General features: G+C 48.2%; 3 protein-coding genes, 3 long non-coding RNA genes and 2 pseudogenes across 17 annotated transcripts; 6 read left to right on the top strand and 2 right to left on the bottom strand.

Annotated features, from left to right (window-relative positions):
* Positions 1 to 18,352: 18,352 nt before the first annotated feature.
* Positions 18,353 to 99,437, top strand: ESYT2 (extended synaptotagmin 2). 4 transcript variants are annotated; one of them, XM_084792795.1, is made up of 24 exons: positions 18,353 to 18,827; positions 42,960 to 43,001; positions 43,932 to 44,066; positions 45,850 to 45,926; positions 50,281 to 50,353; positions 50,561 to 50,650; positions 62,956 to 63,011; positions 67,175 to 67,295; positions 69,169 to 69,345; positions 70,458 to 70,540; positions 72,651 to 72,699; positions 73,777 to 73,866; positions 75,267 to 75,362; positions 77,093 to 77,194; positions 80,612 to 80,674; positions 84,026 to 84,100; positions 84,790 to 84,876; positions 90,681 to 90,830; positions 91,695 to 92,068; positions 93,009 to 93,107; positions 93,889 to 94,020; positions 95,092 to 95,197; positions 96,324 to 96,373; positions 96,476 to 99,437. In XM_084792795.1, the coding sequence occupies exons 1-24, from the start codon at positions 18,498 to 18,500 to the stop codon at positions 96,519 to 96,521; spliced, it is 2,703 nt and encodes a 900-aa protein (XP_084648921.1). In that variant the 5' UTR covers positions 18,353 to 18,497; the 3' UTR covers positions 96,522 to 99,437. The 4 variants fall into 4 exon arrangements, with proteins under 4 accessions (XP_084648921.1, XP_084648923.1, XP_084648922.1 ...); XM_084792797.1 differs by lacking the exon at positions 77,093 to 77,194; XM_084792796.1 differs by lacking the exon at positions 80,612 to 80,674.
* Positions 99,438 to 132,454: 33,017 nt separating this feature from the next.
* On the top strand, positions 132,455 to 192,092 carry NCAPG2 (non-SMC condensin II complex subunit G2). 5 transcript variants are annotated; one of them, XM_084792260.1, is made up of 27 exons: positions 132,455 to 132,586; positions 134,364 to 134,480; positions 138,498 to 138,686; positions 139,202 to 139,316; positions 140,870 to 141,024; positions 141,906 to 142,040; positions 144,977 to 145,071; positions 146,821 to 146,890; positions 147,658 to 147,744; positions 149,582 to 149,674; positions 150,937 to 151,062; positions 151,680 to 151,859; positions 152,712 to 152,864; positions 153,828 to 154,151; positions 157,678 to 157,851; positions 161,507 to 161,577; positions 163,286 to 163,439; positions 163,552 to 163,725; positions 164,385 to 164,501; positions 164,586 to 164,726; positions 165,452 to 165,551; positions 169,858 to 170,045; positions 171,226 to 171,366; positions 175,175 to 175,278; positions 177,413 to 177,513; positions 179,095 to 179,194; positions 189,000 to 192,092. In XM_084792260.1, exons 2-27 carry the CDS (start codon positions 134,403 to 134,405, stop codon positions 189,049 to 189,051), a joined length of 3,417 nt encoding a protein of 1,138 aa, XP_084648386.1. In that variant the 5' UTR covers positions 132,455 to 132,586; positions 134,364 to 134,402; the 3' UTR covers positions 189,052 to 192,092. The 5 variants fall into 5 exon arrangements, with proteins under 5 accessions (XP_084648386.1, XP_084648389.1, XP_084648388.1 ...); XM_084792262.1 differs by lacking the exon at positions 132,455 to 132,586 and adding an exon at positions 132,605 to 132,625; XM_084792261.1 differs by lacking the exon at positions 132,455 to 132,586 and adding an exon at positions 132,734 to 132,991.
* A 17,540-nt stretch (positions 192,093 to 209,632) lies between these two features.
* PTPRN2 (protein tyrosine phosphatase receptor type N2) lies at positions 209,633 to 915,302 on the top strand. 2 transcript variants are annotated; one of them, XM_084793869.1, is made up of 23 exons: positions 209,633 to 209,852; positions 280,218 to 280,268; positions 388,227 to 388,340; positions 466,485 to 466,587; positions 481,236 to 481,398; positions 492,077 to 492,425; positions 511,812 to 512,015; positions 513,509 to 513,549; positions 515,607 to 515,992; positions 526,678 to 526,764; positions 538,270 to 538,349; positions 658,498 to 658,562; positions 797,932 to 798,138; positions 820,045 to 820,239; positions 847,835 to 847,982; positions 862,069 to 862,142; positions 869,091 to 869,168; positions 881,853 to 881,972; positions 882,768 to 882,934; positions 887,818 to 887,871; positions 889,800 to 889,864; positions 906,002 to 906,075; positions 913,888 to 915,302. In XM_084793869.1, the coding sequence occupies exons 1-23, from the start codon at positions 209,744 to 209,746 to the stop codon at positions 913,957 to 913,959; spliced, it is 3,006 nt and encodes a 1,001-aa protein (XP_084649995.1). In that variant the 5' UTR covers positions 209,633 to 209,743; the 3' UTR covers positions 913,960 to 915,302. The 2 variants fall into 2 exon arrangements, with proteins under 2 accessions (XP_084649995.1, XP_084649994.1); XM_084793868.1 differs by having other exon boundaries at positions 797,929 to 798,138.
* Positions 306,853 to 362,105, bottom strand: LOC311603375 (KAT8 regulatory NSL complex subunit 2-like; annotated as a pseudogene). Its single transcript has 2 exons — positions 362,036 to 362,105; positions 306,853 to 307,890 (listed from the first exon to the last, which is right to left on the bottom strand). The product of its transcript is annotated as a KAT8 regulatory NSL complex subunit 2-like (transcript).
* On the top strand, positions 397,562 to 398,525 carry LOC311604237 (large ribosomal subunit protein uL5-like; annotated as a pseudogene). The gene has a single exon. The product of its transcript is annotated as a large ribosomal subunit protein uL5-like (transcript).
* Positions 582,323 to 586,436, top strand: LOC311604239. The gene is made up of 2 exons (XR_014781415.1): positions 582,323 to 582,488; positions 585,483 to 586,436. It is a non-coding gene; the product is annotated as an uncharacterized lncRNA (long non-coding RNA).
* LOC311604238 lies at positions 778,037 to 787,562 on the bottom strand. 2 transcript variants are annotated; one of them, XR_014781413.1, is made up of 4 exons: positions 787,034 to 787,562; positions 784,373 to 784,456; positions 784,174 to 784,283; positions 778,037 to 781,977 (listed from the first exon to the last, which is right to left on the bottom strand). It is a non-coding gene; the product is annotated as an uncharacterized lncRNA (long non-coding RNA). The 2 variants fall into 2 exon arrangements; XR_014781414.1 differs by having other exon boundaries at positions 787,203 to 787,556.
* Positions 915,303 to 1,043,748: 128,446 nt separating the features above from the next.
* On the top strand, positions 1,043,749 to 1,064,231 carry LOC311602998. The gene is made up of 3 exons (XR_014780917.1): positions 1,043,749 to 1,043,819; positions 1,062,871 to 1,062,976; positions 1,063,952 to 1,064,231. It is a non-coding gene; the product is annotated as an uncharacterized lncRNA (long non-coding RNA).
* The last annotated feature ends 28,149 nt before the right edge of the window (positions 1,064,232 to 1,092,380 follow it).

Genomic DNA, 1,092,380 nt, shown 5'->3' with positions numbered 1-1,092,380 from the left:
GTCACACATTCTGCAAAAATGACAGCTTCCTCTAGTATCCGCAACCCAAACTCCTAATGATAGCGAGTGTGCATACATGCACTTTTCTCCACTCTAGGCCCTTGCAAACCATGCTTCATCGCTGACTGACAAACCCTCTAAAATGCAGTCACCAGTAAAGTCACCCAGCCACCGACTGACACTGTAAACTGTCCACCTCCACCATGGACAGTTCACTCCCCGGAGGTAACTGTGAAAGTGGCCTCAGCTAATAAAACAACGCAGTGAGGGCTTCCTAAGGAGAACAAGATATTTCTGCATAGCTAGTTGCACGAGTATGCCAGCTGCCATGAGTAGAAGTGGGGCCTCGTCGCTGGCTGACATAGGGTATCACTCACACTGTATCAGGATGCTCACAGTCCATGGAGCCTCCCGAAGCAAAGCCCAAGCCCAGGGCAGGCACAGGATTAACGCCACTAGCATGGCCTCTTAATGTAGCCTCAGCTGAATCGGGCTCATTGGGAGGAAGTGAAGTGTCCGGAATCAGCTGTGAGGTAGCTGATTAGAACAGCTGCAAATGTGACCGCCCCTGGGAGAGAGGAGAAGAGAAGTCGTTCGGTTGGCCACCTCTGAAGCTCTGGTTGCTGTTGAACTTTTGAGTTGACAGAAACTGAAAGTCATGGCTTGGATGCTGAAAACGGTTTCAGAACCGGCCAACAGAGTAAAGCAGAGGATTTTTAGAAGACATTCTAATATAGGCTTAAACACAAAGGCCAAGACGAAGAAAGGCACTCAGAAGAAAGGAGGCCACGCTCAAGTGTAGGATCCTCCTCAAGGAAGACTAAGCAAACAACTGTGTCAGCATTTGCCACAGGCACCATCTCAGTGGCTCTCGCGTGGTACTCTAAGGGTTACTAGGAAATTTCCCCCTTTTAATTTGATATGTAAGGTAAATGAGGAAGCTCTGAAGATGTCTTGTAGTATAATCTGCTAGTGTAAAAGTAAGCAGACGCCACTGGCCGTACACAAGGCGACTGGCACGTGTGCTCCCTGTCCACAGTGTAATTGTGCATGGAAAAGGAGAAAGGCCACGTGACGTTAACTGGGCTGACTGCTTTGTTGGTTGGAGACTTTAGCCAGACTCCTGTAAGGAGCTGCTTTCTCTTCTCATGCCCCCAAGTTTTCTCTGCCATTCTAGCCTGCCTCTGCCTCAGTCAGCTCTCCGTGGCTGTTGTAGACTTTGTGCTTCAATTTCTTATTCTATAAAACAGGGATTGCAGGGCTGGAGAGATGGCTCAGAGGTTAAGAGCACAGTCTGCTATTCCGAAGGTCCTGAGTTCAATTCCCAGCAACCACATGGTGTTTCACAACCACCTGTAATGAGATCTGGTGCCTTCTTGTGGTGGGCAGGCACACATGTGGGCAAATATTGTATAAATAATAAATAAATCTTTAAAAGAAAACAGGGATTACACTTTAAGTTTAAAGCAATCTTGTACTAAAGACAAAAGGACCACAACTAAAAGCAGAAATTCCAGTACTTTAACAATCAGACCCTGATAGTTAAAAGCCTGACCCCCAGCGACGTGTGATGTCTTATACAAACACTTAGAGCCTAGCTCTCAATGATCCATGGCATCTTACTCCAAATGGTCCATCTCAAGAAAGACAGCTGGTGCACTATAAAATACACTACTTAACAAGATATTGAGATGTTAACTCGCCTATCCAGATATAGACTCCAAATCAATAGCACACCAATTCCCCTTAACTATTATAATAGAACCCCTATTCCCTCTCAGGCAACAATTATCTCATGGATAATTTAGTGGCTGTGGCTCTGTATCTACAGTGCATCTTATTTAATTAATATTTTATATCCATTCTAGGCTGATGAATAATTTTACCCCTGTACCTTTGGCTTGCTCCATCATCCCCAGCATAAGATCTCAGTGTCCTGCATGGGGAACTCTCTCCTTCCCTCCTTTGACTCTGGTGTTTGTGATGGTCAGGTGACCAGCCTGTGGGCTGCCTACAGCTGCTCTCCAGTGAGACTCAAAGGCATTCTAGCTGTGATTCTTGACTGCTGTCACCCATCAGGGTACAGCCCACAGAGCTGCTTTCAGACTTTTGCAGAAAGCCTTAGATTTGTAATGGGAAGGACCCTACCTGAGATAACTTTATTGAAACCCGAAGGCAGCAGAAAACTGAGGATGACCACTGTAAGTTCCTAAGCATAAAGGCCCACTTTGACTTTCCTCTGGAAGCTCCTTCACGCTCACCATGTGTGGCTGAAAACATAGCTCATCAGGATGGATCAACTCTATCTTCTCCTCGCTCATTCATTTTCCCTATCCTGGCATTGCTGCCACTTCCTGGGGGCAGTGAGGAGAAAAGCCAGTAGTTGGTGTTGCTGTTTATCCTCCTAGCTAGACCAATCCAAGTCTTATGGGTATGCAGGAGTTTGCTTTCTCCCACGGCCAACTCCTCACTAATCCGTAGCCCATTTCAGTTTGTGTTGTCCCTTCAAGGTCAATCCAGACTGACCAACCAGGTAGGCTTGCCTCTGGACTGAGACTGGGTTTCACCTTCTTGAATTGAGAGGATCTCTGTTCTTAGGAGTCACCCAGCTTGGAGATGGTCTCACGCCTGACAGCAGGGGGCTCTGTTGCCCTCAAAGAACTGGGGCGTGCTACATATGAAGGTATCGTCCCTCTATTCCTCCTGACGCACTCCAAGATATGCTCTCAGGAATTGGTCTTTTATTGTTGATCTTAGAGCCTGAGCTGCTGGTGTTCTGTTCAGGAAGTGTCTACTGTGCCAGTGAGTTCTAGGCTCTTCCTCACTTATCTTCTAATAGATTTAGTGTTTCTGGTTTTATATTAAGGTCCTTGATCCACTTGGATTGAGTTTTGTGCATGGTGATAAATATGGATCTATTTACATTTTTCTACATGTAGCCATCCAGTTAGACCAGCACCATTTGTTGAAGATGCTGTATTTTTTTTCATTGTATGGTTTTGGCTTCTTTGTCAAAAATCAAGTGTCCATAGGTGTGTGGGTTTATTACTGGGTCTTCAATTACATTGATACCACAGAGGAAAGGCATGCAGGCAGTCCTGATAAGACTTGATAGGCTGGGGTCGGTTGGTAGTGGAGAAGGGCTCTCCCTCTTTGAGCACTAGGAAAGGGGAATAGCAGGGAAGAGGGAGGGAGGGGGGACCGGGAGGAGATGCTAGAGGGAGGGGCTATGATTGGGATGTAAAGTGAATACGGTGTTTAAAATAAATTTAAATTAAAAAAAAAAGAATTGGTCTAAATTTTATCCTTACAGTCTCAAATTTAAAAGGTGTTTTTCTTTTTTGACAAATTGTGGTACTCATGCTACTTATCCCATAACACATTAAGCTATAAATAATGCATCCTAAAAGTGTATCTCCTTTCTCATAATTTAGGAAAGAACTCTCAAATGTCTTTATCCAAGCCTAGTCTCTGGCAGTAGCCTGTGACCCCTAAACTGAACCCCAGGTGGCATCCTTGCAGAGCCCACCTCTGGGCACACTCACAGCCCTGCTCCGTCTCTGGCTTCTGTGGTATTAGCTGCCCTCTGTCTGCCAACTCTGCTTCCATTTCATCCTCTTTCCTGCTTCTCACCTGCACAGCTCACTACATCCTCTCTTCCTTACCCAGATACACGCTCTTTCATGCACACTGGCTCATGAACCTCATACAGGGAACTCAGGAGCAATTAGAAGCCAGCTCCTCCCCCTCGGAGAACATCCTTTTCATTTACAAGGAGCCCATTGGGGACCCCAGCACCATCTGAGTGCATGTTCCCTTTCCAGTGTCTGGCCTACCCCAAGTACACTGCAAACTAGGGCTGTCTACCCAGGACCCCTCCACTTTCATTAAAGAACCCAAAGGGACCGCTGTCCTACTGACCTAACCTGTAAGTGCATCTGTACCGTGCTAACCACCTGCTTTGCCCAATACAGAACAATACAGATAGAAGCCACGGACAGAGGATGCTATGAGGAAGGACCTCTTGGAACTGCACAGTCATTTGCCCGTTAGAGAGACTAGAAAAGTCACTATTAACCTGTTAGCTGTGACAAGCTGAGGGAATAACACAGCGAACCTCTAAGAACCCTGGTCTATTTCAACCCAGGCTAGTTGAAAACATTAACAAGGCTAATAGTCTGGTTTCTCAGTGTCAGAAAGGCCAAGCCATATATCTGTATATTTTATCTGCACTCCACTTAAACTTCAAAAATATACCAGCGGCCCTAGTCTCCTCTCCACACTGACTTAATATGGCTTCAAAAGCATTTAATAACCAAGAGGAGACTTCAAAAGCCAGAAGGGCCAAATTGCAAAAGAAAAAAGATAAATTGAAATCTTAACACAGCCATATTCTCTCCCAACTCAGGAAATCCTAGGTCTTCATGGAGCAGCTATCTGTCTGGTTTAGTCTCAGGGAAGTAACCTAGCTTTTGGATGTATGATCCCTGCCATTGCTGTGGTAAGCCAGGACATGTCAGCCAAGACTCTCTAGACAGACCTCTGCTAGGGCCAAGCTCCCGTCTGTAAAGTGGGAGTCTCCTGTCAATAACACTGTCTCTCTACCTTGCAAAGAAAGGCCAATGTCCATCCAAGAAGACGAGGTTAAAATTAAACTCGCCCCCAACCCTGTTCCTGCAACAGGAGTCCTCAACAGAAAGAGGTCCCTCTTCCTCTGAGAACTGATGGGACCATGAGACTCTACAGGAGCTCATGTTTGCCCTAGATGTGAAAGGGGGGAGCAAAGTCATATTCCTTACCGAAACTGAATCAGCTTTTGCTATCCTAAGCATAGTCTCTGGTTCAGCCTCCTCGCTAGAATTAGTGGCAGGCCCTGACTAGTGCATGTTACCCCTCTCTTAATGTGTGTGATAGACAAACATATGTTCACTCATTCTGTCTTGGTCACTGGTCTTTTACTGGTCTTTTCCATGACCACGGAAATTCTTATAAAAGAACGCATTTAACTGGGGCTAGCTTACCGTGTCAGACGTTTAGTCCTTTATCATCGCCGTGCGCGGAGCAAGCGGCTACAGATACGGTGCTGGAGAAGGAGTGAGCGTTACATCCAGAAAGACAACAAAGCTGAGCCTGGCATAAGTTTTGTTTTGTTTTGTTTTGTTTTGTTTTGTTTTGTTTTGTTTTGTTTTAAAAATGTTAGGACTCACGGCCGGACTCTGGTCTGAGCACTGAGAGTTGTATGGAAGAATGGGGGGATGGAAGGACCCAGAGAGGTCAGGAGCCCCGCAGAGAGACCATCAAGGCCCGCAGATCTGCACCCAGGGGGCCTGCACAAACTGATGCATCAACCAAGGGCAATGCATGCAGAGAACCTAGACCCCGCCCCCTGTTCAGATACAGCCAATTGTCCATTGGCTCATTCTCTACGGTTGCCGGGAACAGGGACTGCCTCTGACATGAACTCTGGTGCCCGTGATTTGACCACTTCCCCTTGAAGGGGAGGCCTGGTGGCACACAGGAAGGGGATGCAGGCTATTGGGATGATATCTGATATGCTGTGGCCTTATGGTGATGAAGAGGGCCCCCCTGTCAGAAGTCTAGGGGAGGGTAATAGGGCAGAAGATGGAGGGAGGGTGGGAATGGGAAATGTGAGTGAGGGGCTAACAATCATGATGCTATGTGAATAAATTATAATAAATTTTAAAAATTTAAAGATTAGTTATTTATTTTAGTATGTATACAGTGCTCTGCCTGCATGTACACCTGCATGCCAGAAGAGGGCATCATATCACATTACAGATGATTGTGAGCCACCATGTGGTTTCTTGGAATTGAACTCAGGACCTCTGGTAGAACAGACAGTGCTCTTAGCCTCTGAGCCATTTCTGTAGCCCCTTGGCATGATTTTTTGAAACCTCAAAGCCCATATCCAGTGGCATTTCCTCTAACAAAGCCACACCTACTCCAGCAAGACTCCTCCTAATCCTCCTAATCCTTTCAAACAGTTCCACTCCCTGGTGGCCACGCATTCAAATGCATGAGCCTACGGGGCCATTTTTATTCAAACCACCACACATTCCTTGCTGTTCCTACCTAGCCATTTTACTCCCTCCTAGGAGGGGACGTCTTGTCTAAATGTTTAGAATCATGTTTAGCTTTTTTGGAAATTTCAGAGGCTCTCATAGCATAGCCACACCAAGTTTCCCGTCATAACCTGGGAATGTCTGAGGCCTCAGTGTCTTTCCGCAAGGCTCTTCTACAGGCCCAGCAAGTTCTTACCCATAGTTTGGGATACCACGCACCTGGAAGCTCACGGCCACTCCTGTTTCCTTAAGGACTCTAACAACTTTCCTGAAAGGCCCCAATATTCATTTAAGTCAGGAAACAAAGAATGGTTCACAGCCTCTCATTGATAAATTCCTGGCTACTAATCTACCACGTGCATGTAGCTCTCCACCCAAACAACACTATCTTAGCAATAAAGAAGACATGTGTTATAACAATTATTTTTCCTGTTGCTATAAAAAATACCCTTTCATATGATGCATAGGGATGTTGAGTTAGAAGGCTGAAAGGCGGTTAAGGCTTAGAGATACCTGATTCCAATGATTAGCTCAGATCAGACATTCCAATTGACTGTCATTATTTAACATATTTCCCAGGTTTATTTAGAGCCTATGACTCTGAAGGGAAAACAGAAGGCCAAACTATGGTATGTGAGTATAGTCTCAGAAAATGAGACCCAAAGAAGTTTCCATGGCAATAATTATTCAAATAAAAAAGATGATGTGATACACATCTGAAATACATGTTTCAAAATTACACATATGTTCTATAAATTCAGTTTGGGGGTCAAGGAATCAGGTACTGGTAAGAAATATGAATTTTTTTGTTTGTTTTGTTGTGGTTTTTCTCTTTTTAATTATTTTATTTTTGTACAAATACATTTATATTTATTACACATATATACAATAGATTACCTATGGCAAGAAGAACCGTGACACAATCAGGAATTATATAAATGTTACATTCTTAGTGTTTTGGCTATTTGTATTTGACAGCCTTGAAGAAGACATCTTTCTTGTCTTGATGCATCTAAATTTCTGAATGTAAATCAGTCTTCATCACATATTGTCATTATCAACTTAGAACGCCCATCTAGACCCAAAAACATCTTAACCCCTAAACAACTAAGCTTCATGTAAAACTAAGCTACCTGGTCTTCAACTCCCTCAGAGAGGGCTAATCACTGGTATCAGGTATGCCTAAGCCTTAACTGCCTTTCAGTCTTCTAACTCCTCATCCCTATGCATCATAGGAAAGGAAATGATAATAGCTTATAGCTTCTTCCTAATACCTCCATCTCCTTAGGTAACTTGGACAAGTTTCTCTCTGCTCTTTTATTCTTAATAAATGCTATGTTAAAGTTTTTTAAAGAGTAATTTCTAGAACCTCGATAGCAATCTTAAGATATAGACAATGGCTAAATAAATAAATAAATAAATAAATAAATAAATAATGTCAACTCAACTTACAGAGCATTTCAGCATTACCAATACACTTATTTATTCATATTTCATTAAAATTCTGATGGCGTAACTCCTTACATGAATTTCAAGCTATTGTGAATCTCAGCTGTTTGACTATGAAATATGTCTCACTGGGGTCATCTCCACACTCTGCCTCTTCAGCGCTCTGAATTTCCAGGACATCTAAATTTATCTTTCAAATAAATATAAAGATCATAACTTATATTTTTTTTCAAATACTTTTCCTATTAATTATACCCTCCTCTTTGAGACCTTGATTTATACACCTATTTGTCACTTTAATGTTGGCTCTAAGTCATATTAAATAAATAAAATTTCTTTTGCTGTTTTTTAAGAAAAAAAGAAAAATACCCAACTAAAGCTCTTAAGGAAGGAAGGTTTCCTTTGACTTTTGGTTTGACGGTGCGGCCTATGGGGCAGGGACGTCATGGCAGCAGAAGTTTGAGGCAGTTGACCACACTGTGTCTAGCACAGAGCAATGACCACTCGCACTCAGCTTGCTTTCTCACCAGTCTAGGATCTTGGCTTATAGAACAGTACCGTGCACAATTAGGGTGGGCCTTCCAAACTCAATTAACCTAATCTGGATAAACTCCTCATAGGCATATCCAGATTGTGACTCAAAATCATCAGGTTGACAGTCAAGGTGAGTCACCATGGATGGAACCTGTAATGCAACGACATCTCCAACGCTCCCGGTGCCTGGCATCAGACTCTGAGGATGTTTTCTTTTATTCTCATCCATCTAGCCTCTCAGTTCCTATTATAGGACCTCCCTCCACTGCGGTTATGCAGAAGCTTAGCAGGACTGTCTCTTCAGTGTCCTGAGGACACTGGGCTTACACTAACCCCAGGCACAGGGGCCCTTTATACTTACTGCGAGGATATCAATCTAACTATGGCGACCACAGCCACAAAACAACAACTCAAGCCAGGCGTGGTGGCACACGCCTTTAATCCCAGCACTCAGGAGGCAGAGGCAGGCGGATCGCTGTGAGTTCGAGGCCAGCCTGGTCTACAAAATGAGTCCAGGATGGCCAAGGCTACACAGAGAAACCCTGTCTCGAAAAACCAAAAAAAAAAAAAAAAAAAAAAAAAAAACCAACAACAACTCAGAGACTTCTTGGTCATGACGGTATTTTGCAGAATTAGGACTCTGTTGTTACTCTTCACAGCCAAACACCTCTATCAGACCTTAAGGGAATTAGAGGAAGAGCTCTGAGATTAGACCCTTAGAATAATATAGGTCCTGGACTTCCTAAGACAGACACGTGTGCTTCTGCACCAGCACCGGATTCCCTCATCTTCTCAAACCCTTCTCTTTGCATGTGCATGGCGACAGTGATTAGCACTGAGAGTGCTCACCTGAAGCATGGAACTCTTCCAGAACTAGGTTGATTATCTTTCCAAGATCTTAGGCCTCGTGGTACAGGCTTCCCCCTTGACTCAAGGCAGAGAGAGCTGTGGCTCTGTTGGTTAAGAAGGAATCTAAATTAACTATGAGAAAGAAATATTGGACGATAGAACCTGGCTGTACTTTAAATTCTGTCATGTGGCTGCCAGATCCTAGCCCTGTGGCCTTTCTACAACATTCCTGTGTGGAGACAGTTGGCCTGACCTTTAGACCAGACCTACAAGATTCCACACTTCCTCACTAGAGGCTACCTAGTTCACATATGGTGGTAGTTTTCTGGAGGCAGGACACAGACACTCAAGGTATGCAATACTGAGCTTTACAGGGGTCATGGAATCTAGGCTCTTCTGGGTAATTCCACATCTGCCCCCAAAGCAGAACCAATTGCTCTTAATAGGGTTTTCCAGGTGGAATACCAAGGAATAAAACTTGACATTTACATAGATTCAGTCTATGTTTTTCACATAACCTGAGCCTGTGCAGCCATCTGGAGACACAATGGCCTCCTTCCTGCCCATAATATTCTAATTAAATGTGCTTCTGAGAGTCTGGCTCTATTAGAAGCTGCCTGGGTCCCAGTACACATGGCCATTACACACTGCACAGCCCATCAGATACCATTCGGACATCTTTCCAAGGACAGATCATCAGGCCAAACAGGCAGCTCGGCTTCGGCTTCAGGCTTAATTCTCAGTCCCCTGTTATGTCTATAATATAACCCCAGGAAGCTCAGCAGCATTCAGATGAGGGCTTCACAAGCACCCCAGAAGGATGGTCCCAAAGTCCAGAAACGAGGCTGTTTGCTGTTCTCTAGATCCTTTGAATGGGAAATTCTTAATAATTTTTTGCCAAGCCACATGTTTGGGGAACAAAGCCCTTCAAATTATATAGAGCCTCTCTTCCTGAACACAGAGATTCTTCAGATTTTGTAGCTCCTTTCAAAAACATATCCTGCCTATTGTCAGCCAACCCTGAGGCGTCCCTCAAACCCACTTCTCTACTGTAGTTCATCCATCACAGAACAGCTTTGCTGAGGGAAGAGTAACAGATAGATTTCACTCCCTATCCCTATGTAAAGGACTCAGATATTTGCAAATTTTAGTAGATTTTTCACTGGATGACTATGAGAATTCCCTACTAAAATAGAAAGGGCCTCAGAGATAAATACTGTCTTACAGAACGCATTACTCCCTGCTTTGTGCTTCTCTGTTCCCTAAAGTTTAAAAATGGCCGGGCTTTCATTTGTTCAACATCCCTCAGGGAATAAGTGAAGCTCTTAAAATTAATTACCTCTATGCTCCCTGACATCTTCGATCTTCTGAAAAAAATTAAAGAGGCTAAGCTGACTCACAGAGCACATGGAGCCACCTTCTCTGAGTCTGCCACTCATCTGAGCCTGCCTTCTGGAACCTTCTCTGCAGGCAATGTTCTTGCTAGACTGAGAGGCTCCTTACCTCTACCAGTGTGCTATGTCACTGGGACAAGTCGTCAAAGGCAGTACTGACTACCAGGATAGTTACAGCCCCAAATGTAAGATCACCTCAAAAACTCAGGACTGAATCAATCTTAAAACAGAATAAGACATTTGCAGCTATTGGAACCACAATTTTCAAGGTCTACGTACATCTCCAACTAAAGTCAAACTAAGGGCCTACCCTGATAGCTTCATGACAAGAGTTAAGCCTGTTCCACCTCCAGAAACTCAAATGACCTATTCCTATAAGGCTCTTGGAGCTCTCTCTTTAGCTGGTGAGACTCACATGAAAGTTCCTACCCTCAAAAGTCCCCACAGTCTATCACACTCTCAACAATGATTAAAAGTCCAAAGCTCAAAATATCTGAGATTCATGTCAATCTCTTAACTGTTAACCCCTTCTAAAATAAAAATAAAAAAGCAGATAGTATTATGTCCAATATACACTGACACAGAATATACATGACCAGTCTAAAAGGGAGGAAAGGGAACATAGTGAGGAAATACTGAGCCAAACCAAGTCTGAAACCCAGCAGGGCAAAACTCCAAACTGCAGGTCTGTGTCTGATGTCAAAGTGCTCTTCAGATCTCCAAGTCCTTTCAGCCTTGTTGACTGCAGCACACTTTTCTCACAGGCTGGCTCCACACCTGGGCTGGCTCCACACCTGGGCTGACTCCACACCTGGGCTAGCACCACACCTGGGCTCACACCACACCTGGGCTGGCTCCACACCTGGGCTCACACCACACCTGGGCTGGCTCCACACCTGGGCTGGCTCCACATCTGGGCTGACTCCACACCTGGGCTGGCTCCACACCTGGGCTCACACCACACCTGGGCTGGCTCCACAGCTGGGCTGGCTCCACACCTGGGCTGGCTCCACACCTGGTTTGCAGCTTTCCTTGACAGGTATCCCATGATTCTTCTGACTCCAACATCTTGGAGTATCCAAGGTAATCTGTGCTTTAACTTAACAGCTTCACATAAGGTTGCAGCAGGAGGATCATTATGGGTTTTCAGTTTGTGAGTTCCAGGCCAGCCTATAGGCTAAGAGTGAAGCCTTGTGTAAATAAACAGGCAACACACACACACACACACACACACACACACACACACACACACACACAGTGGTAGGGGGGTGATGAGAGAAGATAATATCTTTGTGTAGGCCCGGCTTTAAAAGAAGTAAACAAGTCAAAACGTCAGAAAGCTTCCTGGGAGAGAAGGGGGGAATGCTACACCTAGAAGGCCCGTGGAAGGGCAGCATGGGAGGACATTTTCAGATGATCACCAGCAACAAAACAGAGACCTCAGCACAAGTACAAGAGACCAACCTTTCCATCACTTCAATGAACTTAGAAAAGGGTTGTGCTAGGGTTTGGATCCAAAATGTGCCCCGAAGGATCATGTGTTGTAGGCAGTGTTCCAGAGGCCTCCACAGACACGGCCCACATGTGCTGCACAGACATACTTGCATGCAAAACACTCACAAAGTAATAAATCTTTTCCAAAAAGGTGTCTTGTGTTCTTCAAAAAGCTATTATTGTTTATAACACTGATGGGAGGCAGGCAGATCTCAGTGAGTTCTAGGCCAGCCTGGTCTACAAAGAGTTCCAGGACAGCCAGGGCTGTTACACGGAGAAACCCTGTCTAGAAAAACAAAACCAAACAAACAAACAAACAAACAAACAATATCAACTGTGGTGTGGGGTTTGATGATGATGGACCATATTTGAAGCATGGTCCCCAGTTAGGAGGTGCTGCCTTGTTGAAGGAGGTGTGATGCTAGGGACAGATCCAAAACCCATACCATTCTGTCTGTCTCTGTCTCTGTCTCTGTCTCTGTCTCTCTGCTCTGCTCTGCTCTGTTCCTGCCTTCCAGCCTGCTGCCGTGCTCCTGCCTGCCAGCCTGCTGCCGTGCTCCTGCCTGCCAGCCTGCTGCCGTGCTCCCTGCCATGATGACCATGGACTCGTTCTTTTAAATTGTTTTAGAGGTTGCCTTAGTCATGATACCGCTCTACAGCAATAGAAAGTAACTAAAATAGCAATCGATGAACATGTGTTTATAACAATCACAGTAAGAAAGGACCTGGACTTTTCTAATTGTCTGGCTACAAAACCCATTTAGGAAAGCAAGTACAATGTTTACTTTAATGTTTGGCTGTATCAAAAAACAAAACAAAACAACAACAACAATAACAACAACAACAACAAAATCCAAAAAAAACAAAACACAAAATCACAGGAATAGTCTTTTTGAGTTTTGGTGTAAAAATAAAAAATGGAATGGTCTGTTTCTTCCCCATCAGAGACGGTCATGGCTAACTTAATATCCTAGAACAGGCTCACAGTACAAAAGATAAACACACACACACACACACACACACACACACACACACACACACACATAGTTTTACATGTCATAGAACCTTCAAAAGGAAGACCCAAAGATAGTAAGCTACCTTTTTCTTTTTTCTCTCTTTCTTTTTGTTTTTGTTATTGTTTTGACTTGGGCTCAACGTGTACCATTATGATCGGAGAAAATGGTTGTTATCCAAAAGTAACACACCAAGTTGGGCATGCAGCAAGGCCTACTCAGAGTCTTCTTAGCATCCCTATGTAACACATTTCTTCCATGGAAGTGTGAGATAGGATGGATGGTGTGAATGGTGCTTTGCGATATCAAACAAGCCTGTCGGCGTACTGTCTAGGCTTCATGGCTGGCTTTGAGGAGAAGATGTTCTCATTCTTATGGTTTGCCTTAGAAAATGGAAATTCTAGTTTCTACGACTTGGTTTGTGGGGAGAAAGGAAGGCAGAAGGGAGGGTAGAGAACAAGAGACACTCATCTCCTCGAGAGCAGACAGGGCCTGACTTTGTGTTTTCGTTATGCTCGCAGAAGTGAAGACACACCTTTAGACAAAAGTCTGCAAAACCTATGAAGAATTCCTTCCTGCTTCTTCCTGTGTTACAAAGGGAATTGCTTTATAAAAATTGTGTGCATGTGGTCTGAGTGAGTATATGCCTTGTGTGTGTGGGCACCCACAGATATCAAGAAGAGGATACTGGATCTCAATTGGTTATCCAATACCAATTGGTTAACCCTGAAATTTTATACATATAACATAAAACAATTGGTTTTTTTAAAAAATCCCATTATATTTTTGTTTTAATCCCAAGTGTGGGATATAGGGCTGCTTTTAGTTTGTCCACAGCTGGTAAGTATCTCCTGTGGGCTCAGAGAGGGGCGTGGTCTGTTGGAGGATGGTCCAACTATGTTTTCAAATGCTAACTTCAGTGCCTTGAGATCTGCTTACTAGCTTGCCATAGGCTTTATTATGAATGTTTAACTATCTCCTATAACCATGTGATGATAAGGAATGGTCCCCAATTATCCCTGATTGGCTAAATAAAGATGCTGAAGCTTATGACTGGGCAGAAGAGAGGAGGGCAGAGTTTTAGGTGCCTGGGGTTGGATTCGAGAGATGAGAGAAGGAGAAAGCAGCAGAGCAGCAGAAGGGAAAGCCAGAGAGAGAGAGGAGTCACCATAAGACAAGTCGGTGATGAGCACGTGGCTGTAAGAACAGACTGATGGAACAGAAGCTGCACCTGGAGTCATCAGATTGGCGGGTGATTGGCTTTTGTGTGGGTTTTAAAGGTACTGAGATTAGAGTAGCTCAGAATCTGCCCAGCATAGTGCTTATAGCTTAAAAATAAATCGTAGTCTTTCTGTGTCAGTCATTGGGGAAATAGTTGGTTAAAGAAAACTGCTGCCATAATAATTTACTGTATCGATTGATATAGAAAGAATAGTTTGTCTTTCTATAAATAACAATGGAATCTTTATCAATAGAGAGTCAAACTCTGAGGACTGTGGGAAGGCATAAATATTGGAGCCCAGAGAGTGTTGAAAGAGGCTTCAAGAAAATGCTTCAAGGAGACACTCTGAGGAGGAACGCCGTTGCTGGTTTGCTCTGCTGCTGGGTCTGTTGTTTGCTTGACTGATGGATGTCCTGATGGCTGAGATGGGTCTTGCCCCAAAGAACCTGATGACTCCAACAAGCTAGAAGTAGCTAAGAAAAACTATAATCTTCTTTCTCTCCTACCTAGTGTTGGGGATCTGGAAGGGAGGTAGAGGTGTAAAAAACCCCAAATAAAATATATTTTTAAAATGTGCTACATTCTATGGAATGATCAGGTTAAGGCGATATGCAATGTGTATATCCTCAAATATATAAATACAATATATATGTATTATATATACATATGTACATATACATACACATACATATGTTGTGGTAGTTTGAATAAAAATGGCCCTAATAGGCCCATAGGGAGTGGCATTATTAGGAGGTGTTGTATTGTTGGAGGAAGTGTGTCACTGGGGGTGGGCTTGAGGTCTCAGAAGCTTAAGTCTGTCCTAGTGGCTCACTGTCTCTTCCTGATGACTGCAGATCCAGATGTAGAGCTCTCAGCTCCCTCCCCAACACCATGTCTGCCTACACTCTCCCATGATGGTAATGGACTAAACCTCCAAACTATAAGCCAGCCCCTAATTAAATGTTTTTCCTTATAAGAGTCGCCCTGGTCATGGTGTCTTTTCACAGCAATAAAACCCTACATAAGACATACACATATTGTGTGAGTGTGTGTTAACAACGATTAAAGAAAAAGGGCCCATGGTTTTGAGAGAAGTCATGGAGGGGTATGTGGGAGGGGTTGAAGGGAAGAAAGGGAAGGCGTGATGTGATTATAATTCCAAAAAGTAAAACAGACTTCAAAGAAGACAAAAATAATTAAATGAGCAAAGCACAGTGAGGGAATGAGAACCCATATTGACCTCAATGACAAGAGCAGACTTTTATCGCTGAGTTGGTTATGTGGGTGGCTCTGTGACCAGGGTGTAAGAGAACACACAGTTCAGTCGGAGAGAGGTTTCGTAATTGAGAGTAGGGAGGGAGCACAAGCAGGGCTTCCAGACCCGGGAACTGTTGTTTGTTTTGTTTTGTTTTGTTTTGTTTTTTGATAGAAAGCTTTTTGAAACTGTGAGTTGGGAAATACATCAGATTGCAGGTTTTAGTAATCCAGGCTCTAGGGTGTATGGTAGCTAGCTGCCTTGTGCTGCCTAGAGCCTGGGGCCTGTTTCCTGGTTATGGTTTAGAGTAGGGGGCGTTCCTTAGCAGTTCCTTGGAGCTGACATTACAGGCTCCTGTATGCTGGCCAATGTGGGTGCTGGAAACCAAACTCTGGCCCTCTGGAAAAGCAGTGAGCACTGTTAGCCACTGAACCAACTCTCCATCCTGGGGCATCACTTATTTTGATGTTATTAAAACCTAGCAGCATTAAGAACATTAACGTGCTACGTGGGGAAATGGGTTGCCATGTGCTGCTTTCCACATTTATAGTTTATATGATGTAATTTCATGTACAGGCAAACATAAATTGAAAAAGAAAATAACCTTAGCTTGTATGGTGAGTTGACTAAAAATGATCCCGAGGCTCATAGATTTGAATCCTTGGTAACCAGGGAGTGGCGCTGTTTGAAAGGATGGGGAAGTTGTCCTTGCTGGAGGAAGTGTGTCACTCGGGGTGGGCTCTGTGGCTTCAAAAGCCCATTACAAGCCCAGAGTCCCCCTCTTCCTGCTGCCTTCAGATCTGCAGATTTGCAGCTCCTTCTCCAGCATCATGTGTGTGTGCATGCCACCATGTGTGTGTGCATGGCACCATGCTTCCTGCCATGGTAATGTACTAAATCTGAAGCTGTAGGCGAACCCTTTAAGTGTCTCCTTTTTATAAGAGCTGCCTTGGTCACCGTGTCTCTCCACAGCAACAGACCCTAAGACACCTTGCTTGGTTTACTGCCCTTTGTCCAGAAGACACCGCTCAAACATGGCATGCCTCTGAAATGCTAAAATACGCATTATGCACACATATTCAGCGGAAGATCTCCTATGGGTAGCTTTGCGTTTATCTATTTGTATTTGTTTATTCATTCAGTTCTTACCACATAAATCAACACATTTTTCAAATATATTGGTGAATCAAAACCATCAGGTTACAGAGAAATGGGAACATTTCCCCCGGTAGGCTTCAAATACTGATGACACTGACAGAGTCTGTGTTGGTGGAAACTAGTAGTTTGTTAATACATTCCAAGAAAGGTGGGTTTGTCGTTTTTTGTTTTGTTTTTTTTTTGTTGTTGTTTGTTTTTTGTTACTTTTGGTTTTCCTTGTTTTTGTTTTTTCAAGACAGTGTTTCTCTATGTAACAGCTCTGGCTGTCCTGGACTCCTTGTAGACCAGGCTGGCCTTAACTCATGGAGATCTGCCTGCCTCTGCCTCTGCCTCCTCAGTGCCAAGAAAGGTTTTTTACTTGAATTACAAGGATATTAGATCAGACAGAGAACTGGGCAATGAATGGCTACTGAGGGGAGGAAACACAGCCCTAACCCTTCACTTGCAACATTCCACATAGGTACAAATTATCCTCCTGGAAGTTTTTCCTAAAAATTATGCCTGTGTGTGTCTGTGTACATGAGTACAGGTCCTTTTGGAGGCCAGAGGTGTGAAGCTCTCATGAAGCTGAAGATACAGCACTTGTGAGTGACTGACTAAATATCAGAATGAGCTAACGGCAACAAAAACATACTATATAAACGCAGGTTTATTGGAAGCAGTGGGGGAGGGAAAGATTTGGGGGAGGGGAAAAAAGGAGAGTGAGTGGGAAGTGGGAAAAGAGTTAAGGAGCAACGGAACCAAAATGTCTGGGTTATATAGTGAAGGGTCTCTGGGAGAGGGGAAGCCTTAACCGTAGGGAGAGGTCAGGGCATGCCAGCCACACCTGCAGCAGGACCTAACAGCCAGATGTGGATGCTGGGAATCGAACTCTGGTCTTCTGGAGGACCTCTATACAATCTTACCTGCTGGGCCATCTCTCTAGCTCCTCTTCTGCAAACTGTAATGTGGATGTCTTTTTTTTTTTTTTTTTTTTTTTCTGAAAGCTTCACAGATGTTCCCTATGAGTACGGCCCTAAAAGGGTGTGCGTCGGTGCGGTGGGAAGTCACCCAACGAACACAACCTTGAGTCTGGTTGCATTGAAAAATAAATTATATATATATTCATGAGACGATTTTCCTAAGCTCACTGGGGCCATGGTTTGGGAAGTCAGACCTGAAGGAGTGTGAGACGCGGAGGTACCACCACACTCCAAGGCCGCGTGGGGCGAGTTTTATTGCAGCAGGCACAAAGTCCTCACTCCACTTTGGCAGGCACAGGAGCCACCCTCCTACCCTAGGCACCAGAAAGTTCAAGTTCTCCGCCAGGGAGCTAGGAGTGGCAAGGGGTTGGTTGGCCGGAGCCCAGACTGGAAGCCTGAGGCAGCGTCAAACACTCTGCTAAACTGCAGAGGAGGACTCGGTGCGCGAGCCGTCTAACCAGCCGCAGCCTTTGCGCCTTTCGAGCCCCTCCAAAAGGCCACGCCTTCCGTTCCCTCCCTCCCTCCCTCCAAGTGAAGTCCGGGCGGGTAGCCCAGCATCCTGCAGCCCAGAGGGACACACCCCGCCTGCCTGGCGTGATGGTGTCGCCAGTGGCAAACTCCTGATGTGTCGACGGGCGAGTAGCACCGCAAGGACAGGAAGGCGAGGGCGGGGCCCACGGTGTCGTGACACCGTGCTCTGTCCACTCGTCGCCCGCAGTTCTTTTCCTGGGGCCCCGCCGAGTGGGCGGGGTCGAGTAGGCCAGTGACATCGCGCCCCTCCCCTACCTTTCCTGCCAGCGCAGACTGTCCCGGGACGCTTGATCCCGGAGTGGAAGGGCCAGGCGCACGGTGATGGCGTCACCGAAACAGGCGCTCGGCCGGAACCGGGCGGTCTCCGGCGACGCCGCGGGTGGAGGAGGGCCTCGCGCAGCGTGATGACGTCGGGTCCCGCCCGTCCGAGGAGTGGAGCGGTGGCGCCCTCCGTCCCCCTCCCAGGGGCGCTGGCGCGCAGGGTGGAGCGCCCTGCGGTCAGTGGGAGCGCCGCGCCCGCCTCAGTAGGCAGGAGTGCGCCGCGCAGCCGGCGATGAGCGGCGCGGGGGACGAAGGACCGGAGGCCGGTGCCGGCCGGGCCGGGGGCCGCTCGGAGCCCGAGGCCCCGGGCAGCGCGCTGAGTGTGGACCTGCCCGCCCTGCTGGGGCAGCTGGCGCGCAGCTTCGCGCTGCTGCTGCCGGTGTACGCCCTCGGCTACCTGGGGCTGAGCTTCAGCTGGGTGCTGCTGGCGCTCGGGCTCCTCGCCTGGTGCCGCCGGAGCCGCGGCCTCAAGGCCAGCCGCCTGTGCCGCGCGCTGGCGCTGTTGGAGGACGAGGAGCGAGCCGTGCGCCTGGGAGTGCGCGCCTGCGACCTGCCCGCCTGGGTGAGTGTGATCGTCCCCGGACCCGAGCGGAGTCGGGTCCGCACCACCAGCCTTCCCTCCCGTTCTTACCGACGGGGGCGGGGAGTGGGGTGGGGGTGTCCACCACCGCTCGCCCCAAACCTTGGTCCGCCGACCCCGGGTCCTCGCAACCTGGACCCGGACCGAGTCAGGTGTGTGGTCTTACCGCTGTCTTCCCCCTCCTCCTCCCTGTCCACCTGCCTAAAACTGGGTGTCGTACGCAGCTGTCAGCACTCTTGGTTCTCGCCCTGAGCGCGGCCCTGCGTCTGGGTCTCACTTGGCAGTCTGCGCACCCACCTCCCCCACCTGAGTCAGGTGTCCGCATTGCTGTCCTCACCCTCATCCATGGTGAGGTGTCCCGGCCATTCTCTACTCCGAGAGTGTCCACTCTCTGTTATTTTCCGGGCTTTCCTCCTCACGCCATCGCTCGCAGAGGTGCGCAGGTAGTGAATACTTCCTAACTTGGCAGTATTGGTCACTGCCAGTTGCTGGGCCCTTTCCTCCCCTAGCAGTGACTGCCGCCCTGAAGCGTTCCTTGGTGGGCGGAGAGAGACGGTCTCTGTTGTCCCGAGTGATTGTTACACCTTTTGCGAGCGCGGCGCAGCAGGCCTGGAAACGTCCAGATTCTCTTTTCTGATTTGAACGGTAGTGACAGCCAATGTGGGGAGAAGTTAATCCAAAATTCAAGACGGCTCATTCACTTCTGAGTTGTGCTTGACACGGTTGAAGTGTTCCTGGAAAGCTTGTTTTAGAATACTTGAATTGTTTGTTTCATTTTGAAAAAAAAAAAAAAGGCAGATGTAAGATAAGCACGTTCATAAGATCATTCTAGATCCGTGGCGAACATAAATAGTGGGAAGTTTTCAAAGAGTGAACAGGAATGATGAGTTATGGCATTGATTATTTTGTTTTTCCTAAAGTAGCTTTCTACCTATCGGATATTTGAACCTATTGGAGAAGGCTTTGATATCTTTTTCTCCTCACTGTCTTTCTTAGGGACTTAGCATCACAGTTTCAGATAGAAGGAAATAGTGCGCATTTTAAGAAAAATGTTACACATATTAGGCTTGATCTAAACGTCCATGTGGAAGTAGACAGTGGTGAATTTTAGAAGGGAGGAAGAAAGAATGTAAGTGGATAAAGAACTCGGAAAATGTTCCCTCTCTTTCCAGCTAGGAAACACTTGAGAAATGACATGGAATATGTGGTACAAATATAAAAAAGCAGATATTAAAAAGTAGCGCTCGCAGGAGCACAGCAGGGAACACTTTGTGATGACAGTTGGCAGTTGAAGAGGAACTATCATAGCGAGGTGCTTTGGAAATTTAAAATTCTGCAGATATGTGGTGAATCTGTAGGACGCTAGTGTTTTGGAAAATGAAAGTAACTGGTATGTTACACTGTTTAACCAGCAGTAAAGGAATGTGTAGAAAACAGGAAGTTAGAATAGCCAAGGTGAGAAAAAACAAGAAACAATGGTGCACTTTGGAATGCTGTAGTGGTATCTTGTGTCTCTCCTACACTAAATTAAATGCTGTCTGAAAGCTGGTTAAAAAGAAACAAACAAAAACAAAACAAACTGTAATAGTTAAAAGACCAAACAACAACATAAATAAGGCAAATATTCAGGAGCAGGGTAGTGCCAACTTTTTGAAATACTTGATTACTGAGCAGCTGATTAAACTAGCTTTTAAAACATTTATTTACAGCCCAACAGTGGTGGTGCACGCCTTTAATCCCAGCACTTGGGAGGCAGAGGTGGGTGGATCGCTGTGAGTTTGAGACCAGCCTGGTCTACAAAGTGAGTCCAGGACAACCAAAGATACACAGAGAGACCCTGACTCAGGAAAAAAAAAATTGTTTACAAAGGCAGGTATTTTCACAATGGAAATAAAGTACAATTGCTGCCATAGTGAGCTAAATTTTTAATGGAATAAAAATGATTGACCGGTTTTCTTGTTTTTATTTTTGTTTTTAATTGGTTTTCCTCTGTAGTGTTAGGGTCAGACTTAAGGCTGCAGCGTGATAGTGAAGGAGTCTGCCGCTCAACCACAGTAACAACTCCACACAAATCTTGTTTTGCTTCTTTGGTTGTTTGGAGACAAGGCATCACTTTGTGGCCGAGGTTGGTCATCACAGAGAGGTGGCCTCAGCCACAGAGTGGAGCAAAAATGCTCATCTAGTTCCTGGGGTTTCTGAGGTTCCTGGGGTTGATGTTTCGTCTTCAACAAGATGCACATGCTGAAGACTGTACGTGCTTTAAGTGCCATTGATGACTGACTCAGGGAAATGTGAGGAAACATGGCTAGGATGACACCAACTTTCTGTTCTCACCATTAGATAAATTCACCCACAGCTTTTCATTTTATTTAGCAAAACGAAAAATTAAGATGAACATGGGAGTAGGGACACTGCTCTGCTTATATTTCTATTTGAAATCTGGGAACTTGGTAAGATAAAGTGTGATTCCCCCCCCCCCCCCCCCCCGGTTTTCACTACTACTGTTGATGTTATGGCTGCAAGTATATAGAAACATCAGCCTCTCAGGAACAGTGTCAGTTGACTTAGTGAAAGTTCTTCTTTTAGTACTTAAAATATCTGAGTTATTGAGAATTGGAACAGCCCATTTCTTTGTGTATGTTCTTATGTTGTACAGCTTTGGAGGGGGACAGCTTTCTCCCCAGCGCTCTCCCCAAAGTTGAGGGGGTGTACTCTAGCTAACACCTAACATTTACAGCCCAAGGACAAACAAATAGGAGAGTGCATGGTAGTCTCGTGTAAAGACAGAACTGGTAATTGGGTTTCTTGGTACTTTCAGAAAGTTTGATGAGACTTGTATCAGCTTGGTGTAGAATGTGGTTGTTTTCACCTGAGTGCTCCCTGCACTCTGAGGATGAGGTGGAGGCGCTGCTGAGCTGCCCCGTCACAGTCACACCTGGTCATGCCCAGGTAGCACTCGCTGCACCATTAGATTGCATTGCCATATGTGTCCTAGGTGTTCCTTTATCTTAGAACATAGTGTCCTGAGGCTTCTAAAACTCATCAGTAAATACCTGGGTTGTTGTTTAAAGTACAATAAACTTAAATTTACCATCTATGTATCCACCAGCCTGTGTGCTCAGGCTGCCGTTATATTTTTATTTCAGATTAATATTATACTCGCTTAAACTTTAAAGATGGGGCTTAGATCAAATATGAGTACTTTGTTTATACATATGAGCAACATGTATGTGTAAATGTAGCATGTAGATTGGTTTGTATACCGATAATTTTACAATGTACTGTGTGTGGTCTTCTGCATTTGTTCACAGTTTATCAACAGTTTACCCTTTTAATTTCCATGACAGGTCTGTCCCAGAGGAACTTAAACATAGTTATGATGAAGTGTAAAAAAAAAAAATCTGTTTTCACATTTATATTCTTTTGTAGTAGATGTAGCTGACAGGTTGGTAGGTAGGGTGGGGATAGCCTCAGATAGCCAGTAGTCAACTTTCAGCAGATCTGTGTCTGCTGGACCTGGGGTCTGAGGACCTGAAAGAATAGGGCAGAGGACAGCCTAGTCGCCTAACGCGGCAGACAACCAGCTTCAGTGTTGTACTTTATACGTAAAAGTAACAAAGAAAGCAATGATTCCAGGAAGTCCAGTTGAGAAAAACATGTAAATAAACGTCAGTAAACGCATGCTAACTTTCACTAGAGCAGCCTTTGCCCAGAACTCTCTCAGGACAGACCAGCTAGACACAATTGCCTGGCACACAGTGTGGGTCACATCTAGCACAAACTCGAGGCAGAAGGCCATTTCCAGGTTCAGGGAGCACCGAGGACAGCACTCAGTGTAGCCTCTCACCAGCCTGGGTTCTGTAGCTATGTTCTGACACCCAGCAAGAAAAAATATGTAAATGGAATGTAAATGTTTGTCACACAGGAGGCACAGGAGCAATTCACGGAATAAACGAGCCTGAGGTAGAGGGCCCACTGCCCTTTTCCTGGAGCTTCTCTCACAGCTCCTCAAGGCATCGCTCATGCAACATTCTTTTGACTGTGCTCTGGTACATATGATTTGAGAAGAGCCAGGGAGGGCTTTTGGTAAGGGGAGTGTGCATGGGAACGTGCGAGTGTCAGATGTGATGTGAACAGTAGCGATCACGGCATGTTCTGGGAGGCAGAGAGAGCAGCGATGGAGAAGAGTTAGAAGCTGTGCTTCTGAGTGCCTCTGCACGGAACTCAGCTGGCTTTTGTTGTGCTATAAGCTCATCATGTGATGGAAAGTAAAAACAGCAGGGACGTGCTGGCGCTCGCCTTTACTCTAGCGCTGGGGACGCAGAGGCAGGCGATCTCTGTGAGTTCCAGGACAGGCAGGGCTACACAGAGAAATTCTGTCTCAAAAAAACAACAAGACAAAAATCCAACAAGACTGTTTAGCCCAGGATGGCTTCAAACTCATGATCCTCCTCCCTCAGACACAAGAGTGCTGTAATTACAGCCAGCATGCCCATTCTGTCTCTTTTTTAATTTATTGAAAACTGCATATATTTATTATGTACAACGTGTTGCTCTCAATATATATATTGATCACTGGATAAATTGAACTACTTAACATATGTATTACTTCTCATCTTTATCAAGTTTTTTAAAATTTACTTATTATATATATATGAGTGCTCTATCTGCATGTACACCTGCACACCAGAAGAGGGCATCAGATCCACGTATAGATGGTTGTGAGCCATCATGTGGTTGCTGGGAATTGAACTCAGGACCTCTGGAAGGGCAGACAGTGCTCTTAACCACTAAGCCATCTCTCCAGCCCCCAAGTTATTTCTCTTTTTATAGTGAGAAAATTTCTTAGTACTTTTCAAGATTTCATAAAATTATTAATACCTGCTTACCATCTTCTATAATAGATCTCTTGAACTTACTTCTTCTAACTGAAATTTTATATCCATTGATTAATATTTCACCTCAACTCCTTTGTGGTTTTCTTGTCTTGTAAAAGTTAAAAACATGGAAATAGGTTCATTTATTTATTTTGTTTCCTCACTGGTTTTGACTGCGGGCCTCATGTACAGCAGGCTAGCATTGAAGTCACCAGGTAGCTGAGGATGACCCTGCCTGCCCACCCCTGCCCGCCCACCCCTGAGTGATGATTTTACAGGGGTGTCCCACCGTGCCTCGCTTATGTGGCTCTGGAGTTCAGGCCCAGCACCTCAGACATCCTAGGCATGCACTGTGCCAACAGAGTTACATCTCTAGCCCTAAAACAATTAGTTTTTTACTTACAGGAAAATATATTACATACATAGTCCAGGGGCTGGAGAGATGATGGTTCAGAGGTCAAGAGCACTTGCTGCTCTCTCAGAGGACCTGGGTTTGACTCCCAGCACTTACATGATCATGATGGCTCACAGTTACCTGCAATTCCAGTCCCAGAGGATTCTATGCCCCCTTCTGACCTCCGTGAGCACCAGGCGAACTTTGTGTGGTTTCTGTGACTCCCTCTCTTGCCTCTCCTTTGCTGTTTTCCTTCCTCTCTTTCTTTCCCTCACTCTTGATGGCTGTTACTTGTTGTCTCCCAGTCTCTGGCTCCTGACTGAGAAGATCTTTCTATTTCTCTGGAATACCTAAGATTACAGGTGTGGTCAACCATACCTGACTTCTTACGTGGCTTCCTGTGCAAGGGCAGGAGCTGCCTGAGGATTTCTAAAATTTCACCTGAATTGATCCAAAACATATGCAGACAAGAAATGGATTAAAACCTGGGCCATGGAGGCAAGGGTGTCTGTGGGCTGTCCAGTCCCACCCTTCCCGCGTGAAGAACTGAGTGAGTGCTATGGCTCTGGGCTAACTGCTAACCTAAATTGTCATTCCTCGAGACTAATAGGCCTTTTATAACTTAAAAAGTTTTTTGGTGCTTGCGAATGAAGAACGACCAGAAATTCCACCTTTGAGCTCACTTCACAAAGGACTAGATTGTTTCAGACTCCATCTCTACCAGGAGTTGGCTTAAGGACATCCATCCAAGGTGTTGATGCTTTTTGTAATGCCCACAGAGACTTGGGGCATTCGCGTCCTCTCTGTTACAGAGTGATGCCATGCACGTCTGTACCCTCTGAGTAAATAGCCTTAAGTTGGAGTATTTACCAATGCACTGACAGGGACGTCTAGTAAACAGGTTATAGCAAAGGACAGTAATCTCTTTCGCAGTCTCAGATGCTATTTAATGCATTCTTAACTTGTGGGTTGATGGAAGCTGATGCTCTAAGCTAATACATTCCAAAGGTTCAACCAAACAGTCAAAAGTCCGGTGGGCAGATACAGAGGTAGGTAATACATGGCTTCTCAGGTGAGATCTGGGCAATTGGGGCCTTCAAGTGTACAATAGTCCACATCCAGAAAGTTAGAATCAGTGAATTAATCTGCAGAATCTTCACGCAGTGCTGTTTTGTTTTCAGAGAACATCATTTCATAGTATTTTCCTTTCTCTGGTGGACATTCTTTTGTGGGTATCATCCTTTTAATCTTAAGAAATATGACTATGATTATTAGAATATTGTCTGTCTGATGGAAATATTACCATCTGCTTATTTGATAGAGATCTGAGAAACAAGAATGCTAGAAATTATGTGGTTAGAAAGGATAAAACTATATTTTGAGTGATTTCATCTGCTCTTTCAAGTTATAAAAGAATACTTGACTTAGTATAGCTGTACTGAGAGGCTACATGGACTACCTTTGCATTGAATAATGTGACAATTTCATACATAAAAGACTAGTTGGAAAGTGGTGTTTGTTTTGAATGGTAAGGCACTGTAAGACACCATAAAGGGCTGGGAAGGCAGCTCAGAATGAAGGTTTCTGGCTACTGTTTCAGAGGATCCAGGTTTGATTCCTGAGCTTACAACTGTCTATAATTTCAGTTTTTGATGCTCTGTTCTGACCTCCGCAGGCATGCACACGGTGCACAGACTTGCATGCAGGCAGATACTCATGCACATAAAAAAGGGGTGTTTTTTTTTTAAAGACATGGCAGATTTATCCCCAGCTCTTCTTATAAAAATGACTTTTACAAAAGACATTCCCTTCACTAGGAGTCATAACCTCAGAATGCTCTTCTTTCTGTGTGGGTGATATTAAAATTTGTTGACAGGAATTCTCTCATCTCAAATAGTGGAGTTTTTTTATGTAGCACAATGAAAGGATAGCTGCTTTGGGATTTCTGGGCCTGGTGGGTTGTCTTGTCCTGCTGTGTATTTGCCCACATGGCTGGTTCAGTAAGAACTGAGTGTTTTGATATAGAATACATCCAACCAAGAGTAATACAGAAGACCACACAATCACAGCAAAGCAGGGCCTTGAAATGCGTGGTAGGCGAGTTTAGCTCTAGCTGCTAGACCGTAGGTAAACATCAAATATGGACTAGGATGGTAAGTGTTAATTTAAAAGACAGGCTTGGCAGTAATAGCCAGATGGTCTGAAGACGAAGGTGCTAAGTCTCATGGAAATGGTGCTGGGAGGGGAAGGTAGACACGGAGAAGATGAATGACAGCTGCAGGTGCAGAAAAGGGAGGTCAGGATGAGAGGTTATGAAATCAGTTTAAAATGCCTGCGGTGAATCTGCTTTCTGTCTCGGTGGGCTTACCTCTTCTGGATAGTTCATGTGAAAATAGAATCATACAATATGTTAAGTTTATGTGTCTAGTTTAATTTACTTGGTATATTAAAGTATTTTATATTTATTTGTTTGTGTGTGTGTGTATGTGTCACGACACATGCTTAGAAATGAAAGAACAGCATGCAAGAGTTGCCAGGCTTGGTAGCAAGCGCCATTCCCAACTTAGCCATCTCACTAGCCCTTAGCCTTTTGTTTGTTTGTTTTTTGAGATAGGAACTCATTATGTAGACCAGGTTGGCCTCAAACTGACAGAGATCCTCCTGTCTTTGCCTCCCAAGTATTAGGACTAAAGGTATGCACTACTATTCCAGCTTATGTGTTTTGTAATTACATTTTTAAAGGCTGGAGAGATGACCCAGTAGTTGTAAGCACTCATAGCTCCTAAGGGGGTGAGGACTGACTTCCAGCATCCACATGGTTTAGTCACAGCCATCCTTAACTCCAGTTGCAGGGACCCAGTGCCTTGACTTCCTTGGGTACCAGCTTGCATATGGTACATGTACATCCATGCAGGTGAAACATTCATACACAGAAAATAAAAAGAAATAAATCTAAAAATGTTTAAAATACTTTTTAATTAATTTTTGAGAAGTTTTCTGTAATGTACTTTGATCTGTTCACTCCCCTTCTTCCTCCTAGATCTACTTAACCAACCTTATGTCCTTTTAAAAACCCATCAAAGTAATCTGTGCTCCCCAAGTGTTCTTGGGTGTGGGTCCTACCTTGAACACGGTTCACCTAACCGGGATCACACCCCTAAAGAAAACCAACGTTCCCTGTCCCAACAGTTATACACTGCCAGTGGCTCCTAAGCTGGGGGCAGGATTTCATGCTGACCTCCCACTACCTGCTGGGATTTTGTCTGGGTTGTTCCTGTGTGCTTCCACAACTGCTGTGAATGCATTTGTGCAACTGTCCTTTTTTCTGGAAAGCACTTTCATTTTGGTCGTCCTCCTGACAGTCTTTCCTCTCCCTCTTCAGAAATGACGCTGCGCCGTTGTGGCTAAGCACACTTCCCAAGTAGTTCTGTAACTAGGAGCCAGGCCTTCAAGTGCAGGAGCCTATGCAGGAGCCTATGTTCTCATTCAAGCCGCAACAGTTGCTCCTACAATCTATGGACACCCCTTGCCAGGCCAGTTGTGGTAGCCCACCGTTCAAAGCTGGGTAAGAATGATTCTTGTGGCTAATTTAGAAGTATGGCCTAATAAATATTTATTGTTAGGCTAATTATTACTACGGCGGTATTTTCTAACCCGCTAACAATCAATGAGAACACAGTCACCTGACGTATTTTAGAGTAAGCCTTTACCTGGAGCAAGGCAGATGTTACTGTAAGCCATCCTCCTGTCACTCCCAGTCTCCATCCACCCCATCCGCTTCCAATGATTTCTGCTTCGGCCACCTCCAACCCATAATCCCAAACACTTGCTAATGTTCTCCATCTCGTCCTCCTCTGGGCCACATGGCTCGCTCCTACCCCATGACGGTTCTCCTCCTTCCTCCGTCCAGTCTTTTCTTTTCCCTAAGATTCTCCCTGTCGTCAACAGCCAGTGAACTTTAGCCACGCCTATCCCATTTGCCTGCCTAGGTGTATCGGCTTTTTATTGGTCAAACAAGAATACGTTTTTTAAAGCAAGGCTACACAGCAGTATTTGGGGTACACCTCCAACAACTGATGAGTACTTTTCTCCTCCAGTAGCATAAGACCATCCAGCACCATGAAAGCTAAGTAGAAAGGACGAAGCTTTAGGATGGGCACAGCTTGTTCCTCCATGTCTTGTGGCTGACCTTATGGGGGTGTCATTTTCCTAACAGCTGAGCAATACACCATTTGGTAAATGTATTACGTTTTGACTATTCATTCATCGGCTGCCTATTGTTTGACTGTTGTGATGGAGTAGTGTTGTGGAAGCTTTGGCTTATATGTAAACATGGTTCTGTTTTAATCACACGTGGGGGATATGAGGGCTGCCCCAGCTTGTCCACAGGTGATAACTGCTTCCTGGGAGGCCTGGGATGTTTGTCAGCTTGAATTGCCTCATGTGGGGGTGTGGTTTCTGCCACAGGGGATAAAGGCCAGACTGGGATAGAGACTAGAGGCTCCTGGAAAGAGCAAGGCTGCTGGTGCTTTGCCCCTGCTGCTCCTGGTTGCTGTTGCTGCAGTTGGATGAGAAGTTGGACCTGCCCCAAGGAACTCTACAACCCTAAACAGCAGGAAGTAGCTAAGGAAAACTGTTACTCACCTTCTTTCTCTCCTACCTGGTGCTGGGATGTTGGAAGGGATTGGGGTAGAGAATGAAAAAGAAATATAAGGAACCCAAAATAAAAATACATTTTAAAAATACGCCAACAGAGCAGTCATGGAGCTCGATGAGCAGGTATCACTGTAGTAAGATGCAGAGTTCTTTGGGTGTTTGCTCAAGAATAGTTGTGTTGGTTTGAGTGAGAACTGTCCCGTCCTCCCATTGTCATAAGCATTGAACATGTGGTCCCTAGTTGGTGGTGCTATTTGGGTAAATTCGGTGATGTGGCCTTGTTGGATGAAATATGTTACTAGTGTTGGGCTTTGAAAATATATAGCCTATCTTAATTAGGGTTTTACTGCTGTGAAAGAAACACCATGATCATGGCAAGTCTTAGAAAAGAAAATGATTAATTAAGGCCGGCTTAGCAGTTCATAAGTTTAGTCCATTATCATAATGTCAAGAAGCATGGCTGTGTGCAGGAGCCAGAGCTGAGGGGCAGCGGGGAGAGAACTGGCAGCCTCAAATCCAGCCCTTGGTGCCACACCTACTCCAACAAGGCCACACCTACTCCAACAAGGCTGCACTTCCTAACGGCACTAGTCCCTATGGGCCAAGCATTCAAACAAATGATTCTGTGGGCGGCTTTCCTATACAGCCCTCCACACTCGCCTCTGTCTACTTTGCACGCACGTTTGTGTTTGCATTTGAAGACGGAAGCTCTCACATCCTGCTGGGGCGCTGTGCCTCTTTGCAGTGATGGACTCCTAACCCGCAGGAACCTTGACCTCCAGCGAGTGCTTCCTTTACACACTGCTTCTGGTCATGGTGCTTTATCACAGCAGGAGAAAGTAACTGATACAATAGCTTAGTTGGAACCTGTGGTAGATTTCGTTCTAGCTTTTGAGGAATCTTCACACTGATTTCCATAGTGTTTGCACCAGTTGCACTAATAAGTGCAATAAGTGTTTCCTTTCCAACATCTATGTGAGCATTCTTCTTCTTCTTCTTTTTTTTTTTTTTAAATCTTAGCCATTCTGATCAGGATAAGATGAAATCTTAAAGTTTTAATTTGCATTTCTTTGATGTGCTGGCTAGTTTTATGTTAATGTGACATAAGCTAGAGTCATCTGAGAAGAGGGAGCCCCAGTTGAGAAATTGCCTCTGTAAGATAGGTTTGTAGGCCACCTGTAGAGCATTTTCTTAATTAGTGACTGATGGGGGGAGGTCCAGCCCATTGCAGGTGGCGCCAGCTCGGTGTGGCCTGGTGGTCCCAGGTGTTATACGAAAGCAGGCTGAGCAGACCATGAAGAGCACTCTTCCATGGCCTCTGTGTCAGCTCCTGCCAGGATGTTCCTGCTGTATTTGAGTTCCTGCGTTGACTCCCTTGGATGATAAACGTTATTGTTGGAGTTTTATAAGCAAGATAAAAACCCTTTCCTCCTAAGTGGCTTTTGATCAGGATGTTTCATCACAGTAGAAATCTAAGACAGAAGTTGAACATTTAAAAGAAATGTTTTCAGCCATTTGTATTTCATCTTTTTAAAACTCTGTTTTAAAGAAGCTTCTTATTTCATGTGGTCCTGTTTATCAGACTTGAATGCTTGCTCTGCAGAGGTCTGTTCAGAAAGTCTCTTCTTGTGCCTTTATTTCCAGTGTGTTCCCTGTACCAGGTCTTATTCGGTGCCTGTAGCCCCTTTGTACTGAAGGTATTCAGGCTGATGAGGGTCTGGCTTTGTTTCCTGCATGCAGCCCTCGGTTTAACCAGCCCCGTGCGCTGAGGACGCCCTTTCCCTGTGCTGTGCGTTTGTTTGGTTGGCTTTGCCTCTAAGAAAATAGGGGGCGTACATCCAGGTTCCTAATTCCGCTCCATTGACCAGCGTGTCTGTGCTCATGCTACTACCATGCTATTCTTGTTGCTGTAGCCCTGTAGGTCTCACTGAAAATTAAGATGGGAACATCTCCTGTAAGACAGGCTCCCCAGCAAGCTCACCAGCCTCCGGGGAAGAGACTGGGTTGGGGTGTGTGTGTCACGCTATGTCAGGGAAGTTTCTTATGGATTATAGACGAAGGAGAATGGCTTGACTGCCACGTGCTGGTGCTGCTTACACTTGATGAACGGAAAGAGGGCTGGTATTGTATTTCCTGCCTTTCTTGTGATAACAGCCACCGAGGAAACAGAAATGATTTTGTAACCTCTGTAGTTATTTAAAAAGAAAAGTCTTTCGGGATGGTTTTCCGCCTTTTAAAGCACAGATGCTACAAATGTAGATTCTTTTCACCCAACAACCAATTCTCTGTAGGTAGTGGCTGGGCTTCCTACGATTCACTTCTACAATGATATTAGTTAGAGCTAGTGTCAGACCTCATGGGTGCAAGGCCCCAGCCCTTGGGATCAGCCAGCCTCAGATATCAGTTGCCTTTTGGGTGCCCAGCCCACACACATTACTTTCCAGCCAACTCTTACATTCAGGGTTCTCAAAAAAAAAAAAAAGGAAAAAAAAATCCAAAAGAACTAGCCAGGTGTGGTGGCGCATGCCTTTAATCCCAGCACTCAGGAGGCAGAGGCAGGTTGATCTCTGTGAGTTCAAGGTCAGCCTGCTCTACAAAGCAAGTCTAGGACAGGGCTATTGCACAGAGAAACCCTGTCTCAAAAAAAAAAACAAAACAAACCTTCTTCCTGTTTGATAATTTTCTAAAATGGCTCATAGAACTTAGAAAGCTGTGTTTTACTTATTCCCATTGGTTTCTCATAGAGGACATGTTGCGGGCACGGGTACAGAAGAGATGCATTTGAGGCAGGTGTTGGAATGTGGCATGGAGTCTCTTGGCTCTTTCTAGGCATACCACTCTCCCACCATGCCTGGGTATTTACCAAACCAGAAGCTTTCTGGACCCTGTCATTTTGGATTTTCAGGCACAGTATAGGCAGAACGGACTTCATCACTGGCCCTGAGCACCTAGTCCCAGAGGTTGTGAGTGGAGCTGGAAACCCTAGCACTCTAGTTCTGTTTGGTCATGCTAGTGGCCAGTCTCTTCCTGGAGCTGTTTGAAAGCCTATTAAGAGTCACCTTTCCTAGTTACTTTTCTGTTGCTGTGACTAAAGACAACGATAAAGACAGCTTATAAAAGAAAGCATTTAACTGGGGCCTGCTTACAGTTTCAAAGGCTTAGTCCATGAAAATCATGGCAGCAAGCAGGCATGGAGCTAGAACAGTAGCCGAGAGCTTACATCTGGTCTACAGCCACGAGGCAGGGAGAGAGTTCAGAAGAGGGAGAAAGGAGAGTTAGCTGAGGATGGGATGGGTTGTGACACCTCCAGCAAGACCATAGCTCTTAATCCTTCCCAAACAGTCCCAGCAGCTGGTTTCCACCACTTCTAGTGATCAAGTAGTCAACTATATGAGCCTATGGGGGCCGTTCTCACTTAAGTCACCAAGAACATTCCATGAGATTTAGAAGTCACCAGGGCCTCAAGACAAAAGACAAAATCTATTTTTTTTTCAATTCTATTGTAATGCTCTTATGATCTAGTTCTGGTTTCTATATGAAATTATACATGCATAATGAATAAACTACCAAATTTTCAGTGAAGATAGATTGAAGAAAATCAAGAAATTGATCAAGAGATATAAACTTCTATCATTTCCCCCATTTATCATTTTATTTTTAGTTTTTTTAGTTTTTTTTTTTTTTTTAAGACAGCATTTCTTTATATCCCTGACTGTCCTGGAACTCACTATATAAACCAGGCTGGGCTTGAACTCTGAGAGATCTGCTTGCCTCTGCCTCCTGAGTGCTGGGATTAAAAGCATGCACCACCACACCCACTTCCTATTTTTTTTAAAGATCTATTTTTATTTTTATTTTGTGTGTGTGTGTGTGTATGTATGTGTGGGTCTGTACATCACTGTATGTGCATGTGTGTGTGTGTGTGTATGCGTGCATGTGTGTGTATGTATGTGTCGGTCTGTACATCACTCTGTGTGTGCACATGTGCGTGTATGTGTGTGTGTGTATGTGTGTGTGTGTATATGTCTTGTCTGTCTGTCTGTCTGTCTGTCTGTCTGTCTGTCCCATGTGTCTATAGGTACTGAGCTATCTAATGTGGGTGCTGGGGACTAAAATCAGGTCCTCTGGAAGATTAGAAAGTGCTCTTCACTCTGAGCCATTGCTCTAGCCCCATTACTTACTATCTTATGTGGAAACAAGTAATGATAAATCAACCATGCTGCTTACCTCTGGGATATTCTATAATAAAAGACATGACAACGGAGACAGTGTAACAAGAAGCACACATGGGAAAGTTCTATTAAAAGCTTTATATATACATGCAATAAGTTTTTTTTACATGAGTGTTTTCATGAGTCTTGTTATTTACTGTTTCTTTGTTGTTATTTAAAAGGAAACTGTATTAAGGGTAGCAAATTTCTGATTTTATTCTTCAAATTTCTGAGATTTATGCTGTCTGTGTGAGAGAGTAAGGTTAAGTCCTTTGGAAATCTATTAACCTCCTTTTCTTCTTTTTCTTTTTCCTGTGGAGACAGGATCTTACAATGTAGCCAGGGCTGGTCTCACGCTGGCGATCTTCTTCCCTCGATGTTGCTAGTGTGAGCCACTGTAACTGGCTTCACTTTGTAAAAATTTCATGTGTATTGATGTTTTGCCTGAATATTGCCTGTGTGTATTTCTGTGCACCGAGTGCATGCCTGGTGCCCACAGTAGCTGAAAGAGGGCATTATGACAGCTCCTTTGTAACCACCATGTGGGTACTGGGAATCAAATCTAGGTTCTCCAGAAGATCAGCCATGGCTATTAACCACTTAAACGATGTGACTTCTGACTGGGACAGTGTTGGACCCTGTTGTTAAGGTTGAAGTCTGGCATTACTGGAAAGCCCTTGAGCTCAGTGCTAAATGACAGAATCCCTTCCTCACCTGGGTTCCCTACTCTACACCTGATCTGGGGAAACCCCAGATCCCTTAAGGAGTATGACATGACCTGCAGGGAGATTACAGGCCCAACCCTTTCCTGCTCCGTGTGCACTTGGGGACTCCCCAAAATACCTTCCCCATGCTAATGAGATGTCTTGATGCCTTAGCTTTCAGCCAGTGGCTTTTTTCCATACCTCTAGTTCTTCCCCGCCTAAGTACGGAGTTCCCTTTTTGTGATAGGACTGAGCTGCTCCATGCACTCCTAGCCCCAGCGAATCAAACTCGTTCACCTCTGAAACCCCTCCCACTGCCCAGGGTTATAATGTCCCTGATTCAAGAAATAAACTCTCTCCCCCTCATTCCTCTGCCATGATACTGTGAGACTAATCATTTATCGTTGTGAAACAAGGGCTCCCTTTCTCCCCAATAATTCACTGCTGGACTCCCTGCCACACTAAGTACGTGGTTAAATGGTGGAGGTGGTACCATCTGGCTGGTGGCCGCTGGTCAGGCAGCCGCACTGCTGGCCATTGTGAGCTTCTGCCATTCCCTGGCGTGCCAGTGCAGATAGCTGCCTCCATCCTCCTCACGCCTCTCCAGCCGCTGCAGTGCCCATCTGCAGGTGCGAGCCGCCCCCTGTTCTCGAAGTAGCCATTCTGTCCGCCCAAACCAAACCGATCTCGGTTTCGAAACTCCAAGTCTGCATTACCAGCTGTTGCCAAATTAGTCACCTGCCCAAGTCAGGCTGGGCCCTCATTGGTTTCAGAACCCGGAGCTCCCCCCTGCTACCTGGCCTAGTGCTAACAGCCCAGCTAAAAGAGCTGCAACACTTATTGCAGAGAAACCTTTTCTTCTGCACCTCCAGCTGAACCGAAGATCTTCTGGCACTGGATCTTGGTTCCGTGTTCTACCCTTCTCAGCCCAGAAACCAACAGCCCTGGGAGAGGTGGAACCCTTGACCCTTTTCCTCCCGTAACCGACCACACTCGCACCTTCCCACGGGATATGTACGCACTTCTAGCCGGGTGATGTCTGAGCCTCTTGGGAGATGTGGGATGACAAGACCAGCTGTTCCCATCTTCTTGTTGCTTCTCTAATTCTAAAGGATCTTAGTCCCATTTTCACAATTATACATATATATATATATTTAATAACAAAGCTGAACTTATTACAGAGAAAACATGTATGGTGCTACAATTGCGTATCCATCTTCTGACTCATTCTAGTCAAAACATAAGCCAGTTGCTTAGCAGTTTTGGATTTGAATTTTTAAAAACCTACCAGATTTTTTCTTTTGTGCTGAAGACCGGCTTCTTCCTTTTGGACTCATTTTAATTTGTAAGATTGATGTAGCTGATGCCAAAACCCCAATTTAAATCAAGATTATCATATAACTGTGTGACTTTCTGTTACTGACAAAAGGATGTCTAAAGATTTTGAAAATTCTGTTAAAATCAGCTTCAACTTAAAAAACTGTCACCCTTGGATATGTGTTCACATGTGAGGAGGCGGTGCTCTTAGCTGCAGGCTATAAGCTGTCACTGTGCTGATTCTTCCATTGAGTATCATCAGCGCTGGCTTAGGTTTTGCTGCCATGCCATACATATGGTGAAACATAAAAGGCATTGAAAAATAAGCAGTTGTATGAATTGCGTATGCCAGATGTACTTATGAAATTCAGTGTACCAAGTATTACTGAAATAGAATTGTTTTTCAACCAAGAATGTGGCACAAACTTATAATCCAGCACTTAGAGGCTGAAGCAATTGGATCACAAGTTTGAGACCAGCCTGAGCTGTATTGTAAGAGCCCCTTCCCCTCAGAATTGGTTGTCAAATATTTTAGACATCTTATAAAAGACAGTATACTAGGATTCACCTATTTTAAAATTTTCTACTGTCACCTTAAAATAGGTATCAGTCATTCATATAACAGAGAAATATGAACTATCACAAACAAATACTTCTTAAGCAAGTACACTGGTGTATAGCAGCAACATTGTCTCTGTTACTTCCTGTTCCTCCTTCAGCTATCAGGAGTCAGAGCTACATCTCCCTCCCAAGCTCGGCCTGCTGTCCTTTGTGCAGTAAGGTGGGACAGTTGATGTTTCTCCCTAACCATTAGCCCCTCTGTGAGAATAGAAAGAGTGAGTGTAGACACCTGTGGCCTCAGGAAAGACTTGAGGGGTGTTAGTACTATTCACATTCCCTCGTGGAATTTCTCCTAAGCAGCTAAGCACCTAGGAGAGAATTTTGAATGTTTCTGGTTTGGAAGCTGCCTGTGTTTAGTGTGTCAGGTTGCGTGCTGGTAGTGAGCAAAGTCTACATAACCTTGACACAAACCACTGACAAAATTACAACCTTGTGGATTAAAAAAAACTTATTTATTTTATGTGTGTGGGCATGCTGTCTGCTTGTATGTCTGCACCACACTTGTGCTCGGTGTTCACTGAGGCCACAGGCGTGATTGGATCGTTTGGGGGCTGGAGTTACAGATGGTTGTAAGACACCATGCACATGCTGGGAAGTGAACCAGGGTCTCTAAAGTAGCAGCCAGTGCTCTTTAACTACCGAGCCATCTCTCCAGCCCACCTTGGGGATCTTTGAAGAGATCATTCGGTTTTTTGTTGTGTGAGTTAATTGATTACCTGTTCTTTTTCCTTCAGAATTTGAGGGTTGAGCCCAGGGCTTTATATATGCCAATCATAGCTCTACCACTAAGATTTGTCCCTAGCCCATGAATGCTTTTCGTTTTGTGTTGACAAGAATTAGACAAAAACAACTTCATTATGACTTTTTTTTGTTGTTATACAAAGAAGTGTTGAAAACACACTGTTCCAAGTTGCAAGCTGTTTTCAGAAACACTTAATCTCCAGATCTTTTAAAAATGAAATCCTCTTTGCTTTTGTGTGTGTATATGGGGGAGATTTATGTAGATAGTGTGTGTCTGGAGGTGTGGCAGTGCATGCATGTGTGAGAGTGTGCAGGCCCAGAGGTCAGTGTTGGGTGCCACCTTCTATTGCTCTTCTTGGTTTCCGAGGCAGGCTCTCCCACTGAACCTGGAGCTCATCAGTTGGGCTCCATTTAGGGGTCCCCTTGTCTTTGTCCCTTCTCCTGCCAGCACTGAGGTAACAGCGGGTGTATGCCCTTGAACGTGGCTTTACCTGGGTCCTCATGCATGCATGGCGGCGCCTCACCTTCACCGTGCTGTTTCCCCAGGCCTGCGATCTGAGAACAGGCCACTCTGCCGTCCTAAAGGCGCCATGTGACGTGGTGACTTCTCGCCTCTATGTTCTCATTGCTGTGAATCTGACCCAGGTCTCTGAAGAGGTTGAGAGTCAGATGGAGTCTTGACAGACAGTTAATTTGTGAAGGAAGAAGCGTTGAGTGTGGAGTGATCAGAAGGCATAGGTGTGGGTTGATAACAGCTGAAGCTTCTGCCCCTTTCTCCTGCTGTGCTCAGAAGCCAGAGTCAGGAAGATTCAGGGCGCTCCATCACCAACAGCAACACAGAGCCTGATACCAGAGAGGAGCAGGGACAGTGCAGGATCCCTCTTACTGGGGATTTTAACATTCTAACAGCTTTTTCTTTTGAAGTCTTGTCCAATATGAGTTTTTAATATGATCCCTAACACTTAGTTTTCTTATCCTAATTCTGTAATGTGGCTAAATTGTGTAGCTGTTTTTCTCCAGGCCCTACATCTCTGTTTCTTTTCCTGTCTGGTGCAGCCCACAGGAATACAGAGATGCACATGGCTTCTTGTATCTTTTGCACCTGGAAGGCACAGGGAAGAGAGTTGCAGAAGAGGTCGGTTGTGTGCCTGGAGGGAAGGCAAAGAAAGGGCGGTGTCCTATGTCTCCACTGGTATCTTGACTGCTCATCTTCCCCCCCCCCCCTCCGTGACAGAGTTTCTCTATGTAGCCCTGGGCTGTCCTGGACTCAATCTGTAGACTAGGCTGGCCTTGAACTCGCAGAGATCCGCCTGCCTCTGCCTCCCGAGTGCTGGGATTGACCTCTCATCTCCATTAGTTCTCGAGCAGCCCTTCTGTCTCAGCCTCCCCATAGCTGGGATCACTGATGTGAGGTACCAGACTGCTTCTCTAGGCTGTGCTGCATGTGGATACGTATTTTGGGCATTTTTTAACTTTTCTTGATAACCTCTTTCATTTGTATTGAATTTAAGACTAGTTTGTATGCAGGCAAAACTTTATTAACTATTTTTAATATTCAGAGGTCTTTAGTTAGCATCTGCTCAAACTAAACTCTCTGTGTGCAGGCCCTCTACTGGAATGAGCCTGAAGTAGACAGTGTATTACTAAACATAAGTGTGATTCCGTGCGTACAGATTCCCTGGAAGACATATAGCATACTCAGTAAAGAACAGGTATCTTTCTTTTCTCTTTTCTTATCTTTCTTTTCTTTTCTTTTCCTTCTTTCTTTCTTTTTTTTTTAAGCCAGGGTTTCTCCGTATAGACTTGGATGTCCTTTGTAGCCCAGGGTGGCCTTGAACTCACAGAGCCTGCCTCTCTGAGTGCTGGGATTAAAGGTATGCACCACCACACCCGGCTAAGAACAGGTATCTTAAAAAGAAAAAAACAAAACAACAACAACAAAAAACAACCCACAGGTATACATACATTGAGGTTTAGGGTGAGGTGAGTTGAAGTTGAGTTGAGGTAAGGTTGAGGTGAGGTAAGGTTGAGGTGAGGTGAGGTTGAGGGTGAGGTTAGGGTGAGGTGAGGCGAGGGGCTCTGTTCGTTCTCTTGTCCCTTTACTTCCTTCTTTGCTGTCTGTCCAGCTTCACTAGTGTCCTTGTCTACAAGGGGCTTTAGTAGCCACATGTCAAGGACAGGGCCAGGGACTGTGTGGGGTGCGTGCGCACGTGCGAGAGTTGTGTGCAAACATGCAGACTGTTTAATTGTGCAATGTTAGTGAACCACCCAGCTAAGATCAGATCCCTCCAGTGCTCTTTCTTCTCCAAAGCAAGTCTCTAAACAATGTAAACATGAGTTCCTCCGGGAGAATGGTCAAAGTGTGTGTGGTAATTAAAGGATCATCCAGTAGGAAAAAACACTGAGGAAAGTCAAGGTCCACAAGTGCCAGTGCTGGTTTTTATTCTGGTGTGCGACTGTGAATAGAGAAGCTTTTGTGCATGAGTTTTGAATATCCTCATCCCTGTCCCTGGCTGGCCAGCTCATGGCAGCACTGAGTCACTGCATTAGTAGCCCCTGAGCAGCTAGTGAAGAGTAGGAAACCTCTTATGCTGAAACACTCCCAGGAGTCATTGCATTGGACTGCATTGTCACTGAGGTACTCGGTTAACTTGATGTATTAAAATTGTCTCTCAAATTTGAAATAGGTTACTTACGTTTTAAGAAAAACTACATCTGAGTTTTAGTCTTTTCTAGTATAATTATTGTTTAATTTGTGAACATTATATTTTCACATAATTTTTATTATATTATTAGAAGTAGTACTTCTGTGTACTTTCTTCTTGATTTAAGATGGTATCGCCTTAGTAACCCAGGCTCACACCTTCCTGCCTCCTTTAGTCTAGGATTGTAGGTGTATGCCAGCATACCTAGCTTGCAGCATTTCTTGTTCTTAAATTATAGTAATGATTAACAATTTTTTGGCTGTCACAAAGAATTAAACTGTGACAACAGAGAAGAAAAATCAGTTCTTTTTGTTGTTGTTGCTGGTTTGATACATATTTTTTGTTCTACTCATTTTTAGGTGTGTATGTGTGAGGAGAGAGAGAGACAGACAGACAGACATGTACACATATATATGTCGATGTAAACAGTGTTTTAAGATTGTGTGGCCCTATTAATCACTTTTCAGTGGTTGGAAACCTGGCTGTATAGCTTGTATTACTGAAGACATTATTGGAAGGCAAGAAGTTCATTTGATGGTATTTATAAGTGTGATTTAATGTAATATACTGGAGGAAAACACAGAGACTAATACCTCCTGTCTCAGCTGGTAAATTAAGTAACGTGCCTTGGGTAGGATGTTTTCTTGATGCTCATGGAAGGTGTGCTTACAAGGGCCAGTGACTTTAAGGGATCGTCTTGGAGGGAGGAGGAAGTTTTGGCCTGAGTCTGTCGAGCATTGTTACTAGTCATGTTGTGACAAATGCTGGCTTATGGAGAATTTCTGCATTGATCGGCCTTAAGGGGTAAACTGAAGTGAGCTGGTCCTTAGTGAGGGGCTGACAGAAGAGAGTGGGGAAGAGCATCGCTCGTGTCCACAGCCGCGGCTGCTGTGGCCAAGCTCAACAGGATGTGATGAAAGTGAGGTCTTTGAGTTGTGACCCAGGGAAATGTAACTGCGCTGCCTTTGAAGCTGAAGCCGAGGAAGTTAAACTATTTGATAAGCATGCATACGCTCAAAGTCTTCAGTAAGGGGAATTGAAAAGGAAGTTCCTGTTTTCTAGAGTATTGTTCTGTTAGCTAAATTTAGTATTTGGGAGGCCTTTGGGTGAAGCAGGTGAGGATAACCAGACATCAAAGGGCACACATGCTCAGAAGGTAGTGCCGGCAGCGATGCTGATGTGGTACTCGCTCTGAGATTACAGAAGTTAGAGTGCATAGACATCATACTGCAGGGCAAATGATAGAACTAGACACGCCATCCTGAGTGAGGTAACCCAGACACAGAGAGACACACAGGGTATGTACTTGCTTATAAGTGGATATTAGCCCAGCATAGATGTCCCCTGAGAGACTCCACCCAGCAGAGGATGGGGACAGATGCTGGGATTCACTGCTAGACTCTGGGCTGGACTCTGGGCGGAGCGTTGATAGTGGTATGGAAGAATGGGGGGTATAGGAGGACCCAGAGGGTTCAGGAGCCCCACAAGGAGACCATCAAGGCTGGCGGATCTGGGCTCTGGGGATCCTGCACAAACTGTAACACCAACCAAGGATAGTGCATGCAGGAAACCTAGACCCTTGTTCAGATATAGCCACAGAGCTCATTCTCCATGGTTGTGGGAAGGAGCAGGGACTGCTTCGGACATGAACTCTGGGGCTTCGATCACTTCCCCTTGGTGGGGAGGCTTAGTGGGCACACAGAGGAAGGGGAAGCAGGCGATCTGCATGAGACCTGATAGGCTGTGGTCATATGGTGGGGGAGGAGGTCCCCTCTGTCAGAGGTCTGGCGAGGGGAATAGGGCGGAAGAGGTAGGGAGGGTGGGAATGGGAAGTTACAAGCCAGGGGATAACAGTTGGGATGTAATCTGAATAAATTATAATAAATTTTAAAAATGAAAAAAAATGCTGAAGCTTGGGATTTGGCAAAGGAGTAGGGGCAGAGTTTTGAGATTGTGAGGCTGGTGGTCGAGGGTGGTGCCAGCCCCTCACTAAGGAGAAGATGCAGGAGAGAAGGAAAATGGATGGATTGGGGAAGATGATAACGCAGGTGCCTGGGACTTGAATGGGAGGAAGATAATTGATAGTGTAATAATAGATTCATTATTATGGCCACCTCTTTGCTTAATTTGGAATGAATCATGGTCTCGGTGTGTGGTTATTTGGAGAAATTACTGATTAATGAATAAATAAAATTTTACTTTAAAAAAGTTATCCTGCAGAAGTTCCCATGTCAGCAAACAGAAGATGCTCAGTATTTGCCTTTTGATCTTTCTGTTGCCTCCAGCGGTTGGTTGGTTGGTTTAGAAGGAAGAGGTAGAGTAGGGGAGAGTCTCACAATAAATTAGAAGGATCCCAATACCTGCTTTAATGCTGTGCCGATAGCACTCCCTGCCCCATTCCTGGTCTGACCACTGAACTGCTTCAGAGCGATGCAGAGAAATGACAGTGTACTGATTGCATGGGAATTACTTTTATGACCTAATTTGATAAGTCTAACAGGACTGCCTTCTCCCCTCACTGTAGTCACTAGGGAAAGTGTGGCCATTTCTTGTACACTTACTTGACTTGGGTTAAAATGTGCCCCTCAGTACTGACAGAGCACAGTGTCTAGAGTTAAACGTTTTTAGCTTCACTGACTCTGACCTTTTGACTTGTTGAATGTTGTCCTACTCACTTTCTAAGCCATTGTCTCAATTTGGAAGGCCTCGCACCCCACCCCAGTGAATTGATGCTTACCTAATTTAGAAATGGCTATTTCCAGCCACTCTAGCCTGTCTCCTGGTTCAACCAAATATTCTTCACCTTACGTGGTTCGAGGGAAAGAAGGCCTGCTTAGGCTTGGCTGTAGACACAGAGGGAACCCATAATACTACCAGTGTCGCTGCCCCTGCTTGTTTTCCTCGTGCTGAGACCACAGGGGAGCAGTCAGTCACTTAGGACTTCTGAGAGACAGTGTAGACGGTTCAGTGGCTTGATGGTGATCTAGCCTATGCGCAGGGGTTGGCTCCCACCCGACCACATCTTCTACTGCTTGTTCTCGTAAGCAAACTTGAGAAGTAGCGTTGGTGTCTCAGAAGCCTTGGAAGCTCTCCCCACCTGTTGAGACTACATCCTGCTCCGCTTCTGGTCCACTTGTTTAGCCAGAGGGCAGTGCTGTTGGACTGGAGTCTTTATAATTCAGGGAAGTTCTTTGCATCCGATAGGCTCACTCACCAGTACAGTCTTCTGTGATCCAAATCCAAACTCTGTGTGTTGTGCTCTGCTTCTGAAAGCTCCCTTGTGGCCAAAAACAGCAGTATCTTCCTCTGCAACGATGTTTTATTTTAGTTCGAACAACAGAGAAAACATTCTTCACCTATTTTTAAAGTAGGTTTCTTTTTGCATTTTCAATCACCTTTTCAATATGTAGGCTTTGCCTGTGGAGAGGTTTGATCGCAGTGTGCATTTGGAAGAGGGCAGAGTGGTGGAGATGAGTCTTGCATAGAAAAGATGAGATGATTTTGAAGTCTGAGGCTAGATTTTTAGCATAATGATGTCAATGTTAATATCCTTTTTAAAGGCATGAAGCCTTTGTTGTTGTTGTTGTTGTTGTTGTTGTTGTTGTTGTTGTTGTGGGCGGTCGTCGTCTGATGTTTCAGATGCCAAGGAATGCCCACTTGGCTGGTATGAGGCAGAGGAGGCTCTGGTGATGTTTGCTGGCCCCCAACCCTCTCTCTCCAAGTTTCAGTTAGGTGCCACACATTTAAACCTCCCTTCTCTGAGAGCATGTCCCAAAGCCTGAGAGCATTATGTAAACACAGGACAATGAGAATACAAACTAGCCTATGGGCCACTTTGTTTATGACTGTCAGGAGTCATTAAGTCATGCGTGTGTTTTTCTCTCTCAGGTTCACTTTCCAGACACTGAAAGAGCAGAATGGCTAAATAAGGTAAGATTGGCATATTCCAGATGTTCGGTGGGAATTAGAGGGTCAGAGACCATCCTCCCATATTTGGGGATTTCAGTGTTGATATTGTTGGGGATCAGATTGCAGTGGACAGGCTTCTGCTACCCAGAGGACTGTTGCAGGCGCATGTGACTTTCCCGTGGGAAGAGCCAGGCGCTGTCACTGGCCTGAGAAGGCTCATGCATGTGCTTGCATGGCATTGCCATCTGCCCTTGTGTCTTCTTTATGCAGTAGAGGCTGCACACATGTGCTTTATAGAAATCACAGGCAGTCGCTCTGGAAACATTATTATGAAGAGAAAAATTACTCCCAAGAAGCTACCAATCTGTAATACCTCTTAAGGGATGTTTCTATTTCAGTAAACTTTAGGTTGAATCTGTCTTACCTTGTGTTTTGAGCATCTCTAATGCAGTAGAGTAACACTAGCCTAGACAGAAATCGCGCTATAGCATGTTACTATGTGGTTATGAGGTGCTGTAGCTACTGAAGTTTTTATTGGGTTTAGTTTTGTTGTGTTGAGATCAAACTAAGGGCTTCGCCTTCAAGAGACAAGTGAGCCAGCGAGCCACCCGCCCAGCCCAAGATCTATAGCTTAAGTTTTCCCACAGTCATTTGAAGCCATGGGACTTTTAGTGATTATTAGACATGTAGACATTTCTAAACAGAACAGCTAACTAAAAGAACTAACTCCTGCAACATATTGGTTAATTAGTACTCTGTTGTTGAAGTAAATGCTTAATAAATAGAACACATTTTACAGGACCGATTTTGAAGAACAAGACCATTTCTTTTGTTTTAGTTTTCAAAGCCAGATTCTAATGGACTACATAATTATAATTTTTCTCAGTGACTCAACTAAATTATGTATCATGTATCATAACAATTATTTAACGTGAATTCCTTTCCTTCCAGACTGTCAAGCACATGTGGCCCTTTATTTGTCAGTTTATAGAGAAGCTCTTTCGAGAAACTATAGAGCCAGCTGTGCGGGGAGCAAATGCCCACCTCAGCACCTTCAGCTTCACGAAGGTGGATGTGGGCCAGCAGGTGGGTTCCTCCTGCGCGGTGACACCGTAGCCGCTCCACAGGCTCTGAAGGGAGGCCAGCTACAGAGGCTGCAGAGGCTTCTTCTCACGCTGTATTCTGACTTTGCTGCTTGTTGGAAAGTGGGCTTGCTATCTCACTCTCACTGTGCTGTTCTTTATATTTGTTGTTTCTTTCTCTTTTTACTTGTTAAAATTAATTTTTTTGTTTATGTGTGTGTCTGTGTGAGGATGTGCCACACATGCGTGCAAGTGCTCTGTGGAGGCGAGGAGACGGTGTCGGAGCCTCTGAAGATGGAGTTATAGGCGTTTGTGCAGACGCCTCATGTGGGTGTCAGGGACCAAACTCAAGCCCTCTGGAAGAGCAACAAGTGCTCTTAACCACTGAGCTATTTCTCCAGCCCTGGTTTCTACTTTTTTAAATTAGTGACAATTTTTAAATACAGATTACTAGTTTCAGCAAGTATCAATTTAACAATGATTTTTTCCTCTCTAGATTTCATATGTGTCACCACTCATATTTTTATGATTATATATTATTTGTATATTATTAAATAAGAATTTTAAATAAACTGTTGAGGTTGATTTTGTTCAATTTTTTAGTTTTTCAACATTTCCTAAAAGTTAGATGAGAAATAATTTCCTGATACATGTTTATTGTGGAAAGTTTATGATAAATAGTAAATTCTAACATTATATTTTGAGACAATATTGAGTTTTCTGCATTTATATACAGTGTTAGTTCTTAAGTTTTTTGACAGTTTTGTGCTTGTATTGTATTTCATGCAATGTATTATACCGTATTCATACCTCCGTCCCTGTCTCGTCCCTGTTCCCACACTGCTGACCCTCCTTTCCAGCTAGTTCCCGTCTCCTTGTGTGTCTCTCCCTCTCTCTCTTTCTGTGTGTGTAGGTCTGTTCCTTTGGCTTTTTGAGGCAGTCTTGCTATGAAGCACAGGATGGCCTTTAAATAGACCTGTAGGTCAGGGATGTGTCTCCGTGGTCCAGAGCTATTCTAGAGGACACAGGCTTCACTCATTCCTAGCACCACAGCGATCGGCTGTGGATCCAGCTCAAGATCGGACACTCTCTTATGGCCCCAGCATGCACATAAGTAAAACTAAGTCTTAAAACAAAATAAAAAGAAATAAATACAGCATGCCTTATGATATGTCTCCCCTGGGTTTTATATCATATATTAGGTATTATTTTCCCATTTGAGACAGGACCACTCTGTGTGCCCGACTGGCCTTTAGCTGCGAACCCCGTGTTTCAGTTCAGGTGCTGTGCCTGTAACCTGCAGTACCACACCCAACTGTACCTTAGCTTTTTAGCTACTCAAAAGCCCAACTTTTTGAAATTTTCAAGTGAAAACTTGCAGGACATAATTAAAGACAATGGGAAGTGTTAATAGGACAGAGTAGAAGAGAAGGTCAGGCTGCCTCGAGAGGGACGAGGGTGAAGGGCTTCACACGTGTTACAGGGGCTGACAGCAGCGGCAGGACCACACTTACTGACCACGTCTGTGTGCCTGGCAGGGTGCTCTTTTCCAGGTGTTATTTAACGTCACAATAATCGCAGATAGATGCCACTATTACATCTTACAGACGAAAAATCTGAGGAATATAAGTTAAATAAAGTATCAAAGTTCAACAGTGTGTTAGAAAGCCAGGGTTATACCTGTAGTCTAATGATAAGCCTGTTCTTGTCATGTCTGTTACTTTATTGTAAGTTTTGTTTGATTTTAAGCCTTTTTCTGTTCTAAATTAAGCTATTTCTTGTTTCAGCCCCTTAGAGTCAATGGTGTTAAGGTTTATACGGAAAATGTAGACAAAAGACAAATTATTCTGGACCTTCAGATTAGGTAAGTTTTTATTTGTGTTACATTTTTGCCGTGACTACTGGCACATGGTGTGCACTCGGCCATATGTGTAAGATGAAGGATATAATCAATTGCTTGCCTGTTCTTCATTGCAATTTGACTAAATTCCTCCAGATCTAGCTGTTAACAACCTTTGAGTTCCTGATAGTCTAGATAACCGTCATCCATTAAGTGTCTTAAATATGATGAGAGTGAGGTGGTGTGGCAGCAGTTAGGAGCACATGCTGCTGCTCTAGACAACCTGGGGTTGATTCCCAGCAGCCACCCAGCTCGGGCGTCGGTAGCTCCAGTCGCAGGGGAGCCAGTGCCCTCTCCTGGCCTCCACAGGCACCAAGCCGGGCACATGGACATATGTGTGGGAACAACACCCATACACACAAAAAATAAAATAAATTTCTAAAAATGTCTTGAATAAAAGAAATCATATGCTCTATAAGAAAACTATAATAAATAATCTTTATGAACCTTAATATAAAAGTCCTTAACAAAAAATTACCAAATTGAATCTAAATTATACGCCATCAACAGGTAGAATTTATTCCCATAATGCAAATGTGATTCAGGACATGGAACCAGTCTGTAAAATACACTTCTTTATTTTAAGAAGGTGTGTGTGTGTGTGTGTGTGTGTGTGTGTGTGTGTGTGTGTGTGTGTGTGTGTGTGTAGGGGGTGGGTGGTGGGGAGTCCTTTGTGGTTTTCTCTATGGATACAGAAGATTTGTTTAACAAAATTGAATGCTCTATGATGATTTCAAAAAAGTTTAACCTAGAGCAGTTAAAACAGTGAAATAAAAGGAATCCAAATTGAAAAGCAATGTTTACAAATGATGTAATCTTACAAAAAAAATCGACAAAAGTTGTAAAGCCAGGCGTGATGGCATATGCATTTAATCCCACCATCTGGAGGCAGACCGGCCTAGTCAAGTTCCAAGGCAGCATGTAGTGAGACCTATCTCAAAAACAAAGCAAAACCAACAGCACCACCTCTTAAAACTAAAACGAGTTCAGCAAAGTAGCAAAATGCAGTTAAATCAGTTGTGTTTCTGTACATTAACAATGAAGAGTCCTAAAAGGAAATAAAGACGATCTCCCTTGGAATGGGCAGCCCGACTGCTGAGATGGCTGCGTGCTCAGTCCCCAGAACCCACTGAGAGGTGTCCCCGGGTGGAGGAGGCCGAGCCTGGGGGGTCTCAGATGCTGTGGCCAGCCAACCTAGCCTTCAGTAGTGAGCCCTACACATGCACGAAAGACTTTCAGAGTCAAAGGCAGATGGCTATTAGCAATTCAATCTTCTTCCTCCTCTTCCTCCTTCTCTTTTTATCATTTGTGAGTTTCCAAAGTACACCAATCTAATGATTGTATAGACTTTGCCAGTTACCTTTGTTTTAGAAGGAAATGTTTAATGTCTTCATCTTTAAAATACTTGATACTTGTATAAGCACAGTTGTCATCAGCAGAATGAAAGAGGAGGCACCAGATGTTAGCCGTGCCCCATGAGGCTTGGGTACTAGCTCCATCGAGGTCCACCTTTGTCTTAGGCTAGCCCGTGTCCCAGAAGGTCTATCCTGGGGCAGATGATACACTCCATGGGGATAGGAACCTTGTGCTTATTCACAGTTAGCATAAAATAAAGTATTTGAGGCAGGCGTGGTGCCGCCCACCTGTAATCCCAGCACTCAGGGAGGCAGAGGCAGAAGGATTGTTGTGCATTTGAGGCCAGCCTGGTCTACAGAGCGTGTCCAGGCTACACAAAGAAACCCTGTTTCCAAAACAAACAAACAAACAAACAAACAAAGCAAAACCAATAAATTATTTGACTAATTCCTTTAATGGATATCAGTTTGAAAATGCAGCTTTAACAGCATAAACACTCCATTGTATTGTATGTTTTAGACAGAAACCTTAACTACATTGGAAGCAAGATAGAGGAGAAGTTAAGAATTGGGAAACAAAGAAAACATGTATTGCATTTTGTGTTGGTTTAAAAAATAAATGTTTATGATTATTTTACAACAGGTTATTGGTAAGTTGAGCAGCAAAGTAGAGAATAATTCTCAATGTGAGGAATCAGCATACAATTTTATTCAGAGAATTTTTAAAAAGATTTATTTATTTACTATGTATTCAGTATTCTGACTACATATTTGCCTATACACCAGAATATGGCACCAGATCTCATTATAGATGGTGTGAGCTATCATGTCGTTGCTGGAAATTGAACTCAGGACCTCTGAAGAGCAGCCAGTGCTCTTAACCTCTGAGCCATCTCTCCAGCCCCCTATTGGAATAAATTTGTTCATATGCTTAGACCAGGGGTTCCTAGCCTGTGGGCCATGACCATCGGAAAACACATATTTCTGATATCTTAGGAACCGAGACACTGCGCAGTAGCAGAATTAGTTATAAAGTAGCAATGAAAATAACCTTATGGTGAGAGGCGGCCACAGCGGCAGGCCTGTACTGAGGGGCTGCCGCAGCAGGAAGGGTGAGCACCACTGGCTTAGACACTTCCTGGTCATTATTCATCAAAGCCCCAGACCTGCGCACGTAGGCTTATGGTTACCCAGCTTCTAAGAACTGAGGACAAGGGTTGTGCTGCCTAGGTTACGTCAGCTTGACACAGGCTAAAATCATTTTTAAGTAGGGAATCCCCAATTGAGAAACTACGTCTATAAGCTCAGGAATATAGGCAGGCCTGTAGAGCATTTGTTCATTAGTGATTGATAAGGCAGGGCCCACCCACTGTGGTGTGGCCATCCCTGGGCTGATGGTCCTGGATGCTGTAAGAAAACAGGCTGATTGTCTTGTGGTTCTTCCTGCTGTGTGCAGTTTATTTTATTCATGTGTAATAATATAAATGTATATGTTAAAAAAAGAAACATAATTTTTAAAAAGCACACACGGTATCTGTCTATTGAGTATGGCAGGGACTAAGCAGGTAGATGCATTTACAGATGTGAAACTAATTTATATCAATTATTACAGGCCTCAGGGGCAGGAACATACCACTGAACATGTAGCGAGGTCAGAGGACATCAGTCCAAATTAATCTTTAAAGAGTTCCCTATATTGTTTCCTCTACCTTCATTTTTTTCTCATCTTGGACAAAATAAGCTTATTTTCTTCAGGAAAAAAAGAAAAAGAGAAAGAAAGAAAGCAGGCTGAGCAAGCCATGGGGAGCAAGCCAGTAAGCGGCACCCTCCGTGGCCTCTGCGTCAGCTCCTGCCCCCAGGTCCTGCCTGGCTGAGTTCCTGCCCTCACTGCCTTTGATGAGCTGTTAGGTGGAATTGTGCCTGAAATAAGCCCTTTCCTCCCCAACTTGCTTTTTGGTCGTGGTGTTTCATCACAGCAGTAGTAATCCCAGCTAAGACAAATGAAATCCCACACCATCCCATGTGGAATGTGTTCAGCATTTCATGTTTAAGTTGGAAATAGATGCCTGTTTGCAGTGTCATAGTAAGGAACGGTTTGTTTCGTATTTGTGTTTGAAGTTAAACCCTGAGTAAAGTGAAGGTCCAGAACAAGCTGTTTCTAACCCCTGGTGTCATGAACCCCTGCGCCCTCTGTGTGAGGCTGTGTGCTGAGGAGAAGTGTGGCAAGGCCCACTGCTGACAAGATGAAATCTAACCTTTGTTGTCTTTTAAGCAAGGTTTTGTTATACAAATAAAAACACCTCCATCAAAGGAGTGGTCCCGAAATAGTACATTGTTATTATATTTTTCTTTGAAACTAGATGTTATGCTTTTAAATGTTTGCTTTTTGAGATAGGATTTGAGCTGTGTATAGCGAGGGTGGTGCTGTTCTCCGGCTTGTTGCTCTGAGCTCTGAGATCCAGCATGTCGTCCATGCCTTAGGTGCCAGACAGGCGGCCCACCAGCTGAGCCACATCCTCATCCTTTTTGGTTTTGTTTTTTTGTTCTGTTGGCTTTTTTTAGTTGTTGTTTTGTTTTGTTTTAGTTTGTTTGTTTGTTTGTTTGTTTGTTTTTGAGCCAGAGTCCTACACTGTGCATTCCAGCCTGGCCTCACTCTGGTGGCCTCCAGCTTCAGCCTCCCATGTGTTGATATGTAAACTCGGCTAAGATTTGTGTGCATAGCAACAGCAAGTGCATAAACATAGTGCTGCCCACAGGGGATGCAGCAGTGCGGCCAGGCAGCCTGAGTCGCAGACTAGTCATACAGTGTTGGCTACATTTCTTCACCAGTTTGCCTACAGTATGAGGATGGCTGTGTTACCTTCATTTTGTTTGGTATGTGCTTTGCAATGCCTAATCTTAGTATATAACTAAGGATAACTAATTCCATTCACTTTGTGTAATGCAGACTTTTTCTGTGCTAGTTTTGTAGGAAATTGTGAGATTGATTTGGAGATCAAACGATATTTTTGTAGAGCTGGTGTGAAAAGTATTCAGGTAAGTTTTTCAAATGTTCATTTTAAGAGTTTTCTACGTTGTATTCCGAAAGAAAAGCTATGAGGTTTTTACTAGCTAGGAAGGCTTTTGAAGTCAGTTTCTATTTGTGGTTATAGTTGAATAAAATGTGAAGCCATGTGCTCCACCGTCACCAAGTGCCCTTACAGAACCATGTTTTTTGACTTGTGGTTTCCTCTCTGAGTTCAGATCCATGGGACAATGCGGGTGATCCTGGAGCCCCTGATTGGGGACATGCCTTTAGTTGGAGCTCTGTCCCTGTTCTTCCTTAGGAAACCAGTAAGTACACGTTTATTTCGTAGTGCCATGCTTGTCTTCCCTCTCTGTCAGTAGCACAGGGACACAGCAGGGCGGAGTGGAGGAACAACCCTGTCCCCAGCCCTCCCACCCTCCCCCTTCTGCTGCCTCCCGCCTCGCCACGCCTCGCCTCACCTCGAGTGGGGCTCTTATCTCTTGATAAACAACAGTCTTCTCTGATTAAAAAAAAAAAGTTTGTAGAAGTTAGGAAGAACATTTTTGACTAAGTAAGTTGAAGCTAGCTTTAACCTGTCACTAAGTATGATTTTATAGCATTTAATTTTTTTTTTTTTTTTTTTTTTTTTTTTTTGGTCTTTTGAGACAGAGTTTCTCTGTGTAGCCTTGGCTGTCCTGGACTCACTCTGTAGACCAGGCTGGCCTCGAACTCACAGCATTTAATTTTTTAATCTTCCTTCTTCTAAAACTAAATATTGTTTCCTCTTACTGACCTGGAACTGTGATTAAGAGGTCAATTTGAGTAAGTCATAAACGATTAAATAGAAGCGCTTTGGCATAGCCCCAGATTAGTCTGATGCAGATGTTGTATCCCTAAACACTTTAAGGCAATGCCATGCCTGTAAATCTCCCTCTGACCTCCTCCTGAGATAGATGATCCTTCTTTTTAAGGGTGTATTTGATGAACTACACATACAGCTCTGAGTTGTGCTTTTAAATAGAATTTTTGATTGGTCTTCTAACACCTGGCTAGGCATGATGTTGTCACTTCATATTTTTAGATTGTATTTCTTTTAGTTATTGCTGTAAGTACCCTGTTACCCTATTACACATTATTAGCCTGAAAACAAGAGAAGACAGTTTTTTCTTACTTTGTCGGACAGGCTACTGCGTGCCTAAGCCCCTGTAGCCTACGCAGTGTCATCGTCAGTGCCCTCTTCCTTGTTTTTACTGCTGAGAGCTGGAGGCGGGCCTTGCGCATGCTAGGCAAGCAGTCCGCCTGCAGCCAGAGCCCAGGCTCTCATTCCTGCCTCATCCTGCACCCAAGTCCCAGCCGCAGGAGCTAAATGTCCTGTAGGAAACTTTTTCTCCTTTTCCTTTCCCCCAGAATTCTATCTTAAGCCGTTTGTTTCACTTATTTCTAGAGGATTTCTGTCTACCAGGACAAGTTCCCACTGTAGCATTGAAAGTTGTTCAGCAGAGGCCATTAGTGCTCAAGTGAAGGGCATAGCTGTCGCTAGAGTTCAGGGAGTCTAGTGAGCTGACCTTCAGGAGGGACACTGCTTATGGTCCTTGGCAAGTCTTCTGGGGAGGGACTACTAATAGCATGTGTTCATTTGTATAATTTGTCTCAAAAAAGTTGATGAAAATTCTTACTTGGTTTTTGAAAATATGGGTATACCAAGGCCAAACCAAGGGTACCGTGAGTGGTGCTTTTTCTGCATGAAAACACGCCTGTTGCCTCCACTGTTATCATTTTCACTTTCTTTAATGTATTGAAGTAGCCTAAGTACATTACAGTTCAGAAAGCTGTCAAGGAATCTGTTAATTTTTACTTTATGAAAATTTTGAGAAATAAATCTATAAAAGATTTAAAGTACGTCTTTTTACTCTCCTACCGGTTTTAAAAAAAAATCGGCTTATGTACTGACTCCATTAACGACTTTTTAAAAAGTTCTTTAATAAATTGCTAAAAACTTTATCTGTCTTTGAAAATATTCTTACTATAAAGATCCTCTCCCCTAGAATAACAAAATGAAGACCTTTAGTCTTCCTCAAAATGTAACGGTGCTCTTTCATGGCTTGGTTCCTCCACAGATGAAGTCACTTGCAAAATAACTTAAAAGAATTAACTCCCAAAGGGCTGTGAGTGCCAAGAAGAGAAGGATGAAGCTGAAATGCTCAGACTCACCCTTTTCCTTATATGGTGACTAAAGCCACTGAACATGCTTTAGAGGGAAGGGAAATTTTTTTAGTTACTTTCAGCTGGAAAATATGAGAATTTATTACCATTAGCTGCCAAAGAATCATTCCTGAGTCTGGTGAAAAATACAACTAAGAGGGCTTGTGGTTTTACTATTTTTTTTTTCACTGCCCAGATGATTCAGAAACAAGTGGCAGAGATTATTATAAAACTCTTACATGTTTTTCTGCCTGTCAATTTGTTTAGCCAGTTTAGCCAGTTGCCACAGTGCTTGCTGTGGAGGGAACAGTGAAAATCCTGAGGTGATGAAGTCAAGTGAACAATCCAAGTGCAGTAGTGGTGTGCTTTGCACACAGGAAGCAGCTGGGTGACAGCCTTGCAGTGCCTGGTCGCTACGACGCGTCTTCGTGCTGTGCCATTTCAACAGCCCATTCCATTTCTCTAAGTCCCAGGCCCCTGTCTGTGACACAGGAGTGACACTAATGTCTAACTCATGACTAAATGTCTGTGCTCTTCAAAGCACACAGTGAGCCTTTACGTTTTTAAAACATTAAATATAGGTTAACATTGTTCAGCACGGCAGGGGGAAAGCATGGGTAAGTGTTGTGATGGTGGGTCGAGCCCAGTGGTAGACTCCTCAGCTGCCGTGTGTCAGCTCAGGGGTTTGAATCCCTAGGACTGAGAGTTCTGATAACCAAAAGGAGGCCAGGGAGCTAGCTTAGTGAGTAACTGGCGGGCTGTGTACTTCACGGAGTAAGGACCTGACTCCAGATGCCCAGAACCTATGTTAAAACCCAGGTATCTGAGTGTGCATGGGCGGTCGGACAGACTGACAGCTTTCCCAGAGCCCACTGGCCAGCTGGTCTAGAGCGCTAGAAACTGCTGTGCACAGTGAAGAGCAAAAGAGGAAGATACCCAGTGTTGACCTCTAGCCGACGTGTACAGGTGCATGTGCACGAGGCCCCTCACACATACACAAAAGCAATGATAGTTTAGAAGAACCAGAGCGTTCCTTTTTGTCACTGGGCATGTATAGGTGACTCAGTCTAATTAGGTAGATTTTGGATATGCCTAAAGCATACGTTATGAAAGGTTTGTGTCAGTGCAAAAACACAACTCTTACCTCAAAGGGGATAAGGTAGTTTATTTTGGAGTCAACTATGAGTGACCTTGGCCTGGGAACACAGATTTAGGTTATCCCAAATTTAATGGTCCAAATGTGGTAACAGTTTAAGGAGGTTTTTATAGTAACAGAACAAAGTCATAAATAAAAGCACTTTTCAAGTAATTGATCGAAAAGTTAGGTAGGTTAAAGCAAAGTAGAGCAGTCTCTGCTCTATGCCTCAGATGCGATCTGATGACATTCTAAGCATTATGGCTGGTGAAAGCTAATGGTCTCTGATACATTTTGAAAGTTTTTTTCCTGGGAGTCACAAAGATGTGAAGTCAGACAGCAAGGTGGGCAAGCAGTGACTATCAGGGAGCTAACGTTAGCTCACAGTGAGTTGTAATCAGACCTCTGGGCTTGGAAAGCTCTAGGCTTACAATCACTGCTGTTCTTAGCATTAGTTAGACTTAAAGAAGGCCCGTGGGAGGCGCCTTCCTTTCTAGGTGTTTTCAGGGTCTTCTGTTACCTTTATATCCCTGGAGTACAGATTATGAAATCAGTTCTTTCCCAGAAGTACCCCACAGAGCACCCATACTTGCTCTGTGTGCTTTTCTTGAGAAACTGATTTCAGCCAGGTGAAGGGGAGCTAGTTCCTGGTGTTGTTTGAACCAAAGATTTCATTTCTTTGTCAAGTAAAAGTATCTTCCTTTTAGAGTTATAGAAAGAACTTGAATCTTAGTGGGCTAAAATCCCAGAAATCAACACATTTTAAGTAAAGCGAGTACTAAAGATGATGAGAAATTTTTTAAAAATAGAAATTATTTTGTTGTGCAGTTGAATCTCAGAAGCAAATTGGAACCAAGAGTGTGAATGCTTTTGCAGCTAGAGGAAGACAGTGTAGTGTGGTGGTTAGGGAGCCTCTGGAACAGCGGGAAGGCTGTGTGGTATGACTGGCTCCATTTTCTCTCTCTGAGAACAGCTCTTGCTTTCCAGGCCATGTCTGTGAGTATTGTCTATGTGACTCTTTTCTCAGGTAGACCAGATGTGGGATAAGAGAGAGTCAGCACAGAGGCTCATTGCTCCGTTCTTGCAGGCACGTCTGCAGACAGGCCTGTAGACTCAAACCACACCTTACATAGCTCAAGCGTACTTATTATGCTGAGTCCGCTTTGACCCTGTAAAGCCTCTGGCTTGATGTCTTTAGTTGTTTGGATAGTCCTGCCGTCTCCTCGCCTGGTGCCGTCCTGAGTCTCAAAGTGGAGCTCTTCACTGGCTGCTTTCCTTTCCTGTACTTCGTGTCTGTGACAGGTCTTGTGGGACAGGCTGAGCCGAGGACTCCGTCTTGCCCCAACCCTCCAGGAGTGTTCTCCCTGGCTGATGTGTACACAGTGTAGGTGTACGTATTCTGGGACCGTGTAGGTATGCACACCTCTGTGCTGGGGGTTCCTGGCTCACTCACCCTTGGGCGGCAGCATCTCCTTGGAGTCTGGCCAGCCCCTGTGGGAGCCTGTTCTTCACTAGACCCCTGCTGCCTCTCCTTCCTCAGAGTTGCCTCAGAGGAAGCATATCAACCTGTCTCTTCCCGTAGAATAAGGAAGATAATCTTTAGCTTTACTGTCAGCCCAGAGCTACTAAATAAAAACATTAGGGCAAAACTCCACTGAAGACGAGTGGAGCCATCAGCCTTCATTTTTGACAAACTTCTCAGATGACCTGCCTGAGACATGTGCTATGCAGTCAGTGCTCAGGGCCAGTTGCTGCTATCAAACCATAGCTTTGCTGCATCCCCCAGATAGCCCTGTCTTGAAGAAGTAGAGAAGAATATCTCTAGGTTTCTTTTTTATTGTTCATTTAGTGTATGTGTGTATGTGTGTGTGTATGTGTGCGCGTGTGCGCGTGTGTGTGTGCATGCACGTCAAAGTCAGAGGGTAGCTTATGGGAGTGAGTTCTCTGCCATCTTAATGACCCATTTGTATGGTTTTCATGAAATTTGTGCTCATGTTTTGTGTTCCAGGTAAAACATGGCATTCATTCCTAATCACGGACCGCACTCTACATTGTGCCTGTGCCAGAGCTCAGGGATGATGTCCTGTGTTTGGACACACATACTCCACTTATGCCTTAGTTTTTGAATTAGAGATCTTAGTTACCCAGAGGCCCTGGTTTTCACTGTCTTAACAGGGGTTTTTAGGTAGATCAGGAGGGACCATATAATTTTAGTTGCGTTTCCAAGGATGCTTTTCAAAGGGTTGCCATGATCTCATTCCTCCTGGTATTTTTTCACTTGTGTCCTCATGAACTCACTCTTTCTCACATGCATTCTCTCACATACTCACTTGCACTGCTATATAGACTTGTCTCTCACACACTTGTTTGTCTCACTCATCCTCGCAAACACCTGCACTTTCACAACTAATCTTTCTCAAGTGGTAATTTTAATGTGAGTGATCCTTCTAGGCTCAGATGTTTGAATGATTGGTTACCCAGATTAGTAGGACAGTGGGGAGGATTAGGAGGTGTGGCCTTGTTGGAGGAGGTGTGCCTTTTGAGGGTGGATTCCCATTTAGCTCTGGTTCAGGATGTAAGCCCGCAGCTCCATGCCTGTCTACCTGTTGCCATGGTCCCCAATAAATGTTTCCTTTTATAGTTGCCCTGGTCATGGACTGTCTCGCAGCAATTAAGACACCTACTCATCAGGCCAGCCGTTGATCCCTTGGGAGGCAGAGTCATGCAGATCCCTGAGTTCAGTGCCAGCCTGGACTACAAAGCGAGTTCCAGGACAGTCAGGGCTACGCACAGAGAAACACTGTCTCAAAAAATGAGAGAGACAGAGACGGAGAGACTCATTCCCTGCGTTGATTTTTGCTCACACTCTTTATTACTTTTCCTTTGGCCATGATAAAATAACCCTGACAAAAGCAACCTGTGGGAGGGGCTTTCAGCCCCTGAACTTTCAGCTCAGCCCATCATGGTGGAGAAGTTAAGGCGGCAGGAGCATGGGGAGGCTGGTCACATGGCCTGCACAGCCAGGCACAGCAAGAGACGGTGCTTGTGTTTAAAGAGCCTCTTTCTCTCTCTTCTTACTCCATGTAGGCCTCTGGAATGATGTCAGCACATCTGGGGCTGCTCTTCCACCTCAGTCAATGTAACTGAGATAATCCTTCTCAGGCATCCCAAGTGTGTGCTTCATAGGTAACTCTAGGTCTGTCAAGCCTGCGACCATTATGAACCTGCACACTCACGCTGTCGCACACTCACACTGTCATACACTCACGCTGCCGCACACTCACACTGTCGCACACTCACGCTGCCATGCTGTGTTTCACGCTTGATCTTCTCTCCACCTACTCGTTTTTTTCGCATTCATTTTTCTCTCAGACTCATTCTCTCTTACACCTACTCCCCTTCATACACACTTTACTTTCTCATATTCCACTCTGTTACTCTTATTTTCTTTTTTATGTACGAACTTGTCTCTTGACACAATTTTTTTTCCCCACGCATCTTCGTGCACAGACACACTTATATTCTTACCCTTCCTCCCTTACCTAACCCTAATGCTTTGAACCTCCCCATAGCCTGGGTCTTCCATATTAGAGTAGCTCAGTACCGCCTTCTCCTGGACCCGTTTCCCTAACAGTTTTCCTCAGGACTTGAAGACCATTTAGTTGTTTCTTATTCATTCCAGTGAGACTCACTTGGGAGCATGGCCTCTGTGTGTCACCCACAGCACCGTATGCTGCGCAGGTCGAGGGCACAGAATCTTGGAAGGAAGTGCAGCGTGGTAGCCTTCTGTAGACTGAGGAGGAAGGTGGACGAAGCACACCGAAGGCAGGGAGCAGGAGTGGGTTAGAACAGGGCTGTTCTAAAAACCGAGCACATCTTCCTACGTGGGGCAAGTGGGAAGATCATGTCACTCTGTCCATCTACAATCTGGCTGTAAAGTTCAAAAGCCACAGATGAAATCACTCCATCTAGGACCGAATTATCTATAAACTCAAAGGCAGTGTTTCTCAATTCTGTAACTAACTATAAATTTGAATACTCACAATTAAGACGAGTTTTATACACAATTTTTAAAATGTTTATTTCTTTAGCTTCTTTTTAAAAGTTTATCCCCAAAAGCATATTTGTGCATTAGCTTTCATGCTATGCAAAACATGGAAACTTTTTCTGCTTCTGTTACCATTTAATCTTTTGTTTTGGGGGTAGAATTTTAAGACTTTTAGATGGTCATTAGAGGTGTTTTTCCCTCTAGATGCTCATAAGCAAAACATTTAAAATGTTCTCTTATGAGATTTAATTTGCCGGTTTTGTCCATATCACTTAACTACCAATAGCGTGCCGATGATTCAGTGCCATATCGGGCCTTTGCCATCTTAAGCCATAGCTGAGTATCAGCTGGTAACCATCATACCCGCCTGTTCAACCAGAAGACTGCTCCTTGGAGGTGGAGAAAGGAGCGGAGTCTCTGGGTAGCTCCATCTCACAGTGTAGCCCAGCCTTGCCTCCCGGGCCCTCGTACATGCTCTACCACTGAGCTGCACTCCTAGCTTAGAGGCATACTTTTAAAAAGAAAACAAGTGGAAATTAGCCACTAGATACTTTATAATGATACCTTATTTTGGTTTATTTTATTTTGGTTTTGGTTTTGGTTTTTCTTGACTCAAGCAATTCTCCTGCCTCAGCCTTCAAGTAACTGATATTCAGAGTACATTGCAGTGGCCACGCTTTGTGCACAGTTACTGTGGGCGCATCTTAGACTCTGCCAGCCTTGCTGAGGAATAGCAGTGCCTCTGGGGAAAACTGAGGAACTGTTGGATCGTTGTAGTTACACAGGGGGGTTTTTTGTTTTGAGTTAGAATGTGGTAAAATACGTAGGCTATCGAAGCTGGTACTAGGAATGTCTGTCAGCTGACTGCATGGAACGCTGTGTAATACAGGGAGCTTGACAATCAGAACTGGGCGGACGGGCCTTTGTGGGTCTTCATTTATCATGCACGTCTCTTGTTTTGACAGCAAGTGGCTTGTGACACTTATTGTTACTATTTGTTGTGTTTTTATTTTGTAAGATTTTCATTTCTCTTTTGTCTGTAACACAATTCTGGTGTCAGTTGAAGCTTTTTCAGCTAAAGCTAGCCCCTGTTTCCCCTGAGTATTTTAACAGATCCCAAAACAACAGCTAAAATTAGTTTTCCCCTGATTTTTCTAACATCTGTCTTTGTCTTGTCAAGGTATTTAACAAATCCAAAAATGCCTCATAGCTACTTAGAACCATAAAAGAATCTCGTTATAATGACAATTTCACGTATTCATCACCACATTGTTTTGTTTGTTTTTTGAGACGGGGTTTCTCTGTGTAGCCTTGGCTGTCCTGACCTGGCTTTGTAGAGCAGGCTGGCCTCAAACTCAACAATTTGCCTGCCTCTGCCTCCCTGAGTTAGGAGTAAAGGTGTGCACCACCACACCTGGCTTCATCACCACATTTTTAAACGATGACAACATTAACAAATACTATTAAAAGGATTGTTAATTTTCTTTTTCAAAGCTTTTCAAAGCATTCTGCATAGAACTCTATTTAACACTGTTGAGGCTGTACCGAGATGGAGTTGGGCTGGATATGATTAAGATACATTGTGCATATATATATATGTACGACATTTTCAAAGAATAAGTATGAAAAATAAATACATGAAGATTTAATTTAATGCCTTTCCTCCTAAGACCCATAAATAGCATAGTGTCATATAAACTATACCTAGGAAACTTGCAACTAAAGTGGGTTTTTTTCCTAAAAAAATTATTACATAGCATGTTTTGGATATCGTCCCCTTTATTGGTCTCTTATACTAGTTTCACTTAGTCTGATCTAGAAGATTCCATATGCTCCCCTTCAATAAGCTGATCCTCTCCTAGAGTCTGTATTTCTCCCTTGACCCGTATCTCTCTATACAGTACTACCATAAATAGGTACCTTCTGGTAAGAATACATAAAAGGTACTTGGATTTGAACTTGAGTTAAAAATATACTAGAAATGTAATACAAATGTGTGCTTATTTCCTAAAGTAGATTTGTGATCAACAGAAAGAGCTTTTATAACTAAATAATAAAATTGTGTCATAAATGTCCTTTATTTTTATCTTAAAGGGTATATTTTAATATATATTTATTTACATATAAATATATATCATATTCTTTCTCCTACTGCAAGTTTTTCCTGAACCTCTATAATCAACATCATGCTTTTCACTTTGAAAAAAAAAAAAAAGAAAGATAAGGAAAGAAAAAAATAAAATTAACAAAACAAAATAAAAAATACCAAACAATATTAACAAAACAAAAAACAAACCAAAAAAAACCCTATGGTGTCCATTTTGTGTTGGCCGGCTACTCTTAAGAACGAGGCCTGTCCTGGAGTGTGGTGTGTATATACCCAGTGTCTGTCCTTCTCCCAGCAGGCATCAGTTGTAAATAGCTCTTGATTAGGGGATGGGACTTTGTGCTCATTTCTTCTGTGGTAGAATTTTTGTCTGACTTGAACTTGCAGGTCTTGTACATGCTGCCGTAGTCTGAGTTCATCTGTGTTTCAGCCCCGTCGTGTCTGGAAGGTGCTGTTTCCTTGGGGTCATCACCATCTGGCTCTGAGTCTCCCACCTCTTCTTCCACGAAGAGCCTGAGCCTTGTGGGGAGGGTTTGATAAAGACGCCCCATTGGGGCTGAGTGCTTGCCTCCCTAGTTATGGGCTCATGATAACATCTGTAGGAAGTGGCTGTGATGAAGGTGGAGTGATGCACGCTGACCGTGGGTGCTGCAGTGCGTCCTTAGGAGTCATTTGACTGCTCTGTTCGTTGGTTAGTACCAGTAGTAGGTCCCCCTATGGACTGTCCAGTTTGAGGTTCGTGGCCACTTGAACAGTTAGCAGGTATGAGCTGTATGCCACAGTCCTCAAATCCAACCAAGAAGCGGCTGGCTACTTCCATAGTATCCTTGCCACTATTGGACCAGTTTATCTTGCACACAGGTTGCTGTTGGAGGTGGCAGGGTTTTAGCTGGATGAGACTGATGATTACTTTTCTCCTTTGCTGGCATTTGTAGTACCTCCCAGTGGTGTTGGAGCTTCTGGTTGGGCTCCAGCTTGATCCTCCGTGTTCAGTGTTGTTAGTGGAATCTTCAGGAGGGTCTTGGCTTTATGCTATGGAGGTTAGCACATCATGTTCCCATAGGTGTTCAGCTGCTCCTTTCCGGGGAGGGGTTGCATTTTTTGTTTTTGTTTCGTTTTTTTGAGACCTAGTTTGCTGTGTCGCTCTGACAGCCCTGGAGCTCACTCTATAGACCAGGCGGCCTTGAATCAGAGATCCACCTGCCTCTGTCTCCAGAGTGCACGACTTAGAGGCATGCAGCACCATGCCCAACATTCTAGGTTTTCTAATAATATCAGAATATTTTTCTGAGGTAAGGAAGTCCTGCTGGCCACGGTGCTCATCAGTTACCTAAGTGACTTGAAATATTGATGCAGAGCCCAGTGCTTTGGAATTCATGGCTTTCCCAGCACTGTAGCCCTGGTCGTGAAGCCCATCTCACATCTCTGCTAGTGGTCTGAGAGCTCGCCTAAGCCCTGGAGTCAAGTGGGTTTGGTTTTATTTTGGGTTTTTTGTTTGGGGTTTTTTGTTTTGTTTCGGTTTGGTTTTTGGTTTTTCGAGTCAAGGTTTCTCTGTGTAGCCTTGGCTGTCCTGGACTTGCTTTGTAGACCAGGCTGACCTCGAACTCAAAGCAATCCACCTGCCTCTGCCTCCCAAGTGCTGGGATTAAAGGTGTGCACCACCAAGCCTGACTTGTTTGGTGTGTTTTACGACTTTTAAAATTTTTTTTTTTGTAGGACCATATTTAGAGATCTTAATTGGGGGCTAGTTTGTTGTGACCCTGGGGCTATGATAAAGCCTTGGTTTACATTCAGTTTGCAGTCCAGATTGAAGACTGACTCTTGTCTTCCATTCAGTTTTGCTGTGGTTGTTGTCTTTGGTTGGGTTTCTCTGTGTAGCCCGGTGGTCGTGGGACTCGTTCTGTATAGAAGGCACTCTGTGGTTTTCCAGCCAGCTCTCTGTGTAATGGAGAGAGACTGCAGTTTCCCTTAACATGTCCTCTACAAGTAGGAACACTGAATATTTTGTTGTATACAGTGTCCATTTTGGTTAAGAAAATCAGCATTTACAACCTAATAATTTTAACTGTTTATGTCTACTTAAAAGAACCCTAGTTAAATATGTAAGACTGTTTGAGAGACTATAAACACTGAATAGACAGAACATGTTCCATTCATAGGAAAATGCAAACAAAGAATTCAGTGTAAAGCACCATTGTTCAACTAGCAGCTGAGGTGAGTTTTAATGTCTGTTTTTGGTGACAGCGTACATCCCATACAATTGACATAATAGAAATTTAAGTATTAATTTAGAGATCATTAAGTATTGGTACTGAAAATGATACTGAAAACATAATCTTTAGTGTCATGTCCTACTTTGAAACTTTTATTTTTCATGGTACTCGTGTGGCGTTTTCTCCTTGTACTGCAGATCTTGGGGGTTGATGCAGGCTTGACGTCAGGCTTGTCTGGCAAGCACTTTACCTGCTGAGTTATTTTGTGGACTCATGCCCCACTTTAGCATGTTGGTCTGTGTGTGCATGTATGAGTGGATGTCCATGCTGGGCATGGTGGTGTGCATTGTTAACCCAGCACTCGGGCCAGCCTCTGTGAGTCTAAGGTCAGCCTAACAAATAACAAAAACAAACTAACAAAACAAAGGGTATTAACAGAATTGTTAATTTATAATAAAGGAGACATTGAAGATATTCCAGGGACTTATGCATAAGAGGAAGGGCAAACAAATTATTATATGTTTTAAAAATATTTTAATTTTAGTTTTATTTTATATGCATTGAAATGTAAGCGCCAGATCCCCCGGAACTGAAGTTACATACAGTTGTGAGCTGCCATGTGGGTTCTGGAGATTGAACCCAGGTCCTCTAGAAGATCGGACAGTGCTCTTAACTACTGAGCCATCTCTCCAGCCCTATTATATGTTTTTAGTAGAGAAAACTATGGTGTTACCTTATAAAGTAACAGCTGAGGCGGGTAAGGTCTTCATGTGTAACAGAAGAAATCTCTTTGATGTGTTACATATTGGGAAAAGGTGTGGCAGTATTTATCATACTTATTTTATTTACACAAATTTATTTGTATTTGCTGTGATTCTTGGAAACAGTTTTGATATTTACTGTTTTTCCTCCTTTTTAAAACACAGCTTTTAGAGATTAACTGGACAGGACTGACTAATCTCCTGGACATCCCTGGACTGAAGTAAGTCTACTTGGCCTGCTTGCATTTGCTGCTCCTTCCAGGCTGGGGCTTCCCTTCACCTTTATTCTTGAGAGGGTGGGTCAAAGGGAACCACAGAAGTGGAAACTCTTCTCCAGGACATTGTTCTGGAACAGGCTGAGTCACCACGTGCACATCCTCCTGTGGGAGGGTTAGCTTAGTCACTGTCGGTGCCTGACATGGTAGTTGGGGACAGAGGACAATCTGTCAGTTATTGCTTAGCAGGAAAATCTGAAATCACAGTCTTCAAAATATACTTTTTGATGTTTTCATTATTTTATTTGAAGTTTAAAATGTATGTCTTATTAGTTACTGGTTACATTTGCTTCTAATGGATATTTTTTAATATCTGGATGGTTTTTTTTTTACCTTTAAGTAACTTACAAATTCAATTCTAAAACCTTGATTTCAGACTACTTGTTCCTATTTCTGTATGCTTTTTTATGCCTCTGAAAATAACTGCTAAAACAAGGTTTTGTTTCATCATCAGTCAAAAAGTAGCAGCTTTTATAATCTGAGACATAGTCAAAAATAAAATGTACTGTGGTTTACCAGGTTAAGAGAGGGCTGTTATCTTTAAAATATCTCTGGACAGAAAAGTACAACTTTAAAATGTTTGTTGATGAGTTTATTTGAATCTTGATTACAAGCAAAACACTGACAAATTGGCACAATAATTTTTTTTTTGTATTGAACTCAGGATTTTGCTTTTGCTAAGCTACATTATGCCTCTGAGCTACACATCCAGTTCTCAAATGATACCTTTTCATTTCTAAATAGTACTTTTAATATTCAGTGTGGAAACAACGCCTTTAAAATTGAGTGCTGTCTCTCAGTCAAGATGTGGGTATTGCACACCTGCTCTGAGCCAACCACTGGTCTTAGCACTTGGCATAGATGGGAATATCAGTCTCACAGCTTTTCTCAGAGAGTTTAGCCTGTGCAGCTCACAGAACAGTCTGTGTGGGATGTCAGCCTCAGGTAGATGTCCTATGCAGCTCACAGAACAGTCTGTGTGGGATGTCAGCCTCAGGTGGATGTCCTGTGCAGCTCACAGAACAGTCTGTGTGGGATGTCAGCCTCAGGTGGATGTCCTGTGCAGCTCACAGAACAGTCTGTGTGTGGTGTCAGCCTCAGGTGGATGTCCTGTGCAGCTCACAGAACAGTCTGTGTGGGATGTCAGCCTCAGGTGGGTGTCCTGTGCAGCTCACAGAACAGTCTGTGTGGGGTGTCAGCCTCAGGTGGGTGTCCTGTGCAGCTCACAGAACAGTCTGTGTGGGATGTCAGCCTCAGGTGGATGTCCTGTGCAGCTCACAGAACAATCTGTGTGGGGTGTCAGCCTCAGGTGGGTGTCCTGTGCAGCTCACAGAACAGCCTGTGTGGGGTGTCAGCCTCAGGTGGGTGTGGATGCTGCATGATGTGAGTCCTTCCACTTGTCTTGCTGTGAGGTCCTGTTCTGCAGACCTCGGCAGTCTGTCCTGCTAGTTCTAAAAGAAAGTCTCCGGCTACCTTACGTGTTTCCGTGTCTTGGATGGGTCTCTCTGATTTTATCAGTTGGGTTTGAGTTTTAGGTATGCCCTACAAAAAAAAAGAAAAGAAAAAAAAAAAGAAAAGGAGGAGGAGGAGGAGGAAGAGGAGGAGGAGAAATGTTCAATTCCTTGAACCCCGTCCCTTCCAGGAAATGGACCCCACACCAAGGTGATAGTCAGATGTAAGCAGCCAGTGTCTGCAGACAAGCAGGCTAACTGATCATCTTGTCTGCTCTGTAAATGACATAGTATGAGCTCTGTAAGTGGCCGTGTGGCGTGGAAGAATGTGCCCTGCCCCTCACAAGACCGAAGCCAGTCCAAAACCATTTTATTTACCAAGGATCTGTACACAATCACCATAGATAACTCATGAGACTATGCACACTTCATTTGCACACATATCTAGTTTCACCTTACTCAGTGATTTATAATATAAGCATATTCTTTACAGTAATAGCATCTGTTAATGTGTAAATCGTATGTGTGTAGCATAGAGTATGCATTATAGCATATTATATAGAGAATTATATCATTGAAATACATACTTAAAGGACTTGGGAAGTGAGCTGATAAAGTGCTAGCTGTGCCTGAGGACCTTAATTTGATTTCTGGCACCTGTATAAAGAGCCAGGTGTAGTCACATGTCCTTACATTCCTAGCACAGAGCTATGACTCAGGTGACTCACTGGCGCTCACTAGCCTGAAACCTAAAATTAGGTCCCGGTGAGTTGCCTTACCTTAGAAAACAAGATGGACAGCATGTGAAAACTAACACCAAAGGCTAACCTCTGTTCGCCACAGATATGCGGGCACATGCACAAATACGCATGCGTACCTTTATGTGCTTGTGTGTGTGTGTGTGTGTGTGTGTGTGTGTGCGCGCGCGCGCTGCTCATGCGTGTGTGCATGCAAACATAAATACTTACATGTATGACACATACTGAGATAAGTATGCATACATTGTTAAAAGTAAGCTATCTATACTAGGGATATATAAGAATATCCCTTTAAAATAAGAAGATATAGTTAGATATACTATATATAATTTATGTTTAATTATATATATTTTTATAGAATACAGCATTTTTATGATATAAATTTTATGTAATGAAATATAAAATCGGGACTATTGATCTTCAGACCAAGATTTTCTATTAAGCTGGATATTATATAGTGCATACGCATCAGGAATCCCAGTGCTTAGGAGGTAGATGCAGGAAGGTCAGCTGTGCAGTGCCATCCATGGTGACATAGCAAGTTTGAGGCTAGGCTGTACTACATGAGGCCCTATCTTAGAAAGATTTTCTGTTGCATATATCAGGTATATAGTAGGCCTTATGTTAAAATATTCAAAAAAGATAAATATTTAATAATTGAGTCTAATGTAATGAAATCTTATCCATGTTTTATAAGATGAGTATATGTGTTGTATTCATGGGTTACAAAAAGAATCGGCGTCATTACAAAGTAGGAATAATGCCTGAATCAGTTCACTGTGCAAGACATTTCTATTGTTGTGTGTTAAAATCCCTGTTAGATCTCAGGAAGCTCTTGTGCCACATAGAGAATGTGGAGGAGGCTGCGGCCCAGGCCCAGAGAGGCAGAAGTCAGTGCTATGAGCAGGAACATTGATGAAAGGCAGACTCGGAAACCAGTGCCTGCAGGAAAAGTTGTGGATGCTTGGGCGCTGGGCAGGGGTCTGGGAGCATCACAACGGTGTGAAGGCTCCTTACAGAAGAGCAGGCGCATAGTACCTGCCGGCTCAGCCCTCTCACGGGTCTTCAGAAGTACTAACAGGAAGGATGGTGCTCTGTGTGGTTGCGTCCTTTTCTCTTACTAACTGAAAGACTGATACATAATGGGCTGCATCCTATGGTCACACGTGCATCAGTTTGCTTTAGTATGATGACTGACAGAGGACATGTTTACATCTGTAACCTCAGACATACGCTAGCGACTTAATACCGAAAAGTACTGGCAGTAAACTCGGTTCTAGTACAAGTTTTTTAGAGTAAGGAAGCTTGCATGGATGTCTCCAGAAGTATTGCCATATATATTTTTTTTTTTGTTTAATTCTCATATCCACTTTGAAAAACAGGCAAAAATGGAAATACAATGCTTTCCTGTGGTCCTTTATTCATATTTCTAAGTTTGCTATGCAGTGATATAGTAGTAGATGAAATTACTAAAGTCTGTTGAAGTGTGTGAGCAGAATGAAGAACAGCTGTATCATTTACCTCATTGGAAGGAATATGCAGCACTAAACACGAAGTGGGTTTGTGAACGTTTACTGTATTCGTCTCTGTACTTTTACTTATGTTTGAAATGTTTTATATTAAAAGCAAATGTAAAGAAATATATCTTAAGTTTGTGATGAAGCCACATAGGAATATTTGAAAGGGGCGAGACTTTTATTTTGTATTACAAAGATAAATTCTGCCTCCTAGTTACAACAGCGGTATAGCTGAAGCCTTGAGCTATCACCTCTAAGCACGACCCTGGGAGAGTTAGAGAGCCGACCCAGCGCGTGGCTGTGGGGCGAAGGCGTGCGTGTTGTTGTCCCGGGTGGCAGGACGCCTGTGTCTGTCTCATTGTTCCTTATCTCCCAACTAACAGTGGTTTATCTGATACGATCATTCTGGATATAATATCGAACTATCTGGTGCTTCCCAATCGCATCACTGTTCCTCTCGTCAGTGAAGTTCAAATAGCTCAGTTGCGGTTTCCCATACCAAAGGTAAGTATGCACTTGTGCCCGCTGGTACGGGTGTTGTCTTTGGATTTTCCTTTGTCTTTCTGAACAGCCGTCTCGCCACTTGTGCTAATACATTGCTAGCTGCCCTGAACCCCCTCAGAGATGTTCTAGGGAGCCTCTGACCCTAAGGCCATGCAGAGACGCCAGTTCTTATGTTTCAGGCATGTTACTTCAGGATGCCAGTAGGGCTCGTTCTAGGAGTGCAGTCACGAGTCACCAGGAGAGCAGACAGCGCAGCCGTTGTCTCAGAAGGTGTATGCTACACCTCTTTTCTATGGAGATACAGCCATTCTCAGCAACACGTGAGATTAGACTCCCGATACAACACAAATTCTGATGTGATGCGCCTTAAGTGTTTGCAATGGACTGCCTCTGGAATTAATTAATATATAGGGTGACTGTTTTAGTCATTGAAGTTAGTCCTGCTGTGAGGAGACACTGTGACCATGGCAACTTCTATAAAGGGAAATATTTAATTGGGGCTTGCTTACATTTTCAGAGGTTTAGTCTGTTATCAGCATGGCAGGAAGTGTGGTAGTGTGTAGGCAGACATGTTGCTGGAGAGGGAGCTGAGAGTTCTACATCTGGATCTGCAGGCAGCAGGAAGAGATAGATACTGGCTAAGCCAGCCCCTAGTGACTACTTCCTCCAAAGCCACACCTCTTAATCCTTTCTAATAGTGTTGCCCAGTCACTCAGCATTCTCCCTTCCTTCTCTCCCTTTTTCCCTTCCTCCCTCCCTCCTCCCCCCCCCCTTGCCTCACTTTGATGCTGAGGCTTAAACCCAGAACCCATGTCCTCATCCCACTCCTTACTTTTTTTTTTTAAAGAAAAGCATAACCCATTTAATTTGATGATAAAATTATATTGTTGGCATTCAACAGATTTGGTAACACCGCATATAAGAACGGGTACTGTTTCTTAGATATAGGAATTTTTTTTGTGCATTAAGTACCATGAGCACTGGCCTGGCCTGGACCCAACTAGTAACCATATGAAACTACAAGTAATAATCTTTTAGAGGTTTTTAAAATATAAGTTATTTTTATGTGCATTGGTGTTTTGCCTCTGTGTATGTCTATGTGAGGATGTCAGATCCCCTGGAACTGTTACAGGCAGTTCTGAGCTGCCATGTGGGTGCTGGGGATTGAAGCCCGGGTCCACTGGAAGAGCAGCCTGTGCTCTTAACCACTGAGGATCTCTCTAGCCCCTCTTTTAGAGCTTTCTAAAGTGCGTTCATCTGCAGAGATGTTTGTCTTGTCCTGAGAAGCCAAGAATATTAGCCTGTAATTTTTTAAGCATTTGGAGGAAGAGTATTACCTTACCAAATTTTATTTGTCATAAAAGAAATGAATATTTTTCTCTTACAAATAAAACAATTTTTGAGAAGAACTGCTTATTTTTGATGAGCCCTACATATTTAAAAGTTTAGTTTCCTCCTCTATTAAGTAGGCTTAGAAACAGTACTTCATAGAATTGGCCAAAAAATGAATGGCATGGTTGCTGAACAAGAAATGCTTAGTAGCAGGTCTGATATTCCGTATTATGTTTGTCACTACCTACTTAGTCTCAGAACATTAGAATGTTTTTGTGAGCCTTGTGGCCACGAGGTAAGCATGTTGCCGCACTGGGGCCTCTGCCTTCAGTGTTCCCTCTACCAAGAAGACCCCCAAGGCTCTCTGCATTTCTGCTGAGAGCCCTCGCCAGTTGACAGTCCTAGTGTCTAGTGGATGGCATCCCTCCTGTCCTCCCTTCTTAATGTTGTGTTTTGAGTACTTGTCACAGTCTCTGCCCGGGTGTAATGTATGTCTTCCTGTCTCCATAGCAAATGGTAAGTGGTCTGCTCCTCTCTTCAGGGTGTCTTAAGGATTCATTTTATTGAAGCTCAAGACCTTCAGGGAAAAGACACCTACCTTAAAGGCCTTGTGAAGGGAAAATCAGACCCCTACGGAGTTATTCGGGTGGGCAACCAGATCTTCCAGAGCAAGGTCATCAAGGAGAACCTTAGTCCGAAATGGAACGAGGTCTATGAGGTGAGCAGTGAGCCAGTGCGTGGCCCCTGGGTGAGGGCACTAGAGGGCTTTCCACACCTTTCACAGAAAAGTGTGGCTAACGGGGACTACTAGTGTTGAAGGTTTTTAATTTCTCATTTTGGGGAAATTTTGCATTTCTCTCCCACCACAAAGTATTCTTGTACTGTGAATGCATGGTAGTTTTAAGCATTAGTTACATAAGGCTACCACAACAATTCATGGCAATATATCTTCTGGATATAAGTAGTTTTTCAGATTACAAAATATTGTATGAAGTTAAAACATAGACATGAAAATATATCTGGACATCTTTATATCTCAGTGGATAAATAACTATGTAGTTACTGGTTTTGTTATATTTTTTCCCTCTTTCTTTCTTTATTACATTTTATTTCCCGTCCTTGAGTTGCTGTTTCTTGATGCATATATTAGGCTGGCCTGGAACTCCGGGTCCTCCCGCCTCGGCCCCCAAGTGCTTCAGTAGCAGGTGCTCATCAGCACACCCAGCTAGGATCCGCCAGGTCAGGGTAGCTGTGCCGCTGAATGTCTTTCCCTGGAGGGGCCTGGGCTGCTCTGTGCAGTGCTTCTCGAGTGCAGAGCCACGTGTGTCTCTTAAATCCCGGGTCCAGCCTTCAGAGTGGTGCCTGAGAACAGGAGTGCGTTGTGCCTTTTGCTGCCACTCTCTGTCCTCTGCCGCTTTGCCAGCTCTGTACTCCCTGAGAGGCTAAGTGGTTAGTGGCTTTTCAGGGTTAGCATCTGAATTGAGCCAGTTCAAAATTTAGGGCTATTTCCTGCATCTTCACTTGGCTTGGACTTTACACTGACCTATGTATGGGTGACCTCACACTGCCACCTTGTTTCCAGGGCTTGTATTTGGACCACTGATAGGGAATTCAGATAACCAGAAACAGGCTCAGGAAACTTGCTCTGTGGGCAAATATTTTAGAGTGGCCCAGTCATCAAGAAGTATGTGTGGTCTGACAGTAAGAAAGTACACTCTTAAAACTGCTTACTGCAAGAGTAAAGTACATGGTAATATGTGTTATAATCATCATACTTAGTATTTGACTGTGGTGGTAAAACTGTAGTAACTACTAACCATTAATTTTCAGGCTCTAGTCTATGAACACCCTGGACAAGAGTTGGAGATTGAACTCTTTGATGAAGATCCAGACAAGGATGACTTCCTAGGAAGGTGAAGAAAGATCTTAGGAGCACCCTTCTAGCCACTCTTACTAACGCGAGCTTTAAAATTCATTTATTTACGTATATACATTTTAAGTGGCTTTTACATATGACATACGACCGTAGTGACGGCTAGCACTCCTGCTGCTTCCACCAGCCAGTCAGACTGTGCAAGCTGGAGGGCCAGGCAGCTGCAGGCCTCCCTTTGTGCAGGGAGGTCTGTAACTACTTCCTTCCAGGTTGTAAGTGTGGGTTTAATTTTAAGCTTTTCAGTTTGCTAGGGTACAGTGATTTAATTGTAAATCACACATACTGGGACAATAAATACTAATTTGTTTACTTCAATTGAAGAACTAATATAACTGGGAAAAAGGGCTTTAAATACATGTCTGAGACTGGGAGATGGCTTGATGGTTAAGAATCCTTGCTGCTCTTCCCAAGTTCAGTTTGTAGCACCCATGTCAGATGCCTCCCAGCTGCCTTGAACTCCATCTCCAAGGGCTTTTGTAGCCTCTTCTAGCCTCTGTGGGCACCTACACACACCTGATTTACACACACACACACACACACACACACACACACACACACATTAAGATAGTAAAAATAAGTATTAAAATAAGTTTCTGGGATCAAGAAGATAGCTCAGTGGAATGGTTGCAATTCCTTTGGCAAACTTTCATCTCCAAAAAATAATTACACTATGATTCATAACAATAGCAAATTAAAGTTCTGAAATAGCAACAAAAAATAATTTTATGGTTGTGGTCAGCATAACACGAGGAAATGTATGAAAGGGTTGCAGCGTAGGAAGGTACAGAGCCACTGGCTTAGTGGGGAGCATGCGTGTACTAAAAGCACAAGAAACCCCATGCAAAAATAAAAGTTAAAGAAAAGCAGGATGTAGTGCTTGTCATCCCAGCACTGGGGAAGCAAAGACACATGTGTGCCCAGGACTGGCTCACCAGGCCAGCCTAAAGTACTCTGTGAGTCCAGCCCAGGTCAGTGAGGTACCTTGTCTCAAGAAAACAAAGACTGTACCTTAAGAAAAATGAATATGCATACACACATCTAATACATGTCTGTCTAATTAGGGTCTCTAAGTGAGTTTATTGTGGAAGGGGATGGTGGAGAATGAGGCTTCATTGCACAGGTTTATGGCTCATCAAGTGTGGCCTTATATGTTATGCTCTGACTTCAGAATCTCTGAGACCCCTGTGTGGTGCTGTGACTTCAGAGTCTGTGGTTGCATACCCAGCCTAGGTAGGAGCAGGAGCACAATCAGTCAGACAGCTGCGCCCGTGTGAATGGGAGGTCAGTAAAGCCTCGTGGCTGGGGCTGAGCCAGGACTGACCACACTGAAAACAAGACTGTAAGGGAGGAAGGAGATGTGTTTGGCTGTGTAACTACACTAACCCTTCATTATCATTCCTGGCCCCGTGAGGTGCTGCTGTGGCTAAATCAGGGTAGGTTGTTTGGTGGTGATGGAACCCACACTCAAGAGCTGCTAAAGGGCTGGTGTAGTGTGGACTTGTATGTAATCCATTGTGTGATGACAAGTAAAAACCCATCAGGCATGGTGGCGCACGTCGTTAACTGGTTTACATGCCCTGTCTCAAGAACACTGGGCTGGGGAGACCAGGGCATAGGGCACTTGTGAGCCTGAGGATCAGAGGTCAGGCCCGCAACCCACACAAGTGCAAGAAAAGCGTCTAGCACTTGGAAGACGGAAACTGGGCAAGCCCAGAACGAGCACACTGTCTGGACTAGTCGTGCCAGGCTCTGGGTTCAGTTGGGAGACCGAGTCTCAATGAATAAGGCGGGGAGTGACTGAGGAAGACTCCTGATGTTTACTCGCACATGAGCACTGTGGGTTCCAGCCTGGTGTGTGTGCTCAATAGTTTGACCACAAAACACAACCCTGTTATTTCTTACTCTTCTTTGCTCTTTTGGGTATAAATTGTAGGAAGCCTTGAGGAAAGCAGCCAGTTTTCCTGGTAAATTGTTTAGTATGTTTTTGTATTTCTAGAGTTTGCATTTTTCATAGATAGTGCTCGGTTTCTTTACTTGGAAGAAGTGATTCTGTGTTCTAATATTTTTTTTTTTTTGCTTTATTCTTATAGTCTTATGATTGACCTTATTGAAGTTGAGAAGGAACGCCTTTTAGATGAAGTAAGTTTTCTCTGACTTTGGTCCACTTAATGAAAACTGCAAGTACCTCCTGTATGCCAGTCACTGTGACCCACTGCTTTTGCCCACTTACCTAGTGTGAGAATTCTAGCTATTGCTTTAGGAACAATATTTGGTTTACAAACATTTGAAATGTAAGGGTTTAATATAACCTATAGCTTAGTAATTGTGTGCTTGCCTAGCATGTACAAAACTCTGAGTTAGAAAGTGTGGTTGAGCACAAATGTAAAACAGACTTTATTGTGGGCAGAATGTGATGCCTTGGAAGCTTTAGAGTAGAGATGTGTAAGAAGCTCACAGAATGGAAATTTTCACTGCAGTTGAGTGAAGAGCAGAGACGCACACACAGCGCTGTCCTAACGTAGAAGATACCTGTAAACGCACTAATAATTCACAGCAAAGAGACATTGCCAAAAGGAGGGAGAGTGATCCATAATGTTCTAATATTAAGAAAATACATAAAGGAAAACTGTACAATAGCTTCTGAAAGATAAGAGGTGGGTGGGGCTTGGGCCAGTGCAGCCTGATCAAGCAAGTCAGGGTGGAGACCATGCTTCCCTCCAGGAGTGCGCCCGTCAGCTTCCTAGTGCTGCGTGTGCATCTGCCTTGTGCCAGGCGCTGAGCACAGCGGTGAGCAGAGCGCTGCCTTGTGCCGTTCCCTTTTTAACATTGAGTATTTGGTAGTCTTTGTTTTATGACTTTTAAGCTGAAACAACTATGCACTGTTACTGATTTATGTATAGCAATAAAAACAAGTATCTTGTTTGATTCTGCTATTTGGTATTTGGAAATTAGTGTTGGCCTCTAAATTCTACGTGAGTGCATATACAAGGACATAAGCCTCATGAGTGCTGGACCGTGCCCAGCGCTTGCCTTGCTAGGGCAGGTGGGTCTTTGAGCATGCTGTGTGGCCAGCCCTGGCCCTTGGGACTTGAGGAATAAAGTCACAGTGCGCTCCTTCAGGGCCAACTAAGAGCTGTTGGCGCCCGTACCAGTGCAGCATTTTTGCATGGGGCTTACTCAGGAGTACTTTGCTGAATTTCAACACTTTCTTTTCAGTGGTTCACGCTGGATGACGTTGCCAAAGGGAAGCTGCATTTGAAGCTGGAGTGGCTCACGCTGAGGCCGGATGCGGCCAGTCTCGCCCAGGTGCTGTGCAGGGCCGGCTCTGCAGGGCCGGATGCGGCCAGTCTCGCCCAGGTGCTGTGCAGGGCCGGCTCTGCAGGGCCGGATGCGGCCAGTCTCGACCAGGTGCTGTGCAGGGCCGGCTCTGCAGGGCCGGATGCGGCCAGTCTCGACCAGGTGCTGTGCAGGGCCGGCTCTGCAGGGCCGGATGCGGCCAGTCTCGACCAGGTGCTGTGCAGGGCCGGCTCTGCAGGGCCGGATGCGGCCAGTCTCGACCAGGTGCTGTGCAGGGCCGGCTCTGCAGGGCCGGATGCGGCCAGTCTCGACCAGGTGCTGTGCAGGGCCGGCTCTGCAGGGCCGGATGCGGCCAGTCTCGACCAGGTGCTGTGCAGGGCCGGCTCTGCAGGGCCGGATGCGGCCAGTCTCGCCCAGGTGCTGTGCAGGGCCGGCTCTGCAGGGCCGGATGCGGCCAGTCTCGCCCAGGTGCTGTGCAGGGCCGGCTCTGCAGGGCCGGATGCGGCCAGTCTCGCCCAGGTGCTGTGCAGGGCCGGCTCTGCAGGGCCGGATGCGGCCAGTCTCGACCAGGTGCTGTGCAGGGCCGGCTCTGCAGGGCCGGATGCGGCCAGTCTCGCCCAGGTGCTGTGCAGGGCCGGCTCTGCAGGGCCGGATGCGGCCAGTCTCGCCCAGGTGCTGTGCAGGGCCGGCTCTGCAGGGCCGGATGCGGCCAGTCTCGCCCAGGTGCTGTGCAGGGCCGGCTCTGCAGGGCCGGATGCGGCCAGTCTCGACCAGGTGCTGTGCAGGGCCGGCTCTGCAGGGCCGGATGCGGCCAGTCTCGCCCAGGTGCTGTGCAGGGCCGGCTCTGCAGGGCCGGATGCGGCCAGTCTCGACCAGGTGCTGTGCAGGGCCGGCTCTGCAGGGCCGGATGCGGCCAGTCTCGACCAGGTGCTGTGCAGGGCCGGCTCTGCAGGGCCGCCTGCGCCCGGCTGCTAGGAGGAGGCTACTCGTGTTGAAACCGTTTAAAAACATTATTCCGATGATTCTGATATTATACCATAAGTCACCACAGTGGCAAACAAGAGTAAAAGCATAGAGAATACAACTTATAGGTCATCGTTCCTGTTTTGAGACCTCTAAATTCTGTGCTTGCACTAGCAGAGGGATTTGGAGAGCTGCTTGTCACCTTAGTCCTGCATTTTAATTGATTTGTGTGGAATTTTGTGTGTCTTGTCATTTGGAAGACATTTGATTCAGTTCTTATTCTGATATATATATATATATACACGTGTGTGTGTGTGTGTGTGTGTGTGTGTGTGTGTATTAGATTGTTTCTTTTATCTTCTTGGCCATGGTTAAAAATAGTGTGCACAGTCAAATAAAAAGTCTTGTAGACACACACTCACTGAGACTTTTTTCTCACTGTGCAGGTGCTGGCAGACATCAGAGCTGACAAGGATCAAGCCAATGATGGTCTTTCATCTGCACTGCTGATCTTGTATTTGGATTCTGCAAGGAATCTTCCGGTAGGTAACACAAAGCTGACTCCTGTAAGTGCATTCTTTAGTTGGAAACTACTACTCTGTTGAGCCACAGTATGTTTACTAACCTTGTGTGTCGGCAGCAGCGGTGGGGGGTTGGGGGGGTGAGGAGCAGCAGGGAGCCTTTGCTTTGCACTTGCGTATTTATCACAGCCTAGCTGCCTCAAGGTAAAAATTGTCTCTTAAAATGAGGAATAAGTGAACCAGCTCTGACCACAAACCCTGACTGTGTCTTAGCTGTAGCACAGCAGTGAGGCAGCTGCAGAGCTGGGACTACCCTCAGCTTTAACATAGAGATTGATTGCTGCCACCAGGTGGGTGTGCGAACCTTCGGGCACCCGGACACTTCCAGCTGAGCAAAGACACAAACAGTACCAAGTAATAATGTGTAGCTTAAAGACTGTTTGTTTACATCAGATTGCCTTGGTTGTGTATGGGAGACTGTAAAGTATAAAGTAATCTGCTCCTGTTAGTGACGTGAACCTTTCACCGACCTGCTGCAGACCCACTAGCTAAGGCAGCGTTGTCCTCATATGAGTGTTATGTTGCTGGGTGACCTTTTGGGTGCCAGTGTGCATGCAGGGGAGGGCGTTCTCTGTGTCATGTGTCAACAGCCAGTTTTGTTGAAAGAACACTGTTATCAGTTAAAATTGTCCATTGAAAAATTCTTCCTTTATAGTAAATGCTCAGTCACATAATTGCGTCTGTAAACAGACTCCAAACAAAGCAAAGAAGCACTTTGCTTATCCTTTGTAACAGTCTTTCTTGGACTTTCTTGGACTTTTATGCTGATGGCTTATGAAATTGCATCATTTAGCACATTTTAAGTTTTGGAAATTGTATATTTACTTGAGCCTTGGAAACAAAAATGAAGTATTCTTTGTGAAGTAATACATTTTATTTCAACTTAACAACTGAAATATGATTGAGCATTTTGTAATAGGAACATATAGTTGTCTCTTTGCCAGTGCCATACCCTTTCTGTCAGTGGAGTTTCCTCATCTATTTTATCAGCTATTGGAATTCTTATTTTTTTTCTTAAATAATTTAATCTTTCAACCAATCTTCCCACCTAAAGTCTGTGACTGTGCCTATTTTTATTTTAATTTGGGAATATCAACTTCATGATTATTTAGCCTTTCTGTAGAATTCCTCACACAGAGCTTTCTGCTTTTGTTTGCTATAAAATTGTTGCAATGTTTTATAATGCCTGATAGAAGTTTATTTGTTGGGCTGGCAAGATGGCTCAGTGTGTCAAAGACACTTGCTGCCAAACCTGGCCGCCTGTATTTAATTCCAAAACACACATGATGGAATAAGAACCGACTCCTTGTGGTCGCCCTCTGACCCCCCCCCCCCACATGGATGGCGTGACAAGTCCCCATCACAGATAAATGGATGTAAAAACATATTTTAAAAGAAATTAATTGTTACATAGTTTGGGAGATAGAAAATGTGCTGGCTTTTCTGTAAAGCCATTGTCTGTCACGTGAGCTCACAAGGCAGGGGACGTACCTGCTCTTCTATTCTGAGGGCAGTTTGCTCAGTGTGCCTGCCTCACCTGAGGCAAAGGATCCCCAGAGCCGTGCCTGCTGCCCTGTGTGTCCTGGGATCCTTCGCCTCTCTCTGCACCCTTTTATTTGTGCTTCTGGTGTGTGCCCACTGACCACAATCCACCGTTCTTTGCTTTCTCTTCCTGTCTCCACTTTCCTAAGAGTATCTACGAGGGAAACTTTGGGTGTGGCTACTTAAAAGAGAGGCGAGCGTCGGGACTAGTGTTTTGTGAGAATACTGCATCAGTCTCTAGAGCACTATGTGTGAGTCCCCCGGCCCCTCCTTCTGTGCCCAGTGCAGCCTGCGGGAGCGTGGCCACGGCGTCTGTGCAGCCTGCGCAAGTGTGGCCGCGGCGTCTGTGCAGCCTGCCGCGGCAGTGAAGTGCATGCTCTGTTCACTCGCTTGCATGACTTCAGTCACCTTATCTCACCTTGTGCTGGTTGTCGAATGTGACTCTGCTGTGGTGTTGGGAGCACATCTCAGATGAGATGAACTAACGTGAACTAACTCCGCTGCTGCTGGTCCATAGTGTGACAATCAGTCCTGTGAGAGAAAACACACCATACAGTTAAAGTTGATTTGTGGTTCATCTCAGGAAGAGATACAAATATTGCTCTAGCTTCCACAAAACTTCCTAAATCTACCTCTTCCTCCTCACAAAGGAGAGCAGCATTAGAACTTGGGCTGTCTTCCAGTCCGCACCACCCTGTCCTCTCTGTCACCAGTCAGGGTCACATGAGGCCAGGAGTCTGCCCATCTTTGTGAGAGCCCGCTTCTGTCACATGGCCCAGCCAGAGCCTCTGGAGGATAAGGAAGCTACAGCGGGTCCATGATTTATTTATTTCTAGGAACTTAAAAGAGTTGCCTGAAGTAAATAATTGGGCATTTTGTTTTGATTGCGTTATATCTGAGCGCTTTGCCTGTGTGATACTTCCACTCCTGATGCTGTTCAGGTGCTCTGGTAGCTGCTGGGTGCATTTCCTCTGGGGTCATAGAAAACCACAGCAAGACCTGCTGGTCTAGTAATTAGTGTACAGAACCTCAATTCAGATTTGGGCCATGATTAGGGAGATTTCTTCAGGAAGGACTGTGGGTACCATACTTTAAAATTAGGTATTTAGTACTGTTTTATAGACAAGGAAAAAACGGTACCCTGAAGGAAAGGCAGGTCACACTAGTAATAAGAGCATATTGATGTCTCTAACTCTGCACTCATAACCTGCTTACGTGCAGCCTTTTTAAAAGTCAGAAGGTAGCTGCCGTGGAGGCCTGCCCTCCATAACTCCTGCATTCTAGAGGTTAAGGCAGGAACAGTTCCTCTTTCATTATTGTGACCCTGTCTCAAAAACAAAAAAGTCGAAAGGAAGGACATCAGGACGGAAATGCCAGAACAGTTCTAGATGCCGTCACTTTTCATGTTTCTGTTTCTTAGGAAAAAATGTCATCAAAAACTCACACAAGCGATAAGGCCAGGCTTCTGTGTAGCTCTGTCCGTCAGTCTCCAGTAATTTGTCTAGGTCTCTTTTCTTAATCTACAGCTGCACAAAGAAAATATTTTTGAGTTGCATTCTGGAAGTTGCTTTGCTGTTCTGACGTCAGTCAAAGTCATGCTGTGCTTTCTGATTAGGGTACACACCACATAAGATGTTCTGTGGAGTAAACATGCGCACACTTACTTTTTTACTCACTGGTTTCCAGTGTAAAATCAAATCAGATTTCTCAATCTACATGAAAAACTTTTTTATAAATGGTTATAGTCCACAGCTGTCTTACTTCCCACCTAGTCCCCAGTTTTCATTATTTTTTCCTCTCTTTGGAAGTAACTTGTTTGTAAAGCAGACTCGAGACTTTGCCGCCGTCAGCTTCAGCTTGTGTGCTCTGACTGTGGCAGCCAGCCTTGTACCTCGAGTGTGCGGAGCGCTTTGCCGGAGCCACACAGGCAGTAAGAGACCTGCGTGGTACACCTCATTCATCTGTAGCCATCCTAGATACTTCACAGGTTAGAAAATAAAGTCAATGCAGAGGACACAAGTGGCTAAGAATAGAGATCTGCAGTCTCATCACTGTGGAGTCGTCACTGTCCATGTTCCCTTAACTGAAGGTGATCTGAGATGAGTGGTGTTTACGTGGAGTCTCCCTTGCATGTAAGAACTTGACAGTGTGATAGCTGCCACCACGTGACCCTTCAGAGCAAAGACAGCCTTTACAGGTAACGTTAGGTTTTGTTTGTTTGAGACAGGGACTCATGTATCCCAGGCTGTCCTGAAACACTTTATATAGCTGGGAATAATCACTGAACCCCTGATCATCCTCCTGCTTGCAAGAGCTGGGACCATAGGCATGGAGCACAGTTCCGAGTTCATGAAGGCTTCCTACATGCTAGGCCAGCAGTCTCACATGGTCTGTATCCGTAGTGCGTGGTTCTTGATGGGAAAAGGCTGCTATCTCCAAGGATAGAGAGGCCCACAAGTACGCGCTATCGGTGCCTGACTTTTGAACCTTCTACCTGGACATCTGCCCCAACTGTTTGAGAAACCAGCCTTCGTACCCTCGCGCTGTGCAGTTTTCTGTGACCTCACACAGCTGTTCTTGCATTCCTGACTCTCACTGCCACGTTCTCTTTGTTTCTCAATAATTGATGCATGTTAGAATAACAAGTACACTTGCCTGGGCTGTTTCTATCCAGTGTGCACTTCAGGAAAGGCCCTTGTTACATCTGGAGCGGTCAGGCTCCCTCTGGGGACGGGGAATGCATTGTTGAAACTTTTAGGGAATACCTGGTCCAAGCTTCATCCAAAGATAGAGGCAGTAGGTTCTGCGTCTTCAGAGAGCCCTGCACCCTGTTGGAACAGTCTAGATTTAGACCCACACAGACCTGCTCGCTGCTTCGCCTTCTCTCCTGCCTCCTGCCTCAGGAGACTGGGAGGCAGCTGCTCCACATATGTCTTCTGTATAATAAGACATTTTTAAAAAGTAAAAATTAAGAATCAAATCCAATACACCATTTTAAATTAATTACAACAAAAAGGCAAAAACGTTTAACCTCAAATGTTAATCCTGTAAGCTTCCAAAACAAATTGTCCATTTAAGAATAAACAACTAACTTAAAGTTGTCAGTCAGGGAGACATACACCCTAGAAGAGGAGAATGTATCAAGCTGACCCTGTTGGCCTGTGCTTCCACCCTAGGAAGAACGGGAAGTCCAGGGAGCAGGCAGGAGAGATAGGCTCCATCTCTGGATGATGCTGTACAGAGAAAGCCCCGCTCAGAGGGTGTAGCAGTGGCCTCAGCCGCCATAAGCGAGACCAGCTCCAGCAGTGTGGACAGCACGGTCACTGCCATGCTTCGTATTAAACCTCTAATTGTGGGTGACACTGGGGTCTCAGGCGAAGAATAGTAAGCTGAGCCTTTCCTCAAGTCACACTCTTGATTTCTACTGAAAGTCAGAGGTGAAGAAGTAAAGGGTCACTAAGGATGAGCACACGTGTCGTGACATTTTAGCTTGTCAGTCAGTATGGTAAAGTCTCGAGCGTGGAGGCAGATCTGTCAGCTTATATGGCTTTTGGTTTACTTTAAGTAGTTGTTTATTCTCATGAATTTTTGTGTCATTAACCTTACATAAACTCCTCATTGCATGTTTTATTAACCCTTGGTGTATTCATTTTCTTCTGACCTGAAAGAGTAACCCATTAGACTTTAACCCGGGTGTCTTGAAGAAGTCTGCAGTGCAGAGAGCTTTAAAGGTAAACGAAGTGTCCCTCCAGGCTGCGGTGCTGACCAGGACATATTGAAAGAGCTGCTGCTTTGCTCTCCTAAGTGTGTGGGCAGGTTCCCTCCCACCCTGTGTAATCATTGCTCCATAGACCAAGTCCTGCTTTTGTTTTGTTTTGTTTCCTGGATTTGTATTTAGAAGAAATTACATCAACCACAGTTAAATTGTAAAATTCCAATATGAAAATTTAGATTTTATTCTGTCTCTCAAAGCCACTGAAATATAGTTTTGTTTGAATTTGTGAATGGCAATGTAAAAGTTCTATTTAAAATCTTGACCAGATTTTCATATTGTGATTTAAAGATGCATCTTGCAAACTATTGAGTGCACACTTAAGGACTTGCCTCTTCCAATATGTTGATAGGGACTCACTGAATCAACCTCATGGCTTTGGTGCTGTGGGCTTGGGTGATAGGTCTTTCCAGAAGGTTCAAATTTTATCAAATGAGGTATATTGAAAACTAAGCTCCACTTCTGATCCAGATAATAGCTTGGGTTCTCTGGCTAAATTGTTAATTACAGTGAGAGGCAGGGGCATTTTAAATATAATTGTCTTAAGAATCTTCCAAAGAAATAGAAAGATTTTGATCAATTTCATCTAGCAATATAAGTTAAATTTCTAAGATGAAAGAGATTGTCATTGACTTGTCTAAGGTGATACTTGTAAACCTTACTATGACCCACAGGAAGGAGCTAATGGTGCAGTTTTAATAGTGTGCCCTACCCTGAGAGTGCTGGTCTACACATGGCTAAAACAGCTATGCCTCCCAGCATAGTCGGGTCCTATAGCAACACCGCTCACCAGTCCTGCTGTCTTTTTGGCCAGCAGAGCACAGAGGTCAGAAAAGAGCGCTCTGCTGTCATGCTGCTCAGCGTTGTGATTCCATCCTACTTTCAGGGTGGAAATAATATCCTCTCCATTGGATTAGTAAGTGAATTATAATACTACACACAAAATATATAATAGGAATATAAATAGATGTGCTATAATCTGCTTTAACACATCAGTTCATTAAGGCTAACAAGTTCTAAAAGTGGCATCGTGCCTCTCTCATAGTCATGGAACTTGAGGCTCACACTGATGAAACACAGGTCTCATTAGTCAAAAGTTAAGGAAATGAGATTTAAATTCATTTAAATGTGACTTAAAAGACCTTTTCTTACCGTATTTTGTACTTTTGACATGTGCTACTGTAATCTAAATGTTCTGTTATGGGAGAAAACTTAATGAATAATTTAAAAACCTTATTTATATAATCTAAAGCATCATCCATGTTAAAACACACCTCTTATTCTACAAACCACTAAACAAGATCATAAAGTACAGCTAAGCTTTTATTTATTTTATATTTACCAAAACTTTAGACTTAGAACAAATAGACTTTAATGTGTCATTCACATATATACATATGTGCACAATAATTTAAGGCAGTGACAATTGCAAATTGTTCAGAAGCAGGTCTTTAGTGTTATTAGTTATAAACTTCATCCTGTTTTTAAAAATATTAGAAGGAGAGGCACCATAAAATTATAGGTACATTAAATCCTTAAAATTCCCATTTTCACAGATATAGTCTCTTTTTTTGGTTTCTCTGTATAGCCTTAGGTGTCCTGGACGCACTTTGTAGACCAGGCTGGCCTTCAACTCACAGCGATCCACCTGCTTCTGCCTCCCAGAGTGCTGGGATTACAGGCATGTTAGTCAGAAATAAACTCATGTCTCAAAGACCCAAGGTAGAAGCTAGGCGTGGTAGTGCATGCTTTTAATCCCAGCACTTGGTTGGCAGTTGCAAGCAAATCTTTGAGTTCGAGGCCAGCCTGGTTTATAAAGTGAGTTCTAGGACAGCCAGGACTACCAGAGAAACCCTGTCTCATAAAGACAAAACAAGAAACAAACAGGCAAAAAAGATCCAAGGTAGATGTGGCTTAAATCAATGTGATTTCATGTCCTGCAACTGTGCAAGTTCCCCTGAGTAGCCTGCACACCCTCCTCGGCAGTCCGTTTCTAGCTGACCAGGAGGGGAAGTGGAGGCTGCATCCTCAGTCTCAGAAGACCTGTGCTCAGCTCAGATTTAGAAATTCTAATATTAAAGAAAGAGAAAACAAGTTTTGGAAAAATCAGCTGGCTTTGATATTCTTAATGGTATTTATTTCATTTTGCAGAATTCATTCACATCAAAAAGATGAACCAGAAAATAGATTATCACAGTAGGTTTGGGTTAGTCATATTTTTTTGAATAATCAGATGATTTTGACATCTATTTCTGTCATTGCTGCAGTGTTGAGGATTGACTCTAAAATTATTTAACTAAAATACTTTTTGTGACCCTCTAATTAATTTACATTAACACATTTAACTGCATCTTTTTGTGGGGCTAAGTTACAAATAAACCTCATGTCACATATCTGTTTGGTTTGCTATGTTTTCTTCTATCAGCTGTCTGCTAAAGTATGCTTCTTATAATTTTTTTTGTGTATGATTTTTTAAATTATATTTATATTTGCTTAATTCCATGCAATTCTAAACTGTCATTTATTCTTCTGGTGATAATTACTTAGAAGCCGGTAAGCAATATCCACTATCTGATAACCGTATTTACTTGAGCAGGATGATAGTGGGTTCGGGGTGTAAAGCTATGCATCTAAAACTACAGCTGGAGGAGTATTCTGAGTTAACATCCCTTTACATTCGTATTCTTTTGTATTTATTTATTTATATTCATTGCACTTACATTTTTGTTATCCTAATAAGTCAGTTTTGAGAACTATAATTATTAATATTAAATAAGTAAAATAGCTATGCCTCCAAGCATAATTTAGTTAGTTTTTTTTTTTAATTTATTCACTTTACATTCTGATTGTAGCCTCCTTTGTCTCCTGTGGAGCTTACTTTTAAAATAAAAAGTTTGACATTTCAAACTCGTGTACAAACAACCTGACACAGGAACTTGTATCTAGAGTCACAGCCACTTTAGAGGCCTACATGGGAGAGGCACTCGGGCCACAGAGTTCCACACTAGCCAAGTAGTGTTGCCAGACCCCGTCTCGAAAGAAAGAAAGAAAGAAAGAAAGAAAGAAAGAAAGAAGGGAAAAGTATGTGAATAGAAGTTTTCTCTGTTTGCCTCATGATGGACATGATGAGAATGATGGCTCAGGGTTTACTTAGCAGTTGTTTTCTACTTTAATTGTTCTTTGGTGTTTCCTGTGCCTGAAGTATCAGAGGTAAATAGAAATGAGGCCTGCTACCAACCACAGTTTCGTTTTCAGTGGAACCTATTTCAAAGTGTGTTTATTTATTTTATCTGGTTTTGTTTTTGGATAGTCAGGGAAGAAAATAAACAGCAACCCAAATCCTCTTGTCCAGATGTCAGTCGGTCACAAGGCTCAAGAGAGTAAGGTAAGAGTTTTCTGAGATTTCTCCATGTAGCCACACTTGTCCCTGTCCCCAGCAGGTGGTGTCCTGGTGTATAGTATGTAGGCATTGCTTCCATGTGGAACAGTCATTTAATGCATACAAGCTGCTTATGCTTAACAGGTGCATTTTTAAATTTTAAATAATATTAAAACTGCCATCTTGATATGCTTTTGTTTGATTCATGGGGAAAGATATGGAGTCTTTAGTAATTGCTTAAAGTTAACACATCACACTTTAAATTCAGCAAACACAGGCCCAAGAATTCAAAGAAGGTATTGTTGTATGTTCCTCTTTTCTGATTGGGGGCAGGGGTTAGAAATGACTCACAGCTGCAGGCCATTGTTAGAACTTAAATATTACTCCTTTAAGAAGCAGGGCCATGTGCACTTCAGTGCTTGGCACCAAGAGAGAGCGCTGAAGCCAGTAGAGCAGAAGAGGTCTTGGTGCCTGACAAGGAGGCTTCCGTGTCAACTCCTTCCCTAACGCACCTCACAGAGCTTATGCTTCTTCTTGTGAACATTTCTGCGCTTACTGAGATAATAGTACATTGTTCAGTAAATACGGCTTTCAGTGTAATCGCTGTGTTTGTGTATACATTACATGAATAAGCACTGAGTCAATAGTCCTTCACAGAAAATACTGGAGAATTAATATTGGACTGTTTCTTACAGATTCGATACAAAACTAGTGAGCCTGTGTGGGAGGAAAACTTCACTTTCTTCATTCATAACCCCAAGCGCCAGGACCTTGAAGTTGAGGTATTGCATTTTTGTGCCTATATTTTGAAATATGATTGATTATAAATTACACTCACATTTATAGTTTTTTTTTTACTTTTATTGAATGTCTATGATTTACACGTCATGCACCAAAATCCCTCTCCTCCCCCTAGTAAAATAAAACAAACAAACAAAATGTCTTGTCACAGAAGCTGTAGTGTATCACGCAGTATAGCCTTTTGTCCACATATGTTTACTTTCAAATGTTCATTGCTACGAGTCATGGGTCTGGTTGGAGGCCTACACTGGGACTGCTGTTGGATGTCGTTGTTGCCGTGTGTCAAGGAGATTCTTACTCTTTGAATCTGCAGGTCCAGCCCCTTCATGTGTTCCAGCAGGTCATACATGGGGTAGATTGATGTGTCCCAGCGTGCGGGACAAATTGAACTAGAGTTCACCTGAAAGAGGGAGTGGGGATTGAAAGTGGGGTACAGGGACACGAGAAATAATGAGTCAAGTCTGGAAATTTCTGATCAACTCTCTTTAATGCAGATGAGTAAGAACATATATAGAGCAAGGTCAATAGGGTCTATTCTAATCCCACTCTCCCCAGCCCCCAGGCAAGAATACAATAGCCTGAGTAGCTCCATGTAAGAACTTCCTTGATCCTCTGGGTGGTTCCCAGTAGGGACTTCCCTACTTCTTTCAAAAGTAAATAGTCCAAGGATAGCCTAGAACACTAGACCTCCTTCGGCAACAGTCGACAACTCGAAGGTCACGGTGTGCAGCCTAAGCACGGGATTTCTAATATGGCAGAATTTAGCATGGCTACCCACAGTAGATGTTAGTGTGAGGTCCACTCAGAGCCCTGGATCAGGGCCTGCTCCCTGGTCCTTAGTGCAGGGCCCTCTCTGTTACTCCTGTGTCATCATGGCAGGGCCAGCAATCCTGTTCCTATGTCTTCAGGGCAGGGCCTGCTCTCCCGCTCCCTTGTCATCATGTCAGGACCTGCTCTCCCGCTCCTGTGTCCTTGGGGCAGGGCCAGCTCTCCTGCTCCTGTGTTGTCAGGGCAGGGATGGCTCACCTACTCCCTTGTCCTCAGGGCAAGGGCCACTTTCCCACTACCATGTCATCAGGGCAGGGCCGACTCTCCCACTCCCATGTCATCATGGCAGGACCTGCTTTTATCATGGCAGGGCCAGCTCTCCTACTCTCATGTCCTCAGGGCAGAGCCAGCTCACTCACTTCTGTGTCCTCAGGGCGGGGCCAGCTCTCAGGCTCCCCTGTCCCCAGGGTTGTCTCACCTGCCCCGGCATCCTCAGGGCCAGCTCTCCTGCTCCCATTCAATTTGCCAGATTGTTGCTGGCCGTAGAGGCCCCACAGTCTTCATTGAGTGGCTTGCAGAAACCATTGATGTTGGCCCGGCTCAGCTCAGCTTCTTGTCCCAGGGAACTTGTGGCTCCGTTGATTCATGCCTCCTGAGTCTGGTTCCATCGTGTGCTCCATCTGCTATGGGCCTCCACCTTGGTGCTGCCCCTAGTATCCACCTCTGCACAATCCAGCTCTCGGCACTGAGCATGGCCCCCCGGCCAGTGAGAAGAGGTCCATGAGGCCTGTGGTGTGGGCAGTTCAGTCCTTGCTCGGCTCCACTCGAACAGTATCCCCTCCTTGAACACCATCTCTTTGGCCCACTCTGCCCCTAGCCGCATCCTGAAAAGCAGCGGCAGCAGCCCCAGGTCCCTGAGAGCTCACTGGATCGTGGTTCCATGGTCCTGTGGCAGGAAGGCATGGATGAGCCACATGACAGAATTTCTTTCTTTCTGGAAAACACCAGCACTGTGTTTTGGAGCTTTCAGTATTGTCCTTTGGTGGCTGTGCTGTCACTGCTGTTCTGTGGATTAGACGCAATGTGTGATTGACGCCATCTTGGATGATCTCAGCTTGGGTATTTCTAATACATTGCGCTAAGCGTTTCCTCCCAATCAGGGTGCTCTCAGGGGTGAACATTTCTGTGTAGCTCTGAAACACAATCATCCTCCTCAGAATGCATTGAGGACCTTATCTTTCGAACCCCAGACCCGCACCCCCCCACACACACATTTATAGTTTTTAATTGAGTACATAGTACACTAGGACCCATCACTGCAGTCAAGATAAAGAAATTCTCTGGTTCTCCCTGTGACTCATAGCTGTTCCAAACACATGTCTTAGTTAGGGTTTTTATTGCTGCATGAAACATCATGACCAAAAACAAATTGGGGAGGAGCTATTCATTGTTGAAGGAAGTCAAGATGGGGCAGGATCCTTTAGGCAGGAGCTGATGCAGAGGCCATGGAAGAGTGCTGCCTACTGGTTTCCTCCCCATGGCTTGCTCAGCCTGCTTTCTTCTAGAATGCAGGACCACCAGCCTCACACATCAGTTACTACTTAAGAAAATGCCTTTCAGGCTGGAGAGATGGCTTAGAGGTTAAGAGCACTGTCTGCTCTTCCAGAGGTTCTGAGTTCAATTCCCAGCAACCACATGGTGGCTCACAACCATCTATAAGGAAATCTGATGCCTTCTTCTGGCCTGCGGGCATACACACAGGCAAAACTGTGTATATAATAAATAAATAAATCTTTAAAAAAAGAAAGAAAAAAGAAAAGGCCTTTCAGCTGGATCTTATGGAGGCATTTTCTTAGTTACGACTGCCTTTTCTCAGATGACTCAGTGCAGCACACCCATCTTATGCTTAGGTCTACGTCATTTTAATCTTCATTTATAGTATCAGGAAAGGATCGTGATGCTTTTTTCTTAATATTTGTTTATATAATTGTACAGCATACTGTTGAAAACTTATTCTATCCTATGTGTTGAGGTTTGTGACTTTATGGAAACTGAGGACCAGTATGCACTTAGCTTCTGGAATGCTCTGCCAGTGTGCCAGCTCCGCTGCTTCTGCTACTACTGTTGAATGGGTACATCATAGAGCCACTGTGCAAGCCCTCAGTGGGTACATCACAGAGCCACTGTGCAAGCCCTCCATGGGTACATCATAAAGCCACTGTGCAAGCCTCAACCTTATTTCCCACATTTGTTTTGACTAATTCTAAGTCTAAATTCCATATGAAATTTAGTATCACTTGTAGATTTATGCAGAGAACCTATAATTTTGATAGGGATCACTGACATTACAGAACAGTGGGCATAATTGGCCTCTCTACAACAGGAAACATCCCAGTGCGTAGAAATATTATGTTGTGTTTAGTGCTCTTTCACTTCTCTCAGCTCTGCTTTACAGCTTTCTATGCACAGTATAGGTCTGTACATATGTCAGACTTATCCCTAAACATTGAATACTTTTTCGTGATGCTGTGAATGATCTTTATTTCCTTGCCGGACTGAAGACAGGATTTGTTCATCCCAGGCGAGAACTCTGCCAATGTTTCCCAGTCATTAAATGGTTCTTAGTCTTGTATTTTTGGCTTTTTTACTAATATATATAAAAGTATCCAGACATTGTAGTGGATTCCTGTAATCTCAGCATTTAGGAAGCCAAAGCAGGAGGACCATAAATTCAAGACTAGCCTGAGTTACCTAGTAACAAGTCTCTGCCTCAAAACAAACAACAAGACCAGTAGGAGACTAAGGAAATAGAGCAGTCGGTAAAGTGCTTGTATGAGCATGAGATCTGGATTTGATCCTAAGGACCAGCACAAAAAGCCAGGCATGGGGGGCAGGGCTCAACAACCCCAGTTCCGGAGTGATGTTGGCACATCCTTGGGGCTTCCTGGGCAGCTGGCCGAATCTGCTCAACAAGTTCAAGTCCAGTTGAACATTTTACAGAGATATGGGTTGGGGGTAGGGGGCACGCAGTTGATTCTTTTATGTTGACATAGCCTCATACAACCCCACTAAAAAATGGCTCGCTGTTTTTGTTTGTTCTTTGCTTGTGGGAGGCAGGGGACAATGGATTTTATCACATGGTCTTGAATTTACAATTCTACTGCTTGGGCAGTAGAGGTTATAGGGGTGAGCTGCCATGCCAGTGTGAGCTACCATGCCCATGCCAGTGCTGTGTTCCTGTTCCACTAGATATTTTGTAGCTATTTTGGCATTTTATGTGTGGGAAGTTATGTTACCTTCTATTATAATACTTTTCATAACAGTTGGATGGCTTTTTCCCCGTTATCCTTGGGTGGCTTCCCTGTTCCGTCCTCTTTACTCTGCAGAAGTAGCACATAGGCCTGGTCTCCCTGGAGATGTGCTCCTTCTCCTGGTTTGCTTTGTCATCATGAGTAGAAGCTGACTGTCAGGAAAGGCGTCTTTGCCTGTGTTGAGATGACCACATCAAATGTTAAGTATTGCAAAGTCTTATTCGGTTTTCACATTTAATACTAAGATACCTTGAACACAATGTTTTATTTGGGGATGCCTTAGTTAGGGTTTTATTGTTGTGAAGAGACACCATGACCACAGCAAGTCTTATTACAGAAAACATTTCATTGTATATGGCTTACCGTTCAGAGGTGTAGTCCACTATCATCATGGTGGAAAGCACGGTGGCTCACAGACAGACATGGTTCTGGAGAAGGAGCGGAGAGTTCTACATCTCAGGCAGCAGGAAGAGACTGAGCCAGTCTTCTTCCACCAAGGCTGCACGTGTCCCTAATGGTGCCACTCCCTGTGGACTGTGGGGGCCATTTTTATTCCACCCCACAGGGGATAAGTCCTACTTAGTCACCATCATTTTCACATGCATTCAGCTTGTTGAAGTTCTTGCTTCTTGGGTCTGACGGTTGAGATGGAGTCCCTGGAAAAAGACCTGGGTTCTGTCCTGTGCTCACACAGCAGTTTCCAGCTGCCTGCAATCCGGTGTTAGAGGATCCAGTGCCCGCTTCCGGCCTCTGAGGGCGCCTGCATACATGTAATACACATAAATCACACAAGTACACACACATAGAAAAACATTCTTACTTAGTCATGAAGGTTGCTGATTAGTAATTTTGCTTCTTTTCAATCTTTTTTTTCTCCCCCTGTTTTGATGTCAAGATAATGATAGCCTCCTGAGTGAGCTGGGGACTTGAATTTTCTGGAAGAGTCTATAGAGAATTGTTTTGGGTTTTGCCTTTTACCACTTGCATTTTTTACTTTGAGAAGGCGTTACATACACACTGAGCTCTGTCAGTAGCTCGTGCTCTGTGTGGCTCAGCTGTTCCTTCTTTATGCAGTGTGGTGTCGATGTCTATCCAGGAGCATGTCCACTCTGTCCAGCATCCTTTCCGTGTCAGACTATCCTGAACAGTCACCCAATGGGAATAGTGCACATAACAGAGGCAATCCTGAAGATTACTGCTCATGAGAAAGAAATGCCGTGCGCTTAAGGAGATGCTGTAAATTTCAAAGCACCCATATAGAGTTTGAACAAGGAAGGCTTTACGACACCTAAAAATACATTTTCTTCATGAATCCATATTTTCAGTAGAAACTGGAGTTATGGAGCTGCCCTGTGTGGACTAGGAATCAAGTGTGGTCCTCTGCAAGAACAAGGGCTCTGAGCTGCTGAGCCATCTCTCCGCCCTACACTGTTGTTCACTGAGATTCTCACAGAAAGATGTCCCTTGTTGTGCTCGTCATGATTCTGTGATGAGGAAAGAGCAGGGCCCTCTGACAGAAGTGCTGCTATATTTTCTGAGAGGTTCTCTAACACTTTTGGACACATTCTTGAATAATGTATATGAGATGCGTTGTGTTCTGGCTTGTGCTGGTATGTTTTGAAGCCAACCTGTGGACCATGGTACATTTTTCATAGTCTCTTTCTGTTCTCCTTGGTGCTCAGTGTTTCCTGCCCTGCGTTTTTCAGGTCATAGATGAGCAGCATCAGTGTTCCCTGGGCGCCCTGAGGATCCCACTCAGTCAGCTGCTTCTGAGTGACAACATGACTATCAACCAGCGGTTCCAGCTCAGCAACTCGGGTCCAAACAGCACCTTAAAAATGAAGATTGCCCTACGGGTACTGCCCAGTTCTCAGCAGGACTCGGTGGTGGGAGGGAAGACACAGCTGGGCCTCAGGCCCAACCAGTGTGGAGGTGGCACCACAGGCACAGGTCAGGTGACATGTAGCATGCTGACAGCTGAGGGTAGCAGAAGCAGAAACCAAAGTGGTGGGATTCCAGCCTACACTCTGTTCTGAACAAACCCTTTATTTCCAGAGTAACTGACTTGACAGAATGGCCCAGAAAAAAAAGTGTGTGTGTCATTAAGTGAAAGTATTCAGATTGGGCCAGGAGACGGCTCAGCAGGTAAAGTGCCTGCTGCCCAAGTCTGACCACCTGAATTTCACCCCCGAAACTCCGTAAAAGAGAACTGAGTCTACAGGATTTTCCTCAGACTGTGGCATACATACCCCTATAAAAACAAAATTATATGTAAATTATAATAAAGAGCCAACCTTTTGTTTCTGTGCTGGGTTTGAACTCATAGCCTCACACATGCTAGGCCGGAGTGCTACCACTGAACTATATATATATTCCAGCCCGAGGAGTGAACTTTGCATTTTTAATTAAAATAGACTTAGTCTGCCCAGGGTGCTATGGAAGTGCTCTCGAGACACAGCACAGCCTCATCGTGGCAAAATAATAGTTACAAAGTGAAATTGGGGGAGTCTATGAAATTAAGATGTTTGCTATAGCTTTGGTTAATAAAACCAGAGAAAATCAGTTAACTCCAGGGTGTCCTGCTACGGACAGCCCTGGCTTACATGTTTCTCCATAATACAGTATTTTAATAGTTGCATAACTGAACAGATTAGAATTTGAAAAATTTTGCTGAATCTTAAGCAGCCATGAACACTCTAAAGGCACTCGTCCCCCTCCAGGTCCTCCATCTTGAAAAGCAAGAACGGCCTGCGGACCACCAGCATTCAGCTCAAGTGAAACGGCCCTCTGTCTCCAAAGAGGGGAGGAGAGTCCCTGTCAGACCTCAGCCGTCTGCATCGCCAGGCCCCGGGGGTAGCAGCACTGCCCCATCAACACCAGTCAGGGGAGTTGATGACAAGCCTGTCGTGGAGGAGAAGCCCCAGCCCCCTGAGGCCAGCCCTCTGGCGCAGCGTGACCTGGGCAGGAGCTCCTCCAGCCTCTTGGCCTCTCCGAGCCACATCTCGGCCAAGGAACCCACTCCAAGCATTGCCTCAGACATATCACTGCCCATTGCCACCCAGGAGCTGAGGCAGCGGCTACGTCAGCTTGAAAAGTAACTAGTAATCACACACTGTTCATCGTAGCGTTTCCACCCCACACACCACGGGAGGCACATAGGACCTTAACTCATCTGGGAAGAAGTTCGAGTTGTGCTATTATTTTGCTCATTGAGTCCTTGACTTCAAAATAAAACTTGTTTTGTAGGACCTTGGATGTGAGAGAAGCACAGTAGTGAAATAAGAAGTTTCATGGGTGGGAGGAGCGAAAGACACCACACAGTTCATGCCAGGACAGACTCCTGCAGGTGTGGTCACTCGTGTGCTGCACATCATGTCACCTGCATGGGCTTGGCAGAGGCTTGCCTTCCCTCCATTGCAGAGTGCAGCACCACCAGGTCCCCACTGGCTTTCTTTGATTATTTGTCATGATTTATAGGTGGTATTGATGGTCTCTTCAGATAAGGAGGAAGAATAGTTACATACTTCCTGTGGTAATTGTAAATTTCAACCTTTGAAACTTCATTTTGCTGTATCCTAAGAGATGTGTCCAGTTAGAAGAAAATAGAAGTGCTTCGGGCACAGCATTTGCCACGCCCATGTCTCTGAGGGTCCTGTGACACGTGCTCACCACTGTTCATCTTTCCTCACACGGATCCTTTTGTAAAGAAAACAATCAGCTTCAGGTTGGGTGTAGTGCAGTATTGAGCGCTTGCTTAGCACTCTGACCACAGGATTGATGTTTGTCCCGAGGAGAGCTGGCTCTCACTTATACCGTGACTGCTCATTGGAAAGCTGTCAGTTAGGAATAATTAAGGACTACTGAGCCTTCAAGTGAAGTAATTTCAACTTTGATACATATTTAGAATTCTCAAATCATATCAGGTCCCATTTTGTCTGAATGAGTGGACACTATCCTATGATGTGTGTGGCCACAGGGCACCACACCTCTTTTGAAGTTGGGGCAGAGGTGGTAACATCATGTTGTTTCCACAGTGGGACTACCCTGGGCCAGTCGCCTCTGGGGCAGATCCAGCTGACGATCCGGCACAGCTCCCAGAGGAACAAGCTCATCGTGGTTGTGCACTCGTGCAGGTGAGGCCAGTGCCGCTGCACCTGCCCGGCTATGCCTGTCTCACCTGATTCCCTACCCACTTGCCCCACTGCTGCATCAACAGTGGTTTAAAATAGAAATCTTTCGCGTTTATAAAAGGTCTTTTGAAAACATGGATAAATAGAAGTGGTGGCGTTGACCCTGAAAATGTAGAGTTAGTTCTGTGAGGGATTGTGTGTTCTGGCTGCTGGGATAGTGACTGGAGAGGGCAGGCACCGCACAGGCTGCTGGGATAGTGACTGGAGAGGGCAGGCACCGCACAGGCGGCTCCCGCAGCTCTGAGGACAGCCCTGCCTGCCTCTGGGTCTGCACAGCTGAGTGTGTTTGCCTTATACTAGTCATGCTAGGGAAAGAGCAGGGGACAGGTCCGTGAGGAGGCTGACCCTGTGCAGAAGCTGTGACTGGAGGTGCTACACAAGGAACCAGTGCGGCCACTCGGGGTCCTATAAACAGAAGGACCGAACTTGCCTCACATGGCCTTTGCCTGTGTTTCCTGTGAGAAGGTGCTTTAGACACATAAAGCAAGGGCTGTCACACTCTGGGCTTAGGTAGTAAAGGCAAAAGTTACTCTGCCAAACTGCTAAAAGGAAAGCTTAACAGTGACGCCAGCAGCTGGCGATTCAGAAACATACTCTAGGAAATCTGTGTTGCTCCTTGGTGTTGGTAATATGAAATCAAAACTTGATAAAAATAATTTGGATATGACGCAGTTTTTAATTTTTTGAATTCTAATATCTAGTCTTCTCTGGTTTGTGTTATAAGGAACCTCATTGCCTTCTCGGAAGATGGCTCTGATCCGTACGTCCGCATGTATTTACTACCAGACAAGAGGCGATCAGGAAGAAGGAAAACCCATGTGTCAAAGAAGACACTGAACCCTGTGTTTGATCAGAGGTATAGTAGCCATTTCATTTGGCTAAGAGGCTACCTGGATGAAACGGTGTGATCAGGCCTGTGGAGCCAGTGCACTGTGGAGAAATGGAATTCTCTAGCATATTCCAGCACGTGCTGCTTGCTAAGTGATTCACGAAGCAGATCCTTTTGTAAATCCAATTTATAAGGCTGCTCAGGGAGACTGATGACGAAAGGTCTTTTGTTGTTGCTTGTCTTTTGTTTTGCAAGACAGTGTTTCTCTGTGTAGTTCTTACCTTTCTGGAACGCTGTAGGCCAGGCTGGCCTATTTTCATTTGATTTGATTTGTTTATTATTAATTAATTAGTTTGATTGGTTGCTTCGGTTTTTTTCAAGTCACGGTTTCTTTGTGTAGCCCTGGCTGTTCTGGAACTCACTGTGTAGATCAGGCTGACCTTGAACTCAGAGATCTGCCTGCCTCTGCCTCGTAAGTACTAGGATTAACAGCCTGTGCTGCCACTGCTAAAAGTCAAATTATTGATGGCTGAAGAATTTTGATTTAGTGGGTAACATATGCTGATATTGAATTTTAAAAGGAATTTAAAGATACATTTAAAATTTTTATTGTATAGCATAAGCTAGTAATATAAAATATACATTTTTGGGAAAAGCTCTATTTTTCTAAAACAATTTCCAAAATTAGTAGAGATATAATTTTGCAAGTCTTATGAGGCTGCCTTAGTAGGAGCTCCATATGTATGGGCATGGTCAGTCTGGTGGGTCAGGTTGCATGTGGGCACCCCAGAGATCCCTGGACCACTAGTCTGCACGCTGCCCACCTCCTATTGTCTGGCAGTGTGCTGTCTGCTAGTTTTGAGAAAATAACGCAGCTAAATAGTATCAGTATCTGTTGGCCCTGTTCTGTTTCTTCCTTAAAGACACCTCTCCCTCACTGTTGTCATGAAGTAATTTTATTTAAACTACAGTTAGTCGAATAAGCACCAAAAAGGGAACAAGAAAAAGCAGTGTTTTGAATGATCTCAGAGATAAAAATGTAAAAGTACATACAGCAGGATTATAGAGAGCTGAGAGAGGCATCTGTTTCCATTGCAGCTTCGATTTCAGCGTGTCGCTGCCTGAGGTACAAAGGAGAACCCTGGATGTGGCGGTGAAGAACAGTGGCGGCTTCTTGTCCAAAGATAAAGGGCTTCTTGGCAAAGTAAGTTTTTAAATCCTTGTATCCTACATATTGCAAAACTTAACGCTTCTGTGAAATACAGTGTAGAGCATACGTAAGTGGAAAGGGGGACGCTCGCTCTGCTAATGCTGGTTACCACATCGTGCTGAGACGTCAGGACAGCTGTTTTCATGCACTCACACTATTGCCTTAGGACGCATACTGATGTCAGGAACTTAGAATCGAAGGAAGGTCGGGTGTTTGCTTTTAAAACTTTAAAAACATGAAGGGAACCCTCCAGTGCCCACCGCCACCCACTCAGCTAGTCATGTGCTTCTTTAGCATGTTGCTGGCCTTTCTTCCAGATTTCCTTTTGTCTTTTCCATCTCACGTTTAACTTTAGTGAAGGGTTGTTTATTCTGTTGTAGTGTACAAAGGTTTAGACAGGGAAGGGGGCGTTGAGTTTTAGGTACTACTTTGTCACCAGCAGAAGTGAAAAATATGTATCAGCGAGGCCATGAAAAATGCCTGAGAGACCATATAATGGAGAGGTTTGTTTCTGCTGCTGATTTCAGAAGTTTTGATGCGTGGGGCACATGCCACTGTTGTTTCTGGGGAGCTGTGAGACAGAAAGTCATGGTGGGGAGCATGAGGCAGAGCCCAGGTGCCTCACAGTGGCCAGAAAGCAGAGAGTGCTGTGAGGAGACCAAAGAAAAAGTGGAGCTTTGCAGAACACATCCCTGGTGGCCTGGTTCCTCTGATAGCAACCCCACCATTTCCCATTGAGTAAGTCAGAGCCTTCGGGGTCTAGTCACTTTTGAGAAAGACGCCCATCAGTTAGTTGACAGCCAGGCTTTTAAACATGAGCCTTTTAGCATCACTGCACATCCAAACTGCACACTGACATTAACAGTGTATTTGCCAGTACCTCCATAAGTTGCCTCTGCGCGTGTTTCATAATGACCATAATACTATTAGATACAAGAAGAATCTCTAGGATATTTTCAGCCATGTAAAGGTTGAAAAGATTTTTAAAAATGAGAATCTCAAAACAGGAGAGTTCCATATTGTTAAATTAAAATAAGAAATTAGGGAGGGAGGAAGGGGTGGTGGATGATGTAAAAGGAATTTCCCCGCAGTTGTCACAGCACCTCCTTTCAACCCACAGGTGCTGGTCGCTCTGGCATCTGAAGATCTCGCCAAGGGCTGGACCCAGTGGTGAGTCCCTCTCCCAGGCTGCAGGCGGTTCCCAGAGAACCCAGCCAGACCTCCTCCCCAGAGCCTGACCCAAGTCTGTTGTACTTTTCTGTGCTCCCTCAGGTATGACCTCACAGAAGATGGCACGAGGCCGCAGGTGATAACGTAGCTACGCTGGACGTAGGCCAATTTCTCAAATGTGTTGTGCCACCTCGACATGGAACACACCTTCTCGCAGATGTACCAATGCTATTTTTATAATTTTAAGTATTGCGTTATACATACTGTAATAATTTTATAAAACTTGGCATTGTAGGAAAATTTGGCCAATATTATTGTTAAACTTCCCTGTTTCCTCCAATGCTTTGCCGGGCACTGCAGTGTGCAGCAGTGTAGTGATGTGTTCCTGTACTGTGTGGAACTGTCAGCTGCACATGCTGGGAGCAGACACCTGTGCTTGCTTACTCCTGCCCTGTCGTGCGGCCTGGAGGTGCGCTACACCATGTAAATAGACTCTTTTTTAATATCTACATGCTGGTTTGGATAAAGAAGAAAATGTATCAAGAAAATACATATTTTCTTCTAAGACATTAAATTCTTTGACAAATAATCATTTTCAGCTTCTCAGCAAAAAGTTCTCATAGATCTGTTGTGTGGTATGGCTTTCTTAAGGGAAAAATGAAAAGATTATTAAATATTAGGGTATTTATGTCTACTATGAATGATATAAAACAAAGTGTTCAGATTATTAACATTATTATAAATAGGAAGATACAGTGGGAAGCCAGTGAATGGCTTATTTAAAAAGTTGTATAACTAAGTAATGTGACAATACCAAAAGTATTGCCAAGGATCATGAATCACAGTGTACTCAATCTGAAATTTATTACATAAGAAAGAAATGTCCTGTTTATTTGTAATTTTTATAACAGATTCATGAAATAGTACAGAGATACACACATGGCAGGTGTGGTACCTCATGTCTGTAATCCCAGGATATGAGAGGCCAAGGCAAGAAGACCCAAGAGTTAAAGGCCAGCCTGGGCTACACAGCAAGACCCTCTCTTGGGAAAAAGAAACACATATTTTGTACTTTGCCCAAAGCATAGGAACGACTCTCCAATATTAGGATGTAAGGTGTGGTGCACATGGGCGCAGGCCCAGCGTGTATTGTCCGTGTTCTCACCCTGTAAAGGCTGTGTTAGTGTAAGGCGGTGTGAAGGATGGAAGAGTACAAAGGGGATTGTGCTAGACCGATGCTGCCCTTGCTCTCTATCCATCACACAGATACACACCTGTGGGCAGAGCTCCTGCGCGTCCCCTGACACCTGACAAAGGGTCACATGACAACATGAACCTGCCCAGCGCCAGCAGCAGTGCGGCCAGTCTTGCTGCTTTCTGGACAGCCTCACTGGGTGCCATGTCGGATGTTAATATTGGGATAGTGCTGTACAATTTTTATTTTGTAATCTTTTCTTTTTAGATTATGAGAAGCATGTTTTACATATGGAAGAGTTCCCAAACCTCTTGTGAGGTGAGGCTATGTCACAGTATTATGAGCTATGCATGTCTGTAAACAAAATATGCACAAATGTAGGAAGATTTTTAAGCTACAGAATGAAAAGGGCTTCTCAGCTATGAGATCATTTAAAACTACGTATACTTACAGCAGGAAAATACAGCTTTGTAATCAAAACTGGAGTCGTTCCTTTCACATGCTTCCTGGAACTAAACAACCTATGGGAAGCTTGTGTGACCAAACAGACCAAAGTGCCTGGGATGAATATCCAGTGTTCCTTTTACACTCTCCTCCTGTCTAGCAGATGAAAGTGTGCCTCGGCTTGTAATGTTACCATGTGCACTTGTAATGGAGCCAGTGGCTCCTCACAGCACATTTCAGATAGTCAAAGGGCCAGAGTAACTTCCTTCTCCTGTCTGCTGACACCTTCCTCTGAGTCCCATTTCTAAGTCTTTTTCCCTTAGTGTGCAGGATTGGGAGAGAGTTATGTGTATGTCACACACACATGAACATAGATGCACATAAAACGGCCAAGGTGGCATTTTCAGTTGCAAGAGATAAGAAGGTAATACCCTACTAAAACTAGTTGCGTGGCCATGGTAATTGATTGTTTTCTTACATGTCTTTTTAATTAGGTCCACTGCAGGGCTTCTGTCATAATCTATAAAGGAGATTTTCTCGTTGAAACTTTTATCATGTCAGTGGTTTTTCACCAACAATCTAAACATCTTGGTTTTGCACCCATATGCTTATTCTGTTCAGTGTATATTCTATTTAATGGAATGCTTTTCTTAAGCAATTAGGCAAATCGAGTACAGTTAAGGGTACACACCCCTAATAAGTCAATATAACACCTCAGTGTGTTGCCCTCTACTGCAGTCAGTGCGTTGAGATGCAGTGCTCCACCTGCATCATCTGATTCCTCTAGCATCTCTCTCCATACTGTCTGGAAAGGAGAGAGAAAGTCCCGTGATACAGCACCCCAACCCCCCACCCCCCGCCCTTGTGCCTCTTTCTGTGCCCTGCACGGAGAGGACTGAGTTGACACCAAGGTGCGCTCCAGTATCCTGAAGATAGAAGACACTTTGAGTTCTCTAAATGTTAACTTTTAGTTTTTAATGACTTATCTAGTAAAAAAAAAAAATTTTTTTTTATTTTCTATTTGAGCCAAACCAATGAGGGGAAATTAGCAATTTGAAGTACAGCTGTGCTGACTCAATCATGTGGTGGCTTATTCTGTGCCTTAAGTACAAACTGTCTTCACGGTTCCTATGAGAACAGAAGCAGCCTTGCAACTGTGTTTACCAGCGTGTGCCCTCCACTCCGTAGCTCCTCTACAGCAGTCCTCAGGCAAGGTCAGTCCTCCCCTCAGGCACACGCAGAGAGGACAGGTTGCTGCAATGACTGGTCCCATCTGGATTACCCACTGTAGAGGCAGACCATAGAGGGTGGTTTTTGTTTTTTGTTGTTGTTGTTGTTTTTTTAATCATAGAATGTCTTTTTCCGCTTAATTAATTTTATATAACAGCACATGTATTTATTCAATAAAACTTTGATGTTAGTGTACTTGTAATAATGTTTTTTGTGTGTCTGTTGAAATGATCAAGTGTGGTGTGGGAACAGTCCTTTGGAAAGTCCGCGTGTTACGTCAGGTGTATCTGCTGTGTGTGCATTCGTTCCCTGTTGACGTGCTCCCACTTAGTGTCTCTCCCCCACCTAGCTCACACGCTCTGGGTTTTGCAAGCAGCTCTTTGAAGGGTAATGGTTGAGCACCAAGAACTTGTCCACTTCCCTTCACATAAATTTAAAGTTGATTTCCTCTGTGTCCTTTACCAGCAGCTGGACCTTAAGTAGCCTCCCTGATGCAGACTCTTGTCACCATGTTATTTTGTTCATCTTATTTAACAAGGTTTCAGTTGAACATTACAGTTTTTCTACATGGACTATAAACTATTAACAGCAGAGAGTATATGGTATTAATTTCTGATGGCTGTTCTCAACCTTTACAGACCATTCAGGACTCTCATTTTAAAGGATTTATTTATTTTATGTATGAGCGCTCTATCTGCATTTATACTTGCAGGCCAGAAGAGGGCATCAGATCCCAGTATAGATGGTTGTGAGCCACCATGTACGTGCTGGGAATTGAACTCAGGACCTATGGAAGAGCAAACAGTGCTCTTAACCACTAAGCCATCTCTCCAGCCCCCAAGACTCTTTTTAATTAGTTTCCACTCAAAGAACCTCCTGACAGTTTTATTAAAGGCTGAACATAAATGTAGTGAAACATGTAATCCTATAATAGAGATAAAAAGCCAGTGGCATACCCACGTACAAAACAGGTGGGTCACAAAAACGGGGAATAATCCAGGAAGTCTTAACTTCCTTGTTATTCTGGAAATCCTGGACAAATTCATTTTAAAAAGAAATACTTTGTCTCTAATAAATATATGGAGAGGGAAAAGCTTCTTCACAAATGGCTATGTTCTTGAAAATGTCAAGAAAATAACCCAAAAAACTTGGACTTAACAGCTGTTTAATGAGTTACCCATGGCACTATAAGGCTCCGTTTCCTGCATCCTAACAGTAATAGCAGTTAACAAATATAAACATTTTTTTAAAAAAAATCAAGCCGGGTGGCAGCGGTGCACACCTTTAATCCCGGCACCTCCCAGGCAGAGGAAGGTGGATATCTGTTCAGGCCAGCCTGGTCTACATAGTGAGTTCCAGGTCAGGCAGGGCTACACAGAGAAACCCTGTCTCAAAAACAAAGAGGCAATCATCCTGCAGCCTTAGGATCACAACAGCAGGGAAAACCTATGACCTCCAAAGGAGAAAGAATGGATTTCAGGAATGTCGTATTCCCAGAAAACTGTTGCTGTGTGACCTGTGTGGATCCTGGGGACCTGTGTCCATTGTGTTTGTCAAACATTGTCATTGCAACTGCCTGGGCCTGTGGTACATCTGGAGACAGATGATGACAAAACAGCAAAGGGAAATCCAGAAACAGTGACTTGTAGAATGCTTGGGGGACATAGGAAGATGTGTATGAGGAGGGCATGTGCACTTCTACCAGGGGTCTACAGACGTCCTGCTGGGGTTGCTGTGTACAATGAGTAGGGATTAATTGATCCCGAGTAACTAATCACATAAAGCACATAGGCAGAGCCTTCAGAGAGTATGCCCTTCAGGGATTACAGTTAATCCAAGAAAGCAACAACAAAGCCTGTGGAGAGAAAGGGGGCTTGTTTGCAGAACTGTCGTACCGCATTAAGTTTCTACCCCTAAAATCATGAGGCACACAAAAATAGAACAACATGTGGGCCATATGCTAGTGTCAGAGTCAAAAACCGTCAGTGGAAACTGCCTCTAAAAGAAGTCCAAATTGCCTTAAGTCCACTACTGCAGTATGTTTAAACAAATACAAGAAACTGCACATCTAAAAGAGTGGGGAGAATGGTGCCTCACCAAAAAGAAAGTCATCAGAGAAAAAAATGCAAGTAGAAATTCTTGAACTGAGTACAAGGAACTTAGGGTTCACAAGCGTTCAGCAGATTTGAGCAGACAGAAGAAGGAATTACCATGTGAAGATGAGTCAGTAGGGACTATCCGAGCTTGGAGACAGAGGCAGGCAGATCTCTGAGTTCAGGGACAGCCTGGTGTACAGCAAGGGTTCCAGGACAGCCAGGGCTACACAGAGAACCCCTAAAAAAGACCGTCCAATCCAGGGAACAAAGGTAATATAGAATAAAGAAAAATGCATCGACACATTGAGAGGCCCATCGAGGATGGGTAGGTACACCTAAAAAACGTTTTAAGGAACGCTGCAGGCTAATGAGCTGGCTCAGCACATCAAGGCACTTGCCACCGAGCCTGACAGCCTTCGTTCCATACCTTTGGCTTTAATGATGGTTCTGGGGACTGAGCTCAGGTCACCAGGCATGCATGGTAAGTGTCCTTACCCACTGAATCCTCTCACCAGCCTCCTATTGCTATATTGTTTAAACAGGAGAATTTGTTGCTAACATGTTGTACAAAATTGCTAAAAGAATGCGTATAGCTTGCTTGTTTTTACACTATGTATGGTTTATCTCTGAAGGAAGCATATGCTACCTCTCACAGTATGGGAGGCACTGGAATCAGGCTGCCCATGTGCAAATCCCATATGTGCCTCTGTGTACGTCGAGATCACCATAGCTTCTCTATATCTCAAGTACCTAGTCCCAAGGTAGGAAATAGCCGCGACACTTATCAAAAAGGTAGTGCTGAGGCAAAATGGAGGCGTATTCACAGTGGTCACAGCATTGCCGTTCCACACCGGTGTACCCAGACCATCAGGAAAGGTGTTGGCCCAGAGGTAACCACCCTTCTTCCAAGACCAATGCCTTCTCCCAGAAGACCCTGTGGCTAACATCAGAATCACATTTATCACGGGAAACTACAGGCCGTTCCTCAGACATACCTAGGCAACATGCTGTATAGGGGAAAGAGAAGATACCCTAAGCAGGACTTCTTCCTCTTTACAGAAATCCATATCAAGATTGCACTGATCAGACCAGGTCACACCACTACAGTCTAGAATCACATGTTCCTTAGAAATGTTCCACAGTGCATGGTGAAGGTACCAGTGTTGTCAGACAACAGGCTGTCTCAGTTCCTAGTCACCCATGAGAACTATACACAGGCGCACAAGACATACTCTGCATGAGTCATTATCACACACACACGGTATGCAGTGCATCCATGCACAATATTCAGAATATGCATGACACACTAGCCAATACACAGCAGAAACAATACAATATACAAGATAGATAGCACAACATACAAAACACTAACTACAATACAACACATGCACAACACAGCATATAAACAACACTGCACACACATCATGCCACACAAGTATAACTACGCAGCATATAATACAAAACACTATACCTTACACATTCATGGGAACAACACAATATGCATACAGCAGACCACACAGTACATGTACATACCACAAATGTGAGTGTGCAACATAACCACAGTGTTGCACATGAACAACACAGCTTGCAGAACACATTACGCCCGCCATAGAACAAAGTAACACACAGTTGTGTGGACACAGTCACACAACACACTTCGAGCTTCTAAGTTATGCTATGTGCCAGAGAGAATTCCTGCTCTTTGTACTTTGCTGTCTTGTCCAATAGCAGCAAAAATACTTATTTGCTCTATGTGAATTTGGCATAAATCTTAAAAGAGTCACAGACCAGCCAAGGCTAACCTCCAGCCTCCGCTACGATACAGAACATTTGACGCCATTTTTCTGAGGTGTGCTCCATACTCGGCCCTCTGCTATGTGAGGGACTCTGTCTCAGTATTAGGAGCACACACACCTCTTGAGGTTTCCTTGTTCTGTGTTTATTTTCCATTCCTCTGTGTGTGTGTGTGCATGTGTATGTGTGTAGATCTGAGCACAACTGAAAAGAGTCAGTTCTCTCATCCCACCATGTGTGTCCTGGTGATAAACCTCTGGTCAACAGGCTTGGTGTCAAGATCTTGCTTTCTTAGAGTTATAATTCCTTTCCTCCATTGATAGATCCAATTTGATGATATTTTGTTGGATTCGAACTAGGCATATTTTGTTAGGAAGTTTTGCCTCTTTGTTCTTGAGAGCTATTGTGTACATCTTACAATATCATTCCCTAGTTTTAGTAATCTGGTGGGTGTCATAGAGTGAGTTGGGAAGTGTGTGCTGTGCTGTCCTCTAGGAGACATTGTACAGAATGTGTGTAATTCCTTCTTGGAACATTTGGTAGACTATTATTGGCATGTTGGTTAAGAAATGTTGATTCGCCACCGGGCGTGGTGGTGCATATCTATAATCTCAGCACTCTGGGAGGCCGAGGCAGACAGATCTCTGTGAGTTCAAGGCCAGCCTGGTCTACAAAACAAGTCCAGGACAGCCAAGGCCACACAGAGAACCCCTGTCTCGGGGGTGGAAGGGTGGGGAGGGAATGGACATGAATTGTTGATTCAATTTACTTAAGAGATATAATTAAGATTTTATATTTCTTTCTATATAAATTTTGACAGATGGTGTCTTTTAAGAAATTGGTTTACAGGGCTGGAGAGATGGCTCAGAGGTTAAGAACACTGGCTACTCTTCCAGAGGTCCTGAGTTCAATGCCCAGCAACCACATGGTGGCTCACAACCATCTATAATGTGATCTGATGCCCTCTTCTGACGTGCAGGCGAACATGCAGAGCATTGTATATATAATAAACAAATAAATCCTTTCTTTTAAATATTGGCTTACTGTTTTATATAGGTTATCGTTGATAGACTTAGTGGTGCTCACATTATTTACTAAGGGTTTATTTTTCAGGTTCATAGAATCAGAGGTGATGTCTCCTCTTTCCTTCTGATATTAGCAGTTTGTGATGCTTAACTTTTCTCTTAGTCACTTGGTCAAAGGCTATATTTTAGTTCTTCAGATCAAATAATGCTTTTGCTTGATTTTTTTTTCTCATTTTACTATTCTTATGACTTCATTGTTTAGTTTCTGATTGAAGTGAGTTAAAAAAAATACTATGATAATTGTATACTTGTCTGTTCCTCTCATATATTTTAATTGGGTGTAAATGGTTATATGAGTTTTGTGTCACTGTGGCCACATGCCTGACTTTCGGTTGGTATTCAAATGGCATTTTTTTCCCACACATTTAAGACCAGAATTCATGAGATAGTTAAAATGACTCAGTTCTCCTCAACAATATTTGTTACAAGTAAGGGCCTGTTAATATAAAACACTGTTAGAGCGCTGTGAATATTAACGATAGGCCTTTTTGTTTTGTTTTGGTTTTGGTTTTGGTTTTGGTTTTGGTTTTTCGAGACAGGGTTTCTCTGTGTAGCCTTGGCTGTCCTAGACTCGCTTTTGTAGTCTAGGCTGGCCTCAAACTCACAGCGATCCGCCTGCCTCTGCCTCCCGAGTGCTGAGATTAAAGGCATGTGCCACCACGCCCAGCTCGATAGGCCTTCTTTATTTTAAGCACCAGTTTTAATGCTTACTTTTCACTTAAATATGCTAAGATGTGGGTGGGCCAGGTTGACAGGAATCGCTGATAGCTGGCAGACCCTTGCCTGGATTCTACTTGCCTGGATCAGGAGACCAGCAGCCCAGCAGCTGGCCAGGTGCATGCTTTGAACACTCATAAGATGCCATGAAGAAGTTACACTGCAGCCAGAGCTGTCCTCTGCAGAAGCACACATCCAGCTCTGGAAGACACCATTGCATCTGGTCTTTACTGCTTTCTGAGTTCTTCTTTTTCCCACCCGCTGTCCTCCCAGTTTAACCCTCTATCACAAGATAGGAGAGAAAGGATAGAGGGAAGAGAGAGATCCTTGAATGTTACTTTTTTCCTTTTGTTTCTTTGAGCATGACTACTGACAAAGCCCAACCAACCTCACTGAACAACTAACACCCACGGATCCCACCTGTGGGACTCTAGCATTTGTATACTCTGAAATTTTCCAAGCATCACACAGTTGCAGAAACTATGTGCAGCTGACAGAGCCACAGCCCTGCTAGAGCATAGAGCAAACCAGGCTGCTGCAGACAGTCTGAAGCAGCCTCATATCCCCACACCTGGGCTTAAAACAAAAACATATTCCTATATATTTCTGTGTTTTTAAAGAAACGAAAGTTCCAGAATTCTCTCTACTCCCCTCCCCACCTCTATTAAGCCATTAATTGTGTTGGGTATAGCAGACATTTCCATGGACTAAGCTTTACCTCTCCTGTTTAACTCTAAGCTTTGCAAGTTCTGATGGTAACTACAGCTTTTCATTTTTGGTGGAAATACAAGCAAATCTGCGTCCTCACCCCAGAACTTGCTGGTTTCCATTCTGATGTTAATATATCATTATAACATATAGGCTGATTTAAATCCATGGTTTTTTCTATAACCAAGTGTCTCACCATTGCTGTTGGGTATCTCTCTTGGATTTGCATCCATTGGTTCAGTGATAACCCTTGCCACATCGCCTGCACACCCCTGGAAGCCTAGGTCTTTCAGTTGATATTTAGAAAAACCCATTTGCCCTTAGAGATGGCTTGTTCACCATTTTGTTGGAAATAACCATATTTCCCACAGTTAAGGTGCCAGGCATTTGAAGGTCCGCCGGTTTTGGTGGCTTGGTCACAGCCCCTTAGCGATGACCGTGTTTCTTGCGGTTGAAGCACCAGATATTAGCATGACATATTACAACCAATATTGGCCTTGAACCTTATTCACCCAACTAAAGATGCTGCTCACAACTTTAATGGTCTAATAACTTTTTTACAGTAGTTTAGTCTCATTTCCATGCACCAAGGTCACTACCAACCCCTGTCTTGCATCAATGTCCAATACAGCTTTGTGCACTGCTGAGGCTGATCTTTGTAAAATATCAGTGAAGCTCTCTAGAGCCTTGCATGATCTTTGTAAATGAGGTGGCCTTTTTCCTGGGCTCTTCAACTTTGTCTTAAGCTCTTACAGCCACTAAATGACATTGTTTTATAGTGGTATCATCAAATTGAATCTATTTTTGTATATCAGAGTACCCTTAATCTAGGAACAGATTTGTTTGTTTGTTTTGTTTGTTTGAGACAGGGTCTCTCTGTGTAGCCTTGGCTGTGCTGGACTCACTTTGTAGACCAGGCTGGCCTCCAACTCAGTGTTCCGCCTGCCTCTGGGATTAAAGGTGTGTGCCAGCACGCCTGGCTGCAACTGATCTTTTATTCACTTCCATCGTAGTATGTCTCTACTAAGTATTTGCGGATTCTCCCCTCTACCATCTTAACCATTGCCATTGCGGACTGGCCTCTGGTGCAGCTGTTTCAGTCCCCTCCAGTGTTGGAAGATAATCCTATTTTGAGTAACCCAGTTACTTAGAATTTGTTTCACATAGTCGTGTGCATCTCACATGAAACTATAGTCTCTTTAAAATGCCTTAGACCTATCATTTCTGTAAGACGCCATCATAACCTTGTTCCACACCATTAGCAGGCATATGGGAAAGCTGATGATGATGACCTCATAACCCTGGGCTGTCCCTGCTCCCACTGTGGGGGCAGGGTTGCTTTAAGATTAACCCTTTCTGATGTCTCATCAGACTGTTCTGCATTTTCAGCTTTTCTCTGACCCTACTACACTCCAGTACAGGTCCTTTCTCTCTTTCCTCCTGCGGGAAACCCCAGCTCTTTTGCTCAGTCACCAGGATTGAGCCTTTTTGTTCCGCCCTTTCCAGTGCCCTTGCCTCCCAGATGCTTCCACCTCCACCTGCTGCAACCTCTACAGTTGCACCAAAATCTCTGCAGCCCTTTCAGAGAAGAGAGAGTAGAGGGGCCCCTTTTGTTTTCCATTTTAGCTTTCCCCTTTCAAGCCCCTCCATTCCACTGGCAGTTTTCCAGCTGCTCAGCCAGTCTTTCAGAAGATTTTTGAAACAAAATATACAAAGAAGAAAAAGAACAAACAGAAAATCCCCACTAGGAGCAAAGCAGGGGCTGTCCCCGCAGTGGCAGCTGCTGGGTCTTCACACAGACTCAGCCTTCCCTGCTGTGGACTCTCTTTGTAAATTTTGTGTACTTAGCAAGAAAGTGTTCGGGCCTCCACCTGAGGAGCTCCAGCAGCCAGGCCTGGCCTCTTCCAAGTTTTGCCCCAGGGCACCCCTACATCTTTATCTGGACTCTTCAGCTCCTCTCCCTCTGGTCCAAGAGAGGGGTGCTTGGATATTCAGCCTGTGCTGCTGGCCTCTCTACACCTTGCGACAGCAACACCTCAGGATTACAGAGCACCTGAGGTTAAATCTCCACAGCCCTGGGGCCTGAGATCAGATGCCTGGAGAAACTGAGAAACTGACACCTTGGAGAAGGCAGCAGCACCGGAGGCCTCAGTTGTGGCTGCTGCTGACAGGGAACTCAGCGAGGGAAGTGTAGTCCCTCCATGGGGGCAGCATCCGTCAAAGCAGCCCAGCCAGGCAGGACTCAGTAAATCAAAGCAGCCAAGTTGTTCCTTTATTCCCTGAGCAGCAGCATGCCGCAAAAGCTTTGAGCAGTGAGCCGCCAGGGCTCTCAGCCCCTCCTTCCTACCCCAGGCTGCTGAGATAGGAACAGACAAAATGGTGGCTCCTGTCAGCAGTGCTGCCTCCTCAGCAGGAGCTGACAATGGTGACCTTTCCTGCCTCAGCCTACTGCCATCCCAGGAGCTTCCCACAATGGCTGCACCTCCTTTTTAGTCTCTGTGGTTTTAAATAAAAATCCCAGATCATTCTGTTTTACCAATAAAGACTTGGGAGCTAGATGCTGGAGTGAAAAACCTGCTAGCTTAGGCTGAGAAAGCGCCCAGCTGACCTACCCAGCTCTCATCCCGATGGAAATGGGCCAAAAGGCTGAGTAGCCTTTAATCCCAGCACTTGGGAGGCAGAGGCAGGCGGATCGCTGTGAGTTTGAGGCCAGCCTGGTCTACAAAGCAAGTCCAGGACAGCCAAGGCTAACAGAGAAACCCTGTCTGGAAAAAAAACAAAACAAAAACCACCAATCCCTGAGCAGAACTGGCCAATCCATGAGCTTCCCACAAAAACCTGTTAGTCCCTGAGAAGGAGAGCCCCCCAATCCCTGAGCTCCCTAAGCTCAGGACTTGAAATCCCACCAAGCCCCACTCAGGAAATCTCTGCCCTAGAAAGCTCCCTCCCCTAGGAATTTCTATATAAAGGCAGTATTTGCCCAATTCCCTGCTGCCTTCTCCCGGGAGCAGAGGCAGCCACTCCTGGATTCTTCCCTGCACTGACTCATCAGAAGAAACAAAGAGCAGAAGAAGCAATCCTCAGCTCACTGGGAGTACCCTCTCCTGGGTGTTGCCATGCCTCCTCTGGGGGCCTCCCTCAGAGCTGTGTGGCTCCTGGGGTTTGGAGTCTGAGGACACCTTCCCATCCGAGCAGGAAGACCAACAGCAGCCACAATAAAGTTTTGCTTTGTTTTGTGTTTGCTGGACACTTGAAGGAAAAAAAAAAACTACTCCTTCATGCCAGGCCATTTCCTCTACAGCATTTGAAATAAAAATTCCCATTTTTATTCTTGAACTTTTGAGCCCCATGTTGAGCACCACTTGTAGCGGGTCTTTTCTACTTTTGTGGGTTCTTTGTCCTACCCTTTATCTCCCTAGTTCCATTCCCTATCACTAGATAGAAGAGAAAGGAAGATAGAGGGGAGAGCAGAGGATAGAGATGTATCAGTCTAATTTATTTCTTCTTGTTTCTTAGTTGAGCGTGACTACTAACTGCAGCTCACCTCCGTGAGCAACCAACAACCCACCTGTCAGGGCTCTAGCATTTATAAACCCTCTGAACGTTTCTAAGAATTTAAACATTACACAATCACAGAAACTATCTGCAGCTGGCAAAAACACCCCCACTAAATCACAATGCAAAACATAGTTGCTGCAAAGCCGTCCCATATCCCTTACCTAGGATTAAAACACAAGTGTTTTTATACTATTCCTGCATTTTTAAATGAAACCAAAAACCCAGAGTTCTCATTCTTCATTTGTATGGAGAACTTACCACCCTTTCTCCCCCTGGTTATCTAAGCAAGCTGTTCAGTTTGCTTTTCAAGTCAGCTGGGAGACATCCTCTTGTGCCACCTCCCACTATTACAACATTGGACAGGCTTAGAATGGTCTTTTCTTGCCTACATTTGAGCTTCTCCATTAGTGTGGGCTGAGCAGGCAACAGAGAGATGCCTGCAGTGTCAGTGAGGTAGCAGCGGTGACCGTAGAATGCCTGGGGAGCTCCAGGGAAGATCTGGGGTGGAGGTAAAGGGAGCTGACCAACAGAGGCAATAAGGATAGTGAAAGTGAGGAAGCTTAGGGCGCAAGATTAGAAACAAAAGGACCCTGCAGGCCCTAGTCTCTGCCTGAGTGCCAGAAAATCACCAAGGGCCTTAGACACTCAAGGCCCTAAAACTGTGACACTAGCTGTCTTGAGATAACCTCCCCCACAGCCTGTCCTGAGCTGTAACACCACCAAACGCCATGCTCACTGCAGCATGGGTTACGGATGGAGCCAAGAGCTAGGGCTTCTGACATAAAGAGCAGTGCACCTCCATCCCGAGGATCAAGTGTCTCTAACTCTGAGTCCCGGAACACTGGTTGGGCTCTTAGCCCTGGAGGCGTAGATATATAAGCCTGTGTGGGCCCTCCCATCCAGCCCATAGGCCTTCGCTGCCCAGGGCACAGGACTGCCAATGCCACAGTTCTCTCTTGCCTACTCAATTTCTATCCAGATAGAGGAGGACTCGAACTCACTCTTCATATGCCTGTTCCACTGGTTCTCCATGGAGCTCCACCGTACATTGCTAGTTTCTTTTCTCGTCTTTCTTGCCCATCTTTCAAAGAAATGAGTGGAAGCACATCTTCACCACTCGTGGTGACCAGCATCCTCTTATACGCGTTGTTACGTGATGTGTGCAAGCACCGAGTGAGGTATGTATGGTATTTGTTGTTACCTGGTCACATTCCTCTTAGGTGGGTGCCTGAGTCCTTTTCCTCCCTAAGAAGAACTCGATGCCAGCAGGGACTATTGTAGTTACTGCCAGAGCACGTAGAGTTAGGAACATCAGGGGCCGAAACGAACCTAATTTCACTTCCCTGTACCTAGACTAATACCATTAGACCATAAAGTGGAATGAGAACAGACCGTTTTCAAGAAAACAGATCATCATGTTGAGTACAGTAAGCCAGACTCAGGAAAACGCGGATCATGTGCTTTCACATGCCGAAGCTAGAGTTTTAAAAAGTAAGACATAAAAGCAGAATTTGAACTATTTAGGAAGACCAGGGAGAATGGAATGGGGGACAAGACAAAAGAGGGTAAATATTATCAAAGTATGTAATAGGTATAAAGATGTCAGAATAAAATTCACTTGTACAGTGAATCTATAGCATGTATGCATGTACACAAACCTATTTTAAAAAACAAAATGCATTTGGTAATAGAACAATCTAGTTAACTTTTGTAGGGTAAGAGGTCCAAATCTACTTCCAGGTTTGGAAACCTACCAAAACCCACTAATTCCTGAGTTTGAAAACCCACCAATCACTGAGGATGAATACCCACCAATTTCTGAGCATGAATATCCCACTGACCCCTGAACTTGGCTTGAAATCTCACTAATCCAAACCCTGGAAAACCCCTCCCCAGAAGAGCCTTATATAAAGCCTGCCTCCTGCTCAGCTCCCTACTGCTTTCTGCCTCTCCGGGGAGCAGAGGCAGCCACTCCTGGATTGTCCCTCCAATAAATCTCTTTTAAGTGTTTTACTGCTTGCTGTGACTCTCTTGTTGGAAGAAGAAAGAAGAAACGAAGAAGGAGCAGAGCTCAGGCTCCTCAGCTCCTCAGCTCCTCAGCTCCTCGGGGTTTAGGGACAACCCTCCCCTGGGAGCTGCATCGTCTCTGGTGAGGAGGACTCTTCTCAGTGCTGTGAAGTTCCTGGGCTCCCGTGCCTCAGGGTACCCTTGGGACACTGTCCCACCTCAGGGCTGGGATACCTTCCCAGCTCTCGGAGTTGTGGACTCCCTTCTACCCAAGTACCAGAAGGCAGGCCACACCACCCACACCACACAACAACATTCAGTAACCACCAGTAATGATAGTTTCTGTACTGTTTCATTTAAAAGAAAAAACCAAAGGGGGAAATAGCAAGAAGAATGTAGTACCAAGATGATATATATTATAAAATTGTAATTGAGGAAAATGGTATTTTTTTATTTTGAAGCAATCTCTGACACGTAAATGGAAGACACTCCTAAGCTGCACATTCCTGGGAAAGACATACTTTGCTTTTAATTAGAGAATACCATTAAAAGAGTGCTGGTGCCTGACTGAGAGGTAAAGAGCTACAGATTTAGAAGAGGTTATGGGTGGATTCCTCATATATAATGATGTGTTATAACCAGGTGTGGTGGTGCAACCCAGCAGTCTGAGCACTTGGGGAGTGATGTAAAAAGACCAGGAGTTCAAAGCCAGCCTCCAGGAATTAGTTTGAGGCCATAATTAGTTTGAGGCTACCCTGGCTGCATGATATCTTGTCCCTGACCCCCCTTTTAAAAAAAGCATATAGTGACACAGAAAAGGACAAGCCATGTCCTGCTACTTCTTTCTGGTCTCCCCGCAGCCAGGCGCTCTGCTGTAATTTGGTGTCTTCTTTCAGCCACTGAGTGACTCTCAGCTCTGTGAACCCCTTGGTGGAATCCTGGTGGGTTAAAGAAGAAAGTCTAGAAGAGATGCACGCACTCCTTGCCTCTTGACGTCTGATACCCTGGGCTGCCTCAGGACCCCGAAGGCAAGCAGGAAGACATTACTGGGGAAGGATGAGATAGCTCAGCAGGTTCAGGCGCCCGCTGCCAAGACTAAGGAACTGACTAGAACGCACATGAAAGAAGATGGTCCACTTTAACAAGTTGTCCTCGCAACTCCACAGGCACACACATTCTCTCTCTCTCTCTCTCTCTCTCTCTCTCTCTCTCTCTCTCTCTCTCTCTCTCTCTCTCTCTCTCTCACACACACACACACACACACCAAAAAAAATACATATGTCATTGCTGTATGTAGAACCTTGAACCTCTTTTCAAACTAGCCACCTAAGGAGTACTTTGCTGCAGTACATTCAGACTAATAACACGTGTGTGCAAAAGAGAAAAGGAGAATGCAGAAGGAGAAAGAAGGGGAAAGGAAGATGGATTAATTTTGTGGCACATGGTAGGGGGGTTATGATTTTTTTCATAATATATATATATCCAGTTCTGTTTGTACCATTGGAAAATGTGTTAGTAATTTTCTGCTACCTAGAAGGCCAGGGGCATGCCTTTGTGTCAAACCCTGGGAGAGCAAACTTGGGGACAGTGTTCCTAGCAGGTGTTTTTCACTTCAGGACTAAGGGACGTCCTCTCATGTGCGTAGCCCAGCCAGTACCCTGGAAGATCTCACTGATCATAGGTTGAGTGTGTGGGAAGGGGAGGGGTAGCAGAGATCACAGTCAGAAATAGTTGCAGTCAAATCATCTCCCTCTTACAGACTTTACCAGAGGATTTAACACCTGGCCAACTTAAGGCCTTTAAGAATGTTCTAGCATTAAGCTTTGTCATCTTATATTAAATCAAATTTCACATAATCCTTACTGAAGCCATATGGATTATTTTAGCCCATTATTCTAAAGTGGAAATTTTTGCCCCCTATTTGAAAGTAAAGAATATACCAGGGCTGGAGAGATGGCTCAGTGGTTAAGAGCACTGATTGCTCTTCCAGAGGTCCTGAGTTCAATTCCCGGCAACCACATGGTGGCTCACAGCCATTTATAATGTGATGTGATGCCCTCTTCTGGCCTGCAAGTGTACATGTAGGTAGAGCACTGTATACATAATAATAAATAAATCTTTAAAAAAAAGGAAATATACCAAATTTCTTTTTTAAATAGCTAGATCTGCGGGATGGGGGCAGATAAGCCTGTTGCCCAGGTTTGTCTTTTCTGCTAGCTGTGGCCGTGGTCTCTGCTCTGCCACCTTTTATAGCCAAGAGCACCATGAAGTGAGGCTGTGAGCACGTGCCCAGAGCAGGGCCGTGAGAGAAGGGTCTGTGGCAGCTGATGGACAGAGACAAAAACTGTCAAGAATTCAAGTTAGGAAAAAGCGTCTGTCCCTTACAAGCCTGGCCCACTTCTTGGGTCTCTGCAATCATTTTCCTAAGCCTCCTTTTCTTCCTCCCTTAATGTTCATGCTTTGATCTGTTTTAAAATATGTTCTTGGGCCCTAGGGCTGTAACTCGGAGGAATGGTTCCCTAGCATACATGAGCCCTAGGTTTAATCCCGCAACCACCCTAATAACCTGGATGTGGTGTCCATGCCTGTGATCCTGACTCTTGCCAATGAAAGATCAGCTACACAGCAACCCAGGATACACAAGACCTTGTCTTAATAAGAACAACCACACACCCTTTCTTAATAAATACTAACTTTGCCACAAACAGAATTCAGGAAGGATCCACTGTGATATGTATGTATGTATGTATGTATGTATGTATGTATGTATGTATATGTATATATATATATATATATATATATATATATATATATATGTATGTATATATATATCGACACATACTGTGATGGCTATTCTTGGTTGTTACCTAGACTACATCTGGAATTAACTAAAACTCAAGCAGCTGGGTACATCTGTGAGGTTTTGTCTTTTAATTAAATCACCTGAAGTGGAAAGACCCGCTTTTAACCTGGGTTCTTTGAGGTGGAAGATAGTGTAGAGGGATATTAACTCAGAGCATGGCTTCTGGAATAAGATCACATCCAAAGACCTTCTAGGTCTGCATGATCTGGCTGGAATATGGACAAGCCTTTGCTCTCTGAGTTCAAGGCCAGCGTAGTACACAGCAAGTTTCAAGTAAAGAAAATCTCAGGTCCAGGAGAGGTTGTACACACCTTTAATCCCAGCACTCAAGAGACAGAAGCATGCAGATCTCCGAGTTCCATTCAGTTCTGTTCAAGCAGTTCAGTTGAGTCAGTGAGTTGAAAGCCAAGTTGGAGTGCATGAGTTCAGTGCAGGTCAGCAGAGGCAGTTGAAGGGAGAGAGTAGCACAGAGAGAAAGAAGAGGCATTTTGTTTTAACCAGGAGAGTTTTACAGAGAAAGGTTGAAGAGAGAACACAGGCTAGACACAGGTGAAGTCAGAATAAGCCAGAGATGTAGTCAGAAGATTAGAACAGACTTTTAGAGTTAGTTTGAGGCCAGTCAGAGCAATGTAGTGAGAGACTGAGAGAAACCAGATTGAATCAGTCAGCTGGAAAAGGAGTTTAAGCCAGAACAGCTGAGTTGAACCAACAAGCTAGAGTTCAGAAGGAGCTAGAAAGAGTGAGCGTATTCAACAATAAGTCTCAGAGACTTGGATAAGATGGTAAGGAGGCTAGAATCCTCCAGGACTAGGCCTAGGTTAGCAGATGGAGGCAGTAACATGGATGGATGACTGTTACATAATTAAGAAATGGTCTGCAGTGTTGTAGTAAATACAAAAATATCTAATCATGTTTATTATCAAAACCTGTAATTATTTTGGCAGTATTATCTGACCTGCTAGCATATTGAATAAAAGACAGACACAGACACCTGTTGTATATTAGAATAGCCTCGTTTTATGTGGGACTGGGTAGATATTAGCCCCCTAAACTGCCTTCCATTGTCTCCCAGCCCCCACCCCATGCTATCTGCTTTAATCTGGGTTATTTCCCATCCATAATCCCAAAATGTTTGCATATGTTGTTCATCTAGGTCTCTTCTTTCCATGTGGAATTTGCCCACTCCTGGACCACGTGGGTCTTTCCCATCCCATGCCATCAATTCTGCTCCTTCCTCCTTTGATCCCTCTCTCTTCCCAATGTCTTTCTCTTCCTGAAGCCACGCCTCCTCACTTTGCCCTGCTCAGGTGTGTAGCCACTGATCCAGCCAATCAGGGAGACAATCAGACATTTCCTAGTCTGTTGGATACTGGCTACAAATTGACTGCTGATCCTGGGAGCTCCCAAGAAATACTGTGGCCCTCCAGTTAGAGTAGGGGCCTTTGGAGGTCACAGGATTGATGGAGTTTTGCCTGAAGTCTGACTCACATTTGGTCCAGGGGGTCCCTGGATTCATTCTGTGGTTATTTCCCCAATCCCAGAATGTACCTGGGACAGACATACTTAGAAGATGGCAGAATTTTCACATTGATTTCCTGATCTGTTCAATGACGGCTATTATGGCTAAATGGAAGAAGCTTTTACAGTTCCCTCTGTCAGGGAAAGTTGTGAATCAGAAACAGTGCAGAAGACAGATGCATTGTGGAGGATGACAGTTGATCATCAAAAACTAAAACTCAATCAAGCAGTGGCTCCGACTGCAGCTGCTGTGCCAGACGTTGCATCCTTGCCTGAGCAGATTAACACATCTCTTGGCACATTGGTATGCAGCCATTGATCTAGAGAATGCCTTTTCCTTGGTACCTGCTCATAAGGACTACCTGAAGAACAGAAGGTTCCTCAAAGGGTCTAGGCTGCTGTGCAGGCTGCTCTACCACTTGGACTATATGATCCAGCGGACGGACTGATGGTACTTGCGGTGTCAATGGCAGATGGGGATGCTGTTTGGAGCCTTTGCCAGGCCGCTATAGATGAGTCATGGAAAAGTCCTTTGGGTTTTTGGAGGAAGGTTTTACCATCCTCTGCAGACTATTCTTTTGAGAAACAGTTCTTGGTTTGCTATTGGGCCTTAAAATGTAAAACAACATTTTACAAATGGGCCATTAAACTACCATAAGACCTGAGCTGGGTTCTTTCTGGCCTTCCAAGTCATAAAGTAGGATGTGCACAGCAGCAATCCAATATCAAAAGGAAGTGGTATATACTTGGTCAGACTTGAGCAGGTCCTGAAGGCACAAGCAAGTCACACGAAAAAGTTGCCCAAATGTCTGTGGCTTCTACTCCGGTTACAATGCTGTCTGCTGCAAAGCATACACCTCTCGCCTCATGCAGTTATTCTATGATTGGTTGGCTGAGGAGGAGAAGACTGGGGCCTGGTTTGCTCAGGGTTCTCCACCTTATTCGGGCACCGCTACAGCATTACAGCCCCTTTCTGCTCAACCGTGAAGGACACTGGTGAAGGGAAGTCTTCACGGTGGGCGGAACTCTGGCAGTACATACAGCCACATGCTTTGTTTGGAAGGAGAAATGACCAGATGTGTGATTTGCTGAACGATTCATGGGCTGTAGCCAGCAGATGGGCTAGATGACCAGGGACTCGGGAAGAGCATGATTGGAAATTTTGTGAGAAAGACATCTGAGGAAGAAACATGTGGGCAAATCTCCTCACATTCAAGGATGTGAGGATCCGGGCAGTGGTGGCGCATGCTTTTAATCTCAACACTGGGGAGGCAGAGGCAGGCAGATCTCCGTAAGTTCGAGGCCAGCGGCTACACAGAGAAACCCTGTCTCGAAAAAACAAAACAAAACAAAACAAAACCAAAATCAAGGATGTGAAGATATTTGCGTCCCATGTGTATGCTCATCAAAAGGTGACTTCAGCAGAGGAGGCTGCTCATGCCGATGTAGATAGGACGTCCTATTTTCTTTTTTTTCTTTTCTTTCTTTCTTTCTTTCTTTTTTTTTTCTTTTTGGTTTTTTGAGACAGGGTTTCTCTGTGTAGCCTTGGCTGCCCTGGACTCACTTTGTAGACCAGACTGGCCTCGAACTCACAGCGATACGCCTGCCTCTGCCTCCTGAGTGCTGGGATTAAAGGCGTGCGCCACCACGCCCAGCCGGACGTGCTATTTTCTATGGACAGTCATTCAGTTTTTTCCAGCCATCCCTGTCAGTGTCAAAAGAGCCCATGAACAGAATGGCATGGTAACATAGATGGGCAATATGCAAGGGTTCAACAATGTGGACTGCCATTCGCCAAGGCTGACCTGGCTACAGCTGCTGCTGAAGGCCAGGCCTGTCAACAGCAAAGACCAACACTGGACCCCAGATATTGCACCAATCCCCAGCGTGACCAGCCAGTGATTTGGGGGCGGGCTGAATACCCTGAATCACATCCTCTATGAAAAAAAAATGATGTTTTGTCCTTCCTGGAGTAGAGAACCTTCTGGTTAAGGATTTGCCTTTTCTACATTTAAAGCATCTGCCCAAATCACCACCCATGGGCTTACAGAGCACCGTGGTGTTGCACACAGAATTGCTTCTGACCAAAGACATCACTTCACAGCCAGAGAAGTGCAACAGTGAACCCACCATCATGGAAGTCACTGGTCCCACCATGTTTCCCCAAATCCTGAGATGGCTGGCCCGATAGAAAGGTGGCATGGCCTTTTAATTTTTAATTTTTTTTTTAGTTTTTCGAGACAGGGTTTCTCTGTGTAGCCTTGGCTGTCCTGGATTCGCTTTGTAAACCAGGCTGGCCTCGAACTCACATGATCCACCTGCCTCTGCCTCCCGAGTGCTGGGATTAAAGGCGTGCGCCACTACCGCCCTGCTGCATGGCCTTTTGAAGACACAATTACATTGCCAACTGTACTTGTCCGGAGGGCTAGATCTAGATTCTCCTGAAGGAGGTATAAGCTTTGAATCAGGAACCAATATATGGTAGAGTTTCTACATAGCCAGGACCACAGGTCCAGGAGTAAAGAGGTGGAAGAGGAAATAGGTCCACCACTCACTGTTATCCCCAGTGACCCACTAGGAAAGCGTTTGCTTCCTGCTTCCGGAACCTCAGTTCTGCTAGCCTAGAAGTTTTGTTCCCAGAGGTGGGAACATTCCTGCCAGGAGCCACAACATAACATTCTAGTGAACTGGAAGCTCACACTTCCCGCTGACCACGTTGGGCTTCTGATGCCCTAAACCAATGGGTTAAGGAAGGAACAGCAGGAGGGGTGATTATTTCAGAGTAACGGGGGAAATGGAGATTAGAGAGACCATGTCAGGAGTGCGGGAGATCTTTTAGGATGTCTGTTAGTGCCACCGTGTCCTGTGATTAAAGTCACCAGGAAACTACAGCAGCTTAATCAAGGCAGGATGACAAAGGGCACAGACCCTTCAGGAAGGAAGATATGGGTTCCAGGAAAGGAACCAAGACCTGCTGCGGTGCTTGCGGAGGGTGGAGGAAGCACATAACGGGAAGTAGAGGAAGGTGCTAATAAACACCAGCTAAGGCCATGTGACCAGTGGCAGATATGAGGGTTATAGCTGACATCACTATTTCTGTTGTATTTTAAGAGTGTGTTTGTACAAATATTTGTGATTTTTTTCTCAATTTCTTTGCCATCTATTAACAGAACAGCAGTGGCTATCATATATAAATTTGAGATACTAAAAGGATGTCCCCCAAGGGTCACTGCTACCTATTTTAAACTTATAATGTATTTGCGGTCTTACAAGAGATAGCTGTATCATGTTAGATGTGATTATGACCTGGTCATTGTTTTTGGTTAGAAATTAATCACAACATAAAAAGATATGATTGTGTCAAGTGTGTGTGACAAGGAGTGGACTTGTGATGGCTAGTCTTGGATGTCAGCTTGACTACGTGTGAAACTAACTAAAGCCCAAATGGCTGGACACAATTGTGAAGAATTTTTTTTCTTAGTTAAATCATTTGAATTGGGAAGACCCACTTTGAATCCAGATCTTTGAAGTGGGAAGATTCACCTTTAATCCAGATTTTGTTGTTGTTGTTTCAAGACATTGTTTCCCTGTGTCGCCCTGGCTGTCCTGCACTGGCTTTGTACACCAGGCTGGCCTCAAATCACACAGATCCATATGCCTCTGCCTCCTGCATGCTGGGATTGAAGGTGTGTGCCACTGCTGCCCTGCCTAATGCAGACTTTTTGAGGTGAGAAGGTTCACCTTTAATCTGGGTCACACTTTCTGCTGATAAACTATATAAAAGGCATGTCTGCTTTTGTTTGGGGTTTGGTCTGGTTGCTGCCCAAATGAGCAGACTCATGTATCCCAAAATGTTTGTACCTTGCCTAAGAACGTATTCATGTTTGACCAATAAAAAGCCAACACACTTGGGCAGGGCAAATGGGACAGGCATGGCTAAGGTTCTGGGGCATGTGGGACAGAGAGGTTCTTGGGAAGGGAAGCAGGCAGAGACTGGAAGAAGGAAGGAGGCAGCCATGGGTGAGGTGGAGGAGAAGCACATATCTGGCATGGATGGAGGATTTGGCCCAGATGAAGAACATTAGCAAGTGTTTGCGATGGTGGATGGGAGGTAGTTTGATAGACGTTACTAGAAGTAGATGGCATGGGATGGAAACTGAGAGTTATTGGAGGATGGGTTAGGATTAATATCTGCCCTGCCCCAGGTGAACCAAGGCTATTTTAAAATATAACAGGTGTCTGTGTTTTAATTGGCTGATATAAGGTTAGAAAATACCACTGTAATAATAATTACAGGGCTAATAATAAACATATATTAGGTCATATCTTTAAATTAACAGCAGCATGCTTTCTCTTGTTCTCACTAGAAAATTCATCCCTTTACTGCCATTAAAGCCTGCTTCTTTGGGATTCCAGCGTACACTGAAAACTAGTTGAGACATCCAGATTTGTGGTCTGGACAGCTACTGGGTTCCTGAGCCTTCTCTTGGTAGACAGTCATTGTTGGAGTAGCCGGACTAGCTTACCAGCCTATAATAAGCCATTCTAACAAATCATATATATGTGTGTAAAGTCTGTAAGTTCTGTTCCTCTGGAGAACCCTGACTAATATGCCCACATAACATGAGATATGCCATTTATGTGTGTTATAGGCATTTAGAATTCATCATAAAGTGTTCAGAATTTCCTGTATTCTAAAGTTGTGGGATACAAAATCCTTTCTGGCATTGTAAAAAGATCGTGGCTGGTCTTGGGCAGCCAGAGACTGGCAAAGATGGTTGGCTATGACTTTGAGATGGTTCTCACCAGTGCTGCCTCTCAAAAGGACTGTCCCAGCTTAGAGCACTATTAAAACCTCTGTATCCACTGGGTCCTTCCCACCAACGCCCAGCCAGCCACCATGTCTCACAAACTGACGGTTGTGTTAGAGACGAAAATCTGGCTGAAAAGGCTGGTGCATGTCTATAATCTTGGTACTTGGAAGGCTGAGGCAGGAGAATCAGGAATTCAAGGCCACACCGTGAATTTGAGTCGAGCCTGGGCTACATGAGACTCCACCTTCAAAAACAATCTGTTCATGTCACACTGGTTCTTAGCACACCTGAAGAATAACCATGGCAGAGCAGACAAATCTTCCTTTTGTGACCCCTGGGCTCCTTGGCCTCTAGATTTGCTGCCTGCATGGAGAGCCTGTGTCTGTATGCTTGTCAGCTCTGCTTGCTACCTGCTGGGCTCTTCTCAGCATTCTAAGCCACGCTTAGAGTCCTTGGAATGGGCTCAAGGGCTTGGTGGCGTTCTCTTCAGCCCCCGGCCCAGGTGTACACTCAACTGGTTATGGCAGGCTCAAGCTTGTTTGTCTTTTTGAGGCCTTGGTTTTCAGCTCCAGACTGGAGTCTGCTTAAATATCACTGCCTCCAGGAAGGCTGCCTCTGGACTGTAGGTGGAGCAGCCCCAGATGCACATACCAATCTCCCCGACCCATGAGGGGACACTTTTAATGACAGTGGGAGAAACTGTGACCCGTGTGCAGCTCTGAGCATCTGGATTAACGTCCGTGCTTTAAAACATGTCCGAGACAGCATTTATGCCCACTTCTGCTAACTCTGATAGGTTTTGTTACTTCACATCTCACCACCATTACCAGTCACTCTCTATTTCCTGGCTTCCACCTCAACAAATCCGAATCTGCTTCCTGGCCTCCCTTTTGTCAGCGCGGGAGCGTTGTGGCTGAACACCACACTGCACTGAGCAGACAGAGGACTTCGGCTTGTGTATTTGCCCCTTGGCAGACATTTGGGTGCCTCTCCTTCTTGGTCCTGTGGTGGACTAAGATGGCATTCAAGTTTCCACCATCCACATTTTCTAAGGTCATTTTCTGTTACTTGAGATTAGACCGTCCCTAATCTCCCTGGAAGTTGTGGGTAGGATAAAAGTCAAATATTGCTCAACACGTAGTACTGTTACGTTGCTGTCAGTTTTAGCAGTAAACCTTCATCCTAAGTATCCCTTTCGGTGTTTATTTTTCTCTAAGTAATCTAAGATGTTGGGGGCAGTATAGTCTGACAGTGTAGTTTTAGCAGTTAGATCTTCCTTGGTGCCTCGGCTGCCCAGCCCAGAAGCCTGCTGCACTACGCTCATGTAAGCACTACTAACTGCCTTGAGCACTCCGTAGACACCTTGAGGAGGCCAGACTGCTAGCACGTCTGCAATTCTGGCTTCTGAAAATGCAACCAGACATTTTGCCATCACAAATGCTAATACGTTGCAGAGAACCTAGTAATATTTTCGGCCAGGCCACTTTCCTTGATAGTCCGGGAATGGGACGGTTACTAGTGTAGCCACAGTTCTTCATTTGCATAAAGAACTGCGATTGGTGGAAGTATTGCTTCATTTACATAAGGGACGCCTCCATTATTGATACAAACATTGTTCATTATTTACATGAAAGTCTGCAATAATTGGTACAAAACTTGCTCAGACCCTTTCTGACTGTGCAACCAGGCTGCTTGGTTCAATTTTTCAGTACCTGAAGCTATAGCTGATGTTGCTGCAACATTGGGCCAGTGATAATGCTTTACTGGCGCTGTCCTTCCATGCCTACTTCCCATCTCCACCATTAGCAGAGCAGCAGGGTGATCTAGGAACAGCTGCAGGTAGTGTTGCCTAACTAGCAAGTAACGTTACAGCTGCCAAACAGGCCCTGTGGGTTGGGACCTCATGACCGCTTCCAGCTGTGACTGCTGCTGCCTTTGCTTTCCCGTTCTTCACAAAGGCGAGAGTGTTAGCACGAGCAGGACAGCAGCAGTGACAGTGACGACCACTGTAACTGGTGAAGGCAACGAGAGGCCACAGAGACAAGGACGAATGGCAGAAGTCGGCAGAAGACATGGGATACCGAGGAGCTGAACACTCGTGTCTGTAGGGTTAAGGGTCAAAGTAGTCAAGGCCTTCAAGTAAGAGGGCTGCCACACTTTTGCTGTCTCCTGCTGCTGCTCAAGGCTTCACAAAAAGGCCATGGAAGAAAACATCTGCAAAGCGCACAGGTTGCTCTGATTAAAGACAAAGCAATAAGCTTCTTTTGTGTGTATGTTTCCTTCAAGCTGGACGCGATTATTGCTAGCTTGAATCTGCGCTGCGTGGTTATTGCTAGCTTGAATCTGCACAGCTGTGTTTATTGGCATGCAATCCATATGGAGGCAGGGCAAAGGCTCACAAAGCCTGTCTCCTCCCGGAGGAGGATACATAAGTAACAGCAGTCTCTTGGAGGAGGCGACTCTTCGGTGATGTCGGACTGCACCTTGGGTGAGTCATCACCTGTGACAAGGCTGCCTAAATCACATATGATGCTCCTTTAAATAGTTTCTCACCCGGTCTCCTGGGTAACCCTGCTGAACTCATTCGCTTGTCACACTAAATGTGAATGAGAGCGTTAGTTTGATCTATTATTCCTCTTTGTATCTAGGATGAATGGCAACGGGCTACCCAGGAAAAGGCACACAGAGGTCTGGCACTGAAGCAGGGCCTTGGCAGAGCCGAAGGTGAATGTCACAGGAATGGTTGCATGGCTCCTGCAATAAGCAATGCATCTGAGGCCACGCTGTCCGACAGTTGACTGCTCATGGGAGGACTCCCAGGGTGGTCATCATCTTCCAGGTACTGACGGAGAGATGAACCTCCCTGATGAATGGGACCTGCCTTTCGAGTACGGGATGCTCCTCCAAATGGCTAATGAACTAGAGGACATGTTGCAACCCTTAAGGTAGCACACATGGGGTGGAGATGTAAGCAGGCCGTGATGGGCGCTGTAGGGGCTTTGCTGTGGGCAAAAAGACACAACAACTAAAGCTCTGCTCTCTGCTCAGAGAAAGCTTGCTTCTATAGGGAAGGAAAGCAACTGCGAAAAGAGATGTGATACTAGCCTTAACTTTTGGCTTAGTATAAAAGTTGGGGAAATGGAGAATGAGGGCGTTTGCCATTTCTTAATATTGCTGGGGCATAAAGGAAAGAACATAGAAATCTAATCTATTCTCAAGAGCCTTGTCTGTGATCTAAAATCTCGGCACCTGCGGGAAGAACTGGACAGTGCGGATGGGATAAAATGAAGCACTATGCAAGATATTTCTAGTGTCCAATCTTAAGTGTGGGGGAAGTGAAACATCACGACCCAGTGTGTAGATAAAGGAGTTGGTAACAGAGACTGATAATCGGGGAGTATGCAGCCTTGTAGATAAAGGAGTTCATAAGGGAAACTGATAATCAGGGAGTATGCAGCCTCTGTGCTGCTTGAATTGTAGGAAGGATTTTAAATAAGAAAGAGCATCTCACAGCCTGGCTGGTGAGGCTGTGGCATGTGGGACACTTCGTGCTCACAAGGGTTAGCAGTGGCCTGTGGAGATCCTGCCTGTCCTCTGAAAAAAAGTTTTGTATAGGATCAGCCTGAGTGCTGTGGACGCAGAGACTTTCAGTAACACAAACACTTATTCCTCCTTGAGACAGAGGCTTTATCATCTGAAGAGCTACAAGATGAGTCATTCTCGGATGAACTGGCTCATAAAAGAATTAGGGACACTGTTTGTGGGCCGCTTCCTGGAGACCAGATTCCAGAAGACAACGAAGGAAGGCAGGCATTGTTGCGGAAATTGAGCATGAGGGACCCATGTTGGATAGTCAGTGAAGACTATCTTCACCGTCTGTCTTCACAGCAGGGTTGACCGTATAGAATGATACCACCAAAGGGAAAGAATGTTTCTATGATGACTTCCTAATTAGGCACGCACTGTGAGCCTTTCCCAGAATCCATGACTCATCACTGCCAGGGGCCTGGTCAGCTCTGGATTCTCAGAGGAGAGGCACCCTTCCTCGCTGCCCCACACTGCAAGAGTGTCCAGACTGGCTTTGAAGAACTCGCTTTGCCTAGGACTCTATTGGGTCCTATCTATCAGGAGTTTATTATTTTAGCTCATTTCCCCAGACACAATTATGATAGGAGTATAAATTTTATATATTTTTCTTTCCTTCCTAAAAAATTTAAAAAGGTAAGCTCCCTGTATGTAGCTGAGGCGAACTTGAAAGCATCCACCATACACTGCAGGGAGAATTTGGGTTTCTTTTAAAACCCAGTTATGTTACGTAAGCATGTTTTTGTTTTGTTTTGTTTTGTTTAATCCCAGGTGTGGGACATGGGGCGGCTTCAGACTGTCCACAGCTGTTTCACAGCAGGTGACTATGATTTGCCTCGTGATCTTGTGCAGGGGCATGGTTTTGCGAGCTGCAGAGTTTCTGAGTGTGTGATGTTTGGAATTGTGGGGGCTTTTCAGGGAGGATAAACATCAGAGCCCCAAGAGAGGCTGGAGGTGCTCTGAGGAGGAGGCTGCTGCTCCCTTGCTGCTGCTGCTGCTGCTAATTGTGGTTTGTCAAGTAAAAGAAATTGGATATCCTGTCAGCGAAGACCATCCCTGTGCCAAGGAACTTGATGTCCCTAGCCAGCAGAAAGTAATATAAAGAAATCTATGCCCCCTTTTCTCTTTAAGCTTCTTTCCCGTCTAGACAGCATTGGGTGGTTGGGTAGGACTGATGAGATCGGTGATAAATATAGGAACCAAATAAAGTAGGGGGAAAAAATACCCAAACCACACACCCCACTACAACACATGCTATGGGTCCTGGAGCCAGATTGCAGGTCTATTGTATGCCTCACATCATTTGAATCTGAGTCAGGTAATTGTCTAACATGCATTTCAAGATTAATTTCTAGGCTTTGCATTTCACATTTGGTCCATTATCAAAGATGTTGCCACTATCAAATATATTACTTTAGTCAATTTTAACTCTTTCAGTCTATTTTATAACTATTTGCTGAGGTCAGATTTTAACTCTGATTGTAAGGTTTTTAAGGACAGAGGTGACTTTGCACATTCTTTCAGAAGACTGGTTTACAATCTGCAGTGTGCTGGGCCCTGAGTTGTGGCTGTGAGAGAGTGACCCAGTGTCTGGTTTCCAGTTGGGGAGAGGAGACGGCAACTGTCTCACAGGTGTTGGACATTAGGGAAGTAGTGGCTTGAGAAGGGTCTTGGCAGTGGGTCGTGCAGGAGGAGACACACCGTCCCAGCGGGAGCAGGCTACATGTGGATATGGCCAGTTTCCTGCTGTCCCTGCCATGTTCTCAATTCTTCATTGATATAAAGGTATAGGCCTTATCACTGTAACAGGGGCCCAGGCCTTAGAAGCGCCAAAGACTTAGCACAACTGACTCCATGATAGAAGCTCCACTCAGGCGGCAAAGCTCAGCATGTAGACAGCACCGCCTGTCAAAGCTAAAACAAAGATCTAATCTTCGAAGCCCACAGCTCTGGGAAAGCCCCCAAGTGCACTAACCGTGCGTTTTGGCTTCTGTAGTTCGGCTTCTGGCTGACTCTTGTTAGTAACAACTAACAACTGGGACTTTCCTCTCTCAGTTTCCCCACAAAGCCCCAGTGAGGAGCTGGGCAAACCAGGGAGCCTCCCTCCCCGCTGCTGCAGTCTCTCCTGTTCCAATAGCTCGCCCTGAGGAGAGGACCCCTCATTCCCATTGCCTGCTTCCCCTTCTTACTCCCTGCCTCCTCGGCCTTCTCCAGGGATGGATTTGTGCGGTCCCTGGGGTAACGGTCACCTAAACCTCTTGCTGAGCACTGGGCCCACCAATTCCTAGCTCCCCCCACCCCATGCCATCCACTTTCAGCATGAAGTAGCCAGGTAAGAACCTGACATCCATACACCCAAAGAGGTTCAGGATGTTCAGGTGGATTTTCTGAGGCGGCCCCTCCCCAACATGGTCCGATAAAATCCCATTTCTCTTACTTTTTTTTTGTTTGTTTGTTTGAGACAGGGTTTCTTTGTGAAGCCTTGGCTGTCCTAGACTTTGTAGACCAGGCTGGCCTCGAACTCACAGCAATCTGCCTGCCTCTGCCACCATGCCCAGCTCAAAATCCCATTTCTCTATCTTCAACTTCACCTTTGAGGACCAGTTCTGCATTCCTAACAGCTGTCCCAACCCATCACCTGAAGATACCACCCAAGTTCCCACCCCCTCCCCCCTATTCTCTGCCCCAGATGGCCATATCTGACACCACCTAAGCCCCACCCTCCCATCCCCTGCCCCAGATGGCCATATCTGGGCACAAGTCCAGCGTGTGGCAGACACATCATTTTCCTTTACCTACAATCTATAAAACCCCTCCCTGACATAGTCTGGGTACAACTTTCTCTGGTCTTGTCCCTTGAGACTGGTGAATTTGCCCACAGAACAACCACCCCCCTGTCCCAAATAAACTTGCCTTTAAAAAAATATCTGACTTGAACTAGCTTATTTTGTCAGTGTCGATAACCTATCAACAGTTATAAAAGTTAAAGGCATAAGTATGTCCCAGTTGCTGGAGGTAGATCAGAAAGGTTTAGCAACAGAGAACTGATTGGGATAAGACCTTGTGCATAAACTGAAAGCCATCGGCACCTGTTCTGATAACAAGATAGAGTTGGACTTAACAGATATCCAGCAAAATTATGGTGTCTTAGGCTGTCAGAGGAATGTCTCATAGCTGAAAGTTCTGCCTCCAGTCAAAAGACATGGTTGGACTATCAGATGGACAGGGGTATAGGCAGGGATGCCCCCCCCCCAGGACTGGCCCACCACCAGACTGCCCTCCTGCCTGATGATGTAGGTGCTCATCCATGACTGTCCCAAGACGAAAAATGAAACCAGGTACATGGGCGCTGAAACACTTACTTCAACTGAAATGAGTTGGGCCCAAGCCAGGTACCTAAGCCAAGAGGACAGAACCGGTTGCTTTCACCTAGGCTGTCAGATGGGAAAAGAAAAGTCCACCACCATATACACAGACCGTCAGTCAGTATGATTTTACTACTGGCTATATCCATGTGTGATCTAGGGAAAGGGCTTCTTTTTTTTTTTTTTTTTTTTTTGGTTTTTCGAGACAGGGTTTCTATGTGTAGTCTTGGCTGTCCTAGACTCACTTTGTAGTCCAGGCTGGCCTCGAACTCACAGCGATCCGCCTATCTCTGCCTCCCGAGTGCTGGGATTAAAGGCGTGCGCCACCACGCCCGGCCGGAAAGGGCTTCTTACCACTGGGAGAGGGGAATTTAAAAAATCTTGGCCCTCTTATAGGTTACTTGGCTTCCCTTACAAATTGTCTGTCCACTGCTGGCTGCCCGACAAACGGACCTAAGAGCAGTGGGGCCTATTAATATTCTGATGACATACCACTACCAGGTGCTTCCTGAGACCCCAAGTGGATGGAAGATGCCAGAGGGTAAGATCATTCTCCAGAAACAACTGGCAGGGCTCTGGCAACCGCCCTTCACCAGGCTACTCATCTGGGATCCTTCTGAGTAACTCAGACCAAGGTGTGTTACACACAGACTGCACAGCCTAGCATGGGATTACTCAGCCACATGCCGGGTCTGTGAGCCAGTGAATCCCAAACAGAGAGCCCGCACCCAGGAAAGGGTCCAAATGACAGACTCACACCCTGATGAACTGCCAAGAAAACTGACGTCACCAAGATTTGGCCTTTTGGGGAAGCATAAAAGTACTTGGTAGTTTTTATAGATACCCTTTCTGGGCAGAACATTTCCCATCCAGACTAAATCTGATCAAATAGTAGCTAAAAAGGAACTGGGCCCCTGATTTGGTCTCCCCCTAGCAATGCAGTCTGACAATGATCTGGCTTTCATCGCCAAAACCTCTCAGTTAATAGCTGAAGCTTTAAACATAGAGTGTGAATTTCATTGTGCCTACAGACCTCAGAGTCCTGGCCAGGTAAAAAGAATAAAAATAAATAAATGTTGTTTAAAAAATTGAAAATCTCAGGCTAGAGAGATGGCTCAGAGGTTAAAAGCACGGACTGCTCTACCAAAGGTTCTGACTTTAATTCCCAGCAACCACGTGGTGGCTCACAACCATCTACAATAAGATCTGGTGCCCTCCTTCTGGCATGCAGGTGTACATGCAGGCAGAAAACTGTACATAATAAATAAATCTTAAAAAAAAAAAAAGAAAATCCCAACTATTCAATTTTACCAATGAAGACTCAGGAGCCAGATGCTGGGGTGAAAACCTGCTAGCTCAGAGAGGCAAAGAAAGCACCCAGCTGACCTTCCTACTCAGTTCACATCTCAGAGGAAAAAGCCCCAAAAGCTCACTATCTCAACAGACAGCCCAGGGGGAAAAGGCCAAGCACTAAAAGCCAAAGAACTTGCCAGCTCAAAGCTCAAAATCCCCTTCTTTTTTATCCATGCAGTCTTAAATACCGTTCAACTCCAAGTCCCTCCTCCTCTTTAGCCACTGTCGGCTGGTTTCTTGCTTTACCTTTTGACCTAGGGTAAACTTTATTAAATCCTGTGTACAGAAAGCTCTTGGATTAAAGGTGTGTGTTGGGGGGATGGTCTGATATATTTTGATGTTGGGGAATGGTCTGATGTATTTTGATGCTAATTACTACTTGCTGTCTGTGTGACCCAACTTTTGCTTAATAAAAAGCCATCCTACTTGCACAGGGAAAAGGAGATAAGTGGGCTACAAGAGAGAGGAATTCTGGGAAGAAGAAAGACCACCACGAGAAGAAAGAGGAGAGACCTAAAGTGAAGAGAGGAAGGTTGCCATGGGTTAGCTGGAGGCGAAGCACATGGCCGGTGTGGATGGAGAACCAGGCCCAGATAAAGAACATTAGCAAGTATTTGGGATCATGGATGGGAGGTAGCTTGATAGAAGTTATTGGAAGCAGATGGCATGGGGTTGAGTTGAGACAGGGATCTCATGCCTGCTCCACTATCAGTAGTTTAGAGGATTGATATCTGCCCTGCCCCAGGTTAACTAAGGCTATTTTAAAATATAACAAGTGTCTGTGTCTTGACTGATTGCTAGCTGGGCCTACAGGTAATACAGATAATTTTAAAAAACAATAGGTGTGTGTTAGGGCTGAACCACGTCAAATAAGAAACAGGATTTTACAGTTCACAACCTTGGGGTTCACAATGGAATCAAATATCTTGCAACACAGGACATTAAAAGAAACTAACAAAACTCTCATTAGAGTCCAGCAAAAAGTGAACAGACCTCTTTCCTTTGCTGAGTCCGCTGCACCCCATATAGGGAGGGATTTACCCCCTTTGAGATTACATTTGGAAGACTTCCCCCACTGCTTCCCAGGCTCAGAGACCAACAGTTGGTGGAAAATCTCTTCAGAACTTCCAGTTTTCCATTCAGGGCTGTTCAGTGGACTGTCTGAGAGACCTAGCCAACCTCTAAGTCTGCCATCAGTTTCCCCCTGTTTGAGTTCAGCGATACTGTCTGGGTAAAGCGAGTAGCCAAAGGGGCACAGGAGCTAGCCTGGAAAGGCCCCTACAACGTGGTTCTCTCCACTCCGATGGCAGTAAAGACAGCTGGCGTTACACCATGGATACCCTCGCCCAGGTCAAGGAAGTGACTGTCTCTGGACTATGGACCCATTGAAAGGAAGATTTCATTGTGCCCTGGGTCCTTCTACTCCTTGCCCCTTTACTTCCTCCTGAGTCTTGTGTTTTACACTACGGGTATGAATGCAGGGTTATGGCCCAACCCCCACTGCCCTCAGGCCTGGACTGGAAACGGATGAAGACAGATACAGCGAAGGTAGTAGCCAGTGTGACTGACTGTACACGAGAGGAACCCATATCCCATCTTTATTGTTGCTCACTGGTGCCCACGTAGGAAAAGTCCTGGGAATTTATCTTTTTGAGATAGGAATACAGATTCTCGCCTTTGGGAAATGGGAAAAACCTAGAGAACCAGGCTCTATGCCACAGGAAGGTACCCTGGGAAAAAGAGTTCATCATTCTCAGGCAGAAATCAGCCAGGTTTTCTGGTGATGCTTAAACACCTGCCCCCACCTCTCAGTACTACTTAGAGATAGGAACTAACCAGACTGTCATCCCATTGACTGACAAAACTCACTGTGACGGGGTTGGGGGTGGGGTGGGGTGGGAGGTGGGGTAAAGCCCAAATTAACACTGGACGACTTAGAAATGACTAACACTTGCCTGCTATCTAAGATCCTGACCCAGGCTCTGCCCCCTATTCTGACGCTGCTGCTCTGCCTTATGGGTTAGTTCACGTGGACAACAGCGATATTACCGAGTCTATGAGACTGTTTGGTGGGTGTGTCTAATGGTTTGACTAAATATGCCTCTTCTGATGCTTTTCCAAAATAAGTAGGCGGGTTGCTCTAGGAAGGACCTAGGAAATATTCAAAGTCTCTGTTTCTGAAAGCAACAGTTAGGTTCCCTTGCAGAAATAATTCTACGAAATTAGAGAGGTTTAGGCTTACTTTTTATCAGACAAAGGACACCAAGTCTGGCTTGGGGGAAACCATGTGGTTTCTGTGCTAATTGATGGGAAGGTGAGTGAAGGTGAGCAAGTCAGGGGAAACTGGCATTTATTTATTTATTTATCTATTTATTTGAGACAAGGTTTCTCTGTGTAGCTTTGGCTATCCTGGACTCGTTTTGTAGATCAGACTGGTCTCAAATTCAGAGATCCACCTGCCTCTGCCTCCCTGAGTGCTGGGCGCCACCACACCCGACCTGGGATTTCCTTTGGACGTGAGTCAAATCTAAATGGGAATGGGCAGAAACCTCAGAATAGTCCATGGCAAGCCTCAGGCTGGCTGTTTGCACTTTGACTACAGATCACACTGTGAGTGTGGTAAGGCCGGGTGCCAAATTCAAGGGGCTGTGGGGAAGGAGGAACCGTGGAGAGGGAGGTGGTCAGAGATTAAGGAGGTAAACGGAACAAACGGTGGCTTGCTGTGGGTGGCTTGGCCCTGTCTCTGTGGCTCTGCTACCTCAAATTTCCTAACTGACCAGTTCCCTCCCTCATTTTATACTGTTGAGACTTTTGCTCTATCAGCTTAATTACAAATCATTAAAATTGTCTTGCCTTACTTCCTGGCTGCGTTTTCTTTCCTAGTCCATAAGAAATCTTGTCCTATGTTGGGTACACTGGCTGCCTCCCGGGAAATATCTGTCCATTAAATTCAATCCAGGAGAACAGAACTTAACTCATTCTGGACATTTTGAGCAAGAGGGTGAAAAAAAGTACAGGAAATATTTCTGAAGGGATTTTCCAAGAACTGATAACAGTGACTTCATTTGGACAGGGAACGGGGATTGGCTGAGGGAGCTGGAGTGGCCAGCAGGGTGGAAGGAGGCCACGTGCAGGAAATCACAAGGAGGGAAGAGCTATGAACGGACTCAGGCTCATGACCAGTCTCTTTCCAGGCCATGGAGGGCTGCCCGCTGGCGGCCAGGGGCCTGAGCGCCACTTGCTGTTGAATCCTGGGAAAGGACAGTCCGGGGCTACCATCTTCTTCAGGCGGCTCCTCCCCACTTCTTCATCTGTTTTATGCTATTAAAAAAAGCCCCAGAGATGCGAAGGCCCAGCCTCTCCCCTGGGATGCCTTGACATCACGCTCCTCCGTCCTACTGTGTGCCTCCTGCTCTCCACTGGTCCTTCCCTCTCCCCTCTGCCTCTTCAGCGTCTCTCCCCTCCTCCTCGTTTTCTCCTCTGCGCCTCCTCTCTCCTTCCATCCTCTCCTCCGGCTCTACTCCTTCTTCCTCTCCCTCCCTCATCTGCTCCCGGATCTTTCACCGGGAAGCAGATAAGAGACCCAGGAGCTGGCAGCGATCCAACAGCTCTGCCCGAGCGCGCGCACGCTCCTTGGCGCGCGGAAGCGTCTTCCCACCCCGCCCTAGGCCGAGTCCCGCCCAGGAGGCGGTGCTTGGTCCCCTGGGGAGGGGGCGAGCCTGGTCGCAGGGATGACGTTTATGGGCGTGGCCGGGACGGCGTCAGATCTCGTGAGAGCGGCGACTGGTGACGGGCGGAGGGCGGGAGCGTCCCGGGCGAGCGCGGGCGTGTTTGAATCTGGTCCGAGCGCGGGAAACGATGAGTCCCCCGCCGCCGTTGAGGTGAGCGCTGCGCGGTGCGCACGGGGGAAGCGGGGAGCTGTGAGTAGGACGGTCGGCGGGCGGCCGCGGGTGGGCGTCGCGGGTCTCTCGTCCGCGGCCCCCATCGGTCTCGGGCGCTCGTGGAGTGGGAGCTGTGCCGCGGGAGGGCAGGGCGGGACCCCGGCTGACTAGGGGCTCAGCAGCGAGCATCTCAGCCTGGAACCCGGGCTCACTAGGTAGGACCTCAGACTGAGGCCTCATGCTCACCAGGGAGGACCCCGGAAGAGCAGTGCGGAGCAGGTCCTGCTCTCACTAGGGAGGATGCCAAGGAAGGACCTGATCCGTGATGCATTCGAGAGAGGGCGGCGGACTAAGACCCGGGTCTGAGTAGCCAGGACCCCCCAGCCAAGGACCCTGGTTGAGTAGGTAGGACCAAACACCTATGCCCGGGTTGACGGGGAGAACCCCGGTCCTGAATTTGAAACTGACATGGGGGAGGACCCCAGCCATGACCAGAGAATGACATGGAAGGGCCTGGCACAGGCTGGGGAGCTGACTGGGGAGGACGTCAGTCTTGACGCTTGGCCGGGGCCTGACTTAGGGACGTCCCCGAACCTGCACCGAGGACTGACTGATCTAGGGAGGGCAAATCACGAAATGCAGTAACAGTTTGTAAGTCTAGCAGATACAGACATCATGTGTGGCAGGCTAAGTTGCCAAAGGCATGTACGTAAGTAAACAAAAAACAGTGACCAGAATTAAGAAAGTATTGATAGCCGCCATACGATGGAGGTGGTGGTGGTGCTGCACAACTTTAATCCTGGGACTAGGGAGGTGGATTTCTGTGAGTTTGAGGCCAACCTGGTCTACAAAACGAGTCCAGGACAGCCGGTGCTACACGGAGAAGTCTTGTCTCAAAAAAAGACAAATTAATTAATTAATTAATCAGGAAAAAGTTGTGATTCACGTTTCAGCCATTTGAATTGGGGAACGAAGTAGCTGCATTTAAGATTTACTTAAGAGAGGAGTTGTCACATTGCGGTGATTTTCTACATTTATTCAATTTAGAACAGGAATATATATTTACTTTGATTCACTGTCTCCATAATTACTGCCAGTAATTTTCTATATTGCTGTATTTTTAAAAGTATAAGGGATTTTTAAATGAGAAGTTCTGTTGCGAATATGTTCTATTGTTAGGTCTCGGTTTTGAGTATGTCATCCTAGCACCAGGTGTAAAGGTAAAATAGGGTTTCCTAGGAGATCCATTGTGGGAAAGAGAGTGAGCAAAGTCCCTTGGGCACTCATTATTCTGTAGGTGTGGAGAGGAGCGTGTTAAGTGTGGCAAGTGTGTATGCTGTCTAACAAGCTCCCAGGTGACCTCGGGGCTGCTGTTGTGGTTTTCACCCCCAAGTAACAGTCTCTCGTTTGAAAAACAAGAGCGGACTCATGGGTGGGATCTTGGAGGAATGGCACCTTCGAAGCAGAGCCTACAGAATTCAGCTTTGGGGATCGGACTGACCCTGTTGCCTGAGTCAGTTCTTCCAGCCGGCGAACGATTCCCAAGGAACTTGAATTTCTTGTTCCTTTCATTGCCGTTTCATTGGCCATTGGTAATAATAGGTATTTTGTTTATAACATTAGTAAATATTTTTCAGATTATTACAATTTTGCATCAGAACATTGTGAGAAACTGTCTTCTATAGTGGTGTAAAACACTATTCTTGAGTGTTTGTATAAATTAAAGCTGACAGGGAAACTTGCACATTAAAGTTGTGTTCTGATTGTATCCTACCAGGTTGTAAAGTAAAGCTCCCTTAGAACAGCCTTGCCTGTCATGGAGAAGCGCGAGGCGTTCATCCAAGCAGTATCCAAGGACCTGGTTGAAGAGTTTCTGCAGTTTGTTCAACTTGATGTAAGTTGCGTGTTTGACTTTTATTGTAGTTTTCACTATGGATATGAATAGTACTCTAAAATCATGTCACTAAGTGAAATGCACTTCTCTCAGTGAGTCCTTAGGAGTGGGTGTTCATATTTAAATAAGTAAATTCTTTAGAGTAAATGAACCCACTTTTGGGCTGAGTTAAAAAGTAGAAGATGTACAGAAGAAGCTAACCCAAGAGCCCACTGAGCTGAAGTGACTCCTAAGGACTAGAGAAGGCGGGTAGGTGTTTTACCCTGAGAAGCTGGGGCAGGGCCTGACTGCAGTGATAGATGCAAGGGGGAAAGGGCAGTGAAAAAAAGATGGGAGACCATGTTTTCTGTTGCTGTGATAAAACATCCACCATGGCGGCGAGTCCTGCCAGTGGGAGCAGGAAGCTGAGAACTGACACACTCAACTACAAGCGCCTGCATAACGAACTGGTGGTGGGGAGTGGGGCTCTAACTCTAGTGACCACGTCCTCCATCAAGGCTGTACCAAAACCTCCCAAAACAGTGCCACCAGCTGGGAACCAAATGTTCAGATACTCACCTCTATTGGGGCATTTCTCAGGCAAATGACTGCACAGACCCACTGGGCAGAGAGTGCCTGCATGCAGAAAGCACAGGAAGCAGAGTGGAAGGGAAACAGCGACAGAAGACAGGTGATGGGAGAAAGATTTGCCCAGGAATGCTTGTCTGCCTGCATGCACAGAGCTGGTGGTTGAGGGACCACGCCAGGTAGCCGGAGAGTGTAGTGCTGCGTCCCGTTGGCACTGGACCTGGGTGGGAGTTGGAAGCCTTCAGCTGGGGACACGGCAGTGCAGTTTGGTTGGATTTAATGATGAGGATGTGTCCAGGGTGTTGGCCACGAGACAGTTTGACAGCATATCTGAAGCCCAGAGGCGTCTAGGCTAGAGAAATAGAAAAGGAGCCATGAGCTGTAGGGGGAGCTTCTGTTCTGGGAGTGTATGGTGCAGGAGCAGTGGACGGCACTGGAGTGGACCTCTGCACTAGCATTGAGATAGTTGGCCCTTTGTGCCAGGAGGCCTGAGCCAATGTGCCAGACCTATTTTGAGTATGATTTTACAGTGAAAATCAAAAGGCACAAAATTAGAGAAGAGCCTGATCATGATTTTAGTGTGTGGGCAAGATTAAGTTTTGTCACAGGTGAAAGTAGTCTTGGCGGGCTTTACCCTTGGGGCACCCCATGAATACCTTGTGAGAGACCCTGGCATCTAGTGTCAACTCTGGTCTTCATTCAAGTGCACAGCTGTACACATACACAAACGGAAAGGCAAAGACCACAACTCAAGGGCATCTTAGTGGCCTGTTGAGAATGCATCTTTCCGAAGGCCTTTCACTCTAGCAGCCTCTTAATGTTGTGATGTTGCTTGGCAGTTAGAAGGCATCTTGGTGACAGACCATTTGTTAGTCTTTTTTGTTTAGCCTTAGTGAGCTTTACTTAAACTTAATAAGTTAGTATAACCAATCACCATGAAGCTTCTAAAACAAAACACATTCATGTGGGTGTATTAGAATTGTACATTGCTTGGTTTCATCAAAACGAGTGTTATGAAATACCGTTTTCTGTAAAGGCAGCTTTAGTACTTTAACCTGATAGGAGCTAAGGAAAAGATGTGTGTTAGTTTGAGGCCTGTTGGGTGAGTTTCTCCACCTTCGTGGATTGCTGTGTTCTGACTTATACATTGCTAACAACCACCACCCTGCAGAATTGGTACGAGAAACCATAATATTGGGCATGACAGTGCGTACCAGCAGTTACAGCACTCAGGACGCCGGGTGAGAGGATCGTGAATTGAGGTTTGTTAGGCTACGTAATGGGTTCAAGGTCAGCCTGGGCTACAAAGGAAGACTGCGGTAAGGAAATAATCCACAGAGATTATTGGGGGAAATAGGGTTGGGGGTGCAATACTAGAACATTTTGCCTGTGACACATTTAAGAAAGATGGGAACCTAAACAGAACACAGTAATACACAGTCACTAAGAAACGCAAATGATGTAACGAGTATGGTGCTTTCCCTTGAGAAAGATTGGGACTTTATAGTTAGAAGTAGATGACAAGCTTACACATCCCCTGCCATTCTTGAGGGGGAAAACCATGAGAGCAGAGAAGAGAAGAAAAAGACAAACTAGCCTCAGAGACGTGTGGAAGGAGCGTTAGTGGGAGGTGGGGGAGCTGTGCTCTATAGAGGGTGGAGCTAATCTTTTTCTTTTCTTTCCTCATTCTTTCTTTCTTTCTTTTTCTTTCTTTTTTTAAAGAAAGTATCTTTGTTTTGGAAAAATGCACCTCAATAGAGTCACATGCCTATAACTCTTAAATGATTCCAAAACAAAGAATGATTCTAGGACAAAGAAATACAGCAGTTGGTAACCCTAAGTACACTTTGAGTTTTTCTTGTGTATGTTTGAACGTGTGTGTTTGCATTTGAGATAGGGTGCACATGTGCAGTTGAGATGTGGTCTCAGCTGCAGGTCGTAGTTGCTTCCCGCCTTTTGTCTGAGACAGGGTATGTCACTACTCTGCAGCTTTCTTGGTACCAGCCAAAGAGCTTCTAGAGCTAAAGCAGAATTACAGAGTCAGGCTTCTGTGCCCAGCTTTCTAAGTGAGTTTTAGGGATCCAAACTTGCATCTTCACAAGCACCTAACCAACTGAGCTTTCTCCTCAGCCCAGTACTCTCTTGAAACTTGTACTTAAATTTGCAATTAGACTTTATTATGATATTTTTCACATTTGTTTTATTCCCCACTTTCCCTTCTCCTGTCTCTGCCTCTCTCCCATAAGCTTCTACCCTCAGCATCTTCCTTTCTGCTTGCATGTCACACGTGTACTTTGTGGTGCTTTTCCTGACCCCAAGCACCACTTTTTGCCGTTTCATGGTCTTTTATGTAGTTTAACAGCCTATACCCACTTTCACACCCACTTATATGCATAATACATATAAGCATGGAAAGTTAGAATCTGCTTATGAGAAAAAACAGGAAATTTTTGATGAGGTCGCTTTAGTTAATGCCATACTCTGTAGATCTATCAGCTTTCCTTCAAATTTCATTTTTTCCTTACAACTGATTGAAATTCCACTGTTTATAACTGCATTAAGATCCTCAAGACATGAAACTTTAACCATTATTTTTAGTACATATTTACGTTTTAACAGTTGTCACAATAATGTCATTTATAGTCATGCTTTTCCAGATCCAGCCCAGTGTCAGACTCTGCCTTTGGCTGTCACATCTCTTAAGTGCTCTTTAGTCTGGGAGGTCTCTCTGCCTTCCTGTGCTTGTCACAACACTGAAGGCTTGAAGGCGTGGGTGGCTCTTTTTGTATTCTTTTTTCTATTTGCCAATCTAGTCAGTTCGAGTGTCTTTTACAGCAGGAACTGCTTGGAAGTGTCAGGTCCTTTCAGGAGAGCCTCGTTATATGGAGGCCATTGGGTGTGAGGAAGTGGATGCTTACAGTGTACCCTAGTCACTTAGCTTTCTCTTTGTAACCATGGGCTACCTGAGGAAAACCATCACTGTAGATGACTTGCTTCTCAGCACACTTCTACCTGTTTGTTTTAGTATCTGGACAGTTCTTACCAGAGTCTGTGACTATGATGGCTATAAAATTGTCATTTGTGAACTCTACGGGTGGAGGCTCATCTGTTAGTAGCACGAAAACCTGGTGAGAAGGGAATCTGTCCCTTTCCGTTACTTGCAGCATACTGCACCTGATGACAGGCCTGGGGCGAGCGTCTGAATGGATTTCAGGGATTGTTAAGTGGGTGAAATTTTACACTGTAAAGATCGGTCCTAAGGAAGAGGTAGAGGAGAGAGTTGATGCTTTCTGTTTGGTAATTCTGTACTTCTTCCCTGTTAGGAAAAAACTGAAAACTAGCCAAACACTTGAACATGTAACTAATGTACTTAAACTTTTCTACTAATGCCACTATGAAAAGAATACAACTAATTTTTCATATTTTGTGTTTTTTAAATTTATTTTACAGAAAAATTCTTCTGACCCTTTTAGCTTAAGTGAGTTACTAGATGAATTATCGAGGAAACAGAAAGAAGACTTATGGCAAAGGCTGAAGGACTTACTAACAGAAACATTGCTGGAAAGCCCCGTGGACGGGTGGCACACAGCCGAAGTCCAGGGTGAAGATGAGATGGAGTCAGAGCCCAGTGCAAAGATGGTATTTGCCTTTCAGAGATTAAAAAACAGTTCCTTTACTGTGTTAAAAGAGATTGTTTATTTGAGTAATAGAGCTTTCTTTTTGAGACAGAGTCTCACTATTAGTCCCAGCTGGCCTGGAACTCACATGCGTGACCGCCTGCCTCAGCGTCCTCAGGGCTGGGGTAAAGGTGTGCACCACATACCCTGCTGCAGTAAGTTCAGGTGCGCCACATACCCTGCTGCAGTAAGTTCAGGTGCGCCACACACCCAGCTGCAGTAAGTTCAGGCAGTGCGCAGTGTGCCAGCGCGGTTGGTTGTGATGTTACCTGCTGCCCAACCCTGCTGCTGCTGTGCTACTGCTCAGTGTCACAGTTCTTTTAGGACGTTTGACTTGTATCCAATTTTAATCTACCTTTTTGAATACTCTAGGTGAGGCTTCGCTTTGGAAATTTAGGAACTATTTGATATTTTTAAAACAAGTTGAGTGTTAAGTTGTTTATTTAACTCACTTAGGTTTTAATGTTTTCTTTCTAGAAAAAGAGCATAGAAGTAATGTACGCAATCGTGACTGTAATTCTTGCTTCTGTGTCGGTGATAAATGAGCACGAGAACTACGGGGCCCTCCTGGAGTGCGCTGTCATACTGAATGGTGAGTGGGTGGCGCCAACGCGGCAGCCTTTAGAAGGACGTCATTTAAAATAATAAATAATAAATAAATACATACATAAAGGAAGTCGCCTAAAATAAATAAATAAGAAAGAAAGGAAGGAAGTCACCTTGCTCCCTTGTTACAGAGGACGGCCTGGGGTCCGAGCTGCTGGCCTCTGCTGCTTGCAGGTTCTTCCACACAGTCTGCCTGGACCTGGAGGCTGGTGATACTGAGTGCTGGTGTGAAGGGCACCTCTGACTACACATTTCTCAGTTTGTGCTTATTGCCACAGAGCCCAAGAATCTGCGTCACTGAGTTTTTTTCTTACAGGATGACTATGGTCTGTGGAGTTGTTTTTCCTATAGTTCTTGTTAACTTTTAACTGAGCCTATAAAACTGTTTTTATTAAACGAGTATCCTAGTCTGAACTAAAGGAAAGTCTAGTTATAAGATAATCACACAAAGCTATTTTATATACATAAACACAACTTTATTTTAAGCATTTAAAGAACTATCTACTATCTCTTGAGTACTTGGCTCACGTGGGTACCGATTCCTGGGACAAACATTCTTATCAAATTCTCAGCCTTTGCAGCACTTGGATTGTTTTATGTGTTTAAGATGCTGCTTTGGTCTGATTTCTTGAAATTGGCAGTTTTTCCTTTTAAAATATTTTATACTTTAAAAAAAAATAATTTATTTAATTTTATTTTAGCTTGAGAGTGTCAGAGCCATTGGAACTAGGATTACAGACAGTTGTGAGCTGCCATGTGGGTGCTGGGAATTGAACCCGGATCCTTTGGAAGAGCAAACAGTGCTCTTAACCACTGAGCCATCTCTCTAGCCCCATATTTTATACTTTTAATATGTTCTTAATCAAAATAGAATTACATCTCCAGCCCCTTCCAGCCACCCTTCCTCCAGCCCTCGTTTTTTTGTTACCATCTCAGGTTGATAGCATCTTTTTCTCTGATTATTACCTTAAGGTACCCCAGGCAGTATAAAAATCAGTTTCCAAGTGCTTTCTCCAAATATCTAGTAAAATGAGTGCTGTCATTGAGATTGCTTCCAGACTCCCAACTACTTTCAGGGCTTTGTATTTTTATACTGGTGTTCAGGCATCTGTTGATAATTATCAACATATTATTAACAACTTAATTATTGAGACGTTGTTTCTAAAAGCAATAGTTTTATATTCATTATGTTACTTGCTTTGTTTTCCACCTTTGAACCTAGACATGAGGCCAGCACATTGAGATTATGGTTGGTGCTCGTCAGGACTTATCCTGGTGGTGGTGCTGGTGGGATCCATCATGATGTATTAATATGAGGCTTCTAGGTCTAAAGTTTTCTCTTTTGTGTTTTGTTGTATCTGTTTTTCTAACACGTGTTAAGTCTTCTTTTGGCTATGTATTGTCATTCCATAAATGATGTTTATTTGGCAAATTAAAATTTATTAGCAAGGCCTTGTACCAAGTCATAATACTCTGTACTTTGAGTCTGAATTGGTAATAATTTGCTTAATTGCAGAAAATGTTTGTGCTGTGTTTTAGGTATGTTATATGCATTACCTGAATCTGAACAAAAACTCCAGAGCTCCATTCAGGATCTGTGTGTCAAATGGTGGGAGAAGGGCCTGCCTGCCAAGGAGGACATGGGAAAGACTGCATTCATCATGCTGCTGAGGAGAAGTCTGGAGACTAAAACAGTATGTTTGCTTCTGTCAGGACATGCTTAGTGAGGGGGTGAGGTAGGAAGGGCTGGCCTTCTGTGAGGGGCGCTTCTCACAATGATGTGCAGAGGTCAAGGGTGGGTGCACAATCCACACCAAGATTTAAAGTTGGGCTTTTTCTCTCGTGGTCTTTCCTCTGGGAGTGGCTGCTCTCTTCTTTGTCACTTAGTGCTCTACCTCTAAGTCTTGGTACTAGTTCTGCAGTGGAAAGAAGTCAGGGGGCCAGGAAAGGCCAGACTTCCTCAGCCTGAGCTGTGCTAGTGGGATTTGCTGAGTTACTAAGTGGAGGGCGGGAGGAGATACCCGTGGCTCTAGTCTCTGAGGTAAACACACCCTAGAGTGGGACTGAGCAGGACGTCAGGGAGCATCCTGGGTAAAAGGCGGGCATGACTTAGGGCTGGTTGGGAATCATTTCACATTACTGTGAGGTTCTTGGGAAGTGGTGGCTGGGCCAAAGGAAAACAGTTTGGAGTTTGAGGCCATCCTGCTCTGTGTGAGGCCCTATTAACAAATAAATGAACCCCAAAGTGTTCTGTAGAACTGCACAGAACATATGCAATTTTATTTATTTATTTATTTATTTATTTATTTATTTATTTATTTATTTATCCTTGAAACAGGGTCTGTGTAGCCCTGGCTGCCCTGAAACTAGCCCTATAGAGCAGGCAGCTTCACACTTGGAGACCCTGCCTGTACCTCCGAGTGCTGGGTTAGAGGCGTGTGTCCCTGTCCTTACTTGTCACTGTGTCTTACGGTATACAGTAAATACTTAGCTTGAAATACAACTTTACTTTCTTTTTATAAAAGAAAAGAAACTAAAACAAGGTGTACAGTGCTCTCCTGTGTGTCTTTCCCAGGGTGCAGATGTGTGTCGGTTGTGGCGCATCCATCAGGCTTTATACTGCTTTGATTATGATTTAGAGGAAAATAGGGAAATTAAAGACACGCTGCTTGAGTGCTTCATAAATGTTAACTACATTAAGAAGGAAGAGGTAAGCAGGCTTTTTCCCCTTTTGGTTTGTTGGTGGAGGCTTTCCTCAAGTTCATGTGGCTGTTGTTTGTACTGTGCTGTTTTGTGGAAGGGCCAACATAGACATTATGAGCTGTGTATTAAGCTGGGCATGGTGGCACACACCTTTAATGCCAGCGCTCTGGAGGCAGAGGTACATAGATCTTTGTGAGTTCGAGGCCAGCCTGGCCTACAAAGCGAGTTCCAGGATAGCTAAGGCTACACAGAGAAACTGTATCTCAGGTTAAAAAAAAGAGTTGTGAACTTGCTCCACATTAGTGTCACGTGGCTGGCCCTGGTGGAGTACATGTGCACAGATCCTGCCTTCTGGAGGATGTGAGTTGTAGAGCCCCGGGGAAGCAGTTTCACAATTCCACCTTAAAGAGTGAGTAATATATACAGTTACATATAAATACATATTATATATAGTGTCATGTAGATTGTGTGTGTGTGTGTGCGCGCGTGCACGTGTGTGCATAGCCCTGTGACTGAGCTCTGCTCTCTTTCTTATTTCTACAGGTTGTTATTTTCTCCGGGGAGAAACTCTTAGAGTTTCTATTGCTGTGATAAAATACCATGTCTAAAAATAGCTTGGGGAGGAAAATGTTTATGTTGTCTCACTCCCTTGTGGAAGGAGGTCCAGGAAGGAACTCAAAGTGGAGCCTGAAGGCCAGAACTAAAGCAGAGACGGGGCTACCGAATGCTTTTTACTTGATTGCTTCCCATTGCTTGCTCAGCCTGCTTTCATTTTCCTTTTGTTGTTGCTGCTGCTGTTGTTGTTTTGATTTCTTTTTTCTTTTTTGAGATAGGGTCTCTCTATTATGTAGCCCTGGCTGTCTAGGCCTCACTATAAGTTATTGTTATCTTAATATTCTTGCTTGAAATGTCTTTCTTTTTTGAGAAAGGTTCTTACTATAAAACTCTCTGGCTGGCCTGGAATCCACTATGTAGACCGAGCTGGTTTTGAACCCACAGAGATCTGCCTGCCTTTGCATCCTAGGCACTGGGATGAAAGTCATGCACCACCAAGACCCCCTCCTCCTGCACTCTTAACCCACCCAGGACCACTTGTCTATGAGTAGCACGCCCATGACGGGGTGAGCCCTCACACACCGTTCGCTGATCCCGAAGACGCCCACTGGCTTGCCTATATGCCAGTCTTACGGGGGCATCTTCTCAACTCGGTACCTCCCCTTGTGGCAGAATTGTAGCCAGCGTGGGGTGGTAAGGTGTGTGTGCGCTGAGAATTGCACTCAGAGTCTCATTTGTGCCAGGTAAGTGCTCTACTGCTGAGTCTCCCCTGGCCACCTAATCCTTTTTAATTGGCATATAGACAAAAATGATCACACATCTTCACTTTTTTTCACTGTTCAGAAAATATAATGAGGAGCTTCTAGGCTGCTGTTGGAGTGCCCGTGGTGGCCAGTCCCATGAATGACCTGAACAAGGTCAATTCAGATGACCAGCTCCAGTTACGATGCATGCTAAATGTAAAGTGCCATAGACTAGAGACCTTAGCATGGAAAAAAAATGTGTGATGCCTTAATGACTTTTTATATATTTTTATATACTTAATGTAAATACTATTTTGTAATTACTCCTTTTTACAAAATACTTTTAGTAGGGTTAGGGCTATAGCTAAGTGGTAGAGATCTTGCCGTGCATACACGAGGCCCTAGATTCAATCCTCAGTCATCCTAGGTGTTTTTTGTTTTTTGTTTTTTTTAAAATATAAATAAACATAATCTCTCTTTCTCTCTTTTAGTTTTTTGAGACAGGGTTTCTCTGTGTAGCCTTGGCTGTCCTGGACTCACTTTGTAGACCAGGCTGGCCTTGAACTCACAACGAACTCCTCCTAAGTGCTAGGATTAAAGGAGTGTGCCACCACTCCCAGTTAACATAATCTTTTATTAATGTGATTTCTAGAGAACAGTTATGTGAGGTGGACTCTTGCCCTTGCTGGGGTGCACGGTGACCATAATACAGTGTGCTTAGGACATGTCTCTGCAGCTGTCTCTTCTGTTGCAGCAGAGAAGGTTTCCAAAGAGCACTCCTGAGGGTCTTAGCCCTTAGTAGAAAGTCTGGTCCCGTGGTGGGCTCCAGTCCCCAGCCTGGAGGGCATATGTGGCTAGCACCAAGTTCTTTGGCTCCATCAGAAAAGGTTGCCTCTTACCCTGCTTATTTGTTTTGTGGAGGGCGGGCAGTCTGAAACCTCAGTGTTTCTTCCATAGCCAGAGCAGGTGCTTTTTCAGATTCCTGGGAGGAGCACGTGCTGTCCCTTGAGTTAGGCAGCAGCTGCAGTCACTGGTGCAGGATGTGTGTGGAGAGGGTCTTTTCCACATGTTATAGTTACCATCATTATTGGAAAGATGTCAAGCACAAGGTTTGTGCCTTTGTCTCCAGGATTGTTAGGAAGTTGGTGAGAATAACAAAGTTTATGATGAGGCCAGACAAAAGATTTCAGGTTTGGTTTTATTTACTCACTATCGATGGTAGCCAGACTGAACTGTTTGCAGACCCATGTGGAGGTCTGTATGGCTCTACTCTGAGCTTCGTGAAGACAGGTGCTCAGCACAGCTGCTCTACTCAAGGACGGACTGTCGGTAGCCTCACAGGGCTCTGCTGTTAGGAGGGCCACCTGGAGCCTTTCCCCGTTCACCCCTTGTCTGTGCAAACATGTTAAGTGATAGTGACCTGGCTTCATTTTTATGAATAGCTGACTTTGGATCTGTTAAACTCTTAACCTGTTGTTTGTGTTAGAACAGTTTGGTTTAGTTGCAACTTTATGTACTATTTGAGATGATGTCTGTGTGGCCAGGCTGACCTTGATCTTGTCATAGTCTGTTTAGCCTCCCAAGTAGCTGGGTTTTACCCGTGTGTGCTACCATGACCAGCTTACCTTCTTTTTTTCATTTATAGGGAAGAAGATTTCTTAGTTTTCTTTTCAGTTGGAATATAGACTTCATTAAAATGATCCATGAGACCATTAAAAATCAGTTATCTGGATTACAAAAGTAAGTAATACAGGTTTTACTCTGACTTTGAAAGGTTTTCTTGCTTATTAAAAGTTCGGTGCATGCGTGTAACAAGGTGTTGCCATATCGCCAGTCTGGCCTTTCGTCGGTCTCACTGCCTCAGCATCCCAGCTGTAGTTGCACCACGGCTCTGTTTATATTGACGTAAACTTTAGAAATTGTAGCTTATGATTTGCCACTGTGTTATTAGGTAGTTGTTTTCCTCTAATAACTTATTCCTCCAGTATTGAGATTGGGATTTTAACTCGTAAGTTTTTAGTTCTGCTGCCCAGGTTGGTCTCCAGTCCCTGGGCTCACGTGTTCCTACCACCTCAGTCTCTGGAGTAGCTACAGCAGAAAGCAGCGTAGTTCCCTGGTCAGATGTATGATAGTTACAGCTTTGTCTCACTCACAACAAAGCCAGCTTCATCAGGGCTCAAGGGACGTGTAGAGTGTATCTGAGTGGGAGGGATTGTGTAGTGCTGTGAGGAGCCCTGTGTGTAAGTAGGAAGAGTGGAGGTGTGACGTTCTACCCCAGCACTTTCTTTATTCCCAGTCAGAGCTGCCGTGCAAGTGTGCACATTTGCTTAGGTGCTTTGTTTTTTTTTTAAGAAATCATTTCTTACTCCTGAGGTAGGTGACAGTTGCTAAATTTCTTACTGTCGGGCATTAGTGTAAGCACTGAGTTGGGATTTGATTCTAGTCTGAATGCAAATACAACACCTCTTGCTATATTCTAGAGTGCTTTCTCAACAGTTCCTTGTTTGTAAAATGTTTGTGTGAACTGATTTCTAAACTTAGATGATTTTAAAATTCAACCCTATTCTAAGTTTTCTTATATATATATTTTGTGTGTGTGTGTGTGTGTGCTTTGTAGACCAGGCTGGCTTTGAACTCATAGTGATCCACCTGTCTCTGCCTCCCAAGTGCTGGGATTAAAGGCATGCGTCACCATGCTCAGCTAAGTTTTCCTATCTGTAAAGAATTAGTTTTTAAAGTGTTTTTACTTTATTTGTTTATTCATTTAAACGTGTCGGTGTGTAGGTGTTTATGGGTGTGCCATAGCACTCGTGTGGAGTGAGAACAACCTGCAGGAGTTAGTTCACTCTTCTACCAGCGGGGCCTGGGCATTGACAGCACACTGCACCTGTTCCACCAGTGGGGCCTGGGCATTGACAGCACACTGCACCTGCTCTACCAGTGGGGCCTGGGCATTGTCAGCACACTGCACCTGCTCTACCAGTGGGGCCTGGGCATTGACAGCACACTGCACCTGCTCCACCAGCTGGGCCTGGGCATTGACAGCACACTGCACCTGCTGCATCAGTGGGGGCTGGGCATTGACAGCATGCTGCACCTGTTCCACCAGCTGGGCCTGGGCATTGTCAGCACACTGCACCTGCTCCACCAGCGGGGCCTAGACATTGACAGCACTCTTGCAGCAAGTCTTTTACCAGCTAAACTGTCTCACCAGCCCATATTTAAAGTTTGACTTAAGAATTTAGTTCTGGGCCTGTGTTGACAGGGCTAGGCGTAGTGGTGACACTGACTGAGGAGGAGTCCTCGTTCCAGCCCCCTTTAGTTTCGTCACCTTCCTCTTTCTATTTCAGGTAGGTAATATTGCCAATGATTTGCAGAACTATCTCCTATATCGGTTTTCTCTTCCTGAGGCAGGAGAGTAACTGAAGTGTGGCATATGGTAAAAGTAGAATTATTTAAACATTTATTAACTTATTTTTTTAAAAATAGGTCTTTGATGGTATACATTGCGGAAATTTATTTCAGAGCTTGGAAAAAGGCTTCAGGAAAAATACTGGAGGTATTTTCATTTTATTTATTATCTACTGTTTTCTAGTTACTTAAGTATCCAAGGTAGGCTGCTTAAAACTTGTGCCTAGTCTATCTGAAAATAAAGCTAATTACTCATGCAGATAGACATGTGATAAGCTGCCTCTCGTTGTGGCCCATGTGTGGAGGTGCAGCTCCAGCTGTCACCGTGTGGGGATGTATAGCTTCAGAAAAGCAAGGGGTTTTACGTTCCTTGTTCTATTGCCCCTGGACCTAGACTCTAGTTACCTCAGATTATCGAGCTGTTGGGATGTGGCTAGTCAGAGGGAGATGAGTTGCAAGTTGGATGGACTGGGCTAAACAAAAGGTAATATTAAAATATTTGACCTGTTTTTTTCTGTTTTTATTCTGGTACTTGAAAGTATACAGCTGAGTTTGTGTTTGGATTCTGTTTCCATGGATGGTGCCTCTTTTGGTTATGTTATCTTAAGAAATCATGACATTCACTTTAAGTGTAGTCTGGCCTATGTACACTCCTTTTTCCTGGTGTCTGTATTTTGTCCAATGTGAGCTGGCTTCTAATTGTGGGGAGCTTACCTCATTGCTCCACTCCTTGTTCCAGCAGATAAAGTAGAAGTAGCTAAGTGTGCTCTTTGAATATTGAAACCTAAAGAATAGTGAGAGCAATGGATACGTTGTAATAGCTCTGACAGACTAGCAGAGACTGGCAGCTGTACCAACCCTTGCCTGCCTCATTGCTTGTGGGATGGATGCCTGTCACTGCTCTTCCTGTTTCAGACCATAGAAAACGACTGCATCCAAGACTTGATGTTCCATGGCATCCACCTTCCAAGGAGGTCTCCAGTGCACTCCAAAGTACGAGAGGTGAGTGTGTGAGCATTGTTGACATCCTGTTTCAGCCTTTCTGTCTACAGGTAATTATTTTGGCTAAAAATTCATAATTTCACTCCATCAGTCAAAGGGAGTTTCCCAGAATCTTGATATATGGTGTTGTGGCAGTTTGTTTCTGCTACCAGCTTTGTAATGAGGAAAGAAATGGTGCCTTACATTACAGCCAGGTGGGACTGAGCTGTGTTTCTCTTGTAAGCTCTTTAAAGTCTTTCTGTGAGGTGAGAACACCATCCACACCAAAACAAGATAATATTGTGCGTAACTGTGACATGTTGTTTTTATAAAACTGTGTTTCTCTTAGTTTCTCTCTTAACCTGACTATCACACAAATAATTGAGACTTTCATATTTGCTTAATAATAAGCTTCACAACACAATAACTAAGCAGTTATTACTCTATTCTTAACTGTCTAAACTAATCTGGTTTCCTCCCAGCATGCACCCCAGAGATGTACTTGCACTTGTAGCTTTCCCTGCTCCAGCTCCTTCTGATGTCTCCTGGACCTCTCTGTGCCTGAATCCCCTACTTCCTCCTCTTACTCTTCCTCCCCTGGCTGCCAGGAAGTCCAGCCCTATTCTTTCCCCTGCTCAGCGATTGGCTGTAAGCTACTTTATTGGCACACCAGGGGACAATCATGGAACTTTGTTTATACAAGATTGAGACAGGAGATTCTCAGAACGAGGGCTGCAACCAGATATGGGGGGGGGGGCACAGAAATTAGCATTTGAATTACCCAATAACTTTATGCCTACATTACCATGAAACTCATAAAAAATAAGCAATGAAGCCAAGTGTGATGGCGTCTGCAGTTCCATTGATCTGGAGGCTGAAGCAGGAGGATCATGAGCTGAAGGCTGGTGAGGCACGTACACAGTATGAGGCATTTTCAAAGATGTGAAGAGAGAATGAAACCTCCGCCCGTGCCGCAGCTCACTCAGGGTTTTTGCCAGCAGATGTTCTGGAGGAGTGGATTCCAGTAATAAGGCACAATTGATTGTTGCTGGGTTCAAGCATTTATACAGAATTGTGGGGTGATTCTGACTACGATAGAAAAGGAATGGTCTACTTCTAATTAATCATAAGTTTGGGATGAGCCTGCTGTCTCAGTTAAGGTGGGCTGTAAAGGGTACCGAGGAGAAGCTTGCTCGTTGTGCGGTCTTAAGATAGAGAGCTGAGCATGTTCCTTCGGGCAGCAGAGAGCTGAAGCCTGTTCCTCTGGACAGTAGAGAGCCGAGCAGCAGAGTCGCTAGTAGGTTTACTGAGCGTTTGAGTCAAGGTGAATCAGGCAGAGTCCTGTTGGTGCTCCCCTCTTCCATTTTGACCTTACAGCCAGAGCCGTATGGAGGTCATGTGGCTCTTGGTAGGCTAGTAAGAGTTTAACTTCTATATACGTAGTGAGGTGTCCTGGATGGCCTAGGGCTCCTGCCTTGGTTCCTTCTGCCTCAGCCTCTCAGTGAGTGTGACAACAGGCATATGTCCCTAAATGGCAGACATTAGAACACAGGCGGTATTAGAATTCAGGGCCATTCATTGATGGTTATTTTTGCTATGATTTCTTTCTTGTGATTTGTTGAATTCTAGGTTGTCTTATATCTGCTGTAGGTCTTTCCAGAGACTATTGCAAGTGTCACAATGGTGGGGTGGGGCAGAGTAGCGTTTCTTCGTATTTCTATGGTTTTGTGTTGTTTTGAGGTTCACTCGTGTGTAGCCCAGGCTGATTTCAAGCTCACCATGCTCTCCTTCAGCCCCTGGAGGGTGCAGCACTCATGTGACCTCAGAGCCTTTGTTTCTGTCTGTCTTGGGGCTTTAGGTGCTGAGCTACTTTCACCAGCAGAAGGTCCGTGAGGGGGTGGAGGAGATGCTGTACCGGCTGTACAAGCCCATCCTGTGGAGAGCGCTGAAGGTAACCCTGCGCTGCCGCTCCTAGCTCCTAGCATGTGCTGGTTCAGAGGAAGATGCAGGCAGTGCTTGTGGAGAACAAAATGCCTTATGTTGTTGAGCTGTGCTCTCACTGTGTGACCTGTCCTAGCCACCTGGGCCCAGGTCGTGCCACTGCCTTAGCCTCACGTGTAGATGGGATGGTAGGTATGTGCCACCATACCTGGCTCTCAGTTTCTAACCCTTATGAAGAGCATCCCTTTGATCTACTCAACTATCAGATCAGTTCTGTACTGAAAAACTTACTGTGAAGATCAGTTCAGAGGGTGACTGGGGACGTGCACAAACATCAGCGAGGCTGGGCAGAGTAGTAGCTGCGCCTCCTGCTTGTTCTTGTACTCCCATGCCTGTAACGAGGGCAGAAGGCAGACGCTCTGCTTAGCGTTCTCATGAGCACCTAGTTCTACACAAACAGCTCGGTGTCCCGAGAAGGCGGTAACCATCTCTTAATAGTACTAGTACTCTTTTTTTTTTTTTTAAATAGTCCCAATACTGAAAAGTTTAAATGCAGAGCTGGGTGTGGTGGCACATGACTATAATCGCAGCACCCAGGTGGATCGCTGTGAGTTCGAGGCCAGCCTGGTCTACAAAGTGAGTCTAAGTAAGCCAAGGCTACACAGAGAAACTCTCTCTCAGAAAAAAGAAACAACCTCAAAAACAACAAAAAAAGTTTAAAAGCAGCTTTGGAATGAGAAAACTGATCTTTTATATCTGTTGACATTGAACTGAGAGTTTGACTTAATTTTAGGATGACCATACAAAGCTTGGCTATTTTTGTGATGCCAAGGGCAGAACCCAGGCCTCACACAAGCTAAGTGTGTACTTTGCCACTAAGTTACACCTACAGCCTGGTTTTGCCAACTTAAAAATTAAAATAATCTTTTTATTTTTTATTGCCGCTTATTTATTTATTAGCAGTGGGAGAACATGTGGAGACCAGAGTATAGCAACCCCCTCAAAATTATGGTTAATTTGCAAGTAAATCTTTACTGAAATTGTGAAAGTATTAATTTGGGAACTCTGGACTCTCTGGACACTTCTTTTTTTTCCCCCCGAGAAAGGGTCTCTCTGTGTAGCTTTGGCTGTCCTGGACTCACTTTGTAGACCAGGCTGGCCCTGAACTCACAGTGATCCACCTACCACTGCCTCTCGAGTTCTGGGATTAAAGGCGTGCGCTACTACACCTCGCTACTCTCCAGACTTCTAACAGTACCCATGTCCTTACAGGCCAGAAATTCTGAAGTTCGATCAAATGCTGCGTTGTTGTTTGTTGAAGCATTTCCTGTTAGAGATCCAAACTTCATTGCCATTGAAATGGACAATGAGATTCAGAAGCAGTTTGAAGAACTGTATGTAAGTATTGTCGCATAGGCGGCCACTGCTGGCTGCCTGTGTGTCCTGTGGCTTAGCTGCAGGGCAGTGCTTGGCAGCAGGGCGGTCCCTCAGAGTAGTCCCCACTCTGCTAGTGTCTCCAGAGGCTCAGATCCACACCGTCCCTTCCTCCTCCTTTTAGTCACTCTTGAAACATTTCACCGTGCATTCTTAGGTAGGTTTCCAGGTTCTATGTGTGCATGCCTTGTCACCAGTAGATGTGTGCTAGCACTTTGACTTGCAGACTTGACTCTACCACTCCCACTGATAGCTTTGTGACTTTGTGACATCATATGGGCTGAAAACATTCAGAACAAAACTGTGCCTCTATCAAATGTGCAGATTTTCTGTGATGCTGTTAGTCTATAAGCAATGCCATAGAACAGCTCCTCACGGGACCCTTCTGTGAGTGGCTGTACGTGAGCACTGCACATTGGATCCTGGAGCTAGTCCCCTTTAGGAGCACCTAGGGACGTGGACTCTGGCCAGCGTCTCTGCAACTTATGTATCTATTAGTAAGTTTTAAATTCCCAGCATGCTAATATGTAACACAAACAATAATTTACAGTGTCAGTCTTTCTCTTTTCTCCTACTTTTAGAGTCTGTTAGAAGATCCTTATCCTCAGGTCCGTTCCACAGGCATCCTTGGTGTTTGTAAAATAACTTCTAAATACTGGGAAATGATGCCTCCCACCATTCTTGTTGACCTCTTGAAGAAAGTCACAGGGGAGCTGGCATTTGATACCAGCTCAGCTGATGTTCGTTGTTCTGTTTTTAAGGTAGGGTTTTTAAAGTATAAAACTAACATTCTATTATAGGATAGTTTCATAGAACTATAAGGATTTCATAGGAAATAGAAGGTGAAAATATTAGAAAATTACATATTATCCTACTCAGAAGGGAAAATGTTACTGATACTGTGGCCTTATTTCTATATCAAAAGTATAAATTTTTTGTAAAATTTTATGAATTTTTTAAAATAAAAAATATTTTATGTATATGGGTATTTTGGCTATATGCTATGTGTATACCTGGTGCCCATGGATGCCAGAAGAAAGTGTTGGTTCCCCACGCAACTAGAGGTACAAATGATTGTGACTTTCATGTAGAGCAGCCAGAGGCATTGGGTCCTCCTGGAGCTGCTGTTAAATGCTGTTATCAGGTCCCTTTCATGGGCGCTGGAAACTGAACTTGAGTCCTCTGCAAGCACAATACATGCCTTTAATTGCTGAGCCATCTCTTCAGCCTCCAAAATAAGCTTTTAAAATCCAGATTTAAAGTATTTTCTAGCCAAGTATGTAGCTAAGACCTTTAGTAGGAGAAATTCTCAGGAAGCTGGGGCAGGAAGATTATGATTTTAAAGTATGCCTGAGTTGCCTAGAGACCCTGTTTCAAAAACAATATTGTCTCCATAAAATGTCTCATTGATTGGGCATAGCTTGCTAGCTATGTAGAAGCCTTCCTTTTTGCATCTGTGGACTGTCTTGCTGAGCCATCTCACCAGCCCTAAAGCATGTCTTCAATGTGCAGTTTCATGAAGATGATTTTTTTTCAGTATCATCTAAGATGCTTCCTACCTAAATGTTTTACTGATATGTTTTGATTTTGAAATGCTTTCTCTCTCTCTGTAGTGTTTGCCGATTATTTTGGATAACAAACTGAGCCACCCGTTATTAGAACAGCTTTTGCCACCACTCAGGTATAGTCTCCACGATAAATCAGAGAAAGTGCGGGTGGCTTTTGTGGATTTGTTGCTGAAAGTCAAAGCTGTGAGAGCTGCAAAGGTAAATTAGACATTCTTAGAGAAGACTGAAATACACAAAATGCATTTGTTACCACCTAATGGACTTAATTTTGATTTTAGGAACCTTAACAGTTTCTAATCAATTTGGTAATTCATGTATTTGCTAGATTGTCATAAAATTTAGTTTTGTGTTTCACATGAAAGGTTCTAGAAATAACATGTGTTTCATTTGGAAAGACTAACATAAACAAGCACCTTTACTTACTTTTTAAACATTACTTCTTGTGTGGCAGGCCTCTGTGCACAGTGTATTTGTGGAGGCCAGGGAGAACTTGAGGAAGTTGGTGCTTTCTTTCCACCATGTGGGTCTCAGGGATTGAACTCACTTTTCAGGCTTGGGTGCAGGCACCTTTACTCACTAAGCCATCTTGCAGGCTCTCCTTTACCCACTAAGCCATCTTGCAGGCCCTCCCTTTACTTTTTTTATTACATGGTAAAAGTATTGAAATGTTTGATGCCTCTCTACATATTTAGCACTGAGTAAGAATTTAAATATTATTTGCAAATGTTAGCTGAATGCTGTCCTACTTTTTTTTTTTTTTAAACAAAAACAAGGTAACATGTAACATGGTAAGTATGCACTGGGCACGGGGCAATTTATTGACATAATAAAGAAGGCATAATCTACCAAGCTCCAATTCAGTTTTTTTTTTTTCCCTTCTCTGATCCTGGAGATGAACTCAGGCCTCACGAATGCTATGCAGATGCTCTACTAGTAAGACAAGAGCGTGTTGAGTTCAGAAGTTCAAGGCCAAATGGTTCCATGTGGTGCCTGTTGTCTGTCCTTGGAATTAGCCATTGCGGCAGCATTGCCACCCGCATGTCTGCTAGTGTGCTGTGAAAAACAATTAGTTCTTTGCTCATGTTCTGGAAACTTCAGCTGTTTTCAAGATTATAGGAACGTTGATGATTTCCTTTTGCATGTCTCCACCTCCTACCCCAGTTTTGGAATATATGTCCCATAGAGGACATTTTGGTTCGCCTCGAAATGGATTCTCGGCCTGTGTCTCGGCGCCTGGTGAGCCTCATCTTCAATTCTTTTCTGCCTGTGAATCAGCCAGAGGAGGTGTGGTGTGAACGCTGCGTCACACTGATCCAGATGAACCGTGCAGCTGCCCGGAAGTTCTATCAGTATGCCCATGAGCACACTGCCAGCACCAACATTGCAAAGCTCATCCACGTCATCCGCCACTGCTTGAACGCCTGTATCCAGAGGACGCTGCGAGAGTGCGAGGAGGCCCAAAAGGAGTGCGCGCAGAACGCCAGCGTGAGTGGCTCTTTCACTGCACATTAAAGCAAGCAGATATTGTTTTGGTATGATTTCTCTAGTGCTTAGGATTTTTTATTTTCCACTTGTTTCAGTTAAGATACTTAAGTTCATTTTTCAAAAAGTCATAAATTATATTTTTTAAAGAATTGCGTTACTTCTTTTGTACTTTTACAGTCTGATAGGAAAGTTGTAAAAAGAAGACTGTCCTCACTGGTGGCACTTTGCCTTGGACCTCTCCGTGTTCGATCCCTCTTGGGTGTAGCACTGTCCAGCTAGACGGTGGACGTGGAGCTGGTGCCTGACACAGTCACTGACAGGATCTTCTGGGAACATTTTGGGGGTGAACTTCTGGGTGTAAGCTTTTTATAGACTTGTCTTTAATTGGCTTCATTCATTAAAATCCAAAGTGTCCCATAATAGCCAGTTAAGACTCTACTACACTCACTGTTTACAAGCAGTATTTTAAGCTTGTGGATAAACACTTAGGATTTAGATATCTAAAGTAAAACTTGAGGTTTTTTTGTTTGTTTGTTTGTTTTGGGGGGGACGTAGTACTCAAGTAGATTAAAAATCTGTCCTGTAGAAGAAAATTATGGTACCAGTATTCCATTGCTGGTATGCTGACTCCATGGCCAGGCCCTGGAGCTTGCTACTGCTACCCTGTGACCGGTCTAGAGAGGTAGGCAATAATATTCAGATTGCCTCTGTCATGAGGTGGCTTCTCTGCCAGTGCCATGGCAGAGTATTTCTCCCATCACATCTTGACAGGCAACTAGCTGCACCCCTGAGTAGATGTCCTTTGCTCTTTGTCCCTCGCTTGGCTGATCTGATCTGAAATTGGTCAGTAGAAACTGCTGAAGAAATAAAGGAAAGCAGATGTGCAGTGGAGGGAGAATAGTATATAGGACATTGTGGCGTAAGAGTCACACCTTTGCTGACCAGGGCCTTTTCATGGGCTCAGAGCGTCTGATTGGTAGAGTTTAAATCCCTTCTACTCTTCCTGCATTGTAGACAGGGTGTGTGAAGCTTGTCAGGGAGACTTAGCTGGGTTGCCATGTAGCTTTTGTGCTGTGATCAGGTGATCTACTTATCAGCCTGGCCCGAGGTAGTAAGCAATGGCAGAAGTGGGTAAACACCCTGCTCTGGGCCACTGCAGCCTTGCTCTGGCTCTGAAAGTGACTTTCCAAAAGAAAACATGAATTTGGAAATGTACTGTTTGAGAATTTGTTACATTTTTCTAAATATTGGATAACTTTAACCATGTTATTAGTAGTGAGGTCACTTAACTGTGAAAGCTTACAGTATCTCCTAGTTTAAGTTCTGTATCATTAGAAAGGACAGTGGTTTCCATTGTACTCTGTATACAAAACACATAATTTGCTATATAGGTTCTCATCCTTTGTTGGCAGTGTTTCAGAATACACAGGTACACTGTAACCCATGTTAGAAAAAAATAAATAACTTGTCATCCAGGTTTTCTAAGAACACATATTATGTATCTAAAACACTTTGTTTTGTTTTTGAGATAATCTCACTATGTATCCCTGGCTGTCCTGGAAATCCCCGGTGGCTTTTAACTTTGAACTTGGGATTATAAGCTCACACTACCATGTATAAGTTTTTGAAGAAGTCTTGTAAGGTTTTCTCATGGGAGTTGGGCTCGGTGGCACACACCTATAATCCCAGCACTCAGGGAGGCAAGGAAAGTGAGTTCGGAAAGTGAGTTCAAGGCCAGTCAGGTCTATAAAGGGAATCCAGGACAGCCAAGGCTACAAAGAGAAAGCCTGTCTTGAAAAACAAAACAAAAAAATGAAGAAACTCTGTCTCAAAAAAAAAAAAAAATTTTCCCCCCTCATTATGCCATGGGGGCATACAGCTTTAATCCTAGCACTTGGGCCGGGTGTGGTGGGGCACACCTTTAATCCCAGCACTCAGGAGGCAGAGGCAGGCGGATCACTGTGAGTTTGAGGCCAGCCTGGTCTACAAAGTGAGTTCCAGGATAGCCAAGGCTATATAGGAAAGACCCTTTCTCAAACAAAGACTTTCTTCTGGTCATCTATTAACATCCAAAGATATTCTTTGCTAAAATAAAATGTTGGAACTATTACTTAGGAGCCTAGTATTGCTAAAGTATTGTAGCCTAGCCTGCTAAAATAAAATAAGGAACCATTACTTAAGAACCTAGTACATTATTCAAGTGTTATTCTCAAAGGGGAATTGTGGTTTTCATAAATTTTAATGAGTCTTCTTGCTAAGATATTGAGCTTCTGTGGTTTACTGTAAATAAATGCACCTACTTATGTTTCTTAGGCTGGTAACACATAGGGTCACATGTTGTAGTGCTCAGGTTAAATGTAAGCGTGCTCTATTAGATTGCTTCTCTGTTCACAGAGCTAGAGCACAGAAAGTGTAAGGTAAGAAAGAATGGAACCTTTGATCAGTTTGTCACTGACAGGTTGCTTTATCAAATTTATTGGCCTTATTACATTCCAAAGCATTTGGTGCATGCTGACATAGCTACTAGGGAGAAACTTTGCTTCTGTGTACTCTTATTAGTCAAAATCAGTTTCATACTCACAGTTGAATGGTTAACACTAGGCTGAGTCACCTCTTCACCTCAGCATTAGATGTTACTGCATCTTGTGTGTCTGTTTATCTCCATGGGTCAGTCACTGATGTGCAGGTCACAAGCCAGGTCTAGTCACCAGCTCTGGAGAGGGATTTTGGTATACACATGTGATTTGTACTGAGCATTCTGGTATAGGGTCATTGTACACTATCAGCATAATAGGAAAATATAAACATTGTTTTTCTTTTTTAAATATGTATGTATGTATGTATGTATGTATGTATGTATGTATGTATGTATGTATGTATACAGTGTTCTGTTTGCATGTACACCTGCAGGCCAGAAGAGGGAACCAGATCTCATTATACACGGTTGTGAGCCACGATGTGGTTGCTGGGAATTGAACTCAGGACTTTTGGAAAAGCAGGCAGTGCTCCTTAACCTCTGATCCATCTCTCTAGCCCAAACAGATTGTTTTTCAACAAGCCGAAGAAACGTGCTGTAGTGGTAGTAGATTGTCTTTAGTCCTTATCTGTCTGTGAGTTGTGCCCTGCTGGACTCAGGCAAACAGTGTCTAGCAGCAGTGCCTGCTGGGGCAGCCCAGTGTTGTACAGCAGTTCTCAGTAGTTGTAGTGTAGTGTCATCTCATTTGTATGTGGTGTGTGCTAGAGTGTTAGTTTCTGATTTTAGAGAAGTTATAATGCATATAGATTGTTTCATTAAAGACAATAGAGTTAATTTAGGATTTATTTCTTAGGTGGAATTTGGAAATAAAGCTACATTCTTGATATAGATAGGTTCTAAAGTAGTGAAGAAAGTTTTATTGTATCATAGAAGTTGACATTGCGTTATTTATATTGCTTTGTGTCTGCAATTCTGAGGTGTGCTTTTGAAGATGGTACTTTTGTCTTTAACACTTGAGATTCTTTCACAGTAACATTTTTTGTGTCCTAGGTACTAGACAAAACATTGTCAGTGAATGACACTGCGTCCATGGCAGGTTTACTAGAGGTCATTGTGATCCTCTGGAGGAACATCCAGAGAAGTCTGGAAAATAATAAAGAGGCCAAGGTATATACCATTAACAAGTTTGCATCTGTGCTTCCAGAGTACCTGAAGGTATTCACGGTAAGTCTGGACCACTCTTACAAGTCAGGTGCTTTGTGATGGCAGCAGTTTCATCTCTAGTGGAAGTTTTGTCTTGTATGCATGGCAAGAAGGCCAGGGTGCCATGAGGGCAGTGTCTCGCCCTCTGCTTTGTCTCCTTGGCACCCAGGGTACTTATGGTTCAGAGAGAGCCCTTAGCTTTTATTTTTTGTTTTAATTTTTGTTTGTTTGTTTTTTTGAGACAGGGTCTCTCTGTGTAGTCTTGGCTGTCCTGGACTCACTTTGTAGACCAGGCTGCCCTCGAACTCACAGCGATCCACCAGCCTCTGCCTCCCGAGTGCTGGGATTAAAGGCGTGGGTCAGCATGCCTGGCTTAGCTTCTATTTTTGATGTTGGGGATAGTTTGGGATCTAATTTACTTGCAGTTTTAGGAAGAGGATTCTGTTTATGAACAAAAGATTCCATCTTATAGGTGTTTCCTAAGGTGTTTGAAGGCACACAGGGAGTAGATTTCCCTGTAGTATGAATTGTGTCTGTAATTCATGCAATTTAGTGAATTAAAAGATATTTTTAGGTGCTGGGAAGATAACTCATTTGGCAAAGTGCCTGCTGCATCGTCATGAGTACTTGAGTTTGATCTGCAGCACTGTATAAAAGCTGGGCTCGGCAGTGTTCATCTGTAATTCCAGTGCTGGAGAGACAGAAAGGTCCTTGGGGCTTACAGTCAGTCTAACCAAATTGGTGAATTTTAGGTTCAGTAAGAGACTATCTCATTTTTTTAAAAAAAGTGAAGAATATTTGAAGAATATGCCTACCAAAAAGGTGTACACATCCAACAAGGATTTAATTTACATAATAAATATGTTAAGTACATAAATATATTCAACAAAAACATATTCTTTGATAATTTCATTTACTTTATTTTGATGTTATTCACTGTTCCCACTTTCCTCTCTTAATCCCCCCATCTCTGAGCCCTTCCCAACATGTCCTCCTTATTTCTTTAAAAGTTTTCTTTTATCTCCTGAGTTTAATTAGGGTTCTTTTCTTGCATATATGTGGATGTCAGCTTATTTACCAGATCATATACAAGAAAGAGGACTTTTCAGCCAGCTGCTATTAAGTGCCAGTAGCCCCTCAGCTAGGCGTGGAGTCTCCTGCGTCCATTCCCGCTGGGATGTTGATGGCGTCAGTCTTGTCCAGCTAACCACAGCCTCTGACTTTGTGGGTCCCACATCTACATCGCAGCCAGAAAACATAGCAGTTTCCCCTTTTCTTTGACTCTTATACTTTTTGTTTTTCTGCTCCCTCTTCCATGATGTTTTCTGAATCTTGGTGGGGAGGGAGTTGATAGAGGGTGTCCTATTTAGGGCCGAGTACTCAGCAGTCAATCTCAGGACTTTGACCAGTTGTGGGTCTCTACATTAATTGATGCCTGCCTCAAAAATAGCTTTGTTTGACCAAGGTTGAAACGGGTGCTCATCTATGAGTATAAACCTACAGATTTAGAAAGCAGTTTGACACCATGCCTGTTAGCAAAGTAAAGGCCGTAGCTTTTCTTCTAGGACTTATACGTCAACTATGGCTTTGGGCCAGTTTTATAGTACTAGGAATGAAATCAGTTGTGTGAAGTAGGCCTTGATGCATTTTTAAAAAGTGATTGGTTATCTCTACAACAGTTATGCCGCCATTGCGCCAGTGGGTACATCTGGCCTGGCACATGGTTATGTTGCTTTCAGGGTCTGCTATAGGGAAAGACCGTCAGTTGCTTCTCTAGCAGCTCGCGTAGCAAGGCCGTCTGAAAGGAAGTTTCTAGCTCAGTTCCAGCTTGACTCCACTTTGTCCTGCAATCTGAATGTGTAGTATCTTATGCAATTACAGATCATGCTATATGTATGTCTGGTAGGCAACCAAGAGCACAGGCAATATTTTAGTTTCCTCTGGGGCCTCCCTTGCCAACAACTCAGTGCAATCTCAGGTGTGGTACTAGGAACTCTATTTAATAACCCATGTTTTCTAGGCTAGCATTAGCCACCAGTGCAGGGCACTCTATTCAATCACCATTAAAAAGAAACATTTTAAATTAGTTAACAAAGTAGTGAGTTTCTTTAAGGCTTTTTAATACATTCTTGCCTTTAGTTAACCCTCCACTTATTCTCTACTCCCATCCACACTAAACCTTTGCACCCTCAATATTCTCCCTATTTGCTTTTTGTAAAGCGTGCACACACAAAAAATATATAGTTTAGTTGTCAGGTAAAAAAATTTATAGTTTTTTTTATCGTGTTTTGGAGTATGTGTAAGGCTAATATGTGAATTGCTCACATCTTTATCACATTTTGTTCTCTGTTCAGGGTTTTCAAGCATATTTCCTTGTTAGTTACTCATGCATCATGTTTACTATAGATATTTGGAGTTAGAGGTCAAGGTAGCCACATTAACTGAATGCAGGGGAATGATAGATCTCACCTTAATTTTCTTCCTCTTTCTGTATTCATTTTTATTTTCAGGAAAATTATTTTTCCCCCTTTGGGATCCTAGATCTTTTAGCAAAGAATTATGTTGTGTTTTGTTTGTGTATATGTGTGTGGTGTGCATATGTATATTTGCATGCTTGTGCATGTGTGTGTATGTGTGTGTGCATGCTTGCGTGTTATTCACTGAGGGTAGTCTACTAGTTGAACCTATGACTCCTCAATATGTCCGGTCTAGCCTTGGGATCCCTTGTCTCTACTTCCTGAGCACTGGAGTTACAGCGAGGCTGCCACACCCACCCAGGATTTACGTGGGATTCCTAACTCCAGTCTTCAAGCTTGAATAACAAGGACTTTAACTTCCCATCTTTTACGTGGTGTTCCTGAAGGATTCTGAGCAATTAAAATCTGCTCAGTTTACTTTACTGCTGCAATAATAATGCTAATTAAGCTACAGTTTATTGCATTTAGTGCACGTTAGGTTTCACTATGCCCATTTTCTTGAGGTTTTGTTCATTCAGTCTTTAATAGCACTCTGCATTTCAGGAGGAAGAAGCTGTTTAGGCTCTTTCCTCTGTGGTTTACTTGATTCAAATTGGTATAGGATCAATTAGACAGACACTTATTTTGAAGCTACAAAGTTACAAATAACAGTCTGATTCGTCATGTATAATATTATCTGAATAACATAGTCCTCTTAAGAGTTATTTTCGAAAGAAAAGAAAGAAAGAAATGATTAAGAAAAAAATCAGCCAGGTAGTGGTGGTACATGCTTTTAATCCCAGCACTTGGGAGGCAGAGGCAGGGGATCTCTGAGTTTGAGGCCAGCCTGGTGTACAAAGGGAGTCCAGGACAGCTAAGGCTACACAGAGAAACCCTGTCTTGAAACCTCCTCCCCTGCAAAAAAGTTATGTTCAAGATAGGTAATTAGTCAACTTTTCCCTGTCATCAGAAATGTTTTGAAAGTAAATAGAGCTCCATGCCTATACTTGTTGCACTTAGTGTTTGCTCAGTAGTGAAGGTGGCATAGAAATGTCAGGATACTTGATTCAAGTAATCTCAGCCGTAAACCTGAAGGGTTTTCTCTAGATAGTGAAGGAATTACTGGAGTACCTTTTGAGCAACTGTGGAAACAGGTTATTAGGAAAAGTATCCTATTGTCCATTCCTGTGTTAGCTTGATGTTCTTTTTTGTGTTTCCAGGATGAGCGCTGCAAGATCCCTCTGTTCATGCTAATGTCCTTCTTGCCAGCCTCTGCGGTCCCTGCGTTCAGGTACGCTGCCCCAGAGCAAGAGTCTATCCTCACTGGGCATTGCTGTCAACTAGTCTGTGCTTCTCCTTCCTGCCTTCCTTCCTCTCTCTCTGTCTGGGGAGAGTGTTAGGATGTGATCTCAGTGGGCTCTGAAGTTGTTACAGAGCGTCCGTGATCTCCTCAGCTGTGACTTTACCTCACGTCCGGGCAGCATTCTGATACCCAAAGTGGTAAGCTCTGGAGTCTCTGGTCACTGCTGCACCACACGGCTCCATGTACTTAGCCTGTGAGTACAAAATACACACGTGAAAGGAAGAATGTCAAAACACTGAGTACATGGTAAAGTGTTTTCAAGAAGGGGATTAAATAAGCTGTTGAGGGCTGGAGAGTTGGATCAGTGGTTAGGAGCACTGGCTGCTCTTCCAGAGGACCTGGGTTCAGTTACCAGCATCCACTTGGCATCTCACATCCACCTACTACTCCAGTGTCTGCGGATCTGATGCTGTCTTCCGGCCTCCTCAGCACCAGGCATGCATGTGCTGAACAGATATATAAGCAGACAAGCATCCGTACACTAAATTAAAAATCTTTTGAAAAGTAAGCTGTTGAGATCCTTTTCTCTAGTTCTTTTTACACTTCATGTAGTGGGCACACAGTCTTTCCGTGTGGCTGGTGAGCAAACACTGGGCCTTGCATATGCTTGTCATGCCTTTGATCACTGAGCTATTTGCATACTATTTTTTAAAATGTGTGTGTATGTCTATGTCTGTGTGTGTTATATGTACCTGAGTGTGTGTACACCATTTGTGTGCAGGAGCCTGTGGAGGTCAGAGCGCCTTAGATCCTCTAAACTAGAGCTGTGGCTAGTGAGCCACCATGTGGGTGTTAGGAGCTGAACCTGAGCTCTGTACAAGAGCAGCAGATGCTTTTAAACCTGCGCCAGCTGTCTCTCTAGCCCCCACACACTGTTTTTTTGTTAGGCAGGATAGTTCTGGGTTTGCTGCTTATGAATGAGTAAAACTTTCTTGGTTTTATTTACAGTCAAGAAAATAAAAGTCTTTACAATTGTATGTTTACATGCATTTTGTCTGTATATGTATGTGTACAGCACAGAATGTGTGGAAGCAGAGAACAACTTTTGAGAGTTGGTTCTCTTTGTGAAATCTGGGAGTCCAACTAGGTCATCAGGCTTTGTGACAAAGCACCTTCACCTGCTGAGCCAGTTTGCCAGCCTCCAAAATGAATGTTTGTGGCATAACAAAAATTATTGTCCTATCTTTGTCTTATTGGTCTTTTGCTTAGATATTTGGGTTTTTAATTTTGTGGCTTTTGTGGTTTCATGTGTGTGTGTTTCTTCTGTTTGCGCTTTGAAGAGAAAGGGTGTGGAGTCAGGTGGGCAGGGAAATGGGAAGGGTCTGAGGGGAGCTGCAGGAGTGGGCCGTGTGATCAGAGTATATTACGTGGGAAAAAAAGGAGAAAAAAATATGCCATAAATTCAGACCTCAGTAATGTAACAGCCAGCTCCAGAAACAGGAGAGGGTTGGGGTGTGGCTTACATCCTTCTGCAGCTCCAGGCTGTTGGGGGTTTTGTGGTGGGACAAGTACCAGTGTAACTATGAGGCCTGTGTGCCCTTGATGCAATCAGGCTGTCGCCTGGTTTTCCTCACCAGGTGGGAAAGTGGGCCTTTTTGAAGAGATATTAACCTGATTTTTCTACTCTCTTTTCTAGCTGTGGTGTGATTTCTGTTCTGAGAAACCAGGAGGAGAGTGTTACAGGCAGGAGCTACTGTACCTTGCTGGATTGTCTCTGTTCCTGGGGGCAAGTGGGGCATGTCTTGGAGCTCATTGTTGACTGGCTGCCTACTGGGCCACCTCAGGCCAAGGTGTGTACACAGCCATGCCTCTGCACTGTGCGGAACAAGGGCATCGGCAAGTGGTATAGTGTTCTGGGAACATAAGCTCTAATTGCCTCTTTGTCTCACTGCTCTTCTTCAGAGTAATCCGGCCTCTAAACGTAAAGTACAAATCAATGACACGTGCCCAGTGAAACCTGAGTTAGCATTGTTGTACATGGAGTATTTGCTGAACCATCCAAAGAATCGAGAGTGCATCCTGTCTGAACCCCAGAAGAAACTTAACCAGCTTTTAAAAGCATTTGAGAGATCCAAGGTAACTACTTATTTGGAAGTTAAAGTGACTTCATACAGTAGTAACAGTGATGCAGTAAGATGTAGTTTTCATGTTTGGCGCTGTGTTTGTGAGCTGGAAAAGAACTAAGAATGAACATGTTGATGCTGAAGTGGACAGGTGAGGCTGGGGTAGAGCCATGCCAGGACCTGTCCCTTGGTCCCACAAGCAGTGTTTAGAGGCCACAGTTCTCCATGGCTTCCAGCAGGTCAGGGATCCAGCTTGCCTCCTTTGGTCGTGTCCAGGCCCAGTGAGGAAGTACTAGCTCGCTCAAGTCTTAGGCAGTGTTCTCTAGGGATCCTTGTTTCCCAAGTGCCCTTTTGATTCCTGTTTTTCCTGTGCGGCACTGGCCTGGCCACCTCCTGTAGGATTCTCCATCAAACAATCCTTATTGCTGCCGCCCTGGATGGTGGTTCAGCAGAGCCTGCCCTGGGGAAACAAGCCGTGGTCCTGGGGCCCTGTGCCCCTGCTAACAGTGCCATGTGCTTCTAGAGGCTGCTCGGCAGGTAGTGTCAGGTGCAGGGATGGCATCGAGAGCTGCACTGCTGGTGACCTGCTGTGCCTGCAGGTCAGGGGCTTTCTACCTTGCTTTGATGTGGTCATGTCATTCAGAGTGTGGACCCTGGGTTGTGATTTTACAGGCAGATCTGGAATCATTTCTTCAGTCTCCAACTGAGAATCCCGTCCACTTCAATAAAGCAGCCAGCCTGCATGCCTTTGGTCTGTACTGCAGGCTGAGCGTCCATCTTCAGTACAAGGTATGCTATCTAGTCCTCATGCTCTGAGTGTCATGGAGCAAAGCTGCTTTTGTTACTCATTAGCTTCTTTGTTGTGTTGGATAGTTCTGCTCAGAAGAGAAAATTCATCTGTCCATCTTGAATGACACCGGGTCTTGGTTAGAAAACAAAGTTTTACCTCTTCTTCAAGACCAAGAAGAAGAACGTCAGAAGCTTCAGAGGGATGTCTATCAACAGCTCATCCAGGTCAGCAGTTGACACAGAGCTCACGCTCTTGATCTTGTGCTGTATTTTCTTTTTCTTATTTTTAATGTATGTTACTAATTTATTCATATTACATCTCAATTGTTATCCCATCCCTTCTATCCTCCCATTCCTCCCTTCCTCCCATTTTCCCCTTATTCCTCTCCCCTATGACTATGACTGAGGGGGACCTCCTCTCCCTGTATATGCTCATAGGGTATCAAGTCTCTTCTTGGTAGCCTGCTATCCTTCCTCTGAGTGCCACCAGGCCTCCCCCTCCAGGGGATGTGGTCAAATATGGGGCACCAGAGTTCATGTGAAAGTCAGACCCTACTCTCCACACAGCTGTGGAGAATGTCCTGTCCACTGGCGAGATCTGGGTTGGGGTTCGAAGTTTACTTGTGCTGCATTTTCAAGACAGCTTACTTTGTTGTAAAGTGGTATAGCTTCCGATACCTAGAGTGGCCTTACGTTTACAAACACAATCTGCGTACTTTTAATTCAGATTAACATGTTGCACATGACAGTTATTTGGTTATGTTGGTAGTGTCTATAGAGTTCTTATGGAAATAATAAAAATATATCTGTTTATGGAAATTCCTTTAGCAATATAGTTGTAGACATTTGCTTGTCACATTAGTACATCACATCACGAGAGAGGTTTTCTGGGCTTGATACCTTCCTTGTTGAAAGCTTTTGTTATTGATGGATCCATGCGTGTCTTGCAGACTTACCTGGCTGTGTGTAAAGATGTTGTCATGGTGGGCCTTGGAGATCCTACATTTCAGCTACAACTTTTACAGCGGAGTCTTGGCATAATGAACACAGGTACTTGAGCATCATTCATTCATGAAAGGAGTGTTTGAGTAAGTACTTTCAGCCAGTCCATGCTTCCAGTCCTTAATCCTTCCCTCTGTAGGGAAGGATTGCTTCCAAGCAATTTATATGAAACACATACTGGCTGTTGCCAAGCCAGTTGTTTATTGGCTAATGCAGCCAGCAGTTTCAGAGAGGCTTCTGGTGTCCGACTCACTGCCCAGGTTCTGGCAGATTCTGACAGGGGTCTGCTCCCTGGATCTGCCTCCTTGGTGGGCAGACATCTCCACCTGGCACCTGCTGGGGACCCTCCCAGAACAAGGGTGTGAGTGATGCGGCCAGGAGGGTGGCACACCTGGAACCAGAGCCAGTGATGCCTCTGACGCAGCGTATGACAAAAAAAGCCCTGATCTTGTGTCTTCCCAAGCCCTAGTCGTCCACATCCAGTGACAGTGCCTCTGTGTTATAGACTGGTAGTAGTGTTTTTTTCTACACATCCAGTTACCGAGCTCTATCTGTCCACACTTGAAATTTTCAGTAAAGTCCAGTAGTTTGCTGAAAGATGATGTCCCTCATTAAATGCAGTTTAGCACGTTTAGTCGGACAAGGTTAGCCCTTTCGGTCAGTGATGTGAGTGATGTAGTTAGGACTCCTCCTGTAGCTTAGACACCTTCCAGGCAGCCTGAGTGGAGTCCTCCCCTCCCTGTGGTGCCAGACACTAGTTGGCAACTCCAAGTCATAAGATACTGTGTTGGTTCACAAATTCAGCTCTTTTTAATCATACTCTATAGTAAAGACTACATTCTGTATATAAGATTAGTAATTGATGGGGCTGGAGAGATGGCTCAGACGTTAAGAGCACTGACTGCTCATCCAGAGGTCCTGAGTTCAATTCCCAGTAACCACATGGTAGTTTATAACCATCTATAATGAGATCTGGTGCATGCAGGCAGAACACTGTGTACATAATAAATAAAATCTTAAAAGATTAGTAATTGAAATAATCTAAATGATTTGTTTTCCCACACTTCATTTATCATTTAGGAATTGTTTTCCTGTATAAAGTTTAATACTGTAAAATTTTTGCTCTCCAGCTAGTTTGTTTCATTATGTGGAGGTGCCCAGTTCTGTTAGAGCTGGACCTGAGTCCAGCAGTTGGGGGAGGTGAGACCTAGAGTCTACTGTTTTCTGAACTTTTTGCTCTACTTGAAGGAGGCAAAGTGAAGAAGCCATTTTCAGAAGTTATGTTTACTTTTCTAGTGCTCTGATAAGACGCTATGACCAAGACAACTTATAGAAAACATAGTTTATTGAGCTACTGCGTCTGTGGCTTTCACAGCAGGGAGCATGGCAGCAGGCAGACAAGCATGGAGCTGGAGTAATAGCTGAAAGCTTTCATCTTGAGACACAGCCATGGGGATGGAGGGGTGGGGGTGGGAACAGGGAGGAGAGTGCGCATGTGCGCGCACATGCTCACCTGGAATGGCATGAGTTTTGAAACCTCAAAGCCTGTCCCAAGTGAATTATCTCCTCCAATACAGCAATACCTTCTTTTTTATTTTTAAATTAAAATCTTTTTTAATTTAAGTAATTTATTCAGATCACATCTCAATTGTTATCCTCTCACTTGTATCTTTCTGTTCCACTCTCCCTTACTCCCTTCCTCCCTCCCTCTATTCCCCTCCCGTAGGCCTATGACTGAAGGGGACTCCTCCCCCTACCATATGGTCACAGCCTATGAGGTCTCATCTGGGTAGCCTGCCTACCCTTCCTCTCAGTGTCACCATGCCTCCCCACCAAGGGGAAGTGGTCAAATAGGGGGCACCATAGTTCATGTCAGAGTCAGTCCCCCCACTTTACACACAACTGTCCATTGGCTAGATCTGAATGGGGGGGTGTCTAGGTTCCTGCATGCATTGTCCTTGGTTGGTGCAGTAGTTTGAGCAGATGTCCCTGGGTCCAGATCCGCCAGCCTTGATGGTCATCTTATAGGGTTCTAGGACCTGGGTCCTTCCATTTCCTCATTCTCCCTTACCTCTCTCACCTGGAGTCCCAGTAGGACGTCCCAACGTCTGTCCCAATCCCCTGCCTAGTGAAGACGCTCAGAGGACGTCCCTGTTGGGCTAGTGTCCAGTTATCAGTGAGTGTCTACCATCAGCAATACTTTCTAATCCTTCTCAAACAATTCTACCAATGAGGATCCTCAGTCAGACACTCACTGTGTTCATGTTAATCACACCTTGGTAGGAGATTCTTTATAAACCCAAATGGATATTCTAAAGAAGTCAGGTGTGTAAGCCAAATAAGTTAGGGGTTTATGCTCACAAACTTAAGGTGCTTCCACTATAATACGGTTTGTGGAAGATCAGGCACCAAACATAACAGGGCTATAGGAAAAGATTTCTTACTGAAAAATACCAGCCCAGTTTAAAAAAAAAAAAGTTTATTTTTTAAAAGTAAAGACTGTAGGACATCGAGGGCTTGAGAGAGAAAGGACACTGATAAAGAATAATGTAAGATTTTTTTTTTTTTGATTCAAGCATCTCAGAGACCAGGTCTGTCACATGTTGGATACAGTGCAGGAGGTTTCCCTACAGCTTACTTACATGTGAGGCCATCTATGCAGTTTGCTGTCCTTGCTGAAACAGGGGCTGTTTGTTCGTTGGCAGGTACTCGGCAACCTAAAAATGAACATAGTGGGAGAGTTTCAGATTAGTGGCCTTCTTGTTTTCTGTCTTGTAGCCGTGAGTCCTGGTCTGTTGTTAGCAGGTTGTCCTGACTAGCATGTTGCATATTTGGCTCATAAAGTATACACACCTAAATAGAATGAAATGATAGTTAAAATTTTTAGCTTTCTAAGTTTCTTTCCATGTTACTAGGACTACTACTCACTCTGAGGAAGAATGTAAGTAAACACTCCTTTGTCTGTATTTGAGGTAGGGATCTCTAGAGGATAATGAATCTGTATCTATAAAGTGGATTTATTAGAATGACTTGCAGGCTGTGGTTGAGCTAGTCCAACAGTGTCTGTCTACTGATGGAAGGTCCATGAGGCTGGATTCTCAGCTGGTCTTCAGTATATACTGGAAACCCAAAGAAGTAGGATCTAGTGCCGGTGAAGGATTGAACTCGCTGGCAGGGTGACCAAGCAAGCTACCTTCTTCATATTCTTCATACATGCTCCCAGCAGAAGGTGTGGCCCAGATTAGAGGTTCATCTTCCCACTTCAAAACCGCTGTCTGGTTTTCGTCAGCATATCCTGGTTTAAAGAGTTCATCACCTGCCCTGTCAGTGGACGTCCCACATGACAAATGTATATGAGGAGTAAGTTCTTCCATCTGCCTCTGAATGGCAGAGTAGTAGCTCCTTGAAAGTTTCTGCTGTGGTTTAGTGATTTTACAAAGCTGCTTATTGATTTTGGCAGAGTCTGAGACCTAGAGGATCATAGAGAGCCCCTGGGATGGAAAGTCTGTCTTAGCAGGAAAGTTTGGGGTGTAGTTGGCTATGGTGTCTGGCAGAGCTTGCCGGATCTTCAGTCCATTTTGTAGCTGAATGGCTTTACCCTTCATATCCAGACCCATTCTCTGGGCAAGTCCTTGTGGTCACTTGAACCATAGGCTGTCTATGAGCAGCATCATTTCTGTGCTTTATTGCATGCTTGTTTTTTATTATTTTCATGCATCTTGTACCATGGGTTCTGCCAGGAGGCTCGCTGTCTACTAGGTTAAGGGTAAATCAGCACCTGAGCCATGTGATGGAGTGGGACAGGTGGCATAGGGTTCCCTTGAAGCTTACTGGGGGAAGACCACTGTCTCTTCCTTATCTTTTACTGGAGAGATCGATCAGGGAAAAAAAAAATGGAGGAAAGTTATTATTAGGCTTATACACAGAGGGAATTATACCAAATGTACCCAGTCAGGGAGGCAATTGAAAAAAACCAAAGGAAACAATTAATTACTACCAAGTATCAGAAATACATGAGGTTATTAAGTGGTATTAGAGATGTGAAGTTGGGCTCGTTTTGCTGGGTTTTTACCTACGTACTAATGTAAGAGAAAGGCTACATTTTCTAATGTAGGTGTCATAGTGCCAATTGTCCACATACAGTGAACAAAGTTCTAGGTTTACTGGCAGAATCAGCTGCACTGTTGCTGCTGGGAAGAGGTTTTTGTGTGTTGCGTCCTAATTTGGATTAATCTGATCAAGATGTCTGGTGCAGACTCAGTGGTGGCGGCTCTTCTGCTGCTGTCGTGGGCGTGCTCTCAGAAGCTGAGCTGAAGCTGTGCTGAGGTAACGGTGCTTCCTCTTTTCTCCCTAGTGAAGGGATTTTTTTACACTTCATTACTTCTTGGCATTCTGAAAGAGATAACTGGAAGCTCCATGGTTCCCAGGACAGATTCATTTGAAGAAGTCACAGTGCTGTTTGACTCCGTCCAGGAAGTATTTCAGAAGATGTTGGAATGTGTTGCCGGAACTTTCAGGCAGCAGCCAGAAGAAAGCCTGCTGGTTGGTATTGTGTTTGAATGGGCCAGGCTGTTTGAGGGGGTTGGAGGGGGGCCATTCTCAGGGTGTCTGGGTTACATGTGTGCAGGCTCTCCCTGTGCTCTCTGCGGGGCGCTGATCAGTGGTTGATGCCAACCCTAAAGTGAAGCATGCCTGCGTTCTTTGGTGGCATTTAGATCCTCAGTGGTGAGCGCAGGGATTGAGGTCACGTGAATGACAGGGCTGTCCACAGAACTGATCCCTGCACGCAGCCTGTGAACTGTCCATAGAGAATATATTTGTGAAGAGGGTCAGTGCCTGCCTCGGAGAATGCTAACTCCCGCCACCTGTTATGTCTCCATTTAGAAGGATCTTGGAGGGACCAGGGTTTTCTGTTGATGGTGGAAAGTTCATAGAATGAGGTAATTGAGGTGCTGGGTCATAAAAATCAAAGGGTCTAGACCTGAAAAATGTAAAGCTGGTTCCTGAAAAAGTTATAATGTTAGCAGAGAGCCATTTTTTTTTCTATCAGTAAGCTATTGTTTTAATTCTTAAAAAATGTTTAAATGGGAGGCTGTTTATGGAATATCAAGGAGTCTCAATTTTATTCTAGCATTAGCTGATAAAAATGCTTGAACATTGTTGGTACTGTTCATGTTGCTCAGTTTATGTTGCTTCAAGTGTCTGATCTCTATGTAGTTCTTGTATTCCTCCCAACTCTCCCACCATCCAGTGTAGGTTCATTCAAAATACACTACCTGAGCTGATGATTACTTACTACTTATTTATGTGAGACAAGCTCTCACTCTGCAGCCCAGGCTGGCCTTGAACTCGCTATAGTCGACAAGCTCTCATTCTGTAGCCCAGGCTGGCCTTGAACTCACTATAGTTGACAAGCTCTCACTCTGCAGCCCAGGCTGGCCTTGAACTCACTATAGTCGACAAGCTCTCACTCTGCAGCCCAGGCTGGCCTTGAACTCGCTATAGTCGACAAGCTCTCACTCTGCAGCCCAGGCTGGCCTTGAACTCACTATAGTTGACAAGCTCTCACTCTGCAGCCCAGGCTGGCCTTGAACTTGATACAGTCCTTCTGCTTTAGCCTCCTGCTTTCTTGGATACAGATTTGAGCCACAATATCTGGTGCTTGGTTTTTTAGTTGTGATTTTTTAGCTCCACTGATAATGACTGATGTATTGTCTTGTAGCTCTTTCATTCTGTTCAGACCCCTCTTCACGAATTCATCACCACCGTCCAGTTCTGGCACAAGGACACCGCGGTCCACCATGCTGTGCTTTCTACTCTGATTGCTGCACCTGTGGTTGAGATAAGTCACCAGCTGCGGAAGGTATACTAACTCTGAAACTGCACATGTTTCTTGACTGTTCTGCTTACAGTACGTGGGTAGGTGTTTCCAGTGTAAGCTTTTGGTGAGGACTGTTTTGCCAATTCCCATTCCTTTCCGTTCATTTGGTTGGCTGTCTAGAGCTATGTGGCAGCTGTGGTGCATATGCTAAGGGTATTGTCTCTCCTGACTGAGATGGATCCATCTCCATGATGCAGACATGGAGTGAGTTGATAGTTCTCAAGATTATTCTTTGCTAGAGAGGAAATCAACGATAGTTAGGTAAAACATTCAGGACTGCTCTGGACTGTATTGGTGTACGGTGGTTCACATCTCTGTGTGCCTTTTTTTCTTTTCTTTTATAAACATAGGAAGCTTGAATATTTAAAAATCCCAGCACTTGGGTGGCAAAGGTGGGTGGATCTATGGGAGCTAAGGCCAGTCTGGTCTACAGAATGAGTTCCAGAACAACCAGAGATACACAGAGAAACCCTGTCTTGAAAAACAAATAAATATACAAACACAAACAAAAAGTTGTGTTTATCATGTATGAGTGTTTTACCTACATGTGTGTATATGTTACTATATGCATGCTTGGTGCCCACAAAGGCCATAAGAGTGTATTGGATTCCTCTACAACTGAATTTACAGGCTGTTGTCAGCTGCTTTGGGGGTTCCGTGAATTGAGCCTGGGTCCTCTATAAGAGCAGCAAGCTCTCTTAGCAGCTGAGCCATCCCTCTAGCTCCAGAAACTTGAACTTTTGATGTGTATTTTCATAACATAGCTGATGGTGAGTGGGAGACTCTTATTAACACAGATTTAGCCTATTTATTTAAAGATTGATCTGATGAGGGGATCATTTGAGCTAATAGAGAGCAAGCAGGATGGTCTTTTTCTTCTTCAGCTCTGAGATGTCCCACATGCACATAGGTCATGGCTTGAAGGAGAGGAGCAGCAGTGGGCTTATTCACTGAGTTGCATGTGCTTACAGACCACAGGTATTCTGGGAAATAAAGATGCAGATTCTCTCCGTGCCACACCCTGAGAATGCTTACACAGATGCTAGCACACTCAGCATGTTTTGGGACATTGTCAGATGCAGTAAGCCAAGTAGTGCGACAGCTGAGATTGTGTCCTTTTCTGGTTAGGCCTGCCCTGCTCTTCTGGGAGAGTATTGATGGCTGGTCTGTCTTTCCAAAGTCTCTGTCCTTCACTGCACATTGTGTAATGACATGCACTGGTACTTTGTATATCATTGTTAATGGTTTTGTCCCCCTGACTTCTGCTTGCTGTCTTCTATGAGCAGACACTCACGTACCCCAAAATGACGTTTGTAATCTTTGCCTCCAAATTATCCCTGATGGGCTGAATAAATGCCTACACACCTGGGCAGGGCAGAAGTGAGAGGCAGAGCTAAGGTTCACAGGCTGGGAGGATAGAAGGATCACAAGACAGGGAGCCAGGTGGAGAAAAGAGAAGGAAGGAGAGCCGCCCCGGGTTAGCGTGGAGAGAGGCACATGGCTAGATCAGCAGGGATGGAGGAAAGCAGCGCACATGAGGAGAATGAGCAGTGTTATGGGCTGTGGGTCCAGAGCGGCCCAGATAGGAATGGTGAGAGCAGTTGGCACAGGAGGTGGGGCTGGGAAACCAAGGGTCGTTTTGACGTTAGTATCTGCCCTGCCCTAGATGAAATAAGGCTCATTTAAAATTCAATAGGAGTCTGTCTTTCATTGAAATGGTAGCCGGTTAATAATAACCATAGGCTTTTAATAATAAACATTAGCCATTATGCAACAACATTGTCCTCTCCTCCCCCCCCCTCCCATTTTTTTTCTGTCAGTTTTCCTTTGGGGATCTTCCTTGTTGGTTTGAATACACATTTAAGAATACTGTCTCCAGGCTGGGCAGATCGCTGTGAGTTCGAGGTCAGCCTGGTCTATAAAGCGAGTCCAGGACAGTCAAGGCTACACACAGAGAAACCCTGTGTCGAAAAAACAAAACAAAAAAACAAAGAACAGATTTTAAAAGTCCACTCTGGGGGCTGGAGAGATGGTTCAGAGCTTAAGAGCACTGGCTGCTCTTCAGAGGTCCTGAGTTCAATTCCCAGCAACCATATGGTAGCTCACAACCATCTATAGTGAGATCTGGTGCCCTCTTCTGGTGGGCAGGCAGAACATTGTATACATAATAAGTAAATAAATCTTTAAAAATAAAAAATCCACTTGGATAGTGTCTTCCTTTCACTTGGGCTGCTTATAGTTCATCTGAAGTTAATAAAGCTACTGGTGTGTTTGGTCTTAAGCTGATCATATCAGCATTTAAGACAGGGACTCTCACCTTAGCTCTTCCTGGCTTGGGACTGGTGATAGTCCCCAGCTGAGATCACAAGCCTGAGCCAGCAATGCCTAGTTTTTACTATTCTTACATTTTATCTATCTGTGGACTGCATCTTACTTGGTTTCTCTAGAGCAGTATTTCTCAACCTAGGGGTGGAGTGACCCTTGCACAGGCGTCTCTTAAGACCTTTGGAAACAGATATTTGCATGATTCATAAAAGTAAGATCACAGTTATGAGGTAGCAATGAAATGATTTTATGGTTGGGGTCACTACAACATGAGGACTGTAGGTGACATCAGGAAGGTTGAGAACCACTGCTCTAGAGGTTCTCACGTGTGTGTCAGGCCATCACATGGCCTTCATTGACTCACCGCACCTTATATCTCATAGGAATCTCCTAGTAATAGTCTCCATGCTAGAACCTTCTTGCATCTTTGCTGTGGTCAGATGGTTTACTTCGACATAAGCTAAAAAAAACCTCATTGTATTTTAAATAGTTGTTGTTATTATTATTTTATTTGAGTGCCCAACACTTTGAGGTGCTAACCTTTATTATAGTAATGTAAAGCTGATTGTCCTGGATATTTAAGTGTGCCTTATAACTCAGCAGAGTGTATGTGACAAGGCTTATTAGAAGGACATGAAATCCCCAGGACAGCCAGACTTAGGCAAAGACAGGGAGGAAGAAGTACATATTCATACTGTGATGGTTATAGGAGAAAACAGGCACAAGTCTCCTCTGGGAACAGGAATTAGAAATGACTCCAGGAACTATGTCCACGATGAGTTTACTCAGCAATGGGGAATGACCTGTCTTCTCTCATATGTTTGGTAGTAGAGGCTTGTCCAGGGTATGTCCTCTGAGGAGCTGGGACATCAGGGTACAGGGTGTGCTCTGTCAGGCAAGTGGGCAGAGAGGCCCGGCATGCTGCTCCACATCACTGCCCTACCCGTTGTTCCACAGCGAGACTGTAGACCAGAATATCAGCATTCTTAGACTAAGGAATTCTAATCCAGGCTGAGAGGGAGAACTGGTCAGATTGGCTTGGCGTAAGGTATATTGTTTCTAGAACTGGTCAGATTGGCTTGGCATAAGGTATATTGTTTCTAGAACTGGTCAGATTGGCTTAGTGTAAGGAATATTGTTTCTAGAATTGGTCAGATTGGCTTAGGGTAAGGTATATTGTTTCTAGAACTGGTCAGATTGGCCTGCCGTAAGGTATATTGTTTCTAGAACTAGTTAAATAAAGGCCATTTGGCAAAGGGCTTCCTTCCTAAGTGATACAGTCTTTATTTCTGTGTGAATGAGTGCAATGTCCTTGGGTAAAATAACACCTCATTCAAACTAACTACTGAATAAAGCTTGTTTCTTGAGTTTCTGGAAAGCTTTGGTCAGTAGAAGAACCCAAATCAACGTGAACCAAGTTGTCAGTCCAGGCTGTTTATAATGTCCTGATCTGAAACTTTTCTAGATTTCTGATATAGAAGAGCTGACCTTACCACAACGTCTTGCTGACCTTCCTCCATTTTCAAGGTGTTTAGTGGGAGTAATAATGAAGTCTCTGGATGTTGTCAGGTAATTGTCTTCTCTGTATTATCATGGTACAGCCCTGCCTGTCATTCTCTTCAGTGTAGCTCCAGTCTTGTAGCTCAGAATCCGACATGAGATCCACCTAAGGTCACCTGGGCTCCACAGTTCTTGGTGACTCCGTATACAGCTTGTCTAGTAGACTCAGGCTGGCTCTGCAGTACCTGCTGCTGTCCTGAGTGCTTGTCCCAAGGCCCTGCCTCTCTGCCGGACTCCAGCTTCGCCCTGTGGTGTCAGGCTTCGGCTGCTGTCTGTGGCCCCTCATGCCTTCAAAGCTAGTTCCGTGTGGGATACTCTTACCATTACCATGGCTGGAGACCAGGTTGGGTTACCCTTGCTCCAGCTTCCCGCTCCCCAACTACACCCCAGCTTCTGTGCACTGATGCTGTGACACATTTGCCAGACTTCACCTCAGTTATGTTAGTCCCTTATTAATCACAGCTGATTCTTCAGCTCCAGCTACCAGCATCATTTGTGTCAATAACACACAAAAGTTTTCATTTCCATAGATTGGTTTTTCGAGAGAGGGTTTCTCTGTGTGTAGACTTGGCTGTCCTGGACTTGCTTTATAGACCAGGTTGGCCTCTAACTCACAATGATCCACCTGCCTCTGCCTTTCAAGTGCTGGGGTTAAAGGAGATTTTTTTGTTTTTAAAAAATAATTTATTTATTTTATTTGCATTGATGTTTTGCCTACATGTCTGTGAGAGAGTGTCGGATCATCTGGAACTGGAGCTACAGGCAATTGTGAGCTGCCATGTGGGTGCTGGGAATTAAACGCAAGACCTCTGGAAGAGCAGCAAGTGCTTTCAACCGCCGAACCATCTTTCCAGCCCCCTAAAGGCGATTCTTAATTTAAATTATATCACATAATCAACCCTGTTAGAATCTGTGCTTCCCTCTGAAACCTCACAAACTGGCCTCCGTCTGTATCTTACGCTCTGAGCACTCAGCAGCCTCTCCAGCCCAAAGCTCCAGAATCCTCCCACAGTTCTCTCTCAAAGCAATATAGTCGTGTCTACCACAGCAGTATTCCAGTCTTTGGTATCTGTTTCTGCCCTAGTTTGCTTCTCTGTTACTCTGATAACATAGATCAGAACAGAGGTGAGGAGGAAAGGGTTTATTTGGCTTACACGCACAGTTATCTTCTATCATTGAAAGAAGCTGTGGCGGGAACTGAAACAGAGACCATGAAGGAACACTGCTTGCCAGCCTGCTGTCTGCAAGGCTTGCTCAGCCTGCCTTCTTCTATAACCAAGAGTGCCTACTCAGAGGTGGCTCCTTCCACAGCGGGCTGGGCCCTCCCATGTCATTCATTAATCAAATGTACCATAGGCTGGCCCACAGGCCAGTCTGATGGAGGCAGTTCTAAATTGAGGTTCCCTCTTTATAGAGGACTCCAATAATTGAGACTCTATTATATTATTTGCTTCTCAAGCTTTACAACACAATACTGAGCTCTGTTTTTAATCCTCTAAGCTGGTCTGGATTCCTCCCAGTTTAACCCCTGAGAGACTTGCACTTTGTAGCTTTTTGTGTTTAGTTGCACATGCACAGAAATCAGCATTTGAATTGCACAATAACCTTATGCCTACTGGTGACTCTAGCTTGTTTCAACTTAACAGAAACAACTAGCGCACTGGGTTTTCAGAAGACTGCAGATTAAACATTGTGCAGTTTCTGTTCAACAGTCAGCTGTAACTTGGTTCCCCAGCCCATTATCCCTTGACCCAGGGGACTGAAGATACAGAGGGATTTGCTTCCCAGACTTTGAACGCATTGGCACTGTGCAGTGTAGGTGCTTTCTGTGGAAGCTCAGTTGCATCCTTGAGAGCTGTGGACTGCTTTCAGCGTCATACTAAATGTCTCTTACCTGCATTCGATGGGAGAAAGTAGCCCCAGTGGCTTTCAAAGGCCACAGTGTTGCTGTTCTCCTTCTGCACGTACCATGTGGTCTTAACATTTCATCTGCAAGAACTGACATTATATGGTACATGTAAGGGAAGAAATTTCCCCGTGTTACTAAAGTGGTGTCTATGGTTGTAGGTAGATCTCACATGTGTTTATTTTCCTATAACGTATTGGGATGTGAAGTAACTTCAGATGTTTGCTGATTTTATAGGTCATTTTTGGATGAACTAAAGGCGTGTGTAATTTCCGGTGATATTGAAGGCATTGTGTGCCTCACGGCTGTTCTGCATATTATTTTGGTTATTAACAAAGGTTGGTTACATTTTCTCTCCTTCATCTGGTGCATTACTGAGTATGTCCTTGTTTGCTCCTAATGTTAGAGGTGCTTGGGAATTTGGCCTCTGTTCCATCTCCCTGTGGCAGGACAGGCGTCTCACAGCCTTTTTACCCTTGTTCCCTAGTGCTCTCTGCATACAGTGCGGCCCACGGGGCCGTCTTTGCATGAGCTTACCTGTTTTGCCCTGTCTAACTTTGACTTGGACCGTTGGGTGCATGTAAATATCATTCTCTGTACTTGAGAGTTAGGGCCTTCTCTTCTTCCTTTTCTTCTTTTCCCTGTCCTCTCCCCCTTGCCATGCACAGACTAGATAAGCACTCTTTCTGTCACTGAGCTATGTCATCAGCTCCCCTTTAATTTTGAGACAGAGTCTAACAAGTCTAACTAACTTGTCTAGGCTGACCTTGAACTGACTGTAACCCAGGCAGGCCTTAAACTTGGCATTTTCCTGCCTTAGCATGTCTAGTAACTGGGAATACAGGTCTGGCCCACCAGCCTAGCTCAGAATTGAATTTCTATTGCTTTGTCCTGTGATAGTTATGTTTAAAAATCCGGGTGAACCTGGTAGCAACAGACCTGCAGGCCCAGCTACTCACAAAGCTGAGGCTGGAAGTTTGGGGCAACATTAGTGAAATGAAGTCTCAAAAATAATTCTAAAATTTATTTTTTAAAACAATGTTGGCATTATGCCTCTTGAATATTTAACCATTGGGAGTAGTACTGGAAAAATAATTGGCAATACCTGTAAGATGTCTGCTTCAGTGTGAAATAGAGTGATATCCTTGTAGGCTGAGTATTCAAGTTTCCATATTTTTGGTTAAGTTTTACTGATGCTAAATGTCTTTCCACTCTAGTACTTTACAGATAATGAATGATACCTCCTATCCCACGGACTAGGGTGCCTGCTACATCTGTAAAGGTTTACAGTGGTCGAGTACCTTTCACCCACACGTTTGGGACAAGAATTCCTTCAGATTTGGAAGTTTTTAGGGATTATTTTTACAATTTATGTAATATATATACTGGTTCAAATCCCTGAATTGAAAATTTAAAATCTGAGATACTTCAAAATCTGAAACACATAAGTGTGACAAAAAGTTTTGAATTACAGATTTTGGTGTTAGGGTGCTAAGTCTATGATGCTTTTTGAAAAAAAAGTTGTTAGACTCAGTTTGGGCACCTCTCACACCCCCTCTCCCTGCAAAATCAGTCTTGTCTGAGGGGCTTCCCATGATGGAGATGACCAGAGCGCTTGCATTCTGAGGAGCAAAGCATGTCCCCCGTGAGGAGATGTGAGCATGGATGTGGGTACTGAGGGCCTGTCAGCTGTAGAAGCAGTGGGTGAATCTGAACTGTCCTTTCTGGTGATGGCATTATCACTCACCGCAGATGTACTCTCACAGCGTCTCTGTGGAAGGGATCATTGTCCTGCAGTCAGCCAGGGTTAATTTGTAAAAAAAACAAAAGCAAACAAGAACAAAGATCAGATGCTATGCACACAGCAGTCTTTGTAGTGATGTGGAGATCTTTTCTTTTTCAATGGAATCTTCTTACAGGTAAACATATACATGCGAAGGTGAAGGAGGTAGGAACAACAGTCAACAGAAAGCTGAAGACCTTTATGGAGATCACTTTGGAAGAGGACAGCCTTGAAAGGTAAGTGTGAGCCTTCCTGCAGGGACCTGGGCCTGGGCGTGTGTGCGTTGTTTGTTCTGTTCACTGGAGCTGGAAGACTAGAACCTGGGCACAGGCATGCACTTGGGATGGTTTTAATCGACCTCGTAGTCGATGTGTCTTGAGTGCTTGGTCCCCAGTTGGTAGATGTGTTTGGGAAGAATTGGGAGGTGTGGCCTTGTTAGAGGAGGTGTGGCCTTGTTATTTAGAGGAGGTGTGTCTGTAGGCTTCCCAGACAGTTCTAGTTAGCTCCCTCTCTGCCTGCACTTGTGGGTCATATGCAGGCTCTCAGCTTCTGTTCTAGTGCCATGCCTGCTACCGGGGATCCTGCCATTATGGACGCTCACCCTCTGGAACTGTGAGCCCCCAAATGCTTTCTTTTATAGTTGCCTTGGTCATGGTGTTTTGTTGTGGCAAAATAACAGTGACTAAGACAGATGTTTCTGCCTGAATTATGAATGCTTTTCAGAAACAAAAGAAAACCATCTTTGAAATTTTTCTGTAGGAAAGCAAGACCATTTATTTCAACTCATGAATTTCAAGTGAGACATTGTTTTGGTGGTTTGCTTTATTTAAAAGCCACAGGTATTTCCCAGGTATCAATGCGTTCATTTCTAGCCCTTTGTGATACTGTGGGGGACTCACCAGAGAAGACCATTTAGATACAGTTTATAGCAAATTGAAAGTCTTTATCCCAGCTGGCTGAGACCATACTCAGCTATTTGGACCCAAGTGTAGTGCCTAACATTTAGAGTAGGGTTTAAAGGCAAAACCCACATCCCGGTAGCTCCTTCTGCAGTTTCAGGAAGGAGGTCCTGCACAAACAAGCTTGTCAAGCGCTGAGTGAGTCAGCTGGGGCATCTTGACCTTGGGTTCCTAGAATAGAGGTGGGTAGTTTCCCTTCTGGCTTCTCAAGGAGATCAGATTCTAGTTAAATCTGAAATGGCCTCAACAAGAAGACAAGATGGAGAAACCTCTTCCCTGTCTTGCTGTGTCATAGTGAGGTGCATTTTCTCTATTCCTGGGAAACTTGGGGTTGCTCAGACTGCTGTGGACATCTTGGTTCCCTGTGCTATCTTTGCATGAAGCAAAGTGATCAGTTATTACAGGCACTTCATGATTGATTCTAGTTCTGCCCTCTTACTTGTGAATTTCATTTTAAGAACCAAATAAGAATTCCATTGTGGAAATGCACCACATTTTATTACCCATGTATCAGTTGGTAGATGACTAGACTGTTTCTGTCTTTGGCTCTTGTTCACTGAGCAGCAGTGAACGTGGAAGAGGAAGTAAGTATCTCTGTAGAACAGTGCAGAGTCCTTTGGGTATATGCCCCTAAGTGGTATAGCTTGATAGACTTACTTCTAGATTTTTCAGCACCTCCCTGATTTCTGTAGGGACTGTACTAGTTTACAGTGCCACCAGCAGTGAGTGAGTGTTCTCATTCCCTACACCCACACCAGTGACTGCTGTCTGTCTTGTTTATTTTCTCCTCTAGGCTATTCTGACTAGGGCAAGATAAATCTCAGTTTTCCCTGATGGATGTTAGGCATTAAAACAACCACTGCAGCAGCAACAGCAACAAAAGCCATTTCTCAGCCATCTGTATTCATCTGTTTACTTCTGTGTTCCGTTTTTTAAATTGTATTTATTTTCTTAATGTTTATTTTATTTTTTGAGTTCTTTATGCATTCTAGAGACTAACCCTCTGTGAGGTGTGCAGCTAGTTGATGTTTTCCCATTCTGTGGCTACCCCTTCACCTGAACCTCAGTGTCCCCTTCACCTGAACCTCAGTGTCCCTTCTGTACAGAGGCTTTTCAGTTCCTGAGACCCCATGTATCAGTGATCTCGGTACCTGGCTCCAGGGTGATGCTGACCTGACATGATGAGTCACCTTTCTGATTATTCTTAAGTTCAGTTTATAAGTATCATATTGAGATTTCTTGCATCCGTATTCGTCAGAGTGGTTGACCCGTAATTTCTCTTTTCGTTGGATCTTTATCTAGTTTTGGTATCAGGGTAATACTGTCTTCATAAAAATAATTTATTTACTTCATCTTGATTTAATTTTGGTAGGTCATATATATCTAGAAGTTTGTCCATTTCTTTTAGATTTTCTGGTTTAATTGAAAGTATGTCTTTAAAACTCTCTTGAATTTCTTTGGTTTTTGCTGTAATGTTTCCCCTTTTTATCTCTGGTTTTATTAATTTGGATTCTTTTTTCTTTGTCTTGGTTAATTTGGCCAAAATCTTACTAATCTTCAAAAACCAACTCACTGAATTGCTTCTTTGTATCTACCTTTCTTTTCTCCTCCTCCTTCCCTTCTGCTTCTGCTCCTTCTGCTGCTTGGCCTGGAACTCTGTAAACACCAGGCTGGTGTTGAATGTAGAGATCCACCTGCTTCTTTCTCTAAAAGTGCTGGAATTAAAGGTAGATTGGTTCCCCTGTGTTCAGTGCATATTTATAATTATCCTCTTGATGGAGGTGGCTTTTTTCTTTAATGAGTATGAAATATCTTGTTTCTTCTGATTAGTTTTGTTTTGAAGTATATTTTGGCAAGTATTAGAATACTTCCTCCTGGGCTGGAGAGATGGCTCAGAGGTTAAGGACACTGACTGCTCCTCCAGAGGTCCTGAGTTCAGTTCCCAGCAACCACATGGTGGCTCACAACCATCTAAATGTGATCTGGTGCCCCCTACTGGCCTGTATGCATGATGATAAAAAAAAACCTTCCTCCTGTTTGTTCCTTTGTTCTATTTGCTTGGAATCCCTTTTTCTATCCTTTTAATCCTACAGTGGTGTCTTTCTGATGTGAGGTGTCTTTCTTAGAGGTAGCAAAAAGATGGATCTTGTTCTGTAACAAGTCTGTTAATCTGTATCTGTGCCTTTGACTTGGCTCTCTTTTCCTTCTGTACATCTGCTTAGTAGGTGTGGACAATATTCCAGAAGCCCTGCATCTTTTGTTCCTGGGGTGCTTTGTTTGTTTGTTTGTTTGTTTGTTTGTTTGACTGATTGATTAATTATGTTTTTAGATTAAGCTTTCCCCCCCTCTTTTTCTTTTTCAGTGTTTTAAGACAAGTTTTCTTTGGTTGTCCTAGAACCTGCTCTGTAGAACAGGCTGACCTCAAACTCAGAGATCTGCCTGCCTCTGCCTCCTGAGTGCTGGGATTAAAGATGTGCACCACCATGCCTTGTTGGCTTTGTTTCTTAACAATTAGACTTTATTATACAACCCAACTATCCTATACAGGTGGGAGAAAGGGCTAAAGGGAAACAAGAATAAACCTTCCAGTGTCTGAGCTATGGGATGGATCCCTAGGTGTCTCTGGCCTGCGTGCTGGTCCAGCCTGTAAGCTGGTTGTCTCCCCAATCCACGTGCGATTGTGCTCCAAACTTGCAGCCTCTCCTCTCCGCCTGTGTCTCTCTCCCTCCTGCGAAGGCTGGTCTCCTCACAGGATCCCTCCCCCCATGCATGTCTGAATAGAAACACAGTAGCGTCCCTTTCCTGAATTCCAGCCTCAGGATGGCTCCAACCAGTCTATATCACAGTGGCAATCTCAATGGGGTGTCTGTGGTGTTTTCAAGCACCTTCACCTGGGATAATGTCTCCAGTCCTCCCACAATGCTTGCCTTGAGATAAAGCACTTTTTAATGAAAGATTAATTTCATCTATCTTCTCTTCAGCTTCTATCTTCTGTCCTGCCCTTGGTCAGTGCTACTGGTGAGACTTTTCCTCTTTACTTTCTGTTTGACATCTTGAGTATTTCATTTTGAGACTTTCTAGCTTTTCTTCTGCAATTTTCTTTAGTTAATATCATTTTTTTTATTTTAAAGGTTTTGCTTTGTTTTTTCAGTCCAACTGTTTGTGCCTTCACAGCCCCCATTCAGCCATTTGTTCATATTCTCCTTGAATTCCTTGAACACACTTCTGGTTGCTCCTCTGCAATTACCATCTTATGCATTAGCTAAGTTGTTTTTCAACGAGGGTGCTAAAATCTAGAAGAGATGTTTCACTTTCATGTTGACTGTGCTCTTGCATCAGGACCTTGGCATCTGGAGTTAGGTTGTTGGTAGTTTTTTCCTGGTGTGGATATGTGGACTCACCTTTCTTTATGTACGTTTTTGGAGGTTTGTTTGTCATTATAGCAACTTGTGAGGTTATGGATCAGCTGGTGCTATTTGGTACTCAGTCTTGAGGCTACTCTGTACTGATGTGAGAGTGGTGAATCCTGAGTGATGTGGAGTATGAGACGTGGTCCGGCTCACCTTACTGTAGATGTGCCTTCTGCACCTAGGAGTAACCTTCTGTGTTTAGACTCTTGCAGCTGATCTTCACGAGTTTGTAGTGGACTCTGGGTTCTTTGATTAGCAGGGTCTGAGGCCACAATGGTAATTTGGCAGTGCTCTGTGGGGGCAGAGTATAGGACTTCACTTAAGATAGGTGGTCTGGAGGCCAGAATGGGTGCCTTTATCTCTGACCAGGGCACAGAACCTTGTGCCCTTCTGTGCGGGCTTTCTCTAGAAGGTCTGACACCCCTCCCCGCCTCAATTTAGGTGGATCTTCCTGCTTCAAAATAATCTGATTTAGAAAATTGCTTACAGGAGTGTCTAGTAGCTTGAGTCTTAATTCATCGCAGTTTATAGTCACATTGACAGCAAGAGCCAGCTCAGTGATGAAAAGTACTGGCTGTTCTGTCAGAGGCCAGAGCTTGATTATAATTCCAGCCCCAAGGAATCCAGCACCCTCATCTTGGCTCTGCAATCGCTGCATGCAGGTTATGTACACACATATGTGCAGCCAAAACACTCGTACACATAAAATTAAAAATGAAGCAGAAAAAAAAAGATCTTTAGTCCATTTTTTAGTCAGGTTGTTTTATTTAGCTGAGTTTTTTGAGTTCTTATTACATTGTGGGCACCACCTCTCTTTTATGTGTGGTTTACAAATATCTTCATCTAGTTGTTGGTTTGTGTCTTTATTTTCTTGATTGACATTGAGCACTGCACTCCTACCTGCAGTTGGCCGTAGGCTTTTGTTGGAAGAACAAAGTTTTCGTTTTAACAAAATCTGATGCTGAGTGTTGGTGTTGTATCTAGAAAATGATCCATACTTAAACTGTAGTCATGGGAAATTGTGAGTGCATGTGAGAACACTCCAGGACAAGATAAGACTGTTAGGACCCCAGTTTCTTTCTGTTGTTCTTGGAAGGTGTTTTTGTGCTTCTCCCAGGTGTAGCAAAGAGGAATGAGTTTACTTCAGATTACTCATTATTGCTTAACAATGTTACTCAATTAAGTATTTAAACTATCCTTTTTATGCCTCTATGGGAAGACATTCTTGCCATATGTGGCTTGTCCTTAGGATTATCCGCAGCTTGACCTCAGGAGAACTCTCCTCGGGAGTCTTAACGCTCAGAGCACAACTTGTCTGAGGCTCTCAGTAATGTTGACGTTGAGATCTGAGTCCACCTAGTTTTTAGATTCCATTTTCCCAGGTCCCATCACCTCAAGAATGGCAAATACTTAAGGTCATCTAGGTTTTCTCTGCTGTCTTCTACACATTTTATATTGTACATTTAGACCTTTGAGCCACTTTGTAGTTAATTATTGTTTTGAAGGCTATAAGGCTTGTGTTATGTATTAATCAGGATTCTCTAGAGGAACAAATCGGATTGAATATTTGTACAAAGGGGACTTATTAGAATGGCTTACAGGCTGTAGTCCAGCTAGCCCAACAATGGCTGTCTGCCAGCAGAAGATCCAAGAATCTAGTCGCTGCTCAGGCCACCAGACTGGGCACCCCAGAGAGTCTTCAGTGTGTGCCAGAATCCCAAAAATGTGGCCGCTGGACTTGCTAGCAAGAAAAAGTGGGGAAAGAGAGCAAGCTTCCTTCTTTCACACTGTCTCAAAAGGTTTTGATTAAAAGTGTCCTCGTTACTTTAGTTCTGGGTTATATTCATTCTCTATCTTGGTATTTCTTTGATAATTAGTTTACTGTTCTGAATCTCTGTTTTTACATATAAGCTTAGTCATTTCTGTTGCAGGACATTTGATCCCATTGTGAACTCCAAGATTGTGACCTATAAAAACCTGTTTGTTGGTGTGGTTCAGCCAGCCCTAGCACACACCTTTAATCCAAGAGCTTTCTGTACACAGGATTTAATAAAGTAAACCCTGAGTCAAGAGGACAGCTGACAGGGAGTAGACAGGAGGGACTTTGAGGGAAGGGTATTTAGGCAGCTCTTCTGAAGCCTTGCTCCTTAGGTCTTTGGCTTTTAGGCTTTTGGCTTTTTCCTCCTCGGCTGTCAGCTTAGCTAGCAAGCTTTTGGCCTTGGGCTTTTTAGCTTTGGGACATGAGCTGGATAGGAAGGTCAGCTGGGTGTTTTCTTTGCCTCTCTGAGCTAGCATGTTTTCACCCTTCCTGCATCTGGCTCCTGAGTCTTCACTGGTAATATCAGTTTGGGATTTTCTTTATTTAAAACAAGACATTTTGTCAGTATCCACATAATAATTCACTGTGGTTTTTACCAGTATTGAAGTAAATATGCTGCTGTTGGGAAGGACTGCAATTTTGACAATATTGAGTCTGTCTATCCATGAATACAGGCCAACTCTCCATTTGATTGGAAATCTCTTATAATTGTGATTTTGCAATAGGTTGTTTTGTTTTGTTTTGTTTTTTGTTTTTCGAGACAGGGTTTCTCTGTGTAACAGTCCGGGCTGTCTTAGACTCATTTTGTAGACCAGGCTGGCTTGGAACTCACAGAGTTCAACAGAGTTCATCTACCTCTCCCCTTCCCCCTGCCCACCTCTCCCCCCAATGCTGAGATTAAAGACATGTGACACCACACCCAGCTTTGTAATACATTTTTAAAAAAGATTTTATTTTTAATTTTTAATTTTTTATATTTTATTTAATTTTAATTTATGTCCGTTGGTGTGGGAGTGCCAGATTTTGGAGTTACAGTTATGAGCTGCCATGTGGGTGCTGGAAATTGAACCTGGGTGTTTGGAAGAGCAGGCAGTGCTCTTAACCACTGAGCCATCTCTAGCCCTGTAATACATTTTTATTTTAAGACTGTTTTGCTTTATGCCACACCAGCATACCTGTTGCTTTGCTCTGCTGCTCTGTTTATATCTTGTATAAAAGAAAGAAACCATGTGCAGGTTGGACCAGAAAACTCAAAGATAAGGATTTATAGTGGAATTAGAGTAGAGGACTAGTCCAGTGAGAAAGAACTCTAAAAATTAAGGGATGACAAGTAACCAGAGTAACTCTAACATTAGTTGGGGGTGTAGACCCCCAGGCTGGGACCTGGAGGGCCTTTTGTGCTGGACAAACACTAACCAAGGTCCTCAGCTGGAGCCAGTAGGTCTGGGTGTGGCTCAGGAGAGGAGTGGGCAGAGGCTCCAGGAAAGAAGTTCCTTTCTCTGACAATCTAAGCCTCCGTAAGACCACACTGGCGTGCGGGGGTCAGTTTGCAGGTTGTGAAGGAAATGTTTTACTTTTAAGCTGTTGACTATTTACTAAGGTGGTTTTAATGCAGTTAGACTTTGCTACTGTGCGTTTTAAGAAGAAACTCAACTCAGTTCTATGAGTTCTACAGCCTAGAAACCTGTTGCAGAGACCACAGGCCGATAAACCATTACATTCAGGAAACACCTGAATGAGAGAATAGCTCTGCCATGTGTACTGTAACTGGAGGACGTCAGGACTACAAGCTAGGAATGTTCCTTTCATGGAATGTGGAAGCAGTCATGTGTCGGCATGTTTTGCTAGACTTCTGTTCGTGAGGATGTGAAGGATGGTGAAGACCAAGGCCCCACTTTCTGTCATCAGAGCACCTTACCAGGTTAGACACAGAGACACTGCATCCATCTCCATGGCTGCTGCCACTTCCTGCCATCCGCTGGAGAGGAGAATGCCCTTAAGGACTAAGCACCCACACAATACACAGTAAAGTTTCTACTATTGTACTTTAATTGCTTCCCTTGCTATAGAATATAGTGAATTGGCATGTTTTCTTAAGAGAAATGCTAACATTTGCCAACACACTGTTGCATTGATATACTAAGATGTTGTATTTACCACTGTCATACTCAGTATGAAGACAGAATATGTTTGTCATTCAAAGTTATGGAAGTGTGTTAAGGTTTGTGTTGCATCATAGATGTTTACCAGTGAGTTGATGACTCATCCTGTGACGTGCAAGTACACGTGTGTGTGGGTGCCCCATGCCCTTGCTGTGAGGGTCTAGAAGGAGGAAGGGTGCACTGCTCAGTAGCACTGGTTCATGTATTCTGCTCTGTGGAATTTCAGTAGTCCTTTTAAAGGTTGGTCTGTGGCAGGATGCTTTTGCAGCTTGCTTAGAAGTGTTCTTGTCACCAGTTCTGAGTGGACTTGTATGAATAATGAAAAGCAGTTCATTCACAAGCCCTCTTAACACAACTAATCTTGTTCTGTCTTTCTGTTCCGTGTTCCTGGCAGGGACAGAAGGGCTCTGTGTCCTCCCCACCCATGCTGAGGGGTCACGTCTGCTCTGGGTCACTTGACTAATGACACACACATGCAGACGCATGACACAGGAGTCTTTTGTCTCAGGTTTTGCTACTACTCTTCTCTTGCTCAAACCCCACAATCCCCCCTTCATCCTTTAATTGCCCCTATTTGGTGGCTGTTGTATTTATGCTCAGGTAACACTGAAGTAGTCCTAGGTTCAGTAGCCTCTGACATTGGGTCCGTTGTGCCAGGGGTATCTGAGACAGGTCGCCCTGTGCAGGCCCTGACTGGCATCTGAGCTGTTGAAGGTAATAGAGAAGGGGGCAGCGCTGCTGTGCTCCCTCCCACTTGGCAGGCAGTGACACTCCTAACTCACATGAGGCTGCTAACATGTGCCACTTTCTCTTTGTCTCAGCTCTAGATCCTGAGCTGGCATCGTGTCTCCCCTGAGGGCCTGGAGTGGGACAGAGGACTCTGAGTCAGTAGTGTTAGAGTAATGATGTGGCCTGAGGGAGGGTCCCCTGGCTGTCCTAACTCCATAAAAGCTGGCCCGGGGTGACACCTTTTTTACCTTTGAATTTGGGGGAGCTTTGGGCCACTCCTGGTACTCACAATACAGGGCAGGTATCTGCTGCTCCCGTGATATCCTTGCCCCCTCTGCTCCATCTGTACCCGTGAGCTGTTTACTCTAGGTGGGCTGAGAGCTTTGAACGCAGGAACATGGTCAGTAGGCACTTTGTAAATGGTGTGTTTAAATCTGCAGTGGCACACTGCAGTGACTGACATGGGAGCAGTCCAGCCATGGCTCTTCAATTAGAGTAGGTCCCACCATTGGGCCAGGGTGTGCAGGCAGCTGGAGGCAGAAGGGTGGACATAGTCTCAGAGTACAGTAGTGAAGGTGGGTACTTTTCGCTTTCCCTGTCTTCTCATATGCAGTCAAGAGTCAGGGCCGAATGCTGGTTGGACAAGCCACAGTGTGCTTCTGTGTAGTGTGGAGCTAATGAGGAGGTAGAATTCAGAAGAGTAGTATTTATTCTCCAGCAAAGCATTCTCCAGCTGGATGCACCGAGTAAACAGTGTTATTGAGCCTATGGCTAGACACAGTTACTCTGGCTCAGGGTTACAGGCTCTGCAGTAGGTACAGGGGCTGGGGCTGTGTTCTGCTCAATGCAGGTCACAGGCTCTGAGCGATCACAGGCTGCTTTTCAAGTGTGTCCACGAGCACACCATTTCTAAGCTCTGCTCATTGGGGGGAACTGAATCTGTTTTTCTTTTTTGGTTTCAGGTTCCTGTATGAATCGTCCATGAGAACTTTGGGAGAATTTCTGAATTCATGACAAAACCACCATCTCTGGGTAGATAAAACAGAGAAAGACTCTTGGAAATGAAATGTATGTGTATCTTCCTTGCTTTTTTTCTTTTGTTAGACTGAGCCTGGAGGCCTCAGTCTGTAAGGACCACAGCCAGGTCTCTAGCTACCCAAAGATGGAGCCCAGTACAGCACTGGTGCTCTACCGTACACACTGTGCCTTTAACCAGCTTGCAGAGACGGAGAGTGGTAAAAATCAAGTGGGAGAAAGACAGAAGCAGCTCACCAGTCTTTCTCAGAGACCCCTGCAAAGCCTACAGGACCGTGGCATGGGCGGCTCTTGAGTTCACTGCCTATGACTTAGCATTTATTATTTGTTAGGAAATTCTCATTAACCCACACAAGACCTTTGTTCAAACGATGGAAAGAATCCCTTTGTCAAGACACTTTACTGCCGTCTGTTGTACAGGTGTAATAATACACACAATACACAGCGCCATAGGAAGTGTCTACTTACTTCATTTTGCTTGGGCTCAGCTCAGCTTTTAATCTGAGCTGTAACTTTTATATTTAACCCTACTCTCCATAAAAGCTCATTATCGGATCAGAGGAAACTCCTTGTTTGAGTGTTGCTGGGCACTCTACACTATCAGGGATGGAGCATGGATGAAGGAAGAAAAAAAAATGCCTACCAGAGTGGAAGAGCATCGAGGAAGGCCTGTGGCCTGTCATACCTCCAGGCCACAGTAGAGTGTTGTTCAGTGCCCAGTTGGCCTTGTTTTCCCTCTGCAGGTCTGTGGTAGAGGCAAAGACCTTTTCCTATATTGATGATTATGGAAGAGTCAGCAGAGAACTCAAGAGTTAAATGCTTGCCCTGCTCTTGTATAAATAATAGGTTAATGATATGAAAGAGAAAAAGGATCTGGTTTAAAAGTGACGTAGTATGGCAACCACACATAGGCAGTAATGGCAAGTTTGTGTCCTTCATTTCAAAATGCTGGCAGGTGGAGATGCCATGGCACCAGCACCGTGGTGGAAGAATTTTCTGGGCCTCAGGGCAATACTTGGCTTCTGTAGCTTCTTTCGCCTCCTCAGCACCCTTCCCTCAGCAAAGAGGGCTTCAGTGGCTGAGCTCAGGGTGGAGGGCTCAGGGATGCCTGCACTGGGGGCGGTGGATGGCCTCAGCAGGTGCTAACATCAGGCTGTGAATCTGACATCACACAGCAGTTGCAGAAATTGAACCAGTTTGTCTTCCAGACCCCTACAGTGACAAATTCAACAAGGATTTTCAGGAAGCTGACAGACTAACAGTAGGGTGTACTGTGCGGCTGGGAGGACCTTTGCAGAATGAGAAGACTTTACATCATGACATAGTGTGTCTTGCAACTTTCTGAAGACCAGGAATAGGGACTAAAATGTTAGTGGCACTTTTGACAACACGACCGACCCTCAACAGTGAGGGAGAGATTCTACAGGAGGTTGGCTTCCAGATTATTGAGACAAGAACAACCACCACAGGAAGACAGGGCCTTCAGTACTCGTGTGCTTTGGAAAGACTCCAGCTCTCTTCTGGATGGAGCGCAGATACACAAAACACCTCGTAACAGTGTTTTGCACTTGGCTTGTGGCCAAATAAATGAGAAACCATTGATTACCTTCCACCCCATAGAACTTTTAAAAGTAGTCCTGTTTGGGTTGATTTGCTTCTCTTATTTTCATGAAGTTCTGTTGAAGAGAGGAGGACGACATAGTTAGGATGTCTGGTCCCCAAAAGTTAGGTGTCAGATATTTCAAAATTGTAACTGATTTTTTAAAATGCTCTGCTTTTACATTAGTGGGTGGGGCCTGCAATATTGTTCATTTTAAAAGACAAAAAGGAACATCAGTAATATCTTGTTTAATTTATAGACCAGTTTAGTGTGTTTGTGGTACTTTGAGGCTTTAAAGACTGTTGAATGCTAATTCCTAGACATTGCCTTTACCTTCAGTCTGAATGTTCTCAGGAGTTGACTTGCACTATTGGTACACTGTTCAGAAGTACTTAGGTTTTAAAAAGTTTTTCCTGTTTCCTTGCTTATGGGTGGCACATTTTAGATAGGTAGTGTTATTCCTAGGTCAGAATATCTCAATTAAGTATTAAGAATGGGTTAGCATTAACAGGCTTACTTTTCTTGCTATTAATCTTGTTACTAGAGGCATTGCGTAAAAAGTGTAGGCTGCTAAGATTAGCTTTTTAAAACATTCCCACTAAAGACAAGGCCTTTAATTGACCTGAGAAGTTGGTTATTAATGTCTTTTTTCCCCAAGTATGTCAAATAGGAATGTAACCTTAAAAATGGAGTTATGTCCTTACCTGATAAAGGTGTTTCCTCTTGGGCATATGAACAAAAAATTACAAAAACAGAACAAAAGCAAAACAAACAAGCAAAAAAAGACAACAAAAAATCAAAACGTAGATGGACTTGTAGACACTAATTGTGTTTAATGTCAACTAATACAAATTCTTAAACTTGTGTCCACTAAGCATTTGATAATATATGAAAATCTCTAGACACTGTTCTTGAAACACACCTCACTACTGCTGCTGCTTATCTGTCGGAGAACATCCTGCGTTTGATTACGTTCTGGGCCTAAACTACTTAGACCCAAGATTTGGAATGAATGGAATCATTTAATGTTCCCTCTGTTCTTGGAAAAACAGAAGTGTAAGTGTGAATGCAAGTATCTCTAAGACTTTCTACTGACAGACACATGAAATGCTCATATTTTTTCATATTGTCCCACTGCCAACATTTACAAAATTTTAGATTGTCAGAAGTCATCAATGGCTCAAGAAATGTTGGTTTCAAAACTTTAAAGCAGTGCAAAGGGTATACTTTTTTTTCTCTCAATTGGACTTTTAAGGGAAATTTGATTCATCCTTTTATGTAAAATTGTAGTATGTAAGTTTTATTGAAAATAGGTTAAGTGGTAGAATTGTTTTATAAGAGTTTCGTAAATACTTTATAACATTAAACTTTTATTTGAAAATGGAGAAGTACAAAATAAAGTGCACTTCAACAATCTTAACTGAGTGTCAAGAATAATATTTAAAAGCAATATGGTTGGTTGATGAATGCATTTATAGAATTTAATAGTCATGTAGTGAAATGGTATGTTGTTGGGAGTAAGTTTTTACTATATTCCTGTAGCAGAATAAGTTTCTCCTTGCCCATGCCTTGTCTAGTCTTGGTCTCTTGGCCACTTGAGCAGAGTCAGGTAGAGGCTCCATCTGGTTAGAGTGGGCCTTACATCTAGTCACAAGCACTTGTGCCACTATCACGCCAGTGTATCTTGCAGGCAGGTTGTTGTTGTTGTAGGCCACAAGGTCTGTAGCTGTGTGATATAGATGATTTTCTTTCCCCTTTGGTAGTGTACATCGAACCTTCCAGAACCATGAGTGCTAGTCAGTAGGAATGAAGCTTCCAGCCTGACTAATCTGTTCGCTGATATAAGCGTTATCTTTATCAATAGGGCCTTACCTTAAGGTTGTGGAGAACAGCTAGCTGCCTTGGCAGTAGCTGTGAGGTTTGAGTCATGGGACCTCTTTAAACAAGTATTCAGTAAGATATAACCCCCACTCCCACTACTGGAGGCTTTACTTGATAATGTAAGATTTCTAGTTGGGCCATTCTTTCCCTATTATATGGTTAACTCCATTTATCCTCTCTCTCTCTCTCTCTCTTTCTCTCTCTCTCTCTCTCTCTCTATATATATATATATATATATATATATATGGTTCTGGTATATATATATGGTATATATATATGGGTTCTGGTGGTGTTTAGCTGCCTGATGCCTGCCTCTGGCTGTCATGGGTGTTCAGTCCTCTCCAGCCAGCAGCAGGGCATGGGCATGCCTTTCCCTCAACCTTCCCACCCTACAGTGCATTACCAGCAGTTTGGTGATGAGTGAGGAAAGGAGTGTTTAGCTTTAGCTCATGGGCCAGTTGGTGTGTCTCACTGGATGTGTCTCCTCAACTCCAGTGCTGACTTCTGCGTGGCTTGTGCTTGCTGCCTGTCCCACTTCAGTGCTGACTTCTGCGTGGCCTGTGCTGCCACCTGTCCTGGGCTGGATGGAGGAAGGCAGGTGCTGCTCTCTGGCCCTCTGCCAGCTGGCAGTGTGGCTTTCTGTGGTGTGTGCAGGTATACCACTATAAAGTCTGATTTCCATCTTTGAAAATAGGTACTTTCTTCAACGTCTTCACATTTGTATTCCTGGTCTTTGGGCAGCAGAGCTAAGTCCCTCATACAACCTGTCCTTCAATCATTGTTTGTGAGAGGTGAATAGGCCCGTGCTGAGGTAGCAGCTCGAGGAAGGGCACACGTTTTCCTGAGCCTGCACCAGTCAGGTTCACTGAGCCGCTCTGCCCCTAGTCACCACCAGTCACCTCGCCTCCTCAGTCAAGTCTGGCTAGCAGAACTCCCTAGGTGGGCTCTCTCACATGCAAATCAGATGCAAAAGCCTGGTGGACGCTTAGTTGGGGTGCTTCATGCTGAGAGAAGCCACGTTCTGTAGCCCTCCCGTTCATGGGACTGGTTCCTCAGAGCCTTGCTTCTGTGCTTTTATGGCAGAAACCTCCCATGAGGCTCGCAGAAGCATGGGTATGCCCTAGGAGTCAAAATCCGAAGTGACACGAAGTGATATTCCCCTGTGTGTCCACCTAGAGCTGTGAGTGTCGCAGGGAAAGGTCAGGAAAGGTGGTCAAGAGCTCAGCCTGACCTCGCTGACTTTACGTCGCCTGTCAGGAGAACACAGAGGCATCCTTGTGTTCTTTGTCTGATGTCACACAACCTGTGACGGAATCCACACAAGGTGTCTTCCTAGAGGTGGCTTTTGTGAATGGAAAGGGTTTAACTAGCTCCACAGTGTTGCGCCTGATGAGGACGGCTAGCATGGTGAGTGTGCTCTGTTGTGAGGGTTGTTTAAAAGGGAAAACATCCTCAAATTTTGATTTTAAGTGACTCACATCTGGAGAGTACCACCGATTCTGAAACTGAGTTGGGACCGTTAGAGATTGCCTGACTGAATGTGGAGGTCACGGATTTTTTTTTTCAATAGTAAGTTTCTAAAGGCACGGTGATTAAATGAAAAACCAGTGAAAACCCCATACTGAATCCAGGGTGCTCCTGGCCAGGCTTCGCCACCATGGTTCTGAGCATTGATACCCACACTTTCCGTGTACAGACCATCATAACACAAACAGGCCAACAGATTGCCTGAAACACCTTGGCACAGACTCAAGGCTTGTATGCCATTAATTTCAGTGTTTTTACATTATATACCAATGTAAAAGGAAAGATTTATTCTGTGTATATTAATTAAATGCAGGAGATTAAGGCATGAATTATTCTGTGTATATTAATTAAATGCAGGAAATTAATACAGCAGCAGTTTCCTTTAACCAGCTAGTTACCCAATGATTGATACAGAGAGACACTATGCTGGGCAGATTCTGAGCTGTTCTATTCCTAGTGCCTTTAAAACCCACGTAAAAGTCAATCCTTGCCCATCTGAGGACCCTGGAGGCTTCTGCTCCATTCATCTGTACACATGGCACACTTTCCTTTAGCCCGTGCCCCTAATCCAAGCAGCCCGGCCTCCGAGCTCCTGCCTAGATTCCTGGAGAGCAACTGGGCTTCAGTCCATGCCGGAAGCCTAAAGAATCTGGATTCTGGTATCAGTGAAGTCTGGTAGCACTAGACAGCTAACTCACAAGCAGCACAGGCAGGCGAGCAGACAAACAGCACAGCAGCTTCTCCCTAGCACTTGTTTATATCTGGGCCACTGCTGGAAGATGCCAACCCCTTAGGCCGAGTCTCCGTGTGTCAGTTTACCTAGTCAGGAAAACCCCGCACAGCCAAGTCCAGAGGTAAAGCTAATCTGTGATAATCCCTGTGATGGGACGTGTGGGTTCAGTAGAGACTTCATTTAAGGGCAGGGGATGAATGTGGGGAGTGGGGCTTCTTGTGCTGTAGGCTTGAGAACTCAACAGCCATGGAGTCACATCAAATCCCTACCTGCAGATGCTTAGATGGCAGTTGCGGCCTACGCCCGTTAGTGAAAATGGTCCACTGTTTCTCAAGACATGGCTAGCCTGTGGTAGCTGTAGTCTGTTCCTGGAACCTATACATGCAAAGAAGCTACAAGAATACCTTTTGGGGGGACAGAACTGGAATTAATTTTCTCTGAAAATTGGTTGCGTGTTTATGTACATGCTCACACACTCATGCACATACACATGCGCGTGCACACACACTCATGCTCACACATGCACGTGCGCACACACGTGCGTGCACACACACACTCATGCTCACACACACACACTCATGCACACACACACATAGGTGTTTTGAACTGTTCGCTGGAGCTGACATTCTTTAGGGGATGAGAAACCCCATGTACATGTGTTTATGTGTGGTGGCGGTGGGGCATATGGCTGTCATCTGTGGGCAGGTGGACTAGCAAGGGAGGAACAGGAGAGGGACAGTGTGGGAAGTCTATACAATGCACCAACCTGTGACTTGGAGGCGTTATAAAGCTGGGAGCTGCTTCAAAAGCCATGTGTAGGAGCAGGATGGTGAAGAAGACATAAGTCTAGCATAATACAGCATGCTTTCGCTTATGTGACATTGAAAGCAGAACTAACAATATTGACATGGATTGGGTGTGTCCCCCAAAAGGACATGGGTTGGTTAGAAAGAACCCCCAAATTCTTACATTGATGTATTTGGGCCTGTGGGAGGAGATGTTTTGAGGCTGGGGCTTTGTAATGACGAAGTTACAAAAAGACAGAGAGGCTCATCTGGCACACTTGCTCCTCTGCTAGATGACGGTGCAACCTGGAACCCTCACATCGGAAGATGCTGGGAAGATGTCTCCACCGCTGTGGGGCATCCAGACTGCAGCAAGGGAAAATGGTTGAGGGCACACTGCTTGTGCACATATATGTGAAGTTCTGTGTCCGCCAACAAAGTTTAGCACACTTGTCATGGAAAAAAGATGAGAGGGTGTGGGTCTCTTCTGAGGTAAACACAGAAATATTTATCTTAAAATGAAATTAGACTTTTAGGTGTTCACTTTATCTTCTAAATGTTTTGTGTTCGGTATTTACACAAAAATATAGACTCAGTTGTGAAGATTAGTCAGGGATGAAAGTGGAGGCGTTTGGTGTGTGTGTGTGTGTTTTGTTTGTTTTGTTTGTTTGAGACAGGATCTTACTGTATCCCAAGTTGGTCTTGAACTTAAGGTAATCCTTCTGTCTCAGGATTTCTGTTGCTGGGATTACAGGTGTGAGCCATCATACAAGTTTGCAAAGTCTGTTTCTAAGGACACATGGGTCTACCCCAGGCTCTTGACCACTATGTATGGTGGCCTGTCTGGAACTCCAGGAGATGGCTGGACACTCCGTCTATCCCGCTGCTTACAAGACTGTATGCCACAACAACAAATCTCTTCTTTTTGACTGGGCTCAACTGAGAGATCAGGCCCAGGCCATGCCAGCACAAGCTCTTAGCAGTTTAGCACTATAGTTTGGAGGACCTTGAAGCTCCAGGACCAGCTGGTGGTAATGAGCGTCAGGTGGATGTGGTAATCGTCGGATGCTCAGGACGGAGGGGCACCTCACGGGCCTTGCCCACAGTCACACAAATGAGGGCCTGCTTGGCTTAACTCATAAAAGAAAATCAAGGATAGATGGCCAGGGGCTTAGAAGTTGTTCCTAAGCATATTACATTCTTTCTCTGCAGATGCCTGTAGCACATTAGTGACCAAAGAGCCAGGTTCTCTCCAGGAAGAAACTGTACATACATATATCATCCGTAAGCCAACCCCACAATACAGACAGAGGATCGAGAAGTCCTCCCTGCCCCCACCCACCCACCCCCACCCCCGCCGAGGTTCCATCCGTTGAAGGTTTGGTGCCCTGGTGGAACCGATGAGAGGAATCTTTAAAAGGGAGGTCCTCGTTGAATGATTATTAATATTTAATGTTGATTCACATAATTATTCAGGCAACAGTTATTCCTTAACTTGCTGCTATATAAATAAAAGACAAAGAACCCTGTTAGATTTTTAATAGGCCTTAATGCACTGAGGCTGGGCAGATATTACCCTCTAAGCTGTCTGGTGTGCTCCCCAGACAAACCGCCATAACTACTTGCACATGTTTTCCATTTGGGCCACTTCTCTCTGTCATGCCAGTCCTCAGAACAAGCCCCTCCTGGCCACGTGCTTCTAACCCATGGTGACCTGCTCCTTTCTCCTCCTTCCCTCGTCCTTATAGCCCTCCTCTGCCACCTCACAGGCATGCAAACCTTGCCTCCACCTTCCTCTCTCTGCCCAGTCCAGGCTGTAGGCAACTTTATTTAGCCAGTCGGGCTAAAGTCGGGAGGCAGAGTTTATACCACATCATTTTGGATATGTGAGAGTTTGCTCTTAAGGGTTTTGGATTGGGGGTGGGGATCAGTTAACATTTGAATACATAGTAGCTCCAGGTCAACCCCAACAGGACGTATGGCAGGGTTGGGGCCTGGGCATTGGGGACATGCCCTTGAAGGAGGGTGTGGGAGCAGCACCTTCCGATTCTGCTCCCAGGCCTGGGAAGAGCTGCATCATTTGCTCTGGCATGAGTCCCTCCATGATGTGCTGCATCACCACAAGCCCAAAGCAACCCAGCCACCCAACCACGGTCCTCCACATCTGTGATCAAAATAAACCTCTCCTTATAGGTTGATAATCCCAGGTATTTGTGATAGTGACAAAAAAGAACACAGAACACTCCCCTCCCCTCCCCAAGTCCTCAAGCCCCTTGTCAAGACCAGTGGCCTGTTTTCTGTCACAGTAGATCAGTGACATGAACAGGTCATGTGACACATCTTCTTGGGAACAATGCCATTATCATGTGAGCATGTCAGTCGTTCACAACTTCCTTTTAGCACGTGCCCCAACCATTGTCAGCCATCAGCCTATTTCAGAGCAGAGACGTGCACCCAGTGCCATGTCCTTAAGTGGTGAGGCCTGTGGGCGAGAAAAGGTTGACCAGATGGACGCTCCATCATTCTGGGAGTCTTGGGGACCTAGGCATATTGCTTGGCTCCAATGGTGCCTCTGCTTTATATTTTTGATGTTCTGGCTTCAAAGGTAAAACTGATGTCATGTTTGATAGATATTGCTGGTGCTCACACTTGCCATTTTGTTGCTTTTTCCCCTTCATAGTAAACATTAGGTTAAGCCATGTGGATCTTCTTTAGATCAGAGTAAGCACATAGTAGAAGTTACACAACGGTTGGTCAGTGTAATATGTACGATTGCGACAGAGACGGCCAGTTGACGTTGGTATTGTGAAAGTTAATCTTGATTTTTCAACTTGATGGGACCTAGAATCGCTTTGGAGACCAATCTCTGGGCATTCCTCTGATCAGTTTTCTACACTCTACATGTGGGTGATATTCCACAGGCTAGGGTTCTAGACTGTATTAAAAGGAGAAAGTGAAGTGAACACTTAGCACTTAGTCTCTTTTCTCTGACTACAGACACAATGTGACCAGCTCTGCCTTGTTCTTGCTGCCATGCCTTCCTCACCATCCTGGATGACCCCATGAGCTGTCAGCCCGAACAATCCCGCCCTTACATCCTTAGGTCAAGTGTTTTGCCAAAGCAGTAAGAAAACTGGTGTGGCCGTGCGTTTATTTTAAAAACCCTCCAGTTTCCACCCTCCCTTTACTGATACTACAGCAGCTGTTTGGAACACGCAGGCCTGTGAAATGTGAGACAATACAATGTGCAAGTGAACCGTTCTTGTGCCTCTTGGGGTGGTGGTACCTTCCCTGCCCTTACCTACATCTTTCTGGACACAAGAGTGGGACGCTGGAAATCAGAGCTCTCGGCACAGGAGGGCGGGAGTAGCTGACAGCACTTGGTCCTGGCCAAGCAGAGCAGTGAGCAGCTCATGCCACAGCTGAATTTTTCTGTTGCACAAGAAAATCAAGATAATAAATCCCTACTTTGTTTAAACTGGTTTTTGTTTTGTTTTGTTTTGTTTTTATGAGCTGCAAATCAGGAATCTTTGACAGGTTGAATTACCCTTGCACCCCTAGGAAAGATGCCTTTACTCACAGCGCTTTTGTAGGAAGCAGCTCTCATTTTCAGATGTGCAGAAAAAGCAGAGATTGTTTTCAACACCCTCATTAAACTTCCTTTTTGTCTTTTTTTTTTTTTTTTGTCACCAGGATATTTTACAGCAAATCTCCGGCTTTGCACAATCTGCCTCATGAATTCTCTGAATGTCTTTCTAACCATTAAACTGGCTGAAATAAAATAAAACAATGACTACACGTAGAAATTGCTCCCAAGCATGATGTGACGTGCTTGTCCTCTCAGTACTTGGCAGGCTGGGGTAGGAGGACGACCACTAGTCAGCCTGGGCTTCTCTCAGGAAGCTTCTGGACATCAAGATGCCCCAGCAGTTAAAGCTTTTGGCACAGAACAGAGACAGAGTTTGATTCCTGGAATCCACATACAAATGATGGTGAGCCAACTTCTACACATGCACTACGGTACACACACACACAGCATCAATAACAACAAAACCTTCTAAAATGTGAAATAAAGCTTCTTTTAAAAAAACTCTTTTTATACAGTCCTAAAATTATAAGTATATGAACTGGACATGATACACAGAACAATTAAGGCTTGTTCTCTGCTCTTAGCATGAGCAGAAGAAAGACATCTGTTAATCTTCATTCATGCCCTATTAAGAATGCTGTCTAATAATAAGTCACAGGGATTCAGTGACCAACAAGAAGCCTTGTCTATGCATTTACATTCATGTCTCAGACAATCTCAGGGCAATTCCCATGGAGTGAGTTAAGCACTACAAGCTACCTGCTTGTTTTGCAGTTTGAGTTCTTTTCATCCTGACTGTAATCCCCTCCCTCACCACCTCCCTTTCCCACCCTCCCTCCCTCCCTCCCTCCCTCCCTTATCCCCTCTCTCTCCTTCCCCTAGTCCTCCAATAAGGGAGCCCTCCTCCCCTAACCTCTTACCTCTGCCTATAAGGTCGCATCTGTACTACCTGTGTCCTCTTCCTATGTGGCCTGGCAGGGCCATCCTGCCAGGGGAGAAGTGATCAAAGTTGGAAGGCCAAAGTCTATACCAGAAGTAGTGCCTACTCTCCTTATTGTGGGACCCACAAGGAGACAGTGCTGCCTATCTGCTACATCTGAGCAGGCGGTCTAGGTCCACACCATGCATCGTCTTTGGTTGGTGCATCCATCTCTGTATTATAATATGGTTATCCTGTATTAAGTGACTAATATCCTCTAATGAGTGAGTATATACCACACATGTCTTTCTGGGCATGGGTTACCTCAGGATGATTGTCTCTAATTCCATCCATTTGCCTGCAAATTTCAAGATTTCCTTGTTTTTGATAGCTGAATAGGATTCCATTGTGTCAACCAGAGTTTCTTTATCTATTCTTCAGTTGAGGGACATCTAGATTGTTTCCTGATTCTGGCTATTACAAATAAGGCTGCTAGGAACATAGTTGAGCCTGTTGTCCTCATTGTGTGGTGGAGCATCTTTAGGGTATATTCCCAGGAGTGGTATGGATGGGTCTTGAGGTAGACTTATTCCCAATTTCCTGGGATAGTGTGAGATTGATTTCCAAAGTGGTTGTACAAGTTTGCACTCCCACCAGCAGTGTAGGACTGTTCCTCCTTCTCCGCATCCTCACCAGCATGATCTGTCACTTGAATTTTTCATCTTAGTCATTCTGATAGGTGTAAGATGGAATCTTGATTTGCATTTCCCTGATGGCTAGGGATGTTGAACATTTCTTTAAGTGTTTCTCAGCCATTCAATATTCCTCTGTTGAGAATTCTCTTTTTAGCTCTGCACCTCATTTTTTAAATTGGGCCATTTGGCTTGGTGGTGTTTAATCTCTTGAGTTCTTTGTAAATTTTGTATATTAGCCCTTTGTCAGATGTAGGAATCAGAGAAGATCTTCTCCCAGTCTGTAGGCTGTCGTTTTGTTCTGTTGACTGTTTCCTTTGCTTTGCAGAAGCTTTTCAGTTTCACAAGGTCCCATTTATTATTGGTTCATCTTAGAGGCCGAGCAGTTGGTGTTCTGTTCAGGAAGTTGTCTCCTGTGCCAATGAGTTCATGGCTCTTCCCCACTTTTTTCTTCTAACAGCTTTAGAGTGTTTGGTTTTAAGTTGAGGTCTTTAATCCACTTTGACTTTAGTTTTGTGCCTGGTGATAAATATGGGTCTAATTGCATTTTTCTACATGCAGCCATTCAATTAGACCATTTGTTGAAGATGCTATCTTTTTTCCATTGTATGGATTTGGCTTCTTTGTCAAAAATCAAGTGCCCATAGGTTTGTGATTTTACTTCTGGGTCTTATATTCAATTCCATTGATCAACCAACTGTTTCTGTGCCAGTACCATGCCTGTTTTAGTAGTGTTGCTCTATAATACAGCTTGAGATCCAGGATGGAGATTCCTCTGGAAGATCTTTCATTATTTAGGATTGTTTTAGCTATTCTGGTTTTTTTGTTTCTCTATATGAAGTTGAGAATTCATCTTTCCAGGTCATTGTGTGTGTATTTTTATGGGAATTGTATTGAATCTGTAAATTTCTTTTGGTAAGATGGCCATTTTTACTATGTTGATTCTTCCGATCCATGAACATAGGAGATATTTTCATCTTCTGATATCTTCTTCAAGTTCTTTCTTTAGAGACTTGAAGTTTTCTTTTTTCATATAAATCTTTCACTTGCTTGGTTAGAGATATGCCAAGATATTTTATATTATTTGTGCTATTGTGAAGGGTTTAGTTTCCCTAATTTCTTTCTCAGCTCGTTTGTCTTTTGTGTACAGCAGGGCTACTGGTTTTTGTTTGTTTGTTTGTTTGTTTTAGTTTATTTTTTATCCAGCCACTTTGCTGAAGGTGTTTATCAGCTACAGGAGTTCCTTGGTAGAATTTTTAGGGTCACTTATGTATACAATCATGTCATCTGCAAATAGTGATAGTTTGACTTCTTCCTTTCCTATTTGTATCCCCTTGATCTCCTTTAGTGGTCTTATTGCTTTAACTAGGACTTCAAGTAATCTATTGAAGAGATACAGAGAGTGGACAACCTTATCTTGCTCCCTAATTTCAGTGAAATTGATTTAAGTTTCCTTACATTTAGTTTGATGTTGGCTATAGGCTTGCTGTACATTGCCTTTACTATGTTGAGGTATATGCCTTGTATCCCTGTTCTCTCTAAGACTTTAAACATGAGTGGGAGTTGGATTTAGTCAATGCTGGTGAGAATTTATATGTTTTCAGTACAAAAGAACCGAACACTGAAGCTGGATTAGACCTGACAGGATTCATTCCTCTCAGCATGCAGGATCTGGACATCCTGCATCCTTCAGGTTCCAGCCGCAAGTGTTTTGGTCACTGTTATTCATCAGCACAGGGCAGCTCCCAGGACAGCTTCAAAGAAAGCTTCCACACAGACTGGTCCAGTATTTTAGGCTGTTCCACACAGGACTTCTATTAAGCCTGGAATTTCTCATCATTTGGAAACTGGACCACAAATGCTATTACTGGCTTGATTAACCATGCTTCACAATTTTATTTGGGCCCCTACAAAGATGCTATTCACCCCAAATCAGCTGGAAGAAACCCAAAGAGAATGACACCCCATTTCTCCTAATGGGGGGTTGGGTAGGTTTACGTTTGCTTTCTTGGGCTACAGATGCTTGTTTTCATTGGGAGTTGCTTATAAGTTATGATTGGTCTTATTCAAAGAGAAAATGAGGTTGGACTCAGGGATGTCTCTCTTCTTTTATAAAGATAGGGGTTGAAAATAGCATAAAAAGTAGATTATTAAACCTAGTCCTCAACCTAAGGCCTTACTTGTTACTAACAAAAAAGGTTATCTTTAATTTATTGGTATATACCTTTGTATATTGATACAAAATAAGATTAACTTTGATACATTGATACAGAATTCAAATTTAAGACCATTCTCCACACACATTATACATATTTCTACTCTAATATGAGGCACTGAATCCATATAATTCAAGTATAATATAAAGCTTACTTCCAATACCTGGAAAGCGCTATTACAGATTGATTAGGATAATTAAGTAATACAAGCCATTTGTTAGTTGATCAAATTATGGTCATATCAACTACCAGCCTATTATTAATAACAAGAACATACACCCTAGGTTTAACAGATAGATATGATCCTATAGATAGATAAGGTAAAATAGTTAAAGTCTTCAAAGCCTCGAAAACCTATAGAATATGGTATTTAAGAAGCTTTTAATATCTTAAAGATTCTTTGACAACAAGACAGGCTAACTCCTGGCAACCCCCAGCCTACCTCAAGAAGATGCTGTGCATCAAAGATCCTCCTTATGGAGATGGCTTCAAATATGGCAAACAAGACACTGGGCAAAATGTCCTCATTTCTGCCACAGACAGAATTCTGCCTAAAAATGGGCAAGCTTACATGCAGACAAAGTCGACGGCCAAGGTTTGTCAAGACAGGGTAAGCAAGTCCTCAATAGTTCCTGTCTCACAAATATGTCTCTCAGCTATATGGGGCCAGAAGGCTGAAGATGATGCTCCAGTGTTATAGAGAGTTTTGGGTGACTGTTCAGGCAGTAAACTGTCTCTGTCATTTTTATCCTTTTTCTTTTTCCCCCCTTCTCATTCTGGAAGCTGCTAACCTGCACTTCTGGTTCACTCAAGTAATTAACTTTCATTCCTTCTCAAGTCTCTGATGGGGTTGAAGACCTGATAGTTTAGTCTTACAATTAACCTAAGCTATTTAGGGGTTAAGATGTTTTTAGATCTAGATAGAGGTTTTGAGTTGGCAGAGATGAGAGAGGACAGATATTGCTTCTCATTCAGGATTTTAGACTCACCAAGATAGGAAAGATGTTTTCTACAAGGTTGCCAAATGCAATTAGCCAAAGCACCTTGAATGTAACGTTCATATGATCCCTGGTTGTTTCGTGGTTCTTCTTGCTGTATGCAATTTTTCTACTTACGTGCAATAATATAAATGTATGTGCCAAATAAATAAATAAACAAATAAAATAAAATAAAATAACCTCTTTTTATACCAGGCTTAAGTATGCTGATATTGTTAAACTTGTTAGATGATGTGTACCATTGTCATCTAATTCTGTTTATAAGATTTTCTGTCTGAAAAATGCATTTTCACGGTGATTTGCTTGAATCTGCTTTCAAACTAATTAATTCATATGTTCTTTAACACTTTCAATATTTAACAACTTCTTTCCTCTCTCCCACATGGATCCTTTGAAGACAGTGGGTGATCTGAAGCATCCTGTGCGCTCGCCATGCATTCTAATTCATATTTGTCTATCTCCATCTCTCCGGTAGAGGACACGTGAGAGCCATGTTTCATTTTCCTAAGGGACACTGGGCACTTCCTGCTGTGCTGTGGGCTTTTCAGGTGCTTTAACTTTTCCTGCGAGTGGCCAACAGCCCTAACGATTATTATCTAATTCTTTTTATTAATTCTCTGAGAGTTCCATACAATGTATTCTGGCGATGTGGCCCCCGACTCCTCCCAGGTCCTCCCCCACCTCTCTGTCCACCCAACTTAATGTTTGTCCCTCCTGCCTCTGCCACTGAGGGTTGAGGTTACAGGCGTGCACAGCCATGCCTGGGTCAAACACAGATTTGCTCCTGTGACCCTGCATAGGGCCCCTCCCCGTCTCCTGACAATGGGTCCACGCCTGGATTCTGTGCAGTGGCCATTGAGGAGCCACTCAGTAGCCGAGACGAAACCTAAATCCCTTGCTTAGTCTTTCATTAGTGGTGAAAGCTACAGACTTTCAGAGACTTACTCCTCACCTCGCAAACTGGAGTTGCTGCCACTACCTATCCCATACTGGCAAAGATCAAACAGGAGGTGTTGGCAAATAGCCACGAGATGTCCACTAGTAATGTGCAGATTAGCTGTGTGAGTGAGTGTGTGCTGAGCTAGGCTGTGCAAAATTACAAACTGAAAACAATATAAAACCTTCTTTGAAATTAAAAAAGAATTCTAACCCGATTGGTGCTTCTTTTTATGAATCACTTATTGTTACTAGTAAGGAGTTTGTGACATCTCCTGCCCCTTACAGAGGCTGCCAGGTTTCTCAGTCAGGGGGCTAAAAAGGCCACCAAGTGCAGACCTCATTAGAAGGCATCTGGCCATTAAGCCCATGAAATGACGTAAATGAACATGGTGTTGGCTAGACTGAGGTCAGTTTGATACAAACTGTAGTTATTTTAGCGGAGAGAACCTCAACTGAAAACATGCCTCCATACGATCAGGCTGTGGGCCAGACTGTAGAGCGTTTTCCTGGTTGGTGATTGATGGAAGAGAGCCTAGTCCACTGTGGGTGGTGCTGTCCCTGGGCTGGTGGTCCTGGGTGCTGTAAGAAAAAAGGCTGAGCAAGCCACGAGGAACAAGCCAGTAGGCAGCACCCTCCATGGCCTCTGCATCAGCTCCTGCCCTCAGCTTCCTGTCCTGTGTGAGTCCCTGTCCTGACTTCCTTTGGAGATGAACAGCAGTGTGGAAGTGTGAGCCGAATAAACCCTCTCCTCCTCACCATGCTCTTTGGTCGTGGCATTTTGTCAGAGCAATAGATGCCCTGACTAAGATAAACACCAAGGACTGAGTCTTGGTGCTGCAGTTTTGTGACCACATCAGCCTCATCTTGCCTAACCCTGTCCACTCACACAGTTCAGGGAGCCGCTTTGGGGTGCAGGTCTTTCAAGGCAAGAAATTCTAAAGGAAATTCAAAGTTCGCTTGGCTATGAAATGGGGAAAGTCCGTGCAGACAACACCGTCCCTTTTATCTCTTTTATCTCTACCCCATCATTACCACAGCCGTGGCTGTCACCATCACTTACACAGTCACCACCTCTGTCATCTCCACTGTCCAACCACCACCATTGCCACCACCACTTCTGTCTCCACCATCATCACTGCCCCCGTTATCACCGCAGCCTTCATCATTGGTGCACCCACTGTAGTGGAAGTTTCGATTTCTTTAAAAGCTCGGTTATGTTATGTAAACAGGTTTTTGTTTCAGTCCCAACTGGGATATGGAGATGCTTTTGGTTTGTCCACAGCTCATAACAGTCTCATGTGGCTCAGAGAGGGGTGGTGTGGTCTTTGCTAGCTGTAGTTTAGTTTTTGAGGACTCTGAGAGGGTATAAATACCAGATCTCAGAGAGAGGGAGGATGCTTTGAGGGATGCTCTGAAGGGGGGGGGGTGCTTCAAGGTGATGGTCGGAGAAGGAACAAGGCTGCTCCTGGATGACTACTAAGATTTGTATTCTCTTGAAGAACCCAGCAACCCTAACCAGCTGGAACTAAGTCTTGTGGAGAGCCACAGATAGCAGCGCCCCCTGCTGCTTACCCGGTGCAATGCGCCCCTTATGTGCATGCGCAATGCGCCTTTGAGCAAGCCCCTTATGCGCATGCCTGAAGGCATAGCGTGAGGTGGTGTGATCCGAACAAGGCATAGCATGAGGTGGCGTGATCCAAACGCACCAACCAAGAGCGACAACGTGGCAGTCTCTGATAGGACCAACACTATAAAGGTTCTGCGGGAGCTTTTCCTGGGGTCACTCAGGTAGTCAAAATTCCTGAATAAACTGCTGCAAGAAGAATTCCTGGTGTTGGTGTCTTTCCTGCTGGTCGGGGGCGGCATCGACAAAGTCTAAAGAGATTTACACCCCCTTTCTCCTCTAACCTCTCTCTCCTACCTAAGGTCAGGATGGTTGGGAAGTAGAGGCTTAAGGAACCTCAAATTAAATAGAGTTAAAAAGTAGCACCCACAGTCACTATCACCACCACCGCTGTTACCACACCACCGTCACCACCACCGTTACTTATCCCTAACCATAATTTCTTCCAACTTATGCCATGATCACCAACCAGCGTCACTACCCCTATCACTACCACTGTTATCCACATAGACCGGCCAGTGTGTGTGTGTATGTGTATGTGTATGTCTGTGTGTGAGCGCACGTGTGTTAAGGGGAGGAGAATCTCACCCCATTGTTTAGAGCAGGTTGAGGTCCAACGTTGCTAGCACACTGTCCTCAGAGAAGGACGTGTGTCCACAGTGCAGGTCAATACAGAGCTAGGCTGCTAAGTGCACTGTTAGAAGTACAAATGTGTGTGTGACTTAAGCCAAGAACAGTTCCGGGTTAGTCCATTCTTCCCTATTCTCACTGCCTGGCTCCTGGAGATCATCCCATCTCTGCCTCTCAACTTCCTGTAGGAGCAGGTTTACAGACACGGGCCACCGTGTTAACTTACGTGGGTTATCAGGCTCAGGTCCCACACTTGCATGGGAGGGGCTGCCTCCCCAGCCCCCTGGGATGGTTTTGTTGTGGGTGATCTTTGCAGTTCCTCCTGTGCCCATGGTGTTTTCACTGTTCCTCTTGGGCATTTTCATCCACCTTTGTGTTGACACAGGGCCACTGCAGCGAGATAGGCCCTCGGCTCAGGAAACTGTTAAGCAGCAAGTCAAATAATGAGAGAACAAATAATCCCAACCTGGAATCTGCTGAACAACAAACAAGGCTAGATGAGGCGGGAGAAAGCACAGCCCAGAACAAACACTGCTCCAGGATGTAGGCATGGACCTGCCCTGGTAAACTCCTCTGGGCCTTCCTGGTGCCCTGCTTAGCTGCCTACGGCTGTGACAGATGGTGTGGCCCCCCCCCCCCAAGTCCCTGGGTCAATGCAGGTGTGATCAGGTCTGGCTTTGGGGAGCTGTAGTGACTCTCACGTAGGCTGGGCGCTAGGTTACTTAACCGTTCCTCTGTGCTAGGAGCTGATAAAGCCTTCTGAAAACCCATGGAGCAGCCACGAGTTCCCGCCCTCGGCGTCTGAACACAACTATCAGGAGGGACCTCGCTTTCTGTCTGTTTCCTTTTCCTGTTTGTTTTTGTCCCCAAGTTTGTGAAATGACTGTCAGGGTCTCGGAGGACCCATCTGGCCACCCAGGCTGTCGGGTGTTTCTCCGTCCTCCCATGCCCCTGAGCTCACGCAGGCTTTGTCATCCTGGATCGTGGATACTCTGGGTGGTCAGAAGCACAACACTTGCAGCAGCTCTTGGAGTCTGCAAGAGAGCTAAGGGTCTTACAGCATTTGGGGGAAGAGTTCTGAGTTCTAACTGCTAATAGGCTACTGAAAACGGCAAGTGGGACCTAAGTGTCCATTAGGGTTACCATCCATAGGACCACAGAGGACAGCTTTGAGAAGGCCCCTGCTGCTGTGACGGCTGGGGTCTTCTAGAGGGGATGCTTTTTCTCTCAAGGTTGGAGGCACAAGGTCTGAAGGAGAGAGGCTGCAGCGAAAGGGAGCTGCTTACGGGAGCAAATAGACAAAAGGTTTGAAAGGTGAGTCAGGGTGGGGTCCAACAAAGGTGGCAGAGTAGATCTGAGAATCGTCAGGCCCAGCCTAGTTTTGTTAGTTGTAGACAGGCCGGGCTGAAGATTAACTTCCTCGCTGCCATCCCAAGCCCCAGTCAGACCAAATAGAAGCCATCTTTCTCCAAGGGACACTGTGGCAAGAGAGACTATAGGAAGAGATGATGGAAGTGGAAGGCTCGCCAGCAGAGGAGGGAAACATGTGAGAGTGGCCCCGGGCTCTTAGCCATGGTGCCACAGTGACGTGAAGGGGGAAGAGGCTGTCTCTGTGGAAGACGTGGTGGCGGAAGTGGGCTGTTCCCTCACATGCAAGCACGCAGACTTTGTGACTGTCACACTCAAAACACACCCACTCACACGCACACCCTCCCACAGTCTTCCGATGCCGGGGTACCGCCCCATTGAATCCTGCCTTTGTCTATGGGTCTTTTGGCGGCCTGAGATTCTGCATTTGGTCCCTCAGCACTGGCAGTGAGCTGGCCCCTCAAAGGCAGTGAGGCCAAGGTTCCGCTGGCCATTCCAGCGACAGACTGGACTACGAGCCTGGAAACATGGAACCATGCCCCGGGCGAGCATGTCTGAAATCCTGACTTGACCACAGTTCGGGGTGTATGCCACAGTCGTCCTGGCTCCTCTTGTGCTGTTTGAGGACCACCTGGACCTTCCGACCCATCGGCCTCCTCTTCAGGCCCTGCACGAAGTTTTCTTCTCGATGCCTAACTCTGCCTACCTTCGGACACAGTTCCCAGTGGATCTATGCCTGAGGACCCCACAGCTGCGCCACTTCCTGCCACACAGTTAAGCTTTAAACACAACCGAGTAAGGAGGAATTTGGTGTTCCCGCAGCACAGCCACACTTGCAAGTGTCCTCTCCACGTCCTCATCACGGAACTGCAGGGTCACCCTGGAAGGCCCCAGGCTTGTTGGGTGGACCCGCTTCTCGGGAGCGCGCACCCCCAGCCCGTCCCCGCGAGGTGGGCGTGCCTGAGCGTGCATGGCTGACAGAGGGCGTGGTCATGGGCGGGGCCGGCGGCGGGGGGGTGGGGCCGGCGGCGCTGTCCGGTGCTGAAGCTCGGCCGGCGCCGCCGCAGGAGCGCTGAGAGCGCCGCAAAAGGAGCTTGGCGCCGCCTGGCCAAGTCCCCGCCGGTCCTCGCTCCCGCGCGGCCATGGACTGAGCGCCAACCGGCTGCGGGGATGGGGCCGCCGCTCCCGCTTTTGCTGCTGCTGCTGCTGCCGCCGCCACTGCCTCGCGCTCTGCCCGCCCCCGCGTCAGCCCGCGGCCGGCAGCTCCCGGGGCGCCTGGGTGAGTGAGGGGCGCCGGGATGGGAGCAAGGCGCTGGGTCCTGTGTGCCCCGTGCGCAGCCGCAGGGCCCCGCGGGCTCGCCGTGCGTCTTCCGGTCCTCGCCAGCTACGTGGGGCGGGTCTCGCCCCCACCAACCCCCACCCCCGCCTCAGTTTCCCTCGCCAGTGAGCGACCCCACCCCCTTTTGGCCACGGGTTCCCGCGTCAGGGACTAGGGATCCGGGACAGCTCAAGCATCGGTTGCCCACGCCCCGTGTGTTTGTGCACCCCCGAGTGTCCACGCTTTGCGCGTGCCCCAAGTGTGTCTATGAGCCCTGCGTGCTCTCGTGTTCCCTACGTGTCCGTGTGCTCCGCGTGCAACCTGAAGGGCCAGGACGCGCCTTAGTGAGTGGCTGGGCCCATCCATGGAGCCTGGCCTTCTTCTGCGCTGCACCTGCTTTCCTTTCCCTCTCAAGAGGCAAATCCTCAGTCTGCCGGTGAAGACTGGACCGACATTTTCCTTTCCTGACACGCGGAAGGAAAAGGGAAAGGCGACAGGGAGGGAGGGCGGAATTGGTGGCCTTTCTGACATGGCACCTCCCTCCTGCTAATCTTGTCTGTTAAGGAGATTTACCATAAAGCCAATGTTTGTAAGAGGCTTTGGGGCCAGAATTACCACACATAATGGACTAGAACAATCAAGAGAGTGTGCACCCCAGTGGATGGTAGGCGAGGAGGGGTGAGTGCAGGCCTGGCCTGAGCTCTCATTAGACCCTACACCTCCTTCCTCCTGCCTCTGGTCTACAAAACTCAAAGAAAGGGACTGCAGGCAAGGAGGTGGCGGCGTTGCTTTCCCATCCCTTGGGCTGGCTTAGGGCTGGCTCCCCTGTGCTGTCCTGGCTTACAGATCTCTTCACACTGAAGGTCTAGTTTAGTTTGCAGCTGGAGGCAGTAATTAGGATGGAAAAGAGATCTATGCCCACCACCTGAGGCTCCTTGAACAGGTCTTTTTCCAGGCTTCTGTCACAGGGCCAGTTCACAGGCCCCTTTATTCCTTCCTGGGTGGTTAAATGTGCCCTGCTTTCACACTCTGTGTGTGTATGTGTGTGGGGGTGAGGCTGTTGCCCTGTAGTCCACCCCAGATGATCCCAGAATGCTAAGATACATCAATTTTCTCTCCCACATTCCTTTCTTACTGGCTAGAAGTTGTCCTGCCACTTCGTGGGAGAGCTGATTACCCCGATGGCCAGATGTCACCCTGCATACGCACAGGGCTGGACACAGATCAGGGAGAACCAGGGCAGTGGGGCTGGGCCTACCTAGTGGCACAGCATGGGAGGAGCTGCCGCTTTCCTAGGCACTTACTTGACAGCTTGTAGCATTTTGCCAAAACCACCAAGAAAGGGGACTGAAGACGGGAGTGGAAGTGGGGCACAGGAAACCCAAAGGTAGAAGTGTTTGGAAATAAGCCTTTGACCCATCCCGGGCACCTGCCTAACAGTGATGTCTTGACAGCAAGCACAGGTGAGCCGTGTCATCAGAAAGGTGTGGCCTGCCTTGCTGGTCTGAATGCGGCAGAAGTGCTGTGTGATGGCTCAGTGGTTAGTCCCCTGTCCATCTTGGGGTGGGTATGCTGTCACTGGCTGTGATGCATGGTTCACAAGCCAGCCTCAGGAATGCTTGTCAAGATTCAGGGTTCATCGGGAGTGCTCTGAAGCCTCGCTGTTACCCTGGCTCCTGCAGGATGCACTGACCCCAGCATTCCCTTGCCTTGGGCTGAGTGCATGGCTCTCCCTGAGTGCTTCCACCTATTCATAGGATTCCAGAGAGTGCATAGGGCTGGTGGCCTCATGAAAGGCAGCTGCTGCTGTGTTCCCTGTGGGCTTGTCTTATAGCAGCTGAAGATACAGAAGGAAGGATTTGGCGGGGCTGAGGCCCGACTTCTCTGTCTTTCAAGGCTTGGGATTGAACTCATGACGTTGTGCATGCTAAGCAAGCACTCTACCACTGAGCTACATTCCAAGCCCCAACACCTATTTCTTTATTTAACTATTAATGCTTAATCTTGGGTAGAGGCCTACAGAACATGATTGACGGTTGAAGGAGAGCCACTATTTTTTTCCCCCTTTCTCCTCCATTGCGTCAAGTAGCCTTGATGTTATTGTGGGTTAGAACCGGGGGTGCGGGTCATCAGGGTGGAAGGACTGTCCCTTCCTGTAGGAGACACCTTGAGTGAGCAGGGCGGGCTTCCTGTTTACATGGTGCCAAAGCTCTCAGTGAGACCTAGGGCCATCGGTGGTATTCATTCCCAGGGCTGCCCTCAGCACGTCAAGCCATACTCCGGGAGGCTGGATGAAGCCTCCATCTTACATGGCTTCACACCACTCTCTGTGGCACTTTAACTCTTGCACTGAGACCTCCTCTTCCATATCTGTGGCAGGGAAGGATCCCTGATGACCTTGATGATCTATGAAACCAGTTATGGCTGGATGGGGGTGGGGACTCTCAGGGCAGCCTGTTGACTTGCTTATCGCACCCTCCCATGTTTGAGTGTCGTTGCCCACGCCCCCCACCCCCCACCCCAGCTCCTGCCCTCTGCTTCTGTCTGGAACTTCAGGACCTCATGTTGTCCAGGTCCCCAGGACTCCTTCCTGAGGTGTGACGTAAACATAAGTTACCATTCTGAAATCCCATGAGGCCTGTTTGTAAATTTGCTCAGGTAGCCCCACATGTGCCAAAAGGGCAGTTGTGCCAGACCCTGGCTGAAGTAACCGGCTCAAGTTTGCTGAAGCTGGGGCCCACATTTTGCACAGACCCTTCATTCTGACCCTTTGTTCCTGCCTTCCCACTTGCCCACACGCGCTTTCATTCACCAGGGAGCCCACGCAGAGCTAAGACGCAGAGCTGGCAGAGGCAGCATTCGGCTGGCTTTGTGAACTGCACAGCGTGATTGTTTATTTTTAAATCAAAAGATCCTTCCTCCCACAAAAGCGCAGATCCATGTTTGCCTCAGGAGGCCTGGAGATTTTCATTCTGTTGGGCTCTACAGACATGAGCAGCCCACCCTACCCTAGAGCCCCGGTGTCTGTGAGCTGGCTCTGCCGTTGGCTCTGCATCTGCAGCGGCCTTAGGGGTTGTGATCTAGCAAGGACCAGGGTATGTGGAAAACTCTTGTCTTCCAGCAGAAAGAGGTGCCAGACAATGGGGCTCATGCACAGAACCAGACACCCCAGCATGGAGCTGTGAGGTGGCTGCTTCCTCTGTCCAGAGATGGCAGCTCCGTGTGTCAGTCTGTGGGGGGCCAGGCGGGGGACTAAAAAGATGCCCCAAATGGCTCCTTTCTGCTGAGCCCTGCTGTGCATTTCAGTGCCTGCCGGCAGCTCTTCCCTCAGTTATGGACCAGAGGTCAGTGTCAGGTGTTCCTCGCCACCCTGTCCCCAGGAAGAGACTGCTCACCTATCTGCTCCCTCCTGGGCGGCCTCGGGCTCATCCTGCACACACTCCTGAGACAACTCTTGTGCTTCCAACTACTGAGCTCTTATCTTGGCCTCCCATGGCCTGGGGGGACCAAGGTTGTAGTCTGGGCTCAGTCAGGCGGGCGGTAGGCGCCAGTGTTCAGTTCAAGGCCTGATGCTCTAACCAACCACGGCTTCCTGGAGATTCATTTATGTGGCAACTTCTGTCCTTTTCATTTGTTTGCTTACGATGTTCTATTTTTTTCCCACACACATTACCTGATTTGTGAATCAGTCTAGCTGCTGCTTCTTCTTCTTCTTCTTCTTCTTCTTCTTCTTCTTCTTCTTCTTCTTCTTCTTCTTCTTCTATGAATGTGGGGTAAGAAGTGTTGTTGCTGGACGTGGTGGCAAATGCCTTTCATTCCAGCAGTTGGGAGGCAAAGGCACAGTGATCTCTGTGGCTTCAAGGCCAGCCTGGGTCTACAAAGTGAATTCCAGAACAGCTAACACTACATAGAGAGACCTTGTATCAATCAATCAATCAATCAATCAATCAATCAATGGAAGAAGTGAAAAAGTAGAAGGCTTGTTATTACTACTTCTTGGAGTACCCACCTAGAATTGCAAACCCTTTGGTGTGCTGGCTAGCTAGGCCAACCTGACATAACAAACAGTCATTTGGCAAAAGTGAACCTCAGTTGAGAAAACATGCCCCTACCAGACTGACCTGTGGGCAAGCCTGTGGGGGCATGTTTTTGGTCGCTAGCTGGTGGGCTGTGCAACCCTGGCCTGGTAGTCCTGGGTGCTATAATTACACGGGCTGAGCAAGCCATAAGGCGAGGTCAGTAGGGAGTGCTCCTCCGTGGTTTCTGCTTTACTTCCTGCCTCCAGGTCCCTGCCCTGTGCAAGTTCTTGCCCTGGCTCCCTCAGTGATGGAGCATGAAGTGAGCTTTGTGAGCTGAAATCAGCCCTTCCATCCCCAGACTGTTTTTGGCCATGGTGCTTTATCAAAATAGTAGAATATAAATATATTAGCTAAATGTACCCTAAGCTAAATGCAACTCTGGCTTTGGGAGGCAGATATTTAAGGATTGATTGTGTGCAAGCCTCAGTAGCTTAGGGGTCTCTTGTGTGTGGAAGGCACAGGAGAGCTGCAAGAAGAGGAGAGAGACTTTACCTGGTCACTCCTGAGGTGAAGGCTGGTACGCCCGGGCTAGCCAGAGAGTTCTTATCTCCTCTGACATGATGTTCTGTCTCTCACAGAAAGCAAACAGCTGACCACGTGGTAACTCTCGCTCCACTCAAAAGCACCTGGCAGCTGTTTCCACACTACTCTAAATTGACCTTGGTAAATGTAGACCCAGCTGGACTTGCTGTTTCTGATCGGGGCTGATAGAAGGCCCCAAACAGCTGTCTTCTCCGCTGCCTGGAAACGATGCAGGTCTGTCCAAGGAAGGTCTTTTTTCTTTCTTTCTTTTAAGTCCTTGCTATGTCTAACAACCCTGCCAGATGCTCTTTAAATATCTGGGGCAGGAAGTAAAGTGGGTGAGGCTCCCCTGGGGGCACCTCCCATTGCTAGAGTTAACCTTTCTGAGATAACCACATCCAAACCCATACATGGCCAATAGTGGCATGTCCCTTTCCAGAAGTGAACTTTGAGCTGCGGCCTTTACCTCAGTAGCTCTGGGCCTTGGCTAGGGAAAAGGGTAGTAGCAGTGTTCTCTATAAGCAAATTGGCTTTAAAAATGCATCTCTTCTTCTTTTTCCTCCTCCTCCTCTTCCTCCACCTCCCCCCTCTTCCTCCTCCTCCTCCTCTTCTCCTTCTCCTTCTCCTTCTCCTTCTCCTTCTCCTTCTCCTTCTCCTTCTCCTTCTTCTTCTTCTTCTTCTTCTTCTTCTTCTTCTGAGACAGGGTCTCTCTGTGTTAGCCTTGGCTGTTCTGGACTCTCTTTTTTGTAGACCAGGCTAGCCTTTAACTCACAGCGATCTGCCTGTCTCTGCCTCCCGAGTGCTGGGATTAAAGGCGTGCGTCGCCATGCCCAGCCTTGCTCTTGGCCTTTTCTAGGAGCTCTGCCTGATTTGGGGAGCAAAGGTTACTTCCTGTCCACTCTAGGGAATAACTATTGGTCCTGTGAGAGAGGGTCATGTTGGGGGAGAATGTATTCAGAGTTATAAAATACATTGTTGAGCTTCACCTTCAAAATTCCGTTTTAAAATTACCAGGGCCAGGAGACCATGGTTCTGTAGGGGATTGTGAATACTGGCCTTGTTGGGGCATGAGTTTGGTTCTTAGCACCCATATTAGGTGCCTCACAGCTGCCGGATACTGCAGATCACCAGGGCATCTTAGGCCTCTGGTCTCCACAGAACCTGCGCTCATGTTCACACACTCACAGACACACAATTAAAAAAAAATCTGAATTGAAAGAAAGGCAGTTACCATGCGTTGGGGGTGAGAATGGCCCAATGGGTGAAATTCTTTCCAGACAACTGTGAGCTGAGCTCAGATTCTCGCAACTCACGTAAAAGTTGGGTTTAGTGGTGCCTCTATGATCCCCGGGCTTAGAAGGCAGAGATTAGGGATCCCAGCACTAGCTGGCTGGTTAGACTAGCTGGACCTGTGTTCAGTGTCCCTGTCTCAATATATAAGGTGGAAAGTGATCAAAGACACAACATTAACTTCTGGGCTTCATAAACAAGCATGCACCCGTATGCATGAGAACTGCCATGTGCACACGTGTTAAGCACACGTATGAACTGTTGACTTTATTTTGGCCCACAGTTCTACATAGGTAGTCAGGGGCTACTGCAATGTGACCAGCTGCCTCAAGGCCCTGCCACCAGGACTGTCCTACCATAAGGAAGTACACCCTTGAACTGAGAGCCAACATAAGCGCTTCCTCCCTTATGTGGCTTTTGCCAGGGTATTTTATCATAGTGACAGGATAAGCAACTAACATATGGGGGACAACAGTGGCCCTGTAGAGTCACCCACATAGGCCTCCTTCCTTTCCCAGTGGGGAGCCCCAGTGCTGGGGAGAGTGCCTGCTTTAGGACTCTGTCTCCCACAGGAACATGCAGCTCCAACTGAACAAGGGGGCTGTAGCCTCCACCCCCTGGCCCGTGGGGTGGGACAGGCTCATCTTTTCTACCACCCATCTGTTAGGTGGCCACTCGCAGGGCTGGTCCAGGGCACAGTCAAAATGCTCTTTGATTAGGTGTGGATTTTACATTGGGTTTTTAAAAAAAGATTTATTTATTTATTATGTATACAGCATTCTGCCTGAAAGCTAGAAGAGAGCACCAGATCTCCTTATAGATGGTTGTGAGTCACCATATGGTTGCTGGGAATTGAACTCATGACCTTTGGAAGAGCAATCAGTGCTCTTAACCTCTGAGCCATCTCTCCAGCCCCACATTGGGTTTTATGCTATTTGACAGATTCAAATATTTGGCTTGCTTTCAGGAGTTTTGATATTGAAGATAGATGGCTTACTTTTGAAACATTTAGCCTTTCCATAATGGCAGGAATAAAAAGGTAACCTATGAAGTGAGGCATCTATAAACCTGATTTTCCAAACATTTCCAAACATGTTTGCATCAGCTGGCACAGAAGCTCCAAGGGCACATGCTCACTCATTCTCATCTTAAAGAGGACAGTGAGCCATTAAAAGGAACTGCTCTGAACCAATTTGCCGCCAAGCATCAGACACAACCCACCTACGCTCACATTTCCCCTATGGCATCTCTTACTCTGAAGTATGCAGGGAAGGCAGGCATAGCAACCCTACCCTGCCACACGGCGTTTTGACCTTCAAGCCCTGGATGGCTTTCTGGTTTCTGAGCAGAGTCCCGCAGGCAGCTATAGGTTATGTCTGGGACTTGCTGGAAGGACTCTGGGAGAGAGGCAGAACAGTTTTCCACAGGGAAGAGGCACTTCCTGAGCAGTGTAGGCCAGTCCTGGCTTAGCGTCCAGCACATCAGCTTGTGTGTGGCAGAGCAATTGCTTGTTCTGGCTGTGGGTTGTGCTAGCTGTGGCCTGCTGCTAGGGCTGGCTGTGGCCTGCTGCTAGGGCTGGCTGTGGCCTGCCTCTAGGGCTGGCTGTGGCCTGCCGCTAGGGCTGGCTGTGGCCTGCCGCTAGGGCTGGCTGTGGCCTGCCGCTAGGGCTGGCTGTGGCCTGCCGCTAGGGCTGGCTGTGGCCTGCTGCTAGGGCTGGCTGTGGCCTGCTGCTAGGGCTGGCTGTGGCCTGCTGCTAGGGCTGGCTGTGGCTACTGTTGCTCTGTCTGCTCTGGCAGCGCTGTAATGCAGCTCATGGCTGCCAGGCTGAGATGTGACTTGAGGCCTGCTCAGCTGCGAGCACGTTCTCTGTGACAGCCCGAGCTTGGAAAATAAGATTTCTCATGGAGAACACAGTAAGACGTTTGGGAGACGTATCCCGAGTGCCAACAGAGGGCTCCCCACCTCATCTGCTTCTACCAAGAGCCCCAAAGTGTCCCTCCTTGCCTGTAGTAGAGCTAATTAGCCTCTACCCCACCAGTGTTCTAGAATCCTAATCAAAGATAGCATTGAAAGTCACTGTGGGACACAAGCTCCCTGTCTCCTTACGCCTGAGTTCTCACACCCCCATCTTCTTCAAGCCTTAGCTGCCTCAATCTGCATCTTTATCCCCACTGACTTTATACAGATGCTCTCACACCTGTATCATGGCCTCACCTCCCAACTCCAACATCCTCACACTTGCCTTCTCACCCCAGCCTTCTCATTCTTGCCTGGTCCCTCCAGTCTTCCCAAGCCTGCAACCCACACGTCTGCATCCTTACTCCAGCATCCTTGTACCTACCCATCCCCCACCCCAGCCTCTTCACACTTTCATCTTCATTACAGCCTCTTTACCCTATACTCTCACTTCTGCACCCTCACACCTGCATTTCGACAACCCCCGCCCCCGCTCCGGCCCCCACACATATGTTTGCTACATCATGCTCACACCTGTTTTATCATGGTGCCCGGTTCTTAGGTCTATGAAATAGGCAATGTTAAGTTGGATAATTGGATTAAAGAAACTGTGCTGTTTTGCTGAAATGAAAAGTGTATTCTAGCCGGGCATACATAGTGAGAAACCCCTTTAATCCCAGCACTCAGGAAGCAGAGACGGGTGGATCTCTGTGAGTTCAAGTCTAGCCTGATCTACACAGTGAGTTCTAGGACAGCCAGAGCTACATAGTGATATCCTATCTCAAAAATAGGTAGATAGATAGATGGATAGACAGATAAATGTACATTTTAAGAAAATAAAACTGTAGGTGAATTTGCAAGCATGGTGCGGTGTATAGGACGGGTAATGACCCAGACTGACAGGAGACAATGTACAGCACAGAATAGACACTTGAGAGGTTGTCCTGCTTGATAGCATACTGTGCTTGTATTTGAAATAGAGAAAAACGGGAAGGCCTTACTTTATCGTTGAATGCATGTATAACCAGATGCCCTGTTCTTTGTGCTCAGGGAGGGCTACCTGATTGGGATCCTGTGACTCCAGCTCCCAGGAAGTCTGAGCTATTACTTCCGGAAGCTTTGTTCACCAGCTCATGTTGGGAGGCGGTGGCCAGAGGGGATGGAACGCTGTAGCTGAGTCAAGACCTCAGATGAATTAACTATTGAGAGTTTGGCAATGACATTGTCACTACATCTTAAATAATTATGGCAATTTATATTTTTTTAAGCAGTATATTTTAAAAATAGTTGCCCCCAGGTAGCGAGCAGACCTGACTGTATAGACAGAGGAGGATAATTAAAGGTGGCAGCCTCACTTGATGGGTTTCACACCATCACTTCTAGCAGCCTGAAGCCCTTTAACACAGGAAATATGGCTTCCCTGATGGTTACACATCTATCATGACCTTGAGTGGAAAGTGTAGCAGATGAGGATATAAGAGCATACTGGGTTTGTTTTTAATGTGTGTGGGTGCTTTGCCTGCATATATGTCTGTGCCCCACACAAGTGCCCAATGCACGCAGCAGCCCAAAAGGGCTATCGTCATCTCTAGAACTGGAGTTGCAGATGGTTGCAATCCAACATAGGGGATGCTGGGAATCAAACCTAGGTCCTCTGGAAGAGTAGGAAGTACTCTTACTGGCTAAGACATCATCTCTAGTCTCAGGTATATATCATCATCATCTTTGCAGAGAAATTATTTTCTTTAAAATATTTTATCAGTAAACATTTGATAAGTGCAAAATTTGAAATAATTTCAGAAGTGTATTTGACATGTCTAGATTGCACTGCTTTTGAGCAGTGTGAGGATGGCCTCTCAAATGGCCTATGCATCCTCTATCGTACTGTTGTGTAACCCAGCCTGGCTGTGCTTGCTACGGGTCACAGGTGGGCATGGGAGGACTTGCTGGCCAGTCCTAGGATGTAGGATGACGTGGCGAGGGAGAGAGCCCAGTGGGGACCTGCTGGGGAGTCTTACAGCATCCTCCACAGTACTTTATGTGGGGCTGTGTCAGGTTTCTGAGTACAACCCTCGGTTGGTCTCTGTTCCTGCTTCTTGCTTCTTTCCTTCTGTAGCCAGCCTTTCTTTCAAAGGAACAAAGATGGGAGTCAGCACTCATCTCACCCTCCTGACTCACAGGAACCCTCAGGACTATGGAGACCAGGCACTTCATGGATGAGATGGTGGGATCTGGATGGGCTGTGCCTCTCCGCCTTACTTCAGAGCCTCGTTCTGTCCTCTCTACCACTTACGAAGATCTGTGGTTCTGTTGCTACTAGCCAGCTTGGGTACTAGTATATGGCCAATGGTCATGTCTTTGCAACTCAGAGACACAGATGAGGATGTGGGTTGATGCACCAGTGGCATGCTGGGATTGGTGGTGGACCAGTAATGTGGGTTCTGGGGTAGGTTCAGGGCAAGAGTAAGCTCCTATTTTCAAACTTGTGGGCCGGAACATGCAACCAACCAACCAACCAACCAACCAACCAACAATATAGTGTGTGTGTGATCTGTCATCCATCTGCTCACATGCACACACTGTTGGTGCGTATTTTTTACACTACTTTATTTGGGTTCTTATGTCTACCACCTTACTCTCCCTATCCACCCTAATCCCTTCCAACCTCCTGACACTAGGTAGGAGAGAGAGAAGGTTAGAGGGGAAAGGGGATGTAGGTCTTTTTAAACTACTTCCTGTCGATTAGGGTCATCGGGTTCCTTTGGGCAAGTTCAATCTTTGTAGTCAGGGTATCTCCAACTTTGCGTCAACGCACAACAACAGCAGCTAGAAACAGAAGGAGGGAGCAGCAGCCACCTTCCTCTTCTTCAGAGCGCCACTTTCTCTCTGGGCTCTGGCATTTATTCCCTCTCCAGAGTCCTCAGGATTAAACTCTGTGCAGCTGGCGAAGATCACGCCCATGCCAGTGCAGGAGACAACTACGGTTAATCCTGTGAACAAGCTGAAGCAGCCCCATATCCCACACCTGAGAATTAAAACAAAAGCATGTTCATGTAGTATTTTTAAAGTAGTTTTTAAAGAAACCAAAACTCTCACTACAATACACACAGACGTTCGTGAAGGCTAGAGCTGTTTCTCAGATGTTGTCACTCTGTTTTATCAGACGACAGGGTCTCTCCCTGGAATCTGAGGCTCTCCCTTCAGGCTAGGCTTGGCTGGCTACTGAGCCCCAGGAATACACTTGCTTTTGCCTTCCTAACACTGGGGTTACAGGAAAGCACCATGGTGCGTGGCTTTATACGTGGCTACTAGGGACTGAACTCAGGCCCTGACTTTCACCAACTGAGGTATCTCTCCAGCCTGGACCAAGTAATTTTCAAGTAGCAAGAACCATGTTCCTCAATAAAGACTGGATTTTTAGTGTAGTCTGGCAAAAATCATGTTCTTCTACTTCTCCATTTTTTATTGTATCTCAAGTTAGTGTCTGTTCTTAGAATGTTAAAAAAAAAGCCAAACTGACTCTCTCTAGGCACTGGTGGCAGGCACAGCACACAACCCAGATAACTAGAAATATGTGTGTCACATTACTGGAAATCATCATATATAGCTCATATGACAAGTACTTGGGCAAAGAAATGCCAAGAGACGTCTGTTCATTAAAAATGTGGGAGCCGCACGGGACAAGGCAATGTGAAAAGCTAGTAATGAAGCCATGCCGGCCGGTTCTGTTTAGCATCTTTGAGAAGTAAGATGTAGATCTTGAAGAATGTCTTGATTTGTTGTTATTCTGAGAAAGTAAAAATGCAGCTAACTAAATTTTTGGATATTTATATAGATATTGTGCCTGTTATTATTTGTCACAGGTTTTTTTTTTTGAGGGAGTAATTTAGATGTAAAGTCCTTTTGGTGTGTGAGTAAATGATATTATTGATAATATCAGTCAGCATTTAATGGCAAAGAGTGATACGCTTGCTCTTAAATTGGCATTGCTAAACAATACACAGCATTTCTCAGTGATTAAATGTTTATTGTAGGAACTCTAAAAGAACATCAGATTCATAGAGTTTAAAGTCAAGTGGTATGTGGCAAAAGAATGTTCCAGATTGTTCCAAGTAACTTTACAAAAAAATAGCACACTTAGCTCCAGACCTTAAGCTGGTCCACCCTTGAACAGCACAGGCATACATACTGCTGTCATGTTCCACACGCTAGAATTTTTCCAGAGTGCTAAAAGGTACTGCTTTCCCAAGCAAAATCCGTGAGTAAGTGAGGGGAAGCATCCCCGGGGAAAGCATGGTGGGTCGCTTCAAGCTGCAACTAGAGGAGAAGAGGTCCTGGAAACAATCACTTCTTTTGAATAAGCCAGCAGTTCTCACTTGAGAGGGCGGAGCCCCGAGTGAGCGTGGCTAGTTCCTCAGTGGCTCCAATGCCCACGCTGTGCAGGATGGACCCAGGAGAACTGACCCATCGAGAAGCTGGCAACGCTTTGGGCTAGCACGTCTGAAGAAGAGTGAGCACTTAGGGATGTTGCTGGTGACGCGTGGGCTCTGTGTGGGCAGCAAGAAGTGGCTCTGTGTGGGGCAGCACTGTCTGGCATCAGTGAGATGTTGGGGTCAGTTCCCACTGTTGCGCAGCAGCGTCCTCCGAGACAAAACATCGCATCTTAGAAGGAAGCTCATTGAAACGCAGGATGTTACAGAGGGAGGTGAAGAATTCCATCCTGCGGGGACATTTCATTAATCTCAGGGAGTAATTACGCTGCAGTTTCAGGAGGCCACAAACTGAGCAGAGCCACTAGGCCGCTTCCTCTCTGCGCATGCGTGTGCTGCCCTGTAGCCAGCACTTGAGGAAGCTTTGGGGGTGGGGGGGGAGAGGGGGCGGAGCCTCCTTGTTTCCCACTGCGGATCTAGTTGGGAGAGTTTTGTTCCTGCCTGGTGTGTGCAGAGCCAGGAGTATGGGCCACTGAGTCGCCAGCCTGGGCTTTTCTTCCCTGGAGCTGAGTTAAGCTGACCCCTGACCTTGTTCATCTTGTCAGAAGCTGCAGAGAGTTTGAGCGCGTGCGGGTTGTCCATCTGCATGAGAACAGCCCCTTGCGGGCTCCTACCAGAGCGGCAGCCTTCACTACCGTATCAGACATGACTGATGCTAAACATGCCATGTCAGAAACCTAGGTGGACACACGTGTGCTTCCCCACAATGTCAGAATTTACTGCATCAAAAGAAACGTACCGGTTGCTTGTTTTATTGCCTGTAATTTGCCAAGTATTTTCCATTTCCCATGATAGCTGGCTCTTGGTAAGTTCAGCTTCTTTTATTCTGATCTTTCAAAAAATATTTGTGTTTTATTTTTGAATATGTGTTATGGATGTCTGCGTGCCTGCATGTGCACATGTGGGTGCAGATACCCAGGGAGACCAGAAGAGGGTGCTAGGTCCCCGGCAACTGGAGTGACAGGTACTTGCAGTATGTGCTCTTACCCACGGACGTGCCATCTCTTCAGCTCTGATTTTAAAGGTTTATTTTAATTTTAACTTGGTATGCATGTTTGTTTCTGTGTGGGTATGTATGCTTGTGAGTATGCTTTTATTCCATATTCTCAGACCCTAGGTTACACATCACACAATGAATCTCTCTGTCGCTGTCTCTGTGTGTGATAGAGATAGAGGTAGGTAGGTAGGTAGGTAGGTAGGTAGGTAGATAGATAGATAGATAGATAGATAGATAGATAGAATAAATAGAATATAACCACAGAGGGCTACAGGAGCCCCAGCAGAGGAGGGAGGCTGACAGGTGTAGTGAGTGGGGCAGGGTAGGTGAGCAAGCTGTTGAAGATGCCTCACAGGGTCCTAGTGCAGACTCACAAATTTGAGCTGACCCTTAGGGCTGAGCTGCAGATGTAGGGCTGATTCCAGGCAGATGAATGGATGCATCCCTGGATGGGAATTTGAGCAGACTGTACCAGACAGTGAAGACCATGTGCTTGTGGGGAGACACCACTTCCTGTTAATACACAAACCATCCAGCACACAAACTCAAGTGCTGGGGAGTGTCCTCAGGCCAGCGTTATCACTGTGTGAGGAGTGTCTACACCAGGGGGTCCAGAGAGAGTCATAAGAGCGTGTGGTTATGGGGCTTTAAGCACAGTCTCTGGGGTTGGAGTTGACATTTGTCTGTCTGTCTGTCTGTCTGTCTGTCTGCCTGTCTCTCTCTGTCCCCTCCTCCTTCACCCATGTATGCATGTGTGTATGGAGGCCACATTTGAAATAGATGTCTTCCTCAGCCACTCCTCCACCTTATTTTCTGAGATGGGGTCTCTCCCTGAACCTGGAACTCAGTGACTTGGCTAGGCTGGGAATCCCCCTGTGTCTGCTTCCCTGGTGCTCACAGGTGTAAGCAGACACACACACAGGTGTGTGTGTCACCATGCCAGAGTTTTATGTGGGTGCTGGAAATCTTAACTTCTGTCCCATACTTGTTTGAAAGTACGTTTCCATCTCCCTAGCCCCAGTATTTATTTTTTAAAAAATGATTCAGGAAAGTGGCGAATTCCCTAAGTACTCTCGTGCCGAAACCGATCGACTGTGTCTAGAAACTGCGACGCCTTGTTGGCTTCAAGCAGTGGTGTTTCTGGATTCCAGGGCAAGCTCTCTTTACCCACTTGAAATTGTTTGGTCCGGGTAGCATGGGGTGTTTCTGCGACGCTTACACTGTGCAGAGACTATTTCTGCACTGACGCATAGGAAGTGCCCCTACTAACACCCCCATTTTAAATTTGGGCTCTGATTGATTCTAAGAATGTCTCAGGATGACTTACGCTCTCTTCAGCTCAGAAAATGTCAGGGAATGAGACTCACTTAGTTAGTTGGAATACAGTGTAAACCATTCAGAAATCATAAACGCACCTCAAGGTTCACAGCTGGGCTGGCAGCCAGTGGTCTATACTGTGCAGCCATCGTTACTTAGAAACTGGCTTCTCTAGAGCAGTGTAGGCACCGCTGAAGAGCAGGCTGTGAAGCTCGCTGGCAGAGCACACTGGGATGTGATGGCCCCTTCCACAGATGGCACCAGAGGATCTGGGATGGATGTTACAACATTTACAACATGCTCATGAAGAGCTGCAAAGACCCAGCAGCAGGAGGGGGGCACAATGGGCATGTGAGGTCATCTTTCCGTGGAGGGGTTACCAGTCCTGGGACGCAGGGGCCATATGTCCTGGCCAAGGTTCAGGCTGTGCCTCAGGCCTGAGTGGGGAAGGTGCAGGGCATGGGCAGGCTGCCTCTCGTGGAGATATACCCTGGGTCCATACCAATTAGGATCAAAGGGCCTGCTGGGATCCATAAACGTCAGTGCCATGAATATGCTATGCTGAGAATACAGAGCAGCACACTTGTCTTTCCACAGTGTCAACATCTATAAGGTCAGTAGATTTACGAGCCCCACCAGTTTCACTGACCCGAGAACTCTTGGAATCGCTTGGAACAATGATAAATTCTTTGTTCATTCGATCTCAGTCACCAATGTCTGCAACAGGCAAGTCACACTCCAGCTACATCCAGGTTATAGGAAGTTGGAAGAGGTTGAAGAGTTTACAAGAGTTGAAAGCAAACAAGCAAGCAAGCAACAAGCAAGCAAGCAAGCAAGCCAGCCAGCCAGTCAGTCAGCCAGCCAGCCAGCCAGCCAGCAAAAGAGTCAATGAAAGTGGCCAAGTATTGATGTACAAAGCAAACATGGAGCTGTCGAGGGAAGAATTTGGGTAGCCTCAAGGTGGCAACCCTGACAGCAGGCAGGACTGAGCCGCACTGAGCACAAGGATGGCTGCAGTGTGTTGTCTGGCAGTTTCCTGAACAGAGTCTGTGATTGGAGTAGTCCACGGGAGAGTGATGGGTTGGTTTTTGCAGCCTGAAGTGCCCCTCCTTACATGTGTCTCTGCGTCCATGGTCTGCTCTAAAATCTGCTCTCCTCTAGTGGTGGTTTACTTTTACAGACAGGTTCTTTTGACAAGTTGTTTTGGAACTGTGCTGAATCTTCGCCTTACTCCACTTAGCTATGCAGGATATTTGTGTACATAAGAGATTTTGTTTAGTGCCATGGTCGCACCTGTCCACACCAGCACCGGGCATTTGCTGAAAGGAAATAAGAGCTTTGACACATCTCTCTACTCTCACCATAAACTAACAGTGCAGCTGTCCCATAGACCAGATAACCAGCCCCATAGACAAACATGTTTTTAGCACCTGGATCAAATGTTGGTGTGGGCTCGGCCTTCAGGCACCATGTGGCAGACGTGATGAGGCAGCCCTTCTCCTAGAGTCTCTCTTTCTGGGCCCTCCCCTGCCTTCAGAAGGTCCCCAGGGCCTTTCTGTCCCAGCCCTTTCCCGGTGCCTGTCTTTGTGGCCATGGTTAACTCACTTGGTGTTGGAAGTCACTGTGCACTGTGTGCATCGATCTCAGTTTGGGAAGTTCTTATTTGGCTCCATGAGACAAGTCTGGTGAACGACCGTGACACGAGAGGCTGATGTTTGGCTTGGAAAGGAGCAGCACGGCTGAGGCGGACTCTTCTGGGCCCCTTCAAGTGAGATGCTCCTTATTAGGTGTGCTGACAACGAAGTAGAAACATTCCAGAAGCAAAACGGCCCACACAATCAACCGAAGCCACAGGGAGTTGGTGAGAGACCAAAGCGCCTTTAGTAGCGGGCAGGCCTAGTGTGAGCGCTGCCTGCTCCATCTGGGCTGTCTGGGCCCCCTGGACCCCGAGGCTGGCATCTGTGGAACTCATGCTGTGAAATGGATCTTAGCCTCTTTGGATTGTTTCGTGTCACTATGAGAAAATACTGAAGATGAAAAACTCACAAAAGGGAAATGCGATTAGAAGGGAAAATTCAAGAGTATCTATGCTCTTGCCTCCGTCTGCCTTTACTGCTGCAAAGTTGGTCGATTTCCACATAGGCATGAAATAAGATCCCTGGCCCATAGCCAAGACCCCACAGAGGTGGGTGAAACTGGGGTGTCTGGAATCTCTGCGTCCACTGCTCCGGGTTCCTGTTTTTAATTTGCAGAGTTCTGGGTCTTCAATGGCCCAATACCCGGATGAGCGGCTGGGAATTAATAACAATATAAAGATTACAAAGACGTAGGAGGAAACCCTTGGGATCCACCACAGTTTGCAGGTAGGAGGACCAGGGTCTGAGGCCACCTGTGTGTGCACCTGCAGCTCAAGGATGCAGGCGAGAGGACCTTGGAGAGGATCCACCTGAGACACATTCCTTCTCAGAACCTGGAGGTGTGAGACAGAAATGTATGAACAGCCCAGCCACACCTGACACTTGGCAGTCTAAGATATGTCCCTCTAGAGAAGCCGGTGAGCTGGCCTTGCCAAGGGTAGAGCTCTTGTCGCTGCCTGTGCAAGCTCCAGCGTTTGAACAACTGGGCCCCTCCAGATCTCTTCAGAAGAGTCTGCTCCACAGGTGGCTTTTCCTGGCTGTCCCCTCTGTGATACACAAAGTGGGTGAGACATCAGCATTTCATGGAGAAAGCACTGTCCCTGTACACTTCCATGTGTGCTTAGGACTAGCTGTTTCTTCTTCCACGCGAGGGTTGTAGAGTTGCAGGTTGGGCTGATGATTCCATATGCTCCTATTATTAATCTGTCTGTCTGTCTCTGTCTCTCTGTCTCTCTCTGTCTCTCTGTCTCTGTCTGTCTGTCTGTCTCTCTCTCTCTGTGTATGTATGTGTGTGTGCTCTTGCACATGCATTTGAGTATCTTAGTTATTTATCTATTGCTGTGAGGAAACCCCATGGTAAAGATAACCTACAGAAGAAAGCACTTAATGTGGCTTCTGGATTCAGAGAATTAGACTCCACAATGGCAGAGCAAAGGCACAGCTGAGAGATCACATCTTGATCTACAACTACAAGACAGAGAGAGGGTGATGTGAGCTTTGGAACCCCAAACCTCACCCTCAATGATACACCTTCTCCAACACCTCTCAATCCTTCCCAAATAGTTCCATTAACTGGTGGAATTCAAATACACAGGCCTACGAGGGGCATTCCCATAAGGTTTATGAGATTGACATACAGGATATAGTCTGGCTAATCCAACACATGCTTTCTCACACATATGACAGAGTGCCTCAGTCCTTGAGGCCAGATGTCTCAGAAGTCCCAATCTGGCACTAAAGGCCTGAAGGTTTCTGAAGAGCTGCTGGTTTCTAGTCTGTACTGGAAGTCTGAAGAAGCAGTTTCTAAAAACAGCAAAGGATACAACTACATGATAGATGAACTTGTCAGCAAGAGTGAAGGAATGCAGGCGAACGCAAAGGTTCCCTGAAGCATGTGCTTCCCACGTAATGGGGGGCGGGGAAGTTTTTTCATTTCAAATAATCTGAACAAGAAAACCCCTCACAGCGTTTCCCTCATACTTCAGTATTAGTTGGTTCTTGATCCATTTAAGCTGACAACCAAGATTAGTCACCACAGCACCACATGCTTGCATGGCACAGATGGAGAAGAGTAGGGAGCTGGGGGTGGACTGGCCCACCTCACCCCTTTCTACCCTCAGGACATTTCCCATGGGTAAGTGTCAGCCCTAACCTCTGCAGTGCCTTTCCCAAACCTCCCATCTTCACTTCTTCACTGTCTGTCTTTTTTTTTTTTTTTTTAGCACAAGCCTCTGTCTCCTCAAGGGTATATACTTCCTTCCTGCTAATTAACTTGTGGGCTCACTGGGGACCTGCTTGCCATGGCCCTTGTGTGGCACCAGCCTCCGTGCCTGTTAATGAGTAAGAGCCAGAGGCCTGAACAGACCTGCCAGGCTTCAGCTTTGACATTTTACATGGCAACAGTGAAAAGCTTTTCCAAAATAAAGATGGCCAGTGTAATAGCTAATAGATTTTGCGTGAGGTATGGATCTGTTGCCACATTTAGCCTTGTCAGGCCTGTTGGTCACCGTGAAGGGACAAGGTGTGGAGTGCAGGAATTCTGTAGCCTAGCAGATGGTACAGACCATTTAACCACGGGCTGATGTGGTGTCAGGTGCCCTGTAGTCTGGGAGCCTTGAGATTTCCTCTGACTTCTGATTGTCCCCATGCGCGGACAGGAACTGAAAGTGTGTGGGAGCTGAAGCAGAGGGAAGGGGTCTCCTCCTCCTCTTTTTCCTCCTCCTCCTCCCCTCCTCCTCCTTCTTTTATAATTTGCTTGCTTTACATCCCAATTGAAGCCCCCTCCTTCCAAGTATACCCTTTCTTCCCTCTTCCCCTCCCCCTCCACTCGTCCTCAGAAAGGGGGAGCCCTCCTCCCCTATCATCTGACCCCAGCCTATCAAGTCTCATCTGGACTACCTGCATCCTCTTCCTCTGTGGCCTGGCAAGGCCGCCCCACCAGGGGGAAGTGATCAATGAATGGGCATCAGAGTCCATATCAGAGGCAGCCCCTGCTCCCCATATTAGGGAACCCACATGGAGACTGAGCTGCCTATCGACTACATCTGAGCTGGGGCTCTAGGTCCTCCCATGCCTGGTCCTTGGTTGGTGCATCAGTGTCTGCAGGCCCTCCTGGGTGCAGATTTGTAGGGTCTGTTGTTCTCCTTGTGGCGCTCCTCTTCTCTCCGGGTCCTTCTATCCCCTAATTCCTCCATAAGACTCCCTGCGCTCTGCCCAAAGTTTGGCTGTGAGTCTTGGTGTCTGCTTCGCTCCCCTGGCAGGAGGACTCTTTCAGAGGACCTCTACAGTAGGCGCCCTTCCTGTTCCTTCTCTTCAACCTCTTCTCGTGCCTATTCTATCTGTCCATCTGAATAAGAATTAAGCATCCTCCCTAGAGTCTTCCTTGTTATTTAGCTTCTTTAGGTCTGTGTGTTGTAGTGTTGTTATCCTGTATTATGGGGCTAATATCCACTTATAAGTGAGTATATACCACACATGTTTTTCTGGGTCTGGGTTACCTCACTCAGGACGGTCTTTTCTGGTTCCACCCATTTGCCTGTAAATTTCATGATTTCCTTGTTTTTAATGGCTGAGCAGCATCTCAATGTGTACATGGTTCTCATATCAGCCTCCTACTAGAGCAAATTGATGGAGATAAGAGATCTTTTCTCCTTTAGACTCCTTTGATGGAGGAGGTTCAGATCGGAGACAAGGCTCCGTGTTTCTCAGTTACATCACCTGAATTACAGAGTGAGGTTCTGTGCTGTGTCCCAGAGCTGGAGGTCAGGCCAGCCCGTAGCCTGCACAAAAGGCCTATAGGCCAGAGAGGATCCCAGGCACTGTGGCCTCCTCTCTGACTTTCTGTTCTTGTTTCCTTGGGAACTAGCACGTGAGCAGAGCCTTTCCGTGCCAGTGCACTTGTCCTCAAGTTTTATCTATAATAGATAGGCTTTATTTATTTTTTAAGCAAAGGAAATATAAAAGATTCAGAGCAGTTCCATGGTCAACACCTAGGCCTGGGGAGTGGTCTGGGGGCTTGGCTTCCTCACAGTGTGGTGGTAGCGATGCCTGCTCAGATTCCTCCTTTTATGAGGAAAGAGCATGTCAGGGTGTCAGAGGCCCCAGTCCATGGCTGTTCCTGGGTTTCCTGAGTGCACTTGGTTGGTGAGGTGCCCAGATCTCAGCCAGAGTTTGAAGTGTGCCAGTCAGGGGTTTGCAGTATAGAACCAAGATCCTCTCTGGGACTCTGAAGGAGGCATGTCTGTTCTCATCTTGGTACTTAGCCAATATCAGAGAATGCAGGAATACATTCCTGAAAGGCCCATCTCTCCTCAGTTGGGTCCTGGACATTTGGTGTGGCTGCCTGTAACCCTCCTTCCTCACTCTGTGTGACACAGATGGGCTGTGTGGATCATGTCCCAGTGAAATGTGTGCGTGTGTGTGTGTATGTGTTTGTGTGTGAGAGAGAGTGTGTGTGACTGTGTATGTGAGAGTATGTATGTATATGTGCGTGTGTGTGTGTGTGTGTGTGTGTGTGTGTGTGTGTGTGAGAGAGAGAGAGAGAGAGAGAGAGAGAGAGAGAGAGAGAGAGAGAGAGAGAGAGTGCATATGCCACAGCATATGTGTCAAAGGACGTCTTGCTGGAGGATCAGTTCTCTTCTTTATTGTGTGGATCTTGGGAAATAAGCCCAGATTGTCAGTCTTGGCAGCAAGCGCACTCACCTATTGAGCCATCTCACTGCCCGTGCACATTACACACGTGGCGATGGTACCAGCATTCCTGGGCATCATCACTCCTGCCACGGCGCTGTGTGGCAGAGGTCTCCCTTTGCTTCTCATGAATGCACATCTGTGAAAAGGCAGGCCACACAAGGGAGGAAGTCCTTGCCTTCCCCATTGGGGACTTTTGGGTGTTATGCACTCTGCTTGGGTACATTTGGATGCTTCCTGCTTCACCCTCAAGCATAAGACACTGGTGATCATTTGTACTACATGTGTTCACAGTGAGCAGCCTTCACCAGGATGCCTTAGCACTGGCCAGAATCTAGAGCTCTGCTCAGGGGGAGGAGGCGCCACTGTGTAGCCCAGGCAAGGACTCTTGGCTGGGCGTGTGGCTGTGGTGAGGATTTTTCTGCAGCCAGTAGGTAGGTGTACTTGCCTTCTTCAAGGACATCTGTCTCTCTCTTTGAAGGTCTGTCCCCTTGTGGTGACGGTTTAGTGTTCTACCTTGCTGTCCCCCACATGAAAGGCCTGGTTCTGTAAGTTTCAGCTCAAGTCCAGGTGTGTTCAGTGCATATGGACCCAACATAACCTCTGGGGACTTCTATCAAAGCAAGTGCTGTGTGTGTGTGTGTGTGTGTGTGTGTGTGTGTGTGTGTGTGTGTGTATTTACATGTGTTTACGTGTTTGTGTGTGTTTGTATGTGTGCATGCATGCATGTGTATGTTTACATGCATACATGTATTTGTGCATGTGTGTGTTTTGAGGTAGTTCTAGTCAGTTCTTCCTCCCATGGTTATGGAGTATTTTTTCTCACGTGGGTCAACTCCACATATACTTCTTCAGGCTCCTAGCAGTATACTGGCTTTCTGTAAGGATGCGAGCTGCTGTTCTTAAGTGCTAAGTGGTCTGTTAACAGTAAGGAATGTTAACATGGCTGTTTATGCAGGAGACATGCAGAGTCTGGATGCGGCTGGCCTGTGGGTCGCTGCATTGATCTCAGTCTGCTTGCTGCTTTGGTTTCAGTTGACCCTTATGATTCTTCCCACACAGAGGACAGACAGAGTATGGGGCTGGGTGCCACCTCTGCCTCCCACAGAAAGGACAGACAGACAGCACGGGGCTGGGTGCCCCCTTTCCCTCCCACACAGAGGACAGAGCACGGGGCTGGGTGCCACCTCTCCTTCCCACACAGAGGACAGACAGACAGCACGAGGCTGGGTGCCACCGCTCCCTCCCACACAGAGGACAGACAGACAGAGCACGGGGCCGAGTGCCACTTTCCCTATTATAGTTGGCACGTGTGTGTCCCCTCAAACTCACCTAACTCCAGGGAATGACATCCTGATATGGTAATTCAGGAGGTGATAAGCTCTGAGGTTGGTCCTGTGGTGAAAGAAGTGCCCTTCAGGATTGCAGCCAATTCCAGGGAGCTGCTGGACTCCTCCTCCACAGGGAGGCACCTGGTCTCTGCCTCCAGCATCCAGGGGGAATGCCTGTGATGTTTATCACTGCTAGGCCTGTGGGTTTCCTCCTGTCTGAGCCATGACGCCTCCAGTGTAGATGACCTTGGATGTTATGGGGCATATGTCTCAGTTTTCTTTCTCAAAATGCTTTTTATTGAGTCTTTGTGAATTTCACATCATGCACCCCAATTGCACTCATCTTCCTGCCCTTTCAGACCCACCCTTTGCTCTTGTAACCTCCCTGGCAAAAATAAATAAATAAATAAATAAATAAATAAATAAATAAATAAATCTCATTGTGGAATCTTGAGTGTGTCTCAGTGTGCCCTACACTACACACCTTGTCTACACTTCTTTATTCCAGTGAGTCATTAATCTCGTTCAACACCTCTGGCTTTTGCTGCACTATCAATCCTGGATCCTCACTGGGACTCTCTTGGCTATCTTGTCATTGCCCTGTGTCACTCAGGTCCTACAGCTCCAAAGCTGCAGGACTGGCCCCTTCACACACCCCAGAAGTTCATAGGTGGGGTAGATGTTGGGGTGAGCTAAGTCAAAGCCCTGTGTCCTGGGTGGTAGCTGAGCTGGTCAGCTTGCCAGCTCTCCCATACCTAGGAGAGCTCTCACCACCAGGGTGAGCCCTAGCTCATCCAGTGCTGCAGCCAGCAAGGGGTGGGAACAGATCTCCCACTCTCTTGCCTTCGGGGCTAGCTCATCCACACCCACGCCAGCAGGGCCTGCTCTATTGTGCTGCCCAGGAGAGGTGCGAGGCCTGCTCTCCCGAGTGCTGTAGCTGGTGAGGGACAGGGCCAGCTCTCCCACTCTTATGACCTCATGGCCAGCTCTTCCACCTGCTATGGGAGGTGAGGAGCTATGGCAGGCGATGGGGGTCAGGAGAGGATGGGGAGGATGGCATCTTTCCCTTGCCCATGACATGGCAGGACATACAAGTGGTTAGACCAGCTCTCCTATGCTCACACGCTTGGGGCCTGCTCACCTGCACCTGCTCCATCAGGGCCAGCTCTATTGTGCTGCCCAGGCAAGGTGCAGGGCTCGCTGCTCTCCTAAGTGCTGCAGCTGATGAGGGGCAGGGACTGCTCTCCTGCCCTCTGCAGGAAGTGTTGAGGGCTGTTCTCTCCACATACAATGAGGCAGGCATAGTTTTCTTTTCTTTTAAATTTTATTTTTGTGTTCATTGGTGTTTTGTCTGCACGTATGTCTGTGTGAGTGTGTTAGAAGCCCTGGAACTGGAGTGACAAACAGGTGTGAGCTGCCATGTGGGTGATGGGAATTGAACCTGGATCCTTTAGAAGAGCAGCCAGTGCTCTTAACTGCTGAGCCATCTCTCTAGCTCCAACAGGCATGCTTTTCATTGTGAATAAGGGCTATATATGAGGGAAGTGTATAGTCTACACAATAGAGCTCCAGGTGACAATCCATTCTATGGAAAGATATTCACCTAAGAAAGAAACATCAGGCCTGAGCAGCCTAGCCCACCCAGCTTTGTCTCTGAGAGACGCATTGGACAGCCACCACTGCCTTCATTCTACAAGCAGGCCCCTGGAGAACAGAGGTAAAAAGTGAGCTCAACCACCCTGAGCCTGGCAGGGACAGACAAGATGGTCCCAGCCACCTGTGCCATTCAGATTGGGGTTGGCTGACTTTCCAGAACGGAGGGCGCTGCCCAGATTCGGCAACCCCTGGCACAGAACCCAGAGAGCGAGTCAATCTTCCTCTGCCAAGGCTTTGGCTCTGGTGACCCTGTTCCGAGTCCAGGTCTACCCCACCCATCAGAGGCCAATGTTTTATTTAGGATTCCAGGAAGAAGGCCCCAAAAACAACCAGGGCTCATGCCAGGGCCACCAGAGCTTGCCTCCAGGCCTGTTCAGACTCAGGTGGCCCATGTCTCTGCAGAGCCTGCTGGGCCACAGTTACTGGCAGAAAAAGATCTTGTGTCCCTGGAAGCTGCTGGTTACTCAAGGGCACTGTGGGAGCCTTCCCCAGAGAGGCGTTGGCAGAGTTAAACATCCGTTTGGCACCGGAGGCCGCCTGTGGAGCAGTAAATGGTTGCTTGCCTCAGCTGCATCTGGGAGGTGGGTGTAGGCTGAGAGTTTGCAGCCCAGGAGCAGGTGCGGCATTTCACCACCCACCTGATCTTCTCCCAACTGGTGAATAGACGATGACCCCAGAAGAACTTGGCAGGATTTGGGAGGGCTCATCACACTCCAGCCAAATAGAATGTTGCTCTTTGTATTCTTGTTTCCATGTCTATCTCTCTTTGTGTCTATGTCTTGTGTTTGTGTCTTGTGTGTCTGCACATCTGTGTGTCTGCGCATCTACATGTCTTTATTTGTGTATGAGTGTGGGTGTATCCATTTCTGTGTATCTGTCTTTGTGTGTCTGCATGTCGGTGTGTCTCCATGTTCCTGTGTGTTGGTGTGTTTGCGTGTCTTTATGTTGTCTGTGTGCCTGTATGTTCCTCTGTGTTGGTGTGTTTGCGTGTCTTTATGTTGTCTGTGTGCCTGTATGTTCCTGTGTGTTGGTGTCTTTATGTGTCTTTATGTTGTCTGTGTGCCTGTATGTTCCTGTGTGTTGGTGTGTTTATGTGTCTTTATGTTGTCTGTGTGCCTGTATGTTCCTGTGTGTTGGTGTGTTTGTGTGTCTTTAATTTTAAATATTATTTTTATTATTGTGTGAGCATATATTTGAAACGTGTTTGCATGTCTTTATGCTGTCTGTGTGCCTGTATGTTTCTCTGTGTTGGTGTGTACACTTGTTTATATGTTGTCTACGTGTCTGGTTGTCTGTGTGTGTCTCTGTGTTGTCTGCATGTCTGGGTATGTCTTTGTGTGAGTTGCATGTCTATGTATACCTGTTTGTCTGTGTGTCTATATGTCTGTCTGGGTATGTCGCAGGAGCTAGGGCAGATGCAGTCCTTCAGGAAGTAGCCGTCACGCCTATGAGCCAAAATATGGAGGTTACGGTATTCCATTTTGTTGTGGTGGTAAATGCTTAAAAGTAATACTTTGAAAGAAGAAAAGGCTTTCTATTGGCTCATGGTTTTCGGATGGCTGGATTCATGACTTCAGGCGTGAGATGAGGCAGAATGCTGTGGTGATGGAGGCACGTGAAAGATTCCTCACCTCACAGCAGCCAGGAAATAGAGAGCAAAAGGCAGTAGGCAAGACACGCCCTTCTAATCTACTTCCAGCTAGGTTCCGCCTTATTCCCACCTCCCAAAAAGGCCAATAAATTATGAACCCAACAAGGATTTGGCCCTTTGGTGGAGTCAGTGTTCCCATGGTCCTATCCTCTCTCAATGATTAAAATTGCCAGCTGGGAACTAGTTCGCGACACATGAACCCTTAGGGGGCTGTTCATATTCAAGCCATACAGATGAGACCCTCAGCCCCTCCTCAGCTTGAATAATATCCCCAGGCATGTGCAGGCATGTATGCAGGTGTGTGTACAGGTGTGTGCTGTGTGGTCTTCTCTCTTTTTGCAAACCAGACCGTGCACCGTGGGTGTGGGGCCTGGCCGGTCTGCCTGTGGGGATGAGCCTTGCTTGAAACGTTTATCAGTACTTTCAGTCTCCAAGTCTCAAATCATGGCAGGTTTGAGCCTGACGACACTGAGTCCCACAGACCTTCTGCCTCTCACTGGCTGCCCACCCACCCATAGTTGGTGGCACCAAAGCCTCCTGACCTCACGCTCCGGCATGGACCTGATGCCTTGGGAATCTCTGCCAGTGAGGTGCATGGGAAACTCATCAGATGGGAGGGCCTGTTTTTAATCAAAGATCTGGGCAGTGGTCCAAACTACATACTTCCAACATACAATGACACAGAATATACATGCCACTCCAGAAGGGAGCAAAGGGAGGGTAGTGATGAAATATTGGGCTACAGCAAGGCCAAAGGCAAGCAGAGCAAACTCCAAATTCTGTCTTTGATGGCTCTCCCAATCTCGCGCTCCTTCTAGCTTTGCTGACGTAGCCAACTTTGGCAGGGGAGGGGTGCTGATTCCACACCCTGTCTGCAGCTCTCCTCAGGGGGTACCTCACAGCTTTGGCATCCTCCCATATCTTGGGGTCTCCAACACAATTTAAGTCTTTACAGCTTCACACAGTGTCCTCTGGGCCACACAGGGACTTCTTTGCCACCTGCCTGACTTCGGTGGCTTTCCTTAGCTGGAAAAGAATACTCTTCCTGTGTCCTTTTTGTCTCTTAAACCCAGAACCACCACGTGGCTGGAGCTGCCACGTTCTGCTTTTCTGGGATGGAATCTATCCCGCTCCTGGGATCGCCTTTACGTAAATGCTGACTGGTTGATAGTTTTTAGGTGGTGGCCTTTTCCTTTCCTTCACAGGTTGCAGGATTAGATGGTGGGGTCTTGCCCTGAGGGTACCACCTGCCTTATCCCAGTCAGCATTAGGCTCTTCTTTAAACGTCTCCTCACCTTGAGCACAGGACTTGGCTCCAACGTTACCTTTCCTGGTTCTCTCTCTCTCTCTCTCTCTCTCTCTCTCTCTCTCTCTCTCTCTCTCTCATCTCATCTCAAACTGTACATTTTGTGTTTCCCTTGCTGCACCTGCTCCTGTTCATTGTAGATATGTGTGAGAGTGATCTAACAACTACGGGACACAGTCCATGCTAGGTTGTCTTTAAGTCTCCTAAGACAGGGACAGTAATCCAAACCCCTTCAGTTTAGCCTCAGGCAGATTTTTTCTTTTTTCTTTTTAAAATTAATTTATTCATAATCACATCTCAATTGTTATCCCATCCCTTCTATCTTCCCATTCCTCCCTCCCTCCCACTTTCCCCTTACTCCCCTCCCCTATGACTGTGACTGAGGGGACCTCCTCCCCCTGTATATGCTCATAGGACATCAAGTCTCTTCTCGGTAGCCTGCTATCCTTCCTCTGAGTGCCACCAGGCCTCCCCATCCAGGGGACATGGTCAAATATGAGGCACCAGAGTTAATGTGAAAGTCAGTCCCCACTCTTCACTCAACTGTGGAGAATGTCCTGTCCATTGGCTAGATCTGGATAGGGGTTTGATGTTTACTGCATGTATTGTCCTTGGTTGGTGATAGCCTGAGCAGAAACCCTGGACCCATCATAATGTTCTTCTTGAAGGTTTCTAGGACCCTCTGGATCCTTCTATTTTCCCATTCTCCCATACTTCTCTCACCTACAGTCCCAATAGGATGTCCTCCCCTCTGTACCAGTTTTCTGGTAAGTGAAGGCATTCGTGGGACATGCCCCTTGGGCTAGTATGCAGATATAAGTGAGTATATACCATTTGAGTCTTTCTGCTTCTGGGTTAACTCACTCATTATGATCATTTCTAGCTCAATCCATTTGTCCACAAATTTCAGGAATTCCTTGTTTTTAATAGCTGAGTAGTATTCCATAGTGTAAATGTACTGCAGTTTCTTTATCCATTCTTCTACTGAGGGACACTTAGGCTGTTTCCATGTTCTGGCTATTATGAATAAGGCCTATGAACATGGTTGAGCATATGCTCTTGTTGTGTGCTGGTGCATCTTCTGGGTATATTCCAAGGAGTAGAATGGCTGGGTCTTGAGGAAGCCCTAGTCCAGTTTTCTGAGAAAGTGCCAGATAGATTTCCAAAGTGGTTGTACTAGTTTGCATTCCCACCAGCAATGAAGGGGTGTTCCTCTCTCTCCACATCCTCGCCAGCATGTGGTGTTGCCTGAGTTTTTGATCTGTGCCATTTTGATGGGTGTAAGATGGAATCTCAGTGTCGTTTTGATTTGCATTTCTCTGATGACTAACGAGGCTGAGCATTTCTTTAAGTGTTTCTCAGCCATTTGATATTCCTCTGTTGAGAATTCTCTGTTTAGTTCTGAGCCTCATTTCTCAATTGGGTTATTTATTTTGGTGGTGTTTAATTTCTTGAGTTCTTTATATATTTTGGATATTAGACCTTTGTCAGATGTAGGGTTGGTGAAGATCTTTTCCCAGTCTGTAGGCTGTCGCTTTGTTCTGTTGACAGTGTCTCCTGCCTTACAGAAGCTTCTCAGCCTCATGAGGTCTCATTTATTAGTTGTTGACCTTAAGGGCTGGGCTGTTGGTGTTCTGTTCAGGAAGTTGTCTCCTGTGCTCAGGCAGATGTTTTTTAAGGGCAGAAAGCAGCCACACTCTTAGCCCAAACATGCCAAGAGTGTCCTCGAGGCCAGCTGATGATATTCTTCCCATCTGTTGCCTCTTGAGTGGTTGCTACCTTCCCTGTTCCTGCTGGCATGGCCCACTGAGCCCTGGTCACAGCATTCAACCTCTTCTCTAGTCAAAAGTCCCAAAGTCTTCCCTATTTCTCCCAACACCAGCATGGTTAAGCCTGTCACGCAACAATACCTCAGGGCCTGGTACCCACTTTGCTTTCTTCAGTTGCTTAGCAGGTGGACGTTATTGGTATGGAGGCTGATCAAACTTCCCAAGTAGGAACATAACACTTCCTGTCAACGGCCCTTGCTAAGGGACACCAGAAGGTTCCTTCCTCCCAGCATTCTGAGTAGCTATGGGGGCCACACACGCTGCTTAAGATTTTCCTCTGCTATTATGTACCAACTTTAATCTTAGTTACTGATCTATTGCTGTGAAGAGACACCATGACCAAGGGAGCTTACAGGAGGAAGCATTTAGTTGGGGGCCTGCTTAGGTTTCACAGGGTGAGTTCACCAGCACCACGGCAGGCGAGCACGGTGGGGGAGCAGTAGCTGAGAACTCACATCTGATCCTCAACCTGCAGAGAAGGATGGGGGAGGAACATAAGCCTGGGCCAGACAGGGACTTCTGAAACATCAAAGCCTACCCACCAGTGACACATTTCCTTCAACAAGACTACACCGACTTTGGCTAGACCACACACACAGCTAACTCTTCCCAAAATGTTCTGCTAACTAGGGACCAAGTAGTCAAACATATGAGCCACATTCACTAAGATTGCAAGATAAATTAACTTAAAATACAGTAGCTTTTTGATAAACACATGATAAATTTATTGAGAAGAAAATTGGTAAAGTAATCTCATTAGTTACAAAATATGTCCAAAAAGAAAGTTAACTTATGAATAGGATGCTCTCTACAGATGAAAGTTAACATTTATGAAAGAAATTGAAGAGGATATTAAAAAATAAAAGATCCCATATTCATAAATTGAAAGAATTGCTATTATTAATAATGCTCATATTATCAAATGCTGTCTACAGATTAAATGCAATTCTTATTAAAATATCAATTATGTTTTTCACAGAAAAAAATCCTTCAAAGATTTATATGGAGCCATAAGGGAGCCAAATAGTCAATCCTGCGCAAAACCCCCAAAGCCAGAGGCATTGCAATATCTGATGTGAACACATGCTGTAAACTGGTAGCAAACAAAACCCCCTGTGGTAAAAAGGTGGAAAGACACATGGAATAAGAAAGAAGCCCATGTGTTTACAAACAGAGGCAGCAAGATAGAGACTCTGGTTTATAGGACATTCTTCACAGTTGTGTGGAGAGTGGGGACTGACTCTGACATGAACTCTGGTGCCCTATATTTGACGACCTCCCATTGGTGGGGAGGCCTGATGGCACTCAAAGAAAGAATAAGCAGGATACCAAGATGAGACTTGATAGCCTATGACCATATAGTAGGAGAGGAGGTCCCCCTCGGTCATAGACCTAGGGGAGGGGAATAGGGTGAAAGTGGGAGGGAGGGGGGAGGGAGGGAGGGGGGAGGGAGGGAGGGAGGAATGGGAGGATACAAGTGATGGGATATGTAATCTGAATAAATTAATTAAATATTAAAAAGTGATAAAATTACATATATATGTGTATTACAAAGAGAAATATGAGGTTTTATCATAGCAATCCATATGACAGACTTGTGAGGATTAAATACCTTGATACATATAAAGCAAGAGAATTCATGTCAGGCACATCATAAATACTAAATAAGTGCTGGCTAAAGAAAAAAAAAAGAAATGCTAAATGTGACTTGCTTCAAGATGAAGCGATTCAGCCTAAGATTTGGAGTGCTAGGGTCACTATATAGATAAATGAAAGGCAGTGAAGTATGTAATGTTCTTGATATGGTAAGAGCCACATAATATCTATATCTATATCATCTATATCTATGTCTATGTCTATGTCTGTATCTGTATCTGTATCTATATCTACATCTATCTGTATCTGTATCTATATCTCCGCTGCCAACAAGTTAATAATGGTTAACTTTCTTTTTTAAAATATTTTATTAATTTATTCATATTACATCTCAATTGTTATCTCATCCCTTGTATCCTCCCATTCCTCCCTCCCTCCCACTTTCCCCCTTCTCCCCTCCCCTATGTATGTGACTGAGGGGGACTTCCTCCCCATGTATATGCTTATAGGGTATCAAGTCTCTTCTTGATGGCTAACTTTCATCATGGAAAATATGGCATACTTCAGATAGTAGCACCATCTGTGTACTAATGTATGTAGCAGCCATTGTTATATCCAAGACATTTGATGTAATGATGCAATTCATGTTATTGCTGAACCAATAAGTCAATGGGCTAACATTCTTGCACCCCCTGAAGATTGCTATATGCCATGTCTTCAAAAGCATCTGGCCTGAAAGTGGCGAGGTGAGGTATTGTGTTATCTTATTATATAATGGCAGAAACAACAACACTTATGTAAACATTACCTAAGGCATGCAGTAAATTATGTTAAATAATTGAAAAAGAATAGAGACTGGAAAAAGGACAGGTTCTTCAGTAAATGGCACTGGGAACACCAGATTGTGCGTAGTTGGTCAGAACTGACTTATCCTGAAAACAACCCGACTGAAAATGGGTCAAAGAGCTCAAGGTAAGGCATGGTGCCCAGAGATGCCTAGAGCAAAGGGCGCGTGCTTCGTGCCATTGGCACAGGCGGCGCAGCCGGCACGGAGAAGACACAGCCATGGGCTGGAGGGAATATCCACAAACTGCTCATCTGATGAGTGACTGTTTCCAGCACATAAGGAACGAAAAAGCAAGGAGCAAAACATGAGAAGACAAGACCCAATTAATCCAGCTAAGCCATGGCCAAATGAATCTGATATTTCCCTTTGGTTTTTAAAACTGGATCATTGAGAGCTCCATAAGGTGCGTTTTAGTAATACCCACCCCGTCCCCCAACCCCTGCCAGACTACCCTGCTTCCCTATGTAACAAGAGACACGAACCCCCAAAGGATCAGGTCCAAGTTGTGTTACCCATATAACTCTGGGTGTACAGCCTTCCGCTGGAGCATTGTCAGCCTACCAGGCGCCATGCTCTTAAAGAGAACTGGTTCTCTCCTCCAGCAGCTGCCAGTTGCCAATATCTCCCCGGCTGGGCATGACCACGTCCTCTCTCCATGCTGAGATTCTGTGTGGCTTCTGTGTATGTAGGCCTGCGCATGCCGTCACCACAGCTGTGGGTCCATATGTGCAATTGCTCCACTGTGGGGAGAAGAAGAGTTTTCTTGTAGTCATCTACTGCCTCGTGCTCTTATAATCCCCCTGCCACCTCTCCCACAGTGCTCCCTGAACCTAGGGAGGAAGGGATATGGTTTCTTGAGGTGAATATGCACGCGTGACCAAGAGGCATATGACAAAATGCTCATTACGAGCAATCAGGGAAATGCAAATCAAAGCCACGGTGAGCACTGGAGATGTGTCAAAGCTCTGACCGATCACCAACAACCTCCTGGGATTAATCCTCCCCTCAAGAACGTACAACATATGAGCTATCTTGCTTGCTGCTTGTCTGTCAGCTTGACAAGGATAGTGTCATCTGCGAAGATGGGCATGCATTTGAGGAAATGCCTGCATCAGACTGGCCTGTAGACAAGTCCGTGGGTATTTTCTTGATTAGTTATTGATGTCGGAAGGCCCAGTGCACTATGTGTGGTGGCTAAGCAACCCAGGCAGAGCAGCCAGGAGGCAACGTTCTTCCATTCTCTCTGCTTCAGTCCCTCCCTCCAGGTTCCTTCCTTGCTTGAGTTCCTGCCTCGCCTTTCCTCAATGACAGACTGCCTTTATCACAACAATAGAAAGCAAACTAGGGCATAAATCAGGCCACTGCAATTACAGTGACTATTATCATAAAGGTAAAAATAAACAGATAAAGAAAATATTGTATGTATTCACAAAGGAGTGATTTTCAGCCATTATGTCACCTGCAGAAAATGAACGGAACTGGAGATCAAAATGTTAAGCAAAACAAGACATGGGATTACAAAAAGGAGTATCTTGGAAGAGGAACTGGAACTGTGGGAGGGGAAAGGGGACAAATGTGGATCATAGGGGAATAGATGGCATCAAAGTATATTTAATACAGGCAAAAAAGTCTCAGAATAAAACTGAATGTTTTATACAACGAATGCATTTCAATAAAGTATTTTTTAAAAAAGATTTATTTATTATTTATACAGTATTTGGCCCACACATGTGCCTGCCCACCACAAGAAAGCACCAGGTCTCATTATAGATGGCTGTGAGCCACCATGTGGTTGCTGGGAATTGAACTCGGGACCTTCGGAAGAACAGTCAGTGCTCTTAGCCTCTGAGTCATCTCTCCAGCCCTCAATAAAGTATTTTTAAAAGATGAAAAAATGCTGGTGACTGTGTAGAGGAAAGATAACCTCTATGACCTGCGGATGGAATGGAAGTCAGTACGACCATCATGGGAAATAACGTGGAGGCTCTGCCACAGGACACAGCTATGCCCAGACTGCAGCTAAAGGACTTGAAATCAATATGCGGAAAGGCATCCAACTTACATGTTTGTTGTAGTCACAACAATAGCCAAGGCACATAACCTAGGTGTGTACCAATAGAAGAGTGAGTTAAAAAATGCAGAATATACACACACACTGGAATATTATTCAGCCAATATTAATTTTTCATTTTCATCAATATTGATGGTACAGGAGTATACATTATAATAAGTGGAATAAGCCAGACACAGAAAGAATAATAGCACATATTGTCATTTATATGTAGAAGCTAAAACTTCCACCTCTGAGAAGCAGAGAATAGAATAGTTAGGAGAACCTAGAACAAACATGGAGTTGGGGCTGGTGGGAGGCAGCTGGCAGGCACGGGGCAGTTGAGCGAGAGAACTTCTGATGTACTGTAGCTCAGAACCAGGACTGTAGCTGACAAAGATTCAGTCTTTCAAAATGGCTGCCAGGGAGGACAAATAACAAATGTCTGAGGTAATTATGCCTCTGTGGTCACTGTGATCTTCTCCTCCACAAGTATATATAATTACCAGGTGCCTATTGAGAGTGAAAATCTATTAAAAATCATATGTAATAATTATGATTCTAATTTTTTTTGTCACAGGAGGACATTTTTAAAAGTGAGCAGTCCCGAGTTGGTCCTCTCAGACTCAGTAGGAGCATATATATGTATAAGATGCATATGATGACCTTGCAGCCTGGTCTTACTTCCTTGCCCTCTCAAACGCTGCTATGGCAGGCGTGCACTCCAACAGCCGAGCCAGACCCCGGCCCCTATGTGGACTTATCATATCACACACTCATAGGCTGAGAGTTCTGAGATCTGCGGGTGGCAAGCTGAAGAGCCAGTCCAGGCTGACGTCTGGGACAAGAAGGAGACCATGTCTTAGTTGCTTTCTCACTCTGTTCACGTTGTGCAGCCTGACCTATGCAGGTGGACAACGCTCCCCTCGGCCCTTCCATCCAGGTTGTGACGTCATTTAAGGTGTACCCACAGACACACCCAGAACAACTCTCAAATGTCTGGGTGATTACGTTTCTTCAGTTGACACAGTGAGCCACTGTGCCCAGGGAGAGTCAGATGCAGGGACTGTGCCAATGGGTGGCTTGGATCTGGACTAAGGGCTGTGCTTGTTTTTAAAGATGGCGGAGCTTGTATGACCTGGGTTCCGGAAGGTGGTCATACCAACACCAATACCAACCCTGTTTGTCATGCCCCGACTTCTGTACAGTGACAAGGGCTGTGTCAGGGGGCTCTGTCCTCTTTGTATCTCTGGCTTGGAAGAATCTGCACGGTTTGGCTTCCCAGAAGCTTTGAGTGGAGCTGCAGGATTCATTCGCATATATCTACTCTGTGCACCATGCTGTAACCCCAGCCAAAGGGTTCTAACATACCTGTGCCATGGCTTCTGAGGAACGCCTCACGCAGTCCTCATTGTTATGAGCGATGCTCTACTGCCAGGGCACCGGCAACATACCAGCTCTCTTAGGACCATCCTCTTCCCAGCTCAGAGGCTTGCTTATTGTAGGCATCAGAGGCTGAGGCTGCCCCCAACCCTTTGCCTCCCGGGTCCCTCTACGGACAAGATCACAGCATCGGAGCCATTTCCCTTGTGGATATAGGTGGAGTTGATTGGGCCTGGAATAGCAGGGTCTACCTCAGAAATGAGATGGCGGGGACCCAGAAGAGGCAGTGAGGTTGGTGCTTGAGGTCAGTTCCTTGTCTAGAGCCAGCTGTCATCTGTGCCTAGACCACAAGACTGGAAAGGCTACCTACTGTGGCCCATGGTCTTGCCTACATTTCTATAAGGCACACAGTTTGTCACTTTATATCTAAGTTTCTTTTAGTTAATTAATTTTTTTCCTCTAAGATATTTTCTTTTTTTTTTTTTAAAGATTTATTGATTTATTATGTATACAGCATTCTGCCTGCACACCAGAAGAGGCCACCAGATCTTGTTATAAATGGATGTGAGCCACCATGTGGTTGCTGGGAATTGAAGTCATGACCTTTGGAAGAGCAGATAGTGCTCTTAACCTCTGAGGCCATCTCTCCAGCCCCTTCTCTAAGTTATTTTCAAGATGTTCATTTTTATGTTGCCTTGTGCAACTATTGTTTATTTTGTTATTCTTCCAATTTGCTGAATGAATGAGTGAATGAATGAATGGACTTTTGAGGCAGTCTCAGCTATTTAGTCCTGGCTGGCCTGGAAGTCACAGAAAGCCTCCTGATGCTGCCACCATGCAAGCTCCTGCTTAGTCTTTTAAAGATCTCTTACATGTCTGTCAGATATGCTGGGCCAGAAGGCTGAAGAAGATGCTCCAACGTCATAGAGAGTTATGGCTGACTGTTCAGACAGCAAACTGTCTCTGTCACTTTTTCATTTTGGAAGCTGCTAACCTGCACTTCCTGTTTACTCAGGTGATTAATTTTATTCCCTCTCAAGTTTCTGATGGAGTTGAAGACCAGATAGTTTAATTTTTACAATTAAGCTTAGTTGTTTAAGGGCTAAGATGTCTTTAGGTCTAGATAGATGTTTTAACTTGATAGAGATGAGATATGGTAGATATTGACTTATATTCAGAATTTTAGACTCACCAAGATAGGAAAGATGTTTTCTTCTAGGTTCCCCAATACAAATAGCCAAAGCACTATGAATGTAACATTAATACAGCTCCTGATTGTTTCGTGGTTCTTCTCGATGTATGTAGCTTATTTTATATATGTGTAATATTATAAATGTATATGTATAAAAAAGTAATTGGCAGGAAAAAAAAGAAAGAAAAATAAAGAAAAGAAGCCATAGCTCCTGTTTTTAGTCCTGAAGCTGGAATCCTGCTTCTCTGCTTCAGCGTGGTGAAGAGGCTGATGGTGAAACATCTGTCAGGCTTTGTGTTATTAGTTCTCTCTCTGTGTCACCTGTCAGTCTCAGTGTCTATGGTCCATCTGCGTCTGTCATCTGTTTATTGTTTGTTTATATCCATTTTCATTGATTTCTATCATCCACTCATATGTTTACCCCCTTCCTACCATGTGTCATGTCTGCTTCCCCCACTGTTGGCTCTTTGAGGGCAGGGTCCTGTCAGGGGAGTGTTGCTTCTCTGTAGTGAGCAGCCTAACTTGGGCCCATGGGATTTACACTTGAGAACTGCATGAAATTGAAACGGGTGTGGCTTCTGTTTCCCCTTATTAGTGGGGTACTGTTGGTGTCACGATTGCATCGTATGGGGTTTTTCAGTGTGGTCTGTGACCAGCCAGCTCTTCTGGCCATTGACAGCTCCTCTCTTGCACAGTGCAAACACAGTAATGTCTCCCGGGCTGAGGTGGCCCTGGATGCTTTGTACAGATAATGTCTGCCCCTAGGTGGCCCCTCGCTGTCCCCCTGAGGACCAAAAACCTTCCTTACTATCCTCCAGACAGCTTGACACCCTTGCAGCCAGTTGGCCGCTCCGGTACCAGTCCCCATGGCATCCGCTGCTTGGCTAGGCATCCTTCTCCCAGGCTGGCCTGACTTCTCAGCCCTCTGCCTCTTAAGCACTTGGGCATTTGGGGCTAGGGTCCTATGGTCTCTCCCAGTGGTCAGTCACACTTATTCTTAGCAGAGGCTGGTGCAGCCTGCATGGAACCAAGGGACAAGAAAGGTGATGTGAGGCAGAGGAGCGAATGAAGAGACCTGCATGTGCCCAGAACGTCACACAAGTCCCTGAGCCTTTGTGACGCAGGAGCAGAACCGGGTGGAGATATTTGTTAGACCAGAAACTGAGTGGGAATCCAGAAACGGGTGTGAAGGAGAGGAAATTAGGGCAGTCTCTGCCCTTCCCGCTCCCTCGTGGTGTTGCCTCCCTGCCTCATCTCTGTGGCTGCAGAATCTTGGCTCTCTCTGCCCAGGTATAGGAAAGGGGTGACCCCTCAGGTCCTCCTGTTGCTGCTTCTAACCCCGAGTCTGGAAGCTTCGTAGTTTGGCTGGCATGTGTCTGTAAGCTGTTCAGGGAATAAATGAAGGCATCCAATGGTAGATTCAGCATCTGTGATCCTAAAATTCATTTAGGGAAGCCCTCTCTCCTTACGTTGGAAGACAAGGGCTTTGAAAATTCATAAGCATTAAATGGAGCCCGAGACGCCAATTGAGGACAGTTTCCCCAAGATGGCCTTAATCCTGCATGTGGTCCTTAGCTAGAATCTGATGCTGTTGGGACAGAGAGGACAAGGCTGGGTAGGACTCACCTCGCCATGTGGGACGTAAAACAGCGACGTCTGCCCGACTTTTCTGGATGATGATAAGTCCCCAGAGAAGCTTGCTTTTCGCCTGGTTGTGACTTCCGTCTCCACAGGACGGCATCTCCCTGTGGAGATCAGCCTCCAGTAGGTATTCTCTCAGAAGATTTTCACCAGCTCAGTTCCAACTGGAGGTTTTTTTAAAATTTCCATGAAGAAGGAGAAGGAGAAGGAGAAGAAGAAGGAGAAAGAAGGAGAAGGAGAAGCCTAAACGTTGTAGGAGATTCTACTTAGCAGATACTTTCTTTCTGCAACTTTCCTGCTTTCTGACACTGATGGCCACAGGGCTGAGGTCAGAGAGGAGCTGTGCACGTCCAACTCCCAAGAACCTTGTGGGGGCAGCTGCTCTGTGGCTGCTGAGTCCTCCGTAGCTGGGGTGTCCTTGCTGATTATGTGGACAGCCCTCCCTCTCTGAGCTCGGCTCACCTCAGAACAGTGATCTTACCTGCTCCTCAGGAAGAGTGGCTCCTGGCCTGGGGGCAGCTGAGTCTGACTTCAAGGGCTTCTTCAGGTGTTTGGAGGCAAGTCACTGAAAGACCACTTTAATCAACCGAGGCTTGCATATGCATATCTGTATACATAGGTATATAAACTCACACACTGCCTGTGCACCTCCCTGCTGAGGGAGGCTCTTCAAGCTGCATGGTGAGAGAGGCAAACGGAAGTGTTTTTTCTAGAGTGGAGATTGGGTGGTGGGAGGCTCCAGGACTTTATACCAGTTCCTTTGTTGGAGAGAGAGAGAGAGAGAGAGAGAGAGAGAGAGAGAGAGAGAGAGAGAGAGAGAGAGAGAGAGCACCCAACAAAAGCCTGGGAGATCCTTCCTTGTGAGGCAGGGCTGGGAGTGGGTTGGTCGTTCTGAAGCTTCCGGAGGAAGAAAAAGGAGAGAAGGGCAGGTGTGAACGAGAGTGAGCACGGAAGTGTGCGGATGAGTGTGAAAAGGAGTCCAGGAGTGCTGTTCCCCACTCTTGAGCACGGGGATGACAGGCTGTGCTGCACATCAGCTGTACCTCACAGCTGAAGTGGCTTCCTGGGCCCTGGGTTAATCCCCACAGCCTCAGCTGTCCTGGCTGCCTGGGGAAGGAAGAAGCTCACAGGTGCTCGGCCTAGGCAGAACACCGTGCTGGAGACCTCCCCAGTGTAGGGTCCCCAGGTTCTTTCATGGGCTGCTGGGGCCTGTCCTAGTTTCTGAAGCCTTGGTAGGGGCACAACGTCCAGCTAGTCTTGATGACTTTTTCAGACATCTTACTGTTTTTTTTTTTTTTACCATCCTCCTATATTAATCTTCCTCCCCTCCTCAATTGACCCTCTGTTTTTTCATTGCACCCTGGTATTTACCTCCCTGTTGCCCTGCCCCCACCCCATGGTCCCTTTTTACTTTCCTGGTCATTGCAGTTACTCCAGGCTATACTCACAGCTGGAGAGTTGGAGTTAGGACTTCAGAAGACAGAACATGTAGTGTTTGCCTTTCTGAGTCAGGGCTTCCTCACTCATATGATCTTTTCTAGGTCCACCCATTTTCCTGAAAATTTCATGACTACATTTCTTCCTTACATCTGAGTAGTATTCCATGGTTGTGTGTATCACATTCCCACCATCCATTCATTAGTTAAGGGAAATTGGGTTGTTTCCGTATCCTAGTTACTGTGAGAAGAACAGCCGCCCACGTGGTATCTGTGGAGTAGGATGTTGAGTCCTTGGCTTGTGCCCAGGGGCTGTATATTAGGGTCATGTGGTGGACTGACCATTGGTTTTTTGAAGAGTCTCCACACTGAGTTCCAGAGTGCTGGATCACCCCACCAATGGTGAATGAGGGTTTTCTTTCTTTTTTTTTTTTTTCTTCTCTTTTCTTTTTTTCAAGACAGGGTTTCTCTGTGTCTAGTCCTGGCTGTCCTGGACTCACTTTGTAGACCAGGCTGGCCTCGAACTCACGGTGATCTGGCTGCCTCTGCCACTGGAGTGCTGGGATTAAGGCGTGCGCCACCACGCCGGGCTAGAATGAGGGTTTTCTTCTCCACAGCCTCTCCAGCTGCCGGCTGCTGTGTTTCATCTTTGTCATTCTGATTGGGGTGAGGTGAAATCTCAGAGTTGTGTGTATTTGAGTTTTCTCAGATTGCTAGGGACAGTGAACAGTTTTGGACATATTTGTTAGTCATTTTTTTAAGTTCTCCCTTTGAGGACTCTCTGTCCAGACCCCAGGCTAAGGTCTTGAATGGGTTGTTTGCTTTTTTGAGTTCTTTATACTGTTCTGGATATTAATTCTCTGTCAGAAGTGTCCCACGTGTCAGCTGCTAGTCCTAGTTGCTGGTCCTGGTTCCTTGGCAGACAGAGTCCTGTTCAGAAAGTCCTCTCCTAGAGCCATTCCTTATAGAACACTCTCTATGTTTTCTCCTAGCAGTTTTAGTGCTTCAGGTTTCAGGCAGAGGCCTCTGATTCACTTGGACCTGATTTTGTGCAGGGTGATAGACACGGGTCTAACCTTGTTCTTCTGTGTGTGTGTATCCAGTTTCCTCAGCACCATTTGTTGAAGATGCTGTCTTTTCTCCATTGTGCGTTGTGTCATCTTGGTTGAACAACAGCTGCCCGGTGTTATGCATAGGTTTTCAGTTTTGTTCATGTCTGTTTTTGCCTTGGTCTCTTATTGTATTATTATTATTATTATTATTATTATTATTATTATTATTATTATTATTATTATTATTATTATTATTGCTCTGTAATACACCTTGAGGTTTGGGATGATAATCCCTCCAGCATTGATCATTTTTGGCCATCTGGAGTCTTCTATCACACCTGGATTATTATTATTATTTTAATGTGAATTCCAGGGTTCAGACTCAGGTGCTCATGGCTGTAAGCTGGACTTTCTCCCCAGCCCCTCTTTTCTTCCCTTGCTCCCTCATCTCCTTCCTTCTCCTTCCCCACCTAGGTCTCTTCCTTTGACACACCCAGGCCGCCTCTGGACTTGCACTCCCCTTGCCTCCTTCCTTGCCCTCCTGAGTTCTGAGATGACAGGTGGTCAGTTTCCCAGCAAGGCCACCCTGACGCTGCACAGGGAGATGCTGGAGATATTTGATTCTGAGTTTGTCCGAGAGGAATGACAGACTGCAGTTATTTGTGTATGTCTGTTGACCACTGTTTATTTATTTATTTATTTATTTATTATTATGTATACAATGTTTTGCCTGCATGTGCACACCAGAAGAGGGCACCAGATCTCATTATAAGTGGTTGTGAGCCACCACGTGGTTGCTGGGAATTTGAACTCAGGACCTTTGGAAGAGCAGACAGTGCTTTTAACCTCTGAGCCATCTCTCCAGCCTGACCAGTGTTTTGGTGGGAAGGTGGAACACTTGGTGAGCACACAAGTTCAAAGCCAGGTCTTCACCCTTGTCCCTCAGGTGGGAGCTGGTGGGAGGGGCACATAGTTACTTCATGGATGAGCAAACCTGTCTCCCCCCTTTCTGACAGTCTGCTCCTCCCTGTTTTCTTGAGTTAGCGCCACACTGTGAACTGGTCTTGGGCTTCTGTTCTTGTCCTCTTACGTAGCCACAGTCCATGTCCTTGTCCTTACCTCTCAGTCCATCTCAACCTTGTCTCATGTCATGTTGCATGGTTTCCTCTTCCTGAGCCATTGTCTGTGTTAGCTGGGTGTGGATTCCGGGCCTCTGAGATGCTCACAGTGATGTTCCTGAAAGAGTCTTCCTGGCAGTACCTGCGTGGTATGGGAAAATCCAGCCCAGCTAGGGAGCTGGACAGTGACAGCGCAGTGGCTTTCACAGTGGCTGCTCGTTTACCTGCTTGTGGGTGCTGTTCCATTGCACAGGCGGGAACAGCTGGCTATAGTTGGGCTAGCTATGGCATGGACCATAGATGAGAGGTCGCTGGGATTTGGAGAAGAGTGAAACTATTACTACTTTAGTAAACAATGATGGCAAGATAATTTTTAGTGGATTTACGAGGGGCTATCACGCCCCCTGAGCAGAGCCACCGGAATAAACAACTCTAGGCCTATCAGTGATGTACAAAGGCCAAGCTTCTTAGGATGGGAATGCATGAGGACTTGGAAATGTAACTGAGAGGCACTGGCCATGCAGAGTGTAGGGACTTCGGGGCCGAAGCTAGCCGCAGGGGTGAAAGCTTTCTCCCATCAGTGTGGGTTTGGCGTGAATGAATGGCTTGGGCATGAGTGGACTCTTTGCTAGCCTCCTGACTCAACTCAGTCCCCTCGTTTGCCCTGTGCTTCCTGGAGCAACGTTAGAACTGGTCACAGGTGCAGCACTGATAACCCTGAAACTTCCTGGAACGCAATGGAGTGAGGTCAAGCAATGAGCCTGGTCCTCAGTACAGGAGGCGAGTGAGGGGAGCTGCTTCCTTTGTGAACTGGAAGAGGGTATCCTGGTGAGTGAGTCCTGCCCAGGACACTCGCACACCCATTGTGCTTTAGGTAAGGCATAAGAAGCTGTTGGCTGGGTGTAAAGTCACTTCCTGAACTCCAGAACCTGAGTACCTGAGCCCTCTCCCTCAGGAACGGTGAGATGGGCCTTACCCTACCCCTCCCCCTCTGTAGTGTAACTCACCACAGGTGGAGGAGGCTCTGAGCCTGGGCAAGCCTCCCGACAGTTAAACATCTCTAGCATTTCCGGCAACGGTCAATCCGTGTCCTTGGGAGATGCTGCCCTTACTGTAGGCCCTGCTTGTATTTCTGCATCCTGTAAGTGTAACTGCCATGCTCTCAAAGGTACTCCATCTTGGCACAGTGTGGTCCCCACATCATGCAGTCACCCCGAGTCCTGGCCTTTGGTCACAACCAGGATGCCTTTAATTGCTACAAGAAGGTAAAACAAACTCCAAAACATTGAGCCAAGCTGCGGCACGGACACTGAGGGTTTCAGGAGGTCAGGGCAGTTCTATATCAGAGGTATATTGGAAGCCATCGGGGAGGCTGCTGGACGATGTGTGACCTTCTTCCTTTTGGCCACCAGGGCCATTAGGCAGCAACTGCCGACCATGGTCAGCACTGGCCGCCTCCTTTCTTTAGTCCTTAGGTCTTATCGTTGTTGTTGAAAGTGAATAGATTGAATAAGGCCAGCTTTTTCTTTTCTTTTTTTTAAATTGTTTGATAGTTTCACAGTATTACACAATAAATTTTATTCATCTTTCTCCCAAAATTCTCTTTTCTCAGCCCTTTCTTCTTCCTTCTCAACAAGTCTCCCTCTTACATCCATGTTGTGTGTGTGTGTGTTTTGGGGGGGGGCATGCCACTGAGTTTGGAGTTTCTTGCTTGAGTGTGGGTGGGAGGTTGTTTATGGAGTAAGGACAAGTTATATCAGTGGCTAGACCTATGAAGAAAATGCCACTGCACACAGACCTATTCTTAACTTCTCATAGTCTCTAAAGGGTGGGTAGGGGCTCATGGGTCCTCCCCAGTCCATGAGGGATGATGACGGTCCGATCTTGTGCAGGTCTTGTGCCAATAGCTGCAACTGCTGGGAGCTCTTGACTCCAGAAGAGGTCTCTCTTGCTATCCTTCCTTCCTCTAGCTCCCACACTCTTTCTGTTCACTTTCCCTGGATGTTCTCTGAGTTTTGGAGGAGGCAATGTAGCTAAGATATGTGTTTTTAAAAAAGATTTATTTATTATTATGTATACAGGGCTGTGCCTGCATGTACACCTGCAGGCCAGAAGAGGGCATCGGATCACATTATAGATAGTCGTGAGACACCATGTGGTTGCTGGGAATTGAACTCAGGACCTCTGGAAGAGCAGTCAGTGCTCTTAGCCTCTGAGCCATCTGTCCGGCCAGATATGTGTTTTAAAAGTAGAAATATGTGTTGTTGCTGTTGTTTTTAGATGAAATTGTGTAAAGCACTCATGGGGGAAACTATATAATATTTGGAAATAAGGTTGTTCACAGTCCCTCTTACACCTCTCCCATCCCCATGCTGCCAAACTCCCCTCACCCACCCAGTCTCCTCTAGCATAGGGCAGCACCCCTCAGAGGTCAGGAATGGGTATAGCAGCTGTTTGAATTTATTTCCATGCCCTGGTGAATAGGAAAGGGGCCTCCTCTACAGGTGGGCTTGTTACCAACATGGGTCAATATTGTAAAAACTTGATTTCTAGATTTTCATTATGAGTACTTAACAAACTGAGAAGAATAAATTTAGCTTAGAAGAATTTAAAATGGCTTGTTGATTTGACAGAATGAAGCATGCTGAACACTTAGCCTCATAGCTAGAGTCAGAGATAAGCTACTTTGGCCTTGGTGGTATCCTGGCTGACACTGACCCAGGGTGGGATGTTGCCAGCGAAGAGGACTTGTGCCCAAGCCACACTTGCAGAACCCTTTCGCATCCTCAGGCAAGAAAACACCACCAATAAGGTGTCAAACAAAACAAGGCTGATTTCTTTGTACATAACCAGTTTTGTGTGTGTGTGTATGTGTGTGTGTGTGTATGTGTGTGTGTGTGTATGTGTGTGTGTATGTGTGTGTGTGTGTATGTGTATGTGTGTGTATGTGTGTGTGTATGTGTGTATGTGTGTGTGTGTGTATGTGTGTGTGTGTATATGTGTGTGTGTGTGTGTGTGTGTGTGTGTGTGTGTGTGTGTGTACAAGGCTGTAACTCAATCTGGATGAATGCAGTTATGGCGCCCATCCCGAGGGATATGTCTAGATGGGTGTGTAGCCTGGCAACTTGTGAGTCCCTCTCAGGGATCCGTACTTACCTCTTCAAGTAGGCTGGCCTATTTGTTCCATGGGCTGATATAGCAAGCCACACTTGGGCCATAGTTCACCACCCTGAACTAGAAACGCGTGTGATGCCGGGAGGTGTGGTCTGTCCCTTGGCTTCACCAAGGCTGTAAAGCAAACCGTCCCTTCCTATCCCCGCTGGATCCTTTCATGGGCCTTTCACTGTGGAAAGTGCAAGGCAAACGTTTTGCCTTTTCCTCAACTCACTCAGCTAAAGCTTTAACGAATTAACAAGTGATGATAATTTTCTGAATTGTAGGCAGGTTTTGCAAAGTTAGTGAAATAGCAGCCAGGTGGCTGTGGAGTCTACATCCTTATATCTGGGAGAGGAAGCGGTCTCTGTGTTGAGAAAATGTTTCCTCTGAGCTGTGCACCTCACACACCAGGCTAGAAATGAAGGTTAGCTGGTGCCAAGTGGAGCAGGTATCCAGCTAGCGCGATGGGACTCGGTCATATTCCTGGGCCCCTGGCAGGTTGAAACCAGCACGCTGAGTACATTGCAGAATGTCCCAGTGACCGTACAGGCCTAAGGCATTGCTCTGTCCATCCCACATGCCACAGGGAAGGAAAGCCAGCCTGGTCTAGCCCTGTTCTTCTTAGGGGAGGGCTTTTCGGAAGTGCTTCTCCACTCCGAGGTCTGAGTCAGTTCACACTAGGTTCCTGGGTTGGATATGACCCCTTGGCCTCATCCCTAGGTTTGCTGCTGGTACCGAGGCATGGAGCTGGCAGTATTTCATGAGGTCATGTTTATACAGAGTAGATGCAGAAAATGCCCATTTTTACAGCCATCCACTCAACTCATTTTTAAAAGTCCAGGTGCAAGTTTCAGGGATAAACCTAAGTTACTTAAACACATAGCCAGCGTCACTATTTCACCTCAACACACTTTAAACTTGGAAGTGATAAACAGCACGTTCACACTAGAGCCTTTTACCTTCATTTGAACCCATAGTCATGGTTCATGGCCAGTTGAGGCAGGTGTCACAGCATGAGGGCAGCCTGGTTCTGGACCAGTCCCACCAGCCCTTCTGCTCCCAGCTGGTGCCTCCTGTCACTCACGGCACCTGCTTCTCCTCCCTTGTAAGGAGGCCTAAGGTCCATCTGTGGCTTTCCATTGGGGGATCACAACAAATCAAAGAGACCTCTCTATAAACTCTGCTAGATGCCTTGCCCGAGACCTGTAAGAACCATCAGACATGAGGCGTTGCACTCACACACGCTGCGATCCGTGGTATGAACACAAGACACAGCTGACACGTATGCGAGGCCTTCCATTAATGGATGCCCACACAACAGTGCCCGCCTAGGAGTGAAACCAGTTTCTGCAAAGGAAGTGACCCGAGAACGGATGCTCACAATCATGCCTGTGGGCTGTTTGGTAAACAGGAGGACCACACCTAGAAGCAGTTTTGATGCTAGTAGGATTCACAGTTGTGCTGTGTGCTGTGCAAAGTGTGTCAGTACCTCAGCATTGCCCAGGCAGGGCGGTGACTCATGAGGAGGAGGCCCTCAGTGCTACAGGGACCCTTCGTGAAAGTAATGGGGACCCAGGTACAGCCAGAAGTTCCCATGGCCTTTTGTACGCCTGGAGAGCTAAGATGGGAAGAAAGAAATCGTGAGCAAAACCAGTGCTTGCTTTCACCAGCTTCAAAACGAAGATTTCTCAGCATTTTGAAAAGAAGCTTTGAAACAACAAATTCTGTGCACGAGGTCAAAGGAAAACCAGCAAACACTGCAGGGAAGGAAACACTCATTAATATAAATGAAGGAGTGTACCAGAGTCCTGACAAGGAATATGCTGAGAGTGCTGGTGAGGTGCAGGGTGATGGAGAGAAAACAGTCCTGGGATCCTGCGTGTATCGGGCAGCAGCTCAGGGTGACTACTGTGTGCGCAGATATCTGCAGATATGTGCCTGGCAGGCTGTCTGTCTGTCTGTCTGCTCTTCACTCTGATTGGCTGCCTGTCTGTCCACTCTTCACTTTGATCTGCATGTCTATCTGTCTGTCTTGTCTTCACCTTGGTCTGCATGTCTGTCTGTCCATCTGCTCTTCACCTTGGTCTGCATGTCTATGTCTGTCTGTCTGCTTTTCATCCTGATCTGCATGGCAGGCTGGCTCTCAGTGGGAGCCTCAGCACATGCTGACTACCCTTCGCTTTAGGTTGTAACCTTGATTAGTCTTTTGTGTGTGTGTGTGTGTGTGTGTGTGTGTGTGTGTGTGTGTGTGTGTGTGTGTGTGTATCTCCTTCTTCCACACATGTATGCGTGCTAGTGTTTCCACTAAAGCTGATTTGGAGTCCCAGCAGTTCCTAGCAGTCTGGCTATGCCCAGAACACGAGCCGCTGTAAATTGTCCTAATTTGAATGTGTGTCTCTTTCTGCTCAGACACTGTCTGCAAGTTCTCCAGTCTAGATGACTCAGGCCAGGCATCTGCTTCTAACAGTGCGGAAGGCTGGAAGTCTGAGGTCAAAGTTCTGACTCCTGCGGTGTCTGGAGAGGGCCGCTTCCTGCTGTGTGGATAATGCCTTCTGTCTCTCACGGGTTGTGGGCGTGTGGGCTCCTTGGTCTCTGATGAAGGTGTACATCACACCTGAGGTTCTTAATCTGAAGTGGGAAGATCCACTTGTTTTGCTTTGTTGAGACAGGGTTTCTCTGTGTAGACCTGGAACTTGCTCTGTAGACCAGGCTGACCTGAAACTCTGAGATTCCCTCCCCCGCCCCCCACAAGCCTTGCCTCCAGAGTACTGGGATCAAAGGTGTGTGCTACCACTGCCCAGCCACACCTGAGGGTCTAGCCTCATGTCTTAGTTGCCCTGCCAAGGGTGGTACTACTTTGCATGATATATCGAATGGCAGTAAAGGTTTCAACATGTGAACTTTAGGGTCACAAGGGTTTATCCACTGTACCATCTGCCATCACTGTGTGCCCGACAGGTAGGATGTTATGTAAATCTTTTCCCACGTTCAGTCTTTTTTTTTTTTTTTTAAACAGAATTAACTGACTTTATTTTTCTTGTCTAAAAACCCCTATGTGGTATCCACAGCTGGATCCTGGATCCTCTGTCCTCTGAACAGAGACTGTGGTGTGGCTTTTCATAAGATGATCAGTGAATTCCTGATGAGACTTGGTGAACACAGTCTCTTTCCAGGAGTCGGTTGTCAGACAGCTGTAGGTCTTGGAGATGGCATCAAAAGTGGCCTTGGCAAAGTTGCCCAGGGTGGCAGTAGAGCCCTTGGCTGATGTGTAGCAGTCATCAATACCGGCCATCATCAGTAGATTCTTGGGCACAGGAGCAGAGATGATGCCAGTGCCTCTAGGGGGAGGGATGAGCTGCACCAAAACAGAGCCACAGTGGCCTGTCACCTTGCATGGAACAGTGTGTGGCTTTCTTTCTTCTGTGTCCTTGACAAGTGGTTTAGCCTCAGGAGGCAAGCCTTGAAACACAAATATAGATTTGGATTCTGTAAGTGCTGGTTAAGGATGACAGGAGAAACCGGTTCTCCCAGTGGCCAAAGAGGTGGAGAACACTGAACCACCAGTTTACGGAAAGGAAAATGGCTTTCTGTGTAAGCAGCTCGCTTGTGTCTTGTGATCGGACTCGAAGCAATTAAGCCAGGTCCTTGTGCCTTAAAGCCTGTGTATCTCCTCTTGGATGTTGCTGAGATTATTAGAGATTAAAACTCCTTTTCCTCTGACAAGATTAGAAGGAGCAAGCAATGCTTCCTGCAGGCCAGCTCCCAGCCTCCGTACTTCCTCACCCAACAGAAACAAGCACTGGGAAAGAACTAAGCTCTGGTTCCAGCTGTGATGCTGTGAAGGGGCTGGGAGGGCTGGTCATCTCTAAACTTTAGAGATGGACCCTGGGGAGTCTGGACCACTTTGAGGTGTTGTCTCAGAAGTGTGCATGGCCAATTCCCATGTGCCCCTACCCTGGGCTCTTGGGTGTGATTGAGTTGGATGGTCTTAGGGATTTTCCCATCATCAGGTCAATAGAGCTGTGGCTATCAGTTGAAGCTGGCCTGTCAGAGTGTAATGTGACTAGACAGGTTGACCCTTCTTCCCCTGGGATTGGAGAGGGTGGGTAGAGTTCACACGCACTTCTATGATGCTCTGTTTGGGATCTGGGGACCTGCTTCCTCACATAACCCCAGGATTTTCACGAGGGACATTGAAGTCAATGTGAACACTGATCACAGCTTGTTGCTTAGGGCTTCTTGACTCTTTAGTTTTTTGTTGCTATTTGTCTAGCAAGACTCCTTGCTGATGGGTATACTCTCAGCGGGCACACCGCTGTACCTACATAGAAGCACCATTTCAGCCACCATGTGTCCTGGGTGGAGGTTCTTATCTTATAAATTTCTTGTTGCTCTTCCTCTTTAAAACAAACCAATCCAAGAGCCCACGAGGTGGCTTAGCAGCTACAGGCGCTTTGCTGCCAAACCTGAGTACATGAGTTCAAGTCACAGAACCTGCATGGCGCAGAAGGAGAAAAGTGACTCTTACACACTTCCCGTCTCTCCGTGTCTCTGTCTCTGTCTCTGTCTCTGTCTCTGTCTCTGTCTCTCTCTCTCTCTCTCTCTCTCTCTCTCTCTCTCTCTCTCTCTCTCTCAGGCAAACATATGTGCTGATACATACTGGGGTAACCTGTGTGAGTTTAGGGGTGGTACCTAAGGTGCCATGTGTGTGGTTTTCCAGAGAGAAGGTAACTTAAGAAATTCAGTGCGGGCTGGGCTAGTGTCTTAGTAAAGGTTTTATTGTTGTGAAGAGACACCACGATCACGGCAACTCTTAAAAAGGAAAACATTTGATTGGGGCTGGCTTACAGGTCAGAGGTGTAGTCCATTTATCATCATGGCGAGAAGCATGGCGGCGTGCAGGTAGACGTGGTGCCGGAGAAGGAGCAGGAAGAGGGAGTGATCCACTAGGCCTGGCTTGAGCTTCTAAACCTTAAAGCCCACTCTCCAGTGACACACCTACTCCAACACCGTCACACATCCCAATGGTGTACTGACACCCTGTGGACCTAAGAAAGCCATTTTTATTCAAACCACCACAGCTGGGGACCTGTGGTTCAAATGGAGAGTTGTGTGCTGAGGTCACTGAGGGTCTGTGGGTTTCCAGCTATGGGGAGGTGAAGGCTTCCAGCCAGGACTCCATGTTTGGATGGTCTCCATTCACCATCGTCTTCAGGGAATTTTCTTTTGGAGTCTTACACTAAATTCTAGGAGCTCATGTGGAAAGCAAGGGCTGGAATTGGGCCTGATTGATAGTTTGTAAGATTAGCAGAGATGTTAGCATGAGACTGGGGGTAGAAGGAAGCTATTCCACATGTTGACTAAGGGCGAGGAAGGCAGGCTGGACAAAGGAAAAAAGTCATTATATGAAAAGTACATCCCTAAGAATTTCTCTAACCCTTGATCACACTGGAGAGTAATTAATAGGTCTCCAAGTTCTGAGCTTACATTCATCTCAGTAAGGGGAAGAATAGCAGGAAGGGTCTGCACCAGTGCATCATGGGAGGATGGGTGTGGACACTCGCTCAGAGCCCTGTGCAGCTCTTGACCAACTGCCAATCAGGAGTGCAGGTGGTGCTCCTGGCTCCCAGTCCTGTTGCTTAATCTGGGTCCAGGGATGGCCAGCAGGTCAGACAGGCTGGAGACCCAGCACACTGCCATGGACTGGGCTTCTTGGTGCCCTGCTGATTTCTTTGGCAGCCTCTGCACAATGGCTGACCTTTTGTTCCTAGTAGGTGGTTGTAGGTTCTCCTTGGCAGATGCCCATTTTCCAAGACACTGAAACCTTAAGCACCAGGCATCTTCCTATGAGCTTCTTCCTGTGGGAGCAAGTGTTCCCTTTCACTTTGTGGGCCACAGACACTCTTACTCTGAGTGTATAAGATCCCACAGCTGGGAGCCGCCCCGAACCCCATGAGACCCCATCACCATATCTTCCATATTTGGGGAACACCACTAATGCTCTTTACATTTGACCTGGTGCCTTCACTGAAAAGCCACCCAAGTCTGTAGAGACGGGACACTGGGCAGTCCACACGCAGACATCTATTGTCCCCTGAGTTGGGTTGTAGCTAACAGGCATCTGAGATGAGATGTGCACAGAGTGGTCTCCTTGAACCTGGGGGTGGGCTGGTCGAGGTGCACGGGAGTGGGAGCATCGCTACTGTTCTGCCCTGACGTGTTTCTGGCTACCTGTGCGGTTCCTGTAAACATGTCACTCAATCTTTGTGGTTGTGTCTATTTAGCCATCTCCCTGTATGTATGTTATCAATGTAATGTTAGAGCGTTCAGCAAACTCATTATATCTGTATATTGCTTACATTTTTGGTGCTGTAATAAAATATCATGACCAAAAGCTACTGTTAAAGAAGTTTATTCTGGGTTCCAGTTTCAGAGGGATAAGAGCCCAATGGCAGGGGCAGGCATAACAAGAAGCAATAGGCAAGGAGGGATGAAACCGAGTGTTCACGTCTTCAACAGCAAACATGATGGAGAAAGAGAACTGGCGGTGTGGAGGCACCGACCAATCGCAGTTTCCCCATAAGGCTGTACCCAGGACACGTCCCCAGACAGGGCTACCAACTGAGGCCAGCTACTCAAATAACTGAGCCTATGGGGGAATGCCTCTCAATCATACCATCACAGTCTGGGTTGACCCTCATTCCAAACCAGGGTTTGGGTTAAGACGGGGGTGGCTAGCATCACTGTCCTCTGAGAGGCTCCACACAGCAGTGGTTCCAAACAGATGCTGAGACTCACAGCCAAACATTGGGTGGAGCGCAGGGAGTCTTGTGGAAGAGCAAGGGGAAGGATAGAAGGACACAGAGGGGACAGGAGCTCTACCGGAAGACCAACAGAACCAGCTAACCAGGCCCCAGGGAGGCTTGCAGAGACGGAAGCACCAACCAAGGACCATGCATGGACTGGACTGTAATGGAAGTCTGGGTTTCTTTGTGAACTCAGCTGTGTTATGTAAATATGTTTGTGTTCTAATCCCAAGTGTAGGGTTTTAGTTTGAGTTTTAGCGTGTCCATACCTGTTAATTGTCTTGTGAGGGGCGTGGCTTTTGCCAGCTGGTGAAGGCCTTCCTCGGTGCAGCATGGAGAGGGGCGTGGTCTAGGGCTCTAAGGATATAAATAAGAGCACAGAGAGAGTGTTGCCTGGTGTGTGGTGTTGGAGTGTGGCATATAGCAGTTGGCAGAGACCAGAGATGGATGGTGGTGTGGTTTGGAGCAGACAGACGGAGAGAAACACTTCGGGGAGCAGTGGCTTGGAGGAGACTGCTGGCTGGTGCTGTTGGCAGAGATGGGTATAGCCCAAAAGAACCCAACTGACCCTAAACAGCAGGTAGAAGTAAAGGGGACCCCTCTCCCCACTAACCATCTCTCCTAATTAATGTTGGGAGGTTGGAAGGGAGGTTGAGGCCTTAACACCCCAAAGAAAGTAGAGTTTAAAAGAAAGAGAGCTACACTGGACCTAGGCCCCCAACACAGATGTAGCTGATGGGTAGCTCGGTCTTCATGAGGGTCCCCTAGTAAGTGGAGTGGGGGGGCTGTCTCTGACATGGACTATGTTGCCTGTTATTTGATCACTTCCCTCTGGTGGGGATGCCTTGTCAGGCCACAGGGGAAGAAGATGTTCTCAGTCCTGATGTGACTTGATATGCCGGGTGACTTGATCTGTGTGTGGAGCTCTTCCCCTTTTCTGAGGAGTCGGGGGGAAAGAGGGAGGGAGGGTGGGACTGGGAGGAGAGGAGGAAGGGGCTATGATTGGATGTAAAGTGAATAAATAAATTAATTAAAAATCCCACCCATGAGTCCTCAAGGCCACAGTTGCTCCATGACAACTCCCAACTCTGTTTCTACTCCCAGCACTCTGCTCCGTCCTTACTGCTGCAACACGGAGTCACCGTTCGGGTTTGTTTGTTTGTTTTAACAGGGTCTCATGTGGTTCAGGCTAGCTTTGAACTTGCTTTGTAGTAAGGATGACCTGGAACTTCTGATCCTCTTGCCTTCAATTCTGTTGTTCCGAGTCCAGTGACAGAGACAGGTCTGGGTCCCACGTCACACAGACCTGTGTCCCAAGCCGGTCAAGTCGGTCCAGACACTGCTTGCTTCTGGAAGGGAAAGAATGAACTTCCAGATCAGAGGTCCTGTCTCTCGCTCAGGGGTGTCTAGAGCGCTTTAGGGGTGAAGCTTGTGGCTTGGGCACAAAGCCAGGCCCCCAGGCTCTGGCAGGGGGTGGGGGTGGGGGGTGGGAAATGAGTTCCCACACCTGGTGTCACAGTAAGCTCTTTTCAGAATGAGACTACAGGTCTCATAAGGTAGAGAGACTTGGGAGCTCCATTAGTGTCACAGCTCTTTCTTTTGTCTACTGTGCCAGGCGTGGCGGGGGCAGGGGATGCAGGTGGATGCCCCGCCTGCTGGTAGACAGGGTGAGATGGCAGCTTGGAGGGTGCTTTCTCAGCGGCCAGCACCCAGCTATTGGCAGTGGTTACGCAGGCCCCAGAGGCTGCAGAGGCAGTTCTGCCATTGCTGCCCGATCACCGGGCATACAGCAGTGGTTCCCCCGGGAATAAAAACAGTCTCAGAGGGTCACGGTGGAGTGAGAAAAGAAGCTGAACTTTACATGTGAATCAGGGGTTTACAAGCTCTAGGCAGTGGGGTTGGGTTGGGAGGGTCATGTGTTTGAGTTGCTAGGGCTATGGGTGCCAGGATACTTCATCTACGTACAGTGCCTTGTTTACAGTAAATACCACAGGGCTGTATTACAAGGAGTAAACAGGGATCGTTTCTCTCCTGCGTGGGAAGGAGTGACTCCTGGCACGGCTGAGGGCCGTTTGCCAGAGGTTAGGGTCTCAGCACCGGGTGGGGTGTACTTCCGGCAACTCTGTGCTTGTTAAAGTTTCTTATCAGGAAAGCGTAGGGCCTGTACTTTTCTTATAAGACTGTGTGACTCCCCTTACAAGATCTGGGGTTACCAGATCAGGTGGGGTGAGAACAGCTCTGAGGAAGGGAGTCAGTTCTTCACAGACAGCAGAGCGGCTATCAGGAGAAGTCAGCCTCCGGCCTTACCCAGCAGAGTCCCGCACAATTTCTCAGTTTTGAGATTACAGAAAGCTGCCTCCACGCCAAGAAACAGAGCATCGCTGTTAAAGTAGAAGTGATTTCTCCCTTGGTAACTCGGTTCTCCGGCCCACTGGTTGTGCGAGCATGTCTTAAGACCCCCCCCCCTGTGAGTCTGCCCCACCTCTGCCTCCTGCTCAAAAGGCTCCTTCTCGGACTCTGGACCCCACAGCCCCTGTTCTATAGCACTGTGGCACCATGTACCTTGGTCTCAGGACTCATGTTAGCTGACTATTTCTCACCTTACTCTGCTGAGGCTTTGTTCTGGGTTTCCAAATATTGACAAATATTTGGTGGTTTTAAACACAACATGTGCTGGGCATGGTGGGCACACGCCTTTAATCCCAGCACTTGGGAGGCAGAGGCAGGCAGGCAGATCACTGTGAGTTCAAGGCCAGCCTGGTCTACAAAACGAGTCTAGGACAGCCAAGGCTACACAGAGAAACCCTGTCTCAAAAAAACCAAACCAAACCAAACCAACCAACCAACCAACCAACCAACCAAACAAACAAACAAACAAAAAACACAAGACAAAACAAAACAAAAAACCCAACACGTTCAAGTGAGCAATTCACCATTTCCCTTCTCAAGGGCTCATCTCTTCCACTAGGAAGGAGAGGTGGGGAATGAGATGTCAATGTGGCCATGGTCATAGCTTTATCATAAGCACCGTTTATTGCATAAGCAGTATCCTCCCCGCCAGGCGCTGCATATGTGCCGTTGGTCACGAAGGGGCTTACAGCCATCTCAGCTCATATCAGCACAGTCTGCCAGGCCAGGGAAGACCCTCATTTCTAACTAATCCCGCTTCATGTTGTTTTTGATGAGTTCTTAACTGACTTGGGATTACTGTTGCTTTTATATTTTACAAATTATTAACATTCTCTCAACTACCAAATTCAGAAGTGGAAAGAAAAGGCAGGTTATAGAAGGAGCTCACCTGTCTGGGAGGTGGCGTGCTTGGCTTTGTGTCCACCTAGGAGCCCTGTGGTGTAGCCCAGTCACCCGAGTCTAACTGTACTCTTGGCACCTGATGGACAACAGCATTCACATTTAACGACACTAGTCTGGTCCTTGTAGCAGAAGGGATGCTTTTGCCAAAACTATAATGCATTTAGTTAATCCCTGAGGGTGGGGCCTTGCCTGTCTGCCTACCCCACACTCAGTATGGAGTTAGCACGGATTTCATGGAGGAGTGCATTTGTCTCATCTTTCCTTGAAGGAAGTCGATGACAATCCTAGTTTATTTCTTGTGGAGGATGGGGTAGGTTCCTTTACACACACATCCACATCTGTGGCCATTTTCTCACCAAAGGAAGGCTCCTTGCTGATGTCACACAGCCCATGTGTCTCTGGGAGCTGCCTCAGGCCTTGGGCTGGGTTGTATCTAACAGACAATTGAGTTGTAATGTTCACTGTTGGCAGGGGCAAGACACCTGAAGAATACGGGGCCCTCACAGTCACTATCAGGAGATAAACAAGGGAGGTCTTGGGGAGTCACGGTGGCAGCAGGGAGTGCCACAGCGGGAGAGATGAGAGCAGCTTACCAAATTCTCTCTCTACATCAGTAGACTGGAATCTGGGTTACAAATAGTAGTAAGACTAGCAGAGGCTAGCCCTACGCCCTATAGATGCACAGCCTGCCCATGTGCGCTCTCTCATCAACCCGGTAAAGCTGGAGGGCCAAGCATATTGTTTCCTGTCAAGGCTTGCAGACCAGGACATGCTCAGTGTTTGCTCAGTGTTCCCTCGCTGGTCTAGTGACATTGGCAAGGAAATGAATTTCCCGATAATGTCAGCCTACTTTTTTTTTTTTTAATTTTCTTTCTATTGGTGATACTTTTTTTGTAAATCCAGATTTTAAAAAAATTATTTATTTATTTATTTTTTAGGTGAAGGAGTCCTGTGAGTCTGGGTTTGGATGGTGGCATCATCGCCATGTACTAAAGGGCACCAATGTGGTGACGGTTGTTAGGTGTGGCTACTGCTGTTCCTGAGGGAAGGGTCCTCAGAGCTTGCCCAGGAGCTGCTGTGGGAAGACTGTCATGCTGGAGGTAGAGGACCAGCTTACCCACAAGGGATTCCTGATGTAGAATCATCTGTGCAAGACCATGGGTTACCTTAAATCACACAAGTAAAGCAAATGTGAAGATTCCCCCGACCCCATGTCCCCCCTAGGTAGACCAACTGCTCCCACTCTCAGCTCAGTTGCCCTGTGGTTCTTTGTGGTTGAGGGTGTGGCCTAGGGTTGAGGCCTTGTGGGATTTTTTATTTTTTATCTTTTTGGTCCACTTTGGCATCTCTATTGGTGTCGTCTTTGTTCAGCTGACGTTTGGGCAGTCATGTTGATGAGACTTTCTGTGTGTAGCTTGAGGAAGGATTTAGAACGGGTTGGGCTTAGCTTCCTTCTCCAGGCCTCTCATGCTCATCCACGGAGACTGGCTGAGACACAGGCCAAAAACGGTCTCGTCGAAGGCTCCAAATTCCACTTCTTTAAAAGGAGGAAGTCTGACAGTCTCCGCTTTTCCTTTGGAAGGCGAAGCAGGGGCAGTTGGTTTTATGACTTGGAAAATCATCTTTTCCTTTGCCGTCCTTGTTTTGAGATGACAAAGCTGGGCTTGGACAGCAGAGGACAGCCATTCTGTGCTGCCACAGGAGACTCGTTGAGTGGGACGTTCCCCACGGCACACGTCCTGTGCGGAACACACACGTTTGGCAGAGTAGTAATTACACTGAGCGGGGGAAGTTGGTCTTAGCTTAATGATAAGCAGAGTTGGAAATACAATGGGAGCAGATGGGTTTCATTTGCTGAGCGCTACTGAGCTTGCAAGATTCGGAGACTGGGGAACTACAAAAGGAGGAAGCATGCGGGTGACATGTGGGTGACTCTCCCCTTTTCTTTCTAGGGCAAACTACTTCCTTCCCTTAGCAACATGATATCTGTGAGAAAGTATTTTAGTTTAGTGGCACTGAAAAGTATTAGCGGCTCTAGGAAATAGCATGTGGCCACTAGATCCTGACTGCCTTCAGACCAAAGTCCCCAAGTTGTCCCAGCGCAGCAGCATAGAGAATGCTAGCCCCTTCCAAGGCCTCCAGACCACCCTGCAGGGTACAGTCTCAAACATGGCACACAAGGTGTCCAGCATCTTCCTGAATTCTCAGCGCTCCCTCAGCCCCCAGCATCGTCCTGAGCCCCCAGCATCCTCCGATCCTCCAGCATTATCCTGATCTCCCAGCAAATGCCCCCCCCCCCCACCTCCAGCACCTTCCTGGACCCCCAGTGTCCTCTGGAGCTTCCATTACCTTTATGAGTCCCTGCACCCTTGTGACCCCAGCACCCTTGTAGAGTCCAGCAGCCCTGTAATGTTTCCAGGTCCCTGTGAGCCTTCCGCTGCAGCCATGGGCCACCAAGAGGTATGGCCTAGGAGGGAGCCCATGGTAGTCTTGGCACCCTGACTCAGCGCTAGCACCTCTTTACTTATTTATAGAGTCATTCTGTTCTCAGCATGGGAAAGCCATCCAGCTGTCAGAGCTGGCTGAGTTCAGCTGCCATGGCTGATGCAGCCCCAGATTCATAAAATAAGGAGCAGACATGCTGGTAGGAAGAGCGGGGCTTCTTCTAATGGCTTTCCTCCTCTTCCTGCTGAAAGTTAAGGCGACTCTGAGATAGGGAAGTATCCTTAACTCAGTTCCTGGAGACACGGAAGGTGACCCCGTGCACCCCAGCCTGCTCCCCCACGCTCTTCCTTCCCGTTTGCTCTCTGCACTGGCTGGGAGCTCTGAATTCCTTCACGGCTGCCCAAGGACCATGGATATCCTACTGCCCAGTGCGATTTTAATGAGTTGCAGGTTCTGCAAGGGTAGAGTAAGCCATTACCCTTGCCTCAGGTCTGGTGCTTCTCCGGGCACTCGTGCCGTTTCCCCTGAGCGATGTGATCATTGTCCTGGCTTATCTGCCTGCTTACAGCAGTTTCATGTCCACGCCTCTGTTCGTTTTAACATACCCTCTTTTAAAGAGGAAGCTTTAGCCACTGGGGAACATTTTGGTCAAGCTCAACATTGCTTTCTTAATTCCTGCTTTCTAGGCACCGGGGTGGCAACCCTCGGCCTTTGTCATAGAGTGCCCTTGTTTCCTGACCTTTTTCCTCTTGGCACATTTTTCTACTCCTACCTGTAGCAGGTACATGCATGGCAGGCCAGGCCTTTGGGCACCGATGGAGCTGTGTGGGTGTCATCCGAGCAGAGGAGCCACCTGTGCAGAGCAGGCTGCGGTACAAAGTTTCATTGCAGAAAAGGGTATGCTGGCTGTGGACACACAGATGGGCTCTGTTCATAAATTTAATGCCAAGAACTCTCCTTCAGTGTGGCTTCTAAGAAGGGTGAGCCCAACGGCACTCTCCACTTCACTTTTGCTTCCTAACTCCTTCCTGCCAAGAGGCTGATTTCAAGTGATCGCTGGTCCATGTCCCTTCCCACCCCTGAAGCAATCTTGACTGTCCCTTTTAACTGGCTGGTTATCAAGCTCTAGCCAAGGTGTGGACCCCACAGCAAAAAGCAGCACAAACCCCTCCCCTGACCTCACGGACACTACTGTGTGAGATGAAATAATTAGACGTTTAGTTACTGTGCAGAGGGAGTGCTCTGGGAGCCAAGGAGGCGTGGTTTTGTCATGCTTCCCCAGGCTCCTGGGAGATGAGTGGAACGTATCTGGACCAACAGGGGAAGGGAGTCACGCAAGCTGTGGTGCATTAGTGAGCTGGGATGTGAATAGAGGGCGAGCCCGAGGGGCTGGGTGAAAGCCCGATTGGGACTAAATCTGAGCCACCATCTAGGAGGCTTTGGCTTCTGTCTTGGAGGCAAGGTGATATACGGACCATGTGTATGCTTACCAGCAGCAAAGCCGTTTTGTTTGTTTGTTTGTTTTTGTAAAGATTCTTCCAGCTGATGGGTAGAATAGATGGGGAAGGAGAAGGGTTGGGGTAGCAAGACCAGCTGAGTTAGGACAGTGGCTCAGGTGAGTGGCGGTGGCAGACGGAATGTGCCTAGGTTGGGAGAAGCTCAGGAGAAAGCCTGGTTACACTTGGGTGCTGGGTGTAGGGAGTTAGTCAGGGGCTGCGGTTCGGAATGTTCTATACTCTCATGGCCTGCTGTTGGTTCACTGACTCCTGTTATGCTCCCTGCAACACCTCAGAGGGCTGTTCCGCCTTGTGCACTGGCACTCCTGAATGAAGCAGACAAACCCACTGGGCAGCACTCAAAGCCCGCGGGGCTTGGTTTGGGGGCAGCCTTCCTCCTCACTGCCTTCAGAGCGGACTGAGAGTGTGACCACTGTTGCACATCTCCTGCCATGGTAGCCTTCATAAGGCTTTAGCACCAGCAGATTGTGGCTACCTCAAAATCTGAATAAAGCAAAGGTGTGCGTGTGCATCCAGAGATAGCCCCTGGCTGTGAAAGGTATTGTGATGAAGTAGGTGGAGCCCAGGCTGAGTTTTTCTGGAATCATTTTCCAGGAGTCATACAGGATATGCAACAAATTGTATGAGCAATGAGCACTGTGCTGTTCTGTCCACTGGAAAGATCGCTAGACTCGGTGGCTAGCAGTGTTTGGGGAAAAAGCTGGTCACATAGGCACATACCTGGTATGTGCTGACATTCTCAAAGGAAAGCAGTTTTCCTCACAAGCCTGTGTTTCATACAAACGCTTGAGGCATCACTAGCCACTCCTCACCATTTAGAGGAACATTCACATCATGTAGCAGACTAAGCAGATTCCCTGATAGTAACCAAGAAGCCGCCTTTCAGCCAAGGCTGTTCAAGGTGACGCTGGTTCAGCCTTTCCAAGGTAAGTATACCAAAAAGCTAACATGATTGATGGCAATCTAGAAACTCAAAGTCATTTTAATGAGCCGGAGAGCTGGGATGAAGCCAAGAAGACAGGCATATAAGGATGTATGTGAAGTCCTCTATCTTTACAAAGACTGCCAAAGTGTAAGGTGACACATAAGTAGAAATTAATGGGAAATAAATGGACATCCGAAAGCCTCAGCTCATGCGAAGTGGTATGTGCCTGATCTACACCACTGTTGAGTGTTTATGCAGAACGCCTTCCCAGACTACAGCTGGGTGAGGGCTTGTGCTCTCTGCACTGCCACAGTCGATAACAGTGGCTCAGTCTGAGGACTGTGCTTAATAGTTATGTGTGAGCAGGCCACCGAAGACAGCAGGAGTAGAGTAGGGAAGACGAATAGGTGCTCACACCTAGCAGAGAAGCCACGGGGTGGAATGACCTGCCTTTACATGGTTGGTCACTGTTGGGGAATGAGGTGACATCATCTTGGCCTCAAAGATGAGTTGATCACCCTGCCTGAAAGTTAAAAATACAAAGTAAGAGAAGATGACACGGGTAGCACGTAATGTGTGAGGAGAGTGATGCTGAGTATCTGGGAGACGTCAGGGTTGCAGTGGCGTGTGGATGAAGGCCTGGCTGAGATGCTCAGGCAGAGGCTGGGAGTGGCTGGAGGTCAAGGACCAGGGCTGGTGAGTTCGGGAGGGCGTGGCGCACAGGCACCGCATGTGCAGCGAAACAGCACAGGCCCACTGGCGGCTCTGGGAACAGAGGGCAAGCAGTTGATCAGAAGTGGAGATGTGGGGCTACCCTAAAGGTGTTTTTTTCTGCATAATGCTGTCATTTAAAATTGGGACAGCCCTCTCCCCATTCCCTCTTTTCCATTTCTTCTTCTTCTCCTCATCCCAGACTGGCCTCTAACTCTATGCAACTGAGGATGGCCTGAGCATTCTGCCTGCACCTCCTGGGTGCTGCAGTTACAAGCGTGGTTCACTGTGTTTGCAGCGCTGGGATTGAACCCAGAATCTGGTACATGCCAGGCAAGCACCTGACCTATATTCTCAGCTCAATGGGTTTCTATTTAAAAAAATATAATTTTTTCCCTTTGGTCATAAGAGAACTTCAAAGAGATGTACCCAGAGAGAGAACAGGTTGAAGTGGGCTGTTGAACCGAGTGCCGCGGACTGTTTCGTTAGCTAGGGGTGTGTTTTCTTGGAGAAGCCAACTGTGGATATTGCATCTGTGAGGTAGCTTTCTGTTACTTCTTTCTTTTAAACCAAGCAGATGGGGACGATTCATCCTCTTATGTTTTCTTCTCATAAATATTTTTCAAGTCACTAATGGGCTCCACACTGATAGCTGGTGTGCTTGGGGAGTGCGCTCCGTTCTGCCGGAAAGTGTTCCGTCTGTGACTCTCCCTCAGGGCAACCCCTCTGTGGATCATTCTAGCCCCCACTCTCACCTACCCCCTCCCAAACAAGAATCCTGGCTCCTGCAACCCAATGACCCAATCCCAGTATGCATGAGCAATATCAGCACCGTTGGCCGGCACTCCCCCACAAGCCCTTTACCAGCCAGGGGACAGGACTTGTGGGCAGTTTCACTTTGCTTTAGTGCTACAGTGTCTAGCCATTTTCACAGTCATATGGGTAACCACCTGTTCACCCTGTCGAACACACTTCAGTGGGGCAGTCTCACACATCTGTAGTATGTACGGCTAGATCCCTTTGCCACAGTATATGCTCCGACTTGGGGTTCCCTGCCGCTTTTTTGTCATTGTTAAATTCACATATGACTCAAAGAAAGAATAAGCATGCTACCAAGATGAGACTTGATAGCCTATGACCATATAGTTGGAGAGGAGGTCCCCCTCGATCTTAGACCTAGGGGAGGGGAATAGGGTGAAAGCGGGAGGGAGGGAGGAACAGGAGGATACAAGTGATGGGATAACAACTGAATAAATTCATAAAAATTAAAAATTAACATATGTTAAGATTTCCTTTTGCATTGTAGGGCCCAGTGGGTTTTAAAAATGCATACTGCCAGTGTATATATAAATTACACACATAGGTTGGGCGATTGTTTTGCTCCAAAAGTCCTCTGTGCTTAATATTTTACATCCCAGCTCTTTCTTCCTCTCCCAGAACCCTGTAGCCACCACTCATCTTTTGAATGTTCTATAACTTTGCCATTTCTATAATTTTCAGGCTGATATTCCCCTTCCACTTACCATGTTTAATCTAACTTTTCTTTCGCCCACACGGACACACGGAGCTTAACCGGAACCACGGGGCTGCAATGGCCTCTGGTTGGTTGTTGTGGTTATCCGAAAGACCACGGTATGCTGTTGGGGCCACCAGGCATACTGGTTTATTTTTCTTCAGTAAACTATATGTTGTGTCTGCTGAGGTTTGTCAGCAAGAAGCTGCCTAGCTAGACTCACCTACGTGAGCCTCGTGAGCAGAAGGGCAGACAGAGCAAAGCTGCCTTTGTGGATTTTCTCTTAACTTCCACATAAACTGAGGTGCTAAGTTAACTTTCCGTTTCACTGGGCAGTCTGTGTCTAACCCATGTTAGTAAAGCATGTGTGCCTCCGTGCTTCCTCAGGCCCCAGGGATCCATGTGGGAAGTGGCAGGATTTGAAGAGGCTCTGAGCTAGTGCTGAGTGGGATTTTGTGAAATGCACGTGTAAACTCCACGCTGGTGGAGGAGCCTCCGGGGCTTGGCGCTTGCCAGGACCACTGTCTGTGATGTCTCTTTGGCGACTTTTCCATCCTTGTCACCTTGCCCACTGCTTGCGCTGTGACCTGACATGCTCAGTGTTGTCCCCAACACTCTCTTTCCCCCAGCTCCTCATTTCATGTTAGCAAGTGACGGATTCTCCTCCAGTCATGAGGAGAGTGTGGCTGAGGAACAGGGGGGTTAAAGTGGGAGACACATGGAGAGACCCGAAAGTCAACCTTTGGGAGGTGAGGCTAGTGAGTGAGGGCCCGGCTCAGCCAAGCACTGGGAAAACAGGGGAGTGTGCTCCAGGCACACGAGGCTTTTTTGGGGGGAGGGGGCTAATAATTTGAGAAATTATTCACTTCTCCACTCACTTTTTCAGCTGCTGTCCGCGAGGATGGGACCATGCCGAGAGGTGAAGTGAAATTTCCAGGGTGCCTTGGACAATTGAATGACTGTGTCCCTGAGGCAAGCTGAAATACTGAGAGTGTATTGGTCAATCCCTCAGAGAGAACACCCCCCACTAAACTTCTAACCCCCCCTTACCCTTCACCTTCATCCCCTCTCCCAACATCACATAGCATGAAGCAAAGCGAGATTTGGAAGTGTGGCCAAGCCTCAGGAAATGAGAGCCCTCACTGCTTTCACATGGAGTACCTGTCTTTTTCTTGCAGGGTCCTCATACAGTCATTGCGTTATGTTCTTTATCCTCTTGAAGAGATATCTCTAGCTGTTGGGGAACGTGGCTCAGTGCTAAAGTACTTGCCTACCATGCATAAGGCCATGGGTTCAATCCCCAGCACTGAAAAAGAGAGAAGGAAACTTAACTTTAAAACATAGTCAGACATTCTCCACAGTTGAGTGGAGAGTGGGGTCTGACTTTCACATGAACTCTGGTGCCTCATATTTGACCATGTCCCCTGGATGGGGAGGCCTGGTGGCACTCAGAGGAAGGATAGCAGGCTACCAAGAGACTTGATACCCTATGAGCATATAAAGGGGGAGGAAGTCCCCCTCAGGCACAGTCATAGGGGAGGGGAGTAAGGGGAAAATGGGAGGGAGGAAGGAATGGGAGGATACAATGGATGGGATAACCATTGAGATGTAATATAAATAAATTAATAAAAATAAAGAAACCATTAAAAAAAACATAGTCAGTATGATGGGTGGATCTGGGCCCAGGGGTTCTGCTTGATCAAAGGCACCAACCAAGGACAATACATGTAGTCATCATCAAACCCCTACCCAGATCTAGCCAAGGGACAGAACATTCTCCACAGTTAAGTAGAGACTGGGGACTAACTTTCACAGAAACTCTGGTGCCCCATATTTGGCCATGTCCCCTTGATGGGGAGGCCCGATGGCACTCGGAGGAAGGATAGCAGACTACCAAGAAGAGACTTGATACCCTAGCATCATATTCAGGGGGAGGAGGTCCCCCTCAGTCACAGTCATAGGGAAGGGGAATGGGGTAAAAGTGGGAGGGAGGGAGGAATGGGAGGATGCACGGGATGGGATAGCAAATGAGATGTAATATGAATTATTTTTCAATAAAAATGTGTCTAAATAAAAAAAAAACATAGTTGGTCTAGGGATGTAGCTCAGTTGGCAGAATGCTTGCTTAGTATGTACACAGCCTCGCTTGGTTCTCAGCACTGCACAAACCAGATCCAGCACTGGGTAGTTAGAGGCAGGAGAATCAGAAGTTCAAGGTCACCCTCAGCCATATGTGATTTCAAGGCACCCTAGGCCGCACAAGATCCTGTCCTAAAATTAAAAAAAAAAAGTGCTTTCCTTAGACCATGAAGCAAAATACTTCTTCAAAGCCGGAGAGGCTGATAGATAAACGTGTTCTTGGTAGAGCTGCCGGTGACGATGCTCCCACTGTGTACAGCATTATGGCACAGAGCAAAGAATCGGGTCACTGGCCTTCCTTTCTGTGCTAGCATGCTAGCATCACTTCTGTGACTCACCCTCAGCTCTTTACCGTGCAGCCCAGAGGCTGTGCTCTGTGGCCCACCCCTCAGCTGCAGGCTGGGTGGTCCACCCTTTCCTTTAGGCTGCAGTCATTAGGGAGAGGGGGGAAATGAAGACTAGGAGGAAGGTCTGAGATTTGGGTCCTTTGCGCTACTCTGGTCCTGCGTTCGGTCAGGATTTTCAACTCTGCTTCTGTGCTACGCTGCTTAGTCTTCCTGCTCTGTCTTCTGGGAAGAAGAAGCGGGACCAGTTACTGAGGCATCGGTGTCAGGCCTGCTGCCTGAGGGGCAGCTCACAGCGGCAGTACCCTGGGCCAGGAGCTGCCTGTGGAGGCCGCCATGATGCTATTACTCCTCGTTTGCTCCTCTGCCTTTGCCTTCTTTAGAATTTTTAACCCACCGGCTCTGGCATCCTATCCCATCTCTTTGAAGACATTGCTGGTCCTCTCTCAGCTCACTCCATCCCATGCTTGCATGCCTGATGTCATTTCCTGTATCTCACTTACTGTGGCAGGCGCCCCCTCAACACCGTTAGGGTGCTCAAAAGCCTTGTCTCAAGCACCCAGCTTCCCCCCATGTCCTCTGGACAGCACTGATGTTTTGGCCACTTAAGGTCACACAAAGGCCAGGTCCTTGACTCTTTTTCTTTCGTCCTTCACTCTAGCTCAGAGAATCCGTCCCCCTCAGCCCTGCATCCTAGTTATCAGATAAGTGTGCCTGGTGCCTTGGTTAGGGTTCCTGTTGTTCCTGTTGCTGTGGTGAAACGCCATGACCTAAAAGCAATTTGAGGAGGAAAGGTTTTATTCGGCTCACACTTCCACATTGCTGTTCATGGCCAAAGGAAGTCAGGACAGGAACTCACACAGGGCAGGAAGCTGAGGGCAGAAGCTGATGCAGCGGCCATGGAGGGTGCTGCCTACTGGCTTGTTCAGCCTGCTTTCTCACAGCACCCAGGACCAGCAGGCCAGGCATGGCACTGCCCACCATGGGCTGGGCCAGCCCCTATTGGTCAGTAAGTGAGAAAATGCCTTACAGCTGGATTTCATGGAGGCGGGTTCTCAACTGAGGCTCCTTCCTCTCTCATGATTCTAGCTTGGGTCAAGTAGACACAAAAGCAGCCAGTACACCTGCCTTAGAAACCTGTGGAAGCGCCAGCTGCCTCTGAAATCCATCTGAAGCCTTCTGTGGCGATGCCTCCTGCTACCTGGTTGGCTTCGCCCTACCTGTATGTCTTTACCACACAAACTTTTCTTCATATCACATCTGTCTTTACTGCAGCTGGCCCTCCCTATATCCTTGTCTGTCTGTCTTTTTCTTTCTTTCTTTCTTTCTTTCTTTCTTTCTTTCTTTCTTTCTTTCTTTCTTTCTTCCCTCCTTCTCTCTCTGTCTCTCTCTGTCTCTGTCTTTCTCTGTCTCTCTGTCTCTCTCTCTGTCTGTCTCTGTCTCTGTCTCTGTCTCTGTCTCTGTCTCTCTCTCTCTCTCTCTCTCTATATATATATATATATATATATATATATATATATACACATACATACATACCTCTTATACCTCTTCCTCCCTTCCCATCCCCCCAACACTAGGTAGGAGAGAAAAAAAGTGTAGACCTCTATAGGGTCCCTCCTGCTGATTAGGGATGCAGACCTCTTTGAGGCAAATCCAGTCTTCATTGTCAGACTATCCAGCAGCCCAGCAACCCAGCTACCCAGCAACCCAGCAACAGCAAGTGCAGCAGCAGGACACACCAACCAGCAGCAGCGAGGGCAGCAACAGGGGAAGCAGTTGCCGCCACAGGCCCTCTGGCGTCTTTCACTTATACTCTCTCTAGAGTCGCCAGAACTAAACTCTCTGCAGATGGTAAAGATCACGGCCCTGCTACTGCATGAGGCAAATCATAATCACCTGTGGTGAAGCAGCCTATTATCCCACGCTGGGGATTAAAACAAAAACATTCACATAAACTACGTTTTTAAAGAAACCAAAACTCTCACTACAGACACATGTCTTAGGGTCCCTTGAGTCAAAGCCAATAGTCCCCCAAAATCTGGGTGGACTTTCTATCCTTTCTCTGCATTTCTCCAGAATTGGCTGTGGCAGTCAGTGCCTCACACTTGCTGCAGTGAGCAGCGGCTCAGCTAAGTGGCTGAGAGTCAGGCTTAGCCTCACAGAGTGCCTGTCCGCTGATGGACTCCAGAGTCCACAGTCTCTGTGGTCCATGCTGCTCCTGCCAGGGGCAGCTCAGAGAGGACCAAGCTGCAGAAAGGAGGGTAGAGGCGCTGCCATGGAGAATTCAGAGGAGGAGCTGCTGGAGGAAATGGATGTGTGTGAATGCTTTGTTATGTGTGGATAGCTACCATGGGGAAAACAGTAATACACTCATTATTAACTCATGCTACACAAGCCACACACCAGATGGGGTTTGCTAAGTTTTTATTTGGCTACAATACTAAATGATCTCAAAGAATTATCATATCTCAGTTATGAAAATTTGTTAAGCTTACTCTGGGATTCTGAGAGTCCCCAGCTGCTCGGTAGGAGACTCCGAACATCCGTTCTGCTCACGTGACATGCCTGAACGGCAAAGCGTTTTATTATTTTCTGAGAGAACACAGTTTCACATTGATATATGTCTAATGCTCTCGGGTAAAAGAAAACCCTCCACAGCCTTATGTGCCTTTGCCGAGGCAAGTGAGCAGGAGGCTGGTGGTTGAGCTCCCTCTCCACAGCAGGGAGCGTCCCTGGATGTGAGGTGGTTCTCTCCACCGATGTCAGGAAGAAGCTGAGCAGATGAGCCCTGCACTGGTAAAAACTACTCAGGTGCCCATAGGTGAGGACAGAATGGGCCAGGGCCACATAGGTAGAAGGGCCAGGTGTCTGGTCAGCCAGGGAGATTGTGACTGTTTACTTGCTATTTTACCATAAGGTCAAAGACAGGAGGACTATACTGATCTGGGTATTTGCAGAAGAAATGGATCAATTTTCAGAGGCAGGTGGATCTCTGTGAGTTGGAGGCCAGTCTGGTCTACAAAGAGACTCCGGGACAGCTGAGGCTACACAGAGAAACTCTGTTTTGAAAAACCAAACAACAAAAACAACAACAACAGACCAGTATGCATATGTGTGTATGTATAGATATGAGTGCATTTACATGCATGATTATACACATGGATTAGAGTACATGTATGCACATACGCAGGTATGCACATGTATGTGTGTACATATGTGTTTGTGTATGTGAGTCTATGCACATAGGTTTGAGTGTACAAGTGAGTAAAATGTGTGCATCTATATGTCATGTGAATTCTGTGCAAGTGTGTGTATGTGTAGATATAAGTGTATCTTTGTATATATAGTAGCAAATGTGCATGAATGTGCACATACATGTGAATGTATATCTAAGAGTATGAACACATATATAATTATATAAATGTGTGAGTTTCCATGCATGCATACATCACTCATTTAAGTGTACCTATGTACACACATATATTACTACTTATGTGGCTGCACACCCATATGTACTCATGTGTACCCAAATACATAAATTCATGTGAGTGTGCACACGTTGACACATGTACATGTGTATGTGTGAGTATGTGCATGGATATGCGTGCATGTTTTCAGTACGTGCTGAAGTGTGGGAGCCTAGTGGACATACCAAGTAGGAAGAATTCTCTGACCTTTACACCCCACTCTGGGGTGCTCAGCCAAGGGAGCCATTTGAGAATTTTTGAAATGTTACATATTTTCACAGGCGAGGAGAGCAGACATCACACTAATAGTAAGGAGTTATGGGTGTTTGTGTTTGTTTGTTTTGTTTCAGTGCTGAGGATAGGATCCAGGGCCCCAGGACCTGCAGTTTCAGATTCAGGGTACCGTGGTTTAAGATGCTCCTGTGTGTTCTGGACCAGCTGATTGCCTCAGGCCATCATTGGGCTTTAGGTGTAGCTCACGTGTGTGCTGCTGGCTGGTGGGCCATGCTCATCTGAGGGCCTGGCCTAGCCACAGTATGCCTGGGCCAGGCTGGGTGAGCACGCTGGAGGAGCACGGGATCCACACCTGCTGGGATGCCTTTTCCCTCTGGGTGACTTACCGTGATAGTCACGGTCATAGGTGTACCATGACATCTGTTCCTATTGATTTCAGAGCGCATAGTAATGCACACCGATCAGCATACTGCCTCGTGGCCTGAGACAAGCGCCCTTCACCCCTCTGGGAATGTGTCCCTTGGACTCTCGTGCTCCCTCTCCTTCCCCACCGTCTTTCTGAGATACAAACTGAAGCTCATCAGGCTCCTGGGGATGACTGCAGAGCTGGGCGGCCTCGCTGCAGCCAGAGCTGTGATGGTGCTCAGCAGAGCTGCAGGCCCGCTGCCATACCAGGGGGGCCGGGTGTGGAGTAGCGCCACAGCACTACCCTGCCTGCCTTCCAGCTCATGGCGCCCTTTCACCTCTGTGCCCTGGGAGGAGAGAGGCACCGGGCAGCTCATTTCTTCTGGGCTGCAGTGAGGGGAAGAGCCCAGAGGCTGACAAAGCTGGCCTTAATTTTACCCCTCACCATGCTGGGGTCAGAGAAGCCACTGACCACCGTAGGCCATAGGCCACTCGCTGCATTTGTAGGAGCCAGCATGACACCCAGGCCACAGCTTTGAGATCTCACCTGCTGTGCCCCGTGTCCTTAAAAGGCTTGCTGCCACCCCCCCTCTTCCTCTAAATACTGCTTGACCTCAGTGCTTACAAAGGAAGGAATGGCCCTGCGTGGGATGCAGATGTAGCTGGGCAGAGTGTGATACAGATTATATCGTTATTTTGAAGAAATGGGATCTCTTAGGGCAGAGACTGCTATGACTGAATTGTTAGTCTCAAGTGTACGTGCCGGTGGGTCGTTTGCACAGGGCTGAGTGAGTGACTGTGTAGACTCAGCTCGCCTGGGTGTGCACCCAGAGGTCTCTTAGGACAAGACACCTAAGTGAAGGACCCTGCCAGCTGTGGCTTTCTCGTCTGGTGAGCCAATGGAGTGATCATAGGATGAACAGAGGCCACTGGTTCACCAGAATTGTGGAGCTGTGTCACCTCCGTGCTAACTGATGCTGCCATGTCCTCTGCTGAGCCTGGTTTTGTGCCTTGCTCAACCTGTGCTGGCTGAAAGCCATCGGTTGTTGCGGTTGTTGCGGCTGTAGGGATTTGTACCCATTCCTGTGTGAAGGAGCCAGTGGTTTGATTGTGCTCATTCACTAACTCAAACACAAGGGCGGCCGTGGAGGAATGGGTAGAAGGTACGAAGAAGACCCCAGGAACCTCTTCCTGACAGGGTGATGTGCTCTTTAAGCTGATAATCATTGCACATTGTGGCAGGTCCCCTGTGGTGTCACATGGACAGAACTCACCGGCCTGGCCCGTGTGGAGGCCTCCATGGGGACTTTTGAGTGGGTCTCGGTAAATGCATAAGAGTTTGACCGTTAGAGCAACATGGCGGCATTAGGCTTTGCCCTCGAGAGATATGTATGCTCAGAATACACTCAGCTTTTGTGGGATCCTAACATATTCACACCTCGGTGCAGGAGTGAGTATAGAATTGTGCCCCTAAGTGGGGAGGGCTCATCTGAGTATAGATAGAGGCCTCTTCCATGCCCTCCCCCACCCTGTCAGCCCTCCCCATTCCTGCTCTATGTTCAAGGTGGCTACAGATTGCATCCAGTTGCCCTGCTCCCTGCTGGGTGTGTACATCTGCCGTTCACTCGCCTTCCTGTCTCATGAGAGGCTATCGAGGTCTCTTTCAGCTGCAGGGAGAGGCTAGCTACCTTTGCGTCATCTCTTCAAGGTGGGAGTTCCTGAAGGTGCCGACACTTTTCTTCTTCCACCCTTCATGCCCTCTGTTACCCAATTGTCTGCCTGTCCTTTCCTCTTTTGTCACTGTCCATGGTGGCCGTTGACATTGCAGAAGCCTCTCTGTGGCACACTACTCCATAGAGTAGTAGTGGTGGTGGTGGTGTGCAGATGCCGGAATCCCTCCCTGTGTGCACAGCTGTATTAGTTCCAGAAGTCTGGCCCATTTCTGATGTTGTGTATGCTTCTGCCCCTTGATGCTGCTAATGGTGAGCTCAGCCTGAAGCCCCTGGGACTTCCTTGGGTGGGCAGCTCAGCAACATGGAGAGCTAGTGGGGAGAATATGCATAGATGGCCATGCCGAGGACATGGGCTTCCTCTGATATGGCCTTGAGCACACAGGGCATGCCACAAATCCTGACAGGGTGGCCGGATCGTACAGGAGCCTGTTACAGCGGCTTCAGAGTAATCCAGGATCATCATGAAGCAGCAGACCCAAGGAGCCGGCATGGGGCTCTGCAAGTCTCCAGGGTCACTGACTGTCCCTGACGCCTTCTCTCTTTTTCCTCTCCAGGCTGCTTGTTTGAGGATGGCCTATGTGGATCATCAGAGGCCTGTGTGAACGGTGAGTGTGGGTTCTGCATGGGGCGCTGCTGACGTTCTGGATCTGTTTTTCCTGCTGTGGATTAGAGGGTGCCTTCCCACCTAGGTGGCCGTGTGTTCCGAAAAAGCACCCCAGAGCTGTTTGTCTTTGGATGCTCTGAGTGGAGGGAGCTCTGATACACAGGTGTGTGTCTGAGGGCCACTGAGCCTCAGTCCCTGTGTGCAGGGCTGCTCTCTAGAAGCTTGGCAGTAGGAGTCCAAGGCCATTGTTGATGATGGGTTCTGGTGGTAAGGAAGAGAGGACGGACTTGAGTCTAGTACGCTGGCATTCCTTAGCATGAGCCCTGGTTGCCCCACACGCTCAGCCTGTGCTTGGTGCTTGCACATTTTCTGTGTTAATGTCTTCAGGCCGATGTCTAAGGTGATCCGTCCTAGAGGCAGCTCCTCAAAGGGCTGGTGAGTGGCTGTCAACAGGGAGGGGCTTCTCAAATGAAGAAGACTACTTTGTGCCAAGTTCTGGTCACTTTACTGTTTGAACCAGAGGAGAGGTGGGAGAAAATGCTGGTGTGTCACAGTTGTGTGTTTCAGAGAGAGAGCCTGGTTATATAGCGGCCCTCAGGAACCCAAGGCAGGCTGGCAAAGCACACAGTGCAGTTTTTTTTTCTCTTACTGCCTGTCTCTCTTTTTAGCTCATAAGTGGGGATGGGAAATGTCCTGTTGTTGCTGCTGATTCTGAGCTGTCTATCACTGGTGTCCCTTGCTCTCTCCTGTGGCCCTGCATAGCCACAGGTGCCCCATGGGCTGCCTGATTTGCAGAGAAGGCACCAGCCCTGGGGACAGGTCCAGGTGTCAAGCTTTGTCTGTGCCGAAACACTAAACCAAGTGCTTGTGGGCCTTTCAGGGGACCAGTCCTGTGGCCTAGATCAGGAATCTCAGGGTGGGGAGAAGTGTTTCTGTGCCTGAGCTGGCAGCGAGAGCCAGCAGGGAGGGCTGAGAGCTGGCCCTGGGAAGGAGGAAGGAGGGCAGGATGCCAACGCTCCCCAGCCCGGCTTTGTGCTTGCTCTCTGAGGGAAGATTTCTGTAGAGAATGTGGCAGCCGGGCCAGGACAGGTGTGGTCCTGCCAACCATGTGGCTTGCTTGGCATGACTCCAGACTCCTTGGGTTGTACTTTGTGCGGCTTTTTGGGAGGTAGCATTAAGCAGATTATCTTTAAAATATCTTATCAGCCTGGACTCACCAAGCTTGGATGATGAAGGTGAAGGACACAGGTGTGTGTGTGTGTGTGTGTGTGTGTGTGTGTGTGTGTGTGTGTGTGTTCAGTCTAACCAGAGACACAGTGCTAATGACAACACAAAATGAAGGACACAGGTGTGTGTGTTCAGTCTAACCAGAGACACAATGCTAATGACAATACAAAATGAAGGACACAGGTGTGTGTGTGTGTGTGTGTGTGTGTGTGTGTGTGTGTGTGTTCAGTCTAACCAGAGACACAGTGCTAATGACAACACAAAATGAAGGACACAGGTGTGTGAGTGTGTGTGTGTGTATTCAATCTAACCAGAGACACAGTGCTAATGACAACACAAAATGAAGGACACAGGTGTGTGTGTGTGTGTGTGTGTGTGTGTGTGTGTGTGTGTGTGTGTTTGTTCAGTCTAACCAGAGACAGAATGCTAATGATAGTACAAAATGACAGACGCAACTCTTCATTCTTCCTTCAACAGAAGACAAGTCTGGAATTGAGCCACAGTCATTCTTCAGTTTATTTTCTTCCCTAATTCCAACTTGCCTTCCTAACCTTCAGTGATGGGCACATTATTAAGATAATGGCTTTCCATTCTTTGGGAAAGAAAAGCAATTTAAATGTAAATATAGATATTCGGGTCTTGGTGTATGGGAACAGACAGTAGGTGACACCTTTTTCTAGTGCAATTAGGTCTAGGAAATGGGCTGCCCAAGTACTGCAAGCTGAGTGTTTGCTGTGGCTGACGGGAGTCATAAGAAACATAACATCCTGTTGCTGCTGGCCTGGATTTGCTGTTGTCATGGTGACTGTATAATGCAGCCTGCCAGCTGGTGGAGCAGAGAGGTGTGGCCAGGCGCAGTGAAGATGGGCAGGTGGCATCGCGGCCAGGGTGTGGCGTGGGGTCCAGGAGGTCTGCATTCGTACAAGGGGGGCTCTTTCATTTACCTCTCCTTCTGTTGGGGTAGAGGCAGACATGTATCATCTTATTAGCTTATTTATGCTTTTTAAAAGCTTATGGTACTTTTCAATAGAACAAAAATAAAAATAAAGTGCTTGGATGGAATGAGGTAATTTATAAAGAATGTCAAAAGCTAAACATAGTCAATTTATACCTGTTACTTAAAAAGGAGAAGAAGAAAATCAAAGGAAACCAAAGGGTTAGGGCTGTAGCTCAGTGGTGCTAGTGGTGCAAGTGGAGCTTTATATCTCCGAGGTCTCAGTTTGATTTCCGCACTATAAAAACAAACAAATAAGCAAGCCCAGCCACACAACCACCACCACAACAAAACAAATATTAGGAAGAATCTGGGGAAAGAGCAGGAGCTGTGAAATGGTTCTGTGCTGTGGAAAGAGTATGACGCCTCCTTACAAGTCAAGCATGGGCATGACTCAGCAGTCCTGCTCGTGAGCACATGCCCTGAAGAACTGACAGTAAAGCCTCCAAGAAGCACACACACACACACACACACACACACACACACACACACACACACACACACACACACCTGTGGATACCGCAGATGTTTCCGTAGTGTTTCCCAAACGGAAACAGTCAGAAGGTTTGCCCCTTGGTAGGCAGAGAAAGGAAACCTGGTCCTGTATACAGTAGGGTCTCACTGTGTGCTCAGTAAAATAAGCCAACCACAGGACAAGACAAAGGCTGCGTGGTTTACTGTCACTGGCTCCTGCAGTGGAGATTCAAAGGCAGGATCGGGAGGTGGGGGCCGTGGAGCTGTTAGTTGGTGAGGGGCTTCCGATCAAGACACAGGAATATTCTAGAGACAGCTTATGATGATGACTCCAAAGTAGTGTTCTTTGTGCCCCGAGCCACACACTAGACCATGACTGGCACAATAAACTTCACAGCATGACTATGTCGTTACTGTGTGTACGTTAGCTTTTAATTGTTATGGATACATAATAGAAAAAGGAACTTAAACCCGGCAGTGGTGGCACATGCCTTTAATCCCAGCACTTGGGTGGCAGAGGCAGGCGGACCGCTGTGAGTTCGAGGCTAGCCTGGTCTACAAAGTGAGTGGATTTCAGGACAGCCAAGGCTACACAGAGAAACCTTGCCTCGAAAAACCAAAAATAAAAAACAACCTCAAACAACTCCCCAAAACAACAGCAACAACTCCTCGCCAATGGTTCTGAACCAATGGCAAAACTTCTATCTCCAAAAATATTTACTTTATAATTTAATTTGGTAGCAAAATTATAGTTAAGAAGTAAATAATTTTATGGTTGAGGTCACCACAAAATGAGGAACTGAGTTAAAGGATCACAGCACTAGGAAGGTTGAGAACCACTGGTCCATAGTCAGCTGACTCTGTTCCTTTTGACACGAGGGAAACAGAATATGAAGGTGAAGAGGGTACAGGGCAGTAAAGCTGCACACCTCATGGCAGATGGAAACTGAGGGTGACAGGAAGGGAGGCAGGAGCAAGGCACACACTTGAAAAGCTGCCCAGGGAGCCATTTTCCCCTACCAAGTCCCACATTTTCATTTCTACCATCTCTCAATTATGAGTATGTGCCTTGACCAACCCATTGATTTGGTCAGAGTCTTCAGAATTCAACCATTTCTCAATGACTGACTATCCCATATACGGACAATCATAAACATGCAGGCAGTTTGGGTAACAATTCTTATCAAAACCACAATATCCCACAATCAAAAGCACTGACAAATGTCAACTGTGACACTAGTATTTGGTCATTAGGGGAAAACTTAAAGTGTTCTGAGTATCTTGCCATCCTGGAGTGCGCTGCAGAAAACAGGATTTAGATCAATCGCATGGGGTTCCTGAGAGTGAGGGAAATATGTGTCAAAAGACTTGGAAGTGAAGCCGGGCATGGTGGCGCACGCCTTTAATCCCAGCACTTGGGAGACAGAGGCAGGTGGATCTCTGTGAGTTTGAGGCCAGCCTGTTCTACAAAGTGAGTCTAAGACAGCCAAGGCTATACAGAGAAACTCTGTCTCGAAAAACAAAAAACAAAACAAAACAAAAAAAGACTTGGAAGTGGGTTTTCTTCCAGAACTAGGAATTGAATGGGTGCATGTTCAAAACTAGACAGTATGTCCCAAAAAGGATCCACGAGTGAAAAAGAATTAAAGCAAATTTACAAAGATTAAAAAAAAATGCTTATATTGCTGTGTCAATGGTTCATTAAGGTTTCCCTGGGATCCGCCAGTCCTGTGAGATACACACTCTAAGAAAGTAATTTGTGACCCAAAGTACTAAAGGAATCTTCAGCACAGTAATCCTTCTAGACATGCTAGTAGATGTATCATTAGTATTGAAATAAGAATGCTTTTAAAAAAAATTTATTAATTTTTATATATGTATGTGTGGTCTGCCTGCATGTATGTCTGTGTAATGCATACATGTAGTGAGGCCAGAAGAGGGCATTGGATCCCTGTAGAACAGGAGTTGCAGACAGCTGTGAGCCACCGTGTGGGTGCTGGGAACCAAACTTAGGTCCTCTAGAAGGGCAGCCAGTGATTTTAACTGCTTAGCAATCTCTCCAGTCCCAGAGAAGCTTTTATTTATTAGTTATTTCTCTTGTTGCTGTGCCAGAACACTCAACAAAGAGCAGGTGGGCAGGGACGGGTTTATTGTGTGTGGCTCACCATTTACAGCACAGTCCATTGCCACAGACCAGCTCTGGGAAACAGTGAAGAGAAGAGGACGTTTTGGTGGATCCAAGGGAGGGAGAATTGAGCAGGTGGCGAACAACTGGTTAAGGGAACCAACTAGCTAAACGATCCAGCTGTTGAGGAGAGGTTGAGGAATGGAGGAAAAAAGAAATACTAGACCCAGGCATATGTGATACAAACAGAAAGGTCTTAAAGCCCAGGAGAACTTTACTTTTCTGTTTCTTTGTGTTGCTTGCTGTCTATTACTCCTGGGGCCGACCCCAGTACTTTATTTAAAGTGAAGTTCAGCTTTTTCATTACGGATGACATCATGATTTTTTTCTCATCTTTTATAATCAGTAGAGCCTTTAAAAATCAACAAAACAAGAAAAATAATCTAATAAAGAAATACAAACAGTTTTGTATAACCTACAATAAAGCATATAGCAAAAACTCAATCAATAACTAAGCAATGGTCAGCCTGACCTGATTTATTATTTCTTAAACAATACTCTAGGAAGTTTAATCATAAATGTCCCCAGCCTAAAGCCATTATGTTTACAAGATTGTCATAGCAACATAACTTGAGCTAAATGTTCTCTCATAAAGAAAAAACTTGACTTACTCCCAGTCACAAACCAACATGTGTTCCACCTAAATCTAGGCTAACTGCCAAGGGGTCTTTTATTGTAAAGTATCTGTAAAGCATGACATTCCAAGTCCACCTTCTATTGATCTCAAAGCAGATTCTAAAGAAACTTTTCTGCAGCTAACAGTATCTAGCCAGGTACTGTTATGTCAAGGTCCTAACTTTTTTTCAAGCAGTTTCTGCCTGACTGATCACAATGGTCAGAGCCAAGACTCTCTCACTGTCTCGAGCCTTTGGCCAAATGCCTTCCTTCAACAATCTGTGTGGGAAAAAGTTTTCCCTGTGTGAATTTTATTAGGGCTGAGAAATAGAAAGACAGGTCTAGAAGAAAAAGTAGACTTCAAACAAAGTAGTTTTTAGGCAAAATTGCACCTGGACCATACATAATATTTAAGGGCAGTGGTGATCAGCCGGAGGTCTCTGGAACTTTGTCAAGCAAAGCCTCTATGACTTGTCCTCATGTCTGTGACAGTCCATTACAGTGAGAGAGGTGTGGCAGTGGAGTGTGAGGTAGCTGGCTGGCCACCATTCTGTAGAGCTGCCTGAAGCAGGGTGGCTCTTCCTACCTCAGGTAGCCTGTCCTAGAAACGGCATTACAGATGTGGCCAGGGGTCAGCTCTTTAGGTCTAGATTTGGCTAAGCTGCCATCAGCATTAACCATGTACTTCTGTTTTATCCACAGTCCAAACATTAGGCAGGCATAGGAAGGAAATGTGGAAAAAGTTAATAGCACTGATTGCAGCATTGTAAGAGGGAACCCATTTGACAAGGTGGGGACTGTGCAGAAGGGGAGGAAAGGGCTCAAAGGCATGTGCCAAGCTGTGGATCCTTATCTGGGCAGTCACTGTTACTTTCCTGATATTTTTATGTTTTTCTAAAAACATGCCTTTATTATGTAGCATCTCAAATTCTAAGGAAGGGTAATTGTGATAAAGTTAGTGTATTAACAGGTGCGTAGATGGGGCCTATTCAATAACCTCTGAGCCTCCTAACTTCTAACTAGCTTCCTATTACCCAGGTGTTTAAAATAAAACAAAACAGTTAATAATATGTGATTCCACTTTATGGGTGCAGAACCAGGCCAATGAGCACTTTTCTCTTAATCGTCAGAGTACTCAAAAAAAAAAAAAATAGCCCTATGCTCACTTTGGCGGTACATATGTTAAAATTGGAATGGTACAGAGAAGACTAGCGTGGCTCCTGTGCTAACATGTAAATCCATGATGCATTCCATGTTTTAAAAGAAGAAGGGAAAACAGCCTCCTCCTCCTAGTGTCCCTGAGCCACACAGGTACTGAAGGTGCCAGGCTGTCGGGGAGTGGAGGGCTTGGGAAAATTCCATCCGAAAGGTCACACTGACTGTCAGCTGTGCCTGGCTTTTTACTTCATTTTATCCTGCTCTCAGCAAGCAGGGAGGGCCCTCGGCTGAAGGCAGTTACTGAGGGAAGAGATGAAAGGTTGAGTGAGTCATCAGGAGAGTGTGAAAGGAGAGTGAGAAACAGAAAAGCGACGTCAGGATTAACGGTTAGCAGAGGGAGACTGGAAGCCTTTGCCGACCTTGGCCTCCTCTGGCAAACGGAGCGCGCACTGAGCACAGGCCTGGAAATCCACACAGCATGAGAGAGGAGGGAGGCCAGAAGGGAGAAAGCCTGGAATGACTGTGTTCTCTGGGGGCTCATTAGTGTTGAGGGGTTGATTGTCTCCCATGGGCGGAGTCTCAAGTTGGGACAGTCATTGGTGGGCCATGTCCTCAAACTCTTCTACGTCTTTATCCCTGCCCATCCTGTAGGCAGGATGCATTTTGGGTCAATAGTTTTGTGGCTGGGCTAGTTTTCACCTCCCTCCATTGGAAGTCCTGCCTGGCTTTAAGGGGTGATCACTTCAGTCTCCATATTTCCCCCCCCATCCCCCCAATGCTAGGAGTCTCACCTAGAGTCACCCCATATACTCTCAGGAGCGCACCCTGTTGCAGTTTTCCAGTTTGTCCCAGAAATCTCCTGACACCCCCACCCCCACTCTCAGCGGCTTCCTATCTCTCTCCCAGCCCTACAGACTCCCCCCCCCCCCCCACTTTCCGGCACCTGGTCCCTCCCTCCTTCCCCTCCCCACCCTGTCTCTCATCCAGTTCCGTCTCTTCATCTATTTCCTCTGTCTATTCTCTTTCCCCTTCTGAGTGAGATTCAAGCTCCCTCCCTTGGGCCCTCCTTGTTACTTGGCTTTGTTAGGTCTGTGCGCTGTAGTATGTTTATCCTGTTCTAAATGGCTAATATCCATTTACAAGTGTGTACGCACCATGTGTGTCTTCCTGAGTCTGGGTTACATCACTCAGGGTGATCTTTTCTAGTTCCACCCATTTGCCTGCAGTGTTTTAGAGCTTCCTTTGAGTCTTTTATTAATGGGGCCAAGAGACCCCAAAGAGACCATTTCCTTGGTAACAGAAATGTTTGTATACCTGGGAGGAAGAAATTATTTCTTTTGTCCTTGTTAATGAAAAAAAAAAACCCATAACTCTCACCTTGGAATAAGAGATAGTTTATTCTAGAACCTAATTTGAATAACCATGGCCCAGGAACATTGATTTAGGTTACCCCAAATTCTATATTCCACTGTAAAAGCAGTTTCATTGTTTTACATAACAAAGAAAGTCACAAACTAAGGCCAGTTTACAATGCACTGGTGGGTACATCTGCAAGGCAGTTACAGCAATATGGGGGAAACTTGCCTATAGGTCTCAGCTGGCATCTCAAGACATTCTCAGGCTTGAGTTGGCAGAAGCTAGTGCTCTTTTAAGTAAATACATTCCAAAGATGTGTATGTTAGTCACAGGGTGTTAAGACAGAGGTGAGCAGGGACTGGCTGTTCATAGGACTGCAGCTAGCCCAGGACAGGGTGACTAGCCCCTGGGCCTGTACGTTTCAGCCTTCCCACACCACAGCAGCTCTGATGAGCCTGTCTCTACAGACACAGCTTCTTTCCAGGAATTCTGGTTGACATCACCCATGCTCTGGGCCCCGACCATGGCCAGGTTCCTGTCAGCATGCTTCCCCACCAGGGTGAACTGTATCCCCTGGAAGCTAACATAAACACCGCTGTTCACGGCTGGAGAGATGCTGTGCTTGTTGAGGACGTGGGTTCAATCCCTAGCGCGTCCATTGCTGCTAACAACCTTCTTATGTAAAGCTCAAGTTACAGGGTCCCAGTGCCACCTTTTGACTTCTGTGGGCACCAGACATACATGCAATGTACAGCACGGACATATATGTGAGCAAAAACACTTGCACACATACAGTGAAGTGAATAAATCTAAAAGTGAAGAAATAACACCCAGACCTTTCCTTTAAGCTGCTTTTTTAAATCAAGTTTTTGGTCACAGCTGTAAGAAAAGCAACCAATTCACGGTTTAGACCAGCACAGAATGGAAGCACGGTACATGTGGGGGAAGCTAGCGCTCTGTGCTCCGGGGAAGAGCCTGTTTGGTTAAGGTGGGCTCCTTTGTGTGCAGCTAGTCCTGCCACATGAATGCAGGCCATCCAGCTGGCTGGTCAGTATGATTCACTGCAGCCGTTTCCAGTTTGCAGCTTTTACTGCACAAATATCAAAAGGGCCTTCCTGGTTAGGTAGCTTTGGTCTGGACAAGGGCTTACAGAGTGCAGCTCTGCGGTACCCAGCTGTGGACTCCCTGGTGGCAACCCTGTTCACTTTTCTGGTTTCTTGCTGATGGCCTTGAAGGACAGCGGCTTATTTCTGTGCCTTCAGCCAAAGAATCGATACAGAACAGAGTTAGGGACTCTGGGCTTCATACTGCATTCAGCAACTTGGGGGCCTGTCTTAGTTAGGGGTACTGTGCCATGATTAAAAAAAAAAAAGGGCCATGACCAAAAGCAGCATGGGGAGGAAAGGGTTAACCCTGCTTATACTTTCACAGGCTGAGTGTGCCAGGCCAGGGACCTGGAGGCAGGAGCTCAAGTGGAAGCTATGAAAGAGTGCTGCCTGCTGGCTTGCGCAGCCTGCTTTCTTGTAGAACCCAGGACCATCCACAATTGGCCGGTCCCTCCCCCATCAGTCCTCGGTTAAGAAAGTGTCCTACAGACCCGAACCCAGAGTGAACTGTCACTTAGTCTCTGTGAGGTGAGATCTGTTTGTGTCAACATTAGTGTGGAACAACGGGTTTCATTGTGGCATTTTCATACAATCATGTCATTATGAAACGGGGACTTAAAAGCTACTTCTGTTTAAGTGGGGTAAGGAAAAGGAAGGTTGAGACGCGTTTCTCAATTGAGTTCCTCTTCTCAGATGACACAGAACTAGCCAAGACCGGGCCCAAGCGAGGAGTCAGTGCATTTTAATAAAAGCAGCTTTTAAGTCCCCATTTCATAATGATATAGTTGCATGAAAATGTCACAACAAAACCCATTGTTTTATGCTAATGTTGACACAAACCGGTCTCACCTCAAAGAGATAAGTGATAGTTTACTCTGGACTCAAAACGCAGTGGCCAGGGCCTCAGAGCAGAGATTCACGTTCCAGTGGTAACACTTTCAGGAGTGTTCTGTTCTTATTTTCACTCCTGTTTTATGTGTATCGGTGTTCTGTCTGCAGGATGCCTCTTAGCACCTGCATGTTTGGTGCCCATGGAGGCCAGAAAAGGACACCAGATCAGAATTACAGGTGGTCGTGAGCTGCCACGTGGGCGCTGAGAATTGGATCCAGGCCCTGTGGAAGAACAACCAGTGCTCTTAAACATGGAGCCATCTCTCCAGCCCCGTTGTATGAAGTTTTATAGGCATTGGACGCTGTCTGATGACATCTCCGGGTTAGTGAGAGCCAGGGCTGTGCTAGTACATTCCAAGAAGACTTATTTGATGGTTATGGGATGTTAGGTCACACACAGAGGTGGACACAGAAGGGGCTGAAGATCAAGACACGGTGTTGTCAGGCCTGACCCACAGACGTTCTTATCTGTCTACTAGCTTTGCAGCATCTTTAGCATGGGTGTTGCTTACCCTCCCCTTCCCCCTCCCCCTCCTCCCCCCACCCCACCAGGGAACATCAATTCATACTAACTGAAAAACAGAACACAGAGCAGGACTGGCCAGATGGCTCGGTGGCTTGGAAGGACTGGTGTGATGGTCCCAGAGCCCGTGTAAGAGCGGGGTGTGTGTGGTGGGAGGAGAGACAGAAGGATCCCAGAGGCTTGTTGGACAGCCAGTCTAGCAGAAACAGGAAGCCTCAGAATGAGTGAATAAATAAATAATAAATAACAAATTAGGTGGAGAAATGAGGAAAACATCCCAATGTCAACCTCTAGTTTCCACATGTGCTCACTAGATAGGTGAACCTTCACGTGTGTATATAACACACTACACACACATACACATGTATGCGCACACACATGTGTACACATACACATGCACACACATATACACACACATACACATGCACACACATACACACGTATGCACACATGTGTACATATACACATGCACACACGTACGTACATGCACACACATATAAACACACATACACACATACACACATGTACACACACACACACAGCAAAACAAAGGGCAGACATTGTGTAGAGTGGATGTGAGCCGGTTTAAGGAGCCCCTCCTTATATGTAAGATGTGGCCTCTGATCTTAGCATGGAGGGTCTGTCATATTTATACAGGTTATGCTATTATAGAGACAGGTCTTGTGTTTTGTTGTTTTAATCAAAGTCTTGGTCCATTTTCAACAGAGAAAGTCTGAGGGGTATTAACGAATGGTGGATGTAAAGTCCCCTCATGCCCTGGGCCTGGCAGGGTCCCGTGGTCCCTGGACCCATCCTTCTGATGGATATGTAGCAGAGACGTTTGCACCTTTTCTTTGCCGTCAGCTTCAGGATTGGTTCCTGCAAGCCTGCTGAGCAAACTTTTTTTTTTTTTTTAAAGAGAAGAGGGTGAACGTCTGACAGCAGAATAAGAGGCACAAGAATCTTCCCTTTGATTCTCCCTCTGTCTCCGGGGCTGCAGCTATTCTCAGCCTGGAATCACTGTTACTGCTACTGGCTCTACAGTGATCTGGGGGCTCAGTGAGGTGTGTGCCCAAAAGGGCACAAGGAGCCCCCAGCTACCCGGGAACTCTAGCTTTGCTGGGACGGGCTTCTGCTGTTTGCTCAAATGCCAATGTGCAGATTTGGGGGCCACTGTGCCTTGAGCCCTGTCAGCATAACTATTGCATGCAGTTCCCAAAAGCATGCTCCAGAGTTACCCAAGAAAAGCTCAGGAGTGAGACCGCTCGGAACCCTTGGTTGACAAAGGGCTCCCCTGAAGGTCCTGCGCCTTTCTTGTTACTCAGGTCTCTGAAAGCCGTGGCCTCAGTCTCTGTTGAGGGAATGGCTCCCATGTCCTTGCAGTCTGGAAACCCATCCAACTGTTGTCTTAAAAACAGCCAGTAATCTCATAATCCCACAGTGCTCCCACCATGGCCTTCCGCCATGATGCCAGAGTCAGCCTGGAAAAGCGGCAGAGAGAGAAGGCAGAGCTGCACTCGGGCCCAGCCTCAGGACTTCAGGTCTCATGCCTTCAGCCCCCAGCCACCTCCTGGTCACACAGAAGAGCTTTAGCTGCTGCACTAAGTCTCCTCAAGCTGACTGTGCTCTTTTCACAGCCTCTCAGTTCTCAAATTAAGATTTCTTATTATTCTATTCCCCCACCCCCCCAGCACCACCCCAGTAAAACAGAATAAACAGCTGTGGCCACAGTTTCTGGGTACCCTGATGATGAATCACACAAGCAGTCGACAGACCCCGTGTGGCTGATAAACTCAAAAAATGAAAAGAGACAGGCACTCTGAGGCTCCACACCCCTGCATACCCAGGAAAGCTTTAGGGCGAGCAGGAGCACGGTGACCCTGCTCCATCCAGGCACAATGGGTAGTGCCTCTTATCTGGGTGCTCAGAGCCCATCAACTGCCTCTCAGGACCGACGTGACCGCACGTTCTGCTTACCTCAGTTCTAAGTCTTTACCTACACCTCCAAGGGGAGGAGATGGAGATTTGGGGGTCCTGCTTCCTCTGGATGAAGTTTACACCTGGTCTGTTCCCCCATCTAAGACAGAGTTTCCCTCCACTCTGCCCCAGCAGGCCACACACAGAGACGAGGGAGGCTAGAGCAGGTCCTCCCTGTTTCTAAGCAAATAGCTGCTGCCCTCCGAGAATGCTCCGGGTGATTCTGGCTGCTTACCCAGCATATGTAGTGTCAGTGTACACAGGAGGCTGGCTGTTCTCCTTCCTCAGGACCCCAGGGCCCCGTGGTTGCTGATGCAGCAAACTGCAGCTTCGGTGCCCACAGAGGAAGAGGAGCAGGGCTTTGGTGGGAGATCTGTCTGCATCCAGCACTTCAGGTGTCTCCTGGACCAGGCGGCCTGTGCAGCCCTAGGTCCTTGGCATGGAAATGAGCTCCAGTGGGCAGCAAATCGTGAGTGTGTCAGAGCCAAAGCTGCGTGTGATAACATGAGCGCGCTGAGCGCCATTCCGTTTGGCACTAAGAGTTGCAGTAGCTATTTTACTTGAGTTTGTAACAAAATAACCTGGCAAAAGCAACACAAAGGGGCAGGAAGTTTATCCTGGCTCATAGCTTGAGGGGACATCGATCTGTGGTGGGGAAGCTAATGGTGAGAGCGGCTCTGTAAGTGGCAGTCCGGCTGTAAAATGAGCGGTCACAGCGAGGCTGCAGTCAGGAGGCAGAGGAAGTGGACCCCAGTGCTCCGCCCACTTCCTCCTTTGTCATCCAACCCGCGGGAGAGAGTCCCGCCCATGATCAGCATGCCTCCTCCTTTCCCAGTTAAACTCTCTGTAACCCTTTACAGGCCTGTTTCCACCGTGACTCTAAATATAGCGCCAGGCCGCGCCGCACCATTACAAAAGTGCAACCAGTAAGTACAGCTATGATAACCGTGGCCGGTGAGGCAGGGCTCGTGCTGGAAAGTGCCGTGCTGGTAGGCCCTCCCATGTCAGAGTAGTGCTGTCAATCACACCCTTACCCCCACAGAGGTGACTCCTGAGCTGGCACATTAGAAAACAGGCCTGGACCTGGCCATTGCGCTCTGCCCTGGAGCTTTGGGCAGACTACACTCATTTTAGTAGCAGCTTTGGTCTCCAGAAGGTACCCGCAAGTCCCTGTCCTTTCTGCTTCGCTTCCTGTTGTTCGTTCTTAGATGAGAGGCAGTCGGAAAGACCTGATCACCCGTGAGGCACCAGGGAACAGCAGGAAGCGTCTGGGGGCACATCCACTCTCATCAGCCACCCGTTGTCTGCAGAGCCAGCGGTGGGGAGGCACTGGGGCCTAAGCCACTGTCTGTTCCACATCAGGGGTGTCTGCTCTGTTCCCAGCGAAGTCAGGGGCAGGTCTGTAAATGCACCAGTAGATGCTTCTTGGAGGGCTGGTACCTGACCGCTGAGGCAGAAACAGATGACCGTACTCCACGCCGGATTGATGACCTTGGCCAGGTGCTACTGTCTTCCTGGACCCCTTGTGTTCCCGTCAGCCACCACCCTGTCCCTGGCCCAGGCACTCTGGTCTGTGCCTGCCTGTCTGAACAGTTAGTGTTTGTTGCCGGGAGCAGAGCGACCTGGCTAGGCTGCTTATCTTCTGCCTCAGGAAGGCTCTTCTGCAGCGGCAGAGCATCACGTCTGTTCTCGTGCAGGACATGCAGCAGCATGCGTGTGGGAGATATGTCATTGGGGTTTCGGCGACTTCTGCTTGTTTGTCAGCTTGATGGCGAGCCTGGCATTTTGTGCGAGGTGGCTTCTTGGTATTCTGTTACTAACAGGAGAAGGCAGTAAGCAGGCGGGGCTCTGTAAAAAGGAAAGGATCAGTCACCAATATGTTCTTCTTCGGGTTTATCATGGACAACCTAAAAAAAAAATTATGGAAATGTGTGTCTGTGCTCTCCCTCAAAGGGAAAGCGCCTGCTGTGCGCCCTGTCTTCTGTGCACATGACTGTAGATAACGTCAGGCACCACTGCCTGGTATGTGATGTTACAGATCCGGGGTGCACTCACTGGACACTGTGGCTCCTTGCTCTCTTTCCCAGCAGAAGCCTGAAGAGCCTGGGTGTGAGACACACAATCACAGTAGCACTGGTGTGACCACTAACCCGTTCCACTCCCAAATTCCAATTAATCAGACCCAAAAAGGGATGGGATTAATTACTGAATTAAACCATGTGGAGCTAAGTCTAATTTGGCATATTAACTGAGAAAGCTCTTCGCATTAATGACTAGATATGAGGCATGTGGATTAAGCTCATTTTAAAACATGCATGCCTCAGGGTGGCCTGGGCCACTTGGCTCTGGAGACTGGGTTCCTCCTCCTTCAAGGATGTCCTGTCAGGAGTTTTCTGGGTGCAGGGGGAGAAGTGGGAGGAACATGGCCAAGTCTACACTCCCTCTGCTCTCCCTTTGTAGCTCCATGTTGAGGGAGCCATGTGCAGAGTGGATGTTTTATGGTTCTCTAGGGTGACTGGCAGCATCGCCACTGAGCGAGGCAGAGTGAGTTAGAGTCAGGGTCCCACTCTCTATTGCCTGCCGGGCTGCCCAGACGCCTGCCAGGCTCCTGCCCGTGCAGTACAGCACCCGTCACGCAGCAGGCACGCACTCCCATGCCGTGAATCTCTGTGGAACTGCAGGCCACTGCCTTATACATTCCGGGCTGGCAGTTGTTGATGGATTGTGAGCAGTGGGGGACAATGCTTTCAACGTTGGCACTATCGTGCCACAGTGACCTCGCTGTCTGGTGGCCTTGTGACAAAATGACAAATGCTGGAGAGAGATGGTGAACTTCATTGTTCTAAATGGAGGGAGGCTTAGCTACATGTCACCTAGGTCTCAGGGGATTCATGATCTTCCCTAAGTTGGGGTGTTGAGGACAGAAGTCTGGGTGCCAGACGTCTGTGCAGTGGCCTTGGTTGGTGTCTGATTCTCAGACCTCTTCGGTTGACTGTCTTACCAACACTGATTCAGACTGCATTGGAGTTTTGTAGGCTCAGTTCCCAGAAACACCACCACATGGTCTATGCATCAGCTCGGCTTTCACATTGCTGTTGCTATGTGTAATAACATTCACCTGGCACTGCTGTTTACCTCTCACACCCTGAAGTGGGCAGGGAAGTTGTTAGGGGAGGTATGTAACTGGGTTTTGTCCACTGACATAGCTGTGGACAGACCCCGGAAGAGAGAATGTCATCTGAGGCACTGTCTCCGTCAGGTGGCCTGTGGGCATGCCTGTGGGTCATTGTCATGACTGCTAATTGATGTAGAAAGGTCCAGCCCTTCCTTGGCAGGTGGCCTGTGCTGTAAAAGAGAGGCAGCTGAGCAAGCCAGAGACAGCAAGCCAGTGAGTGGCGTTTCTCCGTGGTTTCTGTTTCAAGTTCCTGCCTTGACTTTCCCCCGTGATAGACTGCAATCTGTAGTATATTGGCTTTCCTTCCCCCAGGCTGTGTTTGCCTAGACCTCTTTATCACAGCAACAAAAAGCAAACTAAGGCAGAGTTGGTACCAGAGTGAGACATAGCTGTGTTGTTTCATGGGAAGATTGTGGAAACATTTTGGACTTTGGGCTGGAAAAACTATTGTGTGCTTAGAGCTTAGTGAACGGGGCTATTTATGGGATCTTGTAAGATAGGATGCTGAGAAAGAGCAAATTAGTGCACAGTATACACCCCCAGCCACCTCCCCGCCCCAGCAATCCCCTGGTGTCTTCAGGGTGCGGGATATTGAGCCTATTTTGTGAAGTCTCAGAGAGAAGTCTGAGGGTCTCGTTTTGTATTAAAAGTCTGTGGAGGCGAAACCTGTGCTTCACTGAGAAGATAGACACTGGTCAGCTGGGGCCGAAGACTCAGTTGTGGTTAGAGCGAGACCAGCACCAACGTTCAAGCAAAATCTTCCTGAAAGTGTTTCTCCAGGGTCGGCACATAGAGCCTGTTGGGGGAGACAACAGGCTGCACATCAAGCTGGCTGTAGAAACTGGCAAGTGACATGTAAGAGTCTCCCACATGTATTGGTTTTAAAGGCACGAGAGTGTCGTGAGGAGCAGCCGAGGTCTGGCCCTGTCTCTCAGGAGAGGCCAGGAGAGATGACCAGTGAGGGTACAGCCTCAATTGTAGTAGAAAACCCACGGCTGAAGTGGGTCATGGAGAAAAGCTGAAGGTTGGGAACATGTGCCAGGGTCAAAGTCTTTAAGGAAGTCAAGAGAGGCCACTGGAGATGGGGCAGCCTTGGCTACAGTGCAGACTTCCGAATATTGGAGACAGCAGGACTGCGGGCTGACCACTAAGAGCAGCAGCAGGTGTGTAGCACAGCCCCCCGAGCCTGCGGAACAAGTTATGTGTGCTGTGCATGGCAGAGGCACAGAAGAGACAATGCCCAAGCCCTTTGGCTCCCAGGAGATCATGAGTGAGTCCAAAGTGTCCTTGACAAAGGCAGCTGATCAAGCCAGTAAGCAACATTCCTTTCACGGTTTCTGCCTCAAGCTCCCACCTCGGCTTTATCTAAAGATGGACTGCAACCTTTAAGTCAGATAAAAATCTTTTTCTCCTCCAGGTTGTTTTGGCCAGTGTTTTATCACAGTGGCACAAAGCAAACTAGGATGGGACGAGCACAGACAAGCATGAGCTCACTCATTTCTCTCTGCCTCCTGACTCTGCAAGTGATGTTGTCTTAAATTCCTTCCACCTTGACCTCCCAAGCTGATACAATGTAACCTGAAATCGTGAGCTAAAACAAATGCTCTCCCTCTAATTCACTGCTTGCCGGGCCATTTTGTCACAGCAACATTAAAGAAACAAGGACAGGAGGCAAGAACAAACAAATTAACAATGATGATGATGTCTTAAGATTCCCTAGCAAGTACAGGAGAGCTCAGAGAAGTAAGCCCACACCCAGTAAAGCGTGACCCAGGAAGTGGAGGGGAGCCAGCATGCAGGTGACCGGATCTGGGGAAGCTGTGTTACTAGGAGCTGAAGAGAGTTAGCATGGAGGGAGGCCTAGGAGAAATCCCCGCCTGGTACAATTGCCACGGAGACCATTTACTGGAAGTGGAGGCGGGTGCAAGCTACCCAAGATCTTCACCCTGTAGTTGCTTTGCTTAGCAAGACTCTGTTCTAGTGAGTCCCCTGGGCTTCCACTGGGCGTCTAAGCAGGGGATAAAGCCCACTGGAGGTTTTCTTGAGTGTGTTATTTATCTCTGATACTCACGCTGTGGTGTCACACAGCGATGGCTCCGATGAAGGAAATGGCCGTCCTGGTATGAAGATAAGCAGAGCTCAGGTTAACCTTTGATCAGGAGGGACGTGGCACCCTCGAAGACTTCTGCAGAGGAATTTGCAGGCCCATCCATGGGTCACACTTCTGGACTGTCCTGCCCAGGAGCTCTCTGCATGCCACAGTGGGACATGGAGAGGAAAGGCTTCCTCTCCCTTGCTTTTGGGCCTGAGAAGTTTGAGAAGCTGCCACGTGAGTCCTCACCAACACCTTCCCTGTCACATTAATCCCGACGAGAGCTCGGCTGGGGTAGGAACCAAGGAGCACAAGAAGGCTGCACAAGAAGGCTGGCTGGAGTCCACTGTGCATCATCCTGTTTTCGTGCTTTTGTGAGAGCTTTGCTTTCTCCTCAGAGCCTAAAAAAGCCCAGCTGTCCTGGCCTCCCCACCTGCCTTAGGAAACTGCCACCAGCCCCACGTTGGCAGGACCAGGCATCCTGTGAGAGGCCGCCCGATTTCTTGCTAGGCTTCCTGCCCTGCTCCCGACGAAGGCTGGATGCATGCATCAGCTTCTGCAGCCACTCACTCTGGAACAGCGTGTTCCATTTTAGCTCTAGTCTCTGGGTGAATTTACCCACATGTCAGGTTAACTCCCCAAACCCACCAGTTTTGAACCTGAGGAGATAAGGAACCGTGTAGCTGAGAGAACTCATTTGCATGCTTTCCTTGGTTCACTCCCAGCTCCCCTGGGGGGCAGGCTTCGGGCCAGCTGCCACTCATAACCATCCTTTCTCACAGGCCAGTCAGTTATATGGCAGCAAGCTCCCTGCGGTCCTGCCAGGGTTCTGTGTTGTGAGTCTTCCCAGGTATCTGACTTCCAGTCATGGTGGTGATGGTCACAGCAGCTGGCGGGGAGGAGTGTGGACAGGCAGCTCCCGGGCCCAGCCGACAATGTCCAGCTCTCAGCATCTAGCCCGTGTAGCACCTACCTGTGGGACATTTATCTGTTCCTGCCACCCCATGCTGAGGACTCAAACAGCTTTTCCATTAAATAGCACACTTAGAGTGTCTACAGATATAGCTGTGTATCTTCTCTCTACAATTAGTTTTGACGTGATTAATGACCAGTAATAGTGTGTGGGCTGCTCTGGGTGTGTGGCAAAAAAATAAAAAGAGAGAACAGGGACAGCATTCATGTCCTAGGCCTGTCTGCCTCAGTATCCTCTTCCGCCGTCTTCTGGCCTGACTTGTCTACCCTGGCTGAGTTTGACACCTATCTGGATGCTCCTGTTGTGAGTGGTACCCAAGTAACAGATTAAACAGATCAGTCACCAGGAAAGGTACCCGAGGGTCATACGAGAGCAGTTCCAGCTTTGCAAGTTTTTGTCTTTCGGATGCACAAAACCTTTTGTTTTTTAAAAGGTGTTTGTAGCCAACTTGCTTTTCAAAAATCAACATTCAAGCTGTGTTTACCATTGGTGACTGTTATACTGGTGAGCGATCTTTGGAAGCCAAGTTTAAAGGGCCATCCAGACCTCCCCACTCTTCTTCAGGCCAGTGTCCCAAAATGTGTTCTGCAGTTTGTAAAGCCCCTGTTGCTAGGGAGTAGGGAAACCAGTTGCCATGGAGATGATGCTACATTGCGAAGGAAGGAGGAGCAGGGAGTGTACACCTAGTCTCTCTCTGATCTGCAGTCTTCCTCCAGGGGTGAGGGCCTGGAGGGTTGGAAGGGGGAGATCGTACCCTTTGTGTGAGTCACTGTCTCAGCTAAAGCCCTCTGTTGTCGACACACCTTGGCAAAGCAGGTCCGTATAGGATGCTTTGGTTAGCGAGAGGGTGGCTCGCTGCAGGAAGGACATTTTGTTCTTGTTGGTGCTGTTTGCCATTTCTTCAGCTCCTCTTCCATAGGATTCTGAGCTACGCTTGCCACAATGCTAGAAAGATCTGCTAAGTCCTGGTGTAAATGTGATTCATTTTTCTCAGGGCATTGGAAATGGGTCCCTGAGATCACCAAGCTGTTAAGTATTTTCATTCATGACTGAGAGACTAGGTGATCATCGAGCACTGGTGCCACGCAGTTCAGGAAGCACATGGGGCCTCTGCTGTCAAAGCAGGATTCTGTACAGAGCGTCCAGCCTGTGGGGTGCTGGTCAGGGTGTAGCAGATGGCTCTCTGCAGGCTTGCCACAGCCATTCCATGACTTCGTAGTACCAGTCTTCCCATGTGGGGAAGCTGAGGTGGAGGAATGCAGGCAGCTTCCGGGCCCAGCACATGCTGTGACTAGCCTTGGGCATCTCATCTGAGGGGCATTTACAGTTGGCACCTTTGGAAGTGTAGTTCCCGGGGAAGTGGCATCTAGACACTGTGAGCCCATTGTAGGGGGCTGGTCCATGTAGTATTGTCATCCATGCAGCACTCATCGCTGCCTGAGACGGGGAGAAGCAGGGCCTAAGCTGGAACCTGTTCCAGTCTGGGCTCAGTCTCAGTGTTCCTGCACTTTCCACAGCTGTGTCAACAGGCAGCATGTCCTATCGGGGCTGAGGGGCAATAACCTCATGTGTTTGTCGGGGTTACATGTATACTCTATTGTTTATTTAGATGCTCTGCATCCTGAGCTGTGGAGGACAGATGTGGTCCTCATCTGCCAGGAAGCAAACTCTGGCCTTTAGGTATTAGTCGCTAGTGACACACTGGCAGGATGCCACCCAGACACAAGCGACGAGTGACCTTCAGGTTCTTTCTCTGACAGAGCTCCCCGCTTGCTTCGCCAAGGCCGTAGGATCAGTGTGCGCTGTGGACAATGTGAGGACCGTGTGAGCCTGTACTCTTCTTCTGTGTTAGTTATGGTGTGGCAGAGAGGAGGTGGTTACTTACATGTCCTGAAGTAGTCACGTTCCTGTCACTACAACAGAGTATCTGACAAAGTGACTTCAGGGAGGAAGAGGTTTTTGGTCACAGTGTGAGGACACAGGCCGTCAGGGTGGAGAAGGAAGGTGTGGCACCTGAACCTTGAGTCAGCCGGTCATGTTGTATCTGCAGTAAAAAAAAAAAAAAGCAACAATGAGTTATTTTGCTTAGCTTTTCTTTTTTGATCTTTCATTTAGTCCACAGTCCAAAGAATGGTACTGTTCGCATATAGGGTGAGTCTTTCCAGATCAGTTAGCCTAATATAGACACTCCTTCAAAAGTTGTGGCCAGAGATCTGTTTTCAATGGTAATTACAAGTCACATCAAGTTACCAACCAAGATTGACCACACAGGCTCCGTTAGTGCTTACATGAAGAGTGCACACATGCTCATAGGCACACATGTACACACATGCAGGCACACCCTCCCACGTCCTTGCACGTACATATGCACATATACGACCTACAAGAACAGCTACTGGGTTGGAAACAGGAGTGCAGCGTGCTGAACTGTCTTGTGTGTGCCCTGTGTTGTCCTGTTCTCTTGAATCATGAGTTTGACCAGGTGGAGTGAGTCAGTCACGATGCCTTCAAGGCAGCGAGTTGGCTGGCCACTCACTCGGGAAGTGGTGTTTTTGTGGCTTTAATATTCAGGAGCCAGAGAAACAATTTGTGTTTAAGGGAAGTCACTTCCTTACCTCCTTATTTATTTGGCTTGAAATCAGTTGTGTGGACCTTGGTACTCTGGGCAAGTTCTTCCTGAGATTCACACTGGTGTCAGTTGTCACAAGGGGGCAGGATGTTTTGCTTTTTTTGTTCTTTCCTCCCCTTACAGAAGAAATCAAACTGATTTTTGTTGTTGTTGTTAGCATACAACTGATAGTTTAAAGGAGTGAAATACAATTGCCTTTAACAAGGAGGACATTGAACTGGCATTGGACCCTGGGTCTTCAAACCCCAAGGTGCCTGGGCAGGTTTATTTGGCTGTTGGCCTGGATCCGTCAGATGGTCAGAGGTTAGGCCCCAGTTTCCTGAGCATTGTTAAATGGTGAAGGAGTTGAGGCAGCCTGAAATGAATGGACGAATTCTAGTAGCAGCATCTCGAGGCCAGACTAACTCTAAGCATAGACTCACCACGTCCGAAAAGGACCTGGGTTTAGGTCTTTCTATGCCAGCAGAGACCCTTGCCATGGATGCTCAATGTCCAGGATATTTGTAGGGCTAAGATCCCCATCTGTGAGTAAATGGACCCACTGAGGAGACCCAGCATCTCCTGTCCACCCACCAAGATGCCTCACTCCAATTTCTTAGGGTCTTATGTGGCTGCAGGACCTGCCGAGACAAGCCCTGCTCCTGGCATGTCACTGTTTTTACACCATGATGTGCTTCAGTTGGTAACAGCTGGGGTCGGGTCAAACTCACCGACACCCTGAGTTGCCACTGTGCTCCCCTCCTCTCTGCACGCTTGCCTCGCTTAGCCAGAGGAGCGCCACTGGTGAGGAGAGTGAGTTTTGAGTCCTGCGTGCTCCCTTCTCTCATTGTTTGCCTTCCCTGATTTTCCAGAGCGCTGAATGCTCCCCAGCGAGCACCCCTAAGATTCTAAAACTGTAGAAATGTAATATAAATAAATAAATAAATAAATAAATAAATAAATAAAACCCAGTGAAAATCAGTACATCGCGTGTGCCACTCTTGAAATGTGTGACATCATTCCTAGGAGCCCATGGAACCTGCCTGTCCTGGTTCTTGGCCAGAAAGAATATAGTTTACAGGCATTTCCCGCCTGCTTGTTGACAAAGAGAGCTAGAACAATATCTCAATACAACCTATGTCCAGATGGAATGCTTCTATTTCTGCTTTGCAATCGTCCCAGACTCCATTTATGATGGCGGTTGGTAGATCCCACTTCCTCAAGCGTGTCTCTAGCTGTGTGGCACCAGTGGCTGCTCTTGGCCTCATTGGAGATCTGGGAGACTTAGCTGCTGCCCCTGTGTGTTTCAGGGGGGTAGGGATGTGCTCAGAAGATGTTAAGCACTATACGCTACTGCTGCGAGGATGTGCCAACTCATTTTCTTTGTCTCTCTATTCTTAAAACAAACAAACAAACAAACAAAAACAGGCAATACAACCAGACTGCCCAAACCATGAATTTTTAGGTCTGTTTCTTACAGAATACTGTCTCGTTTTATTAATGTGAACTGCAGCCCTGCTGTGTGCACAGCTGGGTGTGTGTCTGGGCACATGGTTGTGATTTCTAGGTCCAAGTGCAGTGGGGTGGGAGTCAGGAACACGAGGGCAAGCACAGGAAGGCACTTGTCTATTTCTCACCTGTAAGATGACGCTTTGGCTGCCCTGCTGGCAATATCTGGCAGTGTTCAGGAAACACGGAAGCCTAGGCTCCAGTGAGCACAGTGAGATGAGCCTCTCCAGGGTGAGCTCAGCTTTGACCTCTCCTTTCCTACCTTTGGGAAGATCCCTAAGGTGACTCTAGAGCATTCGGAGCTGAGAACTGTCAGGCCTGAGGGCTTCTACAGAGGGTTCTTACTCTAAAGTTCTGCGAGCCATGCTGAGGTGCCCTCATGCCTTGTGCAGAGAAGACTAAGAGAGAGAGAGAAAGAGAGGGGGGGGGACGGAGGGAGGGAGCTGTGAGCTCTTGTTACTACTTCTGTGGTCTTTAGCATGAACATCATTAGCATGGAAGATAAATCTCCATGGATATGCAAATCAATGCAAATGAGTAGTTTGCCATTGAAGAAGACTTCGCAAATTGCAATGCAAAATTGTTTTCGGTAAATACCCTATTCCGAGCAACAGTACTCTGTGTCTTGTTATGAAGGACATTTAGCCAAGCTATAGGAAGACTTCCTACAACCACAAAGCTAGGGAGATGTGTTCCAGATTGACACCTAAGCTGTCTGGCTCCCATCTGTAATCTGAGCCACACCGTCTACACAACTGTGTTCTCCTTTTCTCTAATGTGGGAATAACACCTTTTACCTAATAGTTGATGATTATGGAACTAAAGCCTATTGTAGACGCTAGCACACAGATGAGAGATTTATCAAATGCCATGGCAGCTGTGAGGATGACAAGGATGATGGAGTGACACTGATGAAAGAGATGCCGGCGGTGATGACACTGGCAATGGTGGCTATGACAACCAGGATAAACATGAGGACGATGATGATGATGATGGGGATGCTGCTATGATGATGATTTCCATGACGACGATGACAAGGATAGCATTGATGGTTGTACATAAGGCCAATAACCAGAGTGATGCTGATGATGACCGTACTGATGACAGTGATGATGGTAAATACCGCACTGATGGTGATGATGAGGGTGGTGATAGTCAAGACAGAGATGGTGGGGGGTTGATGGTGGTGATGGTGATGATGGTGATGATGATGACGACGGTTGTGATGATGTTGATGATGACCTACTGATGATGGTGATGGTAAATACTGCAGTGATGGTTAGGATGAGGATGGTGACAGTGAAGACAGAGATGGTGATGATGGTGGTGCTGATGGTGATGATGACGGTTGTGATGATGTTGATGAAATGAGGTCTTGTTGATGAAGATAGTGGTGATAGGAGTAGGAATGAAGAAATAGAAGACGGAGCTAGGGCATCATGGCCCATTTCACACCTTAAACCACTGGCTTTCTACTTTCATATTACAAGGCTGGATCTATTTAGTATTAGTCAGGTGGCTGGATATCACTATTGCGGCTCCAGACCGTCTTCTAGACTGACCATGTCCATATGCCCTTTTTGCATTCTTGGGGTTCACACCTCTCAAACATGCATCAAAAGTGGGGAAACATGAAATCCACAGCGTCTAAGCCCTTTGGATCTGTAGCTTGTGACTATAAGCTCAGTCATTATCTAGGCGAGCACTGTGGACAGAACTGGTCCCCAGAGCTCAGAGAACCAACCGCACAGCCATGTGTTGGATTGCTGTGGCCAGTCCTGTTGATTTGTTTCAGTCAATCTGAGATGCATGCAGGTTTGCCTCATGGGGCCCAGGTGTCAACTCATCTCTCAGTTTCCTGGGTCTGGTGTTGGCTGTGGGCAGCTCAGAGCTACTTGACTGTAGCAGGCAATCTTGCTGATGCTTGAAAGCATACTCAGGCCATGTGTGTGAATTTTATATAAGAAACACAGGCCAAGCAGAAAGGACGCTTTTCTCTGAGGGTTTTCCATTTTGATATCAGCTCTCAGAAGTAATCCAGGAGCCACTCCCTGTTCTTGTATGTTTTCAGCCAGTCTTACAGACAGGAGGTGGGTGAAGTGGTCTTTCTATCAATGTCAGATTATGCTTCACTAGGTGAAATTTGAGAACCGTGGTGTGGGGCAGAACAGGAGGAAGGAGTGCACAAGCTGCAGTGTGCTGACCAGGGGGCTCCACAGAAGAGGTCTTTGATGTTTGTTTCAACCCTGTCCACTGAGCATAGTATTACCTTAAATCCTGGTGGAAGGAGGTATGCAAAGTGCAAAGAAGACCTGAGATTAACTTCCCTCAGAGCACTCCCATCTCATCTCCAGCAACCCCTCCAAACTCCAAGCTTTTAACACGGGAGGAAAGACATGACAATCCATCTCTGAGAGTCCCAGGAGAAACGGCAGACATGTAAATAAGCCGCAGCTCAGACACAGGCGTGGAGCCTGGCCTAGCAAAGAGTCCAAGACATAATGGAGGGCTGCAGAGGTGGCTCAGCACCCCCAGGGCACAGCCCTCATGCATGCCCGGGGCCACCATCGTTTCTGTTCTGTGGTGATGCTGGGCACCTGTGTTCATGCCCAGGGCGAGCAGGTTTCCCTGCACTGAGCTGCCTGGAGAGGAATTCGGTGAGATCTGACTTACACTTTGAGGTAGTTCACGAGTCACGATCTTTCCAGTGGCTTCCTTCTTTCCTGTTTCCTCTGTGGACTTTACACACACCCTCAGTCTGTCAAGCCACCTTGGTCACCGGTGCCTTCCTTCTGCCAGCACTATTAGGTAGATGTGTGCCAGGTGAGGAGAGACCTAGGGCTGCAGCCAGAGGAGGCACAGGCAGGATAAGCTGCAGGGAGCTGGTGTGGAGCAGAGCCAAGTACTACCAGAGGGCAGGCTGAAGACCCAGTTCCTCATCCCCGCATCCGGAGCCGACTTTACTTGACACGGGTGGTGGGAGGTGGACTCTGCCCCACAGAAGCTGGTTACTCAGTGGGCCCGTCTCAAGTCCTGCTGACACGCTGGCCTGGGCTCTCTTTTTGTGCTGCTCTGGGCCAGACAGGGTGAGGTGGCACCACCTCATAAGTGCCCTCCACAAAACAAACCTGAAAACGGGCTAGACATCTGTGCCCACCCTTACAGTGCTGCCCACAGGCCTAAGGAGAATCGCTCTTGGCTGTCCACCGTGGCGTGCAGGCCTGTACAGATGACAGTTGTATTTATGACAATTCCATCCGGTTTCTGCAAGTTTTCTCCATAGTGTGAATGTGGTGGCAGCGGCTGGGCGTTCACAATGGGCAGCCAATCAATTAAAAGGAAAGTTGCACAGATATGCCACTTGACACAGTAGTAAATATTACAAATAGGTCAGTAATTAATAAAAACCAGACTCAGTGTGGCACATGCCCATGACTCCAGGCACCATGGGAAAATGAGTTTAAGACCAGAGTTTAAGACTATCCTCAGCTAAAAGGCTAGCCTGGGATACATGAAACCTTGTATTTAAAAAAAAATAAGTTTGCTAAATATTATCCTATTCTCAAAATACTGCCAATTCCTTTAACAGCATTTTTTTACTTTATATTCTCATATCACTTTAACATTTAATAGAAATGATATACAATAATTTTACTATATTTTACATGGAAGACCCAACACAGAAATTGACGTAAGTTAAAAGCGAGGATAACTAAGGAGAGCCCAGCCTGTGAGCTGCTTTTCTCACAGTCATAGTTCACTAGGAAAAGCGGTTTATGCTGCCCAAGTGCGTGGAGCTGAGGAAAGGCTTAACCACAGGCTTTAGATACAGCTAGCCCGACACTGACAGCCAACAGCTGAAAAGCAACATTCCTGACCCTGCTCCGCAGCCATGTGTGTTTCTGTCCTCAGCTTAGGAAATCCCGTGACAAAACGCCTCTTTCCCAGGCACAGTCTCCAGTATGCATTCTATCCCAAAGGCAGGGGTTACCTCTCTTTTCCTTGCAAAGAATCCTGTAACATTTAGACACTAAAGACCCATTCCGCACACAGTAGGTTTATGTGTGTCTATAGTACTCTACAGCTCCAAAGAAAACAGTGTATTCCGGGTTGTCCCTGTTCAGAGAGGTGATCCGAGATAGGCGTGTCTGAAAAATGGAATGTTCACATCCAAAGGTAAACACTTCCCAGAATGCACTGTCAACTGATGGAAGTGGGTTCTGGTTTTCCATTTGCAGTAGCCAATCCACGTTGAGGGAAGGGTGCACAGGCTTTATCTACATTTTGAGGTCCCTGGGGTCTACACCCATCTCCAGCCATTTGCATCTGGTCTGGGCCTCCGGCAATTTCTTTGACTGATCAAGGGATCAAAAAGCAAGTGTGGCGGAGGGAGGCGGGAGGGTGGCTGTACGATCACCCACCACATCCAAGCCATTGCTCCAGAGGAAAACTCCCAGTGGGTTGGAGCTCGGCAGCACTCACGTACAACTCTGTGGGGCCGGCTTCCAGATCGGCTGGCAGAGACCGCACCTGCTCAGGCTTATACATCTGAGGAGGCAACAGGAAATGCAGTGGGCACCAGGGATCCCCAGAGAGGCTTACAGGAACTGCTTTGTTGCAGGGCACCTCTTCAGATCCCTGGCAGCATTTAAAGAGAAACTGCTTTGTATCCTGACAGAAATAGGTAAGGCAGGGTCTGGTCATTGGAAGAGACTGGTTGGAGCAGTGAGCGTCGTCCACCGAGGCGCTAAGCACTCCAACTGAAACAAGGCCCGCACCTCTCGTTCTAGTTAGAGGTGCTTAACGGCATTTTTTAAAAATTAGAAGGATGCTTCGGTTTCCCACTTTGTTCGTATCCCCTCTGAATGGGTGCCGTCCCTGCACATGATGCTGTGAGCTTCTGCACTTGGTGGCAGGTGTGTGTGCTCAGGGTGTTGGCAGCTCATGTGTTGTCACAGGGGCTGTCGTGCATACTGTGGTTCTGGTGTCTCAGGAACTAAACAGCACTGCTGACAGGCAAGGTCCGGAACTTCGTGTCTCATGAAGGTATTTTCTTTTTCCTTTTTAATTTTTTTCCATTTAAAAAAGCAATGTTTTTTGTTAGAGGAAGTCAGGAGTTGAAGAGAAACAGGAGAGACAGGATTGGCAGGCGCATCATCCAACATACACACACACACCCTCACCCACACGTGCACACGCACACACATGCGCGCGCACACACACACCCACACACCCCCACACACACTGCTTATGGTCTACGCTTACGTATTCCTAGCCTTGGGTATGCTTCATGAATTTATAAACACACGCTTGTCACAGCCCTCCCTGTAAATTATGGAATTATTTTCCTATGAATCTCATGCTCTTTCACTGAAATCATAACTGCCTATTGAAAAATGCATTTATTCATGCCCCGTTGCTGTGATACAATACCCCGATAAAAGCTGATAGGGGTGGAAGAAGTTATTTGTACTCACAGTTCAAGGTACAGTGCGTCATGGAGGGAGAGTTGGGGCAGAAGGAGCAGCTGCTCACGCCGCACGCAAAACCAGGAAGAAGATGTTGCTCCCTGGTGCCTGCTGCTGTTGCTTAGCTCCCTTTCCTGTCTCATCCAGTCCAGGATCCAGCCAGGGAATATGGTGCCACCCACGGAGAACAGCTCTTCTCCCCTCACCTAATGCAACCAAGGTGTCCCCTGCTAGCATTCCCAAAGCCCCATATTTCAGCCAATTGCAGATTCTGTCAAGTTGACAGTTCTCACTGTTATACTCAGGTGCTCTTTTTCTGGTGTGACAGACGGGTAAGGTTTTATTTTCACCATAAATGTAAAACAGTAAAGGTCAAGATGGACAGAACTAAGCTACCGGACAGAAGAATAAATGACCAGTTTTTGAGGAGGCTTGGTGAAAGGCTGCCGGTTCCAGGTGCCAGTGGTCAATGCTGGGATTCAAGTATGTTCTCCAAAAAGGCAACGATAGGGCAGTCACGTCAGTTCAGAACAAAACACTGCCACCCACCCTTCCACGTGAGCTGAGGGGGAGGGTGGAAGACGGGGCAGTTTCGGGCTTTGAGTTGGAGGGTGACTTGCCCCTTCACCTCCTGTGAGTGTGGCTTTTCTTTCTTTGTTTCTTTCTGTCTCTTCCACTTGTCCTGATTTATTTACCAGAAACCTTGCTGCATTCTTTAAAATATATATTATTTTATTTTACATGTGTGATGCTTGCCTGCATTAATTCATGCCCACCACGTACATACAGTGCCCTTGAGGGCCAGAGATGGCATGAGACCTTCTTGAACCGCAGTTACAGGTGGTTGTTAGCTACCGCATTGTTGCTGGGAATAGAACCCTGGCCCCCTGGAGGAGCCACCGTGCTCTTACCTGTTGAACCATTTCTCCAGACTCTTCTTTATTACTTTGCCCTATGGGCAGGGCCTTGTTCATATGGCTTCCTGTGTTCCCATGGACCTCTGTTATTGTGAGCATGTCTCCTGTTTGTGGGCCCAGAGTGTCAGGGGTGTCTTGTGGGCTTAGTCTATCCACCGCACCAAGCAGAGCACAGAGCTTGGCCAGTGCACACAGTCAGGCCTCTGTAAGTGGCTCTCTTAAGGAGTGTGGTCCACGCTGCCTAGTGTCCAGAGCTGGAGCAGAGCCTGGTGCTTGGCCTGAGAGGCCAGAGAGTGAGAGGCTGCTGAGATATTTCCTTCCATGGTGCCTAGTGCTGTGCAAGTCAGGGAGAATGGAAAGATAACACACAATCAGCCAGTAGGGACGCAAAGTGTTGTTTAGGGCTTGCCAGGGCCTGGGAATGTTGTAGATGCCCTAAGCTCCACAGTGGACTATGGCCTCAGTGAGACGATGGCGCAAATGAGGACTGCCTTAGAGAGCTTCGTCATGGCTGTAGATGTGATCACTCCTATGCTTTGGGTGCTAGAGCTGAGGAAAAGGCCTTTAGAGAGAAGTCATTAGTCTGAAGCCTCTGCCATTTTTCATGCACACCATCCATCTCACTCAACCATTACTGTGCAGGCTGGTGACAGGATCAAGAAAAGGGGGACAGAAAGCTGACAGGGCTGCAGAGGAGAGCCTGTGTGGGGTTGCTATACCTCGATGCCAGGATAATGCTGATCAGTACATTTCAGAAGGAGCAGGGAGGCAGAGACTTGCAGAGATGGACCACTGACAAAAAGGACCATGGGGACATTCTAATAGTGGGGATGCTCTGCCTGCACCGAGGACTGCATCACCAACTGGACCACTGGGGCGTTCTAATAACGGGGATGCTCTGTCTGCACTGAGGACTGCATCCCTGGCTGGACCATGGGGACATTCTAATAGTGGAGATGCTCTGCCTGCACCGAGGACTACATGGTGGGCTCTGGCAGTAGGAGAAACAGAGGGAAGGAGGAGATGGAAGCAACAGGTGAAGAAGAGAGGATGGGAGGATGTGTGAATGAAAGTGGACACAGGACAGGAGAGCAAATGAGCAGGTGCACGCTGGGGGAACATTTGAATCAATGAAGACCAACAGGTGCCCACACTACGTTTAAACTGTCAGACCAAAATTCTGGAAGCACCAGAAATTCCAGAAAGCAAACAGTCCGAGAAACACTCTAGTGAGGTTATTGGGAGAAAAGAAAAGGCCCAAGACGAGGAAACATAAAGACCAAAGGATCAAAGGTAACACCACGTGTGGGGTGCACCACTGGCCTCCCCTTTCCTTTCTAGCTGCATTCTTACACTACAGCTGATGCTTCCTTGGCTGCCTGCTCTGGCCAAGCAGGCTCCTCATCTTCTCCAGCAGTGTGAGGCTGTGATGAAGGCGTGATGAGGGTCTACAAACTCTAGCACCTCTGCTACTATTGAGGACTCAAGTGGGCTGGCCATGAGGAAGAGGTTGCCATGGCCATGATGAGCTGAGTGTAGACACTAGCTCTTAAATATTCACACGGTGTCCCCACAACCGCGCCCCTCCCGTGTCCACTGGCCGCCAGCTTTTACACACTAGGGAAGGGCCCCTTCGACTATTTCTCAGCCACTGAGTCTCAGGATAGTTTCTTAAGCAGTTATCAGCTGACCTCTGGAGAGCTGGCAGTGATCAGAAGATAACAGACTCATATCTTCAAAATACTAAAGCCAGAATTCTATGACCAGAGGAAAATCCTCCCTGAAGTAAGTGAAATAATGACTTTTATGCTGCATTACTAAAATTAAAGGCCGGCAGACGGCACAGCATATATAAAGATATGTGTCCCGAGGACAATGACGTGAGTTCAACTTCTGGGTCCTACATGACAGAAGCAGAGAGTTGACTGACAAAAGTTGTCCTTGGGCTACATGTGTTCCACGATATGTGCATGCCCTACATGTAAACATACACAGAGGCATGTGCAAAAACCAATGTGATTCTTTTAAAAAAGAAAATTGAGAGTGCTTAGCGCCAGCTGGCTGGTCTGAATGTATACTGAATGGCGTTCTATAGGTAGGAAGTCCTTGTCCCCTGGGGGAACAGAGTGCGCTCTGGGAACAATCCAGAGCTCTTGCACCACCTCCGTGCAGATGCAAAGGCAATGGCATCCGAATGACGGGACCACCCCAGCTAGGAATGCCTGGCTCACTCATGAAGTCTGCGTTCTCCGAACAAGTAGCACATATGTCAGGGACCGTAGTTCATAGCGCACAAAATTCCTCCCCAAATCAAGTGGACTCAAGTCCATGTTGAAAATCAGATATGAGACCACAGAGAGAAGTGAAGAAACGAAGGCTCTGTGGTTTGTGGCGCCTTGCTGTGCTACATTCAAACAAGAGAGGAGACAGACAGATTGAAGGAAAGAATAGAAATCCCAGAAATAGACCGAAATGCATATGGGGATTTGGTGCATGATAATGATGGCATTTTAAATCAGCGGGGAAAGATATATTATTCAGTAGTGATCTGGGGACAACTGGCCAGACATTTGGAAAATATATAGCTGGATTTCTCCCAAGCTCCTTCCCCCAAAATAAAGTCCAGATGGCTCAAAGACTTAAAAATATAATGGAATTTTACAAGTATTATAAGAAAAGTTGGGGGAATTTTTTTTTAATAATTTCAAGGGGGAACTATTTTTTTTCCTACAGGAAGACATAAAACTCAATGTACTAGTTACTTTTCTAATTTCTGCAACAAAACACCTGGAAAACACAAGGGAGGAGGGTTGTTTTGTTTGTTTTTGGTCTCCTGGTTGGAGGGTTGGCTAGTCTGTCATGGGGCAGGCATGCCAGGAGGGGCATGAGGCAGCCGCCGCCATAGTGAGCCTGGTGCTGGTGCTGCATGCACCCTCTTCCTTCTGTGAGCTGTGAGGTCCCGGATCACAGAAGGATGCTTCTTATACTTAGGGAGGGGTCACCCCACCTCACTTAACCTAACCTAGAGAATTCCTCACAGACATACCCAGAGTCCTTGTCTCAAGACGATTTTAGATATTGTCAAGTTGGACATATAGTTTTAACTCAGTGGCTCCATCCCTAGGAAATCATGTGGTGATCATGTACAAATATATATATTCAATAATTAAATCTAAAATTATTATTATTTTTTAATGTTGGAGATAAAAACCAGGAGTCCCCTAAACCTTGGAGTGTGGCTTGTCCTGAAAGAGTTGTGTGCAGTAGGAAGACTTAAGACATGGTGATCGGCCTGGAGAGATGGCTCAGAGGTTAAGAGCACTGGCTGCTCTTCCAGAGGCTCTGAGTTCAATTCCCAGCAACCACATGGTGGCTCACAGTCATCTATAATGTGATCTGGTGCCCTCTTCTAGCCCACAGGTGTACATGCAGGCAGAGCACTGTATACATAATAACAAATAAATAAATCTTTAAAAAAAAAAAAGACATGGTGATCATGGAGGTAGCATGGCAGCAGCTAGCTCACATTAGAAAAATAAAATGAGATGTGATTTTTCCCCAAGAGACTAGCTTCTTTTGAATTTTAGATGGGACATCCCAGACTTAACTCCAAACACTTAGCTCGTGCACCAGTCTTGCCTGATAAGTGTAGTTTTCATCCCTCATCAAAGAGGTTTCTTTTTGCAGCAAAAATGAAGTGCTATCAGTGGCTACTGAGAGGTAGAGGAATAGTCTCTGCTGGTGATGAGCCCACCGGTTGGTTATTCAGTCCTAAGTGGTTAGCCCTAAACACATAGGAACAACTTTAAATGGACTCCCAATAGTGTGTGTGTGTGTGTGTGTGTGTGTGTGTGTGTGTGTGCGTGTGCATGTGCGCGTGCGCGTGCGGTGCGCGTGCGCATGTACACGCATGTTAGCATGTGTGTGACCACAATAACTTGCTAAACATTCTTCCACCAAACTACTTTCCCAGCAAGTCACAGTAATAAAGGAGAAGAGGTCATGAATTTGAGAGGCGGGTGGGGGTGTGTGTGTGAAGGGGGGCAGCATGGGAAGTGTAATTACAACTCATGCATGAAATTCTAAAATAAGTAAAAATATATAAACAAAGTAAGTTTAAGAAAAGGAATAAAAATTGAGACAAAAGAATTTAGATGAGAATACAAGGTTTTTATATATTCAGAGTAGAGAATGATTTTGAGACAAGATCTAGAAAGCCTTAACAACAGATTTAAAACGAGGGAAGAATTTAGCCGCATTAAAATCAAGAATCCAAGATGACACAGAACAAACAGAAAGACCAGGTTCCAGGAAGGGTGAAACTTCTTATCGCACAACCAAGAAACTATGTTAAAACAGAGAAATCACAAAACCACTAAGAAAAGGCCAAGATCACCTTTGTGACACATTTGGACAGGAACTGTGATGGAAGAAATTCAAATGATTGAGGAGTTGCTAAAATGGCGCTTGACCTAGTTATATTGTTATCTGTGTGAGGCCCATGAACCCACTGGAGGAGTGAACCTAGGCTTGCCTGTTCCAGCTGCTTCTGGGGACATGGGACCAAGAACTCCACACTTGTGGAGGGCACATGGTCTCTAAGTTTCAGCAAGAATGACAGAAACCAAGAGTAAGGAGGAAGTCAGTGTGTGAGTGACCCTGAGCATCAGTATGACCCAGTGTCCCCATGTGACGTGTGTTCTGAGGTACAGCTGTTCTGTTCTGCAAGGCTCATGGCCTGATACGCATGGCCTTTCCACAGCCCAGGTTTGAGTAAAGCATTTCTGACAGTTAAGCCTCACTCACTTGCTCCCACCAAGAGTATGGGCCTTGTCCCAGCAAGTGGTTCCAACAGGACATATTTGAGACCCAGGAACTAGAGGCTTTGGGGCCTGTGCTGATGCTGGACGTGTTGTAAGCCAGGAGCCACATCCTTGTGTCTAGATGCGGTTATGTGGCCGTTAAATGTGATAAAGTCATGACTCGCTCCTTCAGTTTAGGGTGAGAGGGGAGATGAGGCCAATGGCTGGTCTCCATCTTCTTTAGCAGGTCTGACAACTCAGTCTATTCTTCTGCTCGAGGCTCGGCAGGTTCCCGTGGGTCTTACAGCAACAGCAAGCAGCTGAGCCTTGCATGGAGCTGCGTGCCTTTCCTCTGGGGTGAAGACCCTAACCCTACCTCATGGCTCTGACTCCCAGGGATGAATCACTGTCCCTTCACACCCCAGGACCGAGTGTACTCACTATGAAGGAGCTGTGGACATGCGTTTCCAACCCAGTGCTGCGGGACAAGGTGTGACTCCAGCGTCCCCTCCTCTTCCCTCTGCATACACTCCCACAGTCTCCTAAAAATAAACCCTTTTTAAAATGACTTTGTCACTGTGCAAGTGACAGGTAGGACACTGGCGTGCTTTTCTGGCTGGAACCAGTTCTGGGTGAGTTTGCTTAGCTAAACTGAGGCTGGCTTGTTCTAGAGAGGCCCCAGGGACCTTTTGTACCTGACCCCGCAGTCCAGGAAGCACTCAGCTGTCCATTTAGGCTGGCTCAGCCAGACACCTTCCAGCTGGAGCAGGAGATGCTGGGCTTTCTGGGAGGAAGGAAGGACACTGCTGCTTAGTCTTGGGAAGGCCCAGGCCTAGGACTGGGCACTTTTTCATTGCTGGACCCTGCTGTGCCACATACCAGGCTATAAACAGTTCCAGCAGCAGATACGCAGGAATCCCAGGGCTTCTGGCAGGGGGCAGTGGTCGGTGTGGTCTCTGAGGCAGGAAGGGCTGTGCCTCAGCCTTCTTATGGGCATTTGAATCATACTTGGTGAGTTTCTTGGTCTTTACTCATCCCCAACCCTTGGCCTTTTAGCCTTCACAGGCTCTTGCTGCTGTGGCACTCTCGGTGCACAGCGCCTGAGGCCAGCCCACGTGACTCTGGACATCATTCTTCCTCAGCTTTGCTGGCTCCTGTGGGGTTGGGTGTCACCTTGCAGAAGAACATTGCAAGTGGGGACTCTCAGGGTGATTGTGCACTGTCTTACTCTTGCTTCCTTCACAGGCAGACTCTCATGGAAACCAGAATTTTTTTTCCTCTTTGGGATCAGCCAGAGCTGAGGCATAGGCCCCCTCTGCAGGACAGTTTTGGTAAAACAGGACAAGAAATACCCCTCTCCCTTTTCTGGTGGGGGAAGGGTCCACACTAAGTTGGATTTTCTAATTAAAAAGTAACTCCATGGTCATTATAACACCATACGAAGCATATACATTCAAGGTATGGCACACACACTCTCTCTCTTCTTCCCTTTTTACTCTTATCCGAGGAAAAATTCTCAAACTATTCCTTCGAGTCTGGTACCTAGTCCCTGGGTACCATGGTCACCTGTGCCCATGTGATGCACCTCCGCAGAGGGTGCTCTGTGGCTCTGGATAGAGTGGCCTTGGACAGGCCACCCATTGTGCTTGACTTCTCCCTGCCCAGAGCCAAGTGTCAGCTCTAACATGGCCGTGTTAGGTCCCTCTGTGATCCCCCCTGGCCAGGTCCTTCAGGGTAGGTGAGGACCAATCCCTGTAGTGTGAACCCACCTTCCCCACTCCCCACTGTCCATCCCCTGCTGTGTGGCAGCCTGCTTCTCTTTCAGAGTACCCCATGGCTCCTGGTCCTGTGCAGCTGTCCCTCAGCGGTGGCTGGAGCACGCACCCTGAGCCACAGCTTGCCTCCCTGTGAGGTTCTGTCCTGTCTGTGACTGGGAAGGCTGGAGGCAGGATCTGGGTTTGGGATTTTTCTCTAGATAGGAGCACCTGATAGTTCTTGCCAGACTTAGAGAAATGAAACATAATAATAATAAGAACACTTTTCTTGACAAGTTGAGCCATTTTGGTGGCAGTTGGAACTAAGAGTTGTCTTCGTTAGGGTGTCCATGGCTGTGATAAAACACCAAAAGCATCTCAGGAAGAAAAGTGTTTATTTGGCTTGTGCTTCCACCGTCACAGTCTGTCATTGGCAGAAGTCAGGACAGAGCTCAAGGAAGGAACCTGGACGCAGGAACTGGAGGAGCAGAGGCCACGGAGAAACACTGCTTGCTCCCGGCGGCTTGCGTGGATTGATTTCTTATACTATCCAGGACACCTGCCCATGGGTGACATCACCCATGTAAGCTGGCACCTCCAGTCTAACCAGCCTCACCTCCTGTCTTTTACCATCTTTCAATGGTGCTGTTGCACCGTGAGTTCGTCGTGGGGCTGATCCCGACTGTCAGGTGACTCAGGCTCTCACCTTCTCAGGCAGCTCTCCTCACCAACACCTCCAGAGGTGAGCTTCACAGTCTCACAGGCCCTTCTCAGTCCACTCAGGATCCAACACCGATGCCAAAACTTACACTTAGAAAGTCCTATTACACGGCCTTTTTTTTTGTTTTTGTTTTTTTCAGTTAAAAAAAAAAGCTAGAATTTTGCCAGCTTTGTATGGATTAACCTCAGAGAAGCAATAAAAGAAGATCAGACCTCTGAACCTTACAATAAAACAAGCAAAAGCCGGAGTCACAGGGGGAATCTCAAGGTTTCCAGAGGAGGGGGGGGGGACATTATGTCACGTAAGGCTGTTGGCATGGAAACTGTGGAGACGCAAGACCAGAGGTGACACTCCTGGTGTGGTATAAGAGGAATGCCTCACAACCACTCTCAAGTGTACAGAAGTAAAGACATATTTAGGCATGTGGACCTTAGGACCTTGGGAGATGCCATCACTGAATTCCTTCCTCTGAAGTACCAAGGGACTCCTCTGCCGGCAGGAGAAATTACCCATAAAGATGCAGGAACACAAACCAGCCTGGCAGACGGAGAAGATAGACGCTATGGTGAAAACGAATCCACACATTGCACATCTTATCTGAGAGGTTCTGGGCATTACTCTAATAAGCCAGAGACTGTTCTTTGTGATGCTAAGAGTCCCCGACACAAAAGCTAACCCCCCACCACACTTTTAAGTGCCTGTTAGATATAGGCAAACTGTTGTACTCCAAATTTTCAAAACTTTACTTCTACTGATGACCAGTTTCCTACTCCACTTGTCTCCCTCCCTCAGCCACTAATAACCACCGTTCTCTTCGCTTCTGATGACTTTTGGTAGTTCCTCTAAGTGAGACCCGTGGCTGGCTTATCTCTGGTAGCAGCTGTCCATATGGTCACTTGTTGTAGAAGTTTTTTTTTTTTTTCCTTTTTAAAGATTCAGTAATGTTCTAGCCTGTGGATATGCCAGCATCAAGAGGCAAATCAGAGGCAGGGCAGATCACCCTGCCACAGTGGCATCTTTGTGTGTCAGAAGAGTCAGATATGGATAGATGTCAGGTTAACACGTGAAAGAAGCCTGTTGACAAGACTGGAAGCCCTTTCTCCCTGTGGGCTACATGTGACAGACAGACAGCATATGTCAATAACATATAAGAGGTCATTGACCCCTTGGCCAATTTTTTGAGGGTACACCTTTCCTCCAATTTGCTAGTCTCCACTTATTCTTAAGGCACCCCTCCCTTTAATAATACACTATCTATTTTCCTTTAACCTTACCACATGACTCTGGTAAAAAAAAATTGCCTGAGTCTCAAGAGCCAAGAAACCACAGTGGATACCTCTCACCCCAGCTCACCAGTACCTGTATTTACTTTCTTCTGAGCCTTCAAACACTTGGTTTCCTGGAACTGTTATGTGCACCTCCCCCTCCCCCCACCACGTCCCAACTGAAGCCGTTGTGAGTCATATTTTCTTTGGGTGGTGGCTGAAAACATCCTGATGGGAACAGTGGAAAATCTGACCGGGTTGGCTGTGTACAGAAGCACACAGCGAAGTGTCAGAGCCATGCACTCCAGCTGAGTTCTTTACCTGGTCTCCTTCCACTCCTGGCTTGGGGCACATGGGTGACTCGTTGGCCAGTTGTCTTGGAGCCAACTTCTGTCCTCTTCAGTTTGCATCAAGGGTGAGGTGTTCAGGCACTTTATTCTGTGAGAGTGGGAGCAGCTGGCACCATGTGCCAGCCACCATCAAGACAGATGGCTGCCTGACTGGAGGCTCTCCATGTAGAGACAGTCCTGTTTGAGGAGTCCTCCCCCTCCTCCCTCCTGCTGTGCTCCCCTTGAGCTCCCCTGGGTTTGGTCTCCTGGTGTTTCTCTCACGGAGGCCATTTAAGCTGTTTTTGGAACTTTAATGACGCTCTAAGGCTAATCTGAGATATATCAGTTTAGAGACGGCTCTGCTTCTTGGATCTCTGGCCATGTTGGAAGTCTATGGGTCAGGCTATGTCACATGGCTAAGTGACAAACCTGATGGCCTGCTTGATGCCCGTGGGGTTTGTTGCAGCCGACATTTATATCATACCGTGTGCAATATTAAGCCATTTGCTGCTGCTTGATCACAAGTGCTGCACACTTTGTTGGTGATTTTAGCCCTGACTCCATCCTAGACAGCAAGAGCCTCTGACAAAGTCCACAGATTTCTAGTCCTGTAAAGCCCATGTGTGCAGTGCAGGCTGGTCTCCCCTGTTTGCTGCTATATGGGCCAGCTGGGTTTCTTACCTGCTGGATTCCTCCCACATAGCGCTGGAGATGAGTGTGGCTCTGTTTGTACTGTCTCCATTAGCAAGTTGTTAGGTATGGGAAAATATCGCTGGCCTTCTGGTCTCATATTATATTGCCTCACTCATCCTTCAATGGGGAGAGGGTTGACCTTGACATTTCAAATTCTATCACGGAAACCAATCCTGTATCATTTAAGCTTAAGTTATATGCAATCTAAAGAAGATGTGAACGTAATGAGAAGGCAGATTCTGGACCTGCTTCATCTTTGACGTGGCGTGCTGGCAGTTTAGAGTGGAGTGTTTTCTTCAGGACAGGCCTCGGTTGAAATGGAGGTGTGGATCGTGAGCTATCTGCTGAAGGAAAACCGCGAGAGCACGGTGGCGTAGGCCCCTCCTCAGCCTCTTCAAGGAGGTGCAGCTGCTGAGCCAACACACAGCCTGGTTTTCTCCAGGGCATGCTCTGCATCCTGTATTTTCCAGGATATGTTTTGTTGTGGTTGTTAAGAGTAACAAGAAAGGCCCATCAAGGAAAAGACCAAATCTTGCAGTTGGGCAGGCCAATGCGTGGCTAGGAGACCACCCACCAGGAAAGGAAGGCAGGACCACTCCTCAGAATGCAAGGTCACTTTAAGCCATGAACTATGCCCTAATGGGATGCTGTGTTTCCTTCCCAGAATTCCTGCCCCTCCCGCAGCTCCGTCCTACAGCCTTGCTGCTTCACATGTGTGCCTGCTCTAGCGAATAGCTCAGAAAACGTTACCTCTTTTTCTTTTTGTCTCCATCCTAACCATGTGTTCCCTAGCACTTTGGGCTTCTTGGCTCCTTTTCTTCCATCTCTCTGCCATGTGGCTGACCTTCAACCTTGTGTAACTTAAGGAGCATAGTTTTTTTTTTCTCTTTCCATGTTCTTCTCTATTTGCTCCTTCTAGGCAGCTGCTGGGATTTACAGCTCGCTGCCCTAGGTTTCTTTTCTTCTATCCTCCTTCTTTCTATCCTCCTCCTCCTCCTCATCACCTTCATCATTTCAGCTTTATCTTCATCATCTTCATCTTCATCATCACTGTCATCTTCCTCACCATCATCTTCTTTTTCATCTTCTTCATTATCATCAATTATTGAGTCAGGCTCTCACCGTGTAGCCCTAGCTGACCTGAAACTCACTATGTAGATAGACCAGGCTGCCCTCAAACTCACAGTGACCGGCCTACCTCTGCCTCTTGTGTGCCAGGATTAAAGGCATGAGAACCACATCCGACAGCGTTTTTCTTTTCTTTTCTTTTTCTTTTTTCAGGTTTTTCGAGACATGTTTTTTTCTGTTATACAGAGCCCTCCTTGGCGGTCCTGGACTCTCTTTGTAGACCAGGCTGGCCTTGAACTCATAGAGATCCACCTGCCTCTGCCTCTGGAGTGCTGGGATTAAAGATGTGTGTGTTAAACTAAAGAAACTGTCCTTGAGTTTCTTTATGAGGCTGTTCTCTCTCCTTCCCACTCCACCCCTCCACCCCTCCCTCCCCATCCCCCACCTCTTTCACCTCCTACCTCCCGCCTACAAATGAGGCTGTTTTTTTATTAGTAAGACTATGAACCCCAGGAGGCCCTGAATTCCCTTGTTTTTGTTTTGCTTTGCTTTTTAAAAAATATTTTCATTTATTTATTCATTAATCTCTTTACAGCCTGATCCCAGCCCCCTCCCTCCTCTCTTCTCCCAGTCCACCCTTATACCCCCTTCCCTCATTTCCCCTTCCCCTTTTTCTCAGAGAAGGGGAGGCCCCCCCAAGGGGTATCAGCCAACCCAGGCACCTCAAATCACAGCAGGACTACGTACATCCTCTCCCACTGGAGACAACAAGGCAGCCCAGCTAGGAAGAAGGGATACAGTGGCAGGCAACAGAGTCAGAGACAGCCCCTACTCCCATTGTTAGGGACCAACATGAAGACTATGCTGAACATCTGCTACATATGTGTAAAGGGTCCAGGTGCGGCCCATGCAAGCTTTTTAGTGGGTGGTTCAGTCTCTGTGAGTCTCCATAGGCCCAGGTTAGTTGGCTCTGCAGCTCTTGTGATGTCCTTGACCCCTCCCGCTCCCTCAATCCTCCCTCCCACTCTTCCACAGACCTCCCTGGGTCCCACCTGTTATTTGGCTGTAGGTCTCTGCATCTGTTTCCATCAGCTGCTGGATGAAGCCTCTCAGAAGACAGGTTACGCTAGGCTCCTGTCTGCAAGCACAGCAGAGCATCGTTAATAGTGACAGGGGTTGGCTCTCTCCCATGGATCTCAAATTGAGCCAGTCGTTGGTTGGACATTCCCTCAATCTCTGCTCCATCTTTATCCCTGCACATCTTGTATATCAGAGGAAACATCTTCTTCCCTGGGACACTGAGAGGTGCGTGCAAGTTGAGAAGTTTCTCCTTTAGAACTTCAATGTTTTTAGAATCCACAAAGCTCCATAGCTAGGAAGTGATTAGAGGACACAGGACTGTAGCCCCTGACCTCCCCACCCCCACCCCGCTGTCTCCTGTTTCCGTGTGTGGTGTAGGTCATACATCCCAGAACATGATGGTTGGAACAAGCTTTACAGGGGTGCAATGGTTCAGCAATCATTCAGTAAGCGTGAGGGGCCAGAGGCCTTGGCTAAAGCTGGCTTTGTTGCCAACTAGCCCAGCTGCCACAGGTCGCCTAGACTGCTTACCACTGGGTAAACTGGCCCAACGACCATAGTGTAACCTCGCTTGATGACCATTCTAATAGCCCTGGGGTGGACTAGCTTAGTGACTGCAGGATGAACAGGACCATTCATCTCCTCTGTTGAAGACTATGATGATGCTCCCCACAACCCAGCTTGGGCTGCTTTGTTTTTGTTTTTGTTTTTTGTTTTCCCTTTCTTTCTTTTTTTTTCTTCCATGCAGTAACTCTATCCTGCACCAGGTGGCGCTATATGCAGTCAGGAGTGAGGTACATTTAGGACAGTTTGCATTCCTCTTTTCCTTTTGTAGTTTCCATTGCCGTGAAAACATCCGCCTGCATTAGAAAAGACTGGAAAGAATGGTTATTATCTGCGCATAATTATAAGCATGTGAACTGCACTTGTCCATAAAACACCTCCTTTCCCAACCATCTTGCTCCCTCCTCACCAGTGCCACCTGTAAGTGGTTCAACTATGCAGAACAGAGGACTCCTTGGCCAGAGGACTCCTGGGCCGCATGTTAGCAGATGTCTGGATTAGTAAGGTGGATTCTGTGCATGGGGCATGCTGATCTGCAAGGGCAAAGATGCTGTGATCTATTTGCTTCCTTTCCAAGACCTAACACAAGCTCCTCAGCACCTTCTTCCTTATCTATGAAGTGAAACTGTGGCCCTTGGAAGGACTTGTGGAAATTAAGCAAAATAATACAGGCAAGCCAATGAGCCGAGCTGAGCCTGGCATGCATTAGCTATCTTATGACTGAGTCTAGTGTTGGCACTAAGGACCTGAAGGCTATTGTCATCTAACCGTCTCTCATCTAGAAAGTGCCTGACCAGGGCATCTGGTTTCTGCATTGAGGAGTATCTTGGTTGAGCTGAATTCTCAGTAAGAAATACAGTTTATTATTCATTTGATGACTGGGTGTGACTGTCAGGGGTTGTCAGAGAGTCCTCAAGAGCAGTGCAATGCTGTGTGTTTCTGTGTTTCAGTCACAGGGCCACACAGGCACTCAGAGATGATGGGGCTTGTATCACATACCACAGGGAGCAGGCAGAGGGCAGAGGGCAGAGGGCAGAGGGCAGAGGGCAGAGGGCAGAGTTCCTGAGATCCATGTGCCTGCACCAGGCACTGCCCAAACCCCGGGTCTCCCGGGACCCGAGGAATGTGGTTTGTGGTTTCCGGCTCTCTAGCTATACCTATTCTCCTGTCTGCTGTCCAAAAAACTTCATGGATATGGTTTACTCTTGGCTCAAGCCTGCTTCCTTAAAAAGTCATAGTGTCCGAGGGGGTTACAGTGAGAAGGCCTCTCATCACAGGCTTCCTGTTCCTGGCCACTTTGGGCTGGCTGCTGCCGAAGAGCACCCTGTTGTCCTAGGTGTGAGGAAGTAGTTCGCGTTCAGGAGACAGGTTTGTCCCCACACAGGGCCCTCTGTGCCTCCTTGCTTGCTTTGTATTGGGGCAGTCAGGCGTAGCGCTGGACCTTTGAAGAGTCTTCATCTCTGCCCAGAATGTGGGCCAAATGTCAGGTGCGTGCAGAGCTGGGGTTGTCAGACCTCAGGGACATCACCGACCAAGCCTGAGTTAGTGCCTCCCAGCAGCCATGTCTCCAGCATCATGTCTCACACCGTGGCTATGTTCTTTCAAGCCATGTTCTTTCTCCTTTCACGAGGAGAGGAGGTTTTTCCATCCTTGCTCCTTATAGCTCAGGAGCTCAGATGGCGTTTGGAAGCTGATGCTGTTGCAACGTGTCTGTATTTCTCAGCATGCCTACTCCAGTTCTACCCAAACCGCGCTGGGCAGAGAGCCCAGAAACCTGCATTTCTTTCTGCCCCCTGGGAGCTCCAGTTTGCCTCTCGTCTGCATATTTTTGTTTTCTGTGCAGCCCTGTAGGCGGCTCTGCTGTAGTGTTTGGTTGTTATGGTTATCTTTATGAACCTGTGTTTGTTTCTCAATCTCTCTCTTAACCTGGCTGTCACACAAATAACTGAGACTCCTCCGAGCAGTTATTACTCTGTTCTTCACCCTTTAAGCTAATCTGGTTTCCTCCCAGCTTGCATCTCAGCTACACTTGCACTTTGTAGCTTTCCTTCTCCGGCTCCTCTCTCCTGATGTTTCCTAGACCTTTCTGTGGCTGAATCCCCTACTTCCTCCTCTAACTCCTCCCGTGGCTGGCAGCTCAGTGATTGTCTGCAGGCTGCTTTATTGGCATATCAAAGGACAATTGGGGAGCAGTGTTTACACAACATTGAGTCAGGAGATTCTTTGAATAAGGATTGCAAACAGATATGGAGAGTGTAGAAGTCAGCCTTTGAATTACACAATAACCTTATGGCTACATTTGGTTCCCAGAGATGATCTTTTAAACCTGCAAAATCAGGAAATTCCAATGAAATTGCATTTTATTGACTCCTTCAGATAGTTACTGGATAGTGGAACTTAGCGAGCAGTTCTACAAGGAGCCCGTTGCTTCTATGGGGCACTGCCTGCAACCCCAGAAAACCCACATCCCGAGCTTTGGCCTCAGCCTCCACAGTCACATGTCTGCAACAGAGAGAGCTCCAGAGAACCAAGGGCCAAGATACACTTCACTTACTTTGTGAACCCATGTGTGGAGGTCACATATGTGTCACATATATGTGGGGTCAGAAGACAACCTGTGGGAATTGGCTCCCCTCCATGTGGGTCCTGGGCATTGAATTCAGGATGTCAGGTTTGGCAGAAGTGCATTTGCCTGCCGGCCCTGCATTTAGATTTTTTTTTCTTGTTAATCCAAACCCCAGGCTACTAAAAAGTATTTACATCTCATAGACTTGGATGAATGTGTACATGGCATAAGTGCTTCTTCACTCTTTCTAATTTTTATGTCAAAGCATTTGCTTGTGTATGCGCCCGCGGAGGCCAGAGGTCAGTCTTGGCTGTTTTTGTCTCTTTCGCTCCACCTTATTTGATTGAGACAGGGTCTCTTGCTGAACCTAAAAATTTACCAATGGCCAGAGTGGCTGGTCAATGAGCCACTGGGATCCTCTTGTTTCTGTCCCCCGCCCCAACTCCCCCTTCACCGCCCCCAGTGCTAGGATTGCACGTATGCACTGCTGTGCCCAACTATTTAATGTGAACTGTGGATCTAAACTTCGGCTGTTCTGCTCCTGCAGCTAGCAGGTTCTCACCAGCCTTGGCCACTGCTTTTAAATGTAAAACAACTTAAACCTCTGTCTGGTCCCTTTGCAGGGAGTAGAGCCTAACTCAGGGGCCTGTGATTCCCCTTCCACTCGGCCTCATTTCACTGTCATTTTCATGGGAACCCTGAGACTGTTTTTCTCTTTCAGATCAAACATGTTTTTGAGCAAAGAGGTACATTAACCAGCTGTCTTGAGAGCTATTACTTATTGCTGTTCAAATTTCACTCAAGCCATCTGTTACTTTTCTTTCTTTACATTTATTTTTTGAGGCATATCACAAGAAAGCCACTTCTTGACACATCCCACTTGGAGAAGCTACAAAAGGAAGCAGCAGCAGCAGCAACAACAACAACAACAATAACAACAAATGCCTGGAAAATACACCAGAGCTTAAGATGTTGCTCTGCCAATGCATTTTCTACAAATAATTCAATTTTACACACCACTGTACATTTGAAAATCTAGTGCTTATTAGTCCAACTTAAGAATAAATTTGGAAACTCCAAGAAACAACACCCACCTTCCATCTCATGGTAGCGTAGTCCTCACCAACACACACCACGTTATATTCTTGGAGGCATGAGACTGGGCAGCGGCCACTGGTAGGCGTGGTATGCGCGGCTCACTGCTAACCTACGAGGCAGATGGCTATGTTGCCAGCTGTACCCCACTAGAGCAAACACCGAGGCAGGCAACCTATTGGAGAAATATTCTGGCTGCAAGTTTTGGATGTTCAGCCCATGACCCGTTTGCTGTATTGCTTTGGGTCTGCGGCAGTGCATTCTGGTTTTAGTATGTGCAGAGCAGAAAGCCAAACAGAGCCACACGTGGTGGTACAGGCCCATAATGCTAGCACTCGGGGCGACTGGGCAGGAGAAGCATGAGTTATAGGCTCTTCTGGGCCACTTGGTTGTGACCCTGTATCACACAAACAAACAAAGAGGCAAAATGAAGTGGGAAAAGAGAGAGCCAGGGTCCCACAGGTCCTTGCAGGAACATTTATGTTTCCAGTAACCCAAGGACCTGCCTTCTGGGCCCACCTCTTCAAGGTTACCCCAGGGTCTGAGGACTCAGGGTTTGGATGTGGGCCTTTAGGGGACATCCAGGATTCAAACAACTGCAGTGGATGAAACTGAGATTTTTTTTTGTTCCGAACCCTGAAATGATGGAGATGAGGATAATCCCTCTGGAAATAAACTTGAATTCATCGTCTCTTTCAATGACATTGCAGCACTGGGTGTCTGAATTCCCATAAAGGCAGCATCAGCTTTCTAGGATAGTGGCTAATGAAGAGGCAAGGACTGTGGCCTGTCCTGTCTGACCAAGTCCCCAACTCAAGGGAAAAAAAATGTTCTGAAGAGAGCCAGGTGTGCCTAGGCACTTGCAAGGGGAGAAGGTGAAGGAAAACACATCTCAGCAGGGCTAGGGGTTAGGGCTCTGTGGCTGAGTGAGACCTCCTTTTTCCTGTCCCCACTGCTACTTGGGAGTGTTGTTAGAAGGCTTTGTTTGTAGCCGCAGGGAAGGGCTGTCAGGGAGGAGCAGCGGGGCTAGAGAGAGAGAGGACGCCTGCCTCATCCTGGTGACGGACCCCAGATTCAGACACAGCATGGCAGAGGCCGCTTTCACACGCTTTCAGGTTGGGAGCCCGTGGGCCAGGTCACTGGAGGCAGGCTCTTGGCGGGAGCTTGTGAGTTAGTATAGCCGTGGTAAACAGCTTCTGTGCGACTTGTGCATGAAAGAGGCTTCCCTCCTGTCTACCCCTGGCCTTCAAGGGAAGGAGCTACCAGCCTGCGACCCAGCATTCATGCAGTAGGGATGTATAAGCCTCACATTTGTCGGGACAGCATCTGTAGTCTCAGAAGTCACGGCTGGCAAATGGTGGTGATGCACAGGAAGTGGTAAGATGGGCTGCTTCCTCCGCGCACGCTCTTGAGGCAGACAGAGCACGTCAACCCCAGATGACAGTTCTGGGGCGTCTGACCATTTAGCGTGGAGTGAGGGGTAGGGAGAAGGCTGTGCAGGCTGACAACACCCATCTCGTGGGGACAACGTCTAGGAAGGAACTCGCTTGTGCACCATAGCCGAGATCAGGACTCCTAGTGAAAACACATAACCTGTGTAATAATCTGCACATAAAAATGGACAGTTGTTCTGCCACCTTTAGAAATTCTGGGAAAATGCCGAAAACTGTCATGAATGAGATAGAAGCGGCCACACTGCTGTTGGCTCTAATGTAAACACAGAGCAGAGAGGGCGTGGTGTCCGCAGTGTGGCCTGTGCCTCTTTTGCTAACACTTGAGATGTTGCTATGCTCTTATTTTCAACATGAGGAAATGCCTTGTGTTGTTGATGCAGCGGAGTGGCCCTCAGTAAGCTCTGGGGCCGAGGGCTCAAGTCTGTCACGTGGGCACAGTAGCCACCTGAAAAGGCCAGTGATCTCGTCTGGAGCTCAGGGCCAGGGCTGAGGATTCAGTTCCAGCCGAACTGCTCCTCTTCCATGCCGTGCTTTGTGCCGTTTCTGTGTTGTTGGCTTGTCACTGGCAGAGAAGGAGCCTGCACCTCACACTCGAGTGCTAGAGGACAGACGCTTCGCCTGCTGGCCCACAGGGATGCTTGTCCTAAGAACAGTTCTTGGCATGCAGCAGTTCACAGCAGGGGGCTTAACAGAGCTTCATGCTCTGTAGTTTAAGACATGGTGGAAGCTGTTGGGGCCCGTACATGGAACAATACCGGTTTGTATAAGACACAGCAGAGTGAAGGCTGCTACACTCGCATGATGGACAGCAGCTGCCCCAAATCTGGCTGGTGAGCGAGTGGAGCTGAAGTCAGATTCCCAAGGCAAACCTTCAGAATAAGACTTTGCCGTACATGTGGGGCTCAGGCATGTGTTTGCATATGGACAGCACCTTGGGATAATTCTGATGTGTTCTGAGATCTACCTTACAGAAGTGTCTTAGGGTCACTTCTACTGCTGTAAAGAGATACCATGGCCGTGGCAACTCTTGTAAAGAAATGCATTGGACTGGGGCTGGCTTACAGTTCAGAGTTCCCGTCCGTTATTGTCAGGGTGGAAAGCATGGTAGCGTGCAGGCAGACATGGCACTGGAGAGGGAGCTGAGAGTTCTACATCTGGATCGGCAGGCAGCAACAAGAGAGAGAGGCACTGGGACCTGGCTTGAGCATTTGAAACTCTAAAGCCAGCCCCCCTGTGACTCACTTCCTCCAACAAGGCCACACCTCCTAATGGTGCCACTCCCTCAGAGCTTATGGCGGCCATTTTTATTTAGCTTGTGTGTGGAAGACCAGAATGCTCGTGGGATCTAGGACAGTGGCTGAGGGAGACGGCAGAGCAGTGTTTTAGGAGGTAGATTCCAGGAAGACACAGGACAACGTAGCTCCTTCAGGTGACCGTGTTGCCGTCCGTGTGACAAAGACCTCCCCACCCTGCCCTGACCCTCAATTAGTAAGGAAAGCAAATCAGTTTACTTTATAACCTTGCAAAGTTCGGTGCCGATCCAGAAGAACTGGTGGATACTGTTTGAGCCTGTGCCTGTGATAATGGCAGCCTCACCAAAGCTAGACTGATAGCTTACCAGAACTCCTTTGATTAATAGGCTGGCACTCTGAACTTTTGAAATCTTAGCATCATGTATCATCTGTAAGTCCTGTCTTTCACATCCTAGAATCACTTCCTCAGACCCTTACAACTTGCATTTCATACTTTAAAGCGCTTCCTTAGACCCACATAAGTTAAATCTATATACTTCAAATAGCTTCCTTAGACCCTCACAAATTATATAAACTTCAAACCCCTTTTCCACCCAGTATTTACCAGGAGGCACACGTGGTTGGTTGCTGAGAGCCCCGACATTGAAGAGCAAGTTCTTATTTAAATAAAAAAATCTTTAAGAACTAAATTTTTAGTTTGTAATAGCAGCCTGATAGTTTGAGTTTGGTTTTTACATTAAAACCTGTTTTGTGAGTTTATCTTTTTCGGTGTGAAGCCTGCCAGCTTCACAGGGTCAACCTGTCTGTGAGGCTGCCTTTCTCATCAGGGGACCAGGCAGCCTGATGTTCACATGTGAAGTGGACCGACTGATGAAGCTGCAGCTTCTGCCAACACCATCACAGAGGTCTGAGAAGGACACACCTGAGCAGGAAGTCCAATCCGAACGACTTCTGTACCAACTAAAATGATGGAGCTGTACCACTGCCTGGCCAGCCAACCTGGGACCCCTGCCCCCTATGGTGATCTTGATGGCTCTGTTGGGGGCACATGTCGTCAGTCTTCTGCTCTCTCACTGGGCAGGATCAGCCTTAGGCCTCCAGACCCAGAAGGTCTGAGAGATGTTTTTTTTGTTTTGTTTTGTATTGTTTTGTTTTGTTTTTTTGTTCTGGTGGAGGAGGAAAACTGACCTACTTTGGTGAGTTAGAGTGGGGGACTTCCCCCAACAGTGTCCACAGTTCTGGCAGGGGGGCGTCCCTGATGGTGGGCAAGGCATGGGCAGTTCTTTGCCCAGTAGACACAGCATTGCCACAATGGAGGTAGCTCCCGATGGAGTCAGTTGCTCCCCATCTTGGGAGACGGCCTCAGCTGCTGATGCCAGAGCTGGTGTTTTTGTCTGTTAGTAGACACCACCTTTATTAAACACTATAAATGCCATATCAACATAGATGAGAGAGAGAGAGAGAGAGAGAGAGAGAGAGAGAGAGAGAGAGAGAAGGAGAGAGAGAGAGAAGGGAAGCCCATGAGCTAGAGGGAGTTTAGCATAGGAGAGGACATGAGGGCTCTGATGTTAGCCTGGAGTTTGAAATGTGTAACAGGTACGAGTAGATCCAAGGGGGCCTGAAGGCAGACACGAGCTTTGATATGCTAATAGGTACCACTAGTAGCCCTGTGTCCCTTCTGCCAGAGGTATATGGGAACCAGCCTCCCAAATCTCTGAGGAACGCTGGCTTTACCGAAGAGCCAGAAATCCTCTTATAGGCCAGATTGAGCTCACTTCTGGCTATTTGGACTGTGGAGTGTGGGGAATTAGAGCCTCCTTTGAATCTAACAGGAACAAAGGTAGAAAATGAGTATGCCTTCCTTGAGTGAGTGTTTCCCACCTTGGTGCTGGGGCAATGTCCTCAGAAATACTTCAGGCTCGGATTGTGATGCGTGATTTCCATCTCCAGAAGAAGGACCTCACTCTGAACCAGCCTTGTACTCCCCCCCCAGACTTCCCCCCCCCCCCCACCCCTCCACCCCCTGTCCTATGCATGTGCTGAAGGCCGTTATGGTGGAACACAGAGACCAGCAGGCGTGGCCTCTGCTCCTGCCCAGCCTGTGCGAGCCCGCTGGTTCCCTAGCCAGATAGAGCAAGGGCCACTTGGAGCAACCTCCAATGTGTTTATTCCATTCACCAAATTCCTACCTGTTTTCCTGATCAGGGGGTGGTGTGTGTGTGTGTGTGTGTGTGTGTGTGTGTGTGTGTGTGTGTGTAGGTGGGGGGGGGGAGGGAGTGCGGGGACTAGGGAGGAAATGAATTTGGGAACCAGAGGCTGAGGTACAGTGTCTGGTCATTGAGAGAGGGCAGTGAGCTGTGCCACTCACTGCTGGCTGCTCAGCCCCTGTTAAATAGAGTTACCACAGGAACAGCCCCATTAATTCCACCGCATGCTTTCAACCCAGCGGAGGGCCCCTTCTCACTCCTCTCATGTGGGAGACTAATAACGTTTTCCTTCCAACAGCTTGCTCCATTCAATTAGTGTGATGGATTTGGGGTGGATGGAAGTGTGCCAGGAAGCCGCAGAGGAAGGCCCCTCAGCTTTCCACACACCTCTGCTGTTAAGCAGGAGCCCAAAGAGCAGGCCACCTTGATGTGGGCTTGTCAAGAGGGCGACACTAGGCGAGGCAGACAATTATGCTGGATTTAGGGCCTAGGTGTAGGCTTTGTGGCCATAAAAAAAAAAAAACGGGGGTGGGGGTGGGGGTGGGGGGAGGCTGCCTCAGGCTGGCCCTCTGTGTGTAGCTAGCAGCTTCCCCTTAATGGGAATTCTCGGTGGGTGGTTCTGATGTGTTACTTACAGCTGAGCCCACAGAGCACTAACTTCTTCTGCAATTCTCTTTCTCCGAGATGCAATTACTGGAGTGAAGTTTGGTCAGGAATGCACAGAGATTCTATTTTAAGGTCATTCTCTCTCCTTAAGGAGGAGTGGCTAGCGATTGTTAACCATGCTGGCAGTGCAGCACTGCAGCCCAAAGGTGAACACTCCCCGCTGGCCTCAAGCATGTGGCTTGGTGTGGCTGTTAGCTCACTGCAAGCCCAGGGGCGGATGAGGTTGGTAACGAGTGGCCGCTTGTGTGCTTTGCCCCAGGCTGCTTACAATTTTCTGTCTGATTCACCACTATTTGACTGAACTTGGGATTTTGAGTTGCTCAGGCTCTGTGTGGCCCAACTTAGGTGTCACCTGGGTGGGGCCTATCCTGAGTACATAGAGGAAGCCCAAGGTAAAAAGTGAGGATTAGCTGAGCGAGCCTTCTGTGACCAGGTACTCCGAGCCCCGCCGCTGGGCTTCCTGCCTCCCGCCTGCAGGTTCTACTCAGGTTCAGAGAAGCTATACCTCAAACCACTAGGACCTTTTCACTGAGCCTTCTTTAGGGAGGCAGGGACAGGTCTGAGCTCTCTTGGCTCGGGTAGAAGAGTGCAGGACAAGCCTTATCTGGCTGTGAGCTACAGTTCCAGGGTGGATACGGATGACTTCCGAGCCCTGTGCACGAGTCCTCATGTTAGATCTAGTGTTAGGTCCAGTTCTAGGTGCTATTTGTTTGTTTACTTATCCTGTGTTGGGTGTAAATGCCAAGTGAACTGTACAGTAAATTTAAGCACACTCTAGAAACTACACTGAATTATCTCCTTGTACTGCCCTGTCCAACTTATTACAAAGGAGACAAAACATTGCTCCAGATTCTGAAGGATCGGTTATCTTCGCCCGATGAAATAAGCCATATCCAAGCCAGATTAAAAGCATAAAAAGGGCAGGTTTATTTGGAAACTGGGTCTCCTCCTGGGTGAGTTCAGCAGCCCCAGGGAACAGAGCAGAGGAAGTCGCACACCCAGACAATGGGCAGCGGGTGGCGTTTTTAAGGATTGTAGGCAAAGGAAGATGACCTGCCTGCCACATGCTGGACTTGGGGAGCAGGCGGCTCCCTGCGAGGGGTTGCGGCAGTCCTCAGGAATGCAGAGGCTTTCCTCAGAGGGTGCAAGGTGGGAGAGAGGGAATGGGATTTACCAGATCATGTTGGGGAGAGGGGGCAACCGGAGATGCCATAACTTTGGCTCATATTTGACTTGCTTGCTGTGGACTTTCTCATAGCTCTTTAATCAGATTAAAATGAGCATCTACTCTTACGAAACAGAATCAGGTGAGGAAGGTGGATGGTTGATTAAAATGGAGTGAACTAATGGAGAGATGAAGGTATAATATATAAATGCAGGTTTATTGGAACATTGTGAGGGCGGGGAGGAGGGAGGCATGTACTGGGGCCAGTGGTGGAAGGTGGGAGGGAGGGAAGGAGAGAGAGCGCTTGTGAAGGGGGGAGGAGGAAAGGGGGGAAAAGGGTTATATAGTGAAGGGTCTCTGGGAGAGGGGAAGCCCCGCCCACCCATAGGTAAAGCATGCCAGCCACACCTGCAGCATGACCTAACAGTGATGTGACAGTCCAGTGGGAGCCATGTCCTTGTCTCCAGGCCAGCACGCACATGACCTTAGTGTGTGACCCCACCTGATAAGATGGGTCTCTTGTCCTGAGAGTCCTATGGCTTCCTCAGGATCAAGCTCTGTGACGTGAGCAGTCAGCCCCTGAAGTCATGGGGGCAGCCTGACCTCTGAAGAGAGTTCTCACCTGAGGTAGGCAGTTTAGGCCTTGTGTGATGAGATGCTTTGCCCTGGACAGTCTCAGTCGGGTATAGATCCTTGGGAATGGGGGTTCTCGAAGTGTTGGTGGGCAAAGGATAGGCGAGTGACAAACAGAAACAAACCCAGAGGTGCTGTTTGAATCTGAGTGTATTTTGCAGGCAAATGAGCTAGGTTTTTATACATGTCTTAAAACGAGGGTTTATTTTCCATACAATTCAAAATACAGGATGCAGTGTAATAATGTTGTCATCGATCTTGAACAATCATTCTTAAGTCATTAGATTGTCATCAGTGCATATGTCCTCTTTATCAAAGGTCAATGTTCCCTCATTATGCCAAACATCTGTGAGTCAAGACAGTTTTTTTTTCTTAGCTCTTCCACCACTATCTGGAGCTTACTTAAACACTTTATTTGTAAGTCATAATGTGAAATATGATTAATTCTTAGCCATGTTTTTTTAAACAAGTGGAACAGAACTTAGTGGTAAACTTGCCTGAATGACCCTCGACTGCAATTTCAAGTTAAGGGTCTCCTAGCAACACAGTTACGTCTGAAAAGTTCTGATATGATAGTAGGTCAGAAGAACAAAACAAAGACAGGGTCTTCCAAGACAAATGAGTGAGAAGAAAAACTGCAATTAGTTGCTCCTGGCAGGGACATCAGACTCATTTCCAGGAGGCTGTCCCTTGGGTAGGGGTTGTCACCTCGGGTTCTGTGATAACGTTTGTCACACAGACTCCACTGGAGGGGTCATGACAGTGCTTTTTCCGGACATGGTGGTGGACCAGCTAGCCTCTCAGGTCCCTGACTTGCAGTAAGAACTTGGAGAAGGAGGAGATGGGATTGGCTATTGTCTCACCTTTATTGCCTGAAGGAAGCTTGCAGCGTGTCTTCTCAGCCTCAGCAGCCTTTGGTGGTGATGCGTTCCAGCTGCTGGTGCGGTGCCTGGTCATGAGCGGTGAATGCTTTGGCTCAAGTTAGTTGGGCACCTTGGCAGACCTGGTAGCTTGACACCTTTGCCCTATCCCTTGCCGGTTAGAGAGGTGGCTGTGTCGTGGTGGTAGGCTACTGTGTATCCCCAACTCGGATATGAGTCTTTTTGGGTTTGTGGTCATTTAAAGGGGACACTCAGCAGGTCAGGTACTGGTCTGATGCCAGAAATTCTCTGCATTAAAAAAAAATATTGAATTTCCCCTGACTGAATATAAGACATTTTTACAAACACTCAACTCACCAATCAGCACAGGTGTCCCAGCCCTAGCATGGGAGTTATTTGGGGGTGACATTCAGAGGTAATCACAGCTTTAATGTCTATAGCATTCGTAGAGCCTTTAGCCAACGACACCACCTGGCCCCTGGATCTAGAAGGGCATAAGCTGCCACCAAGGTTGCACGTGCAAACACAAATCAGACCACAGTGCTCCTCTTTCCCAGTTAGCTTGGACCTGCTAAGTAAGTGTTACATGGCAAGCAAATTCAAAAGAGAAAACTGATGGAGATATTGAATTTGATCCCAACAAAAACATGACTGTGTTCATCTGGGAAATGCATGATCTTTAATGATGAAAAAGTCCTCTCTGGGCGTGGGCATGTGGCTCAGTTGGTAGAATTCTTGTCTAGCATGTCCAAAGCCTTGCTGTGATGCTCAGCACCACGCAGAATGGCTCTGGTGGCCTATAATCCCAGCATTCTGGAGGTAAAGGCAGGGGATCAGGAAAGTGCAGGTCAGTCTAGGTCACTTAGAAAATTCGTAGCCATCCAGGGCTACATGAAACCACTTCAAAGTATAGAGAAGATACTGCTCAGAGTTTGCCACATGTGGCAGTGCTAGGGAGAGGCGTGAGAGGCACCACAGGCACATGGGCTAGGGCTCCTCAGAATAGCTGAGCTATGTGGGCTCATATGTAGGGACAGGAACCCGCTTCCCCAAACTTTGGAAAGCAAATGCATACAGTTAGCTCAGGGAGGCACCATTTTTCTCTTCTTTTTGAAAAACCAGAGTGCTGTTTTTGGACTGGTGATGTTATGATGTTAACTTTTTACTCCTTTTCTTCTTTTTTCTTTCATTCTTTTTTTAACTCCTTTTTTTTTTCTACCCTTAAAACATGTACCTGAGCCTTCAGTGTCTGCATCCTCTGTGAGGGCTGCTCTTTTCCCCTGGAGTGACAGAGGGGTGGAAGTCAGTCAGGCCATCGCCTCTTCTTGGAGACCCAAGGGCAGCACTCAGCCCTCTCTGACTCAGTGCAGGACAAGCTCAGGACTCACATATCGTCATTTGCTCAACCTGCGGCTCCAGCAGTTTCCCACTGTCTCTACTATAGGCCTATACTATACCTTGGTAGTTTGGAGAACTGTGTGAAGGCTTCAGGAAAGCCTGCCTGCTCTCTCCCCCCTCTCTCTCCAGCAGGCTTCTGGCTCCTTCCTCGGCTTGATGGTTTTTATGGGCTCAGCACATTTTGTGTGGTCCTTGGTCATTTATTGTCCCAACGAGGCCTCACCCCGCCCTCTCCAGCTCATGCCTCTTTCAGGTCTGATTTGGTGACCCTGAGCCCAGCTTCCCCCCCTTACGTAGATCCACAGGATCTTCACTTCCCAAAAGTCCCCACTGTGACGCTATACAAGAGGGGTGAGATTGTGTGTGATGACTGATTTGAAGTAAATGGCCTTTCTAGGCCTTTTGAAGAAGAAAGTGATTTCCAGAAGGTGGCATGTTATGGCAACTAACCTTATTTCTTTAAAGTAACAGTGTTTCAAGTGGTGTTCTCTGATGGAAGAGACAAATACAAAGTTGCTCGGCAAGCCCAGGTACTTCCTGTTTGACCTCTGGGACCCACTCTCCTTTTCTTTTCCCAAGGCTGAGTTGTTGCTGTAGTCAGATGACAGGGACTGGCCTGGCTTTAAAATGGATTGCCGACAGAGGAGCTCCCAGCCGTGCACTTTTCCTTTCTCGGTCATTGGGAATTTTCCTGTGCTCACTGAATGGCTCATTTTATTAATTTGATTTTTGCGACAGTCAATAATAAACAGCAACTTTCGGAAACTCATATTTAGCATCTACTTCTGGCGAGGGTGCACGGACGTCAGCATCTTCTGGACCTGCCGCTCCCATGGTGAGCGCTGCAACTATTCTTGCCCTTGACTTCAAAATGGACTTAAGCTTCCACTCTGGAGTCAGTCCTGCCGTCTGTCTTTTAAGATTTGCCCGTGAAGAAAAGCTGTGCCTTTTTCTTTCAGTTTACTGAGATTAGAATATGCACCACAGTGCTCTTGTATTTCATTCATTATTTTCTCAGCGTGTCATACTATCTTGGGTTGGATTTATATTCAGTCCCACAGACAGGCAGGGGTGTGCCTTTATGCTGTGTGTTTTCTGTGCCTGGCAGGAAGGTATTTCTTTCCAACGCTGAAGGCCACCAGATGTCAGTGTAGCTGAGCAAACAGACTTCCCTGACCCGAGGTGGCATCACCAGCTCCGTCACAAGGTCCTGACGAGGCTGGCTTTTTGTCCTGAGGGAGTTCTGCAGCAGCTCAGAAGAAACTCCAGTGGTTAACATGATGAGAGACGCTGTGCTTCTCCCCGTGTGGCTCCTCAGTGAACTGGTGGCAGTTCCCCAAACGGCTAACCCTGTAGCTTCATGTTGTTTAAGCAGACACAGGGAGGATGCACACTAGACTGCGGTGCCATCTGCCTGGAAAGCTTAAGGCCCAGCCAGAACCTTGAGGGCCACCAGACCTTGCCTCTTTCCTACCTTGTTGGTATGCCTGGAGGCCCTTGCTTATAGTCTGAAGACCCCCAGCCTCCTTATTACCCTGGCCAGAGGCCAAACATCCTTTGAAGCACGGCCCCGTGCAAGCTAGGCACTGTCCTATGTGAGTGAGTGATTTTTACCCCCAGCTTGTAGCTGAAGGAAGTCAAGTCATTTTCCTAAAGTCCCTGGTCTCAGGCTCCCATTTGATGACTGTCTGCTGAAACAAACAGGGCATGGCGTAATTCTAGAACAAAAGCTCCACACCAGGCTCCTTTTTCTGAACCTACTCTGTGAACAAACAGAGCAGGACACAGAACTGGGATGTGTGTGAATAAGTAGCTACTCAGGATTGGAGAGTGGATGGAGAGGCCGCCAGAGGCCACTCTGAACCTGTGTCCACCTGGCCTGGGGAAGAGCGTCAGGGGGCGACAGCTGCAATAATTTTCTCACTGGGGAGCCAGAGGACACTAGGCAGCATCTTCCTTCTGGGGTCATGAGGAGAAACTGAGGTTCAGTTCCACTGAAGCCCCCCAACTCCTGCCCCAGGGCAACTGCTGCGTTCACTGAGTTAGTCACAGAGCATGGCTACACAGCAGGACCCTAGGGTGTTCTGGGGGAAACATAGCCACTTCACAAGTCTCAGCTTTGGGGGTATTTTACCACTCTTGTCATTTGTGGCCTCGATGCATAGTATGTGGCTGTACTACTGGAAAGGCACTCCCAAGTCTCCCCATGCAAGCTACCCGATTACACAACAGCCAGGTCCTTCCAACAGGGTGGCAAAGGTTTGTGTGAATGTGTGTGTGTGTGTGTGTGTGTGTGTGTGTGTGTGTGTGTGTGTGTGTGCAGCTAATTAGGAGCAGTGACTGATCATTGTCGCTGCATGTAGTATCCCTGTTAGGTATGATCGAGACAGAAATTTCTCTGGAGCTGAGCCACAGAGCAGCCACAGTCAGTGGCCTCAGTCCCTTGACTAGATAAGGTCTGGCCTAAGCTATGGTTATTGGAGTTTCCTTTAGCCCTGATGCCCTTTGTGGCCACCTGGCCCAGTGCAGAAGGGGCTGCAGTCCCGAGGCTTTGTTAGGGGCACGCAGCTGGGAATCTTAGGGAGAGAAGTCCTGGAAACCAGGGACCTGAACCTAAGAGTCTTGGGTGGGTGGGCACAGGAAGCAGGAAGGGGCAGCAGCTCCTGGGGGCTGGTGAGCCGCTAGGATGGGGTGATGTGATCTTATTGAACTCACTGTCCCTTGAAGAGTTCCCCTGTGTCTAGTCTGCTCTGGTGTTTGGCTAAATAGTGCCAAATGTTTCTACCCAAGTCCCCCAGCAGGGGGCACACGCACCATGACTAAGAGCCCATGTGGGATGAAGACACAGACCCAAGCTAGCAGCCAGCCCAACCGCATGGGCTATTGCCGGCTGCTGAGCCCCAGCCTGGCTGATCCTGTGTGGCCCAAAGCAGCATGGAAATAAAAGAGACTCAGGGTTCACTCCGGGGTGCCCCCTACCAGCCAACCAATCCAGTGTGAGGAGTGTAGAAGCTGGGGGTGGATCCTCAGCCATGGAAACTAGACAACCTGCACCCCGCCACTCAGAGCACGTTGGCAAGTATGCTGGTGCTGTCCTGGGACTATCTCCAGATCTGCAGTTGTCTTGAAGCTGGAAGGACGTGATGACTCCATGCGGGCTCGGTGGTACTAAGTCAGGTGTCATGTTGCCTGCTGTGCGTCGCTATGCCAAGTCGGATACTACAGGGGCTGGTGTATTCTGAATGTCACATACTACCACATATTAACACCAAAGGTGTTGGTAGGCAGATTCACCAAACCCACAAATATGCAGCGCCTGCTTAACAGTCAATGTTCCTGCAGGCTGTGGTGCACACAGGATGGGGCTTGGGCTGGCTCCTGTTGATCCAACCATAGGATGCAATAGGAAACCAAACACTTCTTGTCCAGGCCCCCCCAGATCATAGAGGGCAAAGCTGGGATCAGGCTGCACTCTTTGTAGAAATGCGACTCTACTACATGTGCTGTGGTTTTTTAAATTATTGTGCCGTGTGTGTGTGTGTGTGTGTGTGTGTGTGTGTGTGTGTGTGTGTGAATACATACAAGGAAAGCTTTCAGGAGCTGGTCCCCTCCTTCTACTATGAGTTCTGGGAATTAAACTTAGGTTGTCAGGTTTGCATAGCAAGTGCTGTATCTTACTGAGCCATCTCTCTGTGGTTCCTGCTTTATTTTTTGCATTGGAGAAGCCTGTTGCCGCATGTGGAACAGTACATGAAGAATTTGGAGCCATTCCAGGCTTCTGGCCCCCAGCCCCTGAGTCCTGCATTGTCCCCAGGGCTTACAGTAGACCGCTGCATAACAACCCAAGCCACCTTAAAGGCCCAGGACAAGGATGCCTGGTTATTTTTACATGAGTTCACTTATTTGGGCCAAGTCATCCCAGAAAGGATAGCAGCTCTGACCTTAACTGGTCAAGACCCCTGGCAGGCAAGAAGGAGATTCTGCCATGAGCACTAGTAAAGCCAGTGGGGAGGCGGGGGTCCTGAGCATCTTCAGCGATGGGAAGAGAGTCATCCCTGTGATCCCAGAGCCCTGGGGTTAATGAAAAGATCTGCACTGTGATTGGCTAGATCATCCAGGACAATGCTGTGATGGCTAACTTAGCTGCTGATACCCTTCCCCAGCTATCAAAGGACAACTCAAGGTGAAAATCACCGGAGCAGGCCCCTGGGGGCTGGGTGACTAAAGGTGGCTTTATTCCTCTTAGAGAAGGACCAGGCCAGGGTTTGCAAGCCAAACCACTTGAGGCACTTCAATAGGAGGCAGACCGATGCCGCTACCATAGCACCTACTCACCGAGTGCAGCTGTTTCATTTACACCCAGAGATCCTGACCCTCCCTCCCTGGCCTCGATGTGATGAGTGACGGAGACCTAATTGCTTACTCAGAGAGCAGCGTGGTGCTGTCCGTACAGCCAGGGGCTCGGTGGTTGGTTAATCTTCACGAACAGTGTGGCTGGACTTAGAGTCACTCAGGAGACATAGCTCTCTGGGCGTTTCCAGAGAGTAGTTCAACTGAGGAGGATATGCGGGGGGAGGGGCGCAGTGAGGAAAACAGCAACGGGATGGCGGCTTGGTTGTGGCATGGTTTTTGTTGTACACAAGGTAGAAAAAATATCCAGAGGCCTCTAGAAGAGTGTAGAACAGACAGAGAGAGAGAGAGAGAGAGAGAAAGACAGAGGGAGAGGGAGAGGGAGAGAGAGGGAGAGAAACAGGTTGGACGTGGCCAGGGCTGAGGAAGTGGGGAGAGTAGCAGGGAATCATGGGTTGTAAGGAGGATGAGTGGCTGAGTGGAGAAAGCAGAAGGACTGCCTGAGGCCTGGGGCTTAGGGTAGAAGGGGATGGGCATGAGAGGGACCAGGATGCTAGTGTGTCCAGGCCTGGGGCTTAGGGTAGAAGGGGATGGGCACGAGAGGGACCAGGATGCTAGTGTGTCCAGGCCTGGGGCTTAGGGTAGAAGGGGATGGGCACGAGAGGGACCAGGATGCTAGTGTGTCCAGGCCTGGGGCTTAGGGTAGAAGGGGATGGGCACGAGAGGGACCAGGATGCTAGTGTGTCCAGGCCTGGGCTTAGGGTAGAAGGGGATGGGCACGAGAGGGACCAGGATGCTAGTGTGTCCAGGCCTGGGCTTAGGGTAGAAGGGGATGGGCACCAGAGGGACCAGGATGCTAGTGTGTCCAGGCCTGGGGCTTAGGGTAGAAGGGGATGGGCATGAGAGGGACCAGGATGCTAGTGTGTCCAGGCCTGGGCTTAGGGTAGAAGGGGATGGGCACCAGAGGGACCAGGATGCTAGAGTGTCCAGGCCTGGGGCTTAGGGTAGAAGGGGATGGGCACGAGAGGGACCAGGATGCTAGTGTGTCCAGGCCTGGGGCTTAGGGTAGAAGGGGATGGGCACGAGAGGGACCAGGATGCTAGTGTGTCCAGGCCTGGGCTTAGGGTAGAAGGGGATGGGCAGGAGAGGGACCAGGATGCTAGTGTGGACTTTGAAATGTACAATGGCCGCTTGTGAATAGGTGCCGTGGGAGCCTGGAGGCCAGCATGGACTTTGATATGAAACTTACCACAGGCGTATGTCAATAGAGAGCCAGGGCCTTGGCGAGGCAGCCCTCTGGTCCAGATGGCTTAGGATCTCTAGCCAATAAATAGCCTGCCTTGTCATTAATTACCAGAGACAGTGGCAGGAGGGTCTTCCAAGTCTATGCCAGGAGGTTTGCAGTACACTTCCACTCCAATGACCCCTCCTGATTTAGGTGCCACGTTGATGAAGAAACGCAGGGTTCCCACACAGTTCCTGGCCTATCTCATGACAACCGATCCTTAACTTTGGAGTCATTGGAGACGTCATGGTATTTAAGATACAAACTGTCTTCGTTAGGATTTCTATTGCTGCAATGAAACACTATGACCAAAGCAGCTTAGGGAGGAAAGGTCAATCACTGGAGGGAGTCAGGACAGGAACTCAGTCGAGGAAGGAACCTGGAGGCAGGAGCTAATGCAGAGGCCATGGGGGAGTGCTGCTTACTGGCTTGCTCTTCATGGCTTGCTCAGCCTGCTTTCTTTTATTAATTATTATTATTATTATTAAATTAATTTATTCAGATTACATATAAATTGTTATCCCCTCACTTGTATCTTCCCGTTCCTCCCTCCCTCCCTCTTTCACCCTATTCCCCTCCCCTTGGTCTGTGACAGAAGGGGACCTCCTCCCACACTGAATGTTCAGCCTGCTTTCTTTTTTTTTTTTTTTTAAATTTTTGATACAGGGTCTCTCTGTGTAGCCTTGACTATACTGGACTCACTTTGTAGACCAGGTTAGCCTTGAACTCACAGTGATGCCTGCCTCTGTCTCCCAAGTGCTGGGATTAAAGGCATGTGCCACCACTGCCCAGTGGCTCAGCCTGCTTTCTTATAGAACTCAGGACCAAGAGGCCAAGGGTGACCTCATTCACAATGGGCTGAGCCCTCAGACATCAGTCACTGACTCAGAACGTGCCCCACACGCCTGCCTACAGCCCAGTCTTATGGAGGCATCATCTCAATTGATGCTCCCTTCTCTCATATGACTTAAGCTTGTCGTAAGCTGACTTAAAGTTATCCAGCAAACTAAGGGCCTGGGGTGATGGGTGACTAAGTGGAAAAGTGCTTCCTGCAGGAGGGCCTGAGTTTGGATCCACAGCTTTTACATAACATTTGTGCATGGAGACCCACACTTGTCACTCCAGTGCTTGGGGCTGGAGAGAGGAGAAAGGTGAATCCTGGGAGCCCAATGGCCAGCCTGTCTAACCAAATCAGTGAGCTCCTGGTTCAGTGAGAGACCCTGCCTCAAAAATCTATGATGGGGGGAAGATATAGAAAGATGTTCTACGTTGACGTCTGCCACCACATGAACATACATGGGTGTGTACACCCACACACATGTACACATCTGCACACACACACACACACACACACACAAACACACCACAAAACAACATCCGGCTTCTTGATAGTAGAGATCAAGACTGTAGTGTCATTGCTAAATTCAAAGCTGCTGGCAAAAGGCTCACTGGACACCTTATAACGGACCAAGAAGACCAAAGGGCTCATGATGCCTATGAGAGCAGAACTCTCACTGGTGGAGCTCAAAGCGTTCCCTTGGCTCCGTACCCATTGTGACTGCAGTCAGCCTGCCCTCATGCATGTCGGCTCGTGCACGACCAGTCTCACTGACTTAGAATTTCATCCCTGCAGTCGCTGTGTGAGCGGCAACTAACTGTGTTAAGCCAAAGGACACGCCTGTCACATCCTGAGCCCCACAGGGTATGGAGTATGTAAGCCCCAGGCAATGTGACTCTGGTGAGGTCTGAGTGAAGCTGTTTCTCAGGTGAGCCATTGCTAGCTCAGGCTTGCTCATGTGACAAGGATGGACACGGTGTACCTGCCTCAGGGACCTTGAGTACCTCCCTGGGCCAAGAATACTGATGGGCAAATCAACTGCCCATGCTACAGTGACCTGCAGACTTGTGACAGTGGCTGAGATACCTGAGTGGTAGAAGGTTAGGAGGAGAGCGTGAGCCAGGGGGTTCAGTGTGGGCGCCCTCTTTCCCAGGATGAATGGTGTGCTGTGTATGGCGTCTAATGGGAGAGTTCACTGCTATCTCCTGATGTCAGAGATGTGTCTGCTCCTCTGCTTGGAGATACACGAATTCTATGCTGTGAATCAGGTCCAAACAACGGTAGCCAACTGCCTGCTGCTCAGACCCCTCTGGTGTGCTCTGAGCTGGTCCCCTGGGTCACTCACTCTCCCACCAACCACTGTCTTCATTGCCACGAGAGGCCTGGAAAGATGCTCTTTCCTCCTGACCTGCTTCAGAGCACATTTTGGTGAACCTGTTTGCAGTGGAGCAAGGGAGGGCGGGTGCACTCGGCCACTGTGTTGACACCAGCCCCCCTTACCAGCCCATCCTGTCTTGGGCAGCCTTAGCCCAGAGCTGTGTTACTCTGCTGGGCACGTCTCCCAGGCACCTCAGCACATTCTCTGAGTTGTGAGAACAGGATGTTGGAGCAGTGAGGAGGCAGCCAATCCCTCCCTCCAGAGCATTCATGAGCCCGCTCTTTATTGGAACCAATTTGGCCTTGTCCGCAGTCAGGTTCAGTTGTGTCAGAAGATGTAGCTATAATGTATGACATTTGGGGAAGGGCTTCATTTTATTTAACAAATATTGAGTGCCCCATGGAAAACGTTGAGTGTATAGTAGCGCATGTAACTCACCTGCATTCCAAGGGCCATTTTGATTTTCCTAACTTGGCTGTCCTAACGCAAAGCTACCATAACGAGGGTGTGGGAAGTTAAGTCAGGCATGACAGCAGAAACAGGCTCCTCTCTTAGTTTCAGGTTGCAGTTTGAAGTGAGCTTACCATTTAGGATGGAGGAGGACATGTGCATAGAGGTCAGAGGTCACATCTCCAAGCCAGCCTCTTTAGGGTGACACTGAGATATGTGCCTCCTAGTGACGTGGACGCCACTGCTGATGCGAGCACTGCAGACTTGTCACGGCCCATGTCGCTGCTCTCAGACTCCGGCCCCTCCACTATTCCTCAGGAAAGGGGAGCCATTTTCTACCCATTCCAGCTCAGCAGTTCACACCAGCGCTGAGTTCATCTTCTTCCCCTGCGCCCTGGCAAAGCAGCCCCATCAGGTGGAAGTGATCACCCAGCTGCTGAGACCCACAGCCAAACATCGGATGAAGCACAGGGCGTCTAGTGGAAAAGTGTGTGTGTGTGTGTGTGTGTGTGTGTGTGTGTGTGTGAGTGTGTGTGTGTGTGTGGGGGGGGGAATGATAGGACCTAGAGGTGACAAGAACTCCACTAGAAGACCAACAGAGCCATCTAGTCAGGGCCCAGAGGGGCCTGTGGAGTCTGAAGCACCAACCAAGGACCAAGCATGGACTGGACCTAGGGCCTGCACATAGATGTAGCCGATGGGCAGCTCAGGCTCCACGTGGGTCCCACAGTGAGGGGAGCGGGGCTGTGTCTGACATGGACTCTGTTGCCTGCTCTTCCGCCTTTAATCTTTGTATGTTGTGAGGCCTTTGATCTGCCTCCCACCTTCTGTCAGCAGCCGTGTGAAGCGCACAGGAGAAGGAAGCTCTTTGCTCTTTGCCTGCTTGCCCTCACTCCTGCCGGCACGTCTGCCCTTCGTGGCATTAGAGTTTACTTCTTTGGTATTCCAGCATATACTGAAGACTGGCTGGGGCATCCAGCCTCATGAGCACCTTCTGGATTCTTGGACTTTCTGTTCATAAACACATTGTTGGACTAGCTGGACCACAGCCTGGAAGCTACTCTAATAAATCATCTTCCTATATCTATAGCTAGTTTTGTTCCGTAGGATCTGTTCCTCAGCAGTACGCTAGTTAACTCCTGACCAATGGGCAGGACACTGGAGGAGTGACCGAGCTGTGATGAACTTACATATCCACTTCCCAGCTTCCTGTGTCCCTTTTCCTGAGCATCTCCTGGCTTCCTGTCAGACACTGGGGGCCACTGTCCTTTCCATGACCCCATTCTTTTCCCTCTCTGCCTTCGGTTCCTTCTACCCGTTTTGAAGATGCCTCTCTGCACTGGTATGCCTTCAGGGTACTCTGCTGCGTAAAGACCAACATCTGAACCTGTGCCTCCTCCCTTCCAGTTCTCCGTGGGCCCTGTGGCTGCCCAGGTGTCTCTCCTGATGCTGCGAACCCTTCATGTCCCTCCGGTGGCTGATTCCTGTTTCTGCTTTTCATTCGTTATCTTCTGTTTGCACAAATCTTCTCTCTCAAAGCTGGACAGTAGCGGATGGAGCGGCATTGTTTGCTCCTGGGAGGAGATCCCAGGGTTATTTTCTGCTCAGCTTTCCCCTGCAGAGGGGGGCCATTGTGGTGCCTTCACGCGCCACAGGAGTGTGGAGGCTGTTGGTTGGCATTTGAAGAGCCAAGGCAGGATGTGCAGACTTGCCGACATAGTGGGAGTGTGTAGGGTGCCCCTGTCTCTGTATAGAATACTGTATGTGGGGCTCAAGGTTCATGAGGTGACAAAAAGCCCTAGCTCCTGCACCCTTGTGTGGCCACCCACCCCCACATAAATGTCTGCATTCATAGATGGGGCCAGGAGGCTGGCTTCAGTGCTGGAGGACTCCTCTTTAGGTCAAGGCAGGGCTAGTGGCTTCAGGATTTTGTGTGTTGGGTTTAAGTGAAAACAGAGACCAGGCTTTAGTGAACACCAGCTGCTTGCATTATGTTTGCATGGACTTGACCTCACCATGACACAGGAACAGCACCGATAATCAGAGACACCGACTGGAGCTATCATACAGTAGTGTGTTGATTTTGATGGCTATAATTTTGTTATGATTCAAAAAGATTTTGCAGTTAGGTTTTTGAGGAGTTTTATGCCTGTTAAATATACAGAAATAAGCAAAATAAAAACTCAGAAATCTACTTAAATATGAGGGTAGCGATGAAAGCGTGGCCTGGATCTTTTACCTAGAAATGTATGCTCGGCCCACATGGAGTATGGGCAAAAAATGATTTGGCTGGCTCCCTTAATAGGAACATCAATATGTCATGTCCATTCTTTTGGCAAAGTTTATGAAATTTATAGAGTCTGTTGAGTTTCCTTTTGGTGAATATAGCATCCAAATATTAAGTTTCAGCCTATTAGAAAGAGCCATAGGTTGGGTATGGTGGGTAAAGAAGGGAGTATAGATGCTCTATCTCTTGCCCCTCAGGTGGGGTGATTCTAATGCAATGGCCAGCTTAGTGTCTGTAACGTGCCCATGAGGCTGACTGCACCCCGTGAAACATTGCACAGTGAACTCAGAGGGCCTCTAACTCAAGCCTCAGACCCCACAAAAGAAAACCAGCCAAACCCCCAGCATGGATGGGGGAGGCACACATGAGTTTCCATCCCTAGCTCAGGAGCCATTTGCAGCTATTGGCTGCTGCAGGTGGGCGAGTCAATTTCCATCAGACATGTAGTTCCTGCTGAAGTAGGTTGTACACACATACAGGCAATGCTGTCCACCTTATTCGGGGGGAACAGGATCTCTCACTGAATATCAGTTCACTGATTGGCTAGAGTGGCTGCCTGGGGAAATGTTTCTTTATGAGGAAACACAGGCACAAAGGAACCGAGAGATGCTCGGTACAGGTGGGACTTTTCATGGTTGAGATGCTGAGGCCAGCGTCTGGATCCTAGCACCATCTTTGAAGCTTGTCCTAAGATAAAAGCCTTTTGACGGCCTGCTTTCCAGGCAGGATGCTATTTTGCTATTTAAGCCAGAACTTACACATTCTTTTTCTGGGAAAGTAAGGCAAACGTGTAAGGGATGTGAGGACAAGATGGCGTGTCAGGGCTGCAGGAGGGGGCTTTGGTCTGAGGCCCATGTCTCAGTTGCTGATTCTCCATTCATGCACCTTTGTGTGGAGACTCACTGCTAAGTGGGTTCACACTGTGCACAGACCCTAGGCAGCTGAAGGAAGAGCTGGGAGGTAGCGGGAAGGCTATGGAAGGTTTCAGACCACTGTTCCCATGTGGACAGAAGACACCTCTGAGCATCACTCAGGACATACGTGCATGTCTGTTTTGAGGGCCCGAGACAGGGTCCATTCAGTGACTGAAGGCAAGTGAAAAACCCACTCCAGCAGCTGACCAGGGTAGGCTGCCACTCGCTTAAAAGATGGGAGCTGATGCTTCTGCCTCTGGTACCTTTTCTTGAGGCTATGGCACTCTGGCCTCACTGCTCTGTACTTTTGTCTCTCTGGAGATTTTGCTTTCGGGGGCTGCTCTGGGCTCTTAAAAGTCTTGTGGAGGAGCCACTGCCAGGGTGTTTGGTATTCACTGTGGTAGCCACTGTGTCAGAATTTTCAGCATTTTTCACTGATTTTGGCATTGGAAGAAGCCGCAGAGGCTCCTTCTGGGGCACCTGCTCAGGTCAGCACCTTCCTATGCCCTGGTTATGCCCTGCAATCATCTCTATGGTATACTGCTTTTTTTTTTTTTAAACGAATGTGTTTAGAGCAATCATAGCATTTGGAAGAAGCACCAACCAGCCGTGAGAAATTGATTTGAAAAACAAGAAACCTTATCTGTCGAAGATTCTGCCTGCCCCGAAGAACTGCTGTTGCCAGGCTCTTGCTTGGCTTCCTGAGCAGGTAATCCAGCGAGGTCAGAGGCTCAGCAGGGCTCCGGGTGGAGCAGAGCCTTTCTGTTGTCGGAGGGAAGCTCTCTCAGCCTCCAATTCAAGCTCTAAATGTCAGCTCTCACACTGGGAGCCATTTCTGCATCATTTATGTGGAGCTGAAGGCAGGGGTGGTTTAGCCAGGCAGCTTGGGTAGAGACAGTCCCCACACCCACGGGGACCTGGCTGAACTTCAGCTCTCCTCATGCTCCTAATTGGAGGAGCGTGTTAAGTACACTTGACCTTTTAAAATTTATAACTACAGTGGGTTAAGTTTCTTGCAGGATTTTCAAACTTAGGTTTTTGACTGAAAAAGGAGGAAGAACCTGGGGAGTTGGGGAAGGGGGGGACCATACAGACAGTGCCAGCAACCACCCCACGAAACCAAATGTTTTCAGCTTCTTGCCTCTCTTGCCCTTCTGACTTCTGTCCTTTGCAGCCAAAAGGTTTGACAAGATATCCTCAGGGATTGGGGGGGGGGGGGAGGGCTCCTGTAAAGACTTCCTCATGAAGCTTTGGGGGCCACAGGTGCGCCGCAGACTCATTTGGTCGTAGCTGGGAAGTGACATGCTGAGGTAGATGGCTGCCTCTGCTACCTGCTCTTCTCACCCCTCCCCTCCCGTTAGTGGGAGAAAACTGCTACCCAAATCCCACCAGCAGGGATGAGGACCTCAAGGTCACAGAGATATCTTTGGCATAGTGACAGGCATGCGGAAGGGCGGTCCATTTGCCGGGGACACTGGGAACTCAGCCTTCACTCCCGTTGTTTTTGTAGTGTCACTTTGTGATCAGATCTCTGACAGCAGAGCTAAGCTTCCCCCAGATGGCCCAGTCTGTCCTTGCTGGTCATGCCCAGTGCTGGTCAGGGCTCTGGGTATGGATTTGGCATGACCCCAGGCAGGTTAGTGCACTGGGCACAGTGGAGTACTGCTCATGGATCTAATCAGAGCAGGGTTGGAGAAAAGAGACTAGGTGGGGTGCCTTCAAATTCACGTGTGGCTACTGAGCACTCTGAACACCCAGGAGAAACGGTCATTTTCAGGGGCACTGGGTGGCCTTTTGTCCTGCTGGGGGCCCTGTGCTGGTCCCTAGGTCTGAATGGGCTTTTGTGGCCCAGACAATGCCAGAGTTGCTGTTAAACCACTACCACCCTGCCTCACGTGCTGCCTCCGGTCCATTCTGCCATGATTGTCAGGAGGAGCCTTTCCCTTTCAGAGCATCAATATCTTTCCCAGCTGTCCGCAGTGATGCTGATGGCCGCCCCTGTTCTGTCCTTGTCAGAGAGACAAGGGAGATCCCCTGAAGACACACATAGAAGGTATGGGAGTTGCTTCCCTCCCAGAGGACTGCCATAGTTGGCGTCTGTCCCTAGACCAAGGGTTACCCCAACATTCCCTTCCAGCTTCCACCTCTGGGGGTTTACATGGCTGCTGCATTCTCTCGTATGAGTGGAAGTTATGGCTGCACCAGCCCGTCATATGGTCGCCCAGCCAGCCAGCTCCTACCTAGCCAGTTCCCACCCAACTGTATTGATTATTGGGGTCATGTCACAGGGGTGAATGTGCCTCTGCTTCATCCAAAATCCAGGTGGTAGCACCCACCCAGAGCTGTCCTGCCTAAGTGTGGAACTGGTTTGCCTGGGGCTCAGTTCTCTGCTCCTCCTACACCAGCCAGAGTGTGGGCATAGACCTGGGCTGCTTGTCCTCCCCACACAGCCTCTGCTTCTGTCTGAACTCTGGGTGTGAACTCAGCAGGTACAGAGGGCAGGCTCTGTGGATATTTACTGTCTTCAACCCCTGTCTACATCCATGGCTCTGGGACATTGTCCTTATCCCCTGTGGGGAGGTAGGCTTGGGTTGCAGGAAGACAGTATCCTCAATGAGAGTTATGGTGGAGGAATACCATGTTTCCTTCCCAGGGGTCCATGGGAAGTGTCTAGTCATATGTTTTTCCCTGTGTGATGAGTTTCCAGCCTTAGCTGGACCATCTCACTGTAATTAGGATCTCTTTTCCATATGTAGTCTGTAATTCCGAAGGAGGCAGATTGGCTCTGGGATGCAGCTTCTACTTGTATCTAGGAGCCACAGCATCCTTAGAGGCCTCCTGGGCTTCCTTGGAGGGCTGGCATGGTCTGGTATCTTTTTCTTCTGGAGCCTCAGGACTGTGCCATCCTTGCCTGCAGGCTGGGGTCTCAAGCACAGACACTGTGCGTCCCCAGGCTAGCTTTGGCCTCACAGCCCTCCCGCCTTGGGCTTCTGAGGGCCAAGATTACAAGTGTGTGACATCTCACTCAGCTCAGAGATGCTATAGCCTTAAAGGAGCCACATCTCTGCATGTTGTATCTTCAAGGAACCGTCTCTACCTATCACCACAGCATCTGACGGCCCCAGAGAAGAATATGCCTTTATCACCAGGTGAATGCCTCTCCATCAGAGATGTCACTGAGCAACCATGAACTGCAGAGCCTCAAATCATGAGGCTGGACTTGGTGCCGAGACACAGTGTAGCCCAGTGGTTCTCAACCTTCCTGACGCTGCCACCCTTCAATACAGCTCCTCATGTTGTGGTGACCCCCCCCCCCCACAACAATAAGGTTCTTTTTGTTGCCACTTCATAACTGTAATTTCATGAATCATAATGTAAATACCTAATATGTAGGATATCTGATATGTGACCTCTGAAGGGGTCACAACCCACAGGTTGAGAACTGCTGCTCTAGATTCTGGTGGCTTAGGCATCCTGAGTCTTGGAGTCTTGGAGTCTTGGAATTATTTATTATATTCTTGGCACACAAGTCTGAACTAATCTTCTTGCAAGCAGTTCTTTTTTTTTTTTTTTTGAAAAGGCATCTTCAAAGAGAAAATGAATATACATATATTTTCCCCAGATAAAGATGTCTTCCCCCCCCCTCCCCAGTTTAAAGCCCCTGGTGTTGCTTCTGTTCAGTGGCTGTGACTTTATCCTTGCATCCCAGCCAATGCCCTTGTGAGCCCAAGCCAGGTGCTACCGACTCCAGGGCATGGCTCTCCATGGTCATCATGCTGTTGAGCTCCATGCAGTATCAGCTCTTAATTGTGCAGAAAACATCTTCACGGCAGAGCTAAAAGCCCTGGAAAGCCAAATTTACCCAGAAGTATACTGGCAGCCTTATCCAAGGGGCTCATGGTGAGGGACTATGGTGGTGGTGGCCAAACTGAGAAGAATAAAACAGCCTCTCGGGAGGTAAGTGATGGAAGGTGTGAGAACTTCCGCAGTGCTCCCTGTAGGTGGCCAAGAGCCGACTCCATTGTTCCCAGAAGTACGCATGGCCGCTGATGAGGGAACTCAATACCTAATGTCCATTAGCCTCCTCTTCCTCATCCAGCTACCGACCTTGCCTAACAGCTCTCAGGGCACAGGTGCCCTGAGTTCTCAGCAGAGAGGTCACAGCATTCGCCTCACTTTTCCTACTCAGGACACCCAGGTGGCGTGTTTAAGTCCCTGTCCCATGTTAGGAGGGGGCCTCTGTAAGACCTGGTGGCTTAGCCAGTTCTGGTGATCAGAGTCTGTCCTTAGGCCTCCATAGAAACCACCGTAACATCATATTGTTAGTCTGGAATCCCTGTAGCATATTTAAATTCTTTTATTCTATTTACTCAATAAAGGGCCCAGGCACTTGAGCTGCCGCTGGACTCAGAGAAACATGTAGACTAGGTGCCCCTTTTCCAGCACGGCACCGATAGCACTTTCTTCCCAAATGGATGTCTTCCAAATGAGTGTGCAGTTCATTCCCCGAAGCACTTGATTGGCACCTGTTGTTCTGGTGCTGATGCTGTAAGCCAGCTCCCAACGTCCAAGACCTACCTTGTCAGTTTCCTTCACAGCAACGACCCCAGGTCTCTGGCACCAATTCTGTGCTCTAGTTACCTCTGTGCTGTTATAACCACAGTATTTGACAGAAATATCTTAAGGTAAGAAAGGACCATTTTGGCTCACAGTTTCAGGGGATTTTAGTCATCATGGAGGGGGTGGCACAACTGAGCTTGTGGTAACATAACAGAGGGTCCTTACATCACAGAAGAGCAAGAAGCAGAGAGTGAGGCTGGTAACATAACAGAGGGTCCTTACATCACAGAAGAGCAAGAAGCAGAGAGTGAGGCTGGTAACATAACAGAGGGTCCTTACATCACAGAAGAGCAAGAAGCAGAGAGTGAGGCTGGGAACCCAGAGCTGAAGTAGAGCCTCCAAAGACTCATTCCTAGTGACCCTCCTCTAGCTAGCTTCCCCTCCAAAATCTCCACAGGATGCTCCTAAAAGATCCCCAAAGGTACTGCGTCCTGGGAAACAGCATTTCATAAACCCTGAGTACCAGTCATCACTTAGGCACTTTTAATGCCCAGTAGGATGGGTAGCTTGCTGACTCATTAGCATGTCCTCTGGACGTGAGTACCTCAATATTTACAGTTGCATGAACTTAAGAAAAAGAAATGTTCGAGAATTAATAATTTTAGTTAACTAAATTCATTTAAACGTATGTTTGAACCTTACTTATGTATCTAGTGTTTTCAGTGGCCTTTGATAAAGGTCTTCTGGCTCAGCCATGTCTCTAACTCAGTGTTCAAATTTAATCAAGATTAGCGGGAAAATCCTTTGGGATTGAGCCCTTGTTCCCGCCATCTTCAATAAACAGTGTTCACTACCACAGTCCCACTCTCTTGGGTCCGTGTTCCTAGGGTTGCTTACCTTGTGGATTTTGCTCCCAAAGGCTGTTATGGAAAAAAGCAGAGTTTTAGGTTCCCACAATATCATAAACCACTACGTTGAACATGTCTGACAGGCCAATTGCTAAGCATCTATACAAGCTGTTTTGTGGAGGACACCACCAATGTCAAATGACATGGAGTGAGATGAGCAGAGGGCAAGCGATTGCTTCCTGTGATCTCCTACATGCAAAATCTCTTATGTTCTTTTGGTTGTTGATTTCCAAGACAGGGTTTCCCTGTGTACCCTTGGCTGTCCTGGACTCACTCTGTAGACCAGGCTGGCCTCGAACTCATAGAGATCTGCCTGTCTCTGTCTTGCAAGTGTGCTGGGATTAAAGGTGTGTGCCACCACACCCTGCTTTATATTCTTAATTTAAGGGTTCCTTTTTCTGAAAATGGTATCAATAGAAACTAGGAATCCAAATGAGGATCATTTTCTATTATTTTTTTAGTTAAAAAATTGACATGATATGCTTTGATCATATTCTTTCTCCTTTCTAACCTCCCAAGTCCTCTCTTCCTCTCTATCCATGCAAATTTATGTTCTTTATCTTCAAAACAAACAAACAAACAAACAAACTCATGTCAAAAGCCAGCTTTGAGACACAGGATAAACCAAGATGGGACGTAGAGGTGGCATGGGGGGAAGGGCGGAAGCTGGCAGCTTCCGGCAAGAAGCTCTGAACTTTCTTTAACTCTCTAACAGCCAGAGCTGGTGGCTTTGGGGCTGTTTCTGCTGATCCCTGATTGCAGTGAAAGACCCTAAAGGAAAAGGAAAGGGCCAGGAGCCAGAGTGGATGGCTTCTGGCATAGGCTGCCAATAGAAAAAGAAAGGAAGAAGGAAAAAAAATCACACACTCACATATGCTTGATGGATGGAGCAAAGTGGGCTCCGACACACTTCAACAAATTCACATATAGACACACACACACACACACATTCATCTGGACATATCTACACATACATATATACATACATACAGACAGACAAGCAGACAGACAGAAACATGTGGTGCGTGGTGGATGGAGCAAAGCTCTGAAGAGCAGGCTCAACCAACAACTGCTTATTTTTGTCTTAGACATATATACCCTCTAAGACAAAGCTCTGTACATCAGAAGAAAATTATCTCATGACCATAAAAGCAATTATCACAGAAACAGATAAAGTCGTTACGAAGAAGGAAATACAGCAGGATTATTGATTATGTCTTTTTCCATTAAGATTAATATCTGACTATAAACATTTTTCCAGTTATCCTTCATTCTACAAATGCACTGTAAGTCCAGAGCAACAGTTTTTCACGCCATAGGTTAACAAAGTTTAAGGTTAGCATGGGTTGAGGATTTGCAACAAGGTGATTGTTTACCTGTGTTTCCATTAAGGCTCACACCGAACTAAACATTCTTTACATCTTAGCTCCACAAGTTCATTGTAAATTCAGAGTAATATTTTATCTGTCTTTCATTCCACAAGCTCTTTATAAGTTCAGAATAATAGTTTTTATGCCATAGGTTAGCAAGTTTTTTTTTTTCCGAGACAGGGTTTCTCTGTGTAGCCTTGACTGTCCTGGACTCACTTTGTAGACCAGGCTGGCCTCGAACTCACAGAGATCCACCTGCCTCTGCCTCCTGAGTGCTGGGATTAAAGGCATGCGCCACCACGCCCGGCAAGATATGTCTTATTCTTAAGGCCTTGTATAGGTTAAATTAGCTAATCATCCAGGTGCACAGCAAAATTTCTTACCTCATCCCCGGATCTAGGACCCACTTCATGCTCAAGAGTAGTTTATCAACACAAAATGGACTCCCTGTTGTTTTTTCTTGTGTGTATGGGTCAGGTAGTTGGTTGAGTTTGGCACAGGCCACGCAGAGAAGGCTGTGGCAAGCAAGTGAGCTTCCAGAAGGCAGCCCATCATTTTTTTTTTGCACAGTTGACAGTAGGCACAGCCTGGTGAGGCATGGATCCCAGGGGTTTTGTCTCCAGATTGCTTCATGCTACTGACACGCCTTTTCATGTCTGTCATTGCTGGATCTCTCATATCTGTCATGGCATGGAATGACACTCACTGCCCATTCGTTGTTCCTGCGTATTTACCCACTCTGCTGGACGAATTTCCTGCAGATCAATATGAATATGTACTTTCATAAAATAATGCTGCTTGTATGAATTGATGATTTTATAATTCCTGATAATGATTTTTATAGAATTCCTGATTTGATTCAAGTAATTTCAAGCCTTCCTGCAGAATAGTGAAAGCTCAACTTTCGTATGTCACAAGCACATAAATTGCACTAGGGAGAAAGACGGGCTTGGGGAAAACTTAGGATCAAGGGAAACATTCATTCTAGGTTACCCGTAGACTAGTTACCCAGTCACTGTGCATGCTACGAACGAAACACATGTGTCTAAAGCTTAAATTCTCACATCCACATATAAAAGAAAGCATGTAATGTTTGCTTTTCTGGGTCTGGGTTACCTTATCATTTTTTTAAAGCTCCATCTTTTAACCTGCATATTTCATTTTTCTTAACAACTGAATAACATTCCATTGTATAAACATACAACATTTTCATTATATACTTATCACTTGATGGGCTGTTTCCAGTTTCTGACTACCATGAATAGAGCAGCAATAAAGATGGTTGCGCAAATGTCTCTGTGGTAGGATGTACAGCGCTTTGGATATACGCTCAGGTGGTATGGCTGGGTCTTGTGGTAGGTCTAGTTTCAGCTTTTTGAGGAATCTACACACTAAGTCCCATAGTGGCCACACAAACGTGTGCTCCCTCCAGCAATGGACAGTGTTCCCCTTCCCACACGTCCTCACACGATGGCATATGCTTTCACTTCCTTTAGTAATCGTGGCCATTATGATTGGGCTTGGATGACAAAAAAAAAAAATCTGTTTTAATTTGCGTTTCCCTGATGGCTAGGGATGTTGCACTTTAAAAAAAGTGTTTCTCAGCCATTTGTATTTCATTCTTTGAGAATGCTCTGCTTAGTTTGTACCCTATATTTAAATTGGATTTTTTTTTTTACTGTGGTAAAACACTGTGACCAAAAGAAACTGGGGGAGGAAAAAGTTTATTTCACTTACACTTCCAAGTCACAGCCCTTCCCTGTGGGAAGCCAGGGCAGGATCTCCAGTGGGCCAGGAGCCTGGAGGCAGAGACTGAAGAAGCAGCTGTGGAAGAACGTTCCCTCATGGCTTGCTCATTCTGCTTTTTTTGTAGCACACAGGACCCCCAGCCAAGGAGTGTGGCACCACCCACCATGGGCTGGGCCCTCCTACATCCATGGCTAATTTTGAAAATGCTCTACAGGCTTGTCTGCAGGCAAATCCTGTGCAGGCGTTTTCTCAGCTGAGAGTCTCTCTTCCCAAATGACTAGCTTGTGTCAAGCTGGCGTAAAACCAGCTAGAACAGCCATCAGGTGGGTGCTGGGAATTGAACCTTCTGGAGCCTCTGAAAGAACAGACGGTCTCTTAACTACTCTCCAGTCCTGGGTATATTTTATTTAACCAACTGCCATTTCATACACACATATATAATGTATCTTTTTATTTGTTTGTTTGTTTTTGTTTTTTTGAGACAGGGTCTCTATGTGTGAGCTTTGGCTGTCCTGGGCTTGCTCTGTAGTTCAGGCCGGCTTCAAACTCACATCGATCCTCCTGCCTCTGCCTCCTAAGTGTTGGGATTAAAGGCGTGTGCCACCACACCTGTCTCAATGTATCTTTATCATACCCGTCTCTAATTTCCTTCATTCACTGCCTTTGAGTCAGTCTCAACACATCCCCTCATGACCTTTATGACTCTCTCTTTTTTTAAAAAAATAACCCAGAGTTCAGTTAGTGCTGCTTGTATACACGTGAGGGTGTGGTCATCTGTCAGAGCAGGAGCTACCTACCAGGAGCAACAGTCCCAAGAAAAATGACTCTTCTCCCGGAAGCTGTCAATTATACGTCGCTTCTCAGGTAGAGACAGTGCTTCCTGAGTCCCTCCCGAGTCCCTCCGGATCCATGTTGGAATGTTGACGAGCTTGGCACCCTGTATACCTGTGTAAAGATAGCCGCTGTGAGTTAATGAGGGCCATGGCCCCTCTATGTCCGGAAGGCAGCATTTCACAGTGCCCACCCCCACCCTGTGGCTTTCTGCTACATCTCCTGCAGTGTTCCCCGTGCCTTGGGGGGTAGAGGGTTTGATCTAGATGTCCCATTTAGGGCTGGGACTCAACAGTTACTTATTCTCAGTACATTGTTTTCATTTGAGTGCTACCCACTGCAAAAAGAAGTGTCTCTTACCAAAATTGAGAGCAACACTGATTTAGAAGGTAGAATATGTCTACGTAGTAAAACAATAGTAGTAGGTCCACCACCCTAAGGCTTCTGAAATTCCCGGCTATGAAGTCCCTCCATTGGAGTGGGCCTCAAGTCTAACCTGAACGTGTTTAGCCGTGGGTATGTCTTACCCTGCAAGTCAGTGTTGCATCTTCTCCAGCATCCTGCATAGCACATTCCAGCACGATGGAAGCTGGCTAGAAGAGAGGAAATGTACAGATCAGCTTCAGCCTGATTTCTCTGTGTCCTACAGCATTCAGCAGTAGGGTCTCTACCACCCACCTAGCTAGGGTCAGCAACCAAGAACAGTGGTGTTAAAGCTATTTTTATAATATTGTGTTTGTTTCTCAGTTTCTCTCCTAACCTGTCTATCACACAAATAATTGAGACTCTATTATATAATTTCAACAAGCTTCACAGCACAAGAACTGAGTAGCTATTACTCCATTCTTAACCCTCTAAGCTAATTTGGCTTCCTCCCAGCTTACATCCCAGCTCCTTTCTTCTGGTGTCACCTGGATCCCTCCCTTTGTCTAGTCCCTACTTCCTCCTCTAGCTCCTCCTCCCCTGGCTGGCAGGAAGTCCAGCCTTATTCTCTCTGCTGCTCAGCGATTGGCTGTAATCTGCTTTATTGGCACAACAGGGGACAGCTGGGGAGCAGCGTGCAGCCAGATATGGGGTAGGGTACAGAAATCATCATTTGAATCACACAATAACCTTATGCCTACACAACACCAATGGGCAGTGGTCTGTGTGTCCTGGTGGCCTTTGGGGCCTCCCTGACTAACAGCTCACACCTCTTGGACTCAGGGTCTCACTGAGTAGTGGGGCAGTGGAACCCACCCCAACTCTGCAGCAGCTGGCGTTGACTGGCGCTACCCACACTCTTCTTTTGTGTGCTCAGTCAGTTGATTCTCTACGTTTTCCTTTTCATTGATTAATTAATTAATTAACTTACTTTACATACCAATCAGAACTTCCCTCCCTCCTCTTCTCCCAATCCCTCTCTCTCCCCTCCCCTCCCCTCCCCTCCCTTCCCCGTATGCCCCCTCCCTTCCTCCTCAGAGAAGGGGAGGCCTCCCATGGATATTAACAAGCCTTGGCACTTCAAGTTTCAGGAGGATTAGGTGCATCTTTCTCTACTGAGGCTGGGTAAGGCCACCCAGTGAGGGGAACAGGATCCAGAGGCGGCACAGAGTCAGAGACAGCCCTCCACTCCTACTGTTAGAGGTTCCTCTTGAGCACCAAGCTGTACATCTGTTACGTATGTGTAGAGGGCCTAGGTCCATCCCATGCATGCTCTCTGTTGGTGGTTCAGTCTCTGTGAGCCCCTGTGGGCCCAGGCTAGTTGGATACACACACACACACACACCCACACACACACACACACACACACACACACTTTTTTCCCTTCAGGTGTCCTTGACCTCTCTAGCTCTTTGACTCCTTCCTTTCTAGCCCTTCCATAAGACCCCCCAGGTTCTGCCTAATGTCTGGCTGTGGGTCTCTGCATCTGCTCCATCAGCTGCTGGGTGAAGCCTCTCAGATGACAGTGAAGCTGGCCTCCTGTCTTCAAGTATGGCAGTGTATTATCAATAGTGTCAGATGTGGGCTCTCATGGCTGAGACTCAAGTTGGGCCAGTCATTAGTTGGCTATTCCGTTACTTTCTGCTCCCTCTTTCTCGATGACCCTCTTATAAGCAGGAAAAATTGTGGGGAGAAGGTTTTGTGGCTTAGGTGACGTCTCCATCCCTCCACTGGAAGTCTTGCCTGGTTGCCATGCCTAGCTTTGTCACACGGGTTCAAGAAATCAAACTTAGGTCCTAGTGATTTACAACTACGCTACTGTAAGCCATCTTCCCTGGTCACAATTCACGTTTATTTATGACTTATTTTTGTCATCACAGTGGGTGGACTGCCCCTAGCCTTTGATACCTCTGCCAGACAGTGTCGGTGAGTATGTTTGTGCTAGCTCCTGGCTGGATATCCTGCCCTCCGTAGCCACTGTGCTATGCTGGGGTTTGACGGTGACACTGCATTTTTAGGCCACAAGCAGAAACATCCTGTCTTTATTTGTACTACAGAGTTCTTGTCCTAAAAAAAAAACCGTGAAAGCACACTAGGATGAGAGTGGCACTGTGGGACAAGTATGTTTCTCTGTGGCTGAGGCAGGGCCTCAGGACACTCCAGCTGCCATGACCCCTGGATGCTGCTGGGTACTGCGGTACACACTGGCTTCCTGGATCTCAGCTTGTCACACTCTTTAGGTATGTGTGAAGTAGTAAAAATCAGGAGCCAACATTTCTGTGTGACCTCTTCCTAGAAGTTTACATAGGTGATGTCTGTGGCCTGATACATAGGTAGTTGCTGTCTGTGGGACGGCCTCATCAGGAGTGTCCTCTTGGTTTGGACCTACCTGTCTGCATGCCATGTTCCTGTGAGAGCTGGCCTCATGACGCGACACACATATTGAAATAAATTGTCCTGTAGAGCCAGGGTGCAGGACAAGGTAAGAGGCCTAGGGCAGGAGGACCCGGGGTGTTACAACCCTGCCCACCAGGCTTTCTGTGCTGTAGCCACACCCACTTTTCTCCACTCTGCAGTGACGTCATGTTTCTCCATGCTGCTCATCCCTGAGGTTGGTGTTTTGACTCCTCTTGGAGATGTGTGGGAGTCAACATCTAATTCTGAAATCTAGCACTAAGCTGGAAAACAAATGGTGAAACTGGAGTCCCCTGTAGTATGTATGTTGTTGGCCAGAGTTTCTCAGACACCAAGTTACCCTACTCATTTTTATCCTAACACTATTGTTTTCAAGTCTTTGACGTGAGGGAATAGAATCCCTCAAAAATGACAGACTCTGGCAATAGAAACATCCCTAGAATTCAGGGAAGGAATGCCTTATTCCAAGCCCTCTGGTCCAGCCCAATGCATTTGGCTGTTTTTTTAAAAAATAGTTAATTTCTATCTACAGTATCCCTGGAAACAGAATTCAGTTGAATGGCATTGGCTTTAATATCCTGGTGACCAGAGGCAAAGTAAAATCCAGGGATGAGACCTTGGCTGTAAAGATTCTGACTCTGGCAGGAACATATCCCCAAGATGAGTCCCAGCAAGTGACAGGAGAACAGTCTCTCAATCCTGTTGCCTTGTGCTCTCAAACAGTGTGTTCTGGGAGACAGAGCTGCAGCTGCCATGCTGTGTTCCGGAGAATGAGGAGAGATGTGAGGCTCATTCAAGGGTTGCCATGGTGACTCCTCATTATCTTCAGACCGCAGAGAGGTCTGTGTGCAGAGGGCTGACAGCTTAGCTGTGCAGCAGCAGCTGCTTCTGATTCTGCACGGCCTGTGTGCACGCACCTGCACACGTGTACTGCACACACAATCCGGCTCACGCCGTGCTTCAACCAGACAGGCGTACGTACGTGCACTAGTTCTTAGAGGAGCAAGTGTGTCTCCCAGCTATGTGGGCAATTGAAATAAATCTGAGTTTCAGAGAGGAGGTCTGAGGCTTCCTTTGTAGGAAGAAAAGGAGGAGAGAGAAAGGAGGAGAAAGGTGGGCAGAGGAGGAAAGGAAGGAAAACACCACACCTCGGCTGACTGATGATCTCAAAGCCCCAGTTTCCAGAGGAGCTGGTTGCGTATGCCCTCAGCTTGGCTGCCTTGCCTAGTTCATAGACAGAACACTGGGTGTGGCTGGTGCTTTCCTGCCTGAGAGGGAACCACCCCCATTGCTGGTCTGCAGTGTGATGTTTAATTAGACATCGATCCTCTTTAACATGAATGCCTTTATTCCAGGCAAGTGTCCGTCTCTTGTGCTCTCAGATATAAGGAGATTACTGCAAACTGATTTACTATTGGACATAGAAAAGCAAGCATGCTTCTTTACATTTCACTGAGTGTCCAGTTAGGGTAGAAAAAGCCTTGTGCTCAGCCAGCAGATGTGTGGTTGGCTACAATTAGAGAGCAGGGTTTTGTTTGTCATTTGGCCCTGTGAGATCCCATTGGCCGGATGGTCTCGTAGCTTTCAAAGTGCCTTGGAAAAGAAATACATGGTGCAGATAGGAAGTCCATGCATCTATGTGCCTGTGGGTACATGGGTGTGAGTGCAGGTCTTTTTGGTCATAGATCCTCCTACAGATGTTCAAATGGCATTGTGTGTTTCTGAGAGGAGCCCATCCCTATTGGTAACTGAGGGTCGTTCTTCTTACCCTTCATTCAGGTGTGGTTATACTTTCCTGGGTACGACAGACACGGTGGCCATGATTGATTAAGGCTCTGCGTGTGGTATCTTTCCCCCATGGAGATGGCTCAGAGATGGGCTGACAAGTGTCCAGTCTCGGTGTGAGTTTCCCGGGTAGGAAGACTTCAAAGCCAGCAGTTACCTTTCATGCTGATCGTTGGTTATAAACCCCCATCAGGTAGAGCTTTGGGCTATGCGTGCTGCAGTGTCAGAGCCTCTCTCGGGGATAGCCTTCCAGAGCACTCTTCTGATCATCTGTCAGAAGAGAAGTCAGGCTGAAGGTTGGCTGGACCACTCAGCTCAGCAGGCATTCAGTCTGTGATCACTTCCATCCTGCACCCAGAGAGACTTCCTGAAGAACTGGAACACTGGGATGCTACCCATTGCAGCTGCTGATGGCCAAGGCTTTACCCCATGCACGTACCTGGCTCTTTAAGAGACATACATTTAAAAGCTGGTTCACAGAAAGCTCTCCACTCCTATGGCTCTTACAACCTTCCCTTCTTCTGCAAGATTCCTCAGTCTTAGGTATAGCAATTGTTTGGCAGACATATCTAATGGAGCTGGGCTCCACTCCTTTGCATTTTGATTGGTTGCGGTTTTCTGTAAGGGTCTCCATCTGTTGCAAAGAGAAGTTTCCTTGAAGACAAGTGAGGGCTACACTCATTTCTGTTATGGTTTATGCTGGTAAACCATAAAGTGGCCATAAAGTAAATCATAAAGTAAAGTGGCCCACAGTAGGTTCTCCTCCGGGACCTATGACTTCACTAGCCCTGGGTAATTGGTTAGGTTTCCGCTACCAAGCACGATTTTCCTCTTGTTGAGCAGGTCCAGTGACCTGAAATTGTGTCTTCTAGGGATGTCAGAAGCTATACCAATAAAGTCTTGCCAACATGACTGCTTAATATATAAGCTGAACAAGGAAAGCAACAATAGGTGTGCTAGCAGGAGGCCCCAATCTTACATAAAGAATTACACAAAGCCAAGGAACCCTGTGAGGGGGAAGTGGTCTTCCCCAGGAAAGAGTAGAGCACCTGGTGATCCAATACCAAATGGTCATAGTAGAACTGCTCAGCCTGGGAAAGCACAGAGCCCTTATGTAGACAGCACCATGAGTGGGCAGAGGGTGGCAGCTGCGTGTTGAGTATGCCTGTGGCTTCTGTTCCTGGGGTAGGCCTTCATAGTATGTTATAGACTGGGTTGGATGGGAGGTCGTTATGGTTTGGGAGGCTCCAAAGGATCAGGACTCGAGGGCCCGGTACTAGGCTGATGGGTCAGATCATGGTGAAGCGACTGGATCGCGAGGGCTGTGAGTATGGTTCTAGTGGGAGGAGGTGGCTGATTAATAGCAGCCTTTGAAGGGTTTACCTTGCTCCTGCACGCCACCCTCCGCTAGGCTGAGCAGAGTAGCTTTGTTCCGGTACACAGTTTCCACCATGATAGTCTGACTTAACTGGAGCCCACAGTGATGGCGCCAAGTGAACACCTGAAGCTTGGAGCCAAATCAATCCTTTCTCCCTTAGTCACTTTTCTCATCAATGTAAGAAAACATCCTGGAGAAGCCACCCCAGGGGTGGGGGGCTGTTCTGAGCTCACAGTGTCAGGGTGCATTCTGTTACAGTGGCGAATGCACAGCACGGCAGTGAGAACATGAGGCAGCGGGTCCCAGTGTCCAGAGTCAGGAAGCAGAGTACTACTGCAGGTGATGAGCTCATGTCTCCCTCCCCCCCCCCCACTTAATTCAGTTACGGACAGCCAAATTAGGTCCTTCTTCTCCAGTCAAAACTCTTTGGAAACAATCTTGTAGACATCTTTCCTTGGTGTTTCTAAACTCAAATTATCAGTGAAAACTCACCATCATAAGTTTGCTCCTTCTCAACTTGTTAACCAAGAATACAGTTTTTAAATTATATGGTTCCACCACTCCTGTTTATTAAAAGAGCATGGGTATTATTTCATAACAACACGAATTTAGCTGAGTTCTACGAATCCCCCAAATTTAAATAGTCCTGATATTGTTCTAAAAGTTGAAGCCAAGTCTTCTGATATCAAAAAGCAATGTTTTATCTTTGTGTCCCTATAAAATGAGAAAAAATATTTGTTTCCAACATGCAATGTCATAGAGTAAATACCCTATTTCAAAAGGAAACAATGGGAGAATAACAAGAAAAAGAAATAGACCAAAGCAAGTGTGAAGTTCAGCAGAGAAAACACAAAACTTGAACTCTACGCCAGGCATATAGAGCTCTTGGTGACATCATCTGGGTCCCAACATCTTTGGGTAGCCCTACCATCCAGGCACTGCTGCCTGCAACACATAGTCTCTCAGTTAGGATGGCTCCATTTAGTGCTTGCAGTTTTACTCACTGGATGCTGATTGTCCTCACATCTCCAACACTCTGGGGGATAGATCTTCACTATAGTCTGGGTTTCACCTTCATGGCTCCATGCAGTGGCTTCTCAGGGCCTCCTTGTAGGGAACCGATGTTGCTGCATATTACCTTCCTTGATGACTTTCTTCAACATTGGCACAAGCCTCTTTGACCCTATATTCTTCCATTGTACACAGCAGCATACGGATAAGACTCCCAAATTCTGCTAGCTCTAAACATAATCTGGTAACTGTAGTGACCTTTGTGTCCCTTGGCAGCGGGATCTAGAAAATATTCCTGTGATTGCTTTTAAGCATGGAAACCCTTTCAGCAACATTCGCAGTTGGCTTTCTGAAATGAATGGTGTTTTCACAAATTGGAGCATTTGACAGATGCTCTCTGGCTGCTCTTTGCTATCATGCAAGTGCAGAATGCAAGGTTTCTCTTTAATGGCACTGAAGAATTTAACAATTACAGTTGTTTCCTCTGCATCCACCTTAATTGCACCTTTAAATGTGTTCACACTATTTTCTCAAAAGACTGAACATTTTTCTGCTTTCTCTTACTATATGCATCTGACTTAGAACAGCAACCATTCCCAGCCTGGGTATGTGGTCTGTTTAAGGTTTATGTATTTATTATGTATGCAGTGTTTCACCTGCACACCAGAAGAGGGCACCAGATCTCAGTATAGATGTTTGTGAGCCACCATGTGGTTGCTGGGAATTGAACTCAGGACCTTTGGAAGACCAGACAGTGCTCTTAACCTCTGAGCCATCTCTCCAGCCCCTGAGTATGTGGTCTTGAGGTTTCCTCTGACAGATAACTTAGTTGATTGATTTTAAATTCAACCGCACTCAAACTCTCAGGACAGGAGCAGAACACAGTGATCACCTTTGCTGGAGTTGAACGTGAGTGCCCCCACCCCCACTTCCCACAGAGTTCTCGCTCCTTCCGAAGCTTCATGCTCCCTCCGAAGCCTCGTCATCTCTGACCGCCTTGTCCACACTTCTCTTGGCATTGTGGGCTTCAAAATTCCCACCCAGACATCCCGTTAAACTCTGCATACAGCTGGCCAGAGATTTCCTAGCCTGAAACGTCAAACTTTTCCACACTCTTTTCACAAACACAGGGTCAGATATATTGTAACAGAACCCGCCCAGTTCTTGCTACTAATCTTCCTGTTTTAGTTACTTTGTCTCTCGCTGTGACAAAATAACTTGGCAAAAGTAACTTAGGGAATGAGTAGTTCACTCTGGCTCAGTCGTTTAAGAGGGTATATCCATCAGGGTGACTCTTTTCTCCTCCCTTAACAGCAGAGGTGCAGCCAGGCATGGTTCTAAATCTAGTCAGGTGGACACTGAAAGCTAAGAATCACAGGGAACTTGTTTTCCTGAGATACTTTGTTACAACTATGGAAAGTGTCTGATACAGACAGCAGTGGCAGCATAGGCCATACAGGAGAGCTGATACGCAGACATGGAAACACACGTGGAAGCATTATAGCTTTGAAGGAAAATGCATCAAGGCGGCGGGGAGCCAAAGAATAACACAAAGCCACACAACACGACAAGCCTTACACAAGGGATTTATTGGGAAAGACTCAAGAGGTAGCTGCCTGGGCTTAGGCAAGAAACAGCAGGAAGCGGAGCAGGAAGCAGGCTTTATATAGGTTTTTTTGGGGGCAGGGTTATTTCCAGGGTGGGGATTGGTGGGATTTGGGTAGGCTTCCAGCTCGGGGATTGGTGAGTTTTGTGGATTTTTCAAACCCAGAAGTGGGCTCAGACCTTTTACCCGACAACACCAGTGATGGAGGTTGCCCCAAGCCTCCACTTAAACAGTGAAGTGAAAACAGAGCAGGGAGGAGGAATCTTGGAGGCATAGCCCAGGGCCACATGTGGAGGCTAGCAGGCGGGTGACTGCCTAGGAAAAGGCTCACACACGGGCATGTGCCAGGAAAAGATGCCCAGGAGCGCCCAGCTTTTCTGGATTATCTTGGATGATTCTGTGCCCAACTCTAAAGGCATTCTTGCCCAGGAGCGTCCTTGAATGATCACCAAGTGAGAATGTACCTGCTTAGAGTCCAGCTCAGCTCCCTCTGAGAACGTAGCCTGAGAGGAGGGCTGGCTTCAGACCCAAAGTCGTCTCTGCACACAGCTAAATGGGCCTCAGTGTCTGGTTTGCAGAGCTCAGAGGCAGAGATGTTCTGAGCTACAATGGATTGGATTTCCTTGTAGTAGGAGCAGAATATAGAGGGTCATGTGTGTATGGACTCGCCTTGGGGTGGGCAGGCGTGTCTGTATAGTTATCCTGGGCATGTGTCCACATGGTCATCCTGCATACGGAAGGGCAGCAGTCTGGACAGTCATTCTGGGAGGAGGCGGATGAAGCACCTGTACGTTTATCCTGGCACCCGTGTGGTTGTCTGGGAATATGTAGACACATACCCTATGTGGTCATCATGGGAGCGGATGGACATACATTCAGATCTCCATCAGAAGGATGGTCTGTTAAAACCACTCCCACGAACTGTCTCACGAGGATCGGTACAACCAACTGTGTAAATGCCGGATAGGTGCCAGGCACTGTGTAAATGCTTTCTTAGTCTTCCCTGTGGTCCAGGTGAGAGTACTCCTTAGTCTGATGATCAGCTGCTGATTATTTGAGCTTTCACACGGGACAGTCATATCACTGGGCTCCCAAATGATTAAGGGTCTAGTCATACACTGGATCTTTCTTTAAACAACTGGACATATCTATGGCATCCATTCTTAACTGTATTTTAATTTTTCAATAAACTCATTTTTATTGTTCTTTCATTTATAATACCACGTGTGCCTTACCTCCAGCTAATGTTTGTTACTTTGTTACTTTTTCTCTTATTGAAAATAGATTAAAAAAATAAAATTTATTCTGATTATAATTTTTCCTCCCCTTACTCCTCCTAGTTCCTCCCCACCTCTCATCCTATCTGGATCTGCACCCTTTTTGTCTCCTGTCTGAGAAAGCCAACAGAAGTTTAAGGAATAATAATAATAATGAAATAAAATGAAATAACACAAAGACAAACAAATAGAAGTAGGAGAAAACAACTGAACAAAAAAGGGCCTAATAAAAGGCACAAAAGTGCATAAAGATGTAGTGACAAATCCATAGGAATCCCATTATGCTGGTGTCTGAATGACAATGCCATTGCCTTGTGGAGCGTTCTCCATTTCATGAGGTCCCATTTTTAAATTGTTGGTCATTGTGCCTGTGCTATTGTGTTCTGTTTAGAAAGCTTTTTCCTATGACAATGAGTCCAAAGCTTCCCCCCTCTTTCTCATCATATATGACTTTATGTTGAGGTCTTGATCCATTTGGAGTTGAATTTTGTGCAAGTTGATAAGTGTGGATCTATTTGCATTCTTCCACATGTAGCCATCCAGTTTGATCAGCACCCTTAGTGGAAGATGCTGCCTTTTCCCCCAGTGTGTACTTCTGGATTCTTTATATAAAAAACCCTAGGTGTTCAGAGGAGTGCACATTTATGCCTGTGTCTTCAGTCATATACTCCATTGATTAATTAGGGTTTCTGTTATTGTGCCAATACCATCCTTGTTTTATTACTATAACTCTGTAGTACAATTTGACATCAGGGATGATAATATTTCCAGAAGTTCTTTTATTGTACAGGATTATTTTTTAGGTATCCAGGTTACTTGATTCTGTAGGTTTTCCTGTGGTGTCCTTGACTCATATGATTTCTTCCTCCCCCTCTTTCGCATGATTCTCCAAGCTCTGCCTAATGTTTGGTTGTGGGTCTCTGTGTTGGCTTTCATCAGTTGCTTAGTGAAGCCCTTTTGATGATAGTTGTGCTAGGCTCCTGTCTGTAAGTATAGCAGAGGACCATTAACAGTGTCGGGGTGGGCCATGTCTCGTGGCATGGGTCTTAAGCTTGACCAGTCATTGACTGGTCATTCCCACAATTTCTGCTCCATCCTTACTCCTGCACATCTTGTAGGCAGAACAAATTGTAGGTTAAAGGCCTTGTGGCTGGGTTGGTGTCCTAGTCCCTTCTTTGGAAGCCTTGACTGCTTACAGGAGATAGCCAGTTCAGGCTCCATACTGCCCATTGCTAGGAATCTTAGCTGGTATTCCCTCATAGATTCCTAGAAGTTTCTATGGCCCTAGTGATCTAGCTCATCCTAGAGATCCCCCCAATCCTGTTGCCCCTCCCAGTACTCTCTCCCCTTGTCCTCCCCAACATGACCTCTTCTGTTATCTCTCTACCACTGTCTGGTTCTCTCCTCCTTATCCACCTGTGTCTATTCTATTTCTCCTTTTTGGTGAGATTCAAGTGTCCTCATTGAGCCCTCCTTGTCACTTAGCATCTTTGTGTCTGTGGATTGTAGCATGGTTATCCTTTACTTTAAGGCTAATATCCACTTATAAGTGAGTACCTACAGTGTTTGTCTTTCTGGGTCTGGGTTACCTCACTCAGGATGTTCTTTTCTAGTTCCATCCATTTGCCCACAAATCGCATGATGTCTTTGTTATTAATAGCTAAGTAGTATTCCACTGTGTAAATGTACCACAGTTTCTTTATCCATTTTTCGGTTGAGAGATATATAGGTTGTCTCAAGTTTTTCACTATTAAGAATGAAGCTGCTATGAATATGGTTCAGCAAGAGTCCTTGTGGTATAGTGGAGCATCTTTTGGGTATATGCACAGGAGTGGCATAGCTGGGTCTTGAGATAGATCCATTCCAAATTTTTCTAAGTAACCACCAAATTGATTTCCAAAGTGGTTGTACAAGTTTGCACTCCCACCAGCGATGGAGGAGTGTTCCCCTTTCTCCACATCCTCACCAGCATGTGCTGTCACTTGAGTTTTTGATCTTAGCCATTCTGACGGGTGTAAGATGGAATCTCAGAGTTGTCTTAATTTGCATTTCCCTGATGACTAAGGACGCTGAACATTTCTTCCAGTGTTCCTCGGCCACTTGAGATTCCTCTGTTGAGAATTCTGTTTAGATCTGTACCCCATTTTTAAATTGGGTTATTTGATTTGTTGATGTCTAGTTTCTTGAGTTCTTTATTATTTTGTATATTAGCCTTTTGTTGGGTATAGGGTTTGTAAAGATCTTTTCTCATTCTTATTCCTTTGCCTTACAAAAAACTTCCAGTTTCATGAGGTCCCATTTATTGTTGATCTTAGAGCCTAAGCTGCTGGTGTTCTGTTGAGGAAGTGTGGTCCTATGCCAATGAGTTCAAGGCTCTTCTCCACTGTCTCTTCTATTAGATTTAGTGTGTCCAGTTTTATGTTGAGGTCTTTGATCCACTTGGACTTGAGGATGATAAATATGGATCTATTTGTGTCCTTCTACATTAGACATTCAGTTAGGCCAGCACCATTCATTGAAGATGCTTTCTTTTTTCCCATTGTAGAGTTTTGTTAGAAATCAAGTGTTCACAGGTGTGTAGGTTTACTTTTGGGTCTTCAATTCCGTTCCACTGATCAACCCATCTGTTTCTATGTCAATACTATGAGGTTTCTATTACTATTCCTCTGTATCAAAGCTTGAGTTCAGGGATAGTGATAGCTCTGGAAGTTCTTTTATTGTACGGGATTGTTTTTAGATATTCTGGGTTTTTGTTTTTCCATATGAAGTTAAGTATTTTTCTTTCAAGGTCTTCAGAGACCCTGTGTTGGAATTTTGATGGGAATTGCATTGAATCTGTAGACTGAATTGGGTAAAATGACCATTTTTACTATGTTAATTCTACCAATCCATAAGCATTCTCCACATTTTAGTTAATTTAGATAAGGTTTGTTAATATTATTTGTTTTTCAAAGAACCAACTCGCTCATTAATTCTTTGTAGTTTTTGATTGTTTGTTTGTTTGTTTTCTATTGACTTTAGGCTTGAGATTGATGATTTCTTCCCATATACTCTCTTTGCGTGTGATTTCTCTGTTCTAGAGCTTTCTGGTGTGCCATTAAGCTGCTATTATGAGATCTCTCCAGCTATTATTTTTTAAAGTATAAGAACTTAGTGCTATGACCTTGCCTCTTAAACCTGCCTTCATTCTGTACATTATGTTTAGTAGGTTTGGTATATTGTGTTTTTATTTTCCTTCAATTTCATGAAGTTTTCCATTTGTTCCTAATTTATGTCTTGACTCAGTAGAGAGTTGTTCAGTTTCCACGAGTTTATAAACTTCCTGTTGTTGCTGTCCAGTGTTAATTGTGATAGGATGAATGGAGTTATTTCAGTTTTCTTGTATTTGTTGAGACTTATTTTGTGTCCATGTGGTCAATTTTGGAGAAAGTTCCATGAGCTTCTGACAGGAAGAGACAATCTTTTGTGAAATGTTCTATAAATATCTGTCATGTACATTTGTTTAATGACATCAGTTGGCTCCAGAATTTCTCTATTTGGTCGTTGTCTGGATGACTTGTGAATTGGTGACAGGAAGGTACTGATGTCTCCCATTATCAGTGTGTGAGGGTCCATATGTGATCTAAGCTATAGTATTGTTTCTTTTATGAACTTGGGCACACTTGTGTTTGGTGTATAGATGTTAAAAATTGCATATCTTCTTGGTGAATTTTTCCTTTGATGAGTGTGCAGTGTCCTTCCCTATGTCATCTGATTAGTTTTGGTTTGAAGTCTGTTTTTGCCAGACATCAAAACAGCTGCACCAGCTTGCTTCTTAATTTCCTTTACTTGAAATATCATTTTCTATCCTTTTACACTGAGGTGTGTTAAGGTATGTTAAGGTCTTGCATATTAAGGTGTGTTTCTCGTATGTAGCAGAAAGATAGGTCTTGTTTTCACACCCATCTGTTAGTCTGTGTCTTTTTACTGGGGAGTTGAGATGTCAATGTTAGGAGTTTGAAGTGAGCAGTGTTTGTTGATTCCTGTGACTCTGTTCTGTGGTGTGGGTTTCCCCATTGTTTTGACTTTCTTGCCTGATATTATTTATTCTTTGTGTTTTCTTGGATATGGTTAGCCTCTTCAGGTTGAAGTTTTCCTTTTAGCATTTTCTGTGGAGCTGGATTTGTAGAAAGGTACTGCTTAGATTTGTTTTTAACATGAATGTTTTATTTTCCTCACCTATTGTGGTAGAAAGTTTTGGTGGGCATTGTAGTCTGGCATGGTGTTGGGGTATCTTAGATTTTTTAAAAAAAAGAACATCTGTCCAGGCCCTTTTGGCTTTTAGAGTCTCCATTGAAAAGTCATGTGTTATTCTATCAGGTCTGCCTTTATATTTTAGTTGGTATTTGTCCTCTGCAGCCTTTAATAGTGTTTCTTTGTTCTTGTACATTTATTTTTGTGACTATTATGTAAGTGGAGGATTTCTTTTCTGGTCCAGTCTATTTGGTGTTCTTAATATTTCTGGTACTTTGATAGGCACTTTCTTGTTCTTGTTCTTGTTCTTGTTCTTGTTCTTGTTCTTCTTCTTCTTCTTGTTCTTCTTATTCTTCTTGTTCTTCTTCTTCCTCTTCTTCTTCATGTTGGGGACATTTTCTTTTTTAATTTTTTATTTATTTAATTTATTCAGATTACATCTAAATTGTTATCCCATCCCTTGTATCCTCCCGTTCCTCCCTCCTGCTTTCACTCTATTCCCCTCCCCTAGGTCTATGACTGAATGGGACCTCCTCCCCCACTATATGGTCATAGGCTATCAAGTCTCATCTTGGTATCCTGCTTATTCTTCCTCTGAGTGACACCAGGTCTCCCCACCACTGGGAAGTGGTCAAATATGGGTCACCAGAGTTCATGTCAGAGTCAGTCCCTGCTCTCCACTCAACTGTGCAGAATGTCCTGTCCATTGACTAGATCTGAGTAAGGGTTTGACATTTACTGCATGTATTGTCCTTGGATGGTGCAGTAGTTTGAGCAGAACCCCTGGGTCCAGGTCTGCCTGTCATGATGCTCTTCTTGTAGGTTTCTAGGATCCTCTGGATCCTTCTATTTCCCCAGGGACATTTTCTTTTATGATTTTGTTGAAAATAGGTTCTGAGTTTCTTTTCCTTCCTCTATTCCTATTAGTTGTAGATTTTGACTTTTCACAGTGCCCTGGCTTTCTGGATTTTTTTTCCTGGGAGATTTTTAGATTTAACATTTACTTGGACAGAGGTATCCATTTCTTCTATCTTGTCTTCAATGACTCAAATTCTCTCTTCCATCTCTTGTTTTCTGTTGGCGAGGCTTGTCTCTGAGTTTTCTGTTTATGTTCCTTAATTTTTCTTTTCCAGACTTCTCTCAGTTTGGCTTTTCTTTATTGATTCTATTTTTGCTTTCAGATCTTGAACAGCTTTTTTATTTATTTCCTTCCAGTGTTTGTTTGTATTTTCATGGATTTCTTTAAGGAATTTATTAATTCCCTTTTTAAGGACCTCTACCATATTCATAAAAGCCATTTAAAAGACTTTATCTTGTGCTTCATCTATGTTGGAATACTTAGAGCTTGCTGTGGTAGTGTTCCTGAGCTCTAATGGAGACATATTATTCTTGCTGTTACTAATTGTGCTTTTTACACTAGTGTCTGGTCATCTGGGATTGAGAAGATTATAATTCTAGGTGGTGATATCTGTTCTCATCTTGTTGGGTGTGTTGGGTTTGTTCCTTGGTTTCTGTTGCCCTCTCTGATTCTTAGGAGAATGTGGTTGCTGTATATTGCCTGATAGGGACATTTTCTGGGATCCTGATAGGTGTGATCACTAGGGATTCTGGGCAAAACAGTCCTTGCTATTGGGAGCTGACACTTAAGGATGGATATGGGCTAGAGATGAGGTGTCCATAGGAGGAAGGGAAGCAATGTGTGCCACCAGGAACTGCTTAGTGCCCTGGGAATGGGGGCAGAGAGGGATAAAAGGCCATAGAAGGAAGTCTGCTACAGAGCTGGGGATGAGACTAGAGCATTGGCTGTAAAGGTGAGTTGGCTCCTGAGTCAAAGGCATGGATCGGTGAGGAAGGCTGTAGAAGGTCTGTGTGAGCCACTGGAAGTTGTGCCAGAGAGAAGAGTGGAGGCTACGGAGGTGGGGATGAGACTGGGGGCGGCGGGGCTGGACTTACAGACAGGTTACATTTTTTTTTTTTGATATGTGGCATTGTAATAGCCTTGGCTGCAATGTGGTAATTAAAGATAAACCATGTTGGGTTTGCAGAAATTATTCTTAGTTCTTAGTCTGAAGAACAACTTGGAGCCTTGCAGATCTTGGTCCTTTGGATGGAAGTTCTTGAAACTGCAAGTCCTTACCATGGCCCTTTGTTCTGACCTGGAAGGACAGCACCATGGCTCCAGATGGGTCCCCAGGAGGGATTCCTATCAGTTGACTTCATCAGGATATCTCTTTCCAGTGAGATAGCAAAGTAGGTTTTATTGAAACTGTTTCATAAATCATTCTCTCTTAAAAACTATCTGTTCTGATTGGGAGTCACAGTGCTTCCATGCTCTGGCCATTCTTCCATGGTGAAGCTGTGAGTCCTCTTGGTGGGTTTCTGCTTGCACACCCCGTGTGTCTGGGGCAGGACATGCACTTAGCCAAGCAAAGGGGCTTTCAGCTGCTCCTCTAAGGAGCAGTGGTCTCAGTCGGCCTTTGTTCTGTGTCCATCTGAAAATTCACTGTTTTGAGTGTGTGTGTGTGTGTGTGTGTGTGTGTGTGTGTGTGTGTGTGTGTGAGAGAGAGAGAGAGAGAGAGAGAGAGAGAGAGAGAGAGAGAGAGAGAGAGAGAGAGAGAAAGAGTGTGTGTTTGTGTTGCTGGGCCACCAACCCAGGGGCTCACACACGCTAGGCAAGCATTTCATCACTGAGTGATACTCCAAGTCTTCTGGTCGTTTTTAGCAGCAGATTTCAGTGACATTAAACATGTCCACATGGTTATGTCTCTGGCACACTATCCATGTCCTCATCTTCCCACACTGACGCTCTGTCCCCAGGAAACAATGGCTGTCTAGCCTCCTCTCCACCCCTGACACTCAGCATTCTGTCTTCCCAATCTGACCACTTTTGAGACTGGCTTCTTTTATTTAGCCCAGTGTCCTTGAGAGTTACAATGCTGTATCAGGTGTGATGATTTCCTCTTTTTTCTTTCTTTCTTTCTTTTTTTTAAGCACAGAATATTTATCTGTATGGATGGATCCCAATCTATTTATCCACCTATCTGACAGTGGACCCTATGTTCTTCCGACTTTGGCCTCTATCAATAGGGCTTCTGTGATCATGGATGTACATGGATCTCTTTGAGACTCTGCTTTTGGGTTTGGCAAACTTTTATGAACTAGGAATCCAATATGGTGGTAATTGATATATAAAGCTAAATCAGCTTCATTATTTTTGTTTCAAGGTAGGGCAGTCGGCGGAGAATACTGTAATGCTGTGCTTGTGGGCACACAGTGCATTATGGACTTACACTGAGGTCAGAGGGTGAATCTTTATGTGTTTTTGTACATGTTTATCCGTGTGTGTGTGTGTGTGTGTGTGTATGTGTGTGTTTGCCAGAGGCTGACATCAGATGCCTTCTATGGTTGCTTTTCACCTTAATTTGAGACAAAGTATCTCACTGAGCTTGGGGCTCACCAGTTCTTCTAGATTGGCTGGTCAGTGAGCTCCAGGAATCCTCCTGTCCCCTTGTTCCTGGTGCTGAGCTTACAGCTGTGCTCTGTGACACTTGGATTTTTACCTGAGCACATGGCCGGGTCCTCGTGCCTTTTTGAAAAGCAGTTTACTAGATGAGCCATGTCCCTAGTCCCTGGGTGAGTCTTGAGAGGGGAGTGATGGGTGCAGGCAGCTGTCACTGGCTCATGGTGGACATGGGGTAGAGCGGGGAAGCAGACAGCCCATCCCTTTGTGGCTTGTTAAATGTCCCCAGAAGGCTCCTGCTCACTAGGCACACTTCCTCTGAGGCACACTGATGGCCACACTCTGTGCTGCGGCCGGGTGCCTGAGTACTGCTGGGGTCAAGAGCCTATGGTGACACTGTGTGCAAACATACACAGCCTGCTGTATATGTGAGAACAGCATTGCTCAGCAGGTCCAGGGTTGCACATGGTCACAGCCCTGTGGAGGCTCTGGCTTTGGAGCCTGCTTTTACCTGGGTCTCACAAGGGTGCAGTGCATGTTGAGCCTCCAGGGTGAGGGGAACCCCTACTTTGTTGTAATAATCTTCAAAACTCTGACACATGAAGAGGTGAAAGCCCAGAACAGGATGGCCCTTTCACACCCAGCTTCCCTCAGTGTAACGAGAGGACTGGAGGTGAAGGTGGGATGGGCGGGTTTCTTCTATTTCCGGGGTGGGTTGAAGCATCAGGTGGACCTCTGCATGGGTGCTGTGGCACATACATGACTCTACTGTCCCCATTCTGTGGTAGGTCAGACAGTGAGGGCTTCCATGTTGGGGGGACTGCCTTAAGTATGTGGGGTGGGGTAGGGGGGACAAAGGTCAGTGAGCTGGATGGAGGAGAGGAGAGCTCTGGGATAAAGCTTTTTAGAAGCCATTCCACTCCCTTTCTCCCTCTGGAAGGTGGCTGCGAGCCTTTCAGTTAGTGGAACAGAAGGATCCCAGGGCCGGCCATGGGTAGCTGTCCTGCGGTAACAGCTACTTTCCAGGTCAGGCAGGGACTAGGAGACTGTCCCGTTTGTCCACACAATGTACTGTTTTCATTTTGTGCTGTTTCCAGGCCTCCTGTCACACCTTTTTATTCCCACCGAGGCTGATAGGAGCAGCAGCTGGTTACTTGGCAACGCTGCTGCAGCTCTACTGATGGGAGATTGGCGGCTGCTGCTGAGCCCCTCTCCTCTGCTTATCTTCACTCCTCCAGCCCTGGACCAAATGCTCCAACTGTGGGGCTCTCCCAGGTGGACCTGGACTGCATACAGAATTCACTGCTGAGTAGGAGCCGAGCCTTGGGCATCCCTGTCTAGGTGTGGCCCAGAGTGGATGTGCAGGATGTCTGGTTCAGGCAGTTGCACCTTGTTCTGGCAAGCATGAAGGAGCCTACCAAGCTGTGATGGCAGAGCCCTCACCTCCCTGAGGAGTAAAAATGCTTCAATGACTGACTTGGTATAAATCAAGGGACAAAGATGTCATCTCAGGTCCTGCCATGGTGCTGTTGGGTCAGCAAACCATGGCAGCTGGGAACTTTCTGCTTCCTTCGTTCCTTAGGTTTAAACTCATTCTTTCTCGCTCTCTCTTTTAATCTCCCTGTCCCTGCTGCCACTTCCCTCTATGAAGTTCAGGGTGGCTTCCAGCTCATGGGCTTTCTGCCGTCACCTCTTACCATACCCAGCTCTGTCCCCGTTCAGTATGTGGAATATCCAGGAGGAATCTTTCTCCCTGGACAGTACCTCAGGGAGCTGCTCACAGATTGTGTATTCACACCCTTCTTTCGGCTGCTCCCTGCTCTCAGATCTCGGTTATTAGTTTTGTTTGTTTGTGCCAGACTGTGGAATTTCAGTATTGTACACAATGCTCAGATCATCTGGTTCTTCTGTGCTATTTCCGGAAGAGATAAATCCTGAATCCCACAGGGGCTAAGCAGCCACATGAGGGTGGACAATGGCTTATCTCTGGGCTCATATTTCTTGAAGTTTGCCCAGTAAATTCTAATGGTGACCACGATGAGGCTTGATTCATCCAGTTTCCATAGTTACCAGCACTCAGTCAAGGCAGACTACAGTTTCTATGGTTATCACTATGTTTGGACCATGGTTTCCATGGTCACCACTATGTGATCGAGTTCTGATAATGACGATGGCGAGGAGGAGGAGGAGGAGGAGGAGGAGGAGGAGGAGGAGGAGGAGGAGGAGGCTGGGTTCATTTTATTCTTATTGTGACCACCATTCCGTCGTGTTGGTTTGCCATTTCCTCAGAAACTGTGGTAAGATTGAGTTGATTCACAGTTCTGATGGCGAGGTTGGGTTGGCCCACAGTTTCCATGGTGACCATGACGTGGTAGCTGGGCTGACTCACAGCAGCTTTCCTCTGCTGACTCAGTTTTTCTTTATTTTCCCCATAGAAAATTCCAAGAGAAAATGTGTTAGAAATTGCTCCTGCTTTTTTTGTTTTTAAGTTCCTTTTAACACTCTACTGTACACTGCAGTGAGATATGCCTGCTCGTATATCTGGCTCCTCAGATGAAGCCTAGGTTCCTTTCAGACAGATACTGTGTCCAGTTTGTCTTTACAAATATTGCTGCATAGGCCCTGTGTGCCACCCTTGGCTGTGGGCATGCATGCAGAGTTGGGCTGGCTGTACACTGCTCAGAGAGGTGTTGCATCTGTGATGTGCCCATCGCTGCATATCATATAATAATAATAATAATTATTATTTGCTTTATTTTCATGGTGTTGGAAATGGGTAGAATACAGGGCTTTGTGTGCACTAAGCCAGGGCCCTGACAGTAAGTTATGCCTCGGCTCCTTGATTATTTTAGCATCCAGAGAAAATGTTATGAACAATCATGATCAGCTTGCACAGTCTGTTTGTTCTGAGTGACACTGTTTTACGTTTGGTGTCTTAATGTCCCAGTTGTGAAGATGAACATCATCCACTAAGACGCTAAGATGTCATTCTCTATCAGTGTGTGTGTGTGTGTGTGTGTGTGTGTGTGTGTTGTGTGTGTGTGTGTGTGTGTGTAGCTGGATTTCCACAGCAATGAAAAAGAACCTTGAGTTTGTGCTGGACAGCTGTGTCCACGAGAATCTTAGATGGTGTCACGTTGCTGCCGCAGTGAATGGTAGCTTGGTTCCATCCCGGGTGCCATGTTAAGGTTTGTGGGCGCTGCCTGTGTGCTGGCCTTTGCCTGTACTGCCAGGGCTGGCCTGGGCTTTCCTTTCCCATGGGCCCTTCCTTGCTGGGCCATGTTGGCTCTCTGCTGTCATCCAGTAGGGTGGAGCTGGGCTTGGGAAGTGGTCAGAGTGGCTATGAAGGACCCGGTCCTTTGAGGGACTGTCGTGTGGTTGCTAAGGAAACCTGTCACACTCCTCCTGCCCCAGCCTGGCCATCCGTTACTACAGTAGATGCCGTCCACATGAAAGCAGTGTGGGTACCCGCAGTTACCCTGCTTCCTCTGACCTCTGCCTCACGAGCACAGTATTGACGGGGCACAGTAGGGAGCAGAGCCCCGACCTGAAGTGGCCCCGGATACCTCTGAGAGTGAGGAGTGAGTGGTCGCTGCTGGCAGCTGAGGAAGCCTAGGTTGCAGACAGTTACTTTGCCTCAGCTATTTCTGTGAGTAGTGATCAAAAGATTCCAGTCGAGTCTTCCATCTCATTGTAGGAAACTCAAGGTTGTGGCAGGAGTGGGCCGGAAGCCGCTCTGTAGGTCCATGCCGGGCGGTGATGCTTCTTAGGCCCCTTGACTCTAGGGGACCTGGCGTCTGGAAGCCTTGGAGCACAGCGCACAGAGCAGCTCCGAGGCACAGGCTCAGCGTAACATTAAGGAAAGTGAACGAAACAGTCACTTGAGTTTTAGAACTTGCTTACAAGCTCCAGGTCCTGTGCTATCTCTTGACTCTCTCTGACTTTAAATTTTACTCCATCAAAAAAAATTAAAAAAAAAATTTTTTTTTACTCCATCAGTTTCTGTGAAATGAAATCGGTAAAGTGACGAAATCCCTACCAGAGGCCAGAGAGACTGTGGGATAGTGACTGCTGACTCCTGGGGTACAGGCTGAGCCCCAGGATCTTCCGGGCTGGGGCAGGCCACCTGTCACCCAGGCCCTTGGTCTTAGAGATACAGTGGAAGAGCAAGTAAAATGTCTGCTTCTGCTCTCAGCAGCTCCAGGTGGTTACCTTGTCCCCTGCTTCCAGCCAGCTGGGCTGCCTCGCACATGCCAGCTGCCACTCCTCTGCCTGGGCAGCGTCTTCCTTGAGGCAAGGAGTTGTTTGACCATCGTTTGTCTGTGTAAGTAGGCGTTCATCAGGACACAGTCCTGCCCGATGCTATTGGCTCTTGTGAATGCACCTACAGTCCGATGCGGCCTCCCTCACGGGAGTAGGGGGGGTGGGGGTGGGGTGGGGGCTGCTGTCCGTGTCTGGGTGTGCCGGGGCCCATGGGGGCTGCTGTCCGTGTCTGGGTGTGCTGGGGCCCATGGGGGCTGCTGTCCGTGTCTGGATGTGCCGGGGCCCATGGGGGCTGCTGTCCGTGTCTGGGTGTGCCGGGGCCCATGGGGGCTGCTGTCCGTGTCTGGGTGTGCTGGGGCCCATGGGGGCTGCTGTCCGTGTCTGGGTGTGCCGGGGCCCATGGGGGCTGCTGTCCGTGTCTGGGTGTGCTGGGGCCCATGGGGGCTGCTGTCCGTGTCTGGATGTGCCAGGGCCCATCTATCCGGTGTAGCCGCATGGCTGTGGTGTAAGAGGACAAACTTCCCCTGAATTTGAACTTCTGCTCTTATCCTGGGGCACATGGGCACACAGCGTGTGCCAATGTCTCTGGAGAAACCGTCAGAGCTTCATCCCTGAAGGAATCAGGTGGGAGGGGGCCCATTTACTCTGAAGCGCCTTTCAAATTATTACTCTTTTAAAAAATCTGCTTATCTCGACTTTACCTAGAATGTTGGTTGACTGTGGGTCACTACTGAGTCAAATTGCTCACGGCTGTGAACGCTCTGGTCATGTGGCTTGATGCAGGATTTTTGCTCTCTCATCACTGTAGTGGTGCCTGGACCTGTCCATTTGTGACACTGCTGTTCCTCAGTCCTATCTGGTGGCTCCCTGTTTAGCACAGAAAAATATACAAGGGTAGGGGCATGTGGAACGGTGAGAGACTGGCTTGTCACTGAAGTGCACAACCAGTTTCTGCTCATGGAAGAAGTGGACAAAGAGCTAATATTGGCAGTCATGACCTGACTAGGCATACACGTCTCTCACTGCTCCCTGCACCCTTGCTCTCTTCTTCCTCGCCCAGGCAGTTGGCTGTCCCTGGGCTGAGGCCAAGTGACTGTGGTGATGAATGAGTGCCCCTGAGCTGTCTGGTGTTCGGAACAACAGGCCCCACCCAGTTCCCCAGCTCCCTCACTGTTCCAATTACTGTGAAGCAAGTGGAGTGAGCATTAGCAGCCTGTTTGCCATGTGTAGGATGACTGCAAGACCGTCTCATGACCTCTGGGGACACCATGCGTCTCATTAGTGGAGAAGGGGTCATGGGATGTTCTATCCATCAGGGCTATCTCAGGGTCAAGTGTGTTGAGTGTCAGCACACTCACACACATGCACACATACATGTACATCCACACACACATGCATGCATGTGCATGCATACACACACGCGCGCGCGCGCGCACACACACACACACACACACACACATACACACACGCATGCACGACAACGATAAACCAAACAGGGATTTTCTTGGTTCCAGAAGAAGATATGCTTTCACCCTATGTAACCATGATAACCCCATTTTCTAAGACAAATATTGGGAAACAAGTTATGAGGAGAAAGAAAGCAGATGTATGGGGCAATGGTGTCCCTGGAAAAGTACAACACCTGTGAGGCAGGAGCGATGTCAAGCCTCCCTCAGCCTTGGTTTCCAGGTGGCTAACATGGGATTACAGGACACACACACACACACACACACACACACACACACACACACACACACAGAACCTTAGTCCATTCAGGCTGCAAAACAGGCAACACACACACACACACACACACACACACACACACACACACACACACACACACTCCTGTCCTGGAGGTGGATGCCCAAGGTTAGCACAGCACCAGGTTCTATGTATGGAGGAACTTTTGTGTCCTCATGTGCAGGGATAGGGGGTATTTCTTACATCTTTCAGAAGACGCTAAGCTCATTCATAAAGGTCTCCCCTCATGACTAACCACCTACCTACCAAAGGCCCAGCCGTCAATGACCTCACTTTAGGGTTAGGATTCAACACAGGAGTTTGGGGCACATTCAACATGCTATGTGGTTGCAACGGAGCTGTGGGAATGCATGGGGACTTGGTGGGACAGAGGTCCTTGAGCTCTGCTCTCCTCGACATCTTCATCAGCGTTTCCACATCACGTGGTCCTCACTTCCAGAAGGGAACTCCTGCCTTTCTGGTCCATGTTCCTGGCCTTGTCTGCTAAGCAGGCTGCCACTTGCTCACTGGCAGTAGTACATCTATTGCTGGATTTACTGTGTTAGACACGTTATGGTCCTGGGCGACGGAGAGATGACAGACACTCCAGAAAGGGCTAGCAGCAACCACACAGTTGCACAGCACTTCCAACGTCCTCACCCACATCCTGCTGTGAACACAGATGTGTGGTGGGCAGCACAGGTGTGTTCTTGGCAGAGCTAGTCATACCAGCGAGTCGACAGGTGCTGTGTCTGGTTGCTGACCCACTGCTTTCTGTGGCTAGTCCAAGTACGGCTCTGAGCTACAGTGAAATCACCTAAAGTAAAGGGTGTTCCAGCTGCAAGCCCTGCTTGCCTCCGGTTTCATTTGATTTTAAATATTTATATAGATGAGTAATGATAATACTTATAAAAGAAAAAGTCTTGAATTTGAGATATGGCAGGGAAGACACGGAGGAGTGGAGATGTTGTAGATACAGTGCACATCTGACTGTTTCTGGGGACTGGCCGGGGAACATCTAGTCAAATGTATGACCTCAGGCCCAAGGCCCACCCGTGACCTTCTCAAATATTTGCAGTAGAGCCTGTAAGCTGGCAATGTGGGGCTTCTTGAGAAGAGGAAAGCACCAGATCTTTACTGGAGAGACCGGAGCAGAAGATGCCCTTTCTTTTTGGTCCAGAGAGAGTTGTGCCCCTCACCTGTTTCTGAGAAATTAGAGCGACCCATTATACATCCCTCTTCAGAAGTAGCTGGAGGTGTGGACCATAGCCCTAGAGGCTCTGAGGGAGCGATGGGGTGACACCTGTGGATCATGTGCGGCCTGTGGGGCTGGTATCAGTCTTCTCTGCAGCTCAGCTCTGCTCCTGTCAGAGCGGCTGCTTTTAGTGAGTCTGGTTAGTTTGGGGAGACTTCCTGAAGCTTTTTAAAGTTGTTCCTGCTTCTCTGCAGAATGGACCATTTCAGTCTCACGTGGAACTTGTACACAACAGACCCTGTCCTTGTCACCTACCCTGCAAACGGGTGCCATTCGTGATCAGTGGATGAGTCCCTCTTGGTAGGGTCTCTATCCAGGTCATCGTCCCTGCAGAAGGGCCTTTGTCCTGGTTACTGACCTCTGCACGGGTCATTGGATGGTCCCTGACTTGTGAGAGTCCCTGCTCTGCACCAATTCGGTTCTCTCCTGGCCACCCTGACCCTGCAGGTGTGTTCTTGTCCTGACAACTCACCAAGCAGAGTTGCTCTCCATGTCACTGGCCCTACGAGTGTGTGAAAACACAAGCGTGTGCACGTGTGCATTTCTGTGCTTGGCTATGGTGGTGTGTATGTGCACTGTGCAGGTACATGTGACATGTTTGCTCACACTGAACACATGCATGTCATTCCTTCATGTATTCCTCTCCTGACAAGAGGGTAGCGCTCTCCCTGGCTGCTTGCTGGCCCTTGGCATATGCTGAGGCACTCTTGCCCTGAGTCAGAACTGCTGCGCCTCTGACATCTGTCTAGGTTGGAAATCTGGCTCTAGGGATGTGACCACGAGGGGTCACTGTTGTCGCTTCCTCCTCACTGGCCTCTTGAGTGACCACATTTGGCTGAAGACAGTGAAAGATAAACTAGTTTTAAAATGCAACTGAGGGACTCAGTGCAGGTGGCTGGGTTAGTCCCAGGGTCTTCTGAGCCTAGGCACAAGGTTTCCCAGTAAAGCGTGTTCTGTTGTGTGTCTTGGTGCTGGGTTGGCTTTCTGAATTAGCTGGGGCTTTATGGCTTCCCATTACACTCTCTGTTAATGCTCAGACACAGTGTTTTTTTTTTTTTTTTTTTTTTTTTTACTGGTTTCAGTATTTTTCAAACCTGAGTGCACACCATAGGTCATTGTTTTGGACCCTGGAAAGAAACAAGAGGAGAGCCTGCCCCAGCCCTGGTGAATGTCACATGTGCGTGGCAAGACTTCTGCTTATGTTTTTGGCAAGGCTCTTGCCTCCTGCATAATAATCTCAGCACAACGTCCATTGACATCTTTGCAAAGACTCTTAACTGTGACTTTTCCTGAGCCCTGTCCCTTGTGAATCAAGAACGCAGTTCTGTGATATTGAGGAGACTGAGATCACATGACTGGACAGAGGGTCTTGCTGTGCAGATTCAGCTCAGTGCTTCCCCCACGGTAAAATCAGAGGTGGTGTTAAGTCTGTAGGTTTTCCAGAAGAGCTAGTGGAGAAGGTAACGAGTCACACGAAAGACAAAACAGGCAGAGGAGAAACTGAGGCAAAGTGATCATAGAAGCACAGAGCGTGTTTAGCATTTAGTTCTTGGAACTTCTGGCTATCATAGTGCATGCAGTGAAGGCAGATTTGTTTCCTTCAGCACAGGGACAGGGCTGACCCATCATTCATACAGAGGTAGGAAGATACCCAATCCCTGATGGTTTCTCTGTGGGTCTCCATATCGGGTAACGTGAGACCATATTCTCATCAGATGCACAGTGAGGCTTATGTGTGTCTCCCTTAGGACGTCCTTCCACGCAGGCCTGAGGCCTTCTGGGTGGATCTGGGGGATGCAGGCCAGATTGTTTGTTTACCCTTCCTGGAAGTTTGACGTAATGTTCTGAGCTGTTCTGTGAAAGAGCATGCAGTTACCAGAAGTGGAAAATCTGCATCAACACAAACCCTTCCTGTCCCCAGGTGTACCAAGAAGTTGGGGATGGAGGTGGCTGGGGAAGCAGGCCAGTTCCATAAGTGTAAGCAGATCAGGAATGGGCTTAGCCATAGGAAGAACACATGACACATGCCTGTCTGTTCTTATCACCTGGTTGGCTCCTCAGCAAGTCCTTATCCAGCACAGCATCCGCCATGGGGCAGAGACTTCTAAACCCATGTGGATTCTGAACTGTCAGGCTTCTGGCTGAAGGAGGGGGCCATCTCCACAGGCATCCGTTTCACCTGTGAAAGGGTAAAGCAGCAGTGAGGCAGTTGGTGAGCTCTTTAGCTGGGTAGGAGGCATCACACCAGATGCCACGGAAGACGGAGAGAAGCCAGAGCAATGGCCTTGCCTCCTTGAGGCCAAGGATGCCACTGGGGAAAGTGACAGCTGCAGGAGATTCTGGGTGTGCACACGTGTGTCTGAGTGAGTGCTGTGCGTATGCGAGCACGCAGCTGTGTGAGTGCTTGTATGAGTACACATGGACACATGTGGAGACAGAGGCCCTGTACTGTGCCGCAGCCCAGGAGAGAACGGCAGAATGAGAAGTTGCCTCAGAAGCTGGAGAAACCCTCAGGGCCCCACACAGGTCTGTGTGGTCAATTAGGGGACTCCAATGTTAGGAGTAAAAGTAGGTTGCATGCAGTAAACCTAGACCCTCTGTTCAGATCTAGCCAATAGACAGCTCATTCTCCACGGTTGTGGGGAGAGTGGGAACTGCCTCTGACATGAACTCTGGTGCCCCCTATTTGACCATTCCTCTTGATGGGGAGGCCTAGTGGCACACAGAGGAAGGGAAGCAGGCTATCCAGATGAGCCCTGATGTGCTGTGGTCATATGGTGGGGGAGGAGGTCCCCTTCTGTCAGAGGTCTGGAGAGGGGAATAGTGCGGAAGAGGGAGGGAGGCAGGGCGGGAAGATACAAGTGAAGGGATAACAACCAGGATGTAATCTGAATAAATTATAGTAAAAAAGCAACTTTTGACTTCGGGGTTGTCCTTTATGGAACCTTGGTTACAACAAGCAAGTATATGAAATAAACCTCTTGTTCATCTTCTTCAAAATGCCAGGAGAAGTCAGTATTTTTTTTCCTCCAAAGTGGGAGAAACTGACCTATAACCTCTAGATCACTGTTAATAGATGGGCCTTTAAGCAAACTTTTCATTTCTAGCTACACTGACATCAGTAAGATGGTGGCGGCTCCCTTCCCCCACTCTCTTCCATCTCCAGCAACATCCACTCTGACTTGTGGACAGTAGCAGTCTGTTTTCTGTACCTCATGCTGGGGGTAGCCCCTACTAGAGTCTGGAGGACCTGGGCCACCCCCACGCTGAATTCCAGAGCACATCACCCTGAGAGTGTGTTCAGTGATTGTCATTGCCACTGTCCACAGAAGCATGGGTCAACTCTGCTGGGGCTATGGGTGGAGGGTGCTGTCAAGGGGCATCACAGCAGAGTGATCATGGAGGGGCAGTGTGGCAGTGACAGCATGACAGCATGACAGCAGTGTGTAGGGGCGTGTGTAGGGGCAGTGTGTCAGTGACAGCATGACAGCAGTGTGTAGGGGCGTGTGTAGGGGCAGTGTGTCAGTGACAGCATGACAGCAGTGTGTAGGGGCGTGTGTAGGGGCAGTGTGGCAGTGACAGCATGGCAGCAGTGTGTAGGGGAGTGTGTAGGGTCAGTATGGCAGTGACAGCATGGCAGTAGTGTGTAGGGGCATGTGTAGGGGCAGTGTGTCAGTGTCAGCATGGCAGCAGTGTGTAGGGGCGTGTGTAGGGGCAGTGTGTCAGTGACAGCATGGCAGTAGTGTGTAGGGCATGTGTAGGGGCAGTGTATCAGTGACAGCATGACAGCAGTGTGTAGGGACGTGTGTAGGGGCAGTGTGTCAGTGACAGCATGGCAGTAGTGTGTAGGGGCGTGTGTCGGGGCAGTGTGTCAGTGACAGCATGACAGCAATGTGTAGGGGCGTGTGTAGGGGCAGTGTGGCAGTGACAGCATGGCAGCAGTGTGTAGGGGCGTGTGTCGGGGCAGTGTGTCAGTGACAGCATGACAGTAGTGTGGAGGGGCGTGTGTAGGGGCAGTGTGTCAGTGACAGCATGGCAGCAGTGTGTAGGGGAGTGTGTAGGGGCAGTGTGTCAGTGACAGCATGGCAGTAGTGTATAGGGGAGTGTGTAGGGGCAGTGTGTCAGTGACAGCATGGCAGTAGTGTATAGGGGAGTGTGTAGGGGCAGTGTGTCAGTGACAGCATAGCAGTAGTGTGTAGGGGAGTGTGTAGGGGCAGTGTGTCAGTGACAGCATGGCAGTAGTGTATAGGGGAGTGTGTAGGGGCAGTGTGTCAGTGACAGCATGGCAGTAGTGTATAGGGGAGTGTGTAGGGGCAGTGTGTCAGTGACAGCATGGCAGTAGTGTATAGGGGAGTGTGTAGGGGCAGTGTGTCAGTGACAGCATGGCAGTAGTGTATAGGGGAGTGTGTAGGGGCAGTGTGTCAGTGACAGCATGGCAGTAGTGTATAGGGGAGTGTGTAGGGGAAGTGTGTCAGTGACAGCATGGCAGTAGTGTATAGGAGAGTGTGTAGGGGCAGTGTGGCAGTGACAGCATGGCAGCAGTGTATAGGGGCGTGTGTAGGGGCAGTGTGTCAGTGACAGCATGGCAGCAGTGTATAGGGGCGTGTGTAGGGGCAGTGTGGCAGTGACAGCATGGCAGCAGTGTATAGGGGAGTGTGTAGGGGCAGTGTGTCAGTGACAGCATGGCAGTAGTGTATAGGGGAGTGTGTAGGGGCAGTGTGTCAGTGACAGCATGGCAGTAGTGTATAGGGGAGTGTGTAGGGGCAGTGTGTCAGTGACAGCATAGCAGTAGTGTGTAGGGGAGTGTGTAGGGGCAGTGTGTCAGTGACAGCATGGCAGTAGTGTATAGGGGAGTGTGTAGGGGCAGTGTGTCAGTGACAGCATGGCAGTAGTGTATAGGGGAGTGTGTAGGGGCAGTGTGTCAGTGACAGCATGGCAGTAGTGTATAGGGGAGTGTGTAGGGGCAGTGTGGCAGTGACAGCATGGCAGTAGTGTATAGGGGAGTGTGTAGGGGCAGTGTGTCAGTGACAGCATGGCAGTAGTGTATAGGGGAGTGTGTAGGGGCAGTGTGTCAGTGACAGCATGGCAGTAGTGTATAGGGGAGTGTGTAGGGGAAGTGTGTCAGTGACAGCATGGCAGTAGTGTATAGGAGAGTGTGTAGGGGCAGTGTGGCAGTGACAGCATGGCAGCAGTGTATAGGGGCGTGTGTAGGGGCAGTGTGTCAGTGACAGCATGGCAGCAGTGTATAGGGGCGTGTGTAGGGGCAGTGTGGCAGTGACAGCATGGCAGTAGTGTATAGGGGAGTGTGTAGGGGCAGTGTGGCAGTGACAGCATGGCAGTAGTGTATAGGGGAGTGTGTAGGGGCAGTGTGTCAGTGACAGCATGGCAGTAGTGTATAGGGGAGTGTGTAGGGGCAGTGTGTCAGTGACAGCATGGCAGTAGTGTATAGGGGAGTGTGTAGGGGAAGTGTGTCAGTGACAGCATGGCAGTAGTGTATAGGAGAGTGTGTAGGGGCAGTGTGGCAGTGACAGCATGGCAGCAGTGTATAGGGGCGTGTGTAGGGGCAGTGTGTCAGTGACAGCATGGCAGCAGTGTATAGGGGCGTGTGTAGGGGCAGTGTGGCAGTGACAGCATGGCAGTAGTGTATAGGGGAGTGTGTAGGGGCAGTGTGTCAGTGACAGCATGGCAGCAGTGTATAGGGGAGTGTGTAGGGGCAGTGTGGCAGTGACAGCATGGCAGTAGTGTATAGGGGAGTGTGTAGGGGCAGTGTGGCAGTGACAGCATGGCAGCAGTGTATAGGGGAGTGTGTAGGGGCAGTGTGTCAGTGACAGCATGGCAGTAGTGTATAGGGGAGTGTGTAGGGGCAGTGTGGCAGTGACAGCATGGCAGCAGTGTATAGGGGAGTGTGTAGGGGCAGTGTGTCAGTGACAGCATGGCAGTAGTGTATAGGGGAGTGTGTAGGGGCAGTGTGTCAGTGACAGCATGGCAGTAGTGTATAGGGGCGTGTGTAGGGGCAGTGTGTCAGTGACAGCATGGCAGTAGTGTATAGGGGAGTGTGTAGGGGCAGTGTGGCAGTGACAGCATGGCAGTAGTGTATAGGGGAGTGTGTAGGGGCAGTGTGTCAGTGACAGCATGGCAGCAGTGTATAGGGGAGTGTGTAGGGGCAGTGTGGCAGTGACAGCATGGCAGTAGTGTATAGGGGAGTGTGTAGGGGCAGTGTGGCAGTGACAACATGGCAGCAGTGTGGAGGGGCAGTGTGGTGGAGTCACTGTGGAGGGCAAGGGCTGTAGGTTTGCTCCTTTGTGTCCTGCTCTGTGCATTAGGACACACTGCCATCTGCATTTTCTAGCTTGACAAAGGCACCTTGACATATCAAGATGCTTGCTCTACTTAAGCTTCTCTGTGCCAGTCCCAGGGCAGAGTCCACAGGAAGCAGATACGTAGCACCGGAACCGTTCTGCTGGTCCCTAGGCTCCTTCTGAGATGAGTGGGTATTTTGCATCAGAGCGGTACTGGCCAAATGCCTTTCTTCCAATTAAACTTGTTGCAGTTGAGTGGTTTTCTTTAGCTACACTCAAGAAGAGACTGTTGTGAACAAAAGAGAAACCTTTCCTTCCTACGCCCCAGCTCTGCAGATGGCCACCCTGTGTGGCAAGTGCTGGTCCCCGAATTAGTCCTTTATGTGAGCCAGAAAGGGTAATTACAATGTGTGACACTCCACCCCGAAAGTGTATCTCAAACTGGGCTCTTTGCTCAAAAAAGACTGACTGAGGTCCAAATTAATTAGAAAGTATGGCTTGAAGATGTGACAGCAGTCTGCCATTACAGACAAAGGGAGAGAAACAAACACAGCCTCGCTCAGTGAGACCCTAACTCTGCCCACGTCCCTTTCCGCCAGGTCACTCCCTCACCATTGGGGAGCACAGCACTGCTCACACAGGGAGGACCTTGCCATCAAACCTATGGCTCTGCAAGTCCCAGGGTGTTCTGCACTTCTGTCGTCCACTAACTCTGAACGTGCTCCCACTGTGCATCTCAGAGGCAGAGAATAGAGCTCAGTGAGAGAGAGAGTCTGCATAGGTTCCATCCCCGGGGCCTGAAACGTGTGAATCACAAACTGTGTCATCTAAGGGATGGTCCATGAAGGCAGGAAAAGCACAAGAGTGTAGCTCACTGTGCCAGGGCCAGAGCCCTATGCTTCTCACAGTGCACCGTTCTGGGTGCTGTCTGATCTGTCTCTGTCTCTCTGTCTCATTAGCAAATGGAACCTTTCATGCTCCCTCACCTACTCCCCACCCTGCTCTCTGCAGATGCAATGTCAAGCCCTCTCTTTGCTTTCCTATTTCCATAGACGGTGTGTTTGGAAGATGCCAGAAGGTTCCAGCAATGGACACATACCGATATGAGGTGTCACCAGGAGCCCTGCTGCACCTGAGGCTCACCTTACAGACGCTCTCTCGTACAGGTAGGAAGAGTGTCCACTTCCTGCCTCTGGCTACCCATGGGTAGTGGGACTGGGGTTCTGGTGTCCAGATGAGGTCTGCACGGCCTGCGTGAGAGAAGGCTTTGCATAGAGTGTGCGGACTCAGGTTAGGAGCTCTGCTCTGCTGTGTGTGCGCAGAAATTACAGAACCTGTAGTAGCTCAGGATTAAGGGACATCTGAGGCTGGCCAGGGCAGTCGCTTGTGTCAGCCTGAAAGTCGCACTTGGTTCCAGCATTCTACCATGTTGTCTCGGGACATTTCTGTCACCATACTAGTTTCCAGATCTAAGGGAGGACAGTTAGGAGAAGTTCGGGGGGATCGAATCGTGGACGGTGGAAGGGATTGGAGTCCCTTGTGAGTCGGGAGTTGAGGGAGATACTGGTGGCACTAGACTGTGAGAGGGGACCCCAGAGTTTAACTTGTTAGATTTACAGATGGGCAGAAGGGCTGTGGCAAGAGTACATAGACAGGAGGCCAGCTGTGGACGATGTTATAGAGGTAAGACATGGGGGCAGAGTTCAGGCAGTGCTAGGAAGTACAAAGATGGAAAGGTCTGTATAGATCCAGGAGGCAGAGGGCTGGAGAAGAAGGGAGCGTGTTCTAAGTTTAAAGAATTGCTTGTGGTTGGAGGAAGGAGGAGGTCCAGATGTGGCTCAGTGGAGGCACTGTACCAGGGGTGAGCATCTAGGGATCTGTGAGCAGAGGAAGTTTGCCACGAAGACAGAGGTAAGCAGTGCAGCTGGGCAAGGAGGTCCGAAGTCACATGTCTGTATGTTGGTGTGAGAGAGAATTCAAGACTCGTGACTTGGGGAGAGGAGAGCTGATCTTTGGAAGGGGTCACCCAGTGCCCCTGGAGCCAAGGAAATTGAGGAGTGGGGCAGTGTCAGATTGGCTGACGGAGAGGAAAGGACTGCAGAGGAGGAGGCTATCTACACACTAAAGCAAGCAGGAGGGCAAAGGGGGAGAGCAAAGGGGGGAGGGCAAAGGGGGAGATAAAAGGGAGAGAGCAAAGGGAGAGGGTAAAGGGGGAGGGCAAAGGGGGGAGGGCAAAGAGGGAGAGCAAAGGGAGAAGGTAAAGGGGGAGGGCAAAGGGGGGATGGCAAAGGGAGAGCAAAGGGAGAGGGTAAAGGGGGAGGGCAAAGGGGGGAGGGCAAAGGGGGGATGGCAAAGAGGGAGAGCAAAGGGAGAGGGTAAAGGGGGAGGGCAAAGGGGGGAGGGCAAAGGGGGAGGGCAAAGGGGGAGGGCAGGCTGAGCCTGTAGTAAGTACCTAGCCAAAGAGACAAGGACTGTCTCCGAATTCCTGAGGGAGGACAGTCCAGGTCAGTTGTCAGAACTGCTGAGTATCAGAGTCTGTCCAAGTGAGGGCAAAGAGATCTTGAGAATGAGTATCTAGGGGTGTTGAGAAAAATATCCTTAGGGTCGAGGACTGAGAAGTGAGTAGTGCTGCCTGGGGTAGAGGACAGGATGGGGTAAGCGTTAGGGACCACAGTGTGAATAGGGGTAACAGCAGTGTTAGTGGAGCATAGGTCCTGGAGCAGGCAAAAGGGTCCATCAGTAGTTTTGTTTTGTTTTCTGCCAGTATGGGAGTATTGTAAGGTGAAGAGGTGGGGTGGGGTGTAGAAAATCTTTAGGTAAAACAGACCGAATGAGGGGTTTGAAGCCTTGGAGGCTTCGGTAGGGGATTTTTGGGTTTGGGAGTATAGGCAGAGGGTCTTTGTGACTAATAAAAAAAGACTTATGATGAGCAGCAGGAGACAGGGAGGTGGCGTCCCTAGAGTGGGATTGACTAGAGAAGGAGCCAGAGATAAGAGGGGTTTAGGGTTTTAGAGAGTGAGAAAGTGTGCAGGTTGCAGTCAAGGGAAGGAAGAAGGATTCAGGGGTGTTCTGGGAACTGTTGCCCTGGGAGAAGGCAAAATTAATGCCAACTTTGGAAAGAACATCCATCCTAGTATGAAAATAGGACGTGTGGATATTGTAGCCAGACTTTTGGCTATTTTATTGCTAGACTTTTGGCTATTTTATTTGGTTCTTTTTCTTATGTCTCTACACCACCCCCATCCCTTCTAATTCCCCAACACTAGGTAGGAGAGGAGGAAGTCTAGAGCAGAAAGAGGATGTTGATATCATTAGACTACTTCCTGTTGATTAGGGGTGTTGTGTTCCTTGTGGTGAGTTTGACTGTGGGGAGCCAGAGAGCCCTTTGTGGACCCCCGCCTCCACATGGCGCCTGGCATGCAGCCGGAGCCGCCTCGATTTAAACAAACAACCCCTTATTTGAAAAAGGCCCGCTGCTCGCGAGCCTATCAGCGTGTGAGACGTGGCTTGGTGTGATTGGCTGTTTGGGGGGTATAAATGAGCATGAGGGGAGTGGCTGGGGGGATTTTCAGAAAAATAAGGCCTGAGTAAAGCTGCTTAGGAGAAGAACTGGTGGTCCCGTCTTTCTTGCCAGTCGAGCGAGGTGCGGCATTTGACCTTCTTGAGGTTATCTCCAACCTTTAACCACAATCCAGCAAACAGCAAACAGCAAACAGCAAAAGGCAAACAGCACTGGCAACAGCATCAGCAGAAGCAGCAGCAGCCACAGTGTCTCTCGGGGCTCTGGCATCTATATACCCTCTGAAGAGTCCCCAGAATTCCAATTGTAAACTATCTTCAGCTGGCAAAATTATGCTCCTGACGTAGCTTGAGATAAATTATAGTTAGCTGCTGTGGACAATCTGAACCAGCCCTGTATGCCACACCTAGGATTAAAACAAAGACATGTTCACATAACACATATGTGGTTTTAAAGAAACCAATATTCTCACTGCAGGTATGATGAGGAAGGAGTGAGAAAATGAAAAGCCTTTGAAGGAACAAATTAAGAGAGCTGTCTAGAGTACTGATCATGTGCTCTGACCATGGATGAGAGAGTGGGGTGAGTGGGACCACAGACTTCTCTCAGGCCTGGGAAAGTGGTCCCAGTATCTAGGAAGAACTGCTGTTTAGATCCCAGGCTTCTGGGGAGTGAGTGGTGTGACTTTAGTCAGGTCAGTGGCAGAGCCTGGGCCTGTCAGTCCTTGGCTGGTCCAGGGAGGCTCAGGAAGGCTGGATGACCCAGGGGAAGCTGTGCTGTGAGGGCAGCCTGATTCTCATGGCCCTGTTGTTGATACCTTAGGCAAGAGCAAGGAGGCCTGTGATGATGTGGACAGGCCTGGGTCCAGCGGTCTTCCTTGCTATGTTTAAAGCAAGGTGGTGGTGGCTGCTTCTGACCTGCCATTCCATTCCTTGGGGGGGGGCATTTTCTGGAGGCCCTCAGCCAAGAGTTGGTAGCTGTGTTTTTGGTTTCACTCATCACAATTGTAGGAGGCCTTGAATGGCAGGGCCAGGACCTCAGCCTGGGCTGTAAGTGGGCCTTGCTGTGGGTATTCAACTTTGGCCTTTATGCCTGGGTATGACTGTCCCCCAAAACAATGGGTTGTAAAGATTTGTTGATCATCTGGGGTCTCAGGGGCCAGGTCTATAACTGGAGCAGGCTCAGGGTAAGCTTCTGGAGGAACTGAGGGGGGTTTTCAGTGTCTTGAACTACCTCCTGGACCTTCCCAAAGTTAACTGGATTAAGAGGCACTCCCCTTAGGCCAGAGAGGATTCAGGTGGTGAAATAATACCTAGCCTGGCAAACAACCTTGTGGTTGTAGTCTCAGAGATGCTCTGTGTCAGAGACACTTGGCAGTGGGCCCAACGGGGTACTTTCTATCTCCTTGGTATGTTTGGTGTCTGTGGTCACAGGCCTTCTTCCAGACACGTTTGTCTTCCTCGGGGAGTAGGTTATTACAGAGGATCATACAGAGGTTGTAGGACTGAGCTAGATACTGGAACTGCTTGATGAAAGTGGTGGGGTCTGGGGTAAAAGAACCCAAATGTTTTTTCAACCTGGACAAGTTAACTAAGGCAGAAAGGAACACAAACACGAGTGGGCCTTCCACATCACTGCTTCCTGAGGGGCAGGATTGAGGGAGGGGGATGAGAGCAGTTTATCACTAGAGCAAGTGTGAGGAGGTCTGAAAACAGGAGGGGCATTTGTTGGGGTGGACTGGACTGAGTGGGGGGAGGGGAGGAGGGGGAAGTATGGCCTGAGGACATAGAGGCCAGCCTTTCTGGCCTTGATAAAGCCAGGTGGGTAGAAGTGTGTGTGTGTGTGTGTGTGTGTGTGTGTGTGTGTGTGTGTGTGTGTAGATGCAGGAGATTATTGGGAAGGTAACTGAAGAGGGAGTGTGTTTTCATAAGCTGGAATGAAGGATGGAACCAAAATTCAGTTTCAGGAGCAGAAGAGTCTGGGGAGGAGCTGAGGAGTTAAGAGCAAGGAGGACATGGAATGCAGAGCAGGAGGCATTCAGGGAAAGCCTGGAGCAGGGATGTAAAGCACCTTTTGCTGTTTTCCTGTGCACTCACAAAAGTTGTAAAGATTCTGAATAATGCTAGGATGCAGAGAGCCATTAGGGGGCAGAGAGAGAGAGACCAAGCCTGGGTACTATAGTGGATGAGCTTAGGAGATCTGATGGTCGAGAGTTTAGACATTTGAGATTCTAGAGGAGACACTCCCAAAGCAAGTCAGTTGGAATGGTGGTCAGTGGGCCAAGGCTGAGGGTCCAGGCATCCTTGTGTTGCCTAGAGAGACAAAAAAACCAAGATCTCTATAACAGAGGGGTTGTCACCCAGACTCCATCACCAAGAGAGAGAGAGAGAGACCCCCACTAGGTCTGAAAAAGAATTTGGGGTCTGTTGACAGGTGTTTAGAAGAAGAAGAAGGGCCCTGAATTTTGGTGGTTCAACCACCAAGAGTGAAAGAGGAAGCCCCTACCAAGCCAAACTTCACAAAATGTGCCTAGCTTAGCAGCCAGTCCACTGGAGTCCCCAGTAACCAGTAAAGGTTATGGGGGACGCAATATCTCCAATCCTACAGGACAGAGTGGCTGTCACCTGATAACCTAGGGGCTGTTTAGGATAGCTAGGGAGGGAGACTTGCCAATCAGCTGACATCAGACAAGGGACTCTGGTACCAGAAGGATAGGAATGTGTGAAGGAGTTGGGGGCAGTTATTGGCCAATCCCAGCATCAGCATCAGTGATGGGATCTGAATTAAGCACAGGCCACACTTAAACACCTGTTCTCACAAAGAGAACCTTTATTAAGCAAGGAATACAATTAAAAGTGGCTGCTGGAATGTGTGGAAAAAGGTTGGGAGGGTCGTTACTGGCCAATCTCTGTCACAACGTCAATGAAGGGACTGGTATTGGCACTCCAAGGTCTCAGCACAAAAAAAAAAAAAAAAGATATATTTGTCCCAGACAGACATAGAACAGGGAATAAGAGACAAAGGCAGGTGATAGAGGATTGGGGGAGAAGAAAAAAAAAAGAACAAGTATGAGGGGAAAGGGACCTTCCCTAAGGGGAAGGGACCCTTAGGCAAATGGCAATTTATAAAGGTCAAAGGGGAAACCCTGTGTTAGGATGCAGTGTTTAATTTTGATTGGGCATGTTAATTAGGACAGCCAAAAGGGGTCTTTTGATTGCTGGACTTCAGTACTCTGATAGCTGGACCTTGGTAGCCAGCCTCAGGAGGAGGAGGAGGCCAAATAAGGGAGTAGACCTTGGTGTCTACCTTCAGGAATGTGTTCTAATGGTTTTTAGAAAGGCAGAGGGCATGGGGGAGAAGGGCAGGTCTATCAGAGCCATGTGTGCTGTGCTTGGGCTGGCTGGGCCTTCTCAGCTCATGTGTGATTTTATTGTATATGTGACTGGCGGCCACATCATGAAGGCCTGTGCTTTACAGCCATTACTAAGATAAAGTTATGTTCCATGTAGCCGTGGATGAGAGGGCGCTGTGTCACAGGTCAGACCTCAAGGGCCAAGCTCCTAGGGATAAGAGCCAGGTTTCCCAAAGAAGAGTTACCCATTACCCCCAGGGAATAAGGGCAGGAGGGACTCAGTGACCATGGATTCTGGAACAAACACATGCTCTCCTTGAGGCTGCATGCTCCCCTAGAGGCTACACTTCTCTCTTATGGTTACAGCACTCTTTGGGGCCCCAGTGCATCCTGGGAGTTATATTCCTCCCCTGGTGGGAGGCAACATTCTCCTAAGGATCGTGATGTTTTCGGGATGTTTCCTGGGGCAGATGCATTACACTGTGCAGAGTCTGAGGTCAGTAGGGTCTGGGGCCATGCTCCTTTTAGAAACCGACAGGTGTATTGTTTTGTCAAACGGTTCTGTGGACTAGTTTAGGTTAACTCATGGACTGCAGGTCATTACACCAGTGGAAATTAAGTAAAGCACTTATTTGTTTTTATTTGTCTGCATGGCTCATCTATGTTTCTTTCTCTGCTGTCTGTCACACTCTCTTAGTCAGCAGGGTGTGTTGCGCATAGTTTTCTGTGTGGGGCGATATCCACCTTCATTGCCACTCTACAGAACCCAAGTTTGTTGTCACTGCTCATCTAGTACTTGCTACTTCCTGGTCCTTGGGACCTACCAGCACGTCAGTGTCCCAAAATGACATCCTGAGGGAGAGAAAATTGACTGGGCTATGAGATGAGTTGTCGAGTAGGCAGTGACCTCCCCTAAAGGAAATGCTGGTGTCCCCTGGGGCCTGCCAATAGCCACCGCTAGACCTATAACCAGATGTAAGGCTAAGCAGAAGATGCTCAATGCTGAGATGTCTTTGATGCAGCCCCATGAAGCTGTACTGATGCCCAGGTAGTACAGAAGAAAACAGCTGCTACTGACCCCAGTAGAGAAAAGTTGCCCAAGTCAGTTTCTGCATTGGCCCACAGGGGATGCAGAAAAACTAGACATAAAACAGCTGCACCAGCTGCACCATCTTCCCGAGTTGTCCACTCCTCAGGATCCATCTGTCTTCTGCCATGGAGGTGTGTTGCACAGGGATGTTGTTAAGTGGATGCGGTGTGCCTGTCAGTTTGCCTTCTAAACCGTTGTTTATGACCATAGTTTGTTGATACTATCATATCTGGCCAGGAACATGGATTTATTGTTTTTTGCAGCGGGAAATGGCTGCAAAAAGGCTCATAACTAGTCACTGATGCTGAGGCATGGTAGACTGTTGTCTTCCATGGGTCACTATGTCACTAGCAACAGTGAGTCTCAGACTTAAAGTGTGTTGGTTAACATAAGGGCACTGACTAGAAAAGAGTTGGGACTCCATAACTAGAAATGGAAAAGTTTTGGAGGACCCTATTGAGGCTTAGGGTATTGAACCCTAAACTTTTGAGGATTTATCTCACCTAAGGAAGTAGTCTTCACCATTTATGTTAGACTTGATCATGAGTTGTCGAGTAGGCAGTGACCTCCCCTAAAGGAAATGCTGGTGTCCCCTGGGGCCTGCCAATAGCCACCGCTAGACCTATAACCAGATGTAAGGCTAAGCAGGCTCCTGCAGGAGAGGTCCTGGGATCCTCAGTCCATAAGGAGACGTGCTGCACCACTAGGGAGCTTCAGGAGTTTGCTAGTTCACTCAAGCAGAAGGCTAGGAATGTGTGTGGGGATGGGTTTTAAGGCTGTGTATAATGGACCAGGCTGGGTTTATTGATATTGGCCACTGAATGGAGAGTCTAGGTTTAACATGGAAGCTTGAAAAGTTAAAAAAAAATCAGAGGCTTATCTGATTGATTGCTTGAAGCGTTTGTCAGAAGATAGCCTTCTAAGAAGGCGCTGGATTAGCCTGGTTTAGCTTAGCTTAGTGTTGATGAAGGGATTTTTTTTTAAGACTCAGAAAAATTGACATGTTTGAGTGGGTGTGTCATGTAAAACCTAATCCTCCTCAATGGAAGGCCCAGAAGACATGCCCTTCACTAATTCCCTAAGACACAATATGGTGCAAGGGGCACTGGCATGTTTGAAGAGTTTTGTCGTTATTCTGTTCCTTGTGACAGACCTTATGGTTAGAGATACTGCCACTCAACTGGCTGGCTTACATGCAGTGGTTTAATTGGGTTCGGAGCAGCAGGGGCCGGGTGGCAGCACTGAATTACTCTAGGCGAGGTGAGTGTATTTATCATAATGGGCAGCGTGGAGAAAGCAATGCCTGTAACAGCCCAACTTTGAATAGGCAGCACAGGCAAAGGGATGACTTGTCTGGACCGTCCAGACTAGCTAAGCATGTGGGGTTTCCAGGAATGAAATAGATAAAGGTTATACTGTATTTTTGTTCTATCTGTATAAGCAGAAAAATTCTGGACAAATAAATGTTATAATGATTCATAGCAATAGAGGATCTATCCAATTTCCATACCGGAACCAGTTTTTAGAACCAGACACCTTAAATAAAGTGATCACCAGGTCCCTCTGAGGAAGGACCTTGCAAAAATTCCCAAGACTTTCTTGTTGTGGTTGTTGTTGTTGTTTCGAGACAGGGTTTCTCTGTATAGCCCTGGCTGTCCTGAACTCACTTTGTAGATCAGGCTGGCCTCAAACTCACAGCGATCTGCTTGCCTCTGCCTCCCTGAGTGCTGGTGTTACAGGCATGTGCTACCATGCCCAGCTAAGTACCTAAGACTTTTACTGTGAGCCTTTCTTCCATCCATCCTTAGAGGCATCTGTGATCTTTTACAAAGGTAACTGTGCACAAAAGAAAAGGAAACAACCAGGTCTTTCAGGGTCTATTGGAAAATGGCTCTAAATTGACACCGATTCTGGAAGACTCCAAAAACTCTGTGGCCTCCAGTTACAGTAGTGGCATATAGAGACCAAGTGGTATATAGAGACCAAGTAGCCAAGTAATGGAGTCTTGGCTAAAGTCGGCCTCGGAGTGGTCCAGTGGATCCCAGACCTCATCCTGGGGTTCTCTCCCCAGTCTCAGAATGTATGGCTGGGACAGATATCCTTAGAAGGCAGAATTCTCACCTTGGTTTCCTGACCTGTGGAGTAAGGGATGTTATGTCTGGAAAGGCCAAATGGAAGCCCCTGGTGTTGTCTCTACTAAGGAAAATAGTTAACCAAAAATAAATATCACATTCCTAGAGGGATCACAGAAAATAGTGCCACCATCAAGGACTTGGAAGATAAAGGGGCGGAGGGTGGGGCGCATGGTTTCCAGCAAATGTCCCTTTTACTCTCCATTTGGCCTCTGCAGAAAACACACGGGCCATGGAGAATTACAGTTGACTATTGAAAACTTAGTCAGGCTCCCTTCCTGTTCTCCATCACGATGCAAGATCAAGGTGAGAAGGAGAACCGCATGCGGGAACTTCGCACCACCAGCTCTGTCTCGATATCTGTGTGGGTGAGAACTGGAGACAGACAGACCAGGGCAGCCCAGGGGCGGGAGCAGCTCACAGGCCAGACACTGTTTGCCAAAGCCGGGTACACCACCAGGTCCTTCGGCATCAGGAGAAATGAAAAGATTGCTGTTTACTGCACAGTCCCTGAGGCCAAGGCAGAAGAAATTCTGGAGAAAGGCCTGAAGGTGTGGACACGAGTATGAGTTACGGAAAAATAACTTGTCCGATACTGCAAAGTTGGTTTTCTGATTCAAGAAGACATTGATCTGGCCATCATATGTGACACGAGCATTGGGATATATGGCCTGGACTTCTCTGTGGTGCTGGGTAGGCCAGGTGTCAGCATCGCAGACATGAAGCACAGGACAGGATGCCTCGGAGCCGAGCACAGGATCAGCAAAGCAGAGGCTGTGCGCTGGTTCCAGCGGAAGTACAATGGGCAAATAGGAATTTCTCAGAAATGAAAAAAAGAAAAACTTAAGCAACAACTCACATTGTAGCTGCTATATCAGATGTGGTGTCTTTACTTGAACAGATTAACACATTTCTTGGCACATGGTATGCAGCCATTGGTCGAGTAAATGTGGTTTTTTTTTCTTGATGCCTGTACAAAAGGACCAGCAGAGGGAAGTTGCTTTCACCCGACAGCTTTATCTCAAGACTGTTGACTCCCCAGCTCTGTGATGTCACACTGGTCCACACTGATGCTGTCCTTGTGCTGATTGGACTGAGTGAGCAGGAAATGGCAACATGTTATGTGCATTAAAGGATGGGAAACAAATCCAACCAAAATCCAAGGGTCCTGTACCTCAGTGAAATTTCTAGGCAGCCAGCAGTGTGGGACATGCAGCAACATTCCTTTTAAAGTGAAAGATAAGTTATTGCACCTAGCTCCTCATAACACCGAGAAGGAACTAGGATGCTTAGTGGGCATATGTGGATTCTGCAGGTAACATACTCCTCACTTAGGAATGGTGCTCTGCCCATATACCACATGACTCGCAGAACTACTGGGTTTGTGTGGGGCTTGAAACAGTCTCTTTTGACAGGTCTAGGATGCCATGCAGTTTGCTCCAGCACTTGAACCACATGATCCAGAAGATGTGATGGTAGTTAAGGTGTCAGTGGAATACAGGGATGCTGTTTTGAGCCTTTGGCAGGCCCTACAGGTGGTCCACACAGGAGACCCTTGGGATTATGGAGCAAGGCTCTATAGTTTCACCTCAAGAAAACTATTCTCCCTTTGAGAGGCATATCTTGGCCTGCTGTTGGGCCTTTCTGGAAGCAGAATGTTTGACAGTGGGTGACATGAGCTGCCCATCACAAGCTGGGCATTACAGCCCACCAAGCCATAAGGTAGGATGTGCACAGAAGCAACCCATTATCAATGGAGGTGGGTGTATATGTGATGGGGCCTGAGAAGGTCCTGAGGGCACAAGCAAGTTACATGAGGAAACTTCCCAAATGAATGTGTCTACTCCTATTACAATACTCTCTGCTCCTGAGCACACCTCACTGGGTTGCCCCATGAAGAGGATATGGCTTACTGATGGTTCTGTATGTTATATAGGCATCACTGAGAATGGGACAGCTGTAGCATTGCAACCGGTTGTGCAACAACCGAAAGACACCAGTGAAGGGAGATCTTCACCGTGGGCAGAGCTTCAGGCAGTGCACATGGTCGTACATTTTGCTTGGAAGAAAAAAAGTGGCCAGATGTGTTATTGTTTACTGATTTATGGGCTGAAGCTAATGGATTGGCTGGGTGCTCAGGGCCTTAGAACGAGCATGACTGGAAAATCCGTGAGAAAGACATCTGGGAAAGAAGTGTGTGGCTAGGTATCTTTGAATGGGAAAAGGATATGAAGATAATTATGTCCCATATAAATTCTCATCAAAAGGTGAATTCAGAAGAAGGAGAGTTCAACAATCAAGTAGGTAGGGTGACCTGTTCTGTGGACAGTTGGCTTCTTTCTTCAGCCGTCCCTGTCATTGCTCAATGGATCCATAAACAAAGTGGCCCTGGTGGCAGAGACGGAGGTTACTTATGGGCTTCCACTCACCAGCACTGATGTGGCTACACTTGCTACTGAGTGCCAGCTCTAGCAGCCGCAAAAATAAACACTGAGTCCCCAGTAAGCAACATTTACTGTGGATGATCCGACAGTCTGGCAGTGGCATGGCGGTCCACTATCTTGGACCACTTCTTTCATGGAGAAAATAATGGTTTGTCTTTGTTGGAGTAGATGTTTATTTTGGGTTATTGATTTGCCTCTCCTGAACATAATTTTTATGCCAAAGCTAGCATCCTGGACTTATAAGATGCCTATCCACCATCATGGTGTTCCACACCTTATCACTTCTGACCAAGGAGTTCACTTCACAGCCAGACAAGTGTGACAGTGGGCCCATGATCATGGAAGCCACTGGTCTTACCATGTTGCCACCATCCTGAAGGAGCTGGCCTGACAGAGCAATGGAATGGCCACTTGACAGCACAGTTGCAGTGGCAATAGGTGGTAGTAGCCTTGAGTGCTGGAGAAGAGTTACCCTTAAAGGAATATAGGCTTTGAATCAGCATCCAGTACATGGTACTGTGGCTTCTATAGCTTTGATTCATGAGTCTAGGAATCAAAGAGGAGAAATGGAAATGGTTCCACCCGCTAACTCCTAATTGAAATTTCTTTCTTTCTTTCTGCTACCATGACCTTAAGTTCTGCTGGTCTAGAAGAGTTGGCTTTAAACAGAGCAATGCTCCTGCCAGGACACAAAACAAATTTCTTATCGAATGAGAAACTCAGACTTACCCCTGGCCACTTTGGATTTCTGATGCCCTTGAGCCAACAGACTAAGGAAGAAATAACAGTGTTAGGAGGGGTGATTGGTCCAGATTGCTGGTGGGAAATTGGATTGCCTCTATATAGTGGAGGCAGAAAATATTCTGTCTGGAGCACAAGAGATCCCTCAAGCGTCTCCTCTGTTAACTGCGTCTTACGATTAAAGTCAATAGAAAGCTACAACAGCTCAATCCAGACAGGGTCAAAGGTCCCAGACCTTTTAAGGATGAAGGTATGGGCCGCTCCTCCAGTAACAAACCAACGTTTGCTGAAGTGCTTCCATGGGTGGAGGAAATGTGTGGGGAATTAGGGAAGCCTAGAGTGAGTGTGGAAGGGTCAGAGTCCTGAGTGAATATGTGATTGACATGAGCACAGCCATGTTCAAGGACCCTGTGCCTCAGACCAATGGCAGTGGCAAAGCCTTTCCTCGGTGAGGCTCAGTTGTGTGGCAAAGCTTTCCTCTGGCCCGAGGATGAGTGGTTACAAACCATCAACCTGAGTTTTCTGAGTTGGTTAATTCTTTAAGGTCGGATGCCAGCAAAGCAACACAATTTTCCATGGGATGAACACACACACATTCTAGTTCTCTCCTCAACAGTGATGGTGCAGCCCTAATGTGGAATAAAATGGTCTACTCATGGTTTATTCTCAGAGGTATCTGCAAGGACATGAGGTCAGGGCTAACATCCGGGATGGACACCAGGCCTGTGACTACCATTGTTTTGACACCACTGAGTCAACAGAAGTCAGATCCTGGGTGTATCTGTCAGAAAATGAAACTCAGGAGGAGAAGTCCTGGTGGCTGATGCACTTCCAATTTCTCACGTTATCATTTCCCTTGGTTGTTGTATATTAATATTTCATGCTAATTTATGATTTTATTATAAATCAGTGGGTACTCCTTAACTAGCTATATATCAAAATAACCACACAGAGAAACAAGGATATATTTATTTATCATAGAGCACAATACAGAGCAACAATTGCTCCATGCTAAACCTCCGTGCTAGCATAGTTTCTCCCATTCAGATTTCCCACTTTACACTTGCTTTTTACTCATCTCCTAGTTCTGATTCATTTCTCCTGGTCTTTTCATGGTCCTCTCCACATGCATCCCTCTTCTCCTTCCTGCTGGAGCAGGATGTCCTACCCTATTCTCTGTATTGCTCAGCATTGGCTCGTTGGCTTTTATTGGCAGTGCAGGGAACAAATGGTGACATGTTTACACAATCCTGATACAGGAGATACTTAGAATAAATATCCCGATGCAATGTCTGGATTGACACACCAGACAGTGGGTCAGAGAAACCAGCATTTGAGTGAACAAGGGTAAGCTGCACACAGTCCCCAAGAGCATTGTGCCCACACTTGGTCATAATGGCACAGCAAGTTCCCCGCACCTTCTGTAAGTCCGTGGGCAGGGGAGGCTGTGATGGGAAGCAGGAGATGCTCATTCTAGAAAGGAGAGAGTCTTGAGCAGGGGAAAGCAGGCCAGGGAGCTGAGCTAGCCATGGGTCTCATAGTCCAGTGAGTCTTGAGCAGAGGGCGGTGATGCCCCACAGTAAAAGCATCCAGTTAAAAGGATAGCTGACTGTGACACTTTGTAAGCACATAAAACAAAAAGGTGCAAGCCGTGGAATGCTTTGTAGGCAGCAGTCTGGGGTGTGCTGGACACTGGGCCCCTCATCTTAGAGTTAAACATATGTGAATGGGATCATAGTCCGATCAGAGTGCAGGGTTAACTTAGGTGCCAATATAGCTAGATTAAGGGATACGCAGGTGGCTGGTAAAGTGTCACTTCTGGGCACATTTGATGTCAAGTTGGTACTGGGTGGGGTAGGCCTACTCTCATATAGGTGGACCCGTCATTGGCTCGGGTCCACACAGAGGGGACCAGAGCTCCGCTGTACATCCTGGTGCCTGGGATACCTTGGCATCATCATATTCATGCTGGCAGCTTCCCATATTCCCTTTCTGGACCCAGAGCTACATCATCAGCTCCTCTGGAGCTCCAGCTCGCTGTCAAAGGACTCAGGGAGGCGATTCCTATTAAAAGCCCTTTTCGCCCCTCCTCCTCAGTAGCTCTGTGTCTAGTGAACCCCAACTAGTGCATATAGGGTCCGGGATAGCTTCTTTGGTTCAGTTATATGTGCAGATGCTGAAGATGCAGGTAAAGGTGCAGATGCGAGTGTAGCCATGTCTGTGAATGTAGGTGGAAGGGCATTGTTAGAGCAGACACAGGTCAGGGAGTGCAGGGGAGGTATAGATGTATACATCACCAGAATAGGGTGGTGACGGACTCGGGAACGCTGACAGGACTGGACACTGCAGCGCACTTCACCCTCACAACACGGCTCTGCTTTGAGTCTTCCTGTGTTTACTTTTCTCCCTTCGCTTTGTCCCTTGAGAGGAGAAGGACGCCCCTTTGAGAGAGTGAACAGATGGGCTTTGCTGAGCTGATGGCTTTTTTTGCACAGCAGAGTGAACCTGTCTTTCTGCAGGGATGGAACTTGGCTCCTGAGAACCCCCCTTTTTTGATCTGTGTTTTTTTCCAGACTGTAGATACATGGGTTTTTACTCTATGCAGATAATTGGTTCCTCCTGGCTAGGACAGGAAGCCATTCTGGTCTGTTTGGCTAGTCTCACCTGTCCTGGCATGGCTGGCGGTGGCATGTCAAAAGCTGAATATTACCATGAGCCCAGTTACCCCCATCATGTGGGTACACTTCACAGTAACACCAGGAAGAATTCGGGGAGCACACCCCAAAATCCACGTTGATTCTCAACAGGGGCTGATGGGTCAGTGTAAAGATGAGGTTGGCATCAGTGATGCACGTGGGGTTGTATTTTTCTGTGGGAGCATCGCAGGGTCTTCCTGGTTTCACTTCCCTACGCAGCATGGTTTTTCCCGTTCTAGATGAGATGTGCTGGGAGCACACACCTTGAAGGACAAATTTGCTGGTAGTCAGCTGGGGGGGGGGCGGGCAGGAGAGGGATGCTCAGGAATCACACTTGGGAAGGAGAGAGGGGTGGCTTCTCTGTCATTCTAAGAAGGAGCTGCCGGACACCCAGTGGCCTCTGAGCCTGCATGCAGAGCAGTGGTGCCACCTCAGGTCCTTTCTAAGGCTCACAGTGGGTGCTACTGCTTTTGAATCCTCAGACATGTCAGTGTTCTTTCTGACTAGAGCGCCCATGTGGTAGAGCCTGCCTTTAGGCTTTGGGAACCTCCAGCAAGCATGTGCTGGAAAGGCCTGTGAGAGTTAGTCTGCTGCACTGGCGAACGAAGACTACAGAACATTCTTCTTTTTTTCCCATTTATTTATTTATTTATTTTTATTTTCTAACTTTTATTGAATGTCTATGATTTACACATCATGCACCAAAATCCCTCTCTTACCCTCAGTAAAATAAGACAAACAGACAAACAAAATATCTTGTCACAGAAGCTGTAGTGTATCACACAGTATAACCATTTGTCCACATACGTTTACTTTCAAATGTTCATTGCTATGAGTCATGGGTCTGGTTGGAGGCCTACACTATCGTTACTGGATCCTCACTGGGGCTGCTGTCGGATATCCCATTTTTGCTGTATGTCAAGGGGATTCTTAATCTTTGAATCTGCAGATCTGGCCCATTTATGTATTTTAGCAGATCTTACATTGGGTAGGTGTTGGGGTGAGGTTCACTCAGAGCCCTGGGTCAGAGCCACTCCCTTGTCTTCAGGGCAGGGCCTGCTCTCCTGCTCCCATGTCATCATGGCAGGGCCAACTCACGTGCTCCTGTGTCCTTAGGGCAAGGCCTGCTCTCCTACTCCTGTGTCCTCAGGGCAGGGCTGGCTTACCTGCTCCTGTGTCCTCAGGGCAGGGCTGGCTCACCTGTTCCCGTGTCCTCAGGGCAGGGCCTGCTCCCATGTCATCAGGCCAGGGCTGGCTCACTGGCTCCAGTGACCTCAGGGCAGGGCCCGTTCTCTGGCTTGTCATTGTGGCAAGGTCAGCTGTTATAATGGCAGGGCCTGCTCTCTTGCTCCTGTGTCCTCAGGGCAGGGCCTGCTTTCCTACTCCTATGTCCTCAGGTCAAGGCCGGCTCTCCACCTCCCATGTCCTGGTGTGGGGATGGTTCTCCTACTTCTGTGTCCTCAGAGCAGGGCAAGCTCTCAGGCTCTCATGTCCTCAGGGATGGCTCACCTGCTCCCATGTCCTCAGGGCCAGATCTCCTGTTCTTATGTCCCCAGGGCCAGGTCTCCTATTCCATGTCCTCAGGGTCAGCTCTCTTGCTGCTGTTCAATTTGCCAGATTGTTGCTGGCCATCAAGGCCTGGACGGCCTCCTACTCCTATGCGATCTTGTAGGACTTCTAGCAGGTGGCAAGTAGAGGTCCCTCAAAGTCTTCATTGAGTAGCTTGCAGAAACCATTGATGTTGGCCCAGCTCTGCTTCTTGTCCGAGGTAACTTGTGGCTCTGTTGATTCCACCTTCTGAGTCTCTGGTTCCATTGTGTGCTCCATCCGCCATGGGTCTCCACATTGGTGCCGCCCCTAGTATCCACCTCTGCACGATCCAGCTCACGGCACTGAGCAGATCTGTGAGGCCTGTGGAGAGGGTAGTGCAGTCCTCAACTCGAACAGCACCTCCTCCTCAAACACCATCTCCTTGGCCGCACTGCACTGGGCCGCAATCCAAAAGGCGGCCTGAATGTGGTCTCATGGTCCTGCAGCGGGAGGGCATGGACGATCCACATGACAGGATTTCCTTCTTTCTGGGAAACACCAGCACTGTGGTTTGGAGCTCTCAGTATGGTCCTTTGGTGGCTGTGCAGTCTCTGCTGTTCCTGCGGATCAGACACAGTGTGTGATCGATGCCATCTTGGATGATCTCGGCTTGGGTATTTCTAATACATTGTGCTAAGTGTTTCCTCCCAATCAGGGTGCTCTCGGGGGTGAACATTTCTGTGTAGCTCTGGAACACAATCCTCTTCCTCAGAATGCATTGAGAGCCTCATCTTTTGAACACCGCGACCCCCACCCGCCGCGCGGACCCACCCAGAATATTCTTCTAAGGAGTGGAACCATGGGAGCAGAGATGCTCAGGGATCTGACTAGGAGCTTTGTCTAAATGAATACTATATTTGATTAGCTTAAAAAAACCCAACCAAGCACAAATTAGTGCAAGGGAATAATAATTAAAAAAAACCGGAAGTGGGCAGGGGCTGGAGAGATGGGTCAGTATTGAACAGCACCCGCTGTTCTTGCAGAGGACCACATGGAAGCTCACATACACCACCGGGAACTCCATGTCCAGGAGATTCCTGTCCCTTTTGGCATTCATGGACACTCTGTGCACATGGTGCATATACATACATTCAGACAAAAGGAAAATTGGGTTGGGATTCCCACATTGGTGGTCAGAAGTCCTTGGCTCAGAGCACACAGTGTGGCTGAGCAGAGCCTTGCAGGGCTGGTGGCATTGTTATCAGGGCATTGTGCAAGGGCACTGGTTAAGAGAATAGGTAAAGAAGTGAGTGCATGTTTTGTTTTTAGTTTGAGTAGTTTATATAGCTTTACTCTTGACTTGTCATAGTGTTTCTACCTGATTCTTGAAATAAGAAAATGCTGAGTTCTTTTTTTAGCAATGAATATTCCTAATTCATTTATATCATGTGATGCTAGCATAAGAATGTTTTATTTTTTTCAAAAACCAAAAACCAAAACCAAAACCCAACAACTTAAAAAAAAAAAAAGACCAATCAGTGTTCATCTAGGCTGGCAGAGGACTTGGGTTAAGCCAACACCTGCAAAGACTCACAGGACAGGTGATGCTACAGCACCCACTGCCCATGGAAGCTCTCTGTTTAGCTGCCAGGACCCGAAGCTGCTCACGGAGGCTCACAGGCTCGGGATGTGGACCACAGCCTAGAGACGGAGTGCAGCCTTTCCCTGTCTGTGCAGCTGACTCACGGCACACTGATTATCTTGAATATCTTACATAACTTTGTATATAAACCAGGGTGGCCGCAAACTTACATCCCTCTTGCCGTTGCCTCCGTAGTGCTGGGATTACAGGTGTGCACAACTGAGGTGATTTGGATGAGAATGGCTCCTGTAGGCTCAAATATTTAATACATGGTTTCTGGTTGGCAGAACTGTTTGTGAAGGATTAGGAGGTGTGGCTTTTTGTGGAAGAAGATGTGTTGTTACTGGGGTGCAGGGGTGGGTGAGGGGAGAGGCTTTGAGGTTTTAAAAGATGCATACCATCGTTTCTTTCTGTCTCTGTCTGCTATATCAGTCAGACTGCAAGATCGAGGTGGGAACGTGACTATCCTATGCCTGGAGGGTACCCATGTGGGGAGGGTGGCCGGAAAACCTGTGAGGGTAGCTTCCCAAAGCAGCTCAGGTTCACAAGGAATGTACCTAGTTTAATCCTGCCATCATGTAGCCGTGCCCCTCTGATAAGCTGGTGCTCGGTTGTGTTGCCTGAAGCAATACAGACAGCTGGGGCGGTTCAGCATCTCTGTGACACAGTGCCGGAGAGCCTTGTCCCCTGAGTGGCTCTCTGAAGTCCTGTGAATGATTCCTTCCAAGTCTAAGCAAACTGCAGACTGTTTATCCTTAGAGTGCAAACCATGGCAGGTCCCCAGTGCCTGTTACTGCGTATGCTTCTGCACACACAGCCTGCCTGAAAAGCTCTGCACACAGTGCCGGGGACTACGCTCTGACTGCTTAGATCCTTTGTGCGCATAGATCATGTCTCTGTAGAACACTTCAGAATACTAATTGTGGTTTGGAGTTATATAATTAAAACAATCACAGAAGTTTTCACCAAGGAAGAATTCAGAACAGCAATTGTTCACAGTTTCTGAAAAAAAAAAAAAAAACAATCCGTAGACCGATTCTGAGACTCGGCTATGTTGTGATGATGCTACCTTAGTCTTTGAGGAAGGATGGGATTCTAGAACCTTGGAATCCCAGAGGCCAGGCAGAGGCAGAGGGATAACATTCAACTTGAATAGTTGAAAGGTACAAACCATAAGGAGCAAAGCTCCTTGGGCAAGAGGGAAACTGAAGCTGTGGGGCTGTCTGACACAGGACTGGAAGCCGTGGGGCGGTCTGACATAGGGCTGGAAGCCGTGGGGTGGTCCCACCAGGACTGGAAGCTGCGGGCCGGTCTGAAGGAGCCTGTTGGCTGTTCAGCTTGAGGAAAGGATACAAGCTGTGAATAGCACGGCAGCCTAGAGATGAGCCATCAAGGCGGAGTAACCAGGGTTTCCTGGGGTGAAAATCATGATCATAGAAATTAGTCTGTGAGTAGATTAGATGAAAATGAAGAGAGATTATTGAGCTGAAAGACTGAAATAAAAGAGGCAGAGAAATGGAAAATGAAACAGAGCAGATGAGAGAAAGGCCCAAGTGGCAGGAAATAAAGCTTGCTGAGGGAAAGAGTGAAGGGTGCAGCAGAGGCCGACTTTAAAGGAGCAACTGCGAACTTTATAGATGTGAAAATGCCATGCAGAGCAAAGGGGGACACAAGAGCTCACTAACGCATCTTGGAAAACGACATGTCCCATCACATTACGTAACAGTACATCTGGAGAGACCAGAGCCTCAGCAAAGACCAGGAAGAACCAAAGAGGAGACAGAGACACACACAAGAGTTAGTGACCTCCTCTTTCCAAACAACAAAGGCAGACATGTGTGCACAGTTCTTCGAGTGCTGAGAAAAACAGCTGGCTTGGAACTGAATGCATGCAAAACTGTGACTAAAGGGCCAGGATAAGGGAGAGGGGAACGCCTTCTGCGGAGCACCTTGTCAAGGGAGCTCCGCTGGGGTGTCTTAGGAAATGCTTATTCAAAGATGCAAAAACACAGAACAGAGAGGAAAGACAGAAAAGACTAACGTGTTATAATTTAAAATGTGTGTGTGTATCAGAAACATAGATCCTATGGAAGAAGATGACATTTATAGCGTGTACACGCTCAGAGCATGAAGCATGCTTGTAGTCATCAAGAAGAAAGGGTTACTAAGCCTCATTCAAACCAGCAAACCAAAATTAAACCACGGACTATAAGATTTACGGGGATGGACATCCCAGGTGCCGATCTGAACCCAGAGCAGATTAGAACGTCTCGCACATCACTAACGTCACTGTATGGACAATAAAAACCGACCAGGTGAGGATTGGTAACAGGTCCTCCATGTCTAGTTATGTGCCTGAACGACCCTTCTGTGCACAAGGAAGCAAGTGCCCTCATCCGCATGTGCTCTTAGAGCAAGTAGGGTGGAAATAAATAGCACTTACTAATCAGAGGGGTTCATCCCTACAGTTCAATCAGAAAGGCTTAGCAGCAGGACTTGTCCACACTGTGTGGTGCAAAAGGCAAGGATCTAGCAGAGCTGTGTCGTATGAGACTGTCTTAGGTTGAAAACACAAAGCTGAACTGTGAAGTGTTTGGAAGACCACATGAGTGTGGTCAAAGGCGGATGGCTGTGTGGGTAAAGGGTGTGGCACTGGGCGTGTGAGTGTCTGTGTCGTGCAGGCTCCACCCACAGCGCCTTTTACATCTCATGCCACACTGTACTCTGACTCGGCAGCCTCAGCATGTCACTCAGTGCAATGAACCCGAGTCTTCTCTGCGTTCCCCGTCTTGGGAAAGGTTTTTCTGCTGAGCCACTTGTCATCGACCCACAGGTAGTCAGGGCTCTTCAGATGCCTTAACGGCAAGTCTGGATTCATGGGTTTATGCCGTTAGTTTACTTTCTTTTGTATGCACAAAATATTTCACAAAACATTAAAGAGCAACAAAACAAAACAAAACAAAACAAAAAACCTAATAAAATTAAGACATGAAAAGAAGGAAATCATGACAGGAGTAGAAAATTGATAAAAAGCAGTGTCAAGATCGAGAATACAAAAAAGTACCAGTTACTTAAAGAGCTCTATGGGGCAGCCTCTTGTTTGACCAATAACTAGAAAAGCTGTATAAAAATACAGTGGTTGAGGCCAAACAGGGAACACTGCAATTCTAAGTTGAGTTTATAGGAGAAATCAATTGATCTTTGGTCTAAGAAATTTGAAGAGGCAATTCAAATAAAAACCACAACCCTAAGGTGCAGAGAATAAGTGTCTCTGGAATAACCAACTTTAACTGTAACATCTGATCACATCTCCTATTCCATAAGTCCAGGGGTTACTTCAGAAGTGGGGACGGAAAGACCCCAAGGGCCAGAGGAGGTGGAAGACACAAGGGAACAATGCTCTCACACAGCAGCACCACTGCAAATATGAACTGCGCAGTTGTAACAGCATGCACAGGACCCACACAAGCTCAAGCCAGACAGAGATCCCAACATGGAAAGGAGAGAGAGAGAGAGAGAGAGAGAGAGAGAGAGAGAGAGAGAGAGAGAGAAGAGGGAGAGAGAGAGGGGGGAGGGGAAGAGGGAGGGGGAGGAGGAGGGAGAAGGGGAGGGAGAGAGAGAGAGAGGGAGAGAGGGAAAGAGGAGAGGGAGAGGAGAGAGAGAGAGAGAGAGAGGAGAGGGAGAGGGGGGAGAGGGAGAGAGGGGGGGGGAGAGGAGGGGGAGGGAGAGAGAGGGGGGAGGGGGGAGGGAGAGAGAGAGGGGGGGAGGGGGAAAGAGCGTTTTCTTCAAGAGCTACTGTCTTCTCTCTGTACCTTAGCTTAGCTGTGTTTCTCTGCTTTCATCACCATCTACTGCAAATAGAAGCTTTTCTGATGAGGGTTGAAAGAAGCATTGATTTGTAGATAAATTTAGATCTATAGGCTGGCATAGGTTAACTATACATTATTAGCAGTTGGTGTAATACTATCTCCACTTAGCAGAATAACAGTAATAGGTCCTCTCTCGTAGGGTATGACCTTTGTAGTAACAGATTCTTGGCCTGAGTGAGGTAATTCAGACCCAGAAAGGCAAAAAAACCCACATTTTAAAAAATCATTTGTAACTGTTAAATTTGAGTCTTCAGATATGAGCGCTTCATTTGATATATACACTAAAGGCCAAAAAATTAGTAAGGGGCCATGAAGTGGGACTTTCAAGGTAAGGGAGCTACAGTGCAGTAGCATAAAATATTAAAGGGATTAATGGAAGAAGAAGGTTAAATTGGGGCCAGGCATAGGAGGGCGCGTTGGATGAGGAATAAGTAACTCTAAAAACCGTTTCAGAAAGTTATATGGAAACCTGTCTGTAAATATGTAGATAGATGATTAGATAGATAGGTAGATGATAGATTATGATAGATAATAAATACATATAGATAGATGATAGATAGCTTATGATAGATGATAGATTTACTGTGGAAAATGAGATGGCAATGCCTTGACTAGACATTACAGTGTAACAGATAAAAACCCTATGACAGAAACAAGTTACCTCTGTGTGTAGTGTGGTTTCACAGAACCTCAAATATTCCAGGCTCTTGGTTGCCTCCCAGAACTGGATAGTTAGATTTTACTGCTACAGAGATTATGGTCCTAGAGCATTGAGATGCAAAACTGGCACTGGAAGTTTCATCCTTACGGGCCAGATTTCTTAGTGTGGGCGCTGCTGTGTATGTTACTGAAAGAGAAATCATCAGTCCTCCCAACAGTGACTGGCCTGGCAAGACGTCCTCTTTTGTGCAATAGTGCCATGAATAACACCTAAGTAACAATGGCCCCCCGATTGGATCTAAGCTCGGCTCCACCAGACGGCTTTTGAAGTAAAGGCAAAGAAAAGGAAGTAGAGAGATACCTACTTCCTCCAGCCAGGCTCCACCTCTGGGTGCCCCACTAAGCTGTGAAATCATGGATAGACAACAAAGCTGGTCCTCTGTGATTCAGTCACCTCTCAACACTACCCGCAGGGACCGACCCTTGGGGGGAAGCATTCACATCCAAACTGTAATAGTTTATTTCAAAACAATATAAAATGCCAGGTGACAGTTCTGTGGGCCAGTGTGCCACACACACCACTGTTCCTAGAGCACACATGCTGTCACACTGGTTATGGGGTGTCTGCTTGCAGGCTTATGAGACTCTGATCGTGGGATAATCAAGGACAGACTTCCCACTGCTTGTGCTAACTTGCTCTTACAGTACTGACAGCACTGACTGTGTTTGCATTTGGGGTTTGGGTTGTGTTTTTTTCCTACTGTGCAGTCCAGAACAGCTCTGAACTCGCAATCCTCAGAATTCTAAGAGTATACTACCATACTCAGCAAGTATGTGCATTTTAAATGTCTATAGTCATATTCAAGTACTGGAAACCTTTTGCGACCATTTTATTGGATTATATAGCTTTTCTAACTTTAACAATTTTATTGAAGTATATTTAAAAAATTCTAAAACATACAAAAACCTGAATATGTGAAAATATTTTGGAATATTTATATAAGTGTAGATATACTCTGAGCAAGCACCTCCTAGCACTAAGAAATCTTGTCCATACAGATGAAACTTCCAGGACAGGTACATCGTCCTGAAGGTAAGCAGGTCTGCTCCACTGTGCCCTTCCTGCTGTGATGCCCTGTTTTATTCAGGTCCTATCTATAGAGCCAGCCAGCCAACTAGTCACTGAAGCCTCTGAAGCCACAAGCCACTAGAATCCTTCCTTTAAGGTTGTTTCTTTGGGACATGTTGGCATGACAGAAATTTGACTAACAGCAATCTGTATTTGTCTGAGACCAACTTGTCCTGGGGCATATCCTTGACATCTCTGAAGGATACTCCTTAATAGTGAGTTTTAACACCAAATGAAAGAATTACAAAGATAAGATGAAGGGTCAAATTCAAAGTACTGGGCAGGCTGTAGGTCGAGGGTTAATGAAACAAAAAAGAAATTCAATGTTATGAGCAAATGGGCTTGGCAGGGTCTTCACCATTTGGGGGGGGGCGGGTCTCTTCACCTTGCTTACAGCAGCATCCCCCAAACATGCAGAATTGGTGGCTGGATTTTCACTGTCAGTATAGAAGTGATGAAGGCACAGAGTTAGCCAACACTCTTCAGTGATACTCAATCTGAAGTGAAGAGGCGGCCACTGCGTAGTTGGGATAGGAAACATGACAAAGTATTTTTTAAAAAATATAGCTTGTCCTATGTACGGTGGAGTCCTACTATGAGAAGCTGATCCCTCAGGGAGCCGGATTGGATTGCGAGAGCTCTCAGAGTTCTTCCCAGTGTCCCTGAAGAAGCGGAATGGCCAGGAAGGCACATGCCCATGGACGCAGAGTCCTCAGTGTCTATCGCAGGACACTGCCTCTGGCCAGTGGTGTTTCTCTACTACTCACTAGCCACCCTGACACTAGCTTGTCCTCTGAACTTTCTCAGGGTGCTACTCATAAAATCTTCTGAGGACCCAGCAGACTTGGAGCCTCTATCTCACAGCACACTTCCGGCCCAGGATGCTACCTCAGAGAGAGGGGTATGCTCCCATGGAAGCCAAGAGGGTTTACATGAATACACAAACCTATTTTGTGGTCCCATGCTTCTCCCTGGGTGATGTCACCTGCTCTGCTTCCTCACAGGAGCATTCTTCCCTCTCAGTTTCATTCTCACGTCCCCTATCTGGTCCTATTCTGCGCTGTTCCTTATGCCCAGCAGCTTGCTCACCAGAGGTGACACGCATATTTTTGTGTTGCCACTGAGATATTTCAAGTGAGGAGCTGGGAGACATGGAGTTATTCTCACAGGAGAGCAGACATAGACATCTTGGGCAAAGAAGCAGTTAGTAAGACATCAAAGTGGACCTTTAGTTTACACAAAAGGCTTAGTCAAAGCCAGGAGCTGCACGTGGAAACAATGATGCAATCTCACCTTGGCCAGCCAAAAATTCTTGCTGTTTCTATGCATTTGAGAATCACAGTTTGGCTTTCATGAGATGTTTTTAATCTTGTAGATTCAAAAATACATTGATCAGCTGTACACTGTTCTTGTGACTGAAATTATGCCTTATGTCAGCATGCTTCAATAGCTTGTGTTTTTCCCCAATGCAAACTTTAGATTTTATCTTTCACTCTTGTGGTCTCTATCCCATTTTAAATTTGAAAGGCTAAAAGCCTGATTTAGTGCTAACGGGAAGGCTGCTTCGTAAGGAGGCAGGCTCCATCTGCCTTTGCGTGCGCTGGAGTAGGGACCGCCCTTGTCTAACAGGCTTCATTTCTCACCCAGGAGAGTTAGGTGTACCTGCAGAGCAGGAAACTGAGAGCCAGCGTAGGCCGGAAGCCCACCAGATGGCACTGGAAACCCTGGCGTTCCTGACAGGAGCAGGCAGGTGGGGAGAAGGGGCCGTTCGAAGGGTGTGCAGAGTTCAATCTAGTCTTCAACTTCACTGAAGGCTATATAGGTCATGGAGACAATCAGGCTTTTAGTCTTTGAAATAATTCACATTACAGGCTTGTGTATTACTCGCCTTATCAAATAAAAGCCTTTGGACTTGTGTGGGCAGATAATTACGAATTGATTTCTACACTTCTTATTTTGGAAGTGGTTCTCCCCTCCCTGCCCCCCGCCCCCAGTCCTATCCTCTTTCTTCGTCTCTCTGTCCCTGTGATTTTGTAGGCTTCTGGCGGCTTTCACTGGCTGTATCAGTAAATGGCAGAGCTATGTGAAGAAGTCACTTTTATCTGAATGCAGGAGCTGTGGTGCATACAGAGGGTTTCTTTTAGACACCGCATTCAGCGTCTCTGAAGATGATTACACCCCAGAAGTCAGGTGACCAGGAGCAGTAGCACTGCCCAGTGCATGTTTCTTCTAGTCCAGGCTTGCTTCTTGGAATACAGCTTTGCTTTACTTCAGTCTGTGTTTCCATACAAAGATCAGTTGAGTAAACACTTTGTAAAACATTAGCACCCAAACAAAGCCTAGTTTATTTATCAAAATTTATAGGGGGATTTTTCTAGACATTAGGACAAAAAATTTGAAAAAATTGAAATTAACAAAGGATACCTAATAAATGTCATTTTCAAAATTCTTATAGATCTATAGATATGCGCAATTTAATGTAAATTGCCAAAGGAAAAAAATAGCCATACCATAAAGTTCAGTAGAATCTTCAAGTAGGAAGATTTTAGAAATCTTAAATACTATAGAATAACTTAACTAAAGTTGTTCTCAAGATCAGATAGAAGAATACACAGACAAATGCATTTGGGAAACTGCAGAGTTCCAGATCAGTGAAATCAGGTGCACCATCACCATGTGGGGCAGGATGAAGGTGTGCCATGAAACACCTCTGCATGGTGGGCCTAGGCCTACCCGATTCCCACCCACACTCAAGCATCCAGCTCGGCAGGCGTCTCTGGCCTCAGCAGGTCTCATCCCCTTCCTTACTTAGCAAAGGGTCGCACGCTCACCTCACTTCCCTGAGTGTTTTAAAGATGGTTGCGTAGTTATTCAGCATTTATTGGTGGCGAATGTCAACGAAGAACCAGGCTCTCTATCTCCTGCAGCGGCAGCCACTTGAATAGCAGTCTGTCATCATAGAACGTCTCTTAATTTTTATTTATTTATTTATTGTTGATGTATGTGCATATGATATGTTTGTGGGTGTGCATATACCGCAGCATGCATATGTAGGTCAGAGGTTGTGGTGGCTTAAAGGAGAATGGCCCTCGGAGGCTCGTATGCTTGAATACTGGTCTCCAGTTGGCACACATGTTGGAGAAGGGTGAGCAGGTGTGGGCCTCTTTGGAGGAGGTGTATCACTGGGGCAGACTTTGAGGTTTCAAGATGCTCGTGCCATTCCCAATGCGTCCCCTTCTGTCTCCTACCTGTGGGTTAAGATGTGACTCTCAGTTATTCCTACTCTCTTGCCTTGGCTCTGCCATCATGCACTCTCTCTGCCTGAAGCCTTAATCCCAATTAAACACTTTGTGTCCTAAGTTGCCCTGGTCGTGGTAATGGCAAAAGTATCCAAACAAAGGAGCTGACACCAGGGAGTAGGCCCCTGGTGTGACAAGCCCGACCTTGCAGGTTTTTATTTATTTCTATTTTTTATTTTGAAGAATGTAAAAAGGCTTTTGGACCAGGAAAATGTTTGAAAACTGTAATCAGAGTTTAATGGGGGCCACCCCAGCTTGGAAGAAAGTCCTGCTGAGAGACATGCAGCTGTGGAGGTCCACCTCCAGGGGTTTTAGAGGATCACAGTAGTAGCAACTGGGTGGGTGACCATTCTTGTCATATTTTGGCAAAGAGTATAGCTATCTTCTTCCCTTGAACTAAGAATTTTCTCGAAGCTAAATTGAAAAGTAATGGATTGATTTTTCTGGCGAAGGAAGTTTCAAGGCAGCCTGATATTGATTCTGTCATGTGGTTGTTAGTGATAACTCTTATGTAGACCTACAATGAAAGAGAAAGCAGGCAGAGCAAAAAGAAATGCAAGGTGGACAGTCTGAAGAAAAAAAGAACATGAGGAAATTTAATGTTGGGGCGAAGGGTAATCCTCGTGGCCAGACCCCATCCAGCTAAACCTCCAACTTGTGCTAGAAAAAGGCCTGAGAAATTTTTAGCTCCTAAAAAGCAACAAAACAGTGATTTATGGAGGATAAGCTCCATCACAAGTGGTAGCTGAGGTTTGCAGTATTTTCCACATGGTTCTGGCTTTTGCGTCATGAAGGAAATGTGAGCAAAGGGATACTGCAGAGTCTTCCTCTGCAGTTAAGGGATGTCACTGAGGCCAGGTGCTGTGTGACAGAGCAGGCCGTGTGTGAAGGCCCTGAGAGGGAAGAGAAGGAGGCTGTGACAGTGAAGTCTGCATTGTACCGCAGACTCCAAAGTGTTAGGCCTTTCAGAGCCGAGGGAGAACGACCAGGGAGAGCTGTACACCGGGAGTGGAATCAGCGCCAGAGAGAGAGACAAGTGTGTTACAGTCAGCAAAGCTGGAAGGCAAGAACGTGTAGGCTCGGGTTCCAGGCCCACTTCTTCCAATCTAAACAACAGGCCTAGAAGGTTCTAGGAGCAAGTACATATGATGATAACGTCAGAGAGCATGCTCTAAGAGCAAGCACCTATGTAGATCATGTCAGATAACATGCTCTAAGAGCAAGCACATATGTGGATCATGTCAAATACTTTGCCCCAAACCTCTAGACAGTTTGACTGGTGAAGGGCTTTCTCAAATCCAGTTTATGAAAGCTGAAATAAGGTTCTACTTTTTCAAATGCACAAAATATCATAAAGAAAGAATTATAAAAAGCAAGGCAAAATAGCCATTATCAAACATACATAAGAAATAAGTGAAAGACTTTCCCGACAAAACCTTCAAATTCCTGAGATTGTGAACTGTAAAAATCTGTCTTTGATCCCTGAGATTGAACTGTAAATCCCTGTTTCTTGTCATTGCTTTTAATCCAAGAACTTTCTGTCTATTGTAAACGGGTGATTAAGGTGTGGTAAAGCCAGCCCTAGCACTCACATTTAAAACAAGAGTTTTCTGTACACAGGATTTAATAAAGTTAGCCCTAGGTCAAGAGGCAGAGCCAGAAACCAACTAACAGGGATTAAAGAGTAGGAGGGACTTTGAATCGAGGGGTATTTCAGACAGCGCGTAGAAGTAGAATAGGAGGGGTTTTGGTCTTTAGTCTTTGGTCTTTGGCATTTCTTTACCTTGAGATTTTAGCGTGGCTCTTAGCTCTCTAGCTCTTGAGCTCCTCAGCACCTTGGCTTTGGCTTTTTGGGCTTTGAGCTAGCAAGTTTTTGGCCTTGGGTTCTTTGGCCTTTTCCTCCTGGGCTGCCAGCTGAGCTAGTGAGCCTTTTTTGGGCTCCTCCATTGGGAAATGACATGAGCTGAGTAGGAAGTTCAGCGGTGTGCTTTCTCTGCCTCCCTGAGCTAGAAGGTTTTGCACCACAACATCTGGCTCCTGAGTCTTTATTGGTAAAAACAGAACAATCTGGGGTTTTAAAATTGAAACAACAATAACGATATCAGAAAATATGTGACCCAAATGAGAAACTTAACAAAGATTGAAATCATTAAAAACACACACACACACACACACACACACACACACACACACACACACACACAGATATTCTGTGATTGGAAAACAATGAGCAGTTTTACTGGGACAGTGTTTAGAGAGACAGATTGCAGAAAGAGAGAACTCAGGTGAAGACAGAAAAATCCAGAGAATGAGAATGAGGTAGAAGATTAGAATAGCTTGCTGGAGTTAGTTTGAGGCCAAGCAGAGCAATTCAGGGGCTGAGAGAGAAGCCAAATTGAATAAGTCAGCTGGTAGAAGAGTCTGAGCCAGAACAGCTGAGTTGAACCACCTATCCCAGAGCTCAGTAAGAACAAGAAAGGGTGAGCTTATTCAGCAGTAAGTCTCAAAGGCTAGGTTTAGGTTAGATTGTACAGAGGCTAGACACTTCCAAGAGTAGGCTTAGGTTATCAGAAGGAGGCAGTAAACCTCCCAGATAACAATTGAAACAGATGAGTAAAATTTCTTTTACATATGGCTCTCAACATAGTTGGTTAGAAAACCCAATGTGATTGAAGAAGAAGAAAGCCCACAAATGTTGCAGAAGCTGAGGAAATCTGAAGGAAATGTCACAGAGAACAGGGGGCATCTCACAGAAAGCCACAGAGGAGGATTTCACCTGGGATCATCTCCAGAGGAAGATTCAGTTCTTTGAATTCAGCTGGATGCTCAGAGAGACTTGGGAGACCTCAGAATCTTGAGCCCAGAAGAAAGAATGACACAGGAGCCTCTCAGTGAATCACAGTAACCCACCCTCAAAGACAAAAATGGGAAACTTCATTTTAGATTCCTTGAGAACAAGGGTAGGAGTTGAGGGGATGGAAACATTACTTGAAAAAGCCATTGCAGTGCTCACTGCAGTTATGACCACTGGAGTGAACCCTTCTCTACTGTCAAGTGCAATCTTTGTATTTTTCCTCTCAAAAATGGTTGAAAAAAATAACAGTACCACAAGAAAAGTTAGCTATGATAATACAAAGGCTTGAGAGAAGAGAGACAGAGGAACTAAGAGAACAACAACAACAAAAAAGCTTTATTGCGAACGTATGGTACCTAATGATATTGGGGATCAAGATAGACAGCCCCACAATGGGTAAGAAGCCTGGCTCACTGGAATGGAGTCCAGCTCACTGGCGTGCCGCTAGGCATGGAATGAGAGTGCCCAAATGCCTAGTTCATGTGTGGATTTATAAAGATCTAACTGTACCTTGGTAAACAGAAAGAGGGATAAGATTAGCTGAAAGACACTGGATGGTGGGAAAAAAAAAAACCTACTGAATTAGATCAACCTATACTCTGTAAACATGTTTTAACATCAGAATGGAACTCAGGGAATCTGTTACATCAGGGAAGAGGCTTTCCCTATATTTCCATAGGTGATGAAAGACTATGGGTTGCATCAAAATTGATAAAGATCTAATATGAATAATAGGAGCTTCCAAGCTGGGCGTGGTGGTACAGGCCTGTAAGCCCATCACTCAAGGAGGCAAAGGCAGGTAGATCTCTGTGAGTGCAAGGCCAGTCTGGTCTACAGAGTGAATCAAGGACCGTCAAGCCTACACAGAGAAATCCTGTCTCAGAAAAAAAAAAGTGAGGAAGATGCTTCCAAATGAAAGGCACAACTCAAGGAAGAGACACAAAAAGACAGCAACGCAGACAACACAGAAAGCAGATCCCCTGCACGGAGACAGCTTAACAGGCACAGACAGTTCATCAGACTGGCAGACTGGAAAACCTTCATGTTGACATGGACTGTTGCTGATGGACAGATGATCAGGACTGCAATCATGGAAGATCATCACAGCAGCGCCTGAGTGGATCTTTATAACTGTTTCTACTGTAAAAGTGAAAACTACATACAAATTTTGGCTTAAACAGAAAAGAGGACGTTGTAGAGGAATTTTAATTCAGATCATGGCTGCTCTGGCAAGAGATCACATCCAGAGACCTTCTAGGTCTGTGTGATCCAGCTGGAATACAAACACGCTTTTAATTCAAGAGGCAGAGGCAAAGAGATCTGAGTTCAAGGCCAGCCTGGTATAGAGCAAGTATCAGGTAAAGAAATGTTTAGGTCCAGGCGTGGTGGTGTATGCCTTTAATCCCAAACAATGAAGGTAAAGTTAGTTTGTAGAAGGAAGCACCCATGTTTGAAAGTGATGTCTAATTGAGTGGCAGAGAAAGAAAGTGACAAATACGATACTCCCAACTCTCACGAGAAGAGAGAGAAAAGGGCAGGTACTTAAGGGGCAATGCAGAGAGGAGGAGGCTGTTTTACCGGGTTTTACAGAGAGAGGTTGAATGAATAGACAAGCTAGACACAGATGAAGACTAACTACGCCAGAGAACGAGAAGCCGGAAGAGTAGAGCAGATCGCTAGAGTTAGTTTGAGGCCAAGCAGAGCATCTCCATGGCTAAGAGAAAAGCCAGATTGAGTGAGTTAGGTGGGAGAGGAGTTTGAGCCAGAGCAGCTGAGTTAAAGCAGCCATCCCAGAGCTCAGTAAGAACAGGGAAAGGTGAGCTCATTCAGCAGAGAGTCTCAGAGGCTGAAATGTTCTAGGCCTAAGTTAGAGTGTATGGAGGCTAGAAGCTTCCAGGACTAGGCCTAGGTTTAACAGAAAGAGGCAGTAAGCCTACCAGACAACAACTGAAACAGTCAAACAAAAGTTGCTTTTGCAGAAAGAAGAAAGGAAGGAAGGAAGGAAGGAAGGAAGGAAAGGGCTGAAGTTCAGTTCCCAGTGCCACATGGTGGCTCATAGTTGTTATTGTGCACAGTGTAAAGTTTGCTTTTCTTTATTCAAATGCTGATTTCTCTACCCTACTATCTGGTTTCAGTTTGGACATAGCATTACAATGTTTATTCTAAGAAACTCCTATCTCAAGTAAGTGCAAACACACGTGCCATTTGTTCTCTGCTTTGCCAAAAAACTGGCCAGCTGTTAGTTGGGTGTTAGAGACAAAAAACAAAACAAACAAGCAAACAAAAAAAACAAAAAACCCACCCCAAACATACAAACAACATCAACAAAGAAAGAAAGAAAGAAAGAAAGAAAGAAAGAAAGAAAAACAAGAGAAAGCTGTTTCGTAAATAGCCTACTCAGGGAGCTCAGCCAGTATGTCCGTGTGTCCTGGGTTTAGAAGTCCCCAGTGGAGCCTCGTGAGCTGATACAGTAGGGACCGAGAAGAAGCATAGCACACTATATACATGTATGAAATTGGCCAAAGAAAATGCTACTAATAAAATTAAGTAAGTAGAGAATAAAAACATAATGAATGAATTGATACCATTAACAACAGAAATGATGGAAGAGAAGAAAGACTCCATGAAGTTGACCACAGTTTATTTGCAGTAACAGAGGAAAAGTGGACGAATAGTAACCTTCTAGGCCTTATTGGACAGTATGAAAATCAGGATACAAGAAGGAGAAGAGAGAATCAGAGGTGGAAAATTTACATATTTAATTATAGGGATGTCAAGTGTTTCTATTGAGATTCAATCTAAGCAGGGTTGCACCAGAGCATATAACCAAATTCAAAAAATCAAAGCCAAAGGGTGTTAGAGGAAAGCGATCACACATGATGGAGCTCTGGGAAGGCTAGTAGAGGATTTCTCAGAAGAAGACACAGACATTGAGAAAGTGAGGTGGAATTTTTAAAATGCTTAAGAGACAAAACAGCAACAATAAAACACAGAGTGTTGCTATCCAAGAGTGTGATAACTGGAAAAGTCCTTTAGAGATAAAAGGAAAGATAATAGCTTCCCCGTGCAAGCAAAAGCTGAAGGAGGGTAACACAAACACAGGCGAGTACAAAATTCACTGGTTAAATTAAATAATAAAATTAGTGCTTTAATACTATAGTTAGTGTATAGTTTATATATTTATTTTGAAGATTAAAAGACAAAAATATTAAAATGACAATGACAGTAATTTGTTAAGAGATAGACAAGATGAATTGTGATATCAAAAATATGGAATAGCATAGGAAGAAATAATAATATAGGGTTTTCCTATTTGATCAAGCTTAGGTTATTATCAACATAAAGTAGCCCATTATAAATGTTTTTTTCTTTTTGGCCATCAGGTGGCTTACAAAACATATTTTATGTTGATAATAACCTAAGCTTGATCAAATGGGAAACTCTTTATTATTATTTCTTCCTGTACTATCCAGTTCCTCAAGAAGATGAAAGTCCAGGTGTTTATGCACCAAGCAGTGGGCACCAAAGTATATACAGAAGGTTCTGATGGGTTTAAGTGGAGAAACAGACTACACTGCAATGAGAGAAGACTTCAGTGTGCCACTCTCAGGAGTGGAAAGATCAAATAGAAAGCCAATAAGGACGTACTAGGTGAAAACTCCACTTTAGGCCACACGAGCCAGAAAGATGGCCAGCACTTCTTACCTACCTGTGTGTAGTAAAATGTGAGGCCGCAGAGCATCCAACAAACCCCAGGAGACTGAATCCTGGGGTCACAATAGTATAAAGCCAGAAATCAGTGGTAAGAGGGATTTTAGAAAAACCCAAAAATCTTTTGAGGCTAAACAACACAATCAAGGGTCAAAAGCAACTAGAAAGAACACAGAGACCATCGCAGCACGATGAAAGCCAAACAATACACACAAGAACACAAGGCAACACAAGCACTAAGAAAAGCTACAACGGCGATGAAAATTCTAACGAAAGAGACCACCCAAATAAACAGGCATTAGAAATACCTTTGCAGCCTACAACAGACCAAGTCCAGGGGCAGTGTTAGGAAGTAATGAAGACCAGAGCAGAAACGAACTAGAAAGACAATAGCAAAGATAAACAAAGATAAAACAAGTAAAATGGACAAAACTTTACCTACACCAACAACTAAAAGCAAAGGAAAACAAAAATAACCTTAAAAAAAACCAAAAACCAAAAACAACAACAACAAAAAATCCCCCCAAAACAAAACAAGACAACAACAACAACAAAAAACAAACAAACAAAAAACCCCACAAGCCAGAACTGAAAGAAAAACACTAAAACTGGCAGCACAGAAATACAAGGAGTTTTAGACTGTGCATAAATAAAGCCACTAAGTTTAAAACTGCCTCAAAGAGACAGATAAGTCACAGATGCAGCCTACTGAGTCTGAAACTTAAAGAAATAAAAAGGCCGCACGAATCAATAACAAGAAAATTGAATTAGTAATGGAAATTCTCCCATCAGAGAAAAACTCAGGACTGGGTAGATTCATGGCTGAGTTCTACGAAACACTTTAAGAATAATCAATACCAGTTCTTCTCAAGCTTTTCCAATAAAACTAAATACAATAAAACAAACAAAAAAGACTCAAAAAAAAAAAGGGTTAGAGAAGTTTTCTAAATGCATTCGGAGAGAACATTGTCAGGAAGACTGCACACAGTAGACGTCCGCAGCATCAGTGACTATGGATACGGAGGGGCCTCAAACATGGACCACACCCAGCAGCTTACCCCAAGTCATGGCGAAGTGCAGTCACCCACAAGGGTGCCACGGTGGACCTACAGATGCAAGTGGACACACAGCATTTATGGAGCGAAGAATAAGAACCTGACAGTCATCTCAGGAGATGCAGAAAAGAACCTGGTAAAATATAGCATCCTTTCTTGCTTGGGGAAAAAAAAAGCTCAACAAATTACATATGGAAGAGCATAGTTCACAGAATAAAGGGAGTATATGGTGGGTTCCTGTCCTCTTGAGCCCCCTGCAGGTGTGGGACTGCTGAAGTTCTCTGTCTCTGTCCCTCTGTCTCTGTCTCTGTCTCTGTCTCTGACTCTCTGTCTGTCTCTGTCTCTCTATCTCTGTGTTTCTGTCTCTGTCTCTGTCTCTGTCTCTCTCTGTCTCTGTCTCTGTCTCTGTCTCTGTCTCTCTCTCTCTCTCTCTCTCTCTCTCTCTCTCTCTCTCTCTCTCTCTCTCTCTCTCTCCTCTCTCTCTCTCTTTCTCTCTCCCATGCACACACAGATGTTAGAGGCAGGAATCAGGCTGCCAAACAATGGCATTGAACAGAGCTCCAGATTATCCAGCGCCTTGCCAGGCAGAAGCAGACCCAGACCCTGGAGCTGGCCTTACTACTAGACTGGACTCTAAACACTAGAGGGCTAGATGTCGTTTCACCTGTTCCATGTTGGGGTTGGGTAGTGTCAGGGGGATGGACGTTTTCTTGAACACAGTGACTGTAGGCCATTTGCCAGTTTCTCTTGCCATCTTTCTTTAGGAAGTGTCTCTTGCCTTCTCAATTTTTCTGGCTCACTATAACCTTTCCCCTTCTCAGCATTGGAGATGAGCCCCACCAAGTCCCCTTGTGGACTGCATGCTCTCTGTAGGGGCTTCCCATATATTTCACAGTGTAGGTGAGTTCACTAGCACATCTCAGGGCTAAGGGGAGGCACAAGTGTCTCGTCCCACCTGAAAGCAAATAAGCCGGGATGCAGAACCCAAAGAGAAGAGACAGCTCGTGAGGAGAGTCCTGGCTGGTCTTCTTACCCTTCCCGTGCAAGGGAAGGGTTAGAAATGGGCACATGCCGGCTTGTGCTGAGAAGGCTGGTATTTGCCTGGTGTGGAGAGACAGTGTGCGTCGTGTGTGTGTGTGTGTGTGTGTGTGTGTGTGTGTGTGTGTGTGTGTGTGTGTAAGCACCTCCTTAGAATCAGTCATATCAGTGCATCTGCATACATGAGCTGTCCCTGGGGACGGGATGCTCTGTAGCTGTGTTTGTGTATGGGGAGAGGGGGTTGGGGGAGGCACACAGGATAAAGCTGTGTCAGTGGAAACCTTTGAGGGGTTCCCAGGGATCAGCGCAGAGCTGAAGAAGTGCTTCTATGCATGTGCACTCTCCTCAACGACGAGGACCTGTATGTTCTGACCGATAACACTGGCTGTGGCTCTGCTTGAGTCCAGCCTTCTTCCTTCTTATTGGTCAGGAACGTCAAGGTACCGCTGCCTGACCCAGTTTGCTCATCTGTGAACTGAAAGCATGCCAGCAGCGTTTGCCTCACAGGGTCCTGGAGGGCTGAGCTACTTAATACCTGCAGAAAACTCCACACACTTGACCGGTGGATAGTGGCCCGTTTGTCTGCTGCTGACTGTTAGTATGGAGTATTTTCTTGAAATGTAAAAGTTTTTCATTTTGGTCATTGGTTGCACACGCAGGAATATTTATTGCATACATATAGACATTGTATAGGCACAGAGACTTGCATGTAAATGTGCTTGAGGAAGCTAAGTGCCACTACAACGGAAATGCAATGAAATAAAATAGTTTTTGAAGCAGCTACTTAGGGCATTCCTTTATCATGTTGTTGACAACATGTGACTTGACTTTGGTGTCTTTAAATATAACTCCTAAAAAAAAGAGTTAAATACAAGACAATCATTTTCAGGGAAGGAAAAACGAAAAGCTTAAGCTATAGTTGGCTCCCTGCTTGCTTCTTTCAGACACGCCGCTGGCTTCGCTGGACTTCCTGCAGTAAGTCCTAAGTTCCTTTGGAATAAGTGATGACCCAGGAAGCAGTTCTTCCTGCTAGCATCACATGCATGGTGGCCGAGAATCCAGTGTCTTGAGAGAGGCTGGAGCTCGAGGCAGAGGGACCATGTGACCACCCCTCACCCCCACCCTCCTTCCCACAGACACCTGTCTCAGGAACGAGTTCTCTCCCCACTGGTTCAGGTAACCAGCCTGGTGCAAGTTCATATCCTAACAGGAGTTAGTTTTTTTCCATAGCAGTGTCTGACTGAAGTGCTTGTTGAATGATTATTAATATTTAATATTGATGTATTATTTTAGTAAACCAGTGATTACTCCTTAACCAGCTTTATGCCCAAATAACCACACAGAGAGACTAGGATCTATTTAACTAGCCTAGAGCACAATGCTGCACAATAATTACTCCATCTTAAACCTCCAAGCTAGTATTCAGCTTTCCCATTCAGATTTTCCGTACTATACTTGCTTTTTACTCATATGCTAGGTCCAGCTCATTCCTCCTGGTGTTTCCTGGTCCTCTCCATGTGCATCCCTCCTGTCTTTCCTGCTCTTTCTCCTCCCATCACTGGACCAGGATGTGTCACCCTGCTGCTCTGTATTGCTCAGCATTGGCTAGTTGGCTTTTGTTGGCGATACAGAGAACAAATGATAGCATGTTTACACAAACTTGAGACAGGAGATACTTAGAATAAACATCACAATGCAACGTCCAGATTGAAACCAGTTAGTGGGGTAGAGAAATCTGGATTTGAATGAACAAGGGCAAACTGTACATAGTCCACAAGAACATGAGGCCAACAGCTACTGGCTTCTCTTCTTGTGCTGTGATGTGACATGTCCCATTACAGATTTCCGCAGTCATGGCCAGTGCATCTTTCACCCATGCAGGTCTGTCCTCCCTATCTCTCTGCTGCAGGTATGGGTCTTATGAATGGGACTGGCAGAGGCCAGCCTTACACCAGATGCTGGTGGCTCTTGAGCTGTGTTACCTCTCCCAGTGCTCAGAATGTCTCAAAGCAGCTGCCGCTCCACCTTGAGGACCTCATGTTGCCCACAGCTTCCCATGTGGATAGGACCCAAGGGGAGCACTCTGACTGCTGCTCAGATCCATTCCTGGGGCAGCCGCCCTAGTACTCAGGTATTCTTAAAGACGTGGCTTCATCTCAAATCTGAGACAAAGCCTCTCACTTTTGGTAAGCCACTGTCTCAAGATGACAGGGAAAGACTGACAGCTAGTTGGCAGTGTGAGGTTATTATCTTGGGTGAGAATTGGTTTGAAATTGCAGAAACAGGGTCTGAAGGCTTTGGACAGGCACCTCCTGTCTTCTGCCCTTCTGCTTTAAAAATGAAGTAAGGAAAAAGAAGTGGTGGGAGGCCTGAAGGGGGAGAGGACCCCTGCTGAGAAAGGGGGGTCTTCACTGACAGGGAAGGCTGTCGCTGAGACCACCGGCTCAATTCCATGTGCTTGAAGGCTTTGGAGGGCGGTCCTGAGGCCTCATTAGCCAGAGAAGGAAAAGAGTCTTTCCAGAAACAATGTGCCCAACCCCTGGCAGACGCCCAGATATCTTACAAGGCAAGTTTCTCTGAGATTCATCAATTCTTGGAGTTCTATGGGGGCAAATGGCCTTCACCCTCCTTTAAACGCAAGCCCTGCTATTCTTAGAAAGAAAAAAAAGTCTTCGGGGTCCAGAGACCTGGCAGGTTTACTCCACTTTTATCTCTAACTGTTCAGAAGCCTTTGTAGAGAAACCTCCTTGCCAGGAGACAGAAAGGGCTTTAGCTTTTCCTGACTTTGTTCCAAATGACAAGGGAGGTTCCGCCTGCAGTGCTCTGTATTGGGGCAAGGCAGAGCACAAAGCCCTTAGGTCACAGCTGGGCAAGCTGGGCTGAAGGTCTGTGTTTCCTTGTATACTAGCCCGTCCTGAACGGATGTCCACAAGGCAGATAGCGTAAGGAGGCACATGGTGATTCATTATGATTTCCATTCAAGAGGCTTTGCCAAGCCTCTTAGCCTTTGACAACAGATTTTCCAACCAAAGAATGTTAAGCACGTATCCCATATAATCTTTGTATTCGTTTAGGATAGTGTTTGCCACTGTGCCCAGGGCTCAGGCGCTTCTAAGTCATATGTGCAATTTGAAGAAACAGGGAGCTTTGAGCCTGGGTGATGCTGGCCATCAATTCTACTCAGTTGAGGTTGAGGTGCTGCACCATTAAGGGGGCCTGGCCAGCGTGGCTGATGTGTACTGGGGTAGATTGGACCTGGGTACCAATTCTAGCCTTTTCCTTTTCCTTCAATTCTAGCCTTTTCCTTCTCCCTTTTCACTTCCACATCTGTGTATCTCTTTTTTCCCCACCTGTATTTCTGCTCCCACGCTGGGGACAAGACCTGTGTGACAGGAATGCAGCTGTAGAGGGAATGGACCCATGGCACTGGCCATCCTCATGGAGCTTGGTGAGAGGTGATCCTTGCAACTAGCTGTGATGGACAAACGTCCACACTCACTCAGGCCAGGAAGGGCGGAGCTGATGTTCACTGACTAGTTTCCAGGGGCCAAGATTTCCCCTTTATCTTGTTCTTGGGCTGGGACCTGGTAGGGCAGGCAAAATTGGCATTCCCTTCTGTCTCATGGGAGGTGCGCTTGAAGAGCCATGTGTCCTTTGGCTGTGCGAATATTCTAGAAGCCGATCATGAGGACTGTGGTAGGGAGCTGTGGGCTTCATATAGAAGTCTCTTTCCCCAGGTAGCAATGTCAGGGGTGGGCACCACTTCTGTCCTGCATGGATACCAGGCATGAAGAGACACTTATGTCCGTCCCTATGGGCTGTTTGAGGTGCTCAAATGGCAGTGGCTGTGGCTTGAGGTAGTGAAGTGAGAGGGAGGAGAGGGGACGGTGCGGCTGAAGTGTGTTCAAGCTCCTGGCCCTCGCTCTGCAGGACAATCCAGCAGAAAACAGAGCAGATGTGAGGCTGATGGAGTTGTGCTTCCCTGCCCTTTCCACCTCAGTGTGAATAAGAAGTCTCTCTCTTTCACTTTTCTGGATAGAGCTGGATATTGGAAGGAAGGCTGGGGTCACTAGTGTACCTCTTGTTGAAAGCTCACCACCCATGGGCTTTGGGCATGTTGGGGTTTCAAGTAGTTGCCTCCCATGTATAGGTCACACACATGCTGAGGAGGCTCTTGGCTGGTGAGATCCTGAGCAAAGAGACATGACCTGGCCATGTGAGTCTCTCCTATGGTTACCATGTTGTTCTCGATGACGCCAGTGAACTTCCTCTTGGGTCAGCATAAGGCTTTAGAGTGAGGGCTCTGCCACTCACAGGAAACCTCCAGTCACAAGTGGTCTGGGACACATGTCCTTGGTGGCCATCTGGTAGCCATGTGCTTGGTACTCTGCAGCTCTGTGGTATGATTGCAGCTGATAGGGTCAGAAACGAACCAATTCAGGGAGGACCCTTGAGGCCTCAGGGGACACTTTTAAAACATGGTCACTTCTGTTCCAGCACCTGGCTGTAATGACCAGTCATGACTGGCACAAGGCACGCAGGTGTGCATACTACCGCCTGTGAGAGAGAACAAGACATTGAACGGCATTGTCCAGAACGGGGCTGCCTTGGTTGGCACTTCTTGGTGGGGATCACTGCAAGCCAGGTGGACAGTGAAGGCATTGATTAGATGGAGACATTACCTCATTCTGGAGAGCCTGACACCTACCTTGCCACCCCTAGCACTGCTATGTTCCCTTTCTAAGTGGCAATACATAGCCCCCTATGCTCCACATCTCCTGTTGTTGACTCTGATGTCTCCTTGCTGAGCAGTAAAGAGGTGCACAGCTCACTTATTCTTCCCACAGCATAAGAGTCAAGGGGCTGGCATAAGAGTCAAACACTGGTGGGTGTTTTCTGTAGATCGAGATGCAGTATTGAGTCAGGCAGGGGGCAAAGGTTCGGGCTGCCAGAAAACTCTCCCCTTGTCAACGACTTAAGGACACATTCACCAAGAGTGTCCACCAAAGACAGCCAAATTTATCAGCAGATCTTTCTGGAGACCCTGGGCATACCTCATTGTTAACCTCTGGGGCACCTTTATCAATAAGGCCATCAGCAGTAAGACTTATGGGCTAGATAGAAATACGGATGGTAGCTAGGCAGAGGGAGACTTACTGGAGTCCATCTAGGAGTGATGCCATCCTTGGAGGAGAGAGAGATTTTCTAGGTGGACAAAAAAAAAAAAAGGAATTGGGAGGTGTGTGTGTGTGTGTGTGTGTGTGTGTGTGTGTGTGTGTGTTAGTTATGGTTGGGGTAGATGAGAGATGCAGGATTAAGGAGTGTTGGACCAGGAGGTTGGAGCATAGTAGGAGACAACAGATGAAGTGGGAAAGTGAAACAGGTGGGTAAAAGGGTTCAGGTGGTAGGGATACAGGTGTGTAGGAGGGCACAGGTGGTAGGGATACAGGTGGGTAGGAGGATGGAGGTGGTAGGGATACAGGTGGCTAGAAGGATGCAGGTGGTAGGGATACAGGTGGGTAGGAGGATGCAGGTGGTAGGGATGCAGGTGGGTAGGAGGGCACAGGTGGTAGGGATACAGGTGGGTAGGAGGATGCAGGTGGTAGGGATACAGGTGGCTAGAAGGATGCAGGTGGTAGGGATACAGGTGGCTAGAAGGATGCAGGTGGTAGGGATGCAGGTGGGTAGGAGGGCACAGGTGGTAGGGATACAGGTGGCTAGGAGGATGGAGGTGGTAGGGATGCAGGTGGCTAGGAGGATGCAGGTGGTAGGGATATAGGTGACTAGGAGGATGCAGGTGGTAGGGATACAGGTGGGTAGGAGGGCACAGGTGGTAGGGATACAGGTGGGTAGGAGGATGCAGGTGGTAGGGATATAGGTGGCTAGGAGGATGCAGGTGGTAGGGATGCAGGTGGGTAGGAGGGCACAGGTGGTAGGGATACAGGTGGCTAGGAGGATGGAGGTGGTAGGGATGCAGGTGGCTAGGAGGATGCAGGTGGTAGGGATATAGGTGGCTAGGAGGATGCAGGTGGGTAGGAGGATGCAGGTGGTAGGGATGCAGGTGAGGCTGGAAGTGTGGTTGATGAAGCTTTAGGCCATAACGCCAGGAAGCTAGACTACATAATTTTGAGCTGTGGACAAGAAAGGAGAAGCTATCTGAAGAGTGTGAGCTGAGTGACTGACAACTAGCTATTAGGGTCCCTGCCCCCAAGCACTGAGTTGCCAATTGACAATTGGGGCTGCCACATCTCAAGACTATTCTTGCATTGGCTTTGGGTCCCAGGAAGGGGGGGCCATGACTCCCTTTGGACCTCTAGCTTTGGGTTGCCACACAAGGAGGTGCTGGGTGGGGGCCAGGCCCTGAAAACCAAGACCTACATAATACAAGCACCTTGCTTCTCACCAAAGAACAAAAAATTACTGACAATTACATGCAATTAGCAATTTTAAATTATTAATGGTGGTAAAAGAATGTGTCTATTCAACAAGTAATTTGTCGTAATTTTTAGTAATTGAAAGTAATTTCTTGCGATTAAATCCCAATTTAGTGTATTTTATGGGTGATGTCTTTATTCAGGCAGAGCCTCTGAGTTTTGTTCCTAGCTGCTTTTTTTTCCCTAAGTACTCTGTTAGGGTCCATTTTCTGGGGTAGAAATTTGGGGGGAGTGTCAGGGAAACAAAGAAGGGTCCTCTGGCCCTGGGGAAATGGAATCAGGTGTGCGTGTGTAAAGAATGTTTATCTCCTGTCTCATCTACCTCTCAGCTTGCCAGTTCATTCCTGCCTCAAGATAAACTCTGCTGAGAATCTGAGACAGCTGGTTCGGGCCCACGTGCAGGGAACGCCTGTCTAGCTGGCTGTGGGCTGCCCTCCGAGGGCACAGATCCTCACCACGGCATTACGGCAGGGTGGATCTGTCTGTGTGCTCCCCCCCAACTCTAACCCAGCTCAGGAACACTGCTCCTGAGGGCCTCGGGCATGTGGAATCTAAGAGTCAATCTCACTGAAGCAGAGTAGGAGGGTGGCTACCAAGGGGCTCAGAGATGCTGGCCGGAAGATGTATAACGGGCAGGAGAGGACGGCGAAAAGATGTGTGCCAGAGCCAGCAAATACAGAGCAAATGCCAGAAGTCCCCACATAGGGCTGAGGGATACAAGGAGTGTGACAGTGAATGGCCAGTGGTCCTTGGCTGTTTGGCTCTCACAGGAATCGGGTTCAGCAAATTTATCTTGGACAAGGAAAGTGGTGTCCAGTTAAGAAGGAGCTGGCAGCTGCCTTTCTGTCTCCATCTCTCCCCCATGTCACTCTCCCTGGACAAGGAGTATAGCAAGGGACCACAGGCCTTCCTTGCCCAGCTGCTCTGGGTAGCTGGTGAGAATGGGAAACACAGCTCACAGTCTTTGGGCCAGGAAGGGAGGTTTACTCCTGGTGAAGGATACTCTCTCCCTCTCCCTCCCCCGCCCCATCTCTCTGTATCAGTAAGTGAATATTCTAAGTAAATTCTTCAGGAAAGACACGGCCTGAGTCATCTGGGGATGGGCCTGCTTCCCTTGGAAGTTGGTCGTTTTACTGACGCGTGTCCTGGGTTGTAATGGAAATGCAGGAGTCGTGGACTTTCTACACCTGCGTTCTGTGGAAGTGCTCATCATCAGCAGAGACGAGAGCTTGTGTCCCCACGTTCACATCTTCCTGAGCATATCTGTCCATGTCAACAGCATGTGGGCAAAATGCGTGGTGTCCTGGATGCAGTGTGCCCCTTAGAAATTACATGACAGTGTGTGTGCATAAGTCATGTCTTGGCTCTGTCCCCAGAGATTGGTGTTATCAATGCCCTACAGGCTGGGGGCTTTTCTGCCTGTCCTTTGAGCCTATGTGGTTTATGCTTTCTTCCACCAAATTTGAATATCCATCCGTGGCCCATATAGGTCAACATTTACTGCTGTAGGACACTGCCCTGATGGTCCAGGATGTACAGGCAGAGCAATTTAAGCTGGGTCAGACCTAGCTCTTGTGATAAACTTTTTTTTTTTTTTGCTGATGTTTTTATTTGTAGTGGTAGGGATTGAAACTATGGCCTTGTATGTGCTGGAACCGTGACTAGGTATGTATTCCTGACCTCTTTTGACCTTTGGTTTTGAGGCAGGGCCTCACTAAGTAGCACAGGCTGGCCTTGGATTTCCTTGGTAGCCTAGCTGGCCTTGCACGTGTCATCTTCCTGCCTCAGCCTTTCTATTACCTGGGAACACAGGCCATCTACCTGGCCAGGCTGACAGCCAGTTTTATAATGTTCTTTTCACCAACCGAAAATGAAATAACAAGTAGTGGAGTCTGACGACACAAAAGAAATTCAACATTCTGTGCCCCAGCTGTAGTATGGAGGACGGCCGGTAAGGGACTAGGAGGTGGTGTCACATACATTATCTGGCGAGTCCCCTGAGCAAGTGCAGAAGAGGGAGTCAGGAGGCGCATCTGCTGCACATGGGTGTAGTCGCGACCATGCACCACAGGTTGATGTCTAAATGGCCCTTCCATACGTTTCTAGAAGGTTCTGCAGTGTGTTACTTACCGTTCTATTGCTGTGATGAAACACCGTGACCAAAACAACTTATGCTAAAGCATTTAATTGCTCATTTACAGTGTCAGAGGGTTAGCCCATGGTCATCATGGTGGGGCGTGGTGGCAGGCAGGCATGGCGCTGGAGAAGGAGTTTACATCTTATCCACAGGAGGATAAGATGAGAGGGGAGAGGAGAGACTGACTGGTGTGGGCTTTTGAAAACTCTTCCAACAAGCCCACGCCTCTCAATTCTTCTCCACCAGTTCCACCAGCTGGAGACCAAGCATTCATATATGAGCCTGTGAAGGTATTCTTGTTCGAACCACCACACACAGTAAGGTTGCAAAAACTGTGGGTTGGTGCAGTAGCTCACCCATGTGTTAGACTCAAGAATGTGCCGGTTTCATAATTGTCTGAGGGTGTTGGGTGGATGGTAGGATCAAGGAGCCTCGATGAGGGCCTAGGACTACACACAGTCTGTCCTGCTTCTCACAGTAAGTGAATGCATCATTAGCAGTGATCTCTGTGGAGTTTTCAAGACGGGAAAAGTCCACAAGAAGGCCACAAGCTATGGCAAGAGTTGAGATATTCTGCTTGTGACAGCTGAGGCCGTCAGGGTGGTGCCCTGCATTGGGGATAGTGTCCTACATTGGGGGTGGGTACTGCATTGGGGGTGGTGTCCTGCATTAGGGGTGAGTCCTGCATTGGGGGGTGGTATCCTGCATTAAGGTGATATACTGCATTGGGGGTGGGTACTGCATTGGGGATGGGTCCTGCATTAGGGGTGAGTACTGCATTGGAGGTGGTGTCCTGCCTTAGAGATGGGTCTTGCATTAGGGGTGGGTACTGCATTGGGGATGGTCCTGCATTAGGGGTGAGTACTGCATTGGAGGTGGTGTCCTGCATTAGAGATGGGTCTTGCATTAGGGGTGGGTACTGCATTGGGGATGGGTCCTGCATTGGGGATGGGTCCTGCATTGGGGATGAGTCCTGCATTGGGTGTGGTGTCCTATATTAGGAGTGGGTCTTGCATTAGGGGTGGGTCCTGTATTGGGGATGGTCCTGCATTGGGGGTGGGTCTTGCATTAGGAATGGGTCCTGCATTGGGGATGGGTCCTGCATTGGGTGTGGTGTCCTATATTAGGAGTGGGTCTTGCATTAGGGGTGGGTCCTGTATTGGGGATGGTCCTGCATTGGGGGTGGGTCTTGCATTAGGAATGGGTCCTGCATTGGGGATGGGTCCTGCATTGGGTGTGGTGTCCTATATTAGGAGTGGGTCTTGCATTAGGGGTGGGTCCTGTATTGGGGATGGTCCTGCATTGGGGGTGGGTCTTGCATTAGGAATGGGTCCTGCATTGGGGGTGGGTCCTGCATTGGGGATGAGTCCTGCATTGGGGATGAGTCCTGCATTGGGTGTGGTGTCCTATATTAGGAGTGGGTCTTGCATTAGGGGTGGGTCCTGCATTGGGGATGGTCCTGCATTGGGGATGGGTCCTGCATTAGGGATGAGTCCTGCATTGGGGGTGGTGTCCTGCATTGGAGATGGGTCCTGCATTGGGGATGGGTCCTGCATTGGGGATGGGTCCTGCATAAGGGATGAGTACTACATTGGGCGTGGTGTCCTGCATTGGGGGTAATTCTTGCATTGGGGATGGGTCTTGCATTAGGGATGAGTCCTGCATTGTGGGTAGTGTCCTGCATTGGGGGTAATTCCTGCATTGGGGGTGGTGTCCTGCATTGAGGATGATTCCTGCATTGGGGTGGGTACTGCATTGGGGGTGATTCCTGCATTGGGGGTGGTGTCCTACATTAGGGGTGGTATCCTGCATTAGGGGTGGTGTCCTGCATTGGAGATGGGTTCTGCATTGGGGGTGAGTCTTGCTTTAAGGGTGAATCCTGTATTGGGTGTGGTGTCCTGCATTAGGGTGGGTCTTGCATTAAGGTGAGTCCTGCATTGGGGGTGGGGTGCCCACTTGCACAGGGCAAAGAGGAGTGAGTAGACTTGAATGAGGAGAGTGTAAACCACACGAGCCTTAAGCAGCAGCATGCAACTCTGAGGAGTGCTTGTCACTCTGTTCCCTGCCGGGTCCGTCCCTTCTGAGGGGGTCGTGCCACATGATGTGTTATCACACCTGCACAAGAGAGCTCTTCTTCGTGTTGCATGGCATGCTTCGTGTTGCATTGCGTGCCCACATGGCCTAGAGCAGCCTGTGAGCTGTGTTTGGTACTCAGTACATGATGAGTAAAAGAAGGAATGCGATGCTGCATGTCCGCTCTGCGCTTCCGTAGGACCACTGGGATCCAAGGACCATTGCCCACAGCTCTGCTGGGCTGTCCCCTTCTTTCCCCATGGATAGAGCCACAGACAGTAGCTGGCTGGGGTGTCACTGAGTGTGAACGTTCTCCTCCACACCCCCTGTGCCCAAAGAGCCAGTGGCAGCAAAGCCTGACCATGCAACCCAGACCCTCTGGCAGCAGAAGACATGCTTGGGTGCACAGTGGCTGTAGTTCACCCCCCCCCCAAGCCTGTTTTATTAAGCAGCCCTTGTTAGTGAATCTGTAGGTCTGCCTCTCATCCCAGGATGCCGGTGGTCCTGCCTTCTGGACCGGACCTTTTGCTCAGGCAGGTTTGTGCAGGCAGCTGGGGCTCCCTTAGCAAGCCCTGACCTTTTCAGCTTGTGTTGATTTGGGCTTTTGAGTGAAAACAGTGATTGTAGCTGCCAACATGTCATCAGGCAAATAGTTAAGAGGAGGAGGGGGCAGGGGGAAGGACAGCCAGTTCTCTTTGTACACATTTAACCTGAGCAAAGGTAATGTTTTAAGACAAAGGGCCACTCTGTGCTGTGAGCATAAGAAAGCGCAGGAAGCAAGCAGGCAACGGTCCTCACCCGAGAGCTCCCAGGAGCATTTGGTGACTGGGAATGGTCGGGCAAGGGCACCTTCATCGGGTGATACTGACTGAAGCTGTCCCTTGCCCAGCCATGTATGCAGGTATGCAGGTGACAAAGCTACAGAGATTTGAATAGAACAGTAGACATACCTTGGAGGATCCAGGCAGTGCAGCCTGGAGTGTAAGACTTGGGTCTCTTGAGTCTGTCTGTTGAGGCTTCTATTGAGGTGACCGTGAGATTTGTTTTCTGTGGACAACATGAACCCTGGGAAGAAAAACATTACCTCACCTCATACTGCCTAAGGATTCTGTTACTGTTTGTCTTTACCTTTAGGGCAGTCAGACTCTTCTCCATGGCTCCAAACTTGGGAGGTTGTGAGATAAAAAGGCGGACTGCATGGATTACCACGGCTTCCTCTTCAGCCGTCACCATCTTTGGGACTGGATTTCCCACCATCAGTTTACCCTTTAGCTCCTCCTCCCCTTCCTCCTCCTCCCCTCCTCCTCCTCTTCCTCCTCCTCCTGCTCCCCCTTCTCCCCTTCTCTTCCTCCTTCTCCCCTCCTCTTCCTCCTCCTTCATCTTCCTCCTCCTACTTGTCCTCCTCCCCTCCTCCACAAGGTCACAAGGGGTTGTGACCACCCATAATGTGGTGGTCACCTTTACTTTACAGAGTAAATGATCACAGTGGACACCATGACTCATTTTTTTTTTTTGAGGAATCCCCCTGCCCCGCACTTAACAGTAGCCTCTTCCAACTTTCCCTCACCCAGGGTTCAGTTTCTTTTTATAGAGCCAGGTGAGACCAAGTCAGACTCAGCCCCTGCTTATAAGAAGGTAGCATGCTATGAAACATACCAAGGTGGGGCCCTGTGACATGTGGTGGTCCCGGGGGAAGCTAGGCTGATGTGAGGCACATAGCGGCATCTTCTGGGCAGGGCTGCTCAGTATCTCAGTGACAGGCACCTCAAATAAAAACTGCCGATGTAAGGTTTATGCAAGTTCTGACACAAAGCACATGCAGAAAAAAAAAGTGGTTAAGGCCTCAACGCTGTACTCACAATCCTCACCCTAATGTCAGGGGCGCAGGAGGCACAGCAGATAATGTCAGAGTGGGAAGAAGCCACACTCTGTCCAGCGGGGCACGCTGCTCTTGACATTTGGGTCTCAGATCTTCTATGAGGACCACAGCCTCCCGACCCCTGATACCATCCATTCTAGACTCCCTCTTTCTCCTCAGGATCCTCTGTAACTGGCGATGCTCCTTCAATTGCCTTCTCTGTTAGGGGGAAAGGTTGGTTCTCTAACTGTGCTAACGAGAGGTGAGCTAGCGCCGTCTCCTTGATCCAAAGCCAGTCTGGAAGTGGCCGGTTGGAAACACAGCACAGACACTTCCTGCATGCCCCAGAGTTCTGAACTGTGAACCCAGAAGCAAGTCTCAGAAGACACCTGCCAGGCTGCGTTCTGACTGCAGCCTACACGACTCTGAAAAGGAGCTGTTGTTAAGGGCACAATGTCTTATTATGTAGCAATCTGACAGACCCGCACCTGTCAAGAGAGTTTACATTGAAATCTGGCATGCTCAGCTGAAAATGGCAGGTCTCAGAGATGTCTGCCTACCCACCCCCGCCTCACTCCCACTAAGTTGCCCGTAGCATCGAGCAGGATCTCAGCTCAAGTCCTGGTTGTCTTCTTGGGCTTTTTTCATCATGGATGTCACCGCTGCTGCCACTCTGGCTGCATCCGCGTGGATCCGTTTATTGTGGGATGTTCATTACTATGCTCAGCATGTGGAGAAGCGTTTTTGCTCACTTAGCCCAATACTAGCTAGGACCTACTCAGTAGCTCAGAGATGCAGCTCCATCAGGACCCCACAGAGAAGGAGCCATGTGCCCAAGTAAACCCCGTTCTGTTGTTTCTTCCAGTGATGCTCCAGAGAGGCCAAGGACATTGATTCTCTGCGGAAGCATACGGTCACTGTTGTACTTTGATGCTCTTCACTTTTTCTCTGCCACCAGCCATGTTTCTGATGTTGGTATCAACTGAGCATAGGGGCAGGAAAGGGGCTAGTGAGTTAGGTGGTCACATAGCCCACAAGGAGAGGACTTTTACAGCTGTCAAGGTCCTAGCTCTCACCATTCCCTGTGAGGAATTAGGAACAGCATGGAAGCCGCCATCTTGTGTTTGTGGTGCCTGGCCCTGCATTCTCCAATGCACTCTGGTGAGCTTGAGACTTGCTCTGGCTGATGGTTTCCCATCAGCCTCTCCTTACATGATTCTCCAGCCCCGAAGGTTGCTGCCACCAGACCTCAATTCTTGACATGCTTTCTGCTTGAACATGTTCTGCATTTGAGCTTGTAATTGTCCCAGCCCTGCTCCTGTTCTGTTCATGATCTGGGCCTTTCCACAGGAGAGCTCTGTAAGACTTACATCACAGGGCAGGTGGGAAGAGAGCAGGCAGGGTGTGGAGCAGGTGGTCAGAGATCATGTGGGCAGGGAGCAGGTAGGCAGGGAGCAGGTGGGTAGAGAGCAGGTGGGCAGAGAGCAGGTAGGCAGAGAGCAGGTGGGCAATTGAACAGGACCTGGGCTCTCTTTCCTTCTTTATCTGTTTTTCTTGCTGTGATTCTGTCTCTGTTTCTATCTATCTGTATCATTTCTCCTACTGTGTCTCTGTCTCTGTCTGTCTGTCTCTATCTGTATCATTTCACCCAGTGTGTCTCTGTTTCTATTTCTATGTCTCATCTCTCTCACTGTGTCTTGTTGTCTCTCTGTCTCTAGCTTTCCAGGCTCACGCAAGACATAGAGTTTGCCTGGGGACACGTTGACCTTATTTCTTTAGTCTTATCTCCTTGTCTTGAGACCCCTAATAGTCATCGTGTTCCTGGTGCCCATAGCTGAGGTCATGCCCTCCCCAAGTCATAGGATGGCCTGGGAAGAACACAACAGAGAGCTGGTGTGGGAGTCCCAAGAAGCAGGCCCAGATGTACCCTGGGAACTTTCTGTTATAATCAGGATCCCCCCAAATCAGTATAGGGCTACTCTCAGCCTCCCTCTATGGGCTGGTGTATGTGTGTGTACTGTGGGACAGAGTGAGCACTTCTGTATCAAGCATCAGTTGGAGTGCAGTCACGTTGATGTGAGAGGTAGTCTCTGGTCCAAAGACACATATTAGGAGATAGAAACTGATTCTAGGCCTTCTCGTGACTCTACTTTGCCTAGGAAAGTCATTTGGGCCTTCTCTCTTATATGCAGGTATCCAGGAAGAGGCTGTTTATGTATATTTGTCTAAGGAAATTGAGGTGTTCAAGGGAAGGTGACTCCCAGGAGCCTTGGGTGAGCAGGGGAAGGCATAAGCCTTGTTCTTTCACGATGCAAAGCTGGAGAGAAGTCAAGAGGCCTCTCAAATGCTGTAGATTTTAGACCTTGCAACTGCTTCAAGAACAGCATTCCGTGGGTGTTTTGTGTCAAGTTCTACATGTGCTCATGAGGCCAATAATGGGTCATTGATCCCTCATTAGCTATCAGCTGATTTGGTGTGAATAACTCTGTAATTTGGATATGGTCTTGGGTTTTAAGAGTTCTCCAGTGGTTCTTGCACATTTCCCCAGATGTGATCTGTGGGCTGCAGGCAACTTTTGCCAAGGAGGAGAGGAGACTCCCCTTGTAGGTGAGACAGCCAAGGATTTTCCAACGGGCACCCTGGGCACAGGTTCTAAAGTACAGCCATGGTCTAGAGATGAGAAAGGGAAAGATCACCTCTTGGCGCCGCACCGTCCAGTGGAAATAAGACACCAACAACCAGACTTCTTCTCGAGATCTTTACTCAGGATTAAGCTCAGTGGGAATGGCCCCGAAGAAGGGAAGGGCCAAGCTTAAGTACAACTCAAGGGCCAATCAGCTCATGCCAGGTGTCACCTCCTCATAGGTCCACGTCAGAGCAGGACTGCTTGTCATCAGATCACCAGTTACCCTTGCACAGCCTTTTGCCATATAAGGACTTGTTTATCTTAGAGAGCGCTCGCCGTTGGGATGGCGGAAACCTGCGCCTTGTTAAGGCGCGGCACCTCGCAGCTCTCCACAATTCCCCCCTGTTTTATTTTGTAAGAACAGGATGAAACGGGTGAGAGTAGAGGTCTGATCTCCAGAGGGCACTGATGTATGATTGCCCATAACCCAGGTTATCCACCTTGATCATGTACGGAACCCACCCTGAAGTTTGGCCACTGATGTACAACAGAACTCAGCTAGGGGCTCGGCCCCAGCCTAGCTCTGGACCCGACCGACATCTTTTTCTGAAGGTGGGATTTTGGGTGTCAGCCCACATGCAATCAGACGTGCTCTCCAGGAAGTAGTTAGGATACCTCCTGTGCAGTGCGGTGCCATGCACCCCGAACGTGACGAGGATCAGGACTTAAAGGCCACCAGCCAAGCCTGAGGAGACTGTCCAGCCTCAATAGCATAGAAGGCTTGTGCAATTAGGGCATGGTCTCTGTTTCGGGATATGACCAAGCGCCGAAGGAACACAAGGCAGAGGAAGCTGATAATCAGAAGGGCCATAGCTAAAGCCCCGATACCCGCCCACTCCTTAAGATGATGCATAGCTTGTCCTGACCAGATGAGTATCGTTTTAGACAAGCCTTAGCCAATTCATTTTTAACCTTGCTCAACACTTCCCGGCCTTCAGGAGTCAGACATCTGGGCGAATCCAATGCGGAGTCCCCACATAGAATATTATATAAAGGTTGCAATTGACAATTAGGTATCTTTAGGTAAGGTCTTAGCCAATTAATATCTCCCAAGAGCTTTTGAAAATCATTTAAAGTTTGTAAATTATCCTTCCTAATTTCAATTTTTTGAGGTGTGACTTCTGTGGATCCAATCCTCACCCCTAGGTAAGAGACCACCTAGTCCTGTCGAAAACTGAGCCTGTGTAAAGGATGCCTGGAGGCCATATGCTCGAACCGATTCTGCCAGGCTTTTAAGCTCCTTAAAATCCAAGGGCTCATGGTATCGTTGATTATTGGCATCCTCAAACACTGGGAAGGCGGCACGAGCCTGCTTCCAAACCTCTGGGCACAGAGAATGAGAATTCCCCTGTGGTGCTAATAAAGGGAAGTGTCCGCATAAGGCGGCGGTGCCAGTTCCGAAGCTCGACAAGATGGCGGATTATCTTGTTTGGGCACGGCCTCTTCTGCCTTCTTCTTCCTCCTACTCTCCTTGTGCTGTTTCTGTGCAAGCGACTCCATTTTTAGCATGAGTCTCTAAAGCCTTTTCTCCATTTCCTCCATATTTTCACCATCCTCTGAGCTAGTCTCCCTATCAGAATCCTCGTCTGTCAATAAATCATTTAAGTCAGGATACAGACGTCCCTCTTTCTTTTCTCCTCTCTCACTGGAGGCCTTTTCGGACCTGCTCTCTTTTAATTGCTCTAACGCCTCAGACGATTCCTCCACAGCCTGACAACACCTTTCATCTTCCAAACAGCTACAAATGAGTTTCCAAAGGGGGCGTACTCCTCCTTTAAGACTCCCCTGTTCCCAAGCAAAGCCTAAGTCTCTGCCCAACTTGTCCCAGCAACTTATATTTAAATGCCCAGAAATTGCAAACCATGGTGCAATTACATCTACCTCTTTAAGAAAGGTCTCTATGACTTCCTCTTTCATTTCCAAGCCTTTAGTTTTCAGCAGCCCTTTCAGGGCCGCCTTAATCGGACATGACGAAGAGTTTCCCATTTTTAAAGGGTCTCCGAATGTCCCCCGCTTTACCGTGGACTGAAAAACTTGTCTCAACCTGAGAACCTTTACACTCGAGTCCTAATTTACCGGACACTTACCTATCGGTCGCCCTGTAGATCAGGAGTTCTGAAGTCTAACGTACCAAGGACTCTAAGTTCCCTGTATGGGCCACCACTTGTCGGCGCCGCACCGTCCAGCGGAAATAAGACACCAACAACCAGACTTCTTCTCGAGATCTTTACTCAGGATTAAGCTCAGTGGGAATGGCCCTGAAGAAGGGAAGGGCCAAGCTTAAGTACAACTCAAGGGCCAATCAGCTCATGCCAGGTGTCACCTCCTCATAGGTCCACGTCAGAGCAGGACTGCTCGTCATCAGATCACCAGTTACCCTTGCACAGCCTTTTGCCATATAAGGACTTATTTATCTTAGAGAGCGCTCGCCGTCGGGGTGGCAGAAGCCTGCACCTTGTTAAGGCGCGGTACCTCGCAGCTCTCCACAATCACCCAGGCAGAGAAACTGGATCTTTTCATCCTTGCAGGAGGGTTGTACTCAGCCTTGAGCACCATGGGCCACTCACAACGTATGGTTATTTAGGAAGTCCAACCTGGCCTCCTTAAATCACAGAAGGACAAAAGACGAGAGCCATAGGAGCAAAGACTAAGGGATCAGTCAGCTCTGACTAGGAGCCAAGACTGACATGAGCCCCACTGCCTGTGGGTGCTCTGTTCTCAAACCCTTGGAGATGGGGCTCATGTGTTCGACAACCCTCATATAGAGCCCTGGTAAGCAGGGACTCGCCTTGGCGACATTAACACCTTGATAATGTTCTCGCTTGCCTATGGCTATGGGGGAGGACAAGTTCTCTGCTATATTCCAAAGGTTGTATCCTCTCTGGCCTCCTGGACCTCATGGAGTCAGTAACTAAGCTGATGCCACACCCACTTGGGGTCCTAGTGTTTTGTTTTTGTTTTTGTCTGATTGTGGGCACTTTCCTAATCAGGTAAACCTTAAAATGCCACCAAGACTATTTGTCTATCTGTACCTCTTGGGTTGAGTGGCTTCCTGAGGGTTGAGTAGCAGCAGAGCAAGTATGCAATGGGTAAGTCATACTGGTGGGGCCTGGAAGTGAGCCCAGCCATTGCTGCTGCAGCCCTTCTGCCCTTTACCAGCAAAACTGTGGGAAATACCAGAGGCAGAAGCAGGGACCAGGCATCAGCTGAGCTGGCCCAATTGGTCTGCAGGGCAGGCCCCCCTATGGCTGCTCTCCCAGCAGATTATTAATGGCGACCTTTAAATGATGCTGCCACTTTTCAGAGCAATATGATCCTGCTTTCCTTCTATACGGCCAATGAGTGACAGCTTTTCCATCTGGCATACGTGAACCACATCTTCCCCTGGTGTCGCGGTGCCCTTGGCGTTATTAAGCTGTCACAAATTCAATCTCTTACAGCCGCGGATTCTTTGTCCAGCTCGGGCTGTTCTCCTGCCTTGCAGCTGAGGCCACACTGAGGCCACTTGTGCCAGGCTGCCTTTGAAAGCCAGACGCAGCCACTTCACTAAGAGCAGCTCCAGGTCACTAACCTCAGCTTACGCAGACCCTTTACTAAGAGCAGCTCCAGGTCACTAACCTCAGCTTACTGGGTTCTTTTTGCCAAGCCTTGCTTTAGGGTAGCCACTATCCAGAATCCCAGCCTTGCTTCCCAGCTGGCTTTGGCCTTTGGAAGGCATTTTTCTAGTTCTTTCTTGCTCCTCATCATCTTTACTATCCTTGGTGGAGCCTTCTCCTGGATAAGAGTGGGAGGCAGATGCCGTAAGGACCAGGGCTGCCCGCCGAAGCCATGGTAACTGTGGGTCCAGAAATGAATCCTGTGTGGTGGTAACTGGGGTCTGAGCTCACTCCAGTCAGTCCTAAAGAGATGGGAGAAGGCCCCGTCCCCATGTGGGAGCCCTGCCTGTCTGTGAATCCACTACAGTCCAGGACACACTTATAAGGGGTTTCAGTGGAAACAAGAGGGCCTTTAGTGGTACATTTTTTAAAGCCACTTGATCTGTTTTTATTATTGAAATGAAAGTTTATGCCTACTGAGTGGGCAGTTACAGGAAGTGGGGGCTGTAGTTCCTACCTAGAAAACCTGGGCCACAGCCCAGTTGAAGTTCCTGGGCTCTTAGTATAGGGAGATGTGATGAGGTTTGTGCCTGGGCTTGTCACCACAAGCACCACAGGTCCCCACACAGGCTGTGCTAACAGAAGGGAGCTGGGGCAATTGGCTTCTGCAACCTTCCATTAACAGCATCCTTGAGATCCAGACCTGCCCAGCACAGTTGATGCCATCCCCTCATGGGCTGTTCTGCCCAGTTGCCTGCCTGTCACTAGATCCTGGTTGGACTTCTCCCAACCGCTCTCTAATGGCAGAGGCCACGATCAAAGCTCATATCAGCAGCTTGCCACCCACCACTGCCTTTCTTCCCTGAGCACCAGGCAGGCTGAACCCATCCTGAGAATATACACATTTACTGCTGGGCGACCCAGCAATGGGAGGCCCAGGGTGCCTCCACACCCAGTGGCATCAGAAAGTGGAGTGTCTAAGTTAGCACTTGTGGGGCCCAGGGAGGAGGCAGGATTTCTACTTTCTTCTCCTTCAGAACTGTTTCCAAAGTGTAGTGAGGGTTTAAAAAGAAAAAGAAACCAAAATCCCACAATCCACACTACACCCAAAGCCCTTACTTTGGGGAGCAAGGTGAGCAGGGGATGTTGTGCTGGTGAGGACCACATGTCTACAGAAGTGGAGACTTGTCCTTCTCTTACTAAATGCAGGATATAAAGTTGTCGGGGTGGTAGAGAAAACAGTACAAAAGCCAGAAGAGGGGAATATATAAACTTGCCTGTAGCTCTGGGCAGAAATTTTCCCCAACGTGCACAGTGTAGAACAAAAATAAATCAAGAACTGGGGGTATAAAAGAAACCACAGATGAGCACACAGCAGCTCTCCCGGCCTGCCCTGCCCTTAGGCTCCAAGAGAAGGGTTCTCATTCAGCCTGAGCAGCCAGAAGGCCCTGGGTGTTCTTGGGTGGGTTTTAGGGACTGCCCAGGCAGGGAGACAAGCAAGAGGGCCGTCGGCAGTGATCCAGGAAAAAGTCCCAGTGGGAACAGCCCCATGTTCCCTACGAACTGCCCTGAGTACATCTGGCTAGGGATAAGGCCCCTCATGGCCCTTAACAAGAGCAGCAGCAGCAGCAGCAGCAGCAGCAGCAGCAGCAGCTGTCTGTCCTCCCATCAGAGGAAGGCGAGTGACCACCCTGCAGCAGGCCACCACTTCTTACCTGGCTCATGGGTGAGGAAACAAGGAGGGCCAAGAACAGATGTGCATCAGAGTTTTAAGAAGAAAAGCCCACTGTCGGCTTCATAGGCCGAGGAGCTTCCAGCTGACAGGAAGGAGATGCAGCCAGCACTGACCTGTGCCATTACAGTGCCCGCTGACGCCCAACACAAGGAGGCTGTATGTGGGCGGTTTTTTGTCACTTGACCAGTGGCTCTGAGGCAGACCCCTCAGCCCCTGGTGTCCAGCTCTTTTGAATCTGTTCTCTTTCCTTCATCAGACCTTATTCTTTTTGCCCATAGGGCTTTAGGTAGAAACAGGGGTAGGGGCGAGAGACAAGAAATTCACCTTACCTCTCTCGTAGCGAAGTAAACAAATCTTCACCCTCAACAGATCCCTTCCGCTTCCCAGGGACCCCAGGAGCACTGGCATGAGGACGGTGCTGTGGTGTGAGGCTGGTGCTCTGGAGTGAGGATGGTGCTCTGGAGTGAGGATGGTGCTCTGGAGTGAGGATGGTGCTCTGGAGTGAGGATGGTGCTCTGGAGTGAGGCCGGTGCTGTGGTGTGAGGCTGGTGCTCTGGAGTGCTGCAAGCCTGTCAGGACGATTGAGCACGAGTGCTCCTGCAGAAGAAAGGGCAGAATCAAATCACTGAAGGGGTCATGGTGTAGAGTTATGAGGACAGCAACACCAGGGCAGCATAAGGACGGAAACAGCAGAGAGAACAGAAATTGGTGGGTGAGATGAGTAAAGTTCATGAGACCGACTAATGAGGAATAGTGGTACTGGCTGGTTTGTGGGGAAAGAAGACAGGAAGGCAGCTAGAAGGGAAAGAAAGCAAAAGTAGTGAAATTAAATGCAAAAGAGGAAACATCCCGGAGAGAAATCATATGGGCTCAAAGAGTGTATGTGTACATTTCTTCAAAAGCAGGGAACAACTTCTTTTCAGTGAAGGTACAAGCCACTTGGGCAAGGGACTCTGGGAAATTGACCAGCTCTACAGTAATCTGTGTCTGTCCATGAAGTACCAGGTAGGCAGACGTGCAGTTAGATTATTTAAAGCCTTCATGCCGTCGATGACATGAACACTGTTTAAATTATACCAGAGTACAGATGAGGGCTGGCAGGTTCTTTGTCAAGCATTCTGCGGCCTAACGCAGCAGAAGAGCACGTGGCCCAGAAGCGCACACAAGCAGGTACGGAATGTGAGCAATGAAGAAGGGTTGCTGTCATTGTTACTACTTTAGTTAATCAGTTTGGGAGACAGGGTTTCACTCTGCAGTCTTCGCTGGCCTGGAACTCGCAGAGCTATGCCTGTCTGTCTCCTGCGTGCTGGGATTAAAGGCATGTGTCCAAATGCCCAGCCAAAGATGGGATTTTTAAATCAATAGTAAAAAGACAATTGTTCGGAAAATTATGTTTCATTTGGAGAAGAATCTTAGTTCTTATTTTTTTTTAAAGCAGAAATAAATTCCAAGTGGATCAATACTATAAATGAAACCAACACAAAAACTTATGGAAGAAAGGCACAGTGAATTTGCCTGGGTAGTGAGAGCCTTTTTCAGTTTTGATGCAAAAATGAAAAGCCAAGGTAGGAAAACAATAAACAATACATCTGACAGAAAATTAAGTGGCAGAAAAAATCCCTTAGGCAGATTTGAAGACAAAGTTAAACTTTTACTTACAAAAGTTGGGCTCAAAAGACACATGGGCTACTTACAGAAAGGAGGGCACCACACACGTGATAGATATATAGCACCTGACCTCATTCATCACAAGAAAAGCACACCTGAAGAATGAGAAAGGGTAACTTCTTATTCCCCAACTGGGAGCTACTGGGCTGGGCAGAGAGTGGTGGCCCTTCTCACACACCTGGTCACACACACTTGCCGGGGTCTTCAGCACCACCGTTTGGGGACATCGGACCAGAATTCCTGCTACCAAGAGCCAGCCTCTAAAAACACTTCAAACTTAGTACCCACACACGGTGCCATGCGCTCAACATTCTTAGTGTTGTAGGGATCAGAAGCTGGACATAAACCAAGGATTCATGACCAGGAACACACTGAGGTTTCTGAGGGCACCTCAGGTGCTTGCCCTCTGCCTGCTGCCGTGTGGCTCCACTTGGCTCTTTGATCTAACTCAGTTCCAGCTGTACACACTGGGTCTTGGCTTTTAGACCTGTTATCCTGTCCCTACCCCCCTTCAAATTCCATTTAGTCCTTGTCTTAGTCAGGGTTTCTATTGCTGTGATGAAACACTATGACCAAAAAAACAAAACAAAACAAAACCAAACAAACTGGGGATGAAACTGATATTTGGCTCATATTTCTAAATAGTTGTTCATCATTTAAGGAAGTTAAGGATAGAAACTCAAACAGGACAGGAACCTGGAGGCAGGAGCTGATGCAGAGGCCACAGGGAGGGTGCTGCTTACTGGCTTGCTCTACCTGCTTCCTTCTGGAACTCAGGGCTACCATCCCAGGGATGGGACCACCCATAATGGGCTGGACCCTCCCCCATTGCTAATCAAGAAAATGCCTTGCTGCCAGATTCACTTCTACTGGGTTCTACTCCACCAATGGTCGGAAGAGCCACAGGTCAGAAGAGACGGGCTGTGAGCTCTGCTGGCTGTCCCTGCTTTCTGGGCACTTGCTGACAGGAACATCTGGTATATTAGATTTTATTTTGCTGGAATGAAAAAAAAACATTTACAGGATAACTTATAGAAGAACCGGTTCATCTTGCAGTTCCAGTGGGCTAAGAGGCCATTGTGGTAGGGAGGTGTGGTAGCAGGCTCAGGGGCACATCCTCAGTCACAAACAGTAAAGCAAACTGGAGGTGGGTCAGGCCTGTTTGTCTCATAGTCCGTCCTCAGTGGGATACTTCCTATAGTGAGGCTGCGGCTCTTAAACCTGTGTTAGTCAGGGCTCTCAAGAGGAGCAGAACGTACAGAGAGAATCGCTCTGTGTGCACAGGGAGCCGTATAGAGTTGCCTCCAGGCCGTGGCCCAGCTGATCTAACGACGTCTGCCTACGAACACACATCTGAGAACCCAGTAGTTGTTCAGTCTACGAGGCCAGATGTTTCTGCTGGCCTTCATTATAACGGGAAACACAGGCACAGGCTCTAACACTAGTGACTTTCCGGCAATGGTGAAGGCAAGCAGGCAAAGAGAGAAGCTGCCTTTCCCCACGCCCTTTATATAGGTGTCAGTGAAAGGTGTGGTCCAAATTAGAGGTGGGCCTTCCTACCTAGAAAGTCTGGATTCAAGGGTTACCCTCTCACCTCAAATATTCATATTAGAAATGGGTCTTTCCACTTCAAATGATTTAATTTAAGATACCTTACCATTTGAGTTTTAATTGATCCAGATCTGGTCAAATTGACAACCAGGAACACCTGCCACCAGTGCACACCTTGTCCACTCAACACACAAATGTATCTCCTCATGTCATGCTAAATTTCCACATGAAAACAATACCCAGTTCATAATTATTCCTAACATAATATAACTATCCCTTACACAACTGCATTATAAATTTAGAATAGGTGGCAATGTCCCTTAAAGGAATTTCAGTGCCTCACACTTAAACAACCACTGCTGTTCTCCTAATTGATGTTATATTACATGACACAGAAATCAAGGAAAGAAAAAGCAAATATCTGTACAAATGCGTTCTTTTCTTTCAGTTTTTTTTTTTACTTTTTAAAAAATAAATTTATTCATTTTAACATCCCGATTGTAGCCCTCTCTCTTGTCACCTCCCAGTCCTATACTCTCTCCCCTAGTCCTCAGAAAGGGGGAGCCCTCCTCCCCTCCCATCTGACCTCAGCCTATCAAGTCTCATCTGGACTACCTGTATCCTCTTCCTCTGTGGCCTGGCAAGGCCGCCCTGCCAGGGAGAAGTGACCAACATATGGGGACAGAGTCCATGTCAGAAGCAGTCTCTACTCCCCATATTAGGGGACCCACAAGGATACTGTGCTGCCTATCTACTACATCTGAGCAGAGGGTCTAGGTCCTCTCCATGCATGGTCCTGGTTAGTGCATCAGTCTCTGCAGCATCCTCCCCCTCCTCTGTCCGGATTTGTTGGCTCCATTGGTCTCCTTGTGGAGCTCCTGACCTCTCCAGGTCCCTCTATTCCCCAACTCCTCCCTAAGACGCCCTGTGCTCCCCCAGGGATCATTTCTATTGTTCCTTACAAATGCATTCTTAACAAAATACAACGGAAGCACCCATGTCAACTATGATTTATGCAGCTGGTCCCATGGCTTTAGCTGGTGTTTATAACCACCGCCCTCTACTACCATTCTGTGTTACCTCAGTGCTCAGCAAGCACTTCGGCAGGTCTTGGCTCTTTTCCTAAAAGAGTGAGCCATATCTCTATTCCCGATTGGTTCGTGCCTTTTATCCTCTTGCCCGGATTGGGCTGTTGTAGTTCCCCGTTGACTTTAATCACAGGACACGGTGGCACCAAGAGACGCCCTCGAGGATCTCCTGCACTCCAGACATGGTTCTTCTTACCTACACTGTGGGGCGGCAACCCAATTCCCTCATGGTTCAGTCACCCTCCTTCCTTAGCCTGTTAGCTTGAGGCAGTGGTCCTCAACTTCCCCAATGCTGTGTGACCCCTCTGATACAGTCCCTCACGTGTGCTGACCCCAACCATGGAATTATTTCATGGCTGCCTCATAGCTGTGATTTTGCTATTGTTGTGAATCCTATTGTAGCTATCTTATATGCAGGGTGTCTGGTAGGGGACCCTTGTGAGAGGGTCACTAGATCACTCCCCACAGGAGCTGCAGCCCACAGGTTGAGAACCACTGGTTTAAGGGCACCAGAAGCCCAAAGCGGCCAGGGGGAATTCTGAGCTTCCAGTGGCGACTCCTGTCAGAAGCGCACCCCCTCTGGAATTAAAACCTCTAAGTTAGCACAGCTGAAGGTTGCGAGAACAGGAAACAAACGCTTTCCTAGTCGGTCACTAGGGATAATCATGAGTGGACCTAGTCCCCTTTCTACGCCTTGATTCCTGGACCTGTGGGTCCTGGCTATGGGAGAAAACATACCACATACTGGCTTCTGATTCAAAGCTTACACCTCCTTCAGGAGAACCCTGTCGCAGTCTTCCGAGCTGCTGCCACTTAATTGTTGCTGTAACATTGAGTTTAGAGGCCGCTCCATCTTCCTATCAGGCCAGATGCTTCCGGATGGTGGGAACACGGCAACACCGGTGGCTTCCCTGAGCACAGCCTGCTGCCCACACCTCTCTGTTTGTGAAGTGAGGAGGACCGTGATGGTGCATAAGGCGTTCAGGGCCTGGAGAAATCACCACAAGGTGGGTTTATGGACCCATTTGACCTGTGTGTCAGACTTCAGCTATAACTCCATTAATCAGGAATCGCCTGACCTCCCCAAGCTTCTGCCTTACCCGGAGGGCCACAGTGTTTCTTGTGAGCTCCTGAAATCAACATCAACTCAGAACTAGTGGCCAATACATCCAGTAGACCCCCGAGGGTCTGGTTCATTCCTTTCCTGCAGTGTGCAGTCACCCTTGAAAAGGCCGTAGGTCCCCAGGGGAAGAACTGGTACAGGGTAACAGTGGCACCTTTAGGTGTTTTTCAAGGTCCTTCCTCAGGGGAACCTGGCCACCCTCCACTCAAGGGACTCTGGGAGTAACAAACTGGCTCAAGTCTGGAAATTGGTTCTTGCGCTGCGACTGCCTTTACCTCGACCTGATGGAAAATTTCTTTCGTTTCTTTGAGGAGTTTACGCTCATACAGCTCAAACAAAAATGCGCGAGGCTTTTCTCCACTTCATGCTCAGAAAGTCCATGATTGGCTGGCAAGTACCGAAGGTCCATATGAGTCACGCCACCATAAAGGTCACTTCCCTGTGCAGACCATTACGGGCTGGGCTGTTGTAGACATTGCCTTTCCTGTGCAGTGCTGCCACCTGGCCCCCTGCTTTACCTGGGCTCCAATCAAACCTGTTTCATTGACTTCACCCCACTGAGCAACAGCGTCTGCAACCTTAAGGTCCGGCACAAGAAAAAAGGCAAAAACCGAAGCTCTTCAAATGTGCTGGTGCCCCCTCACCATTTTATGTCTTGTAGGATTAGTGAAGGGCCTGGTGTCTGTGCCTTCCAGATGTGGAAGATTAGATTTCGCACAGCATGCCCGCCCTAGCATTGCAGTTTCCCTGAGCCTCAGAAGTCCTTTCATCAACACTAAGTCAAGGATATCAGGCATCTCCAACTCTGTTTCAGTGGGCCATCTTTTGACAAATGCTTCAGCCAACCATTTCCAAGCAAACGTGAGTTTCCATATTAAACCTAGAACTCGGAGGGCCCGTATCAATAAACTCAACCTGGTCTACCTCTGTGTTCCTTCCACCATTATCTCCGCTCTCAAAGGCCATTCCCACGCACGCCTCAGCTTTCTGCGTGAATGAATCAGCAAGCTCACCGAGACCTCTAGTCGTGTAGTGCACGCCCCTCACTGACTACACTGTCTACCTCCCCTCTAGGAGCCTGCGTATCTCAAGTCTGCTTATAGGTCTAGCGGCAACTCGTGGAGTGCCCTAAGGGACACTGGTGTTGTCTCACCTGGCATCGCCTTTGGAGAAAGTCACTGAGGCTTTAGCAGACAATGAGAGAAGGAAACTCAACTGAGAAAATGCCTCTGTATGTAAAATAATTTTCTCGGTTGAAGATTGATGCCGGAGGACCCATATCACCATGGGTGCCTCCAGCATCCTGCCCTGACTTCCCTTCATGGCAGAGTGTAAGTTGAAATAAACGCTTTAATCTCCAAGTTAGCTCAGGTCATGGTCTTTAGAGCAGAGTCAGACAGCGAAGTAGGGCACTTCGTTACAGTTTGAATGTGAAATGTTCCCTCACAGCCTCGTATTTTTCATGCTTGTGTCCCAGCCGGTGGGACTGTTTTGGAAAGTGCGGAACTTTTAGGGAGTGGAGTCTAGACGTAGAAGCAGGCCACTGGGGACTGGCAGGTTACGAGTCACCTGGCTCCTGTGTCTGGTCTGATTCATTCTGTTTCTTGATCCGTTATGACTCGAGGAGCTTCCACCTACACACGATTCCCCATCCTGGATTTCTCCACGGCTCTTCTGCCATGCTGGGTTAAAACCCTCTGAAACCGTGGGCTGATGTCCTTCTTTTCTTAACTTGTTCCTGTCAGTATTGTGGTCATGTCCTGAGGTTTGGAGTGAGATTGAATTCAAGTCATAGACAATTAACTCAGTAGGACATTACAAGATAACACAGTGTCAGGCGCTTACGTGATTATTGCTGGTTTCTTCTGGCAAGTTTTTTTTCCCCCCCTGAGAATCTGGATCAAGAATCAGAGACGGGCTTGAAAATATGTGCGGTTTGGCTAAGGAAGGAGTGTGAATGCATTTGAAGAGGCTCCATTTGCTAAAGGCTGCTGAAGAAACCGCACACGCTTTTTACTGGGAGAATAGGCGAGATGCCCTGAGAATAACACCCCAACAAATCAAAAGCTTCAGGGAGCAAAACTGGAGAGAGCCAGGATGGAATGGCTGACTGGTGGCTAAGAACACTTGTTGATGTGCTAGGTGACTAAAATCCCCTCGTAAGTGAGCACGTACCATGCGTGTCCTTCTGGCTCTGGGTTACCTCACTCAGGATGATCATCTCTAGTCCCATCCATTTGCCTGCAGATTTCAAGATTCCTTTGTTTTCAATAGCTGAGTAGTATTCCATGGTGTAAATGTACCACAGTTTCTTTATCCATTCTTTGATGGAGGGACATCTAGGTTGTCTCCAGATGTAGGCTAGTCCATCTCTGTGACAAGCTGGAGACCTACAGCAGGGGTGGTAGGCTTCTGGGAGGACATGGGGGTGATGCTAGCTGAGACTCCTAATAGCAGGGGCCATGGGGACTGAAGAGGACACCCTCTAACTAGACAGGACTCCTAGTGGAGGGAGGGGAACACCAACCCCCCCACAAAAAACTTCAACCCAAAACTTAACCAGATTTGGGGCAAATGGTAGAGATGGCAGTGACGCCCCTCTTTGTTCACTGTAGTCCTACCTAGAAGGACTCGCACATTATTCTGTTATCCGGCCCCTGAGCTAACAGTCTTGCCTTTCCCTTGGTCCTTAGCTTGTCACAAAGAATCCATCTTGTTCTAGCAGCTTTGAGAGCCAGGCACTTGAAGCAGGAAGGTGGGACCTCCTGTCAAGTCTGTGACACTTTGTAGAGACACATCCCTTGTTTGCTGTGATAACCAGGGCAGAGTGAGCAGAGAGGGTCCCAGCCTTCGGCGCTACAGTCCCCAGTAGCCCACAAATAATTTAGCAGCAATGTGTTCAGGTTGGACCGTGATGAATGCGGGCCTGATGATTTCGCCGAGCTGTCTAAGCAGTGACACCGCTCTCTACCCAGAGGCGTAGGGATGATATTACCCTGCCCCTCCTCAAGTAATTGGCACCTAGAGGTTTGGCAGGCAGTATGGTATGTGCTGTTCCTGCCGTGATTCTCTGCAGCAGAGAGGATGGACCAGGAGACCTGTCAGACACATAGCTCTGAGCAAACACAAATCCCACCTGTGGCTAGCACTAGGGATGGCTGCCAGTTACTGTGGTAACCCATACCCTCATTCAGGAAGACCACAGGGGGGCGGATCTCAGCTTTGGACTGCTCATTTCCAGAGAGACAAGGATGTAACATGGGGTAAAGAGGCTGGAATATGGCTGGGATTTGTCTTGCCTTGGCCTTGACGTGCTGTCACGGCACACACATGTTTCTCTGCCCATTCCCCTGGGAGCCATCCTATGCATGGGGTCCTGGGACATCACCAAAGGACTTCTTACAGAGAAGTGGGTGTTTCTGCCATGTCTCTGGTACTGAGATTTTCACAATTTACAAGCTTGCTTTGTATATTGGATGGCTTCTAAATGTGGCCACATCATGTTTTAAAACAACAGGGACTGGGAAACAGGAGACTCCAACTTGAGGTTCAGCATAGGAAATGCGTGTCTTATAAAAATCATTGCTTTTCAAGAATATAAATCTGTATTCTCTCTGTGATGGTGTATACACATACGTGTGCATTTGTGTACTTGTGTGTGTGTGTGGTATGTGCAAACATAGGGCACATGTGATGTGGCACATTTGGATGTGTGTGTGTGTGTGTGTGTGTGTGTGTGTGTGTGTGTTTCTCTTATTTGTTCATTTTAAAACTGTTTGGAAACTTTTAATTTCATTGCAAACACTTGAATTTTGGATCCAAATGAAAGTCTCTCTCTGGATGCAGGGAGAGAATCTAGCTCAAGCTTGGTTGTCCCTGGGTGGCTGCAGCCACGCCACTGCAGCTTCCAACATGCAGGCTGGCCACTGCAGCTTCCAACATGCAAGCTGGCCACTGCAACTTCCAACATGCAGGCTGGCCATTCTCCTCAGTGGGGGAGAAGGCATGGCATCCTGCAGGGCCAGGACTGGGGCCTCCGCTGGGGAAGAGCAGTGTTTCTGCTCTTAGTGTGTGCTCTGACACTCCTCACGCTGTCCTTGGTGTCTCCTGGTCCTTATGTGGGGTGCTTCTCTTAGGATCCCGTTTCAAAGCCCGTTTCAGACCCCAGGGTCTGACTATTTTCTCCTATCTCAGGCATCTCCAGTTCTGCCCCCTCCCCCAGAAGCAGAGTGCTGTCATCATCTTAAGCACAATTTTGTCACTGCAGTGGCTGTCATGGTTAAGGTGACACCAGCAGCACCCTTCTCATCCTCTGGCCCCTGGGATGTGCAGTGTGGGGCTAGGAGCAGGGGGCAGTGGTATCTTCCCCCCTCAGGCTGGATCCCAGCTCTTCTTCTTGCTGGTGCAGTTGCCTCAGTTTCCTCCTCTGGAAATCTAGCCCACAGCCTCCCCTCTTTCTTGTCTCTGTGAGGCAGTGTCTTTTCTCCCCTCTACCTGGTCTTTGTTACTTTGCATACAGGAAAGCACACACCCCCCTCTTTCCTGAGTCCATCTCTCTCCCAAGCCATTGACTCTGCTCCCAGCTGCTGGGAATAGGAGCCTTCCATCATGGCTAGTGTATGACCTTGCTGATTGGTGGAGGCAAGTCAGGAGGACGTTCAGCCTACATGTTGACATGCTCGCTCTGGAGTCATATCATGCTAGGCACAGTTGCTCTGACCACTTGGCCACCCCACCACCTGCTGCTACCTGCCCATCCTAGCTGACCATCGTTCCTTCTAGAACCATTTCCTTGTTCCTTAGGCACTCACTTTTGAATGATCATTGTTAAGTTTGCTGTTCCTCATCACGTGCTGTGTGACTCACCAGCACACAGGAAGTAGCCCTTAGTTCTTAGCTTGATAGGGCGAGTTACCAGAGCATCCATGTATTATTTTGGTCGCAAGAGCTTTCTGTGCCAGCCCTTTCCAAAGTTCAAAGGCAAAAAGTATGCTCTTCTGAATGCAGGTTGTCCTACTTTGAAAAGTTCTGTGGACAAGACAAGAGCAGTCACACGGCATGAAGTGGTCATTCTTGCGCGCCCCACTTCTTCAAGCTGCCTTTGCCAGCACTTCAGAGGGTCCTCAATCTTCCCAAAGGGCCTTTCTTCCTTGAGACAGTCCATCTGCCAGAACAGGAGGCCATCAAAACGGACTCTGCATTCAGTGGTAGAGACACTGGTCTGTGGCGTGGGGATGAAGTCCTGAGGGAATGTGCGTTGTTGACGTGAGACTGCTGTGGCAGAATGGCAGCGCCTCAGACCATGGGAGTCACAGTGCTTTCCCTGGTCCAAGTCTGTGCAGACAGTGTCAGCCAGCCTTCTCCTCCAGAGTGACCGCAGCGAGAGACTGCACTGACCATGGCCACCCCCGAGGTTAGCTAATTCACCCCCTTGTTCGGCAGGCCATTATAAACCTGCTGATTTGTTCGCCTACGTATAATGACCTATTCTCCTCATTCATCTGTATCTAAGAAATGCATTGATTTTTCTGGGGTGCTGGTGCATCAAACAGAGCTCATGGCCCACGCCAGCCCAGCTTTTCAGTACGTGTCTCATTTCTTTATTCTCTAATGGCCAGGTCAGGTCAGTCCCGAAGCCACAAGGTGGCCTTAGTCAGAGGGACTGGACTTGCCATAGGTCACTTCGGCAATTCTCAATATAGTCTGGGATCAGGCCATTCTCAGAGTGAACCTCTGGAAAGATCTATGGATGAGGTCAGTCATCAAAGCCTCTCTGCCTCTCCGTGCGGGAGTGCTGCAGGATTCCGAGGAGCTGTCCCCTGTGCTGTGCTGTTCTGTCCACACCAAAAGGGCTCTTCCTTTAAATGTAGATTTTAATTTAAATTTATACTTTGCACATGTGCCTCAGATCTTTGGATAAATGTGTATCTAAGTTTAATCTGTCTGTGAATCAACCAACCAACCACAGAGAGCAACCCATACCAGGGAACTTTCATTTTCAGTTGTCCTTAGATTGCCACAATCCTGCATTACCCTGGAGCTGTGACTTTGTTTGATGGATGGCGAAGTATCTTGTGACAGTCACTGCTGTCGATCAGGCCCTGGTTTGTACCCCTATAACTGGAACCACCAGACATGAGTTTCTCTGCAGTTAAGGGTTGCTCAGCATGCCTGCACTAGACTAAGTCTGCCCCGCATCCATGAGTTAATGTGGGGACAGCTAAGGCACCAGACATGCAGAATGACATGACCACCAAGCAGAAGGGATCTATTGTGTTCTGGCTTTGAGTGCCAGGTCCTTGCCGGCCATTTCCATGCACATTCCGTTGGCCCACATGGCCACCTCAGGAGACATATAAATTGAGAGAAAGCCACTGGGAGAGTAGACGCAGCTCCTCTTGGACCTGTGGAAGTCAGTGTGGGAACCATATCTGGAGAACACAGCAGCTGGTCAGTTGGGAATATAGAGTTACCTTGGCCTCCTGGGAGATGTTGCTGGTACCATCCCATCCTAGTAGGAATGTTTACTGGGGTCACCCATCTGCTATAGTGCAGCTCCTCGGGTGGTCCCATCCCCGAGAGTGCATTACCTTTGGAGTCATCTGCCATGCTGAGGTGGCTCAACTCTAGTGGGAGATTTTGTTCAGTCCCTTGAACAGCTCAGATGAAGGATCTTTGACTTGACCATGGCCAGCGGCCCATCTACTCTCACTTCCAATGGCATCATAGGCACACTCCATAGGCTATGGGGTCCAAGCCAGGTGACCAGGCATGTATGGCACAGATGTGAAAGGCGGGTTGGAAGTCAAAGTCTAGTCTAGGAACCATGTGGTGTGCTCACTCTTTCTAGATTGCTTTTTCAATCTTTCCTTTCAGCTGGTTTGACAGAGTCTTTCATTCCCTTGTAGGTTGAGGTATATTCAAAGGTCCCGCCCTGGCATGGAATTTTATGTGTTGCTCAGGTTTTTGTTACTATAAGAAACACCTGAGATAATTATGTCACAAATACAGACTGTTGGTTTGGGTCATAGTTTTAGAGGTTCCATTCTACTGTTGGGGGGGATCAGTTTCTCTTAGGCCTTTGATATTGCCAGATGGCGAAGCTGGAAACACATGACAGAGAAAACTGTTCAGTTCATGGCAAGGAAACAAAAATAAAAGGCAATGGGGGCAGGGACCGGGACATAGCTCTAATGTCCTGAGACATGCCTGCAGGGACATCGCTCTCACGAGTCATGCGCTTTCCATAAGGTGGAACTCCTAAAAGTCCTTATTATCTCTCAGCAGTGCCTCCCTGGGGACCAAGTCTTTAGAACCTAAGCCTTTGGGGGACTTTGACATCTAAACTATGGCACCATCTTTCTAAGGTACAGTTGTATTATTACTGCACCACTCCAAAGGCTTTCATCGTCCCAGGGCATGCCATAAAGGCCAACCCTTATGGGCATGGCATTCAGGCTCTGGGTAGACCACCACCTCCCACCTCTCCCTCTGCTGTCGTGTCCACACCCCAGGTGTCAGTCCCTCAGCACCGTCTCCTCGTGCTGGCCAACTGCTGCAGAGTTCTTCCTGTGACCTCGCTCTGTTAGAGCTCTCCCTTCCCTTCTAGCCTTAGCCCGTATTTACCTTACTGATCTTAATCGCTAACCTCTTCACGTCAGTCGCCTAACAGCTTCCTTACAGCTTTGTCATCTCTGATCACCTCCTGACTGGGATCTTAGCTAATTGTGAACACGTGGTAAAGCTGGCCTATAGCCTGTCAGTCAGGAGTGGTTGTTCTCACACTGTAGAGACAGGGACAAAACACAAGGGTAGGTTTATATGTGCTATGCAAATGACCTCAGCCAGTAGGTAGCCTTTGTAGGATACCTTTCTGCACTCACCACAGCTTCCTGGGTATTGACACAAGTTAGAGCTCATACTGACCATTCTTTTATTTCTTTGTCGTGCTCTGTGATGTGGGCATACCACAGAGTGCTTATTAACCCTTCAGTGGCCAGTGGCCAGCTGGGTTGATTCCCTTTGCGGCCTACTAAAATAAACAGTATTAAATGTCCATGCGTGCGCACACACATACTACACATAAACACAAACACATGCATACACACATATTCACACATGTATGCACATTCATAGACACATACACATGCACACACATATACACACATACGTGCACATTCATACACACAAACACACACATACACACATGTATACACACATGCATGTGCATTCATACACACAAACACACACATACACACATGTATACACACATGCATGTGCATTCATACACACAAACACACACATACACACACATACACACACATGCATGTGCATTCATACACACACAAACCCATGCACACATACACACACATACATGCACATTCATACACACATATATGCACTTGTGCGCGCACACACTTTCTGTTCTTTGGGACAAAAGCCAGTGACTCTGTTGTTGGGTCGCATAGTGAGTATGTGTTAACTTTACATTCCCACCAGAAATTGAAGGGATATGGTTTTCCAACAACCTTCTCAGGGCTCAGGCCGCCCCCGTTACTTATCTTAGCTGTTCTGGTGGGTGTGGAGCGACATCATCGCGTAGCGCTGTGCGTTTAATTTGCATTTCTCTGGCGGCCAATGGTGCGGAGAATCTTTTCATGTGCTTATTCTCCATCTGTGGAGACTCAGCACCGACATGTCTCCTGCCCATTTTACAGCTGCTTTGTTTTCAGTGTTTAGTCTTGAGGATTTCATCTCCCTTTCAGAGCCTGGCGCGTGCAGTTTTCCTCCCAGTGGGCACTTGGCATTTGGGCTTCCGGGAGAGGGAAGGGTTCTGACCATGAGAGTTTTTCTCCCTGTGGACCCTCAGTGCGGGGTCTAGGAGCCTCTCCTTAGGGTCCCGAAGGTGATCTCTTTTTCTTTCTACCAGTTCTGTAGTTTTGACCTTCATATCTGTGCCCTTGTGTCCGTTTCATATGCACATGCACTGGAAGTGGGGTGTCCAGTCCTGTCAGTGGACACCCCGTCACTCCAGTATGGCATGTGAGAGAGGTAACTTTTCATGGAGTTATTTTTGAATTCTTAAAAGAAAAACCCCAGCTGGTCATGTCTGTGGGGTCAATCTCCATGTTTCCTGGTCTGTTTTGTCTATTTGGTCATCTGTTCTTCCATCAGACACGGTTTGTAATACTACACCCATATCATCAGATTTGAGATGCCCTATAGTGATTTATCTGGCTACAATTCCCCCTTTCCTCTTCATTTAAAGCTGCTCTTGTTAATTTGTTATTCTAATAAACTGTTTTATCAAACAAAGTGTCTTGCTGTGGTTTGGACAAGGATTTTTTTTTTAAGGCTTCGCGTAGTACCAGCGTGAAGGGAATTGACCGGAGCTGTTTTGGTTGGAGCTTTAGGTCCACGGACATGACTCACTTCCTATCTTTCAGATAGTTTTTATAAATGTTTGGCACATAGGTTTTTTGTCTTTTTTTTTTTTGCTAGATTTAAACACAGTTATTTAATTTTTGAGTGACATGCAGTGAGTCACTCAAAATTAGCCGGAGTTTCTCACTCTGACGAAGTTAGTTAGATGGACACAGAGCGACAAGGAAAGTAGGAGATGGTTGAGACAAAGACTTTCTATTCACAGAAGTCATTGCAAGAAAAAAAATCAGGAAGGCATGGGGGGTGGTGGTAGGTATCTGAACAGGACCCTATGGGAAAGGAAGGAGATTCCCCAGTGGCCCTACAAAACACCTAAGCGAGATCCCGTTAGGGGACCCGAGCCTTAGGGCCTCTCCTCTCCTAGAGGAATAAGGCAGTTTTAACTTTCACCTTCCTCACAACTTGGTCTCAATCTTTCCTGGATGTTCAACTCCTTGTTCCAAGAAAATGAGCTCAAAACTCTCCCTGGACAACTCCTGTTTCAACATATAATTGTTGGTTTCAGTATCGGTGTCTCCTGCTGTTAGTTATTAATATGTATGTATGTTTTCAGGGTCCTTGTGACTTCCAAGTAGAGGAGCATGTCCTACAGAGATATGTACAGTGTCATGTCTTCCTTTCTGATTCCCACACCTCCATACTTCCTTAGCTTGTGTGCAGCCCTGTGGGAAACAGGAGAGCTAGATGCTTAAGCTGAAGGTCACCAAAGGTCAACCTGAGACAGATGGTGGCTTTGAGTTCATTCTTCCGTACAATGACGATTAAAGACCCGAACTCTCATGGGGCTATGCAAAGTAGAAACAAGCCTCATTAAGAGGAAGTATAGGAAAGCGAGAAAACAAGCGAAGGTGATATGAGCTCCCCAGAGGGGGAGGGCTTCCCAGAGAGGAAAAGAAAACCCTCGGAATGCCTTTGTCTAGGGGCTTTCATGGTACACCATGGCAGAAAGGGGACAGAGGCTGAGGTAAACTCTGTTGAGATTGGTTGCTTCTCTGTGGTATCATGAGCTAAGCCAACAGAGGACCCACACCCTCTATGCATGTCCCTTTAGCACAACCAGGAGGTGACAATGCTTTGCTCATGTACCTCAGTTAGGGGTGGTGGATGCCTTCTTTGTCCATGTCTGACGTGTGCATTGTTAGCTGTTGACCTAGACTGTCTGCTGTTAGCCACCGGCTGGTGTTGCTACTGCTGACCTGGCAAGTGTTTAAAAATCTCATTAATTGTACAAATCCCAGTGTGTTCTCGCAGCCAAGAAGTAGCTGCATTTGTTCCTAGTTAATTCCCTGACCATGGGAGGGGCTGGGTTACCTTTCCTAACGTAGGCCGAGGCTTCTTGTTAGAATTCGGTCTGTTACAATTAGATGGACTAGACCCCAGATATCAGAAAGACAAACCAGTGCCAGTGCCTTGTATGTGACCCCAAGGGCACTGTGGGACAGGGAGCATCTGTAGGCCCAGGTTAGTTGATTCTGTAGCTTTCCTTGACCCCTCTGGCTCCTTCAGTCCTTCCTTGCCCTCTTTCACAGGATTCCCCAAGCTCCACTTACTGTCTGGCTGTGGGTCGCTGTATCAGTTCCCATCAGTTGCTGGGTGAAGCCTCTCTGATGACAGTTAGGCTGGGCTCCTGTCTGCAAGCGTAGCACAATATCATTAACAGTGTTGGGGATGGGCTCCCTCTCATGGGATGGGTCTCAAGCTGAGTCAGTCATTAGTTGGCACTTCCTAGTTAGACTCCACATCTGACAGAGGGCCAACATCCAAAATATTCAAAGAACTCAAGAAACGAGGCATCAACAAACCAAGTAACCAGTTAAAAATAGGGTGCAGATCTAAAACAGAGAATCCTCAACAGAGGAAAATTGAATTAACTTTTCGCTTAATTGAAAAGTTCAACTAATATTCCTTAGTCGTCAGGGAAATGCAAATAAAAACAACTCCAAGAGATTCCATCACTCTGTCAGAATGGCTAAGATTAAAAAAAAAAAAACTCCAAGGGATAGCTCATGTTGGCAAGGATGTGGAACATGAGCTACACTCCTCCATTGCTGGTGGGAGTGCAAACTTGTACAACCACTTTGGAAATCAATCTGGTGCTTTCTCAGGAAATTGGAAACAGCTCTACCTCAAGCCCCAGCTATACCACTCCTGAGCATGTGACCCAAGAGACGCTCCACCACACAACAAGGGCATTTGCTCAACTACATTCATAACAGCCTTGTGTGTAATAGCCAGAATGTGGAAACAACCCAGATGCCCCTCAGCTGAAGAACGGATAAAGAAAATGTGTCACATTAAATATTCTCACTGCTTTATTTTTTCTTTTAAATTTATTTATTTATTAATTCATTCATATTACATCTCAATTGTTATCCCATCCTTTCTATCCTCCCATTCCTCCCTCCCTCCCTCCCACTTTCACCCTATTCCCCTCCTCTATGACTGTTCCTGAGGGGGACCTCCTCCCCCTGTATATGCTCATAGGGTATCAAGTATCTTCTTGGTAGCCTGCTATCCTTTCCCTGAGTGCCACCAGGCCTCCCCATCAAGGGGACATGGTCAAATATGGGGCACCAGAGTTCATGTGAAAGTCAGACCCCACTCTCCACTCAACTGTGGAGAATGTCCTGTCCATTGGCTAGATCTGGGTAGGGGTTCGATGTTTACTGCATGTATTGTCCTTGGTTGGGGGCCATTTCACTGCTTTATTTTAAGACACTGATGTTGATTATAATTATTGACATTTTAAGACTTACATATTACCTTTACCTTTTTTTTCCTCCTCCTCTTTCTTTTTTTCTGGTGATGAGTGTCAAACCCAGAGCCTCACACATGCGCTAAGTCAGCGTGGCTGTGCTGTGCTTCACACCCGGCTTGCTTCTTACTTCTTATTTATTCATTTTCCTTGCTTCCCTTGGGATATGTTTATGTCTCTGGAACTCCACTTTGTCACTAGTGCTTTTGAGTGTGTGTCTTCTGTTCTGTGGCGTGTGCATGACTTCCAGCAGCTTCCTAGCATCCTGGTTCACCCCTGTTTATGGCACTTGGCCTGCACACAGGGATCGATTGCTGATCCTTTGCCCTCCCCGCCCGGGAGGAGAATCTGAATGTTATAACATGTGAGTCCACTTTCCTACGCAGGCTTGGGAGAAGCACTCTGAGCTGTGCACGTTCACTGTCCTTTCCTGATGCTGTTTCTCCCTCCATTTCCTTTATATCTAAGTTGTTCATGTGGTTCTTTTAGGGAAGGTCCGCTGGTGGACACTCACCTTGCCTCGTTTGAGAGTCTCTTGACTTACACTCCTTCCTGAGGGTCCTCTTGGCTGTCTGGTAGGCTCCTGATGCCTGAGAGATGTTTCCCCCTCATCCCCGTGGGCTCTCCCTGCCTGGCTGATAGGTTCAGGATGCTAGGGAGGTGAAAGCATGCTGCTTCCTCGTGGCTTACCTTGTGATGGTGAATCCTGCCATTTGGGTCACCTTTCCCATACAGGTAAGAAGTCATTTGGGGGCAGCACCAAGACTTTTTCTCTATAGGTTTTTAGAAAGTTAATGATCCTGAGTCCTGGAGGAGGAGGTGGGGTCTGCTATGTGTGTGTGTGGCGGGGTGGAGGAGGTAGGGTCTGCTATGTGCGGGGTGCTTAGGTTCTTCGATTTTTTTAAATAAGAAATTTCTAGTTTATAGGTTTCATCTCATAACATACATGTATATATATTATTTAATATACTTATATGTATATATGTGTGTACTGCATAGAGACAAGGTGAGGGCATTGGATCCCCTGGAGCTGGAGATTCAGACAATAGTGAGCCATCTGATGTGGGACCTGGGAACTGAACCTAGGTCCTCAGGAGGAGCTGCAAATGCCCTTAACTGCTGAGCCATCTCTCCAGCCTTGAGGTTCTTGCCTGAATGGAGACGTTTTCTGCTCTCGCTTTTGGAAGTGGGTTTTTGGCCCTGCCTTATTTATCCTCTTTTTGAGTCTCTTGTGGCGCGGATGGTACAGCTTAGATTATGGCCCCAGAGACTCACGGGATCTGGTCATTGCTTTTGCAGGCTGCTTACCTTGTGCCGTTGAGACTGGGCGGGGTCTACTGCAGCTCACAACTCCTTTTCATCCTAAGAACTGTCTGCTTGTTGTAGTCTTTGATTATGATCCTTCCGTTTCTATTGCTTTTTTTTTTTAATATCACCCCTGTGTTTTTGATGAGGGGCTTTGTTTTCTCTTTTGTTTTACGTGGTCTCATAGCTCACTGACTGTTCTAACATGTGGCACCCGAGGGCTCTTTACTCTGTTTTCATTCTGCCTGGGACCAGCGAAGTTCCACTGAAGTCTGCGTGTTTTCATATGAGGGCCTGGATTCTATTTAAACTCTGTGCTCTGACCAGCTTTAACTGGTGCCGTGCTGCAAGATAGTGCTCCTTGTGGCTGACAGTGGAAGGGGTTCAAATCTCTCTGAGCCTCTTTCTGTATCCGAGGGTGGGAAGGGATGAGAGCTACAGCCTCTAGCCTCCACTCCCTGTATATCATGGGTGGGTGCAGGACAACTCCGCAGCTCAGCTTAGGAGGAAGGAACCCTAGGATTCTCAGCCTGGAAGCTGGGGTGGGAGACTTTCCTATGGAGCTATCACTACTTAATATCCTTTGGTCTTGCTGGGATGCCCTTTCCTGGTGTCAGATTGAGACAGCTCGTTGTGTCTGAAGTTATTATTATTATTTTTTTGTCTGAACCCAGGGCGTTTATGGGTTGGTTTCTGGGCTCCTTCTTCACTAGTTTGCTCCTTCCTTGGCTCTTCATGTCCAATGTTGCTAGAAGTAGCCAATGAATGAATAGAAGAAATTTAGTCTTTCCACTTTCCTGTATATGGGCATCTTCTCACCTTCATGCACATGGGTCGCCTCTTGCAAGGGCACTTTGTTTCCTTGGCGGTTCATTGTGATGCCCATTTTCTTTTGAATACATGAAGACACTTACCTTTTTTCTCAAATGGAACCTTAGCGGTCTGGGCTGGGGTCCAGATCCCATGCGGACTGTCTGTGCAAACCGACTTCACCCCGGCCAGGCGTGTTCCTGGAGCTCTAGTCATGGTGCTCAGCACTTGCAGCACTGTGCTCAGGCAGTGTGCTCTTTAGGACACACACTATATAATGATACGTGTGTGTGTGTGTGTGTGTGTGTGTGTGTGTGTGTGTGTGTGTGTGTGCATGTGTCTGTATGTGCAGGTGCACATGCGTGTGCATGTGTGTACATAGGAAGCCAGGGGACAAACTTTGGTGATATTTCTCAAGAGCAACCTCTTTTGTTTTTTTAAGGACATGGTCTCTCACTGGCCAAGTATGTCCAGTGAGGCCCAGGGAGCCCTCTGTTTCAACCTCCTCACTTGTGGGTTCCAAGCATGTGCTAACATGCCCAGCTTTTTAAATGAGGGGTCTGTAGATCAAACAGACCCTTGACTATGCAAGCTATGCACTTTCCTGAGCCATCTCTCTACCCTAGAAGATGTCATTTTTAATGAAAAATTTTTTCATGCAAAGTTCCTTTATGCTCTCAATTATCTGTTGCCTGATAAATATTAATAGTAAGAATGTTTCTGGGGAATAGCATGTTTAATATGTGCTTGTTTTCTAAACCCAAAGTGCTAGCCGCTGGGTTAACACCGCAAACGTGTTTTCCATTGAGGAGGCTCCTGGGAGCGGACTGAGAGGGACTCGGAAGCCCACCTGGCAGAGAGCTTGATTTTCTGTCATCCTTATCATCAAACACTGCAGGCTGCAGGGGCTGGGCTGCACTCCCTGTGGTGAGTTGCCTTCCACAGAGAGATGCTCTAGAGGACCTAGGGCTGAGGCCTAGAACTCCTGCTATTTCCATCACTGGGCCTCCTGGGACTCAGGATGAGCAAGCCATTTGATTCTCGCCATCTGTAAGCTTTAACAATTCACATTTGCATTTTTAAAAATGTTTAAATATGTTCATAAAAACCACTTCCATCTACTTTAAATTTCATCCAGAGTGTGTGCTCTGGACTTCTTTACCATACTAGACACATACACACATGTGTGCGCGCACACACACACACACACACACACACACACACACGCACATATATGCATGCACATGTGCACACACATGCACTCATGTGAATGCACACATACAAATATACACACATATATAAATGCACACACATCTATCCATGCATACACAAATGAACTCACATGCGTGATCACAAACAGAAACACACATGCATACATGGTCACATGTGTGCAAACATGTACGTATACTGAGCTGTCCCGCTTTGAAGGCTTTATAACTTGTTTTTAGCACAGAGCATAAAAATATACCTCTGTAATTACATGACGCTTAGTGATTAGATAATTATGGGTAATTGCGTGGGGTAGCTCTAAGTGTGAAAGCGTTACAGTAAGATCTAAAATGTACAAATTGCATAATAATTATTCTTGGGAGTTATTTGGTAATTCCGAGCATAATTATCATGTGATCACAGTGCATGTAATTAATGCACAATCACATGGATTTCTGCCTTCATAACTGCTTCCCCCTTGTTATAAAGCTCTTTGTCACAACATTTGAGTGTAAATATAATGTAATTGGCTCTGAGATTTAGTACATTAAATCCACGGTAATTGCTTCGCAGGGATGTAACCCTATCCAGCCAGACGCTGGGCTCTCAGGCAGGGTGGGCTTGGGAGAATCGTTGTTCCAATGTGGAACGGCAGCCAGGTCAGTGGAACAGTGTCTGTGCTGAGCGAGGCAGCCCGGTGAGCATGCTGGGGGCATCTTTGCTGTCATGAGCTTACCCAGGTAGAAAAAAAAGGTCCATCTTCTGCCTTGGACAAAAGTCAGTCTAGGTCTCGGGCTCCTTTGTCTGCCGGCCACAGTCAGCACCCACTATGCTTATTTTTTAAAGCACTCACTATGCTTATTTATTTTTAAAGCACCCACAGTGCTTATTTTTAAAGCAATGGAACAAAGGACTGATTGTCACTGGGTCTGGACGTTTAAGAAAGCTCAGGAGATCTCACTAAATCCCACAGGGCTCTGCGCTTTGCTGGAAGAACAGGGGTTTACAGGAATCTGAAGTAAGAGTTCAGCCTCATTTGCACATTCACGCCTCACGTTATACTCTTTCCCCCACAGGTTTCACGTGGCAGGATGACTATACCCAACGCGTGATGGCCCAGGAGCTTGCACACCTCCCCAAGGCTGACCCACGGCGCGGGGAAGCTCCCAGCCCAGCCAGGTATGTGTGGGCATGGCTCGCTTCTTGCACCCAGTCACAGCCATGCCATTAAGCTTGGGTGTTTTCAGGATAGCAAAGCAAACACCATCTGTAGAATGGATACCCACGAGGAAAGGCTGCCCTGCAAGGAAAAGACAGTGGAGTAACCCTGCAGTGTGGTGCCCTGGGCACCGAGAGGTGCACCATGGTCTTTCCTTACTTGCCTATGAGACCCCAGAAGAGCCCCCCATCTTCAGAGCCACGCTGCTCTGTGAGGCCAAGAGCTCTGGTTTCTTACCAGAAATTGTGTTAACTGGAAGGCAACGAGCGGGGTTAATCCATGAACCCATCGTCTTTTCCTCCCAAAGCATGGCAGCCCACTCTGAGCAAATCTGTTCCATGTCCTCTCAGTCGGCTGCACTCGCAGCTATAGGTGACATCCTAGGGGCCCCACTTCCTGTAGGCCAGGAAACAGGAAGCGGAGTTTGAAACATTGCCCAAGGAGAAGCTACTGCAAGAATGAACCTAGGCTGGAATTCAGTGTTTTGACATTAAAGACAGACGGTCCATTCCCAAAGGCTTGCTTTGCAGGGCCCTTTATTCCCTAAGCCACAGAATGTTCTTGAACCACAGTTTGCATGTAGAAATCCCTGTAACACAGATATGGCTATCTGCCTTTATGACCACGTGTATCTGAAGGGCCAGGACTTTAAGTCATCATGAAGCCATGTCAAGTCTAGTGAAACCTAGGGGGTAAAAACAGACAAATGTGGGCACTTGGGTAGGACAGGCCGTCTGTATGAGTGGAGTCCCTGTGCCTCACAGAGTGAGCCAATATCCCTACTATATTCCTACCCCTGTATAGGAACATCCTTTATAAGGAGACTGATGATTTTATATATGCATGCATGTATGTGTGTGTGTTATGTATGTGTGTGTATGTAAGTATGTATGTATGATGTATATGTGTGTATATATGCATGCTTTTCATCAAGTTGTATATACATTTAAGAACTTATTTATTACATATTTATGGAAATAAGCATAAATTATATAAAACAGTTTATTATGCAGATAGTTATATGTGTGTACATATAGAGGCATAATAGATTATAAATATATTTTGACACATGTTAGGTGCCTGAACACTGTCTTTAATGTTTACTTAATCAGGAAGAATATGCCAGTATTTTTGGTAGTGTAGGCAAGGCTATCCTAGAAAATGTGAGACAAAAATAAAATCCTATCGAAGTGTGTCTTGGCCCTGCCTGAGATTTCAGACCCTTCAGGCTATGGTTTAGGTTAACCATGGGAACCATTCAAAATATCCCAGTGATCAGCACAGAAGTGATGGTGGGGGGCTCTGGAAGGGCAAGCAACCCAGGGGTTGGAGGATCTGGAGAGCACTCCAAGGAGTCTGGGAGGCAAGGAAGAGACTGGTAACAGTGAGAGACACCGGCACTCAGGATGCACTCAAATGGAGCTGGTCCTCGGTCGTGCAAAGTGACACCCCAGAGACCCTTAGGTCTTATATCCAAGACAGTGGAGCTGGTTTCTTTTAAAGTTATAGTAGGAAAGCAGTAGTTTATGTTGGCATATTTTTTAAATCTATTTTTATTTTCGTTTATCTCTTTTTCCCTTCTCAACCCCAATCCCTTCCAACACCCCACTGCCAGGTAGGAGAGAAAGAAGGTTAGTAGAGGGTTGGAGGCAGTGGTTTTCCTCAGCTGCTTCCTGTTGTTTAGGGTCCTCGTGTTCCTCAAGGGCAAATCCAATCCTCATTTCAGGATATTTCCAACTTCTTCTCATCAAAATGCATCAACAAGAAAGAAAACCAGGGGGGAACACTAGCTTCCTTTTTTCTCGGAGCCCCGCCCCTGGGTCTGGCATTTATTCCATTGGCAAAGACTGCCCTCCCCCCATGCATGAGGTAGTTCACAGCTGAGAAAGATCAGGCGCCCTCTGAGGAGGCAGTTATCCGCTGTGGGCAAACTAGAGCAACCCCCATATCCCACACAGAAACGTGTTTATATATAACCCCAAACTTCCACAATAAGTCTTTGGTTTCCTTTCTACAACAAGTTTATCCTGCTTTTGTTTTCCCTATGGGAGCCGGAGCTCAAACCGGCATACAGTGATTGGAGCCATGTTTGGAGCCACATTCTGGGCACTGTCCCTCTCCTTACAAACCTCACTGCATGGTCTGTTTCCTTTGGCATGTGGCCTCCGTGTTTAAAGCCAGTGCCTTTCATTCCTGCGTCTTGAGCAGTGTTTCTGGTTCTGGTTCAGAGATGGCCTGCGTCAGGGTTTTTAAAAAGAACAAGAACTTCTGATCTCCTTCCCTGTGAGGGGGCAGGACGAGGCCAGCCATCCATGTCTAAGGACAGAGCGTCCGGGAGACACTGGCTAGGAACTCTTCAGGCCAGCCATCCATGCCTAAGGACAGAGCGTCCGGGAGACACTGGCTAGGTGCTCTTCAGCCTCTTGTGCCCCCTCGGAGCCCTGTCCTGTCAAGTGGAATTGGCTCCTTGGCTCCTCTGTCCTCCTGGTCCCTTGGCCCTGTCTTTGCTTTGGTCTGACCCCTGGGATGTTGCCCACTGTTGATGTGGCACGGGGAGACCAGACTCTTCTTCCTGGCTCCTGACCCAAGTACCAAACTCTACTGTACCCTGTGCCGTGCACCCACTGGGGCCCTAGAACTTCCCTCACTTTGACTCCGTGGCCTCCCACCTTTATCTTTATCAGGGGATTTCCAGCTGAGGATGCCGTAGGCCGGTGGGACTCCATGGAGACCCTACAGTCAAGCCTGAGCCCAGCACAGCCTGAGCCCAGCTCCCTGAGCCCAGCACAGCCTGAGCCCAGCTCCCTGAGCCCAGCACAGCCTGAGCCCAGCTCCCTGAGCCCAGCTCCCCGCTTCCTGCTTCACTTCCTTCTTCCTGTTCCCAGGTACCTGCTCTCTGTTTCAACTTCCTGTTCTAAAACTCCATAGTCCTCTTCCTGCCTGCCCCCCCCTCACCCTCGCTTCTCCACCTCATCACGGTCACCTACCAGTTATGTAATTCTAAGTTTTTACCCACAAAGTCACTGGGAAACTTTTTCTTTATTGTTGAATGATCCAGTCCTCGATATATATATATACTTAAGCATTTTCTTTCTTTGTACATAAGTCTCCCAGCCTTTCATTGTGATCATCTTCAAAGAAAGCTGTCTCCATAGAGACTTCCAGGATGTTAACCCAGTGCCCACGTGCTGTCCCGTCAGCCTGAAGAAAGGGTTCAGCCCTGTGTGCCTATAATCTCTCTGACAGTTTAAACTCAAGTTTTCTTTTCATCTACTTAAAATAAATTTTAAAAAGCCCTATTTCTTGGGTTTTCTTATTTCTGCTAGATCTAGACTTACCGCTGAAGCTGACGACCTTGTTTACTTTGCTTCCGATCATAGCCTTGGTGCCTCCTCCTCCTGGGCTTTCCTCTGTGTGCCTGTGGATGCTATTTCTCATCTTTTTTGAACAATTAAGGCATATAAAAATGTCCTTTTTCTCATGTTTCTGTGCTTTTAGCCTGTAAGTGTTTGAGTCAAGTGTGATTGCTTTTCAGTCTGGTATTCGATTTGAACCTTTTTGAGGTTCTTTGTGGCCCAGCTGGTACAAGGCCTTTTCTGTTCCATATAGATGATTCAAAAGTATATTTGTACCCTCTGTTTTCAGCACACACACACTTATCTGTGTACTGTATGATTTCACATATAATATGCTGTTTCTAATTACAAATATAAATGCTGGTGGCTTGGCACGAGCCTGGGGTGTCTGTGTTCATGTTTTGGCTTAGTACGATTTCTCAGTGAACCCCTCTTGCCATGTTCCCTCGCTGCTTTGCCAGCATCACTCTTTATGAGCACCGCCCTCTGGGCCTGGACTGTCCTGCTGCGTCTCTGTCCTGACCCTGCAGCTCTGCTGATCCCCAGACTGGGAGCCTCCACTGCATCTCTCTCGCCTGCCTTAGATCTCACCTCTCGCCTCAGGATGGAGCCGCTGCTCTCTCTTGGCTTTTGCTTCCTGATTAATGTGTGATGTCCTTTAAATTCTGACTCTTGGGCACTTTCCTTTGAAGTATAGGTTTCATAACCAACTCCGGCAGCTTCTGAGAGGCGTGCAGGAGTCCAGCAGGGCGTCTGCGCTGGCAGTGCTTGTGCCTCTTTTCACTCTGCAGTGTGACTTACCTGCATTTGTCTTCTTCCCCCTCTTAAATAACCATGTCTGGCTGTAAATTCACCGGTAGCCATCACTCAGGCTTCCAAGCATCAAACTTATTTCATTATTAGTTTTAAAAGCCCATGTGTCCCCAAGCACTAGAGAGTTGGGGCCAGAGTTCTTCAGCTTCTTCCCTTCCTGCCCTGGACACTTCTCTCTTGTTCTACCAGAGCCTGTATCCAGCAGCCTATGTCACAAAAGTCACTGTGTACATGAAAGAAGGGAAGGGGAGGGACCTCCGATGTGTCTGAATTACAAGATAGGAGGCAGCACTGATCAAGAGTCCTGCCTGGCTTTCCTCTTTTCATATGGATTCAGAGCTTGGCTGGCCCACAGATGGTGTGAGATGGTGTTCGCAGTTCTTTCATACACGGTGTCTGTCTCCAGAGAGACAAGAGCAGCTTGCCTCAAACCAGCGATTCATTCAGAGTGAAGATGACAGTGGACTCTGTGGTGTACACCGGGCACCTCTTGTCATGGTCCTCAGAGGCTGAGGCATGAAGCTAGGCGAGCAAGCGCAAGGCCTGCCCGAGCTTCAGACCGAGACCCCCGTCTCAAATATTTTAGAAGTGAGGGGGAAAGCATTATAGGATAGCTCAGGGATAAGGTGCAAACTCTGGGTTCCATTTTCAGAGGAGCAGGAGAGAGTGGGGAGATGAAGAAGAAACTTGGTCTTTCTTGGGAGGGATCCCCACTTGACCCATAAGCTGAGGGAGCAGCTGTCATAGCTGCTCATTTGTCCCTCGCCCCCCCCCCCCCCGACACACACACATAGATGCCTTGCCTTAGGCAGAGGAGGCCACGGGATGAGCAGAATTGTACAGACCACCTGGTGATCAGCACCGGGCATGTCGGATGGTGCTGCACAGAGCAGGGCTTGGCACACACAGGATCTCTGAGAACCAACCAGGACTGCGTGGCTGGTGTACGTGAGCACCACTTCCATAGTCCTTGTTGGTTGGCCCAGGGCCTGCATGTGAAACCAAATGAGATGACAGGACTGTCACCGAGCCCCTCTGGGTTCTACTCTAGCGTCTTCTCATCCCACAGACTGCATGGCAACTTCCAGGAGCATGTGTAAGGGAGCTCAGTCCATTCCAGGGCAGAGTAAACCGAGCAGAGTCCAGGTGGGAGAGACAGTCCAGTTTTTTAGAAGTAGAAAATATTCCCACAAATTGTTGCCTGCCTTGAAGCCAAGTGAACCGGTAAAAGTCTACGTTGATTGCTTCAACCTGGTACAGAGTGACTTATTGCAGGGTCACAAACTATGTCCCATGCACAGAAGAGACACGGGAAAAATAAGCAAGGCCGCTTAAAGGCAACTTTATGATCTGCCTCTGTCTGCATTGATTATCAATTGGTGAGAAAGATAAAGAAAATACCAGCGTAGTAAATGGACCAAATTACAATGTGACAACATAGAAAACGAACTCCATCCCTTAAGACGTAGTCAGGAAAACCAGCTGTGATTTGAGATGTAGAGAACCCTGAACTACACCATAAATTATGTGTTTGTCATGACTGGGCCAGACATTAGCAACAAGGTAGGGATGGTTTTATTTTGTTTTTAAGAGGGTCTAACACTGTAGTCTAAGGTGGCCTGGAGCTCATGGTATTTCTTCCTGCCTTGTCCTCTCAAGTACTAGAACTACAGACATTGGCTACCATACCTGGTGACAGAATGAGTTTTTCACCTGAGAGAACCAGAGCTGGGGACATTTTTGATGGCTCTCAGCTTTAGGAGACGTGTTTTGGCAAGCATGCCTGAGTCCAGTCAGGCTGCCGTTTGCACACCACAGTATATGCACTGATCAGATCGGGGCCATTGACCTTTCTTTCCTTCATCTGTTCTTGTGTTTAGAGTCCAAGTTCCGCTCTCCAGGCCTTTGAAAGGACAGAGTGTGTTGCTGTGAGCTGTGGCCAGCCCTGTGCCGTGGTTCACCAGGATCTATTCCTTTCTGTGCTCTGGTGCTTGGGATCCAGCCTCCTTGTGTGCTCCCCTCCCCCACTGTTTCCAGCCACTGGCGTGGCCACCGTCCTTATTCATGTAGGACATGTGAGAGGTGGCATACGTTTTATTTGCTTTTTTAAAAAAATGTCTGGCTTATTTCATTTAGCATGTTCCCCTGTTGGTTCCAGCCACTCCGCTGTCAAGGATAGGATTTCATTCTTTATGGCTGACTGACGGTCCGTGGTGTGTGTTCTATGATTTATTCATTTATCCACAACAGATGCCTAGACTCATCTCCTACTGTAACAATTGTGAATAGTGCTGCAATTAGCATCAGCTCCAGCCCTTCTTTGACATGGTAATTCCATTTTCCTTAGTCGAATACCTGGAAGCAATTGACCAGATTCCATGGCAGTCCTGCTTTCAGACTTCCTGAGACCTTCCATATCGCTCCCCATAACAACTATACCCACTTGCATTCTCACTGGCGGTGTGCGATGTGAGAGCTCCCGTCCTGCATCCTCACTGGTTCTGTGGTACTACCCTTTCTAATGGGTGAGATGACGTCACTGTAGCTTTGGCTTGCCTTTCCTTGCTGTCATTTTTAATGTGTGCAGATATCACCCATAAGAGTAGTAGCTTGCTGCTGCCTGTTTTCCTTTCTTTACTTTTCATAATTCCTTCCTTCTCCCTCTTTTCTTTCATTCTTCTCCCTTTTCATCCTCCTCTTCTTCCTACCCTTATTGCCTTGTAGCCTAGACTGGCCTTGAACTCTCAATCCTCCTCCCTTAGACACCTCAGTAACACATCCTTGAAAATCTGTCTTGTCACATGCAACATCAGCTGCATATCGCTCCATGTTAACTTGTATGTGAGGAACTTATAATGAGTTATATCTATTTAAAGGCCCCTCCCTAGTACAGTCCTAAAATATGTCCAGGTCACAGTAGACCCTCGAGCATGGCATGGAGTGGTCACGGTGGGATGAAGAACTGCTTCCCTTACGCGATGCAGGTGTGGCCCTAGCAATGCTCAAGGGGGGCACTGCGTCTTCCCTGGCTCATGGCATCACCCCAGCAATGCCTCTCTAGAGGACAGACAGACAGACAGACAGACACATACATACATACACACACACACACACACACACACACACACACACACACACACACACACACTGAGGTAGCTTTAACCTAGAAATCTAAAACTGTTTTTTAGTGCTGACATAGTGAAAACAGGAAATCCCACACCTTACAAGGCACAGGGGTCACTAATGATCTTAAAGGACCATCCAGGAGAAGATTTTTAAGTGGTCTCACAAGGCTGTCACCTGCAAGAGGCAGAGTTCACCAAATATACTCTGTCTTATGTTATATTCAACTGAATTTCATATCTAAACTTGTGCCTCATTCTCAAATATCTCACTCTGCCCATGCAAAACCAGAAGTTCCCAAACCTCAGACACATCAGACAAGGGTGTGCTTCCTGTTAGATCCTTTGTGTGTCACACAAGGGTGTGCTTCCTGTTAGATCCTTTGTGTGTCACACAAGGGTGTGCTTCCTGTTAGATCCTTTGTGTGTCACACAAGGGTGTGCTTCCTGTTTGTTAGATCCTTTGTGTGTCACACAAGGGTGTGCTTCCTGTTAGATCCTTTGTGTGTCACACAAGGGTGTGCTTCCTGTTTGTTAGATCCTTTGCACGTAAGATGTAAAGCACCATGAAGGCACCTTTAAGGAAGGGGACATGTTGTATGAAACCTGACAGGAAAACCAACAATCTGTTATCTGGGACAATGATCTGGGGGCTTGCTTGCACAGCAATCAGTCTGCTGCCTCTCCTGTTTGGACACATCTGCTCTTCTCACACGAATGGAGTATGGTGGGACCAGCATGCGGCCACAGCCAGATCTCTTGAGAGTAGCTTTTGTTAGGATGGAAGGTGGGACAGGTTAGGCTGGGGTGAAAAAGACATTTCCCCTGGTTCCAAGGAAGCCCAGTGACAGCAGGTAGCAAGCTAAAGTAACTGAAGAACTTCGTGAGCCTGGCCTCTGCTGACTGTCTTCAGCCCCCAGAGGCCGTGGGTGTGGATGGGTTCTTAAGATGCATGGAACAATCTACTGTGGGGAAACCAGTTCCATTTGTCTGGGCCTGGTCCTTATAATATTAAACGATGTGCTGCCAGGCCTCAGACTCCATGGTTTATACAGGGATGGGTGATGCCTTGCTTGGAATGCTAGATCAATAATTTCCAAAGCAGCAAGGGCTGTGGGACTCTAAGCAGTTAGAAGGAGTCACGACCGCTGGGGCGGCATCCAGCTTGCAGTCTGAAAGGCGGGTGTGGTGGCTCAGCTGAGGTGGGCCACCTCCTCACTGTGGCAGTGGTCTCAGGAACCTCACCCTGGCCTCACTACAGATAGGGCCTGCTGGGTCTTCAGAGATGGCTGACTTGAGAAACGGGGATCCTGACAGTAGACTTGGATGTAAGACTAGGAGACCCATTGAGAAGGCTACTTTGTAGGGGACACAGCTGGATGACAATACTCTTTCAGGCCTTGGGTTGTTACATTCAGGTACATTTTACATTCTGTGCAGTAGGAGGTCTCACATGTATAATCTGACAAGATTTGGCCGCCATTTGCATGTGAGTGCCAGGGATACAGGCCAATAAGCAGGTGTTCTCACCACCCACGGCTCCCTCTCTGTGTGCCTTCTCATTCATCCAGCCCTCTCTCCAGCATCTACACTGGATCTGTTTGTGTATGAGTTTCCTTTAATCATAAATATTGAGATGGCTTTCTGAGAGCTTTGCTCTCACTAGGCTGCATCTGATGTCACTGGTACATTCTTCATAAAGCAGAGACCTTTCCACTCACCTGTCCTGCTGTGATGGGCATTGGTTGCGCCCTGTTTGAGACTGTGAATAACTAAGCTTTGCTCCTGCTTCTAGTCAAAACAAAGCAACAAGGACAGCTTGTTCTACCTGAAGCAAACAAACCAAAGGACAACAGGCCCTTTAGTCTCTAGATACCAGAAACAAGAGTGATATCCAGTGAGTCGGAAAACAAGCAACAACTTTCTCATGTCCTGAGGTCATCACCCATGGGAGTAAGTTGAGTGAACACAGTGGGGGCTTGGGACCTGCCAGAGTTGATGAAAGTGAGGCACTCCGTGTTACAGGCCAGCAGGACAGCAAGGGCTGTTGAGGGAGGACCTTGGCGATATGTGTAGTCACCATGAGCACTGAAAGTCTTGTGGGGTCAGAGACATCTCATCATGTGACACACCAGCCTGTCCATAGTGTGCAAGGTATCATCCCCCAAAGAGGACCTTCATTTGAGATCAAGCAGCGGAGAGTTCAAGCTTTGAGAGACATAACGTGTAGATAACGGCCACTATCCTCACTTTTAGGTGTGGCTCTAAAGGTAGAACTGCTCCTGAGAACTCAGTGGGGTACCAGAAGAAGGGGCATGAGGCTAGTGGCAGCTAGGCATGGTGATCTCAGCCTTGGAGAGACCAAGGCAGAAACGTCGTGGGCTCAAGCCCCTGAACCACATAGCAAAGCCGACTCTATCGTAACAACAATAACAACAGCAGCAGCAGCAATCAGTGAGAGAAAAAAAAAAGGTTATAGAAATACAAAAGTACGTATTGCACAAAGAGAAAAAAAATTCAGTGCGTAGAATCCAATCAAGGGTTACTAGCCAGGAGAAGAGGCAGGAAAGTGAGGTTTCAGAGGAGTCCAGACAGAGCGGTACAGAAGCGAGAGGTGAGGGATGAGGAGAACACACAGCAGGCTAATAGCAAGTGAGGTGCGTGTAGAAAAATAAACCTAGAGGTGGAGCAATAAGGAAACAGAGAGGAGAAATAGCAAAGCAAATAGTAAGCAGGGACCCAGGGAGAGAGAGATGGAAGTGTGGGGTGGAAAAGTGCTTACAGAAGTAAAGACCAAGATTGTTTCCACATGGTGAGACTGATGAGCCCGGAGCCCCACTGTATTAGTTACTTCTCTGTTGCTGGAATAGAACACCATGACCAAAGGCACTTTTAAGGAAAGGGGAGTTTATTATGGCGTATCGTTCCAGAGGGAGAGTCCATAAACATAAACCAGAGCATGAACTGCAAGTAGGACAATGCTATCAACTCCCAAAGCCTGTTACCAGGGATCTCCTTCCTCCAGCAAGACCGCACCAGCTGAAGGTCCTACAACCAAGTGGTGAGGTGTGACTATACATTTCCTGGGGAGATGCAACATGCACACACACTCATGCACACAGTCACACATATACACTCACTCACACACACATTCACATACACACATTCACTCACATACACTCACACACATGCATGTACACACATATACACACTCACACACACCTACACACATATGCATGCACAAATGCACTTCTATTTATCCCAGATGGTGAGCCCACATAGGGATACCACCAAAGTCCAACTTTGGTGAACCTTTGGGTTACTTAGAGGAGCATGGGCAAGAGGTTACTTACAGGAGTAGAAATGGCTCACAAGACAGCTGCACACCAATGCCCACCCCAGCATGGGTGTAGTTCACAAAGCTAGTAACCTGGAGCCCACTGCACAGCCTTGCAGGCAGTTCAACAGGCTGGAAAGTGTCCTTTTTTTCCCAGGTAGCTCAGCCTGTCTTCCAGGCATCTGGTGTGCTTTGGTCTCAAGGGTCTTCTCAGGAGCTCGGCTCATCTGAGGGTCACTCTCAGCAGCTTTTATTGTGATACTCTTGGGAGGGAGAAGCCTGGTAGATCCAGTCAGCTTCTGGGACTTCTTGGAAGTATTCTGCGTTGGTTAACTTCTGTCATAAGGAGCTTCCTGGCAGAATGGAATGTTTCAATCACTGCAGAAACGGCTACACGACATGTGGGGACCAAGTGTTCAAATACCCGAGCCTATGAGAGACATTTCTCAAGACAGCCACACCTATGAAGTTGTGTGAGCACCCCTCCCCCACAAGAAAAATAAATATGAAAATCAGGACACACTGTGATCAGCTTGCTCTAACCGCAGCATGGGTGCAGGGAGGGAGGGAGAGTGTGGTTGTTGCTAGTGGCTCTTGGCCATTGTCTGGGCCAAAGGTAAGAACACAATGGGGAAACAGGAAAGTCAGTCCAGAACACCACATGCCAGGCAGCACCTTTCAGATGCAATGGTGAACATAATGTTTTCTCAGGGACCCAGGATGTGAAGCAGAGGAGGAGAGCTCCAAAGGCCACTGAGCACCAGAGACCTGCGCTTTGCCTCTTGCTGTTTTAGTCTCATGCAGAGTTGGTTGATTAAGCAACGCACAGTGCACAGTGTGGCTTGCCTGTAGCTGTAGGTGTAGTTTGAGGTAACATAAGACAGTCGCATACCAGCCGGCAGGGAGGATGCTCAGAGGCTTACTGTTGCTCTTTACCATGCTTCACCTGACCTGTGAGTGTCACAGCCACCTGTGCTCAGTCACACATGGGTGTTATAGCCACTTTAAGGCAACCAACCACCTTGTGTTGTGGCTAGTGAACCAACAAAAGAAAAACACACAGCCATAGAAACAACCATGAACACTAGCACTGGGGGAACCAAGCGAAGGACACAAGAACAGCTGTAGAGTCTCACAACTCTGAACATTTGGATTTATTGGCTGCCCAGCAGAAATCTACAGAGAGCTGAGTGATCCAGGAGGGGCCAGGCCTGTGGGGGCGGGGGTGGGGATGGGGTGGGGCGCTAGCCTGTGCTTCTGCTTCAGAAAAGGTGTAGCCCTGCTGGGACAGTCTTCCCCAGGGCAGAGAGAGAAGAGATGGACAGGTCCTGCCTGCTGGGGTCATGCTGGAGGCAGAGGCAGGAGGCTGCCGGGGAGGCATGGAGGTGACTGGCAGAGGCCTGAGGGATGGTGATCTTATGCTGGTTGACACGGTGGATTTGGGAAGGTTTCTGAAGGCAATGTGATGTTGGCAGCCAGGGCCCACAGTGGCTCGAAGGCTCTGACCTATTTGACTAATTCCCATCTCCGTTCTAGACATAAACAAGAGGCTTAATGAATCGAAAAGCCTGAAAGTAATCAGAATTCAGAGCGCCTGTCAGCATCCCCAGCCGTTAGCCTCCGTCTGCTGGAGGATCTTCGGCTCTCATTAGCAGTGTGCTTTATGCGTATGGTTTTAGTCCTGGGCCACAGATAAGCCTGCTTGCATTTTATTCCTCTGTCAGAAGGCATCTTCACTGGTGTAACAGGGAGTGAGCACTCGTGTGCAGGACGGGACATTCAGCGGCCAGCTGCCCACGTCCAGGCTAGGAGGTGGGTGGGCTTCTTTCTGGGAGGGACCTTGGCGGAGCCTGGAGTCAGACATGGCTGACGTTGGTTAACTGGCTGATGCTGTCTTGACATACCTCCCACCTCCGTCATGACATTCCACACGGATCTTCAAGTCCTGGAGACTGTGCCCCATTGCCCTGGCTTTCCCAGGCCCTGCTGAGATCTGTGCCACCTGAGCACTCCTCTGACACCTCCTCTTGCAGCTACCGTGGCTCTTGCAGACTTTGAATGCAGTCACACTAACTGCTCCTGCACCTCACCTGTGGGCTCACTCTGTTCTCTGCAGCTGTGAGGCCAGATGCCACCAGAGTCTTGGTTTCTGTGGCCTTGGCCTTGCTATCCCTACCCACTAATTGATCTACAGGGTGAGCCCTTATATCTTCAGACTCCTCTTCCTGGAATCTGTGGCACAGATGATGACACAGATGAGGTGACAGCCGAGCAGTTGCCACAGAGAGCCTGGGCATTACAACTCCATGGGTCAGAAGTCAGACATGCCACTCCAATGCTAAGACAAAGATGAGGTTAACCATGCTACAGGATCATGCCTGACTCTTCCATACTACCGAGGCTGCATTCTCTTGTTTTGTTCAGCATCCACAGCAATGCGGGGTCTGGCTAGGCACCTATCCTGTCCCTGAGCTATCCCTCTATCCCTTAAAGACTCCTTGTAAGGATGGTTGGCAGTTGACGGCTGCTGGAGGAGGGAGGGTCAGCCTTTTTCAAGGATGTGGCACCTACGAGGCTACCCATGTTCCTGTGGGACTAGGTGGTCCTGCCCTCATACACATACAGGCAGCACTAAGCAGGCTCAGTGAACTCCTTAGTTAAGGCTAGTGTTGCTGTGATAAACACCATGGCCAAAAGCAACGTGGGGAGGAAAGGGATTGTTTCACTCACAGTTCCATGTAACAGTCCATCATCGAAAGCAGTGAGGGCAGGAACTCACACAGGGCAGGAACCTGGAGGCAGGAGCTGATGCAGAGGCCATGGAGGGGTGCTGCTTATTAGCTTACTCCCCATGGCTTGCTCAGCCTGCTTTCTTATAGAACCCAGGGCCGCCAGCCCAGGCATGGCACCACCCATAATGGCCTGGGCCCTCTCACTCCAATCATTAAGAAAATTCCCTGTAGGTGTGTCTACAACCTGATCTTATAAAGACATTTTCTCAAGTGGGGTTCTCTACTTTCAGATGATTGTAGCAAACAGGTGTGATGTTCCCATTAATCCCAGCACTTGGAAGGCAGAGGCAGGTGGATCTCTGTGAATTTGAGGCCACTATGGTCAATAGAACAAATTCTAGGACAGTCAGGGCTGTACTAGAAACCCTGTCTTGAAAAACCAGAAACCAAACCAAACCAAACCAAAAAAAGCCAGGAAGTGGTGGCATATGCCTTTAATGCCAGCACTGGCGAGGCAGAGTTTGGCGGTTCTCTATGTTCGAGGCCAGGCTGGTCTACAAAAGTGAGTTCAGGACAGCCAGAGCTAAACAGAGAAACTCTATCTTTGAAAAAAAAGGAAAGAAAAAAAAAGGAAGAAAGGAAGGAAGAGAAACAAATTAACTTGGGAGAAAGAGGTGGTAGGACATAAAGGGGACAGAATTGGAGAAGACTTGATAAAAATACAAATGTATGTATGCATGTATGTATGACATTCTCAGTATTTTTCTGTAATTTAAGAAAGACCTCATTGAATTGTTTGAGCTGGCATTGTACTTACCATCCCCCTGCCTCAGCTTCTTGAGCATTGGCAGATCTGAGCCACCCAGCTCAGTTATATAGTTCATGCTGCAAGTAAACCAAGTAGTGGTTGCTTTTTTTGTGTGTGTGCTTCAATTCACTTTGTCTCGTGTCAGCAGTGTCATAGGACACTGTGGACAGTGTGTCATACCTGGGCTCTGTTGGGTCACTCGTCAGTCCCTCTCAGAGGTGCTATTGAGTTGACCCCACTGTGGGAAGGGTGAGTCCAGGCTCCCTAAGAAACAACACTGTAGCCAAGGAGATGAGAGACTTTGACCGTCGTCAGCTCACTGTATAGCTGCACCTTGGAGGCTGCTGAGGCCGTGCACGTACCATGCTCCTATATGCTCCCACCTCACAGCCCAGCATGGAACAAACATGGGTTGAGTCATTGTTCTCTTTGCTTTTCAGGACCTTGCAGCAGAATGCCGATAATGAAAAATGGCTCAGCCTGGAGAGCGAGGTGGCCCTGGCCAAGACCCTTCGGCGCTATCTGCCCTACCTGGGGCTTCTGTCCCAGGCCCCAACCTCGAACGCACATCCCAGGATAGAACATGAGACGCGTCCAGTCAAGGTGATGATTCAGCCTGTGCCAGGGATTGCCTTTTGCTGGCTTGTATGTTTGTCTTTTGGGTGCAGACGTCTTAGCAGAGCAAGAGTCTCGGTTCACAGGCTTTCACCAGCTGTCCTCACAGCCAAGGGCTCTTGTTAGTGTGAGGAGCGTGAAGCTGCAGGCGGGGAGGTTCTGGACTCTTGGGCTATGCTAGCCCCCAAGCACTACTGTGGAGAGACTAGTGCTAAGAACCCATGTGTAGGAAGAGTGTCCAGGACAGGAGTGGACACATAGCCCCGACGACAAGAGGACATCTGGACACGGCTGGGCTAGGGCTGGGCATGGCTGGCCTGCTTTTAACTCACTGGTTACTGTATTTCTGGAGATGGGAGTGGATACCCCAGGAGAACAGAGAGATGCCTGTCTGTAGATGCCTGGATAGAGTCTTAAGATGACATGGTACCCAGTACAGTAAGGCTTTCAGGTTTGGGCACTGGACAACTGTCCCTCTGTCCAAGGCAGGCTTAGCCACAGGGCAACCTTTTCAGGGCCTGACTTGCCAGCTAGGGCTGAGGCATAAGCTCATTCATCCAGGATGCTGGAGATCAGGCATATTTTAGAAGAAGATTTAGAACTTCAGTGGGCTTTTGAGGTGTAAATGGATAGTCGCCGAGGTGTTTTCAGGGCAGCTTGTAAGCAGGCTTTGTCAGACTTTGAATTGCCTTAAAAAAAGAAATCAAAGAGCTCTCTCTGGGTACCAGGAGAAGGCAGTTTGGAGTCTGAGAACCAGCTCTTCTCTAAGGGTGAGATTGGGCATAGTTGTACAGATTGGACTCACAGCTCAACATTTCTTTCTTTCAAACGAGCACCCACCTTGTTGCCTCATTGGGCTGTGTTTTCTGTCTGAGACTGCAGTGTGTTGCTAAACACTGAGAAACATCTGGAAATTTCCCTTAAACTGTACTAGGGACTTGTCAGTCCCGTTAGGGATGCTGTGAACCCAGCACCAGCATCTGACTCCTTGAAGGTACTCAAAGCCTTCCTGCTGAGCGATGTCCCTGATGTTCACTCGGTTGGGACACTGACCCTTCTAGACAGGTATGAATAGGGGCTGTCAGATGATTTTTGATGTTTCTATGGGCTCTGGACCCATATAGAAGAGAAGCAGTGGCAAGTGCCCACATCCCCCTCAGCCAAGAAACAGCAGTTGGCAAGGGGAGCTGGCACTGAGTGTGGCCAGACTTTCATGATCACAGTACTGCCTCACTTTATGCTGGCTCCTGGGTTCCTTGAAACCACCACCCAGCATGATGACCCCACACCAGAGGTAACCACAACAGTGCCCGCTGATGCCTACAACACTGTCTTTTACCCACAGCTGGTATTTCCCTTCGAAAGCAACCCAGTGTGAACTAATGGGCGTTGTAGTCATCTGACTGGGAGGCCACTTCGGAGCAATGGCCACAAGTTATTCAGAGGCTCAGCGCTGGGGGGCACTTCTGCCTTACACATTTTCCCTTCTGTGTTCAGATAGATGTTTCTTCATATTTAAAAAAAAAAAGAGCATGTGAAAGCTCAGACCTCGTTATTTTCTGTTGCATGCGTAAATGAGGAGAGAGCTGAGTCATCTCTCTAGTGAGCAGCATCTGTACAAAGCACAGAAGTGCAGCAGCAATCCAAGCTGCCATGGGGCTCCACAGCCAGCCAGGAACTTGGGGCTTCTCACGCCCCCTCCCGCTGGGTGACAGGCTATCACAGTAGCAATTTAAACCATAGCCCCTCAGTAGTATTTCAACATGCAACCAATTTCCAGTGAGTTGTATACAAATCATTTTTGTTTTCTGTATACCTATCCTGGAGAATCTGACTCCAGCATAGACAGAATTTTAAATTTATTCTCTTTGAGGCTTTTGGACTGATTAGCTCATACAAGAAGCCACAGGAAATAGAATTTCCCTGCTTCATCTAAATCAGCCTGGCTGGGAGCCCCTCTAATACACGCACCGTGCACATACAGACAACTAAGTCCATGTTATCACTGTTCCTGTGTTGTTAGTGGGGTGTCCACCTTCCTACTTATTGATCAGAGTAGCACCTGCTCACAGTCTTTTCAGATGCTTTGTATAACACTACTATGTCCCACTTTTACCCACAGAGCACCATTAAGTCCCCATTTCACATGTCACCGAAGAAGGTCAAGCTGAAGTTCATTGCTTGCTGATACCGCTAATTAATTTATTTCAGGAACATTCTGAGCACATATTTAATATAAAGGAACTATGAGGGGTTCTGGGATTAGAAAGATAAAATACTGACCCTGCCCTTTGGAAGTCTTAGTCATATTTGATAAGAGAAACAGCAAACAAAAAATGTAGTTGGGAACGAGGTACGTACAGTAGTGCAGTAAGTGCTCATCGTGAGCAGCATCAGGGCTGGAAGGTGCTCATTGTGAGCAGTGTGCATCAGGGCGGGAAGGTGCTCATCGTGAGCAGCATGCATCGGGAAGGGAAGGTGCTCATTGTGAGCAGCATCAGGACTGGAAGGTGCTCATCGTGAGCAGCGTGCATCAGGAAGGGAAGTTGGGCCAGGGATGTCCTTACAGTAAGGCAGCTAGAGATCATCTGTTGACCTATTTGTGCTCTAGGGGCCTCCACTAACACCCATAGTGTATACAGGCTTCTGCTCCCCTGTTTCCAGGAGCCCCCAGGTAACTGAAGATGCACAGGGTCCTACAGACTGGGCTCCCTGCCGATTGCAGCAACAGGGGACCCTCCAGCGTAGTGAGGGGAGGCCTGTGGGGACTTCTGGGACAGCCGTCATATGCAGAAGCCGGTCAAGAGCTATCTGCACACGATGAGCAGGAGCCTGTACACAGGACCAGGCAACCCCACCTGGAACCCCAGTTTTTGTGAGTGTAGTACAGGTGCTCAGACCAGGGCAGCTCAGAGACGTCAGAAGGGTGGGTGGGTGGGATGGAAGCCTGAACAACGTAGACTGGCAGTGTGAGGCTCACTGGGCTCCTACCTCTCTGAAGATTGGATGGATTTTAGAAGTCAGACTCCATGTGCTTGGTGGCATGGGAGGCTGGAACTGTGAAACGTCTCCTCAGGTTCCAGTCACTCCATCTCTTCCCATGACAAGTGAAAGCATATGTCCATTCAAACATGTGTGCAGGGCGTTCTGTGGTAAACTTAATAGCAGCGAACAGAGCTGGAGCTAGCTGAAACGCCTGCCCACGTGAGCATGTGGATGAGATGGACCACTAACCGTGAATGAGGTAGGAAGGCGTGCAGGAACAAACAGCACGGGTGACTCTTGAGATGGTGGTGGCAGAGGATCCAACACGGTGGATGACAGAACGAGATCATGGCTGTACGGCAATGTGCACTGGGAAGGGGAAGGCATCCTGGCACAGGCAGAAGGCCTCCTGTGGCTCAGGCATGCTTCTGAGTCCTTGTCCTGTGGGCATCCCATGTGGGTTGCTCATTGGTAAAGATTTTTAAAAAAGTAACCCAATGCAAAATGTGTAAACATTTTGAACAGATGCTTTGTGTACACACACACACACACACACACACACACACACACACACACACACACACACAGAGGGTTAATTCAGGCATCAAGGGTGTTCATATTTGGGGCTGGAGAGATGAGTTTATGGTTAAGGACACTTGTTGCTCTTGCAAAGGACCCAGGTTCAGCTTCCTGTGCCCACATGATATCTCACGACTATCCATCAATTCAGTTCCAGGGCATCAAATACTCCCTTTTGGCCTCCAAGGGCACCGGAAATGCATGTGGTGCACACATATGCATGCAGGAACTCAGACATGCACATAAAATAAAAATAAATAAATCTTAAAACTGTTCAGTGCTGTTCAAGAGCCGCCACTTCTGACCCACTGGACTGGCTAAGACAGAGACAGGGTGAGGCAGTACGGGCAGTTTTTTTGGGGGATAACAATGGATGCACATGACCAAAACATGCTGTATCAATGCATGAAAATTTAAAAAGTATAACTGAAAATATAAAAATTGTGACGTCAACTCTGCTGAGGATGTGGAATAAGAGGTGCATCGTGTACACGAGAAACAACTGCTACAACCACGCCTTGGTGGTTTCTTCTGGGTGGGCTCGTTCATTCTAAGACCTGCAACTCTGCTCTGTATATCCACAAGGTCAGAACTCATGCTAAGCTGTGCATGGTGTCATCTGCCTGTGGTCCCACCACTTAGGGATGAGATATAGGAGAATTAGCTACATAGCAAACCAGTTTAGGAGCAAGACATTGTTTCATCTCTCTCTCTCTTCTCTTCTCTTCTCTTCTCTTCTCTTCTCTTCTCTCTCTCTCTCTCTCTCTCTCTCTCTCTCTCTCTCTCTCTCTCTCTCTCTCTCTCTCTCTCTCCCCCCCCCTCCGTGTGTGTGTGTGTGTGTGTGTGTGTGTGTGTGTGTGTGTGTGTGTGTAAGCGAAGACTGGTGCCTTATGGCAGATTCACAGATGTTACCTTGCTAGAAATAACATGAATATCTACCAACGGGCCCATTTTGTAGCCAGCCACGTCTGAAGAGGCGCCTCTTGGGAGGAGGTGCTTGGGGACACATCTTCTGTCTTTGTTGTCAGCACAGAGCTGAGGATGAGAACAGGTTTCATGCGTGTCATAATGTTCATTTGATTTTTATTTCAAAACCTGTTCCAGCTCTCATTAGTGTTTCCCCGACTATTGATTGACAGGAAGCCAGGCATCTGGAGCTGTCCCAAGCTAGATGTTCTCACACTAGGTGCTATTTTCATACTTTTAGGGAGCTGTCCCTTGGCTGGGTGCTGTCTTTTCACTCTGGGGGCACTGTCTCCAGGGTAGAGCTATCCTAAAAATTCTGAGGGAGCTGTCCCTGGACCAAGGTGCTGGCTCCCCTCCCTCAGGGAGCTGTCCCCAGGCGAGGTGCTGCCTTCAGCCCACACGGTGGTGACAGTCAGGGATCTGGAGCCAACAGTTCCTGAGCGTCACCTCTGACTTCCTCCTGGCCACCAATTGCCTACCCTCCACCAACCTCCACACAGACAGTGAACGCTCTGCACAGGCATCCCGTGGTGCAGCCAGGCGGGCCAGAGCCTATGCTGTGACAGTCGTGGGTGCTTCCGAGGAACTGCGTGGTCCTGTCTGTCACAGACCCATATTTAGGCTGTCACCGCTCTGTTTTCTTCTCTGGCTGGGCAGTTGAATTTCTCTCCCTAATGTCAGGGGTAGCTGACCAGCTGGAGGAGGAGGCCAGCTGTGAGTGCACAATCCATCAAGGACAGACCAGTGAAATGGCCGCCTTTAGATGAGAGTGCACACGGCTCTTCCAGAGGGGTACGGCCATAGACTGAAAAGATCACTTTCAAACACTTCGTTACTAACAGAGCTGGATTCAGAGTGCTGGAATTTTTGTTAGGCCTTATCTTGATGTTTAATCCTTGGACCAAAGTTACCTAACTCCATCCTCAAACTCACCTCAAACTCATTTTATGCATACTCACCAAGACCCTGCTGGCCACAGCTCTGGCATTTTACACTATGGTGTCTCCTCTGTGTGTCTTTGGAGTGAAGTGATCACATCTCATCCATAGACAGAGATGATTGGGAAGATTGGAAACAGGAAGCCCAGGGAAGCCAGGCCGGCCTGAGAGTAAAGTCAGGGCACTTTATGCTCCTCCCACGTGTCTTGACCATCACGTGACTCATGAGGAGCTCTCCAGGCCTCCTCCCACCACGTCTTGACTATCCCGTGAGCCCTGCAGGAGCTCTCCAGGCCTCCTCAGGTAGAGAAGACAAGGTGTGAGCTGCACATGGCAGGGTGGCTGGCACGATGGGGATCAGGAGTCTTACTCCTCTTTTTTCTTTTGGGAAGTTTCTGAACCCACAGATGGGGCATCGTCTGCAGAGACGCCCCCAGTCAGCATCCACCTACACAGGACCAGTTAACTTTCTGTTAGGTTATGTGACCCTTGGTTTACCATCTAGTGGCTCTGTGACTTCACAGGTTTTGTGAACCATGAGCACTGCCTAGGCACCGGTCCCTCCAGAAGGAGCTTGTCATTTCCACAAAAGATGCTACAATACCCAGGGGACCCCTGCCTTTCCTGAGGTGTTACATTCCAGTGACTTCATGCAGGTGGGAAGAGCTACACGCAGTAGGCTCCACAGAGCCTGTGCCCTGCTGCTAATTGATACCACTGGATGCTGAGATGGACACAGAGAGACAGGCAGAGGAGAGAGGGGCCTAGATTGGCATACAAGCACAGAGGCAGAGAGAGACGCACACACACAAAGATACACTGAAACCAAGACACACAGAGAGGTAGAGACACTCACTGGGTCAGAATCAGAGCAGAGAGATGGAGAGAGTAGACAGACTGAGAGACACAGAGATCTGTGATAAACTGACAAAGACAGAAAACAAAAAACATCATCCTCCACAGTTCCTCTGGCTAACTGGCCTTCCATCAGTGGTCAGCGCTGGCTGCCTGACAACTCCCTCCACCCCCTTGGCAACCAGCGATCCACTGTGTCATCTTATGAGGCCACCTCATTAAGAAGCCTTGGACATGCCTCAACCCCCACTGTTTGTCAGGCCTGCGGCTATATCTTGATCAACATGGCTGTCAACACTGCCTTTGGGGCACACCGGAGATGTGTGTTACCTGGTCAACAGTGTCCTGATTTGAGTTTCCTGGTTTGGCACAAGGGAATATCTGATGAGCTGAGTGACAAGTATGCAGAAAAGAGTCTTGTCTATGCAGAGTGTCCTGTGGGACTCCCAGGTCTTCTGGGACTTCCTGTCCATCTGAACAATAGCCCTGCAAACAGGGACAGGGCAGCAGCCCCAAGAGAAGCACAGTAGTCTCAGAAGGAGGCCTAGCATTGGCCCTGGCAGTGTAGCCTGCATATCTAACTGCAAGAGGAGCCGTTTTCTTGACTCCTGGGAAGATGGACAATGAGGCAGGCTTCTGCTGCCCACTGAGTGCAATCAGTCTGCAAGGGTATTACTTGTTTGAACCTCTCTAACTAGCCATTTGTTTCTCTGACTTAGTTTGTCTGTTACCCTGCAACCTGTTTGAGGCCATATTAGAGTTAGTCTTTCCATTAGGATGCCATCAGAGGCTGAATGTGCAGCAAGAGCAGTGCTGCTGCTGGTTGTGGGTTTACTGATGAGTAGGGATGCTGCTGGTGAGGATGCTGCTGGTGGTGGTGGTAAGGATGCTGCTGCTGCTGCCAGTGAGGATGCTGTAGATGCTGAGGATGCTGCTTCTGGTGGTGCTGAGGATGTTGCTGGTGAGGATGCTGTAGATGGTGAGCATGCTGCTGCTGGTGGTGGTGAGGATGTTGCTGGTGAGGATGATGATGGTGAGGATGCTGCTGCTGTTGGTGAGGATGCTGTGGATGGTGAGGATGCTGCTGCTGGTGGTGGTGAGGATGCTGTTGCTGCTGGTGGTGGTGAGGATGCTGTAGATAGAGGATGGTGCAGATGGTATGGTTCTGCTGATGGTGGGAGTACTGGACTACTGCTGCTGGTAGTGATGCCACAGATAGTAGCCACAGTTCATCACATTCGCCCTCTGAGTCATCTGCTAAGCTAGGCACTTTAAACATTAGTCTCCCAAATCTGTGAAACTACTTTCAAAGAAAGGGGAATGGTTCCCTGCCCCCCCCCCCCATTTCTCCAGATGGTAAGAGTAAAGCTCAGGAAATCAGATGGGCGGTTCATAGCTGTGTGATGCACAGAGCTGTGTTCTCAGTGTCGCTCGTCTGCCCAGTGCGCCTCCTTTTCTGCTAGTTCCTCACCATGGCCCACAGCGCTGCCCTTCCCTACACAGCGATACTTGAGTAAGGGCTGTGCTGCCTGGAGGAACATCACTCCTGCAGAACCTGAGAAAATTTTAGTAATAGTCTGGATACGTCATGCTTCCTGGTGGGCCTCACCCGGCACCCCCTTTGGGTCATACACATGACTGGAAACATCTCTTACCACAAGTACCCGCCTAGAGTTGGGGACAGACCAGTTTTCTTGGTTCTGGGTTGTTAACCTCCAGGTGTCATGCATATCAGTTATATCTGCAAACACCTCATTACTGATACATTGAGACTCAAAACATCTTCAGGCTAGAGGCTGTGGAAACGTCTAGAATATTAACTCGGAGTGAAAGCGAGGCTGCAAGGAAGACCATGACTTGGGCTCTTCTCCTCAGCGTGCTTGGGGTGTCTAACTGTGAGGAAGTGTACCAATGACAGCAATGATAGAATCAGTGGCCAGGAGAGCTGCTGTGCCCATCCACGTGTGTGTAACGGATGCTAACACTCTGGAGCTTGTGTCTGGGTGGGTCCGGAACAGACTCCCCTCCTGGTATTGATACCTGCCTCTGGAGGGTCATGGTTGCCCCTCCCCCCCTCTTTGAGGGCAACAGAGAGCCAACTCCATTGCATGGGGCCAGGGAGTGGGACACTAGGGAACCAACATTTTCTGTGATTTTTTTCCCAGTCTCTCTTTTTTTGTGTGTGCTATATGTTGGAATGTATTCCTCTCTTCCCCTTAATTTGAGTCAGAGCATAAACAGTGGATGCATGTTGTCTGTCCCAGCCTGCTGCACAGATGTACTAAGCCTGGTGTGTCTGCCTGGAGCTGTCCAATGTGGGACATTAATTAGAGATGCTTTGAGTGGAGTCTGTCAGGCTGCATCAGAGAGGAGAGGAAGGGTGCTGTGGGCTCATTAATGAGCAGGCGCGGCCCGGCCTCTGGTGCAGTGACCTGGCTGGATGTGCAAACAGTCTCCTGTGGTGAGGCAGCAGAGCCTGCAACCGACCCCTTCAACTGATTTGTGGGGAGTGGCTGGAGGGGCAGCTTTTGTGGCAGTATTCTTGCTCATATGCCCCTCCCCTTCTTAGGTCTTGCTTTCTGAAAGAAGAACAGTTGATTTTTAGTTTTGCACACAAAACTAAACAATTTGCATAATAGAGTTACATCATTGTAGAAACAGTAACAGCGGCAGAAAAAGAATCTAAGAGGTAATGTTGAAAGTCCTTTGTCAGGAGAAGCAAATCTCAGAAGGTTCAGTGGTCTGGCTAAGTTTTTCCTCAGGAGGAGCGCGCCTCACCTCCAGCTTCCTGTAGGAAAACCTGCCCCTTGGGCTCGGGGGAAAGCTTCGTTGTTGAGGTGTGCTTACTACAGTAGTGTAGGGGCCTGAATTCAGATGCCCAGCATCCATGTGACACATTCCTGTAATTCCAAAGATGGGCAAGAGGAGGCAGGAGCATCCTTGAGGTTTTCTGGCCAGCTAGCCTTGCTGGATCCGTGGGGTCTACGTTCAGTGAGAGTTTTTGTCTGAGAACACCAAACACGAGAGTAATAGAAAACACTTGATGCTGACCCCTGGCTTCCATATGCGCATGCACTCACTGGCACACATGGAGGTATATTCTCTCTCTGTGTGTGTATCTGTCTGTGTGTGTGTCTGTCTGTCTGTGTCTTTCCCCCTCCCCCTACTCTCTCTTGCTCTCACTTTCTTCTCTCTCTATCTTCACTCTCATGAAGGCTGAGCCTACAAGTAGCTTTGAATAATACCAGATGCTTCTTACATTAACGTTGTTTATGGCTGCATGCCTCACCCAGAGCTGTTCCCCTTAGATCATGTACCCACCACAAGGGCGAAAGCAAAGGATACCAATGAATGCAGTTTGGAAATATGGGTGAGGATGGGATGCTGGGACCCTCCGCACCATCCAAGCATCGCTCAGGAGGCTTCCACAACTACTGTCCCCTTTTGGATGGTCTCAAAACTGGAATGTGCTGTGTGTGTCCACAGGACGTTGATGAGGTACTTGTCAGAGTAACATTTCATACCATACTGAGGTAGTAGACCCTCATCTTTCTAGTGTCATGGAGCACAGAGAAGACATGTTCTCCTGGGAACACCTGCTAAAACAGTGGTAGAAGTCTCACAGGGGTGTGTCAAGCAGAGAACAGTCCAGCAAATAATAATGCAGTTTGCATTAACCAGGTGCTCCGGCAACCTCACTGTGCAGGGTATCAGAATAGAAAAAGGCAGGGCACTTGAAACCTCTGTTGAAGGGGAGGTACGTTTATAAGAACACTACTCTCCTGAGTCACAGCAAACACCCATACAGGCAGCATGTTCTAATATCTCTCCAGAGCAGATGTAAAAATGGCTGCTAAGTCACTAAGGCTGCTCAACATCAGTAGCCACCAGAGGAATGAAAACAAAATGGCAACAAACATGATGGGATGGTACTTCCCAGCTGCAGATATGGCTGGTATAAACAGTTAAGGGGATAATGAGATGATGATGGTGAAGAGACAGCCAGCTTCATCCTTTGCTTGGTAGGGCTGAAAAACAACCTAGCAGATTTTGCAATGTTAACTGCAGTGATCATATGACCCTATGGATTCATCTGGCCTATACCCAAGAGAACCAACATATATCCATCTGCCAGACCCGGCAGCGTACGGTGACCTAACAGCACCACTCAGAGTAGCCCAAAGTGGAAGACAGCCTGGATGCCCATCATGTGATCTACCTGTCAACAACACTCACATGTCAGAGATGCTCCCATTGGGCCATTTGGGCAGAGCCCAGGCCTCCTGAGCCGAGGTGGTTGATGGCGAAGACCTAACCTTACCTTGTCTTCTGTTCTCCTGTAGGGGGAGGACTCTTTCCCCGAGAACATCCTGACCTACGCGTCCCACACGTCCGCATTAACCTATCCTCCTGTATCCCGGGTCCAGTATCCTGACAACCTTGTGCGGCCCCTTAGCCGGGGGCAGCCGGATGAGCTCAGCCCCAAGGGAGATGGCGATGTGGAGAAACAGCAGCTGATCGCGGCACTTGGCGCCTACGCTGCTCAGAGGCCTCCCGGAGAGAACGACCCAGGGCCACAGTACCTTCTACACAGTCCTGTGAGGGCACCGAGGCCCTTCTCAGCACCTGCTGCCTCTCAGAGATGGCCTCTACCCACCGGAGACTCCAAAGAGTCCCTGAGCTTGGGAGATGGTGAGTGTTCTGGTAGCCTACTCCCATCGCGTTGGCTGGATGGGTTCTTCCTGGGGGGCATTTCCTTTACATGCCTCTTGTAGACACAGGGTGACAAAGGGTCCCTCACATGGAGAAGAATCCTGCCACGGGGACACCCCCAGTAGCTGAGGAAGAGACAAATGCTTCGGATACAAACAGCTGGCTTAGCTCTGACCTCCTAAGGCTTCCCTCTTGGACTGTGTCATCTGTCCTGTGTTGCACAACACAGAGTGCTGTCTGTCAGGTGCTCCATGGTATACCATCCTGGATGGCTGGATTGATGGCTGACTCTTAGATATGGTTAAGTAGTTAATCCTCAGAGATGTCCAGTCCTACCACCCACAATGCAGTGGTGGGCGGTGCGGACCTTAGTGTGGCCCTTGTCAGTGGTGTGGTTTTGAGTTTCTTGGTCGAAGTGGTGAACTTGTGTGGCTATCTATAGGACAGTAGTGGCCAATCGATGGGGGATGAGAGCTCAGATGCTTGCTGGCTCCTGCGTCTTGATAGCATGTAGAACGTTCTGGCCCATTTGCTTTTTAAACAACCTTTCTCTAAGGCTGTCTCAAAGTGGAAATATTATGCTATGACATAACCTATGCAGAGAGTCAGGGATCTACAACTAAGCAGACAGTACTCTGAGGAATCAGCCGAGGCCTGCACTGCTATCACTCCATCTGCTGTGGACCAAGCTCAGATGGCAGGAGTCCTGGATTTCACTGCTGCACTCCAGACCGGCAGCCTCATTCTTGAGTTTTCCTCAGCCCTTCCCTTGCAGTATGGTGGTTGTAGAGGTTGTTCCTCCCATTTTAAAGCATCGGCACTTTGTGGGACCTCCATTATCTTGACCTTGTGGTCTCCCACACTCCCTTAGCTCCAGGACTCTCTTAACTGGCTCCCCTTGCTAGAATAGGTCTGCACAGCCTCCCGTCTTGCATACAGATAATGAAGTTGGTCCTTGCCCATCACCTCAGCAAGTCTGCTAGGGAAGAGATGCCCACGCCTTCCCTGCATCCCTCAGCTGTTTCTCCTCGGTGGTCAGACAGCCTCCTCTGCTTCTCCCTGGCTCTCCTTTCTCTGTTTCCTTAATCCTGCTGGTTGCTGGTCTCTGTCATAGCTATTGGAACTGCAAGGACATGGATACCACTTTCCTACCAAGGGATGAAAATTCTAACTGGGAAATGGGACATTTGTGAATAGGTCACCCCTGCCCATGGTCTCCATTGCTCTTTGGTCTTGGCTGCCTGCCCAGTATGCAAACTACTTTCCCTAGTTGCTGCACATATGGTGTTCTTAACTTCACTGTATGCTTTTAAAGGCACCGCATACAATACTGGACACAAAGTAAACATAACTGCACAGGGAGCCCTGTGCATGTGACAGAAGCTCCAGCACATGGCCTGGCTCTTCGTGCTCCGATGCCCCACCCTTCCCGCATGAGTTTGAACTAAATCCAGCAATTGTGTAATCGTACCTGTGCACACTCAGTAGGGTATGGGCAGATAAGGACCAGCGTGCAGACCCAGCTGCAGCGCCATTACTGTGCATGAGGGTTAATGATGGCAGTGTTACAGAGTGTCTTTTCAGGGCTCTCGGGTCCCAGCTGCGTCCCAACTACGTCTTCTGAAACAGAGCCCATGCAGGCCTTTAGGCCTCTGGAAACATGCAGGCTTTTCCTCATTTTCATCTGCAGTTGTTTTTTTTTTTTTTTCAGAAGCCAGGTCAGTGTTATGGAAGAGTTTGTCACATTCTGAATGTTGCTGATTGTATCCCAGTTATGTTTAACTCACCTCTGCTCTGTCCCTGGCATGTGAGCTTTCCTGTTTGATCTTGGTGAGGGGATTTGTGGGAGTCCTCTGTGCTTCTGGGCAGTGCCTACAGCCCAGCCTTCATCTTCTTTAGGTTTGATGGGAGGTTCTGCCTTTATCATCTGCGTACAGCTCAGAGACTGGGAGGCTTCCAAGTCCCTTGGTGTGCTGAGCCCACCCTAGAAACAAACCACTCCAACCCAACCTCCCCTTCAAATATTCAGGTGGATAAAAAGTGAGTGTCATTCCCCACACACTGTGCCATCCTTCCCCCTCCCCTGCACAATGCATTACGCTCTCCCTTTGGTTGCTTGTACCCTGGGACTAGCTTGGACAGTTGTATTGTTTTCTGGGTGAATGGATGAATGGACTCATGTGAAAATTATCACAACTGTTGTTCACTCAGCCTTCAAAAGCTATGCTATCATCAACTTCATTTCCAAGAGAGCAAAATTCCTTCAGAGGTTAATGGTGGCACCTGAGCCAATATTTGGATCACTTCAGAGAAAGAACCAACTGCCCAAATACCAACTAAGCACTATTCAGTTTTCTGCTTTGCCTAACAGCTCCTGGGCTCTGGTCATGAAAATCATGGTTTTGATTCCTTTAATATGTGTATATGGAATTGCCATGTAATAGGGGAGACAATATCCTAGTTAGACATCCTATGCCATGAAGGGAAACCTCCACTGCCAGGAATGGGTCTTGGTAAAAGACGTTGGCTATGTACCTAACCCCCATAAAATCACAACTATACACACTTTGCATAACAGATTCAGAGGTTCAGTCTATTTCACCTAGGGGATGTGGGAGGCCCCCATGCTTCATAGGACTTATGAGGCGCTTCTCTGAGTTCTGCCACTAGGTAGTAGCTGTCTACCTGCCTTGTCCCTCTTCTCCTACACTTGGGCTAGCTCTCCTCAGCCTCTGGTCAAAAACTTAAGAGGCATAAAGTTCTGTATCCATTTTGTTGTTGTTTTACATTTTTTAAAAACTGAAGGGCTAGTGCAATGGCTCACTGTGTACGAGTCCTTCCTGCACAAACACGAGGACCATCTGAGAAGCTGGCAATGGCTAGGCTGCATCTGCAAACCCAGCACTGTGGGGTCAGACAGGAGAATGACTGGACCCAACGGCCTAACTACAGAGTTGGTGAGAAACTGTCTCAACACGATAAAGCAGAAAATGACACACAAGTCACCTGAGATCCCCCTCTGCCTCTGTATGTGCACGCGGGCATGCACTTGCACAGAGCAACTTAGCTTCTGTTCTCCAATTCCTTACCAAGGCCACATATGTAATACTTTCTTTCTTTTCCTCATAACCACAAGAAATGAAAAGGCAGGCTACTTCAATGCAGTGTCCTATGAAACACACCCTACAAAGCAATGGGTGTCTGTCCCACCTTGCATTTGGGGTGCTTCTCATATTCCTACCTGTGAGGGATAAAAGGCACTTAACTATGATAATACACCCATCAAATTGCAGAGAGTACACTTTCCCATTGTTGGGCTGTTACCCATGAATATAGACAAGATAGTGATGTAGATGTCCATTTGGTAGAAACCCAAATGAAGATAGTATGAAATACTTTTCTGGATCTCTTGAAAAGCAGCAATTATCAAGTGGGCTTTGGCAATCAGATGCGCTGTATGCCCTCTGAACAAAAGGGACATGGTCACTTCTTCAGGATGATGAGCGTGCTAAAGGTGATGATGACAATGGTGGTGAGGATGCTGGGAGGCCATTGTAGAGATGGTGATGATGATAATGAAATGATAATAAAGATGGTAATGATGCGACAGTAAGGAGGATGATGATGATGGGATAGTGAAGGGTGGTGGTGGTGAAGAAGGTTGTAAGGATGGTGGTGACGATGATGGCGAAGGGGCTTAGATAGAAGCCAGATTAGTGGTGTGATAATGGCGGACGGTAATGATGGAGTAGTGATGATGGTAAGGGCGACAACGACGGCGATGATGAGAATGGCATTGAAGGTGGTGAGGATGGCAAAGACGGTGAAGGTGATGGTGAAGGTTGCTAGTGAGGATGGCGGTGATGATGACAGTAAGGAATGATGTCGAGGCGGTGAGAAACGGCAAGGGTGGTGACATGACTGTGAGTATGGAAGGCCAGCCAAGTGTTGACAGGACCAAACCATCTTCCTTATATACTGGGCAGCAAAAGCTATTATGTGGGACTCGCAGCTTTCTCAGTGAAGCAATTTTGCAGTGACGGTGTCCAGATGCTATCACTCACTCACTAAAGCACGCAACGTTTTGTTTGGGAAACCCTGCAAAGACTACTTTTAGCAGGCCAGGCCTTGCACAGCTGTGCACGCACTCACTATGAGGTGGTCTCCTGGTCCAGGACTATGTATGTGATGCTCTGACATTTCATGAAATTGCCCTGCTAAAGCCCACACAAAGCACTGGAAGCTACTTACAATGTCATTATGAGTTAGCCAGAGCTTGGAGACATGTAGTTCAATGGACACAACAAAAGAGGGCTCAGTTTGATGGCTTTGACTGTGCTGGGTGGTACTCCATCTTCCATCAGGGTGGCTGGACTTTCAGAGAAACACTTGTTTTTCATTGCAGGCCATGCTTAAGGGGTTGACAGTGATGCTTTGTGATACTACATGTAGACATAAGATGCCTGGTGCATGGTTCATAGCAGCTATGTAGAGATGGCTTCTGTTTTGTGCTACTGACTCCCTGTTTGCTAGCCAGCAATCTAGAACCATCCATGGTGTCCCTCTAGTGTCCATAAAGCTATCATTCCCTATATGGACACCTGGGGGGAATCTTTCTAAGATGAGAAGCAGTGCTTGTAGAAGCTACACTTTATTTCATCTGGAAGATGGAGGTGTCTGTTTCATATCCCTACCACAGCTGCGGAGACGGCTCTTGATCATGTCTCCTTTTCTCTGACCATCGTCTTCAGGAGCACAGGGCCTTGGATGGCAGTGTGTGTGCTCCATACTGACACGTTTCCCCTCTCTGTCTGATGAAATGAGAGAGATGGCTGAGCACCACCGGAGAGTAGGTTTCCAGATGGTTGCATGTCAGAGCAGTGGAAATTGCCCCTTCTGGAGGACCACGCTGAGTGTGGGCCACATGGGAGGTAAACTCCTGCTCCCTTGCACTCAGTTTTCTCAAAGCCTCTGACAAGAATCATTGAGAGGCTGCAGGGTGCTGGGTAGGTAGCTCAGATCCCTACCCAGGAGCATGTGTGGCAGGGATAGACTTAACCTGTGCCTGGCCACTCTAGAACACCTTGCTTTTCCACAAGACGAATGTTGATGTGACCAAACCATCCTTCCTGTATTCTAAACAGCGAAAGTTATAGTGTGGGACTCACAGGTTCCTCACCAAAGCTTGTGATGCTTGTCTGGAAGATCTCCTCCATTGGTTGTGAGTGTTTGGGAGTTCTGCGTGACTAACTTGCCTGTAGGCACCAGGAGCACCTGACATTGCGTCCATCAGGACTAGTGCAAGGCAGCGTGGCATGGACAGAGCTTGGGCTGCTGTGAGTTCTCAGTCTTCCCCTCAACCCCCACGATGGATCTGATCCTCCCACAGCTCCCATGTCTTGGCAACCAACTACTTAGGTTCCCTACTTTCTGTCGCATGTCACATCCAGTCTGGCAGAAGATGCCCTGCTTGCCCTCAACAGACCTTATTTGACTTCCTTCTCTTCTCCTTGCCAATGCTGCCCCACCTGGAGGTCATGAATGACCCTCTTTTGACCTTCCTGCCTTGACCTTGTTTCCATACTACAGGGTGACAGATTCTTTAAGGAAGCAGTGACTGGGATGAGCTCCTCACTCCTGGGAACCTTCTTGTGGAGTGTATGACCCTGTGAGGTCCACATCCTCCAGCGCATCTCTCACTCTGTGCTGTTAGCCCTTCCCCCTAGCTTGCTGCGCCTTAGCCTCTTTGAACTGCTTTTTCTTCTCTTATCCTGACAAGCCCATCCCATCCCATCCCAGTGCCTTTGTGCCTGTTACTTCTGCCCAGAGAGCTTTTCTCCCAGCATGCAGTGGGTCCATAGTGTTTGTCCTTTGAATATGTGCTTAAGCTTCACTTCTCTTTGAGTTTCCGCCAATAGCCCTTTGCTTAGCTGCCTCCCCGCTCCTCCCCCTCCTCCCCCACCTCATCCCCATTTACCTACCCCTTTAGATGGGATGAGGGCTATGTTTCTAACAGTTTGTTCCCATCTTCTGATGTTGATAAAGGTTCCTTGAGTGGTGGGCACTGTTTGCTGGTATCTCCCTGGACCTTGAAAGCATCTAGTACATAGGACACATGCAGTAGTGCTATGTGACAAGGACTGTGGGGAACCTACCTTCTGACCCCTCATCAGTCAGCCGTCAGGGACTTGGGTAGATCCCCCAGGCAAGCTAGAGAGAACCTTGTGGTGAAAGGGGCTATGGGACATGCAGAGGCACGAAGAGACCTTGGCCTTCCGCAGATAAGGTAACTAACTGGAGGGAGCTGAGAGAACCAGCATCATTGGGGAGCAGGGAGGGATGTCCCAGAAGACCCTCAAATGCTCTAGTTTGCTGTAATCAGCATGCTACATGGCAGGTTCTGACAGAACTGTGGTGTTGCTGATCTCCTCCTCCATCCCATCCCGGCAGCTGCCCACTGATTACAACACAGTGTACAACTGGAGGGGAGCTTGCATCTGAAATGAAAACGCCTGTCCAGAGCAGTGGAGATGCAATGAGCCCTGGTGCTGTTAGCAGGGATGCTCAGGAATTTCTGGACCAGGGACAGGCAGCAGGAGATGTCACTTCTAGGACTGAGTGTCACAGCTGGCCTGGTGCTGAGGTAGTAGCAGCCAGCAAGTCAAGGCTTATGTCTTTGGAGTTCCGAATAGAGGCTCTGCAGCTTGAGGAGAGATGGTAGACACTTCGCCCGTGCTTGTGGTGGCTCTGGGTAGAGAGCACTCTTGCAGGGCGGGCTGTTTGGCTGTTGGTATTTACCACTGCAATGGGTTTTATTTAATACTTGTAAAAATCTGTTCTTCTTCTGCAGATGTGTTTTCCTGCTGTGGAAAGGGCACTCAGAGTGTGCGCTGGGTCCGACTTGCATGTGTGGCCTCCTGGTATTTGTGCCTGCAGAGTAGCATCTTCTCAGCTCAGCCTCTTGATTTAAGGATTGCACTGAGTGATCTTTACACTGTGTTCCAAAGAGAAATAACAATTAAATCTCATATGCTTATAGTGAGGCTTAACATATAGCCAGAAACTGTTCTGATTACTTTTTATTCTTTCTCATTTTCATATTTTATTGTTATTCTATTAAATACTCAATTTACACTTTTGCTTTGACAACTCAAACTCCAACCCCTGATAAAATGTAATTCAGATTTATCATTTTAAAAGTGAGTAAACTAATTGGGCTACATTTGTTAGATAATAACAATAAGTGATAAACTTTTAAAAAATCTTTTCAGAAAGGAACAGTTTTAGACTCTAAGTATTTTAAAGTTTTGTAGTAAGTTTGGAGAGACAGTTTTTCCCGTGTCAGCCTGGCAGTTTGCAGGGTGAAATGCATGCAGTGGTTTACAAACAGGTTGTTTTTCAGAAGCTTGGAGGCTATGCAGTTGAAATTCTGGCAAGAAAGTTGCTTCGTGAACACTGAGATAAGTGACAGGGTGGGTGACACAAGTCAGCCTGAATACCTATCTATTCTAAGAGAAACAGTAGTGCTGGGAAATGCCATTCGGTCATCACACGGGGCTTGTTTTGTTTGGAGATACAAACTTGTTGTACAGCCCAACTGACCTCTAATTCCAAACCTCTTGCATCAGCTTCTGAGGAGGAGATTTTCTGGAAGACTACAATGTTGTGCATATACACACGTATATACCACATACAAAAATATATACATACATATATACCATAAACATATGGCATATCTAGTATATATAAATACACATACACCACACATATGTTACTTATACTTGCACATACATACATACACGTATCTATACACACTTCAAAAATATTTTTAGACAGTATATATCTCAAGCAAGCTTATTTTATGTCCCAGGCCAGCACAGTGAGCCAGACGTGGTGGCACAGTCCTGTGATGCCAGCACTTCAGAGGATGGATGCAGACATAGGATAGATGGTTAAGTAGAGAGAGAGAAGATGGATACTTGAGTGGATGGATAGATGAGTGGAGCTTAGAGCCTGACTTTCACAGCTAAAATTCACAGTTTCTTTTCTTTTTTTTTTTCTTGAAGTCCTATAGTTGTCATTTATTGAAAAGGGATGTAAATTAGTTGATTTTTAAAATTAATTTATTCATATTACATCTCGATTGTTAGCCCTTCTCCTATTTCCTCCCATTCTTCCCTCCCTCCCACTTCCCCCCTTCTCCCCTCCCCTATGACTGTGATTGAGGGAGACCTCCTCCCCCTATATATGCTCTTAGAATATCGAGTCCCTTCTTGGTAACTTGCTATCCTTCCTCTGAGTGCCACCAGGCCTCCCCATCCAGGGGACGTGGTCAGAAAAGGGGCATCAGGGTTCGTGTGAGAGTCAGATCTCACTCTCCACTCAACGGTGGAGAATATCATGTTCGTCGGCTAGGTCTTGGTAGGGGTTTGAAGTTTACTGCCTATATTCTCCTTGGCTGGTGCCTTAGTTTGAGGAGGACCCCAGGACCCAGATCTGCCTGTCATAAAGTTCTTCTTGTAGGTTTCCAGGACCCTGTGGATCCTACTATTTCCCCATTCTTCCATGCTAGTCTCACCTAAGTCTCAATAGGAAGTCCTCTCCTCTGACCCACTTTCTTGGTAATTAAAGTTTTACATGGTACGTATCCCTTGGACTAGTATTTTGATATAAGTGAGTATATACCGTTTGTCTCTTTTTGCTTCTGGGTGAACTCACTCATTATGATAATTTCTAGATCAATCCATGTGTCCACAAATTTCGGGAATTCCTTGTTTTTAATAGCTGAGTAGTATTCCATAGTGTAAATGTACCACAGTTTCTTAGTCCATTCTTCTACTGAGGGACACTTAGGCTGTTTCCATGTTCTGGCTATTATGTATAAAGCAGCTATGAACATGGTTGAGCATATGTCCCTGTTGTGTGGTAGGGCATTTTCTGGGTATATTCCAAGGAGTGGGATAGCTGGGTCTTGAGGAAGCCCTATTCCCATTTTTCTGAGAAAGCGCCAGATAGCTTTCCAAAGTGGTTGTACTAGTTTGCATTCCCACCAGCAATGAAGGAGTGTTCCTCTCTCTCCAACATCCTCACCAACATGTGGTGTCGCTTGAATTTTTTATCTTAGCCATTCTGATGGGTGTAAGATGGAATCTCAGTGTCGTTTTGATTTGCATTTCTCTGATGAGTAATGAGGATGAGCATTTCTTTAAGTGTTTCTCGGCCATTTGATATTCCTCTGTTGAGAATTCTCTGTTAAGTTCCAAGCCCCATTTCGCAATTGGGTTGTTTGGTTTTGTGGTATTTAATTTCTTGAGTTCTTTATATATTTTGGATATTAAACCTTTGTCAGATGAAGGGTTGGTGAAGATCTTTTCCCAGTCTGTAGGCTGTCACTTTGTTCTACTGACAGTGTCTCTTGCCTTACAGAAGCTTCTCAGCCTCATGAGGTCCCATTTATTATCTTCCACAAATGGTGCTGGTCTAACTGGATGTCTACATGTATAAAAATGCAATTAGACCCTTATTTGTCACCATGCACAAAACCCAAGCCCAAGTGGATTAAAGACCTCAACTTAAAAGCAGAGACATTAATTCAGTTAGAAGAAAAAGTGGGGAAGAGCCTGGGACACATAGGCACAGGAAACAACTTCCTGAATAGTACACCAACAGCAGTTACTTTTCAAATTTAAGCTTATACTTTGATAAAGAATAATATTGAAAATTATCTTTAAATTTTGTTTTTTTATTTGTTCACTTTACATCCCAATTGTTGCCCCCTCCCTTGTTGCCTCTAGGTCTCGTCCTTCCTCCCTCATCCCCTCTCCCTCCCTCCCCTAGTCCTCAGAAAGGGGAGCCCTCCTCCCCTAACATCTGACCTCAGCCTATCAAGTCTCATCTGGACTTCCTGTATCTTCTTCCTCTGTGGCCTGGCAAGGCTGCCCTGCCAGGGGGAAGTGGTCAACATGTGGGGGTCAGAGTCCATGTCAGAAGTAGTCCCTATTGCCCATATTATGGGACCCACAAGGAGACTGTGCTGCCTATCTACTACATCTGAGCAGAATGTCTAGGTCCTCACCATGCCTGGTCCTTGGTTGGTGCATCAGTCTCTGCAGCACCCTCCCCCTTCCTCTGCCTGAATTTAGTGGCTCTATTGGTCTATTTGTGCAACTCCTGACCCCTCTAGGTCCCTCTGTTCCCCAGTTCTTCCATAACACTCCCTGCCTTCCACCCCAAAGTTTGGCCATATGGCTCAGCATCTGCTTGGATCTCCTGCTGGGTGAAGTCTTTTAGATTTATTTTATTTTATATGTATGAGTTTCTTGCCTGCATGTATGAAGTGAAGGCCAGAAAAGAGTGTCAGATCCCATGGAACTGGAGCTGGTATGGTTGTGGACCACAGTGTGGATGCTGGTAACTGTACTAGGGTCCTCCTCAAGAGGAGCAAGTGTTTTTTAAGCATTGAACCATCTCTTCAAATTTCGAAGCACAATACTAAGCTGGGCAACGGGCATATTGGTAGGCTGTAGTTGTCCTGCATGGCTGACCATCTGAGGGCGCTCAGTTGTGTTCTATGTTAGTCGCTCAAGGGTTGCAGTGAGTGAGCCGTGGTTGGAGTTTAATTGTGGAGATCCAAATGCTCACCATGGGCTGAAGTGGGATGAAGGCTGGGCAATGACGGGCACACCCAGTCCATACCCTGAGCTCATTATAGGGACTGTAAGGGTGATGTGCTGAGGCCTTATGGTATGACTGCACTGGATGGCAGTACTCACTTTATTGAATTTTGTTGCTGGATTAAAGAATAGTCTCAATGAGATCAGTACCCACTGAACTCTGGGACAAGACTCAGGCCATCTCCCCCGTGGGACTCCTAAGTCTATGCTTGAGTTCTACCTCTCTGTCTTGTGGAGTCATTTTGGGGACATGGCACTACTCTTCTTCCTTTCTCCTGAAGTAGTCAGCTCTTCCTCTTGATGATCCAGCTCCCTTGCCTAAGGGGGACAGTGCCACAGGAAGGTCATTGTGACTTCTGGAGACTTCAGATGTGCTTAGGACTCCAAGTCAGCCCCAGCTACAGAAGGAGACAGGATAATCCCATACAGTCCTGGGATAGTTTGACCCGAGAAAGTGATAAATGGCTCTCAAAAGCTGAGGTGCCCATCAGTAATGGCAGCTGTGTGCCTACAGGTCACACAAAGGCTTCACTCTTCTGGCTTTGCCATGGTGAGCTCCATCCTTGTTAACTTTCTCTCTGTTGCCTTCCTCCTTGACTACGTGGGAAGTCTCTCAGGTTGACACGCTCGTTCCTGGAGCAGTAGAGCCGTCAGAGCTGTGGTCAGCTGTAGGAGAGAGCAGGCTTTGCTGTATCTTCAGGTCTGTGGAGCAGCATCACGGTGCCCTCTGGTCCTGGGCATGTGCACACTGCTCAGCTTTGGGAGTGTGGGAGGTTCCTGGGAACTACACAGTTTCTGTGTGCTCTGTGGTCAGTGTGACAGGCTTGCCCACATGAACCTATGCAGCTTTTGTGTCCAGAGCCCTGCTGATGGGGGGAGGGGATGAACAGCATGCTCGAAACATGTAACTCTAGCTCAAAAGAGAAAACACAGGAAGCCCAACCCCTCGCTTTTAAGAATCAGATGTTTCTACTTCACTAAGGTTAAGGATTTGTGTGAGGCCCAGCATGGATCTGGGTGTTCTCAGTGGCTGGCTGCACTGTTTGTGTGCCTCAGGAAGGTAGAGACGCAGAGCCGAACTGCCCTATATAAGCCTCAAGATAAAGAGACATCAGAACTGAAAAACTTACAAAAAGAAAATAAGTTTTTCTTTACACTTGAGAAGTTGGCCTCCACCAGACATAGAATCTGTTATTCTGTTATTGTTGAAGTGGGATTTGCATAATATGAGTTACATGGACAGACACGTGCCTAGGGAGGAGTTTTGTGCTGTGTCCTTGCTTAGGTGACCACCCTCAACACCACGCAGAGCACCCCCTGCCTATACCATGCTGACAGTTGCTGTTCTGAAGTGAGGAGGTCTACAAGTCATCAGTGATGCTAGCTGTCATTTCTCTGACCTCTGTGACAAATCTGATGAAGAACACATGTGTTTGGTTGACTGCTGAATGTCTAACAAACTGTAGATTTTACCACCACCACCACCACCACCCCCAACCACATGGGCAGCCTACTCTTTTTTCATGCTCCTCCAAAATATCTGCCATCTTCTCTGACCCCATCGGCTATCTCTTCTTCCCTGGGATTCCCTGAGCTCTGAGGGGGAGGGATTTAGGACAGAGCATTCCAAGGTCTCTCACTGTCTGTCTGCACAGTGTCTGGCTGTGGGTTTCTGTATTTGATCCCATCTGCTGCAGGAAGAAGCCGCTCTGATGGTGGCTGAGCAAGGCACTTATCTGAGCATAGCAGAATGCCATAAGAGGTAAGAGGTCATTTTTGCTACTTTTTCCCTAAGAACAGTAGAATTTGGTTTTAACCCAGGCCCTTCAGCTATCTACTCTCTAGTTCTTGGTCACCCTAAGTCGTGTCAGGTATGGGTTCCATCTTGTAGAGTGGGCCTTAAGTCAAATCAGATATTAACTGGTTACTCCCACAAGCTTTGTGCCACCGTTACACTAGAGTAGCTTGCAGGCAGGACACCATCATAGTCAAAGGGTTTGTGGCTGGGTGGGTGTCTGTGTTCCTTGTTGGCAGCATGCAGAGCATCTGCTTCTACCAAAGATGCTAGAACCCAGGGGTGAAGGCTCTCCGTAGGCAGCAGCCTGACTTCTCCATATTGAATGAGTCCTAAAGTGTTGTCATTGATGGTGCCTTCTTAATATATGGAGAGCAATCGGTAGTTTTGGCAACAGTCTGGCTTGTTTGAGGTTTCCCATGGGTCCCCTTGGGCCAACAACTCAATTAGATATAACCCAATCCCAGTATTAGAAGCTTCATTTGGTGACAAGAGATGGACAGTTGGGACTCTGACTCTGCTATTATTTGGAAATTTCATTTAGATAGCCCTGATATGTATAAATATTCCTGGAAGCCTCTGCTGAATTAGGTTTCCCAATTATCCCTCAAATAGCCCTTAATTTTAGATGTATCTTCCACATTCCCTCCCACGACTCCTTTCCCTCAGCATCTCCACTTGGTCCTCTTGTTCCAGCCCCCTATCTCCATCCATAACTGTCCTATTTTCCTTTCCTAATGAGATCTGTCCACACTGGTCCCTTACTTTATTCATAACCTCAAGAGTTATGCAGATTGTAGCTTTGTTATTATTGACTTAACAGCTAGTATCCACATATAAGTAAATGCATACCAAACTCATCTTTCTGGGATCTGAGATATCTCCCTTGGGATGATGTTTTTTAGTTCTACCCACTTATTGACAGTTTCTCTTTTTAACAGCTGAGTAGCACTCCACTGTGTACATGAACTGGATTTTCTTCATCCACTCCTCTGCTGAGGGGCATCTAGGTTGTTCCCAACTTCTGCTTTATGAATAGAGCGGCAATGTTCATGGTTGAGCAGATGTCTCTGAGGTAGGATCAAGTGTTTTGGGGTATATGCTCAAGACTGGCATAGATGGATCTTGGTGTAGATGATTCCTGTCTTCCTGAGGAGCTGCCACAGTGATTTCCATAATGGCTGTATAAGTCTGAACTCCCACTGCCAATGGATGAGTAGCCTTCTTACTCTGCATCCTCTCCGGGATGAGCTGTCACTTGTTTTATTGATCTTAGCCATTACGACAGGTGTAATATAAAAACCTCAAAGTAGTTTTGATTGGCATTTCCCTGATTCCTAAGGATGTTGGACATCCCTTTAAGTGGCTCTCAGCCATTTGGGCTTCCTCCTGAGAATTCTTTGTTTATATCTACACCTTGATTTTGTTTGTTTGTTTTATTGATCTCTAGTTTTCTGAGTTCTTTATATATTTTTGGATACTAGCCCTCTATCAGCTATATAGGTCAAAATAATTTCTTGTTCTGTAAGCTGCTAATAATAGTGTCCTTTGCCATGCGGAAACTTCTTAGTTTCATGAGGTCCCATTTATTAATTGCTGATCTTAGTGCCTGTGCTAACAGTGTTCTGTTCAGAAAATACTTTCCAGTCTGTGTCAGTGAGTGGCTCTTCCCCGCTTTCTCTTCTGTCAGGTTCAGTGTGTCTGGTTTTATGTTGAGGTCTTTAATCCACTTGGAGTAGGGCTTTGCTAAGGGTGAGAAGTATGGCTCTAATTGCATTCTTTTATGTGCAGCCATCCAGTTTGACTAGCGCCATTTGTTGAAGAGGCTGTGTTGTTTTTTTTTTTCAGTACATATTTTTAGTTTTATAAAAAAAAAGTTAGGTTTCCATAGGTGTTTGGATTTCCGTCTGGGTCTTCAATTTGATTCAATTGATCAGTATTTTTGCCTGTGTGCCAATATCTTGCTGGTTTATTTATTACTATATCTTTGTAATACAACTTGAAATTGGAGGTGGTGATATCTCTAGAAGTTTATTATTCAGTATTGTTTTAGCTATACTTGGATTTTTTTGTGTTTCCATATAAAGCTAAAAACTATACTTTCAGTATCTGTGAAGAATTATATTGAAAATTTGATGAGAATTACATTGAATCTACAGATTTCTTTTGGTGGTATGGCCATCTTTACTATGTTAATCCTACTGATCCATGAATGAGGGAAATCTTTCCATCTTCTAATATTTTCTTCAGTTTATTTCTTTGTTGTCTTATAGATTTTACTATGCAAATCTCTCACTTGCTTAGTTAGAGTTACCCCAAGATATCTTGTAGTATTTGAGACCACTGAGAGGTTTTTCTTTCCTCCTGATTTATTTGTATATAGGTGTAATATCAATTTTTGTGAGTTAATTTTGTGTCCAGCTTCTTTTGAGAAAGTGTTTATCAGCTGTAGGAGTTTCCTGATGAAATTTTAGGGTCACTTAGGTATACTGTCAAATATCTGCAAGTACAGATGCCTTGACTTCTTCCTTTCCTATTTCTATCCCCTTGATCTCTTTCAGTTGTCTTGCTGTTCTAGATAAGACTTTAAGTACTATATTGAGTAAGTATTTAGAGAGCAGGCAATATTTTCTTGTTCCTGGTTTTAGTGGAATTGCTTTGAGTTTCTCTCCATTTAGATTGATGTTGGCTATAGACTTGCTGTAAACTACCTTTATTATTTGAGGTATGTCCTTTGTATCCCTAATCTCTCCAGGACTTTTATCATGAAGGGATGTTGGATTTCTGCAAAAGCTTTTCCTTTTCTAATGAGGTAATCATGTGGCTTTTGTCTTTCAGTTTGTTTATATGGCGGGTTACATTTATCAATTTACATATTTTGAACCATCCTCGAATCTCTGGGATAAAGCCTACTTAATCATGGTAGATGATCCTTTTGATGTGTTCTTGGATTTAGTTAACACATTTTTTCATATATATTTAAAAGGAAAATTGGTCTGTAATTCTCTTTTTGTTGGTTATTTTTAGGTGATTTGGGTATCAGGGTGACTGTGGCCTCATAAAACAAATTAGGCAATATTCCTTCTCTTTCTATTTTGTGAACTAATTTAAGGAGTATTTGGGTTAACTTTTCTTTGAAAGTCTGGTAGAATTGTGCATGAGGCCCTGGGCTTTTTCTGGTTGGGGATTCTTTATGGCTGCTTCTCTTTCACTAGGGTTATAGGTTTATTTAAATTGTTCATCTGATTTTGCTTTAACTTTGGTAAATGGTATGTATTAAGTAAATTATCCATTTCTTTTAGATTTTTCAATTTAGTGGAGTACAGCTTTTTGAAATATGTCCTTATGATGTTTGGGATTCCTTGGTGTCTGTTGTTACATTTTGATTTTCATTTATAATTTTGTTAATCCAGTTCTTCTCTCACCCCTTTTATTTAATTTGAACAAGTTTGTCAATCTTATTGATCTTCTCAAAGAACCAACTCTTGGTTTCATCAATTGTTTGTAATTTTTTTTTGTTCTTGTTTGTTTATATTTTATTGACTTCAGTGCTGAGTTTGATTATTTCTTGCCGTCTACTCCCTTTGTGTCTGATTTCTTCTGTCTTTTTCTAGAGCTTTCAGATGTGATAGTATGAGGTCTCTCCAGTTTTTTTTAGGTGGGCATTTAGTTTTATGAACCTGCTTCTTCGAGACACCTTCATTGTGACCCACAGGGATTATTTATTCTTTGTGTTTTCTTTTTTTTTCTTCTTTCTTTCTTTGTGTTTTCTTGCGTGTGGTTAACCCCTTTAGGTAGGAGTTTGCCTTCTAGGACCTTCTCTAGAGATGGATTTGTAAGTAAAAATTATTTAAATTTGGTTTTATCAAGGAAAGTTTTACTTTCCACATCTAGTGTGTTAAAAGTTTTGTTGCTGTTTTAGTCTGTGCTGTCCTCTGCAGTCTCCTAGTGTCTGAGAAGCGAGGTATAATTCTAGTAGGTCTGCCTTCATGTTACTTCATCTTTCCCTTGCAGCTTTTAATATTCTTTCTTTGTTCTATATGTTTCAAGTTTGGGTTATTATGTGCTGAGGGGAAATTCTTTTCTGGCCTTGTCTATTTGGTATTCCCTGTGCTTCTTGTACTCATGGGCATCTCCTTCCTTGGGTTAGGAACAGTTTCTTCTATGATTTTGGGGCCTGAGATTCTCCCTGCCATCACAGTGTTCTCTTGGTGAGGTTTGCCTCTGAGGCTCCTGTTTGAATTCCTAAAAGTTTCATTTCCAGGTTTCCCTTGGCTTGGGGTTTCTTTATTGACTATATTTCTACTTTCAGGTCTGGAACAGTTTTATTCATTTCCTTCAACTGTGCTTTCATAGATTTCTTTAAGGGATTTATTCATTTCTCCCCCATTATATCCATAAAGGCTGTTTTAACTGCTTTGTGTGTGTGTGTTTCAGCTAAGCTGGATACTCAGGACCCACTGTGGTAGGGTTGCTGGACTCCAGTGGAGGCATACCGCCCTGACTGTTATCGATTGTATTTTTATGCTGGCATCTGGGCATTTGGGCATCTGGGATTGGGAAGACTGCAGTCCTAGGTGCTGATATCTGGTCTGATCTTGTCATGGGTGGTTGTTTCGTTTCTTGGTTTCTGTTTCCTTCTCTGGGTCTTAGGAGAGTGTCTTAGGAGGCTGTGTGTTGCCTAATAGGAAATTCTTCTGGGGTCCTGATCTGTATGGCCACTGGGTCTTGGAAGCTGATACTTGGGAGGGGGGTGGGTGATGGGATCCACAAGAGGAAGGAGAGAAGGGTGTGCTACCAGCATCTGCTAAGTGTCCTGGAGGTGGGGGCAGATAGTGAGGAGAGGCCACAGCAGGTGGTCTGACTGAGCTGGGGAAGAGGCTTGTGGATTTGCATTTGGAGGAATGGAGAGCAGAGGGAAAGATCTGCAGTTAGCCTACCTATTTCCCTGCTCATAGTGGCCCGAGGCTTCCTAGGCAGTGCCTGCTGGAGTTGGGAGCTGCGATAAAGCAACAAGTGGGTGGAGGAGGACGGTTAGGAGGCAGAGATCTGTGTGGTCTGATTAGTCACTGGGGATGTGGTTGGGATGGAGTTGCTTTGCACAGGTGTTCTGCTGCCCAGCTGGGTGTGAGTCTGGAGGATTGGATTTGGAGGGGTAGAGGGAGGGGTGATGAGCTGCCGTGAGACTCTCTACTTTCTGGACACTTCTTCACCCTGTGCTGTAACTGCAGTGTGGCCTGCCCAACCCTGCCTCTCAGGATGCTGGGGTTCTGTGTACTGTGATGTTTTAATTGTGTAACTTTTGCTCTCTTTTGGTGTTCCTCCCTTGAAGATGTGGCCTTGTGGGTCTTCAGAGTCCTGTTGGTGGGGCTCTGTGAGATAGTGGTGGCAGGGAGTCCCAGCATGTCCCCACACACACATCCTGTCTCTTCCTGGCCTTGTACACGTCTCCTTTCACATGGCATGATCCCTGCCTACCCATCCACGGTGTACTTGTGTGTAGACTTCAAGGGCCCCGCCGTAGACTCTCTGTATTCTCAACCCTTAAACACCAGGCACTACCTATAACTCAAGACATCTGAGATGTCAACCTCACACTGATGTCCAGGAGTTGTTCAGAAGCAAAACTGGGCAGATGTGAAGGGGTCCTTGGTTTCCTTGCCCACGTCTGTCTGCAATGGAGGGTGTCTGACATCTGTAGATTTACAACAGGGGAACCAAGACCAGTGGGGTATTGCATCAAAGCAGGGGGGAAGGGAGGGTGGGAGAAACAGAGAGGGAAGGAGAGGAGGGGGAAAGGGAGGGAAGAGAGAGAGACAGAGACAGAGAGAGACAGAGAGACAGAGAGAGACAGAGAGGGAGACAGAGAGAGACAGGAAGAGAGAGAGAGAGAGAGAGAGAGAGAGAGAGAGAGAGAGAGAGAGAGAGAGAGAGAGAGAAGCATGCGCTGGGCCTGAGACCAGGCTTATGTGGTTTATTCCCATACAGCCACTGTTAGTTGAATAAAATAGTCCAAAGCAGATACACAAGATGGACCCAGAGTCTAGGTCTGTGCTGGAATAAACCGTGCCCCTTCTGTAAATCCCCTGCACTTGCCTCAGCACCATGGGGCTTTCCCACAGTCAGGGAGCATTTGGAGTGCTAGGGAACATAGAAGTGTGCTGAGTATGGCTAAAATGTAGAGGGTCTTTTAAAAAACATCACCTTCCTGTCTTACACTTGATAGCCCCCCTCCCCACCCCACCCTGTGACTGCCCTGCATAGATGTTGGCTACAACCATCCCTGTGGGGACTTAACAGTGGTATATATTCCCTGTCTCCCTCCCCAGGGGCCCTGGCCTAGAAGAAAGTTCTAGGCCCCAGGCAGTGACTATTCCTGAGCCCCTGTTTGTATACTCATTGCCAGCAAAGATTTAGTTGGCTGGCTGTGCAGGGAAGCTGCTTCTGAGCTTGCTTTGCACTCAGCACAGGGACCACCATGCTCTGTGTCTGTGCAGGACACACAGGACAGACACATCGTCTGTCAGACTGCTCGGCTGACACTTTGCTCCATGAACACCAAGAAGTGTGACAGACGCCCACGTTGGCAGCATCTGAGTGGGTTGGGTGGAGTCGGGCAGGAGAGTGTGCACCCAAGCCTCCCTTTGCCCTGTAATCGCTCTCTGTTCTAGGAGAGACAGGCATGGCTTATTACTGTTTGCTGATTGCCTGAAAGCTTGCTGATGAGGCGCAAGCTCTTCCCCAGCTGAGCCTGTGCTTGCTGGTGAGACCTCCTTCTCTCTTTCCCTGGGTAGTCAGTGAGTCCTTCCTTCTCTGTGGTTCTATGTCCAGCTAAAAACAGAAAAGTTCCTCCCAAAGCCACTGTCCAGCTCATCAGCTCTGACTTTGTGCCCCTAGACACACTCCTGCGGAGTCTCCTGAAGGACCTGCGGCAGCAGGCTGAAGCGGACCGCCTGGGCCCCCTGAAGTTGGAAGAGATGGCAGACTCAATTGCTGGAGCCATCCAAAGCGATCCTGCAGAGGGAAGCCAGGATAGCCATGGGAGAGGGGCTGAGGGACAGCCGAGAGAGCAGGCAGATGCCACAGAAGAGAAGCTTCAAGGTGACCTCATACTCCTATTAGTCCTTTGCAGCTGGGTGGTCACAGGGAGGAGGGAGCGCTCTGGGGAAGGAGTGAGACCATGCCATGCAGAGGGGAGGAAGGGTGCGGGAAGGGTAGGGAGGCAGGAGGCGGGAGGGCCAGAGAAAGAGGAGGGAGCCGTGGGGAGGGGAGAGTCCCACCCACCCCACCGGGCCATAAGTGCATTCTTTCTGCTGGAGAGATGGTTTGTATTAAAGATTTTTATCTGCTTGAACTTTTGCCTCTAAAAGCTTTCTTAACAGACTAAGCTTACCAGAGCAATTACGTTGAATGGCAAATTGCTCTCATGGAGGAGGTTTGATTCCTGCGTGCTGAGGTTCAGAATTAGGAAAACCTAGGAGTGACGGACAGTGTCTTTGTTTGTGTCGTGCCAGTATGCACTGTCAAATATTTGAACAATAAGCTGAAAAGCACTCATTCAACTATCTGTGCCTACGTCTTGGGCTACTGTGAGCAGCAGGCAGCACCATGCCCTGTGTTACCTGGAGCAGCTGCCCAAAGCCGGCCGGCCTCTGAGACTCTGAGCTCTGAACATGGGAGGCATACAAAATTCTGTTGAGATCCACGTGTGAGGGACAGACCTCCCTTCTGTTGACTAGAACAGAGGCAAGTCACCAGTGTCAAAGGGGTAACCAAATGTAGGAAGATCTAGAGTCCCCTGTGCACTAAGGGATGAGCCCCGAGTTACACACCCTTGGGCATCTGTCTGGTTAGCTCCCTCCCCCGACAACTTGACACAAACTGGAGTCATCTGGGAAGAGGGAACCTCAGCTGAGCAAATGCCTCCATCAGATTGGTCTGTAGAAAAGTCTGGTGGGCATTTTCTTGATTAGTAATTAAAGCGGAGGGGCACAGCCTACTGTGGGTGGTGCCACCCCGTGACAGGTGTTTTGGGGTTGTGTGAAAAGCAAGCTAAGCACGCTGTAATGTTCCTGTGTTCCTGTGTGAGGCTTGCTTCACTTCCTGTCCCGACTTCCTCAGGGATGGACTATAAACTGTGAGCTGAAATAAACTCTTTCCCACGTTGCCTTTAGCCATGCTGTTTTTTTCACAGCAATAGAAAGAAAGTTGGACAGTATCCCTTTGGCCAGAGTAATAGCCTACACCATGTTTAAAATGAAGCAGTTTGGTAGACATGTGTGTTTTTATAACCATTAGCTGGAGTGAGGCATGGGGTCCTTCGTGCTGTGGCAAACTGAGGGTGCTGTGCAGTGAGGGTTATCTGTGAAGCTGAGAGAGTTATCTATGAATGACTCTGTGTCAAAGTCAGCTGAGCAAGCCCCTCCTCCTCCGTCCTGCTCTTTATAGGGTTACTCTGTGGTAGAAATGTGGTCATGGTGTTCCACCTCATATGCACATGAGGACCATATTCTGTCATGGTCATCTTGTGGTGCACTGGCATGCCTGAGTGGACATCTTCAGGGACTTAGATAACATGCTTGTGTCTTTCACAGATCACAGACTGTCAGAGGTGGATGACCCAGTGTATGAGGAGGTAAGATGACACCATAGTGACCTAAGATCATGCTATTATTAATCATCTATTTATAAAATGTAGTTTCCTAGCTGCTGGAAGAGTATGGGAGAAAATCCTCATAGTCTTCAAATTGACAAAACTAAAGAATGTGCATGGAATCGTATAGACCTAGGTACAGAATGCCATTTGTTTTCAGGTTATAAATGAATAATTAGCCATTAATTAAAGACATGAAAATATGGCAAATTCAAAATGGGAAATTAATATTCTCAGAGTCTCTCTCTGATAAGAACACCACAGGTTCATTTGACAGGCCTGCCAAGTCCTACATATGGCCTCTGAGGCTCCCTGGCTGGGAACCATGGGCCTCTGAGCACCTGGCGCTGTCACAGCTCCCTGCCCAGTGCCTTGTACAGCCACACAGGCGAAGGGCACTCCATCACAGAGCTGGTCTAGGACGGCCCTGTGAGAGGGCTTAGCCAGGCAACACCTATGTCCCGTGTGTCAGAGATACCCAATAGCTTCCTTGGATTTGAGGGGTTCTTTCTTGACTATGTGTGGTCTCTAGTTTAAGTCTTAAGGAAGCAGAAAATCTGCTCAGGTGGCAGCGATACCGCGAGGTTCTATAAAACTGCTTATGGGAGCTTGCTTGCTTATGGATTGGTGCCTAGTGGACACCAGCAGGGAACACCAGCAAACTGAATTCACAGCCACAGTGGGACTCTTCCCTCTGAGTGCTGATGGGGAAAGTGAGTCAGGACACAGTTTCTGGATTTGGGGGGTGCAATGGATGCCACCCAGGGCCCAGGGTTCTCAAGGTTGTGGTCTCAGAATTCAGACCAGAGGTCACCTGGACCTGGGCTTGGTGAGACCACCTCTCCACTCTTGCCCTCTTGCCCTTACCGTGGCCTCACTCTGCCCTTGCTGAGCGCTGAGTCCTCCCTGTCCCGTGTGTTGTGTCGACTTGTTCTCCATTGCTTGGGGGATTGGACTTTCTGAGCTCTTTTTGTTCAGAGTCACCTTTTCCTCATATGCAACTCTGTCTGAGAGACCATTATCCCCTTACCCCATGCCTTTCAAAAGCCCCTAGTGGCTAGCTAACTGCCTGTATTAAATAGAGTAAAAGTCTCTATCAAACTGTTGTATTTTAGTCATGAGGGAACGATCTCCCTCACGGTTATTTCTTAAATATATGTATTTGGTGAAGTAGGTTGTAGAAGAAATCAAATCCCCACTTCCTGTCTAGTGTAAAATCAGAAATATAAACCCTCTCCACTGAAATGACTGAGACCTTTGTTAGGCACACACCATGAGTCACACTTTGGAGGCCTTGTCCTCAGGAAACAGCACCCTTGACATGGGATCTCTGATCTCCAGTTCTGCAGTCATGTGATGTCTAGCTTCTGTAAGGCTGAGTACACAGAGTACAGGCTGGGAAGTGATGAAATGAGGTTTGCGAGGAGCAAAGGACAGTCATAGCACCCTCCTGGCAGGTGCCACTGCATGCCCAAGGGGTCAGGCTAGGAAACACCGTCTTTTCCAGGACCAGAATGCCACAAGAACACAAGTACATATGCTCACAATCGACTCAGTCCAAGGTTAGCTTCTACCTGTGTTTCCTCGTCTGTAATGGGGGCTACTGAGGGTTGCACACTCCCGGAGTTTATATAAAGGCTGAATTCACATGTACACAGCATCCCCTATGCCATCTTTTAATGCCAATAGTGATGAGTAATCTTTGTGATAGTTGGTATGTGTTCAATGCTCTTAGAGAGGGTCTTAGAATCACATGGATAATTTTTAAAACTGCACATGCTAAAGGTGTACATCAAGTACAAAATTGAATTCTTCAGGATGATGTGTGAGAGGGGTTGAGAGAGCACTGTGAAGTGACTCTGACCCCCTGCCTGGTGTCCCCTCTAGACGTGGTTCTGCACACAGACACTGCTTTCCCCTCTTGCCCTGTCCCCTTCAGAGTAGCCTGTTGTCACCCCACCATGTGACTTTACTTCTGAAGAATGTATTGACAACCTCTCTTCTCAGACGTCACCTCATGGGTGTATCTTCCTTGTTAGGTGAACCGTCTGAGCATCCAGCTTGGGGACCTCCTGAGGGACCGCGGGTCTCCTCTATCACCTGACGCTCCCCTTCTGGAAGAGTCCTCCAGAGCCGAGAGGAAGAAGTCAGAGCAGCCCGAGGAGGTCTTGTCTTCGGAAGAGGAGGCTGCCGGGGTGGAGCATGTGAGGAGCCGGACTTACTCCAAAGACCTGTTGGAAAGGAAGCCGAACTCAGAGCCCCAGCCCCTGAGGCTCGAGGACCGATTCCAGAACCGAGCCCCAGAGGTGTGGGAGGATGAGCAGAACCTGGACTCTGCAGCACGGGCACCTCCTCGGGGAGGCCTGCAGCTGGAAGCCCAGCCTTCCGAGGAAGAGCAGCAGGGATACATCCTTACGGGTAACAAGTGAGTGCGGGCTCTGGCTTCCATCCCCTGGCACCCTGAGACCCTGCTACCCTGTGGGGTGCTGTGCTGAAGGCTGCAGTGCTGGGAGTGCCCTCCAGGCCATCAGCTTCAGGGCCAGCAAACATACCAAGCCATGAAATCCCTGCCTGCTCCTCTAGGTTTCGCTGTACCCTGCAGGTAGGGTCTCCTGCTGGCCTGAAGCATCTGCAGAGGACAGCCATGGGTAGGGTAGCAAGGCCGGGCCCAGGTTGCTCTCGCCAGGGAGTGCCCACATCCGGGGACAATTGACAGCAAGTACAGAGAAAGATGTGATGTCCTCAAAGCTTAACTCTCTGCTGGCTCCTTGCCTGTTGAAACTCCAAAAGCTTTACCTATTTTCCAACAAATAGTCCAAGTAGACCAATTAGAGGGAATATATTCCTCATGGCTATAGGACACAGTCTGTGCTTTCATCTTGATCCGAATTTAACAAGAGAAAGAGCTCAAACACCAGTACCAGAGAGTCAGCCCAGTTCTACACATCGGGAACACTGACAGGTCACTCACCATGAGAACTATTCAACAACTTATCACTCATAAACTCGAGCACCCGTGGATAGGTATCAATATGTTTTTTGGTGTAGGATGTGTGTGTTGTGTGGTGCCTCAGGTGTCATGCATATGTTCTATGCTAGTGTATATCTCATGTTACATATATGCATAGTATGTTGTGTGATTGGGTATATGAAGTAGAATATCATGATGTGCATCTTATGGCATATGTGTGATGTGTCTGTAATGTGAAGCCTCGTGTTACACGTATACTCTACCCTGTGTGCTGTGCACATGTGTAAGTGTGTATCATTACTTCAGGACATCAGTGTCCTCAGTGTTGTTCACTGACACCAGCTTGTGTGCCCCATGTGGGAAGATGAAAAGGAACAGTGGGTCCAGGAAACAGAGTAGCCCCAGCAGCCTGGATGGTGACATGCAGCCATGGAAATAGCAGGAGCAGGCAGAAGGAAGTGCCCACCTCCGAAGGCAGTTTTGGGAGGGCACCACCATCACAAGGCTCTCACTGCACCTGTGCCTGGAGGGCACCCTACTCTTACTGGCTTCTTTGCCAATGGGCTCTGGCCAGGCTTTATCAGGCAGCACCCTTATGACCTGTCCTCCTTCATCCCACTGCTGTGAGGCAATAAGTAGCCAGAGAGTGCATGCTGACTGGAGGAAGTTCTCCTAGTGGGGGCACTGAGGGAAGCTCCCTTCCAAAGAGGCTTACGTCACCCACACTTGCTTACCTGGGACTAATCTGGCCAAGTTCTGTGTCTGAAGCCCAGAGGTCACACCCTGTGAGCAGGACCAGATCAGCAGTGTTTCCTGTCCAGCTGTTCAAAGACAAGGACTCAGCCCTGTGTCTTTAAGGTGGCACAGTGCCCTGCAAGACTCGGCACAGCGGGGCTTCCCAAGGGACCACGCGAGCCCTGCTTCTCTAACCATAACCCCACCAGCGCTCAGCGTTCTTTCTTCTCCTGTGTGTGTGCACAGCTCCAAAGTCACCGCCCCTCTTTCAGGCTGCTTTGGACTCACTGCAGTAGGACAAGCTCAGTGGCACCTCCCTGCCCCACACTCAGCTCGGCTGCTGATGCTGGGATGTGTTCGGTGTTCCATGCTGAGACACTATCATCCCTGAGAGTTTTGCTAGGGTTAGGAGGAAAGTCAGGGCCACTTGCAGTGGTGTTCCCCTGGGAGAGTAAGAACATGCTAAAGAGGAGAGAGAAGCCAGAGCGGGGGAAGGAGGGCACAGCTGCCCCACAGGACTCTCAGGAGACACTAAAGAGAAGGCCAGCCTGCAGAGTCAGCCTGTGGAAAGGCCACTGTGCGTGTGAACAAAATGGAGTTTTAGTAGACGCAGGGAGTATGTCATAAAGTGTGTGTTATTCATGTGTGTTGCTGTGCGAGCTCTATCTTGTGTTCACTGGTATACATCTGTATGATGTGTATTTATACATTTGCATCTGTGTATGCACATGTGCGTGTAAATCCAATAAAGGCCTAAAAGGCCTCAGTTACAGAGCTATGTGAGATTAAACCAGTGTTTAAATGCCTTCTGAGGTAGGCCACACGCTGGGTTCCTGGGCTGACTATAAAGGAGAAAGCAAACCAAGCACCATGGACACTTGTCACCCTCTGCTTCTCAGCTATGGGTGCAGTGTGACCATCTACTTCACGCCTCACACTGCCACCGTGATGAGCCACGCTTTCTTGCTTGCATGGCTTTTGTTGGTTATTTTGTCCCTGCAGTGAGGAAAATAGCCATCATCGGGTTCCTAACTTTTGGTGGGTTTTCAAGTAATAAGATGTCCACAGTGAGGCAGTGATGCAGTGGGTGTGTGATGCAGTGGATGTGTGAGGCAGTGATGCAGTGGGTATGTGATGCAGTGGATGTGTGAGGCAATGATGCAGTGGGTGTGTGATGCAGTGATGAAGTGGGTGTGTGATGCAGTAGGTGTATGAGGCAGTGGATGTATGAAGCAGTGAGTGTGTGAGGCAGTGGATGTGTGGGGCAGTGTGTGTGTGATGCAGTGATGCAGTGGGTGTGTGAGGCAGTGGGTGTGTGGTGCAGTGGGTGTGTGATGCAGTGGGTGTGTAAGGCAATGATGCAGTGGGTGTGTGATGCAGTGATGCAGTGGGTATGTGAGGCAGTGGGTGTGTGGTGCAGTGGGTGTGTGATGCAGTGGGTGTGTGAGGCAATGATGCAGTGGGTGTGTGATGCAGTGATGCAGTGGGTGTGTGATGCAGTGGGTGTGTGAGGCAGTGGACATATGAAGCAGTGGGTGTGTGAGGCAGTGGATGTGTGGGGCAGTGGGTGTGTGATGCAGTGGGTGTGTGAGGCAATGGGTGTGTGGTGCAGTGGGTGTGTGGTGCAGTGGTTGTGTGATGCAGTGGGTGTGTGATGCAGTGGGTGTGTGATGCAGTGATGCAGTGGGTGTGTGAGGCAATGGGTATGTGAGGTAGTGGGTGTGTGAGGCAATGATGCAGTGGGTGTGTGATGCAGTGGGTGTGTGATGCAGTGGGTGTGTGATGCAGTGGTGCAGTGGGTGTGTGAAGGGCTATGCTGGATGACAGACGTGATGTCTGGTGATTGATGTCCTCCACACAACTTTACCTAGAAAGGAAGTAGGAAACACAGAAAGCAGCGGCCATGGCTACCCTTGTTCTTCCAACTCCTCCTTGTAATGCTGGCTCCCTGTAGCTTCCTGAATGGCTGCTTCCAGAATTTTCTGCTGCTCCTAACATTTCCATCCTGAAATTACCTTTGTCATTCTCTGTTTTTAAAAAAGATTTATGAGTGCATGCGTGTTTTGCCTACACGTATGTAAGTACACCGTGTGAGCACCTGGTGCCCCCAGGGGGTTACCTGGAACCAGAATTAAGGAGGTTGTGAGCCATAAGATGGGCTCTGGGAGCTGAACCCTGGTCCCCGGCAAGAGCACAAGTGCCCGCTGTTCTCTGTTTCAGCAGTGTCACTCTGTGGCGCCGCTGGTAGCATGCCATTCTTGTTTGTGCTGTTATGCAGAGTCTTGTTTGCGGTGTTGTGAGGCTCTGTGGGAGCCCATGAGTAGTGTTTATATGTGAGTCCACCTGTTTCCTTGGTGAGTGACTCTATGCTCAATGCTGACTTGGAGTACACGTGTGGGATGTACGTGGTAGTCCACACTCTGTGTTACAGGTGATGGAGTCCATGTGCTGGGCTTGCATGGAAGTCCATGAGCTGTGCTCAGTGTGCACAGTGCCACTGGGGAGGGATTCCCTGTGGAATCATGGTTACGAACACTCTGGATTCTTCCTGCTTTGCTCATTTGGTAGACACCAGGAAGCGGTCTCTCTTAGAATGGTTAAATAGTAGCATTAAAATATTTCAAAGCATGCTGCTCACCCTCACACCTAAAACACGTTAGAATTAGACCTCATCTTTATCTGTGAAACCCTGACCTAGCTCATCATGAGTGTGTGTGTGTATGTGTCTATATGTGTGTGTGTGTCTGTGTGTGTGTCTGTCTGTATGTGTGTGTATGTGTCTGTGTCTTTCTGTGTGTGTGTGTCTGTATATGTGTGTGTGTCTGTGTGTGTGTCTGTGCGTGTGTGTGTTGGTGGGAGAGGGATACTAAAGGTCCTCCCATCTGTAAGCCCAGTGGACAGCAGGTGCCAATGCCTGCCAGGTGAGCAGGGTGACAGCTGCCACACATGGACAGTCTGAATTGCTCTGCTGAGTCCTCCCATTGATTTTCCAGATTAACTCCAGCAGCTTCCTAAGGAAGTTCTGACCATGAAATGGCAGATGATGGCTGTGTGTTTTAAAATACAGCAGAGATAACTGCGTGCTCGTTGGAGCACAATCTGCACAGGGGTGTTGAATGGAGCACGCCTTGCCTGCAGCTCTGACAGTGATGGGAAAGCAGGAAAGGGGCAGCTTGTTCTGCCTTGTGGTTAGTGTGATTGGGGGCGTCTGACTGTGGAGACAAAGGACTTAGAGAGGGATTTGGTTCAGTGACCGCCATCTTCAGGGCACTGCTAACTAGCTTTGCTGTGAATAATAAGGACCAATTTTCCTTTATACGGTTGAGAAAGTCATAAGGTATATGGCTGGGGCCACGATGAAGCCAGTCTTCACTTCACCCTCTCATTCTTTGGTGTAAATCAATCTATAAATGAAATTAGTGTAAGTAGGTCCAACAGAAACTGTAAAGTCAAATCAAGTCACCATGGAACTTTTAAGCTAAAAATTAAAAAATAAACGTCCCTTACTTTCTACAAGCTTGAGGTCTGAGCTGACATACAGACTTTGGAGATCCTAGGAGTGACCATCCAAGGGGTTCCATCAATGGGCAGGCTGAGTGTAGGTAAGTGAGAGATGGCAGGGCCGGGGAGCTGTGATCAGTAGATAAGTGATGGGTGGCCATTACAGGCAAAGAGGACTGGAGGAGGTGGGCCAGGTAGAGTGTGCAGGCTAGTTTTATATCAAGTTGACACAAGCTTAGAGTCATTTTGGAAGCAGGAACCTTAATTGAGAAAACTTGTGCAAAAGGTTGGCCTGTTGCCATCCATTTTCTTAATTAATTAATGATGTGTGAAGGCCCAGCTCACTGGGACTGGCACCATCCCTGGCCTGGTAGTCTGTGTGTTATAAGAAATCAGGCCACTGTCCTCCTTGGTCGTTGCATCAGCTCCTGCCTCCAGGTTTCTGTCCTGACTTTCTCTAGCAATGGACTGGCATCTGGACGTATAAGGGAAATAAACCCTTTCCTCCCCATGTTTCTTCTGGTCATGGTGTATTATCATAGCAATGGAAACCACAGCTAAGACAGAAATTGGTACCAGGAGTGGGGTGTTATTGTGACAAACCTGACCGTGATCTTTTGGAGAGGATGGTGGAAGGACTTTAGAACTTTGAGCTGGGAAAAGCCATTGAGTAAGCATAGTTTAATGGGCTGTTCTATGGGGACTTGGAAAACAGAAGTGCTAAAAGAGATGCATACAATGGAATCCTGGATTATGAAGTTTCAGAGGGGAGCAAAGACTCTATCAGAGCCACTGTGTGATATCTAAGCATTTGTGGTTCTTGCTAACTGGGTCTGAAAAAAAAAATAGCTGCGATTGATAAGAGACTAGACCACTAAAGTGAAACCATCGCTTTTCTGTGATAATCAATACTGGTCTGCTGGGACTAAAGAATCAGCTGTGATTAAGAAGATACCAGCATCCCTGAGATGAAATATTCTTGGGTGGGGTGTTCCTTAGAGTCAGCACACAGAAACTGTGGTCTAGAGGGAGCCAAGGCTATATATATACCTCAGGCTGGCAGCGGAGACTGATAGTGTAAGAGTCATCCGAGTGGTACTCATTTTGAAGGCACGAAGGAGCCAAGGAGAACAACTGGGCATTGACGCTTGTGTAGCAGGGTTGGAGCCATTAATGAGAGGCTGAGAGAGGCCACTGGTGAAGGCACAGCCTCAGTTGCAGCAGAAGGCCCAGGATTGAAGTAGTGTTGGAGAGAGGTTGAGGCTTGGCATGTCACAAGGGCCAGAATCCCTGAAGAGACCCTCAGAGAGGCTACTGGTGGAGATGTAGCCCAGATGCAAAGATCCTAAGCATTCTGGGATTCCAGTAGTGTATGATGACCACCAAGGGCAGCTGCAGCTGCGTGGTGAAGCGAGCGCCAGCCCAGGAGTCAAGCTGCGTGCACTGTGGCAAGCCCCTTGCAGCCTAGAAGGCCTGAGTTCTGTAAATCTGACACTGAGCTTTCACTGTTGGACTTTGGGTTCACTCGGATTTGGATGAAACTGTGCCCTGACTGAAATAAGAAGGAAAGTGTCTTAACTTGTTAGGGATTTCAGGGAGCCTACAGTTGAAAGACTTTGAACTTTTAAAGAGTCTTTGGCTATTTTCAGGAAACGTTGTTATTCTAGAGAGGCTTTGGATTTTTAAGTGTTTGAGTTTTTAAAACCATGGGGCCTTTAAGTGTTGGGAAGTTTATTTTGTGATACTGACATTCACGTGAGATCCTGAGAATGACAAGAAAGGAAAGTGTGCCTTAGCACTGGCGTGTTTAACATGTCAAGTTGACAAGGGGTTGACGGGATACCTAGCTTCGTGTCAACCTGACAGAAAATAGAGTGGTTTGGGAAGCAGGGACCTCAACTAAGAAACTTCCTGGCCAGGCTGGCCTGTGGGAAGGACTGTGCTGCATTTTCTTGCTAGATAATTGATGTGGGAGGGCCCAGGTCGCTGTGGGTGGTGCCACCCAGGGTTGTTTGTCCTGTGTGCTATGAGGACACATCATTAAGCAGCATTCCTCCATCTCCTTTAGATCAGCTCCTGCCTCCAAGCTCCTGCCCTGTGTGAGTGCCTACCCTGACCTTAACAGGAGGACTGTTGCTTTTGATCGTGGTGTTTTATCACAACAGAAATCTAACTAAGACAGATAGAGATGGCAAGATGCCTGTGCACAGAGGGAGGAGCTGGGCTACTGGGTGTGAGGCATCACTGAGGAGGGGGCGTCGGGGGCCACCGCAGCACTCCATGTAGGTCCCAGCATAGATATTATGGCCATGGCTCCTACTGGCATAAGGGCAGTGCCTCTTCTTGGCGTGCGTGACAGAAGTGCACTTGAGTCTCCTGTCCATGATGATAGGTGTATGTTTGTGTAAATGGTGCACTGCCTCTTGAAGCTTGAACCCATGAGCATGGCCAGCTTAGTATTCATTTCCAGAGTTCAACATCCAGGAGTTCAAAGTCTTCCAACTGTAGACTTCTGTAAAGTCAAGAATTAGTTAGATACTTTCCTTCTTACTAGAGGAGGGAAGAATCAGGGCAGAGTTGCATCCAAATCCAAGAGAGCCTAAAGTCCAACAGCGAAAGCTCAGTGTCAGATTTACGGGACTTGGGTCTTCTAGACTGTAAAGGGCTTGCCATAGCATACGCTTGAGAAGTATCTTGGTGTATGGGACGATGTGTGGAGGGTGCGTGTTTATGTACCTGTGTAGTGTGTTAGCATGTAAGGAAGGGTGGGTGTGGTTCCTGGGAAATGTGTTGCTATATGAAGAGAGGTGTCATGCACTGGCATACATGGAAGAGTATGTGGCCTATGGCCAGCTCTTCCTGGGTCCTCACATTGATCATTGAATTTTGGACTGTGCTGCTGCCCTTCAGCATCCACTCAGCTTTCATAGTTTTCTGTTTGCAGATTCTGGGTCCAGTGAGTTATCACCTACCACACCCGTCTCCTTCTTTTTTCATCTATACCTATGCCATGGTGGCCTTGAAGTCCCCCCCCCCCCCGCAACTACTGAACTTCCAAGGATCCAGGGAGCTCCATGGGCACTGGATTCTGGACTGTTACAGACTGTGTAGTGGCTAGTGGCCAGCAGGCCAGCTTCAGCATGCCCTTCATGAAGACAAGCTGTCCCTGTCTCTCACAAAAGATGCCAACCTGCCCCTCTGCATCTCAGCACAGCAGTTCTGGCAGCAAGCAGAATATCCCCAGCTTACATATGGCCCCTCGAATCAGACAGAACACCTGAGCTCTTTGCTGTTCTCCCTTCCTCTCTCCATAGAGCAGCCTCCAGCCAAGCCTCCCATGTCATAGGTCCACTCACCTCAACTCATCAGTGACCCCACAGCCACTCCTGCCTTCATCTCTGTGAACAGGCTAACATCCAGCTTCCTCCTTACCAGCTTTGTCTCTGTGGCTGCTTGATTCTCTCTCCTGCTGCATCTTTAAACTCTGGAGTATTTAAGGAACCTGAGCACCACAGCTCTCCCCGTTAGTGACCACCTGGCTACAGGTCTCCAGACTCGGTTGCTATCTACTCAGCACGTAGCTTGACCTTCCTGTGGCTTCTCCACTTCCCGACTCAGTCAACCAGCTGATTGCTCAGCAGAGCCTTGACATCCTGGAAACCCCACATGTCACCTCTAAGTCACCATCATTACCTGTGTGGCCCTTCCATCCCGGGCTTCACTTTGTCCTTAAGCCCACACGACACCCATCTCACCTGTGTTCCTTCACCCTGGAAGACTCAAGTTTGTCACCCGATGCTCTGCCTTAGCTTCCTCGTCACCTGACCTCTGTTCCTGCCCTTCTCACTATCTGGTGCCATGTGGCTCTGCTCCAGGGCACTCAGAAAGATGCCTTATCTAACTCCTTCCAAAACAGTTCCTCCGTCTCTTCTGAGCCCAGCTCCACATTTCCCCGAGTCTTCCTCTTGATATGCATACGAGTTTCTTCAGGCCTCCACAAGATAATATCACAGACTGACAAGCATTCCTTCTCTTATGATGCTGAAGGTCCAAGGTGAAGGGGCAGACAGGTCTGCTTTCCTCCTAGGCTGAGGGAGCATCTGACCCCAGGCTGGCGGCCAGCTGGTGGTGGTCTTAGCTGGACCATGACCACAATAGCTTTCTAAGCCTTCACTTAGTTTTAGTTCCCAGTGTCTGTGCAGTTCTCCCTTCCCACAGGGCACCAGCGACTCAGCTTAACAAATTAAATACACAGGGCTCTGTTTCCAGATAGTCACATGACATGGGGGTTAGGACACTGGAGATGGTGACTAGATTTGGGGGGGGGTGACACCATCACACTTGTAGTGATAGTACTTGCTTTCTCGCTGTCTCTGTTATGTGTCTCCTAGGGGGCAGAGGTGGCCACCCCACTCCTTCTGTATCTCCTGGGTGAAAAGGCAGTGGAGGCTCCTCTGGCCAAAAGCCCCTTTCCTCCCCTACCAATATGAATTAAGACTTTTCAGAGGCAACTGTGATCTGTGAGACGGTCTGGGGCTCAGGGCTGGTTCTGAGAACTCCCAGACCCAGTGGGTCTTTGCTTCTGCTCCATAATCGAGACGTTCTTCCTGTGCTGTCCTGCTGGGGAGCCTGCAGCCCAGTGTACTCCTGGAATGGCAACCTTTATTGCGCTCACCTCTACCTGCCATTGAGGCCTGCTCATGCTGCATGAGTGTGACTGGCGTTTGGGGTTTAAATACCCTTTCCCTGCCATCGTAATTCACTTCAGAAATGAGTCTGTAAAATAGATGTTTCTTTTGTGCGCTCAATGCCACCCTGCAATATGATTTTTCGGCCTCTGCTCCCTGCTCATTCTCCTCCGTCTCCTTTCTTCCCCCATTTCTTCCTAACCTCTTTATTATATTTTTTATTGAAGGCTGAGATGAGTCCGTGGCAGCATCACAGGCCCATTACACTTCCTAACAATTCCATTTGCACCGTATTGTCTGTCTGATTGCTGGAAAATCAGGTGATTCATCACGCCTGAGGAGTCACCTGATCCCTGGAGCAGAAGTCCCAAAGTCAGCCATGTTGGAGAGCAGCAGGCCCCTAGGCAGGGCTTGCATCAGAGAGCACCCCACACAGAAAGGAGCACATGCGTGTATGTGTGTGTGTGTGTGTGTGTGTGTGTGTATGTGTGTGTGTGCATGTGTGTGTGCATATTCATGTGTGTGCATGTGTGCATGTGTGTGCTCATGCGTGTGTGTGTGTGTGTGTGTGTGTGTGTGTGTGTGTGTGTGTAGGGAAGCCATGGCCCAAGAGTGGGGTGCAAGTAGGAGAGCAGCTTCTCCCCCCAGCTGGGGCTTATCTGTAAGAAGATTCCCAGGGAGAGTGCATGTTGGGAGATGACCTGTATCAGACAAGAGCATCCCTGTACCCTTGAGAATCAGATGTCTGTCTGTCTGGGAGCAACAGCCACTTCAGAGAGGCTTGTGCTTATGCAACAGATGGAGGGATAGTTACTCCAAGCAGGACATGGGTCAAGGAGCAGTCTGTCTCCCAGCAAGGCAAGCATCCAGTGGCAGCAGCCCTAGGACAGGTCAAGTGCTGAGAGCCGTCCCCAGAGCTGGGATGCATAGGGAAACAGCAGATCCCAGAGCAACGGGGTCAGTCAGAGAAGCAGAGCACCCATCAGGAGGGAGCAGCACCTTCTTCTCCCCGCTCCAAGCAGAACACTGTTGGAGCTCAGTAACCCCACCCCAAAGCAGGAAGTACAACAGGGCCTTGGGTCAGGGCACGTGTTGGGCAGCAGCGAGTCTCCAGGACTGACCAAGTTTGATTATGAAAGGTAGCCAAGGGCTGAGAGTCTCCCTTAAGACTTGCTGTTCTGATTTAGTAATGGTGGTTCTCTTCCTCTTCTCCAGCCCCCTAAGTCCAGAGAAGGGGAAGCAGCTGCTGGATGAAGTTGCCCACATCCTCCGGGTGCCTTCCAGCCTCTTTGCAGATGTCAAGTAAGTACCGGGCTCCAGGCTTGCTGTCCTGGGCTTGCCTTGCATTGCGTCAAGCTCATAATTGTGGGCTGTGAGCCTGGGGTTCTTGTTAATTATATCAGAATAGCTGTTTAGAACAGAAATGAAGGGAGAATTCCTCTGAGCTTTGGGGAAGTTATTTAAACCCACATTTAATTACAAGATGCATACTCTTCCGGCGATGGTGTGGTGGAGGCCAGCTTCCTGGGGTTACTGCCCCTGGCATCACTTTAACTCTGGAGCAGCTAGAACAGGTCCCAGGATCTGAGGAAAAGCCCTTAGAGATGCCACACTGGCCTCACTGCCTCTGTAGACAAAGGCCTGACACTCTCTTGAAAGCCTGAGCACTGGACTTTCAGTCACAGCCAAGAAAGATCCTTGTACACCGTGGAAGCCAGTGGGTTTCTATGCCTTGCCAAGTGAGTGGATGCTGGGTACGGTGCCGTGTGTGAATGATACCCAGCTATGCTGGTGCCGTTAGTGGGCAGGGTGCTAGCTGCAAGGGAACCATGCCATTGGGAGAGACTAGGATTTGTAAAATGAGGTATAAAGGCTGAATAGAGGTTGGGCTGACACCCTGCTCGCTGGCCTGAGACCCCGCTCACATGCGTAGTGGACAGGCATGCCTCTTCATATCTCACAGGCCCTAGTTCTCTCAGGCTGTTACCTAAAGGAATGGATTATAGTGTCTACTCTGGCCCAACCTTGTCCTAGGTGCTAGGTATGCCATGCAGCTACACTGTTCTTGCCTCAGATCCAACTACTTACTATAGATTGTAAGGGGGAGGTCCCCAACTAACCTGGAACCAGAAAGTTCCATAAAGACACCAAAACAGAGATTCTCCCTGTATTTGGGGTGTCCATTGCATTGGTATGCATGCACTCACTCATCAACATGAAAACAGCATCTAACATTGGCTCAGGAACTCAGGGTGAGGACAGCACAGCAGACAGAGGTGTAGGGAGACAGCCACCAAAGGGCCCCATATAGTTGGTGACAGGTTAGAAATGGCAGTGAGTCTAGATAAAGGAAGAGAATACCACCACACAAACCAAATGAGAAGAGACAGAGAACCCAGGACAGACCTGGCATGCTCACAGGTGCAGAGGAGGTGCTCCACATGGGTGCCTCGACCAGCTGCTTAGCTGAGCTTTTCTGTTTGAGTCTTTGTGTATATCATAATTCTGCAAATATCCAGGTCTCCTCCCTGCTCAGAACTTCATGGGAGCCAGAGACTCCCCCCCACCCCCCGCAACAAGGAGGATCCAACTCTAGTGTTTCTGAGAAGTGGGAGGCCTGTCCTGGGGGGCCATGCTCCCCAGTATCCTCTCAGCCACTGACCGTCTTTGGTCCAGGCACATGTTAGATGTGTTTCCAGCTCAGTGGCTGTTCAGTGGTTGTGCTGATGTCTGTGTGACAGATGATTCAAAGAACAACGCAGATACCACGCTCACTCCTCACTCTAAACCAGATGGGCATGAGGCAAGGGTAAATCGCAAACCTAGGGCTTTCATCAAATCCAGCCATAGCCCTCCTGCTGAGGGAGAATAAGAGCGTAGACGTGTGCCTCGGTTGCTTTGTGGTTGAAAGTGATCATATTGTAGGAGAGACTGGGTCAGCAGATAGCAAGGACAGCTGATGTCACTGGAGCACAGGAGGGCAGGCCAACCTCTGTGGGAGGCAACTGTAACTCAGGCAGCTCATGTGGATTATCAGGAAAAAGGAAATCACAGTTCACAGATTCTCTGCTGCTCCCCCCACCCCAGCACATAGAGCTCCCTCTACACAGTTTCCTCTGGTGCTGTGCAGAGCCTTCACCAAAACTCAGCGTTCTCCTTGACCAAAGCCCTTCCTGGTTGTGTAGCCAGTGTATGAATGTGTCAGGGGAAGTTGAGTTCTGGAGAGGTATGCTGTCCCCTTGGCCTGGTAATACAGGGAGCAGGCTAGCAGAGCTGTGGTCGAGGTTGCACACAGGCCTCTGAGGTGCTGTCACGTGGGACACGGAGCCTGGGAGATGGCACATGGAGGGTCAGATGGTAGAGGGAGGTGTGGACGAGGGTTCTGTGCCTGTTACATAAGCAGTTCCCGAGACACTGCCCATTCACAGTGCTCCTATTGCAACTCCTATCCGTCTCTCTTTTCCCCACTGGTTCCAGCACATCTTAAAATCCTAAGGAGTCAGCATCTGCCACAAGCAAGGAATGTGGTGGCCATGAGTGTGAGGCAGGTGGCAGACACTGTTCCTCAGCAGGCCAGGCCTCCCGAGCCACCCTAAGAGTTGCAGTGTCCTGAGGCAGGAGAGGGGCTGATTTCAAGTCTCTGTAGTTCTACTTTTGGGAACTAAGGCAAGGTAAGAGGTTTTACTTTGGAGAGAGCCTAACATGGCTGTCAGGGTGAGGATCAGTTTTTCTGAACCCAAAGCTCAGCATCTTCCTCTTCCCATCAGTGTCTGACCTCCCTCCTCTCTTGTCTTGGATGGGCCTTATTTGTGCTGTTGCTCCCCCGTCAGTCTCTGAGAATGGCTCAGCAGCTGAAGTGAGTCGTTTCCTGTCATCAGCCACTGTATTCAGAGAGGTCTAATGGAGATGGGAAGATGTGCCCTGAATGTTGACAGCACCTTCCCGTGTCCCTGAAGCCCATAGTGGATAAAAAGTTTATAAAAGATAAAATGAGGTGAGAACCAGCACTCGTCTCCTGCTTTCTGGCTGCGGGTGCAGTCAATCATCTGCTGTGGACTCCTTCTGCCGTGGACGCCTTCTGCCATGGACTGCTTCTGCCGTGGACTGCTTCTGCCATGGACGCCTTCTGCCGTGGACTCCTTCTGCCGTGGACTCCTTCTGTGGACTCCTTCTGCCGTGGACTCCTTCTGCCATGGACTCCTTCTGCCGTGGACTCCTTCTGCCGTGGACTCCTTCTGCCGTGGACTCCTTCTGCCGTGGACTCCTTCTGCCATGGATGACTCCTGCTGAGGACTCCTACCATGCCATCCCTGCCAAGCTGTGAAACGGAATAATGAAATCATCTCTTGTCAAGTATTTTATTTCAGCAATGAAAATAGTAATTAATATACCTGGTAACTTTTGGGTGGAGGGCACCATCCCTGGTCCAGACACAGGGAGGAGGCACTGGGACCCACACAGCAATGGCCAAAGCTCTACTCCCAGCCCCTACTCTAACTCCTGATCACTTTCTAGGCTCCTTTACCTTGTCCAACCTTACTGTTTACCATAGACCTTCCCTGCTCCCAACACAGGCATGGCTTGGCCATCCTTTCTGAGGAGAAGGCCCAAGCTTCCCCAGGTGAATTCTTTGTGATTTTTATGAGCCAGTCCTCCTTCCTGCTCAGAAAGCCTATGTTCCTTCTTTGTAGGAGTGAATCCATCACGCAGCCTGCCTGGCAAAGGCAGAGTCCTGGGACTGTGTCCCCAGTTGTCTTTGTTGGCTTCTCTTTCTCTCTGTCCTAATCCCAGTTCTAAGTTGAGTGTAGATCCCAGATGGTTCCAAAGTCTGTCCCACCCAGTCACTGTATTATCACTCGTGTGTGTGTGTGTGTGTGTGTGTGTGTGTGTGTGTGTGTGTAGGTGTTCCTAGCTCTTCTTTTTTGAATGCATGAGCTATATTTAAATGTCTTAACCCTCTGGCCTAACAGGCTCATGTTCCATGGATTGACTTAGCTCTTGACTGGACCTCAGGAGTGTCTCAGGAGGATGGGCTCATGGCCAGCCTGACCTGCTTTGGTTATTGCTTCACCTAAGAGCTCCTCCTCGGAGCCACTCCTTGTCTCAGAGGTAGAAAATACAGCACACGTGGGCTGGTGCTTGCTGATATCATCTGCATTTTTATGGAAGTGCTAGTTATGCTTAATATGTTTTGTTAATGGCTATGTAGCTGTCAAATAAATCCCATTATTTCTTATTACATCATTAGAGACCATTAAAACGACATTAGCATGCTGATGTAATTATGCCAGCAGACATACAGCGGCCCAGTTATGATTTTATAACTAACCATGGCTGTCCTGGGATGGCTGATGGATGCTACTTTGCCCCGCAGCATCCTCTCAGGTGGGAACAATGGGATGGGTACCGCAGAGCCATGGGTTGGAGACGGGCTGCACAGAGCCCTGTGTCTGCCCAGGCATTGTGGGCCACTGAGAGCCCGAGGCTATGACTGAGCTCAAAAGCAGTTCTGTTTCTTCACTGGCATGCTTGTTCAGGGGCAGTGACTGAGGTGCAGGCTGTGGGCACTGTGACCTGATGGTTCACCCTGGGGAGATACCAGCACTCTGTGTGGACCTCATGCCCATTATCTTTGGCCTGTGCCCTGTCATGTCACCATCTAAGCAGAAGGAAATCTTTAAGTTTGTAAGATTTTAGAGAATGTAATCCTGTTTCCCAAGGTTCCCCAGCTTTGTCCCTCTGTCTCCATAGGGTATGGTAACAAAGAGGTGTCTCATTTCCCTGGGTTAATAATGCCGTGGTTTGCTTCTCAGTCCCAATAAATGGAACCAGGAATTCTGCCTGCGGTAAATGGATACTTTCTAGAACAGTGCCGATGGCAGGGGGGCCCAGAAACTGGAGGACCACCTCAATAAATATGTAATATTTGCGCCTCGATGCCTACAGCCTGCTCACCTGTGCCTACACCCTGCTCACCTGTGCCTACACTCTGCTCATCTGTGCCTACACCCTGCTCACCTGTGCCTGCACTCTGCTCACCTGTGCCTACACTCTGCTCACCTGTGCCTACACTCTGCTCACCTGTGCCTACACCCTGCTCACCTGTGCCTACACTCTGCTCACCTGTGCCTACACCCTGCTCACCTGTGCCTACACTCTGCTCACCTGTGCCTACACCCTGCTCACCTGTGCCTACACTCTGCTCACCTGTGCCTACACCCTGCTCACCTGTGCCTGCACTCTGCCCACCTGTGCCTACAGCCTGCCCACCTGTGCCTACAGCCTGCCCACCTGTGCCTGCAGCCTGCCCACCTGTGCCTACAGCCTGCCCACCTGTGCCTACAGCCTGCCCACCTGTGCCTATAGCCTGCCCACCTGTGCCTACAGCCTGCTCACCTGTGCCTATAGCCTGCCCACCTGTGCCTACAGCCTGCTCACCTGTGCCTACAGCCTGCCCACCTGTGCCTACAGCCTGCCCACCTGTGCCTACAGCCTGCCCACCTGTGCCTACAGCCTGCTCACCTGTGCCTACAGCCTTCCCATCTGTACCTACAGCCTGCCCACCTGTGCCTACAGCAGTGTGGCTTGCCTATGGTGCTCAGCCATGTCACTCAAGGAAAGTAGAGAAGAGAAGAAAAAGCTGAGCACTGCCATTCCTTCTTCCCAGGTCAGAGTTCAGCTCTGTCCTCAGTGCTCACCTCAACAATGAGGTGACTGCCAAGAGCTGACCTTTGGACCAAATACTCATGGTTCCCTTAAAACAGCACCAAGATATTAGGACAGTGACTTTAGACTGAACAGGCAGTAGCAGGGATAAGCTGTTGCATACTTGTCAGTCATTAGGGGGCAGCAGTGGTCCCCCCTCATGAGGGAAGCCTGTGCTTTGGCAAAGGGATTAACATTTCCTATGCAAGCTAAACTATTGCCTATGTGAAATGCTACCATAACTCCAGAGGGAAGAAGTGGCTGAACCCCTCTCAGGCCTCCCAGTGCAGCGAAAGACAAGACAAGACCGGGAACCTTTCAGAAGCCTGTGCAGTTTTCTCCCCTGCTGTCACCAGCTCCACACCTTACAGCCCTTGCAATGAATAGTCTCCAGGTGACACGGTTGGTTCTGGGGCTTCAGATGTTGCAAGAGATAGTTCACAGGAGATCTGAGAGCAGAGCCTGGGGTGGGGCTCAGAATGTGGTACTGATGCAGTAGTACCCTCCCTGTCCCCCGGCCCAAGTCATCACTATAAGGGAGAATAGATGCACCTCCCTTCTCATGGTGGGTTCAGATTAGCAAAATCTATTCATCAGCCCACCTAGTAGTCCATCCATCCATCCATCATCCGTCCATCCACCCACCCACCCAGCCACCCATCCATCCTCCTTCCCTCCCTCCCTCCCATCCATCCATCCATCCTTCCATCCATCCATCCTTCCATCCACATATAGGGACCTCACACAAAATCAAGGCATCAAACAGACAAAGCACAGTTTGTTCTATCAGGCTAAGGGTATTATACTATCAAAAATTGAATCATCAATCTAATAAAAAAATCTACTTTATTTCTAAGCAATGTTCAAGAAAGTTTATTTACTGAAAAGAATGGTGCTTACATTTATGTTAGCTACAAAATGTCAATATTAAAAAGTTAACCTTCAAACTCTCTTGTTTGCCAAGTGTGCCTTGGCTATTTTATACATAAAAGGTCAGGAGAATCTAGTGTCTGGGCTTGTATTTAAACTAACTACAGTGTAGGGCCTATAAAGCCTGTGTGTAAGGAAGACCTCAAAGTTGGCCTGGTAGTCCCCAAACCTACAGTGGGTAGGATTCATGTCATAAAAAAAAAGAGAGCATCCAGACCCACTGGCCTTAGGGGAACTCTGACTAGTAGCCTTTCATGGTGCTTTTGCATTGAAATAGTTTAAAATAAGTAGAAATTGTAAGCTTTCCTCAGAAGCTTGCTTGCACCCTCCATTGTTGCTGGAATAACATGTCTGAGTGTGACCGAGGTCAGGGAGTTCTGGATCACCGTGGTTAGACACACAATCACTTAGAAGACTCATGTGCATGCTTGCTGATATTACAGAGAAGATTATTAACTATTTCAACCATAACAGTAAGAGATGGATGTCTAAGTAGCCTTCAGCTGAGCAGTGCTGTCACTGGTGTTAGCAGCAGCTTGCCTGGCTTATTTCACAAGCTTTGAGTGACTGGGAGGAGAATGTTCAGGAAAATATGCCAAGAATTGCAGTTAAAAGATCCTGCATAGTCCTTCTGTTCTTTGTTAATGTGGTCTATGATTGTAGCAGAGAATGAATGATTACCGGTGTGTGTAAAGTACCCACTGGAGACACCGAGTCACCCTGAACTCAGGGCCCACTGGACTATGTCTAAACAGAGATCACAGCAGCTGGAGTGTTGCTGGAACACATCCTGCCTGCAAGAGCGCGTATGGCTTGCCTGATTTGGTTAGCAGTAGTTTTAAATGAGGGACTTTTGTAAAGTCTCAGGAATACAGCTTTCACATTCTACCCAGCATGGCTAGCGGCATCTCTAAGGGGTGACAGACACACCTACACCTAAGCATCCCTGTGTCATGTGTCATGCTCACTCAGACATGTCAGAGGCCCCTCTTTCCTAAGCCAGAGTTTGTGGGTTCCTCCCTTCTGTATTTTTTCTACTGTCCATAACATCACCTCTCCCAGGAAGTAGACTTGGTTGCCAGCCAGTTGGTGGTTCCTTGGTAATCATGACCCAGAGCAGACAAGTGTGCGCCCACAGCAAGAGCCCCCTATTGTGGGATGCACTGGGCACTGGCAGGTCAGCCAATGGTCCTCTCAACATCTGCTTCGTGGTGACTGTCTACGGAGAGTTCCTGAAGTGCACAGGTCAGGGAAGATGACCTGTGCTCTGCTCCCCTCAGTCCATGACAGACAGACCATCAGGCTTGCACAAGGCAGGGCACTGCTTGGGCTGTGTGACAACATGTACGGCGTCAGCGCCTGGTGTGGAGGCAGGACATGGACAAATGGGCCCACCTGACTAGGAGCACCAGTGACGAAAAGCACCAGTCTAAACAGCTGTGCTGGTGGTCAACGTGTCTATTCCACCATGCAAAACCACCTGCCAAGCGGCCAGACCATGTGGTAGCATGTAACGAGAGTCCTATATGCTTAGGAGGGAGAGGCAGGATTTTGCGTTTAAGGCCAGCTCAGGCATTGTAAGGTGTCTCTTTTTCCCCCTATTGATATTACACACACACACAGACACACACACACACACACATGCACACACAAATACACACATGCACACACATACGCGAACACATACAGACACGCACACAGACATGCACACACATGCACACACACACAAATACACACACATGCACACACATGCTTGCACATACGCACACACACATAGCTGATTACTAGGCAAGGCAGTACACTCCTGCCATCTCAGGACTCAGAAGGAGAAAGCAAGAGGACCAAAGAGCCGAGGCCCCGCTGAATCTCTCATCATGGAATTTTGCCTTCAAAACCAATGAAAGCCAACAAAAACAAAAACAAACAAACAAACAAAAACCAAAACAATAGCAAAACCTAAACCAAAGATCCTCCATGGCATGCCGTACTATCCCAGTTTTACAGGCTCATCGATGTTCAGTGCCGAAGTCACAGGACAAGAAAGAAGCAGGAACGCAGCTGGCCAGGGAGGCTCTGGGGCGCGTGCACGAGCAGGGTCTCCACAGCTGCTCCACCAACGAGGCAGGAAGGAGGTCAGCACGGAGCAGAGATGCTTCTGCAAGGCAGCAGGAGCCCCGAGTCCTTGCTGGTCCTGCATCTGCACCTGTGAACCCATCTCCATCCCTGTCATGTCCACGGTCGTTCCTGCGCACAGAAAACAAACCCAGCATGTCAGGGTGCATGCCCTCGCCACAGTCTGATCAGTGCCACACCCTTCACATTTTTTTGTGTGATTTCTATCTGGCGATTTGCCAATTTAAAATGCTCCCATGCATGATGATCCCTGGTGCTCCATGGAGAAAACTCTTTTTCATAAGCAAGAAACACACAGAAATAGTATCTGTGAAACCTGTTTCTAAATGACCAATGTCATTACTCAAGGGACACTTTTGTCTGCCCAAGTGCTAGACTTCTATTAGTGGCATCTTGGTACCATGAGGCTCATTTTCAGTGACATTGCCCCTACTGATGGATTCTTTCGACAGGTTCCCTAGAGACAGTAAGGAGCCCCAGCAGTGCCCAGTGCTGGGGACTGCTATGACAAGTCCGTGAGGTTTGGGAACTTAGGGCAGATTCATCTTTGAGCCCAAGTCTCAGGAAACCCTCTACCATGGGTGTCCTCAGACATGGTGAGAAGCAGGCCCCCTCAGAGAAGAGTGGTCACATTTTCAGACTGTGGCTTTTACCTGCCTCCATGGGCCTCAGCAAAAGGGTCCAGTACTCTCCCTCCTTCCTAAAAAGCCCTTCTGGAGATACAAAGGCAAGAGTCCCTTTGAGAGTCATGTGGGCAGGTGCAGACAGACAGCAATGCCTTCCATTCAGTAGGAGGAGGGCCTGCTTTTGAGGCCAGTCGTCAGATGAAAAGGCTGTGTGGAGCCTCTGGGAGCCATTCTCAGATGCAGCAGCTTCCTGCTCTGAAGCTGTTTTCTCATAGAGCCATGGCATGCGTTCACTAGTGTGTCTGGAAATGCCCTGTAGAGACTCCCAGGACGGGGTCTGAGCTACCCGAGCTGCCCTGTGGTTCTGAAGGGCTGACTGCTGTGGACTCTGGTGTCACCTCCCAGCATCTCTGGGTGTGGCTGCTGTAGTTGAGCATTTCTCATGTGAATAAGGACTTTCTCAGCATCAGAAGGATTCTAGCCTAAAGCACCCTAACTCTATTACACATTAATCAGCCATCCATCCTGTGGGTAAAGACCCATAATAAGCACCCCAGTGCTTCCCAGAGCTGATGACCCAGCTGGGAAGCTAAGACTTGACTGTAGTAACTCACACTCCATTTAAGCACTGGGTAGCAAATTCTTATGGGTAAAGTACTTTCTGGAAGGTGTTAGAAGAGAGAATGTACCATTGTTGGTGCTTACTCAGGTAGATATGGTAAGAACGTAATGAGTCGTTGAGAGGTGATCGAATGTGACATGGTGAGGCAGGGGCATGCCCCTGAGCAAGTACTGATGCGAATGAAACCACTTGCTCTTGCGGGCCAGGAAGGGTGCTGACTAGGCTCCGGTCTAAAAGCAGGAAATTTGAGTCCGAGGGCAAGGCACATATGGGGATAGTTTGGGGACAGTTTGTTGGTCTGAGCAAGGTGATGGCCATGACCCCAGTGCTCATGTCTCTACCACCACAGTGGCTTCCAAGGTAACTCCCCAGATTCTTGGACAGAAAAGCTGGACACAGACATTTTTCAGGTTTTTGTTTTCCATGTGCTGAGACAGATTTAGACTGGATGACCGGATGGGAAGAAAATGCCAGTGTTTGTGAGGGGCATTTAGAAGAACTTGGGCTCTGGGTGTTTATGATATAAAAGCCAGGGGTGTGGCACTCCTCAGAGAAGATCTCATTGAACCCAAAGTGATGCTTGAGTAAGACAGCTCCGAGCTCCAGTGTGCTGAAGCCCCAGGTGGGCTGAGGGATGGATGGACGGGGAGCCTGAAGCCCAGGAGCGGAGATGGAGATACTGTGAGCAGAAGTCATATCTGAGCCTGCAGCTGAGTGCGAGCCTTAAAGAAAGGTTCAGGCCCAGTGTCCTAGCTGCGGTGACTCCAGGGGAGGGCAAATGGCAGCCACGCCTGTGCTGAGAGGAAGGAGGGAGCAGAGGAGTTGTGGGTATGTGGTGGCTTCATTCCTGCGAGCAGTTTTATACTCCGACAAGGGCGTGAGGCTGATGAGAGCGTGATGGCTCGCCTCTGGTGTGCGGAAGCTCCGTGGTAAGGCAGCTGGCTGCCCACAGCAGGATTTCCTCGGCTGCCATCGCCCACCACACACCGCTGCGGGTCCTCTTGCTAGTTGATCTCGAATTTGCCTTCAGGAAGCACTTACGGCTCCGTGAAGGCTCTTGAGACGGGCTCACCTGCCTTCAAGAGCGGACCCTGCACACGCAGCCCAGTACTTGCTGCATATGATATCACGCTCCGGTATCACCAGGGGGTCCACAGATGATTTCAACTGCAAAGTGGCACGTTTCTCCTCAGCCATGCTCAACGTGGCATTTATAAAGCTTCCGGCATTTTGATAATTCCTGCCTAGCAGCTCCCTGACAGTGGCTTTTGTATTAAGTAGTTCTTAATGATGAGACGGGTCTTCGAGTGGCTCCTGCAGAAAGAAGTTTGAAAACACTTCTCCGCACTCTGCTCTTGAGACTTGTACTCAACACTAAGTTCCTTTTCCATAACAATTTCTCCTGTATGCTCGAGGGAATTCCTGTCTGCCGTTGTTGCGTATGCGTACTTTTCTTTTGATAAGAGTCTGTCCCCAAGGCAATGGCGATGTGATGTGGTATGCATGTGTATGCATGTGCATGCATGTGTGTGTGTGTATGTGTGCATATATGCATGCATGTTCATGTGGTGTGCGTGTGTGTGTGTGTGTGTGTGTGTGTGTTAGGGAAAAGTAAGGTCAGCAACAGAGTGCCTGGAAATGGAAACCGAGTATTATCATTCAAGAGAAACAGCACCCAGAACAGCAGAAGGCAACCTGGGTGCCTCTGACCTGTCAATGTTCGGGAGCTCACAGACAGGCAACTCCCCTTGTTGATGTAAAATGACCTTGTTCCCAAATGGTCTCTTCTAGAGTTTTGGGACCAGCAGTGACCTTCAAAGTGAGTGCCAACATCCAAAATATGACAACTGCAGATGTTACCAAGGCTGCAGGTAAGGCTGTCTTCTCATGTGTCTGTACACATGCGCGCGCGCACTGAGGTGGCATGAGTAGGGTTCAGCCCAGCTGGGCTTCCTCATTTTAGTTTTTCTGATGCATGGCTTCTCCCGAGAGACCTCGTTGTTGCTGTGAGAGAGAAAGGCAGCTTTGTGAAGTGAGGGCTGCCATCTGTAGCTCCATGCGAGGAGACCTTTCATACTGTGCCAGCTGGGAGCACACTGGCTACGCTGCTGCCCCTGTAGACCTGTCTCAGGATCTAGAGGTGTGAGTGGACACAGTGACTTCTAGATAGGTCCAGGGCATCACTGGGACTTCTGCCCTGGTAGTCTAGGCATGGCAGTGGAGACGTGATCAGTAACTTCATTGGAGAAGAGAAGGGAGGCGAACAGTTTGCACATCTTTCTGAATGTGTGCTGCCCACTGAGCTCTCCTGCACAGCAGGCTGTGGATCTTGGTAATAATGGAGACACAGGTGGCATAACAGTGTTTGGTATGAGTTTTCAGAAGGACGTTTTCACTTTAATGCTGAGAGGCCACCCTGAGGATGCAGTCCCAGACATGGCAGAACATTAGTCTTCTTTAACCCTTTACACTGCTAAATCTATGGGTTGTTTTTGCTGCTGAACCGTAAGTAATTTTAGATGCCAGTGTTCCTATTGACTGAGGAACTGGCATGCTTTGCTCCCCTCATGACAGCGTCTTTGTCCTGTGGTGGCATAGACTGTGCCCTGCCTTCACCCATGAGGGACACGCTCTTCACCGCCTCCGCTCTGAGTGCTGTAGGGCTTACTCACAGGGAACTCCGTGTACTCAGATGCTCTTTGTGCTGGGATCTGAGGGTAGCAGTCTGATTAAAATGCAAAGTGTCTAGGCTTCAAAAGTTGGTAGATCTGAGCTTCACAGAGTCAGTTCACTGTCTTGCTGTCAGTTGTGTAGAGCTGGGATGCGGTGTGGTGGAGTGGGCGCCATCACTGCCGCAACAGCTCAGGAGGTGTTGTTCTGAAGACTGCCACCTGAGAAGAGTTAACGCTCAATGGCTTTGATCCCATGCAGGCTTTAGGCCACTTCCTTCCTTCGTGAGCATCTGCTTCCCATGAGTGACGACTGAACACACTTAAGACCAGGTACTTGTCAGTCTTTCAGACAGAGAATCTCCCCTGTCATGGACGGGTCATCTCAGGACAGGAAGTAACACACGTGGGAGCAAGTTGGCTAGAACTTTAAAGAACTGTGAATGAATCAAATGGAATAGGGGCCAATATAACCAAAGTACACTGCGTGAAACTCTCAAAGGGCTAATAAAAATGAGAATGATAAAAAGATATTCCAAGCTGTGCTTTGTAAGTACGTGGGCTTCTTCTGTGGAGCGATCAGTGTATCATGAGCAGTCTCCTTCAGTAAAGGAAAACATCACACACTGGAACCTACCTACTGGCTTTCTAGGGAATAACGTTGATCATCTGTGATCTGGTCTCTGGACATTTCAAACATGTCCGTGTCATGGGATGGCTTAGTATTGCATCAAAAATCACACAGAAAGTGAAGGTCTGAGCCGTGCATATCAACAGCTCTTGGAATGCTGACCCTGCCACCATGCCAAGTGCATCTAGGAAACTGATAATTGGCTATGATGTTCGAGCCCCTGTGGGAAGATGTATGAAGTTGTAAACACATGTGAAGGATGTAAGAATACGTGTTCCTTTTGTGTTTTCTGCAATGCCGTGGCCTTATGGGTGGACTTGAAGCTTTGTGAGAAAAGGGTGAGGAAAAGAAAGCTGAGACGTCAGTATAAGTACAGCCAGCGCCCACTTCCATCCTCAGAGCCCTGGCGCCAGGGAGAGCTCAGGTGGCCTGCTGAGGACTAGCTCCACTTATAGATAAAGACGTATAATTTTGTTTCAAAGTGCTTTTCCTGGGCCCTTTCATTTTGAAGGGTGACACGGAACCTTGCCAGCGTCATCACAAGCTTCCTAATGTTTTACTGCAGCAGGCACGCGCATTGGGGTGTCGTTGGTGCTACAGCCGTAACCCTAGCTGAACCCGAGAGCTCACCCAGGTTTGCATTTGGCTTCTGAGGAGCTGGGTGAAGAGAGGTGTAACCCTGGTAACGGGACTTAAGTTTATTTTGATAATTAAAAAAAAGTGATACAGCAGCTAGCAAATAGGTAAGGTCTACGTTTAGTATTGCCTTTGCCCCATCAAATACCACGTGGTGTTAACATGTAGTGGCAAGTGCAAACACTCTGACATGTAGAATTCCTTCCTGGTTCTGGGTGACTTCTTTCTGGGAATTCTGCTTCATTAATAATTTTTTTTCCTTCCTGCTTTATCATTTGATTAAGTTATATTAATTATACAATGGTAGTGGACGTCATTGTGACATTTGCACACATTTATATATGTCCTTTGATCCTATCTGTCCCTGTCACCCTCTCTTCCCTTCTCCACTGCTGTTCTACTCTAACAATCCTCTTCTATTCTTGCATCGTTTTATTGTTGTTTTTCCAGACAGGGTTTCTCTGTGTAGCCTTGGCTGTCCTAGACTTGCTTTGTAGTAGACCAGGCTGTCCTCGAACTCACAAAGATCTGCCTGCCTCTGCCTTCCCAAATGCTGGGATGAAAGGTGTGTGTTACCATGCCTGGTATCAGTTTTCAAAGTACAGGTTCCGCACAGGAGCCTCCATCTTCCAGTCTGACTTACCTTGCTACCCACAGCGATCTCTGGGCTTACCCACCTTCCTGCAAATGGCATGGCTTCGCTTTGTTTCTGGATGACCAGTCCTTCCCTCTGCCTCCTGACTTGTCTGTGCTTGTGAGTTCTGCCTAACGTGAATGTAGGCCTGAGTGCTGGAATTTGTGACCATTAAGGTAGCAAATCTTATACAGAGCTGTGTACCTGGTGCTTAGGAGATTGTGGTGACAGTGGTAGTCACTGTGGTCCTGTGCCTAGATTGTCAATTTCACTGATAACCACAGAAAAGTCTTTCCTCCCTCCCTCCCTACTTTCCTTCCTTCCTTTGTCACTAATTACATTTTTTGCAAGGTTTTATTAGTTGAGACTTTCATGCTATGCATTTTAATTATAATAATCACACCCCCCCAACTCCTCTCAGATTCACTTTCCTTACTCACCCAACTTTTTATGTTCTGTTTCTTCAAAACCCATCAAGCCCAATTTGTGCTGTCCAGATGCTCTCAGGTGGTAGTGGTGAGGAGGCGACTGTGAAGCACAGTCCACACCCTCAATAGAACTGACCCTCTTCCTCCTGGGAGCTATCAATTGCCAGTAGCTCCACAGCTATGGGTGGGGCTTTGTGGGGGCCCTCCTGCCCCCCCACCCTCCCACCCCCGTTTCCAAAAAGACAATCCTTTCTTTCTCTCATTTCGTTGTGAGTTTTTCGTAATCCTTAGTTTCTTGTCAGCTCTTACATTTCTCTTTTTCAAAACCAAAAGGCTCGTGCTCCCCTGGTAGAGGCCGGTGTCTCTGTTTGCTCCTTCTCTGTAGACATCCCACTTAGTAAACTTTCCACTAGATTATCCTTCGTCACCTGACCGCCTTCATGACCTGAGGGCAGGCCCTCCCGCCAGAGCTCCTCCTCCCTCCTCAGGAGGCACCACGGCTATGGTGGTCATCTGCTGACTCTCTACTCAGGAGTCGCCTATTCCCAACTTGTCTTAGGAGAAAACAATTCAAACGCAAGATAAATTATTCTGAACCCTAATCGTTAAAGGGCCTTTAAAGCAGAGTGGTGAGGTCTGAGTTGTATTTTCAGTTGCATTTTTTTTAAAGCTCTTTGGTTCATTTTGAGATACACAAGGTGTGTGAAGAATGGCCATCAAGTCTGCGGGGGGCAAGATGCAGAAGATGGTGGGGAAGAGAAGGCAGATGCAGTGGTCACGTGGGTGAGGACGGCAATGAGACGGGGACAGCTCTGTGAACGCAGAGCGTCATATGATGCGGACAGTGATGTGGCTGAGGGAAAGGACATGGGCGAGAACTGCAGACAGAGGCCACAAGACAGCAGGGAACTGGTTGCAGAGGACCACCAGGTAGAGGTCAGGGGCCTTGCGATGTGACGGCAGGTAGTGCAAGGGCAGGTTCAAGTCCAACACTCATTTCCTGACTTGTACCCAAGTGGATGTCTGTTGCTACTGGGACACGAAGTACTTGGGGATAAGTAAATTTGAAGGAATTTGACTTCACCCACGTCACTGTCCCCATCATATGACGGTATATATAGTGTCCCCTAAAGGCTTTGTGTAGAAGCTTGGCCTTCAGCTTGCGCTGGCAGTGGAAGGCCCTGGAACCTTTGTGAGCTGACCCTAGTGGAAGGGAGCTGGGACATGGCAGAACATCACTGAAAGAGGAATTAGGACTCAGGGCCCTTCTTCCTTTTGTTTCTCAGCTTCCTTGAGGTAAGTAGGCCTCCTCTTCCGCGTGCTCCCACCATGCTATCCTGTGCAGCCACAGCTCATAGCAGCAGAGGAGACGACCTTATGCCAGCCTCCCGAGGCTGTGAGTGGAAACAGGCCTTTCCTCGCAATCACAGAAAGCTGGCACAGTGCGGTTACACGTGTAAACAGGGGCTCAGAACGGAAAATCAGTTCCTCCCCTGAAGGCCTGGCTGTTGTGTTTGGCAGGCTCTGCCTGAGGCAGTGTGCCGGCAAGCGTTTGATCAACTTGACACAAGCTGGAATCATCTGGGAAGAGAGAAGCTCAACTGAGAATAATCCTCCTACCAGATTAGCCTGTAGGCACGGCCATGGGACGTTTTCTTGATTAATGATTTGTGTGGGTGGGTCTAGCCTGTGGTGAATGGTAGCACACCCAGGCCTGCAGTCCTGGGCTCTGTCAGAAAGCAGTCTGAGCAAGCCAGTAAGCAGAGCCCCTTCCTGGCCTCTGTACCAGCAGCTCCTTCTGGGTGCATGTCCTGAGTTTTTCCCTGACTTCTCTGGATGATAGACTGTACACTATAAGATGAAATAAACTCTTACCTCTTAAAGGTGCTTTTGGCTAGTATTTTACCAAAGCAGTAGAAACATTCACTGGGACAAGCAGTGACTGTGACAAGCATAGCTTTTTAATGACCAGAAGGCCCTGGCTCTACCTGTCTTGAAACTTTGCCTAAATGCCTCCTCTACAAGGCTTAGGCTGTGCACCCACACATAGTGTAGAATTGTCCTGTCGGCACTACCAGGACAGGATGCAGATGGACAGGCAGCAAACAGGTGCTGTTCTGTGACCTCTGCTGGCGTTCAGCCCGCCTATGCTCTGGGGATATTAGTTGCCTCTCTTGGACCATCTCTCGTCCCTGCCACCAGCTGCTGGTGTCTCCCGAGACTGGAGAGTGACTGGCAAAGGTGAGGGTGCACTGGTTAGCAGATGCTCCCGAGAGCTTCTCTCTGGAAGTGACCCTCACCAGCAACAGCAGCTTTAGGGCATTCCCACTTCTCGGGGACTCTCAGCTGCCTTTAGCAGTGTCAGACCTGTCCCCCGCCTGTGTCCTCACTGGATGTCCTTCATTCTCTCTCTGTGGATGCACACACAGAGGGTGTGTCTACTTTCTTTTATCGTCTTGGCACAGAGATGGAAATGTCCTCCCACCTACATGGGAGTGACTTGTTCCGGAAACAGGGGTGAGCACCACAGAGTAACTTTGCATATATCAACATCTCTATCTATCTATCTATCTGGAAGGCAAGGCACAAGCCTGTACACATTAGGTCACCTTCCTGCAGTCCCTCTCAGGCCAGCTCAGCAGGCTGTCTCTGAGCGAGGGGAAGCAATGTCTGTCAAAATCCTCCTTTGGGGAATTCTGCAGATGCCAGTTCCCATGGCAACTGGATGAAGAGAAGAGAGAATAGGGAGCTTGCTCTGAAATCTGCCTTCAGCTTCAAGCACCTCATCAAGGGCTCACCTATGCTCCCCAGCAGGGCTTGTGAGCACAGGGGCCTGCGGTGGTGTTATCTCCGACTGTCACCAAGACACCAAGGCCTGACTCTCTGTTGCTTCAGGATGTATGCAGCCACCTCAAGCTTGACAGGAGGTGACTGGCTCTGGAGACATAGTTGTCTAGCTCTGAATGACCCAACTCTGTCGCTTCTCCCTGTTAGTCCACTGGTGCCTGGAGCTATCCCTTCATCCTAGGTATGACGGGGGCAGGAGGGCGGGGGAGGGGGAACATTGCTAAATACACAGGTAGCCCTCACCACTTTGAGTGCTCATCCCACAACAGGTCAGATCATCACAGCTGGGGTCAATTGAGGGCAGGACTTGGTGTTGGGGAAACACCAGAACTGAGAACAGGTGGGACGGGCGAGGACCACTGAGCACGCGGGACCAGTGTAAGGGCATTTGGCCTGTGAGAGGAGATGCTCAGAGAGCAGTCCAGGCAAACAGTCCTGCTGTAAACAGATGCTGTCAAGGTCAGAGACATTCTCTGAAGTTTTGTCTGCACACTAGCCCACTGCTTCCTCCTGGGACAGGAGTACAACAGTGTCGTGGCTTGTTCTTGAATGAACACTGAGTGACCCAGTGGGGCTGGGACTGTACAAAGCCCCAGAGCTTGTCTTCATCAGAAGAGTATAGAGAAACAGTGTCGTGGCACCCACAGGCAGGGACAGCACTGGAGGTGGTTGCATTGTGGGACCATAGAACCTGGTACAAGGATGTCAGATGCAAACTGGTCATTAGGATAAAAGGGCTGCGTGAGTGACAGTTATGGCCCTTCCAAAAGGTACCCAGATACCACGTGGATGGCCAATGGACTACAACAGATCTTCCCCACTTCACAGCTTGGAGTTTCCTGGTGTCCTTTGCTACACAACTCCCCCCCCCCCCCACTGCCCAGCCTTTCTGCAGCTTCTCTCAGCCTGAGCCACTTTCCTGTAGCCCCTCAGCCAGAGTCCTTTTCCTGTAGCCCTCCTCAGCTGGAGTCCCTTTCTGCATCCTCCCTCAGCCCAGCTTATCAGGTTGTCTCTGAGCAGAGAGGAGCAGTGTCTGTCAAAAGCCTCCTTTACGGAGTTCTGCAGATGCTGGTCTCCATGGCAACTAGATGTGTCTCATGGACCAGGACAGGGAGGGCTAGCCTCATTGTTCCTGTCTCTCTTTGGTGTCCTCACTGTAGCTTCATGGCCCCTAAGGCTGCCGAGGTGAAGTTGTGGAGGAAATAGGATTTGGAACCTGCACTCAAAGCCTCGCTCCACATTTGGCCACCCATGGGCCGTTTTTAAGCTTAAGGGTGTCCTCCAATTGAAACAGGACAAGTGCACTTCACAGGCTGATTCAGTGCTGAGCGACTTAGGAAGGATCTCAGCTGAAAGCACGATTTAAATTCTAAAGGACTTGGGTGAAACTGCTGGTTGTTATTGCTGACCCAACTTTACTTGCTTGGCATCCCACAGGACATCCAAAACCACAGAGTGCAGATCACCACAGACAGACCATCCATTAGTGTTGTTCCCCCCACAGGAGTTGGCGGCAGGGTGGGGGTGGGGGGAGCCACAGTGCCAACAGGGCTCAGAGAATTGCAGTATGTATTCACTAATGGGGGAGAGCCGTTGAATCACACACAGAAGTGAGACATTTCCCTTGACTTCCCTCACTAGAACTTGCATCGTGCAGAGCGTGGGGTTGTGAAGACAGCACACAGGCAGGGTCAGCACACAGAATTATCGCGTTGTCCAAGGGCAGTTGGGAGGGACAGCTCTAATCTGTTGCCGCTCACTGATTGCAGGTGGGTGTAGTCACTCCTCTTAGATCTAAAGACAGTTTGCACTTTATCAACACCTTGTCTCATTACACTTGCAAAGGAAGCAAGTTTTCAGTGATAAATCTTTTGCAAAAGCAACTGCATGGCTCATTCCCAGAACACATAGTGGAAGAACAAGCAGTTCCTATCTTGACAATTCCCCCCTCCTTCCCCCCCACCCGCCCCACTGCTCCTCATGGTTGGTCTAGGCTGCCACCTGCTTTAAGAAGTCAGCTCTGTTTGTGTTAGAGTGAGGCAGGCGTTTATATCTGACTGATTGATAATGCCTTTAACATTTGCACTTTGACACTGGACATTTATCCAACTCCTTTTGGGGTTCACTGTTCTGTTGTCACTTGGAAGGTGACACCTCTCTTGCAGGGGTTTCTAGTCTCCTTCTGGTTTGAGAGCTAATGACAAATATACATGTGAGCTGCCATTGGACCTGCAGAATAAGGCCCTACTGGGGAGGCAGAGCCACTACCAGCCCATAGTGGTCTCCTAGCGGCATAGAAATCCCCTCCTTTGCATTGAAGAAATGGAAAGCTGGGAAGTAAAGCTTGGAGCCTCTGTAGCTGCCCCTCCCCAATGGATGCAGCACTGCATTGTTTTACCTGTCCTCGCTGGGGTTTCCAAGCCCTACAGATCTGCTCGTCCCTCTCTGTCTGCTGTTGCCTCCAGTTCCCAGTGCAGTCCAGCTCCATGGGAAATCCGATATGCAGTTATGAGGGTCGGCCTGACCTCCTCTCAGCCTTTTGTGACCTCTGGCCCATACCTATCCTAACCCTGTTCAGCCTAGAAAACTGAACAGCAAGCTCTGGCCCTGCGGCTCTCCCAACAGATGCTTCCTTAGGGCATGAGGCCAGCACTCTTGGTGTCTGCCTTACCATGGGCCATGCTCACGGCTGAGGGAGAGTGTTAGGCCAGCACTGCGGCTCTCCCAACAGATGCTTCCTTAGGGCGTGAGGCCAGCACTCTTGGTGTCTGCCTTACCATGGGCCATGCTCACGGCTGAGGGAGAGTGTGAGGCCAGCACTCTCGGTGTGCCTTACCATGGGCCATGCTCATGGCTAAGGCTGAGCGTGAGGCCAGCACTCTCGGTGTCTGCCTTATGGCCGTGCTCATGGCTGAAGCAGAGCTTTGAGATTTAACAGGCTAAAGGGTTCACGAATCCCAGAATATTTGCTTTCTGGCCAGTCATGGAGAAAACCTGACAGAGCTCTCAGAACAAATGCAGAACTTATCACCAACCAGGTGTGGAATAGGCAGGTTAGGAGCCTCCCTGCTGTAAAATAGCAAGAGGGTGAAGGTGTTTGGGGAACTGGTTATGTTAAATAGGGCTGTGGTGCTGTCCTCGGGCATCCACTTGGCGATATCTAGAATTGACTAAAACCCCAAAATGGTGGGGCACACTTTGGAGGGGTTTCTGCTTAATTTGAGGTGGGAGGATCCACTTCCAATCCAGGTGGTTGAGGTGGGAAGATGGCGTACCTCTAGTGCATGTGGGCCGCAGCTTCAGCTGGAAGCCTACACAAGGACACAGGAGGAGGAAGCGTTTGCTCTTTCCTCAGTTACTCTTGCCCTCACTAACAAGTCCCTCCCTTCATTGGCATTAGCCTGCTTCTTCAGATCATCAAGACCAGCTGGGACATCAGCTTGTAAAAACGTACAACTGCTGAGTTCTTGGACTTGATTTTTTGTTATTTTTTTAAAACTTTTTATTGATTTGTTTGTGAAATTTAATCACACTCATCTCCCCGTCTCTTTGTACCTACCCGCTGACCTTGCAACCTCCCTCCTCCTAAAAGGAAAAGACAATCACTGTGGAAGCTGCAGTGTGTCACAATGAGACCCACTTCTTTACTTGTAATGAGTCATTGGTCTGGTTTGAGGCCTCTGGGTCCTGCTGCACCAGCAATGCTGGAACCTCACAGGGACACCTCTCAGGTGTCCTATTTGTTGCCCTGTGTCATGAAGATCCTGCAGCTTTGCATCTGTAGGACTGGCCTCTTCGGTGTGGGATCCCCACAGGGACCCCTGTGTCATGGAGATCCTGCAGCCTTGGCTCTGTAGGACCGGCCTCTTCACACATTCCAGCAGTTCACAGCCAGGGTAGATGTTGGGGTGGGCCAACTCAAAGGCCTGCATCTGGGCCTGGGTGCTGCCTAAGCTGGTCAGCTGGTCAGCTCTCCCTCACCCACACCACCAGAGTGAGCTCTGCGGCGCTGTCCCAGCTGGCTTATCCAATGCCACAGGCATCAGGTGGCAGAGCCAGCTCTCCTGCTCTTATGCCCTCAGGATGGCATGGGACCTGTGAGGGAACTGAGAGAGTAGAAGGAAAGTTTGCATCTACTTAGGATGAGAGAGCCACAGCGCAGTATGCCCCTGGATGCTTTCAGTGAGGGCGCATTCAGCCTTGTCTGAAGGAAAGGCTTTCGAGACCCAAAAGCCCTCCCGGTTTCCTTATTCTAAGACAATGCACGCCAAGACAATGGCATCTCCACGCACGAGGTGATTTTCATTTTCATGTGCAATTGCTCTTATTTTAATAGAAGCCAGATTTCTTTTATCTGTAATTAAATCCAGACCCTGCTATTTGTTGAAGGTTCTCCGTGGATGTTTGACTTTATCAGCCCGACACTGAGTTCATAAAATAGTTCTGAGTCTCGTGTGTTAGTAATTTGACTTGCCATCCACTCTCTGCGAGAGCAAATCCCCAAAGGGCAGGCAACTCGATCTGCGTCTGAGTTTCCCACAAACCCTAGGCCACGTGGTCTCAGAGTGCCATCAGATGTGTGGACCTCACGTCCTCCCTCACACCTGTGACTTCTGTGTACACTTGTGTCCAGGGTTCTCATTCTGGGCATGACCCAAGCTCTGCACTGATTTCTGTGGACTTGCTGCGAGGATGCTTGATACTGGTCCTTGGCTTTCCTGGAGGGAAGACACAGAACCCTAAGAGGAAGTTTGTGGGTACCCATGTATGTGTTCCTCCCATTTGCCAGTCAGAACCTCTTTAGGAACTCTAGGGCTTGGGTGGCTACAGATGGCATAGTGACAGTGAGGAAGCCATTGCTCATCAGCTTTCCTCGTGCCCTTGACTGCCAGCCAGGAGGCTCACACACAGGCCTGTGCTCACTTGCACAGCCTGTCACATGGGAATGTTTGGGAGTGAGCATCTATAACTTTTTTTCCTGCTCTCCTTCCTTTTTCTCCACTTGACACTTTGTTGAGTGTGTGCATCAAGGTACACAAAGTCCCGGGAGAATCCCAGAATCTTTTTCTGAGCAGAAAGTGGAGAAGCCCTTTGCCCATCGACTGAGCCTCAGCCTTTTCCCCGTGATATACTGACCCTTGATCACTGTTCTATTGCCACGAGGAGAGATCACAACAGAGGCAGCTCCTGTGAGACTGAACACGTAACTGGGCAGCTGCTTACAGTTTCAGATGCTTAGGTCATCACCATCGTGGTCTGTGTTCACAGGCGTTGCCCTGTTCTGTTCCCAAACACCTGTCTTCCATCTCACGACCTGCTGGAGCTTCAGGTCATGCAGAGGAAGAACGTGGCATTGTGTAAAGAGAAGAGGGGCATTAGCACCCTGCATCCTCCAGGGCCCCATGTCTATGCTCTTACATCCCAGCTTGGGCGGAGAGCCACCACAAGAACCAGAGATCTCACTGTCCAATTCGGCACCCATCCGAGGACCAACAGCACTGCAGCCTCTTGTCTAGCTGTCTTTGGTGTCTCCGGAAACTGGGACAAGTGCGTCTACAAGCATCTGTTCCTGTCTTATGTGACCACCCGGCAACTCCATCCTAGCCATCCACACACACGAGCTCTAAGAGATATCCAGGCAAATGTCAGCGTGCCTGAGGCCCTTCCGGGCTCCTCACGCATGTAGACTTGGGTCAATTTGAACATTTCCTGGTTTGAGTGGAGTGAGGACAGGCTCCTAAGCTTGCCGTCTCTGTCTTTTTCCAGTGACACTGGTGGGTTCATACAGGTCTTTTTTTTTTTTATCCTCCATAGAGGCTTGTGCTCACTCAGAGGCTCGGTCAGTGCGTGTAGGCCCCTGCTGTTGTGTGCTGACACATGCTGCTCACTAATGGACACAGAGTGTTGGAGGCTCAGGCTGTGGTAGTCTGTTCTCTCTATCTAGAGAGCAAAAATGGCTCTGTTGAGAAGCCACCCTGACTTCCCAGAGAATGATCACATGAGCAGCATCAGGAGAAAGATGGTTTCCATTTAAAGCCAGCTTATGCCGGGCTTCCTCTCTAAGGTTAACCCTGAACAGTCTTATATGTGGGCCCAGCTGAAAATGCCCATGGGCCCAGCTCCTCGTGAGTGTGTATTCAAGCATGCACAATAGTCATGGTGTCGATGTTGCCATGGTTACCTTCCAGAGCTATCTACCCCTTCTTATGACCTGTTTCTGGCCCCTCCTGAGAAGCTTGGCTGCCATACACACAGGACCACAGGGTGTTAAGGAAGGAAGGGGGGGGGGATGCGTCTTTAGCACAGGCTGGAGTACGTGGGGTAGAGATTGAATCCTGGTCTCTGATGTACATGCAGATTTGGGTAAGTTAGATGTCTTCCTGAAATTCCTTTCCGCACCCTGCATTGGGTGGCGGCCCGTCTGATGTAGGCTCAACTGAGGATCTCTGCTGGCCTAGAATGTGGTGCCTGCAGCCATCAGGGATGCTGCTACACTTCTCTGCTTCGCTCTGTGGCTCCGTCATGGTTTCCCCATCTGTGCACAGCCCAAGCCTGAGTGTGCCACAGTGTGGATGTCCTCCCTCCCTGAGTGTGCCACAGTGTGGATGTGCTCATTCTCTGAGTGTGCCACAGTGTGCATGTGCTACTTCCCCGAGTGTGCCACAGTGTGTGGTGTGCTCCTTCCCCGAGTGTGCCACAGTGTGGATGTGCTAATTCCCTGAGTGTGCCACAGTGTGCATGTGCTACTTCCCCGAGTGTACCACAGTGTGTGGTGTGCTCCTTCCCCGAGTGTGCCACAGTGTGGGATGTGGTCCTTCCCTGAGTGTGTCACAGTGTGTGGTGTTCTCCTTCCCTGAGTGTGGCATAGTGTGGATGTGCTCCTTCCCCGAGTGTGCCACAGTATGGGATGTGCTCCTTCCCTGAGTGTGCCACAGTATGGATGTGGTCCTTCCCCGAGTGTGCCACAGTGTGGGATGTGCTCCTTCCCTGAGTGTGCCACAGTGTGGGATGTGCTCCTAACCTGAGTGTGCCACAGTGTGGATGTGCTCCTTCCCTGAGTGTGCCACAGTGTGTGGTGTGCTCCTTCCCTGAGTGTGCCACAGTGTGGATGTGGTCCTTCCCCGAGTGTGCCACAGTGTGGATGTGGTCCTTCCCCGAGTGTGCCACAGTGTGTGGTGTGCTCCTTCCATGAGTGTGCCACAATGTGGATGTGGTCCTTCCCCGAGTGTGTCACAGTGTGTGGTGTGCACCTTCTCTGAGTGTGCCACAGTGTGTGGTGTGCTCCTTCCTTGAGTGTGCCACTCAGGTATGACCCCTCAGAAGTCAAGTGTGTCTGTAATGACAGGTTCTTGGATTGGGATGCATGCTTTCTGGGTGTCAAAGAAGCAGCCCATGGAGAGATAAGAATACAACTTCGCTCACCCTGACTTCGGTGCCAGTGCTGGACCAAAATCTCTGAGATTCTGACCCCAATTCATTTATTTTAGCCATATTTAAGCACAGCACAATTCTGGAAAAACGTTTTCTATAACAATTAACTTAGTCTCATGAGTGAACGAAGCATAAGACATGTTTACAAGTTCCTTACAAAGTATATATGGCTTCATCTATAAAGATGGCCTCTGTTGACTTAGAAACAATGCTCAAGGTGAAAGAACACCTGAGGTAAACATGGTGACTGTGGGAGTCAGGATTTGGTCTGGTCCTGAGATCACATAGAAGTAACTGGGATGTACATGTGACGTCACTTGCCAAGGTGGGTTTTATGGCCTAGAAGCAATGCTCAGCCTTCAGGGGGAAAATATATTGGACAAACAGACATAGCACTCTGGGGGATACAGGCAGAACCTGGCTTCACGGGGAGCAAAGGTCATCAGGTTAAACCACATTTTCCCAGCATTCCAGAACAGCCAAACATCGCCTCCCTTTGTAGAGATACGCTGATGTTCGACTCCTCCTGGCTTCTCTGGTGCTTACCCGTGTGCACAGGATCCTCTCATTCTGTGTCTTCTGAGATACGAATGCTATTACCAAGGAGACACCCCACCCACCTCCACAGCATGTAAGCCGGGTGAGTCAGCTCTTAGTGGCCATCACTGGCTCTCAGCCTCCTCTGGGTTTACAGAAAACATGTGCCATTCTGGGCCTCCCTGTACCCTCTGGTCACCCTGTGGCCCTGAGCTACAGCGGCAGTTGTTCTTCTCTTGTAGATGTCACTGAGCTCGATGAAAGTCGCTATCAGTTCCCTCTCTGCAGAGGGCCTCGCCGCAGGGGGCCTGTGTGGCTCATCTGTGGAAATGAGAGACAGGCGCTGCAAACTATGTGAGGCCATGACTCCGGCTCCATCCTCGCCTCCGCATCAGTTTTCCTGTGTGATTAAGTGGTTCTTGGGTCAGCTGAGCACATCGGTGATTGCAGAGGCAGACAACACATTCTCTGAGCGGAGTGGCTGGGCCAGCTTCCTCCCTCTAATTTGTGAAGTGATGCCGTGGGCAACTGTGGCCGTCTCTGCCCACCTGGCTCAGCCACACTGTACCAAGGGGAAGCGTGAGTGACAGGGAAGCTGTCATCCTGTCCCAGGCTGCGGGGAGAGCTCTCTAGTCAGCATGAGGAAACCTCTGTGATTTATTCTACACTGAGGAAGGTCGGCTTGATTTAGGGAAACGTCAGATTGACAGAATGTTCAGAGAAAAATGGGTTACAAACACTGGACAGGGAGTCCAGCCTTCGTGCAAGTCTGCTCACTAAAATGACAGTACACAAAATGCGTTACTCAAGCAAAATGCTTCTAAAGGCTTGCTTTCCCTGCCGTGTCAGCCTTTCCCTAACAAAGTTGATTCAGTCTCTTTTTCTACTCTTTTTTTTTCATGCATTGAAAATACTATCAGTTCTCATAAATAAACAGAAATACCAATTATAACATGGAGTGTGTAGAAGATTCTCTATGATAACAGCCAGTATTCGCTGTGGGTGAAATGTGTCCCTCAGACGCCACGTCAAGATCCTCATCCCTGACCTGTGACCTCATCTGGAAACAGATTCTTGTCCATATGTGTCCATTTAGATTGAGCTCAGAGCTGAGTCTGGACACAATGTGGCCGGTGTCCCTCACAACAAGAAGAGCATTTCCTGAGAAGACAGAGTCACAGAGAATCTGCCCGGGTGGGTGGGCAGATCTGTGCCTGTGGCCCGGTGTGACGGTGGACACCATTTGGGCCACATGACAGCAAGCTCTGCTCTGTCACTCTCACTCCTTCTGTAAGGTGAACAAGATACTTGTCACCATGAAGTCATGGGAGAATTAGGTGAGCTGAAAACCATTGTGTGGCCACGTGAGCTCTGTCCCTTTCCCCTCACACGTCCTTCTTTCCTTACAGAGCTCTGGCCTGCTGTCCTGTCCCTCACCACCCTGTCTAGCTTTATTCCGTTTCCTCAGCCATCCAGGAGCATTGGAAGGACATGTAGGTAGTGGCAGGCCCTGCACACATTGCTGAGGAAGCAGGTAGGTGCCCCCAGCTCTTCTGGCCACAGGGACACCTCTCTCACTACGTCAGGTCACTGTTTATTCTCTAACCGTGATGTATAAAGTATTCCTTTTCATGACTTTAATAAGGAAATTCTTGTGTATCAGGAATTTGCAATCTAGCGATGTAAACAAGGTAGAAAGAAAGATAGGGGTGTTGGGGGGGGGGGGAATCTGCTTCTGTTGTTCTGTTCCTGGATGGTGTGTTAGTTGACTTCTGCCAGAATTTACTTTAACAATGTCTGTGGAAGTACCTTTTTGGTACTACAGGTGTGGCCTGTGTGAGACAGACACTACCACAGAAGCAGAGGAGGTAACAGCGCTGAGCAGCGGTTCATGTTGGTTCTATGAAGGCCTTAGGACTACAAAACCTCAGTGCTACAGGCCCCAGGATCCCATGACCTCTCAGGCTGGTGACTTACAAGTCTTGAAAAGGACAGCCCTTGCCATGGTTTACCTTGCAGGAAAATTGTTGCTCTCAGTTGTCTGTGGGAGCCCTGCATTTTCTCAGCCGGTTGCAGGTGCCTGGATATTGCCTTGACACCTGTCACCCACCCTGGCTGCCAGGTGATAATTAGCGGTTGGCTGTGTTTCTCTCACACAGACCAAGAGTGGATCTGGAGCTTGCTGTTGTGGAATGGGAGGCCCTTGTCTTCTGATGTCCCGAGGGTCTTAAGCCCCAGCTCTAAGGTAATGCTGGAGGAAGGGTGCAGATTGTAGCCCCTCCAAATACCTTCCGTGAGAGGCTGAGGGGACTGGGTTTTGCTGCAGGTGAGGCTGGCACGAAGCATGCTGAATGCACCAGGACAGTGATGGGCAGCATCTGCAGCTTAGACAGAGCATGCCTACAGACCCAGCGAACGCACGAATGTTACTGTTTTTTATTCTGTAACACACAATTATAACCAGAGGACAAGGACTTAAGGACAAAGAGGATTCGAGAAAGAGGAAGATTGGTTCAGGGGCATTTCTTAATCCTGTCATAGGTTAGAACTGCAGACGGTGACACAGGTGGTACCTCAGTCCTAGATGAGGGGCTGAGGACACTAGTAAGGAAGGGAGAGCCACGTGGCTCAGCTGGCTATGCCGCTGAGAGAGACAGTGGGAGGCCACGGCACTCGCTGGCATCTTGGTTATTCTTTTGCCTCTGAGTTCTACAAACTGATTCAACACATTTGAGGAGGCACATCACAGATACCCATGAGGCAGTGTCTGTCCAGGGGAGCAGCCCCACGACCCCACACTGACCGTGCCACTACATGTCTCTGGCTTTGCACCTGGGAACTCACCAGTATCTTTTTGGTGTTTTGGACAACATTTGTAACCTTGGTGGCTCTAAGGACCAAAAGACCTGTGAAGGAGAGATAAACATGTTTTTTGTTGTTGTTGTTTGTTTTTTTTGTTTAGATCACAAGTCAGGGATGAGAAAAAGTCTTGTGAGAGAGCAGGTGATGTTTATCCCTTTAGAAGTCAAACCACTGTGTAAGGGGAGATTGGTTGTTAACCAGCTGAAAAACATTCTTGAACAAATTCTGAGAGGAGGTATAAATGTGAGCCAAAAACAAGAGGCGGGGCCTTTGGAGATTTGGGATAGTTTTGGCTGTTCGTCACTCCACTTTGAGACGCTTCTCAAGAGAACCACTTGAGGGAAGGCTTCGGGGCTCTGCACTCCTGCTGAGGGTCTGGGTTCTGGTTGCTCCGGGTTCCAACAAAAGAAATCCTGCTGATTACGCCAGGAGAATCGTTCCTTGGAACTGATATCCTTACCATTTCATGACTGTATTATTTAATCTCCTTTTCCTATTGTTTGGGTTAGTTAGGTTATAAGTGAGGTACTCTTGGTTAATAAGTTCATAATAAAATATGTTTGCTAAGAAAATTGAGCCTATAGAACTCAGTGAGCAGGAAGCTGCCAGTGGGGAGCACTGTCTTATGTGGGGTGTGCTAGGAAACAGAGCATCAAGTTAGCAGTGGCGTGGCAGGAGTTAACAGAGGGATAACCCCACTGGAAACTGAAGCCATCTGCAGCAACTAGATGCCAGAGGGGAGGGTATCCAAGGGTGAGTGGCACAGAGCTGAACTCTCTGGGCACTGACGTGACGACCCCCAGTCAGTGTGGAGGACGTCCTTCCAGCATTTCATCATCCCACTGTTGGACTTGGTAATCCTCTCGGCCTCGGGGTGGTCCCTTGGAACAACAATCCTGGAGAGACAAGCAGTTGTCCTGTGACACCATGTGGTGTACCACTCTGCACATTTGCCCAGAAAGCAAGCGTTAGTCTCCACCCAAATGTGTTCACACAGGTTCCTCTTTGTAGGAACCCACTAGCTCCAAGGCTTCCCTAAATCTTCCCCAGTGCGTTTGTACATTATTTAACTGAAGGGAAGCACATTTGTATGCATCTCTCTGGAACATGCCTATTATGGTTAAATGCTTTTCTTTTACTACATTAAACAAGCTTAATCCCTTTAGTGTGTTTCAATAAAACGCACCAGGAAAAGCTGCCTTTTCATTTTGCATAGTATCTGCCCCTCATCAGGATGACCCACTTCGATATGAAGTGCTCAGGTTGGCCTTAAATGTCGTTTCTATCAAACACGCTGCTTCCCTCTTTTCTATACTCTGATCAATGGTTCGATGGGCCTCAGCCGCAACACCACACCTGGACTCAGCAGCAGGGCCTCCCTCCGCAGGTGCTGTCACCCTCTCATTGCCTCTCCACTCTAGTTCAAAGATTTTCCTATAGTTTCATTTGCTTTTAATTCCATTTTGGAATGCAGAAGTGCAGCATTTGCCTTTGAATGTCCCTCAAGACACCCCAACCTCAAAGACCTCACAGTCTAGTTAATGTAACCCACTCATACTGAACCCAGTAGAGATGGAACGGCTAGTGCCACGCTACTCCCCCCCCCCAGAGGGGCTAATATAGGGGCTAATATAGTATAGCATGTGTGGACAGTAGCCTCTAGATAGCACACACACACACACACACACACACACACACACACACACACACACACACACACGCCAATATAGCATGTGTGTATAGTAGCCTGTAGGTAGTTTCTGGGAGCTGAAGGGATTGGTTGGGACCCAGGAGGATAGGGTAGGGATGTAGACCAGCTGAGAAGTAGATCTAAGTCTCTTCAGGCAGAAATGTACACAGAATCCTGTGATTCACCCTTAATGCAAATAGCCGATCCCATCATGGCCTCCTGGGAAGTGGAGGGTTCACAAGGTAGCGGATGACTGTCTCCTGTGCTAGACGGTCGGGTTTCAAGAAGCAACTATAAAGTCACAGTCTCTGCTTTCTAAGAAATCCAATTAACGCTCTCTATTTTTCCTTAGCTTTCCCTATCCAATATTGGTGGGTGGGTCTTTTGCTCTTTTATAAGAAGAGTTTGAATGAATGAAGAATTGAACAGCGTGTCAAAGAAGACACTTCTGATAATGCCATGCATAATAAACATTAGCAGGCATTTTGAAAAATTTTTTTTCTCCAGTAGCAGCCTTCGCCATATTAATTTAATCCTGCTGTCTAAGATAATGCCATTTCTTTGAAACAGTCTCGACTTGGGTGCACGGGGGACTTTCTGGAGCAGAGGCCAAATTTCCGTCACCTGATGAGCTAATTGGACGAGGCAGCCTCCTGCGCAGATGGCCTCCCTTGTCAATAGCCTCTCGCCTGAGACAAAGAGAGACAAATGTCTGTATCCGCCACCCCTCCAGCGTCAGCCCCCGGCCGCCCATGCCCAGTGCCATCAGGTAGTCGAGGTGCATTTCCACCCAGGCTTTTGTGCGGGTGCTGCATGAGCTTGCAGAGCCAGTGCAGATGCCAGCCAGGCCTGCTTGTTTAAGTACAGTGTGTGTTTTGACGTGCAAATCTACATGAGGCATATTTAATCAGTCACAATGATATGCTAATTGGATTCCTATGTGAACTGAATAAAAAGCGTGCTTGAAGTAAGATGAAGCAAACTTGCTACCAGCTGGGACACTTTATAATCCGTGCCGTGTGTCCGTCATTGAACGACAGAGGGAGGGGCAGGTGTCTGCTAGGAGCCTACGATGGAGGAAATCCTGCTCAAGAGGACTCAGATCCATTAAGCAGGCTGAGGTTCTACCTGCAGTCACTGCAGAACGCCCCCATGCCCTCAGTGCCCCTTGTACAATGTAGACAAACTGGGGCTCCTATGCTCTTCATGTCCAGAGTCACACCCTAACCAGAGCGGACTGGAACCAGAAATGGCTCCAATACTCATGCTCACATGGGCAGAGTAGCTGGAGCCAGAAAGCTCCAGCAAAGTCCAACCCCTAAGCACCAGCTGCCGAGCTCAGAGCTATGTGGGGCCAGGCAGGGCAGCGCTTTCCCCCATCCCGTGTCCTACAACCATGGCATTGATGGCTTCTGGTCCCTCTGGCATGTTCAGCAAGCCTCCAGGCATTGGTTTTTAGTCAGAAGCTAACGAGACACGGAGTATCCAGGCCACTCCAGGCCCTGTGGCATGTGTGCTGATGCTGCATACCAGGTAGCTAGTCACACTGGCCTTGGGCACATGCGTCCTGTGCCTGGATAAACAGTGGGTAGGTGAAGGGTTCCCAGTCAGACAGCTGCGAGGACAAGGATCCAGCAGAGCCCATGCCGAGATGATGGAGCTGTGGGGCTCTGGTGCTGCAGATGGCTGCTTGCACTCCTGTGCTCAAGTGTGTGTACATAGAGGGCGGCGAGTGCATGGTCTCCATTTTACTCAGCCAAGTACTTGACTGGGAAGGGGGGGGGGGTGAGCTGAGCCTGAACTGAGCCTGCTGATCCTGCCACAGAGAAGGGATGGCTGTGAGGAGCTGGAGCCTTGAAAGGGGGTGCAGTTTTGGGAACCCTGTGAGCCACTGCGTACAAGCTGAGAGGCTGTGTGAGTCTTGGAGGGCTTAGAAGAGCAACTTCAGAGGAGTGTCTGCGAGGCTCCCTGGGACATGGCTGAGACTCCAGCAGCAGCCAGCGGGGCTCAGAGGGTTCCGGTGGAGGGGCTGCACTGTGAGGCAGTGGAGGTGAAAAACTGAAGCTGGGGCAGCTTTGTTTATGCTCGGTAAAGCTGGAAGACGCTGGACCAGAGACACTGGGAGGAAGCAGCCTCACAAGGACTTAGGGTCTGTAACAGGCGAAGGCTTTGTTCTGTCTGTGTTATTCTTTGACTCTAGGGTTGTTGTTGTTGTTGTTGTTGCTCTTCTTCTTCTTCTTCTTCTTCTTCTTCTTCTTCTTCTTCTTCTTCTTCTTCTTCTTCTTCTTCAAAATATTTTATTAATTTATTCATAATACATCTCAATTGTTTTAGAAGATGAGACTCGACATGAGGTTCCTTGTAGTGAGACACGTGTGTCTTGGATGCGTCTTGCAATGGCCATGGCATTTCAGGCAATGTCTTTCCTCCGTCCACTTAGAGAGTGACCTCACTCAGGCATCTTTTCAGAAATGTGCTGCCTCGGCCAATGTGTTTCCATTGCGCTTTGTGGTTTATTTTGTCTTAGTGAAACGAAGCTCCTTAGCAATGGGGGTATCAGTTCTTAGATACACGTGCCCCCCCCTTTCTTTTTAGCTCCTCCAGGCACTGAGGATGCTAACTCCAGAACGCAATCATCAACAGCCACAGCCCCTCGAGGCATCCTTTGAGGGCCATCTGGCCCCATGGCGGGTGTGGTAGAAAACTGTGAAGTTGAGTCTCTGTCTCTCAAGCATTCAGGAGGGACTGAGTGAGTGTGGACTCGGGCCTGCAGGGCAGGTGCCTTACGTACCAGTGAGGCAATTGTGTGAGGACCAGTGAGAGCAGGTAAAGCCAGGCAGAGAGAGGAGACAGGCCACAGAGTGCCAGGGCTGAGGTGGCCAGAAAAACGAGGGTGGCTGCACAGCTTAAAGGATGCTGCAGGCTAGTCTTCTGGGGATGGGAAAGACTTGGGAGGAGGAGGGCTTGGAAGGGAAGGGGTGGGAAGGGGGCTCTGGTTTATGGGTCTGGCTAGGAGGCAATCTCCTTGGAAGTCCCTTCCTGTGAAGCAGTCATGAGAGTGCCTCCCTCCGATGAGTGTCCAGGAGATTCAGCTACAGATCATGATGGTTGAAAATAACTTCCAGATGCATGTAAGCAGTCATTATTAACATTTTCAATGAATAGTTGAATTTCTGATTCACTCTCTATCCACAAAGGCTTAAGGGTGAGCCCTGGGACACACAGGAGTATCCAGTGATGGGTATTAAAAGGGAACAAAACTACACAAACAGAGCAAAGTCCACACCCAGGACTCAGCTCAACATAGTGGACGCACTGGTGATGATGATGGTAGTAGTAAAAGTTGGCACTGATACTGGGGATGGCTGAGAGTGTTGACGACACTGTGGTGCTGACAGTGATAGCATGGTGAGGATGGTAGGAATGTCGTTGATGGCGGTTTCACATGGATGGTGAGGATGGTAGTGGTAGTGTATGGTGACAGTGGTGATGGTGCATGTCACAGACCATCTCAGTCGGGTCTAGGTCCTTGGGAATGGGGGTTCTAGAAACATCAGTGGACAATGATTCCGCCAAGTGACACACAGAGACAAACCCAGAGGTATTGTTTGAATCTGAGTGTATTTTGCAGGCAAGCAGTCTAGATTTTTATACACATGTTTTGAAACAAGGAGTGTGTTGTGGTTACATTTGCCATAGAGTAGATTCAAGGGAGTCAGTGAAACAATCAGGCATCCAGAGTACAAAGTACAGAATGCAAAGTAACAGTGTTGTCATTTTTTGAATTATTGACTTGAAATGAAACAATACAGGGTATAGAATACACAGTAAAGATGTCATCATTCTTAAGTTATTGGCTTGGTATCAGTACACATGTGCCCTCTTTGTCAAGGGTCAATATTCTTTCATTAATGGAACTTATGCCCAACACCTGTGTGCCAAGGCAGTTTTCTCTTAGTTCTCCTTTCTAATATCTGAGCACCACTATCTGGAGCTTTTTGAAAAACTTTATTTCTTTTGTAAGTCAAAATATAAAATATTAACTAATGAATAATTGCTAACTATGTTTGTTTTAATAAGTGGAATAGAACTTGGTGGTAAATTCCGGGCCTGAATGGTCCCTGGCTGCAGTTCATGTTAGGGCATTTCATGGAAACGTAGTCATGTTTGAAAAGTCCTGGTATGGGAGAAGGTTAGGAGAAAGAATAGAGACAGAATATGCCAACACAATGAGAAAAAAAAAAAAAGAAGGCTGCAATCCGTTACGCCTGGCAGGAACATCAGACCCATTTCAGGAGGCTCTGCCTTGGCAGGGGTTGTCGCCTCGGGTTGTGCAACAGCATTTGTCTCACAGAATCCATGGGAGGGGTCATGACAGGTGCGGTTGTTGGTGATGGTGGTGAGGTTGGTAATGGTGCTGAGGTTGGTGATGGTAGCAATGATCTTGGTGAGGGTGGTGATCACGGTGAGGATGCTGAGGATAGTGATTACGATGGTAAGGATAATAATGGTTCTCATGGCAACAGTGATGTTGAAGAAGATGATGATGGTGAGGATGCTGCTGCTGCTACTGCCTCTGGTAGGAGCAGTGGGGGTGTTGATGGTGAGGATGATGGGATGGTGATAAAGGTTAGGTTAGGCCTCACCTTTCCAAAAATGTTCCATTCAAGTGTTCAGAGAACACTTGTCCCTCACAAGTCCACCCCTGTCTCTCACAGAAATTAAGTCTAGGGGAATAGGGCATGTTAGGGCAGGGAAATGGTAGCTGAAGGGACCTGGTAGCATTTTTCCTTCATACATTTATCTATAGCTTAGAAGAGAAATGGTGGGATGCCACAGGCTTTACCTGGTGCTGAGCTGAGAGTGGGGCTATGTCCTAGTCCTGGCCTCTCACTGGCCAGTCGTTCATGTCCCTCAGAGAAATAGCAGTGCACATGGAGCTCCCAAATTGTTGCGCCGGGCAGGAGATTTCTAAGGGAGGGCAGTGAATGGACAGAGTCCGGTGGGCCTGAGGCGCCAGGTATGTGAAAGCCTCCACGTTATTAGCCTGCTGGCTGACTGATCCTGGAGGATTAGGGTCCAGTTAAAGATTACTGTCAGAGGATTTTAGAGACTTGTTGGCAAGTTGTGGGAGCAGAGAAAGCTACCAGCGGTCATATCAGGAGGGGCCAGGTGCTCAGCTCAATAAAGACTGTGGAAGGATGATAACAGAAGAATTACTTCTCATAGTCTCCAAAGTGTAGCTGGGATATTGACCCCGGAGAATGGGAGCAGCAAGCGTGTGTGCGTGCGTGGTTTTCTTTCTGAGCCTGTCGACATCTTCTTAAAGTTCAGAGTCCTCTCATCTCAGAACTGTCACTTGTTGTTTGCGTTCTGAGACACCAGCTAGGTAGGTTCTGTATCACTAAAGGTGTGGTGTGGAGGACAGGCCGCCTGAAAGAGTGTGGCCAGCCACACAGGGCAACGTATGGAGTTACACCTGCCATTTTCTGAGGTGGTCAGCTGGGGAGGAGACAAGCCGGCTCTGGTAAATAATGTCTGACCTCATTCCAACTGAGAATTTCCAGAGAGGTGGCCATTTCCTCACATGAGCATGTGGCTGCCAGCCCTGCTCTCCATTCTTGTGCCTTACATAGACATAAATATTTGAAGTGTTTGCCTAGGGCTAAGACGATGGCCAGGACAGTTAGGGTGTGTTGTAGGGGGTCTATCTGGATTGGTAGGGGGCCTTGATTTCTGAGAAGAGAAATATTGGAGATCCTAGGGATCTTTCCAATCTACTATTTTTTTAGATGAAAAAAATAAATATTTCTCCAGCCACTTAGAGATGCCTTAGGGACCAGACTTGCCTTGGTTGTTCAGCTCTCGGCTAGAAGGAAGGAGCAGCAAGGCTGCACGTGACATGGATGCCACTCAGCACCCTTGCACCTTGCCATTAGCCAAGCCAGATCTCAGCTCTCCTGCCACGTGCTAGGTTTCGAGTGGTTGCTGTGGCAATCCTTGGTCAGCTTAGGGATCCATAGCTGCTTGTGAATAATCAGCCCCATCAAGGTTTAATCAGACAACATCTTTTATGTTGTTTGTTTTCATTTACAGAGTTTGATTTTTTTATAAATGACCAAGAATTATTGATAAGGAATCTCAAGTATATCCTAAGGAACTAAAAATCATTGATACCATTGGCCACCCTTTGATGTTCGTTATCTGCTCTATAACTGAGCATCTCCAGGTGTTCTTGTGGAGAACAGACACTATGTTGTTTCTGCGAGCTGTTGAGTATGTCTAAGGTGTGACCTGCTGGTGCCCAGCAGCAGAGGAAATGGGTCTGGTCTCCAGCACCCCAGATGCCCTTTTTTCAGGTTGATTTCTTGACCTTTTTCTGTTCTGTGATAAAATACCTGACCAGGGCAATTAAGGAACTTCATTCTGAATTATAATTTGAGGGGGTTATCCTACCATGGCGAAGAGACATAGAAGCAGGAGGGGAGGCCTAGTGGCAGGAGGAGGGGGCTGGTCGGTCACATTGTAGTGGCATTTGGCAAGCAGAGAGTTGAACCAATGTGCTCAGTTTGCCTTCTCCTTTTTCACCCTATCTAGGCCACGGAATGGCGCAGCCACACTCAGGGCAGGTCTCCTCATTTCAGTTAACCCAATCTTGAGACCGCCCTGACAGGCTTTCCCAGAGGCTTTTCTCCTAGATGTTTCTAGACCTGTTAACCATTCACCGTCAGAGTCTCCATTCGTCCCCCTGGGGAAAGCTCTGAGCTCACGGCAAACACTTGGCTTCCTTTTGATACAATCTCTGAGCAGGTAGCTCTTCTGTGTTGGATTTTACTTAAGTGACTGAGAACCTCAGGCCCACACAAGCGTGGCATGGAGTCCTCTACAGTAAAGAGCAGAGTCTTCAGCAGAGGTGAGCGTCGGCGTGGACAGGCGGTGGGCAGAACACCCTCCAGCTCTCTCCCGTCACTGCTGTCCTGTTGCTGTTTCCCTTTCCTCATGAAATGTGTGTCTAGATACAGACCATAATACCACCCCATGCCAGTTTCCTGTGCCAATCACTCATCAAAGTCTGCTTTCCTCACTTCCTCAGTTGTTAGCAGATAGAATTATTTTAAATTTTCTTAACGTAAGCATTTCATGGGGTTAATTAATTTTATGAAAATGTATGTGCTGGTGTGGCACCACGTAAACAAGAGATGTCTGTCATTATATGTGGCCGGTGGCCTCTCCTTTCATCCTCTGTGCACACCACTGAGCTTTTAAAGTCATAAGAAGTACGTAGGAGGGATTCAACAGGTTCCCCCGAGTGAGGGGTGGCAAGCTAACTTGTCACTGGGTTTCTGAACCAGCAGTTTGGACTTCCGGCTTGTTTCTTGCCTTCTCTGAAGTTGCAGAGGGTCTCAGAAGCCTGTGGCCACAGGCAAGCTTGCTGTTGTTCTGCACTGGGACAAGTTCACGAGCAGGCTTATGAACATCAGACTGCACCCTGAAGCAGCCCTACCTCTTCCTGTCGGGAATTGGCCTATTCGTGCCGACCTTGCTCTCAACCACATCTGCTGCCTATGAGGTACATCCTCCGATGTGGAGCTTAGGGTGGGAAACAGCGGCGGCCGTGGTGAGTGCTGCCCTTGAAAAAAGTTGGTCACTTTCTAAAGCCAGGTAACCACAGCGCATGTCTTGCTGGTGTCTGACCTCACTCCTGATCCCATGGCAGAGGACGTTTGAACCCGAGGCATTTCTCCGACCATGCAGTGAGTCCCTTCAACCGCACACTATGCGCTCAGAGCCATTAAACTCCTCAGGCCTCATCCATCCACACCTCTGCCTGAGAGCAGCGAGGTATCTGGAGTGCTGAGAGGCTCAGTCCTAACACATGCATTTTATTTTTTCAGAGAAGGATAGAGTTTACCGGTATGAGAACTGGCAGTCTTTCAGTTAAATAAGGCCTTGTGTCAGCAAGTTAACAGGTGATTCATAAAAGCTGTTTTCCAGCTATATGAGCTGGAAATATCCATAGAAGAAATATCCCTCTTCCTCCACACCATGACAGATGCTTCGCCATCACAGCCCTGGGCACAGGACAAAGGTTAGCTGGGAAGCTTAACCAACCAGTTCTTAGCACCTACTGTGTGCTCAGGATGGCTGGCTCCCACAGCCAGGAGCCTCCGATGCCTTTGTCCTCCGGAAGTCTTCACTGGGGACAGAAAAGCAACAACCACAAACACAGAAATGGCGTGACGATGACCCCAAGTGCAACAGAAGTAAACCATTACACAGTTGGTAGCTCTTTCCTTGCCCCCCACTCCCAGTACTGGGGATCGAACCCAGAGCTAGGCAACACTCTACCACTGAGCCACGTTCCCTGCTCTTCTCTTCTTACTCTGACACAGGGTCACTGTAATTCTCCCAGGCTGGCCTCACAATCTTCATGTAGCCCAGACTGACCTTGAACTTGAGCCTCTCCCACCTCACCCTCCTGACTGCTGGGATTACAGGCTGGGCCGCTGTGCCTGCCTTGTCTGCCTTGGAGTTAATGATTCACATTTGGCAGAATATCGCCCCATTTCCCAGCAAGCTATAAAGAACAAAGAGCTGCTCCAGCATTTGGTAAAGCTGGCCTTGAACTTCCGGGACATTTTGCTTTTGACTCATAACAGGAAGTTTTCATCAGCGCTGACCACCATCAGCTCTGCAAGCTTGTCAACGACCTGGCATGACTTGTTGAGCGTCTAGTCACTTGAGCGCCACTTCTGCTGGTGTCTTTTTACTTACATTCAGGGATCCACTCTTTTGGGTATAGAGGCTGCACATAGTATATTGATGAGCAGCAGCCTCCTGGCTGGTCTCATTCCCAGACACCTCCTCAGAGCAACTCACAGGCCATGTGCCCAGTCTCAGGATCTCATTGTCTTTAAACCCTCACCCCTCTTTGTGGACCAAAACTCCATGCAGCAGCCTGAGTATTACCCTCCAAGGCTCTTTGCCTCCTCTCCTTTATGGGATCTCAAGACACCCTGTCTGCTCTCAGTCATCAGACTTCTGGAGACTTGCAGCCCTAGATTTACTAGCCTATTGCCTCAGTGTCCCTGACTCTGAGAAAGGCATGGAGAGGTAGAGCCAATGCAAACACAATCCTAAGTCTTGGAGTGAGGGGTATATGTGGGCAGGACTCTCAAAGCAGCTCAGACCTTCTCTTTCTGCCCACCATGCTGTTTTTTGACAGTTTCTGATGGGTGATTTCAGCCCAGGTAATGAGGGCAAGAGACCCTTGGGGCTCGTGGGTGGCCAAACCCTATTGTTTCTGTAGTTATCTCTAACCTAACAATGGCTCCATTTAGTACATTTTTCAACAATGGTGCCAAAGTTTTACATTTTCAGTAGAAACTACATGCAGCTTTGAATCTGATTTTTTTCCTTCTACTGATAAGGCTGACCACAGTGGCCACAGCACCCTTCTGGCTCTATGATCCCAAGGGCAAGCATCCTCTACCACTCAGGGTACCACTGAGCCATCAAGACTGCAGTTAGGTGCATCTGTTCAATTCAGCACAGGGCTGTTTCCATCCAGAATGTTTGGCTAAATGAAACCCCATCATGAATTAAACATCTGTGTTGGCACAGCTGTAGTACTGGGCCTCCCAGCGACCCTGGGCTCCTCAGCAGTGAATAGCTAGGTTTTCTTCCCTGTGCTCTGAGCTCCAGGTTGCCAAGGGCTCCACTGGTGGCCAGGTCCTGGCTGAGAGGGTCATCAGGTCCAGATGAGGTTGTACGTCCTGGGAGGGCATGGTGTGTGCAGAGGGCTGCCCCAGGAACTGTGGCCTATGAGCCCCTGAGGTAGAGATTTCCAGGTGGGAATGCAGAGTGAGCTACATCCTAGGGGTTTGAGAGAGAGAGAGAGAGAGAGAGAGAGAGAGAGAGAGAGAGAGAGAGAGAGAGAGAGAGAAACGAAGAAGAAGAGGAGGAGGAGGAGAGGAGAGGAGAGAAGAGAAGAGAAGAGAAGAGAAGAGAAGAGAAGAGAAGAGAAGAGAGAAGATTTAGACCAGAAAAGTAGGTGGCTCTAACCACTGATCCCAAAAGGAGTTGTGAAGTCTGAGCTAGCACCAAACCTGCCGCACCCAACCAATTTACCAAGGAAAAATTTGGGACAAAATGGGTAGTTTTTGTTTGACAAAGGCAGTGTAAAAGAAGAGGCCAAGTATCCTACAATGGTGACCATCTTTCCCCATCACATGGGTTTAGCTTTGACCTGGAAGCTTAGAAGTATCTAGAGAGCCCCAAGTGCCAATGAGGGATCTTTGGACCTGCAGGAGGACAGGAGGCCATTTTGGGAGAAAAATGCCCATGTGCCAGCTGTCACTGGCTTCTGTGTGGCATCTGTGGGTCGAGGTCAGAGGCCAGATTTGAGAAGCAGAGCAATGGGGTTCTATCCTATCTGGATGTGGGCATCCCATTCATGGAAGGGGTCCCCATCATGTTTGCTTACGCTACAGAGTCCTGATTCTGTCTCTAGCCAGTAACCTGTTTAGCTTTGTGAGATCCGTGGGGGTGTAAGGGGCCACCTCCGTTCATGCAAATATCTCAGTGAAAGATATTGACCAGCAATGAGTTGTGGGAGATCTCCACACGCATGCGCATACATACCTGTATAACCCCCACACGTATGCACCTACACACACACACACACACACACACACACACACACACACACACACACGAAAGTGCACACACAAAAAGAATTTCAGCTGCAAACCTTTCGCTGAAAATCCTTAAGCTCACAGCACTGAGGAGAGGGCATTTCAAGTGGGACGTTTGGACAGAACCAACTAGCAAGCCTCAGTTCTGCCCAGCATCACCTGCAGTCCTGGTGGTATCCGGCTGAGGAACTGGGTCCACTCTCAGCGGATACATCCGGATGCCGTCTCACACTGCACACCAGCCTCTCAGAGGAACCAGGGTAGACTGTCACCTCCAGATTTCATGAACACACAGGTTTCATTGTTCTCTGGCATTTTCCTTATAAATTTATGTCTAGGGAAATAGCTCAATAGCAGGGAGACCAATTCCACACAGTTCTCTAAATAGACACTTACCCCACGTGAAACCGTGAAATCTAAGTAATAATAAACACACACCGCCTGCCGACCTAGCTTCCATCTAAATTGCTGTCTGCGGCCAAGACGGGTCAGTGCAAAGGAGCTTGGCAAATGGAACTGGAAGAAAACTGCCTCATTCAGATGCCGCCTCCTTGAGCCGCCCATTACCTGCCAGTCACAGCTGCTACCTCCCTCAGAAAGAGAGTGGAGCGCAAAAAAAAAAAAAAAAAAAAAAAAAAATAAGACCCAGACAATGGGAGCCGAAGAGAGGGGCAAATCCCACTCAGATCTGAATGTCTGCTCCAAAAGTTAATCCCGCGGCTGATCTGGCCCGCTCCTTCCTGGGGCAGCTTTCTGATCCCGTGTCAATTACTGCACAAAGCTGCCCTCCTCCGCAAGGCAGATCCTTTCGAGAGTTTTAGTTTTTGTTCAATATTTCATATCTGCCTCTTACCCTGCTGCCAACATTTAGCTGATCCACTGAACAGGGAACAGGGGTGTGTGTGTGTGTGTGTGTGTGTGTGTGTGTGTGTGTGTGTGTGTGTTGAGCTGCTTGAGGCTCCTGGTACTCACATGTGTCCGGGTAGTAGGACTTCATCTCATTTAAGAAAGGGCATTTGTTACCATAGACCTCTAGACAAGTAGACCGCCTGGCAGCCCCTCATGTTCTCCGTGGGCTGTGGGTGGATGTGGGCTGTGGGTGGATGTGGGCTGTGGGTGGATGTGGGCTGTGGGTGGATGTGGGCTGTGGGTGGATGTGGGCTGTGAGTAGGAGCAGACGTGAGCTGCCTCTGAGGATAGAAACCATCCAAGTATGTCATGCTAGTGAGACCCTCTAGCTGCCTCTTTGCAACAGTGAGGATGGGTTTAGATACTAAGTATACCTGGTATCTACAGGGCAGGTGAGGGTGTGGTTAGCAGTCTTCTCCTTTTGCCTGGTTGTCTAGTAAGTAGCTACAGCCCTGATGTCTATCTGCCTGACCCATGGGGTTCCCTCACACCAGGGTTTCCAACAAACAGGGCCTCCTTAGAGCACAGCCTCATGGGTCCTGGGCCTTGCCTCCCTTGTGACTGGGACATGAGCGCGTGGGGCCAGCTTCCCTTGGCACCTATCACCACAGCTCCAGCCCTGCGACCCACTGTGAGGAGAAAGCCAAGACACTGGCAGACCCCACGGGGCCCTGTGGTCCCATGCTTCCAGAAATCTTGGCTTTTTGTTGTTGTTGTTTAATTTGCTTTTAAAAAGCAAAATCTATGATGTTTAGACCCTGCTATGTGGGGGACAATATCTGAGAACCAACACCCAAGGTTATCCTCTGATCTCTACATGCATGCATACACACCTGTATATCACCTACACACACACGGAAGTGCATACACACAAATAATTCAGCTGCAAACCTTTCTCTGAAAATCCTTAAGCTACAGAGCACCGAGGAACAGACATTTCAAGCGGGACACTACTGGGGGCACGGGGCGCTCCTCTCTTGAAGGATGTTTTTCTCAGAATAAGCTGACTAGTGTGGGTTGCCTGTATGGACCAGTCAGCTGAGAGGTCTGTGATCTTTCTGAGCTCCATCTCCATCCATCACTAGAGACACCCTCTGAGGTGGAACAGAGGCGAGGAAGCGGCATCCGGCCGGAGCTAGAGCAGCCCCCCACTTGTGGACCCACATAGGCTAAGCTTTCCTATCCCAGGGCCCCTTTAGCCAGAAGAGAAGTTGGTGATTTCCTGGTGACCGGCACCCCAAGATGGACCAGCAGAAGGAAACACTCTGTCTTTGCCAAGTTGTTTGGCAGTTTACAAGAAGAGTGCCGTGAGCATCTGTGCCTCCTGTGTAGAGCCCAGCATGCACTGGGGCAATACAGTTCCATTTTTCAGATGCAAGACACTAGAACAAAGTCCCACAGTGATCTTTCGTGGAAGTTAGGAAGGAGACCATGTGTAGAGTCAGAGACCTCTGCAGCATGTGATCCTTTCCCCCAGTGGCAGAGTGGTGACCGCTGGGCTGGCAGCACCACCCGAGGGCCCAAGGCTGCTGAAGCTGTGGCTGTGGATGTTTTTCCCCTATGATTCTGCACGTAGCCCAACAGGAGGAGCCCAGCCTGGAATTCTAGGAAGCAGGCTGCTGCGTTCTTGGCTGAGCAGTAGGAAACTCCTCTGCCCTGCTCTGTGTGGTTTAAAGCCAGCACCACCTGCTTGCCTGTGCCATTAAAAGCCAGAAGCCACCTTCACAGGAGGCCTGGCCACAAGCCTCTAGGGCCCTGTCTCCTCCATTCAGTGGATTTCCACAGGGACTGATGGAAGGAAAGCAGGAAGTGCTGTTTGGCTCCTGTTGGAAAGGAAACCAGAGTCTAGTCACAGAAGACCTTGGGAGAAGTTGTGTGCACAAGCAGGGCCTGGAGAGTAGCACCGCCTCAGAGCCTGGCACGGGAGAGGCCACTTCATCCATAGTCTGTTCTCAATGTTCTACACTTGCTTCTTGCTAAAGGCGATGGGTGCTACTGTGGGGCATGGGGGAGGGGGGGGACATTCCATACCGGGGCCTCTTAGCAGGAGGATGGAGGAAGGAAGCTGTGAGGGGCCATTTTTCTACGCCCCTCAAGACCTGGCAGGGGCAGCTCATTCTTGGCTTTGGGAGTATCAGTGCCCACAGTGAGGTCGGTGGACTCTGGACCGTTAACGTTCACTTGGTTTTTACAAGCAAGGCTTTATTAAAGCCATTCTTCCCATTCTAACAGCCGTTCTTTCTGGGCTGTTATGAAATGTGTGAACTGGACATGTTAAACCATGGCCGTGTTCCCTCACAGCCTGGGGCTGAAGTGAACCGCAAGGCAGCCACGCTCTCCCTGCCTCACTCTTCTTCACTCACAACCGCTGCGGCACCTCCCTCCTGACGCCCACCGCGCCCTAACAAGGCAAATGCAGGCATTTAAAAATTTAAAAGCCAAAGGATGTTGGCAAATCAGAGCCAAGTGACAGGTATGGGTGAGTTGAGTTTTTTTACTCGGGAGATGCGTGTCTGAAATGAAGCCGCGACTTTTGGAAAAGCAGCAGGAAAGAGGGGACTGTAAATGTTCCAGGAACCTTAGTTTTGCTGTCAAATTAGTTTTTATTAAAATGGGACATTCTCAACACAGTAATTAAAAAGAATAGGTTATAGCATAGTTATGTGTATTGTAGCCGGCCTTGAATGTAGTCAACTTTGGTAGAATCAGAGATGAATTTTTTCCTTTTGCTTCCCAGTCTCTTCCATCTTTAGAAATTACCAAGCATTTAAAAATGTCTGACAATGGTTATATATAATTAGAAAACTAATATTAACATATATGCTCATAGCTAACTCTTGACCTTATTTTATTGCTTGGGCATTAAGGATTTTCGGAATAGAAATCCAAGGAGGGAAAATTATGTCAGGGCGGTAGAGGAAAGCTGCCTTCAAGCCACCGTGTGTCAGCTTGTGGGGAGGCTTCCCCAAGAGCTACCCCTGGCCAAGAGACCTGGGGAGGTTGAGGAGCGTTGTGGTGTCTGTCTACACTGAACAAAGAGCAGCAGACAATGGGGAGGGTTGTTGCGGGGCTGAGTGGGAACGCCACCAAGTCTTCCCTCGCAGAGGCCTATACGGCTTCCACACACAAGGCAAGATGTCTGCCTTTCCTGTTTATACTGATCCCCTTTGTCTGTTCTGCCATGGTATTGTGTTAGGCCAAGCCGATTTGGGACTTCATCTACTGCATCAAAAGTCTCAATATCATGATGAATTTATACCCAGGGGCCCCAGAATGTGCTTCTCTCTCTGCTCATTGTCTTCCATAACGAGATGAGTATCCTGTGACATCCAAGTAGAGCTGACTCCCAGACCACAAGGGGACAAAGATCCTTAGATACTCCTCCCCCCACCGGCCCGGCATGGGACACTGCTGTTTGCAGAGCGCCTACATGTGTCATCTTGTGTGCTTTAAATTACCACATGTTATAATGCCAAATGCAGTGCAAACACTCTGCAAATCGTCCCTTGCTGCATAGTTTCTGGAATTGCAAGAGGGAGTCTGTGTATGTTCAATACAGATGGAGTTAAGGAAAGCCTTGGTTGGACGGACCAGGCGTGCAGCTGCTGTGGTGTGCTGTGCCTGACACATTTCTAGTGTTGTCTAAAGGAAGAAGGATGGTAGAAGAGGATGAAGGGCTGGCATTGTGCTGAGTAACAGTATTGAGGGAGGGTCAGAGCAGAGCTGGCTATGGTGTGCCATCAGCAGTCCTGAGCACGGCTGGACACCACCTGGTCAACCCTTGCTGGACAGAGAGATGGGTCCCAGCTCCAGCTGCCTCTGGAAAGATAAGACACAGTGATGACATCACTGAAATCAATAGATGGATGAGACATAGTGACGACGTCACTGTAATCAGCAGGTGCTTGAGACACAGTGATGATGTCACTGAAGCCAATAGGTGGATGAGACACAGTGATGACATCTCTGAAATCAATGAGTGAAGAATTGGCATGCAGACGATGGGCTGGACTGGAGGGCACTGGGCTGTGAGAAACAGTGTCCTGACTTCTGGAACAGGAGGCTGCTGGATACATGGAGCTTCCATGCCTGCGCCAACTGGGCTGAGACTGTGGCAGTGAGACAGGGTTGTGGGGTGTGCTGGAGCTGGCTGGGCTGTGTCATGGACTTCAACGAGACCAGGGCTTCCTTCTCGTAAGGTCTCTTCCTCGGAACCTTGGTGCCTGGTCTGGTTTGCTAGGTGTAGATCTTAGATATAAAAAGCCCTCAAAAATAAACTACTTGCTTTTTCTATTTTATAATACTACCCATCTTTTAAATGTTTTACAAGTTATTAAAGAAGATGAAATAATGGCATACTTAAAATGAGTTTTTCAGTTGTATTAGAGACATGTCACCACACTCTGTCCTACCTCTCCTGAGTGGCCTGACACCACCATCCTTGTGCCCTCACCACTTTCCTTTATCTACCTATGGGAGGACTGGATGGAGACTCTTGTCATGGGCCAACTCGGATGATAATTAATTAGAATTCTCATTAATTCAGCAAATGTCTGAGTGTTAGAAATATTTAAAGCGTATTTTAGTGACATAGTTTACTAAACAGCCCTAACATCAGGAGTCCTCTCTTGGTCCATAGCCAGAGACAGCGTCTGTTTGTATGCTGTCATTTCTCTATGAGGCTACCCAGGGAGCTGCATGGTAGGAGTCCAGGTGACACTGGCCTTGTCAGTGTCTGGAGCGGTGCTCAAACAGACCGGTGCCAGTCTAGTCATCCTGTACCCCACGCTTCTGTGCCCCCATCTTTTCATGCACTGTTAACCTCCTGCTCCTGTGTAGCTCACACTCCCGGGAACTACACACTTACACATTCTTTAACAGGCTTCTTGTGGATGTGGAGAGGTGGCTCAGAGGTTAACAGTGCAGGCAGGGATGCAGGTTCAGTACCCAGCACCCTTATGGAGGCTCACAGCCACCTGTAACTCCATTCCCAGAGGGTCCAACACTCTCCTGACCTCCACATGCTCAGACACACATGTGACACACATACGTACATGAAGGCAAGACACTTGTACACCTTAAGAAATAGCGTTATGCTTCATGAGCAGCATTCTAGCTTTTCTTATAAAGGGAAACAGGCCACATAGGACCAGACTCTGACAGACTTGGTAGCACTGAACCGGGCAGCCTGGGGAAGGACACATTAAGCCTAAGAAAAGTAGGATTATTTTTCTGGAAAAAAAATGTTCCCAGGACCACGGTACATGCACCTGACAGACTTCCCATGGTGCGCTTCCCAGCAAGTTCCTAGAGTGAGCAGTGAATATGGATCTAGCAGGTTCCTGCACCTCACGGGGGTACCTATGGGTAAGGCCACAATGTGAGACACAGTGACTGATAATAAGAGTAGTGGAGACTCAGGCATAAGGCTACAATGGCTGGCTGAGTGCAGAAATGTTTATAATAACCCCAGCGCAGGGCACTTCCCGTCTCTTTAGGAGCAATAGGTGCTGTGGGTGCCATCTTCACATCACCTGGTTTTATCTTTTCCTCTCTCGCTTGTCCTTTTTTTCTCAACAAAGCCGCATGTGAGTTCATCTCTACACTGTACATACTGTTTATCTTAAAGCTCATGCTTGGCCTTGCAGGAGCACTTGGCTGTTGTTTTCTGCTCTTAAAGTCTAATTTGGGGAGGCGGGAGGCTCAGTAGAGAATGTGAGAGAAATAGCTAGACGCACAAGCATTAGCAGGAATCTAGCATTTTCTGTGTTTGTACTGGGACCCAAGCTGACACAGGTACCTTTTGAAAGTGAGTTTGTCAGATTTTATTTCTAACAGTAGCCAACCTAAGCCTCAGAGCCACTACTCTCTGGTGCCGCCCCCAGTGCCCTTCCTTCCCCATGCTGGCAGCAGCGTGGCACTTCATCAGATCCCCACACTTCTATGCAGTGAGTGGCATGCGTTCCTTTCTGGGTACTCCCTGGGGGATGGGGGGGGCTAGTCCTTTTAAATACCCTTCACCTTCACCTTTGGCCTTGAGAGTGAAGAAAGATATGGGAATCTCCAAACCCACAGCTCACTCAGCCTCCAGGGACAGGTGTGCCATGACGGCTCTCATCAAGAGATGCCTGTAGACACTGGGCACGTGTGCCACCAAGAGGATGGACTTGGAGACTCCGACAGCAGGCCATGAACAGAGGCCGAAGTCCAGTCAATGTCCATACCTCTGTGACTCACCACTCCACTAAGAACAAAGAAAGAGGGAAGAGAAGGAAATTCTTGAAGGTGACCAGTGTGTTAGTGAGCCACTACTTGGCTGCGCTCACAGGGTTCTTCTATCACGGAATGTGGTGCCAACCCGAGTGGAGGCCCTGATGCTTCTACAGACCTGAGGCGGCTCCTTCCTGCAGCTCCACTGCAAGCATAGCAGCTGCCCCCAGGCCTATGTAGGGTGCAGTGTGGCCGTGGGCCCTTCAGTCCCTCTATGCCACCCCAAGCCATTAGGTGGTTTTGTTGTTGTTGTTGTTGTTGTTGTTTTATTTTGTTTGGTTTGGTTTTCTTGGTTTTTTGAGACAATGTTTCTCTGTGTAGCCTTGCCTGTCCTGGACTCACTTCATAGACCAAGCTGGCCTCAAACTCACAGCAATCTGCCTGACTCTGCCTCCATGAGTGCTAGGACTAAGGGCCTGTGCCACCACGCCAGGCTTTCCCAAGTCCTTAATTTTCCTGCTCCAAGACACATTGAAGCATGAGCCCTGGGTGTGGCTGTCCCATGACCTGTCTGTTCCTTAGAGCCCGTCCTTTTGGGAGAGTCCAGCTTCTATACCATGTGTAAAGCAGACAGCTGTTCCTGGGGGGTGGGGGGTGTTTTCCTGGTTGGGGGGGTGATTACAGGAACATTTACATGAACTCTTTAGGGAGAAGATGGTGGGATGGTAGCTTCTAGCTGGCAATTAATCTAAGGTTGTCCTGTTTGACACAAGCTAGAGGACCCTCAGGTGAGACCCTGCCTCCACTGGACCACCTGCAGGCAAGTCTGTAGGGCGTTTTCTTGGTTAATAACTGATGTAGGTGGACCCGCCCAGAGGACCCGCCCACAGGCAGGTGGTGCTGGGTGCTGTAAGAGAGCAGTGTGAGCAAGTTGTAGGTAGCTTAGGTAGTGAGTCTGTACAGAACATTCTTTCATGGCCTCTGCTTCAATCCCTGACTCCAGGCTCCTGCCTTTGGGTCCTACCTACTTTTCCCTCCGCAGTGGTGTGTAACCTGAGAGGTGAAATAAACCCTCTCCTCACCACCTGCTCTTGTGTGTGTGTGTGTGTGTGTGTGTGTGTGTGTGTGTGTGTTTCACAGCAACAGAAACCCTCACTAAGATAAAGGTTTTATCTATAATGATCTTGCAGCCAGTTAAGAAAGAGGCATCTCCACTCAGGGACAGAGGCGCCGAATTGGCCCGGGTCCTGCAGTAGCACTTCCTGGTTCTGCAAGTCCCTGATTGTGAGGCTACAGTCCGTCCACATTGACCTCTAAAAGTGCTTTTATCTGACTAGCTACCTTAGAGGAACAGAGGATGGAGCTGTGCACAGACCCCGCCTCATGCCTCTGGCCTCCCACCCATGGTAGACGTGCTGCCTGGTTCTCAGGGCAAAGGGACCCAAGATATCCCCCATGTCTCTCCAGAGGTTCAGGAACAGCCCTTTTGATCTTCTCAGATGCGAAAGCAACCTTCACTAATTATCATGGCTCTTTCTTCTTTAACAAGCTTGTTCTCGTTAGCCACCCTTACCAGAATGTACCGGAATTCATTCACAAATGCACGTTCCTATGAGTCTGTGGAAAAGAGTCCTTCCTGAGGCACTGCCCTGCCCTTTGCTGTGGTGTTTGTTAACACTATTAATCCAATTTAAATGAGAATTATCCTTTATATTGCTTCCCATATATACACATTTTTCTCTTTAAAATGGAAAGGTTATACCAAATGCTATGTTTTTCTTTGCTGCAAAGACCAAGGGGGCTGTTTTAGTACAGATTAGTGGATGCGCAAGGCAGAGCCCTGTAGGTGGTGGACCAGTTATCATCTGTGTGATTAGTTTCACCTTGTAGCTGTGTCTCTGAAAATGCAATTAACAGTTTCATATTGAGTGCAGCTTGCCTTTATTCCTGCTGCATGGGGTGCAGCATTTACATCATAAAAAAAACTAATTGGTAAACACAGTCTTGCCAGCTCCACTGGACCCACCCAGTTCTTCTCAGTTAATTGGCTCAGTTTCAACACACACACACTGGATAGGATTTCAAAGGGTGCCTTGGATTAGAGAGCTGGCAAGCACTTGTGTTCACAAACCGACGCCAAGGAGACTCGGAAAAATATTTTAAATTAATGCTGATTGCAGCAATGTGCTTGTCCAATTGTTGCCATGGAAACCATTTCATCTGCTAATCTGGTGTGTGTGTATGTGCGTGTATGTGCGTGCATGCGTGCGTGTGTGTGTGTGTGTGTGTGTGTGTATGTATGTGTGTGCATGCATGTGTGTGTGCGCGCGCGCATGCACCTGTGCGTGTGTGTGTGTGTGTGTGTGTATGTGTATATGTGCGTGCACACATGTCCATGTGCATGTGTTGCGTGTGTGCGTGCATTTGCATGTGTGTGTGCGTGTGTGTGCTTGTATGCATGCGCCTGTGTGTGTGTATGTGCATGCACGCATGTGTGTGCGTGTGTGCATGTTTGTATATGTGTACATGTATGCACCTGTGTGTACGTGTGTGCACATGTGTGTGTGCATGTGCGTGTGCGTGTGCGTGTGAGTGTGTGTGTGTGTGTGTGTGTGTGTTGGGACTCACTAATGACTTTCATGAAGTTGGCTCCCCTAGTGCCTTGTCAAGCACTATCACAGTGAGGTCCTGACAGAACCTTGATGTCCCCAGTGTCCTCCCAGCATCCACAGCTTACCCTCCCCATCCCCAGAGCACTCCCGCCTGTCCCCCAGTTCCACTTGTGGAATGTTCAGACACGTACAGCCCTGCCACATAAAGTGCTACTCCAGAAGGGTGGAGACAGCCCATCGGTGGGCTGTGACACTGGCAGAGATTTCCTCCCCTGGAAGGTTGGGTATTGATCCAGCGAGTGCCCGAAAAACGATGGAGCAGGAAGCACCATGGAGTTGTTCGCACTCCTGGCAGAAGACAGGCAGCATGTCTCAGAGGGTGAGCCTAGGGTGCAGACTCTTAAGACCACGTGATAGTGTCCTCCATCTCTGTAGGTGCCTGTCCTTGAGATGAAGGTGACTGAACCCTCTAATGACATGACTGGGGCTGCTTAGCCAAAGCCTCTCACCTTACCACCAGCCCCCGTGTCCTGGGCACTTTGCTCACTTTAGCAGAGTCTAACAAGGACTAAGGCTCATACCCCTCAAGTTGGACCATATAGATTGCTGGACTATAATAAACAGATATTTGTTTTTAACTTGTACAAATAGCTATCTACTTAGTTACAGGAAAAGAGAAATTCCCAAATTCTCTGCTAGTCGCAAAATTAGTCCCCTGTAAAGACTTTTCTATAATTAACAAATTAAGAGTTGGGCCTGGACAACACTAAAACACAGCTCTCACCTCAAAGGATGTGAGGGTTTGTTCCAGAGCAAATTCAAGTGGCTGTGTCCTGGTAAAAACATTTTGATGACTGCAAATTCTGTGTTCAAAGAAATTCATAAAGCAAGATACTTTGTAAATATTTTGGTGGAAACACCAGGTAAGAGGGGTACAGAAAAGTAAAGATACCTCAGCTGTAGGCATCAGACGCTATCTGACGGCACTCCCAGCCGTCATTTGGTGGCAGCTAGGGCCCTTGTACATTTCAGAAGACACACTTTGTAATTACAAGGGTATAATACACACACTATGTTAGTCACATACACACAACACCAAATGGGCTCAGCAGAAGAGGTCATCAAGAAGAGGTCACGATTTTTAGGGGAATGGGGGCGGTTGGAGGGAGGACAGGGCAGGGTGAATGATCTAAATACACTGTACATGCAGAAAATTCTCAAAAATTACATTTTGAAAAACTCATAAACAGTGTCTAAAGACAGCTCAGGAGGAGAAAGGTGGGGTAGGCAAGCTGTGAATTTTGGAATCTTCCAGAAAAATAAAAATGGAGAAAGGAGGCCAGAAGGCCTTGACCTCTGATTTATGCCAGACAGTTCCTTAGTTCAGCAAGCAGGCGTTGGTCGATAGCAACTGAGCAGCAGAAGATGACAGCAGTGGTTGGGAGGACAGCTTCAGGGACAGAGAACAATACCAGAGTTGCAGGGAAATTGGGCTTTTCTTTTGGCCAGCGTTCAAAAAAAGGGGATAAGGAAAATAAAAAATAAAAAGTTGCATTTTGCAAGCAAGTCACAGGGCACAAGCTCCATAGTGCTCCCTGATGCAAGTGTCTGCCCCAGGAGGGGCTTTGGGGGAAGGAAAAGTACTTTATCTCTTTCTGGGAATAATTATTCCTCCTATCTCCTTAGTGGGTGGAATCAGCTCCCCAGAGGGGCGGTCCCTTGGCCAGGTGATTGGCAGTTGGAGTGAACTCTTAGGTTTTAGCAACTTAGAAGTTATATCCCTACCCAGGGCCAGAGATGGAACTTAGATTCTGCTCCTTTGCCCGAGAGGAAGTAGTTGTACTTTAATGGATTTCCACAAAGCCCAGATACCTCCACCCTTTTTATATGGTATTTAAATTCTAAGGAATTGTTGCTGCATATATACCTAGTATGACCATGAAATGAGGGTTGGGTGGGGGGGGTGGTGGGCAAAACTTCAACCTCTAAGGTTACCATAACAACTGCATCAGGATCCACGAAGAGACTAGATCTGAGATGCTAACCCATGCCTGATCAGATGCTCCAGCTATCTATCACTTAGGGCTTTCTGCTCCCTTGAAGCCAGAACACAGCAAGCAACAGAAGTGGACCTCAGTGTTAGCAGTGGTCAAAACCTGACTAGGCATTTTCATGTTCTTTGTGTCTCATTCAAGGAACTGAAATGAAAGATCACACAGACTGTAACTTCATTTAAAGCAAAGCGATAGCAAAAGCCAGACTCGGTGAGGAGCGTTAGCAGGTAGAGATGGTCCAGTGCCTTGGAACGTACACAGCGCTGGCAGGAGACCTGGTTTTGGTTCCACCCACCCACCCCACATTAAATGGCTTATAACTGCTTCTGACTCCAGTTCCGGGGGGATCTGGGGCCCCTCCCATCTGGCTCCCGAGAGCATTCACATGGCGCATGTAAACTGACGCAGGCACCCACACGTACACGTGAATGGAAACAATGTCTTTAAAAATAAAAACAAAGGATGAGAGCAGGCTACATGAGTGAGAAGTGCTCAAAGGCCTCTGCCATTGTTCAGGGCTTCCTGCTATGGAGCTCAAGAGGAGGAGGAGTTTGGTTGCCAAGGGGCATAGTTTGGGGTGTTCTCTATCTGACTGACAGATTGCTATATAGACAATTCTGTGCTTAATCATAAGCACTCCTCATTATGCGTAGGCCTAAGATATCAGGTAGAGCTGGGCTCCCTAAACATGCACTTTGAGGTCACAGTATGCCTTTTGCATATGCACCCCAAACTAGATCAGGCCAGGTTGTTTTTTCTTGTTTTTTTATACCCAGATATAAATGGAGTACAGTTGAATAGAACATGTATAAGTTTATCCTATGCTTTGGGGTGCTATGTTTAGGAAGTTCCGTGCAGGTAGATAGGTATATATTTTGATAGGAGTGGATACACATATGTGCAAAAATGAGTCTCAGATTGCTATGTGTGTACAAGGCCCAAACCAAATAGAGTCCCAGGTTGCCAAAGTATACCACATGCATGCATCCTCAGTATACTGTATGCACGCCTACCTCAGAATTTGTATCCCACCACCTTAGCCCAGGTACCCACTGCACATCCCAGTTGTCCCACCCCATGAAAATCAAGAGGAATGCCTGCTAATGCTCAGCCCCCTGGCTTTGAGTGATTGGCCAGTAGGGCAGAGCAGGAGGAACATAGGGCATTAGGAAAATGATCTGGCATGGTTAAGAGTTGAGTGTGAGAAACCAAGAGTGTGTGGAGCAACAGGCTCAGACATCCAGATGCTCAGGTGACAGGACCTCACCTGTGTTTCCCGCTATATCATAGGTTGGTATTTTCTTTACTCATAACTTCAATCAATATACAAGTAAATTATTAAATAAATATACAATCAAACCTTTGATTACAATTAACCAGTTAGCCAGGCAGTGGTGGCACATACTCATAATCCCAACACTTGGGAGGCAGAGGCAGGTGGATCTCTGTGAGTTCAAGGCCAGACTGGTCTACAAAGTAAGTCCAGGACAGCCAAGGCTACACAGAGAGACCCTGTCTCAAAACAACAACAACAACAGAACAAAGATTAACCAGTTATCTTTAGGAGCCATGTCCTTATAATTGCAAGTACTATTATAATTTTGATTCTCTGATATTTGTAAACTACACATGACATTCTTCTATCACATTTAGCACATGCTGTCCTCTCTCTGTCGTTGCTCCCAATAAGCTGCCATGTGTGTGCACACCTTTGGAAATGGCTGGCTAGCAGAGACCCTGGATTAGAGGTGAGCCACCATGGCCAGGAGTATGCTATGCCTCAGGGCCATTCTGCGTGTCCTGGACAAATACATATTTTCTGAGGAAGGAACTTTCAATCCCACTAGGGTCAGTTTATAAATCTCTTGAAATATGAGGATTCACTGACAGCCCCAGTGTGGTGTTTTTGTTGCTCCGGATTAATGAGAGCTGTTGCTCCAGCCTATCACTGTGGAGGGTCTGGAGTGTTGATAAAAGCCCAAGAAAGGATACTGCGAAAGCTGAAAATCCCTATCAATTTGGACATTTTAGGGAAAGCTTGTAAAATGTACCTGTTGCTTGGCCTTCCTAGTCATGAGACCTTATTTTTGTATCTAAAATGGTTGTCACCAGCCACTAGGTTTGGGAAATCTATGACTTCCAGACTAAGTGAGCCCTGCACCCACATTGCCTCTTCCAAGTAATGGCAAGAATCTGAACTTTGTGTATATGACAAGGGCTGTACTGCCTTTCAGAAGGATGGGCATGCTCCATGTGACCCGGCTTCTCAGGCTTGGAGAATGCAGGCGAGAAAAGGGTGTAAGTGCTGTAGTGCCCAGACTTGGATACTCAGTGTGTCAACATTATAGTGGGCCTTCCTGCAATATGCTAAACGTGAGGGTTTCAAATCCTCCGTCAAAAAGGAAAATGAACAGAAATAAAGATTTTAAAGGTAAAATGTGGTACAGGATAAACTTTTTAAACACACTGAAATATAAACGCTCATGGCTGGGATGTGGTTCAGTGACCCAGTATTAGTAACCCACCAGAAAGACCTCAGGGACACAGATGAGAAATTTCATCATTTATAAAAAGGAATAGATTGTGAAGTTTTAAAATTCTATGCTGTTTACATTCACATGAGGTTAAATAAAGTGCAAAAGGAGGTCAGTAGACTCAGCGGTATACATGCAGGTGCTGTTGACAAGGGGTTGTGGGGGTCCTACGCACCTGAGGCTGCAGCAGAGACCCTTTTATGTCAGGGCACTATGGATGCTGCCTCAGCATCAGTGTGCATACTGGTGGGAGTCCTGAAGACAAAAGCAGGACTTAGACCATTCTTTTAGAGACCACAGTGTGATCCTAAGAGGCTAGGATGTAGCCACGTGGCCCAACCCTGTCTTTCCTCCTGCTCCCACGGGAGCACTGTGCTGCCCTTAGCCCGAGGCCATAGCTGTTTCCACAGCTGTGACACCGCCCATGATGTCATAGAGGACTGACCTCAAATTGGTCTGGAATCTACCAAGTTTGTGCAGGCACACAAGTCCTACTGGCTGGTGCATACTTTCAACCTACATGTATCTCTTCAGAAGTGCTTTAGGGAGGCATCCAGAGTGTTGCCTCAGAGTCAAATCCCTGGGAAGGGCCATACATTTAGCTCCTACAAGTCCTCCTTTCCCTGAAGGTACCTTAAGCTCTGGAAGGAGAAGGCTGGTTGCAATACTGCTTCCTTTGCCTAGCCTAAATATTTGTACAAGGCTTCAAATGGTTTGTATGTATGGGGGCACTTAGAAGCCAGAGATTGGCATTGGGTATTGTAATCTATCATTCATCATTAAAAAATATATATATATAATTAAATATAATTTTATATTTCTACATTGTTTATATAGATATATCTATGTAAAGAAGGGGAGCCTGAGCTCAGATTCGTGCTACTGAAACCACCCCACCTGTGCATGGTCTCTGCTGTCAGCGGGCTGCACACAGGGTGGAGATCATTCCTGCCCCATCACTGCAGCAGTGGTTTCCACACAACAGCTCCCTTGTTGTCACTAAGCCTACAGGGTGAGCTGCGTGCGCTGCCCTTAGGCTTGGGCACAGAGATGCTTTCCAAGCTATCTCCTCATTACCGTTAATGGGTATGGACATGGGCCCATGGCACAGCATTTACCTCGTGTGTCAGAGGCTGTAGTTTAAGCTCCAGCACTACAGAAACAGAGACAATTGTGAATAAAGACTAAAACAAACCAGGAGCTTTCTCCAGGGGGAGTTCCAGGCCCGTGTGAGTGCTGGCTCTTGCCCTGTTCTCATCTGAACTTCCTCCCGCATGAACAAGTTAATGTACCGTCCAACACTTCTGAGCTTGCTGCCAGGGCACTTGGGGGCTGTGCATGTGGTAAGATGGTTTCATTGGTGCTAGCCTAAGCCCAGACTTACTCTGTTTCAAAAAATGTTATTTTTTTAATGTGGAGAATGATAGATGCCACCTGATGTCAATCTCTGGGTTCTGAATGCACTGACACATGCAGCTGTGTATCTGTACACACACACACACACACACACACACACACACACACACACACACACACGATATAAATAGTGTAAACGATACTGGAGGAAAGACAAGAGAACCCCCCCCCAAAGGTACCACACAGGGGAGGGAGCACAGGAAAGACTGCTGCTTCACAGAAGCGAGGTTCCCCGTGAGGCCCAGGCAGCCGGGGCCCCTTGAAGCCTTCCGTACATCCTGGCCAGCACAGACACTCATAACAATGTCGTAAGTGGAAGAACAGCAGAACTCACCCTCCCGTGGTCCAGAGGCAAGTCCTGGAGTATGCGTGCCATGTGGCTCTCCCCAAAGCCTCTCTCCGTGGCATGTGGAGGGTGGCTTCTCCTGTATCCTTGCATCCCCCTATCAAGTGTCCTCCTCTTCCCTACTATTTCCAGACCTTATGATGCCACCTGTCCTCTTAGATCGGATATAGCCCAAGGACCAATCTGCACTTCAGTTACCACCTTCAAGGCCTCAAGTACAGTACCGCAAAGGTAGATAAGAACTTTAGCCAAATAATTTGAGGGACAGTCCCACCAATAACACAGCCCTGTCTGCCCACTCCTGCTTCTGTATCCCATCCCTATATGGTAACACTTGCTACCTCCTGTGGCTAGGCCACATTGTAACCATGCCAGCACCCCTCTGTGAGGCCACGGATGCCTGCCCTCAGCAGTCAGGGCACATCAAAGAGTGTTCAGTATTCACGCATCTGTGGCCTGGTGCATCCATCATTTCTCTCAGCCAAGCTATGTGCACGTATCCTCAGAGGCAGTTTTTGGCAGCTGTAGGCTTTTCTCAGAGGAAACCACCTCACATACAGATGCTGTCATCCTGGTAAGTGCCTTCATCCCTGAGAGGATGAGGACAGGTAGCAATGCTGCTTCCTCAGCTGTCCAAGATTCAAACACTGCAGCTGCCAATTTAGCTGCTCACTTTTCTCGCACACTTACCTTATTGTTAAGCCTGCATGTGGTGTGCAAGGCCTCTGGTGTCCGGTACAAAGGAGATGGAAAAATTTGGTGTCTATTCTGTCCCCACATCACAAGCTTGAGCTGGTATGTGGTTCCACAGCAGCGTGCTTGCCTAACACACCAAAATGGATTTGATCCCCACCGACAGCAAAATAAAGACAGACAGATAGATGATGGAAGATGTAGATGATAGATAGATAGGTGATAGATAGATAGATAGATAGACAGATAGATAATAGATGATATATAGATGATAGATAGATAGAGACAATAGATAGATGATAGATTGATAGATGATTGATAGATAGATGATAGATACATAGATAAGTAGATAGATGATAGATAGATGATGGATAGATAGATCCATAGATAGGTATAGATATATATTGATAGATATAGATGATAGAGATAGGTAAATATAGATTGAGAGACATAGATTAGAAATAGATAGATGATGTATATACACACATATATGTATATAATCGTGTAAATAAATAGTAAAAACAGATTTTTTTTCAGGGAGTTCCTTGACATGTGAAGTTCCTAGGCCCACCCATGGAAGCATCTGCTTTTCCCTGTCCTCAGTTGAGCTTCCTCAAAAAATAGTTGAGTTAATAAAGTAATGGTTGTGTTGTTCCACTCTGTGTCAAGCTCACTGCCCCTGTGCGATGGTGGGATGGTGCCATTAGGCCTAACCTGTGAAGTGAGACTTTTGGAATTTTGCTTTCTTAAAAAAAAAAAACAAAATATTATACAAATATGCTTTTCATCTTAGTCCCAGGTGTGGGGTACGGGGCCGTCTGCAGCAGCTGACTATGGTTTGCCTCATGCTCTAGCAGAAACATGGTTCTGCCAGTCGCAGATAGTTTCTGCGTTTGTGTGACACTTGAAATTCCGGGGACAATTCTGAGGGTATGTAAGTGCCAGGGCCCTAGAGGCAGGGTGGGTTGCTGGTTGCTGTTGGCCAGCTTGTTGAGTGGTCATGAGGTTCGATATCCTGATGGTGAAGACCAAACTTTACCCAAGGAGCTTGAAGGCCCTGGTTGGCAAGAAGCAGTTTAACATAACATCGCCCCCTTCCCGACCCCTGGCTTTATTCAGGGATCTCTTTTTTTTCCCCCTCTCTGTCCTTTTTTCCTGTCACCTATAGTGCTATGGCATTGAAAGGAAAGAAGAAAAGAGGCAGAGAAAGGTGGACAGAAGAAGAATCCACAACGTAATAAAAATCCAGTCTCAGACCTGAGCTGCCTCTCTTTGGCAAGGACATGCTGCCTCATGGCTGGAGCTGTCACGTCTCACCCACAAGTTTTCTATGTCCTCTCTCATGGAAAGGCATGTGATTGTGAAGCATGGCTCCCACTGTGAAGCAGGACTGGCCTGCTCTGCCGTGGAGTGGCGCTTTTTCTGTATGGTCACTCTAAAGGTGGCAAGAGTGACAACCAGGCTCCATCCTTTCAGCTCTGCGAAATTCCTGGAACTCAGATTTTTCCATCTATAGACACAGAGCATATCCTAGAATCCAGTTCTCAGGGTTTCTGTAAACAGGCTGGAAGTGTGACTCCCACTATAAGCCACATGGTTTTACTCACCTGTCACATTCCGCAGCGGCCTTACCCTCAGCCCTGAGCCCCTCCATCAGTCTCACTGTCGGGTGGGTACCACTTCCCTAGCATCAGGCCGCGGCCTTACCCTCAGCCCTGAGCCCCTCCATCAGTCTCATTGTCGGGTGGGTACCACTTCCCTAGCATCAGGCTGCAGTGGCCTTACCCTCAGCCCTGAGCCCCTCCATCAGTCTCACTGTCGGGTGGGTACCACTTCCCTAGCATCAGGCTGCTTCTAGTTACATAAGGAAAAAGTGTCACAGTAAAAAGGCCTCAGTGTCCATGTGATGTGTCCCAGGCTCTGAGACCCTCCAGTGACAGCTAACGCCAGCCTTGAAGGCCAGTCTGCCTCCACCTTTGTTATTATTTTTGAAGTAATAATGTTAACCTTTTGTTTTAATTCCCTGGTTATTCCCCTGGCTGTAGCCGTAGAGTTCTATCCTTTGGCAACAGAAAGCAGTTTTATTAGTGAGGCAAGAAGTTAATTAAAAAGAAGATTCAAAGGCTGCAGTGTGTTGAGAAAGCAACTGAATCAAACACAGCGTGTCAGTCTTCAGCCCCTGCCATCCCCAGCTCGGGCAGATGGCGTGAGTACAGCGAGGTCTCAGGGACATGGAGTCACATTGGGGAGCTTTTCCTCTACCCATGGAGCATGGGAACTCTCTCTAGGTCTGAATATGGGCTGAGTGGGTGTCACTCACAGATTCCCCCGTTGTCCACCCAGCAACCTAGTCCTGGCTTCCGTGATATACCCATGTGTCCAAAGCCCACATGAGAGGAAACAGCACACTGTATCCATGGAAAAGAATGAGACATGGGAACACAGGGCGTAAATGGCGTGTAGACATGTAGCCTAGATCTGGGAAGAGGCCTGGCAGGGTGTGCTCGGCCACCACTAGAAGGTGAGTTGTAAAATGTTTTGTCTGCTGTCCTGAGGACAGGTGGGGGTGGACACAAAAACAGGAATGGATGCTGGCCTGAGCAAGAGGGCTCAGGTGGTGATGACACTGCTTGTCTCATCAGGAGACTCTGGGAAGTCAAAGCACCCGATGGAAGGGTGGGCACTTGTGTCATATGAGGGTGTAGTCACTTTGCTCCTAAGCCTGTTTGTGTGCCGTCTGTGCCCAGTTAGTGCTTATGATCGCTGTAGCTTACTGTCCGCCCTGGACCCCAGGTCATCTGTGACCCAAGTTGGGCTGAGACTGACCTGAGTCTTCTATCACCATGAGAGGCCGGACTGTCTGCCTTGAGCCAGCCATCTTTTCGAGGAAGGAAGGACACACTCTGGGTAAGACTGGTTAAAGTCTCAGGTTCAATCAGGACTTAAATTTATAATCACCTACACTAAACTCAGTCTTTAGGCTGGTGTGTTAACTCAACATTGAAACTCACGCTTGCACATTATCTAGATTAAATGCCCCTACGAATTTACTGTACAGGGAGTGGAACACATTTCTGTTTTCTTACAAGATACTCCAGGACCACCTGGAGAACCCATGGCCTCAGGAACCTGAAAGTAGAGCCTTTAAGTATAGCCTGGTCACTCCCACTGACCTCAGGGAGATATCTGGATTTTGTTTTCTTTTTGCTTTTTTGAAAGAGGTTCTCTCTGTGTAGCCTTGGCTGTCCTGGACTCGCTTTGTAGACTAGGCTGGCCTCAAACTCACAGTGATCCGCCTGCCTCTGCCTCTGAAGTGCTGGTATTAAAGGTATACACCACCATGCTCAGCTTGAAATCTGCATTTTCTATAGTCCCTTTTCTGTACCGTAAGGAAACCAAGTGAATTATTTGCTCAGACAGTTCTTTTTAAAAAGAGATGAGGCAGGCTAATGGTCAAAAGTGAGACTAAGCCTGGTCCCCTTGGCTTTGCTGACAAACATTTCCTCTCTCTCACCCCAGGAAAGGCTGAGTGATTGGTTCCTGGTTCTAGTGTGAGCCTCTGGGCTCTCCATATGCTCACCTCCCAGCTCCTGCCTCCTGTGGACTCAGGCTTTTGTGCCTCCTTACCAATTGTGGGGTGGGGGGGCACGGGGGGGAGCTCTCTTCAGGCAGGGCTGTGAGCTCACTTGCTTCCCAGGTGAAGGCGCTGTGGGCGGGCGTTGCACTGAAGCCCTGCCTTTTTCCACGCAAATGCTGCCCTGGGCACTTTTAGCCCACATGAGTTTGTGTGGGCTGCCTGGGAAACACCTACGTGGAGGCGCCTGAGCTGCGGGTACAGCCAGTAGACCCTGTGTTTGCTGCCAAGCAAGGTCATCTGCCTAAGTATTAGGAGCACATGAGAGATGTGTGGCTATTCCCTGCATAGCAGGTTTCTGCATTGGGGCAGAGTTGATCTGGAGATCAGGATGGTGGGGTCAAAGCTGCTCAGGAAGCTGAGCTCCCTGACCTCTGTCTAGGTCTGCAGGGCACTGAGGCTAGCTTAGGTGATCAAGGCACAGGGCTTAGGCGGCCTTTTGAACTGTGTGATATACATCAAGACAGCCGTTCTGAGTGCAGCAGTGCTGGAGACCTGTGGGTGCCTGGGGAATTTGGGGTCTGGAGCTCCTGAGTCCCCTTGAGGTGGAATAGAGCACAAAGCTTCACATTCCTGAGGTCCATGGCCACTCAGCCTCCTGGTGACACTGGCTCTTCCTGAGGGCTGGGAGGGTGAGCACAGATCTCTGTAGCTGTGGAGAGGGTGCGCGCATCTCCTGTACTGTGTGCTTCCTGTGTCTCAACATGCCTCGCCTTCACAGAACCCGAGCATTGGGCCCCGCACCTGGGATTTTACTTCCAGGTGAGATGTGTATTCTGTTCTCTGCAGCGTCTTTGCCGTGAACAGTACAGCCTGATTTAAGCAGACTGCCAGTATACCATGACACCCGCACATTCTAGGGGCAAACCACGGAACCAGGATGGACTTTAGACATAGCTCCCATCTTTTGAGAGATATCCCGAGCCAAGTGATCTGAACCAGACCAGGGAGGTAGGTCCGGCCATGTGACAGGATCAGATAGAAACATCTGGGCCCCTGTGTCCCCCAATTAATAACTGCTCATCCTCATCGTTATGGATGACAGGTGCTTGTGGCCCATCGAGGACCCAGATTGCTCCGTGGGGACTCTTGATCCTAAGGAAAAGGAGAGTCGCTAGCTCTTAATTCTAAAATGTTCTTTTCAGACTTGATCCACACTTCTATCTCCCAAGCATTTAGTACGGTGAGGTTTGGGGCTGGGAGTGTCAGTTCCTCCAGCAGAGAAACACAGTTCCACGGGACACTAGAGAGCACAGGAGGATCCCACTGCTGCTGTCCACAGACGACCCCAAAGCCACCTGGGCTGCTCTGGCTCAGGGCCACCTGAACTTTCTGCAGGATGGATGAGTAAGGCTGGAGGAGGGGAGCTTCTGTAGATGTCTGTCCTCTTGGGGAATGTCTCCTCCTCTACCTATAGAAATATCAAAGTTCCTTCAAAATGCAGAGCCCTTGCTAGGGTGTGATCCGTCTGTGAGAGAGGATCGATCACTTGGCGTTCCCAAAGGCACAGGTTCTGTCCTAAGAGACTCTCTGTCTCTGTCTCTCTCTGTCTCTGTCTCTGTCTCTCTCTGTCTTTGTCTCTCTGTCTCTCTCTTTCTCTGTCTTTCCCTGTCTCTGTCTGTCTGTCTGTCTGTCTGTCTGTCTGTCTGTCTCTCTCTCTCTCTCTCTCTCTCTCTCTCTCTCTCTCTCTCTGTCTTCTTCCTCCTCCTCCTCTCTTCTCCTCGACATAGAAAACCTTTAATAAATACTTCTCATTGATACACTTACTGTTTCAATCAACCTTAATATCAAAATATCAGGCAGCACTGGGTGAATAAGAATTTAAAATCATGCAAATAAGATGTGAGCTCTTTGAGTAGACCAGATGCTAGAAGGACAGAGCCAGCAGTGAGTGTGAGGGGAGGGCCACCTGGGAGTGTGTGAGGTCTGTGAGGGGAGATGTGTGATAGCAGAAGGGCCCACCTCTAAGTTCTGTCCTGCTATCAGCCCACAGTGACAGAAACCCCGGTGCCTCGCCTCTCTGGGACTCAGTTTCTATGGGGAAAAATAGGCTAACTGAACCCTAGTCCTGTCATTTGCATCCAAGTCCCATGTCCTCCAAACCTCACCTGTAGCTTCACCTGCTGCCCGGTTGGTGGAGCCTTCTAGGTGCCCTGGCAGATGCTCACAGGCTGCAGGTGGGTTGGGATCTTGGATGCCATCGCTGACTCCAAGAGTGATGCACGTTGCCTCCTTCCCCTGCCATGCTCGGGCCAGTGTGCTTGCACTCTCTCCTTCTCTTACCAGGGCTGTGGCAGTGTGTCCCAGGTCAACTCTAGGTGCTTCTAGTCAGGCTCATAGCTTTGCAGTGCTCTTCATGGAAGCCATGGATGTAGACTAGGCTAGCCCTGTAATGCTTGAGGAAGAGGCTCGTTGCTTTTGAATCTTGTTCTTAGTATCCAGAGACTCGCACATTCCTCTCTTGTCTCCTCAAGAACACGCTCGCTTTATGCCTGCTGTGCTGCATAGAAATGTTGGAAGAAAGGAAAGGTACAGCTTTAGAGACTGCAGGGGCAAATCTAGGGGTGACAAAGCCCCCCACCTCTCTCCCGCTGAGGGTCCTGTATCATGCTGTGTTCCTCCTCGCCACGCCGCTGTGTGTCACTCTCTCATTTCTTTCCCATTTTGAGTGATGCAGTGTGATACGTCTAATGACAAGTAGAACAAATTCTGGTGATGAGGTCACCTTGGGCCCACATTATATCTGACTGCTGTTTTCCATAGAAATTATTTGTGAAAGCGTGTCACGTGCTCAGAATGCTGTCTGTCTCCTTCCCAAGTGCATGCATTGATGGGCAAATAAGTTCTGACTTGCCAGACAGGAATAGTGTTGCCTGACCCCTCCAGTTAGACAACAAATTGGCCTGTGAAGAAGCAGCTTCTGCTCTCATGGCACAGGGAGACAGGATGGAATGATTGCACAGCCTCTGTGTAGAACGTGGAGTGTTTTAAACGCAAACAGAGGTCCAAACGCCTTACAGTACTTGCTTTCCTAAAGGGAGGGCTTAGTGAGGCTTGCGTGTTGCCTGAGTCATGGGGAGGGTTGCTATGGGAGGCAGTTGGCTGACAAAGGGAAACTGTAGGGACCTTGGTCGATGGCAGACTTGAAATCATAAGAACAACGTCCTTCTTGTTCCACTCCGTGTCCTTGGAGATGGGTTCCAGGGCCCCTAAGGGACCAAAGTCTGCATGTATTTAAGGCTGAGAGAGCACTGTGTGTGAGCCATGTACGTTCTCCCGCACTGAGCATCCTCTCCAGGTGCTGAGAGTGGTAAACTGAAAGCGCTATGCAGCTACGGAACAGCGGTGACAATGTCTGCATGTTTGCTAACACTTTTGTTCTAATACTTTTGCCACTTTGTTCTAATACTTCTTTTTCCACTTTTATGCATATGTGCACGTTTGTGCATGTGTACATGCATGAGAATGAATACACACAAAGGCCCAAGGTTGAGGTCAGGAAGAATCACCAATGGCTTTTTAACCTTACTTGTCGAGGTAGCGTATCTTGAGCCCAGAGCTCTCTGCTATGGTTAGTCTTATGAGCGAGCTAACTGTGGGGGGTCCCTCGTCTCTGCATTATGCGACTGGGTGACAGGCAGGCCAGCACAGCCCCCTGACATTTAGAATTTGGGGCATCTGAACTCTGGACCTCACCTTTGCACAAGCAGCAGTTCAACACGTGAGCCTTCTCCTCCATCATTTTTTCAGATAGTTTCCAACCTGCGTTGGTTGGAATCCATGGGTGAGGAAACCATTGTTACGGGGTTCTTGGGTGAGTGGCAGTTGGCTAGGAGAACGCAGAATGTGTTCCTTGAGATGGAAAAAGAATTATTCATCCTACTCAAGGCAGGAAAGTGAAGTCACAGTTGGAGAGTGGGGGCGCCACTGACAGGTGGTGACAGTTAGAGATCTGAAGCAGGAATGCCAAATGGCAGTTGCAGCTGCCTTGGGGTGAAAGTGGAGGTGTCCAGGAGTCACAGACACAAAATAGCCACTATAGATGCTGAGGCAGAATGCTAAAGCAGCCACCACCTGCCCATGAGTGAGGGTGGGGAGGTCTTGAGTCTCCCAAACAAGTAATGGGTAGATCGGAGGTAGGGACACTAAAGCAACTGTCACCCATACCAGAGTGAAAGTAGAGAGCCCGAGTCCTGGACACACAGTTACAGGTGACAGGGAGCAGAGGACCACCAGCCAAGGAAAAACAACAACAACAACAACAACAACAACAACAACAACAACAACAACAAATTATTAGAACAGAAACAGCTCTCACCAAGGAGAAGGAAGGGGTCTCAGAGGTGGGAGTCCACCAAGTGCTTCTGGGGTCTGTTCTACCTCATCTCTTCCAACACTTACAGTACCTCTGAGACAAAGAGCACCCCTTCTTAAAGGGGCCAGTCCCTGTCCCTAGATCAGTGCTACCTCCCTTCAGTTTCTCTTGTAAAATTGCCCAATGTTGTCCATGGGCATGTCCATCTAGGGTAATGGATCCTGGGAGTCTGCTGACTAGAGGCCTGATTGCTTAGGGAACAAGGGCAGTCACAGCGGATGCCGTGTTACAGTTCTTAGAGTCTGTTTTTCAGTCTGTTTTACCATAAGTGGCAAATCCAGAATTAGACTCGCCTCTGCATTCAGGAAGCTGACCACTGGGCCTCCTGGACGCCTCAAATCACATCTGAATGAAGACCTTGTTGTTCTTGAGTGCCGGTTCTGTCCTGAGTAGCGGTGCGTGCGCACTTCCGGGCATCCAGCCTGCATTGCTTCCCAGCATCTAACCCGCAATTTCTCCTCCCTAAACATTGCAGCCTTTTCCTCCTCCTGAAGTAATGGCTGACTTTATGTTCTACCCAAGATAGGATAGCCTTTGCTAATGGATGTCTCTCCTCTGAGGTGGCCCGTTGCAGTTGCCCTAAATTCTCTAGGCTTGTACTGATACCCCGAGTAGGTCCGTACTACAAAGAAAGGCTACAACAACTGTTGGGTCTACTATTTCTCTGGTCCAAGTCTGGTATACCCACCAGAGAAACTGTGTCTGTTAAAAGGCCGTGGCCTGAGTACAGTTAGGGTAAAAGCAAAGGTCCCAGTGCTTGTTCCAGTACCTCAAATATCTCATTGGAAGATAAGTGAGGCTGGTACCACTCCCAGGTAAACAAATATCTGTCTCAAAATAAGATTCTTTGGGAGGCACTGGATTTTGCCCAATCTAGCCTACTAGGTGATATTGATTTGGAAAGTGGTTGGGTCTGCCAGCTCACATCTAAGGAACTGGATGCGCCTATGAGGGCAGTCCTGGGGTACCCTACAGTTGTTGGGAGTTCTTGGGGCAGTATCCATGTTTTCATGGATCGTATGTAGCCGATCAGGTTCATGAGCGCTATATGCAGACATTCATGGCTTCGCGTGGACCACACAAGCAACTGACCATTCGTGGCCCAGCACACTTAGGTCACTGATGGTGACGCAGGCAGGGATCCGACAGGTTTTTGATTCCTAACAAGGGCGTCTGCAGGGGAAGGATCTAAAGGAGTGTCTTATCTGAGAAGGAAAGAGAAGGCAGTGTTCCTGAGGAAGGCCCCCCTTTGTACGTGATCAAGGTGGCCCAGCGATCTTGTAGGCATAGGAGTAGACAAAAAGTCAAAATGAAGACCCATGCAAATGGGACTCAAAGAGGAACTCTCCTGGAGATCTTTGATCATGAACAAATCTCTAGGATAGAATGAGGAACACACACACACACACACACACACACACACACACACGCGCGCGCGCGCGCGCGCGCATGCGCGCGCACACGCACACACACACCCTGCCACCTTCAGGAGCTCCATGTGGTGATATGAGATACTAGCTGGAAACTCTAGAGGTTATTCAACGGGACTTTCTAAAAGACAGGCATATATACAAAGCCTCAAAAGGAGTGGTCCAGTGGTATAGCCACAACAAAACTAATGGCTGTAACTCTTTCCAGGGAGTTCGTGCCTCCCCCATCAACTTAGTGAGATGCCTTCTAAGTAGGAGATTTATTCTTGCCACTTTCCCAGAAGACGAGGGATTGCCAGACACAGTAGAGGATGAATTGTATCTCTGGGGCCTCAGAAACTCCTCAGGGACTTTTTGTTTTGAAGCCTAGCTCATTTTCAGTCTATACGCTTCTGAGCATTTTACATCTCAGAGCAATTTAATTTAAAGGGGGTTTTCATTATCTCGTGCACTTGTTTTGTTTGGCAAAGGAAGGCTTCAACCCACTCAGTGTCCACCCATCACAGTAGCAAACGGGTTTTAGGTTCCATCAGTGAGTGGGTAAGGTCTGCTTGTCAGCATCCTCCTATTGTTTTCCCTATCTCTACATGCTAGTGGGAGGCAAGTGATCTTTCGAATGACCCCATCACTGAACTATCTGGCCTCAGTGCTCCTCTCTCTATGGACATTTAAGTTGGAGTTTTCCCTTTCTAGCTGGTACCTTTTGGTGGAGGGTGTAAACTTTTTTCAGTATAGTTACTACGGTAACCACAGATGAGCATCGGTGAGAATCCATCATCCGTGATGATTCTGGCTGCCAACCTATTCTTGCTCCTCTTCTGTCTTGAGGAAAGTGAGATCGAGACCTCCCAAAGAAGCGGAGACATTTCTTCTATTCAAGGTGCCAGTGCGTTGGCAGCCCTATCTTCTAAACGTTTACCACAAAGCCGCCTTCCTTCTGGTGCCCTCAGCAGTGTGCGATAGCAGTCTTCCCAGTGAGGTAGATATGCATCTAGTAAGTCCAAGACCTCACCCAGGGTGGTCAGTGATTCCACCCCTCCCCCTCCAGCATGAGCACGCAGTATCCAATATACATAGCTGCAGTCTGTAAAAATATTTACCAGTTATCCTTTACTAAGAGTCAAAGCCCTTGTGAAGGAAGTGGCCTTTTCCAGTTGAGCCCTGATGTTAACTTGGCAAGGGCTAGACGCAGTCTCAGATTTGGTTGCCACTGCATAGCCTGCCCTCCAAGCCCCACCCTGTACAAATGAACGCCAGTTGACAAACATTTGGAGATTGGAAATCTGGTCTCGAAGATCAGATCTGGCAGTATAGGTGTCTATCAAGATCTCCTAGCATTGGTGTTCAACATTTTCCCCATCTGGAAAGTGAGTAGCAGGGTTGAGAGAAGGACAGACCCTTAGAGGAAGAAAACTCACCCAGTCAGGAAAGCCAAGTGATAGTTGGAGAGTGGGGACACTGGCAGGCTGTGACAGCTGGAGATCTGAGGCCTCCAAGAGTGAAAGCCATCCAGAGGGACCCGGGACACACAACTACAACTGGATAGGGAACACCACCACAGTGAGAAACATCAGGCACAAAGAGAAACAGAATCAAATGGGCAAACTTTCTTAGAACAGACAGCTCCCATCTGGGGAATAAAAGGGGCCACCTGGGGCTTTGGGTAGAGAGATGTTTTTATAGTCTTCTAAGGACCCTCTCAGATGACTGGCTCTGCCTAGGGTAAGACTGTGCCCCCTGTTCCGTTTCCATTTTCCAACAGCTGTAATCTTCTGGGTCATTAAAGGGGCTAACCCCCTGAGCAAGGAGCAGCCTTTCTTAAAGGGGTCATTACATGTTTTTCAGATCAGCCCAAATTTCCCAGACTCCTTTGCCTCGGTGGGGAGGTTGTATGATGGGCTGTGGAGAACACTGGGATGATGGGCTATGAGGAGGCTTTAGTACAGACAGTACCAGGTCTCAGGAGAGCACTGGTCAGGAGGCAGAATCACAGGGCTGGCTGTGAGTACCTGGAAGGCCACAGGATGCTGGGGCCACCGTGGGTCCTTTAGAAGAAGAGACATAATTAGACCACATAGGGGGAGATGAGGCCTGGAGGTAAGGGTACTCCTTGGGAGGGCGGGAGAGGTGAACAGCATGTTCTCGTTGCTGGTGAAGGTGTGTATACACAGTAGGGACAGGAGTCGGTGGCCTATGGGAGAACAGGCCAGATGCTATGGTCGCAAGAACACGTGGGGTCTGTGGGCCACTCAGAGAAGACTTGTCTCCCTGTCCACATCCACAGAGTGAGTTAGGTTAGTCAGGGTGGCCCTGGTCAGGTCTGGTAGGTTTTAGGTGACAAGTCTTCTAGGAAGGTGACGCATCTCTAAACAGCCATCATCATCTGGACACCTTCCAAGTAGCAGAACAGTTTATCAAAGTGAGGACGGCCCACTGCTGGGAGTAAAATGCTTCCTTCACTTGTGCTCAGCCGGACCTGCGCAGGCAGACATGTTGCTGCCCATGGCCTGCTGAATCAGGAGGGAGGAGCTGCTTGGAGAATGTGACATCTCATCTGTATCCCCCTTGTAAGGCTGAGGAGGCCCCTGTGCTGTCGCTGAGAGGGCTGTACAGGAGCGGACCACACCGGTGGCTAAATGGCCCCACTGTATCCAGACAGTTATCAGTGACATAGACCACATACTCATCCCAGGCCAGCATCACAGGCAGAACGAAGGGAAACCATATTGGAAGGGTAGCCATATTGAAAGGGAAGCCATATTAGAAGGGAAGCCATATTGGAAGGGTAGCCATATTGGAACGGTAGCCATATTGGAAGGGAAGCCATATTGGAAGGGTAGTGTCTTCAGGCACACACATATGTAGGTATACGTATGCACCACCCTCCCATGCCACCATCTCTCAGGGTGTGTGTGCAGCTGGCTGACTGGATGAGCTATGCTTACAGGACTGCACTGACATGCATGGCCGCAGGGCCTTGTTTCTTCTGAGGATAGCTCAGTCATAGTATGTCAATGGACAGCGCAGAGTCATCTGGACACTCTATTAAAGTAGGATTAGTATCCCTTTCCTTCATGATTCAGTGGGTTTGCGAGGGACCTCAATTTGCATTTCTAATAGTGTGTTTGGCACAGCTGCAGGGGGAAAAAATTCCGTGACGTGACAAGCCACTTCTCATTTCCATCAGTACTGATGTCTACCAAGTTATCCAAAGCAGCCAGCCATTAAAGTTTATAACGCTTTCTGGGAGCGCCTTTCATCCTTGGGGAAATACACTGTGTTAATAATCTAATGCAGTCTAACAAACTGCCGCCAGCTGAAAACAACAACCATCAATCATCACCAATCATGACCAACCTGTGGTCAGGAGTCCAGCAGCCGGTTAGTGAGATGGTGTTTCCCATAGGCTGCGAACCTGCTGGCCTGAGCTCTACTGGAGCTGACGCGCGCGTGGCACGTGCCCAAGGGGGACCATGCATCGAGCTCGTAGTCAGGGCTCCGGCTCTTAAACTGTGCAAACCTCTTTGGCGGGACTTTCCCATGAGCCAGTGGTGCAAGGAAGGAAGGCATCTAGTAGGACTTTACCAGGCCTTTGTGAATTAGCCTCTTCCATCCCACTCTGTCTGGTGGTCACAGGTCCCAACGTCTAGTCAGCCTACCTGGAATCCTCCTGCCTGAGTTATGAGATCTACATATTAGCTAGGTGACTTTAAACAGATTTCTCTATTTTACAAACCTATAAAATGTGCCTATAACTGCATTGTTCTTGTGAGACTTTTTTAAATTTAAATTTAAATTTTTGTGATTTACTCACATTATATCCCCTCTCTCGTATCTTTCCATTTCTACCCTCCCTCCCTCTTTTCCCTCTTCCCCTTCTCACCCTCTTATTCCCCTCCCCTAGTCCTCTGACAGGAAGGACTCTCCTCCCCTACCTCCTGACCCCAGCCTATCCGCTCTTGTTAGGATAGCCTGTATCCTCCTCCTGCATCCCACAAAGCTGCCCCGCAAAGGGGAAATGATCAAATCATGGGCACTGTCCTGTGGGACTTTTGTGAGTAAATCAGAATATCTGGATGAGACCTGAGAGGCTGTGGCCATACTGATGTGGGGAGGAGGTCCCCTTCTGTCAGAGGTGTGGGGGAGGGGAATAGGGCAAAAGAGGGAGGGAGGGAGGGAACGGGAAGATACAAATGAGGGGATAACACTTGGGATGTAATCTGAATAAATTATAATAAATTAAAATTTAAAATTTTTTTACAAAGTCTACAGTAATGGCTGGTAGAAGGCATTGTGGTTATGAGCATCACCGTTGCCACCGTTATCTTCAACATCATGATTCTATTATCTTCATAACGTCGTCTTCATCTTTACCATAGTTACTGTTAGGACTGCCACCGTATTATCACATCATCAAAACTGCCATCATCACCGCTACTACAATTGCTATCATCATCTCCATCACCACCCATCATTACTGGAATCATGTTCACATTCACTGTTACCTTTATAACTGTCACCACAACCATTACCAACATCATCTTCACCACCACATCACTATCATCACCACCACCATCATCTTCACCACAATCATCATCATCACCATCATCATCATCGCCATCATCATCATCATTACCATCACCTTCACCACCACATCACTATCATCACCACCACCATCATCTTCGCCACAATCATCATCATCACCACCATCATCATCACTATCACCATCATCATCATCACCATCATCATCACTATCACCATCATCATCACCACTACCTCCACCGCCACCATCATCATCAGTGGACTAAAGATAATATCCTCTTAACTAATTTCTACCTCGTACAATTTTCTTTGGGGTATTTCTTTAGGCAATATCCTTTCACAACTGATGCTGCCTCATTCTCTGGCTGCCATGCCTTCCCCATAAAGGGGGCGGGGGGCTGAGCCTTCAGACATCTCCCTGGAGCAGCTTTCATTCTGTCAAGCAATGAGAAAACTAATACAGGCAGCACCCACTGCCCGCCACAGAAGTTCCACTAACTCCTAAACCAGTGTGCCCACGTCTGTCCTTCCCACCTCAGCCTACATTCTTGTTTGAGTTGCCCTTAGTCCTTGTGGGGGAGAATGCTTTGGTCCTCTTCCCTACACTAGCATCAGAGTCACTAAAGAGTAACCACACAGTGTGACATCTTACTAGAAGTTTATTCTCTGCACCCAGGGCCGTAGCCTCTCATTCCAGTCTATTCTCTGGCTGACCCCCGGCTTCCAGCTCATGTGGAGATCATAGCCCTCTGTTTCCTGAAGACACTGGAACCACTGGCCTTGGAGCTTCCCTGCCCCTTGGCTTCCACCAGCAAGTGTGAGCCCGGATCTGCCTTTGTGACTCCTGCCAGTGGGTCATCAGCTTCACTATCCCCCCCAAGAGTTTGTTCCATGCCACAATCACACCACATCCTGCACCTCTAGTACTAACTCATATACTCTGTGTCAAGCCTGTGCCACATTCTGAGACTATCTTGTTCAGTTATTGAACTGCAGGGTTAGCTTCATTCCACCTCAGAAAGCGGATGAATAACTCCATGCAGCCCCGTGCTGCTACCCACGGCGGTTCTGTGCAGCTCTGTGCATGTCTGGGGGGCAGCCCCCTTGCCTTGGGTCAGGTCCTGGGAAGCAGGATACAGGCTCTCTGCCTAGGTGTGTCGTGAATGAACAATCCATGGAATTATATGAATGGAGTTAACTGATTATATGAATGGAGTATTGTGTCCTTTATCCTCTATTCTTACTTACATTGTTTTAGTTGAAGCTACCACATCCCTCGCTCTGTTCACGATTACATTTGGAAGTTGGTTAGATCTATGACAACCCGTGACATGCCGGCCACCTGTCTTAATGATGTCAATTTCATTTCAATGATTTCATTCACCCCGTGCTTGGGTCTGGTGACTCTGGGTTTTACGCAGAGCGTTTATTTCCTCTAACTGCTTAATAAATGTCCCCACCTCAAGAGTAACAATCCCATAGACATTCAAAACTATGTTGTTTTTGCTTTAGCTGCTCTTGAATATTTTTGCCTCAGTCATGTAGTGCACATTTATTGGTGTAATGAGCTGAGAGAAGGGTGTTTCCACAAGTATGTAAACAGAAACTCAGATACCTCAAGGTGTGCAGAGATAAAGTAAGCAAAGGCGGAGCTGCAGTCGGGCTGGCGGCCTCGGTGGCGTTGCAGATGTGCGTCAAAGTGCAGGGCCAAGGCAGAGTACCCAAGGGAAATTGCTAAAGTAAACTCCAAGCAAAGCGTGGTCCTTTGAGTGATCCTTGGACGAGATTTTAACATGGAACTAAGGTTGACGGCTCAGAAGGAAGGAGAAGAGAGGAGAGGCCACGTGGAGGGCTCTGCACAGCTGTTCACAGGGAGCCCGCCTATCACCGGGGTGTTACGTGACATGTACATAATATTGCATGATGTGTATCACTAGGGTAATATGTAGTAAGGAAGAGTCCAGGCTCTGGACTCTCAGGCCCAGGAAGTGGAGCACCCCAATGAGGAATCCCAAGTAGTAGGGGCCACCGTCGAGCATCTTTTGTGGGAGGAGCAAAGTTGGCTCCATTTTACTTGCTGATACGTGATGTGAGGTGTGCCGAGCTGAGGTGACTTCTGCTGAGGACCCAGCTCACTGGTGTCTCCCTAGGTGGCGTGTGCTGGATGCTTCTGATCTCACCCCTCCAGTCTGTGGGGACCCCAAGATGACTGCTCAGACAGAAGCACCCCTACCTCTGGGGATTAGGAGAGGTCCCATGTGGTGATGGGTGTCCCTTCTGTGCTCCTGCCCTGCCGTGCTCAGCATGTCCCTTTCCAGCACGGAGGAAGCAGGCTGTTTCCTACTTGTCATCTCGTGCTCTTTCTCTAGTTCCTGTACCTGTGTCGGCTCCAATGGGTCTGCACGCCCTCAGGCCGTGAACTGCAGCACACAGAACCCTCGCAGACCCCCAGCTTTCTCAGGCATACCAAGGATCTCGAGGCTGCTTGAAAGGAATAGAGGACAGGTCCAGATGGTGCTGCTTGATATACTGCTTGGCACAGGGAAGATACTGGGCCAACTTTGCTTATCTGGGTACCAAGGAATGGCCTCAGCCCAGTATCAATCTAGGTGACCCTGGCAACAGGATGTGGAATAGTTTCATATTAAATGTCCCTACAGGACTATGTATTTAAACACTTTGTCCTCAGCTGGTAGCATTGATTTTTGTTTTGCTTTGCTTTTTTTGGGGGGGGGGGAAGGGGCTTTTGGTGTGTTGTGGGAGAGGGGTGCTCTTTGGGAGGTGGAACCTGGCTGGAGAAATTGGGTCACTGAATGTTGAGTTGTTTTCTGTGCTGTCTCTGCTTCCTGATCTGTGGAAACATGAGCAAGGACCCTCACAGTACTGCCTCTGAAAGCTGCTCCAGCTGAGCCAGAAGAGACGCTTCCTCCCCTAAATTACTGCCTGACATGTGTTTGTCACAACAGTGGGTAACGGAGCTAATACTGACAGGAGGACAGGTGGGTTTTGGTAGGCCTCGCGAGTGTGTGGCTGGAGCATTCCTCTGGACCAGCTCATGAGCACATGACATTCTGAGGGCCGCACATGGTACATGCTTCTCCAATAGCCGAACTGCCTGGACAGACTCAACCACAACCAAAGCCTCGGGCACTGAGAGATTAGAAGGCTGCTGAGAAAGATGTTTTTAGGCATTACGACAGGATGGCATCTAATCCGTATTAGAGATCTTAGATTGAACCCTGGTCAGAATCTGAGATAAAGAAATACAGAGGTTTTGGTTCTTAGAGCTGACCGTGAGTCGGGGCGGGTGAATGTGACATCCACCAGGCCGAGCCAGGCCTGGCCATTTTCCTACATCAGCCACAGAGACTCTGCCTTCTGTCATCCTCCCCTTCCCTGTGGCAGGAAGCCTTTCAGAACAGGGTAAGTATGGCCCCACCCAGGGCAAGTGACTGCATCTGAGCAAGCAGAACAGACGCAGGTTCCTATACCTTAGAGCAGCCGTCCTCAGCCTTCCTAACGCTGTGACCCTGTAATACAGTTCCTCGTGTGGTGGTGGCCCCCAGCCATAAAATTATTTTATTGCTACTTCATAACTGTAGCTTTGCTGCTATTACATAAATAATAATGTAAACATCTGACATGCAGAATATATGGTATGTGCCTCCTATGTGTGTGTGTCGGGGTGGGGGTGGGGATGGAGGGGGTCGAGCCCCACAGGTTGAGAACCACTGCCTTACAGAAACAAGGCTGCAGCTGTTTGTCTCAAGCTGGGCGTTCATGCTGCCTCTGCCCCTGCCTAGCCCCTGCTATCGGGTCCTGGGTGGCCCCGTTCCCTGCCAGACTTCCCTCCTCCTGCCTCCCAACCCTCTTCCCTCACCAACACCTGGGTCTCTCCATAAAGATGAGCCCACCCAGTCCTTCCCTTCCTCGTGTATCCCTTCCCGTCTGGCTGTGCTGTAGCTGCTTCTGCGAGGCCTGCCAGCGTAGGGCGGATGCAGGCTGAACTGGCAGAGAAGAGCCAGGGTGACTGGCACGACGTTGGCTGTGGCGGCTGTCGTGACTTTGGCGTCGTTGGCTGGGTGCCCTGTACTGATAACCTCCTTCACACTGCCCAGCTGTGACACCAAGCACTGTCCCTGCTCCTCACTCGCTTTTGTTCTGCTACTCTGGGGTGGCAGACAGTTTTCCTCTGGAAATAAAATACTCACCTAAAGGGCTACAACAGCCTTTCCTAGTCTTGGGATCCAAGTCTGCACCTGAGCACTGCTGCCTGCTTCTCATGTACCCACACAGCACACATTTTTTTAAAATTGTCTTTTCTTTTATCAAGTGTTTAACAAGAGAATTACTTTATTGATTTATTTTGTGTTTGCGTGCATGTGTGTGTGTGTGTGTGTGTGTGTGTGTGTGTGTGTGTGTGATCAGATGACAATTGGTTCTCTCCTTCCACCAGTGTGGATCTGAGGATTGGATTTAGCTCGCCCCTCTTGGCAGCAAACGCCCTTACCAGCTGAGCTATCTTGACATCCTTTAACACGCCTTTTAAGCTTACTGTTGGCGAAGGGTGAGTTAAAAGCACTCACCACTCTTGTAGAAGACCTGAATTCAGGTCCAGGCACCCATCCCACTTGACAGGGCTCACAACTACCCACAGCTCCAGCCGCAGAGGATCTAACCCCCTCGTCGGGCCGCTGAGCGTACCTGCGTTCCTACGGTATATGTAAGCCCGTTCAAGCACGCAGAGAGAGACACATAAATTAAATAAACATAAGCATGTCTTTTTAAATTGCTTCTGTACCTATGCCAGCAGCAAATGAGCCGCAGGAATAGTGGTTCCGTCTGCAGCTTCTGTCACTGGCTTCTGTGGTCCCAGTAGAAGTCAGCCTGCCTGGGCTGTGCATATACAATGGCTTATCTGTTGCTGTGTCCCAGCAGGTGAGCCTTCTCCTTACCACAGTCTTTATCAACTTGGCATTTGTGTCTTAATCAGAGTGTGCAAGAACACACTTCATCATGAGGCGGGTGGCAGTCCTGCATGATGCCCCAGTTAATTAATGTTGAGTGCCGAGGGGCATTCCAGGAGTCCCGAGTCTCCATTTACATCAGGTGCATTTGCTGTGATTAAGGCTGTCACAGAAATACCAGAGGAATTAATAATGATTAGGTTGTTACTTCCAAGCAGCACTGGGAACCCAGGGATCTTTACTTATCAACCAAGAGCCTTGAAAACCCACCACAGTTAACATCATCTTTCTAATGTGCTGACACCCGAACCTGACACAGCCGGGAAGACTGAGCCCCCGGAATCACCGCTCGGGGTTCTGATGTTCATGTTCATCTTTCTTCCAAAAGTCTTCAATTTAGGATCCGTTAGAAGGGAAAACCTTTAATCATTTTTCTTTTCAAGGGGTCTTTGCTTCACATTTTAATTTATTCATTCTGAAAGTGCCCACTCTAACTACAGACACAGCACGTATCTTAAAAAAAAAAAAAAAAGAATGCAGTTTCTCAGACAACTGGCAGAGGGGCACCCTCATGCCCAGGACAAGCTGCGGAGCACTTTGTTAAAGCTGTACATAGGCACCACTGGGGACAAGACAGAGAAGCGGTCTGTAGAATTCCGGCCTGCGTTCCCAGGACAGGCGAGGCTTGGAGCTTCCGAAGTGCCAGGCAGCGTGTCAGGCAGCCAGAACTGCAGCCTAGACAGAGCAGCCAGCAGGTAGGGAGGAGTCTGACACACAGGGCCAGGTGACCCAGAGTGTGGGCTGTGGATGTGACAAGGCTCTAATGTGTTGGGACGAGGACCGGAGGGTAAAGCTAAGATCTTTGCAGAGGCGATGGTGACGGAAGGGGCCCACAGCAGGCCCAGACCTCTGAACCAGGGTAGAAAACATGGGGGCCAGACACACCTCTCAGCTGCCTCGATGACTACATTTCTACCAAGGGCTGCATTGCAGTGCCTTTCACCCATGGTTCACTGTCCACAGTCAATTTCACTGTAGTGTCACAATAGTGTTACTTTATCACGAGTGTTTGTCATGAGTGTTATCTCTTCCTGTGCCTGCCAGCTCACAACCTAACCTTTATTCTAGGTAAGCTCGCACAGGAAAACCTTAGACTTGGCCCCACCTGTGAATTTGAGCAGCCGCTGAAGGCTTGCATTGTTTCCCCTGAAGGAGAGACATCAGAGCGTTCCACCTTTGAACAAATATCAGCACGCAGTTTCCTGGGACCCAGGGCTACTGTGTCAGGCACGCTAATGGCACGGGTGCTCAGAACTTAACTTTTAAGACCGCAGCTGGGTAGGAAAGGTCACAACAGCTACCCTCCCCGCCCCCTTATGCCAGACATCTACCCTCATAGGTGCTTGTCTTTCTGGCCTGCTGAGGATGCCCTGTCAGTGAAACAATGTTCAAATTCATTGTCTTCCGTCTTCCTGCTTCCTCAGAGGAACCTCTTTACGAGCATCCCAACTGTCTGACCATAATACAAGCATCTGCAAGCATGGACACTTAGCTCCCCACCCTGCCTGAGAAGCCACACAGTGAAACCAGGAACTGTTGTGAACGCATCCCTCATCTTGATTTAGATCATCTCTACCCATAGACAAGCAGAGCCAGCCAGCTGACCCTCTCTGTTGCCACAGGGAAGCCCCGTGTTTCCCAGCACCTACCTCCCTGAGCCTCCACACTTACCTGCTAAGGTCACTGGGGTCCCCATGCTGCAGTGACCTCCATCCTGATCTTGCTTTCTGTGGTGGTTTCTGAGACAACCCCCATCCCCCACCCCCCAAGCCACGGAGACCCATGTGTTGTTTCTTCTCCTGTCTGGGGCCTTTCTGGGTTTCCCACAATGGTTCCTCTTCCTTCCAGGCTTTGCAGGTGCTCCTCCTGCCCCTCCCTCATCCCTGTCTTCTGTCTTCTCCACAAGGAAGTGTTGGTCAGTCACTAAGTCCTCAGGCCCATTTCCTTGTCCTGGTTACGTATTCTATTGCTGTGATAAAACACCATGGCCAAAAGCAACTTGGGGTGGGGAGGGTTTATTTCAACTTATACTTCTGGGTAACAGACCATTAGGCCTGCCTACAGGCCTTCTCATGGAAGCATTGAAAGCCCTTGTCATGAGTGATTCCAGCTTGTGTCAACCAGGACACTTCTGTCAGTATTTTCAGCAACACACACACACACACACACACACACACACACACACACACACACACACACACAGCAATTTGTTTAAAATCAAGCCTCCACCAGCCCCTGCGTAAGAAACCCTATTCCTGTCCATTGTGACTGGAGCCTTAGAAATGTCCCTGCTCTTGCCACACTGCAGCTCAGATCCTTCCTTAAACCTCTCTCTGGCTGCTCCCGTTTCCATGGTAACACCACATCCCTCTTCCCAGGCGATCTTGATGAAACCAAGACTCTCCTCTTTCCTGAATCTAACCTTTGATGTAGCATCGTGGAAAGTGCCTATGGATAAATAACTCCAGGCATTTGGAAGGTGAAGTATTGATGCATGGATCACACGGATGTAGCTTCATACAAAGGAGTGCAGGCCCCCAGAATCCAGCCCGGATTAAAACTTAAGTCTCAATTTAGAAAGAAAGTCATTTGGTGACTGCACAGGGTGGAGACTCTCCATGGCTGACACTTCCACAGACAACAGAGAGGGGTCCCTTCTCCAGGGACATCACCGAGCCAGAGGGGCCAGTGGTTACCCTAGGATACAAAGTTAATCCTCATAGGTATCAATTACAAATATGAGCTTAGTTTCTTTTGTCTTTTCCCCTCATCTGTTCTCTGCTGGTATGGTTATAAGATATATGAAGTGATTTCAGGAGTTCATTTGAAAAGACAAAGGCATATGGGTCACATCAGCAGCCAACAGATGCTCAGGCCAGGTCCTCTCTGCTATTTGCCCTGGAGAGTTAGTTATCAGTGAGGTGTCAGAGTCCAGAGCCAGAGGCCCAGTGCCAGCATGTGTCCTCATCCCTGCTAGGACATAGAATGATGCTGCTCACCATTCATGACGGTTGGTCCTGAACTTGGGGGTTCCAGAGAGTGGAAGTCCCCCCCCCCCCGCCCACTATTCACTGTGCAGCTGAACCTGCCACGCTGCTCCACACGAGGCTCTGCACACAGAAGGTATGGCATGAGGACTGTCCAAGCCTGCATCATCTGCTCTTGCAGCTCTGTACTTAAGAGTCAGGTGTGCAGGGTTACTTGGCAAACCTCAGCACACCCCACAGTGCATCTTCCCAGCGACGCCCTCACAAGTCGCACAGAGTGCTGGCTTCTTGGGAGCAGAGGTTGGCTGTGTCCCGCCCCCCCCCTTGTCTGTAATAGTTCACAACTACTGTGTGCCACCTGTCTCTGAAGAGCGATGGCTGTAAGTAGGATAGGCACTGAAGAGGGAATCCATGCATTGTTCACAAGTATGTTAAAGCCAAGCTCCACGGAATGTCTGCAGATGACCACTCATGGCAGAAAAACAGTGAGATGAGCAGGTAGAAAGCCCCTCCGGCTCTACAGCCCTTCCTGTTGCCCTGCCTCCCCTTAGGATCTGATAATTCTCCCAAGGTCAGCCTCTCTTGCCTTGAAGAGGACAGGCTAGCCCTGCACCCTGCCACCTTATGCCACTCACCTTTCTCTTATATCTGTAAGAGCTTTACTCAGTATTAAGTGTCATACAGTAATAATGCATATTGAACAGGTACAGTAAATCGCATCTGAGTGGGTGGCATCTATTCCCTCTCACCTGCCCCTAACTGAGGGTGAGGACACTGGGTTCCTGTACCACAGGTGCAAACCTCAGAGGCCCTCAGTTCCTTCACCTCTCACCCAGAGGCCATGCAGACAAGACCCAGACAGCAACACCAATAGGCAGTGAGCAGTAGTCACATGGTTTCTGAGAGTCCTGAAACCGGGTTCCTACATACCATGGAGCTCACTTGGGTTGTCCTGAAGTGTCCCTAGGAATTTCTTACTCAGGGAACCATGTGCTTTCCTGAGGAAGTGAACTTGCATTTGCCCAGAACTCACCTGCTCATGCCTCTGACCTTGGGTACACTTCACCTCCCTGCACCCCCAAGCATGGATAGTTGCTCTCAGATGCTGGAGGCAGTTTGGGTGGTGACCTCATTTTTGGAGAACAAGGTACTCACAAGTCAAAGCCAAGCTCCAAGCACAGTTTAGAAATGGGGGTGGTGAGGCTCATCAAAGATGCCGAAAATAGTGTACCAAGGGCCAAGTGGTATGAGACTCATCAAAGATGCTGAATATAGTGTACCAAGGGCCAAGTGGTGTGAGACTCAGCTGGAAAAAGAATCTGATCTAGACAAGCAGGGTTTGCATGTCATGGGCAAAGTCACCACTGGACACTTTGGTTGCAGGCTGGTCCTGATAGAGACCAGTGTGTGTCCCATCTGACAGCTAGAGTTCCAGAGGAGGAAGACATGCTCAGGGCCATGCAGGACCTGTGCTCTGTGTCATGTCCTTCCTACAAGTGGACTAATTCCTCTGGAACCAAAATTAGCTTCAACTTTGGCTATTTTGAATAATCAAAGTGATTTTTTTCTCTAAGAGACCTTAACCCTGAACATTAGGGCCAAATACCAACTAATAATCCTGAATACCATCCTACAGTGTTTCTCCCTACTGTGCCTGCCAATCACACATGGGGATTTTTTTTTAACATGCAGGCATCTGTGCCCCCCCACCCCAGACCCAAGGCTAATGAATCAGGCTTTAGGAGTAAGGTCTGGCTTCTGTGCCCCTGGAATGCTTCAAATGGTCCTGCTGTGTGCTCCAGAGTCACATCTCTATAGCAACAATGATGTGGGTCCAGGACCGGGTAGTTGATGAGTTGGAACTAGGACTGGGCAGAGATGTCAGTGCCTCAGAGGCTATGTCAGGGCAAGATCAGCCCCAGCAAGCCTCACAGCCCCGTGCAGAACAGTCTTCACTTTAGGTGTAGAGGATGTCATCGGAAGTTAAGGCAACTGATGGTTAAAGAGGATTGCCTGCTGGGAACTAACCTAGGTAAGGGTGGCAATAGAGTGGTGAGTGCAAACCAACCCTGTCCGGAACTGACACCACAGTTCTGTTCCAAGTGTGACCGTCTCCGCAGAGATGCTAAGTAAAGTGACCCTACTCAGGAGGGTTTCTACATATCTGTCAGCTTTGGGAATGAATGTACGAGCCTAGCCACGAACCAGGGAACCCCAGTTCTGCCCCGATCTATAGTGGATTCTGTCTTCCGCCCTAGCTGCAGAGGGACTGTGGGAATTTGCCGTGTCTGCAGAGCTCATTCTCAAGGACGAGGCAAAGCAATTAAATCCAGGCTAATGGGCTATTTAGCAACGGCGCTGATGTATGCAACACATGCCCTGTGTAAATCACCTTAGGAATTACACCTTAACCACAGATGTCATGCTTAAAGAAAACTAAAACCGAATTGATTCTTAATTATTTTAGTCCTGGAACACAGGGCTGCTTCCCAGGATGAAAACCTGCGCATCGCTAAGAAACCTTGTTCCTGCCATCAGCTCCAACGTAGCTTTTCCAGGTGACGAGTTGTCAGTCTTCCGCCTCCTGCTCGTCTGAACTCCTCTGCCTGGCTTGTCCATGTGAACACCGAGGGCTTACAGGCTGCTACTGCGCTGCCCATAGGTCACACGCTGCATGTCCTCAGTGGTGACGGGAAGTGAGAGCTGGGTCAGGAGTACATGGGCCCTCTGCATGTTGCTTGCTGTGCAGCTGGCGTTACTACCCTAGTCTGGTTCTGTAAGCAGGTGCCTAGTCCCCATTTCAAGGACAGGAAGATGGCATAGTGGGTCTTACAAATGACCTGCCAACCTCAAGAAGCGTGGGGATGTCCCCCTCCAAGTCTCAACTAGTACGCCCAATGACATTTGAACAACATGAGATGGACTGGGAATTTCCACAGGCTTCCCCGCATAGGACCACAGTAAGCTCTCTCAGAGTAAGGCCCACAGTGGTCACGCTTGCAGATTCTGAGTTTGAGGTGCACTGTTCTGAACTGGCTTGCTCCGAACTTCAGCCAACTCAGCACATAAGAACATGTACTACGAAAGCCACTGCCTGGTGGTGACCATCTGGGTCTTCCCAAGAAACTCCATCTCTACCCGTTCTCAGTGATGTCTCCTGCACCTGTAGAGTGGGCTTGACTCTAGGCAGGTTTAGAGCAACAGACAGTACAGGTGACAGCTGTGGGGCTTGCTGTCTAAACATAAAACAACAATGAAGACAGCAGAACTGTAGCCCCTGATGAGAGTGCCCCCGATGTCAAATGATAAGCCTTCCTATAGGGCAGTTGTTTTAGATCTGTGAGTTGCGACCTCTTTGGGAACCAAACAACCCTTTCATTGGGGCTGCATATCAGATACTTACATTGTGATTCATAACAGTAGCAAAGTTAGGTATGAAGTGGCAATGAAAATAACTTCATGGTTGGGGGTAGTCACCACAAGATGAGGAACTAACTGTGAAGGATCACAGTGTTAGGAAGGCTGAGGAGCACAGCTGTAGAGTAAAACCTGCTGGTGTCCGAGCTTGCACAGGTGCTACTCTGCACCTGGGCACATGGTGCCCGAGCTTGCACAGGTGCTGCTCTGCACCTGGGCACATGGTGCCCGAGGTTACACAGGTTCTGCTCTGCACCTGAGCACATGGTGCTTGAGCTTACACAGGTGCTACTCTGTACTTGGGCACACCGCACAGCAGGACAGAACTAGGATAATTTCCTACACTCACATGTATAACTACTCAATCCACATCATGTCCTGACAATACTGTGGTTTCATCGCAGCTGGAAAGCACAGGTACTTAAGTCATTTGTGCTGCTCCACAGACACGTCTGTCCCTGTCCCCGACACTGCAAAGCAAAAGAGAAGACACAGAGTTTAAAGTTCTTCTTCTGAACACTTCTGTATGCCCGTGATCCCCCACTAGAACAGGCTCACAGCACAATCACACTGTCCCAAGGATCATATCACCGCTGTGCCCCACAGAGATCCAGACGCCTTTTCATCACAAAGAGAGACAAGAAGTTGAGATTCCAAAGCAATACGAGTGTCACATGGAGCAGAACACCTGCCCCACAGCCAGCCTCACACAGGTTCTCCACTTTCCAAGCTCTGGGGAACAGATAATATGTTCCTGCTGAAGTATTCGAACTATAAGTCTGCCTGAGGATGTTATTCTGAAACAGTCTAGTGATCCCTGGTCCGTAAATTTATTGCCTAAAAATGTAAGTATCTCTCGGTGAAGGAAGCCCTTCAGCCCCCAAAATATCCTGCAGGACAGGAAATTGAACAGTGCTCTTAAGAGGGTGGGAAATCACGGCTCTGTTAGATGGGTGATGCTGGTTAAACCCAGGTCTCCTGACTCCTACAGCACGCTCCCTTCCGGCCCTCCAATCTCTTCCGCTGGCCTTCCATAATAACATGATTGTTTTGTAAAGCTTTTTAAAAAGAGTCAACAAAAGAAAGAACAGTAATATTCCTCCTTGATCTTCGCTGTTGTTTTTAAACACAAAATCCCAACCGTTTGATTTTTACCAATGAAGACTCAGGAGCCAGATGCTGGCATGAAAACCTGCTAGCTCAGAGAGGCAAAGAAAGCACCCAGCTTCCTTTCCCACTAAGCCAACATCCCAGAAGGAAAAAGCCCCTTCTTTTTCTCCACATTTTCTTAAATATCCTCCAATTCAATGTCCCTCCTTTCTGTTTAATCTCTGTCATCCGGCTCCCTGCTTCACCTTTTGACATAAAGTTAACTTTATTTAATCCTGTTTACAGAAAGTTCTTGGATTAAAGGTGTGTGCTAGGGCTGAGCCAACACACAAGTGCTTGTTTACAGTAAACAGAAAGCTCTGGGGTCGAAGGCTGAGCCATACCACAATTAGAAACAGAGTTTTTTTTTTCTAGTTCACAATCTTGGTATTCACAGTGAGATCAAATATGCTATAGCACCCCTCTGCAGATGTCAGTTCTGTTACTGTCACACACACATACACCCCCAGAGTCCCAAATATCTATTGTTTAAGGTAATGAAAAATATGGAGTAATGAAATTTTAGCTTCTTGATTTTCTCATTTCACATTCTATCAGAAGTAAGCTTTTTATCCTGTAAAAGTGCATAAGTATCCTGAAAATTGCGTAATCTTTTTTGTTTTGTTTTGTTTTTCAAGACATGGTTTCTCTGTTACACAAAGCCCTGGCTCTCCTGGACTCTCTTTGTAGACTAGGCTCAAACTCAGAGAGATCTGCCTGCCGAGTGTTGAGATTAAAGATGTGGTGCCACTGTGCCTGGCTGCTTAATTGGTCTTGCAAACTGCAAATTTATGTAGCCATTTAACTAGTGCTAGACTATTCATTCCATAACTAATACTTACTGTTATTTTTAAAAGGCAGATGGGAAATTCGTTGGTCAAAGTCTGTACTCTGCGAACTATCGGAAAATGTCGTGTTGTGTGGTGTGTCTCATGATGGACTGTCTGGCTTACATATTTAAACAGCAGCAGGGTCAATACCTCCTGATGTTTTAGTTTTCAGTTTGCTCTGTTATCTTTTCCAGCATTTTCATGCAGAACTTAATAGTGTTATGGCATTCAGAGGTGCCTCCTCCGACTCCAGGCAGTGACTAGTGACCATCTCAGGAGTGAGCGGTCCTCCACAGTTCTGACTTGAACGTCCTGATCATGATGCTGCTGCTGCACATCTGCCCATGTGCTCATTGGCTTCCTTTGTCTTAGGAGAAGTGATGACTCGAATCCACTTTCCATTTTTAAATCAAGTTACTTTTTGTTATCGAGTGGTGGAAATTTACACATCTAGATATTAAACCCCTGCTCAGGCATGCAACTTCCAAATGCTTGCTCTTATTTTTGTGATACCTTTTATTCGATGATGCTCTTCTGTTTGGCAGCCCTTTTTTGTTTGTTTGTTTTTGTTTGTTTGTTTGTTTTGTTTTTTGTTTTTTCGAGACAGGATCTCTCTGTGTAACCTTGGCTGTCCTGGACTTGCTTTGTAGACCAGGCTGGCCTCGAACTCACAGTGATCCACCTGCCTCTGCCTCCCGAGTGCTAGGATTAAAGGCATACGGCACCATGCCCTGCTTGCGGCAGCACTTTTTATGTTGGTGATACATTAGTCACTTTTCTCATTTCTGTGGCCTGTCAAGGAACAGTGTAAGGGAAGGGAAACTTGTTTTGGCTTATGGATCCCATCATGGGGAGTGGAGGAAGTCCTTAGTGAGGGTGTGTCATTGACATGAGCACAGCCATGCCAAACCTCATTGCCTTGGACCTGTGGGAGTAGCAGAGCCTTTTCTGCTCTGTGTGTGGATGGTGACAGTATGTATAGCATGTCAACTCAGCTTCCTCCTCCCAGATGTGAGCAGCCTGAGACTGTTTGCTTACAGAGACCCCACATAGAGGGTAGCTAAGCCTGCAGCCTCTTTCATGTGCATACACACAGGAAACCTGCCTCCTCAATTCAGATGGGTAAAATAAACATGCTGAGTGTCCAGGATGCTGATGGTGCGTCTCCGTCAGAGTGCACGGATGGCCCACTCAGTCGCAGCTTTTCTGTGTCTGTGTGTCCATCCTTAATTCCCTCGTTTCTCCAGTCGGGTCAAGTCCAAGCCTAGTAGTTTTCATCAGTACTTTATGGGGTTTTATACATGTCCTTGCTTATGAGGTAGTTTACTTTTATTGCTTGTTTGTAGAGGGTTTTTTGATGTTTTCTATGAAAAGGTGCTGAATTTTGCCAAAGGTGTTTCTTCTTTCTTTCTTTCTTTCTTTCTTTCTTTCTTTCTTTCTTTCTTTCACTTTCAAGACAGGGTCTCTCTGTGTAAAAGCCCTGGCTGTCCTGGACTCACTTTGTAGACCAGATTGGCCTTGAACTCACAGCGACCCGCCTGCCTCTGCCTCCCAAGTGCTGGGATTAAAGGCGTGCACCAAGGGTGTTTTTTCTTTATCAGCAGAAATGACCACGTGGCTATTTCCCCTTTTCTGTTACTGTGGCATATTACTGGACTGGGTTTTCCTGTTGAACCTTCCTTTCATTCTTGGTTTCCTTGGTGATGGTGTATAATGCCTTCACTATAATGCTGAGTTCACTATGCTAGTGTTCCTTGGAGGAGTTTTACACAGATGCTTCTATATGACACTTGTCTATAAGTTTCTCTCTTGCACTATCCTCGCATGGCTCCAGCTTTGCTATGGCTGGCTTCACGCTATGAGCTGAGAAATGCTCCCCTTCGGTCTTCTGCGGAAGTCCACGGAGGGCTGTGGTAAATTCTTTTCAGTGTTTCATAGAAGGCCCGAGCAGCTCTCAGATCCCAAGCTTGTCCTTGCTGGCCATGGGTTACTGGTGCAACTTCTGATTTGTCCGGTATTCCTGGTGCTTCATCCATTTCATCTTAGTTATCTGAATGCTAGTGTACGCATGCTTAGAGTGCTCTTTTGTGTCCTCCCTTCTTTTGGAATCCACAAATAATTATTATTAACAGTGAGTAATAACAAAATAATGGTTTTTCAAAGAATTAATCTGTTTGGTAGTTGGTTTTTAATCTCTTCTCTGCCAAGTCACCAACCAGTGCTCCTTTTCAGGATGACTGTGCCACACTCTGATTTCACGCCCCCAGAACCTCTTTATCCATTCACTGCTCTGTCTTTGTGGAATTCTTCCATATGGACGCAAGCTCAAGTGGAGGGCAAACGTCAGCGCCTCACAGTCTCATAGCTATGCCTGGGTTCGGAATGGGGCCACTGAGGTCCCACAGGTGCACACCAGGCAAGTGTGTCACTTGTGGCGCGGTCTCCCTGCAGGTGTTACTGTGGTCTTAGGCTGCTGTTGTAAGCATAGTTTTTCCCTTTCTGGCCTTACCATAGGTGGGACATGCCTCTTACTTTCCTCCACTTCCGCTAGGGGCACAATCACTGATTGGTAGAACAAGCTCTGATGGAGCCTTAAGAGGCAGTGACTCTGCCTTCGAAAAGCTATCCAGGTTTCAAAAGCCCACACTAGGCCAGGTGTTGCTGTCTCTGACCAGACTCAGGCTATAGCTACTGTCACAGTGCCCTGCCTGCCACAGTCCTCCCACCATGTCTTCTCCATGACAATAATGGACAAACCCTTTGAAACTGAGCAAGCCCCCGATTAAATGCTTTCTTTTATACGAGTTGCCTTGGTCATCGTATCTCTTAATAGCACTACAATAATGACTAAGGTACACATAGGCCAGCATAGTAACACACATACATACATGTATAACACATTACAGACCAGAAATACCAAAACAAACACAAACATACATAGACCACATATATGCACAATCACAGATGAAACCACAATTATATACATTATCTACACACACGCATGCACACACTTATCGCATATGACCTGTATATGTACTATATGTTTACAGAAATACACACATACATATGCCTGTATATGGTAGCTTTCAACCTCACACTATCTAAGGTGTCTCTGAGCTCATTAATGATGAAGTAATTTAAGGTCAAATCAGAGCAATCCCTCTTGAGGGCTGAAGTTGACACCAGGCCACCATTTGCTGGAACTCCATCCATCTGACATCGGAAAATAGCTCTTTGAACTGTGTTGTAAGGGACTGTGAGTGGAGTTGCTCTAGTGAGAGTGCACGCTCACAGTCGTTCACACTTGATGGCAAGAAGAGGGAGAAAAAAACAGACCTAGGGCCGCTTCCTCAAAATGCCGACTCCCTCACACTTCTCCTGCACTTTCTTCTGTCCTCCCTCCGTTGCTTTTCATGTCTGTCCTCTTCCTGTTGCTGAGCACAGCAGCCTGTATCAAACCTGGGAGTCCGGGGTCCTGTCTGACTGGCTGGCCACACTGGGCAGAGGTTGACCACACCAACATTTAGAGAACATACTTTCCCAGACTGGGTTCACAGCCCTTAGGGTGGAGGGGTCTGAAGACAGTCACACAGCTCCTGGGAGGGAGGTCTGAACACAGCCGCAGTTCCTGGCATAGGGCAGTCTGAACACAACCCCTGTACCACCACCACCACCACCACCACCACCACCACCATCACCACCACCATCACCGTCACCGTCACCACCACCACCACCATCACCACCACCACCACCACCACCATCACCACCATCACCACCACCACCACCACCACCACCACCGCCACCACCACCACCACCACCATCACCACCACCACCACCACCATCACCACCACCACCACCACCGCCACCACCACCGCCACCACCATCACCACCACCACCACCACCACCATCACCACCACCATCACCACCACCACCACCACCATCATCACCACCACCACCACCACCACCACCACCACCACCATCACCACCACCACCACCACCACCATCACCACCACCATCACCACCACCACCACCACCATCGCCACCACCACCGCCACCACCACCACCACCACCACCACCAATACCACCACCACCGCCACCACCATCACCACCACCGTCACCACCACCGTCACCACCACCACCACCACCATCACCACCACCACCACCACCATCACCACCACCATCACCACCATCACCAACATCACCACCACCACCACCACCATCACCACCACCATCACCACCACCACCACCACCACCACCATCACCACCACCACCACCATCACCACCACCACCACCACCATCACCACCACCATCACCAACATCACCAACATCACCACCACCACCACCACCATCACCACCACCATCACCACCACCACCACCACCACCACCACCACCACCACCACCATCACCACCACCATCACCACCACCACCACCACCACCACCATCACCACCATCACCACCACAATCACCACCACCACCACCACCACCATCACCACCACCACCACCACCACCATCACCACCATCACCACCATAATCACCACCACCACCACCACCACGAGTAGGGGCTGAGCTTGGTTCTGGGTAGGAAGATGCTCTCCAAGGCTAGTCCTCTGTGACTGAGAGTCCCCATTCAGGGCACACAAATAGGATGTCTATGGTCACCACTGGGCTTCCAGGTGGAGCTGTGACTAATGGGGTGCAGACACACACGAGTAGGTGGAGAGAACTCACTGAGAAGTCCAGCTACAAGAAGGTGGGTGCTGAGTGACGGAAGAGTGATTCTCTTTCTCAGAGAAAACAAGGGTTCAGCGCCCTCTACGCCATGCTCAGACCTCTCAACAAGCACACTGTATATTAGGGGGCCAGAAAGAATATAGCTCAAAGCAGGAAATGGCCAAGATCACCAGTTGTAGGAAGTACAAGGACACAAAAGTGACCCTTCACGTCGTCCTGAGAGAATGGAGCACACATGGGCTGCAGCTTCCCCGGGGTTTGCAGGTGGCTCTGCGCCAGGTCTGTGCCCACATGGGAGGGTAGGAGCTTGTCCGTGTGTAAAGAGTGCACATGAGGCAGGCAGGCGAGGCTTTCCCCAGAACTTCAGCAGGGAGCAGATGGGGCTGAAGGGGTGGTGGGACTGCTCACGCAGTGAGGGCGGTGACGCACTGGCGAGTTCCCACTGAACACTGTGGCGGGGTCTCATGGGTGCTTCCTTCTGCTGTGCCTGCCTTTGAGCTGAGTGACTAACAGGCAGTGGCTCCACCCTGGGGCTGGCATCATCCTGCATAAATGCCCTGCCAATCATGTCACCTTGGCTTTACGGTGGTTGATGAAGGGTGAATGAGGGCTTGAGCTGAGAAGAAAGCCTAAGGGCCGGGTAGGAGAACCTGTATCTGTCCCAGTGGAAACAGGCCAAGTCCCCTGTGTTAATAATGCCTTAGAGAAAACAGTTCTCAGGTGATTGTCATGTCTGCATACAGAGCTGGGTAGAGTGTAAGCCAAAGGCCAAGGCAGCAAAACAGACAGACAGGACATGAAGACAGCTCCACTCCACCCATCAGACACCCCAGATTCCAGGCAAGAGTTGCTGTTCTGCTGGAAGCATGTCCAGGCTTCTGCCAAGGCAGCTATCCTCTCTGCTGGGCACAGGAGTCCCAGCCAATGAGTAGGGAGGTAGGCATGGGTATCTAGTGCTGTGACTTCCAAAGTGAATGCTTATTTTATGTCAGCCAAGAGCCAGTGCTATGATTTTGCTGATATCTGACATCTGGGTATATTTCAAGGAACTAGGTTTCTCTCCCTCTGCCCTTGTTCCTCCCCCCTCCCTCCCTCCCTCCCCCCATGTCTGTCATTTTTGTAATCATCTCCAATCCCACCTGTCTTAGCTTCATCTAAGGGACTGTTGTCCTGTCAGCATCCTGGTCTGGTATTTATGACAGACCTGGAGGACAGGGTGGAAGAGGACCAAACTCTGCTATTCTTGGGCTATAGGTGAAGCCTTCTGTCTCCTGCAGTGGGTGCCAGCTGTTTTGTTTACCACCCTAACCTTGAGATTCTCACTGAGCTAGTCTGGGGAAAGCATGGGGAATTCGCAATTTTTGAAAGTCCCATGGTAGATCCATGTGCAGTCAGGGTGACAAACACCAGCTGTGTCTGCAAAGGTGACAGTGGATCTGAGGGAGGCTTCTTGACATATCTGCTGATGGAGATAGAGTCTCCAAGCACACAGAGAAACAACAAAAGCATAGACAAAGAATATAGTCCAGAAGCTGCTGTTGCTGGTGTGTGTGTGTGTGTGTGTGTGTGTGTGTGTGTATGTATGAGTGTGTGTGAGTGTGTGTATGTGAGTGTGTGTATGTGTGTATGTCAGTGTGTGTGTAAGTATGTGTGAGTGTGGGTAAGTGTGTGTATGTGAGTGTGTAAGTATGTGAGTGTGAATGTGTGTGAGTGTGTGTGTGTGTGTGTGTGTGTGTGTGTGTGTACAGCACAAGGTCAGAGATAATCAGAGGGACTCCAGTGGTCTGCGGCCAGAGTTTCAGGAGAGCCACAGGAAGACCAAGTACTCTGTCTCTTCCTTCTTGAAGCTGCCCTCCTAGCCCAGCAAGGAGCCATCAGAGGACGCCGCAACTCTTAGAAAGTAAAAAGATACGCCTAGCCACGACAAGAAACAGCAGGAGGAGTGGTTTGTGAGTCCCAGGAGGCAAGTGGAACCCACTAAGGTTGGTTTGGGTGAAGTGTGCTGCCAATGCTCAGGGACATTTGTCACACATACAAGCAACTGAGCATGGCTCTACCATTAAGCTGCTCCATGAGGCAGAGGCAACACTGTGCTGCTCACAGAGATGTTTGCTTTTACATAGTTGACTTTATAACAGCTAATCTCTGGCTCCAGAGAGTTTGCCCAGAGAGGAAGCCCTGTCAACCACTCAAATGGAAAATGATGCCAAGTTTGCTTCCACCTTGCAAATCAAGTCAGAAGTTTATGCCCAGTGTCTCAGGGCAGCTAAACCCAACCTACTTGGTCTACAAGCTCACATACCTGCTTTATTCACAGGCCCCATCCTCGCAGATCAGAGACCTTTTGTGCTGATTGTATAATAAAAAAGGCGCCTGCACTTAGCTGTGGGCATAACTGCACACCAGATCAGTTTCTTCAGGGGCCAGACTGTTGCCAGCCCAATGTGTCAAGTGCATCTTCGTGGCTTTGTCTCCATGCATCCCACGTCTTCCGTAATAGGAGTGTATAGCAGTTTAGGCTCATGTTACCTCTCTGTGCCTGGTGGCTGTTAACACAGACTGACAGCTGCTGTTCTCTTTACTGGAGTCCGCCCCTCTTTGTGGTGCTATGGAAGTTCAGCTCTCCTTCTCACAGACTTCTTGTAGGGTAGGGTTTCTGTAATAGCACCTTACACTCTTGCTTCCTGCTTCTCTGGGAAGGCTTAATTTAGCCTCATTTTTTGAGGAATTTTTTTACCCCCTCAGACACAGTTTTTCAGCAGCAGCTAATGTTCTCTGTGCGCACGGAATACATCTCCCATGGCTTTTGGCCTTAGGCTTTCAATGTGAAACTGCTTGTGACAAGTTGTTTCCTCTTGGCGGTTGAAGGCGTCGCTCCCTGTTGACTTTTGTAAGTTTGGAGGTGATGCATCTTGGAAAGGCAATCTAATCCATCCTTTATTCAGAGAGTGACCTTCACAGGCATGAACATCACGTCTTTGAACAAATAAGGGTCATTTCTGGTCAGGCTAAATCTGCAAGTGATAGTGGCAGGTCTTCCTGGAAAGTTGATCCAAGGGCACCAAATAAAGGGCATGGCTTGTACCAGTTCCTCAAAGAACCAGATGCACAACATTGGTTTGTTTGTTTGTTTGTTTGTTTGTTTAGAGCAAGGTCTGTATTGCCTCTGCTCACCAAAATTGTGAGCTATCATCCCCTTGGCTAACGTGACCTGGGAGTGGAGGATAATAAGTGGGAAAGCAAAAATATTAGGATGCTTTCTCTCCAGAAGTTGTGTGTGTGCGCGCACGCATGTGTGTGTATGTGTTCAACATTCCCCATCCACTGCAAGTTCTTAGAAAAGTTACGTTACAGAGTTCCACAAAAGTGGACTCTCTCTGGGGCAGCCTCATGGTTCCTTCAGCAAAGGGCAGGTCCCGGAGCCCTTTCCTCCTGTGTGTCCACGGTGTCACTCAGGATGATGATCCCTGTGAGTCTGTTTGGAGGACGCACAGCTGTTATAAGAACCCATCCTGCATAATTCACACTGGTTTTCCCACAGTGTGGTGGAGTAACTCAGCTGTATTGCTATTGATGCCTCTGCATCTGAGCCAACCAGAAACAAGTGACACATTCATTCCCAGGAAAGACTAGGGCTGCTCAAGAGTCCTTCCTCATAAACCCTCAGGGAACAGGACAGAAGCTGCTGGCCAGACACCTCCCACTTCTCTTCCTCTGCCCCCTTCCCCCAGAGATTCAAACACATTCCATGCTCCCAGGGGCATGCTCCTCTCAGAGGACACACACACACAGCAGACTGGGCTCTGGCTCCCCATTACAGATGTGCGAACCTGGGTACCATGCATTGATAGTAGCCTCCTTCCTGTGCTTGCCTCACTTTGTTCCAAAGGTCACCCCAAATACCTTAGCATTCTTACTCTATGATCTGTCCTGTGCAAACCAAAGCTAATATTCCCTCTGACTGTATTATTATTTTAAAAATATTTGTATGTGTGTGTGTGTGCGCGCGCGCATTTACATACCAGAGTGCACATGTGGCATGTGGAGGTCAGAGGACAATTTGTGGTAGTCAGTTCTCCTACTATGTGGATCCTGAGGGAGTCAAACTCAGGTCATCAGGCTTGACACAAGCACCTGTCCTCACCAGACCACCTCACTGGCCCCTGTAGTCTCTAAAGTACTTAACCCTTCATGGTAACACGCAACTCTGAGGCCACTGGGTTAACTAGTTATTGCTCTCAGTCTTATACAGTGATCAAAGCATCTACATGGGCGGCTGGCTGCCGCTGCTGTGTTAGAGCCCACGGTGGCCGATGGTGAGTCCCAACATCTGTGTTACAGTTTAATAATTAAAAGATTCTCATCTGTGTACCGACACGTCAGAATGGAGAAATGTAGACTCCTCGCCTTGGGATAAAAATAGATGAGTGAAATGGTGTGGGGAGAAAAAAACAGCTTAAGTATTCTTAGTCTCGGTGACTTCATTCAGCCATAAGCAGGAGGTTTCCCTGCTGGTTTCCAAGACTGAAGAGACCTTTCTCTGCTAGGACCAGCTGCCTCTCTTTCTTTTCCTCTGCTTTCCAAGTGTCTTCTCCAATACAGAACAGCCCACAGAAGCTGTCCTGCGGCACAAGGCCACTGATGAGACATCAGGTACTGTTTGCTTATTCTGCAGGAGAAAAGATGAACTGTTTGCTTGCTTTCCTGCTTAATCTTCAGAAGTGTCACTGGGAAAGAGGCTCTGGGACCCACTCTTCCTTCTCTGGGCTGCTCCAAGGACTGACTGGATGGGGTTTTTCCCTTAGTTTCTACTTCTTGCATCACAAATAAGGCCAGCCCTGTTGTAGCTACTGGCGGGAGCAGGGTCCTGAGTCTTCACAGTGTGCTGGGCTTATACCAACGTTACCCTTAGCTCTCAGCAATCTGGACAGGAAGGCAGCAGGGCTTCCAAGGATGTCACTGGCAGCTGAGCAGAGGCAACACCACTGAAGCCAAACCTTCTCTGGTGAATGTCATCATGGCGCTTTGATGCAGCGGTGACCAGAGGATGGCCGTGAATGGAGCCCAGACCCTCAGCACAGAAATCACCCTGCTCAGCGACTGCCAGAGACTGTCTTCTTCCTGCTGGGATGTGGTAGCTCATCCACTCTCTGCCCTGCCTCTCTCGGCTTCAGGCCTCATGTTAGCAGTGAGAAGGTGAACTAAATGCTACAACTGAGATGTCTCTGCTCCTGCCTGAAGACACGATATGATAGCTCACCCCATACTCCCGCCATCATGCCTTCCCTGCCATAATGGACTGTGGCCCCACAAACTATAAGCCATAATAAACCTATCCTTCCTTTACATTGCTTTTTGGGGTGTCTTGTCATCATACTGCAGGAGTAGCTGACACAGGCAGCGCGCCCACTGGATGTGTGTCTGCCACTTCTGTGTTGTGAGGAGAAAGGTTCATGAGAGCAAGCATACAGCTTTATAACATTTCACAGAACCAGGAAGAACAAAGGGAAGCTGCAGCCAGGCGCCTGCACCTGGAATGTCTGAAGGGCTGTGGGTCACTGGGTGGGTCTTCCCTGAGTTCTGCCATCTGTGCAGTGATGCTTCTTTTTCCATGCTTCATCCATCCATCTATCCGTCTGTCCATCCATCCATCTGTCCATCCATCCATCCATCCATCCATACATACATACATCTATCCATCCATCCATCCATCCGTCCATCCATCTGTCCATCCATCCATCTGTCCATCCACCCATCTGTCCATCCATCTGTCCATCCATCCATCCGTCTGTCCGTCCGTCCATTCGTCCATTTGTCCATCCATCATCCATCTGCCCGTCCATCTGCCAATCCATCCATCTATCCATCCATCCATCCATCCATCCACCCATCCATCCATCCCATCCGTCCTTCCGTCCATCTGTCCATCCATCCATCTGTCCATCCATCCATCCATCCATCCATCCATCCATCCATCCACCCATCTGTCCATCCATCCACTATTTACTTGCTTGTTCACCAAGCCTATTTGTATGTTATGTGGGACCCTACAATGTCTCGTGTAACCAGAGACCTGTGTATCCTCTGCAGACACAGCCTGGACCTCCCTGGGCAAGGTGAGCTCCATGGACAGCTGCAGGCATCCACAAAATACCTACAAAGCCAACCACAGTACACACATGTCCTAAAACTCCCAGTGTATAGAGAGAGCATTGGAGATACCACAGAGCTCTGGTTCTGAGTCTAGTCCTGCTGCTAGAGGGACATGGATTCTGGGCCTCTGCCTCTGCTGTTTTTTGATTACGGGTTTGCAGGCCGTCTTCACTGCCAACTGTGACCTTCAGTAGTGGCGAAAGTCCCCCACTCTTGCTGAGAATGGCCTTTAGTAGTTCTTCTCTCTCCATGTGGCTGGAGATGGTTACTGTCATGGAGGGTGCATGATTAGGAAACTCACACTCACACTACACAGACTGCCTGGGTGACACAGACATGAATAACTTTGTTCTTGTCCGTCCCAACCCACCCGCATGCCAGCCTAAACACCCTGACAGGTAGAGCATCTCAGTGGCCATAGCTGTAGTTTAAAACTCTCCGTTTCATACTGGAACCTGGATCATCCTGCGTAAGTGCTCTGTGTTGGGGTATGAGAAACATGCTTTGATATGGAGATAAAATCTGTGAGGAGAGAACTCCCCCAGCACTGTCCTGACATGGCAGAAACAGCTCATTAATTCACTGATGTAATGGGTCTGGTATCGAAAACTGAGCTCGTACAGTACAGGATGGACCTGGACTCACAGTCCACCCTCACATCTGGTTGTGTGGCTGACAGAACACTCCATCAGGGAGGGTCAATAGCATTCCAGAGCATTGGTCTGCCCTGTGGCAGGCTTGTCAGTGGTGGTCCCTGTCTAGGCATCTAAGAGGATGCTCCATTCCCGCTTGTTTGTCCTCAGTCTGCTCTGTGTCCTCTGGGCCAGACTTCCGCATCAAGCCCTTTGGCCAGGCATCGGTGCTGATCTGCACCTGTACCGCACAGCCTCCCTCCTTTTCCCGATCACTCCAGAGCAAGCACTGTGCTCCCCCTGCATTTCCACTTTGGCTAAGATGGAGTTTTCATCCCAGTGGGCAGTCCAATTTTTCTGAACAGCTAGCTATTCAGAGCAAAGGAAGCCCTTCACGAGCTGTAATCTGCGCCCATGCTTGGCAGCCCACCTGCCGAGCCTGCTTTGTGCCGGCTTCCCCTGTCCGGAGCTCACTGCTCCACACCAAAAGTGGCTCATCACTTTGAACAGCTGGGGCCTGAGTGAGGCACGAAACGTATTTAGATAGTCCCACCATGTGTTCTGTTCCTGAGCTGAGTGGCTCCGTGGGTCGTGATGCTTCTAAACTGCGGCTTGACACTGTCAAAGGGAAAGGAAGCAAGAGAGAACGGGAAAGCGTCAGACCGTCCCTGAATGCCTGCAGTTGTACTTGGCGGTGCCAGGAGTGCAGACCACTGTGCGGGCAGAGTGAGACTAGCTAACAGAAGCACACGGTACTTCCTGGCAGACCTCACAGCTTCTTCGTGAGTGGTATCCACCATGCCCTATGCTAGCCAGTCAGCCTTTTCCAGCCCTGCCTCTTCAAAGCTCCAGCAGGGGTAATCTCCAGGAGCCAAGAGCAAACTTTGTCAAAAATAAGTATTAGCTTCTAGATGGCTATGTATATATAGTGTGTGCCTGTGTGTTTGTGTGTCTGTGTGTGTCTGTGTGTGTATGTGTATATACAGTGTGTGCCTGTGTGTTTGTGTGTGTGTGTGTCTGTGTGTGTATGTGTATATATTGTGTGTGCATGTATGTAAGTGTGTAGTGTGTATGTATACATGTGCATGTGTCTATGTATGTGTCTGTGTGTGCCTGTGTCTGTGTGTGTGCATGTGTGTGTCTGTGTGTGTGAGTGTGCGTGTATGTGTGTATGCATGTGTGGGGGAGTATATGTGTGTATATGTGCGTGTATGTATGTATGTGCCTGTGTGTGCATGTGTGTATGTGTGTATATGCATCTGTATGTATGTGTGCATGTGTGTGTGTAGACAAAGCCCAGGACTTTACACATTCTGAGCAAGTGCTCTGCCACCGAGCTGAACCCCGGTTCCCATGTAGCCTCTAAAGGATTTCCTCCTAGGTGTCAAGGGCCAGCTGATACATGGGTTCCTCCTTCCCAGTCACATCCGCGCCATCGTTACACAGCTCCATCAGAAGGCTGTAACAGGTGGTTTCCTGCTTCCTCGCACACAGGTGCACAGTGCTCTCCACCTTGACCGTGTGTGTTTCCTCCAGTTTTCAACTCTGATGACTCGCTTAGGTACCTCAGGCCTCGTGAGGAAGAAATGCCACCCTTTCCTCTAAAACCCTCACAGACCCTCACCTTCGTTTCCTGATAAACAGGCCGAAGTCATTCTGCTAAAGCTAAAGCTGCTTCTCAGCAGTTTTGAAGTTTTCTTATCTGTTGTACTAACTTCAAATCCCCCATGCCCATGTCTGGGGCCCACAGCAAACTACTTAGAAAGAAGCCAGGCCGCAGGGGTGGGAGGGGCACACTGGGACAGGAGGGCTGCCTGGAGAAAGCGGCCTCCGCTGAGTTTTGAAGGGTGAGGGGAAACTGTTCTAGGCCTGGGTCTTGGTCTGCACATGAGGCGGGGGTGGGGGTGGGGGTGGCACCTTCAACCACAGGAAGGAGTGTGCAAGAGGACCAGACACAGAAAAATCCATACTGTGAGCAAGAGCAGGCGCAGGGTGGGGGGAGGCGGGGATGAGGTGGAAGCACGGAGTGACCTGAAGAACAACTTCTCTCCCTACAAACCTGAACATTTCAAAGAGAGCCGGAAGCCTTTGAAGAGTTCCACGTGCTGTTTCATGTGCCCTGACTTTTATGTAGAACTGCACGGAGTTCAGAGCGAAGGGTACTGGAAGTATGCGCCTCCGCGCTGTGGCCACCGTGGTGGAGACTCTGGTGGGCAGGGTGAGAAGAGCAGAGCAGTCCCCAGCTGGGAGGAGCAGGGAGGGGCGGCAGCACACTCTGGTTTGGGAGGTCCTATGATGGAAACACACACGGTCTCAGATTGTACCATCACGTCTCAGATCACCTGGAAAATCAGAAAGCTCAGTCCAGCCATCCTCAGCCTGGAGGTGAGAGCCTCTTTCCTGGCACGTAGACCTTCATGGAGGAGCAGGATTGAAGCTGAGTGATAAAACAGAGCATCTGTGGCGAAGCCACTGTGGGAAGCCACTGAGCTGTCGTGCATTTGTTCTAGTGAGGGGTGTTTGACTGGCCGGTGTGCTGATGTTTATGTAGAACATAAAACATATGGTCTGTAGACAGAAGCCTGACATATTGTGGGAGAGGGAGTCTCAGCTGAGGAGTTGTCTCTGTCAGATTGGCCCCTGGTATGTCTGTGGAACATTCTCCTGACGGATGTGGGGGCGCCCAGCCCACTGTGGAAGGCTCATCTCTGGGCATGTGTCCTGGGGTGTATAATAAAAGCAAACTGAGCAAGCCAGTAAACAGCATACCTCCATGGTCTCTGCTTCAGTTCCTACCTCCAGGTTCCTGCCTTGATTTTCTGCCCTGAATTCCTTAAGTGATAAGCTATGATCTCCTCATGTAAGGCAGGTAAACCTCCCAGAGCTGCTTTGGCTGTGGTCTTCAGCAGAGCAGTAGAAAGCAAAGTAAGACACTTTGCTTTTTGGATTGCAGAGTCCACACTGAAATCACAGTAAAACATACTCTAATGGCAATGAACCGCCCCCTAAAAAAGAACAGACAGTGCCAATGGAATAGATAAGAGAAATGCATAGTCATTTCTAAGTTAAAGAGCAGCTGCTGTGTTATGGCCAGATTCCTGTTGCATCATTTGAAATTTCCAGCATGCAATCAGAAGTTACTAAACCCATAAAGAGTGGGGAGGTGAAAGGAGGGAGGGAAGGAAAGGGAGGGAGGGAGGAGGGAGAGGCAGAGAGCAAGAGAAAAAGAGCGAGAGAGTGGCGAGAAGGAGTAAGAGAGAGAGAAAAGAGAGAAGAGAGAGAGGGAGAGAGAGAGAGAGAGAGAGAGAGAGAGAGAGAGAGAGAGAGAGGCACAATGACTGTGGATAGACCAGACCATCGCTCTTAAACAACTGTGACTCTGCCCAGGAACTTAAAGGGGACAATCGGTTATGATGGTTAGCATGTGGGACAGACAGAGGGAATATAGAACATCATACTGATTCTAGGAAGGAAATGTGCAATGAAACAGATACTGGACAAACTCTACAGCAGGTTGGAGGCTACAGAGGGAAGACTGCAAACACGGACCTAGATCATAAGGTTTCCTCAGTCTAAAGAATAGAGAAAACTGGTGACGAAAAGAAACAGCCAACATGATGAGTGCAACAGTGTGAAGTGCTCTGACACACCTGCCTCGGAGAGCAAGAGGAAGAGGCACTAGAGCAACACACACACACACACACACACTCTTTCTCTCTCTCTCTTTCTCTCTCTCTCTCTCTCTCTCTCTCTCTTCTCTCTCTCTCTCTCTCTCTCTCTCTCTCTCACCACTGCCACCGCCACTACCATCAAAACATTTCGGTGATTAAAAGAAGCCCAGAGAAGTGCATTCAGGATAAATAGAGAAGCAATTAAAAGACATCATTAATCAAACTGCAAAAATCAAACCTGGCACACAGCCCTGGAGGCAGGGCATCATTCTCAGATGATGACAGAGCAGCAGCTAGTTCCTTCCTCAGCAGAAAGGACAATCATCCTGGATGCCCAGAGAAGAGAGTGGTGGATAAGAGGAGAGTGAGGAGGCAGGAGGATGGTGTGAGTATAGGAGGGAAAAATATGGAGGGAGGAGAGTGGAGACGCAGGAAGCAAGTGAGGGGATGGGAGGAGAGGGACTGGAATGTGGTAGGCGACAGGTTGAGAGAGCATGGAGGACAGGGAGCGACTGGACGGAGGGGCAGGAGTACAGGGGCCCTGGAGGGATGCAGGAGCCAGCACTGAGGCTGTGGCACCGGTCTCACCATGTGGAAGGAACTTAGTGTGCTCCAGGCTCTGAGGCAGGAGGATTAAAAAATTAAAAAGGGAGAGATGCCACACCACCTCCAATAGATTCTGGAGCCCAGTGACTTGCCTAATCCTTGCCAGCCAGCTGAGGGCCACCATGACTGCAGGGCCTTTGCCAGCCAGCTGAGGGCCACTGTGCCTGCAGGGGGCTCTGTCAGCCAGCTGAGGGCCACCATGGCTGAAGGGGGCTCTCCCAAAGCAAGGGAGTGGGCAGGGACAAGAGGGAAATGGAGGCAACTTCACACTTGAGAAAAGTACAACTAAAGGTGTAGAAGTTGACATGAAAGAAACCCTCAGTGCTCCTGGGAGGTACAGTGTTTGTCCGACTGTAGGTCTCCATGTCAGTGCCATCAGGGCAAATGTGAGCACATTCTCATCTCCTCAGCCTCCTGTTCCCCCTCACCTACCCCACTCCTCTGCTGGAGAAAATGTAAAAGGTAAATGGCTGTCCCTTTGGGATGTCACACAGGACGTTTCCTGGAATGGCCCTTCCTAAGAGCAAAGCCCTAGAAAAAGAGTTCTGCATGGAGAGAGCTTCGACTTGCCCAGCTCCCTGCTGTCGAGCCCAGAGGCAGGCCAGCCTCTGTTTCGTGCCGTTAGACATGTTACCTGGTTGCTCCCATTTTTCTCGCAGGTGCTTCTTGCCCAGAAATGTCCTTGGCCTCCCAAACACCATCCTGGACCAGGCCACAAAAGCAATGTCTTTTAGTCTAATTTAATGTCTGCAAAGATTGGCCCTACTTCCCTGTGGCACAACACCTCCTCTCCAGCTCCGCCCCCCCAAAACAAAAACTAACCAAAAAACAAAAACAAAAACAAACCAATAAACAGAAAAATCCTTAAAATAATGCACTTTGCTGTTCCTGGGTGGCCGCACTGACCTGCCTTCCTGCTGCTGTCATCAGTGTTAACATCACACATCGATAAACCTCTCGCCTACAGGAGGACGAGATGCCCAGCTTCTCAGGAGCCCCACTACCCACCCCCTTCCTGAACCAAGCACTTACATTAAAATCCAATCAACCTTAGCATTTGATTCAGACAAGAATTATCAGTGCATGTAAAATGAACAGTAAAATGCTGAGGGACAAGGCGGGCAGCTGCACAGATAGGCGTTAATGGCACAATGCAGCAAGTGATAGTTCAGAGTGGAGAATCTTGGGACACACCTTTGGGGCCGAGCAGGTCATGTGCCTTAGGACCCCATGACAAATCATGAACCTGAACGTGAGGCTCAGCTCAGGGACAGATACAAGATGCCCCAGGGACAACTAAAATATGTGTTCTAAGGAGGAGGGGGGGCAGAGGAGGAGGAAGAGGAAGAAGAGAAAGGAGAAGAAGAAGAAGAAGAAGAAGAAGAAGAAGAAGAAGAAGAAGAAGAAAAGAAGAAGAAGAAGAAGAAGAAGAAGAAGAAGAAACAACTCTGAGAAAATTGTTCTCTAAATTATGCCAGCAAGATGGCTCAGTAAATGAAAATACCTATGGTGAAGCCTGATGACCTAAGTTCAGTCCCCAGAAGCCACATCATGGAAGATGACAGACAGCTGATTAATGCTTATCTCTCTCTCTATCTCTGCCTCTGTCTCTGTCTCTGTGTCTCTGTCTGTCTCTGTCTCTGTCTGTCTCTCTCTCTCTCTCTTTCTCTCTCTCTCTCTCCCTCCCTCCTCTCTCTCTCTCTCTCTCTCTCTCTCTCTCTCTCTCTCTCTCTCTCTCTCTCACACACACACACACACACACACACACACACACACACACCATGTCAGGTCATGTGTATGTATGTATGTGGCTATGTTTTTAAATTGAAGAAGGCTATGAGAAGGCAATCACACACAGTCTTAGACCTGAGCTTTTGTTTTGTTACAAAACAACACTGGGACAGGGAGCTGAATGGCACAGATTCTCTTGAGTTTGTGTTATTACTAAGTCAGTGTCAGCATCCTGATTCTAATATCTGACTGAGAGTGTGTGAAAATGTTTTTATCTTTCAGGAATAACATGGATATATTTAGGGATAAAAGACTGTAAATTTACCTAAGTGGTTCAGAGTAATAAAGTTAAACAAGTTTATAAAAATGCAAATATCATATGCACAGTGTAGGGTGAGGTGTTAGCACATGGTCAACTGGGTGGAGTGTGTATGAAATTCTAGTGACACATCCTTGCAAATTATTTTGTGAATGTCAAAATAAAAGTTTCTTTTCGAAAACAAAAATAAGGAGGAAAAGCAATCTTAGCATTGTGGCAGAAAACCAAGCCTAATCTAAGACAGTTTCCATCTGGAGATGATGGGGTCAAGGTCACACACTTGCCCAGATGAGTGGAGCAAAGGCCGTTACCACACTCTGTCCATGGCTTGTTGAGTCTTCTGGAGACCGTGGCTCACTAATAACCGCCCACCAGAGCCTCCCTCTAAGGTCTGCAGGAACTGCCTGTGGTGTGGCAGCAGCAGGGCATAGAAGGCCTCTCCCTGACGGCCCACACAAGTTGAGCGCATCTGAGGATGCTTTGCCTGCAGGTTGGAGCCTCACACACAGGGCCTGTTCTGTCTGTTTCCGGGTGGCTGTGGTGTCATACAATGTGCAATGCTCAGCAGTCTGCTCAGTGCTCACCGGGCACAGCCATGTGCTTTGGGTGCCTCCGAATGGCTGCCTAGCACCTTATCCTGCCCCATTCGGACATACGTCCTATGACGTCGCCCATCTTGACACAGCAATCCGTTGCCGATTGGAATGCCCCCACCGCATGTCCTGGCTGCAGGCTCAGCCGTTGCTGACCTCTCCAATAAGTAGAAAAAATGAAAGGAGAACCTTCCGGTGAGGCTGCAGCTCTGATTCATGGCACAAGATGTCGGGGTGAAATGAAAATCCTGGAATGATGTTTTATCCATAAACCTTTATTGAAGTGCAGTTTAGATACAATTTTTTACACCAGACACTCTTTGCCAGCGACGCTGTTTATGTGTGTAAACAGCCTCTGGGGGCCTTCTTAAGATGGCTTTGGGTGGGTGAAGGAAGACTGGTTTCCTCTGCCAGGGATGAGATGGTGGAGCAGGCGGTATGGCTTATAATATATATTTTCATTTTGCTCTCGAGCAGAGCAAATAGATTTTTTTTTGTAACTGAGTGACCTCACAGATTAGCTGTGCTATTTGTGGCTTCGTGAAGCAGTCAGTTGAAATATTGAAAACGTCTCCCAATTCAAGCTGATTCCGGCGCCTCGGCGGCGACATGTTGCCACCCAGCTGATGAATAAATGAGCAGGCAGCCTTTGCAGCTAGGAGGGGAAAGGCTGGCCTTCCCTCACAAGCTTCTCCTTAGAGAGCTGCTGTGAAGACAGTGGGCAACAGTTCCTCTTGCTGGACGTGACAGCACTCTGCAGTGGACACAACTTTCCTCGCTAGCTCTGCGCACTGTTTTCGCTATGCTTTCTGTTCTGAAGAGTCACTGCAGGCCGCTCCTGGGATGTCAGGACGTGTGCCACCTCTGCAGCAAAGCTCTGTCACCTAGAACTATGTGTTCAAGCCACCCACCTCTGAGTCTCATCGTGACTTGACAGCTCACACCTTTTTACTGGTAAATAGCACCCTAGTGTCCAGAAGGACCACAGTTTATCCACTCCCTTCCTGAAGTGCACTTTGGCAGCTTCCAGGTTTGGGCAATTAAAAACAAAGCTTCTCTAATCTTTTGGAGGCTCACAGTTTTCAACTTCTCTGGGCAGAAACCAGAGCGCGCGGATGCTGAGTTGTTTTGTAGCGGTGCCTTTAGTTGTACAAGAAACTGCCAAGCAGTGTTCCAAAGTGTGAGCATGGTCCTGTCACCCCACCCCACCTCCCAGGGTGACTGGTGACCAAGTGCTGCAGTCTCTGGCACCTGAGACTTCCCTGGGGAAGACCCACGCTGTCAGGGTGGAGTCCTCTGCTCTGGCAGATGTACCCTGCTCCCTAGCTGTGCTCCACTCTGCTTTTCCCTCATGACATAAGGTGTAGGCATCGTTTCCTGTGCTTATGCTTTGGGGTGAAGTATCTGTTCAGATTTTCCTTCATTTTAAACTCTCTTCAGATGCACATTTTCTAGGCATCTCTTCTCATGTCATGACAGATGCCACTTTCATGAGAAGAAAGTTTTAACCGTACTGCAGCCCAGCTGATCTGTTGATCCAGTCCTTTCTCCATCAGTGGTGCTTTGGGTGTTGTGTCTTAAGTCATCCCTGATGACAACACCTGGACTTCCTCCCACGTGTCTTCCAGTTGAATAGCATTCATTTTACTTTTTTTAAAAATTAATTTATTCAGATTAAAACTGAATTGTTATCCCATCACTTGTATCCTCCTGTTCCTCCCTCCCTCCCGCTTTCACCTATTCCCCTCACCTAGGTCCCCCCCTAAGGGGACCTCCTCCCCCACTATATAGTCATAGGTTATCAAGTCTCACCTTGGTAGCCTGCTTATTCTTTCTTTGAGTGCCATCAGGCCTCCCCACCAAGAGGAGGTGGTCAAATATGGGGCACCAGAGTTCATGTCAGAGTCAGTCCCTGCTCTCCACATAACTGTGAAGAATGTCCTGTCCTTTGGGTAGATCAGAGCAAGGGTTCGATGTTTACTACTTGTATTGTCCTTGGTTAGTGCAATAGTTTGAGCAGACACCCCTGGGCCCCTATCCACTCATTATGATGCTCTTCTTGTAGGTTTCTAGGACCCTCTGGGTCTTTCTATTTCCCCATCTCCTATATTTCTCTTATCTAGAGTCTCAGTAGGATGTCCTTATATCTATGCCAGTCTCCTGGTAAATGAATGCCTTTTGGGCTAGTGTCCAATTATAAGTGAGTATATACCATGTGCGTCTTTCTGCTTCTGGGTTAACTCACTCAGTATGATCATTTCTAGTTCCATCCAATTAATCTGAGAAGTGTGTCCACTCTGTCTACACTGACTCTGTATTAAATCCATGTATCATCATCACCAACATCATCACCATCATCACCATCACCATCATCATCAAATGTGAATAGACATTTTGACTGAGTGTGTGTCTGTGCACCATGTGTGTGTCTGGTGCCAACAGAGGCCAGAAGAGGCATTAGATTTCTTGGAACTTGAGTGACAGACGCTTGTGAGCTGCCATGCAGGTGCTGGGAACTGAACCTGGGTCCTTTGGAAATATAGCCAATGTTCTTATTCACTGAACCATCTCTCCAGCCTCCCATGTGTTCCTTTTAACATTTTATGGAGTGTTCACGTGTGTATAATGTGCTTGGATCAAATCCATCCCCTTCCTCTCCTTCTGTCCCTACTGTACCCCCTACCGCTTTCATCTGCTTTTGGGGGGGGGCACTCGTGAAGCCCTAGCCCTATCTGAGGAGCTATTGGTGACTAATAGATGCTGAGAAAGGAGAAGATGGTTTCTTCAGAGTGGGGAACCCTGAGAGACTAGCCCTGCTCCAGCAGGTGATCCGACATTTGTGCACTTACGCACAGCACTAACAGATTCACAGAGTTTCTAAAACAAATGTTTAAGCGTTTAAAAACAGATCCACTTATTTGAAAGATGCCTTGCCTGTCCTTCCCCAGAGACCTGTGGCTGGCTCTTTGCTTTCAAGGAGATGCAGAGATCACATAAGCTCATTTTGATAACTTTTGGCCACTTTGGCATCTGATTTTACACTGGAGGGAGGAAGAAAAGGACAGGATAGTCAAACTATAGCCCAGGAAGGGCTAGATGCAGGACTCAGGCCTGCAATGTGCTGCCAAGGTCATTGATTGGTGGCCTTGCCAGCTGTGAGCCCAGACGTGGCTGTGCTCAGCACCTGGACTCTGGGACCTGGTGTTTCTGCACAGAACCGCGTAAGATGCATTTCTCTGAAATTCGGGGTGGCTTCACACGTCACAGGCAGGCAAAGGAAGCCTTTCCTCTCCCTGAACAATGCTTTGAAGGTCTTCCTATTTCTCCCTTGCTACTTGTTTCTTTCTCTCTTTGCTCATGGCCAGCTTGAAAATTTACATTTCTTTTATTTATAGTCCAATTCCCCAGGTTCCTAATTCCTGCAGTTGGGCATAAAAACAGCATTACCAGCTTGCACCCGACTGCTGTTGCATCTGAAGCTGGCCTTTCATCGTTGATTTTCGGTAATCTTAGCTCTACTGGAAACATACTACTTTTTTTCTGCATGAGGCTTCTTTACAGTGATGACTTGTCCTTCTACTAAAATTGGGGTCCAGGGATGGCCCATCTTCTTCCCCTCTGTGCTCTATAGGTTTATATGTTTACGTCTTACATCCTATTCTCTCTGTAGGTTTTTGGGGTTGCTCACTAACCTCCTCCGATACACTGAACTGACAGCGTAGCATGGGCGCTACCCACCTGATCTGTCGAAGGGAAGCTCTTTGGTTCTTCTCTGTGTGGACACTGTGGTCTGCAACCCTCCTAATGCTTCCTCAGTGTCTGTTAGTTTGCAAACAGTCTATAGCTGTAATTGCTATTTCTTTTCCAGCTGAGAACTACTGAGGTGGATATTTTAATGCAAGCTGATTGGAGATTGATTCCTACAGCTGTTAGTTTATAATTTAGTGTATTATAAAAATGCAGCGTATATGATTTTCACTTTTAGGGAACAATAAATGCCTCTCTTGAGGTCTATACCTAATACCTGATCTATTATAGTTTTGTCCCAGATATGTCCAACCTGTGGCCTACAGTTTACACGTACTCCCAAACCATCAACTTGCTAAAAGCACTGTGTGGTTTTTGTTTTGCTGTTGGTGGTAGTTTGTGTGTGTGTGGGGGGGGGGGCAGTTGTTTTGTTTTGTATGGTTTTTGTTTGTTTGTAATCTGGCTGTGAGAATCTTGTGTGAACTTTTTAGGTAGCAAATGTCAAAAAGGTACAGTGTGATTTCTTTATGAAGTTTATGACCCTCTGGGCCCGCCGAGGTCAAGGGACACATCCTGATGATGTCTTACAGTGTGAGTCACAAGCTCTATCTTCCTCATTAGGAAGAAGGGGGAGTTTGAATCCCCATCGGCAGGACACACGTCTACAGTCACATGCTCAGCACTTAGGTGTAGAGCCACATAATGGAGAATGTGACCACAGTGCCCACCATCACAGGAGATAACAGAGGAAGAACGAACACTGTTTACACAGTTACTGGGTTGGATCCTGTTAAGCTTGGGGTCTTCTTGGATTAATTAGTACATGCTTATTCATAAATACTAAACATCGTTATATTTTTAAATTGGTGCACTACTTTGTTTATTGCACTTTGAGAGAACTTGTCTTAAAACCACATTCTCTTGATGCTATTCTGAGGGGCCCTCCTTTGTGTTTTTATATCTGATATTTTCCCTATCCTTTCAACTTTTAGTCACTGAGAGCTGCCTTGTTTTACGGTGTGTTTCTGGTCAGCCTGCTCAGAGGGAGGAGCCAGTGCTCCTGGGGCCGTCTGAACTGCTTGCATCTTATTGTCCTTAGCACATACACACTTCATTTCCTGTCTTTTCGCTTTGAATTTTCTATGATTCCTTCCTATTTCTTTAGGCCAGTTTAGAGTTTTAAATTTTATTTTACGTGTTTGAGTGGTTTTGCCTGGATGTGTTTATGTGCATCGTGTATGTGTGCCAGATGCTTGAGGAAATCAGAAGGTGGCAGACCCTGTGGAACTGGGGTCACAGGTGGCTGTGTGAGCCTCTTTGTGTGAGCTGGGAACCAAGCCCAGGCCCGTTGCAAGAGCCGCCAGTGACTTTAACCACTGAGCCGCATCACCAGGCGTTTCTTCCTATTTCTTGGATTATTTATGTTTGCCGTGAAAGTGGTATTTTATTTTGGCTTCCTACTCTTCTCCTGTAATTTGGAGAGCTTGCCAAGCCTAACAAGTAGTAAAGACCACAACGTCTTCAGTCACAGTACCCTAAGAACGCTGCTCGCTCTCTGGTCCTGGAAGAGCTTTTCATGGCGCCTCCCACACGTGCCCGGCGCCCCTTCACGTTCCCTCTGCGGTACCTTCCGCAGCCGAGAGCTTCTGGACGCTCAGGGCGCAGTGCTGTCCTCAGTGACACAACAGGAAGAAGCGCGGGCTGAGGAACGCTCAAGAAAATGTATTGATGAAGAAACAGGCTGTTTGTTCTGATGCTTTTAACGCAAAAAGTCTTCCTCAGATTTCACTGAAATTTGCATTGGAAGAACCAATTACACAGCGAAATTGGAGGGGAATCTTATTATGAGCTTCCAGCGCTTGTGTTGCCTACTTACTTTAATGTCTAGCGATAAATGATAAGGAGACCGATTTTCATTTTCCTAAATGCTAGACAGGACCTTGGGCCTCCCTTCCCATCACTTTTATTGAACATAGCAGTTCACCTAGGACCCAGGCATTGAAAATTGCTAAAGATAAACATTGTATTTTAAATTACTCCAGGCAACCAGGCAGGCTGGAAAAAAAATCATTTGAACAAATTGAAAAACTGAAATGTTTATATCAGATATTAAATTAATGTAAGTGAGATTGAAACAATATCTAATTAAAATAATTTGAAAAATGACTTAGAAATTGAAGCTGACATTGGCTTTTACCAGCCTGTCATTACTACCACGGAAGAGCTGAGATGCGGCTCACTGACGCCCTCCTCCCGGGGATGCGCGCCCCCCTCCCCACACATTCATGGGAGGCCCTCACATAAAAGTTGAATTTATTTTCCGCTTATGCTGTCCTGGCACCTGAGGTGCTGGCGCTGGCAAATTGGCCTTTCTGTTCCAAGGAGAAATGGCACCAGAGAGCCCTTGCAGCCATGTCTGGGCTTTGCACACTGTTGTGTGTTCTGTGGCTCCATATACGCGGGTTGTTTGAAGTGTCAAGCTTGGAACCACAAAGCGATGGAGCCAGAGCCACCCCAGTGTGTGGCTGTAAGGGGTGTCAGCAGGCTTGGGTGGGGCCCTCAGCAGAGCTGGGAGTAGGAGTGAGAAGGGTCTTCAGTTAGATTCCATTGACCCAAATGTCTGTTTATAGGCCAGCCCCATGCTGCTTTTAATAATGTGGCTCTACAGTACAGCTGGAGATCAGGGATGGAGATTCCTCCAGAAGATCTTTTATTGTACAGGATTTTTTTTTTGTTTTTCCAAATGAAGTTGATAATCGATCTTTCAAGGTCTGTAAAGAATTGTGTAGGTCTTTTGATGGAGATTGCATTGAACCTGTAGATTGATTTTGGTAAGACAGCCATTTTTACTATGTTGAACCTCCTGATCCACGAGCATGGGAGATCTTTCTGTCTTCTGATATCTTCTTCAATTTCTTTCTTCAGAGACGAAGTTTTTTCTCATACAAGTCTTTCACTTGCTTGGTTAAAGTTACACCAAGATACTTTATATTATTTGTGGCTATTGTGAAGGGTGTAGGTTTCCTAATTTCTTTCTCAGCCCATTTGTCATTTATATACAGGACAGCTACGGATTTTTAAAAAATTAATCTTGTATCCAGCCACTTTGCTGAAGGTGTTTACCCGCTGTAGGAGTTCTCTGGTAGATTTGGGGGGTCACTTACATTTGACATCCTCCTTTCCTATTTGGATCCCCTGATCTCCTTTTGTTGTCTTATTGCTCTGGCTGGAACTTCAAGAACTGTATTGAATAGATATGGAGAGAGTGAGCAGCCTTGTCTAGCCCCTGATTTTTGTAGAATTTCCTTGAATTTCTCTCCATTTAATTTGATGTTGGCTATGGGCTTGCTGTATATAGCCTTTATTATGTTTAGGTATGTGCCTTGTATCCCTGATCTCTCCAAGACTTTAAACATGAGTGGTTGTTGGATTTTGTCAAATGCTTTTTTTTTTGGCATCTAAGGAGATGATCATGTGGGGTTTTTTTCTTTCAGTTTGTTTATATGTTGAATTACATTAATGGATTTCCATATATTGAACCATCCCTGCATGCCTGGGGTGAAGCCTACCTGGTCATGGAAAATGATATATTTAGTGTGTTCTTGGATTCAGATTGCAAGTATTTTATTGAGTATTTTTGCGTCAATGTTCATAAGAGAAATTGGTCTGAAATTCTCTCTTTGTTGGGTCTTGGTGTGGTGTAGTTATCATGGTGACTGTGGCCTCATAGAATGAGTTTGGTAATGCTCCTTCCATTTCTATGTTGTAGAATAATTCGAAGAGCATTGAAATGGGATCTTCTCTGAATGTCTGGTAGAATTCTGTGTTGAAACAATTTGGCCCTGGGCTTTTTCTGCTTGTGAGACTTTTGATGACTGCTTCTATTTCCACAGGAGATATGGGGTTATTTAATTGTTTACCTGGTCTTGATTGAATTTTGGTAAGTGGAATCTATTCAGAAAATTATCTGTTTCATTTAGATTTTCAAATTTTGTGGCATATAAGCTTTTGAAGTAAGACCCAGTGATTCTTTGGATATTCTCTGTGTACGTTATGTCTCCTTTTTCATTTCTGATTTTGTTAATTTGAATACTCTTCCTCTGCCTTTTAGTTAGTTTGGCAAAGGGTTTGTCTATCTTGTTGATTTTCTCAAAGAATCAGCTCTTGGTTTTGTTGATTCTTTAAGGTGTTCTCTTTGTTCTTAATTTATTGATTTCAGTTTGATTATTTCTAGCTGTCTACTCCTCTTGGGTGTTTCTGCTTCTTTTTTCTATGGCTTCTAGATGTGTCGTTAAGTTACCTGTATTTGATGTTTCCAACCTCTTTATGACAGCACTTAGTGCTATGGACTTTCCTCCTAGCACTGCTTTCAGTGTGTGCCATAAATTTGGATATGTTGTACCTTCATTTTCATTGAACTTTAGAAAGTCCCTAATTTCTTTATTTTTTCTCTGACCCAGTTGTCATTGAGTAGAGAGTTGTTTTGTTTCCAAGTGTGTGTAGGTTTTTGTTATTTCTGTTGTTATTGAGGTTCAACTTAATTCCATGTGGGTCTGACAGGATACAAGGTATTATTTCAATCTTCTTGTATCTATTGAGGCTTACCTTGTGACCTACTATATAGTCAATTTTGGAGAAGGTTCCATGAGGTGCTGAGAAGAAAGTACAATCTTTTGTGTTTGGGTGAAAAGTTCAGTAGATATCTCTTAGGTTCAATTGATTCATGACATCTGTTAGTGTCACTATTTCTCGGTTTAGTTTCTGTTTCATTGGCCTCTCCTTTGGTGAAAGTGGGATGTTGAAGTCTCCCGCTATTAATGTGTGGGTTTAAGCTTAATTAATGTTTTCTTTTATAAATGTGGGTGCCCTTGTGTTTGGGGCATCAGTGTTTAGAATTGTGATGTCATCTTGGATGAATTTTCCTTTGATGAGTCTGAAGTGTCCTTCCTCATCTCTTTTGATTAATTCTGGATGAAAATCTATTTTATTAGATAGTAGAATGGCTACTCCAGCTTGCTTCTTTGTCCATTTCTTTGGAAGACCTTTTCCCAGCTCTTTACTCTCAGGTAATGTCTATCTTTGTGGCTTAGGTGTGTTTCTTGTATACAGCAGAATGCCAGGTCCTGTTTGTGCATCACTCTGTTAGTCTGTGTCTCTTTATTGTAGAATTGAAACCATTGATGTTGAGAGAGATTAATGACCAGTGACTATTAGGTGCTTTGATTTTGATGTTGGTTTTGGTAGTGTGTTGGACTGGTTTTGTTTTGACAAAGTGAAATTATCTATTTCCTGTGTGTAGTTAGCCTCCTTTGGCTGGAGTTTTCCTTCTCATATCTTCTGTAGGCCTGGATTTGTGGATAAGTACTGTTTAAATTTGATTTTTCATGTGTACAGTGGGGATGGCATAGAAGTACCTCAGAAAATAATTAGGGTTCCCAGGTCCCATCAGTTCACTGGAATAAATAGATGCTAGGCCTGCCCCTTAATCAGAATCCCCTCCAAATGTTGGATAGAAAATACTATCATAGGTGTCTAACAATCATGGGTTCTTAATACCTTAAATGTAAAAATAACAGGATCCCAGAGACCTAAGTGGATGTTTGATGTTGTGTGGTGAGAATTCTGGGATTTCAGTTACTTTAAAAAAAAACACACAGAGAAATATTATAAGATGTTTTAGTTTTAATCTCAGGTGTGGGAGTATGGGGCAGCTGACTATGATTTGCCTCGTGTTCTCACAGAGGCATGGTTTTGCAGCTGCAGAGAGTTTCTGAAATTGTGTGATACCTGGAATTCTGGGAAATTCCAGAAGGTATATACATATTAGAACACCAACAATTGAAATAGGTGGTTGGCGGTTGCTCAGTGGGGATAGCTGCAGTTTGTTAGTAGTTGTTTTTGAATAACTTTTTCATTCAGATCTCTCTCTCTCTCTCTCTCTCTCTCTCTCTCTCTCTCTCTCTCTCTCTCTCTCTCATCTAGTGATAGGGGCTAAGATGATGGCGGGTAAGGGGTGGGAAAAAGAAGAGTCTACAAAGTAGCTTAATCAAGCTACAATGTTGACTTTCATCCTGAGATCACTTCCCTAAATTTATGTTGTCATAACCTTGTAACTTGTGAAGAACACAGAAGATGAGATGACCCAGGCCTGCCACATAAAGCCTGAGCCCTAGGTGTCGGCACCCAAACAAATGTGCACGGATAGGAGATCCTCTGAGCGCACACTTCTCCTGGAGGGGAAGTGGCTGCGCTTGGTCTTGTCAACGCCTGGCAGGAGGATGCTCATGGGGTTGGCCACATCAGCCACAGAACTTCACCTGAGCCATCCATAACATCTTAGGCACAGAATTAAGTTGCAGTGTCCCTATACTGAAAGGACCCCCAGTCTCCCAAAAGGAGGAAATGCATATACTCAGTAGGATTCATCTTTTCAGCTGTCCTCAAGAGAATTAGCATGGTAAATTCCAAGATGTACAGATCTATAATAAAATAAATCTCAAATTGAACGGAGGAGCAAGGCACCATGAACAGAATTCAGCAGAAAGGATAGGTGACATGAAAATCCTAGGCACAATGACTTTCAGACACAAAGCATAAATCTAAGTGTTGGAATATATTAAGCAACATATATAGTTGATGAAGTCCTCAGTAAGACAGCCCACATCGAGGCAGGAAATGAAAACATCCCAGAGAGGCCCAGAACACCAGGCGATGGTTGAACACCCTGCACTCTTCCCATGGGTGATGTGGGGGAAGGTGTAGTCAGAAGCCTGTATAAAGATGCTGTGTATATATAAAGGTATTCCACCACTGATGTAAGGCACCAGTCACTGGGCTTCCAGGGTGGAAAAGTCTGCATCCAGATTCCTGATGGTGGGATGCAGAGCGTCAAAGACAGTGGGCATCTTACCAACGAAGAGAGGCAGCATCTGAGAAGAAAGGCAGCTCAACTCACACTGACTCTCAACAGCCCAAACAGGAACTGAAGACGTGATGCGCTCTTCCTGTTGCTGAGGGAGAAGGCTCAACACCTAAAAGTGCCACAGGGGCATCTGTTTCTCATTGTTGTAACACAATACTAGAATCTAGGTAACTTGTAAAAAAAAAAAAGGTTTATTTAGCTGACAGTTCACAAGGCTCAGAGCAAGGGCTTCACAATGGTGTGGCTGGAGGGGAGATTATGGCAAGGCAGGACACAGGGGGACATGGGAACTGCTGATCCCTTCAGATGAGGGCCTGTTGGCAGATTCAACCACCTAGCACACCACACTGGGGGCCAGACTTTCAGCAGGGGAGCCTTTGGGGACAAGCCATTGCAATTCCCAAGGAGATACCACGTGCACACGTGCATTAGCAATAAGCATGAAACAAAGAACAAGAGTTAAACAAAAATGCTGTCAGAAAGATGGGTCTGTCGCCATGGAGCCTCATCCAGGTTAACTTAGGTTAATGCAAGACTCCTTAGCACAGGCCACAGCAAGAACAGGATGCAGAAGTAATAATGAGCAAAGAAATGTAAGTGCGTGAGTGCGTCTAACAAAGTGTGCACTATAAAACAGAGTTGCCTTGTGGGGCCAAAGCAAGATAAAACAAAAATCCTGAACCTGCGATCAGTGTTGTCAGGAGTGGGAAGCATGAGGAGAGGCCAGAGTCGGACATGTCCACACCGACAGGACACTGAAGGCTTGCTGACAGAAGAGCGTCTGACACAGGAGCATAGACGCACGAGGCCTAAGCCATCTACAGCCCTAGGAGATCATGAATATTGACTACATGAGAGTTGGTCAGACAGGATTCTCAAGGTCTCCAGAATCACAGCTGGAAAAGGAAGTAGAGAATTCAAGTTTCCATACAGAAGGACAATATGGGGTGCTAGGACTAAATGTGAAATCACAATAAAGGTTAACAAAGGCTGCAGTTAAAATGGGATTTTGGTGCTGGGGGGATGAAGACCTTGGGTCATTAGTGTATGTTTATAACCCAGCACTAAGGCCGAGATAGAGCATCCCTGCAGTTCTGTGGCCAACATAGACAAGCCGTGGATCGGCAGGCCCAGGGAGAGAATGGAACACTGTGGAATGGAATAGAAGAGATTCCTATTGTCAGTCTGTGACCTCCTTACCTTACACATGTGCACACCATCTGCACAAGCATGGACAAACACATGCATGTGTCCATGGGTGCATGGATGTGCTCTGGTAGCCCTGTATAGAGAAGTGCTGTTCTGAGGCCAGCTTCTCATGGCAGCATGGCATTATCCAAGTGTTAGTGGAGACACTCAGGTGACCAAATTCACTGTATACCCAGACTATAGTGAAGACACATGACCATGAAACCATGTTGTATGTTTGCTATACTTTACTCAATTATCAAAGATTTCCTTAATATAAAAAGACTCATGGTAAATACTGTGCAGTGTTCACCAGTCCTGGCAGCAGCCTGGGCAGCTCTTGAGAGTAGAGAGAGTCATGGGGTAGGTGAGCTGCATGGTCTGTATCTTGGAAGTGTTCTTTGTGACATTTCAACAGTGACAAGATCACTCAATGGTGCATTTCCCAGAATGCATCCCATACATTGATGACAAGAAACCATTGTCTATGTGTGCATGTGTATGTGTGTGTGTACATAATGTGTGCATACATTGTTATCCTAAACTAGCAAACAGATTCCATAGAGGAAAATGAGTTCATAAGGGCATAAAAAAAAAACATCACAGTGGAAGTACGCAGGCTCATACTCAGTGTTGAGGCTAGAGAGGGCTGCTAAAGCTGTGTGGAAACAACTGTGCTTAGCTACGGTTCTTGGCTGTGAGATGGTGGTGAGGTCCTGCACAGGTAGCTGCTGACAGATGCTCTGGCTGGAGTACTTTCTGTGTGAACATAACGTTTTTAGGTTCACTGGAGTCTTAGAATGGTTCTTGTTCTTGTATCAGATAAAGACATAGGACCATCCTTCATGAGCTCTTGCTGGCTCTTGTCATTGTATATGCATTAGGATCATCTTCCATGACCCCCTGTCTTGAAACCTTACATATGCAAGACTCATCTTCCATGACCTCCTCATGGCTCTTGCCATCATGTCTACATGAGATCCATCCTCCGTGACCTCCTCATGGCTCTTGCCATCATGTCTACATGAGATCCATCCTCCGTGACCTCCTCATGGCTCTTGCCATCATGTCTACATGAGATCCATCCTCCGTGACCTCCTCATGGCTCTTGCCATCATGTCTACATGAGATCCATCTTCCGTGACCTCCTCATGGCTCTTACCATCATGTCTACGTGAGGTCCACCCTCCGTGACCGCCTCATGGCTCTTGCCATCATGTCTATGTGAGATCCACCCTCTGTGACCTCCTCATGGCTCTCATGATCAAGCACATGTACACAAGATTCCCTCCTTCATAATGTCTCAGCTTTAGATTTCTGTTGCTGTTGTTCAACACAAGCAAGTCCATTTTGTTACAGCTTCCATAAGAAAAGCTTAGAAAAGAAGGAATCCCAGCACCACTTACAAGTGACCTCTTTGCTGTTAAAACACAAAGGGATGCGCAGGCAAATTGTGCTGGTCGCTTCTCCATTGTCTAAACAAAGTTCTCCAGGCTGAACAAGTAAGAGAGGAAAGAGGGGTATGTAGCTAATGGGCTTGGGTCTGGACAGTTGGGCACAGGCTCTGTGAGAACCCCAGGTGGATGGCATCACAAAGGCAGGCCTGGGAAGGGGCCAATCATGTGGTCAGGCAGAAGCCGGACTTCACCATCTAACATCTCCAGCACTAAGCAGATCCTAAGGGAACCACTGTAATTCACTTCCAGAGAAGCACCTTCCATGACCCCCTCTCCAAGTCCTTCTCTTCCCAGCCCCACCCCATCTCCAGGCCCTTCCTCTTCTCAGCCCCACCCCCCTCTCCTTGAAGAATTAACCAGATCCATATCACAGTGTGACTGTTAGGTGGATAGTTCAGGAAGGGCAGAGACACCCACCTATCCTGCCCTGTCCAGGGCTAGATAAGATATTTTCTCTGGTTTCCATAAGTAATTCTTAGGAAAAGTTATGTCCTGGGTTACTTTAATTCTGACGGGTAGAAAACTTCAGCATCTAGGCATTGCAGCATCCTGCTACCTTCAGACGACTTGCTGGAAGGCCGTTAGCCTCAAACGCTTCTTGTGTTTTGTAATGTGACTCATTGTGGACCACATGTTATGGAAACACGCCAGATGCCAATGGCACACGGACACATCACCACTGCGCCTCCTGTGCCAGTGGCCAGCTGGGCCCAGGGTTACTGCTCCTAGTCAGGCTGTTCCACCACGTGGACCCTGGGAAGGGACTGACTGTGATGACCTTGAATCAGATCCGAGGCAGCACCAGTCTTCCTGCTCGGGGTTTACGTGGTAGCCGTGACAGACGGATGGTGTTGCAATAGGCAAGGTTACATCCACATGTCATAAAAGGCTCAGGGTTTCTTAAACTGCTTCTACTCACACAATGCCTTTTTACCTAGAGAACTTTAGCGCCACCCCACATCTATCCACAACACAAATTAGGAATGCAAACCAATCACTTACTGATCACAGGTCACACAGAGATTCATTGTGAAGCTATTATTTGCTATACATATTATTTCACCATTCGTTAAAGACAAAAGCAAACACTAGTGAAATGGATGCATTTGTTTGTTTTCATAGAAATAATTAAGTCCCAGCTGAATATTTGATGCTGTAGATCACAGAACCATGTTGGTGTTCTAATCAAATGTCAGAAGAGGGTTTGGGGCCATTACATAAAATGTTGGAAATTACACCCTGATCTCCAAGCCAAAATTTATTGAACTGTTTGTCCTGAAGCTCACGCTGATGACTCACACAGCATTTTTAATCAATGCTTTTATTAATTCTTGAAAATTTTTGTACAATGCGTTTTGATCCTATTTATTCCCCCTCTGTAATTCCTTCCAGGCCCACCCCGCCCCCACTCCCCATCCACCTAACGTCACGTTCTTGCCTCTCCCACCTGGACTCAGTCCAGTTTATATTGGCCAACTATTCCTGGGTGTGGGGCCTCCATGCAGTGACTCTGCTGAAGAAAGCTGGCTCCTTCCACTAGCGCTGCAGCTAAGGGAGGAGCCACGTGCCCACTGCCCTCTCCATGCTGGGGCCTTAGCCGGCTTGACTTGTTGGTTCAAACACGCATGTGCCCTGTTGCGCCTGAGAAGCTCTGTTTCTTCTGTGGTGCCTCTAGTTCCTGCAGTCTTTCCGCAGCTCTTACAGCACATTCAGGGCGGAGGACGGGGGAGTCTGTGATTCTCTGTGGGTCTCTGTGTTGGTGGCTGCCTTATACACCAAGAAGAAGCTTCTCTGGTGAGGGTTGAGCGATGCGCTGATCCAGGTGGAGCAGTACATCATTAATCATCACTTTATTGCTGTGTCCGCTTAATAGAACAATACTTGAACTTTCCCTGACGGCTCATGACCTCTCTAGCCACAGGTTCTTGACCTACAGGTTCTGGTAAGAGTTCCATCTCATGGAGCAGGCTTTAAGTCCCATTTAAAGGGTGATTGGTTGAGCCTACAACATTTGCGCCACTATTGCTCCAGCGGGCATGTCTTGCTAGGCAGCAATATTTACAACAAAACATTCCCTCACGATAAATCCAAAGGTTGCTAATCTGATACTAATATGCTGGTTGGAAAATACCAAAAGGCCTTGTTTTCCATAATTAAACAATGATGTTTCTATAATAGCAGAAACATTTGCATATAGAGTAAAATCCCTGAACTTTACAAAGCACAGTAGTCTCCAGTCCGAATTGAGGTATGTCAGGCCACATGCAGTGGGGCAGTGTGGTACCAGGCACAAAATGTCCCTGTTGTGTGTTCAGAGCCAGAGCTGCGGCAAGGTTGTGTGATACAATATTGCTGAATGCTGCCAAAACACCTCAGACTCATTGTGTGTATGATTTTGAAATAATTGTAGTGTTTTGCATGTTTTAAAGCCTTTAATGTCTCCAGCTTTTTATAACCCTACACTTAGTCCTGTGACCCTGTATGGAATTGAGAGCCACTGTTTAAGAATCTTTTAAAAAGGGAGATAGTGGTGCACACCTTTAATCACAGCACTCAAGTTGGAGGCCAGCCTGGCCTAATAGTGAGTTTTAAGGAGCCAAGGCAACATAGAAAGACCCTGTCTCAAAAAAACTAAAAAATACAAATAAAGCTACAGTTTCTACCACCCATCAGCCAAATCCACAGCTGGGTTCTCGTGGGGCAGGTGAGTCTGAATAAGGCACAAGTGGAGAAACAGCTAACATCAACACCTGTGCTCACCCATAGCGGCATGGCCTGCCAACACCTGTGCTCGCCTGCAGCTGCATGGCCTGCCAACACCTGTGGTCGCCCGCAGCTGCATGGCCTGTGCTTTGCTTCACAGGGTTCTGGATTATCAGAGATTTTTGTGAACTTGATGTATGTTGACACATGTGATCCAGCTTTAACTGCACATATAGAACAAAAGAAAGTAGGAATTGTAAAATCAAAAAATTATTTTATTTAATTGCACTATGAGGATCACAGGGCAAAACATAATTGATATCAAAGTTTTCAATAAGAATATTTAAATAGCACTCAGGAAGGCAGAGGCAGGCAGATCTCTGTGAGTTCCAGGCCAGCCTAGTTTACAAAGCAAGTCCAGTCAAGGCTACACAGAGAAACTCTCTCTTCAGAAACAAAAAACAAACAAAATAGAATACAAGCTGCAATTTTATCTTTTTAAAAAAGTAAGCCAAATTTTCATATCAGTGTTTGTGTAAATTAAAAGCCTGTGGTTGTGGCATCATATGCACTTGATGGCTAATGGGATGGATTCATGCTGTACCTAGGCCAACATGTCTGAGAGTGAGCACTCAGCAGTCCCTCTTCTGAGAGTGAGCACTCAGCAGTCCCTCGTCTGAGAGTGAGCACTCAGCAGTCCCTCGTCTGAGAGTGAGCACTCAGCAGTCCCTCGTCTGAGAGTGAGCACTCAGCAGTCCCTCATCTGAGAGTGAGCACTCAGCAGTCCCTCGTCTGAGAGTAAGCACTCAGCAGTCCCTCGTCTGAGAGTGAGCACTCAGCAGTCCCTCATCTGAGAGTGAGCACTCAGCAGTCCCTCGTCTGAGAGTGAGCACTCAGCAGTCCCTCGTCTGAGAGTGAGCACTCAGCAGTCCCTCGTCTGAGAGTGAGCACTCAGCAGTCCCTCGTCTGAGAGTGAGCACTCAGCAGTCCCTCGTCTGAGAGTGAGCACTCAGCAGTCCCTCGTCTGAGAGTGAGCACTCAGCAGTCCCTCTTCTAAGAGTGAGCACTCAGCAGTCCCCTCAGCCATGGTTCAGTCTCTGTGGTTTTGGTTCCCACTGTTAACCCCTCATCTGACATATTCAATGGAAAGTTCCTGGATTCATAGGTTCTAATCATGTGTCATTCTAAGCAGTAAATAAAATCTTATGTGTCCCTCCCGGTAGCACCAGGAATGTGACATTATCCCTTTTCCCCAAGCTTCCACGCTGCTCATGCTGCCTGTTTAGTGATCAGGTCCATTCACCATACAGCCCCTTGGTGCCATGCACACTCACCCACAGCCCACAGCATGGGTGCCATGCACACTCACCCACAGCCCACAGCATGGGTACGGTGCACACTCACCCACAGCCCACAGCATGGGTGCGGTGCACACTCACCCACAGCCCACAGCATGGGTACGGTGCACACTCACCCACAGCCCACAGCATGGGTACGGTGCACACTCACCCACAGCCCACAGCATGGGTGCGGTGCACACTCACCCACAGCCCCACAGCATGGGTGCCGTGAACATTTACCACAGCCTCAAAGCATGGGTGCCATGCACACTCACCCACAGCCCCACCTCATAGATACTGTACACACTCACCCACAGTCCACAGCATGGGTGCCATGCACACCTACTCACAGCCTCACAGAATGGGTGCCATGCACACTCACCCACAGCCCCACAGCATGGGTGCCGGGCACACTAACCCACAGCCTCACAACATAGGTGCCGTGCACTCTCACCCACAGCCCCAGAGCATGGATGCTGTGCACACTCACCCACAGCCCCACAGCCCCACAGCGTGGGTGCTGTGCATACTTACCCACAGCCGCCACAGCATGGGTGCTGTGCACACTTACCCACATCCCCACAGCACAGATGTGAGTGTGTTTTCAGAGAAGCCACCATGACCTGCTTTGTGATACTTTTTAGTAAGGAAGGGAAAAGATCCTGTTGCCAAGATCTGTTCATCATCTGACTTATCATTAAGCCTTGCCATGGGCATGTAGGCAAAGCAGGACATGTGGAGGACCCAGTCCTGTCCGAGCTTATAACCTTTCTCAAGGTGACAGGCAGCTGACCTGCAGAGTGCACGCAGTGCAGAGGGTCTCTGCACCCGTGAGCTTTTCCAGAGCCAGGGATCACAGGCCATGAGCATGACAGACTTTCAGACCACACACCCACGCAGTGTTTCTGCGTTTTGCAGAAATTTCTTGATTCCCTGTGATCTGAGGCTTGAGATTTGATGATTCAATTCATTGGTCTCCTCTGCTACCTGCTCCATGTGCATACACATACCCTGATGCAGACATTGTCCTAGGCATTGTGAAAAGAGAGGAAGGCTTTGATGTGTGCAGTGCTGCAGGTCCGCACCAGAGTATGTGTGCCCTGAGAGGGAGTCCAGGATGGAGAGATGCGGCTGGCCCTATACACATGGCTGGAGGACACTAAAACTTGTCAGTGGGCTAGATGGAAGCTGGAGACGCCAGGGAGAGAAGGTGTCAGAAGAAGATGGAGTGGTGGGGAGCAGAACGTGTTGTTGGGAACAGATGTGAAGAAAGAAGCAGGTGAGGTCAAGGGTTGAGCTGTTGGACACCCAAGCAGAGGTAGCTGTGGAAGGAATCTGCCCCCATTTAAACAGAAGATGTGTAATGCGCAGACCTGGACCAGTGTTTGCTGGGAAGGAGGCTGAGAAAGAGGAGTGTTGTAGGAGGTGAGACATGAAAGGATACCCAGGACCCAAGTTCAGACATTTCTAGGAAGACAGCTGATGAACCTGAGCTGTAATAAGATGCCTCATGTCCAGGCTTCCATCAGCCCACATCACAGAGGAGGCTACTGAGGTCCAGGCAAGTGACAGAAGGTTCCCATGGGCCCATCAAGGCCAGGATAGTTGAGCTATAACTACTCCCACTGCTGTTACAATAAATTGTATCTGGGCAGCCTAGGAAGCTAATAACTGACACAAAGAGACTGAAATGTAATTCAAAGCTGCAAGCACTATGCTGGGCAAAATCTAAACTGCTACTAATGTAACAGTAAACTAAAATAAACTACTCTAATCCTCATAACCTACATATATCCCAAGCACTTGACAATCTGATCCTCCTAGGGCGGCTTTGCTCCACCAACTCTCTCTGTCAACTGTCAGCTGTCAACCCTCAACTCTCAACTGTCAACCCCTGCAGGCTCCTCCCACCTCCTGTGGAAGTCCCGCCTTCCATTTCCTGTTCTTTTGCCCAGCTGATTGGCTAAGCAGCGCTTTAGTGACAACTACTACATCCACTCAAGGCATTCCTCTACAATTCCTCCTTTTAGTCTAATAAAAAGCCCCCCTTTACCTATACATTCATATTATTATACATATATAAAATATACATATATATACAATAAACTATATACAGCAAGAAGAACCCTGAAATTATAAAATTATATTAATGTTATACTTAATATATTAATGTTTTGATGCTTTCAAACCCATCAGAGACTTGAGAAGAAATAAAATTAATGACCTGAGTAAATGTGAAATGTAGGTTAGCAGTTTCCAAAATGAAAAAATATGACTGAGACACTTTGCTGCCTGAACAGTCACTCAAAACTTTCTAATACATTGGAGCATCATCTTCAGCCTTCTGGTTCAGTATATCTGACAGACATATTTGTGAAGCAGGGACTATTGAGGACTTGCTTACCCTGTCATGGCAGAGTTTGGCTGCCAACTCCACCTGCATCCAAGTTTGCCCATTTCAGGCAGAATTCTGTCTGTGGCAGAAAACAAGGATATTTTTGCTGAGTGGCTGGTTTGCCACACAAAGTCCTGTTCCAACACAGTCACACGGTGCTCTAGAAGCCACCACACTATTTTGGAGTGGGTATTAGGTCTAACCTTGGCTATCTAAAATGTGGCAACAGGGCAGACCTGAGCGAAAGCCAGCCTGCTGCTGCGCAGTGGCTGCCCTGTCTGTGGTGCCTGCTGAGGACATTTGAACAGAGCACAGCACCTGGCGGCTGTGAGCATGACTGAGGTGAGCAGAGTATTACAGAGGCTCAAGGCTCCCGACCTTCTGGAAAATGCCCATAGAGAGGATGAAGAATGGACTGATGTATCATTGTGGGCTTTGTTATTTTTTAAATCCCTTCATAGGGAATCTGGAAGAAACAAGCTGCACACGCCGGCTCCTGCACGCCGGCTCCTGCACGCCGGCTCTCCTTGGAGACCACACCCAGCCCTGCTGTAGTGTGAGCACTCTTTGGTCACTCTGTAGAAAAGGAGAGCAGAAAGGCTACTAGCCAGGGTGGTAAATCAGCCATCAAACTATGACTGGCTTCTCCTTGCCAGGACCAACATGTCCACAGGCACAGCCAGCCACTCAGCAGCCTTCATAACACACACACACACACACACACACACACACACACACACACACACCAGTGCATAGAGAATCCAAGACTTAATCAGAAAGGCAGGTTTTCAGGGAGGGGGGCATGGGATCCACCAGGGATCACAGAATACCTTGTCCACACTTCCTAGGAATAGGAGTATGGGGAGTGGGGAGCCCCCGCCCCACCAGGGACCTTTCCACAGGGACAAGGCCACACACAGCCCACAGGGAGTCGGCTTCACCTCGCCAGCTCTCCCAGCCCAGCTTGCCAGCGGAGGGACTCCATTAAGTTTTCTCCATTGTAATTCAGATTACAGAAGAGACTTCTGCACATTCTTTCAGGTTAAAATATCAGGGATAAAGAGGAGAGGCAAAAATTACTCCACTGTCGCTACGTGCTTAATTATATGGAATGCTGCATAAATTGTCAAGTGCAAAGAATTATTCTGATAAATTAAAATACTAATTAAATAGGCTATTGCAGAATTTTGAGAACATTACAGGGTTCCGCTCCTTCAGGTAATTTGCATATCCTTCATCTAGTGAATTTAATTTTAAAGGACTTCCTTTTTTTGTGTTTGGAAACCCTTTTTGTCTCGCATGAAGATAAAAAAAAAAAAGGCTTTCTGCTTTGCTATCTGCCTCGGTTGAGGCGGTTTATGTCACTGTCCCTGTGCTGGGCTGCCTCACTGGCTGCTGCTCTCAACATGCAAGCCCAGAGCTTAACTAAAACAAGGACTCAGGCTGAAACCTAAGCAAGACATTTCCAACAGTGGAGCAGCTGCGATGAAGGCGAGATCTGATTCCCACAGGTTGTGCCCTGACCTTTGCATATGCACCGTGGCAAGAGATTGCCCCCATGAACAAATTAATAAATAAATGTGATAATTTTTAAAACAAGCATAAATCATAAAAGTAAGCAGACAGGCTGAGGTGCTTAGGATAATAAATGCTGCACCGTAAGCATAGATGAGGGAAAGGCAAGCTCACCTAGCCTGTATGGTCTGCACCAACGAGAGCCTTCTGAGCACAGCCCAGGGAAACAAAACCAGGAGGGACAGATATGGCTGCGTGGCTGAAGCCAGAGGCGTGACACAGATCACCAAAGAGCTTGATCCCTGCCTGCTCCTCCTCCGCAGAGCTGGGGCAAGTGCGGGAAAATGGCTTCCAAATCCTGCTCTCCAGCTGCCTCTTTGTGAAGGGCAGCACGGGGCTTCCCGATGACGAGATGCTTCCTGAGGGAGCTGGAGAGCTGGGCTCCGATGCCCGATGCCCGATGCCCGATGCCCGATGCCCCGAGTGAGTGATTAGGCAGATGGCGGCATAAAGGACTAAACAGATAGGGGGCGCCACTGTGGTCTCCAGCACTCTCCGTGAAGCCTCTCCCACCCGGGGCTTGGGGATCAAGACTTAGGGGCTCCTGATGCTCTGGAGGAAAAGAAGATTCATTGGAATGTTGACCTAGGGCGACACTGCTAAGCAAAGACATGAGAGCCAAGAGCAGCAGGCACGTGGAAGACAGCAGCAGGCCCCTCCCGTGGGGTTGGTTTTGTACCTACCTACCGCTCTGACCTTACTGTTTGCTTGGTTGACTCTTTATGTGGAAACGAAGAAGGCTTACCCTTGGGGAGGCAGCCATCGTGGTGCATTCTGGGTAAAGAGCCTAGGAACGCTTCAGAGTAAATTGGGTAGATTCAGGCATCCTTCTCCAGCTGCGGGGAGAAGGGGAATCGCCCTCTCATGGGAAGGAGGATTGTTGTCCACTGTGTGCTAAGCCTGGGTCCCTACACAAACTTCACAGCCATTCACAGAGTGAACGCTGAGGAGACTGAGGCATTACAGCTAAACAACATGTTAGGGACTACAAACTGATATTCAGGGCTCCCTGATCCAAAGGTGGGGTACGAGAAAACCTGGGCCCTCGCTTAGTAATGACTCAGAGTAGAAAGCAAAGCAGTTTTGTCTTATGACTTTGCAGGACTGGACATGAGCCCAGAGCGGTGAGGCACTGTGACTGAAGACAGAGAACAGACCTTCCAACCCCAGCCCCTTCCCCCCTTCCCGCTGTGGTTACCAGGAAGGCTGGACCTTACATGTCAGCTAAGACGGATCTTTCCCTCTGATGCTTAACGTTCGTTTCTCTGTTTCGTAGCAAACAACATCTGTAGGTTCAACTCCATATGCTGCCGTTTGATTATTTTAAAGCTTATCGGGAACATAGCCATGTCATCTCCGCAGGTCTCTAGGTAAACTTGCCTGTTAGTGACTTTCTACTCTAAACCTTTGCTTAGGGTGTAGGTAGCTGGACCCACAGGCGGGGGGACAGGGGTCCCGTGTTTTCTGTTCACCTGTAGCTGGCCCTGTAAGCTGTGCATCTGAATGGACTTTGTTTTGAATTTTTTGAAGGTTATGAGATGGGGGATCCTCCCTCTACTGAGAGCCGAGCCATGGTAGATGGAGGCTGGACACCCACCAAGCATGCGTGTGGCCGACTCTGGTTTAGGGCGCGTGTCTTGGGAAGTGCCTTAGCTGGGGCCTTAAGACAGGACATGGCAAGATGCTAGTAGAAGGATGGGGAGGCTCTGCCAGAGATGCCAAGTACTAGAAAGCATTCTAGATAAACCCTGTGTCCTGTGTGGATGAAAACAGAGGCCGGTCAGCAGTGCAACAGTAACCCTGGCTGGTGACCAAGCAGACCGCAACTGTTCCAGGCCAGCTGGGCCACTAATCATTGGTAAAGGGGGTTCAGATGTGACAGTCAAGACAGCAGCATACATGAGATTCCACAAAGTGCTCGGCTGCCCTGGTGGGACAGAGGGCTGTGCAGCTATCCAAAGATAACCCATCTTTCCAGTCCATAAGGCTTTGAACTGAATCTATCTGCTGAAAAGGTCAAAACCTCGTCCTCAGGTGACCTCAGGGCACTTCTGAAAAACAAGACTCTGCTTGGTCACGAAAGTCTCCCCAGACCCCTCTACCAGGAGCTTCCCTCTCCTACTGGAGCCCTGCCCCTTCCACTTGGTAGCCCCACCCTGTCTACCACATGGCCCCGCCCCTCCACTTGGTAGCCCCACCCCTTCTACCACATGGCCCCACCCCCTCTACTTGGTAGCCCCTCCCTTTCTACCACATGGCCCCACCCTTACACTTTGTGGCCCTTACCTTCTACCTGGTGCCCTATCTGGGACCCTACCCCCCTCTACCTGATACTCCACTCCCTCCGCAGGGCTCCCCACCTGGCCCAGGCTTTAACAACTGACTATCTAACTGCTCCCTGCTTTCCCCCCAAATTTTGATGGAGGATCCCTTACTTAACACTTCTTTCCAGTCTCAATGTCAGACCTTTAGCATGGATTGTGCCTTCCACACATTGTCAGGGCAGGTCTCAGACTCCTGGGTTTCCAGAGTGGCCACGCTCAGAAAATCAATGGCTTAGGTAGGCCAGCGAGGGATTGTCACAGACCCTACGGGCAGAGGCCTTGAGTGACAGTGGCTCATGGGCCAGAGCTCAGAGACACAGCCTCCCCCCCCCACCCCCAACCCCTACCGTTTATGGATACAGAAGGGAGCCTGCAGTCCAGGTGGCTTCAATGTAAACAGTGAACAGGGCCCTGCCTTGGTGCTCAGCCGAAGCGAGTGCTTGGAGGGCACTTTGTTGCTGTTTATTTGCTTTATTGTTTAGAACCCACCATGTATTTGGTTAGTTTGAGAAGGAACCAGGTCCTTGCTTCCCTCTATTTTTTTTTTTTTTTTTTTTTAGACAGGAGGCCCAGGCTGGCCTCAAGTTTGCTGTGTAGCCCAGGATGACCACCAGAACTTCTGACCCTCCTGCTTCCACCCAGCACTTGCTGCATGAGAGGCAAGCACTCTGCCACCTGCATGGCATCCCGGCCTGCTCTGTACCTTTAGAAACCCACCTGTGCTTTGGTGGCCAGACCTGGTTCACTCACCCGCCACTGGTGTTGAACTGGCCAAACTGTTACTCATAAAGGCCAGCGGGGCAGGAGGTGTGCCCAGGATACAGCAGTGTGCTGGTCGGGCAACTGGAAACATACCGAGCTCAGTGTGGCAAAGCAGGGGCCCTGCCCCGTGGAGTCCGAGCACACGTGCTCATGCCCTGAAAATGCTCTGCTGAGCAGCGGTGTGCTAGACAGCGAGAGGCCAGTGCTGCTGATGAAGCCATGGCAATGCTTTGTAACTGCCTGTGGATGTTCCTGTTGTTGATTGGACTTGTGCAGGCCTATTTACCAACCTCCCCTCCCCCCACCCCGCCCCGTGTACATCAAACAGAAATGTCCACAGTGGGCAAGCTGAAGACTCCCTGAGGTGCTGTCACACCTAGAGCTCTCACTCGAGAGCTTTTATCTGTGGTTTCCCAGGACGACGTCTCCAGTCCTCAGGGGTGATGGGGGCCCACTTTTTACAGCCTTACAGGCCATCCCTATCGTCTAGGAGGTCAGCAGCCAGCGCCCTCCAGAAGTCTGAAGGAATTGCTTTCCAGCCTGGATTATTCCTGTGACTGAGCCCTCCCTGGGGCAGCCATCCAGATCTCTCAGTGCTGCCTTTCCGTACCAAGGTGACACCAAGCAGCCACAGACACACTGCCCACAGGCCTGAGATGCTTTCCCACCTTTTTGGAACAGCCTGCTGACACCGGATTAGCTTATTCAACTTAATTATGTATTGGCCAGCTGTGTTTTGGGTTTTGTTTTGTTTTTTTTAATTAATTAATTTATTTATTTTTATGTTTTTTAATTGAAAAATAAAATCATTCATATTACATCTCAATTGCTATCCCATCCCGTGCATCCTCCCATTCCTCCCTCCTTCCCTCCCGCTTTCACCCCATTCCCCTTCCCTATGACTGTGACTGATGGGGACCTACTCCCCTTGAATATGATGCTAGGTTATCAAGTTTCTTCTTGGTAGTCTGCTATCCTTCCTCTAAGTGCCATCGGGCCTCCCCATCAAGGGGACATGGCCAAATAAGGGGCACCAGAGTTTGTGTAAAAGCCAGTCCCCAGTCTCCACTTAACTGTTGAGAATGTTCTGTCCCTTGGCTAGATCTGGATAGGGGTTGATAATGACTGCACATATTGTCCTTGGTTGGTGCCATATATCGAGCAGAACCCCTGGACCCAGATCTGCCCATCACAGTGTTCTTCTTGTAGGTTTCTAGGACCCTCTGGATCCATCTATTTCCCTATCTCCTATATTTCTCCCACCTTAGGATGTCCTCACCACTATCCCATTTTCCTGGTAAGTGAAAACTTTCATGAGACATGTCCCTTGGCCTAGTATAAGTGAGTATATACTACTTGAGTCTCTCTGCTTCTGGGTTAGCTCACTCATTATGATCATTTCTAGTTCAATCCATTTGTCCACAAATTTTGGGAATTCCTTGTTTTTAATAGCTGAGTAGTATCCCATAGTATAAATGTACCACAGTTTCTTTATCCATTCTTCTACTGAGGGACATTTAGGCTATTTCCATGTTCTGGCTATTATGAATAAGGCTGCTATGAACATGGTTGAGCATATGTGCCTGTTGTATGCTGGAACATCTTCTGGGTATACTCCAAGGAGTGGAATAGCTGGGTCTTGAGGAAGCCCTATTCCTAGTTTCCTGAGATAGCGCCAGATAGCTTTCCAAAGTGGCTGCACAAGACTGCATTCCCACCAGCAATGAAGGAGTGTTCCTCTTTCTCCACATCCTCGCCAACATGTGGTGTCGCTTGAATTTTTTATTTTGGCCATTCTGATGGGAGTAAGACGGAATCTCAGAGTTGTTTTGATTTGCATTTCTCTCATGACTAAAGATGTTGAGCATTTCTTTAAGTGTTTCTCAACCATTTGATATTCCTCTGTTGAGAATTCTCTGTTTAATTCTGAGCCCCATTTCTCAATCGGATTATTTGGTTTGGTTGTGTTTAATTTCTTTAGTTCTTTCTTTATTTTGGATATTAGACGTCAGATGTAGGGTTGGTAAAGATCTTTTCCCAGTCTGTAGGCTGTCGCTTTGTTCTGTTGACAGTGTCTCCTGCCTTACAGAAGCTTCTCAGCCTCATGAGGTCCCATTTATTAATTGTTGACATTAAGGCCTGGGCTGTTGGTGTTCTGTTCAGGAAGTTGTCTCCTGTAACAATGTGTTCCAGGTTCTTCCCCACTTTTTCTTCTAACTGATTTAGTGTCTCTGGTTTTATGTTGAGGTCTTTAATCTACTTGGACTTGAATTTTGTATGTGGTGACAAATATGGGTCCAATTGCATTTTTCTATATGTAGACATCCAGTTAGACCAGTACCATTTGTTGAAGATGCTATCCTTTTTCCATTGAATAGAGTTGGCTTCTTTGTCAAAAATCAAGTGACCATATGTGTGTAGATTCATTTCTGGGTCTTCGATTCGATTCCGTTGATCAACCAGCCTATTGCTGTGCCAGTATCATGCCGTTTTAATTACTGTTGCTCTATAGTACAGCTTGAGATCAGGAATGGAGATTCCTCCAGAGGATCTTTTATTGTATAGGGTTATTTTTCTAGCCGTGTTTTTATAAGAATCTCTAAGTCTGAAATCTCTGCTCTATAGCAAGAACTGGAGTGTTGATGGGCTCTGCCTTCAGGTCCCTGGTCTGCCTATTTAGAGAGTTGCTCTTAGCACAATCCAAATAGCCACCAGGCAGTACAAGAGATTATGAAAACCAATCACGTTATTCCTCAAGGAGCAGTCTCTTGCCACCAAGTTCTAAACCTGTGCCCTCACTTGCCTCCTCCACCCTGCGTCTCCCCACCACCTGGAGGTGCCCTAAAGCCCGCCAGCCTTATCCTGGATTGCTTTATGGCCACCTTGCTCTTTCAGCACAGTGGTACTTACCAATGTGTAAAAACTAATGTCCGTTTGTTAAAGGGGGAATTCTTTTTCTGTAAGACAACCGAAAGTCCCTGGAGGTAGAGAAGGGAGGCAGGCTGTAATGAGATATCATTTGTATCCCTGTAAAATACATGATTTCACTACCCAGGCCTCACGCAGGTGTGTCACAGGGAGAGGTGAGCACGATCCCTCTTTTCTTGCCATCTCCGTAGTAATCACAATGGCAGTGCCCTCTTCTTTCATGGGGTTTTCAGTAAAAATCTGGGTTTTCTTTGTTTTTTTTTTGTGTGTGTGTGTGTGTGTGTGTTTTTTCTGTTTTTTTTTTTCTTTTCTGGTTTTTATTACCAAAACGACAGGATATTTATTCTACTGAATTATAAGCCGAGGTCAATTGCCTTGTGACACATTTCCTCCCTGGGAAGTGCGGGCAGCTGGGTCTGCTGCCCTGGCATTAGGGAGACAACGGGCTAAGGCTTCATTTGCATCTGCTAATTGTTTCCCAAGCTCATTTCTTCTGGCATGGTATCAAATGCAATTTGTTCTCTGAAAGTCTTCCTCATGTGAAGTCAGGAGCAGACGAGGATGGGCTTTTACAGGAGCAGAATTACCACGGATGCCTTTGACAGGGGCGTGGATTAAAAGGGAGTGAGATAACTTGTGGGCCCGGTTATGTGAGCCACGGACAGCTTTTCCCAAGTGCACGCAGAAACTGGCTAGCAAGCTGCCGCTTCTCAACGGGCAAACACATGTGCATATATAGAACACGACACCATTTTAAATTAAGAGTTTACAGCCAGCAAAGTGTGTTAACTTACAATTTCCCATCAATCTTCGGTGACCTAGCAGCGCGCGCTGAGGCAGGCTGGTGGCCCTGGGACACAGGGTTCCACATGCCCATTTCCCACCTGTGGCTCATCATATTGCCCTGTTACGTCAGGCTGCCCAAGCAGTTGTTTGAGGGACAATTTGTCAATAGATAATCCTCTCTAATGCCCCACCCCTCTCCATGCTGACCTTCTGACTTTTCCCCCCACAGCTGACAACAAAGAACAGCTGGAGAAGACATCTGGACTGACAATCCTTCAAAGTGGGATCCGCCCGGTGAGTAGTGTGATGGCGAACGCCGTCACGCCTCGCGTCACGGTGCTCCCCTAGGTCTGGCTCACTGTGTGCTTATTCCCAGTGGTGTTTTGTCAGCTCAGCTGGTGGGAGGTCAGTCCTCCCAATGTGTTTGGGTGCTGACGAACAGTGTAGGCAAAGTGACTGCTTATGTGGCCTTTGAAACCATATTTTGGTGTCACCCACAAAGAAAAATCTGACACACTTTAGCAAAACGGACGAATCTGGAAAAGATGACTTATAATAGCTAAGTTATTGAAAACAGTAAGTTCAGGGTTTTATTCTTTCCGTGGGAATTCGGTGCCTTTGTTAAATACGCTTGTTTAAACAAAGGCGCAGGCTTATGAATGTGTCCATAAAGTGATCTGATGCTGTCACGCTCTTTGGTGTCTGGCCATCGCCTACTTGCTACCAGATCGGCATGTCTTCTCGGTGCTTGCTGGTGGCTGCCGTCTTGGCCGAGTGACAGTGTAATGAAGTGTACATGTAACAGTGGCTGAGGCTCCTCCTGGGAGCTGCGTGTAGCCACTCATAAGTCAGCGTGGACCAAAGCCAATCTGTGCTCTCATGTCTGAAATTTCAGATTTCACAGTGCTTGCCATTACAGGTAATTAAGTATTAAGGAGTGCTTGTTTGTAAGTGTTCCCTGCTACACGCTGGCGTGATCTTGCGGAGCCACTTGGAGTCTCACGGCTTCATTGGGAAAGCTCTCACTCTGCAGCCAGGTCTTTGGCTCCAGGAGCCAGGAGCTGCTTAATTGGTGGCTGTTCTCAGAGGCCTGGGCGCCCAGGTAGCTCGTGAGAGGGCTTGAGTGCCTGGGGCATCTTAGTTATTGACAGCGAAGTGTGGGGGGTGAGTCTATAAGTGATGGAAACTTCTCAACAGACATTCTAAGAGCTTGACAAATGTCACTCTTCTCCGTGTGTTCTTGAGGCCAGGGTGGGTGACCCATGCTGGATTAACAGAGGAGGTGACAGCTGAGGACACTTCGGGGGGTTGCTGTCTCTTTAGTAGCCAGTGAAGTGGAAGAAAGAAGCCAAATGTATTGGGGGCTTCTAGAACGTTCCAGAACCACCTATGTCTAAGTGAGGGGCAATGGCCATGCCAGAGAGAAACAACGCAGTGTGGAGACTGGACAGTGGGCATTTAGATGTCTCCAGGTGGGGACAAGCTCGTATGTTGGCCTGTTTCCAGGTCAGTCTATATCCTGGGAGCAATGGTGGCAACCAGCCATTCAAAGCAGCCCAGATTCAGGCTGCAGCCGTTGGTGTGACCTGGTTTCAGAAGGTCTGGGAAGTGTGGATTGAGTGTGTAGGCCACTCAGGAAGCTGGCAGCAGGTGGGTGATAAGACCTGGATTCATGTGGGAGATGACACTGTGACTCGCGTGCTTATTATTGTGGCGTGTCCTCCAGTTGCTCCAGGACAGCCAGGATGTAGGGTGGGCCAACCCCGCTGACCAAGCTAGGCCTGGCTCTCAAGCACCTCCCAAGCTGTGTTTGGCTTCTCTCATAAGGCCAATGTGTTCACACACACACAGCCTTAGGGCTTGAGGAGAGGTTCTGCAGTGGTCTGCTCAGAATGCCACTGCTCCCCCAGGAGTGGGGGGGTTGAAGAGCTGTGTCTTTACCCGCCCCCCCAATGGCCCACCTTACTCAACCTTTCAGCCTGTGACCTCCAGACTTTCCTTCTGCAAGGCATCCTGGTGTTCTCCCCTTACTGCCTGTGTTCCTCTTGCTAAATGTCTACTTCCTTTCGGCATGATGGCTTCCTTGAGCCTTTCTTCTTACCTAATGGCTCCATGTCCTGAACTGTAGCATAGGTCAGTCAGTGTGCACCTCATGGCTCCGTGTCCTGAACTGTAGCATAGGTCAGTCAGTGTGCACCTCATGGCTCCATGTCCTGAACTGTAGCATAGGTCAGTCAGTGTGCACCTCATGGCTCCATGTCCTGAACCGTAGCATAGGTCAGTCAGTGTGCACCTCATGGCTCCGTGTCCTGTACTGTAGCATAGGTCAGTCAGTGTGCACCTCATGGCTCCATGTCCTGTACCGTAGCATAGGTCAGTCAGTGTGCACCTCATGGCTCCGTGTCCTGTACAGTAGCATAGGTCAGTCAGTGTCTACCTTGGAAGACTCTGCGTTTTCTGGGATGGTAGATATAAATTGCCTGGAATAGCATTTTGTGTCTCTGCCTCATGTGCTAGGTCCTTCCAATCCATCATTTGCTGCTCCAAGCTTGACCTCAGCTTGGTCTCTCAGCGCTATGCTGTGAGGCCTCTCCTCACGTGACCTGCAAGTCCCTCTTTCTTCATCACTAGCATGCTATACTAAACTAGGGACTATATTTTCTTTAGGTTACCCCTCCTCTTTTTAATGTAGAAAATGGCGTATTTTGAAATGGATCTATGCTGTCTCCTGCGTTCCTTCTGTGATTTATGCCTCTTTTATCTTTTTAATTATCTTAAGCCTAATTATTCTATAATTTTATCTATATTATCTTACTCTCCTCAAATCTAAGGTTTCTATGCCACTGCATTGTCACACCCACAGACTCCTTTCATGGTGGCTTGCTCTTCTTGTGTGGCTTATGGTGGTTTTCGTTTTGTTTTGCTTATATATATATATATATATGTGTGTGTGTGTGTGTGTGTGTGTGTGTGTGTGTGCGCGCGCGCATATATATGTATGTTTGTTTAATTGTGACTTTATCTTAAGCAAAAATAACTATTGATTTTTTATGTGAGTTTCTTTCTTAGTTTTGATTTTTTTTTTTCAGGTTTAAGTTTGTTTGTTTTTAAGAGAACGTCTCACTCTGTAGCTCAGGCAAGCCTGTCTAAGTAGTCTTCCCTTCTCAGCCTCCCACATGTGGGCATGCTAAGCCGCCATACCTGTCTTCTGTGCAAGGAGTTTTACGCTTCCCGTCCATGCCCACGGATCCCCTTCTAAGTTAGCTTCCGGCCTTGAGGCTTGGGGCTAGCTTTCATCCTCCTCCCCACCCTCAGCGGGCATGGCTGGTACCTGCTCCCCGTCCCCACGTGAGGAGGCTCCTGAGGGTTGTGAGTCTCAGCTTTCCCACCTCCTCAAGGCCATATGTGATGTCTATAAATGAAGAAACCCAAACACCCTGATCTCTAAGGCTGGCCTTGGCTCCTGGACATGACCTGACTTTGGTCTCTCCTGATCCTGGGCATCTTCCTTCTGGTGTTCCATGGTGTGTGGATTTTAAGCAATTTTTGTGCCCAGGTGGTAAGAGAACCCCCCCACCCCCGCCTTGCACCAGGTTAGTGGCCCACTCACACGCCACTCCAAAGTCCGTTCTGAATCACCTACCATGCACTTGGCACGTCTTCACAACTGAAAGCACAGGAGCAAGCAGGACAGATAAATTTCTGTCCTCTTCTCCTCTCCAGGAAGGTGGAAACCCGGGAGGAGACATTTGTCTTTTCCTCTCCAGACAAACCCCAGTGCCGCCCGCACCAGTCCTAACCTTCCCGGGGCCAGTGTGGACTCGCTGGCCCAGTCTCACATTGTGGGACCTGGGGTTACCATCCCTTTAAACAGGTGCTGTGGGCACTGCCCTCCTCCACCTGCTGAGCGCTGGTCTCCACAGACTGTCCCTTTGGATTCTTGAGACTCCTCCCGCTAGATTCCCTCTCTTGCTGTTTTCTGGCCTCTGCCACCCTTGCTGCCACCTGTTTAGCCTGTACCAACTTCCTTCTCAAAGCCAAGTGCGCCCCTGATCCTCCAACCTGCCACTGCAGCCCCGACCACAAGTTCCGTGAGGAGCCTATGCATCACAGCAGACATGTGTTCCCCCACCCCCCCACCCCCCCCTCCACCCCCGCCGAGACTCCTGTGCAGCAGGGACCCCCTCATGGACATCAGCCACACCCATCTGCCGTGCTAGTCACCTTTGCTCTGAGATTCAAGCCAGCAGACCTTGGAGGGGCACAGCATCCCTGGAGGTAGAAGCCTCCTGTTCCAGGGCTCTATTTTATAACTCTTTTTGCCTCAGCCAGCAGTGGCTGTGAAAGCCGGGGCCTTGTGAACCCTTAGACTTGGCTGGCACTAAGGCCGTGGCTCGAGCCCAGCTCCCCACAGGTTCCGTTGGCGTGTCCCTTGCCAGTTCCAGCCTGGAAGCTGCTCTGACAAGCAGAGAACGTTCACAGTAGTAAAATGGGAGGAAAGGGCTCAAGCTGAGAAAATTTGTAGAAACCTAATCATATCTTTTCCCTAATTTTAACTTTTGCATTCAGTGAGCCTGATTTTGATTATTTTTTTTAAGTGTATTTCTAATTCTTCTAATTTCTGACTCTGGAATGTAAAGCAGAGTGTGATTGCTAGAAATCTGACGCCATTTACAGATCTGTTCCAGGCACTTGTAATTCACACGTGTGATGACAGATAGCAGAATTAAAACCTTTTAAGCAAAATAGAAATATCTCAAAACAAAATTTAAAAGAAATGAAGAGATTGTGGTGTGTGCGCACACACACACCCCGAATAGATAGGTGGTATTTTGATGTATTTCAAAATCTAATTTCTGATACCTTGAAAACTTTTCACATTTTACTCACATTAATGAAGCTGTGTTTCCTCCAGAGGACACTTATAATTGCCCCGAAGAAAATCTCAGAAATGTGCTAAGAAACCAATCTAGATGATTTCCAACAGGCATGGGTCCCACTCTTTGTAGAGTGGGCCTGCTTCCAGCTCCGAGGTAGCCATGAACAGAGCTAAGAGGAATCTCTGTCCAACCTTTAAGGCAGACAGGACAGACTACCTGGTCCAGCATCATCATGATGGCCTCAAAGACCACAGCAGGGAGGAGTCCAGAGTTGTGTTTGAGGAAGGGCAAGAGCTTCTCACATGGACCTGAGCGCCCCCTGCTGGAGAGAGTCCTCCCACCCACCAGAGTGGCGGAGACTAGATAAGAGTTTTCAGGAACCCCTCCAAAGAGTTTCCCCAATGTCTTTCGTGTTGGGGAGGTTTGCCTGAGCAAGCACAGCAACGGCTCTCCACAGTCAGCCATCCCTCTGTCACCAGCTCTGTGCTTTGCTGCTTCTGCTACTCCTAGCTTCAGGGCAGAATTTTGCTCCAAGACTGTATACGCCTACAAGTATGGCCATAGACAGTGTCCGTGAGACAGTGAGACATCTATAAGCTGGTGTTTCTGCTCTACAGACAAGATGGCTGAGACCCTGTGTGGGGCTCCACAGTCGCAAATCGAAAGTAAGAGGTGTGATGAAGGGAGCTGAAGGAGTCAGCCTCATTTTCTCCTCCAGATCCCACCTCAGCGCACCCTGTTGAAGGAGGTGTCGTAGGTTTAAGCCTCTTTCATCAAAATCCCAGCCCAAAGCTGGGGAGAAGGCTCCGTGGAGAAAGGCACGTGCTGCCAAACTTGACGATCTGAGTTCAGTTCCTGGGTCCCACACAGTGGAAATAGAGAGCTGACTCCCACAAGCTGTCCTTAGACCTCCATATGTGTATCGTGGCATGTGCATATGTATGTGTCCATGCATGTAAACTCACACATACAATAGTAAATAAGCAAGCATCCCTAGCCCAGTGACTCTGGATGGCTTGGAGAAGCTTGGATCCTGAAAGAATATTTGGGCTAATAAACCAAATGACAGAGCCATCAGGCGTTGAAAACTTGAACCCTGGTCCTTTGATTCAGAGTGTAGACTTACAACATTTATATAAGGAAGCCACTCACCAAGCAGAGAAATTAAATAAAGCAAAAAGATTTGTGAAAGAAGAAAGTGTTGGAAGGAAGGATGGAAGGAAGAAAGGATGGAAGGAAGAAAGGATGGAAGGAAGGAAGGATGGAAGGAAGGAGGGAGGAAAGGAAGGAAGGAGGGAAGGAAGGAGGGAGGGAGGGAAGGAAGAAGTGAGGAGAAACAAAGTATAAAATAATTATGCTGTAATAAATCAGTGGAATTCTGTGATTTCCTGAAACCACCAAGAAAACTCTGCCTTTAAGGCAGACGTACACACATGTACAGACATATTGGTGTCTTACATATATGTAAGGCCGCCACACACAACATGCAGACACATTGGTGCCCACAGACCATGCGTCCTGCGGTGAGGTTAGAGGTTGTACTGTGTTCTTCAGCGTCTTTTGGCCTCTTCCTGTGAAATCACCAAGGACTCAGGATGCTGCAGACCAGATCAGAGAAACTCTACACAACTGTCACCCAGTAGCCACCCCCCCTTGGACCCGTGTATGCGACTGGAGGAGGATATCAACAAATCCAGGAGATTCATAGTGTGTGGCATGTATGAACAGTCCTGGGTCATTAGTACCGTGGTGCTGTACCATGTAAATAGAAAAGACACACGACTGCAGTCAGTGACCACACATCCACACCAATGCGAATAGGCAACCCCAGGGGGACGGTGAGGTCAGCTGGGTCCCCACTGACTCTGATGGACTGCGGCTGTGGGGTCCTTCGCCGTCACGCATCTGTGATGACCCCACGGGGCATGTTGTTCCGGAGCAGAGCACAACAGGCAATGTAAACCATCCCCGGCCCTTAGTGAAGGATGCGCCTAGACATGGATGAGGAAGAGCGCTGGGTGTGGTTGGCAGAAGCAAGACAGTCCTGTGATGAGGTGGGTGGAGCTCAGGGAAGTGCTCCTCAGAGGCTGGTTGCATAGAGAAGACAGTGTGGTCAGTGAGGCTGCAAATCAAAGGAGAGGATCCTGCAAGCCTGGGGCCTGGCAGGCGTGCATGAGGGCAGAGGTCTCAGCTTCCTAGGTTCCAGGCTCAGACCTAGTGTTCATGACCTTCAACTAGTCCTCTTAGTTCCTTGTTCGTTTGCAGTGACCATTAGATGGCCGTCCCTGGGACGTGTGTGCTGCTGTCAGCCATGCCACCGTGGCGGTACCAGGCCCATGGTGCCCTTGTTGCTCCTTTTGCGCTTTTTGACTCTACAAGCCAAACTCTCAGCTGCCGCCTCCAGGAAATAGAGCTGCCGCTTCTCCGTGGGTGGCCCTCCTCACGGTGGCTCTAGTAAGTGCGCTTCTCTAAGCGAGTAGCTCAGCCCAGCATGCGGGTATTCATGAGAGCCAAGTGAGCGGCATGTGTCCAAGGGTGTGTGAAAAAGGATGAGGTGTGACGGGTGTGGCAGGAGTCGTGGTGAAGGGCGGAAGTGGCCTCTCGATGCTGCTGTAGCCATGGCTGTCACCTGCCTGGAGACCCCATGGGGAAGTGAGAATGTGGGGACCCGTCATGGCAAGGGCCCTACATCAGCCCACGTGCAGCCTAAGAACAGGCTTGCTATGAGCAGAGTGCAGAGCGCCATGCCCTAGGGAACACAAGCCTGTGAAGACCACAGGCTGCACACTCCATCCCCAGGACATTGTCTGAGGTCCCCACAAGGAGCCCCCTCTACTCCCTACTGAGAGTCAGTCCGCAGGCTATGGCTTTGGGAGCAGAGGCTGGGCCCTGGCTAGGGCTGGGGGCAGTGATGGAGCCAGAGCTGCCCTCTGGGCTGGCGGGAGGGGGTGGGGGGTGAGGGGTGCTTCTTGTTTAGCTTCTGCAGCGCTCTGATTGCTACACCCCATTTTATCCTAATCTGCATTTCCTCACAAAGACAGGTTTTTTCCCCCTCTTAAATGCAGAAGTGCATAGCCTGAGAAAAGACTGTTGACTTGTCGGCACTCCTAATTTGTGTTTGAAAAGGAAGAGCTACATGAAATTGCGTTAGGTATCTGGGGCCCCACCCTGCTTTTCTATGTGCAGCCCCCTCCAGGGCCCCAGTGAAGCTGAGGTTCCCTGCAGCCCATCCCTGGGCTCAGCTCTGGTTCTGATGTTGGGCTCTAACTTGACAGGCCCACAGGTCTTCACTTCCAGCCTCCACTGCCCTAGCCCTGCGTGGTAAAGAGAACTGCACCACACCAGCACGCGTCCAGTGTAACTAACTGCACTTACCTTATGGGCAAATGCAAGCTCATTGTAAACGTCTTTCTTTCCTGAACCACCGCAGAGAGGGCCAAGTGCCCAGTGTCACATGGGCCTTACATGCTCCCCTGTGACTCAGAGGCAGAGAGCAACCGTATGATGTAGCAGTTTCCATAGCAACAAATTCAATTTTTATCCAATATCAAGGTAAATAGTCACGTAAAGTGAAGTAAGTCACATCTGATGGTGGCTACCCACCTACTCCTGTTCTTCCCTAACATTTTCATATATATTTTATTTTAAAAATGCATAGTGTATATTCATTTCAACGGCAGAGACATGCTGTACTGTCTGTCTGCTGGGCCTGAGAGTGCCATCTTTTGCCTTTCTCCCCTTGAGAAGCAGAGAGGAGGCCACCCTGGCCCGTGTCTTCATGGACAGGATGGCTCCTGGTGCCTGTGGGTCCATGGAGCCTGTGAGCCTGGGAACAGAAGCTGGTTTTTGGTTAACAAGCTGAGGTCTGGAGAGATGGCAAGTACTGGGTCTAGTGTTCTCCCGAGATGGTTCTATCTGAGCAGCCCGGAGCTGTGTACAGAGAAAAGAGGGAGTCAAAGGAACGAATCCTGACGCCCCCACCACCACCCGCTCAAACCACCTGAGCACTGCACACTGGTAGAGAGACCATCTTGGCCTATAAGGTGTAGGGCTACGCCCACTCGAGGGTCCACCAGTAAAGCGGCAAGCGCTCTCCATCCGACAGGCAGCTGTGAGCCTGCCCAACACTCCAAGGCAACTGCTAATGCTCCTTATCAGCAGGTGTGGTTGAGAAGGGTGCTCCACACAGAGGGCAGCTAGGGCTTGGGTCTGCCATACCATTGCTACCTCTGCCCCTAGCAAGGCCATAGACACTGCACCAAATGTGAACACACACCAGTCCCCACTGAGCTGGTGTGGCCTGCCAAGAGGAGCACGGTGTGGATGGCACAGAATAAAACCAGAATTGCCTGTCTGTGCCTAGAGAATAAAGGCAAGGAAGCATATGGTTTTTAAAATTACAGGTACTATCTGTATTATCTGTAGGCCCGGCTAGTGATCAATCAAGACACAGACACTTGTTATATTTTAAAATAGCCTTAGTTAACCTGGGGCAAGGCAGATATCAGTCCTCTAAACTACCTCCCACAGTAGGGCCTCAGGCATGGGATCCCTGCCTCAATCCCATGCCATCTGCTTCTAATAACTTCTATCAAGCTACCTCCCACCCATGATCCCAAATACTTGCTCATGTTCTTCATCTGGGCCGAATTCTCCATCCATGCTGCCGGCCATGTGTTTCTCCTCCATCTAACCCATGGCGACCTTCTTCTCTTCACTTCAGGTCTCTCCCCTTTCTCCTCATGGCAGTTTTTGTTTTTCCCAGGATTCCTCTGTCTTAGCCCCACCTATCTCTTCTGCCCTGCCCAGGTAGGATGGTTTTTTATTAAGCACAAGGTGGGTCAGACAGCAAGCAGTAATTAGTATCAAAATACACCAGACCATCCCCCAACATTCAAGGCCCACAACACAGCAGAACCTGTCTCTATACACTGCTTGTACTAGGACACCCTGGGGCCCAGTGTGGCCATTCATGTCAACCTCCTGAACTCTAATTCCAGCAGACTCTGCCCTCACAGAGATAGTTATAAAAGATAGGAACTTATTACTAACCCTTGATGCTCTGTATGCCCCTACAGATTGCTCTCCCACCCCAGCCTGCTCAGTCAAGAATGTGTTTGTCTGTCCCCAGGGTCTCCTGCAGCTGGAAGGTCAGTGTGACCCAAAGCCACTGCCTGGCTTCTGTCCCCCAGACACACAGCACTGTTTTCTGGGTATCAGGGTCCCGGGGGTGCTAAGTGGAGCAGCACACCTAGGTGGAGTATCCAAGCAGAAAGCTACTCTCACAGTCTTAGAAGCTTAGAACTTCAGGGCGGAGGGGCCCAGCCTCCTCCTGAAGCCTCCAGGGAGAACCCACGGCGTGTAATTGGCACTCTCGCGACCCTCCGTTGACTAGATTGAGAGGCTCCTGGGAGACTTGTAAGACACATTTCTCAGTGTGCCAGTGAGGGGCATTTCCAGAGTGGCTTAGGTCCTGAGGGTGTGACCTTCAGTGGACAGTCAGTTAGTGTATAGATAAAGTCAGAACTTGAATGGAATATTGATAAGAGCTATGGAAGGTGGGGCCTGGTGGGAGAAAATAGGAGGAGCTGGCCCTGCCTGTACACCACTAAGAGAAGAGCAACCTTTTTTGTTTTGTTTTGTTTTGTTTTGTTTTTGTTTTTGTTTTTGTTTTTTTGTTTTTTGAGACAAGGTTTCTCTGTGTAGCCTTGGCTGTCCTGGACTCCCTTTGTAGACCAGGCTGGCTTCGAATTCACAGCGATCCTCCTGCCTCTGCCTCCCGAGTGCTGGGATTAAAGGTGTGCACCACCACCACCCGGCTGAGAAGAGCAACCTTTGCTCTATGTGCCTGCTGTTTTGATGTTCAGTCTCGCTCCAGGCCCAGGCCCAGAGCCAAGCGATCATGAACTGAACGAACCCCTAGAAACCGTGAGCTGAAGGAAACTACCCCCTCCTTATGTCATTTTCATCAGGTGTTTTGTAACAGCTATGAGAAAAGTAATTAATACAGCACCCCGTAGCTTGTGGGTGCACAGCCCCCAAGCTCTGCCTCCACTGCTGTGTGGATATCTGTGTGTCTGTGTTCCTTCTCTTTGAGAAAACTCTGTGCTGGATTTAGCCCACCCTGTATGACTTTGTGGTGACGCAATTACATCTGCCAATGTCTTGCTTCGACTCAGGTTTAAGTATTAGGATTGGAGCAGTATATTTTGGAAAAAAAAAATCAACCCATAGTACCCAGAAGTCAGAGATGCCCCACTTTGTGTAGAAACGGCAGTTTCACATCAGCGCCTGGTGGGCCTACTGTGAGTATGGTTTTCTCAAGTTTCTTCAGTGGCTCTAAACCCAAGTTGCTCTCATCTCTCCAGCTTGTCATTCTGTAACAAGCATATACCTGCTGCCGACCTAACCATCTGTCCCATTGGATGTAAAAAAATTTAAATCAGTGCACATATGAAAAAATAAGATAAAATACAGGGGAACCCATAAGGGTAGGAAGTTACGGGGGAGAGGGAGAAATGAGGAAACCGAGGAGAAACAATAAAAACAATCATGTTTGAAGACGCCAAAATAAAGCCTAATTTTTTAAATAATATAATACAAATTTTAAACTATAATTAATTAAAATCACGCTCCTCTCAAATTTACTTGAAACTATCAGAAGTCTATGGTTGAAGTGTTTTAGTATCCTTTTCACTTAATAACCGGGGACACTTTTAGTGCTGTACACGGACAGTGGCCTAGGCAGCAGACACTCACCCTTGCCCAGCCCTGGAGGCTGAAATCTAAGATTGAGGCACAGAGGCTCCCACAGGTCTCTCCTTGCTTATAGATGACATCTTCCCCGTGTCCTCACATGGCCATCCTTTCATATGTGATAGAGTCCTAACTCCTTCTTAGAAAGACACCAGTCCCACTCATAAGAGCTCACCCCATTTTACCTTAATGCGCACTATAAGACCTTCTCTTCAAATACAGCTACATTCCAAGAGGCCCTCAGGGCAGAGATTCATATGCAGGTTTCAGAGGAACATAACTCAGTCATCGTACTGACCCCAGTCACACCTAATCTAGTAATATCATTTGTCTAATCCAAAATGGGGTGCTTGGGCAAGTTAGCTCCTAAGGAATGTGTCTGTGCCTTTTCCTCTACCATATCAAAGAAGAAATCGAAAAACAAGAAATATTACCAAGGAAATCAGGGAGAATAGGTGAGTGGATGGATGGATGGATGGATGGATAGATGGATGGATGGATGGATGGATGATTAGATGGCATCTTAGTTAGGGTTTTATTGCTGTGAAGAGACACCATAACCACAGCAACTACTATAAAGGAAAACATTTAATTGGGGCTGGCTTACAGTTTTAAAGTTTTAATTCATTATCATCATGGTGGGAAGCATGGCAGCGTGCAGCCAGACATGGTGCTGGAGAAAGAGCTGAGAGTTCTGCATCTTGATCCACAGGCAGCAGAAGGAGACTGTGTAACACACTGGGCATAACTTAGCATATATATGTGTGTGTGTGTGTGTGTGTGTGTGTGTGTGTGTGTATACATACATGCATAACTTAACATATATATGTGTGTGTGTGTATGTGTGTGTATATATATACATACATACATACATACATACATACATACATACATATATACATGAATGAGACCTCAAATCCCACCTCCATAGCAACACACTTCCTTCAACAAGGCCACACCTACCCCAACAAGGCCACACCACCTAATAGTGCCACTCCCTATGGACCAAGCATTCAGACACATGAGTCTATGGGTGCCAAACCTATTCAAGCCACCACAGATGGGTAGATAGGTAGAGATATTGATAAAAAGACAAATCAATGGGTGGATAGATTAATGTATGATTAGTAGATGGTTTTGGGGGTGAGTGGATGGGTGGGTGTCTGAGTGAGTGTTGGGTGGGCAGATGGGCAGATGGATGAACAGGTGCATGCTTATTTCAGTGGGAAAATGCAGAGATAAAGGGAGGATGGATGGATGGATGGGTAGGTGAGTGGATGCTCTGGTAAATGAGGGGGTAGACTGACTGATTTGTGAATGGATGGCTGGTGAGTGAGTGGGTGAATAGGTGGGTAGACAGGGCTGATGGATGGGCCAGTGGATGGGTGAATAAATAAGTGAATACCTGAGCAGCGGGGTGGGTAGGTAGGTGTAGGCAGATCATTAGATGACTTGGTGGATAGATGGGTAGATGGATCAGTGATCGATGAGTAGATTTTCGGATAGGTAGAAACATGAATGAATTGATGGATAAATATGTGGGTGTGTTGGTAGCTGAGTCAATGGAATTTAGTATGTATCTTAAAACCACAGTGATTTTTTAAAAAATCCCAAATCCCATCAAAGCCACATTCCCATCATGGCCACACATCTATAACAGTGAGAGAGATGCCACATCATCGTGCCACTAGCTGAGGTGTGGCTGCTGGTGACATCACATTTGTGTAAGAAGCGCCTTCAAGGAGCAGGGACAGGTAGCAATATGTGAACAAGCAAGTTGTAGTGGAGAAATGTGACAATGTCCCTACCTCCCACCAATGGGATGACACCCTCTGGAGAGGTCAGTGTGCCCTGGCGGAGAACGGGCTGGGAGTAACCGTGACATAGACGGCAGTAAAAAGTGTGCTGTGGCTTAACGTTTTGACCAAGCATTGTCCTATTTCTTGTGGTTTATTGGCTAGTGGAGGTCTTTCCATTTAGAGGTTGCAGGTAGAGTAATGAATTTATTTGGGAAATGCCAGCACTGCTTTATGACGCCGCCTTCAACAGCAGCAGAAGAGGAACTGACTATTAAACTGCTAATTTCCAGATCTTCCCTAAGTGAATGCAAACAAATTCTGGTCCTCAAAGCTCTACTAATATACAATGTTCAATTTTTAATTTCCAGTCCGTCTTAGATATTGGGAGTGAAAAACAATATTTAATCCCTCGTTAACACATGAATGAGTGGAAGCTGTCACTTTCAACCAGACAATAACAGGGTTATCTCGAGAACTGTCAGTTTATGTGAAAACATTATGTTGCCCAAATTTTCATAAAAATTAGTAATGGATAATATTCAAGATCAGAGCAATAGAAAGAGAAAAATCTGCATTCATGGTAATAAATATTCATATTTGTCTGCTCGAGAGATGAAAATCTAATCAAGGGGCTATTGATGCACTGTTTTTTTTTTTAACCAAGACGTTTCATCTAAATTGGGTTTGATATGGAAATGAGTCTTAGTCAAGTCCTCCAGGCCGTAGCTCATAGGCTGCCCAGGCCATGTTCTGTGTGGATCCACCCCTGGTGCACACACTGCACCACAGCTAGCGCGACAATGCCCTCCCTGCGTGTGAGCCCCCAGAGGCTGGGATGGTGGAGTGTTCGGCGGCCTCCTCCCTACCGTAAAGGGAAAGCAAAACAACAGCGCAATTTCATGCCAGCTAACGCCCAGCCATTGCAGGGTTAAAACTGTCTGTGTCTTTGCTTTTGTTGACAATTACCATAAGTCAGAAGACACTGTGCATGAGGCTCTATGAAATATGTATGATTTTGAAAAGGGAGGATGACAGCTGCTGGGTATAGCCCTGTATGTGTGTGTGCATGTGTGCGTGTGTGCGTGTGTGCGTAGGTGCCTGTATGCAGGGGCACATGTATGAGCTCATGGTATTTGCTTGAGGCTGTGCTTTTTCCTGACTGCCCACAGGCACTCGGAGAGAACTGTGTGACTAGGGAGCAATGGGTACACAGGAACCACACTGATCCTTGTGACCCCAGCCCTTCTGCCGTGAGCAGAGACATGGCTATAACAATCCCCAGCCTTCGGGCCTCCCTGGACCACAGCGCCCCCCACCCCCACCCCAGGAATGACCCTGGTGTGACAAGGACCTGACCTCTCTTAACTTCACTGACAAATTCATAGGAGGATTGGCTTGCTGAAGCCCCGGCCAAAAACCCCGTATGAGACACTAGGGCATCAACTGCAGAACTTCAGGAGGCCTTATTTGTTACATTTGTCCTCCATTGACATTGGCCAGGTTCCTACAGGTCACTGCATCTTTGTGAGAGGCTAGGCTGTGGATGCAGGTACACATTTCAGACGTCCATTCCTAACTTAACGTGCCTGCACTGGTCTCCCCCGCCCTGGTCCAGGTGGAGATAAGCATGTGACACCTGGGCTGTTTTGGAGAAATGTTTGAGGATATGGTTTCTGGAATCAGATGGAGGTTTCTATGCAGAAATCTCCTCCTTTGGAGCTGAGGAATGAAGGCAGGAAAAGGGAGAGCCTGGACGTGACATAAAAGGCTTTCACCAGCCTCAGAACATGTGCTACGAGCTTCTGGCACCATGGCTGGCAAAGCCTGGCTCTTTCCCTCCAGCCCACCTGGAGCTACCTTCCACTGAGCTGATGACTCTGATGTTGAGTCCAGAGATACCTTCCCCTCCGTGGATAAAAAGTGGACACACTAAAAGGAGACCCAAGGAGCCATGAGAAAAGCCAAGCTCAAATATACATCCCTGAGGTTTCCAACGACCATTGTACCGTGTTCAGTGTGAGGTGAGGGCTGCCAAGGTCCACCAAGGCAAAGGATATTCTCCTCAAAGTCCGCCTTCCTGAACATCTCTGGCACCTTCAATCCAGCCTGTAATCTCCTTAGTTTTCAGGGGCTCCCAGCACATATCCAGGATGTCATCTCTCCTGTGGCACATTGGCACAAGGCCCAGATATCTTTATCTTCCCTCTTAGAAAACTCCTTTCGTCATAAAAGTGGGCAGAAGCCCATGCCAGTCCATAGTATCTGTCCTTCCAACCCAGCCTCCAGCCTCCCATATTATTGGTCATCCAGAGGGATCTGTGGATGACACTGATGCCCACACCCCTGAACATACCTGCCAGGCACTGTGAACCCCTCTAGAAAATCTCTATTTGTGCCCTTTGCCTATAAGGGGAGCTTTTCAACAGCCAGGGCCAAATGTGGTGTTGATGTCCACCCACATTTGCCCATGAGAGGGCTGGTTTGTGACAGGCACAAACAACCCTGCATTTAGCCATAGCCACACCATGCCTATCTCTGGGGATAACTCTGTCCTGGCATATCCAATGTGTATTTGTCCTCTAGACATTGAGAACTGAACCGCACCAAAAGCCTGCATTTGTCCTCAGCCACTGGCTTCACCCAAGTCCACACAAAAGATGCCTCATGGATAACAGGCATTTTCTCATGTAGTGGGGAGCAGAAAGGACTTTCTGAGGCTCCCAACCCACTCTTTCTGTGCAGGCAGGCAGGAAGGAAGGACCAGTATGGATGAAAGTGGACTTGCAGGGATTTTTCAGGGAGATTTTCTATCCTGACTCTGGTCCAAAACAATGCTAGCAGGTCATTTTGCAGAGAGCAGAGCAACCAGAATATGTTGAAGTGCACTGCAGGCCCCGTCCTGGCTGGCTGTCGGAGAAAGGTCACTTCTCCCTTTTGGGTGCATCCCTGCAGGCTCAGCCTCTGGGTAGTGCCTGCGCCTGCGCTGCTGCCTCCTCTGCAGCCACCAGGGGTCACACTTACACGTCTCTTCTGAGCTTGATAGGATCCTGAAATTAGGGTGACTTAATCCTCTGTGAGTTGCCAGGAATTTACCAAGACTTAAAGGATACTGTAGGGGGGGAAAGATGTGAAGAGGAGATGGAAAAACAGACAAATTGGAAGGCTCTGCGAATATCTGGGTCCCGAGACACCTGCTTTTCTGGAATTAAGACCCTGGGTGAAAAGGAGTTAGCACTGACTTATTTTCTAATACTGGAGCCGGAATGGAAATTCTCCATCCACACCGCCTCAGAATGAAGATGTATGACCTTGTGCAAGGTCATCAAAGTGGTCTCTGTGCATTTCCCATTTCCCACTGTAAACGTAGGTGCCCATGAGAAGAAACTGTCAGTCGTACCCTTAGTTTTCACTTAAGGCCTGTAAACTTACTTGCTTTTCCTCTTGCCCCAGCTTGCCCCAAGACTCCCTAAGAGCTCGGTGCAGGCTACACCCACCCTTTTTGGACACTTAAAATTCAGTGTCTCCAATGGTGGTGTCAAGGTAGTGGTCAAGCTGCTGACCAGAAGAGGGCACCGTGTCCACGGTAACTCACTGGATCACACCCTAAGCAACTTCCCCCCAAGAAGAAATGCACCCCAGTGTTGTTCCCAGGAAGTCTCTGCTCTGTAGTATAACACACACGTCATTTGGACCCCTAACCATCATCACTGGAAACAAACGGGGCTTTGTAGTGTCTCTGACCGCAGGCCTGGGGTCATGAAAAGCCACATGTGTTCTTCAGCATGGATGAATTTAGCATAGGGCTGATGCCACAGCAAGAAGCTTCATAGGTCTCTCTCTTAGGACAGGGTGCAGTTGTTGGCAGATCCTGGAGGGAAGCCTGAGTAGCCTTGTCTTTTCTCTCTACGTCCTCTTCTGAGAAGAGCCCCCCGCCCCCCATTTGTGTCATGCTTTTCTACTGGGTGTCAACAGCACAACTCTCATTGAACTAAGAGGCCACAGGGGATCTACTTTGTGGAAAAGGGCAAAAGTCAAGGCAGGGTTTTCAGTGGGCAAACCCAGAACCACTGCCCTCTGTTTTTCTAGATTTCCAAGCTCTCTGAATGCACCCTGAGCATTACAAGCCATGCTGGGAGGCCTAGCAAGCACTGAGTCACACACATCTGTGGGGAAAGCTTTAAACTATCTTCGGGGTGGCAGGTGGAGTGAAGAGGTTAAGTAGTGTTTGCTTAGTGCTCTTAAAAAAATTTCCAAGCTTTGGGTTTGAAATTTGTCACCATATAAACTGGTAGGCTCATTCAGGCTTATCATCCCAGCATTGCCAAGATGAGTTCTCAGTGGCTACAGAGTAAGTTCAAGGCCAATCTAGGCAGTTTTTCTCAAAACTTTGTCTCAAAAAAAAAAAAAAAAAAAAAAAAAAAGTAAAACCACCTTGAATCAAAGGGGAATTTAAAATTTTAGTTTCTTAAACGTGTTTTAAAATCTAGCAAATGATAGTGACCCCTGCCCTGCCCAGAGGAGCATGTATGTGCTCCAGGACTCAGGGTCTCCAGGATGCACACTAACACTGTCTGTCTTCTCCATTGGAACCAAGCGCATACATAGCACACACAGGAGCTAGAACTCTTTTTCATTTGCAGTATGTTTTGTTTGTTTGTTTGTTTCTTCACAATTTTATGCACAGAAGATTCTCTCCTGCCAAAGGTCTTACCAATCTCGATCTTTTTGAGCGCACACAATCTTTTTTTCTTAAATTGAAATTTTTCTCCACCCATATCACTTAGAGGAAGCATTCCCATCTCTTTGTCCCATCTACCTCAGCAGCATCGTGACCCCTGGCATTCTGTGATCACGGCTAAGTGCAGCGAGGGTGACTTCAGTGCAGGCCTTGGGCACAGAAGCAGTTGATCAGATAACAGGGACGGTTGCTAGGTAACTGATCAGCAGGTAGCGTATACAGCCTGAGCATGTATCACTCAGCCACATCTCAAGTAGGTAGTGTGGGATTCCATCACACTGCTCAGAACACTGCACAATTTAATACCAATGACTTCATTTCTGTGGCTTTATTCAATATTTTTGTGCTGTGGTTGACTGCAGATAGCTTAAGCTGTGGGGAGTGAAGCTTCAGTGCACAGGGGCATGCATGAAGCAAGTGTCTGCGGAGCGCTGGGGGCTCGCCTCAAGCTTTGATGGATCCTCATCTGATGCTACACGGAATATGGACAGACAATCTGCGTGCTGAGGGGCATAGTCATGGAGGAAGCTTTGTAACCCGTGGCTTTGTCGTCAATACTCTGGTAGCACAATCATGTGACTCCCACTGGCCTCTGGGACAGGGGGAAAAAGATGGATTCCGATCTTCTAAGCCCTTCAGGTTGGACGGTCACAAATACAGGAGCCCCATGTCTGTCTGGGGCAGCCAGCCCAGGGTGTACTCCCTAGTGTATTCTCAATCAATCTCTGCTGCATGGATGACAAAGAGATGACTGGATCCGTGCGTGGTTAAGTGGCTACGTGGATGGATATGCAGTTTCATGGACGAAGAGATGGGTGAGAGGAGGGCAGTTGGATTGGCAGGTCAATTGATGAGCAGCCGGTAGGCAGGCAGGTGGAGGGGTGATGGGGTATGCGCATGGGTGGCTGGACATGTCCCTGGTGGGCAGGAGGAAGGATGGATAAATACGCAGGCTCACCCTTCATTCCTTTCATCTTGGGCCCTAGGAGGCATTCTCCCAGGCAGCTAGGATAGTCCTTAAAAGGGATAGTTAAACCAGGGAAGCTACAACCCATGGGAACAGCAGCTCAGAAATGGTCATTTCATCCACACTTAATTTGAAGGCCACACATGCTGACCCATACTCCAGAGCCTCCCAAAACCACCCTGCAAAGGCCGGCTGTCATAGCTTTACTCAAGATGTTGCAAGTTGTCGTGTGAGGGGCCAACCTACCGTATGGCCAGCTCCGTGGCCTGTGACTACCTACGGGGGACAGCCTTGTGGCTGCTCTCTATCAAGCCACTCCCCTTAGACTAAGTGAGTCTCAGACACAGTATCAGAATTGCCCTCTGAACTCCAAGGAAGGAAGGCCTTGCTACATGGAAACACCCAGGCAGCCGTACCTGACCAAGAAAGCATGCCTGCATGCTTTGGCCATATGGACGCTCTTTCCCAGGGTACCACACAGGCCTCTGGCCTTTGTAAGCACAGGATACAAGGCACTCGCCTGACCTTTCTTAGATAACGCAGTCATTGGACCCATGTCCGTAACTTTCTGATGGGCTCGTGGCTGTTTGCTGTTTAACGAACAGCTGGGTAGACAAGCAATGCTGTATTCTCTCCGGCTTTGTGGGCTTGGGTACTCTCAGGTTCTGCAACAGCTCAACACAACTCCAACCCCTTGATTTGGGCCTAGAATGAAGCCGGCTCTAAGCTCTACTCAGCCTGTGTGTGGAGGCTGGACTGCTCAGAAGCCGTGGTCCATCCCCGTAGATGCTAGCAAGCCCCCTACTTCTTCCAGTCTGATTTCTGCTCTTGAGATTTATTCATGTTGATTTGTGCCCTCTTTACCTCTGGAGTCATATTTCCTATTTGAATCCAAGTCCCAGCTTATTTATCAACCCCCAGGAAGGACACACAGGTGTTCCCTGGCAGGACAGACAATGGCAGCTGCCCTAAAAGAAGATCTGAGGAACAAGTAGGGTGCAGATCCAACCTCTGCCCCTCCATGCTTGGCCCCTGGGAAGGTCCGAGCTTGTGTCTCGGTGTCTGTTTCTATCGAATGCACATCCTAAAAGACCTTGCAGCTGTCACCGTAAAGACTGATGTGCATTGTGTAGCAATCACTGTGTCTACATATCTGCCCATGTACACGTGTGTGGAAATATGTGTGCACATGTAGGTGCGCATGTGAATATGCAGGTGAGTGTTTGTGCACAGCACTTGCACACCGTGTACATGTTTATGCATGTATTTGCACACCTGTCTACATAGGTGTATAACTGTATGCACACACGTGTGTGCACACACGTGTGGATGCTGTGTCATTTCCTGCTTCCCAGTTCTTAATTTTCTAAGACAAAGAAATGGCAGGCCCTGGGTGGAGTTTGAGCTTCAACTTGTCATCAGACTGCGCCACAATTAACACTCTCCCTGCAGTTATATGCCTTACGCCACACATGGCGCTCACATAAAAGGAAAAGCAGTAACAAAAAGGGTGCATTTGACTCCCGTTTTCTAGCATCTGCTGCAAGTGCATTCATGCAGACAGAGAAGGGCCTTGCTCCGAGGCTGAGAACACTGTCAAGGGCTGTCAGAGGCGGGTGTTGGAGAGAGCCAGAGCTAAGAGCATCTGTCAGTCCCAAACTCACGGGTGTGTGTGTGTGTGTGTGTGTGTGTGTGTGTGTGTGTGTGTGTGTGTGTGTGTAGGGACTGACACTGGGGGCCTTTGTTATGTTAACTGCCCTCCTCACCACACCCCATTGTCTGCTCCTCACCAAAGGTTCCTGAGGCTTGTGGGGGCCACATAGTGATGGTAGCCACGCTGGCACTGATGACAGCAGGACCAGGGTTGCGGCCCCAGCTGTCCAGTTCAATGGTTCTGACTCACAGACAATACAACCCCAGAGCCCGGGGCCGGTCTTGCACACGGAGGCCGCTGGCAGATGTGAGTGGAGCTGCACAAATCGCTCTTATCTGCCAGGAAAACATAAGCACTGCAAAGATGAAAGACCCTCCCAGTGCCTAATGCCTTCCACAGGAGCCCGGGCCTCTGCCTGCTGGACAGTCCCATCTCACCAACTCAGAACACTTTGAATACTAACTTTCCCAAGATGGGTTGATCTCACCTCCGACCTTCACATTTGAAGATGAATGTCCCTGAGCTCTGGGGGGAAGAGTCCCCAGACTCCTAACAAAGTCACTGTGGTGTGAACTCAACTAATGGGAGAGTTAAGAACAGCTGCCCACATGGATCCAGACTCAGGTGACGGCTCAGAGGCCAGGCCCTGTTCACCCACAGTGCAGAGAGTGAGGCAGGCAGACAGCACCCTGACATGACATTCCAGGGCTACCCAAGGGTGCCAGCCCCTGTCTTGCCCAGGACCAAGGAGGGAGGAGTGAAAATGCTCTCGTAGGCTGGTCTCAAAGCGGAGCACGGCTTCTCTCCCCTCCCTGGCTACCGTGTGCCGTATGCACGCAGACGGCTGGAATCACCTACCAGTCATGGGTCACGGCTGCGACCCCTGGATTTGGGCACATCCTATGCTGCCACATGTTGGATATTAGAGGTCTGGGCACGCCACAGTTTGAATCTCACATGTCTCCAAAACGTCATTCCTGAAGCCTTGTTCCTGCAATTGGCGATACTGTGGAAGGTAGTGAGACCTCTAGGAAGGAGGACTTGCCTGGTAGAAATGGATTGGTGGGGGAGCGTCTCGGGGACAGTTTTCCTTGGCGCCTTCCTCTCCTGGTGCCACGATTTGAGCAGTGCTCACAGTCATCATCATCTCAGCCCAGAGTCGATGGAGTCGCATGACCATGACTGACCCCTTTGCACTGAGAACTGAAACAAACATTTCTCCCTTTGTGTTGGCTTTCCCTTGGGTATTTTGTCACAGAAGCAGACAACTGTTCCGCTGGGAACACATGACCCAGAATAGGTATCCATAAGCCAAGTGCCCACACAGGCTAGAGCACCTCACAGGGACTGTGGGCTCAACCAAGGCATGGGCACTGACTGCACCCCTTGTCAGGTGGGGGCTTCATCGTGGGAGCATGCTGTCCTGCCCAGAGGTCCGCAAGAAGTGCAGGCACATCTGACTAATCTTTGCCAGAAACAATGAAGCAGCTTCTGCTAAGTCACGGTGGCTCACGTGAATCTCACGGGTGGCTCATCCACTGAGTCCTACTGTGGCCAGCTCCTGGGGACCAAGATATCACCCATGCCATCCCTAATCCAAAGAGGGAGAGAGGAGGCTGCCAGGAGACACCCCCATCCTTCAGCCGCTGCCTGGCCAATCACAGCAGCCTGTGGCTCACACACAGCCACCAGTGCTCATGCTCCTGGAAGGCATCCGTCTCATTAGGACAGCTGTCAGGTGTCAGTTCCAGTGTCCGTTCAGGAGGAGGTCCATAGCCTTGAGCCTGGGCTGGATAAGAGGGTCCCAATAGTCCCTACTGGGCAGAGCCTTCTGAAGACTTCGTGGGCTTCTAGATTGACCCTCTATGGTCTAAGAAGGAACTCTGTAGTTATTCAGGTCAGCAGAAACCATCAGGTGATACCATGTGAGCTATGGGGACTGTAAAACCACTGTGGCCAGAGTAACAAGAGTGTGTGTATGCGAGGGGTGGGTCATCCTGTGGGCTCACACAGTAGACATGCTGGCCCACAGCCCTGGAGGCCCTAACCAGGGGAAGTCCAGCTCTTCCCTTCTGACACTAGAGGGAGACTCCGCCCTGGGCCACTCTGCCTGGGGGAGACCTTTACTGTCACACCACGTTCCCACTCTGCTCTGGGCATAGGTCTGCCTCCATTTGCAGAGTTCTTGTTCATATTTAGATAGCGTTCAGACCAGATTATGGCCCATCCACATGGCCTTATTTTGCCTTAGTCACCTATAGACTGCCTCATGCAGTCTAGTCTAAATGGGACTACAGAACAGTCCCATTCTGAGCTATTTCAGGTCAGGGCTTCAAGGAGAGCTTGAAGGACAAGTGTGTCCATAGCAGGGCCCTCACAGTTGTCTGCTTCTCCATAATGCTGACTGGCCTTTCTTTTTCTTTTGAAAACTTCCTGTTATAATCAAGCACAAATCTAGCCCTCCAGATGTTTGGTGGCAGCCATCACTTCAGACCCTGAAGCTGGTCAGAGACAACCAGGAGTTTGACCACAGAGAGAACCCTCCCCCCACGGAGTCATTGTCTGGAGTGGGAGGGATCCATGCCCACTCAGGGCCATCCCAGCATTTCTTACATCTCTCAGAGCACCCGGCCCAAAGGTGACTCAGAGGAAGAAACAGTTGTGGCCAAGCTTGGAGAGGTGGCACGAGAGGTCCTCAGACAAAAAAAAAAAAAAAAAAAAAAAAAAAGCACAATTTCCTTCAGACTTGAGACCTTAGGAGGCATTTCCTCCTGGCATTCATGAAAACACACCTGAAGACTGCTGGTCACAGGAAGCCAGGTCCCAGGGCACAGGGCAGGAGTGTATCCCACCCTTCCTGGGAGGCAGGAGGAGCTACCAGAGTTTCGGCTTCCAGGTGGCCGTGTCTATCTTGAGTGGCACATCACTGTGGACATACTGTCCCGCTGTGGACCGTCCCATCCCCTCTTCTCACAAGGAAAAGAACAGCTGTGATTTGTAACTCGACCTTGTAAACATTTTGCACAGGACCAAGCTGGTGCTTTGAGGGATGTGTCCAAGAAAAAGCAGAAGAAGAAGCCCCCCCCACACACACACCCTTTAGCAAAATCGGCTGTTAAAGTAAGGCTACAAATATTTATTGACCATTTGATGCCAGAATAAGGCTGAAAGGCCATGGATCCTGGCCTTGACAACTTAATGATGTACTGGGGAAAAAAACACATAAAAAGTAAATAAGCCACACACAGGGAATCAACATGTAATGAAATAAACAAGAAGTCCTGTGTTCTCAGAAGACAGCCCTGTGGGAGCTCTGCTCAGAGCAGGGAATGCTCCTCCCAGGCAGCAGCTAGCTGGTGTGAACAGCTGAATGCTGTCCCCGCCCCCACGGCTCAAAGGCGGCACCTAGGCTGGTGTGAACAGCTGAACACTGTCCCCCTCAAGGCTCGCAGGTGGCACCTAGGCTGGTGTGAACAGCTGAACACTGTCCCCCCGCCAAGGCTTACAGGTGACACCTAGGCTGGTGTGAACAGTTGAACACTGCCCCCCCAAGGCTCACAGGTGGTACCTAGGCTGGTGTGAACAGCTGAACACTGTCCCCCTGTGCTCACAGGCAGCAACTAGGCTGGTGTGAACACCTGAATGCTTCCTCTCCCCCAAGGCTCACAGGCAGCGCCTAGGCTGGTGTGAATAGCTGAACACTTCCCCCCAAGCTCACAGGCAGCACCTAGACTGGTGTGAACAGCTGAACACTGTCCCCCCAAGTCTTCCTGGTTTCTCAGAATGTGACAGTTTGGATGTAGAATTGTTGCAAGTGTCATTACTTCAGTTAAGATGAAGTGACACTGATGTAGGGACTCTGTATGCATCATGACCCTGCCCTGACAAAGGAAGACACTGTGTGTGCAATGTTTGCATATTTCTGTGTGTGTATATATGGTGCATGTGCATGCACATTTGTGTGTATGTGTGTGTTTGTCTATGTGTATGTGTGTTTGTATGTATATGTGTTTCTGTGTATTTGCCTATATGTGTATGTTTGTATGCGTGTGTATTTGTATGTGCATGTGTGTATATGTGTGTGTTTGTGCATATGTGTGTTTATGTGTATATATTTGTATTTATATTATGTGTGGTTGGATGTATGTGATGTCTGTATGTCCATATACACGTGGCATATCTGCACGTATTTTTATGTATATGTGTATGTGTTTGTATTTCTGTGTGTGTACATGTACTGTATGTATGTAGCACATTGTATTTGTATGTGCTTATGTATATGTATAGTGTATGTGTGTGGTGTATGTGTGTGGTGTATGAGTGGTGTGTGTGTGTGTGTGTGTGTGTGTGTGTGTGTGTGTGTGTGTATGTGTGTGTGTATGTGAGTATATGTGGTGTGTTCAGGGCAGAACTGGTAGTGGTAGTCTTGGCACCTAGGCTGCAGACAACTCCACGCTGTGAAATGGAGCAGAAAGTACCCCTGTGTTTCCTGGGAGAGTGGCCCACAGAGCCCTTGATGTTGTAGAGGGATGCGGCTCTTACTGACAGAAGCTTCCACCCAGCACGACAGGACTTTCACCTCAGGCTGTACTTCAGAGGGCAGAGATGAGGCAGACAATGACAGGGTCTCCATGCTGGAGCCCTGTGGGGTAAGAAGCTGAGCCCACAAGAGCAAAGGCTGACAGGAGGTAGGGAGATCACTTGTCCCAGGGCCACATGACAGATGCCACAGACAGCACAAACATAAAGAACCTGTTGCCAACCTAAGTGGCCCACGGTGAAGGGGCCATCTACAAGGCTAGGGCTGTTTCTGCCGTCGACTCCACCTTGGCAAGGTCTTCAGGCAGTTACTTGATTTTTATAAATTTCCCCTATCTATGAGGCGTAATGATCCAACACTGCCTCCTTGGGCAGCATACCATAGCGGGCTCACTGTGAACGACACCTGGGGGTGTCTCCAAGCCAGCGTCTCCTTTGTGTGTAGTGAACACCGACACTCTGGGCAGCGACCCAGCACTTCCCTTGTCCCAGTCGCCTGACACCAGTAAATGCAGCGAGCAGCCCAGCTCCACAGCCCTGGGAAACAAAACCAGCTCTGCCCCATTCACACACATACGCCATTGTCCATCAGCCTGCACGTAGGTTGTACCTGACTTCCAAACGGCCAAGTCTGTCCAGGACTCCAGTTTTCTCAGCTGTCGGCTGAATTGCCTGATCAGTCCCCTGAAAAAGCAAACAAATACACGAACCACAAAGCTGAGCCCAAGCAGCCAGTGCAACCCCACAGCTTCCCAAGCTGTCTGCTTTATATGGGCCCAATGCAGGCAGTTGGTGTTTTATTTAAACCATGTGTATTTATATAAATATGCGAAGCTGTCTGCTCTCTGCCCACAGTGTAATTGTCTAGGTCTATCACCTAATTATCTCAACACATTTAGCGAGCAAGATATTAAAACAGAAGATTAGCTATAAAAAGGCATCTTTAAAGAACAGAAATGAGATCTGCATGGAGTGGTGTCTAGTCCTGAGGAGGAAACGCTTGCACACAGCACAACAGCAAGACACGCGGGCCCAGCCCCGAAACATCAGGCTGCAAGGAGCAAAGCCGAAAGCTCCTTGCGGTATCTAGATTTAAAATCGCAACGTGTGGATCTTCAAGTGTTTGGTGGTAAATGTGGAATCCTGTCGGCAAAATAATGCCTGGCTCCTAGCTGGACGCGGGGACGCCACCTACAGAGGTACACAGAGCAGCTGTCGCCCTCAACTTCCCGTGTCCTCGGAGACAATACATTTTAGGGGCTTCCAGAAGAGAGTCCAGACCTGGAACCTGTCAGCGTAGCTAGAGCCTCAGCAGAGCTTGCTTGTTGGCAGCGAAAAGCAGCGGGCCCCTCCTCGCCGTATCTCCACGCTGCTCCCTCAACCTGGCATCTTCAGGATCCTGTGTGCAGGATGTTGGCTGCCCATCAGCGGAGTCTTGTGGGGAAAGGCCACTCTTAGGCATATCTAGACTCCGCTGAGCTGTCTACGGAAGTGTCGGTGACGCCTCTTATGCTCTCTCGTCTCTTTGCTCTGAGAGCTGGGAGAGGTTGTCTTCCCTCGTGGCACTAGAGATAAAGCCAGGGCCAGAGTGTACTGTGCAAGCACCTGCCATTGAGCCCGAGGTCTCCTGTGGTCGCCCATCTATCCTCCGGCCTAGGCATCAGAGGCAGCATGACTGTCATCCCACATGGAGAAGCTTGGGTTGGGACCTCCCAGAGGAGAGAACTGTACACGACCTGGGCACAGGAGAGTCTCTCCTGCTACAGGTCGGAACAAACTCTCCGTATGCCACAGAGCGGAGTCAAGCACAAGTACATGGCGAGACGCCTGAGCTCAGGCTGGATCTTCCACCCAGAAAGGCTGTGCTAGAGAGAGAAGCACAGCTCTCCTTGGGCTCCTGTTCCCTGCTGCCCTGGGGGGCGTCTCTGCAACCCACTTCTTCACCACATGTCCCCATTCCCATGACACACGCCACAACTGAAGGAGACAGTGACATACATACCATGGCTCCCAGCTCTGGCGATCTGTGCATCTTGGGTCTTCAGCAAGTCAACATCTTCTTCAGGACCCCTTTTTGCCAGTTTGTCACTCTTCCCAACGCTGATGATGTACTGACTTGGGGAACAGTGGCCCATTTCCTCATTGGCCAGACCTCTCAAGGGCCAACCAGGGACACGAGGGACGATTGACACACACAGCACTACAGCACATCCTCTCCAGGTCAGCAAGCATGTGGAAGATGGGTGGGCAGTACCACTAGAATTTGGCGAAGCTCACCGAGTTACAGTTTCACCACACAGCGTGTGACTTCACACAGCCTCAACCCTTTCTCCTCTTAGAGAGTGGCAAGGAGGCTTTAATGCTGAGTGCAATAAAATACAGTGCTGGAAACTTCCAAAGCAAAGACGTGACGAACAAGCTATATGTATAACAGCCAATGATCTTGGCCTGCCCAGCTTGTGTTCAGACCCTGGTGAGAGACAGCAAGGAATGATGAACAGACAGACACATACGTAGAACAGCTGGGCTCAGGTGGGGCGCGCACTCTACTGTGCAACCCAGAACCTCTGCACATATGTGAAGAACAGGGGTACGAGTTGGCTAATACTAGTAGGAGGTTTCTGTAGGCCGGCCGGCTCAGGCTGTAAACGTCCGAGAAGAGGAAGTTGCACCTGCTGGTTCTTGCGCACACTGATCAGTAATATAGTCTGATCTGTAAACGTTCATACTTGGCGGGAGGCAGAGGCAGGTAGATCACTGTGCGTTCGAGTCCAGCCTGGTCTGTAAAGCGAGTCCAGGTCAGCCAAGGCTACACAGAGAAACCCTGTCTTGAAAAAAACTAAAACGAAAACCAAAACCAAAAATAAAGTCATACTTGGACCAGAGGAAGGTGTGACTTTGCCAGTTTCAAGCTTGACCCATGTGGGCAAAGGCTTTGCCAATTTCCCACGGTCATTTTTATGGCGGAGCCCATATCAGTACACGTCCACTCAGGACTCGACCCACTCAGGGCTTCCTCCACTCACTGCAGACTTCTCTCATGTACACATCATAGGGAATGGCATGGGTGACCCAGGAAAGACCACAGATCCTGCGTGTACATGGACTCTGCCTATGTTTTTCCAGTCAAGGCAAGAACACAAAGTTCAGCATGGAGGCCATTCATTTTCTACATTTAACCCGCTCCTCATCTGAGAACTCTTAAAAGGTCTTTGTTAATTAACATTTACAACAAGGTTTTAGTGAGCCAGAGGGAAGCCAGGAACCTCATATGCTGTGTGTCAGTTTGCTCTTCCTCCATGGAAAGCCGTGTGGCAGGGCTGCGGGCTGGCGATGTGAAGGGGCCTTAGTTTTGTCAGCAATATAGACTTACTCAACTAGAAGCCAGGAAGTTACGATAAACGTTTCTTACGCATAGCTGCCTGGTACAGACTGTGTTCTAACTTTGGTCCTTACTAGCATTCTGCTTATTATATTTGTTCCAGACATGTTCCTTCCCAAGATGTACTCACCTGCCTGTGTTCACACTTGCAGATCAGGCTAGGAGGTGGGCCGTGTGGCTCGGTCTCAAACCAGCCGAATGCTTGTGATCACACGTTGTAGGGTAATAAGCCTCAGCACACCCCACCAAACACCCAAAATGTGGGTTCTCGGTAGTTCAAACTAATGAATGGTTTCAGGGGAGGATCCAGACTCTGGGGGACAGAGGGCAAGCTGGATCTGCTCTCACCCCATTTCCAAATAGCCAGAGGGGCATCTGGAGCCCTCCGTCCCCAAGACCTCCTGCCTCATCATTGTAAGCAAATGAAAGCAGCTGTCTTGCGAATGACAATATTAAACCACCTCTAATTAGTTATTTTGGGGGTGGAGCGCAATGCTCAGCGCTGGAGTAGGCTTCCGAACCCTCCTCTGCATCAAGGGTTAGGCTCTCAGAGCTGCCCGGGATCACGATCTCCTGGCTGGGGAGGGAAGGCAACAAACACAGGGAATGGGTTTAAATCCAGAGAAGGCTTTTGCTTTCCTTTGGCTTCCTCTCCACCGGCAAATACTGCACTTCCCAGTGTTCTTTGTGCCTGACCTTTGTGTAAGTGCTGGAGGGTAAGATCCTTGCTATCGCCAACTTAAGCCTTTCCCGGGCCCCTGCCAGAGCCATGCTTTGTCCCAGCTACACAGTCCCCCTAGTCACAACCCTGCACATGAGAGGATCAGCCGCAGCCAAGCTCAGGCCCTTGAGGAGACAGGGAGAACAGACTGTCAGAGTCCCCACTAGGCATATTTCACCGGGACAGGGATGCTCCGGGAGGTTTTTCCCCCTGCTGCTGAAGGTACAGCCTGGCTCAGGGAGACTCTGCCTCTGCGTTAAGAGCGTGAGCTTGCTTGAATTTCATATGGGTGATGGTGAGCAGGCTGGAAACAGCTGTTACAGAATAGACAGCAGGAACAAGCCTACAAAATGTGGAACACACGCACACCTTTCCCACTGAATTTGTTTTTTGAGGTCAATGTATTAATTTTTTTTTAATTTAAAAATGACCACTTTGAGGGAAAGGATACTTTGGTTAGAAAGTTTTGGATTAATAATTTGACATTTCCATTTCTTGGCCTAGTCTTTGGAACATTATTAATCTTAGCATGAATGTACTTTGCTCTTTTTTTTTTTTTTTTTTTTTTTTTGATTTTTTGAGATAAGGTTCCTCTGTGTAGCCTTGGCTATCCTGGACTCACTTTGTAGACCAGGCCGATCTCGAACTCACAGCGATCCTCCTGCCTCTGCCTCCCAAGTGCTGGGATTAAAGGCGTGTGCCACCATGCCCTGCTGTACTTCGTTCTTTTTTAAATCTTGGGTACTTAATACTTACAATAGTTTCAAGAGAGATATACAAAGTAACTCTTTGCAAAGATTGTATCTGTCGGCAAAAGAGTGTGTAACTGAGCAGATCGAGTCACAACTACAGAGTTACCTTACAGATTAACTCTGCAATGCAGATTGCGTTCCTTGGAGCTTTTGGCTGTGGCTGCGTTAGTAGGTGCCATCTTAAATTGATTGGTTCTTAGTCTCTTAGCATGAAGAGACAGTTTTGAACACAATCTGGCCCAGACGGCTCTCCTCCAATACATTTTAGAGCTTAGGTCTAAAGTGAAGGAGTGCGCAGGACACCTGCCAGGATTTCCACAAGAGAAACCTTTGTTCAGTTTTATATTAAAACGCACTGGGGTTTTGAGCTGAGGATGAGTGGCTGAACCCGGAAGTTATGAGATGAAAGACAAGGCCTCAGAGGAACACTGTTTCCTGAGGACGGATATATATATATATGTGTGTGTGTGTGTGTGTGTGTGTGTGTGTGTGTGTACAAGATAGGTGGTTTGCTGGATTATCCCCTGAAGATCCCCAAGGCTGGAAGCTGCTAGGCACCCGCCCTGAAATCTTGGGAACCCTAGGGACACCCTCAACTTTACAGCACCAGCAGCCAGCCCCTCTCTCAGACAGCCTACCATGGCTGTCAAGGGATAACCTGCCTTCTCTCACAAAAGAAAAGAGAGACCTGTGGCGGTGACACAGGCAGCACCTGGGGAGGTCCGTCAACAGCAGAGGAGGCACTGTTGTGGCCAGGAGAACATGGCTGGACGTCTACAGACTGGGTGCCAGAGGCTTCCTCCTAGGATACATTAGTACCAAAACACGAAAACACATTTTTATTCATGAGCCGTATTTGCGAATTTTCAAATGCATGTTATGATTATTTTGAGAAGTTAGGGGATAATTTAGATTCTCGGCTGATATTCTTTTTATTATTTAAATAGTGCATGTGCTTATTAAGCATTAACTACCACCCTGCAGGAGGCGGGAACCCAAAACAGCCTCATTAAGGCAATGATGAAACGCACCCTCGTTAAAGAACCCTTTGCAAGGATTGGTAATTACCACAGATATTTATTAGACCAAAAAAAAAAAGGGTAAAAAAGGGTGGGAGTGGGCTGGATGTGGGGTCGGAGTCAAAAAACATAGACAGCTTAAGGCAGGAAGCCCAGAGCCAGCTGGGTAACTGCAGGACACACTCCACAGCGTCCTGTCTCCACTCTGGTTCTGGCCGTTCCTCCATCTGCAGGGTCCCCCTTGTCCTGCAGGGTACCACTCTGCTTTAGAGACACAAGAAAAGGAGAAAAGAGCCAAAAGTTCCGCTTGAATGGAAGTTCCCCCTTTGAAGAGACGTATGTCTACAGGTCTTCCACTTTGCTTGCACAAGGAAGGGTACGATCTACCCCACACTACATGGAAGTACAAGCTCAGGCTTCCACTCTTAGCTTTTCCCAGGGGCCCATTGGGTGAAGGAAGACTACCTAGCCTGGGGTTTCAGACCTTTCCCTCCCTTCATGGGGGCATTTTCCGTAGTAAGCTTGCTAGAGAATGTCTATGGATGGCTCAGAAAGGTTTCTGGCCGATAGGCGTTACCATGACGTTGATCCGTGCACCCTCCCTTGAGGCCGTGCATGAGGTGTACCAAATGGCCCCTCTGAACACTGCATTGCTAAGACTAAGCCCTCGGGTTGAAAATCTCAGTCAGGATCCACTCTATTTCTCCTCTGCTGGGTTTTCTCAAACCCACTGTAAGGGCTATCAAATGTCAGATCCTGCAAAGGAGAGAGGACGGAGCTGGCTCCGCTGTGGCCAGTGGTCTCTCTCCTCAGCACTGTGTTCTCAGGAAAATTGGGCTTGGTGGCTTATTTAAGTCAGAATAATTTTAATGGATGAGAGTATACACTGAAACAAACTCGAAGGTGTTTCGATGCTGAAGTCTGATCAGAGGAGCAGGGGCGGGGGGGGGGGGGGCAGGCTGCGGGCTTTCAGCTCACATTACGATAATACCAATGTGTCTGATATGCGTCATTTCTGCATCCAGGTCCTGGTGTGACAGTCTACCTACAGGTTTTGTCTGGTCACAATGTTGAGGAAACAGGGCACTAAGAACCAACTAGGGTCACTCGGGCAATCATGGGGGTGATGGATCAATATGGCTGAAGCGTGTATGAATTTTCCATATGCAAAATTTAATGTACAAGACATTGGTTTCATGTGCAGTAGAAACCAAACCCACTTTACCTTCATTTTCTGGCATGAACTTTAAAGACATTCCTTTTTCCTACAGACCCAACTGTTACCCTCGCTGTCTTCCAAAGCCTCCACCCCTAGCAGGGAGGGTGGGATCCTTGGGGGTGTGCAGTGGTCGAACTCTGGGAGGATCATCTGGACTGTGGCTTCTCAAAATGTGCCCCCGCCCCACCCCCCCGCCCCCCCCCCCCGCCCCGTGACTCCTGGCCTGAGCCATGGTCAGCATGAGAGGCTTAAAGCTGTGTAATTCAGCATGAGAAATTGACTCACGGAAATAACTGGTGGAGGGGGTGATCGAAGGATCCACACAAGGGCAGGTCATCTCACATGCTACCTCAAAATGATGTGGGGAGAAGGGGGTGTGGTCCGGCCATGGTCTATAAAGGGCCACTGAAGATCTTTCTACACCTTCTTTGGCCACTGGCCACTTCTGCGTTTGTTCTGTAAAGCAATGTGCCTTTCCCTTCATATGAAATGTCCGTCTACCAGAAGCAAAGAAATTATTCTCTCCCTGATGGGTGGAGAAGGTAGACTTGTGTGCCTGTCTCATATTTGTGACTTATCTGCTAGTTTGTGTTGAGAACAGACGCTGAAAGAGAAAGAACATGTCAGCCAGGTGGGTGCCCCACAGAACAACCCACTGTAGTGTGTCCAGCATCCTTATGGTCCTACCTCCTGGACCATAAGTCCTTGAGCACACCACCAATGCCAAGATGACTTCTGAAACTGTTCCCGAGGAGCTAGCAACGGCCCCAATCCACTCTCCGGTGTCTGTTGGTGAATCGTGCACCGTGACAGTGTGCCTTTACACTCTACACATAATCTCTGCTTATTGTTGCTGTCAGACCCCCAGTGCACCCCTGCAGGGTGTGAGCTGCGAGTCCCCAGGCACACTCTCACAACGGGTCCAAAGTAACAATAATGTGTTCGCGTCACAAAGCGTGCCTTTATTCATCCGTGGGATCCCAGGCTCTTCTCATTGGCCTCTGCTCATCACTATGTTGTCACTATGCACAGGCCTTCCCTTGCCTACTCGGTGCCACGCTCAGCTGTTAAGGAGCCTTCTACATGTATCACACACCGTTCCTCTGCCTGGGTCTTATCTCTCCCTCTAATCCTGGCTCAACTGCCACTGCATCTCCTACTGGCCTGCATCTCGCCCCCCCCCCCAATGGTGGCAGGCTGGGTCCAGGGAGCCCCAGGCAGCTCTGCAGAGAGGTGCATCTGTCCATGTCCTCAACAGGGAATGTGGGTGTCGACCTACCAGCCGCAGTGATTCCCCCATCCCTGTCTTGTCAAGACCAAGCCAGCGTAACATGAGCAGCAGTCGGCCTCTGCAGCTTCCTGTCCGTGAAGAATTAGTGCTCTGGGGCTAGAGAGATGGCTCAGAGGTTAGGAGCACTGACTGCTCTGTCAGAGGTCCTGAGTTCAATTCCCAGCAACCACATGGTGGCTCACAGCCATCTGTAGTGAGATCTGGTGCCCTCTCCTGGCCTGCAGGTGTACATGTAGACCACTGTATACATGATAAATAAGGAAATGAATAAATAAATCTTTAAAAAAAAATAATTGGTGCTCTGATAGACTGTGATGGCCTGCATGGAGAACGCTTGGTTCAGAAACATATGATACAGTCACCAAGAAAAAACTACCTAGTGGTTCTTCATCACAGGCCTCCTTATCAACAAGTTAACACCCTTGCATTCAGTCTCCAGGCATGAACAACCAGGACCAAACAGATTTCAAACTGCATGTCTGAAACAAGTGTCTGTTATTGTCTAGTGTAGCGTTCCAAAGGAAACCAGACTATTACGAATGTAAATATGTGCACATTAATTGTCCCCACAGCTGCCTCAGTGAGCAGCCTGTGACTGCCATGTACACACACATGCCCACACATGCCCGGAGCCCCCATATCCAGTGACAAGGGAATCCAGAGCCTAGAGTGAGGCCCAGTGTGATGCCTTTGCATGAGCTGAGCTTAGTGTGGCCCGTGTGCTAGACCAGGCGAGGGAGCCAGGCAAGGGCCTCCTGGCCACCATTGTGCTGTTGCCTTGTAATTATACACACCTCGTACGCTTGCTTTTGAAGACATTAATTGCATGATTAGTTTTATGATTTCTTCTGATTACCAATTAAGTTACCTTTCTTATTTCATACATACCATTAGGCCCTTACAGTGGTGCTTTTTTAATTTCTCACTTAGCAGGGGTTCTCACACATCTGAAGGCTACATTACCCTCTCAATAAACAGAGAGGGTTTAATTTTCTGTGCAAGTATTGGTGTGGACTTGGGAGGATGATGTTTCAGACTGTATGCTATCAAGAGTGACATCTAATTTTATAAGGGGGAAAATCTTGGCTCTCCCTGTCACATCGATGTTCACCGAGCATGAGCTGAGAAAGGTGTGGAGACCAGAGCCAGTGGCTCCACACTCCTGGCCTGGATGGAGCTGTCAGCCTCCTCTAGTCCTTTATTTACACTTGTTAATATGTCTGACTCTCCTAAGCTTGGCCCATAGGGCCTCTGTGCAGGGCACTCCCCTAAGGCTGGTACACGCAGGGCTCTGTAACAGCTGTTTTCCCTGAGGAGGCTTCATACAGGCTTTTGTGCAGTTCGTCCTCCTAGCGATGGAGAAAGTGAGACGCGCGAACCTGCAGCTGTATGGCCCATGGCACCGAGTGAGCCCTCACATCGCCTACAAAGGCGAATCCAAAAGGATCTGTAATCAACAGACGGTCAGGTGGAGACTAATTGGATTGCTCTGAAATGACTCGGGACTGCGTGGGTGGAGGCGGGGTCTACCCGTGTGATTCAGCAAGCCCCATTCACGGCCGCTCACAAAGGGGCCGCGGTAATGCTGTTTATAATATTGTGTATGGGCCGGAGACCTGCAGGTTGATTTAAAATGTATGTATAGTTCCCGGCCGCCCTGGAAGGGGAGCTGCTGGGAGGTCTAAGATACTTTTAATTGGATGTGGCTATAGAAAGAGAAAGTTCCAATTTCGATGTTGATCCTTGAAGTATTAGCTGGACAAAGCTTTGCATTGTGGCGCCCAGAGAAGGGGAGGGGGGAGGAAGGGGAGACGCTGGTCCCTGCAGCACCATATGCTCTTCTGCAAGCCCACGGCAGCTTTTCATGAGGAAAAGTGCAAAACTGGCGTGTTCCCACCACACCCAGGGAAGATACCCTAGCACCCCAGTTCCATGATGATTTTTTTTTCATAAATTGTAGGAAAAATGATCACAGTGTTCCTGAGCGCCCTTTATTTACTCGAGGCAATGCTGTTTAGCCACTCTGGTTCTTTCTAAATTCTGCTCCCTGTATTGTCCCTGCTCCTGAATTATGTATGAACCTGATTCTGTCATTCCCTGAGCACAAAGGCCACGCGGGGCCTCTGGCACCCCTCAGCCTCAGTAATTACTGCTCCTTAAGGGCCAGGGTCCCTGCCCCAGTGTATTTCTGTGTATTTTTTAAAGACTAATTTGGGGTTCCTTTAAGGGAGCTATTCAGAGTCATCGTGTGTGGGGTGGAGGTGGGGAGGGGACCTTTACCCATGCTTCCTGGAAGCCCAAACACAATATTATAAGTTAAATATGAAGCTATCATGAAAAAAAAAAAAAAGAGCTGGTGACATGAGTAGGCACTAAAGCAGGCACAGTGCAGGGCTCTGCGTTCCCATCAGTTCACCATCTGCTGCACAGTGGGCTGGTGGAAGAGGTGAAGACAGGTGTCAGAAATCCACAGGGGACCCCACTACCCAGGAGCTCCCCAACGCCTGCACGCACCCCCTGCAAGCTTGCTGGCGTCAGTGGCCGATGTGCATGAGGTGGTCCCTAACGGCACATGAGAAGGACCCCCACCCAGGGTGGGCTTGGTCAGTGTAAGGGGTAGCACCCCTCTCACTGACCCAGGAGGCCCAGGCAGGACCTGTGTGCGGAGCTAGTGGCCTTCACCAGAGTACCTGCTTCCCAGATGCTTGCCTTGGCTGCTCCCAGGAAGAGTCCTGACCCAGTGTCACATCGGAAGGAGTACCGCTGGTTCCCAGAGCGGCCTGTGATGGAGGCTTCTCCCAGGGTGCTATTTCCAGAGGTGGAAAACACATGGTCTTTGGATGTGAGTGCCTTGGGTCACTGCCACAGTGTCCCTCCTGGCAGCGGCTTTCCGGGTGGAAGCTCTGGCGGGCAAGGCGACCTCTACCCTCAGAATGGGTTCCAGGCACATTGCAGTGGAGAATGCCCCTCCCCCTCAGTCCTTCAGAGTCAGGTGGTTCCAGCTTGAATGTTTATCTGGATCTCCCCAGGCTCTTACTTAGTATGCTGTGCTGTGAGGGACAAACTTAGATAACCCCTCCCCCAATTAACATCAGTTATGACATCACACCTTCTTCCTGTTGACACTGATAATCTCTGGCTTTTTCCTCAGAGAAGGTTCCAGGGGTCTATCTGTGCAACATCTTCTTCCTGCAGACCCCCTTTGATGTGCAAACCAAGTGTCCTCAGGTGGAAACTGTTCTGAGCCCCCCTCCCACTACCCAGCCACCATCCGCCTGACCTCATCACCCCAGGGCTGCAGCTTGTCCTCCCAGCATAGCTCTGAGCCCCAGCTCCACTGTCTCAGGCATATTCCTCATTATTCTAGAAGAACGAGTGAGTCTGGCTCGTGTTGCCCCTGGTTCTGCTCTGTTGCCCCCAGTGAGAATTTTCACTCTTCTATTGTAGTTTTAATTTCCTTACCCTTTTTTTTTAAATCTCCCCTAGTTCCTGCTCTTTGCCTTCATAACTTGATAACTGCTTGGCTTTTATTAAGCTGGGGCTTTTTTCCCCCTTTTTTCATTGCACTGTGTCTTGGCTCCTGTTTTATGGACTCTGTTTCTGTATCTTCTTTAGGATGGGCAGCTAACCTTTTCTGGTCGTGTGTGTGTGTGTGTGTGTGTGTGTGTGTGTGTGTGTGTGTGTGTGTGTGTGTACACTTTCACAAGGCTGTTGCTTCAACATGTGGGATACTGCAGCCTTCCCTTCTTCTCAGCCTTCACAAAAACCTCCAGTAGATGTTTTTTAATCTTTCCTGTTTGCTTAAATCAAGAGCCCCCTGCGCTGCCTCTTATTCTGATACAAGATGAGAGACATGTTAGTCCCTTGGCTCAAGTCCCTGTCGGCTCCTCTGTCAATAGGATTCTCTCCTAGACACAAGGCTCAGGGAGCAGAGAGATAGGGTCCTGCCCTCGGCTGAGGACAATCCCTGCATTCTGATGTATGTTACAGACAGCATCACTGAAGTATAGCTTATTTGTGATAAAATAGCCAATTAGATGTATTCTAATGTATTAAATGTATTCCATTTTCTACTAACTTTGTGTGTGTATGCGTGCGCTTATGTGTTTGTGTGTGTGTGTGTGCATGCGTGTGTATGTGTGTGTGTGTGTGTGTGTGTGTGTGTGGTGAATGTGGGAAGGGAGGCACATGCATGCCATGATGTACAAATGGGAGTCACAGAACAACGTGCAATGGTTGATTCTCTCCTACCATGTAGGCCCCAGGGATCGGACTCAGGGCCTCCCGCTTAGCAGCAGGCACCTTACCCACCAAACCATCTTGCCCATCATTGTTGGCTGCATTTTGACAACTGTATTTGGGTTGTCTACCAGCATGATGGAGACAGATGATAGCATTTGTCATCCCATAATGCTCCCCTTGCCCTCACCCACATCTGCTTTTGAGGCCAGCAGCCTCAGATCTGCTTTCTGCTTATATGGCCTCACCAGCGTCTTGTGTGAATGGAAACAATGAAGTTCACACAGTGGCTTTGTTCACTTTCATTTGTCATTTGCTTGAAGACCCACTGCCACATGGCATCTATTTTCAGGACTCTGCCTCCCCCTTGTCTCAGAGATATGCATGGTCTAGCCTGACGCACACAGGAGTCCATTCTACTTTGTGTCTCTGGCACTCTGCGCTACGGAATACAGGAGAATCTAGAGGCCCAGTGTGCATCTGTAAGCCAGCACTCGGTGCCATCGCCCCGCTGCTTCCAGAAGCTTCCTGAGTGATGCTCCACTCCTGCCTACTCTCCCTGGAGGAGCTGACTTGTATGGAGAATGCAGGCAGACAGGAACAGTCCTGAGCATTTAGGCACCAAGAAGCTGGTGGGATTCATCCGTGAGTTCCGGGTGTAAGCTCTTAAGTCAGCCATGAACTTAAGGTAGATGTAAGGGCCACAGTCACAGGACAGACCCAATGGCAAGTGTGGGAGGTTCCAGGGGCTCTCCATAGTCCAGCACCTTTGATGGGGGACATGATCTCCCAGCTCTGTGGTCTCTGGGCTGAGCAGGGATGAGGACTGGAAGGGCAGTGGCAAGCTTGGGTAGGAGGCGTGTTCCTCCATGGACATAATGTTGGTCTTTGGCTCAGGGATCCAGGGCATGGGGTCCTTCTTTGTAACTCTTAGGGCGTAGGGAAGGCCTTGCTTTGGGCTCTGCCTTGAGCTGGATCTTCCTGGTCAGTGCTGAGCTTTCCACCTACCAGCACAGGCAGCTCTTCTGAAACCCAGCCTCCCTCTGCCCTCTGAGACATGCCACACAGAGAGACTTGGTATGTCTGGCACTTGCTGTCATTCTTAGTATACAGTTTGCCCTCAGTTCCCTGAGAAGCAGCCAATGGGCCCTTGTAGCTGGCATGGTGGGTGAGCATGTTGCCCTGTGGATATGTGGACTGACTGAGGAAGGAGCCTCCTGCCAGCCAGCCCACAGGTGCAAGGTGCTACAGAAATTTCTAAGGCCCCAGCAAAAGGCCACCTCTGCCCCTAGAGCCTGTGTTGGTGCCAGGTGCTGGGGGCTGGAAGTCGTAGCATGGCTCCATGTGCCATAGCAATGTCCAGTCTGCCCACTTTCTGCCTCAGTCTGTTCATCAAGCTCAGCGCTATTCTGTACAAGCAAATGACTTGCTCCTGCTGAGACCTCATGCGAGAGAGCTTTGAATGAAGAAACACAAAACACTGGCTTAAGGAAATCCTAGCACATGAGGTAATAAAATGCACTTGGAGCTGTCACCTTCCACAGTGTCCCCACCCTACCCCCAAATGCCAGGTGCTAGGAATGCTGTGATGTGCCTGAGGCTAGTCTGTGTGGCTCCATCACTTCTGAGGCGACAGTGGTCATAATACCCTGTGACAAGTTGAGAGCACAACTTCGATGACTTTGCCGCAGTACCAGCTGAGTTCCCAGAACCCACCAGTGCTCCGTTGCCGGAAGGAAATGAGGTGTTTGGGGACAAGAGCATTGCATCACACCTTCCCATGACCACATCTCTCCATCCAGCAGAAACCAACCAGATTCCTGCCCAGAGCGGGGCTTGCAAGGCATTGACAGCTTTGTTCACTCAAGCCCCACTCTGTGGTGCTTGGTTTTTTTTTTTAAATCTCTGCAGAAATGTCGTTTTTCTGTGACATCTGGAAAGACACATGGGAAACTTCTGGGTCTGAGGAGAGCTGAGTCTGTCCTTCTGTCCAGTAGAAAAGGCTAAACAAGGAAACCGTGTGCATGCCTGAGCCTACCTGAGCCATGGCACTTTCTCAGCCGCCACCTCCACTTGGGGCTATAGTAACAATATGAATGAATAACGTTCTGTGTCTCTAGTTTACACAGACGCAGCATCTCCCACAGCCCCGGTGACTTAGGGCTGCTTATAGGAGGGCCCTTTAGTCACATGTGAGGAGTCACAGTATGTGGCAGCTTGCAAAGTGCAGGCTCCTCGGGCTGGCCTAAAACACAGATGCAGCCCAGCTCACAGACGAAGCAGGATGCAGGAGAGACACAGCCTAGTTGCAAGAGACACATCTGTGGCTCTGCCAAGCACCCACCAGCGGCCCCAGTCTCTTTATTTTGTGGCCTTGGGTAGCTCCTGTCCCTGCTACTGGCTCATAGCACTGTCACACTATGAGTGGCCCCATGCCAGGACACTGTTCTGAGTCATTGTGTGCCCGTCCCTGGGGTTCGAGCGTGGGCATGCACATGGCTCACTTCACTGAGAGAAGCACAGCCTCTGTGGAGCGCTGTGAGGCTCCGACACAGTGACATCCGTCCAGGGCTGGCTGCTATTGTAATACTGTAAGACAGGGACAAAGTACCCAGGACTTGGCTGGGGCCACATACAGATACTCGAAGCAGAGCAGCTCCGAGCAGCACATTTTAAAGAGAGTTTTGCATTTCCCCACTCATTCTAACCAGGTGAAGAACCACCCTGGTGCTCTGAGGCCCTCCCCTGGATCTGTGCTATCCGCCACACTGCCTCTTTTTAACCCTGTCAGTGCTGTGGGCTGAGGGTGCAATGCAGAGGCAGGAGGGCAGCCACTTCTGGCTCCATCCCTGGGGCAGCTCCATGAGATCACTTTTCCTGGAAAGCCTCAGCATACATGAATTAAGGGGTGTCTGGGGGAAAATAAGAGGAAGCCCAGCCCACGACTCTGTCCCAAGGGCCTGTGCCGCCACTGCGACCAGCAACCAGTGCCGGATTGAGTGGCACAGAGCTGAGTCTCTGCAGAAAGCATCTGTCCTTCCTCACACGTGTGTCTGTCCTTCCCCTGCTGCAGCTGGGCTCATGGCAAAAGCTTGCCACTCTCTCTGCGTTTCCCTGGGGTCCCCCACATTTTACTTAGCAAATTCTCACCGAAATAACAGCGAAGTAAGTGCAGACATTTTCGTGTGGATTTTCCCCTCATCAGCTTTCTTCTCGCTCAGAAGCGTGGAGCACCTGTGCTCCCAGGCTGCCCAAGACACGGAGGGCTCTCCTTGCGCTGTTCACACGTTCTGAAGAAACACGGGAATGGCATGGGATTAAGTGGTTGTCCCCTGGCCTTGCCTAAGTCATCGTTCATTTCCCATCCGTTCTCACTAGGAACCAGGCTGCACCACAGTGTGGCATCTCCTTGATTTTACTCAGTCCTGAATACTACCCCGCCCCCGTGGGTGTGTGAGTGTATGTATGTGAGTGTGTGTGTATGAGTGTGTGTGAGTGTATGTGTGCTTGAGTGTGTGTGGCTATATGTGTGTGAGTGTATTGTGTGAGTATGTGTGTATATGTGTATGCGAGTAAGTGTGTGAGTGTATGTGTGAGTATGTGTGTGTTTGTGTGAGTATGTGTATGTATGTGAGTGTGTGTGTGCGTGAGTGTGTGTGAGTGTGTGTATGTGTGTAGAATGTATGTGTGTATGAGAGTATGTGTGTATATGTGCACGTGAGTATGTGAGTATGTGTGTGAGTGTGTGTGAGTGTATGTGTGTGTATATGTGTGTATGTGAGTGTGTGTGTATGTGTGTGTGCACATGTGCTGTCCTGCTCTATTGTGTTCTGCTTACTCCCTGTTCTTGGAGCTAGGCTAGCAGCCTCTAGGCCCCCGCTGACCTTGGGCTGGCCTTCTGCCTCTGCTGCCCACAGTGCTGGGCTTGCAGTTGCAGACACACAACCATGCCCAGCTTTCAGTGTGTGGTGCTGAGATCTGACCTCAGTTCCTCATGATTGCATAGGGCATTCCTGCCCACTGAGCCACCCATTCCAATGTCCTGCTCTTAATTGTGTAGTTTGAGTCCTTTTTCTTGCATCTCGGCCTTTAGGGGACCAAGGCTCATTGCCTTTGGTATGCCTTGGTCTAGTTTTGTCTAATGCTACCAGCTTCGTTAGATGTCTATTTGAGATTCTGTGGAAATGCTGAGGGGGTGGGGCTGTATGCTTTCTGCTCTTGTGGAAGGGGGGCCATGGCTTTCCTCCTCGATGCATAGGCTCCTTTCCTTGGTGACCAATCAGTAACTTGTGAGATGACATTTTGAGGCTGTGAGAACACCTGCCCTTCAATGTGTGATGTGATTACTGGCTGAGGAGAAAAGATGAGAAGAGCTTCCTAGCACTGTGGGCTGGGAGGTCTTGGCTCTACCAATTACCACCAGCTTTCAGCACACACACACACACACACACACACACACACACACACACACACACACAGGGCTCCCACTGTTGCCCGAGGCCCGTGCGCAGAAGCAGGAGTCGGCACGTCATCTTATCTACGTCAGTCTCAGGTGGGAGGAATGGAGAGCAAGAAGGCAAAGGATCATAGAGCCAGCAGTGCAGGGGAAGCTAGGACCCTGTGGACCACGGAGGACCCTGGAGCTGGGAGGAGAGGGGTCTGCACTCAGGACTGGTGACCTCAGGATGCTGTAGGACTTGCTCACAGGATTGCCTACAGAGGCCACATACAGGTGTCTCTGTGCTCCACAGGTGCAGCCACAGGTGCAGCCACAGGTGAGGTCCTGGGATTGGCGAGCTTTAGAAATGGGAATGCCTAGCCCTCAACTTGATCAACAAATTTTCTACCTTCCGGAAGCTTGGCAACAATGTACCGTGGCCAAAGACTGTTTCACAGAGACAGCCATCGGCACATCCACCTTCACATCACACACCTGTGGGGCATGTGTACACATGCACGCGCAAGCACACACATGTGCACACACACACACACACCTCAGCTCCCCCATGCTGCAGACATCCTATCCCTTTAGATATTCCATTCCTCAGATACCCTATGCCTCAGCCTTCTCCATACTTAGATACACCCATGCCTCAGACACCTGCTTCCGGGACCCAGTTTTTCAGATGGCTGCACATCTCAGCCACCCTGTGTCTTAGCCACTCCATGCCTCACACACTGTCTCAGGTTCCCAAAGGCTTTCACTGGGATCTCTTTTTGTCCTGGAGTCTTTAAGATCCCTAGAGTGTGTGGAGGTGGCACAGACACAAAGGGAGAGGAAGGGGCTGTAGTCAGCCACTGATCCTCTGGGACCCTGATGTGGGAGGAGCCGCTCTGTCTGCAGGAATTGTTGGGCCTTCGGTATGCCTGGAGTCCTGAGGCCATCTTCGTATGTCTCTAGATAATGCCAGGGGGACGCCGAGCTATAGGATCACTGCAGAGGACACTCTCACTAGTGGCGCACACAATGTGTCCTCTTGTCATTGAAGCCTTTTTGTTACTGAGAAACTGAGGTGCTGCTTTGGCATGCTTGAGGGGATAGTGAGTGTGAGTGTGTGAATGAACCAGGATTAGTGTAACAGAAATGCCAAAATAATGGTGGCTTACATGAGCTAGGAGTGTATTATTCCTGGCGAAGTGGTGGGAAAGAAGTCTGCAAATGATCAACCCAGAACTGTGTGGCAATCCGTGGTCAACCCAGAACTGTGTGACAATCTGTGGTCAACCCAGAACTGTGTGACAATCTGTGGTCAATCCAGAACTGTGTGACAATCTGTGGTCAACCCAGAACTGTGTGGCAATCTGTGGTCAATCCGGGACTGTGCAGCAATCAGTGGTCAATCTAGAACTGTGTGACAATCCGTGGTCAACCCAGAACTGTGTGACAATCTGTGGTCAGTCCGGGACTGTGCGGCAATCCATGGTCCTAGGAGGAGAAGACCTTCCTCTTTTGTTGCTCAGTTCTCCCAGCACATGATTTAATGACCCAGAATGGCTGACAAGGTTCCCAGCAAGTGCACATCACCCGCCCCCCAGCACTGAGAGGCCTAAGGGACAAAGAGGATGTGACTGCCCTCTGATGTGCTTCCTGGAGCAGCATGCAGCTTTCTCTCTCATACCACTTTGTTCAGAACCTCAGATTGTCTCCTCCTTGGGATTTACTCTGTTGTCTTCGTCACAACTCTCTGTAATCCCAACAGTGGTGAGGTGGCTTGACTCTTGTCCTGTTCCGCCTGCCTTGGTGTCCTGGTCCTCTCACTGCTGCCCAGTCACCCCCTTCAGCTTTTCCAGGGTAGCTTGCACTCCTGGCTCCTCACTGAGATCTCCTGTGGCTTTCTCATCGCCAAGCTGGTGACTTTGTCTTCTCCTCGCTGACTCTCGCCTCTGCCTCCAGCTACATTTGAAGGCTGGCAAGTTGGCCATCATCAGAATGTGTCTTCATCTTGGTGCAAATGTGCTGGGCTCACTTGGGTCTCCTGCTTCTACGGTTGTTTCTCAGACTCAGCGGCAGCCATGCACTGAGCTCCAGCTGCAGGTCCATGGGCTGCTCTCTCTCTCTCTCTCTCTCTCTCTCTCTCTCTCTCTCTCTCTCTCTCTCTCTCTCTCTCCTGTGAGCCACGATGCTCCCTGTAGCTCCAGGGAGTTACAGTGCTGGGTTTGCCCTGTGCAGGTTGGTCTGAGAGGACTTACCTAGACTTTCCAACACTGCTGAGGCTGGACAGTTGGGATCTGCTGCATGTGGCGATGGTGCTAGTTTTCCTCAGAGAGGCAAATCACGTCTGCCTGTTGCCTCAGCCACAGTAGCAACAGCTGCACCTAGATCTTGCCCTACAGTGTTTCAGAACACCTGCTCCATGCCAGGACCACCACACACATTTCTGGTGCTCTGTGGCCAGAGGGAATAGAAGTGAACCCTAAGTCCAATACTACTTCCTTCTGTTCAGGCTTTTAAATCTATTTCATCTGACTGTCCCACCATCCTATGAAGAAAAATAAATGGTCCCACGGTCTTTCTTCTGGTCTTTGGAATGTCAGAGGCTTAATAGCCATGGCCACACCTCACCTCAGCCTCCATGCTCCGGTTCCTTGCACTGAGTATGTGTGAGTGCTTGGGTATATTTTGTGGGTCATTTGCCTCTGTGTGTGTGTGTATGTGTGTGTGTATGTGTGTGTATGTGTGTGTGTGTGTATGTGTGTGTATGTGTATGTGTGTGTGTGTATGTGTGTGTGTATGTGTGTGTATGTGTGTGTGTATGTGTGTGTGTATGTGTGTGTATGTGTGTGTATGTGTGTGTGTGTGTATGTGTGTGTGTATGTGTGTGTATGTGTGTGTATGTGTGTATGTGTGTGTGTGTGTATGTGTGTGTATGTGTGTGTATGTGTGTGTGTGTGTGTATTGTGTGTATGTGTGTGTATGTGTGTGTGTATGTGTGTGTATGTGTGTGTGTATGTGTGTGTATGTGTGTGTGTATGTGTGTGTATGTGTGTGTGTATGTGTGTGTATGTGTGTGTGCGTGTGTGTGTGTGTGTGTATGTGTGTGTATGTGTGTGTATGTGTGTGTGTATGTGTGTGTGTGTGTGTATTGTTCTTATTGTTCTTGGCAGTGAGCATATCGACAGCAGCACAAAAATCAAGGAGATGCCAACAGAGAAAGAGACACGCTGCATTCTCCTGCCCATCTAACCCACGTGTGTGACTGACTCCCACACTAGCAGGCAGACTGAGCAAGGGGCTGTGCCATGCCACACCAGCTCCTCTTCAAGAGCAGGAGCCTGCAGAAGGCCTGGCTGTCCCCTCTCCCACAGGCCTGGAGTGAGGCTCCGAGCTAATCGAGACTGCACTTGGGTTAAGGCTGCTGTAGATGAAGGTGTAGCCTTGTCTGTGATCATAGCACTCTGGAGGCTGAGACAAGAGATTAAGTTCTGAGCTAGCTTAGTTTTGGCTACATAACAAGATTGTGGGGGTGGGAGGAGAAGGAGAAAAACAGAAGGAAGGAAACAAGAAAAGAAAGGAAGGAAAAAGAAAAAGGAAAGATGGTTGAGTGGAGCCCCAATCCTTCAGAGGGGTCCCAAGTCACTTTTGATCTTGCAGCCACTTGTTTCAAAGGGAAGAAGTATAGATGAAAACCTACAGTGGTTTGTACAAAAATGGCCCCGTCGGCCCATAAAGAGTGGCACTATTGGAAGGCATGGCCTTTTTGGAGGTGGGGGTGGGCTCTGAGATCTCAGAAACTCAAACCAGGCCTCGTGTGTCTCACTTCCTGCAGAGAGAGACAGAGACACACAGAGAGAGAGACATATGCAGAAGTCTCAACTACCTCTCCAGCGCCATGTCTGCCTGCATGCCGGCATTGTTGCCTGCCAGGATGGTAACAGACTAAACCTCTGAACCGCGTGCCAGCCTCAGTTAAATGTCTTCAGTTTCTGTGGTCCTGGTGTCACTTCATGGCAGTAAAATCCCAACTCAGACAGAGCCACTAGTGTTCTTATTCCCAGTGGACTGCACTGGGACAGAGCTCTCAGCACTAACAAGGAAAGAAGAGGCGTTCAGTTCACAGGACGGGGATCCAGGCCTGTCCATCTGAGATGGACATGTGCCAGGACCCAAGGTCTCAGGACAACAGCTAACCAGAGAGAGATGCTGTAATGTTCTACCAATGCTGGTGTTAGTCTTCTCAGCACTCCCTGAGTGATGCAGACTGTGTTTGTAAGTCAGGAAATTATATCAAAGCCCCATGTGACTCACCCGAAGCATCAGTTGGTACCCATCACTAGGCCACATTAGACACCTACTGAGAGCCTTAGTCTCTAGTCTCCTGTGTACACACACACACACACACACACACACACACACACACACACACACACATACACACACATGAGAGAGAGAGAAAGAGAGAGACAGACAGACAGACAGACAGACAGAGACAGAGAGACAGAGAGAGACACAGACAGAGACAGAGAGACAAAGACAGAGACAGAGACAGAGAGAGAGACAGAGAGAGACAGAGACAGAGAGAGACAGACAGAGAGAGAGAGACAGAGGGAGAGGGGTCCCTCTGCTGACATGCCCTGGGCACCTTTGTCTTCCTCGCTGTGGAAGACTCAGCTTAAGTGTGCTCCCCTGCAAGAGTCTGCACAAGAGCAATGCTTATCCTTCTGCATCACCATGAACATGGGACCCTTCTGTGCCTATTAATGATCTATAGAAACGTGCCTGTTGCTCTACACTAGACTACATACTCCCCTCTGAATCCTCTTACTGATGTAGTCATGCTGCCTCAGATAGTAGGTGTCCAGGAAGAAGGTGTCAAGTTGAATAAAACAATGAACACACCTGCACAAATAACACAGCCCATGTATATATGCATTACATGTTGGGGTATGTGCACATAGGAACATAATACATATGTAGAGTGCACATCAATGTAGTACATATGAGCACATAACACAAATATTTATGTGCCACATACTTTTAAATGGATAAAACATACAGGCACACACTACATATACATGAATGTGTCACATACCACAAGTATAAATCTACTATATATGTGTTCATACTATGCACATATACATAAGACATGAACATGCAACATATGTGTAATACTTATACATAGTATTGTGCACATACCCCATACACCTATACATAACATACAGACATATAACAAGACACATATACAACATATACATACATAGTATACATGCACACAGCACACACACATATCCACAACACACATATTCAGAGTAGACGTATACAGCACACACATGCACAGAACACTCCAACTTGGCACCTTCAAAGCTCTCTCCTCCTCTCTTCACACTGTGACCCCCACAGAAGCTGTGGGTGTTGGCTTGAAGGGGTCGAGTTCTCCTTTTTCCACAAGGAACATGAGCTACATTTCTCCCTCTTTTCCCCTGAAGTCAGATGTGATATTTGGTCCTCAGCTTCCCAGAGACAGGAAGAGTATTTGTTGTGAATGAGTTGTGGGATGCTGAGAACCGTGGCTCCGGCTCCCTCCATAACCACCTACCTCGTGCCCATGTGAGAGCCTGAGGCCGTGTGGCCGTCTCACCCCTCACAATCCAATCCGTTCTGTGTGGCCTCATAAACTATCCTGAGCTCTTATTGGTGATAAGAAAGGAAAGAGTCATTTGTTACCGAAGTTTTGCTTTGGTTTTTTTTTTTTTTTTAAAGACAATGATAGACAGACAGACAGACAGACAGACAGACGTGGATGGATGGGTCCTCTACATGAGTTATGGAGGTTGGCTCAGTTGTAAAGTGCTTGCTGAAAGGATATAAAACCCAACTTTGAACCCCAGGATCCACATATGCACCCAGGAGTGGATCGCACTTATCATCACACACTGGAGAGGCAGACACAGGGGCATCCCTGGCCTCGTTTGCATGATAGCTCAGCCTGATTGGCTAGTGTCAGGGTTCATCAAGAGACACTTTGTCAAGAAACAAGATGGGCGGATCCTGGGGACCGACATTCTAGGCTGACCTCTAGCCTCCAGATAAAGAGAGAGAGGAGATGGGGAAAAGGAGAGACAGACAGGTAGACAGACAGACAGACAGACAGACAGACACAGACAGAGACAAAGAGACCTTCCTTCCTAAAAGCCCCACAGGGAACTTTATGATGGAGGGCTTGAGCAGACGTTAGACCTGCCTGGTACACTGTCATCCCCTGGGAGGAAGAGGAAGGAGCTACCTTGCCTTGAGACTCCTTGTGTCCCGCAGACAGCCACCAGGGACTCCCGCCAGGGAGCAGAAGGCACCTTGGGAAAAACAAGAGATTGCCCCAGTCACTTGTGGCCCAAGACTGCTGAGACACCTAGGTGTCTGTCTAACATGGAGAGCTGCAAGCGCCCAGCACATCCTCCTGAATCAGGGGCATTAGGCTTCAGGTGGGAGCAGATGCTGGTGACAGAAGGACAATGGCAGAGGGTAGGGTGGTAGCCCTGTGGGGTATGAGTGACTCCACCTGCTGGAAGAGAAAAGCAGAGGACAAAGTCCTGTGTCGCTTGCTTCTCAGGGTGGGAGAGCAGCCGCCTGACCACTGTAGCAGTCCGTGAAGGTTGCTTCCTGCTCCTCTGAGCCGGGCACCAGGCAGTGAAGTGGGAAGCTGTGCTGCACATCCACTGAGAAGAGAGGTCCAGCCGGCTCAGACTTCCCAGCTCCCCTAGCCACCTAGTCCTAGAGGCAGGACTGTGCCTAGAAGGGCCACATGGCCAGCCTGACACAGAGCTCACCGTCTGCTCGTCCCTGAACTGACCTTTAACTGCACGTGGGAGCTGAGGACCCAGGAAAGTGTGATGGGGCTAGTGGGTGGCTGCTGTCCCACACGGCGGCCATCTTGGGGTAGAAGGAGACCTGATACGCTATGGACCGGAGGGCTGAGCGCGTGATGTTCTGCCGTGTCCTCCTAGATCATCACTGCCAGCAAGGTTAGAGGTGCCAGCAGGAAAGTACTTTTTCCTTTCTTATCTCCAGTAAGTATACAATTTACACACACAGGGCAGAGCGTATTCATGCAGGCACAAGGAGTGTGTATCCATGTGCATGTAAGCAACAGTGTGCTCACATGTGCATTCATGGGTGTAAGAATGAGACTGTGAGCTCACACATACCTGTATTTCATGTTCTGTGTTTGTGGGCAGTGTCAGTAGTGGGCAAATGTGATTGCGCTCTCACAGCTACACAGAAGAAGACTGTGCACACACATGGCTGCGTGTGTGTCTGTGCCTGAGTGAGAGAGGGTTTGTTTGGGGGCCTGGGGTGGAGAAAACCAGTGTGCCAGTACTAGAAGCAGGTCTCTGGGGCTCTCCCAGAAGTCGGTGGCAAACACAGCTGAGGAACTGTCCCAGTGTGCAACAGAGCCTGCTACACTGCCTCTCTCGTGCACGCATGTCCATGACACATGTATGCTTTGTTACAGGCACTTCCAGGATACAGGTGTGTCTCATGACTCAAATGTGCCAAATGAAATACATTTCAGGACCCAGGTATACCTCATGACACACGTGTCCCAAAGGCACGTGCATGACAAAACAGGCATGTTTCATGTTCTACATGGCACTCGTGGATAACTGGACACAAGCATACATGTATCCCATTTAACACAGTGCTCCAGGACACACACATGCCTTATCACACACGTGCACTGCCCTCTACTCGAGGTGAGGGTCTTCCTAGGCATCTGGCCCTGTCTTTGTAGATCACCCCAGGGGGAGGAAGGCAGTGTGGACATTGCTGAGCATGGCGCCAGTTTCTAAGGGTAATCAGTGAAATCGCCTTAAGCCAGAAGATAATGCCACCATTTACATGTGGCCATTCAGCACTGCTGAAGTAAGGATCTGTGGCTAGGTGAGATCTGCTTTCTGTCCCTTTAGGATGGGTGTTCACTTGTCGCTCACTGCCCTAAGCAAGGGGTAGCTTTGAAACAGGCCACCTCAAGGGGCTGTTCTGTGGTCTCAAGACAACACCAGACTGAGCATTGGAAAAAGTTTGAAATTTTCATTTTCAAATAACAGAATTGGCCTCTGGGTATAGTGCGGGCTCTTCCCACATGCTCACGGGAGTCTTAGAGGCTTGGTTCTCTGTGACCTTCTCCCCATGGTGGTGAGGACACATCCGGGCAGAGTATGCAGCCAGCCAGCCCTTGTGCGTCATTAGGGGAACGGAACACAGCTTTCTCTCTTCCTCACAGACACCCACCTCACTTCCCTCTGCACCCAGCTTCCTAGATGCACCTGTCTTTCTTGACAAGAGGCACCTGAGACTGGTACAGTTTTTGTTTGTTTTTTGTTTGTTTGTTTGTTTTTGTTTTCCTCTCAATTTGTAGGCATTTGTTTTGTTTATAATAGGGTCTCGGGGTCTTGCTATGTAGTGCAGGCTAACCTTGAACTCATGGCAATTCTCTCACATGCCTCCTTCTGGCATTTCTGTGTTTCTCTATGTGGGCCTCATGGCTCAGATTGCTAAGCACAGCTCAACAGAGGGACACAGAGCCTGGCCCATCCCTCCCTGCCAGGTTGATGGGAGGGCGGGGCGCAAAAGGGGCCTCCAACCCACTCTTATGCCCCCACCATGAGGCAGAGCTGCTCCCACACAGCTTTCCAGTGTCTGGACCCCACCACTGAGGTAACCACACCTACCCCTGGGCCTCAGCGGGGTCTCCTCCCAAGTCCCCTCACTCTATCCTAAGCATGCTACAGATATATGCTTTCTGATAGAAAAGAGAAGACCAGGGACCTTCAGGTAAACAAGCCTGGGTTCAGATCCCAGCTTCCTGCTTGCAGCTTGGTGATCCTGTTTATACCACACAATTCTCTAAGCTTCGCCTTCTGGTTTATAAAGAAGATACAGAGTAGTTCTCAGGGGTCTGGTGAGGTGAGCCCCACTTGGCATCTCACAGAGCCTGGGAACCAAGTGTGGGTGGCTGGTGGTTGGCCAGCATGGGAGGCGGCAGAGAGCCCGAGGCACAGCCTGCAGGTGTGCCATTTCTGAAGCCAGACCTGCCACACAGACACAAGCAACAGAACACGGGCCACATGAGTCCATGGCTTTCAGATATCTGAGGCCCAGCACTCCATCGTGTGATGGAGGACACGATGGGCCATCCCTGGCTGCTTAGTAAGCCACCTGCTTCCTGAGCACCTGCTCATACAGTTTGCTGCCTGAGGCTTGGAAGCTGAGTCTTCTGGGATCAGAGGAGATGGGAGGGGGTGGGAAGCCGAAGAGTCCGAGTGACAGATGAGGGCTCTTAATCACCGTGTGCACTCTGCAGCTTGCTTCATCGCTGGAGACCCGTCTCTTACAAACAGGCAGCTCATAGCTCCACCATGGGCCTGACTTTATGCAAGGATTAGAAATGGCTTATCAGGGAACACTCTTACTCCATCCAAGACCACCATCCAGGTAAGGACGTGAGAACCACAACCCTTGAGTATTGCTGCGCTCTGTTGTGCACATTTCCACAGGGTTTTTGGAGTAAAGAGGGAGACACCATTGGTAGCTTTGTCTAGAAACCATGAAAGGGTGTATTTCTACTTTTTATCTGAAGTTAGCAGGAAGCTGTCAGGTAAAGATGGTAACCAGATTTATATGCACAAATATCCCCCCTCTCAATATGTGTGTGTGTGTGTGTGTGTGTATATATATATATATATATGCATATATATACAAATGTATGCATATACACAAATATATACATACATTAAAAACATAAGCATATCTATATATATACACAACCAAATATATACCTGCATTTATAAACATATACTCATTTATACATATATGCCATTTATATACATAAGAAGATATCTGCATATGCACATAAATATACATATTAACACACAATGACACATCTATATATACATATATAGGTGCATACATACAAATATATACATAATACACATTTCTGTATGCTTAATCTAAATTCATTGCTTTTCTCATGGGTGTGACCAAACACCTGACTAGAAACACCTTAAGGAGATGTCTTCCGGTTTGCGCTCTAGGTATACCATAGCAGGGAAATCGTGGCAGCAAGGACATATGAGGGCCCTGGGACCTCATCCTGAGAAGTGGTGCTGCCTGTGTTTAGGGTGGGGCCTCCCACCCTAATTAGCCTAATATAGAAGCTCTCATATATATGTGCCCAGATTTGTTTCCATGGTGATTTTCAGTCTTACCAAGTTGAGAGGATTAACCACCATAACATCTATAAATACAGAGAGAGAGAGAGAGAGAGAGAGAGAGAGAGAGAGAGAGAGAGAGAAAGAGAGAAACAGACAGACAGACAGACAGACAGACAGACAGACAAATGTGTACATAAACATATGTCCCATCTACATGCACACATCTATATCTATGATTATATATACACATATACACATACACAAATACATAGATATATCCATATGTGTGTACATATAAACCTGTTCATGTATGTGTGTACATGAACATATAATATGTATACAAGCTCCCGTATACACATGAATGTGTGTGTATATACACATTTGGACCTAAATAACTATCTATATAATGTACATGCAATGTTATACTTCCTATCAATGGAACAAACAAGTTAGGACAAGAAAGACTTATTTAGACTCACAGTTTTAAAGGTATCAGGCCACCATGGTGAGGAAGGCAGGGCAGAGTGGAGCAGCTCACATCAAGGCTGCCCGACAGCATAGAGGATGCTGGTGTTACACGCTTTCTCCTCACGCCATCAGGCTATGGTCAGTGAGGACCACTCAGGGCAAAGCTTTCCCTCTTAACCGTCCTCTCTGGAAACGCCCTCAGGGCATAGTGAGTGGTATGCTTTTCCAACCTCATGGGCACTTCTCAACCTTATCAAGTTGATAATCAAGACTATGTGCACGCACATGTGCAATACATGTACCTACAGACCTGTACACTCACTAACACGTGTGTGTGATACACAGAGACCCTCACTTCATAATAAGTGTGCCAGAGATGTGAGGCCGTTTATTTTGCAACGCTGGCCTGGAGTGATGTGCACACTGATGGAGCCCTTGACGCCGATCCCTTCCTCCCTCTTCCCTTAGGACTGAATGACAGAACGGCTCAGCCTCACGCGTCATTTGGGTCTTCTCTTTCCCTCCGACGCTCATATTTTGTCCGCCTCTCACCAGAATGCGGCAGGTCCGTCTCTGTGTGTTGTTCTGTGTATGCCCAAGCTTGCCAGCCACATGGCCCTGTCACAAAGGGTTGTTGGGTAAGCTTGGGTGTTGGCAATTTTCTCCTCTAAACTTCTAGCTTAAGGGCCAGATAGCTAGACTAGCAGAGCTTTATTGGGGGACTAGGAAGGCTATGGAGAGTCTGGGTGGGAGTAGTTACCTTAGCAGGCTGCCTTTTGTTTTGCAGATGAACCATCAGATTTTATTTCTCAAACATAAACACACACATATGTGTGTATATATGTGTGTGTGTGTTTTATACATACACATACATGTATACAAAGGTATGCGTACACCCTCATATGTACATATGTACATGTAACTGCACACACAGACACTCTATGTTCACATACACACATGTTCATACCCTGCCAGACATTCACAGATACATAGTCAGGCATACATCCTACAACTTGTACACGCTCATGTTGTGAATATTTCGCACGCAGGCAGTCTCGGCCCCAGGCACAAAGCCATAAGCACTCTGCCAGCTTCCTGTTGGTATAACTATAACCTGCCCTCATGCTCTAGAGCCCGTAGCACCTTCCTCTTGGCTCCAGGCTTGGCAAGGAAGGGTTGCCTGCTCTGTGCTGCCCTGCCCAGTGCAGCTCGGCCTCCTGGGCCTCTCGCTGCTGTTTCGCTCCCTGCTTGACTGCTCTGTTCTGCTGCGCCATGAAGATGGTCTCTTCACTCAGTTACGTAACTGAGACAATTACTTGAGATAGAAACCTGGCCTGCCCCACCCCCACCCCTAAATGTCCAACAAGGCCTAGGAGCCATCAGCTGACACTGGGCAACTTCAAGGCGTTTTTTTTCAGTGCCAGGGTTTTATGTCTGATGTGTGCTCTGCGCATCTGATTTCCTTCCCTGCTGCTCATTTGAATTCTTCACATGTTGTAAAATCTTTTTTCTTCCTTTCCCATCATTTTACTCCTGCCTAATTTATAAGAAAAATGTGCTTTGAACTTTTTAACAAGGATGCTGGAAAATAAGCCTCCTTCCAGCCTCAGTCAGCTGACATGCTCTCCCTCCATCTAAATCTCACTTGCTGGTGTATGGATTTTTTTTTCTTTGCTTCTTAAAGACACACTGGGGGCCAAGAAAGCCCTCCAAATGCTGCATAAAAGGAGTGTGGGGGAGGGCGGGACTCTGCTGTTGGAAAAGGAAAGGGTCCTGAATTTCTATCAGGATTTCAGCTTCCTGGTGTTGTGTACTAGTGTGAGAAGAACCTAGTGGCTGTGCCATGGCTTGGCTTGTGTGATGATTTATAAGAGGGGTTGGGCAGGCAGCACTGCGGTGTCCCATCCCACCGAGGGCTCACGGGGAGCACACATCCCAATCTCATCTCTAGATGGAACGTCATAGCTGCACAACACCGGGAAACCCAAGTCCTTGCCGCTTAGAAAGGCCTAGTCCTGAGAGTGAGTGAAGGACTCAGGGACAGGGGGGCAGTGTCGGGCATCTGTAGAAATCCGCTGGGGAGAGCCAGAATTTGTCACATCCTGGTAAAGGATGCCTGTGTGCTGTTTTCTGCCCCACCTTCGGGTTGGCACCTGATAAGGGAAACATAGCTAGAGGGAAGCTCTGTGTGTGTGTGTGTGTGTATGTTTGTGTGTATGTGTGTTTGTGTGTGTGTGTATGTGTGTACGCATGTGTGTCTGTACACAGGGGATCTGGAAACCTGTGCTCCACAGAAAGTGTGCACATGCATCACACAGGGGAAGCAGTAAGTGTCTGCTCTCCAGAAAGTGTGTGCACACCGAGGAGCTGGATGTGTTTGATCCTCATCAAGTGTGAACATGCATGCACACAGGGGAGCTGGATGTATGTGCTGCCCAGAAAGTGTATACATATGTGCACACAGGGAAGCTGCATGTGTGTTTTCTTAATTACATTTCTATTGCCATGATAAACATTTAATTGGGTGATCATAGTCCTAGAGAGTTAAAATCCATAGTCGTCATGGTGGGCTGCAGACAGACAAGGCACTGGCGAAGAAAGGTGGCATCTGATACACAAGCAAGAGGAATGGAGGGAGGGAGCAAGGATGGAGAGGGGGACGGGGGAGGGAGGGAGGGAGGGAAGGAGGGAGGGAAAGAAGGATGGAAGGAGGTAGAGAGGGAGGGAGGTGGGGAGAGTGTGCTAGTTGATGAAGAGTGGCGTGGGCTTTTGAAGCCTCAAAGCCCACTTCCAGTGACACACCTCCAGTGACACACCTCCAGTGACACACCTCCAGTGACACACCTCAGTGACACACCTCCAGTGACACACCTCAGTGACACACCTCCAGTGACACACCTCCAGTGACACACCTCAGTGACACACCTCCAGTGACACACCTCAGTGACACACCTCAGTGACACACCTCCAGTGACACACCTCAGTGACACACCTCCAGTGACACACCTCAGTGACACACCTCCAGTGACACACCTCCAGTGACACACCTCCAGTGACACACCTCAGTGACACACCTCCAGTGACACACCTCAGTGACACACCTCCAGTGACACACCTCCAGTGACACACCTCAGTGACACACCTCAGTGACACACCTCCAGTGACACACCTCAGTGACACACCTCAGTGACACACCTCAGTGACACACCTCAGTGACACACCTCCAGTGACACACCTCAGTGACACACCTCCAGTGACACACCTCAGTGACACACCTCCAGTGACACACCTCCAGTGACACACCTCAGTGACACACCTCAGTGACACACCTCCAGTGACACACCTCAGTGACACACCTCAGTGACACACCTCCAGTGACACACCTCCAGTGACACACCTCAGTGACACACCTCAGTGACACACCTCAGTGACACACCTCTTCCATCAAGGCCATCCATCTCTCTCAATCCTTGCCAAAAAGTTCCACCAACTGAGCAGTCAAATATATGAGCCTCTTGGGGCCTACTCTCATCCAAACAACCACATGTATGTTCTCCAGAAAGGATGTACATATACATGTACACACAGAGGAGCTGGGTGTGACTGCTCCCCACGAAGTGTGTGCATCTGAGTACATATGGGTCCTTATACATGGTGTCACAGCCTCATCAACAGCTTGCAGCTTAGAAAATGCTCAGCTCTGCCTGAGAGCCCTCCAGTGAGGGAAAGAGGGAGGCGAGTGGGCCGTGCAAAGGTTTTGAGTGGGAAGTTCTCATGCTCCTCAAACTGCTTTGAGTTTGTGAACCTGGTCTTGGCTGTTACTTGTTCATCACTGTGGAAGGCCAAGTGGGTAGCCCTCCCTGGAGGCGACCTTCCCTGGGGCCATGTGCTGGCCACAGAGGAGCCCTGTGTGTCATGAGAGCATGGCCCACGCTGCTTCTGAGGGGATCCGTTGTATGATTTCTTAGGCTCCCACAACAAGCTTCAATTTAACTAACAAGTGTACCAGAAATTCCGATAGTTTCAATGGACATTTGGAAAATGCTTATTTTTGCCAAGGAAAATTTGTCTGCAATGAAGTAATTACATGAAAAAGAAAGGTTGATATGTTTTGATATTATGAGAGGACTTCTAAGAACCTCAATTAAAACCCAGGCAGTAGCCTTTTTCATTTTTTATTCTTTGACATACACACACACACACACACACACACACACACACACACACACACACACACATACATATACGACAACAGTTGGAAAAGTAGCAGAGGGCCGATACTAACGCAAATGTGCAGACCAATGGAACAGAACAGAAACCGCAGGAATAAGTGCAAACAGTCTCAGCCACCAGATCTCCTCTAGGCCACCACAAGTACCCAGTGGGAAAGGACAGGTTGTGACAGAGGATGCCAGAGAAATGGCTGACAACAGTGGGAGTTCAGACAGACCCTGACCTCAAGCAAACAAAGCAGGTTAAGCAGGTGACACAAGCCACAAAGTTGCTAAGAGGAAAACCATTGTGGTGTTAGTCTGGGGAGTCTTGAAGTAAGACAGCCAGAGGGTCAACAAAGGAAATGACAGTAAACCAAAACATCGCCCGGCAGAGGAAGCCACGAACAAACTCAAACCGCAACTCCTGAGCAGGAGGGAAGGCATGCCAGCCACTCATCCGAAGTGTGTGAGGCACTCCTACAGACGAACAGCCGAAAACTCCAACAGCCTGGCGTGAAAAGGACAAAGGACTTGGATAGACATAGTCCAGAGAAGACACATGAAGAGCCGTGGGTGTGTAAGCGGGCCCTCGGTGTCTGTTGGCTGCCATGCTGTCACTGTGACGAAGCCCCATAACAAAGGCAGCTGGAGGAAGGGTTCGTTTCTGGCTTGTGGAGGGGAGGGCGTGACGTGTCTGTCTGCAGAAGAAAATTGTGTTTTCATCTATGCACAAGAATCAGAAAGAGAACAGTCAGGAAATAGGGTATGGCTACACTCGAAGTCTGCCCTTAGTGACATACTTCCTCCAGCAGCCTATGCCACCTCGAACTGTCACCACCTCCCCAAGCAGGGACACGAGTGGGGAGTGAGCATTCAAACGCACTAGCCAATGAGGATGGCCTCAGTCGAAGCGCCACAGTATGTTCAAAGGCCTGGGAAAGGCAAACAAAACCTTTGCACAGCCCTTAGGACGCCCATTAAATAACAGAAGCACGAGTGAACAGGGCTGGCAGCGTATGGAGACAGGGCCCCTGCACCCTGCCCGACACTGTAAGTTAGTGTGTCTGTTACGGAAAACGACGTGAAGGCCCCTCAAAAGAATAAAACTAGAAGCTTTCCTGTGACTCTGTGAGACCTCCGTTCAGCATGGAGCCGAGTGAAACGAACCAGTGTGCAGAAGAAACAGCTGCCCTCCCATGCCCCTTGAGTGACTGCTTCCAATACTCAAGATAATAAAAAATGTAGTGTCCACCAGTAAATGAGTGGGCAAATAAATATAGTCCACATGCACATTGGAGTACTATGCGGCTTTTAAGAAGATGAAACACTACCTTTTGCCAAGTGAGCGGCTTATACGGGCCAAGTCAGGTTTGGAGAAATGGGTCCCACGGGGCCGAGCATACTCGTGGGAGAGGAAGCAGAGCTGAGACTTTGGCGTGTGTGAGGGGAGGGGGGGAGAGGAGCGCTTGATCCAAAGGCTCAAAGCTTCCAAGATGCAAGATGAAAGACTTCATGTATCAGCAGCTTTCTCTCTCCTGAGAATCATTCCTCACTACTGCCAGAGGTCTGCTGATCAAACTGCATGTACACTTGACAGGACAGAGCTGCTTGGAAACACACACACACACACACACACACACACACACACACACACACACACACACACACACTCATGTGCACACATGCACACACATGCACACGTACACACAAACACATATGCGCATGCACAGAGACACTCATGCACACACACGCACACACATGCTCATGTACACACAAACACATACACACATGCACAGACACATACATGCACACTCACACGCACAGTTGCTGCAGAGGTTGGAGGTCTCCTCTGTGCCCTGCGTAGCCGCCAATCACCACATCACGGATATCAGCAGCTACTTCTATGAACTCCCTTTAAGTATGGCTTGGCAATAATCATGTCACGTCCACTAACCTTCGCAGTGCTGTAAATAAGTATTTTAGTCATTCAAAACATTTTCTCTTCAGGCTGGTTCTTCCTACATCAATTATCCTACTCAAGGCAATCCCACACATGCCACAGGCCAACCTAACCAGGCAATCCCACACATGCCACCACATGCCACAGGCCAACCTAACCAGGCAATCCCACACATGGCACAGGCCAACCTAACCAGACAATCCCACACATGGCACAGGCCAACCTAACCAGGCAATCCCACACATGGCACAGGCCAACCTAACCAGGCAATCCCACACATGCCACAGGCCAACCTAACCAGGCAATCCCACACATGCCACAGGCCAACCTAACCAGGCAATCCCACACATGCCACAGGCCAACCTAACCAGGCAATCCCACACATGGCACAGGCCAACCTAACCAGACAATCCCACGAACATGCCACAGGCCAACCTAACCAGGCAATCCCATGCACATGCCACAGGCCAACCTAACCAGGCAATCCCACACATGGCACAGGCCAACCTAACCAGACAATCCCACGAACATGCCACAGGCCAACCTAACCAGGCAATCCCACACATGGCACAGGCCAACCTAACCAGACAATCCCACGAACATGCCACAGGCCAACCTAACCAGGCAATCCCACACATGGCACAGGCCAACCTAACCAGACAATCCCACGAACATGCCACAGGCCAACCTAACCAGGCAATCCCACACATGCCACAGGCCAACCTAACCAGGCAATCCCACACATGGCACAGGCCAACCTAACCAGGCAGTCCCACACGTGGCACAGGCCAACCTAACCAGACAATCCCACACATGCCACAGGCCAACTTAACGAGGCAATCCTCTTTCCAGGTGATTTTAGATTGTATGAAGCTGGCAACTGAAGCAAACCATCTCTGTACATACATTAATTTTTAGCTTCTCTCTTTAATACTTTTCCTGTAAATACTCATTGTACGTGGCACTGTATCAGCAAGGACATTTTTGCGCATCTCTCACCCGACCTTTCTCTTACTCTGCCTTTCTCTCGTTAGTTCCCTTTGTTTACTAGACAGTTTCCCTTCCACTTTCATGTCACATGTATGTATGTAATCTTATGACGCTAAGTGTGTCCCTTGTTTTGGGGTACTGAATTACACCATAGAAGAGGTGAGCTTGGCAGAAAGCATGCACGCATCATTCTTTCTTTGTTCTTGACTGCGGACTGCACGAGCTACTTCAAGTTCCTGCCTTGACTTCCTACAACTAAAGGCTATAATCTGGAGTTGAAAGCCAGATGAGCAGACTCTCCCCTGAGAAAAGAAAAGTTACTCTTCATTTCCCCAAAGATAATGTTTGTTTACATGCTGGCAAAAAAAAAATATATATATATATATATATATATGTTTTTACTGTACCCAGTCACACACAGGTTCCTTAGATGAGGGGTCAGGAATAGGAATCTGTTCTGCCTTATCCAAAGTCGGTGTTACAGATAACCTGTCAGGGCACAGTGGCGTACCCAGACAGCTGGCGATCTCTGCATGGCCTCTGTGGTGCTCAGTGCCTGGCCAGGGTACACAACAGCTCCTTCCCTTCTTCATATCTATCCTGGCGTCCTCTGCTCCCTGTCACTGTGTCGTTCCACTTGAGAGGCCTGGGGAGACTCTCTTTAAGGGATCGTGGGTGGGGTCGGTGGTGTACCTGGCTTTAGAACTAGTTTTGTGGTGACATAACCCCTACATGTCCCATCTAATGCGGGATGTGTCCTGTTAGTTCCATACACATCTCTGGGAAGAACATGCTATCAACTGGACATTCATATCCTAAAGTTTAAAAACGGAAAACACGCTGAAATTTGAAATGGAAAGTGTTCGAGAAGTGCTTGACAGCATCCCTAAAGGAAAAGGGGTCAGTTTCTGTGGTTCATGTGTTGTTTGACGTATGTGTTGAACAGCCTGGGTGAGGCAGGAGTGTAGCTGCCTCCTGACCTCAGAGGGACCCCTTGGAAACTCACATAAGAGATGAGGCCAGGAGAAACCACTGTTATTCTCAGATTAATTTGCACCTGAATGTAGGTGTCCCCACGGATTAAAGCCCTACACCCGTGGCAGAGGGCACTAAGGGCAGCCAAGCCCCAGGCGGTTCTGTGCATCTTCCCGTGTGCAAGATCACTGCAATTGGTGAGTGCAACAGACTCATGCTCAGTTCTTCATAACTGTCAGGCCATGAGTCACCCATCACTCGAGAGACAGCGGTGACACTCAGAGCCCTTGTGCCCTCTGTCCAGACCCTCCCACTTAAGCACAGGTCATAGCAGCACAACGCATTCTGTGCCTATGTCCTGAAAACTGGCATTCCTATCTCTGGGCACCACTTAAAAGCAAAGTGGATCTCAGTAGATGGTGCCATCCAGAAAGGGGGCTTTCTTCTCTCAATTGGGGCTCAGGCAAAGGGTGAACAAAGGTCAAGGGATGACAGCAAACTGGGCTGAGGGCCCAGATCCCGCAGATGCAAGATGACTCTGAATGGGCACAAGAGGCAGGTGTGGACCCCACACAAATGTTGACTCAGGGCCTCAGCACTCTTGTTGGTGGACTGAGGCCACTGAGGACTCCTTGGAGGGACCTCAAGAGGCAGGCTTTTCCCTCCAGCTCCTTTACTGTGACCGACAGTGCCGGGTGAGCATTGCTACCCTGAAGAAGCCCACGGGCTCCTGTGTTCTGGCCACAGAAGACACACAGCAATATTCTCTGAGAGATCCACACTCAATACTGGAACTGCCCAGGACAGACTGAGGCAAGACTTCCCTGTTCCATGAGCTCACGGGAAGCAGCTGCTTGTGTCTCATGCTTTCTCCAAACTCTGGTGCTATAGAGGAGGAGAGGGCTCACCGAGGACCAGGCAGCCACTGCGTCCCTCCATGTCTCGTCAGGCTGCTCCAGATCTCCCCATGGCTATGGCACTTTCCATAAGTACACTCCTCTGAAAGTAACTCCTAACTCTGCCAGGTTAGGAGTCTCCTTAAAAGTGAAACTTTGCAGCTCTGATGGCTCTAAAGGCCCCTTGGAGCCGTGTGGTGAGTGTGAGGTCAGTTTGAGTGCACTTCCGGCGAAGCCCAGAAGGAATAAGGATTCTTGCAGGCTTGTGAGTGCTGAGCACAGGATCTAAGTCCCTAACCCTGTAAGTGGCACTGGAAAGAACTGGAGGCAGGTGTTCAGGCCCAGCTCAGCTCCTGGTGCCCACAGTCAGATAGATGGCTACACCCCCGCCCCCAACTCCAGGATCTCGTCCTAGAAGAAGATAGGGTGCTTATCTTCATTTTAGTGACAACTGTGGAAATACTGCCATGAACACAGCCACTTGGGTGCCCAGCATAGCAGGCATTTTGTAGGAACAGCAGGGTTGGCAGGCCTCAGCATGATGGTGTTTTTTGGCTTAAGTTTCCACTGTGGTATTTCGCTGGGTTCAGCAGAAAGGATTCTGGGGTGGGGGGAGGGCATAGTACTCCGGCTGGGAAGTGCCTCATACATAAGCTGCTTCACAGTTAAAAACTAAGAAGACACAGGACTCCGCCTTTTGCCTTGTGATGGGACTGCATACAGGCTTTAGGAAGGGAGCCCTCTGCTGTAGAGCTCACTGGCACCATCGCACAGCTGCCCTACTGCCACACTGCTTTGGAGTTGGGGAACCCTCTCAGGGAAAGAAGTTTGTCTCCCACTGGTCCCAAGATATCAAAGCCTTAAGGATTAGGGATGTCCTATGGCCCAGAACTTGTGGCGGGGCAGGGGGGCAGGGACTGAGGAGCTGTTGGCGGGAGGGGGGGGGATGGGGCCGCTAAGGGAGGGAGGCAGAGGGCCATGTAGGAGCTGGCTAGTGTAGATAAGTTGAGCCAGCTGCATCTGGGCAGCAGCCCCCTCCCTAGCCTGTAACCCAGCCACAGGCCGCCCATCATGGTGAACCAGCTGCATCTGGGCAGCAGCCCCCTCCCTGGCCTGTAACCCAGCCACAGGCGGCCCATCATGGTGAAGCAGCTGCATCTGGGCAGCAGCCCCCTCCCTGGCCTGTAACCCAGCCACAGGCCGCCCATCATGGTGAAGCAGGCTGGGGACCCTGCCTGCTCCTGGCTGTGAGAATCTTCTCCCAGGGAAGGCGCCTAAGGAGTCGGTCTGTCTGGAGATCTTGGGCTGTGGGGAACAGAGGGGGGCACTGGGCCTTCACTACTCTAAACAGGACTATAACATAGGAATCTTGTACAGATAAGAAAACAGAGCCCTAGAATTTGCTAGAAGTTAAACAGCCAGAAACGACTTGAGGCTAGCCACAGTGTTCTCCATCTCCAGGCCTGTGCCTGCCATCCTGCCTCCAGCTCCCACTGCTGACAGGATCTAGCACACTAGTCACCCGTCTGCCTCGTTTATCTGTCTGCCTACGTGTGTGGTGCTAGCCACACCATAAAAGCTGAGGAGAAGAAAAGATGGCAGTACTGATCTATGACAGGGCCAGTGTAGGAGTGCTTAGGATGAGCTGCGCCTCTCGCATCCAGCTGTTCACAGAAGCAGCTTGGTCTCTTGTGCCTTCAACACATGTCTCATTTAGAAGTGGCCACTGAAGGTCAGATAGGGACCTTCTCTACCCTTGAACCTGCTGTTGGCCTGAGCCTGGCAGGGTGCTAACCTCTTGTGGCAAATCAGAGGGCCTCCCTCTGAGATGCTGCGGATCTCACAGGACATTTGAAGACTCGGGGACCCCACTTTGTTGCCAAGTGTGACTGAACCTGCCTTGGCTCCTGTTGCCTGGGGTGGGCATGCATGCAGATCACATGCAGTCTTTAACAGGAAGCACAGGTACCTCAACATGAGGGACCAGCACCTGGACACTATCAGATGCTCTCCTGCCCACATTTCTGTGGTTCTGTTTATGATCTGGCTGGCGACAGGTCTGCAGTAGCAGCAGGATTGTGGTCAGAGACATGCTGACCTAAATGCAGACTGGCTGCCCTGACCTTGGGATAGATATTGACAGCCACAAGCACCAGAAGAGTTGACCTCACGGGGCTCCTGAAACTTTCAGCTCTTCCAAACCTGTAACATTCTTTTGGTCACCAGGCACTTGCCGGGCCGATGTGACAGGAAAGGGGCCAGATGGACACAATGCCTTCTGCAGCCTCCTTGAAACAATGTCCGCACGGGTGCCTGTCCCCACAGCCCATGCAGTAGCTCAGAGATGCTCCGTGATGCTTGGGGAAGGCCCTACACTGTTCATAGAGATTTTACTCACTTTATTTAAACTCATCTCTGCTGATTAATCCCAGAATGAGATTTCTTGGCCTCCACTTTCAGAAAAGAGATGGAGTTCGGGTATAGTGTCTGTGGCCAGGAGAGCATGACACAGATTGATCCATCCCAGCTGGGCTTTGATGTGAAAGTGGGGTGAGTGTTCATGGATCATTCACCCTAAATTGCCACCTATGCTTTAAAATACACTGCCCATGAATAATAAGTGGCCAAGCGCTTGCAAAACGCCCGTCATTGCAAAGCTTTCGGTCCCCTTGGTGGGAGCTGAGCCCGGGCAGAGATCCCGCAGTATGAAGTAGCTGGTAAAAAAAAAAATCACATTTTATTTCTCATCCCATGACAACTTTCCTCAGAAAAGGCAACCATTCTGGAAAATGCCAGAAGAGCCCTGGGTCTGGGTATGGTGAGCGAAAAGGTGCTGAGGTCCCAAACGCCATCTCAGGCTCCTTCTGTCGCTATGTCAACACTGGACTGGAGGAAACCCTCAGTAGATTACAAAAGGATTACGGGACAAATGGAGAAATCCCCGGACTCTCTGCATGTCATCTCGTCACTCTGAGAGGAGCCAGTGGAGCAGGAAGCATCTTCTTGTGCTCGGAGGAGGCCATGACACGAGGAGGCAGCCTTCAGTGTCCATGAGTCATCACCAAGGGCCACACCATTGTACTCACGGTCCTGGCTAAGGCCAGTCTGCACCTTCTGTAAACCTTTACTGCATTGGGAAGAGAGAAGAACGCAAGCAGGAAGGAAAAACACTCACGATGTGACTTCACACGAGTGGGTGGGGGGTCTCAGCGCTCACCCGCAGCTCCAGAGCAGCCTGTGCGAATACACTGATGTATCTAGGGCCCTTCTGTTCCCCCTGACCCCAGGGCCGAGCGTACCTCATGCTCCGGACATGTGGCTTCCAGGCACCATTTCCCACTGTGTTTGGTTTTACTTGAGTGGCGTGTACCAGCCACAATTTTTTAAAATGCGCACTAGCTGACAACAGGACGTGGCTCTCCATATAAAGACATGCTGGCACACCACATCCTCGCATGGGGTGCTCCAGGGCCTCACAGTAAATTGTTTTCTACTTGTTTGCTTGGTGCATTGCAGACAACACTGCGGTCATTCTTATACAAATATATGCATTTATGCCATAATTTTTGTAAATTAGAAATGGGATTTTTTTGCTCATAGAGTATGTGCATTTTTATTGCCAAATTACCTTCTGGAAGGACTCGGCCAATTCATATGTGCAATATAGACAAAATGAGTGTTCTCAAACTTTTAAGCTTTTACCGCCTGACTTTTGAAAAGATGCCTCATTTCCCAGTTGTATTTATCGGTTAGTTTATTCTGCTTTTGGCATGCTACTTTTGTCATGGTAAATCCTACATCCTGGGTGCTGCAGGCTCCGTTTCTGGGCTGGCTGTTTATCTGGCTGGCTGTCCACGACAGCAGTTGAGTGTCACTCACTTTGTTTCAACTCAGAGCAGCTGGGCCTTTTATCCCATCACCCTGAACTTTTGAATTCCCCAGGACAGTGATTCTTTCAGGGCCTCTATCCAAATCACCTTTAGAACCAACTTCAGTAGAGTCCCGCAGCCATACTTGTGGTTATCAAAGCACACACATGTTTCAATACACACATGCACATATTCCTACACCACACATGTTACTATGCACAAACACACTCACATACTTCAGACTTCTACACAGCCACATGTATCACACCACACATGCCTAATACACATCACTCCCTTCCATGTACATGTGTCACCACACACACTCAACATGCACATCAGTGCATTTACACCTCACAGGTGGCATTACATAGACACACATTATACATAACACATGCACACACACACCACACACACCACACAGCTATATTATGTATGTATGACACATGACACATGTGGACATATCACTCTGCACACACAGCATATTACATGATACCACATAGCCTCAACACATACACCACTGTGTGTACACCACACAGATATCACTACACACACACACACACACACACACACACACACACACACACACACCATATATCCCTGCATATGCAAATAGCACACATGCATCACTGCACACACATACAGCCCTGCCAGGATTTTCACCGTGAGCCCATTACAACTGTGAAGTCCTGTAGAGTAAACTGACTTCACAACCAAAAGTCCTCTGCACACACATCTTCGTGGCCTCCCCCACTTACCTGGGACCCCATGTGTCACTTTCTCCCACATAGCTGCCCTTGTCTGGTGAACAAACTCCCAGGCGTGTATAGCTGAGGTTGTGCCATGGGGAAGATTATTTTCCAGCCTTTTTCTGAATAGAACCAACAGAGGGGAAACCTGGCTTCCAGCACCCTCCCACCTCCATGTTGAGCTCACCTGGTGGAGCTCGGCCAGCTTGGGCCCAGAAACACAGCTCCATCTTCCACATACGATGCTATAGCTTTAAGTGTGCAGACAAGTTATCCTATCACACAGTGTAAACCCTTAGGATGGGACAGATGGTGGCCTTCCCCGTCCCTGCAGACTCCACACGTAGATGGGAGTTTTCCACTGTGAGGGGGTGTGAAAGTGGCTTACGTTTGGCCAAACTGTACTTTAGGTTTTTAATTTGAAATCTTTCTCCACATAGTACATGTGATGTGATTGCATTATAACATGGATTTTAACTATAGTGTGGTATCTCGGGTCTTTCTTCTAATCCTTTTGATGTGCCCCTATGGAAAGCTCGGTGTGACAAACCAAAGAGGGTAGGGCTCTGCAGGGCTTGGCCAGGGGCAGAGACTGAACCCTCAGTACTCTCTCAAACCTGCCTTGCTTCCGGGAGCTCTAGAGGTGACTGACAGGGAGTGGCTCCCGGTCATAGCATCCATTAGCACTGGCTGTCTCCACAGCTGTCAACCCTTCAAATGTTGCCCTCAATGGCCAGGTCTACCCATCCCGATATCCATCAGGCCAGGGCCTCGTGCCCTGTGCTCTGCAGGTGAGCCACCCTGTCCTTTGTCCTCTGCAGCCTCCTCAGAGGAAGCGCTAGGATCTGGCTGGCTGGTGCACTGGGACAGATCCTGCTCAGATGTCCTCAGAGGAAGCTGATCCCCAGGACAAGGAGCTGGTGGTGGCCCTGTGTTCCTGTGGCAGGACAGTGTCTGATGGTACACACCCCCAAGGGCCGTGATGAGGCCCACGTGACCTACACTAACTATGGTCTGTCCTGTGCTGGGCAGCAACCATGGATCAAAACCAATAAGCCCTTCACCAGGAGAGGGTTCTAGCTGTATTCCACAGTTTCAAATGCTGCCTTCTCTTCTCTGAATGACTTTTCCTGTCTGGCAGTGAGGCACTCACCTATGGTAGCATCCCTTCTCCTTAGGACCGTCTTTCTGATCGCCTGCCCCACAGAGATGCCACTTTGTGCTCTCAGTGGTGGATGGCACACTCACAGTGTAGGCACATTGCTCAGAGCCAGCCCTGCCTGCTCAGCACAGCCCTGATAATTCACCCTCCTAACTCTGTGAGTGGAAAACAAAATCAAGCAAAAAACCATCTCACTAGGCTGTGACCTGCTCAGCAATTCACTCTTATTCTTGAACTTTACAAGTTAGTTTTTTTTTTCAGCAACATGCTATTTACATAACATAGAGCCCACATTCAGTGAGGCAAGTTAGCAAAAAATAAAAGGCAAAAGGCCCAGGCTGTGGCCGATGTCTGGTTATGGTGATGGTGGTGGTGCTGTCCTGGCATGCCTCTGACTGGGATCACACCACGCAGGTCTTACCTGGATCCCCAGCTGGTGATGCTTATGCCCACAGGTTTCAGGAACCTTCCCTGGGAACATGGCTCACAGGCTGGTGCTTCCCCAGCCTCACGTTCCTGCTAAGAGCCTATGTGAACGTAAAAGGCCTATTTACCTTCACATCCACGACAGACACAGGCTAGCCAGGAAGGAAGACACCAGCTCTAGCTGCCGCACCGCTGCCCCTCCCCGCTCCTACCTGCTGCCCCTCCCCTTCCTACCTGCTGCCCCTCCCCCTCCTACCTGCTGCCCCTCCCCCCTCCTACCTGCTGCCCCTGCCCCTCCTACCTGCTGCCCCTCCCCCTCCTACCTGCTGCCCCTGCCCCTCCTACCTGCTGCCCCTCCCCCTCCTACCTGCTGCTCTCTGAACTCTTGGCTTCTGCTCTGAACCTGCTCCTCTCTATGCTCAGCCCAGGGCTGCTGAGCCCTTCTCCACCCACGCCCCTCCCCATTCCTTCTGCCTACTTTCTAGCAAGCAAGCCACACCTGCCCTGTGTAGGAGGGAAGGAACATGCTCACCCCATGCTCTGGAGACTGTTAGGCCTGTGCAGGGACAAGGATGTTGCTGATGACACACATGCCCTGGGGTGAGGTGGTTCCAGAGAGAGGATTTCACTGCGCCCCAGCCAGAATGGAGTGTGCTGGGCCCCCAATGGGCCAAGGTACTCCCTGCTCTCCACTTGCGGGCTCGTGAGCTTCTCTCTTGGAACACGGAACCGGGGAACTGTCCTCAGACAGACTGAGGAGTGTCCTCCAAGCGCTCACTCAGCTTCACCCGTTACTTCTGCCCATGGCATTTGTCCAGTCGTGTGATCGTTGGTTTTTAAGCGGTTGATCAAAACTTCCTGTGCTGCGCTATGGTGATACATGATGCATGCAGAGCCTCGCTCATTCATGCACAAATAGCGGTTGCTATTATAGTTGCTGCCATAATAAGAACACGGGGGCACAGGCAGGAATGGGTGTCTTCTACCACTTCTCCCAGCTTGGTATGGCTCCCCAGCCAGAGATAATTTGGCCTCCCTGAGGGCTTTTTCTCTGGGAAACTGTCCCCAATAAGTCCAAGTTACCCCCAATCTATCACTTATGCAATCACTTTGAACTTAGAGACACCCACATCCCGTGTTCCTTTCTCCTCTTCGCACAGTGCCCTGGGAGAGGCCTGGCATGAGGGTCAGTTTCCTGTGACCTCTGAAACCCCAGGGACTATCTGTCTCTACTGCAGCAGGGGCAGCTCAGTTGTGTCCACTTCGGAGGACAGTTGCTTGTCAAGCTTTTGCAGGGCGAGCTTGAGGGTGATGGACCGGTAACAACTGTAGGTACCAACCTGAAACTGTCCCCGCCATGATGCAGACACGCTCCAAATCAAGCACCTTTGCCCAGTTTATTCAGTATCGCAGGCTTAGCGCCCTCCCTGGAACAAGCGCTGCTGTCACGGGTCACACACACTCCACGTTCGTCTCATGCCAGACACACCTGCTCTTGGGGTGGCCAGAGAGTGAACAGCAAAGCTGCAGAGGCTCTTGCTGAACATTACCTGACTCTATCCCTTCACACTTGGGAACACCTCCTGGGCCTCCCACACTTGCTCAGCTGCCTCTCCTTATAAAGTAAAGAGGTTACTAAGGGGCTGAGGCCATAGAAAATACAGCGTCCGGAGCCCCATGCAACAGGCGGAAGTCAAGCCTGATGTGAGTATGCATCGTAACCTGCCCATTTTCCCCTCCCCTCGGAGCCTGGGTCTCCATCCAGAGGCAACACTGACACACAGTTGGGAGGTGTTTCCAACAGCTGCTGAATTTCTACCCTAGGGGTTGGGGGCGCTCACTGAACAGTGAGGAAACTCCTTGTGGTGCCCATAGCAGAGGACCAGGAACAAACAGAAGGTGCAGGGATCCGTGGGAGGAAGCTCTGCCAGGGTCGCATTGTCCTTTGCCATCACAGGTGAGGAAGCACCATCACCTCAGTGAGAGGGAAGAGGGCCAGAACTTAGATCACAGACAAAGAGGCACATGCAACCATCCCACAACCCAGGCTGTTGAAGCTCAGAAATGCACACTTGGAAAACCATCCCACACCATAGACATGCTAGTGTGCTCAGCCATCCCACACCATAAACATGCTAGTGTGCTCAGCCATCCCACACCATAGACATGCTAGTGTCCACAGCCATCCCACACCATAGACATGCTAGTGTCCACAGCCATCCCACACCACAGACATGCTAGTGTCCACAGCTATCCCACACCACAGACATGCTAGTGTGCATAGCCATCCCACACCACAGACATGCTAGTGTCCACAGCTATCCCACACCACAGACATGCTAGTGTGCTCAGCCATCCCACACCATAGACATGCTAGTGTGCACAGCCATCCCACACCATAGACATGCTAGTGTGCACAGCCATCCCACACCACAGACATGCTAGTGTCCACAGCCATCCCACACCACAGACATGCTAGTGTCCACAGCCATCCCACACCACAGACATGCTAGTGTCCACAGCCATCCCACACCACAGACATGCTAGTGTGCATAGCCATCCCACACCACAGACATGCTAGTGTGCTCAGCCATCCCACACCATAGACATGCTAGTGTGCACAGCCATCCTACACCACAAACATGCTAGTGTCCACAGCCATCCCACACCACAGACATGCTAGTGTCCACAGCCATCCCACACCACAGACATGCTAGTGTGCATAGCCATCCCACACCACAGACATGCTAGTGTGCTCAGCCATCCCACACCACAGACATGCTAATGTGTACAGCCATCCCACACCATAGACATGCTAGTGTGCACAGCCATCCCACACCAAAAACATGCTAGTGTGTACAGCCATCCCACACCATAGACATGCTAGTGTCCACAGCCATCCCATACCACAGACATGCTAGTGTGCACAGCCATCCCACACCACAGACATGCTAGTGTCCACAGCCATCCCATACCACAGACATGCTAGTGTGCATAGCCATCCCACACCACAGACATGCTAGTGTGCACAGCCATCCCACACCATAGACATGCTAGTGTGCACAGCCATCCCACACCACAGACATGCTAGTGTCCACAGCTATCCCACACCACAGACATGCTAGTGTGCATAGCCATCCCACACCACAGACATGCTAGTGTGCTCAGCCATCCCACACCATAGACATGCTAGTGTGCACAGACATCCCACACCATAGACATGCTAGTGTGCACAGCCATCCCACACCACAGACATGCTAGTGTCCACAGCTATCCCACACCACAGACATGCTAGTGTGCATAGCCATCCCACACCACAGACATGCTAGTGTGCTCAGCCATCCCACACCACAGACATGCTAGTGTGCTCAGCCATCCCACACCATAGACATGCTAGTGTGCACAGCCATCCCACACCATAGACATGCTAGTGTGCTCAGCCATCCCACACCATAGACATGCTAGTGTCCACAGCCATCCCACACCACAGACATGCTAGTGTCCACAGCCATCCCACACCACAGACATGCTAGTGTGCATAGCCATCCCACACCATAGACATGCTAGTGTCCACAGCCATCCCATACCACAGACATGCTAGTGTGCACAGCCATCCCACACCACAGACATGCTAGTGTCCACAGCCATCCCATACCACAGACATGCTAGTGTGCATAGCCATCCCACACCAGAGACATGCTAGTGTGCTCAGCCATCCCACACCATAGACATGCTAGTGTGCACAGCCATCCCACACCACAGACATGCTAGTGTCCACAGCTATCCCACACCACAGACATGCTAGTGTGCATAGCCATCCCACACCACAGACATGCTAGTGTGCTCAGCCATCCCACACCATAGACATGCTAGTGTGCACAGCCATCCCACACCATAGACATGCTAGTGTGCACAGCCATCCCACACCACAGACATGCTAGTGTCCACAGCTATCCCACACCACAGACATGCTAGTGTGCATAGCCATCCCACACCACAGACATGCTAGTGTGCTCAGCCATCCCACACCACAGACATGCTAGTGTGCTCAGCCATCCCACACCATAGACATGCTAGTGTGCTCAGCCATCCCACACCATAGACATGCTAGTGTGCACAGCCATCCCACACCATAGACATGCTAGTGTGCACAGCCATCCCACACCACAGACATGCTAGTGTCCACAGCCATCCCACACCACAGACATGCTAGTGTGCATAGCCATCCCACACCACAGACATGCTAGTGTGCTCAGCCATCCCACACCATAGACATGCTAGTGTGCACAGCCATCCTACACCACAGACATGCTAGTGTCCACAGCCATCCCACACCACAGACATGCTAGTGTGCATAGCCATCCCACACCACAGACATGCTAGTGTGCTCAGCCGTCCCACACCACAGACATGCTAATGTTTACAGCCATCCCACACCATAGACATGCTAGTGTGCACAGCCATCCCACACCAAAAACATGCTAGTGTGTACAGCCATCCCACACCATAGACATGCTAGTGTCCACAGCCATTCCATACCACAGACATGCTAGTGTGCACAGCCATCCCACACCATAGACATGCTAGTGTGCACAGCCATCCCACACCACAGACATGCTAGTGTCCACAGCTATCCCACACCACAGACATGCTAGTGTGCTCAGCCATCCCACACCACAGACATGCTAGTGTGTACAGCCATCCCACACCACAGACATGCTAGTGTGCACAGCCATCCCACACTACAGACATGCTAGTGTGCTCAGCCATCCCACACCACAGACATGCTAATGTGTACAGCCATCCCACACCACAGACATGCTAGTGTGCTCAGTCATCCCACACTACAGACATGCTAGGGTCCACAGCCACCCCACACCACAGACTCTCTAGTGTGCTCAGCCATTCTATACCATGGACACACAAGTACAAAAAGCTGCCCTACAACACCAACATGTGAGTGTATATAGTGTCCTCAGAGTATGTCCCTATGCTGCAGTCCAGCTCCTAGAGTCTTGGCTTGCAGAGCATTTAGTAGGTTTGTCAGTCAGCTTAGTGTACGCTCGGTGGGACTGAAGCGCTGAGTCAGTGGGGCGTCAGTAATAAGATTGTTTTACACTAGATTAAGCAAACATAACATGATGTTCAGGGTTGTGGCCGTCAACTTCTCTTACGCCGAGCCGGCGTACAGCAGCAGTCATGCTGTAGTATTCGTGGGATGGATCCTTGTTGGGGTTGATGGACCGATGTCCCCCGGGCCATGTGCGTGCATCTCACGGGAAGCATCCATTACAGCGTTTCACAGGGACACACCAGAGCGAACAGCATAGCCCTGCACTGTCACCACCGCTGCTGCGGCCACACAGCTGTGCAGGCACCTACCTCCTCTCTGTGGAGAAGCAGCACACTGTCTCAGGTCCCCTGGCTCCTCTCTGAGCTGGGCGTCTCTGTGCTGAAGGAGACGGGTGAGCTATGATACCACCCCTGGGTGGTCTTCAACTAAATGCTCCCCTTGTACCAGTCACTTTCTCAGGGACACATGAGAGTGGCTGAAGTAGCACACGGGGGTGGATTTCTAGATGCTTTCTTTTACTAAGGATCATTTCTACTACATCTATGTCTTTAGTCTGCAAAGCATAGAAGCCAGAGCTTGCCTTCACAGGGCGACCCCAGCCCTGAGCAGCACTTCTGTCTGAGTGGCCCATTAGAAATCTTGGACCCTGCTTGTGGTTGCTGAGGGCTGTGGTCATTTCTCTCTGGGTTGTCCTCCCATGCCAGGGCCTTCTGGAACTGACCCCCCAATACAGCACATGTCCTACCCTGCACCTTTGACCCCTGCCACAGCATACAGACCACGCAGCTTGATGACCTTGCACAGGGGCTCAACGCGGGAGTCTGGCTCTTGCAGGAAGTAGTGATTGTTTGCCCCGTGGCTTCACTCTGGAGCGCTCTCTCTGTTTCCGTTGCTCACTGGAGTGTAATTGTGCCCTTTGTGGAACATGAATAAACAAGCAGAGCAAATCTACCTGAGATGCAGAAAAGTCCAACCCCAGCTGTACTCTGAGAGTGGGGGGAAAAAAACGAGTGTCACACAGGACAGTGTGTTTCCATACCCTGAAGCCTACTGCCATCAGTGACAAGCCTAGAGAAAGGTGACTGAGTAAAGACCCCAAGCCCTTCTGAGTGCACTGCCAGCCCGGGGGGGGGGGGCCCAGCTGTGGATTTTAGGGCCTACCTCACCCTCAGAAAGCGGGTAGTATTTTCACGGCCAGCAGCAACAACAGGCGAGGTGAAGCCAGCCACGCGAGGCAGGAGACAGAAGTTGGTGGGGATCCTGCGGCTATGGAGTCCGAGGACTTGACAAAAGCAGTAAAACCAAAGATTTAATCAAGGTCAGGCATGCCAGGGAGGGGGCCACAGACTCTACTGGGTCCAGATATGTCTCCTGTCCCACCTGCCACCTGTCCCAGAGGGCCGTGACCGTGCCCTGTGCAGAGGATAGAGGACTCTGGGCTTTTAAAAGAGCAGAAATCTCGTAGCTTAGGGCAAATCTGCTTCATCTGTTGCTACTTAGCAACATGGCGAGCACAGCGCAGAGCTATGCTTGATCCCACTGCTCTGCTGTTTTCTAAGCTCAGGGAGAACATGTGCACCGTTCTGAAAGAACGTCACTCAGAGAGGCTTGACGCCAGTACCTTTGCTGTGTGAGGACAGTGGCTCCGTTGTTACTCTGCTTTGATTATATAATAGTCGAATTAACACTTACATGGTGCATCAAATTAAAAAAAAAAACAAAGCTAGATGCAGGAAGGAGAAGCTTATCTCTAGGATTATCATGAAGGCATGAGGGGACTTACAGTGGGAGGGGCTACCTCGGGGAAGGCACGACAGTGGCGTGCTCTAGGAGAAGCCACGGGGCAGCAGAGGTGTAAAGACCATTTCCGGGGGGGGGGGGGGGACTGGCAGCGAGGCTGGAGGGCTCCTCTGCAGGAAGCAGGATACAGCGGCATGGTAGGACAGGAATAAGACCAGAGAAGGCTTGACCCTGAATCCGCCTGCGCTCAGTGGTATCTTCCTGTTTGTAAGGCAGCCTAGAGCAGAGTGCGTGGCGGTACGGGAGGAAGCCTGTAACAAAATGCCACTGGCAAGCACTCTGTGCATACTGAGCCACAGTGAGTTGTTGGTCCTCAGCTGGTAAAGAAGGGGCTGTGGAGGCCTGTGGGTCAGGTGAAGGTCCAGGCCCTACCTGTAGCTGACTGATCTTCTGTGCTCTGAGTGGTCCTGCCCGGAGGATGTTCGGGCTACCCAGTCTTGAGTGCACAGAACCAGAAGGATCTCCCAAGGCAGAAATGCTGTCACTGAATGCTCATACCCTCCACCCTGTGGGTCTCATGAGAATAAGATGGTGCGGCTGGCCCAGGAAGCATTCATTCAGAGTGGGTCGCTGCTCCGTGTGGGCGGGGAGCAGGCAGAGGGCGACCGCCACAGATGAGAAGTAGCCTCTGTGAGACGCGATGACTCAGACGCCATCCACCCACCTGCCACTACCCCATGCACCTTGGCCTTCTAGGTCCTTGAGCTTCTACTTACTCAGGGGGGCACGCCTGATATTTTTAGTGTAGTGTTGGTGTAAAGCGAGAGGGACATTTAAGGTTGCGTCTCAGTGACCACAAGCCAATGTTTTTCTTCTGTGTGGCATTTGCTCAGGAGAAGGTCTGTCTGCGCTCCCAGCCAGGCAGTCAGGGTTTGTGACTGTTTGCTGACGCCGGTGCTGGTGCTGTCCCCAGAGATTCAGCCCCTTGCCTCGCTGGTGTGACATTAGAAGTTACTGGGGACTGTGTGGAGTTGGGGATAGGAACTGGAACATGTCTTCACCCGAGGACCGCTGTGTCTGGAAAAGGTCACGCTTGTCCGTAGTCGACCAAGTGGCATACACGGACCTGTGTTTCAGCATCACTGGACGCCACCAAGGAGAGTCCGCACATCGCTGGCCGTTGCCTGTTCCTGCAGGGCCGTCAGGACTGAAGCAAGCAGCATCTCCAGGGTATGACATGGCCGTGCTGTACAGTGTGTTCCCCCAAGGCTCTCTCCCAAATGTGGCAGCATCTCTGGTCAGTGGGAAGCTGTTCAGTGTGCACTTAGACACTGGGAGCCCAGGCATATTGGCAGTGTTAAGAGCTCCTCCCTGGCGCAAGCCCAGAAGGACAGCCTTTTTGATGAATGTTTTTAGTATTTAGGTGTTTTTACATGCCCACATCAAAGGCAAGAAAGAAAGCAGCAAGTTTTTATTTCTATTTCATAACCTGATTATAGGTATTGCTAATCACTGGACACTATTGTCCATTGACAAAATTCAGTCCTCGTGTCAGAAGCCCAGGGGGGAGAAGTGAGTGGTGGTGTTTTGCCTCATAGACCATTCTAGATTTGGGTGTTAGCCAGTGCAGGTTTTGGGGGATGAGGCCCCACGTTGCTAAGGTGATACCTGGGCTGCAGGACTCCTAGGCTGTGTGGACTCTATCTCCATGGCCTGTTCTTCAGATGAGGGATGTGACATAGCATGTGTGCAGTATGCATGAGCCAAGTCACCTCCACCTGGCCACATCCCCACTTGTTCTCACTCAGCATCCATATGAGCCTTAGGAAAACAGTTATTCCCTAAAGTTGTATTATGTGGAGAGGCAGATGTTAAGAGTAAAAATTCTAGAAAGAAAACTGAGGCAAAGGAAAGAGAGAGGAGGGATCTGGGAAGAAGAGACTCACGGGAGGAGGGAGGACGTAGAGGAGGGATGGAGGAGTGGAGGGAGGAGGTCACCTGGCTTGTGACACTTTCTTCACCCAGGTTTGACATGCTGCACAGGACAGAGCAGTCTCAAGGGATAGATTCCTCCAAAATCTCCAAGTGAGGGCCTACTACACACTTCCTGCTGCTGTTGCAAGAGGCAGCATGCTTTACCATCTAAAAGCTGTAGTTTATCCTGTGCGTGGTCCCATAGACAAGAACGTGCCACTGGCCCCTAGGAAGGGTCTCACTTGCATCAGCCTGTGGCCAACCACAGGAGAACAGAGAGCACCAGAGGCCAAACTTGCCTGGAGCCATTTTGCCTCTTGATAATCAGTCTCCCTCAGTAAAGAACCATCCCTGAGGACACACATTGCAGTCACCCCTGGGGAGGGCCCACCTCTACATTGTTGTGTTGGAGACCACATCCTGTGTTCTGTGTTCCCAGTTCATAGGCCTCTGGGACACTCAACTTGGCAGAATCTGTTCCCACACTGCTGCCTGGTCTTCTGTTGCACCTTTGAAATGGCTAATTCGTGTGTTTCAAGTCCTTCATGTTATTAAAATCAGACTGAACTGTCTAGGATACTGGTGCTAACTAGACCAGAAACAAAACAAAACAAAACAAACAAACAAACAAAAAACAGCTACATGCTCAAGATGTCAGTAGAGAAGGCTCCAATTAAATAGACACCACCCAGGCACACGCAGAGTTACCTCAAACATGTGCAGCCCACACGCAGTGCCATAGACCCTGATGTTCTAGGTAGAAGCTCCTAGAACTGTGTGTGTGACATACAGACAGCTTAATGTTTGCTTGTGAATGTTACATGCTTATAAATATGGCTGTACACTGATGAGAGCAGGGAGCTGGACTGTCCCACCCTGGAGGCCCTGTTCTCTCTGAGTCTTGGTGCTTTGGGGTCCCATCAGGAGGTCAGTCACATTGACACTTCCTCTGCAGAGCCGACCCACTAAGTCACACAGCACAACCTGTGTAGCGCTGAATTTCCCAAGGGACTGGGGCTGAGTGTCACCAGATGTGGGCACGTGGGCATGGATCCATTTTCTCAGAGTTGTAAATCCTGGAGGTGTCTGTTGATCTCACATGGCCATGTTCCATGAACTATGCCAGGCCTGTGCTTCACACACACCCAGCAAATGAAGAGGGCATTCAAAACCGTGCTTCCATGTTGGGGTCTCCTGTCACAAAGGAATCACAGAGAAAGGGGCTGAATGAGAGACAGTCGCATTCATCTCCATAGATGTGACATCTTTAAGGCTTGTTCTGACTTCCAGGTCACAAGGGCAGAGGCTTCCTGCCTAGAGGAGGGCTGGAGAGTACAGCAGGGTTCTGAGGGGAAGGTTAGAATAAAAGGCCAGGGGGAAAAGTGGCAAAAGATGTGGATAAAGGGATCTTCATGGGACACTGGACCTAGAGTTGGCAGCCAGCCCTGGGGGGGGGGGGGGAAGAGATGCCAAGAAAAAAGGGGGGAAGACAGAAATCCCCCATGAGCCTTGTTAGGGGGCTTTTGTCCTTGCTCCACGCTTGGCACTGGGTGCAAAACTTGTAAATAAGACTGGGGAGGCGAATCAGCCGGCGAAATGTATTTGCTACACAAATGTGAAGACCCAAGTGCAATCTCCAGCACTCACATAAAAGCTAGTATGATGGCGCACACCCCTTATTTCTGGGCCTGGGAGATGAAAATAGGAGGACCCCCTCAAGTCTGCTGGCAAGCAGTTTAGTCAAATTGACAACCTTCAAGTTTGGTAATAGATTTTTGTCTCAAAAATATAAGGTGCGGAGCTATTGAAAAAGATACCTAGTGTCAACCTCTGGCTTCCGTGCCTGTATGTGCACCTATGCTCGCATGTGCGTGCACACGCGTGTACACACACACACACACAGAGAGAGAGAGAGAGAGAGAGAGAGAGAGAGAGAGAGAGAGAGGGAGGGAGGGAGGGAATTGGTATCCTCGCTCCTTCAGCAGTCTAGATTTCTTTGCAATAATTCCACGCATCTGTTAAAATCATTCTCCCATGTTTTCAAGACACCTGCTATTCTGTAACTGCTGGTTTATGATTGGAAATAGATTTCCAACAAAAACACCTTCTAGCCAAATAGAGTTGTTTTCTGTGATTTAAATTTTTTTTTTTTGCTGAAAGCTGTGGGGAAGTGCCCAAGAGAGTGGTGTGAGTGAGGTATAGAGAGCGGGATGAATTGGGGTAAGCACTTGCAGGCCCCCCCCCCCCCCCCCCCCCCCCCCCCCCCCCCCCGTCTCTGCCTGGCTAGTCCTCATCACATCTCAGCAGGGGGAGCCACACAAAGGCTTCTGCTGGATGGGTTTCCCATGATGCCTTGCTCCGGGGTCCTTGTCGCTCTCAAAGCAGCCCCAGGTCCTCCTGTTTTCACTCAAGGGCGTAGCTGCTTGGAACTACCACTGTATTTACTTCCGCGGCTGCTGCTCATGAGTCTGAAAGAAAATGGCATCCATGCCCTGGCATCCCTTGCTTCTTCTGTAAGTTCCATGGTGCACCTTCAGTTTGCCTCAGGGCTGTGGTGACGAGAGGCTGTTATCCACACCACCCACACCTGTCCCTGTGATCTCTCATGTTCTTCCCTCCAGGCCAACCTGCCACTGTCTGTCCTGGGGACTTAGGGTGACTTGACTGACAGCAGCCTCACAGGCTTCTATGCTTCAATACTTGGCCCCCCAGGAGAAGGACTGTTTGGGAAGGGTTAGGAGGTATAGCCTTGTTGGAGGGGATGCGCCACTGAGGACACAAAGGCTCACGGCATTCCCAGTGTGCTCTCTGCCTCCTGCTTGAGGTTGGAGATGCGAGCTCTCCTGGCTATTCCTGCAACCGTGCCTTTGCTCCCAGCATGTCGTCCAAGGCTCTGGAACCAGAAGCCAAATCAGATGATTTGTCATAAGTTGCTTTGGTCATGGCATTTTATCACATCGAAGCAACAGCGACTATGCATGGTTCCTGGAGCTCACTGGTCTCTCCTGGTTAGGCCCCTCCTACTCATCCCCCACAGTATAGGCACTCAGGGAAGGAGTGAAGGCCCATGCTGGCTAGAGGTGTAGAGGTCTGGGTGGCCGTCCAGGGCAGAGCTGAGGGTGTGAGGGGGAGGTCTGGGCTGAGGGCTGGTGTTGGGGGTGGAAGTTCTGTGGTCCCTATGTCCTTCGGTCATGCTGCAGACCCCAGGAGGAAGAGGATGACGCCTTGCTGCAGTCAAGTGCCCATCACAGGCGTTCCACTACACACATACTCCACCTTCCATGACCGTCTCTCAGCTCCAGTGAGATGGGCACTCAGGGGGGTCTTGTCCTAAGGAGAACTCAGAGGTGCTTCCCATAACCTCTCTGCCGAGAAAGGAGTCCTTTGTAGGTGTGCACAGGCATTGCATTCTCCCATGTGGGGATCCACCACCCACTCAGGCTCTCCCATGTGGGGCTCCTCCACCCACTCAGGCTCTCCCATGTGGGGCTCCTCCACCCACTCAGGTTCTCCTGTGTGGGGCTCCACCACCCACTCAGGCTCTCCCCTGTGTGGGGCTCCTCCACCCACTCGGGTTCTCCCGTGTGGGGACCCTCCACCCACTCAGGCTCTCCCATGTGGGGCTCCTCCACCCACTCAGGTTCTCCTGTGTGGGGCTCCTCCACCCACTCAGGTTCTCCCATGTGGGGACCCTCCACCCACTCAGGCTCTCCCATGTGGGGCTCCTCCACCCACTCAGGTTCTCCCGTGTGGGGCTCCTCCACCCACTCAGGTTCTCCTGTGTGGGGCTCCTCCACCCACTCGGGTTCTCCCGTGTGGGGCTCCTCCACCCACTCAGGTTCTCCTGTGTGGGGCTCCACCACCCACTCAGGCTCTCCCCTGTGTGGCGACCCTCCACTCACTCAGGCTCTCCCATGTGGGGCTCCTCCACCCACTCGGGTTCTCCCGTGTGGGGCTCCTCCACCCACTCAGGTTCTCCTGTGTGGGGCTCCTCCACCCACTCGGGTTCTCCCGTGTGGGCTCCTCCACCCACTCAGGTTCTCCCGTGTGGGGCTCCTCACCCACTCAGGTTCTCCCGTGTGGGGCTCCTCCACCCACTCAGGTTCTCCCGTGTGGGGCTCCTCCACCCACTCAGGTTCTCCCGTGTGGGGCTCCTCACCCACTCAGGTTCTCCCGTGTGGGGCTCCTCCACCCACTCAGGTTCTCCTGTGTGGGGCTCCTCCACCCACTCAGGTTCTCCCGTGTGGGGCTCCTCCACCCACTCAGGTTCTCCCGTGTGGGGCTCCTCCACCCACTCAGGTTCTCCCGTGTGGGGCTCCTCCACCCACTCAGGTTCTCCCATGTGGGGCTCCTCCACCCACTCGGGTTCTCCCATGTGGCGACCCTCCACTCACTCAGGTTTCCAGTGTAGGAAACTCCCCACCATTCCCCCTATTTCTGGCCTGTTTACACAGGGTTTCTATAGGCATCCTGTCCAAGTGGGCATCACAAGGTCATTCCAGATGAAACCTGAAATGAGGGCATCGACCATTTGTCAAACACATCAGGGATCGTGGAGTGAGCACTCAAAGGATGGGTCTGCAATGGTGGAGCTGTGGAAGGGAAACCCCTCAGTACACAGAGTATGTGTGGCAGAGGGGGAGGAAGACAGGAAGAAAGCAGGCCTCGGCCAGGAAGGCTTTTCTACTGCTGTCAGGCCTGGATTTCATCTTATTCTTGCTTAAAGTGTTGCTTTAGTCCAATGTCACTTATCCTAGCTGACTCCTATGGTTAGTAAGCATGACATTAGAATTAGCTATTGATTGAAGAAATTGATTAGTTATTCTAATGACAATAATGCTTGCAGAAAACACAGCTTACGGCATTGAGCCCATTGCCGAGAGAAACAGCATGTGCCTTGGTCCAGCCTGGGGTTCCCAGTGCTCAGGAGATGAGAGGGAGAGCCGTGCCTTTGATTTCCTACCAGGACTTCCTCTCTAGCAGCTAGCATAGGCCTGGCCTTGCAGCCTTCAGACAGGCAACATGGACAGAAGCATGGTCTACCCACAATTCACTCTGTCTGAGGCGAGAGAGATAAGAGTGGCCAAACACAGCCGACCTCTGCTTAGGGGGTTGGGGAATCCTCGTATCTGCAGAATCCATGGCAGGCCTATGAACTCGGCATTTGTACCTCCTTCACCATGTGCCTGTGGGTGATGCAGTCTGTCTGAGGCTTTCTGGGCCCATGGCCTCTCTTTTCATCTCTTATTTCTTCATATTAGACATAGAAGATAGTGACTGCATTGTGACCTCATCAGAGAGCAGAGAGCTGATTGGTTGAGTGCAAGGAGCCTACTGAATGGCAGCCAATGGCCTCTTTGCTGATAAGACCCCTAACTCACTCTGGAGGCATCCAGCGAGACGACAGAGCTTCTGCCCTTACTCTTCCTGAGGAGATGCCCCAAGAGGTCCCCACGGCTAACAACATGCAAGGCCAACACTTGCTTGTATGTCCCCTGCTTCACAGAGGCCCAGAAATCCCCTTTTAGTAGTTGGTCTTGGCCCCTCTTTTTCTCTGCTCCTCAGTAGGTCCATGGCTAAGGCTAGAAGTCTGACGGTGGTTCCAAGCCTGCACTTCTCAATAGCTGGACACACATGCAAAGAAAGATCTCTGCAAAGCCCCTGGGTCCCCGAGTCCCAACACACCTAATGGATAACATCCTTGACAAGAAGCTGTCCTGGAAATAGAGGTCAGCGTGAAAAGACGCACGGGGTCACTCCCTGAGCCCCACGTCCTGTAGTCTGTCCTCTCCCTGTCCCCATTACGTCAGATCAAGGAATGAAGAAATACCCAGGCCTACACCAGCGGCCCAGCTGCATCCAGCCACTAGTCTCCATCAGTCACGGTGGACTCAGGAATTCTGCCTCTGTCCCAGGCTCTCCCTCAGCACGATCATTGTCTTGTGACAGCAGCAACTGAGAGGTAGAGGAGTTAGGTGACTCTGGCCCCAAGCTCTGCAGTGGATGTGTCCTGCGAGGTCAGCAGCTGAGCTTAGAGTGATGTGGGCTCTCTTAGGAGCCTCACATTTTCATAATGTATTTCTCTGGGGATCAAGGACCATCGAGCTTAGCTGGTAGCAGCCAGGGTAGAAGAAAGCTTCAGTCATCCCTGGCTTGCCTTCGTGGTAAACAGAATACCTCAGAGCTCTGTAACCTACAGGAGAAAGACCAGTCCTCTCAGCCTTCTCCAAGAACTCCATATTCTCTTCCCTCTTCTCCACACCTCAGACTGTGTTGGCAGAGGCTTCCAATCAGACCCAGGTGAGACCTCAAATCATATCAGGTCTTGAGGGGGCATCCAAGGCAACCTCCTTCCCTACTCCACAACCACAGCTTTCTGTGCAACCCCTGGCCCTCTCCACACTGCTTTGTGGAAGGGTCTCAGTCTTGCATTACACACTGGACAGGTTCTAAGGGCATCAGATTAAGCAATGGTGGTTCCTCCGAGCCCTCGCTGACCTGCCTTGTCCAGACAGGAAGGAGGTCATGCACTTTCAGGCCACACCAGCTCGTTGGAGTTTCTCGGACAGCAGTGATGCCTTGCTTTCCCTTTCCTTTCCTGTTCTGTGTATTCTATTCTATTCCATTCCACGAGGGCCCTGGAATGTCCACATTTATATTGTGGGAATAGCTATGATTTTTTTCAGAAGAATGTGCTTTATTCCCACTTAATTGATTTTTGTGACTGCTGGAGCTATATTCCCTATACCTTCAAGGAGGTTTATGTTACAGTGTGTAGTGAGTGTGGGAGGCTTTGTGGAGTTTGCACACCAGTTTGTTGTGGGCTCTGATTTACTCCCATACTAATTGATCTTATTGATTTTTATCTCTTCTCTATAAAATATATGTGGGGCTAGGGATGTGGCTCCATGTTGGAATACTGGCCTATTCCAGTATGGTATGATGCATGCCATGTCTGGTTCAATCCCCACTGCAAAACTAAGTAAGAAAATGATTTGCTAATTCACCACAATAGCTTTCTTTTCATTATGTTTCTGAAATAAGGTGATGTGTGAGTGGGAAGTTAGATCAGTACCTGGCTCACACTCGGAATACGAGTCCATTGATTCACCGACTTCAACCCAGATAAATCCAGCTATTGAAGTCACCACCACAGAGGCAGACATTGTTCTGTCTGAGCCATGACAAGATGCACAGGCATCATCAACAAGGCATTTTTCCTCTGAGGCCAGGGAGACTAGGATGGGACCTGAGGAGGCAAAGCTACAGGGGAACAGAGGCCAAGATGACTGTATACAGGGACAGAGAGTCTAAGCATGGCCTTATAGTTAGGTGTACGTGGCGACTATTGGCGCCCCCCCTTTTGTCCCCCTGCCCCAACCCACCCCCATTACACTGGGAGATAGTTCACACCCTAGCCCAACAGGGTGCCCCTGAGAGGAGAGGAGGGCTGTGCCTTTAAGGATGTTCATGGTGTTGCTGAAGGAAAATGGGAAGACATATGCTTCTTGTATTCCTAACTTCCATGTCCTATGGACATACAAGGCCTGATGATAGCAGTGTCTCAGTGGACCGTGAAGAGGGAAGGGGGCTTCCAAGACTGTCACCACAGAGAACGTCTGACTGAAGGCCTGGCTTTCTCTCTGTGGCTGCTATGAGCCCTTACTGGGCAGCTCGCTATGGTGACACATACCGTCCGTGACTGGTATGTGAAACCCGCAAAGATCCCAGTTATGCCCTGTCTGCGTGAACTTGGTTTGTGGCTAGGAAAGGCTCTAATATGTCCCTGATATTAAATTTACCACATCAGTTGACAACATCAAATTATCATGTCTAAATCGCGTGCTACATATGGCCGTGCTGAACACTTGCTAGGCTTTCTGAGTCACCATGGAGCTTACCAGAAAACAAGACTCTAAACCATAGCTGTGTAGTCTATGTTAGGTCTCAGCAGGCAGACAGTGTCCCCAGAAATATCCAGAGTGGGGAAGGTTCTCTGTGTTACCCATCACTGGGGAGGCCCCGTGTTTGTATTGCAGGAATAACCACGGTTCGTGTGAGCTGCTCTGCCTCAGCAGCCTTTGAGTGCCTGACACACATCTGCCATCAGTCTCACTCTGGGGCTTTTCTCTTTCTCATTCTTATCAGTATTTTCCATGGACCAGATTTGTTTTTCTTGATTTTACATGCTTTTCCAGTCTGTCAGGTGGAGTGTTGTAAGCTCTCTTTTGTAGACTTGTGAAGAGGTATAAATTAACCTTGGGAACAGATAAATTGATAAACCAGTAAATATAAGATGTTGGCACTCACCCATCATGCCTGGAGTAATTTATTGGATATTTATCCAGTGACATATATGGCGTGCTTTGCACCGTTCAGCAGACAGTATCATTGGGGCCTCTGCTTACTCACCCCACTCCTGGTAGCATCTGAGCCCAGCCTTCCCGATATGTCCTAACTAGGAAGACTTGTCCTTGGTTTGAACCATATTTTCTTGTCCTCTGAGATAGAAGGGAAGCTGAGCTTGCCAAGGCCACCAGAAGGGTGTGAGGCCTCGTAGGAGGCCACAGGGCTCTAACACAGAAGGGCACTCGCAGGGCCAGAAGAGACCCCTAAACCGTGGAGTTTACAGTGGTCCTGAACTAGGCATATGGTCAGGGCCCAAGTGTGATCTCTGTGGCAAACTCTGGGAGGCTTCACATGGTGCCATGCAGTTAAGAGGACTCCAAGTCATCTGGTGGGCTTGGGAATGCAAACATGGCTGCAGAGGTCAGCTGAGGAGAGAGGGATGCTGGGTAAAATGAGTGGACACTTCAGGCACAGTATCAGCCAGGCCCTGAGCAGGTGGGGAAGGCAGGAAGGCATGGAGAGGCAGTCTGCAGCCGATGTGTGAAGGTGAAGGCACATCCTTCAGGGACCAGGAATGAAGAGCTGACTGAAGATCAGGCCCACTGGGAACTTTACTGTGTGGCCATCCTGGGGCTTGTTGGCACAATTCCCAGACATGTGTGAGGGTCTCCTTGCTTCTGGACTCTGCGCTGATAGGACTATATTTGTTTCGTCATCCTGTTACACTTAATACCCAGCAGCAGCAGCTTTTTTAACCGAAGGCCCAATTGCGGTGGAGGAAGAGGTTCAGGGAAGGGCGCTTGGGGACAAAACCAGGGACTGTTGCTACTGCTGAGGAATGGCTGGCAGCTCATTAGCTCTGCCCCCCTCAGATTAGCAGTAATTAAACTGTGAAATCAGACCAGTGCCTTGCGCACCGACACCATGCCAGGCTGTCAGGAAGAACGGGGAGGGGGGGTGGAGGGGAGGGAGGGGGGCATAAATCACTGGCTGTACGGTTGGTCGGTCTCCCCTTGGCAGGGCAGGGGCCAGCGAGAGGCAGAATAATAAGGGCATTCAGCCCTGGTCTCGGGTGGACACCGGGCAGACAAGCTTTGGAAGCGTCGTCAAGGAGATGGCAGGGTGGCGGGTAAACGCTTCCTCCCACTCGCTGTGGTTAATGAAGACAATAATGAAAAATTATGCCAACATTACAGCCATTTTTTTTATGCTGCTTGGCACATGTAACCTGACGCCCGGCGACACACACGATGGTGACAGTAATTGTGTGTTGATCGATGGGGTAGAGAGAGGCGAAGACGCAGCTGACTCAGACACTCAGCCAGTTAGCTGAGCGATCCCTTCCAGAGAGATTCTGCTCTGCTTCAACCCTCGAAGGTGGCACAGAGCGCAGGGGCTCGGGCTGACTCCATCACCGCTCGTGAGTCACAGAACGGACACTGCTGTTGAACAGACACACACACACACACACACACACACACACACACACACACACACCAAAAATGGCCAAGTCAAATCAGTGTTTATCCTGGCAGAACTATGCATTAAGGCTATTTTTTTTAACTAATATATTTCTCCATGGACCATCTCAGGTGAGGGTAGACAGCTCAGAAGAATATGCCACATGTGTCACCAGCTGCATGCCTCTCTATGAGCTGGAGAGCTCTGTTTGTCTTTCCTATGTCTTCCACAGCATATGTCTTCCACCTTTAAGCAAGTGACAGAGCCATAGGTGTCCAGGCCACATCCTGTCCTGTCACCACAGGGGTCATTGCAATCTGCTGTACTACTTCAAGTACACTCAAGTTGCACACCTAACACAGACAAGCACTCAAAGGTATGGCTGATGGCTTACTTACCGTTTCAAGGACTTGCTGGCTTTTTTTCCCCTGGCTCTGTCTCCTGAGGTCTGTGTTTGAAGTTCAAGAATTTTAGGGTCAGCATAGAGCTCTACAAACACAAGGCAGTCAGTGAGACTGCAGCCTCATGAGCTAAATCCTTTGTTTGTACATAGTGTCACAATTCAGGGAGCACTAGCCTTTCTAGGTTTGTTACTTCGGGAGCATAGTGTCAGTGTGCCCATTAAAGGGTTTATGGTTCTATTTAGTTGCTCAGCCTCTGCAGTAAGCAGGACGAGCGAACGGCATAGCCCGAGTCCTTGCTGCCCCTCGGCTGAGCTCTGAAGCCTCCTTCCTTCCTTTTGACCCAAATAAAACAACCAACAGCCATGAGGAGCAAGGAGCTGGAGTTCACGACTCAGGCCCAAGTCTATTGTATTCCTTGCCTAGAGCCAGGATGTGGGGCCACTTGTCACTGTCACTACTGGTGTACATGTACACACACACACACACACACACACACACACACACACACGGAAAGACAATACAAGAGTCTCAAATCCACCACACCCGCCGTCCACCTTGGAACACTATGATGGCAAAGATGGCTGCCATGTTCCTTTCACCTCCATCCTCTCACCTCCTGGAGACAGTTTCCTTCAAAGCAAATAGGTACATCCTACACCCGTCACATCAGCTATTGCTGTGAGGAGTTTTCATGCGCATTTATCTGCAAGTATCCCGGAGCTGCATGCAGTACTAAGGCCCTAACTAAGGTGGAGGCCGAGAGGTGTGCCCCCCCCCCCAGTCTCATAGTGATAGGGAAGCTCAGGGAATCGTGCCAAACCCCTGTCCACACAGAGGGGCCAGGATTTGAACCCCGGCATGGCAAGAGATGACTTTACACGCAGTAGGACGAGGAGACACAACACAGGTTCCTGGGCTGACTGTCACAAGACACTTCATGGTACAGCAATGGCCTAGGGTGTGCAGCAGGAGGGCAGGTGCCTTCACATGGGTGACCAGATAAGACCTCACCCTCCTGGAGCTCATGCAGGAAATCCACACAGAAGCCTGGGATCAGGGTCCCTGGGGTCAGGGGTCAGGAGCCACAGGAACAAGGGAAGGAGATATGGAAGAGCTGGCTTGGCCCACTTCCCACAGAAGGTCACAGGAGCTGCGAAGCAGCAAGGTGGTCTCCATAGCTATGTTAAGTCTTTGAACTTTTGTCATGTTGATGTCCTATCCACCAACAAACTTGCTGTGAGAACTGGGATGTGTAGCTTTGCCCCAGGAGCCTCTGAGTCTTCCTTTATAAAGGATGATGATAACAGGCCCTACAGCCTTAGGCACCTGTCAGGACCACCAAGGCCAAACTGAGCCCCTGTGACATCTGCGCCAGCACCGCCACTGTGCCTCATCCCCAGGAAGGCTTTCCTCTGCCTCCCAGTGGTCAGCATAGTAAACTGGTCCGCAGATGGCATGGCATGCCGTGGAGATAGTCGTGGCCGCTTGGCATCAACCTTCAATGTCACATAGCTTTCCTGGATGGCACTTCATGCGCTATCCAAGGACTCTAAGATACTTTCCTGCCCTCTCCACGCCATTTTACTTGACTGGTCACTGCCTGGGGCACGCGCTTTTGTACCTCAGCCAGGCCGTTTCTTAGGGAGTAGTTTGGGAGTCCATGGGAGAATAAGGAAACCACAGAATATCAGATGGTTGTGTGTCTACACGGGAGAACAGGGCCCTGGGGCCAGCCCCATGCCCTGAGAGAGGCAGCTGAGAATGTAGGGCTGCAACTGGGGCTTCTTGGATACAAAGGGCCACGGCTCTGAGGTACCTGGGCAGGACTGAGCTCAGGCTAGACCTTCAGCCAGTAGTGCTCCGGATACAGAAAGAAGGGGCTGGGGCAATCTGGGCTGGGTGCTAATGAGGCTTGTGAGAGGGCTGCAGCTCTGAGAAGTGTACACACACACACACACACACACACACACACACACACACACACACACACGCATCATGTTGGGGCCCTTCTTCCCGTAGCTGGTGATAAGCCAAGCAGGTAAGGAACAGGAGCGAAGACTTGCACACGACTGAGGACATTGCTCATTTGCAGAGAACAGGACATGACATAGCACACTGGAGTGGCCCTGTCTCTCTCCCAGACATACCCCTGTGCTAGATTCCAGACTCCGATGTTTTACAGGAGAAAGAGCCCACGTTATACCTGTAACAGGACGTATCAGCTGCGCCTCTCAATTCTTTGATCAAATGGCTGATGAGAAGCAACTTCAGGTTGTAGCCCACCAAGGTGGGGAAGGCATGACGTCACCACACATCCCAGTCAGGAAGCAGGGAGCAGGTGGGAAGTGGAGCCACGCTATTGGACTTCATGACTCTTCCCCAATAACGCGTCTTCTCCAGCAAACCTCACCTCCTAGAGGCTTCGTAGCCCTTAGGAACAGTGCTACCAGCTGGGGGCTGAGTGTTCAAGTACATGAACCTGTTCATGTGTCTCATATTTCACATACCATGGATACGGGATCACCTCCCTCTCTAAGGCTGAGCGCACCCTTCCCTCCGCCACTAGGTGCTAGGCTTACTTTGCCCCTCAGCTCTTGCAAGTGGAACTGCTGTGATAACGGGGGTGCAGACCTCTCTGTCTCTGTCTCTGTCTCTGTCTCTGTCTCTCTCTGTCTCTCTCTGTCTCTCTCTGTCTCTCTCTGTCTCTCTCTGTCTCTCCCTCCCTCCCTCCCCCCCCTCTCTCTCTCTGCTATTTGCCTTCTGTGTAGAATTGTGGAAGTATATGGTAACGCCATGATTAGCTTTTCGAGAGACCACCAAGCTGTTTTCCAAGACGACTCACATTTGTCACACCCTCACCCGTGGCTTGCGTGTCATCCCATCTGGTGTGTGTGTGTCGTTTTGTGGAGACACCTCCATGATGTCTCCATCTCCATGAGGCTGCGGTGAAGGCCTCACCAAGGCCATGAAGACCGTGAGCAGGCAGGAGCCATAACCTGAGAAGAACAGGCTTGATGCTGGATGCTCTGGCCTTTCTGAGGATGAGGGCAAGTGTAGCAACACAGTGCAGGTGTGTGCCCAGCTGGGGGGAGAGCCCTGAGCTACACACAAGTCACACCTCCAGAGGCAGCAAAGGGGCAAGGGTAGGGAACACCAAGCAGCCTCGGTCTTGCCTCTCAACTTCTATGAGGCAGAATGCCGTCCTCCTCCTGGTGTGAGAGTAGGAGCCAGCTGCTGGACAGGGAAACACTGCAAGGAAGAAACTATCCATGTCGCCTTCCGGCTGCAGAGGGTGTCCCTGTGGGCTCTGTGCACCATTTCCTGCTCTGAGAGCCTTCTCTGCCATGTCACCAGCAAAAAGAGACCCCTATATTCATCACCATCCAGATAAGAAGCTGCTTCTAATGAAGGAGAACTTGGCCGAGGAAGACCACTAACATTTTACGCATAATTTAATTTGCAATCAAAACAGTGCACAATGGATGTTAAGGTCTAGACCTTCCCGAGGGGGGTGTTGGGACCCCAGGACCTAAGCTCCTAAGCAAGGGTTACAGTTTACAGGGACCCTCATAGGAGGCAGAAGAGGGGGCCTAAGCTGAGTGATGGTGGAGCTTATAGGAGCAGCTCCGTGTGGACCAAACCCACAGCGCAGACCTTTGGAATCATGGCTGGTTCGCAGCTGGTGATCACAGCATAGCAGAAGGTTCGGCTGCACAAGCTGAGAGCAGAAGGCGCCCCAGGTGATGAGTTTCTCCAAGGGAAGCGATGCCTTGCACTCAAGGAAGAGCTACCGACACAGTCAAAGAGGTGTTCTGTGACCCAGGCAGGGAGAGCTGCACACTCAAGGAGGGCTCTCTAGTGTATTTGAAGAAAGCACTCTCTCACACCTGAAGGTATTGTCACACTCAAGGGAGACTATTACACTTGAGGAGGAGGCTCTTTCACACTAGGAGAAGCATCTGTCACACTCTAGGAAGAACCTCATCTGTCACACTTGAGGTAGAGTCTGTCACGCTGAGGAAGGTGCCCTGTCACATTCTTGGGAGTACTTAGTCCTAAGTGACACCTCCCAATGACATATACCATCAAAATGCGGTGCCTTGACTCTCAGCTTCTTTCATTCCCTTGGCCCTTGGCAGTGTCCCAGGTTCCTGAGTAATTTGGCTTTGCCACCTTCTATACCCTTAAGTCCCAATTCTTATATCTTTTAGAGATTTCTGCCGGCTTCTCTGCACACCCTTCACATCATCACAATAGAAGTACGTTTTCTGATTCTTGCCTGAAATAGCTGGTTCCACACAGCACACCCAGTACTTGCAGAACAACACTGCATTCTCTTGTGGGGACACTGCCTTCCACGAATAAGTACATGGGTCCCCTGAGCAGGGCCTTTGGACCCTGGGTCACTGTCTTCCCACACTTCGGTTCCCTCAGGGGGTGTTGGCAATGCTCACTTCCGAGTCTATGGAAGGTTCTTTAGGAGCGAGAAACGGGCTTGCAGAGCGACACCAGTACACAGGGGGCTACTGGTCAGAACCATGTCACTGTGGCACCCTCACAGCCATGGCAACAATCTCTTCCATGATACCTCCCAGACTTCTCTCTGAAGTGTTGTGGTTTGAGTCACCTTCCCTGCCAGCCCTGTGACACATCCATGGGCTGCAGTCCCACAGCCTGGTGGCAGAGCATCCATAAGTAGTACATATCAAATGTAATGTTGTCATGGTGATAGCATCCTGACAAGACGGTGGTGCCTAGGAGGGGAGTGAGCAGTAAGGCCAGGCTTCCTCACCTGGAAGGGCCCTGCCCAGACTGTGCCCTTGTCCCTGGAGGACATGGCCCAGAACACCTGTTTATTCTCATTGTCGGGCCTAACTCCTTAGATCAAGAGCTACATCCTGGCTACTTTTGGATCCCAGGCAAGCACCCTGACTCCCCAGATGGCTTTCTTTGCTGAGGTGGAGGTGTCAGTCAGCCACACCCCGGTCCAAGAAGAAGGTCAGCTCAGCCAAGAATGAAACCCTGGCTAAGGTGGACAGAGTGGGCTCGGCATATGAACCCAGAGGTGGCCCAGCCAAGGCACTTCCCAGAGTGAGTTTGAGTCTCATTTCAGTGAGGATAAAAAGAAGTGAGCCGTGACACATACAGCAAGACACCACATGTACAATGGCATCAGCTAGCATGTGGGACACGATTTGGAAAGGGTCAAGGCTTGAGTAAACAAAGACAGAAGCATGCAGAGGAGGACGTGTGCTGACACTTGTGAAGATATTGTCTGCAGGGACATTACTGCCCAGCTGAGGGTGCAGAGAAAGGCCACCTGCAGGAGCAGGCTCAGTCAGAGACACTAAAAGCCAGGGTAACTGGAATGCAAGCCCAGATTCTGAACCTAATCAGGGTGCTGATCATATTTAATGGATTTTCAGGAGTATGGTGCTGTGTTCTGTTGGCAAGGAAAAAATCCGTGGGGAGGAAAGTTAATTAGCATGCACTAAATATTCCACATTTATATATTGCTAGATACCTGCTCCGAGGGCCTTTTGAGAGCGCTCTCAACCATGCACTCTGCCTGTGGAGCCCATGGAGCTTGTGAGCTTATTCATCCTACTGCCTGACATGAGGATGGCCACTCATGTGACAGTCCAGAACTGTCCTAGTGACTGAAGCCACTGTGGGGCTGGCATAGTGCTGACTTCAACGAAGACAGTGGTTTAACAGTCCCATGTACTGTCGTTGGTGGTGAAGTGTGATGCTCGTGGTTAGGCAGAGAACAGTCACACAGCAACCAGGACACCCACCCACACAGCCAGGCTTGCCATCAACCTGGCCAGCCACAACAAGAGCCACACAAGATTCACCCATCAGCTGCTTGGGCTCCATGATTGACAGGTGACAGGCCCATGAGTGATAGCCACGGGCACCCATCTACAAGGACCGCGAGACCAACCTTATTTGGGTCCCAGCTCTGATAGCCATTTCCAGAGTCACCGATCTGCTACCTCTGGTGGCGCCTTGTCTCAGACTTCATTAGCAGTAGGTTCCAGCTGCGTTGAGGTGGGACGGAAGAAGCCACAGGAAGGAGACAATGAAGTAGACAGGCGAGACTTGTAAGATCAGAGGAAGGCAGGGTCTGTCCGGTGAGGACAGATTTGAATAAGGCAAGCCCTGGAAGTCTGCATGAGGAGGCCCATAAATGAGCAGAGAGATATGCAACCTGGAGCACAGAGCACAGAGGGCCACAAACTGCATCACGTACCGATAATCCCAGGTAAAGCAGAGAATCAGGAGTTCCAGGCCAGCCTGGGCTACAAAGCTGGACCCTGTTCCAAAAATAACCAAACATCCCCAAAGAGAGGTGACCCTCCTGGCTCCTCTGCATCTGCCACCATACAGGAGCTACAGGAAGCAAAGCTGCAGCAGACGTGTCCTGAGATCTGCACGGGTCAGAGACTGGCCAAGCCTGTGTCACGGCCTGAAGTTAGATTTGGATGGGACTCCATTTAGCTGAGCAGTGCAGGGTCCTCCCTCTACCACTGTACCTGTCTGCTAGCAATGCCAGCCTCCTCTTCCTCTTCCTCTTCCTCTTTCTCATGATGGCTGTCATAGAAATAGCCCAGTGTGTGTCGTGAGAAGTGCTGAAGGAGCAGAAGACCCCCTTGCAGGAGTGCCGGGGAGCACAGGTTATGCAGCCGCCCACAGTCTAGAGTCAGGGTCTCTCTGAACACACCTCAGCCACTTTGGATTGCAGATCATGCAAGGGTGGGCTTCCTAGCGTGATTTTTGAGCTGGGCTTTACTGTGGAACCCTGTGCCTATTGTGGGGTCTCTTCACCTCAGAGCAGAGAACCTGGCACACAATTCTCTCACATCCATCCTTCCTTCATTCCTGTTCTCTCTCTCTCTCTCTCTCTCTCTCTCTCTCTCTCTCTCTCTCTCTCTCTCTCTCTCTCTCTCTCTCTCTCCTCCTTTAGAAGCAATGCCCTAGCCATGTTCTCTCAGGCCACAGGAACTGGTGCCTTCTCTTGGGTAGTACAGAACAAAGGGCTGGGAGTCACTGAGGGCTGTGCAACCAGCTCCAAACAGCTTGATTAAATTCTCGAAGTGAGGCTAGCTTCTACCCCCTCATCAGCAGGCAGCAACCTCAATTAAGCAGTCCGCTGGGGGCGAAGGGGCCTCCAAAGAACCGACCTTGTGTGTTCCCACAGCTGCCTCTGGTCTTCACCTTGGTGAGGACCCTCCCATGAAGGGAGATGCAGGCTCCCCCTCCTGAATGGGAGCTCTTTGAGGGGCACTGGGGGAAGGGGGGGCAGCAATTAACCACTCCAAGGAGCTGTCGGCTTGCCGTGCACACCCTCAGCCTCCTGATGCCTGGATGCTAAATTACATCTGACATTTCATTTAAATGCATGGTGCTTTCATTCAAAAATAAACCCGCTGCCGCCATCAGGGTAGTCACTGTATGGATTTTCCTCTTGTTGCCTTCTCCGCCTTCCTGACCCCATCCTCACCTTGTGCCGCTCACACAAACTGGAATTTAGCCGATCTCTTTAGTCTGGATATTGCTCGGTGCACCCCAATCCCTGGGCTTTCCTTTGCATGTCAGGATGTCTCCATTTGCAATTTGTAACAGAGAAAGAAATCAATTCTTTGGTATTACCGCTGCGCGCGCGAAGCCTCAGCCCATTAGTGGGTGTTTGGATGTCTTCTCCTTTCAGTACCTCAAAGTCAGTCAAATACAAGCCCCCCCCCCCCAGCCAGCTACAGCTACAGGAAGAGGTGGCCCCAGAGAAGACTGGGGGTGTCCTGAGGAGCCTGTGGTCTGGTTACTCTTTCCACACTGAAATGAGATGGGGCCTGCTTGTGGCAAAGTGGCAAAGTGCTGTCCAGGAACACAGCAGATGCCCCCGTGAGGCCCCATCGAGGCATCTTCTCCCGTGCCATGGCACATGGCGCTATCAGGACCTAAACTCCACTTGATGGGGATGTCTCAGACTACACTAGACCACTCACTTTCCTTCTGGCTGCTCCAAGCAGGCTGAGGGCGCCAGCACCGTGATCCATCAACCTGGCTCCTGGGCCAGGCATTTGGCCTTGCTTTTGAGAGTGTCTCCCAGAACTTGCTCCCCTGACGACAGTACTAAAGGATGTAGGAGCTGGGGGGAGGTTGTGAGGACACAGGGCCACTCTATGGAAAGGAATTAAGTCTGCTGAAGGAGTCGGAATTTCCTGTGTAGGTTGAGTCTAATGAAACAGGAAGCCTGCTTTGTGTCTGGTCCCTGTGTCCTTTTGCACCGGCCAATCACTTTTCGTTTCTCTGCTGCATTGCAACACAGCCAGGAGCCTTCAGCGTGGGGGTGGGGGCAGCACTGTGTCTCACACCTGCAGCCACCATATTCTGGCCCAGGCAAACCCCTTTATACTACAAGTTACCCAGCTTTGGGTATTTTCTTACAGCAGTTGGGAAGAGAGGCAGGAAGACAGAAGGCGAGCTGAGGGTCAGAGCAAGTTCCTGTTCAAACTTTCTTTTCCCAGGCCAAAACAGACTTTGGAAGTAAGTCAGAGGCATTCCAATAAGTGCCACGTTAGATTGATTGCTTTTGGGGTGCTGGGCCCTGACTGGGAGTGGTCTGTCCCTGCTTGCGTGGCATTGGAGGTAGCTCTGAGTCTGACTCCCATGAGCCCGCACGCTGCTGTCCCTCTTTGCACACCTAGAGCAGCCCAGTGTGACCTGACTGGGAAAAGCACTTCCCTCTGTTTCCCCACCCTCCAGCCCCAGTGCTCTGAGGAGGAGGAGGAGGAGGAAGAGGAGGAGGAGGAGGAGGGGGAGGAGGAGGGGGCAGAGCCAGAGCAGGAATGGGCTGGGGGCATGTTTCCTCATCTCTGCCAGCCTCCGCGGTGCCCTTCCCTCGGGACACCTGCACACAGTTACTCTGAAGTTTGCATTCTGAATGAGGGCAGGTTGGAAGGAAAGATTTCTTACCAAGCAGATTGGGCTGTACCTCCATGGGTAGCCCAGGCCACATAAAGAAGTGCCTCCGCTGGATGCCACAAGCCCAGTGGTCTGGAAACAGGCTCTCTCTGCCCCTCCCCCATCCCTTCTCTTGTGAGATTACAGGCTGGGTCTTTGGGGCATTCTCCCACATCAGAACCTCACTTCCCTCTCCTTTGACAAGAGTAAGCCTTGTGGCCATCTCATACCCAAGACTCAGTGGCACAGAGGCTCAGAGGCATCTCCCACATATGCTTGAACCCCCACAAGGAAAGCTTGACCAGGGTGGAGGCCTATGCCTACAGGGGTAGAAGTGGGCAGACAGGGGCCTCAGGGCCCTTCAGAAACTCTGGAAGCCAGGAAGGAGCCAAATGGAACACCAGTAGGCAAGCGAGCAGGTCCTGGGCTACCCCAACGAAAGCCTTTCAGCCACTGAGGTTGTTCTGTCCTGCCCCCTTGCCCACCTTCATGCATCCACGTGACAGGGGCAGTGGTAGCTGCTCTGATAGTCATTGGCTAGTTCCTGTAGAGCAGACAGAAGACCTTGAGTCAGTATCTTTCCTGACTTTCCTCATCTTCTGTGTGCTAGAAGCAACAGGTGCCTCATGGGTTTAAATGTAAAGGAACTGCAGCTACCTGCTGTATACGTCGCAAGCAGACCTGCTCTCCTGACTGGAACAGAGGCTGCGGGCAACTACCACACCATCCTTCCACGGGTGGTTTGAATTAAGACCTCTTACTAGCTTTCAGGGTTGAGGTAGGATTCTGGATGTGCCCACTGAAAGCCTCTCATTATTTCCAGACTGCATTTCACATTCTCATAGCTGGCTCCACAGCACCGGCTCCCCAAGAGGAGTCCCCAGTCCCTGAGACACTCGCATGGGTGTTCCACTTTAGCCCATGTTTTCTGAATTTCAGACCTCTTGGAGTGCACCAAGACCTGGGCGCGTCACGCTCCTCAACATGCCACCTGTGGGCTGGATGTGACTTCCGCATCCGTCAGTTACCCAGGTTTAGCAAATGCAGACCAGAGCCACAGTCAGCTGTACCCAAATGCTGTCTATACAGCAGAGGTGCTCACATGGAAACGGAGCGCTTCCTGCCTGATCACCCCCGAGAACTGCACCCGATTCCCTCCCTCTAACGCGTTCCAAAGTGCCATCTGCAATGCACTGTGAGGGAGGAAGGGGCAGCTGCGTCGCCATCCTCCTACGTCAGCTGAGTGACTGTCTGCGCAGGTGGGGACTGGAGTAAAAGGCACAGACGAACCCCTGCCTTCAAACTCTAACCTTGAAGAACAATGTCCGAAGAGGAGGGGCATTTAGTCATTTAAGGACTGGCAAACAAACCCACAATGTCCGCTCAGAGAGACGGTCAGTAAGGGCGCTGCCCTGTGCACACTTGACCACCCTTCACCTTTCACTAACCTCACGGGTGCTTCTCAACCTAATCAAAGACAGGGGAGTGGTCCAAACTATGTCAGTCCCTCCTGAATGTGATGCCCTCAGTTTCCCCAACAAGATTCCATTTCTGAGAGGTTTTCTTATCCCAACATTGCTGGGTGAGGATCAGGCCTCTCTATCCATGGGCCCACGAGGGTGTCCACACTCGAGCACACTTAGACCTCTGCAAAGCACCTCCAGTGATGTGAGTGTTGCGGTAGCATTGATGGAGGAACAAACCAGGACACGAGAGGGAGGGTGGAGCTCTGAGCTGTAGCAAGTAGGTCTGGCTTGTAGCCTATGGCAGAATGCATGCCTTCCCATCTCTGAACCTCAGGATTACCTTTTATGCTAGCAAGAAACAGCCAGCTACAGTAGGAGAGCCTTTAGAGCCTCCCTTTATGAAAGACACACAGAGAGCAGTATTTGCTCTCCCTCGATGACTTTCAGCTGGTTGGTCCTTGTTGGGGACATTGTGTCGTGGTGAAGGCGTTGAAGAATAGCTCTGCTTAGGGAGCCCCAAGGGCTCCCTGAGCGCCACAGAGCCAGCTGGTGCTTGAAGGTTAGTTAGTGTGGCTGCCTGGATGTGAGTTAGAAGCCAACAGAGTTTGTCATCTGTCTCCAAGCCACGGGCATCTCCTTGGCCCCACCTTCTGCCACGCGGTTTATCTGACTGTTCCTCCTCTCTGTCGAGGGAAGAATTGTATTTCTGTGCCCCCCCCCCCCGCACACACACAGAGCAAAAGAGAAGGTGTGTTTTCTTGCGACATTTTGACCCCTTGGTCATCATTCCGACTGTAACTTTCAAAACAGTGAGTGGGGAGCTTGGATTGTACCCCGGAATCCTGAGCCATCACGTTTCCATCTGAGCCTTCTGAAAACCCCCAGGCACCATACACAGAGGATAAGGCAAGTTTACTCCAGAAAGAGAGCAGAGCCGCCCACGAGGGCAGTCCCCTGGCTGTCCCCGAAGCCTGGGGGAGGAGGTGGGGTGGAGTGGCAACCCTCCAGCACTTGAAGTGGCTTGGGACGCTGTTCAGAAAAACATACCAGGCACCTGAGCCATGCACAGCTCAACAGGAAAAGAGCTCTATAGTTAAGTTCCATTTTTTATCTGCCTTGGATCATGTGTGTAGTGGCCAGGTGACAGGCTGGAGGGGGACACAACTGAATGGGTGGATCAGGGCTTTTCAGCAGCTGGATTGCTAGCCAATGGCCTGATAGCTTTCACTGTAAAATCCTGATGCCCCAAAGAGTATCTTAAATAGATATATTAAATATACATCTAAAATATGTTTATACATATAAAGATGTTTCTACTCATAGAAAAAGAACATGGCTAGTCATCTCACACATTTGAACACTTGGTTTCCGGTTGCTGAAAATGTTTGGTGACTTTTGGGAGCTGTGTGACCTTGCTACAGGAAGTGTGTCTCTAGGGGTAGAGGTTAAAAACCTCACACTATTTCCAGTTCAATTCTTCTGTTTCGTGTTTGTGTTTGAAAATGTGAGCTCCCGGCTTTCTGGTCCTCCCACTATGCCCGCCTCCCTACTGTGATGGGCTCTTCTCCCTTGGCATCAGCACAGACCAGCGCTCCTCGTGCTGCGACCCTTTAATACGGTCCCTCATCCGTGGGACCCCAGCCATAACATTATTTTTGTTTTTTGCTTCGTAACTGTAATTTTGCCGCTGTTGCGGATTTTAATGTAAATATGTGACATGCAGATAGATGGTCTTAGGTGACCCATGTGAACGGGGTTGTCCGACCCCCCAAAGGCGCCACAACCCATGGGTTGAGAACTGCTGGCCTAAGCAGTCTCTTTCTTCAATATGTTGTCTTGGTCATGGCATCCTGCGACCGAAACAGAACAGTGACTAATCCAGGCACACAGTCCATGCTATTCTGACGACCTCCCCTTGCTGGCAGCCGTGAGCAGACTGCGTGGGGAAGCAGACCTCAGACCTCTGAGAAGCCACTGGGCAGTGCGAGCTGCTCACCACCGCAGACCCCCGCAGTCGCTGCCCTCCACCTTGGTGCCCAGATAAGGGTCGTTTGAGACTCACTCACAGGAGTGAAAGCTCATGGAAATGCCCAGTACTACACGGGCCAGGACACTATCCCCATTGCAGAGGCCGGAGAACACACCTAATTCAAAACCTGGAAATCACGCAGCTCCAGGGTGCATTTTCCTCAGCTGCATAGAGCTCGGCTTTTTGCCTCAAGGACCTGTGTGGAGTTTCAGAGCCTAAGATGTAAGATAACCAATGGTTACACTTAGAAGAGGGCATCCAGAGCATTGGCTACCTAGTATGGAAGGGCCAGAAAAATCTGAGACAGGCCAGGAAGCACTCCCTGTGCTCTTTCAGTCCCTCGGGGTTTCAGTCTCGACCTGAGGAGCTGCCAACCGGAAGCTGAAAGCATCACAGCATCTGTATAGCCTCGGGGTTCCCCACTTCCTGTAAGTCCTGCAGCAAAGCTCTCTGGTGACCACCACCCCGCCTTGGAGCCCCTTCTCCCTTCTCTCCAGTTGCCTACCCTGATGTCAAAACTGCAGTGTGCAAGCATTACCCACCTAAACGTCGGCCTCCTGAGGCCCAGGAAGCAAAGCATCATTCTACTCAGAAAGAAGCACACTGGGACTGTCGGCTCAGCCAGTGGATGGGAGGCCCTTGTTTCGATACTATTTTTTTTTTAATGATGTGCTGTCAAGAGAGAGACCCACAGTGTTTCAAGGTGAGAGCATTTGTGTTGAAATGAAGTTTGAAGAACTTCAATCAGGGCTAGAGAGATGGCTCAGTGGCTTAGAGTGCTACTCCAAAGAGTCTGAGTCCCAGTACCCAAATGAAGACTCACAGCTGTCTAGAACTCGAATTCCCAGCATGCTCTTCTCAGCTCTTCAGGCTCTTAGCACGCATGTGGTATACAGACATACATACAGGTAAAACACTCGTACATACAAAATAATAGAGTAATAATTTTAAAAGTTTAAAAAGGTGTGGGACAACTTTAGGTCAGGACACTACACCCTCCATCCACAGTCAGTTTTGTGCAGGCATTCTAAAATGGCTGTGATGTGCAGATGTGTTTGCCCTGGAAACTGCCTATTCCCACCTGGGACACTTCTCTAAAGACCGACACTGGCCTCGTGCAGCCGAGCAGGACCCCTCGTAAGGGAAAATTGATCCTTACCCTGTATGTGTTAGTCACATGTCCTGTTGCTATGACGATACGTTGGATAAATGCAACTGAAGGAAGGAAAAGCTTATTTGAACCTTCCTGGTTCAAGGGTTCAGTCCATTGTAGAGGGAAAATTGCACAGCAGGAGCTCAGGGCAGCTGGGCACATGGGAGCAGAAAGGGGTGGGTGCCGATGCTCAGCTTTCTCCTCTTTATTCCACAGCCTGTGGGGTGGCGCTGCCCACATTTAAGGTGTGTCTTCCAACCTCGACGAACCTGATGCAAACAACCCCTCACAGAGGTGCTAGAACGTTGTCCCCTGTATGATCCTGGGTCCTGTCAAGTTGCCAGTATTGACTTACACATTGTATGTGTGGTTTCTAAACCCAGACACAGAGGCTCATGGGCACTGGTGCTAGCAGGAAGGCTAGCCCCTCCCACATTCCTGGGACAGAACGTAAAGACAGATTCCACCTGGACACAAGGTAGTCCTCCAGGGACCCATGTGGGTGTGCCTCACTTGGCATAAGTGCCCGCCCAAGGGCACAGAGGCTCCCTGACCCTATACTGCCAGCCTCAGATGCCATAGGAAGCATCCATTGCATTCATGGATGATACACACATGGCTGTATTGGTGACAGCTCATGGGGCACCATTGTCTGGCCACAGGGGGACATATTTGGCTTCTTGTTCCATCCATCTGCCAGGCTGTGTAGAGATGTGGATACACTTAGGTGAGGTCAGTGAGCAATTCAGGATGTGAACAAAGGCTTCACAAGATGTTGTCAAATTAACTTTTTAATGAGCACACGAAATAGATTCAACTGACCCAAGAACTCAGGTGATCATCTTTGCTTGTGGTTTTGGGGTGACTCTGCTAGGGTTTTCTCTTACAAACGAGAGCACTGCTCTGGGAGCATCAGGGAGCATTTGCAAAGGGCACCGGCCAGGAGTAAACCTATTCTTCCCTTTACAAATATCAGGTCGTCACACTAAGACAGGAGGGGCACATTTGTAGTGGGAAACTGTTACCTGGCTGCAAAACTGAAGCTTCCAGTTGGCCCTTTCAGTTATATGCCCCTCTAATCGTCACCTCCTGGAAGGAGAGAAACACATGTAAGGCATGTTCAAGCATCCTGTGCACAGACAAGGCCCCAGGAGCTGGTAAAGACACACTGACACCATCCCCACCCATGCTGTGTTCCAAGCCATCTCTACCTTGCACTGCCCATAAATCACTCAGACGGTAGCATGGGACTCTGCAAACAGGAACTCAATGCACTTCATGTTTGCACCCACTGAGCCTAGAGTCCCTAGTTCAGGTATCACAGGGCTGACTCTCTGGGGGTCCTCTACCTTTGGTGTTTGAATACCACCTTCCTACTGTGCTCCCCCAGTTCCCCCTGTATGCCCATCACTGCTATATATATTATTTTATGAAGATCTCTGTCCTGTATGGTCATGGCTTACATTTCTCCTTCATTGAATCTTTAAAGGCTTTATAAGTTGCGTATCATGGCTTTAACATACAGATTGGATGGGTGGGTTGTCTAACCCATAACTCCCGCTAGGTGCTTTCAACAAGAACAGAGTGAGTTCCTGAGGCCTTCCAGGTTTAGCTTGGGAGTCTCCAACCTCACTGAGGACCACTTTCCCTGAACAGTGGTAGGAAAGGACAGCTGTGTGTTTCGTGGTGGGTGCCAATCTGTGACCTCTTACTTCTCAGGGACACCTAGCATTCACACGTGCTGGAACGCAGAGCTGGGACCCACCTAGGCACAACTGGAACCTGCAGATCACTCCCACAGCAGTACACCCATGGCCTGGGACTCAGGTGTCCACAATGGCCGTCCTAAGCTCCTCTGTGGAGAATGGTCTGGTAAGCCGCAAGCTAGAAAACCAGCACCACCACCCTCAGCTCCGAGGGGGCTAGAGAGATGCAGGGGAGCTTCCTCAGGCATAGCCTCATGCTGTCCCTCCTGTTTCCAGTACTACAAGAGATGCCGCGCACCTGAGCCCACTGCCCAAATGCACCCTTGGCCCCTGGGGACAGCCTGTCACTGAGAAAACACTTTGCAGTTACTTGCAGGGTGAGTGGTTGAGCAACAGAGTTCTTTTTACCAACAATGCTGGACATCCTCCATGAAACAACTCCTAAGACTGAAACAAAACAGCACGCACATCCCTGAGTTGAGGATTCAGGCCAGAAGTTAGCTCAGATGTGCAGTTAAAAGTATGTTGGTGCCATCCAGCACTTCACATGTTACAATAGCCTTCCATATCGTCTTATCCTAGTTGCTTGCTTTGAAGTGCTCTCTGAATCTTGGGCAACCTAGTCATTTCTGGGGGTGGGGGGAGATTGGAAGCCTTGTTTTAAAATCAATATCTCCTGAGATTGTTTGTAAACCAAGATAAAGTTTAGATCACTGGGATAATTGCACCCATGTTAGTCCACTGGTTTCAGTGACATGTACGCCCACCACGCAGTAAGACTCGCCTGGTCTCAAAGGCATAGGTAGGTAGGTCCATCCTATTTACCAGTGTAGTCTCAGTTTAGCGCCAAGGTGTGGTGTGATGAGCTTTCTAGCCAAGGTCAGTGAAAGCTTGCTTGGCCTATCTCTAGTCAAGACAGTCAGTCCAGCGAGGCCATGGAAGAAGGGTCAAAACACAGCTGTATGGTGGCCCCTGGAGTCATTTCAAAGCAACACAGGCACTTGGACTCATCAGTGCTTAGTAGGATGGGGACCACATCCCCTGGGGGCCCCCCAGTGCATTGTAAGCACTGGGCTGCCTGTGACATCACAAGGGCTGATCTCACCTTCACAGCAGCCCAGAGCAGCGGCTGCTGGGCAATCGCAGAGGTCTCTTCACAGCCACAGCATGAAAGGTGGGAACATGGGCGACTCGGGGGGCCTTTAGTTGAGCACCAGGTCCTGGCTTGATGGCCTCTCATCGGCTGACCTGCTGCCCCTCAGGTGAAGGTATGATCTCATGGCCTAGGCCTTCAGCCATGGAGGCGTCTTACATTGTCATCTCAAAGCCCAGGGAAAGGGCATGGTTCCAGGGTTAAGTATAGCCTGTAATATCTTAGTAAGAAGGGAGCACAGTTAAGAATAGATAATTCTATTTATTCTGGCATCTTGGCTGAATCACTGTTTAGTCATTCAGATGTTGCTAAAATATTTGCACATCTCTGGGGATGGGAGACGTTGAGAGCTGGCCTTCCCCTTCCTGTTGCTTACAAACCCAGATGCTTGCCAAGCTTACCAAGGCTGTGTGTGGTTTGTGTGCTTTCCTGGGGCAAGCATTTGTGGATCATGGCTGTATACCCCTTGCTGTGGCCGGGGCACACGGAGAATGAGCCCTGCATCCTCTCGGGGAAGCGCATTAGCTGTTTACTCGTTACTCGGTGAGTCACGACTGAACCATCTGCCCTTGGTCCACAGTCCTCACCAAACAGGCAGATACAACAAGGCAGAGCTTTGAGTGTAGCGTCAAAGGACAGGAAGTAGCCTCGACCTCCTGAGAAGCTTGAGGTAGGCTCTGTGAGCATGGGTGAAGGGCCATGAACGATGCTAAGAGATTACTTGACAAGGTGTGTCAGAGCGTCATGCATGCGACTCTGCAGAGACCAAGTGATAAGACAGGTCCACACACCGAGGGAACTGGTAACTGAGGTGTCTCATGTGGACAGGACGGGGCTTAGATATAGGGCCACCAAGACAGGGAGGCTAGGGAACTCTGTTAAAGAAGCCTCTAGGGTGAAAGAAGCACATCAGGAAAAAAAATATTGAGGACTGCTACTGCCAGGGCAAAGCCTTGGGAGCAGGGAAGGCCAGAGTCCAGGAGTCGGGGAGTTCTAGTCTTCAAACAAAACAGCTAGCCTGTGACAGCACAGTGATGTCACACATGACACACAAAGGGCCAAACCGAAGAGAAAGTGCCCAGAACAACACTTGTCCGAGAAAGAAGAGAAGCACTTCTCAAGGCACCTTCCTCACAGAAAGGTAACAGAACAGAAAACTGGAATGCAGGATACAGGACTCTTGGCTGGAGCAGGAAGTATAGGAGCCATTCTTTTGGAAATCGATGTTTTGCAGACCTGCAGAGCTGCACAGGAGCCCTGTGTCCAGCCAACAGCCCAATGCAGAAACCACCCTCAGCCTGTCTAGAGACATCAGGCACTGGACTGAAAGGTGTGCTTTTCAGTGACGTCCCAGCTCGGTTACCTACCGTGGGTTGTGGTCCAAAACTTCTAAGCAGAGGCTTCCAGACCATTTGTAAGTTTTAGGTAATTTTCACGATGGTATGGTATAACAGCTTTCCTATTTTATTGGTTATGACTCACTCACTGCATTTTATCCAAGGTGAAGATGAGCAAACAGAAAAACGGTGTGCACAGAGTTTGGTACTTTCTGTGACCTCAGGCACTTACTGGAAACATGGCTGCTATGTCCTCTGCAGATAAAATGCTGAGGAATTGTGTGTTGTTGAGCCCGGGGATCCAGCTCTTGGTAGCAGTTTCAAGAGAGTAAAGACAAATTTGTCAGTGGGTTCCATGCTTTTCTCTTCATTTGACCCAGTGTTGGGAACAGAGAAAGAGCCTAGGGGTGCAGGAACACAGGGAAGGGTGTGCAGTGCCATGGAAAGCATCCTAGGACATCGAGGGTAGATGAGCAGGTGCACCCAGTGGTCTAGACAGAGGGCGCCTTCCCCTTACAGAGGCCAGCTAAGTGAGGGACCACCCTGTGTAGCATCACTTTCTCGTTGGAGGGCATGAGGCTGGCTACTATGATGATGCGGCAGGAATTTGGAGGGGAGTTTGGAGAAGTGAGAACATGGAGAGAGAGAGAGAGAGAGAGAGAGAGAGAGAGAGAGAGAGAGAGAGAGAGAGAGAGAAGCCACATGTGGTGTGGGTAGGTTCCCAGGCTTCCTCTCATGGCTAGCTGGCTCTCGCAGCTGCAGTGCTGTGCTTTACATGGGTGCTTGACTTTGTGGGGTGGGGCACAGCCAAAAGCCAGAGCCTAAGGCAGAGCATGCCTAGCACCCTGAGCCAAGGGAGTGAGCGCAGAGCAGAGCATGCTGGCCATGTGCCTACAGCTTCCCTGTGTTCAAGGCCAGCAGATGCTTCTGTTGGGGAAACAGGGATCTTCTAGCTTTGTGTGCATTGTCCAGCAGCCACACCCTCAGCAGGAGGTGCTCCTGGGAAACGTAAAGTGTCTTTAAAAACTCAGTCTCGGCATCCCAGCAGGAGAAAGAAGAAATGGCTCCTTCTCCTGTGTCTAAGGCAACAGTGGCCTCACCACCAAGCTCTAGTGTCACCATCCCACACTTTATACTTGCCCAAACGCCCCAGCACCTACAAGAGGAGGCAGGCCACCAAGTTCCAAGTCCTCAAGTTTAATGGCTCCGTCAAGTTGGCTAATGACTGTCTCACAGGCAGGCAGCAGCCCATACAGAGTGACAGTGTGACTGACCGCTGCCACTCCCTGCATACTACTACCCACCCTAGGAAGGAAATGCTTTCCTGTGGCCCATGAGGGTGTGCCCTCCAAACTTTGAGTCCTTAGAGGCCGCTCTCTATTTCTCTTCCCCCACCCCAAGTACCAGGCCAAAAAACAAACAAACAAACAAACAAACAAACAACAACAACAACAAAAAAACACCAACCACCCCAGGACATCTCTTCTAAGGGGCAGAACTACACAAACCTGTTAGGATGATTTTTTAAGTCGGAAGTTCCCTATAAGCCACAGCAAAAACTTCCTTAAAACAAAGGTCAGCCTAGGAAAACAGTTCATGGCTGAGCCACAGAGTGGGCACAGGCCCATCGAAGTATAGTTGAGCCTCCAATGTGGAGAGCAGAGCCCAGCCTCCCTGAACCCCTAAGCAAACACTGAGGTGGTTTGTACTCCGGCTCTCTTCTTTCTGCCCAAAGTAATGTTGGCTTGTTGGTGACTTTGGGTTTTTCCCGTGTCTTGCCCACTGCTCTCATGTTCTGGTATCATTGTCTAGATTTACAAGACCAGGGACGGCCGAATGCCACGTCTCCAGACAGCAGCCTTTTCTGAACACGTGCCTGTGTCTCCCACCCGCATCTCTGTCAGGCAGGAAGCTCTCTGGGGTGGACGTGGGGGGCTCAAACCTGAGTGGGTCTAAAGGTCTATTCCAGGGTGTGCAGGGATGGCCCGGGTGGGGAATTCATCCCTATTTGTTGCAATGTCATTAACCTCCCATAAGAAGCAGGTGAAAGCAATTTATGCAAATCCTTTTTTCAATAGTCTGAGACATTTTACCTTTTGATAATAGGCAGACAGGCCGAAGAAAGAGCCGCAGACAAGCAAGTTTTGAGGACCCAATTTAAAATTTGAGCTACCTTTCTTTCTTAGCTCTTCAAAAGCTTCTCCGGGGGATAAGAGTATAATCCCTTAGTTGGGTACAAATGTTTGAGATTTTTGTGCTTCTAAAATCCAAGTTGAATGAGTCTTGAACTTTAAAGCTGTTCTGTCTTCTGAACCAAAAGCCACCATGTGCTTCCGTCCTGGGGGCGGGGTGCAAGCATCTCTGTCCTGAGCCTGGAAGGAGCAGACACTTGAAATTCCACCCTGCAGCTTCAGAGCTGCGCTGCTGGCCTCTTCTCCTCCACCCTCCAGCCCTGGCAAGTCTCCCTGCCCAGAGCATTGCAATTCACAAGCACCTGGGGGCCGGAGAAGGCAGGCGATATCTGGAAAATCACCGGAGAAGCTTCTGTGTGTCTTTCTGGCTTGCTACACCGCCGCATGCGGCCCAGTGGGTTCCAGTGCTAGGCTGAACAGCCCCACTACAGGGTACTCGCTAGCTGCCTGTGGGTGTATGTGATCCCCAAGGTCCACAGGGTAAGCTGGGGCCACAAGTTCATGTAGCTAAGAGGATGTCACCAGGATAGTGCTGGGCTGGGCACTGTCACTTGGTGAAGAGGAAGAGCTTCTGTTGGCAGGGAGGAGATAAAGGCGCAGAAAAGACCCCAGATTTGCATGGCTAACCCCCCAACCCACAGCACCACACTTCCTCATTGTCACCCACACCATGACATCTCTCAAGGCCTTTTCTCCGCAATTCCCAATGAAATTTACCATCAGCCACTGGGAAGCAGTTCAGCTACATATAGCGTGTGATGTTATGGGGTCATCCCTACTGTCTGTCCATCTCTAGAACTTTCCTGTCTTCCCAAACTGGAATTCCGTGGGGACAGAATTAACAGCTGTTCTTCTCCAGGCCTCTCCCGAGATCTACTGCTCATTTTTCTCCTCCTCTCTGTAAATGTGATAGTCCCAGGAACTTCCCGAAAGTGGAATTCTACTGTATCGATCCTTTAGCATAACATCTTCAGGGTTTATCCTGTTGTGGAATGTACCAGAATCTCCTTCCTTAAAGGCAGAGACACTCTGGCATGTAGACGGACGGCATGCTGCTTATCCACCCACTTTAGGAGGGAGCCTTGGTCTCCCCCCCCCCTTTTGGCTGTTGGGAACAGTGCTTCTGTGAACAGATGTGCACTGACATCTACTGGGGTTCCTGTTTTCAGTTCAGAAGAGAAGCCACTGGGTCCTTTAGTGATGCTACATTGACCTGAGGACCCTGGCTCCCTGGGCAGCAGTGCCATTTGCATTCCTATCACTACCCAGGGCTCCAAACTCCCCAACCCCTGGCCAGGACTTATGTTTAATGTTCACAGTTGTCCCAGGAAGTGAGTTCTCGCTGTGGCCTACCCACATCGCTCGGTTTCCCACATCAGGGATGCTGGGCATCTTCTTTGTGTACTTGTTTGTGTTTGTGCATTTTTTTTTGGAGAGACAGCCCTTCAAGTCACTTGCTCACTTTGAACTAAAGTGCACGTGTGTGTGCATATGTGTGTCTTAAGAGTCCCCTGTATACAGTAGATAATAGTTCCATGGTAGTGTCCATGAAAGTTGGTTTTTTTTTAAGTTTGATGAAACCAAAGTTATCTAGTTTTGCTTTCTTTTCTTGATTTCAGTATTATATCAAGGAAATCACTACCAGGTCGAATGCAGGAAAGACTCCCTCTGTGTTTTCTCTCAAGTCAATAATTTCCTCTCTTCCACTCAATTGCGGCTCTATGTTGAGTTAGCTTTTGCACATAGCATTAGATAAGGGTATGAATTCTTTTTTTTTTTTTTTTCTGAGCGAGGAGCTCATTTTCCTAGCACAATTTATTGAAGAGACTGCCCTTTACCTATGGATTTTTTTTAAGGTCAGCTTATTCTTTTATAGTATATGGGGTAAATGGTCATTTTTAAGTGAAATTTCAGGTCAGCACCATTTTTTTAAATTATAAAATTCATTTAATATAATCTTTAAAATATTGATAATATATAAAGTCAAATATTGACCCTTTTTAGTTTAACATGTGATGTATGCCTTTTAATTTACTGTAGATTAATTATGCAAGAAAACTATGATCTGTGAAAAGTAAAGTCAACCATAATATATCGTGTTCAGTTTGGGAACTAAATACATATTAAGATGGAAGTGGGACTTTAAGTAGGTTCTGTGTCTCCTCTGATCAACAAAAGATGCTTTACTGATGCACCATTGAATGTTCTTACCCACACAGTGTAAGAGCTCCTGCTATAGCTGCTGAAGGTTGTTTATAAATGAAGAGATAAGATGAAAAGTGTCAGGCTGCTATTTGTCAATGAGTTCTGTTAGTAAACACCTTTCATATTCTGGCCATCTAAATTCTTAATACATTAAAAATTGGTTTGGGAACACCCACCCTAAGTGTCCAGTCAAGAACTAGTTTTACAGGGATAGTCATGTGACTGAGCAGAGGCGCTCTGTCAGGTACTTTGCACTGGGTCTCTGGGTGTGAAGACTTAGTACTCGTCATGGCAGAGGCCTTCCACGGGCTGGCAGCAATTGTTGGCATCAGCAGACTCAGCCAGAGCTGGTTTGGGATGGGAGAGGTGCCTTTTACTGGGAATGGCATGACATGGACAGCCCCGGAAGAAGAGAACACTGGGCTGAGGACAGGTGCCATGAAGCTGGGAGGGTGCAAGTAGCTCCCGGGGAAGGTTGGGACAGAGCGCCCCCACCTCACCATACTCCCATGCAGGATCTGCAATGTTGTGATGACCCATGGGCAGCCCTGGCTGGGGTACAAGCAGGTCTAGGTAGCAACATCTGGGGAGCATGTCAGGGGAAGAGGTACATGGTGCCCATCACTGGTGGTGCAGGCAAGCTGAGCCTCCCAAAGACATGCATTCTGTGCAGCCAAGAACCCGCCAGCACTCACGGGGTGCAGGTTGGCTGTGACTGTGGGAGAGGATCTCGGAGTCTGTCAGGTGTGAAGCAGCGGCTGGGGTGTCTTATAGCCCCGGGTGTGGGAAACAGTCTGGCAGCCAGGATGGATGCTCCAGTCAGCCCTGGAGCCTCCACCTGGAGCCAGTCCCACCGACAAGGAGGAAAGGAAACAGGGACTCTCATCCTGGCTTTGAGAAAAGCCAAGACGCATCCCTTCTTGTGAATTTATCTTCCTGAGGAAGCCATGTAGTCGCGAAGCGCAGGGAGACCCTCCCTTGAGGAGAACCATGAATATTTTTGGCACAGCCCATCAATGTCTGACCACAGGCCCAGAAGTTTAGAACTTAAAACTGTGAGAAGGACGTGCTCACTGGCTATGAAAAACTCAGCAATGTCCTCAGCTAAGGGAGGACTCTGTGCTGGAGATTGTGTGCCCAGGGGTAAGGAGAGGCAGAGAAGGCCACAGACAAATCCTAGCCATTCTGTTAGGAGCTCGGGGACAGCAGAGGGCAGCAGGGGGAGCCAGAGCTGAGTTTCTGTCTCTGTGACCCTCTCCTAGCCCAAGGCACAGTCTGAGGAGAGGGGCCACCACAGCCCCTGATGGCAGCTGCTTCCTTCCATCCGGGCACCCATCCTGAACAGGGAGGTGGCTGGTGCCCCTTCAAAGTAAGACCCTCCTGAAATCACTCACCAGTTTATTAAAAACGGTCAAGGGACAAGCTATCTTTTCCAGAAAGCATTGCTGATCTTGACTGATTTTATTTGGCAAGACTGAGTCCAGGTTGTTGCAAAAATGTTCAACTCAGTGGCCTCTGAACTTTGAAAGTTTTTTTTTCTCTTTTCTTACTCTTCCTCTGCGGTCTTTTCAGGAGATGGGGACGTCTTAGAAGTCAAACAATACCGCTTAAACACTGGATAACTACACAGCTCATTTTTTTTTTCAGGAATCCCAACACTGTTCAGTTTAAGAGTTTATCTCTCACTGGATTTTCAGCTGACTTCAAATATTTGCCTCCCCAAATTACTCAGCGGGTAGACATATCCTAGAGATCAGCTTCTTTCCTAACTGTGTGAGCCTCCTGTGGAGGCTATAGCAAAGTCCCCCAAACTCAGAAACCTAAAGCCGCACAGCACTTTTGTCTCGTTCTCTGGGCGTGTGAATTCTAAAATAGAACGCAGGTGGGGCCTAGACCTGTCAAGGACCGCCCCCGTCTCTCCCAACTTCTGCAGGTTTGCAACCATCCTTCACGTCCCTTGGCTTGAGATAAATCACTCCAGTCTCTGCCTCATCGTCCCATGAGCCGTAACAGAGACCTGTGTGTCTCGCGCATGCGCCTTCTTATAGCGTCCCAGGCACCTTAGGTCAGAATGTCGTCTGCCTTCCCCCTAACAACACATCTGCAGCAGCCACTGCCAACAGCTAAGAGCTACTGTCCAGGAGCTGGGCTTCTGCCTGCCTGTTAGGGTGTCATGGTCCACCCTCAACCCTATTCAAGCGTGCTGTCCACTGTGGGAGGCGGTGGCAGCACAGGAGCATCTAGTTGCTCTCACTGTGGGCCCAGGAGGACTTGGCTCAGCAACACCCAGGGGCATCACTCAGGTCTGACCCACCCACTTGTTCAGTGCCACCTCAGGGATGGCCACCTACGAGGACTGTGTGACCAATAAGAAGCCATACACATAACACAACTGAGCCTCTAGCCCCCTCCCAGCCACAGAGTGTTCCTCTAAATCCCTAAGGAACAGCACCTGCCTCATGTCCAACTCATGGGAGTCATTTGTGTCGCTGGCTATCCCTGCAAGAGCCTCTTAAATAGGAGCATTCTCTTTATGCCCACACAGTAGCTGTTACAGTGCTGTGAAATTAACAAGAACCTGATAAATGTTTGATGATCAGATGCTAAACTAATTAGTTAATGTGTGTTCTGCCTTGAAACAAAACTCTTGGTCCAGCTGCAGTGTACAGCAAGAGACCTTTGAGGATGTTCTAGATAGAAGGCAAAGCATAGGGAAAGACGCCATGGTCAACACTCCTCAGAGTGTGTCTGCCTGTTCTCCTGTGGCAGGCTTCCCAACAGCCTTCTCTCTCAGAGGACTCCTGCCTTCACACATCCTTTAGTAGTTGTGGTGGTTTTTCTCATCTGCCACGTTGCTGAAGCTCCTGAGTTCAAACATCCCACACACTGAAGAGGAAGGGCTGCTCCACCCAGGCCAGGCTTGTAGAGGAAGTGATCAGAGCTGGCGGAACAGATGTCCACCTCCAGCGCTGAGAGGAACAGAGGGCAGAAGACAGAGGTGACTGGTATTGGATGCCTTGCATCTGTGAAGAGAGAAGTTTACTGTGATCCTGGTAAAGAGAGAGGCTTCCTGGGTGCCCCAGGGAAGTTACTGGCCATGAGTCTCCTCAGTTAGAGAGGAGGAAACCTGGCTCGAACACCCTGCCAGCTTTGTGGGCACCTCAACTAGCACTGGGGCAAGAAAGAGCTAGGAGGTTCCCAGGCTACATGGCCTATGCAGCACATGGCCGATAAATAACAAGATATGGCTGAGATAAATATTAAAGGGGCTCAAAATGTGTTCTGCTCGCATGAGGCAGACTCATCAAAATCAGACGGGAGTTATAATTCTGTTGCAAGGCTAAGCAGGCCCAGGGTTGGCCAGAGGCTGGTTGCAGGAGCCAGATATGCATGTTCCCAGGAGGGCCAGAGAGTGATGGCTGCATGGAGCCTGAAGTCATGGTGGCAGTTTGAGCTGGGATCACTAGGAAACTGGATACTTAGGCTCCCAGTGGGGACTCTGGGGTCCCAGCCACTTAGTCACTAAAGTAGACTTTGGGGGGAGGGGCGTCTAGAGGGCTGTGCACGTCACAGTGACCAATTGGAGCATCCAGAATGGGAGACAAAATGGGCAGAAAGTTCATGTTTGTCAGAGCACAGGACTCTGAGGACTCGTTCAAAGTCGGGAGCAGGGGCCATGGGAAGGAGGTGGCATTTCCCCCTATGCACCTACTGAAGCTTAGAACAAACCCCCAGCTTCCAGCCCAGCCTGGGCTGCCTGCCCCTCCCACGCCAGGACTGTCTAGCTTGCAGGCGCCTTCCTAATTCTAAGCCCTTGACTGAGGTGACATGAAAACCGAGGAAATGAATTGCTTTAAAAATACCCTGTCGTTCTCTAAGCCATTGTTTGTCAAATTAGCACATAGTTCAGGAGCTGTGAATTCATTTACCAAGTTCATTCAAATCATTCTGATTTTATCATTTTTCCCAAATCTCACACTTATTGCAGATATATTTATTCTCAGTAGCCCCCCCCCCCCAGCATCCCATCCACTTGATGGCTTAGGAGAGATTACAAAAGGAATTTATAGCAGGTTAAAAAAAGAGACGTCACCATGGCGAGGCCACCCACAGAAAAACCAAGGACAAAGCCTTTTCCTCCTAGAGACGCAACAACGTGGTGGCGTTCTGGAGAAGACAACCCAAGGCCGGGTGGCTCACCCATTGTGGGAACTCGGTTGCCTAGAGGCACGCTGACAAACAGCCCCGTATGTCAGCATCTCAGAGTGACACCATGTTGGGAGCAATCAGTGGGCGCCTTTGCTCTCAGGTCCCCACAGCCCTGTGGAGAGGTGAGCATCACACTCTCTGCTCTGGAAGAGTTTACGGCAGGTGCTACAGAGAATGAGGCACGAGCAGGTGCCAGCAGTCAGTGTCACGACAGTTCCTGCCAGCCCAGGCCTGTGTCCACTAACAGGGATGGTCCAGGGCTTCAACGTGAATTGGGCCCACTGGGGACCCAGCTGGCTTGGAATACAGTGATCTGTCTGCATGAAAGGACCCCACACGAGCAGGTTATGATCCTGTGGCGGCTTCAAAAAAAGCCTTCGTTGTAGGTGGATGAGCAGCAGCGAGGATTATAGGGAAAATTCCAACTGCTCACCCAGAAGCCCAGTTCAAGCCCCCCTGGGTGTTAACTGAACAGATGACCTTGAGTAAGTCACTTAACTCCTCTGGGCTCACGGATCCATGCAGGACATCAGGGTGACGTCACTAGGCTGATCCCCCATCACGGAGCCAGCACTCAGCATGTGCCTGTCACCCTGCTAGCTGTCACCTCCCTTGATGAGGCTCAGGAGTAAGTGTTGCTTATAGAGCAACCAGACATCATTGTAGAGAAACGTTCATCTTGCAGATGATGGTGGGGTGGCACGGATGGCCACCGTCTCAGCAGCAGGGACCCTGTAGCCTCTGGTGTCCATCCCAAAGCTGTGGTTTCTTGTTTTGTTTTGTTGGTTGGTTGGTATTTCAAGACAGGGCTTCTCTGGTTAGCCTTGGCTGTCCTGGACTCAATGTGTAGACCAGGCTGGCCTCAAACTCACAGCAATCTGCCTGCCTCTGCCTCCCGAGTGCTAGGATTACAGGCGTGCGCCACCACCATGCCTGGCAACCCTGTGGTTTCTTAGGAGGAGGTTCAAAATATGATTTTCCTCTTGGAGGACCCTGGTGGCCTGCAGGCTCCACCAGGAAGACAGGCCCCCAAGCAGCACCCCACTTTTCTCACACTCCCTCCATGTTCTGTGGAGCAGGGTTTTCAGTCTGTGTTGGGGTAGGGATCATTGGCATGGGAGTATCCCACCTTCATTGTACTGAACATTGGCCCCGTCCTGTTCTCTGGAGCACTGTGTCCTCTGAACTCACGTGGCAGGCTCCTGTACAGTGGAGCAGTGTCCTCTGGAACTCCGTGGCAGGCTCCTGTACAGTGGAGCAGTGTCCTCTGGAACTCCGTGGCAGGCTCCTGTACAGTGGAGCAGTGTCCTCTGCAACTTCTGTGGCAGGCTCCTATACAGTGGAGCAGTGTCCTCTGGAACTCCGTGGCAGGCTCCTGTACAGTGGAGCAGTGTCCTCTGGAACTCCTGTGGCAGGCTCCTGTACAGTGGAGCAGTGTCCTCTGGAACTCCGTGGCAGGCTCCTGTACAGTGAAGCAGTGTCCTCTGGAACTCCTGTGGCAGGCTCCTATACAGTGGAGCAGTGTCCTCTGGAACTCCTGTGGCAGGCTCCTGTACAGTGGAGCAGTGTCCTCTGCAACTCCTGTGGCAGGCTCCTGTACAGTGGAGCAGTGTCCTCTGCAACTCCTGTGGCAGGCTCCTATACAGTGGAGCAGTGTCCTCTGCAACTCCTGTGGCAGGCTCCTGTATGGTGGAGCAGTGTCCTCTGGAACTCCGTGGCAGGCTCCTGTACAGTGGAGCAGTGTCCTCTGGAACTCCTGTGGCAGGCTCCTGTACAGTGGAGCAGTGTCCTCTGGAACTCTGTAGCAGGCTCCTGTACAGTGGAGCTCAGTACACTTCACTATGAGTTGCCTACTTTCTCTGCTTTAAATGAGCTGCTGCACAGGCCTGCAGTGCTGCACATAGGTAGAGGAACTTGGCTCAGGCCAATTCATCTACTCAGATAGCTACTGCCTGCTGTGGTGGGCCAGTGGCTCCCACAGTGGCATCCACCGGGGCTACTGAGATTCAGCACTGTGCTCCCAGCTGATACTGTCACCTTATCAACCTTGTCAGCTTAGGATGCTTAAGGAGGTGTCCTGCCCAGCCACAGACTCTGTGGCTCTTGCCAGGCCACAGCAGACTCTCAGATAACTTTACCATAACTTCTTTTCCTTTTCTTCTGCCTCTTCCCTCCCTCCGGCACTTGCTGTCAGCACAGGAGGAAAGCCAGCATCTGACATCTCATCTTGATGGTCTGTCAGGTGTTCTCAAGAGGACTGCATGCACTCAGTGCACCGCCTGTTCTCGTGAGACCCGCTGCCGTGCCCAAGTCAAGCTTCTCCATACCTCTCCTCAGTGTGAAGGGCAGAATGACCCCCAGGAAGCTCATCTGAAGCACAGTAAAACTGCATTTCCTCAGTGAAGGTTACAAGAGACCCCCCAAATACAAGCAGTGGGAGTGTAGAGTCCCCAGGGAGGCATGCAGCCTGCAGACAAGTGTCCGCATATGCAGCCCTTTCTCTGCTTCTGCCTTTGAGTCCACTCGCCCTACAAGGCCTGGGCTTCCTTGGTCTGTCAGATATTGACTTTTTGAGGAAGAAAATAGCTGGGACACTCTTCTCAGAGAAATCGTGTATCTCGGTTTCTAAGCTCCTGAGTTTTCTCTGTATTGAAACTGCCTTTGGGCCAGTTGCCCAGTGCTCATCACTCTGGAAAGGGTCCTTAGCATACAGACCAAGTTCCTGGGGACTCTAAGGGTCACATGATTAGCCCTGTGGGAAGATGAAAAATAAAAAGCCACTGTATTGTAATGGCCAGTATACACAGCCACCACTTTGGAGCCAATAATGGATCAAAAGATAGGGGTCTAACAGACTTCATGGTAAGAGCGTGAGGTGAATGGCCCCAGCACGATGCACAGTGCCAGCTGCACTTAGCAACGACTGCAGGTTGAAAAGTACTTGCTCTGTATTTTTGTTTTCCCAAGCATTACAGTGTGATTCATGAAATAACCGTGCAGAATTCAGGGTGCCAAGCAAGTGGAGCCCACCTAGGTGAATGTTTATCGCTTCACAATCACGGAAGATGAGCTGCACAGAAGCCTGGTGGAGCCCCATCATTCATCTACTTCTCTTTAGAGCAAACCACAGTCAGGCCGCACGGGCAGACAAGCCATCCAGGCAGCAATCAGAACACGGGTACTCAGGCGTTATTTCTACCTTGTGAAGAGGGCACACTCACTGTGTGTGCAGAGAGAGCGTGTGTGTGCCTGTCACAGTCAATGAGGGCTGCTAAGTAGGTACCTCACTGTATTCTGTGGCTGAAATGCCTGTCCCGATAAATTGCATGTTAGGACTCACAGCATAACTAGATTTCAGTGCTCATGTCAGGGATAGATACCTCCAGAGACTGGAGAATAGTGAAATATGTCGGGACGACAGCACTTGGTAAATATTTGCAAGGGACAGATGTAGATTCTGGGAACTACAAATAAGCGTCCCTGCTTAGCCCCTGTTGAAACACTAGGACCAAGTGACCTCACCGATGTGGAGGATTCAGCCTTTCTTTCCTGACAGTGCCTGCTGAGGGATGAAGGATCTGCCGTTGACATCATGGGTGCTAGTCAACACAAATTTCCTGAGGAACTTGTGGAGATTTCTCTGGTTTGTTTGCTTGCTTGCTTTACAATATCCAAAAGAAAAGATTGAGAAGTGGAGAGATAACACTGCTAGATAAATTTCAAGTAGACTATTCCCAGTTGACACTAGCTAAGAAATTCTCCACTGGGGAAGGGTGTTTATGCTGGTAGCTGTGTGTAGGAGCATGGCATGGGGCTCGACCTCCATTTTGTTCTGTGCCGAGGTTTGTTGACAACATAAAGACCCATAGTCACACTTTATTTTTTTCTTATGGCTCTGGGCTAGGAGGAAGAGAAGTGACAGGTAGGGACGGAGTTGACTCTCTCGTTCATGGTGGAGGAAAAGGAAGCCCAAGCAAGCCAGCAGATGGCAACATCTCTGAAGTGGGTTAAGCTCTATACGTTGGGCCAAGTGCAGCACATAGATATACGGGTGGGTGTGCACGTGGCCTGGAAGACCGCAGGCGTGTGCTATTGGGTGGTGTGCGAATGTCTGTGGCTTCTGAAACAGCACCACATACCCAGCAGCCTAATCAACAGGCCCCTAAGTCAAAGTGCACAGGCCGTAGCTCCTTCCGGGAGCTCCAGGGAAGGGTCCTTCCTGCCTTACCAGTGTGGTGAAATGTCCAAAGATCCCTATTACAAGGGTGCAGGCTGTGGATCAGGGTCACCCACTTGACTTCTCTGGGTGTGGCTACCTCTGAAGATCCTGATTCCTGGTGGGTGATGCTCTGAGGCCCATAGGGTTATGGCTGCAGCATGCCGTCTTCAGGACACACAACTGCACTGAGATTTTTCAGCACTGAAAAATGTTGCAAAAATCAATCTAGATATCTGACCTCCTTCATTAAACAAGACTCCAAAGATCTGAACAAGTGTGGGTCCACACATCCTCCTGGAAATACCTGGCTGCTCTGTGGCAGAACAGCCTCTCTGCCTCTGTCTCCATTTCTTAATTTCTTACCCTTTGGGAAGTCGTGCCATGTAGCTCAGTGTGATCTAGAACCCTCCATCCTTCTGCCTTAGCCTGATGGACTCTCCACAGTGTGTCACACTGGCCCTTCAGCACTGGGAGGCTACATGTGTCCCCTCTGTCCCCACATCTGAGCCAAGCATCTTCTGAATGTAGGGACATCCGTGCCCCACAGCAGAGCATCCTGGACCTTCATGATAGATGCCACACATCCATAAGCTGCTCTGACATTGCACTTAGCACATGCCTCTTTCTGGAACCCTGTAGTAAAATTTTGGTTTCTTTAACACACACACACACACACACACACACACACACACACAGAGTGTTATGGGATGTGGGGATAAGAGGCTAATTTACAGCAGCTGATAGTTTCCATGAGTGTGTGACGTTTGGAATTCTGGGAACTTTTCAGAGGATATATAAAGGCTAGGCCCCCGAGAGGTAAGGTAAGGTTGCTATGGTTGCCGTTGTTGGCTGGTTGGTGGTGGGATGCTGTTGGTTGTGACTTGTCAAGTAGTCCTGCACAGAGAAGACAGGAAAGATCAAACCTGCCCCAAGAACTGGTGCCCCAATCAGCAGGAAGTAGTCTAAGAGTAATTTTGCCTCCTTTCCTCATCTTTTTTTCTCTCCTGTCTAATATTAGGGAGTTAATAAGGGTGGAGAAGAGTGGAAGAGAAAGAAAGGAACCCACAAAATAGTAAAATGCCAGCCACAGCATCCCCGGTTTGTATATGCTTCTCTCTGGCACCCACCGTTAGCAACAGCTCTCTGGCCGCACAGTTTAAGCATGCCTGACTTTAGTACACACCCCACTCTGACACCACAGCTTGCACACCTCGCTCCAGCATCTAGCTTATTCCTCGCTGAGAGCTGAATCTGGTAAACTGCAATGCAAACTCCCATTTAAGAACCCCCTACTTCTTCTTAAAACAAAGTCCCAGCCTGAGGCCAAGGACCCCCCCCCACCCCCGACAGACTTTTTAGTTATTTATATTGACTTTTCCCTTCCTGGTTTCTATCATCCGTCCAAGGAGTCTAGCTTCCCAGGATATTAAGCCTGTGGGTGTGTATGCCAGACAATTAGGGGCACCACTGTCCCCCAGGGTTTTTGGATGCCCTGAAACTCAGGGCATGAATCTACGAAGCCAGGGACATCTGAGCCCTGAATCAGGTACATAAATCCTAAACTTGGTCTGCTGAGCTGGAGTTGTCCTCCCTAAAGAGCATGTGGGGGAAGACACTGCAGGAAGTAAAGGTCCCTGCTAGCCATTCAGAGGGCTTGCTAGGAATGCCCACATCCTGCAGTTACAGAGGCCCTGGTCCCTTCACCCCAAGGATCCCCAAGTTATAAATGGGCACTGAAGATGCTTCCCTGGCTTTCTGTCCAGTGTGAGGTGCTCTTGGTTCCTTGTGGAGAAGAAAGGATTCTCAGAGGCCAAACTCATCTTGGTAATTTTCTTAGAAATAAAATAGCTCGTTTTCATTTCAGAGGTTTCAGACAGCATAACCATTAGGAATTTCTGCACAGAACACGGTGTCATTGTCACATGCAATGTGTGCCCCCCTCCCCACCATCAGAGACCTCAGGGTGCCCTCTGACCCAGCACCCCTGTCATGGGCTAGAACCCCTCTTCTGCTGTGTGGTAGCCCCAGGTGGCTTCTTGCTACATCATACTGGAAGGGTGTCAGTTCTCAGGTGGCAATTACTCTCCATCTAAACCCTGTTTGGTCGCCAAGCTCTGGCAGAGACATAGCGGGAAGGACATTTCCAGCTCCTGGTGGTGACTTTTATTGAGCCCTGCTTGGGTTATTAAATTGCGACGACCCATGTTATGTCCATATAAAGGATTAGGATACCACACACCTGTGGGTAATGACATTATATTTTTCAGTTTATGAACCTGTAAGTCCCATAGAATTATCAATCATGTGGCAGTCATAGCTGAAGCTTAAATTTACAATAGTAAATTGCTTTTAAAAGGTGAACACACTGAGAGCCGCTTCTGAGGATGCCTTGCATTTTTACAAAAGTTTGAGCATGCATGAGGCATGTGCGGAGATGGTTGATATCCTCCTGGCTCACAGTCCAGGCTGCTGCTCCTCTCCCTCCCTCTCTCTCTCTCTCTCTCTCTCTCTCTCTCTCTCTCTCTCTCTCTGTCTCTCTGTGTGTATATCTCTGTGTCTCTCTCTCTGTCTCTCTGTGTCTGTCTCTCTGTGTCTCTGTCTCTCTCTCTCTTCTCTCTCTCTCTCTCTCTCTCTCTCTCTCTCTCTCTCTCTCTCTCTCTCTCTCTCTCTCTCTCTCTCCTGGCTGCCTCTTTTGAAGGTTGTGGTAACAGGAGTAGTTGGCTAACCAACCATATATGGTATGTAGAAGGTGGAGTAGTGGGGCAGGGGTGGGAGCTACAATTCTGTCCCAGATGAAAGGACTTGAGTGACTACAGAAAACACTGCACACCAAGGGGTCTGGGCACACTGGTCTAGCAGTGACGACTTGCTGGGGAAAGCAGAGAACTGGAAGGAATAATCACTTGAAGTCAAGAGGTAGATGAGCAATAAAAGCACCAAGGAGCACAGAGTGTGGCTTCTGCACCTAACACCTAACAGCATGCAACTTCATGCATGCAGGATATGATTTAATCTCTTGGGAGAGTTTGGAATGCCTGCTACACTCAAGTAATATTATAGAGAAAAAGAAAGACCAAGAAAGGCCAAACAGCTCGGTGGTAAAGGTGTTTTCCACTAAACATGTGACTAAAGATGAGTTCAATGCCCTAGATCGGCACGGAGGAAGTAAAGAATTGACTCTGCAAGATGTTCTTTGGCCTCCATGAGTGTCCCATCCTGTGTGTGCATAAATGTTAACACACACACACACACACACACACACACACACACACACTTTTTTTAAAAGTTGGAAAAGCATTTGCCTCATAGTCATGAGACACTGGGTTTCATCCCCAGGAGCACATAAGCCAAGGGTGGTGGCACACACCTGTAATTTCAGAACTCAGAGGATGAAAAGTTCAAGATCATGCCCAATGACGTGGTAAATTTTGAGCCAGCCTGGACTACAGGAGACCCTATCTCAGACCTTTTTTTTTTAGGAAGGCCATTTGTTTGGCTGGAGAGAAGACTCAGTGTTGAGCACTTGCTGCTTTCCCAGAGGACCCAAATTTGGTCCCTAGATGCAATCTGAGATTTCACAACCCCCTGTAACTCCAGCTCTAGGGGATCCAGTGACCTCATCTGGCATTCATTTTCACACACACACACACACACACACACACACACACACACACACACACACACGGCATGTAGACAGAGAACAAAGTGCTCTTTGGGGAACCATGCACTGAGTGAGTATAGCCAGCCTGTGGAAGTCCTGCACAGCCCCTCGACACTCACCCTCCATTGTGCAGGGGCTTTCATTAACTGGCTCCTAAAATGATTCTGAATCAGCTTGTTTAAGTTCACCCCCAGCTCTAATGGTTTTCCTTTGCTGTGTAACAAGCTTTTCCAAATACAGCAACTTAAAGCCTTGTAGTCAGAATGGGTCAGCAACCTGGGACAGACCACGAAGCCTTCCAGCTGCCACTGTTTCCGAGCTCACTGGGTGAAGGATCTGGCCCGTGTCATTACCCCAACATCCTCAGCTCTGAAGGGTGTAGATGCCAGGTGTGGCTCTGTGGTTCCCCAGCAGTCCTCTGTGGTTCCCCAGCAGTCCTCCGTGGTTCCCAGCAGTCCTCCGTGGTTCCCCAGCAGTCCTCCATGGGTCCCCAGCAGTCCTATGTGGTTCCCAGCAGTCCTCCGAGGGTCCCCAGCAGTCCTACGTGGGCCACCAGCAGTCCTCCGAGGGTCCCCAGCAGTCCTCCATGGGTCCCCAGCAGTCCTCCATGGTTCCCAGCAGTCCTCCATGGTTCCCAGCAGTCCTCCGTGTTTCCCAGCAGTCCTCCGTGTTTCCCAGCAGTCCTCCATGGTTCCCAGCAGTCCTCCATGTTTCCCAGCAGTCCTCCATGTTTCCCAGCAGTCCTCCGTGGTTCCCAGCAGTCCTCTGTGGTTCCCCAGCACTCCGTGGTTCCTCAGCAGTCCATGCTGAGAGTGACTCTACCATGCTTCCCCAAGTCGTCTCCCTAGAGTTGAGGACTGGCTGCCACCAGTTAACATCTCAACAGTCAGGTTGACTCTGATGAACCTGCCACAGGCTGGCCTTAGTAGCACTTCCTAATGTGGCTTCTCTGCTTCCTGTACTGTAGTTATGGTTGTTTCTTCCCACTTTAACTTCTGGTTTCTGTGTAGAGTGTTAAGTATGGCGTGGCTTTTGGAAGGCCCAAGGCCAGCTTGAGAGATATAGCAAGACCCTGTCTCAAAAAAAAAAAAAAAAAGTACCATTTCCCACAAGTTCTGTCTCCAGCTTTCTCCTGAGACCAACATGGCTCAAAATGGCTGCCACTTGAGGCCTGAGAGTCACCTCAATATTCCTAGCCATTCTATCCTCCTGATCTCCTGTCAGCATCAGCAGAGCTCCTGGAGGAGCTGGGTATGGTTAGGAGCCTGCAGTGTGGCCACTTGGCACACCTGTGGGTTTCCATTCAACAAAAAAATCAAGACTGTAGATAACTGAGAATCAAAAACTGTTGAAATACTGGGCTGAGGGATTACCTGCGTTTCCCATCAAGGCTTACCACCCAGCACCGGCCAGCGGCTGAGTGCGAACAGTACCTCTGATCTCTCACCCATACTGGACCAACCATTCACCTGACAGGTGCACAAAACAGACAACACAGGCCGTTCAGACCACGGCAGTGGGCGTGCATGCACCATGGTCTTGCTGCGACAAGAGGCACATGCCGTAGCACCTTGCTAGCAGCAAGGCCATCAATTCCTTATAACTATGTGTCCCTAGCTGGAACCAGAACTCTCTCACATAAAGCCTACATCACAGTGCAGGACACAGTCTGTACTGTGTGTTCCAGGAACAACCACAGAAAGACGGGGGCGGGGGAGGTGGGGCTGAGGAAAGACACCTTCAGGCGGCTGATGCGTTTAGTCAGCATGAACATTAACGGAGTCTCAGTCATCACAGCATCCCATAAGCACGTCACAAGGACCACCAGGAAGACAGTTGCATCTCACTCACAGACAACTGTGACCATTGAATCACTGTGTCAACGAGAAGAGGCTTGCAGCATCCAGTGGGGACAGGGAGCCATGGCCTTCGTCAGAGCTCCGCTCTGCTCGGCTGGAGCCGGATGGAGAGTGTGGCTAAAGCTGAGATCTTCCCTGAGAAGTGTGTGCAGGGAGCGTGTACGTTTACCAAGGATCCAGTGCTGATCGGCTTCCAAGTTTTCATTTATGCGTAGCAGACTCGTTTCCTCATCTGTAAAACTGAAACAGAAGTGCACAAATCACACGGTTCCTGGGTGAGGAAAAAAAATGAAATCTAGAATAGCGACTAAGGGGCACAAGTCACAGATTTCCCGGCTTCCTGTTTCCACAAGGCTAACAGTGCATGGGGTGAGTGAAGAGCACGCACATGTGTTACTGTATAAGACTGTGAGTAAACTGCATGCGTGTGCATATAAAGCATGCATCTGTGAACTGCACAAGCAGGCATGTGAAATACTGTCCATGTATGTGAGTAGCAGGAGAAGGCATATGAGGGAGTGTGGATGGGTTAATATGTGTGACCTGTGAGGATGTATGTGAAAAGTGTGAGCACGTATATGAGTTACTATGTGTATGGGTTACTGTGAGCATGTGAGCTTCACATGTGTGTATATGAGGCAGGAGCTTAGTACAACTATTGTGTAAGCTATGAGTGCGTGTGCATAGCAGGTTGTGTGACGGCTAATGTGAGCATGTGAGCTATGTGGGCTACTGTGTGTGGCAAGTGGTGTACATGTTATATTAAGTACATGTGTAAGCAATATGTGTGTTGAGGTATTAGTGTGAGTATATTGTTCATGTTAGTAAGTATGTGAAGGTGTGAGGCGTATGGCCTAGTGTTAGCGTATGTGTGTGTGTGTGTGTGTGTGTGTGTGTGTGTGTGTGTGTGTGTAGAGGGTGAGGTAGTGTGTACACAACAGCTCCCTTATCTGTTGATGGCATAACCAGCCAGGGACAGTGCAGAACCCGGTGCGCGGTGTGCTCCACTTTGCTCTTAACACAGACCTTAGCATCCTCGGCATATGATATATTCCCTTCCTCATTAACTTACGAACTTTCAGCTTTCACAGAGTTGTGTAGCTTTTTTTTGACACGTCTAAATTGCCAGCATTGTCCTTTGAGGCAGCTATTCAGTAAAATAAGGCTTATTCGAATGTAAGCACTAGACATGAACCGACACGGCCAAGTGACTGATGGACGCGCTGGACGGGAAGCCACGCCATGGCCAGGGCAGCACACATGAGTTAATCCCATCTCCCCCAGTGTAGAGTTTTAAATGTACAAATTGTTTTTATTTCCGTGATTTCTCTATTCAAAATTTCTGGTCTACAATTTACCGTATGTAACAAACCACAGAAATTGAGGCCACAGACACATGTATGTGAAATAACAAAAAGCCTTTATCATTCTGATAAAGCCAGGGGATTCTACACTAGAGGCCAAGCAAGAGACAGACCACAGGCCACAGTCCCACTGGCTAGAGCCTCAGGGGAAAGCGTGAGGCTGCAGGTGGGGCCCCATTGCCAGCTGACAGGTGTGGATAGCTGTCGTCATGGGCGTCGCAGCACATCCTCCTGTGGTTGGACAAAAGCAGCCAATCTGGCAGGCCTGAGGAAGAGATAGCAGAAACCTTACACAGAGACGTGCGCTGGTCAATGGCTTAAGGAGACCAGCAGGGCAGTCGGTGTTAACCTGCACTGCTGGAGCTGCGGCTTCTACTCTGCAGGGTAAGAAGTTGGGTCATGCTGAGTGTTGTTCTGAAGCAGTGGCCTGGCTAGGTCACAGGGAACACACAAAAAATATTCCGACCTTGCTTGGGCAGTGGGAAAGGGTCTTTGCTGTCGCCTAGAGAACTGCGTCACGTCCCAGTGAAATTAGGCACTCAATACTTGGCAAGAACTGTTGGAAGTGGCTTATTAAAAATATTGGTAAGAGACGATATTTCTTTAAAGATCTGTGTTTTAAATATTCAAAAGCCACTGGAGGTGAGGACAGAGATTGTGGCGATGGGGCCACACAATTTGGGACAGTCATTTTAAACTACCGCATTGGAATTCTGAAGGTAAATACAAATGGGAATTTCAGGAAGGACTGAGCTATGTTGAGTAAGGATGTGACTTTCTATACAGATCATAGTGGACGTCTGTGACACGCCCCAGCCCTCTGATGTGCCTGTGGGTCCCTGTATTAGTGTGAGCCACACCTCCAGAAATACCACCGAGTCATGTTGTAGCCATAGAGGAGAGCTGATAGACCTTCGGAATTATTATTCAACCCACTGTTATCTCAATTAACTATGTGTTTCAGAGTGACAGCTCAAGGCTGACTTTTTAAAAATGTATGTCAGGCAAACACCCAGCTGCCTTCTGCTGCCAAATTTCTATTCATATTCAACCTAAACATTTGTAAACTTACCTGTAATATAATACCAGAAATGACCACTTGATAGTGGCTCTTTCTTTGAAGACTCCCCAGTGGAAGGTAAGCTCGCTGGACTGTGGCTGCTCATTCATTGGAGACTATTTCTGTACATTAAAATACACATATTCATTTCTCCTAAAGAATATGTGAACAGTGCATTGCAGAATTACATAATTTTGAAACAAACATTTACCTCAATTGTTGTTTTATGTTTAATCCCAAAGCAATCCAAGAAAGGGCTGTTTCCAAACAGTTATAATGGACCTGTGGCTCATACCTGACAAAACACATGAAAGAGACCTTAGGTGAAAAATAGAGATGCTCCGGAAGTCCTCTGCAGTGATGGCTTGTCTCCTTTCACTGGAACACGACGGCACTACTTAGCCACTTTCAAAAAACTTAGATCCCAGTTCCTGTGGTAATGAATCTTTCTTACAAAGGTTAAGGAATTTTAGCCCAATTTTGTGAGGAATAAAAAACTAGTCATGAACATATAATATACACGCTATCCTGAATAACAACCATTAATTATGCATTTATGGCATTATTTGTAAGTCATAAACAGCTAGATCCTCCTAAGGAGAGAGACAGAAAGTCATTCATCTTGTGGACTCTCTGGAATCTGAGAATACAACCAGATGAACCTCCAGGGGGACTGCTCTGTTTGCAAACGCCTGCCCCCACCAGCCCACATTCTTTAGCACTCTGCTTTCAATGGGCAAAGCTAATGACAGCAGTAACGAAAGCCTGGGGCTTGTCATGCCCTTTGAATTATTATCTCAGAGTTTCTGGAATGAAAAGTCTACACAATCACTATGTAACTGTTAACCAACTACCAAGCACAAAATTTTGCTGAAACACACTTTATTTAAATGATTGTTACACTTACTTGTTTGGGGGAGTGGGTGTGTGCATGCCACATTGTGTTTGGAAGTCAGAGGACTACCATAGAAGATGGCTCTCTCCTCCACCAGGCTTGGCAGCAAACACCTTTATCCACTGAGCCATCTCACCAGTCAGTGCTGTTTTATTTTTAAGGAAACAGCTTCATGTGATTGTGTTAAGCCACTGAGGGAAGAGAGATCTTATTCTACAGTAAGGTTCCTATTTTTTCCATTTACAAAACTTTAGACCAGTGAAAATATGAGCCAGCGCTAGAACTAATAATAAAGTTTGAGTTGTGCTGGCAATTCTTTGCCTTCAAAAAAAAAAAAAAAAGAATAAAATAAAAAGAAAAAAGAAAGAAAGAAAAGAAAAAAATTTTTGTGTGTTGGTTAAAGAATTATTTGTTTTCCATTAAGATCAGGTAAAACATTTCAGTGAATACTTTCAGGGTGTGCCAGTTTCTCCTGATTTTGAAATGGGGGCACCGCCTCAGGAACCATGCCCAATAACTGGTCAGAAGCAAAGAGCAGGCCCCCAACCGCAGGGGGAGGAGCACATATTCTTATGTTGACCATGATTAATCTGTGGGGTGGCTGGCCCTCGTGGCACCACAGGCTAAGCTGCTGTATCCCAAAGATGGTCCTTGCGGGGGGGGGGGGGGGGGGGCAGGGGGCAGGGGGGACTTCACTGACAAGGTGTTGCAGTCCCAGGGCTGAGCTGTGCCTTTGCCCCCAAGTGGCAATGCAAAACACCACAGCTCCCTGGGAAGCTGACCCAGACAGGCACCCTGATTCCCCACAAAAACCACTAATGCTTATGACAAAATGTTATTCACTTTTCTATGTGAGAAAGGTGCTAAAAAAATTTTTTTAAAGCTCAGGTTTCACTTTTAATTAATTTAAATTCATGTTTTTATAAATGGATCCCTAAATCAAAGGCATGTTAAATACTATATATAAGCTATAAATAGTGTTTGCTTTTTAAAACACAGTTGGTTTAGTCCACACTTTTAGACATTTTCTACTTTTACCATAGCATTTAAACTTCCTGAGAGAGTGTTTTGCCTTGCCACAAGTGTGTCTCCCATACAGCCCTCCTCTATCTTTCTTAAAACTACGGTTTCTTTACCAAGTCCATGTGCTGTAGCCAGGGAGTGCGCTTCAAGGTCACTCTGGCCCCAACATGGAGAGTGAGATTCTTCTTTCAGCAAGTTAGCTTCACACACGACAAATGTAAAATGCACTTTAAATAACAAAGGATTCGCAGAGGCAAATAAATCTTTTTAAACTATATTGTTTCAGAATTTTGTAAGTTTAGGGAGCTTTCTATATGCTAGATTTATTTATTTATTTCTTCATCAGCCAAGCATTCCTAACTTCTATATAAATAATATACCCATCTGTCATCTATAAAAGATTTTGAGCAATATGTTTCCCATATATTTTGTGTTGTTTAATTTTTTTTCTACAAATGTTGCTGAAACCACATACAATGAAATGCATTAATACGTGAGAACTAAGCTTTCATGACTCAGGAAACGTAGCATATCCTTCGTGGGCACTGCTGAGTAACCATGGTTGAGGAACTTCTGTTGAGGGCTCTCCCTGCCCTGGAAACAAGAATTGAAAAGGAATGGGAACAAACAAGTCCCTTGTGGGTCTGTTTATCAGTTTCTAGGCGGAAAGAGTCCTCATGTGAAGTACAAACTCTTTCTTCTCTGCGCCCCCCCCCCCGCCCCCAACCCCCCCACTCCCATACCCCACCCTGACAGCAAGTGTGTCTGGCTGTCAGTGCGGACCTGCTCCGACCACTCACACCCTGCCGGAACGGGAACGTGAGGCTAGGGCTCTCCACTTCAGAGGCCAGCTTCCCGCGGCAGGCAGAAGCGCAGGTCGCTGGCAGGTTGCTGGTGAGAAAATACACTTTTCTAGATAGAAACGACTGCAAGAGGACTTTAAGGCCACCTCACCGTTAAAAAGCTGAGCAAAGCTTCACGCACCCATCTTCCCTCGAAGCACAGGGAAAGGCAGGTCGCTATTGCATTCCAGCTAAATCTGGACCATGGTTCTCAGACATCGCAGGTGAAGGAGCCTTTTGGGACGCTGGGGAACTAAAGTAAAACAAACATGTCTACTCACAGATTTCCACGTCTCTTGATGTTTGTGGAAAAACCAAGCTGGCTGCCTGCCTGGGCTTTCGCGCTCTGCTCTCGCCTGGCGAAGTGACCACAGGGGTCCCTGCCACTTGGAGCAAAGAGACTGTACCCCACACCTGCTTTGTGGCCTGGACCATCAAACGCGAGAAACCCAAGTGGGATGGCGCTGAGCTGTGTCTTGGGATGCCCCAGCCTCTGTGCTGGGGGCTTTTACGATCCTCTCAGTGCACCGCCTCCCTCCTTCCGAGTTCGCAGTGCTCGCTCTCAGGCCAGAGCACACAGGGCCGTGAACTCCAGTAGGCTGTGAGTGGTCCCTATGAACCAGAACCCGCGCTTGCGCGCCCTAGCCTCCTCTGCCCCGCCCAGATCGCCTGGGCGCCAAGTGCCTGCGCCTGGGCTGCAGGCCCCTGTGTTACCCGGCTGTGCCCCACCCCCTATGTCCTTTCAGCACTGTGGCTGAAGTAGGAGAGCCAGGTATCCTGACCTTGCAAAGGGTGAGCTTGGGACAGGGCGCATCCTTTTGTTGGTGCTGAGTGATGGATCCTCCTCACCCTAAGGGTACACACAGTACCTGGGAGGCTGAGCTTCTCATCACAAAGAGAAAGTCTGTGATCCTGGTCCAAGTCTTCTGTCATTCTCCAAGTCCAGTGGGGGGGAAGGATAGGGAAGTGAGGATAAAAAGAGGAGGGTGGGAGGGGGAAAGGGGAGGGGAAGAGGAGGAAGAGGAGGAGAAGGGGGAGAAGGGGGAGAAGGGGAGGGGAAGAGGAGGAGGAGGCTGCAGCGCAGCGCAGCGTGCTTACACATAGGCCTTTGCTCGTTGCTATGGAGAGACCAGGTTGCCAGAGAGGCTGAGGGCGGCAGGTCCCCTCCTCCAGGCCTCGCTCAGACTCCCCGTTCTTGTGAGGTAGAACTCTGGCCTGGCCTGGCCCACACTCTTGCACTCTTTTCCTTCCTGGTTCTCAGCTCAAGGCTGAACCAGGCGTAGCTTTGGAGGCTTATTGGGAACTGAAGGCACCAGGCACTCAAGTAGACTGAGCCCTGAGGGTGATAGGCTGTGACGGGAGCTACCACAACCTGCTCTTCTCTCTAGTGAACCTGATGGAGGGCCTCAGAGAGGGTCACCATGCAGCTACTGATTTTAATGAGGGTCTGCAGGGACTGTCCTCTGGCATAGGAGTATTCCATAGGCCAGCTAATTAACTCCTCCTCACCTGCTGTTTTATGGAAGTCACCACCATGAAAAGCCGGGTTTCTCCTCTTTGCCACCCCTGAAACGTACCTTCCCCCGTGAAACCACCAGCTGCCTCATGTAATCAACTTAGGCCTACAAGAATGGGGCACCCCAGGACTCTGGAGCTCCGTCCATCAGCTTCTGTAAATTAAAACTAACTAGACAAAAGAGTTTAAGCCTGCGACCAGAGGAAGTCGTCTCTGAGAAGCAGCACCGGCAGAAGCAGGCACTTGCTAGCGCTGGGCCCTCTTTTTGGGAGCCTGGCCCTGCCTGGGTGCTGGAACTCCCGAGTTTTGCATTAAGTAGGCCTGGCCCTTTGCCCCAGGGATGAAAAGGCTATACCAACCTTCTGAGGCTTGTCTTGCAGTGGGGGCAGCAGAGTTTGTCTGAGGGCTCAGGAGTAGGCTCTGGGCCTTCGGGTGTACAGCAGGGTAGGAGTGGGGGGTGATGGGTGGTGTGAGCCTTGGTCTCCAGCTGTCCCAAAAGTGCAGGGAACAATGGGAAGGCGGCAGGAGAAGAGATGGGGGGGGGGCGCGTCGGGGTTTCCAGAAAAAGAGGAACTAAAGAGCTCTCCCTCCGCAGACTGTCATCTGCGTATGACAGGATCTGCTCCCCCACACTTTCCCTTTCTTCCTCTTGTTTCTGCAGCTGTGGGCCTTGAAGAGCGCATTGTACGCACAGATGTTGGGTTTAGGCTCTCTGGCCGCTCTGTGTGGGAGTGGGGGGGGGGCACAGCGCACCAGGGTGCCCAACCTGTGGCCTTGCCCCTGGGGCAAAGAAGGACTGCGCACTAAGGTTGTGGGAAGGAAGAGTCCAGGAGCTTGACACCATAGGGAAGAGTAGGAACCCCGGGAAGGGCTCTGCAGACCTCTTGGCTGGGGCGGTCGTTTAGGGTGTGAGGACCAGAGCGTAAGGATGCAGGAAGAACAGCTAGGTTTTCACTGCAGCCTCATGCCGCTAGCATGTTAGGCTAGCCGGCCATCAATCTGCCTGGACCAAACAGTGGCAAAGTCTCCTAAGTGCCTGTTCTCAACAGACTGCTTCCTATGAGCACCTGGGTCTTAGAAACTGTGGTTCTCGTACAGTGTGTGTGGGAAGGTCCCCAAGTAATAAATATCTTCTGTTTGGAAAGGAGAGAAAAGGCTTGGTTTACTGTATTTTTTTTCTCTTGGAGAGTTTCTGCACAGCGCTTCCCCTGCCATAAGCAAAGGGCAGTTTTCCAGCCAAGGCCTCACTCCCTCGCCCTAGTGCTACTCTGAACTTGGCCAGAATGAAGTGCAACTCCCGGGTGAAAGAAAAGACTGAAAGAAAGAACCGGTGAAGGCCTTGCGCTGTACCAATGACTGACAAAGCTTATGTCCATTCATAGTCTTGGGCGGATGAGGGTGTATGGAGTGCCACGGCCCCTTAGCCAATTGCTGTCAGCAACATGTGTGTGTGTGTGTGTGTGTGTATGTGTGTGTGTGTGTGTGTGTGTGTGTGTGTGTGTGTGTGTGTGTGTTGGGGGGGGCGATCGACGACATCGCTATAGCAACCGGTGGCTGGGCCGCGAGCCGCGCCGCCGCCGCCGCCGTCGCCGCCGCCGCCGGCCGGGTGCGCGCAGGGCCGGATATAAGGCGGGGCGCGGCGGCCGTGCGGGTTGGAGCTGCGCGCGCGGCCGGCCGCCCTGCGGAGACCGTCCGGAGCTCGGCCCTGCACCCGCCCACGTAGCATCGGGACCCATCGCGCCTAGCCAGGGGGCCGGGCTGGGGCGGAGCACGCCGGGCTGCCCAGAGAGGCCTCACAGAACTGCTAGCACCCGCCGACTCCGCGAGAGAGCCACCGCGCTGCTGCTGCTGCTGGGACGCGCGGTACCTTTGTCTCCACCCGCCTGAGAAGTTTGTGGTCAGAAGCTGGATGGCCCGGCTCGTCAGTGACTCCAGTGCAGAGAAGCGGTTGGTTGCGATGATGGCGCTGTCGCCAGCGGCCGCGGCTACTGAGCCCCGAAGCCGCTCGGCCGGGCGCACACCCCCACCTCTTCCTGCTCTCTTGGGCACCCAGCGTCCGCTCAGCTGCAGGTAACCAGGGATGGCCAGCCCTGTCACTGAGAGGGGCGGTCGGGTGGGCCCTAGCAGAGGAGACAGGAGTGGGGTGGGGCAGAAGGGATCAAGAAGAGTGGATAACCCAGGGCATCACCAAGCGCGGTGGTGGCAGGGCGCGGAACAGAACCTTCCAAGGGTTGAGGATGTGTGTGAGGGGCCCAGATATAGGACCTGGGCATCTTGCCTAATTCGGGAATAATTGACTTGCCGCAGGACACTTGTGAAAGGTTCGGCCAGGAAAGACCTGCGTTTGGAATTATCTCCAGGTCTGAGGCGGAGCGCCCAAGGTGGCAGTTCTTTCCGAGCGCACAGATTAGAAGGGCGAGACAAATGCCCTGGGCCTGCGCCTCCAGGAGACTTCCCCGGGGAAGAGTGGGGCGGTGGACTGTAAGACTTCTCCCCTCGAGTACTCTTCTCGGCTTGTCGCAAGGATAGCTCTCTGGGAAATTCAGAACTTGGAGAAACCGGCCTCGAGGATGAGAGGTGGTGTGGACAACAGAGATGGAGGATGGTATGATGAGGAAAGAGGGAGGGTGGATGAAGGGCAGGATGAGCACAGAGAGGACTCAGTGTGGGGGCGTTTTCCTCTGGCCGCATTTTGGAAATCTCTTTGCTCTCCTCTCTGGGGTCTCGAAGTGTGACTCTGTGCCATCCGGGCATCCCAGCTGGCAGCGAGTTAAGAGGACCAAGTGGGCCTGGGGCGGAGCGCTAGAGAAGCAGGTGGGGCGGTCCAGGAAAGTGCCGAGTCCTCTGCCACCCGCCGCTCCACCCCCCCCCACCCCCCACCCCTAGCCCAGCCTTTCAAAGACTCACCTTCCAGCTTCCACCTTCCCTCCCGGGACGGGAACCTGCGCCTTCCCCCACCCCTTATCTATCCCAGAACCCCCGCCAGGTGGGGCGGTCGCGCACTCGGCAGAGAAACTTCTGACTCGGAGCTGTTTGAACAAGAGCTTATTTCTTTCATTTCTAACTGTCGGTTTGGTTCTGCAAACCCGCCTGATTTGCTCTTAAGAAAGCTGCTCCCCTAGATAGCTGGGTAGATCCCCAAATCAACAGCATTGACTTTTAAAGCCAAAGTCCCATTGCGTTTTCGTTGCACCGCGACGCTCCGGGCTAGACTGCTTGAAGGAAGAGGGGCCAGTCTCGGGTTGCCAGGGCCCTGTACACGGCAGAAAGAACTATCCGTGCGGGGCAGTCCACCTGTCGAGCCGCACCGTGCCTCTGCCTGCCGGGTCCTAGCCCACTGAACGCTTCTGCCCTGTTCTTCACTTGATCCATCGAAGTGAGGAGACCTCGGGCCTCACTAGACACCCGGCACCTCTCGTCCTGCAGGAAACAGAGAGCCTTCCTGGTCTGGAGTGAAGGGCTTAGTGGTCCGAAGGGTTTTCACCAAGCCAGGATCGACAGAGTTTAGGGATCAAGCAAATGTGAGGAAGCAGAGAAGGGAGGTGAAAGCTCTTTTCTCTTCACCCACACAGGAGGAAATGCCCGCCCGCCCCCAGCCTGTATGCCCAACTCGGCTCCCAAGAGCACCATGGCCCGGGTGGGGAGTGCCGGTCTACCATGGTGGTGCTGTGATACTTTGGGTATTCTTGGATGGAAACGGGCGTTGTTGGGGACATTAATCCTTCCCCCCTCGGTTGGCCCGCGCGCGCTTTGTGGCCAAGGAGGCTGGGCCTCGGCATTGTCCCTGCTCGGACCCTCTCAGGGCTGTGAATACCCGGGGCTCCCAGGAACCCTCGACCTTTTGTGCCCTGCGCCGTGGTCTGATCTCCACGACCTCTGCAGGGATCTTGGGAATTAGTGAAGGGGGGGGGGGAAGAGACGGAGAAACAGGGGTGAGAAAGTGGAGGCCTATGCGCGTCAGACTCCCGATGTGGGGGAGGGGATTGGTGACTGCCGCCATCCCCTTCCCTTGATCCTAATCTCTGCTGGGACTCTGTCCGCAACCTGGTCCTGACCAGCTAGGCAAGTCTCCAGATAAGGCCTTCGTGGCCTGAGGAGAGCCTGAAGATTAAAAAAGAGAGAGAGAATCCATCCTTGAAGGGAGTTGTTTCTTGGGGTTGGGGCGAGCACGGGACTGGACTGGATTGGACTGGACAGTATGGCCAAATGTCCCCTTTCAATAGCAGGACATTACCCTAGAAAACTTCTGACCACGATGGCATGAGTGTGGGCCACTCCGGGCCAAAAACACCGGCCTGAGAGTGTGCCAGCCAAGGGTACACGGCGACTTTTGATGTCTGATGTAATGAAAACGCAGCCAATGGATCAGAAAAATGCAAGGTTTCCTCTTTGGAAAGATCCATTTTGGCATGTTCTCTGCTGGCTGGCTGGCTCTTCCACTCTGGACGATTTGTGGTTAACAAGCAATGCTAAAAATGAGTTCACAGAAACTGCCTCTCCTCGCTTTCAACATCACTATTATGAATCTTCCCTATCTTAAAACAGAGCATTTTTCTAGAACAACTATTTTAGGAGTGCTTCAAGACAGCAAATAAGTTATTATCTTTTGTATATTCACTTATGTGTATGCCTGGAAAATTAAGCAAACAGCCTATTTATAAAAACAGCACATAACTTATTTTCATTGAAGTTTATGTTTGAAAATAATTATTTCTTGGGAGATTCTTTTGACCATATAAGCCTTTTTTTTTTTTTTTTTGGCTATTTGAATGGCAGATTTGCAAGTACAATTTCATCTGTGGAGGGAACAATGGCTTTCAGCTGCACAAAGGCCCTCTCCCACCCCGAATTCAGACCGCAGTGCCTCTTGCTCTGATAATAGCTTCTGAAAAGATTTTGTAATGCAGAGAATTAATACATGATTATTTCCGCCTGACTTCTCTCATTTATTAGAATTCTGTGGCAAATTCCAAATTAAAAATAGTTCAGTTAACAGCTTTTAAAAAAATACTTTAAAATATTTCAAGGCACTCCTCTCCCCTCCCCGTTTTTAAGTTTGGTCGCTAGTCCAAGCTTGAAAAAAAAAAAAAAGCTTCGCTAAAAACTGTGATTAGGCTTAAGGTGATAGTAACTATATTTTAATAAATATATCTTAGTAAATTTAGAAAGAAATTTTCAAATAAAATCTCTAAAACACTCATCTGGCCGGCCAAAGACAAACTTGTTATAGTAACTCATTAGTAGTCTCCGAGACTAATTTCTGTTTCACAGGGGGAAGGCTCTGCAGTCATAATGACACAGGTCCCTAAAAGAGAGGGAGGGGACATGCCCTGCATCTTATCTTCGTAAAGGCCTTCGCAAACCAAAGTGTTTCGTGTGGTGTGTTGCGGGTGCTAACAGGCTTTAGCGGGAGTATGGCTGCAAATCAGATTCCTTAGGAATGCTACAATGAGTATGCCAACAACAGAAATTTAGTATTAATGAAGCTGTATGTTTGTGCTCATAACTCTGGGTGTGTGTGTGTGTGTGCATGTGTGTGTGTGCAAGCAGATTTTAAACTGCAAGTCAGAGACTTAGACATAGAGCTCTTGTGAACTGGTTATGTTACAGAGCCAAGAGGAAACATTTCGACTCCATACCACGTCCGCATTTGTTCACCGTGAAGTTCTGTACTGGTGTGGCTTAGCTCTCACCACTGGCTCTAGGTATAAAGCCCCTCACACCTCAGCTTACCATACAACGTTTAAAAAAAAGTTGTAGGGTGATTGTCAAGGATGGCTCAGAAGACAGATCACTGAAAGCCCCTAAATGCATCCCAGGCAGGGGTGGGAATGCTGAACTCTACTAGGGCATGGGACTGTAGACCAATTACTAAGGGCAAGTCCACAAACCGACTCCCCCACTCCCACACTGACATTGCCTCAGCTTTTGTAGTACTGCATGCTGTGATTTTGAGGTGTTGCAGGTACCTATGGTAGCAAGACAAGCTCAAGGTTGCAGCTGGCCCCCACCTGAGGGTGCCTCTGAACTGATGCAACCTGATTTTTTTTTTTAAATCTGTCCTATTCCTGCTGCCCAGGACTTGATAGTGAAGTGTGTCTCCTCCTGCATCCCAGATGCACAGGCTCCCCCTGGCACCCCCAACAACTTGCTTTTGAGAATGTGCTACTCCAAACTTTCAGAAAGAGCTTCACTGTGCAGAAGGTGCTCTGCTGCTTTTAAAAGACATCTGACTGTAAATGTCAAAGTTATAAATATTTAAACATCATTTTCTTTCAATTTCAAGTCAAGACTGATAAGATGTCTCTAATTAGTCTGGGCTGTCTTCCGGGAGGCCTGGGAAAGCCGCCTGTGGTCCACACCAAGCTGCTCATCCTCTTTGGGAAGTCTCCACTGCAAGAGGGACCAGGGCACACACCAGCTGCACTTGGGGTCGGCACAGGTGCAAACTCACATTTAAGCTTCCAACAGGCTCACATTTTTTTTCCTCTTGAGGCTCCTAGTTACCGAGCGAGCGTTTTTTAAATTCGTTTCTTAGCTCCACAAAAGGAAGGAGATATGAGCTTATGCGAACTCAGTCACCATACCTAGAAGAGGATGCTCAGCTGACATTAAACAAGAACTTCTAGAAATTGTTATTTCTTCCAGCATTCTTACAGTCTGACCCACTGCTAGCAGTGCTTCGCCAGCCAACTTCAACCCTCGAGGGCAGGGCGCTTTTGCCAGGTAGAGAATCCCTGACAGATTGTTTCCACCTTGAAATGCCATCGGCCAGTTGAAATCCAGACCTCAATATTTTACATATATTGACTCGAAGAAGGGGATCCACTCTGCTCACCATCCAGGGTGCTCTCCCACCCTGGGGCCCCTGAAGCCCCTAGCTTCAGATCTGGTGTCTCCATGACTCCCACCCCACAGGTCCCCTGCCAGTGGTGGGGAACCCCCTCTTAGGTTGGCTAAGGGGATCTGGGGGCAGGAGTACAATTGGTACTGACTCTGGGCACCAGCCACTCCTCAAGGCCAGGCAGAGGGCAGAGGAGAGCAAAGACTGGGGTAATCAGATGAATAGCATGCCCTGCTCTCTTCAGTTCTCCTACAGGGGCCCACTGAGGAGAATGAGGCTCTCTCCTTGGCGATTGGGTTAGGTCTCAGTAAATCCCAGCACCTCTAGGGAAAGGCAACAAGGGGGAGCCCAGGCAGCAACCGGTTTAAAGTAAATCTGAGAAGGACAAAGCTTGCTGCGCTGGGAAGCCTCCTCTTTTTAGGTGCAGTCTGGGGCTTTTCACTGGGTCTGGTTGTTCCACAGGCTGGGACCAGGTTCACCTGTAGGAGAATCACTGGCCTCTTCCTGTGGCTCTGGAGTGCCCAGTGTCTCTCTCTCAACCTGGCAGCATTTGTGCTCTTACTCTGGGCCTTTGGGGCCATTTGGTATGCCCCCAGCCCTGATGGTTCCCACCTCTGTGGAACTGCGAGTCCTGCCTGTGCAGGGTGTACTGACCAGGATGCCACACAGCATGGCCCAGCAGGGCAGGGAACTTCAAGCTATCTAAGAACCTAAATGTGAGGAGCTTCATGTGAGAAGCCAGAAAGTTAGGAAGGTTAGGGTTAGGGTTCCAGTGCCATGTGACCTTGGTTTGCTGAGAAGAGCTAGGAAGTCAGGGGAGGCAGGAAAGTAACCACTGATGGGGCTGAGTGTGGCCAGCTCCCATCCTGGCATTCCTAGGACCACGCTGAACCCTGGGGAGTTGCACCACTCCTCCGTTTTGCGAGTGATACAGGGGCCCACTGGCCGGGAACTTTACAGGGAGAAAGGGTTTGTTCTTGTGCAAACTTCAGCCAGTTGCCTGCCTTGTGAGAAGGACAGCCATGCCGGCCACGGAGCTCCTGGCCAAAAGGGTTATTTATGTGTTTTTGGGCTCCTGCAGGTGCTAGGCAAAGAAGCGCACTTTGGAAAGTGGACTGGGGGACTTCCGCTGAGTTAGGGATGGGGGTGGGGCTCTCCAGCGACTTCTTTCTCGAAGCTCCTGTGTGGGCTGGGCAGGAGTGGAAAGGGGAGCGGAAGCCAGGAGAAGAAGAGCGAGGGTCTCACAGCTTTCTCCACTCCCCTGTATTCTCTTGTCCAGAAGCAGCCGCCTGCTGCTGGCCACTCAGGCCTGGGTGAGGTGTCCACGTCCATCCGTGCTCTGGGTCTCCTGGTCCCCTCCCCATGGTCCCCTCTGCCTGGCCTCCTCTCCTCTGTTCCATCCATTACTGCAGCCCAGGAACCTCCCAGGTCCAGAGGCAAGCAGAACCAAGCCGTGCACCCAGGCAGGAAATCCCAGCGTTTTTTCTCATTTAACCCGCGTTTCCATTAACTCGGTCCCGGAGCCCGCTAATCCGCGCACCGAAGGCAAAAGCAGGCTAATTAATGACCAGCTTTTCCAGTCAAGACCAGCGATAATTGCTTTGGTGGCCTTTATGATTACAAGATAAAAATGGGCCTGGGCTGACATAAGAGACACTGTGTACACTCAGAGGCTGGAGGAAGCGAAGAGTTGGGAGGCTGAAAGCGGAGCAGAAAATTACTAATAGAAGAGAGATAATGAATAGGCCGGCCAGGCATTCATGGGGAAAAAAAATCCATTTTGTTACCACGCGAAATTAGGTGGCGGAAAGGAGTTTGCTAATTGTTCTCCCCTTGTAGCAACCAGGACGGAGGCAGGGGCGTGCTCTTCCATTCATTTCCCCGAGTAATTGTGGGGGTTGCTGGCCGGGAGTCCTGGGCGATTTGCCTGCGGCCCTTCCATTTTCCTGCGGCGTGTTTAATTGTTGCTAATACACCTCCTAATGAAGCTAATGAGGGGGAGGGGGCGCTGTCTGGCTATCTGCCTTGCAGTTGAGTGACATGCACAGAAGGATTTTCTCACCTACTCCCCCAGCAAGATGAGAAGTGAGCTTTCCAACGGCTGTTCTTAAATACCTTTCCCCTTTTTAAGGTTCCTTCATTACTCAGGTGCCTATAGAGTAGAGAGGGACTGAGCTGGTTGGACTAGCCCACAGAATGCCACAAACGCGGGTGCGTGCGCAAACACACACACACACACACACACACACACACACACACACACACACACACAGCTATGATGACTCAGACCAGTGCTCTCCACTGGGTCTGGGGAGTATTTAGTTCGGTTCACACTCTACCCACCTCTTGCCAAGCACGTGCTGAGCTACATGCTCTGGACAAATTCTGTATCTGATAAGAAAGGATGTACACTTTGTTTTACTTGAGGCAGCCATTGGGGTTGCCCTTGCCTTACGCTTGACAGTTTGGAGGTGCTGTGTGGTGCTGGAACTTCCTCCCAAAAGCACCCCTGGGCAACCCCTCCCCCAGTGTGTTGATGTCCTGATAAGTGTGGGGTTGTACGCGTGGCGTGCTCGGAGGGGATGGTCTGCTTGCTGGAGTCATAGGTCCTTGAATACTAACCTGTCCTCCTCCTCCTCCTCCTTAGCAGAAAGGAAGGCTCCTGCCCCACCAGGAAGAGGAGGAGGACTCTACCAAGTTCATCGTGCTCACTTTCCTCTCCATCGCCTGCATCCTGGGGGTTCTCCTGGCCTCCAGCCTTGCCTACTGCCTCCGCCACAACTCACACCACAAGCTGAAGGGCAGGTTGTCTGGACTAGGAGGTGACCCCAGTGCAGATGCCACCGAAGCCTACCAGGTAAGAAACAAACTTTGTAAAGTGCTGTGTTTGACTTGGGGGCCTGGGGCAGTCTGTCCCCTCCACCCCACCCCCTTCTCTAAGCTCTTTCATTAATTCATAGCTTGGGCTCTTCTACGATGACAATTTGAAACCTCTCCTTAGCATTCATGTAAATACCTTGCAACCACAATTTTATGGCTCTGTATTAATCTAACACACCGTTCTTGGACGGTCTTGTGTTAGCTGTGAAAGTGGGCTGCTAATTAGAAATGTGGAAAAAGTACAATACATGAATTATGCATTATCTGTTATCTTAATTTGGCTACTGTTAATGAAACAAGGACACAGTTGGGAGAGGAACTGGTTGTGTAGACATTTGAAGATGGCTCTCAAGTCATCAACTTCCTTGGGGTCTCATAGCAAGGGATCTTTTGACCTGATCTGTTGCCATCCTCTGCTATTATTTGGATAAAGTGAAACCTAATGCTGATAAATGGGACGTAAAGTGCATACATCTTCATGAGTCAGCAGTGGCTGCTGTGTGCTAGAAGTACAGTCAGGCAAGCAACACGCCTGGAGATAGACCAGAGGCCTGGAGACATATGAGAGGCAGATTCAAAGCACAAGAGGCATAATCAACATCCCATAATTTGGGGAAGTTCGGTATTGTATGTTTCATAATTAATGACATTTCATAATGAAACTGTGACTTTACTCAGCTGCAATGCAAGCCCAGGAGATGTAGAATAGAAGTCAGGGGATTCAATTTTCTTAATATAAAATATCAATATAATATAAATATTTCCTACTTAGGAATATACAATAACTTACTTGATTGCTACTTCTGAAGGCTTAATCAATATACATTAGTTACAATTTTCTCTCATTTATTGACTCTTTTGTCTTTCCTGATCACATGGCTGTACTGTGTAATGTCTTGTCAGTAATTCTTGTATGACAATGTATAAAGCAAACGCTGGCTGTCCTGTTGTCCAAGTTACTTCAGTGAGCTCTCAGAGTCTCCCAGGAAGTAGCCTGACCGTGCAGTAGCCACCCCAGCTAGTCTGAGATGGCTGCCTCTTACTCTGTGGCTTCTCTGCTTCTGCCCCACGTGGCAAGTTGAGAAGAATTTATAAAGCTCCTGTGCTTAAAAGAGATGAGGAGACAGCTTTTGCTCCCATTTCAAAATTCTTATCATCATTGCTGAATGGAGAAAGCCTCTGGTTTTCTGAAGGGGGGTCACATGCCTGGTCAGGATGATCTTTTTCCTATAAAGAAATGGTAACTTCAAATGCTTGAAGATGGCATTTCAGGCACATAGCACACAGCTTTGCTTCAAAGCCAAAAAAACCATGTTTGAAGAAGCAGCCTGGAAAAAAAAAATGTCACATAAACTAGTAAGAATTTACCCAGAAATTCTATTGAGCAAGACCATCAATACAGGATGCCAGGTCCCCAGGGCCAAGCTAGTGTCAGAGCATAAATAAATAATAACACTCCACACTTGCCAGTTCTGTGTGAGAGACAGAGATCATACGGACAGAGGGTTCCAGAGAGCATGGCATCCTTTGATATACTTTGAAATTCAAATATAAAATATTGATAGAATGAAAGATTGGACTTGCATGCAGAAATGACTAATTTTTACAAAATTGTGAGTAGAAAATGCATGCTTATGACTGAGTTTGTGATAATTAACAACAACAACAACTCTTCCCAGTGACAGCTCTAATTAATAGTATCTGTAATTAAAATCACGTCCTTGCAGCAAGAAAACTGTTTGAATTTCTCAGAGTGACCTTTTTTGTGTTCCTCCTGGGGCATGGTGGTTAAGTTGATATTGATTTTATAATGAGTTCTGGTTTGTTTAATAAGAATCTGTAATCCAACAATAAATGAAATGTGTGCTTTTCTTCAATCCAGATTAATAAAAGGAAAAGACAGGGGGAAACTTTTCCTTCAAAAATATAATCTAGGAAAAAATTGGGAGTGAAATGTTTGAGAAATTTTCTGTTGGGTTTGTTTATGAAGTCCTTGCTAAGCGCTAACAGAGCAAGCTGCCCTGACATGATGGCGTCTGCTCCTGTCCCATCAGCTTCTTAGGAGCTTTCTTAGGAGGGCCATGTGCTGGGTACACATGTTGCTTTGGCTTGTTTTCAGCAGGGCAGGGCTCAGCTTTGGGCCTAACTGGGTGCACTGAGGGCTCGTAATTGTGCGTCTTCAAGGAACAGCTGTATGGAGGAAACACGAAGCAAGTGTGGATCCGTTGGTGGGGCTTTATGGCTTTACAACCTTTCACTTAAAAAAATCTTCTTAAATGTTAAAAAAAAATCCAACTTGAGAGCCTGTGAGATGTCTCAGCTAGTGAAAGTACCTATGCCCAGAACCCACACAGTGAAAGGAGAGAAGCAATTCCCATGGTTGTCCTCTGACCTACACACGCGCGCGTGCACACACACACACATGCATGCACGCGCATACACGCAATAATTTCGGGGAAAGGGTCTTCTTAAATTAATGTATCTACTACTAAATCTTTGTGCATCTGAGGGTGTACCTAAGTTGTAGAGTACTTGTCTAGCATAGATTTCATTGCCAAATTCATATATATATGAATATATGTATGAATATACATATGAGAGAGGTATTTGTGCTTCCATATTTGCTTATTCTGTAATTGTGACTGTGAATAGGATTTGTCACACTTTTCTTCAGTGATCACAGGGACAATAGAACAATTTGCCACTGTGCTTTATTTCATGGGGATATGACAGAAAAAAATTCATTATTTTAAGTTTATAAAAGGGGGGAAAAGGCTATGATGTAAGTAGGTTAAAAGTTACCCAGGGATGTTGGTAAATGACAGTGCAACTAAGTGTGGTCGCTAACAGAGATGTGATGTTACCTTGGAAGTGACAGAGCCAAATGTTTACGTGGGGAGAGCACAGCACAGAGCATGGCTATTCTGACTGTGCAAAAAGGGGAGGAGCAGAGATAAGGTTCTGTGGGCAGCACATATCGACCCTGGCTGTAACTTTCTCCTCACAGCCCAAAAGGAGAATCCTCCTGGTAGATAGCACCAGGGTCAGTCTGGTGGGAGGAGCGTCCCCACAGGGACTGGGAGGCCCCTCCTGTCCGCAGCACCTTCTGCCGCACAGGTGGGCAGGCTGTGTCCTCCACCACTGCCACCCATACATGTAACCATGGGAGGCACAGGGTGCGACTCCTGAAGTGGTCTCAAGCCAGTCTGCAGTGGGAACTATTAGGCTGCATTTCAAATATCTCTAAACATGTTTATTTTTTCTTCCCATGTATTTGTATGAATATACCCACCTCTGTGTGTGTGTGTGTGTGTGTGTGTGTGTGTATGTGTGTGAGTCAGAGAGAGGGGGCGGGGAGAGAGGGAGAGATGCCATATAGGTGTGCTGGAACCCACAGAGCCCAGAGGAGGATGTCAGAGCTAGAGTGTAGGTGGTGGTGAGACACCCAACATACATGCTGGGAAACAAATTCTGGCCATCTGGAAGAGCAGGGAGCTTTCTCAACTTCTGAGCGCGCGCTCTCTCCCTCTCTCTCTCTCTCTCTCTCTCTCTCTCTCTCTCTCTCTCTCTCTTACTTTTGATCTTGTTCCAAGGTATCGGTCATGTCAGATAATGCAGTGAAGGCTAACTTGTTCATACTTTTACATTTTGGGCCCCACAGCTAAAATACATATTTAAGTTCACCATCACTGTGTACTTCCGCAGAACTTTCCCCTTTGTGTCAGTGTCACTTTTCTTATGTATTTATAATACATGCTTGTGCTAAATCTGTCCTTCGTCATCTCAAAGAAACTTCTTTCTTTACTGTTTTTTCCCCCTCAAATCAGCTTCATATGCTGTGTGTGTGCACGTGTGCATGATCATATGCCTGTATGAACACATAGGTGCTCACGCACTGAAAGGCACAAATTCATGATGGTCGGCACTAGGGTACTTCTTGCCTCTTATTCGTGCAGGTGTCCTAGTTCTATGGAAGGTGATTGGGTAAAAACTGGGCCAAAAATAAGTTGTGAGATGATTACAAGACATTCTTCCTTTTTTCACTCCGAGTCCCTTTGAATGTTGCATCTTTTTTTTTTTTTTTTTTTTTTTTTTTTGAGGCTTTGATCATCTCTGAGCAGCGACTTTAGTATTCTGCTAGCCCACTCTCCCTCCCTGACACAGGGCCAGAGACTCCTGCAGAATGTTCAGCAACTTCTCTTTTGATGGTTTATTTCACAACACCCGGCAGGCTTCCTTGTGTACTTGGAGGCCTTTGGAACCAAACTCAGAGGGAAGGGTGCGTCAGGCCGTAGGACTGCCTGTAAATAGAGTCACTGGGTGTGCACCCTGGTTGCTGCGGCTCCCCTCAGCCGGTGATTGCTAATGTAACGACCCAGCCATGTGAGTGGTGTTCTTTGGGGTGCTCTGCCGCTTGTGCTGATGAGCCCGCTCACCTCTGCTGAGGAAGCTGGGTTCCATAGGAGAGGACAAGGTACCCGTCCATTCCTTCTCCGATGAATTAACAGACCCTTCTTTGTTTAGGTGAGTTCAGTTTTCCATAATTGGTGTAATCACTAGTCGTGCAAGTGGGGAACATATTGGATGCCTTCTAATTAAGTCAGAAACAGTGGATGTCTCCCTCCCCCCCCCCACCATACACTTGACCCCACCACAAGTTTCAGGAAAGCCTTTTCCATTTGACTCTGCTATGAGTTTTCAGATAGCTGTTCTGGCTTTTTATGAGTAAATTTTCAGGCTGAAATAACATTTTTGTGCAAATACCACTCCTGCTGCAAAATTAGGCAGATACCCTGACATGCAGTGCTGCTAGTGACAGTTCTGCTTACTGAATACTCAGCCCTGAGAACTGGGGTGTTTCTAGTGTATCTTTGCAAACATTACCGAGTATAGGCAGAATTCTTACTGCCTTCCCCTATACAAGTGCAGCCAGCACCTCCAAGGTGGTCTCCTCCTGCTCTTCCAGGGCCTATGATGTCCTGAAAAATTACTGCACCCTGCTATAAGTTAAGCAGATGCTAAATGATTTGTTTAATTGGTACCAAATTGCATGTATCTTTAGGTTGGAACATGACCATCCAAAGAAGTGTGCCAAAAAGCACAGCCCCCCACGTCTGAGGCATGTGTCCACGCCCTGTATGCTGAGCTTCAGCAAGCCCAGCCTGAGCATTTTTTCCAGAGGGAAGCTATTTGGAATTTATTCTTCTCATAAACTGTAAACTTTCTACATGCACAGTTCCAAAAATCAGTGGCTGTATGGTGTTCTACAGAGGCGCCTGGGCAAGAGACGCTTCCTTGGGCTGAGCTCTTGAAGTGAGACAGATCGTGAAAGAACACCAAAGTCTGGAGGATGGCCAGAGAGATACGTAAGCAAAGTACAACATGCTACCCATCCGAGACCACAGGCCACTCCTCTCAGTCAGACGTGATTTAAAATAGCAAGCCACTTATGGAGGCGTGGAGAAGAATGATTGGAGTTGCTAGTTCATAAGTGTCTCGAGGTCTGATTGACAGTTTCTTCTTGTTAGCATGGTGCTGTTTGATTTGTGTGTGTGTGTGTGTGTGTGTGTGTGTGTGTGTGACTTATTGGCAGTTCCTAGGAAGCGTTGGGTGAGGGATAGGAATGAACGAATGAATGAATGAATGGTATTAATTCAGCCTTACTATACCAGCCATGGCTTTTCTGGCTTCCGTTGCTGTCTCATGGCACAGGTGAGGCGAGTGGCGTCTCCGGGATGTGTGGGTCCTCTCTGAAGCATGGCTAGGCTTTTGGCTTACCTTGTTAATTTTACTGCTGGAATTAAGAGAAAGCCACCTCTTGCAAAATTGGGAGCCGCTTAGCTGGCCGCCGCCCACCCAGGGATGGCGTTCTGGGGTTCGCTTCCCACCACAGTCTCTGATTCCGTCCCCTGAGCCAGCTCTGCAATGAATGGCCACGGAATCACCTGAGGAGTTGAGATCCTCAGCACTGTGTCTGACAGGAGACCAAAACTGGCACCAGAAGCCCCCCGACTTTCCCTGTACCCCCAGTGACCCCTGCTCTTGGGCCATGCGAGAGCAGCAGTTTCCAGGCTGGGCACTCTGACTGTAGCACTCACCTGGTACCCATATCCATGACAGCCTTGTCCTATCTACCTTGCATGGTGGAAAGACCTACGGGAGACAGGAAGTAGGGACGCCCATTGCCTCGTGCCTGTGACTAACATGAGATGTTAGGTGCAGCTGACATCTGCGTGGGACATGGCGTGGCCCTGAGATGACAGGTGAGGCTGCTCAGTCCTCTGGCAGACAGGGTCTGTAGTGGCCTGCTTACCGACCGAGGGGGGTCACGGAAGGACAGTGCAGGAGTGTGGGCAAAGCGTTCTGTTGTGCCTGAGAAGATCTGCCAGGTTAGTAGTGTTAAGGCAGGAATCACGGGTTCACTTCAGGCTGGGGCGATGGAGAAGACTTCTGATCTGGCTACTGTGCACTAGGAGGTTGGTTGCAAGCTGTAGAGAGGGCAGTGCTATCTGTGGGGCTCTGATGGACAGGCAGCCTCTCGTTTTCACTGACCAGAGGAGGAGGACAATGTCCTCTGTCTCCTTAACCGCTGGATCCTTTTCTCTGTTTTGTTTACCCCGTTCAGCACTGTTCATTCTGTAATTTTTTCTTTCTTATTATTTGAACTCACAGCCAAAGGTAATATGGGGGTTTATAAAGCATGTGCTGGTGGGTGATAGATCCGCGGGGTTGCAGAGTTGCATGGGGTCCTGATGTACACCTCTCTGTTTTGTCAAGCGTCTTCCCATAAATGGGGTTCATTGGACCTTGGATCCTAATTCAGAGAGTGAGGTGCGCTTTTCAAACCTAGACTCAGGAGTACAGCCTGCAAGGAAAGCACATGCTAGGAGTAATAGGGATGACCTGGTACCCAGACCTTCCTCAGAAGGGGAGCATCTGTGGAGTGTAGCTGGAGAGGCTAAGACGTGAGTGTGCGTCCTGCGTCAAGGGCCTTCGGATGGTACTTAGTGCTGGCCAGCCTTAAGGATCTGTAGAGACATGTCCTTCAGCGCCTCACAAGGTCACGCCAAGGAGAGAGTGCCCAGGTAGGAGACTCCCACTGCCATAGGCAGCCATCAGTTCTCTGGGGTAGAAGCTGCACAAACAGAGTCCTCTGGTAGCCCGTCTGGGCTTAAGAAGAAATGGCAGGAACGTGGAGATGACAACCCTGAAGGGGGGCACTGAGAGGAGGAGGCAGGTAAAGAGAGTGTGGGTGTGCAACCTACCAGAAAGCAGAGAGAGAGAGAGAGAGAGAGAGAGAGAGAGAGAGAGAGAGAGGGACAGAGAGACAGAGACACAGAGACACACAGAGACACAGAGACACACAGAGACAGAGAGAGGGAGAGACAGAGAGACAGAGAGACAGAGGGAAAGACAGAGACAGAGACAGAGAGACAGAGACAGAGAGAACTGTGGAAAAAGCAGTTGCATAGTCAGACCAGGGAGGACTGGAGGTGCAAGTAGCTTGCAAAAGCCAACCCAGGAAAGTGTGAAAGAGACCTGCTGGGAAACCGTGGCACTCCAGGCCTGAGTAGGATACTCTCCACTCTGGGACCCCTGGGGACTGGAACCCTTTCCTCATCTGCCCTGAGCTGTCCTGTCTCCAGCCCTGGGCCGTTGCTTCACTGGGTGCTGAATTCTGCCCTGAACCCCTGTACATACAGGCCTCAGGAGCCCCAGGCGACCTCAAGGCCTGGGAATTGCAAAGCTTGGGAAGAGAGCAGGAAAGCAGGACTCTGTGAATGTTCGGCGCCTTTGTTTGCACTTGGTTTATTGCTATGGCAAAACAGAATAACCAAAAGCAGCTTAGGGGTAAGAGGGTTTATTGGGCTCACACTTGTGTCACTCAGGGAAGTCGGAGCAGGAGCTGGGGACAGGAGCTGAAGCAGAAGCCAGGGGTGGGGCAGGAGGGGCAGGGGTGGAGGTGTGGGAGGACACTGCTCACTGACTTGCTCAGCTTGCTTTCTTATTCAGCCCAGGACCCAGGGTGAGCATCACATACAGCGAGCTGGACCCTCCCACAACAATCATAAATTAAGGAAAATGGTCCACAGACTTTTCTACAGGCCAGCCTGAGGGAGGCATGCTCTCTGTTGAGGTTTCTTCTTCACAGGGAACTCTGGCTTATGTCAAATTGACAATAAAATAGAATAAAATAAAATAAAGCTCAGGACACTGCACAAGCAAGCACTCCACCAACTGAGCTACATCCACAACCTACGAAATTTGTTTTAGTATATGAAATATTACAACCAACAAAATTAAGTGTCTGGATGTAAGACTATGTGTCTATGGTGCAGTTATTTAGTTATTATGATTACATTTAGCAAGTAAAAACGGGTGTCTTAAAATCCAGGATACCATGGTGTTTGAGGAATACCATGTGACTTTGTAACATTTTGTAGCATCTCAACTAGAAAAGTTTATGTGTAACACTTGTGTAGGGCGACAGTCCACCAGCTATAAAAGCTATCTGAGGATAGCCAGAAGTCTGTTATTTTTGTTTGTTTTGTTTTTTTAATATAGTTAAAATGGCTGTCGTTCCTCTCTTTTTTCCCTCCAAAGTCAAAAAGGAGAATAGTTACATAAACAAGCACCCACAGAATGCTCTTGTATGGAAATCAGATGTCCTGCAGCCAAGTGGTGAACAGCAGTGGGAAAGCCCTCAGCAAGCATGTCCAGTGCCCTGCACTGAAACAGAAAGCTTTTGAGTAGGGGAAAGTAAAATAGGCTTTCCGCAAGCAAGTCAAGGACACTTAACTGAGATGGAGATATTCTTACTTTTCAGATTTCCCGTTATCCTAACCCCACCTGGACCCCTGTGGCTTTCTTCTCCTCTGCCAGATTCAATGGGGACAAACACACTGAGACCCAAGGGGCACCCTCGCCGGTGTGGCACTGCCCACTGCTCTGAGAATGAGCTCCACTCTGGCCATGTCTCCAATTGAGCGAGGGCTCAGCAGTGCGGCAGAGCTGTGCTGTGGTGGGAAGAAGCTCTTGCCAGCAGTGTCCTCCCTCGGCTCATCTCCTCACTCTGGATGAGCAAGCGAGCAAGAGGGGTAGAGGTGGGGGAATTGTCCCCTCGCAAGTTTCTTTCACACAGAGGAGCAGACTCTCCTCACAGCAGAGTCCCACAGAGGTGCAGAGGGGACCCTCAGCAGTGACAGAGATGTGAAACCTCATGCAGGGACTCGCACAGGGCCACCTGAACCCAGGTCACCCCAGCTATAGCACTCCCTTGCTCACTGGGGTCTGCATTGGTGGAGGGGGCAGAGGGGGGAGTGGGGAGGGGCCAGGATGATGCGAGGGTGCTCTGAGCAGCTGCTTCAGCACCCCCCACACACACACACACCATGGCCCTGCCCTTTGGCTTAATTAAGCGGCAGCAGAATGGAACCCTGAATACCTTTTGTATCCCAGGCCTCTCTTCTCCCAGCCTCAAACCACTCCTGTGCTCTTCTGCTCAGTGCCTTTGTTCTGACCCCCCCACCCCCACCCTGAGGGAGGCCCTGCTTCTCCCATCTGTCAGCCCTGTGTGCTCGGACCCCATCCTGGCCCAGGGGACCAGCCCCATCTGAGCACCAGGCTGAGTCCTGTGGTTCCCTCTCTCTCTCCCTTTCACACCCTTCCCATTCGCAGACATGCACATGTGTGCGTGCTTGCCGCTCTTCTTATCTGGCCTGCCCTCCCTCCAGCACTGGGCTGAGGGGCCAGCCTCCTCTGGGTCTCCCAGAGGGTCGCATCTGCACAGTCTGCAGCACCTGGCGGGGGGCCTGTGGGCGATCAATGAAAATTAGTCAATACGCTGAACTAGTATATTGACGTGTGAAGAGCCGCCGTTGCAGGGAGGCCACTTCCAACTCCTGAAAACCACCTTGCGCGTGGTTCCTGGAGGTTGAAAGAGCGTGGGGGGAAGCATTCTACAGCCGCTGCCGCTGCGCTGCCAGGGAAGATGACAGTGGTGACAAATGATGGCCGATTGCCTTTCACTAAAAAGAATGCTAGGAAGGTGGGGTGAAGTTCTCTCGGGAAGTGCGTGTTCCCAGCCACACTCCATGTCAGGCCCAGGCTGCCCCAAAAGCAAATGATTGATTTCCCACCGACTCGGCTATTTCAGATTGCCTGAATATGAAACTGAGCCATGAGTGCCCATGGAGGATGTGATCCTGATGCTTCAGGGAGCCTGGAAATCACTACTGTGTTCCACCTTCCCTTGCCCCCCTACCCTCCCACCCCCCACTCACTACTACCCCCACCACCACTAACCCCCACCCCACCCCACCCCCACCCCCTCCCACCACTACCCCACCCCCCCACCCCCAACCCACCTACCCCCTACACCCTCACACACACAACCTCCCCCCCACTACCCCTCACCACCACCCGGGGAGCACTTGAGATTCCTTGTTCTGGGATTTGGGGCAGTGTAGCGGCAGTCCTCAGATGTGGAAGCAGACCTTCTATTTCCCTGTCCTGTAAGTAAGATGCAGTGAGGAGGTGCTTCTGTGTTGGCCACCCTCCTGTCACACACACCCAGAAGAGGCCGGGTGTGACACATCCACTGTACCCAGCTATAAGTTTCCACTTTCGGGTCAAGCATAGTGAACACAGTGGCTAAGCTGTTTCTGCCTCATGTTTTCATTTTTACAACTCTTCCCTGATTCCCACGGGCTGTTCCTCAGAAATGGCACAATCTCGAAAGAGGAGGGTTGTGTCTGTGAGAGCCATGCTGCTGCTCTGGAGCTCTGGGCACGTCAGCCAGTAACTTTTGGCAGCTGCTGAGCTTAAGGGCTGATTGAGTTTCAAGTCCTCACCTCCGGGCTTTGGGCTGCCTGCAAGTCAGAAGGGGACTGACTGCCTGTGCCTTGGCGGCTTCGAAGCAGGGCCAGGAGATCACGTTCCCAGCCCTCTCCCAGGGATCTCTCATGTGTCAGCCAGGACCCTGGGGCTGCTGGTGGCAGAGTTGGACTTCCATTCCAAGTGGGGGCTCTCACACCGCTCCCTGGTGTTGGGTGTTTAGGACCCCCAAAGTAAGCTGGCATGCTACCTGGATGCCACAAGCAAGTATCTTTTAAAGCCCTAATTGTGGACACTAGGTCCTGGGGACGGAAGACAGGCAGGAATGGCCCTACCCTAGGTTTAGGAGCCAAGATGGACCGAAACATCATAGATATGGTTGTACTATGACTGCCTGTGATGTGTGCTCAGAGGGGGCGGGGGTGGGGGGCGGGGGGGGGGCCAGCAGCAGGGCGTTGTCTTCCTGTTACTGCCGTCAGATGCTGCTGCGGAGACAGTTCCAGATTGAGGGGAGGGGCGAAAGCTATCTTTCTCTTATGTCAGTTAAAATGTGTCTGCCTTTAAGTTTTATTTTGAGAAAACATCTTGCAAAGTGGGGAACATTACTCAGTACTGCTCGGTAAACATTGCTGTCCCAGTGCCGCTTTTGCTTAGTCACAACGCCGTGAAGCACCAGCACCTCAGCTCACACAGCGTGCATGCGCGCGCATGCACGCACACACGCATGCACATACTGGTCAGGCCTTATATCAGAGAGAGGCCAGGAGGCCAGGTGGGTGGCAGATGCCAGGCCTCTGAGCTGCTGCTACTCTGCTGATCTCAGAGCCCTGCTCAGGAGCAGCTCTGAGGAGGCCGGCTTCCTGATGATGGGGGTGGGGGGAAACGCCAGAGTGCATCTAAGCGGACGTATAAAAGCCCATTTGTGTGTTTGGTGTGTATGAGGCTAAGAAGCACAGGAGACCTCACTGGAGGTGCTGGAACCAGGTCACCTGGAAGGTGATGGCCACGTGACTTGATTCACCATTTAGAGTGAGACTGGATCTGTTACAAGTGGGGAATAAACAGTATTCTGCCTATAATGGGTCTGCTGGTGCTTTGACCTCGAGCGAGGAAGGCAATGGAGGCTTGCTCCGTCCACAGTGTTCATCAGAGAGATTCGTTCGGATGTGTAAAGTAGCCAATCTTAGGACCGGAAGTTCTCCATAACCTTTGGTTTAGGGTGACACAAAAGCCGTGGAAATAAAGCCAAGCTATGGATGAGGTGACATAATTATATAAGAGACTCTCTTTGGGTGTTCTTTCTCATCAGAAAGACAGCATCTCCCGACCTGTCCAGGCCTGCTTTGTAAATGTCACATTGGCAGAATGTCATGAATTTTAAACATGCCTTCTACTGGTTATCCTTATAACAGTGGTTCAAATTGGTAAGCGCGAGTAAGCAAAAGAAAGAGTAGGGGGCTGGAGAGATGGCTCAGTGGTTAAGAGCACTCACTGTCTGCTCTTCCAAAGGACCCGGGTTCAATTCTAAGTACCCACATGGCAGCTCACAACTGTCTGTAACTCTAAGGTCTGACACTCTCACACCAATGCACATAAGTTTAAAATTTAAAAAAATATTAAAAGAAAGAGTAGATTGAAAGCCACCTACAACTTGCGGTTCCACCCTGGTCTCTCCTTCCTCAGGCAGGGCAACCTGCAGTCGCATGCCTTCGTCCCATGGGCCTGGGGGGAGCACCGGGCTCTTCACCACTTGGGTCTGGCAGGTGCCTGGGGACACTTTGTGCTCACTGCCCTCCCTTGCTCAGGAGACCAGCCGCTCCCCAGGGCCACTGGGTTCAGGCCGGCCTCCTGGGGTTGTATCCAACCTACAGAGTAATTGGCCTTTCTCCCGCCCAGCACATCGTAATGAACCATTTTTCCTCTGTGCCTTTGTGTGTTTCTTCCTTACTTTTGTCCCGTTGCTACTAATTATGCTCCACCAATAACCCTAAAAGTCCCAGGCGGCCTTTGTGTGCACACTCCGTCAGGCACAGCTTTGTGCCGATTGTCCCTCGAAAGGTGCGGAGCGTTCCCCAGCCTTTGTAGTCCTGGTCTTTTGCCGGAATTTGAGAGTGACAGGTCTTTTCTCTGGGAGTGATTCCCGCTCTGTAATTTTCCCCGTCAGACGCGAAGCTGAGAAATGAGGCATTTGCTTATTGTGTGTATGGATGGATTTCTGCCCCCAGAATCCTATTCAACTTATTTTTGCAAATTGTGCTATAAAGAAGTATAAAATACTTGGAGGACCTGCAGTAGCCTCCGGAGCCTGAGCCCAGGAGCAAGCGGCTGCACAGCAAGAGACAATGGTGGCTTCACAAGGCGTGTGTGCATCTCTGTAAGCCATTTGAGTCTGCGTCCTCATGTCCCACGGACCTTTCCCGGGTGGCATCTGCCTCCCAGTCCAGAGCAGACGCAGGCTGTAGAGACTTTGCACGTGTTGCTCAAGAAAGACAGCCTCAAGGGCTCAGAGCCTGTGCATAGGCCACATTGGGCCTGGGTGGCGGTGCTTGGGGCCCAGCACCCTGGGCTTGCGCACCAGCCTCTCCAGCAGGCCCTGGATATAATAGAAACAGTGCTATAACCCGCCAAGGATTTGTGTTTCACATTTGCTGAAGGGAGAGACCGACTGCAGACTTCAGACCCCTCTGTGTCCCGCCTTTCCTAGCAAGTCATATTCCATGTGGATATCTTAAAATAGTACGGTTCATACCACTTCCGGTTAGCGATACAGCGCTGAGAGCTAGGAGGTGTGCCAGTGGCCGCAGGCCTGAAGCCACAGCTCTGTGCTGTCACCTGCAGCAGCTTGAGGAGATACATTAATCTTAAACGAACCTTGACTCACTTAAAAGCTAGGTACTTGACTTTTCTGCAGAAGATAATTTCAGGGTGAGTGTCATGAAGCAGAAAAATAGAGCTTTTAAAAAGACTTTTTTTTTAATTCTAATTTTTAAAAACTATGTATAAATGTTTGCCTGCACTTTATGTATGTGGACCACACACAAGCTTGGTACCCTCAGAGGCTAGAGGAAGGTTTCGGGACCTTTAAAACAGGAGTAACAGATGGTGTTGGGTTCCATGTAAATGCTGGGCACCAAACCCAGGTCTTCTGTGAGGGTAGCAGGGCCTTTTAACCACCGAGCCACCTCTCCAGCCCCTTATGTTAAAAGACATTTTTAACATATGTTTTCAGCGTGAGAATTAAGGAAAGGCACTCAGGAGAATGGCAAAGCATGGTCGTGGGCTTCTCAAAGGACAGCAAGCTTGAGAGTGAGCAGCGGTTAAGTGCCTGTCGCAGCCCTGCGTACTGTCTCTGGCCTCCGGAGTTACACCTCCGAGGGTTGATGAGGAATCTAAGTGAGATCACAGGGTGGCCTTGTGCTCTGGGTAGGAAGCTCTGAAATGGTAAAATGCTAGGTCACAGGACCACAGACAGAGAAGCTAAGTTTTTTTTCCCTTTTACTTTAAACAGCTTTTTTTCTCCCTGATTCCTAGAAAATTATCTATGAAAAGAGAAAAGCCAAACTTGAAAGTCAGACAGGCTTTGGCTTTAAGCACACTTGCTGATTACCATTTTATCATCAACCAGCTCTGTGGGAACAGAGTATTGGCTCTGCCAGCAGCCTTCATGTTTGGAACCTTAACGCATTAACTGGTGAGACGCTTCAACCGGACTCCAGGGTTAGGCCCCCTCTCACTTCCTCTGCGCCTGAAACCTCCTCTGGTTTTCTATGCCAAATGGAGGATTATGGAGAAACTGTCCTTTCTTTTTAAATCCTAGCTACTATGGCTCTGTGAAGGGGCAGGCAGTGTCCTTGGTAAATAGAGAGGTTGGACGTTGAAGTGGCTGTGATAAGGCACCACTGCCTTGGCGCCTTGGTCCACTGAGGACAGCCTTGTGGGTCTTCGCATGGCCTCATGGGAATGTTCTGGAATAAGGGCCTCTAGACAGTCATTTCCCTCCGCTGCCTGGTGTGCTGCCTTCCCTGTGTGCATGGGGCTCTGACATCCCTGCGTCCGAGAAGAGCTGCCCTTGACTGAATGTGTAGCCAGTGGCTCTAAGCTGTCCTCTCTGTGCCTCACAGGCATTGATTAGCATCCTCCCAGCACCCTGCAGAGGGGCCCTGCTATTGTTCCACTCCACAAACAGATCACAAAACAGGGCCATGGAGAGTTAGAGAACTTGTCCAGGGTCACCCAGGTGTAAGCAGCAAGTGCTGGCACTCACGCCCAGATCGTTTGGCTCCAGAGTGTCATCCTAAGCCACCACGCCACACTGCGCGCATGCCATACTGTGTGCACACCACACTGTGCACACACCACACTGGGTGCACACACCACACTGGGTGCACACCACACTGAGCGCACGCCACACTGTGTGCACACCACACTGCGCGCACACCACACTGGGTACACACCACACTGCATGTGCAGATCTTGGCTCCACACCCTCTGTGGAGGTTTTTCTCGTCTCACCATGTCTCTGAGATGCTTGCTTCCCATGAGCAGGGGCAAGTCACCATCAGTGACAATTGTCACCTTGGGAACTGCCTGTGAAGTCACGTCCTTCTTCCATAGCTGTCAGTGTACCTTCCCTTCTCCTTAAGAGCTGGATACACCTTACATCTCACTTCCTTGACAATCTTCTCAGCACATGAGAGGCCACACAGCCCAGAATCTGGAGCCCAGGCGCCCCGACCAATGTGCCTCTCCAGAAAGACACCGAGCAAACAACCTGCTCTAGCCATGACTCCTGCTGCAGACACAGAGACTGCTCCAGACAGACCTGGCTCTCACTCTTATGACACAGCCCTTTCCAGAGCTACATACCCTGAAGTGCCATGTAGCACAGTGTTCCCCCTGGCTACCCGGCTTTTCCTTGCTGCTGAAGAATAAGGCTTTGGATTAAACATAGGTGGCAGACAGATCCAGGCACGCTCCCCCTGATGAGCTCCAGCTCTCTCGGCAGGTATAGCACAAGCTGTCTACTCCTATTCTCGGTGTGGGTGCATCATCTGAAAGGAATTCTGTGGGCTGCTCTTGACCCTACAGCAGCACCTGAGACTGAGAGTGTCCGGGGTAAATGGGCTTCTCTCTCACTCCTGAGCAACCAGCCACCTGCTGGCTGCTGAGTCATGAGCCGCTAGGAAGATAACTATCTTCTTGGTGAACTCCAGGCTGCCCTGACAGCCGTGGACTGTGTTCACTGAAGTGATGTCGCCGCTCGCAGATGGCATCTTTTTCTATTGCGCCAAGGTGGGTATGCACCAGCCCACGGTCCATCCAAGCCTAGTGCCTATTCTGCATGCACAGCAGGGCCTGTGAGCTCAGTGAAGTGCTGCGACTGCCAGAGGCTTGGATGCTGTGGTTTTCCTGGCTCATGCCTTCCTTCCCTAGCTAATGCTTTGGACAAGCCTGTGTACCCGCATCTCCTTCAGGACATGTATAGAATTAACTCGGGAATCTCTATTCAGGGGACAGTTTGCTGTCAAGGTTATTGATGAGACTTTCCAAGCACAGTTGGGAATTCTCCAGGCTTCCTTCAAGCGTGCACATACAGCTTAGTTAGCATCACCAATTACCGTCTCTTCCCTCACGGCTCTGTCTGAACCAGCTTCTCAGAGCATCACCTGCAGGATGTGCACACTACCTGCGCTGTGCTTGTCACCTGGCTGTCGGCAGCTCCAGTGTGCACAGCACAGCCACTCCCTCCACCTGACGGATGGATGTGATACAAACCAAAGGAGCACACTAGTGAACAGGGCGGCTACAGAGGCTGTGACTTCAGATCCCTACAGTGTAAATGTTTGTGGTCACTCAGCCTTTCGTCTTTACCTGCCATCATTTGTCACATCGTGTGTATGCTCACCCACTCAGGCATGGACAGTGCTCTTAGAGCAAAGGACGTAGCAACACACAGAGGCTGCACACGTGACAGCTTTCCAGTTCTGGGAGGGAATACAGGAGGAGTCACACCTCGACTAGACCAGAAGCTTAGACCTGTGTGGAGCAGGACTGGGCTGTGTTTACAGGACCATAGACTTGGAACAGGATTCTCTGAGGAGATGAGTTGTTGGCAGAGCTCTTGCCAAGAAAGTGTGAGAGGCTGAGTGTGGAACTCCAGCAGCTGTAAGAGGCCAGGTGTGCTGAGGCGCGGATGGATTGCCAGCGTGGAGGGGGAACAAGAGGATCCTTGTGGCTCAATAACTGTCGAGCTAGTTTTGCCAAATCATCAACCTTTAGTTTTAGTGAGAGACACTATCTAAAAAAATTAAGATGGAGTTGATCCTGATGGTTTTTAATCCCAGTGGCAGTTGGGTGACAGAGGCAGGTTAAGCTCTGTGAGCTCCACACCAGCCAGGGCTACCTACCTAACTCTGAGCGTAAAGAGAGAGAGAGAAAGAGAGATAGAGAGAGAGAGAGAGAGAGAGAGAGAGAGAGAGAGAGAGAGGAAAACAGTGGCATTGACTTATGGTATATGTACACACACACACACAAACACACACACACACACACATACACACTACTCTCACACATACACTCACAAATACACACATACTCATGTACACCACAGACACTCATATAGACATACACTCATACACATTCTTTTACACACTCACACACACACTCACACACTCCACAGACACTCGCATACACACACACATTCATAAACATACTCACATGTACTCTCACACGTACTCATACACTCAATACACTCACACACACTCACACACACACTCACACACACACTCACACACACACACTCACATACACACATACACTCTAATACACACACAATACTCTCATAAACTCACACACATACTCAATGCACTCGCACACTCATATATACTCACAAACACACTCACACACACTCATATGCATTCATATACACCACAGACACCCCTATACACACACTCTTACACACTCATAAACACACTCATATATACTCTCACGTGTACTCATACACACTCAATACACTCACATATGCACACTCACATACACACTCATACACCCCCCACATGCAGACACACACACCCACACACCCACACACGCACCACAGTTGTGTTGAGGAGGCAGTGGAGGAGACAGTTGGAGGAGAGTTAACAGTGGAGAGGGGGAACATCACAAATAAAGCAATGGGGAGATATTTGTCTCTGTTCCGTGGAGGGAGACACTGGACAGCGGGCTTGCTGCTTCATAGTCCCACGGCTGCACAGGTGTCCTTAGTGCAAGCTTCGTCCTGGATGTGTTGTGACATCATTGATATGACTTTCATCTCCATGTACCCAGTCCTTACAGCCATGTGGTCTCATGCGCTGGCTGCCACAGGTTTCCCAGTCTCAGGTAGGAAAGACCAGCAAGACGAGGCAAGTGGGAAGACCACCGTGGCCCGGGTGCAGCAGATCCAGGCTACCTTGTCCTGGGCCAGGCTGTAGTGCCAGATGTGGGCAGTGTGCAACCAAGAGAATGCGGCAAAGCTGTCTAAGGTGACATTTGCGACCATGAAGTCACACTTGGGTCAGGGAGAGCTTTAGGCATGATGGCCTTCCCCTAGCTTCGTAGAAGTGTCTTCCCAAGGTCACAGTTAGCCTCTGGAGTCACTTCCCTTCTGAGCCTGCTCAGCAAGACAGGCCATTTGGTAAACACCGGGAATTCCAGAGAGGTAGAGCAACCGACCGGCTTATTCCTGAGAGTATGTGTGTAGTGGAGAGGGAGGTAGACCACAGCAGCCTAAGTGAAGAGTCAAAAACCGTGTCTGTGAGCAGTGTCCACCAGGGAGGAACAGAGAGCTGCACTCCTTCCTTCCCCTCCGATGGATGCCACCATTCTGAGACAGCTCAGCGTGGAAACCATGGTTTGGAGCTCAGCCTGAGACTGCACTAGTGTCTCCTCTCCTGGAGCTTTTGAGTAGTGCCCCTGCCCCCATCCTGGCAGCCCCATGACCATCTATCCACCTTGCCTGTGAAGGCTCAGTGTATGTTCTTAGCTGTATTTCTTTACATCTGTACCCAGCACTGAACGTACTGTGAACTCAGGGAGTTCAGACCTGGGGTCCCCTTGCAGGTGACCAGCGAGCGTACAATGGCAGCAAGCACCTGAGGGAGCCCCACAAGCCCTCAGTATTCTGTCGTTTTTGTTTGTTTTGAGACAAACTCTGACTGTGGCAGGCTATGTAAAGCCTGCATGGCCTTCTGCCTCAGCCTCCCCAGAGCTGGGGTTAGGGGTGTGCTACCACTTACCTAACCCTCCGCACCTGGGAAGTTAGTACTGTTGCCACATTTCATGAGAGAGGAAACTGAGGCACGGAATGGGTAGGCAACATGTTCAAGTTCATACAGACAGTGCTGAGGACAGGGTTCCAGCTCCCGGCACTACGCACTCGTTAGTGGGTAAGTGTGGATGGGTACCCAGGAAGTCAGAGGAGAGAGTCTGCAGCCCCCATCCCCAGTCCAGACCCTTGCCTGCCCATCATGCTCTATCACAGATGTCCTCGGGGCGGCTCTGTGCAAACCTGTGGAAACCAGCAGCTCACCCTCTCCGGCTCACCTGCAGGCTCATGAAAACAACGTGAGCCTAAGAAAGCCCTACCAGTTGCCGACGCAGCTGGTCTTCCTCCACACACCAGTGGCTGCTCGGACACCCAGGAAGTGGCCCCCAAGCACCTCTTAGCTCACCTCCAAGGCGTCACACACCGCGGTCCTCAGCCCACCACCCACTCTGCAGCTACACCCTCACAGTCAGGCAGTCAGCCTTCATCCCTTCCTGGAATGTTTTCACTTCTGGTCCCCCTGCGTCCTCCTCCCCAGTGCTGGGATTACAGGCGTACGATGCCATGCCCGGTTTATGCTAAATATAGTGCACAAGCGCCTCATTGCTTGCCAGGCAGGCGTTCTACCCACTGAGCCACCTGCCTAGCCCTAGAGGACTATTTTGGCAGTCATCTCTGCCCTTTGTGTCCAGTCCTGCTGGTGGTTGTCAGAGGGCTTTCTCTGTGGGACACAGCATACTAAGCATGCATGGATTCTTTTTTTCTTCTCATTTTTGTTGTTGTTTTTTGAGACAGGATTTCTTTGTGTAGCCTTGGAACTGGCTCTGTAGACCAGGCTGTCCTGGACTCACTTTTGTACCAGGCTGTCCTTGAACTCACAGAGATCCGCCTGCCTCTGCCTCCCGAGTACTGGGATTGAAGGCGTGTGCCGCCGCGCCTGTCTATGAACGTGAGCTTTTAAGCTTTCATGACAACTATCACTTCCTGTTCTGAAGGGGAGAAACAGGGGTTGTAGGTTTTAAATGGCTTGCACAAGCTCATATAGTGCATATGTGTCCCAGCCAAGATTCCTTCCAGGTCTGGGATCCCTTCGGGAACACTTACTCTTCAAGCCTCCCTCTTTGATTCACGGCACCACGTGCATGGCCAGTATGACTTCCTGTGTCCCTCCCCTAGGCTCATCCTGGTGGCATGGCACGCTGAGTCTCTGCCTGAGCTAAGTTTTGTAAAAGGCACAGGAGGTGCTGAGGAGCCTCTTCCTGGTGTCTGTTCCCAGAATCCATCGTAGGCGAGGATGATGTGAGTAAGGTGTGCGGGTGCTTGGGCTGGAGGCTGCGCCAGCACCTGAAAGGAGCCCTGTGGGAGCACGGGGCTCTGTTGTTTGTTTGGTTCGTGTTATTTTTGAGATTGTCAGAGAATGAGATGACAATTTGGAAAAGAAAAGGAGGAGCCCAGATGAATGGAGATTAGGGAATAGCAAGGCGCCACTGCTCCTGTCACCCCTCTGTCAGAGGCCTCCCTACAGCCAGGCCCCAGTGGTCCTGTCACCCCCTTTTGTCAGGCCTCCCTATTCCCTACAGGTCTTGTGTCTCGGGGTTTGCCTCAGCCACTTGCCATGTCCAAGCTGAGCCGATGAATGTCAGTCCATGCAATTCTGTTGGCCTCTGTGGAGATGTCGGAAGCCTGCGGTGACAGTGGCCGAGGGTGGAGGAGATGAAGACATGATTGCGTCCCCTGACCTTCTGCCACTGGCTTGGGTGTTAAATGGGCATTTGGGTCACACTGCTGGAGAGGGTGTGATTCTCTTTCCTGCTGTTCTGTGTGCCCAGCTCTGCTTTCCAGCCTCCTCTTGCTGCCATTTCATTTTGGTGACTGGAGTCACAGTTTCATTTTCTCCAGCTGCTCACGTCGTGTCTTAACTCTTGGGAGCCTGCAGAATGAGTTCTTGTCAGTCAGAAGGTGGGAGCTACCGGCTGAAGGTCAGCACCAAGGTGTCATGCCACTGAGATCCCAGGATCCTCCTCACTTTTGACAGAGTGGGAATTGTTTTGAGGGAGAAGAAAATGGCAGACTGAGAATGTCCCCACCTTGCAGTAAACTCCTGGTCTCCCATGTGGCCTAAGTTCCAAAGATAAAGGAAAGATTCTAACTCAATCTAACTGCTGTATTGTCCTTGACCAGAAGAAAACAAGAGAGACTGCTTTAGGAATCTATGTGGTGATGGGGGTTGTGTCTACTTAGAGCACACATGTGCATATGAACATAGAGGTGTGTACTCACACACACGTGCTAGTGTGCGTATGGTTGTGTACTCACATGCATGTGTACTCACACAGTGTGCACATGTGTGTATGGGTGTGTACTCATATACATGTGCATATGGGTGTGTACTCACACAGTGTTCACATGTGCATATGGGTGTGTACTCACACAGTGTGCACATGTGTGTATGGGTGTGTACTCACATACATGTGCATATGGGTGTGTACTCACACAGTGTGCATATGGGTGTATACTCACATATATGTTCTTCAAGCCAACTTGCTTCAGTGGCCTGTGGATCTGGGAGGGTATGAAATGGTGCCACACAACATGCTGTGGGCGTGCTGAGCCCTGGGAGGCATCTAGTGGCCAGGACATACATTCTTACTAGGGTGGGCAGACTCGCAGTTCTATGGGAACACTAAGTGGGTTTCCCCGAAGACTGCTGCTCCCCTGACTCTGCCCCTGGCTGTCTTGCAGGAGCTATGCCGCCAGCGCATGGCTGTTCGGCCACAGGATCGCCCTGAGGGACCACACACATCCCGAATCAACAGTGTCTCGTCCCAGTTCAGCGACGGGCCGATGCCTAGTCCTTCAGCTCGGAGCAGCACGTCATCCTGGTCTGAGGAGCCTGTCCAGTCTAACATGGACATCTCTACCGGTCACATGATCCTGGTAAGGCTTGCAAGGGACTTCTCACTTCTGTGAATGGCAGACAGTCGTAGGGTGCGCTTTCCTTTTCCAGGTGTGTTGTTGGTGTCCCCTCGTGAGTCCTGGGTATTAAAAAAAAGGAGGGTCCCTCACTGAACTCCTCTGTCAAGCATGGAGCACACATGTGCATGTGCACACATGTTGCCCTGGACTTGAGATGGGATGCTGGGAATGCTCGCCTTTCAGCGCTTGCCTCACGTGTGCCACTCTGTCGGCTTTTGATTAATAGAGAGGGGCTGTTGCTTCCTTGTTCCCAGCCCAGTAACTGCTGTCTGAGTTTTTTTTTTTTTTTTTAAAGAACAAATGTCACTCCTGGGCATTGTGAGCTGAGGGTGAGGAGACAGGAGGAGGTGTGAGCTGTCTATGCCGTGTGTACACGTCCCTGCTACACTTCCTCTCTTATCTGTGTTGGCTCATGGAATATTATTACTGTCCAGTTTCACTGTCCACAACTCGGAGCTTCTTCGGGTTGTCCCTTGGCCACCCTTCTGAGGGAATGTGAAACAGAAACACGCAGCATATGACCATGTAGTTTTCCACGTGGGGATGGGGCCTCTTCCAGCCTGAGGCGGAGCCCAGCTCCCTGCCTTGGAAGCACCTGCTGTGATCATGGACGGGGAAATGCTTTATACAGTTAGTCCTCCTGTCCTTACTTACCTTGCAGCACCTTCCTTAGCTGGTTTATGTAGTCACAGGTGGTCCGGTGGCCACGGGAAGCTGGGAAATTATGTGCTGCTAGGAAGACTCCTGGCAGAGCCAGCAGACCAGGCAGAAGCCATGTTAACCAAGAAGATCCTGTGAGTGTCCTGACTCAGTGCTTCAGGCACCCAAGTGGACATCCAAAGGCAGAGGCGCCCAGCTGTCCACTTCCCAGGCGGCCACAGGAGGACATCGCTTCTCCGTGTTGCCTGTGACTTGTCCTTGTCCTGCCTGCTTTTGTGTCTCCTTGAAATGGTGAACCTCAAAATGCTGTTCTGGGATAGAGGCAGGAAGAGAAGGCTTCTCACAGCTGGGGCAGGTAGCTTAGTGTTCCCTCAGCGGGTGTGTCACGCTCCTGTTGTGTCCCGTCTTCACAGTCCTTTGTTGTGGCTGATGTCCTCCTTGTAGAAGCAGTTACTGCATTAGACCTGACTTCTGAGGACTTCCACATTCGTCCCTTTTAGAAAAGCAACTGGAAGTCCAGGCCCGCAGTGCGGTTTGGTGCTCAGGTAAAGGCATTAGTCTGTGCACATCCAACGGTGGCTTACTTCAGCTCTTGTGGTCCGGGCATTCATTTCATGACTTTGGGTCACAATTTGGTGATACCTTGTGCCTATGTGGTGTATGGCATACATCCTCAGGAGAAGCCATGATTGGACAATTCTGTGTGCAGCAAGGGGCTTAGCCTCCAACTAGCCAAGGAAGCCCAGGCAGAGGTCAGCAGGGCCACCAGAGCCCATCGGAGGCATCTCCCTGAATAGCGTCATAGCTTCACCCACCTTCCACACTAGATCTAGAAGTATATTCAGACCTGTGCAGGTCCTGTCTCCCCTCCCCCCCCACCTTCCCCCTTCCCCTCCCCCCTTCTCATGCTCCTTTCGCCCCAGGGGGAGCAAGGCATTTCTAGGTATCACTGTTTCTATAGCAGGAGATATGGCTCAGCATCTTCTCCAGGATGCAGGCTGGGAGGCAGGCCTACCGAGTCGCTGAAGCCATGCAGGCCTGGGTTGTGCCTTAGACTTCTGTTTTCTCTGTACCTAGTCATCCCGGTTCCCTCTTCAGGGAGGGTCGTGTCACATAGGGTCTTGCCTCAGAATCTCTCTGTGCTGGGCCCAGAGAAGCCCGGAACCCTAGGCACTTTCTTCAGATCTCACGGACTTGGTACCCAGGCTGGGGACTCCTTTCAGGCTTCAGAAGAATGGGTCTGGCCCAGGGTTAGGTTCATGCCCAGCTTGTATGCTGGTCCTCTCTGCACAGGCTGTAGAAGCCCTCCATGCGTGTCAGCCCTTTGCGACTGACCTTGGCTCATTAAAGCTACAGGGAAGGTAATTGCAGAGATCGGTCACCCTGACACTCTGTGGGAAAGTGTTTGCTAATTGGCGAGCTGGCAAGTTGAATGTGCTAAAGTCCATGGAAGGAGGAGTGAGTGGGCCACCAGGTAGATCCAGGGCATTGAGTATTCAGTCACAAAGTTGCCCCAGTGCATCTCATGGGGGCAAAAGGTGTTGTTTGGGTATAAAGACTAAAGAAAGGGACGGAAAGGCAGTGTTTCTAGAGGACCCGAGTTCAATTCCCAGCACCAGCATGGCTGCTCACCACCATCTGTAAACTCCAATTCTGGGAATCTGACACCATCTTCTGACCTCCATGGGCACTGCACACATGTGGCACAGAGATATATACATGCTAGAAAAACACCCATACACATAAAAATAAGTCAGTAATTTTTAAAAGACCAAAGGAATAAAACGAACAAAAATGGTTTCAACTCTAGGTTGGCAATAATTGTATCCCATAAATCCATCCCCAGTGGACCAGCTGTGTCTTCCATCCCGGTGGACCAGCCTGTGTCCTGCATCCCCAATGGACCAGCCTGTGTCCTCCATCCCCAGTGGACCAGCCTGTGTCCTCCGTCCCCAGTGGACCAGCCTGTGTCCTCCGTCCCCAATGGACCAGCCTGTGTCCTCCATCCCCTGTGGACCAGCTGTGTCTTCCATCCCGGTGGACCAGCCTGTGTCCTGCATCCCCAATGGACCAGCCTGTGTCCTCCATCCCCAGTGGACCAGCCTGTGTCCTCCATCCCCTGTGGACCAGCCTGTGTCCTGCATCCCCAATGGACCAGCCTGTGTCCTCCATCCCCTGTGGACCAACCTGTGTCCTCCATCCCCAGTGGACCAGCCTGTGTCCTCCATCCCCGGTGGACCAGCCTGTGTCCTCCATCCCCAATGGACCAGCCTGTGTCCTGCATCCCCAATGGACCAGCCTGTGTCCTCCATCCCCTGTGGACCAACCTGTGTCCTCCATCCCCAGTGGACCAGCCTGTGTCCTCCATCCCCAGTGGACCAGCCTATGTACCTCCAGACACCACCAACCTGCAGTCACAGTAAAGCCACACAGTCAAGGAGACGATAAGTAAATAAAAATATAATGATGCTTACAAGTTTCTGCTGGGCACAGTGGTGCGTACCTTTAATCTTAGCCCTCAAGAGGCAAGGTCAGGAGGACCTCTGAGTGTTAGGCATGCACATCAGCGTGCAAAGAGTCACTTGCGCACCCATGTTGGTTGCCACACTGTTCAGAACAGGCAAGTTACAGAGCCTGCCTGGGTGCACAGCCACAGGTCAGTGGTAAGGAGATGTGATACAAGTTCAGGGGGCAGTGTTAGTCAGCGATAAAGGAGAATGAAGTCATGCTACCTGTAGGCACTGGAGAGCATCCTGGAAACCAGGTCACGCTCTGCAGAACCTAATGTTTTAAAAGGCATAAGCATGCGCCTAGAAGGGGAACTAATTGGGAAGAGTCAGAGTGTAGTGGGAAGGCAAGGAGAATAGAAGAGGGTGTTGGTGTGGATGTGTGTGTGGTGTGAATCAAGAGACCTCAGACACAGGCAGACAGACAGATGATAGGAAAACGCAGATGGCAACGAGCCCTGTAACTTTTCAGGATTATAAAAACTAATACTTTTTTTCTTTTAGAATTCCAAGTTTGGGGGCTGTAGAGGTGGCTCAGTAGGTAAGAGCATTTGCTGCGTGACACCTCGAGTTCAGGTTCCAGCCCCAACATAAAGAAGCCAGACGTGGCCGTGCGCATGCCTGTAACCCCAGCACTGGGGCAAGGCAGGAGGATGGCCAGAGCTTGACAGCCTTCAGGCTCAGTAGACGTCATCTTAAAATAACAAGGCAACGGGGGACAGGGCAGGACACATGACAACTTCCCCTGGTCTCTACACAGGAGCATGAGCCACCCCCACGCCCTTGCACACATGTCACACTCACACAAAGCTAGGTGGTGGTGTGCACTTAAGATCCTAGTAGTCACAGACTGAGGCAGGAGAATTGTAAGCTTGAAACAAACCTGATGGACACAGCAAGACTTTGCCCTAAGAAACCAAAAGTTAAAAAACAAACAAACAAACAAACTAAACTACCCAAAGATTTCAAGTTGTTTTTGAAGGAGCTCAGGGAAATGGTCCTGGTCCCCCAGACCCCTCACACCAAGGATTCAGGAAGATGAGCTTCCTGGGAAGAAGTGGGTAAAGGGGCAGAGGAGGGGAGGCCATCTTGCAGAAGGTGAATCCAGCCTGGCAGGGTGCCTGTGGGGTGGCTGATGTACCAGGACACCGTCATCAGCACATCTTGTGCTTTCCTGAAGAAATGCTCACCACGTGGGATGCTCGAATGAGTTCAGAGTTCCAAAAGAAGTCTGTAGAGCAAGGACATCTTAGGGCTGTCATAATGTCACCGTAGGCATGTGGGACCTGCCTTCCTCAGAGATCCTTGCAGGGTTGAGTTTACTTCCCAGAAAATATATTCCCATATCGAGCCTGCCTTCTGTAGGGAGATGTTTCCACGTGGCTGGCCATGTGAGGGGCTGATAACCAGATTGCTTCCTAAGACTCACTCATGAGTCAACAAAGCATTCTTGCAAGGAAGTGGGAGTGGAGAAGTGCTGTGAGTGTGCACAGCAAAGCATCCTCACAGAGAAGTGGTGTGAGTGTGCACAGCAAAGCATCCTCACAGAGAAGTGGTGTGAGTGTGCACAGCAAAGCATCCTCACAGAGAAGTGGTGTGAATGCACACAGCAAAGCATCCTCGCAGGGAAGTGGTGTGAATGTGCACAGCAAAGCATCCTCGCAGGGAAGTGGTGTGAGTGTGCACAGCAAAGCATCCTCACAGAGAAGTGGTGTGAATGCACACAGCAAAGCATCCTCGCAGGGAAGTGGTGTGAGTGTGTACAGCAAAGCATCCTCGCAGGGAAGTGGTGTGAGTGTGCACAGCAAAGCATCCTCGCAGGGAAGTGGTGTGAGTGCGCACAGCAAAGCATCCTCGCAGGGAAGTGGTGTGAGTGTGTACAGCAAAGCATCCTCGCAGGGAAGTGGTGTGAATGTGCACAGCAAAGCATCCTCACAGGGAAGTGGTGTGAGTGTGTACAGCAAAGCATCCTCGCAGGGAAGTGGGAGTGGGGAAGTGGTGTGAGTGTTCACGCAAAGGGCACTTGATTGCGTTCCCACTTGCTTTCTCTGAGCTGGGGACACCCCAGGGAATGAGTGGGTCTGTTCATCTCTGTTGAAGAAAAGCAAGTGGGGCAGAGGCCTTGGGTCCCCTTTCTCTTCACAATGACTAGCTCCTCTGAGCCTTTGTATAGTCCTGTCCCTAGAAACCCACCAAGCAAGACCCAAGGCTGGGCCCGTTTCACAGATGAAGGCAATAAAAGCCAGAGCTGATGTGAAATGGCAAAGTACAAAATGTTCCCACACAAGACCAACGGCTTCCAATCCGAGAGAACAGAAGACAGCTCCTGCACATCATCAAAGCGAAGGGATCTGCTGAGAGCCAAAGGGCCATGCCCTCTGCACGTGAACTTAAGGTGGAGAAGCCAAAGGCTTAGAGATGCAAAGCAGCCTGTGTCCATGCTGGAGAGGACAAGAGGCGAGCACAGGACAGGAGCTCCCAGAGCAGCCATCAGACAGACTAGGAACAGGGTGCAGGCTCAGGATGTGAGGCTGGGCTTGTACGGAGCCAGGCATGAGGAACAGGCCACGGTATGGAGTATGGAGCTGTCCTTCAGCCTGGCCCTGTGGGCCCCAAAGCACTGACATTGACAGTACTCGGCTCCTTCCTGCTCATGACAGGAAGTGCTGAAGGTGAGCTGGGAACCAGGTCAGTTAGACACGGAAACACACATGAGACCCCACTATGTACCCATGGCCAACATGCCACGATGCCCACCATCTTCCTTCTGGAAGGAGGGCCTTCAGGCACACGCTGAGTGAGGGGAATCCTCAGGGCCAGGACAGAACTGGATATTTATTCAGAATCGGATCATTTGCTCCTGTTTCTTTCCCCAGCGTTCAGTTACTCATCTGCGTGTGACAGCAATGTAGTGTTGCCATTCCAGAAGATGCAGGAATCAGTCCACTAGGGCAAAATTTCAGGGAGCAAACAGCACAAAAAAGATCTTGTCAGAATTACATCATAACTGCCAATTAGGGAAGTGGGTGTCCAGGCAGCTTGGGCACACACACAACTACTGTGTTCAAGAACTGTGACATTACATTGACTCAGGGTAGGGTTTCTCCTGAACATGACACTAGCTCCCAGGTGTCGGTGATAAGAACATTCTGGAAGGCATGGAGGAAGTCATGGGTCTTTGGCCTCAGATCCCAGACTGCTAGGGTTGAGGCTTAGGATAGAAGTGAAGGACTTGATCCTGGAGACCAAAAGGCCATGATGCATCGAAGGCCTTTCCTTGGCTTCAGGATGACTGCTCTTCCTGCACAGCTTGTGTGTGTGTGTGTGTGTGTGTGTGTGTGTGTGTGTGTGTGTGTGTGTGTTGGGGGGAGGTTCTCCTCCTTACCCTAGGCTAGCTGAGCATGTCCTAAGCCCCCTCGTACTTGTCACCTAGCACCGGTTCTGGTGACAGGCTGTTCTCTGGCTTCAGGGCTAGCAGTGAAGACTCCGGGCCCCACTGCTTTCCAAGAAGAAGCAGGCCACTCACCGCTTTCGGGTGGAGCATCCACAGCATTCGTTAAGGGCCTCAGGCAGCTTAGGAAGCTTATTTGCTTCAGGCCAAGCTCAGGCGGGAAGTGAGTGCTGGCCAGTACTCACGGAGAATGCGGGCAGAGCGGGGTTGTGGGGTGCAGGGTGCTGCGGGCTACTGCTGCCAGCTTCGCAGCTGCAGGCGCCCCATTAGCGAAGCCATTCCACACTGCCACCCACACTTCCCATGGGCATCTTGGGGGGAGGATGCAGGCTTCCTGCTGCTATGACAGAATGCTTTTGGACCCTCTCGTGGCCAGGGCAGTGATGGCAGCTCTTTATGGATGGCCAGTGTGCAATATAGGCAGAATATTGTTTGTGGTCTTCTTTACTCGGTGGTGGTAGTGTTGGGGGCAGTGTGTGTGTGTGTGTGTGTGTGTGTGTGCGCGCGCGTGCGCGCAAGTGGGTGTTATCTTGTTGTTTTGGTGGGCAAAAAGCAGGGATACTTTTCATTATTAAAAAGCATCTGAAGATAATCTGATTGGCCATATAAAGTGCTCCCTGCCCTCTGGTTTCTGGTCTTGTCTTTTCTGCCTTGGCTTTGGATGTGTAAAGAAAAATGTCATGGCTCAATCTCACCCGGACCCCAGTAAGACACGCAGAAAGACCTTGCTGTGGCTTATGCACATTACATGCCAGGTGCTCACTGGGGCAGACTTTTGTCTCCTGAGGGTGGGTGGCACACAAAGAAGCTGTGGAAGACATGTGAGCAAGAAGAGTGCAGTTGCCTGGGCTGGGTCACGATGCGCGTCTGGGGTGATACTCGGATCTGGCACATCTGACCTTCAGCCCTTCTTTATTGTTGTTTTAAAGATTATTTTCCACTCTTTGTAGATGTCTTAGTGAATGAAGTGGGTAAAACGGAATAAATAAGCATCCAATTAGTATTCACCGGCTGAAGTAAAAAAAAAAAAATCAACACCAAGACTGGAACTAACATCCTCACGAGTAACACTCACTAAGGGGAAGCTGGGAAGCCAGTATCTGGAACAGGACTCTAAAGTGTCACTCAGCCGGTGTTTTAGGGGTGCTGGTGACAGACTGGTTCATTCCAGATATACCTGGTATGGTGAACCAAGCTCAGAGGTATGTGCTGGGCCCTCTCAGTGCCTCCCATGCCTGTGACTTATAGGCACACTCAGCTAAGCTGAAAGACAGCTGTACTAGTCCAATAGTTTCACCTTGCTGTTCTCATACATAGATAAAATTAATGTGATTCATAAAATACAAGTATTGAAGCTTCATCTAATCACACAGCTCCACAAACATCAAGTATGAGTCTACTGCCCCGGGGTTTGGCTACCTTTGGGTGCTTAGCACTGCTCTGAATAAAGATGTCAGATTTCTTACTCTCAGGACGCTTGCACTCAATTTAGAGTGAATATCTAGAGAAATGTGCTCCAGAGTCAAGTGCTTTTATGAGCTTTACTGGGAGACCTGGTCTTTCGTGGGACTTTGATAGCTGTTGACACAAGGTTTTGCTGCTGAGGAGCACCCCTGTGGGCCAAGGAGGAGATCCAAAGAACAGCTCAGCCTCATCAGGACCCCCAGGGCTCTGTGTGATCTAATCAGAAGAAACAGGCAAGTGAATGGCAGGATGAGAGTTGGTCTGTGGCCGCATCCGTATGAACTACTGTGGTTTGTTGAACCAAAAGGCCGGCATTCCCTTCCTCACTGTATCCCTTTTGGTTGTCGGAAGGCAAGAGCGTTAGAGACAGCGTCCAGAGATGGAAAGGGTCCTGCCACAGTCCTGGAGCAAGAGAGGACTGCACAGAGATGATAATGATGACGCAGAGCCACTGGATCGTAGGGTGACATTAAGCATCATGGCCCCTGCACCCCCATCTATGAAACAAGACCAGTGATGGGTCCACCCCTCCAACCCCTTCTCTCCCCACATCCCGACCTCTCCACCACTTTCCCTTCCCCATTTCATGTGCTTTATCTGGAAACCCAGAGTCCACTTAGTGCTACCTGCGAGGACAGAAGAGCAGGACCATCTACTGGGACCACACGTAGTCTCTCGGGGATCACATTCCCAAAGAATGAACCTCACCATCCATTGTGAAGCCTCCTCAGCTTGGGGCGTGGCTTCGTGGGCCCTCCTCCATCCATGCTGGGAATCTGGCTGACTTGATCTTGCCCAGCTCTCTGCTGTGCATTCACGTGTGCAACAGACCTGGCCAGGCCTGGCAAACATGATTTCCCTGCAGGTGTGCATAACCTCTGACTCCTGGAATCTTTGCATGCCCTCTTCCACTTTGGTCACGTAGATTCTCCGTTTAAAGCCGAACGCATCACAGCCTCTTGTTCTCTGTTAACTATTCATGAGTCTGTGGTAGTTGCCATCTACTGCAAAAGCAACCCTCTCTCATGAGGGCTGAGAGATTGATCTAATCTATGGGTAGAAAGGTAAGAATTTAGGGGCAGATTACTAGAATTTCTGTCTCTCTCTCTCTCTCTCTCTCTCTCTCTCTCTCTCTCTCTCTCTCTCTCTCTTTCTCTCTCTCCAGACCTACTGTGATCTCTCTGAATGTGAGAACTCTTGCCTTCTGTTGATTCTGTAGTAAGCACTGAGTCTAGGATCCTACGCGTGCAAACAAGTCATCTGTCACTGAGCTAATATCCACAACCCACCGTTCACTGTTTAAAATTGACTCTCTTTTCATCCCCCCCCCCTCTAGTGGAAGCATATTGGGTGCTTTTGTTCACATCTCCTAAATCCTTTTCTTATCCCCACTCTTCATCTCTGCCTTGTGTTCACAGGAACTTCCATAAATCTATCTTCCAGTATGTGAGGCCTCTCTTCAGCAGTGTCTGCAATGTAGCCCACCCACTGTGTTTGTAATTTCAAGGGGTATGTTTTTGCTTGCAAGCTGATCAGTTCATTTTCACGCCTGCATGATGTGTTCCCAGTGTTGCTGGTTTCTACTTTCAGTGCCTCTGAAGGTGGCAAGCAAACGCACTGTGGGCTTGTTCTTAAGCTCCCAAGGCCCAACTCTCTGCTCTGGCCTGTTTGCCTCCACGCCTGGGCCACCTCTTGTCTCGCCATGTTCAGACTCATAGCTCCTCAGAGTGGCCTTAGACCTGAGGATTGTGTGTGGCCTTGGGCTAAAGTGACTACTTTGTGGGGTTTGGAGAGTGTGTTTGGCAAACACTGAAGACTGTCATGAAACCAGGGCCATTTTCTCCTTAGGTGCTCACCTGAGGGACCCAGGAGGCCCATGGTTTGGTTGATTTGAGCCTTGGTCATAGATAAGGCTCGTGGGTCAAATGCCTCAGCATTGCCGTCTCCATGGGCACAGATGCACTGTGTGCCTCTTCCCTGAGCGTTCAGGCCTCAAGGGCTTCTAGCTTATACAGAGTCTCTGGTCCCTTCCTTGCCTCCTGCAGGTAGTTTGGGTTTTTCCTGTTGTCTCTATAGACTAGTTTTAAATGGAGAAAATTGTCTTGCCCTGTCTCTCTCTCAAGGATTTGGGTGTCTTCGGGCCATGTGTCTCTGCAAGGGTTTCTTCTTTATTCTGTGTTCCTCGACATGGCCCTTGGTTTTATAAATGGGTAGCTGCCATTTTCCAGTGTCTTTAGGGTGTTAAAATGTCTCGTAGAGAAAGACACTCAAAGCTCTCTTGTTTTCCATGGCATTAGAAATGCTCTGTACAGGTTAAACAAAGGATGCAGTGGGAATGCTATTCTACATGAAATCTCCCATCCTACTGACAGCTGCATCTGAGAACCACCCTCGTGCCTTGTGTTCAGAAAACAGTCACCTTACACAGCTGTCCTCAAAGAAGCCAGGCAGTGCCAGGTGGGGTGACACAAGCCTTTAACCCCTGCATTTGGGAAGCATAAGCATGAAGATCTATGTGAGTCTGAGGCCAGCCTGGGCTACACAGAGAACCCAGGCCAGCCTGGGCTACACAGAGAACCCAGGCCAGCCTGGGCTACACAGAGAACCCAGGCCAGCCTGGGCTACACAGAGAATCCAGGCCAGCCTGGGCTACATAGAGAACCCAGACCAGCCTGGGCTACATAGAGAACCCAGGCCAGCCTGGGCTACACAGAGAACCCAGGCCAGCCTGGGCTACACAGAGAATCCAGGCCAGTCAAGGCTTACATATCAGACACTGCTTGTATTTTGAAAAGAAAAAGAAAAGGAAAAGGAGGAGGAGCCACAGCTCAGGCAGCAGGTGAGCTCACGGGGGAGCGGAGCGGGGAGCACCAGCTGCACAGAGCACTGGCCTGGGAGATATCCAGGTGGTATGAGCAGGAGGCCATTGGCAGCCCACTCTTGCTTCACCTGCCAAGCCTGGTGAATGTGTAGCCACTGACTTGGGCCCCCCACAATATGGCTGGCATTGAGCTGGGATAAGATTCAGAATATATGAAGGTCTTCACTTTAAATTTCACCCTAAGAGGTGTCTGGAATAACTGGGTGAGATGAGTGGGGGGCGGGGCTTCCGGACTGCAGCCCGTGCTCTGACTTCACTTCACCTGCCTTCTAGCCATTTTGCTTTTTAAGGAAGGTCTGGGGAGGTGCAGGAGACACAGCCAGACTCCTGGGCTCTGGTCCTCTGGCTGCTGAAGAACTGAGCACATGTGTCTGGGTTTTGTGTAATGTTGTCTTACTGGGTTCAGAGTCAGTTTCCTTGGCTGCTTATTATTTCTCACGAGCATATAGCCTGTTAGCTTTAGGAAGATAAAAATCAAAGCACTCTACTTCCAGCAGACCCGCTCAAAATCTCTGCAAATATTCTCTAACGTGTTAGAGGACCCAGTCTCCTGAACGCTCATGAAACAAAGCCCCTGCCTGTGTCACTGTCCTAGGTAACCTCGCTGCTCTGGCTGGAATTCTTTATTCTTCCTAAAAACTTCATCAGAAAATCGTAATGACTACATCACTGGCACAGAATATAAAAGGCTGCTGCTAAGAAAAGCCCTGCTGCTTTGTAACCACCAGGCTGCTGTGCGTTGCTAGGCAACCATCCCTCCTCTTCCCTCTTCCCAAAGGTTTCCCTGCTCTAACCACTGTCGTCATCTGCAGCAGAGCAGAAATGTCTCCTCTGGGCCTTCTTGCCCAGGGTTTTGGAATAGGAAGGCATTGGGTCTTCGAGAACGTCAGCTCCTGTCCTGTTTGAATTCTGTAAACCGTACAGTTGGTGTGAGGTGGGTGGAGGGGCTGGTTTAAACAAATGATTCTGCACAGCAGGGGTCCAGGAGGAGGCTCTTAAAGGCACCAGCACTGCCTGGCTCTCCAAATGGCTGCAGGGCCGAGGGCCACAGGCACCATGGTGGTACTCCACCAAGGGGCCCCAGCGTGTAGGGTGCAGTGGGTATTGTTTGCTGTGGAAACTGTGTTTCTTGCCCCCCCAGTAGACTTTGTTCCCCTGCTAAAAGGGTGGGCTTGGTTGTCAGAAGTGCACTTTCCCTAGTGCTTTTAAGCCCCTTATCCTCTGCCTTCCCCTTTAACCCTTTGCAGTACAGGATTGGTTTACTAGTAGAATTTTAAAAGATTTTAGAAGCATATTTGTTTACGTCAAAGGGATGTGGCGAAGACGGGAATCAAGTGGCTATTTCTTATTTAGTAAAGAATATTCTCTATATTAATACGAATTTTATGTTAGACAAAGATTTGTAATGAACCTTTTCATACTTCCTCCTGTGTTATAAAAGAGCAAGCAAAACCAGCTCTATCCAGCTTTTCTTTTCTGATCTGACAAGAAGGTGGTGTCTTTCTTCATAAAGGCTAGTATTGGTGTCTGCTGCGGTCAGACTTTGATTATCCAAACAGAATGAGCAGATTTGATAGTCCTAAGAGAGGACTCAAGGATAAGAGAAGAGTGTCTGTTTGTTCAGAATGACTGAGATTTCCCTCTTTGTCTTCCATGTAATTTCTTCTAAAATGTTCCATGTTTTCAATTTGTAGAGATAACTATATCTTTGGTACAGTACAGGAGCTTAGTAGTAATTATTTATTCAACAAATGGCTATTTTAGCACTTTCAAAAAGCAGAAGTCAGTAGAAATATAAAATTGGATTAAAATTCCTCCTGACTTGTTTTTAATCAGGGTAGCTGCAGACCGGCATTAAAAGCCGCCACTTTGTCAATTGTATGCTTTTTTTTTTCCTTTTAAACTGTCTGTATACCAAAATTACAAGGAGAGAAGAATACAAAAGATATTTGGTAAAGGCAGGCGGTCTGGGTAAATAACATTCCTTTCATTAGCGTATTTCCCTTATTAACTGTGTAATTAATTGTACATAGCTAAGGGAAGCCGTGGAAATTGAGTTTCGAGATGTATCAAAGCTGACTTTGGCTTCACACTTCCATACAATTTATCATTAATGAGGCCCGAGACGGACGCCCGCAATCTATAATTATTACTTACATTTGAATGACAAGCAAAGAATTTTATCAGCAGAGTTTTAAATGAAAAGGGATTAGCAGTTAATGTTGAAATTGTTAATCTTTCTTATGAAAATAATTTTGGTGAATATGTTTTAGTGCAAAGAGAGACTCGGGGAAAGCCTTCCCCATTAAAATGGCCATTTTCTGATACTCCATGTGAATTTGTCTACATTTGACAGCAGGGTGCAAATATTTTTGAGAGTGAATGAATATTTTATGGGGTACAGATCTGCTCATGCATTCTGGGAATGGATTATGCAATATTCCCACATACCCTGGCTAGGGTGAGTCTATACGCCAGCCAAGGAAAAAGGCTAAGGCTGAAAAAAAAAAAAGTAACAGATGTGAGAAGATTTTAAAAGAAATGAACATTTAATTGTTTAATATCACAGACATCTGCCTTTATCCCCTTCTTGTGGCTAATTGGATTGTAGATAATAAACAGAAAATACGGCTGGAAAAGATTGTTCTGTGAAAAGCTGGGGCCTATTGTCTGAGCTACTCTCCCATCTCCTGCCCCTCTCCTGAGTGGCCAAGGGAGGACCTCAGGTAGGGCTCTGAAGCATGTGATCAGCCTTTGACCACACAGAATCAGAAACCCTGTACCTGTCTCCTGGGGCTGGAACTGGGAGGAGCCTGCTCCTTTGTTGTTTAGGAAGTGCCAGGTCCTGTCAAGCAGGAAGTCTCTCAGGAAGGGGAGAGACTTATTTTACAGGGAGGCCTAAAAGTTCCACAGCCACTCCATTCTTGGTTGAATCAGTGGTACTGACTAAGGACTACAGCTGTATCCCAGTGTGGGTGGAGACTCCTGGGTAGGAGAGAAAGGGGGCTGCTCAGCTTTCCAAAGCTCAGGGGTCCTGGAGTGGCCAGTGCTCTCAGGCAAATGCACGCATGCTAGGCTTACCTGCTAGAGGGATGAATTGACAGGCCGGGTCCTTGCAGACCTGGAGCTCCCCTAGGTTCCTCACGAAGTGCTACAGCACCTCACACGCACGACAATGTGCAGGAATGATGTTTTCATTTCCTGAAAACTCTTCTTTCCCCCAAGTCTGCTGTCATCTCCATCTCAGTCTGAATATATCTTAGTGCCTGGGACCCCTCAGTGTCCTGTGTGTGACTCTTTCATAAAGTGTTCTGTGTCCTCTGGCAGCGCTGCAGAGGTGACTTAATGACTGGCCCCCCCCAGGTGGTCTGAGGGGCAGTGCACATGTCCCCACTTGCCAGGATTGGGACTGTCATGGCACACACCACATGTTGTGAGGCACGTTGGAGCTAAGCTCTATATGTGCACCAAGAATCACCTTATCTGTGGAAAGGCATAATATATCCAGTGCGCTGAGTCGCGGAGGCTGTTCTCACATCCCAAGGCCGGGATCAAGTCACCGGCTGTTAATTTGGGGTGCTACCCTGAGTTCACTTGCCATCAGTGAGGCTTCCTGCAGCTACGCAGAGCTGTGAACTAAATGTCCAAATGCTGGTCTATGTAAGGAAAAGCCTGAAGGACTTTGAGAAGCATCAAGGTCATTGATAGAATTTTTATGATTTCTTTTTTTCTCTCTCTCTCAAACTTTTGACTTCATTCCATTGAGGCCTTGTTAGGTGAAATCATCAGAATCGTTTCCTGCTGGGAGAGAGTTTAAACAACTCAAGTGTTCTGCAACCCACTGCTTGCAGAAACTTGAGGACATGGGGAGGGCAAGGAAGCACAGGATGGGGGCTTAAATGGACGAAAGTCTTCTTGTCTGCTCTGTCCCAGGGTGTGCAGCCATCCCCCCCCCACCCCCACACCGTCTTGCAAATCTCAGCCACTGCAATGTGCACAGAGGCAGCAGGAGCTCCAGCTTACGTAATCAGGCCAGCCGCCGTGTGCAGGACGACCTCTCAGGAGCACTGTCATCCGATGCCTCTGCTACTGCGGATGCTCCAGTGGCTTCCCCTTGCTCTTAAAATAAACTTCTGGCTCCTTGCCACAGCCAGTCTTCTGAATGACCAGGCTGGCAGCGCCACTGTCCTCCCCCTCCCCCATCCCTTCCACCATCTCCTCTCAGACTAGGACCTCTGCCGCCGCCGCCCCCTGCAGCATCACCCACCCTAGCATTTCTGTATCTCCCTATTTGTCCCGGAGCCACTCCAAAAACCACAAACCTAGCGCCTACCCCAATCCTACCCTCGCGTCTTTGACTTTGTGCCTTTGTCTCTCGGCAGTCACCGGAAATCATCCTGTTAATTGTGTTTATCCGTGTCCTGGGACTCTCGGCTAAGGGAAGCTACCCATCAGATCTGAGCCTTGAGGAGCTGAGGGTTGGGCCCCAGAACCTGTGCTGCTCACACTCACAGGACATGCTGATCAAACTAACTGAACAAGAGTAACCAACAGCCGATAAGGAGGGCAGAGGCAGCCGGAATAACCAGACTTAACTAGATACAGCTCCTGGGCTGCAGACCCAGCTTGCCAGACAAGCCACCTTCCTTGACTGTAAATATTAATAGCTCTGCATACCAGGAAAAGATAGTGTGATACCCTTAATTATCTCCCATTTATTACTCATCATTGTATTTTGCCAATGTTCATATAACCTTAACTTTTAAGAATTAAATGAGATAATGGGATTCGTAAAATTGTTCATTTAGCCATCTTTGGCCGCCTTTAAGAATAACAGCCTGGCTGTCATCCTCACCGACGCAGAACCACACCCCAACCTGTGACCCCCATCCCAGGCCCGACCTATGACCCCATCCTGTGCCACACGGTATACTAGCTATACCAAGTGGAAAAGTCCCGGAATGAAGCAGTCACAGCTTCACAAAGGAACAAGCCTCCCCTACTTGTTTTTAAGTAGGGAAAGGACAAAGTTAATTGATTCATTGGGCTTTATTAATCAGAACACTTCTGGGGAAGAACATGTTTGCTGATATTCTCTGTCTCGACTCCAGCTTTAAATGAAACGGCAGTTTTGTTTTTCTGTAAATCTGCAGTGGAAGCTGAAAGCCTACCGATGCTTCCTGTGCCTTTGGACATCAGGGGCATCTTTTGGAGCTCTGCAGAACTCTGTGTGGTACCCAAGGGGCTGGGGTGCAGCTCAGAGTCAATGTGCTGGCCTGGCCTGCACAAAGCCCATGCTCCGTCCACGGCATCTCAGGGACACGCAGCGAAGGTGACCCAGAATCTAGGTCATGCCCTTGGGCCATCTGGACATCCATAGCCGTTTCATCAGTGGGACTTTAATTCTTGTCTTTAGTCTGCACTGGGAATACCGGAAGCCAATACTGTGGAACAGTGACAGTTAGTAGTTCATTTTCTAATATTCTGAGTATTGTGCGATCGAGATGTAGCCGGTGTCCACGCCCTGCCCCACCACTCTGCAGACTCTGCATTCCATCCTCAACCACCCAGAGCACCTGGGACATGGCCACTTCATGTCCTGCTTGAAGCCACTCCCAAGCTACATGGGATGATGCAGACCATTGCCTGGAGCATCACTTGAGGACAGGGAGGACCGGGGAGATGGATGGGTCGGGATTTCCCTGTGTAGCACAGGCTAGCCTTAAAGTAGAGCGAGGACTGACAAGAGCTGTCCTCACCACACCTGGATACATCAAAAGGATTTTTTAAATAAAACAGATAATTTGGCAGTGTCTGTCACTTTAGACTGACATGCGCTGAACTTGCTATTTCTGCTCCGTGCTGGTCCCTCACCCTCACTGTCTGGTGAAGCCAGTTTTCGCTGTCTTAACTGAGAGTTGGCTGGGGACTTTCCCCCTGCACAGCTTTCAGCTTTGAGGTGTTTCCACCGCATCACGGATTTATGATTTTTTTTTTAATCCTTACAGTTTGATTGGTTTTGATAGGCAGGAGGTATATTTCTCAGCCACTTGAAAAATCCCACTGATAGCAGCTTCCCAAGGTCCCTGTTCAGAGATGGTGGGCTTGAGAAACAAAACACTCAGGAGACAAACTTGAAAAGTATCCTAGTCCGTGCTTATCTTTGGAGCCAGCTCTTAGCCACGTAAGAGGTTTCTGTTGGCCAGCTTCAGCTGCTTTGCCACTCCCCAGTCACCGTGGTAAGGGAAGCCTGGCATTTCGCTGTGGTTGCCTGTCAGAATGCCTTGCTCTTAAAAACATTTCACGAAAGCGATGTCTAAACTGCAGTAGGAAGAAAGAGCTCGTCAAGGGGCGTCTAGTCCTCTCCTCACTCCTTTGTATCCTTCTCAGGCGTTGTAAAGAGAATCCAAAGACTGAACCTCAGAGTGGTGCGCCTGTTTTTATCTCAGGGAGTCCTGCGTGGCATCATGGGTGCATATTTGCACCGTTAAGTGCCCTGTCTGATGGAACCCATGGCAGGACAAGTTCTACTTCACTACAAGACAGTCCACCTCAGCAAAAGTCAGGAGCAGCTCTCGGCAGGGCGGGTATTGGAGGAACGGGACAGGCAGGGAGCTCATTGGACCCTTGATGCACTTTGCTTCTTCATTTTTATAGTCCTTGGCTCCTGTTCCAAGCACTTTTCTAAACTAAAAAAACCACTGAAACTTTCCCCTCTGACCACGTAGCTGTGTCCCTCCTTGAGTTTCTCACATTTGTTTTGAATTTCTAGTTTTGAATATTTAGCCCACCTGCCACATTTTATTAACAGACAGCCCTTAGAACATGCCAGCTGCAGATCAACAGATCGCCGAACAGGCTTTACCTAAGCAAGCGTGTGGCACGCCCTACATTTTTGTATCCACGTACAGGAGGCAAAAGCAAGTCGCCACACCTGCTTTCTCCTGCGCCTGTTGTATCTTTTTTGCTGACCTTCAAATGCCTTATTTTTGAAATTCAAACACTTACCATGAATGTTTCCCTTTAATGTATTAATGAAGACAGCTGGCAGTGTTTATTTTTATAGGGAAAAAAGGTCATCAGTTTCCCCCAAATGGCATGGAAGCATTAGCCTCACTTGTGACTTTAAAACCAAACCTCACCGCCTTGACATGAGGAAGGAAAAGGTAAGTGGAACGCAATCTTCAAGGAAAGGTCTGACTGCAGCATCAGTAAATTAAAGGGCACTGTGCCTCCGTAATGGGCTCCCTGAGTGAAAACAGGAAGGGTTGGGAGCACAGCTTTCCCAGGACTAATTGCTCCAAACCAAGTGCTCCAAAACTCAGCTTTCAAAAATTGCTCCCCACCCCTCCCATCCCGAGGTGGGCAGACACTTGCTTTTTGCAGTGTCACTGTGAGAATGAGGCTTTGTGGGGAGGGAGGCTTCCCCTTCCTCCCGAGTCTGGTCCCGGAGGCCTCAGCTGATGCTGGTATCCATGTTCTTTGTGTGTCTTGAAATAATTCCAGGTCCTGGTGGACTTATTTCCGTGTTGCAAGGAGTGAGTTTATCGTCTTTGTACCACTCGATACTGCTAATAATTAGTCTTTTCTGAGTGTCTGCTTCTGTCACAGTGAGGGCAAAGAGCTGCCAAGGTGACACAGTTTCTGTGGCCTCTAACGGGCCAGGCTCCTGCTGACGCCCCTAGGCTCCACCCTGTTGCTAAGCTAGACTTCCTGGGTGCCAAGGTGGCTGCCGCCACGTGTGGGAAGAAGTACCACCAGCAGTCCTTAGGCCTGCCCCCAAAATTCACGTGGTCTCTGCAGGCCGCCTGGCCGCTGCTGCAGCCTTCCTTATGAGTGACAGACTTCCTCGCTGTCAAGTAGGAAACCCGCCCTGCCACCCCCCCCCCCCGCCCCAGTTCCACTGCCAACGTTGGCGTGTAGCCTGCAGCAGCATGATACTTATTTGTAGTGAAAAATGCATCAAGGGCATCCTAGGGGGTAGCAACATGCCAGAGGATGGATGGTCCTCCCGCGAAGACTGACTAGGACCAGTGGTCTTGAAGACTCTTGGTGAGCTTAGAATTAGGAAAATGCTGAGCTAAGGCCTTCTATACATGCACCCCTCCAATCCCAAAATCAGTCAAGACAGCTGAAAGGTGAAGATGTGCGGCCTAGCATCACGTAAGAGCCCGATCACCATGAAAACCAGCTTCCCTAACTAGTGTCTCTGACAAAACCTCCAAGTTGTAAGCACAAGCTCCTTAAGGTCGCAGTGGGGTCACATCTCCAGCTTGTCTATGTCTCTCCTTATCCAGAGCTTCCTAAATCTTCTATTTGGAAGCATCGGCAGAGTCCCCGGGATGGGATGGGCATGGGTACACTGGTGCATGTTGGTTTAAGACGGGAACGAGAGAGAGAGAGAGAGAGAGAGAGAGAGAGAGAGAGAGAGAGGCATTTAAAAGGAGGAGCACATGTCACGGAGAAGGGCTTTGGGTGCAGGAGGGTTTTGGAAGAGTTTCTGTGCTGTTGCTGTGTCTCAGATTAAAGTGCTGACCTTCAGTCGGGACTACAGCAGAATGCTGGGGCAAGAGCCACGCATTCACAGATGCTCTCCCCACCACACACCCCCCCCCCAGCTGCCTGAATGGGGGAGTCAGAGGAGAAGCTTAGAGTGAGACATTCTAAATAACTTAGGATGCTCCTCCTCCCCTCCCCCAAATGCTCCTAAGTGTCAGTGGATTTGGAAGGCGCCCACCACCATCAATACAAAATGCCATCTATAACAAAGCCTTGCAGGAATCCCGGTGGCCAGCAGACACTCTGTCCACAGTGGCTGAGATACCAGCATCCCCTGGGAAAGGTTGACTTCATGAAGAGTGGAGCTCAAAGCATGCAGAGAACCAATCAGGGTGTGTGTGGTACAGGAGGCTGGAGTCAGGGTGGAAGTCATTAGATGGGGGTAGATCCCAGATCCTAGGACAAGAAGGCCGTGGGGAGACAGCAGGGCTCAGAACCCAGGACAGGAAGGTCCAAGATCATAGGGTAAGAGGGTCATAGGAGGTGATTACATGTTACAGGGTCATAGGTCAGTGTCCTAGGTAGGTTACTTTCACTGTGATGAAACACCTTGGCCAAAGCAACTTGGGGAGAAAACGGTTTATTTCAGTTTATACTTCCAGATAACAGTTCAAGGGAAGTTAGAACAGAAACTCAAACAGGGCAGGAACCTGGAGGCAGGAGCTGATGCAGAGGCCACAGAGGGGTGCTGCTTAGTGCCTGGCCCCACATGGCTTCCTCAGCCTGTTTGCTTGCTTTCTTTCATTCTTTCTATTTTTCAAGACAGGGTTTCTCTGTGTAGTTTGGCTGTCCTGGACTCACTTTGTAGACCAGGCTGGCCTTGAATTCACAGATTTCTGCCTGTCTCTCCCTTCCAGAGTGCTGGGATTAAAGGCATGCACCACCACACCCACCTGCTTTCTTATAGAAGCCAGGACTACGAGCCCAGGGATAACACCACAGGGGGAAAAAAAAAGAGAAATGGGTTGGGTCGGTCCCCATCAGTCACTAACAAAATGCTTAACAGGCCTGTAGCCTGATCTTACGGAGGCATTTTCTCAATTGAGACTCCCTCCTCTTACGACTCTAGCTTTCGTCAAGTTGATATAGAATTAGCCAGTACGGACAGTAAGGGATGCTATGGCAGGGGCTGATGGCAGGTCCCAGTCAGACTGGAGAATGCAGAACTGTTTTGATTTTGGTTTTGTTTTTTTGTTTTTTGTTTTCTGTTTTTGGAGCTGGCCTCCATCTCTGCATGGATCCTTTACAGCACAGAAACAGATCACAGGGAAGAGAGTCAGAGCTGTGGTCTGATGGGATGGAAATCACCAAGCTGGAGAAGGGGAGGTTGATCAACAGACAGTGTTAACCCACCCTTGATGATTTAAAAAAAAAAAAAAACCAGATTACACTTTACAGAAATATCATGGACAGCCCAGATCCACTCTCTCTTTTTTTTTTCCTCCTTTATTAATTTATTCTTGTTACATCTCAATGGTTATCCCATCCCTTGTATCCTCCCATTCTTCCCTCCCTCCCATTTTCCCCTTATTCCCCTCCTCTATGACTGTTCCTGAGGGGGATTACCTCCCCCTGTATATGTTCATAGGGTATCAAGTCTCTTCTTGGTAACCTGCTGTCCTTCCTCTGAGTGCCACCAGGTCTCCCCCTCCAGGGGACATGGTCAAAGGTGAGGCACCAGAGTATGTGAGAAAGTCATATCCCACTGTCCACTCTACTGTGGAGAATGTTCTGTCCATTGGCTAGATCTGGGTAGGGGTTTAAGATTTACCGCCTGTATTGTCCTTGGCTGGTGCCTTAGTTTGAGCAGGACCCCTGGGCCCAAATCTGCCTATCATAATGTTCTAAGTGTTAGCTACCTGCAGTCATCTGTGGCCTGAGAATATGACATAGAAATCAAGTCACTGGTAAGTTTTAAATGCATGCCCTTCTGAGTACTGTGATGAGATCGCCAGCCTTCCCACTCCACCCTGGGCAAACCCCACTCATGTGCAGTGTGTCCTCTGTGGACATGCTGCCCACCTGTTAGCTGCCTTCTTAATATCAAATCAGCTGCCACAGTACCATGGTGTTGTGTTCTCGTAAGTAAGCATCATCCTACTGAGTGGTAGCCCAGAGCACAAGACTGATGCTGACAACGTGAACATGTCAAAAGAAGCCATAACATGTCCTTTAAGTGAAAAGGTTAAATTTCTCAAAGAAAGAAATCAAGCTTTAGAGTTACAACTAAGATCTGACTTGTTAATACTAAGTTGCTGCTGTTAAAATCTCACTGGGCTTAATTTACAAAGCTAATTTGTCATAGGATTATTTTAAGGAGTAGCATTCTATACAGAGAGCCCTGTGAGATTCAGACTCAGGCACCCACTGGGGTGTTGGAAAGTGTCCCCTCCAGGAAAGGGGGGGACTCTCACACTGATTTGGGAAGAGGGAGCTGGAAAGTGGGTGTAGTGACACAAAGTCTATGAGGAGGCTGTAACCATAGCTAGGGAAAAGGTCAGCAGTGGGCCCTGAGACCAGGTATAAGCTTTGGGGGTTGGGGGAACCCCCCGCTCAGATCTCTAGGATCTGGTCTCCCCTGCATGGAAGATCAAACTTGGTATGGGCATCTTTTCATTTTAAAAAGGAAAATTCTATAATGTTGTGAGTGTTCAAAGTCTAAACTATATCCGTCAACACTAAAGAAAACAAAACCAAAAAACAAAAATGAAATCAAACAAGACCCCAAGCCTGCCCCCACCCCAGGTACCAGGAAGAAGAGAGTTTATCAGACTTACAGTTTCTTTGGTGTTTGCGTCTGTGTATGTTTTGTTTCATTCTGTCTATGTTTCTATTCATTTCTTTATGCATTACTTATGTAACCAAAAATTTACAATAAAACCCCCTGGGATTAGGGAGATGATGTAGGCGAACAGCTTGCCAGGTGAGCATGGGGAACAGAGTTTGAATGCCAGCAGCCACATAAAAGCCAGGCAAGGGGGCATGTACCAGTGGTCCATGTGCTGGATACAGGAGGATCCCTGGATCTCACTGGCCACCCCATCTAGCTGGATTAGTGAGCTCGAGATTCAGTGAGGAGAGACTGTCTAAAAAACTAGAGTGGACAGTGACTAACGGAGACCCTGGACTCTAACCCTCCACATGCATGCACACTCACACGTGAACATGTACACACACACTAAAACCAAAACGTCTCCCACCACCCACCCAGTCCTCATACCTGCATTTATAGCTCCCAGGCCACACAGGGAAACCCTGTCTTGAAAAACCAACCAACCAACAAACAAGGTGTTTAAATGACCTTTTTAAACACTCAGAGCTAAGTTCCCACTACAGAGTAAGTGTAAATATGGTCGGATTGCCAGCTCTTTGTGCTGGCAGCCAGAAGCTGCCTGCTGTGAGGGCACTGCTCAGTGTCTCTGGCTTCTTATTGCTCCCCCTGAAAGAGGAGGTCGCAGGGCGGAACTCATGGGGCAATTCTTGGTTTTATGTTCATTGATTAAGATGTATCATTTCACTAGAAAGGCCGAGCCTCCCACACACACTCTTACCACAAGCCACAAAAGACAAAGAGAGACTTCATATTTATTACTGCAACATAAGGGGGAGAAGTTTGTTTGGTGAACAGTTTGAGGATGCAGTCTACCAGGGTGGCAGCTGGAGGGGCCGGAGTGTGTGCGGGCTGCTTGCTCACATCTCAGAGGACCATGGAGGAGACAGGAGTGCCATCACTTAGCTCCCCTCCTCCTTTTTGTCAGTCTGGAACCAGGCCCATGGGTGGTGCCACCCATCGCAAGGCGAGTCTTTCTTTCCCATAGACACACCTCTTCGGTGACTACATCCAGCCAAGGTGACAATGAAGGTAAACCACCACAGCCTAGAGTATGGCTGGGAGGGAGGTGCGACTGTCGTCACTTTCATTATAGGACAATGCTGATTAGGTGGAGATGTACAGGGCCTGACACAGTCTGACGAGCAGCGTGTGCTGAGATAATGAAGAACTGACCTCAGTTTCATTATAAACAAGTTCATCCATAAATGATTTAATTCTAGAGAGGAACATGACAGTGTCAAGGTCTACGTCTTCCCTTTCTCCCCCCACCCAAGCTGATGCCCAGAGGAACGCAGACGTTCCTCAACTGAGAACTCACTATGACTCCATGTGAAGTTATGTATGCACCAGGTGAGGCTGATGGCTCACAGGAGCAGGACTCTCATGGTGTATCTCATGGTACCTGGGACCAGGGCCTGTCACAGAAGCCCTTGCTTTGCCACCAAGAGGCCTCTGCTCATAATGGGTTTCCTGAAAGGAATGGGTTTTCTAAAGGAGAGCCAGGGCAGCCTCTGGCCACAGCGATCCTGCTGCTAATCTGTGGTAAGCGGTTTGAGCCGCCAAGCCCACACACCAGCTGCGACTGCTGCTCAGTCCCTGCGGTGACTCAGTGGTGCTGCCAGAATCAGAACTTCACAAAACCGAGGAAGCGTTACTACATGCTAAGATGTCAGTCTGTCTTAAGGAGCTAGTGTGACGGGCCAGCAAGATGGCTCAGCAGGTCAGAGACCCTGCCATGCAAGCCTGATGACCTGAGTTCAGTTCCTGGATCTCACACTGGAGGGAGAGAGAGCCGACTCCCAAAGGTTGTCCTGTGACCTCCACGTACATACTCTGAAATACTCACACATTAATTGTATACCTTTCATGTTCCTCAGCGGTCATTTCTATTCCTGCATGTGCGTGTATTTGCACATGTGTACACATTTACATATATGTGTTCATGTGTGTATTTGCGTGGTATGCATGCATGTGTGTACATGTGAGTGTAGATGGTGTGGGGCTTCTTTACTTCCCACCTTATATGTTGAGGCATGGCCTCTGGATGAACCTTGCCAGTTTTTCTAGACTAGATCTGGCCAGCAAGTCCCCAGCAAGCCCTGCTTGCCTCCTGCTTTTAGGGCTATAGGTCCACACCTCCGTGCCCTGTTTTCCATGGACGCCGGGATCAAACTCAGGCCCCTCGTGCTTCTGTAGCAAGCTCGTTCCCAGCAAGCCGCTTCCCCAGTCACAATTACCTCCAAGGAGGGTGGTTGCAGCTCCATTTTCTAGATAGTGGTCCTCAACTTTCCTAATGCTGCAACCCTTTAACACAGAGACCCCAACCATCAAGTTATTTTGTTGCTACTTCATAACTATAATTTTCTACTGAGATGAATCATAATGTAAATATCGGGTAGGCAGGAGGCAGGGTACCTGATATGTGATTCCTAAAGGCGTCATGGCCCACAAGTTGAGAGCCACTGCTCTAGATGGGAGCCCTTTTAATTTTGCCCAGTTTTTTGTCTCTCTATCCCATGGGTTCTGGGTCCATGCTGGAGGGGCCTGAGGTCCAGCATTGAGTGGGAAAGGTAGACAGATTATTAGCCTGTTGAGATTTAAGGCATAGCCAGTTGCATCGGGATCCTTCTGTGCAGACTGCCTCAGCACCCACCACCATCAGGCCTGTCACCTCACAGGTAGGCCCAGAGGGTCTTTAAGACCCCTAGAGTAGTTTTTGTGTTTGTTTGTGTGTTTGTTTTTTGGTGTGTGTGTGTGTGTGTGTGTGTGTGTGTGTGTGTGTGTGTGTCTGGTGCTCACTGACTTCCAGGGCACAGGCCCATAGCGAGATGGCACAGCTAACCTCAAGGGGGACCCTGGTTTGCCTCCTGTCAAATCTTCAGGGAACGGCTGAGTGAGGTTCCTTCCATCCAGAGTCACCAGGGACAGAAGTGCGCTCCTCTGCCTTCTACATGCCTGTCACTCAGAGTAGGTGTTCGGCATAAGGATTGGCTGAGAGGACCGTTCTGGACCTTTCAACACTTGGGGGTCAGTGAGTGGAAGGTGTGCATGGAAGCAATCAGTAGAAGTAGTAGGAAGGGTGTGAGCCCGTGGCTGGCTACTTATGCTAAGAGGCCATGTGTGTGCAGGCATGCGCATATGTCCACATCTTTTTTTCCCCTATGTGTAGACACACTTCAAAACCTATGTCTACATACGGCATGGAGCAGATTGGAACCCCATAAATAGGGCTGGAGATACAGCTCAGTGGTAGAGCACTTGCCTAGTGAGAAAGAAAAGAAAGGGGAAGGGAAGATGGATGGGAGGAGGAGACAAAGGCTGAGGTAAACTGGACAACACTGTGGAGGAAAAGGACCACTGCATCCTGCAGAGATCACGACTCAGCTGGGTTTGGCCATCCAAGCATCTTGTTAAAGCTCACATTTCTGTAGTGAGTGGGTTGGTGAGCTGTGTGAGCCACACAGTGTCTGGGTGGCAGGAAGTGGTCAGAGACCTTTATATAAGGCCCCGGTAGTAATGCATGCTCGCCGGCAGGTTCTGGGAGAACAGCCTGAAAGAACCCAGGATCAAGCTCTCCTTCCTCTGGTTTGTGTTTCGGTTCATTCCAGAGACGTTCGATTTCAGCACAGGTCTTAGTAGCTCCAGGTGCAAATGGCTAAGCAAAGTTCCAACTCTGATTTAAAAAAAATAAGTTCTGCGTAGAGCCCCGTGAGAGAACAAGAGGCAGGCCCACAGCAGTGGGTCTGAGTTCCCTGGCTCTAGACTGACCCACAAGGAGCCAGTCCTCCTGAGATGCCTACACATGACAAACATGTTTCCACTTGTACCGTGTCTGTGCCCATTCGGCTGGTAGCATGGCCTGAGGACACTGTAGCTCCTCATTAAATAGGAATCTGTGTGCACTAAGCGACACCCCCTGGGGTCAGCAGAAAAGGTGTCTTTCCCTCCCTGAGCCCCTGAGAAAGCTGAGGGTTCTCTCTTCTGTCCGCAGCACCTGTGAAGGCTGTGCTTCCGGTTCAGCTCCACCCAGAGGCTTTTCCATCGGGGACCCTGTCTGGGTACAAAGTGGGGTTTGAGCAGCTCACTCGCTGCTTCTGCTTCTTCTTCTTCTTCTTCTTCTTCTTCTTCTTCTTCTTCTTCTTCTTCTTCTTCTTCTTCTTCTTCCTCTTCCTCTTCCTCTTCTTCTCCTCCTCCTTCTCCTCCTCTTGCTCCTCCTCCTCCTCCTCCTCTTGCTCCTCCTCCTCCTCCTCCTCCTCCTCCTCTTTGGTAAATAACTCCAGTGATTACTGATGAAGAACCAATGGTCCTCTGAGGAAGGGGAGACAATGGAGACTTACCAGACAGGGTGCCCCTCAGAGAGATGCACCTCTGCCCCAGGTTCCTTGGTAGCTATGTCTAGTCTTGCGTGCTAAGGATGCACCACTGTTTTCTCCTGTAGCTTCATCTGACTCGCGCCTTTCTCTTCCTTGATATGAGGAGGGCTGTTCTCGGGGACCCCAGCTGCCCTTCCTCGTGAGCTTCCCGTGGCTCCCGCATGTCTCTAGTTAGACGTGTGGATGCCTCCTTATCCTGCTCCTCCTTTGAGCCAGTTCTCCTTGCTCCTCAGTACAGCCACCATGCTGACCTGGCCTCTGCGTCCTATGTCTGCCCCTGCCCACTGCAGGTAAACACTGCACCCCTATAGCTGACCCTTTTCACCAGTTGGACACATTTTCTTTCTAGTTTTGTCTGGCTGGCTAAAGGTAGCCTAGCAGGGAGCTACCTGTCTCTGCTACCCTTGCTCAAGTGCACTTCACAACTCCAGTCTCAGGGCTGAAGCTCCATCCCCAGGTGGGGAAATCACACACACACACACACACACACACACACACACACACACACACACCTTGAGCCCAAAACAAAAACTGGAATAAGTGCTGTGCTTGGTGCTTCCCAGAGGTAGCATGGCCCAGTCCCAGATCCCATGCTTTGTTTGTTTGGTTTGGTTTTTTTTTTTTTTTTTTTTTTTTTTTGGTTTTTTTGTTTTGTTTTGTTTTGTTTTGAGACAGGGTTTCTCTGTGTAGCCTTGGCTGTCCTGGACTCACTTTGTAGACCAGGCTGGCCTTGAACTCACAGCGATCCACCTGCCTCTGCCTCCTGAGTGCTGGGGTTACAGGCGTGCGCCACCGTGCCTGGCCCCTAACTTTGTGTGTCCCTTTCAGGCCTACATGGAAGACCATCTGAAGAACAAGAACCGGCTGGAGAAGGAGTGGGAGGCGCTGTGCGCCTACCAAGCGGAGCCCAACAGCTCGCTCGTGGCCCAGAGGGAGGAAAATGCATCCAAGAACCGTTCCCTGGCGGTGCTGACATGTATGTACCTAGCCTGGGTGACATAGCATGGGGAGAGGAGGGGAAGGGACACCTGGCTGTGATTTACTCTGTCCACCATCACGGTCTGCAGAGCCCCTCAGCTCTTCTCCATCTCTGTCTGTAGACCTGAGCCCCTACTGAAGATTGGTGCCTTGTCTCCCCCTGACGGCTGTCCTGTCTCCCTCTTTGGTAGAGCCCCAAGAATGCCAGTTGGGGGGGTCACAGGAACCACAGTGGAACCGACTGTTGGCTCTAGCATAGGAAACCTATGAGACCCTAGGTCTGAGAGCATGTGGAACCATGGGGGAATGGGCATGGTGATTAACACAGCGTGGTGTATCCCAGCTCAGCATTAACAGTGGTCGCTGCTGTTACTGGTACAATATTGCCACAGACGTTGATGGCTTCACTCCAGCTGGGTGTCTCTGTTGTCCTGGAGCCACTGCAATGGGGAAGGACTCGGTTTCCTATGGTGTAGGCAAGATATACTAGGTGGGCATGCGAGCTACGGAACCCTGGTGTAGGAACGGGGTCTGTACACAGCACCTGGGCCTCTTCCACTTCACTGGCCATGGGTATCCACAGGTCCTAGGGAAATGTTGGACCTTGACTAACATATGAACCCATGCAAGGAAGGCCTCAGTGACCAAAGCCGGCCATATAAATGGACACTCAGTAAACATCGGTCCGTTGAAGGACGGTAGATGCATGTGAAAAACTCAGCCATTCTTCCACCTCAAGGCAAAAGGTACTTGTTCCTATTTCAGAAGTAATAAAATGAGCTCTGCTAGCCCAGTGTTGAGAGCATACAGGATGAGGACCCACGCTAAGATGGTAGAGCATGCCTTGTCACTGAGCCCCACCAGGGCTTTGCAGGCTCCAGGCCAGGAGCATCCAGGGACTCTCACCCAAACAGCAGAACACCTTAGCATCCCGTCCAGTCAGACCACCGTGGCTTCTCCTTAGAATAAATGTAGGAGTTTCCCCGAGTTTCAAGGCCAGAAGCTATGTGCTAAAGTCATGCGGAGCAGCAAGCCTTCAGAATCTGGGTCACCCTCCTACGTGTCGACATTTGCCCGAGAGAAGCTGATATTCCACTTTCTGCTTTCGCGGGGGTCCGAACGTGTTCTCCGTAGACAGCTATGATCAGAAACCGCCGTAACTTACAGGCTTTATATCCGGAAGGAAACCAAAATGAAACATGTCCAATGGACAGCCAGGCTTTATTAAACACCAGCATGTCAGAGACTGTTGACGGTGTTGAGATGCCTGAGTACCAAGCTGCTGTCCCTGTAGTGGATGGAGTTAGGATGGCTAGGGTAGGTGGGGGGGCAGAGGTGAGGTGTGGAGGGAAATGGCGTAAAGGCACCTGCCTGGGCTCAAATTTGAAGTCTGCTCCTTAGAACATGCCCTCCCACAAGAGCCTGGCACAGGCCAGCAGTTGGCACCATGGTGGCATCTGTGGGCAGGACCAGGGCCTTTTGGCCTCTGTGACAAACAGATATTCCGCCCTGCCTGTCCACACCAGAATAAGGCAGAGAGAGAAATGCTTCCAGATGGGCCTGGAACATGATCGGTGCCAACTTCTGGTGCTGATGCCGGAAGTCCAATAGGACTCCGCCTCTCAGCTCTCAGCTGCACTGGCTGTGAAGAGCCAGTGTGAGCTTCTCAGAGGTCAGGGTCGCTAAGGAAATCAGCTCTTCCTCCAGCTATAGGAACCTCAGTCATGAGCACTAGAGACTGGCCTGTCAACTCTCCAGGCCCCCAAGGCCCTCTTCTAATTTCCCCATCTTTCTCCCTCCCAAGCAGTATCCTCCAGCTGTGGCTTGCTGACCTCTGCCCAGCGTCTGGGGAACCCCTCCTCTTTTGCCCTGCTTTGCTTTCTCTCACTAGAGGGACTGGCCCTGCCACAGAGTGAAAGGGTGCTGAGAAGTATCTTTTTCCATGTCACCCTGTTTATGAAGGCACATGCTCATAGCCCCGCCTCCCCATCAGGAGGGTGAGTGACAGGACGAGGATTGCATACTTTGGTGTCTAGGCATAGAACAGAACCATCCTTCGCTCTGAACGTGTTTCTTTGTCTCCTTGCTATGCCACTCTCAGGTCTCTTTCACCCCTTACCTTCCTTTAGGCCTTCCAGCTCCCCCCCCCCTGCAGCCTTCCAGTCCACACCCTTACCTACCCCTTCCTGTCAATCTTCCTGTCTCACCACTCTCGCTTGCACAAGGCTGTCTTACCACTCTGTCCAGAAGAGCCCCACCCACCCTCCCTACCCACTGCCCCTTTGCTGGTGTGGCTCTCTCAAAGCCCCACCAAGGCAGTCCAGCATGTGTATAGCAGATCACAAGTAGGGGTGCCAATGATGGGGTTCCACACAGATCAGACTCTCGCTGTTGCCATCAGATTCTCAAAGAAGCCACGCCCACACCCACAAGGCACCTGGGCAGTACATGACTGTGTCTAGTGGCGCTCTTTTGGAACTTTAAGGGACCCATAGGCGTGTGCCAGTTCTGTGAATAGTTGCAAAGAATTATGCAATAGTTTGTTGTCTGCTTTTAAAGTTGGCAACAGAAATATAATGCTGCTTTAGCATATCACTTTAAACAAATGGAAGGAACATTTTGTCTCTGAATTATGAGGAAAGAGAGAAAGACAGAGACAGAGAGATATTCCGAGGCCATAGCAAGAATACTTACTTCTTGGAACAAAACCAGCAAGGACACAGAGTTGAGTCACAGGTATGTGATACAGTCTGGAGCAGAGTGACCTCCTGCCTCATGCTTGTGCAGTGCTGAGAAGCATCCTCACCTGCTGACCTAGGGGTGAGCTGATGTGATGTGAGGCCAGCTTGGTCCTCTCCTGGAGGGCCCTCCTCCCATGGGCTCCCTGCTCAATCTCAGCTTTCTCACATAGAGAACACACACACACACACACACACACACACACACACACACACACACACACACACACTTGTGTGGACTCCTATGGCCATGCTCCTGTGGGCAAGCTCCTGTGGCCATGCTCATGTGGCCATACTCCTGTGGCCGTGCTCATGTGGCCATGCTCATGTGGCCATGTTCACTCATGTGGCCATGCTCATGTGGCCGTGCTCATGTGGCCATACTCCTGTGGCCGTGCTCATGTGGCCATACTCCTGTGGCCGTGCTCATGTGGCCATGCTCCTGTGGCCATGCTCATGTGGCCATGTTCGCTCCTGTGGCCATGCTCATGTGGCCATGTTCGCTCATGTGGCCATGTTCGCTTATGTGGCCATGCTCATGTGGGATGCTCCTATGGCCATACTTCTGTGGCCATACTCCTGTGGCCATGCTCATGTGCCCATCCTGGATCACTTCCAGGTTGCCATCAGAATCTGAGGTTGTCTGTCTTCCCCAGGATGCCAGCCCTGCCCACTCATCCATGGCTAGTCAGTTACAGCAGAGGAACCATAGGTCTTTTCTCTACCAGAGGGAACCTGGTTAAACCTGAGATGCTCCCCCTGCATGGCATAATGCACCACCTCCTCTCTTGATTTTACTGCCTACTCTCTTATAACGTTTCTCACATCATCAACACAGCAGCATTCACCTTCCTCCCTCTGGGCTGGCTGGGATCCATCTAGTGTCCTCCCTCTGGGAGACTCCTGGTTGCTGAGCCTGTGCCTGTGGTCCCACAATACAAACTGCTCCCAGACCCTGGCAGCTGTAGCCTGAGCTTGTCTAAGTACCTACAACCAGTGTGCAGCCAAAGCTAGCCAGGCGTTCCCCTTGTATTCCTGGTGACAACAGAGCTAGTCTTGGTGCTGCCCTCACTACAAGTGGGGGAACTTGTGCTAAGATGGCTGTATAAGCTGCCCAGGGTTGGAAGGGGCCTTCGCCATCAGATAACGGCAGACAGAACTGGCCCATCCTGACTCCCATGCTATTTCCCAGGACTCTCCTTACAATGCTTGGCACGGTGCCCCAAACCTCCCAATGCCATTTTAAGGCCCCCGTTGGAACCACTTGGCAGTCACACACAACCTGGCTCTGGACTCAGCCATGCCCACTTAGCATAGTTGTGTGGTTCCCTGGGAACTTTATTCTGGGCCAAATGTGGAGGTCTATTTTAGACTTTATGATGGCAAAATACATTAGCCCACATCTAAAAATAAGGGCCTTGTTATCCATAGCTGCAACCCTGCTGCTGTGACATCATGAGGTAATGACATCGCTAATGTCATGTGACCTCATTGGCTCCCTAGGGCTCGGTAACAGCTGATGACTGAAATACATGGCAACAGCCTTTTCTCTCCCAGTTCTGGGGCCTGGACAGCCTAGTGGAGGGCCAACAGGACAGGTCCCTTCCAAGGCCACCCCTTGGCTCACAGTGTCCACGCTATAGTCCGCCTGTGAAAAGATGCTGTTATCTGGAGCAGAGCCCAACTGTATGAACGTAGCACTGTTTAGCCACCTTTGTGAACATCCTGGCAATCACGGTCTCAGATTTAGGAAGGCAGGTATCTGGAAGTCTCTGTAGGAACTTCAAGGGCATGGCACAGTCTAGAGTTAGCCTCCGTGTTTAAGGGTCCCTGATAGCCCATCCTGTGTATCGGCCATTTGTTTTACTCTGTCATAACCAGGAGACTGTCATGGCTCATAATTTAGTTTTGGAACAGCCCTGCTTTTCCTCCCCATAGGCCTCTAGTAAAGCAGTCCTCCGACTGTCCAATCTTTCTTACCAGGTAGTCAGGAGGCATCTACACAGGAGCCCGCCCGAGAGTTATGTAGACCCACAGGAAGCTCAACTGACTCCCCTCCAGGGCACCCTAGCCCAGGAGGTGTGCCTGGACCAGCATACCTCCACAGAGCTGCAGGGACCAGATGACCCACAGCCTCCCGATGGAGTCATCCATCCCTGTCTGTTCTTCCTCTTCACTTTCCCGTCTCTGTCCCCATTTGGCTCACTCTTACTGACGCTATAAGGTTAGGCTTTGGAAGATTATGGCTGATGGTGCCCTTTCATGGGAAAGCAGGCTAATTCTACTTGGAGCCCCAGTCAAGACCACACATGGCATCAGAGTACCCATGACCCATACACAGCAGAAATCTCGGGCCAGAGAGTTAAAGAACAGATCACTCTGAGTGTGCGGTGGTTGCTCCTTGCTACCTGGCTCAGGGGGCAAGAGAGCTATGTCCCTTACAAGAGGCATGTCCCAGGCCTACAGGAGACAAATGCAAGAGGGCTACAGATGGGGACAGCTCATACCAGGCTGAGTTTGGGAGGCCACAGTGGTCTCCCTGTGACCCAGTGTGAGGCAGCCAAGAAAGCCAGACGTAGGAGGTAAGGGCAGTTAGCTACAGCCAGCACCTTTGATGGGAGCTGCTTTAGCTTCCTGATCTCTGTAAGCAAGAGCTGCCATGACCAGTCAAGAGCTGCCACGTCCAGTCACTTAATTCTCCAAGCTGTGGAAATGGTCACATCAGTGCAGGCAGCTCACACAGAGAATGAGCCAGCTGAGTGCACCTGGGCCCACCTTGGGGCTGGACCCTCACTGCAGGTGTCTCTGCCACATATCAGAAAGAGTAATAAAAACATCTCTCTGTGAAAGCGATCTGCTGGTCTTCCAGTGAAAATGGAGGAAAGGTGACCAGTGGAGCCACTTACTCCATCAGGAAGCAGCCTTGTCCATCCTGAGTGTGGTGTCACTGGGAGAGGAGCCCAGTTCTTTCCCTTAGTCTTTTGTGTCTGGTGGCATTAATTGCTGGACTCCCATAGGAGGTGCTGGGCCTCGTCCCCTGTGCACATCATCAGCAGAGCTCGGCCCCTACCCCTACTCTGCCCTGTGACCACAGAGGGACACCTGGACTTCAGCAAAGGCCAGGGCTTCTCTTACTGTCTTGTTCTGTTTTGAGTTAGCCTGGAGCTGACAGAGATCCTCCTGCCTCTGTCTCTGCCTCTGCCTCCCGAGCGTTTGGGTTAAAGACAAGTGCCACCATGCTTGGCTTGGCCACTGCTTCTGGAACACATGTCCATGACTCTTGTGGCCTCACACCATGTGGCACTCTTCTTCTGCCACTGCAGAAGATGCCCCTCTTCCTGACTGCAAGACCTGGTGGTTCTTTTTGGTATATTGGTGCTCTTCCACAAAGGCTCGTGGCAGGCCAAGCCTCTGTCTGAGTTGAGTGGAGCACTTTCAGCTGCACGTTCTTCCTTTGCTTTTCTGGAACCATCCTGATGATCCTAGGACAGCATTCCAAGGGTCAGAGGACACATCTGTGGGTCCCCATTGAGTATCTGACACCAGTCTAAGATGGAACCTCTGCATTCCTGCCCCCAAGCAAGCCTTATCCTTTGCAAGCTACACAACATATCCACCAGTAAGCTGACTGTTCTCCGACAATTATAAAAGTATGCTGTGATGTGTGTGTGTGTGTGTGTGTGTGAGAGAGAGAGAGAGAGAGAGAGAGAGAGAGAGAGAGAGAGAGAGAGAGATGTGTGTGCACGCTCATGTACATGCTGGTGTGCTTGCACATACATGCACATGAGTGTGGGGAATACTGAGAAACTTGGGGTGCCATCCTCAGTAATGCTGTCTGCTCCTCTGACACAAGCTCGCTCATTGGCCCAGAGCTTGTCAGTTGGATGACAGGATCACACCACCAAGCCTGACAGTTCATACTGACACTGGCATCAAATTCAGGTCCTTATGCTTGTTCGCTGACTGCAACATCCCTGCAGCCCTTAAAAGCATGATTTTTAAAGACGTGAGTTGCTGACCGCTTCAAGCCAGTTGTGTTTTAGCAACTGTGGATCTTGCGTCCCTGACAGAGCTGAGTCACAACCCGCGTGTGGCAAAGACCCTTCTGGGAGGACCTCAGAGGACCAAGGTGGGTCCTTCACGGTCACTTGGTGGATGTGTAAGGAAGGGAAGGGGCTGGAGCCCCAAGAAAGCCCAAATCATGAGCACATCGCTGCACTGTGCATCTAGGAGAGACCTGAGCGGGTTCTCCTCACACTGGCACCAGCATCCTGTTTTCTGCTCCTCTCCAAGCCCTCTTTGTGCCAAGTCAATGGGGGATAGCCAGCCGATCCCACGGAACCCTGCACATCTCTGCATGAAGATCCCTGCAGCCACCTCAGTAAGATATAAAAGCTACAACCTGGAAGAGGTGGGATGACTCCCCTGAGAATATCGTCAGCCACAAGAGAGCGAGAACAGAGCCAAACACCCCATCCAGGATACTTCATCATCAGCTCCTAGGAGTGTGGCAACGGAACCCTACAGCTTAAACAGCAGAGTCCAGCAACCGCACAGTTCTGCTGGTTGGAGATCCAAGGACAGGGTGCCATCAAAGCTGTCTTTGCCTGCCAGCAGCCATCTTTACGTCCACATGGAACTGTTCCTGTGGTAACCTGTGCCCAGTCCCCACCCCCACCCTGTGTACCTGCTTAATAGGACACTGGTCTTGTTAGATCAGGCCCTACCCTGATGACATCAGCATAATGTAATTGTTTCTGGAGGGACCATGTTCGCGAGAAGGCTAGCACTTGAGGGAGAGTGGGTAGGACTGTGTCATGTCCTTTTGAGTGAGATGCATTTCAGCTCTAAGCATTGGAGGCCTCTTGGAGAGCTTGGTGGCTAGATTGGCCTGGGACAAAGCGGCCTGGATACCTCTGGGGTTGGCTCCCTGTGTTCTGCTCAGGCCCAGTCATGCTCAGGACTTAAACTTCTACACCAGTGTGGGTGCCAAAATTGGTGTGCGGATAAAACCCCTTAGGTGTGGGAGCCCAGTGGCGCCATCTGCTCTGCACTCCAGCCAGCTGCTCTCTCACATTTTGCAAGATCTACTGGGTTGCTTGTAACACAGCCTTAGTAAGTAAGAGCTGGGGCTGAAGAGGTGGCTCACCAGGAAAGAGCACTTGCTGCTCTTACAGAGGATCTGGGTTCAGTTTCCAGCAGCCATGCAGCTGCTCACAACAGCCTGTGACTCCAGTGCCCTCTGCTACCACAGGCACCTTTATGGAGCACATATGTAGAAGCAAGCACTCTCACATACACACACACACACACACACACACACACACACACACACACACAAAAACCTTTACACAGCAATAAATAAATATTTTTTTTACAAAGAGGAAATGGAATTGAAGATGAAGACTCATCTTCAGTGCCATATCACAGCCCACTGTCACCTCTGTGAGGCCTAGGCAGTTCAAGGAAGCCAAACCAGGCCCCTTCGTCCGCTTGACAGCTCACCAGCAAGCATCAGCACTAAGCAGTTCTCACAGTAGGTCTGCCTTGGCATGTAGGAGGGTTTTCTGAAGAAAAAAAAAAAAAAGGTACCTATGATAATTAATCTTAGTCAGCACTTTGGATTTAGAATTACTATAGAAACACTTGTAAGGTGTCCAAAAAAGGTTTCACTAAAAAGGAAACACCCACCTTGAAGTTGTCGGTTTCTTCTCACAGCCTGGGGCCCCTGACTCAGTAAACCGGAAAAGGTGAAGCGAGCCAGCGTTGTGGAGCTGCCGCTGTGCCAGCCCACCGTGACGGGCTGAAGCCTCGGACTGTACCAAAACAAGCCTTCCTTGAGTTGCTTTTACCAGGCCCTTCCTCACGACAATGCGGGGAGGAGAGGATTGTCACCGAGAACTGGGGCACGAGGCTCTGGAGGACAAGGATGGAGTGCCCTGACACAAAGTGACGTACCATGTGGGTGGTGGGAAACAAACCCAGGTCCCGCAGAAGAGCAACCAGTGCTCTTAACCTCTGAGCCATCTCTCCAGCCCCTGCAAGTATCAGTCTTAATTATCAGCTTGGCTAGATTTTGGATCGCAATGGAAGCACACTTCTGGATGTGTCTGAAAGCATTTCCAAAAATCCTTAACTGGGGTCTGGAGGAACAGCTCAGTGGTTAAGAGCACTTGTAGAGGACCCAGGTTCAGTTCCCAGCACTCACATAATGGCTCACAATCACCTACAACTCCAGTTCCAGAAGACCTCATGTTATTTTCTGACCTCCGTAGGCGCCAGGCAAGCATATAGTATATATATATATGTGCATATATATGTGTATATATATGCATATATAAGTATATATATGCGTATATATATGCACACACACATACATACATCTAGGTATCACATACTGAATCCACATACATAAAATTTAAAAAAATAATTTAACTGTAACTAATGAGGGAAGATTCACTTCAAATGTGGATGGCGCCATCCCATGTACTGTTATCCTCAAATGAAAGAAAGGGCTAAAGAGAGTGTATCATCAGCATTCGCCATCTTTACTTTCTGACTGTATGTACAATGTAACTAGTTTCCGTGTCTCCCCAAGCACCCTCCTCCTCCTTCTTCTTCTTCTTCTTCTTCTTCTTCTTCTTCTTCTTCTTCTTCTTCTTCTTCTTCTTCTTCTTCTTCTTCCAAGACAGGGTTTCTCTGTGTAGCCTTGGCTGTCCTGGACTCACTTTGTAGACCAGGCTGGCCTCGAACTCACAGTGACTCACCTGCTTTTGCCTCCCGAGTGCTGGGATTAAAGGTGTGCACCACCATCACCGGGCTTCAAGTTGCTTTTTACGTTGCTGCATCTGGTCACAGCAACAAGAAAAGCATGTCACACTGTTGCTTTCTGTTCCCAGGACTTCAGAGGCACCCACCTGGTTTCTCAGAGCACTGGAGCAAACCCGTGTGCTTTTCCTAACTGCAGTAGGTCTGAATATAGCCATCGCTGTGTGTTTGTGACCCCTCACTGAGAACACAGGAGAAGCATTGAAGTCTGGTTTACCGAGGGCAGCAGGCAACAGCTGGCTGCATAACTGCTGTTTAGCAGCTGTCAGTGGGCTGTGCAGGGAGGGAGGGGAGCCATGACCATGAAGACCGTTCACTGGCTTGAACTACGAGGAGGAACATGGATGAGTGACACAGGTGTGTGAGTAGCCCGGGAAAACGAATGATGTAGGGGTGTGTGCACCATGTAGGGGTGAGACGTGTGGAGGGAGGAGGACCAGTGAGAGTGAGCACCATGGAGGCTTGAGGAGCATGGAGCACCACAGAGAGAAGAAAAACACCAAGAGACAAGCATGCTTGGACCACATGAGCAGCAACAGCAGGAGTTGTAGGAACCACCTTTCTGAGAGGACTGTTCTAGATGACATGACCAAATACAGCCTCCAGGCAGCTTACAAACATACCAAGGTTCTAGTTTGCACATCCACTAATGATGACGCTCCAGAACCCTCCATAGTGCTCCAGGATGACTGTCCTCCTGGGCTCTTTACCTTTGTACTTCTGGACTTTGGTTCCTTGTGTTGGCACTTGTGAAAGTCATTTTTTTTTTTAATTTACTAGTGAGGCAGTGGTCTCTACACACATTTTGCTAATTCAGTGGACTTCCATCCGTCTGCAGGTCCATCTGTTGTCTTAAACTTATTCCCGAATTCCTCCCGGAGTTCCAGTCACAGATACCATTTATCACAATAGTCCTGTTATTAGATATTAACCCTGTATTTTGAAAGACAAGTCCAATCATCGGAAACATTTGGGTAATTTATCCAAACACTCCAGGCTAGCAAAATGGCAGAGCTTAGACTTGAAACCTTTTTCCTTGGGACACTGCCCAAGAACACGGTGTGATCTTCCTGAGCCTCAATGTCTTCAATCTGAAATAAGAATAGCCCTATTTAATATGTGGTGTAGGTCTCCAGGTGACCAGAGATGACATATGCAAACATATGGAACAGTGTAGATTCCTAAACAAGATATCAGTATATGGAAGATCCTGGGGGAGTCAGAAGATGATGCGGTGTGGTGGGATTGATCAGCAGTATTCTCCATATACGTTTCTCACCTGTCCTCCCAGACTGTAGATCTCATAAGAAAGAAAACGGTCCCAACAATTAGAGGACCAGATACAGAAAGTGAGATACTCCCAGCTCCTGGGTCTTCAGGCTGAGCTTTGAAAAACATACCCACCTGTTAACTGAAATGCCTCAAAGATGCCATCAGTCCTTGGCCTGTGTGTCCAGTCATTCTGCCATGCGTGCGTTGCCGTGGGAACAGGAAGGAACAGCTTCAGTAGAGCAGAGAGAGGGGTGGACCGGGTGTTTGTTCCCAGCCCTTGTCTCCCCTGAAGCTTGCTGTTGGCCTGGCGTGTATAGACTGGTCTCGTGGGTCCCTCTGTTCCCCTTAGCATCCTGAAGGACAGGCAGCCATGCTAAACCTATCAGACTAGGAAGCCTCTCTTTGACATTCATGATACTGTACGCATTCCTCTTGCTGCCTCCTATAGCATTGCTTAAAAAAAAAAATGCAAACAGGGAAAGAAAATACAAATTGCATCAGAGATTTGCTACTGACTTATCATCGCTGTGTGTGCCCCTGCTGCCCACAGTGCCCCTGCTGCCCATGGTGCCCCTGCTGCCCACAGTGCCCCTGCTGCCCACGATGCCCCTGCTGCCCATGGTGCCCCTGCTGCCCACAGTGCCCCTGCAGCCCACGGTGCCCTGGACCACCTCGAGTGGCCTGGTGGCTTTCCAAATACACAGCCAAAAGTAGACCAATGCTAAAAACAAAATAGCCTAAGTTTAACAATTGTAAGCGAAGCATTACAGTACAAAACCAAACATACTGCCCGAGGCCAGGAAGGCCTTCACTTGACTTGGGATTCTTACAGGGATGAGGGAAGGATGCCCAGCCTGCCTGTGTTCTGCACTGAGACTCACAGCAGCTCCGTGGAGCTGTCCCTCCTGTGCAGTACCAGGCAGCAGCCATGACAGATTCCCTTCACATTCAGACTGAAGTCTCCCAGACTCTGTCTTTCTCTTCCTAAGCCTCTATATGTAGGGGACACTTTCATGGCTTTTTGATGTAAAGGTCCAGCTGCAGCCACCGGCTGAGCCCAGGCACACAGCTACCCTGTCGGCTGTTCTGGGCCGCACTGTTCCTTTGAGAGAAGCCACAGTCACTCTCAGACCCCTCTGGTCTAACACAAAGTTCCTCTGGGAACATTCACGGCTTGCTGAATGTGCAACCCTGAGGCCAGGAAACCACGAGCTGTGATCTCTCTTTTCCTTGTTCCTTCCCTCGCCAGACCCTGCTGTTTATAAATGTTTCTCAGGAGAGGCCTCCTGTTGCCAGCAACACAGAACTAAAGTTGGTGCATTAAGAACATCCACAGTAAGCCCGGCTTCCAGGTGCCCCTCAGAACACCCTGGGAGGCACCAGGAACACAGCGCTGTACGTTATAGTATCATATAGTATCATAGCGGCTTGTAGGCCGCTGCACCAGCTTGAAGGTAGTGCACTTTTTTTTCTCGCTAGTATGTGTGAAAATAAAGAATACTGGAGAAATTAAGAATATCCCTTAACAAATATTTATGCTTCAGGTTCCCGATGTTCCAGTTTTGCGTTTAGAAGTTATGCAGGAAGGAGCCATCTTTTTTTTTTTTTTAAATCATCCACTCTTTTGCTAAAAGCTGCCTAGATGGCTTGATACCCAATATCATGAATTCCTTCGAAGTGTTTCTGCAACCCTCAACAGGCACGTGGGAGGGTACGTAAGGTTCACACCATGAGCTGTGTGAGCCTTCATCCTGTCTCCACAGAAAACACTCCCATCACACCCTAAGACACATTGCTGGCCTGCAGTCTTCTGTTGCCCGGAGCCCAGTAGATCATGTTTTTCAAGTTCAGCCTGGTACAAGGCTCATACCTCCCCAACCCTATGGTGGTGGTTTTTTTAAATTACATGTGTGTGTGTGTGTGTGTGTGTGTGTGTGTGTGTGTGTGTGTGTGCGTGCACAAGCGCAGATTCCCTCAGAGGCCAGAAGAGGGCATCAAATCCCCAGGAGTTGGGATTACAGGCCACTGTGGTCTGGCAGTGTGGACACTAGGACCCCAACTCAGCTTGTCTGCAAGAGCAGTGTGCACTGTTAAACCACCCAAGCATCTCGCCAGCGCCTGTTGTCGCTGTGCTGTTACTGTTGCTGACATTTTTAACTGTGGCTGGGAGTGTACGTAGCTCAGTTCACAGAATGCTTGCCTAAAACATCTGAGGCCGAGGATCCGATGCATACCTACACTCACATGGGTACTCGTACAGAAACTTAAACGAAAGAGAAAAAGTTCCCAAGCCTGGGCGGCTCGAATACCTAAGAGCCACCTTCTACCGGAAGTGGCCCATCTGAGGAAGGACTAAAGGGCTTGCAAGGACAGATGGCTCTGTCTCCCCAAAAGAAAAGACATGGTGTTGTGTGCTCCCAGGGAAACATCTCTGGGGGAAAGCAGTGACCGGGAGTGATGGCAGCATTTGAACTTGCCACCGAAGGAGGAAAAGTTGTCTTTCCCAGGCTCTGGCAGTTCTGTCTTCGCAGCCTCCCATCAGCTCCCCAACACACACCCTGCACTTTGTACTAAGGGCACACTTTGTAAACTCCTGAAGAGGAGGCACAGAGGATTACAGCAGGCAGGAGGCAGTTCGTTCCATATCTAAGATATTGCATCATTAATCCCACCGTGGTTTCCACAGTAGCCGGGTTCTGCACTTTCAGGACACATTATAATTTTGACCGGTGGACACGTTTCTCCTTTGCGTGTTCTTCATCTGCATTTTCTTTGCCTCTTGCTTTCTGTTTGAAACTGAATTCTAACAATGGCAAGTTTTTAATGATTCATCAACAACTCATATTTTGCACAGCGGCCCTCCTGTTAGCATTCACACTTCTGTTTATGCACTGTATGTTGACAGAGTTGTCTGTCACGAAAAGGCCAGTGCTTGGTTAATGCTGCACAGAAGATAAACGTGGCATTTGAGCTCTGCATAGGAAAACTGTCAAGGTGTCTGAATTCTGGCAAATAGGAGGCCCCGGTGCCTTTCCACACACATTGCACATGTGCCCTCATACCAAAGGTTCCCTCACAGAGTGAGGAGAGGAACAGGCCTACACTGTGAGGTGCACTCCAGAGCTGAGGAGGGCTAGAAGCGGAGCCTTGGACACGTGGAGCCCGCAGAGACGCCCCCAAGCCCACCTCAGCAGCGGTTAGAAAGCTGTCCAGCCATTTAATCCTCCACTCTTGCCTTGCTTGCAGATGACCACTCCAGGATCCTGCTGAGGCCTGAAAACAGCCACAGCAATTCAGACTACATCAACGCCAGCCCTATTGTAAGTATGTGGTCACCGGGGAGGGAGGACGCAGGCTGGGCCGAGTGGCAGGGAAGGTTCTGGGTTAGGCTCCTTACTCTGAGTTATGGGGCTAGTGGCGTACTTGGCCCCGGTCTCACTGCCTCTACCCTTTCAGGGTGACCTGCGGTGCCTTCCTGCTGGGCGTCACACCCACTTCTCTGGACCTACTTATTTCCTCTTTACTTGTGGGGTTAAGAATCCCAGGTTCAGGCTGGAGAGATGGCTCAAAGGTTAAGAGCACTGGCTGCTCTTCCAAAGGTCCCGAGTTCAATTCCCAGAAACTACCTGTTGGCTCACAACCATCTATAGTGGGATGTGGTGCCCTCTTCTGGTGTTCATGTGTACATAGGTAGAGCACTGTATATAAAATCAATCAATCAATCAATCAATCTAAAAGGAATCCCGGGTCCAGGTATCTCGTGGCCCTGAGGCAGGAGAGAGCAGCATCATTCAGTCTTCTCCAGAGGCCAGATCCTTTTCATGTAAGGTGGGTATTGAACGAGGATGACTGTATCATCAGCTTGGTATCATGGCGGCATGGTGAGGCAGCCAATTTGTGTGTCCAGCAGTATATCAGTTTCTCCCATACCATGAGACATGTCCCCCATATTTATGGCTCCTCCCCCTCCTTGTGAAGTTGTTTCCCTGCTGGTGGTGCCTCTCTAGGCACAGGATGGGCATTCTTGTCTGCAATCTCAGAAGTAGCTGGAAAGGGAGAAAGTCAGAGGCAACTAAGGGCTGTCCAAGAAGAGAGGGAACAGTGGCAGGGGAGGGGCTAGAGAGTCGGATGTCCATGGAGCCTTCGCCCGGTTGGGGATGGGACGATGTGGCGGGAAGAGAAGAAGCCACGCGGTGTCATAGACCATGGTCAGCGGCGCCTTAACGAGAGCAGAGGGCCTCATCGTGTGGGTCCGGAGCAGATACAGTGTTTACCACATGAGGAGTTTGCCTCAGTTGGACCCAGGGAGGAGCATTGGGACTCTCACTTCCGTTCTGAAGCCCACGCTCACCAAACGGGGCTTGCAGCATACCACATCTTCTGATGAGGTCCCGCAGTACGGAGGACTAAAGGTGCGTAGGCCATCTCCAAGTCAAAAACCCGGATCCTCATTGTCCACTCCTCAGAAAACCATCTATGAGAATGTGTCCAGTGTGTTGTAGGGAGGGCCTTCTGATAGACTACTATGGGATGTTTAGCATCCCTGTTGGGTGAGATTGTTGTTAAGACTCCTCCAGCACACGTGGCCAATCATCCCGCTTCCTGACCTGTCACAGCCCACACAGCGAGCACAAGGACATATGAGACGTGAACTGAGTGGAGGTCTGGTGCCTTGTCTCTACGGCCTGAGCCCAGACCGTTACATGCATGTGTGTCACTGAGGGATGCCTTCTTAAAGCCAGGACGCATTGTTTCAGGCTTCCCTGTTTGTAGTTGCTCAATTAGTCTTTCTGCACAGAACTAAGTCAAGCCCCCGGCTGAGCCTTGCCAGCTGATGCCCTTATGAACGGAGTATAATTTCTGATCCGCAAAGGCCTAGGTTCAGCCTCTACATGGTGCAGCATTGACAGGTGACAGCCACTCAAAACCAGCTGAAGCGGTTCTCTTCTTGACCTGATTCCTTCTTCAAAGAACTGCATGAGAAAGCCAGAATAGAAGTGAGAGCCGTTTTCAAGTCTGAATATCAGGAGTGCATGCCACAGCACACTTAGCTGTCCCAAGCAGCCAGCCAGGGGTTCGGGATGCAACCCTGCCTCCGTATGCGTTCCTGTGGCTTGGCAGCTGCACCATCCGTGAACTCGTGTTCAGGGTGACCTCCCAGGCCTTGTTGTCCATAGCTTCGGGTCAGAAGGGTCGATAGGAAAGAAAATATCCTGGCAACTGTCATTTTCTCTCTGCTTCATATTATAATTCTTTTCTAAATTTGGGTTGTAAGAATGCGACAGAAGCCAGGCGTGGTGTGCACACCTTTAATCCCAGCACTCGGGAGGCAGAGGCAGGCAGGTCGCTGTGAGTTCGAGGCCAGCCTGGTCTACAAAGTGAGTCCAGGACAGCCAAGGCTACACAGAGAAACCCTGTCTCGAAAAACCAAAAGGAAAGAAAGAAAGAAAGAAAGAAAGAAAGAAAGAAAGAAAAAAGAAAGAAAGAAAGGGACAGAAGAAACTGATTGTGTATCCTCTTGGAGATAACTGAGGCTCTGGTAATGACCTTCGTAGCAGCCACTGACTGAGCAGCTTACAATTACAGTGCAGACGGCCCTGGCTGTGCCACATAAGACTATGGTAATTACATCCATGCCTGCTCCTCATTAAATTTCAGGGAAGTCATTCAGTAGTAAATAAGAAGCCGTCTTCGCTTTTAAATCGGGGTCATGAGAGTCAACAGGGATTCTGCCATCCCTGAGAGAAAAGCCACTGGCTTGCTCTGAGCACTGGGCTTAGCTCCTCTGGAGGCCTCTGGACTGGGGCAGGCCACCCACCTGCTACGGTGCAGATAAGTGCTCAGTGTGTGTCCCGGAGCCAGCTCAAGATCCCTAACACCACCAAGAAACAAGCTCAGTCGTTCATCCTGCTGTGTCAGTGACAGGAGGGAAAGGAATGTGTCAGTTTGAATGCATTTTGGCTAATTTAAGTAAGGACAGGGTGGATCCTAAGAAAAGGATGGCAGATGTCCTAAAATATTGGCCAAGTGTGGGGGACAGTTTGTGGGTTCTCAGAAAATAGTCATCCAAACATCTGTGCTTGTGAGTTAGGTGTACGCCGCTATTAAATAAATCTCTACTTGTGTGTGTGTGAACTGCCTTGAGCAGTATTTCTTGGCTTCAAAGCTCTAGTACCCAGGACCTCCCTGTGTGAAGGCTTGGCACCAGGACAGGAGTCTAGTCATGCTTGCTTTTAGGAGAGCATGCTGGCCATGCATGTTGGCACACAAAACCTTTAATCCCAGCACTAAGGAGGCAGAGGCAGGCAGATCACTGAGTTCAAGGTTTCCCTGGATCTTCCCAGAGAGTTCCAAGACAGCCAGGGCTACACAGAGAAACTCTGCCTTGAAAAGCCAAGCAGGAAAATAATTCCGTGAAACTTGCCTCACATCAGCTGTATGGGCTACAGGAACATCAGAGTACACACAGTCACTCTGTATAACTCCAACACCCAGGACCCTTCATTCTCCCCAACGCTGGCTAGGTCTTCCAGGACTTTTGGGGTGCAGCTTGGGGAGGACAGGGCCAGTCCAGAGCAGACACTTCCTCCCCAGGGCTGGCAGTGGGAATGTGCTCCCTCTTCCAAAGGTCCTCCCGGCTTCTGACTTGGAATGCTAGATGCTCTGTTGTTTGGAGCATTGCTTGAGGGCTTTAGTGTAAAGGCGAAGCCGGTCGCTCACAAAGTGAACAGTTGTCATCCATGTTTAAAGCAAGACACTGGCTTGTTCTTCAAGTCATGTGTGTGGGCATGCGTGGAGTCTCACCCCATGCTGTGACAACTCCCTGAGAATCAGCCTAGCGAGGGCTAGATTCAACACAGGCGAGTGGCTACACACACACACACACACACACACACACACACACACACACACACACACACACACCATACAAGCAGAACTCTTGGACTCAGCATACTTGGGTCCTAGGGTCTTCCAACCTGGTTTCCTTAAAGTCACTTGAATGAGTCTCCTTGGATTAACTGTTATGCTAACCTCTCTGAGCAGGCTGGGTCCCCAGGAAACCCTCACCAGGGAGACAGTGTAGATGACGCCACTACGCAGCCTGTGTCTTAGCTTATCAATGGAAACTAAAAGGCAAGCTCAGAGCAGCAGAGTGGGGGTCCACAAATGAAATGTAGGCGTGTCCTCACAGCTTCCTACCCTCCGAGTGTGGCATCTGCTTCAGTACATTTCATGTCTTCACTGACACTCTCAGAATATCTGCTCAGACACGTGTGTACACTGGTGCCTGTGGAGTTTTGGTTGATAACATGTGCCCAGAGGTCAGAGTGTCCGGCATAGCCACTCCCCAGCACACAACAGGACTGAGACCCAGAGGCTATGGAAGTCTGTGCATAGAATGCATGCATGTTAGTTGCCCACCACGGCAGGCGCGTCGTCATAGTTTCCTAAGAAAAGTCCATGCACACAAAGTCCGAGCACAGTTGTGCTGTGCTGAAAACTCAGATGTGGTAAAGTTTCTGTTTGCTTAACTAAATATTGGCCTCACTTCTGTCCAAAGGTGGAATCCAACCAGGCTGGCCTTCCTCCTGCCTCACGTGTGTGTGTGTGTGTGTGTGTGTGTGTGTGTGTGTGTGTGGTGTATGTGTGGTGTGTATGTGTGTGTGGTGTGTGTGTGTATGTGGTGTGTGTGTGGTGTGTGTGTGTGGTGTGTGTGGTGTGTGTGGTGTGTGTGGTGTATGTGTGGTGTGTATGTGTGTGCGTTGTGTGTGTGTTGTGTGTGTGTATGTGTTGTGTGTGGTGTGTGTGTGGTGTATGTGTGTGTGGTGTGTGTGTGGTGTGTGTGTGGTGTGTGTGTGTGTGTGTGTGTATGTGTGTGTGTGTAGTGTGTTGGAGGGGTATGGTTAGAGGTGCTTTGGTACTGTCATCTCCAGGAAAGGCAGCATCCTCCCTCGGCATCATCTCCCTGCCCTATGTCCTGCGCTGCTTTGCTTCCTCTTCCGGATGCTTCTTGTACCAGCCTGCTCACATCCTTGGCTTTTTTTTTTTTTTACTTCTGCCTGGGTGTCTGAGCAAGTTTGATGGGGTTAGGTACTTTTTTTGTAAAATGACAATTAAGACCTATCACAAAGTGGACACATCTGCCCTCCTGAAAGGCTGCCCATATTTTTCCTTTTAATCTTGCATTTCTCATTCTGAAAACAGCTAAATTGGTAGTTTGAACATGTCACAGAATTTTAATGTGCTGTAGTCTATGTTGTTTTTGGGTAAAAGATTTCACACTGGAGAAGGGGGTGGGGTGTCCCTTCCTCTGCATAGCTGTTTGCCAAGAGACAGGGCCTCTGTAAGTGGCTGTCACCCCCAGCGAATGCATATTTTGAAAACTCAAAACTCCTAATTTCTGCTAAGCATTTTTCTGCTGAAACATCTTAATTGGGGCTTTCAGTGAGAGTAACATAATTTTACCTGTATTGTGTATGTTGTGAATCTCAAAATGAGGCCCAGTTTTAATTATGAATCATGGACTTAAGATGCACAGAAAGCTTTCCCCGCCCCCACCCCAGCCAGCGTCACATTGTTGTTTCTGTTAGAACAACTTGCACTAGCCGCTTTGTGTCCGTGCCCTCTTTCATGGCTCACGTAATTACAAGGTGCATCCGGCACCTTTCTGTGCCTACAGCATCAGCCCTGGGAGCGCTCCCGAGCCGTGCACGGGCTCCCGGGGCCTCCACACTGAGCATGTAGCTAAAACTTTCTCTCTCTTTTTTTTTTTTTTTTTGTGGTGCTGAGAAAGGAATTGTCAACAGTATTTTTTAAGTGCAGCCCCATTTCTCTGTCTGCCTCTGTTTCTGTCTCTGTCTCTCTGTCTCTCTTTCTGTGTGTGCGTGTGTGTGTGTGTGTGTGTGTGTGTGTTTGTGTGTGTGTGTGTATGTGTGTGTGTGTGCACGTGTGCACGTGTGCACACGCTGTTATTCAAACTCCGGGCTGTATACGTGCAAGGCCACTGCTCTACACTGAGCCACAGTTTCCACATCCTACCTCTTTTTAACACAAAGCTGAAAGGCTGAGTGCCGACTTTGGACTTGTCAAGAACAGAGTGTGTCTGTCTCCCTACTGTCTGTCTGGACTGTATTCCACACCCCTTCCCCACCCCCACCCACAAGCAATGTCCCACTCTCCTCGCCTAGAGCTGGTCTCTGCAGTTGGTTTTGAAAGGGACAAAACTGCTCTGTGACTTGAGGAAAGCAATACCCAGGGTTCCCCGTTACTTGCTACCACCCTGCAGGAAGCCTGTGAGTCTGGCTTCTTTCCTGTTCACCCCATGATGCTTTGCTCTTGTGTCCGTTTTCTTTGTTCCCTGCATAGTCAGTCTTCAAGTTAGCCATTGTAGTTAAGGTCTGTTTTGCTGGGCATCCCCTGGGGGTGGAGGGGGGGAGGGGTGGGGGGTGGGGGGTGGGGGGGAGGCAAGCAAGGCACGTAACAACAAACCAAATAGCCTCAATCATGGTCTTTGTTCTCAGGCTCTCTCAGTCAGGGAAGACGTGAGGTTGTGAACATTCAGTAGCCTGGCCCATGTTTTGAGACACCTGTGAATGCATGCAAGGAGACACAAGATGCCAACACACACCCACACACAGACATGACGATACACACATACAGAAATATACAAAGAAGACACGTTAGACACAAACATGCAGACAGACACACACTCATAGGCGTAGACACAAATATTCACACACATACAGTGGGCACACTTATGCAGACTCCCGGGCAGACACACATACTCACACACACAGGCCGCTGATCCCCAGGCCAGTGGCTGGCTGCATGCGTCCCTCCGAGATGACTAAAACACCCAACATGAAGGAGCCTCTCAGCCAAGTGTCCACACGTGCCCACTCTTTCAAGACGCTCAAGCCTGTCCACTGCATGTGGGTGTGAGCCCACCAGGAGCTCAGGCCTAGCCACTCCCTACTAGACCCCACTTGCCTCCCCACCCTGGAGCCAAGCCTCGGCTGCTCTGGGGCCAAACAGCCTTGCTCGCACAGCCGGGCACTGGCTCTGCTCTGCTTGGCTCCTGGTCTTCATGTGCGCACTGCTCCGGAACACCATGCTTGGAGGCACCCTGGCTTTTAGGCGTCTGTTTTTAACCTGATGGTGCTGGGTCTTGTGTGTTGCTGGCCGTGGGTACAAGCTGCGTGGCCGTGTGTCCTCGTGCCTTCCTGCCCGTGAACCTGACCCCTAGGCCCACTCTCTTGTTCCCGCAGATGGACCACGACCCACGCAGCCCCGCATACATCGCCACCCAGGGCCCACTTGCCGCTACCGTGGCTGACTTCTGGCAGGTGAGCCTTCTTTCACAATTTTCTTTTCTAAAGATAAATTGTTAACGAGCTGTCCATAAATTAACACATTAAACTCAGTAAAACAGACTCAGTCTTATTCATGGTGCTTTCCAGATAGTACTTCAGAATGTATATGAGCTTTTTGTTTTCTCATCTGAGATCTTTAACATTTTAATTTTTTTTTTTTTTTTGCTCTTTAGCTGTATTATAAATTAACTTTGTAAAAGATAAGGAAGTGAAATTAATGCACATTTATGTCATATTTTCTTCAAATGTACCCTTATTGTTTTATTTTTGTGAAGGTGAAAATGTGACCAAGAGGGTTTTAAATTTTAAATTTTAAAGGCTGTCCTGGTCTCTTCATCCAGCAGAGTCCTGGATCACCCAGCACAAGGCTGAGATTCAGGAGCTAGTTCTGTATGAAGAAATGAGGGCAGAATCTGGTGGGCCAACAAAGTGTCCTTACCTCACCAGCATAAATAGGACTAGATTTGGAGAGTGACGTCGTGGGTCGCAGGATTGGGTTTGGAGAATGTGGCATGTCTGATGACCCACTGGAATATATGGTTAGGCTCCCTCAGCAGCAGGTTGTAACCTCAGGCCAGGTGTCAGCCAGCAATGCTGGATGTGGTGCAGGAGAGCCATGGGAGAAACTCAGGCATTGTGGTCCACTTCTGTGAAAGCAATGGAGCTGTAGCCATGCACTAACCCAAGACCAAATCACTCATGTTCGCTTGATACCATGTCATAGTTTATTAAGTCACAGAATATGAACTAATTTGCCAAAGGTCAGTAAATCAGCTGGCATCCCAGACTTGTGCTGTTCCCTCTCCCAACTTCACTAAAAAAAGGAACGGCAGAGGAAGGGGTTGTCAGGATGCCTGCAGCTAGCTGCTCAGGGCACTTTGCCTCGACACACACTCTGAGGCTCAAATGTCATCATCTTCTTTGTGGGCAAGATTCAGCAGCCAGGAACGGTGAGGATAAGCAAGAACCACGCCCATGTGACCACCTGCCTCTTCTATCTGCCTTCCTCATGCTATAGGGGAGGAGGCAACACTAAGCAGGACCACTAAGCGCCCTGCAGATGCTCCTGAGTGTGGCACAGAGCTAGTGACCTTTGCTGCAAGGTTGGTGTTGAGAACATTGTTGTCCCTAAACTCAGAGAATGCTTATGCTCCCTCCATGCCAATCCCACAAGAGTTGTTCAGCCCGGGAGAAAAACCATCCAGTCACACAGAGTGTGTGCACCTTATCTTTAGAAGGCTTTTCATGTGGAAACCCCACTTCTGTCTTCTTGAAGTGCCTTGTCCATCTAATGGCCCAGAGCTGCTCCCAGGAAGAAAGACAAAGAACATTCTGAATTACATGGTAGGAAAAATATGCCCTCCAGGATCCTGACCCCACAGAGTTCCCACCCAAGTGAAAGTGTGGAGGAGTGGTGTCCGGTGGCTCCAGTGTGGAGGAGTGGTGTCCGGTGGCTCCAGTGTAGAGGGGTGGCATCTGGTGGCTCCAGTGTGGAGGAGTGGCATCTGGTGGCTCCAGTGTGGAGGAGTGGCATCTGGTGGCTCCAGTGTGGAGGGGTGGCATCTGGCGGCTCCAGTGTGCAGGAGTGGCATCTGGTGGCTCCAGTGTGGAGGGGTGGCATCTGGTGGCTCCAGTGTGGAGGAGTGGCATCTGGTGGCTCCAGTGTGGAGGAGTGGCATCTGGTGGCTCCAGTGTGGAGGAGTGGCGTCTGGCGGCTCCAGTGTGGAGGGGTGGCATCTGCTGGCTCCTGTGTGGAGGAGTGGCATCTGGTGGCTCCAGTGTGGAGGGGTGGCGTCTGGTGGCCCCACCTTTACAAGCACTGTGCTTCACTCACCAACACGTGCTTCCAGCATGAGAGGGTCCTCATGCCAGCAGGGCTGCAGCCCACTGAGGGGCGGGTCAGCTGCTCACACCCATCTCCTGCTCACGGGAAGCCTGTGAGGCTGGGAGGTTCATCACTTGGCTAAGTCCATGGCCAGAGAGTCAGAGAACTGAACTTGTCTCCTGCTTATTGTGGGCTGTTGTAGTCGCCGAAGGTGGCTCGCTTTCATCACTGTGTACTGTCCATGGGACATTTTAGAGAAAATATCTCTAATTGGAATTCCCAAAGGAAAACATGTAAAGCGAGATGAAGAGCAGGGCTGGTCGAGGCACACGTCAGTCAGAGTGTAGCACTACAGATCTGGGACACAGGGCATCTTCCACATCTAGAAGAGTCTGTGACCTGTAGGGTCTATGCCCTGGGATATCTGTGTACTGAAGCTTGGTGAAGCCTTGGAGGAATTGTGCACAAAAAAAAGAAGAAGAAGAAGGAGAAGAAGAAGAAGAAGAAGAAGAAGAAGAAGAAGAAGAAGAAGAAGAAGAAGAAGAAGAAAGAAGAAGAGGGGGAGAAGGAGGAGGAAGAGGAGGAGGAAAGGAAGAGGAGGAGGAAGAGGAAATAGAGGAAGAGACAGTGACAGCAGCAGCAGCAGCAGCAGCTTACAACACCCCTTCCCCCAGGATGCCTGATTCTCATACGTGGCTACTTCAGGGATACAGGCAGGGTTACAGTTAGGAGGTTTTCATGCCGCAAGGCGTGCATCCGTATACATGGATACAGCCACAGAGGATTACAGCTAGCAGACAGGAAAGAGAAGACATGAGCCTGCCAGACTGCAGGTGCAGCTGGTCGGCCTCCACGCCATGTGCCTGAGGTGCCTACAGCCACACAGCACAGGCCTTCCTCACTAGCCCGCCTCAGATTTCAGATGAGAATTCATAAAAACACAAACAGACAGTTAACCTTTGCTGCTGGCTGAGCAGCATGCGCAGAGGAAGCCCTCCCTCTAAAACCTCTCTCAGGACAGCAAGCCTCCCACAGAATTGTGAATTAGTGGAAATAAAACTCTGTGGGCAGCGCAGACTGTGGGCATCAGACCACAGGCTGAAAACGGCACATCTCCTCCTTGCACATGTGCACTCCTGTCCTTCAACAGGAACAAGGTTTTGACTAAAGAACTAGAGACACTTACAGGATGCGCCACAAAGCTTGTCTTCAGGAAAGCTTGCTCCGCAGAGGGTGGTGATGCAAGTGCCTCCCAGGCATGTCTTAAAGGATGCCATTGCCAGCTATGAGTGAATTTTCACATGAAAGGCTAGGGTGGAGTAGTCTGTTGATGAACAACCGAGAAAGGAGCCTGACTGTAACCCTTTCCTATAGCTGCTGTGTCTACACACAGTTAGCCAGGGGCAAAGACAGCAGGGTTTCCTGTCAGCCCTGATGGCCAGGAGTCCCATGGCACAGTGGACTGGATGTTCGTGGCCATGCTAAGGGAGACTCTGATTGGGACTCTCCAGCTTAGGGGTCATGACCGTTTGCATCATCTGTCTCCATCTCCAGGACGTTATGGCCTTCCCGCTTCCTGCCCAGATTCCCCTCCTGATCCCAAGCCCAGGAAATGACCTCATAGTCCATCCTGAGCACTGTGATTTCATTGTAGCTTAAACCTCCTGTTCAGGCCAGGCTGGCCTCGAACTCCCAATCCTTGAGCCTCCACCTCCTAAATGCTAACATCACACGTGTGTGTAAATGAGCTGGCACAGGTGCTGTCTCCGTGTGACACCACCACCCACTCCCTGAGGTTCTCTGGACACCTCACTGGCACCATGCTTACACAGCGGCAGATCACCAGCCTATTGCTGCGTCCTTGCCATGTGCACACTTGCTAAGCTATGCCGTGTGGGGAAATGATGAAAAGATTAAATTCTGTATGTCTTCAAGGCAGGAATAAATTTTTCAAATATTTTCACTCTGTATCTGGTCAGGCCCATAGATGAAAAACCCACAACAGAGAGGGTGGACTGCGCCCCGAGGGCTGAGAAGCGTCATGCTAACCCTTTCCCAGAAGCACCCAGAACCTCCTCAGCAGGAGGCTGATTAAGGGCTCAGCGGTAAATTTTCTCTCGTTTAAAATAAGACAAACTTTGGATTGGTTGTAATGGCAGGCTTCCATGACCTCAGCACTTGTAAAGCTGAGGCAGGAGAATGGCAGTTTCAAGGCCAACCTGGGCAACAGACTGAGGCCCTTTCTAAATAAATAAATAAATAAAAAACAACAACAACAACAACAAAACAAAACTTGTTTTTGAGACAGGGTCTCTCTGTGTAGCCTTGGCTGTCCTGGACTCACTTTGTAGACCAGGCTGGCCTCGAACTCACAGTGATCCACCTGTCTTTGCCTCCCAAGTGCTGGGATTAAAGGCATGTGCCACCACATCCGGCCCAAAAAAAATACACATTTTAAAACAAAAATACCCAGCATGTGAAATGGGCCCATGTTGCCATGACCAGGGCATAAGCAGCCTTTCCCCTCTCCTCCGTGTCACTTGCCGCATGTCTAGAACTCTGTCAGCTTCTGGGGCCACAGTTCAGACAACTGAAAACTGAAAGTAGAGCTCGCCATAGTATTCATGGGAGCATGCAGATGGCAAAGTGCTCTAAAGCCACAGAAGGAAAGGGGGGACCCCCCCAGGAGAGAGGTAGGAACGGGGTCCTCAGAAGCCAGTGCCATGTGTGGGCTCTGTTCCCCTGCCACACCACTACGGCCGATGCCACAGAAAGCTTGGCCTGGAGGATGGTAGCATGTGGGACTGTGTTCCTTCAACCTTGCAAGGACTGGTCACGTGCCAGTAGATTTAGTTAAGGTGGGACTATTCATCTGGATTCTTGAGGTTCTCCTGTTTTTGTTTGTTTGTTTTTGTGTGTGTGTGTGTGTGTGTGTGTGTGTGTGTGTGTGTGTTTGTTTTTGTTTGTTTGTTTGTTTGTTTTTGAGGACTACTGGCATAATTCCCAGGGCAGCCTAATACTTCACGTCTCTGTCTGTGATACTCATAGCTGCCCGACCACCTCCCCACCTCTCTACCTGCAGATAAAGTGCCTACAGCTCTTTGGCAAATGTAAATATATAAAAGGAGGCGGAAGACAGGGCCAAGCTGTCTGCTGCTTTGGTCTCTGTGCCTCAGACATACAGGTCCTGGGGTCTTTCTCTGGAAAAGACATTTCAGTCTACAAGGTGCCTCTCACTCACCCGCTGGGCATGTGCAGTAGAAGGCAGATGTGCATGTTAGGAGGGACAGAGGGGGGGGGGGAGAAGGAACGTTCAATGCGCTCAGGCATGTGTGAGACCCTGAACAGGAACCTGGTGTCCTTTGACCAGCTAACCACCCTGTGGAGGTACAGCACAAGACTCCTGCAGTATTGCCTGGGATACTTCAGAGTTGCCATGGTCACATATAGGAAGCAGAGCCATAGGTGGCAGATGCATGGGGAGAGGGGCGGGGCGGAAATGTTACAGAGACAAGCGGTGGGAATGGCTGCCCAACCGTGCGAACGGACGTCCTGCCTCTGAGCTGAGCACTGAGAGGCAGTAAGTGGTAGATTGTGCTTAATTTACTTATTTTACTTCATCTTGAGATACAGGACACGAGTCTGAGTCTACCAGGGAGAAGCAAAGGCTCTGAAACCATGTACGACCTGCCAGGGCCACAAGCTGGCTAGGACAAAGAACACTCCAAATCCAGAGCCAGGAGACTTGAAAGTGCGTTTCTATTACCCTGTGCTTCCTGCAAGCGCAGAGGCCGAGGGGTGGGATGGGTGTTCTTGGTGAGCACATCCCTATGGAGAGAAGAGAAAGGCAGAGAGAGCCTGCTGGGCTGACTGTTGGCGTCAAAAAGGCCAAGTGTTTAAGGAACAGTGATTAGTCCCAAGGCAAAGGCATGGAGAGCCTCATTCTTCGTCTGTGTGAGATGAGTTGAGTGGTGGAGAGGGTGTGGGTGTCCGTGAGTACAGAGAAACCTTCTAGATGCCCACAAAGATGCAGGGCAGCACTCCCAGACAGATACCCGTGCGTGCTCACTGGAGAACCGAGGGTGGCTGTAGGTGGTGGGACCAGGAGCAGCCATGCAAGCAAGCGTCCAGTCAGCTCTCATCACTGACCACTGGCCCTTAGTGTACCTTACCACTGTTCTCTTCAGCCCGTCCTGAGCACTTGTCTCGGAAGGCTGCAGTTGTTAGATAAACCTAAGCAAAGACAATGGGGAAGGCGGTGAGGGTGACAGAACGCTGGCCACCACAGCATATAAGCTGCTCACAGCCTAGGCTGGTGTCTGCTGTCATCTGCCTCTTCACCAGCCAGGCTACATGTTGTCCCCAGTGCCACCAAGAGCCAAACTTTCAGCTTTCCAGACACAGTCCCAGCATACCCCAGTGATGGTCCCCCAGCAGCTAACTAAAACACATTTTAATCCCTGGATGTTAAGGACCATGGTCTCCCGGCTGCTCGCTGCCATTCAGACTCATCCAAATGGTGCTGCATCTCCAGGACAGACCTGTGTCAGTCCGTAAGTGTTGTCCTCATCCAACATTGCGCATGAGCTGGGGCTCGGATGCAGACCTTCTCATGTCCCAGGTCCCTTTAGCGCCAGACACTCATGGCAAAGTAGTCATGGCTACCCATCCCGGTCTAGTCTTGGTTGTTGATGGTGAGAGGGGCCCTCCAATTCCACTGCCTCAGTGTTGAGCCTGAGGGATGAGTGCAGGACCCACACAGGGCATAGTGGCTCATTGAGAAGCATGTTATCTGAGGAACACAAAAGGAGGCAGAGGTGAGGATGGTTCGCCGGGAGAACAGCTTTCCAGAGCATCTCATTTCAAGTGTTTCATGCCCTGCGTTCTGGATGCACATATTTACCCAGTCCAGACTATAGTCCATCAGAGCAGGGAAGTCACAGTGAGGTAAGTAAGGGAACCAGTCGCCTCACGTGACTGGCCACATGGCAGCCACAGTCAGTCAAGAGTAGAGAGCGGTGAGCGCACACATGTGCACTAGTGCTCAGCTCCACGTCCAGTGTGGCTTTTCGCCCTGACTCCCTCACAGGCTGTGCACACAGGGCAGCCTAACAGGGACAGGTCCTCACTGAGGGCCCTCCCTGTCAAGCCAACCATCAAAACCAACTAGCAGGACGCTGAAAATGAGTCTTCCTCCTGTTCCTCCTCATCCTCTTGTCTCACACCTGGATCACGCTACTCAGTACCAGGTTCTACTTCCAGAAAGAAGGAAGGAAGTGGGGGGAAGACAAAGGAGAGAGTGGCTCCCAACAGAGGCCCCTTCTCTCTCTGAGGAGCCACACACGTTCACTAGAAACTGGGCTGTGCGCTGCAGACACGGCTTCGTGTGTGTGGCAAAAAGCTGGCAACAAACCCACCCTAAAATGGTTGCACATGGCTAAATTGAAAGAACTTGAGTTTGTGGGAACTGCTGTGTTGCAAGAGCTCCTCAGTGATGTGGCGGTCACCCCCGGACACAGCAAATCTGCTCGGCAAACAAGCATGCTGTCATGTGTGTCCAAGAGAGACCGGTTAGATGGTTTCCAGTGATGTACGGGATTCCTCTTCTCCTTGCACAGAACATTAGCAGGGGAGGCAAGGAACAGAGGTACCGCTCCCCACCAGCCATCAGGCTGTGTCTCCGTGGCTGCTGGGCACAGGACCAGTTCATCAGCTCCAGGGTGACCCTTGCTAGATGCCGCTTCATGTCACCTCTGTGTACCAGCTCTAGGCCGGTGGAGCTGCACTAATGTGTGCTTCTTCACTAAGAGGATGTCAGAGGGGTGGCAGCATGGCTCAGTGGGTGAGGTGCTTGCTGGCAAGCCTGGTTAGCTGAGTTCAGTCCCAGGGAACCCACACGGTGGGAGGTGAGAACTGACCTCCACACGTCGTCCTCTGACATCCACATGTGAGCTGTGACATTTGCACACACACACACACACACACACACACACACACACACACACACACACCACATAAATAAATGTAGTAAACATTTAAATATGATATCAGATCTTGCTATGGTGGCCTATGCCTATCATCCCAGCACTGAAGAGACGGAGGCAGGAGGCTTCTGGTTGGGACCCCACGTGCGGGCTACGGGACCTCTGTGAGCAGGATGCCACAGACAAGATGTTTTCTTCCTTGTCTGCTCAGCCTCCGGAGCTGTCGGTGTTCCTGGGCTTCTGAAGTTGGCCAGTTGTCATTTGCTTAGCAGCTTCTCCACTGGGCTCAGCCTATGAGAAGTTGGCCACACGAGTTGCACAGCCATGACTGGGAAATGCTTAGCTTTCTCTGGAGAAAAACCATCTTCCTGTACAGGCAGGATCAGCATGCAACTATGTCTGTCTTTAAAAAAAAAACAGAAACCATTATTTTCTGTGCATCTAAGGAGGTCCTGAACAGACTCCCAAGGGCCTTTTATAGTGATGGCTGTAAAATTATCTCTTTTCACGCAAACACACAGTGTTCTTTTTGTTTTTTGAATAGGGTGCTTACTGGAGGCAAATACCTGCTGTCAGTTTGACTTTTTTAAAGATTTATTTTTATTTTATGTGCATGAACGTTTGCCTGCATGCATGTATGTGTGTGCACTCTGGCACATATGGTGCGTGCAGAGGCCAGGAGAGGACATCAGATTCCCTGGATAGACTTACAGGTGGCTGTGTAAGTACTAGGAACTAAACCTGGATCCCCTGAAAGAGCAGCAAATGCTCTTAACCACCGAGCCGTGTCTCCACCCCTACAACGGTCCTTCTTTAAAAACTGCACTGTTTTTAACTAAGGACAGACTGTACTAAGGTTGAATTGAGAAGACAAGGATCCCATCTGTAGCCGAGTATGAGGTGTGGGTATGAGGTACAGGAAACTCCAAGGCAGGATGCCGGTGTCCACAAGAGATCTGACTAGCGGAAGTAAATTTCTGCCCAAGCAACCAGAGATGCTGCCTCGGGAAAAGGCTTGATTTTTCCTTTACTTGGATGTCATGGGGCTTTGACAGAACTGGTTCCCCCCGCCCCCCGCCCCACCAAGTGGTATATATTTTAGGTATACACAGTATTTTTGGTTGACTAGTGAAATGAGAAGAAATAACATGACCACCTATTGACTCAGTCCCCACTCTGCGTCAGGGATGCCTCAGAACCCCTCCCAGCAGGGCCCACAGCACAGTATATAGTATTATGGGATGCCAGCGCCCCATCTTCAGGATTTGCTCATCACAACTGAAGGGCCTGCCTGGCCCTGCCCTCCCAACAGTGGGCCTGTAGACTCGAGCCACACGCCTGGCTTTTGTACGAGGGCCGAAGAACTAAACTCAGACCTTCATGTTTGCCCAGGGGCCACTTTACTGAGCCAACCCTCCTGTGGTTCTAATGCACATTCTCCTGTTGGTATATGGGGTTAAGCATCTTTTCTTCCTGCCTGCCATTTGCACTCCTTCTTAGAGACGGTATCTATTCAGACCCCTTGCCCATTTTCAGTTGGGTTGGTTTTCCACCTCTGCTAGATAAAGACGTAATTATTCCAAATGACTTCGAGGAGAGAAGCAGTTTTTCTTTTCATCTGCTTTGGTTGGGTTTAAATGAAATTTGAACAGGGCCAACAACACTCTTCAGCATGCGTGCACAGGTTTGATGGTAGCGCCCTCATTTGCTTGACCTCCTATGACAAAGTAGCATAAACTGGTTGGATTAAAATACCTAGAACATTCTCTCACTGTCCTAGAGGCTGAAGTTGGGAATCAAAACATGGCCAAGACTGTGATCTCTGGAGCTCAGGGAGATCCCTGTGTCTAGGCCCCGGGGCCTCCAGCACCCTTTAGCTGGTAGCTGAATTCTTCCAGCCTCACCCACTACCTGCTTGCTCCCTTCTGGAACGGTGCCTTCCTGGGGGTTTAGGGTGGGATCACCTCTGGTAGGTCCTTGTCTGTTTGGAATTTCAGCAGCGATCTTGTCTCCGGACAAGGCTGAAAGCACAAGAGGTCAGGACTCCAATGTGGCCTTTGGGACATTGAAGAGCAACAGTTTTAAGTTAAAATGGGTTTTCATGCTGGTAAACTTATTCAGCAGGTGTAAACCACAGGCAAAGAACGCACTCCATGTTGAGTAGATGAGCAGACTAAACTACTTCCTTTGGTTCTTTCCATTTGTTTGTTGCTGAGCAACCATAAAGAGGATCCCTCCTCAAGGTAGCTGGACTGAAAGTCACTGGAAGTTTCTACACCTCTGGGTGGGCCAAGACAAGACCGGCATCAGGTTTACTAAGCTTCACTCCCCACGAGATCCGCAGGGTAGCCTTTGTCTGGGCCCTGGTGCCCAGGCATGCAGGATGACAATGCTCAGATCACCCTATGTCTCCAAGGCAGGTTCCCAGGGGAGACTCTGCATTTGGGACAATTGCACAAAGGCGAGGCATCTCAAACTCTTCCCTGGACCACAGCCTGAAGTCTCTACCTGGGACGCAGTACCAATGGTTTCTCCCCTTCTACTCCACCCCGGCAGATTTGCTCTGGCCTGCTGGTGGGAGTCCTGCTCATGGCCTAGGAATTGTGATCACAAAGACTCTGCAAGCAGAGGGAGTTGTGGGTGAGACCGCAGACACCGTGACTTACCCTGAACACCACTCCTGCCATGCTTGGGATTCCCTGCCTCATCTGAGGTCCCTGCCCAAAGACCTCACACCCAGCAGGCTCAGCTGAGAAGACTGTAAATGCTCTATTCTCTAGTGCTCAAACAAATGAAAGTGCCAGAAACTTGAAAAATTTATATTTATGTGTGGTTTAGAAACTTGCCATGATGGAGAAATGTGGAGAAGTCGAAATTGACTTGGCTGAAGTCTTACAGTACCCCATATTCTCACCAAAAATCTGAATTAAAATCTCTTGCCATATTCTAGGCAGACACTGGGCAGACAGTGTTGATGAAAACCAAGGCTGGAGCCAGCAGCGAGGCCCCTGGCCTCCTGCTTAGGAAGGGGCACGAGGAAAATGTCATCAGACCCACGCGCAGCGTGTGAAATCAGTGCCCCGTCAGGCTGGGGTCTGCCTGACTTAGCAAACTCCCTCTTTGCCTTTACGCACGCTGACCTAAAAAGAAATATTATCCCCTAGGGTGCCTTTGAGATTGTTTGTTTAAATTAAGTTTCATTTGGATTTAATCTTAACCAAATCTTCAGAGAGCCAGGCCGGCTCCCTGGAAGGGAACGCCGTGCGTGCGAGCCAATCAGAGAAGGCGAGGAACCTGGAGGAGCCCTCGCTTGGTAATGTCACACGCGGGCGGCACAGGCCGACTGCTAGATGATGGTTTATGGTCTAGATCATTGTATTTTTATTACACTCATAAAACCTGTGTTTCTCCTCATTTTCGTAATGGCTTCAATGAGTGCCTGCACTTTCTAGAGGCACAGTAAATCGCTGTGTGATGGAAGGCCCGATTCGGTGGAGCAGGTTGGAAAGCTTACAGTACAAAACATGCGCAGAATTTTCATCCTACTAGACTGGCACTGAGGCAAAGAGAAGTGTGCGGGCTCAAGTGTGGTTCATACTTATTTGTGGGCTTTTCCGTAAATACTTCAGGAGTTTTCCATTAAATTCCAATATAAATGGTACACACAGTGAGATGCCTTGAGAATATTGGCTCCTTCGATCCCACAGGGATATAAATCAATACGGAAGGAGAAAAACATTGCACATGCCTGACTTTTAAGATGTAATTTAATGGAGGAATTTAATAACAGGAGTGGTGATGAGAAAGCATTTTCTGTGTGATATGCGTGGGTTCCTTAAATAACAAGATCTTAATCAGATTTTTACGTCTGCAGTTTTAAAAAGCGGAAGCTCTCTTAGATACCGATTTTACAACTAAATGCATTTGCTTGTAGATACTTCTGTGATGGTTCTTCAGGGCGTGGCAGGGAAATCAGGGTGCTCTTTACCCTGACCCCACTGCACTAGGCTGACAAAAGTCTACACTAGCTGTGCCTGAGAAACAGCCTTGTGAACCACTTGGAATGTTTGACACAAAGTTTTGCTTCTTGCAAAGTGATAGGCTGTGTTTACAAAGATTGTGGCTGAGGTGGTTTTCAGCACAACAAATGAGCATTTGTGTGCTTGTGTGGCTTAGAGCAGTTTTATGTGTCTCCTGTAAATTATTAACTAAGTTTTGAGTTGTCGTTATCTGAATAGTGTTGCAGGGCTTGGGCGCGGGCTCTGTCCCGCTCTGTGAAAAGAGGCCTTCTCAGGGCCCACTTCTGATCGGTGGGCAGCTGTGTGGAGCGACAGGACCATCAAACAAGCAAACAAACAAAACCAGCCAGCAGCAGCTGCCATTAGTCAGCTCACAAAACAGGGTGTTTTTCACCAGGCTCGTGCAGCCTGAGCCAGCTTTGTGTTACATTCTAGAAAGTTTCCTTTCTAGGTCAAAAGTTATGGGGTGCGGTGACATAGGCCTCTGATCCTAACAGTCAGAAGCCAGATGAAGGTGGATCTCTGTGAGTTCGGGACCAGTGCAAGACTCGCTGGCCTACATAGTGAGTTCCAAGCCAGCAAGAGTCACACTTTGTCTCAAAAAAAGGGCGCAGGGGGGGGGGGGCTGGGAATAAGCAGCCAAGGAGTGAAACTCACTGGGTGTTTTGTTTTGTTTTTTTTAAGTATCTCATGGAGAGTATAGAACATGATAGAACATGGGGCTAGTGTCTTCTTGGTGTGAGGCAGCTGCAGCGTGCAGGATCCCATGAGTGGGAGAGCTGGGGACTGTCTGCGGTGGTAGTAACCACGAGCTCTGTGTCGCCTGCAGATGGTGTGGGAGAGTGGCTGTGCCGTCATCGTCATGCTGACATCCCTCTCTGAGAACGGAGTCAGGCAGTGCCACCACTACTGGCCCGACGAAGGCTCCAACCTGTACCATGTCTATGAGGTACCAGGACCGGGCGTCGACTCAGGGGCCTGACAAGAGGCACATCAACAACCTAACAGCTGCTCTATGGGGCTCGGGGGTCCCCAGGGAGGGCCGTCAGCACCCTTGACTTCAGAGGGATCTGGGTGTCAAACACTCAAGAGACCTGATGTTACATAGTTAGGGACAGACTTAGGAGTGACTGTATCCGTATCACAATTGTATAAATCTAAAGGCAATTTGGAAGAAGAAGAAGAAACAATCATGCCCACCGTGTACAAGTGGCCCAGGTCCCAAATAAGAAGCATCCGAGCAAGGTCCACTTTCACAGAAAACACTGCCCGCATCCTAGTGGCTGCTGGGTTTTCTTGCCTCAGTTGCGGGGTCTGTTGTATTTCACCTTATGTGAGGGGGTAAAGTTCCCTTGCTGGGTTTCCCACGCATACTAAGATGAAGGCAGCAACCATTGTGTGTAAGCCAGAGCTAGAATGTGTCCTTTGGTTGTTTCTGCATTAAAACTAAATTAAAAAATCTCACATGGGATGCATATTAGAGGTTTCAATGGGAGCCCTAAGAGAGGCTAGGAAGCCAGAGTCTCTAACCTAGGGAGAGATAGGACCATGCCCTCAGTGTCCTCTGAATCTTATGTCCCCTAATCTACAGCGGGCGCCAGTTCAAACTGAGAGGGGAAACGGGGAGCTTGGGGCAAACCAGACCTCACCTGTCTGTCTCCTCACCATAGCCCCTCTCTCCCCAAACACACCAGTGTGTTCCATAGTGCTGGGCTCACGTGCTTTGCTCATCTGTCCCCAACAGGTCAATCTGGTTTCTGAGCACATATGGTGCCAGGATTTCCTGGTGAGGAGCTTTTACCTGAAGAACCTGCAAACCAACGAGACTCGCACGGTGACCCAGTTCCACTTCCTGAGTTGGTATGACCAGGGAGTCCCTTCCTCCACGAGGTCACTCCTGGATTTCCGCAGGTAAAACAAAGAGAATGCCGCCAACTGATGCAATCAGAGTGTGCGTGGGTAGGCCACGGCACGTGGCTCGGGCCGGGTCTCTCGCTTTTTAAGCTGCTATCTTCAGTGCAACAACTGGGCAGGAAGAGAGACGGAGGGAGGGAAGGGTATAGTAAGTGCCCATATTTAGTATGAATTATTTTCCATCACTAGTGATGCTAAATGTGAGAGGACAGGCTTGTAGGATGCTGTTAGTGTGGTCATAATTTAATATTCTGCAACCCACCTAAGACATACAGTTTAATAAAGTCAAAATTCTAATTTGGCTACTTCCTCTGCCAGCCAGACTAAAGACATTTTGTCAGGGAAAGGCCGGTCACTAGAAAAGACAGTCTTAGATAAAAGCCTAAATATATCAAGCCCATGAATTGTGTATATGTGTTTAGTGCAGTTTTGAAAATGACAGTCATTTTTAATGCACTTTATTCTTTGCTTGTTGCTCTAGTCAGCCAGCCATCCAAAAAAAAAAAAAAGTCTCATTTCAAAGTGTCTTTTTTGCGCTGATGAGATGAACGCTAGACTTTCTTATGGGAAGATATTGACAATGTAAAACAAAGCAAAGTGTGAGGTAGGCGTGCTATCTGCACATCACACTGGTGATGGGTTAGTGCCACCCAAAGTGGCGATGAGTGCATAGCCATCTGTCCACATCAGTGTCAAGTTCTATGTTCTCCGTGCAGCTAACCGGAAGCCCACACGCCCGGCACATCCTCAGACAAGGAACTGGGGAGTTAGGGCACAGTGCTTTATTGAGTGTTATATCACCAGATGACATGGCAAACAGTTCTTTGTCCTCGAGTCTGCAGTTAAGTAGCTGGAAGAAGGTTGAAGAACAGAGTATTGAGGCGAAAATGGTGCCAGGATTGACCTGGGCTGTTCAAATGTGCATGTTACAAGTTCTGAAACGTATATCACATTGCTACATCTTTTGCCTTCTTAGTCTTCTTAGGAAAAAAGATTCGTAGATAGGGTGGCCCTACATAGCCCCTGGCTATCCTGCAACTATGTTAGCCAGGCTGGCCTCGGCCTCACAGAGATCTGCCTGCCACTGCCTTCCAAGTGCTAGGAATAAAAATCTCTTTATCGGAATGAATCACTCTCTGGAAAGGAATTCCATGAAAGGGTCTGAGGAAAGACAGAGATCTTGGTATCCAGGCCAGTGGCTCCTGCCCAGCTGTCACCTCGCCGATAGGTGTCCTCAGAAACCTGAGACTATCCTAAAATAGCCACTGGCCACAGCCCCTCCTTCCTACCTCCCTAATTCCCTGGCCACTAGACCCTTCCCAGCACAGACTCCCAAACATACACATAGGGAGTCTCTGGTTCATGACTGGCAAAGTGGATGCAGCTATGTAGAAGGCTGGTCCATCCCATTACCCGTCTCTAAGCTCATCCGAGGGGTTTGCACATATATGCGTATGGGCTCGTCATGTCTGTATTCATATATGGAACGGAACATACCCATATCCAGCCCTCAGGGTTCATGACACATCATGGAGAAAGTCGGGATCCCTGGGTCTCCCCAGCTCCAGAGTCTGAGGAGACACGATCCAAGGCTTATGTTACATTCTATAGAAAGCAGACTCTGAGCTCAGTGTCGGGGCTTCAGTGAGGGAGAAAGCTCTGCTTTCCAGTTTGCACAGGACCCAGTAGTTCAGCTGAGGGTGTCTCCACCCCATCCTGGATAGATGGCACAAGTGGCCACAGGCTCAGGGTACCCTCTGGCTTAGGAGTGAGTTGGCAGGGCTAGCAGCTTGGTGGAGAGGAAGACACCTCTGTGGGTCCCGCCACCCCTCTTGTTCACGGGAAGGGGTTCTAATCTTGGAACAATATCCTAGTGTTCTCAGCAGGCCTGAGGTGTGTGTGTCAGGCATCCAAGATGTGTAATTAACTGTTTCTGGAACCCAGGGGGGAACACATTTACACTTTAAAGAGAAACTGCTAAGAAATAATTAGAGTCAGATGTGAGGGCTTGGCTCTACAACCCCCTCTCTCCTCTCCCTGTCTCAGTGTCCTCTCTCTCTCTCTCTCTCTCTCTCTCTCTCTCTCTTTCTCTCTCTCCCAATCTTCCCCCTCTCCCCTCCCTCCCTTCACCGCCCCCCCTCTTCTTGCTGTGTTCCATGCACCCACTAACGCTGCTCACTGTCAAACCGACAAACCCTTACTTTGCCAGCTACTTAGCGGTGGCCAGTGTCATTTTTGTGATGTTGCAGCTAGTAATATGAGCCCAGTTGCATAGTCACAAAAGTGATCATTGGAAACTGTGACTGCTGCAGGGACATGGGGCCCCTCTCTGAGCCTCTAACGACCTGACCTGACTTTGCTTGCTGTTCGTTTGCATGGCGACTCCTTCTCACTCAGTGACCAAGGGTTGGTTTGTATCGCTAACGGTTCCTTCTTGGGGAAATCCTCCTGCCAAAGTCCATATAGTATCCATTTCTGCTCAATGTTGGAGACCTCGCTTACTGATGATCTGTCTAAGAGCATAATGAGACAACTGTGTATTGCTCATCTTCATCAATAACTACCACCTGCATCTCAGGTCCGCGGAGGAACACATTGGCTCCATGTGTGACTTTTTTTTTTTTTTTTTTTTTTTTTTTTGCTTTTCTATTTGTGGTAGTTCACGCTGTAATAACCCATGGTTCTCTGTTAATAAAGTTCTAAGCTATATCGCCATAAGTATTTTCATCGTGTCTCCTACCTGGCCCCGGGGTTGCATGTATGTCTGACACAGGGCGGGTCTGGTGTTGGTATGAAAATGACAGTGAAATCTCTCCAGGGCCTCCTGAGGCAACCAATCTGGAAAAGACATACCTTAGGCGTGGGGTCCCGTAGAGGAAGATGGGGCCATGGGAGTGGAGTGGAGAGCTGAGTGGCTGCCACTTAGCCTGAGCCACAGTCCTACCTAGCGAGATTATGGGTGCATTCTGCCACCAGTGGGTCCTGAGAAGTTAACAGGGCTCTGCCTTACAGACTGCTGGTGGCGTTTCTCACACAGACGCTTTCCCTACCCCCAGTAGCCAAGCATGCACAGTGTGGTGGCGAGTCAAAGGCGTGGGACTGGGGTTGTTCCTGTTAGTAGGGAAACTGCAGAAAGAGATAGAGCTTAGAGAGGAAAGCCACCCAGTGAGCCTGGTCCCTGGTCCACTTACAGGCTTACAGGCCTTCATGCCTGCCAGCGGGAGAGTTCCATCACAGCCACACCTCCGCCCTGTGCTCTGGTTCTCCTGAGCCACCAGCTTCCTGCCCTGGCTATAGCACCTCTGTGTGTCAGGGCTGTAACCCAATAGGGAATAGGAGAGGCAGGTGGGTCGCTTTCTAACCTGGTCATTCCCCCAAGGACTAAGCCTTTCCCAGGCATCCTGGTGTGTGGTGCTGGTGCTTAGGGATTTTTGTCTCTCACTTCTCACCTCCTCCCAGGCATAGTGCACCTCACACCCATAACCACAAAAGGCTCTCACAGAGAGGTCCTTTTTACCCTGGTAGTTGTGAGCACTCCCCCTTTTTGGAGTCTCGGCGGGTGGTCCAGAGGCTCTAAGATGCTGCAGGTTTTTACAGATAGAGAGAGAGCAGCCACAGATCAAGTGCTGCCCAACAGAGCTTTGAACATGACCTGTCTGTAGGGGGTGGCAGAGTGCATCTTATCCAGGCTCTGCATCTGTCCTTCAATTCCCATTTGCTGGTCCCACTGTGGGGGAGGGGGAACTCAGACTTCCATCAGAAGTACCTAAGTCTAGTGACACTGCAGTAGAAGTCAAAAGAAAAAGAGAGGCGGGCGGGCCTTCTGATATTGGCCTGCCTGATACTAAATTATCTACTCAGTGCATGGGCCACCAGACACAGCCTGCTGTCCCCCTGCACCTGGCTCTCTCTGCCTGGAGGCTTGCAGCCCCAGATGACCGATTTCCACTCTGCACTCACTGTCACAGAGCTTTGGAGGCAAAGGAACATGGCAGATTCCCATTTCTTGTTCAAAGGGAAATGGTTTTGTTTTGTTTTGTTTTGTTTTTGTCATTTTTTTTCCTTTATGATTTGAGTCTCATTGCAGAAAGTCACACGGCGCACTCCGAGGAGCGCCCTCATCACACTTTTTCCAGCAAACTCAGATGCTGCCTTTGCTTCCTGATAGGGATCATTTTACAAAGAACTTTAATGTGCTTGGAAAACTTGTTTAGCTGTTTCACTGAATTTAAAATGTAAACCTTGCAGCTTGTACTATGAATTAAAACCAGCCCTGTGGTTTGGTCAATGATACCTTAACTATTTCATGGGTAGTGCTCATAACTACTGGTCTCGACTTGTACAAAGGAGGTGTTTTTTGTTTTTTGGTTTTTTTTAAACACCCCAATTTAGAAAAGTAGAAAAGACCATCTTGATCTCTCTGGAGTGTTCACCAATATTTACAGACCCTTACTTCGAGCTAGCAGATAAGATAGAACCTTTAGAAAAAAATATATATATATAATTATATTTCAGTGTGGTGAATAAACTATAAGACATTTCAGGCATACAGTACAAAACCCAGAGTGTCCAAAAGAAGTCTAGTCTCTGGAGTCACACACAGTGACACACCAGGAACAGGCCCAAAGCCTGGAGCTTACACTTGGAAGGGGAGAAAAAGCACTCACTATGGGTGTGTAAGGTGTGTTTTTAAACCTCTTTTACCAAGTTACCATTGAAAGGAAGAAATCGTTGCGTTAGATATGTGAACTCTCACTCTCAATGTCCAAGCAGGTTGTTGCAAAGATGGTTTAGATGTGTGGACACTGCCGGGGCTTGTTAGTGTCTTGGATGACAGAGTCTTGGCATGCCACTATAACTTTTATCTCTTTTTATTTCAGAAAAGTAAACAAGTGCTACAGAGGCCGCTCTTGTCCAATAATTGTTCATTGCAGGCAAGTATAACTTTTAACATTGGTTAAGTGTCGCTATCTCAAAAACGTAACAGACCCCGTTGCAGTGCAGGCTGAGCTTTCTGACTGCCTGGTGCATGTATCTGGCTCGTCTCTCTAAGGGGAACCACGGTATAAACTTAATTCGCCATTCCGTTTGGCTAGCGGAAGCTGTGGATTTTTGCCACTGCCCATGCACTAGAAGGTGCCACGGACTGTCTCCTATTTCTAAATGCCCACATACAAATGCCTTATTTTTTTTTCTTAAACCCTCTTGGTGCCACAAAATTTTGAGGACCACAAGGCTGAGCGTTGTGGCTTTACCCCAGCCACAAGATGAAAAGTCCCTAGAGATACATGGGGCACGGTTTATAAAGACACGGGCAAGCTACCACCATCACTATGCTCTCAGCAGCTGAGCCTTTGCAAGACTCCAGTGGGCTGGGGCTAAAGTCACGCCAGTGAGAGAGAGGTCAGAGGATATCAGCCCAGCAGTCTGTGCCACCAGACTCCGCACTCCACTGATGATGGTGAAGAGGTCACAATCCATTCTTCTACAGCTGTCACATAGAATGTGCCTTTCTGCCTGGAGAGAAAAGATCTGACATAAAGGTCAAGCACCGTGTGTGTGTGTGTGTGTGTGTGTACATCTGTGCAAAATATGTGCAAATGCTTCTGCCATTGAGCAGGGAGTGGAAATAGTCTGCAATTCTGTGTCTCAGAAAGCAGAGCAAAGCATCTTTGTTACCAAGATAAGTCACGGTATGTTGGAAGATTTGTGTAGTGTGGCTTAAAATGTTCTGAGTCTGCAGTACATACAGAAGTGAGCCATGCTGGGCTCGAAGATGTTAAGAGCAGCCCCTTGTCACAGCTCTGAGGATCCCAAATGCCCGCATGCAAATGAAAGCACAGTGTTACGTGTTCCTCTTGCCAGCCCACAGCTTTTCCATAGCATTTGGGGGAAGCTGTGAAAGCAAAGGCAAGGAAGGGCTCTCTCTCTCTCCCCACCTGAAAGAGATGCCCGGGACCTTCCTGACCCCCTGAGAGCCACAGTGTGTAAAGTCCTCAGTGGATGCTTCCTCTTAGCTGATTTGCTGGAAGTCTGCATTTGAAGCACCTTCTCTTCAGGAGAGGCCAGGGCTGCGAGAACAAGCCGCATTTGATGGAAGAGCATGTTGGGAACTCACGTGACACAACAGCAACATCTACACAGGAGAGGAGATGGTCCCATGCGGTCCTCATGAGAGAAGCTAACTCTGGACCCCCATTCCCACAGAAAAGGAGTTCTCCTGTTTTTCCCCCCACTTGGCGCTGTAGAGACATGACTCAGAACATCTGGACAAGTCTGGTCCCAGGGGCAAACGTTACAACTATAGCTGGCAACATGAGGGGCACATGAAGGAGAGCAGAGAGTGCTGTCTGAGGAATATGACCATGTAAGGAATGAAGGGTGCACGTCTCCCTCCGAAGGCGGGCACCTCGAGAAGGATATCTGTGCATTCTGACAGGCGCCCCACCCTAGAGCCCAGCCTTCTCCACCTGACCTCCCACCGGCTCAGAGCCACAGGGTACTGTCGGGGACAGTAGAAGGCAGATGCCGTCTACCTCTGGTGCCAGCGAGCTTCTCTTCCGTTTTTTTTTTCTCCCCCATGACAAAATTGACCACATCTCTGGATAAAGGGTGAGCAGAGAGGAACAGCGTTCTGAGAGAGACATTTCTGCAGAGAGAGCAGCCAGGGGTTGAGACCCTTCGTGGCCCCCTTCTTCCTGAGCGTGTGTGTCCCCTCCCTCCCTGCCTCTAACTCACTGTCTCCCTCCCTCTCCCAGCCCCACTTGAGAATGAGGAAGGACTTGGCTGCTGGCTTTGCTGAGCCCGCTCGCTCGCTCACCCAGGGTAGGCAGCCTTTCACTCTCTCTCCTTCTGTTGACAGTGACGGCGCGGGCAGGAGTGGAACCTACGTCCTGATTGACATGGTTCTCAATAAGATGGCCAAAGGTGAGAGACGGATGGTGTTGCCATAGCAACGCGGGGGGTGCGCTATTCACAGGAGGCCTTGGAAAAAAAATAGCGGATTGTTGTCTGTTTCCTGAGTCAAGTCCTGTTGAGGCCATCTGCAGCAAGTGTGTGTGTGTGTGTGTGTGTGTGTGTGTGTGTGTGTGTGTATGTGTGTGTGTTTGAGATTTGCCCTTTATTTGTGGTAGAACCAGCACACACAGTGAGTCTGTAATGAGGCTCCGTCCTGAGCAGCTTGGTGCCTGTGGGAGGAGGGGCAGAGGGCAGCCTTGAACCTTCATATCCTGCTGTAGGTCTGAAGGGTGTGGAGTATTTCGTGCAACCTTCCATTGCTGTTAACTGGTTTTGCAAGGTGTCATTTAGATTTCCTGCCACCTTCACCTAAGAACAGGTTCTACCACCACTAGAATGTAGACTTGGTTTAGAGGAGGGTGTGTTGTGTTGTGTGGTGGTCACGGTGGTGGTGGTGGTGTTTGTGTGTGTATGTGTATGTGTATGTGTGGTGTATGATTGTATGCCTGTGTGTATGTGGTATAGTTGTTTGGGTTTCTGTGTGTATGCAGTGTGTACCTGTATGCGTATGGTGCGTATATGTACGTATGTGATGTGTGTGCCTGTGGTGTGTGTGTGTGTGTGTGTGTGTGTGTGTGTGTGTATGTGTGTGATGTGTATGCCTGTGTGTGTGGTATGCCTGTATGTGTGCCTATGTGTGTATGTAATGGGGGGGTGTGCCTGTGCGTGTGGTGTGTTTGTATGTATGGGGTATGTGGTATGTGTGCCTATGTGTGTGTGGTATGTATGTATGTGGTGTGTGTATGTGTGTGTAGTGTGTATGTGTGTATAGTGTGCCTGTGTGTGTGTATGGTATATTTTTATGTGTGCCTATGTGTGTGATGTATTTTTATGTGTGCCTATGTGTGTGTGGGGTGTGTGTATGTATAGTGTGTGTGAGTGTGTGGTGTGTGTGAGTGTGTGGTGTGTATGTACCTGTTGTGAGTGTGTGTGTAGGATATGTGTGCCTGTATATGTGTAGTGTGTTTAATGTGTGCCTATGTGTGTGAGTATGTGTGTGTTAGTGTATGTATGTGTCTTAGTATATGTATGTGTGTGAGTGTGTGTGAGTGTGTGTGTGTGTGTGTGTGTGTGTGTGTGTGTGTGTGTGTGTGTACTGGCCTTGAGCCCAGCTTCACACAAGCTAGGCAAGCACTCTGTTGCTCAGTTGCACCCTGGCCCCACACAAGCTGGCTAACACCCTCCTTAGGACACAAAGTGGGTTGTGGGGCCCAGGACAGGACAGACCCTCAGCCTGAAGAACCTCAGGCGTTGCTGTGCTGGGTTCTGAGCAGTGCAACCTGTTACTTTGGCCAGATAAGACTTTCTATATATATACTGACCAAGCTCTGTGGAATCCAGACCATGTAGAAGAGGAAGCCGAGGATGAACTTAAAGGAGAGGGCTCTATCACTCCTGGGGCCTTGCACCCTGAGCACCCTAGGCTGGGAAGGCCCAGCACCCACCTGTCTGCCTCAGCTTGCCCCTCCGGACTGACTGAACCCATAGTTCCCCTGAAGTGCAGCTCTGGGCAGCACTTACAGTCTCCCTCAGCTGTGAGCAGGATGTTCTGTCTGAACACAGGAGCACACTCTACTGCCCTGGAGTCAGGCACTGTTCACACATTACACTCCACCCTTGCCTGGTCACCATAACAGATCCTGACTCTAGAGTTCCTGCGCGTTCCACAAGAATGCTAGCGTTCCTGACTAGTTCTCCCCTGGCAAGAAGAGAAGGGAAAGATAGGGAAAGGAAGGGAAGGGAAGGGAAGGGAAGGTAGGGCAGAGCAAGGCAGAGGAAGGGAAGGAGAAAGAGGGAAAAAGGAAGGCAGGGGGAGGAAGGGAGAGGGAGGGAATAGGAGATGTGGGGGGGGGAAGGGCAGGAGGGTGAAGAAAACAGAAGCGGGAGGGAACGTGCCCCCACAAGCAGACATGGAGTGAAAGAGCAGTGGTCCAGGGTCCACACAGCGGCCTGAAGCATCTGGAAACTGGCCAGAACTTGTAGGCAGGGCCTCCTGGCCTAGAGCCAAGCACTTCAGCCACCCCGAGGCTCCAGGTCTCCTCTGCTGGCTCTGGGGCTTGGCTCTGTTCTCTGATGTTGGTTTAAGCCCTCCACCAGCACCAGCACCAGCACCAGCACCAGCACCAGCACCAGCACCCCTGCTTAGCTGCTGGCGGGAAGATGCACACACAAAAACAGAGGCAGAATGCAAACACTGTCACTGCTTTCAGTTATGTTAAATTTTATCTTTCTCCTTGTCCATTAATGCTGCCCCAGCTCATTTTAAAGATCCTTTTCCTAGCGAGTACGCAGTTATTGGTGGTAGCAGCAATCAATGGAGCTCACACTTACTCCCTTATTCCTCTGAGAGCTCTCATAAGCATACAGTCTTCCTTTTGTTGCCCAAGATTCTCTCAGAATGATACAGATTATTTTAGCTAGACGTTTTCTTCCATGGCTGTGTTTGCAGTGTGCTATAAAAAGTATTTTGGCCAGCATTTATGTAATGTGAAAAGATGCCAGACAGTATGGGGCGAGTGCTAAGGTAGCAAGTCTGGCATGGGTTTTCAGTGACGTGGGCAGTCGGGGGGCGGGCGAGAGGCTAACTGTCCACGGTCGTCGGCCCAGGCCTGCCATTTGCTGCCTCCATTCTACATGTAATGTCAGCTTCCATTTAAAGTGTGGGCTTGCTGCTCACAATGCAAGCCCATCCATGTGGAACTGGTGAGAGCCAGGGGGGGGCTCCCTGCTCTCTGGGATCTGTCACCCTTCTTTCCAATACTGACCTGCTCCCCTTCCCCAGGGGCCTGCAGTATGAAATCCCCTGACTTGGGGCCCCTTGGCTGGGGTCTCAAGAGAGATCAAAGGGCAGTCAGCTCCTCATAGACTGAGGTGGGCCTTTCCCAGGCCACCACCCCTACAGGCCGCTGGGGTTTTGTCCCGGGGCGGCCGGGGGTGCCTTTGTCTGGTCTGAGAAACTGGAGGCCCCCGTGTTGCCGACCCAGTGTTCATCAAATGATCAGAGGCCTAAAGACCTGGACATGCAGCCCTTTCTTCACAGTTCCCTTTCTTAAAAGAAATGAATTGCAGGAACAGCAAAGAAAGCCTTTGCAGCGCTGGCCTGTGCAGCCTCACCGTCCCTCAGAGTCCTCCGCCCTGTGCGTTCCAGCTGCACCCAGCTGCTCTCATTCACGCTGCCTTTCAGGGATTAAGACCCTCAGGCCTAGCACAAGGGCTGGAAGAATGGAGTCAGAATAATTTAAGTTCTTTCCGCACTGTCTGGTCTGTTAGCAAGCAGACAATGAATGATGTACTTGGAAATCAAAGTAAACGGAGCCCGCTCTGGAAGGGCCGAGCTGCACTTAGGGGCTAGAGATCACAGCTGTGTGCTGGTCGCCACAGCAAGTGTGTTTTCCTACTTCTCGAAGATTCACGGCCTCTCCCACTGCAGGGCTCGATTCCAGCCGAGCTGCTGCCTAAGCTAGTGCTTTCTACGTTTCTGTTCAGCCCTGACATCCACTTACCCAGAGCTCCCTCCGATCTCCTCACAGTGTTCGAGAGGTACAGACAGTGGCCCAAGCTTCCACGGCTGAGCCATGGCTGAGTCACCACAGCACCAGGACCTGGAGAGCCCTGGAGAGCTCTAGCATTAGGCCCACCCAGCACAGACACACACAGCACGTGACTACACGACATCAGCACCATTCCCAGCAGGAGTTGGGGAGAAGAGAGGGTCCCTTGTCCTCCAGATGAGGCACAAATCTACTCTGAGGAGAGACCAGCAGCCAGGTCTCCCTGTGTCATGGCTCTAGAGCCGTAGCATGTGCAGTATAGAGCAAGGCTTCTGGTTGGTCAGCTGCAGGCTAGGAGCTATGCCTTCCAGTGTGTGTCTCTGGCCTCCATCTCCTGCAGAAGTATGTGTTAGAGCAGGCTGTACCTATATTCACACTCGGAGCTGCTGTGCTGTGAGATCCCACAGTCAGAGGGCATGTGGGTCCTGGGTGTGTAGCCCTAGACTCCTCCTCAGCAACCTAGCCTGCCTCTCTACCCACCATCACTGCCCCCAGGGTGCCCTCTCTTATAAAATGTGCAGCCTGTGACTAGCCTGAGTATCACACATCTGGGGAAACCTGGACTGTTCACCCTTCTGCACCTGGCTGACTTCCATGACAGCTGCCAGTGTCCTCAGGCTCACCCACTCTGCAGCTTATGTTGGCCTTCATATCTACTACAGAGCACACTGGCTCACCTGCAGACAGTCTGTTTCCAACTTTGAGCCCCTCCCAGGTGTGCCAGATCTGCTGGAATCCCCGGTTGGAGCCGTTTTGAGTCTATAACTAGGGGTGGGATGGGATGTCTGGGTCAGGTACCGAACACCATGCCACCACAGCTGTGCCATCCTGCATGCCCACAGTGATGCTCAGGGATGACTAGATCAGGTGACAAACACCATGCCACCATGGCTGTGCCATCCTGCATGCCCACAGTGATGCTCAGGGATGGCTGGGTCAGGTGCCAAACACCGTGCCACCATGGCTGTGCCATCCTGCATGCCCACAGTGATGCTCAGGGATGGCTGGGTCAGGTGCCAAACACCATGCCACCATGGCTGTGCCATCCTGCATGCCCACAGTGATGCTCAGGGTGCCGTTTTGCTCCCATGTGCTGTGTGCCACAGCTTTGCCAGGTTCTATTTTTTTTTAAATCTATTTACTTCCAAGTTTTGTATTTGATAAATATATGTTTATATGTTATATGCTGAGCAAATTCTCCCTCACTCTCCTACCCTCACCAGTCTCCCCTCCCTTTCCCATGAGTCTCTTCTGGGCCCCCAGACACTTTTATTACTACTTTCACGTGGTACATGTGAGACTTTGTGTATGTTTATACAACACAGGAGCCACAAATGAGAGGAAAAGAATAGCCATCTTTCTGAGCCTGGTTTCATCCCTCTGCCCGCAAACAGCAAGACTTCATTTTTTTTTTCCATCTAAGGCTCAAAAGGGGTGCCGTCGTGAATTCTGCGTTGTCTCTGCCCATGTCTCTGGCCGTGGACCCCTGGGTTGGTTCGGCAGCTGAGCTAGTTCTGAACTCTGCTGCAGCCAACGCTGATGCACACACATCTCTGGATGCGTTGACATGGGAGCCCTTCTGGGTGCTGCTGCTGACCACGTGGGGGACCTAGTGTTAGTTCTCTGAGACACCGCCATGGGGGCCGGTGTGCATTCTCATTTGCAGTGTGTGGGGTCCCCTGTGCCCGGCAACTTGTCAGCATTCTTATTCCCTTAATGACTGCTATTCTGCCTGTTACTTTTTTGTTTGGGGTGCTGACCTCTGCTCCCCGCCCCCCCGGCGGGTGTGTGTGTGAAGCCATCTCAGCTTTGGCTTGCATTTCTCTCCAGCAATAGTCAGCGTCTCACAGACTGACTCACCATTCGTGTGTCCTCTTGGGGAAATGGCAGTTCAGTCCTTTGTCTGTCTCTGAGCTGGAGCTGCTCACTTTCTTATAGGGGGGGGGGGTCTTTCTGTACTCTGAAACAGCAATCGCTTTCGGATGTGTGACGGCGCTTTACTTTTTTCCCCACTTAGTAGGTCTTTCTTGCTGTCTTGGTCCTGTTCTTTGTTGCACAGAAGTATTTGATGTTGTCCAAGTTATTTTTTTTAATGTTCTCCCCAAAAACCTTTTCTTTTGTTGCTGTGAATCTAGTATCACATCCAAAGTCACAGAAAGCCCTGTTTTTCCGTTAAGAGGAGCTACTTCAGCAGCAGGCCCTGCCTTGGGAGCCAAGTGCGATCACAATCTACAGAAAACTCTGAAGGCTAGTGAGCAGCCCAAGGTCCCACAACACAGCGCTGTCTGCTGGAGGCAGGGACAGATCGCAGGGACAGAACATCTTCCCCAAAGTGATAGCATAAGGCTCATCAAACCCCTTTAAGGTGGCACCCCCCCTAGAGTGGCACTATTTAATATGTAACCACATGTACCAACTTGAGCTTAAAAAGATGGCTCGACAGACTGGGCCCTGACAACCTGAGTTCCATCCCCAGGGCACAGGATGGAAGTGGAAACAACCCCTCCTTCCCCCAGCCCACACTCTAGACAGGCCCAGCCCCCACCGCACCTCCTGCCCCAAATCATCTCTCCAGATCTGCCTCCACAGTGTTAGCGTGGCATCAGACAAAAGACACTGGGTGCCTGCCTTGCCCGGGAGGCTCTTCCAGACACCATCACTGCCTCTGAGGCCTCTGCAACCCCCCCTGGCTCCTTCGCTGCCACAGAATATGAGACTCTGCCTCTTTAAGACTTACTTTTACTTTTGTGTATATGAGTATTTTGCCTGCGTGTATGTAAGTGTGGCGCTTCGTGCAAGGGAGGGGGGGGTGGCGGCTAGCCAGCCCATTGTGCACTGCACTAGCCTGGAGAGAGAGAAGCTTAGATGGGTCTTGTAGGTGAAGTGCAGGGCCTCTGTCTCCCCGCAACAGCTTTAGAGAACCGGTTCAGTTTACTCTGTGTGTGTGTGTCATGGGGCGGGCTGTGACTTTATGCCCCTGGGGAGGTGGGCAGGGTCTCTGGGGCAAGGTTAGTGTAGCCACAGCAGAAGTGTTGGAAGGTACCTCATCTGCATACTCCGGGGCCACAAGGGTGGGGGTGGGGCTTATAGGTTAAACCAGGAGTGAGGCCTGATAACTGTCTGGGTAGTAGACTCTAACCTTCTTACCGGGGCTGGTAGTGGAGCAGCTGACTTTGCAGTGGCAGGTTTGGAGAGGAGAGGGAACTAATGCCTGCCTTCCTCATATGATGTATGACTCTCCTTCACCCTCCTCCTCAGTCTAGGCCCATTACAGTCCCACATAAGCTTGCTATACATAAAGGCCAGAAGAGGGCGTCAGATCCCCTGGAACGGGAGTCAACAGGTGCTTGTGAGCCACCATGTGTGTGCTGGGAATTAAACCCAGGCCCTTCGCAAAATCAAGTGCTCCTAACTACAGAACTGTGCCTCCAACCCCACACGGGACCTTTTCATGTGTCCTGTGGGCCTGGCTGTGACCTCCCTCCCCATCACTTCACAGAGCTCACTGTCACTGTCACATGGTCATAGTCACGATGCTATTCATGCTTTCAGAGAACACAAGGCTAAAACATGGAGGTGTCATGCCAGTGGGTCCAGAGGGAACACGTAGTGTCACCATGTGAGCCTGCCCACTGAGCACGTATGGCCAATGCAACATCTAGGACCACACAATTCTAGCTGATTCAGTGGCTGGCTATGGCTTGCAGCTGTCAGACGATGAACACTGACATGCAGTTCAAGGAAGACCCGCAAACCATTTTCCACAGGACTGGAGGGCATGTGACTACTTGTTATAAGCTCACAGAGTGGGTCTTGAGGACTTTGATGACCTGCCCAAAGGCCCCCAACTGGCCAAGGCAGCTGCGGAGACCTTCTCTTCCTAAAAGGAGGCCGGAGCCCACCAGGGGAGGGGTATAGAAGTGTGGCCTTTGGTATGCTACAGGGGTAGAGGGGAAGGTCAGTGGGGACTGCCCTGGACGACAATGAACCATCTAGAGGAAGAAGGACTACAGACAGGAGTGGATGGTGACGAGTGTGTTCTACTCTAGCAGCCTGGAATCACAGCAGAGGAGACAGCGAGTGAGTGTGTGTTCACAAGGCTGCTGGCTGTGGGGATAAGAGTGCTGGAGGGCGGAAGGGCTGGGGTAGAGGCAGGTCAAGCTTGCATAACACCGTAGGGGTTGGCACAAAAGAAAGGCTGTGCCATAGTGGGTTCGTATGTGGATGGATCTGGTTTGGACAGACAGATGGGGCAGGTTGCAGAGAAACAGGAAGGCTTCAAGCACCAGCAGGAAGAGAAAGACAGGTGGCCACAGCCTGTCTTCAAAATGGTGACAGCCTGTCCCACAGCTCAAAAGATTTCAGGTTTAAAAAGCCAGAAGAATAGATGAGCAAGGTAGAAGGAGCCCACCTCTTCTCTGGAACAGTCAGCCATGTGCTGTGTGAATCGGGCCCATGTGCTCTCTGCACACTTCCTCTGGGATCCTAGTGTGTCAGAAGTGGTGACATCACTGCTGCCCGGAACACATACCTTAGAGGCTGAGAGCTAGACATGTTCCAGGACAGACAGCAGGCATGGAGTTCTGGTGCATGGCTGCCGCCTCCCCCACTCCGTCCCCCCTCCACCGCCCCGCATGGCCCTTACGATAAAGAAAATGCATATCCACTGGCAGGGGCTGAAAAGACTGCGTCCAGGCTGACACTGCAGCCTGATGTCCAGCACAAGGGTCCACACACGTGGCTTCATTCTTGTGGGCTAGTGCACTGACCCAGTGGCAGGAATCCCTGGCTGTGCCTCTGCCCTCCTCAGAGAAAAGCTCACACTGCATTAGCCCCACCCACACTGTACCAGCGTCCGAACCCTAGACTCCAAGCAGGGCAATTCTCTCTCAGCTGCTTCTCACCTCAAACTTAGGTTGGTCTGTTATTTAGCCCAAATTTGGGCTTTTCCCTTTCCACCCTCTGACTCCAACAGCCTCTGTCTTCTGAGCCCCATGAGCTTTGTACTCTGGGCCCTAACTGTGCTTTTGGCAGAGCCCTGGTCCTCCTCTCTGCGGCCTCACCTAGCACTTCATATTGGGCGCAGAGTCTGAGAGAGGGTGGCACCCTGAGGAGACCACCTGTGCTCACAGGTAGAGAGCAGCCAATGCTTACGACATAAATACATAACATTGGCATCCTGCCAAAGGATGGGCACCCCATGTTAGACTTGCTTACCATCTTTCACATCTGCCCCACCACACGACAGCACTGCCACCACCTGCCTGGCCTGGTCCCTCCATGAGGCAGATTCCTGTTCAGAGCTGGGGGAGGACAGTTCTCCCAGCGACTCAGCCGAGGCAGATCACAAGTACCCACACCTCACACAAATGTCCTCCCCTGCCAGCCAGAGTGACATCCCTGTAGGGAACAGTGCTAGCCCCTCCATGCCTGGTGGCAGTGTCCCTGTGATGCTGTACCTCAGTCCCCATGCAGTGTGAGCAGGACTTAGGGCCACTGTCAGGGAAAGGGCTGCCATCGGGTTCACTTTGTGGTCTTCCCCCCCCCCCCCCCGAATTCCCTCCGCACCACAGAGTCATGTGTGAGAATCCAAAGCAGTCGGGGGCTCCAGAAGCAGATAGAACACTGACAGGAATTTTGTACGATCCCCTGTCCTGGAGCAGTGCAGGTTTAGGACACCAACGGTTCCTCTCAGATCTCTAGATGTTATTATACTTTATTGTTAAGATCTAGAAATATCTCAGTTCCTCCAGACCAATGCTTTAGAATCTGTTCAGAAGGAAAAAAGCAGAATGCCTGTTTATTCTGTCCTGATATTTTTGATTGTCAAACGAACATAGAGCGCATTTGTCTCCTTTGAGCCCCAGAAGTTTTGCAAAATGGAAATTATGTTATCTAGGTCAGAAAGAAAAAGAAAGGTTTTGGCTTGTATTATTTGGTAAGTCTTCAGTTAGTATCAGCCATTAAAAAATGTACAAAGTGAGAACTTTCCAGCACTGGGGCCAGGATAGAGGGGAGTGCAGTGTGGCAGTGCGGTGTGGAATGACCATGCACATGGGCACACATGCATGCAGGAAGAAATAAGACATGAAGAGGGTGAAACGGAGGTACAGAGGAACATGCATGCATGCATGCAAGGGGCATACATATAATGTGGAGGCATGGTGGCTATGCAAGTGGCATCAATGGGAAACATGGCAGTCCAGCTGCAGGGACAGCAGATGCTCTTACAGCATCCCCTGCATCCACAGCATCCACGGCATCCACAGCATCCATGGCATCCATTGCATCCATGGCCCAGCCCACTGTGGCTGCAAGTGAAGGTTCAGGTTGTGCCCTGCAGCCGCAGGCTCCATGGTGGGTCTGACAGTGGGCAGATTCAACCCCTCCAACTGAAAGCTGAGTGCTGAGAGAACACATCCTGATTGACCTTGGAACATAGACACTGTCCTTTCTGCCTTTTAGAGTCACGGTGATTACTTTGTTCAGTTATAATGTATTTAACACTATACTAAGCAGGTTATATTTAGGAATATATATGTATTTACATATACGTATATGCATGTAATTAAAGAAGTAAAGAAGCCATGAAGTTGAAAGAGAGCAAGGAAGGATATATGGGATGGTTTGGAGGGAGGAAAGGGAAGGGAGAAATATTGTAACTATGTTACAAAAAAATCAAATGAGTTCACTTAGGAAAGACTGTTGTCTCGGTTCCTTCTAAGATCAGTATCACATTTTTAAAGGATTTATTTTATTTTTACTTTATGTGTGTGGGTGTTTTGCCTGCATATGCTGACCCAGGCATACAAGTGTCAGCAGAGGCCAGAAAGCCTGCCCGTGTCAGGTCCCCTAGGGTCTGAAGTTACAGGCAATAGTTAAAGGTCATTTTGGTTCTGGGAATCGAACCTGAGCCCTCTGGAAGAGCAGCCAGCACTCTTTTTTCTTTAATTTATATATTTACTTTATATCGTGGTCATAGGCCCCTCCCTCTTCTCCTCCCACCCTCTTCCTTCTGCCCCCTTCCCTTGCCCTCAGAAAAGGGGAGCCCCTCCCCACCAACCCTCCCCGGCACATCAAGTCACATCAGGACTGAGCTCCTCATCGACTGAGGCCAGGCAAGGCAGTCCAGTTAGGGTGACGCAGGCAGCAGAGTCCATGCCATAGACAGCACCCACTCAACTTACTAAGGGACCCACAGGAAGATCAAACTGCCCATCAGCTACATATGTGTAGGGGGCCTGGGTCTAGTCCATGTGTGGTCCTTGGCTGGTGCTTCCGTCTCTCTAAGCCTCCATGGCCTAGGTTAGTTGACTCTGTTGGTCTTCTTGCAGTGTCCTTGTCCCCTCAGGGTCCTCCTGGCCTTCCCTCCCACTCTTCCACAGGACTCCAGAGCTCCACCTAATGCTTGCAGCCAGTGCTTTTAACCTCTGAGCTATTTCTCCAGCCCTAGTGGAAATATTTTACTCCTGTAAGAAGAAAGCTTTCTGTCCTGGACACTGGATACATGGCAGGGTTTTTTGTTTGTTTTGTTTTGTTTTGTTTTGTTTTGTTTTTTTAGTCTTAAAGGGAAAATAATATATTGCACCTTAACTATGAGCAAAGCCTTGTGGGTAAAAATGTCTGCAACCGAGCCCATCCAGACTTACTGAGTTATCCTCTGTGGCATGCTGAGGAATGACGTCAGGGTCCCACCTCACTCCTGGTCTCTTGGGAGGGGATGAGGTAAGGACATTAGATGAACCACATGGCTGTGGCCTCCAATAACCAAACTCCAAGAGGATCAAAGCAAACCTTATAAAGACACACCAGGGCCATTTTGCTCTGTTTGCTTTAACTTCAAATTGATTCTTTCATTGTAAAAAAAAAAAAATAGTTCTAATACTTTAATACTAATGCTCTTTTAATGCTTATTTCTAATGAGTGATACTTTTTTATCTAAAGCTTTAAAAAAAAAACCCTGTATTATCTTAAAAACATACTTAGCTCACATGTAAGCTTTTCAGCCAATGGCCCCTCTGTGAATTTAGAAGTAAATTAGTAGTTGATATTCATGGATAACACCTCAGGAATGCCCCAGTGGCTGTCAAGGGACCAGCCCACCAAGCTCAGCCTGTGACAGTCATGATTTCTGATCTACCAGGGACAATGGTGGACTCTTCAGGGTAGAGTCAAAACAAATCCAAGAAGGAAACCCATCTATCTCCACATGTGGCTCAGGACAAAAGCCAGCCCAGAGCCCAGAGCCCAGAGCCCAGAGCCCAGAGCCCAGAGCCCAGAGCCCAGCCAGCCTCTAATTCTCTTATACATCCCTAAAATCAATCGTGCCAATAAACTCTGTCAGTTTCAGTCTATACCTGGTGTCACACAGCCACATGCTCTTGTACAAAAAGTCCCTGGGGACCCCACTCCATTCTCTATCTGGGGCTAAAGATTGTAGGTCTTCCCTGAAGACCCCACTATGTCCCCTGTCCATTGTTGGAGCCCACGTGTCTGCCTTTCCATTGGCTTTTTATTGGCATACTTTAGAATTCCCCAATTATTCATGTGCCTTTGAACTTGAGCACCACAGCTGACAGGTCTGCAAATCCACAACATAATCAGTCAGCTACACCTTTCCAAATGTCACCAAGATGGTCCTGTTATTTCGTTTTTGCTTTTTAGGAGATGGTTCTGTTATAAGCACACCTTAGGGAGAGCTTCCTGGTAGGAGAGGCTTAAGCAAATCCTTTGTATTCAGCAAGGTTGAGAAGATGTGAAGGAGAGCCCAGGGCACAGCATGGCACCGTCCACCTTCCCACCCAGCAGCTGCGTCTAGATATAGATGTTCCTGTCACCATCGGGTCCCACAGATGCTCAGGAGGTCTTTCAGAGGAAACTTGGCCTGCTCTTAGCCTTTTCTGGTGCATCCCTTACCGAAGATTCTGCACAGCATCCTACTAAAGTGTGTCTACTCACTTCAAGTAACTAATTACTCTGAGTTCTAGCATTCAAGAAGACATTAGCCATCCACACTGAATCATTGATACCACTTGACATCCATGGCTTACTCATCTTAGTGCTCCGCACTTTTCCAGCGCTAGTTTGATCTCCTGCACTGTTCCGTTTTGGCGTCGAGCTGAGGAGACTTCAGAGACATCTGAGTGTTACCCGGTACTTTAAATGCTTGGTCTAGGGGCATACTCCTCTATCTTTCCATCACTTTACTTGGAACTTGTAGTCCAAAATGACATCCTAGCATAACACATTATGTTCTCAGCCAAAGCATCTCACCAAGGATGGTGGCCATATATAGTGACTGTCCCCGCCCATGAAGGACAGTCTCTTCTCTCAATGACACCTAGCCTGGCTCTGGGAGGTCCCTACCTCCCAGCCAGACTTCTAGAAGAAGCTGTTTCTAGAACTTTGGGCAGTATTGAAGCTCTCTATCCTGGCTTATCATATGACAGCCCGGAGTACCATGTCTGCCAGGAGTGGCTGCTGCATCCTGCTTATTTAAAAGGCCAGTTTCAAGCGAGGTCATTTTTAAGCTCATACCCCAGGCAAGTCCTTCATCACACTGAGGGGACCAAGAGGCAGCTTGTGCTGAGCCCAAGTCTCTTAACATGAAGGTTCATGACACTGAGGGGTCACTGAGAGCTAAACTGTCATCCTTCACCTGAAGCCATGGAGAGTACACGTTGCCAGATTTGGCTCTTGTACACATTTCATTGTGAAGTAGCAGCCAGCATCGGCTATGTCCTCTAAGGAGGGCTGTCCCGCAGCCCCATGCTCACCCCATCCCAGAAGCAGGAGACAAGGTCAGTGTCCTTGAATCGAAGCCCACACACCTTCGTCATGACACAGACCAATGCCTGTGGTTCCATGATCTTCCTTTGCTTCAGAAAAGTGCCTCAAAAGATATATTTTAGTGCTCAGGGCCATTCTGATGAGACTGGGTTCACTAGAACTTGTGACCTGCCCCCTTGACAGCCTAGGTCATGGCCTGCTAAACACAAGAAAGCCATGGCAGCTCAGGTGCTCAGGACAGCCACAAAAGTGCAGGGCGGAACCAGACAGCCTTGGATATTTCTAAGTCTCACTTCCAACTTGGTGGTTGAAGCACACGGGCATTCCAGTGACCATTGTGGCTCTCCAGAGTCCTCCACAGCCTGCACTGAGCAGGGTCCAGTCCCATGATGTGGCCAACCACTGTGGCCTTGAACAACCTGCTGGGTCTTGGTGAGTCTCCACTGCCCTTCCACGGAAGGAGAAACACTCTCGACCCACTTTGCCGTGTTCTGATAACACTGTAATCCCCTGCGGGCCAGATCTGTGTGGACTCTGCTGGCCTACTTTGAGGCTGTCCCTGCTCTGACTCCCACAGGATCCAGGGTTACTCATACCAGAAGGTGCTTTCTTCCACCCAACTAAACTGCGACAAGTTCTCAGGTGGGCTGCTTCCTGGCTCGGCAGCCATCTGCCACAGCAGGCTTCTGAAATGTTTCTGTGCGTGACCTTTTAAGCCTGCATATAGACATACAGACATGTGAGAAAGGTATACAAATTAAATACTTGCTCAAAGTAAATCATAAAGACGTGTGTATTTTGAAATAATTCTTCAGTAAATGTATAATTTACCATTTGTTAAAAACTAAAGTAAATTTGCATGCTAGTGCTTATTTTTACATGAATAAATAAGTAACTCTTGGCTGAAAACATGATATCGTAGGGCATGGAGCTTCTTCAGTGTTTTCAGAGTTGGTCGATATTTTGATTTTATAATTGTCTAGGCTAAGATCATCGCTTCTCATAAATACATAGTAGAAAAGAACAGAAGTATGTTTAGACTCTCATTGGGAATTGTTGAAAATGCTACCCTAATTCCAAGCCAAAACTCCTTTAACAATTTTATTTGAAAGTTGAGCCAGCAACTCAAAAGAGCAATTTTTAAAATTTTAAAAATTCCAGCATAATTCAACCCAAAGACTGATGCCTCCGTGCTAGGAATGACAGGAGGGAAATATTTTTAAAATCCCTGTTTTCCATAATTATCCCACTACTAAGTAAGAGCAGAAATTTTTGCTTAGAACAAAAACAATGCAGTTCCTGACACATAGCTGCCTGCAGTTTCAGGCAGTATTCTCAGCTGCATGGCATGACATGGTGGCATGTGCAGTGCACATACATGTTGTATGTTCAGAGTCAAGGAACACACACAGTGCAGCATGGGCATGTACAGTCAGAAATGCCTCCAATTCTTTATGCATTTAAACTTGAATTAACTTTTGGTTGTGGCATGTTCTGGAACCTTTCATCATCAACCAAATGTTTCCCAAGCCACAGTCAGCTACAATATGGCGCCCACAGTTAAGAAGCTGACTCAGCAGCCAAGAGCACTCATTTCCCAGCACCGACATCGATGCTCAACCATCTATAATCTAGTTCAAAGAGACCCAGCAGCTCTCCTGGCCTCCACAAGCACCAGGCATACACACGGTGTGCACACGTATATACAGGCAAAACACTTATACACATGAAATAAATCTGTTTTTAAAAAGAGAAGAAGCTTGGCACTAAATGACCTAGCAAGGTAGAAAGACAAGAGCATATGTTAAATTACTATGGTTGAGATTCACACCTCACAGCCTCCTCATGGTAGCCATCATCACCTGGGTGGGTACCATCTATGAAGGATGCAGTACTCCATGGAGTGGGTACCATCTACAGAGGATGCAGTTCTCCTTGGAGTGGGTACCATCTACAGAGGGGATGCAGTTCTCCTTGGAGTGGGTACTATCTACAGAGAGGATGCAGTTCTCCTTGGAGTGGGTACCATCTACAGAGAGGATGCAGTTCTCCTTGGAGTGGGTACTATCTACAGAGAGGATGCAGTTCTCCTTGGGGTGGGTACCATCTATGGAGGATTCAGGTCTCCATGGAGTGGGTACCATCTACGGAGAATGCAGTTTTCCTTGGAGCCACCCACCATAAACACATCATGGGTGTTTTGTTTTGTTCTGCAGATCTAGTGCTCTTGGTTTTAGGATGGAAGTGACTGTACATTTAAAAGCCAATATTAAGCCATAAAAGATCAGCCTAGGCTTTCATATTTTAAACAGAAAATAATCCTAGGCAATCACGACTGAAGTGTGTGTGTGCGTCCTTCCTCTGATTTACTGTATCCTTTAAGGTACAAAAAAGGGTGGGGGGGGAAGAAACCCAATAAAGCCGTGCTTTCTAATGGCCCTGTCTGTCTGTTGGTGAGCATCTATGCAGGCATCTTATGACAATTTTTCAACCCAGCATTCTTGAATTAATGCTAATGAAAGCTGCCCTGGCCTTATTTTTCTATATGAACACTGGAATTGCAGCTGCCTGCCAAGCTGCTGAAGGATGAGTGTAATAATTTTCAATTGGCCTCTTTGCCCAAAGGGAGCCCAATAGCGCGAGATTGGCAGATGCGGTGTGGATTATCTTGTGCACTGAGCTCAGCCCAATTTGTGATTTGTTGCAGGTGCTAAAGAGATTGATATCGCAGCGACCCTGGAGCACTTGAGGGACCAGAGACCAGGCATGGTCCAGACAAAGGTACTGTCAATCAATCCACCGGGACGTTAAGTGCATTAAAGGTGCCTTTCTGCGAGATTTTCCTGAGAGCGGAGAAGGGGATGAAGCCGCATGTACATCAGCCATACACAACAGCTCTGGTCTGGGTGGGCATCATCCAAGCCAATCCCCAGTAGGCAGAGGCACAGGGTTGGGGGGCTGTCCCCCAAGAAGTTCCTTGCTGTTCCTGGAGCTACTCAAATGTTTTCAACATCAAAGATTCAGTTACACCCAACTGGTTGGGACCCAGTCCACTACTCTCCACCAGGTTTAGCAGAGGGGAAAAACATCTGATGGCATGACAGAGCATATGGACGGAGGGTAAAACTCAAGGGTCCACTCATGTGCTAGGCAAGCATCTTACCCCTGAGCTGCGCCTCCAGCTAAGTGACAAACCGAAAAACTGTCCACAGGAGCACCCCCAAACGCCTGCCTTCATCCTTAACACTCTCAACTGCCATTGTGCTGTGTGGTAACCACCAGGACAGAGACCACCAAAGCAACTGGGTACGCAGGGTCTTTGAGCCCCTGAAAAAAATTAACTCAGATTTTGTCACAGTAGCAGTGAAAACAAAAGCTGTTTTTAGGCTTGCAGAACCAGACGTGTGGTGGTTGCCCCCCCTTCTGTTCCCTAGGCATCCCAGAAATGTCTGCTTCCAACGGCAAAGCCCTCACCATCTGTCCCAGAGATGCATACATCCCACAGAATGCAGGTGCTCCTCATTATTGGTGTGGTCCTGACCCCAGAAGCCACCATGTACATGCAAAGCCTCATCCACTGGCATCCATATGCATGTGACATTGCCCTTATGAAATTACATCTGTAACTCAGGAGAATCTCAAGTTATAAAAGCTCCTACTTTGGGGGATGTGGGCTGGAGAGATGATGGCTAGGGGTTAAGAGTGCGGGCTGCTCATCCAGGGGACCCTGGTTCAATTCCCAGCACACACATGACAGCTCAAAAGTGTCTGTTAACTCCAGTTCTAGGGAATCCAACACTCTCACACAGACAGGCATGTATATAAGCCACCAATGTACATAAAACAAAAACAAAAACAAAATCATCAAAACTCTTACTAGGGCTCGGGGAGCAAGGCTCCAGGGCCCAGGGCTTGCCTACTGGAGCTATCCTGGGGCTCCATCCTTAGCAGTGGAGGAAAGATTTTTTTCCTGCCTATGGGTACTCTGTGAGGTCAGGCTGGCCAGCACACTCTGGGGTCCCTAGCTCATGGACCCAGGCCCACTTAATCCCCTCTACAACACACGGCAGTTCCCAAGCCCCAAATGTCTGCTCTGATGTTACTATGGATACTGTAGTGTCTGCAGGAGAAGTGTCAGGCATGATGAAGTTGGACAGAGTAGGTTTTGACTGGATTTTATTGCTTAAAACCCCTTCCTGAGCTGTCTGAATGGGTCTCATTGTCAGTGTCAACCAGAACACTGAGCAACTCAGCTCTCTCTTATGAGGTCACAAAGCTGTTGTGAGCAGGCAGAGAGGATGGTCTTTAAGGAAGCTGGAGCTTCCTGGTGAAAGCCTCAATGGCAGACTCGTTCCTTCCTGGATACGGCCTGTACCGGGCAGCCTCTCTGCTGCCTGGCTACTCCTTCCCCTGTGATATGGGACATTATCTCAAATGTACGTCATAGAATACACTTTGTCTTTTCCTCAGTTTTTATTTAAAAGTGTGAACTCATTTCACACTTGTGAAAACAGTGTGATGGGAGAGACAGCTCGATGGTTAAGAGCACTTGCTGCTCTTCCAAAGGACCAGGGTTTGATCCCCAAAACCCAGGTCAAGAGCGCACCAGAGCCTATAACTCAAGGGGCTATATAACTCCCTTTTCTGGCTTTTGTGGGCAGCCACACATATGGATGCATATGTGTTCACACAGACAAAAACACACGCACACAATTCATGAAGTGAGCAGTTGTTAAAACAATTACAGAAATTAATACAGATAACCTCCAGACTCCCCACTCCACTCCTGCCGGTGTTAACACCTTGCCTAACTACAGAAATCAAAACCAGAAATTATTACCGCTAGGCCATGAGACTGAGAAGACTACAGCCACACCTGTGCCCACCATGACCTCTGGTAAGGGCAGCCAGTCCGGAATGCCCAGGCTGGAGCATCCCATGATAGGGCCAGTGACCCATTGCTAGTCGTTGCCCCTTGACAATTTGTACAGCTGAGTGTCACGCAGGAGAGTCAGAAGGTGGATTTCTTCCCCAGAGCACACAGCCCCAGCCGTCTACCACTGCTGAATTGTGTCTGCAGGTCTCCCCACGGGCGGGTGAGTCCTATGGGAGAGACCTCCGTGTCCTGGGGCCGTATGCATGACACTGTACACTTGGAGCACCTGGAGATGTGAGGCTACCAAGACAGGAGGGTCACAGGACAGTGGCTATTAGTGACAAGTGGTCCACAGTCTCTGTGCCCTTGGCAGGGAGGGCCACCCAGCAGTGAGGTCATGTTGGGCACCACCCTGCAGCACTCAGCTCAGAGCAGGCCAGAGAGAGCTTGGTAATGCTAGCAAAGTCAGGGGTGCTTTGAGCCAGGAGTACAAAGTGAGTCCTGCCTCTGGAGCCACATCCTGTTTCAGGGACTCCACCAGAAATACAAGCCAGTCCCTTCCGTCTGTGAACCTCATCGGCCTCTTCCCCACCAGGCAGTTCCCAGTCGCCGGCTTTATGAGGATCTCTACTGATCCCAATGAGAGCATGAGCCATAAGTAGGAGAAAAGCGCGGCACAGGAAAGGAGTTGCTCAGGTCTCAGATACCAGCATCTTGTTGCCAATACCAGCCCCGGCAGCCTGATTACTGAAGTCAGGTCCCAGCACCAGCCCAAGCCTTGGTGCTTTGGGCCAATGGTGATTGCAGTATTAATAATTATACTGGTTACTCCTGTGCTGTGTGTTCATTTTCACCAGTGTCTAGAGCACGTAACTATTAAGCAGCCCTACAGCCAGCCCATAGGGCGACAGGAGGCGCAGTGGCCAACTCCACCCACGTGCCCTGCTCTCCGGCCCCTCCCTCAGGCTAGATTTAGAGGTGGACACCTGCTCCTGTGTCCATGGCAACACAAAAGTCACCGTCCTCCACATTCACCTCATGACACGGAGCTTCTCTTTGAACTTCTGTTTCACACACACACACACAAAAAAAAAAAAAAAAAAAAACCAGAAAACTAACTGGGGCCAAACGGTGCCTGCCGTGTTGTGTAACACTCCTGTCACAAGCTGAAGTCAGGCCACGGGTGCTCAGTTCTCGTGAGGGCGTTTGATGAGAGCCCACCGCTTGAGCCTGAGGAAAGCACTGGCCATGAGCCTGGATGGGCTGGAGACTCCTGACAGAACATTCTCTCTGTTAAAGCGAGTCACGGGGTGACAGCTTTTCTCTCTGGAACGTAGGCCAGTCATACAGCAATCACCTAACAAATGCCCGCCCAAGCAGTGTGGACAGAGAAGAGACGGCAGCCAACGCAAAGGCTTGCCTGCCTCTGAGGGTTCAGCCAGGATTAAGACAAGAGCTCCAGTAAGGCGCCCTTTTACCATTCACACCTAGGGCAGCCGCTGCTGGTCCTGCCAGGCGTAAAAGGGGGTGACCTTGAGGAAGGGGACAGGGTGTCAGGAAGAGCTGCAAACAACGCATCATCCAGGCGGGGCTCAGGCTGGTCCTTACCTCAGCTGCCTCTGCTGTGGACACAGCCTCCCCTCCCCAGGGCCTGGGAGGGTTGCCATAGTAACTAAAGGCCTTACTTAACACTTTCCTTCCTGTGGGCTCCACTTTGTTTTGGTTCTTGTTTTCAGTGTAGGTTAACTGTGTGAAGGAAAAGGTTTCCTTGAGGTGTTGCTGCACACTAAAGCGCATCCCTCATGCTCACCCTACTTTTTTCCCGATTCCTTCCACAACCTCAGTCCTCTCCTCGTTACTCTACCTTCTTCCCCCCCCCCCACTATGAACAAAAGAGCATGTACTGCTTCTTTCCACAAGACTGGCCCATTCATGATCCTCCTGCCTCAGTCTCCCGAGTGGAAGGATTACAGGCAGGTGCCACCATGACCTACCCACAGCCTGCAATATTTCCTCTTTTACATATATCAGTCCTAGGAAAAAACAGTGACCAGCCTATCCTACAACCCAGAAGTAGGCATGCTGTGCTCACCCAGATGAGCACACCTGAGGGTACGCGTGAAAGTGTGCAAAGTAGGAGCACATGATGAACTGCCCACTTCGTGTGTGTGTGTGTGTGTGTGTGTGTGTGTGTGTGTGAGAATGAGGTTGCATGTAGATACACGTGGATACGTGAGTGGATGTGTGTGCAAATGTGTGTGAATACGTAGGGGTACACATGACTGAGCATGGGGGTGAGTGAGTCTGTGGGTGTGAGCAAGGGGTGTGGATGCATGGGTGCCTGTATGTAGATGTAGGTGTGAATGTGAACAGGGAGAGTGAGTGTGAATGTGTGAGTGTGGTGTTGGTGTATATTTGAGTGTGAGTGTGAGCAGGTACACACACATGCATGTGGGTGTGCATGCGTGCAGGTGTATGAATATGTGTGAATGTGTGTGAGGACACAGTGCTCAACGCCCACTCACTTCCAACACCTCACGCCTGCGTTCTAGCACCTTCCACTTGGCTTCTCCTCCCCACGTCCCTCCTCCTAACGCTCTGCTCACCTCATCAGATACCGTAACATGTGGGTCTCGAGTCCCTGGAAAGGAGGCTCTGGCCTCAAACCTGCCCTGCCTTTCCAGGGAGACAATGATTCAGTGTGTCTGCGTCATGCCCGAAAGTGACGCAACCCGCTCTCTCACGCCCCAATTATAGAAGTCAGTCAGTCCCATGCCTGTCTGTCTACCCCCCTATTGTTTCTCTGCCTGCCTGCCTGTCTGTCTGTCTGCCTGCCTGCCTGCCTGCCTGTCTGTCTGCCTGCCTGCCTGCCTGCCTGCCTGTCTGCCTGTCTGCCTGCCTGCCTGTCTGTCTGCCTGCCTGCCTGCCTGCCTGCCTGCCTGCCTGCCTGTCTGTCTCAGTCCCCACCAGACCTGTTCATCCACAGAATGCCATCCCCACTTCTCATGGCTCTGTCACTAGAACCAGGGGCTGGGCTGTCATTATGAAGAGGGGCAGCCGTGACACAGAAAGACACTGGGTCTTAGGTCCCTTTTAAGAGCCTCTCCTGTGCGGGTGTGAAGGTCTCAGGGTTGTAGACACTGATATCACACTTCACTGAAGCTCTCATTAGAATAAGGGATGACAGTTGTCAGAACAACCACTCAAGCTAGAGGATTCAGATGCAAGCACAGGTGCAACCGAACAGCCATCAGCCTGACCACAGCCCAGGTCACGTGGTATCCGAGGGCGTGGCCGCTCTACGATGGCCAACTCCTGCCTAAACAGCTCACCTGGCCCACACACGTGTCCTTCCATGTCACAGGCCGGCCTGATGAGAAGTATTAGCTTTTCTGCGTACCCAGCAAGGATATGCATGGCAACCAAGCACAACAGCACCTGCCCTTGCCCAAGTTTCTCCGGTGTAGGGCCAAGCTAGGAGAACCTACGAGATCTTCTCTCTACAAACAGAGCTTTAGCTGCTTTAGAAACGACTACGTGGCTGAGAACAGCTCAGTGCTCTTTCTTCTCGGGCCCTGCTGCCAGCCACACGAACAGTGAGCATGAGGGAACACTTGGTCTTTCCCGTTTGGAAGCTCCAGTCGCCCATCGGGTTTTGTTCTGTAGCTGCAGCTTCCGCCCATTTTAACAACTGTTTTTGCTGCACATAAACTTCTGTTGCAAATGTACTTGGGGTCAGGTAATGCCACTCCAAAGGGTGTCACAGCCAAGGGTGGTGGATACACAGCAGTGAGGTTCGGGTAACAAGAGTCAATATCAGGTCAGCTGGGCTGCTTGCCATTAGGGAACTGGGGGCCCATGTGTGGTGATGCTGTGGTAGGGCAGGGAGGGGCTGCCATCCAACATGGCCTCGGGCCTCTAAGGGTCCAAATGTGGTACCAGGGTGAGGCGTGGTGGTACCAGTTGCTCACCAGTGCTGACACTGCAGTGAGTTTGTAAGCATATACAGGGCTGCTCACAATCTATGACTGTTACCTAGGGAACAGCATGCACAAATCATATCTGCAGGGGCTGGTGTGGATGCTGAGAAAGGGGAAGATGGCACTGTGATCTTGACCATCTGACCTTGAAAGGAGACAGCCTCTCTCTCTCTCTCTCTCTCTCTCTCTCTCTCTCTCTCCTCCTCCTCCTCCTCCTCCTCCCCTCCCCTCCCCCTTCCTTCCCATCTCATCCCCTTCCCTCTCCTTCTGCCCTCCCCCTTCCCCTTTTCCTCCCTGCCCCTCCCCGTCTCCCTCTGCCAGTGTCCATAGCAGAGAAAATAGTCCTCAGCATTGATGTGATTCAGGGCCCATGTCCCTCTCCATTTGTGAGTGGGTGTGGGAGTCACCACCTAAGAGGTCTATGGATGGCAGGAGGTTCCCTGACGGAGAGGACGGATTTGAGTTGGAGATAGCCTGTTTGTTTCAGAAGCAGCGGTTGCAGCTTGCTTCAGCATGCCTGTGGATGCAGCTGCATTGACAGCAACAGTCAGCTGCCATCTGCATCCAGCCCAACCCCATCCACAAAGACACTTGGCTGTGGTGACAGGTTGCAGGGACAGGATGTGCAGAGCCTTGCCTGCTGTCTCCTGTGCCCACTGTAGCGATAGAAGTACCAAGGGACACAGCTCAGGTCAGCAGACAGAGAGACCTCCTTGTTCTGGTGAAACCCAAGACCACACTGTTTCCTAAACAATTTCCTCCAGGCTTACCCCGGGGTGGGAAGAGAACCCGCCTCACGGTACCCGGGGTGGGAAAAGAACCTGCCTCACGGTACCCGGGGTGGGAAGAGAACCCGCCTCACGGTACCCAGGGTGGGAAGAGAACCCACCTCACGGTACCCAGGGTGGGAAGAGAACCCGCCTCACGGTACCCGGGGTGGGAAGAGAACCTGCCTCACGGTACCCAGGGTGGGAAGAGAACCCGCCTCACGGTACCCAGGGTGGGAAGAGAATCTGCCTCACGGTACCCCACGGTACCCAGGGTGGGAAGAGAATCTGCCTCACGGTACCCAGGGTGGGAAGAGAACCTGCCTCACGGTACCCGGGGTGGGAAGAGAACCCGCCTCACGGTACCCGGGGTGGGAAGAGAACCCGCCTCACGGTACCCGGGGTGGGAAGAGAACCCGCCTCACGGTACCCGGGGTGGGAAGAGAACCTGCCTCACGGTACCCGGGGTGGGAAGAGAACCTGCCTCACGGTACCCGGGGTGGGAAGAGAACCTGCCTCACGGTACCCGGGGTGGGAAGAGAACCTGCCTCACGGTACCCGGGGTGGGAAGAGAACCTGCCTCACGGTACCCGGGGTGGGAAGAGAACCTGCCTCACGGTACCCGGGGTGGGAAGAGAACCTGCCTCACGGTACCCGGGGTGGGAAGAGAACCTGCCTCACGGTACCCGGGGTGGGAAGAGAACCTGCCTCACGGTACCCGGGGTGGGAAGAGAACCTGCCTCACGGTACCCGGGGTGGGAAGAGAACCCGCCTCACGGTACCCGGGGTGGGAAGAGAACCCGCCTCACGGTACCCGGGGTGGGAAGAGAACCCGCCTCACGGTACCCGGGGTGGGAAGAGAATCTGCCTCACGGTACCCGGGGTGGGAAGAGAATCTGCCTCACGGTACCCGGGGTGGGAAGAGAATCTGCCTCACGGTACCGTCCCCTCTCGCTTTTGTCTTCCTCAGGAGCAGTTTGAGTTTGCGCTGACAGCTGTGGCCGAGGAGGTGAACGCCATCCTGAAGGCCCTCCCCCAGTAGACACAGCAGCTGGAGGCTGGCGGGAGCCCACCACACTGCCAACTGCCGCTAGACCACAGCACGATGTTTCCTGTCTTCTGTGTAGTGAGGGGGTCCCTCAGACTCCGTAGTCAGCGCAGGCGGCTGGGCCTGTGTACTTCCGCTTAACCAAATAGCAGACGTGTGTAAACAGCCAGTTAAGAGGGAAGGAAAGCCTGGGCTCATTTGCATCATGGTCTTGACAAAACCTCCTTTTCCCTAAAGCACATGTTGACATTGTCACATCAGCGACACAGTGATTAGAAACCCACTGTGGCCTCCGCGGAGCACCTATGTCTCTAAGTTGCTGGAGATGGGATGGATGGGCCAGAACCTCCAGCAAGGCAATCTCACCATCAGGAGACACCTCTGAGCGTGGGGGGTGGGGGAGATGAGTTTCCTGCATCCCTGGGGCATTGGGGGGTTCTGTCCATCCCTTCTGACGTGCCCCCAGCACAGTGGTTGACTATTTCCTCCACATGTAGATTCCAAGGCAAGAGAAAAGGGCTTCCCAAGGGCGGGACACCTTAACCCTCCAGGGAAGGGTGTGTGTCTTCTATCTGCCCCAGAAGCAAGGACTCAGGTGATTTGCCTTTGCAATGCATCTTTAATATTGTGAGAGCAGGCACCCACGGTATGCTTTCACTGAAGTTACAAACCCAGCAGTATGCTATTTAGCAAGTTCTGGGGGGTCCCTAAGAATATGTACTCCCCATCCATCATCACCCAGAAAGTACCTTAGTGGTACGGGCATCATAAAAAACGTCTCTGAGGCTCCTACTCTTGGAAAGAAGGCTGGGAAACCCCTTTAGCTCTGCCTCCTGCCTCCTCCCAGACAACTTAGTGGAACATGTGCTCAGTGAATGATCCAATTTGCCAAAACATTTGGGGGTTGCACTTCACACCTCCCCACACAGAGGGAGGCTCACGTCAGTAAGTGCAAGGCGCTAGCACCCAGAGAGATGGAGGACAGGACTCTGCTGTAAGCCCCCGGGCTGTGTGTAGGGCTGAGTATGAAAGGCCCATTTCCTGTGTCCCCACCTGCACCTTCCCCTCAGCCTCAGCGTTTCAAGTTGCAGTGTGTCAAGGAGGTAGCTGCCACCGTGTGTCATGTCTTTAGCTGTGCTGTGTACCTGATTCACACCGCTGACATTTCTCTTCCAAGTCACTCCCCCTATCTGGAACTTAAATAATAATTAATAGAAATGAATTTATCTGCATATAGGAAGCATATACACCTAATTGTAACTTCTTATGTTTAAAGGAAATCCTCAGCGTGATATACAGATATATTTAATTGTGTCATATTAAACCTTATGATTTCATATTTGATGGTCTTTATTTGCGAATATGAGAGCGGTTTTGTCCCGTGGGCATGTTTTGTTTCCTTAAGGTGTGACTCCAAGCATGGCCCCTTCTGCAGAGTCTGAGGGGCGCTGCTTCCTGGCCTCCTGTACTAGACGCAGACCTGGGGTTCCTTGTCACCGGGATTTCATTCTTTAAAAACTGCTGAGCAATCGCTGAGGCCTGCAGACCTTGACAAGGTGGTGTGCCCCGCTCCGCTCCGCTCCGCTCCGCTCCGCTCCGCTCCGCTCTGCTCCGCTCTGCTCCGCTCCGCTCTGCTGGGAGCCGTCCCCAGCTCTCACCAAGCCCTGCCTCTCTGAGACCAGTCCTTCTGTCCCTGTCCTTGTTAGCTAGGCCAGCCTGTCGTGTCACAGGAAAGCAAGCCAGCACAGCTCAAGCTCCAGTGATGGGGACAGACAGGATTGAGATTTCCTGGCTTCCTTCTCCCTAAGGATACTAAATCATTTTCTTAATTAACTCTCTAGTTAATGTACATAATAGTGAAATACTGGATTCCATCAGGGGCAACTTCATGTGCACACGTACACATATCAGTAGAGACCCCTCATATGAGATAAAACGTGTTTCATGTGTACACATATCAATCTAGATCCCTCATATGAGATAAAGCGTGTCTTTGTCTTTCTGACTCTGATTCTTTGCTGTCGTGACCTCTCGTTCCGTTTGTTTCCCTGAAAGTTGAATAATTTTGTTAAGACAGAGTGAAGTGCCACAGTGTACGTGTCACGCATCTCTTGTCAGTTGCTGATCATCTAGGCTGGCCCATATTCTGGCTGTCGTAGAACAAAATGCAACAGTAAACATGGGCCTTTCTGCCACACGCTGACTTAAAGTCCTTCAGGGGAGTGCCCAGGAAGGGGTAGCTGGGTATTAAGGTAGTTCTATTTTTAGTATTTGGAGGATCAATACAGCTTCCCGTGGTGGCTACACCGGTTTATTCTCCCACCACCGGTATATCAGGGGTCCTCTTTCTGCATCTTTGTCAGCATTTGAAAAGACGTGTTGTTTTATGAGTGTGTTTGCCTACATGAGTTTATGTGTCCCGTGTGTATGCAGTACCCATGGAGGCCAGAAGAGGCAGCAGATCCCCGGAACTGAAGTTATAGGCAGTCGCAAGCCTCCGCGTGGGTGCTAGGAACAGAAACCTGGTCCTCTGCAAGAGCAGCAGGCACTTAGAACCCCTGAACCACCTCTGCAGACCCTTTTTTTAATGAGCCATCCTGACTCAGGGGCCATTTTAAGAGGCTTTCCCTGACAGCTAAGGATTTTGAATGTCTTTCCAAGTGGCTCATGGACCACTTGAATTTTTTGAGACGTCTCAGTACACTTTCCCATTTGTTAGTTAGGTAATTTGGGTTTACAGGTATTTAATTTGGGGGTCATTATCGGTTCTAGATATTAATCCTCTGTCAGAGATGTGGTTGGTAAAGATCTTTCTTTCTGCTAACAGTTTCTGTTGCTGTACAGAAACGTTTTAGATTTACACAATTCCGTTTTCAAGTTGTTAGGATTATCTCTCGTGCCACTGGAGTATCATTCAGAAAGCCTCTGCTTATGCAAAGTTTCAAAGTTTAAAGCTTGTATTGAGGTCTTTGGTCCGATCTGAATTGATTTCCTGCAGGGTACGAGCTATGGATCTAGTTTCATCCTCCCTGTGGAATCCAGTTTCCCAGTGGCAATTCTTGAAGACTGGGTTTCCATATGACACCTCTGTCAAGAATTAGGTGTCTGCAGTACGTTTATATCTGGCTCCCCTACTCTGTTCCATTGGTCTACATGTCCGCTTTGGTGTCAGCACCATGGTGATTTTGAGCTATGGCTCTACAGTATAGTATTGTTTTCAAAGATTGTGTGTGTGTGTGTGTGTGTGTGTGTGTGTGTGTGTGTGTATGCACATATGTGTACATGTGCATGCTTGCACACATGTGTGTGTACATGTGTGCATGGGCATGTGTGTGCATGTGTATACATGCATGTGTGTGTGTGTGCGTGTGTGCGTGTGCGTGCTGCATCCCATGAAGCCACTTCACCTGGGTGCTGAGCACTGAGCTCTGGTTCTCCTGAAGGAGCAGCAAGCATCCCTAAGTGCTGAGGTGTCTCTCCAGGCCTGTATCACTTTAAGTCAGGCGTTGAGATGTCTCTGTCAGTTTGTCCTGCTTGGGGTTGCTCTGGCTATTGTGGGTGTTTTGTGCTTTCATATGAATGTTCAGGCTGTTTTTCTAGCTTCTGTGAGGAATGCTGTACTTTTGTGAGGGTCGCGTTGCATCTAAAGGTGCTTTAATAATTTAGCTGTTATCACTGGTCTCTGCTCGTCCACGAGCAAGGCTTAGCTTTTCATCTTTCCATGCCTTCATTTTTTCTTAACTCTTTTGAAGTTTCATTACACAAGTGTTTCATGTCCTTAGGTTTATTCCTAGGGATATTTTGAGTCCTTTTTTTTTTTTTAGAGAGAGATATGAAATTTGAATTTTTTTCTGATGTCTTTCTTGGCAAATTTATTATTACTATATAGGAAAGTTGCTAGGATTTGTAGATTAATTTTGAAATCTGCTGCTTTGCTGAAGGAGTTTGCCGTATCTGAGATTTTTCTGGTGGGGTGTTCCGGGCCCTTTAACTGTAGGAGCATGACATCTGCAGGTAGATATGATTATAATTTTTATTTCCTATTTGTGTCCCTTTCCTTTCTTCTTGTCTTATTGCTTTAGCTAAGACTTCAAGCACTGTGCCGAGCAAGAGCAGAAGCGACCTTCTTAGTGCACTTCTGGCTTTAAAGTAGATGCTTTGAGCCTTTCCTACTTCATATAATGTTGGCTCTAGGTGTCATTTTAGTTTTCTTTACAAGAAAGAGATGGGGTGCTCATCACAGTACAGCCACAGTCAGAAACAAGAAAGGGGTGAACTCATGCTGCTGCCCAGTTCTGCCCTTTGCCTATTTTTTACAGTAGAGAACACCACCCACAGTAGACAGGTATTTCCACGTTATTAATGCAATAAAGCTAATCTTCTACAGGCATGCCCAGAGACCTATCTCTCAGATGATTCTACTAGATTCTGTCAAGTTGAAAAATAATAGATAGATGATAGATAGATAGATAAATAGATAAAATATCTTTTGTTCTTAGTCCCTTGGGGGCTTTTTATTGTAGTAATAAATTGAATATCTATTCTTAAATCTATGTCTTCTATTAAAATAATTGACATGTAATCTTGGACCATCCTTGCATTCCTGGAAAGAGTCACCTTGCTGATAGTGTGCGACCATCTTAATGCATTATTGAGTTCAATGTGCAAGTGCTTTCCTGAGAATTTGTGTGTGTAAGTTCATCAGGGGAATTAGTTTCTTGAATTGTGTTTAATTTTGGGGAGTCCTTGTCCAGCTTTACTATCAGGGTGATTCTGGTTCCCTTGAGTGGGAACCTTCTCTGTCTTTCTGTTCTGTGTGACAATTTGAGGAACATTGGCATTAGTTCTTTGATGGTTTGGAATTCAGTCAAACCCTGTGAGGGTGTGTCTTCGGGGCCTTCCTCTGAGGAGGGCTGTTTACTACTGCTTCCCTGGCTCTGCTTATTATGGGCTGTTCCTTATTATTAGGCTTCCCCTGTCCTCTTGAGTCTGGTTGGTGGGTCATATATGTCTAGAAAATCATCTGTTCCAGGTTTTCCAAGATTTTTAGGATATAAGTTTGACAGGTTAGGAGGTTCCCTCCTGAAGCTTGAGGCATGTTTTCTCCAGTCAGCACGAATGGATGGAGTCACTGTGCCGGGAGGCTTCCCTTCCTCTTACAAATTTAATGTTCTGTTTTTGTCTTTTTTATTACTTCTTTTGTTTTATGACATTATAATACAATTACATCATTTTGCTTTTCACTTTCCACCCACCAATGCCTCCCATGGACCTCTCCTTGCTCTTCCAAATTCTTAAAAAATTGGCTTGTGCTCCCCTACCCTCCACCGTCTTCTTAGTCTCCTGGCTTTTCTAATTTAGTGTTTAAACACACACAGAAGCCACTGGGTACTCCTCGTGGGGACTGAGAGTAATATTGTAGGTAGTCTGTGTTTTGTGCTGTATTAATCAAGTATAACACTAATTTTAAAAAACCTTCATAATTAGTGGAATGGGCACTAGTTCAAAGATGTTTATTGGAATAAAAAATTAGAATTTGATGACACCTTTGCTCCCGTACAATGAGTGACCTCCATCTACCTTGGTGCGTGTTTGGAGGTTGGTCTGGGCTATTTGTGTGGCTACACCTTATTAAACAAACCAGCTGGTTTGTGTAATTTGTTTTTCAGTTGAATGCAGCTGATAAAAAACCATTACAGAGGCTTCTCTGGACGCGTGGCAATTTCTCCACGTTGTGGCCTCTGCCATCTTCCTGAGTTGACCTGTCACAGCCAGGCCACGGAGGCGCCAGGCATGTGCAGCTTTCATGTCCACGTAGGGACACATTTGCCGGAGTGAAAGGCCAGGCTGAGGGGGTGACCTTAGGCATCTTTCTCCACTCTCTGCTGTGCTGGGGCCTGGGTATGGAGCCAACCGCTCCTGGTGCTGTCACTGCTGGGGGCAGCTGTTGGTTTAGGAAAGTGATGGCTGACAGCCAGTCTCAAAAGATTCACTGGAGAGATGCTCTCAGGGTGTAGCCATCTTGCAAGCACCAGAATATGAGAGGAGGAGGGAGCCTCCGAGGACAGGCCTGGTGCTCTGCTGCTGCTGAGGAAAGGCTGGGCCACAGGAGAGCCCAGCAGGGGACAGCTAGGGCTGGGTCTCAGAACCCAAGAAAACAAGGCCAGAAACATGACAGACTTTCACAGCCTGGCCATGCTACGTCTCTGGTTCTTCTGCCTCTTTTAACCCTGCGGTCTCCCATTTCTCTCCACCACCATTAGCGATCTCCCACTTCCCCCTCCAAGAAGATGCCAGCGCCTCCCTGCCTCTTGACATTGAAGGACGCTATCTGCACAGCAATGTCTGGTTTGCTGTTGAGTTTTGCAGGCATGGTGATCCATGAAAATCCATACCTGCAATCCCAGTACTTGGGGTGTAAAGGTATGATTAGGGCTTCAAAGCTAACCTGGACTTCATGAAACCCTGTCTCAAAAAAAAAAAAAAGAATATTTTGGTTGAGGATGTTTGAAAGCCTACCCACCATCTGTTGGCCCCAGGGCTGAGGTTCCTTGATAAAGTCAGGTGTTCTCATAACAGCAATTTCTACATTGGCTTACAAAGATCCCACTGTGGGTGAGGCACTGGTCGCCAGCCATGGTAGTACCTCTGACTCAAAGTGACACCCCTTGGGGGCAGCCCAAACCTCACGATGGGCAGGTAGGGAGTACGGTCCTTCCCACTGTCCTCCTGCAGGCCACTCAAGGGATGTCATTGGTGAGCTTCCTGTGGGCCAGTGAGACAGCACCATAGCCTGACTCCTCCCATCACAGTCTGCATCCATCGGCCACTTCCAACACTGGTCTGAGTGCATGTCCCTGGTTTGTCCATTTCTTGACCATGGAGGGCAGCGGGGGGGGGGGGGGGCAGGGGGGGCGGGATTTAGTCCAAGGGAAAAGAGGATGTGTGCCTGTGATCTGTGGCGCACCTGGAACTGTACCAGCACCTCCCAGGGCTCTGGAGGCCTCATGAAAGGTGAGACATGGAGGAAAACTCTGAAAGTGGCCCCCACCTCTCTTTGCCCTCCCCTCCCCCCCCCCCCCCCGTGATTTGCCATGTCTCCCCAACCCTCATAGCACTCACCACTTCGGCTCCGAGCCTCCACGCCACAGCCACAGTATCCCATCCCGACAACCTGCAGCAGTGTGGCAGGGGGAGGGGGAGGGGAGGGGGAGGGGGAGGGGAGGGGGAGGGGGGGGAGGGGAGGGGGAGGGGAGGAGGGAGGGGAGGGGGAGGGGTGGCATTCCTCTGCCTCCCTTCCTCTTTCCCTCCTCAGCCCTCGGCTCTCACACAGCACACTGGCTTTGTCACAGGCTGTGCAACCTAGGCCGCACACACAGCTCCACAGAGCTGCCTGCCTGTATTCTCTTCGGAGACTCCACTCAGGTGAAGCTGGCATTCTAGACGTTACTGCAGAACAGAATTTCAGGGCGAGCCAGCATGGAGTGGAGCCAGAGCTGCCCAGAAGGAGATTGCGTGGGCTTCATAGGACAGATAAGGCAGTCCTGTGAGTGTGAGGATGAGCTTCTTCAGAGAGAGAGAACCTGGTGTTGGTGGCTCTCAAGTTACATCTCAAAGAGTTGGTACAGGGAGTTGTTTTGTTTTAATAAAAACTTTAGTGGGGTTCAGAGATCTCTTGGATGGGGTCACACTCCCATAAGATGGAACCAGGGCCACAAAGGTTGCACAGGGGGCCCAAGACAAGTCTTTTGTCATGGAGCTTCTTGTATGATTCCTAGAAAATTGTAGGCTTCAGCCGGGAAGGTGAAATGCTGTACACACTTTAGTGTGTGCGCACACGCAGGCTTTAGACCCTCTCCATTGCCACTTTACCATTCTCTGTGCTAAGAGAGTATTGACTCCGTGAGGCAGCTCTGAGAAAAATCACTGTTTCCTGCCAGAATCCTTGATTCTCGGCTGACAGGAGGCTTCGAGCAGACCGTTTTTTTTTTATCCTACCTCAGCTCATGACCCTTTTCCATGATGGCAAAGGAGGGAGATATCACAACTCCATGAAAAACATCTGCCTGGCCCAGGCAAGTGGTACCCATCGCCTCTGATCCTGAACAACTGTCAGACATGTGTTTCATGGATAACAGTCCCAGGCACATCTCAGCCTCAAGAAAACAGCCACTCTTTGGTTTTCACCTCAGCAGAGACAGAGACACACATACCTTTTAGAGGGTTCCTGGGCCACAAAGTCCGCCCCCCAAAAGGGTAGCTAGACCTGGGCCTGAGTGTTCCATGTGCTGTTCCTGTGTATGTCTCTTCAGTCTGGCTCCAAGGACATGTTTGCCCTGACCCTGAAAAGGGTAATTAGAGCCATAGCTGGGGCTGAGGCAAAGGCTGGGGATGAGGCAGACAATGGGCACTGGCATTTGCGTCTGTTTGTTTCAGGCTAGGCTGATGTCACCAGGAAAGGTTGTATGAAGACAAATTTAGAAACAGTACGGGTTGTGTCTTCTCTGTAGCATTTGCTATTGGTCCTCTTGCTCTTGGGTCCCTGGCTTAGTAACTGACCATGGTCTTGGGCACCTGGCCCCTCCTCCCCACTCATGAGTCAGGCAAGAGGAGTGTTAGTGAGGATGGTGTTGGGAGTGGCTGTAGCTGGTCCTATCAACTCTGCTCCCTGCGAGGCCACTGCAGCAGGGCTTGGACAGGGGCCTTGAATGAGCCAACATGTTCATGCCACGCCCTAGCAACCTGTGTGGGGCTTGTGGACCGTCCCTCCAGGGGAAACAACACAAGGGCTAAAGTGAGATTAGAGCATGTTCAACCCCTGGAAATCTCAAACGAGATTTTAAAATCACATCCAGGGAGCAGAAGATATAGTTTCAAAGCTCTCTTCATGTTTTCTGCGCCTGCATCAGGAGCATGTGATACAGCCCTGAGGTTACAGGTGCTCACTCAAGGCTACAGGGGGTCAGTGGCAAGCGTTTGTCTCCTGTTATCTTTCATCATGTAAATACAGCACTGCCAGCATCCTTGTCCCAGCCAATGCCGTGCGCTCATCCTCAAAGCCCCTCCCACTGCCCAAGGTTTATACGTCCCTGTTTCACATGAAATAAACAGGCCAGCACCATCTCTTTCATCAAAGACCATCTGAGACTCGTTATTTATTCTGGGGAAAGAAGGCTCCCCCACCCCCACCCCCATCCCCACCCCCACCCCCACCCCCGAAGACTATGCTGCTGGACCTCTGGGTTTGACTGGTGATCAGGAAGCCACAGCAGAACTACTGGCTGCTAGAGCCCGTGCCAGCAGAACTGTGGCTTCCTGGAAAACAATGTGGCCCTAGGGAAAGCAAGCCCCCGTAAGCCCAGGTCCTATAGGGAGGTGACCCTGAGTCCCCTCAGCGGTCTCTGACCTGTGCTTCCCAGCTGACCTCCTAGCTTGTACCTAAACAAAGTCTTCAGACCTCACGTAGAGCCACACACGCTCATAGGGGTACATGGGGATACATGCACAAATGCTCACGTGAACATGCATATGTCTATCCGTATCACCCTGAGAATGCAAACACACAGGTGTGTACATATGCACACACACATGTATACTAACTAAAGTGAATGCTCTTCTGTGCACTGTACACCTCTAAGTCATGAGTCTGGACTTAGAAACTATGAGGGTCTAAAGCTTCTTGGGCTCTATGGGTTAAAATGGCGGTTATGCAGTCTGACGACATGAGGTTTTCTTTTTGTTTTGTTTTGTTTTGGTGTGATGTGGGTCTTTTTGTTGGTTTGTTTTGTCCTGTTTTTCTCTTATAGTTTTATTTTTTTAATTTTTTATTGATGTTTTAAATTTTTTACATATACATTTATATTATTACACATATATAAAATAAACTACATAGAACAAGAAGAACCACAAAACAGTCAGGAATTATATAAATGTTACATTCATAGTGTTTTAGCTATTTGTATTTGGCAACTTGAAGAAAGCATCTTTCCTTTCTTGGTGAGTCTACAATTCTGAATGTAAAGCAACATCTGTCGTATGTCATCATTATCAACTTAAAACATCTATCTAGACCTAAAAGCATCGTAGCCCCTAAACAACTAAGCTTCATTGTAAAACTAAACTATCTGGTCTTCACCCTTATCAGAGACTTGAGAAGATATAAAATTAATTGCCAGGGTAAACAGGAAATGCAGGTTAGTAGCTTCCAAATTGAAAAAATGACAGAGACAATTTGTTGCCTGAATAGTCACCCAAAACTCTCTATAATGTTGGAGAATCATCTTCAGCCTTTTGGCCCAGTATATTTGACAGACATATTTGTGAGGCAGGAACTATTGAGGATTTGCTTACCCTGTCGTGGCAGAGTTTGGCCATCAACTCTGCCTGCATCAAAGTTTGCCTATTTTTAGGCAGAATTCTGTCAGTGGTTGAAATGAGGACATTTTTCCCAGTGGCTTGTTTGCCACATTTGAAGCTATCTCCATAAGGAAGTTCTTTGATGCTCATCATCTTCTTTGAAGTAGGCTGGGTGTTGCCAGGAGTTAACCTGTCTCACTGTCAAAGAATCCTTAAAACAATAAAAAAAAATCCTTGAATGACATATTCTGCAGGACTCTGATGTTTTTGAAGACTTTATCTTTTACCTTATCTGTCTATAGAATCATATCTAACTGTTACACCTAGGATGTATATTCTTGTGATATAAATAGGCTAGTAATTGACATGACCATGATTTGATCAACTAACAATTAGCTTGTCTAACTGATTTATCCTAAATAGTCTGCAATGGCACTTTCAAGGTATTGGAGGTAAACCTTGTATTCTACTTCAGTGGTATGGGTACAATAACTCCTATCAGAGTGTGTGTGTGTGTGTGTGTGTGTGAGTGTGTGTGTGTGTGAGTGTGTGTGTGAGTGTGTGTGTGTGAATGTGTGTGTGTGAGTGTGTGTGTGTATGTGTGTGTGAATGTGTGTGTGTGAGTGTGTGTGTGTGAGTGTGTGTGCATGTGTGTGTAGAATAACCTTAAATTTGAATTCCATATCAATGCATCAACATTAAACTTATTTCGCATCAATATACAGATTTTTATACCAATGAATTAAGAATAACCTTGTGAGCACAGTTAAGGCCTTAAATTGAGGAGTCGACTCAATAATCTACTTTTTGTCCTTATCATCCCTATATATTTCTACATTCCCCCTTCTTCCTTTTCAGCCCCTATCTCTGGAAGAAGAGAACAAATTTCCATGAATTACTTACTGCGTTCCTATACACCATGGTACACGCATGCATGCACACGCGAGCACACACACATGGAAGATGGCTCAGTGGTTAAGAGCTTTTGTTGCTCTTACAAAGGACATAGGTTTGGCCCCAGCCCCCACACCGTGGCTCACAACTCTAACTCCAGCTCCTGGGGATCTGTACCCCTCCCCGAACATGACCTCTGCAGACACCAGCCAGGTATGCACACAGAACACACTTGCACATGCATACAAAACACTCATGGACATAAAATAGATCTAAAAAAGCAACTTGAAAGAGGTATTCTTGCTTCTAGGTCTCAGGAGGCAAAGCAGGTTCATCTCGAAAGGTTTGAGCCCAGCATGATCTACAGAGAGAGTTTCAGGACATCCAGGACTATACAGTTAGAGCCTGTCTAAAAAAAACCAACAACAACAGAAGAGAGCCATGGGGGGAGGGAGGAAGGGAAGGGCGGAAGAGGGAGGGAGGGAGAGGCAGCCAGAGCCATCCTCCGCGTGGTAAGCAGACTGTCCTCCATGGCTGTGCAGGTATCCAGCTCTGTGCTAGGAGGCCAGGCTCCACACAAGGACACCCCACAGGAAAGGAACTACAGCACCATTTCTAATTCAAACCATCGTCTTCCTGGATGGGCTCCCATCCCTGGCTTATTTCCTGAGATCGTTTTGACTGCTATTTAGTAATAAATGTCTAATTTATCAAGAGGCTGGAAGTAGCTTTTCCCTATAAAGACGCCGTTTCTGCCAAAAACCTATTTGCACCAAACTGCCTTTTAAATAAATCTAATCACACAGTGGTTGGAATTCTTTTTTTTTTTTTAAACTTCCACCAAGTCACCCATCCATTCGTCTATCTCTGGAAACATGAGAAAGTCTCATTGTGCAGTCTCTGCCTGGCCTCTGAGCCAGTTGTCTGCTGGCTGGTGGTCGGTTCGCCATGCCTGTCTGGGACTCAGCCCCGTCCACCCCCAGGCCAGGGCTGCCTCCAGTCTGTACAGTGGGAGCTGAGAAGCCTAGAGGCAGCTGCTCTGCATGACCTCCAGCCAAGCCTGGCCACAGGATGGAAGGAGGTAACTAGAGGTTGCTGCTAAGTGCAACAGGCCACTTGGGCAGGGGACAAGTGAGGCTGGAAGTAGAGCCCTTATAGAGGAGGAGGCACCTAGGAGGAGGAGGAACGCTCACTACAGGAAGCGCTGGCAACCAGGCACTTGGGGAGCCATTCTGTTCCAAAACTTTCAACAAACACATCACAGGAGAAAGACTGAGAACACAGCAAAAAGACAAAACCCTTGTCACAAGCACAACAGACATCTGCTGGCACCTTGACCTTGCACTTCAGGAACTCATGCTGTGAGGAAACAAATGTTCACAGCGTAAACTTTGACCTGGGCACCTTTTGGATAGTTGAGCTGCCTGGGGTGGCACACTTGTTTTATAGCAGGTCGGATGTTCTCCATCCTTGTAAATACTGCCACGTTCACCAGTAATCTGGCTAGAGTTACACGTGCATCGATGGGTGACGCTGGAGACAGCTCCCTTCCACTAGCTGGGCAGGCTAGCCAGTGGCCAGGCCGTCCACCAGCTAGCCTGTATTCTGAGGCAGGGGCATCGCTGAGTAATGGGCACAGCGAAGGCCCCCTCCTGCAGACTCAGTGACAGCTAGAGCTAGGATGGAAGGCGAGGTCTTCGAGCACCAGCGTCCTGTGAAACCACACAGGTCCCCGAAACAAGAGCAGCTGTTGAGAATGATGCCTGAAGGATGCCCCCCAAATCACCCGCAGCTCACTCTCCCTGCCAGGCACAGTGAGATGGACAGCGGTTGCTGCTGTGTCCAGAGGGCCGTCACACAAAGTGAAGGACAATGACATTTTCTTGATGGCCCCGGACAAAGGCCCGATACGGCCAAGGCATCCTTAGCACAATTGGATACACTTTGATTTTGACACAAGAAGAACTCTGTGCGCTTAAAAGGGCAAACTATTACATGTGGATCTAGTAAAAACTAGTAAGTCAAAGGCACCGCCTCCAGTCTGGATGTGAGGCCAACTGGCGAATCCCTCACCTGTGGTTGGTAACAGCCATTTCACCACCTGCCACACTCCTGTCTCCTGGTCCCTACCTCCTTCCCACCCTAGGGACACTCAGGGAGGCAGCAGATGGCCTCAGGGAGGTACTGGTCACCTCGGGGGCCACCACAGAGATGCACAGATCAACTCAGAGATGTGGAAATTGCAGGTCACCACGAGGAGACACACATCACCTCAGGGAGACACAGCTCACTGTGGGAAGATGCAGATCACAGCTGGTGGCTGACAGGAACGGGCTGGGAAAGAAAGCAGGAGGAGAAATGTAAGGTCAGACATGCCCCAGTCGCCGTCTGATGCTGAGGGTCCAAATGGGCCGATGTTATGACCCCACCCTCTATAAATTCCACACTTCAGGGATAAGCCAAAATAAACCACCAAATCCCATCAGGACTCATGATGTCTCCCACACACAGCAGCCTGTATAGCCCTATAGCAAAGGACGGTCAGCAGCCGTCCATCTGCGGGCCGATGCACACCTGAGCACATAAAAGCCTAGGTCATGGTAGAGCATCTGAGCCAGGTCACTGAGTGTTCCCTGTTCATGACCAGGCCTACCAGGGCACCTGGGTGCAAAAACCATTCTTTAAGAGCCAAATCACTGCTGCGGTGGCAGCTGTTGTGAAAACCTCAGATTTTACATAAAAAGACAATTGCTAAGGTCGCTCATGTGGCAAAGAAGATCAGGATGATCACTCACAGCCTGTGAGTTACAGAAGCCTGCTGAGAAAGTTTGCGGGGTGTCACTCGGGAAGGGTGCCATTTGCAGCCAACAAAAGTGTGTGGAGCCAAGGGATTAACACCAAGCAGAACAGTCGGACGGAGCTCTAATCTCTGCGGAAACAAAATCCTACAAGGCGACTCTTTCACCTGACTAGCCTGAGTGTTTACCATTAGTTCTGACAATGTGCTCTTAGTCCCCAGCCTGGAGACTTTTAGGAGAGGTCGGTGTTGGGTGTCACCAGTCGGCCGATGAGATCCAGGAGGGTACCCTGTCTGCCTCCCTCGCCCTGCAGTTACAGATGTGCACCAGGTCCAGCTTTTTACCTGGGTCCAAGCAAGTACTTAACAAAAGGAGCCGTCTCACCTGTACCCCCCACACACTTCTTTTTTCCCTCTTTGGCTTTTTGAGACAGGATGCTGCTACATAGCCCAGGCTGACCTGGAGCTCACTGTGCTCAGCGCCTAAAGTGCTGGGAACACCGGCTTACACCACTCCTTGTCTGAGAATGAAATAGAAGTTGAATGCTAATTTTGCTGTTTCACGATTTTACAGCTAAGAAAACCTCCAGATTTGTGTCAAGGAGGACAGAAAAAAAATCGCCTTTTTTTTAAGTAGGTATGAGAAAGAAAGGAAAAATATACAAATAGCCCAAGAGCCCAGGGTTATTTGTTAAACCTGTGACAGCTTCGAAAAAACAGATGTACACTAACGGGACATTCTCTCTCACTCTCCCCTGGCTTTCTCCATTCCCCCTCCCCACCCCTCCTCCCCATGTCTGCTCTATGCCTGGCATACAACCAGCCTGTGTCAAGGAGCACTCCAGAAGGAAGCAAAATTTTCACATTAGCTGAGGCCTTGGAAGTCTCCAATGTGGCTCCGTCCACATAGTCTAGGTTAAGGCAGCTGGGATCCGTCACTCCTCCAGCAGAAGATGGAAGACACGATGGGGAGAGGACGGCCAATCCAGGTGATTCTAGCTTGTGTCAAGTTGACGATAACTGCAACTAGCACACAGGCTTCCATCCCTGTCATCCCAGGGCTCAGAGGATGGACCACAGTTTTTATCCTACAGTAACTGATGCTCATAGAGAAACACCTAGGTCTTTTCATGCCCTCAATTGGTAAGGGAGTATTTTGCAAGCACAGTTGCCTGGTCACCCTGGGGCCGTCTGTCCTATCAGCTAGAACCTCCCTCATATGTATCATCAAAATGTTCAAGTCCCTCAAAACATTCAAGTCAGAGGCTGGGATATTACATCCATGTCAAAGTGCATCCACAGTCCCTGGGTTTGAACGCAGCACTGTGTACACAAGAGAGGTTTAAGCCAGTGAGATGCATGCAGCCTGGACAGCACCACTGGCTAAATGAACAGCGGGATGACTAAATACATATCTAAAGCCAAATATGAGTGACCATGGCCCAAGTTTCCCAAAGTACTGTATCCCAGTGAAGTAACCATTTCATTAAGTTTCTATGGCAACAGAACAAGACTGTAGGAGGTGCTTTCCAGATACATTAATAGAAACACGAGCACATAGCTTATAGTGAAACCTGGGGTCCTTGCAGCACCCTTGGATGCTATCTGACTGCTTTTAGGTGGGTGGGAGCATTGTTGTGACAGTACTTGTATCCCAGTTACTTTTCTATCACTGTGACAAAGCACCATGGCCCGGGCAGCTTATAAAAGAAGCGTTCAATTAGAGGCTTGCTTACAGTTTCGGAGAGTGAGTCCATGACCATCGTGACGGGGAGAATGGCCTGGCACTGCGGCAGTATCTTACAGCTCACAGGTGAGGGCACAACCAAGAGGCAGAAGGTGGGGCAGGGGCAGGGGCAGGGGTGCAAGAGGTGTGTAACTGGAAATCGTGCAGGCTTTCTAAACCCCAAAACTCACCCTCCATGACATTCCTCCTCCACCAAGACCACACCCTCTAATCCTTCCCAAACAATTCCATAGGAGCCTATGGGGCCATTCTCACCACAAAAATCCCCAAGTGATTTAACCAGATAGTCACAAGGAAAGATGTTAGGTTAGACACAGATTTTAAAAATACACCAACACCACCAGTTCTTCCGAAGGCTGCTCTGATGTCACTTCCACCCACCTGCAGCTTTAGCTAGTGGGACAAAAGAGCAAGGGCCTTCTCAGCTTGGCCAAACAACCAGCTTCTCATTGATTCACCCACCAGCTCCTCTGGGAGCCGCAGACCCCAACTCCCCAGGACATATTCTGATGACAGCTGAGTTCTCTCTGATCCCAGGGACTCAGGTGTTGGGCAGCCTCTGCCTCCTGGTGAGTGTGTTACAGGCACCACGGTCACTGTGCCAATCTCTGACAGCACTGTCATTTCCAGTCTCGCTGCTTGTCGGGAGCCGCTCCGCCATTACAAGATGACGTTGGTTTCCTGTTTCCTGGTTCTTCACGGAAGCCCTTGTGGCCAGTGCGCATGCGCAATTACGTCATCCTTACATAACCTGCTTACGCAGACGATATGCTAATTGGGTATTCTCTAGAGCACCAATGATAAGAGGACATGTCTCTATACGCCCCTGAATTCCCTATATAAGCCTCGGGTTTTTTAGGGAAGAGGTCCTTCTCCATCTGTCTGCAAAGAGCTGTACAATAAAATCGCTGTCAGAAGAATCCTGAGTTGCCGCGTCTCCTTTATCGGCGAAGGCTGCGCGCGACAGCTGCTACTCTGCCACGGGGTGTTAGAGTGCTACATGGTTCTGTCTCCCCATGTCTTCTCGGTCTTAAAAATTGGGGTTGATGAGTGTGTGGCGGAACATGAGGAGCAGCACCCCCTTTCCTTGCCAGCGTGGGCTTCCCTTCTCTTTTGTACTATTATTTATATCCTTCCTTGTGGTGCAGGATCTGAAACAGCTTTGATCAAAGCTTCAGAGATTCACTTCTCGGGACTCTTGCATTAGCTAGAAGAGCCAGAGGCTTAAAATTATGAATTCATTTTTTTCCCACCAACAAATATCTATTCTGCTCTAAGTGCAGGGACAGAAGACTCAGAGTCTCCACAGCCCAAGGCCTCCTCGCCATGCTCAGGACACCAGGCCTGGTTACAGCAGAGTCAGACCTAAGCCAGAACCGGCTGGGCGCATCACCAGAGAAGGCCGGTGCCCAGGAAATTCCCATCCACTCTTGGAAGAAGAACTGCTGAGTCTTCAGATTATGCCATCCTGTCACCCGGGCTGTGGCTATCCCAGCAATGACTTTTCAAAGCGGGCATTCCAACACCATCTCTACTTCCTGGAGCTTTTAAAGAAAAGCCAGAGCACTAGGCAGTGGCTGAGATGATTTCTACCCTCAGGAGCCCTGAGCCCCTGGGCAAGTCACATCACCTCTCTGCGACCCACCCTTGTCAGCAGAAGAAAGGAATACCTGAAATGGCCCTTGCTGCCTCTGAGGTTCTAAAACTTTTTTTTATGTTTCTTTTTATTTATTTATTTAAGTAATTTATTCAGATTACATCTAATTTGTTATCCCCTCACTTGCATCTTCTCGTTCCCCCCCTCCCTCTTTCATCCTATTCCCCTCCCCTAGGTCTGTGACAGAAGGGGACCTTGTCCCCCACTATAAGATCACAGCTTATAAGGTCTCTTCCTGGTGTCCCTCAGTCAAAGAATGGATAAAGAAACTGTGGTACATTTACACAGTAGAATATTACTCAGCTATTAAAAACAAGGAAATCCTGAAATTTGCAGGCAAATGGATGGAACTAGAAATGATCATCCTGAGTGAGGTAACCCAGACCCAGAAAGACACACATGGTACATGCTCACTTATACTTGGACACTAGCCCAACATAGATGTCCCCTGAAAGTCTTCACTTAGCCGGAGATTGGGATAGACACTGGGACTTCTTATTGGGACTCTAGGTGAGAGAGGTAAGGAAGAATGGGGAAATAGAAGGATCCAGAGAGTCTTAGAAAACGTACAAGAAGACCTTTAAGGCTGGCGGATCTGGACCCAGGCAGGTCAGCTCAAACTACTGTACCAACCAAGGTCAGTGCATGCAGTAAACCTAGAACCTCTATCCAATGGACACCACATTCTCCACAGTTGTGTAGAGAGCAGGGACTGACTTGGACATGAACTCTGGTGCCCCTTAATTGACCACTTCCTCTTGGTGGGGAGGCCTGGTGACACTCAGAGGAAGGGGTTCTCATTTTTTTAAAGAAAACCCACAAGTGCGGAGTTCAGGGATAAGAGGGCTCCGAGGGGGCCTCTGGGGGGCGTTCCTGCTCCCAGGCGCCATCACTCCGTTCACCCAATGAGCACTTCTATGCTAACCGTTATGAGCGACAGGATGCACCTGCCGTGAGCACGATGGTGGGAACGCTGCTGCGAGCCTCTCTCCGTGGTCAGACACACAGCAGAGCAGTCACTGGAGCCAAGGCCCAGAGAGAGCGGGATGGGGAAGCTGGTGGCAAGGAGGGCCACTAGCAGGGACTGAGGTGGCCTGCGTAGCCAAGGTGAGATGCTGGTGTGAGGAGCATCACTCACGGGCTTGTGTCCTTGTCTGGTTCTCCCTCCAATCTTCCTTCTCTCTTCCATCACCAGCAACTCTGAGGCTCCAGCGCCATGGGTGGCTTTTTCCTTGTTTTCTTGAGGATGTTTGGCACCCCTAAAGAGGGTGTGGAAACATCTAGAAGCTTCAGTAGGGAGAAGGAGCTCACACATGGATTTCAGCACTGGACAAGAACAGCGCCTCACCTCCAGGGTTGGGACAAACTAAGGCGTCAGTGCTAACATTTGTCACCGCTGTGAGCCCCCTGGCCATTGGGTTCCTACTTCTCTGCTGCCCCTGGTCCTCTGGACGGAGATGAGGTCATCGCGCATTGATCCTTAGCGGAGTGCCAAAGCAGGTCATTGAATCACAGAGTGGGCTTCGGTTTGGGTGTAGATGGTTTGGTTTGGTTGAGAAAACGCAGCGTTTTGGAAGTTCAGTACCATCAAGGATCAAAGCAGGCAAGGCACCCCCGAGGAGAGAAGGGTGCCGAGCCAGCCCTCCTGTGAGCATGAAGGCAGAGCCCCTCAAGCCCACACCAGCAGACTGAACCCACCCGCCATAGCAACAATGTGGTCAGGGTCATAAGGTCAGGTGAACACGTCAAGTCGATAGAGTAAACAGAACTCACACCATCATTTCAGTACAGGAGGCAACATCTCAACATCTTTTTCTTGATGAGAATGTGGGACAACAGACAGTTGTGCTGGTACCCACCTGTGGTCCCAGCACTCAGAAGGTTGGGATGGAAGGATTACTGCAAGCTAGGGGCCAGCCAGGTCTATTTAGCACGTCTCTGGGTGACATAGTGAAACCCTATCTCAACAAACAAAAAGCAAAAAACTAACAGGAGAAACACCCTCCGCCTCCTTCAAGTTATTAATGATAAAGGCTGGGTTTTCCCCTTCCTCCTGAAAGAAGACCAGGCGACCTATGTCACCTGTCAATTCAATAAAGGTTCTACCTGGCAATTAAGCAAGAAATGGAAAGGGAAACACAAACCATGCCAATCTGAGGATGGTAAAAACTCATACACAGAAGATGTGCGGGATCTGCTGTGAGCTTGTGCAGGAGGCCAGCAAGAGGACACAGGATGAGATCTGTACACACACACATACACCAATGTCTCTGCACTCTTGAAAGCACACCAAAGACAAAGGTATTACATCCACAACAGTATCAGGAGGGATCACATACTTAGGAATAGCCCTGTCTTGTTTGCTGTGTTCATCAATGGATGTGCAACTTTGGGTCTGCATGTTTGCCCCAAAGCTTTGGTTGCATAAACACTGAGTGCTCTGTATACATCTTTTAAAATCTTGGAACACGCATGCGCGCGCACACACACACACACACACACGCACACACACCGTTGGTCTGGCTGTTCAGAATGCACAGAGCTGTCCTCCACATCACTGGACGAGTTGAGTTAGCACAAACAGGGCCCGTCTAAGTCAGCCACTGAAGACCACTGTTCTCATGGGGAGCCGTCCCTCCCCACTGAGCCCTACATTTGCCCCTTGCATTTCTATGGGATGGCACCTGACAGACACATCTTCCTGTTCCCCAGCACAGGACAGGACCCTTTCCTAATGACTCCATGCCCACCATGGATGCTGAGGGACTTCTGTGTTCCTCAGAGTCTAGTCACAGCCGCACACCCAGAGGACGGTTCCTCTGGGACTCGAAGCAAGTCCTGCTCTGGACTCTGACCTCCATCCTTGAGCACCATGAGCCTAAATGCTCCTTAAGGTAGCTCTAGGATGCACCCTTCCACCTTCCTCTCCCAAGTCAAGGCGACACTGAGTCAGGTGCTGAGGGCAACTGTGAGCCTGCCCCTCCTGATGGTGCCAGGCCACCCAGGTGAAGAGCCGAGTGTGACTCATCAGGAGGACGCACATCACCCCAACATCACCATCAGCCCACGTGGCATCATACTGGAGACAAAGGACAAAGCACCAGCGAAGGCTGGAGAAAGAGGAGACGCGTGCCCCAGCTGGACTCAGGGGTCTGGGACAATGGGTTCCAACAGCAGGAGGTCTGAGAAGGCCCTCCGCGTCTATCTGTAAAAGAGCAACGTGAATTCCTAAGCGGTGACATCTGGAAGATCAAAACTGTCGCACTTCAATCACCAGGATGCTGTCTGCTCGTTACATGCAATACTTAGTTATTAATAGACGCAGGCCCAACCACGGCATTCTGCATGCTCATCCTGGGATGCGCAGGGGACTCTGCTGGCATTTAGTTAGTCATTTTCATCAGCATCTTCCATGGATTGACCGATCCGACCCCAAAACCTCACGCTGTCACTCATCATAAGTGAATTTATCAACATGTACGTAATCAGAATACACAGGAGAGTCTGAGCTGTTTGCATATGGAATTACTTCACTCTTCACGCTTCAAAAAAATTCAATTTTGCATAATAAATAATGATAAGGGCCAGTTGACAATTATCTAGATGGGAATATTACGTGGAAATGATTGGAATTTCAATGGGCTGGTGAATCTGTCTGGAGGCTCCCTGAGTAATCAGCGCCTCGGCTGACTCCCTCCATTGTCAAGCACACAAAGCTCCGACCCTCCTGCGAGGCTGCAGTGCGCACCCTGCAAATTGGCACGTACCCTGTTAGTAATTTCCTCCTGCGACACGGGCTTAGATGCACAGTCAGGCGAATATGAAAATTAATTAGGCTATTATTTTAATGTAGAAGAATAGAAGTTTATCTGGAAAAAATCTCATGCACACACACTCACACAAACACACACTCCTCACACAAAAATATACTCTGCTCACACAAACACATACACACATGCTCACACATACACTCCTCACACAAACACAGACACTCACATACACACATACTCTGCTCACACAAACATACACATGCTCACACAAACACACACTGTTCACACAAACACACATACATACTCACTGCATAAGTGTGTTTTTGTATGAGCAGTGTGTGTGTTTGTGTGAGCATGTGTGGATGTGTACATACTCACACAAACACATCCACACATGCTCATACAAACACACACACTGCTCATACAAAAACACACTCATGCAAACACATGCTCACACAAACACACATTCTCACACAAATATACACACTTCTCACACACATAGGCTCACACACACATACACATGCTCACACAAACACACAGACTTGCTCACACAAACATATACACATATGTTCACACAAACCTGCTCATACTGACACCTACACACTCACACAAACACACACATACTCACACAAACACACATGCCTCACACAAATGCACACTGTTCACACAAGCACCCACACCCACACAAGCTCAAGCAAGTACACACATATGCTCACCAAACACACACACTCACACAAACACACACACACATACACACATGCTTACACACCACCAAACAAACCATGTGTGGACAGTTGTTCCTTCCCCAGAAGACCCTGCCACTCACCACACCTGCTCCAAGGCACAGAGTTTCCCCTCTGTTTCAGAGCGACTCAGAAGTGACCTAATCACCCCAAAGATGGAAATGAGGACAAAGCTCACTCCTGATGTTTCCAGGAAAGCACAGTGCTATGAGCCTTGGTCACGGTGCGGCATTTCCCAACCTAGTCATCACATGGAAGAACGCTAGGGGATCACACAACTCCCTGATACTTCATGCCCTGTCAAGACACAAAGCCACACAGCAGAGGAGGAGGCGCAGCTGCTTGAAGAGCCTCTCAAGCCTCTGCCCCTGGCGCTCTGACCCAGGGCCTCCCGCAGCAGCAGCAGTTTTCAGGAGTCGATGGTCAGAGATCTTGGTTAATTATAAAGCAAATGAAGTTGGGCACGGTGACAAAGGCTTGTGCTCCCAACACTCAGAAGGCCTAGACAGGAGGACAGCAAGTTCAAGGCTAGCCTGGGCTACACAAGACCCTGGGTCAAAGTCGACAACAACAACAAAAACAAAGAAACAAATACATGCAGGCAAGATGGCTCAGTGGACATGGGCACTTGTCATGACACCTGAAAACCAGTTTTTATCCCTAGGACCCACATGGTAGAAACAGAAAAGTAACTAGAACTAGTTGTCCGCTACCCCTGCATGTGTACTGTAGCATGTGTGGGCACATACATGTGCATACACATACACACATAGCATGTGTGGGCCCACACATGTACATACACATACACACATAGCATGTGTGGGCCTACATGCATACATACACATGTGCACACAGCATGGGTGCCCACACATGTACATACACATACACACATAGCATGTGTGGGCCCACACATGTACATACACATACACACATAGCATGTGTGGGCCCACATCACACATACACATGTGCACACAGCATGGGTGCCCACACATGTACATACACATACACACATAGCATGTGTGGGCCCACACATGTACATGCACATATACACATAGCATGTGTGGGCCCACACATGTACATACACATACACACATAGCATGTGTGGGCCCACATCACACATACACATGTGCACACAGCATGGGTGCCCACACATGTACATACACATACACACATAGCATGTGTGGGCCCACACATGTACATACACATACACACATAGCATGTGTGGGCTTACGTGCATACATACACATGTGCACACAGCATGGGTGCCCACACATGTACATACACATACACACATAGCATGTGTGGGCCCACATGCATACATGCATATACATGCACACACAGCATGTGTGCCCACACATAGACATACACATGCACACATAAAATAAAAATTTAAAAAAAACAAAAACACCAACTGAGGGACCAGACACGCAAACAAAAATACCCATAATTTTGCCCCCATATTTCTGCTGCCCCTGCAGGCTTCTTGGCCTGCGTGTGGCTCCCAGATTGCCACAGCTCTAGACCTGCACCAGACAGGCCCTACAAGACTCCCCAGGGCCATTTTCTTTGATGACAGCTGTCTTCCTGCTGCGGTAGGTGAGGACATTAGGAGTCTGAAAGTCTTCAGCTTCTGATTGACAGGTTGTCTGGCCCCGCCTGTCCCAGGCATGCTTTGTCTCCTTCACCCTGCTAGCTCTGGGTACCAAACAGGGTTCAGGCAACACACCAGAAAGGGACAGGGCCAGCCGAATAGAATTTATGGCCATCTTAGCTGCAACTGGGGATGGTGAAGCAGGGAACAACCCAAGCATCTTGCTGGAAACTCTTTCCAGAAGAGAAATAAAGGCCCCCTGTGACAGCAGAGCACCTTAAGGCTGAGGGCGGGTTGCACTGGGCTCTTGAGTGCCCTGGGAACTTGTGGTGCTTCCTTGGCCTCTTCTCACTGGGCCGAGGTTGGTGACTGATACTCCTAGGAGGCAGGACAGAGACATCAGCAAGGATGGAGGACAAAGTACAAGGGCCTCTCTCCCAGGACTACCTGTGTATCAGTGTGATAAGCCCCAGTCCTGCGCCATACCTTCCAGCTGCCGGCCTGCCACTCTGTCATCTGTGCCTGGGTGACCATGGTTGCTTCTAGACCCTCAGACACCCCGTGGATACTTAAGGAAGGACTCAGCTCCTCCACCCGGGGTCATTTCTCTCACTTGAGGCTTCCCAGGGCCTCCAGGCTGACTCTAGGACCAGACAACCTGTTTGTCCATGGGTACAGTCCAACTTGGACCAGGACCCAGATGTCTCAGCTTCCATCCGTTCATAATAGGGACAACGGAAGCCACATTTTGAACACTGAGATAAATTCTCAGTTAGAAAGCTTGTCTACTAACAAATGCCTGGAGATGTGTTTAAAGTAAGGAGGCTTCCTGCAGATGTTCTGCAGAGACATAGCCAGGGAGAGACGTTCCCAGAAGGAAAGAGAGGGAAGAGAGAGAGACAGAGAGACTGAGAGAAAAGGACACAGAAGAAGAGACGGCAAAAGATAAGAGCAGATAAAGAAAGGGAGGAAGACAGACAGAAAAGCAGAGATGTTAAAGATAGAGAAATCAACAAAGGGGAGGAGAGAGACAGACACACAGAGAAATAGACAGAGGTGGCCTGGCACCGACACTGCCCCTGCAGCACTCTTCAGCCAATAGTCTGATGATGTGAGGGAAGTGTGCTGTGCCCGTCCCAGACAGCTTCTGAGAACTGGGAGGCGACCTCCGAGACCCTCCCTCTGTCTCCAAGAGCTTTCACATGCCAGGGGGAGGGCAGCTCAGGATCAAGGCTGAGGCCCTGGCCTGTCAGCAGTCTAGGGTAGGGGCGAAGAGTAGGAAAGAGGGAATTAGGAAAACTGTGGTGATGTGGTCAAGTCCCAGAGGCTGCTCAGCTCAGCATGTTTTGCTGGTACACAGCCGCGTGGAACAGACATTGCTACCCTGCCCTTCCCACAACTATGCTGCGTATCATACAATGGTGAGGGGACGCCTAGGAGAGACGACTCAGTTAGCAAAGCTCCTGCCTTGCAAATGCAAGGACCCACGATTGACTCAGAGCCCATATCACACATGCTGGCACACTTACAATCCGAATCCTGGGGAGGCTGAGGCAAGAGGATTCCTAGGACTCCCTGGCCTGGCAGTTTAGTCTAATTAGAGAGAGACACTGTCTCAGAGAAGGTGGGCAGATTCCTCAGGGTGACAGCCAAGGCTATTTTTCTGCCTCCAAATGAGCACACATATGTGCCCCTTCATATGTAAGAACATACATACTCACAGACGTGCACATGCATACATTAAAAGGGGGGAAAGATGGCAACAGAAATGTTGCTCCAAGTTCTGGAAACTTCTAAGAGACACTGGTGTGGCCTCACATCCCTCTTCTACCGCTGTCCCTGGGATGGATGCCTTACTGCACTGTGAGAACATGCCCACCCTTGAGATGTAGGCTGAGAGGACCCTCTGAGTCCTCCCTACCACCACCCCCCCATCTCTGCCCAAGGCTGGGCCCATGAGGGCCACTGACAATTCCAAGGTCATTATAGGATTTGACTCCTTATGGGATGGTGAGGCGTCCTCCCAGGCAACAGGTAGGCTTTCCCGGCTGGAAGAGAAGCAGACTGTGCTGTGGCCATGGCATGTGTGCAGCCGTCAGAAGCTGTGACGGTTGATTTGGTTATCTGCCTGACAGGATGGTCTAGAAGAGACACCTTTGGGCATGTCTTGGGGGGAGGGTCCTACACTGAGTTTGGGGTAGGAAGACCTACCCTGAAAGGCTCCCAGACTGAATAAAAAGGAGAAAGCAAGCTGCGAACCTGCACTCCTTTCTGCAGTTCCTGCTGTGGATGCCATGTGACCAGCCAGCTCACATTTCTGCCACCATGCCTTCTCCCTGCCACGCTCTCCCTGCACTTCCCAGCAGCTGTGCTGCATTTGGTGCTCTGCATAGCTAGCAGCAGCGAGGATGCATGGCTTCCCTGGAATAAAGCTCTGTCTGTCAGCAGACACTGCCACAGGCACTGTTGTTACAGACTCACCCTCCCAGCTGATCAGACTCAGGGTATACCCCTGGACAGCTGCCACAGAAGACAGCCTGCCTGCTGCACACACATGCACACACACACACACACACATGCACACACGCACATGCACACACATGCACATGCACACACACATACACACACGCACATGCACACACATGCACACGCACACACACATGCACACACACACACCGCCCAGCACACTGTAACATTCACCTCCTAATTGGCAGCCTGAGAGGAATCCGTCCTTTCACTGAGACCACCGACTGGAAGCTGAAGGGCCAGATCTCAGAGGCCACAGCTGAGAAGCGCTGGGCCTGCCCTGGGCCTGCTCAGCATTCATGAAACAATGCAATTCCTCAAGGCTCCTTGGAGGCTCTGAGAGCAGAGGGCCTTTTGTCCTTGGCTTCAGAGTAAGCAGAGAGCTGAAGGGGGAGGGAGGGTATGGACACGGTGCAGGGGTGTGAGCATCAGCTGAGGCAGTGGTTGGGGTGGGGTGTATACTGCAACGAGGAATAATGTAGCCTCCAGGTGAGAGCAGGCAGAGTGAGAAGCTGCAGCCCCCCCATCCTGCCCTCCCCCCACCCCAACACACATACACTTTCTCCCTGACAGGACTCTGCCTGGTGGTTAATGTTCTGGATCTGGGGGTTTCTGGGGACACCACAGATATCCTATTTCCCAGTCTCATGGTGGGTGCCCCAGAAGGGTGAGAGGAAGGGAAAGAGGCAAACCGCCAGTCAGGGGGAACAAAGCAGGAAGGGGAGACCCTGTGGGGGAACCCCATGGTCAGGGCCAGAAGAACCCTTCTTTGGCATAAGTGTGCTGTGTAGAAGCTGCGGAGGGAGGAGCCCCAATGCTGCTGAGGACCCCAAGTCAAACTGGGAAGCCACTTCTTCCTCGGAGACAGCCAGTGGCAGGAAGCCGTCAGGAAGATCCTGCTGGGCAAGACCTGGACAGGCAAGCCCGGAGCACAAGGCTTCTGGAACAGCAGACATGAGGCACGGGTTGCCGGGGACAGGCACCAACAATGTCACTTCCCTCATGACAGCTCAGGCATAGCACCAGCACAGGCCCTGGAAAAGGCTAAACTGGAACACGGACTAGAAGATGAATGTGGTCATTGCCACGTTGTCCTGAAGGATGACTCACAGTGTCACCCCTCATGCCCAGGGACTGGGGCCCTTGGTCACCATGGTGTCTCCAGAGTAAACAATGCCGCCACATCTTCAAGGAGATCTGGGGCACTCACCCAAAGGCCTGCAAGCACTCAGGTAGGTATTAGAAACACGGACACTCGTGCGGGGATGCGTGTAAGCATGGGGATGTTCGCAAAGACACACACCTGATGTGCGCAGACACAGGCAGAGTTGTAGTAGGATTGGAAGGCAAGAGTGCACTAGGCCGCTCCATGTTCACTTAGGCACCAGCTGGGGTGAGCACCAGGGTAGAAAACTGGACTGCTTAGAGACAGCCTCAGGGGGAGAAAAATGCCAAGAAGATGGAACGAGAGGACGGAGAACCTCGGTGAAATAAGAGCAGGGAGCTGTTCAAAAAGGCAGGAGGAAACGATCGAAGGAGTCTCCACCCCCTCAAAAAAGCCAAGACCCTAAATTAAGCTTAAAGTCCTAGGATGCCAGCCACTTGTAGATTACATAAGAAAACTGGATAGCCCAGACCCAGGCCCAGACCCAGACCCAGGCCCAGGCCCAGGCCCGGGCCCAGATGTACACACTGGTTGCAAAAAGAGACAGCACAGCCTGCAGTTTCACCAACAACTTATCTAGGGAAAATAGCTCACTTCCCCATTCTGCCTCCAATGAGCTCCCTTCCCCTTCTCTGTCCTTAGCTACAGAAACCCCAGCTTAGAGCTTAAAGTCTGTTCTCTCACATCGTGCTTCCTGTAGTGCTCAGTCCTGCGACCTGACAGCGTAGCCAGACCTTGAAACTCCACCTCCTGGCTAATAAAGCCTGTTCTCGGTGTTGAGATGCATCTAAAGTCTCACTCTTTATCTATTTCTACAAACTTAATTCTTACAAGAATGTAAATCATTAAGAGTGCCTCTTGTGCCTGATGCAGTGGTGCACGCCTGTAATCCCAGCACTCAGGAGGCAGAGGCAGGTGGATCTCTGTGAGTTTGAGGCCAGCCAGGTCTACAAGGTGAGTGCCAGGGCAACAAGGCTACACAGAGAAACCCTGTCTCAGAAAAAAAAAAAAAAAGAGTGGCTCTTACAAGAGCTCATGCCTTTAATCCCAGCACCCAGGAGGCAGAGGCAGGAGGACCTCTGTAGGTTCAACACCAACTTAGTCTGGTCTACATAGCAAGTTCCAGACTAACAGTGCTACCCAGACAGACCTTATCTTAAAATCAAGTGAGGGAGAGAGAGAGAGAGAGAGAGAGAGAGAGAGAGAGAGAGAGAGAGAGAGACAGACAGACAGACAGACAGACAGACAGACAGAGAGACAGAGACAGAGACAGAGACAGAGAAAGACAGAGAGAGAGACAGAGACAGAGACAGAGACAGAGAGAGAGACAGAGAGAGGGAGGGAGGGAGAGAGACAGAGAGACAGAGACAGAGAGACAGAAACAGAGAGAGAGGAGAGAATAGTTTTATTATTTGAAAAATAAGTGAACTTAGACCCTCAACTGAATATGGGTATACACCTCACACTTAGAAGGCTGAGGCAGAATTCTTGTAAGTTATGGCCAAATTGGGATAAGAGCAACACTGTGTCAATCAATAAATCACTAAAAAAATGTAGATCCTTACTTCACATCATTTCCAAATTTAAGGCAATTCAGATTTTAAATTTAATTTAAATATATGTGAATATCTGCCTTCTCTCTTTACTGAGGACTCACACATATGGAAGCCATGGACACAGATTCCAAGAAAAAGGCCAGGAAACTTTGCTTCATAAAAGTGTAAAATCTTATAAAGAACTCAAGAAATTAAATGCCATCAAACCAAATAACCCAATTGAAATGGTATATACTCACTTATTACCGGACACTAGCCCAAGGGACAGGTCCCATGAAAGTCTGCACCTACCAGGAAACGGGGATAGAGGTGAGGACATCCTATTGAGACTCTAGATGAGGAAAATATAGAGGATAGGCAAGTAGGGGGACCCAGAGGGTCCTAGAAACCTACAAGAAGAACATTATGATGGCTAGATCTGAGCCCAGGGATTCTGCTTGATCTAAGGCACCAACCATGGACAAAACGGGCAGTCATCATCAAACCCCTACCCAGATCTAGCCAAGGGACAGAACATTCTCCACAGCTAAGTGGAGACTGGGGACTGACTTTCACAGGATCTCTGGTGCCCCATATTTGGCCATGTCCCTTTGTGGGGGAGGCCCAATGGCACTCGGAAGAAGGATAGAGGACTACCAAGAAAAGACTTGATACCCTAGCACCATATTCAGGGGGAGGAGGTCCCCCACAGCCACAGTCATAGGGAAGGGGGATTGGGGTGAAAGTGGGAGGGAGGGAGGAATGGGAGGATGCATGGGATGGGATAGAAAATGAGATGTAATAGGAATTATTTTTAATTTTCAATAAAAATGTGTAAAAAAAAAAAAGTGTAAAATCTTAGCTGGGTGATGGTGACCTTTAACCCCAGGAGAGGCAGAAGGATTTCTGAGTTCAAGGCCAACCTGGTCTACAGAGTGAGCTCCAGGACAGCCAGGGCTACACAGAGAAACTCTATTTGGGGGGGAAACAAAAACAAAAAAAAAAACTTCACCACAGGAAACAAAGGTTAAAACCGGTTAAAATAAGAACCGTGGAGTTGAGGATGGGGTCTGCAATAAATGTTATAGAGTAAATGTTTTCAATCTATCAGAGAGTTAAATACATTAGTTTTGGTTGTTTTATTGTTTTATTGTTTGTTTTGTTTTATTGTTTGTTTTTTAAGCAACCGTCGCAGGAAAAATGGCTCAGTGGCTAAGAACACTAACTTCTCTCCCAGAGAGACCAAGTTTGGTTCCCAGCACCTGTAAGTGCCTGACAGCCATCCTCAGCTCTAGGTGATGTAGGCCTCTGCTGGTGTTCACCTGTGTGATACACGCACAGACATGCAAGCAAAGCACTCAAGCGCATAAAAAACGTTTGAAGTACATTTTAAAGTATCTAAGTGATAAGCCTGAAGCAGTGCCACCCAGGCCTGATGTTATTTTGTGCCTGCCTGGTCACTTCTCAGTCTTCCACCCCTGACAGCCACATTCACCTTGGGGACACTTCTGGGACAGTCCATGACCTTGACCATGGACCAAGTAGTATGTAGTACCCAGAAGATACGACAGAGCCTTCACACACACACACACACACACACACACACACACACACACACACACACACACACACACACACACCAGCACTGAGGTAACTATGGCTCTGTCTTTTAAAACACTGTATCCCAGAGCTTGGGCACTAAGACACTTCCCAGAGGTGGGAACCTTAAAGAGCTCAGAACTTTTAGTTGTCTTCATCGCTGTGGTCGTCAGTAACTCTGTCTCGTGGGTCATGCTCCCGTCACTGAGTCCAGAGAGGTCTGGAGACAGCTTTCCCACACGTGAAAATGGACAGAGTGCTTCTGAGGCTCCTAGGAGGGAAGTCGGTATCCCGAATTCAGTTCTGGAAAAGACAGATAGGCCCAAACTGTGACGTACGCCTTTAATCCCGGCACTCAGGAGGCAGAGGCAAGTGGATCGCTGTGAGTTTGAGGCCAGCCTGGTCCACAAGGTGAGTCCAGTACAGTCAATGCTAACACAGAGAAACCCTGTCTTGAAGAATAAAGAGAGATACTGAAAGCATTCTTCCTGCTTCAGAAAAAAAAAAATTCTGACAAGAAACTCTTCCCTCCCCACCCCATCCCCACTCTGTCCTCCACACGAAGTTGGGACATCAGTAGCCAGGACCCTGCGTCCTGGCTCTGCCCCTGTGAGGGATGTGGTTTTGGCTTTGTTTGAGTGAATGGACAGACTGAGTATGTAAATGATCATATGTGTGACAGGCCAGTTTGGCCCAGGGAGCTGTTTATTTGATTTCTTGATTTTGTTGCTGGTGTTTCTGTTTGTCTAGTCCCCACACAAAAAAAAAAAAAAAAAAAAAAAAAAAGAAAGAAAGAAAGAAAGAAAGAAAGAAAGAAAAGAGTTGACTGATTGACTAATTAGAATTCTGCTGTTTTTGTTTTTGTTTTGGATTTTGCCAGGAGGCGGCACCAGACTGCGTGCATGGTGTTGTTAGCTGTTGGTCTTATTATCCACCCCCCCCACCCCCGCCCACCCCTGCTCCACAGTGGGAGCTCCACAGTGGGCCTTGTTCCTTGGTGGGGGCCCCAGCCTGGGCCTGGCTTCACATGGATAGGTCCCTGGGAACTGGGCAGGCTTTGCTTGCCATGGAGAGATGGAGGGGGAAGGAGGAGGGAGGGGGAGGGAGAGGGAAAAGGAGGGGGGAGGGGAGGGGAGAAGAAGGAGGGAGAGGGGGAGGTGGCTGCTCTCAGTTCTTTACCTGGCCTGGGCCTCCGCAGGCTGCTCTGTGCTCCCAAGTGCAGACTCCTGGAGTTGGTCTACTTTCCCCACTGTCCAGCCATCTTAGAAGGCACCTTTAGCTTCCTACTTGAGGACCCACCAGGCCCCGTACTCAACTCGTGTGTCCAGTCACAGGAGACACGGCTCCATCCTGGAGCAGGGAGCAACGATTTAGAGGAAGGATGTTGCCCTCTCCTGATCTCTGCTCCTTTTATTTTTTCTTCATATCTGTATGACAGGATGATCCAGAGCCCTGTCTCCCCCTTTACTGACAAGACCCAAGCCATAACTGCCCTCCTAGCATCTGTCATCACTGGTCCCCACGCCAGGGAAAGGGGATGCACTGGGCAGAGACAAGGAAGGCTTTTTTGGCCTCAGCCACTGGTAAGGATGCTGAAAAGCTACTCACTTCGAGGCAGATTTTCTCCAAACACCCTGATTGGGACCCCAGCACAGTAGGTGCGCAGATTCTCCTACCATGAACACTTTTCACTGGTCGGTACCTTATAACTGGAATTCAGGGTGCTTCTTGAAAAGTCAAATATTTGTCTGAAGCTACTGAGGTTCTTCGGGGATCAGAAAAGTCTCCTGGTGGGGGACATTTCTCAAGCTATTAAAAAAAAAAGTTTTTGGAATTGATACCCTTTTGATCCACTGGTTCCAGAAAATATTAGGGCATTAAATTTGGTTTTGTCACTCAATCAGCTCCAAATATCACCTGCAACCCCATTCCCCAAAGGAATCAGAAAGCTAGAGGTCTTTGCAGGGATAAATACCTCTCAGTTCATCATGGTGGCCCAAAAAGTTTATAATAACCGAGGCACTGAAGGGCAGAGGCCAGCTGCCATGACAGGCAGAGGCCATGCTGGGTGACGCCCACTCAACTCTGAGCTCCCTACTGCTCTTCCTACTTACATCCAAGGGAGAGATCCTCAAAAACAAACAAAATGAGTCCAGTTACCAATTAAAAGATGCCAGCTCAGGGACCCCCAGCACCATTAAGGACCATCACCTCTACCAAAAGAACAGCCAGCCTGGGCCACACAGCAGGTGACTTGATCCTTCCAGGTGGTTCCGTGTTGCCCCTCCCCTTTCTGGGCAGAGATCTTCTTAGAAAATTAGACACCACCATCACCTTTACATTACAAAAAACTGAAATTTCCCTTGCACCTGCCTACCAACTCAGCAGTGGCAGTAGTAGTAGTAGTAAAATTCGTCTTGTAGAGGAATTTCATCCAGCAACATGGCTACTCTGTCAAGGAACCACATCCAAAGATCTGTGTGATCCAGCTGCAATACAGACAGACACACCCTTTGTACACACCCTTAATCGCGCAGACTTGAATTTAGTACCCACCTTTAATCCCAAACAATGACATCTAATTGAGGGGCAGACAAAGTGATGAATCAGAGAAAGATTTGACAGAAGGAATCAGAGGTAGGATGCGCCCAACTCTCACGAGAATAGGAAGGAAGGAGAGGCTATTTAAGAACAGTGCAGGACCGAAGGGGATAGGTTTTTTTTTGGGGGGGGGGTTGTGAGGGTTTGTTTGTTTGTTTGTTTGTTTGTTGTTTGTTTACCAAGAGTTGATTGCCAGGACAGTTTTACAGAGACAGGATGCAGAGAGAACAAGCGAGACACAGGAGAAGACAGACCGAGTCAAAGAATGAGAAGGAGCCAAAAGACTAAAACACATTGCCAAAATTAGTTTGAGGCAGAGCAGCTAGAAACCAGGAGAAGCAAGTTTTAATCAGCCAACCTGAAGCAGAGGTTAAGCCAGAGCAGCTGAATTGAGCCAGCCAGCGAGAGTTCAGAAAGAACTAGAAAGGGCGAGCTTACTCAGCAGTAAGTCTCTGAGGCTGAGAACATTCTAGGCCTAGGTTAGCTGACAGAGGCTGGAAGCTGAAGCTTTCAAGAACTGGGCTTGCGGCGGATTAGACTGTATCGAGGCTAGAAGTTTCTAGCCTAGGCCTATAGAAGTTTCCAGGCCCCGGCCTAGGGATAGTTAGATAGAAATGCCCAGCCCAGGCCATGTATTAGCAGAGCTCTGGCACGGCTCTCATCTCTCCCCGCACCTGAGGAAATAAAAATGACCTTTATAGCCCCTCTGTCTGAAGAATACCTTCTAGCTCCTCACAACAGAAACAAATCCTGCTCCAGGGATCTGGCCCCAGGGCTTACAACAATGGTTTCCTAAGGTGTGGACTGAGACAAACCATCCAGGCTTGGCAGTGCACCGCCCACAAGCTCTGATAAGTCTGTTGGCTCTAATCACACCTGCAATATCCCATGGACCAAAAGTCTAGACTGTTAGACACCAACATCCCCACCCATGCCTATCAGCTTGGAATGCACCTTTCCACATTCTAAATCTGCACACTGTGTTCAGTCTCCTCCCACCAGACCACCAGGTCTGCACAATCCTGGAACTTAAGGATGCTTTCTTTAAGCTGGGCAGTGGTAGCACACACCTTTAATCCCAGCACTCCGAGGCAGAGGCAGGTGAATCTCTGCAAGTTCGAGGCCAGCCTGGTCTACAAAGTGAGTCCAGGACAGCCAAGGCTACACGGAGAAACTCTGTCTCGAGAAAAAAAAAAAAAGGATGCTTTCTTCACTATTCCCAGTGCTGTTGGCCAGCCCATATTTGCCTTTGAATAGACTGATCCAGTGTCCAGTGAGGCAGCTAACCTGGACATAACTTCCTCTTAATGGACAAATGGTATCACTCAATATCAGTCTGTGGTTTGATCAACCCCATCTCACTTTTACTGCTGTGGAGTCTCAACTGTGCAACAGTGGTACCTGATGACAACCCTGGAGGCCCCCTCCATGCCTGTGAGGACTTGCTGGATATATCTCAGGCCAACCACCAGCCAGGGAGGACACTCCCCTGCTTAAGGCAGAGGCCCAATGACTGCTAAAGCTGTGGCAGGGGGCTGTTAAAAACAAAGGAAATTGCTCCCCTCGTGAGGGGCATCGGAAGACATTTCTGGCAGTTCTGGGCAAGCAGCACAGATGCCTGTCTTGGCCATCACTCTTCCTGATCCTATTCCCGTGGAGATGAAAAGGCCCCTCCCAGCATGCAAAGTAAGATCCAACTGGACAGTGAATAGGGCCAGATTCAAGAAGAATCCTCCTGCAGCCCTCAGATGTGAGCACCCGTCTGGGCACCACCAGACTGACTGAGTTACAATCTTCCAGGTGACAGAACCCGCATTTCTGAGAGATAACTACCTAGGCTACACACGGGTTGACCCAAGACAAGAGACACAAAAAGTCCTCACCCGTAAAGTCTCCTCATGCTGGTTCTGAGCACCTGTCAGTGAGCAGACAAGCCTCACATGATTACTCCCAGGTGCAGGCTGCACATCAATTGGATCAGATAATGGCCCTGCCCTCACTTACTCCATAGGTCAAATTGTTAATAAGGCCTTAAATGTAACCGGGAGGCTCCACTGAGCTTACCCAGCTCAGAGCTCTGGACAGACTGAGCATGTGACCCAGGTTATTAAGTCCACCCTCACCTAATTAACTTTGGAAACTGGTGAAAATGCTCCAACCTTTTACCCCTAGTCCTTCTTAGGACAAGATCTACTGCCCCCTATAAGGTTCATCACCCGTGAGAATGTGGTTGGAAGGCCGCCTATTGGTTGCACACTTATTGCTTGCACACGTAAGAGACCCTATCACTGAGGAAACTACTAATCAATCTTTCTTTAAAGTATCTCCAGTCCCTTCAGCAGGTCCAGACTGCAGCCCATTCTAGAGTTCAAGATACCCATGCAGCCTCGTCCCCAGTGCCCGCTCATTCATCCCAACTCAGGACCAAGTATACATCAGGAAGTTGAAGGAGGAGGAGGAGGAAGAGGAAGAGGAGGAAGAAGAAGAGGAGGAGGAGAAAGAGGAGGGGGAAGAGGAGGAAGGGGAAGGAGGAGGGGGAAGAGGAGAAAGGGGAAGGAGGAGGAGGAAGAGGAGGGGGAAGAGGAGGAAGAGGAGAAGGAGGAAGGGGAGGAGGAGGAGGTGGTGGTTGTGGTCCTGACAGTGCCAACTGCTGTCAAGGTTGCTGGCATCTCCACCTGGATTCCAGACCAAGGCCAGATACAGACCTTCTCACCTGCACCAGATCCACTCAGGGCAAGACTCTCTGGTAGATAAGATCCCTGTTTGGTTATGTACTGTCCCCCCTTCTGCCCTAAGGATGCAAGGATGGTTCAACGTCTCCACAATCAATACATGTGACAGACAGAGCATGTGAACAGCACCAAGGATAGCTCCCACAACCGTCCCCATAGATACAGAAAAGGCCTCCGACTAAATCCAGCAACATTCCATCATAAGCATCCCTGGGGAGACTTAGGAAGGGAAGGATCGTACCGCAGCATAACAAAGGCTGCGCACGAGAAACCCAGAGCAAACATGATGCCCAGTGGAGAAAACCTGACCGGATCAGACATGAGGCAAGGGTGTGAGCTCTGTGCTCTCTTACTCAAGGCACCACTTGAATTCTTAACTGAAGCAGTAAGATGTAAGTTAAAATAAGAGAGAGAGTGAGAGACAGAAATAGAGGACTGGGGAGAAGGCTCAATGGTTAAGGGCCCTGGCTGCTCCTCGGAGGACCCAGTCTGTTTCCAGCACAGTGCGGGTGGCTCACAGCTGGGAGCTCCAGCTCCACGGAATCCAACATCTTCTGGCCTCCACAGGCCCCGGGCATGCACACACTATACATAAATACACACAGGCAAATACTCATACCACACACATACTTTTTTTAAGGAGACACACAAATAAGAAAGGAAGGAAGCTGCCCTCGCTACCTTGCTACTAACACAGGTCACAAAAAGTGATCCTGTACTTAAAATGCCCTGAAGACTCCATAAAAAAATAAATAAATAAAACTTGTAGATCCGAGAAACACGCAGCAAAATAGTAGGACACAAAATCAGTTTTAAAAAATCAGTAGCTTTTCTATGCACCAATAACAACTCATTGACAAAGAAACCCATTACAGTCACAAAACCTCAAAAACCACTAAATAAAATACCTAAGGACAAACCTAACAAGGAGATGTTACATAGCAGTATCCTCCTAATTAAACATCCCAGGATGGAAGCTTCTTAAGTCTCAGCAGGTAAATAAAACTGACAAAATGCAGAACGGACAACTCACAAATCTCAGGAAGTCCCTGAAGTGTGTAAGAGTCACAAGCCCCTCCCAAAGGTCACATAAGCCATGATGGCTGCTGAGAAGAGGTGGCTCTTCCCACTGTCCAGCTGCCTGAAAGTCTCTCAGGGGACTCCAATCACGGGGCTTTTGTGAGTCGTGCCGTGGTGGGCCCCTCCTTGGTGCAGCTGCCTTTGAGTCATCTGGGCTCATGTAAGTGAAGTAGTCGGGTGAGACTGTCAGTTCTCCTGTCACCCACCTTTCCTCAAGGATGAAATGGGTTGATGGTGATGAATGTTTAACAAAGGAGAAACTAATTAATTCAAGATTAGCAACTGTAAAAAAAAAAAAAAAAGGAAAAATAAGTCATGATAGAGAAGTGGCAACTTAAACAAAACAGAAAACTTTGAACGTGAGCAGTAAGAGGATGTCAGCCTTGAGATGCAAGAACTGCCACAGCCCCCAAAAGGCTTACATCTCTGCGGTGCTTGCTTCACGTTGGGCAAATCAGAAAGGAAAGATGAAAAACCAAAAACATATAAAGACGTCCTCACCAGTACCATTCTTCAATCTGCCGCCTGCAGCCCGGACAGTCAAGTGTGCAGGCGAGCATGACTCAGCCATCAGGGCAGTCCCACTAAGCGCTTCCTAAGCCTCACTCAAACAGGCTTTGTGGGTGGGAAGAGAAACGCCGCCCAGTGAGGGCCAACTCCATGCTCAGTCTCCTGTCGGGGTGTTCAGGGTTTTCCGGGTGTTGCAGCTCAGCAGCTGACACCATTTCGTTAGCTACAAGGGCTGGAAATATTAACGGTGGATTCGGTTTTCTGTGTTAACCAGAACATAGCTCTCTACTTGTCGTGAGTGTGGGGGAGCAGAGTGACCATCGATTAGCACTGTCTCTGGCACTCCTTTGATGTGCCACGCTAGGGTTATAAAGCTGAGCACTGACTCTTCCATGCAAATCTCCTGCCGCTCAGTAAACCTCCCAAGGGGACAGCATAAGGACAGCCATTCGCTCACCCTGCAACTTCATTCTAACCTCATTAATGTGAGCACGGGTAAAGTAAGACTAACCAACTTACTTTTGTACGCATGTGTGCAAGTGTTCATGTGTGTGCACACAAATATGCATATATGTGAGAAACAAGTATTGTGTGCCTTGGTGTGAGCATACACGTGAGCACATGTGTACACAGATGCATTATGTGCATATATGTGTGCATGCACGATTGTGTGTGAACTGTATTGCATGAGTATGTTTATGTAGGTGAGCACTCATGTGTGAGTACAGGTATTAGTGTGTGCAGACGCATACATGTGAGCATGCTTGTGTGCATACCAGAAGTGATCTGTGCTGTTCTGTTTTCTTTTGTGGAAGCTCCCTCTTGTGGCCACTGGAAATGCTGCAGCATGAAATTGCCCTGGGGAGAGATCCTGTGCTTAGACCCTCAGTGTAGAAACAAAAACTGTTGTCACTAAGCTACATAGACATAAGGGAATTTGCCCTAAAATATTTCATTTGTGTCTGCATAGCTGGTTTGTAAGTTAAGAGCACTAATGGTTCTATCAGAGGCACGGGGTTCAGATCCCAGCACCCATGTGGGTCAGCTCTCAGCACTAGCAATTTCAGCTCCAAGAGACTGATGCTCTCCACCTGACCCCTATAGGCACCTGGACACACACACACACACACACACACACACACACACACACACACACACACACACGCACACGCACACACACACAGAGAGAAGGAGAGAGAGAGACAGACAGACAGACAGACAGACAGACAGACAGACACAGACATACACACACACACACACACACACACACACACACACACACAGAGACAGACAGACACACACACACATGCACACGCACACACAGGCAACACAAAACCTCATCTCAATAAGTATCCATTTAGGCCGAGTGCCCAAAGACGGCACGGCAGGAAGAGAGCCCTGCCACACAGGCCTGACCACCTGACTTGGGTTAGAGCCCTCACCTGAGTGAGGAACAGCAGCTCAGGCTGTCGAGCCTCCCTCAGCATCCCGGGGCACACCTGTGCTCGGATCCTCACACTATAACTTAGAAAGTCTTCCCAGGGTTCAGCTGCTGTGCCTGGGTCTCGTGCTGCACGCCTTTGAGAGATGCCAGCGCTCAGGAAGCAGAGGCGGGCCTATCCCCCCCAGCAGCATGTGCTACATATGGAGTTCCGGGCAGCCAGGGATACACGGTGAGACCTCATCTCAGAAAAGAGAGGAAAGTAACAAGCAAGATTTTGCTCCCCACACATCAGTTGCCCAACAGTAACACGTCTCATAATGTGTTTGTAAGCTGTAATTCCATGTTTAAATGTAGCTGAAGTGGTTTATCTTAAAATGTCCAATTAGAGATGTCACTGAGAAAGCTGGAAGTGTCTGCTCTGCAATCATGAGGACCCGAGTTCGCATCCCTGAGAGCCATGTCAAAGAGAAAGTGCAGACAGGGACGGTGCTGTGTGCTGTAACCCCAGCACTGCGGGGCGGAGGCGGGCAGACCCAGGGGCCTTGCTGCTCACTCAGCTTCTCCAGTGTTTCACAAAAAGTTCTGTGAGAGACCCTGTCTCAAAACATAAGGTAGAGATGGCCAGAGGGAGGGAGCCACACAATGTCAACCTCTGCCTCAGCTGAGGAGAGCACATCTGCACACATACACACACACACACACACACACACACATACACACACATGTGCACACACACATGTGCATGTGCACAGAAGGAACATTAAGCCACTGCGTTATTTATCTTATAATGTTCGTTTTACTTAGCATGTCACCTACATTGGTGGTGAGTAAAAACAAAGTTTCCTCAGAGGGCTTACATTCTAAAGCCCATATCCGTATTACCAAGTTTTGTAATGTTTATTGCACACGGCTGCTTTAACTCGCGCTTGCTTTTGCACTGGCTGTCTCGTAGTGTTGGTCCTGTGTTCCATGCAGCTTAGAGGCCACTGTTTAAAAGTCTTTGTCAGAGGGAGTTTTCTGATTCCCACCTGAGCACGGAATGCTTTGAGGGCTGCCCCCGGGACTCACTGTTTTCTGCCTTTGTGTCCAGCTCTGCATTGCCCTGGTCCTCACACTATTTTTATTGAGATGCTTGAATGTATATAATTTCCTACTGTAAACTAGCCACTCCACTCATGTGTGTGAAGATGGGAAACAACTGCATGATAGCTGTTACCTGTTCTCAGAGTTTACACAGGGGCAGCGGCCTGATAACTGAATTTATTAAACTTTCTTGTGGTGTGAAAAACGACCATGAATAGATTTTCCATTAGGCAGTGTTTCAGTATCCACTGTCAACTGGTCTGACAATATTAATTTTTTAAAAAATGTAAACAATTCACACTTATTAATTTTTTATTTTTATTATTTTTTAAATGTACATGCGTGGGTGTTTTGCCTGCATGCATGTCTGAGGCCCATATGTGTGTATGCCTAGTGTTCTCAGAGGCCAGAAAAGAATGTTGGACCCTCTTGAACTGGAGTGACACATGGATGTGAGCTGCCATGTGTGTGCTGGGAATCAAGCCTGGGTCTCTGGAGGAGCAGCCTGTGCTTTCAGCTGCTAAGCCATCTCTCCAGCCTTGCTTTATTTTTGAGAAAGGGTGCATGTCCACAATATTACTGCAGCATATTGTTGTTAGTTATTATAGTTAAGCTCTGAGCCTGGTGTATAAATTAAACTTCATGTAAGGTGTATGCATTAGGAAAACCAGTACACGGGGTTGAGCTGTTTCTAGTCTCCGGCATCCACTGGGGTCTCAGTGCATCTCCCCATGTGTGCAGGCCCTGGGGTCTCAGTGCGTCTCCCCATGTGCGCAGGCCCTGGGGTCTCAGTGCGTCTCCCCATGTGTGCAGGCCCTGGGGTCTCAGTGCATCTCCCAATGTGCGCAGGCCCTGGGGTCTCAGTGCGTCTCCCCATGTGTGCAGGCCCTGGGGTCTCAGTGCATCTCCCCATGTGCGCAGGCCCTGGGCTCTCAGTGCGTCTCCCCATGTGTGCAGGCCCTGGGGTCTCAGTGCGTCTCCCCATGTGTGCAGGCCCTGGGGTCTCAGTGCGTCTCCCCATGTGCACAGGCCCTGGGGTCTCAGTGCATCTCCCCATGTGTGCAGGCCCTGGGGTCTCAGTGCATCTCCCCATGTGTGCAGGCCCTGGGGTCTCAGTGCGTCTCCCCATGTGCACAGGCCCTGGGGTCTCAGTGCGTCTCCCCATGTGTGCAGGCCCTGGGGTCTCAGTGCGTCTCCCCATGTGCGCAGGCCCTGGGGTCTCAGTGCATCTCCCCATGTGCGCAGGCCCTGGGGTCTCAGTGCATCTCCCCATGTGTGCAGGCCCTGGGATCTCAGTGCATCTCCCCATGTGTGCAGGCCCTGGGGTCTCAGTGCATCTCCCCATGTGCGCAGGCCCTGGGGTCTCAGTGCATCTCCCCATGTTCGCAGGCCCTGGGGTCTCAGTGCATCTCCCCATGTGCGCAGGCCCTGGGGTCTCAGTGCGTCTCCCCATGTGCGCAGGCCCTGGGGTCTCAGTGCATCTCCCCATGTGTGCAGGCCCTGGGGTCTCAGTGCGTCTCCCCATGTGCGCAGGCCCTGGGGTCTCAGTGCATCTCCCCATGTGCACAGGCCCTGGGGTCTCAGTGCGTCTCCCCATGTGCACAGGCCCTGGGGTCTCAGTGCGTCTCCCCATGTTCGCAGGCCCTGGGGTCTCAGTGCATCTCCCCATGTGCGCAGGCCCTGGGGTCTCAGTGCGTCTCCCCATGTGCGCAGGCCCTGGGGTCTCAGTGCATCATCTCCCCATGTGTACAGGCCCTGGGGTCTCAGTGCGTCTCCCCATGTGTGCAGGCCCTGGGGTCTCAGTGCGTCTCCCCATGTGCACAGGCCCTGGGGTCTCAGTGCATCTCCCCATGTGCACAGGCCCTGGGGTCTCAGTGCATCTCCCCATGTGTACAGGCCCTGGGGTCTCAGTGCGTCTCCCCATGTGCACAGGCCCTGGGGTCTCAGTGCATCTCCCCATGTGCACAGGCCCTGGGGTCTCAGTGCATCTCCCCATGTGCACAGGCCCTGGGGTCTCAGTGCGTCTCCCCATGTGTGCAGGCCCTGGGGTCTCAGTGCATCTCCCCATGTACACAGGCCCTGGGGTCTCAGTGCATCATCTCCCCATGTGCACAGGCCCTGGGGTCTCAGTGCATCTCCCCATGTGCACAGGCCCTGGGGTCTCAGTGCATCTCCCCATGTGTACAGGCCCTGGGGTCTCAGTGCGTCTCCCCATGTGCGCAGGCCCTGGGGTCTCAGTGCGTCTCCCCATGTGCGCAGGCCCTGGGGTCTCAGTGCGTCTCCCCATGTGCGCAGGCCCTGGGGTCTCAGTGCGTCTCCCCATGTGCGCAGGCCCTGGGGTCTCAGTGCGTCTCCCCATGTGCACAGGCCCTGGGGTCTCAGTGCATCTCCCCATGTGTACAGGCCCTGGGGTCTCAGTGCGTCTCCCCATGTGCGCAGGCCCTGGGGTCTCAGTGCGTCTCCCCATGTGCACAGGCCCTGGGGTCTCAGTGCGTCTCCCCATGTGTGCAGGCCCTGGGGTCTCAGTGCATCTCCCCATGTGTGCAGGCCCTGGGGTCTCAGTGCGTCTCCCCATGTGTGCAGGCCCTGGGGTCTCAGTGCGTCTCCCCATGTGTGCAGGCCCTGGGGTCTCAGTGCGTCTCCCCATGTGTGCAGGCCCTGGGGTCTCAGTGCATCTCCCCATGTGTACAGGCCCTGGGGTCTCAGTGCGTCTCCCCATGTGTGCAGGCCCTGGGGTCTCAGTGCATCTCCCCATGTGCACAGGCCCTGGGGTCTCAGTGTGTCTCCCCATGTGTGCAGGCCCTGGGGTCTCAGTGCGTCTCCCCATGTGTGCAGGCCCTGGGGTCTCAGTGCATCATCTCCCCATGTGTGCAGGCCCTGGGGTCTCAGTGCATCTCCCCATGTGTGCAGGCCCTGGGGTCTCAGTGCATCTCCCCATGTGCGCAGGCCCTGGGGTCTCAGTGCGTCTCCCCATGTGTGCAGGCCCTGGGGTCTCAGTGCATCTCCCCATGTGTGCAGGCCCTGGGGTCTCAGTGCATCTCCCCATTTGTGCAGGCCCTGGGGTCTCAGTGCATCTCCCCATGTGTGCAGGCCCTGGGGTCTCAGTGCGTCTCCCCATGTGTGCAGGCCCTGGGGTCTCAGTGCGTCTCCCCATGTGTGCAGGCCCTGGGGTCTCAGTGCGTCTCCCCATGTGTGCAGGCCCTGGGGTCTCAGTGCGTCTCCCCATGTGTGCAGGCCCTGGGGTCTCAGTGCATCTCCCCATGTGTCCAGGAGCAGGGCCTGCTGTAATTCATCATCTATGACTCCTCTATTTTTCTGGGTTTTATCTCCTAAAAAAAACACAGTATTATTTGGAGTTAATGCTTGTGTTCTGTATAAACCTGTTTCTATCATCAATATGGCTTCTCCCACAGGAAGATGTCCCACCTTACAGGAACTGCAAGGTTGTGAGCAGCTCTCTGAAGCTCAGCTGTTGTCTGACCAGAAGTCAGAGAACTTCCATCATGTGTCAACAGAAGCAGCATGATTTGTATGTTTTATTTACATGTGTCCTCACTCTGCAGCATTGAGGGTGTGTGTGTGTGTGTGTGTGTGTGTGTGTGTGTGTGTGTGTATGTGTGTGTGTGTGTGAACTCAATCCCGGCCTTCATACATGCCAGGCAAGCACAGTACCCCCTGAGCTACATGTCCAGACAGTTACACATTTTGCAGTGACGTTTCTTCACTGTGTGTCTCTGCCATGGAGCACATCGCCTTTCTGTGTTGTGTTCACCAAGAATCCACGATGACTGGGACTCATCCTTCTGCCTTAGGTTTTAGTGCAGGTACACTAGATGGGGCGGGTCCAGTGCAATAACAATAATCTAGGGGCTGTTTTCTCATTGTTGGGAAAGATGAGTGAGTTTCTATGGCTCTCCTCTGTCTCCTATAGGGCTCTCAGTCTATCTTCTATAAATCTCTCAGTCTGTCTCCTCTACGGCTCTCAGTCTGTCTTCTATAGGGCTTTCAGCATCTCTTATAGGACTCTTAGTGTTTCCTTATAGGGCTCTTGGTATCTCCTATAGGACTCTTTGTCTCCTATAGGGCCCTCAGTCTGTCTCCTATAGGGCTCTTCATGTTTCCTATAGGGCCTTTGGTCTATCTCCTATAGAGCTCTCAATGTCTCCTATAGGGCTCTTGGTGTCTCTGTATAGGGCTTTCTGTGTCTCCTAAAGGGATCTCTGTGTCTCTTATAGGGCTCTCAGTGTCTCCCAGAGGGCTTTCAGTCTGTCTCCTATAGGGCTCTTGGTATCTCCTATATAGCCCTTGGTGTCTCCTATAGGTGTCTCCTCTAGGATCTGTCTCCTAGAGGGCTTTTGGTGTCTCCTATAGGGCTCTTGGTGTCTCCTATAGGGCTTTCAGTCTGTCTCCTATAGGGCTTTCTTCTGTCTCCTATAGAGCCCTTGGTGTTACCTATAGGACTCTCAGTCTGTCTCCTATAGGGCTCTCAGTGTCTCCCATAGGGCTTTCAGTCTGTCTCCTATAGGGCTCCTGGTATCTCCTATAAAGCCCTTGGTGTCACCTATAGGATGTCCAGTCTGTCTCCTATAGGGCTCTCAGTGTCTCCTCTGCATCTGTCTTTGGGGAGCTGGATGTTTTCAGAGTGGAGCTGTCCTCAGCAGCAGATTTCAGTTGAGGACACTGCAGTCAGCTGATGGTCACCTGGATGGAAGCCCCAAGTTCAGTGGCTTTGCGGGAGTGTGTTCTGTTCTGTGTTGAAGAGGCCTTCCTAGAGCCCCAAAACTGGGACCCCATGGCAAAGGTTGGGAGATGAGGAGAATGAGCGTGAGGAGACAGTAGCGGAAGAAGCCCCTTAGGCCCTACAAAGGAAGGAGAATCTATGGCTCAGACACCAATGAGGCCATAACAACGGCCATGCCAAAAATTACAACGGTCAGGAAACGTTCCCCCTCAGAGCCGCTGGCACTGGGGCTTGAGACATGGCGATGCACAGGGCCAGTCTATGCTATGGAGGCAAAGAAGCTGAGTGATAACCTACTCCTCCCTGAGACTAAGGCTTCCTAACCTGAGGAAACACATGGAAAAAACATCAGTTCCGGTCAGCATGCCTGCTAGGAGCCATGAGAGACACTTGGCCATCAGCAGCTGAGCTCTCCACAACCAACAAGGACTGGAAAGCAAGCGAGGAGGAAAGGCATCCCTGAGGGAAGTGGGTGCAAGAGAGTCTCAGCAAGGCTGCCTTTCCAGGAGGGTTAAGAAAGGTCAGAGGGCTGGAGAGATGATGCAGGAGGGCCCACGTTTCCCCTACACCTGCATGGCGGCTCACCCCCCCTGTAAGTCCAGCCCCAGTAGATGACCGCACCCTTATAAGCATATGGTGGGACTCTGTGGGTTAGTAAACAAGGAAGAGATAAAACATGAAGATGGGAAGAAATGTTAGGGAGATCTGAAGGGAGGGAATAGGAGTTGGACACGACTGAGGTGCATTGTGTATGTGTATAGAATTTTCAAATAATAAATTAAAATTAAAATTCCAAGATCCAAAACCAACCAATAAATAAACTGAACCAATGCACTGAGTACAGTTCTCTATGTAAGAAATACAAATGGACAATAAATATCCCTGTAAGAGTGCTCAACACTCCTAGCTAAACAAGAAATGAACATTTAAACTGCTTTGCGAATCCGTGTCACTGCAGTCAGGATGGCTGTCGTCGAGGAAACAAAAGTCACCAAATGCTAAGGACATGAACAGAGAACCCTGAGACACGGCTGGTAGAAGGCAGTGTGGTGAGTTCTCAGAAAAACTAAAAAAAAAGGGGTTAGGGAACCAGCCCAGAATTAAGGGTTGAGGACCGGAGTTCAATTCCCAGCACCCACACCGTATCTTAACCATCTGTAACTCCAGGCTCACGGGACCTACCGCCCTCTTAGGGCCACAGAGGGCACTGCGTGCATTGGTGCTTGGACATACACATAAGATTAAAAATTTTTAAACATTAAAAACGAGAGCCCAAACTAGAACTGCCGTGTGACCCCGCTGTACCGCTCCCAGATTCACCCAAAGAACACCACAGAGTCCACACACCACAGAGACACCCACACACCACAGAGACACCCACACACCACAGAGACACCCACACATCCGTGTTTTCTGCTGCACAATTCATAAAAGCCAGGATGTGAGGATGCACATCTCCTGAGTAGAATCTAGTCTAAAATGAAGGGGGGAGGAGGAGAAGAGGGGGAGGGAGGGAGGGAGGGAGGGAGGGAGAGAATATCATGAGACTAGAAGAGATCTGGTAGACAAGAGGAAGAAAGCTTTAGAGATTGGGAGGCAGGAGAGAGTAACAGAGTTCATGTGACATGGCGGCAGATGGAGGGATATGTGTGAGCATCAGAAGAGATCAGAAGAGAGGTGAAAGGGAGGAGAGAGAACTGTGGGACAGGGGGCAAATTAAGGACCAGCCATGGCGACTTATGTATCAAATTCCACAATGAACCCCCTTTGCATGATAACTTTAAAAAATAAAATAAAATAAAATAATTCCAAACCTTCACCAATCAAGCGCCACCTTCTCCCTGCCAATTAGGCAGGGCCGGGGCTGCCGCCTGAGGTGTGTCTGTCTCTATGATGCCTGACAGCCCTGGCGGGGAGCGCAATTTAATAACGCTCTAGAAAAACAAAATTTTTATATCAAGACTTTAAAATATTCATATTCTTTAAGGATCTAACTTCGTGTAAAATTAAACACCAGCAAACACCCCATGTGCGTAAAATAAGGAGACAGGTTGACAGAGCAACACATACAGCTCAGCTGATTAGAACCACGCTTAGAGTGACTACTGCTGCAATGCAATGCGCGCCCAAAAGCAAGCTGGGGAGGAAAGGCTTTATATGGCTTATGTTTCCACATCACAGTCCACGACCGAAGGAAGTCGGGGCAGGGCTCTAAACAGAGGGAACCCCAAGCTGATGCAGGGGCCATGGAGGGTGCTATGTGCTGGCCTGTTCATCACAGCCTGCTCAGCCTGCCTTCTTGTAGAACCCAGGACCACCAGCCCAGGGATGGTACCACCCGCCAAAGGCTGGGTTTCCCCCCACCCCAACAACCAGGACTTACTGAGACATTTCCTCAGCCAAGGTTCTCTCCTTTCAGAGGACCCCACCTTGTGTCAGCTGACACAAAACCAGCCAGCAGGAAGGGAGATCTGTGCATGCAGGGAAGTGGCCTTGGGAGGTGCCACCTGGGCCAAAAGCAAAGCTGGGGAGGGAAGAGTTTGTTTTGCTCACACTTCTGCGCCTGAGTCCAACGTCAAAGAAAGTCAGGCGGGAGCCTGGGAGTGGGAGGCCAGGGAGGAACTCCGCTTACCAGCTTGCAAACCACAACTTACTCGGCCTGCTTTCTCAGACCATCAGGACCACGAGCCCGGGGAAGATAACAGCCACCAGGATCAGGCCTTCCCACATGAAACTTTAGTCGGTAAAGCGCCCTCCAGACTTACCCACGGGCCAATCTGGTGAGAGCAATTGCCCAGCCGAGGCTTCCTCTTCTCATGGCTGTAGCTCATGTTCAGTTCACAGGGAAACTGTTAGGGCACAGGACTGCAACAGCAGCGCTGTTATGGAATTAGCGTGCCCGGCCAGGGAGAAGTCCTGCCACCATTTAGAGACTGAGGGGGAAAAAACTCTACTACTAGTGCAGAACTGGTCCTGGCTGCAGAAGGGAACCAGCCCCCACCTAAGTACAAATCCACAGGCACGCACATGAACGTGTACGGATGTCGTTTTCCTTGAAGTCACTGAGACGAGGGTGGGCATGCACGCTCCAGGGGGCTGGCTCTCGGCACAGGGCACTTCAGGCTCTAACTCTGCCTTCTCCTCTGTTGAAAAGCAGTAAAGCATGCAAGCTAGTGTGCCCTTTGTCCTGCCCACACTGCTCCCAGCATCAGCGTTGCCAACACAGACCAACCCTGGCTTCTGGGAGCCCGGTACATGAGGTGAACACAACACAGACACATGGACAAGCTAATGCGCAGAGACACGCAGCGCAATCTTGTGTTCCCAGCACAGATGCGCTGTGGCTCACAGGCCTACATGAGCCTGCAGCCAGCACCTTGCTGAGGAGCTCCCTCAAAGATTAGCCTCCTGGGGCAGAACAAGCTTGCAAAGTTTGCAGGTGAGCAAGACAAAAAAACCAGTGCCTCCAGTAGAGAGATGTGGGGTGGGGCCAGCTGCCCATAGGACATCAGGCATGGTGGGTAGGCTAGGCAAAGCCAAGCCCCTTTGCGCAGGAAGGAGGAAGGTTCACTCTGTAGCGGCACACAGCTGCTCACCCACAATTCACAGGGCCTCTGTGGTAGTGGGATTACTAACGACCTTCTCCACTGAGTGTAAGCAGTGTAGATGTTCATTCACTTTAGTCTAAGTGTTCTCTCTCTCTCTCTCTCTCTCTCTCTCTCTCTCTCTCTCTCTCTCTCTCTCTCTCTCCCTCTCTCTCAGAGAGGCAGATCTCGGGAGCATGAGTCTTCTTAACCAGCAGATCAATGCCACCTCCCAACCTTGGTCTCCTCCCCCATGAGGGCCTGAGGGAGTCCTCTCATGGTGGTCAGCTGTGTCCTCAGGCCTCTGATGAAAAGGGTCAACTTGGTCAGACAGAGCTGGCCCACACAGGGCCCTGTGAGCTGAGCAGCCAGATCACCCTCTGCAGTAGTCTCCTAGGAGCCACAGGAACCAGCTCTGCGAGACACTTTGCCTCCTGCCAGGTCAGGTTCCAGCTCCCTCCCTCCATGTAGGGCCCCTCCCACTGACCTCAGAAAGTGGACAGCTTCCCTGAGCATCAATATAGTGTCCCCAAATCACCTTCCTCAAGGAGCCAGCAGCCAGCAGCCAGCAGCCATGATCTTATAAAGGGAGCACAGCCCCCAGGAAGCTCCTGGCCTTTGTTGCAATGCACATAGACGTAACAGCAAAGAATTTAAATTTTCTAGAAAAATCCAGGCATTATATTTGAGCAGCTGGAGAAAATATAAGTAGGTTAGCCAGCAGAGCAGCCTCCCTGGAGACCAGGTCTGTGTTCTCTGATCTCCTTACTTTCCAGATGGGGTTTCGGTCTCCGGAGCCTGTTAGAAGGGGCTGCCAAGACATGTGCAGGCATGCATGAAAAGTCCTGGTGGGGGGCTCCATTAGCCAGCTTATCTGTGGCACCCCATCACCACCACCACACAAATTCTCAGGTCACCAGTGCAGGCCCTACAGACACTATACCCCCCATGAGTCTCCTGATGGGCCCAGCAAGTTGAATTATCAAGTACATTGTCAGAAGCCCAAGTAAGTGTGAGTGTCAGCTGTCCCATGGCACCCCACAGAGATTTGCAAGGCATTTGGAGTTAGAAACTGGTCCCTGTGTCCAGAAATCGAGCAACCCCACCCCCTAGACAGCATCGCAGTCCCTGGTGCACTCTGCCTCTCCGGAAAGTAACCAGGGTAACACACATTGCCAGGCCAGTGGGGGCAGCAGTCCAGCAGAAGAGGGCCCCTGGTGCTAACATCCAGTGTAGAGCTGTGGAGAGGGTCCTTGCAGTGAGAAAACTCAGGCCCTGGAGTCTCCCTCTTCCCACCGGGCCTCCTGAACAAAAGCCAGGTCCATTCTGCCTCTCAGACTATTATTTATTATTTCCCTGTCAATCACGGCCCAGTGCTTCTGCAGAATGCAGTTAGAGATGATTGCTTCCTAGTGGCCGTGCCCTTGCATGTCACAGCTGTGCCCACTCCTAGGTGCTCATGAGCGCCTGTGGTCCAAGGCCCAGTGGTGCTCAGGCCAATTCTCAGAGACTCTGCAGTAGCAGAGTGACTGAACCAGACCCTCGCTGGGTACAACGACAATCTGTGAACATAGTCATTGGAATTCTAAACATGGATTTTATTGAATCTTTTGATTGTTGCAGATTTAGCGACTCTTCCTGACACATGAAGATGTTGTTGCGTTGGCTGGGATTAAAACAAGCTTTCGGAGGCTGGGAGATGCTCGTGCAGGCCGAAGTCAGAATCCTCAGCCCTGTGTAAAAAGTCAGGCAGGGCTGTACATGTCCGCCATCCCAGTGCCAGGTGAGGGACAGGAAGATTCCTGGGGCTGGCTGGTCAGCCTAGCCAACTAGTGAGGTCTGTCCTAGCTGAGGTGTGGCTGGAGACCTGCAATGGAAGAGAAACGCAGCTGACAAAACACTTCCATGAGATCGGATACACGGCGTTTTCTTAATTAGTGGTTGACGTGGAAAGACCCGGCTCACTGAGGGTGGTGTGACCTCTGGGCTGGTGGTCCGTCGTGCCCTAGGAGTCCACCAGGAGCAAGCCAGCAAGCAGAGCCTCCCCCGCCCGTGGTCTCTGCTGCTGCAACCCTTGCCTCCAGGCTCCCGCCTTGACTTTCTATTAATGAACCATCCTAGCCGAAACAGCAAGCCCTGGGTTCAGTGAGAGCCCTGGCTTTCTCATAATGCAGGGTGGAAAGTGATAGAGAAAGATACGTGAGGACGTGCACACACATGGATACAACGCACACAGCGATTAATAAATAATGCCTGAGAAATCAAGATGGTCTGGTCGGCAGGACTGCGTTTTGATAGTGGAATTGGCCCCTTGAATGACGCTTTGTTCGTCCTGCCATGTAGCATGTGTGATGCACCCCCAATGCAGCTAAGCGTTCTTTACCCTCACAGAGGGGCTGGTGCAACCCCTGGTGGCTTCTGCTTGTTTGTGTGGGTTTTTTCCCTCTTACATTCTCATGAAAAGAAACTATAAAGCAAAACATTTTTTTAATATCATTTTCTACAGGCCCTGTTGGTGTGAGGTGTTCTGGAATAGAACACATTCAAGGTAATCTAACACCTCGGACTGTCAGCCTGTCTCTCTGCGGCAATGTGAGCTGCCCACTCCCAGGTGGGCCCTCCTGGCGCAGCCTCCATCACACGTAGGGAAGCTGCTGTGTGTCCATACCAGGAGAATGAGGGAAGCTGGCTCAGCTCTTCACCCAGGAAGGGGGAGCCGTCCTGCAGCAGCACGCTTTGGGTAGCAGGGATTTGGCCCCTATCATCTGACTGATAAACTCAGCTCTCTGGGCCCAGACTCCAGAGAGAAGCCCAGACCCTCAGGCGTTTCTTTCTCTGTCTTGCCATCTTTCACGTTAGATGGTTATCACAGCTGTCCGGAGTGGTGAGACGCGGAGTGGGTGCTACACCCCGGTACTCTAGATCTGAAAGCAAAACCTCCATATCACTGACAAGAAAGAAAAAGGAAGGAAGGAAGAAAGGGAGACAGACAAGAAGAAAAAAGAAAGAAAGAAAGAAAGAAAGAAAGAAAGAAAGAAAGAAAGAAAGAAAGAAAGAAAGAAAGGCTCAGTGCAATATTCTGGAAGGAGACCGAGGCGGCTGTTCCTCTAATCCATTACTCAGGACCTAGTGTCTCTGACTCCGTGCACTGACCCGGTTGCTGTTCAATAAACACTCCCAGATGGGGGCAACAAATGTAATTCTCACCTCAAGTGCTTTTTCCTCATTCTAGCATGAAGACTCGGCCCCTGAAATAAAGTTCTTTCTCCCCCCTTCCTCCTCCTGATGGCTGTGAGCCTGGGGTGCCGAGAGGGCCTGCTGTGAGGCAGGTAGTAACCAGTAGCCCCCAGCTCTGCCTGTGCTGGCCTGGCACCTTTTCAGCAAATTGGCTTGTTGTTTTTCAAGCTCTGCAGGTCTCCGAGGCCTCGAGTCTCAGTTGCTGCCCTGTAAGGCAGAGCCTGCCTGTGCCTCAAGCGCCTGACTCTGGTCAGGGTCTGAAGTACAGAAGCGAGCACAGCTAGAAGCGATGTGTGTCCCAGGGCCTGTACCCACGGCCCCTCATTGTCCTGAGTTGGTGGCTTCAGCGGGGTGGGCTGAGGAGGGGACTGTCCGAAGTCTCTCTGTGCTTCCCCTACCTGTGGTTCTTTTCCTCACCGGTGTAAACTCACTGTGCACAGCATCGTTTTCAGAATGATGTTTTCTTTTTCTACATGACCTCATTGTGAAAGTATATCAAGCTCTTTGACCACGTTGATGCTATCACCCCCGTCATGTTCCCTTACTCCTTCTGCTAGCCCAATGGTCCCCTTTCTACATGTGCGCACGCGTGTGTGCGTGTGTGTGAGAGTGTGTGTGTGCATGTGTGTGTGTGTGCATGTATGTGTGTGTACGTATGTGTGTGTGCGCGTGCGTGTGTGAAATCTAGATTCCCTATGTGAGACAGAAATGTGAAATTTGTCATTCTCAGTCTGGCTTTCCATTTAACAAGATAATCTCCAGTTCCACCCGTTTTCTTGCAAATGACATAATTCTTTATGGTTGAACATAGCCTCACTTGATATTTTCTTTTGCACATGCATGGGCACATGTACACGTGGGTATGGGTGCATGATAATATCACCCTGTATATTTTGCTGTATATGTACGTGCACATGTGGATATGAGTGCATGTAGAGGCCAGAGGTCAAATAATCTGAGTGTCTTGGAAACAGGGTCTCTCCTTGAACATTCTGTCAGGCTGGCTAGCTACTGAGCTTTGGGAATCTTCCTGTTCGCACTCCACCCCAGCTCGGCATGGAGACACACTCCTCCTCCACCCACAGCTCTTCCGTAGGTGCTGGGATCTGAACTCGGGCCCTCCTCATGTTTGCGTGGCTGATACTTTACCAACGGGTCCAGCTCCCCAGCCCCAGTACCACAGTTTCCTCATCCATTCATCTGCTGATGGGCACGTCGTAGACTGAGCCCACGGGTTGGCTGCTGTGAGGACGGCTGTGCAGGCATCTCTAGTCAATGCCAGTTCTGACTACTTTGTCGTGTGTTCTCGTGAATGGCACAGCTGGGTCGTATGCAGCTCTGGTTTTGTTTTGCATCCCTCCCAGCTGTGGGTAAGGGTGCTCCTCCTGTCCTTGCCAGCATTCGCTGGTGACCACCCTGAAAGGCAGGGAGTGGAGTCTCTGTGGCCATTTCACTTGTATTTCCCTGGTGGACACCGGTTCTGTGAACATTTGCTTTTTCATATACTTATTAGCCATTTATAGATCTTATTGTGAGAATTGTCTGTTCAATTCATTTGCCCATTTATTCAGTGGAAAAATTTGAGGGAGAAGGTTTGGTGCTTAACTGTTTAAGTTCTTTATATAGTCAGGAGACTTACTCCAGGTCATACGAATAATTTTAAAAGGCTTTCTTTTTAAAAAAGGGTTTGTTAAATAAATAATTTTTTTATTTTTGTATGTTCAGGTGCTTTGTTTGCATGTCTGTGCATCACCTGTGCTTGTCTGGTGCCTGTGGACATCAGAGGAGAGCACTGCAGCCCCTAGAAATGGAGTTAAAAACACAGAGCTGGGGTGTGGGTGTTGAGAATTGAGAGCAGGTCCTCTGCAATACCAGCCAGTGCTCCGGACTGCTGAGCCATCTTTCCAGGCTCTCTTTTTAGTTTTTAAGTTCTCCCATCTCCCTCTCAGGTGTGGGGGGCGTGTGTGTGCAAATAAGGAATCCAGAGGTTGACTTTAGTGTCTTCCCAAGTAGCTTTTTTTTTTTTTTGAGACATGGTCTCTCACTGTTCCCTTTCCAGCCACTAACTTGTTGACTGGCCAATGAGCGCCTGGTGTCCCCCTGCTTCCACTCCAGGGCGGGGGGTTGCAGCCTTACACTCCACCCCCAGCACCCGTGTGCAGGCACCAGGGACCTGAGCTCAGTTACACACACACATGCGGCCAGCATTTTGCCAACTGGACATCTCCTTAGAGCAAACTGAAGACTTTTTCACCATGGCGGCAGTTCTGAGCAACCTCCATCGCAACAATGCCCTTGCCTGTGCTAGAGCCTGGAGTTGGCTCACAGGACACATGGAATGGCCGCTTCATGTTGAGATGTCCTCCTGACACCACTCTCCCGGATACAGACACTGGATGCTGCAAAGAAAAGGAGGTTAGGGGTCAGAGCCTCTGTCCTCTGACCCTGGAGTCAGGGCAGTGTGGTGGCATCAAAGTCACTGTGCTGACAGTGACACTGCAGTGCAGGCTCTTTGTGTGCAGTCCTCTCTTGCCTTCACCTGGGCAGGTGTCCATGCACACAGAAGGCCTGGGCCTCCTGGGATGGAGGCTGGAAAGGGAGGCTATAAATGAGGGAGAGAGAAAGGCGAAGGGCCAGAGACCCGGCCTCCAGTGCCTGCGCTGCTGCCCAGAGGAGGAGGCCATGCACTTAGAAATGTCACATCTGGCGTTTATACCCCATTTTGCCTCTCAGCACAAAGAGAGAGAGAGAGAGAGAGAGAGAGAGAGAGAGAGAGAGAGAAAGAAGAGAGCATGCCCCCACAGGGTTACAGGCCCAGAGAAAATCCTGTAAGGCCCTCAGCACAAACAGCAGAGCCTGGCCAGGCCCTCTGCATGAGAATCAGCACCAGCCTCAACAGAAGCCACTGCCAGGGGCAACTGGGGCTTGGACAGCACTGTTTCAGATTTAAAACCAATTTTTTTTTCTCCTTAAGAAACCAGAAGAAAAGGTGTGTGGGGGGGGTGTGCTTTGAGCTCATCTGCATTACAGATCAGGCCTCGGAGAGAATCAGCCATCCATAATTCATTACATGTTTCCTGCCGGGATGGAGACAGCCTGATCCTAGCAACAGAGTCATAGCAACAGGAGCTGGAGCAGAGCTGCTCCACCCACCAGGGGGAGGGGTGGGGAGGGGTGAGGTGTGTGGCTCCTGGATGCCCACAGGGCTGGCAAAGTTCATAGGGGTCATAAAGGAAGAGGGGGGCTGAGACAGAGGAGGGGTTGAGGAAACTGGGGTGATGGAATAGAAGGAGGGAGAATGGGGGAGCACTGGGTTGGGGGTGCTAACTTGAGCTGGATAAACCGTAGCCAAGGTGAGAGGCCAGCAGTGTCCATAAAGAACCCTGACAGCTGCCACACTGCCTGGCGCCCATCAAGTCAGTTGGTCTACAGACGTAGTCACTAGACGGCCATATGATTGTCGGTTGTTACAAGGACTGCATAACAGAGGAGTGCAGACTGCTGGTGTGAGAGTCCGTGGGCACCAGAGGGAGCGCCATGCAATCGGCAGCCCTCGCTTGGTTCGTTGGCGTCACCAGCTGGTATGAGAGTGGAGGCATGCTCTGGTTATGCCTGATGCTCCACCCTCACTACCAAATGTCAAGTCCCCCTCGCTCTGAGCACTTGATCTTGGGGTCTGTGGCCCTAAGAGGAGAATGGTTTTCTTCTATATTTAACACAGTTGACACTGGAAGCTTGCAAAGCAATGTGGCAAATACCACTGAAGTCCTACATGAGCACCATCAGAGCCACTGAAACCTAAGAAGCCACGTGGAGGACACCTCCGGGGCTATAGAAACCCTCAAAGCTGCCAGAGCTTGGTCAGTGAGGAATGTGAGGCTTGACATGTGGATGTCTGGCCTCAAACTTAGGTCCTCTGAAAGAACAGCCAGTGCTCTTAACAGCTAAGCTCTCTCCAGCTCCCAAGCCTTGCTTCTAAAAGTTTTGTGTTTGTTTGGCTGGTTTGTTTGTTTGTTTGTTTGTTTGTTTTTGGAGACAGGGTGTCTCTGTGTACCCTTGGTTGTTCTGGACTTACTTTGTAGACCAGCCTGGCCTCGAACGCAACCTGCCTCTGCCTCCCCCAGTGCAGAAAGCTTCACTAAATGGTCCTTTTCACAGAGCCACGTGGTCTCCAACTTCCTCTCGATGGACCCATGGGTAGATGTCCAGCATCTAGCCACCCACATGGTTCTCTAGAAAGCATGACTATCCACAGCACAACCGTGGCCTCCAAGCAGTTGAGAACAGCTCAGAGCTGTTTATCAGGACCTTGGAAAGCGCCTGGGACAAATAGGAAACTCTGATGCCCTGCAAGCCTCCTCACCCTGTACCCACTAAAGACCTAGAGCTGTTCTGGCCAGCACAATGCTCCCAGTCAGCCTCAGACCAGCCAGTGTAGGAGCGACCCCTCCCCTCCCCTCCCCATCCTCAGAACTGTCTCATCTAAAGATCTAGCGGTGTTTCTAGCGGTGTTTTCTTCCCTAAGGCCAAGTAGAAAGCCACCGCCAGAAACAGGTCCATTTTACAGCCACTCATATTGTGCGGAATTCATGTGGTCCCTCCAAAGCTCCCCAGGCTCGATGCACAGGCACCGGCACAAACACTACTGACCCCCGTAGCTGCTGATGGTTGTGGGTAATCAAGAACAAAGGCAAAGTAAGAAGAGGCTGATCTGTGACCTTGTATTAAAATGACCCAGTGACTCCTCAGTCGATGTGGTGATTCTGCCCTGGAGAGTGGCCAGGTGGCCACACTTGGAATGCCTCCTTGGCTGACAGCTCCTCTGAAACCACCTAAGAAGCAGCCCCTGGTTGCTCAGGAGCCACTAGCACCACAGACCCAGGCAGTGCCTGCTGTCTGCCTGGCTTGATAAAAGTCTATAGGAGTCAAAACACATCCGCTGTTTCTAAAGTGATGCCTATTCCTCTACGCCACGGTGTGTGTTTCCCTAAGGTAGGAACCACAAAGCAAGCAGAAGCGCAGCCCCCAGCCAGCCACTAGTTAATCTCACCTTGGCAGACCTCATTTATGAGGAGAAACAGAAACTGTAACCATCCAAAGACAGCCGGGAACACAGGGTGCCCGAGCTGCTCATGGTCCAACAAGGTGATTCTCGGCGTCTGCTCTGTAAGCCTGGAGACACAAGGTCAGCCCCCGGAGCCCACAGTGGAGGGAGAACAGTAGCTCACAGAGGTTGTCTTCTCACTCACCCCCACACACACGGTAGCACATGCAGTTATAAGAACTGTCCCTGTGGAACCTGCTCAGTGGCTGTCTTGGTGCAGCCTGGTGACACAAAGCTAGAGAGTCCTTATGTGGGCTGTGTTTCTTGGGTAAAGGCTGCCTGCAGGAAGCGTGCAGCAACAGTGGGTAATAGGGGAGAAAGACGTCTCCATCCATTTCCATGAGCTTCCTGCCCAACTCCAGCCTCGTGAGTGCCTCTCAGATACTGTGTGTGTGTGTGTGTGTGTGTGTGTGTGTGTGTGTGTGTATGTGTGTGTGTGTCTGTGTCTGTTTGTCTGTGTGTGTGTCTGTGTGTCTGTGTGTCTGTGTGTGTATGTCCGTGTGTGTGTGTGTGTGTGTATGTGTCTGTGTGTATGTCTGTGTGTCTGTGTGTATGTCTACATGAGTCTGTGTCTGTGTGTGTGCGTGTCTGTGTGTGTGTATGTCTGTGTGTGTGTGACTATGTGTATGTCTGTGTGTGTGTAACTATGTGTCTGTCTGTGTGTGTGTGTATGTCTGTGTGTATGTCTGTGTGTGTGTCTGTGTGTCTGTGTGTATGTCTGTGTGTGTGTCTGTGTGTATGTCTGTGTGTATGTCTGTGTGTATGTCTGTGTGTGTGTCTATGTGTATGTCTGTGTGTGTGTCTATGTGTATGTCTGTGTGTGTGTCTGTGTGTATGTCTGTGTGTATGTCTGTGTGTCTGTATGCCTGTGTTTGGGTTACTTCTCTTTGTTAAAAACTGCCCCCTTATTTTTGCCATGTGACCTAGTTTTCATGGTGCTTTTCCCACAGGCTGTTTTATCCTTAGCAATATCTAACTGCTGCATAGACAGAGACTGCCTCTGCCTGTCTCTGTGGTTGTTGACCTTTATGCATGTCTTCTGGAACTTGCAGATCTATTTCATATCCTCATCCAAACCATGGGCTCCTTGCAACAAAACAGCTCACCAGCTCTGTGGGTGCAGTCGGGGTGACTCTCCAGGCTCTGCCAACTGCCCACAAGCTCCATGTTTTCCTTCTTCGGTGACGGCTCCAAACCATGGAAATGACTACAAGAAAAGGGAGAATGGCAGTGAATGGAGAAGCACTGTCCCAGAAAGGGCAGGTGTGCATGACAGACTGGGGTATGGGACAGTTGAAAGCCTGTTACTCTTCAGCCCAGGAAGCGAGTTTTATTCATATTCAATAGGAAGTAGAGGTGGCTCCTTCCCCTCCCCCTCCTCCTCCCCTTCCTCCCCTTCCTCCTCCTTCCCCTCCTCCTCTCCTTTTTCCTCCTCCTTTCCCCTTCCGCCTCTTCCCCTCCTCCTTCTCCTCTCCTTCTTCCTCTTCCCCTCCTCCTCTTCCCCTTCCTCTCCCTCCTCCTTCCTTCCTCCTCATCCTCCTCTCCATCCTCCTCCCCCTCCCCCTCCTGTTCCCCCTCCTCCCTTTCCCCTTGCTCCTCCTACCCACCCCCTCCTCAGATGGAAGGTCTCACTATATGGCCCTAGCTGGCCTGAAACTAGCTATATAGAACAGGCTGGCCTTGACAAATTTAACAGAGATCCACCTGCCTCTGCCCAGTCCTGGGAGTAAAAACATGTGCCACTACCCCCAGCCCAAGTGTAAACTTTGGAAAACTAAACAGTCAGCTCCTTCTAGAAACAGCAGGTCTATGCATCGCTGAGAAAAGAAGTGGGTCCTTGAGCTTTCAAAGTAAGATGCCTTAAATTGCTGGGTTAGTGTCCTCTACTACGCTTGGAACTTTTTCTTGGTGAGCACCAGTATCAGTTTTGATTAAGCCAGGGAACAGGAAGCACTGAATTCACTGTGCATCAAGCGGGAAACAATTCAGTGTGACGCCCTGGTCTGGACGCCTCTTCTCCTTCCTGGTTAGAATGCTCACTGCCACACCCCTCACGGGCTGCAGAGGAGTGGTACCAAGTTCTGTGATGCAACATCCAGCGGGAAGTCCTCCCAGGTCACTGTCCTGCTGCATGCTGCGGATCCTTGCGTGTCTCTGGAACAACACATTACAACCATGGCAGCCCGTCCCGCGTGTGTGACCTAACCCTCCCGGCACATTCCTCCTCCAGCTCTCGACAACGCAGCACCTCACACTCATGCCCAGTATGCACTGTTATAGTACATTTATTTGCTATTATTTCGTGTGGGAGGGGGTCACGCATGCCATAGGACATATGTGGAGGCCAGAGAACAACTTTGGGGAGTCAGTTCTCTCCTGATGCCATGAGGGTTCCAGGGTTTGAATTCAGGAAGTGGAACACAAGCAGGGCCACCTCTTTCAAAAAAAGGACACAGCGCTAAGGGAAGTGATGTGACATCCTCTCCCCACAAGAAGGGACCAACACGCAAAGCACTTCTGTACTGTGCCTCCTTCCTGTCGCCTCTTTTCTCTCTCCTTTCTTGTCTCCCCAATTCAAAGCTGACACCTAACGGGATAAACCCCTCATCTCTGGGCAGGTGACCGGGTCAGTCTCTCCTGAAAGACAGGAGACACTGTGAGTCTAGAGACTGTCTCCACCCCAGTCACGCAGCCTGTCAGCTCTAAGCACACAGTGAATGGGTCAGTGACCTTCCCACAGGGAGCTTTCAGGGTGCACAAAGGGGGAACGCAGCCTTTAGTTTTTCCCTGCCAGGGAAGCTGAGAAAGTGACCTTTGACTCTTGGCTCTGCAGGGGGTATGGTTCAAGAGAGGTCATGAAGAAAGGCCCTGGGCCTTACACCCTCCCCTGGGGCTGGGAACCAAGGGAAGGGGAGGCCAACCAGAGGGACCTGGAGCCTCTTAAACACAGAACTTTGTTCCCTCACTCCAGGAAAAGTGACCCCCACACACCACCCAGATCCCTGGAGCCCAGCTGGCTCCTAGGAACAAGGGTGTTTCTAAGTCTATAACCCAGAAATCAGAAAGCAAAGGGGAAATTTTTAAATCCAAAAACTCAAGGACAAGGCATAGAATCAGGGAGCTTGCGAGCAGAAGCAATCAGGGCTCAGCCACAAATTGTGATGGTTTTGATTAAAGGACAAATTGCATCGCCGTCTTCAGCCTGCTTCTCCTGGCACCTCAGGACACAGCAGAGTGGATTGAGGGGAGACAGGAGACAGGGAATTAGAGGTGACTGCCCCTGCCTCTAAGTGTTTATTTTTCCAAAGAATTGCCCTCTGCCCCCACCCACAAGCCCTCAGAGCCAAGCGAGCTGGGGCCCCATCTAAGGAGCCAGGAGCAGGCAGGGAAGGTAGCAGCCTCTGTCCTGACAGCTACTGACCGAAGGACATAGGGAAGGCCAGGCATTGTCTGAGATATGGAGGCTGTATTCTGTCTGCTGCGTAGGGCTTTGTAAAGATCACAGGACACCCCATGGGCATGCCTTGCAGCAAGGCTCAGAAAGGCGAGGGGTCACATATAATAACTAACAATATAAAAGAAGCATCAAACACCCATCCAGTCTTGGGTGGGTATCAGTGAGCACCTGTCCAGCCTAGGGCACACACGGAGCAGCTGGTACCCATACTATCTCAAGTAGGGAGCATGAGGCTGTCAAACCCAGTCTGCTCCCAAGCTACTGGTTTCCCAAGAGCCACTGGACCCAGGTACAGGCTGGTCGTGAGCCCTCCCTGTCCAGAGCCCCAATTCACTTACATCCCTTTAGGGAGTCCTCTTCCTGGTACCCAGCCTTCCCTGGGACTTCCTCGCATCCACGCTGCCACCCACACCACGTCTGCTATCTGCTACCCCATCCACAAGTCAGCTGCAGGCAAAACCCATCTTTCCAGGCGGTCAGCAGTGCCTTTGGGCCTGTCTGAAACAGGGAGATGTGTGCTAAAGGAGTGAGTGTGCACTAAGAGCCCTCGGGAAGTCCCAGACATTAGTTGTGTGTTCGGGCACCGAAGCGTGGGGCCACAAAGCCCTTTCCCACTGATGGGGCTAGATTTCGAACTCCTGTCCTCCAGGCTGGTCCCAGGAGAGGGAGTTTGGATCTGCCCACCTACCTCGCAAAGGGATAGACTCCCAATCATTCATGCTCCAAGACAATCAGCCTCCTGGCCCCAGGGAAGACTCCGGTCGGGGTGGCATAGCCACTTCCTGAAGGCAGTAGAGGCCAGGACGGCGGCCATTGAAGAGAGTGAAGTCAGGTGCTGCCTCAACTTACCAGACATCCAACTGGAAACAGAATCTGGTTCTTCTGTTAACTACATGTTCATCGGGGGAGTGGTAGGATGGGACTCCACTATGTCTGTGCTGTCCATGGCCCAGAGCACCAGGAGGACGACTGACAGGGGATCACTGCCTCCAAAGACACAAGAACAGTTCCTTTCCGCCCCCCATGCGCCTCCCCCCCCCCTCGTTCCAGTGTTCTCTCTGGATTATGAGCTTGGAGCAGCGTCCTTGTTAGCAGGTGCACACACCACGCACAGGAGGTGCACGTTGCTTATGTAACCTGCCGGGAAGGGTGTGCTACAGCCAGAGTCAGCCAGCTGTTGCCCTCTTTTTCCTCCTGCATTCTGAATGCACAGGAGGAAGGTGCGACCCTGGCAGCCATCTGCAGACCGTGACTCACCCATCATCTGTGGCTTCACCCCATAGCCTCAGCCTCACGGCTTCTCAGAGACCTTCCAAAGCAGGCCACTGCATACGGGTGAAGCTGGCACAGGGTTTTGGGTTTGTTTGTTTGTTTGTTTGTTTGTTGCCACGGCAGCAGGAAGGGACCAGTGAAAACCAAGAATCACAGCGCAGACACGCCGGCTTTATAATCTCAACAAGTAGATGGAATGAGAAAAAGTGCAGCAAAGAGGAGACAAGGTAGGGTGGACATGGGGGACGTGGTCCCAGAGATAGTATTGAGTGATCCCAATGCAAAGACAGGGCGCTAGGTAAGCTGACTTACATTTAAAAAGTAAAGGAGAGAGGGCTCAGAGGTTAAGAGTACTGCCAGCCCTTCCAAAGGTCCTGAGTTCAATTCCCAGCCACCACATGGTGGCTCACAACCATCTATAATGAAATCTGGCGCCCTCTTCTGGCCTGCAGGTGAACATGCAGGTGAACCATTGTATACATAATAAATAAATCTTTTTTTTTTTTTTTAAGTAAAACTAAATAAAAACTTACAGAGGCAGACAGGTCAGACAAAGCTTTGTCCTGGGGGACACAGCGTAATGGGGAGCAATCTCCTACCCGCATCCAGGTGCTACATACACAGGTATGGGGATCCACAAAAGCACATAGGCAGCTGTGTTGGGGGGAGTCTGTACTCTGTTTTGGTTTTAGACAGGATCTTATGCAGCCCCGTCTGACCTTGAATTCACTATGTAGCTGAGGGTGGACTTAAACTTAGGATGCACCAGGCCTGGCTTCATGTGGTACTAGAGCTTTGTGCATGGTACGCACCTGTAATCCAAACACTTGGGATGTGCATACAGGGGCATCGGGAGATTCTGTCTCAAGAAATATTAGTTAAGCTAGGTGTGGTGGTGCACAACTTTAATCCCAGCAGTTAAGAGGCAGAGACAGGGTGATCTTTGTGAGTTCAAGGCCAGCGTGGTCTATATAGTGAATTCCAGGACAATCAGAGCTACATAGTGAGACCCCATCTCAAAAAGAAAAAAATAAACAAAAAGAAATTAGTTAAACAAAATAAAATGCTACAGTGACACCAAGAAAGAAAATCTTCCAGTTCAACACTTGTTAACCAAGACCACCAAAGTCAGCATGGTGGCACATACCCCTCACCCCAGCGGTGCTGCAGCTGAAGCAGGAGACTGGCCATGAGTTCCTGGAGTCCATGGTGAGACCTGCCTCATAAAAATGAAAAGAGGGGCCAGGAAGATGGCTCAGCACTTGCTCTCCCAGGGACACCATTTGGCTGCCTTGTCTGGAAGCAGTCACCAAAGATGTGTCTAGTGGATGTCACACTGCAGTATCACTGGGGACCTTGAGGGTCAGGACACAGCACACAGACAGGGACAAGCTTGTGAGTGCACGGCCAAAGAGTGAGGCACCAGGAAGCATGCCTGGGATACCTCTGCCTTACACAACACACACACACACACACACACACACATGCACACACACGCATACACACGCACATACATGCGCGCGCACACACGCACACACATACTACACATACATACCACACACACACACACATACCACACACACAGCACACACACACACCGCACACACACCACACCACACACACACACAGCACACACACACACCGCACACACACCACACCACACATACACACAGCACATCACACACATACCACACACACACACTACACACAAACACCAGACACACCACACCACACACACACAGCACACCACACACCACACATGCACACACAGCACACACACACACCACACCAAACCACACACACACCACACACCACACACATACCACACACACCACACCATACACACACAGCACACCACACACACACACACACACACACACACACACACACACCACATACACCTGCAGGCTGGGAAGGTTCAGTGCGCCCCTGATTTCTGTCTTCACAGCAGCTGCCCTGTAAATCCTTCCTGTGCCCAATTTCCTTGGACACTGAGTGAGAAAAGCAATGTTGGAGACTCCATCCAGCCACTCCCGAAGACACTAACTCAGAGCCTGGTGCACGACGGGTTCACAGGGCCTGAGGAGCCTCCCGTTGTCACACTAACACTGACAAATGACAGCCTAGCCCAGAAGGAATGGTGACAGGGCAGTGCAGCCGTGGAGGATGTGGAGGAATGACCACACAGCAAGGTCCACCACATGCTCCGCCGACCAGGACTGTCCCCAGCCCCCAGGTCTCTGTCTCTACAGGCTTTCCTCTCCCACCTGCTGCTTTCTTTGGAGTATGGGCTAAGGTTAAATACGAGAGAGAGAGAGATGGTTCTCAGGGAAGAACTGGACATGGGCAACATATTCCAGTGAGAATCCACTCTGCCTGGGAAACAGCTCCTACTTGTCACAGGCGACCGATCGAGAGGACGACTCCACCCCAGCCCCCGCTTGTCTGTCTGTCTGTCCCTCACATCACCCAGTCAATGGCAGGTGGCGCAAGGTCGTCAGGACGCGCAGAGACACGTGGTGCCCCTTGGACAGTCACCAGCATGGCCTGGGGGTGATACTACCTGGTTATTGAGACATCATGACAAAGTGTGTGACGTAAGACAGTCCTACATACAGCTCTGGCAACCTTACGCCCGAAGTCAAGGTAGCCTCACTTCCTCTAACACAAAGAAGGCTCTGAGGAGAGGCCTCCCACACCTCTTCCGGCTCCTGGTATTGTCAGAGAGCAAAGGGTCTTCCCCTGGTAGAGGGACCATGCTGCTCTGCTTCTGTCTCCTTGTGGCCTTCCCTGTCTCTGACAGGCCTCCACTTCTGTCTCCACACGGCCTCTGCCACTGCTCTGTCTGTCCCCGAGCAGCCCCCCTCCTTCTGTCTCCACACACTTCTTCCTCCTCTGTCTTCCTGGCTTCATCTGTGTCTCCATATGGCTCCCTCTGTGTCCACGCAGCCTCTCTCCCTCCTCCCCTGCCCCCGCCTCTTCCTCCTCCTCTCTCTCCTCCCCCTCCTCCTCTACCTCTGTGCAACTAAAGACATCAGCCATTGGATGCTCATGTTCCCTCCTGGGCAGTCTCATCTGATCTGGACCACAGGGACCAGTGTGGGGATGATGTCCAGTGCCTTGGGGTGACAAAGCCAGCCCACAGTAGGTAAGCCAGTATGGTGCTCCTGTCAACACTCCCACCCCTACAGTCGGCATATGCTACCCAAGGCTGATAGAAATTCTGGTCAGACCACTTCCAGCTCCAAAAATCGTCTTAAAGGCAGCATCTCATGTGTCCTAGGCTAGCATTGAACGTTGGCTCTTTTTGTTTCTTCCTCCCTAGTGCTGTGATGGCAGGCATGTAGCACCACACCAAGCTATATGTGGAACTGAAGTCAGACACAGAGCCTTGTGCACACTTGGCAGGCAGTGTACAAGCTGAGCTACACCCCAGCCCTTGACTTCCTAATTCTAACCTACCCTTGGGACTAGCCAGTGGCTCCGAGTCAGCTGTCAATAGCACTGACAGAGACAGGGAACGGGGGTTTTCCTGAAGACCTCTCACCATCCAAGAGGGCATCACTGGCTGAGGAACTGCCCAGGGACACATCTGACAATGACTGGTGTGGCCGCCCTTGGGTTGGAGGCTTTTCTTTCGACAAAAAGTTTGGCAAAGACAGACCAGTAGCCAGATTCGATATCAAACATTTTAACGTCAGCTGTTCAAGGCTGAAGCAGAAGGATTGCAAGCTCAAGGCCCCACAGAGGAGTGAGTGTGGACTCAAAAACTCCACTCTCACACACCGTCTTCAGAAAGCCCAGGTCAATCAGCGAGTGGGTTAAAGCTGACTTCAGCCAAGTGTGGCGTCCACCTTTAATACCAGTCCCGGGGAGGGGGAGGCAGGCAAATCTCTGTGACATTTGAGGCCAGCCAGGTCTACATAGTAGGTTCCAGGACAGCCAGGGCTACATAGTAGGTTCCAGGACAGCCAGGGCTACATAGAGAGAGACCCTGTTTCAAGAACAGCAACAAAAAGCTGATGTCCCTCTCCCCCCACTCAGTTCCCCAAATAGCACAGGGCAGATCCTCCTGCTGTTACCACTCCGTGTTTACAGATGTTTACAGATGTGGCCGGCCAGGGTACCCTGCAGTGCTCAGACACCTGTTGCCTCTCTCCACCCACCAGCCTCACCTGCCAGCAGCCTCAGTTCATCCTGAAAAATTCCACCTGCTTATCCTTAGGGATTGCCACCACACCCTTCCCCCACCCCCACCCCCACCCCAGCAGCAGCTCCATTCAGGGGAAGAACACTGAAGAGCAGTGTACTTTGTGCCAAATCACTGGGGTCATGGTGTATGTGTCCCGGAGCAGGTGTTACTGAGGGTTGTCCCTGAAACAGTGTTGCAGTTCTCACAGCTGCTGGCTGCCACAGGCTGCACCTGGGCAGGCTTGGTGTGGGTGGTGGATGGACTTAGAGTCCTGGGAAGGTCGGCTGTGATTGTGCCAAGAGCAGGTGTGTCTACTGGGACCCATGTGTGAGCACTGGCCATCTGTGGGTGGATGTCTGCCTCAGGTGACAACTATCAGTTCCCTAACCCCTGGGTAGTGTTGCTTAACACCTAGAGAGTGGGCTTCTCTCTGGGCCCATGTTTTTTATATCTGCTCCCTCTGCACTGAAAGTGTTTCCAGCTAGAAAAGATGGTGTGAAGGAAATCGCCAAACCCTTCCCTTAAGACATGTTCCCAGATCGTCACACAAGCTCAGTGTGAGTCACAGCAGCCAGAAGGACAGACTACCTCGGAGCCATCAGTCCCCACAGAATGAGATGAGGTTCACGGTTTCTGGAAACTCCTGAAATTGTTGGTAACAATTCTCCTCATTAGTGGCCACAGATGGTGTGTGTGTGACAAAGGAGCATCGAGCCAAGGCGAGTCTGTCACTCAGTGTTGACTGCCACGGGTGACTCCATTCCCGTTTGATCTTTTAATTCAAAGAAGAGTCTTACCCTTTTTTTTTTTTTTAACTTGGGCTTTCAATATTATCCAATACCTACCATTTGGACTCTTTGTAAGTGGCTTCTAAAATTCAAAGAACTGACTTGTGTTAAGTACACACACATTCCTTTATCAATACTGTGTCTTAACTGACTACTGAATCAGCCTTTGCTAATGGTTTTTATTATTACTATGTGTCCTTGAAAGTGGTAACAAAAAGCATCTATTTCAGAGCAACTACTGTTTGATCCAAGGGGTCGTATTTTATGACTACAATTCAGCTTTGTTTGGTGATGTGACATTGAGCTAATTAACTCCAACTTGGCCTAAGTGTGATAAACAGAAGGAGTACTGAACAGGAGAAATACCAGAGGTGAGGCACCCACAGGCATGTCCACTTTGCAGGGCCCAGCCGCACCCTGATGTTAGCATTGGATGGATATAAAACTGTGTTTAAGCCACAGAGACACAGCCCAGGGTGCCAGCAGCCGCTGGGTCTAAGGCAGCTGCTAGCACTGTGTGAAATCAGCTCAACTTCAAATCTATCTTGGGTTTGTGTTCTCGAAGGTGCTTAGAGCTAAGTGTTTAACCATACAGCTAACAATGAAGGAGTGAGGTGTAAGAGCACATAAAAGGAGGCAAAGATGAGCCTCCCTCTAGCTGCCCCCTTCCTGTTCCCACATCCATCATGGGGTGTGCTGAGCCTCCACCTAGAAGGCAGTGTGGGGCATGCCTGAGCGGAGCCCCCTTCTCCCCAAAGCAGCACAGCTTCTACGGTCACACAGAAAGTGCTGGAGGGCCCACTGCTGCTGCCGTCACCTGTGTCCAGTTAGTACTTCCTGTGTTATTTGGCCAACTCGTCCCAAATCAACCACAAGTCACCTGACCTCCATCAAATCCCAAGCCAGAGGGCAAGCAGGGCGGCTCAGTGGGTAAGGGTGCTTGCTGCCAACTTTGCCAACCGGAGCGTGTGCCCTGGGACCTACTTGGTGGAAGAGAAGTAGCACCAGTTGTCCTCTGATCTCTACACGCTCACTATGCATACTCACCCACCCACAACACACACACATACACACACACACACACACACACACCCCACATACACAAACACGCACAAAACATACATATACAACACACACACAACATACATACATAACACATACATGCACAACACATCACACAAAACACTCATATACACAACACATACACTAACCATAAACACAACACACATGTACACAAAACATACACACATACACAAAACACACAACACATACATAAAACAGACATGCACAATACATACAAAACACATACAAAACACTCATACATACAACACACACAAAGCCTACGCACACACCCCCACAAATATTCTAAGATCATTATCGCCTTTACTCTTAGCATTGTGGAAATAGATCCAGGTAGAGTTTGAGACCAGCCTGGTTTGCACAGAGAGTTTCAGGCCAGCCAGGGCTACATGTGAAACCCCATATTTAAAAAAAAAAAATTAGTGTAATTTAGGTTAAAAGTTAAAGCTTGTGTATTCGTGGTGTACACACTTGTAACCTCAGCACTGGAACAGCAAAGACTGGAAGACTATGAGTTCAAGCCCTGTCCAAGCACATAGAGAGGCCGATGCTTTGGACGGACGGGCTGCCCTGGCTCCCTGTGTTGCCACATGCGGTGGGGGAGCAGCAGCAGCCGCCGTGACTCACACGTCGTCCAGCTCTGGCTCCTTAGAATCCATAACACGAAGGGCAGCAACTTTTCTTACAGGCGTGAGTTGGGTCGGGATATTTTGTGGTTCTCGTTTTATTCTACAGATCGTTTTTCCCTCCTGGTTTGCATAACAACTTATGGGAAGTCGGGGATACATGGAGGCACACACCTGGCTCACGCTGGACGAATCAGGAAGTGGACACTAACATCTGCCACATCTGCCGGGCTCTTCAAGCTGTTGCCTGCAGCCCGGACAGTCAAGTGTGCAGGCGAGCATGACTCAGCACTCAGGGCAGTCCCACTAAGCGCTTCCTAAGCCTCACTCAAACAGGCTTTGTGGGTGGGAAGAGAAACGCCGCCCGGTGAAGGCCGACTCCATGCTCAGTCTCCTGTCCGGGTGTTCAGGGTTTTCAGGGTGCTGCAGCTCAGCAGCTGACACCTTTTCGTTAGCTACAAGGGCTGGAAATATTAACGGTGGATTCGGTTTTCTGTGTTAACCAGGAGAACACAGCTCGCTACTTGTCGTGAGTGTGGGGGAGCAGAGTGACCATCGATTAGCACCATCTCTGGCACTCCTTTGATGTGCCACGCTAGGGTTATAAAGCTGAGCACTGACTCTTCCATGCAAATCTCCTGCCGCTCAGTAAACCTCCCAAGGGGACAGCATAAGGACAGCCATTCACTCACCCTGCAACTTCATTCTAACCTCATTAATGTGAGCACGGTTAAAGTAAGACTAACCAACTTACTTTTGTACGCATGTGTGCAAGTGTTCATGTGTGTGCACACAAATATTCATATATGTTAGGAACAAATATGTGAGTGCCTTTGTCAGATGCATTAGGGGCACATGTGTGTGTGTGCATACATGACTGTGTGAGCACTGTGTGAACTGGATTGCATGAGTATGTTTATGTAGGTGAGCACTCACGTGTGAGTACAGGTACTAGTGTGTGCAGACGTGTACATGAGAGCATGCTTGTGTGCATACCAGAAACAGTCAGTGATCTGTGAAGTTCTGTTTTCTTTTGTGGAGGCTCCCTCTTGTGGCCCCTGGAAATATTGCAGCATGAAACTGCCCTGTGGAGAGATTTTGGTTTTCTCTATGAAGTGCTTAGACCCTCAATATAGAAACAAAAACTGTTGTCACTAAGCTACATAGACATATGAGAATTTGCCCTAAAATATTTCATTTGTGTCTGCATAGCTGGTTTGTAAGTTAAGAGCACTCACGGTTCTACCAGAGGCACAGGTTCAGATCCCAGCACCCATGTGGGTCAGCTCTCAGCACTAGCAATTTCAGCTCCAAGAGACTGATGCTCTCCACCTGACCCCTATAGGCACCGGGACACACACACATACACACACACACACACACACACACACACACACACACACAGAGAGAGAGAGAGAGAGAGAGACAGACAGACAGACAGACAGACAGACAGACACAGATACACACACACACACTTACACATAGAGAGAGAGACAGACAGACAGACACACACACACATGCACACGCACATGAACACGCACACACAGGCAACACAAAACCTCACCTCAATAAGTATCCATTCAGACCGAGTGCCCAAAAATGGTGCAGCAGGAAGAGAGCCCTGCCACACAGCCCTGACCACCTGACTTGGATCCGAGCCCTCACCTGAATGAGGAACAGCAGTTCAGGCTGTCGAGCCTCCCTCAGCATCCCGGGGCACGCCTGTGCTCGGATCCTCACACTAGAACTCAGAAAGTCTTCCCAGGGTTCAGCTGCTGTGCCTGGGTCTCGTGCTGCACGCCTTTGAGAGATGCCAGCGCTCAGGAAGCAGAGGCGGGCCTATCCCCCTGGCGGTGAGTGCTACATATGGAGTTCAGGGCAGCCAGGGATACATGGTGAGACCTCATCTCAGAAAAGAGAGGAAAGTAACAAGCAAGATTTTGCTCCCCACACATCAGTTGCACAACAGTAACACGTCTCATAATGTGTTTGTAAGCTGTAATTCCATGTTTAAATGTAGCTGAAGTGGTTTATCTTAAAATGTCCAATTACAGATGTCACTGAGAACGCTGGCATGGCTGTGATGTTCTTCCAGCATCAGGGTTCTTAAATAGCGGAAGTGCCATATCTAATGGAGAGCGGCTGGTTTTGAAGTCTGGCTTGGGGCCTGGCTAGAGCTGTCCTGGGCCTCAGCCGCACAGCTTCTCCCCCTCACTGAGGGAGTTGGGATGAGATAGGATCTGTGGTTTGCTCAGCAGAGGTTTGATAGGTCACCACTGGGTTTCCTTAGAGAATGTCTTGACTCTTGATTCCGTAGGCGCGTTGAGAAGCTGGGAAGGTGGCTCAGTGGGTAAAGTGTCTGCTCCACAATCATGAGGACCCGAGTTCGCATCCCTGAGAACCATGTAAAAGGGAAAGTGCAGACAGGGACGATGCCATGTGCTGTAACCCCAGCACTGCGGGGCGGAGGCGGGCAGACCCAGGGGCCTTGCTGCTCACTCAGCTTCTCCAATGTTTCACAAAAAGTTCTGTGAGAGACCCTGTCTCAAAACATAAGGTAGAGATGGCCAGAGGGAGGGAGCCACACAATGTCAACCTCTGCCTCAGCTGAGGAGAGCACATCTGCACACATACACATGCACACACATACATGCACACACACATGTGCACACACACATGTGCGTGTGGACACAAGGAACAATATACACACTGGATTTGCCACTGCATTATTCATCTTATACTGCATGTTTTACTGTGTGTGTGTGTGTGTGTGTGTATGTGTGAACTCAATCCTAGGCCTTGCACATGCCAGGAGAGCATAGTACCCTGAGCTACCTGTCCAGACAGTTACACATTTGTTCACTGAGTGTGTGTCCCTGCCGTGGCTCATATCATCGTTTTGTTTGTTGTACTCACCAAGAATCCATGATGACTCTGGTAATTTCTTACCCATCCTTAGGTGTTTTTTTAAATTTTAGTTCAACTAGAAACCTACAAGAAGAACATCGTGATGGGTGGATCGGGGCCCAGGAGGTTCTGCTCAAACTATTGCACTAACTAAGGACAATACAATAGTAAACATCGAACATCTACTCTGATCTACCCAATGGACAGGACATTCTCCACAGTTATGTGGAGAGCGGGGACTGACTCTGACATGAACTCTGGTACCCCATATTTGACCACCTCCCTTGGTGGGGAGGCCTGGTGGCACTCAGAGAAAGAATAAGCAGGCTACTAAGATGAGACTTGATAGCCTATGACCATATAGTGGGGGTGGAGGTCCCCCTCGGTCATAGACCTAGGGGAGGAGAATAGGGTGAAAGCGGGAGGGAGGGAAGAACAGGAGGATACAAGTGATGGGATAACAATTTAGTTGTAATATGAATAAATTAATAAATTTTTTTTAAAAAATTTAAATAATTATAATGCAGGTAAACTGGATTGCGTGGGATGTTCAGCACAATGACAAGAATCTGGTGAGGTCGGTTTCTCCTGCTGGGATGTGAGAGTGGGTGTCCTTGACTCTCATCCGTCTCCTATGTGGCTGCACTGGCTGGTTTTACATCAACTTGACATAGTTGGAGTCACCAGAGAGGAAGGAGCCTCAACTGAGAAAATTCCTCCGTAAGATCTAGCTGTAAGGCGTTTTCCCAATGCAGGATCAATGCAGGAGGGCCAAGCGGGCTTAGTGGCACACTCTGTAATCCCATCACGCAGGGAGGCAGAGGCAGTCGGATGTCTGTGAGTTCAAGGCAGCCTAGTCTGCAAAAAGGATCCAGGACAGTCAAGGCTACACAGAGAAACCCTGTCTCCAAAAACAAACAAACAAACGAACAAACAAACACAATGCAGGAGGGCCAGCCCATTGTGGATGGCGCTATCTCTGGAGTGATGGTGCAGGGTTCTATAAGAAAAGAGACTGAGCCAAGCAGTGATGGCGCATGCCTTTATTCCAAGCACCTGGGAGGCAGAGGCAGGTGGATCTGCAAGTTCAAGGCCAGCCTGGTTTACAGAGCTGTTTCCAGGACAGTCACCACACAAAGAAACCCTGTCTCTCAAAAAAAAGAAAAAAAGAAAAGAAAAGAAGAGAAAAAAGAAAAGAAAGAAAAGGAAGGAAGAAAGGAAAGAAGGAACAAACAAACGAATAAAGGAATAAGGAAGGAATGAAGGAGAAAAAAAGAAAGCAAGCAGGTTGAGCAAGCCACAGGGAGCAAGCCAGTAAGCAGCACCCCTTTATGGCCTCTGCATCAGCTCCTGCCTCCAGGTTCCTGCCCTGCATTGAGTTCCTACCCTCACTGCTTTTGATGATGAACTGTTGTGCGGAATTTTGAGTGAGATTAACCCCTTTCCTCCGCAGCTTGCTTTTGGTCAAAGTGTTTCATCACAGCAGTAGTAACCCTGATTAAGACAAGTTAGTACCAGGATGGTGGGGTGTTGTGGCAGCTCTGGCCATTTTGGTTTGGGGAAGATTGTGAGGACTTTGGAAACTTGAGGTGAAAAAAAAAACCCTGAGTGTTGAGAGTTCAGTGAGCCGTTCTGGAGGAAGGTAAGCATGCTGAGAATGGCGCATAAGACAGAGGCCTGGCTTGGGAAGGTTCTGAGGGAAGCAACGACTCTACCAGGCTTTTTGTATGAAAAATATGTAGCTCTTATTATCTGGGACTAGAGAATCAGCTGTGATTAACAAGATGCCAGAAGTACTGAAGTGTAGCCTTCACTTTGCTGGGACACTTGATGCTGGTCAGCGGCAGCCGAAGACTCAGCTGTGATTAAGAGGAGGCCAGCATCGTCGAGGTAAGATCCCCCGGAGAACATTTCCCAGAGGTCAGCACACAGAAGCCGTGTTCCAAACATGGCAAAGGGTGTGCTTGTGCTGGCAGCTGGACTTGGTAGTGTAAGAGTCACCCAAGTGGTGCTGGGTTTGAAGGCACGAAGGGGTCATCCAAAGCGGCTCTAGCTTGGCAGGGCTGGAGTCCCTGAAGAGAGCCCAGTTGCAGCAAAGGACCCCAGCAGTTGTGGGGTGCCAGTACCACGGGATGACCATGAGGAACCGCAGAAGCAGTGCAGTGGAACAGAGTGGAGTGTAGGAGAGAAGCAGTGTGTGCTGCTGGGCAGAGCTGGAGCAGTGAGCCAAGGCCCTCAGAGGAGCCTGGAAGACCGTGAGTAAATCCCAGATAACTGGGCATTGAGTTATGGTTACACTGTTGGAGTTGGGTTTTCACTTTGATCTGATTGTAGTTGAGGCCTGGTTCTTCCCTCTTAAAGAAAGAATTTAACATAATTTTGATCTTTACAGGAACCTACAGCTGAAAGACTTTAAACTTTGGATTTTAAAGAGATTGGCTGTCTTAAAGAGACTAAACTTTTAATGTGTCTAAATTTGTAAGGACTATGGGACTTTTAAAGTTATTTGTGTTATTTGTGATATTAATATTGATGAACCATCTTGGGGGTAAATGAGAAAGGAAAAGTTCTAAATAAAAAGGGATGTGTCCATGGGTCAGGTTGACAAGTGGTCAGTTGTACTGGCTAGATTTATGTCAGCTTCACACAAGCTAGAGTCATCAGGGAGTCTTAAATCAGGGATTCTGTGACTCCTATAGGGATCTCAGTGTCTCCTATAGGACACTCAGGGTCTCCCATATGGGTCTTTTCTGTCTCCTATAGGGCTTTTGGTGTCTCCTATAGGGCTCTTGGTGTCTCCCACATGACTCTGATCTGTCTCCTATAGGGCATTTGGTGTCTCCTATAGGACTTTCAGTATCTCCTATAGGGCTCTTGGGGCCTGCCATAGGGCTCTCTTCTGTCTTCTATAGAGCTTTTGGTGTCTGCTATAGTGCTCTTGGTGTCTCCCACATGACTCTCATCTGTCTCCTATGGGGCTCCCAGTATCTCCTATAGAGCTCTCAGTATCTCCTATAGGACTCTTAGTCTGTTTCCTATAGGGTTCTTGGTATCTCCTATAGGTCTCTCAGTCTTTCTCCTATAGGGCTCTTGATGTCTTCTATAGGTCTCTCAGTCTGTTTCCTATAGGTCTCTCAGGGTCTCCTATAGGGCTCTTGGTGTCTCCTATAGGACTCTCCATGTCTCCTCTGCATCTGGCTTTGGAAAACTGGATGTTTTCAGAGAGGAGCTGTCCTCAGCAGGAGGTCTCTGTTGAGGACACTGCAGTCAGTTGACGGTCACCTGGATGGAAGGCACGAGTTCAGTCGCTTTGTGGCAGTGTCTTCCATTTGTGCATTCCTACCTGTCCTTCAGTATGACCAGCAGAGGTGGAGGTGCCTGTGGAGGACATGCTCCAGCACTCCAGGGCCTTTCAATCCTTCATTTTCCTCTGACATGCCTGTATCTTTTCCAAAAATATGTTCAAACAGCCAAATAATTTATTTCCTTAATGGGCTTCCACTTTCTATTTTCTAGCCAGGCATGGTGGCTCATGCCTTTAATTGCTTGAGAGAGAGAGAGAGAGAGAGAGAGAGAGAGAGAGAGAGAGAGAGAGAGAGAGAGAGGATTTCTGTGAGTTTGAGGCCAACCTGATCTACATGAGGTCTAGGACAGCCAGGACCGTGTAGAGAGACCCTGTCTCAAAAATAAAAAAACAAACCAACAAAAAGGTTCTGACAGCTAGGGGAAATAGTGCACTGGCTGCCTTGTGCTTCACCTTAGAGTCTCTGTCACTTTATGTGGAATTCCAGGATGGTTAACTGGACTGATTAGTGACTTCCCAGAGACTGTGGTTTCAATCTGCAATGTGCCATCCAGGCTTGTCAGAGTAAACGCCTCATCTACAGCTGATGGGGTCTGTGAAATCTTTGGGACTGTGGCCCAGCTGACAGAAGTGGGCCAGTGCCAGTGGCCTTGAGGGTGACACACAGATCTCGGTCCTTACATCCTGTGCTCGCTAAGTGCGTGCTGCCGCAGACCAACTCCTCCAACTGCCATGTCTCCCCTGCCTTGGTGGATTGTGCTCTCTACATGAACCTCCCTCCTTGAAGTCCTCACTCATGCTGGGTATTGCCACCCTCACCACAGTCACCTCCACCCTCACCTCCATCACCCCACCCTCACCAGTGTCACCCCACACCTGCCACGCCCACCACCCTCACCAGTGTGCCCAGACAGCATTCCGGTCATCAAGTACCTGGCCTAGGTAGAAGACAGCAGAAATGGAAACCAGCTCCCCGCACCCCCCTCTCTTTCCCCCTGAAGCTGCGTTAACCACCTTCCCCTCCCTCACTCAGAGGACAGAGCACCAAGTTCCTAGAGCTGGCTTAAGCCAGCAGCCAGCTTCTCAGACCTTAGGGTAAATCACACCACTGGTTCCCATGACTGTGTATCAGTATCATGAGCCCTCTTGGCCTCCACTTGAGTAAGATAATCTCATAATAAACCCTGCCTTGTGGGTCTACAGCTACTTTGTTTCTTTCTCCTACTGGCCTATTCCTTGGGCAAGCCCTAATGAGTATGGCACATAAATTAACAGAAGTTAATATTTGTACTGATAAATTTTTCATAACAAAATTGCCTTAACGCATCTAGTGGATTGTTATGTCATAATCTTTACAAAACATCTTTGGAACACTTGATGCATTATTAATGAAAAATTATTTGTATTCAATGGTGACTCTCATGTGAAAGCAAGCTGCTAGCTAGTGCTTCACTTACATAAAATAACGAACAAGAGAACGTGGCAGGAGTTTAGAATCAAAGAAGATTCTTTTAAAAAAAAAAAGTTAATATACTCAGCAATCATGGTTACAGAAATGCGAATGTTAAAACAGCAAAGTCCAGCCAGGCATAGTGGTACACATCTTTAATCTCAGCACCCAGGAGGCAGAGACAGGCAGATCTCTGTGAGTTTAAGGCCAGCATGGTCTACAGAGCAAGTTCCAGGACAGCCAGAGGTATATAGAAAAACCCTTTCTCAAAAACAAACAAACAAAAAGTTTTTTTTTTAATCAAAGCCCTTCAGTAACAAAGCTAACCATTTATAAGTAGACACTGTGAAACAAACCTATCAAAATATGACACTTTGTTTTCTTCTGTCGTGATACAATAATAGTGCTAAGAGAAGATTGCTGGGGCTGGGGCTGGGGCTCGGCTGTAAATTGCTTGCCTAGCATGAAGTTTGACTCCCTAACACCCGCAAACAACAGCCACGGCAAATACACTGATCTCTCCTTGAAAAGTGCAGTAATAACATACACTTTTATAGACAACGAAAATACACTTATGAATAGCACATACCTGTGTCTATGTGTTTGTGTGCATGTGTGTGGATGTACATGTGTCTATGTGTGCATGTGTGTATGCATGTGTGTGTGTGCATGCACGCATGTGTGTGTGTGTGCATGCATGAATCAGGGAGGGAAACATGGCAGGATGCAGGTGCAGCTGGAGGAAGATGTAAGGATATCATTATAATCTATGGTATACATGTATGAAACTCTCAAAGAATAAATAAGTTAAAAAACAAAAAGCTTCTCAGGTAAAAGGGGTTACAAGTGGAAAAAAATTAAGAGGCCCCGGGGCAAGCAGACAGCAATTTTGGCGACCCATTTGCCCGGCATGCGTTGACATCCTTCGTTTCAACGTGTCCCATGTGTCTTAGTTGTTTTCTGTTGCTATGATAAAATACCATGACTGAAGCAGCTTATTGAAGAAAGCATCTGATTGGCCACATGGCTTCAGAGGGCTAGAGTCCGTGCTGGTGGACTGAAGGAGCCGTTAAGAGCTCACATCTTGACCTTCAAGCAAGAGGCTGAGAGGCAGCTAACAGTGGCTTTAAAACCCACAGAGCCAAACCCAATAAGACCACACCTCCTGATCCTTCCCAACCCAATAAGACCACACCTCCTGATCCTTCCCAACCCAATAAGACCACACCTCCTGATCCTTCCCAACCCAATAAGACCACACATCCTGATCCTTCCCAACCCAGTGAGACCACACCTCCCGATCCTTCCCAACCCAGTGAGACCACACCTCCCGATCCTTCCCAACCCAGTGAGACCACACATCCCGATCCTTCCGAGGTGTTCTAACAGATGAGCCTCTGCAGCTGTTCCCATTCAAACTCCACACTGGGGCGCCCACTGCTTCTCTGCCAGGCCACTTAGCAGGTCCCCGCCAGCATGGCCAGCGGCTCCTCACACCCACCCATTCTCTGATCCTCCAGGCTTCTGTAAGTGTTCCCTGTCCAGGTGATACCAGAAACTACACAGAAGCGCCAAGATCTCACCTCTCCTTCAGGCTGCCCCTCATCACGCCCTGGTCGGCAGGCTCAGATCTGGGAAGTAGAGGCAAACTGACCCTAATTGTTTTCAGAGGGTACATGGTATAGTAACGCCTTTCTGTAGATATCTTTCCTTACGGGGTGAGTTGTAACCCCTCACCCACCCATATTAACAAGCCAAAGCACCAATCATCAGTTTCTCAGAAGGGAGGTAGAGTTACAATGAATTCAGTAGAATAGGCCCTGATATGATATGGCTTGTTCTTGGGAGAAGAGGAAGTTTGGGTGCAGACACAGGGGATGCCATGGGGGGGGGGGTGCAGAGGGAGGCTTATGTTAGACTCCAATCGCCTGCCCAATTGAGAGCCAGAGTCCAGAGTCGATGCAAAAGCAAAGGAATTTTATTGAGCCGACACATCAGGGTCCACCAAACTCGGGGGAGATGGAAAGACCCCGTTCTGTAATGGCGGAGGGTTTAAATACCCTTACAGAAGCAGAACTTAGTACAAACATGATTGGTTAGCTGACCTTTAAAATCATTGGTTACTAGTTATTTTATCCCTGAGGGGGCAAGAGCTCAGCTTGGGACATCACGTGCTGTCAGGTGCTTGGGACAGGTATGAGGGTGTGGGTTTTCTCGGAAAGAATAGAACAGCCCTGAGGCCATCTTGGAAAGTACCGAGTGGCCAGGATTGAAAAACAACTTTTTCATCTCTTCACTAAGAGTGACTCTCTCTCCAGTTCTGACCCAAACCGTAAGCCAAGTTACCCCTCTGTTTGATATATCTTACGTTGATATCTCTCAATGTAGCTATGACTGGACTAAGCTGGGGCAGAAACTTAGGGGACAGAATTTGTCAAACATTAAGGGACAACACAACTGCAGGGTTGTCACTTACTCGCTGGCCCTGAGCAGGAGAGAATGGAGGTCATCCTTGCAGCTTTGGAATCTAGTTTGATATGGGGAATTGTCTTCTTTCTCTCTGTGTCAACATGGATGGCTCTTTGTAGTTTGTGATAAAATGGGGTGGGGGAATAAGTGTTTTGGAAACTATGGAAGCCAAAGTCTGTTTCCTGGGTGTCTTTTCAGTGGTAGGCATGTCAGATCCCTTCCCCTCCCCGTGTGTGTGTGTGTGTGTGTGTGTGTGTGTGTGTGTGTGTGTGTGCGCGCGCGCATGCACAATTGGAAAATTTCTGGGAGCCAATTTGGGGAGTCTTTAATAAATTTGGGGCCCCCTGTGAACTATCTGAAAAGGAAGATTGGCTTATTGATGCTCTCTGCGCTGCTCCCAGGACTCCGAGTGAGTCATGCAGGGCACAGGGAGCCTGGAGGGCTTGGAGAGCACACTGGGCCTGGAACCCGAATTCTACCATGCAGCCAGCCCTGCAGCGTGCTGTGTGCCCAAGGGAGCACTCCTGTGTGTGTGGCTGTTTTAGTAGTGTCTGGCTGCTACAGTCATTGATGGTTTTGATTTTTTTTTTTTAATTAAGCTTTTGTTTTTCTTCCCCCGATGGAGTCACCTTTCTAGGTCTGCACATGCAGATATATTTACTTATAAAAATGAGGTGTGGTTAGCACGTCTTATCTGTATTGACTGGTATTTTGAAATATATGTGTGTTGGGTTTTGTGTGGAGCGGCTGGAAGTTATGGCTCCCTGTCTTGTTTTTCCTCTGTGCTAAATTGTTATTCGGTTAGTGACTGTTACTCAGCCAGTCGTGGCTGGAATGAAAACATCTAAGAATTAACTCAGCCTGTTTGGGACTGGGAAAGCAGTTAAAACCATTGTGGGCTTTTGTTTTGTTTGTTTTATATTTATTTTTAAGCCAAGTTACTTCTACACAAAGTTGTTATTTTAGTTAAGTATTAAAGTTCACCCATAAATCCAAGTGGTTTCAACTTGTCACAGATATTATTTGCATTTAGCAATTTGCTTATAGAGTGGTAAATGTATTACTATGTTGCTTTGTCTTATGATTAAATTTCAAACTTAAGAAAATCTCTGAATGCTGGGCAGTGGTGACCCATGCATGTAGTCCCCGCACTCTGGAGTCAGAGGCAGGCGGATCGCTGTGAGTTTGAGGCCAGCCTGGTCTGCAGAGCGAGTTCCAAGACAGCTACGGCTACATAGAAAAAACCCTGCCTCGAAAAAACAAAACAAAATCTCTAACAAATTGGGTTAAATTAAGTTTGTTGGCAAATAAAATGTTAACACCTGTCAAAAGTAAATTAGATAAATATAAAATATAAATTTTTATATTTAATAGAAGTAAATATATTCAAATAGTAAAACATCATTTGCTAAGTATGTACTCAAGTTTTTTGGTATCTTAGCACACACCTTTAATTCCAGCACTCTGGAGGCAGAGGCAGGCGGAGTGCTGTGAGTTCAAGGCCACCCTGGTCTACAAAGTGAGTCCAGGACAGCCAAGGCTACACAGAGGAACCTTGTCTCAAAAAACCCAAAAAACCCAAACAAACAAAAAACTATGAGATGATAGTACATTTACGTTTCCTAAGCTACTAGTATATTAAAACATTTTGTAACATAATGTCAAGAAATAGCTCTGATCTTTGTAACAGTTTGTGAGCAGCTAGTTCAGATTGCAGAGGGACAATGTAGCTCTGGAAGTAAAGGCTCACCTTTCATCTAGATAAGCTAAACATAATTGAGTCATGTTTGTCTGCCATTCCTTTTTTTTTTTTTGTCTTTCAAGACAGTGTTTCTCTGTGTAGCCTTGGCCATCCTGGACTCACTTTGTAGACCAGGCTGGCCTTGAGCTCACAGCACTCCACCTGCCTCTGCCTCCCCAGTGCTGGGATTAAAGGTGTGGGCCACCATGCCTGGCCTATCTTTAGTAACTATGCAAGGGCAGCACATTTCCATCTTAGTTGTAAAATGGCTGCCAAGCATTTTAGGGAGCAGTTGGTTTTAGAAAAACATGTCTTCCTGTTTTTATGTAAAGACCCATTAGTAAGGACTGCTTAAAACTATCCTAAGTGGAATTAATTGCTGAACTTGCTAGCCTGTTAATGAAGCAAGTGCATTGGTGTGCTCTGACGCTGACTGTCAATAGAGCCCAGGAGACCTGCTACAACGGGCTCACCTCTGGCAGTAGGCTGGTAGCTGTTGTTTTCCTGGGAAGACCTTGATTAGATTAAGGCCTTAAAGACATATCTCTAAAGCAGTTGTCTTGATAATGTGTGGAAACCTTGCAAATTTAAAAAACAAAAACCTTGAGCTTTTCACCCCCCACAGATGTTATGTTTTTGATGAATGTATCATGTTTGCATGGGTAGTGGCACCCACAGTTGTCTTCAGCACAGCTGTAAGGGTATGTAAATATTACCCACTTGACAAAGATTTGGAAGTCTACAAGTGAGACAAATACTAACTGTAAACACAGACTGTTATGAAAAGCTCATACTTAACTGTGTTATGTGTGGCTATTAGAATTCATCTTTTATTATTTATTTTACTTTTTTACTTTTACTATTTATTTATTCATTTATTATGTATATAGTGCTCTGCCTGCATTTACACCTGTCTGCCAGAAGAGGGCACCAGATCTCATTGTAGGTGGTTGCGAGCCACCATGTGGTTCCTGGGAATTGAGCTCAGGACCTTTGGAAGAACAGTGCTCTTAACTACTGAGCCATCTTTTAAACTCTGTGTATATGTAGTGACATTTTTGATAATTCTGGGATGTTGGTTTCCTTAAAAAACAGAAATATTATACAAATATGCCTTTATTTTAACTTCAGGTGCAGGGATGTGGGGCTGCCTCAGACTGTCTGCAACAGCTGACTATGATTTGCCTTGTGCTCTAGCACACGCATGGTTTTGCCAGCTGCAGAGAGTTTCTGCAACTGTGTGACGCTTGGAACTAACTCTGGGAACTGTTTAGAGGGTACATAAACTTGAAGGACCCGAGAGGTGGGCTGTGGAAGGTTGTTGGTCCTTTAAGGAGGATGGTTGTGGTTTGCTTGGTCAAAGAAGAAACAAAATGAAAGAAATTAGGTTCAGGGTCTTTTCTAATTCCTCTCCTCTCTCCCCTAGTTTCTCTTCTAGCTAGTGTTAGGGGATGAAAGGGACGGGAGACAAAAGGTTGGGAAGAGAAAAACCCACAAAGTAGCAAAAAACAGCTACATGTATGTATGTGTGTGTGTGTGTGTGTGTGTGTGTGTGTGTGTGTAGTTGTGTATGGGTGTGTGGTGTTTATGTATGTGTGAATGCAGATGCCTACAGAATCCAGAAGAGGACACTGAATTTCTTGGAGTTGAATTTCAGGCAGTGGAGAACTGCCCAACTGTATGCTCAATTTTCTTAACCAATACATTTTATTAACAACTTAGTGACCGAACATATATCCATTATAACCCAACTAACCAAAACAATAGGAAATGAGGATTAATGGACACAATAACAAAACCTTAAGGATATCAGTTCCGAGGAACGATTCTCCGGGCATGAGCTGCAGGATTTCTTCTGCTGGAACCTGGGGTAACCAGAACTCAGGACCTCAGCAGGAGCCGGAGCCCCGAAGCCTTCCCTCGAGCAGTTCTCTCTAGGAGCATCTCGAAGTGCAGCGATGAACAGCCAAATCTATCCCAAGTCTCCAAAAAGCCCCACCTCCAGTTCTGGGCTCATTTCTATATCTCCTCTCAGAGTCTGTTCGTGGGATCTTTTCAGCTGGCAACAATCAAGCTCCTGCACGAGGTGGTTGGTCTTCTAGTGAATTAACCTCACCTGTTCTCTCATGAGACCATTCCAATCCTGCACTTGGGATCCTAAAAAACAGGTTTATCTCTCCTTCAGCCCAACATAAGAATTGAGCTCAGGTCCTCTGCAAGAGCAGTGTGTGTTCAACCACTGAGCCACTTCTCCAGCCTGTTATCAGAATCCTTATGCTCAAGAACCACAGTCTTCTTTGGCCTTTCTTCCTTTATCCTAAGCCTAAACTTGGGCAAAAGAAATAAGAAGGTTTTTTTTTTTTTTTTTGGTAGTGTTAAGGTTCAAACCTAGAGCCATCTTCAGGCAAGCCCTCTATCTCCCCATGCCTGTGACAACTGATTTTAATATTGATGCTGTACGTGTGATTTCTGATTCCTGGAGTGGCATTATTTTATAACTATTTAAGAGTTATATTTCTGTTGTAATTAAAGAGATAAGTTAGTTATAGTTCTGACCCATTGTAGGGGATTTATCAAGATTAAATGGAAAGCTTTATGCTGGCAAGTTTATGACAACTTGATACAAGCTGGAGTCGTCTGGGAAAAGGGAACCTCAGTTGAAAATAATGCCCCCACATTCTATCCTGTACACTTAAGTCAGTGCTTCGTGTGGGAGGGCCCAGCCCACTGTGAGTGGTGCCATCCCTGGGCTGGCGGCCCTGGGTTCTGTAAGGGGGCAGGCTGAGCAAGGCACTAAGGGGCACCCCTCCTGCCCCCAGGTCCTGCCCAGACTCCCCTGGATAATGCACTGCAGACTGAAAGATGAAATAAACTCTCTTCTCCAAGTTGCTTTTGGATACAAATATTAAATATGATAAGATTTATATCTGACTAATCACAAAGTTATTTTTAGGGGATTTAAGGTAAATTTTTGATATAAATATAGAGACATAAAGCAAGAATCAAATTATTTGTATTATAAGAAGCCTCCCATAAAATGTTACCCTGCTCTTAGTACAGTTTGCAAAAAAAAAAAAAAACCAACTTTTTAATATACCAAGATATTTTATGTTTTTGTGGAGTTTTTTTGCTTGTTTGTTTAGTTGGTTGGCTGGTTTTGCTTTAGGGAATGAAATCTTAAGAGGCTTGCTATTTATTTAAGCATATATTTGCTCTAATATCTTTACAGTGATATTTGGCTTACAGTGATGGTTAGATGAGCCGCTGTCATTTAATAATTATACTTGATAAGCCCCCCTAATACATATGTTATAAGCTTTTGAAGTCCTGAGGGGAGGGTCCTAATACATGCTGTCTATTGTGAATATCTGCTTTATATGCTACCAAAAAAAAAAAAAAAAAAAAGGAATCAGGCTGCTAAGTTGCAGCCTGTGTGTACTGTTTAGAGTTGCTTTAAATAACCTGAGCCACTTCTGTAGTTAATACAGGGAAAACAGGCCTGTAGTCCCTGCATTTGGGTGTGGGGGGGGGGGCAGAGGCAGGTGGATCACTGTGAGTTCGAGTCCAACCTGGTCTACAAAGGGAGTCCAGGACAGCCAGGGCTACACAGAGAAACCCTGTCTCAAAAAAACAAATAAACAAATGCCTCTACTCATCTCCACTTCAAAACAAATTGAAAATTAAAGAGTTTAATACAAGACACATTAACAATACTATTCGAAAGAGGTTTTTTGGCAGTACTGTTTGTAAACATTTGAAAACTAAATCATAGCAGAAGGTACATTTATAGATGTGTGTGTGTGTTCTAAATTGATAAATGAGCAATATTTTTTTTCAAGACAGGGCTTCTCTGTGTAGTCTTGGCTGTCCTCTACTTGCTTTTATAGACCAGGCTGGCCTCGAACACACAGCGATCCTCCTGCCTCTGCCTCCTGAGTGCTGGGATTAAAGGCGTGCACCACCATACTCGGCCATAAGCAATACTTCTTATAATATGAAATCAAAACTTCACACTTCCCTCGTATCCACCTAAGTATTGTGGTTTCTGTGTGAAATGCTCCCAAGAGGCTCACGTTGAACACTTGGTCTGGTTAGGTGGCTCTATTCGGGAGGTGGTGAGAGTTTTAGAAATAAGCCAGGCTGGGGACTGGGTCTCTGAGTCACGCGCACAAGTACCGACATCCAGCCACTAGGTGGCACTACAGGTCAGCTTTTGCTGTTGAATCCTGCGCTGGCTAACAGTTTTTGTGAGCAAGCACCTGTCTGCTTTACATGTGGTGCGGCCTGCAGCTTCGGTGGAATCCACGCAAAATCAGCAATAGATGGCCAGTTAGACAAAACAGCATGCCAAATGCCACACTGCGTAATGGTCAAGGAAAGGGGTGTGGCAATGGCCTCCTTTAGAAACTGGAACTTTTTTTTGTTCTTTAAATTCTCCTTTTTCAATCCCAACTCCATTCAGGAAATATCATGACAAGGACAGAAAAGCATCCCTGGGACTAGGAAATGGAGCAAGAACCCAGTTTGTGAACTGTATGGCTTGTCTCCCAGCTCGAGTCACTGGAACCCACCAGCTGACACCACTTAGATGCGTTTCCTGGCTTTTGACTGTTCACACTGTTCTAGGAAGGAGGTGGCCAGCTGGGAACCACTCAGAGCTGTAAATCTACCCATTTTACACTGTTATTTACAGAGTTTTACAGAGACCAGATGAAGACAATGGGTGTCCTGGAACTGGTGTTTATGGTGGTTGTGCCCCGCCCTGTGGGTGCTGGAAGCTAATTCAAGCTCTCTGCAAGAGTAGCAACAGCTCCTGGTTGTCACAGAGCCCTTTCTCTGGTTCCTGTGGAGGGTTTGTTGTTCCTCCTGCTGCTGCTGCTGCTGTTTGTTGGTTTGTTTTTTCGACAAACTCTCACATAGTCCAGGCTGGATTGAATTTGATGTTTAGCCAAGGCTAGCCATGAACCTCTGATCTTCACCTTTAGGTCCCAGGTGCTGGAAATTACAGGCACGCACCACCACATACAGCTTATTATATGCTTTAATAGGATCTCAGCCATGTGTGGCAGTGCGCACCTTTTAATCCCAGCACCCGGAAGGCAGACGCTGGTGGATCTCCATGAACTCGAGGCCAGCACAGTCTGCGTAGCAAGTTACAGGACAGCCAGGGCTACATAGAGAGGCCCTGTCTCCAAAAACAGTAGCAACGACTTTTAAAAACAAATAAGCAAAGCATACAGTCTCGTGCATTCCAGGCCTTGAACTTCTGATCCTCCTGCCTTTACTGCTGCAGTGCGTGGGGGGAGGGGGCTCAAGGCTTGGATGGGATGAAGGTGTGATGCTACACTTCCCTGACCTGAGGGCAAAGGGCACAGCCATCCTGGGCTGCCCCTCATATAGAATCTTGCTGCCAACTGAGCCTGAGACGGGAGCCCTGACTTCTAGACTGTGGGGTTGAGCAAGCACCATCAGTTACAGGGGCCAGGGAGAGCCAGTGGCTGAGTAAGGGGGCCACATGGCCTTCATTTTCCATGGAGTCTTTCTGAAGGAATGGAAGGTTTTCACAATGGGTGGCTTATTGCTAGACTGTGAAGAAAGCCAAGAACTCCTCTGAAAGTGCCCCTCACTTTCCTGAGCAATGTGTGTCCACCTAAGCTTTACCTGCTAACCAGCATCCAGCCATTCTGACTGTCTGCCCCAAATTCCATAAGGTCATGACCTTATGGACATGACATGATACACCTGTAACAGCTCAGGGCTGTAAGGCACGTCTGGTTTTATTCACCAGCCTTCCAGTGAGATGCTCCTATACTCTGGTCTTCAGTCCTTTGCCTGGGCTGTCATGATACTTCCTAATATTCTGTGTGTGAGTGTAGCTGGGAGCTGAATTAGGAGAGACGGCCACCACTGATAGCATGGTGGGACCCTTCAGTTCCAGAGAAATGAAGGGGGTCCCGTACTTGTATGGTTTCAAGGTGTTTGGGGTAGTCCCACACCACATGACCCTGCCTGCCATGGCACGGGTCACAAGGCCATCAAGGTGGTCTTCGGCCTGGGTGTGGAGGTGGAACTGGGCCTGCAGCTTTCAGGACAGATGGACTGGAACACTGTAAGGCCATGGCAGCCTTGCTCATCAACTCTCTATGCTGAGAAAGCTGCTGTAGGGACAGGGCCTGATCTGGGGCAGAGAAAAGGGCAGTCTCTGGAGAGTCACGTCAGTTTAGGGCAGGAGCTAACTCTCGGAGATTATCATTTCTTCCTTTCTCCCATCATACTCATGCTTGGTTCTGGGAAAGCGTGGAGACACTCTCGTTGCACCGGAATTGCTTTGCAAACTCATTCCGTGTGAAGGGTCAAGTATTTCCCTACAATGACTTGGATTAGGTTTATGCCCAAAGTTCACGTGGTTTTTTTCCTCCCTAGAGAGCCCAAACTGCATCTTTGTTGGCTACTTGTTGATTTCACTTCCGAGGACACCCACATTAACTCCCTACCATCCTGTCTCTTTGGCTATTGTACCTACCTTGTGTCTGTTCGGTACGGCGTGCCACGTAACCTCACCACACCACAGCTGAGTTATTTTTCATGAGACCAGTGTCCCTAATTCCATCACGCAGCTTCCCAAAGGGCCCTGTGCAGGTGGCTTGTCCCCGGAGTGCAGTTCAAAGCTTCCGTGCACGAAGCTGTTTTAGGAGTGTGTTTGCGTTGGCAATTACGGCATCTCAAGATGGTCATTCCAGAAAGATCCACTCTCTTCACTGGGGCAGACTGCTGAAGGGAAGCGAACGGAAGCCAGGTGCTGCACGGACCCATTAGGAGACAAGGTGCACGGGCGTGTTGATGAAAAGGCTGCAGAGTCAGTTTCCCCCCACCGCTGCTCTTCCCTTGAGCGTTGGCAGGGAGGGTCACTCTGACATAAGATGACGTCATGGGCAGACACCTGCTCTGGGATGGTGTCTACAGGTACTCCCAGCATAACCACAGCCCTTTAAATAGAGCAGGCAGACGGAGACGCATCAGAACTGGTTGCTGTCCCCACAAGATCCATCATATACCCACAGGCAAGGCCAGTGTCACTCCCAGATGCAACAAACGGTCCACGCGTTAGACTCTAAACTTCAGATGCTCCTTCCCATGAAAATAAATTTAGTCTTGAGAGGTTTAGTGAGTTTCCAGCAGGTGTTTAATAGTAAGCACTACCAAAGGGAGGGAGGGAGGAAGGGATCCGGTTTGCTGGCACTGACTTCTCTCCGAGGTCCATTTCAAGCTAAAAAGGCAAAACATGGAATTTCTGTCTTGGGACCATAGTCACTCAAAATGGACGCGGAGTAAACTGCTTCTTATTCCCTCTAAGATGAGAGCTGTGGCTTTCCGTGTTGGCAGCTGTGACCACTGCAATGTGGGACTTCCAGGATCAACGGAGGGGAAGGCAGAGCCGTCGTCCGGTGTTATTTCCTCAGGCGGGTTGTTGGTGAGTTCTTTCCAGAGCTCCCAACCTCCCCTGATTTTGTTTTATCTGAGCTGCTTAATAAGGATGCTGCGGTGACACATACCTTTTTGCTCTGCTTTGAAAGTATTTGGCTTTTGTTTTTGTTTGTTTGTTTGTTTGTTTTGCTTGCTTGCTTTAAAAGCATTTTGGTATAGACTTTGGTTTAGTTTGGTTTGGTTTGGTTTGGTTTGGTGGGTTGGTAGGTTGTTCGCTTGCTATCAGATCTCTAAAGGCATTTTGGATTTTGTTTGCATTTGGAACTTTTAAAAGCATTTAGGGTTCTGCTTTGTTTGTCTTGGTTTTCATTGCCTTTGAAATATTCTGATTTATTATCATTTGGCCTTTGTCTCCTGAAAGTTCTCCTCAAATATCTAATTCTGCATTTCTTTTTTCTGCTGCAATCTTGCTGGGCCTTTAACTTAGGGCACTTAGGAGCACCTGGTGATGATGGTGCTGAAGACAGGCGGCCCTTGTTTCCTCCCACCCAAATGTGTGGATGGAACACTCCACAGTTTGAACAGCATCATAAGGAAACCAAAAAAATATACCCATTCCTGGGTCACAAGCAACTTTATTGGCTTTCCTGGGAGGACACCTACGAAGGACAGGTCACCCAGTGTACTTGAGCCCCTCACATATGCATAACCATGCAGGGTAAGTTCGAGATCCTGTGGAAGAAGGCACTCTCAGAGCGAAAACTGAGAAAGTCCATCCCAAAGGCAGCACACAAAACTGACTCAAAACGCATTCCCTAGCTGGCATGGACAGTCAACTTTTCAAGAAAAAAATAAATAAAACTTTAAAAAAATATATATGGAACAAGATTTTCAAAACAGAAGGAAATGGATGTTTGGAAACAAAGCAGCATCTGGTATTCTGGCCAGCTTTAAGTGTGTGTGTTAGTCAGTGTTCCGCAGCTGTGAAGAGACACCATGACCACAGCAACTCCCATAAAGGAAAGCATTTCATTAGTGCCAGCTCACAGTTCAGAGGTGTGGTTCATCATGTCGTGGTGAGAAGCATGGCTGCGTGCAGGTAGACATGGTGCTGGAGAGGTAACTCAGGGAGTCCTCTGCGGACCAATAGGCAGCAGGAAGAGAGAACTGCTGGGCCTGGCTTGAACTTCTCTAAGCCTGTGACTCACTTCCTCCAAAGAGGCCACACCTACTCCAACAAGGCCACACCTACTCCAACATGGCCACACCCATTCCAACAAGGCCACACCCACCCCCAACAAGGCCACACCTACTCCAACGAGGCCACACTTCCCATATGGGTGATAATTGCCCATTGAAATTATGCCCTTTCAAGTATTTGGAAAATTTTGTAAGAAACATTTACTACCTTCAACGTGGTTTATCTTGGGTGCTTAATAAAGTCCTAAAACAAAACAAAATCCAAAAATCTCACAAACAGGTAACCGGCTTTAATTAATTGTAAAATATCTGTTTAAAATGATAAAATTTGTAATTCGTAATTTAAAAAAAGCTTTTCAAAAGCACAAAAACTACATGCTGAATAAAAAGACTAAAACTGTGTTAGAGTAAACATTAACAATAAGTGTAAATTCATACATAACCCGGTTGTGTTGCTCTGACCTTGCTTCCGCTGTCTGACAGTTTTTTTGAGCAGCTACTTTCCCATTTAATTCTCATGCTTACATTAAATGTATCTTTACCAGACAAACCGGCCCTAAAATTCCTTTCAGCCTTGAAGTAAAAAATGTCAGTGCTACCTGAGTCCAGGCCACTTCAGCTTAGGGGACTCCTCATGGCTAAAGATAACCAAGAGGCTGATTTCGGCTGAGACCATCGGCAAGCTTGTTGGTGAGTTTCCATCGGTCATTTGACTGATCTGTTCTCTTAAACATGGGCTCTATGCTACTTTGTTGTTGTTGTTGTTTGTTTTTTGTTTCTTGTAACCAGAAACTCACAGCCTTTGAGAGACAGTGACACCCAAAGTAGACACTCCACAGACCTACCCGTGCTCCTCCTCTGGGCCAGATATGGGATGCACAGCTTTACTGGGGACTTACTACCAGCCATCTCAGCTCTCTGGCGAGCATACAGATACTCTAAACAGATACTTGTGTCTCCAAAGAATAGGCCCTAAGGCAGTGAGAGTCTCCCTGGGAGAGGGAAAGTGCACCAGCCCTGAGAGGCCTGTGAGAGGCGTTGGATCCTCTGGAACTGCAGTTACAGATGGTTGTGAGCCACGGTGTGGGTTCGGGGAATTGAACACAGCACCTCTGGAGGAGCAGCAACCAGTGCTTTTAACCGCTGAGCCATCTCTCCAGAGCCAAATTTGGGTCTTTTAATTGGCTCATTGAGTACAGGTGGCCAGGTCTGACTTGGAACAAGTTGTGACTTCCAAGTTACCTGCTGGAAAACAGATGGCACACAATAAACAGACCGCTGCACCTCACCCCACCCCACCCCCACCCCTCACTCCCACCCCACAAGCGCTGATGGGGGGAGGGAGAGGAAACAGAGAATCTTCAGTCAGTGGGACAGACCTTAGCTTTGATCTCCTATGATAACAAGCCTCCTCCCACCTTAGAATAAATAGACATGAACATTCTGCCTTTGGTTCTCTAAGTATGTTGTCATGTGTATCTATGATGAATTTTGCATGGTTTTAGTTGTTTTCATATGTTGTTTGTGTCAAAAATATTTTTATTTAAAAAAAACTGTGGCCCCTTCAGTTTCCTTTTTTAAGACTCATTTTTGTTATGCACCAAAATTGTTTTTGCAATGTCCAGTTAAAGTACACGTGACAATTCAAACTTAAATATTATGATCATATGTTAGGGCCCTGATAGATACGTATTATTTTATAAATTTTAATACTTTAAATATTTTGTTTTGGGGTGTGTGTGTGTGTTTGTTTTTTCGAGACAAGGTTTCTCTGTGTAGCCTTGGCTGTCCTGGACTCACTTTGTAGACCAGGCTGGCCTCGGGATCACAGCAATCCACCTGTCTCTGCCTCCCAAGTGCTGGCATTAAAGGCGTGCACCACCACATTTTAAAATGTGTTAAAATTATATTTTTGAGAATATTAGAACCAGGCATAGTGGCACATGCCTTTAAATCCCAGCACTTGGGAGGGAAAAGCCGATGGATCTCTGAGTTTGGGGCCAGCCAGAGTGAGCTCAGGCAGCCAGGACTGTACAAAGAGATGAGAGAGAAAGGGAGGGAGGGAGGGAGGGAGGGAGGGAGGGAGGGAGAGAGAGAGAGAGAGAGAGAGAGAGAGAGAGAGAGAGAGAGAGAATTAAATGTTTATAAATCTTTAATGTCATATACATAGATTTAAATAAAGATTTCATTTCAAAACAGATTCTAAATATACGCCTAAGTAAGTTTTATCTTGTTTATACATGGATAACATAAAATTCATGTAATTTCATATAGTTTCTTCAAAATATTTTTAATATAAAAGTGTAACATATATATTTATATGTTTACCAAAGATCTATTATATAATCTCAACAAAAACAAATTTCAAAATCTTGACTTATTAAACTATATCTTACGTATGACTGTGTATATGTAACTGCTTGCAAATAATTATGTTTTGGTTTTTATAATGTGCTTAGTACCAAGTTGGCTAACAAGTAAACTCAGCTAAAGTGTAACTGGGCTCAGTTTCATTTGGACTCATAGTAAAACAAAACTTTTAAGAAATAAAATGATACAAGGCAAAAAATACATTTAACCAATGTGACAATATAAGTTTTTAAAAAAATCACAGGTAGCTATTGGGCCTAAGAATTAAGAACAGTTTTTAAATTAAAAAACTTTAATCTGCTTTTAGGACAAGAAATACAAAATCACATGGTTCTGGCCAAGATGTTGTTAGTTAGTTCCTTGGTCCTCATCCCAGTTCTGGTTTTAAGACCTAGTTCCTATGGCTTTGGGGCATAAATTAATTTAAGAGATGATTACTCTTATTCCAGGGTATATTTCTCCTGACAACTGGCCTCCCTTGAGAAGCCAAACCCTTCATTCCAAAGACTAAGAGGATAATTCATGTCTGTGCTTTTAAATATGTTTTGTTCATATCTGAGTGTTTATATGAATACAAACATTTTAAGGATTTTTTTTAAACCTCTGCTCCTTGCTTGAAAAAGAAAACAGCATTTTCATGATCTTTATCTTAGGCAGGTTTATGTAAGAGAAAAACTAAGTATTTTTCAAATTGTCATTTTAAAAATCTACTTTGAGGCTTACAGTGACACCTTAGAGTTTACAGTTTATTTTAATATGTTACAAATGCTGAACTTTATCTTCTCTGGACATCTTATTCTACTTTGGAAACTTCATAAACATAACAAAAAGTAAATACATTTTCTAACAACAATAACAAAAAAAATTTCAAGGTACCTGTAATAGTAACTTAAGTCTTTACCAGGCAACTAACCTAAATTCTGTTAGGAAAATAAGAACTACTAGCAGCTGCCCAGATTTTCAATTGAAATGACATATTTATCATTATTTTCTAAATTTTGTAATAATAATATTAATATTAAAGTATGTTATAAACAGTTTTTAAATAAAAATTGTTGTAACTAAGTAAAAAAAAAATAGTACAAAGGTTAAAATTTTTAAAGTTAATTCAATACCCTGAGGTAAAATTAGTGCTTGATTTTCTTAAGCATTGATTTATTTCTAGTATCCTTTTACTAAATAGGTATCTAAAACTATGATTAAATTTTAGGCTTTTTGTGTTTAGACAAAGCCTTTGCTTTTTGAATAGCCAATCATTGCTTTAACTATTTTTTAAAAATCTGTTTAGAGAGTGATACATTCTTAGAATATTCTTACTAAGTTACATAGTGATTGTAAAATTTGTTTTAATGTACAAATATTTAAGTGTGTTTATAAATTTGATCTATTACATAAACAAATAAGACAATGTTGTAAAAGACTTAACTATGATAGTTAAAATTTAAAATTAGCTACAGAGTGTTCCACAAAGTGGGGAAAATCTGACTCCATCAACTAAAAGTAAAAACAAACAAACAAGCAAACCCCAAAACATCAAAGAGGCCGATGAAAAGGTCAGGACCTCCATAGGCACTTGTGACTCACTCGGAGGAGGCAGGGCGCTCACACCAGCTGACAGTACACGGCTGTGGACTGTGAAAGTGCTGGTGGCCCGCATCTCCAATGAGTACCCCAGTAGCCAAACACTGTTCGCACTTTCTATGTTTCTTCAGTACTTTTATGCTTAGGTTTTAAAAATTATTTATTTGTGATATCAGTAGGGTGTGGTGGCACACATCCTTAATCCCAGTACTTGGGAGGCAGAGGCAGGTGGATCTCAGTGAGTCTGAGGCCAGCCTGCTCTAAACAGTGAGTTCCAGAACAGCCAGAGCTACTTAGTGAGACCCTGGCTCAAAAAGCCAGGAAAGCACGTAACATTTTGCCATTGCACATAGTCCGTCCATCCATAACTCTGGCTGGGTCCCGGATGAGACTCGTGGGTAGGAGCTGAGAAGCTCTCCTGAGGGACCAAGGCCTGTGAACCAAACGGCAGAATCTGAGGATTCTAACTCCCAACTCCGGGAGCTAAGCCTAACCCAACCCAACTGCTTCGTGCTTTAGAAGCTAGAGACTCAGAGCTCTAGGTGCTCAGACCGGACTACTGTGCTAATCTCCAGAGACTCAGTACTCGGTGGCTACTGTAACCCTCACCCTGGCAGCAGAGGGTGGCGCCTGCTGGCACCCCGCCCTACAGCAGCAAGTGTTGCAGCTCCCCTGAGCTAGTGGCCCAGCCCTTAGGCCAGAGTATCTGAGAGCGCTGAGCACTAGGATTTGGCAGATCCTTGGACTTCTCCCGACTACTGGGTCCCTCAGCTGTCCTCGCTGACTCTTCACAGGCTTCCGTCTGTCTGCCTCCAGCCTCGGCTTCTGCCTTGAGTGACTTCTTCTCTACATCCACCATCTCTTGTTGTCTCTGGAAACCCTGCTTCGTCATGTCTGACCTGGCTGCTCTCGGGAATGCTTCAGCTGCCTTTTTTTTAAAAAAAAAACAATTACCTTGTTTTATGTGCATATATGTTTGGCTCCATGTATGTCTGTGCACCATGTGCATACCTGGTACCTGAGGAGTACAGAAGAGGGTGTCAGCTGCCCTGGAACTGGAGTTACAGACAATTGTGAGCCACCACGTGAATAGTGAGAGCTGAACCCAGAACCTCTGGGAGAGCAGTCGGTGCCATCTCCAGCCCCTCAGCTGCCCTCTTATCACTACTGAGGCTTAGCTGCTGCCCTCACTGTCTTCTCTGGTGTTACCACATCAGTTGGAAGACACTTCGTAGAAGCCTTTTACTGGCCTAATGTTGAGAGCGTTGGGAGATGCAGGAGGCTGTGTCCCACTGAACCCCAAAACTGCACCAAATCGCCCACTTATATAGCTAGCAATGGATCAGCAAGAGCTCCAACCGCAGCCTAGTGCTTCATGCAAATGAAAGACACTGTTTGAACTAACCGTGGGTCTTCCGTGGGGCCCCTTGGAGGAGTGCCCCCTGCTGGCTGGGGCAAAAAAGGCTACGGAATCACATAGAGAAAACAGAGGCCTGTGGTGCTGAAGCGGCTGGTTCAGGCTAAGCAAACTGTAGCGGCTGCAGTGTGGATTCCTCAAGCAGCCAGTTCAAAGCGCTGATGGCTTTTCACACAGAGCTCTAGGGGCATTCGAGGAGGGCTAACAGCTGTTAACCAGGGGGGAGACTATCCCTGCCACCCAGCCTCAGCTTATTTAAGGAAAAATTAAAATTGAAAGGGGGAGGTTAAAAGCTCATTGCTGACATGGGTTTAACAGTGTTTGGCACTCTAACCGTTGATCCGGAGATATTCAAGGAAAAAAAAAAAGAACCAAGGCCACGGTTGTCCAATTAAATCAAGCTGCATTTGGGCACTCCCAGGACTGGTGAGTCGTTTGTCTCCTCCTAAGTTGGGGTTTGAGAAAGCAGCACGCCTGGCCTCTTGAAGTCCCTCTCATAACAGACATAAGACATTCACAGAGGAGGGAGGGTTGGCAGTTATTCTAAGGATACGATGAGAAGGGGAGAAAGAAAGGGACGGGCGTGCATCATGTGAATGCGTTACAAGCAGCTTACATCAGACGGAAGAAACCGGAATTTACTCTTAATTACAAGTAGAAACCTCACTTGGCAAGGACGTCACAGGCGGCTGATGGACTTATCTCTCAGCTAGGATTTACCACCAAACCAACAGGAACTTCCTCTTAACCATTTTAACTATAACAGGACTCTTAACTTGCAATATATATTTTCAGCTTCGATCTTCCTTAAACCTGTGAGGTATTTGTTCTTGCTTAACAATGCTTAAATCCTGTCAGAGTTCCCGGTTTCTCCTGGTCTGGTTTGAAGCAATCCAGACCAGCAGATGTCGCTGTTGCCTGCTGCAACTGTTCTGCTCAACAGAGACATCCTGGACAAACGCACTCGTGTCAACGGAGAAACCCCATCCAAGCCCAGAGTTGGCAACAGCTCTTCTCCTTCACTAAGCTCTCATCCACTTGGAATTTCTCCAATGCAAAATGTGACGCTGTCTTGCTGGGCCCTGGGCCCTGGGCTCCTTCCCAGCCTCCCCTGCTCCGACTGCGCACGCGTGCGCTGACTCAGCAGACAGCTGCTAAGGGCCCAGTGATGGATAGAGCCTGCATACCTCAACTCTGTATTTCCCTATGTTGAGATTGCTTCCCTCATCGTCATCACAGGTCTTCTCTTGGGGACACTGTTGGGACCATCATCTATACAAACGTGGCTCCAGTAAATTCATGGCCAGGCCTTCAAGGAACAAGAGTTTCTAGTCTTCTCCTTTTGTTAGGACCAAGGTCCAAATTCCCGGCACTGTCCCTGCACACAGCCTTCTGGGGTGCAAGAGTGCTTGCCCATGAGAGGCATGAGGGCTGACAGATGTGAGGGAGTCACATCCCTAAAGGTCATGGCTCAGATAATAAAGCCCCTCCTTTCTTTCCTCCCCTCTCATGCGCTTCCCCAGAGGAAATCTGAGAACTTTGTCTCTGCCAGGGGAAGGATGGGCGGGACCAGAAGAGGAAATGGCATTAGTTTGGGCGAGGAACAGGGCAGCACCTGCGGGGAGTGGAGGAAGGGCCGGGCAGACAGGAAAGGTGGGGGGGGGCAGACAGGAAGCGGGGTCAGGGACAGCAGGCACCTGTTTCATATGTGGGTGGAGGCATGTGCAGCTGCAGCAGCTACATTGTCCTCATGGACAGGTTAAAGCAATGCTAACCACAGGTCCTTGTAGGAGGAGGTGGCCTGGGACAGCCTGACATCAGTTACTCCCATAGATAGAATTATTAATAGACTTTTTTTCCCTCAGTTTTACCTACCCTTTTTTTCCCCTTTGAAAACTATTATGTAATGAAAATGCACAGGAAAATGTGCTCCAATTTATGTGCTTTTCTAAGTAAAAAAAAAACCAGAAAACAAACAAACAAACAAAAAACATGTAACTGAAAGATCCCTCATACCAGGCTGGACCTTAGGAGGCTCCATGAATTCAGAGGAATCCCTCGGAGCAGGACCCCGCCCTGTGTTTGAGTCCGTGTGGCTCAGAAACAAGTAACGGGCAATTCATCGTCATTATCTGTGACACTTTTTCCAACCCTGGGACCTGTGCATCCTCACCTGCGTGGAAAGACAAGCCGAGTCTTCTCCACCTTTGCACAGAGCTGCCTTGAGATGCAGAGCCCAGCCTTTCCACCACCTCCCTGGAAAAGCTAAGCAGGTGTCAGGAGAGGACGCTCTCTGTCGCCGAGTGAGCACACAGGGACCCACTAAGGAAGTACCCCCAGCCACTGACCAGCGAGCAACAGGTGCTGCCCACTGAAGGACCTACAGGAGAAGGGGAGCGCTCGCTGCCTTGACAGGATGTGCTCTGAGGGAAAGTGGACAGAGGGGACATGTAATTGTGCAAGGCAGGGAGGGCACTGGCATAGGAGCGTAGGGTCAAGTGAAAACTGGCTCGGGAATTGAGCAGCGGGGTGTGCTGGACCAAAAAGCAGTGTCTTAGTGCCAGAGATGGCATAAACACCCTAGGGGTCCAGCCTCAGGGGTAGCCAGCCACCCACTGGGACAGGGCTGGAGTAAGCACCCCCGAGGAGATGCTTGAGCTGTGAGAGCCAACAGTGAGACCCAGACAGCTATCTGTCCCTGTACCTCCAGAGGGTTGGAACAGGCGGCAGGCTGGAGCCACCAGGCCAGGTGAACTCAAAGGAGGGGAAAACAAGGCAAGGCAAGTCTCTCGGGGCCTAGTTTGGGACACACTTCCCCAGTCACGTGGCCCTTGTGTCCTTTCCACTCTGCTGCAAGGCCAGGTGTGCTTGCTACAGTCATCCAGCTCCAGGAATGCCCAAACGGTGACGGTACACCAGGCCCTTCCCAGTTAGCATCCCAGCCATTAAGATCCGTTTCTGTGACAAGAACCATGGCCAAGAGACTTGGGGAGGAAAGGATTTGTTTTACATTTCTACGCAACAGTCCACTGCGAAGGAAGGCAGGGCAGGAGGTGAGGCAAAAGCCATGGTGTTACTTATCAGCTTGTTCTTCAGACATCAGCTGAGAAAAATAGCCTATAGTGGTGGTTCTCAGCCTGTGTGGGTCCTGACCCCTTTTGGGGGGATCAAACAGCCTTTTTACAGGGGTCGCACATCAGATATCCTGTATATGGCATATTTACATTATGGTTCATAACAGCACCAAAATCACAGTTATAAAGTAGCAATGAAAATAATTTTATGGTTGAGGGGTCACCACAATATGAGGAACTGTATTAAAGGGTCCCAGGTTGAAAGCCACCACTGCCCACTGCCCTATAGGCTTGCCTGCGGGCAGATCTTACCTGGGCATCTTCTCAAAAGACGTGAGTGCCTCCAGGCTCGGACAAGGAGCATGATGGGAAAGGTCAACTCCATAGAGGTGTGATGGAGGAGTTGATTCTGGTTGATTCTGTTAATATATTGGAGGACAGGAGCCCACTCAGAGTCCCTCAGCTTACACTCAAAAGTGGTTCCTACCCCATTCATGTCCGGATGACAGGGGAGAAAGTGAAGGTGTTCTGTGTCCGCCCGCCCTCACAGAGACTGAAAACACAGGGACAGACAACTCTGGTGATTGCAACATGTGAGATGCTCTTGTTATTCAGATGCCTGGGCGTACGGGGGCGGGGGCGCTCTCTGTGACCTTTCTTCTCTATGGGGGGAATATTGAGTTGACAGTTCTTAGAAAAGCAAGAGCCTCATCTGCCAGCCCTGAGTCTGTCAGGATCCTTTGACCTGTTCCCTTTGGTCACCAAAGGCTCCCCGTTGTGGCTATGTTCCAGGAATACTTCTGTCTTTCTGGAATAAGCCCTGCCACCAATGAGAGTTGAAGAGATTGTCACCAGTAGGCCGAAGCCAGGACAGCTCCTGAGCCTTCCAGGTCCTCTCATTTTATACTCTTAAATCGCAAGGCAGGGCAGACAAGCAGGAGTATTTACAGACACACACGTGGCGGTCAGCAGGAGGTTAAGGGCGACAACTCACTGTTTCAGCTATTTCTCCTGTCACTCTGCTCCAGGCATCAGTGAAGTCGGGCAGCACAGACGTCCTTCAGGTAAACTGCTAAATAAATCAACAAATCTGTGTGTGAGCGTTGCTCTTTTCCACCTGTTTCTACTTCAGTCACTTTCAGGATAAGCTGCTCCCATTTTAGGTTTCATCTGTTTTTTGTTTGTTTGTTTAAGGCAGAAGATGGGGTGATGTGAGGGTCACCGCCCCCCTGATTCCAGTTTATCCTCCAACTGTTCTTCAATTTTTTTTTTCAATCTAGAAGAAGCTGGTAATGAAGTACTGAAAAGAACCAAGGAGGGCTGGTTGGTAGAGGTGTTGGCGAGGAGCCCCCTCTCAGATGGTTGTCTCTCTTACCTTCCTGACCATCTATCTGTCTATCTGTCCGTCTATCTGTCCATGGTGGGTCTTTTTCAGCACTTCCTGTAGAACTCCTGGTGTTTCCACAAACGAGGAGATTTGAAAAAAACAAAAACAAAAACAAAAAAAAGGTGGAGTTGATTTTCAGCAGGACTTCTCAGGACCTTCAGAGCGGAGGAGCCCAGGTGAGGCTCCGAAGACAGATGGCAGCGTTCTCAGACTCCTGGAAGCCCAGAAGGTTCCTTGCAAGGAGCATGATCAAGCATACAATTGTTGCTCTGGCTGGTAACCACCACCCACGGTGAGAGATGGGAGGGTGCACGGGATTCTAAGACCACCCCATCACCTGGACAGGGGCGAAACGAACCCTTTCTGCCTGCTGGATGTTTTACAAGCTAGCTATGGGATTCTCCCCTAATGCATGCCTTAAAGGCTTCTTCATCCCCAGAGCAGGGTTCAGAAAGAGGTAGAGCTTTTAGCAAGTGACAGAACCACGAAGGCTCTTACCCAACCAGTAGTTTAATCTGCTGACGGGTACAAAATCTCATGCTACTTGGGCGGAGAGGGTTGCTTACTGGCGGCATGGTCCCTGGTCTCTCCTCACTCTCTGCCTCCTGGCCACCGTGCAGTGAGCTGCCCTGCTACCCTCATGTTCCCTGAAGTGATGACTGCCTCACCACAGCGCAGGAACATTAGTTCCAGACGGCCATGGCCTGCAACCTCTAGGACCAGCAAGCTTCAGGTTGTTGACCCTAGGCACTGTGTCTTTGTGACACGGTGTGCTCTGTGGATGCAGTGATGGCTACAGGCCCCATGGCCTGTCTCCCTCCATTTCTGGTTTCCTACTGGGCTTCCGATAGGGAAGCACAGAACCAGTGCATCCTTGGAACCCCTTTGCACCATATGACCTATCTATAAACCACCATGGGTATTTCATTGTGTTAGAATGACATCATCGTCTGAGCCCATCAGAGAGGAGACTGCCAAGCGCTCACTGTCTGGAAGGCAGAGACGCAAGCTTGGACTTCTCCCACTGCCTCTTTCCCATCCTGGTGAAAGTGTCCACAAACGCATCGTGGAAGAACAGTGTTTAGCGGAGCTCCTGGGGGTTCCCACAGTGAAGTGAAGAAGCGATGGGGCACCATGCTGGGGTCAAATCCGGCTGTTCAAGGTGAGCGTGGTTCTTTTTCTGAAAGCCTACCCATGGTGAGATGAGACCAAGGGGAGGTAGCCAGTTCAAAGATGTTCCATAGCTTAAAACCACCAGGGAGGGTTCTCTGACCTCCTAACAGCAGAGGGTGGCCAGCAAGGTGTTTGGAGAGGGAATTGTGGCTGCCTGCAGCACCCCCAGTCTTGCCTCTTGGAGAGTTGCCCTCGGCCTAGCGGGGTCAACCCCACTCGCTTATGAGCAGTCCCCTCCTCCTAATCTAGGGCACGCTGGCCAGTAACTGAACTGCATGAGAGCACGGTAGCCCTGCGGTCTCATCTATCACACGCTATGTGGTACTAGGTTCTCAGGGCTCAGACAAAAGCCAGGCCCATTTGCTGAAGTGGGTAGGTAATTTCTGTGCCAAAATTATTCATCATCTCTCTGAAATCTAAATTGAACCAGACCTGTGGTTTAGCTCAGAAGTCTGTCTGTACCCCTGCTCCCAAAGATACCTCCCGTGAGTCATGTGACTGAGAGTCCTGTGCCTGCAGGCAGAACTCTGCAGGACCACTTGAGGCCTGACCTTGGGAGAACACAGGGCCTGGTCTTTCCAAAGCAGAGTCTTGGCTTTCCTGGCCACAGATGTTGAGGGGACCTCATGGCAACAGAGTTTGTGTGAGTTACAGCAACTGCTTCTTCCCTGATCTTGTGGGTCACGGGAACCACGTTGCAAGAATGCCATCTTTGACTTTGGTTCTAAACAGCAGCTATTTCCCAGCATTCCCCAGTCTTGCAACACATCGTGTTCGTCTTCGGAGTGCTGCTAACAGCATAGCTCCAGGTGCAACCCAGTGTGCAGTATAGCCTGGCCTCACGCCACAGACCCACGTGGGAGTCTTAGGCATCTGACAAACAATAGTAATGCCCTGTGTCGTAGCACAGGAGTGCACACCAACCTGGGACCTTTGTGTGGCAGGACCTGATCATTCTCTCTCCCTCTGTTTTTGTTTGTTTGTTTGTTGTTTTATTTTTGTTTTTTGAGATGGGGTCTCTCTATATCAGTCTGGGCTGTCCTGGAGTTGCTATGTAGACCAACCTGGCCTGGAACTCATGAGAGTCTCCTGCCTCTGCCTCCTGAATGCTAAAATATAAGAAGAACAGGACTATGTCTGGCCCTGGGCTTTATCCCTGATATCTCTCAGCAGGTGCTGAGCAGCTTAACAACCTCCTTTATAGAACAGGTAGGAGAACTCTATATAGGCACACAGGGAGGTGACGGCAGACTGGGCTGTGTACCCTGGAGCCTGTGCCTCCCTCCGTCAGGTGAGCAGGGACACTGTGTGACTGGAGCCTAGGCAGGCAAACCCGTGAATTGATAGGACACTGGACCAGGAGGCTCACGGAAACCTGAAGCAGTATTCAGATCACCTGGCTTCCCCCGCAGGGCACCAGGGCTTGGGTTTGCAATGTCACCTTGCCTTGATGTTGCTATGAGACGGAGACATGGCTGTGACCCCCTCACAGGGCTCATCCCATGGTGCCAGGCATAGTGAGTCCCTATGCAAGCCTGTCAGGACACACCAGACAATTAGGAGCGTCATTAACGTAACCTCAGGGACAGTTGTCCTTATGCAGAAAGGCAGTGCACTGTGAAGGACCGACTGGCTGCAGCAGGTGGACAGGCAGCTGGCCCTGGCCCAGGCCTTCCCTCTCCCTGCCTGCTTTTACCCATTGTTGTGCACCAGCTTCTGTGCCTTTAAGGTGGATCTTGAGCAATTGCATTCTGGTCCTGCAGCTTGTAGAAGGCTGTGTGGGCATGCTGCAGCTGGCTCCTATTAAAGAGGATAATGGCTTCTAATGGTGGCAGCATCACACTCAAAAGCTCAAATGGAGCAGGACGCCCTCCCTGTGCCGTCTAAAGGAATGCCACCGCTGGGGAAATGAAGGGAAGCAGCAACTTCTCATAGGGATAATCCGTTGGTGTAGACTCCGCCCAGGCGGCTCAGCCCCAAGCTGTCTCCCCTCTGCAGAGTGAGCGGCTTAGCATCTCCATTGCCTGCGCCCTCACTGCCTTCTGCAGACTGAGTCCCCCCTGGGCAAGCTGTAATTGCCTCAAATGTAATCCATTTCGTCAACAGGGCATTGCTGGTCCCCACCTTGAGCACAGATCCCCGTGTTCTGTCACCCATGGCCAACAACACAAAAGACACTGCCACTCTGGACTGTGACTAAGTTACGAGAATGTCACCAGTGCCCCAGGGGAGGAGAACACTCACGAAGATTTGCGTAAGCCGAGTCAAGGCTGGGTGTATTTGGGAAGACTTTGCTTTTTATGTTTAACTGTGAGTGATACCCAAACATTCAGGGATGCCCGTCCTTCTTTAGGCATGGAAATGGGGAAGGCTTGGTTCTGGCGCTCAAAGAAAGCATTTTCTTAGATGTGATGCCCTAACCTTCCTGTGCAGAGCAGCGCCACATGAAAAAAATGTCCCCATGCACCGGGGGTGACTTGGGATAGAAGTTTCAGTTTTAACTGATTCTAATTATTTTTAGACACAGCATTTAAGTAGCCTCATGTGACGCATGGTGTTATCTTGTATGGCACGGTACAGCGAGAATTTCATGCATCAGGCCCTCCGGAGGCTTATAGTTAGTGCATAAATGACTCCGGGCAAGGAGCGGGGAGGGAGCCTGGAGTCAGCAAGTTAAGCATAAAATACCATCCAGCCAGCAAGTTGTTTCCCCCGACACACCCGATTTGCCTACTCCATTGGGGGGTTATCCACAAGGCTGATGATGTAATGAATAACATCTGTCTTCCTTCCTCCTTAGCCAGCAGAAAGCATTAGTTATTGTAGTCCAAGGGCTGTTAACGAGCGAGGCCGCACACTGCAAACAAGGGCAGACAGAGCTCTTCCTCTAGCCTGAGCTTGGTGCTTTGGTTCTGCCCGGCTCCTCCGCTGGACCCTCCACTGGTGGACTCTCTTCTTCCTTCCCCCACCTCCCACTCTTGAAGCGCTTCCGTTTGGAGTGGTGATGGTGGTGACGACATAACACAGATGACTCTTATTCCCTCCATGTGTGAAGTCCATCTTGTCTTTATTTTCTAAGTCAAAGTGTCATGTTGGTAGGAAGTTTGGTTCTGGGTGCCTTGGGAGCCAGCCCAGGGGTAGCCTCCTGAGTGTGTGACAGCCAGCCCAGGGGTAGCCTCCTGAGTGTGTGACAGCCAGCCCAGGAGTAGCCTCCTGAGTGTGTGACAGCCAACCCAGGGGTAGCCTCCTGAGAGTGTGACAGCCAGCCCAGGGGTAGCCTCCTGAGTGTGTGACAGCCAGCCCAGGGGTAGCCTCCTGAGTGTGTGACAGCCAGCCCAGGAGTAGCCTCCTGAGTGTGTGACAGCCAACCCAGGGGTAGCCTCCTGAGAGTGTGACAGCCAGCCCAGGGGTAGCCTCCTGAGAGTGTGACAGCCAGCCCAGGGGTAGCCTCCTGAGTGTGTGGCAGCCAGCCCAGGGGTAGCCTCCTGAGTGTGTGACAGCCAGCCCAGGGGTAGCCTCCTGAGTGTGTGACAGCCAGCCCAGGGGTAGCCTCTTGTGCATGTGACAGCCAGCCCAGGGGTAGCCTCTTGTGCATGTGACAGCCAGCCCAGAGGTAGCCTCCTGTATGTGTGATTGGCCTCTGCATTGGCTCTGCTGTTCCCAGGGTGCACTGGGGAATTGGGTGAGGATTCTGGAGCTGAGGGACCCTACTCCACCACAGATTCCCCTGCCCTCACAGGGTGCGCCCCCCCCCCCCCCCCAGTGAGCATCAGGTCCCTGAAACCACAAACAGAAAACGAAGTCACCTTTGTGCCTGGCATAAGGAGACATAACAGTCTGGCCCTTTTTGAACTGGGAGTATCATTCAGAAAGACCCAAGGTCTTAGCTGTTAGGGGCCACACATGGTTGGTGCTACTGCCCTGGGCAGTACTGCTAGACACCATTCTTCTAGGACACCCTGCTGGTCAGTGCTGGCCAGGCCAGGCCCTTTGGTGACCTTTGACCTGCATTCACTTTTCAGAAGGCCCTAAAGAAGTGAGTGGTCATGTTACTCTCACTGTAGACAGGAGGAGACAAGCGCAGAAAGTTCTGAGTTGACTGCCCGGTTCACCAGGAGCCAATTAGGCATCCTGCGCTGGTCTCTGGTGCCTGATCATAGTGCCCCACTGTGAGGAGATGCACCCTTCTGCGACTGTGCAGAACATCCTGTGAGAACACCTCAACTACAGCCCAGAGGCAGAACTTGGTGACTGGAATAGTGGCTGCCTATCTGTAAGTACTAGGCTGTGGGCGTGTCAGTGTCGAAGGATGTGGGGATCTGTTCTCACTGCCTTAAGTCATCAGAGACAGACCTCAGGCTTCTCGACAGTGGTGTGGCTGTTCACCACTGCGAGAACAGTGCTGGTTTTGCACGGAGTGGAAGCCTAACCGTGATCAGGTTCCAGTTTTGCCTGCTGCTACGGTGGGAGCCCAAGTCCTAGCAACCTGGTCACCTCCGGTCATCCTAGAACCCTCAGCTCCCCAACCTTGTTGGTTAACACTGGAGAGGGTGCCAAGCTCGGGTTGGGGAGCAGAAGCCAGGGATGAAGCAGAGTGGGAAAGACACTTGCTCTGTCCTACGTTTTTTGGAAACCGAGGGGGTCTGCAAAGAGCCCATGTCTTCTGGGATTAGCAATACATTCATGGAAATCACAGGTCTAAATAGGAAACGCGCAGAGAAGCAGAAAGGAACAAAGGGAGATTAAAGGGCCTTCTGGTTTTTTCTGTTTTTTCTTTTTTCTTTTTTCCTGTAGATTACTTTCCCTGCATTTATGTTTGATGTGCTGCACACTGGATTGTACAAAGAACATTTTTAAAGGTTTAACACTTGGTGATGTGCCGCAAAGGTACATAAATGAAATTTTGCCTCAATTGTGGGCTTTTGAAAGGGCAAGTGCAAGAGAGGATGTATTTGCTGGAAAACCAAGAATCCAAGGTTTTATCCTGCAAAATACTTAATGCTCACACAGTAGTCTTCAATTTGCAAAGTGCTTTTCCACAGACTGCTTCACTGATGGTCGGATAGGTGGGCAGGGCTATCGGCAGCACGATGCGGGCTGATCAGACTCAGAATCTGATGCCCTGGGTTAAACGTGTAGCCTTTCCTAGTATCTGTCTCCTGGGAGGTTAGAGGGAATGTGCTTATCAAGGCTGAACCCATATTCAAGGGCATCTTGGGGGAGGGCAGGCTGGCTTGGCAGGTAGCAGGAAGCAATCTGGGGTCAATGACAAAGTTTAGGGCTAGTCCAGTCCTGTCCAAAAGCAGTAAAGTGGAAATCCTGAGATCAGTGTCAAACACAGAAAGGAAGTTGCTGAGTGTGGCAGACACACCCTGATAGGTGGCCCCCGGTCATGCCCTTTACAGTCTCCTCCCTTTGGGTGCCAGCAGAGCCTGTGACCTGCCTCTGAGCAGCACACGAGCACACAACGATGGGACTCCTATGTGACTCCCTTGACCAGGGTTGCATTATGTGACAAAGGCTGCTGACACTGCTGTTAGGTAGATGTCACTCCCTTGATTAGATTAGGTTACTTAGCAAGAGGCCCCTGTGTTGATTTGAAGACTTAAGCTACCATTCATGGTGGGCCCCATGACAGGCACCTGTGGGTAGCTCCTAAGAGCTGAGTGACAACAGTCCTCAGGCATGGACACTAGGGAAGGAGTCCGCTGACTCCTGCTGCGAGCTTGGAAGCTATTCCTTCTTTGTCACATCTCTCAGTGAGACCGTGGTCCATCTGGCCCTGACACATCCTCACAGAGCCTGCACAGATGACCCAGCAGGGCTGGAGTGCTGTCTGTAAAGACTGAGAGATAAGTGGACGTTGCTCGAATAACTCCATTTGTGCTCATTTATGTCATGGTGATGGAGAGGTAATGCACAGAGGCTTGAGGAAGTTTAAGGGAGGCCCTCCTGCAGCTGCCTGAAGGAAGGTGAAGATTCAACTACTCAAGGGCCATGTGAGATCAGTCAGGAAGCTGGCCAGGAACACGCCACCAGTGCACAGGACAGCCTGCACAGGAATATGTAGAGTTTGTGTCGTTGCTCCAGCCTCATGTGACTGGGAAGCCGTGCTGATTGAATCTGCCAACACGAACTCACTGGCCGACAGACAGACAGATGGCATGTACCCGCTCAGAGTACATGGGCCTACAGAAGCAGGCATTGATCTATAACTGTAAAGTCTCCCGCATCCTTTAGGTCAAAAACTCACACAGCACCTGTCTGGCACACGAGCAGGCCTTGGGCCAGAGGTGCTCAGAGGTCTCCAGCTTTGTAGAGGGATGCTCAGACACTGCCAACAATGCAGATGTTAACAGCTGCCTACAACAACTTTGTTAGCTCAACGGAAGTCAGCTGGCAGAACTTCCTGCCCTGGCGTCTCATCAAGGAAGCTCAAAAGCCAGCCTACCCTGCACAGAGCACAGTTTTCACTTTCTTGATAAACGCTGGGGCAAGGGAACCTCAGTGCTCGAGTCCTTCCTGTGTCTCCTGTCAACAGACCACGGTTCATCCTGTGGCTGCTTTTGCCAGCCACACAGGAAGCTTGGGTCTTGCTGGTTTCCAGGAGAAACCCACAGGAGTACAACAGGAGCAGTTAGACTCTAAGTAAAATGATCGTCAGCCTGGGATGCACATTTCAACATCTTGCCAACACCTCAGAGAATAATGTCAGAATCTCTAGCGGTGGGCACCAGCGAGAAGTGTTGATTTTTAGACTCCAGTGGTTCCAGGAAACAGCCAAGACTGTGGCCCGTTGAAATAAAGGGTCCTTAGTGCTTTGTCACCTCTGTAGGCCTGAGGTGACTCACGGATCCCTGGATAGTCATAGACATTTAGATGTAGTAAGATACATACATGCAGTCCCACTAAAGGGCTAGCTACACGTTTGCATCTGGCTCTGACAGTTATAAGGATGTATTTATTTGTTTCTTCAAAGTCTCAGGCACTATGCTAGGCCCAGAGTTGGACATATGCCAACAGAAGACTCTGAATTTTGACACACACACACACACACACACACACACACACACACACACACACACACACAGAACTAAAAGCAAATGCCTCTTTGGTGGTCAGTGAACCAGAATCCATCTGTCTTCTCCCTGTGGAACAAGTTCTGAGCATGGATATTTTTATAGGGCTTTGGTGAGCTCTTAGCAGTGAAGACAGCTCTGTGTAGTCTTCTCCTGCTCTTATAGCTAGTATAGCTCCAGGCTGGAACTCAGGACTCAGGTGTGCAAAGACACTAGGGAGGCTGTAGGGCATCCTCCTGAAAGTGATGCAGAAGCCTTGCTGTGGATCTACACTCTGATTTTCCTTCACAACAGTCTGAGAAACAAAGCCGTCCTAAAACCACAGAATCCAAGCTTCATCCCAGAGTTCCTGAGCGGTCCTCCGTACGGCTGGGAACAAGGCGGCAGAATGAGCAGCAGTTCAGGTTTTGGAGACAACCCTAAGGCTGTCTCCTGCACAGATGTTTTTCAGCTGTATCAGCGTGTTGTAGAAGCAGAAAATGCAGATTCCATATTCTAATTCCCACTTATCTAGAGTGTTGGATGCCAGAGGTAGCGTTAGAAGTTAACATGTTACACCCCAGTCCTCCGCAGCTTCTCAGATTTTCTTGCTGGCCTCTTTCTTGCTCTGTGCAGGTTTTCAGGAAATGTAAAACCTTGGGGTAGGCCTCAGGCTTTCTGAAAGGTCAGGTGGGAGCTGGAGGGTACAGCCATCAGCCAGAGCCCAGAGGCTCTCTCCTCTCTGAAGACTTCTCGTGAGCGTGTGCATGTGCGTGCCTGTGTGCATGCGTTTTCTTTGTAAACCTTCCAGACAAAGTCCAGTGTGTTCATGGAGCATGTCCTGCTCATGCGGGCAGCATCCTCGCTGGCCTTCCCCCTCCTCTGCTGAGCTCCCGTTCTCATGGCCTTGCTGTGTTCCAGGCTTTGTTTCTCTACAGTCTGAGCAACAACGACCCAGCAGCGTGCAGAAGGGCTCATTTGCTCAGGCACTTCATTCTTCTGGTAGTTTCCTGAGGTCGCTCAACCCCACCATCACCTGCATTCTAAGAACTAGGAAACCAGGAGGAAGTGACATGTCAAGTCACTGTTATCACTTCCTGGTGCCCACATCCTCGATGCCTTCTTCACTTCCTGGTGCCCACATCCTCAATGCCTTCCTCCGTCCTGTTGTGCAGCCATGGAGCAGCCTGGCAAAGAGGAAGGCTGGGGTGTTGATACATGAGTGTCTTGGCAGGAAACACTGTGGGTGCAGAGATGTTCAGGCAGAGGAGAAGTACCGTGAAGAAAGGGAAGGAGGATCTTCCCACCCTGCGACCTCTGGCAAAGCCACATAGAGTGTACACAAGAGCTACGGAGCAGGAGCTGGAGATGGCTCAGGGGTTGAGAATACATAGCGCTCTTGCAGAGGCACACACACACACACACACACACACACACACACACACACACACGCACACACACTACACTCACATAATTTTTAAAACAATAGAAATAAGGAAAACTAGTTTTAAGTAGAGAAGTTTTGTTGTTGTTGTTGTTTTTTAATTGTGTGTGTATATAGTGTATGTGCATGTTTGTGCAGTGGTGCCTGTGGGGAACATGCATGTGTGCACGTGGGTGTGGAGGCCAGATATTTGTTCTGGCTGTCTTCTACCACTCTTGACATTATCTGTTGAGGCAGGGTTTTCCACTGTACTCGGAGCTCACCAACTGGCCAGTGAGCTCTGGCGATCTGCCTGTCTCCACCCTCAGCACTAGGATTACATGTGTACATGGCGGTCTCCAGCTTTTACTTGGAATCTGAACCCAGGCCCTCATTCGCAGGTGATCATCTACCCAGCAAAATGAAGGTAGTTTTGTAAGTCCATTCAGCATTAGATTTCTCTATCGAGTTGATGTTAACTTCCCAGGCACTTGCCCTCAATCTTTGCTGGAACGTCACCCTGCGGACAGTACACAATTGCCAACCACAGTCCTCCACACATCTCAACCTATTGAAGGGATTGCTCCCGGGTGGTGTCTTCCTACCTGTCTGGTTCATGTTAATGGATTTTTTTTTTTTGCTAGGGGGCCTATTCCATTATCCAGAAATTCCCCTCCTAAGGTAGCTCCTTTTGATTGGGCTTGGTAGCTCCCTTCAACAGCACTGAGGCGAGAAGGTTGAATAAAGACCAGCCTGAGCCACATAGTGAGGCCAACCTTAAACCTTCAGGGTAAAAACCTGTCTCAGAAGGTCAGTAACAACTAACCATCATAAATTGTTAACGTTATCCAGTTGGACACAAAGTCAGGGCCTGGTCCAGGCCTCAGAAAGCATCTAATACGTTAGTGAGTTATGACGCTGTTGATTGATAGGATGGGAAGAAGAGAGGCTTGGGTTGGGGAGATGGCTCAGTGGGGTAAAGTCCTTGTGAGCAAATGTAAGGCCTGGGTTTAGATCCCCACACCCACGTGTGCTCCTATGGGGACATGGGTGGTGGAGGCAGAGTTGCCTGAAGCTCACCGGCCTGCTGGCCTAGGATGCACAGTACACAACTACAAGGTGGGAGCTAAGAATGACAAGTGACAACCGAGATGTCTCTGATCGCCACCCTCTACACTGACACACACACAAGCACCTGCACTCACGCATGCAGTATGTGCGCACACACACACACACACACACACACACACACACACATTGTTTTTGTCTTTTTAGAAGCTTTTCACTTTTTAAAAGTTTATTTTATGTGTATAAGTATTTGCCTGTATGCATGTAGGTGCACCGCATGTGTAGCTTGTGCCTTTGGAGCTCAGAAGAGGGTGTCAGTTCCCCATGGGCCCGGAGTTTATAGGCGATTATAAGGCACTTGTGAACTCTGAGAATCAAGCACAGGTCTTCTGGAGGAGCAGCCGGCATTGTTAGCCACTGAGCCATCTCTCCAGCTCAGCTTGTTTTGTTGTTGCTGCTTTCGCTTTATTTTTAAGTAGAAACTCTGCTTAGTAAAGAAATGGAAGAGGTCTACATACCACGGAAGGAAGGCCACAGTGTGGGAGCATCTTCAGATGAAACCTGTTTTTACTTATTCAGAGAGGGAAGTTATTTCCTCAAACAATAAAGAGGGTGAGGACCCCGAGGACTAGGTGTTGAGACTCTCACAAAGGGCGGGCTCCTCAATAGCCCCTTGCCCAGGAAGTGCTAGAAGATTCTCAGAGCAGCTGGTACCTCTGGGAGTCCGTTTTCTCAGAACAAAAGGCAGAAAAGGTGAGTACAGTGCTGAGAAGAGGCACAGCCCAGCTGGCCCCGTGGCTCTCTGGCTCGCAGCTCAGCAGCCACGGCAGCAAGGACACCCGCTACATCCTGTGGGAAATGTTAACTTGGGAATCTGGGTAAGAGTTGGCAGGAACTGGGCTTTTCAGGGTTCCTGAGCCAACAAGATAAAAGGAAGGGCCAGGGAAAGCATTTACTATCCTACTGTGAAGTCATGACCCTGTTCTTCCAGGACAGAACCGGCCCCTGAGCACGGTTTTCCTCTTACTGAAATAAGAGATTAGATGGACAGATTGAGGGCCATGTGGGTTGGGGGGGGTAGTATTTTGGTTTCAGGTACTTTAGACTCAGAAGCTGTAAGATCTGATGTAGAGAATTCTGTGTGAACTTTGGACCGTACTTGTCCCCTGCACCCTCCCCCCCCCCTTCTGTTCCAGTGTGCTGTGTTGAGTTACCTGTCTTGGCTGCTCAGTTTCCTCTCATCCATGGCATGGAACATTCTTCCCTTGTTGTAACGACTTGGACACTTCTGCACATGTCTGACTAGTTACTTGTAGAGTGCGCTTCCCTCAGTCTGGATTCAAGCAGAATGAGGTTAGGTTGTTTGGGAAAAGCCCCTCCCTGCCTGCCCAGGCCTTCATGGCTTCAGTGTGTGCTCCTGGGAGCCTTACCTCAGCGTACTTGGTGAAGGAGAGGGTTGCCAGATTCTCCTATATAAACCTGCCATCTCCTCTCTGCTTATCAAACACTGAGGTGAGAGACATCTCTCTAGTTCTATTACTGAGGCCATTGTCCCCACTCTGTCGTAATGGTGGGTTTTGCTATCTTCATTCCTTTCATAGTTTGCCTTGGAATGCTTGTTCTCTCTCTCTCTCTCTCTCTCTCTCTCTCTCTCTCTCTCTCTCTCTCTTTCTTTCTCTCTCTCTCTCATTTATTCACTTGACTCACGAGGAGTTGTCCTGTTCTTTTGACTGCAGTGCCTAGTCCTCAGATGGTAGAACTGAGTGACATGCATGAGCACAAGTGTGTGTGTGTGTATGTGTGTGTGTGTGTGTGTGTGTGAGAGAGAGAGAGAGAGAGAGAGAGAGAGAGAGAGAGAGAGAGAGAGAGGACTCAAGCAAAGGTGAATTTATCTCTGAATGTGGTACCTTAAAAAAAGGTGTATGTGTGTGTGTGTGTGTGTGTGTGTGTGTGTGTGTGTGTGTGTGTGTTCATTCGTGAATCTGCAGAGACCAAAAAAGAGTGTCCAAATCCCTGGAGTTGGAGTTACAAGCAGTTGTGAGCTGCCCAGAGTAGAAGCTGGGATCTGAGCAATAGCCCTCTGAAAGAGCAGCAAGTGCTCCTAACTGCTGCGCCATTGCTCCAGCCCGTGAATGTGTGTATTTTACATAGAACATGAGTCACTATTGTATCTCTGACTCCAGTCCAGCCCCTGAGAGCGCATTCCAGTCTCGCTCCTTGGCCTGCTTGTGACTTCCTCCTCCTGCCTTCAGAATGGGCTCTGAAGTGCTTTTCCTCATTCCTCTCTGGCACTGAAAGGATTCCTAGCCCCTTGCCTGCTCCTCTGTGGAATCATGTGTGTGCTGTGTTCGTGTGCAGCCCTTCGACTTTAGCCTTACAGTACTCTAGCTGAGCACCTTTCCAACATGTTTGCCAGCTTCTACACGACACAGGATATGTGGTAGACAGGACCAAATGGTAGGTGAATGTTTCTCTTTTTAGCAAGCTGCGGAACTATCTTCCAAAGTAGTTACAGTTTTTCTATAAGAGTTTTATAATTTTCCATCCAAGCATCCGTGTTTCAGGTGTTTCATGTGTCACCAGTTCCTGATGCTGTCGGCTTTGTGAATAAAACTTCCTTTCCTTGGTTTCCCCACTATGAAACAGACATAGTAAGAGTGCTTCCTTGTGGAGTTGTGTGACGCTGGATGAGGCCATATGCATAAAGTACAAAGAACAGGTTGAATAAAATACAGGATTTGGGGCCAACTTTGAATTTTATGTTAACAAATTTTCATTGTAAACAATTCCACATAATATTTGGGACATGCTTGTGTTGCAAAAGTTTACTCAGGCTAAGTTTGCATTTCTGAGCACTAATAGATACTCTCCCATGTGCATCTGTCCCGACTGGGATGCAGAAGATTTTTGGACAGAAAGACTTTTGTTCTGATGCTCCAGGCTTATTTGTTTTGAGACATCAGTTTCATTCCAAGATCAGAGTTGATCAAGGAAGGAGTCTTTGAATGACCATGAAAATGCTGTAGAAAGGAGTCAATGGCCTTGTGGTAAGTAACAACTATGTATCTTGGGAAAGTAGCAACTCTGTGTCTCACAAAAGTACCAACTATGTACCTTCATAAAGTAGGAACTATGTATCTCAGGAAAGTAGGAACTATGTATCTTGATAAAGTACTGTTTAAGTGAGAGTTCATATTGAAGATGAATTGTGTGTGTGTCCATGTCCATGTCTGATCTCTGTGTGTATTTATACCAGTTTTACAAATGAGAAGATTGAACTCCATCATGGACGCATGCTCATGTGCGCGCGCACACACACACACATGCACACATGGACATGCATACACCCCCATGCATTTACATAAATCCTAAGAGCACAACCAGGATGGGCATGCAGACCCTGACTCAGTTTACTGCTGCTCCCATGCCCCTTCCTGACCTGCGATGCTGTGGGCTGTCAGTGTTGACCAGCCTTAGGTTGATTGAAAAAGCCCATCCTGCCCCCCCCAACACCCCCCCCCATCCCATAGATTCCTTGGTGGTTCCTGAGAACTGTCCTTTCATAACGTTGGCTTCCTCGTGGGTCATGACCCTTTTGGATAAGATGGGCAGAAGAGCAAGTCTGAAGTAAAGAAAAACACCTTGTAAGTCAGGAATCTTCTGGAATGTTAGGAAGAGTTTAACTGATTGGAAGAGCCTGTAGTTACATGCCTTCTCCAGGCCTTTTCAGAGCAGAGGTGCCTGTAGCTTCTTCCTCCACATTTACCGTGTCCCAGGTGCCAGACTCTTTCCCCTGCATTCACTGCACGTTTTATGGTCCTTGCAGCACTCTGTGTGTGAGAGGGGTGCCGTCCCAGCATGCTCTAGCTCAGGACAGCACGGCAAGTTGCTAAGGACCTCACTGGCAGCAGGAGCAAGGCCTGGGTGAGGAGGCTGTGTGGGCCCAGAGTTTGCACTTCTAATCCCTCCATGGCTGCCCTCTCGGCAGGAAATGTGGCTCCTGGTTACTTGGCTTCTGGAGTACAACAAGTGCTTCCCATGACCAAGGTCTCAATGCTTGGCTTTGCCAGGCAGCACAAGTTTGCTAAGGGGGCTAACAAATGCCAGGCTACGAGGCCTAAACAATGGGTTTCTTTCAGAAGTCCAAGATCGGAATGTAGGTATGGCTGGCTTCCTCCAAGAGCCGCAGGAGAAGGGCCCGCAGCAGGCTTGCAGAGGCTGCTGGCTCACGGCCTCTTCACGACTCATCTGCCCTTCCACCCGTATCTCTGCACCTCGACTCCCACTTCTTATGCCAGTCATGCTTATAAGATCAGATCAGCGTCCCCTGCAGTGAGTCAATGTTTAACAAAGCTGCCACCGTGCAGCTCCCTGTCTCCAAACGCAGCAGCCTGTGTGGTGCTGGGAGTGAGGACATCACCTTGTGAGGTGAGAAGTGGGGCACGGTTCAGCGCAGGCCGTGGCACCTGTGCTGTTCATCGACACGGCTCACTGGCTGATAACATTAAAGAGCACACAACTGGACGCAGGTGTCTGAGCCGGCACGTGAGTTAGTAGAGCAAGCCCGCCCTCGTAAGCCCAAGAGCAGATGTCCCGACAGCAGCGTGGGGACAGAGAGGGGAAGAGGGACTGAGGTAATGATCTGGGCTGGGTCCCCAAACTTCCCCGCAGCTAATGGAGCACTGCGTTCTCATTGCAGATGATAAATCTCCCTAATAGCATTTCAAATGCATTGCTCTACATTTAAATATTTTAATATTAATTTATTCTAATGCTACCTCATGTGGATAATGAACACCACCATGCACTGAATTAAAAAGAAAAAAGAAAAATCGTAGGCAAATCCTCATGAATTCTCTGCCCCAAGAGGAGTGAGGTCCAGGCAAGAGAGAAAACCGGTCCATTCATAGTGTAGAACTATCCGAGCCAGAAGGTGACCCCACCGGCCAGTTGCCTTTAGCTTGTTGGCCCTCCTGCGGCGTTTGCCAGTGTGATGCCTCACAGGTGCAGATATACCTTTCTATAAATACTCGTATAAAAAGAATGGGGGTCTTCTGAAGGTTTCTCCTTTAAAGTGAACAAGAAAATGCATTGTACTTGCCAGGCATGGTGGTGCACTCCTATGTTCCAAGCGGTCAGGAAACACAGGCAGGATTGCCGCACATTCAAGGCCATCATGGTATACATACATAGTGAGTTTAGGGGCTTCTGGGGCTACATAGTGAGACACCCCCCCTCTCAGAAAAGATTGTGTTTTATTTATAATATGTGAATACATATAGTAGCAAGCAAAAGCAAGTGAGCAGAAGAAATAATCTCTTTCCAGTAGATGGCGCTGGAGGGTCACTGCCAGAGGAAGAGGCTCCTTAGCTTCTCTGGTGGCCCTGGGATTGGTGGCCCAGGGAGGTGGACAGCAGATGGAAGCCTCTGCAACTTTGCAGTCTGGCCTTACTGAAGGCCACCGACACCCTTGGCCACCAGTGGGCTCCCACGTGGGCTCATGTCACCGGCCACGGCTTCTCCTCAGCTTGCCCCCTTGAAGACGGCTGTGACTCATGGTGCAGCTCCAGGTGAGCCCTAAGGAGAGAGGATCTTCTCTGGAGGCGTGGCTGCACAAGCCACTCCCTAGTTAATGCTCACCGCCAGCATGAGGGTGCCATGCAGGATTTTCTTCTGTGTCAGCACTCCTTGTCACACAGCTAATGGTTCATTACATTAAACTTCCCAGGAAAACAACTGGAGCCGGAGTTGTACAAGTGCCACTCTCGGGACCAAATTCTGCTGGTGGGTAATCTGCATCTTGGCACGGAGCTTCGTGTCTGCTTCCTCTAGTTTGCATCCTGATTTTGAAGGTGCTCTGTGTGGAGCTCGCTGCAGTGTCAGCTCAAGTGTGACTGTATGTTTATGATGGAGTCCTGAACATATGACTTCAGATAACTCCAGCCGATGTCAAGTTGAAAAAGCAACACAAAGCCTAACCAGGATTGCACCCAGGAGGCAACCAGTCAGGATGACACAGTGAGATCCTATCAAAAAGAAAACAACAATAGCAACAATAGCAAAACCACTGGAAATGTATCCAATGTGAAAAGAACTTTACTAAGTGCTGAGAAGAGCCAAGGTGGTGCTCTCAGAGGATGTGGGGCTGCATTTTGAATGAGCGAGCAATGGAAGAATGGCATTTAGGGTGGCACACCGAGTGTGGTAGCGCACACCTTTAATCCCAGCACTCTGGAGGCAGAGGTAGGCGATCACTGTGAGTTCGAGATCAGCCTGGTCTACAAAGCGAGTCCACAACAGCCAAGGCTACACAGAGAAACCTTGTCTCAAACAAACAAACAAACAAACAAAAAAATAGAGAGGGCGAGGGTCAAAGGGCACAGCAGCTGAAGAATGTAGACCCAACACGGGAAGTATGACACAGCCTGGCCTACTTCCTTACTGACAGGAGAGCAATGTGTAAAGTGTGTCAGAACCAGGAAGGCACACAGAGATCACTTGCAATTTTTGTCACGTTTTGCTGTTTTTGTTGAAATTGGCATTTTCATAATAAGTGGGAGAAATGAAAAGACATCTTTACTCAGGTCACAGAGTCATGTCACCTAGCCAGAACCTGGGACATTTTGCTAGCATAACAGGGTCAAGTTTTAAAGTGGATTCCTTTAGGCCTGAACTGAAAACTTGAAGCTGTGTTCAAAACACAGGGGGAAAAAAATCCAGAGAACGTCTCTGGCCTGTTAGACATCCCCAACTTTCTCTGACTTTACCAGTCACAAAATTAGAGAAGTTTACAAAACAAATGGATAATAGTCTAAGACTTGCAGGCTGTGTGGATGGATGCTTCGTAGTGTGTCATCTTTCATGCTGACAAATGTGCTTCGGAGCAAACAGCAGTGGGAGGTGATGGACCAGAGCCGCCCTGGGGGGGGGGGGTGCTTTCTCTGCTTTGTTGCTTTCTGCTCTAGGGTTAGCTCTGTGGGTGATGTTAGGAGCCAGTTCTCTCTAGTCTCTATTTCCATCATGTGAGGTGTTCTCCAAGGGACCAGCCTCAGTGGGTGGAAACTCGGATGTCCCAAGAGCAAAGTCTCAGCCTTTAGCACAACTTGTCCTACATGTCGCCTGTAGGATGGCAGATGAAACTTCCTGGCGTGACACACAGCACCCTTCAAGACTACATTCCTGGCTATCTTTTTTTTTTTTAATTTCATCCCATTGCTGTTGTGCACGTACTTAATGCGTGTGTCCACAGTTGCACAGGCATGTATATTTTTGTGCATATGGAAGAGAGAGGACAACCTTCTATCAATCCTCAGGAGCTCTCCACCTTGTTCGGTTTTTAAAACGTATCTTCATTTTATTTTTATTATTTTATGTTTTGTTTTCCACATATAGGTAGTGTGGATACTGGTAGAGGTCAGAAGAGGCTGTTAGGGCCCCTGGGGCTGGAGTTGCAGGTGGTTGTACGTGAGCCACCCGAAATGGGAAAGGATGATGGGAACTGGACTCTGGTCCTCTGCAAGAGCAGCTAATGTTCTGAGCTGCTGAGCCATCTCTCCAGGCCCTGGGCACCTGCCGGTCTCTGCTTCTCCTAGCATAGTGTCACTGTGACCACTTTTCCTCCATGGGGTCTGACAACCAAAAACTTGCAGACTAGCCGGGTGGTGGCGCACAGCTTTAATCCCAGCACTTGGGAGGCAGAGGCCGGTGGTTCTCTCTGAGTTTGAGGCCAGCCTGGTCTACAGAGCAAGTTCCAGAACAGCCAAGGCTATGCAGAGGAATCCTGTCTCAGGGGGTGGGGATGACACAAACCAAAGCAAACAGGTGCCTTGCAGACTAAGCTGTCTTCCCGATCCCTGCTGCCTGCTTTATAACCTAGACTATTAAAGTCTGAGTCAGCCTGCCCCTGGGACTCTGTTCCCTGGGCTTATGGCGTGCATACTGCTGGAAATGCTTTCCCCCTATACTGGCTGTAGTCTACCCAACAGCGTGCTGGTGAATGGATAACCACAGGTCTCCTAAAGCTATAAAGCGTGTCAATGAATGCAGAGTTGGGAAGAAGTGTACACAGTCGCCTCTTGCTTGCCAGCTGCATGGCTCCTAGTTATCCTTGGCTCCACCTCTCCTTAAAAAAGTTCCTTAACTGCAACTTTCTCTGGCTCCAACACCAACGTACAGGCTGGGAAAACCCATAAAGACATATTATTCATTTTCCCCCTTGTACTTTTGAGCCCCAACTTAGGCCTCTCTGCTTCTTAAACTGCACTGTATGATGACAGGGTCAAGTGTTCCCCCTTTGTGGTCGCTGGCGTCTCAGCTGGGTATAGCCTGGCCTGGCACACAGCTGTCACCTACTGGATGTTTACTGGATGAGTGGGCCTGGCCCGCCCTTGCTAAGGTGATGTCACTTTTATTCTTCAGTTAGATTTCATCGTCTCCTGCTCTTAGGAGTAGGCCTTCTCCAAACAAGCCCTCAGAACACTTAAGTCTTCCAGACTTGTTCCAAGTGAAGCCCCTGACTGGCTGGCTGAGCTTGCCTGTGGGGGAAATGTGGCTGCAGAGCTCGTTCTTTGGTGCCCGGAACCCTCAGACATTAATGGAGAACAGCAGCAACAATGGCACATCTTTTAATCTCCTCTGCTTCTTCTTCTAAAACCATGTCGTTGTCTGGCCAGACGAGGGCCTTGCAATCAGCTTTGCACTTAAAATTAAAAACCTTCACGTTTACAAGACTTAACAGTCTCCCTCAACTCAAGCCTCGCTGCCGACTGCTGGCTGTATTCTCGTGAGACATGTCTCTCCCTCAGGCATATTGGCAAGAGTGAGATAGATTTTCAGAGAACTTCAAAACTATTCTCTCAGATCTTGAAAATGGTGTCAATCAGAGAAGTGGGTAGTTTCAGAGCTGGCTACACCTGCTAACCCGAGCTCCCACCGCAGAACCCACACAGTGAACGGAGGGAGCCGGTTCCCACAGCAGGTTCTGAGCCTCACATGTGTGCTGTGGCATGTACACACAGTCCCCCGTCAATACCTAAATAATGTTCATTTGAACATTTAGAGCTGGACTGACCAGTGCTGTCACACTACTTCAGGAATGAATTCTGTATGGTGCTGCCCAGCGGGTTGCCATCTGATATGGGCGCTCCACTCCAGTCTCCACACTGCACTGTGGCTGTCACAGGGTGCAGCGACAGGTGCTAATCATAGTGACTGTGGCGGAGAGGGCATACGCGGTTGCCCTGTGCGTTTTTACTTAAGGCTCATCACCTTTTCTGTTTCTTGGTTCCTTGTGTGTGCCCTTGCTTCAGTCAAGAACTCCCAGCAGCTGATTCTCTGTCTGCAGTGGAAGGAAGTTCTCAGTCCCGGGATCCTAACCCAGGACAAAGCACAGCTCTGGAACCCCTGTTTGCTGGATCCTCCAATTCCCCCAACAGAACTTACGTGCTGCATCAGCTTTTTCTTCGCATACACCTCAGGGTCAGTTTGGGAGCAGCCCTCCTCACCCTCCAGCTTGGCTTTGGTCCATCAGACATCAAACTCACCTGGCATACTTAGAAACAAATATACAGTATAGCTTCTTGGCCCATTCCATTCTGAGCCAGAAAGTCAGTAGTGGCATCGGCACGTGTATGTGTGACGTCAACAGCCTTGCATAAAGGCTCCCATGCCTTTGGAGCTGGCCAGCCTTGCCGAGGGGTGCCAGGCTGCTGCCCTGTGGTCAGCTCTCCCTGTCTGCTCCTCACCACTCTTGTTCCGCATTATCCGCAGCCCTGTCCCCTCCTGGGCTAAACCAGACAGCTCCCTAGGCTAGTGGTCCTGGATCCTATAAGGAAGCAGGCCGAGCAAGCCAGTAAGCAGCACCCTCCACAGCCTCTGCATCAGCTCCTGCCTCCAGGTTCCTGCCCTGCTTGAGTTCCTGTCCCCACTGCTCTGCTCTTGATGAACTGTTACGTGGAACTGCGAGTGAAATAAACCCTTTCCTCCCCAAGTTGCTTTTGGTCATCGTGTTTCATCACCATAGTCGTAACCCTAAGACACTTACTGTCTTATGCAAGCACATAGGGCAATTTCAAAAGATTAATTTACTCTATTCTACCATGACTCTTAGCTTAGGAGCAAACTGTGTATAGGTGGGGAAACGGGATTGTAATTTTCTAACTCTAAAAATATTTCTAAACAATCAGGCAATACCGATTGAGGAAACATAGTTACAATGTATACGCAAAAATCTCCTCTTATGCTAGTATTCATATGTAAGGAAAAAAGGTAGTTTAAAAAATTAGCAGTAAGTGCTGTGGTCAAAGAAGTCTGGTATTTATGGTGCTTCAAAGCCCAGAGGTCCCGAGTCAGATCAATGACTCGTGGCAATGAATATTTGTACTTAGATCTGTGTGGCTATATATACAGACAGCACAAATTGGACTTGAACGGTTATGTGTGTATGTATGTATGAATGTATTTATTTTTGGGGAGAGGCCACAAGAGTGAGAGAAATGGGAAGCAAACATGATTGGGGTGCATTACGTGAAATTCCCAAATAGTCAATTAAAATATTATGTTAAATTTTATTTTCAATTTAAAAATTTAAATGAGTATTTCTCAATGCATGTGTGTGTGACCTGCCTTTGTCAGCATTGCCGTGGGTTCTTATGTAAATGTGAATTTCTCTGACTTGCCTTAGACCAGTGGGTCAGTTTCTCAAGGGGATCTTAGAGATTTAAATTTTCCACAGATCTGAAGATAAGCGGGAACTAATCTTAAGAGAAAAAAAAAAGGAGATCCTACCAGACAAAACTGCCAGAAGATACAAAGGTTGGCGGGTTGTGAGCAACACAAGTGTCATCTTGGCCAAATTACAGGTCTCAAGTGGGAGAATGGAGGGAGAGGAGGGTCAAAGGGCAGCGCAGAGCCACCAGCACTTCCTGTGCCACGCCCTTCTAAGTAAGGTCTGCAGCTCAGCCCCAAAGCAGCAGACCCCCTGCCTCACTCTCTCTGCTCTTTATGTCTGCTTGTTTGGTGGGCTTTCTGCATTCTTTAGGTCTCTCTTTACTCTTCCTTTCTAATTTTTTATTTCTCCTGTTATGAACACTCTCCACATTAAACTTCTGCTCAAATTATGGTAGAGTACTGTTCTTCTATATGGGCAGATATGACACTCAAAGTGTGTGTGTGTGTGTGTGTGTGTGTGTGTTAAACATGACACATATTATATATACGTGCACACTAAGGCATGCACTTGCAGCCTCTGTAGCTTGTTCGGCTGCTGTGACAACGTAGCTGACAAAACAGCTTAAGGAAGAAAAAGCCTTTTCTGGACTCCGTCCCAGGGTGCACCATGGCAGCGGGAGCTTCAGGCAGCCAGCCGCTCGTGACTCATCCGTGGTCAGTCCTGCTTAGTTTCATGTCAACTTGACACAAGCTAGAGTCATCAGAGGAGGGAGACGCAACTGAGAAAATGTTTCCGTAAGATCAGGCTGTAGGCGGGCCTGTAGGGCATTTTCTTAATTAGTGATTGATGTGGAAGGACCTAGCCCACCCAGGCCACAGAGAACAGGCCAGTGAGCAGCGTCTTTCCATGGCCGCTGCATCAGCTCCTGCCTCTAGGTTCCTGCCCTGCTTGCGTGTCCTGAGTTCCTTTGACGATGAACGGTGTGACATGGAATCTTCTCTAAGTAGCTTTGGTTAGGGTGTCTCATGGCAGCCAGCAATAACAATCCCAAGTAAGACAGTCAGGGATCAGAGAAAGGTGAATGCTGGTGCGTATCTAGCTTCTAGTTTTCATTTAGCACGGGTCCGTCACAGACACGCCCAGAAGTCTGTCTCCTGTGTAATTAGTTCTAGATCTTTCACGTGGGTAGTCAAGATCAAGTATCACAATACGCAAAACTGGAGACCACCTGGAAGGCCAGTGGAATACTACTCAGCGATGAAAAAGAGAGAGCTACCTAGGGATGAATCTCACATTGTTGTGTGAAAAAGAAAAAAATATCAAAAAAAATGAGATGCAGTAAAGCATACCCTATACAAATGCACTACGTGAGGGACACAAGCCACAGACAAAGCCCCCATGATGGGGGTCAGAATGACAACCACCTGTTGTGGGGGGCAAGGATGGATACTAAGACAGAGCACAGGGGTGTTTGGGAGATATGTGACATGTTTTCACCAGAGGTTAAACACACAGACATACATCTAGGTAAGATGGGAGGTGACTTAGTGGTAAAGTGAAAACCCCAAGGTTTCCCAACAGCCATGCAAAAGCCAGGCACGACAGCACAGGTCTGCAACCTCAGCACTGTGGGCAGCAGGAGGAGGCGAGTGTATCCCTGGGGCTTGCCGACCAGATAGCTCAGCCACCCAGTGAGCTGTGGGTTCAGTGGGAGCCCCTGGCTCAAATAAGGCAGGGAGAACTGGAGAGAGACGGCTGGCATTGACCTGTATTCAATATGCTAATAAAAAAGATGGCTTTAAAGGCAACACAAATGGACTTACTAGAGAAGAGCAGTGTGAAGTGAGCTGCACAGACAGGATCTGTAACTGTTTCCCGTAGCCCTGTCCATGTGACAGTGTTGAACAGCGTGGACAGAGCCGTTTATATTTCCCCTTGAGGCTGGTGACTGGACACTGTGTGTGTGATGTGTGGGGAAGACGCACACGATGAAGGAAGTCACGTAGACCAGATGATTTTTTTTCCCACATACTTAAGTCAGTGGCGATGGATTCACCTCACTGCCTCTTCCTGGCCAGGGCCCGGTCTGCCCCTCGCACCTTCAGAGGCTCCTTTCAAATGGGTCTGAGATGAGTAATGGCGTGCTTTATAGAACAGAGCAGAGAGTTTCATTTGGGAAAGCCAACAGAGAATGATTCTGAAATAACCCTGTCACAGTTGGTTGGCAGCGACACACATTTCTCCCTCCAGTGTCGTCTTAACCACAGTGCTGAACGCTGCTGGGAGTGGCCGACGAGCACGTGGCCCAGCCGGGTGCCGTCTGCCATCACCGTACTTCGAAACGGCAGAAATATGAAAAGTCAGAACGCTTCACGCCCCCACCAGCCCCCTGCCTTCCTACCCTTCATGGACGGGGACCAAAGAAAGCACAGTTTGCTACTAAGAGCTGGTGTCAGGATGAGCAACTGCCACCAAGGGGAGGAAGGGGCTCTGGCCTCCAGGGTCCCTCCTGATCCTTGAGCACCTGGGCAGGGCCTTCCAGACAAAGGCAGCCAGGACTCCGCTGCCATCAGGCAGGGAGCTTTTCACTTCTGCCTAGTCACACCTCAACACTGGGGACAGCAGGAGTTAACAGGGGACTTGGCATAGAGTCTCCCATGTCCTTCTTCTGTGTGTATGCCTTACTGTACTTTGGCTGTATTCTCTCTCTCTCTCTCTCTCTCTCTCTCTCTCTCTCTCTCTCTCTCTCTCTCTCTCTCTCTCTCTCTCTCTCTCTCTCTGCGTTCCTGGTGTCAATTTTCCCCCTTGCACCTACATTTACTCCCCCTTTCTTGTTCTTTGGGGGTCCTAAAGCCTTGGGGAGGAGGAGAGGGAGAGCCATGTTGGGCTCGGCCAGTAGAGGGCGCTCCCGGGAGACCTTAAGCGGCAGAGGAAGAGGGACCTTTTATTTCTCTCCTGTAACTAGGCAGAGAGATTCAGAGGGCCTAGGATGGTGTTTCTCTCAGTGGAGACAGGTCTCACGGAGACGCCCAAAGGCCAACTCCTTCTTTCTTGGTACCCACACCTTGTTTTTGAGGGACAGCCTGTTAGATAAGCTTTCTCCCTAAATTTCCCTTCTGCCTTATACGCACTAGAGATTCCTCCTCTTTTTCCATTCTCACTCCACTGCGTTCCTACCAGGCTTGTCTTCTGATCAGCTCCACTGCATCTCTGTGTGCTGCAGCCGGCCCTTAGCGAGCCAGCCAGGGCATTTGGCTCCCAAGGAAGCAGCCTTCCAATTGGGATGTGTTAGACTGGATATACGTCAGGGCGTGTGTTTCCAGTTCCTAGCGAGACTGGCCTGGGATGTGCTGGTAGCAGGCAGACACTATTGATTGAAACATCGGAATGAGCAATTGGCAAAACAAAGTTATGGTATATAAAAACAGGTTTATTAAAAACGATTCTCAACTGCAGGGGTGGGGGAGAGTGGGGGAAGAGAGAGAGAGAGGGGAGAGAGAGAGAGAGAGAGAGAGAGAGAGAGAGAGAGAGAGAGAGAGAGAGAGAGAGAGAGAGAGGAGAGTGTGAAAGTGTGTGGGGGCAACCAAGATGTCTGGGTTATATTCCTGCTCCTGGACCCGGGAATTCGGGGTAGAGGGCATGGTGTGCCATCAGCAGGTAGGGACCCAGGCATGCTTGAAACCAAACATCCCCTTGTTGATAATAAATGTATAAAGAGTGAAGTAATGGTCTTTGGCTGCTTCCAGCTGACATCGAGGGTGTCAATATGGGGGAGATGGGGCGTAAAAGGTTGGCATGTTGGCCAAGTCTTGGAAGAGGAGGATGTTCTATTTGCTGCCCAGGATCTGTGAGACCGTCTGCAGCTGGGAAACTGCAGGCTCAACTGAGGCAGTCTGTGAGGTGTAGGCCAGAGCACCTGTGTTCTGGGTGCAGCTCCTGAGGGAACACCTGAACCGGGCAGGATGCCGGAACTTATATACATACTAGAGGCAGGATGTACATTTGGGCCTTTTAGGCCCAAAGTCTTGGTAGTTGGAGGGGGTGGGTCCCAGGAAGGGGAATAGATCCCAGCCTCGGCCAGACAGGCTGTTGACCAACAGTGCTTATCTGGAGTCTATCTGTCCTGGGAGAAGCATATTCCCCGAAGCTTACAAGAATCCTTTTACATTCACAAAAAGAGACAAATTTTAAACACGTTAGCATCACCTCCAACCTTCATAACTTGCATTTACCAACCCCCAAACACCTTCTCAGACCCCCAAACACCTTCTCAGACCCCCAAACACCTTCTCAGACCCCCAAACACCTTCTCAGGCCCCCAAACACCTTCTCAGACCCCCAAACACCTTCTCAGACCCCCAAACACCTTCTCAGACCCCCAAACACCTTCTCAGACCCTCAAACACTTTCTTAGATCCTCAGACCTTACATAAACTTTGCAGTTTTCTGAGAAGGCAGCTGAAACCTTGGTTTCTGCTGTTAAACTGCTCTTCACATGCATCAGAGACCTGTGAAAGACAATTACCAAAGGAAGTATAATACAATCCAAGTGGCCTATGTACCAATTGCTATGACAGGCTCACCCGTTATCCAGCTGACCCTCCCACTAGGCTCGTGTGGTGCCGGGTCCTAGGGCAGCATCAGTCTGGCTGTCAGGCCCAGCAAATCTGAGAGGCCTTTCTAGGGAGAAGGAACTTGGAGGAATGACCAAGTTTATTTTGTCTGGGCAAAATGGACCAGTCAACTCTCTGGTGTCCTGTTTGTCCACAGTTCGTGCTGGGCCTTAGCAGCAGACAAGCATTGGGGAAGCCTTACCCAGTAGGATAATCCAGGTGGAGTCCTTTGTCATTATGCCCAAATCTTCTCGAGGCCTTGGGGTCACCACTAGAAGCTGGGGTCTCTGTCATAGTAAACTTTTTTATTAAACATTAAGATGTTATATCTTGGAGATTCTCTGACAGGTTTGAGGACCGTAATCTATTAGGTACAGCTGAGCTAAACACACTTTGCTTGTTTTTACTTACCCATTCGAGGCTGAACCTTGAAAACGTAAAACAAGAGACTACGTAAAGCTCAGTCCTGTAATGAACTGCATCAGTTCTCAGCATGACCCCAAATAGATTTATGAACTAGTATCAAAACAAAACTTTCAATCGTAGACACAGTTCATAGAGAGAATGGCAGCCCTGCTGATCCTACCACGTCGCATCATTGCAGACCAAACATTCAAAGCTTGAAAGACGGAAGTTATATTTATCAGTCAGCAAGGTACTGAAGGAGGCTGGCTGCCCTTAGTAAAGATGGTGGCAAATACCACAACTCTACCACAACCAACATGGCTGCTCATGTGACCGCCCTTAGTCAAGCCGGCAGTGAAGGCATAGTTCCCTCCTCTCCATGCCAAAATCAACATGGTGACCAGCCATATGTTGTAAGTGGCTCCAGAGGGCAATTGAAAATCTTGTCACACTTCCACTGGACTGGTGCTGCCACAGGCCAAGCCCTGGAGCCTCATGTGCAGAGAGGAGCCACAGGATGTGGGGGAGGGTAAGGGGTGAGAGTGCTGTTCCTAAAAACCTGGACAGATACAGTCCGGAAAAATTCCCACAGACTCCAGAAGAGGCACCTGGTACCACTTGGCGGCAGCTGGGAGATGAGTCAAATCCAAAGCTGTGTCAGGTGGAGAGGGACATAAGAGGAGAGAAGCCGACCCCACACGGCCCCAGGCCACTAGGCTGGATACCCAACATCTTCTGGGTTTAAAGATTAGGGGAGGGGTGAGGTGGAGGGCGTGGCCCCATGTGTCCCAACTTGGCCAGGCCTGCGTGGCTGGGTGGGGCTCAACGTCCACCACCCCCAGTCATGGATACCAGATGATTGAAATATCGGGATGAGCCAATGGCGAGACGAAGTTATAACGTGTAAATGCAGGGTTATTGGAAGCAGCTCTCAGCCACCATGAGAGAGAGAGAAAGAAGAGAAAGGGAGGGAGAAAGAAGAGGAGGAGAGATACAGAAAGAGAGAAAGAGGAGTTGGCGAACCAAGTTTGTCTGGGTTATATAGTGAAGGGCCTCGGGAGAGGGGAAGCCCCGCCCCCTGGGCTCTGGAAGTCAGAGTAGGGGGCAGGGTGCGCCAGCCACGCCCTGCAGCAGGTAGAGACCCAGGGATGCCTGAAACCAAACAACCATAAAGCTGGTTTTTCTTTCACATCCTGCCTTGTGCTCAAAAAGAAAAGCCCGCGTATCCTACCTACCTCAAGTTACAAGTGCATTGTTTAAAGTTGTAGTACGTTTATGTTTTTTAAAAAAATAATTCAACAATATGGAGAAATTATGTAAAACCTTAAAATTGAGAATCTTAAAAATTAGGAATTTAAAATTTAGGAATCAGTTTAAAATTAATTTGGGGCCGGGGGTGATGGCTCAGTCAGTCAAGTGTTTGCTGCAAAGATGAGGACCTGAGTGTGGGTCCCCATCACTCATGAGAAAGCGAAGTGAGGCTGTGTGCGTCATAACTCTGCAGCTGGGAGGGCAGACACAGGCTGGAGCCCTTGCGGGTCAGCCAGTCTAGCCAAAATGCCATGTCCCAGGTTCAGTGAGAGACTCTGTCTAAAAATGAAATGGAAAAGACACTTGACAGGTACCTCTGGCCTCCATACAGGTGGGTGTGGGTGTGCATACATACATACATGTATGTATACATACACACACACACATGCATATGTCACACACACAAAATATACACTAAAATAAATAAAAGTCAATTAGATACGAATTACTGCTGCCTAGAATTATAATAGGGGATGAATTATAGATTCTCAAGCATGAAGTGCCACAGCTGTGGGAACTAAAAGGGAACGGACACTCACAAAAGAAAGGAAACGCATGACGTTTTTACTACTAACAGGTTGTTCTCATGTGTGTAAATGTATGATAAATATATTAATGCTCCAAAGTTCTGTTCCTTCGGACTCATATAAAAGCAGCGCCCCATCACCTGATAGACACCACCCCATCACCTGACAGACAGTGCCCCATCACCTGACAGCTCCCCATCACCTGACAGACAGCGCCCCATCACCTGACAGACAGCACCCCATCACCTGAAGGACAGTGCCCCATCACCTGACAGACAACACCCCATCACCTGAAGGACAGTGCCCCATCACCTGACAGACAGCGCCCCATCACCTGACAGACAACACCCCATCACCTGAAGGACAGCGCCCCATCACCTGACAGCTCCCCATCACCTGACAGACAGTGCCCCATCACCTGACAGACAGCGCCCCATCACCTGACAGACAACACCCCATCACCTGAAGGACAGTGCCTCATCACCTGACAGACAGCGCCCCATCACCTGACAGACAACACCCCATCACCTGAAGGACAGCGCCCCATCACCTGACAGTGCCCCATCACCTGACAGACAGCGCCCCATCACCTGACAGACAGTGCCCCATCACCTGACAGACAGCGCCCCATCACCTGACAGCGCCCCATCACCTGACAGACAGGTGCCCCACCACCTGACAGACAGCGCCCCATCACCTGACAGACAACACCCCACCACCTGACAGACAGCGCCCCATCACCTGACAGACAGCGCCCCATCACCTGACAGACAGCACCCCATCACCTGACAGACAGGTGCCCCATCACCTGACAGACAACACCCCACCACCTGACAGACAGCGCCCCATCACCTGACAGACAGCACCCCATCACCTGACAGACAGCTCCCCATTACCTGACAGCGCCCCATACAGCGAGCAGCATTCCTGTATTACACCAAGGTTCAGCAGGCTGAATTTGATGGCTGATCTCGAAGGTTTTTCTCCGGAAGCAAAGCCTGCATGTTCCAACCAGCTCTGACTCTGCACATGAGGTTACTTTCCCACAAAATGACCCTAACCTGCGGCTCTTAGCGTCAACTGCGCTGTTCCTTTAGTGGGAGGCACGACCATGGGGGGGGGGGGTGAAATTGGATTGTTGGGCTCTTGTTCTCAAATCCAAAATCTGGATTTCTTAAGTGCACGTGGGCTGGGCATGGTGGCACACGCCTTTATTCCCAGCACTCGGGAGGCAGTGCTGGTCTAATTTCAAGGCCAGCCTGGTCTACAAAGTTAGTCCAGGCCAGCTAAGGCTACACAGAGAAACCCTGTCTCAAAAAGCCAAAAAAAAAACAGAAACAAAAAACCAAACAAACAAAAAGAAAAGAAAAGAAAAAGAAAGAAAAAAATTGTGTGTGTGTTTTAGGGCGGCGGGGGGGTTTATGTGCATGTGAGTACAGTTTCTGTGGTTGTGAGGCCAGCCAGTGCCTATGCTGTCCTTGGCACAGCAAACACTCCGTTTGCTTCTAGTTGGGTATTTCACATCACTTCCTATTGACTGACACCTCTTTCCATAATACAGCCCTGACCAGGAAGGTCTGGATGGGGAGTTCGGACTCAAGGGCCAAATTCTTAACCCTGGCCCCTCGCTATAGCATCAGCTTCTGGGTCTGTGTGGAGCTTTGTTTGTTTGTTTGTTTGTTTGTTTGTTTGTTTTGAGATAGTCTCACTATGTAGCTCAGGCTGGCCCAGAGATCACTTCTGCAACCCAGGCTGGCCCTGAATTCTCTCACAGACCTTCCTCTCTCAGCCTCCAGAGTGCTAGGATTGGAGGTGTAAGCTGCTACTGAAAGCTGGCAGCAGTCTTAAATAACTTCCCGGCTGCTCTGCCCAATGAAGCGTGAATGCTGTCGTCCAGTGGGCCTTTAAACTCTTCTTTTTCTCACATGCAGACTTATTTTAAAATGACGCCTCATTCTGAACAGCAGCCACGCTGCAGAACCATTGACAACTGACCATCAGCCGCCATTGTGATTTGCTTCTGTGTTTAAAATGCCCACAAGTGCACCGCATGAATAAAAACAAAGGAGGGAAATGGAACTTTTTATTCATTGATTGATTTTTTGTTAAAGCTTCCAACTGTAGCACCTCTAGCTCATCAAGGGCAAAGCTGCTTGGCTCTTTCGTTCCTTGTGAGAGAAGTGAAATCTGGAGAGGAAAACCATTTGACGAATGCCACGCCCCTTTCTCTTCAGCTCTCCTTCGCTTACCCTCAGCTGTTTGGTTCCCTAGCCCTTGGGAACCAGAGTTGGCAGGGGTTTGGTGGCCTGGACCCGGTGCCCTGCACTTGCAGCCGGGAGGCTGGACCTCTTTGGTTTCCTCGGAACTGGAGAGGTCACACAAAGCAACATTCAAAGGCGAGGGCCTGAAGCCAGCCTCAGGCTGGGAGCTGCCCAGAAAGATGCAGGTGTTTCCCCTCCCAGCCCCTCCACTGTGTGTTCTGAAGGACGAAATTGGGGTGTGTATGGGGGAGATGGGGCGGGCTTAGAGTTTCCTTTGCCTCCTGGCTCCGTCCAGCACCTCTCACAGCACCGCTGGGCAAGATGAGGAGCCGGTAGAGCCAGCTTGAAGAGTTCAGACATGAGTGGCCTGACCTCAAGCTCCAAACACAATGGAGTTTTAAGGGAGGTCTTGCACAGAGACTTTGCCTTTGTCCTTGTGTCTCGACTCTGCTATTTTCCCAGGAGAACCTGTGCTGCCCTGTGCAGAACTGAAAGGTTTAGAGCCCCACCCCACACCCCCCACCCCTGCCCAAGTATCCTCGAACTGAAGTTAGCTCCACCAGCCAGACTCCTGAGATGGCCCACTCGGCAGAAACAAGGGCTCTTTCTCCTGTCCACTTTCGAGTCCGTGGGTCTCAAAAAGCCGGGCCAGCGCAGTTATCAACGTGGCTCCCTTGTTCCATGAGAACAGCCCATCCAATAAGCAGAAAACGTACACCTGACAGGGCAGGCTGTACAATTGCTGGGTTGGTGGGAGTGGTCACAGTGTCCTCATAGTCCCCAATAGCTCAGGACCAGGAGTTTTCCCATCAGTATTTACAGGGACATGCTGCGGACACAGCACAGCTCATAGCACCAAGTTTCTAGGTGGCATTCTTACATCTCCAGGAGGAAAGCCACAAACAGCAAACGCTTGGAAGGGTTTCGCTTGCTAGCTGGCAGCAAGCCTGAGATCAAAACTGTGACTCAGAGTCAGAAGTAAAATTCCTGTGAGAGGTACAATCCACCTTATTGTTCTGCCTGGGCCCTAGTGTCTCCCGTGTTGCCATCACCTGCCGAGGCAACCTCCTGGCTGACGGGACTTTTTGTCTTCGGGCTTTCTCAAGATGGGTGAGTGTGATTTTCAAAGACACCTCTCTCAAAGTGGAAGAGGCTGCGTGTTTCATTTTCCTGACTTCTCTTCCTTCCATTCTTCCCCCAAGCTCAAAGTAGGCAAGATGAGGGCACACAGGTAGGGAATGGTAGAAATAGAAGAGCAAACACATCGGCCAGTGTTCACTGTGCGCTTCTCAGCTGTGCCTCATGGTGCCGAGAGAGAGACAGGGGAATGGAAACATGAAATAAAAGGATGAGTATTCCTAAAGCGTGGAGAAGGTTTTTGTTGTAGATAAAAGGTGGATAGCAGGCGGAGGGAAAAGTGCAGGCTGAGCATGGCTGGCAGGCAGAACTGGACCATGAGAGGAGAGAGGGTGAGCAGGAGAGGAGACCTGGGCCTGACCATGAGAGCGGGGGACACTGTAAAAATGGTTGACTAGAGAGGGATCCGGCTGGAGAGCGCAAGTAGAAACCTAGCCCCTAGGAGGAAGAGGCTTGGGATGGGGGTGGGATGGGGCGGGGTGAGAAGAGTTGGGAGGAACCACAGGCAGTGAGTGGTGCTGGGAGAGCTAGCCAGCCTCGGCTTTAACATCAATAGACACCTCTCAGCCATCCCCCACCACCACCCCGTTGCTGAGACCTAACAGTGGGTACAGTTGCCCTTCCCCCACCTCGGTTGCAGAGGAAACCTGGGCCCACAGAAGATAAGGCTGTCTTCGTCATAGGCTGAGGAGAGCACAGCTAGGATTGAGCTGTCTCCAGAGGCACTGGCTTTACTTATGACATCACAGGGCTCTCCTGTGTCACGGGTTCCCGCCTCTGCCTCTGTGGTTCTCTGATTGCGGGCACACCGCTGCTCTCTGCCCACCTTGCATTGTAGAGATGTGGAGATGCCAGGAAAGAGGGGCTCAGCACCTCCTACAGTTCCTGAGGTCAGCGGCTCTAGCCGGCCAGAGGCCCCGCCCTAGGATACCACCCCATGCGGGTGGGCTGATGGCTTGCATTAGAGCGTGCATCCCCTTCTGCGGGTTGCTGGTGTGTACAGTGTGGCAGGGGAGATACCACAACAGCGTGTCACCGTGGACTGTGAGACTTTTGCACTTTCAGGCGCTCAGCCACTGCCCAGAAGGCTTTCTTCCACAGACCCCTCTTTCGTCTTCCAGCTCAGCGGGACTTCTACTTCTGTTGTGTCTATTTCCTGTTAGATGCTCAAGATGGGAGTATGCGTTCAATTAATACCTGAGGAAGTAAAAGATGAGGTGAGTGAACGCCTCACGGAGTAGTTGAATCGTGGGTCCTGGATTCCTGAAGATATAGGAGAACAGGGTGCGCAGACTCTTTCTGACTCATTACAAACAAACAAAAAGCCAAATAGCAACAACAACAACAAAAACCCACCATCACCACGGCCACTACCAACAACAACAAGCACCAAAAAACAACAACAACAACAAACCGACACCAAGTTTGGAGATAGGAAAATTGAGCAACTCCTGGGTCCTGCTAGAAGCAGACACTGAAACAGACTCAAACGTGGCCTTTGTAGAAGAGACAGGAGACCCACAGTCATTGGGAGCAAGGAAGGTCTGGCCTCCCTGGGATATATGTAAGGCCAGGCCATCAGCCATCCTGCCTGCCACGGAGGAGTCATCGAGTGTGACTACACCACAGATTCTCATGCCATGTTTCTTCCATGTGGGGACAGTCAATTCCTTCACTGTTTACTTCCTTTCCCAAAATACTGCTGAACTCTGCTCCCGGGGAAGCAGCTCAGAAGGCAACGGAGCTCTCTCTCTCTCTCTCTCCTAAAGCATCACAGATCAAGGTCTTTCTTCCTCAGCTCCCCGCCCAGCTGGGGCACATCTACGGCCATCACACTTAGCAGGGTAGGAGCCTGTTCTTCAGGCACCAGCTGCTACCCTGGTGGCCTCTGGGAGCCACAGGACCTTCCTGCAGCATCCTGGCTACCTAACCCTGCACCGGGAAGCATCCTATTTGGTGTCTGCGTAAACAGCCCCAGGGACGCCTTCTTATCAGCAGGGTGTGGAAAACACTTTTGTTTTCCTGCCTCCTTGAATTGGCAGCTGTGTGCTGTGTAAACAAGTCTGTTTGCTTATGACACTTGTCCCTAGGAAATCCTGGCTCCAGCTCAGAGCCTTCGTGCCTGGGCCATGAAAACAAGCATTCGGTAGGCACTTTCTCTGCTGCCATCTTCTGACCCCAGTGGTTGGGTTTAGCACCATTGCCTTCTCTCTGTTTGCTCATCCCTTCATTTGTATTTATTTATTAAAAAAAACATTAACTGAGGATATTTACCCAGGAAGAGTTTCCCAAGGGAGGGGTTAGGAACCCAGATTCTGACCCAGACTGCCTGGCCTCACACCCAGAGTGAGCCTAGGACTCAGGACTGTCCTTGGCTCTCCCCACCTCTTCTTCATCTCAGTCTTCTCACTGGCAAATGAGATAATAAGAAGTTCCTGGGGATTTCAATAGTTAAGCAATGCCTGGCACATGCAGTAAGTGCAAGTAAAGTAATGTGAGTCAGGGAAAGCCAATCCTTGCTCTCAGGAAAGATCCCACATGCGAGGAAAAATAAAGCATGCACAGTGGTGCTGCAGGCTGGTGGGCTATGGCCAGGTTGGTGGGTTGTTCCGGGTAAATTAGAGCATGCCTAAAGCAATCAAATAGTTATGGCCAGCCCACCAGAGAAGACCACTCAGATAGAGTCTGTAGCCAACTGCAAGTCCTTTTTTCCAATGGGTTGGGACTATGCTCAGGTATTCAGGACCCAAACGTACCTCTAGCATTTAAAGCATGGGGCTTTTAAAGGCAAAAACTACACCCTGTTATTTTGTAGCTGCAAGGGGAAGGTTTTGCACAAGCAAGCAGCTTAACGGAAGCTAAAATAAGCAGTTAGCTAGAAGGGGAGGTTCGAGTTCGCAGGTAGTTTAACAGAGGCCAGGGTAAAATATTTGGGGGCACCTTGACCTCTGGTTCCTAGAATAGAGTTGGGTAATTTTCTATGGTATTATCCATTAAGGAGGTCAAATTCTAGCCAAACCTAAAGTGGCCTCAGCAAGAATAAGAGATGGAATGTCAGTGTGTGTGTGTGTGTGTGTGTGTGTGTGTGTGTGTGTGTGTGTCTGTGTGCGTGAGTGTGTCAGGGTGTGAGTGAGTGTGTGTGTGTGTGTGTGTGTGTGTGTATCTGTGTGTGTGAGTGTGTGTGTCTGGACTGTCTTGCCCTGCCACAATACTACCTACAGCTGCATTTTAGGATCGATGCATTTGGAAGTGGCCCCTTTTTATGAGCCAGAATGTTTTAAATTGAGGAAATACTCTCTTTGCATGTGCTGAATCATTTAATAAGTGCAGAGTAAGTGAGGCTGACTGAAGGCTAGTCTTCTTTTTAAATCATCTCTGTGTATGTATGTGTACTCCTTATCTGCACGTGAACCTCGAACACGCAATACCAATGGGGCCAAAAGAGGGTGTCAGGACTCGAGGTGGAGATACAAGTGGTTGTGGGTGTTGGGAACCAAACCCTGGTCTGCAGAAGCACCGAGCCGTGTCTCCAGCCCCTGGAGGTAGCTGCTCTTAAGTCTCATGTTTTCACATTGAATTTTGCCACTATTTCTGCCACATGTCTTTTCGTTCCCACTCAGAGCATCTTTATTCAACAAACATTTTATGAGACACAATTTGTGAAGTGATTTCTATTTATGATATCTATGCCTCTCTGCATCCAGTGTAAGGTTGCAAACCCTTTTGATTTTTTTTTTCCGAGACAGGGTCTCTCTGTGTTATCCCTGGCTATTGTCCTGGACTCGATTTGTAAACCAGGCTGGCCTCGAACTCACAGCGACCGGCCTGCCTCTGCCTCCCGAGTGCTGGGATTAAAGGATGAGCCACCACGGCCAGCCGGCTTGACCCTTTTGATTACACTGCATTTCAGCACTGACTACAAACCAGTTAAAACAGAGAGGCTTTGCCAGACTCTTGCCAGAAATCGAGGATCGCATAGCTCTGGGCACCCGCAGATTAACTCATTTCTTCCCATGATTTGACAGAGGCAATTTTGTCATGTCCCCTGTAATCTTGTTATAATTGCAACTCATGAGAACTTTGAAATCTCAAGACTTTTGTATTCTGCCTAGTGAATAATGAAAATAGTTCAACTACTTTTCTCTAAAATGCAACTAACACTGAAGGGATTCTCCCAACGCTCTTCAAGTATGATACAGGATGGAATGTCAGTGTGTGAGTGTGAGTGTGTGTGTGTGTGGAAGGACTGTTACTGTGGTTGCTTGGTTTATTTGTTTGTTTGCTGATTTTGTTTTGAGCAGTGCCATTGTATAATTAATATAAAATTTATTACAAGAATTTTGTGCTTGAATTGTTTTGCTTTTATCTAGACATATTTGTAATTTTTCTTAAAGTGACAGTTACTATTTCCTTGAATAGCCTATCTCAGTGGTTTGGGCACAGTTATAAATTATGTGCAGCACAAACATTTCCAAGTACATTATGTCCTGTAGCTTTCTTAATTTAGTAAGAACACTATTTTCCCGCAAATCTGTGCTTCCCTAACAATTTGTGCTCCTATTATTACCACGAAGTCTATCTTATCTTTAGCTTTGAGCTTTTGCACTGAATTTAGGGCCACATTCCGAGCAGCATCAGACCATTGTTTTTTTTTTTTTTCCTGAGAATAAATTTCACCTCATATTACGTTGGCTGCATGAATTGTATGGGAAAATGTCAAACCATCAACCTAACTACCCAGTGTTTTATTTCAAATATCTAAGGATTTGTGATGCTTAAACTTCAGTCAGTTTGACACAAAGTAGCATCAGCTGGCAAGAGGGATGCCAGCTGAGGAGTGGCTCTCGTGAGATTGGCCTTTAGGCCATCTGTGGGTCATTGTCTTGATTAACGGTTGGCGTAGGATGGCCCAACCCAGTGTCGCCGGGCGGCTGGTCCTGGGTGACTAAGACTTTGACCACATTCTCTCTCTCCGTCTCCCCTTCACCTCCTACTTCCAGGTCCCTTACTCCGCCTCCCCCAGTGACGATGGATTGTCCCAGGGAACCGCAAGCTGTAAGAGCAGAAATGTGAGCTTTTAGGAGCCTTTCCTTCCAAAAGTTATTTACAGTCATAGTTTTATCACAGCAACAGAAAACAAACTAGAGCAGGGCTCTGATATGAAAAGGGTCCCTCACAAGCCCTTGTCTGATCATCTTCGGCTAGTGTGAGCTCTACATGTAACGCTGTCCTTCATTTTGTGTGGGCAGAGATCTGAATATAGAGCAAGCAATATTAATTAGAGAAACTGACTTCTGGTTTAAGTGAGACGCCGTGACACACAGTCACCTTCAGCGGCTGCTCATGTGAAATTCTTTGTGAGGCAGCCTTCTTAGAATTAGCCTAATGTTGGGGGTTTTCTGAGTTTTGGGTTTTTTGTTTGTTTTTGTTTTGCTTTACCTTTCTGTGTTTTAGTAGAGGTTGACATGTCTTAAGAAGAGTGTGCCTGGTTTTCATGTGGCCATTGACGTAACCAGGACCCTCCATGTAAACTCTAAATAGTTGTGTTCAACTTTCTTGATATGTAGAAATCTGGTGTTTAGTTACTATTTTTTAATTGATCTTATTTTACACATATGGGTGTTTTGAGGACATGTTTGCCTATGCACCACTTACTTGTATGCCTGGTGACTTTGGAAGCTAAAAGAGGACGTAACATTCCCCTAAAACTGGAGTTACAGACAGCTGTGAGCTCCCGTCTGGGTGCCGGGATTGAACCTGTGTCCCCTGGAAGAGCAGCCATTGTTCTTAACCACTGAGCTATCTCTCCAGCCCTGCTCATTTTATACGCATATTTTCATGTTATTCAGTTGCTGCTGACACACTTATTGCCAAAAGAAAGGTGCCGAGCAGTACAATGAGCAGTGTGACATTTTAGACGAAGAAGCTGCATCAGAAAGCTCACATTGCTCATTCTGTGGATGGCTGCTGCCAGACTTTCGCCATCCCCGCCACTTACTTATCTCCAAACTGTATTGGCTACTGTGCCTTGGTGGCCTCGTACATCTTTAAGGCCACTACACCTGCCAAGATGCAACCGTTGGTCAAATCAAGTGAACAGGGAAGCAGTAGCATGTGATCTGCCTCTTCCCCACCTTCCACGGTCAGGAGGAGGATAGAGGGCCTTTATTAGCAGCGAGATATTGACGTCTGCCATATAGGCCGATTGTCATCTAGAAAAGCTTAGGAATACGCTGGCTATTGGTGGGCGCTTTTTAGACTCAAGCGTGTGTTAATTGAAATTTTACAGACCAGACCTCCAGATCCAGTAGAGACTAAGGAAGACACCCAGCTTTGACCTCTGACCTCTACTTGCATGCACATACTCAGGCCCCACCAGCAGCACATATCTACACACAGACTCATATGCATACAAATACATACATACATACACACATACATACATACACACAGGTACACATGCATGCATGCATACACATACATATACACATACACACATGCACATGTGCATACACCTAAACACATATACACACAGACACATACATGCACACATACATGCACATATACACACAAATATACATACATACACACACTGCACAGTTGGCTAGAGATTGCTAGATAAAATAAAAAGTTCTATACAGCAAAGTAAATAATCAACAAAAGGAAGAGGCAACTTACATATAGTATGAAATATTTGCAAACCATGTGTCTGGTAAAGGGTTAATATCCAAAACCTGTAGTGAAAAATCTACCAGAACTAATACCAAAGAAATACATCACCTCATTTTTGAATGGTCAAAGAAGCAAAATAGGTATTTTTCCAAAGAAGACTTAGAGTGACTAACAGGCTCGTGAGAAGGTGCTCGACGGCCCCACTGAGGGAAATGCAAATTAAACACAGGCAGAGGCACCATCTCCTACCAACTGGAATGCACATTATCAGAGGAAGAGAGAGCCTTGGTGGTTTATGGCAGGGATGTAAATTAGTGCAGCCACCATGGAAAAGAGTATGTGTGCTTCTCAGAATTAAAAATAGACCCACCATATGATTGATCCAGCAAACCCACTTCTGAGTGCATATCGTACGGCAGAGGAAGTCAGCATGTCCAAGAGATGTCTGTGCCTCTGTGCCACAGCAGGGTGCGTGACAGCCAGGCCACAGGATGCCCACCAACGTATACATGGACACAGAGGACACACTGTACGTATAGAGGACAGCATACATTGCTCTACAGAAGGAGGCAGCCCTGCAGTATGTGACAACGTGGATGGGCCTGGAAGGCATGATGGTGACTGTGACTGAGACAAGCCAGTCACAGAAGGACAAATACCATATGTTCTCACGGATTTTAATCTGAAATAGTCACACTCAGGAACAGAGAATTCAGGGCCAGTTGCCAGAGGCTGGGGGAAAGTGAAGGAAGAAGTATTAGCTAAAGATACTAACAGCCTTCCCTTATGCCAGATGAACAAGCCCCCGCCTTCTACCATACAGCAGCGCGGCTTCAAAGATTCTGAAGCATAGCGCGCTCTTTAGCTGTTTTTCACACACAGAAAACAAGAGTGAGGAGAGGCCTTCTGGGCGTAGTGGCTGTATCTGTGGCACAGATGCTGGTGAAGCCCTCACAGGTGCGTGAGTACCTCCAGACTCACCAACTTGCATGGACTAACTAAGCATCACATTTTATATACAACCACACTTGTGTAAGGTCACTCCTGAAATAAGGAGGCAGTAAAAAAAAAAAATAATAATAATGATTGCAGTGTACATGTAAGTCTTCTGTAAATGTGATTTAATCCTCTTTAAAACAGTGGACGAAGGATGTTGCTAGATATGGTGGCGGTCAGCAGGGTGGAGGCCAGGCTCACCTGCCCTGGAGATTACAGAGGGGTCACACTTTCTGACTCCCTACAAAAGCCGCCTGCTGAGCGCAGCCTCCACAGCCTCTTTTGCCTGCTCTCAGCTCCATGTAGCTTTCTGTATGTGGCTAAGACAATTAACTTGCCTGTTCCACTGTACGTTGTCGCACACAAGTTTTTCATCGTCCTGCCTGGGTGCATTTGGGCTATAAACAAAGCCCGAAACAAAGTTTCGTCACAGAGCGATATCACTCCAAGTTGTCTGATATCCTCTAATTCAGTGGTCCTCAACCTGCCCAACGCTGGGACCCTTTAATACAGTTCCTCCTGTTGTGGTGACCCCCAACCATCAAATCACTTTTGTTGCTACTTCCTAACTGTAATCTTGCTACTGTTATGAATCCATAATGTAAGTATTTTTGGAGATAGGGGCGTAGACAAAGGGGTCGTGCCCTACAGGTTGAGAGCTGCTGCTGCTGTTGAGTGTATGTGAACCATGTCGTCGGGAAAGGCTTATCGGTGGAAAGGGACTCAATTGATTTTCTGTTTTCTCAAGTGTTTAAAAAATTAGGAACTGACTCTGAAAACTGCTTTAATCTTTCTTTTGACACTTAGCAGCTCTGTGAGCTCCACCCCCACCCCTCATCCCCGTCACCCCCGCCATCTTGTTCTTTGGTTTGGTCAAGCCTTGGCGCTCCTGTTTTCTAGCTGTGTGTTCTTACAGTATAGCTGTACTTCCTGCCTCTCCTCCTGCTGCACCTAGTAGCCTCGTTTTCCGGCAGATACTCAAGGCCTAGTGGGTCCCGTGGGCAGGCAGGAGTCTCCTTCTTTAACGCCTGCTTGACCATTCCCACGAGTATGTTACAGTCTCGCCTTCAGTTGATTAAATTCCCAGTGTTGGCTTATGTGGCCACATGTACAGGACAAGCCTGGAGGCGCGTCTGCCCCTGGTGATCACCGACCACTGGGCCTATTGGAAGGAACTGAAAGGAGCAACGTTGAAAAGCCGGTTCCTGAGCCTCGCTTGTTCCCATTGCGCATGCTTAAAGGAGACGCGGAGCAAGCGCCTCATGAAGAATGAGGCACGCAGCGTCATTGGAATCGAGCCCTCGGGCTGTATGGTCCGTCAGTGCTCAGAATCCTGTTGGAACACAGCAGATGTTAAATTAGCAAAAGGTCGGGCAACAGCCAAGTGGTGCGATGGAGCTCTGAGAGATGTCTTTCCTTTCAACTGACTCGTTATTCACTGTAGTATTAGCAAGATTTGCAAGGACAAGCTTATAATGCTTACCATATGGTAATTTCCTTCAGTTTCTGTGACTTTTTTGGGGGGAGGGTTGGGTTTTGGGTTTTGGGTTTTTGGAGACAGGGTTTCTCTGTGTACGCTTGCCTGTCCTGGACTCGCTTTGTAGATCAGGCTGGCCTCGAACTCACAGCCATCCACCTGCCTCTGCCTCCCGAGTGCTGGGTTTAAAGGTGTGCGCCACCACACCCAGGCAGTTTCTGTGACCCCTAACTAGTGTGTGGCGTCTTCCAGGAGAGAGAACTCAGGGGCTTGGAACTTTGTCTAACTCAGAAAGGACCCCAAGGTGCAAAACTCCTTGGAAGCAGCCCTTATCTCCTTCCTATCCACTCTGTTAGTCTTATAATCATATTCTGAGATTTACCAATATCTGTTGTTCATCCCTGCTATCTTGAAGCTGCATTTCCTGAGAAAAGAAAGGAAGAAAAGGTTTAAAAATAACCCATAAATCTATCCGACTGGGAGTTTGAGGGGCCATGATGGGGAACACAGAAGGAAGCAGCTCATATGGGGTCCACATTGGGTCCTCCTTGCTTTGGAGGGGATGAGGCCGGCCCTTGACTGCTGCACGGAATTGACAGGAACTTGCCCTGTCTTCCGCTGGCTACAGGTGTCCTGTCCCTCAACCTAAGGGAGAAGCAGACTTATGGAAGAGCAGCTTCCTGCCGTTGTCCCTGGTGAGCCCTCTGCCAGAGCTCTGGAGCCCTTATCTGAGTTCTGCAGATCTTCTCAATGAGGTCATCCAGGAAGTCGAATCCCTTTGATAAAAATATCTCTGCCTCCTTGGCCTTTTGTTTTGGTGACCCTCCTGCCTGTTCCGTTGTAGAGCAGATGCTGTGAGGCAAATGCCAGCTGCAAGGCCCCTGTGCGGATGCGCACATCCTTCCCCAGCTGCCGGGACAGGGCTAGCGGATGAGGTGTGCTCCAATGCCTGCCCTGTCAGGTTCAGCCGCACAGCTGGTGAGAAGAGAAAGAAATCTGCCAGTGGTGGCACCACCTTGCTGACTGTGTCCCGTCCTCCCCCCCCCCCCCCCATCGCCGTAGACACATTTATCATGACAAAACCCAATGGTTTTCCCTTTTCAATTAATCTTGGTTGACAACCAGTTCAACCAGTCGCCAAGGGCTTACTCTTTCCTGAAGAGACAGGAGGACATGATGTTTTGGAATGGAATTCTTTCACAGTCCGAAGTCTGTCTTTTCACTTCTTCCAGAAGATTCTCCCTGATTCTGTGTGCATATTCTGCAGTCTTCTCTACCCAGAAGGAATTTTGTACAGCAGCCCAGAGATACATCTTAATGTGTGCCCTGTTTCCCATGCAAAGCTCTCTCTTCCTTAAAATTTGGCTGAACCGGTCCTTCTGCTTTTTTCAGAAAAGAAAAGCAACCCCGCCTCTCTCTGTTGCTGCTGAGAGAGGGTGTGTGGAAGCCACGTCCGCTCAGATCACCTGGAGGCTTGTGAGGTTAACATTTCTTGCTTGATAACTCATTCCAGCTCCGGTCTATTCTGAGATCCCATCTGTTTACTCTTTCCTACTTTGTATCTTCTATTTTCCAATTTATCATTGGCACGTTCAGTGTTTTCTGGTAGCAGATTTGCAAGGGTTGGCGTTTGTTCCCCTGAGGATGTGCTGGTGATAATGGGCGCTGGCCAGTTGGATGCCCCTTTATCCCTCTGGATAAACAGTTCCCCAACTTTCATGAAGGTTTTTTTTTAAAGTCAGGGGTCTAGGGAAGAGTCCATGGGCATAAGCAGCCCAGAGGCTAAATAAAGTAACAAGCAGTAAGAATTTATTACAGAGCTGTGGCTGGGAGAGACACTTAGTCCAGTTAGGCTACTGTAACAGAATGTTATAAATGTGTCCACCTATACAAACAAGAAGAGTTTCTTCCACACTGCTCTGGAGGCTAGATCAAGGCACCAGTCCACTCAGTGTCTGGTGATGACGGCCTGATTCTTCAGAGTTAGTTTCTCATTCTGATTTCACGTGAAGAAAAGCAAGGGGGCTCACTTTGTTTGTTTGTTTGTTTGTTTGTTTGTTTGTTTGAAACAAGGGTACTAACCTTACTCATGGTGCCTCTGCCCTTCATGATCTGACCATCCCCCAAGGCCTCTTCGCCACATACCACCTTCGCTGAGTGAGGATTTCAACATCTGAATTTGGGATCGGGTAAAACACTATAGTGAAGGCCAAGCAAAGATGATGGTGGAATACAGAGGGGCTGGCAAGAGGGAGCTATTGCTCCTGGAACATGGTAGGATAGGCGGGGAAAGAGCTGCTTCTTTCTCCTGGCAAGAGAACTGGAAGGGTATGACGTCAGATAATGGGAGTTGTAGAATAATGCATCCATTGTGAGAACCACAGCAAGGCACCTCGACCCGCTGATGTTCCCATGAGCACATTGACTGGAAGCCAGAGAGCAGGAGCTGAGCAGTAATGTTTTCTGAAGAGATGGCCTTAGACCCCAAGAGCAGAGGTGAGTCACCAGCATTATACCACCTCTTCCAGCATGCGTGAAGTGCAAGAGCAGATCCCATTCAGAAGATGCTCCCTGGATGTCCCACTGCTCCCTGGTCGTCCCACTGCTCCCTGGATATCCCACTGCTCCCTGGTCGTCCCACTGCTCCCTGGATGTCCCACTGCTCCCTAGACGTCCCACTGCTCCCTGGATGTCCCACTGCTCCCTGGATGTCCCACTGCTTCCTGGACGTCCCACTGCTCCCATCCACTACACGGCATCAACGGCTTCTTTCAAATCTCATGACCCAGTTCAGGCCAGTGAGTAAAGAGGAAGATGTCTAACTTATGAGAAAAATTATTTTCTCCCCATAGATCATGAGAGAGGAAACATATGGTCCTAAGACTGCCTCCAGTATTTTTCCAAACACAGTGGCAGCCAGGTCAAGGATAAAACAGGTGACCTGGAAGGGAACGCTGAAGAGAAACTCTGTGCATGGAAGGCAGATATGGTGACTCACGCCTTTAATCCTAGCACTAGGGAGGCAGAGGCAAGTGGATCTCTATGAGTTCAAGGCCAGCCTAGTGAGCTCCAAGACAGCAAAGGGCTACATAAAGAGACTCTATACCAAAACAAAACAAACCTAAAGAAAGTCAAAAGAAAAGGAATCTATATGCCTGAGATGCAGCTCAGTGGTAGGGTGCTTACCTGGCAGGTTCCATGAAAAGACGGAGGGAGAGAGAAAAGGAAAGAGAGAGGGGGAGAAGGAGACCCAGCCTTTCGTTTCCATTCCAGGCGGCTCCGTAGGGCCACACGAGCACATCAGCAACACCCTGTAGTGGCGGCCGAGTCAGGGCTGCAGCCTGCCTGGTTCAGTCGCGTTAACACACAGGAGTAGATATTCAGAGGTTGCTGCCTGTGAGTAGATCAGCAACAGCAGGCACCACTCTCTTCCCTCACCTCAGCTTCCACGTGCTCCCTCAGTTCTACTTATCCACTTGGGCTTTTACTTTCCCTGTAATTTAAGCAATCTTTCTAAATATTTGTTCATAGTGACAGTCGTTTTTCTTCCTCTGAAAGAACCGCCATCAGCTTTATTGGTCTTCTTGGTGCTATCTTATTACTCACTTCATTGTTTTGTTTAAAAAAAATTTTTTTAATCCTGCTTTTGATTTACTTCCGTTACTTTGCTTGTTTTCCTCTCGCCTCTAGGTTAAATGTTCTTAATGGTTTTTTTTTTTTCAAAATTATTATTTTTTGTGTCCATATGGTGTTTTGCCTGTATGTCTGTGTGTGTACCACTTGCATACCTGGTGCCAGCAATGGCAGAAGTGGGTATCAGATACCCTGGAACTGGAATTAAAGATTTATGAGCCATTATATGTAACTATGTACGCTGGCAACTGAACCTAGGTCCTCTGGAAGAGCAGCCAGTGCTATCAACCCCGGAACCATCTCTCCAGACCCTATGCGTACCAGCGTGTCTGGGTGCCTGGGTGCATGCACTGTGGATCTTGAGGGTGGAGCTCAGGGCAAGTGCCTTCACTAAGCGATGCTGAAGTTTAGTGCTTAGCTCTCATCTGTAGCTCGTTCTGTACTCTAAAGCAAGCCTTCTAAGGCTTTAAATGTTCTCCTACCAACCGTGTCCAGCTAGGTCTGCGATGTTGCCTTGTGACAGTCCCCACATATAAACTCAGATGCCTGTCTGTTTCTCCGTCTCATCCCCCACCCGCCCCGCCACCTCCTCATCTTGGAAGAGCTAACTCAGATCTTCCAGGTGCCCATGCCAAACTCATGACGTCATCTTCTATCTATTCTTTCTCTTGCAGTCAACCAGGCAACCCTGCAGCTCGGCCCTCAGCACCTTGTGCTCAGCTTGCTGTGCAAGTCTGGTGCTCAGCTCTCCCTCCCTGCCCCTTCAGCTGCACTGGGTAAGCCTTGTAAAAGCAGCCTTCAGTGTTTTCCTGAGTCCCGAGGCTAGATTCCAAGTCAAAGAAAGGCCCTGGGGATCCTCCTAGGCTGGCCCCTTCTGTTCTTAGAGCCTCTCAGACAACCCTGCTTTCAGGATTTTGCTCTTTTTACCCCCTAAATACACAAACAGCTCGCTCTCTAGTTTCCTTCAGGTCTTCCTTAGATACTGCATTCTTGGAGTCTTTCCTTCACTAACTTATATAAAATTCCACCGCCTGCCATCACTTACCCCTTACCCACCCCACCCAGGTTGATTCTTGGTCTGACATATTTTATATATTTGTTCACTTTCCTCTAATACCTGACCACAAAGTCTTCTGAAGAGATTGTTTCTTATGCTCGCTGTTGGAACCCCATCGTCTAGAGCTCAGGTCCAATCAATGCTGGTAACAGAAGAATCGAGTTACAGAATCCCAGGGCAGATGCTTCCTCTCGGCTTCCTTGACTCTGCTTCTTGCTACTTCCCTTTCCCCTGCAGGTACAGTAGCTCCTGGGAAATCTAACTTCGCTTCGGAGCTGGGGTAGGCGAGGGGGGTAGGTCTTTGACCTTCTACTTTGCAAGGGCCCAAGGCATCACCTGTCTTTACTCGCACACGTCTCCAGGGAAGCCCTGGCTTCACTGCTCTTTAAAAATTCATAATTTATATTTTCAATTTCTTTCTTTCTTTCTTTCTTTGGAGGATTTCTCAACCGCTTCCTAGGGAGCTTAGCTGTGTGTTTGTCCTGTTGTTGCTTTGTTTTCTTTTGCATCTTAGGAAATCTTTTATATTCTCTGGCCTGCCTGGTTACTCAATAGAGAGCTCCTCAGGCTTCCCCCTGAAGCCCAGAGGACTGACAGGCACACATGTTACTGTAAATAAAACTGCTGCTCTCAGACCCTGGGGATCCACGCCACAGGGGCAGGTTTACTGCCCTGGGGATCTGCAGATGCTCCTACCCTAGTCAGCATTCCAAGACAGGAGGCAGAAGCAAGGAGAAACAACCACCATAGCAACAACACTTGCATGGCAGGACCACATTAAAGCAAGCAGCACTAGCCTTCTGATGAGGTGTCATGGTGGTGGTATCTGGGGCTGGTTTCTGCAGTAGTCTGGGTCAGGAGCTGCCCCTTTGGGTTTTGAGAGCCATTTTCTGAGTATTTCCGCTCCATCCTTGAGCTAGAGGCCATCTGCCATTCATTACTGGAGCTCGCTTTGGCCACCTGTTGGGTGATTGTCCTTGGGCATATAAACATGGGTCTCGTCATAATCACAGGGGGTTTCAAAAGACTGTACTGGCTCTGATGAGGCGGTTTAGCTGGAAACAGGAGTGTTCAGAATGCAAATCAGCTAAGAGCCGAGGCGTTCAGTCAATCAATCAATTTCACTTCATGCAATGCCAACTGACACTTCAGAAAAAAAAAACCCTCCTATTTGTCTCAATGAATTGACTGACTTTGGGTCTCAACTGACTTAATTGCCTGGTTTCCTGTGATGTACAGTAGCATCCCTTGTTCCATTGGGCCGTGATCAAATGCAACAGTTAATCCAGAATGCAGGAATAATAATGATAGCCCATTCGTACACGGTTTGCTAAAGTTTTACTTGCAAAATACCATACTGCGCCCAACTAGCAGTTGACTGGTTTGAGAAGCTAGGAACCACATGAGGGGCGACATTCCAGCTAGCTAATTACAACTTTAATGTGTCATACCAAGCCATCGTACCCTTAAGTTATGGCAAGCTTTCGCTAGATAAGGTTATGTTGACTAGAGCAGCGAGCTGGTCTGGAATATCCGCCTATGGTCTTTTGTTTTTAAAGGCTGCCTTTTAGGAAAGCATTAGACTGTATTTTCTGATTGTATATATACTATTGCAATGAATGCTTGAAAATCTCTCCTACACCAATGGTCAGCAGATTTATGCATAACAGGTATGATGTATTAGCTCCCCCAGGCTTTTCCCTACATTTCACTAATTGAGACACTATTGTATCATGGTGTGACTTTTCCCACTTAATAATTTATATCCTAATATGTTGTTTCCTCCCTCGTATTAAGTATGATAACTTGTGTCCCCTCATGGTACTACCAACTCTTCATACGTGTTTTTCATGTTTTTAGTGGTTTAGGGTTTTTTTGTTTGTTTGTTTTTGTTTTGTTTTGGTATTCTGCTGATGAATGTGGACTAGGGTGCTGGCTAGTTTTATGTTAACTGGACATAAGCTAGAGCCATCTTGGAAGAGGGAACCTCAATTAAGAAAATGCTCCTACCAGGCTGACTGACCTGTGGACACGTTTGTGGTGCGTTCTCTTGATTGATGGTTGAGGCGGGAGGGCCCAGCTCACTGTGGGTGAGTGCAAGCTAGGTTGGTGGTCCTGTGTACTGTAGGAAAGCAGGTTGAGCAAGCCAGTAAGGAGTGCTCCCCCATGGCTTCTGCATCTGTCTTCTGTCTCCAAGCTCCTGCCTCGAGTCTCTGAACTGACTTCCTTGGATGACAGATTACAAGCTGTAAGAGGACAATGTAAACCCTTTCCTCCCCAGACCAAGACAACAAACACGCTAGGACAACTGGTCTAGTGCAGTGTCTTTCTGGGTAGCTAAGTAGCTTATTGCTATTCATAAATACAAATACCACCAAAGTGAACATCTCTGTATAGTGTGTGTGTGTGTGTGTGTGTGTGTGTGTGTGTGTGTGTGTGTAAAAGTCATTCCCTTAAGCTCGTATTTCTTTTTTATAGCAGAATTATTTAATCAACAATTATAGGTCTGTATTAGTTACTTTCTCATTGGTTGGCAAGACATATGGTAAAAGAAGCTTAAGAAGGGTTCTTTTGCCTCGCAGTGTGAAGGGTCAGTCCATCTTGGCAGGGAAAGCATGGCAGCAGGAGTGGGAGATGCTGGCCACACTGTGTCTGCAGTCGGGAAGCAGAGAGGCATAAACGCTGGTCCTCTGCTCATGTCTCTTTTCCCACTTACACTCAGCCTGCAAGCATGTTACTCACACTCGGGATGGGCCTCCCTCTGGAAACGCATTCCCAGACATTCCTAAAGATGTAGCGATTCCATGCCAGGTGTGGTGTGGGAGGCAGAGGCAGGCGGATCGCTGTGAGTTCGAGGCCAGCCTGGTCTACAAAGCAACTCCAGGACAGCCAAGGCTACACAGAGAAACCCTGTCTCAAAAAACAAACAATAACAACATCAACAAAAATTTATTATATTAATTTTGTTTATGTATATACATGAGCATTCACATGTGTCTGTACATACAGACCATCTCAGGCCTGTGGAGATCAAAGGATGATTTTCAGGAGTCAGTTTTCTCTTTCCACCGTGTTTCTTCATGGACTGACCTTGGGTTTTCAGTTTGGGCAGCAAGTACCTTTACCCACTGAACCATCTTGCTGGTCCAATCAACGTTATCAATATTTTAAAATGGCAACTCCATTAGCAGTTGAACAAGCAAATAGTCTTCTATAATAAGATCTTTAAAGACGAAAGAAGTAGCTGGGGAGATGGCTTAGTGTTTAAGAGCACTGGTTACTCTTCCAAATGACACCAAATTAATTTCCAGTATCCATGTACCGGCTTACAACCTTCTATAACTCCAGTTCCGAAGGATCAGACACTTTGTTCTAGCCTCCTGATAGTGCATACATGTGGTGCACAGACATGCAGGCAAAGCACCCATATACATAAAATAGGAGATTTTTTGGTTTACTTTTTGTTTTTTTGTTTTTGTTTTGTTTTGTTTTGTTTTGTTTTGAGACAGGGTTTCTCTGTGTAGCCTTGGCTGTCCTGGACTAGACCACACTGGACTCAAACTCACAGGGATCCACCTGCCTCTGCCTCCCGAGTGCTGGGATTAAAGGTATGCACCAGCACATCTGGCTCAATAACTTTTAAAAATGTATTTATTTATTTATTTATTCACTTTACATCTCGACCATAGCTCTCTCCCTCCTCTCCTCATTGTCCTATCCTCCCTCCCTCTTTCCCCTTTAAAGTTAAAGGTTAAAAAAAAAAAAAATGAAGACAAAGCCAGGCGTGGTGGCGCACACCCTTAATCCCAGCACTCGGGAGGCAGAGGTGGGCGGATCTCTGTGAGTTCGAGGCCAGCATGGTCTAGTCCAGGACAGTCAAGGAAACCCTGTCTCAAACAAACAAACAAAAACAAACAAAACCCAAACAAACAAAAAATGAAGACAAATAAATCTATAAAAGATGTACAAGCCTTAGTATACTCGTTTTAAGGCGTATCCAGCCATTTAATAGTGAGAGTTAATTTCAAAGTTAACTTTGATAATTCTTCCTCGAGATACTCCCGCGGGAAAGCTTCCCTCTGGATGCAGAGGTCTTTGCTTCAGCCTTAGGCTCCCTGCTGAGCACATAATGAGATTCCTTGGTTGCCACTGCCCTTTGAACTTGATGAGAACCCAGCATATCCATGCTCATCGGCGATGTCTCTGGAATGTTAACGAGCCTTGTGTCTTATAACAGTCTCTGAGAATCGTTTTTCTTTTAATTTACAGAAAGCACCACATTTGAGTTCAAAAGGGATGTTAGGCTCTTGGTACCAAATATCTACTGAGGCTGTCAGTACCTTGCAGAACTGCATTAGAAGCCAGGTGTGGTGGCACAGCCTTTAATCCCAGCACTTGGGAGGCAGAGGCAGGTGGATTGCTGTGAGTTCGAGGCCAGTCTGGTCTACAAAGTGAATCCAGGACAGCCAAGGCTACACAGAGAAACCCTGTCTCAAAAACAAACAAAAAAAAGAAAGAAAGAAAGAAAGAAAAAAAAGAGAGAAAGAAAGAAAAGGTGCATTAGAGCCTTGATGGAACTTAACTGCAGTCTGGAAGTGACAGAGACAAACCCCAAAGAACCTAAGTCTATGACCATGTAGACAGAGTATAGACAGAGCAGACTTGAGTCCTTTGACAAGCTCAGTGCCTCCTACTCCTGCTTTTAGGTTTTCAAACACGAGGTGGGCATGGAATGAAAAAATGCTTCTCTCACGAGGGAAGTGACGTTGGAATCTGTGATGCTCTGTGTAGTGTGTGTGGGTCACACACTGAGCATTCAAACAGTGGTCACGCAAAACCACCACCACCACCTGAACTGAGCCTTGGCATCCACCACAAAGCCTGGCTTGGAAGAGCACAGCAGACGGCATCTCACATCGGCACCATCTTCCTCACCCAGCATCCAGCTGGTGCTCAGCAAATTCAAACAAACAAACAAACAGGAAGAAATCCAGCTTGACGGCATGGCTACCAGACATGCTGCTTTTGGGTATTCAGAAAAATCTTATTTAACATGATTGTGTGTGTGTGTGCGTGTGCGTGTTGTGTCATGCACATGTGGGCATGTGAATCTGGAAGACAGAGGTCAGTACTAACTATCTTCCTCTGTTGCTGTCAGCATTGTTTTTTTTTTTTTTTTTCTAAACAAGGTCTCTCACTGTGCCTGAAGATCGCCCGTTATCCAGGCTGGCCGGCTGATAAGCTAAAGGGCTCAGCTGTCTACAATCATCCTCCTGTTCCTCGTTTTAAGCACTTGTAAGAGATAATGCCTTCCTCATGCACTTGTTTTAAGGAGGAGAGAGTTTATATATATATATATATGTGTGTGTGTGTGTGTGTGTGTGTGTGTGTGTGTGATTGGAACGGTTCAAGGAAAACAGTAAATGCGCGGGGAGAACTTCCCAAAGCGAAGGCAGAGCCTGTCTCCTCAGAAAGGCTCCCACACCCTTACATACGGAGCTGCATCTAAGGTACCGTCCTAGTGTGTTCTACGTTGCTGGGACATCATAAAACATCACGACCAAAAGCAACGTGGGCTGGAAAGGGTTTATTTCAGCTCACGTGTCCCAGTCCCAGTCACATCATGGAGGGAAGTCAGGGCCGGAGCCTAGAGTCAGAAACTGAAACAGAGGCCGCCATGGGGGAGTGCTGTTCAGTGGCTCGCTCTCATCACTTCTTTATGCCAGGACCACCTGCCTATGGGTAACACTGCCCACAGTGTGTTGAGTCCTTTATGTCAACCGTTAATCAAGAAAATGCTCTGGGTTTGCCTGCAGGCCAATCTGATAGAGGCATTGTTTTTCAACTGAGGTTCTCTATTCCCAGATGACCCTAGCTTATGTCAGGATGACAAAAAAATCTTCCCAGCACAGGCTCCCAGAAGATGAGGAAATAGGCAGCTCTATGTGGTAGCTGAGTGCTGAGCTGTACTTGTTGATGCTTGTAGGACGACCAGTTTTGTGATTTCCAGGGTGACGTTCACAGGCCACTAGTGCCCAGCGAGCAGAGAATTAAGCTCTTGCACAAAACCTCTGGCTATGGTTCTGAGCAGGCAGCACAGGGATTTTGAAAGCACTGCTTTCCTGGAGCCGCGGGCCCAGAAGTTAGCATCTGATCATGAGATTTTTGCCAGTTCAGCATGTCCTGTGTGTGTCTCTGCACATGTATGTTGCATTTGTAGGTTGAATGGCGTGCTTTTGTGATCTAACTGTCTCACTTTCTGTGCTGCAGGCCCATTTCCTCATCAATGGACACATCACTTTTGCTGGCTAAAGAGTGTCCCCTGGCACGTGTGTGTGGAGCACAGCGTGCTCAGCCTGTTTTGACCAGCTTTCCTGCAGATCCTGTGGAGTTATCCAATAGTTTCCCGGGAGCTTATTCTCAGAAGCCAGTAGGCTTCAGTGGCACATAGCTTTTGAAAAATGTGCTGCCTGGCTTACCCTCCAGAAAGGTCACAGCAATTTACATTATCATCAATTATGTTCCGCAGAGCCCATTCCCCCACCCAACCCCCACCCTCACCCCCACCCTGTCAACTCTCTAAAAAACATGGGCTTCAGTCGGCTGAAAGCTGGCTGCTTTCAATATACATTTCTTTTGAGTCCTAGGAAAGTTAAGTTTTCCATAACGTGTCTTCCGTGTGTTATTTGCCTTTTCCTGTCCTCTCCTCTCCTGGTGTCCACACAATGGGCATGTCCTAAGAGGCTGGAGTAACCAGGGCCGTCGAGCGCTCTCTCTTCTAGGTCCTGGAATAGGGGACATGGACACTTCTCCTACATGAAGACAGGGCTAGCTAGAAGCAGGTGTACATGGGCCAAGTAGACCGAGAGGGGAAGGGCCGGCGCTCTCCCTGGGACATCTGCTTCTGGGACAGGGAGAGGATTTGCCTCAAGAGCAGGAGAGACCCGTCCCAGCATGCTTTGTCACCAGTTGCACACAGAGCCAGGGCCTCATCCCAGCTGTGTGGTCACGCATTCTCTACACTCATCCCTTATGACTTTCACTCTTTACTTTTGAAAATATTTCCAGGGTTTATATCTCTGGGTAAAATCCCCAGATCCCTTACTTGATGCACCAAGTAAGCTCCGCCTCCTCATCACATACGCCCCGCCTCCTCATCACGTAAGCCCCGCCTCCTCATCACCAGTCCTTCTGCTGCTGCATCTCTTTCCTGACCTGATGGAGGGGTGTCATCCTAGTCCAGCTTCCCTTATGCCAAGGGTGTGCCTGCCCAGGGCTTCTGCAACCTGCTGTTCCTTTTGCAGGAGCTGCCCTTGCGACCTGCATCCACACCAAGTGCCGCCTCCTCCTCCTCCTCCTCCTCCTCCTCCTCCTCCTCCTCCTCCTCCTCCTTCTCCTCCAGTCTCTCCCTGCCCAGGGCCACTTAATCTGAGCACCATGAGGAGATCCTAGGCAGGAGACTGAATAAAGGATGTACGCTGTGGCACATGGCTGGCTGACAGGAAGGACATAGACATGAGCTCGACCAGGGACCAGAACCAAGCACAGCTCGCTAAGGAAGGAAGCTGGCAAGGGGGCTCAGGTCTTCACCTAAGGCTCAGGAACTTAGCTTTATTCTCTGCAGTGCACGTCGTGCCCACGACAGAGCCAGTTGCACAGAGCAGCATACATCCTGTGTCTAGCTTTGGCTGTGGGACCCTGCCCTGGGCCCCACTGTGTTGGCCTCCCAGCCTGGCCCCTGCCCTTAGTCCCCGCCTTACTGATGTCCAGAGAACGTCTGCTCTGTTCCCTTGATGAGCCTGATTCCGCCTCTCAGCAGCACACCTCCTGGCCTGGTCGTATCTCAGCCCTGGAAGGTAGCCGGGTAGGAACATGGTAGCTTTCAGCTTCAGAAACAAGATCTGGAGCTGGGTTGTCATCAGATCAGAGCCAGTGACAGCTGACGCTGAGCTCGCAGTGGGCATAAGCCTGGAAACCCTGTTCTGGTAGGTGGGACTTTTCCCAAGCGCCACAGGTCATGATCGGATGGTTCCGGGTGTGGATGGAAAGGCAAGGTAGACAGGGAGATTAGTCATTTTTAATCTAAACAGTGACCATGTGACATGGAGTGAAGTGTTAGAGACAGCCTGCTGAGAGCCACGTCAGTCTTCTATGTGTGAAAACAGAGGCAGGAAGGAGCAAGGGTGGGCAGAGCAATTTGGAGAGAGCGTGGGGGAATCGTGGCTCCTTTTTTAATGGTCCAGATGCATTTCCTATGTTAGTGACAGGATCTACTGTCTCCTCTGTCAGAGGGAAGAGAGGCAGAGAGCAAGAGACTGGTGGTGGGCCCTGCTCCCTCAGAATGTGGAAGTTTTGTTCCAAACACAAATGGCCATACATTGTTTGTTTGTTTTTTCATGAAGAACATCTGGAAAACCAATAAAACGACACACGATGCATCAAACAAACCTTCAATTACCAGATTTCTGGCTAAAATGTTTCCAGTGAATGAAAGGTTGTCCCGTAAGATACTCCTTTCTCACTAATACACTTGAGGATAAGTCCTAGGGGACTCCTTAGATGAATGTCCTCGGGACCTCAGAGCTCCCATATAAACACCCTACCCACACTGCTCTGGGCAGAGGGCCGAGTGGAGACCAATCATCTCAAATCACGGCTACCTGACCATGACCACGGCTGACCAGAAAGCACTTGCTGATGTCCTCGTCCCCCCAACTGTGTTAGATGGGTAGGCTTTGGTTTGCTTGCTTGTTTGTTTCTTTTCACAGAGTGCCATTCAGCCAAGCCTTGGACATGCTAGTGGGAAGCTGGGTCTTCCCCCGAGGAGCCTACTGATCAGCCAAGGGGAGACTTTTTCCAGAGAGCAGCAAATGTTCCTGAAAGAGTTAGGTACTAGGAGATTAGTAAGGGGAGAGGTGGCCACAGGTGGTTCTTCCTCCCTGTCTGAAGGGGAAAGACTAATGAAGAACCACCGAGGTATAGGTCACATATCCTAGCACACACACACACACACACACACACACACACACACACCCTTGCTTGTTTAATTTGACTTTTATAAATAGGTCCACTCATCCACAATTTACAGGCTAATGCTTGAACTCTATACCGAGGTTTTTAGTTTGTTCAATCGAGGGTGTGGCCTGGTGGGTTTTTTTTTAAAGGCCTCAAGGTAATTAATTAATGGTTTGGTATTTTATAGACCTCTGTGTGCCAAGCATTGTGGTGGGTCCACAAGATACAAAATAAAGTTATCATGGGCACCAAATGAGGTAGACCAGTTAATTAAACCAAAACTCCAAACTAGTAGTGTGTGTCCATAATCACAGTGGTTGCTTGAAGGGGACTGCCAGCCGCCAAGCCACCAGGAGTTATGTCTGCACAAGTCTAGAAAATTCAAGTGGTGGTGCCTTCTAAACCAGCATAGGGAGGCTCCCGTTGTGTTTCCTCTGCATACAGGCTGGCTGGTGGGGGCTGGCGGGAGGGAGCCTGTTTCAGCAGAGAGCTCTGAGGCTCAACTCCAGACATCCCAGCCCAGAGTATCTGTTTCTCGAGTTTTTGGTAAGTAGTGGTTCTCAACCATGGCTGCATATTAGGATACCTGAGGAGCTGGCCCTTAGTCCTGGCTGCACCCAGACCAATTAAGTTTGCATCTAACCGGGGTTAGATGGGTAGGCTTTGGTTTGCTTGCTTGTTTGTTGCTTAACCGGAGTAAGAGAAGAGCCAGGCATTGCCAGAGCCTAAATTTCCAGGCGGTTTCCTGGTTAAGACACAGAGTTGACTTGTGTAAGGGAGCAGGCACTGAGAGATTTGGAAAGCTTCGAGGGGAAGTGTTGTGAGCAGCTGCTTATACCCAGGGCCTACGAGCGTTCTTGCTACATCTCTGAAGCTGCTTGCTGCATTAGACACTCACAGTGAAGCTTGGGTCCATGGAAAACTGGTCTGAATGACCATTTGCCCTGTGCTGGAACTTTCTGCCTCCCAACCTGGAGGGCCTTACCTTTGGTTTGGACGATGCCTTGTTCCTCCCAGAGCCTTCCTGGGTATGTCCTCCTCCTTCTCCCCTCGCTGTCCCAACTCAGGCCTGCTGGGATGCTGACCCTGGATGTAGTGGGCCTTGTATAAGGAGGTTGCCATGTTATTCTCACATTCTTTATTCACAGGAGTCTGAGCAACCCTGCAGAAACTGCTTGTCTTTTAGTACAAGGATTTTGGAGAGGGCTCTTTCCAGCAGACTAGGCTAACACTTCCTTGGCTCAGGACCTTTCTATACTTTGCACTACAGGCAGCCACTAAAAATAGAGTGTGTGGGAGCTGAAGTATTTTTTTTTATTCCATGCCTCCAAATAAAGCAAAATGTCTTGTGGCGGATGCAGTGAGCCGCTAGGACATGGGAAGGCAATTTCAATGTGCTCCCACTACATCCCTGTAGCTAGGGTCCTTCCCACACCACGAGAAAGCAAATGTTAAAACTCAAATTTAGCAGTGACCAAGCCAAATACCAGAAGCTGTTCTAGTTTGTTTTCCCAACTCCCTGCTCTGACTCTGGAAGAATTCCTTCTTTATAGACCAGACACTGCGTTTCTTGCTGAAAACTCTGCATCTGCAGCATTCCCAGTGAAAAAGATCTTTATTATAACTCTTTATTCATACCAACTTAATTCATTCTCTCTCTCTCTCTCTCTCTCTCTCTCTCTCTCTCTCTCTCTCTCTCTCTCTCTCCCATATAATCTGAATTCTTCTTGGTCACATGAATTTGGTGACCAATCTGCCCCAGCACCCCAGAAAATTTCACCAGAACATTCAGTTTATCTGTCTGTCTGTGTATCTGAGTATATTGTGAGTGCATAGGTTGTATGTGTGTGTAAGTATGCATGTGCACATGTGTGTGTGTCTGTCTGTGTGTGTGTGTATACATTGGTTAAGTGCTTGTCTTCCTAGTGTATCCTGAAGTTTCTGCTGCTTTTTTGCCACACCAAGTCAATATTTATACACGCACAACTCCGATATATACTGGAGTACCCTGTGGGTATCTGGCATCAAGCTGGCAAGTGCAGGCATCCGCCATGACGTGCATGAGCATGTCAGGATGACTTCTAGGATTCCTTCTCGCTGCCTATTTCTTCGAGGCGGGTCTCCCTCACTTCTGTTGCTGTGCTGTGTTAACCACACTGGCTGCTCTGTGACCCTCTGCAGAGTCTCTTGTCTCTACTTTCCATGACTAGGTAGAAATGCTGGGGTCACAGATGTGCGTCACCACATCCAGTTTTTTAGTTGGTGTCCAGGGATCAAATCCAGATGGTTCTGTCCTCTACGCCCCCTCATAGGCCCCCTTCCCCTAGCTTAGTGTGGAAAAAAATACACTATGGTGGGCCAGGCAGTATAGCAAGTGAAAACAAAACAGCAACATACTGGCTTACTAGTGGCCACTCACTCACCTAGGTGTCTGGCACCTAGACTACCTGAAACTCCAGGGAGAGCATGACATAATCATTTCCACTCAACAGAGCCAAGACAGTCAGTCAGCAGGCAGGTGAAGCAGACAGGCTACTGAGAAAACAGACACAAAGCTGAACCTTAGTCTCCTGGTGCAGTCTGTCCCTGCCTTGTTGCCAGGACAAAAATGGATACTTTGTAAATCTCCGTCAGGATCAAGTAAAGGTTTAGCCGGATACTTTGTAAATCTCTGTTTTAAGTAAAGGTTTAGCACCGTCCCCTAACTCACCTGGCATCTTCCTAAACTTGTCTGGTCCTTAGCATTATATCCCATCTATACAAAACCAGAGCATGGTCTCAGGGAGCTGACCATAACGATCTTAGCTCTTGTTTTCCCACAGCCCTTTCAAGCTCTTCCGTGGGTTGTTTTGCTCTGCGCCCAGATGGAAAGTCAGGGCAGCCCTGTCTTGGTTCCTTTCGTGTAACTGTGATGAAATGCCCCCATAAAGTCCACATAGAGGAGGACTGCTTGGCGCTAGTGAGGCCGTGGCTACCGGAAGAGAACCCACAACCACTAATTTACTAAACCAGCACACTCCTACAACCGTCTGTAAACATTTACCTTTGTGCCCACAGCTTAGTGTAGTCTTCACTGCAGTGAAGAAACTTCTCTTTGCAATAGAGACTGCTGCAGAAAACCATAATCAATCAAAAGGCGGTCACCGAGCCCAGTCCTGGTGGACATATCTACAAAGCACTCCTCCAGCTAAGGCTCAGAAAACATTGTGGAAGAGGGGGCAGAAAGACTGCAAGGGCCAGAGGACCGGGGAAACTGTGTTTCCTATGAATGTCAGAACCTACACCCATAACGTCTCCCCTATGTGACGGCCTAACTGGGAGCAGAACAAGGATGCACCAACAGACATACCAAAGTGGACAGAGAAAAGCCCATGAGGCCTCAGGACTACACAAGGAACTGTAGGCAGCTGAGGAAAGCTGGGAACAGGAGAGGCCCTATTCCTCAGGGGAGAGCCCACCAACTGGTTGCCCAGTGTTGAATGGCCACTCCTGAAAATGTACATATGAGCTGCAGTACACAGACCAAGCAGGTTGTATTTCGGAATATACAGCTTCCCTGAAGGCAGGGTCCATACCTCGCACACCTTTACCCTTCCAAAGAAAGTCGCGTCCTGAGTATAGCTGTTCACTCTGCTTCCAATTACACTGAGGTGCTGAGGGAACTTGTGTCTGATTGGGGAAGCAATCCAGAGACATGCACAGGTTAAGTGGAGAGAGCTGACAAAGATCCAAAGAGCACAAAGGAGGGAGATCTCCCAGAATCTGGAAGATGGAGGACACCATCTCAATTCCTGACTCTCCATGGCCACGTGGAGTTGTTTTCCAGCCCTCTGGGTCTACGGGCTTGTAAGCACTTCTTTCTGAGCCATGCTCCTTACTGGAGCCAGTACAAGCAGCTGTCCACGTTTTGTATCCAAAGTCACTCACCACGAAGGAAGCGACTGAAACTCTGATCTCTTTGGTTCATGTATAACATCGTGGCTTATTATGTATGATGTCATGGCTTATTATGTATGACATCATGGCTTAATGTATGTGACATCCTAGCTTATTGTGTATGATGTCATGACTTATTATTTATGACACCATGTGTTCCTTTCCCTGCCTGCCTGTTTCTACTCTACTCTTCGAGGGCACTAGACGTGTCAGGTTGGGGCCCACTCCGTGCCTTCATCTGATGCTCATCACATCTTTAGAAGCCCCTTCTCCAAATGCAGTCACATTCTGAGGCTGTCGGAAATAGGACTTTGTATGAATTTGAGAGAAGCCTTCAATAATCCTTCCATGTCAAGGCACTGTCTTAAGAGTTTCTACCTGGGATGTAAGTACAGAGTGCCCACCTAGCACACACACACACACACACACACACACTCATCTATGTCTTGACTGATTCCATATATTTAAAAGACCTCTAGGAAATTATCACCATGTTACACGTGAGTCAACTGAAGTGTGGAATGGTCACGAGATAATGAGCTTGTGCCCTTTGGTTTTTTGTTTGTTTGTTTTTGTTTTTGTTGTTGTTGTTGTTGTTTTGAGACAGGGTTTCTCTGTGTAGCATTGACTGTCCTGGACTTGCCTGAACTTACAGTGATCTGCTTGCCTTTGCCTCCTGAGTGCTGGGATTAAAGGAGTGCACCACCACTGCCCTGCTTGAGCTTGTGCCCTTTACAACCGCATCTTATCCTGGCCACTGGCTGAGTTATAGTGTGTACAGGAAATAACCCCATATGTCTCTTCTCAATTCCACACAGTTGCTCAGGAGCCTGGGCTGAAGGGAGCTTCTCCCTTTTGTAAACTACAACATCTGAAGAAGTGTGTCCACTCTGATCCTAGGTCCAAAGAAGAGGTGGAGGACCACACAAGAGTTTTTCACTAATTTAGTAAGGTGGCTGACACATGCTATGTCAGAGTGTCTCTGACTGCGACCTGGCCTGGTGGTGGGTGGCTGGAAAATGTAGAGAAGCAACAGCACCCTCACAGGCATCCAGCGCGTGGCCATAGCCCACGGAGTGGTTCTTACTCCTGGCTCAGGACCCATTGATGACACACTCACAGGCATCCAGCACGTGGCCATAGCTCACGGAGTGGTTCTTACTCCTGTCTCAGGACCTATCAATGGCACACTCACAGGCATCGAGCATGTGGCCATAGCCCACAGAGTGGTTCTTACTCCTAGCTGAGGACCCATCTCAAAGTGAGATGCAGCAATGGAAGCACAGTCTTTGGAGCTGGAGCTGAAGTTCAGGCAATCCCACTGGCATTTCTGTGCTCCTCTTCCCTCCTCTGTGAGTGGCTGTAGGCACTGGAGGGTGTGCCACGCACTGCTTATCCTGGATGGCCTCCACCAGATGCTAAACAGCAACACCAAACAGTGCTAAAGTGGCACTGGGACCCTCCAGGCTGCAGCACGGATAATTATACTGTTTATGAGGTGTGCTTATTAAACCATCAGGTGAAGTATCTAACGCTGTCTTGGGAATACAAAGAATTGTGCTTGATGCCTAAGATAGCAGACTGATTGATTAGTTATGTGCTGCTAATAATGTAGTTGTTTAAAAAGCCTTCCCCGTGTAGCATAGCTCTCGAGCCTGCGAACGTGTCTGGTTACCCTGCTGAAGGCTTCTCAGGTTCTGGAGGTCTGCCATCGCTGCAGGCACACAGCTGACAGGTTGGAGGGACGCTGACTGAATTCCTTTCTGCCCTCTCTCTGTGATCATCCTGGCTACCGTTGCTTACTGACCCACAGCATGAACGTACTTAAAACCCACTTGGAACTTGGCAAGTGATGACATTTCTCAAGTGAGACCATTACTTTGCGTCTCCCCCCTCTTCTTAATTGCATCTTACAATGCTGAGTCTTTTCCAAACACTCACTCATGTGATTTGATATCATTATGATCGGAATGTGTACGGTCTCCAAGTTTTTACATTGAAACCTAATCACCACCAAGGTGATGTTATTATGGGATAGCAAGATGGCGGTGCAGGTAAAAGCACTTGTCACCAAGTCGGAGGACCTGAGTTCAATCCTCTGGACACACATGGTGGAAGGAGAGAGTTGACTCTCATGTGTCCTCTACATTTGTATGGTGGCACTCTTGCTCACCCTTATCCTAAAGCAAAGAAACAAACAAACAACAGATAATCGAGGCAGAGCCCTCAAAGACCAAGGTAGCCTGAACCTTCTATCAAGTGAGGAACCAACCAGAAGACCCTGTGGATGGCCCAGGAAGTGGGCTGTCACCTCTGAGTGTCACTTCACCTTGGACTTCTCATTTCCAGAAAGTGTGGGAAGGATCTGTAGTCAGCCGTCCAGGCTGTGTTGCTTATTCTTACAGGGCCCAGTGCAGGTAAAGCCAGCCAGCCAGACCAACAGAAAGATGAATGTGCCTGGAGTGGGAAGTCCCTACTCATGTCTACCCATACATAGGGCTGCTTTGCTTTGGTCCACAGCAAGAACCCACTGACAGGGATTCAAGGTACCATGGGCAAGTTCTGTTTGACTTCCATCATAACATTTTCCACACAAACATGATGCCATTAAGAGGTACAGCTGTGTAAACACTGACAAACAAATCCATCCTATACCCCTACTTCTCTGGCCCCAGGACAGAACCCCTGAAACCGATTGCCTCAATCAGGAGTTAAGCCCAGAGAACACAGGATGCATACTAGACCAAATAAAAATAATCAGTGATAAAAATAGTCACTTTAAATGAGATTTCCCATGTGTGGAGCACTCTCCTCAGGTCTTTATGCACTAATTCATTTAATCCCTCTGTAACTGGAGTAGGTTCCACTATCATCCTTGTTGTACAGAGAAGGTTGCTCATGGCTTGGGGAGGACAGGGAAGCTAAAAAGCAGCCCAGAGCCTCCGAGCCAGAAGGTGACAGAAGAAACTCACAGGAATCTGTGGAGTGTGCAACACCTGGACTAGCAACTGATGGGAAAAACCAAACGGGGTGTGTGTGTCCACGACTGGCAGGTGGTACCCTAGAATGCCCTCTTCCATGTCTACGGTATTGACTTCTGCAAGGTCAAAGGGAAAACCGAGGTCGCACTGTCAGAGAGAGACCAGATGCAGATCCAGCTGTAGATCACAGCATCGTAGCTCCCAAATGAGGCTGGTCACTGCAGTCCCCTGGGACCTCACAGGCGGCTCTCCAGCCCCTCTCCCGGGCACTGTGAAGTCCCAGGGCAGTAAAATCTCTCAGGTGTTTCTACTTGCTCAAGTTTTGGAGTCCTTGCCACCACAGAAGCAATGTGTCCGTGGATGCACAGAGAAGCCGGTGCTGGTTTGGGGGAAGAAAATAGCCTGAGACGAATGGTCCAGAGATGCATTTCTGCATGGGAGGTGCCTTAAGAGCAGGCGGCAGAGATGGGCTTCAAAGGGGGAAAAGTCAGATGCAGAGAAGTGTGTGCTTGTCAGTCCTTCTGCAACTGATGGTGGAACTGAGGTTTCTGAAAATGCACTTCTTCTTTTCTTTTTATTCAGTGCCCACATTATGGAAGATGCGTATTGATGAGAAGAAGAAAATGCACACATGCGCGTGCGCACACACACACACACACACACACACACACACACACACACTTATACACACACGCACACACACACACTTATACACACACACACACACACACACACACACACACACACACAAACTCACACGCTTTAACACTTGGGTAGCAGGAATTGCTCCCTGTGAATTCCATGCTGTCTCATTTTAGGCTAAGCTAGTGGCATGTCACTCTGCTGTCTGTGCATCTGTGGCCACACCAAGAGAAGCACCGGTCAGGCACTTCATTCTTTTGGTGAGGCCATGCTGTCAAAGCTGAGCTCATAGCGAAGGGTGGTGTGTAGGGCAGCAGAAAGTTTGGTTTGGAGGAGCTGTGCCACTATCTGCCACAACTTCTATCCCATTAGGCAAGACACAGACACTAGTGTCTGTTTAAAGTCATAGTGTCCACCCTGCAAGGGCATAAGGGCCTCCCGGTGATCATCTAACGACCCAGGAGTGGGATACAGGAAGCTGAGTGCCAAACATAAACATCTACCTACTTTGATGGACAGTCTCAGAATATTACTATTGTTGTTGTTTTATTTACTTTACATCTCTATCACAGTTACCCGTTCCTCATCTCCTCCCTCTCACCCCACCCCTCCACCCCTCTACCCCTCCACCCCTCTACCCCTCCACCCCTCTACCACTCCGCCCCTCTACCCCCCCAGCCCCCAACCCCTCCACCCCCCAATCCCTTCCACCCCTCTGCCCCTCCCCCTCCCCCTCCCCCCATCCCTCCACCCCTTTTCTCAAAGGAAGACCATGGGCTATCTCAGAATCTTAGCTGTGGTTCAGGCAAAGGGACCAGGTGACTCCCAAGATGATGCCTAATTAGCAGGCTACGGCAAAGCAGATGGGTAGCACCTGCCTTGCTGTAAACCCTTCATGACTGGGGCTTGCCTGCTCCTATAGCCTGACTGGGACCCTATAGTGGCTGCCTCCCAACTCCTCTTTAAGTGGCCTCATTTTCACATGCCCCGGGTTTTTTGTTGTCGTTGTTGTTGTTGTTGTTTGTTTTTGTTTTTGTTTTTTTTTTTTTAACTATCTCCCCTTGCAATGCAATTATCTAGGTTTGGTCAAACCTGAGTTTATAATTTTGGATTACCTAAACAATGACTACAGCAATGGGTTCCCCTTACAAAGAGATCTGTAGCATACTATAGGGTATGGGAAGTTTTCCTTAAAAGTCAGAGAGTATGTTTCAGTTTTATGAACCATAGAATATCTATTGCAAGCATTAAACTCTGCCGTTGCCACACACACACACACACACACACACACACACACACACACACACACAAAAGCCATAGATAATAGAGTGAGTGAGATGTCTCGGCAGTAAAGGTGCATGCTGCCAAGCCTGACAACTCAAGTTCGATCCCCAGGCCCCACATGATGGAAGAAGAGAACCAGTTTCCAAAAGTTGCCCTCTGACCTCCACTTAAGAAGGTGTGCACAAACTCATACAGTCGCACAATAAATAAATAAATAATAAATAAATAAATAAATAAGAACATATTTTTAATCTATATACTTGGAAAAACAAACCCATAGGCAGTACTGTAAATGAGTAAGCATGACTGCTTCAATAAAACTTTATCCATAAAAATAGGCAAGCAGCTTGCAAGCCCCTATTCTATTCAATGATCATAACTGTTTAAAAAACAAACAAAAAACTTATTTGATGAAGTACTAAAAGGGAAGTCACTGAATTTCAGAAATGAATGTGCAGTCAGGTCAAGTCATCAGAAAAAAAAATTCCATTTAGTCTGAACATTCTCTTTTTATGTTTTTTAATGACCGCTAGGATAATGTTCTGGCCAGATGTATTCATCTGTGACTCCAATGGAGAATAACTATAGAACAGAATTATTCAAGCTCGGATTAAACTGTCTTCAGAAACCTAAGCAGATGAAGTATGGAATATCAGCGCTGAGAAATACTTAGATCTTGGCCTTTTTTAAAAGCAGAAAACACCCTTGGGATGGTGAGTTACAGGAATACTGTAGCTTTTCTCTGCATCAATGATTTATAAACCAAATGACAGAACCAAACATACAAACACGGGCAACAAAAACCCACGGCCTGGAGAGAGCGAGCTCAGCAGCTAAAATCGATGACAGCGTTCCCAGATGGCCTGGGTTCGACCCCCAACACCACATGGCAGCTCACAACCACCCGTAACACAAGTTCCAAGGGGTTCCGTTGCCCACTGCCTGTGCGTGGTCACAGACGCACATGTAGGGGAACCACCCACTAGACTAAATAAAAATAAATAAATCTCAAAAAAAACTCAAACTGTTTAAAGAAAAGAAAAGAAGCCCTGTCAGAGGTTTGGGGAGATGGCTCAGAACTGTTTGCAGCATAAGCATGCGAGCATGAGTTCTGACTTTATGTGGGTCCCAGCACCCACATAAAAGCCAAGTACAGTGGCTCACACCTACAACCCTCGCTCTGCGTTATGAAGACAGGCAGGTCCCAGAATCCTGTTGGTCAGCCAGTCTAAGCAGTCAGTGACCTTCAGGTTCAATAGGAGAGCAGCTGAGAAGGACACGCTCTTTGGCTTCTTGCCTCTGCACAAACACACAATTATAAAAATATATTAAAATTTAGTGCTTTTTAAATTACAATCTTAGTCAGTTCTGGGTCCCGGGATCACTCAGGCCATCCTTTTGGTCGAGGCTAGCCTTCGATGACGGACATACCTGTTGAGAGTCTTCGGGCAGCTGGCTGGCTTTCCCATCCTGCAGACAGATGCGTGCCAGCCAAGGAAATGGCAGCGAGAAGAGAGGCTGCATCTCACAGCTGTCATTCTCCAGAGAGCTGGCATACCAGTTTTGCACCACAGTCCCAGATGAAGAGGTCAACCAGGAAGCCCAGAGTCCTCCTGAGCCTTAGGTTTAGGGCCAGAACGCCATCACACTGGCTGCATACCGTGGCCTATCCCGTGTTCACGAAGCAGGTAAACAAATCATGTCATCTTCTTGGAGGAGCGCAAGGCATGGACGGACAGACAGGGGCGGCACTGCAGCCCACCTGCCACAGAGTATATATTAGGGCAGCTGTAAAGGCAAAGACAGGAGATCTCATTGGTGAGTGCCGGCGGGACTGACAGGGTCCCACTGCAAGAGACAGGGTCCCACTGCGCGAGACAGCTGCGTGATCTCGGGCTTCACTCTGCACAAATCCCTGAATTTTCCATGTGTGCACCGTTGTGCTCTGTGTTCAGAAAGCTCTGGCTATGAACATTCAAACTGTCAAAAGAGAAATTAGGATGCTCTCCCTAGATTGACAAGAATTCTTTTAGTTTTTAACAAGATTTCATCGTGGAGCTCCTCAAAACAGTGAGCTTTGTATTCAGCATGCAATTAACTTCACACAGGTCTGATGGAAGTGTTCTGGGCCCTCCGTGTGGAGCACAGTGCATTCTTACCCCACTGTGGACTCCTGCATACTAAAAGGACACACTTGGCTTTGTTTCTCACCATGTTTAGATATAGGAAGGGTCAAATCTGCCCCAATAGTACCTGTATTGTTCCTTTTAGGGGCTAAGTCCACACAAGGGCTTGGGCACAAATGTTGGACACAGAGTCGGGGGCTTGTGAGTTGTTGATTCCACTTGGGGACATAGCAGGGCTCTACAAATGACAGTAGGCTTTGGAGCCTGTCGTGTTTGAATTCCTCTGACAGCCATTTTCTTTGCTAAAACCCAGCGTTCAACTCTTGGCATGGTGCACAGGGTGGGCACCTCTAGCATCTGCATGTACATGATTCTGTTCTTGGTCTTTGTTTCCTTTTCTATAAAGTGGGACAATGGTTTCTACCCTGTCAGGTTCCATTGTTGGTGAGAATTGATGAATGAAACAAACAGCAACAGAAAAGGAACAGGGGTGGGTTTAGAGTTAAGACCCCCAACTCGGACCCTGGCTTGGGAACACCCCCTCGGCTTGACTTCATTTTCTAAACCTCAGCCTTCTTTTGCACAGAAGAGTCTGCTCACGATCTGACTATGCTTCTGGAGACAACAAGTAAAGGAATGTTTTCTTAGGCTTAAGAGCTAAGAATGGGGGTGCAATTCTTTCATTTAAGACTTTCACCTCTAAAAGCAAGTGTTTCTGGCATGGGTAGCGCATGAAGGCTTCTCTGCCACTTACACTTTGCTGTAAGCAAGCTAGAACTTTCCCTCGCATCAGACTGTAACATGTGTGGAAAAAGGAAGATATCACAAAGTGAAGGGACCTTTGAGGAGCGAGGCAAGAACTCAGAAAGAGGACATAAGGCACAATGACAAACAGAGTGCTACCACAGACTTGGGACAAAGTTCTAGAATCTCATAGATGTTGAAACCTATGGGAAATCTGGAGATACAAGAGAAAGGTTGTTGAGAAATTGTACACAAAAATACTGCCAAAGCATTGATCCTTGGTACTATGGATACATGTATTTTTTTTCCCTCCAATACCTACTTTTATCTTTCTCAAATTATAAAAGTGGCATGAATTCTTTATATCAGCATTTTTTAAATATTTGAGAAAGAGTCTACATCTTAAGGCCGAGAATATCGAGGGAAGACTTCACACTCTTGGCTAAAGCTGGACTAGGTTGCTGAGGGCTTGTCAGTGGTATCTCAGAAAGTGTTTTCTCTAGGGCGCTTTTATAACTCCAGGCAAACAGATCTAGTCAAAAAGAAACACTTCCTTCTTGAAGCAGCTACAGCCTAGAGAACATGTTTCAAGGCTACATGAAATTAAGTCTAGTTTTATTATAGATGCTATTAAGAGGTTCTCAGAGCTGAGGCCTTTACCAGGGCCCAGTCCATCGAAGTGTGTTCAATCCCGCAGCATTATTTATTCAGCGTCAGGATATGGGAGCTATCAAGATGAGTCTGGTTTCCATGTGATCCCTGTCATAAGAGGCTCAAAGCCTTGTGAGTGAGCCAGCAAAATGCAGTGAGCCCTCTGGCCCTGTTAACCCTTGCCACCCCAATCCAATGACCTTCACCCCAGAGACATGAGCATTTCAGGCAGTTCTCCCCGAGGTAAGACAGCTCACAGCCCTGCTGTTCACCGGTTGTCACCACTGTGGTTGAGTCAGCTCTTATTTCCTGTCCTGGATTTTTAGGTCTTATCCCCTCTCTTGCCTATCTTGTTTACCATTCAACATGCTAGAATGTTCTGGAACACTTCCTATTGTTGAAATCTATACCACCTTTTCCCTGCTTTGCCTCCACCAGGTTTCCATCTCCCAAACGCTGCCGTGCTTCCTTCCTGTCAAATGGAGAATAGCATTCCACACACCTTTACAGGACCCACCCCAGACCCCCCTAATATGTGGCTCCCTTCCTTTGCTCATCCCCACAGAATAGAGGTCCAGATCTTGGAAAGTGACAAGGAAGAAATTAGTTCAGGTCAGCAAAGACGACCTAAGAAGGTTTCTTGGGAGATTCTCTTGACTCTGGAGCTGGGGTTGGTTTATTGGGATGTGATGAGGGAAAGCATGCCTCGGGAAGGGAGCGTCTGGAGGTGGGCAAAGGGAACGTAGGTCTGCACTCCATCTAGGACTCACAGACTTGGGGGTGGAGCTATGGGATGGATGACTGGCAAGTTCCCTGCAGGGTCTTTCAGCCTAAGGTCTTTAAGTGTACTCTTTGTTTCAGTGGAGATGGCTGTAAAACATGGCGGAGGAAGGAAGGCCTGTGGTGTTTGCTCTGCTGATGGGCGTGAGTCCCCGGGTTCATGCCCTTATGCTATTCATGGACCGACTTTTAGTGACACTTTAGTGAGTCCAGGTGCTGTTTGTTGCTGTTGTTGCTCGTTAATTTGACACAAGCCACAGTCAGCTGAGAAACTGCCTCCATTGGATTGGCTGTAGCAAGCCTGTGGAGCAATTATCGTTATCATCATCGTTGTCATTATTTTTTAATTACTACTTTTACTATTATTATTATGATTGACATGGGAGGGCACAGTGCACTGTAGGTAGGTGGTGCCATGCCTGTGGTCCTGGTCCTGGGTTGTATAAGAAAGCAAGGTGTCACGCCATGACACCCCATAGTAGGCAGTACTCCTCTGTGGTCTCTGTATCTGAAAGCCTGCCCTGCTTGAGTTCCTGCCTTCATTTCCCTCCACGATCAAGTGATTGGGGCATATAAACCAAGTAAACTAAAGTTGCTTTTCCGTCATGATGTTTAGCACTTCAATAGAGGTGCTCTCTAAGGCTTTGCACATACAGCCTCTGTCATCAGATTCCTCTACAAGCAGCTGGCCCACAGCAGGCCCAGGAGGTGAAGCCCACCAGGCCTTCATAACCCACTGCAGGAGGCCACCAGGGTGCACGCCTCAGCATAAGGAGCTCTTTTCTCATCTTCAGCTCTATAGATAAACCCTGCATCTAGCAGATCTGCAGGAGTGCACTGCTCAGCCAGACATGGAAATAACGCTTCACTAAAGTCATCCCATGCACAGCTTAAGCCCACGAACCCAGGAACACACGCCTATCAAAAGAAACGCATAGAAAGGAGATTTTTACTTTCTCAGGGAGTCGCCAGAGCATTTACCCTCTGGCCAACACTATCACAGGAATGTGTTAGTCAAATAGATAGATCAGCTGAAAAGGAGGCAGACAGGTAAGCTGGTCTTGGGGGACAAAACACATTAGAAACGTAATCTCTCTAGAGTCCGTCTGAAAATTGCCTTTGCTGATCCAGGATGAAGAAGAAAACAAAGCGCATTTGATGAGCTCAGCTGAATAAAACCCTTGGAAATTATATGAGTTTAAAAGATTCCCAAGCAGATCTTAAAAGCATTTGACTGTTTTTTGTTTTGTTGTTGAGTTAGGGAAAGTGTGCGTGCACATGCGCGCGCACACGCACGCACGTACATACGCGCACGCACCCACTCACACAAGAGCATGTACAGTAATGAGTGGCTCCTCTATACAAAGTGACACTAACCTTGGGAGCAATCACTTACTGTTCATATGGAAAGAGAAGGAGAGCACTATTAAGGCACAAGCAGACTTTAAGAACGAGAAAAGGCAGGAAGATGATTTCCCCCCGGGAAATCTGAGTTCCTAGGGTTTTGCTTTGTTTTCTTTTAATTCAAGGGTTGAAGTTTTTGGGTAAGAGTTAATGATGCGTTTATGTTTTTATGGTTACATCTCATACAGAGACATCAAAAACACACATGAGGGGCACAGGAAGTACAGAGCCGTTCTTCCCTTTCACCTCTTCGTCTGCTGTGTGCTATCTGCTGTTGGAACCATGAGACCAGGAGAGTTGAAACTGGGGCAGGGGGTCACCTGCTTATCTGTAATCTCCTGCACTTCCAGTCACAACTCCCTGGCCAGTGTATAACACAGACGTACACCCACTGGCCCTTCAAGGGAACCAGACGTGGTAGAGACCCTGGCCATCCCATCCACACATAGGGGTCAAGTGGCGTGCTAAGCTGGCAGAGCATGGTTCAGTCTTGTTAATGGCTGTGGCAGAGCAAGAGGCTCAGGGCCAGGGAAATGGGTAACAGAGCATCTGAGGAGGCATCTGACACAGCCAGATGCTGTGATGATCACAAGGCCAACAGAGAGACCTGATCCTCTGGCCAGGTTACATGGTACCTTGGGCAGGCTGGAAGACCTCAGCATTTGTCTTAGCTGGCTGAGTTTCACCTACAGTGTCCTTTTTGTCCCAATTATACAAGGGATGTGATCCAAGAACTTGGGGATCGGACACTTTAAAGGTCTTATCTAATGAATGTCCTCTCTTGTTACCATGTGGCACCGTCAGTTTCTCTATGTCTAGAACTCTATCAGGCTAGGAAGAGAACAGGCCTAAGAACCTGTCCCAGCATGCCCCTCACCAGTTAACTGAACATTTACTGAGTGCTGTGGCTTGCATGTGCTTAGTACCCAAAGAAATGGTACTGAGAGGTGGTGGGGCCTTTGGGAGGTAGGTAGGTTATGGGACCTTGAAGGAGTTAGTGGGGTTGTCAGGAGAATGGGTCAATTACAAGGTGATCCGGTTAGTGTGGAGTTAGTTTGGCTCCTCACTGCTGGCTGCTTTGCTTCTCCACTCACTATGTGAGCTCTCCGACACGCTCACTTGACTTTCTGAATTTTCCACCATGGGGTCTTCACCAGAAGCCAAGCAGGAAGATACTGGCGTCATTAATTACCCTTGGGCTCTCAGAACTGTGAGCTAAGTGGATCTTACTTCCTTAAAAAGCTATACAACTCCAGGCACTGAGCCAAAGTGGCAGAAAATGGTGGTCAAAGACATGATACTAGGTGTGATGTGTGAGAGGACACCAGGGGCAGAGCACACCACTGAACCTGACTTTAGGGACCTCGAAACTGTCAGATCCCCAGGAGGGCTCACGGCAAGGTGGGGGCGCTCAACATCTACTCACTGAGTAGACCTCACTCCCAGTTGAACCCCCCCCCCACCCTCCTCCATGGCCACCTTTCCAAGGAGTGTGTGCTGAGCATCTTAGTTTTAAGCTTCATTCTTATTGGCTCTCACTTCCTTCTTGTCTCCATGCATGCTTCGTTGGCCCTTTGACCCACATAGTCTCAAGACTGGTCCTTGTGGACAGTATCCTTCGCAAGGATGCAAGTGTACAAGGCACACACCATCTTGCCTGCTGGCTTCAACATTCTGTCCACTGACACCGCCCAGATAGTGTTTTATAACTGGCTGATAGAACGGCTGGAAGTGTAGCTCTGGGTGCCTGTGGTCCCCGGGTGATGCTTGCGAGGGGCTGGGCTCAGCCCTCACAGGGCAGTTGTTTAGACATATCCCAGGCAAGGCTCTCCGTTCTGAAGCTCAGACAGATTCCTCGTTAGAAGTTTATACACGGATCGGCTACTAACTTCCCTCAAATGCTCTTTCCAGGCTGGGGCTGGGGGCAGAGGGTGCTTCTTTCTTGTTTCTGTCATCCTTGATCCATGATGCCTCGGTCTTCTTAGAGCTGCTTTGCAGCTCATGGAAATGAGTCTGGCAATGGATGTTGCCCTTCCTTTCCCAGCACAGCTTCTTGTAGCGTAGGGAGCTGCTTGTAGTCACCCAAGACAGGGCTTTCTCCAGTGGTGTGTCTCTCAACACTACTACATGCATGAAAGGGTGTGGCATGGGGTGGAGGTGGGGAGTGATTCTTCTTTGGCATCAGTTTGCACCACAGCTTCTCCCTTTCTCGTTCCTAAAATTCCTCCCTAATGAGCTACCCAAGTCTTCGCAGACATCCATGCTCTTCCTGCTATCCATGTGTGGCATCTCTGAGTCAGTCTTGATTTAGTCACGCCCTTCCTTGCTGATAAGGCTCCAGATCACCAGTGTCTGAAGAAGTATTTACATCTCCTCAGCTCTTTTCTAGGCTACCCAAGGTAAGCAAAGGAGAAAGTAAAAATAGGGCGCAAGGGCCAAGAGGTGCCTGAACAAACTCAGACGAGGTTGCTGTTGGATCTCACCGTGCCAAGAGTCCTTCTGACGGGTGCCTAAGCCAGCAGTCTGCAGCCTGGCCACATGGAGACATCTCAGCAGGAATTCTCCACAGCTGTTTGCTTACGGCAGTTTGGCTCCAGGTGTTTCTGTCCTCATTTCCTCTCTTGTCTGGGGCATCAAGGAAGTGCACAGAAAGGTGGTAGAACTCCCCAGAATCCCCCTGTGGCTTCAGGAGAAGCCCTTTGGGCCAATCAAGATCTATTCTGGACTGCAAAAGGAGGGTCACGGTTGAGGGATCTGGTGTGACTCAGTCCTTTTTCCATTGTTTTAACCAAGACACCAAGGCCAAAGCATTGAACAGCAACTCCTGCAGCTGTCGTTCCTCAAAAAGTGTTTTCACTGGAGAGCAGGGCAGATGGGTTGGTTGCCTGGCAAGGCAAAGGATGGGTGGAACCCAAGTCCTGTCACTGGGAGAACATTCTCCTGGAAGCAGAATGCCCTTTGTTTGGGTCTTTCTGCCATGACCATGTATATACACTGGGCACTTGAGAGTGGATGGCTTTGGAGGCCTGTGTCTCTGTAGCCGTCTCCCAGAAGGCTTTGCATCTGGAATGGCAGCTGCAAACCTGTGCTTTATGTGGTTGGTCCTCAGTTGGCAAGACTGTTTCTGAAGGTGATGGGCCCTTTCTAATGGGGCTCTAGTGGGCAGATGGGGTCCACTAAGGAAAGGCCTCTGAAGATTTCACCCAAGTCCAGTTCTGGTGTAGCTCCCTCGCTCTCTGACACGACAATATGGAAAGTGCTGTCCTTTCACATTCCTGCCAGCAGCTCCCCGTGGTGACGAACTACGCCCAGCGAAAATGTGAGCCATGGTGAACCTTTCCCACTGAGCCGCATCTGTCGGGTGTTGCGTTGCGCCAGCAAGAGACGCAACTAACACAGGTCTGCCGTCTCCTGTTCAGGTTTGCTGCCTTGCCAGGATGTAGCCTCTACCTCTGTCTTCAGGACAGGGCTGGGAGAAGGGATGAGCCGACATGTCCTGTTTAATCCTTGCCAGGGCCATAGTTCAATTTGGAGTTCAGTTATAAAAGCCGTTGTTACTGTCCAAAGAACAATGGGCAGGCTGAAAATGGGAAGGGAAACAGAGAAAGGATGGCGGTTTCTGCTGACACCCAGCGTTTTGCAGTCCAGAACAGGGGTGTTTGACACTGGTGTTGATGCTCTAGACACTGGCCTATGATTTGCTTTGCTTTACGTAGGTTAGAATTAACTGTGAGAACGTCTTGCACGAAAGCATTAAGGAAGACTAACGCCAATAGTATGACAGGAAGTTACAAGTCCATGCTGTTTCTGGGATGTCTGTAAAATTCAAACTAACCTGGCCTTGCTCTCTCTACTAGTCTCACTGTCTGTCTGTCTGTCGTCTGTCTGTCTGTCTGTCTGTCTGTCATGAACATGTCTATGTATTTGTTGTGGCTCCTGTGAACAGCACAGGGAGCCCCTCAATTGCAGGAAGTCAAATCTAACTACTTTCATTGTTATTTCTTTCTTTTTAAATATTTTACTTAATTTATGTGTGCTGGTGTGAGGGTGTCAGATCTTGGAGTCAAAGACAGTTGTGAGCTGCCATGTGGGTGCTGGGAATTGAACCCGGGTCCTTTGGAAGAGCAGGCAGTACTCTTAACCACTGAGCCATCTCTCCAGCCCCACCACTGAGCCACTTGTTTCTTACAATCTCCATACTAAGGAATCGGCGTCTTGGTGAGTCCGACTCAGCAAGAGTGCTCTTTGCGCCGCAGTGTTTTTTCACACAAGCCCACTGGAGGATAGGTTCACTTTTAAAACGATGACTGAGCGTGCAGGTGCAGACTGACAGACTGATGAGCATTTCTGTGAGCTTTACCCCAGGGGAGTCCCCTGCAGAGCCTGAAAGTATGAGGGAGAAGAAGTTCTATTTCATTTTTCCCATCCCCTTTGATGGATGCTCCATGACATCATGATCCTTTGAACTAATGTCTGGGAGAGGGAAAAAAAAATGAAAACATGGAAGGATAAATGAAATGCCAGTTAATTCTGTTATGCTATTTATTGACGTGCTGGCTGAGCTCAGTGTGTCCCCGGAGGACTCGTGGGAGAGCACATTTGATAGAAATATAGATTGTGAGCACTAACAGCCTAACAGGAGTAACTGCAGGGCCGGGCCGGCAGCAGAGCGCGTCAACCAGAGCCCACAGAATAGAATAGATGCTTCGGCTCTTCTTCCGTTCCACGCCTAGTGATCTGAGAAAAGGTTGTGAAAACTGGGGTGAAGAATTCCCCATTCACAGAAATACGGGCTTATATAGCCTGCCCACCAAACCATTTCAGGTCAGTCTTAGCACAGTAGTGAAGGTAAGATCTGAACTTACATACACTTAAGGCATTCTGCACAATTTAACAGAATATCTTGCCTAATGGCTGTAGTCAATAAGCAAACAGTGTGAGCGAAGACGCGCGCGCCCTGGTTATTGCTCGCCGTCGCCATCGCCATCCCAGCTGGAGGGGACAGGTGCGAGCGGAGCTTCCTTGCTTCATCTGAGCACATGTTCTAAGGAGTTCCTGTTGATAAGGAGTTTCGCAGTCCCACCCTGTGGTGGCTAGGTGTGAGAGGCAGACAGTGGAGCTCAGGCAACGACCTTGATCTGCAAGCCTCGTCCAGCCCAGGAGGCAGTACAGGAAGGTCACACGCGTTTTAGTGATCGCAGATCTGTCGTTCCGATTAGGTTAAGGACTGGAAGCTTCATGGGTGTGTGTGTAGGGGGAGCAAGAAGGTGGCAACAGCATCACTCGATAGAGCCCTGGACAGAAATCCAAAATTACAGCCCCTGAGATCGACAGTAGCAGCAATCCCCAGGACACAGAAAATACGTGAAAGTTCTAGGTTCTGGGTGGGTTCTCTTGCTGTCTCATACACATCTAAAAGAGCTATTCAAGGACACAAACCAGGTTCCTGGTGGAGGAGAAGCCACCCGAGCCCATGTGCTGGGCTGTACAGACCAGCTTTTGAATGCAGAGACTTAAGGCCTTCCTTCCCAAACCTAAGGCGGCTCTTTCGGGCGAAATTTGCAATGGTGACGTCTAATAGTGCCGACAATGCACGGTTGGTTAATCTAACATTTCAACATTTCTTTTACATCAGTGGATTTGTTCTCTCTCATCAAAGTAGGCCTGGTTTGCCTGGCGGCCATTCATCCCGATTGCTGGTGGGACTCTTGGATGCCCTGAAAATGGAGCTGCTAAGCGACAGAGAACAGGGGTGCAGTTTTCTATGCACTGTATGTGGCTGTGCAGCTCAGTGCTGTACTTCACAGGGGCTCTGCTCTGCTCCTCTTCCGCCTGGCATTACCCTCACCCCACACAGTCCCCACAGGCAGGTCCCATCTTGTCACCTGTCTATCCCTGAGGCTTCCCGAGGTTGCTCAGACTTTCTCCCATCCCATTCCCCACCCCCTCACCTTAGTACTACCTGGCCCCATGTGCTGGCTTTGTTTTATTTTTGCACTAAGTGCAATGTTTCCGTTTAACAGTCTGTTGTGTATTTTCTACCCTCTACCCTCTAGCACAGGGCTGGCCCTGTTTGCAACCAGCTGCATCCCTACTGACCAAGTTTGGTGGGCCACACAGTGTGGGAGCCTGGGATGGCCACTGTCAAATGTTAATGTCACAGGTTCTGACAGCACTGGGAGGGAAGGCTCCAGGCTCACTGTGAGGGATTATGTGCTGAATATGTGGATTGGGCTGTGAAATCTTTTTCTCTCTGTGTAGCCTTGGCTGTCCTGGACTCACTTTGTAGACCAGGCTGGCCTCAAACTCACAGCGATCCTCCTGCCTCTGCCTCCCAAGTGCTGGGATTAAAGGCAGGCAACACCACACCCGGCCCTGGGCTGGGAATTCTAGAGGTGGGTTTGGATCCTGGGCTGTATACAATGGGACGTTGAGCACAGGCGCTCAACACTTTGTGCTTCCTGAATTCGGACGTGATGTGGCCAGCTCCTTCAAGCTCTTACAGTCTTGGCTTCCCTGCCACAATGGCCTTCAAGCTGTAAGACCGACATGGAAACTCCTTTTTCTCTTGAGTTGCTTTTGTTGGGATATTTTATCACAATAACAGTAAAGAAACTAAGACAGACTGAATAACCATTTTCTGAGTGAGTGAATATGTGCTTTAGAACGAAGTTGGCCGTGTCCTGGCTACAGTAACTGCAGATGAGAAATCATGTTTATTGGTTTTCGCAGAATGCTTGATGAAAGCTACGTGCACCTTATCTTATATCTTACGTTTAAATTAATATTTCAAAAAATAAGAGTCAGTGTTGACGGGACACAGCGAGCACCTCCTTTGAAAGTTCTCTGAAAGGGAACTCACTGCGCATGGACTTGACCTCAAGACTGTCTCTGAGAACAAAGCACGAAGAAGCTTCTGCATAGAGTGGCCACTGAGGACCCAGGTTGCCCTGGCCGAACTGGGAAGACAGCTTTTTGCAGGGTTGTATCCGAGCCCCCATACCTGCTTTCCCTTATTTTAAGAGCTGACTCAGGGAGCCAGCTTGGACCGAAATGTCTTGATGTACTTCCCCAACTGATAATGAGAAAATGATTGGCTTGTTGCTCCACGCCGCCTTCCTTGACCTTTTTACCTCTTCAGAACAGAACACGTTTGTGCCTGGAGAGCCATGGTGCCAGATCCTAGGACAACTGCGGTCTACCCACCGAGAAAATGAAGCAAACGGGCCACTTGGGAACTCAACCAAGAACACGTTACGGGGTCTGCAGAGACGAGATGAGGAAGGAGTTTTCCCTCACGGGGTAACTCAGCACTCTGGCTGACGCGCTCAGGCTCCGCGCCTCCATCCATCCACCACCCCTCGCTGGTCCCATCAGCCCCACTTCCGTCCCAAACAGCTGCCATCGCTGACTCAGGAGGACACGCCCACCATGTGACCAGGAAGCCAGCTGGGAGGCTTGTCTCCAAGGAGAAGCCGGAGGAGAGGGGAGCAAGGAGAGCTCTGAGAAACTGTTTAACATTTCAAGCGCTATTATTATTTTTGGCACCGCATTGAGTCCATGTCTCTTTTTTTGGCTACTTTTCTAGTACTTTATGTATCTGGGAGGAAAAATTGCAGCCAGTTTCAGCAACACTGGGGGAAATGCGGTGCCATCACAGGAGGTATTAAAATGTCATTTAAATGTTATTGTGCATACTCATGAGTAAACCTAAGTCACGATGACTCTAAAGGTGACCTGTCAGATAGTGTGTTATATATCGTAGGCTTAGAAGGTGCCTTAAACTCTGATTATCATGAATACAATTATATAACTAAAAAATGAGATCCAATAACAATTACCAGTTGACTCCCAGGTAATGACTCAATGAAAAAAAAATGAGAGAAAAAGAGATGGATACATAAGTCTGTGGGTGATCCTTTCAGACACGTGACTATTGTCCAGGCCTGAGTTTTCGTTATTTGAATCGGCATTTTATTTTTGAAAAATTCAAATGTACGCAGGAGTAGAAGTGGGGATGTAGCTCAGTGTTACAGTACTTGCTGGGCATGTGTCGGGGCCCAGGTTCAATGTCTAGCATGAAAAAATTAAATATAAAAAGGACCGAGTGCCCTGATGATGAGAGGTAATGACCCAGAACGTGTGGTCACTTGAAAGACAAATACATTGTCTATCATGGTGAGGGTTGGTCTCTCACAGGTTATCTGCACCGATATTCGGAGCAGGAAGCAAAGTAAGCAGCTTATTCACCTACTCTAAATCAGTAGATAAAATAAAAATAAGGTCATTATAAAGTATTTTCTGTTTACCATGACCCAATGTATTCCCGGATATTGTGGTGGGAAAAGTTAATAATAGATGAGAATGTTGGGAGTTTTGCTTTCCTAGAAAGGAAACTAGCCCAGGCTAGTCTCAAGTTCACCCTGTCCTACAGAGTGACCTTGAACTTGTGATCTTTCTTCCTCTGCCTTCCACTGGAGTCACAGGCCTGCATCAGCATGCTGCCTGTGTGTTCGCAGCGCTGGGAGAGCAAGGGCAGAGCTCACAGCACTAGGCGAGCATGCTGCCAGCCCAGCTGCATCCCATCCTAAGAGTTAATTGCACACCCTTGTTTACAGCAACAATATTCACAGTCGCCTAAAAGTAGAAAAATCTAAAAGCCCGTTGACAAAGAAGTGGTTAGACAAACTATATACACATCTAGTGGAATGTTATTCAGACCTAACAAAGAATGGAATTCTGGCCCGTGCTATAACATATATGAACCTTGGAAGATGTTTTATTAAGAGAAATAAGAGAGGAACAAATAGTACACAACTCTAATTCTATGAAATATCTACAGTGGTCAACACAGAGACAGACAACCAACTATAGAGTAGCTTACTGGAGAACTCATTTTCAGTAGGTCTGATGTTTGAGACTATTAAGACTCTCTGAAGATGGCCAACTTTGCAACGTGACGGGGTAGATCCCTCTGAGCTGCACATCCGAAAGTAGCTAAAATGGCACATCTAACGACAGTGTGTCTCGCCACATATTTTAAAAAGCAAAAGTAGGTTGCGTGTTCACCCACAGTGAAGCTAGGGTAATGTTTGGGGGTGTAGTGTAGGGGCAGGAGCAGAATTAAGGCGCTCTTATTTCTGCTCTCACTCAGCCCACCCAGTAAGGTAGCTCTTTAAAATGCTGCCACAAAAAAAAAAAATTAAAAAACAAAACAAAACAAAAAAAACGCTGCCACTCACGTTTAAGCTTTTGAGTAAGCAGAGGCAGCCGATAAGGAGAACGGCAAGATTCTAGAAGCTGGAGACACTGAGAGGGTTCCTGCAGACAGGGCAGTAAGAAAGCAAGATGGGGAATGGCAGATGGGACACTGAGGGCGCGACCATCTGCTCCGACCTCCACCTTACTAAGGGGCCAGTCTCCTGACGGAGACCGTGGCATTTGTTTCCATGCTACGTCTTTGAGTGTACTGATGGGGACCTGGAAGTGATGGCTCTTAGTTACTTAGCAGTCTATTTTGGTGAAGAGGTACCGTGCATGGCCAAGGCAACTCTTACCTGGGGCTGGCTTACAGTCTTAGAGGGCTAGTCTGTGGTCATGCTTGTGGGAAGCAGACAGGCAGGGCTCTGGTGGAGCAGTCAGTAGCTGAGAGCCTTCCATCTGATCTCCAGGCTGAGGGCAGAGAAAGAGACCCTGGGCCTGCTGTGGACTTTTGAAACCTCAAAGCCCATCCCAAGTGACACATTTCCTCCAACAAAAGGCCACACCTCCTAATCCTTCCCAAACAGTTCCATTACCTGGGGACCAAACATTCAAATATGTGAACGTATAGGAACAGTTTTGTTTTGTTTTTTAAATTCACCACAGTCTCCCATGGTGCTGGCTCATATTTGTATCTGCACCTGTAATAACAGAGACCTGCGTGTGCGAGCTCTACATCGTAACGGCTGTTTTCTACCCAAGGAGATCTGACTACACAAAGAATTCTATAAATTGTCTTTTGATTTCAACTGTCTTAAGGATGAAGTCCTTGGGATATTTTAATGAGGTGCATGCCACTTTAAATGACAAAACAGCCAGATATTTTCTTTATACACAAAGAATTGGCATCAAGTTTACCTAAAAGCAAGTCTTACAGCCTGTATTCCGGGACTTGACCTGATTCCAAGGCCTGCCTTTGAATATCGGCAGGATACAAGCACTCGCTGACGGAGTTACTACATGTAGCTCACATGTGTGCTTGCTTTATAGCTCTGCTCCCCACCCCGTATTACAGGCTGAGATGGTGGAGCTGTGAGGCAACCTGCCCTGAGGAACGGTTACCAGTTTTAGGGTCACTACAGACTCAGGACCTCCTTTCCTAAGAGGAGAGGTCTTTGGGTTCTATGATAGCAGGTGGTTACATGTGAATTTTCCACAACATGTCGCCAGGATGTTTTCATTGCCCTAAGCTTCTGGTTGACTTTGGTTTGGTTCGGATTGGTTTTTGGGGGGCAGAAATAAACATGAACTACTGCACTGTGAAGGACGCAAGGTCTTTGAGCTCACGGATCAGCTCTGAGGAAACCAGAATGTTAAGTATGCAGGGTTGTCTCTTGAAAGGAAGAGATGCACCTCTTTTCTGCCTATAAGACTGGAAATGGATGTAGTTAATAGCCTGGTGACCTGTGCATCTGCCGAGGCAGGCCTGGAAATGGATGTAGTTGATAGCCTGGTGACCTGTGCATCTGCCGAGGTAGGCCACACTTGACTCCTCAGACTCTCATGTTCATCCCTGACTCTTCCTCCCCTGACCTTCATCTGTTGGCATTGTTTCCCGGCCAATGAAACCCATCCTTATGGGAGATGTCACATGTACTTCACAAACGGGACGGAGGCAGTTAATAGCCTGCTGACCTCTGGCCATCTGTATATCCAGGCCACACCTGGCTTCCCCAGGCTTTTATGTTCCTCTCAGCCATTCTCCCTAGACACTTACCCTGAGCACTGCTTCTCACTCAGTCAGTGGAGGCCATCTTTATGGAAGAGGTCACATGTACTTTGAAAAGAGCTTCAAAGCAGCCATGTCTTCAGGTTTGCTGTACACATGGGATTGAGTTAATTTATCACCAGGAAACTTTTTTTTTCTAAAATTGT

This window comes from Acomys minous (assembly GCF_964271855.1).
Source record: "Acomys minous genome assembly, chromosome: 8".
NCBI lineage: Eukaryota > Metazoa > Chordata > Mammalia > Rodentia > Muridae > Acomys > Acomys minous.
This window is presented reverse-complemented; position numbering and strand designations above follow the sequence as displayed.

What these genes read in the sequence shown, in the direction of transcription:
- ESYT2 (XM_084792795.1), top strand. Translation starts at nt 18,498, where the DNA reads ATGAGCGGCGCGGGGGACGAAGGACCGGAGGCCGGTGCCGGCCGGGCC. An exon ending in GAGCAGAATGGCTAAATAAG is followed by an intron (nt 43,002 to 43,931) that starts GTAAGATTGGCA and finishes CTTTCCTTCCAG; the next exon opens with ACTGTCAAGCACATGTGGCC. An exon ending in GCCAAGGGCTGGACCCAGTG is followed by an intron (nt 96,374 to 96,475) that starts GTGAGTCCCTCT and finishes GTGCTCCCTCAG; the next exon opens with GTATGACCTCACAGAAGATG.
- NCAPG2 (XM_084792260.1), top strand. Translation starts at nt 134,403, where the DNA reads ATGGAGAAGCGCGAGGCGTTCATCCAAGCAGTATCCAAGGACCTGGTT. An exon ending in CAGAGCCCAGTGCAAAGATG is followed by an intron (nt 138,687 to 139,201) that starts GTATTTGCCTTT and finishes TTTTCTTTCTAG; the next exon opens with AAAAAGAGCATAGAAGTAAT. An exon ending in AGTGCGCGCAGAACGCCAGC is followed by an intron (nt 154,152 to 157,677) that starts GTGAGTGGCTCT and finishes TTTGTGTCCTAG; the next exon opens with GTACTAGACAAAACATTGTC.
- PTPRN2 (XM_084793868.1), top strand. Translation starts at nt 209,744, where the DNA reads ATGGGGCCGCCGCTCCCGCTTTTGCTGCTGCTGCTGCTGCCGCCGCCA. An exon ending in AGATGTTACCAAGGCTGCAG is followed by an intron (nt 538,350 to 658,497) that starts GTAAGGCTGTCT and finishes TTCCCCCCACAG; the next exon opens with CTGACAACAAAGAACAGCTG. An exon ending in ATGCCACCGAAGCCTACCAG is followed by an intron (nt 798,139 to 820,044) that starts GTAAGAAACAAA and finishes GCTGTCTTGCAG; the next exon opens with GAGCTATGCCGCCAGCGCAT.